Consider the following 1,153,433-nt stretch of genomic DNA (forward strand, 5'->3'; position numbering starts at 1 on the left):
CATCAGTGGACAGGGCAAGACAGGACAATCATGAGTCAACTAGTGAGAACCTGTCTCAAGCAAAACAAAACAAAAACAATTCTTGAAGCAAAAGAAAATATATATTTTTGCTGAGCAGTGGTGGTACACACCTTTGATCCCAGCACTCAGGAGGCAGAGGCAGGTGGATCTCTGAGTTCAAGACCAGACTTGTCTACAGAGCCAGTTCCAGAGCAGCCAGAACTACACAGAGAAACCCTGTATCAAACAAACAAATAAAAAGACCCAGTAATGGGAACAAGGATATAGTTCAGTTGGCAGGGTGCTTTCCTAGCATGCCTGAAGTCTGGGGTTCAGATCCCCAGCAATTCATAAAACTGGGCATGCACCCCCTGCCTGTAATCTCACCACCCAGAAGATAGGTACTGAAAGATCAGGGTCATCCTCAACTACCTACCAAGTCTGCAGCCAGCCTGAACTACATGTGACCCTGACTCAACAAACTGTAGCCAGGAGAGAGAAGCCAGCTCTGCCATTTGGGACTATGAATTTTGGTAAACTCCTCACTATCTCTAGGTCCAGGTATCTGGTCTATGAAAATGAGTGATAATGGTAATAACATGCCTATCCAGGTAGTTAACTTAATATTTAGGAATGGGCCAGTTGTTGGTGGTGCCTTTAATTCCAGCACTCAGGAGACAGAGGCAGGCAAATCTCTGTGAGTTCAAAGTCAGCATGATCTACAGAGTGAGTTCCAGTATTACATAGAAAAACCCTGTCCTGAAAAACAAAACAAAGCCGGGCGTTGGTGGCGCACGCCTTTAATCCCAGCACTTGGGAGGCAGAGGCAGGCGGATCTCTGTGAGTTCGAGGCCAGCCTGGTCTACAAGAGCTAGTTCCAGGACAGCCTCCAAAGCCACAGAGAAACCCTGTCTCGAAAAACCAAAAAAAAAAAAGAAAAAGAAAAAGAAAAAGAAAACAAAACAAAAAAGTTAGAAATGGAGCTGGGCATAGTAGTGCACAGTTTTGATCCCAGCACTTGGGAGGCAGAGGTAGGTGGATCTCTGTGAATTTGAGACCAGCCTGGTCTACAAGAGCTAGTTCCGGGCTGGAGAGATGGCTCAGAGGTTAAGAGCACTGACTACTCTTCCAGAGGTCATGAGTTCAATTCCCAGCAGCCACATGGTGGTTCACAGTGTCTATGATTATAGTCCCATGGGATCCAATCACCTCTTCTGGTGCATTGATGTACATGCAGGCAAAACACCCATATATAAAAAATCCGTAAGTAAATAAATCTTAAAGAGGAAAGAAAAGAAAAACTTCATTTCCTGTCAGTATGCAGAACAGCTGGGAAGGGATAAAGCCTCAACCCTTAGGCCACCATGACTTCTGGCTTTCCCTTTGTCACATTTGCTTTTTTGTTTGCTTGTTTGCTTTGAGACAGGGTTTCTCTGTATAGCTTAGGCTGTCCTGGAACTCATTCTGTAGACCAGGCTGGCCTCAAACTCAGAGATCTACGTGCTTCTGCCTCCAGAGTGCTGGGATCAAAGGCGTGCGCCACCACCTCCCGGCCCTTTGTCACATGTTGGACCCACCCTTACATTTTTGTCAGCCTTAGTGCCACAACAAACACAAGGGACTTGTTATTTCCTGCACCGATAGTATCGGAATCAATAGGAATATATTCCAACTGGACCATTTCCACAGCATCTTACCCCCTTTTCTCCATAAAACCCGCACTGTGACTAAAACGTAACCACTCCTTGCTTCTAAAATTGCCTGTCGCTGTCGATCAAACTGAAATCTGAATCCCTGCAGTGTTATCTGGTCCTGTGTGCACACCTCTGCCCCGCTTCTCTCTGCCTTCATTTCCCATCCTCGCTCACTCCACTTCGATCCCACGAGCTTTCTGCTCATGCCTTAGGTCCGTGCCTTGGGTCCCTTGCACCTGCTCGACTTCGCCTGGAATGCTCATCCCCAAAATAACTTCATGTCTGGCTCCACTGCCTCATTTACATCCTAGGACAAATGGCAGCCTCTCAGGATCCTACCATTAGAAACGGCACCCTTTGCCTCCACCACCGTCTTGTCGGTCTCTGTCCTTTTATATCATGTTGCATCCGCATGTAATTTCTTCATTAATATAGATCGATTTGCTTAATATCTGTCTCCCCTTCCAAACCTGTGACTAGAGTATCAGTTCTATTAGAGCAAGGCTTTTCCTATCCTTCTCTCCTTGCCGATGTATACAAAATTAATTCCTTGCAACACTAATTTTTGTTATTGCTTTGGGACAAGGTATCATGTGACCCAGGCTGGCCTTGAACTTGCTTCATAAGTAGCTGAGGCTGGCCTTGGGTTCTGGATCGTCCTGGCTCCACTTCTCAACTGCTGTGGTTACAAGGCATGTACCACTCATTTCTGCTTTCATGCCGTGGTGAACATATCCAGGGCCCAGGGCCTCATGCATGGTAGACACAAATACTGTCAAAAGGTTATGATACATTCTTTTAATAAAGATGTTTATAATGTGCACAGGAGGGAAATCATGCCTAACACCCAGCAACTACCCTGGGCTAGCAAGTCATGGCTCTTAGAAGAGAATCTGCTACCAACACTTTGCTGGGCCAGCATAATTCTTTAGCTACATTCTAAATCTTATCCTTATCCCCACAGGTAAGTATAGCTGTAATCCTCATCAAAGATGCTTATCTCAGCCAGGCGTTGGTGGCGCACGCCTTTAATCCCAGCACTCAGGAGGCAGAGGCAGGCGGATCTCTGTGAGTTCGAGACCAGCCTGGACTACCAAGTGAGTTCCAGGACAGCCTCCAAAGCCACAGAGAAACCCTGTCTCGAAAAACCAAAAAAAAAAAAAAAAAATGCTTATCTCTACAGCAAAGAATAAATAAAAAATAAAAAAGCAACTGAACACAATGCAGAGATCAATGGCTTGTGAATATATATCTGCAGCAAGACCCCTGCATCTATAACTCAGGGAACATTGAGGAAGAGCAGGCAGAAGGATCCCAAGAGCCAGAATACCAGGAAGTCTGCTGAGGGGCAGCCTCCCTTAGAAAGGGTTGCACAAACAAGACCCGAAGAAGACAAAATCGTTAGACATGCTAAGAGGGAAGGCAAAAAAATAGCATGAGGTCCTACCCCTAGTAAAAGAATTACAGGCAACTAAAAAGAGAGAAAGAAGCAGGGCGTTGGTGGTGCACGCCTTTAATCCCAGCACTCGGGAGGCAGAGGCAGGCGGATCTCTGTAAGTTCCAGACCAGCCTGGTTTACAAGAGCAGTTCCAGGACAGCCTCCAGTGCCACAGAGAAACCCTGCCTCGAAAAATCAAAAATAAATAAATGAAAATAAAAAGAGAGAAAGAAATGGTGTGAGAGAGGGGAGAAAGTGGGGAGAAAGGTAGAGAGGGTGTGGGGAGATTTGGAAGAGGGAAAAGCATAATCAAGATACATTGTATGAAAAAGTTTTCTTCAATGACAATTTCTTAAGTCCAAAAAAGAGAAAAGAAAAAAAAAAGGCAACCAGTTTGAGAGGGAACGTGAAAGAGGTTGGAGGGAGGAAAGGCAAGGGGAGAAGTGATTAATTAGATTTTAATTTAAAATGTAAATTAATTAATTAACAGATGCTTATTTGTTGTGGAAGGAGACTTGCACATGTGGTGATCGGGATTAGCTTGTTGGCGATTAGTCCTTTCCTTCTCCTGTGGAGGTCTTGGGGATAGAACCTAGGTATGAACAGCCTTGAAGGCAAGCACCTATACCCACTGAGCTATCTGGGTGACACAATAGTGTATTTTTCTCTCTGAAGCAGCTCAGATATTTATAGTAAGGAAACACTAAATTAATTTCCTTTTTAGCCTCAACTTTGAAAAAAATCACAGTTTCCTGGTAACAAACCGTGGTAAGCTTGGCTGTGTTCCAGGAATTACCACACGCCTGCCCTGACACTAGCAAGGTTACCATGAAGCGACTTGTATAAACAAGCTCCTCCATCCAGTTAAAGCATAGCTTGGGTCCCAGAAACCTGGCTAGGGTCAGCAAGGGAGAGAAGAAAGAGAGCTGGGATCAGGTGGGCTGTGCATGCTCAGATGGAGTCACAACTATGAAACAATCCAGAACCTCAGCGAATTTATTATGTACCTCACAGGGGCAGACTTAGGCTCAGTTAGAGGTCTCCCTAGGTAGTAATCTCAGGCTGGAAACATCTTGGAGAAGGAAGCTGCAGTTGCTGGGTTTTGCACACTGTCTGGCTAGTTTTTTGAAATAATTTATTTTTATTTCATGTACATTGCTGTTTTGCCTGCCTGTATGTTTGTGTGAGAGTGTCAGACCTCAGTTCTTAGCTGCCGTGTGGATGCTGGGAATGAAAGAGCTAGAAGAGCAGTCAGTGCTCTTAACCGCTGAGCCACCCCACCTTGCACTGGCTAGTTTTATGCCTACTTGACACAAGCTAGAGTCATAAAGGAGTAAGGAGCCTCAATTGAGAAAAAAATGCCTCCATAGATAGAGCTGTAAGTGATTTTCTTAATTAGTGGTCAATGGGGAAGGGCCGGGTCCATTATGGGTGGTGCCGTCCCTGGGTTAGTGGTCCTGGGTTTTATAAGAAAACAGGGTCAGTAAACTATGTGAGTCAAGCCTGTAAGCAGCATCCCCACGGCCTCTACATCAGCTCCTGCCTCCAGGTTCCTGCCCTGTTTTACTGTCCTGACTTCCTTGGACATGAAGAGCAATGAGGAAGTATAAGCAGTATAAACCCTTTCCTCCTCAACTCACTTTTGGTCATGGTGTTTCACTGAAGCAACAGAAACCCTAACACACACACACACACACACACACACACACACACACACACACACACACACACACACACACTACTACCATTCACTCTTGGATCAGAAGAAGGATTTACTATCCCTTTGAGCCTCACTGGCTTGGATGGGGAGGGGTGAGACTCAGGCATTCCAGTACATCTAAGGGACTGGTCCTTGATGTGGCTGGGCTCATGTCAACAATGCACATTCACTAAGGACCTCCTTGGCTCACACACATAAGGAATTTTAAATTCTCTGGTAATCAGGGAACACTAAAACAAACAGAGGAGGGTTAGATGTATAGGTCAGTGGTACAGCACTTGCCGGGCCTGCCTGTGATTCCCCAGCACTGGAAAAAGCAAAGAAAGGAAATGGGTGGCTGCATTTCGCTCCAACAATATATCAAAAACATTTCAATATGTAATTAATGTAAGCCAGTATTAATGAGGTAATTTGTTCTCTTTGTTCTCAGTGTGTTTTACACTGAGATCTCAATTTGGATACAGTTCAGGCACTCAGTTGCCACATGTGCTATTGCTTAAGATACTGGACGGTGCAGACTTCAACTTTCACTCTAGTTTTCTTAGTATAAAATCTGCCTGATAATAACATGTATCTTTTTTGACTAAACTCACTGGTATAGACTCACAATCCAAAGTGCAAAGCTGGGTTAAAGCATTGCAGGCAGAGTTCACTGGTCAGAGGCTGCCGGCTACCACAGACTTTGCCCATGATAAGTGAAAGCTTGCTGGCTTCTTTGGGGCAACTCAAGACCCTTTCTTGTAAGAGTGGCAGGGTGATACCCACAGGATGGTTTGCAGTCAGAGTGGAAAAGGCAAGAGCTTGTGACAGGAGAATCAGAAAGGCTGAAATCATGTTGCAAGGTTACAGGACTCTGATAGCACATCCTGAAAGATGGCATCAATTGTTCCTTTAAAAACTTTTTAATGCAAACAAACTTTTTTCAATTTATTGTATGTATATGCATACATATTCACACATATATGGCATATATGTATATATATATGTCATATATGAATGTTTTTCCTGTATGGGATCCTCTGGAACTGGAATTAGGGACAGTTGTGAGCCACTATGTAGGTGCTGGAATCTGAGCAAGCAGCCATGGCTTTCATCTCCTGAGTCATCTCCGGCCCCATCGACGGCTTCTTGAGATGTTTGTGCTTCTTCTACGCTTACTGTATGTGACCCTAGCCTATCCTAGAGGAGCTCATTTGGGCAATAAAAATGCCAGGCAGAAATTGTTCTTAGATAATCTTAATCAAGTTATAAGTAACTCAATAAGAAAAGGACTTTTGGGGCCGGGCGTTGGTGGCGCACGCCTTTAATCCCAGCACTCGGGAGGCAGAGGCAGGCGGATCTCTGTGAGTTCGAGGCCAGCCTGGACTACCAAGCGAGTTCCAGGACAACCTCCAAAGCCACAGAGAAACCCTGTCTCGAAAAACCAAAAAAAAAATAAATAAATAAAAGGACTTTTGTCTCCATTTTTCAGACAAGAGATTTCATAGTTGAAATCAAAGGAGAGTAGTCAGATTACTCCGGGTCAACCAAAGGAATAGGCAAAAATTTTGACCTGGTTCATTTTTATGTTCTTTCTCTTTCTTTTTATGCTTTATATATTGAGGCAGATACCTATTTATTGTTTTTTGTTTTTGTTTTGAGACAGAGTCTCTGGTAGCCACAGCTAGCCTTGAACTCCCTATTCTCGTGCCGCTACTTCCCAGTTTCTGAGATTACAGGCATGTGTTGTCACTCTCTGGACCTGAGCTATTTAAATCTAGTTGATGGTGTGTGTGTGTGTGTGTGTGTGTGTGTGTGTGTGTGTGTGTGTGTGTGTGTGTTGGGACGATTCTGGGGTGGAATACAGACCCTTGTTCAACCTACAACTGAACTACATGCCCAGTCTACAATTTGCCTTCTCACAGTGCTATATCTTTTTTTTTAATAAAAAATTATTAGTTATTTTTTCAAATTTTTATTTTATACCTTTAAATTTATAATATAATTACATCATTTCAATCTTCCCATTCCTCCCTTCAACCTTTCCCATGTTCCCAACCTCCCACCTCTAGCTTTGCTCACTCTCAAAATCTTGGCCTCCTTCCTTCCAATAGTACACACACACACACACACACACACACACACACACACACACACACACACACAAATAGGACCTTCTCAGTCTATATAATGCTGCCTGTATGTACAAGACCTCAGGACAGATCAATTGGCATTAGATATTTAGGGGGTTCTTTCCTGGGGAAGACTATAGCTCCCATTCTCAGCATTTTCCAGTTCTTTTGTCTAGAGTTGAACCTTGAGAGTTTCATGCTAACTCTTTTATGTTAACATGTCCATTGGGGGTGTCATTGTTCAAGTCTTGTGTAGGCAGCCATGTTGATGAGATATCATGCATCTAGCTTCTCTCACGTTTCTAGGAAACAGTTTCGCAGCAAACTCCTGTTCCTCCGACTCTTACAATCTTTCTCCTCTCCCTTCTGCACTGAAGTCTGCGACTTAGATGCAGGAGTTGTGTTGCAAATGTATCAGTAATGGTCTGTGTCTGTGGTAAAGAGAAGTTTCCTCGATGAGGGGTTATTTGCTTACTTTCATGTGAGTCTATGTGTGTGGGCATGTACATACCATGGTGGGAATGTTGAAGTTGGAAACAACTTTTTAAAAAAATATATATACATACATACATATATATACATATATATATATATAGTGTTCTGCCTACATGCCAGAAAGAGGGCACCAGATTGAATTGTAGATGGTTGTTAGCCACCATGTGGTTTCTGGGAATTGAACTCAGGACCCCTGGAAGAGCAATCAGTACTCTTAACCTCTGAGCCATCCCTCCAGCCCGGAAACAATTTTTGAGAGTATCTCCTTCCATTCTGTGGGCCTCAAGGATGAACATCAGATTGTCTGTCATATAAGCAAGCACCTTAACCAGCTGGGCCATCTGGATATCTGTGTCCTACCAGTATTAGTTATTTCCTAATTAGATAGAAGTTGATTAGCCAGGTGGTAGTAGTGGCATACAGCTTTAATCCCAGGCAGAGGCAGAGGAAGGCAGATCTCTGAGTTTGAGGCCAGCCTGGTCTACAGAGAGAGTTCCAGGACAGCCAGGGCTACACAGCACTTGAGGGGTACACTGTTTTTGAGGGGTAGGCGTTAGAGTTATCTAGAAAACAGGTTCTGGAGCCATGTCTAAATTCATGAGTGGCTCTTGCACTTTCAGCTGGACTCCTGGGTAAGATGTGCCTGTGCCCCTCAGTTTTAGCATCAGTTAAAATAAAGACTAAATGCCTTGCAGAGCTGTGCAAACTAAACTGATAGGCTGAAAGCTTTATGACCAGCTCATAGTACGTTTTTTTACTCAAAACAGATTGGATAGTGTTTACTTACTGAATCTTCACAATGGACAAGAAAACATAAGAAAATGATCTGAAAGTTTCTTTTTCACACCATGGCCATGCATGGCTATACCTAGCATCTTAACATTATCAGCAGAGTTATCCTAATGCTCAGCCAAAAGGCAAGAACACAGCTGTACCACGCTGCCGTCAACTGCTTGGCACTCACCTTGTTACCTAAGTGAGTGATCTTCAGAACTCCATCTTGCCACACTTTTGACTTCTTCATCTTTTGATGAGTATATAGGACCTTATTTCCAAAAGTACAGAAGAAATCATTGCTATCTGCATATATAATATTGTAGGTCATACAAAAATAAAACATCCCATATCAAAATGATAAGCCAGGTATCACCACAATAGCAGTATCAGTGAAAGAGTCTGGAGATGTAGCTCAATGGCGGAGTGGTGTCTAGCATCACGAGGCTCTGAATTTAATCCCTGGTATAAAACAGGGCTGTACAGAGAAACCCTGTCTCAAAAAACAAAAGCAGCAGCAAAAACAAAATAAAGATATATACATGTATATATTGCAGATTTTAGTTATTTTATGGTGTTGACACCAAACCAAGAGTCTTGTTTACGGTAGTCAAGCAATCTATCACTGAGTTAGTCCTCCAACTCTTATTTTTGTAAATTTTGGTGTTTGAAATGATAATAAACATCTTTTTTACATAATAGAATACTTGTCTAAGCTCCACCCCAAACAAAATCATGCAGTACAGGAAGTACTTTGAATAAGAGAACAGGAAGTGCAGGATACTGGAGAGCGAGACCGTTATCAGCTAATGATCCCAAAGCCTCTAACAAACTCCCAGACCTCATTGAGAATCTGTGTGCGTCTATTTTCAGTATCTCTACAGCAATTGTCATCATGTGGCTTCCAGACTCGAACCAGTTTATTATGCTGCTAGAAGTATCAGTTCTTTCTTGTGGCACACTAACAGGGAGTGGCAAGTGACTTCCTGTGAAAAAAGAAGGGTACAGAAAAGGATAAGAGGAGACTGAATACTCCAAAGAATAAAAATGAGAAGGAAAGAGGCCTGAGGTATACCTCAGGTACAATATTGTTCTGGCCCATTTAGGGCCTGGACACACACACACACACACACACACACACACACACACACACACACACACATTATAGTCACTTAGTGGGGTCACATAATATTATACTTTCTATAAGGCAGAAAAGTTATTGTATATCTTAGGGAAATTTTTCCACAAAAAACGGTTAATCTTAAAATATTTTGGACCTTGGGGCTGGAGAGATGGTGCAGTGGTTAAGTGTACTGGCTGCTCTTCCAGAGGACCTGGGTTCAGTTCCCAGCAACCACATGGTTGCTCACAACTGTCTGTAACAGGGGATCTAACACGCTCACCCAGATATGCAGGCAGGGAAAACACCAATGCACATAAAATAAAGTTAAATTAAGAAAAAAAATTGGAGCCGGGAGGTAGTGGTGCACACCTTTAATCCCAGCACTCAGGAGGCAGTGGCAGGTGTACCTCCATGAGTTCAAAGCCAACCTGGTCTACAGAGTGAGATTCTAGTGGGGAGTACATATCCAGATATAGTGGTGGCTGTATAGTGCGGGGGCGCAGGGGTGGGGGCTGGATAGGACATGGCAGGCTCTCAGTAAATACTTGTTGAGCTTGGAATGTTCTTTAAAGATGGAGTAGTTACCCACCCCTTGATTTATTCAGGGTTTTCTAGAGAAACAATTTATAGAATGAATCTCTGTCTCTCTCTCTCCCTCTCCCTCTCCCTCTCCCTCTCTCTCACCCAGCAAATCCAGCAATGGCTGGCTATGAACAGAAAGTTCAAGAATCCAGAAGTTGCTCAGTTGGTCTTCAGTATATGCTGGAATCCCAAAGAAGCATGCTCTAATGCCAGTGAAGGAATGGACTTGCTAGCAAGTGAGAGCAAGCAGGCAAAAGCAAACACTTTCTTCTTCCATGTCCATAGATAGGCTGCTGACAGAAGGTATGACCCAGGTTAAAGATATGTCTTCCCACCTCAGGATCCAGGTTAAAGGCCTGTGATTTCTCAAATCACAGATCTAGACTAGAAGTGGATTCACCCACTTCAAACCAAGCAAAAAATCTCACAGGTGTGCTTTCCATTACTTGATTGTAGTTCATTCCAGATGCAGTCAAGTTGACAACCAAAAATAGCCATTACACCCCTAGTACTGCAATAAGGAAAGCTAAATGTATTGTCTTGGAGTTGTAGTTCATGTTTGCAATCCTAGCCTTTAAGAGGTAGAGACAGGAAGATGGTGGATTTCAGGTCAGCTTGGGCTACATAATATGATTCTATCTCAAACAGATTCTATCTCAAACAAAACAAAAACAAAATTGTTGAATAAATAAAACAAGGATGGCAAAAGCAGAAATGTACACATTTATTCTGGATAGTAGGTGTTAAATCCTAGAAAGTACACATGTGTTCAACCCTTAGGTCACACACCAGTCCAGAAGAATTTCAGTTTGTTTGTATGGGGGGGTGTGCCTTATAGAAGGAAGGAAAGAGCATAAGATGTTTGAAAGGAAGATCTTAGGAAAAGTAAGACATACCCAAGACCAGAAATAAGAGTGGCTGTTGATGTTGCACAAACCACAGACAGGGACCAAATTGTGAAAACCCTTGTCCAGTAAAACTAAATTAAGAGCTTCAGTTTTATCCCAACTATTTTGAAGACTCATTATGGCCGGGCGTTGGTGGCACATGCCTTTAATCCCAGCACTCGGGAGGCAGAGGCAGGCGGATCTCTGTGAGTTCGAGACCAGCCTGGACTACCAAGTGAGTTCCAGGACAGCCTCCAAAGCCACAGAGAAACCCTGTCTTGAAAAACTCATTATTTATTATTTACCTTGAATGTTGTGGGTCAAGCTCCGGGGCTCAAACATGCTGAAAACAAACTTCATCCCTGTCTAGAATCTTGGAAGGGGCGTGGCAGTGGTGGCAAATGTCTTTAAATTCAGCATGGGGGGGGGCAGAGGCAGGAGGATTTCTGTATTTGAGGCCAACCTGATCTACAGAGTGAGTTCCAGGACATCCAGGGCTACACAGAGAAACCCTGTCTCAAGAAACAAAACAAAACAAACAATCGGAGAAACAAAGAAACAAAAAACATTGGAAGGATGGAAACAGAGGCACCTCTGGTCAGGACTTGTTTTAGAACCAGACTGACCACAAAATCAGAGTCATAGGTGCCCATCAGGAAGACTCTGCTGTGCAAACTGAGAGAGAAAGGGGGAGAGCCTCCAAATAAGACAGAAGCAACTGTGAAATTAGCGGGGTATGCTGCACAGGAAAGTGATATGGGAGAGTGAGGGATGAAAGGAGGAAGGCTGTGAAGACAGGAGGGGCTAAGACCATCCAGGCCTCCTGGTTCTCACCCACGACAGAGGCACAGCCCAAGTTAGAGATACTGAATGCAACAGTTGACCTGAGCATGATTCTTTATTTATTTTTATTTTTATTTTTTGGTTTTTACGAGACAGGGTTTCTCTGTATTGTTTTGGAGGCTGTCGGTCCAGCCCAGCCTCGAACTCACAGAGATCCGCCTGCCTCTGCCTCCCGAGTGCTGGGATTAAAAGTGTGTGCCACCACCGCCCAGCTTATTTTTATTTTTATGTTTTTGAGACAAGGTCTCATTGTGCACAATGTGTCGTCCCAGCAGGTCTTGAACTCAGGGAGATCTGCCTGCCTCTGCTTTTAGAATGCCGAGACTGATTACATTACAAGTATGTGTCAGCATGTCAAGCCCTGTACATGATTCTTTTTCCTCATTTTGCTGTCTTAGCCTTCTTCACAGTCTCATTTCCAAAGAAGAGAGAAGGAAAGAAGAACCTTAAGGACACAAGCTGAAAGCTGTTTATGTGTTTTTAAATGGCAGAAAAAACATTGAGCTAATTATCTTTAAAATGAAATGTAGAAGGCATTTCTGAGCAAAAATAAGAAAATTGTTGTTTCACTTCTAAAACCTAGATTTTTTTTTTTTTTTGGTCTCTGAAATAAATTTCTCTTATTCTTTCCTGTTCTCTCTGGTCTATTTTTGCAAAGTCACATTTACGTACTATCTGCAAACCAATGAAATTTGCTATTCAAATTTTTCCTAGTTGCCTCTGAATATTCTGCTTCCATTTACAGAGCCTTAGTCCATACTTTAATTAATAAAACCCAAACAAGACCGAGTGTATGTTTTCCCATCTATACATCTATATTTTCTTTTCTGTGTTCCCTCCATGACTTCACTAAGAGTTAATGTCTGGAAGGAAAGAAACTCCATCACTTAGCAGAATTCTCATATACATATTTGTACACTGTGCATTCTAGTTTCCTCTTTTAGAAGCATGCCTCCTGACACGTACTACACATGTTCTGAAGGACTTTACAGAGCTCTGAGTAGTGGCGATGCCCAAAGTGGCCTGAATTGGGAGTGTTCCTCAACTACATTTTCCTTAGCAGCTTCCAGGAGGCTCAGCATGAGTGATACTTTTTATTACACTCCCTGATCATCTTGTCCTCAATAGGAAGTTGTCTAAAAGCTAGTTCAGGCTTGTAAAGGTCCACCTCATCCTGTTGACCCACTCAGCTTGTTTTCACATTGGCTGCTCATGCACCAGGCGTATTGCCCTGTGAAGCCTGGAAATTATCCCAGTGGAAAAGAAGGTCAGAAGCTTCAGTTGGTCTGAGATTACAGTCCTATTCCTCAAGGTCAAAGGAAATCATGCTGACCAAGTGACTGGATAAACCCAGTAGTATTTTCTAGGTTTATATAGTTCCCATTAACAAGATCACCCTGGGCCTCACCCAGGGCCATATTCAGAAAGTTCATACCGTACTCCTGGATGCAATATTAAGCCTGTACTAACTTCATGGCACTCCTTCACTTGGAGTCACAAGTGTTTAGGTTCTTAAAATGGATTACAGAGGAACACACTCTGCTGTCTGGGATTAAGACCACAATTTCCACTAGTCCAGAAAAGAATGAATTGTTTATGCACGCAACATTGTGGGTAAATCTTTAGAGAATTTCCCTGAGCAAAAAAAGCTAACCTTAAGCCGGGCGTTGGTGGCGCACGCCTTTAATCCCAGCACTCGGGAGGCAGAGGCAGGCGGATCTCTGTGAGTTCGAGGCCAGCCTGGTCTACAGAGTGAGTTCCAGGACAGCCTCCAAAACAATACAGAGAAACTCTGTCTCGAAAAACAAACAAAAAAAAACAAACAAAAAAAAGCTAACCTTAAAAGATTATATATGCTAATATTCCATTTATAGGACACTTTTGGAATAGCATCTTAGGAATGGAAGACAAATTAGTGTTAAAAGGAGGTGGTATCTATAAAATGGGTGAGCCAAAAGAACTGTTTAAAATCCTTCCTGTGGTTGTGGATACATGAATCTATCCACATTTAGGAGCCTCTTGCCTTATCCTCCCAAGTAGCTGGGATTACAGGCATCTGTCACTATATTTCTCTATATAGTACTACACACACACACACACACACACACACACAGAAGAGACCAATTAGTTCAACAACAAAGTGACCAAGTGTGTGTGTGTGTGTGTGTGTTTTACAACTCTATGGCAGTATACAATGATCTTAATTTAAAATTTCGATTTAAAACTAAAATGTAACATCAAGGATTTATGAAGGTTTGGGGAGATAGCTCAGCTGGTAAAGCACTTGTTACACAAATATGAGGACTTAGATTTAGTCTGCAGCACCACTACAAAAGCTGGACTTGGCAAATGCCCCAAAGCCCAATGCTGGGGAGTCAGAGACAGGAGGATCCCTGGGGCTTGATGGGTAGCCAGTATAGCTGAGACAGCGAGCTCCAGGTTCAGAGAGAGACCCTGTCTCAAGAAAGAAGGTGGAGAGAACAATAGAGGAACACATTGGACATCAACTTCTCATCCTTATATGCATTTATACCCACATGCATAAACACCTGCACATACATACACACGCATAGCTATACATTTAACATATTGTGCTGGTTGTGATAAAACATGCTTATAACACAACACTTGAGTATCTGAAGCAGGCTTGCAAGTGCAAGGTCAGCTTGAGTTCTATAGCAAGCTCTTGTCACAAATAGGGAAACAACAGTAAAAGAATGTATATTTTATTATGTCCATACAAGCTTATCATATGTTTCACTATTGCATATTTGTTACTAAATCTGTGTTCGTGCTGTATTGTAAAGTAAAATTGAAAGCACCCTGTCTATTATGTGAAATAGAGTCCTTTAAATATACTTGCTACATCTTAGTGGGTGTCTGTGCTAAGTGATAAGGAAAGACAAATCAGTTTATAGTCATCACTTAGGGGCCACTTATCTTTCACTCTACATAATAATATAATGTTTGTAAGATGTTTGCCATGACAACATACTGCTAAAATTCCAGTTCAATAATGTAGAATTGTATTCTTAGTGTTTATAAGATTTATATAGTTATTATTTACATATATGAGTGTGTACCTTGGTGAGTTTCAGTACACAATGCACTTGCTGGTGTGGTTGTGAGCTGCCTGACATGGGTGCTGATACCTCAATTCAGGTCTTCTGGAATCATCTCTCCAGCTCCCAATCTTAATTTTTTTCATTTTGAGATAAGGTCTCTCTGTGTAGCCTTAGCTGTCCTGGTAGAACTCACAGAGATCTTCCTGCCTCTGCCTTCTGGGTTCTCTGCAAACAGTCACAATTTTTAAAAGGGACAATGGATATTAGAAAGTCAGAATCTCTTTTATTTTTAAATAAATAGTGTATGCACACACATGCATGTATATGTCTGTGGTTAAGGTCAGAAGACAACTTTTGAGAATTGGTTCTCTCCTCCCACCTTGGTTACTGGGGACTTAACTGATGTCATCAGGATTGGGTGATCAGAATCACCTTTAACTCCCTGAGACATTTACCAGTTGTCATGAGTGCCAGATGTCATGAATACACTGTGTTTGAAACACAGACAAATTTGTGCCCAAAACATAGACAAAAAAGACGCAAACTGTGTCTTTCCACAATTATTTCATAGTTTATCAAATAGCAGTAAATTCACATGGTTTAGTTGCTTCCATTCCAGCAATTTGTTACATATAGTTCTCCTATTTCAGCAGCCTGGCCAAAGTGAATGCAGGTTCTTTGATTGATTGATCTATTTATTTTTTGCTTTTGTTTTGCTTTTTGAGACAGGGTTTCTCTGTGTAACCACCTGGGTTGTCCTGGAACTTGATTTGTAAACCTGGGCTGGCATTGAACTCACAGAGATCCACCCACCTCTGGGATTAAAGGTTTGCACCACCACCTCCCAGCCAGGTTCTTTTGTTCTGACCTTAATTGCTAATACCTACTCTTGCAGTTTTACTCTTTCCTTAGGACCACTAGTCTGCAAATAATGACACAGAGACTTCTTATTATGAAAGCTTGGCCATTAGCTTAGGCTTGTCCACCAGCTCTTATAACTTAAATTAACCTGCTTTTACTAATCTATATTCTGCCACGTGGCTTGGTTACTTTCACTCTGTACTGTATGTCAGACCTCTTCAGTGTCTCTCTGGTGTGTCCTGCAGGTCTAGATTCCTTCTCCTCTTCCTTTCTCTCCACCTAGCCTCTCCTGCCTAGCTATTGACCATTCAGCATTTTATCACACCCATCTCAGCCACACATCTTCACATAGTGCACAGATATACTGCAAAGAGCTGTCATGTGCACAACATATTGCACACAGTAAATATACCAGTATATCTCTAGATGTATTTATGGATTACAGGATGACTGCAACTTAAAAGAGGCTGCAGCAGAGTTCTAAAGGGTCAAATTCAGCTGAGAAGGGCAGAATCGACATGATAATGACTCAGACTGGTGCCACTGGAGTCATGTTTGAGAGCAAAGCTGCAGATTTCAGCCATGAAGTTAAAGGCTAGACTGGGGTCTGGGGGCAGGAAACATACCAGGAACAGGGGAATGACAGATCAGATCCAGATGGGTAGAAATGTGGGTGAGCAGGTCCTAAGTAGACATTCAGCACAGGTGCACCAAGCTGAGCCCAGCTTCGAGAACATTGGGGAGTCCTTGATCCTCAAAGCATACACCAGGTATCAGATGATAGGCTGGTGTTGTCGATGATGGTAACACCATGTTAGGTGTCCATCACTTTAGGGAGTCTAGGCAAGGAAGGTAGAGCCTTTCCTTGGTCTGCTATGCCTGATTGACTATGATTTTAATGGGGCACATGTGCTCCTACAGTTATAAGGTGGACCCATTGTAGTCTAACACAGGTGCTAGTCTGAGCTAGGTGAGTGGTGCCAGACAGATGGTGTACTTTCTGTGCCCACCCAAAGTCTACAGTCATTCTTCTAAGAATGGAGTCAACAGCTGTTTGTAAAATGGGGTCTCCAAGGGCAATGCAGGGTCTGAAGAACCACTGTTTTATACAATATGGAGTGACTTAGATCAGAGTATAGCAATGCTCCCAGAATCCTTAGAGGGGTTTGTTGGTCCTTATCCCAGTTCAATCCCCAGCTCCCTGCCTTTTTTATTTTTCTCCTAGACTCTTAACATTTCAAGGGACAATGAGATACACTTGTAGATATGAAGGGTGATAAATACAGTTCTTAAGATTTATTTTTATTTCTTTATTTTGTGTGTGTATGCATGTGTCATGTGTTTACAGGTAGGTACCTGCTTCCCTCAGAGACAGGAGAAGCCTTTGTATCCTCTGGAACTGGAGTTATAGGAACTGCCGAGCACCTGTGTTAGAAACAGATTCATGTCTTCAGGAGGTGCTGTTGAGTGCTGAGCCATTTTCCAGCTCCAGCGGGTAGTAAATAATAATATTTGGAATCACTGTCTGTAGAATGGTACCAATAAGCCATCACTTAAATAAATAGTGATTGTTATTTGTTTTTTGAGTTAGAGTCTTGCTATGTGTCTCAGACTATCCTCAAACTTGTAGTCCTTCTGACTCAACTCATTAAACTCTGGAATATGGGCATGTACCTCCAGGCCCTACATTTTCTTTTAAAAGTTCTTCTGAATAAAACGCCCATTCCTAATGAATTTTCCATTTCTGATTAATTCCCCAAATGATCAATAGTCATCTATTTCATTTCTACTATTTGAAGAACACATGCTAGGGTAATAAGTATATGGTACAATCCCTGACTTTAAAAAGTCAATAACAGAGCTACTGAGAAATGTAAAGAGAAAAGGATAAGTGACAATATGATATAACTATTATGTGTATTGTTAATAATACACAAATCAGAATTTAATATATGATCACTATTACATACCATAAATGATAAAAATAATCAGATGACAAGGTAATTCCAGAAGTCTAGGAAAATCCAATAATGCCTTTGCTTAGAGAAATAAGTTTGGTGTTTCATTTAAGATTGAGTAGACTGATTTAGCTGCATAAAAGGTTTATGTAAAGAAAAGATAGATATATTGGAAAGAAAGAATCTTAATGTGATGACTCTTAATTTCAGCCTCCTGACATTCAGTCTATATTCAGTATGAGCTGAAGTTGGCTCAAAATCCAGGTAAGGCAGAATATTACATTTCAAGCTATCGGCTTGATAGATAGGGATGCAAAGCCTTAGGATTGATGAGTTTTCAGATTGCTTTGGACCTGGTGCATTTGGTTTCAGATGCTTATTTTGGAGCAAGCCCACTTCTCTATGGAGATGGATTATCCCTCTCACTTTGGTCTGGAAGCTGTAGTGTACAGCAATGTTTTACATCTGAGTTAGGATGTAAGATGGAACACGGGCTACAGCGTTTAAACTACTAATCCCACCCCGAATGACAACTGCATTGAAATGTGTGTTATGTTTCTTTACTTCAAAGTTCAGACAGCAATCTTCCCAAATTATTTATACAAGCATACATATTCATACGCCCTTTAACCTACACACAGTGGTGGAACCTCAGTGCTGGCTGGGATCACTATTACTCAAATCATGCTTATTTGCAAATCACAAGCTGTATTCAACATTTGTTAAGTATCAAGAGCTGTAACACACATTGGGAAGTCACAAAATAACTGCCCAAAATCAGCTTGGAGAAACTGTGCAGACTGATGGGTATGACTCAATCTGTAGACTTCTTGCATAGCACTAAGGCATTCCTAAGTTTGATTCTCAGCACTGCATAACCAGGCATGATGGTGAATTCTCATGATCCAAACACCGGAGAGATGTGGGATAGAAGTTCCATTGCCAAGTGAGTTTGAGGCCAGCCTAGGCTACAAGAGACAAGGTCTCAAAAACAAGCAAAATGGCAGGCAAGATGGCTTAGTGAGTTAGATGTGTCTATTACCATGCCTAATGAAATAGTTTGGTCCCAGAGATCCACATGATGGAAGGAGAGAACTTAACCTAACTGTCTCAGGATCTCCATATATTCTCTGTGGCATGATTGTAGCATGTGCATGTGCACACACACACACACACACACACACACACACAATGCACACATGCGCACACGCAATGTAATAAAATGAAATTATAAAAATGAATTAATGAGTAAGTAGAATAGAAAAATAAAGCAATAGAACAAGGGGAAAGTTGGTGTACGGCCAAAGAGGACAAAGCAAGCTATAAGCAGACACATGCTCTGTCAGCCGCGCTGCATCTCTGGTCCTAGGGTAAATGCTAATATGAAGATGATTTACGTATTTTTTATTGTGAAACAATCTTTTTCTTTCTGTCCTTCCTTTAGAGCTATTATCAACATATTCCCTGCTCCCCTTAACACCAGAGCATGTCAGTACTGAGAAGGGCTTTTGTTTCAAAGCAAAAGGAGGCAACTCGAAGAAGACGCTGAAGCTTTTTAAATGGGAGTTTGTTTACTTATTTATTTCATGCAAGATACTATTGATAAATTATGCAAGATGTTCTAGGATAGGAAGGCCAACATCAAGAACTCACAGTATACTGAGAGTAGCTGAACGCTTGGATTAAAGCTCTCAACGCTGAGACAAATTTCCAAGACAGCAAATATGTGGCTTACAGTTTTTGAGGATTCTGTATATTCCCAATAGGAGGGGAGGCAGAGCATGACAGAGGAGAGCAGCTAATGTCATGGCAGCTGGGAAGTAGAGAGGGAGAATGCTGGGCTATTGGGCTCTTTCATTGTCCCCCTTTATTCCATTACAGAAGCACCAAGGCAGGAAAGAGTCCTGGAAGTCGGGTGGCTAGAAGGAGCTCACCAAATCCACCCAAGCACAGGATAACAAGTAGGCAACAGGCAACCTTGACTAGATCAGCCCTAATAGGTTGGTTTCAAGAGCACTCAGTGGAGACGGATTAGAGGTGGCGAGCACCATGCAGACAGTGATTCAGAGGAGGTTTTCTGATGGTGCAGAAGCATGGGCATATACAGGGTGTGGGGAATGAATGAGTAAGGAGGGAAAGTATGTGGGGGGAGGGCAAGGAGGAGTGGAGTGGGGGAGAGAGAGAGGAAGGGAGGCCTGCAAGAACGATGTCAACAAGTATGTTTAAAGGAAGAGATCACGTACTCTCAAATGCCCAAGTGGAAGGCTTAATATTACATGACAACATGACTAATTCATCATAGTAAGGGGATAAAAGATGACATTCAAAAGACTGATACAAATGATGATGGAGCTGTGTTTTAGTTGCTTGTCTGCTCGGTGAAATAGGAAGGTCAGAAGTTGAGAATAAAAAAGCTGAAGTTCAAGGATAGGGAACTTGCTAATGATTGTGTGGGAGAATAAGTTGATTGGTAAGCATGGCAGGATTACTACACTCTGCCTAGGGTCTGATTGAAATGAATGACCACCAATAACAGAGATCTATTCATTTTTCTCCAAGTACACAGGGAATGGTTGCAGGCTTAGAGTAGATAGAAAGTTCAATTTAATTAAGATGTGAGCCAACTGATATGCGTTCTGGGAACTGAATTTGGATCCTCTACAAGAGAAACACATATTAATAACCACTGAGCCATCTTTCCAGCCCCGTGATTATGACATAGACTGGCAGGGCAAATTGAAGTTTATGCACAGTTATGGCTATAACAGTATAACACTAGTAAGTGGAGTCACAGTGAATTAGGAAGAAAGGGGGGGCATGTAAGGAAGAAAGGATAACTTGAAGGAAGTAGGACTGAGTGGAGAGTTCAATAAGACTAAAGAATTCTTGGTGAAGCCGCGCCATTGTTGCACTCCCCTTTAATCCCAGCACTTGAAAGCAGAGTCAGGCAAATCTCTTCAAGTTCAAGGCCAACCTGGACTACAGAGTGAGTTCCAGGACAGCTAGAGCTACATAGCACCATTCCACATTTAACCTTTCACACTACCCCAAAGAAGAATTCTTGGCGATAGAGTAATAGATGATGTCAGTTGGAAAGCTATTAAATAGTGGTCAGAGAATGGAATGCTTGATGCTGAGGTCAGAGAAAGGATGCAGTTGTCAATAACTCTAGGGTATTCCCATGGAAGAGGATAATGGCTAGCTGTCTAGGATGGAGGCCAAGACCACTGGCATGACACTGCTTGTGTAGGTTTTACTTTTTGTTTATTTTTCTTGAGATAGAGTTTTATGTAGCCCAGACTGACATCAAACCCAATATTGCAGATGAACTTGCACTTGTAATTTTCCTCCACTTCCTGAATGTGTGTGTCTGGGAGGGTGGCATTATACGTGTATGTCACCAAACCTGAATAAGTATTTGAGTTTTCTAATGGAGAAGTAGGTGTAAGCAGTTACAAGCAAGGATGAATTAGAGCTACAGCCCTAGTGTTGTATCCATTAACATTTTAAATGCCATTTATTGACGTTGTTGTTGAATTGGATAACGCATACAAATTGCTTCAAATGGAAGATGCTGATTTGGGGCTTCTGCGGGTCCAATCATAGAACACAGCATCTGGGCCATAGCAAAACTCTCAGAGCTTGCCTCATTGTTTCCCTTAATTTTCTCGGGGAATAAATGGCTTATATTTTTAAGCACACCTTTATCCCTGGTCTATTATTTCCAGGTGGATGCCATTCCATAAACATCAGTATCTCCTTTATTGAGTTTTTAACGCAGTATGCTGATAGTGTTTATGTACACATTTCACTTATTAGTAGTCATAGCAACTCTGTATAAAATAAGTACTATTGTTATTTCTCTTTTGCAAATAAGGAAAAACAATAGAGCTGTGAGTATCAGAGTCTCAGAGTTAGGGACTGACTTTGGTTCTTGATACTAACCACGTACCACTGCTGCCTTGCAGGTAGTTACACTGGGGCTGGGAGTATAGCTCTGTTGGTACAATGCTTGCCTAACATCAGGAAACCCTGGGTTCGATCTCCAGTACCACATGAATAGGAGTGGGTGGTGTGTGTCTCCAATCACAGCACTTGGAAAGTAGAGGCAGGAGGGCCAAAAGTGCAAGGCTATCCTCAGCTACATGATGAAACAGAGGCCAGCCTAGGCTACAGGTGATCCTCTTCCAAAACGCACGCACACGCACACACACACACACACGCACACACACACACACACACACACACACACACACACACACACACAATCAGTCCTGTTGGGTGAGTTAGAAGATGACTTTTGGGGATTAAAACCAGTTTTTATGATGTAGCACCATGAAGTTTTTTGTGTTTGAATATGAATATACCTTACTCTTAATTATGATTGTGTTATTTTAAATGAGTGTAGTTCTTAATCAAATCCTGGGTTGTACACACTCTGGGCAAGCACTCTATCAATGAGCTATGACCCCAGCCCCAGATATGCATAATTTCTAATGTAAGTAGCATGTAGCATGTAAAAAGAGTTTTAGCTTTTAAGTTCTGACCTAGAATTCAAATCATGGCTCTCCAACCTTTTAAATAACTTTAGCAAAGATTCTTGGATATTCAATGACTATTGAACGTGATATTCAAGGTACTGGGTTTGAAATGTTAAACAAAACCTTGTTCTCATAAACTCTACCTCCAATGTTGGAAGAACCAGAATGAATAAACAAAGAAAAACAAAATCTGTTAGCAGGAGGAAGGTGTGCAGGCGGGATGTAATATGGTAGGGAGAGGATAGGCTGTCATTTCCTGGAGTGAATTTGTTTTTCTAGACCTATTTCAAGCTGTGAGAACAAGGGTAGGAACATGCAGTCAGGTATTAGAATGTTGAGACATGGTGGTGGCTTGAACTAGAGGAGTAGAGAAAATACAGACGTGACTGAAATGTAAAATCAAAAAGATCTACCGAGGATCAAATTTGGGACACAAGAATAATCAACCATTAATGAGATTTCTCAAGACTTGTCTGTCTGGTGCAGGACCATTTCTGTCTGCCTGTGTTAACCGGGCTCCCCGCTCCACCTGTGCTCAAGGACCGTCTTGGTTTAGCCTGCCAATGCTGTCACTATAGGCATGGGCGACATAGCTTGGCTCTGTTTTGTGAATGGTGAAGATATATTTAAGTGGAGATTCATAGGAAAAGGGGAGTTAATGGCAGGAAAGGGGAATATTAGTCTCATGAAGGCCACCTGGATAGACTTAAGTATTTATAAATGGTCTCTTGTACCACAAGCTGGCCTCGGACTTACTGTACAGTCAAGGATGACCTTGAACTTCTGATTCTTCTGCCTCTACCTCCCAAGTGCTAGAACGGCAAACCTGCACTGCTGGCGGGTGGCACCCAGGGCTTCGTTCGTATCAGACAAGTGGATAATCTGAGCTACATCCTAGCCCTCGGTGGCATTAAAAAACAAGCAAAATTCCCACCTTAGCGGGACAGCTGAGTCACTAAAGGGAAACGATCTGGTCTTGGATGGCGATTTTCCCTACTAGTGATATCTCCAGCTCTACTCCAGGGAAATCGGCAACGTTAACTAGGCCAGCCCTCCTGCAGCATGCATGACTTGTGCCCCAAGCTCTTGCACAGGTCTGCGAAACCTGGTCGTCTCTTCTCCAAGCTCTTCCCGGTGAAAGTGCTCAGGGTGCCTTAAGCAAGATGCAGCCAAGTCACCACCCCGAAGGATAGCTGGCAGGCTATTTCTCATAGGGAAAAAGGTGGAAAAGAGGAAACGCCCAAAGCCTGAAAGATATTTGACTTGTGACATTTCACCCTCCTCAGTCCACATTTGACAGGAGCTCAGGTCACAGTGTCATTCTCCATTCTGGTCACTCCATATAAACGAATTCTTCCTCATCAAGAGGGAGTGGTTGGAAGGACAAAGAATGCGTGCGCTAGAGGTGGGTGGGTGGCTCGCCCACGCGGCCTGGCGATCCGGCGTGTAGCGGGAGCCGAGAGTGAATGGGAGCTGAGCGGGCCCGCGCGGGCCAGGGAGGAGCCGCACCGAGCCTCCCGGGGGACGTCTCCCGGGCTGCGGGAGCGCCGCCGAGCTTCTTATCCCCACCCACCTCGCGAGCTCCGGCAGGCAGTGGTGCATATAGACATATTTCTGGGAGCTGTCCATGAGCTCATCGCTCTCCTGGCGCGCAGCGAGAGAAGGAGCCCTCCTCTTTCACCCGGCGCCTCCAGCAGCAGCCGCTTAGCGCGTGTCACCCGCCCAGCCAGCAGCCCACCCGGCGCGCCATGGCCCCGCCGCTCCCCGAGCGGAGGTAGGTGGGCGCGATCCTCTGTCCCCCACGGACCATCGCGGTCACAGGCGGCCTTCCGCCGCGGCCGCCCAGGACCACGCGGGTCCCCGGGTGAGCCCGAACGCACCAGGCCCGGAGCCGAGGAGCCGAAGACACGAGGGACGTCCGGGCTTGACCGAGGAAGAGTCCCGGGAGCGTGGACATGGCTTCTCCCACCTCCCCCGGCCCGGAGGGCGGGGCCTGCACCCCGCCGAACCCACCGCGGATCCGTCAGGTGGGTGCTGGATGTGAGGGGTCGCAGTCCCCCACGTCCTCGCCTCCCCCAAGGATCGGGACCTCGACCTCAGGGCAGGGGCTCGTCCCTCAGGGGATCCACACAGGCGCGCCTGGACTCCTCGCCTGGCCCAGGCGTATTCTCGAAACCTCTTTTTCATAGTCCACTTTGCAATGCACACACACACTCAAACACACACACACACACACACACACACACACACACACACACACACACACACCCCACAGAGGCGCGCGCCTTCCCTAACCAGGCGTGTAACTTCTGTCAGTACATACTCACACCCACACACCCGCAAGCTGACCCCTCTGCGCAGCACAGAGGCACACACCCAGCTGTCACATGACCCACTGCAGAGCTATACCGTTAGAAGCCACTCAGGGTGCTGGGATGGGATTGTATCCCTGACCGGAATTCCCTGAGGTCCTTTGCCAGGGATGGCTGCAAACGTTGGCTTCTCACCCACAGGAGCGAAGGGACCACAACTTTCAACACAGCCATTCCTAACAATTGCTGCCATGTAGTTGTAGGAAAAGTGTTCATGCTCGCCTTTAACTGTGCTCACAGTTTGCTCAGTGCTCCAGCACCGCAAGAAGGGTTTGTGAACTTGTCTGGCTTTTGAATAAGTCCTGTTTTCTATCTATACGTTAATAATTTTAAAAGGGGGCATACATAGCAGCCCATGCCTTTAATTCCAGCACTCCAGCGGCAGAGGCAGGGGAATCCTTGTGAGTTCGAGGTCAGTCTGGCTGGAGCTCTTAGTAAGACCTTGTCTCTAAAAACAAGGTGGTGGTGGGGGCGTCTGTGGGGAAGTACTCACCCACTGAGATTTGGTATGTAGGCCTTTTCTCTTCACTTGCTGCCATAGCCAGGGCCTCCACCCTTAGCGCATTAGATTATTTTATCACAACGGTAGGGAATGCCCTCCAGCCCTGTTCAAATGATGTGTTATTCTGAGATGTGATTTGCTAATGGCAACCAAGGCACTTCTTTACCAAAGAGAACTGGATTCAGCTATAAAGAGAGTGAATATGTGGTTACTATCTGAGCAGAAAAGTAACACCCAACAGAAAGAAATGGTGTTTCCTCCTAACAATATGAAATCTTTGAACAACACCTAAAACTCCATAATTTATGAATAGGTAATACTAAAATTTGGTTGATACTTAACTTGTCTCATTTGACTCCTAATATCTGTATGTAGAATTGTATTATGGTATGCTTTTCAATGAGCATTTAAAATACAATGCCTAAAAATTAATGTGAACTCTTTTTTTGGTTTTTGTTTTTTTGGAATGGCAGTCTGTTTCCAAAGGAATTGTTAGGTCAGGATTCTAGTTTTAAGACGGTATATTTTAAATTGCACTTGAAGTTTTTTTTTTCCCTTTAGAATTGTGAGAACAAGCATTCAATCTGGGATAGGGGTAGTTAGGCATGTAAGAATGAATATGGTGTTACTATTTGCCATGTAAAAGAAATCACAGCCTAAGCAAAAATCATTTTTATATCTGTATTGGCTAAATATGTTAATATGGGTATGTAACACTCAGATGTGAACATTTAGGAAGTAAAATGTTAACTATATTAATTTAAATACAATATAAGCATGCACAAATGTTTCTGTGAAGTCTTATTCTATATTTAGAACACTTTTACTGACCTCAGGTATACTAGCGATGAAAATAGTTACTTGGAAGAATTTGCATGAAAGGTCATTGCTGTTGTGCAAAGCAGACACTTTCCCGAGAAGACACCATTAAAAGCTGTGTGAACTGACATAATGGAGTGACATCGAAGTCACCAACTGGTATCCCCTGTTCAGGGTTTCATGTTTTTGACCTTCCTGCACACTCCTTCAGAGACTGCTGCATTAATTTGCATAGGATGTAGAAATGGGTTGCCCAGATTGGTCATTGCCCTCTACCTGACTTACCCAGTCAGGTAGAACAGGAGTGCTGACAACCCCTGGCTGCAGAATTGAATCTCCTCCATTTGCCTGCAAGCAATTCAAAACAAATTAAAAATAGCAAAGCAGAAGGTATAGCTGGATTGTCCTGCTCAGTGGTCAGCTGTTTGACGTCCCAGTCACACAGAGTTCTAATAGTGTCATTGTGTCTCTGTCTTTTATTCTTTTTCCAGTGCATTCCAGGTTTAGTTGGACTTAATTTGAAATCTGAACCTTCTTCCTCTTTCTGAATATGTCGGGAGAAAAGTATGACTAAAAACACAGAAGTCCAAAGGAGTCAAAGTTGTAATTAAACACATTAATTAATAAACTCACTAATCATAATTTTAACATTTTATTTTATTCAGAAATAAAAATATTTTTGAAAAGGTCTAATGAGTATATAAAAGTATAGTTGGTAAATTAATATATTTAATTAGTAATTTGAATGAAAGTATACTATGTTGCCTGGCAGTGGTAGTACATAACTTTAATCCCAGCACTTGGGAGGCAGAGGCACGTGGATCTCTGAGTTCAAATCGAGTTCCAGGATAGCCAGGACTACATAGAGAAACCTGGTTTTGGCAAAACAAAAACAAAAACAAAAAAAGAAAATATACTGTGTTGAAATTCACTTACTCAACACACTCTCATTCATAGGTTTTTCTCCTTTTTTAAGTTAGAAAAATTCTTATGTTGCATTTTGAGCATATTCCCTAGGCTCCACTCCATTTTCTTTTGTTTTTTTTTTGAAGATAGCATTTAACAGAACCCAGGTGGCAGCCAACTTGCTATATAATCGAGGATGACCTTGAACTCCTGATCCTCTTAATTCCAGGGGTGAGTTACCAAACATACTACAAAATAGTACTTTAGCCGGGCGTTGGTGGCGCACGCCTTTAATCCCAGCACTTGGGAGGCAGAGGCAGGCGGATCTCTGTGAGTTCGAGGCCAGCCTGGTCTACAGAGCTAGTTCAGGACAGTCTCCAAAACAATACAGAGAAACCCTGTCTCGAAAAACAAAACAAACAAACAAAAAAAGTACTTTATATCCTAAGGTAGATAAATGAAGAAGGAAAGCTGGGAATGTTGGCACACACCTGGAAACCCAGCCCATGGGGGGGGGGGGAGACTGCTATGAATACAAGGATAACCAGAGCTAGATAGCAAGGCCTTGTCTTAAAAAAGAGAGAGAGAAAGAGAGAAAGAAAGGAAGAAAGAAAGGAAGGAAGGAAGGAAGGAAGGAAGAAAAGAAGGCAAAACCATTTCTCATTAGTAAATATGGATATTTACGTTTTATAATAAAAACATTGAACTATTTGAATTTTCAATTGTCTTTGGAGTCCTCTTAAAATTTAGATAAAGTAACTATTTGTCAGCATTTTTTTTGATCATTTCTTTAGTAATGAACCTAAATATCTAAGTCTGTATAGATCAAAAAATACCAGTATATGAGCTGGAGAGATGGCTCAGCGGTTAAGAGCACTGACTGTTCTTCCAGAGGTCCTGAGTTCAATTCCCGGCAACCACATTGTGCCTCACAACCACCTTAAATGAGATCTGGTACCCTCTGCTGGCTTGCAGGCAGAAGGCTGTATACACAATAAGTAAATAAAATATTTAAAAAAACAACAAAAATACCAGTATATAACTGAATTCGTGTTTTGATGTACTTGATGTGCTCATGCTCTTGTTTAACAATTTGATATATTTTTGGAATATTTATCAATCGAATGTTATTTTTACAACTTGATCTTTTGGACTCAGATTGTATCTTATTATTGATGTTGGTATGTGTCTGTGCCTGTGTGTATACATAGTGTAAGAGTGGGCACACACACCATGGCGCACATGTGTAGAGTTGGTTCTCTCTGCCTACCTTTAAGTCAGTTGTGAGGATTGAACTCAGGTCACCAGGCCTGCAAAGCAAGTGCTTTTACTGGCTGAGCCTTTGGCCAGCTTTGGCCAACTAAGTTTTTGTTTGTTTGTATGTTTGTTTTTTTGTTTTTGCTTTTTAGAAATTTTAGAAAATGTTGATACAACTTGAAATATCTGAAATACTTAATTATCTTCACATTAATTATCTACAAGTGAGAGTCTAGGACAGGTGACCTTGAACTTCATTTTGTCCTTACAGAATGACCCTTATGAGAGAGAAAATAGCAGCAACAACAGCAATAATAATAATAACTTATCAATATGCTGTCTTGTCTCTTATTTTTACTTTTATTTTATTTTATTTTTGAGACAGGGTTTCTCTGTGTAGCCCTAGCTAGCCTGGAACTAGCTCTTGTAGACTAGGCTGGCCTTGAAATCACAGAGGTCCACCTGTCTCTGCCTCCCTAGTGCTGGGATTAAAGGTATGCCCCACCATGGTCTGGTGAGAAATGATAGATTTACAACTGAACTTTTAAACAGAGCACCTTTTAAAAAAGAATTATTTATTTTTATGTGCATTGGTGTTTTGCCTGAATGTATGTCTGTGTGAGGGTGCCAGATTCCCTGAAAGCTGTGAGCCGCCATGTGGGTGATGGCAGCTCAATGTAGGTTCTGTGGAAGAGCAGCCAGAGCTCCTAATGACTGAACGATCTCCACGGCCCCTAAACAGAGCATCTTTACATAACATTATACACTAAGAGGCCCTGTGGATTCACGGGGCTTCCATGGTCCTGATGCTGTGAATCTCTGAGGAGCTATGAGATGACCACACTCTTTTTTTTTTTTTTTTTTTTTGGTTTTTTGGTTTTTGAGACAGGGTTTCTCTGTGGCTTTGGAGGCTGTCCTGGAACTCGCTCTGCAGACCAAGCTCGCCTCAAACTCACAGAGATCCACCTGCCTCTGCCTCCAGAGTGCTGGGATTAAAGGCTTGCGCCACCAACGCCCGGCTGAGATGACCACACTCTTTGTGCCACAAAATGTGGTGTCACCAATTTCTTGGTGAGCAGTCCTTCCCCAGGATGTCATTTCATTTACGGAAACAAAAAGTGTTCCTTTTGTGTATGCTTTAGTAATTTAGAGACCTCTCACTTGGCGATAATGAAATGTTTACAAGGAACCAGCCAAAGTGCTCAGCTCACAACAGTCTTGGGAAGGAGATATTGTTGTATCCATTTTCAAGATGATAAAGTATGAGTTTAGGAAAGCCATACTGTCTGTTGAAGTTCACAGATAGAGAGTTCCAACCTGGGGATTTAAAATGGGTCTTGGTGGCTTAGTTCACAGCCACTGTTTACTGCCCACTCTTCCAACCCCAGCATCATGCATATTAAGGGAGCTTTTAGCTTGTGTAATTATTCTCATGAAACTCTCTTTTGGGCTGCCTTGACTTGATTGTGGGTTTTAAGCAGAAGGGAAATAGCTCAAATCCATCAAGTGAGAAAAACTTGAATTCTCTCTCCAATTTGATGTTCTCTCAAAGAGCATTTCTTCAACATTGGGGTTCCTGAGCGCAGAGGCCGCCTCACCTCGTTTTGCTTCTCCTGGGGAACTATCCAATTATTTCTGCTGTCTGTGCCACACTCCTGAAAAAGGTCACGGTTTGAATAATTTGGGTTAATGGAGAATCTTCTTGAACAGATTCTCTCCTCTCCCTAAAATACGTATACTTTCAGTGTCAAGATTTTCTATTAATTCTATTCTTTGGATAGGCTTGTTTTGGTGTAGAGATACACCTCAAGGATGTGTATATATATCTCTGTATGTACACACACACACACACACACACACACACCTTGTACAAAGCCCTACATTCAGTCCCCATCATTGAACAAAAAGATGTTATATTGTGAATTTTTATGTTCTACAAAGCATTGGAATTTTAGAGAGGACAAATGAACTTGGACAGTGAAAGGATGGGAGAAAGAGGCATTACATGAACATAGCAATGTATGAGCATTTAAGCTTATATTTCAAGTTAAAATTTTTTTGTTTTTGTTTATTGTTTTTTAGATACAGGGCCTCCTGAAGCCCAGAATGGTCTAGAATTTTCTGTGAAGATGAGGATGATCATGAATTCTTGATCTTCCTGCCTCTACTTTCTTAGTGCTGTAATTACAAGCATGGGTCTCCATGCCAGTTTTTATATGTTACTTTTAATTTGTATATAGTAAAATTCTCTTTTACATATAGCTTAACAAATTTTGATAAATATTAAATGTATAATGATCACCATCTGGGTACAGAATAGTTCTCTCACTTTGTAATATTTCATCTGGTAATCATGTGGCCCAACACTCCACTTACATCTGACACTTGGTGGTCAGGAGGCTGTTCCCAGTGTGTGTGTGTGTATGTGTGTGTGTTTCCTTCAGTGTTGGACACTGAACAAAAGATCTGATGTATGCTAGGCAAGGACTCAGTCACTGCACTATACCCCCAGCCCAAGAACTTACATTTTTGCCTTTCCCAGAATGTCAGATGAATAGAATTGCCTGGAATATATCCAGCTGATATTGATTTTTTCCACTCAGCCTGTAAAGCCCATCTAAGTTATTGCATGTGTCAACATTTTATTCCTTGCTGTTGCCAAGCTGTATCTATTGTGTGGTCTAACACTCCTGGCCATTCACTAGATGAATCTTTTGGGTTGTATCCAGGTTAGGGCAATTATGAATGAAGTTGTTATTAAATATTTGTATGTAGGGTTTTGTGTGAGTATAAGATTATATTTCTCTTGGATATGTTTTTCTCTAGGAATAGGATTGTTGGATCATATGTGTGCTGGATAGTTTTAGGTCACCTAAGAGGAGGGAACCTCATTTAAGAAAATGCCTCCATAAAATTGAACTGTAGGCAAGCCTGTAGGGCATTTTTCTTAATTAATGGTTAATGGGGGAGGGCCTAGGCCATGGTGGGTAGTGCCATCCATCAGCTTGTGGGCCTGGGTTCTAGAAGGAAGTAGACTGAGCAAGTCATGATAAGAAAGTCAGTAAACAGAACCCCTCCATAGCTTCTGCATCAACTCCTGCCTCCAGGATCCTGCCCTGCTTGAGTTCCTGTCCTGACTTCTCTTAGTGATGAACTACAAATATGGATGTGTAAGCAAAAAAAAAAAAAAACCTTTCCTTCCCAACTTAATTTTGGTCATGGTGTTTAATCATAACAATAGTAGCTCTCACTAAGACAATGTGGTAGGTATATGTTAGCTTAATAAGAAGCTTCCAGATAGTGGGCCCAGGCCTTTAATCCCAGCACTTGGCATACAAAGGTGGTTCTCTGAGTTTGAAGCCAGCCTGGTCTATAGAGTGAATTCCAAGACAGTCAGGGCTACACAGAGAAATCCTGTCTGGAAAAAAACTAAAAGAAGAATAAAAAGATTTCCGAGTCCGTTTTATTTAATATTAATGAGAAATAAGAAGGGACTTTAGGCTTCAGTCACTGTGGACTATGAAGATTAGCATTTTACGTTTTTATAAGTAGTCATTATAGGACCAGGTTCTGGTACACTGAGGAACTAATTACATATGTCTAGTGACACATAGCAGCCTGAAGTTCAACAGGCTGTTCCCCTAGCTTTTATTTCAAGCATAAATAGTTTTCATTATCAATTCCTGCATAACAAGCCAGCGTGGACGCAGCAACAGCATGTTCCAGTCATGCATTGTGCTCACTAATCTGCAGGCTAGTTAGACTGAGGAATCAGCTGGGGTGACCCCTCAGCTGGGGCAGGAATCATGTAAGCTGACTCCAGTCACACATCTTATGTCTAGTGGCCAGTGCTGGATAAGGCTGGAGGACACCTGGGTGAGTGTTCTTGGCTCCTGACGCACAGTGACAGAGCACCAAGTGTAAGAGTTCCAGTAAAATTTTGCAGTCTTTAAAAGCATCCTTATGACTCAGCTCTGGAACCACCTAAGGTCCCTTTGCCTTATTCTGTTGGTCAAGGTAGTCCAAGTTCATCTAGATTCAAGGAGGAGAACCCAGAGATCCATGCTTGATACACACGAGGGTGGAAAGTGACATCACATCGTAAAACCAGGATGATGTGTGAGCCTTCTTTGAAAATGTGCCCTACCACCAGGGGCATGTCTTTAATCCCAGCACTCGGAAGGCAGAGGCAGGTGGATCTCAGTGAGTTCGAGGCAAGCCTAGTATACAGAGCTAGCTCCAGGACAGTCAGGGTTACATGGAGAAACCCTGCCTCGAAACAAACAAATAAACAAATGCTCTACCCCAGAGAGTGGGTGTTACATTGATAGAAAGTAAGCTGATGTCAAACAAGACTCATCCTGGTGTTTGCCATTGTGACAAGGACTAGTAAAAAAAAAATCATTTCAAAGGAGATACTTTCTCACTTCTCCATGAATCACTGTGACAAGCCTTATACTTGATTTTTCTCATCTCTTTAGCAGGCCAAAGATCCCGGACTTGGGTCTGCTGGTAAAATTTGGACAGTGTTAGTCTGTACTGCCCTTAGACTCAAGCAGGAAAGCATCTGTGTCAACAGCTACCCCCATTGGGGCTCTTCTGATCATGTCCTTTCCTACTGAGTGAGGGGTGCCTAGAGACAGGAGACTCATATGCGGCTTCCATAATTTTTCTTCAGCTGTGCCCTAGAACTCAGGACATGGAATTCCTATCAAACTGGTCTCATGGGTAGAGCAAGCCTTTCCCTTTGGTCTTTTTTGAAGAGGGAAGCCTGTGAGGCCAGTATATATACCCTGGGACCCAATGATGGACATTGGTTGGGTTTTATTTTAGTTTTTAATTTATTTAACTTTTATTTTGTACGTATTGGTGTCAGATCCCCTGGAACTGGAGCTACAGACAATTGTGAGCTGCCATGTGGGTGCGGTGCTGGGAATTTGACCTGGGTCTTTGGAAGAGCAGTCAGTGCTCTTAATTGCTAAGCCGTCTCTCCAGCCCCCCATTTGTTGGGTTTACAGGCTGACAGCAAAGCCTCTGGTATCCACATATCCACACACTCACACATCTTGTATCAAATCCAGCTTCATTACTAAATAGTTTTGTGACATCAGGCAAGCTACATAACCTATTTGTGTCTAACTTCACTTTGGAAGTGGAGGTCATACTGGTATCCACTGAATACAATTTGTTTAAGGATTAAATAATACAGTATTCATATGAATTTAGTTTAGTGCCTGGATCCTTGTAAATGCTTTTTTATTGTTGTATCATAAATGCTCAGTAAATATTCAGTTTCTTCTTTCCCAAGGACCACACTAGATGGTGTTCTCCTGAGCAGTAGACACAGGCCAGCCTCAGGGTGTACATCTCTCCTTGTTGTTATCTGCATAGGTCTCAGTAAATTGTGAACATTCATTTAGTAATCTAATAGTTCATCTCAGAGGTCCATGATTAAACCAAAGGAGAGTGGAGCTTGTGGTTTGGTAGTAGACTGCTTACCAATACAGTGTGCCCTTGACTCTAATTCACCCCGTTCCCCTGTACTGCCAAAAAACTCTATCAAAAATGCAAAACAGCAACAAAGCAAACACATTAAAAACTTGAATGCTCTAGAACTGTACTATCTCTAGACTTAGAGAGAGAAAAATATTACAGGCTGGAACTGAAGCTCCTTTGGTAGAACACTTGCCTAGCATGCATGGAGCCTTGGCTTTCATCTTTAACATTTAAACCAGGAGTGGTAACACATATGCCTGTAATACCAGCATTGTCAGGGTGGAGGCAGTAGGATCAAAAGTCTAAAGTCAGGGCTGGAGAGACGCCTCAATGGTTAAAAGCACTGGCTGCTCTCCCAGAGGACTGGGGTTCAATTCCCAGCACCCACATGGCAGCTCACAACTGTCTTTAACCCTCGTTTCAGGAGATCCCACACTCTCACACATACATATGTGCAGGCAAAATACCAATGCGCATAAAATAAAAATAAATGTTAAAAAAGTTTGAAGTTGTCTTTGGGAACATACAGAATTGAAGACCAGTCTGGTTGGGATACAACGTTGTGAAAAAAACAAACAGCAACAATACTAACAAAAAACAAAACATAGTTTTGGCTAAAATCACTTGATTCTAATGTGTTGGTTAGCCAGTTGTCATTTACTATACTAACATGTTTTTTTTTCTCCCCCGAGGCAGGGTTTCTCTGTGGCTTTGGAGGCTGTTCTGGAATTAGCTCTTGTACACCAGGCTGGTCTCGAACTCACAGAGATCCGCCTGCCTCTACTAACATGTTTTAAAAATAGTTTTACTATGCTTTTTATTTTTTGGGGGTTTTGTTTGTTTGTTTGGTTTTGGTTTTGTTTGTCTTGACAGGGTTTCTTTGTGTAACAGCCTTGGTTGTCCTGGAATAGCTTTGTAGACCAGGCTGTCTCCTGAGTGCTGGGATCAAAGGCGTGAGTCACCAAACCCAGCTTATTTTTTGTTGTTGTTGTTTTTTTTTTTGAGACAGAGTTTCTCTGTATAGCCATGGCTGTCCTGTAACTCACTGTTGTGGAATATTATTTTAAGATCTGTTACATTTGTTTATGCTGTGGAACATTTGTTTAAGGATGTAAAGATCTGTTGCTTTCTTTAATGTTACATTTGTTTTGTTTTTTGTTTTTTGTTTTTTTTTTGTTTTTGGTTTTTCGAGACAGGGTTTCTCTGTAGCTTTGGAGGCTGTCCTGGAACTCACTTTGTAGACCAGGCTGGCCTCGAACTCACAGAGATCCGCCTGCCTCTGCCTCCCGAGTGCTGGGATTAAAGGCGTGTGCCACCAACGCCCGGCCTTTAATGTTACGTTTGTTTAACTGAAGCTGTGTTAAACGCCTGATGGGTCTAATAAAGAGCTGAATGGCCAATAGCTGGGCAGATAATGGATAGGTAGGGATGGCAGGCAGAGAGAATAAATCGAAGTATGATATAATCCTTTGATTTCTGGGGTGTTTTACTTCTGTCAACTTACTATGAAAATCCTCCATTATATACCAGCCCATTAAGCTAACACTGTGAGTCTAGCTAGTGTTTCAATAATTTTATTTATTTATTATTTGCTATGCAAGGATTAAATCTGGTGATTCTCATATTATTCTGTGTTGAATATATGTACCTGGCCGTGGCAGATGGTAAGCTACAGCTGGTGGTGGGAGTGGGTATATAGATGTTTTTGTTTTTTCTGAGATAGGGTTTCTTTGTGAAGATCTGGATGTCTTAGCACTCACTCTACAGTCCAGGCTGCCCTTGAAATCAGGGATCTGCCTGCCTCTACTTCCTGAGTGCTGGGACTAAAGGTGTACACTGCTTCTGCTGGGCTTAGACGTTTTAAACTATTGCTTTGAAAATCACGTCAGGATTGTTTGCAGGCTGCAAACACAACTGTCTTGGTTGGAGCCCAGGCTAGCAGCTTTTCTATGACAGAGGATCAGAATGGGTTCCTCTAAGGATATCCTCAATTTACAGTTGGAGGGATGGATGAGCCAGTGTTGCAGCCAGAGGCCTGAGTGGGTTGGGTCGTATTCCTGTGCATGGCATCACACAGCTGGAAGAAGTTAGAGGAGACTCTCTGACCTAGGTTTCTGATTTCTTCACCTGGAACTTATTTTTCCTTTTAATGAAATTAAGCAAACATTCTTTTGTTTTACCTGAGCAGGACTGAACAATTTAAATTTTCTTAGTTTTTTTTTTTTCAATTAGCCTAGAAAGTAATGAATCCTATTTTGGCATTTCTCACAATTAGTTTTTTTTTTCTTTTTGATTATCCTTGAAAACAGTTTTGTTCATTTTTTTTCTTTAACGAGGTACTGAGGATTGATTGCCTGGCGTCAAGCTGTTCCACAAGCACTCTGTGTTACTTCCCTAGCTACCTTTTTACTGTTTTCAGACACTGTCTTTATTAATGTGGCCAGGCTTGAACGAGCTCCAGAGCCCCTGACTTTTCTTTAACTTCCCCACTTGTGTGCTGGGGTCAGGGATACAGGGGTGTGAGGGCCTTGGAAGGCAGTGCGGAAGCATGGTGGTGTATGCAAACACCTCAACGAAGCCCATTACTTTGTGTTCTTACCTTTCTTAAAGTCAGTAAAAAGATTTAAAAAATCTTTTGTTTCACTAAAGAAGTGCCAAATCTCCGGGAATCTTCCACACCGTCTCATACACAGGCTGTCCATCTGTCGTCTTCCTATAGAATGGATGGTCTGTTGCCAGGCACTAGGCATTAAAAGCCAGACTCCTGGAAATGCAATTTTTCAAATCCATTAACCTTTATTCAACTCTAATGAAGAAGAATCATGCCATCTTTCCGCAGCTTATGATGCAGTGCGAGTTGGATTTGACTGACCTTTTACCCCCAGATTGTCCTAAGATGGGCTAATAAAGCTAAAATTGTTTTAGAGGTTTTATGGAAATTGAGTTTCTCTGTTGCTGTCTCTGCCTTCATATCATAAGGTTATTTCCCTCTCGTTCATTTGGGGGTTGAACATGCTCAATAAAGCCCTTTCTGGAAGCGGTTGCTTGCTGAAAGCTTTCTGCTACACTATGGAGCAGCCAAGACACCAAGGAAGATGCTAAGTGCATGGTCTTGTGGCATTACCTGCATTGTGGACTTGAACCAGCTTGGGGACAGGGTTGTAGTGACAGGGCTTTAGAGGTAAAGTGGCGGGATTCTTTGAGCCTACAAACCCCGCACTTGCCTGAGAACCAACCCTCTGAGATGACTTCTCAAAATAATTAAGTTCTAAGACTGGAGAGCTGGCTCAGCAGCTACAAGCAATCGCTGTTCTTTCAGAGGTCCCAAGTTTGTTTCCCAGTGCCCGTGTCTGTCTCACAACAGCTTGTAACTCGAGCTCCACGGGACACGAAGGCCTCTTCTGGCATCTGACGGCAATACCATACACATGTCATACACTCAAACAGATACACAGACTCACACAAATACAAGTAGAACAAATCATTACCTCAAAGCAGCAGAGAAACCCTGTCTCAACAAACAAAACAAATCTTTAAAAAAGGAGTGTAAGGCAGGGCGTTGGTGGCACACGCCTTTAATCCCAGCACTCGGGAGGCAGAGAGAGGCAGGAGGATCTCTTGAGTTCAAGGCCAGCCTGGTCTACAGAGCGAGTTCCAGGACAGCCTCCAAAACAATACAGAGAAAACCCTGTCTCGAAAAAAAAATAGGAATGTAAGTGCGTACATTTCTTTTTTTGTTTTTTGTTTGTTTGTTTGTTTGTTTGTTTTGAGACAGGGTTTCTCTGGCTGAACTCACAGAGAGATCTGCCTGCCTCTGCCTCCCAAGTTCTGGGATTAAAGACCTGTGCCACCACCGCCCAGCTAACTGTGCACAATTCTTTTTTTTTTTTAAAGATTTTATTTCTTTATTACATATACAGAGTTCTACCTACATACCAGAAGAGGGTACCAGATTGAATTGTAGATGGTTGTGAGCCACCATGTGGTTGCTGGGAATTGAACTCAGGACCTCTGGAAGAGCAGTCAGTACTCTTAACCTCTGAGCCATCTCTCCAGCCCCAAGTGTGCACATTTCTAACACCATAGGAACTAATGACACCCATAACACTCATTGTGCTGTGTGCTTTCTTTCCTTTTCACCCTCGTTCATTGGCCATAGAGCCTGGGCCAAGGCCAAGGCTGACAGAGAGATTAAACCAACTCATTTGTTGTGGCAAGAGGAATGATTTGGTTGAAAAGTTTGCAAACATCCTCCGTCCTACAAGGCTTTTAGCAGTTTTGATTTAGCGAACCATTTTTCCTTCGGAAGCTGTTCCCACTGAGGCTGGAGATGACCATTTATACAGTCAGATAGGATCAATGTGAGAGGTCAGGATGGTAAGGCTGTAGACACCATTCTCATTATGCAGCAATTATCTCCACTCCCTCTGCAGTCTAGCATGTGTGCGAGTCTCTATGGCTAGCCCTGCTCTTCCAGTGTCCTATCTGCTCATTCTCAGCCATGATAATTATCACAAGTCAGACATAAGGAGGTCAAGTGTGATGGGCCTGCTTATAATCCCAGCTCTTGGGAGGCCGATCCACCATGATTGCTACCAGCTCAAGTTTTATTTGAACAAGAGCCCGTCTTAAAAGGAAAGCAAGAGCTGGGCATGGTGGCACAAGCCTTTGTGGCCAACCTGGTCTACAGAGCAAGTTCCTGGACAGCCAGGGCTACTAAGAGACACCTTCTCAAAAAGCTTTTCTTTTGAGAAAAACAAAAACAAACCTCGTATCCCCCGCAAACAACAACAACTAAACAAATAAAATAGAGCTAGGAGTGGCTACCCATCCTAGCTTTTGAGAGGCATGCTGATCTTGCACTTGAGGCCAGCCTAGGCTGCATAGTGAGATCCTATTTCAAAAAGGGAACAAAGGGTGGTGATGTGGCTGTCCAGTAGAACACTTGTCCTATTTGTGCATGGCCCTGGGTTAGATCCCCAGCAAATGAAAAATAGAAAGGAAAGAAAAAAACTCAGGCTTAGCAGATCTCTCAAGATCAAAGACAAGTAAATGGCAGAATAAGTGATCCGCACCCACATATGTTAGACACGAAAGCCTGCGTCCTTAAATAGCACACGGAATGCCACCACCTTATGTCAGCTGTCATGCTGAAGCCGGGAAACACAGGCACAGATACTCTCAACAGTGGGAAACAGCAAACTGACAGAGTGTGTTGGATTTGATAGTGGAGGTTATGGTCCAGTCCAATGGGGCCCTTCGTCTGCCCTGGTGAATTCTGAGGTCACAAAGAGAGGCTGGTGCCTAAAGAACCTGCAACGTGGTTAAGCCAAGGAAGGAACTTGTCGAGCAGAGCGTGAGGAGTGTGTTTCTCACCATGACTGGTTCATGGTTTTCCTACCGGTGTTTCTCCTGGCGCATTGTCACTCTCCCCCATCACCACCAAATGGTCATGTCTGTCAGGGTTTTGCTTTTTATCTTTGCTTGATTTCCTCTCTTGTATATCTATACTTTTCCTCAGACCAGTCACCCCATTCCTGCAGCTTCTGTTATCGTGACAGGCTACTGTCCCTTCAGTAGGTGTCTTCAGTGACATCCTCTCTTTGTGCCCTAGGTTTTTATCTGTGTGTTTCTCCATCAGGTCCTGCAGACAGAGCTTGGCTGAAGAGACTTCATTATCTGGACTCCATTCTAGCTGTCCTTTTCGTTCCCTGTCTTGGGTGGTACACTCATTTAGCTGATCAGGAAACCTGGAACTACCTTTGGTTTCTCTCCCTCTTGCTTTTCCTGTTTTGGTCTCACTTTCACTGTTCAAGTTTAGGCCTACATTGTCCCTTTTGCAGCTTTATTGTAATACTTCCCAATAGATTTCACTCCCCTTAATCTCCCTCTTCTATACAATCATGTCTGATAATGTCATTTCTGTTTAATGGAATCAGATGTGTGCTTCCTCAATTGCTCTGTTGGGAGCTGTTGAAAACAGAAAGCTTCCTTTACACCGGGTGCCTAACAGGATGGCTGATAAACAGGTGCTTGATGAGTAGTTTAATCTTTGAATTGATAATATGGTCAGCCATGCGGACTGGATAGAAAAAACACATAGTTGGTTTTATAATGTACTTTTAAAAATAAAGGCATTTTCAAGCACTTTATTGTGTGATGCATCACTCAAGTATTTGTTGCCTAGAGACTGTGTTAACAAATTACAAAAGCTATTTTGTTACTAAAGGACTTGTCCTTGGTAGAGGACATAGGATATCATCATCACTATCATCATCATCATCATCAGACTCATCATCATCATTTTATTTTTAAGTGTACAGGGTATGTCGGTGTTTAGGAACTACCCCCACTCAGGTTCCCCCCAGGAATGCTATTGACTCCCTTTATTCCTTTCCTGCTTCAGAGAAAACAGAAGCCCATAATTCCAGGTCAAGCTTTAGGGTGGGCATCCAAAAGGTAAGAGGGAGGGTGCTGAGGATGGGTGGGACTGAGGATGGAAAATTCCTTTATTACTCTTGGGGTGTGCCATTGTGATGAAGATAATAGACTCTTATTGTCTTGGAGCAGACTCAAGGGGAGGTGACTGCCCCTAAGAAGGCAGTGTTATTACAAGCAAGGAGGGAAAGACTGTGAGCTTCCAAATTGGAAGGAGAGAAGCAGAAAGCAGGGGAATAATTCTAAAGATGTAGCCATTTGTCTAAGGAGAGGGGAAACAATGGGATTGTGAGTCCTGAAATGAAGGTGTCAGGCTGATTGTGTCTAGCTAGCAACCCAGAGGCAGGTGTGATGTAAATAGCATTAGCAGAAAAGATGTCCAAAAGCACGGCTTGAAGTAAGTGAATCACCTGGGATTATGCAGATCCAAACCCCAGGTCTCTAGCGAGATCTCTGAAAAGGCTCTTGTCCTGGAAGGGAAGCAGAAACATCAGAGAGGAAGTTTCTGTACCTTGCACGCATTTCCATCAAATGCTAAGTGTTAGCTCTTTCAAATTTGATACACGAAAGTAAACTCATAAGCTAGTTCATTGTATTAAATTTTCTGCTTCTGTAGTCACACAATGTAAGCATTTCTTCAGGATTTAGTATAATACTCTAAATTGCTTCAAGGCTGACGGATCATCTCTGCAAAGACCACAATATAGCTGTGATTTATCCTGTGTTGGTGTCTTCATTTCTCTTTTAACATATTCCTTCTCCTGACTGGTGTTCGGAAGGTCTTTTCACCAGTCGGGGGTGCAGTTCAGCGCTATAGCATGCTGCCTTTCTCTCTAATTTTTGAGATGGTATCTCTTGAAGGCCAGGATTCCTTCAAAGTTGCTATGTAGCCAAGGATGACTTTGAACTTTTAATTTTCCCAAGTGCTAGGATTATAGGTGTAAGCTACCTTTCCTGGGTTATGTACCACTGGAGATTAAACCTAGGGCTTCATGTGTGCTAGGCAAACGCTTGACAGTTGAGTTGTGTTCCCAGTTTTCATCATATGCATTTGCCTGTGAGACCCTGGGTTCACTAGTCCTCAAAGGTCTTTCTCTGGGGCAGAGAGATGCCTTAGAGAGTAAAGGTGCTTTTACACAAGGCTGGCAACCTGGGTTACATCTTTGGAGCGCACATAAAGATGGACAAAATAAACCAACTCTACTACCTTGTCCTCTGACTCCATATAGGTGTGCAACATTAACGCTATACCTGTTGTGCACATACACACATTCAGATAAATAAAGTCTTCCATGTTCACATCTCTGTTCACGGAGTAAGCTTGGCTAGAAGTCACCTTGCAAGTACCTTCTCCCAACTTGTTGCTAGAACTGGTCCTGTGCCCCTCCGCTTCTAGAAAATCCTAAACTGAATTTTGTTTGAGGACATTAGAGAAAGGATTAGTGATCCAACCAACAATATCTGCTGTACTAACAGAGAATGTCATTGGATATTAAGACTTGTGACCCCTGGAATCAACTTCCTATGTGCTCCCACCCCCTTATATAGAAAGACTGGGTTTTTATTCCATTTACTGCTCAATGGAAGGAAAAGTGATTTTCATTTTCTGTTAACTGTTGCTAGAAGGGCTCGATAGAAACATCCTGGTCAACATTGCGGTGATACCCAGAAGCAGTACCACCTAAGAATGCCTAAAGTGTTTCTGTAGAGCATCTACCAGCTAAGGCCACAGGTGATCTTAGAGACAGGGACAGCATTGCCCTTCACAGCTGCTTAGAATGTGCTTGCAAGGGTTGTAGTTTTCAGTGGATATGATGAAAATATATATGGATATATATCTATATTTTAATTTTAAGGTTCTGTTTATTAGCCGGGCATAGTGACACATACCTTTGATCCCAGCACTCAGGAGGCAGGGACAGGGGTGGGGGCAAGGACGGGGGCGGGGAGATCTCTGTGAGTTCCAGGCAACTTGGATCTACACAGCAAATCTCAGGCCAGTAAGGGCTATATAGTGAGAGAGACCTTTTCTCAATAAAGAAAGAAAGAAAAAGAATAAAAAACAAACTGTGTTGATCATTTATGCTGAACCAAATTCATAGCTACCTTAGGACACAGTGACTGTTGGGTCACAGGTTGGATGCCCCTAGGGAGCCTTTCCTTCTGCAATGTTTAGAGTATAGCCACAGGAAGTTGCTGAGAAAGAGCTCTGTGTAGAAATGAGTTAAGGGCATGGAAAGACAAGTTAGTCATCCTTATTCAGTTGCAATTCCAACTTTTCTTCATCAGACATATGTGGGCTTCTCTTTCTTCCTTCCTTCCTTCTTTCCCTCCTTCCTTTTTTTTTGGGGGGGGGGTTAAAGAATAGTTCCCTTGCTGTGCACTGGTGGTGCAAGCTTTTAATCCCATCACTCTGGAGGCAGAGGCAATTGGATCTCTGTGAATTCGAGACCAGCCTGGTCTATAGAGTGAGTTCCAGGACAGGACAGGCTCCAAAGCTACACAGAGAAACCCTGTCTCAAAACACCAAAAAAGAAAAAAAAAGGAAAAAAAAGAATAGTTCCCTTTTGCAATGTCACTGATAACAGTTGCAATTTGTTTTATTAAATGTTTTCATAGTGGTGGGGGGAGGGGAGCTGGAAAATAAAAAAAAATGTTTTCATGTTATTATTATTTAGTTTTTTGAGACAGGGTGCCTCTGTGTAGCCCTAGCTATCCTGAAACTTGCTCTTTACATCAGGTTGGCCTTGAACTCATGGAAATCCATTTGCCTCTGCCTCCAGAGTACTAGGATTAAAGGTGTGCACTATCACTGCCTGGCCTTAAATATTATTAAACTTATTTTATTACTTTATATGTATCAGTATTTTGCCAGCATGTATATTTGTGCACCATATATGTGCCTGAGGGAGGTAAGAAGAGGGCATTGGATCCTTAGGAAATGGAGTTACAGATAGGTCTGAGCTGTCTTGCAGGTGCTGGGAATAGAACCTGGGTCCTCTGGAAGAGTAGCCAGTACTTAATCACTGAGCCATTTCTCCAGCTCCCTGTTCTAAACTGTAAGCAGAAACAGCAATACAAAGGAAGGGGGTCTCCCATTGTTTCATTCCCCCCATTATTGGAGGACAGTTGCTTCCATATTTAGTAAAGTAATGTGTGGGAAGCCATCTGGGCATTGTGCCCAGTTTGTTTAATTTCTGTTTATTTGTGAAGTGTCGTACATTTTGCTTCATTTATTAGATTATTACTGTTATTAGTTGCTACTAATGATATATCCTAATGTGTTATATATCTTGTACTGAAGCAACAGACTTCCCTCCTGTGAACAGTCTCATACACTGCTTCAGTTTAAAGAAAGGATCAGCAGTGGCAATAACTCTACAATGAATCCATTTCCTGACTTGTGGGTCTTTACATGTTTTTTTTCCTTAGTGTGTTCTGCGTGTGTAAAAGAGACAGCTTCCCTTCCTATTCCCCCACACTGTGGCTTTTTCTACCTCTACAATTTTGCTCATTTGCTCATTTGATCTTTTCTCATCTATCTTTCAGAGCTCCAGCCTCCTTCAAGCATTGATACCAATTTTATTTTTTGCGAGGAAGGTTTCCTGTTCACATAGACCTCCTTCACGGTGGCAGGTCTCTTGTCTACCTGAGGCACTAACCTAAGCACTGACTGTATCACTGACACCACATTTATTTCTGTTTACTTATTGTGTATGTGTTACAGGTGGGTGTGTGTTCCTGCGCGAGTGCATGTGTGTAAGAGATGATGTGTGTGTGTGTTTGTGTGTGTGTGTGTGTGTGTGTGTGTGTGTGTGAGAGAGAGAGAGAGAGAGAGAGAGAGAGAGAGAGAGAGAGAGAGAGAGAGAGAGAGAGAGAGAGAGTGCAGATGCCAGAGGTTAATCCTTGTTTCCGTTTTCCAGAAGCCAGCTACCTTTTTTTTTTTTTTTTTTTTTTTTTTTTTTGACAAGAGTTTCTCTGTGTAACAGCCACTGTGTAGATCAGGCTGGCCTCAAACTCAAAGAGGTCCCCTGCTTCTACCTCTTTGAGTTCTGGAACTAAAGGTGTGCACCCCCACCACACAAAGCCGTCTGCCATAATTGTTAAAGTGGTTTGTCAATGATGTTAGGCTGACTGACTAGTGAACACCAGGGATCTACCTGTCTCTCCCTCCCCAGTGCTCGGAGTGTAAGTGTGCACCACTGTGCCTGCTTCTTTTGTCTGCTCTGGGGATTGAACTCAGATCTTCAAGCTTTGCATAGCAAACATTTTATTTACCGAGATATCTTCCCAGCCACCTATTTTCTTCAGCTGTGGCAAAAAGACATAAAGATAACAAAATTTGCAAACTCAGTCTTTTATCAGTGTATAATTTGGTAATGTTAGTATAATCTCACCAGTACACCATGGTCTTACAAACTTCATTTTATGAAACGGAAACTTGGGCTGATGAGCCAGAGTCTCATAAGGTGATTGCTACTAAGCCTGATGACCTGAGATTAGTTTCTAAGTTCCATATGGTAAAGGGAGAGAACCAACTTACACAGTTTGTCCTGCAGTGGCCCAATTATCCTATTCCTATATCCTAACAGAGGCCATCCTGCATTGAGGTTGCTGATCTCATCAGTAGACCATCAGCCCAGCCTGGACCAGTTCTGCTGAAAGTAGAAAGAAAAAAAAAATGACGAAGAGGGAAAGCAACTCTTTCATTTTTTTCTTTCAAATATTTTCTAACTTTCATTTTTATTTTATGTGTATCCTGCCAGTAAGTGTGTCTACACCATGTTTCTGTAGGGTCCACCAAGGCCAGAAATGGTATTGGATTTCCTGGGGCAGGAGTTACAGACAGGTGTGAGCTTCTGGTGGGTCCTGGGAATGAACCCAAGTCCTCTGGAAGAGCAGCCAGTGCTCTTAATGGCTGAGCTCCCAGCATCCCTTTCCTTAAGGAAGACCCCAAGCTCTGCATGAGCTGGGTGTGCTAGCACAGGCCTGTCATCCCAGCATGTGGGGGGTAGAGGCAGGAAGATCACAAAAGCACAGAATCATCCTCTACTACACAGTGAGTTCAAGGCCTGGGATAAACTGATAAACGAGACCCTGTCTAAAAAGAAAAGGAAGACATGAAACGATCCTATGTTCTGAAGATGTGTGATCTGGTTTCAACCCCTGAACTTTGCTCAGCCACCGGCATCACTGGCTACTGTGCCTCCTAATTCTGCTTCCTTGTCTGTAAATTGGAAATGGTATGTGTAGCACGGAACTCTTGGGAACACTGTTACATTTTTTTACATTTATTATTTTAATGTATGTGTGTACAGACATGTGTGCACATACATGTCACAGTACATGTGTGGAAGTAACTTTCAGGAGTCAGTTTTCTCTTTCTATTCTGTGGGTTCTGGGACTTGAGCTCAGGTTGTCAGGTTTGGTGGCAGGCTCCTTCACTGCCTAAGCCCACTCACTGGCCCTATTGTAAGAACTGTATAATGTTGCAAAGTGGCTGCCACATAGTAAATACTCCATAAGGGGGCTGGGGAGATGGCTCGGTTGGTGAAGACCTATGCTGCAGAGGCATGGGGGAATGAGTTTGTTACTCTACATGGATGTAAAATTCTATCACTGAGGAAGTGGATACCAGGGAGGGGTTGGTTCCTTGCAGCTCACTGTCAGCCTTCCTGAACCAGTGAGCTTGGAGCCATTGAGAGACTTTGACTCCAAAAATTAGATGCAGAGTGATTGATAAAGATATCAGATATCACTCTTTAGCCTCCACATATGCATACATGTGCACATAATGATATACAACATATGATACATAATACATATGATACATGCCAGAATGGTGCACAACACGAAATGCTTCATAACCATTAGTGGTCCTTGCCCCCTTGCCATTGAGGAAGTAGATTACTATGAGTTGAGGCCAGCCAGGTCTATATAGCAAATCTCAGACCATCTAGGGATACACAGTGATACTCTAGCAGGAGTAAGAGAGAGAGAGAGAGAGAGAGAGAGAGAGAGAGAGAGAGAGAGAGAGAGAGAGAGAGAGGGAGGGAGGGAGGGAGGGGGAGGGAGGGAAGGAGGGGGAGGGAGGAGAGGGAGAGGGAGAGGGAGAGGGAGAGGGAGAGGGAGAGGGAGAGCCTAAATGCTAGTGGTATGCTGGTGGTGCATGGTTTTAATCTCAGCACTGTGGAGGTAGAAGCAATTGAATCGCCTGAGTTCCAAGCCAATCAGGACTGTATGGTGAGACTCTTTCTCAAGACCCCAAGACATAAGCAAGCAAGCAACATAAAACCTGAGAGAGCTGGGAGCAGGCAAATACTTCACAGTGCTTCATCAATTAACACATCAAACTGATTTATTTCCATAGTATGTGCACACTTTTTTTTATCTGTGATATTGTTGCCTCTCGTTCATTTCATCACTGATTCTGGGCACAGAACTGCTACCCTGAGTCTGTGGGTTCTTTAACTGAAGATCCAAATGACAAAGGATCAAAAAAGGCAAGATGGGTTGGGGGGGGGTATGGTTGGGATGGCATGGCTGGTGAGATTGCTCAGCAGTTAAGAACACTTGTTGCTTTTTTTTTTTTTTTTGGTTTTTCGAGACAGGGTTTCTCTGTGGCTTTGGAGGCTGTCCTGGAACTCGCTTGGTAGTCCAGGCTGGTCTCGAACTCAGAGATCCACCTGCCTCTGCCTCCCGAGTGCTGGGATTAAAGGCGTGCTCCACCAACGCTCGGCTGATGAACACTTGTTGCTTTTGCAAAAGACCTGAGTTCAGGTCCCAGCACCCACATGGAGGCACTCAACTGTCTGTACCTCCAGCTCTAGGAATCTGATACCCTCCTCTTGTCTCTGCTGACACCAGCTTAGTTGTGGCGTACACATATACATGCAGGCCAGACACTCACACATAAAAACTAAAAAAAAATATAATAATCAAGTTTTTATTTAAATTACAGCTGCATTAAGCTGGCTTTTTTTGTCACTGTTCTGTCAGCTATACAGTCTAACACACACTTATTTTGTATGATGAATAGTCAGTCAGTCTGGACATGATTTAAAGCTTAGGGGGAGGGGCTCTACAGCAAGGTGCTTGACTGTCATGCATGTGGTCTGAATTTGATTCCTGGTACTGCAAAACTAGTAAGTAAGTAGGTACGTATTTGACGGGGTGTACATGGACTCTATGCAAACACCACACTGTTTTGCCTCATGAACCTGAGCGCCTGCAGATTTGGGTATCCTTGAACCAATTTCCCATAAATATGAAAGAACTATTGTTTACTCAAAGATTTCCTGCAAAAAAAAAAAGTCAACAAATAAATAGATGCTTATCTGCTGTCCTCCACTGTAATCCACTGCTTTGTAACAAACCATTCAAATAGTGGCTTAAAATAATAGCAATCATTTAGTAATTGTTCTGTAATTTGAGCAAGGGTAGCAGAGCAACTCATCTGGACTGCCCGTAGCATTCACTGAGTCAGCGGGGGTGGCACAGAGTGGTTCATTCCCATTGTCACGCTGCCACCAGCTTCCTAGCCAGGAGTTGGATGCTGATAGTGCTTCATTTCCCGCTCAGCTGACTTCCTCTGCCTTTGTTGTTAGTATGGCGCTCTGTTATCTTCCCCGTGGTCTTATCATGGAGATAACTCGAGCTTCTTCCTAGCCTGGTGACTCCAGGATAGCTGGCCTATGAATGTGGGGATTAACTTCCAATTGTTCCAAAAGAGAAGGCTACCAAGTGTTCTCTGAAGTGGAGGTGACCCGCGGTGTATTCTTTTGGTTAAAGTGTATCAGAGTCGAGAGCCTTGCACAAGCGCTTAACTGGGAGATGTGACAGATTGCCGCTCCATTCGCCTGACAGACACTTAGCCCCTCTTGATGTTTGACAGAGTAGTCGCCTAGTCTATAGCTACATCTAGTAGCACTGAGAAGACACAGCTGAGTAACAGGTAAAGGATCCTTGTTTGGATGGAGCACACAATGGGCACTGAAATGATTTCCATATTCGGTGACCATGGGTGCTGTGAGGATGGTAAGGGCTGTCTGCCCTCAGGGAAGTTCTGAACTGTGAGGGGTAGAAGGCAGCGAAAAAAGCAGAGTTCACTTATTCTTAAAAAAAAAAAACCAACAAAAAACAAAAACCTATCATTAGTGTGTGTGCTGCACCATGGCACTAGTGTGGAGGTCAGGGGACAATTTTGTGGAGTTGTCCCTTCACTTTTATCTGCATTCCAGGGGCCAAAAGCATCCTCATCCTTGTGTAGCAAGTGCTGTACCCACTGAAACATCTTACCAGTGCAGAGTTAAACTATTAATAAGTGAGGAAAAAAATCTGTTTGGTCAGGACACAAAGTGCTCAAAAATGCCAACGTGTAGTACCAAGCCCCGCAGAAGAAAGAATCTAGCGCTGGATTTAGAAGTGTGTGTGTGTGTGTGTGTGTGTGTGTGTGTGTGTGTGTGTGTGTGTGTGTGTGTGTGCCAGCTCTATTATTCTTTCCTACGTGCTAATTTCAAACCTATACAAACAGCACTGGGAGGCACTTACTGGCTGCTCGTGAATCTATGATTAACCTCTAATCTTGAGGTGCTCAGCAAAATAATGAAGGAATTCCTCAGGGAGAGAGGCACCTGAGCTGTCCTCTTCCCCATCTTATGTGGTGTCATCTTCCAGTGCTGAGGTAATGAGAGTAATTTCCTCTTTTTTCTTCAGTCTTCCTGCCAAATCTGTTTTTCTTTCAACTGTGTAAACATAGTGCTGTCTCTCAATGCCTTTCAGTATGTAAATGACTTATTTTGTTAGAAGAAAATGGTAAGAGACAGAGTGTCATAACCGAATATGCTAAAATGTTCCCAGAAAACGTTGCTTAGTAGCCATTTGTCACCATGGAATGGACTTCTTACCTAATTTTGTATTCAGAGTAGGTATTCTCATCAACTGGGGGACTCTGTTGTAAAGAAACAATGGGGGCTGCGGATGTAGCTAGGTCAGTTACCACTAGTTGCTTAGCATACCCTGAGTTTGGTCTAGCACAGAAAAAAAAAGTGATAAATGAATCTGCAATTCAACGCCCCCTTAAGGTCAGGTAGAAGAATCACAAGTTCAAAGCCAGCCTGGGCTGTAATAGTGAGAACGTGCATCTCTCTCTCTCTCTCTCTCTCTCTCTCTCTCTCTCTCTCTCTCTCTCTCTCTCTCTCTCTCTCTCTCTCGTGTGTGTGTGTGTGTGTGTCTATGCAAGTGTGTATATCTTTATAAGTGTTTTTGTCTATGCACGTGCTGAGTTGTATATGGAGGTCAGATGACAACTTGCTTTCAAAGTTGGTTTTTTCTTTCTACATGTGGATTGGGGTTGTTGTATTTAGGTCATCAGGCCTGGCAGTCAGTGTCACTATGTACCGATTCATCTGGCAGGCCAGCATATTCAAATTTTTACTCGAGCACCATTGTCCACCTTGTTAAAACAGTAGATTCTCTCTCCCAAGTTCATGACTTAGGTGTCGGAGTAGGCATTTATAATTTCTAGTAGTTCCCAGGTAAGATGGGCACTGCTGACACAGGTACCAAATGCACCCGAGCCACGCACCTTCCCTGTTTCTAGATTGATACTTTATCCTTTGATATCCTCTCCATTCTCTTTAGCTTGTAATGTTCCTTCATCTTCCCTCTCAGCTGATGGTTTTGCTTCTGGACTCACTAAGAATCTGGGGCTGGAGAGATGACTTAGTGGTTAGAAGCAATGGCTGTTCTTCCAGAGGACTGGAGTTTGATACCCAGCTCATGCTCACAATCATCTGTAACTGTAGTCCTAGGGAATCTCATGCTCTCTCTGGCCTCCTTGGGCATGGTTTTCACAGGAATACTTGGTTAGCACAAGTCATTTCTAGCACCCTAGCTAAGGCTCAGGGAATATCATAGAAGAGGTGATAAGAAGAATGTAAAAGTCAGAAAATAGGTAGGGAGACAGTCTGGGAAATGTCTTCTGGTTATGACATAGCTATCAAGTCACAAGCTCTCACAGAAGTTGCGGTTAGTGGCACTGACTGGGCCTGTGATTAGTCAGTGATGAACTAGGGAGACGCTCATGAAATCCAATTCTCTCCTGCTAAGTGACTGGATTCGGGGAGAGAGGAGAGGTTATTGTCGAGTTATGTACAGGCGAGTTCAGTAGGCTCCAGTGCGCACATCCAAACCTGTCCATGGCTCTATCTAAATCAGCTAGTCACAAAATGAAGCAGAGAGACATGAATGTGAGAGAGGAACTTGTAGGGAGGGGCAGGGCTGGTGGGAGGGACACAGGAGAAGCTAGAGGGCTCTGAGTTACCAGAATGATCATATGTACGCATGGAATTGTCACAGAGCATATTTAGTAAAGAATATTTTCTTAAGCTGGAAAGTGGTAGTTCACACCTTTAAACCCAGCACTCAGGAGGCAGAGGCAGGCGGACCTCTGTGAGTTGGAGACCAGCCTGGTCTGCAGACTGAGTTCCAGGACAGGCTCCAAAGCGACAGAGAAACCTTGTATCGAAAAATCAAAAATCAAAGCAAAATAACAACAACAAAAATATTTTAAGAAAGTACTTCGATCCTTGAAAACCAAAGCAAAACAAATCAAAAACCCTCAAGCTACCACCCCATAGGTGTATTAGCAAGGGTCGTCTAAGAATTTGGGTTTGAATGTATATGACATGCCCAGGTCACTTTAGATACTGGTTTCCTGGATGGTTATCATTTGGAATCAGAGCCGTGCTGCCAGAAACCAAATTGAAAAGCCACTGGAATTTATGCCCTGTGAGATTCCTTGAGGTCAAATCATTCTCAGGTCTGCTGTAAAGTAAGAAGATGGAAGGTGGAAACAGAGCAACTGAGTCAGGAAAGTCGGAAGGAATGACATTCGCACGGGAAAACAAGTAGGCAGCAGCTGTTGTCCGGATGAACAAAGGGACTCTGTCGTGATGGAGCTGTCATCCATCATGTTAACAGATAGGACACACATGGTGATGTCATCTGCACCATCTTCTTAAACAACAAGCAACACTCTGGCTGATGTGTGGGAGAGAGATGGAATATGAGTGAAGTGCTAGGCATAACGGGGGCTTGCAGCACCATCGGTGCGGATGTGGCTTGTACAGAGCGAACTGAGATGTCATCGACACACCTCCTGATTGGCTATGGTAGGTGAGAAATAAACTAAGGAAGGAACCGAAGTTCTGATTACTAGAGGCCCTACCTTTTGTGTTTCCTAAAAGGTTTTCACATCTTAATAATTTGCAGTGTTGACTAATGTAAGATATTCAGGCCTTGATGGCATACTCTTACTGTCTTAGCATGCTGTAGACAGAGGCAAGAGGATCTCTAATCCTTGGCTAGCCTGGGCTACATAATGGTACATACTAGATCAGGAGTGTGCATGAGGTCCTGAGATGGGTTTGTAGAATGTGGTCTGGAAGAGCGGGTAGGGGGAAGGGATGGAGAGAGACAGCTCACAGTGCGAAAATTTAGAACTACCTGAATGTTCTGGACTATTAGACGTTATACTCGGGCTCATGAGATAACCCAACATGTAAAGGTATTTCCAACTCAGGTCTGATAGCCTTGAGTTTTAGCCCTAAAACTGACAGACTCCACAAAGTTGCCTTGGCATGAACCCCATGTGTGTATATTCATAATAGCAAATAAAGTATAATAAATGGAACTGCAGCCAGGCATGATGGAACACTCAGGAGACTGAGGCAGGAGGATCTGGAGTTTCAAGCCAGCGTGGCCTACACAGGGAGACCTTGTGTCAAAACAAAACAAGAAAACCAACCAAGCAAAACCCTGAAAAACCTGTACAGAGTTGAATGGGAGGTAAAGCATAGAAGCAGAGTCTGAGGCCCTTGATTGAATCCCCAGGACTAGAGCAAAGCAACCAACCCGCAAAGCCCTCAAACAAAAAAGCCGTATCAGTAAAAGAATCTATGCATTAAATTATCTATTGATTTCTTTGGGTGTTGGACCTCTCACCTTTAAGCATGGAACCTGTCTCTTTGAGCAACATGGCTGGTACTGAAGGACACTGTGTTAAATGAAATATTCCAGCCATGGACATACAGGGTCACATGTGACTCACAAACAGAGCTCAAAAGGCAGGGGTCATTTGCACGTAGAGAGCAGAGAGGACTTTGTATGCAGCTGGGAAGAGGGGAGGGGATAAGGGGTCTCAGAGCACAGGGTGACAGACCGAATTAGTTCTGGGGTGCAGCAGCAGCCTCGGGTGGCTTCTACATTTTGTAAAGAGCCAGAAGAGAAGAGATGGTGTGGATACAACTCTGGCTCCCTCAGCACAGAAACCAGCAAGGAAGGGCCAGAAGAAGGGTGCCTGATAGTTCTTTACAGAGAAATGTAGCTAACTGTCTTTTCAGGCACATCTCAGGACTCACCCTTCTGTGGAGTTTTTGCTGAATCTGCCAGGTTGAATGGATGTTCTTTGCTGCTTTTGCCTTTAGAGGCATTCCTAGCTAACAGCCACAGCTTAACTGACTTGCTTAGAGTTCTTAGTTAGATGTGATCTCACTAGTTAGTGCAGGTTGGGCTCAAATTCTTCATCCTCGTGCCTCTGCTTCTCTAGTGCTGGGATTACAGGTGTGCACTACTACGTCTGTCTTTAACTCACTTCTGCAACATGAAAAATCATTTTTATATTGTTAATGGAATCGCAATTGCTTCATTTCTTATAAAATGCCATTTTTGGCAGTAAGAATTGTACCTACAGCCTTGTGCACGCCAGGAAACTGTTCTGCTACACTCTCAGCTTGCCTGTAACATTTTGTATGGTATGGGCCATATTTCATTCATCTAATTGAGTGTCCAGCACAGTGCCTGGTACATAGAAGGCGTAAAATGCATTTTCTCAATTGTTAAATAAATGAGTAGTGTGTGTGTGTGAGAGAGAGAGAGAGCTTTTAAATACCTAAAAATAATCTTGGTTGCATACTGACTCTTTTACCCTACTGTATTTGTCAAACTCTTATCACCAATGTGCTGCTTTTAAATGTTTTTGTAGTACAGACTCTGTTACGATGAAAAGAAAACAAAAACCAGAGACAAACAGCTATTATCAAAGCATAAAATCATCGCTTTCTTAAGGTTATTACATTATGTGACAAGGACTTTCTCCTTAGCAGCCACCGTATCCAGATATTCTGCTCTGTCTTATCCGTCCTGTCAAAACGCAGGGAACGATCTACACTTTTGTCCTGCAAGTGACTGTTCCCATCATGCTTTTCTCTAGCCAGCAGACCGTCCTCTTTTCAGCAGGCCTGACCCACTCAGACCGCCTCAGTGAGCTTCCTTCTCCTCACTTGGTCATCTTGACAAAGCCTGCTGGGTGCATAATCTCTCTTGGACCTGGAGCTGAGCTGTGTGCCTAGGATGAGTAAGACACTTCAGCCCTCAGGAGGCACATCGGTTTGTCACACACTGAGTGTCACTGCTGGCTCTCTCATGCTAGGCCATTTAAATATGTAATGTAAGCACTCAGCCTAGTTTTATTTTGTAGTTTTATAATTATAGTTGTTCCCTTGTATTCCACACGGGCTTCATTATTCTGACCTTGATGCATGTTGGAGTGTGAGATGTTAAAGTTGACATGTGAGTTGGTAAACACCTATAATCCTAGCACTCAAAAGGTAGAGGCAAGATCAGAAATTCAAGATCATGCTTGGTTACTAGTAATTTAGAATCTCAGCCTGCTCTAGAACAGCTGGGGCTACATAGAGAAACCCTGTCTGGAAAAAAAAAAAACAAATTTTCTCCCTTCCCATGAAGAAGGAGGAGGAGGAAGAGGTCTTTTCATGAAAACAAATTGGCATTGGTTTAAAAATCCTTCTGAAGCATTCTCCAGATTTGCTAATAAAGACTCATCATCTGTGATCTAATGTCAACTCTAGATGTTGAATATATGACCACTTTACATAGGTTATGGCCAGAGGACATTATACTTGCTTGAAATAGAATAAAATGTGACAAATGCTACACACATTGGAAAAAGCTGCATAGAAAAGGTGTGACATTCATTGTTAGCACAATATTCTCATCAATTCCTCACCAAACAGTGTATGTGTAGTATGTGATGTTTGTAGTATTGTGTATGTATGAGGATGAGTGAGTGTATCTGTATGTGGTGTGAGTGAGTATAATATGTATGCTGAGTGAGTGTGTGGTGCTGTGTGTGTGTGTGTTATGTGTGAGTGTGTGGTATTGGTGTTGTGTGGAATGTGGTCAATGTGTGTTTAGAATGGAATGAAGTAGCCCCTCGGTAAGGCTGGTTCAAGTTGGTTGGGACCAGAGTGTTAAGGGCCTTGTTTGCCCAGATAAGGAGGAGTTTGGCCATTATCCTTTGGACAATAGTGACTTGTGGTGGATTTGCAAGTAGAGGAAGGAGGATCATGAGCTGATTCATGTTGTTTGTTCTTCAGACAGTGTAAAGCTAAATACAACTGAAGACATGTGTCTCAAAGTAGAATGCCAGGCAGTGTAAAAACCCAAGACAAAAACCCACAGGTAGGGACTAGAGAGATGTCTCAGCAGTTAGGAAGGAGCACTGGCTGTTCTTCCAGAGGCCCTGAGTTCAATGCCCAGCAACCACATGGTGACTAGCAATCATCGATAGTGGGATCTGATGCCTGCTTAAGCTGTACATGCAGACAGAGCACTTTTCAATTATGTGTACATGTGTGTCTATGTGTACAGGAATCCAAAAGAGGGTATCAGATCCACTGGGGCACTCTGGAGTTGTAGGCAGTTGTGAGCCACCTACGCAAACTCTGGAAGAGCAGAAAGCACTCAGCCTGTGGCTTCACCGCCTATCGCCTTTGTTGTGGGGTTTGATTTGTTTTTTGAAACAGAGTCTCCTGAAGCCTGGGCTGGCCTCAGACTAGCTATGTAGTCAAGAAAAGGTGATCCCCCTGCGTCATCTCTGATGTGCTTGGATTGCAGGTTAGTGCCAATGCAGACAGCTTGGACTATCTCCTTTGAATAAAATCCTGTAGGAATCATTACTGGATTGGATTATGAGAGTTTGCTTTCAGTATATATTTCCAAATCATCTTTTGCCCAAATCAATTCTGACTCAAATTTACACTTTGTTCTTCCAGAGCATGCAAACTTGTTTCTATTCATGCTTACTAATGTCAAGACTTTGTTTTCTGCTTTTGTATTTGCCTGGGCTACAGAAGGACTTACTTGATGGAAAGGTTACATAGCATGCGCAAGGTCCTAGGTTGCAGCCCAGTATTGCCCATAGCAACAACAACCACAAAAATATACCAATTATTTAGTTAAGTTAAAAGGGACGAAGAGGAAGGGGAGGAGACTGAGACAGCCCTGGGGAGACTGAGACAGAAGTTTTTGGAGTTCAAGGCCAGCTTGGGCTACACAGCAATACCCTGTCTCAAACACAAAACAGAGAGAAAGGAGCAGATGAGACTCTTTCACTGGCTTACTGAGTCAGTCCTTCATTTAGCCGGAAGTTTGTCAGTCCTTGCTACTTGTCTATTTGAGAGTGTCTGCTCTCAGCATTTGCTATTTTCTTTGTGTTTCTCAGTTTATTGACATGAGAAAAGGCTTTCTCCTCACTTATGACTGAACAGTTTTCTCAGCCATAATCCTTGGATTCTGCCTGTCATTGTTTTCTTCCTTACTAGATTAACAACTCAGTTCATTGCTTTTTCTTCCTTCATTATTAGCTTATTCCATAATTGAGTTTTTCAAAACAACTTATTTTATCAGTTAATTTTATATGTATGACTGTTTTGCCTGAATGTATGTCCATGCAGTATGTTTGGTGCCCTTGGAAGTCGGAAGAGGGTGTTGGATCCCTTATAACTGGAGTTGCAAGAGGGTTGGGGGCCTCCATGTGGATGTGAGAACCAAACTTGGGCCTTTGTAAGAGCAGCAAGTGTTCTTAATCACACAGCTATCTCTCCAGCTCCACTCTATCCCCCCCTTTCTTTTGAGACACCAATAAAAAACTGGTATCAAAAAGAAGAGGATAGAAAAGAAGATTGCCTTTTGTTTTTTTAAAGCTACCACCTACGATGTAAATGACAAAAGTGTCCAACTAAACTGTTGTTTGAGGTGGTGGAGGAGCAGAGCTACCCAAGGACTTAGGCAGCACATTCAGATGGTCTCCATACTTTGGCGGGTAAAGGACATCTTTCTCTTTCTTGCATTGATGCAATACACACGGCATGCTCCTTACTTTATACCCAAGCTCTGATGTTAAGTAATATTTAGCCTCATCTAACGATGTGTAAAAGTTTGAACAAAGATTCTCATTTTTATAACCAAAATAGTTTGAACGGGCTAATTTAAATTTTTATCATACATTGTCTGAAAACAGTAAAAAAAAAAAAACTTCATAAAATCATCCTTCCAATTATCCACTGGCAAAAAAAAAAAGACATTCTTTTTGTTATTTCTGCAGATACTTCCAGTGCGCTCAGATATCCAATTTTAAGCAATCATGAGGGCTGCTACAACTATAGTCATACGCTTGTAAGGTTTCTAAAACAATTGCAGTTTGCGTTGTTATTTCAGGAGTTGAGCCCAGTTAACAATGGCCTGAGATTCACAGCAGCGTACCTTCACATGCCCTAGGAGAAGGGGAGCTGCCCAAACACAACTTTGAAGGTGGAGGAATTCCCAACAGGCTAAATTATAGAAGAGCATCAACACCCTGAGGTGATACATTCTTCACCCAAAACTCCGTGGGGATTTTGCAAAGTGAGAAATTCTTTTGTATCTTTGAAACCAGGCAAATCAAAGGAATTGCTTTTAATCTGATTTAGGTCCAAGCCAGTGAGTGACACTAATAAGGAACAAACACATTAGCACCAAAAGGAAATGATAATTAGAAACGAAATCTTAATCCGTAGCCCACTGGCTGGGATCTCTAAAGCTTAGCCACTAGATTTTAAATGTAAAAATCACATTCAAATGTGCAAAGGGATAATGCGAGGTGTATTTGCATGTGAAAATGGATGGTGTGCGTGCATAATTGGTGAGCTGAATACCTTTTGTTAAGGGGAATGGGGCTGGAGGAACAGTTGGTTTGGGGAGCTGAGCAAAGTTTCATGCCCAGGCGCTAACCCTGAAGAGTGGATTTATTTTTAAGTTGAACATTAAATATTAGGTATAGATAATTAAGCAAAGTGCTTCTGATGAGAAGGGACTTGCTGTCACAGGAGCTCGCTAATGTCTGCTTCTGTTTCTTGGAGTCTAACTTCCTTTCCCGATGCTGGAAATTAATAAAAATTCAGGACAAAAGTAAAAGGCGTTAAATCAGTCTTTAACCCTTTAGTGTCTTAGGGTGGAAAGGAGAAATGGCAAGAAGTAAAAGCAAAGGAAGCCGCTGAGGAATTCCCAAGGTTGAAAATTCTGGGCACAGATTATTAATAGCTGTCTAGCTTATGGACATTTTCCTCATTTTTTGTTTTCATTGAAAAGATCTGGCAATCAAATGGCTCAGTTCTGCATTGGCTGTTGAGATGCCAGCAAGGCTCTTTTTGTACATAAGTGTTTTTTGAGCCACCCCTCAGCATGACTCAACTGTTGGTAGCAATCAGGAAAATGTCATTCATATTGTGTAATGTACAATACTGAAAATGCATCTCTAAATTAGAATTATTTTAACCTTTTCAAAGTTGTATCCAGGTCTGACTTTCCATTAACAGCTTGTTTTCTTGTGTGTGTGTGTGATGATGCTAGGGTTCAAAGCCCCTTCCCCTAAGAACCGTTTCTGAAGACTTCCCACCAAGTGCATGCAATTTACAAGTTGTACCCTAGGAAGACTCCAAGGTTTTCCATCTGAAAGTAATTACCAAATTTGTCCCCTCCGAAAAGGATTCTAACCACACAGGAACCGTGACACAGCAAACTTAAATTGTCACTTTGGTATCAGTCCAGTTCTATTGGATCTGATGGTGTCTTCTGGCACCCACCCATGTGACACACACAGACACATACACATAAATAGAAATGAGTCTGAAAATCCCAGATAAAGGTTATAAGAAATTCTCATTGTGGATTTTATAGTGGCACAGATTAGAGATCAAATTCAAGGTTGTTTAGCACTGGTGGATCCAATTCAGACTTGGTAGACTTAGCCCTGCTAAGAGGATGGAGCAGCGGTTCCCCAAACATACTTGACCTATGTCCCTTCCCCCATAACTGCAAAAAGAACCCAGGGCCCCGTACATGCTAGATAAGAGCTCTACCATCTCATCAATCCTCAGCCCAACATATTTGCTCTCATAACGTGTCCTCAGTTCCTGACGAAGGTTTATTCTCACTGATAGAGTCCTCTTTACCGACATCCTTCGTTTTATAGCTTGGTTCCTCTTTGTCTCGTGGTTAACAATCAGACCATAGTAACTTGATGGGTAGCTAATATTCCTATTTGGTTTTATTTCCCATCCCTTGCGGATGGTGGAACTTGTACGTTTCTCACAGCACACTTTTGTTCTGGGTGTGTTCTGAGAACAGATTCGTCAGTTAAAATCCACGTTTTATTGTGTGATGTAGCAGGACCACTGGCTACCAACCACTTGTCTTACAGGCATTTTGGACCGTGCTGTGTTTTTTAAAATATTTTTGTGTCTTTGTATGTTGCCTAAGCCGAGTTCTATTTTGGGATTCTCCAGCCTCAGTCTTCAGAGAAGCTGGGATTATCGGTGTGTGTCACCAAAGTAACTTTGAGTACTTTCCATCACTGGAAACAAGAACTGCGGTAGCCAATTGAAAATACAGTGGTTGAAGACAGAGATGACCTTTTAAGAGAAGTGGCTGGGGCTGGGGCAGAGTTCTGTGGGGTAGCAGCTGCCTAGCATTCTCAAGGCCCTGGGTTTGAATTACAGCCCACGAACACCCAAAGGACTATTCTTTCTGTTTTTTTGGTTTTGGTTTTTTTTTTTTTAGAAACTCAAATCTTCCCAAATCCAATTTAAAAATCGCTCAGCAATTATAAATGAGCAAAGTTCAGTAGGATCTGCCATTTAAAAGTAAGCGAGCAAGCAGAGGGAAAAAAAAAAAGCCTTAAACCCTTGTTTGTTTCCACTGTGGGGATTTGTTTATCAGTAGATTTTTTTCTCCCTATTAGAGGAAGCGGATGTTTAAGAGGCAAATCTCAGGTAAACTGAAAAACAATCTCAGGAGGGATCAGATTGTGGAGGAAGCTGCAAACCCCCTGTTGCCTTTCTCTATTGTGTTTGTGACTGAGAAAAGTTTAAAGAAAAAGAAAAGTTAAAAAAAAGAGAGAGAAAAAAGAAAAGCCTGGAAGCTCTCAGTCAGTGTGTTCTCCAGGTAGGAACTACCCATCAGCCACCTCTCAGAGACTATGCACTTAAATCCCAGCGGTGGATGGGAACCTCAGCCAGCATCTTTTAACCAGACTTGCTATTTACTGTCTTTTCCATGCATATGCTCATATACCCGCGCACATAGTACCTGCAAATGTAGTCCATCACTGTGCCCAACTCAGTCATCCACAGCCATGAGTACAACAGTTGGCCCAGTCCTTCCATATTAATGCAGGAAGCAAGGGTCTCTGCATCCAGGAGAAGCAGCTGATGGGGCATTTAAAGGGGCTGAGGCATTCTAAGCCTAGGCCTGAGACTGAAGAAGGCCATTTAGGATAGAGCCCCGAGGAGAGCAGGAGTCAGCTAGCTACGAGGTTTAACACAGCGGGACCAGAGTGAAATGAAGGACAGCAGTGGAAATGAATAAGCACAGCCAAACTTGAAGAGTGCACGAGACAGGCCCAGTTTCTGTGTCCTTATTGCTTAGCATTTAGTGACCTAGAAAGCAAGCGTTGTATTTTTTTCTCCTGACTCTCCGGACCCCGCCTTTGGGTATAAGGTAGTGCTTGCTCCTGAGGAGAAGGAGGAGGGTCGGGGAGGTGAATACGTCAGTGAAGATGAGACAGATGTTTAGTAGGAACAGAACGGGCTCCTGACACAGTGGCAGGTATATAATAAAGCCTCAAAGGACAGGAACAAGGTGCTGACTTTCCCCTGTTAAAAACCTTTACTCTGCCAGGCGGTGGTGCACACCTTTAATCAGTACTTGGGAGGCAGAGGCAGGGAAATCTCTGCGTTTGAGGCCAGCCTGTTCTGCATAGCGAGTTCTAGGACAGCCAGGCTATACAGAGGAACCCAAAAAAGAAAGCAACCAAAAAACAAAGCAAACGAAACATCAAAAACAAAACTTAAATTCCTTGTGAGGGGACCTGTTGTGTGTGTGTGTGTGTGTGTGTGTGTGTGTGTGTGTGACTAGTTCAGTGTTGGAGTACTTGCTTAGAGTCAAGACAGCCCTGGATTCCTCCACCAGTACTAGAAAGAGGAAAAGAGTGGAAGAGAGAAGAGTGTATGTGTGTCTTTGGCTTTGGTGGTATTTATCTTGGGTTCCAAGAAGGAACAAAAACTTTGTACTGATACTAAAAACAGCTAAAATTTCAGTCTACCTCATCTGGGCTCCCAAACCTTATTGTAACATTCCTGAGATCCCAGCGTTCCTTCCACAACCCCCATAGGCAAAGATTCCCCAAACTCTCCCAACACCTCTGCTGGGTCTGCAGAAGGTTGTCACTTCCTACCTTAGAGATAAGATCTCTGCCATCTGGTGTGAACCCCCTCCACCCTTAGCATATCTCTGGGTGCATTCTTGTCCCTAAGGTTTTGCTAAAGTGCTTTTTTTTCCTGTTGTGTCCCCCACCCCTCCTGACTCCATTCCTTTTACCCCCTGCTACTTAATCCTCCTCATCCTTCGGTGACTAGCTTACTCCTGGCCCCCACAAACTTTTCCCTAACAGTTCCTGACCACACAGTGCTATCTTCCTTCTTTGAGCTTTAGTGAGGTCAGCCATAAAACGCCCTCGAATCACCAAATTGGCAGTACCATAAGCCTTTTCTAGTCTAACCTTTTCAGTTTGCATAATGAGCTCATTCTTTAACTCGTGCCTCATCCTGGACTAGGCCTCAACTTTATACATTCTCATGACAAAGAGCTCAGGCTGGTGCTTAGCTCAGGGAAAGAGTGGTTGTTTAGCCTGGCCAAGGCCTGGGTTTCAGTCAAGGATCGGTGCTTCTTCCATTCCAAAGACTGCCAGATACTAGACTGTCCCCTCCTCAGTGCAAAGATTGCCAGACACTAGACTATCTCCTCCTCAGTGCTGGTCATTGCCCTCCATGTTTCAAGTGGTTGTATTCCCACTGCCACAGTTCCATGGAGGGAGGGACTGTTGTTACAATGTCTAGGTTTACCCAGTGACACACTAACGGTGACTCAACAATCCCACGTGGAATCTTATTGGTGGACAGGGAAGGAAAGGGGGGTGAGGGGTAACCAACCCGTGCAGAGCTGAGAGAGAGAGAGAGAGAGAGAGAGAGAGGGAGGGAGGGAGGGAGGGAGGGAGAGATGATGAGAGTAAGAGAGGAGTAAAAGAGTAAGAGACTAAGAGAATGAGATGATGAGAGTTAAAAGAGAACGTAAGCGGGCAGGGCTCAGTCCTTTAAAGGGGTCCTTTACACCTGCATGGTTATCACAGAACTCTGGGCTGGCCAGAGTGCTGCCTGAATGCATCCTGCCAGGTAACAGGGCAGGCCAACGTAATGCCTGAACCTTTCAGGGACCGGCTTGGCTCCAGGTACTATGCCCAGGCAGTGGGGTACATCACTTGGAGCTCAGGGTTTGACAATAGGAGCCCCAGGTTAAGATGGAAGACTTGTCGCTGGCTTCCTTGTTCTATTTCTGTTTTTTGTTCAGTCGTATTATTTTATAGGTGTAGCTACAGGGTTTCTCTGTAGCTTTGGAGGCTGTCTTGTAGACCAGGCTGGTCTCCAACTCACAGTGATCCACCTGCCTCTGAGTGCTAGGATTAAAGGCATGCACCACCACTGCCCAGATGTAACGTTCTTTTTTAATCCAGCCTCTGCCTTTTTTTTAAAGATTGTTTATTATTTATGTATATGCTCTATCTGCATGTACACCTTTATGCCAGTAGAGGGCATCAGATCCCACTGTAGAATGCTTCTGGGAATTGAACTCAGGACCTCTGGAACAGCAGTCAGTATTCTTAACCACTGAGCCATCTCTCCAGCCCCTATATATATATATTTTTTTAATACAATCTATTTCATTTTACTGTTTTGGTGTTGTATTTAGAGGGAGAGGCACGGTGTTAGTGTTAGACAAAACTATGCTTTTCTAGCTTCGGTCAAGAAAAATATTACATCCGAGCCTGCTTTTCCTTGGAGAAAACCCACACCCAGCAGAATCAATGCGCTTCAGTTCACAGGCCCTGTGTGACCCTTACCAGGGTGCTCTCAGTTAGCAATCCCTGCATTAATGGTACCTACCCCTCAACTTGCTAGACAAGGACTTGATAAAAGAGAGATAACTGAGGGATGAAATGGTAGAATGACAAGATCAGTGGTCCCAAGAAACAGAGACTGTGGGAGGGGGAGGAAAAGGTAGACTCTTTGGAGTTAAGGATTTTAGAAGCATAGGGGACAAAAAAAAATCAGTATCTTTTCCTTATCGAGTGTCTCATAGAAGGCAGATGAGCAGAAAGAGTAAATTTATTCAACCACAGTTTAACATGATGTAGGAGATGTCAGGGATGCAGGTTCAAAGACCCAGGGAAACTTTTAAAAAATGCTTATGGGGGTGAAGATTGGAGAGAGGCTGGGACAAGCTGGGGGATGTGGCCCAGGGTTCTAAATGGGCGGCAAGGCAGTAGGACCTGTCTGTCCAGATTCTTCGCCTCTTCGTGTGTGTCTTTCCTCCCCCTGGATAGGCAGACACACTTTCCAGGAGGAGTTTTCTGAGAGCGAGTTACCTCTTCTTCTGTAGTTTCCTTAGCGTGCCTCAGTTCAAAACACTCAGATGCTAAAGTGGCAAGTCCTGGGTGATCACGTCCTGTGCCCCACTGATGGACAGCAAAGATGAGCTGGACGTTATCACTATGCCCATGGCTCATGCCTGTAATCCTAGCTCTTGGAAGGTCAAGACAGGAAGACTGCCATGGATTTGGGGCCAGCTGTGCTACGTAGTGAATTCCAAGCCAGCTTGAGCTACGGAGTGAGTCCACTTCCTCTTAAGCAAAAACAAAACAAATAAGCTAAATTTATTAAGTACTTAATAAATCAATGGTGCGGTGCACTTCTCAAGGCAGAGTTGGAAAGTTTCTCTCTTCAACCCTAGGCAGCATATAAAGTTATTGCCCCCATTTCACATGGAAGAAAACTGAGTGAGTCTGGAAAGATGGTAAATCAGTCGACAAGGGTCATACAGTTAAACAGTAACTAATGGTCTTTACTTGAGCCCTCTGACTCCAAAGTCTGCATTTTAATCTACTTCCCTTCTCTGTGAATGGCAAAGTCGGGAGGAGAGATGAGAACTGATTTACTCAAGCTGACCACTGCTTATCAGAGTGCTGGAGTCAGGCCTGGACCTGCTTGATAGGAAAGCCTGATAGGAAACACATGGCTATCCCAGAGTGACCATCCCAGAATATAAACGTGTTATTCATTTACATTCAGAAACATTCATTTATTGATTATTGGGCTGGTTTGAGGGAGCATGTGGAGGTCATCAGACAACTCTGGAGTCAGTCTCTCCTTCCATGTCTTCATCAGCTTTAGGGCAAAAACTCCAGCTATCAGATCTGAACTGCAGGCACCTTTACCTGTTTAGCCATCAAATGGCCCTGTACAACGTCTAATTGTCCAGAACATTCAGGTAGTTCTAAACTGTGAGTTGTCTCTCTCCATCCCTTCCTCCTACCTTCCCCTCCCAGACCACATGCTGTGAACCCAACTCAGGCTCTCATGCACACTCCTGATCTAACATGTAGTAGCCCAGGCTAGCCAGGAACATGCAGGACATGCTATGTGACGCAGAGCAAATTTCTACCAGAAACTCCTTCTATAATCAATGTGTTCTCTAAGTAACATGCTAACAATTAACTCCAGATGTAGACCTTGCTCATCCCACCGACATATGATTGACAGGAACCCCATCCCCACGCCAGCCAGCTAAGAAGCCAGTCTGTCACAGCAGCTACTGAGTGAATGGGCAAACATGCTCCATGGCCGCAATTCTAGTGACAATTTCAAACCACAGCATGGAATGCTTACCTTGCTTAAAACCTTTCTAGGTCCCTTAGGGCTGACTGGCTTCCTACAGCTTATGCTGACTTTGAAATACAATTCTAACTATATTTTACTCTCCGATCGGCTATCAATGTTATTTGTTTCTGGCTGGTTTTTATTTTTGTTTTGAAACACAGTGCTATCGAGGACAGTACTGCAAGAACAGTCATAAGAAAACAGCAAACTTTTGGAATGACCAAATCCAAATATTTATCTTGTTTCCCTACCCAAGAGACATTTTCAGACTAAGCCAATAAAGAAAGAAATTGCATAAAAATCAGACTATTACCCCATACCACTGCCCTGTTCCTAAACTGTCAATTCCTCTCCATAATCTGGAGGTGTGTGTGTGTGTGTATGTGTGTGTGTGTGGTGTGTGTGTGTGTGTGTGTGTGTGTGTGTGTGTGTGTGTGTGTGTGTGTGTGTGTGTGTGTGTGTGTGTGTGTGTGTGTGTGTGTGTGTGTGTGTGTATGCCGGTCACGTGCATATGAAAGGCAGTCCACTTCCCTCTACTCCCAGGTTCTCCTGTCCATCCAACCCTCCACTTCCATATGATTCTGGAAGTATACTTCTTTTTTTTCCTTCTTCTTCTTTTTAAAAGAACAGTGTTCTGTCTGTATGTATGTCTGCAGGCCAGAAAAGAGCACCAGATCTCATTACAGATGGTTGTGAACCATCATGTGGTTGCTGGGAATTGAATTCAGGACCTTTGGAAGAGCTGTCAGTGCTCTTAATCGCTGAGCTATCTCTCTAGCCCTGGAAGTATATTTCATGAACACTGATGATTACGAGCTTGATACACTACACATAGAGGAATTTATTCCTTTCAAAGGGTTGATTATTTTTTTTTCTTCAAGACAGGGTTTCTCTGTCTTGCTGTCTTGGAACTTGCTCCACAGACCAGGCTGATTTTGAAACTAGAAATCTGACTGCCTCTGCTTCCTAAGCGCTGGGATTAAAGTTATGTACTACCACCGTCTGACTTTTTATTTTTATTTATTTATTAATTATTTTATTTTATGTGCATTGGTGTTTTGCCACGCAGTATTTTGTAGGGTGTCAGCTTCCCTGCAACTGTAGTATAGACATTTGTATGCTGCCATATGACTGCTGGGAACTGAACGCAGGTTCTCTGGAAGAGCAGTCAGTGCTCTTAACTGCTGACCCATCTCTCCAAAGCCATATCCATGATAATTTTGCTCTTGTCGTCATTGTTATTTTTTAAATGACAGTACACAGGGACTTGGACTCAGGACCTAACGCATGCTATGCACAAATGCTCTGGCACTGACCTACATCCCTAGTACCCCTGCTTTTTGTGGTCATACCTAGTTTATCACTAAGTTCCTGTCAGTTCTGCATTTTATAGTCAACTGCTCTGTTCACAGCAGGGGAAGGACTGAAAGAAACACATACGTGTTGTTTACCACAAGATTCCCATTTTATAAATGAAGAAACTGAGATCTATTGGCTACATTATAGATTTCCTGTCCTCCCTCCTGTGCCTCAAATCAGTTGCTGATGGCTGAGTACTACATTTCCTCAACTACTTTATTTCATTCTGGGTAGACATGAGAACACGTTTTCCTGTACCTTTTGGCTAGGGCTGGCTGAGTACAGAATGTTTGCTAAGCTTATGTAAAGCCATGGTGTTGATCCCCAACACTAGAAACAAATGAATAAATCAGACAAAACCGGTCTGTCTTTTCTCTTGCTGCGTCTTATTCTAGGATGTCATAAGTCAAAGCGTTTTAAATGGGTTGATTATATATACTCTTTTCCCTCTTTGAGCAAGCTGGAGATGCAATGAAGGGTCTCACATGCTGGGCAAATGCTCTACCCCTGAGCTATACCCCAGTTCTACAGCCCCATCCAGCCCAATGTACTTTTTTATGATCTAAGCACATGTTTTGATATTGTTATTTTCCTTCCCTTCCCTTCCCTTCCCTTCCCTTCCCTTCCCTTCCCTTCCCTTCCCTTCCCTTCCCTTCCCTTCCCTTCCCTTCCCTTCCCTTTCCATTCCTTTTTAAACAGTGTCTCACTGTGTAGCCAGCCTGGCTGGCCTGGAACCCACCATGTAGACCACCAGGCTGACCTTGATCTAACCTACTTCACTCTGGCTCTGAATCCAAGGATGACCTAAAATAGTTTGTTTCTTTAGAATTCAATGTATTATTTACATGAAATCTGTTTGTCCCCTTCCTTCTTCCTTCTTGCCTTCTATCCTTTTTTAATTTTGTGTGGAGGGTATCAAATGTAGGTTACCATGCTTCCAAGTATATGTTCTACCACTGGGCTACACCCCAGCATAAAAGATATTTGTCACTGTGACATACAGTGCATACAAAAAAATATGTTGTGTACATTTGTATAAGTTTATGACAGCTACTGGTTAGGTTTGCAAATAAGTTTATACAACTATGTATTGGTAAAGAAATTAGGTAACATGAAAGCCATTCTGAATTATTATTATTACTACTATTATTATTATTAGACACAGGGTCTCAAGTGACCAAGGATGGCCTCAAAATCACTATGTGCCTGAGGGTGGCCTTGAACTGCTGATATCCTTGTCTCCATCTCCAAAGATAGTGAATGCTTGGATTACAGGTATCCTGCACCCTCCCTGGCCCAGTTCTAAATATCTTTTTTTCTAAATGTATTTATCTTGTGTCCATTTGTATTTTGCCTGCAGGTATATCTGTGTGAGGGCATAGGACCCCTTGGGACAGATGTTACAGACATTTGTGAGCAGCCCTGTGGGGGCTGGGAATTGAACCCAAAACCTCAGGAAGAGTAGCAGTGCTCTTAACCTCTAAGTCATCTCTCCAGCCCCTCTAAATATTTTTTTTCCTTCTGATTTTTTGAAACCGGACTTCTCTGTGTAACAGCTCTGACTGTCCTGGAACTTGCTCTGTAGAACAGGCTGGCCTCAAACTCACAGGGTCTGGCTTGTCTCTGCCTCCAGGGTGCTGGGATTAAAGGCGTGTGCTACCACTGCCTGGGCCTGGCAGTATCTTTTAACACTAAACTGTTTTTAAGATTTTGTGAAAATTAGGGTTTTTTGTTTTGTTGTTTTTGATGATTTTGGCCTTCTAGTGCCATCTTGTGGCAGGAATTTGCTGTTAACCCTGAAGTTTGTTTTGCAAATGCTTAATTGCTTGATATAGCTTAATTTTATGCATATTCAATATCTCATTAGGGGAAATTAAACTTGCAAATTATAGATAGGAAGTCCTAATTGAACTTAAATAATGACTTGTGGAATCATTTTGGAACGCCGATGACTAGTCAGTTCATTTAAGAAAACATGAAAAAGAGCAGTTGTGCTGAATCATACAGTTGAGCCTGTTTAGAGACCTAGGCTCTAGTTTAAGGTCAAACTCTTGTTTGTTACAGTAGCAGGAGGGATTCTGCCTGGCTCTCATCCTAGTCTCTGCAGCCTGTTTTCTCAGTCGTTGAATGGGGATACTAATACTTTACTATTTATCACTTTTGCAAATGAAGTAAAAAGTACAGTTAAACACTTGCTAGGTTCTTTTGTTTGCTTGTTTGTTTTGTTTTTGTTTTTGTGAGTCAAGGGGTCTCTGTGCAGCCCTGACTGAACTGGAACTCACCATGTGGACCAGATAGGTGGCTGGCCTTGAACTCACAGAGTTCCTCCTGCTTTTGCCTCTGGAGTTCTGGTGTGCACCGCTAGCTGTTGTTAATTTTGGGGGTGAAAACCATTTAGAGTACTGTTTCCACAGAACTTCGGGCAAGTGCTTAGCCAATTCAGAAGTACTCGGGACTGTAATGCAAAGAGGCAGCTAGATCTGAGAGGAAGGCAGGCCTGTGTCTAGTTTCTCAAAGCAGAGGGCTCACCATTCCCTCTGCTCACCGTTGCCTTCTCTCTGCTGGTCTCCTTTGGGCTGTCATCATGGAGCTGTAGAGCACTTCTGCTTACCTCTGTGAATCTTCCTTAGGACTTTGCCAAAGTGCGGCTTTCAGGGGGTTTTCTTGTCGCCTCAGTTTATACAGGATCTAGCAGGTAAGGGCTGACTTCCTACCTAGCTCAGCTCATGAGAGGTAACACAGTGAGTCAGTCAGTGTCCCTAACCCTCAGTGCATTTGGGAGCAGAGGTTCATTCACCTCGGAGCTGAACCTACAGCTTCACCTAGATTTACCTCCAGACATTCCCTCTGGGCTCACAGACTTATCTCTGGGGCATTTCCTATTTCTCTTGCATACTCTTTGTGACTCCACTTTCGGCTCCCTTAATGCCTCCAGGGGCAAACCTGGGCACCACCGTGGAGGCTCAGCTGGAGCGCAGAAGCCAGCCCGGGGACCTGCTTGTGTCTCTGTATTCAAAGAACTGGCCTTGGGGCTGGAGGGCTGGCGCAGAGCTTAAGAGCACTTGCCACTCCTGCAGAAGATTTGAGTTCGGTGTCTGGCACCCACATCAGTGACTCACAACCACGCCAGCTGCAGGGGGTGCGATGCCCTCTTGTGGTCTCCAAGAGTATCTGGCACATACATGCGCATCCATGCGTCTGCCCAAACATGTACACATAAATGAAAATATAAGTATTAAAAAAAGATAACTGGTCTCATTAAGCTAAGGTCATGGCAGCTGCAAGCATTTCCTGGGGCAAAGCTGAAATCTAAATACATTGCTGTCTTTTCTTTCACTGGAAACTATCTTTCTTTTGCCTCCTGGTATTTCCCATCCCGTCTCTTCACTGGATTTGCCAAGACTCTGTTCTGACTTCTTGGGGTCAGAGTTCCCATTTCAGCTCTAAAATTAAAGTAGTGGCCAGTGACCCAGTCATAGAAACTGTGGCATACACCTGTTACCCTAGCACTTGAGTAGTGAGGGATGGAGGGCCAGGAATTCAGAGTCACCCCGGGGCTGCATATTGACTTCGAGGCCAGCCTGAGTAACAAGAGGGCCTGCCTCTACCCCAACCCTCTCCAGCAAGTTTTCAATAAAACATTTTGAAAAATTGTGTGAGTGGCTGGAGCTGTAACTCTGGGGTAAGTGTTGGCTTGGTGCCCACAGTGCCCACAGTTTCTACAGACTGTCCCACAAGTTAAGTGTACTGAAGACTTCAGTGTCGTTTGGGGAAGACAATCAGCTGACTTGTAGCGCAATCTGATCGCATTACCTGGGTGCTCAAATTTGTTATGATACCCGTGGTCCTGAACTTACAAACTAACCAATGAATGCTAAGGATGCAGAACTACATCGGTGCGTAACAGAGTCAAGAAACCTGAACAGGTGGTTAAGACTCAGCATCTATACCATTTAGAGCCACGATTTCTGCCATGGGGAGGGTAGCAGGCAGTCCTCGTAGGTCATGAATACAGTGATGGCTGGCAGTCTGTTGGACATTATCTAGGGTGTATCAGATTCTTGGGAATACACCTTTTCTCCCATCCACATTTTGGTAAAAGCCAGGAGATCAAATTCACTTCTGCCCAAAGAATGAAATCAGCTAGGATAATTACCACACTAGGGTTGGAGACTACCATTTACTAGGTAGTTGTGGGTTTTAGGAATTTCTAAAGTGCGATCTTTCATTCTCATTCATCTTACTTTCAGTTGCTAAAGTTACATTCCTCAGGTACAAGTCCTGGACCATAGGTGGATGGCAGACACCTGATAAGATATACCACTGAAACAGGATGCGGCATCCATCCCCTAAATTGTCAGGTAAAAAAGATAAAAAAGGCCGGGCGTTGGTGGCGCACGCCTTTAATCCCAGCACTCGGGAGGCAGAGGCAGGCGGATCTCTGTGAGTTCAAGGCCAGCCTGGTCTACAGAGTGAGTTCCAGGACAGCTTCCAAAGCCACAGAGAAACCTTGTCTCGAAAAACCAAAAAAAAAAAAAAAAAAAAAAAAGATAAAAAAGTGCCAGGCAGTGGTGGCGCACGCCTTTAATGCCAGCATTCGGGAGCCAGAGGCAGGCGGATCTCTGTGAGTCGAGGCCAGCTTGGTCTACAGAGTGAGTTTCAGGACAGGCTCCAAAACAATACAGAGAAACCCTGTCTCAAAAAACCAAAAAAAAAAAAAAAAGATAAAAAAGTATTTTGTGTGTGTGTGCATCTTGTCTAGCGGCGTCATCAGAAAAGATCACTGGATTCCTTGAAGCTGAAGTTGCAGGTGGTTGAGAACTACTGCCATAAGAGCCCAGCCCCAGGAGTAAAATACCCTCCTCCCCCATACATGTACACAATGCTTTTTTTGTGTAGCCCTGGCTGTACTAGGACTAGCTCTGTAGACCAGGCTGGTCTCAAACTCAGAGCCACCTGCCTCTGCCTCCAGAGTGCCGGGATTAAAGGTGTGTGCCACCACTGCCCAACCCAGGAGTAAGATTTTTAATTTTAGTTTGAAGCAGAGTCTCATTGTGTAGATCAGGCTAGCCTAGAATGGAATTAAAGAGGTGTGCCTCTACACCCCACATCTCTAAATCTCTAGCTATGTACTTCCCTGCTTCTTGTAGTCTTTTTCCTCTCTAACAATGAAACATAGCCATGCCATAACAGTATTCATATGTCCAGCAACATTGAACATAATAATGGTAAGTCAATTTACAAGGGAAGATATTTTAAAAAGTTCTAGCTGTAACAGTTCTCATGATTCTTCCATAGGATGGCTTTTGTTTGTTTTTTGTTTGGGGCAGGATCTCACTGTGTAGTCTAGGCTGTCCTTGAACTTGTGTTGCCTCAGTCTATGTGAGGCTGCCTGCCTTCCCCATTCCTTCCTTTCCCTCCTTTTTCCTCCTTTTTATCTCCCTACCTACTTTCTTTCATTTTTGAGATATTTTATTACATTCACAAGCACAACGATTATTCATCTCTAAATATTTAACCATTTTCTAACCATCAGAACACTTTTCTACATAATTCCATCAGACAGGTAGTTCCTTAGCATTATATAGCACCTAGTCTGTATAGCCATTATTCAGTTGTTTCCCCAAATCTTTTCCTAGTTTAACTATTTAAGGGAGGATCAGAAAAGTCCATAGATGGAATTTGCTTGTGTTTTCTTGAGTCTCCTTAAATCTAGAAGAGGGATATGTCACCCTTTTGAATCTATTGAATTATTATTATTATTTGAGACAGGATTTCTCTGTGTACCCCTGGCTGTCCTGTGACTCGCTCTATAGATGAGGCTAGCCTCGAGCTCACAGATCCACCAGACTTGCCTCACAAGTACTGGAGCTCATTCTATAAACCAGGCTAGCCTTGAACTCAGAGATCCTCCCAAGTGCTCAGATTAAAGGCATGTACCACTACCACCTCCTACCTGCTTGGTGGCCTTTCAACACAGCACAGTGGTGCTCTGGGCTGCCATTCACTTAAGCACATCCCAGGTTATAAAATCTTCATCTGTGTGTATGTCCATGAAAATGAATAAAAGCAGTCACCATGCCCGCTTTGAAGTTCTATTTTGTAAGCTGCTTATTTTCCCTTGCTGCCCTATAGGTAACTGATAAAGCAGTGTGTGTGTGTGTGTGTGTGTGTGTGTGTGTGTGTGTGTGTGTGTGTGTATGTGTGTGTGTGTGCGTTTTGCATTTTAATTCTAGACCCCACTTTGGCTTCCTATCTCACTAGGACTTCTGATGTATGTTACTAGGACTTTTGACGTATGCTAGCTGGGGTCAGCACTCTGTAAAGTTGAGTGCTTCCATCTGAAGGAAAGGGGCTCTCAGAAAGTCGGTTCTGACCTTCCCCTGTCCTTTCCCTTTCCACCTTGTCAGCCCAAGGATTCCTTCTGCAGGCCTCCCATTCAGCAGGTCATAGACTAGAAACGCATTCCCACAAAGCCAGTCATAAAACCCTGACCAGGAATGATACTGCCCACTAGAGGAATTTAGGGAAATGTGTGACATTCTGAGTTGTCATATCTCTGGTTTTGGGTTAGAATTTACACTTTCCTGGGCTTCCAGCTTGCAAACAAAAATTTCTGGGGCCAAGGCATCATGATCCCATTCCTGTTTCTTCATATGTACACCCATGTATGTATTTCTTACTGATTTTATTTCTCTGGAGAACTGAGAGCAGCCCAACTTAACCTGGATGGCTACAGCAGCTTGGACTAGGTCTTTCTTCCCTCCTTTTCTGTCAGTGCTGGGTAAGTAACAGCAGGTAGTTTATCCCCCCTTCTCCCTCTCTTTCTTCTCCTTTCCTTCCTTTCTCTCTGTCTCTTTGTCTTCCCATCTCCCTACCCCAATTATGCCCTCTGACTTGTTGCAGACATAAGTTTGGATGTGGATGGTTTTGGTTCTGTGCCGTCCATCTCTTTAACGATGGGCAGAGTATCAGAAAACGTATCAGCCACTTTCACTCCATTCTCCATATCCCTGGTGCGTAGATGATGATGATGGGGAGATTCGCAGGGTACCCACGGGGGCAGCAATCTGGAGGACCCGGGACCAGGAACAGATGGTGGAGAACTATCCTGAGGTTATTGAAATGTCACCTTTGGTTGGGAGACATCATCTCAGCATCTTGGTTTTTCCTTTGGAGTGTCCCTCTGCTGATGCCACAAGAAGCTGCTTACTCTTTAGGTTTCCTGTAGGACAGCAGCATGTGGCATAAACACATTTCCAAGTGGACAAAACCCTGGACAGTGTATTGTTCTATTTCCATCTTACCATGGTGGTGTGGGCACACTGTAGCCTGAGGCCCATTGTGTTGGAGTGAGCAAGTGACTCACCTAATGCCAGCATCTTCTTTCAGCAATTATTTTTACTAGTGCATATTAATTGTGTGAAAAATGAGTTTTTGTACACTGCCTTCTTTTGTCTGTGGTCCTGAGATACAGGAGATGAATGTCAAGGTGTCCTCTTAGTCAGAACAGGACAGGATGGTCAGAAAGTGGTTCATGCCAGCAGAGAGGAAGCTGAGAGGACCATGGACAGGGGAACATTGAGAGCTCTTTGGAGTCTGAGCAGAGAATGTCTCATTGGTGCTGTGTCCTGGCAGGACATAAATACCCATAATGAGCCAGGATATTGATGCATTGTGGGTGCTCATAAATGGTGGGGTGGTGGTGGTGGTGTTTTGACACCAAGTGTTTTGCTTCTTTGTTGTTCTTTTTTTTCCCTTTTTTTAAATCTTTTTATTATTTAACTTTTTACACATGTTACTCTCAGCTCCCTCTCCCTCCTCTCCTCCCATGGCCCCCAATCTTCCCAACCCCCCCCAACTCCACTGGGGGTGGGCGTTGTGTCTGGATCAGTTCCATGCTGGCCTCTCAGGCATCAGTCTGGGGTCCACGCATTCCCCTTTGTTTAGGTCAGTCTCTGTGGGTTTCCCCAGCATGATCTTGATTCCTTTGCTCATCACTCCTCTTTTCAACTTGGTTCCAGGAGTTCAGTTCGGTTTTTAGCTGTGGGTGTCTGGCTTTGCTTCTGCCACTGGATGAGGATTCTAGGATGGCATATAAGTTAGTCATCAATCTCATTACCAGGGGAGGTCATTTAAGGTAGCCTTAATGCCAGTTGGTGTCATTCATGTAGATCTGTGAAGATCTCACTAGTGCCAGATCTCTCCTCCAACTTATAGTGACTCTCTCTATTATGGTGTCTCTCATCCTTCTTTCCTCTCCTCTCTTTCTGCTTTCCCATGTCCTCCTCTCTCCTCCCCCCCGCTCCCAATCCAATTTGGAGATCTCTTCCCATAACCCTTTTCCAGGTTACCATGCATATCTCTCTTAGGGTCCTCCCTGCTTCCCAGACTCTTTTAACGGTGGGATTGTAGACTGGCAATCTCCTGCTCCATGTCGAAAATCCATATATGAGTGAGTACATACCATGTTTGTCTTTTTATGATTGGGTTACCTCACTTAGGATGGTTTCTTCTAGTGTCATACATTTGCCTGCAAATTTCAAGATTCCATTTTTTTTTCTGCTGAGTAGTACTCCATTGTGTAGATGTACCACATTTTCTCTATCCACTCTTCAGTTGAGGGGCATATAGGTTGCTTCCAGGTTCTGGCTATTACAAATGCTGCTATGAACATAGTTGAGCAGATGTCCTTATTGTATGAGTGTACATCTTTTGGGTATATGCCTAAGAGTGAAATTGCTGGATCTTGTGGTAGGTTGATTTCCATTTTCCTGAGGAATCTCCATACTGATTTCCAAAGTGGCTGCACAAGTCGACATTCCTACCAGCAGTGGAGGAGTGTTCCCTGTTCTCCACATCCTCTCCAGAATACTTTGTCATAAGTGGTTTTGATTTTAGCCATTTTGATGGGAGTGAGATGGTATCTCAGAGTTGTTTTGATTTGCATTTCCCTGATGGCTAAGGATGTTGAGCACTTTCTCAAGTGTCTCTCAGCCATTTTAGACTCCTCTATTGAGAATTCTCTATTTAGTTCTGTACACCACTTTTTAATTGGACCCTTTGGTGTTTTGGAGACTTGCTTCCTTAGTTCTTTGTAGATTTTGGAGATCAGCCCTCTGTCAGATGTAGGGTTGGTGAATATCTTTTCCAGTTCTGTGGGCTGTCGTTTTGTCTTGTTGACTGTGTCCTTTGCCTTGCAGAAGCTTCTCAGTTTCAGGAGGTTCCATTTATTGATTGTGGATCTCAGTGTCTGTGCTACTGGTGTTATGTTCAGGAAGCGGTTTCCTGTGCCAATTCATTCAAGGGTACTTCCCACTTTCTCTTCTAAGAGGTTCAGTGTGGCTGGATTTATGTTGAGGTCTTTGATCCATTTGGACTTAAGTTTTGTGCATGGTGATAGATATGGATCTATCTGCAGTCTTCTACATGCCAGCATCCAGTTACTCCAGCACCATTTGTTGAAGATGTTTTCTTTTTTCCATTGTATAGTTTTAGCTTCTTTGTCAAAAATCAGGTGTTCAAAGGTGTGTGGGTTGATATCAGGGTCTTTGGTTCGATTCCATTGGTCTACCTGTCTGTTTTTGTGCCAGTGCCAAGCTGTTTTCAGGACTATAGCTCTATAATAGAGCTTGAAGTCAGGGATGCTGATGTCTTCTGAAGTTCCTTTATTGTACAGGGTTGTTTTGGCTATTCTGGGTCTTTTGTTTTTCCATATAAAGTTGAAGTTTGTTTTTCCATATAAAGTCCTTTCGAGGTCTGTGAAAAATTGTGCTGGGATTTTGATAGGGATTCTTTGTTGTTCTTATTACTGTGATCCAGGGTATCTCACTAAACCTGGTGCTAGGCTGCTGGGTGGCAAGCCTTTTCCTCCAAAGCATTCTGGCCAATAGGCACTTTTGCTTTTTATGTCAGTTCTGGCATACAAACCCAGGTCATCAGGCTCTTACCTACGGGGTCATCTCTCCAACCCTTACACTGAGATTTTTTTTGAAAAAACTTATGTGTGTGGGTATTTTGCCTGCACATGTGTTCCATGTGCATGCCTGGTGTCCTTGGAGGCCAGAAAGGGGAGACAGAGTTCCTGCAACTGAAGTTATAGATGGTTCTAGTCCACCATGCGGGTGCTAGGAATCAAATCCAGGTTCCCTGGGAGAGCAGCCAGTGCCCTTAATTGCAGAGCCATCTCTCTGTGCCCTTTAATGCCGTGCCATCCCTCCAGCCCCTCATAAATGAGGTCTGGAGGAACCACTCAAGCTGGCAGGCATTAGCTTCCCTCTTGTCTGTGGTTGCTGACATTTGATAGCTCAGTGCAAATGTGGTATGGAGAAAAGCTCAGCAGACAAGAGTGTCCCACAGTTTGAGAGCCATGTTTGCAACCTGCTTCGGTGTCCTTAATAAAGTTTCCTAGTTTGCTTTTGTAAATTGGACTAGTGACAACCTTTGTAGCTCTCAGGATGATGGTAAAAAAAGAATCAGCTGTACGTATGGAAAGGAAACTACAATACACTATTGTTCTACAAATATGCATTAGTTACACTTTGCCAGCCAGTACCCTGCTACTGCACTGACTAGCGAAATAAAACTCCTGAAATATAATTTACGGTCCACAGTGACAAACACCTGTGAATGATACAAGATCACACACAGTTAACTCTGGGAGACAGAGAAAAGCAGCACGCTGATCATGTCCTCACAAGGTGTGCCAAGTCGAGCTCCCCTGGAGCAGATAGACAGATGCTGAGAGTCCTTTGAGAGTGCCCTTGGAACAAGTGCCAGTGAGTCAATTGTTTGTTGTGGTGGCTTCTTTTGTTTGTTTTTTGATAAGGGGTTTCTCGGTATACCAACCCTGACTGTCCTGAAACTTTTGTAGACGAGACTGACCTTGAACTCACAGAGATCCTCCTGCCTCTGCCTTCCGAGTTTTGGGATTAAAAGTGTACATTATAGGGTTTGGAGAGATGGCTCAGGGATTAAGAACACTGCTGTTCCTCTAGAAGTCAATTTCCAACAACCCCATGGTGGCTCACAAACATCTGTAATAGGATTTGATGCCCTCCTCTGACATGTAGGCATACATACAGAGCACTCGTGCATAAAATATAAATAAATAAAATTTAGAAAGGCATGTGCCACACTCTGCCTGGTGCCAGGAAGTCAACTTTTTCTTTTTTGGGGGGGTGCGGAGGAACAGGGTCTTTCTGTGTAACAGCCCTGGCTGTCCTGAAACTTGCTCTGTAGACCAGGCTGGTCTCAAACTCACAGAGATTTGCCTGCCTCTACCTCCTGAGTGTTGGGATTAAAGGACTGTACCAGCACCACCCAGCTCCAGGGAATCAACTTTTAAGAAAGGATACTAGCTCATAAAAGTATATAAGCTAGGTTAGGGGCTAGCATGCCATGCAGGAGTGCTTTGTAGATAATCACCCAGTGCATTACATTGTGGCCTGGAACTACATTGGTTTGTTTAATTCTCTCTCTCTCTCTCTCTCTCTCTCTCTCTCTCTCTCTCTCTCTCTCTCTCTCTCTCTCTCTCTCTCTGTGTGTGTGTGTGTGTGTGTGTGTGTGTGTGTGTGTAGGAAATTAGATGCATAATAGCTTCTGATAATGGTTTCTGACTTTTCAACATTATCATTTGTAAGCAATTCTGGTACTTATCTCTGCTTTCTGGCTTGCAGGAACCTCTAGAGAAATCAGATTTGTTCCAAAAAGTTCAGAAATTGAAGCCTACTTCTTGGGAAGTTTGTCCCTGCATCATTCAGTGCAAATGATCTGCAGTCCCCCGATCATCACTGCTTTTTGGACTTTTGGGGCAAGCCTCCTGGTGAGACCCTGGCATAACGTCATAACTATGCACGTTTTTCAGAATGTCAACGTGAGGCTGGGCAATGGTGGCACACAACTGTAATCCCAGCACTCAGGAGGCAGAGCCAGGTGGATCTTTGTGAGTTCGAGACCAGCCTGGTCTACAGAGTGAGTGTCAGGACAGGCTCCAAATCTACACAAAAAAACCTGTCTTGAAAAACCAAGAGAGAGAGAGAGAGAGAGAGAGAGAGAGAGAGAGAGAGAGAGAGAGAGAGAGAGAGAGAGAGAGAGAGAGAGAGAGAGAGTATCAACATGAAATAAGTAACTTGGTAGATAGAATTTATTTTTAAGATCCATTTTTTAAAAATTTTTTGTATATGTCTGTGTGTCTGCCATGTATGTACAGGTACCATAGAGGCCAGAGAAGATGTCTTGGAACTCCAGTTATAGACCTTCTGATATGGGTACTGGGAACTGAACTCTGGTGCTCTGGTTTTCTGGAAGAGCAGCTAGCGCTCTTAGCCTCTGAGCCATTTCTCTAGCCTGATATATTTCCTCTGTGTACCCCAGGCTGTCCTGGAGCTCACTCTGTAGACCAGGCTGACCTTGAACTAACAAAAGATCTACCTGCCTCTGCCTCCTGAGTGCTAGGATTAAAGGAATGCACCACCACCAGTTTTTATTTATTTATTTTTTTAAAGTCACCTACTGAGACTGGAGAGATGGCTCAGTGCTTAAGAGTTCTTGTTGCTCTTCTAGAGGACCTGGGTTAAATTCCTAGCATCCACATGTTGGCACATGACTGTCTGTAACTGCAGTCTAGGAGATTTATGCCTTCTTTCTAGCCTTTGTGGTTACTAGGTACATACTTGGTTCACAGACATACTTGCAGAAGTTAATAAACAAACAAATATTATAAATTTTTTATTGACAGTGAAGTTGAATAATATGCAGAGTTTTTGTTTACTTACAGAGTCATCTCAACTTTAGGAGTGTAAGAGAGATCCTCAGACTCATTTTATGTGGCCCAGTGTTTGGCTCGTATGCATGTACTTGTACCCTGTGCATGTCTAGTGCCTACAGAGGCCAGAAGAGGATGTCGGGTCCCTTGGAACTAGAGTTACTACTGGGGTTGTGATCCACAGTATGGATGCTGGGCCTGAACCTGAGGCCTCTGCAGGAGCAGCAAGTGTTCATAACCTCTGAGCCATCCCTCCAGCTTCTGAGATTCTCAGAATTTAGACTGGGATCTCTCATTTTCTTCCTAGGGCTGGAACGTGAAGTATTCCAACTGTTCATTATACATATTTTGTTTTAGACCATTTTACAGTCATCAGGTCTTCTTGTTACCTTCAGATGCTCACAATCCTAAAACAGGAGGAAAATGAGAGTCACACCCAGCCCACCAGAACCAGGAGTTCATTGCAGTGGACTTTCAAGGTTTCTTTCCTCCCAGAAACTTCACCAGAAGATGGTGTTGAGCTGTCAGAGCACCCTGGCAGTGGAGGCTTTAGACCCCAGTCACAGCCACAGCAGAAGTGCATTAGCAGGAGATGCTGACAGGAAATGAGTTTGCTTGGGCATGCACTCAAGGACAGGCCATTACGCTCAGCAAAATTGCAATATTACAGACTAAAGACTTTTAAATCCTATTGCTGGCGCACCATCTGACTTTTTCATTTCAATTTAGACCCAAGGCTGGGAACCTAAGCAACAGAGGCACTGTACTTAAGGAAGAAGACAGTTGCAATTATGAAAGAAACAAGGGATTCTAAGAGGAATCGATATATTGCTTTTTCTGTACAGTAGCTAACTATGAAGTATGATGTTAGTATTGAATATTTGTAGAATTTACAGAACATATACTTATATAACTAGCATACTTTAATGATCATAAATTAAACCTGTTTTAGCACTCAATGATTTTCCTGTATTATTATTATTATTGGAACAAGGTTTCTCTGTGTAGGGTTGTCTATTCTGGAACTGGCTCTGTAGACCAGGTTGGCCTGGAGCTCAGAGATCCACCTGCCTCTGCCTCTTGAGTGCTGAGATTAAATGCATGCACCACCGCTGCCAGCTATTTTGTAAGTTCTTATGTTTTAAACTTATATACTCATTACTTACATAATATACATTTACATTCATATATTTATGAGTGAATTTAGAATTTCCTTCAAAAATAATCAAATGTATTTCTGGGCAGGGGATTTGAGAGGGCTGGAAATATTGTTTGCTAGGGTTTGCTAACTGTTAAAGCAAAAGAGTTAGAGCACCTCACTCTTCTCCCACTTTCTTTGCATTTAGTTTCCTCCAGTGAGTGAAAATCACTCCTGAGACAGTCAAACCATTCAAAACCACAAAAAGAGTAGCAGTGAAATGAAATTGTTTGCCCACATTCCAGGACTAAGTCCTTTACATTTATTGACTTGCTTAATCCTTACAATACTTCACACACACACACACACACACACACACACACACCACAACACATATACACATACATATACATACACAAATACATATACACATAATACACATACACACATATATACATATACATACACACAGACATATACACATACACACATACACACATATACATACACATAGACTTATACATACATACACAAACATACATACAGAGACATACACAGACACAGACGCGTGCACACACACACACACACACACACACACACACACACCCTCATTTTGAAAGAAGGTCAAGCAAGTTTTCCAGGCTCATAAAGCTAATGATAAACTCCTCCTGGATTCGTGTGAATTTGTGTGAATTTCGATTATGACAAGAGGCAGCTGTTTAACATAGCTGACTACCACATACATAGTGGACTGAACTCTGAAACTACTGTTTTCATAGGTAGCAACTGCCTGTCATCTCAGAACTTGGGAGGTACAGGTAGGGAGCCCAGGGATTCGAACTAATCCTCAGCTTTATAGCCGCGCAACTGTTAGTAACCATTTTGAAATTCCTGTAGTCCCCACGTCAATGAATCCAAAGGTCACCTACTCTTAACCAATCCTGAACAGCCAAGGCACGTACCACCCTGCTTGTTTTTTTTTAAACCCTTACAGTTGAGGCCAGGCGCCCTTTTCCTGCAGTCGCTGTACCAGTTTGTTGGACGGGGTCCCTGCCGAGGCTTGTGACTTAACATTAAACCTTGTGCATTTGTGTCAGCGAGTCGGCTCCATGGTGGTCTTTTTGGGGTCTCACGAACTTGGCATAACACTTACAATCCATCTCATTATAATTAAAAATTAGATTTTTATTGTATGAATGTTTTGGCTGAATGTATGTACATATACCAAGTGTATGCCTGGTACCTTTGGAGGCCAGAAGAAGGTATCAGATTGTATGGAACTGGAGTTACCAGATGGCTGTGAACTACTGTGTGGCGCTGAGAACTGAATTCAGGTCTTTGGCAAGAACAATGCTATCAACCACTGAGCCATCTTTCTAGCTCTGAAAGGAAACAGGTTTATTAATAGCTTCTACGGATAGCCATAAGGGCCGTTTCCAATCTTGTGTTATGATAGACAATGCTCCTGCAACTATACATGACATGCTCATGTGAGTATGTCACCTGTACACAGCCTTATCAAGATGGCAACTTAGAGCCGGGCGGTGGTGGCACACACCTTTAATCCCAGCACTTGGGAGGCAGAGGCAGGCGGATCTCTGTGAGTTCGAGGCCAGCCTGGTCTACAGAGTGAGTTCCAGGACAGCCTCCAAAACAATACAGAGAAACCCTGTCTCAAACCTCACCCCCCAAAAAAAGATGGCAACTTAGAAATGAAGATGTGTCTTAGTCACTGTTCTGTGCTATGAAGAGAAACCATGACCGTGACAACTTTTGCAAAAGAAAACATTTAATCAAGGGCTTGTGTTCTGTTTCAGGGGGTCAGTCCATTATTGTGTCAGGGAGTATGGTGGAAGACATGATGCTGGAACAGGAAAGAAAGAGAGGGAGAGAGAGACAGACAGACAGACAGAGACAGACAGACACTGAGCGTGGCATGGGCCTTTGAAACCTCAAAATCCACTCCTAGTGACACACTTCCTCCAACAAGGCCACACCTCCTAATGGCTCTACTCCTCAAATATCGTTCAAATATATGAACCTAGTAGGACTATTCTTATTCAAACCAACATAAAATGAATGGCTAAAGAGTCTGAAATAGCCGGGTGGTGGTGGCGCACGCCTTTAATCCCAGCACTCGGGAGGCAGAGGCAGGCGGATCTCTGTGAGTTCGAGGCCAGCCTGGTCTACAGAGTGAGTTCCAGGACAGTCTCCAAAACAATACAGAGAAACCCTGTCTCGAAAAACCAAAAAAAAAAAAAAATGATATCCCTCTAAAAATATTCAAGTAATTCTCCCCGAATCTTGACAGACTCTAGTTGGCGTTGTCCTTCTGGAGAAGCTAGCACCCATTTAGGGTGATTGGAAACACGCAGCAACTAGGGAGTCAGTGAGTTGCAAAGCGATTCCTCCATTTGACATTGGAGCCAGGGCAAGCAGACAAGAGACAACCAACCATACGCGTGAGAAGGGAGGACAAGTTATCTCATAGCACGAGTGACTTCAGTGTAACTGGTGAAGCAGCTGCTCGCTGCAGACAGGAATGAATCTGAGGATTCCGTGGGCTGTAGATGTGAAGGGTGGGAGCGTTTGTGCATATGCGTCGCTGGGAATGTTTAGACTTTTTTTAATGTTCACTCTTTGGCTGTCTGTTTTTGATATTCTTTCTCTCTGATGTCTGTAGCCCAGGCTGGCTTTGATGAACTCCCAATCTTTCTGACTTGATTCTTTTTCTTTTCTTTTTTATTAGCATACATGGTTTGTTTTCTTTGTTTCTCCTCCCCCTGTATTTCCACCCCAGTTCTCTTTCCCTGACTTACACCTGACTCCCCTCCTCCACTCCCCTCCACCCCCCTGCTTTTCTCAGTATCTCTTGTTCTCTTCTCACAGTCTCTTCTCTCATTTCAGAGTCTGTTCCCATGCTCATTACCCACATTTGCCTACTACATGCAAACATTGCAAGCTAGGATCTGTGTATGAACAAGAATACATAGTTTTGTTTTTCTGAGTCAGGTCAACTCATGTAACATAATACTCTCCAGATCTACCCATCTTTTTTTCCCCTGTAAATTCCACAATTTCATCTTTCTTCAGAGCTGAGTGAAGCTCCATTGTGTGTATATGCTACACTTTCATCACCTGTTCTACTGATGGGCATTTAGGCTGGTTCAGTTTCCTTGCTATAGTGAATAGTCTCTAAATAAACATGGATGTACAGGTATCTCTGTGACAAGTATAGAGTTCTGGGGCTGGGGAGATGGCTCATCAGAAGACCCAGGTTCCGTTCCCAGCACCTGCATGGTGGTTCATAACCATTCTGGCTTTTGTAGGCAGGAAATATGCATGGTGCTTATTGTACATGGACATAAATTCAGGCAAAACAGCTATACAGTGAATAAAGACACTAGATGTCTTTTAAAAGATGTGTGTGTGTGTGTGTGTGTGTGTGTGTGTGTTTAGTGCAGATGTCCACAGAGTCAGCGAGATGCCATTGGATCCCCTTAAGCTGGGGACATAGACAGTTGTGAGTCACCTGATACAGGTCCTGGAAACCAAATTCCAGTTCTCTGGAAGAGCAGTAGTCACTCTTAACTATTCTTAACCCCCAAACTCAAACTAGTCAAAAGAATAAAGAGTGAGATGGCTCATTGCAGCATGGCACTTAGCTTATAAGCCTGACAGCCTAAGTACAATGTACACAACCCACGTAAAGGTGGAAGGAGATAACCAATCCTAAAAAGTTCCCCCTTTGGCCTCCACGTGTACATCAGGTCACGTACATTTCCCCATACTCCCCACACCCAAATAAATTAATAAGATAAAGACAAATATTGCTGGATTTCACTTAGGAGGTATTTGAAATAGTCAAATTTATTCATTGTATGTGTATAAATATTTTGCCTAAATGTGTGTATGTTCACCACACACATTCCTGTTGTAGTGGGAGTCAGGTGAGGTCATACCATTCTCTGGAACTGGAGTTATTGGATGGTTGGGAGCTACCATGTAGTGCTGGGAAGAGAACCCAGCAGTGTTCTTAACCACTGATCCATCTTTCTAGTCCCCAGAGTAGTCAAATGTAAAGACACAGAAAGAATGCAGGACACATAGAGCTACATAGTGAGACCCTGCCTCAAAAACAAACAAACAACAAACAAAAAATCCAACCAACCAAACAAAAGAAACAGAACATAGAGTGTTATTATGGTGAGGGGTGTGAAAGCATACACCGCTGAACCATGACTCAAAAAATGTTTAAGTTGGTGCTTTTTTCCATTTAAAAAGATATTTATTTCAGCCAGGCGTTGGTGGCGCACGCCTTTAATCCCAGCACTTGGGAGGCAGAGGCAGGTGGATCTCTGTGAGTTCGAGGCCAACCTGGTCTACCAAGCGAGTTCCAGGACAGCCTCCAAGACAATACAGAGAAACCCTGTCTCGAAAAACCAAAAAAAAAAAAATTTATTTATTTAGTATGTATACAGAGTCTTGCCTGCATGTATGCCTGCAGGCCTGAAGAGGGCACAAAATCTCATTACAGATGGTTTTGAGCTACCAAGTAACCACAATTGGGCATTGAACTCAGGACCTCTCTGGAAGAGCAACCAGTGCTCTTAACCTCTGAGCCATCTCTCCAGTCCCCTATATTTTTAAAATAAATTTTATTTAAATTAAAAACAATCTTATTTTACATATCAATCCCAGTTCCCTCTCCCTCCCATCCTCCCATGCTCCCCCCACCAACCCTCTCATCCCATCCCCCATCCAATCCCCAGGGAGGGTGAGGCCTTCCATGAGGGATCATCAAAATCCATCAAGTCATTTGGGGCAGGGCCCTCCCATGTATCTAGGCTAAGAGAGTATCCCTCCATGGGGAATGTGCTCCCGAAGTCCATTTGTACACTAGGGATAAATACTGGTTCCACTGCCCCCCTATATTTTTTTAAAAATAAGTTTTTGTTTTATGTATGTGGTATTCTGTCTGCATGTAGACTTGCATTCCAGAGGAGGGCATCAAATTCCATTGTAGATGGTTGTGAGGCACCATGTGGTTGCTGGGAATTGAACACAGGACCTCTGGAAGAGCAGCCTGTGCTTTTAACCTCTGAACCATCTCTCCAGCCCTCTTCCATCTTTCTGTGGTGTCACAAGGGCGTGCATGAGTGTCCTGGCTGATGCTCTCATGAATATCAACACCAGGTCTTTCTTTGTCAAGCTGGTCCTGATCCAAAACCACAGTTGGTTCCTAACTGTGATGATGAAGTGTGGTTATGTTGACTAATTTGAAATCACTGATGGCCGCAGAGCTGGGAAAATCACTGTGACCCTCACTGGCAGGTTAAATAAGCGTGCCTGGATCATCCCCAGATTTGACATGCAGCCCAAAAACCTAGAAAAATGAGTGATGAATCTACTCCTGTCCTGTCAATTTGGTTGGTTTCACAGGAAGGAATATCTTGTGATTCTTTTTCTAGAGATGTCAGACATACATATGAATAAAAGGCCTTTATAAGAAAAATATGGTTAGGCCGGGCGTTGGTGGCGCACGCCTTTAATCCCAGCACTTGGGAGGCAGAGGCAGGCGGATCTCTGTGAGTTCGAGGCCAGCCTGGTCTACAAGAGCTAGTTCCAGGACAGCCTTCAAAGCCACAGAGAAACCCTGTCTCGAAAAACAAAAACAAAAAAAAAACAAAAACAAAAAAAGAAAAAATATGGTTAAGTTGGAAGTCCTGTGTGATGGTTTACACATGTAATCCCTGCACTTGTCTGTGGGGGCAGGAGGATTGTTGTGGATTTGAGGCCAGTCTGGGTTACAAAGTGAGACTTTGTCTCAGTCAAACCAAACCAAAACAGAACAGAACAAAACAAAACAAAACAAAAGTTATATTGATTGAGTGGCCAAAATGGTATATGCCTGTAATCCAACAACTTTGGCAGTTTTGGCTACACAACAAATTTAAAGGCAGCCTGGGAAGCAAATGGATAAGTTGGTACATTTCATGTTTTGTGCCTTTTATCACAATATAAAAAAGAACTCCCTCTTTTTGACCCTTGAGGGTAGCATCAGAGTTATCCATGAGAGTGCCAACAAGGTTGTTCCCTAGAGGGTCTTAAATTAGTGCGATTTACTCTTCCAACAAACACAGTTGGGGGAAAGTTCACTGTAGTGCATGACCTAGTTTGTCCCGAGAGAGAGAGAGAGAGAGAGAGAGAGAGAGAGAGAGAGAGAGAGAGAGAGAGAGAGAGAGAGAGAGAGAGAACACAGAGACAGACAGAGAGACACAGAGAGGCAGAGAGACAGAGACAGACAGAAAGATCACATGTGTGCACACGAGAGAGCAACAAAGACAGAGACAGAGAGAATACTCTTTCAAATATTTTAGAGAGGAGGGAAATTATAAAATACTGAGTTAACTTTGACTCTTGAGAAGAAGTTACTGGATTCTTTGTTAACAGTGATGCCAGTGTGTCCCTGGTGATACCTCACTTGTTTCCAGGAAGCATCAGATTTCCACCTTGGTCTCAAGTCAGCCTTGGAGATTTCTAAGCCATGCAGCTAGATTTCCAGCAGATTGATTGGTAGGCAGATCTTTGGTGAAGACAAGTGGTGCCAATTACCTAGTCCCTTCCTAAAGGGTTTCAAGTATATGCTCATCACATCTTTTTTAATTGAAGCGCTGAGTTTAATTAGGGTTGCTTGCATGGGGTTGGTGTGTGCAATTTCTTGGTACACAGGCCACTAACTGGTGGTTTACACCAATGGAGAAGATGACTCCTCTCTTTTGGTAGCCATCAACTATTTGTGAAAAAAGATTGACCTTATTTTGGGAGCTTCTTAAAGACAAGTTCACAGATGACAGAAAGTCAAAGAGGAGGGGAAGCAAGCCTCTTGTTCCCAGAGATGTCTACTTGTTTTGATATGAGAGCTAAAGCGTTGGCCTCTATAAAGGTAGGCTATCAAAATGATGTTCATGAGTAACAGAAATGAGGAGAACGCATATACATTTGTCATATCGTTGGCTCTTTGAAAGATGGGCCTGGAATAATGTCACAGGTGTGCTGTGTAACAAATAGATGCTGATAAGTATTTTTAGGGAACATGGACTCTTTCTTTTGTCCTTCATTATGTGTTAACGTAGCTCTTTTTGCAGTTGGCAGCGATATACATTTTGCAACAGGCAGTATATCAGAATTGAACCAAAGAACCACTAAACATGTAAAGCACCCTTAATGACATACAGGTTAGCATCACCACAAAATTTAAAATTTGACATTAATAATGACCGATAGCTTAGAGTGACCAGCATTGTTGGCCACTTTAAAGTGGCTACTGGCATCGGCTGATGGGTGTAGGTTTTGGCGTGTGACTGTGAGTCTCCCTAAAATCCACACTTGGGGTTGCAGGTCTGTAGCCCTGCTTGTTTAGCATGCATGAGCTCTGAGTTTAAACTCTAGCACCACACAGAAACCAAGTGAATTTACCAAAGCAGAACAAATGCTTTACCAAAGTGTGCAAGGAGGTGCTTTTGTGTCTGGAGCAAGAGGCCACACACTCTTCTTTTCCTGCTTTGTCAATATGCACACCGTAGCTCTTCTGCCTAGTCAATTCGTTTCCATTTGGTTTTATTTTTTAAAAGGACACTTATTTTTACTTTAAAAAATTTCAGGTCTATTTATTTTATTTTGTGTATGCGAGCATTTTGCCTGCATTGCACCATGTGCCTCCTGCCTACTGAGGTCAGAAGAGAGCATCAGATCCTCTGGAATTGGAGTTATTGATGATTGTGAGCCACCATGCGGGTATTAGGAATTGAACCCTGGTCCTCTGCAAGAACAATGAGTGTTCTTTTAAGCACAGAACTATTTTTCTAGCCCTTTGTTTCTGTTTTAGAAACATGGAAAAAATACAGAGCCGAGGTGAGGAGAGAAATGGAACAGTTTTCCCTTGATGTAAAGGAGGATAGGAATTTAATTAGTATGCTATTCTATTGCTTTTATTGTTTTATTATAAAACTGATACATGCTTATTATAGAATGTTTCAAACGAGTACAAATTATTTTTAAACTTCCATCTGTTACTGCTTAACTAGATTTCTTTGTTCTCCTTTGGATAATAGGAGCTCATGATCCTTTTGAACCACAATTTTAAAATGAAAACAGAAGAACATGGTTCTCTTCGAGGATAACTTCAATTTTGCTTTTAGAAACTTTAAAGTGGTGGCACTCACCTTTAATCGCTGAACTCAGGAGGCAGAGGTAGGCGGATCTCTGTGAGTTCGAGACCAGCCTGGTTTACAAGATCTAGTTCAGGACAGCCTCCAAAGCCACAGAGAAACCCTGTCTCGAAAAAGACAACAAAACAAAACAAAACAAAAACCCCAAAATGAACAAAAAACCCAGAGCAACCCCCCAAACTTGAAAGTGTTAAGATTTTAAAAATTAATCTCTGTGTTCCAGGCCAGGCTGGTCTACAGAGTGAGCTCCAGGACAGCCAGGGCTTCACAGAAACTCTGTCTTTAAAAACAAACAACAATATTTAAAAATTAAATTTACATTATATGTTACTATTGGATAAACTTTTTTATCCTATCAATTAAAAAAGTTATAAGTGAGTAAAAGTTAAGCCTGAAAGGTAAGACAAACTAGTGCCATGAAATACTGGAATGCTATCAATAGTTTATTCAAAGAATTCAATTATAATAAAGACATATTAGTTACTAGATAATAATTTAGAAGAGCAATCCTGAGTTCTGGAAGTGGAGGCAGGAAGATCAGAGGATTTTGAGGTTAGCCTGGGCTACATGAGACCCTGTTTTAACCTACCCCAAGAAAACAATTTTTTTCTTTTTTTCAAGAGATGTAATTATAGCATTTTAATCATTTTATTTATCTTAAAATATTATATTTATCTCTATGTCATTAGTTGTTTTTTATTGATTTTTAAAAATTTGTCATTACTTGTTAAACATTAGAAACTTTATTTATTTATTTATTATGTATACAGTGTTCTATCTGTATGTATGCCTGCATGCCAGAAGAAGGTACCAAATCTCATTATAGATGGTTATGAGACACTGGGTGGTTGCTGAGAACTGAACTCATGGACCTCTGGAAGAACAGTGTTCTTAACCTCTGGAGCATTTCTCCAGTCTAGAAACTATTTTTATTATATCCTATTTTATTTTGAGGTAGACTTTAAAAAGTGCTCCCTTTTCTTTTTTTATGTGCCCCCATGCATGTCTATGTGAGGGTGTCCAATCTCCCAGAACTGGAGTCACGGACAGTTGTGAGCTGCTATGTGGGTGCTGGGAATTGAACTCAGGATCTCTGGAAGAGCAGTCAGTGCTCTTAACCTTGGAGCCATCTCTCCAGCCCCTAGGGTAGACTTTTTAATGACAGAATTTTATATCAAAAGTGTCATCTTAAATTGCAAAGATGTCTGTTAAGCATTGTAATTAAATGTAAAGGAAGGTGAGGTTATTGTTATATATATATATATATATATATTTAGAAAGAACTTAAAGTTACATGGGTAGGGAGGGGAAATGATCTGGAGGACTTGGGGGAGGGGAAGAATAGCATCAAGATATATTAAAATTTAAAAGTTGTTTTAAATGATAAAAATATAATAAAAAAGTAAAGACAAAGTTAAATGTGCCAAGGAGAAGCCTTGTTGAAACAGAATCTTAGGCATCTCAGGTTGGTCTTGAACTCCTTATGTAGTAGGAGATGACCATGAACTTCTGATATCTCTGCCTCCATCTCCCCAGTGCTGATTGGTGAGCCACTTTCCTGGTTTTCTGGCATGCTCTTAGAGATCCAGGGCCTTATGCAAGGTGTACAAGCCCTCTACCAGCTAAGCTCTACCCCCTCAGCTACATTCCCAGCCCTATTTTTATTTGTTTATCATTCTGTGTGTGTGTGTGTGTGTGTGTGTGTGTGTGTGTGTGTGTGTACATTCATACCACAGCACAAATGTGGAGGCCAGAGGACACCTCTACCTTGATGAGGCATGGTCTCTCTCATTTCCGCTGCTGGAATGCACATACGCCAGACTCCCAGGCAAGTGAGTTTCTGGAACATATTCTTGTTTCTGCTTTCCATTTCCTGGTAGAAGTGCTGGGATTCCAGATGTACACTACCTCCTTCAGCTTTCTATGTGGCTTCTGGGTTGAGAGAACTGACATTATCATGGTTATGTCGGCCATGCTTTACTCGTTTAATCATCCCTGATCTTACTTATGTATGTATTTTTGAGACGGGGTATCATGTAGCTCAGGCTGGCCTGGAATTCATCATGTTGTCGAGGTTGGCCTTAAACTTTTAATCTTTCCGTCTCTTTCTCCCAAGTCCTGGAGTAGCTGGTATGTATCCCTAGGTCCATCTTAGAAATGAATTGATACTTTGGAAAAACCAAACAAATCGAAAAAACAGAAGCTCAAAGACCAATATATGCTAGAAAAATTTTTGTTAGAGATTATTCTATCTTTTGTATTTAAGAAAGCTAAAGATGGGAGCTGGAGAGATAGCTCAGAGATTAAGAGTGTTGGCTGCGCCGGGCGGTGGTGGTGCACGCCTTTAATCCCAGCACTCGGGAGGCAGAGGCAGGTGGATTTCTGTGAGTTCGAGACCAAGCCTGGTATACCGAGCGAGTTCCAGGACAGCCTCCAAAACAATACAGAGAAACCCTGTCTCGGAAAGCCAAAAAAAAAAAAAAAAAAAAAAAAAAGCCCAAAAAAAAAAAAAAAAAAAAAGAATGCTGACTGCTCTTCCAGAGGTCCTGAGTTCAATTCCCAGCAACCATATGGTGGCTCACAACCATCTGTAATGAAATCTGGTGCCCTCTTCTGTCCTGCAGGCATATAAGCAGACAGAATGCTGTATGCATAATAAATAAATCTTTTAAAAAAAGACAATAAAGCTAAAGATGAAAGATTTCTTTTTCTACCGAGCAGCTAGTAGCCTTCCCTTTCTGCATCAATAGATTTTATTTCGGCAGCTTAAAGTAACGAATTCTTGAACCTTCGTCCTCTCTAATGTGTTGGAAGATACATGTAATAATGCCAACACAGACCTCTGAGGTGCTTTTGTTACTGTTAGTTTGCATTAATAGTCAACTTGACTCACTTTAGAATTGCTTGTAAAAAGAGGAATAATTGTCTTCATCAGGTTGGACCTATAGACATGTGTGTGTGTGGGGGGATTGTCTGGATTATTAACTGATGCAGAAGGGTACAGCCCCCTGTGGGTGGCACTGTCCCCTGGCAGACGGTCCTGAGCTGTATAAGAACGTAATCTAAGCTTACTCAGATGCTGGAATCCTCCGTGGCTCCTGACTCCAGGGTCCTGCCTATAGTTCCTGCCCTGACTTCTCTGAGTGAGATGAAATAAACCCTCTCTTCCTCTGAGTTGGTGAGGATTATTTTATCAGAGCAACAGAAAGGAAACCAGAGCAAGGGTAAAAGTGAATTGTTTTGGGGGCAGCCTATACAAAGTGCTTTGGAGTGTGGTCTGTACAAGCAATAGCTCATTTGCACTGATTCCTAGCTAGGGAACCACACTGTCTTGTCTTTGTTTCTTTTTGTGGTGCTGAGGATGACACCCAGGACCACGCATACGACAGGCAGATTCACCGCCACTGAGCTACAGGCCTTTAATCTAAGTATCATATAAAATAAGTTGATGCTTATTATGATTTCATATGTAGGAATATTATGCCCTTAATATTGTATTTTGGTAGAGAAGTCTCCTTGTTGTCTGGAAGAATTGGGCCCATTTTTTGGAAGAAATCTCACTGATTGAATGATTAAGAGGAGCAGAACATATAGTTATCTTTTGTTTACTGCCCAGTCTATTCCTAGATAATAGAGTCAATTGAATCCCGCAAAAATACTCCTGGAAAAGACATATCACTAAGTTTGCTTGGAGGGAAGTTGGGTTTACAGTAAGTGATTTTCAGCCTTCAGGTTTAATTTCTTTCATGCATACATTTCCTGTCTGAGTCAGGGAGGTGCCTGAGTGCAGAGCAGAGGGGCACTTTCTTCCTGCAGGCCCTCCTTCCTCTCTAAAGTGCTTTTATCCAGTAATCAACTTGCTGCCAAGTATCCCGCTTGTCTGCCAACAAGGGAGTCTGGACATAGATTTTTAATTTCAGGGTAATACCACTCTTTCCAAGGAGGAGGCAGGGACAGGCATCAAATCTATAGACAGCTGTGGGATGTACCAGAACAGTAGGATGAGTCTACAAAAGAATAGATTTGAATCCTAGTCCTAACCCTTGCTAGCACTATGAATTCGGGAAGTACTAATTGCTCTGGGTGCTAGCTGGTCTATCTATGAAATGAAAGTGATACATGTTTGTTATGAGAAGCAGATGAGATCATGCGTGTCAGGTATCCATGATCAGTACATGTGTGTCTTCCTTCCCTCCCCTTTCTTCCTCCTTCCTTTCTTTCTGTCATTTTTGTTTTCTGAGATAGGGTTTTTCTGTGCAATAGCCCTAGCTATCTTGGAACTAGCTTTGTAGACCAGGCTGACCTCAAACTTACAGACATCTGCCTGCTGCTGGGATTAAAGGCGTGCACCACCATGCCTGGTTACTCTATGTGTTTCTAATTCCTTCTCTGTCCCCTAAAAATCCATTTTGTCTCTCTTTAGAGACAGATGGATTTGGACAGGGAGCACGGGATGCTTCAGAGCTGTCTAGTGAACCTGAGCCCTCTGCAAGAGCACTGAGTGCTCTTTTACCACCGAGACTCCTCTCTGGCCCCAGCGCCGTGCAATTTTCATGCATGTGGTGGCAGTTGGGTTGCTTCTGTCATTCTTATCTTGTATCATGCTGCTGTGGGCACGGGTGTGCCAATATGAGTTTGGATACCTGCTTCCAGTTCTCTGGAGTATACACCAACAAGTTGAACTGTGAGGTCATGGCATAAGTCCATTTTCAATTTTAGACTATGTCAATCTTCAGCCCATGTTATAGTCTGGAACTCACTACAAAGTCCATGTTGACCTCAACCTCATGACAATCTATACCTGCCTCAGGTGCCTGAATACTGTTCGAGCCACTACTCCTCACCTTAAAACATTTTTTTCTGAACATAGTTTTTTGAGGTACTGGAAATTTGAGTCCAGGGTAGTTTTTTCCCACCCTCTTCGCTGACGTCAGTCATTTTGCTGTGTGACACTTTTTTTTAGAATGTCTCCTCTAATGTGCTAATGATGTGACTCATTTTAAAGAGCATGTGCTGTGACATCTGGCACATCCCTGTCTCCACTTCTGGATTAGCAGCCAGGGGTATAGAAGTCCTTGTGTAACAAATGGGTAAGAATCCACACACTGGGAGGTTCAATGGTTTAGAGCTTTCAGTGTTCTTGTAGAGGACCCGAGTTCAATTCCCAGCACCCACCTGCTGCCCCACAACCATATATATGTAACTCCAATGCCAGGGGACCACAACCATATGTAACTCTAGTGCCAGGCTCCTGCTGGCTAGTTTTATATCAACTTGATACAAGGTGGAGTTATGAAAGAAAAAGGAGCTTCCATAAGATCGGGTGTGGGCAAGCCATTTTCTTAATTAGTGATTGATGGGGAGGGCTAAGCTCATTGGTGGAGGGTCCACCTCTGGGCTGGTAGTTCTTTCTATAAGGACCTGGCTTCACTTACCAGCTCCCACATGGCAGCAGTCCTAGGGGATCTGATGTCCTCTCCTGGCCTCTGAAATCAGGCATGTACATGGTACACAGACGTACATGTAGACAAAACACCTACAAATAGAAATAAATAAAATTTTAAGAAGAAACTGAGCTGGAGAAATGGCTCAGAGGTTAATAGCACTGGCTGCCCTTCCAGAGGTCATGAGTTCATTTCCTAGTAACCACATGATGGCTCACAACCATCTATAATGAGAGTAGATCTGGTGCCCTCTTCTGGCCTGCAGGTGTACATTCAGGCAGAAAATTATTCATGATAAACAAAAACTTTAAAAATGTTTTAAAAAGAAAGAAACCATAAACTATAGAAAAATAATAGTCTAGAACTTTGGATAATACATCATACAGCAGTGAACTGAACTTTGTGCCTGGGTGAGGTTAATTGTTAGGAGTTCAAATTTCAATAAATGGTGGAGTTAAGATAAATCTGGTTCCATCAGATTGGTCAGTCTGTTCTCTAGAGGGGAAGTCTGCATCACCAGCTCACTTAAAGCATCCTTTAAAGCTGTGAAGCTCACAGTTTCTACTGCACATGGTGGGTAGCAGTGATGCAGGGTCCTGATTTAACTGGTATTTGTGTGCATGCCCATGTACGAGAGAGAGAGAGAGAGAGAGAGAGAGAGAGAGAGAGAGAGAGAGAGAGAGAGAGAGAGAGAGAGAGAGAGAGAGAGAGAGTGTCTTGGGAGTTTATCCCATCCTAGGGGTGAAATAGCCTCAATGACTCTAAACTGATGTGTGTAGGATGGGGGATTGCCAAGATGGCTCTGTTGGTAAAGTCTTTGCCATGGAAGCATGAGGACCCGAGTGTGAGTCTCAGAAACTACACCAAGAAGCTAGATGTGATGGTGTGCTTGCACTCCTGCACTGGGAAGGTAGACTCAGGTGGACTTTTGGGACTCATTGTCCAGCTAGCCCAGCCTTGGTGGGTCTAGGTCAGTGAGATACCCTATCTTAAGAAAAGGTAGACAGTGCCTAAGGAACAACACGCAAGGCTGACCTCAGAGAAATTATTTTTGTACAAAACATTTGATTTTATGAAAAAATAAATCGAAAGTATTGAGTAAATATTTTTAATAAATTGGGCAGGTAAAAATAATTAAGCTGGGCATACTATGGTGGCACATATCTAGAATTCCAGCACTTGGAAAGATGAGACAGGAGGATCACAGGTTTTAGGACAGCCTAGGCCACGTGTATAGCAAGATTTTGTCTTAGGAAACAAACAAAACAAAAACCCTAAAAGATATTTTTAAACTGGGCATTGGTGGTGCACGCCTTTAATCCCAGCACTCGGAAGGCAGAGGAAGGTGGATCTATATGAGTTTGAGGCCAGCTTGGTCTACAAAGTGAGTTCCAGGACAGGCTCCAAAGCAATACAGAGAAACCCTGTCTCAAAAACATATACATACATACATACATACATACACTGAAGCAATGGGGATTTTTTTTTCAGACATCATCACTGCCCAACGTCCCTAACGCTGTGTTGGTGATGAAGCCTGCTCTTTTTGATGGGCTGGAGGGGTTGTTAGATCAGTGTCGCTAAGTATGCTGCTCTCCAGTTTCCTCTGTCTGCTCTTGTCATGCTGGATTTAAGTTCCCTGAGCATGGGTTCAGGAACCCTTTCTTGACACCTGTCCCTTTCTGTTATTTCCTGTACAACTGAATTTTCAGCCCCATGTTTGCTTCTCTAGACCTTTCTAGTAGATGTTGTTCAGAGCACCATAGTCAGCCAACCCCCCCCCCCCCAGTTCCTGGGAAACTTCCATAGCACCTTTGGAAAAAGGGTCTTTGTAGATGCAGTTAAAGATTTTGCGATGGGGAAAGTATATTAGATTTTGGTGGGCCTTGAAGAGACAAATGCTGATGGACAGTGGTGGTGTATGCCTTTAATCCTAGCACTCGAAAGACAGAGTGAGTTGAGCCCAGCCTGGTCTACAGAGTGAGTTCCAGGACATCCAGAGTAGGGAGACAGATGCCTTTATATATATATAGAGGGGGGGGGGGGAGAAGGAGGGAGGGAGGCAGGCAGGGAGGGAGGACAGGGCTTCTAAAATCGGTGAGATGAAGATTTGACTCAGACAGAAGAGAAAGATACCAACCAAGAGTAGATGCAGACTTGAAAATGCAGGTCTTTTACAGAATAGGACGATGTGACTAAAAGTCAGAGAATGTTGGCTGCTCCTGGAAGGAATGTAGTCCTTGTGATGCTTGGATTTCAACCCAGTGAAACTTTTGTTGCTCCTTTGACTTCCTGAAATGTTAAGAGAATAAACACGCCAAATATTTCATGGGACATTCCTATATGGAAGACATGGTATCTGCTGTTTATTTGAAAATCAAAGTTAGTAAGGCAGGCCTCTTAGACAGAGAACAACTTCTAATTACCACTGTACTATTGTTTTTTTAAAGCTATTTACTAACTTTATTTTATTTACATTGGTATAGAAGGTATCAGATCCCCTGAAACCAGAGTTATGACAGTTGTGAACTTCCATGTGGGTATTGGGAATTGAACCCGGGTCCTCTGGAAGAGCAGCCAGTGCTCTTAACCTCTGAGCCATCTCTCCAGCCACACTGTACTATTGTTTAGCACAGTATTTAGTAATGAACACTTGGTGACTAAATAACTTACATAATATTTTTGTTTTATGTATATATGTATGTACCTGTGTGAGTTTCTATACATCAGAAGGCAGACAAGATCCTGAGAAAGCCAGTTAAGGTCTGGGATTCCTTGGAACCGGAGTTGCATGCAGTTGTGAGCCACTCTGTGGGTGCGGAGAACCAAACCCAGGTCCTCTGCAAAAGCAACGTGTGTTTTTAACTGCTGAGCCATCTCTTCAGCCCTGATCCGTTTTCAAAAAATTTTTGTTTTTCTTTTCAGAATGTCGTGCATAAGCATTGCATCTACAGCACTCCATACCTCCTTCTCCCTCACCCTCCTCCTGTGTCCCCCTTTACAATTCATGGTCTCTATTGTCACATGTATGCATGTGTGTGCATGTGTGTATGTGTGTATTGTGCTGAGTCTATTTAACATTGCTTGTATGCTGCCCAGGACTGACTGTCATGCTTGGAAGAAACTATTTCTTCTTCTCTCAGCAGCTGTTGACCACCTGTAGCTCCTTATCTAGGGATGGGGCCATGTGGAATGTGTATCAACTAGTAGATCCATGATGTCAGTCTTGTTCAGGCAACTGTGTTGTTGAGGTGTCATGGCTGCATTTTCACTGTCATGTCTAAGGGGTGTGATCTACAGCACCCACAGTTCTATGAACTTGGACCAACTGTGCGACTCTGTAACAGTCTCCCTCTGTTGCCAAAAGAGCTTCTTTGATGAGCCATGAGAGGTACCGCTGTCTGTGGGTATGAAGATAAGTACTAATACATACTTAAGAATACAGTTAGAAATTATGTTGGCTTAGGAAAATAGCAGGATCATGTGACATTAAGAAGTAAACTATTTTAAACTCTGAAATCCCCAAATACATTCAGCGGTTGAGAGCTGAGCACAATGGGCCATCATGTAGTTCCTACAGCTACAGTTTTAAAACAATGCCCTGCTCAAAAGTCCACCTCTGGTGGTGCTATCCTGCGACCTGTGACCAGTGCCTAGATGTGCAGAGGGCAAGAGTGACACACTTTACATCCTTCCATATGGATGGAGGAACTGAAGAGTGATGGACATTTCCATGTGGATCACAAGGGAACCAAACAAGACTCCCATCCAGGGAGCTTGGCGCAGACCTGGAGCGATGGAGGACTACAGGGATATACATATATATTTCCCCATGGAAGTTGTAGTGTGACTTTTTGAGGTCCTGTTTTGATGAAAACGAAGAGTTTTGATGAGCTCTCAACAGGTTTGCTGCCAATTTGAACTCTCAGAATCACGATGAGGTAATTGATGAACACCTCCAGAAGACCACTTTGATCTCATGGCTAAGGTGGCATCTGCTCTCATAGCTAAGGCAGCATTTGCTCTTACATCACAGAGATTGTCTGACTTTATGGATGAGGCCAAAAAAATTATGTGGATGACTATGTTTTAATAAGTTGCAGAATAGACTTGGACTAAGAGTTAAGCTGACCCGAGGGACCACTGTTTCACCAGGACACAGATAACCATACGTGTATGTGGACGAGATTCTGGTGCCTACACTGGACTGTTTTAAGAAATAATCAGTGAAGACTCTGGTGGTTTTAGATGATTGCAGATTCAGCATCAAGGAGGGCTGCCAGGACAAGTAGCTACGGATATAGGCTTCGGAAGTAGCAACGGAGCGTCCAAAATAAGGGAAATAATAATTTGAGGATTTCTTTTTTGTGTGAGTCTGGGACCACACACACAAGTTCCTTTCAAGAGAAAGCAGAGCACATCCGGAAGTGGTGAACAGTATAATAAAGTGGAAAGCCAGTCAGTGGGAAGTGGCAGCGGGAACCCCGACCATGAAATTGCCCTCTTCAGTTTTGTGTGGAAGAAGGAGTCCACAGCTTTTGTGTCATGCGGGAGAGCAGGAAGAACTCCAGTAGGACTGGGGAACCTGAAAAGAGCAAGCCGCAACCCACAGGAAAGAGGAAATAAAGACCAGGCTTTCAGCATCCTAGACAGGACACTTGCCCCAGTTTGGTTCTAATGACAACAGGAAAGAAAGGACTATGTGATTTTGGAGGGGACATCGGGGAGGCTCCAAATATTATTTAGAAAATAGATAATGATGGCTTTGAACATTGAAGAGATTAGTTCATTCCTGTTCCTACATAAGGCTGTTATTATGTGAAAATGGCACTGATACAGACAAACCAATATTACAGTTATCTTGGACCCTGATATACGAATAATTTAATAAAGGATAGCAAGTGGGGAAAACGGGGATTATTTACTAAATTGCCTAGGCAACTGAGGGCATAGAAAATAGCTCCCCAAATGTTACAAGTCATTGAATTTAATGCTTAAATTGTTTTTTTTAAAGTTAAGCCATAAAGGTTAAAAAAATTAGAAGTGTATATCTAGAGAAACAAAAATTTGGAGATAAATTTTTGTTCATTACATAGAACATTTCAGTTATGAAGATAGCACAATATTCAAGTATATTAAGTATATTATATATGGCCTGTGTTTAGGTTTGGCAGTTGTTACCATCTTGCCACATTTCTTTTTTTCTCCAATTGTCTCCTTTCTTTTGTTTTGTCCTTTTTTCTTTCTTTTTTCTCCCTTCCTTCCTTTCTTCCTTTCTTTCTTTCCTCTTTCCCTCATTCCTTCTTTCCTCCCTCCCTCTGTTCCTTTTTTAAAAAATTTATTTTTATTTGCATTAGTGCTTTGCCTGCATGTATGTATCAGATCTTGGAGTTACAGAAAGTTGTAAGCTGTCATTTGAGTGCTGGGAATTGAACCCAGGTCCTCTGAAAGAGCAGTCAGTGCCCTTAACCACTGAGCCATCTCTCCAGTCCTCCTCTTCCCCCATTTTTTTGGATTTTTTTTTTTGAGACAAGGCTTCTCTGTGTAACAGTCCTGGCTTTCCTGAGACTCGCTTTGTAGACCAGGTTGGCTTCAAACTCAGAGAGATTCACTTGCCTCTACCTCCCAAGTGCTGGAATTAAAGGCATGCGCCACCACTGCTGGGCTTGCTTTGGTTTTTGAGAAAGGACTTATTATATATTACAGGATAATTTCGAACTCATGATGTACCCTGTAGTAGTACCCTCTTGCTTCACCTGGGTATGAACTATCATGCTTAACTTCCTATTTTTTTGGAAAGCATTTTAGAAGTAAATTACAAATGTGCTATTCTTCTGTCTGCATTCTTTAGTTCTTCCTTGCACAGCTCTACAAGGAGGACATGTTTTTCACGAAGCTTACCACTGTTACTATTACTACATCTGAAGATAATAAATCTGTGCTATCATCTAATGCCCGCCATACATTCAGATTTTCTCAATTCTCTCCAAAATGTGCATGTATGTGTGTGCCTCTGTGTGTGGGTGTGTGTGTGTGTGTGTTTTAACTGAGTTGCTCAAACTAGTTTCCATTAAGTGACTCTTATCCCTCAAACTTATCCTCCCTGTGGGTCTATGGCTTTTTGATCTGTTCTCCTCTCTCCCTTCTTTCTCCCCCCTCTCTGTCTTTCTCTCTTTCCCCCTCTCTCTCCCTCTCTTTCTGCCTTCCTCTTCCCTCCTTGTGTCTATTCTAATTTTCGTTGAAGAGACTGGGCAAATTTTCTGGTAGACTTCCACCTTCTGGATTTATGATTGCTGCTTCTGGCTGTCATTTAATTAACTTCACACCATATCTCCTGTAGGCTAGAAATTTTTATCTAAAATTATGACTAACTCAGGTCAAAACACTCCTCAACCAGGGTTAAATGAGACCCTGTTTCAAAAAACCACGATCAAGGGTTGGGAACATGGCACAGTTGCCAACATGAGAACTCAAGTTTGGGTCTCCATGACTCATGTAAAAGCTATGTGTGGCAGCATTCACCTGCCACCCTAGTGCTTGGTAGCAGGAGAGACTGAAGGATTCCTGGGGTTGCTGGTCTGCCAGTCTAGCGGGAGCAATGAACTCCAGTTTCAATGTTTAAAATGAAAAGCCTGGTGATGGTGGAACATTCCTTTAATCCCAGCACCTGGAGGCAAAGGCAGGCAGGTCTCTGTGAATTTGAAGCCAGCCTGGTCAACAGAGGGGTTTAGGACAGCCAAGGCTACACAGAGACTCTGTCTTCAAAAACTGAAATCCAAAAAGAAAAACAAAAAGGGTAGAGAGTGATTGATGAAGGTACCCAATATTGACCTATGACCTTCTAAACATGCACATATGCACAGGTTTACTTCCTACATATGTGCTTACACCTGAATATACACGCACATCATTCTCCTCCCCCAAAGGACTTTGTAAACAATGCTATGAATATCATATTGTGCTTATAAAGAGCTGTACAATATAAGTTGTCATACTTTTGTAATAATACTGAGGTCAGCCCTTGGAATGATGAGAGCTGTCTATTATAAAGTCACGACTTTACTGACCATCGTTAAAGTTTTTCTGTATTTAAGCAAGTCAATCAGTTATAATTTCTTTGTGATGCGGTGACAGATTGCATTTAGCAAAGCAGGCGGCACCAATATGTATGTTCCGTATGTTCTCATGCTGTAATGTTGACACTCTTCTGTCATTTCTCCCAGACACCCTCTGGGGAGCAGGCTTTTAGTGAAACCCAACACTAAAGCCATTGTGGTGGACAGAGCATATGAAACTGGTACAGAGAGTTGAAATCAGCTTACCCACTGAGCCATGCTCTGATTGCAGGTCTGGCAGAAAAAGAAATGTTATTTTGATTTATTTGGTGTGGCCTTTTGAGGGTCACAGTACCTGCCTTAGATGCTGTGGTAAAGCTGGCTTTAGTCACTTAGACCTTTGACCTCATCGCAGCGCTCTAGATGATTTCTTTGCTTTATGGTAGAAAACTTCATCCAAGCTTGCCTTAGAGTCTGTGTTAGGTTTGAAGCCAGCCATACCCTAAAGAACCCTAGTTATTTTTAGTATAGAATGGCATTTTGAGTTTAAAGTCAGAGCTTCAAGACTGTTCCTAGTGGAAGAACTTACATTAGGAAGATCACAGTTGATAACAATAAAGCAGTCCAATGTGTTTCCTGAAAGGAAAGATTTTGACAGACTCCACAGAGAAGAAAAGAAAGATGTTAAAAATCAAATAAAGCCGGGCGGTGGTGGTGCATACCTTTAATCCCAGCACTCAGGAGGCAGAGGCAGGTGGGTCTCTGTGAGTTTGAGGCCGGGCTGGTCCGACAGCCTCCAAAACAATACAGAGAAACTCTGTCTCATAAAACCAAAAAAAAAAAAAAAAAGAAAGAAAGAAAGAAATCAAATAAAAATAAAAATATTAACAATTGTCATAGGATGGTATACCAATTAATAATAAGAACTGACCCACAGTCACCTTTAATTTATTAAATTAGCAGCTTTTCTTTCAAAGCAGAGAAACGTGTCCCATCGGTGAGAGAACACAGTGAACTGGATCTCACACGCATGGGTGGAAGGGCATCCTAACGATGGCTGCCCAGGGCTGAGAGGATGGATGGCCCTATCTCATGTTCACTAGAGCAAGAGCTATCCTATGATGTCTCTTTCTGGGATCTGGCAATGTTACTTAGGTGTCTCAAACTTAAGGCGCTAGCACTGGTTGACACAGAGCCCAAACACAAAACTAACAATGAAGTTTGGAAATAGTGTCTTTAAGAGCCCCCAAAACTATGTGTTCCCAGGCAGGGCTTCTGGTTGGAAGGGTAACTGCCTTCTGTCATCAGTTAGGGGAGCATTTTTCCCAAAGCACTAAATGCATGTGGTTAGAACTTGCCTCAGACAAGTCTGTGTTGCAGCCTCTATGAATAGAAAGAAAGAAGTCTAAAACAGTGTGGTGGTTTGAATAATAATGGTCTCCATAGTGCTATTTGAGGAGGATTAAGAGGTGTGGCCTTGTTGGAGGAAGTGTGTCACTGGGGCTGGGCTTCGAGGTTTCAAAGGGTCCATTCTCTCTCTTCCTGCTGCCTGTAGACCCAGATGTAGAACCTTGAGCTATTTCTCCATGTGCATCTGTATGATGTTCTTAGTCATGAGGATACTGGACTAAACCTCTGAAATGGAAGCAAGCCCCAACTAAATGTCTTCTCGGATGAGAATTGCCAAGTCAGGTGGTGGCGAGGCATGCCTTTAATCCCAGTGTGTGGGAGACAGAGGCAGGTGGATCTCTGTGAGTTTGAGGCTAGCCTGGTCTACAAAGTGAGTTCCAGGACAGTTACGGCTTTTTTTTTTAAAGATTTATTTATTTATTACTTATACAGTGTTCTGCCTACATACCAGAAGAGGGCACCAGATTGAATTGTAGATGGTTGTGAGCCACCATGTGGTTGCTGGGAATTGAACTCAGGACCTCTGGAAGAGCAGTCAGTGCTCTTAACTCTGAGCCATCTCTCCAGCCCCAGTCATGGCTTTTATAAAGAGAAACCCTGTCTCAAAAAACCAAATGAGGAGGGGTTGGGGGAGAATTGCCTTGTGTGTGGTGTCTGTTCACAGCAATAGAACACTGACTAGGACAAACAAACTATTTTCTTTTAGGCTCACAAGGCTATCCCTACTTACAAGGAAGGCTGGGAGTGTAAGGCTTTGAACAGGTAGTTCTGGTTCGAATAACACCACATTCTTTGATTCCATAGCTTAAATTTCTGATAATCTATCCCAATGAATTGTACTTTAATTTTATAAATTAATTATAACAAAATCAAGTGTCAGGGGCTGGTACAGCAGTTAAGAGAGAAGACAGGAGTAGGGGTCCCAGTACCCAAGTGGGTGGGTCAGCTTACCAGCCCCTGTAACTCCAGCCTCAGGATATCCAGCACCCTCTTCCAGCCACCTCAGGCACCCACATACATTTGCATCCCCTCCGTACACTTAAAAAACCCAATTATCAGTCATTTCATGAAGACAATGCAGGCTGGTGAGATGAGTCAGCAGGCATAAGCACTTGTGTGCAAGCCTGATGACCTGAGTTTAATTCCTGGAACCCACAGTGGAAGACAAGAGCTAACTGCAGAGAATTGTCTTCTGATATCCACACGTGCAGTGCAGCTCTCTCCTTCCTTCCTTCCCTCCCTCCCTCCCTCTTGCCCTCTCTTCCCCCCCCCCTCTCTCTCTCTCACACACACACATTCTCTGTCTCTCTCACACACACTCTCTCTCTCTCTCTCTCTCTCTCTCACATACACACACTCTGTCTCCCTGTCTTTCTCACACACACACTCTCTCACACACACATACGTTCTCTGTCTCTCTCTTTCTCTCTCTCACACACACACACATTCTCTGTCTCTCTCACACACATTCTCTTTCTCTCTCTCTCACACACACTCTCTCTCTTACACACACACACTCTCTCTGTCTCTCTCACACACACTCTCTCTCACAGACTCTCTCACACACATACTCTGTCTCTCACACACTCACTCTCACACACACACTCTCTCTTTGTCTCTCTGTGTCTCTGTCTGTCTGTCTCTCTCTCTCTCACACACACACACAACACCCAGTAACTCAGTAAAGAGTGTAATGTCAATGTTAAGCACATTGCTTTCTGGAGAAGGAGGCTCCCTGAGAAACATCTGTACAGCATTACTGACACAGTTTTAAGAGCCACAGTAAGGAATTAAATGAGAAAGGAAACTTTAGTGGGGTCTCAGGAAAGGGAGAGTGAGTGTCCCAGAATTTTGCTTGCTGTATGGAGGACAAATGGAAGCAGTCGCCAGAGTCCAGGTGACAGGAATCATAGCATGAGCTAGGGCTTTTGAGTAGAAATAATGATTTTTGAATATTTGATGTTTTTAAACTACATATGTTTTGGATGAACATCCTATGTTTGGGACTGAATTTCCCATATGACTTAGCTGATCGGACAAGTAAGTGTGTCAACAGATCATGCCATCAGAGTATGTAGGCAGATATCTAAAAAGGATTATTATTAAATGTCCAAAGTTAAGTAGATTTATGAGATTAATGTTAGCAAGATCCCAAGATATTCAAACCCAAGACACTTATGTATAAAAGCATGTAGTTTGATTATATAAATTCCAGCTTAATAATTAGTCTTTTTACAGAACAATCACAAGATATGCAAGCACTTGGTTTTTATTACTCTGTCTTTGTCCCTTGCATTTAATGTGAGTGGGCGGGGCTAGAGCGATGGCTCAGTAAGAGCATTGACTGCCTTTGTAGAAAACTCTGGTTTGAATTCCAGCATCCACAGGACTGCTAGCAACTGTCTAAAACCCCAGTTCCCTGTGGCCAATGTGCTTTCTGGACTCCTCAGACACTGTATGCATTTGGCCCACAGGCACATGTGTAGACAGAACACTAAAAAATAAATAAAAAGCAAATGGGCAACTCAGGGTGTAGCTCAGTGAGTTTTTACCTAGCACATATGATTCCTTGTTTGATCCCCAGTACCATAAAAGACTGAAGTATGGTATTTTATAATACACCCAATCACAGTTATGATAGTCATATTTAAGTAACATTTATTCAGATAACTTATATAATGTAAATAGTATTTTGTATGTATTTATCAACTTAAGATTTGATTTCTCATTTATCTATTTATCTATCCATCCATCCGTCAGCTATCTAACTATTAAATAATCTTTTTAGATGTACCAACCACATAGTATTTTCTCTCAAGAAGATGCCTGAGAGATGCCTTTGACTGTGAGATTCACTTGGAGGTTCCTTGGGATACCTAATTTCCCATTCGATCACTACTGGAAACTGGTCTCATAAAGAAGAAACTGTGTGAGCTTCTCACTGCTGTGATTTTTTTTTCTATCCACACAACACCCTGGGTTTTTTTCACACCCAGAACTGCTCCATTTCTCTGCAGGTTCCCACTGGGTGTCTGAAAATTTAATTCTGTTCTGACAGTGACTACCCAGAGTTAATGCAGGCAGCGGAGGTTAAGGGCTCAGTCCTGCAGAGTTGTCCTGGTTCCATAAGCCGGTTACAAGCAATGGCTCTCCAGTCTACTCACAATATTTCTGTGAGCGTTGGCTGTAAACTGGGGTTCTCCCTCATTTGCTAATTTGTTGCAGCAGCTCTCAGAACCCAAGGAAATACTTTACTCACCATCCACTGGTTTATTATAAGGAGTCCTAGGGGACCCGGGGAGCCAGGGAGCCGGCTCAGTCAGTAAAGTGCTTGCCCGTAAAACATGAGGACCTGAGTTCAAATCCATAGGACCCCATGAACACCTGGCTTAAGGAACACATCTATAACACAGAGATGAGAGGGTCTTTGGGGCTTGCTCTTCAGTGAGTTTAGCTGACCTGGCGAGCTATGCGGTAGGCTGTGTCTCCCAACTATAATGCAGTGAGATGGTTCAGCAGGTAATAGTGCCCACCACCAAGCCTGACTTTGGTTCCTGGAAGATACAGGGTAGAAGGAGAGAAAGGACCCTTGTAAGTTGTTCTTTGACCTTTACACACATGCTGTGGCAGTTATTCTGGCATGCACGTGCCCACGTGCACACACACACACACACACACACAAATAATAAATAAACGTAGAAAACATAAACAAGTAGAGAGCTATTGGGTAAGAGACTCAATATTGACCCCTGGCTTCCATATGCACAAATATAAACGTGTCCATACACACATGAAAGCTATTAGTAAGGTAACCAACACACATTTGAGGTTAGGAAGGGTCTTTTAAAAAATGAATGAATGAATTAAAAAAATTTTTGGAGACAGGGTTTCTCTGTTTAACAGTTCTGGTTGGCCTCAAACTCCCAGAGATCTGCCTGCCTCTGCCTCTCAGGTTCTGGGATTAAATTTATGTGCCACCACCTCCCAAACTAGGAAGGGTCTTCAGTGCAGGGCTTGCACCCTTGGGAACTCTGTGGAGTATGAATGTTTTTGCCAGCCCAGAAGCCCCTTGACCATGCAGTTTACAGTTATTTGGTATTTATTTTTTGAGAAAGGGTCTCCAGCCCAGGATTGCTTAGAGTTTACAATTTAGCCCAGGCTGGCTTCAAACTGTGGCTTCAGCCTTCCATTGCTGGGATTGTGGATATGATCCACCAGGGCCTCCCCTTAGGCTTTCCAGGAGGCTGGTGACGTAGCGTGACTGACCAAATCACCAGTCTTCCATGAGTAAGCCGGTCTCCACTGCCTCTCCACTCCCTGGAGACAGAGAAGTTTCCAACCCCAATCATGCATGTCGATTCCACTGGTTGCTAGCTTCTCGCTCTGCAGATGATGTATACGGTTGTCCCTCTCCTTCCAGTCATGCCATGGGCACAGTGCCCACGGGTGTGTGAAAGGGGCTTATTAGGAAGAACAAAATCTTTGCCTGGGAAACTGCAAGATTTGAGGCGCTCTGTGCTGGAAGCCAGGACCAGGCAGCGCCTGTATACACATTTCACCTCACCGCAACAGCCACACTCAATTCTTTTATAATTTAAAGATATTTAAAAATGTTAAATTTAGTCTACAAGGTATGAGCCGTGAGCACAGCACGCTTGACAAGAATGTCTCCGTGACTCTCCTCCGATGCTGCCACCTTACTCAGCGCTGCTGCCCTTTGGTTCTCCCTTGTGATTACTCCACCCAGTTTCTTCCTCTTCCGTTGTCCCACGCATCTTCTGGCTCATTCCCCGTCTTCATAGCCCATTTTTACCCTCTCTTGGTCTCCTTTCAGGGCTCTTAGGCTTCACACACACAGACACACACACACACACACACACACACACACACACACATAGACACACACAGACACACACACAGACACACACTGCAGACTAAGGTCTCCATAATGAGAGAGCACACACTGTATTTATCTTTCTGAGTTTCTGAGTCTGGGTCTCCTTGCTTAATAGTATGTTTCAGATCCATTCATTTTCATACACATTTCAGTTTTCTTTTTCTTTGTAGCTGAATAAAATTCCACTGTGCATATATGTTACATTTTCATTATCCATTCATCTCTGACAGACATCTAGGCTGGTTCCATCTCTTTTATTATGTACAAACCAGCAAACAGTGGGTGCAGCATCTCTGAGGGTATGGAGTCCTTTGGGTATATGCCCAGGAGTGGTAGAGCTGGGTCAGATAGTAGTGTTATTTTTAATTTTTTGAGAAACTCCCAAATTGATTTTCTTTTTCTTTTTTTTTTTTTTTTTTTTTGGTTTTTCGAGACAGGGTTTCTCTGTGGCTTTGGAGGCTGTCCTGGAACTCACTTTGTAGACCAGGCTGGCCTCGAACTCACAGAGATCCGCCTGCCTCTGCCTCCCGAGTGCTGGGATTAAAGGCGTGCGCCACCAACGCCCGGCCCAAATTGATTTTCATAACTTCTGTACTCATTTATACCATGACCAGCAGTTAATAAGAGTTTCTATTCCTCACACCCTCACCAGAATTTGTTGGTAGGCTTCCCTCTCTCTTTCTCTCTCTGTCTCTCTCTCTCCCTCCCTCCCTCCCTTCTTTTCTTCCTTCCTCCCTTCTTCCCTCTGTCTCTCTTTCTCTCCCTTCCTTCTGCCCTTTCTCCCCCATCTTTCTCTCTTTCTTGGTGGTGGTGGTTCAAGATGGGGTTTCTTTTTTTTCCACTTTTAAAAAAATTTTAAATTAGAAACAAACTTGCTTCACATGTCAATCCCAGCTCCCTCTCCCTCCCTTCCTTCCCTCCTTCCCTACTCCCCCAACCCCCCAAGTCCCCACCCCATGCCCCCTCTGCTCCCCAGGGAGGGTGAGGCCCTTCATGGGGGAATCTCCAAAAAGACAGGATTTCTCTGTGTAGCCCTGGCTATTCCTCTGTGTAGTCCTGGACTTTGCTCTTCAGACTACGCTGGTCTCAAACTTGGAGATCCACCTGCTTCCTGAGTGCTGGGATTAAAGGCGGGCACCACCACCATCTAGTCTATTGGTAGGTTTCTTGACTGCCATTCTGACTTCAGTGAGGTCTCAAAGTAGTTTTAATTTACATTTCTTTGATGACTAGCGATGTTGGACACTTTTAAAAAGTATTTATTGAATATCTGTATTTTTCCTTTTGAAAACTGTCTTCTCACAGTTCTTTTTCTTTTCTTTTTGGTTTCTCGAGACAGGGTTTCTCTGTATTGCTTTGGAGCCTGTCCTGGAACTCATTCTGTGGACCAGACTGGCCTCGAACTCACAGACATCCACCTGCCTCTGCCTCCCGAGTGCTGGGATTAAAGGCGTGCGCCACCAACACCCTCCTCACAGTTCTTTTATTCTTCTTGTACACTGAGCATTTGTTATGTTGAAGTCACTAAACCAGGGTGCATGGTATTCAGTGACTTTGTAACTGTTTCCACACATATGCCTGAGCTGCATGGGAAGTAATGCAGTTGAAATAGAGAAGGGTACTTTTCTCTGCTAAGAAGACAGGTCTCCAGCAGACATGACAGGTAAGACTTGGTCATCCTTCCAGACATCTCAGTTAAAGGCAGGGATAATGGAATACTGGACAACAGCTGACAAGGGGAAACTTAATTGATGTGGTCACATTGGGAAGAACAGATAAGGGGGTCCAGCAATCCCCAACTCCAATTTTAGGATGCCGATTAGGTTTTAAAAGAGTGTGAGCTATGCTTACTTAAGCAGTCCTGATCAGGGTGTGGTCCCACACATCCCTGTCTCAGTGCTGATTCTGAAGATGTCATTACCTGAGGCGGCAGGTGGCCATCAGGAGATGAGCTCCAGGTATATCCTCACTAGGATCTGTGCCTCATGTGGAGGGTGTGTGTCCTGTCAGGTTTTGCTGTGGAATCTGAGGTGGCTATGGCTTTAGGACAATGAGTTATCTTTGTGTCTTCAGCCAAACTAAAGGACACAGATGCTGAAATGAAGGCAATGAGGTTAGACTTTCACCCTAGTGCCCATAGTGGTGTTTAACAAGAGCAACTTACAAATAACCTGCTGAATTACATTTTGATTATTGATGTCTGTTTCCGACTATGATTTTGCTTCGTGAAAAACCTTTATGATTTTGGATTTTCTTACCTTAAGTTTTATATACATTACAATGTACCTTAATGAAATGAGGATAAAACACAGTTTGGTTACTAACCTTCCAATCCAAAGCCAGTTGTGGTGGCCCAATCCAAAGCCAGTTGTGGTGGCGGCACATATTTGTAAAACCAGCATCTAGGAGGTTTAGGCATGGAGGTTTCTGGGAATTGGGGACTTTCTGGGCTACATGGTAAAACTTTGTTTCAAAGGAATGAAGATAAGAAGGGACTGGGAGGCCGGGCATTGGTGGCGCACGCCTTTAATCCCAGCACTCGGGAGGCAGAGGCAGGCGGATCTCTGTGAGTTCGAGGCCAGCCTGGTCTACAGAGCCAGTTCCAGGACAGCCAGGGCTGTTATACAGAGAAACATTGTCTTGGAAAACAAAACTTGGAGCGTGGGGGGAAGGGGGGCTGGAGAGATAACTCAGTGAGAAAGCGGTTGCTGTGAAAGTATGAACCCCTGAGTTTTGATCCCCAGTAGTATGGTGGCACATCTCTGTGACATCAGCGCTGGGGGAGGAGCCTTGAAAACCTCAATACTCCTCCGCCCCCCCAGTCGCAGAAATTTTAACAGACATATTTATCCCCCCATTCTGATAGACTCCTTTTGTGTCAGATGGATGCCGGTGATAATGGCTCCTGAATGAATGCATGCAGTGCCAATAAGGTATCTTGATTTCCTCCCTGCTCTTTTGTCTGTCAAGTGAATTTTGGTTGGACTGTATGTGAACTCTTCATACTGTAACAAGTCAAATGGTTATGTCCCCGAGGCCTTCCATGACACACACACACACCCCCTCCCTCCAGGTCTTGTGGCATGAACTTATGTGCAGGGATAGTTGGGGCAGTGACAGTGGGTTTTGCCGATGAGGTCACTCCCACAGCATTGGCTTCCTGACTCATTCCCCGTCTTGTCTAAACTAGGAGTGGGTCTCCAGTTACTGCCATGTTTCTGCTCCATACAGGCTGTGAACAAATCCAGCTGCAGTGCGTGCTGCTTTTCCCCGAACCAGGTCACAAAAAAAAAAAAAAAAATCTTTTGTAAGAAAACAACAGTTCCCGACTCTGTACCACCTGCTTCAATGCAAGACAGGGCACGGAGTGATGCAACCCACAAGCGTGGAAGGGGCTGGCGGATGGGCTGTCTCGGGCTGATCTGATGTCAGAGCAGATCATGTGGTGCTCTGTAGGCAGCTGGGACTGGCCCGCGGGAAGCACATGGATTACAGTCTGAGGCTGTGATGGGAAAGTCGGTTCCTGCGCTGTTGTCTCACACACATCAGCAGGCGGGGAAGCTGGGGACTCCGACTCGTCCTGTCCGGGGCCCCTCCTGCTGCGTGGTCACAGGCAATCGCTGAGAGAAGCTGCTGCTTCAGTAAGTGCTTCAAGAAGGTCTTTGTTCGGAGCGTTTGGGAAGCCGGGAGGAAGTGTTGGTGTGGATGGGGGGATGTTGGAAGCCCTTTGTAAATCGCGCTCGGGATCTGGACTGGGTAGCATGGTTTTACATGCCATCCAGGGAGGTCAAAGGCAGCGCCCCATGTGCAGATGGTCCCCAGCCCCGATTTTGGTTCGTTATTCACGTGATGGTTTTTTTTTTTCTGATATGCAGTTTCTGGTTTTTGTTTTTGTAATTTCAGGGCAGATCTTTTTCTTTTAGACCTGATTAAACGGAACTGATTTCAGAGTCTCTAACCCTGTGCTGGACTCATTTTCTCTGTGGCAAGCAAGGGGTGCGGAGAGGGTGGGCGCTCCCTCCGTCAACATCACTGCTTCTTAAGATTCAGGTTGTGTTTGTGCCAGAGGAATATGTAGTGGTTGCCACCCTTCCCTGCTGTGGGTGAGTAGGTGAAAAAGGGAGAAGCAGGGTGCAGCGACAGTGGGGACACTTGGTTAGTTTTGGTGAACAGTGGGGCTGCTTGGAGATCTTTTTTTTTTTAAATGGTTAAAATTTGCAATTAGGTACTGTCAGCTGGCGGAACACAGCCGCAGAAGACATGATGGAGTTCTCACTCTCTTTCCCAGCAAGCACATTATTTTTCCTGCTTCCAAAGCCCAGCTAAGGTGCGGCAGAGTGAGAAGTGCAGATTTCTAAGCACTGTTGTTTTGTTTTTGTTTTTTGTTTTTTTCCCTGACAAGAGTGCAGTGCTAACTCATGCCTCAGGCTCGATCCTCAGCTCTTCAGTATCTTAGGTGTGGCCTTTTTGGAGTGTGAGAGCAGAGACGGAACAGCATCTTACTGTTCCTTCCGGCATATTATACTCAACCTCCTTCACAAGCTGGAAATAAATATGTGTACTTGGAAGGCAAAAGGAGGGGATTTAGGAGAACAGCTTGTTTATTTGCTCTGGCGGGAGACCCTCGTCCCTGTGAGTTCTGGGTAGAGTTTTAGATCTAGTTGTGTGGTATCTCCTTGAAAGACAATACACAAATAATTAGGCTCCCTTTTAAAGCAATTGTATCCTTCCTTCTTAAAAAAATAAATACAGGAATAACCTCTCACAAGCAATAGGCTTTGAGGCTTTGGGGCCAAAGACTGAAAGATCCAGAAGCATTTAGGCATGGAATAAACTTTAGGGTGGGGAGAGACATTGGAATGGAAGCAAGGGTCTGTTGAGATGTGGTCTATTCCCCTCTACAGCTTTCTACAATCTGAGGTTTAAGTCACGGAACACCAAACAACAGACAGGAGCTTGCCCCACCCATCGAGCTGTGAACATGGAGGACCATTTCCCATCTCATGCCCCTGAATTGCATAAGCTGATGCAGAAACAGGGCGAGGATTCATCTTCCCAGACTTGTGTGCCACAGGTGTAAGCCTTATTGAAAAAAAAAAGATAGAGAATAAAATGTTTTTTTTTCCTGCTTCGGTGCTATGGAGTGAAGGTGGCTATAGTCTGGAAAGGGCTCTACCACTACCCGTCATTGTGAGCCACTCCACGTAGGAAAGCCCGATATGAAGAAGGTCTCTACACCAGCTCAGGCTAGCTGGAAACCACACCCCCCTTTTTGGATCCATGCCAAGACAACCTCTCTGAATATGGGGGCCTGATAAAATGATGCCCACACTTGAACACATCAATGCCCTGTGCATATGGCCGAAAGACTCTCATGTGATTGCATACCATACCACCAGTTTCTTAGGGAGATGCTCATCTCTGGGTATTTTAGATTTTTGAATTAAAAAGATTATTAATATCTGAGTATGGTATGGTGGTGCATCCCTTGAATCCTTAGATCTGGGAGGCAAGACTTGATTAGTCAGCTGAGTCCTAAGCCAGTTTGGTCTACAGAGTCAATTTCAGGCCAGGCAGGGGTACATTGTGACTGTTTCAAAAATTAAACAAAACTAATATTAGTATGAAAAATGGAAGAAAGTTATAAATTTTTCAGCCTCCCATAAGCTTTGTTTACAGCTGCTTTATTGTAAAGTTAAGGAGACTACAGTTGAGATAGGGGCCCGTCACACATGCAACATTCTGCTTTTCAGGGAAGGTATTAGCGCTAGACTAGAGCTGAGGGTTGACAGTTGTCTCAGTATTTATAGGGAGGAGAGTTGCTCAGTGAGATGAAGATGAGTGACAGCTCAGACTTGGCACCCAGAGGACAGCTTAGGGCAGCTCTGTACCAATTCAGTCTCAGGGGAGAGCATTTCCCTACCAAAAAAAAAAAAAGCTTTTTCTCTTTTAGATAATTTTGCATTTTATTAAAATTACCAGGATAGTAAAAATCATCATAACTTAATGTTCCTTCCCAAATGTTGTCTGGAAAAGATCACAAAGGTTTTCTTTAGAAAATGGGGACAGATGGATACTGGTGCCACACACCTTTAATGGGAGGCAGAGACAGGGGGATTTCTGAGATTGAGGCTAGCCTGGTCTACAGAGTGAGTTCCAGGACAGCCAGAGCTACACAGAAAAAACCTGGGACTACACAGGGAAGTCCTATCTTTAAAAACAAAAATACAAAACAAGGCCAAACAATCAACCAACCAACCAACCAAGAAAGAAAGAAGAGAGAAACTAGAGCTCTGTTCCTCTTAGGAGAGTAGCATGGGCGTAAGTCTCTCCTGGTCTGGAGACGAGACTGTAAACGCCTGCTCTGTAAGCTTTTTTTGTCTGGCTTGTGGGAATGTGGGCCGCCCTGGTTAAAGGACCTCATGCATCATTTCTCAGTTATTGCAAATGCCACACACAGCAACATTTGAAGGGCTCCTATCTAAGTGTTCTGAGTTATACAATATTCTTTGTTTAATGCATATCTGTCAAGGTGACTTTTTTAAAACATTTAAATGATGTTTAATTTGCTGTAAGGTTACAGAGTAATTTTTCTTTCTTTAAATTCATGCTTAGGCCTAAACTGGACAAGAAGAAAAAATACTTGTTGATTGGCTAATGGAACAAGTATATGCAGCATTGCAACATCCAGTTAGGAGTACAGCATTTGCAGATTTCTCTCATTCACTTTGATGCTGGGGATTGAACCCAAGGCCTTATACATGCTGATTGGGTGCTCTGCCGCTGAGCCACATGCTAATCTTTAATGACATTTAAAAGGAAATACAACTAGCCAGGCGTGGTGACACAGGACTTTATAGGTGGATCTTTGTGAGTTCAAAGTCATCCTGTTCTACAGTCAATTCCTGGCTAGCCAGGGCTACATAGTGTCCCATAATGCTATTAGAATCCATCTGCTAGTTACACAGTCTAATTTTAGCCAGAGTGAAATTCACTTATTGACTTGCCATCAGTATAAGTAGAAATCAATGTCACATGTAATCCATCTATGCACATGTAAAAACAACAAACACAAAATCAAGTTTCATTGTTCAATTACCCTTTATACGAATCTCAGTTTTAGTGTAGAGGTCCTCTGATTATCTGTTTGTTGTGTAAATACCAGCTTTTACTGCTATAGTGAGGGACTTCTTTTAATTCCAGGCATAAAGCTAAGTGATATGTTGAGAGAAATTCATTCTAGTGACTTTGAGTAGTTCTAGCAAGAATAATTGGAACATTGTTCTAAATAGCCTGCACTCTCTAGCTTAGAAACAAATGGCTGGATGTGTGACATTTCTAAATGGTGACATCGTTAAGGACCCCTCCAAATGATAACATACAACAAGGTTTAGATTACAGCAGAGGGGAGCCAAGAAAGGGAAATAAAGCAAGAATTCCTTAATGTTGACAGAAACACCCCATAAAGAGATGGCTTATTTTGATGAGTACAGTTAAGGACAAAGGACACACTTGCTCCCCCCAAAAAGTTTATTTGGGGTTCAAAACTATGATGGCAGCTGTACCAGTTATGAACTTCACTGTTTGAGGTCTTAGGTTCTTTAACCAATCCCATTTAGGGAGAAAGTGCAAGCAAATATCTCTTGTTCCAAACAAAGAAACAGATTTAAGTTCATGCTAATGTGTTCACAGCCAGAGCCAAAAGCTTTGCAGAGTTATTACAGCACACTGGGCTCTTAGCCCATCCATCCAAGTGTCTAAAGTAGACTGAAGTTATGGATCAGCCCATTGTCTAAAGCATCCCACGTGAGAGCCTGATGCTACTGTTCACAGTGCTGGGACTTCCCCAGATTCAACCTGAAATCTGAGATTAACATTTGGAATCAGTTGCCTTTTTTTTTCTTTAAAAAAATTGTGTGTGTGTGTGTGTGTGTGTGTGTGTGTGTGTGTGTGTGTGTGTATTTCGGTCTATTTTGATTAGTGTTGATTTTTCTTTTAACAGTTTCTTAAGCTTCACATATACCTAACTGTCTTGGTTGGTTAGATGGAGTTCTTCCTTGTACAGTTGTCTATTTATTTTTGGACCTTGGGTGTGACATAAGTCTTTAGCCTACTTTTGTTCTTTGTCTTGCTTATGTAGAAGGCATTCAAACTCCTGTGTAACACTCACACTTGAGAATGTAGCTACAACATGGCCTTTGAGATGCCTGGGTAGAAAAACATTTCTGTGCATATTGACTTAGAGAAGTATCCTCTGTCCCCCATTGGAAAAAAAAATTCCATGCTTGAAGCCACCGTACTGACTTTGTTGATGTTATTTAGATCCTGTATTCCTTAGTTCTGTCCCATTAACTTATACTCTGTGCATTGGACTAAGTGGCCTTTCACGGAAGCATCACGAGTAGTAGTAGTAATAATGATTGCAGAAAAGATTTTTCCTATTTATTACCAGGTTGACGGCTGAAACACCTGTGCCAGTACATAAACCAACAAGGAAACTGCTTAAACCCAGTTTATAAATAAAAGTTTCACATGGCACAGGAGCTTTAGAAATGAAGACCCAGAGAAACAGGTGAACACGTTTGGTGTGTGAGGTCGAAAGATGTAGAGAGCTTTGATGATGCCTAGAAGCAGAGGAGACCCAATAGGTGTAGGCTGAAGGTAGTAGGCCTGGAGAATGTAGCAGGATTTGCTTCTTCAAAGGTAAGAGGTTTCTTTCCTTCAGGTACAGCGTGGGCACCTACCTGGAGGGGAGATGGGTTGGATTATCAGAGAACACATTTCCTCAAATGTCAATGTGCTATATTCTGATGCTAGGTGTTGGATGCCTAGCACTTTGAATTGCTAGGTCCTGGTTTTTAAAATTATTTTTTAATTTAGAAACAATTTTATTTTACATATCAATCCCAGTTCCCTCTCCTTCCCATCCTCCCATGTCCCCCACCGCCCCCCCATCTTATAAGGCCCTGTTTTAATACTTAGTTTTTATGGACATAGATAAATGGATCTTACTGGTCACATGACTGTCAGTAGCCATTCCATACAGGTCTCTATAAGTCTCTTTCTTCTTTCTTTTTTTGAGACAGGGTATTTCCATGTAGCCTTGACTGTCCTGGAACTCACTATGTGGACCAGGTTGGCCTTGAATTCAGGGATCTTCTTGTTTTTAAAGGCATGCCCCCACCAAACCCAGCTAAGACTCTGTTTCTTAAGGCCCATTCCTATCAATTATAAATTGTTTTAGAGTTGTAGGCACAAAGTTAAAGTTTGCCATGGAGACCTCTTTATGTGTAATATGTATTTGGTATTTGGTGCAAGAGATTTTTTTTCCTTCCAGACAGGGTTTCTGTCAGTAACTCTGGTTGTTCTAGAACTCTCTCTGTGGTCTGTTCTGAGTCTGGTTTTGAACTCATAGAGATCAGCCTGCCTCTGTCTACTGATTGTGATGCAAGAGATGTTGACTTGCAGAAGAAAATGCCTTTCTTTTGGATTGGATTTCATTACTAATAAATTGTAGTATGATATTGTTAAAATATATGGGAAGTCATTAGATGTAAATATGCTTCTTAGTTATACTCTAGGTGTGTCTAGCAGATTCTCTACAGAATGGTTGGATGGGTTTGTTTTTGAGGGGGGAGATTAGCCTTTTTTCCTTCCCTTCTTTAGCATAGAATGGTTTTAATGAAAATAGCAGAATCAGCTGGTTTCTCTGTGTAGCCCTGGCTGCCCTGGAACTCGCTCTATAGATTAGGCTGGCCTTGAACTCAAATCTGCTTGCCTCTGCCTCCTAAGTGCTGGGATTAAAGACATGGACCACTATTGCCTAGCTTGAAACATGTTAGCTTTATCATCAAGTTAGCTCACAGTGCAGGCATCTCAAAATAGTCTGTCATGCAGATGAAATACTTACTGTTATAAGTCTAAAGAGGTGCAATATCATATTTATTACATTTCCTTCTTTTGCAGTGTCACTCATGTCCCTGAGCTCAAATAGTTCCTTGCCCACTTGCCCTTGGCTTCTCTAGGCTTCTGGAGAGAAGGGCCAAACGTTGTCCTCTTCCCAGAGTACCTGGGCCAAGCTGTTGGTTGTTTGCACAATGGACAAGAGTGAGAGTCCAGCTGGAGATGTGTGAGCTGAAACTCCAGTGCAGGAGTCCTTACCATTTTAAGAGAAAACAGAAAATAAAACTTCAGTGATTTGAACCATACTACTTGTGCTTTATTTTATTTTATTTTTTATAAATTCAGTTTCTTCAAGTCCATTCAGGCCATGTGTTTGGAACATACTTTATTGGGGTATTGTTTTAGACATTTAAAAGTACTCTTGGAGTCTGGTGTGGTGGCACTTGCCTTTAATACCAGTGCTTGGGAGGCAGAGGCAGATGGATCTCTGAGTTCAAGGTCAGCCTGGTTTACATAGTGAGTTCTAGGACAGCCAGGGATATGTGGAAACACTGTTTCAAACCAACCAACCAACCAACCAACCAACCAACCAACCAACCAACCAGCCAAGTGTACTCATGACATTAGACATATGACATACCAGAAGGAGACAATCTTGAGTTCCAGTCCAGCCTTGGCTGCATCAGAAAAAATTGAAATGGTCTAGTCACATGAAATGCCTTGGGCTTTATCCCCAACATTTTTTTTAAGATAACTGTAATTATAGTACTCAAATGCTAATGAGGAAAATAGGATCTAGAAATCGGACATGAATGTCCCCATTTGGTGTCGAAGCACTGATGCTGTAATTTGTGCCTTTCCCTGAGGGTTTGATATTATTGGCTTTTATAACAAATAGGACATTAAACCATCCATAATAGAACAGTAAATGAAGGAAACATTAAACCATCCTCAACAGAGAGCAAGCAGACTTGAAAAGTAGATTTTCCTGAGTTTAGTCACAAAATTTTTCATTTTGCTCAGAAAGGACTATGATTGCTCTGTAATGTAAATTTCTTCCTGCAACCTGGTTGGTATGTGTGAAAGCATAGTAATTCTAATTCTAGAGGCACCCGTAGACTAGTGCTGCAGTTTTTGTGTTTCATCCTGGTGTTGCATGGTATCCGATTTCAGAATAAACCAAGTCCAGTGAGAACATTTGGCCGAGATGTTACTAAAAATAATTGTTGCTGTAAAATTTCACACAGAGAATAACATTCCAGCCCTTGTACTTGTTATGCAGGCTTGGTTCATTTTCCATTTGGGATTGAAAAGAAAAATTTCAGAAAAAATATTTTAAAAGGATGTACATTATATAAACTTCAATGTGCTTCCGTTTGATTTTTTTCTATAAGTAAATGCTGTATGTTTTCAGATACTAAATTTTCAGAGTTTAAGTTGGAAAAGTAACATCTCCCTAAAACCAGTCATCAGTTGTTGCAGGCTCCTCAGGACTTTGCTGAGACAAATAGATTGTAAGGACACAAAGTGATCCCTAGTGTCTAGGTTGATGAGACAAGCCTCATTTGGATCTGGGTTTTGAACGGGGGCTTAGTTTCTGTTTAAGCCACTAGAAAAGCAAATAGAGAGTGAGATTTGCCATTCCCACTGAAGAAAATCTCCAGCCGTTTTACCAAAGAATGTCTTCGGATGCAGAAATGTAAAAAGTTTTAATCAGAATAAATGAAACATGAGGTAGAAGGTAAGGGAAAAACACAGGAACCCAGAAAGTCAGTCTTTAGACCCTGGTGCTTCTGCAGCCTGGAACACTAGAATACAGGCCAGGACAGATGGCTGGGGATTTCTGCTTTAGTGATGCCAGGGCAATTTGTAACGTAAATGGAACGAGACACTAAAGGAGATTGGTGTATGAAGTGGCTGGTGATCAATTACTGGTGACCAATTAGTTAATGATTAGTTCTGATGATACCTGATTCTACCAAATGGCTGGACTCTTTGCCTTTTATGAGTAATTTATAATTTAAAATGCATAATAGAGAGTGTCTCAAATGCAAAAAGATAAGTAAGTTTTACTTTTTCCTTAGAGATCACAGCTGTTTCTAATGCCATGTTACTATAGTCTACTTTTATATATTAAATATACATAGCTATCATTTGTAGTTAGTTGTTTTTGATTTTCAAGAAATTTCTATATATTTATTTACGTATACATTTTTATTTTTATTTTATTTTATTTGGTGCGTGTGTGCCACTGTCATGCTGAAAGAGGTTAGAGGGCAAGTTTGACAATTAGTTTTTTCCTTCTACCATGTAGGTTCTGAGGATTAAGGTCAAGCCACCAGGCTTTTGTGGCAATCACCTTTACCTGTTGAGCCATCCTGCTGATTCTATTTTTGATATTTTGAGACAAACACTCAATTAGCCTTGAATGTATTATGGCTGAGGGTGGCTTACCTAACTACCCTGCCTCTACCACATTGGTACTGGGATTATGGAACTATGCCACCATGCTTGGTTTTATAACTGACTTTTAATGTAGGCTTTATTTATTTATATTTAAATGATCTATTAACTTATTTACTGGGATAGGGTCTCACTATGTAGCCCTGGATGACCTGGAGCTCACTATGTAGACCACATGACCTAGAACTAACAGTGGCCTATTTTAGAATTTCCACAATAATGAATACATTTGCCATTCTGGTGGCATTTGTATCTTCTTTCTGAGTCTGTCTGTCATCTCTCTTTGTCTCAGTCTCTCTCTCTCCTCAACCTTTTCTTTTCCATCCCTCCTTCCTGGGGTATTTGTTTATTTATTTAAATTTTAAATTGTATTTTATTTAGTGTGTACACAAATTCGTGCACGTGTGCCACAGAGGACCAGTAGAGTCCAGAGGCAAACACACACTCAAGAGTTAGCTCCCTACTTTCACCATGTGAGTCCTGGGAATCAAACTCCTGTTGTCAGGCACAGCAGGTTTCTTTATTTAGAGACCCTTTCCTGGAGTATTTAAAAATGAATACTATTAAGGGTCAGGGTTGGCTCCTTAGCACAACAAAAACAAAACAAAAGCCCCAAGCAGCTCAGATGCATAATTTTACCTATGAAATTCAGTGTGGACTTCTAAGACAGGAGCTCTTTAAAAAAACACTCATCATATCTGAGGAAATCAACTATATATATACATTATGTTGCAAGACAGGGTTTCTTTGAGTAGCCCTGACTGTCCTGGAACTGGCTCTGTAGACCAGGCTGGCTTGCCTTTGCCTCCCAAGTGCTGGGACTAAAGGTGTGTGCCACTACCACTGGCAACACTCATTATGTTAATGAATTACTATGTTATCAAATGAATAAAATGCCCAATAAAATGCTCAGCTGTAGTATAGACTTAGCATACATAGTGCCATTTATTTAGCTTGCAGCATCCTCATTGACCAGGCCTGTCTGAGTTATATGCCTATATTAGAACAAGTACTCAATAGATTTTAACTAGCATAGGCAGCGGCTGGAGAGAGAGTGCAGAGGACCCAGGGTCTTTTTCCAGCACCACATCAGGTAACTCACAGCTGCCAGTAACTCCAGTTCCAGAGAATCTGATGATCACATGCATACGTGTGGCACACACAAACTCACACAGGCAAACACATTAAAAACAAACAAAGTAGCATAGGCAGAGTCCGGAATATCATATAAGAACCCTACTCATCTTCTTTCCTTTCTTTTAAAAATTTTGTTTTTAATCATGTGTATGCATGTGTGTATGCATCCATGTGTGTTTGTGCACATGTGTGCAGTGCCTCATGAGGCCAGGAGAGGGCATAGGATCTTCCCAAGCTCACAAGACAGGCAGTTGTGAGCTGCCTGAGGTGGGTGCTCGGAACTGAACCTGGGTTCTCTGGAAGAGCAGTAAGTATTCTTAACCACTGAGTCATCTCTCCAGCCCCTGCCTATTTGTTCCCGGTCTGAGTATTAATAAGGAGTAATCTTTTCCCCAAGCAATGTCTTCAGAAATGAAAAACAAATAAAGTAATCCTCATGGCTTTGAGTTTTTTTCTTTTCTTCCTTTTTGTTCTGTGAAAGAGAGTTTTGCTTAGTCTGCCTGGGTCTGCCTCATACTGGGATAGCCTGCTGTTCTGGATGCTATTGTCCAGATAAGACTCAGGTAGAATGCAGGCAGCACTGTTTTTCTCACGAGTGTGGCAACGGAACGAGGATGAACGTGGCTCAGGACGAGGGTGAGCGTGGCTCGGGATGAGGGTGAGCATGGCTCGGGATGAGGGTGAGCGTGGCTCGGGATGAGGGTGAGCATGGCTCGGGATGAGGGTGAGCGTGGCTCGGGATGAGGGTGAGCGTGGCTCAGGATGAGGGTGAGCGCGGCTCAGGATGAGGGTGAGCATGGCTCGGGATGAGGGTGAGCGTGGCTCAGGACGAGGGTGAGCGTGGCTCGGGATGAGGGTGAGCGTGGCTCAGGATGAGGGTGAGCGTGGCACAGGATGAGGGTGAACGTGGCTCAGGATGAGGGTGAGCGTGGCTCGGGACGAGGGTGAACGTGGCTCAGGGATGAGGGTGAGCGTGGCTCGGGACGAGGGTGAGCGTGGCTCGGGACGAGGGTGAGCGTGGCTCGGGATGAGGGTGAGCGTGGCTCGGGACGAGGGTGAGCGTGGCTCGGGACGAGGGTGAGCGTGGCTCGGGACGAGGGTGAGCGTGGCTCGGGACGAGGGTGAGCGCGGCTCGGGACGAGGGTGAGCGCGGCTCGGGACGAGGGTGAGCGTGGCTCGGGACGAGGGTGAGCGTGGCTCGGGACGAGGGTGAGCGTGGCTCGGGATGAGGGTGAGCGTGGCTCGGGATGAGGGTGAGCGTGGCTCGGGACGAGGGTGAGCGTGGCTCAGGACGAGGGTGAGCATGGCTCGGGATGAGGGTGAGCGTGGCTCGGGATGAGGGTGAGCATGGCTCAGGATGAGGGTGAGCGTGGCTCGGGATGAGGGTGAGCGTGGCTCGGGATGAGGGTGAGCGTGGCTCGGGACGAGGGTGAGCGTGGCTCAGGACGAGGGTGAGCATGGCTCGGGACGAGGGTGAGCGTGGCTCAGGATGAGGGTGAGCATGGCTCGGGACGAGGGTGAGCGTGGCTCAGGATGAGGGTTCCTCCTCTTAGATTTGCCTCCCACTGCAGCTTCATTATGGCTCCTGGCTCATTTTCCACTTTACAGTTACTTTGAGGGGAACCCGCATCTCTGTTTTTTCCCAGTGTTCTGCTTGAAGTCTGTGTGGGAACTCAGGCACAGAAGACCATGATGAGCTCATGTCCCCACAAACTTTCTTGGAGAATATGTGGCATTTCCTTTAAAGATGATAGAGCACAGGTTTCGGAGCTCCCCGCCTTCTTGCTCTTTCTTGCTCTTACAGGGTCTGCGTCTTTGGATCATCTTGCTCTCCAGCTCTCTTCTTCCTCACACAAAGGCCACTTTTTCTTCCTTCCTCTGTGGACTTTTGGCTTCTGGCACCTTCTCTGTCTTGTTTTCTTCATCTTTCAATTTTCAGGATCGCCGAATACCCATGAAGTTGACGGTCGGTTTTAGACTCCTCCTTGGAGAACATGTCTGTGTAATCAATAAAGCCAGCTTTTCCCAGTTTGACTTCATTTCTTTTTCCTGTATGTCTAGGTAATGAGAGGCACTGTCATTCCAGGACCCCTGGGTTTCAGGGACATGGCATTCAGAGAGGTTAAGGGCTTGGCAAGGACATGCTGAAGATGACCTAGAGTCAGTGCTGTGGACCGGGAGAGAGCAGGTGGTTCCCGACATGCAATATCAAGCTGGGCCTAGTGTTGTCTGCTTCAGGAACAGACACATATTTTAGGAACAGCCTGGAAGACTAGTGCTCCCTTTGATTCCAGTGTGTGCCTTCTGTCTGTTTTGACGTGAGGTTATCTTAAGTGTGTGCTGACACTTTAGCAAGTGCTTGGTGCTAAATATTTTGACAAATGTGAATGGCTGTCTTGTGGTACTGAAGTGTGGCTTGGTAAAGATGTGTGCCATCCGGCATACTGACTGAGACATGGGACACCACAAACTCTCACCAAATGGCACTACTTCTTAATAGAAATTAAATTGTAGATGACAGATAGGACAGGGCCAGGTGTGACTCAGTGGTTCAGTGTTAGCCTAGCATATTCAAAGCTCTGGGTTCAAACCCCAGCACCACAGAAGGAAATTAATTTTTAATCCAAAAGGGAAATAGCTTAGGACAAGGAGGTAGTTAATTTATTTTATTTTTTTCATGATTTTTTTTTGAGATAGGGTATCATTACATGGGTGCTGGGAACTGAATATGAGTCCTCTATTAAGAGCAGTAAGTCATCTTTATGACTGAGCCATCTCTCCAGTCCTTTCTTTGTTCCCAGTTTGAGCACGGACAGAAATCATTGTGGCACTTTGGAGGCTAAGGGAGGAGAGTTGCCATGAGTTTGAGGACAGCTTGAGCAGTTGGTGGGAGACCATATTTTAAAAACCTTCCAACAATGACAGTAGCCATAACAAAGGCGCTGTTTGTGACTGTTCCGGCCAGGGTTTCATTTCTTTATATGAGAAGCAATGAACTGTTGTTCCCTCTATGAAGAAAAATGTTTTCCTCCACTCTACTATAATTTATATTTAATTTAAATACAATTAATTAATATATCATTTCCCCCCTCCTCCCTTCAGCCCTCCCCTTGCCTCCCCTCACTCCCTCTCAAATTCATGGCCTTACAAATGAGTAAATGTATAAACACACCCTGCTGAATCTGTTCAGCGTTACTTGTGTGTATGTTTTTATGGCTGACCACTTGGTATTGGATAACTGATTAGGGAACTCCTTCCCTGGGGAAGACTGATTTTCCCTCCCTTCCTGAGCAACCACTGTGCCTTGTACGTGGTCCTGGTTCTTGCCCTTCCTCGGTCAGCTGGCACTAGCTTGAGTATCCCTGCTCTAGGTTGAGAACCTGAACGGGTAGGGTTCCTGGGTACAGTTGATTCTCCAGGAGTCCTACCTGCACTAGGGAGTTGAGCTCTGAGTTGGGCTTTGGGATTTCCCAGTTCATGTGACGGTTTCTGTCCACTGGCCAACAGCATGGGAGAGTGAAGTAGGTAATGGCAAGTGACAGAGGGACAGTCAGCATGCATAGTATAATCTTTAGCAGCAGTGGTTCTCAACCTTCCTCATGCTGCGACTCTTGAATGTAGTTCTGCATGTTGTGGTGACCCCCAACCATAAATTATTTTTGTTGCTCCTTTGTAACGGTAATTTTGCTACTGTTATGAATTGCAATGTAAATATATGACATATGCAAACCCCATTGGTTGAGACCCATTGGTTGAGAACCATTGCCTTACACAGAGCTCCCAGTCAGCATTAATATTTCACAGAGCTTCTTCAGCATAGCAACATTAGGCTCAGCTTGGTGGGGGAAGGCTGAGGTTCCTGTAGACCTGGGAATGGTGTGAATTCTGCCTTCTGGAAGGTCAGAGTCCTGGGTGAAGGTTATATGTAGAGTAGTGGGTGGAGCTGTAAAAGCCCAGCACTTGTGTCTCTAGACACTTTATGTAACATAATTCTGGGATGTTCAAAGGGGGAAATGCAGCAGAAATAGCATATTGTTAGAATTTATTTAGGGAGGAGAAAAATGTACAGTTAAAACAGGGGTTAACTAACATGTCTGTGATGTCTGGTCATGCCGAGTGGAGTGGTGAGAGTCTGGTCTACTGTCATCCTCATTCAAGGGTTAGGAAATGAAGAAGTTAAAGAATTTGCCCAAAGTCAGCCAGCAGATTCCAGCCAGGTCATGTGGTGCAGTGTAAACTTTCCACACCACCACTGTATTCAGCCTCCTATCAGAAATGTAACTTAAATAATGGAGACAGAAGTATAGTGGGATTTTAAGCTTCCATGTTTCATGATAGTGCAGTGAATATAGATTTCTTTTAGCTTCCTTTTGGTCAAAATACTGTTCTCTCTCCTCTCTGGGCCGCACACAGAACATGTCTGGAAGCCACAACGAATTGCCCTTGTAAATCCCTTCTGTTTCAGAGAAGAAATTGCATAGCTCCCCTGACTCTTACCTTATAATCTAGATACATACACAAACCCTCCTTGGAGCAGATCTGGCCTTTGCTGACTGAAGTGAAGATGGGACACACTATTTTTAGAGACAAAGGCACCACAGTCTGTCTTTAAGCAAGTGTGTGATATAAGGAAAAATAGTGTACAGTTACATAGCTAAACAGTTCTTCATTTAAACAATTTTTAGTTTCAGATTAGCTGTCTAAAGGTATTGATGTTGTGTATTCAGTAAATATGAGTAGCTAGCAGCACCTGTGAAAAGACTAGCTAAGAGAGATGTGTTGGAACATGATCTAATGTCTGATGTGAAGTTTTTTTTTTTGACTTGGGTTCTCTTGGGTGCTATGTAATCTTCTTACATAGGATTCCCAGATGACAGAATGACAGACACTTGTCTTGAAGCAGATCTTTTCGTGTCCTGATGAATGTGGGTGAGTTCTCTGTGTGTTATTTATATTAGGTAGGATCCATCAGGGGACAGGATAGATGATATGTATAACACACACACACACACACACACACACACACACACACACACATCTTTTTAAAGGGTATTCTTTGGATGGCTTAAAGGACAGTTACTGGGGTCATCCAACAATGTCTGCACTCTGGAGAATTAGAAACCTGCTCACTTCTCAGTACACAAAGCTGGACGGCCAACAGTCCCAGTCCTGTGCTGAGAGCCCAGAGGCTCACTTGAGAATCTGGTACTCAGTTGACCATGTGAAGCAGAAGAAGCTGGAGTCTGATGTCAGAGGTGGCCGGTAGTGGTGGCAGTGTACAGCCCAGAAGGATGCAAAGGCACAGAGACAGTGCTGTGGGTTTTCTCAGAAAGCTTTTTGTTTGTTTGTTTGTTTTGGAGACAGGGTTTCTCTGTTTTGGAGGCTGTCCTGGAACTCGCTCTTTAGACCAGGCTGGCCTCGAACTCAGAGACCTGCCTGCCTCTGCCTCCCGAGTGTTGGGATTAAAGGCATGAGCCACCAATCCTAGCTCTCTCAGAAAGCTTTTTGTAAACTATTTTTTTACCTTTATGAACATATTTCTCTCTCTCTCTCTCTCTCTCTCTCTCTCTCTCTCTCTCTCTATATATATATATATATATATATGTCTCCTATTACTGCTGTAAGAAATTTAAACAGCTGGACTTGCTGGTGCATACCTTTAATTCCAGCACCTGGGAGGCAGAGGCAGTTGAATCTCTGAGTTCTGGGCTAGCTTGATCTACGTAGCAACCTCCAGGACAGCCAGGAGGACTATGTAGAGAGATCCAACCCAAAAACCAAAAGAGATTTAAAAAAAAAAAGAGAGAAATTTCGACAATTAGTCACTTAAAATACTACAAATGCATTATTGTACAGTCTGGAGAGCAGAAGCCCCAGTCTCACTGGAGGTGGCGGTGGGATTTTCTCTCTCTGAAGGCTGTGATGGGAATAGATCTGGGTGGGAATCGACCTCCTTAATTCTCCCATTTCTTGGTCCTTGGTTCGTGGTCTTCATAGCATGTCACTGAACCCGTGAACCAGGCACTGTTTTTCCTTCTTTCTTTTCTTCACCTCACACGAGGGCCCTGCTGATGCTGGGTCACCTGACAATCGAGGGTAATCTCTCCTGTCACACCTCCAAAGTTCCTCTTGCCATATAAATAACGCAAATGGATCTTGGGGGTTGGGACATGGACGTCAGTGGGGAGTTAGTCCTTCTTCACATGGACACAGAGATGAATGGCTCAGCTCTGCTAAGGGGTTTGCAGAGAAATCCACTGCTCCTTTAACTCTTCCAAGCTTTAGTGAGGCCTCTCATTTGGTCTACCTGAGACTTCCTAATGTTGTGCGGGGGTGAAACTTAGTGGTTGAGTACTTGCTCAGCATCCTGTGGGGGTAGATACCAGAACCTATTACTCTAATTCACGTAAGAGAAACTCCCAACACTGGCAGGTGTTCCGTAGAGCATCATTTCACAATGAAATTGGCGTGGCCTGTGATAGACTAGCAGATTTCTCTGTGGAAATGTGCTCTCTGTTTAACACAGTTCATAAACATTGCAAAAATCTGCCTCACATTTCAGTCTTTAATACACATTAGAATGTAGAAAAGTAAAGAGAATTCTTTGTATTGAGTAGATTGCAAGTATATTTTACAAAGGTGACTGTGTGTGTGTGTGTGTGTGTGTGTGTGTGTGTGTGTGTGTGTGTGTTGCTGTGTTTGGAACCTAGGTCTTGCACATGCCAGGCAGACACTATACCACTATACAATATCCTCGCTCACTTTTCCTCTTATGCCTATAATGCTAGCTCTGGCTCTGCCTTCTCTTGCCTCTGTTTGCAACTGTTCTCACATCCACATACCTACACATAAACACACATGTTTAAAAGAGTAAAAAAATGTGTTGAAGCTTATGTCAAAGGTAATGCCTTATGCTTGAAACATGTTGCCTTTAATGAGTTTTTCCTTCCCAAACTTAAATATGCTGCCCTAAAAAAGGTAAATCAAGAAGCTGATTCTGAACATTTTCTAGTTATGATTCTCTCTAGTCTTAAAAATATTCTCTTCCTTTTTTTATGTGTATAGGTATTTTGCCTGCATGTATGTCTGTGTACCACACCTGTACTTGGTACCTGAAGAGGCCAGAAGAGAGTGTTATATCTTCTGGGACTGGAGTTACAGATGGTGGGTGCTAAGAGTCAACCCTGGGTCCTCTGGAAGAGTAGCTCTTAACTGTTGAAGCAACTCTCCATCCCCTTTCTCTAGTTTTCTTTTCTACTTATATGGAACTTGATTTCTTTAGACTTTGAAGCCATCATTTTCCCCAACATCATATTAAGAAAATTATACACACTCACTTTTACATTTATTGATTGATTGATTGATTGATTGATTGTGTACTGGTGTTTTGCCTGTATGTATGTGCTATGGGCATTCAGTACCCACAGAAGCCAGGAGAGCATAGCTGATTTCCTAGGACTACAGAAGCCTTTAGTTACCGTCCCACACCGGTAGGTACTGGAAATTGAATCTGGGTCCTTTGGAAGAGCAGCTGGTGCTCATAACTCTCCAGCCCTAAGAAAAATATATGTTTAAAAATATTAAGAATAACACATATGCAACAGTTATGTGACTGTCATCATAAATAAAAAATTTCAGAAAAGTAAGATAGGATTTTGAATGGTGGATAGAAAAATTGACTATGGTCAATACCATCTCAGCATCAATCTTTTCTTGAGAAAACAATCTTGGAACTACAGGACTGAATAGCGTCTACTTGTCGCCATGATCTTTACCCTTTGGAGGACAGTGCTGTTTCTAAAGAATAGAACCCTTTAACTGTTGACTCACAACAGCCCTGACATGGTATGCAGAGGCTCTTTCTTCTTCACTGGGTCTTGGTTGGCCCTTAGTACGGATTGGCTGGACCTGTAAGACTTTGACTGTACTTTGGTTTATCAAACTCAAGTCACATTTTATCATGCATTGTTTTAGTTTAATTGTTTAAAGTCAAGTTCTCAAGAGTAAGGGTGCCTGACCTTTAGAGCTGAACCAGTGTTTTTAGGTAAATGACTCAGGAAGGAACTCTTAGCAATTCAATATCAGGTGTGTTTTTCAGTTAGCCATCCGTCCATCTGTCTGTCTGTCCATCAGTCCGTGTGTCCGTCCATTCATCCATCCTCTTACCCACTTAAAACTTGAGGGAATTCATGATATTTTTAGGGCAAAGTTATAAATCAGGTTAAAAATAGGTAAGATGACTAAGGTAAAGGTACAATGGACTTAGAAGTGAGTTGAATTATGAAAGATATATGCCAGAAAGTTCTGTGCATTTGCAAGGAGATACACTGAGTTGGTGCTAAGCTTTCTCAGAGCCAATGAAGAAAGAAATTGGTATTCTTTTTTACATTGTTTTCTTTTTTATTTTTGTGGCGGGTCTCACTATTCAGCCTTGACTGGCCTGAAACTTGTTATATAGATCAAGCTGGCCTCGAACTCACCAAGGCCCACTAGCTTCTGCCTCCTGAGCTCTGGGATTAGAGGCTTGTGCTACCATACTCAGACCAAGAAGTTGAGTTTTCAATGTGTGTGAAGTTATGATTCCACTTGAGTATGTGCAACAGCTGCTTCTTGAACTGGGAACAAGAATTCAACTTATGGGTTAGCAGAAGGAATTTATGGTGTAATATAAGGGAAATGCATTTAATTCTTCTTACATTTAACACAACTATGCATTTCAGAGAAGAGCTTCTTAATGGCGGCTCCAGTCCCCACCATCCTGAGGTACCCGAATAAGGAGTGCTGCTGTAGAAAGTTGAAAGCTGTGGCTCATCAAATCCCATTGTGCTAACAAAATACAAAAGAGCTATCAAACACTTTGGCAAGATGTTCACTTAAAGTCACGGGGAAATAAATTTTGACTAATAGATGAGTAATGCAACATATGCTGCCAAATTAAAATAAGTGAATTATGATCAATTAGTATGATAATTTTTCTGAAAGGGAGGCTCAAGTATTAACATCTTTTACTTGGGTGCATTTCTACCTGTTCTCTATAAATATCACTGTAGGATACAGCAAATAACACCAGGTATTAAATAGCAGGAGCAAAGTTAAACATAGGCTATTATTGCTTCTTGGGTTTGCAATATAAGCACCTTTTCAATGAAAGGAGACTGACTCTAGCAAGAATTTATAGGTACCAATTATCCCAGAAACTGATGACCTAAGAGGAAGGTGTGGGAATAGAAACCAATTAGAGAAAGTCCTGCACCTGGAACCCTCCCATGGGGTTGGGCAAGTTGGATACCAGTGCTGTAACAGTGGGGATGTGATCGATGGAGTCTGTTTTTCTTCTGGGAAATTCATCCCCGCTCTCTTTCATTTGAGTCTGTTTGAATTTTAGGTTGCCAGTGTGTAAGAGAGTTATTGCTAATACCATTGTGGAAATCCTGTAAAAAGTTTACTGGAAATAGTTTATAAAAACGGGGATGTACAAAAGTTACTTTTAAATTTGGGGACTTTTTTGGGTGCGTGTGTTGTCTTAATATTGGAGGTTCTGGGCTTGCACTCAACGCTTGAGGAGTCTGAATACAGGTGTGGTAGAGGGCTCTCATAATTGTGAATGCCCAAGGTGGGAGTCTCCAGTAGGGCCAGCATCACAAAAACAGAGAGGAACAAACTCATTTTGTGCCTCCTTCCTCTGCTGTTGTGGCTGGCAGGGTGCCCAGTCAGACCCAGGTGGCAAACAGTCTCTCGGATTGGTTTGTACTTCCTTTTGGGCCACCAGGGTTTCCTTCATATTTAGGACTTGGGACTCACCTAAGATACTTTTCTCTAGTCATTTCTTCTTTACTTCTTGACATGGCAGGGTTCCCGAGTTGTATTTGGTACTTCTCTTCAGTGTTAAAAAAAAGAAAAAAAGGTTTTGGATCAGAATCTTGTTATGTAGCCCAGGCTGGCCTCATCCCCCCATATGCTAAAATTATGGATGTGTGCCTTCATGCTTGTCTAACTCTCAACAAACCGTGTGTCTGCCTTATTATTATGTCAACATTGCTGTAGGGGAAAAATTACACTTCGTAACTATTGTTCATTCTCTTGCTCATCCTGTCTATCTGTCTGTCTATCTGTCTGTCTGACTGTCTCTCCTCTAGGGATGGAACCCTCAAGACCATGTGCATGCTATCTATACTACCAGTTTTCCCATAAATTCTCTTTTATTATTGTACCTTAGTTATGGGCTGATGACCTGTGTACTGGTGAGACTCAGCTTAAGCTGGACAAAGAGGTAAATGGGTCATTTTTTATCATGAGGTCACCAAAGAACTGTCTCTCTCTCTCTCTCTCTCTCTCTCTCTCTCTCTCTCTCTCTCTCTCTCTCTCTCTCTCTCTCTCTCTCTTTCTCCCCCAAGGTGCTATCCTTTGCCCTTAAAAGACTGCAGGTTATTGATATATAACTCAGACTTGAGAACATCCTGCCTGTGCGCATTGAGCGCTAGGATTGTAGGTGTGTGCCACCATGTCTGGCTCTAAGGTGTTGCTTATTTATTTATTATTTTTGAGGCAGAGTCTTACATAAGCCAAGATCACTTTGCACTCATTAGCTAAGGGTGGCCTTGAGCTCCTTATCCCTCTGCTGTACCTTGAATATTACAGATACTTGAATATTACAGACATGTACTACCATGACTGGTTCTAAACATTACTAATTTTTTTGTGATATTGGGGATTGAGCGAGGACCTCATCATACATGCTAAGCAAGTGCTGTACCACTGAGCTGCAACCCCAGAGATGCTCTTGTGAGAACATCCCAAAGTTGTTCTATAGCACTATGCCAGGGCTTTAAGACATGTCCCAGGAAGTGCAAGTGCAGACCTCTCCTCTAAGGAGTGATAAAGCAGTTGTGGACAACAGTTCTGTCCACATTGAGAGGAAGATGTGGACAAAGATGGAACCTCGGCTGTGGCTGGGAGGGAGTGGCCAGCACAACACAGGCAGTGATGTTAGTAACTGGGAGACAGAAATGGGCACAGTGACTGATTTAAGTATCTTCAGCTCCACTGTCCGATGTCCCACGCCTCTGGACCTGGCTGCTTTGCGATGCCTTGTTCCATGGATCCTGCAGACACCCCACATGCAGTGTCGGAACAAAATGAAAACCAAGCTGACCGCCCCTCTCCTCGCTCTTCCTGCTGTCTCCTGCCTTGCGCCTCCTGCTGCTTGGCTGTCTGAACTCAGGTTTCCCCGTGGTTCTGCTTCTGTATCTGTATCTGTATCTGTATCTTGGATTGTGCTCTTTTTGTTTTTATTTACTTAAGGAATTTATTATTGCTGTGTGTGCGTGTGTGTGGAGGTCAGAGGACAACTTTGTGGAGCTGGCTCTCTCCTTTCACCTTTACGTAGATTCTGGGGATCCAACTCAGGTTGCTAGGCTTGCATAGTGAGTGCTTTTACCCACAGAACCTTTCTGGCTGGCCCTTGTTTTTATTTATTTATTTTCCCAGGCCCTAGAATACAGTAGGTGATTATCCCACCCCTTCCTTATTCTTTGAACTCTCGGCTCTGTTGTTGAACTGTTGTTGGTGTCTCTTGGTCCTAAGAAGCTCTACTTTGTGCCGTTTTAGAAGGCCTCTATCTGCTCTGCTGGCCAGCTGTTTCCCTCCATAGCACATCTTTTGTACAGTGACCGTGTGCATCTTCCTAAAGTATCTGTGGGATGCTGCTGGTCTGTCCTCTGTTCTCTCCTTTCTCTTCTGATAGCAAATGCTCTACCACTGAGTTAGATTCTCCAGACTTCATTTTTCATTCTTACTAATCTATAGCAACCTTTCCTTTGTTGCTGTGGATAGTCTTTCAATATTATTTTTGGAAATGGGACATGTTTATTATTAAAATAAATCCTACCCAAATCCTCCCAGTTCATAAAAGTTAAATAAACACAGAATTCCCTGAGTCGTCATTGTCCTGCTAGCATAGTTTGAAAATCACCGGCTTCCAGGGTTTTAAGTCAAACCATTCCGTCCCAAACACAGTCACCCAGGATTTCCATTGTTGCCCTGCTCTACCCAGGCACGGATCTATGTTGGTTCCTGTCCCTTTAGTCACAGCTGGTGACTGTCTGCTTCCCACTGAGTCCATGATTACTCAAATAAAACACACAAGTTCTGGACCTCAGACGTTCTAAATTCTGAGCTCACCGAGGCTTTGTTTCCTGATCAAAACATCAAAACACCTTTGACTCAGACACCTCCAAACCCCACATGGTAGGAGAGAACTGACTCCTGAAAGATGTCCTTTGACGAGCACACACATGCCACAGTGTGTGCTGCCCCCTCAACATGCACAAAACAAACAAACAATATTAAAAAAAGGTGAGCAAAGTTGGTGATTAGGATTACGTCTGTAATCCTAACAGCCGGGAGACTGAGGCAGGAGGATACCTGTGAGTTCTAGGTCAGTCTGAGCTACAGAATAGGACCATGTCTCAGTAAACAATAAAAAGACAAATAAAACCAAAAGAAGTAGATTTAAACACTTAGAAGGCTAAGACCAGCCAGGTGTTGTGGTGCACACTTTTAATCCCAGCACTCAGGAGGCAGAGGCAGGCAGGTCTCTGAGTTTGAGGGCAGTCTGGTCTATGTAGTGAGTCCCAGGACAGCCAGAACTATGTAGAGAGACCCTATCAACAAACAAACAAGAAGGTTAAGGCCAGAGGATTGCAACCTTGGGTACCAGAGGATTTCAGCCTTGTCTAAAAAAGGTGTAAGGGGATCTGTATAAAGTCAGGGCTGAGCCTCAGGGTGAGAGATTTCCCTTTTCTCAGATATCACAGTGTTCTGTAACTTTTTTTTTTTTTGAGGCAGGGCCTCTCTATGTTGCTCTGGCTGTTTTGGAACTTACTATGTAGACCAGGCTGGCCTTGAACTCACAGAGAACCATCTGCCTCTGCCTCTGCCTCTTGAATGCTGGGATTAAAGGCATGCACTACCAACGCCTGGCTGACCTGTAACTTAAAAAAAAAAATACAACTTATTTAACTTTATTTTATGTGCATTGGTGTGAAGGTATCAGATCCCCTGGAACTGGAGTTACAGACAGTTGTGAGCTGCCAAGTGGGTGCTGGGAATTGAACCTGGGTTCTCTGGAAGAACAGTCAGTGTTCTTAACTGCTGAGTCATCCCTCCAGCCATTCCCCACCCCCATGCTTTTTTTGAGTACTGCAGGAAGTACCTTTCCCCAGTCTTGTGTTTTTACAGCAGTTTTATAATGTTGATATTATGTATTTTTTGTTGTTAAAGTTGTTCTTGGTGATGTTGGGGACCACACTCAGTGACGCAAGTGCCCTACCAACCAAGCTATGTTCCGAGCTCGACCTGGTGATGTTCTCACACATGAGGTGATCATTTCAGCTCATAGGCATTGAGCTCTGTGAGGGGCGAAGTTTTGACTTACTCACCTTTGGTTTTCAGTGCCTGACAAAATTAGGCATGAAACAAATTTCTGTTAAATTCTGATGTATCAAGCTTAATTAAAATGAAATGGGTTTAAACTTGAAAAAATAAAGGCCAACCAACTTCCTTGGCTCTGACTCGCCCCCTGTATAAAGGGTGGAATAAGAGTTTGATGGACGTACATGTGGTGTTCTGTAATAAAAGGAGCAGTCAGTCTCCTGAACATGAGATTGCAACCGCTGGACTGTGAAATAATCTGCAAAACGGCGTTTTTCCTGAAGTGCTTTGTGTTGGCATCAGTGGGCTGGAATGTGGTTTCATAGTCCATGTCTACTGAACCATGGAAGGGATTTACAGGGGCATCTGCATGGAAGCCGTAGTAAAGTGGGGCACGGTCCCAAAACATGACATGTAAGACAAATCGATGTATTCAAGCACTCAGCGTCAACAACACAATCTGCTGCTTTTATAGAGGACACTTTGGCACTAAGCGCAGAGTGTGTATCTATGTGACAAAATCAGGCTCAGCACCAACTCCCTGTCCCCAACAAAAATCCTCCACTGCATGCTTCTTTATTCTTTTTCAAGGCATCACTAGTCTTGTCTTACCCAAGTTCAAAATCGTGATTTTGTGTTTTTCTTCTCGCTTCTTCCTTGTAGTTACTTGTTGCCTAAGCCCAACTGATTCTTGAATCTTCCACACCGCCCCCTCCTCACACCCCCAGCTAATTTACCACCTGTTTTAACATGTGTCTCTGGATTTCTGCCTTTCCTTATTTGATATCCATTGCCTTTATAGACTAGGTAATATGTCACCTCTAGACTGGGTAATACGACATCTCTAGATGGTAATATGCTGCCTCTAGACTGGGTAATATGCTGCCTCTAGACTGTTATATGCTGCCTCTAGTTTATGCTTTAAGTGAGCATAGTGTATACTTATTCAAAAGGTCTGTTCAGAATAGAAGTTCTCTATTGCCAACTAGAAACGTCCAAGTTTCTCTGAGATGTAGTTCTTACCTCCTACTCCAGCCTCATCCTTTATCTCCTATATCCAATCCCTACATAAACTTTGGTTGTGATGGCTAATTCTATGCATCAACTTGAACAGACTGAGTAAAGCGGAGATGTCTGGTAAAGCATACTTTCTGTATAAGAGGTAAGGATTTGACTGAGGGAAGAGGACCTGCTCTTATCATTATGTGTTGTTCCAATCTGCTCAGAGCTGGGGTGGGACAAACAAGAGGACACTCCCTTTGAGCCCATCATTCGTTGTTTTTTCTGGCCTTGGAAGTTGAAGCCCCTTGTTATGAGCCTTAATAACACCATAGTACCCACCTCATTCCCATTCTTAGGCCTTTGGCTCCATATTGGGAGCTAATCTAACAGTGCCCTTGCTTCTCTGGCCTTTAGACTAATTGCTCTCCAGTTTGCAGATGACATAAACCTGGGAATGCTTAGCTGTCATAAACCTGTAAGCCACTTCCCATAATATGTCTGTCCTCACACATGATGTCTGCCCATCTGTGTGTTGAGGAGCTTTGTTTCTCTCGATAAATAATGAAGAGGTTATTTCTCCCTGAGGGTCTCCCCCAGTTTTCTGTCTTTGGCTTCTGTACATGGCTCTGTCTACTTGAGGTGTATTGGAAAGCTCTAGTGACTGCTGCCCAGCCCTCTGCCAACACCAGCTCCTAATCCTCTATACTCACTAAAGGGAATTTACCTTCAACTCTGACCTGTGTGCTGCTTTTTAATTGATCATCTCTGTGTGATGCCATCATCTAGAGGACGTTAATGAGGTGTATTTTTGTTTGCTTGTTTTTTTTTTTTTTTTTTTTTTTGCAGACAGAGTTTCTCTGTGTAGCCCTGGATCCTGGATGTCCTGGAACTCACTTTGTAGCTGAGGCTGGCCTTGAACCCAGAGACCCAACTGTCTCTGTCTTCCAAATGCTGATTAAAGGCACACACCACCACTGCTTGTCCATTAATGAGGTTTTAAAAATTATTTCAGGGATGGAGAGATGACTCAAAGGTTAAAGAATAGGCTTATAACCAAAAATTATTACCTTAAAAATAATCCTTTTTGCTCTTTTGAAAGAGTCTCTTTATGTATTTCTGACTGCCTTGGAACTTGCTATGTAGAATAGGCTGGCCTAAAACACAGAGATTGGCCTGCTTCTGCCCTCAAATTCTGGGATTAGAAGTATGCATCAATATACACAGCTTGCTTATTCATTTGAACTAATTTTAATTGAGTCAGTGAAGTGATTGATTGTGCGTATGTGTGTGCGTGCGTGCATGCATGCGTGTGGTGACGCCAGGGCCTCATGCATGTTAGGCAAGTGCTCTACCATTGAGTTACATTCCAGGTTTATCCTCAAGAAGATTGCTCTTAAATCTAGTGTTTTGAGTTAGACATGAAACTGGCAATAAAGTTCACCTCCATCCCCTAGGATTTTCCACTCTTACACCCTCCTGGGCAGGCCAACACTACTCGAGGAAAGGTGGTGTTTGAGATGCTATGCTCATTGTTATGGCCCCAAGAACCATTTTTTTTTCCTCCTGAAAAGCAAACTGTGACCCTCTATGTTCTATTTCCTATTCTTCCTTCGTGTCTCTCCAGATGGCTCTGTCTTCTATCCATATCTTTGTGATTATATCAAAAAAAACTGTTTAAAATTAAGATCTTTGTTTTTGAGTATACTGGTGCATGCCTTTAATACCAACACTTAGGAGGCGAAAGCAGGCTCTGTAGGTTTGAGACTAGCTTAGTCTACATTGTTAGTTACAGGACAGTCAAGGAGACACAGAGAGATCCTGAGAGAAAAAACAAAAACAAACAAACAAACAATGACAAAAACCCAGAAGAGCAGAGCTTAGTTTGTTAATATTTAAAAATATTTTAAACTATTATATTAAATCCAGGAGGAATTCTTGCTTCATACATCTGTTCACTTTTTCCTAACATGTCTGATACAGGTTAAGCACATAGTAAATGCTTTGATAAGAAAGAATTTGTCAGCAGAGAACATTGGAGTAATGTGAGTAATTTAATATGTTCCAAGTTAAATCTCTAGCCTTAAATATGAGTGTTTTTAGAAAAGACAACAACAATGAAAATTTCCCCATATTTTCTAGTTTGGAATTTCTATAAATGAGTAGATATTTACACATGTTCTATTTAAAAATTCTAATGCATTTCTGTTGGACAATAAGAACCTTTTTTGTTGTTAAATTCCAACTGAGAGAATTAGAGCGGAATGCTGACAGAAAAGAAAATACTCTCAAGATAACACATGGACTTCATCAAAAAAGCATTGGGAGAAATTAGGCAGGAATTTGGAAAAAAGACAGATTGTCATCTGGGTCCATTGATTTTAAAAGCAAAATATTTGTAATGTTTAAAGCCATTTTGTTGATGGACCTTCTTAGAAAATAAGTTATTTATTTAGAATTACTCTGATTTGTCATATATATATATATATATATATATATGAATGAATGAAAATTTTGAATGATTTTGTATAAAGTATAGAATGGAAAATTCTGTAGTAACTCTAGAAATAACTAATTTAGTTCTCTAAAAACAAAACAAACAAACCCTTACAAAGCTCTTCAAAATGCATTTTTAAATAAGAAGGCCTTTATATTACCCATACCTACACCACAATGGTTTTCACTTAGTAAAACAGAATGTCTTGAAAGTACTTAGTTCTCTATCCTTGTGTTGTTCTTGACACAACAATTATGATTTAATAATTTCAGTGTTAAAAATTAGTCATTACAAGATAATCAATGGGATCTCTCATCTTTATTAGCATTTTAAATGTTTTAGAATAAGGAAAAATCTGAGAGAAATGGAGAATCTTTCTTCCCCTCACTTTTCCCTCCCTCCCTCCCTCCCTTCCTCCCTCCTTCCTTCCTTATCCCTTCCCTCCCTCCCTCCCTCCCTCCCTCCCTCCCTTTCTTCCTTCCTTTTGTTTTTTTGAGACAGACTCTCACTAGATCAGCTTTGAACTCATAGAAATCCTCCTGTATCTGCCTCCCTAGTGATGAGAAGTGTATACCACCACATCTGGTGAGGCTATTTCCTAATTCATAGGATTCCAAGCTTTTGGAATGGAAGCTGCCATTGATAAGAATGGCCACAAGATGGTACAAGAGTAAGTATGTGAGATAAAGTGTCATTCATTCATTCCGTGAATAAAAGTTAAAAATCCCAGTAATGATGATAATGTCTTGGCTTTTTCTCTATTGCTGCAATAAACACCATGACCAAAAGGAACTTAGGGAGGAAAAGGTTTATTTGGCTTACATGTCATGACACAGTCCATCACTGAGGGAAGTCAGGACAGGAACTCAAGGCAGGAACCTGGAGGCAGGAGACAAAGCAGAAATTATGAAGGAGTGCTGCTTACTAGCTTGCTCCGTTTTGACTTGCTCATCGTGCTTTCTTTTCCCAGGTTAGGAAACCAAGAACACCTGTCAGGAGCGGCACCTCTGATAGTGGTTTGGGTCCCTCCGGTGAATTATTAAACGAGAAATGCTCCCCAGAACTGACTACAGGCCATTCTTATGGAATCATTTTGGCAGCTGAGATTCCCTTGTCCCAGATGTGTCTGGGTTTGTGTCAAGTTAACAAAAAGCTAACCAGCATGGGTGGACACAAGAGATACTGAAATGATTTTAGACAGAGGTCTTATCCTCAAGAAGCTGGACCCTAGAGAGGTGGCTATACATATACAAAACTAGCTGGGTGTGCTGGTGCGTGCCTTTAATTATAGTACTCTGGTCATGGATTTCTATGAGCTCGAGGCCAGCCTGGTTTACATAGTGAGTTCCAGGACAGCCAGGGCTACACAGAGAAACTCTGTCTTGGGGAAAAAAGAAAAAAGATAAAGAAAAACAAAACAAAGCAAATCTAGGGACAAGCGAGTTCTATAGCATGCGTGTTAGAAATATGTGATGAATGAGGTCTCAAGGGAAGCATTGGACACTTCTGCAGAGGCACTGACCGGAGTTTTAAAAGCACCACAGAGGAGGAAGCACCTCTCAAACAGGATCTTACAAGCGGGTGCAGAGTAGGAAGTAGAGAAGTGTTGGGTGATGTGCATGGGGACATGATGACATTGTGCTGGGGAGGGCACTTTGGAGCAGTAGACATGGTGTAGGGAGACAGGGAGACATGTTGGGAGATGATTGTATCCTCCAGCAGAGAAATGACGAGAACCAGTGTTGTGGGGATGAGAGGACATTAGGTCCCCAAGACTCAGTGACTGAGTGGCTGACTGACTGGATGAGGGTGACACAGTGTTTATTGTAGTTATGGTTTCTATTGCTGTGAAGAGGCACCATGACCAGAACAACTCTTACAATGGAAAACATTATCATCATGTTGGGGAGCATGGCGGTGTGCTGGCAGACGTGGTGCTGGCTACATCTTGATCAGAACGCAACAGGAAACAGACTGAGTATCACACTGAGTGGATCTTAGGAGACCTCAAAACCTGCCTCCATAGTGACATATGTTCTTCAACAAGACCATATCTACTTTAACAAGGCCACACCTCCTAATAATGCCATTCTCTGTGAGCTTATGGGAGCCAACTACCAATTACATTCAAACTACCACAGTGTTCTGGGAAGACATACAGAGTTCTGGCTTGAGAAGCCACGTTTGGTAGTGTAACCTATAATCTCAGCACACAGCAGCCTAACGCAGAAGGCTCTCAACTTCAAGGCAAGCCTGGACTTTACAGCATGATCTTGTTAATGGGGAAGGCGGGAGAGAAGGAGAAGGAAAAGATCTCAGTCCAGCGACTGACAGGTGATTGATAACAGGGGTTCAAAACAATGATAAGAGATATTGGGATATTGATGCTGTGGAAGGGAGAGTGATGTTTGGAACAGAATTTTAATGAATTCTTAGTGGGCATGTGTTACAAGGCTTGGCTGAGGGATAACAGTCAATAAACAGGAGCTGTGGGGTGAGGCAACAAAAAAAAATAGAGGGGCCACTCTCCTGGATATAGGACTCAATATGAGGGGCAGAGGGTGGAATAGAGGCATAGTAATATAATTTAATTTTAGTGATTTAATTATGTTCTATTTTTTTCTGATTGGGGTTTGAGAATTAAGCAGTGACACATACAACATAACACATACAACTTTTTTTTTTTTTTTGGTTTTTACGAGACAGGGTTTCTTTATATTGTTTTGGAGGCTATCGGTCCAGCCCGGCCTCGAACTCACAGAGATCCGCCTGCCTCTGCCTCCCGAGTGCTGGGATTAAAGGCGTGCGCCACCACCGCCCGGCCACATACAACTTTTTAATGTTTTTAAACCTTGAGCTCCTAATACGAAAGTATTAAGAATTTATTTAGTTTCTTTCTTTTTTTTTTCAGAGTTGGGAATGTCCCACACATTGGGCAAGTGCTGATTCCATGGGCTAAATCCTTGGCTCCCATTTAGTTTCTTCCTTCCTTCCTTCCTTCCTTCCTTCCTTCCTTCCTTCCTTCCTTCCTTCCTTCCTTCCTCCCTCCCTCCCTCCCTCCTTCTCTTTCTTTTCTTTTTTTTTTGGCTTTTCAAGACAGAATTTGTCTGTGTAGTCCTAGCTGTCCTGGAATCCACTTTGTAGACCAGGCTGGCCTCAAACTCACAGAGATACATCTGTCTCTGCCAGTGTTCCATGTCCACTCTGTTGTCTTCATTAATTTCCAATGCGTGCTGAGGTAGCTTTCAGCTCTGGTAGTTTGCCTTCTGGCAGTCTAAGATATACTATGGGTGGGCTTTGAGAATGTATGGGTCACAGGTGGCATAGGTTTTGAGCAGTACTTCTCTTCCTCTGTCATTCCTCTTTTGGTTATATATGTGTGTATATATATGTGTGTGTGTGTGTGTCTTTATCTAAACAAAATATACATATATAAGATATGTGTATTAAATTTATATATGTATATGTCTCTGCATGCATATATGTACAGGTACCTGTGGAAGAGGACAGATATATCAGACTCCTAAAATTGGAGTTATAGAAGGTTGTCACCTGCCTTGTGGTGTTGGGAACTGAACCTAGGTCCTCTATAAGAGTAGTACATGCTTTTAACCTCTGAGTTTTGTAGAATATGGACTATTTCCCTCAGAAGGTATCTGTTGTAATGGAATAAATATCTGTGAAGATGAGTAATGTTTTTTGTAAAATTCATGATATATAAAAAATATAAGGCATTGTCTTAAAGTGGCCTTTTCAAGGTAATTCACAGCATAATTACATAAGAGAAAAAGGGCATTATAGATGAGAAAAGGAGAGATACAACATGGTTAAATGACTTACCAAAGATTCTGTGTTTGAAGAATGACAGGTCCAGGTCTGGAGTCCATAAAGTCAGCCACTATGTCACCCACCTCTTCAATGAAAGAGCAGCTGGTGGGTGACAGTGGGCACCATGGGGATTAGTGATGAGAATAATGTGAAGGTCGCTGGAATCCGTCTTAGCTATGTTGACTAAAACACAGGGAGAGTTAGAGGAGATGAACTTGGTGGAACCTTTGGTCCAGGCCCACAATTGTGAGCAAGATCTTTGAGGTCACTTAAAGATTATTCAACATTCCTTTTCTATTCTTTTTTTTTTTTTGGCATCCCCTCCACATTGTAGGTAGAACCTCTTTTTCCTTTTCCCATGTTGGAATGTCCAGAAGCTATTTGGTCATTTAACACTGTCATATTCCTCTGGCTAGTACACTTAGTAGTTTCTTGTGGCTAATGACTTGGAGACCATGGTCCCCTTTCCATAAGAGCCTATTCAGACAATGAAAGTAAGGTTCAGGCCAAGTTTTGCTCTCTTGACAAACATTTAGTAGCAAGGAGTTCAGAAACAACCCACAGCTTGTTCTTACAATCTTACTACAGTCCATCACAAGAACCCAGACACAAGAACCTATAACACTAATAGATAGTTTAAGGCTACTGGCTTAATGGGCCGACTGGTGTTGGATCCCTGGAATTCATGCCGTGGAAGAACCAATTCCCACAAGTGGTCCTCTGGTCTCCGTATGTGTACCATGATATGTATACTCCCCCCCAACAAACACACATATTTAAACAAACAAGCAAACAAATAAATGTGATTTTAATTTTAAAAGGTGGTTTAACTACCCTTGGGTAGATTCAGACAGCATGTAACCCCTGATGATTCTAACACCTTTTGAAGTGAACAGTACGTAATGTGTTAGGGGGTAGGTTGCAGCCAGTGTGTAGCCCTCAATGATGAGCATCTGGTGAAGTCAACAAGCAGTATATCCAGTCAAACATTAGGTAAACTCTCAAAGGCAAAATGCTATAGGCAAAGAAAGAAAAAAATGCAGTTAACTTTTTTTTTAGTTGCATATCTTTAGAGAATTTCAGTTTGACACAAGAATATCAGTTTCACTTTTTTATACTAAAATTCAGTGTTTTTAAAAACTCCTAATGTTCTTATTTGATGCCCTGTTCCAGAGCTTTCTTCCACAACTGGGATAGGATGAACAGAGTTGCATGCACTGAGACACGGTGGCCTGGCCTGTGCAGGCTACCTCCCTCAGGACTCTGCAGAACTGACTGCCCCCTACATAGTCTCTATTTGATGCCAGTGCTTGTGACTGGAAGGCAGAGGATCACATTCCTCTGCTCAGAGTGTCTTTGAGAAAGTCTGCATTTCAGGAGTAAGCTGGTGCTGTCCACATGGGTACGGATGCACTGTAACTTCTCTGGGCCACCCTGTCAGTATCACAGACTTTCACCAGACTCCATCATGTCTGGCTGGTTTTACGTTAGATTGAGAAGACTGGCTCATTGAGTCTTATTTCCTGATTTGATGACCTGAGAGACACAAATAAAAAAAGATGAAGTTTCATTTGCTTGCTAAATTTGTCTTGGTCTGCATGATGCTTGTTGGCGACCTAGTCGATGCAAACGCACAGAGATCACTGCTCTGTCAACCACACAGTGATGCTCTCTGTAATAGAAGCATGGATGCTGTTTAGTTGGTAGGGTGGTATATATCAGAAAATTGGCTCTATCCCATGAGGAAAAGAGCTCTAGTGGAGACAGAATTCACAATAGTGTGACTATTGCTATGCTGTGTCGCTCAGGGGACAAAACATATTTGGCTAAGTATCATTCTTTTCCTCTGCACATTCTCATCCAGACAGTCACTTTGAGCCAGATTTGCCATTTAATGTGACCCAAGTTTTGTTTTATTTTTCCTCCCACAATCATCTCCCTTTAAAACAGTTTTTATTTAAACACTAGAAAATAAATGAGAAGATTGCTTAGTGGGAACCACCCTGCTGCTAACTGGAAAAGACACTTGAACCCTCTGGGCCTTAAATTAAGTATCTGGAAGAATGAAGTGGTTGGAAAAAATGACTTCTAATATCCTTAGATCTAAAAGTTGTGTCACCTTGTATTTCAGAAAAGACAGTTGCTGTTTAGTGTGTGGCTTGTTGACTGGCAAGGGTTTGATGAGTGCCAGGGCCATATAGAAAAAGCTAGCATTTTAAAGTGGAAAGATATTGATATTTGGGGGCCTTAGTCTTTCTCTTCAAGGTTGGGTGACTGGGGCCATTGTAACTTGGAGTCCTCAGCTATAGGGGCTGCCAAATGGCACAAAAGAATGCTTCACTGTTAATTTTGCCGGACGTTTCTAAGGGAAAACAAGCTTCCTTTCCCAAGTTTCCAGAGCCATGCTTTCCTCAGGGTAGGTAGTTGAAGCTAAAAGGCACAGAGCTTTGGATTTAATTCAGTGAGTGAACATGAAAGCCAGGCATAAATCTTAGAAGAACTATGTTTTGCTGGGAGGCAGAGAATTGTGGCTACTCTCTGATGTAGGGGTATGCAAGAGGAGCCAGGAGTTCCCCGAGAGGGTGTAAACCAATTAAGTGAGAGTCTTAAACTGAAATAGCTTTTTATCATCTGGGTGAGAAGCCATAGCCTTCAAGAAAAGGGCTATTGTTTAGCAAAGAGCTAATTGGCTGGGCTGCACTGAGACTCTTGGGTTTGTATCTTATTAGAGAAAGGAAAAGTTGAAATTGCACATGGGTCACCTTTTGTGTTGGAAATCCAAGGAATTGGACATGTCTTAACCCATTTCTGATGAGCACAGAATTCTTTTGAAAGCTAGGGCTATCTAACTAGGACTTAGATGAAGACCCGAACTACACAATTACTGCCTCTGATGTACCAGGGACTTCATAGACTTCTTCTTCGATACTGGTTTGTTAGTATATTTTTATCCTGTGGGAAATAGATTCTGCAGCAAATCATCTGTGGGTTTCTAACACAGCTGTATAAAGGCTTAGCTGTATACAAAATGGATATTTGTTCTGAGGCAAGTTGTTTGAGCTTTTGTATAAAGTGAAATATGTGTGGGATATGGAAGACTAGATTAAATGTACTGACACAGATAATGCCACAGAGACCTGAAGGTCTTCTAACCCTAACATGGTGTCCTGTTATAAACTGGCTCTTACAGCATGGTAGCATTTTACGATAAACATGAACTGAATTAATTCTTTGTTAAAATAAAAAACGTGCAAGATAATTGGAAATTGGTGAGATGGGTGGTCTTTGCCTGGGACAGGGGAATTAGGATTACAATTCTTATGTAAAAACGTGACATGAAAAATTACCTGTTTTTAATTGGCACCATATCCAAGTCTTGACTCACTGACCCTCATCTAGAGTGTGCTACTAACTGACTGATGGTGACAAGTGGTTTACCTTCAGAAGTTTGGCTTCTTCATCTAAAATGCTGCAGATGATAATAATACTCTGAGTTGACTGTGAACATGAAAGAAAATAAAGATAAAAAAACATAGCTTGCATGCAGTGTCTGGGAAAGGTTACAACCTTCATTGCCTGCCCCACTGTCAGGGCATTCAAAGTGTGTGTGTATGTGTGTGTGTGTGTGTGTGTGTGTGTGTGTGTGTGTGTGTGTGTGTGTGTGTAGGCCAGAGGACAACACTGTGTGTTATTCTTCAAGTGCTGTCCAGCTTTTAAAATTTTAAGTGGAAAAAAACCTTAATTTTATTATTTATTTTTTGAAAAATTTATACATCTATACAATGTATCATGGTCATATTTACCCCTCTCTCCCTCCTACTCCTCCTGTTCCCCACAATGAATCCCCTCCAACTTCATGATCTCTTTCTTTCTCCCGCTGAGTCCAATTAGTGCTGTTCAGATGCTCATGGGTGTGGGTCAATCACCGGAGAATAGGCAACCTACCAATGGTCACCTCCCCAAAGAAAAATGTCTGTCTCTCCCTCAGCAGCCATCAGCTTCTGCTGGCTTCTCAGGAACCTGTTACTGTCCCCATGCTGGAATTATTTACAGGGTTCATCTGTGCAGGTAATCACAGCTGTGTGTAACAGCCATGACAAGTCCAGAGGCCAGCATTTCATAGATGTTGTGGGATATTTGTATACTGTGTAAAGAATTATTGCTGTGATTAGTGTGATAAAAGGCTGAATGGTCAATAGCTATGCAGGATATATAGGTGGGAGTTCCAGGCAGAAAAAGGAAGAGGAGGAGGCATCTAGGCATGTAGGAGATACCTGGAGACACAGAGCAAGCAAGGTGTACAGGAGGAGAGGTAACAGCCCCAAGCCATGTGAAACAACATAGATTAATACAAATGTGTTAATTTAAGCTGTAAGAACTAGTTAGAAACAAGCCTAGTCTATAGGCAGGGCTTTCAGAATTAATAAGTGTGTCATTATTTGGGAGCTAGTGGGACAGAGAAAGACTCGTTACACATGGTGCCCAATGTAGGGCCATGTATATCTACATAAGGTCTGAGAAAGCTACAAAAACAAAAAACAAACAAACACAAACCCCCAAAGTTCTGAACAAGTGGCTTCATGGCGACCACAGGTAGGCGTGGGTTATGGAGGCAAGGCTTCTGCTGTGCAGCTGAGCAGCCAACACTGGGTGCACTGGCAGACACAACATTCCCAGAGCTAGGGCAGGTAAATGTAACTTGTGGGTAGTACTCTCCTGCACGAGGCTAATGTCTCACAGAACCAGGGTGGGTGGAGCCAGCCGCCAATGTGCCATGTGCACAATGCTGTAGCCTAGCAGTTTAAGATTTGGCTCATGAGGTTAGAGAAGACTGCAGAGATGCAGAAAATCAGGTCCACACTGAGTAACAACAGACTCTGAACAGATACAGTATGTTTAAATATGCTTAGATGCCGAAGAAAGAAAAGAAAATGGTATAGGCAGTCACAGGAAAATTATAAATAGTTTAAAAGTAAGAAAGTCTTTAAAGCAAGTAAAGTATTATAAAAAAAGCCATAAAAAGATAGGAAATACATAGGGGCTCTGAATCCTGTGGGGTGCTTTGTTGACTTTGAATTTTTTAAAAGCTAATGAACAAAAACAATAGCTGCTGAGAGGCATTGGATTATGGAAACTGCTAAATTAAACCAACCTATATTTTAAGAATACCTTCATTTCAGAATGGAAGTAAAAAAATATATTACACTGGGGAAGAGGTTGCACCTGTGTTTCCACAGGAAACAAAAATTATGGGTTCTCTTCAAAATTAATGAAGATCATATTCGATTAGGGGATACTGCCTGAAAATCTTACTACAGCATTAAAAAAAATAAAAACCAAGGAAGACTACAGGACAGGTGATGTATATGCTGATCTCTCTACATGGGAACAGCTCTGAGACTGGATGAGACATGATAAATCTTGTTGGCTACAAAGTTCTTATGACTTATTATTATTTGCTGTCCTTTCATATGGCATGGATAGATATTTATATTACAGTTTGCTTATGCAGTCCAAATGGACTTGTAATGTTGACAGGTGACTTTTACCTGTCCAAACAGAACAAAAATCATCTTTAGCTGATTCATACATGCCATAAATTCCATACTGTGTTAATACAGATATATGTATATGTATATATATATATCTTTAAAAGTTTATGTGGTTTCAGAAAAAAGAACAAGACACCAATAAAGTCAAGTAGCTCAGGTGATCCAGCCTCTCATACTGCCTCTGTTGCAATTTCCTCAGAAATCTGCATACAGAGCAACTAGATAAAATGGTCTGACATTTGGTGGGTTGTGGATGTTTGTTAGGGGGGTTAATTACAAATTGTTCCTGATCATGGTCATGGAGGAAGCTAGGCAAGGGAGGTTGGACTCAAGGATCACTTTCTGAAAAGAAAAAGAGGGCTATAAGAATAGTAGGATAAAAGGGTAGATTATTGAATCTACTTTAAACTAAAAAGCAACTATTCATCTCAAGTATTTTACATTGGCATGTATTTTTGTATAGTGATACAAATTTAAGGTTATTTTTGTTAGAGCATACTCTATATATGTTTCTACTCTTGTTCAAGATTTTTTGTGCATTAATATAATGTCAAGGTTATTTTTGTTATACCACATATAGATACACATAGCATATAATAATATATATTTTTATTATTTACACATATAATTGTTATTATAAAAACACACATATGTTTCTACTTCTGTTTAAGGTATTGTACCTATGAAGCTCATTTAGCAATGTACTGTAAATTTCTAGTACTTGAAATGTCACAGAGGAACCTTGGGTGACTGTCCTGGAAGCCAGATGTCTCCATCGCTTCTATAGTTTTGGAAGCTGCTTTCTCTGCACTTCCTGTTTATTCTGGTAATATTATATCCTTTTCATGTCTTTGATAGAGTTGAAGACTAGATAGTTATAGTTTCCCTTGTTACCAAATTCATAAAAGAAACTCACAAAAGAGGTATAAAGTGTATAAGGTTGAGGGGCGAAAAAGCTCAAGTTGTTTAAGAAAATATGTTTAGGTCTAAAAAGATATTTTTAGGATGGTAATACAAGCTATGATAGAAAATGGTTTAGTTATAAAACTTTGGACTCATCAAGATAAGATACATAATAGAGCAATTTCTCCAAATTTGACAAATACAAATGAACTGGACCTTACAAATTTAATTCTTACTTGATAGTTGTTCTTATTGTATGTAGTTTTACTATGTTAGAGTTCAAACCTTTCCTTTTCATTTAGACAAAAAGGAGGAAATGTTGTGGGATATTTGTATATTGTGTGATGGTGCTGAATGGCCAATAACTAGGTAGGATTATAGGTGGGATTTCCAGGGAGAGAAAGGAGGAGGAGGAATCTAGGTACTTAGAAAATGCCAAGAGATGCAGAGCATGAGCCATGTAGCAGAACACAGCTTAATATTAATGGGTTAATTTAAGTTATAAGAACTAGTTAGGTATAAGCTTAAGCTATAGGCTGAGCTTTCATAACTAATAAAAAGTCTCTGTGTCATTATCTGGGAGCTGGCAGGACAGAGAATGACTTTTAAACACAGCATTTCTCCCCATCCTGGGGTTTTTAATTCCCTATGGACCTCTTCCAGGAGGTATCTGAGTTGTGGAGGGTTAAGTGTTATTATAAATCTTCCATCTATGGCTGAGCCCTCACTGTTACTTATTTTCAACTGAGAGTTATGAGTCTGCATTAACCACTACCCTCTTCTACAAGAAACTTCTCTGACCAAAGCTGACAGTAGCAAAGATCTATGGATATAATACTATGGTTTTAGAGTGCAGTCTGGCAACATGATCATTTAGCAAAATAACAACAATAAGTTCTTTCTTAGGGTTTATGACTTCCCCAGACATGGGTTGTGACCATGTTTATAGTACCAGTCACGAATACCCTCCTGTGAAGCAGGCCTTAAATTTAATCAAGAAAGGTGACTGTTATCCAATAAATAGTCTCATCACTATTGCACCAATGGGCACATGTTGTCCATCAGGCTATATAACATCATGGAGGGTCTAGTGCTGGGTATGCCCACTGATGCCCTTCCTTTCCCAGCAGCCTATGAAAACTAGTCAGAGTCCCATGATTGTTAGTTCAAAGTTGTTTTCTCTATATTCTGTACCCAAAATGAGTGGTGTCTGTATTCATGCAAGAGCAATAGCAATAGTCTGTGTTTTTTGGATGCCCCAGAATCTCCTTAACAGTAGTTTGTAGTAAAGTGAACTGTGCCTGGTACTGAGATTCATTAAATGACCGGTGTCTTCTGGAAACCACATTGTTCATCCGTGCAGGATACTTCTAGTTTACAAACTATTGTGGTTTCCTGTGGCCTGTATCCCCATCCTGTTCTTTCATAGTACATGCAATCATGAATTTGCTTGCTACCCTCCTCACAATTGCACAAGGTCTCCATGATGTTTACAGTCTAATTCAGCTTAAGATGTCTTTTTTGTTTTGTTTGAGGCAGTATCTCATTAGGTAGCCCTGGATGAGCTGGAACTCACTACGTGGACAGACTAGCCTCAAACTCACAGAGCCATCTGCTTCTTGAGTGCTGGGATTAAAGTCATGCATCACCATGCTCAGTTTTATAAAGTATTAACAACAACAACAACAAAGACTGGGTGGGTGTGGTAGTACACGCCCACTCTCCCAGCACTTGGGTAGTGGAGACAGGGGCATCAGTAGTTCAAGGTCATCCATGGCTAGGTAGGGAGTTTGGCTAGCCTGAGTTACTCGGGATCCTACCTCCAAACCAAACCAAGACACAACTAAAATGATTTCTAGCTACCTGCAAAGCATTGCAATGTTATATGAGAAGGTTATATCTTGATTCAGGTTTTTGTTTTGGTTTTTTTTTTTTTTTTGGTTTTACGAGACAGGGTTTCTCTGTATTGTTTTGAAGGCTGTCGGTCCAGCCTGGCCTCGAACTCACAGAGATCCGCCTGCCTCTGCCTCCCAAGTGCTGGGATTAAAGGCGTGTGCCACCATCGCCCGGCTTGATTCAGGTTTTTATTCCACCTGCTACCAGTTCATCAGTGGAAAGAATGAACTAAGCACTCACAGACTAGAGTAAAACTAAACCCGGCGAGGAGGCGGCAGACCTGACGAGTCCCATGGTTTTCTGCAGCAGTTAGAGTTTAAAAGTGCCCTCCACACAGTGAACTTAGTATAACACAGGCATTTTTGTAAAACTGTAGAATGACAATACAAAGATTGAGTGACTGAATAAATACATAATAAAGCGTCATTATGTTGATAATTCTCTAGGTACCTCACACGTTCATGTTTACGTAAAACTAGACTTTTCTTTTTATTCTTTTACTGATGCTTTGTTATCATGTAAAAGTGATAAAACATTAGCAGAGCAAAGGAAATGAAGATAATAAAGTTGGGTTACTATTCAACCACCCAGAAATTAATCCAGGGTTCATTTATCAATGGTTATCGATCACTATGTTGTAGTAGTGAACCTTTTTTCTACATTTTTGTGTAGTGTGTTTTAGTTTTTTTAACTGATGTCACAATGTTAAATTCTAGTTGTTTCTTTTCATTTTTAAGTTTTATTTTTATGTTGGGTATATTTGTGTTAAGTGTGCCTTGTGTGTGCAGGTGCCCACAGAGACCACAATGGAGCATAAATCTCTTGCAGCTGCAGTTATAGGTGGTTGTGAGTTATCTGATGGGGGTTTTGGGATTTGAACTCAGGTCTCTGTAAGAGCTGCTAGCACTTAACCATAAACTATTTCATCATTTCCCTCTCATATCATTTGAAAGCTTTTCTTTATCAACTTAAGCATTTGCATTTCTACTTTGCTAATTTATAAAGACAATAGCTAAAAAAACATTTTTCCAGTGTTCCACATGTGCTAGAGAAGTGCTCTACCACTGAACGATATCCCCTGGTTTTCATTAAAACAAACAAACAAAAAAATGTGCATGTGGGATCTAACTCCCTCTTCTGGCCTCTGTGGGCACTGCATTTACACGCACATATCCCTTCATATACATTAGTTAAAAGAAATTGGAACACATCAAGGTATTTTATCAGAGCTTGGCAGTTGTAAGAATTGGCTTTTCAAGTTCATTTTTAAACATTGAATTTATTTTTAAAGATTTGTTTTTATTTAATTATGTATGTGTGTGTGGGTGTGTGCATATGAGTGCAAGTGGGAACAGAGTCCAGAAGCTACCTCATGGTGGCTTACACCTGTCTGTAACTCCAGTTCCAGAGGATCTGATTTCCCCTTCTGGACTCCGAGCACAGTTCAGACATGGTGCACAGACATACACCTGTATACATTAAAAGAAAAAAAATCAAAAAAGGTTTGTGGTTCTTCATACATAAAATTTATTTCTAACTGATAACTTTAATTTTAAAAATCTGGCTTTTTAAACTGATAAATGAAGTGCTGTTCTTAATTGTTTGGATTGCTCGTGGCTAGTGGGTGGGGCTGTCACTGATATTCTGTAATGAATGATCTTGTACACAGAAACATTGCTGCAGTTACTAACTTTAATAGTTTTTACTTCATTTAAAGATTCTTTAGCAGAATAGCCAGGGAACGAAAGAAGTAGATTCATAAGATTTTGTCATTTGACAGGGGTGGTTACCCATACATGTGACCCCAGCACTTCAGGAGGCTGAGACACAAGGGTTACTTTGCGCTTTTGGCTAGCCTGGGCTTCAGAGTGATCCTGTCTCAAGTAAGCAAGCAGAGATGGTTTTCCTTCTTTGTCGCACCTGCTGTGCGGCCTGCATCCAAGAATGTAGCGAGGTGGTCGGGATAGATGACACAGAGACCGGTCGGTTGCTTTAAGAAAACTTTATGCTTCCCAAGTCAGCTTAGGAGGAGATTCCAAGTCTCCTTAGGAGAGCTCTCAGGAGGAGTCTCTCTCTGAAAAAGGAGCTTCCCTTTTTAAGGACTTCTGCCATTCATCTACATACCTAATTCTTTCCTCCTGGCTGGTGGTCTAATCTCCGGCCCCAGAATCGGGGAGACACCACAGGGAAACAGGAAGAGGCATCTAGCCGTAGGAGGTGTGAAAGGCATGGTATTTCAGTGAGCAAGCCCTTATCTCAGCCCTATGAAGAGCTTTAAAGCACTGAATTGTTTTCAGTAAACATTACACAGATGCCTGCTCCCAGGCCGAAGGGGAAATGGGTTTCTGCTCAAGGTCTGGTGTCCCCACACTTCTTCTCCAGTCTGGATGATTTATCTGTCCAGATTGCCCTTGCCAGACCTCCAGTATAACGTTAAGAAGAGTCACAGCCATTGTCACCTCCACCATTGATGTTAGTTAAGAGTTTTTCATTGATGCCCTTCTTCAGGCTTAGGAATTACCCAGATATTCTTGTTTCATGAGTATTTTTATTATGCAAGGTATAAAATTTTGTTAAGTAATTTTTATGTATCAATTAAGATGGTTGAGTAGTTTATCCTTTTGAAATTTATATGGAATGTTATCTTGATTGATTTCTAGATATAAAGCCAGGCTTACCTTCCAGGGATAAATTCCACATTAGTCATGGTCATGATGTGTGTTTTTTTTATGTATTACTGGACTTAGGCACTAATGTGGTCAATTGTGAACTTGAGGTAGTTTTCCCATTCTATAATGATGTGAAAATAGTACAGATTGACTAGAAATAGACTTTGAATTTTTTTGAGCTAGAAATGTATGTTCACAGTACTCTTTCTTGAGTTTGTAAGGTGCAGCTCTCCCCTTGATTCTGAGGGCAGGCCACAAGTTCTCATGATGTCCTGTGTTGCCAGGCTCTGATGTTTGGAGCATTATGTATATGAGAAGATTTTCAACTTGCAAAATTCTGAACTTTGATAAATGTGTTGGGATGCAACCGCCCTACAGAGAAGCCTTGCATCTGTGTCCTTCTCAGGTGTGACTCTTGTACTCTTCCTTCTAGCTTTGGTCTAAAGGGTATGCAGAACTCATAGCACCGATTTTAGAGTGTTTATTTTCTTTTCAATTTGTTGGAAGAGTTTTGGGAGATTTGTTTCTATGTCCTCTTTAAACACTTGGCAGAATGTGCCAGTGAAGCCATCTGGTCATGAACTTTTCTTTGGGTAAAGTTTTTGATGCCATAAATCTGTTTCTTTAGTTGTTTCTATTTTTTCTGGAGTCATTTTTATAGTTGCTGTATTTCTCAGGACTTTCCTGTTTTTTAGATAGGCTGTCTCTGTTCTTAGAATGCAGCCTTTCATTGTGTTCCTTCACAGTTCATTTTTTTTATTCTCAGAATAGTGGATAGTAATGTCTCATTTTTTATTTGTTTTAAGTACTTGGACTCTTCTCCTTTTTTTGTCTTGATTAACCTAAAAGTTTATCCATTTGTTAATCTTTCCAAACAACCAATTTTTCATTTTGTTGATTTAAAAAATTCTGCATTTTGAATTTCCATGGTTTCCTATATTTTGTTTGCTTTGAGCTAGGGTTTCTTTTTTTTCTGTGAAAGTTTAGATTTTGTAGTAACATTTCCTTTTAGTTACTATAACAAAATGGGACAATTAACTGAAGAAAAGGCAAAGGTTGACTTTGGCTCATAGTTTTTATAGGTTTCGGGGGATACTTGGTTGGCTCCACTGCTTTGGATCTTTGGAGAGGCACTCACTCTGGGGGTAGGTGCCATGCTCGGGAGTTCATCACGCTGGGGGTACATCATGCTTCATGCTGGGGTGTACATGGTGGGCCAAGCTGCTGACCTCATTGTAGGTGGGAAATTAAAAAAAGGAAATGGAAATATTCAACCAAGCACACTTCTAGCGACCAAAAGCCACCATCTTCCAATCTGACCAAGCTGAGGACTAATCTTTAACACTGGACCTTCTGGGGAAATTTCAGATCTGAAGCATAGCACTTACAGACTTGGAATCTACTTTTGCTAAAGTAATCATTTCAAGTTAGAGATTTCCTCCAGCCTCTACCACATCTTCTATGTTTTAGTTTTCTATATTTTCTTTTAAATTGATCTCAAACATACATTGTGATTTCTTCTTTGACTCCATGATTATCAGAAATACTCTAATTCCCATATTAAAAAGATTTCTCATTTCCTTCTGTCATTGGCCTTTAATGTCATTCCACCTTGAATAATATACTTTGGGTAGTTTCATTCTTTTGAATTTGTTAGGTTTGTTTGTGGCACCATCAAGAACTTGAAGAATGTTCCATGTGATTTAAGAAGTACATCTTTGAAGCTCTCAGTTTTAATCTTGAATATATTGAACATTGTGAGGTCTGAGTCACATAACAGAAGCTTGTGGCATGGTGTGCTCAGCGAAGCTCAGGAGTATGGAAAGGAGACAAACTTGATGGTGTATGCCTAAGATTCCAGCTAAGTAAGGTCAGAAAAATCATTGCTTTGAAGCAGCCTAGGCTACATATTGAGAATAAAATAAAATAAAAAGTAAGAATGTGAGTAGGTACTAAGATGAAAATTTTTGTTTTGTTTTGAGACAGAGGCTTATTGGATAGCCCTGGTTGGCTTGGAGCTTTCTATGTAGATCAGGCTGGTCTCAAGTTCAGAGATCCACCTGTCTCTGCCTCTGAAGTGCTAGGCATATGCTATCACACCCACATAACATGAAAATATTTGATTGACACTGATTAGGAATCTGACTTAGATAACGTCATATAGTGGTTGCTTTGTCCATGAGTGTGGAATGGAGGTAATCAACAAGAAGCCTGTGGAAGTTTCAGGAGAAATGGCTAATTACAGTGTCTGATGCATTTACAGGGGACAGAACAATGCCTTATACTGAGTAATTCAATGGATGCTTTTATATTGAATGTCATTCTAGAATATGGATGGGAAGTGTTGAGAGAAGCAGAGAAACCAGTCTGGCTTAGAATTCAAAGCTGACCTTGACCTTACAGTATAGGTGAATGTGGTAGTTTGAATTTGAAAATGGCCCCCATAGACTCATAGGGAGTGGTATTCTTAGAGGCGTGGCCTTGATGGATTAGGTGTGGCTTGTTGGAGGAAGTGTGTCACTGGGGACAGGCTTTGAGGTTTCAGGTGCCCAAGCCAGGTCCACTGTCTCTGTCTCTCTTCCTGCTGCTTGGTAATCCAGATATAGAACTCTCAGCTACTTCTCCAGAACCAAGTCTGGTTGCATATGTTACAACAATGGACTAAACCTCTGAACACAAACCAGGTCCAATTAAAAACATTTATAAGAGTGGCTATAGTCATTGTGTCTCTTCACAGCAATAGAAGCCCTAACTTAGAAACTGAGGGTAACCTTACCCTCCTTATTTCCTTTCTTCCACATCCCAGGTGCTGGGATTAGAGACTGCGCTACCACACCTGTAGAACTTTCAGTGACTTACCAACCATTTACTTCCTTGAATGAGTGTAATTAAGAATGTTTTGCAGATAAGATTGTAATTTGAGAGAACTGGAAGGCAGTTTCTACACTTGGCACAAAGCAACTTCCTGGGACTTACCATGGAGATAATCACTGTGTCTCTTCTGGAGAATTGGGAGTCCTGCTTGGATTGTTTATGAGTTGTGAAGCATGTTAATTTAGATCAGCGTGCTATTGCGTATATCCTGGGGGGTCATTAAGAGACTATACAATGTTTCAATAAAAATTCTAGCAGGAAATTGCTGGCAGATTCAAAGTACATCAGGAAGATTCATTTTTATTGTATTATTTTTTTTAATTTAGATTAGAAACAATCTTATTTTACATGTCAATCCCAGTTCCCTCTCCCTCCCATCCTCCCATGCTCCCCACCAACCCTTCATTCCATCCCTTTTCCGTTCCCCAGGGAGGGCAAGGCCTTTTTTAAAGGTGTGTGTGTGTGTGTGTGTGTGTGTGTGTGTGTGTGTGTGTGTTCTTGGGCACCCTCTGGAGCTCAGTGGTTATCTAGGTGCTCATGGGTACCCTGGAGCTGGAGTTACAGAAGGTTTTGATCTACCTCACATGAGTGCTGGAAGCATAACTTAGGTCCCCTGGAAGAAGCCACAAATGTTTTTAACCATTAAGCTATCTCTCTAGCCTTCATTTTTGCTTTGGCTACCTTTTTTTTGACTTTCACTTAATTAATTTTAAAAATGATTTCATATGTGAGTGCTATAATTTGCATCATTCTCCATCCTTCTTCCAACTCCTCCTGTGTCCCTCTTTGTCTTGAATTATAATTGTTACATATATATTGTGTTGTATAATTTATAAATACAACCTGCTGAAATCATTTAGTATTGCTCACGTGTATTTAGGGCTGACCTCTGATGACTATCTGGGAGCTCATCTCCGGAGAAATCTCATTTTCCCTTGCAGCAACCATTTTTAGTTTTAAAATATATTTTTGCTCTAACTTGCCACAGTGTGTGGTACAGTGTGGCACTTCTACACATGTGTGCAAGTTGCAATTAATAGATTACGATACTTGGCATAGCCACCATCTCACACACTTATTATTATTATTATTAATTATGTGTGTGTGTTGAGAATATTCATGAGGCACACTGTAACCCAGGCTCTCCTAGAATTCATTTCATAGTCTAGGCTGATCTCAAAATTCATGACATTTTTTCCTGCTCCAAACTCCTGGGTGCTGGAATTACAGGTGTGAGCCATAGTGCTCATATCTACATTCTTAGTGGTTCTCCAACCCAACCTCTCATCAACTGGGGCTCACTTGTGCAATCACTGAAACAAAACAGTTTGACTTCTAATGCTAAGTCACAAGCAATACCTTGGCTTCTTCTCTGTTCTCTTGGACAGTGGTCTGGAGCAAGCTGCTCTTTGTTAGAGTTCCTTGTTTAAGAAGCTGGGGCTTCCAGACAACAGCCCATACGTATATCCCATCTGAGCTGTTAGGCTTCTCCCCAAGAGTAGTCTTTGGATACTGGTAGTTCCAGCCTGAATTTTGAGTATGTTCTGGAGAGACTCCTGCTAGAAAACCACTCTGCCAAGCCACTCCTGAACTCTTGTTCTATAGGGAATGGGAAAAGCAAATGGTGTTGTTCTAAGCCAGTAGCTTTCAACTTGTGGGTTGAGACCTCCTCGGGGGTCACATATCAGATATCCTGCATATCAGATATGTATGTTATGATTAATTACTGTAGCAAAATTACAGTTATGAAGTAGCAATGAGAATAATTTTATGGTTGGGGGTCACCAGAACATGAAGAATTGTATTAAAGGTCACAGAATTATGAAGGTTGAGAACCACTGCTGTAAACCATTAAGTTTGTGGGTACTGGCCATGCAGCAGTAGCTAACTAATGCAGAGAGAGCTTCTCATATGTTTGAAATTTTGAGCTACAGGAACCATAGGAATATATTATCTATATAAAAAATACCACAAGGAAAGAAAATTCTGAAAATATAATTTTTGTTTTGTTTTGATTTTTGAGACAGGGTCTCTCTGTGTAGTCCTAGCTATTCTGGAACTCACTTTGTAGATCAGGCTGGCCTTAAACTCACAGAGATCCTTCTGCCTCTGCCTCCCAAGTGCTGGAACTAAAAACGTGCATCACCACTCCCTGCTGAAAATATAATATTTGCCTGAATTTCTTGATGGTTTTTTCATTAATTCTTATTTTTATTAAATAGAAATTCCAGTATCTGGGTGGTGATGATGCATACCTTTAATCCCAGCACTTGGAAGACAAAGACAGGTGTATCTCTGTGAGTTCAAGTCCAACTTGATCTACAGAGTAAGTTAGGGCTGTTACACAGAGAGGCCCTGTGTGTGTGTGGGGTGGTGGTGGTGGGTGAGCTGAGGAGTGGGGGTGAGGAGATTCCTTACTCTTACCTTCCTATTTATTCCACTTGGCACCTACTTCCTTGTTCTGTCTCCAGTCATGAGCCATTTAGTGCTGGTGTATCTTGACTGCCACCATGTTGTAAAACTCCAGTTTCCTTAGCAAATAGCACCATGTTCCTAGCTGGAGCATGGTGACCTTGCTATGCCACATGAATACATTTTCACAACTTTATATAGCTATGACACATATTTAAAACTTGCACGTCAGCAAATTAAGAGTAGATGTTGGAACCATCACTATGTTCAACACATCTTTTACCCTTGAAAATTCCCGGTAGTTTCTTTGGTAATCTCTCCTGCCCTTTCACCCCTTCCTCAGAATAGGCATCTAGAGAGATTATAGCACATCTCCATTGTGACAGAAGCTCTTGCTGGGAAAGAACTGAATCATTGCCCTGAAGAATACCCCATTTTGTTTCATTGTAGTTAATGCTCCATTTGTTAACTGAGTCAGTGAGCACCAGGACGTCATAGTACAGGAAAGCAATTCTTTCTGTTGGGCACCCTGCCTTATGTAGCTGGTGGGCTTTAGAGATCTCTCTGATGGATCAGCAGAGCCGTGTCAAGTTCATAGTGTTGCATGGATAGAAAACAGGTTTTTTCTCCAGGAAACTAGCTCCTGGTGGTAAGTAGAGAAGTTAGCTATGTAGGTAGATAGATACTTGTCTTTGATTGAGAGAGAGGAAAAATAAAGCAAAAAGGATATTTCTTTCGTGCAATCAACAGATAACAGTTTGACAAGGGTGCCCTTTTTTCTATTTTTTTTTAAATTTAAATTAGAAACAGGCTTGCTTCACATGTCAATCCCAGCTTTCTCTCCCTCCCCTCCTCCCCCGCTCCCCACCAACCCCCACAACCCCCTACCCAATGCCAACTCTGCTCCCCAGGGAGGGTGAGGCCCTCCATGGGGTATCTCCAAAGTCTGTCATATCATCCAGAGCAGGGCCTAGGCCACCCCTCCCCCACAATGTGTCCAGACTGAGAGAACATCCCTCCATGTGGAATGGGCTCCCAAAGTCCATTCCTATGCCATGGATAATACTGATCTACTACCCGAGGCCCAATAGATTGCTGAGACCTCCTCACTGACACCCAGATTTAGGGCGTCTCTGGATAATTCCCATGCTGGCCTCTCAGCTATCAGCCTGGGGTCCATGAGCTCCCCCTTGTTCAGGTCAGCTGTTTCTGTGGTTTACCAGAGGTTAGGGTTAGGGTTAAGGGTGATGAGTAAAGGGGTCAAGAACCCCTGGGTTCCAGGAATTCAGTTCATTGTTTAGCTGTGGGTGTCTGCCTATGCTTCTATCAGCCGCTGGATGAAGGATCTAGGTAGTTGTCAATCTCATTATTGGGGAAGGGCATTTAAGGTAGCCTCTCTTGCTATTGCTTAGATTGCCAGTTGGTGTCATCCTTGTAGATCTCTGGAAATCTCACTAGTGTCAGATCTCTCCTCAAACCTACAATAACTCCCTCTATTATGGTACCTCTCATCCTGCTCTCTATTCTTCCCCGGACTCAACCTTCTTACTCCCCCATGTCCTCCCCTTCTCTTTTCCCTCTGTCTTTCTCCCTGCTCCCTCTTCCCTCCCCCATGCTCCCAATCCACTCAGGAGATCCTGTCGACAAGGGTGCCCTTTATCTGAGTCCTCTAACTCTCTTTCATTTTTCTCTTTCTCACTAATTATTCAGGCCAGAGATCGGTGACTTTTTTGCAAATCTGTCAGAGCTTAATGAGGTTCTCGGTGATTAAAGCTGTTCTTTACATCCCCTGTGTCATGGGCAAGGGGAAAGAAGGATGGCCACTGTTCTTTTCCTAGAGGATACTTCCAGCTGGTGTTTCAGATTTCAAGAGTTTATTGATTAAAAACCCAGTACATATGCAATAAAAATAAACAGGTGTTTTCTATTTTACTACAAGCTTCACTCCTTTTTCTACCTGATAAAAATGGTAATAGGGTCTGGAGAGATGGCTCAGTGGTTAAGAGTGAGCTCTTGCTGCTCTTGCTGAGGACTCAGGATCAATTCCCAGAATCCATGTGGGAGCTACAGCTGCCTGTAACTCCAATCCTGGAGGATTCGGACCCCTCTTCTGATGTCCTGAGGTCCATACATGCGTGTGCTACACGTACACACACTTAGACACACACTTACACACATTAAATAAAATAAGTAAATCTAAAATTTGCTTAAAGCTCTATGTTTTAGGTAGGTTATGAACAATAGCTCATATTATTTTTAAGCATATTAAGTATTCTCTATTGTGTAATTATAAACATGTTACTGATTGTTTATTCTGTTAATGAGTATTTAGCTGTGTCAGGGGCTATGAAAAGGACATCTCTTTCCAACTTTTTTACTCTTGAATCTTTTTTATTTTTGAGATAGAATTTCTCTTTGTAACCCTGGCTATCCTGGAACTCACTCAGTAGACCAGGCTGGTCTCAAACTCAGAGATCTGACCACCTCTGCTCCCCAGTGCAGGAATTAATGGTATATGTTGCCATGCCTTGCTTCTTACTTTCTTTTAAAAATTTCATATGTATTTATTTATTTGTTTGCTTAGTGTTTGTGTGTGTGTGTCTGTCTGTCTGTCTGTCTGTCTGTTGGTGCACATGGTTCATGTATGCATGTAGATGTCAGAAGACAAGCTTTGGGAGTCTGTTCTCTCCTTCAGCCATGAGATTCAGAAATTAGTCTTAGGTCATAAGGCTTGTGCAGCAAATGCACTTATGTAGTGAATAATTTGGTAGGCCTGAGAAAATGTTTAATGTCATCATACTCTACAGCTAGAATGAACATTAGAGATCATCTAATGACCAGAAATGATGAAAAATGCATTCCAAAAATTTAAAAGAAGCTGTTCAAAGTCAGAATAAACTGGTATTTTATTTAATTCAAATGCACTTTTCATGCCAATAAGAAAGCTTTTAGAATCTGAACATAGGAGTTTGTATTTTAAATATATCTAATCAACATTGAAATATCTTTTGATAGTCAAGTTTTAGCAGAGTAAATAGTTTAAAACTAATTTCATTTTTTTTAAATTTAGATTTTCTTCTTTTAGCTGTACGTAACACAGACACCTTATCCATTCTCTAGCTGTCTCATTCCCTGTCTGTTCCCAGAGAAATGAGCCAGCAGTGCTTGGAGGAGAAGCCAGCTTTTGTTTTACAGGTTCTGTCTGGCTTGCGCTGGCACCACCATGACCTGAGCGGATTTTAGTTAATTCAGACCTACATTTTGCCAAAGTTTTTGGTTTGAGTTGAATGGCAAAGTCTTTTCAGAATAAGAAGAGCCATTATCAGCTGTCTCTGTGGTACCAGCATGCATCATGTCAGGACAGCCAAAGAAAGGCAGGGATGATCCAGAGTTCTGGCCAAAGATGTCTGCGGAACATCAGCTCTGGCGGGGTTTTTTTGGAAGGCTTGCTTGTTAAGGTGATGGAATAGAAGCCAGAACCTAAACCTCATATTAATTTGGTTGCTTGGATCCTAAGTGTCATAAAACCCTGAGTTACAATCTCAAGCTTTGCATTGGAAAAGCCTTACTTTTCCTTAACAATTCCAATTTGTGAAAATTTCCTTAAGACAAGTTTTCCATCTGCGTTTAAAGCTTGTTTGATAGAAACTAGACCAGTTACAGTTCTTGTATTCTGCGAGGCTCTTGCTATTGAAGTTATTCATTAAAAAGAAAAGAGCCTTAAATTCCCATGAACACAGTGCTCACCATTCAGCATCTCCCAAGGTGGATATTGCACTGTTTCCTCTTGGGGAGGCATGGTGCGTTTCCTTTTTCTTTTCTCGCTTATTTTTATTCTTTTACAGTTTCATGTGTGAATGTTATGGATTTCAGCTGTTTTGCCTCTGTTACTCCGTCTCATCCCCTTACTTGCCCACTGACTCCCACTGAAACTCCCCTTTGCCTTGCGTGTCTTCTTGTGGACCCCACTAAGTATGATTAGGGTTGCTTGCATGAGGGTTGATGGGGAGGTTATTTTCTGGAGTGTAGGCAACTTATTAGTGGCCACACCACTGAAGAAAGTGACCCCCTCCTTCCAGCAACTGTTCACTGCCTATAGACCCTCAGAGAGGATGGGGCCTCATAAGCTCCTCCCCCATCCATGATGAGATGATGGCAGGCACAGTCTTGTTCCGGTCTTGTGCATATACCAAGGGCTGCAGAGAGTTTATGAGTGTACATCGTGTCCAACAGTTGTCTTAAAAGCACAGTTAAAAGGAGACAGTCCCCTGGCTCTTACATTTTTCCACCCCTTTCTTCCATGATGTTCTCTGTGACTTGGGGAAAGGGTGACAGAGATGTCTATTTAGGACTGAGCCCTGTGTCATCACTTATTCTCAGACTTTCAATCATTTGGGAGTCTCTGGACTACCTGCTGTGGTAAGAAACTCCCCTGAATGCTGAGCACAGGGCTGATCTATGAATTTTAACATGAATATTTAGAAGGCAGTTTGACAACATGACCATTTAGCAAAAAAAAAAAAAAAAAAAAAAAAAAGTAATAGGTTCCTCCTGGGCCCTGTGACCTCCCTAGCTGTAGACTTTTGACAAGATTTGTAGTATCAGGTTTGGATTTCTTCCTACAGCATGGGCGTCGATTCCAATCAGAAAGCAGTTGGTTGTCCCCTTAAGAGTCATGCCTCAGTGGCACCAAAAGCATATCTTGGCAGGCCATTATTGTTGCCTGTAACTTGGTATAACTGTGAATGAATTTTCTTCCCTTTGAACATTGTAAAAACTAGCCAGCAGAGAGACAACTTCCAGTCTAGTTCTAGTTTGAATTCTGTCTTGTGACCAAAATCTGTGGTGCCTATACCAATAGAGTCTTACCATCAAGCTCTGGTGAGATATGGTACTGTTTCTGCAACCAGTGGACTACTGCAGACCATTGTATATGGTTAGGAATGCGCTGCCTGTGACCAGCCTAGATCTTTTCTGTTACACTGGAATCCAGTGATTCTGTTGTGGGGATAACACGCATACTTATTTCTTTCAGTTGCTTTCTTATTACTTCTTATAGATTGTTTTGAGTCAGAGTCTCACTATGTAGTCTAGGCTGGACTTGATCTCATGAATCTCCTGTTGCAGCTCCCAAAGGTTGGGCTGACATATGCAACATGATGCCCATCCAAGTTTTCCTTCTTGTCTCCTCACCCAGATTTGATTTTTGCCTTCCAATTTCCTGATTTTTTTGTTTAATTTAGAAAAGTGACTATTTTTACTTTACAAAATTCTATGAGAAAGTGAAACATGCTGCTTTCTTATTAGTAGAACATGTGATGATGATACAATACAAATTAAATGTTTTAACTTGTCCTTGGAAAGAACTGACTTTGTGGCCTTCATTTTATGTCCCAGATGTTTGGGAATCATTAAATCCATGGGGAGTAGTGTTGAGTTATGTAATTGGCCAGAATTATTTGAGTTTGAGGAAGCACACTCACTCCCGATGCTAGCCAGAGCAGGATAGAGCTACTCTCTTCCCTTGCAGGGTGTGACTCCCTGTGGGATGGTGCTTTCTTAGTTGAGTGCAGATGTAAATTTATTTACCCTCTTTGCAGCTTTTTGAGAAAGAACGCATCATTCTTCAACATCTTGGTTCATTGCTGCCTTGAAAAGATACTATGTGGAGAGACTAACAAAAGATGAAACAAACACTCCAGTGGGCTTAGAAAATGATAAAGTGCTAATATTTATGTTTTGCAATTCATTCAGCCCCCTCTGCTTTCTTTCACCTCTTTCTCTTCCTCTAAACACAAGGCATATAAACACAGCATGTCTTGCCAAGCAGTTTCGTTCTTTCACGGTGGGAGAGAGGGAAAGAGCTTCCTCTATGTTTCCTCATTGTTCTGGGATTTCCCTCCTAGTCCCACAACATGAGTCACAAAACTTGGCTCCCCGGTCTTTGAAGTTCCAGATTCTGGAATGAAAATAAAGACCTATGACTGTGTTGTCATTCTACTATTTCAGCCTATGTGTGAGGCCACCCACAGCAGTCGACATGGGCTATGGAATCTTGTATGAAATGGATTAATTTTATGTGTAATCCTCCCTGCTGTAGCACTAAAGCGTAATACTGGGCAGAAATTGATACACATTTCTATTGGCTCTGTAGCATTATATGCCTACTCAAATGCTGCTTAAACCCTCAAGAATTTATGTTCACTAAAGTGGAAGATGACAGGTAGATACAGTGAAATTTTGTTACAAATAATAACAACTATCTTTTTGATTAAAAGGCACTGTTCCTGTGTTGTACCTGGAGCTCCTGGTGGGACAGCGAGGTGGGATGTGAGAGTTCCTGACATCTCAGGGCTAATGAAATGTATCAACATTCTAGATGGAAGTGGAGGAAATCGCTGGCCAAATGCTGTTTTCTCAGAGATATCAGGGTATTGCATATTGGAAGAGATGAATAGCTTTGACATAGGAAGAAAGCTTGGCCTTTGGAGTTAGACTACCTTTATTAGACTTGGTAAATCTGATGAGCAAGTGGCTTTAGTTGCTTCTTTGGTGAACTAGAATGAATAATACTCTCTCTCTTTCTTCATCTTCTCCTTCCTCCTCCTTCACTGGTGTTGATAGAACCTGTGGCCATGTTCATGATAGGCAAGTGCTATACTATTGGGCTTCATTTCCATCCATAGCTATATTTATCTTTAAGGGTGATCTAGTTGTTAGAATAAAACATATGTATACATGTACACACATGTATGTAATTCCCCACCTACAGTAGAGACTCAACAAATGATAATTTTTTTATAATTATTAAGGATCTAGCCAGGCATGGTGGTACATGTTTTTAAACCTAGCCAGTGCTCAGGAGGAAGTGGTAGAGGTAGACACAGGTGGATCTCTATGAGTTCAAAGACAGGCTCGGTCTACCAAGTGAGCTTCAGGGCAGACAGAGATACATAATGAGATCCTGCCTTTAAAAATATCTGTCAGCTACCAAACTCAGCATCTTGAAGTTACGAGTTTAAAAACTCTGTGAATGTGGAGTATTGGCTGTGAATACTGACACTGTTCTAGCCACCTGCCCAGACCTTGGGTGCCCTGAAGCTAGGAAACAGAAGTGATTCCTAGTCACAACTGACTGGCGCAGCAAAGTTCAGAGTCAAGGTTGTCACTGACATGTTATGCTAGAAGGGTAGTGAGGTTAACCTGTAAAACATAGCTCTTCTCTTTGTGCTTGTATTTGATTTATCCTTTTTGAGTTCTGGGCTCATAAAACATGAGGTTTTAATAGTTTTACCAATAATAATGACTTCTAGAAACAATCTGACTCTATGTAATTTGCTATGTTAGCTGCTGCACAAGTGTCCTTCAGGCTGGGGAGATCTGCAAATCCTCATGCAGTTACGTTAAAAAAAATACCTTCCATATGTGTGTAAAAATGCCACAATGAAACCCATCACTATGTAAGTAGGTAAATAATTAATAAAAACTTAAAACATTACCTATGTGCTAATGAGTTCATTATTGCAATAGATGATATACCTGGGGTATGATCATCTTAACTATGCATCTGGTGTAAAGGGAGGCTTTTCCTTGTCTGCCACTTTGGTTTATCACCCGCCAGTCGCATGGGCTCTGCCGCGTTGTAGTCCCCAAATAACACACAAGACGCTGTATTAATTATGAAGCTGTTGGCCTTGCTTTTTCTTACTGGCCAGCTCTGACTTAAGTATTTACCCCATAATTGTTAATCTAAGTATGTCTCTTACCAGAGAAGTTTCCAGGCTTCTTATCCCTATGGCAGCTACATCTTGACTTCCTGTGTTTCTCCTACCCAGAGTCCTCCTCGACTCCTAGTCCTACCTATCTTGTTTCCCTATTGGCCAACAGTGCTTTATTGACATATACACAGGATTACAGGACTTCTCCCATCAATCTGGAAAATTTTTCTTCCACTTAATTTCATATATATACACATATAAAATATATATATATATATACATATATATTTTAAAGTCCATTCTGATATCTTAACTTTAACTTGGCCTGGGGTTGTAGCTCAATGATAGAGCCTTTGTTTAGTCATTGCCAGGATGTGAGGTGGTGGGCCTCAATTTCTGAGGCTGGAAGATGAAACAAAAATTGCACTGGTTTTAATTGCAATCTTTTAAGCAGTTGCAAGAATGCTGAGTTCAGTTTTCTTATGTGTAACAAGGGTGTTCCTATTTCTTGTGGACATTGACTGGATTAATATGACAAAGTTGACAGAACACTGAGAAAAACCCACTACCCCTACAGATGTGAGAGTCATTATGATCATAAGTACATGGGACCCTAATTTGCCACAGAGACCCTCAAGGTGGGAATCCAGCTCAGTTAACAGAGTGTGTGTAGTGGAGAGCAGTAGGCATGTAGTTCTGGGTTTGAAGTCAAGCCATAAAATCTACTGGACATGGTGGCACCCATTAGGAATCCCAGCACTGGGGAGATGGAGGAGAATCAGAAATTCAAGATCATTCCTGGGTAAGTTTGAGACTAGTCTGGAACACACACGAACCTATCTCAAAAATTAAACAAAACAAAAAGAACCTGAGGGAAAATGGTGGTTATTACAGCTTATTGAACTCTGTTTCATGATCATTTTCTGGGATTGTTTTTTGCTAGTTATATGCCACACAGACCGAAAGTGACAAAATCAGAATGCAAAGCACAAGAGTTAGTAACCTCTAACCTTGTGTAATCCTGGTTGTGCCATTGTCGCACCTTATCTCTGAACTCTGTGATAGCCTAGTCTGTATACTCCAGTTCACCACTTTCAAGAATATTCTTCCTTTCTACCTAATTATTTCCCTTCTTGAGCATTTACTGTGTTCCAGGAATTTAATAAGTCCTAGAGAAGTTAAAAAAAAACAATTTCTGTTGGGGATGGACAGCTCCATGTATTCATAAATGTGGAAGATGCCACCCAGGCTTTTCTTCTTAGGTAGGTTAAAGTTATTGAGAGTATGTGTGTACACTTTCAGGGGCTGGAAGATGGCATTCGTGTTTTCCATCTCTGCTCACCAATTCCTATGAGGCAGGATCTCTTTCTAAACCCAGGGGTTCACAGTTAAGGTGAAAACCAGAAAGCCCCAGATTCTCTTGTTTCTAATCCCTTGAAGCTGGGGTTATAGGTGTGTGACAGACACTTGACCTGTTACATGAATGTTGGGATCTAAAACACACTTCTTATGAAGCATTTCTCCAGCACCTGCACTTAGTTTTATGTGTATTAAAATTCTATTAGTACATTCTATTAGTAAGTGTGGACTGTCCTTGTGCTGTTAAGGGATTTCCTGTATTGAGGAGGCTATATATTTGTCAATATATTACCATGAAGAATTGAACATTTTTAGGGTGTACACTATAGAATGCTGCATAATTTCCTAAGAGAGGGATGTGGAAAAGACAGCAAAAAACCAAGCGTTCTTGGAGGCTTGATATTCCCTTGGATTAAGTCTCTCCTGGAACTTAGCATCTTAAAAATTCCAGCATCCTCAGTCCTTCCATCTTGATCCCACAGTACTCATGTCTTATCTGCTCTTTCTTTGAACCGCATCAAGGGAACATGCCGTGAAACAACAGCGCTCATAGACACAGTGAGTCTGCAAGATCAGAAAGCCAAACCTGGTGTCTAGTGTCCCTTTTGTCCCAGTCTTTGACCAAAAAGAATGTCCATTAATTCCTTGAGTTCTCAGAAGGTTTAATGACCACAGATCACTGGTGACATCAGGACATGGGCACATTTTGTGCTGTGGCTTTGTGAACCACGTCCCAAAGGAGACCCTTAGACATAAGGCATGAACACACTGGCTAATGATCTAAGGGTAATTTTGCTATCCTAATGCTTTTAAACATATTTTTCTAGTGGAAATATTTTTTCATGATAAGCATTGAAGCGCTTACCATTGTTGCTCCCATATTGCCATTTGTCTGAGTAAAAATACAGATAGCACTAAAAGCAGGCATATTAGGCTAATACCACATGGTTGACATCAATATAGCACTTAGAACTTGATATGCCTACCAAAAAGCCTTTTAATTGTCTTTCATAGACTTTTGAGTAGGCAAGTCCATTTTCAAATTAGATAAAAAAACAATCACTCAAAGTGGGATTTTCGGAAGGACTTTTCATTTATTGCTGACAATCAGTATTGCATTCCTTACCAACTTCACAATTTTTTTTTGGTGTGGGAGTGCGCTATGTCTCTTTGGAGAGTGGCAGAAGGCTGCGGGTGTCCACTCTGGAGAGTTACAGAGGTAGTTTTCACTGCTCTGTGGAGGTCCCAAGTTTTCCATGATGTCATGCAGCAGCCAGCTCCTAGATACTGATGCGTCCATATTATCTCAGGCAAGGCACAAATCAGCAGACCTCAAAGGAGCCCCTGTCATGCATGGACATCTTGCTTCCACAGCTTGCTTACTTTGACGTTTTACCTAAGGTCCTGCCTAGCCTGTCCTCAAACTTGTGGGCTCATTCACTATCCCGAGTATTTATAATCTCCAAAATCAAAATACAAACAAAAGCAGCTTGAAAATAATTTTTGTGGGCCAGTGAGGTGGCTCAGTGTGGGTTGCCTCCAAACCTGACAGTTAAGTGTCCTCTCAGGAACCCACAGGGTGGGGGTGAGGACTAACTTCACAAGTGTCAGGAGTTGTCCTCCGACCTCTGCACTCACCAAGGCACACGTGCCTGCCTCCATGATTGAATGAAGAAATGTTGACAAGTAAAAAAGGAATATCCTTGGCTGACAGTAATTTGAGAAAACCGTTCCACTCGGAGAGCATATAGGAAAGGGAAAGCATTTGAACTGTCCATGGTTGAGTGTTGGTGCACCATAGTTTTGCAGCCTTGCAAATGTGTTGCGTTTGTGAGTCAAGTGTGTCTGGTTTTCAGAAAACTGTACAAAGGAAGTATTTGTTCTCAGTGTCTCATCTCCCATCACCACTCACCCATCATGCCACTGCCTAAGTTCCAGGCCTTTCTGTCCAACCTCTCCCAGGAGAAAAGGCATTCACCCTGGAGTACCTGGAAGGATCAGCTGGCTAGCCTGCTGACTTAATTTATGTCCGTTGGCTCTGCGTTTAGCTGTTTGTGTGTTTCTAGCCACGGTGTGGGGGTGGAGCTAGGGGGAGCTGCAATACAATGTCAAAGTGTTTGTTTGTTTGTTTTACTGTTTATGATATAGACTGAAGATTGCGGGTTATGTTGAGAGCAAATCCATTTATTCTCCAGTGGTACGTTCTCAATTGCAAACATAAATTTCTGCTAGACTGAATCTCTTGTTTAGGCCTTTTCTTTGTTGTAGCAAGTCAAAACTGTGAAACATTTGCAGCAGAACTAAATGCAGAGAGGAGTGAAAGGGATGAAGGAGTGTAGCCTAAAACTTCTCCGTGTATTGAGAGCTCTTGCTGTGGAAAATAAATGGAAGTCTGGGTGCAGGGGCCACTTTTCTCCCAGTAGAGAAAGCTAGGCTTTTGAGGTTGTACTGACAACCTCTCAGATGTGGAGAAAGGGGGTTCAACAGCTTTTGGCCAGGGCTCTCAGGGTCTTCAAATTTTTGTTTGTTGTTTCTACTTTCACTGATCCAAGGCATTTTAGGCTTCTCCCTTTATTCAGCCTTGGACTTTCGGTCATGGTCACTTACTGCTGCAAGCACAGCCCCTCCCCTGCTGTCAGACTGTTCTTCAAGCAGAACAGACCAATGCACTCCAGAGTGAAGGGGCATGGCTTACTGTATGTGGATAGGCAAGTGTGATTGCACTACAGGGGAAGGCCCTTCCAGCCACGCCGCTGGCTCACGCTAGAAATAGAATGGAACAGAAAGCTGTGCATAAACTTTCTATTCTAGCTGCCGAGCTGGATGTGTTTTACTTGACTTAGTGAGCCTATAATGCTCTCACCGAGTCTTTTTGACTTAGTGAGCCTATAATATTATCACCGAGTCCTCTGAGTCCTGGCACTGAGGCAACCTCTGATTGTTTTAATTTGCACCTAAGCAAAATGAAAACTTTGTTTCCAAAATCTCAGTGTGGCCTTAGCTCCTGGTCTCAGGGAAAACCCTTCACCTTCTTGGCTTTACTGTGTTTACTCATTAGTTGCCTCAGTCTACCATTTCTTTGTCCAGTGTTTCTTGTTTATACCTGTGCCCTAGTTAAGTTTTCCTCCCCATTTCTCCCCATCTCCATAAAAAGAGTTTGTGCTGTCTAGTTTATTGTCACCTTGATGCAAGCTAAAGTCACTGAGGGGAGGGAACCTCAATTAGCAAGACCAGGCTGTAGGCAAGCCTATAGGCCATTTTCTTAGGGATTGATGTGGGAAGGGCCAGCTGGTAGAGTGTGGGGTCATCCCTAGGCTGGTGGTCCTGGATGCTATAAGAAAGCAGGCTGAGCAAGCCGGAGTGAGATAGCCAGGAAGCAGCATCCCTCCATGGCCTCTGTATCAGCTCCTGCCTCCAGGTTCCTGCCCTGTTTGAGGTCCTGTGCTGGCTTCCTTCAGTGAAGGCCTAAGATGTGGAAGTGTGAGCCACATAAATGCTCCCCAACTTTGTTTTGGTCATGGTGTTTGACCCTAGCTAAGTCAGAATTCAGGTGGAGAAGATCATCTGTCTCAAGTAAATACTTTTGGTTATTTGATTTAAAAAAGAGGCTGGCTTTTTAATATCTCAAGATAGCATATCTTTTATTTTTACACATTGTCGAAGTGGTAAGAGAATTGCTTCTCAGAGATGAATTAGTTACTGAGATTCCCTTCTAAGCCGGGCGTTGGTGGCGCACGCCTTTAATCCCTTTAATACCTTAATTCGGGAGGCAGAGGCAGGTGGATCTCTGCGAATTTGAGGCCAGCCTGGTCTACAGAGCCAGCTCCAGGACAGCCTCCAAAACAATACAGAGAAACCCTGTCTCAAAAAACAAACAAACAAACAAACAAACAAACAAAAAGATTCCCTTCTGTGTAAAATTGAAGGGACTGAAGCGAAGATCTCTGTGGGACTTTTCTAGCCCTAAAAATGTTCACAAGCTGATGAGCTTCTGTCACCCAGGACGAGGGGAGGCCAGATGGAAGCCTGTCTTCCCATAGTGTGCATTTTCTTAGTCAGTGGCTGAACACCTGCTTGGGATTGGGAAGAGCAAGGCCCATAGGTTCCCAGAGCACTCCCTTTTAGCTTGCAGCAGCAAAACCCTCCTCCAGCAGGCATCTCAACTCAGGTGTTTCCGCTGTACCTTGGAATTCCCATCTTCTCAGTAATCTAACAGCTAATTTCTTTTTCTATTTTCTTTTTGAAGCTCGGAATTCTTTTTAGGGGTGATGGAGAAATTATGTATATCCAAATATCCAGAATGAACAGAAATTTAGTGTCTAATCATAGTATCAATTTGTTAAACATACATCAAAATGTAAATTCAAATGGTGAAAAATACTTTTATTTATTTCACGAAGGGATAGGCCAACTATTTTTCTTTCAGTATGCTCTGTTTCAAAGCAGTTTAATGTTTATGGAAAAGTTGAGAAGCTAGTAAGATTATTTGAGAGTGCTGCTTAGTTTTTGACATATTGACACAAACTACAGTCACCTCGGAAGAATGAACCCACAATTGAGGAACTGTTTCCATCAAACTGGCTTGTGGGCATGTTAGAGGAGCCTTGTCTTGATTGATCATTGATGTGAAGGGCCCAGTCGGCTGTGAGTGGTTTCACTCCTAGGCAGGTGGTTCTGGATTGTATTAGAAAGCTAGCTGAGTGGGAGGGTTAAGGGAAACAAGCCAGGAAAAAGCATTCCTCTCTGGTCTCTACTTCAGTTCCTGCCCTTACTTCCCAGATGCCGGCTGTGACCTGAAAGTGTAAGCCAAATAAACCCTCTTCAGCTCAAGTTGCTCTAGGTCAGTGTTTAATCATAATAGAAAACCAAACTTGAACATCTACTATTTTGTCTTCTGTCAGTTGCTTCCATAAATAACGTCTCACATTAATCTGGTTCATATGTTATAACTGGTATACATTATTATTAATTACATTTATTAGTTTTATTGTGATGACTAAGGTACACAGCTGATTGAGATTGTTGGGTGATTTTTTTGAATATTTAAAAAAGTATTTGTTACTCTGTATGTGCGTGTATGATTTGTGTCATGGTATGTGTCTCTTATCTCCTATCTCTCTATGGGTTCTGGGGACCAAACTCAGGCTGTCAGGCTTGCATGGCCAGCATCTTTCCCTGGTGTTTAACTTGAAGGCCAGTGTCTGTTCTGGTGTTTGGTCCTGACTTCCTAGTGTCTCATGTGTTGTGACACTGTATTGCTTTCCCTATTTTCAGTGACTTCAACAGTTTGAGGAGTGCTGGGACACTGAGGTCATTGTGGGATATCCCTCTGTTTGAGTTTGTGGGGTGATTTTTTTGCTTCATAATTAGACTGCATTATGCTTTGGGAAGATGATCCCAGAGTAAAGTGCCATCTCTGTCACATCCCATTAGAGATAGCTTCACTGACATGACTCATCCGTTGATGTGAGCCTGGCCACTTGGCTGAAATACTGTCTGCGAGGGTTTTCCAGTTAAGAAACCGTTATTGACTAGTGTTTCAAGCAAAGATTCTAGATTCCAGATTTAGAAGTTGATTTGGAAATTTACACATCCTAAGAATGATGAAAATGAGTGAAATACTGCTCTCCCAACCTCCTTTTCTGTCCTGAAGACCATAGACTTTCTTTATCTAAGCTCACAACTTCCCTCCCACCTCTCTCTACAGGAGGTCAGCTTCCCTGGCTGTTGTCAGCCCAGCGGGAGGGATCGGGGAGGTGGCATTTTCCTCTGGAATGCTTCAGCTCCGTGAAGGAATGGCTGCCCTGTGGATACTGACCTAGGCCTGTCAGTTTAGGTATTTCCCACTGGGTTGAGATACATGAAACAGCACTATGGGTATCTTCAGCTTTTGTGAATGCCCTGCTCAGAGAGGAAAAGGTGTCTCCTAACTCTTGCTGACTCAGGTTGATGGGATTGTGAAGTTCGGCCAGTGGGCACAGGGTCATTGTCAAGAAAACAAAAAGAAGGGCGGAGCGTGTCGTGCATTGGTGGAGTGCCTGCCTAGAACATGCGAGGCTCTGGGTTCCTTCAACACAAATCTAAACCAAAGCAACAACAAAAACGGTTGAAAGAAATATTGGAAAGACATTTTAGTGTAGTGTAGATGGTGTTGACTTGGGCATTTGTCTTATTTTTTTGAATCAGTGGAGCTAGGAAAGTCACCTCCTTAGTGGACTGTAGATGAGCTCTCAGTGATTAGATTCATTCTCTACAGCTGAGTCCAAAGAGTTCCCTTTAAATCAAACTCCTTGCATAAATTAATGTGTATTTATATGCTTCATTAATGATATCCAAGTAATTTAAAAACTATGTATATATTTCCTCATACATTTTCTTTTGATATTTAACATTTATACTATGACTTACTTAAACACACATGTGCAGTTGCCGCTTTGCACCTATAAAAAGACATTTTCTTAGCTCTTAGCATAGACAGTAGGGTAAAAACTACAGTTTTCTTTCTAGAATTTGGTACATGGTAGGCCCCCTTGAGTTATTTTAATATTGGAAGTAAATTGTAAGATGTATGTGAATTAGATTGCATTTTAAACATTCCTGTGTCCATCACACTTTTAATGTCAATGCTGCTATGCCAATGTGCCCGGCCTCTGGACCTTGCTTTTGAGGCAGGGTGCCATTGACTCTGGAATTCACTGATTGACCAGACTGGTGGTCCTGTGAGCCCTCGGGATCCTCCTGTCTCTGCCTCTCCCATCTTTGAGGGTATAGGTGTGTGCTGCATGCCCAATGTGTGTGTTTGAATGTGTGTGAGTACAAGTGTATGAGGCGGTGCATACTCACATGCCCATATGTGTGCAGATGCCTCCCTGAAGCTGGTGGCAGGAGTCTTCCTCAATTGCTGTCCCCTTTATTCACAGAGGCAAGGTCTCTCACTTGTGCCCAGAGCTTCCTGTTATGACAGGTCTTGATAGCCAGCTTATTCCAGGGATTCCTCCATCATATGAGTGCCAAAATTATGGGGTGTAGAAGAACCATACCCTACCCAAATTCCAGTCTTCATGTTTACATGGCAGGTGTTTTAACCACTGAGCAATTTTCCCAGTTCCTTAAACTTCTTTAACATAATCCTTATAAAATATATCCAAATCTCCCTAATGGTTTCACACCTTCCTCTCTTTTGAACGGCTGGTTTGTTCAAGTCATTCAGATTCAGTCTCTTCATTGCCTTTGGTTACAATGAGGCACTGCTCAATCTTCATAATAGGAGAGTGTGCTTTATGTCAAAGTTCTGAGATGCTCTGTGCAATGAATGTATTTCCATTTTGCTTCTGTGTGGTTTCCATCCACCTGGAATTTGGTGTTTCCATAATCACTTCAACTCATTCCTTCTTCCACTTATTTAGTAAACATGTTCAAGCGCCATGTTCATGACCACTGCTGGGCTGGGCACAGGGATTCATGTTAAGCCAGCACTCCCTGCTTTGCAATGCTCACGGTTCATTGCCTACTGTTGCTGACACCAGCTCTACCCCTGACCTGGGAAAACAAAGTCAGCTATAAACACAGAGGCTTAACTGACCAAATGTACCCTGTAGGAACCAGGGGCTATGTTTCTTGTCTTGGTGTGTTTGATTATTATTTATTTATTTATTTATTTATTTATTTATTTATTTTTGTCAGCTTGACAAGACATGGGTCACCTAGGAAGAGCAAACCTCAACTGAGGAAATGATACTTTCTTAAAATCATTAATCGGCTTCTACAGATCTGCGGGGATATTTTCTTGATTAATGGTTGATGTGGGAGGGCCTGGCCCACTGTGAGCAGTACTACCCCTGGATTTTATAAGAAGGCTATGGAAACAGGCTGAGCATGCTATGGAGAGCAAGCCAGTAAGCAGCACTCCTCCAAAGTCTCCACTTCAGTTCCTGCCTTATCTATCGTTCCTTGATGGTGGACTCAACTCTATAAGGTGAAATAAACCCTTCTCCCCAAGTCTCTTTTGATTGTGGGGTTACCAACAGCAACAGAGACACAAATGGACCATCTTATTAGACCAACACTAGTTTTCTATTCCCACATAGTCATCTCTTTTTTTCTGCAACTCCATCTGTTCACTCCTGTAATGAATTTCCTCAAAGCTCCCCACTGATGATGTCATTTCTTAAATATCTTGGGTCCCATTGGCCATATCTCAGTAATGGTCAAACAACACAGCTTATAACAATGCAGGTTATCATTACTGATAATTTTAATGTAAGACCCGTAAGATCTAGCTCCAGCTGTTTTATTGTCCGGTTTTCTTTTAGTGTTAGCGGTGCTCCAGCTTGGGAGGTCTATCCCCTGGCCTTTTACACTTTCCTTGAGAAGTCCTGCTTTGTGCCCCTTTTACATCAGCAGTGATGCTGTTTTGTTTTCATTTGTGGCCTCTCAGCCCTCTCCATCATTCCAATTATTTTCTTCTCTGAACTGCCATAAAATTCAGCTTACCTGGTACCAAGCCCTTGGATGCTTGGTCCCCTGACACTTTCTGTAGTTACAGTAGCTTGACTGGGAAAAACAGGCATTACCAGGCAGGGAAAACAGGCATTACCAGGCAGGGAAAACGGGGCTTGAGTTTTGCTTTGCATTTGCTGTTGACGGCAGTGTGCTCTTGGGCATGTATTGTTACATCCTCGTCTTCCTTCTCTACAGAGTATAGACCATAGGATGGTTTTCATAGGGTCATTTTGAATAATAATTAAGGCAATATATGTAACATAGTATAATTTTGGTAAGATTAGGAAGGTATAAGTTATAAGTTACTTGTAGCAAACTTTTTTTTGCAAGACTATTTTTTGACTGCCAGCCTGCAAATAATGACATGGAAACTTATTATTAATTATGAAAGCTTGGCTGTTAGCTTAGCCTTGTCTCAACTAGCTCTTATTACTTAAATTAACCCATTTATATTAATCTACCTTTTGCCACATGGCAATGCCTCTCTTTCATTTTGTCCCTCCTGTTTCCTCTTCCTGTCTGTCTGGTGACAGCCTTTCTTCTTCCCAGGGTTCTTTCTCTGCCCGGAAGCCCCATCTATACTTCCAGCCTAGTTACTGGCTGTTCAGCTTCTTATTATACCAATCACAGCAATACATCTTTACACACTATACAAATATCCCACAACAATTATTGGTATTAGTAATTAGATTTTTTAATTATGCAATCTCTATCTAGTTTGAAACACAAGGAATGCCTATATACTGTTAATACTGTATGCCTTTTTGATAGAATCAAGGAAAGAAGGGAGCTAATAATGTTGCTTTTAGCTCCTGGGGTCCGTACAAAGTCACCTAAATATTCATCCACTTGGTCAGATATGAGGTTTTTGTTGTTGTTGACCCAGGATCTTGTACCTACTAGGCAAGTACCTTACTGCTGAGTAGCAGCCTTAGCTCTTAGGTTCTTTTTTTTTTTTTTTTTTTTTTTTTTGGTTTTTACGAGACAGGGTTTCTCTGTATTGTTTTGGAGGCTATCGGTCCAGCCCGGCCTCGAACTCACAGAGATCCGCCTGCCTCTGCCTCCTGAGTGCTGGGATTAAAGGCGTGCGCCACCACTGCCCGGCCAGCTCTTAGGTTTTTAATAGTTGTGGTTGGACAACTCCAAGGTGTGACTGGAAGCACATTCTGGAAAATGGCTGTGGAGGAGGGTCAGCAGTTGTTCCTGTTGCTGTATCTAGGTAGCTGCTAAAAAATAATGGGATGGGGGAAAGCTAGCTTAAAATAAATGAGTCTTCATGTTCAATAGGAGGTGTGTTTTTTGTTGTTGTTATTGTTTTGCTTCTTGGTTTTTCTTTAGTTAGGTTTTTTATTGTTCTTCTTTGTTTTGTTTTGCTGAGGGGGATACTGAGAGATACTGAGAAAACTGGTGCTGATGGTGAAAGTGTTTGTCTAGTTAATGTTTCATTAGTGACAAGCAGTTTTCAGTGTCTTATCTTTGCCAAGCTCACAGCAAAATCTCTGCTGAGAAAGAATGAGAGATGTGAAGTAGTTTGCCACCGCATCCTAATTCCCAGTCTGAGGCTGGGAGAATGGAGTTGAATAGTGAATCTGAAGGAGGCAAAGGAAGCATTTTGAATGGAGCTAAGCGAAAGACATCATTAACACAGAGAGAGTTGCAGACTCACAGCAGTGAGGGGAGCACTTTGGTTGCCGAGCCTCTCTTCTCTCTCGGAGAAGAATAAACATGTATGAAAGGCCAGGACTGAGTTTTTCCGTTATCCCGCAAAAGGAATAATGCCACTTCTGTCAGTGGCAAGAGTCCTTGGAGATTGCTGGGCAGCTCAATGGGAGCTGAAAGCTCTGTGTCTTTGTCAGTCTCTGGAAACTGGAACTAAAATTAAAAGTAGTTCAACAGTTGTAAATGTCAGATGGAACGCTTTGCTCAGCCCTGAGCATACAGTGCTGACTTTCCTCTTACATCCTGGGCTATTGTGTGAGATGCTGGATCCCGCCTGTTAGCACTACTTCACTGATACAAGAACCAAAAAATAAAAAATAAAAACAAAACAAAAAACAAAAAAAACAAACCTTGGTCCACAATTAAGATTCTGTGATGTGATGTTATTACCAATATGCCTGGAACTTTAATTGAGCAAGTTTTTGTTAACTTGTTTTAACCTTTTGGTACTTGGAGACCGTATTCCTTTTTCACTGTGATTACCTCCCTGCTTTGATGGAAACTTCTTGTGAATGCCTAAGTGTTACACTTTCCAAGTCAGTACTAAGCCACACAGGGGGTTGTTGACTACATACAAAGTGGATTGTGGGAAGATTTTGCAAAAAATATGAAAAGAAAAGCCATCTGAAACCCATGGTTACACACACAATTGCAGGAAGTTTGAAATAGTGGTTGTGATTTAAGTATCTGAATGATCTTTTGTAATTTTGATGGCTTCTAGTAAGATTTTGTGAATGTGGGCACTACGTCTGTTGAAACTACGGTCTTAATTTAGATAAAATAGACCAAGAAAGATAGATGGTGGGCATGCTTGTGGGTGCTGGAAGAGACGCCATGGGAGCTGGGAGAGTGACCAGTCAGTCCTTGACTCACGATGGCTCTTGATGGTCTGTATATCGAAGTATGAATAGGACAGAAGATCCCCGAGAGTGCTTTGTGGAAGGTGCCAGAATGTTTTTGATGGCTCATTAAAACACATAAGCAGTGAGTTCCACTTGAGAATTTCTGATTCAAGAGATGGAAGGGGCCCACGAACTCACATGACTAAGCTCCTAGGTGATACTTATCCTAATCTTGCAGGTGCACTGACCCCTGAAATAAGCGTTATTCTCCCAATTCATTATGCAGAAAGATTCCTTGAGCAGACCAGAACATCTCCATAAAAAGCATCTTATGGGACTCAAGAGTCAGTGGTTTAAACAATTATTTTCTTGGGGATGAAGAGATGGCTCAGCCATTCAGAGCACTGCCTGCTCTTCCAGAGGACCCGGGTTCAATTCCCAGTGCCCACATGGCAGCTCACAACTGTCGGTAACTCCAGTTCCAGGGGATCCGACACCCTCACATAGACATACATGCAAGCAAAACAGCAATACACCTAAAATAAGAACAAATAAGTCATTCAAATGTTAATTTTTTTCATTTATTTTTGAGATCATAATATAATTACAAAATTTCTTGCTTCTCTTCCTGCCTTCTAAAACCTCACATATATCCCGTGTTGCTTTCTTTCAAATTCATGGCCTCTTTTTTCATTGTTATCCCATGCACATGTGTATGTGCATATACGTACATATTCCTAAATACACCCTGTTCAGTCTGTATAATGCTACTTGTATGTATGTTTTCAGGGCTGACTATTTGGTATTGGATAATTAGTTGGTGTGCTCATCCCTGGAGAAAATAGTTTCTCCCACTGTCAACATTTCTTAGTTGCTTGTAGTACTTTACATAGGTTGAGACCTCATGGGCATTCCACTTCTACTATAGTATATATTTTAAAAAGCCCTATAGTGATTCTGGTACTTTAGGCTCAAGGATACCGATCTGAAGACTTTAAACCAAAGGAGCGTCTCCAGCTTGTTAGATTTTGAGTCTTTCATTTTTCATAATCATCCCTGGTAGAGTTCTCATCTTCCTTCAAGGGTAAGAGAAAACCACGTGGGAACATTATAACAGGTTAATGGCTTAATCATTCCATAGGCTAAATTGCATCTCATAAAAGCATGATGCATTGTGATACAATATGACAAATAGTTAACTAAATCCGATATTACCTATTATCAAGTAAACCAAGTCTTTCAAAGGAGACAGTAAAATGTCGTGGGAAAAGAATAGACTTTCTTTTTTTTTTTTTGATTTAAAAATTTTTTTATTAATATTTTTTTTATTTTCCATTTTAAATTTAGATAAGAAACAAGGTTGCTTCACAAGTCAGTACGAGGTCCCTCTCCCTTTCCCTCCCCTCCTCCCGTGCCCTCCCCCCAACCCCCCCCGTTATCCCCTCATTCCCCCAGGGAGGGTGAGGCCCTCCATGGGGGTGTCCATAGTCTGTCATTTCCTATAGGGCAGGGCCTAGACCCTTCCCCAAGAGTTCAGGGTGAGAGTGCACCTCACATTGTTCAATGGGAGTCCAAAGTCCGTGTGTATACTTGGGATGGGTACTGATCTGCTGTCCAAGGCTCAATAGATTACCTAGGCCTCCTCACTGACACCCAGATTCGGGGGGTCTTGATCAGTCCCATGCTGGATTCCCAGGCTGATGCCTGGGATTCAAGAGTTAACCTTTGTCAGGTCAGCTGTTTCTGGGGGTTCAACCAGCCCAGTCTTAATCCCTTTGATCATCAGTCCTCCCTCTCTGATACTGGCTTTCTTGAGTTCAGCTCAGTACTTAACCAGCCAGTAAATGAAGTTTCTGTTTCCCAGACTCTCTGGCAATAGGATTGTAGGCTGGCACTCCCCAGATCTATGTCTAAAATCCATATATGAGAGAGTACATGCCATGTTTCTCTTTTTGTGACTGGGTTACCTCACTCAGGATGGTTTCTTCTAGTGTCATCCATTTGCCTGCGAATCTCATGATTCCATTATTTTTTTCTGCTGAATAGTACTCCATTGTGTAGATGTACCACATTTTCTCTATCCATTCTTCGGGTGAGGGACATCTAGGTTGCTTCCAAGTTCTGGCTATTACAAATAAAGCTGCTATGAACATAGTGGAACAGACATCTTTGTTATATGAATGGGCATCTTTTGGATATATGCCTAAGAGTGCAGTTGCTGGGTCTTGTGGTAGGTTTATTCCCATTTTTCTGAGGAATCTCCATACTGCTTTCCAAAGTGGCTGAACCAGTTGGCACTCCCACCAGCAATGGAGGAGTGTCCCCCTTTCACCACATCCTCTCCAGCATAAATTGTCATTGGTGTTTTTGATTTTAGCCATTCTGACAGGAGTGAGATGGTATCTCAGAGTTGCTTTGATTTGCATTTCCCGGATGGCTAAGGATGTTGAGCACTTTCTCAAGTGCCTCTCAGCCATTTTAGACTCCTCTATTGAAAACTCTCTATTTAGTTCTGCAGCCCACTTCTTAATTGGGTCCTTTGCTGTTTTGGAGACTTGCTTCTTGAGTTCTTTGTAAATTTTGGAGATCAACCCTCTGTCAGATGTGGGATTAGTGAATATTTTTTCCCATTCTGTGGGCTGCCTTTTTGTCTTGCTGACTGTGTCCTTTGCCTTACAGAAGCTTCTCAGTTTCAGTAGGTCCCATTTATTAATTGTTGATCTCACTGTCTGTGCTACTGGTGTTATGTTCAGGAAGCTGTCTCCTGTACCAATTCTTTCAAGGGTACCACCCACTTTCTCTTCTAAGAGGTTCAGTGTGGCTGGATTTATGTTGAGGTCTTTGATCCATTTGGACTTAAGTTTTGTGCATGGCGATAAACATGGATCGATCCGCATTTTTCTACATGCCAGTCTCCAATTATGCCAGCACCATTTGTTGAAGATGCTTTCTTTATTCCATTGTATATTTTTAGCTTCTTTGTCAAAGATCAGATGTTCGTACGTGTGTGGGTTAATACCCGGATTTTCAATTCGATTCCATTGGTCTGCCTGTCTATTTTTGTGCCAATACCAAACTGTTTTCAGGACTATAGCTCTATAATAGAGCTTGAGGTCAGGGATAGTGATGCCTCCGGACGTTGCCTTGTTGAACAGGGTTGTTTTGGCTATCCTGGGTCTTTTGTTTTTCCATACAAAATTGATTATTGTTCTTTCAAGGTCTGTGAAGAATTGAGCTGGGATTTTAATGGGGATAGCATTGAATCTGTAGATTGCTTTTGGCAGGATTGCCATTTTTACTATATTGATCGTACCTATCCAAGAGCATGGGAGATCTTTCCATTTTCTGAGGGCTTCTTTAATTTCTTTCTTTAAAGATTCAAAGTTCTTACGATACAGGTCTTTCACTTGTTTGGTTAGCGTTACCCCAAGGTATTTTATATTGTTTGTGGCAATTTCAAGATGGACAGATCCTGACTTTTCTACTTACACCACTTGGGTAAGTTGTGATGGCTGGTTTCCTCCTCTGGAAAGAAGCAGTGATTCCTGACTCACAATGTGAACCGTAAGGGTGTGTGTGGTATGTGTCAAATGTATAGTGTAGTAGTATAGATTCTGATGCACTATGAGTGTTAAATAAAGCAGCTAAAAAACAAAGAGGAAGGGGAGGAGTGTGAAGTGAATAGGATCAAAATACATTGTATACATGTATTAAATTCCCAAAACCATTGTCCGAGTCACTTTTATATTGCTGTGATAAAACACCATTACAAGGCAACTTGTAAAACAAAACAAAACAAAACAAAGCAAAAAAAAAACCACAGTTAATTGGGCTTACAGTTTCAGAGGATTAGAGACCATTATGGTGGAACAGGGGAATAACTGAGCACTCACATCTTAATCCACAACCACCAGGCAGAAAGAGGGCACAGGGGGAATGGTGCCAGTCTTTTGAAATCTCAACTCCTGTCCCCAGTGACACACCTTCTCAATAATGCCATACCTAATCCTTCCCAAACAGTTCCATGAACTGGGAACCAAGTATTCAAAGATATTAGCCTATGGGGGCCGTTCTCATTCAAGCCATCACAAACATTGTAATAGAAGAAGAAATGGTGAATAGCACATGTCTCTCATACCACTGGCTATAAGGTGAAGTTTGCTGTCCAATTTCATACTCCTCAGATGGCAATTTCAGCAAAAGCATGTGAATGGATTTAGATTAAGTCTAAAAATAAATATAACATCTTAAGTGTCTTTCATATAAGATTTATGAATCATTTAGAATATATAAAGAAAATTTAAAACAAGTTTTGGGGATGTTGTGCTTTGGAAATGATTCCTTTTCTGTGATTAAATAGGCACAGTGTATACACATTTTCTGGAATACTAATGAAATATTTGAAAAAATGAGGCGTGTTTGTATATATTGACTTGGCCAAAGTCCACAAGAATAATAAATAAAGCAGGTTCAAAAATCAATATATGTCATTCAAAATATCATAATTATATGACTATAATAAAACAATTCTGTCAAGCTCAGTAACTCCAATGGAGAGAACATTGGCCTACCATTAGAGAAGCAGTGACTGTCATCTGCACCCTGAATTCTCAGTGTGGTGAGCTAGGTAGATGCTGGATCTGCTCTCCATCGACCAGATGTGTACTATTTCAGAAGGTCACTGTGAGATCAAAGGAGTTCATGCATGGGAAATGCTTTGGGCTAGGCCTAGACATAGCCTGCTGTCAATAAGTCTAACAATTTAATAATGCATAACTGATTTTTGCATGCCTAAATTTTGTTAGGCATAGCTGACTTACTCTCCATGATTCTTTAAGTAACCTCATTTCATGCCTACACAGTAGGCAGAGCTCAGCAATTTGTACAAGGCCTATAGTTAGCAAGTGGCCATGCCAGGTCTTGAAGCCAGGCCAGTTATATCCCAATGCCAGGCCTTTCCTGGTAAACCTCAGCCCACAGTCTTTGTCCTTTTTCTCTCATAAGGCAAATGCTCTTGAAAAAGCTTTCTCTGAAGTCAAGTGATATGACTGTGTGGTGAATTTTCTTTGAAATTCTGTCCAGGAAAAGCATTGAAGTTGATGAATACAAACTCCTTCTGAAAGGTATAAAAACATTTGAATATAATGTGCCAACCAGCACAATTTCCAAATGGATGCACACACTGAAATCCAGGCTTGCCTTTGTATTGTCCTCAGTGAGTCATTCTGGTCTCCTCACTGCCATCAACACCAGATCATCATTCTGTGTATCCCAGTCTGCCTGCCTGATGATGTTAAGTCACATATGGGAAACCCAGGAAGAATCTTTGCATTTTAAAGACTGTTTTAAAAATTAATTAATCAAGAAAATGACAAAGGCATAGAAGAATCTATGAACTTTCTAAGGAAAATAAATACAAAGAGGCAGAAGCTATGTATTGCTTTAAGTAATGAGCACAGTGGGAAAGACTTTATTGGCAATAGAAAATGAATTAAATACTTAATAAGGTGTGTAGCAGAGGTTCTGTATGGATTATAAATGATATTTTTGGAAAGCCAAAAAGAAAAAGGGTCAAATAAGAAATGTGGTAGGCAGACATACATGCAGGACAAGCACTCATACACGTAAAATAAAACATATTTAAAATAGAATAATGGCATGTGTCTTGCCAGACAGTGGAACACACATAAGTCAACATCTAAATCAGTGGTTCTCAACCTGTGGGTAGCGACACTTTTGGGGTCAAACAACACCTTCACAGGGGTCACTTAAGACCATTGGGAAACACAGATATTTACATTATGATTCATAGCAGTAGCAAAACTAGAGTTATGAAGTAACAGTAGAAATAATTTTATGGTTGGAGGTCACCACAACATGAGGAGCTAGCTGTATTAAAGGTTTGTAGCATTAAGAAGGTTGAGAGGCAGGTTCTCTTACATCGACCGCCTAAGAGTCGCACTGTAAGAAGCAACACCTCCTCCTCGCCTCCTCCATCCTCCTGGAAGCCGCAAAGCAGCAACCATGCGTGAGTGCATCTCCATCCACGTTGGCCAGGCTGGTGTCCAGATCGGCAATGCCTGCTGGAAACTCTACTGCCTGGAACATGGCATCCAGCCTGACGGCCAGATGCCAAGTGACAAGACCATTGGGGGAGGAAATGACTCCTTCAACACCTTCTTCAGTGAGACAGGCGCTGGCAAGCATGTGCCCCGGGTTGTGTTCGTAGACCTGGAACCCACTGTTATCGATGAAGTTCGCACTGGTACCTACCGCCAGCTCTTCCACCCTGAGCAGCTCATCACAGGCAAGGGAGATGCTGCCAATACCTATGCCCGTGGCCACTACACCATTGGCAAGGAGATCATTGATCTTGTCTTGGACAGAATTCGAAAACTGGCTGACCAGTGCACGGGTCTTCAGGGCTTCTTGGTTTTCCACAGCTTTGGTGGGGGAACTGGCTCTGGGTTCACCTCCCTGCTGGTGGAGCGGCTATCTGTAGATTATGGAAAGAATTCCAACCTGGAGTTCTCCATCTACCCAGCCCCCCAGGTTTCTACCGCTGTGGCTGAGCCCTACAACTCCATCCTCACCACCACACCACCCTGGAGCATTCTGATTGTGCCTTCATAGTAGACAACGAGGCCATCTATGACATCTGTCGTAGAAACCTCGATATTGAGTGCCCCACCTACACTAATCTAAATAGGTTGATAGGTCAAATTGTGTCTTCTATCACTGCTTCCCTCAGATTTGATGGGGACCTGAATGTTGACCTGACAGAGTTCCAGACCAACCTGGTACCCTACCCTCGCATCCATTTCCCTCTGGCCACATATGCCCCTGTCGTCTCTGCTGAGAAAGCCTACCTCCCATGAGCAGCTTTCTGTAGCAGAGATCACCAATGCCTGCTTTGAGCCAGCCAACCAGATGGTGAAATGTGACCCTCGCCATGGTAAATACATGGCTTGCTGCCTGCTGTACCGTGGGGATGTGGTTCCCAAAGATGTCAATGCTGCCATTGCCACCATCAAGACCAAGCGTACCATCCAGTTTGTGGACTGGTGCCCCACTGGCTTCAAGGTTGGCATTAACTACCAGCCTCCCACCGTGGTACCTGGTGGAGACCTGGCCAAGGTCCAGAGAGCTGTGTGCATGCTGAGCAACACCACAGCCATTGCTGAGGCCTGGGCTCGCCTAGATCACAAGTTTGATCTGATGTATGCCAAGCGTGCCTGTGTGCACTAGTATGTGGGTGAGGGCATGGAGGAGGGGGAGTTCTTTGAGGCCCGTGAATACATGGCTGCCCTAGAGAAGGATTATGAGGAGGTTGGTGTGAATTCTGTTGAAGGAGAGGGTGAGAAAGAAGGAGAGGAATACTATTTTTTTTTATTTTTGAGGAATACTAAATTAATTGTAACAAAAGTGCTGCTTTTACAGGGAAGTTTATTCTGTTTCAACAAAGTTGTGGTCTGATCAGTTAATTTGTATGTGGCAATGTGTGCTTTCATACAGTTACTGACTTATGGTTTAAAATATGAATGACTTGTCATAAACTCAAGCCGTCCATTTCACTGGTGGGTTTTAAATAAAATATTCTCTGTCTTAAAAGTAAAAAAAAAAAAAAAGAAGGTTGAGAAACACTGACCTAAATGATTACTACGAAGATCATGGCTAGATAAATTCTTTAGTAACCACTTATTACACAGATGTACACACATTAAAATGGGATGCACGGGGCAGAGGAGCTCAGTAAGAGCTCTGTAAGTGTGAGGACCTGAGTTTGAATCCCCAGGACTCAGTACAGCCAGACATGACGTTGGTGCTTGTAACCTCAGAACTGGGGTGGGAGTGATGGTAAGATTTCCAGCGCTCCCGTGGATGGCCTGCAAACCATGCACACACAAGCAGCACTAGCTGGGTTGTCAACAACAACAACAAAAAAAAGAGGAGAAGGTGTTAGGCAATTTAAGGGTGAGTCAGAGGGGCAAGTGAGGATGGGTGGTATATATGATCATGTTTCAGTGTCTTTTCACTTTCAGAGTGAAAAGAAAAATTGGGATGAGGTAGGCTTCCCAAAGTTCACTGGCAGCAAGCCTAACCAAAATGGAAACTTCTAGTTCCGTAAGAGACCTGCCTCAAAGCAGTAAGTCAGAGAGCAGTAGAGGAAGATACCTAGCGTCCTGCTTTGGCCACCATATGTGCATGAAGGGCACACACACACACACAGTTATGTGCATGCACCACACATGTGCAAATAGCACACACCTCACACGTGCAAATACTAAATAACGTGACATGTGGGCCACGTAGAATGTGGGATTCGGTACAGTGTGCTGATAGCACGCTGTGTGTAAGCTTATGTACTAGGTCTATATGCGAACACAGAAATCTCATGTTTGAAGGGAAAAGAGCATGCGTGAGGGAAAGTAGTGCTGGATTTACACAGTGGAAAAAGAGATGTTAATTTTTTCCAAAGTTCAGTTTTTAGAGTGTTTCAACAATAAAGTTTTAATTTTATGTAGTACACTGTAAAGTGAGTAATGAGCGTGGAAGTTACAGAACTGGCTACCTAACGGTTTTTATGTAAGTTATATCAACATATTTTTGGGTGCATAGAAGTGATCAAAGTGTCAATCAAAGTATATGGCTGTGTGTTGCTTGCTTCACTAAACTTGAGCCAAGAAAGCCATTTGTATGAGTAAACACAAATATTCCTATTTCACAATACCCTCAAACATCCCCTAACAATTGTCTAATTATGGAAATTCTCATACATTCTTGATTGTTATATGCTATTTTCCTATTATATTTTGTCTACTTTTTGAGCACTTGAAGTAATGTTTTTGCTTTATTCTTTTGCAATACAAAGAGTTGTGTCAGTGTGCACTACAAACTTAATTTTAGTTCCCATCTGACTGTTAATGACATATGATTCCAAACTTTTAATGTTTTCTCTCTTCTTTTCCTTTTAGGTAAGTAACTGATCAGGGACATGAAGAACTGGCATTTCAAATGACAACCATGTTGCAAAAGGTACTTTTGGTATTCTAATGTTATTTTGAAGGAATGCGATCAAAAGCCATGGGGGCTGGAATGTAACTGATTACTCCTTTGTTTAAAAATATCTCGTGACCCAGGCTTTGGTGGTGCAAAGCCTTTAATCCCAGCACTTGGGAGGCAGAGGCAAGCAGATCTCTGTGAGTTCGAGGCCATCCTGGTCTACAGTGGGAGTTCCAGGACAGCCTCCAAAACAATACAGAGAAACCCTGTCTCGAAAGACCAAAAAAAAAAAAAAAAAAAAAAAAAAGTCTTGTGAATCAGATGTAAAGACATAATATCATTAATCATTTTAAACGATGAAGAAAGTAAGTATGACAATCTTTTCTTCGGTGTTGAAGCAGTTATTATCAGTATAATATTAGTATTATGCGGGAATGGAAAGAGAATTGTCTTTTCTCCAAGACTCGTTTCTGGGAAATGAAGGAGGATGCTGACTGCCTGTAATGGGTAGAATAGGTCACACTGGGATTCAGCCAGCCCTCAACTCTCCTTTCTGTTCTTAGGCTTTATTTTCTGGGGTCAAACTGTCTTCAGAATTACTTATAGTATTTGTTGTTTTAAGTTTGCTGACTGGAGTATTCAATTCTAGATAATTCAACTAGATGGCATCGATGTGGAGAATTCTTGGGGGGGGGGAAGAAATACATGTGTAGAAATTGTTTTTTGATAAAGGAAAATAGAGGGAAACAGGGAACATTATACAGAATTGTACAGAGGAACCACAGGATGTGAAATTCCTTAGTCTGATGCGTCACACACGTGATGTTTAGAATTATATTCTCTTTAAAAGGCATGATCATATCCAAGAGAATATTTCTTTTCTCTAGATGTCATCTTTAAAAATATAGAAACCATCTCAATCTCATTACAGAGAAAATCTCTACATTATAAACTATTAAGCTTGCTGTACAAAGTCATAGCATTTGTAACCATGCGAAAGGCCGGTGGTGTTTTGGATATTATAAATCATGTGTTGTCCCTTCACACAAGATTAATAACTAAACACAAATGACTAGAAGATGTAGGGGACACAGAAGAAGGGAAATGATTTGTTTCCTTATAAAAATGCCATTTTAAAGAACTTCCAGTTTTGCTGAGAAAATTTCTTATAAAAATTTGGGCAGGTGCCACCAAGGAGGCATTATCTGAGGAGGCGTTTGACAAAAAAGTTTAGGAAACGGCTCCACACAAAAATGTTTATGTTCCTTTAATGACAAATATTTATTTAATTATAATACATTTCTATACTTTGCAGGCATTGCTTCACTAACATAGTTTTTGACAGTTTCCTTATTGTTGATATGGGAGAACGCTATTCCACTTGGGCTATTTTAAAGGAGGATAGCTGTCACTCTGTCTTGTTCTATGACCAGTAATATTTGTACAAGGATGCGGTAGTACTGTTTGATTTCCTTGAAGTACAAGTAAGTGAGGCTTTCCAGTGTGAGTGGCAGGTTGGAACTGGAGAGAGTCCTGGCAGGGCAGTGGAGGGATTTATGGTAGAACTGGGAATGACTGTCTTGTAACTGTACTGGGGGGAAACGTCTTTGGAAGGCTGGTCCACTAACCAGGGCATCTTTATCCTTTCATTCTTTGGTTCCCTTTCCATAAGAAATCTCTCAGTTCTGTCTTGTGTCCTTAACCACTGTTTAGGATTTAAGCTTTAGGTGTATATCCCTGACTCCCACTTGAGAATCTCTGTTTAGTGGTGTGTGAAGTCTAGTCTAGTTACACATAAGAAAGTAGTAAAAGGAAATGAAAATAATTAAGATTTTAGATGTCTTTTCTTAAAGACCTACTTAACATGTAAAAACTGGAAGAAAATATCAAAGACTAGAATTTTCTGATATTAGGGAATAGGGTAGTCTGCATTGACATGGTCGTTGACATACACATTTTTTTGTTCGCTCAAGATAACCAAAACTTTTCATGTAAAAGTAGAGATCCAAGTTTGTATCTTTGCATGTAAATGAGATGTAGTTCTCGAGGCCTGTCCCAAAGTAATGGGACATTGACCTTTCATTCTATCCTTGAATAATCTGCTTGAACTTTAGATAACTACATCTTGCAAACTGCATTTTATGTGATTGTTTTCTCCTGAAGCACATACATTGTTGCTAATAATGATAGAATTAGATTTGTTTGTCTTGATTGATTTAAGTGTTTCTAACCAACAAATCAAATGGGAGTTCTCTAGTTTTCCCATTAAATATAATTAGATGGAGCATCTCTATGACACTATAATTGTATAGTTTTTGTGACTGGAGAAAATAACACTCTTATTTCTTATCCCCCGCTGCTGTTTGAGGTTAAAGATATTCATAATATTCAATACAACTTGTTCTTCCTTAGCTATGGAAAAAAAATAAGTTGAAAAATTTGGTAAGCTAAAGATCACTATGTTCTTTTACAAAAGGAAAAAGAATAGAAATGTTTTTAAAAGAAAAGTATTTATTCTATGCTGAGTTTTTCTCTATGGTACCCAGGACGCCAAGCCTTTATTGTGAGCCTGTGTATAATAGAGAATTCAGGGAAAGGAGGGCCTGGGACGAGAGCTCAGTTGGTATAGCGCTTGTCACGCATGCATGACAACTTAAATTCCACCACCCCACTGCCAGTACCACAATCACTGACAACAGCAAACTATGCACAGAACTGTGTGTCTTAATCCCAGCATGGGGATACACCCACAGGTGGAAATATGAGGCAGACTGGTCAGCCAGTCTAAGTGCATTGGTAAGGTCCAGACTCAGTGAGGTCAGTTGAGGATGTTGTCCCAAATAAGGTGGAGAAATGACTGAGAAAGACATGCAATATCAACACACCACACACACACACACACACACACACCCTACAAGCACAAAATGGAAAAGGAAATGAAGTTTTAACGAGTTTATTGATCAGTTTTTTCAAAGCAAAGTCATCCCCCTGACCCACAATTCATTTACTTAACTCCTGTTTGTTACTAGTCTAAGAGGAAGCAGTGATGAGTTACTGTGTTGGTCTTATGGTTAGACAAGGAACAACAGTAGGGTTTGTGTTACTTACCAACAAAATCTTCACTGATTTTGGAAGCAATCGAGCATACATGTCCCTTTAGGGTATATTAGAAGGACTTACCCCAAAGACTCACATGAATCACAGCAGTCTCTAAGTCCTGAGTCCACATACTTAGAACAAAGCATAACAGGAAAGTCTGACCTTAGCCTGATCAGAGGATGGAACCTGGAAATACAGATCTCATGGGAGAGTTCATGCCCTCCTAAGCATGCATCTGGCCCTCTTCATTCTGTTGTTTACAATGGTGCTACGAATATATTATTAAATGCTAACAGCTTCAGAAGTACTTTTGGGGAGGGAGAGGGAGCTGGGATTGCCGTGTGAAACAAACTTGTTTCTAACTTAAATAATAAAAAAGGAAAAAATAAAAAAGTACTTTTGAGTTCCTCAAGCAATGGCAAGAGTTGCAAATCTTAAAGGAAAGGCCTATCTCAGGGAAGTTTTATTCAGCTTCACAGGGCATGCCGATCTCCAATTCCCAAGAGCTACTCTCAAGTGGGACTGAAAAGGAGGGCACACTTATTGCAGATAGGGGACAAGTGTGTGCTTCATGGGTTTGTGGGAGCCAGCAGAGGGAAAGAGTGGAATTTGCAGGCAGATGAAAGGGGACTTTAAATAAAGAACCCGACTTAAGTTTTTGGCAAGGATCCAGTGCACTGGGAATTCTCCATTGAAGTAGGTTGGACTTCCCAGATTTGAATGCATGTGTTTCTCTCCAGTGCAGGTAGCCAAGTACTAAGGCTTCAAAAGGAACCAATTATCTTCTGTCTTCCTCACATCGGAAAGAGAACAATATATGGAGGACAATGTACTCCTGAGAAATCTTAGAGGCAATGTTTGAAAACCGTTTAAAGACAAACCTACCATGTGCCTTCTTTTAAAGAGAGTTGTAAACATCTTTTGTGCTCCCAACATAATTGATCATAGTTGGCAGATGCCCAAGCCAAATTCTTTGTAATGTGAGGAGTTTGTTTTATTATTACTGTTAGCTTTTTAAAGTATATATACCCAGAGAGTAACCAACTTACACAATACTTTTGACTAATTTTGTGCACAAAACAAAGCTTCATGATAAAGAATTTTCCATTTGTTCCATCAAGCCACACCTCTAAACCTTGAGTTTGGAGCATCTTCAGATCTTAGATTTGGGGACCAAAGGCCATCAGCCTTATTTTCATCTCAATTCTTTGAGGCCCAGACTGAACTCACATTCTTTCTGTGAGCCTCAGGGTCATCACTGCTGTACTCCATGCACCTCGGTGCCTTGATTTTCTTTTCGCTCACATTTTATTTTTATTTTCTGCCTAGTCAAATACAATCTACATAAGAAAAAATCAAACTGGACAAATTGTAGGTCATTAGTAAAGTAGAAAAAAATGAACGGACAAACAAAATTGGATTAGCAGGAGACACATGGAGAAAAATAATGATGGGGGAAGGACTAGCAAATAGAATATCTGTTTTAATAATACAATACAAAATCATCTTTAAATTCATACATTTTATAATTTTACATAGTTTTTTTGGTGTGGAAATTAAGGGTATATGCATTAGATATATAGGAAAGTAAGGAGGAGAGGTCAGATTCTTACTTTAAATGGGGCACTCATTAGGCCATCCATAGATTAAGATTGGGCTAAATTACTCAGGCTCTAAGGTCTATTACATTTTGTGGGTTTCTAGATCTGCTGCCTTTTCTCAGTGGATACCTATATAATTGTCTACCAGTGTGGTGTTGTGGGAGTGAGTGACTGATGAAATCACAGTTTGAAATCCAGACAAAAATGTTTAGCATCTTATCAATAAATCATGTGTGAACAGCATCCTTCTCACAGTTAAGTCTTTTCAGTTAAAGAATTTGCGGAATGCCCAGTTTTTAGGGGATGCACATCAGTATTGACCAGGAAGAGACTCTTGCGTATAAAGTCCATGTTTGCCTTGTGTTTTATGAGGACAAGACATCACTATATAGCCCAGGCTGGCTTTGGGTTTATGATACTCTTCCCTTAGCCTCTTCCGTGCTGGGATTCAGTGTGTACACCATGATGGCTCTGTTACAGGTGTGTGACACCATGCCAGCTCCATTACAGGTGTGCACCACGCCTTTACAGTGTCTTGTGTGTCACCCTGCTCTCTCAATATAACTTTCTATTGTGATAAAACAAATAACATGATCAATATGCTTAAAGCAAAGTATCACACAGTCATTTTCAAAATTAGACTGCCAGTGGCACCAGAGAGAAGCTAAACTTACCTTGCTCTAGGTAACTTTGCCTGCTCATTAAGGTTAAAGAACAGGAAAAATGGCATGGGAGCCAAATAGTTGGAGAAGTATTTAAAATAGAAAAATAGCTTAGGCTTCTGAAGTGAGTGAGCTAAACATTTTTTTTGGCTATTTTGAAAAAAAACTCAACTGTATTCTTGATTAGGAAGCATAGGTATGACAAATTATGGGCTAAAACAGAAAATGCTTATAGTTCAAAAATATTGTTCTCCTTTTTGAGGAATATTCTGAAGTGATACAATTTTTAAAACAGTCAAAGGAGAAACCTGCTATGGGGCCCTTTCAAACATAGTTTCTTTGATGAACAGTTGAGCCAAACCTCGAATGTTCTGAATACAGCTTTGCTTTGTGATTCGTTCATCTCCACCAGAAGCAGTTTCAAGCAAAATTTTACTGGTGTAACACTCCCACGGAGAGAGAGGTCTGTAGGGATGCATGTAGGCATATATGACATTGGCATCAGTGTAGTCACACCTGACTTTACCTGTGTCAGTTACACAAAGAACCAGAGGCAGCAAATACTTTAGTATTTCATTATTGAGGCTTTACAGTTGCATTTGTGGGACATTGCCTAGTGCAACTATGAAGACTAAATATACTTGGTATAACTTCTGCCTGTTAGCACGGCATTTTATGTTGAGAACATAACAAATAAACAAATGCTCTTTTTCTTTCCTGTATACCTTTTTAGTGTTAATTGTCTGAAATTCTATAATGAAGGAAGGGGATGAATAGTTATTACTAAACTACCTAGTAAATGTATTTATTGTAGAGATTAAACTGCACTTTTTTATGGTGGCTCTGAACACTGGAATTCTTCAATTAGGAACCCAACCACATGAGTCAGTAGCCTTTGTTCTCATGTGGTTTTGGAAGAGAAAATGGGCTAATGGGCCTTTTTTTTCAGTTACTGAAAGCTAGCATGCTAAGTGCTTTATAACATCTTAATTGCCAGCCAGGTCCGTGAAACTCCGTGAGGGGAAACAGTGGGATGTGGTGCTGCCAATCAAAATCACCGGTGATGGGTGATGCATATCACAGCCCTGCACCACACTGGTGCTCTGAAACAGAAGAGAGTGACCTACACAGCTCTGGTGAATGCTCAAATAGAGTTCTGCCTAGACCCCAGGGATCTAGGCATAGACACAGAAGACCCTATAGCGACCAGTCTCATTTATTTAATTAAACATTATTTTTAAAATAGCCAGAAATTATAGGTGCACACCTATAAACCTAGCTATCAGGATTTTAAGTTCAAGGCCAGACTGGACTACATAGAGAGACTGTGACTTAAAAATTAATTAAACTAATTAAAAATCAATTTAAAAAACTATGCAAGGCACTATCATTAGGAATCTAATATTTTAAAATATAGTTCTTTTTCAGATACTTACACATTAGTAGTGTGAATACCAAATTTCGCATTGTCCCTTATTTGTTAGCTGCTACCCTGAATTTTCTTTTTCTTTTTCACTGGTACAAGGTTTCACACTGTAATCCACTCATGACAGTGCTCATGGCCCAATCTTCTGTGAGTTGAAATTATAGGTGTGAAACACCACTCCTTTCTCTGTGCTTCACTTCTAATGTTGAGGGGACTCAGGCCAGTTTTTGCTTACCAGTGTTTATAATGGCATAATGCTTTGGTCACAACTGCTGTCAGTGACAGCAGTGAACTCATGACAGTTGATTGAGAAATTTTAACATGGGTACAGCCTTCCTCTAGCCAAACAAGACAGGCTGGGTCCCTATTGAAAAGTATTCAGTTGAAATACTAAGATTTCCAAATTTCCCTGCACTCATCTGTCACATGGGTGTAGAGAAATTTGGAAACGACAGATAAGTAATGGAGTGATAAAGAACAGGACACATTTTATTTCGTAAAGATCTGGCCTTTTAAAACCAAGATAATGTAATTTTAAATGACCTTTAATAAAATAAAACATCCTTATTTTCGTCTGTAGAAGCATAATTTGAATATTTCCCTATTACCCACGAGCAATGTGTAGATTATCGCAAAGAAGACATTCCTTTGCTTGTTTCCCTCATGCAATAGGGAAATCTCAGCCAGGTTCATCGTTGTGGTTATTCTGAAGGTCTCTTTTAGCTCTCACAGCACACATATGTTTGAGGATCAGGGATACACTCTTCTGCCCCATCCTTCAAGTTCTGTTTAATATTATCTTGAACTTCAAGTCAATTAAATTTTATATTTAAAATCAGGGATTTCTGGGTAGTAACTATTTTGAGAATCAGCTATTTACCCATATGCTATCAGCAGAATGTTTTATGGATTATTAATCCAAGTGAATTCTACATGTAAAATCTCCTTTTGGAACATTCATCTGCAATAGATTTCTTTGTTATTTTAGTTTTATGGTTCGTTATTATGAAGAAGTCAATTTGATGTTTGTGAGATGTCATTTATCTAAGTCTTCTTTTTTTCCAGTTGTTTTGAAACAAGGACTTGTTTAGTCTAGACTGACCTTGAACTCACTACGTAGTGGAGGCTGGCCCTGACATCCAGTCCTCTTTACTAAAGTGCTGTCATCACAAGCATGCCTCATTTCAATCATCTTAGTGCTTATACATTTTGAAAAGAATATAAAAGGCAATTCTTTCTTATTTCCTCTACTTGGGGCTGTGCTTAAATGTTTGTTGCCATGGCAGCCAAGAAAAATGTATTAGCTTTTCGTTGCTAAATGTCAAATACCATGATCTTCTATACATAGCATTTAGAATTTACAGCAGTTCAGCTCAGCGTATTGTCCTTGGGTTTACTAGCCTGGGAACTATTATCTGGCTTGTAGCATAGTGGGAGAACTGTCTAGAAATCACAAGACTGCTGCTAGCATCAGCTCCAGTTCTGGTTGGCACTGGGGCCTTGGACAATGACAGGCAGCCTAAACACAGTTTCTTGAATGGATAACTGCAAAAGCAGGAGTGGATGACTTCAAAGGTTCTAAAGTTCCTTTTATTTAAATATTGAGGCAATGAAATCACAGGACTTCTATGACTAATCTTGGTACCCACCTCCAGGAGAGGCTGTTTCTTTGTTTGTGAGGATTTTGGAAAGGGAGTGATGTTTGAGTAGGTCTGTATTCCAACACACTGTACCGGCCTCTGCAACACGCACACATGATTTGCCAGTTCTCTTTTATATAATTTGATATATATTCTTGAAGCTTGTCTTAGTTAGGGTTACTAATGCTGTGGTAAAACACCATGACCAAAGCCACTTGGGGAGGAAAGGGTTTATTTGGATTACACTTCCATACCACTGTTCATCACCCCTGGAGGGAGTCAGGACAGGGACTCAAACAGGGCAGAAACCTGGAGGCAGGAGCTGATGCAGAGGCCATGGAGGATGCTGCTTACTGACTTGCTCTTCATGTCTTGCTTAGTCTGCTTTCTTATAGAACACAAGATCACCAGCCTAGGGATGGCTCCACTCACAAGGGACTGGGCCCTCCTACATCAATCACTAATTAAGAAAACGTCATATATAGGCTTGCCTACAGCTCTGTATTATGGAGACATTTTCACAATGAACTTCCCTCCTGTCAGATGACTCTAGCCTGTGTCAAGTTGGCATAAAATTAGCCAGCACAATGCCTCAGTGTGTGATTGGGTTGCTTATTATATCTGTAAGAACTCTGCTTAACACCCTATGAGAAAGATTGAGAAGGGTTTTTTGATTTAGCATAGCTAGGCTGTATGATGGAAAACTTTGGATTTCAGTGGCCTTGTTAGCACTCCAGAGTCATGTCGAATTTAAAATACATTTCTTTGCTAGTTACTCTATTTGTGCCTATGCTCAAATGTTTGTTACCATGGCAGCTAAGAAAAATGTATTACCTTTTCATTGCCAAATGTCAAATAGCATTGACACTTATTGCCTTTTGTTCAAGTCAAGAATTAACAATACTGGTGAACTGAATTGAATAATTCAGTTCGACTGAGCAGTGTTTGAGGTAGACATCTGATTGTTGATCCTAGTATGACAGTCAGACATAGGATAAGTAAGTTATTTAAAGTATCTGTCTGTCTGTCTATCTATCATCTATCTATCTATCTATCTATCTATCTATCTATCTATCTATCTATCTATGTGTACATGATGTGTGTGAGCTGCACATATACCAGTTTGGAGATCAGAGCACAACTTTGTGGAATTGGCTTCTTTCCTTCCACCTTTACCTGTGTTCTGGGGATTAATCTCAGGTTGGTCATCAGGCTTGTGTGTTGAGTGGTTTTACCTGCTGAGCCGTCTCACCCACCCAAGTTTGTTGTTTTGAGCAAAGGCTTTGTGAAGAGCCTACTTGAATACAAAAAAGAAGTCCGATGTTGATCCACTTCATGCATAAATCAGTTAAGACAGTTCAATATCAATGCTGTTGGGAAGTATTAATAAAACTGTAAAATGGTTGATGATGAGACAGGTCAGTGGGTGAATGCATACTAACCCTGCACAAGTTTTTGTGTTCATCACAAGCACTCAAAACAACAAACAAACAATCCCCAGAAAAACATCAGTGATTGAAAATGACTGACACCAACTTAACCAAACCTGAGATGTGACAGGAAGAAGAGTGAATTAGTTCTAATTTTAGGTTATAGCTGCCTTTTTGTTTTGTTTCTAGTATTATAAAAGACAAGCACTGGTTGCTCTTCTAGAGGTCCTGAGTTCAATTCCCAACAACCACCATCTGTAATGAGATCTGGTTCCCTCTCCTGGCCTGCACACATACATGCAGGCAGGACACTGCGTACATAATAAATAAATAAACATTTTAAAGAAAAGGAAGCTCAATTAGTAATTTGAAGGACTGGGCTGTGGTCAGTTGTAAATTGATTGCCTTTGGTGTACAAATTCTGGGTTCAGTCCATGGCCCCTGAAGAGAGGAGGATAATTAATTTGGATAAAAATAACATGACATAGACACTGACTTTTACAAATAAAAATTAGATAGCTACTTTAAAGTTAGACTGTTCGTTTTAGATATCCCGAAGGGCCATGTGTTAGAAATTGAACAGTAAAATGCATCCAATAGGAACTAAAGTATGAACATTAAGTAATGTCATGAGTAAAGCTATTGGAGGAATATTGGTCTTTCTCATTATTCTATTATTAGCTACCAGATTAAGGAGGAAAGGGAAATCTGGAAAGCAATATAATAAAATGTCCAAATTCTTAGAATTTGGTTCAAGCCAGAAGGAAAGGACCTCCGGCAGATGGTATAGATTTTGAAACGATTCTTCCCATTGTGATCTGTTTTAGTCACATCTCTGCTCTACGGGCTCAAACGATAGTACTCTCAAGTGTTGGTGTAAAAAATGAACGGGTGATTTTTAAATTAAGGTGATTATATTGATGCTTAACAGCTTTTTAGAGCTTTTGAAACACTGAAAGATTTGAATTATGAATTAGTGGCTAAAATTCATGTTAGACAACTAGTGCACATTCGGGCTACTGCTTGGTGAGAAAGCCCATTTTCAAAAGCCAACTGATGACTTGGTAAGATGGCTCAGTAGGAAAAAAAGTGCCACCAGGAAAGGTGAGTTCTGGGAACTCATGGTGAATGGAGAGAACTGACTCCAGGAAGTTGCCCTCTGACCTCCATTGTGTACACGTTAGTGTGACCCCTTCCGCATCATGCACAATGATAAATAAATTGCTAAGAAATGGAAATAAAAAACTGACTTGCTATTATAGTGACTTGAATTGCAAAATGACCAAAATAATAAGGAAGTCATCAGACAAATTGTGGAAGATCTATGAAATGAAGCACACACATGAAAGTAGCTTCAAGAGAAATTTAGTGGCATGAAAATCCTCACCAAATTGGGCACTTTTGATAGGGCCTTGTTGCCCAGCCTCCTTCTTCCAGAAGCTAATGTGATATGTTGCTCAATTACTCTGTTAGCACACCATGGAAAACCAGAGCAAAGTTGTAAATTATATATCATGTCTATTGTAGATTTGTTGACAAATGTTGAATTTAAACATTTCAAGTAGCTCGGTTGGTGGAGTGCTTGCCTAGCATGTATAAAGCCCTGGGTCCATCACCAGTACCCATGAAACTGTAGTCCTGTAATCCCACTGTTGTCAAGAAACAGAGGTGGGGCTTTAGGTCATCCTTGGCTAGATTGGGGGAGTTCAAGGCTATCCTTGGCTGCAAGAGACTCTGTTTAAAAATCAATCTTCCAAACAGACAAGCAAGCAAGAATGGAGAAATAACAACAAAAGCATGGCCATCATGTTCTCACCCAGGTCACCGGAATTCATAGAAAAACTACATTCAAAAAAGTCACAGATTTAGAAATACGTAGCTTTGGTTTTATTCTTAAGACAGAAAGTACATATGTCTGCTGCAGATCCCATTAACGGCAAGTTGTGTTCTAGAAGAAAAGCTTTACTTGATTTAAGGAAAATAATTAACTTAAACTGGCAGGTCCCTGGCAATATGGAATCAGGTGGGTGTCCTAGTTTTCTCTGTCAATGTGATGCAGCCTAGGGTCATCTGAGGGGGAGTCTAATTGAGATCTTATCCAGGTCAGAGAGGCCTGTGGGCTGGTCTGTGGGGGATTGTCTTGATTGATCATTGATGTGGCCAGCACCATGCCCTGGGCAGATAGTCCTCACTGCACAGAATATCTGGCGTTTCTCCATGGTTTCTACTCCAGCCTCTTGCCCTGACTTCCACCAGTGATAGACTGGTAGATTGTAGCTTGCATGGAACTTGTGCTTGTAACAGTAACAGAAGGAGACTAGAACATTGGGGATACTGTTGTGGAGGACAGAAGTAAGTACCTCAATGGAATTTGTCTTTAGAAAAACCAAGAGCTACTAGGAGTGCTGTAAGCACTGGGAACTATTTGGGTGAAGTAACCTTAAAGAACTTGGAGTGTTTGCAAGAGTTAGCTGGGCAGAATATAATGAGTAGTTTAATTAAAATTATAGAGCACGAAATGAGTCTCATTCCTGGATTAGGTGAGGTCATCCCAAATTGGGCACTTTTGATAGGGCCTTGTTGCCCAGCCTCCTTCTTCCAGAAGCTAATGTGATATGTTGCACACCATGGAAAGCCAGAGCAAAGTTGTAAATTACATATCATGTCTATTATAGATTTGTTGATAAAAGCCAACTATATTTCAGATATCGATCGCATCATAGTCACGCTGTTATGTATTGATTTGATCATAGCTAAACTGCCATCTATTGATTTCGCCGTAGTCACACTGCCATCATTTGCTAAGCTATAGCTATAGCCCCACTGCATTCTATCTAGAAACATCCCTTGCCACAGAGGCAGAATCTGTCGCAGGCATGTGTAACTTGTGATTATCTCTTTGGCTTGCTGTGTAGGCGTGTGACTTTGTTCTTGAGACCATTCTAACACATTCTCAAGTGTTTTTCAGGCCAATAAACTTTCTCCCAACAAATAACCAGAGCAAGACAGAGTGTCTCTAGACACTGTTTACACTTAATTAAAGAGGTCCCTGCTGAGCCATTACCCTATAAAGCTTATTGGCATTTTCTGATTTTTCTAATAGCCCATTATGCTCATTTTGTATGAAAAATGTAAAAAGAAGAAATTGACATGCATCTTTTTGGAAGACACTGGGGGAAAAAAAAACACAACCCTGTTTTCAATGAGTGGAATCATCCGCGGTCTCTTATGTACTATGCTTTAAAATATTGACTGTGGGTTGGTAAGATGGTTCAGCCTGTAAAAGTGCTCAATCTGCAGTCATAACAATCTGAATTTGATCCCAGAACCACACTGGAACAGTAGAATTGATTCCTTTCCTGTCAGTATTTTTCAACTTCATACAAGCACACCTACAGTTATACACCCAAGCATTCCATATACACATAGCGATAATAATTAAAAATATTTTTTTTTTTGGTTTTTACGAGACAGGGTTTCTCTGTATTGTTTCGGAGGCTATAGGTCCAGCCCGGCCTCGAACTCACAGAGATCCGCCTGCCTCTGCCTCCCGAGTGCTGGGATTAAAGGTGTGCGCCACCACCGCCCGGCCAATAATTAAAAACATTAAAAGGTCTCCCCAAATAACAATTATAATCACATTTAAAAATAGTGCAAATCGAGAGAAAAGACTATTATTCCTACTTAACCTTAAAACAGTTGTTTCTTCTTTATGTATTTTGGTAGTGAGGATTGGACATATGTTTCATAAGTTTTCTTCTCTTTAAACTAGAATTTGAAGTAATCATGAATTTTATGTTTTCTTCCTTTTGTAGTTCTTTGCGTTTTGCTTTTTGTTTTGTGAGACAAGGTCTCACGTAACCTAGGCTGACCTTGAACCTACTGTGCTACTGAGGCTGGCCTTGAACTCCTGGGAGTCTGCCTCTCAAGTGCTTTGCTTATAAGTGCCACCACACTCACCTGAAGTAAGAACTGTCCAAACAAGCCCCTTTTACCTTCCTAAGTTGATGCAATTGGAAAATGTTGCAAATAGAAAAACAATATGTTTTATATATATATTATTTCATTAGCACTTGTGACTAAAGGAAAAAAGACTATGCTAGACATTTCCATTTTCGTCTATAAAATGAACATTTTTTTCTTAAAAGATGAAACTATTTGGCCATAGCAATTGTTAGAGGTTGTATCGGGTATTCCCTGGATTTGGTATGTTTAAGTCTAAATTATTTGTGCCTCAGAAGGCAAGAGTACCTGGCTATGGCTCTTTAAGAAGGGATTAAATGAGTTCATCAGGATGGGTCCTGATCCTGTGTCACTGGTGTCTCTGTAAGAAGTACACTGGAGACTCAGACACTGGAGGACAGAGACCTGAGCCCAAGCATAGAGAAGACCACAGGACCTCATCATCATGTGGTCCTCAACTTTGAGCCTTCAGAATGGTGAGACAATGAATGTCTCTTGCTTAAGGCAATCTAGCTTTAGTTTTTCTTTCTTTTTAAAAAATTGGGTGATAGGACAACCTCATAGGCTGAAGTCTATAAATAAGTTTACTTACACTTCCTGGTCAAAATTTACTTGGCTCCCTCCTTCAGAGTCCTCTGGTTCCAGGAAATCCCTAATTTTAACTTACACTTCCTGGTCAAAATTTACTTGGCTCCCTCCTTCAGAGTCCTCTGGTTCCAGGAAATCCCTAATTTGTGCTATCAGTGATCATGGCCAGTTTAAGTATGACTCATATCATATTTACTACTTAGACCCAAGTGTATTATAACACAGGCTTGCAAAAAACAGAAGAAATTGCCTTTAGGATTATGAAAAAGGGAAGAAATAGAAAGAGTCATGTGGCAGATGCTCTGGAGCTAGTTGGCTTGCTGTGACAAATGCTCATCCTATTTTGGGAATTCATTTTACTATTATGTTCATGTGCACTTAGCACATTAATCTTCTGTTTGCTTCTGTCAAGGCCAATATGGGCACTAGCCAGCTGCTTATGCTTTTTCCTAAGAAATCATCTAGCTCTTGACCGCAAGTGACTGGTCTTCAGGTGAATGCAAGACAAGCGAGGCCTGGATTATCGTGAGAAATGATTCTTGTTTTCTGAGTTAGACTATTCCTTGGTTGGTCTAGGCCTAGCGGTCTATCCTGAGACCATAGGTCGTAGGCCTAACAATACCCTATTAGGTGTGGCTGCTGTGGTAGCCTCTTCCCTTTGCTCTCAGAAAGTGGTGAACTATTCAAATGTTAGTGAAGACTTTTCTCTACTAAGTTTATAGTAAGTAGAGGTTGCCCAGTGAGGAGCCGGAGGTATGGTCTCGGACCTGTAGATTGGCAGTGTCTTTGAATGGCAATCTTGGTTTTTGATAATAATGAACATTATTGCCTCTAGTCTCAGGTAAAAGAGTTGGTGAGTAGGATGTGCTGAATGAGCAAAGGAATGAGAGGGGAATAAGATCCGATGAGAAATGAGAGAGTCTTCTTTTACAGTCACCTTCCTGCTTGCTGAAAAAGTTCTGTCAGGGAGTAATTGCAAATAGGGAAGTGTGAGTATCATTTAGGAAAGCCTCAGGGTGGGATAATGTGTATGTGTGTGTGTGTGTGTGTGTGTGTGTGTGTGTGTGTGTGTGTGTGTGTGTGTGTGTGTGTGTGTGTGTGTGTGTGTGTGAAAGAATATGTGTAAGGACAGCAGACAAGAATTTCAAATGGGATCCCTGGACATCTACAGATGTACAATACCTTAAGGGAGAAACCAAAATACCAAAGCACTGAGAGAAGCGACCAGGGTTTGGTCAGAGCTCACATGGAAGAGGACATAGCATTCTCAAGGCTTCCAAGGTGTAGGTTACCAGGAAGCCTGTGCTATGTTGCAGAGCCTTGTTCTTTAGAAGTGATTTAAAAATCAAATAAATCTGAAGAATAATTCCTGTGGAAACAAGGAAGTTATTTTATTCTATTGATGAAGCAGTGCCACCTAGCGGATTTCCTTCAGATATCAGCGATCATAAAAATCAGGTGGCATAAAGAAAGCTCCTGGGTAAATTGTCAGACTGGTGGGATGATCCCTGAAGGTGGGACCATTTGTTTGCTGCTGATTCCCTAAGAACTCATTAATGAATGAAATACTAAAATTAATTTCTAGTTCATATTTTTCCTTCCTCCTGGAGAATATTCTATGAGAATACAACATTAGAAAAAGAATATTAGAAATAATAGGAACATATATGAGAAAATGTTTTAAAAAACCTGTGAGTTTTAGAGGTTGTTTTTGTTTTGTTTTGTTTCTTCAAGACAGGGTTTCTCTGTGTAGTACTAACTGTCCAGGAACTCTTTGTAAACCAGGCTGGCCTGGAACTCAGAGATCTACTTGCCTCTGCCTCCTGAGTGCTGGGATTAAAGGTGTGCCCCAGCATGCCAGGCTCATTCTAGAGTTTTGTAGTTTTGTACCCAGCTCCTATTGTAAAGTGAGTGAGCTAATACTTCTTGGAAGTTAAAATATTAAAAAACCCACCTGATGGTTTGTGGAATCATTTTTATGACTACTTTATTAAATTTACTTCTTGGAAGTGAGAAAAATTGAACCTTTGTGCAGATCCCAGCCTTGGGTACATCCCAGCCTTGGGTTGTATGTAGAACAGGCTGGCCCTTATTATCACTCTGCCCTAGCCTTGTGGAGGTCAGGGAACAACTTGTTGAAGTTGCTACTCTTCTTCCACCGTGCAATGTCTGGTGAGTGGACTCAGGTCATCAAGTTTGGCAGCAAGCACCCTTCCTGCAGAGTCATCCTGCAGCTGTCAACTTCCCAACTAAACAATCAATTTATGTTTTCAGAATAAGTCATTGCCACAGGTTCCCATTTTGTGGTCTGATGGTTTTATGAGCCTGTAACCTTCCTGGTCTCGGTAACTGCCACCATCAGCAGCAAACACGGATCAATTACAGGCGTCTGACATGTGTACCAAATGTTTATTTGGGAATGGAACACTCAGGCATTTGAGACATTTTGTGTGTGCTTTTACATTTAAAAATATTTACTTGCCATTATTCAGATCAGTTTTTTTATCAATTCATTTTTCTTTTAAGAAAGTGATAGAGAGAAGCCATATACTTAGTAACTCATAGGTCCTTAAACAAGACCCTTATGAACCAGAAAGTATGGTGGGGACTGGAGAAACAGACAATTGCCTAGAACATTAGTGGCACAGAGTCTACCAAGGAATTAGCAACATTTTAAAAACTGATTCTATTAGAATATATGAGGAAGATCTAATTACTTACCAAATATTACCACTGCAGATCATTTTCAATATTCTTTATAATGCAGAGTGATGTGATTAGGTTTCAGGGGCTTTCCAGGTACCCGAGGGTCTGTGGGAAATAGATCTCACTGTGGACTGACTGTTGGGACACCATTTGGCAGAAGGACCTCTGCACCATAACTAAGACACCAGCTCACAATTTCCCTTTCAGTGAAAAGAACTCCAAACAAAAGCTCCTATTGCAAACTTTGAACATGTTCTCCTCATGGGAAGAACAGTATTTTGTGGTCAGAGATCTTCAAGTATATTTCTTTGCCCCTGAGACACAGTTTCTGTTCTGAGGTTTTATCCAAGCAGGGGCTGGCTGGCTCAGAGCCTGAATAATTTACGTGTGGAGCAATTGCAGATGCATTTCCAGAATCTAAGCTCCATGGGAGGGAGGAATAGACTTTCAAACCCCTCCATTGGCAACAGGATTCTGGCATTATTTTAAAGGTTGAGAAAGCGTGCTGAGATTGGCAGAAGAGTTTGGCCATTCCAGCATAAAAGTTGTCAAGTAGCCGGTCATTGGTGGCGCACGCCTTTAATCCCAGCACTTGGGAGGCAGAGGCAGGTGGATCTCTGTGAGTTCGAGGCCAGCCTGTTCTACAGAGCCAGTTCCAGGACAGCCTCCAAAACAATACACAGAAACCCTGTCTCAAAAAACCAAAAGGAAAAAAAAGTTGTCAAGTGTATCTTTAAGATATTTAAGTTTTTCATTTGTACTATTCTAGAGTCACATGATAGTGAACAGGACCTGAAGGACAGCACCAATAGACACAGAAGGGAGAAATCTCTGACTGCTGAGAGTGGGAGAATTAGTCCTCTTCAGGGATGGGCCCCTTAAACGGTTATTCAATACCATTTCATTTCTGAAATAATACACAAGCACCACTAAACAAACCCATCAGATTGCATTTATATACATATGCTTACACAGACACAGACACACACACACACACACACACTAGTAACAAAGAAAAGGCTATGAATTTGAGAGGGAGTGAAAGCAGAATGGGAGAGGTTGGGGGGTGGAGAAATGATGCAATGATTTCAATTAACAAGTAAATTAATTAATTTAAAATCACACGGCAGAGGAAAAGTTTGTAAATGGAGAATTATTTATGTTTTAACCATATGAACCCAACTGGTTGAAAAGTAGATAATGTAATTACACAGGAAAAATTGGAAAACTAGACATGTACACACACTCTCTCTCTCTCTCTCTCTCTCTCTCTCTCTCTCTCTCTCTCTCTCTCTCTCTCTCTCTCTCTCTCTCTCTCTCTCTCTTTCTCTGAGACAGGTTTTCTCTGTGTATACCTGACTGTCCTGGAACTAGCTCTGTAGACCATGCTGGCTTCGAACCCAGAGATCCTCCTGCCTCTGCCTCCCAAGTGCTAGGATTAAAGCCATGCACCACCACCTCCTGGCTTTTCCCCCTCTCTATGTATCAGCTCCTGAATTTTAAAAAATTGAAAGGAATGACAGAATTTACTTCTTAGGCTTATTTTTAAAAAAGTAAATAAAGTCAGATGAGATGATTTACGCCCTTAATCCCAGCATTTAGGAGGCAGAGGCAGTCGAATCTCTGTGAGTTCAAGGCCAGCCTGGTCTACATAGTGAATTCCAGGATAGCCAATGCTATATAGTGAGACCTTGTCTCAAAAAAAATTGCCCCCCCAATAAATAAAACATCCATTCATGGTGGTTCATGCCCATAACCCCAGCTACTGAGAAACAGAAGCAGGAGTAGTTCTATAAATGTGAGGCTATTCTGATCTACAAAGCAAGGCCCTGTCTCTAAAACCAACAAAAAATAATATTAAATTAACATGTAGAAGAGTTGTTGTCATAAATAATAACTATTCTTGTTGTTTTTATGACTAGCAAAATATTTTAAAGATAACTCATTCCTTTACTTTTATTTTGTTTCATTTTTGAGACCAAGTTTCATGTAGCCCAAATTGAGCTTGTGTACATGCTGGCGTTACAGGCACACCACCACATCTGGTGTTACCCAGTCTTGGATTCCATTTTTGTGAGTTCTGGTTCCTCATGTTTAAAACAATAGTTGCAGGTATCCCAGGGTACTCTTGACTCTGAAAACTTCTAAATGTCTTTTGTATCTTGGGGTTTGAGTGTGTTGTGTGTAGATAAGGTGACAATGTCAGGATTAATGAAATGCCACAAAAACCTGCCGTGAAATGGAACCCGTCCTTTCCGCTCCTTTCTGCTCCGCTTCATCTTATTGTAAACATTTAGAAGATGGGATACAGGTGATGGGAAGAGGAGACATAATTTAATTTCTCTTCTGGCACTCCTGGGCAATGGGCTTTAATTGGGAGCCCAGATTGTTATTTAGTTACAAGGCTTATGAATCAAAGCTATTTTGTATGTCAGATATAATTTAGATGACTTCAGACTGTGTTTGGGAAACAAGGATGGATTTTAGTGGCCTTGATTAGCGAAGCCTGCGGTCTATTTTCCGGTCCATTTCACTAATACTTATATCTAACAGGAGCCAAGGCACACATGTGTAAGGGTTATCTTTGCAAAAATCAGCTGTCTCTGCTGGCCAGATAAGTCTTTCTATGAATTGTTCTGGAAAGGCCTGGCACCCATCTCTTTATTTTCCTAATTAATAAGAAATGATATATTGAATTAGCTGGTTTGTGCTGTTCTCTTATCTCTTTATTCACATGATCTCATCCCCAGACGACTGCTCAATTATTTTATTTGCAGTTAATAGACCAAGGAAATGAATTTTGGAGTTGACAGGTCTATCATACAATACTTTTTAAGAACTTGGGTTAATTCAAGTATCCATTCACCAGGAATTAAAAAAAAATACATCAACTGGGTCTGGTGGCACATGTCTTTAATCCCAATGCTGGGGAAGTTGAGGCAGGAGGATCAGGAATTCAAGATCATTTTTTGTTTATATATCATACTTGAAGCCTTATGTAAACCAGGTGAATTCCATCCGTCACAACCAAAAAAGAGTAAATTATATTTCTGACTACTAGTTAATGTCAGGGTTTTAAAATCAAAAGATTAAGTGATGGAGACTCAATAGTCATCAACCACAAAAAAATGGTTGTTATGCATGCTGGTGTGGGCTGCTTTTGAGGAAGTCTATTTAAGGATGCATCCATGAGCGCCTGATTTCCTGTACCAGGAATGCACATTTTATTTCTTGAAAGTATCTATTAATTGTATGTTATCAGCACAAAGGAAAATCTTATTTCCTTTGTAAGTGGGTAATTTTACTCAAGGTGTGTATATACATAGCAGACACAAGAATACCTCCTCAAGAATTCAGCCTAACCCCAGTTTGAGAAATCCAGTCCTTACAATGCCTGACAGCATATTACCATGCTGTTTTACAGACCAGGAGCTGAGGCTGGTAGATCTCTATTCTCATAGTGCATTCATAAGCAGCAACAGAGCGTTTCCCAGAACCCCTAAGTATGTGCTGTCACTTCTACTCCCTGGTGCTGGATGCCCAAACCCTGTGTGATTCAGAGGAGTGGCTGGGGGAGAGTTGAGTGGAGACTTTAAGTTGTCGATTAGAGCCAGGGAGGAGTCTCCCACCTCGGCTTTCTGTGGTGATCTTGCACATAGTTATAGCTGAGCGAGCAAATACTTTGTTAATGATTTTCTGGGCTTTGGCTTTAGAAGCCCAGTGAGGCTTGTTTTTCCTGGCTTTATCAGAAGTGGGAGCTGAGTGCAATCCAGAAGACACCAGAGCCCTTCCGGGTAGGTTCCCGGCAGAGCTGCCTCTATGCCTGGATATAGAGAGTACATCAGCTTTATGAGTCCAAACCCTGGGGAAGTTCACAGACCTGTGGTGTTAGTCTGCATTGCCCTAAACTAATGGACCTGAAAGGAGTGCTTAAAATCAGTGACAGGCATTTCAGACAAACACAAGGCAGATGGTGACACTTTCGGTCAAAGACAAAGCTAGCACCCTAGGAGTAGTATGGAGTCAACTAATTTGGGGCTCATGACTGTAAAAACTCTAAATTTCTTAAAAAAAATACTAAAACATGGCAAGCCCTTCTCCAGATTGTGTTATTGAATCTTTAATGCTGCTTCAGGAGGCAGGTGTCATTATCTCAATTAGAGGTAGGCAGACTGAACTCCAAAGAGATTAGCTATTTTCCCTAAACGATGGAACCAGAGAGAGTGGTTTTCTGTGTTGGACATCTGCTTCCTTTAGAAATACCCTTTATCTGGGTGTGTGCTCAAGTTGAGGGGCTCTTCACAAATTAAAACGTGACAACTTAAAGTCTCCACTCAATGCTAGTCCCCCCTTTCCAGACCTCCTTCCTGATCAGTACTGGTTTGATTTGGTGCAGAAAGTGCCCTGGAGCGGCTGGGCGGTGGTGGCGCACGCCTTTAATCCCAGCACTCGGGAGGTAGAGGCAGGCGGATCTCTGTGAGTTCAAGGCTAGGCTGGACTGACAGCCTCCAAAACAATACAGAGAAACCCTGTCTCGTAAAACCAAAAAAAAAAAAAAAAAAAAAAAAAAAAGAAAGTGCCCCGGAGCATTCTTATGACTGGCTGCAGGTTTGTCAAGCAAGGGTAGAGACCATAACTAAACATTGACTTTACACCCATTATTCATGATGTGGCACCTTTCAATTAAGGGCTGGTTTTATGAAGTATACCTATTTTATGGCTAGTCATTTTATTTCTCTCATTAAGAGAAGACATATGCCTTCAATTTTAATGGGAGTCTTTGTTTCATGAGTATGTTATCACATAAGGGGCTTACAGTCTGCTCTGAATTATCACCCAACATGTCTACAGATATTTAACTATATTTTTGTACCCTTAAAATATGGGAAGGGGAAGCCTACAGATGTAGAGCTGTCACCAACTGGAATCTGTGACATTAGAGAATATAATTCAGTTGTTTCCAGAAAGCTACCAGGAATTCTTTTAAAAAGGTGCTGTTCTGATGAGCTCCAATACATTAATTTATAAAATGAAAATAAATGGGAGTAATATATGGTGTCCAGGCAGACAACTTGGGGGAAGTGGTGAGGTACATGGGACAAAGTAGTCACCTAGACTTGGTTCCCATCCACAATGTCTCACAGGTAGCCACGAGACACTCAACACTTTAAACCATCATTTAGAAAGTTACTTCCTGATAGATACTGCATGGAGTTTATAGTTCCTAACTAGTAGGGTTCTTCTGAGGATGAAATATTTGTTAATAGGTAGACCTGGTGTGAGCATGATTGAACAGGGTTTGCTGTTCTCATCATGAACCAGTACTAAGATCTTCTCACATTAGCAGATGTACTATAGGGCTGGAGGCATGACTGAATGTTGGAATGTTTGACCAGTATGTGATATTCTGGTTCAATTTTCAGGACAACAAAAAGTCAAACCTAATGCAGATGTCAAACCAAACTGTGTCAAGGACAAATCTTTATGGTAGTCACTAAACTTGTGTGGAAATTGAAAATTCTTAGTTTGCCCATCTTTCGAGTCACTCCTTTCTCATTTACCTTCCCAGCCCTGTTTTTCTTTTGTGGTGCAGGTCAGACTGTAGCTACTCCTCCAAACTAACACATTTCACTAAGTTTCAGGAAGTAAAACTTACAAGTGTTAGGAAGTTCCTGAAATGTACTAGATTTACAGGGATCTTCAAATTATACACTTTGTGGCAAGAGTAGATACCTCAGTAGAGCTGTCTTAGAGCAGCATGTGAAGCTACAGGGATGTTTCAGTAGTTATTGCCTATGAGGTGAATTTTTTGGTGATGTAACTGCCTCAGAGTCAACCATGCTCCTGTAAATAACACCAGTAAATTCAATGGCTCACTAAATTAAACTTGTTTCCATTGTTGGTGCCCTGTCAAGAGTGAGTAGAGATTTGTCCATGTCTTCCCAGGAAAAGTCACAGAACATGGTTTTGAACATGGGGCTACAAGCATTCAAGGCAAGTGTTCTACTTCATAGCCCAACTCTTGTCATTTTATTACATACATTTCCTAATGTGTGCATGTATATGCACATTAAACACTCTCATCTTCACTTCCTTTTCTGCCTCAATCAGAAATAAGATTAGGGAAAGATGAGAATTGGGAGATGGAGACGAAGTACTTGTACGTTGAAGGTAGTGGGGTAACTAATCATGTAGGATCACACAAAGCATGCAGTATTTAGGCAATTTAGGCACTGGTGGTCTAGAAGGATATTTAGGGGTTGGATGTTGCCTTTGCTTATGTTAAAAATCAGCATCTTAAGCTGCGTGGTGGTGGCACACACCTTTAATCCCAGCACTTGGAAGCTAGCAGCAGGTGGATTTCTGTGAGTTTGAAGTCAGCCTGGTCTATAGAGAGTTCCAGGACAGCCAGGGCTACATAGAAGAACCCTGTCCAAACAAGTAAAAGCACACACACAAAATCAGCATCTTTTAGAAATCATTTAGTGATATACATACAAAGTATATATATATATGTATTGTATGTATTATGTAGATCTTGAAATTTTGAACATGTCTACATTCTACCTTCCTAATTTTTTATTTTTTTACCAAGCTGTTTTCAGGACTATAGCTCTATAGTAGAGCTTGAAGTCAGGGATGGTAGTGCTTCTGGAAGTTTCTTTATTGTACAGTGTTGTTTTGGCTATCCTGGATCTTTTTTTTTTGTAATGTTTTTATTTAAATTAGAAACATGAATTCTTCACATGTCAATCCCAGCTCCCTCTCCTACCCCTCCTCCCTTGTCCCTCCACCAGTTCCTCAGCCCCTACCCAATCCCCACATCATTCCCCAGGGAGGGTGAGGGCCTCCTTGGGGGTATCTCTAAAGTCTGTCATTTCATCCAGGCCAGGACCTAGGCCCTTCCCCATGTGTCCAGGCTGAGAGAGCAATGGGCTCCAAAAGATCACTCATAAACCATGGTAAACACTGATCTACTACCCAAAGCCCCACTGATTTCTGTGGCCTCCTCACTGAGACTACATTCATGGAGTCTGGATCAGTCCCCTGTTGGCCTCTCAGGCATCAGTCTGGGATTCAAGAACTCCCTCTTATCTGGTCAGCTGTCTTTGTGGGTTTCACCATCATGGTCTTGACCCCTTTGCTCATCACTCCTCCATCTCTGTCACTACTACCTTCCTAATTTTTTAAGTAGTGATAACACATAGAGTATAGCTTGATTAAGGTTTACTCTGTATTGTTTTTTGTCTTTAAACAATGAAAACCATCAGTGATTTTTAATTAAAGCTGCTTGAGCCTGGTGAAGGAAGAGACAAATTAATAAGACATAATAGAGTCAAGAAAGAAATTAAATTATATGATAAATGAGTAACTATCTGGATTCAATGAAGGGGTTGCATACAGGAAACAGCTTTGATTATCTCTCAATATTTAATTTAAATAAATTCTGTCATCTCTCTTCCCTTGCCTTGGATATTTTCTCAAGTAATCGTCTACCTTTTTGGTCACTTTAGTGTGATAAAATGGTCTCCTTTATAAACATTAGAAGTCTTGGCCAAGTACAGCAAGCCTTTCCTCTAATACCTAATGTAAAAATTCCGCCTCTCTCCGCCTTCAGAACTGACCTGTGACAACTATGGCGTCATCCAGGCCAAGGGCAGCCGCTGTTACACTTTCACAGTCTTTGCCCATCCTCTTGTTTTTAGCTCTTTTGTGGTGACAAGAAGATAGTGAATAGAGAAAAGAAGGCCAAGACGTCGTGTTTTCCTGCTCATTTGCTAAGGCTGCTGGACTTGAGCGAGGGTCTTTTTAAAGTCATCCCAGTCCTGATAGTCAGTTACTGCTGCAATGCTATGCTTGTCCACCAGCATTCTGCTGTGAGCACTCACGTGACACACGCCCCAATAACTGCTTCCATCTTGAAGAAGCTGGATTATTTCCAGATGGGAAAGTCTACAAACTTCTCCCAAGGAACTGTCTTGGTCCTTCTTTGTCCCACATGGTTTGCTTTGTGAACAGTGCCCCACAGTGTTCTCTACCTAAAATTCTATTCAGAAGAAACAATATCCCTAAGGATTCTGCAAGCTGTTTCTTATAGCTCCTCACAGGATTGGTTTCTGCCATGTTCACTGGCTGATGCTTTGGCTTAAACATACATAATAAAATAAAACATTAAAAATTTATCCTAAGAAAATTGTTATAAAAGTGTACAGAGACGCATTTGATCATTTAATAATGTATTATTTTAAAAGGGAAATTATTATTGAATAGAACACCTATTAATAAGTCAGAAATTGACATTTATAAAGCAATCAAATACTACTTAGTCATTAAAAGTGATTTTATAGACCAGTATTTGTTGACATCAAAGGTCTTTGCATAGTCAGATATGGTGACACATGCCTATATTCCAGTATGTGGGAAGTAGAGACAGGAGAATTAGGAGTTCAAGGTCATCCTCAGCTACAAAGTGAAGACAATATAGTTTACATGAGACCATGTCTCAAAATTCAATATATAGTTTAACTCTGTTTTTGCAAGAAGCCTGCAAAACAGAGTTGGCTGCTAAAATATTAACTACAGTTAATTTGAATCATTTTAGTGGTCACTTTGATGTGTATGCCAATTTTCACAGTCTGAACACTTTATAGAACACGTAGAAATCTGAATAAGCAGCTAGTACAAGATTTTTAAAAGTTATTGTCTTAGTTAGGTTTTTTATTGCCGTGAAGAGACACCATCACCATGGTGACTCATAAAGAAACATTTAATTGGGGGGTCTTGCTTACACTTTCAGAGGTTCAGTCCATTATCATCACGGCAGGGAGCATGGCAGCAAGGAGACAGACATGGTGCTGGAGTAGTAGCTGAGATTCCTACATCTTGCAGGCAACAGGAAGTGAACTGTGACACTGAGAGAAGCTTAAGCAAAAGACCTCAAAGTCCACCTCCACAGAGACACACTTCCTCCAAGAAGGCCACACCTCCCACCTCCACAGAGACACACTTCCTCCAAGAAGGCCACACCTCCCACCTCCACAGAGACACACTTCCTCCAAGAAGGCCACATCTCCCACTTCCACAGAGACACACTTCCTCCAAGAAGGCCACACCTCCCAATAGTGCCACTTCTTTTGGGGGCCATTTTCTTTCAAACCACCAAAGTCATTTAGCTTAGTGTGTGTGTGTGTGTGTGTGTGTGTGTGTGTGTCTATGATGAGCATGTGCACCTGCTGCACACTACTGTGTACATATAGAGTCCAGAGGACAACTTTTGAGTGTCATTCCTCTCCTACTGTACATTCCAGGGGTCAAACTTAGGTCATCAGGCTTGTGTAGCAATCACTTTTGCTCCCTGGCCCCCAGACAGTTTTTTTCCTCTAGTTTGGTTTCCTGATTATATTCTTATTTGCTGTTACTGCCACCTAGTGGGTGATAGTTCCTTTACTGTTTGACAGTTTAATATTGTGGCTTTTTTTCCTCCCTGCGGTGAGAGCTTTCAGAAGTGAAAAAAAAATTAAGAAAACAAAAACAGAAACACCAAACAAGCTCACTGGCATATTAGCAAATGCCTAATAGCCAATCTCCAAAGTAACATTTCCATAAGTATTTGTTTGTAAGTTTGTAAAAACTTCCTTTAGAAACGTACTCAATTATAAATGATACCATAATACTCTGTTTTGAAGTTGCATGTGGTTAATTTATCACAAGATGTCTCCATCGACTTTGGATGGACTCTTGTGCCTGTTAGCAAGCTGTGCTTGTAGCTTAATTTTGATATGACAGGGGGAGTGATATCCAGATTACTACACACAACGTTTCCCTCTTATCACTATTGTTATTAGAGCTGGTATGTTTACTGTTCAACCATTTCTCATCTTTGTAGAAATTTTATGTTACTTACAAGTGTAACATGAGTAAATAAAAGACCAAGAGACAGATATTGGAGTTCAAGCTTCAAGCTGAATGTCAGAAAAGCAAAGCAGCCAGCCACTATCTTCTTACCTCTATCTCAGGCTGAAAGGGCTGATCCTGTCTTCACAAGCTCACCAAGTCTCAAACTGTAACCTCTGCTGCAGAGTGAATGCCTTTCTGAGACCTTGCTTCCATCTTATATACTTCACTAATGTTGGGATTAAAGGTGTTCTACATAAGTATATAAATAAACACACACACATAAAACCTTTTGAGTTTATTGTATTTATTGTTATATGCACATACATGAATTCAGGGCTGACCAATGGGTATTGGGCAACCAATAAAGGGGCTCATTTCTGGAGAACTTATCCCTCAGTGGCTTGTAGTTCTTTGTCTAGGGGTGCAGCCTTTGAGATGTTCTCCATCTATGTTAGCTTGTCTGTTGGTGGTGTTCTTCTTCAGGCCTTGTTTAGGCAGCCATATTGTTGGGGTGCCTTGTGTAGTTTCCCTGTCATTTCTAGGAAACACAGTGCAGTCTCACAGCAGCTTTCCTGGTCCTCTGGCTCTTACAGTTTCTGTACCCCCTTTTCTTAAATTTCTTGAGCTGTAAGTGTGGGGTCTGTGCTACAAGATTCAAACTATGTTAGTCAGGCTGGTCTTGAATTTCCATGCATTCTCCTGCCTCTTGCCTCCTGTGAGGATTACAGGTATGATTCAGTTTTTGAGACTGGGTTTTATGGAGCCCAGATTGGCCTCAAACTCATTATGTAGGTGAGGATGACCTTGAACTCCCCATACATGTGCCTGTACCTCCCATGTGCTGAGATTACAGGTGTATACCACCACACCCTGTTTATGTGGTGCTCAATCCAGGGACATGTGCTAGGCTAACATTCTACCGACTGAACCACATCCCCACTATTTTTTAAAATACATCTTAGTGTGGAATCACTGAAGGATGGAGAGTGAATTATTTACTCTAGGATTCTCTGGTTAGTTCTTGCTAATAATTTTTATGATCAAGTATTCATTTACTACTCTATATTTTATACTAACAGGTAAGTATTTTCTCATCATCTGTTGGTTTCTCATTACTGAGATAGTGAGCTAGCAGGTGCTTCTATAGGTGATGGTGTATCCCTAGAGTCTGCTAGCTCTGCCTGTGTGTCCTGGACAGGCTCACATTTCACATTTCCCCAGGAAGTCCTTCCTGAAGGCCCCAGGAGAAAGTTTTAAGACTTCACCCTTTCTCTTTCAAAAACAAACATGTTCCAAATATATAGTGCTGCTCATTATTGTAATAATAATAATAAATTATTTGAACATTATTATTACTATTTGAAGCAAGGTCTTCTGGTGTAGGTCACTGTAGCCTTTCCTGGAGCTCCTACTATAGCCCATCCTCCCCAGTGCTGGCATCACCACACTCAGCAATGTTTGATGATCTTGATGTCCTAAATCCATGTCCACTTTTATAGCCATAGTGTGTAAGGCAAAGACTTTATTCTTTTGAGACCTCAGTTTATTTCATGAATCTATTATTGCCTGCTAACTTCAAATATTCAGAATGTCACAGGACCAAAGATAGTTGCTGCTCTTAGATTTAGTGGGTCATGATGAGACTTTCACTGTCTTTTTATCTGTAGATGAAATCAATTCTGAATGATTTCAGTATTACTGTTATATATATATATAAAACATATGTATGTATATATTATATATAATGATATATATATTTGGTGAGATGGCTCAGTGGGTAAAGAGCTTGCAACACAATTTCAATGACCTAAATTCAATCCTCAGAACCCACATAAAAGGGAATGAGTGAACCAACTCCACAAAGGTGTCTTTGGCTTCCACATACATATTGTGGCACACAAACCCACATACACATACACCACACACACACACACACACACACACACACCACACACACACACACACACACATACACATCATACACACTACACACACATATGCACACACATAAAAATTTTAAAGTATGTATAGTGCTCTATATTGCTATATGCTCACTTCATGAAGACTAGAGTTTTGTTTTGTTTTAGGGAGTTATGACATTCTTATAGAGTGTCAGTCATGACCGTAGCCATGTAGGATGGTGGATTTTCCACCAGATGTTGCACATCAGCTTTTTGTACCCTAGGAAGTTTTACAGATGTTTACTACCTCTCAGTCTGCAGTGTTTGAGGCATAAACCCTGGCAAACCTTTATTGAACATAGCATTCCTCCTGACCCTATGCTCTTGGGTTGCCACATTTCATTTGCAGCCTGAACGAGCACAGCTGACACATGGAAGGACTCTCAATGGGGACCTGGGGGCAGGGGAAGGGCAAACGGCTGTTTGGGATGTCATTAAAATATATTAAATAATTCTAAGAGATGGGAGGAAATACACTCTCTAAAGAGAATTCCAAAGCTTTTCAACTGAATCCCTCCATGAAATAAGTGCCTACGATTGTTACATGTCCTGAGTTCCAAGTGAATGTGGTGGATTGCTTCCCGAGGAGGAGGGGGATATGTGAGTGTCCGCTACAGCCTGGTTCTCCTACCGTGAAGAATGGGGTCAGGACTAGCTGATTCCATCCCAAGTCTTTCTTCTTACAAGTGAGCAGAGTGAAGCTGAAGACAGGAAGTCACCTTCTTTTCTCTGCTGTAGCAGAACCTTGAACCCATAGGGCCTCCATGACAACCACTTTCTCTGACTGACATTCAGTAATAGGAACTCTGAGGTCCCCCTTTTGGTGCCCAAGCAGAACCTGAGATGACCAAAATTACCTGTTAACATCATGTCCTTTGTAGTCTGTGGAAAAGTCTATGCTTCCAATGTCATGGCACAGTAACAATTCCAAGAGTATCGCATTCTGTAATAAGTCAAGAAAGTTAAGTAATTTAATGTCTCCCCCCCCAAAATCTGTCAAATCCCCGAATCTTTTGATGTTAAAAATTTTAACATTAGCATCAATGTTATTGTAATTGGAACCTCAAATTTTAGCTCTTTAATTATCCTCTACCAGATTGTACACACAGAATCTTGGTTTAAGTAGCAGGAGCAGGCAGCAGCTTGCTTATTTCAATATTTAATCATTTCACTCTCGGCTTGAGGTAGGTAGACAAAGGAGCTTGTGAGTGGAGCAAGGAAAATTGTGGTGTCTGTTCACCCTCACGGAGAGGAAATCTAGAGTACCATTTCATGTGCCGTACACAAAACTTAGCTGATTTTTTATAATATTTTCAGATCCTTTGGCTGTTTTTAATTTCTGGGAGGTTTTCCCAGAGAATATACAAACTCAAAAGCATCATTAAATATTCTTTCTGTGATAGTCCATTTAAAGAACTTTCGTAAGAGTCATTAGTTCCTGAGCTGAGATGTGTATTGCTATGTAGGCTCAAAGATAGAGTAAGACAGCCGAACACTGGAAGCACCAAGGCTCCCGGTCACAGGCTCTACTTCCTGTGATGGGGCAAGTTCTGTTAGCAACTCAAGGACCAGGCTCCCTAGGTTGGACTGTGAAGAAGACGGTGGTTTCCCTTGACAGCTTGCTCTATCACACCCTTAGCTGATAGGAAGGCCAACTTGAGAAAATAGAGGTTTGGGGGTTGAAGAATTGCATGTGAAATCCTCGGTCAGATTTTTTTCCTTCTGCTCATTTTTGGTGAATTTATCCCACCACCAAAATTAAGGAAGGGGTGGGAGTATGGAAACTTTTTGCAATGACATTACACGTGACCGTGGTTGCTATAGCAACCACCATATAACATTCACAGAAGTTCTTTACTACAGTATAAGGGGATCTAAAATTAGAAATCTGTGTTTTTTCTATTCAGCAACATAGTCTTTCATTATTTAGTTAGCTTAGCATAGGATTAAGGCATTAAACATTCTGTTCTAGAGTGTAGAATTGTGTGAATGCATGCATGTGCTCATACGAGTACATGTATGTAAGCTGATACATGTGACCTCTGTGGAAGTTCATGTGAAGGCCAGAGATCACTTCAAGTGTAGTTCTTTAGGATCCATCTGCCTTTGCTTTCTTTCCTTTTTTAAAAATGTATTTATTTTTCCATTATGTTCATAGCAGCATTATTTGTAATAGCCAGAACTTGGAAGCAACCTAGATGCCCCTCAACTGAAGAGTGGATAGAGAAAATGTGGTACATTTACACAATGGAGTACTATTGAGCAGAAAAAAAACCAATGGAATCCTGAAATTTGCAGGCCAATGGATAGCACTAGAAGAAACCATCCTGAGTGAGGTAACACAGTCACAAAAAGACAAACATGGTATGTACACTCTCATATATGGATTTTAGACATAGATCTGGGGAGGGCAAGCATATATCCCCATGGCCAGAGAGTCTGGGAAACAAACTTCATCCAATGGATGGAAGCAGAGGCAGACTCCCACAGCTAAACACTGAGCTGAACTGGAGGAACCCAGTGACAGACAGGTAAGACTGATGAGCAAAGGGGATAAGACTGGGATGGTTTAACCCCCAGAAACAGCTGACCTGACAAGGGTTAGCTCTTGATTCCCAGACTGATGGCTGGGAATCCAGTGTGGGACTGATCAAGACCCCCTGAATGTGGGTGTCAGTGAGGAGGCCTAGGCAATCTATTTGGCCTTGGGTAGTAGATCAGTATTTATCCCTGGCATACAAATGGACTTTGGATGCCCATCCAACAATGAGAGATGCACTCTCACCCTGGACTCTTGTGGGAGGGTCTATGCCCTGGATGAAATGACAGACTATGGACACCCCCATGGAGGGCCTCACCCTCCCTGGGGAAATGGGAGATTCGGGGGGTTGGTGGGAGGGTGTGGGAGGAGGGGAGGGAAAGGGAGAGGGACCTGGGATTGACATGTGAAGCAACCTTGTTTCTAATTTAAATTTAAATTAAAAAAATATTTATTTTTATGTATGTGGTGCTCTATCTGCATGTACACCTGGATGCCAGAAGAGGGCACCAGATCCTCTTATTGATGGTTGTGAGCCTCCATGTGGTTGCTGGGAATTGAACTCAGGACTTCTGGAAGAGCTCTTAGCCACTGAGCCATCTCTTCAGCCCTTAATTGAGCTTCCTATGTGTTGGAATTTCATTAGTAGACAAGTGTGCACGACCCCCCCCCCCCCATCTGCCTGTCTCTACCTCTTCAGTTTAAATGTGTAACAATTTGCTATAAACTGGAGTTGCCTGGGAAGAGGGAACCTCAGTTGATGAATTGCCTTAATCAGATTGGTGGGAAAGTCTTGATTGCTAATTGAGCCCACTGTGGCCTGTGCCTCCCTAGGCAGGTGGGTCTGGGCTAGGGGAGAAAGTGAGTCGAATAGAAGCTAGTGTCAGTCCCTGCTCAAGCTCCCTTGGTGACACACTGTGTCCTGTAAGTGGGAGATGAAATAACCCTTTGCTCCCCACATTGCTTTTGGTCAAGGTGGTTTATCGCAGCAACAGAAAGCAGACATGGATTCTGGGGATTGAAGCCTGCCTCATGCTCCTGCAGCATGCTCGTTACCAACTGAACCACATTCCCTGATCTTTAATGCTGGCCCTACGTTTATAACAGAAGTTTTAGTGCAAAAGCCTGGGCTGTAGCAGCCTCAGTGAGCTAGGCTTAGCCACCCATCCCAGTACACCAGTGAAAGAGGTAAGCAAAAGAGCGATGGAGACAAAGATTTGGTCCACGTGGCTGCCTTATGAAGAGGAACCGGTAAAAGGGCCCAGTGACCCCGAGTCCATCACTGGGTACTGACTTGAACTTTGGGCTCAGTAATAGGAATTGAGGCAAGTGGCAGGAGGTATTCACACTCAAGGAGTCAGGGGCAAAATGTGGTCCTGCCCACCATTGTCTCAACTTTGCCTCTTCCAGGTAGTTGGAAGAAGTCCTTTCTGCTTAAGGGAAAACGTGTTCTGGGTCAGTGCGTGTGGGGGTCGTTTCCATTAGGGTGCAGCCTCACTGCCATAGAAAATCACCTCATCTGAGTGCCTGTGAAGGACAAGGAGACTCAAGAAATGACATGAAGGGCTATCGCTGTGCCTTCACTCAAGTAAAAGAGGCAGACAGTGACACTAGGCTTTCCTTCTGATTTTAGGGACCATGGGGTCCTAAATGAGGAGTAGGTGGTTTTCTATAAATGCCTGTTAAAAATTTCTCCAGGAGCATCCATCTTTCCTGATTGTGCCTGCCACTCTAACCTTCAAATAGCGTAACCTGAGTGGCAGAGCTCATGGTGCCCGTCACTGGAAAGGTCAAAGAGCTGACACAGGAAGTGAATCTTTAACTTGCGCTGTATTTAGACAGCCTGTGTTCTGAGAAGGTAGCAGATTAGCATTAAACACAAAAACATAAGCAACAAAACTGCCTGCCATCTCCGTTCTAACCAGTGCGTTTCACAGGGGTGAGGGGTGGGGGTGGGGCGGGAACAAGGGCGCATTCCAGAGCTCAGTCTTGTTTCTCTGGTCAGGTGGCCAGCCACATTTCTGGGCTTCTCTCATTATCATCGCCACCACTCTTTCCCTGCTTTGTGGATGTCCAGGCTCCTGAGTAACAGGTGCAGATCTGAGTCTCAAGTACGTGCAAGGACGTCCTGATGACGGCTGTTGAAACGTCCATGTTTCCGGGTCCCACCGCAAAGAGTTAGACCGGCATTCAGTTAGAAGTATAGACAGTTCATCAATAAAGAGAAAGCGCTCCCAAGAATGGGAGTAGGCTAGTGAGGTGAGGGAAAAGCCCCCAACGTATTGGGCAGGCCTGACCCTGTAGAGGCCATTTGTACCCGCCTTTCCCATGGTTGTATAACACAGTCCTTTTCTGTGCTCATTGACTTCTTTCATATGTTAATTTTGATACTCCAGGCCCCCAGTCTTTACTCTCCCACTATGCAGGCACTTCTTGAAATGCCAAGTGTAGTTTGTGTCTGCTGGTATCAACCTTTTACCCCTCCAGGGACACAGGGACACAGGGACACAGGGACTCAGGGACACAGGGACACAGAGGTCGGGGATTAACTCAGAACAAACCAACCATGAACAGTCTGTACAAGTTATGCTATTAACAGCAGACATAGGACATTCCTTCTTTATAACATGGAATATATAAATGTATTTGTTATAATAAAGATGTAAAAAGTGCCTGATCTGTCCCTTTTCAGAAAGTGCTGGGAGAAAAAGCCTTCAGACACAAGAGTCTCAGTTCTGACTAGCGTTCTTCCTTAAAAGTAATTATGTGCAGGATCATTTGGCGAGGACACTCCAAGGTTTAGGTGTGATGCTGAAGGTTCTGCCTACACTGTCTAATCCATACTCTAATTTTGTAAGGCGGGTGTGATGACCTGTGTCTTGCAGATGAGAACACAGATTCTGGGAGGAGTTTGTTCAAGGCTGATGGGAAATAAACTGAGTATCTAAATCCTTCACATGCCAGAGAGTGAGCTCTGTTCTCAAATCCACACTTAGTCAGAACGACCTGTGGCTCCATTTAGTTTTACAGGCCATTGGCTCCCTGGTAGGCTTTGATCAGGTTGTGTGACATCCTTGCGAGAATGAGGCTATTCCTTCCCTAGTATTGGTTTGTCTAGGTGGACCATTTCCCAAATTTTCCTCTCAAATCTTCAAATCTCTTTTAAAGAATAAAAAAGAAACTTCATACCTTCAAACTTAAAAACAAAAGCTTACGTTGACTGCTTGATTGACTGTCTCAGAGCCTTGCTATGTAGCATGGGCTAACTGTCGGTGTGGCCCAGGACTTCAGTATTTACACTTTATTCTGTTGTAAGGCAGGTGCTTAGGGGTAAAGGTAAAGGAGACACAGGAAGAAACTAGAGGGGAAAGGGAAAGAGGGAGGGGCTGGGTGTGCTCTTGAAGTCAGTGATCCGAACAGCAGGATTTCAATGGAATGGCACAGAAGAGAAAAACTTGCAAATCTCACCTGCTGGCTTTCCACGCCCAGGGTAGCTTGCTCATGGAGTGCTCGCTCTTCCCACATGTAGACCACACCTCGCCTTCCGAAGGACATGCCCTGCTCTCGTTTTCTTCTTGGTACATATGGACAGCTGCATTGCAGCTGCTACTTTCAGTTGCACTCTCTTCCTTTATGTCACAGTGCTGGGATGAAACCCAGGTCATAACTGGCAAACACTCCATCACTGACCTGTATCCCCAGTCCTGCAGTCTTCCTTTATGTTTGATAAATATCATATTTTTCGTAACTGACCCCTTTGTAGTACTTCAGACACCACACTTGAGCCTAATTAGCCAAAAGACATAGTGTCTGCGGAGCCTCCCAAATTATAAGAGAGTTGTCATATCTAATTCTAATACTGTTTGTTGAAAACCCCCGCCATACTGTTTTCTTTAATGATATCGCTAAACTATAAACACAAACAGCATATTTGTATTATACTATTAAAGGCATATGTTCACCTGGTGATATATGGATCTCGTCTCATTTTTCTTTACTATCCTGTGACTTCTTCAAATGATTCAGGACAGTTTTTAAGAAAAACACAAAGCAAGAAAGATGTGGGAAGTCAGTTGGGAGGCAGAGGCAGGTGGATCTCTAGTTTAAAAACCAGTCTAATCTATATACTGAGTTCCTGGAAGTCAGGAGTATGTAAAGAAATCCTATCACAAAACAAAAGTGAATAAACAAATGGAAAAACAAGCCAAACAAACAAGGGGAGATTTTATTCAAAGGATACAAAATTACAGTTACAGGAAAGAAGTTCAAAAGAATATGTGGGCTGGGGAGATGATCCAGGGACTAAGACCTCTCTGCCTGTTCTCCCAGGGAACTTGGGTTAAAGTACATGGCTGCTCACCCTCATCTGTAACTATAGTTCTAGGGAATCCAACACCCTCTTCTGGTGCTGCATCATGTGGTAAAAAGATGTCCATGCAGGCAATACATCCATAGACATAAAATAAAGAGAACTAAAATCTCAACAAAAGAGACATCACATACCACCTGTGACTAGAGTTCAAACAGAGCATCTTATATGTGAAGACGGCTAAGGAAGTATGTATACCTTAAGTTCTCTCACTCAAAAAAAAAAAAAAGAATGTGAGATAATAAGTTGGTTAAGTAGTTCAATCTAGTCAGTACTCAATGGATAATAGTTCAAAACATTATATATAATAATATATAGTTTTTGTCAATTTAAAGTGTGAGGAATTATGTAACAATTAAAGGATAAATAATAATATAAAGAATAATTTTACAAAATAAGCAAACAAACAACAACAAAAGAAAAACAAAACAAAAAATCTCTTTGATCCTCCATCTTTCCGAACTCTCCAACACTTCTTCATTTATCCTGGCGGCACTGGGAGCCATGGAGTGTCACACAGTGTACCCTTTGGTCCAATCAGCTTTACTTGCAAGTGTTTATCGCCAGGAGTCCTTGGTCTTCATGAGCTTCAGGCATGGGGTCTTATGCACAACTGAGCAGACTTGGTTCAAACTTGGGTTGTCTTGACTCTCATTCTGAAAGATGGCCCCAAAATCCCCTTAATCTGAGCATTACAAGATGATCACATCTATGTTAGAGTATGGCCCCAGGCCCTGGGGATAACTACCTTCATGAGGTGTATGGAATGAGCTGTCTGTCCTAGTGCTCTGGGAATTCAAGGTGACTCAGAGTGGGAAGGTTAAGGATGACTTGTGTCTGTGTCTCCAGCCTAAGAAGAAAAGACAGACACAGAATGAAGGTGGTAATGTCCATGTGCCATTCACAGACCCCATGCATTTTAGCAAAAGGAGGCTTTTTTTCTCTCTGCTGGGTACATGTTTTAGCAGGGTTCTTGTAGGGTGGTTTTACTGGAGGCATTCTGATTCCCAAGACCTTGTTATACTCAAGAAATGACAACATTCTCCCTCTCTCTCTCTCTCTCTCTCTCTCTCTCTCTCTCTCTCTCTCTCTCTCTCCTCCCTCCCTCCCTCCTTTCTTCCCTCTCTCTCTCTCTCTCCGTCCTTCCTTTCTCTTTTTTGATGAACATTTGATTCCTATTCTTTTTTTTTGCCCTTTTAAACTTTTTAGATTTCATTTTACATTCCAACCACAGTTATCCCTCCTACAGATTCTTAATATTTTTATTGCAACTTAATATTGCTCATTTAGAACAAAACTGACATTCTCAATGTCATGAACCATAAGTTTTGGCTTCTTCAGGTGGGCTTTATTTGCACTGTGACCAGCCAAGTCTGAGAGTCATACTGAGTTATCATCAGCTATGAGACTAAGTCCAGTCCCACACTGGAGGCACATACTTATTGTGTTGTCTGTCCCCAAACTTCAGCTCAGCCTTTTATAGTGGCTTAAGAAATCAAGATAAAGGTTAGGGCTCTGAAGGGAAGAGTTAATTCGTGGCCATTGCTGTAGGACAGTATAAGAATTAAGTGTGCGTTTGTGTTTGTGTGTGTGTGTACAAGGAACAGTGTTCTATAAGTGCAGTTTCCTTAGTAAGAGTTTTTAAAAGCACCTTCAACTGTAGACAGATGAGATTATTTTCTCTGGAATGCATGTGGTCCGTGATTTTATTTTAAAAATGAAGGCAGGGCCTGGGGAGACGGCTCAGTCAGTGAAGTGCTTGCTAGGCAAACATGAGAACCTGATTTGAGATCCCCCACACTCATGTGGAAGTCAGGGGGTGCACATCAGTAGCCCTAGCTCTGGAGGTACGACACAGGGACAGGAACATCTCTGGAACTCATTGGCCAGTCATGTCCAGACAATAGGTGAGCTCCAGAGTCAGTAAGGGACCCTGCCTTGAGTTATCATGAAGAGAGACCATTGGGAAGGTTCCTTTAACCCACTGAAAGCATTTCTCCTTGCAGTCATACATTCAGTTTATTGTGGGTTTGAAAACAAGAGGTGGAGCACAGTAGAGGACATAGATGTTGATTCCTTGTGCATGTGTAGACACGCATGCAGCGAAGCAGAAGGAATGTAGTTTGGTTTGTGTCAGTGGCTGGTGCTGGGGTGGGCAGTGTTTTCACAGGTGGACAACTAAGATTTCCGGACACATAAAAGTAAAGAGATGTGTTGAGTGCAATAAACACAGTCATGCCCCGGCCTTGGATGCTGCTCCCGTGTGGTGCTGCTCTTGTTTTCCTTACTAAGGTTTGTTGTGCTGCTTTTGACACAGGATCCAGCTGGATGTGGCCACAGCAAGCTCATTCCATTTCCTCGGAGGCTGCCCTGGCCTCTTCTGAGGCAGCTTCTCATGTAAACTTAATGAGTGTGTTCCTTGTGCCGTCCCCAAGGACACTGATTACAATGCTCCGGAGTGCAGATTGGGGTCCACTGCTGCCCATTGTTCCTTCAGTCTAAATAGTCATGGCCTGAGTGATGAGTTGTGTAATGTTGGTGGTTTACCATTAAGGAACTGGATTGAAAGTAGAACATGATTTCTTCCGGGTCACTGAACTATTCTTAGGGGTCAGCCCCTGTCCATCTGACTGGAAAGATAAGTAAAAATGAGAAGAAACTGACTGCAATCCTAGGAACCCCCAAACAGCTCACACCATCAGCTCCCATACTCTGACAGGTCATTAAGAGGAAGAATAACAAAGCCCTGCCTCGCCCCAACATGTCACTTGAGTCTCTGGAACAGAAAAAAGTTATTTGCAGCTTCAGTCAGCCCCTTGATTTGTGATGTCTGAAAAACAATTCAAAGCACGCATTGGAAAGAGGCCAGGAGCCCCATCTGCTGAGAGTTTGTCTTTCTAAATTGGGTGCAGTGGGTAGAGCAGAGGGAAAATGACACACCTCTCTTATGAATATTTTCATGAGCCATCTCAGTCTCCAGAGAATCCGCCCATGCACTGCTAAATTGTGTCATTTGTGGGAACACAATGGCAAGGGCTTAAATTGGAAAGCGATACAAATTTAGCAAGAAAAACGTTTTCCATTAAAAGGTGGCCTGCTGCTTCCCTGTGTCCAATTTAAAGACCTGGAGGGACGGGAGAAACAACAACATCAAATGCTCATCTAAGCTTGGCATGCTACTGGGTACTCTAGTGTGCAGAGGAATTGCAAGATGCCTGTGAACAGAGAGAAACAAAGTAAAGGCAAGGAAGAGAGGATGCGGAGGGCTCCAGGCGCTGCCCCTCCCTCTCCTCTGCCCCAGATACTCAATAGCAGAGCTGCTTGGAGCTTCTCAGAGAGATCAGGTGTGTTCTCCTCCTGGCCCTTAGGAAGGTCTTACTTTCCCTTTTGAGGTGAGTGCAGTGTAGTGTAGAATGATTAATAAATTGATTTGTTTATCTAGCTAATGCTCTATGGAGAACTCGTCCACTGCAGTAGCCATTTCTTTCTTTTCTCTTACCTTCCAGTTTAGCTCCCATCCTAGCCTTGGGAAAAGTAGAAACAAGAAAAAGGAAGTGAGAGTAGGTGTGGCCTGTGGGTGCTCTGTGGAAGGAGGCAGAGTTATTGAAAGACAGGCAAGAATACCATGAGGGAGATCACTGTTTCATCTTTGGATGGAGTAACTGTACTTTCAGTGCCAGGTGTGGTGGCCCAGATTGTAATCCTGGTCCTTGGGATGCCAAGGCAAGAGGAGTACTATGAATTACATGCCAGCCTGGGGATACATAGTAATGTCAGAGATATATGTCTTTAAAACCAACCAAGCAACCAAGCAACCAAGCAACCAGCCAGCCAGCCTGCAGAGCAGTAAACCAGCAAACCAGGCAGCCAAATAATAATTTTAAGATCATCGGGTAAGACATTTAGTTAGAGTTATGCTTGGATCAGAAACTGACATTCCCTGATCCTTTGTCTTTCATATACGCAGCTCTTTTCATGTCTAGTGAAGATGGTGTCCTCCTTCCCCAACTAAGGAACGTCTGTTTGTCTGAAGTTCTTGCCCTGCCCAGCATCATCTTTTTATAAGGGCACAGGATCCATCTAGGACCGTGTGTCACGAGCACAGACTGCTGATGCTTGTGTTCACTTCCTAGCTTCTCTGAGTTCATGATCGTTATTTCTTACAGTTTTATTCTTTCATTGGCTGCTAGAGTGAACTGGAAAACACCATTGCTCCTTCCAAGCAAATGATACTGTTGATATTTTCAGATCTTTAAGTAGAACTGAGGTAAATGTATACTTGAAATGAAAAGAAAATTGCTAGATTTGGAAAACATCATATGAAACTTGAAATGATTCTTTATTGTTTGTTATATCTAATGTAACAACAACAACAAAAGGGTTGAATTAAAATCAAGGAAGTGAGGAGAGGTCTGGGGGTTTTAGCTTATATACAGTATGAATCAGAAGCAAGTAGCATCCCCCAGTCTGTTTGAGTATAAATGAAACATAACGACTGCAAACAAATAGACCCTATCTCCAGTGGTGATGGCCAGGTGTCACAGCCTAGGGGACTGTCTCTGTCTGTACCCCAATTGTCAGGTGTCACAGCCCAGGGGACTGCTTCTGTCTGCATTCTGATAATTGGTTGTTTCATTACAAACACCAGATTATTGGATCTGAGTGTCAGTTATTTGCATTTCAATGAATCCTCCCAAATGATAGACAGTACACTGGACTACAACTAGACTGTATGTAATTTCATTTAATATGCAGTTTTTGTTATTTGGGGAGCCTTAGCTGTATACACTTTTCTTCTTATATCATATATAATTACATTTCTCATTTGAAAATTTAATGTACCAACATTTATTTGTAGCTTTTCTTCCTCTTACATTTAGATGTTCTCTCCACAATTGTTTATTTACTAGTTATTTGGTGTGTGTGTGTGTGTGTCTATGCACATGCCACAACACACCTATGGAGGTCAGAGGACAACTTGCAAGGTCAGTGTTCTCCTTCTACCATGTGGGTTCCAGGGATTGAACTCATGTTAGGTTCACCAGGAGAGCCTATACCCACTGAATTCTTTTCCTAGCCTCCACAGCTTCTCCTCCCCTGCCCCATAATCCACTTCCGCCTCCTCACTTTTATATTATTTATTTATTTATTTTTGAGACAGAGTCTCAAGATGTAGCCGTGACTTGTCACGTAGACCATCACTGTCTTACTTGGACCTCTGCCTCCATTTTGTTAGGCCCATGTGAGGGGACTTCAGTATCAAATGAACTTAAGAATAAGGCAATTGTATTGTAACTTGCCTCGGGAGTGATGGTATGGTCGTGACATGCTGCTTCTCAGAGAGACATCTAAGAGATGTCTTCCTGTCCTTGGTCTGGGCATCACCACAGACAGCTGCTGTTTTCAGTCAAGAAGCTTATAAGAAATGGCATCATCGGATCCGTATTTATCCCTAGTGTACAACTGGACTTTGGGAGCCCACTCCACATAGAGGGATACTCTCTCAGCCTAGGCCCTGCCCCCAAATGATATGACAGACTTTGAAGATCCCCCATGGAGGGCCTCACCCTTCCTGAGGAGCAGAAAGGGGATGGAATAGGGGGCAATAGAGGGAACTGGGATTGACACGTAAAACAAGATCGTTTCTAATTTAAATTAAAAAAAGAAGAGAAAAAAGAAGGGCATCATTATAAAATAAGATGTAAGCTCATGTTAGAAATGTGAGATAATGTTAATACTAGTCTTAGCTTTGGTCTAGGCATCTATTCCCAACCAGAAAGACTTGTAATTGTCTAGATCTCCAGAACCCATATGATATAGGATTGGCCAGTGGACTGGAGCTCTCTAAAAGCAGAAGATCTGAAGATGGATCATGGAAAGCTCTAAAGCTACAGATTTGAGTGTGAGATCAGCCTTGGTTACATAGCAAAACCCTGTCTCAAAGGCAAGCAAACAACAACAAAACCCAAAACAATATAAAAAATTACACTCACAATGCTAGGCAGTGCCTCACACACACTAGGCCACCGATGTTTAGAAGTTTTTCACCATCCTAACCTGTACTCTTGAAACAGCAAAAGACTCTCCATTATTTCCCTACCTTATCCTGGCATCCACCATTCTACCTTTTGTTTCTATGACATTACTCATGGAAGTTAGAGCCATACAAGAACGTCCTTACTTTTAAAGGCTGAGTAATGTCCCATTGTGTGTGTGTGTGTGTGTATGTATGTATGTGTATGTTCGTGTGTGTGTGTGTGTGTGTGTGTGTGTGTGTGTGTGTGTGTATGTGTGTGTGTGTGTGTTCCCTGTTCGGTGTATCATTCACTTATGGGGAGACATATAGGTTATTTTCATATGCATAAAAGTTCTCACTACCTAATTCTTCTGGGACTGTAATTGAAGCAATTTGATAATACTTTAGCATCTATGTATTTCATTAGTCCTTTGAATTATTTTACATTAGAGATAGGGTGCTTAGGTCGCACTGAATGCGACCATTACTGTGGACTCTGTACACATACACAGTTTTACTATGTAAACTTGATCAGCCTGGAATTTGTTGTGCAGATCAGGTTGGCTTCAAACTCACAGGCACCTGCTTGCTTCTGCCTTTTGCCTGAGTGCTGGGATTAATGGCATAGGTCAGCATGTCTGGCTATTTCTTTAACTTCTGAATATATATGTGCTATTTTACCTTACTCACAGAGGTTTCACTTTAAACTATTAACCACCTGGCCACTTAGGCCATAGCCTGGGGGACATTCTGTTCCCCTAGACAATGATTCTATTGCTGCTGTTAAAGGTAGCTTTAACAAATCTCTATTGTTCTAATAAACTGGAGATTCAAAGACTAGGGTGAAAACCTGCGAGCTCAGAGAGCTAGAGTAGCAACTGGCTAACTTCCTCTTTTTGCTGGAGTTCAGGAAGTCTATATCTTTCCACACTGACCCAACTAAAGAAGTCCCCTACGCTCCTACCTGTAAACTAGTTGCTAACCCCTCCTCTCTGGGTCCAGGTTAATTTTATTTAATTAACATAAATGCAACATGTCTTTGCTCCGTTAAACAAATGTAACACACCTTTATATAGTTAAACAAATGCGGCACACCTTTGCCTGGTTAAACAAATATTCCACAACATATATGTGGTAAGTGTTATAGGAGGTTTTATAAAGCAGGCAATGGGGACTAGTGAGGGCTGTCTATGGGCAGACAAGAAGCAGAGGTTTCATAAACAGGTCTGGATGGTTGCATTGCTTACACAGACTCGTGGTCACTGTTTACTGCACCATACATTAGCTTGAACTTGGAGAGATCTGAGATACATCAGAAAGAAGGAAGCCTCCTGATCTTATGGGACCAGTCATCCCTTGTTTGAAGCTGGGTCCTTCCTTGCACAGGAGAAAAAACAATGAGATAAACCTGGGCAAATCTGATTCAAAGCCACCAACACACTGTTTAACCCCTTTCTATAAAGCAGTTCTACCAAATTCCTTAACTTAGTGTATATTTTGTGACTCTTTCTGGTGACTAAGTGATAATGCCCAGATGATAGGGATCTTCATATAGTAAAATCCATTCTTCCTACCTGTAACCAAGAACAGCTTTTCTTCTATTTGAAGAGTTCAGCATACATACCATGGCAACCAGACCATCAGATGCACACAGGAACCCAGCTACCCCAACAGGCTGAAAATAGTCAACACCTTTTCATAAACTCTGAGTCGTATATTTAGTCATCTTTGAAGCCAAAGTCCTCTCTATTAACTTGAAGGAAACCTATTGCATTGAAATTTAAAATGTTTGTAGAGCATTTATTTATTTTACCTTATGTGAGAGTATTTTGTCTGTCTCTCTGTTTGTATGTGCATTATGTTCATGCCTGGGGACCACAGAGGCCAGAAAAGGGTGCTGAATCATCTGGAACTGGAGTTGTAGACAGTTATGAGCCACCACTTAGGTGCTGGGAACCAAACTTGGAACCTCTGCAAAAGCAACAAGTGCTCTTAGCTGCTGAGTCATTTCTCTAGCCCCATGCTGGATTTTAAACTATTACACATTTCTGAATATAATGGATGCATTTTCTCACATTGTTGTGTGTTTCATTTTATTGAAGGTATGATTGTTTTAATTTCTAGCTCATGCATAACTCATAAAATAATTGCATACTTACAACAATATTTGTCTTATTAACATTTTAACTCTAGGTGATCATCAGATCTCTGTCTAGAGCAGGAAGACTTACGAGTTAAAGAAGAATTGACATCCTTTAGAGTGTGTCTCCTTCTGCTTGCTTTTCTTTCTCCAGGTCTGGATGAGCACAAAAGGCAGCATGCTGAGGTAGAGAGGGTTGCCCCTCTTTCCATGCAATGCCCTGCACTAACTGATTTAATATGCACTTCAGGAAATACATGGATTTGTAGCTTGTCTCCCAGCAATCCTGTAGAACCACTGACATTAGTGGAGAGTTATAAAATCCATATGTATCTTCAGCATTCTTGATAAAGTAATCTGGATAAATAAGTCTGACAGCCTGAAAGTGACTTTTAAGGTCCCGTATTTTGCCTGGGTAGAGGCTTGGTTAGTATGCAATCTTTAAAAAGTACCATTAGCTGTCATTCTGTGAGTGGCCAGAAAGGTAGAAACACTTGCTGTGTAAACATAACAACCAGGGTTTAGATCTGCTGGATCCATGTGAAAACACACACGTTCTTCCAGCACTCTTAAGAGGGAGATGGATGTAGGGATAAGAGAATTGCTTATTGTGTATGCAGGAAAACAACAGAAACTAAGAGATCCTGCCTCAATCAAGGTAGAGGGCAAGACCCCACAAGGTTGTCCTCTGACCTTCACATGGACATTCATATGTACACATGCACACACACACACACACACACACACACACACACACACACACACACACACGAGACAAGGAGGTCATAGACTGCGCTTAGGGTTATAAAAACCTACTTATATTATTTAATATTTACATAAATTATATAAATCACAATGGCTACATTGGTTTCTCTATGTTGAGGAGATGATTAGGGGGTTTGACAAGTATATAAGCTAAGTGCAGTTAAGATCTGAACCAGGATTAATATCTCAAGCCATTTTTACTAGGCCCCCAACTTTCTAAGTAAAGAATAAAGACAATTGGGTGTGTATTGTCATAGATAGTCACTCACTACAGAAGGTTATCTGTTGATGTTTGTTCACTGGGTTTCTTTTGTTGTTGCTGAATGTTTTTCATGCTGGAAATTAAACTCCACACATGCAAAGCACATACTCTGCCTCTGGACTCATCTGCAGTCTTGTTGTGTTTATTTTATTTGTACAGATTTATGGGGTACCTCATGATAATTTTGTATGTGTATACAGCATGCAATGATCAAATCAAGTTCACTTGCATAATTAGACTGTAGCAATTACATGCATTTGTAAGATGCAGTGTGATAATTTCATATGTCTGCTCTTTCTGTATGGATCAAATCTGGGTAATTCACATTGCCATTTTGCAAATGGAGTTCTTAATTGGTCTAGATAATAAAAAGCCGGTGTCAGATACAGAGGGAAATGCTGAGAGATCAGAGAGAAGGAGCAAGCCACAGCACACCTTACTTCCTTAGCATCTCAGCAGACAAGAGAGCGATTTCCTGTTTCTCCTTGCTTATGTCCTGTTTCTGCCCAGTTACCTCACTTCCTGTCTGTCTGTATAGACCTCCAGACCTCTATGGTTATCTAGTGGCAAGTTCCATTCTTTGATCCCCAGACAGGCTTTATTTGTACAAGCAAGCTACCACCACACCATGTTCTTGCCATTGCTTTGAGATAGGAGCTTTGGAGTTCCCTCTTTTAGCTGTTCATAAACTATGTGAATGTGCTGTTATGAGCAGCAGATCTGTGCTGTCCCAATCCCATTTCATAGAGTACTACAGCTTCCTGCTTCTGTCACCTGTGCTCCATGTTTGTAAAGTGGTCTGGAGTGAGACATTGTTCCCAGAGTGAGTAGAACATTTGGACCATCTGAATCTGGGCCCAGTGATGTCACTATTGTGGCATAGTCGTATGCAGGGTGTGATAAACTGAGCTCAGTGATTGTATATCTCAATGTTATACAGCTTGAGTTTCCTTTCAACCTTAGAATAATTTTGTTATGAGTAACAATATGGAAAGCTAAAATGGTTGTGTAGTGAGTATTCAATATTCCACTCCTCCACTTAGGCTTTATAATTAAACTTTTATTTTATTTATTTGTTCTTTCTTTCTTTCTTTCTTTCTTTCTTTCTTTCTTTCTTTCTTTCTTTCTTTCTTTGAGACAGGTTTCTCCCTGTAGCCTTGGCATATACTATTAGTTCTGTTGATCAGACTGACTTAGAACTCAGAGATCTGCCCGCCTCTGCTTCCTGAGGTGCTGGGATTAAAGGCATGTACTACCGCTGGCCGGCTCTATTTTATTAAATTTTCAAAAACTATTTTCATTTCATGGATACAAGTGTTTTACTTATATGTGTTTACCATGTGCATCCCTGGTGCCCTTAGAAGACAGAAGAGTGTCAGATCTCCTGGAGTTAGAGACTTAGAGGTGGGTACTGGAAAGTGGTCCCAGGTCTTTCACAAAAGCAATCAGTGCTCTTAACTGCTGAGCCATTTCTTCAACCCTTATAAATAAGTTGTCATATGGCTTGCTTTTAAAAATAATAATGATGTTGCCACCCAAACCGGACTGTGTTCGTGTGCCCACTGATATGAAGACAAAGACACTTGTAGTCTAACGTGTCTACTGTATTATTTAAGGGTCTCCCTTAAAATGTACTTGAAAATATTACTCCGCCCTTAAACCTCTTCAACTGAGTTACTGTTCTAGGTATCAATCAGTTGAATGTGTTAGCAAACTTGTGTTTGATTCTGACACAGAAGAGATTTGCATTACAATCGAGTTACCCCACAACACCCACCAACATATTAAGCATGCTAGCTCAAAGTATTTTCTTTTTCCCTATTTCTCTCAAGGCAATTTGTGATGGGTGAAAAATAGTCGCTGAGAGCAGGAAAACTACGAGGCAAGTCACTGCCATGGTAGAAGTTCCCTTCCGTGTCCTTTCAGAAAGATATGACCTTACCTTTTGACTGGACAGAGTCTTCATTAACTGTATTTACAAAGTAGTTCTCATCTGAGTGCATAGCTATACCCTAGGGACCTGCTTGCCTTAGAAGCACTTCCTTGATGAAAATAGAGTAAAAGGACAATGCCCATATTTAATTAAGCAATCTAGATGCATACTTTAGACATTCAGGTCAAGAACCACAGCTCGTCCTTCTGAAGTAAGGCAGAAGCCCCGAGGCCAGAGGTTTTGACTAAAGAAATGCCCTCTGGCCTGGGGATAATAAGATCAGAGGGGTCAAGATTCCTGAGAGGTCTGCTGATCTTCTCAGCTTCTCTGACTAATTTCATCGAATGCTATGTTTAGGAAAATGTAGGCGCTATTTACAGTTTTTGTGGTGGGATATGTCATGCCTGTATATGTTGTTTAAGTTCATTTGAAGATTTAAAACATGCGACATTCATCTGCAAAAACAGAAGCTTACAGAACCCAGAGCGCTTGAAATGGAAGTTTCCACAAAGCCATGTTTTTTGTTTTGTTTTGATTTTTTGTTTTGGCGATGCACATGCTCATGAAACTGGTCAATTGTGCAGTCCATAGGCTAGCAGGAAACCGAGGCTTTCCAAGTTTCTCAAGTTTCCCAAATCAGGGATCTGTGTTGAGGGGCAAGACACGCATGTGCAGAAATAGCGTCAGCAGTCTCACGTGCCCTTTGTTCCGTGTGATGGGAACAGACATTTTGCTGGGGACATTTTACAGAGGGAAGCAGAAGAATGTTTGCTTTGGAGGAATTTCACTGCTGCATATTACCTGCATTTCAGATAAAAATACTTATTTATTTATTATGTATACAGTGTTCTACCTGCATGTATGCCCGCACACTAGAAGAGGGCACCGGATCTTATTACAGGCGGTTGTGAACCTCCATGCGGTTGCGAGGAATATGCAACTAATTGTGAGTGTCACAAAAGTTAGATCTTTTGTACAAATGATGTTTTTTCATCAGAGACTAGCAAAAAATTCTGCTGAGCAACCAAAACCAAAGAGGTGGCAGCAATTCTGATGGGAGAGAAAAGGCTTGGTTTCACAACAGCCAGAAGGGAAGGGCAGATTTTCTAAGTTTCCCAAACAAATAGGTATGGCTGCTCTTGCTGAGGAGACAAACACTTTATGTGTACATATATTTTAAATTTCTGCTTTCTTGAAACGAACTAAGAATGGTGCCAGACTTACTAGCATCCATGGATAATTGCCCTGGCTAGCAGGATACAACGAGTTCGAGCCCACAGGAACCTGGAATGAATGAGACAAGAGACGAGAGAAGATGACAGCAAGACAACCTTCCGATCAAGCTGCTGTTTAATGAAAGTTCTATACAGGCTTAAATAGGGGAATGTGGCATTGGCCATGGGATGGAGGTTGTTAGATAGGAGATGCTTGGAAGTGAGGCAGGGGGCTATTAGTGGCAGGGAGCATTTGATATGAGAGAGAGAGAGAGAGAGAGAGAGAGAGAGAGAGAGAGAGAGAGAGAGAGAGAGAGAGAGAGAGCAGGAGATCTCACCAGGGAGTGTAGGTGTTATGGAAGCATTGTTAAGTGATGGGTTATCTCTATGGCGACCTCCTGGGCCATCTGTAGGAAGGTGCCTGTGTTTTGGGAAGTGCCTTTACAGTGACCTGGTCCTCAACATATAATCTTGAACTTCTGATTCTCCTGTCTCCACCTCCTAGGGGCTGGGATTGTAGGAGTATGCACTGATTTTTGCAGAGCTGGGGAGAGAATCCAAGGCTTGGTGTATGCCAAGCAAATGCTCTACCAGCAGAGCTACATTCCCCACCCTAACTTGTGCTTTCCTGAAGGCAGATGAAAATCAGCTCTAGGAGTACTGGTAGTTGTACTTAACGCATGTCAATAGCTTCCTATGTTTGAAATTCCTGATAGTCTAGTGGGAATGCCTAACAAACTTTAATGTGACAGTTATGGTTACAGGATTGATGAATGAGGCCCGTAGACACAAGCATATGATAAAACATGTGGTCTAACTGATTCATTGACTCATCTGAACCATAATATTTATCTATCAAATTTCCTCTTATTTATAGCAATGTTTCATATTTGTTATAATCAATTGGTGATGGGGATAAAAGCAAGCCCTCAGCAGCCTTGTGCAGTATGTTCACTTTATACTTGCTGAAGTGTCCAGATCATCAGTGGGAACACTATGGGACAGATTTTAAATGACAATAATTTCAGGAAATATTCTGAAACCTTTAGTGCAGTCAGCTCCCCAAGGAGAGGAACACACAGGAATGGTTTTGCAAAGAATACAGTTTTGCAAAGAATACAGATTTATTTTTTATTATTTTTCAAAATTATGTGTATGCATGTGTGTCTGTGTGAGGTTATATGCATGTGAGTGCACTTCCCTGTGCAGACCAGAAGAGGGCATTAGATCTCCTGGAGCTGGAGTTTCAGGAGGTTTTGAGTCATTGAACCATTTAGTATGGGTGTTGAGAAATCATTTTGAGTCTTCTGCAAGTGCAGTGTGATCTTTTAGTCACCAAGTTATCTCTCTAGCCTGAGAATATGATTTAAAAGGAGTGACAGTTCCTCTAATCCCAGCACTCTGGAGACTGAGGTAGGAGGAGTATTGTGAGTTCAAGAACAGCCTGGGTTGTATGGTGAGGTCAAAGCCAGACTGGGCTACAGAGTAAGACCTTGTTTTCAAGCAAACAATCAAACAAAAACAATAAATAAAACAAAAGATGGTGGTAGGGATCCTGAGTGAAGATAAATGATGTGTTAACATTTAGCTTAGTTTTGCTCTGGAGAAATAAATGCTTTTAAACTGACAGATCATAAAGAACCATGTGTGAATTGATTTTTTTGGTAGTCCATTACCATATAAATCCAAGGTAAGAATAAAAAATTAACAGTTTAGTAGTAGGGTCTTACCAGTTAGGTCTAGTGAGCAGCCAGGAGAAATGACAGAGTCTCCCGAACACCCTTGCCCAATATCTTGTGGGGAGGTATCCCACACCTGGAACTGGGATTTTTATTTGGCAACTTAGGTCTTCTTGTGTGAGATAACCTTAATTAACTATATATATTTATATATATGTGTATACTATACAATTATATACATAGTTATATATTTCCGTATAGCCCACTTAAACCTTCTAGCCTTTATTTCCCTTTTGGTCTTCATATCACCCATGTACTTATGTCCCTCCCTCCCTTAAGATCTTTCTTCCCAGCCCCAATGTCCCCTTTCTAGTTTCCTGACTTCTACAGATACTTTTAGACACACAATTTGATTCCCTGACCCACATATGCACAAGAACTTTCAGCATTTGTCTTTCTGAGTCTGGGTAACCTCACTCCTTAGTCAAACTTGTTCCAGAACCACCCATTTACATGCAAATTTCATAATTTAATTTTTCTTTATAGCTGAAAGCTATCTATTTGTGAATACATGATAGATTTTCATCACCCATTTATCAGTTGGTAGACACCTAGACTGATTCCATTTCCTAGTTATTGTGAATAGAGCAACAATGAACAAGGATCAACACGCATTTCTGTAGTGGGGAAGAGTCCTTTGAATATATGCCCAAGAGTGCTATAGCTGGGTTATGTGGTGGATTTATTTCTAGCTTTTTAAGGAATCTCGATACTGACTTGTACCAGTTTGCACACCATAGAGTGACAGTCCACTTTCCCCACAGCCTCATCAGTATTTGCTGTCATTTATTTGTTAATCTAGCCATTTTGACTTGAGTCAGGTAAAATCTTGAAAGTAGTTTTGACATTTTCAAACTGGCTCAGGATATTGAACATTTTTCAAAAATGTTCGTTAGCCTTTTGTGTTTCCCTGTTCAGTTCCATAGTCAGTTTTAAAATTGTGTTGCTTGTCTTCTTGTTGGTTAGGTTTTTTGTTTTGTTTTTAATTTGTATAGTCTAGACCAGTGGTTCTCAAGGGTCGTGATCCCTTTGGGGGTCCATCTACCATGTGTGTCCCAGAGATTGGATTCATGTCATCAGGCATGGAAGTAAATGCCTTCACTGGCTGAGCCATCTCACTAGACTCCACCCTTATCTATTTATTTTCTAATGAGACAGGGTTTTGCATTGTAGCCCAGGCTGGTCTTGAACTTGAAGCAGTTCCTCCTGCCTCAGCCATTCTGGGATTGCACGGGTGCACTGTTGTACATGCGTGCTCCTTCATCTTCCTCATGCTTTTTAATCGACGTCCAGTGATAAATAAAGACCGTGTGAATCAAAGTTCTCTGTCCTTTGCTATTTCTTTTCTTGCACGTGTGGCTGCCTGGGAACTGACACACTGACAGACTAGGAGAGGCTTTCTAAGTACTTGAACTAGATGTTTTTGTATTCCAGCAAGGTTTCCAACCCATTTCTACACTAGCTCTGTAGGAGAAGGCAGAACAACTTTGTCCATTTCTGTTTGTGTTTTGAAGCAGGGTCTCACTGTATAGCCTCAGGCTCAATTCAAAGTTGCTGAAATCATCCTGCCTCAGTTTACCTAAGTGTCTGCCACCATATCTAGCTAGCTCAGAGTTCTGCTTCTGGGCACTTGGGGACAGCGATACGATGGCTCTAGCCTGCCTCCAGAGATGCTCTGGGTATGTTATACTGCCACTAATGCAGTCCTCTCTCACACTACCTCCCACTGTTTGGAATCAAGATTAGGCGTCACTATTTGTTCTTCTGTTCTTTTCTTTCTTTATTTTTATAAACGTGGACATACATTTATCCCACCCAGTCATTCCTTTATAAAGAAATTAAAGTGTGAATCCAGATAGAGACTGATATGTAAATGTTTATCAGCTGGTGAATAGACAGGAAGGGGTAAGTTGTTGACATACACAATAGTATAGATGACTCCAGAAATACTTATGGCTAAGTGAAAGTGGATACAGACTGAACATAAAATTCTAGAAAATGCACACCTATTGACAGTGACAGGAAGCAGATCACTGTGTGTCTGGGAACAGGGATAGGATTAGCAGGGGCAGGTTACAAAGGGGGAAGGTGAGGAAACTGGGGTGTGATGGATGTGACCATTAACTTCACTGTGGTGATAGCTTCTGGGCATATGCATATATTAAGATTCATCAAATTATACGTTAAATATATGCAAGTTATTGCATATCAATTCTGTTCCAACAGAACTACAGTAAGGAAAGGGAAATATGTTTGTTAGCTTTGCACATGGAATCCTAGGTTTCTAAAAGTATATTTGTCCTTTTGTCCCACCCATGCATTGAGTTCAGTGTTTTCTCCTAATGCGTTTGCACACTGGTGTCTTTCTCAATCATAATTATGTTGAAATTAGTTTTCCTGTGGTTAGGTTATACAAAGATTTTCAGACTTAATATATACTTCGGTGCTTAGTGGAATTTCACTTTTTTTTTAAGGTTTTTTGCTGTCACTGTTTTTTAAATTGACAAATAGAAATTCTGTGTATGGTATAAAACATGATTTTTTTAGAGTTACCTATACTATGATGCAGCTAAACACTTGACTCATTTTATTGTACGCTGTGGTAATAGCTCCAGCATCCATGCTCAGCTCTCAAGTATATCTTATTATTGTTGTTGATGCTAGCCAAGTGCTTCAGTTCCTACAGTACAGTAATTATGCTCATCATGTTACATAATTCATTTCTTGAATCTGTGGGATTTCTCCTTCTTTTTGGTCTTACCTTTTCACTTTATAGAAATTCTGTTGGGTGTGGAAGCCAGGTCGGAAGGTGTGTTGGGTAAGGGCTCTTTGTAGAAATTCTGCTGGGTGTGGAAGCCAGGTTGGAAGGTGTGCTGGGTAAGGGCTCTTTGTAGAAATTCTGCTGGGTGTGGAAGCCAGGTCGGAAGGTGTGCTGGGTAAGTGCTCTTTGTAGAAATTCTGCTGGGTGTGGAAGCCAGGTCGGAAGGTGTGCTGGGTAAGGGCTCCTCCCTGGAGCTGTGCCTTGTCCTTGCACCCATGGGCTTTCTGACCAACAAGTCGTACACTCTACCTTCCTTCCTTCTACCAGTCTTCCTTCTCTCTGCCCTTGGAGCTCCTGGGATGCAGTAAGTCTAACAAATGTTCCAAGAACATCTCCTTCCCTCCAGTCATTTTGCATGCAGAGACAACACCTGTGTCACATCTGGGCTTTTCACCCTTGCAAGCCTGTTTCAGGTCAGATACTTAAAATGACTGGACAGAACTCCTCTGGCTTTGGAGAAGCGAACAGCTCTTTTCTCACAGAGTATGTGTACACTGGAGTTTTAGCTGTATTTTATTCATCTAACTTAAACGGGCAAGTGAAATTGTGTATTGACGATAACATGCTTTGGTACATGTGTATGCTATGGCATTTTGGCTCTTATTCTCAAATTGTGGAGTCAGTTTTCGCAAAACTTTCATGGCATTGACTATTTTTTTGTAATGACACAGACCCGTCATTGTAACCTATTCGAATGTCATTTTTTGAGTATATCTTCTTTAATAAGATAGATTTAATTCCTCACATTTTATTCTCAAAAGCACCTGAAGTGTTAAAATATACATTAATAGAGTTTAATTTTTATACAGAATATGACACACTACATTTTCCATAGAAAATTGTAGATAATCTAATGGCAATAAATAATTGCTATTTTCAAGGTATATTTGGTTGTTTTGCCAAAGGCAAGCTGGCTCTCACCCTGGTGACAATTATGTCTGCCTCTTGTCAGTTTGATTTCCCTTCACCTTTGGGCCCTTAGGGTGCAAATCAGAAGAGATTTTGTGCCTTAAATGGACATCGGTCTTTTATAACTCTAATACTCTGTGCCATTTGCCAGACGTGTCCCCCCTCTCTCTGACTTAACCTAGGGCACACAGCAGCATCAATTCTGCTGGGTTTGCCATGGGTTTCCAGGAGAGCCTTTAGGTAGGAATGAGAGAGGAAAACCATGACAGGAAGGTAGTTTACACTTAGCACTGGTGGCTTACTTCATAAGAAACTCTGTGTGTTTAAGCACACTCATCAGTCAGATTTCCCCAAAACTGTGTTATGTGGACACCAGAGGTTCATGAGATATTCAAAGGTGAATAGTCAAAAATTAGATTTCTATGCTTAAATAAATCGTGGAATAAGTACATTAAAGTGGAGTAAGCTGCTTTGCTTCTGGGTTCCTCAGAATCTTTCAAATATTGTGTTTTTTTTTCAGTTCACAAGATATGTACAATACATAGCCTTAGCTAAAGATATTTATCATGCTGCTTTGTTTTTTAATTAAAAATGCCCAATTTTCACTTTTCAGGAAGGGAAAATAGTTCAAAGTAAATTTGGGGAATGCTTACTCTGTTTTTTGGTATCCATTTTAATTACAAATAAAAATGGGGAATATGCAAAAATTAATTATAAAGTTAGCCAGAGTATCCCTGTCTTCATGTATACAGGTAAAGAATATACATGTATGAACTGTGGCAATATATATGTCATGCAAATTCTGTCTGTGTATAATGCGTGTCTCTTTAAATATTGAAAACTCAGTGTCTGACCAGGCTTCATTCCGCTCCCGTCGTCCGCTGAGCTGCAGCTGGGTGCTAAGAGCTCATTAGTGTGACAGTCATTTGTGGAGTAGACAGGCCCCACATGACCTCCTTTCTCACTGAAGAATGGGGACCAGAATGATTAAAAGACTCAGTGGAGATCAAGCCGCTTTAGGGTTACTAGTTAGCCAGGTCTGCTATTCTGCCCATTATCTGACATCAGGGGAGGGACAACATGTGTGTTTGAAGTCTTTATAGGGCTGAATGTGGGAGATTGAGGCAGGAGGTTCATGAGTTCCAAAATATCCCTTGGCCAAAGCTACCCTGACACAAAACCGAGAAACCAACCAATGAGAATGAACATACAAAAGAGCCAATATCCCCAGGCTTCAGCATGCCAGCCTGGGGATATTCTTATGTTTCCTGGTAGCATCTTGGGATACCTAGAGCTTAGTATCATACGTCCAAAGCCCAGAGAGATGAAGGGAGGTATGCAAGAATGGAATGGCACTGTGGGAATTGTGAGTGGCAGGGAGAAATCACCCCCTCTCCTCTTTGGGTTTGTTGGTTAAGGGCCTGCAAACTTAACTGACAGGAGACCAGAGAAAAGCTGCCCACATTTCCTTTTTATGAGATTTAGAAAGCATAGGCCAGAGAGGTGAAACATAGGAATTGATGTTAACAAACTGACAGGGTGTGGCTTTGAGGAATGGTGCCGTAATGTAATCCACACGATAGTGTAGAAGAATTGTGTCCAGATCTCTAGTGGGGACTCTGTGTGTCTCTAGTCACTGGCCAGTATTTTCCTCATTTGTAGTATGCTGGCCAAGGTTTATGAAGAAAGATAAGTGAGCTGTGAGCTTTCCAGTGATATTGAATATTATAAAAAATGTTATGAAAACAGAAGTTGGGAAAAGCTGACTACAGTGAGTAGAACTGTTCTGAGCATACCAGGAAAAGTGGGTTTGGAAAGGCAACTTCCAAAGGGAGAAGGGGACCAGCGTGTCGACGCAGAAGATGCCTCACAGCTCCACATCCCTTGATGTGTCTCCTTGTCACATCAATCACTGACAACAACAAAGTTGTTGATGTCTTCCTCCTACTCAAGTCATTGTCAGTGAAGACAGGAAGACACAGAAACAGTGTATCTGAAATTCTGAACTAGCGTCTGAAATAGTCAAGAGATCAGATGGGCCACTGAACACTTTCTTTCCTTTGCATTTTATCACCTCCACTTTTTTCTTCTTCCTTAAAGGCATTGAGCTTTTATACAAATAAGAATACCTTTATTAGGAAGAAGAACAAGAACTATAAAGGAAAGCTATCCAAGGGATAACATTTGTAGCCAAAAGGTTACAGATTCCTCAGTAGTCTGCGAATGTTTTAGATTAATAAATATTTACAGCTAGGACTTTCTGTCCCACAACTCCAAATGGAAAGCACTTCAGTGTCCTCATGCTTCTGCTTAGGTGAAAAATCACTTGAATATAATTTTCCCTTTGTTTCTGGTCACCATTATTTTTTATGAAATTGGTCCTCCACCCAGATGGTGGGGTACTGAGTAAATTCCACTTACAGTTGTCAACCTAACAAGCAAGTGAAGGCAAGGGTGAGCACAAACTTATTGAGGCAGAAAGAGGATGGAGAAAACATGCACATATGCTTCCTTAAATAACATCTAAGGAACTCGAGTTTTTAGTGCAGCAAAACACTGCAGGAAAGCCTATAAGCATTGGCTGACAAAGACAGCAGGAGACCTTAATTGGTTGCTGGTCACTTACACAATTCAGCTAAGAAGTGTTATATGAAGTAAAGGCTTTTCCTGGGGTTGTTTATTATCTTTGTGGCATCAGGGAGTCTACAGAAGCCTCCTCTGATAGGTCTAAGGGCCCTCACTGACTGCCTTCTCCTGCTTCATGTCTCCCTCTGCCAAATCATTTTGTGACTTCATTTTTTGGCTCTTAAAAAATCTTTTATCAGGGCTCTAGTGACTCCTCAGGTGGTGTTTCTTGGGTTGCCTTCCATCAGACACTGAGAGTTTGAGGTGAGGTTTGTGTCCCCTGGCTTCTCTCCTGTCACTCATGCCCTGGAGAGAATGGCAGTGAGATAAACTACCATCACCTGGACCTCTGTGTCCCAATCACTTCTTTGTTGTGCTGTCTCCTGTCCCAGCCAATCATATGCTCAAACCCAAAAGCTGGACTCCTCCCTCTTGTAAATCCTAATGTTTCTAACTGGTAAGCTTCTCTATTTCTTACATTCACACTGCATACTGAAGCAGTTTCCTACCATGAACATTAATCTAATCTCCTGTCTTCTTATTTTCCATTTACCCTTGCTGTAATGTGTGGGAGGCATGGACTTCCTCTGTTTAGAATCTTTCAATACTTTTGTCAGGTGTTGTGTCACAAGAAAAACGACTAGCACAGTCCTCATCACATTTCCAGTCTCTTAAGTCCTCTACACTTCCGGAGAATTTCCTTGGGAAAGATGATATAGCAAATCCTTTCCCTCTGTTTTATCCTCTGCCATTTAAATGCTTTTTGGCTGGGCCTGATGGGAGACACTAGCCCGTGCTTCTGCAGACTTGTTTCTGTGTGGTCATCCTCCATGGCCCCGCTGCTTTCACCCCCTTTTCATGGTTGATGTATCACATTATAGTTAATGGTTTTATTAAGAATGTTTGGACTCTGTAAGTATGGAAATCTTTGCTTGTAATTCTTTGTAACCCCAGTTTTAGGAGCAACGGAACACACAACGTGCATTCTCCTGGCCACCTGGATCCAGAGCCTTGTCAGTTCCAAATGAGCACCCAGGACACGATATTAATTATGAAGCTGTTGGCCATTTGCTATGGTTTCTTAATGGCTAGCTCTGACTTAATTACTAACCCATAATTACTAATATATATTTTTATAAGGTCTTATCTTACTGAGGATGAAGCCTCATGCATCCTCTCTTCCCAGGATCACTCCCTACTCTTGACTACATTTCCCAGAATCCTCCTCTACTCCTAGTCCCACCTGTCTTGCTTCCCTATTGGCCAACAGCACTTTATGTATCAACCAATCAGACTAACATATACACAGAAGGCCTTCCCCCATCACACTCAAGTTAACAAATCAAAATGCAAACTTTTATGAAAAATATGTGTGTGTGTGTGTGTGTGTGTGTGGTGTGTGAGCTTGCATGTGTGTTTAAGGCTTAAAAGAGGATATGAACAAATGGAAAGGCATATTGTATTTTCATAGAGGAAAATTCAGCTACACAGAAGATTTTTTCTAAGGAAATCTATACATGTAACATAATCTCTACAATAATATTACATAAAAATTTATACTGGGTAAACTGAACCCAACATTCTCATGGAAAAATGAATTAAAGGGGGACCTAAGAAAGGAAGAATAATGCATGGTGAAAAAGAATACCCTAGATATTTTTGGTAGTGTGTTCGCTTACCATGCACAAAACCCCAGCTGGCTCTGACCCCTGAATCAATCCTAGCCTTCAGGGGTAGAGGCAGGAGGGTCAGAAGTTCAAGGTCATGCTCAACTACATAGCAAGTCTGAAGCCAGTTAGGGTTACTAGAGAATTTGTTTTAAATAGCATCAACAATGACACCAACAAGGAGATAGATATATGGAAAGAGAGAGAGAGAGAGAGAGAGAGAGAGAGAGAGAGAGAGAGAGAGTCAGAGAATAAACTGGGACATATAATGAAGATTAATTATATGACTAAGATAGCATCTGTTATGTAAAGATCCATAAGTGGTGATGGGTCAATTGGTCCATTTTGAAAACTCAGTGTTGTGTTACACCATGCTCCATGACCATCAACTAAAGACGCAAATATGAAGAAAAAAATAGTAAAAGAAAATGCTTTACTAAGCTGTGGAGACATCTTTTCATAGTCTCAGAAGAATGAGGATCTTCCTAGCTATGACATAAACATCAAGAATTTCTACATATAAAGATCAATATAAATAAATTCAAGAAATAACCAACAATTCAGAAATATTTGTGTTATAAATGCAGGGTTTATCTATTACCTCTCTTCCCACCCCCTTTCTTCCTTGTGTGCACATGCATCCAAGAGAAAATGCTCATATTTGAGAAACATATCAGCTATGGAGTAGTTAGTGTGAATATGTTCTTCTTCACCTTGCATTCTGGAGCAGAATAAGCCCCAAACTTTTCAGGAGGGAGTTTTCTCACATGTGGCCACGTGTGCTGGTCTGTAGAAGCAGGTGAACGTCCAGGTTCTGGCCACCAGTGACTGAAGATTCGTTTTTACTTGGCAACTGCTCTCACTAACTGTAAACAGTCAATAGTCCATCAAAGGATAGCCAAGTGCACCATGTTCCAAGGACACAATAGTTAATATTTTTCCTTATGTTTCTTTAATATTGGTTTATCTTCCCAGCCCCAGAAGAAAACAAAAACAAACAAGCAAACCCACTATGACTCAAGGGAAAAAGAGCTCTGAAAGACTTTGAGATGAGGAAATGCTACTTAGATTTGTACCATTTAATCAATAAATGAAGTGTATACTCATTAAAGTTACTGACAGTGAGGAAGTTTTTAGCTTGAAGTACAGAATTGAGACTTAAAGAAGGGACTGGTTTGACACTTGGTGCCAGTGGCACCAGAATCCATGGTGAACAGCAATGGCACTGCAGTGAAGGAGCTGGTTTGCAGTTCTTTGCTTAGAAGTTCCGTTCCTACTTGGAGAGCCGAAGGAAGAAGCCATACAAGGAGTTAATTTATCGTGCTCCATCTGTGTGACTATGAGACCCATTAGACCCGCCTGGACCAGCTGCCCCTGTCTGTGGTCTGGGCCAACCACCTCTTCCTGGGTTGCAGTCACAATTACAACCTTCTGGACAAGGTGATGGAAATGGCTGATGGGATTGAAGTGGAAGATGAGCCACAGTTTACAACCAGAAGTGAATTAATGGAAAAGCATCACAGCTAAGGCAGATTTCCCACGTTCTTACCCCTGGGACAGGCTTCCAAAGGAGGCCAGGGTGAGTCATGGCAGCTCTTGAGATGCCTGGTATTTGCAGCATAGAAGCAGCTGGAATGGAAAGGAACATGGCTGCAAGGGCTTCAGTGAAGTCTTGGCTCTTCCAGAAGCGGTTGCTGTAAAAGTACACGTGCATATTTATGTATTTAAAAATGGCCAGCTCTGAGAAATTTCATCAGCATTGCCCATGCCAAACTTTGTAATACCTTTTATGTTCATATGCAATGACAGGTGATGCATTTCGTAATATTATTTTTTAGAAGAGTATTTTTAAAGGTAATTCTGTTTTTTTGGTCCATCTCCACCTTTTTCATTTGTCTTCTGGAGGCAAGTCAGATCTTCCGCGTCCTTATTTCTACCTGAACCCTCTCTGTACTTGTACCTCACTGCTGATGTCTGTAGAAAGACTGTGCACGAATACTGCTAGGTTGTGCTACTGGAGCATCTCCAGCCCTGGACTCACAGATCTTGGTGTAGGAAATGAGAATTGTGTTGCAGACCTGAAGTAGCTGGGCTAGCTCATAGGAAGAGGCAGATTACAAACAAGCATCTGTCTTATTTTAAAATTCCTGGAGGCTAGAAATGTAGCTCAGGGGTAGAGGGCTCAGTTAGCATGCTTGAGGTCCTGGATTTGGTCCTCAGTATTGCAGAGAAAAAGAGAGAGGGAGAGAGAGGGGGGGAAGGGAGGGAGGGAGAGAGGGGGGAGAGAGAGAGAGGGGAGAGAGAGAGATTGCTTATATGCCTATGTTCTCTTCGTTTCTAGCAGGTTTCAGACTTGAAGAACTGCCTCACACATCTCTAGACTGTAGTGCAATCCCACTTTGCTCTGCAATGGTGGTATTGATATTCCACCTGACAGCTGATGTATCTGTTCTGAAACCCATTCCACTTCCTTTTTGTTTCACCATTAGGTAAATGCCTGAACTATGGGCATCCACGGAGCAATGGACCACAGCAGGACTCATCAGTAGCAGGCCCATTATGGTCAATAAGACAGTGGGCTCTGCCTTAGCTTCATCTACTGAATACAGGAAATTTGATACCCAGAAGTTGGGACTAGTGGTGTCCCGAGTCAGAGCAGTGGGACAACATTCTTGCTTGTGATATGTGATGAAGGCCACATCTTCATATGGTTCCTTGCTCCAGTACCACGTGTGGTAGGGTAGACCATGTCAAGATCATGATTGTAACCTCAGACAGAGTCCTCCAGGAAATGAAGGTCACCGTGCCAGTCACGGAGGATGATGGGAAGGTAGTGACTGCTAGTGGGTTGGGCTCCCTGCTCACTGAGACTTAACCACACCCTCTCCTCAAATGCATCATTGCCTTCTTCCATTCTGATCCTTTGAGCAAATTTGTGAGGTTTAAGAACAGAATGAAAAATTTCAAATGAGCTTTCTATAGATTAATTGTGGATTTCATTTTCCCTGTGCAACCACCAATAAAATAGCTTTTCCTTGGTGGAAAAAGATCTAAAGATGATTCTTACCAATTCTTCTCTGACCTGCACACTTGTGTTGTGGCACCTGCAAACACACACACACACACACACACACACACACACACACACACACACACACACACGGTTAAAAAAATAAAGTAAGACTTAAAGACAGATGCCCCCTCCCTGATAGTGTAACCCTTTAATCCAGCACTACATAGACTCAAAAAACAACAAAAACCCAAACAAACAAAAAACCAAACAAACCCAAAACACCCCCCCCAAAAAAAACAGAAGCAGACAAGCTGAAAATTGAATAGATTAAGCCATGCTTTACAAACAAGACTGACTAAAATAAAACCAGTCTGGGCGTGACTTGCACAGTTGTGACGAGGCCGTACTGTGCTGTGGGAGGGACAAGTGGCATTGAGAATTAACATCAGAGCCCAGGTAACCCCACAGCTGCGAGTCAAGCTCCAGTTCTTTCTCCGAGACTTTCCGGAGCTCTTCCCGTCCTCACAGCAGATTTTCATTGCTGTGTTTTACAGGAAGTTTACTCTCACCATATGGTGATGCACCATTCACTTTCTAAGTCTTCCCACCCCATCCCTTGATAGAATCATCTTATTTTTCCTTACCAACTGAATTTGTGATGGAAATCATCTCAGGTTGTAATTTCCTGATGACGCAGCACTGTGAACACAGCAGAAGGCCTTGCATGGTGCACGTTACTGGATTTTAACGGCAGCCGTGTGGGGTTTATTCTAAGTCTTGCATTTATAGTTAGGTGGAAAAACTTCGTGTGACTAAAATCCATTTGCTTTTGCAAGTGTTGCTTTAGGATTCGTTCTGGCATACAAATACACCAACAGCAATGTTATTTTAGAGGTCGGTGAGGCTGAGATGGCCTAGCAGGCGAAGGTACTCACTTGCCCAAGTCTGGAGACCTGAGTTCAATCCCCTTCTGCCTTGTAACTCTTTCTACAAAGTTATCCTCTGGTCCTCACACACACATGCTGTAGCGTGTGTACTCCCCAAATACATCATGTGCACACATACACCCAGTAATAATAAATCAAAAAAAGAAAATTATTTTAGTTTTAGGTTAGCACTTATGGATAGGGAGTCTAATTTCATATTAAAGAGTATTTGTGATCATCAGATTGTAACCTATTTATTAAAGTTCTGAAATTTACTTATTTCAAATTAAATTGAGTGAAGCAAGATTTTCAGTTCAGTTTATGCTTGGCTTACAGTGGGGGTGGGCTCACTGAAATTCACCTGTGATATTTCTACGGGAATGAAAAGAAATTAGGTATTTTCTTTGCAGAAAGGAAGAGCGCACGGATGCACCCAGATGTGACGTGAAATGCGCATACAGTGCGACGCTGGCAATGGACTTCATTAGTACTTCACACAGCAGACAACGCATGTCTCAGAGGGAGAAGCCCGGTTCTTGCTGACTGAGGTCCCTCAGCAGCCCTGAGATTCTGCTGTCTGCCTGTCTAGGCAGTGACTGGGGAAGGTTCTATGCAGGTGCCCCACAGCTGCCCCACAGCTGCAGGCTGCTCATTAGGGAAAGGCCTAGAGCTAACAAAAGGCAAGCTGGGGAGGGAACTCCCGAGTTTGCAGCCTCTGGTCTACAGACGCCTCACTTAGGGACTAAGCAGTGTGGTTTGAAGGACAAGGCGGCACACCTGCCCACAAAGTAAGTGACCAAGGAAGGAAGGCTTTCCGGGAAGTGGTTCTCCCACCGCTCCTAAACCAAGAGGATTCTTTTTGAGCAAATCCTGTTCTTCACAGTTTCCTACATGTGCACTTATGCGTTTTCTCTCTTTCCTCCATCGTCTTAGTTTTTCCTCCCACCCCTTCCAGGCCCACCTCGTCCTTGAGCCCCTTTCCCTATTTTCTAGCTAGGGCTTTGTTTAGTGTCCCACAGAGTTTAATCAGGATTGCGTGTGTGATCCTGAGATTGGAACTAACCATTTGTGTGCTTTGTAAATTAGTTCACAGTAACTCGGTGGTGTGCGAAACCGATTTTACAACTGCATGTTTTAAAATGTTTGAGCTTCTATTTGCTAATGCATTTATTGCTTATTTATTTATTTATTTACTAGTCTTTCCTATTCCAGTTTAGTCTCAAACTTGCTGTGTAGTAGAGGATGGCCTTGTATTGCTGACTTCCTGACTTGGCCTTGATGAAGCTTGAAAAACAGCTGTGTACCACCACACCTGGTTATCCCCTGCTGGGGCGTGAGCTCAGGCTTTCATGAATCCTAGGCATGCTCTATGCCAGCTGCATCCTCAATTCAGAGTTCCGTTAGACTGTTTTCCAGTACCCCTCGCTCTCTTTCAGACTTAATTTATTCTTATTTGTATGTGTATGAATGTTCTGCCTGCCTGTATGTGTGTGCACACATGAATGTCTGGTGCCCATGGAAGTCAGAAGAAGGCATGGGATCCCTTAAAACTGGAGTTACAGATACTTGTGAGCTGCCATGTGGATGCTGGGAATTAAACCTAGGTCCTCTGGATGGGCAGTCAGTGCTCTTAACCAATGAAACATCTCTCTTTTTAAGGAGTCTCACTGTGTGACTATATTTTTGTAATAAATCCTTTGAGGGAAGTGTATGCTGTCCCATGAATCCACTTAATTGCGTGTGCTACCTACTTAGATTGTTCAGCTACAAAACTAATTTATTTCTCCTATAGAACCTTTCTAATGTAAAGATAGACCCAATGGGGAAAAAGCACCTGTACTTCCATCCCTCAAAGACTATTATTATTTTTTAAGTTTTTCTTCTTTTTGAGACATGTGAAAGCTATGTAGACCAGAATAACTCTGGACTCAGGAGCCTCTGTCTCGGTCTCTCGGGTATGGGGATTATAGTCAAGCTGTACCTCTCCTAGCCCCTTTAACCAGTGTTTTAATATTGGACTTAAAACAACATCCTTTTAAAGTCAGTATGATTGCAAAAATTTATTTATTCACCTGCTCATTTGTTCATTCAACAAACTACATACTTGGACTTTTGTTAGATACTGAGAACCTGAGTGTCCTAGAAAAGTAAGGCCCGTGCCCTTCTAGAGCCTGGATAGCTGGGAAAGATAATTACTAGATACTCAAAGAACTCCAGAGGTTGAGGCGTGAGGGTTACCCATGATTCCAGGCCAACCTTGGCTACACAGAGAGGCTCAGTCTCAAAAAACAGACAAAACAAAAGCAGTTAGCAAAGTCTGAAAACACGGCAAAGACTTGGTCTAGGGTAGCTCCTCCTGGAAGTTAAAGGTATAGTTTAATGAGCACTATTTGTTCAGCTTAGGGACAGGAGCACTGGCCTGCACGCCTTCATGAAGAAGTCTATCTGCCTTCTGGTTTAGAAACAGTATCGTAAGGGGCGTGGTGATATCTTATATATGAAATTAACAATGGAGTCTAGAGAGTCCTTCTACCTGCTATTTAAAAAAGCACATCTACTTGTTTAGTTGTCAAATCCCAAGCTTGTCTTTTTGGTAAGGATGTTACTATGTTTCCCTTGCTGGCCTGGGCTTCTTGGGTGCCCCACTTCAGCCGCTGGAGCAGCTGGGATTATTGTTGTGTGTACAACTAAACCTTGCTCACCTGATGAGTTTTAAGTACTTGTAGGTCAAAATGATATTTGTGCTAAATGCCTTTTTTCCTCTTTTCTTTTCTTCCCTCCCATATTCCCTCTTTTCTTTCTTCCTTTTTTAAAGACTGGGTCAATATGTAATATGTAGTTCTGGTTGTCGTAGAACTTGCTATATAGACCAGACTGACCTCAAACTCACAATGATCTACCTGCCTCTGTCTCTCCTGTGCTGGGATTAAAGATGTGTACAACCATCAACCATGCCCAGCTAAAGTGACATGTTTTGTGTTATTATTTTTCATCTTTAATGGTCAATAATATTTACATTAAAAATTTTAAATTAGAAACAAGCTTGTTTTGCATGTCAATTCCAGTTTTCTCTCCTTCTCCTCCTCCCCTGCTCCCCAAATAACCTTATTGCATCCCCTTTCTGCTTCCCAGAGAGGGTGAGGCCTTCCATGTGGGAATCTTCAAAGTCTGTCATATCATTTGGGGAAGGGCCTAGGCCCTCCCCCGTGTGTCTAGGCTAAGAGAGTATCCCTCTACGTGGAACAGACTCCCAAAGACCATTCGTATAGTTGGGATAAATACTGATCTACTACCAGAGGCCCCATAGATTGCCCGGGCCTCCTAACTAATACCCACACTCAGGGGTCTTATGCTGGCTTCTCAGCTATCAGTCTGGGGTCCATGAGCTCCCTGCTTTGTTCAGGTCAGCTGTTTCTGTGGATTCCTCTAGCTTGGTCTTGACCCCTTCGCTCATCACTCCTCCCTCTCTGCTACTGGGTTCCAGGAGATCAGCTCAGTGTTTATCTGTGGGTGTCTGCTTCTGTTTCCATCAGCTATTGGATGAAGGCTCTAGGTTGGCATATAAGGTAGTCATCAATCTCATTATCGGGGAAGGGCATTTAAAGTAGCCTCTCCACTATTGCTTAGATTCTTAGTTGGGGTCATTCCTGTAGATTTTTGGACATTTCCCTAGTTCCAGACTTATCTTTAAACCTATAATGTTATGGCATCTCTTCTTGCTCTCCTCTGTTCTTCTCCCGAATCAATTTTCCTGCTCCCTCATGTCCTCCTCTTCCCTTCCCTTCTCCACTTCTCTTTCTCCTAACTCCTTCTCCCCTCCCCCCATGCTCCCAATTTGCTCAGAGATCTCATCCCTTTCCCTTTTCCCCTTCTCTGGGGGACCACATATGTCTCTCTTAGGGTCATCCTTGTTTCCTAGCTTCTTTGGCAGTGTGGATTGCAGGCTGATAATCCTTTGCTCTATGTCTAAAATTCATATATACAGTGAGTACATACCATGCTTGTCTGTTTGTTACTGGGTTACCTCACTGAGGATGGTTTCTTCTAGTTCCATCCATTTGCCTGCGAATTTCAAGATTCCGTTGTTTTTTTGTTTTTTTCTTCAGTTGAGTGGCATCTAGGTTGCTTCCAGGTTCTGGCTATTACAAATAATGCTGTTATGAACGTAGTGGAATAGATGTCCTTGTTGTATGAATGTGAATCTTTTGGGTATACGCCTGAGAGTGGAATTGCTGGATCTTGTGATAGACTGATTCCCATTTTTCTGAGGAATCTCCATACTGATTTCCAAAGTGGCTGTATGAGTTTGCATTCCCACCAGCAGTGGAGGAGTGTTCGCCTTTCTCCACATCCTCTCCAGCATAAACCTTTACAAAGATTTTTAACAATCTATTTTTATTAAGTTTTAGTCATGTGTGTCTGCACATGTGACTACAGTACCCATGGAGGTCAGAAGAGGATGCCAGATCCCTTGGAGCTGGAGTTACAAGTGGTTTGTGAACCACTGTGTGGATTCTAGGAATCAAACTAGTGTACTATATAAGCACCATGTGCCACTTTTTCAGTTCCTTCACAGTCATTTTTTATTGGGATGTACATACCTTTTTGTTTGTTTGCTTTTTAAGACATGTTTTCTCTGTATAGCGTTGGCTCTCCTGGAACTCACTCTGTAGACCAGGCTAGCTTTGAACTTAGAGATCTGCCTGCCTCTGTCTCCTGAGTACTGAGATTTAAAGGTGTGAGCCACCATTGCTTGGCTGGGATGTAAACACATTTTTGTTGAGGATTTCTTAAATAGAATTTGGTAGCTTAAAATAATTTATTAAAAATGGGAACATTGAAGGTAATTGCATTGTATCCATACTATTGTACCCATAGCTCAAAATTTATAAGATCTGAAACCAACAACAAAAAATGTGATGTTTGGTTCTTGCTTTCCATTTTAATTCCTTTCTACCCATCTCTTATGCCTGTAATAGAAGCTTCATCTACAAAGCCATTGGGCTTCCTTTCCCATTAAAACATAATGATTTGGATATAAAGTTCCAGAAAACCATCTTTTATTGAGTTGCAGAATGGTGTGTCACATGGATACATTTCTGTGTTAGTCTTTTCTCAACGTTTGTAGGTCTGATCATGCGTTTGACCTTCCTGAGTGAAGTCAATCTGGCTGGTTCCAGAGTCTATCTTCAAAGTTTGTTTTCTTTAGAATATAGCATGTGTGCCCTGGCATCAACTGCCTTAAGCATATATTTGAGGCTGCATTTCTGTTGTACTCTCACTGACCCATATGCCTTTGTTTGTGTCTAGCGCTTGTGGGTTTCCTAGGGAGGTGCCTGTTTGATGGAAGTTTACCATCAGAAAGCCAAATCATTGTTGGTGATGAATGAAAATTTTTCCCCTATTTCTAGTAGTTCAGTAGAAATGGATTTGTAATGTATTTGAGAAGCATCTAAGCTATAGCAGTAGGAAATCAAAGATTCTGACATTATTTACATATACCTCAAGAGTCACATGGAATCCTTCAGTTTCTAGTCGTACAAAGTGTACTTTCATATGTGTTTATTGGATGTGTACATGACACAGTCAGGGCCAGGAGGCAGTGTTTATTGCTACACCATTCTACTGGCTCTCACAGTCTTCTCATCTGTGGATGTCTGTCACTGAGATCTGTATATTTTAGAAATTGGAATGTCAACATTATTCTTCTTGGAATAAATGAAGGGACTCTGTGGGCGTGAGTTGTGGCTGGTTGCTAAGAATATCTCATCAGGTTGCATTGCTATAGCAACAGCGTTGCTAGGACTTTAAAGCTTCCCCGTAATCAGTTAGAATTCACAAGTGAGAGACACTGTTTGTCTGGATGGTATTTGAACATGATCCTATCTAGCACATTGTACTTTAAAAAGGAACTGATATACGCTAATTAAGTATACCTCAGTGTACCTTTTCTTAAGTATATATAACCGACAGTATCTGTGTATTTTCTAAGTCCTACTGAGTTCATGGATATTCCATCAGACTTTTCCAGGGGCTCATAAAGCTGCTAGATGATCAGTTATCAGTAGTCAATTATTTAAAAGGAAAAGTACAATTTCATATTTATGTGACAGAATACTCAAGGAAACAAAAATCTTTATTAGTGTTGGTATTTATTCCTTTCATTAAATATAAAAAGCTTCAGTTTTCCACTTACAGATGTTAGGTCTCAGATTCAGGATATGTGGAGATGGTTAACTGAGGTGCCTGTTTAGCATATCAAAGCAGATGCCAGTGTCTTTCAGAACCAGTGGTTCCCCTCAACACTTTTCACCCTCAGCTTACCTTAACCTCCAGCCCCTGGGCTTCTGCTTCCTTTTCTTCAGCTTCTCTGTAGGTGGAGTTTCTCTGTGTCCTAGTAGCCACTACCAAATAACCATTTAGAGACATATTATTAATTATAAATGCTCGGTCGATAGCTCAGGCTTGTTACTAGCTAAGTCTTACATTTTAAACTAACCCATATTTCTTATATACCCTCTCCCATATGATGGTACCTTCTTTGAATATGGCACATTCATCTTGCTTCTCTATGACTCCATGACTCTGCCTTTCTTCTTTCCATCATCCTCTGTGTCTGGTTGTCCTGCCGATAACCTCCTCTTTAGCTACTGGTCAGTCAGTTCTTTGATTAAACCAATCAGAAGGCACCTTGGCAAAAACACATCCTCACTTCTCTTATTCACATATAATGTCAGCCATTTTGGCTATGTGATCTCTTGGTCTCTGGGTTATCAAGTAATCTCTTTGTTCATTCTTCTCTTCCTCTCTTGCGCCCCCATCCCCTCATGGCCTGGTTCCATCTAGACCATTCCAGATGCCACTGGCTCTGCTCTCCCTTATATCTACAATAAGCCTTCTCCTCTACCATATCTAGGAGAAGTCAAGTCCTCATTTTTTTCATTCAATAGTAATATTTCATACTCACCCCAAATGCAGCAGCAATTGAGAAAGCATGAAGCGGATAGTTAAAAAAAATCTCTTGAGTTAGTTAACTACTTCTAACATTTTGTAAAATTGTGTGTGTTTATAATTTCTAGATAGATGCACACCCATTTGGCCTTGGCAGTTTTCTTTTTTTAACTTTTTATGTATTTATTTAATTTTTTATTAATTTAATTTTAAATAGCTTGCTTCATACGCCAATCCCAGTTCCCTTTCCCTCCCCTCCTCCCACACCCCCCACTATGCCCCCCAGCCTCCCACCCTATCCCCACTTCCTTCCACATAGAGGATATCCAGAGTCTGTCATCTCACTCAGGGCAGGGTCCAGGCACTCTCCTAAGAGTCCAGGCTGAGAGAGCATCCCTCTTTGTATTATGGACACACAAAGTCCATTTGTATGCCTTGGCAGTTTTCTAAAAAGGCAAAATTATATTTTTCAAATGTTTTATAGCTATCTTTTTATTTTGCTGTTTTCATGTAGCCCAGGCTGGCCTCAAAGTCTCTATAGCAGAGGCTGCTCTAGGATACTTAATTTTTTTGTTTCCACCTTATAAGTCTTAAAATGGTAGGACTGTACATGTGTGCCATCACACCCAGACAGCAGAACTTAGAACTGTGCAATTATGGGGAGAGATACTGGGATTTGTAAGAATTTGCCTGTGTTGCCAAGCACGCTACCATAGCTATACCTCATCACCAAGCTGGGTCTCAGCATACTTATTTTGACTTTGAACAGTCCCCCCACTTAAAGGTACACTCAAAAATACTGACACATTAGTCTATTGAAAGTTAAAAAGCCGTGATGCTTATTAATTACCTGCTGTGTCATATTCCAAAATCCCATACCCCAGGATTTCATGTATACCAGCCTGGCTTCAAACTCATTATGTCACTGTGTAGCTAAAGATAACCCTGAATTTCTGAATCTCCTGCCTCTACCTTCTGAGTGTGGAGATCACAAACCTTTAGTTTAAAGCCTTGTGTAAATTGATACTTCCATAACACTTAAAGTTGCATTTTTTCATGTTTTTACCTCTAACTTTTTAAGTAAAAGAAGGATATGGGTGTTGTTCCTCTGGAACTATCTAATTTTTATTTTTTGAGGTAGTGTCTGTCACTGGGACCAGGGACTCGCTGGCTATGCTAGGCTAGCTGGCAAGAAAGCTCCGGAGGTCTATTTGTCTCTACTCCCCTAATACTGGGATTAGAAGGGTAACTTGCTAAATCCAGCTTTTGACACGGGTGCTGTGAACCAGCTCAGATCCTTCTGAGTGAGTGGCAAGTACTTTGCCCATAGAGCTGTGGTTTCTTTCTTTCTTTCTTTCTTTCTTTCTTTCTTTCTTTCTTTCTTTCTTTCTTTCTTTCTTTCTTTCTTTCTTTCTTTCTTTCTTCCTTCCTTCCTTCTTTCCTCCCTCCCTCCTTCCCTCCCTTCCTCCTTTCTTTCCTTTCTCTCTCTCTTCCTTCTTTCTTTCTCTTTTCCCTTCATCCTTTCCTACTCTCCCTCCCTCCCCTTTCTTTCTCTCCTGTAGGTCTGGGGAATTGAACTCAGGTCCTCAGGTTTGGCAGCAGGTGCATTGACCCTCTGCCTGCCCAGCATTGTAATCTTTTCTCTGATATATCTTAGATATTCCTATCCCTGCCCTCAAATGTTAGAATTATAAGTATGTTTCACTACCCCAGCTTGCAAAAATTCTTTACTTAAAAAAATAGGTGAATCTCAGAATAGTGCACATGTAGTCACCTTGTCTTTGATGAACAAATTTTGTGAGCTGAAGCCTCTAATTTGGCCTGTCATAAAAAGAGAGGGCTAAGCCAACATTGAAAAGTTAGAGTCGCAATTCTTTTAGTTTTCTTTTTTGCAGTCTATAATTGCATTAACCGGCTCTCCTGATGCACACAGCATCTATGAATCTTTAGAGACCAGAGCTATTTGGCTTCCATCCAAATGTTGGCTTTGCATCCCTCATTAACATTCAGGTTTTCACATGGTTTTTAATGCGCCAATTGTCTCAAGTGCAATCGAAGATGCTCTGGGAAAACTTGGCTGGAGAAGGTGGAGTGTTAGCCATAGACTTCAATTTTCATAGCATTTTCTATTAACTGGACACTTTGAATTGATGGTGTATGATGCCATGGGATCCATTCCAATAGCTCTGAGAAGTGTTTTCTTCTACCATTTATTTTAGTGTCAGACCTGATCCTCCGGTGTTGAGAACAGTCATTTTCTGAACAATTGGATGGTGGGCAGGAGAGCAAAGGGATGCCAAGGCATTCTTCGTTATGTCGATGTAAGGAGATAGAAAAAAGGAAAGTCCCATGCTTTGTGTGAGAATGGTGTGAATTCATCACAATTCCCAATGAAACTTCCCTTGAAAATCACAAGATAAAATGTTCAAAGTGTTCGATTTTCAAAGAGCTTTAGGTGCCAGTCAGATTCGACGTCCCTGTGTTCAGATTGACAAGACCAGCGTTCTGTGTAGCCTAAGGCAAGTGTCCGAAATTAATGTTATAAAACACAGGCTTCTTGACAGGAAGTCATTTCCCAGATCTAGTGGTTGTGACTAGGAGAAAATTTGAAATGAAGTCTGTTTTGGAGTAAGGACCATACTTTGAGAGATATTATTTGCTGAGCATCAATCAAAACACCAGCTTACAATTAAAATGCCTCGTTTTACTTGGAAGAAAAATCTCTAAGGGACCATTGTGCTAAGAATCAATGTCACCGGAATTGGGTACTTTCTCTTAAGAGCCAGCACAAGGCCAAGATGAATTAAATCATTCTTTGCTATTTCATAGTGTGTCAGTTCTGAAATTTGAGTTCAGACCTGAAGTTAGCACTTTTTTCCACTTTTCTGGGATACAGTAGGTGAGATGATTTTCAGGGTCGTAGCCAGGACCAATTCAAATCAAAGCTCTAAGAGACACACAGACCGTGGCACCTGCATAATTTCCCCTCCTACATCCTGAGAGGCAGAGGACCTAGCGAGGCAGCAGGGATGTTTGTCCAGCCATACCTGACAGAGATTTGGCTAAGGGAAGCAACTGCATTCTCTTCTCCTCTTCCTAAGGGCTAGCTGGTGAGGGGCACCAGTCTTTCATGCCCTCCAGTTTGTTGGGTAGGAATGAATGGAATAGGACTGCTGATTTATTTACAACACTTTCACTCTATATTTCTGTAGTTCTCTGTGACTATTATAACTGCAAATTTTGCATCTAAGGTTATATTTTTGACACATTTATACAGTGAAGCTGAGTCTTTTACATTATGAGACCCCTGCTCAAATTACATCTTGGAAGAGGACAGCTATGCACTTCTTTCCCTTGAGTGTTTAAGATAAGAATTCAGATATTTTAAATTTAATACATTTAAGGCCTTTGCATATGCTTACATTTAAATATACACACACGTTCTGTATTTGGAGGAGCTGGCTAAAAATCTACTGCAAGCCTTTTCTTATTTTAACATATTACATGAACATAGTTATCTCAAAAACATTAAATAAAAGGTTCTTAGCACTTCTCCATCACTACATTACTGTGTGAAATCGATACACAAAGAATATTTGAAAAATATGTAAATAAAGTTGAAAATAAACTTTTTACATGTAAAATTAGCCTAGGTATATAAAAGTCATTTTTTTCAAAAGAAGGATATTTTCAGTTAAACAGTATTATTTATGTTTTCAAATAAATGGCATCATTTACCTTTGATAGATAAAATAAATCAGTCAACACATAAAATATCATAGGGGGAAAATAGTACTTGTTTTTAATGATTGTGTAACTATAACTATTTTTTGATCACATTAGTTTCTAAATTTGTTTGAAAGAATAAATTCATTTTAGGACATGAACTAGGAGGTAAGTTATTTATGACCACAGATTAGCGATTATTTTTAGCATAAAGGCCATCTGTGCATGGAAAAGTTATAATGGTATTCAACAAAATGCCAGTGCCTGCCAGCATCTGACATTGGATCTTCCTATGAGAGAGAGAGAGAGAGAGAGAGAGAGAGAGAGAGAGAGAGAGAGAGAGAGAGAGAGAGAGATATTCTTCCCCGTTTTTTGTTTGCTGTAAGATTTGAAACATGTGCATGGTAGTGGTGACAAATGCCTTCAATGCCTTCAATTCCAGCACTGGGGAGGCAGAAGCCAAGGCAGGAGCATATCTGTGAGTTCAAGGCCTGTAAAGGGAAACCTTTTCCTTGAGAGAAGCCTTCCCACCAGCCTGATTCCAGAGCTGCATAAGTCCCAAATAACACACAGAAGGCTATATTAATTATGAAGCTGTTGGCCTTTCTTGTTTCTTACTGGCTAGCTCTGACTTAAGTAATTACCCCATAATTGTTAATCTAAGTGTTTTTCTTACCGGAGAACTTTCCAGGCTTCCTACCCCATGGTGTTTCTCCCTGTGTTTCTCCTTCCCAGAGTCCTTCTGGACTCCTAGTCCCACCTATCTTGCTTCCCTATTGGCCAACAGTGCTTTATTGACATATACACAGGACTTCCCCCATCATCTCCTCTTTTCTGTCTATACAAAAAGAAAGGTCTTAAATTTAACATAGTCAAATTACATATAATCAAGTAAGAACACAGTTACAATATTTTAGCAAGATTTAAAGAGACTATCATCTATCTCATCCTTGTGAGTCCAAAGTTCTATATGTAGCTTATCTTTTATCATAACTAGGGAAAACTATAATTATAACTATCTTCCTTCAACTCTATCAAAGACCACAGAAGGATAATATATAAACACTAGGATTGACAGAGACATCTTGCTACCTGGACAGTCACCCAAAGTTCCTCTGTAATGTTGGGGCATCCATCTTCAGCCCATAGGCCACAATGTGTCCAGAAGATTTCTCAGCAAAGCAGGAAATTTCAAAACTGTCCATCTGCATTGACAGTCTGTCAGTCATTTCTCTGTGTCTTGCAGAAAGTCTTGTAGACTCTTTCATGAAGCAGGAACCCTGAAGGACTATTTGAGTTCAGCAGTCACTTTCCTGTGGGTCCTGCATGTCCAGTTTATACAGCAACAGTCAAGCAGTCCAGGCAAGAGCAGTTTCTTGCCCAAATGGCTAATCTTGCCATGTTGAAAGCAAACTCCATAACAAGTTTCTTCGATGCCCATCTTCCTCTCAGACGTAATTGGTGCTGCCAGGAGCAGACATTTCTCATTGTCAAGAAAAACCCTAAACCATTTTAAATGCCATTTTCTGAAGGTCTTTGAAAGGTTTGAAGACTATCTATCTCAAATATATCTCTGTATATCTAGAAAACCTAACTTACCTAATTATAAATTCTAACTATTATAAGTAACTATCTATAGTCTGTATTTAATTATGTATTATTTTTTAAAAGATCAGTAAAAGCACAATACTTAATCAAGAGGAAAAATATACACATCACAAAACTGATCTTGAATTTGTCTCAATAAATGAAAAACCATACCCATACCATAATTCCCCTTTTTACCATTAAAAAGATATTGGCTGTGATTATTAGCCAATTATAAGCAACTCCATTTAAATGAAAACAAAGATTTATAAACAAAATGGGAATTAGGACGTTGCTCATTCCAAACTGCTTTGTGCTGGAAGGGGCGCTGTTCATACCATGGGGATCATGACAAAATTCAGAAACCTGTATAAGTCCTTATTTTTAGGGTCTGGGAGGCTCCATCATCTTAGCTGTTTTAGATGTTGAATCACTTGGGCCATTGCTTTCGGGGGTCTTGGTTCATCAAACCACAGAAGCCTGGAAGGAATCCTCAGCTTTTCATTTTCTGTAGAAACATAAACAAAAACTCTTTCCCAAAGTAACATATCCTTATACTTAAATTTTGAAGATAAGACATTTTTAAAAGATATAAGTTGAATTAATTCAGCAGCATTTATAATCAAGTATACTTTAGCAGTTGTTCCTTCCTGAGCAATCAAAAAACTGAAAAACATAATAGCATACAGTATCCAGACTCTCTGTGTATTTTCCATCTTTATGTGGCTTATTGATTTATCTATTATTATTACTCTATTTCTTTTACTTTTATTTATTTTTTTCTGAGACAGGGTTTCTCTTTGGAAATCTGCCTGTCTCTGCCTCTGAGGCAATTCCTACCAGTGTGTGCCACCACAGCCGGCTTCTCTATTAACAGTGTATGCCGTTTCTTTTTCTCTGTCAATCCTACGTATATTTTTAAACACACTGTAAACCTTTAGAGGTTTTTCCTCATCCAAGTCTGACTTTACTGTAAATCTTTATGTTTTTCTGGCCACATGTCTTATCTGTTAAAACCGAGGCTGTTTAAACTGCAGTTTTTCCAAGATGGCGAGCGTAAGCGTGATTCCAGCTTACAGTTTGGAGATGTGGTCACTGCCACTTCCAGCTGTGCTCACACACCTTTCAATCGTTAGCAGAGCCTCTTAAAAGAACCTTGTTTTTTTATTTTTATTTTTTATGCTGAGTCAGGAAGACTCCCTTAAGTGAATCGCATGAGTCTCTGCTTGTCGCTAACAAAACAGAGCCCAACTGAGAAAATGCTGCTACCAAAAATCAGTGCTTCTCTCCATTCTTCTGTTTCTAAAATTGCTTTAAAGCTTTTGTCATTCTACGTGGAAATTCATGATCCCACTTCTGATCACCATTATGTAAAGGGAAGCTTTTCCTTGAGAGAAGCCTTCCCACCAGCCTGATTCCAGAGCTGCATAAGTCCCAAATAACTCACAGGAGGCTATATTAATTATTAAGCTGTTGGCCTTGCTTTTTTCTTACTGGCTAGCTCTGACTTAAGTAATTACCCCATAATTGTTAATCTAAGTGGTTTTCTTACCGGAGAACTTTCCAGGCTTCCTACCCCATGGTGTTACATCTTGACTCCCCGTGTTTCTCCTACCCAGAGTCCTTCTGGACTCCTAGTCCCACCTATCTTGGTTCCCTATTGGCCAACAGTGCTTTATTGACATATACACAGGACTTCCCCCATCAAAGGCCAACTTGGTTTATAGAGTGAGTTCCAGGACAGCCAGGACTACATAGAGAAATCCTGCCTCAGAAAACCAAAAGAAAGAAAGATAGAAAGAAAGAGAGATGGAAAGAAAGAAAACAAGAAGGAAATAAATAAATAAATAAATAAAGGGATGGAGGAAGGAAGGAACGAAGGAAGGAAGGAAGGAAGGAAGGAAGGAAGGAAGGAAGGAAGATTCTAGGGCCACAATATAGCTCAGCCAGACTGACAACCTGAATTTGATTCTTAGGAACCACATGGTAGGAGGAGAGAGTCAACCGCTGTCAAGTTGTCTTCTGATGTCCACATGTATCGCCATGATATATACGCCACATGGACGCATGTGTGTGAGGGCACACACATGCACACACACACACACACACACACACACATACACACACAAAAACAAAAATAAAAACAAAACCATACTTACCTAAAATAATTAATTTATAATCTTCATGATTGTATATTTTTAGAGTATTTGTCAAAGATCAGATGTTCATACGTGTGTGGGTTAATATTTGTAAGTATGGCTGAATATGTCTGTTGAGGGGTCTGCCTCTGAAATAGTCCTGGACTGGTGAGGCATCCCTTCCCCTGTAGTCTGTGTCATGCCCCTGGATGCTGCCCAGCAAGGGAAAGATGAGAGCCTCGAGGTTTAGAAGTAGGAGTAAGATTCAGCATTTGGAATCAGAGTGACAAAGGTGTTACAGAAATCATTTTAAATGTATATGACTTTTGAATTCCATGTTAATACATTTCCTATTTTTAGATTTTTATAATTTAACACATAATGTTTTGTAATTTGAGAATTTCATACAATGTACTTGTTTCTCCCCCTAACTACTCCCAGATTTACTCTCCCATTTTGTACTTTTTGTTTATACAATTTTTTAGTTAATCTGAGTCAAAGAAGATCACACATTTTGTCTCAAAGTAGTTTTAAAATCATTTCATCACACTTTAATTTTTTTCAGTACCAGGAATTTAGTCGGTGTGTGTGTGTGTGTGTGTGTGTGTGTGTGTACACGTATGCACACTACTGTGACTGCCCTGGTCATTGCAGAGGTCTGAGGACAAGCTGTGTAGTCTTTTCTCTCTTTCTACTTTAATGTGAGTTTTGGGGGTCCACCTCAAGTCTCCAGACTTGTGTGTGTGTGTGTGTGTGTGTGTGTGTGTGTGTGTGTGTGTGTGTGTGCGCGCATGTGTGTACATGCATGCACTCCTCTGTGACTACCCTGGGCATTGCAGAGGACAACTTGTGTAGTCTTTCAACTTTAATGTGGGTTTTGGGGGTCCACCTCAGGTCTGCAGGCTTGTTCTGCTACAGATCTTATCTCTAGAGCCATCTGGTAGCTCTGAAAGTAGACTTAATATCCAAAGTTGTACAGATCATGTTCTATCAGAACAAGCAAGAATCTTAATGGACTTGTTTGAAGATTGAGGGTATGATGGAGCAGTCCACTTGAAGGATAGTAATCTTAGAACAGGACACTGTATTGGGGGAACTGGTGATTTTTCTTTCTTTTTGAACTCTTTTTTTCCCCACAGGTTTTTTTTTATTGTAAGGAATAGCTATAGCACAGGCTGATAGTTAACAGTGGCAGGCAGCATTTTTTCTGGAATGCAGTGGGGCCTGGTGCCCAGAAAGGAACAGCTGTTTTTGCTGAATTCTTGGAATGTGAGAAGCAGTGATGATGTAAGGTCTTCCGAATCTGAGAGAGCAGAGGGCATTGTTTCTTCTCTCTAAGCCCCAATGAAAAGAGTTATTGTACGCAGGAGCAACTAGAGCAGCACAGCATTTCTTCCCTGGGTGAATTCTTATTCCACTGGGTCCATAGTGGGAGTGGTTTCATGGGTTTCTGATAGCACATGACTTTTTAATTTGTTATACCACAAATCGCTCAGAACCAGAGCCCTCTAGAGTCAAAATAGCATCTCATCAGGGGAGAAAATAGACAGCAATGCCTTGTGGAGAAAATTTGGGTGTAGCTAGTGCTGTGCCACTGAAGGATTCTGGAGTTGCAAGTCGTATTGATACTCTCACCTGGACAGTGGTGGTGTATGCCTTTAATCCCAGCACTCTGGAGGCAGAGGTGGGCAGATCCCTGTGAGTTGGATGTGAAACTCTCATCTCTGACCTTGGCCAAGGTACACAGCATCTCTATAACTCAGATTTTTATCAGTGGCATATGAACAATAGAACTGACTTCACAGGGTCAGTAATACATATCATCAGAAAAGATTTATGGGAAGAAAAGTGTCTGATCTTTGGTAACCACTGAATAAGTGGTAGCTATTTTTATGTTTTGTTCTGAAACACTCTGTAAAAGGTTGGTGTGCAGAATTAGACAGGCTATTAAATATTCTCTGTTGAAAAATGTATGAGGATGGGGTAGAGATCTGGGTCTAGTGCAGAGGGCTCGTCGAGTAAACACAAAGTTTGATCCCCAGCACTGAACACACCACATATGACAGCCCATGTCTGTCGTCTCAGCACTAGGGAGGTGGAGGCAGCAAGGTCCATCCTCAGCTACATAGCCATCTTGAGGCAACACATGGGATACATGACACCCTACCTACTAACCAGTTCAGTATCAGGTTGGAAATCTTGCTGGTCAGATGTGTGATGCAGGAAGTTAGTAACCTCTCTTGTTCTCATCTGATGAGTGGGGTAATGATGGCATTGATGCTCTGCAGGAAATTAGTAACCTCTCTTGTTCTTATCTCATGAGTGGGGTAATGATGGCATTGATGCTCTGCAGGAAGTTAGTAACCTCTCTTATCTTGTGAGTGGGGTAATGATGGCATTGATGCTCTGCAGGAAATTAGTAACCTCTCTTGTTCTCATCTCATGAGTGGGGTAATGATGGCATTGATGCTCTGCTAGCTGCATGCCTGGAGCTACAGGTTGCCTATGTGCTCAGTGCTTTCAGTAGTTTAGTTCCTCAAATTCTGATACCTTAAGTGAGAGGAGCCATTATAAAATCTTTACATAGTAGAACAAAAGTGCAGAGAAGAATCTGACCCTGCTGATTTGAAGGATACCCATCGAGTGCATTGCTGTTCTGACACTGAGGGTGTAGCTGGAATCGCACAGACAGAGTTCCTGTCATTACGGCTCTCTGTTATGATAGGGAACAGGAGTGAACAGTAATTATTAAAAACAAGCTACGCTATGGAGTGTGATGATGAGTCCCAAGAAGGAAAAGAGAAAGAAAGCAGTGGAGAGCATGATGTAATGTCTAATTTTCTACATAGTCACCAGGTGGCAATTTCGGAAGTAGCTGTAAAGGACACCAGTGTTCTAGGAGAAGAATTAGGAGGTGTTTGTGGGTTTTAGTCCATCTCTGTGTTGCTGCCACCACTTCTTACATCATGGAGACTCCTAAGAAAAGCGAATGAAATGATGATGTCATGTCGGCAAACTGTGAATAGTAACACCTTAGTACCAGAAGAATTGTTATTCAAAGGAGTCCCGGGTGGGGAGGAGCACTGTAAGAAAGTTTCATCTCAGCTCTACTAGGCATCAACAAATTTTTTTGTTGTTCTTTAAAGTTACAATTTAAAAAAATGTTCTAGTACAAAATATTTGAAGCCATTCCCCCAGGGTAATTCCCAATGGAAAAGATGTCTTACTCCACAGTTCCACCTGGTGTCAATTCATATTGGGATTCAGCGGCTCCCAGGACAGTTGCTGATCAGTTCTCTGGCTAAGATGGGAACCAGATGTACTTCATAAAACCTCTCTTGATTGATTTCTCCATTGAAGGATTTTTCCCCCCTGAAACTTCCTGCTATTACTGACATCAAAACACATAGCTCTTTGAAAGTTAGTTTTTCTTTGTTCTTCTCTAAACAAATAATTGAGTAGCTAGGTCACCCATAGAATTCATGCCATTGAGCTATATCTCCAGCACTTATTTTGTGTAATTTTTACAGATATCAAGAAAATCATCTCAGAAGGTAGCTTTGCTATTATAGGGTGATGACACCCATTCTTACCACCACAGCCAACTCCCCTGTAACTATAGGCTAACGAGAGACCGGTGTAACAAGCTTACTTAATCCCTGTTTTTTTTTTTATGTTATAGGGATTTCACAAATGAATACCCAAGACCTGGGCAAAAGCTGCCTGCTTTTATGCTTTGATTCCAAAAGCCACAGCCAGCTGTGTAAAAAATGAGAGGAATGGAGCACGTGACAGAGTTGGGAAGCCCATTGGGCCTGGGCGTCAGGTTCTCTGTGACCTCTTTTCGGTAGCGTTCCCTCCTCCCTGCAGACCCTCTCTAGGATGAGTCTCCATGCATCCAGAAGGGACTGTCCTAGCATGGGGCCTTGCATTAAGTAGTTCTGGCTTTCAGAGAGGAGGAATTCTAGTTTTTAGAATTTTATTGGGGCCAGGATGACCACTCTGCATGTCTTTCAGTTTCCTTTTGTGCTAAGTTGTCAGCACAAGATGTCAATCACGCTCCAGGTCTGAGCTCCAAAGCATATAAGGGCAGGGCTTCATGAAATATACAGAGATATTTGTAATTCAGGAAGTGAGTCATTTTATTATGTATTAACGAATTCTCTAGTGCTCAAGGTTGTTTCTACAAGTGTGTATGTGTGTTTCCTTCCCTGGGAAAAGAAATTAGGATAAATTATCAGTGTTATCAGCACAGTGTTATTGGTTATGTATGTGTTTTAATACAAACATGCTTATGAAATTGTAATTCTGGCAACTTCAGCAATGTAGTTCTTGTCATTTTTTAAATGTTTTACCAGATTGCAAACTGAGAGCACAAAAATCATTTCTCTTAAAACCTTCCTGCCCCTGCTGTTAATCTGCACATTTCTAGCTACATATTATAACTCCAGGAAAATAACATTTTTCATCTGTTAGGGGTTGTAGTTCAAACACTCACTATTCACACTACGCTTGATCCAGTGCCTCGCTGGTGGTGGGCCTGGAGTCTAGGTAATCTGAGGTCAGCTGGCCATTGCTGTGGCCAGCACTGAGGGTATATGGAAAGTTAGGGTGTGCTTTGTTCTTTGGAATGAACTACGACGGAGAAATTTAAAACTCAAGATAAAGTTGCTACCTCACCTATCCTTCTGGCTGACACTGTAATTCACTTAACCTTGAGGGTGTTAGACAGTAGATTGGATGTAATAAAAATCATGCCTATTTTGGGGAGTCATCATATCACTTTCCTTTGGTTGACTGATGCAAGAATGATCCCTGAGAATTTAGGCACATTCCCATTGTTGTATTTTTCCATACTGTAGAGAGCATGTTGCTGGTCTAAAGGATAGCCTAATCAATACTATGAAGCCACAGCGAGAGGGAACCCTTGTCCCTCTGTTACTTTAATTTCAGTAAAAGTAATAGATGTTAGAGCTGAATTTTTTATATATATATACACATATACACACACATATGTATGTATGTATATATATATATATATATTCTTAGTTACTATTCTATCACTGTGAAGAGACACCATGACCAAGGCAACTCTTAAAAAAGAGAGCATTTAATTAGGGCCTTGCTTGCCATTTAGGAGGGTTAGATCATGATCATCACGGCAGCAAGCAGATGGACATGGCACTATATCAGTGGCTGAGAGCTGTCTATCCTGATCCAGTCAGTCATGAGAGAGAGAGAGAGAGAGAGAGAGAGAGAGAGAGAGAGAGAGAGAGAGAGAGAGAGAGAGAGAGAGAGAGAGAGAAGAGAGAGAGAGAGAGAGAGAGAGAGAGAGAGAGAGAGAGAGAGAGAGAGAGAGAGAGAGAGAGAGAGAGAGAGAGAGAAGACGCTGGGCCTGGTGTTTTTGTTTGAAACCTCAAAGCCAGTGATACACTTTGTCCAACAAGGCCATACTCCCTAATCCTTTCCAAACAGTTAATCAGCTGAGGCCTAAGCATGCAGATAATAATTGCCTCCACAGGCAATTGTTATTCAAATCACCACAAAGCCTGATATTAAAAAATATTTATAGTATGACCAGAAAGGGAGAGAAGAATGAGCAATTTCATAAATGTAAACAAAAGTCTAATATGTCATCATGGCAAAATCTTAAATTTCATACTGCTTTTATTTATGTTTAAACATGAAGTTCCCGTCTCAATTCATGAGCTCCCTATACATAATCTAATCCAGCAAGGTATTGGTTTTGCATAGGCAACTCCAGCTACATTCGTCATGGTCACTGTCAACCTCCCACACACCAGTCTATTTCTCTGAGCTTCTGGATGGTACTCAGTGGGCTTATACATGGATACAGTGTCATAGAGACGTTGGCATACAGGTCTCCTCTGTGTACATTGAATGTTCTCCTTTGCCTAGAATACTATGAGCATGCTGGTGGCTGCCCCAGTTCCTTTCAGGTCCCTGAACAAACATGATTTCCCAGAGACTCATCTGAGAAGTGCACATGAAGCACTGTGACCCCCACATCAGCCTGTCACCTCATCTTGTATTGCATCGCCAGGAACCATATTCTACTTTTCTTGCTAAAGTGAGGTTCCGGTCTCCGTGCAGAGGCCATACACAACAATGAGAGGGTCTTTGTTCCTTGCTGCAGCTCAAGCACCTAGGTCAGTTTCTGGCACTCAGTGGCTGCTTGTCACAACTGGGAGAAATTCAATGGATTGCTTTCATGAGAAGGAATTTGGGACGGGAGCAGTAAAGGAAGCTGATGAAGCCTCCTTTTTCATCTTTGTTTGTTTGTTTTGTCAAGGATCAAGTTCAGTTTAAATCTCCTAGTGTATCGATGTCACATGTGTTTTAGTTCATTATCTCAGTGTGGTTCCTCAGTGTCCTAAGCAGTACATTTACCAACACAGAGACAGGAGTTATTCCTCAACAGTGTTGATAACTGTGTTTTCCTCATACTGGAGATGGTTAACATGAAAGATGCTCTCAGTCAGATACAGGGAGACACCTTGTTGAATTTGGGGATATTAGATTTCCCCCATTAAAATTGCTCAACTTGTTTTACAGAAAAGAAGTTCAACAGGTCATTAATTTTTTTCCTTCATCTACAAAAACAAACAAATGAGACACTGAAACAGCAGGAGGGCATGCCCAAGGTGTTCGGGAACTAGTTCATGTAACCAAACTATTCTTGCAGTTTCCGTAGCTAAGCGATGGTCAGGTGACTTGTGGCCTGCCCAATAATCCTGAACTGAGTGAAGATAACCTGTTTTCTCCATTTTTGAAGGACCTCACAACGTCTTTCTTAAAGGAGTCTGTGTTGTTTTGAATGAGAAACGTCTCCCGTAGACAAATGCATTTGAAGTCTTGGTCCCCAGATACTTTTGATGTGTGGAGACATTGTAGGTAGGCATTGGCTTACTGGAAGATTACATCACTAAGGAGTAGGCTTTGGGAGTTTGTAGCCTTGCCTGGTTTCCAGTTCACTTCCTGTTTTATGTTTGTGGTTGCTGATGTGATCGCCCAGCTTCCTACTCTTACCACCTGCGGCCATGCTTCTCTCTCCTAACAACTGCTGCCATGCTTCTCTCCCATCCTAACACCTGCTGCCATGCTTCTCTCCCATCCTAACACCTGCTTCTATGCTTCTCCCTCATCCTAACACCTGCTGCCATGCTTCTCTCCCCTAACACCTGCTGCCATGCTTCTCTCCCCTAACACCTGCTGCCGTGCTTCTCTCCCATCATAACACCTGCTGCCATGCTTCTCTCCCATCCTAACACCTGCTGCCATGCTTCTCTCCCCTAACACCTGCTGCCATGCTTCTCTCCCATCCTAACACCTGCTGCCATGTTTCTCTCCCATCCTAACACCTGCTGCCATGCTTCTCTCCCTCATCCTAACACCTGCTGCCATGCTTCTCTCTCCCTAACACCTGCTTCCATGCTTCTCTCTCCTAACACCTGCTGCCATGCTTCTCTCCCATCCTAACATCTGCTGCCATGCTTCTCTCTCTCCCTAACACCTGCAGCCATGCTTCTCTCCCTCATCCTAACACCTGCTGCCATGCTTCTCTCCCATCCTAACACCTGCTGCCATGCTTCTCTCCCATCCTAACACCTGCTGCCATGCTTGTCTCCCATCCTAACACCTGCTGCCATGCTTCTCTCCCTCATCCTAACACCTGCTGCCATGCTTCTTCCTCATCCTAACACCTGCTGCCATGCTTCTCTCCCATCCTAACACCTGCTGCCATGCTTCTCTCCCTCATCCTAACACCTGCTGCCATGCTTCTCTCTCCCTAACACCTGCTTCCATGCTTCTCTCTCCTAACACCTGCTGCCATGCTTCTCTCCCATCCTAACATCTGCTGCCATGCTTCTCTCTCCCTAACACCTGCAGCCATGCTTCTCTCCCTCATCCTAACACCTGCTGCCATGCTTCTTCCTCATCCTAACACCTGCTGCCATGCTTCTCTCTCATCCTAACACCTGCTGCCATGCTTGTCTCCCATCCTAACACCTGCTGCCATGCTTCTCTCCCTCATCCTAACACCTGCTGCCATGCTTCTTCCTCATCCTAACACCTGCTGCCATGCTTCTCTCCCATCCTAACACCTGCTGCCATGCTTCTCTCCCATCCTAACACCTGCTGCCATGCTTCTCTCTCCTAACACCTGCTTCCATGCTTCTCTCTCCTAACACCTGCTGCCATGCTTCTCTCCCATCCTAACATCTGCTGCCATGCTTCTCTCTCTCCCTAACACCTGCAGCCATGCTTCTCTCCCTCATCCTAACACCTGCTGCCATGCTTCTCTCTCATCCTAACACCTGCTGCCATGCTTCTCTCTCATCCTAACACCTGCTGCCATGCTTGTCTCCCATCCTAACACCTGCTGCCATGCTTCTCTCCTCATCCTAACACCTGCTGCCATGCTTCTTCCTCATCCTAACACCTGCTGCCATGCTTCTCTCCCATCCTAACACCTGCTGCCATGCTTCTCTCCCATCCTAACACCTGCTGCCATGCTTCTCTCTCCCTAACACCTGCTTCCATGCTTCTCTCTCCTAACACCTGCTGCCATGCTTCTCTCCCATCCTAACATCTGCTGCCATGCTTCTCTCTCTCCCTAACACCTGCAGCCATGCTTCTCTCCCTCATCCTAACACCTGCTGCCATGCTTCTTCCTCATCCTAACACCTGCTGCCATGCTTCTCTCCCTCATCCTAACACCTGCTGCCATGCTTGTCTCCCATCCTAACACCTGCTGCCATGCTTCTCTCTCCTAACACCTGCTTCCATGCTTCTCTCCTAACACCTGCTGCCATGCTTCTCTCCCATCCTAACATCTGCTGCCATGCTTCTCTCTCTCCTAACACCTGCAGCCATGCTTCTCTCCTCATCCTAACACCTGCTGCCATGCTTCTTCCTCATCCTAACACCTGCTGCCATGCTTCTCTCTCATCCTAACACCTGCTGCCATGCTTCTCTCCCTCATCCTAACACCTGCTGCCATGCTTCTTCCTCATCCTAACACCTGCTGCCATGCTTCTCTCCCATCCTAACACCTGCTGCCATGCTTCTCTCCCATCCTAACACCTGCTGCCATGCTTCTCTCTCTCCCTAACACCTGCAGCCATGCTTCTCTCCCTCATCCTAACATCTGCTGCCATGCTTGTCTCCCATCCTAACACCTGCTGCCATGCTTCTCTCCCTCATCCTAACACCTGCTGCCATGCTTCTCTCTCCCCTAACACCTGCTCCCATGCTCCCACTCCTCACCACTATGGACTCACCCTCTGGAACTGTAAGTCAAAATAAATTCTTTCTTCTATAAGTTGTTTTGGTCATGATGTTTTATTACAGCAACAGAAAAGTAACCAATATAGAATTCAGTCACATTATGCAAGTTTAAACACAATCTTTGCCACCCAGCATTTTGAACAGTATATTCATTATTTTTCTAAATATGTGTTAGTCACTGAATACTAGGCCTTGTGCTAGTACTGTGAAGGTATGGAGTATGCTTTTTTTTTAAAGTGGTAAAGATTTATCTTTTCCAACAGTGTTTTCTTTTATGCTTTGAACTAAAACAAATCCATGTTAACATTAAAATTATTGTTTGAGAGGAATTTTGAGAGCACACAAGTTTTTTTTCTGTTAGAATTTTCCATCAGCATACAAAACCAAAATTCTTTAGATAAACGTTTTCCCTTAATTCTTAAGTTTATAACCTTTATGCAAAGTAGCTGTCATACTGATGTTTCCTGTGCTGCTTGCCTTGATTTACCTTAATCACAAGAAGAACTAGTGTTTGACTGCTACTCTAATCACGTTATTTTTCCCTTCTATTTCTTTTCGTTTTCCCAGCAAGACCACAAAGTGACTGCCTCCAGCCACTGTCCCATCCCTCACCTTCCGGTGTAGACTGTATGAATCCTCATAGGACAAAGGGCTTCACAGTGGACTTGGGGGCTCTCCATGAACACTCATTTGTTTTGTCTTTTTTATTTGTTTGTTTTGGACAGAGCCTCGTGTAACACAGGTTAGCCTAACACTTTCTATGTGGCTAAAGATGCCGTTGAACTTCTGATCCTCCTGCCTTCATCTCCAGACTGAGCAAATTCCAGGTGATGTAGCATCACACCCTTCATCTCCTTGAGTATGCTTACCTACCATTTCACATTTCCTCTTTGATAAACCCATCTCCGCTATATTTGTTCATTTTATCCAAACAACTGAATTTTCTTTTTGTGCCTTATGCATATATTCTTCTATTCAAAACCTTGCTGAAGATTAGTCTCTGTGATGTTTTCCAATGCTTCTCTTCAATCATGTCTTCAGTCTTTCAAAATGAATGCAACTATGTCCTATGCAGCGGTAATTAGCTTTGTACATTATGTTCCTTGGCTTCTTGTGAATAGTTGATGAGTACCTTTGGTTTTCTCTGTGAAAGTTGTAATTATAAATTGCTAAGGAGATCCATGGGCGGGAGAGAAGGGTCCCATCCTCAGATCAGTTACTGTTCAGTGGAAAAGCAGTATTTAGCCAGCCATGGCTTGTCTGTTATTGCAGTAACTGGGAGAGAGAGAGACACACACAGGGGAATTGTGATTTAGAAGCCAGTCTGGCCACATAGTGAATTCTGGGCCAATCTGGAGTACATAGAAAGCCTCCACCCAAATCAAATTGCAACCCCCCAACAAAAAAGAAAAGGAAGTAAAGAAAAACAGCAGCTTTTGAAACAGGTGGAGTTGTAGAGGTATGGATGCTAATGCGGGGGCACAGGTGGCCTTCTTGATAGCTAGGTGACTTTAAAGAGGAGACACGATGTATAGACCAGCTACTGTAGATTAGTATTCACATGTGTTAGTTTTCTAGTATTTTAGTAAACTTTAAAACAAATATTCAGTTCAAGTAAATGAGCGATGCTCCCTGGGAATTAGAAGACTCTCTTGGGTTCTTCATTAGTTTGAACTTGCATATTTGATCAAGTTCCTCTACTTCCTACCTCTGTTGTAAGAAAACCCACCAGACTGAATGCCAGGATGAATGGCCACTGGCATCAGGGACCTGACATGGAGGCAAACATCCTATCTAAAGAGGCTGCTGTAATTCTGCTGTACACTGTAGCTTCCTATTGCCCGGTCTGGGTTTGCAGAAGTAAATAGTTAAACATTTGAAATAAAGTCTCATTTTTAATGTAAATTTTAGCAGAACCAAAACAAGTGTGTGAGGCAGATTATATGTCATGAAGCCACACAGTCAAGCTATATCCAACCCAAGGACCCCCCATGACATAAATCCTGGTGAACAGACCAGTTAAAGACCCTTAATGCATTGGGGAGCTCTGGTTTTAAGTTCCCTGATAGCAGGAGCTGTGTCTAAATTTTCCTGCTGTTAGTGACCAATCATTGTGACTGTAGATTATCAACTGACAATCAGCGTTTTGATTGGGTTGACTTACGTGGGATGTTTTGAGCTACAAAGATGGTTTCAGTGGATAGAAAGTAACGGTAAATTTGAGGATCGCCACTTATAAGAGGCTCAAGTGCTAAATTGTGAAAAGAGCAAATCTGGCTAGTAATGATTTAGCTGCATGCAAAGAAATTAGGCTGAAACAGCTATGGAGGGCAGGCTTCTGTCTGGAAATGTGGGGTGGTGAGGAACCAGGAAGAAGAGGCTATTCCGAAGCTGGGCCATGCTGAGTGGCTTTCTGAAGGGAAGAAGGGCATGTGTTAGTTCAGGGAAGAGGCAGTTTGATTTAGTTGAGTGTCGGCTATTGGAAACCTTGGACGGGGTGGCATTTTTGTCATTGTCGGCGTGGAGCCAGACTGGAGAAGAAGAGTTAGAGGTGAGAAAGTGGAGGTCTCCGAGGCACGCTGCTTTTCCAAGGCACAGGAAGACAAGGCAAGGTTGAGATCTGAGGAAGCCTTCTGTGTCAGGGAGGGTAAGGGCTGGTGTGCTGGGTATGGGGAGCCTCTGTGCTTGCTTGAAGTTGGGTAATGACGCCATATCCTCATGGTCACTGCTTCCTTGGAAAGTAAGTGATTCTTTTCTTCTGACTTGAGTATCTGGTGACATGTGAACCTTTTCTGTGGTTGGAATAGCTAAAGCACAGAATTTCTTGGGAACTTCTATGTAAGGTAATTAATAAAGTTATGAGTTTCTATCTATAGGTGCTTGGAAGTTCAGTGCCTCAGCGGTTACAGGAAAATATGATGTCTGTATTTGAAAGTCACTCTAGTTTGAAACAGTTTCCCAGGTCCATGGGATTTCCTTAAATGTGGTTTATGATTCAAATAACAATACTGCAGGTTTGGTCTGTGCCCATGGAACAGTGTGTTTTTCACGGATTGTGGAGTTTTCCCTGACTGTACAGAACCTGATCCTTATCTGCTTGCATGCAGCCCTTCTACTTAACTCAGTGACTGTCCCTTTCTTGGGGCTACCATTACCACAGCTGAATGACAGGTCCCTGCCCCTGAGACTCCCGCATTACATCAGGTTATCCAGAGCTAAAGAAGAGCTCATTTCCCCAGGGGTCAGACAGCTGTTTTCTTTCATCTCTATTGAATGCTATGAAAGGTTTCAACTCTTAAGAACTTAAAAATTCCTTTAAGTCTGCAGTCTGAGGAAAACAACAATGAGCTGCCTGTTGAGATGTGCAGACAATATGAATAGAAGTCTTTTTGTTGAAATTTCCTTAAAAATACAGAAACATACATCTCACAGGGGAAGAAGGTTAGTGGGCTCACTTGGAAATGGTGACGTGGATGAAATAACTGATATCTTTGTTTGCCATACACTATCATATTGTCATATGTTGTGTCCAAATTTTATTGCTATTAAACATAACAACACTATGAAGCTGTATGATGTGTATTCCCTGACTTGTCCATTGCTTATTTCAGTAGTTCTTCTCCACTGGCAATATTTTAATAGGCGACTATGCTCACTCAACATGCACTTATGTAGTCTTTACTATGGATATTCTGCCGTCTTGTTAGTGGCTAACAATTTTCTTAGATCTAGCAGGGTACAATGCAGCCCGGCAATTGCAATAAACTGTGATTAAGGTCATGCTTGAGGTATACAGAATATTCTGATAATATGTAAATTACCATCCTAACAGGACAGAGTTATACTCTCTCTCTCTCTCTCTCTCTCTCTCTCTCACACACACACACACACCCTGCAAACATACTCATACTAAAAAGGAGAAGAAAGCATAGAGGTTTGAAAATTTTGGGTAGGTAAAGCTGAAAAAAATGTGAGTTGGAAAGTGGCAAGTATAACTGTTTTTAAATGCAGAAAGATATTTCTTAATGAGATGGGCTTGACCTTTTCTATACAGACAAAGGCAAAGTGGTTTTTTTTTTGTGGACTTCAAGTGTGAGAAATATTAGAAGAACCAAGGACAATAATAGAAAGCTGGGTGGAGACACTCTTAGTTTCTCCTTATGACCTGAGAGATTCATTTGCTTGAAAAATACTTAGTTGTTGGCTGTGTGACTACAATTCAAAACTGTTCAAAAAGGCTTTGAAATTTAATTTGCAGTAAATGCAAACAGGAGCTATATGACATTATTGTTTATGAGACTTCGGTAAGAGATGCAGTAGAAGGAATTAATTTTATAGTTAGTTCATTAAATGACTCAAAGTTTCTCTGAAGCTCCTCTCTTTTGGAGATATTTGTCTTTTTCTGACTTCAGATCATCTTGCCTTGGGGGAGAGATGATGCCTTGGGGACTGTCACAGAATAATGGGCAGATGGGCTGATTTCTTGCCTATTGGTTAGCTGGGATGATTTGACTTTAAACTTCATCCTAAGGGACAGCAGATACTTACATTGAGGCTTACTTGGTCACGAAAATGTAATTAAAAATAAAGATATTATTTCATCTTCCACTCTCCCATACTATTTCCGCTTTAAATTCTGGTTACATTTGATGACAGTATTATCCCTGATGAAACCTTAAGGAGATGGGGGTCTGTTCCTTTGTTCTTTTGTTATCAGGACCGGACAGATGTAACTGCAGCTGCAGCTTTGAGCAGGAGGCAGCTAGGGGAAACCTCTCATTACAGGAGCGTAGGGGAAATCCCACTGGAGCAACCCTGTGCTCGCACTTAGTAAATGTGAAACACAGGATGAATAAGCAGTGGGTCTTAGCAGCAAATTCAGGGCTCTGCAAGCTGCATACCCTTTTGTGTGCTTGTCTCTTTCCTTCCTTTTCTTCTCTAAGAGAAAATATTTGTCTTTTTTTTCAAGATAAGCCAAGTGTGTGTTGAGGTAGTTACAAAGACATGTAGGGAGCAGGTCTCAAGTTGTAGTTAATATTTCTAAGACGTCCCGAAACCAAAGCATCCTGGAATCTGTAGCAGAGATGTCAGTGCTGACCACCATGGATGAAAGCGTTGGAAGGACTCCATTGAATAGTTCTGCCTAGCGCACTCCAGCTACGCACACTGTGTGAATCATGTCAATTTTTTAGTGAGAAAACGGGTTAAATGTTTTGAAGTACTTCCTTTTAGGCATTTTGAATTGTTTCTACATGTAGAAAAGGTATTGCTAGATAGATTTGGTCTAGCCATGAGGACAAGGTGTATGAAAAATCAAGGGTATGGGTTAAATACAAAACACTCAACGCTGTGTACTAGAGTGGAAAATGTGGGTGTAGTCCCCGGCTACTCACTTAGGCTTACACTGCTTAGTTCTCTGCAGGACGAGAGCCAAAGATGACTTCTTACAGAGGGAGAGAGAGAGAGAGAGAGAGAGAGAGAGAGAGAGAGAGAGAGAGAGAGAGAGAGAGAGAGAGAGAGAGAGAGAGAGAGAGAGAACAAGATCACCGCCATGATGACTTCTCACAGAGGGCTATGGTGTGAGAGAGAGAGAGAGAGCAATTGATGACGTCTCACAGAGGGCTATAGTGTGTGTGAGAGAGAGAGCCACAGATGACTTCTTACAGAGGGTTATGGAGAGAGAGAGAGAGAGAGAGAGAGAGAGAGAGAGAGAGAGAGAGAGAGAGAGAGAGAGAGAGCTAGAGCACCATGGATGCATGGAGGACTTCTCAAAGAGGGCTATGGTGAGAGAGAGAGAGAGCAATGGATGCCTTCTCACAGAGGGCTATGGTGAGAGTTAAGGTCAATAGTCTCAATAAAGATGTTCTGTGAATGTCAAGTGTCAACCTAATGCAGTACCAGTTTGCTTCCTCATTGGGAAATTGAATTCTGGTTTTCCCAGTGGGGTGGTTTAAAGTGGATTCCAGAGTAATGAAATATCAATCCTCATTGTCTCTTGAGTCCTTTTGTATAGTCCTCATTCTCACTTTTATTCACTTAAGTGTTAGTCTGAAGGAATTCCATGCCCACAGTGTAGACTCTTAGATTTCCCAGTGCAGTGCTAATGGTATTGGGCTCTGGAATCAGTCTGTAGAGTATTTGTGTAAACCCAAAAATTTTCAGCTAGGCTGTAACATGTCTAGGAACTATTGCTCAACAATAGCTCCCTTTATTTTGCAAGGTCAGTATTACCAATGGAAGATTTAAAATTCTTTTAGGGAAAAGGGAAATACCTTTCTCAAATGAGTCTTATTTGTTTTATGTTCTAAACAAATGGCTCACTGTGTTCTTCAGCTGGTGTGGCATTCTCAGAACTAAATTTCATATAGACAGTTGTCTCCTGAAAATATATGTTAGTATCTTTTTTAAAAAAAATTCTTGAGGTTCATCAGAGGACTTGAAATTTGGAGGTCTGCTTGACATTTGGTATGCTATAAAATAACTTCTAGTCACATGGACAGCATAGGGATGTTCCCAGGATCACAATGTGGCTCAGTGGATAAGAGCTCAGACTGCTCTTGCGAAAGATCTGAGTTCAGTTCCCAGTGTCCTTGTCAGATGTTTCACACACCTATGTAACTCCAGTTCTGAGGGAGTTAATGCCTCTGGTCTCTGTGAGCAGCCCCACAAGTTCCCCCCCCACAAAATGTAAGACAAATTTTTGTTTGTTTATTTTGACTTTTCAGGATAGAACTTCTTTGTGTAAGAGCCCTGGCTGTCCTGGAACTCACTATGTAGACCAGGTTGGCCTTGACCTCACAGAGACCTATCTTTCTGCTTCTACCTCTCAAGTGGTGGGATTAAAGGCATATGACACCACAACTCAGCTTTTTAAGACAAATCATTTAAAAAACAGATCTTGTTGAACAGGGACTCAAGGAATGCCATGAAGCCTTTAGTGTTACAGGATTTCATCCAACCCTGGATTGTGTGAGGAAGTACGTGCTGTGCATGGCTGAGCATATGCTGGGGCAAGAACCTTGGAAATCACAGGTAGAGTTTAAAGTGTTTCTTTTTAGAAAGAAAGCACTAAGATTGGGCAAAGTTATTTGGCCATGGTCATGGATTAAGTTAGTGGTCCACTCAGGAAAGGCATTGTTGCGTGCTTTTATGGAGAAAATCCTGCGCTCAGGAGCTCTAGTGGCATAACAAGAAAAAGGAACTCTCCACGGTGTAGAACTTACAACAAAGTTCCTCCTTTACCCACCAAATGCCAACTGTGTTATTAGCACGTGCCTCGTCGTGGTTTTGAAGAGGTGAGTGTTCTCTCTCTCATAATAATGGCTGACAGTTTGAGAAAGACGCTTTTGTGTTCAGCTTCAAGCTCCTTCCATTAGGACTCCTTGTGAACATTGTGAAGAATCTCATCCTGCAATGAAACTGGGAATGCTGAAAATCTAATTGATGGATGTCTTGTTCTTAGAGGGTGGTTTCTCAGAGAGTTGAGAGAATCTTTCATCACCTGTTTGTTACTAGCTTAATATTGACAGCCACCAGCTGTCATCAGCCTGATTGTCTCTTCTGTCTTGTCTCGCCACTGCTCCAGGGATGCATGGGGTTCTGAGTGACAGGAAGAGCGTCATCACCACCACCCTTGACAGTGCTCCTTGGATTGCTGGATGAACCTGCAGTGTCTGCTGGGACTGTGGTTCCAGCAAATGGATCTGGAGCAGTCCTCTTCTCTTTTTGTTCTCTTCACTTAATTTTCATGTGACTGTAGCTATGCCAAACTAGCTAACAGAATGGAATGAGCAGTTTGCTGGGGACAACTAAAAAAAAATAAGAGGGAAAGTGCTCCAACTCAAATAAATAGAAGACTTGGCTTCTGTGTCAGAATAGAAAAACCCTGAGTGTGGGTTAAATTTGAGGAAGATGATTATGGGAAAAGACAGAGGAAAACTAGGCAAAAGCTTCTTAAGTCTTAAATATTCCTTAGACCAACCAAGACGAGGAATCTGCTGCTGTTTGCACCTCTTAAAGGTTTAACTAGATGGATTTTCCCAATCAAACAAATAATTCTGATTTGTCTGCAATCTATTCAACTGGTCAACACATTATATGCCATTTGGCCAGAATTGTTAGTGAGAAAATATTGACGATAAAGGACTAGTCAATTAAAAGGAGCTTCCCAGCGATGGTTTTAACTTTCACAGGGTAGAGTGAACGTAGGAATGGAAATTTCTCAATGAGAAGAGAGAATCTCCTTCTATAAGTCCTTGAATTGCATTGGATCTTAATTAACTTTGTATCTCTAGGATGCAGGACAGAACCTGGCTCTTAGCACTTCACGATGGTGTTTGCTGAAGGCATATTGACCGGTTTCTGAGCACATGTAGAAAATGAGAGTATTACTTGATTCATTTTGCCCAGTGATATCCTTCTCTTCTTTAGCCCAGTTCTGCAGTAAGATGGCATATTAGAGAAGTTGTTTTGGCATGTCCTCTGGATTATGAAATTCATGTTCTTACATAAATATTTAAAATGTTAGCAACATATCTAAGAACCATGTGGAGAGCCGGGCGGTGGTGGCGCACGCCTTTAATCCCAGCACTCGGGAGGCAGAGGAAGGCGGATCTCTGTGAGTTTGAGGCCGGGCTGGACCGATAGCCTCCAAAACAATACAGAGAAACCCTGTCTTGTAAAAACCACAAAAAAAAAAAGAGAGAACCATGTGGAGAGATACAAAGATTTTTTTGTGGACTATCCAAGAACTAATGTCAGATATCTCACAGACTAAACATTTCAAGCTTTCAGAACTCATTCTTCGTTCTAAGTTAGGCTGACATCTACTAGAAAAAAAAGAAAACCAGACTTTCCTACCAGTGTAGATGCTGTAAGTTAGTGGAGGGGGAAACAAAACCAAAACAAGCAACAATAACAAAAAACAGCAGTAGCTTTAACTCAAAATAGTAAAGACAGTAATCAGAGTTAGGGTGTAGCTCAGGGGTGGAATGCTTTCATGGCATACAGGAAGTCATTGGTTTGATCTTTATTATTATTATTATTTTACACACTAATCCAAGTTCCTTCTTCTTTCCTTCCTTCCACTCCCCCCACCAGCTCCCCACCCCTCCCATGGGGAGTCATCAGTCTGTCACATCATTTGGGGCAGGACCAAGGCCAAGTCTCTCTCCTCCCCCATCCAGGCTGAGCAAGGTACCCCTCCATAGGGAATGGGCCCCAAAAAGCCAGTTTGTGCATTAGTGATAAATCCTGGTTCCATAAACTGCCCAGGCCCCCCAACTGTCATCCACATCCAGGGGCCTAGTTAGGTTTTATGCAGGTTCCCCAGCTGCCAGTCTAGAGTCAGTGAACTCCCACTTGCTCAGATCAGCTGTTTCTGTGGGTTCCCCAGCATGGTCCTGACCCCTTTGCTCATATTATCCCTCTTCTCTCTCTACAACTGGACTCCCGAAGTTTGGCCTACTGCTTAGCTGTGGATCTCTGCATCTGCCTATAATTTTGTGAAGATCTCCTTATGACTGAAGAAAACAAAACTGCTTATCAATGCTGCAGATTTTCGTTAGTGTCTTCCAGGAAAATGAGTTGTCCTGGATTATTCTGCAAGGGAGGAAAAGGCGGATGCATACTAAGTAGCTACTGACTTGTGTGATCAACACAGACAGGAATTGGAGGAATGAGGGGCTTAGGAAAAGGCATTTACTAAAGTTTGTCATTGTAGAAAATTCCACCTGAGGGTTAGTGGGCAAGAGCACCTGCCGCGAACACTACATGCCCTAAGTTTGATTCCTCAGATACACAGCGGGAGAAGAGAAGTGACTCTCCAAAGCTGTCCTTTGACCTCCACATAGTCTCTGCCACATGTTCCGTGCCCAGGAATAGTAAATACAGTTAGACACCAAAAATGAAAAATATTCACTTGATACTCCCAAAGAATCAAGTCAGTTGTAAAACCCGAGGAGGGTACATTGTAGGGAGAGAGAAAAAACAAAAAACAAAAAACAGAATAGGAATTTTTATCTTTGGCCTACCAAATTAGTATGTGACACTTCTCCTAGAAGCTCTTGTGTCTTTTTTTTCTCTCTTAACAAAAATGTAGTCATGCACTGTATTTTGATTTATACCGTCTTCCCATCTTCCCTTGGAGACAGCTTTGAGTAGAATGCATGGACGCATAGACGCTTTTGAGCACTTGCTGCAGGCATTTGAAATTTATTCTGAGAATAGCAGGGACTCAAACGTGGGTTCCTGAGGAGCAAACGCACAGCTTTCCATAGAGGAGCACAGAACTTAAAGGCACAGCTTGCTGGGTCTAGTGGTTTGAATCTAGAGGAAAGAGATGGAGTAGCAGAGAGGAGAAGGAATCCATCAGATGTGTGTCTAAGGCCCAGCAAGCTGTGCCTAGTGGTTTGAATCTAGAGGAAAGAGATGGAGTAGCAGAGAGGAGAAGGAATCCATCAGATGTGTGTCTAAGGCAGAAAAAAAGGCTGTCTCCCTGGATGTGAGCCGTAGGAATGAGATAGAGGGAGGAGTGGTCAAATCAAACCTCGCTGCTATTTCTGTCCACACTGATTAACCCCACAGCATCTGTTCAGCTGACAAATTCATTTCCTAGGTCTAAACTACCGTCAGCATCACTGTGTTGCTTCACTATTTAGCTTTATTTGGTGACCTTGAGGAGATTGAAATTCTTCCGTGTCCTATGTCTTCCAACACTGGTTTTCCGGTGGAAGAAACTTCAGGAAATTAAGAGCAATGGCAGCCCTATTAGGTTCTGGCTGATAGTAGAGAACTGGTCTTTTAGTCACTTTAATCTCTTTGTGAGTCACATTTTCTCCTACTTTGCAATATAGTTTCATAGATTTAGGGACATTTTAGCAGGAGCAAAAAAAAAAAAAAAAAAAAAAAGGTAGAAAATGACCAACCTGGCAGCAGAAACCAGTATTTCTTGTTCATCTGTAGCTGGACCTAAGTTGGTCTTGGTAGTTTTGAAAATGGACCATTATTTTCCCCTCACAATATGTAAAAAATATTTTATTTACTTTACTAATGTGTATATGTATGTGTGAATACCTGCTTGCCTGTATGTGCTTCAATGTGTGCACGTGTCCATGACTGCCAGAGGGTATTGGATCCTTGGGCTGTGACAGAGGGTATTGGATCCCTTGGGCTGTGAGCTGTTTGATATGGGTGCTGAGAACCAAACCTGGGTCCTCTGCAAGAGCAACACGTGCTCTTAACCACTGAGCCATTCTCGGCTCTATTTTATTTTATTTTTTATTTTTACAGTTACATGGCATGCAGAATGTGAAGGGAAATCATAGTTTCCTCTTAGCTACAGAAAAGTACAAAGGACAGTTTAGCGTGTTACTGTAGAAATGTGGAGAAACCTGCAGTCTTTGAAATGTTCCATTAAGGAGAGAATTTTTTGAGGGGAGGGTTATGCTTTTGTGGGGAGAGCTGAACAAATTTCTGTTCACTCCACATAGAGGTCCAGCAAAAGATTAAAGAAATAAGCCTTCCCAAGTATAGTTTGCTGAGCTACTGAGATTACTGGGGTTGCCTGCAGGCACATAGGGAAGAGGCTAAACACTAGAACATACGTGACTCCAAGGCAGCCCCATCATGAAATGGCCCACACCAACATGGCTGGCAACTCAGAAAAGCTGCATCTTAGAGTTCCCTGATCAGCTTTCTGACAGCTCCACCCATGACAGTTCTTTCTCATTTGCTACTTACATACCTGGAGAAAGGGCCTCCTGAGCTTCAAAAACCTCATGAACTTCCTGAGTCTTGTGAATTTCTCTCTGCTTCCCATTTGTCAATCCAAAGGAAACATCTATGATGGTCCCTATTCTAATTGCCTTTCCACCACACCACCCACAGAGTCACCCTGTTTCTTCACCCCTTGAACTTGAGTGCACCATTTGACCAATAACACATAGCAGAGCCTTTAATGACATGGCAGTTTCCATTGTCTACCTCTTGGAAGCCAGCTGCCATGGAGGAATGCAACTGCCTTGGGATCACTAAACAGAGAGATGCTCAGGCCATCTGGAGAAGCTCCAAGGAACACATTGACATGTAGGGAAGAGCAAAGAGTATTGGGGAGCCAGAGAGTTAACAAGGATCCACTATAGAGGTGGGTCCAGCATGCATAACATGAATCAGAATGAACCAGACAGCAGATCCTGACTGAGTCCCTGACCCACAAATGAAAGCACTGATAAGGCCAGGAAGGTTATGAAATAGTTTGGGACAGTAGTGGATACATGGATTAGCATCCAGTTTGGACTGATAGGAGGTAGAAGTTAGATAGTAAACTAACTTTTCTTTTTGAACAAATCTTAAAGGGGAGGGAGAGTAGTGGCTCATCCTTAGTGTTGGTCCTTCGAATGAGCCCCCATCTAGTCTCATAGGGAGTAGCATTATTTGAAAGGATTAGGAGGTGTGGCCTTGTTGGAGTAGGTGTGCCCTTATTAGAGGAAGTCACTGGGGGTGGGATTTGAGGTTTCAGAAGCTCAAGCCGGGCCCAGTAGCCTACTCTCTCTTCCTGCTGCCTGTGGGTCAGGATGTAGTATGCTCAGCTCCTTCTCCAACACCATGCCTGACTGTGTGCTGCCATGTCCTCCCCCCCATGATTATAATGTATTAAACCTCTGAACCTATAAGTCAGTCCCAATGAAATGTTTTCCTTCATAAGAGTTGCTGTGGTCACAGTGTCTCTTCACAGCAACAGAAACACTCACTAAGGCAGTTAGTTTTTTATTCAGAGTGGTAAAACTGTAAAATGAATTCTCTTTACTACCCATTGTGTTTTTTTTTCAAACTTTTTGCTTAAAGACCGAAGCTGTAATGTTTCCCATGGATTCTCCAGTATTCTTCCTGGGAAAGGGTAATAATGTAATAACATTAGCCTATCTCTGTATTAATTCTCTTTTGCCTCTTTTACTCTGATCACATGTCATAAATCTCTTACCTTATCTTTCAGCGTTTTGCAGCTCTATGGGTGGAAGTTATCCTATTAGCTCTTTGTTTCTGTTTTCTTATTTTTAATTTTTATTTTGCATTTATCTATCTATCTATCATCTATTTATGTTTGAGAAAGGGATTCTTGTAGTTCAGGCTGGCCTACAACTCACTGTGTAGATGAGCATAATCTTCAATGTTTGATACTTCTGTCTCAGCTTTTGGAGGGCTGGGATTACAGGTGGGCATAATCATGCATACTCAGAATCAATTTGTGTATGCTAGGCAAGCATGCTTCCAACTGAGCTACATCCCTAGCCTTATACTCTATATTTCTAAAGTTCAAAATAATAGCTTGTTGGCCTTTTGCTTAAAAGTGAATGTAAGACTTAAACATTTCTACCTGGGGCTTAGTGATTTATATAACTTTTCTTCTCACCCTGGGAACATATGAGCATTTGAAGGGCCTATGTGTTCCCTGCAGTTGAAGAACCCAAAGTTCACTTTAATAGAATGACACCTCCTAGAAGACATGGACACTGGATTCAGAATGAGAAAGCTTGTAACGTGTAACCTTGAATAGATAACCTAACCTCATGGATTCTAGTTTACTGTATGTTGAAAATGAGGTGGGTATTGGATCTGATGGTCTCCTTTCCTTTTTATGTCATGATGGCTTGTGTTCTCACACATCTTTTAAAATATGATTTATATTTATATAGGAATCAAATGTGGAGACTATGAGTTATTTGTATGCTCGGTTTTAATCAAAGGACACAGTTACTCTCTTTTATAGGTTAGAAGAAAAAGGTTTTCATCATATAGTGAAACTCGTTTGCGGTTACAAATATTTACAGGGATAGTGAAGTCGCCCTGGAATAATGTCTGTCAAGGGCACAACCTGCTTCAGTGTCCCACTCCTTAGCAGCTACAGGGGAACCCAATTAGAACATCTATTTTCAAGAACTCGTATCACCAGAGACTGAAGATACAGTGGAGCAGCAAGCAGGTAACAGTATGTCCTAAAAAACTGACCTAGCCAGGAAAATGCACACAGAGAGCTCATCCACATTCTGCTATTCTGTGAAAGTCTACATTTGATCTAAAATATTGTGGCTAATGTTTACATAAAAGGAGACTAGTACTGATTTCAGTAATTATGGATTTGGAGGTGAGGCAAAAGGTTCAGATTATACAGCCTGGGCTCCAAAGGCTTTCTTTTTAGCTTAAAAAGGTCAAATTTGAAGCCAAATAAATACCTGTTTGGTAAATCTTAAGTCTGACCAGAATAACATGAAAACAAGCTTCTAACTGCCTGCTGTTGACACTGCTTTAATGCCATCTTTCTGGGTTTGGTGACTCACAGCTGTCCTCCCAGAACTGGATACACTGTGGTTAGGAAGATCAAAGGTTTGAGGGCAGCCTCAGTTTCTTAGTGAGACTCTGTCTAGAAAAACAACAACAAAAAATCCACTCAGTGAACCAATTTCTGAGCTTGCTCCCATCAGGATAGGACATACTCTGTAAGTGTATCAGAAGCAACGATTTATGTTCCTTTGTCTAAGGGAAGCGCCTTCGCTGTACTCACTTAAGTAAGAATTAAGGGTTTCTTGATCTCAAATAACCATAGATAAAGTTTGACTCAGGCTTTTTAACGTTTATCCATAAGAAGATTCCCACAGTCAGGTTCCCTAGGCTGTAGCATGAATCTTGGATTTTTTTTCTATTTCTCACTGGTTTTGGTATCTAGGGAGTATCAAATGTTTCTGAATCCTGTTCTCTCCTTTCCTGAATGAAATGGATTTCAAAGATATCCACTTGAAGGCTCCTCTCGCCTGTCCCTGCTGCTTCTCACTTCTTTCTGAACTGTGACTATGACACCTTTAATGGTGACAGACTAATGAATGCCCCTATCCACTCCATGGCATCATCTTTCCCAGGACACTGTATAGACTCGGACACAGCTTTTCACACCCTTCTGCTCAGCTCTCACCCAGTAGCTTCCTGTACGGAACACTCTTCTGAAAGTTGCATCCGTGCAGACAATTAAAGCGTTACATGCATGCTGCTTTTCTGGCTGTTTTAGTCGCTTTCCTTGTTCCTGTGAACAAATACCTGTTAAGAGGTAACTTAAGGGAGAAAACAGTTTATTGTGGTTCCAGGTTCAAAGGTCACCATGTTAGGGAGGGCATGGTAGTAGAAGCAGCCACAGGCTGACATTATAACTTCCTCACATCTGGGGATCAAAAATCAGAGCATAATTCTGGGCCAGGGGTAAACTTTAAGGCCCACTCTCTCTTTTGAGTCTGTGTTTCTTAAAGTTCCTCATCTTTCCAATCTCCACAAGCTACCAGGGCCGCATTGACACATGGCTCACAAGTTGTACACTCTAAGGTATCACGTAGTGTGTGTTAGTTTGATGCTGTCAAAAAGAAATGTCACAGACAGGATAATTTGTTCATCATAGTCCTGAAAGATGGGCATCAGTGGCTCTGGAGTCTTGATGCAGCCATGCTTCCTGATTGGTTTCTCACTGAATCCGACAACTAAACAAGAGTGAAAGTGGCCCTCCCCTGTGAGTTCTTAAAAGGCCACTAAGCTCATGAGGGCTCCACCTTCAGGCCTGTTCTGCAGTAATTTATGTGCTGACTTGATGTTGAAGAGTATCCAGGTAGTTTGCAGAAGGGATTAACATCTAACCCAGTAGTTGGGAAAAGACCTCTCTCGCTAGTGACTGAAGTCATCATCTGATCAAGGTTGCATCCAATCTGTCAGAATCCGGATGGAATAAAAAAACGCATGGAGGGTAGGATCTCTCTTTTCACTTGGGACTTTTGCCTCTTTCTCCTCCATCTTCTCAGTATTCCAGGTTCTCTCTGATGCCTTCAACCTTGGACTAAACCACTAACTTGCTTGGTTCTCCAGCTTGTAGGAGATGTTTCTTGTGGGACATCTTGGCCTCCATAAGTAAGCTGATTCCCACATTAAATCTTTTTCCATTTTAAGAAATTCTATTGGCTTTTACCTCTTTTTAGAACCCTCACTAATATGCATCTCCAAAGGCCCCAGATCCCACCACACTTAGGATTTCAATGTTTGAAGTTTGAAGATCACCAACATTCAGGCAGAAGAGAAAACTGCATGGGCCAGGCGTGGTGGCACAGAGAACTACACGTGAAGGTGACAGTTGATTCATAGTCACACATGGTGATGTCTTAAGGCCTAGGATTCCGTTGTTAGAGGGCGCACACCCACATTGCACATCCGAGAAGGTCACTCTTCCCAACTCTCATCTCGAACGTCGTTCTTCGTGCAGATATGTCAAAGCTTTTGATTCAGACATTCTCCATTTCTAAGGCGCTTCCTCTCAGCTTTCCCATTTTGCTCAGTCTGGGTTGGGTACCCCTGTTTTGTGCTTCTACACGTTACAAAGAGAGCCACTCACAGTTCTCTGATGATTCTTGTGTTTAGAATAGGAGTTCTTCTGGGGAAATTTGGCTTAATTCATGCCAAGGTCCCAACATGTGGATGTCAGCATTTGATATCCTTCACACAGTGACCAGTAACTGTAGAATAAATAATAAGCGAGGGATGTAAAGGGCAGGCACAGGTGAGAGGCAGGAAAAGCTCAAAGGAGAGAGAGGAACCATTATTTCACATTGGTGTTGATAGTGAAACTACTAAGAACCAGTGAAGCACGGGAGCTCTCCTGCCTGGTCCAGGAGCCTAGCGTTAGATGTAATACTGTCCAGAGTCTTCAGATCATCTCTCAAAGAGGAACAGTGCACAACAGCATGAAGTGAGAGCAGCAGGCAATTCAGGAAAAAACCCTGGACATGGGCAGCCCTGGGAGATGGAAGGGCTACAAACACAGAGCCTTTGTTGTGGTGAATTTTGAGAAGTTTCCCTTTGTTTCTACTTTTCATTTTGTTTCTCCTTTGGAAGAAACAAAACAAAAAAAACCCATGAAATCAAAATACCTTAAAGTGCTTCAAAAAGACATGCTTTGTTTCCCCTTTGGACAAAACAAAAACAAAAAAAACAAAACAAGCAAACAAACAAAAACATAAAATCAAAAAATTTGAGAGTGCCTCAAAAAAGGCATGCTTTGTTTACAAGACAGGTAAAATTAGTGGCTTCTCTTATGGGAAAATACTGGAGAGAAGCAAGCTAAGGAGCAAAGAGTTCACAGGTTGAGCGGGGAGGATGCCATGCTTGAGGATAGCTATAGCTGTGGCCACAGGGATGATGGGCAGTTGCTCATATTGTCCACCAGTCAAGAATCTGAAAGAGATGACTGTGGTGTTTATCCCGTGTCTTCTTTTTACCTAGTTCAGGATTCTACAGCACAGATGGTGCCACTCACATTTAGGGTGAGTCTACCTCATGGAATGTGTTCTATAGGTTAATTCTAAATCATGTCAGGGGCTTGGGGTGTGGATTAGTGATTGAGTGTTTGCTCTGCAAGCGTGAGGACCTGAGTTCAAATCCCCAGCACCTGGGGCATATAGGACCATGTGTGCCTGTCACCTCAGTGCTGAGGGGCAAATCCTGAGCTTTCACTGTTCAGCCAGGCTAGCCTAAGTGATGAGCCTCCAGTTCAGTGAGAGGTCCCTTCTCAAGACAATAAGGCAGAAATAGAGGAAGATACACAACACATTTCTCTGGCCTTTGCATACTCACATGTGGCCACCTCAGTATTCTCACACTGAGACATTGTACACATACCCATATTCTCCCCCCTTTCAGACAGACAGACACACACACCCATCAAACTGACAATCAAGTTAAACCATTGCAGGCAAGCATTCTAAGTTTGTATTCTTTGTAGGTCAGGAGGAGGTCAAAAATGATTGGCTCAGGGCCTTCCAGCATCAGGAAAAAATGCGAAGAACATGTCCATGAAAAGGACCAGGAGGGAGTTCCAGGACAGCCTCCAAAGCCACAGGGAAACCCTGTCTCGAAAAACCAAAAAAAAAAAAAAAAAAAAAAAAAAAGAAAAGGACCAGGAGGAAAAGGACAATAGACAGGAGTTGACCTGAGAACATGATGGCATAAACCTATGAGGCACACCTTCCTCATAGCTTTTATAAGTGCTATTCCTCTCTGTCTCTGCTGACCTCCCCCCTTCAATTCCTCACCTAATCAGACCAGTGCCTTCAGTCCAGGAAATAAGGTCCATTTCTCACGGCTCAGAACTTTGATGTACTGAGAATATCACTCATGTAACATTCTAAAGTGAACAGATACGGTTGGCCACCACTGACTAGATGCTGTGAAAGCAGTATCACAATTTCCGTGACTAACACACTGGAGAAATAGTTTTCCATGCCCTGTGATATTAGTAGAAGAAAGAGAATTGGCTCCACACACTAACAGAGATCTGTCTGGGCCTTTTGCAGTCTGTGGTTCTTCTACGTCATGGGTGAGATCTTCCTCTGCGCTCAGCCAGCATACGTGTAACGAGAGCAGAACATCATTATGGGTGGACTATGCTAGTAAGCCCTGAAGGTGACACACAAGTCTACGCATATCATACAGGGTAGAATTAAGTCTCATAACCGTAACCAACCTCACGGAAATGGGAGACTGTGGTTGCAGTTCTTTGTAGGGTGGCCATAGCAAAACATCCTTGTCCGGCACAGAATAGTAAAACATTATAACTACTATCTTCACAGTTATGAAAACTGTAGTCCAAAGTCAAGGAGGCACCCAGAAGGGGTGGGGGATAAGGATGTAGCTTAGTTGCTAGAGCGCTTGCCTAGCATGTACAAAGCTCTGAGTTTGATCCCCAGTACAAGACAAAGTTGGGTGTGGTGGCCCATATTGATAATCCTAGCACTTAAGAGGTAGAGGCAAGAGGACCAGCAGGTAGTTCAAATTACTGTTTTCTTCCAAATAGAATTTGAGGCATTTCTGAGCTGCATGAGACCTTGGTGGGGGTGTGGGACAGTAGTCAGGTCATGTCCCTTCTGAAGCTCCAAAGGATGCCTCTCCACCTCCCCCTGAGCTCCAGTGGCTGCTGGCATTTCTTGGCATTCTTTCCTTGCAGCGGAGTCACTCCAGTTTCTGTCTCTGTCCTCACATGCCTCCTTACGCATATGTCTCTGTGCAGTTCTCTCTTGGCACAGGACATGACCATTGCAGGTTAGGGCTTACTCTAAACCATCACAACCTCATCTAAGAGTGGCTGGATCTGTGCAGACCCAGCTTCCAAGTGCAGCCACATCCACACGAATGAAGATGGACAGCTTCATTCATAGCAGTGGTGTACCTGCATGCACCTCCAGAAGAAAAAATGGACCGGGGAATTCCTGTTCAATTTCTGCCAAGTTGTTAAGGTTTGCAGCCTTGGGGGCAAAGCATTTTGAGAATTTTACAGAACTGAACCTTTTAAACATTGCTTCTAGGGAAATGCATTTGTAACATCAGACAGCTCTGACTCATGGATGAACTTTGGAAGGTGATCTGTCTCTAAGGTATAATTGCTTATTCTCCAAAGAACTTTACTCCACTCACATAGTCTTATGGTTTAAAAAAAAGTTTGAGTTAGATTTTTAAAATACTGTTAGCTCTAATGGTTTAATAAATTAGAGCAGGCATATGAAAATTAATATAACCACCTATAAATCTCTATGCCTTTAAAGTACGTGGCATAAAACCAATCAAGACCCCCCCCCACTTTTCTCTATGTGGGTTGCTGACATGTGACTGTTTCTGCTCTTGGCATTTTCCGTCTTAGTCTTTGGCTGTCTTACTTCATTGTGTAAAGAGGCTCATTTTCACTGAAAGTAGTCATGATTTAGTAAAATAATAGTGGATTTCAACCAGAGGAACGAAATCTCTAGATTGTATTAACTTTGTTACCTTGGGCAAATCAGCCAAACTGGTTTTCTTATTCATATTGGAATTAAAATGAATTTTCTCCCTTTGTGGTTATGAGAGGCTCATTAAAAACACTAAATACTTATTGTGTGCATGGCTGTGGATGCTTGGGTGCAGTAAAGGAAGAGTAGAGAGTTCTGGGCTCATGGGGCTTCCATCCCTAAAGAAAACAAGGAATTTGTGTATTACAAACTGTGTTGCAGATTTAAGGTGTTATCACCATTGCTATCCTGAATCCAACAGTCCCAATTTTAAAATATACTTAAGAATTTTATTTGAAAAAATTTACAGCTTCTAGATAACATGAACATAAAAGAAAAGGAAAAATCTAAGATTTGAAAACATATGCCCTGCTGTAAACTGAAACTCTTGGTAAATATTGAAAATGTCCTTCCCCAAGTCCGCTTTCCTTTCTTCCTTCCTTCCTCCCTCCCTCCCTCCCTCCCTCCCTCCCTCCCTCCCTCCCTCCCTCCCTCCCTCCCTCCCTCCCTTTCTTCCTTCCTTCTTTGCTTTCTTCCTTCTTTCCTTCCTTCCTCCCTGCCTGCCTGCCTGCCTGCCTCCCCCACCCTTTCCTCTTGTAACTCAGACTTGTCTTGAACTCACTGTTTGGCCTTTAATTCCTGATCCTTCTGCCTCCACCTCCCAACTGCCGTGATTTCAGGACTATACCCCATACTCCCAGTTTCATTCTTCCAGGCACACCTTACTCTATAGCCCAGGCTGGCCTTGATATTGGATTGATCTTTATGCTTCAGCCTTCCACCCACTGGTACTACAAGCATGTACCACCATGTGTGGCTCATTATTGAATTTATTGCTTTATTGTATTTAAAAACAGTCCCTTGGCCTGTACCAGATACTGCACACTGTGTCAGGTTCACATGGCATGTCCAAGTATATATAAATGCTGCCTTCAAGGAGTTTAGAGTCTGTCTGGACTACATGCTCACTATACATTGTTAGGATAGAAACGAAAATTTCTGGATGAGAGGCACATATTGAAAACTCCAGCAGGTGAAAGAACAACTACTCACTTGACATTTGGACATCCTCTTCTGGGTGAAATATTTATTATAGGTTAAAGATATTTACCTCTATTGGGAGCTGGCATTGTATTATCGAAAAACAAGTATGTTTAAGATGTTCTATTTGTCTATTATTTCTATAACAATACTGTTATGCATTGGATTTCTGTGTTGTCTCCAAAATTCATGTTGAAACATCTTCTCCATATGGTGGTCTTGGGGGAGGAAATTCTTCAGCAGGTGACTGGATCTCAAGGACAGAGCTGTGAATGGGATTGGGGAACCATTCAAAAGGGTACTAGGTGGGCCTTCTCCTTTGCCCCTCTGCTCCTTCCATCATGCATCCATAGCAAATGTCATTTAGGTACTGTCTTGGAAGGAGATACTGGACCCGCTCCAGGCCAAACGTGGGTGCCACGATCTTGGATTTCCTAGTCTCTAGAACTGTAAGGTATATATTTGTATTATTTATGAATTATCTAGTCTCAGACATTTAATACCAGAAAAGGATTAGAGCAAACACTGGCATTTTTTTCTGATTATCTAAGGTAGAAGACCGAACCTGTGTATTTAAAATTGCTCAGTGCCTATATGGAAGGCACTGTTACAAGAGGCTGGTCAAACTCTATTAGAAGTTACCAGTTCATAAACTACTCTAATAAGCAGTGCGTTTGTTTCCAGTTTATATAGATATGAACTCTATTGATTAAAAAGCTGATTCTGATTTCTAAGAATGAAGACTAGTCATAATGTGTCTCTGGTAGGTCTAGCTACTATAGTAGTCTTTCTTCTTTTTCTGAGGACCTCTCCATGGCTGTTCTTGGCTGTAACATTTTCCTTTCAGAGAGTTGCTTGGCTTGATCCCTTCATTCAGATTTCCGGGGATGGTGCCCAGGTACCTTATATAAAGCAACATGGGTCTCTCATCACTCTCTGTCCTACTTTCTCCACATAGCACTTACAATTAGTGTTTTGTTTCTCAACTAATTTCCCTGTTAGAATACGAGCAGTCTAGTAACAAACGTGTTTTCCGTTTTGATCACTCCTATGTCCCTGGGGGACCAGATGGAGTCTCCCTGGTTCTTAGTTTTTGCCACATGGTAGACATTCAATACCTATTTATTGAGTCACAGTTCAGGTATCTAAGTCGAGGTTGCTCCCAAGAAAAGTCAAGTAAGGGAATTCCCCCAGAGAAGAGGAGGGAATAAGGACAGATGAAACAAAGGATGGTAGACCCACAGGAGACATTGTGGAAATTTTGGTGTGGACTCTGAAAACAGTAGAAGTGACTTCTGGAAGGTTCTTAAAGATATTCTTAAAGAGTTTTGTATCAGAACAAAGGAAGCTCAGAGCGTTTGCCCAGTCTGTGGGACCCTGGTGTCGCTGTGGCATAGTATTTGTGAGATGGATTTGCAGGAACAGAAGAAGCAAGGGAGGGAGGGTAGCAAGATGTGGCTAACTCTATGTGGGATGTGGCAAGCATCTCGGGACAGTGAGGCAGAATGAAGAGCAGTGAGAAAAGAATATGAATTTTTGGTTGAGGTGTTTGTGGGCAGGAGACTTCATTTCCACGTAAGAAACCAGCCGTTTCTGAGTTGAAAACATCACTTTCGCAGCAATAATGGGATTCCTAAGGGGCTTTCAGTCTTCACAGCCTACTTCCGTACATTATCTCCCTGTTTTAATTCTCACTGGTTTTACACTTAAGTGTTCTGCACGATATGCTGTGAGTTTTCTAGGAATAAGAATGAGTAGTTAGCATATGTGCTTGTACAAAATATATCTGGCTCTGCTTGCACCCCGCAGCTTAACATTAAATATAGACATAATCACCTTGATCCAATAGATGAAATTAGGATTCATGTTATACAAGCAAATGACATAGTCCTACCATGAATGGTTCTAGAAAAAACAGATAGAAAGGTCCCTGAGATTAGAGCTTACGTTTTATTCACCAGTCAGGAGAACTGTGCTCAGAAAATCTAATAGGTATGAAATGTTTTACCTCCATGACATGTTGTCTGTCTTACATATTTAACAGACCTTTATTAATTGCTGTTAAGGAAGGCTCCCTCCCTCCCTCCCTCTTTCCCTCCTTCCCTCCCTCCCTGACCTTTATCTCTGGGCTGTCGGGTGGTAAATGGGTTCAGCAGTGGTGTTACAGGTGCAGGCAGAGCTTGCCTTGCCAGGAGGCCCAGGAGGGAGTGGTCAGGTTGCTAATGGCTGTTGAAGCTATTTGCAAACCATAAGATAGAAACCGTCCTCAAGCAGAGTTTTAAAGACATAGCCTTGAATCAAGTGATTAGCATAGTAAAAAAATGTAACTTTCTTATAATTACTTTAGGATATTAATAGCCTCTGCATCCTCATCTGGGCCGGCTACAATGCACCTCTTCGGGTCCAGACAAGCAAGTGTCATCATTTCCTCTGTGTGCTTTGTGTCTGTCCCACTGAAGTACCCGGAGGAAGAAAATGAAGTGCAGGTTTTATGCGTAGCAGGCACCAATCCTGTAATGGGTGTGTCGAAAGGCAAGCAGCAGGGTTCCCCAAATTGCTCCTGTCCTGGGCATTCTTTTTTCACAGCATTCTTTATTGTAGCCTGTCCCCCTGACGGTAATTGGTTGAATCCGATTTAACAATGCAGTCAGATAAACAGTTGTGGCAGCTGCTACCATGGCAACGTCACCGTCCTCGCCCTCCTAGAGCGCGCCCCTTCCCCACCCCTCCTCCTGCTCTCGCCAGCCTCCTGCAAGTGCTTGCTCGCCAGTGGTCTGTTCCCGCGGCTTGGGTTGATGGCACAGCTATTTTCTTTCCAAACTGTTCAAAATGATGAACGAAGATGCAGCTCAGAAAAGCGACAGTGGCGAGAAGTTCAACGGGAGTAGTCAGAGAAGAAAAAGACCCAAGAAGGTGCATTGGAGGCTCCAGAACGTCTGTACATAAGTGTGTGTGTGTGTGTGTGTGTGTGTGTGTGTGTGTGTGTGTGTGTGTGTGCGTGCGCGCATGCCACTGCAAGGCTGGGGAAGTCGTGGGGGCTTAGGAGTAACTAACTCTAGACAGTAGGAGTGCCGAGCCTCGCTTGGGGGAAGAGGCAGGTGCAATAGTCTGCTTTCTGGGGATTGGGAATGAAGCCTAGGGTTCATTATGAACCCTGATTGGAGCACGGACAAGTGAGCACCGATAAGGTGTGTTCGGCAGGTTACTGAGGCTTGCCATCTCCTATGTATGCTTTGGGTGTTTGCTGGCTACAAGTCGTTTATTATTATTATTATTATTATTATTATTATTATTATTATTATTATTATTTTCTTTGAGCGACTGAGTTTAAGAGTCAGGACGTATAGCAAGGTGGCTTTGGAAGCACAGGGCAGATTTTTGGGCCAGCGGTCTCGGCTCTTGAGATGGCTAGACAGGGAATGCTTTTTTGGTCCCACCCTTGGTGTGTTCCTTTGGAGAAAAGGCTGGTGAACGGAGCAGTAGCATTCCCGGACATGCTGTTTCTTTGCTTTCTCAAACCTTCTGCAGTCTTCTCTGACATTAGCGTGATCGCTCTTTCAAAGGTTAAGATAAACAGCTAAAGATATTATGGGCTGGGGGGAGGGGCTGGGCACACAAAGCAGTGTGTAGGATTTCTTAATCTCATACATCCCCGCATCCTTGATTTTCATGGAAATGACACCAGTTTTGTGGGGGGGGGGCGTTGCAAACTAGGCAGCCCCACCCAAAGCCCGCACTTCTTTACTGCCCATCTCCTGCTGTACTGTTGCCTCCTAGGGCTCTTGAGCCCCACCTCTAAAAGAGATGCCTCCCAGATCAGTCCTAAGATCGCTTCATGTCCTGGAGCACAGATATGGGCGGGGTATCCCATCTGATTCCCACAGAAATGTTTTTTACTGCTTTGATGTCTTTAGATTTTTAAAGAGCAGATTACAGAAATAATAGTTCTAGATAAATGATTATTTCTTATTTCTCTCCTGATGGATTTGCATGGTGTTTCAAAACTATGGCTCTGTGGTATAATGAATGTCTCCTAGCAAACGTCTAAATAATTGGAAATGTCTGATATTGAAAAGACACAGCCAACAAGAGAGTGGTGCATTTGTTGTATGGTGTCATGTAGTCATGTAATTCCTTAGAAACGAGCGTGCCCACACAGGACAGTTTTTAATAATAGCGTGAACACAGTGATGTCTGATAAAAGGCAAATGGTTGTGGGGAAGATGTGAGGTCAGAAGCTTAAGTACCTGAGAATTCTGAATTTCCCATCACTGCAGGTGTTTTCATAGAGTATTAGCTGATTGAGGTGGGGGGTACGGAGCTGCTGTAACTCACACTATCATTTGAAGATTCCCCTAGTTTTTCTCCAAAGCCCCTGTGCTGCACAGTAAGCAGCATCCTAGGGATTGCTAAGAGGGTGGGAAATGCATCTTAAGGAAATTTTATAGCTCTCCAAGAGGATAGTAAATCCACAGGACTGAAGCCATCTCAAAGTGTTACAGGACACGGAGGCACTAAAACCCTCCGTATAACAAGTACAACATTTGCTGTTTTTTTTTTTTTAGGTTTCATTTTTCTCAGTAGATTTTCTTTTTTCCAGCTAAAATACAGCAATTAGTGGCAAGTTTTGAAAATGTATGTGTGTGCATGCACTTGAACACTGAATTATTGAGTGTCGAAAGCCATTTCACTTAAAAAGGATTGCTCTTAGAAACATATTTATTACACGGTGGAGAGGATGTGCACACACACCCTCAATGTATCTAGTCTGCTGAAGGCAGGTGTGAATCTCAGTGCCTCCTTTTACATTTGGAGCACACATCAGTGCTCATCCGTGAAAACAGGATACTTGTACATGAGCATGAGCATCTTGTGAGGATTCAAAATAACAGACACAAAACTGTCTGGACACTATGCAATGTATAGTTGACAAAATGTTGTGTTACTATTGTTTGCTTAATGGGTGCTTATTGGAGTAACCCTTTCAGAAAGGAAGTCTGCTAAGCTTCTAAAAGAAGTGAGATGACAGAATGCTATTAATGATGAAAGGCCAGCATCCCTCAAAATACTGAAAGTTGTATACTCTAATATGAAATTATTTAAAAAAGTAATTGAGATGCACGATGGAGCTGATTATTGTTTCATATTATTTTGCACAGCAGGTAACTTAAGTTTCTCCTGCTGTCTTTCCTTCCTTCCTCCCTTCCCCTCTTCTTTCTCTCTCTTTCTTTAAATCTATTTGGCATGTGTGTTCATGTACGTGTGTGTAGGCACACAAGTGAGCATATAGAACTCAGAGAAGAACCGGTGGTGTTCCTAGGAAGGTCATCTACTTCTTTTAGAGAATATCTCATTGGCCTGGTGCTTCCTAATGATGCTAGACTGACAAGTAATCTCCAGGGCTACTCTTGTCTCTCACCCCACCCCCAGCACTGGGATGACAAGTGCACACACACAATTGTAAAAATCTGTAATGTTTTGACCTGGGGACTGAATTCAGGTCTGTACGTTTACAAGACAGCACTTTATTGACTGAGCCATGCCCACCTCCCCAGTCCTGCCTTGCTTCCTGTGGCATTTGGGCCTTGTGTGTTCTAGGTAAGCTCTCTACCACTGGATAGCATCCTTTAATTTTTTTTCCTGAGTAAAATCTAGACCGTTGAATGTTCTTTGGTTAGGAAATAATGATCAGTCGATAAGCATCTGGGAATGACATACAAACTGAGAAAAGCAAGAGCTGAAGTGAAGGCCATGGCAAGCCCTCCAGTCCAGCAGAGGTTCTGTGTGTGGCTTTCTGAGTATCTAGGATTATTGGCCACCAGCTTGCCTTGGCCCAGGTGAAGGTTCCTCTGCTCATCATGCTCCTTGAAAACATTCCTCTGCTCCAGTAAATGAAGAGCAAATGGGCCATAGCCTCATCTCTATGCATCACGAAAGCAGTTCTGAGGGAAAAGGACCTGGGTCTTTGGCCACAAGGGCCTGTTGAAAAACAGGCTCAAAGAAGAGTTTGTTTATAGCAGAATTTTGGTGAGTACCTTAATGGCAGCAATTTCTTCAGGGACTTTCTTGTTGAGCTTCAGTAATTGAGCTTATTAGTCTCCTCCACTCCCTGACCATGAGGAATTGGCTGGTGGTTGATCTGTTGTGTTTTTGACCTACTACTGTGAGCAGGAAAAAATACAACACAGAGACAGTGGACCATTGCACTGAGAGGTACCCTGGGGATCATAGGATATGCATTAACCTTGATGACAGCATTTGCCGTGGTAAGGGGTTCCCAGTGAGTAGGAGCTCATTCTCTAGATGAAATACTGTAGAAAACAGGTAGGTACAGTTAAGCGTTGCTAGAGCCATGATTGGCAAAGACATTTCTCTTGTTTATCAAAAGTGTTTGGTATTTTGTGGCTTGGGTTGTGTCTGTGCTTTGTCTGCATTTGGACATGATAAGGGTGAGGTGCTGTTTCTGTCTTGCTCCACTCTGTCCCCACAGTGACCTTGGGAGATGTTGATGCTCCTGGAATTGCCCTTGTTCAATAGGACATCAAGGACAGCTGCTGAGGTTAGTGACTCCCATTCTGTCTCTCAAGCTTCAACTCAAAGATACTTCTGCCAGTAATGCTGCTAATATCTCAAAGGATGGTTTCCTTAAAACACAGTTACTTCACACAAAATCAGTACTAACCACGGTGAAGAATTGGGGTTGATATTCCAGGGTGATATGGGGAGGACGGGCAAGTGGCTTTGCCAGTTTGGGACCAGATTCTGAGTAAAAAATGGAACATTGGAAGCTATGGAAATGAGGAATATAGGGAGGGGTTGAGCCTAGTTAAATCCAAGGTGACTCCACAGAAACTTCTTATCCCACATATTATCTGGGCTGATTATATTAAAGCAACCTGGAAGCATGTTGTCATTCAGCTCAGCATGCTTTTCAACGTTATGCCAACAAGATGGCAGTGACTTGGCCCCAGAAGAGGCTGAAGGAGCCTTAGATAATTTACATGAGTGAAAATGGAAATGGCCAAGCATCAGTCACATGTAACAGTCACTTTAAGCACTTTAAGACCTCTAGGCTTGGCGAGTTGTTCCAAGACAAGTCAACACAGAAGTGGCTTCATAACTACTTTTGTCATTTGGTAACATGTCTGAATGCAGACAAAAATAAAATGGAAGTGTGGTTGTTTTTAACAGGACGGTAGGATAAAATAGCTTTGTAGGATACCTTAATTCATTTAAGGTGCTTTGACACAGGTTGTTGGATTATTCATAAACATTGTGGCTTTTTCATTATGTTTGTGTTTTAAGTAATTTTTAACATTTGTTTACTTTTCTGTGTTGGGATAGAGTCACACATGCCACAGGGCACACGTGGAGGTCATTGTGGGAGTCAGTTCTCTCCTTCCACTGTGTGGATTTTGGAATGGGTCACCAGCTAGACACTGTCATTTTTATTTCTATACTTGCTACTGCCTAACTAGAGAGATGACAGATGTCACCAGATGTGTGACTGAAGTGTTGCAACATAGAAATGTGAGTGAGAAACACACTAAAGTTCTTATTTTACAGCAGCCACACAGAACATGACTTGATGGATCTGATAGCAAATCCAACATCTGAATGCTCACATGCTCAAACTGGTTCTAAATTAAAGTTTGTGTCTTACTAGTTCAATCAAACAAACATAGAGAGGTTTTCATGCATAATTTGCAGTGAATAGTATCTTCATTTCTTGTTTTCCAAATAACTTAAAATTTGACCTTTCATCAGAACATCAATTTACGAGGCAACATGGTTTATGTTGCCTGAAGACAACAATTCTTTGTCATTGAAGGAATTTAAAATGACCATCTGTCAGGCGATGGAGTTTTTATGATGGAAAAATTCTTTCTAACTTGTTTTCTGTAGATATTTTGTATCATTTTTCTTCTGTCTACTCATCTTTCTGATACTTTGCATTGACAATTTCATATTATGATAGTAATTTATCCTATAATATCCTGATGAGAGTAGCAGGTTTCAAAGTATTTTGTTCACCACAACTACCAGGACTACCTGGACACTGCTAGAAGAATTCAGTTCTTTGGACCCACTTCAACCCTGCTATTACCAGAACATTTAGGGATATTTAACAGGCTCCCATCTCTTCTCTCACTCAAGTTCAGTTTTTACCTTAGAGTGGTTAACAGGGACTATGCTTTATCTTAATAGGAAGAATTTTTTTAGATGTATTTATTTTATTCTACTTGTATAAATGTTTGACCACAGGAAGTTATATGCACTACCTGTATTCTGAGTTCCTAGAGTCATGAAGAAGGTGATGGATCTTCTGGGACTGGAGCTATAGGAAGAATTCTTGAACTGGGCAAGGTGGTATGTGTCTGTAATAAAAACATGAGGATTCATAGTTCAAGGCCAGCCTTGGCTACCACAGCAATGAAGGTCAACTGTGTCAAGACAGCAGGAACAAAATAAAACCAATCGGTTAACATTCAGAAAATAGAGGAAAGAAGACCTCTGATTAGATTTGATATGTTGCTATTCCTTGGCTCTCACAGTCAGCTTTCGTTCTTTCCTCTAGATGCAGAGCAGTGACACAAGGAAACAGAAAGCATCTTTCCCTCTTTTCATCTGATGTCTGAATCCTAGGGTTGCTTTACATTTGTTCTCACGAGTCTTCTTCCTGTCTTCTTCCTGTTCAACTAAGGGCACATTTAGAGCAGCTTCTCCTATGGAAATCAGACTGAGCTGAACTGCTGTTACCTCTCTCTCCCTCCCTCCTTCTGCACACACACACACACACACACACACACACACACACACACACACACACACACAAAGGTTTCCCACTGTAGCCCAGACTGGTTTCTATAACTCAGTTTTCTTGCCTCTTTCTCCAAAGCACTAGTGTTATAGATGAACGCTGCCACACTGGCTTTCCATGTCTCTTGAAAGGTTTCTTTGATTCTCTTCTGCGATGTCCTCATTCTTTCCTCTAGTGCTATTTCTTAAGTTCAGTGATGACATTTTATCAAATGCTCACTTCAGGGTTTAGGAATAATATGTAAAACAGACTTCCTTCTTTGCTATCTAGAATGTTCCCCCAAGCAACACTCCTTGGCTTCCACACCTTATGATAAGCCCCTGTAGATGTTCCCAGAAATGGGTGTAGACAGACGATGTACTTGACATGGAATGTTCACATAAAACAGGGGGAACAAGGTAAATAAATAAGTGGGTACCTTCATGTGTGTTAGGCACACCCAGTTACGCTAGCTTATAGGTGTCGCATCTGCTGCGCGGCCTGTGTCCGAGAACGTGCGGAGGGTGTCGGGGATTGACAACACAGAGACTCGTTCAACGATGTAAAGAAAACTTTAAGCAGGCCCCAAAAAGGTTCAAGAAAACTTCCTAAGAAAGGCTCCCACCAGAGAAGCTTCTGCTCTCTCCTCTCCCCTGGCTGGTTCTGCTCTGACCCCAGAAACTGATCTGGGCGTGGCAGAAGAGGCGGTTAGTCTTTGGACAAGGTCGAGCTCAGGGTGGTTTCTGCGGGCAGGCCTTTTCCAGGAACTTAATGCCCCCAGGCATTGTATTGTTTTTAGTAAACATTGTCTTACAGCTGCCTACTCCCAGGCAGAAGGGGAAGTGGGTCTCTGCTCAAGGTCTGGTGTTCCCACATATAGGAATAATACTACCTTCATGATTTGTGGTCTGTTATTCTTTTGAGGAGCTGTGTAAGCACAGCACTCTCAGTATTTGTTCTATTACTGGTTCCTTCTCATCCACTCTCTTCTGAAGAGCTGGAGGTCTCTTTCCTTCTTTGTAAGCTTCTACAAGAGACAAGTGATTGCACTTTGAAAGAGGCTTCACATTTTAAATCTGCATTTCTTTGTCCTGCCATGATTCAGAGCATGGGAAATTATGAAAATGCTTACAGCTCTTGCCTTCCTGCTGGTGTTCTTTAATAACCTCTGTTGGTAACAAAAACAAAGCCACTGTTTATTTTTATCTCAGTGGACACTGACAGAATTCATGACAGCAAATAAAGTTTCCATTTCAGTTTTCTTTTACTTAATAAAACAAAGTTGTCATTGCAACAAAATAAGGTATTTTGACGGAAAAAAATCTTTTGTGTAATCAAGTAAATATTATAAATGATTCTTATTATCTGAATTCCATTAGTACTTCCTATCCCTTGAAGGAAGGTCAACCTTTTAAAATCAGAGTGAGATGGGAAAACATGATCTACTTGATATATAATGTAATCTAGGACTGGGCGTGGTGGTACATGCCTGTAATAGCAGATCTTGGGAGGCAGAGGCGAGGAGACTGCCGTAAATTAGAGGCCAGACTTGTCTATATAGCAAGTTTTAGGCAACCCAGGACCACTTAATATTGTGAGGCTCTGCCTAAGACACAGACATAGACACACACACACACACACACACACACACACACACACACACACACACACACACACACCTGCCAGAAGGATGAAATATTAATCATTAGAGCTAATTTTCTATTTCAGTACCGGGTTCAAACCCATGGTCGATCTGGGTGTTTATTTTTTAAACGGTGTCTCACTACATAACTTTGCTTGGATTGAATTTGCTACACAGACTAGGCTGGCCTTAACTTCACAGAAATCTGCTTACCTTTGCCTCACAAGTACTGGGCCTACAGGCCCTGTGCTATCAAGCCCATCCCTCCAAATCTGTTTTTTTTTAATTCTAGTTTTTTTTCTGAGATCACACACAATTACTGTCTTCTACATATTAATTTGTGTTTGTAGTCATTAAGACAAAGACCTTGATTTCTAACATTTGCTTAATGAGCTTCAGCTTCCAAGAATCAGTCTGTTCTAATCAGTTTAGTATAGGTGTTTCCTTCTCATGTGTAACAAAGCTCCCTTGATGCAATAGTTTAATATTGATTTGATGGGTGTATCTCACTGTGTTAGGTGCTTTGGACTGAAAGTCAGTGACTAGGTACTTTCGTGGATTTTATAATCTGAGTGAGCATTACTATCCAAGAGTAAATTAATGAATATTCCTGAGAAATATTACAGTGTTGTGCTCATGTAATGTTACAAGTTTTATGACTGATACTATAAAAAACATTTGGCTGTGCATTGTGAGTAACAAACTCTGTTGAATTCTACAGAATAAGATGTCAGTGGGAGTTTGTTAAAATGGTACCCCTAGGAGGAGCAGTAGTGCTGAACCCTGGATTTTACTTGAGTTTGAAGAACTTGGACACTCAGACACATTTTAGCCACACAATTCCCAGGCCACTTTAAGGAGTTAGGAAGCTGTGAAGAGAGATGTTACAGTATAGAGACATAAAAATTGGGTGGGAGAACTGTAACATGGATGGGTGTACACCCACATGGCTGTCTGTGTGCTTTGAGCTCTGGGTTGGTTCAGGCTTCCAATTCAGAATCCCCCTTCTCTCCTGAAATATTTGCCACTCATTCTATTTATGGTTATTGTCTTTGTATATGTTTATACCTTTAAACTACTCATTCTATTAGTAGTATATTCCAGCTAATAAATCTTCAAATTAACCAGGCTAGTGTTGATGCTTTTAGAAATTATTCCTCCTAGTAGCCTGCTACTTAGCCAGAGGGACATGGTAATCCAGAATGGCAATTATCTGGAGCACTAATGTAAGACTTTGACTATAATTTACATGTGCTATCTCAACATATTATTTATTGGCAACAATGTAGCTTTGTGGCATAAGACTGAGTTCCTCTTGAGTGTCCTGTTGGATCTGCTGGTCTGTGAGTGAGAAATGCATGACTCTTCGCTCTTCTATAGTTCTTGATCTGGCCTCCAACTCTTGCATTCTTCTTTGTTTACCTCTGATGGAGAGCAGAGGGACTCATATCTAATCACTGTACCTCCGGCCACTTTTTACTTTTTACTCTATTCCTCCAAAACAAGAACACATACCTACCCCTGCTTCAGAAAACACTCAAGATTAGAGAGAGAAAAAAAGGAAGATATTTTAGATCCGAATGGTAGGTCCTGTGTTGGTATTAAGAGTCTGAAGAAATCCAAAATCATTTTGCATCACCTTGGAATGCCTTGACTGGTGCCATGGGCAATAATGTAACCATTTACCTTAATGTTCATCTTTTGCTCATTTTTTTTAAGTATTTCCATGTGGCAGTTTGAGCCTGTTTGGATGGCAGTATTCCACGTATTTTATTAAATTAATTTAATGGACACATGAAATAAAAATTATATATAGTAGTGACACATACCATGTGGTGTTTTGATACATGTGTATATTGTATAATGTCCAAATGTTTGTCTCATCAAATGTCATTTTTTGTTCCAATGATTGTCTCATCAAACATAACTTTTTGGTTGTTTTTGACACAGGATCTCATTTAGTCCAGACTCTCGTGAAACTTGCTATCTAACTGAGGATGCCCTTACACCGTGTGTGTATTTTTTAAATAAGTGATATGTATATATGTATGTATGTATGTCCCATACATTCTTTATATGAGACAGAGTCTAACCATTGGGCCCCGTCAGGTCTCAAACTGCAATCCTCCTGCTTTATATGCGTGTGTGTATAAATATGAATGATCACCTACAAATATAAAACCATATGTACATATTTTTTATATAGCAAGTATTGTGTATTCTCTTAAATCAGTGAGATCCTAAGGATGAGGTATACATATGACTTTGGTCTATACATTTCTTATTGCAATGAAGCATAGTAAATTTAATTAATATTTTCTGTACAACATCATAATCTACAATATATTTTCATATGCATAAAAAAGTTGTCTAAAAGTGATTATATAAATAGCCTATAAGCCTTGGCTCAACAAGATGGCTCAGCAGGTGAAGGAGCTTGTCGCCAAGCTGATGACTTGAATTTGACCTAAGGAATACATATGGTAGGAGAGAATTGACTTCCAGATGTTGTTGTCTGACCTCCAGAAGTTGTCTGATCTCCACATGTGCACACACACAACTTAATCAATAAATGTAAGAAAAAACTATTTGGAAGAGGAGAATTTCCATAATGCTACAGGAAGCACATCTGTAGGTGGCTCTTATGACCACGCTTTGTCTTTCAAGCACAGACATTGTAGCTTGAACTGGTTGGCGGATAGCAGTGAATATGGAAATTCTTAATGTCAATTTGTTTTCATAGTTTTAAGACTACTCTGAAACTGCATTTGAATATTATTGATAAATTATGAATGAATAAGACATAACTATGCCCTGAGACTCAGAATAAGCCCATATTATGAAGTTTTGGGATGAGCTAGGTTTTGATTTCAGTTGTTCAGCTATTCAGAGCATAGCACAAGTCTTTCTATCATTACAATATAATTCTATTGTTGTTGCTATTTGAAACAGGTTCTTACTATGTAGACTATGTTGGCATCGAATTCACTATGTGTATCAGACTGGCTTGCACCAAGTGTTGTTATTACAAGTGTCAATCACCATGCCTATCTGTCAACTTCAGAGAACCATTGATCAAAGAAAACACTGAAAAATGAGAGGCACAGACATACATAATTTCAGCATTAAAATAAACATTTTAAAAAATGATTGTCTTACTGACACATCTCTATTTGTTAAGATTATTCTAAAATCATTCATCTTCTACATATAAGAAAGAACTCTGGTACTTTTGGAAGGTACATAGCAAGAATCGAAAGACTAGTGTAATTACAGAAAGATGGAGGTCCTACATTGCTTTATACTTGAATAAGTTATGTGTTATCCAGTGAACTGAGACATTTAATGATAAAAATTATTGGAGCAGTATTTCACAATAACAGTAACAATAGTAGTAGATAATATACATTGATATATATGCTGAGTTCAACATAGACTATGTAATTTGGCCTTGTATTATCTTCCCATATTCTTATCAAGAGTACTCTATTATCATTATCGCTGTAATATTTCATTAGGAAGGAGGGTTATGCATTTTTCTTTGGTTGGGAAAGAGTCTAGCCATTAGCCCAGACAGGTCTCAAACTACAACCCTCTGCTTTCTTCACCCTTCTTGGTTCTAGTATACATGCTCCATCACTCATAGCCATTGTCTTCATACATAAAGTGAGGAGACTGGTGTGGAGACAGAGTTAAAAAATCTTCCCTGATTGAGGCCACAAAGGTACTAAGTGATGAACTGTGGTGTGTGACCCCTGGTTAAAATGACTACTCGGTTCCCTCCTATCCTGTGCCCATGTGAACACGGCAATGTGTCATACAACTGAAATTAAATACAGTGTGGTAGAAGGGGTTTTATTAACATTGGAAACTCATCTTGTTAATCTGTTACAGAGGTCTGAATGAGCTCGGGCATCTGGATAATTAGTCCCCAGTTGGTAATACTGTGGGAGTAGGTTTAGGAGGGGTGACCGTGCTGGAGGAAGTATGTCACTATATGGGTTTTGAGGTTTCAAAAGTCATGCACTTTTTCAGGGTGCTCTCTTTGCTTCCTGTTTGCTGTTTGAGGTGTGAGCCCTGGGTTCCGAGCTTTCAGTTCCAGGCACCATGCCAGCCTGCTGTCCCATCTTCCCACCTGGAACTTTAAGCCTAAATAACCCCTTTTTAGAAATAAAGTGCTTGGTCATGGTGTTCTATCACAGTAATAGGAAAATAAATAAGACAGGTTTTCTCTGGTTGGCCAGTGAATTTAAAAAGCTAATTTTTAAACCTCCCTTTTAAATACGACTCAAAGCAGAGGCATAAATCCAATAGAGAAAATATAACTTATATACTTGTTGATAGCAACCACAAAACTTCCAGAATTTTGAAGTCAAATGTCTCTGAAATGGAACACTAGAGAACCAAACTTTATGCTTTGGTATTTCCATCTGTACTTCAACTATCTTTGGCAAATGCCTGACTCTCTTAGCACAGCCTGGCCAGTATAAGGGTGACTGTCTTAATGAGTTCATGTTGCCTGTCCTAATTCAAAAGGTCAGCAATCCATCATGTGCTCTGTAATTTCATTACACACCAGGAACCCTTTCCCAATTGTTAAGAAATCAGTGGGACTTACTGGCTTATTACTTGGGGGTATTCATCTATTCTGTGTACTGGCCTACAGAGGAACCAGTGTTCTTAACTTTTCTGTGTGGGTCAAAGGCCTTGGTGACCTTAAGTGGTTTCTACACTTGACTTCTGAGGGCATTTCCTGACCACAGTGACAGGTTGTGTGTGGTTTTACAGAATACCTTGGTTAGAATAGATTAGGTAGTACTGAATCATGAGCCATCATACACACAATAGTGAACTTCCTCCCCCTTATGGTTTCTCCTAAATCAGACCTTAAAGATCATTTTGCTTGCTTCTGTTTTATGAGACAAGATATCACTATAGCTCTGGATGGCCTGAGGCTCACTATGTAGTCCAGGCATCTCCCACCTCTCCAGTGCTGGGACTCCAGCTATGTACACATCTAGGTTTTTGTGGTGTGGGTGATTGAACCCATGCCTTCAAGTGTCCTGGCAAACATTCTACCAGCTGAGCTGTGTTCTCAGCCCTTTATTTGTTCTGGATTTTTTGACTGTCCAGCTTTGTTTGTTACTGTATGACTACTTACTGTTCTTTTACAGTGTACTCTCAGAGAGTATTTTCTAAAACACATACAAGAACCATGTTTATGTAGATATTATATACTTCATAAATTGAAGAAGTGATCCTGTTGTAAATAATTCAATAAACTGAGGATGCATTGCATGATTAAACTGGCACTTTTAGAACTCTGTGTGTGTGTGTGTATGTGAGAGAGAGACAGAGAGACAGAGCTAGAGAGAGAGAGAGACAGAGAGACAGAGAGACAGAGAGTCAGAGACAGAGCAATTGGGAGATTTTTGATAGAAACAATTACATCACAACGATGATTAATACTGAAGTGGTTATGGCTAACTATCTTGATACATTGGGTATTGATTGAGTGTGTGAGTGATCCCACACATCTGTTCAACAGCAGTTGTCCAGTAAACACTCATTTGTTTCCTGTCCAGTAATAATTACAAGGCTGTATGGCTGTGACATTTAATAATTGGATGAATATTTTTGCCTTTTTTCCTCTACAAATTTGATTATTTAGCCTAGCTTACTCTTATAATTATATCTGTTGACCCTAAAATGACCTGGAGGAATTACTGCACTAAAACCAATTTAGGCAACAGAGGAAAGTGCCTGTGTGATGGTTGACCCTTGGTTCTGGTTTTCTTATCTCCTTGGAATCTAATATTTGTGCTTGGATGTTACCAAACAGTAATGAAGAGACCATCAGTTTTGCAGGATGTCTGTAATGAAAGCATTTGGTTATAGTTTAGTAAATGTTTCACATCTGCAGCCAACACTATAGATAAAAATGTTGGTAATAGTTTTAACACGAGAGAGTCTTAGAAAGGCAGAGTTCAGCATTGCTTTCTCAGAAAACATGTTGAGTTTACCTTTTTCCTTCTGCCTGACTTGAGTTGTATTTCTTCGCTGATGTTTTAAAACAGATGTTTTCTGTATTAAAAATAATTGCTTTTTGTCCAGTTCAAAAGATTTACTGTATTTGTGTAGCCATGCACCTAGTTTGGAGACCAAATAATGACAAAAGGTCATTTATTTTCAGAAGGAAATATCTGAGTTATAGAAGATGGCACTTTGTTTCATACTAATATATTTTTAAAATGAAACTGAATTTCATATGAGTATGGAAATAATTGTGTAGCCAATGCCAGGGTGATTTTATTAGGCTGTATGGAAGTTTTGCTTTGTTTTTATATCCCAGGCTCCCTTCAGATTCACTCTGTAGCCCTCAACTTCCAGTGTGTGGGGTTATAGGCATGCGCCCATGGTGTGCTCTTGATCGTTTTAACTCAATATATTTTGATTTATTTAGATTATCATGGGAAAATGCTCTAGTATTTTATTTTGTCTAGTGGCTTCAATGTCATGGAAAAGTCATTCAGTTGACTTCACAGTATTACCTTTTTTTTTTTGTTTTTTCGAGACAGGGTTTCTCTGGAGCTTTGGAGGCTGTCCTGGAACTCACTCTGTAGACCAGGCTGGTCTCGAACTCACAGGGATCCGCCTGCCTCTGCCTCCCGAGTGCTGGGATTAAAGGCGTGCGCCACCAACGCCCGGCTCAGTATTACCTTTTTATTTGGGAATGAATTAAAATATCAGACTTGTATTTGATTTTTCTGTAAAAACAAAAGAACAGATTTCTTTATCCATAGATACAAAGTTTTCCTCTTATTGAAAGTCAATTTTAAAGATTTCAGTAGTATGGTGTAGTTTAATTGCTGAATTGTTCATAGATGTGTAAGATGTGTATCCCTTTTAGTGAAACTTTACTTCCATAATTTTTGATGATTTGTTGTACGTTTTCCCTGGAGTCTAATAGTGGAAAAGGCACTCTCCTTCTAGACCTTGTTGTTGTTTTGGGTCCCCAAGGAACGCTGCTCTTGTAATGAGGATGGGCTTGTGTGTCTCCTCTAATCACATTTCCCATGTGCAGGTGCCAATTGTTATGGGAGTATACACAAAACAGCAGGTGGCACCATTTGGGGCTCAGCCAGCTTAAGGAGGAGGGGTCGTGCATTCCACAGTGCCCACAGCCACCTCCTGTTTCTCACTTGACAGAAATCCCCCCACTCTAGTTTATCCACCCCACTCTAAGATTACTCTGTGGTGTCTTGCCAAAGAGTACCCTCTCTGCTCATTAGGGAAAATCTGAACTGTTATACACATTACTGCTTTACCTAGAATTTTTCAGAAGTAGATTTTAACTGTGATTTTAAGATTTTTGTCATGCATGACTGTTAAATTTCGTGTGCACATGTAGAGCCCCTCAGCTATACAAGTTTTGTTGTTGAAGTTTCAACAATTGTAGCATATTTCAAATTCTAGGGGACCATATATCTCCCATCCTATATGTGTAATAAAGGAAATACTTGTCTTAATGAAAAATCAGTGTACATGTAACTTCATTGTGTGTGTGTGTGTGTGTGCGTGTGCACATATTGTGCACAAGTATTCACATAAGTACTTGTAATGCTTAACTCACACAGGATTTGTTTCACAGCATGCACCTTCAGAGATGGATGTAGTTGGAAATCTTGAGCTTTATTTATCTTATTTTGTCTGAGGAAACTGAGATCCAGAAAAATCAAGTGCCTTGGCTCAAATGTTGTAAGTAGTTAGTGGCAGTCATGGGCTGGGTAAGTCTAGTCATCAGATTCCTAGATAGACCAGTAATGTCTGCTTATTGCTTAGTGAACTATCATAGAGGCCAATCAAAGCTTGACAGTGAAAAAGAAGATGAAAGTTTTAGTTCTCAGAAAGACACAGCTTCAGAATGCCTGGGATGGGGGATTCAGATGTCACTGAGAGAGGTCAAGCCATTTTTCTATGAGTGTATTGAGCTTTCCTGGGTGAGGCCATGCCATTAAAACTCATTTCCCAAAATTTCCTATTTGATCGTTTCTGAAGACCTTGTCATGCAAGTGCTCCCAAACCAAAGGTCTCTCCATTCAGCCATCATGTATGGGAGGAGGACTGCTTTTCTGGAGTATTGTTCAGGTGTATATTACCTTAAGACCTTCTCTATAAAGAACTATAAAAGAGACTAAAAACGGAGTTGAAGTATAAATGTTTCAATGAAGTAGTATACAGCTTATTCTGAACAATTAATACCTAATTCTTTTAAAGGTGATTGGTTTTAATTTAACTGTGTTTAGCTGTATTTCCAGTTCCCTTCTACCTTTATTGAGATGTTTTAGGAACACACACACACACACACACACACACACACACCTATGCCTCCTGCAGTTGTCTTACACAAACTGCAGGGACTGTTCCACTCAGGAGCCTTTGAAGTTCAGTTACTATGATTCTATTATTAGGGAAGGTTTGTGGCTAACTAGCAAGGTATCCATTATCCTCTATACATCCATGGGCTCCTCTAGCACATTTTTAGAATTCATTTCAAGGGCTGGATACTTTCATATCTGGTCAAATATAAACCATCAAAAAGAGAGACCTTTTCTTGGCTTATGGGAGCTTATGGAGGACGGCAAACACATCAATAGGTGATTGTTGCATTGCATGCTAACTACAACAGTAGAAATGGACAGAGCTTATTACTGTGCCACAGGGAAGGCCTCTGAGATGGGAAGAGGCTAGGCAACAGCTCAAGCTGCTACAATGACTGGATGGGTGGGAAAGAAACTAGACACATCATGAAAGAAGCATTTTTGGCAGAGGGCTGAGTATGATCTGTGTTCAGGGAAGTGAGAGGAGATCACACTGAGCAAAGAATGGTACACCCAGTAGAACATGGACTTGGTGTCTTGTATTATATTTGTAACTTTGGACAGATAACCAAGGTTCTGTGCCTCAGGTTCCTCATCTATAAAAATGGAGAGTAGTATAGGACCTACCCAAGAGGGTGTCTATGAGAACTAAGTAAGTCAACAAGTGTCAAATGCTTAGACTAGGGTTTTCCATAGTGTGCTCTGTGTAAATGCTCCATTGCTAGATTATAGGTGACAAAGAAACAGGACAGGTGAGAAGTGAGGCTGGTGACAGGAGTAAGCTTGTTGTATCATGTTGATGTGCTTGGATTTTATGTTGTATAGCCAGAGAAGAGACTTCAAAAGAAATGGAGTGGCATGACTAGATGTGTTCTTCTTTACTTTAGAGACTTCAGAGAATGGAAAAGTCATGAGGCAGATTTTCTTAGAGACTTGAATGCTGGGAGACATGCAATGGGAGTGAAGGAGTAGGTGTGGAGGGGAAGAGGCAAAGGTACAATTTTCTATCACTGAACACAAAAATGAGAGGGAGAATAGGCAAGACCAAGAGTCAAAGAAGACTCCTAGGTATCAGCTCTGATGATATGGTGGCTGGTGACACTAGCAGCGGACATCACTATTGATCAAAGAGAAGTAGGCCCAGAGAAGACTCTCAATTTGATGCTTATGTTTGATGGTCCCCCAAAAGAGCAACAAGAAATTTAAGTATGATTCTTGATCATGACAAATACACTTAGAAACCATCAGCTTGAAAGCATGAAAAGAAATGATAACCCCCACGAGTAGCAGAGTCTTGGTGTGACATCTGGAGTCACAACAAAAGCTAAGCCAAGGTACTCACAATGGAGAGTAAGAAAATAGTGGACTCAAGGAAAACTGGCAAGGGCATACACTCATTATTCACTTTTTGATATGGTCTCCCCAGAGATGCCTCAAGTTATCTTAGTGTCTAAGTGTTCTCTCTAAATTGCACTTGATGATGGTAGCCACAAGAGTGAACCCAAAAGTTGTCTGACCTCCTGAGACTTCACTTTGGTGGCATGGCCAATGTGAAAAGAACCAGTGACTTTTCTCTCTGCCTTCATGGTCAGTACTTGCTCTCTTCTCTGTTCTGCTCACCTAACTCCTATCATCAGAGCCACTTTGTAATTCCAGTGATGTCTTACTCAGACTACTATGGTCTATTCCCTTGGTTCCTGGGATGGTTTGAGGATCCATCAAATAAAACCAATTGCCTCACTGTATAATTTTTATTTATCTTCAGGTAGTTTTCTCCTGAGGGTGATAGTCACATCTTAGGAACAGATCACTGTCACCTTGACTAGGGGATAGAAGTCTTGAAACTTTCTTTGCCTGTAATGTGTATAGGTCTTCTACATGAAAAGTAGCTAAGAAACACAAAATTGAGGTGATTCGATTTGTTTATATTGGATATATTATTTTAAATGTCTAAGAAAAATGTGAGAATATTGAGTTTTAAAAAGTAATTTGCAAGTCAGACAGTGGTGATACATGCCTTTAATCCCAGCACTCAGGAGGCAGAGGCAGGCAGATCTCTGTGAGTTCAAGGTTAGACTGGTCTACAAAGCTTGTTCTAGGACAGCTAGGGCTGTTACATAGAGAAACCTTGTCTCAGAAAAAAAGCAAACACATAACTGGAGATCTTTAAATGCACAATAGATTTGTTTTCTGCTACCTAATCAGTTGTGCATATCACGCAAACTCACAACCCATCAAAAACTTGGAAACTATGCTAGGTATAGTGCTACATGTCTGAAATGCCAGGACTTGTGAAACTGAGGCAGGAGGATTGCTGACAGTTTAAGACCAGCTTTAGCTACACAATTCTAGGCTAGCCTGGGCTACAGTGTGAGATCTGGTCTCAAAAAAGCCAAGTAACACAAGCAATGAAAGATATATATATATATATATAAAAGAACATGAAAAATCCCAACTTTCACTACCATATGGTGAAAACAAGTAACAATATATAAAACCCATTTTAGCAGATTACTAGTAAGTTGTCTAGTGGAACACTTAAATGTATTGTCTAGATTTCAGATAGAATTTTATATCACATAAAGAAAATGATTAGAAATAACTTATGAGATTATTTACTTTATATGAAGAATAATGATACAGCTAAAAGTAAGAAAAAATTACAGACAATAAGAGATAATAAGTTGGCATTTTATTACATTGTTGTGTATGGTGTCTGGGAGAGGCAAATATGTACCACAGCATGTCTGTGTAGATCAGAGGACAGCTTTGTGACGTTGGTTCTCTCTTTCCATCTTAATGTGGGTTCTGGGATTAGACACAGATTGTCAGACTTGTCGGTAATCACCTTTACCCACTGAGTCACCTCTCCAGCTCAAGTTATCACTTTAGAGTTAAGGAAACATAAATGTAGAAGCCAAGCAGGAAGCACCAGACCCAACAGCGGCAGGAAGCTGGAAGTGAGGATGAAAGCCCTGGAAGTAAGAAGTGAGGGGAAGAGCAACTGAGTCTGCAAAAGAATCAAGAGACAGTGGCTGGAGCAGGGAAGCTGTGAGGAGGGAACGGGCAAGGTCAAGGAGAAATAAAGGAACACTTACGCCCTAATTAGCCAGCAATTTGTTATAAAACACCATGCCACCTGGAGAGCAGAATTTAACAATTTTTCTTTGGCACAAAACCATCAAGTCAGCCAAATTAGAGTAGGCAGCTTTCCAGGTCTCCAGATCAGGCCACAGTGGCCATTAGAACATGTTTCCAGAAAGAAAGGCATAGCAAGTGGAAGATCGTGAGTGCTGGGTATTGTCAGTGGCCTTTTGAGTTTGTTTGAGGCAGCGTTCCTATGTCGTCCAGGCTGGCTTTAAACTCCTCATCTCCCAGCTTCACCCTCCTGAGTGCTGAGGTTACAGGCAATTGTCATCATGCCTGGTACAGAAACCAACCAAAAGGAAACAGCAACAGTAACCCCTCTCCCCCTTTTGTGACAAGGGCTCATGTAGCCCAGGCTGACCTCAAGCTAACTGGGTAACCAAAGATGACCTTGAATTTTGGATCTACCCACTTCTACCCCTCAACTGGGATTATAGGTGCATGCCACCAGGCTCAGTTTGTGTGGCATAGGATTCACGGTTCTATACATGCTAGGCAAGCACTCTATAACCACCGCCTGGCACAGCTGAGTCTTTTAAAAGTTAAGGAATCCATTGTCCCTTAGCTTAGCAGTATGCTCTCTTAGCCTGAGCGGTCTTCTGACACATAAGACTAAACAGGGTGAACAAAGAGATGTAACGTCCTGCCCAATTGTCATGCTAAACTTCTGTGGGAAATCCTGCTTCTTTTTAACTTGTGGATTCTCATGAGAGTCACTGCTGTTTCTGGTTCTGAATCTCCAGTGATGTATTGAAGTCACCACTTGTGCCTTCACCACAGTTCCTATTCTGTCTTGCTCTCTGGCCTTACCAAAGGGCAGTGCCCTCTGAACGCTTCAGTTAGCTCATAGCCTGATGCTGCTGAAGGTGCCTCCAGGTCTTCCCTCATCTCAATTTCCAGTCATAGGTTGAGGTCATGTTAGTTGATATTGTTCTTGCTCCTGTTAGCATTGGACCAGAACAGCCTAATCCTGAACCCTGTGGCATGCCCTGTTCAACCTGTCTTTTCACCGAAGGCAGAAGCTTGATCCGCATTGCAGTCTTTGTTCTGTTTGTGGATCTTTGTGTTGACACTGATGAACACCGCAGGGTGATGGCACTTTAACTATTCTCTGTGCCTCTCTGTCCTGAGATACTTTGTATAGACACTGATGAACACTGCAGGGTGATGGCACTTTAACTATTCTCTGTGCCTCTCTGTCCTGAGATACTTTGTATAGACACTGATGAACACTGCAGGGTGATGGCACTTTAACTATTCTCTGTGCCTCTCTGTCCTGAGATACTTTGTGTAGACACTGATGAACACTGCAGGGTGATGGCACTTTAACTATTCTCTGTGCCTCTCTGTCCTGAGAGACTGCATCTCCCGTTTCTCTGAATGAGATGCTGCTTCATTTGTTGGTTTCTTTCAGTTCTCACTGTGCCCTGTCCCCTGCCTGAGGAAGCTGATGAGTTTTCCCTTGTGCCTTGCTGACATCTAGTCTTACAGTCCCCATCATAGCAGTTCACTAACCTTGGAGCCCCCCTCCAAAACATCTGTGTGATGCTCTAAGCACAGGGCTACCTGGCCTCCTTTACTCAAGAACTATTCACATAAATGTGTTGTGCTGCCTTAGAATTCTTTCTGTCAGTTTTGACTGAACACTCTGAGTCTCAGTTTCAATCTAAATAAAAATGTCCTTTAATCTAGCTGTGGTCTAACTTGAAATATATTTGATGGAAGATGATCTGTCTGCTTTATCTATTAGTCTTATCAGTAGTTTTGAAGTCAATCAGTAAGACATGGTTTTGACCTCCTCCAGCTTCAGGCTATACTACATTTTCTTTCATGGGATATCCAGTAACCCTATCCTGTGTGCAGCTTCCCTGACTGCACTCAATGCCAGCCGTTGAATGTACTGTCCTCTGAAAACCCTTAAGTATTAATTTATGGTCTATGTCTTTACAGCCCCTCTGCATGGTCTTTTCAGCTCCAAGTGATAAGCCCTTTGAAACATTTTCTCAGTTGCTTGGTGAATCCCTAGTACTAACTGTCACTTACATTTGGATGACAGTAACAGTGATGAATAAGGAGGCCCTCACACCCCAGATTGGTGATGAGCCCAGAATGTCAAGTAAGATTTATATAGAGTGAAATAACAAGATAAGTCCTAAGAATAAAACTGGGTTCACTTTAAAATGAGATACAACTATCTCCTTGGCCATGCTCTTGCCCATGACTTGGTTGTCTAAATGCAATAAGAGTGGACCGAAACTTTAAAATCAGAATAGGGACAATAACTCATTGTAAGAGTGGCACAGTGTGTATTGTTAGAGCATGAAATAGAAATATACAGGGCTTATAGACTTATCCGCATGTAGCTCATGACCATGGATTACCTGGACTATAGCCTACTGTTGCCTTCTTCCCAAATAAACGGAAAAAACTTTGTTTTTCTTAAGCCAGACTTCCTCTTTCTTCACAATTAGCATGTTCACTCTTTCTGTCATAGTTCACATTAACTATCAACTTGACACAGCCTGAAGCCATAAAAAAAGGAGTCTTAATTGAATATTTGTCTTTATCAGATTGGTCTGTGGGCATGTCTTGAGGGATTTCTTGATTGGATTGTTTTAGTTGATGTAGGAACAGTCCACTCTGGATAGCACCAGTTCCTGGGTATGGGGTCCTAGGCTGTAAATAAAAAGCTAAATAAACATAAGCCAAAGAGCCAACCAGCAAGCAGTATCCTTCCATGATTCTGCCTTTAGGTCCCAGCCTTGATTTCCTGCTTTGACTTCTCTCAAATCTGGAAGCATAAGATAAAGTCTTTCCTCCCAAAGCTGCCTTTGATCAGAGTGTTTCATCACAGCAACTGAATGAAACTAGAATATCTACTCACCACACTAAGTCCTATCAGAATCCATTGCCACCTTTTACTTACTTACTAATAATTCATATCTTACTGATCTTAGGTAGTAGGCACACATCTTTCCTCATGTTGGATAAGAGCACCATTCTAAGACCAGAGAGATTAGAGACAGAAAGTACCTGGAGTGGGCTTTCAGAGTCATGCCTCCCCACAGTTTTTTTTTTACTTGATTTTTGCTGATACAAGAAGAGTGAAACTCTGGCTTCATGAGAACTCAGCAGTGACCCAGGATGTGAAAGAGTTGATGAGACGTGGCATTTGTAACAGTCTTTACATGGAGTGATGGATAGTGCCAATTGTTAACTTGACAATCCAGAATCACCTTGGGCGATGGACTTCTGGGTGGGACCAACTCTTTGTTTCTGGACCCTGGGTTGTATAACATGGAAAAAGCAATCTCCAGATGAGTAGGTATTCTTTCCCGAATGGGGATGAGATGTGACCGCTGCTTCAAGTTCCTAATGCTTTGACTTCACTGTCATAATGTGTCCTGAAATGTGAGCCAAAACAAATCCTTTCCCTGTAGTTTTTTTTTCAGGATATTTCATCACCACAGGAAAGGAAGCTCGGCCACATGTTCAAGCAAGGCCCCTCCCCAGGGTATCTCCTACACAGAAGGATGAGTTAGAGACCCAAACTGAAACAGCATTGGCATTGGATTCCTGTGGCAACTCTTCCAAATGAACTGTAGGATGTTCAGATGCCAGTCTGCTCTCTTTCTGGCAGGTTGATTTTTGTGATATTTAGATACAGTGAGTGTTATTCTCAAAGTGGGAAAGACACTGAGATTTCTTTTCTTAGAGGTGAGGACAGCAGAGAGAGGCAACGGGGCCCTCGGCCTTTAGCAATATCTAAAATGCTCAGCTAGAGTGTAAGAAATTACCATGGTGACTACTCTATTGCCCCCCCAACATCTCAATTGCATGTTTAGAGCAGTTATGGTACTGTAATTTCATATTAAAGTCTCTATACTCCTTTTTCATCGCACAGTTTATGACCATTTTATTTTGCCACTAGTGAATCTGCTTGTCCTCTGCCTCCCTGTCACTGGGGCTGTCTTTAAATTCATGGAGTTGTACAGTGCTCACTGTCCAAATGTTCCTCAGTGAATTTCTCTGTAAATTCATGAATCAAGAGGCTTTAATGGAGCTGGAGAGATGGCTCATCTGTCAAGAGCACTTGCTGCTCTTCCAGAGGACTTGGATTTGGTTTTCGGCACTCATAGGGAGGCTCACTACTGTCTCTAATTCCAGTTCCAGGGAATCTATCCTTTTCTGGCTTCTTCAGGCTGCATGAACACAGTGCACATACACACGACCCATATGCATAAAATAAGAAATGAAATAAAAAAACCCTCCCCAAACAAATAGATCTACTAGCTGGTGGTGGTGGTGTACACCTTTATTTCCAGCATTAGTGAGGCAGAGGCTGCTGATGAGTTTGAGGCCAGCTTGGTCTACAGAGATAGTTCCAGAACGGCGAAAGCTGCACTAAGAAACCTGGTCTTGAAAAACCAAAAACGAAATAAAAACAAACAAACAAAACAAAACTACTTCTATTACTATTGACAACATCTATGCTTTGGATATCTGCAAAAGAATGCCGAAGCATACAGGCATAGACACCTCTGGGTAGGGAAGCCAGGAGAAAGTTTTGCACTTGAGCCATCCTAGGCAGCTCAGGTGGAGCCTGGTTTTAGATGAATCATGCAAATGGTTCCCTGGGTCCTCTGTGGAAGACTTGATGCCAGAGTTGGGCCACAGCAGGGAGGATGGCCTTCTGTACTGTGATCACGGTTTGTAAGCTCCACACTCCTCTGCTTCCATGACTAGATCTGGTTCTGTTGCCAGGAAGCTTTCCCTTAGAAACAGATAGGAATGGAGGCAAGAAGGGGAGGAAGCGATGCAGAGACGAGCATTTTGATAGCCCTGGACCTGTGACAGTCCCTGCAAACACTCTGTTCTCTGGTGCCCAGCACGATGGAAACGAGTATGACTTATTTTGCTTCACAGTGGCAGAAAGTATGGCCCTACCTTGGATGCCAACGGGTTAGTTCCAGTCCTTTGCAAGTGCAAATTCCACAAATGGTTTGTAGTATCTATTCAGCTGAGAAGAGAAAGAAAGGTAAATTGGAGGTTGTTATAGAAAACCGTAGTCTACCAGGAACAGTTGAGAGCATAGGAGCAGGGAAAGTACCAGCAGTTTTAACATTTTGGTACACAAAAGATATGGACTATTAGCACCATTAGAAATGTGAGGACTAGAAAACAGTAATAACGGATGTACCTGGCTTTTCATGACAAAGTTGTCCTACTGTAAAACTTCAGCGGGAGTCCAGCAACTTTTTACCTTGGGGAATTCAGTGTTTTCCTTCCAGTAAGTTCTTATGCTCAGTTTATCGTTGGAGTTTGAACAATTTGGAATATATTTTTTTGATAAATGAGGGGCAAAATACACTTAGCTACTGGAGACACCATTAAATCTTCTGTTTGAGGGTTTATGGTGTGACAAGATGATGGCTAAATTATCTTCATGTTCTTTATCTTCTTACCTTTTTGTTTTTAGATTTTCATCAAATAGTGAGTGCCTGTAATGTTCTAGTTTTTGTTGTTCTCCAGTTACAATCAGTCATATAGTGATTGTCAAGGGACAATGGCAAACAAGTCTCATTGTGTGGATGTCTTTAAGTATAAGATGTTTTCACTGCCATGCTCCCTGCCATGATGATAATGGACTGAGCTTCTGAAGTGTAAGCCTGAATTAAATATTTTCCTTTATAAGAAAAAATATAAGATGTTTCAAAATACTTAAGAATTTTTGAATTGTCAATCTAAAAATATAAGAATGTTCAATATAGGGAGACTAAAATGTTTTTTATACATTTTATACTAGAAAATAATACTGTAGTAAAAGTCAGAGAACCTGAATACTGCTACTCTATAATTCCCTGTGTCTAGGTATTTGTTTTAAGGAAACAATAAGAACTATGAGTAGGGAATTTATTTCAGTGAATTATTATTATTTTGTTAGTAGAAAACAATGTAGTTTTGCAAACAGAAGTGTTTGTTATTTGATTAATTTTTTTCCTTTCCAACATTTCTATTTGTTCTTTGTCAAAATCTCAATTCCCTTCGTAGATTATAGGCAAGCATGTATTTTGGGATATCTATAGGAGAGGAAAATGTAGCCAGTTAGTATGAGAAAATTTACACAGGAATATGTCTTACCATATGAGAAAATAGGTTATTAATAGGTGAATTTTAACAATGATGAAAACAGCTACATGAGCATTGAATAAAAGCATAAAAATTAACAATGGTGCCAGGTGACTGGTGCCTGCAGTCCAAGTGCTGAAGACAGGAAGGTTGCCACAAGTTTAATGCCAGTCTAGGCTATGGATTGAGATCTTGTCTCTAGAAAAAAGATATAATGGTGTCTTACAGTTTCTGTTGCTGTGAAGAGACAACATGATCATGGCAACTCTTATAAAGGAAAACATTTAATTGGGACTGGCTTACAGTTCAGCGGTTTAGTCCATTATTGTCTTGACAGGAAGCATGGCAGTGTACAGACATAGTGCTGGAGAAGGAGCTGAGAGACCTACCTCTTGATATGCAGGAAGCAGAAGGAGACTGCCATCCTAAGACTTCAAAACCCACATGCTCAGTGACACAGTGACACTTCCCTTCCTCCAATAAGGCCACACCTACTCCAACCAGGCCACATCTCCTAATAGTTTCACACCTCCTAATAGTGTAGGCCGAGGATTCAAACACAGGAGTCCATGGGAGCCATTCCTATTCAAATTACTATAATGGTCATATCTGGAGTATTGAATTACAGATGACTTAAAGTATTTTCTTGATAGCTTTCTGTATGGCCCAAAATATTTTAAATGAGAATATATGTTTTGTACATAATATTGTAAAGGAGCAGTCTTAAAAACCTGAGGTACTTAATCTAGGCATAGAACCAGTGAACAGATAAAATGAACTTTAGCAACCCTTCACTCATTGTCTAGGCCTATTCACCAGAATCCACCATAAAGACTTAGATCCAATTAGTAAGGACAGGAAGAGAAACTTTTGTGAGTTCCCTGTATCTCCATGCACATTTGTTCCTTAAACTATTAGAGCTAGGTATTGAGTTCAAGCTGTCTCTCAGGAAGGCTGTATCCTACTTTGCTTCTGTGAAAGTGTTGTTTACATTGCACAACTGGTTAGTGAATCACGGCCAGCAGCTGGTCACCATGCTATTGCATGGGATGATGGTCTGAGTTTAATTTTCAGACATTATGTCTGGATAAGCTTTCATATAAATCATATACAATACAGGATGGCTACAGATGTTTCTGCTTCTGAAATACATATGTGAAATACGAAGACAAACATGTAAAGGACCACATCATACTGGTGAACTTGGAGAATTCAACTGACATCACCATAGTCCTTTAAAACAGGAATCGTAATGACTGGAGCCAGTTGTCTCTTGCAAAGAATGTAATACATGGTTTCTAAACTAAAATGGAAAAATATTTATTGCTAGCTAGTTATGTTCACAGCTCTCATGTGATTCCTTTTCCTTAAGTGCACTGTGATTGATCTAAATAGGACTGGAATGGTGCTATCTATTACCACCATCAAATCGAGCCCATGTGCAGGTGGCATATTGAGCTAACAAGCTGTGATGCCATTGGCAGGAGCAACACCTCCAGAAGGCAGAGCTGCTAGGGACTATTCTTTGTGTTGTCCTTTTGGCAGATTTGGGGCTGTTGATCAGTAGTGGCCCTGGTGTCTGGGGTAGCCAGGCTGTGGCTTAGCAGTTACAGAAAAGCACATCCTGTCAGAGTCACACACATCATGATTTCCCAATATGAAGCCTAAACTTCATCGAGCTAGTTCTACCTTTTTTTTAACCTCAAAAAGTTATTAACTTTCTAGAGGATAAACCTTCTGGTTTTTTATCCACACTGAAAATATCCTAGCCTGAGATCATGTTGCCATTTGCTCTTGAAATGTTTTGTTACTGAGTCTCTAGATCAGTATTACTCTTTGGAAAGAGGAAGAACATTTGATACTGCCTTGATTTTCATGCTGCCTCACTGGTGAAATATTTCCTGGTTCTCTGTATGAGAAGATTTTATGAGTTTTGTTTTTCTGAAGCTTCATGAACAAAGAAAAGCTGGTGGGCATTATGTGTTTTGAAACCCATAGAACTGAGCTACACCATCCTGCAGGGAGTGGAATTTTGGTCAAGAGAGGGCATAATGGGGGATGGAGAGATGGCTAAGAGCGTAAGAGAATGTTTTGTTCATTCAGAGGAGTCTAGTTTGGGTTCTAGCATCCACATCAGTTGGCTTATAACTGACCACAATTCTTGATCAGGAAATCAGATATCCTCTCTTGTCTCTATTCACACACACACACACACACACACACACACACACACACACACACACACACACAGGTAAACATTTTTTACGAGAAAAGGAGTACTGGTGATACTTGTCATTTGCAAAAAACACTGAGAGCTTTGTGGTGTTGGGACTGGAGTCTAGGGTTTCTTTAAAAAAGAAGATGAAGAATTCAACAAATATTTTGGAAGTAAAATCAACTGCTGTATATTGGGGGATAAAGATGATGCCAGACTCATAGATTTGATGGCTGGGTCACAGTAGAAAGTGGCTCACAATCTAGTTTATAATTTAGTTGAGAAAAGAAGAGAGCAATTATATGTGCCATTATTCTACTATGTGTTCTCCATATGCCCAACTTATCAATTCTTCCTATTTGTTCTAGGAGTCATTCAGTCTCTCTCTTACTCTTGATTTCTCTTTCCCACTCTCCAGATACAGTCTCATCTAGCCCCAGGCTGCCCTTGAATTCCTGATCTTCTTGCTTCCACATTGTAAGTGCTGGGATCATAGGTGTGTGTCATCAAGTCCAGCTCTGGATTCAAGTAAAAATAACACAAACTAATAGAGTTTCTTTCTTCTTAAACTCATCCTTTGTTTAAAAATATGATTTCTAATGTGTACATCAGAGGATCTTACAGGATTATCTCAAAATGCACAGTTGCAGGCATTTTAAACTTTTATATCATTAGCCCTTTGTCTAGAAGAAGGAAGGCTGTGCCAATAGGAACACAGAGAAGTTGTTTTGTTCCTTTATAGTGAACTCAAGGAAACTGAGCATATACTCCAGGGTCCTGTCTATTACCTTTTGGGATAATAATACTCTTCATTTCCTGGTCCACATGTAGCATGAATAATATAAACCCAGAGACAGATATTGGAGCTCAAGCTGAAGATCAGAGAAGCTTCCTAAACAAAGAAAAGTTGGTGGGCATCATGTGTTTTGAGAGGGACCAATCTCTGGTGGCAATCTAGTGGGGACATTGTCTCAACTGACATTCTCTCTTCCAAAATGACTGTAACTTGTACCAAGTTGACAAAAAACTAGCCAACACCAGAAGCCAGCCAGTTATAAGTACTTACAACAATTTATTTTATATATCTGGTATTCTGAATTAATTCACTTAGGGTACTTATTTTTTCTGAAAATGTCTGTCTAAAAATGCTGAGGCTTTTTCATTTGTTTGATGTTTTTGGGTAAGGTTTAGGTGATATAAAAGTAGTTTATGGCTGCTATAAGGCATAGCGCTGAGACTTCATGACTTAGCATGAAAGATGGTTTTGTTGGTTGTGGGGGAGATGAACAACTTTCATATCTTCTTTCATAGCTAGTCATCCGTAGAGCCAAGTCTACATTGGTTTGTTTAGAGGCAGACTGATAGCACACCTCTTCCACAAACATTTGGTTTCTGTGATCTTTCCAGCCATTGGCATCCACGGGCCTATCAGAGATAGTGCGGGATAGGACACTTCAACAGACCATGCCTAAAAGAGATGTGGCTTCTGCTTATGTCCTGACCCCCAGTGTGCTGTCAAATCAAAAGGGCTAGAAAATGAGGTCTTTCATAGGAAGCACAGCAAACAATACTTCTCTGTGAAAGGCAGTGTGGAGTTTGGTGGACATCTGATTTCCTTCTCCATGGGAGGAGAGTTGCTGTGACTATTGTATTCAGACAAAAATGAAATTTGTCCTTGGGTGATGGTGTTGGAAAAGCAGTTAAACCCTCAATTGGATAAGTTTAGAAACATTGCTTTATATGTATAGATGTTTTACTGCCAAGTAGAATCTCATTTTGATGATTAAGGAGATGCCTTTGGTTGTCTTAAGTTTAAAGCAGTTGTTTCCCGGTCCTTCCCCCTCACCCTCCCACCCCCATGATGCCTTTTTTCAGTAAAGAACTAAAAGTCACTTTCTGTAGTTCTACAAAGAGTCTGGTAACTGAGATGATTATTTTTCTGTGAACATATTTCTAACACATCACCTCTTTATAATGATCATAATGCATATAGGTCTGTGATGCTAATTTACATTCCCATGTTAAAGACTAACCACGGGGCTGAGATGGCTCAGTGGGTAAAAGCACTTGTGATTCTTCCTGACTACTTGGAATAGGTCCCCAGAACCCAAGTGGTAGAAGAAAGAGCCAACTCCTGTAGTTTTCCTCTGACTTCCATATGTGATGCATGTGTGTGTTTGAGCACATGCAATAACATACATACACTGTTTTTTAAAAGTAAAGAGAAAACAGTAACTGCACTGTCATAATATTTTATAACTAGTTTTAAGCCCTCTGGCAGTTGAACCCCTCAGTGACTTTTTGACAACATTAGAATAGTTATTAATTATTAGCCATTCACATTGGATGAGGAATATGAATCTCCTTTTTTACATCACTAGCCTAAAATTCTTTGAATGGTCAAGATTAGGTGAGAGCTTACACTGTATAATGTTCTTTTCATTACCACAGTGATGAATGGTACCCATCTGGACCCTGGAAAAGATCATTAGTTTAGGATTTTCATTTACACAACCTATAAAAATGACCACTGATGCAAGTGATGTGAGAGTTAACCAAGGTGACCGAAATAACAGATCAGCCTGGTTGGGTTTTTATTTTGCTGGTACAGCCATAGCTTATGTATTAACTTCTAAAATGTATGGAGTAAAATGACAAGAATAGGCAGATATTAGGATACCAGGAGCTCTGGAGAGGAAGGCCACCTGGACTGAAGTCTGAGGAATGCTGTTGAGTGTAGAAGCAGAGGTGACTGAAACAGCACACAGCCCTGGACTTCAAGAACTTCGTGCCATGCTGGGTGTGTTGGTGAATTCTTGTAATGCAACACTTATAAGAGGGAATCAGGAAGCCTGTAAAGTTGAGGCTAGGGATTACGTAATGAGAGCAGAAGGAGGGAAGGATAGAGCAGAGGGAGAAGCAAAGAGGACGAAGAGGAGGTGGGAAGTTGTATTAGAATATGCCCAGGTCAATGTGCCGCAAGTCATACTAAATGCGATAGGCGCTGTTGGAAAGAGGCAAAGCCCAGTGGGCATTGTAAGTGATTGCATTTGTAGGACAAAGGATTGGGATGGGGGTTCAGGAAAAACGAGGCAGAAAGGTCATTCTTTACAGAGAACAGCACATGACAAGGGCAAGGAGTTGTAAGAAGTTCTGGTGTTTGTAGTGCTTGTCAAGATGTTTTATGCAACAACAAAACAAACAAAAGCCACCTGAAGACACTGGAAAAATATAGGAAGTCAGCGTGGGAAGTAAGCTGGAACCAAACCATGAAGTTCCAAGGGAAGGAAAAATCTTTTAAATGTACCATGGCTTTTAAATGTACCCTTTTCAAAGGGGTTACTTTATTCCACAGAATTTGAAGACTCTGTCCCAGTATATTCAGTTATTGTTTCATTCTATTGCTGTTTGCAGCTGCTTCAAGAAGGGAAAATGACTAATAGCCAGGGGAACGGCTTGTCTATTTTCACAGCGGTTGTAAACAGAACTTACAGGGCTGTTAAATTTTTAGGTTTTGAGATAAAAAACATCATCTCCACATTCTACTAATGTCATTTAATAATTATTTACTTTTTGAAAATGGTTAGGAAGTAGTTAGGATTTCTTCCCTTCCTGGATTCCAGAGTTCTAGGCTGAAGAATCGTAGTGACCGTATGAATGTTATGCCGGTCTAACCTTTTGGGAGACTTCATGCATCTTATAAGGTTGTTATTACTGCTTAAAATCAGCTCGCTTTGTTGCCTTGTAAAATGTCTGGATCTTTTAAAAGTAAGTTATGAACAAATTCTAGATTTTTATTTATAAATTTATTACATTTTCTTGTTGTGTGTAGGGAGCATGGGTGCTCTCCTCTGTGAGTCCAGGGATGGAGTTTCAGTGTTGGGCCTGGGTTGCAAGCACCTGTCTGTACCTGCTGAGCCACCTCCATGGCCCTAAATTCTAGGCTTTAAGTGTATCCCTAATGTGTTGCTTTAATCTCTGAATCTCAAAAGACAGGTACACTGATCCCATTGGTTCTCCTTTTGAAGACTCCCTGTTTCTAGATTTCTTAGAAGCATCAGATGCCACTCCCGAAGTGGACTCAGGAGTGCTGCTTGCTAATGAATTATGAGGTGATGTTCCCCTGATTAGAATGAGGAGAGAGTGCCATGGGAACCGCAGGCTCTGGGCCTCTGAGGAAGCCCCGAGAGGCACCCCTGGGAAGTTTTACAGGTGCCGTTCTGGCTGCGCTGAGCGCTTTTCCTTAGGGGCTGGCCACCCTCACAATTCATTTAGGAGTAACGGCAGACAGCTGGGCTGGTTGCGCAAACACTCTGCAATATATATGTCCATGTGAATGAAATGTTGTTTTCAATCTGATTTTTCAAACATGATTTTATTTACTTATTTTTAATTAAAAAATATGAGTGTGCGGGTAAGCGTACCGGTGTGTATGCCTGGTGCTTTTGGAGTTGAGAAGTGGGCATCTGAGCCTCTAGAACTGGAGTTACAGATGGTTGTGAGCCACCAAGTGGGTGCTGGGAATGGAACTGGGGATTCTGAAAGAGCAGCTGGAGCTTTTAACAGCTGACCAATCTACTCAGCCCCTTTGAGCATAGCTTTAAAGTGGAAGTAGCAACTTACATGAAGTCGAGATTTGTGGGGTGTCCTGTTAATGCCTCCACCTCTAAAGCTAAAGCTGGATTGTATCTTATTACATGCAGCCTCATTTTAGTGAGCTTTGCATGACAAACTTTAGTATTTAGATATCTTCATAATTTCATGAAATACAATTTAGAAATGAACGTTATGTGTTTTCAAAACAAGTAAAGCAGAAGTTAAATGACCTGAGGTAGAGGAAGCTGCCACTGATCTGTAGTTGTAGCCCTGGTGTTGATTCTGCAAGTGCCACGTGTGACACACAGAAGTATGAGTTTCATGCCTCACAGACAAGGAAGAAGGTTCAGGGAAGTGGGTGAGCTACTGTCTGGTGACTTTCTCCTGTGACCAGGATGAACTCTGCTTAAACACCGACTTTGCTCTTTCTGAGCTAGGGCTCCGCTCCATGTAATTCCCAGAGCACAACAGATACCTCCATGACTTGAAACCATGACATTTCATCTTTTCTCATTCTCCTGTGTGCTCCAATGGTTTTGCTTTATGCTGGGCTTAGGGCAGCATTCTTGGATGCAGTTTCTAGAAATCCCACTATCTGCCAACCAACAGAAATCATAGGCCCACCCCAAACTCATCTGGTGGAAAATGAATCCTTCCTGATGGGAAGAACTGTAAACATTTCATGATGTATGAAATCTGTTGTGACTCTGTACGGATTTAATTGTCAATGTTTGTCTCATTTTGTATTATTCCAAAACATAAGAATGCTAGAAAATAAAACTTTAGACTCTCAGAGAGGTGAGATGGCTCAGTGAGTAAAGGCACTTGCTGTGTAACATCAGTTTGAACCCCCAACCTAGATGATGAAAGGAGAGAACCAGCTCCCTTACGCTGTCTTCTGACCTCCACATATGTGCTCAGTAAACAAACAAATAAATAAAATATAATAAACATCTTGTATAAATAATCTTTAGACTCTTGATCTGTAAAGCGTGTTTCCTAATTTTAACCTGCTTTACCATTATGAAGAAGACAACACTTTATACAGAGAAAGTAAGCATGAAAGTGCTTTGAAAAATCTATCAGCAGAACCATCTGTAACCTAAGGTGTTATTACAACACAAAGGGGCTAGGACCCTAGGTGAAGAGAGAGTGCCATTGATTTTGAAAAGTAGGTGAGAAAGTGATACGAACATTATCTGCAGTTCACTGGGCATATGGTTTTGTTTTTGAGAGGAAGACAGGCACTAGTAATGCTTTTCTGAAATGCACAATGGCATGACAATTTTTATTTAGTGTTGTGTCATTTGTGTATGTAAAATTAAGCAGAGAGTAACAGTTGTATGAAGAGTCTCCATCCTTTGGGTAGCTAATAGTATTAGAGCCAGGTGCACTTATGCAAAATGTCTTTGGAACCATCCAGTAGGACTGGATGTAGATACCTGCTTTCTCAGAAAGCACCCTCACAACCATGAAATTGCTCAGTTTAAATCTTCTTTTCCTACAGATTGCTCTAGCCTTGAATATAGATTTTATAAAAAGCTAAGATCTCTGATAAGCAACCATTTTATATCATATATTATTACTCTTAACACTCTCTCTTTCCAAAATCTGATTCCTTTTGGCATGCCAAAATACTATTGCAGTATGCTAAATTGAGTTAGAAAATCCTAAAGGATTGTAACCAAATGGGTTTCTTCCTCAGAGTTCTCCTTTTGAAGTGGTAAGTGTGCCGTTTTAGTGCTTTACTGGAAGAGATTCTTCACAATTACCTTGAGAAACCTGTAACTATCATAAGGACAAAAAGCTTGCTTTTAGGAGTCTGTTCTTTTTACTGGGTTGTTATATATGCATATCTGCTCAAATTGCATCCTGCACTGGGAAGCCTAGGGCTTAAAAATACTTAGACTACAAACCACAAACACATCCCAGTTTTCTCAAAATGTATTTTAAATTTGAGTTTGTTACCAATTTATTATCAGAAGATTTTCTATAAAACTTTTGAAATTCTAATGTCTAAAAATTCTACAACATCAAGCCAGCCTTATGGCTTGAACATGATTTGAAACTGATTCGGATGGGGATGGGCTATGTACACCCTGGTCAGCATCACCCTCATCCCATGCTTACATAACCTGCTTGGCTGTGTTTGGTGTTTGAGTCTGAGCCAATGACAGAATAATGGCTAGAAGGAGCCAAACACTCCTCTGATGTTTAATAATTGAAGATAATTTGGGAACTGCTATTAGGGATGTTGATTTTGCATCAGTGATAAGAGTGGAGACTCTCAGGTAGATGAGTAGGAAAAAAAGGATTGGATTTCAGAACTCTTCTGCCTCCTCAAGCTCTGATAACAGTAGTGTAGATTGCTTGTAGATGATCATGAAAGCCAATCTTGGCAATGATACTCCGGCACAGATTGAACCTGCTGCTTTAAAAAATCCTGCCTATCAGTCATCCTTACCAACATATTGCTATCCAGGCCAACCCAACCTGAAAAGTTTGGATTCCCTTAATGTCCTTGTAAAGCTATCAGGGGGTGGGGGATCGTAATTCTGAATTACCTTAAACTCTGAATTTTAAATTTTGACAGATTAAACCAAGCATAGTCATATCTTTTGATCAAGTGTAGGATTGGCACAATCTTTAGGAATTTTGATATATAATCTGATCTGCATTTTTAAAAATTGACTTCTATTTACGTATATGAATGTTTTGCTTGCATGAATGTATATGCACTGTGTGCATGCCTGGTGCCTGCAGAGGCCAGAAGAGGGTGCCAGATCCCTTGGAACTAGAATTGCAGGTGACTGTAAGCCAGTGTGTCTGGGAAGCAAACCTCAGACCTCTGTAAGAGCAAGTGCTCTTAGCCACAGAGTCATATTTCCAGCCTCTTGATATGTATTTTTAAATTGTATGTTCCACAATTTTGTCTTTATCAAACCTATCCAAAATCTAGCTATCCTTTTCATAGGAGTTGGAATATTTAATGCTGATTAAAAAGTAAAATTACACAAATGGGTATACTTCTGCTTTTGAAATCAGAGAAACAAGATGGGTCATTACTACAAAAAATTACCAAATTGTTTTTTATTCACAGTAGCTAATGTCAGTGAATACCTGTGTTTATGCCAACACTTGAGATAGATAGCAGTCCTCAGAGGAGACACAGAAACACAGAGAGACAATGACTCTTGGGTAACTTAACAAAACACAGGGTTTTCTTACCATACCCTTGTTTCCAGGTCTGTTCCCCCACCTCTTAAACACATGTCACAGCTGCCACCAAATTCTAAAACGGTCTTTTTCAGGCTTTTTAAGTTAGCTTTATGACAGTCTGAGATGTAAGAATTTATAACCATAGATATTATAATGACAGGCAACAAAATTATCCAGAGTGAAGATAGAGGAAAACTGAAATTTCCTTATGAAACAAAAACATATGCTGCTGTTGTCACAGCTGCTCTCATCCGAGGCTGTCTGAATTTTGTCAGTGTACTCAAAGTTATTTTTAGGATGTGGGAATGTGCAAAGATGAAAATCAGGCTGAGAATATTTGAGTTTATTTAGGATGGCATCTGGCCACAAAATACAAGTCTCACTATACAAAATAACAAATACATTATAACATTTAATATAGTATGGAGCTGACTGAGGGCTGGGTGTGTGTGAATATGAGCAGTAGTACTGAGAAGCTTCCCAGCCACCCTGGGGTTAACAATGACATAAATCTCCAATAATTCAAATGTCCTCCCACCAGCAGTCTGACAACACCTGGGAACTTGAGATATGACAAGTCACAGACCTCAGAGCTACAGCCACAGAATCTGTATTTATACCCACGGCAGATCCTATATCCATTAAAGTTAGAGAAGCACCAGGCCCGAGACTGGATTCCACCTCCAATTAGCTCTGTAACCTCTAATAGCTTACTATATTATGTATTTTAATTCTCTTCATCCCTTGCCAGTGACTAAATATAAATTCTGGGCAAATTTAGTTGTATTTATGAGAAATAATCCTGTTTACCTCACACTATCATAAGAATTAAATGAGTTAATTGGAAAGTATGTGGGATACTGAAGACATGGGTAATAACTGTGCAGTGGTTATTTTAGTTACGTTTTCTCTTTGTACATGGTTATCCTATAGATTGCATGAAAAATGGGTTAAGAAATTGGTCTCAAAACTTGGTGTACAGCTACATACATTTAGCTTTTAAAACAAGAGGAGATTAGATGTCTAAAGTCACTTAAAGAGTCCAACAGAACAGACACTGGAGCCGGAGCCGGATTAAACCAGTTGCCTTCCTTCTCAGTTCTTTTGACTCCGAGTTGGTCACTTAACTTCTTTAGATTTTGTGACTGCTTTATGACATATATGTTTGAAGTTGCTTTAGTACGATTTTGTAGACCTCTAGAGGAGTAATGGCGAGGTAGTCTCTGCATAGTGTCTGAATCTGTGAGAACAGAGATGCAGGGCCAGTTGGCTTGATGTTTCACAGTACTAGATTGGGTACTTTTACAAGTTCCAGAAAACAGTTCTCGTTATTAGCTTTCTGCTTTAGCCACAGACACATGCCCATATTGCCCGTTTCTAATCCCAACTTTATTTTCTACAAGAAGCAATTGCTACTTGAAAATCTGTTCTGTTTGCAACAAAGTTAACACATGTTTTAAAGCTCCAGATAAGGGGCAGCTGTGGTGCATTTAGGAGGCCGAAGAAGGAGAATTCTGAGTTCAAGGCCACTCTGGGCAACTTGTGGAGTTGAATACCGGCCTAGCCTATGTAGTGACACCCTATATCAACAAATAATAGAACAAAAACTTGTTCAAAAAGACTGCTGTTGTCTTCTTTGGAAAGCAGTATTTCTGAGTAGTACAGAGGCCCTCTTTCCAAATCACTTGCAGACATATGACAGCTCTTCACAGGGTGAAAGAAAGGACTTCGATCTAATACTCTTTATTTAAAGGTTCACTCAGGGCGTTGGGGATGGAATGTCACAGGCAATGCCCTTCCCAGCACCATAAAGAATAGGTGTGATGGTATGTGCCTGTAATTCCAGCACCACAAAGAATAGGTGTGATGGTATGTGCTTGTAATTTCAGCACCACTGAGGTAGAGGCAGTAGGATTAGAACTTCAGGTCATTCTTAGCTACATAGTAAATTTGAGGCCAACCTGGGAATACTTTAAGACCTGGTCTCAAAAATCAAAGCAGAAATAAGATAAAAACCTATTGAAATTGGGTTATTTTCTTGTTTGGTAGTATGTTGTAGCAAAGTATCACCTCTACAATAGCCAAGACCTTGATAATCCTTTTTTTTGCTTGAAAACTCACTTCCAATTCCCTCTTACCTTGGACTTAACATGTGTTAGGATGCTTTGAAGAATAATGAAACTTCTTGGACCTTTCTCTCCTTGCTATGCTTTGCTGCTTATTTATGGGTGATGAATAATTTTCTTAGTGAGCATGCAGCCAACACATTGGATAAATGTTTAAATTGAATTGCATGCTGAAGTGAATGTAAATTAAACTAAGCAAATTTTCCCCTGGTTATATGTCTAAAAATCACATCCCATTGAGAAGACTTGTCCTTTGAAAATAAAGGGAGAAAGAAAATAAAGACAGAGCAGTTTCTTAAAAGTTGAGAAGTGCTATTTTGCTTAAGCATTGGTTTCATAAATAGAAAAGTAGCTTTCTTATCAACGCATCTCTGAAGCAAAGACTCCAAGTCATTAGGAAAGAGACTGTCTCAAGAGAGCCATGCCCACACAATAAGGATTAAAAATGTGCTCATGGATCTAAAGGGAGAGCTTTGGTTACAGAATCAAAAGAATTATTTCCAGCATTAAGAGTACCAGAAGGAACCTACTGCAACAATGGCTCTTGTAAAGTTAAAGCCATAGTGAATTCCACTGATTTTTTATATTCGCGTGTTTCGTAAGATGTGACTGACATACATATTCAGTTTATTCTACTAAATATGTTGGACAATTTGGTGCATTTTGACATATATATAGACAATTAATCGATTACTATAATTAAGATAAGAAACATTCAGTTACCTTGGGGTAGATAGATATGTTTAATTGATATGTTGAAATTAAATTCCGTATTTTTCCCAGTCAGATTTTATCTTTATGCTGAACTTTAAGATATATGGGTATATTTGTGCACGTTTCTTTATGTGTATACATAGAGTATTGTTTTTGTTGTTATAGTTCAGGAGGCTGTTGTTTTGTTTTAAAATTTAGGGTGTGGCTAAGATGCATAGTGCAGCATGACTGGCCTCTAGTGGCAACTTGAAAGAACAGCATCTTTGCTGCATCTGAAGGTACAGTAGAAAACCAGGATCACAAGCTAAACGTGTAATTGGTAGTGGTGGAGGAAACGGACGGTTAGATCTTCCATAAAGGGAAGTAGGATTTGCCTCACTTGTCTTGGGCTTGCCCTAGATTGATGGATTCATGTGATCTCCCTTTCCTCATGTTACTATGCCGACAGGTTGAGAAAGTGGTCTACCTGTTTACCTTACAGGCTCATCGCAACTCTATGAAAGTCCACCAACTATGAGGAGGGCATCTAACCTGTGACAGGAGTTAGATTCCCAATTTGGTGGCCAGTCTCCCCTGATTTATGAAGAAGACTGTGATGACATGCTCCTCATGACTTGCTTCTTCATCCATGTGAATGTGGTCTTCACAGAAGGGATGAAGATGAGTCAGTAGTAACACTGGCCAGGCATGTGAGATATCCTGGGTTCAGTTGCAAACATCAGTAAGGCAAATAAAACAACAGCAATGGCCCACCAATTCCCCAAACAGCACTGGGTGTCTTTATCAGTTGTGATTAATTGGTTAATGGATCATTGATTGGTTACTTGAATTAATGGATCCCAAAGCAATACTAGTTTTTCTCCCTTACGTAAAGTAAATTAAGACAAAGCTTGGGGCTATTAAGCATCCATGGGGATAGAAAGCAAAGGTCCTTCTGTTTTATTTCTCTGTGTCATCACTAAGAGACTTCCACATCAGAGCTTGTACTGATAGCAGATGCTCTGGCCGTCATGTCAGAGGAGTGAGGGTGAGGGAGTAGAGAGTGGTATTTGTGATGTCTTTAAGAACATTCCCAAAATGTACAAATAACCCTTTAAAATTATTTTCCTGGTTGTTCCATAATTATATGATACTTGCCTTCTGGTGAGATTGGGAATGAAAATCTTCAGTGACTCCCACACAATTATTGTTGTACCTGATTTTCCAAAGCAAGGAGAGCACTTCTTAGGGCACAAGCCACCTTTGCTATGGGATTTCTAGGTTTCTGGAAGGCCGGGACCCCAGGCCTCTTATATTCAATGTGCTGTCTACTCCTTTAATTTTGTTTCTCAATGCAGTGACTTGTGCTGTGGGCCAAGCCAGTATTGTTTCCCAAGCCTTGATGAATGGCTATTTGACCTTTTTTTGGGCAAACATTATTTCTCCTTTAATTCCTCATTGTAGATAAGATTCTTATTCACCTTTTTCTCCTTACTGGACTTTTCTCAAAGTAAGCCTTTCAGTTTCTATATTGGGATAGTATAGTCTATACTGTGGCTCTTGTGTTCATTCTGCCGGGCCATGTGTTTTGATTGTAAGTATTCTCCTAAGTTCTGCCTGAAGAAGATATGAGCTTATGTTTATTTCTTTTCTTTTTTTATTTTTTCAAGACAGGGGTTCTCTGTGACTTTGGAGGCTGTCCTGGAACTAGCTTTTGTAGACCAGGTTGGTCTGGAACTCACAAAGATCCTCCTGCCTCTGCCTCCCAAGTGCTGGGATTAAAGGCGTGCGCCACCCCCCACCCGGCCCTTATGTTTATTTCTAACAGTTCTAACAGAACTTTTTCTGCTGGCACTAAGTTAATAGAACTCAAGGGGTTTGGCTATGATCCTTGTAGGACACTTGGCAATTTAATTCCTATTTTTCTGGAGGAGTCCTAGTGTATTTGCTGCATAGTTGATGTGGTGTGGCTGCTTTGACTTATGTGTAAGGGAGGTAGATTTTGCTATGTAAATTGTTCATGATTTATATGGTTTATTATTATAATGGAGTTTTGCTATTTTCTAAACAAAAGCTTTCTGTGTTTTACTGAGGTTAACTCTGTGGGAGTGAATGTTTGCTTGTTTGCTTATTTATTTATTTACTTATTTATTTCTTAAACAGGATCTTAAATACCATCTATTTTGGCTTTGAACCTGAGACTCTTCTGCAGCTAATAGTGCTGAGTTTATAAGTGTACAGTGCCATCCCCAGCTTTGACTGATTAATTTATTTATAATGAAACACATTCAGGAAGATAAAAAAGTTCTACAGATATTTCAGCACCAGTGATTATTTGACTTGCTATGGAGCTAACTTTGAAATCAGGGTGAATGTTTAGCTTAAAGGAGATGCTTTTCTTTTGCATATGTATAAATACACACAGGTATGAGTTGAGCAAAATGATGACTAAAGCCTGATATTTCTTGTTAGTCAATAAATGTTGATCATAGGATACTGGGCAGGCTGTTTCAGAATTTGTATTTCCTTTCTATAGTTCTCTATAAAGGGAATTTTACATCAGTGAGTGTATTTTTAGAAAAGAAGATCCATAATCCAATACCCAAAGGTTCTATCTTAGAAAACCAGAGGGAGGAGATCAGTATGATATTAAGCAAAAAGGAGAAAATCAACAAATTAGAATAGATACCATGTAATTGAGAAAAACAAAACATAAAAGAATAGTCAGTGAGACAAAAAGTTGGTCCATTGCAAAGATTAATAAAAATGGTATGGCTTTATCTAGAATAATCAAGAAGAGAAAGTGCAAATTGCTAAATGAAATTGTCAAAAATGGGAGAAGAGCCGTTATCACTGATCTTATGGACAGTAGAAGGGCCACAAATAAATATTATTGTCAGCATAGACGAAATGCATTAATTCTTTGTAACCACAACCTAGCAAGATCCATAGGAAGAGAAAGAGTTAATCCGTAACCTTATACTTATGAAAGACATTGGATCAGTAATTAATCTCTAAGGAAAGCATGAGGCCCAGATGTATCAAACATTTGAAGAAGAAATGATACCAGTTATCCACATCACACAGTAAATAAACACATCAAATAAAAAATTAAAAGTAAATACTTCTTAACTCATCCAATGTGATTATTGTTGCTGTAATTAAACCAGGTACTTGAGGGGGAAGGAAAACCAAAGACAACAGTTCTTGTTGAAATGGGTGCAAACATATTAGCAAAATTTAACATGTGGAATACAACAATGTATAAAAATAGTTTTTTGCACCACCTTCAAAATCAATTTATTCTGGTTCAACATTTGAAAGCCAGGAGTTATGATATAAATTAATAGGTTGAAGGAAACTGTGTCTATATTGATAGGTACAAAAACCCTAAATTATAAAAATCCATCTTTAAAATAATAGTAGTAGTAATGGGAATTGAACTTGGGGTTCTAAGGAATGGGGAGTTACAAGTACTCTGCTACTACCTATGCCCTCAGCTCCCAGTACATATCTTATAGGGCAGGTCCTTCAGTATGCTGTGAATATGTCTCTTATGAGTTCAATAAAACACTTATTGGCCAGTAACCAAGCAGGAAGTATAGGTAGGGCTACCAGACTGAAAAGAGGAAGGATAGAAGGGCTGCCAGGGAGACACTATGTAGCTGCAGAGGGAACAAGAGGGCCGGGCATCATCGGTTAGCCAAGACAATGTGGAGATACATAGATAATAGAAATGGGTTAATAATTAACAGAGAGCTAGCCAATAAGAAGCCTGAGTCATCTGCCAAACAGTTTATAATTAGTATTAGCCTCTGTGTGTTTATTTGGGACTGAAGGGCAGCAGGACTGGACTGGGCAGAAATTTCATCTACAAATGGCATCCAATGTAGGGCTTGAACCCACGACCCCTGAGATTAAGAGTCTCATGCTTTACCAGCTGAGCTATCTGGGCCAGAGGCAAACTTTAAGAGAGACTTCCTGACTCAGCATTAGTGGCAAAAATCACACGGCTCTTTTAAGAGGTCCTGCTACCAAACAATCAAATGGTGTTTATGACAATCAACGGCATGCTTCTTGGTGGTGACATGGACCTAGAAATGCTGCAGAATTATGACAATTAAACATGGCTTCCACCAGTGCCACCACCATGTCATGAAGCTAGACTCTCAGAAAGCCAAGGAATAGGGCAGGGTCAGCTGTCCTTTAATTTTAGCTATGCTGTTCAGCGGATTAAAGACTCATGTGGTCAGAAAAAGATAGAGCTATACAGTAAAGACAGATTCAGTTAAACAAACCTCTAAATGGTTTAAAGTATGTTTAAAAATATACTCAGGCCAGGGAGACAACATTTAGCTGCTGAGGGAGCAAGAGATCCTGGAATTCTCCAGTAAGCTAAGGCTATAGGGAGATACATAGATTAATAGTTATGGGTTAATAATTAAGAGAGAGCTAGCCAGTAGAAGCCCATTGGCCAAACAGTTTGTAATTAATGTAAGCCTCAGTGTGAAACTCTGCCTACACATATCCCCATTATTGATTAAAAATACAATTACAGAAGATTAGAAATAGACGGGAGCTTTTTCAACTTGCCAAATATTATCTACAAAAAAAAATCCCTGTAGCTAACATCATTTAAAATTGTGAGAAACTAGCAGCTTTCCCCTATAACTGGGAGCAAATCAAGACTCCTGCTCTTCCCATTTACAGTCAACAGCACACTGAAAACTTAAGGAAGGGAAGCAATTCTACAAGAATCATTTAGTGGATACATGATTCTATTGTTGTTGATTTTTGTTGTTTTGTTTGTTTTGAGACAGGGTTTCTCTGTGTAACTTTGGAGGCTGTCCTGGAACTTGCTCTGTAGACCAGGCTGGCTTCTAACTCACAGAGATCTGCCTGCCTCTGCCTCCTGAAGAGATTTTGAGGTCACATACCACAAGGACTGACAAATCTCTGTTAGATCTGGTAGTTGGTTGCTTGACAAGGTATTTCTAGATGTCATGATCCACATTTCTGGGACATTCCCTCCTTTTCCTCTTTGTTTGCTTTGTCCCTGGGTTTCATGGTCTTCTCTATTTCTTTCTGCTCCTTTAGGGTTTTGTTTTGGTTTTGCTCTGTCTGTGTTGTCATTATCTTTTGAACCGAGATGAAAACATTTACATAGGGAAGGGAGAAGACTAGGGGTAGAAAAATAGGAGGAAGGAAGAAAAAGTTACCAAAGCATGGCGTTGAATTTTGTAGTAGAGTATACAATTGCCTTTTGTCTTTATTGTAGTTATGTATTTGATTTTACCTACTTAGAAAAAATATCTATGTATACATCTATTTATTTGTGTTTTGAACACTGGGTCTCACTTTGTATCTCAGGCTGGACTAGTACTCCAGACCCCGTTGTGCTGGGATCACAGGTGGGATTCTTCCGAGCTAGGTTTTGTTTTGAGACAGCTTCTTGCTCTGCAGCCCTAGCTGGCCAGGAGCTCACTGTTCAGACATATATTTATTATTGATTCTGTTACTGTTACTATTATTTGCTGTGTTGGGCACTGAGCATGTGTACATGCAGACTACCTTGAACTATACCGAAGCCCCCCACAATAAATATATTTTTATTATGTTACCCATTCCATATCAAGTTCCTGTAGGTAACACGCCTTTTTTGGTTTTACTTCTTAAGTGAAGTGGTTCAATCCCAAAGGAGAGCATTTGCTGCAATACAGAGCATTTTTTGGAATATAAATACTGCATATTGGCTTAATTCAAGATGCCTGGGAACTTTCCATCCTTATTCATATATTTCATTTAAAAATAAACAGTCATGGAAGGAGAGGCCCAGCATGAGATGCTAACAGAGGCTTTGATGGCCAGGAACTGAGAGAGATAGGCTTCTTGACACAAAAACATTAACCATTTTAAAAATAGTACTACCCAATACTACAGATTTTTTAAAGTGGAAAATGTATTTGGAAATAGGCAGAGTGAATGTTAGTGATGTTTTAATGGTAATTTTTCAAAGTAGTCAAAAATCACTTCAGTATATGTCACTATGAATTTATTTTAAATGATTAAAATAGTTTAGTATCCTGCTTAGCCACTAAGGAAAACTGAGATGAATTTTGCTTTAGAACCTTTGAGGGAGGTAGTACCCTGAAAATGCATCACTGAACATAGATTGTGCCTTTGATGACATGTCAACATTCAAAACAGACGCTTTTGCTGTCAGTATCTTAAAAGTCAGCTGTCCAGAGGTGATAGTGTTATCCATATTAGACGTTTCCATCAGTCATTTTTCATTGTGAAGCGGAGCACATCTAAATATTTAATAATTGTTTAAACCTAGATTCATATTACAATAAAAGACTGATATTTGGGTTTTGACTAACTAAAAATGTATCAATTATAGCTTTTGTTCTCCTTCTGTTAGGCAGTAGGATTTAAAGTACAAAGAATTTCCAGAACCTTGGCACTGGGTATGTGCTAGTTAGCCCCATGCAGATGAGCTGATAAGCTTCCAGGTTATTGTTCCTCAACATGACCCTGGTTCCAGTGCTAAAGGAGGAAATGTGTTAGTCAGGTCTCTGTCAATCCCTCCTAGGTAAGGTATGAAGAGGGAAGCTTTATTTGGAGTCCTGACACTGGTGGTTTCCATCTATGAACAGTGGGCTCTCTTGCTTTTGGCCAATGGGTGAGCAGCACATCATGATTTCATGTGACAGAACTAAGTGGCTCACTTCGTGGCTGGGAAAAACAAGAGGCAGAGAAATGAAGTGCTGTTCTAATATCTCCTTCAAGGGCATCCTCCTCTATCTTGGCTCACCTTTCAAATATTCTAAAATCTCTCCATAGCACAAATTATCAAACAAGCTGGGGAATCAAATTCAACAGATGGGTTTCTGGGGACATTTAGGACACAAGCTATAAAGAACATAATGCTTACTTAATGTTTGAATTCTGTGTGTTAAGTGCTGGTTATAGTATTTTTTTAATGCTGTGTTTATATTTCTGTGTCTCTGTGTGTGTCAGTGTCCTGTGTTGTGATTTTGATGGACATGTGGGATTACTGGCTGGGAAATAGGAGTAAATAAAAAGTTGCTCTGCTTCTAATTAAAACAAATATCTGAGAATCACATTCTCATAAAGAGATCTCCTATTACTTTGATGAAGAGGAAGGATTGCAAAAATTTTAAATTTGTTTGAGTATAAACCAAAAGAGAAGGGAAAGAGAAGAAAGCACAGCAAGTAAACTGTGACTTGTGATAGGTGAGTAACAGCAAGGAACATAATTTTGCCAACCTTGGGACCCCTCCTGGCAGCATCTGTTTGCAGTGAACAGCGGAAATGGAGCTAGCTAGACCTGATTAATTCTGTGGTTGGGGACCATTGGTTCCAAGAAAGAGATGCTAACCCAACTAGTTGGAGAAACTCTAAGGTACAGGGCTAGGTTGTCCTAGCTGACAGGCAAAATGTAGAAACCCAAGGAGAGAGGAATCTTTGTATTCAGGAGAATTATTAGCCGTTGATCACAGGCAAATCTTATCAACTGAGGGAGTGGTACAGGTTACTATTCCCAGTGTTACTAACCCCAGGTGGAAATTAAGTCTATGCCACAAAGTGTAACCTAGTTATCTGAACATATTCCATGGTGGGTTGGTCCTGCATTTTGGAAACTGCAGAAACAATTCCTTAATCATTTAGCAGAATTCCTAAGTGAGTATCAAGTAGGCTTTGCTGTGAAAATTGAATAGTTGAAGGACTAAACCAGGTAAGCCATATTGATTGGTTGGAATGTTATAGTGACAAAGGATAAACATAAAAAGAGGAAAGAAAGTCTGAAGTAAGAGTTGAGATACTTGAGAATATAAGTTTTAGAGACAACTGTGTTTGTGAAATAAACCACTCCAAATTGATCTATGCTATTGGAGACTATGTCAGGAGACTAATTTCCCCATTGGGTCTGACGTAAGGACCAAGATTGATGTGTAAGACAATTCTTCATGGGGACTATTTACTACGATTTTACATCTTCAGAAATTGTGTCTGTGCATGAATATTGGGGTCCCCAACCACTGAATTAATCAGGTCTAGCTAAACAAAACATTTAGTCATTTTAGAGTAACTGAATTTTAATACCTTCCATCCAGTAGAGGGCTATCAACCCGTTAATTTCTAACAGCACATATGATAGTCAAGATATGGAATTTATTCACAAGTTTTCAGATTTTTTTTGTCTTTTAGCAAAACCTTTCTTAGTAGTTGTATAATCTGTAACCACAACCTAGTGCCTTTAAGTGGAAAGGAGCCAGAGTTGCTTTTCCAGAAGGTTCCACATGGTGTGGAGGTTGATAGGCACCTTCCACTCTGATTTATCTAAAAACACCCTTTCAGATCTAATGCCAGCTCTTCATGGACCAAGCAGTGAGCATTTTTCCCTCCTGTCAATGTCCAAGTGCTGACAGTGCAGACAAGTACATAAATAGAGTGGTTTCTCATGTGGTTCAAATCATTTTGTGCTTATGCTGTGATTTAGAGGAAGGCGGCATTTTATTTCTAGTGTTCAGGGGAGAAAACATTATTTTAACAAACATTCTTCACAATAATTCTTAGGTGTACGAGTGAAGCCTATATGAAAGGACCAGCTTCTGATCATCACTAAAACGAGTTCAGGAATTAATCATAGGAATGAAAAGGACTTCCATTGCCTGCTGATTCTTTGTTACTTGTTTGTAAAAGAACTTGTTCCAGAACCTTCCACTTGGAATTATGCCTATGTGGTTGTCAAATGGCAATTGTTCTTTGTTTTGCTTTTGCACTCCAAATAAAGCTTTGTGGTGTGACCCTTTATTGTGATTGGGGCTGGCTCCAAATCTCTGATTCTAAAGCCACTGATGTCCTGTGTGTCTTAGGAGCTAAGCTCCTCCAGGGCTGGTGGTAGTCTTCTTGTTTATGTTCCCCTTACTGTAAGACTCATTCCACCACGCTACAAGGACAAGTTATGTCAGGTTTCCTCTTTATCCAATAGCTTAAAGCAGCCAACTAATGGACTAATGATGATGGCTAGTGATCAGCAGTTTCTTCATAGAGTATTTTGGACTATGAGTCTATTGCACTATTCTTTCTCTTAAAATAATGGTTATGGTTTCTACTTGTTGAATTCTTACCACACATACAAAGTATCCCCTTTATTTGAATCTGTTAATTAAACATTAGCCCCATTAATGATCCCTATTAATGGCAAAAAGACATGCCAGAGAGTTCATTGAATGAGGAAGCTCTGCTTTTTTAATGGAACCAATACTGTTATGATCCAATTAATAAAAAAGATGATGAAAAGGGAAAGTTATAAAAATGGTAAAAATAAATATTTTATTTCAGGCATAGGGATATTCAGTTGGTGGAAATGTTTATCTAGCATGCAGGAAGTACCAGGTTCAGCCCCCAGCAATGCAAAATTAGGCTTGGTTGTGCACCCTTGGAGTGTCAGTACTTGGGATAGAAGCAGAAGGATTAAAAATTTAAGGTCATCTTTGGGTACATAGTAAGTTTAGGCCATCCTGGAATACATAAGACCCTGTCTGAAAAACAAAACACAACATTTTATTTAATCAAACACATGATCATTGGATCGTCTTGCGGTGATGATTGAGTTTAATATCTGTGAAAACACCTGATATTTGAGAGTTTTCTTACTGTTTAAGGAGTGGCATTATATTCCTCTTAGACAATGACTTGTTGGTCTTAACTTGCTTATTTTCTGGTTTTGTATCTATTAAATGCAGTAAAGGTATTACTATTTGGAAACTAATTTCATTGCAGAATTTCTAGCTGTTTCTAATGGTTCTGCCTAAGTATTTTGTTTTTGTTTCATCCTTAACCAGATTTCAATAGCATTATTAGGGAACTGTATTCAGTAAGCCCTTATAAAAAAGATTTGTATTATTTTTCATGAGTCAACTTTAAAAAACATTTTATTTGTTTATTTACCTATACATTTCCACATGTGGAGGAGGACACGCATGCCATGGCATGTGTGTTGCGGTCAGAGGACAAGTTGAGGAATTGGGCTCTCTCCTTCTACAGTGTGGGTCCCAGGGATTGAGTTGAGGTCAACAGGCTTGGTAGTAAGGACCATTACCTGCTGAGCCATCTTGAAAACCCTTGAAACAAGAACATTTTTGCAACTCATATTCCTTTATAGGTAATACAAAACTTATGCAATTGAAATAAGACGTACAATGGAGGAAAAAAGATTCTAAATAAACATGCTAGACTCACAGAAAACTATAACTTAATAGTGGGAGAAAATATACACATAAATATATAGTAGTTACCAATCCCTAAGCTTTTACTATACAGAAATTAGAGGAAATGGAGACGTTTTGTTAGTTTGTTGACAAAGCTTTTGTTCTGTTTTCCTGTAAATTGGAGGGAAAGAACAACCATTTTCTGTGAAGAAAGAGTATTGAAAGCTACTTATATTAAAACACTAGAAACAGAAAAAGACTTTATTGATGTTTTTAGTTTAGAAGGCTAGTTGGGTTAAATATTGACCAGAGTTTCTACTTAGTTCATCACTTATTTTTCATATAAAATTTACGATTTCTGAAAAAAATTCTGTCTTATTTCTATTACTTCATGTTTATCTATTAGATCTCAGTGAATTTTTGAATTCTGAAAGGTTTAGGGTTTCAATTTTATGAAGGTTTATTATATTATGTATATATTTTGTGCTATAACCTATAAATGCGTATAGATACTATGTGTTAATTGAAATACCAAAAAATAAAGGAAATGCATTATTTTATATTGCAAGTATAATTCATTTTTCCCCAGTGCTTTCATATTTACCTTTGGATAAACTTGAATACCTTACATGGCTTGGAAACTATCATAATTTACTTTAAAATATAGGTGTCTGCCCAGTTGGACTGGTTGGTAGATAATTCAGGAACAAGGCAGAGCAAGCTTCCAATCAAGAATTGACTTTGGTCCTATTCAGTTGTCTACCTTCCTGAAACTGGTGTCCTGTGGGAGAAAAGTAAGTTTCTCCTCTGCTGGGGACAATGCTCTACCTCTGTTGGCTTTCCTCTCTGGTCCGTTATGGATTGAGAGCAAATGATACCCGTTTTATAGTGGACATCTGAATCTCTGTGAGGGTAAGCTGCCACTGACCTGGCAAGTCCGTGATGGACTGCCATAGCATAAGACCAAAAGGTCACGCCCAGTCTTGTGTGCATCTTTTGGAATCTGGTGAATTAAGAGGCACCTACATGACCCAATCTGAATTCTGCACACTCACTCCAGTGAACCAGGTGCCCCATTTCAGTGCCTTCCATATCTGAGCCATGAGACCTAGCTCCTGTCCATGCCTATAGAGTGGGCTTCAGTCCCCTGTCCATCTACAGTTTTATGACAAAGCTGTCACATCCTCCTTTAGGTGTCTTGGAGAGCCCTCCTACCGTGCTTTGCAAAGCCTGCCTCCCATAGCTGGTGACATGATTCTCCAGACTGACCCCAAAGGCATCCTCTTTTCCCACAGCAGTGAGTTTGTGGCTAACAAGCAACTGTCTAGAAAAGATTCATTGTATCATTATTAAAGCTTTTATTAGGAGAGAGGCTTTCTGCAATGGTACAACATGACTTCCCCCATTCACTTCTCATACTGCTTATCGTTTAATGGTATCATTCTCTGTTCTTGTGTAAAGTTGTGTGGCTTATTAGAAATAATAAAGGAAGAGGCCCACTAGATCAGTCAGCACTCCAAGAGTTGAGATGCCTTAACGTCCTCTGTGAGTGACACGCCTTTGGGAGTCAGAAGTGTCTTCTGTGATGGTGTCTTATCCACACTCAAACACTGGCAGTCTTCACAGATCTGCTGCCCTGCCCTGCCCTGCCCTATTCTCTTGTTTCTGATGTACACCCAGTAGTTTTGGATACTGATCACTGTACCCAAAATGTCATTTAAACTGATAATTTCAGGGAATGGTTGATAACTCCTTCAGAGCAGATGCACAGTGACTTCAGGTTGGCTTTGTGATCACTGATTTGCTGGAGCGATGGCTGCCTTTAATTCTATCCTGGACCTGAATATTTCATTTCATAGCTGAGATGATTGTAGAAAAGACTGATCACTTGGCTGTGCACTTTGTGTAGATGCTGGCTGTGGGTTTCCGTCCTTTTGCTCAGAAAGTGCAGGTTTGTTGGGGAAATGTACTCAGGAAACACTGTCTGTGCTTGCTCATCTCTCAGTGGCTCCGTTTTCTTTCAGTCTTGCTTGGGAATCCCTAATTATCATGTTAGCTCCACTTTGGTCTTAAGAAGTTGTCTATATTTTAGGGCACTGGAGAGATGGTTTCGAGGTTAGAGGTCCTCTGCTCTCCCAGAGGACTCAAATTCCAACCCCAGCACCCACATCAGGTGGCTGACAATCATCTGTAATTCCCACTCAAGGGGAATCACATGCCCTCTTTTAGTCTCTGTGAAAAAACAGATTAAAGATGTTGTTTATATTTTGTCTATATTTCTAGCTAATTTCAGTAATAGTGTTTGTTTAAGTAGATTGTCTCCCAGTAGAAGGAAACACATCATAGTACTTGTGTTTTGATTATTGATCAGAAAGATTCACAAATGCCCTTTTCAGGAAATGTAATTTCCAACAAAGGCTTGAGTTTTGGTTTCCGTATCTATGTTCACATAAAACATATAAAATAATGCTTGTCATAACTAAAAACAGAAAAGATGAATGGCTAACAGTGTATTTCATTTGTAAGTTAATTAGACGTGGTTGCACGAAAAATAAGATCTTCTGTCTAGTAGTAAATAAATTAAATTGGATCGGGGAAGCCCTTTCTGAGAGGGGGGAAAAAGGCTGTGGGGGACCCAGAAGCAGCAGCAGTAATTGAGATGCTCATATCTTCATTACTAATTCCTCATGGAAATGGCACTCATTTACCACAGGCAAAAAGTGACTGGGTGACACCATGCCAGTTTTCTGGTATCAACAGTAGAGCAATTCCCTTCAAGGGGGTTGCTTATAAGTGGTTAGGTAATCAAAAATGTTTTATAAAACTTTTACATTTATTGAAGTTACTACTAGACAGGGTACAGAATTATTTTCCTAAAATTGCTGTAAATATTTATGTCCATATTTTAATGATAAGATATTTGGATTAAAACACCAGAGACTGAAGACATCCACCATGCAATTGGTGTTAGACTCAGGAGTTTCAGACATACACTAAAATTATATTTTTTGTATTCCTACTGTTAATTTTGAAAAAGTTAGAAATATTTCTATTAATTGTCTGCTGGCAGAATATTGCTAGAGGGTTATAATTCAGGCTCTACAAAATAGTACAGTAACTCAGTTATTCTAATCTATACTTAGTGGGTTTTAAATATTACCATTTTATATCTCATAATAACAGAAGAAATACCTTGGTTAAATTTAATATCACATAAGTAATAATTAAAAATATCCTTGCTGCATGTAATCTTTTCTCTTCTGGTGTTCCATCAAGCTACTTACTCAAATAATACTTTGAATTGATTTATAACATGAAACGTACAAGTAGTGGTTATGTTTTCTTTCCCTTACCAATGGCTTCCCTTGAGATGCTAAAGGTATTCTTTCTTTTTCTATGATGTGTGTACTGGGATGAGCACATATGTATGAGGCAGAGATCTACCTAGAGTGTCATTCCTCAAAAGCTTGTGTTTTGAGGCAGCTTCTCATTGGTCTAGGGCTGGCACAGTCAGCTAGACTGGCTAATGAGCCCCATGAAGCCACCTGTCTTTCCCTCTGACGTCCTGGGATTACAGGAGTGTGTGTGGATTTTAATGTGGGACCTGGGGATGTGGAGCTTAGAAGACAACTCTCTGGAGTCAATTCTCTTCTTCCACTGCAGATCTCTGGGATGGAACTCAGGTCACCATGCTTGTGTGGCAAAAGCTCCTACCTTCCCAGCCATCATGACAGCCCCGGTTATTTTTATTTGGCCAAACAAAAATACTAAGAAACAAACCCCAGAGCTTTTATAAAAGTCTTGTACAAATAAAAAACAGGTGTAACAGTAAATCCCCAAAAGGAGTTGAAGTCCATGATAAAGTCTCAACTCTTTAATAATCACAATCACATTTTTATTCAGAATCAGCACATCTTTTCATATTTACATATGGATATTTATTTGTCTCCGAGTCATAGAGTAAGATGTTGTTATTGGGAAGAGGGAAGTCCTGAAAACATTTGAAGATATTTATAAGTAATTTGAAACCCAAGTCCAGATGCTTAAAAACTCTGAAGCAGCGTTATGTCTACGATCTGCATATGAGGCTCTGCTCACAAGAGATTGGAGAGGCTCTGCCCCAGGGAGGCTGGGTGTTTGTCTCTAGACTGATGAAGATGTCTCCTGGTGGGCCTCTGGAACAGTACTTGATTAAAGACAGCAACACAGCTACAAAGTGTACACCAATGAGATAGGGGCAGAAAGAAAGCTTTGATTTTAAACAATGTTACTTGGAAAAGAATTGTAAGATCACCCTTAAGTTTTCCTTGTAAGCTCAAAAAAGATGGATTTTTTTCCTTGTAGCTGTTTCTGATTGTGGAATGAATTTATTTCCTGTCAGATCGGAGCTTGCTCCTTGTCTTTGGAGACTCACACTTTGTGGCTAATGGGCTGCTACTGGACATGAGCTTGGGAATGTGCAGGAAGAGATACTGTGCCCGGCAATCTTCTCTCCTTCCAAGCTGTGGCTTCCTTGCCTTTCCCTTCCCTCTCCTCTTTTCCTCTGCCCCCTACAGACTTAGCCCAGTCTTTAACTGAGATCATTGTCAGGGTCTGAGCAGAGAGAGGTCTGTGGTGACAGGACAGTAACTACTTATGGTTCAGATTGTGTGGCTTTATCTGTTTTCCTTATGTAGGAAGGCCTTGTTGGGGGAACTGTTCAGCCTTGTCTTTTGGCTAATTTTACTAGATAAAATTTTTCTATGTAGCTTGGAAGCATTTTGGATGTGTTTCTGAGGCAAGATGGTGATGGGCCTGGGTCACCTGCTTCTCCATCCTAGATTTAAACAAGACTCCTTGAGTCTCTCCTTGTGCAGAAACAGAAGAAAGTAGTACCCTATAGGCATTGTGATCTTACTCAAATCATCTTCATAGAGAAACATTGTTATCCAAAATGGAAGCTATTATACTATTAGCAAACACTGCCCTAGAAATCATGCACTATCAGATTGGCTTTTGACTTTGGCTTCAGGTAAAACAAATTGAAGGTGATGTGTCGCTGAAGTCACTCATTCAGTTTGCTTGTCTCACTGTAATCACTCATCATCTTCGGAAAACACGCAGAATCTCAAATATAGACTAACGCCATGAATTTGCTAAGAAGGAACTCTTGGATCACAGCCCAAGTAGACACATCATCATCATCATCATCATCATCATCATCATCATCTGATTAGCTGATTCATTTTCACCACACCCCCTTGCCTCCTACAACTAAAGGGTATAGAGTGATTCTGCTCTTCAGTTGCATGGCCTGCTCCTCCTGGGTGGGGCTGTGGAGGGAGGAGGGAGATAAGGGATTAAGTTGCATGTGGCCAGCTCAGTTGATATTGAACGCTGCCCTTACTTGATGCCTGGTGTCGCAGAGGATTTTCTTTGGATTCTGATCAATGGATTGCTGTACAATAAGGACAGAAAATGGCTGGTTTTCTTCTATCTTTAAAATGAAGCTTGCCCTCTCCAAAGGGCAATCTGTCAATTCTGCTTCTCAAACATAAATGACAGGTCCACTGTGTGTTCCTCACCTATGAAGGCAAGACGTCAGCATTTCTAATTACTGGTCAAGATGCTCTGTGGAAGAAATCAGCTTTTGGTACAAGTTCAAAACACAGCCAGTATTGTATCTCTGCTGGAAGCTTGAGGGGAAGATCCCATTTAATGTGGTGTATGCATCATTTAAATGGCTGTGAGCTCCTGGGACTGGAACCTGGTGCCCTGTCTGTGCAGAGGTCAGCTGGTGAGTGTGCAATACTCTCTTTCCTAGGAAAATTGATGGATTTTTCCCCCACCCAAATAGAAATCATAGAGAAGTTTGAAAAAATAAGCCATCAAGAAGGAATGTCTTTAAGAAGTCAACAGTTCATTGCTGCATAAGTCAGCCATAGGTAGATAGCACTGTATAGAAATGTCTAATTGCCTTAACTGTCTTGAAAGGGTTGCCTTCTACTAACCATTTAATATGCGAGCAATTTAAAATAAAATAAAAATGTACTTCTTAATCGGGGAAAAGATAAATGAACATAGTGAGCACCAAAAGGACTTGTGATCAGTTTTATCTAAAAGTCTGTTTACTGATTGAGATTTCTGGCTTTGTGGTTGGGAACTCTCTCAGTGCCTTCTTTCCCTGAGGTGGGTTGGCAGTCAAGAGCCCTGCACTGTAGCCTTCCAACTATTATTGCCTGATGTCTTGAGGAAAGCTGTCTAGAATATGCTATTTGCCTTCCAGTCTCATCAGCAAAGTCTCCTTTTGCTCCTCTGTGGCACATGCAAAGATAACGTGGAAAACATAAGCAAGGTTGTATCACTATTGGTTTTAAAAACTTGGACAATGCAATTCTTTCTATAATGTCTCTGTCACTCAAACTAACATCTAATGGCTGTCTGACCATGCTCTTTCTTGATGAGACAAAGTATAAGAGATGAAAGAGTCCCAGAGACTAAACTGTTAACGGCATCTGAGATTTGTTTCTAGTTAACAAATTGAAGCTTGAAAAATGTAAAATTTTCCAGGTATAAGAGAACAGCATAGTGAAACTGATGCTGCCTGATTTTCCTAGTGGATCTGTCATGAACTTACAAAGAACTAATGAAATAAGCAAATGGTTTTGACAACAGGAGGTGTTCACCTTCTGCTGCAGCTGTGTTGTGACTTTTGCTTTCCTACTGAGAAGTCTGAAGAGGGAGAGGGTATTATGAGATAGTTGAAGCAGATCCCACTGAGGGCAGTGGAAAGGGTGTATTCTAGGAGAATCCTCAGTCACCCTGGTCAACAGGAAGATCATAGCCATGCCCTCTTTGGACTTAGATTATTAAGCTAAAAGAACATCCCAGAATGAGGTGTGGCTTGCTTGCTGTAAACTTTTATTTTAAAACATGGATTTAGAAGAGAAGGGAATGCCAGATGGCACCAGGGACAGCCAGTGCTGTATTCTTGCTGTTTCCCAGAAGTACCCTTGAGTAATGATGGCTTTGATTTCATGACAGAGTAGAGAGTATGTGTGGAGTGTGATATAACTAGGGGGCAATCATGGCCACCCTTGTCAAGGAGATAAATGACTTCCCCCAAACCCATGCTGACTTCTCAAGAAACCTGAACAGACATGCATGTGTTTCTATGCCAACATGTAAAAGGCTGCCCGTGGAAGGGTTAGGAGGGCTGAAGGCATGAGGAAGTGGGTAAGGTTTTTCTGGGTTTTGTAGATCTGGTTCTCAGCTGTGGGTGCAGAAGGGATGATGCTTCTCTTACATAAGACAACTGACTCCCCGCTCCCCTGACTTCATCTGTTGTAAGCTGGCTGACCCTGGAACTATACCATGTGACCGTATGCAAGCATAATTTCTCTCTGCTTTGAACCAACATTTGAACTAAATTTTCTGTACTACCATGCAATGCATTTATGGAAAAAGAAATTGTAAATTATATAAGCTAAAACACATAAGACCAAAGTAAAAAAAAAACAAACTAGCATTTTCTCTTAAAAAATAAAACACAAAGCTTCACTACTGTACTCTCTACACATACTGAGGAAAATGAGGCCTTTATAGTCTTCATTTAGCAACATAAACACATCATTTATTATTGAAATTTTAAGTTAACATCATGAGAGGTTTCATTATGCACATTTTTGAAGAGCCCTCGACATTTTTCTCTACTTACAGGATACATGTAGAATCAGACTATACGGTTACCGTTTTACTCTCACTTGCTATAGTAGTCGTAATTGTTCCTCTAAAATTTAATGGTTGTAGAGGAAGGGCCTTCACAATACACTTCCATTAACAATGTTGAGACTGTCCAGCTGAAAAGGAGACATGAAAAGTGAGTGCTATTCTTAGCATCCCGTCAGCCCTTGAAAACATTTTTAGCAAACTTCTAAAAACTGGACGGTATCTGTTGATTGGACAATTCCATCTTGACTTTACAGGTGATGTGCTCTGTCTTGTTGTCTCTCTCTCCCTAGTGGGAGTAACAGGAACATCTACATTGTCTTCTTTCACGGTATTTCCCTAATGAGTAAGAGAACATCAAGAAATCTTCATTTTGCATGTTTCATCTCATTGCTTTTCATGTTAACGCGTAGTAAAAACACCTTTGCAAAATCCAAAGGTGCCTAAGAGGGTACATGAGCTTCCCTCTTAGAGTGAAGGGTGATTTTCGGGGTATCCTGTTTTCCTCTTTGCTTTTCTCTACATCTGCCCCCTCAGGATAACCTTGTCAAACCCGGATTATACTGTGCTCACTGACATAAAGCTGGGTTTGATTCCCTGCCTAAGCAAGCTGCTAAGGCGCTTGGCCTCACGTGGGTCTGTAAACCGCACCGGGAAGCCCGGGCTACTCCCTACTCCCGGCCCTTTCCAGACTCCTCTGCCCTCATTGCCTTGCAAGTGGAGAATCACTTCCAGCTCTGCTCCTCTCTACTCGGCTCCGCAGCGTTGATTCTTTTCTTGAAATGTACCTTGGAGAAGGGAAGGACTGAGAGATTTAAGACGCAGGGATCCATGTCACGTGCTGCCTGTAGCAACCGCGGCGGCGGCGAATCCTTAGCGAGACTGCACCATTTTCTCTCACCCTGCATAGAGGTGTGGTTGCAAGCAGCTGCGGCGGTAAACTCCCCACCCCCTAGGACTTTCACCGAGGTGGCCTCTTCCTGGCTCCGGTCTGAAGACAGACTGTCTGGAGGAGTCCCCCAAGACCGTTCCAACTGGTGATGAGAACCTAAGGAAGGCATTTGCAACTATTCGGATGCTGGTCTGCGCTCGGGGCCACCCAACTGCTGTGGAGCTCCGGATCCAGAGCTCCGCCCTCCCCTGGGACCATTGCTGAGCGTGGGCGCTCACCTGTACATGCCTGTGTGCAAGTGTGTGCTGCTGAGGGGCTCGGCTGGCAACCTGGGGGACACTGGAGTGAATTATGGGTGCTGCAGAGGCTGGAGCAAGATTATGACCTAGCTCGGGGGCGGAGTGGATTATTTTGTGAGTGTTCTCTGGCTGCCAGCCATTGCTCTGCTGGGGAAAATCACATCTCCACATAGCAGAAAAATCACCTGTATTGCTGGGGAGTGGAAAGTGATCCTCTGCTGATCTCGTCTGCAAAAATGGCTCACGCTGCTGCTTCTATCAAAAAAGTTCGAGAGGCTGAACTGGATGAAAAAGAAAAAAATCTGGAGAGAGAGAGAAAAAAACAACGGAAAATCCCCAGGGATCGAATGGAGCGGAAAAGAAAGGTATGGAAAGCCTCATGTGGTCCTCCGTAGTCCCCCCACTCCCCCGCCCTTCGCAGCCCTAGGTAGAATCATCAGCCTTTAGAACTGGCAACTTCATCCTCCCTTTTTCCATCACTCTCCTGCACCATTTCCAAGCTCAGTTTGCAGCTCCAGAGCTCTTGCCTGAATTTGCTGCATTGGGAGGAGATGCCTGAACAGGATGAATCTCCTTTGCTTTGAATGCAAAGCAAAACCCGTCTTCACTTCATTCTCTCATTTTATACCTGGGATGACTGCATGCCAAAGCCGAGTTCTCCAGTCTTCCGGTTTACTCTGAGCCCTTGACCCAGAAGGAAGGGTTGCTGTATGGTGGGAGGGTTGTCCTCTTCTCATTCTCTGTGAGGCCGGCTAGCACTTCCTCACTTACCGTGGATTCCATAACGATCTCTTATTCGGAAAAAGCCTCAGGATCTGTATATGTCCTTGCCCTCCTGGGGGATGACATTATTTTACATGAGAACAGGCTAAAAACATTTCTGCAGTGAGCTGTGCTCTTGCATCTTTAGAATTATGTTTTATTTTCTATCATTAATTCTGCAATTTTTCTTTTGAATATGGTGGTTACATGGAAATATCTCACTAACCAAGGCAATGATTCATCGATTCTCCTAACACAGCATATAGAATGTGTGTCTTTCCCTGAAACATTTTTTAAAAATAAATTTCCCAAAAGTATACATCTTACAAGCTGACAGTAATGAAATACTCATTCATCCAGTCGCCTGGACCTGTAAAGGAAGTTGTGTGAAACACTTTAATCAACAGAGTAGGCCACTGAATAATAAATGGTATTTCACATTGGCAGAATGTAAAATGGTGCTTTGTACACAAACTGTTTTCAAACAGCCCTGGGATTAGAGAAGCGCAGGGGACCCACATGCTTGTTCAGGCATGTGCTCCATGGACCACAGGAGTCACCGTCGTTGCCTTATTTTTTATTTTTATTTTTTTGTGACACTTAAGGAGCCACAGTGAGTTGAGATCTTACTGCATAGAGGTTCATCCTGTTTCTGTTTTACTTCTCCACTAGTTAGATGAAATGACTGGTATCTGTAAACAAGTAAAATTAGTGTATTTAATGGTTTCCCTTCTGGGGAAAATTGAATGCTGTTTATGTGACCTTTAAAATGCTTGACTCAAGGGTGTTTTTACAGTATCCAAGTCTTCATAATCATTTCTGTTGAGGTTGTCCTCTTCCTCTACAGCTCCCATTGTTTTGCTTTTAATTCTCTAAATAGAATATCGCCGCCTAAAGTATTTTCTTGTATTTTTATCCTTTTAAATCATTTCTTCCCGCAATTACACTGTCTAATTTGGGTCAGGGCTGCTTGAACAACATCCAGTTGAGACCCAGTAGCATTGCTTAGCCCAAGCGCCATGTATTTCATTCACTGAGAACCTTTGCTCTACTAGGTTTCCATTTGGAGTTCACTGCTAGCCTTTCCCCAAACCTCATTATGCCTGAAAAGTTACATCGTTAAAATGGCAAGTGACAGTAGTTGAACAGATTCTCAGTTGCTTGGATGCTGTATTGCTTTAGCTGGAATCCCGCACTGTCAACATGATTGTTGGTTAGTAATGTGGTCATAGGACAAGCTCATCCCTGCACATTTAGGTATCATTACCCTAGAACTGTAGTAATTGATAGTATTCATCCTCGTTCTTCTGTTTTCATATAAACTTACTTCTGTGACAAATGCGTGTATGATACATGACACAACAAGGGTTTACCAAATGATGGGGTATACTTTTGAACTATATTAAATTTCTTTCCTAGATAGCCAGCTTCCCCTCCTCCACAAACACATTCTGACCCAACCCAGTTTTCAAATATGATTTGAAAGAAGAAAGCCCTAGTTATTTATTATTTCTTAAGGTGTAGTAAATGAAGCTCATAGAGGAATGAAAATACCTAACTGGACTCTAGAACACCATCCTTAGAAAGTAATTTTAAAATGATTGTAGTTTCAGTTGGTACAAATTCACAATTTGTAAGGGAATATAGCTGTTGTAGATCTAAGAGTATATGGAGCATTTTTTTCATGTCCGTGGAAGGCTTCTTACCCACAATCCTCTTTATGCAAAGAATTCATAGAAGACCCACCCCCAGCACAGCTAAAACTACAGAGTTGGGGGAAAAATACACTTTTTTTTCTTTGTTTTTACGAGACAGGGTTTCTCTGTATTGTTTTGGAGGCTATCGGTCCAGCCTGGCCTCGAACTCACAGAGATCCGCCTGCCTCTGCCTCCCGAGTGCTGGGATTAAAGGCGTGCGCCACCACCGCCCGGCTGAGTTGGGGGAAAAATACACTGTTTTTGAAAAGGAAATTTTAATAAGGTACGGTTACTAATTTTTAAAATCAATTAGGTGGCCTCATATTTGGGCTTCATTTTAATATGCCTTTGTAAACTTGCTCTTAATTAAAAGAATACATATTTTGTATTATATGAAACTTTCAAAATTAATTTTAACTCCTTGCAAGCTTCAATTGTACTCTGTTCTTGACTATAACCCGTACACCAACTTGACCATTTGTGTGTTTTTAAAAAAGGCAACTGTTTGCATATTAAGGAATTTCATTTCAACTCATAATAAACAAGATGTTCAGCCATCTTTGGCTATACTCTGGGTAGCTAGAATTTAAATATATTATATGGGGTATCCATTGTGTTTGTGAATATTAAGTAGAGCTACAATGAATCCAAGCTTTAAGCAAATGAACTGAGTGCAAGAGTATTTGAAGCAAACTAAATTAACTTGTTTGCTAAACAGGAATATGCTGATCTACCATTCATGGGGTAAGAGGCTATTCTGTTCTAACTTTCACCTTAGTATTAACTGAGTAATGCTGATATGTACAAAGTCTACTTCCTATAATAGAAATCTAGAATTTGAAACCTGAGCTGCCAGATGGAACTGCAAAGTAAAAGATCAGAATTCTCATGTTGGCAAGACAGTCCTAGCCCTAGGAAGTAATTCCAAGTATAAGATCCAAGTAAAGTCCATTTTCCCAGCACAACATGTTCTTTATGGCTGAGTAAAATTCTAGTGTAGGGGCTGGAGAGATGGCTCTGAGGATAAGAGCCTCTTTCTGTCCAGGCATGAGGACCTGGGTTCTGACCTCATCATCTAGGCTTGTCCACGTGTGCACCTGTAAACCCAGCACTGTTGGACCCTTAATAGGAGAATCTTTTTCTCTGAGCCTAGCTCTAGGTTTTGTGTGGGACTCTGTCTCAGGGAATAAGGGAGAGAGTGATAGCACAGGATACTTACTGTCCTCTGTCCTCTGCTTGCATAACACCCTCCCCAACATTCTCTCTCTCTCTCTCTCTCTCTCTCTCTCTCTCTCTCTCTCTCTCTCTGTCTCTGTCTCTCTCTCTCTCTCTCACACACACACACACAAACACACAATTGTGTACACATACAGCATTCTCCTTATCAAATTCTCTTCTTCCTTTCAGATAGGGTCTTACCATGTAGCTCTGGTTAGCTTGGGACACACTAGGGAGGCCAGGCTGGCCAAGAACTTAAAAAAGTCCACCTGCCTCTGTCTCCTGAGTGCTAGTATTTTTTTCGGGACAGATTTCTCTGTGTAGCTTTGGAGCCTGTCCTAGAAATCTCTCTGTAGACAAGGGTGGCTTCAAAATCAGAGGTGTGCCTGCTTCTGCCTTCTGAGTGCTGTGATTCAAGGTGTGAACCACCATACCTAGACATCTATTTTTGATGAACAGCTTATTGATTTATATTGTTAGAACAGCAGGACCTTGTAGAGCTTTTAAAACATAAAATGGTTAGACCTTATATTGGGCATATATGTATTGGACTATTTAACCCCAATAGTAGTTGTGTACACTAGACATCCTCTTGATTTCACAGAGCAGGAAACTCAGACTCTTTAGTCATATACAGCTATTAGGAGGCTGAGTTGGGATTTGAATTCTGATCTGTTGGGTTCAAATGTCATTAGGGAAAAGGCTATTATGATTGTGCCAATGATGAAGATTGTAAGTAATCCATTTAATCTACCAGTGTTGTAATTTTTCACCTCTGAAACATTCTATAATTGAAAGTAATTTAAGAACTTTAAGGATATATTAAACAATGCATTTGAGGAAAATGACATAAATTTAAGGTTGCATTTTTACTATAATTCCATCCAAACATTTTATAAGTTTCTTGGGGAATAAACTTTTTGAAATCAAGATTTTTATCTTAAATTGTGGCCAGTTGCAGCCCATGCTAAAGTGTTGCCATCACTTTTTGTTGTTTTTGTTAGGATTTCTAAAATTCATTGGTGTATTTATATGTATTAATCTCCAAGGTGATATTATATGGGGCACAAGTGACTTTAAAAATCAGGTTCTTTTCAAAGAGTTCTTCAGGAAAAGGAGAGGTTCTGGTCAATTCCTAGCTTTATTTTAATATACATAGTTACTGTCATGGAGGAACATGACCTGCTGTTTGAAGCTTTACCTTATTGGAACACCCCTGCCAATGTTTGTATTCCCCATTTCCTTATACATTCAATGACAATGACAATATTTAATGGGTGTATGCAGTGGATCACTCATCAGACTGTGAAGGGATATGGAGAGAGGAAGACTTCTGAAAGATGTATTGGGATGTTTTTAAATCAGAGTGTGGTTTGTTATTTGAGAGGAATATTTTCTAGAACTTTGAATTGTGTTGTATGAATATGCTGGAACTCAGTAGTCCTCCCCGTTATCCATTTTGGCCATGGTCTCAGTTACAAGAGGTCAAATGAGACTAGAAAATATTCCAGAAGCAAAAAGCTTGTTAATTGTCAGTTGTGTGCTGTTCTGATTAACATGGTGAAATCTTCCAGAATCCTGCCCTTTCCTGCCTGGGATTCGAATGCTTTTGTCTATCATGTACACCTTTGTTCACTTCTTGCCTGTGAACTATGTGATAGTCTTCTTGGCTGTTAGATGACTGCCAGTGTGTCACACACCTGCGTTTAGGAGTCAGTTTCTTATTTAATAGTGACCACAAAGATATGCTGTCATTCCTTTAAGAAAATGGTGAAGGAACCACACATACCTTCATTGAAACATCTTGTTGTAACTCTTCCATTTCATCATTCATTGCTATTAGTCTCTTACCGAATGTATTTTATAAGCCAACCTTTGCCCTAGGTTTACATGTATAGGAAATTTTCAGAGTGCATGGTGCTTAGTGCTCTACCCAATTTCAGGTGTCCACTGGAATGTATCCTCCACAGATAATGGGAGAGTATAAACATAAACTGTAGTGACGAGCAGTGTTGCCTTTCCCTTGCAGTCTGTGAGTGGGAGCTGCTGCGTAGGAACAGAGTGGGGAAGCTCGTCATCACTCCTGTCCTTGAGCCTTCTGTTCCTGCACTATACAGCCAGATTCCAAAGGGCAGCTGCATTCTGGAGGTAGCAACACTTAGTTCAGAACTGTAAATGCACAGAGATTTCTGGGCAACGAACTAAATTAAACATGGGTATAAAGAGTCAAACCACAACCGAATAACATGGCCCTGTATGGTGCATTATATTCTAGATACCACACATGGAAAATCCCAATCAGCATTTTAAAGAACTACATCCAGTCATCTTTCTATAACTTTCTACAACTCCCCTCAATGTGTGGGTGCTTCTGGAAGCTATACTAATGCTAGATGTATTGGAGATGGTCTTGGCCTCTGCCTGGGAAGATGCTGTTCTCGTGCCTAATGTCCACTTTTAAGTGAATATTGAAAAGTCTTATTACATTTCCTTTCCTATTTGAGTCTAAGTAAAAACATTCAGGAATAGGTATTTAAATGGGAAAGCTTCCATAGATCCATAGAAAACACACATTTTTCTCCTTTGACATTCATCCTGTGCCTTTCTCTATACCTACTTCACAAGCCCCTTCTTGGCTTTGCGAGTGGGTTGTGCCTTCCGCCAGCCCTGGGAATCTTAGTAAATGTTATGGAGAGCCTCCTTCAGTCACTGATTGGGTGACCAGATTAGGGGTACAGCTATCAAATTTATGTGATTGTAAATAGCTTCAATTTTATGGCTTGAGATAAAAACTCAAGAACTGAAAAAAGAGAAAATCTTAATTTAGGAAAACTATTTTGCCATCAAACAGGATAGTGAACTTATTTTGTGTAAGTATTGAGCTGTGGAAACGCCAGGAAGGGAAGATTTCTATTCACATCATCTCTGATGAGCATTATTTTATTCTTTTTCATTTAGGCATCTCAAAATAAGTTCTTTGCAGGGAACATTTAGCTTTATTCTCAGTGAGAGATACTATATATTGAAATAAAGAAGAGCTAAGAAGGCACTTCCCAAATGCTAGCAACTTGTGTAAGTTTCTAGTGGAACCAGCTAGTTGGATGGGAATTTTTTTTGCTTCAGAGATGAATGTGATTTAAAATGTTTATTATATATACATATATATATATATTCCTCTAGTTTTGTCTCATAAATAAATGACTTAGACTCCTGGGGTTAGGAGTGAATATAGAACATAACCTCCATTTAAAAGTACTGCTGGGCAGTGGTAGCACGTGCTTTGATCCCAGCACTCAGGAGGCAGAGGCAGATGGCTCTCTGTGAGTTCGAGGCCAGCCCAGTCTGCAGAATAAGTTCCAGGATACCCAAGACTACCAAAGAAACCTTGTTTTGAAAAAGTAACAACAAAAATATTTATCATTATTTTGTGTGTATGGGTGATTTATTTTGCCTTTTTTTGTGCACCCTGTGTGTATGGTACCCAGAGATGCCAGATGAGGGCATTAGATTCACCTGAACTAGAGCTTTAAGTGGTTTGAACCATCGTGTAGGTGCTGAGAACCAAACCTGGGTCCTTTGGAAGAACAGCAAGTATTCTTATTGTTGAACCATCCTTCCATCCTTGTAACCTTTATATGTTTGAAACTTCCCAGTGATAGCAAACCAAGGCTAAAGCAATTAGAACCAGCATTTCCTTTTCTCTGTCAACCTATGTTCTTCGTCTTGAAGCCTAGATCAGCAGCCATTTGCTACTAATAATGAGTGTGACTCTAAATTGCCATTGAGAAAAATTTTCCATGTGTAATAGGAGACCTTCTAAAAGCTCAATAAGGCTAATTAGTGTATATAGCAACCAATTACTTCTGAGCACAAGGAGAAAGAAACAACTTTGGAAGAGTTAAGATAGAAGGCTTCAGGATCCACAGGATCCATCTTTGCCACAATTGCATAATCTTCAGGACCAAAATGTGTGTGCCTGCATGTGGCTGAGAGCTGATTAACTCCATAGAAAGAATTTTGAAGGAATGCTCTGACTTGTGATTTAAGTGTTCTATGTGCAACCGTTGGTTCTATTTTGAAGGAATGCAGAGGAATGTCCTAGGGATTTAATCTTTAACTTAACAGCCTGGGAGACCTCAAATATTCAGAGGCACTGACGTTCCTCTAGGTCCTAACACAAGTCTGTGGCTGCCTTTTGTTCCCTGTGCTTGGCTTGTGCTGATCTTGAAATCATAGGAAATGGCATGAATAGAGGGAGGGAGAGATGGGGCATCTCCAAGTAGGGGTTTCCTCCAGCTTCAGCCCCACCCCTCATTAGTGTCTTAAAGTGCCAGGGTCTCTGTTTTGTTGTTGGTTTAGTGTTTTGCCTACTTTCCTCTACTGCTTTCTCATTCTCTTATTGGCTATGGCAGCTTCCAGGGCAGTCAGAAAGGGATTCTTTACTTAGTTGTACAGGTTTCTGGAATGTACCTTTTGGGCATGCTCACTTGGAGTCATACCTTCTGTTTTCTGTCATTAGCATTTCTGCCAGAGGAAACCAATCTTCTACCTCACCCACTGTGGTCCCTTCATGGATTGCCATTGTTGTGCTGTTTATATCGTGGGGACCACTTTAACAGAAGCAGAATTAAGGAAGAGAATTGTCAGGGGACAATTGCTACAAAAGGCTCCAAATATAATCAACTTACTTGGTTATGAATATGGCATTACATCTACATCATATTTTTATACATTTCTTGGCTATAATGTACATATCTTTGCAAATAGACTTGTTCATTACTAATTTGTCTCACTTGTCTTTTATATCTGTAAGAAAAGTTGAGATTAAAAATAACACTTTTTCATATATACTAATTTATCTTTTTCTTCTCTGTATTGGTAATTGAACCCAGGGATTTTTTTTTGAGACAGTGTTTCTCTGGAGCTTTGGAGCTTTGGAGCCTCTCCTGGAACTCATTCTGTAGACCAAGCTGGCCCTCAAATTCAGAGTCGCCTGCCTTTGCCTCATGAGTGCTGGGATTAAAGGTGTGTACTACCACTGCCCAGACAGTCTCATGCTTTCTAAAGAAGGGCTTCTATCACTGAGGTATCTACCGCTTTCTTTTTGCTGTGCGTTTTGAGACAAGGTCTTACCAAATTGCCTAGACTGGATTTGAGCTTCCTCTGTAGGAAGTGCTTTCAGGACTGCACTTAAGGGCTGGCTTCCTTCTTAATTTCCATTGATCAAGGAGGTTGTTTTTCCAAAATTTCTGTTTCTCAGAGGCACTGTTAATTTGAATCAACATCTCAAAAATGATGACAAAGAATCTGATTTTATTAGTAAAGATCAAATATTAAGTGCTTTTGGAATGAAGTATAGCCACTACTCCTGAAACACTGCTTAAAATGAGAGATGGATGTGGTATTTAACATTATAAAGAATAGGCAATAGGGGCTTATGAAATGAAATGGCTCTGTTGTAAAATACTTGTGCAAAGCAAGAAGAACTGAGTCTGAATTGCCAAGAGCCATGCCAAAAGCTGGGTACTGCCAATGCATGTCTCTAATCCCAGCACTGGGGAGACAGAGATCAGAGTATCCCTAGAGCACACTGTCCAACTGGAGTAGTAGAGCTTGTGACTTCCAGGGTCAAGGAGTGACTCATTCCCAAAAACTAAGATGGAGAGCCACTACAGAAGACTGTCAAAGGTCATTGACCTTTGACTTTCATCTTCACATGCATACATGTGAACACCCACCCACACAAAGACACAGAAAACAAAAACAGTGAACTGACATCATACCAGTCCACTATTTACTAATTTCATGACTGCTCTTCAAACAAAGCTTCAAAAAAGCTCCAGAAAAGCTAAATTGGGGAACCTGTACTCAGTTCTAAATTGGGAAACCAGTACTCAGTTCTATCTACCAATGATGGCTTTGGTCCATACTGCCCTGACTGCAGTTTAAATGGTGACATGTTAGGGACCTGAGATCCATTAGCATCACTTTAGATGTCTGGTGGTTCTGTGCCATATTTGATGATGTCTTTCATCCCTTTTGTGATTTTTAAGAGAGGTAGTTTGGTGGTATTTCAGACTTCTCTTCATTTAATATGACTTTTTTTTGAGTGAATTCTCTGTCCCAGACAGTTACTGTCCTTGAAAGTTCCCACAGGCCACCTGTGGTGATGGGACCTTCCACAAACACAGGAAGAGAAAAAACATCATTTGAGCCATTAAGTTGGGTTTGCGATTGTCTATTTTTGTATGTATGGTAAAATTTTTCTTTAAAAGTCTTACCTGGCAGTTGATGTAGTGGGAGGAAATGGTTCCTGCAATGGTGTTTGACTTTCTCTGGAAGTTATTAAGGCCTCGTTTAGAAAATGAGGTCATCCCGTGAAGTGTGTGGTTGTTTTGTGTCTCCTGTGTTCTTTTCAGTCACTTGGAGGAAGTTTATTGTGGTTCTTTTTTTGTTTTCTATTAGAGGCTTAGTGAGCAGACAGTGCCAGGTTTAAAAACCCACAGAGAAACATCACTATAGTGGTGTTAATCATTTCATAAAGATCTATATCAGAAATGATGGCTGTCTTTGAACTTGTAGGACACCGAGCTGACAAGCACCTATTGTAAGCTCTTGAAGGAAAATTCAGGCATGCATGATCCATTCAAATGTACACTTGGTGAGCATTACAACTCTCTAGATCTAGGGTGGTGACACAAACTCCCTTCTTACGTATAGCTCCCAAGTCATACTGGATCAGAATTCTTAATTAAACCAGGTTACATCCTAAAGTGATTACAATGTGCAAAGTGCAAGTGGACTGGTCAACCTGGAAGCTGGGATAGAAGTCACTTGGGAAATGCGGAGCTTTTCTTTGAGGAGGTCACCTACTACTCACAGGGCTTCAGTGTGGGCTCAGAGCAGATGCGGATGAGAGGGGAAAAGTGTACATTACTGTGAGAGGGAAGAAGGCAGATGACAGATGACCCAGAAGAAGACAACAAACCCGCACTGCATCACTGCACTGATGTGTGAGGGCTCCGTGCATGACGAGAGCATGCGCATCTAGTCATTCCACACAAGAGGCAGCATTTCATAACTGCTGGCGCTGGCCTCACACCAGACAGCAGCCTTGAAGGGAGGGGAATCAGCAGTAAGATGATTTTCAGAGCTGTTTTTCTAGTGAAAGGATAAAAGTCTCTTAGATATTTGCCTGCTTAATCTCCATAACCATGTTGTATGCCTCATAGTTGTGGAAGAGAAAATTTGGCCACCAGAGCTCTTCAATGTTCAATAAAATTCTGTTTTTTTTTTAAGTTTTGATATGTTTCACTTCAAGGTGGTCAGAAGCTCTTTTGACTTGTACCTGTTTTATTTCTCTTCATTCTTACCTTAAATAAAAATGTGCCATGCATCTTTGCCCAGCAAGTCTCCTATTTTCAAGGTGGATTTGGATATATATGTATAATATATATGTATATATATATATTATATATATCTCAGGAGGTGGCCATTTCTTGGTTCAGAAAATATTAATGAATAACCAATGCTCACCAAATATTACATTGAAGATGACAAAGGCTATTGGCTGATAAAAGAAAATGCTCTCTTAAATAACTTCTATTTTATGTAACTATTTATGATCAATATTAGTGCAAACAGAAAATAGTGCTAGGTTAGGTCTAATAATTTGTTATTATTATTGGAGTCCTGAGGATTGAACCTAGTACCTTGCACATAATAGGTAAACACTCTACCTGTATAGGTTCAAGCAAGATGAAATCCCAGCACTGAGAAGGGAGGCAGACAGAAAGTGTCTTCCCTAAGTAATAAGATATTTGCAACTGATGGCTGCTAGGATAAGGAAATATCAGTGTTCTCCAACGGATATGTCAGTCATATTCCAGAGCAGCTCCATGCCCAGCAATAATTGGCCAACACAAAATAGACTCATGGTTTTATTTTTGATTTTGCCTGTTTTTATTTTGTGTGTGTGTGTGTGGGTTGTCTTGTTGTTTTTTTGTTGTTGTTCATATTTTGTTTCTGTTTTTGCTTTAAGAGAGAGAGAGAGGGAACATGAAGATGAGTGCATGGGGAGGTAGTAAGGGCCTGGGAGAGGAGAAAGAATATAATCAAAATATATTGCATGAAAATTTTTAAATAAAAAATGATGTGGGATAATGCTGTTTACGCTGTAAAGATTTGTTACTCGTATTGGTTTAATGAAACACTGATTGGCCAGTAGCCAGGCAGGAGGTACCAGACGAGGAGAATTCTGAGAAGAGGAAAGACAAAGACCAGATTACCCTCCAGATATAGAGGAAGCAAGATGAGAATACTTCACTGAGAAAAGGTACCAAGCCACATGGGTAAACATAGATAAGAATTATGGGTTAATTTAAGTTGTAAGAGCTAGTTAGTAATAAGCCTGTGCAATAGGCCAAACAACTTATAAAAATGTAAGCGTCTGTGTGTTTACTTGATACTGAATGGCTGTAGGACCTGGCAAGACAGAAACTTGTGAAGTTCAACATTGCTGTGATATTAGAAATGGTAATCAGCCTGACGTTGGTAATGCACACCTTTAATCCCAGCACTCGGGAGGCAGAGGCAGGAGGATCTCTGTGAGTTCGAGGCCAACCTGGTCTATAGAGCGAGTTCCAGGACAGCCTCCAAAACAATAAAGAGAAACCCTGTCTCGAAAAACAAAACAAAAAAAGTGGTAATCATCTGTCCAAACAACTCTCAAAAAGATGCAAAGAAGCAAGGGGAAAAATAAAGAATACATTGCTTTATATAGTAAGAGTGAAATACATGTGAAAAGGTGCAGTTTTAGAGGCTGACATGAAACAGTGTTGTTGAAAACACTATGTACCTCACTATTATATATTACTTGTATCAACAGATCCTTTCCCCCTTTTATGTGAGAGAAAAGGAAATGTCACTCAAAAGATTAAAAATGTCCATAGAAGAATCAACATGAGCTTATTGTTTATGACTCTACTCAGAGAAGTATAAAGGAAACATGTAGGTGTGTGTGTGTGTGCGTGCACGTGTACCTGGTTTTCTTAACTGTGTACACTCAAGAGACCTACAAGTATTGATGTGGTGGCAGTAGTGAGCACACCCAGCCCCAGTCTTGGTTCCTAAACGTCATTTCCACCAGAAGGAGCCAGAACTGAAAATGCTAAGAAACTGCAAAGAAAATGACGAGATTCATCACCCTGTAGGGCCTCTCAGTGATACTAGATAAATTGAACAAATACAGAAATAGAAAATTATGAATCATATTTTTAAAGTCTTTCCTAATATAAGTAAGCTAATAAATGAATAAATAAATTGTTGGGATGGAAAACAGAAGAGTTTCAAACAAATCTTTAAAAATATGTATGTTATGACTAATAAAGTATCATTAAGTACTAAAATATAAATTAATGTGTCACCCATATCATTTTTCTTAGTGAAACATCTAGTTATGCTATTTTCATTCACTTCTGGGTTATAACTAAATGTGGTATGATATTAGGACTTCACATACTCTGCTTACGTGTTAGTTTGTGCATCACTCTAGCATCCATTGAACATGTATTAAGATTCCTTTTGTGTTCCTTACATAAATGACTGATGCTATTGTGACAGATAGATTTGTCTACCTTAGAGGCTCTAAGTGTTCCCTCTGAGCCTGTGTCCTTTGAAGGTTAAATGTACCCGAGAAAAGCTGCCTGCCCACAGCATCATGTCCAGCCTTTCTGTACTGAGATCTGATCATGCAATGAATGACCACTGATTTCCCCCATATCATGCCAACACTGCCTGAGATGCGACAGATGCCCTGCGGATTCTAAACATCTAGTTTACCTATTCTAAACTCCAACTTGTCATGGGCTAATCTTCTGAAAAAAATGATCCTAGGCAACCTATAGGTAATAATAAGCATAAACAATTATTTCACAAGCAACCTGGATCAGGGCCTTTAAGTTGTTTATATAAAGCCATTCTTGATATTGTAAATTAGCAAAGAAATTTTAGATGTTTGAAGGCTGGGACAAAACTTTCCTAGAGGTCTGTTTTTGTCTTTGTTTTGTAACATCATGTATTCTGTTTGTGTGTAATCACACTGATATGGAAAAACACTAACCTTCTCACTCATTTTATTTTATTTTATTTTTCCATATATTTTTATTTAGCTTTTTACACATGTCACTTTCAGTTCCCTCTCCCTCCCCTCCTCCTCCACCCCCAATCCTCCCAACACATCACCCCCACTCCACCACCACCCTGTTCCCCAGGGAGGGCAAGGGCCTCCATGAGGGATTTTCAGGGTCTGTCACATCATCCCTGGAAGGGCCCAGGTTCTTCCTCATGTGTCCAGCCTGAGAGAGCAATTTTAACTAAGAATTCCCATTCTGTAGGAAAGGTAACTCTCTCGTGGGATGCATGAAACCCACCACCACCGGCTGACAGTCCTCTCTCCTCACTCCCTCTTGTCTTACTCTCCTTTTGTATTAATCTTGATTGTTTGTCACAATGACAATTCATGCTTCACTGTCCTAAAGCTTTGCCAAGCTCTGTAACATCTCTTTCCTCTCTACTCAGACTTGACCTGTGTCCCTTAAGCTTCTGTCATGAAATGACAGGGTATGCTTGACCCAAGCATGCAGATAATCTGAGGATGGGATGTGATACTGAAATTTCACCTTCTTTCCTGGCAGAACATATATCAGTGTCCCAAATTCTGAAACTTTCAAATCCTTGATGGCTACAAGTGTTTCTCACTTGACAGCTGCTAAACAGCATCCACGGCACTGGACTGCGGTAGTGAATTAATGAACAAAAGTGCAGCGCTCACCAAGGCTTTAATAGCTGTGGTATGTCTGTGTTTTAATAGACTCTAAGTGAAGACAGACCTGCAAATGAGAGCACCCAAGGAATACTTGTGTTGCAACAAGCAGCGTATTGTGACTGAATTTTCAATGCCCTAGCATTCCTGCACACTAGAGCACAGTGGATTTCAATGGGATCTTTGTGATTCCATGCATCCTGAAGGAGCAGTTTCTGTGTTGAACTACATGCATTTTCATAGAAGATGGAGAGATTAAAAAACATCTGGCAAGATACTATAGTGAGACATTTAGACAAAAAGCTTAAGAGTTCAAAGGCGTTTTCTTTCATTTTTATACCCCTTCCTCTTTGAGCTCAATTACCGTTTAATATCATGGGTTCTGGGGACCGAGAATTTGACCAAACAGAGTAAAAAAGTTGACTAGAAAAAAAAAACTTAGGGGCTGGAGAGATGGCTCAGCGGTTAAGAGCACTGACTGTTCTTCCAAAGGTCTGAGTTCAATTCCCAGCAACCACATGGTGGCTCATAACCACCTTGAATGTGCTCTGATGCCCTCTGCTGGCATGCAGGTAGAAGATTGTATACATAATAAATGAATAAAATATTAAAAAAACTTCAACATGTAAAAGAGAAAACAAAAAAACTGTCCCTAGCTGTCCCAACTCTCCTCTCTTAGTGCTCTGTGAAACTTGATTACATCTTTATCTTTTCTTTTTTTATTAGTTCACATTAGAACAGATTCTTGAATAAAATATCTTTGTGATTCTGTTTGCATGGTATAATGGATCTATGCCTGTATGTATACATATGCATTGCCATCTATATTTTTCAAGTGTGGTTTATTTTCGGTTTTATTTACTTTTATTTTATATGTGTGAGGGATTTGTCTGCATTTGTGTATGTGCACCACAAGTGTGTGGTACCCCAGGAGGGCAGAAGGTGTCAGAATCCTCCTGAACTGGACTTAGAATAAGGTTGTGAGCTGCCTTGTGGGTGCTGAGAACTAAATCCAGGTGCTCTGCAAAAGCAGCCATTGCTATCGACTGCAGAGCCATCTCTACAGCCCTCTATTTTATTTTTGATATGTGTTTTAATTATGTTTCTCCTTTTAGTTCTTTCCCTAAGTTTTCAACATATTCAAGTTGCAGTATTGCAGTTTTAATATAGTTTGTATTTCAAATGAACTTATCAGTATGATTGTTTTAATAAGGTTTATCAATGAGAATAATTCTTTTGATAAATATGTGCAATTGAGAGAAAACTTATTATTTAATAGCTACATGTATTGATAATTAATAATAATTATTATTATTTTGGTTATTTGAGACAAGGTTTCTCTGTGTTGTCCCAAGGCTAGCCTTGAACTCAGAGATCCTCCTGCTTCTGACTCCTGAGTGCTGGGATTAAAGGTGTGTGCTACCACCACCACCTGACGGGAAAACTTCTTTTCAGTTAAAAAGTATAACAGTTTAAAGTACGGAAACAGAAGCAGTTCCCGTGTCATGAATAGGGACATCTGGTATCTGGCATTAGATCTGTGGACAGGGTGAAGAAATGGACCTAGAGGAGATATTGTCCTGGCAGTTCATTCATCATGCTGTTGTATATTGTCCTTGTAAAAATCATCAACACTTGGAATTAATTAATTAATTAGTTCATTCATTCATTCATTGGAGACTACAGAAATGGGGAATTACAGCAGCATTTGGATATCAACAATAATTGATTAATTAATTAATTAGTTAATTAATTCGTTGGAGACTACAGAAATGGCTGAACTACGGCAGCATTTGGATATCAAAAAGGAAGGGTTTAATGCTTGTTCTTGGCCAATTACTACTAACTCACTTATTATAGGACAAGATTCAGTATTGGGAAAGAAAACACACTGCAGAATTACTGTAAGGGCCAAACTCCCCACAGCCCTCACGATGGAAGCTCTTCAGCAGGATGGGGCTGAATTTAGAAACGAGTTAATCCTCCTTGGCACCAAGGAAAGAGAAGCAGCAACTTAATTATTGGTTGTCCCCAGATACAGGCGAAGATACAATGACTTGTTTCTAAATGGTTGAGAGGACAATAGAAAGCAAAGGGGCACGGAATCCAGGGATGAGCCCACTGTGAGTCACCACCAACCGGAAGCCTGAAGAAGTCGGATCCATTTATTCTGAAATCGGGGGTGAGGTGTATGGTGGATGGGATGTGTCAGGAGACCCCGACAGAAGAACTGGACGCAGATGTTGGCATTTTAGTGTATCATGGAGTTGTCGTCACAAGGCAGATATTTGTAACTTCCCTTTTTCGGGGGGAGGAAAATGAGCCTTAAAATGATTCATCCCCCTCCCCCCAATCTCGAATGTCTTAAAGGACAGACCACAGGTGTTGAATTGAAAAAAATCTGTGTTTTTTCTCCAGACTATGCCGGAAGACAGAATTTAGGGTGGATTGTATTTTGCAATTATTACCTGTAGAAAAGGTAACTAAATGGAGAATAAAGCAGAGGGGCAGTGATCCTAGTTAACCTCTTGGGCAGTGCTGTAGATCAGGCACTGGTCCAAGAAGGCCTGATGGTATTTATTTACACTTCTCAGTAACACCGATGTCGCAAACCTTCAGTCAAAATCAGAGAGATTTAATAATGAAGAATATAACAAAACTCAGGATAACTTGCCTCTGTGCTTCTCCAGTTGACCTTATAATGCTTAAGGCAAGAGGATGAAACAGAGGTGTATCAGTAAGCACAAAAGTATTGTCACTCTTTCAAGGAACAGAGCAAGCAGGATATTGGACAGTCTCATGATTTGTCAAGTACTTTTATACTACAGCAAGGTCTGCAATAATAAGGTCGTAAGAGAGAGTATAGAACACTCAGAATAACTAGCTCTGGAGCCAGCATCACCAGCACCTTCAGCGACCTAAACACCTTCCAGGATGCGGTGTAAGCCCCAGAAGTCCTCACCAGGAACCTTAAAGGAGCTGGAGACAGGAGAGGTGGTCCTACAGCCACAGAGGGGAAAGTCAATAGACACATCATCACACTACATAGACATCGCTGTGAGCTGTTTGTTCTATAGTGTTTTTATTTGTTGCTGAAACTAGAGTGAACCAAAGACAAACAGAAAAGGGAAGGCTGCTGGGCAAAAGTATAAAAGGCTGGGCCATATGTAAGGATGTGAACAGTATCTCTGCTGCGGTTGTGAGGGAGGTCAGGAGTCTATCTGCACCATGGAAAGATAGTATTCCTGCATCTCAAAGTGAGATAATAATAGACCAAGCCCTGCCTGGTTCCAGAACAAGCAGAAGGAAGCCCCTTACCAGAAATGGGCTGTAACATTTCGTACCCCAGCCAGCCACAACTCAGGGTTATTAGAATAGAACATTTTGGCAAAATTGGCATTTTAAAATGTCAGTGGTTAATGGAAGCTGAATTCACTCTTATTGATGATTCATTTTAGGGAATAATCTGGGAGAAGTTAAATGGCCATGATATTCTTGGTCAGCTGCATAGGGCTTAAGCTATGTGTTTAGTGAAACTGGACAGAGTCTGATTAGAACAACTTGAGTTATCAAATGTGAATCCTGAGAGCCAGTTGTGGTGGTGCCTGCCTGTAATTGAGAGGTTGAAGGGAGGGGGCTGTGAAGCCAAGATCAGCCTAGGCTATACATTGATACCCCCAAATAATATATATTTAAAAAGTAAATTTTGTAAACATAGGGATTTTGAAATTGAAAGCTGTAATTTCAAACTATATCACCATTAAAAGGAAGCAAGACTGACTTTCTGGTATTCATTGTGCCAGAGGGATAATTATTATGGTTAGACATCTAAATCACATCCAATAGTGGAAGGAAAGGAAGACTTTCAGGGAGCACTTTTCTTGGTCCATGAGAAAATAAGGAAGATACTTATTTTCTATAGGTGCTTCCAGCACTGGAATGACTATGATGCATTTGTGCGTTTCCTACATTATTGATGGTGGCTGTGTGTAAGCAATTAACATTTGTATGGAACGTAAAGTTTCGGAAGTAAATAAATGTGAAACAAAGAAAAACAGTGGAGAAAAGACGAGGTCAGGTATTGGAGGCTGTCACAAAGAAGCGGTCATACACAGATGGAGCCTGGGATGAGGGGTGGGTATGAAGAGTTAAAAAAGGACTTGTGGATCTAATTGGGTGTGGTTAGTGGTGGTGAACCAGCAGTGGAGAACACAGAATGGCTCTACAAAAGAGTGAAGACAAGCTTTTACTGGACATAATGTCTTTATAGATGGCCAATCCTCAGGAAACTGTGTACATATATGTGTGTCCTTAAGTAGGAGTAATCCATAAACCTTTGCAGAACAAATCCTGTATTTCCAGGGTTAGCAACAGTGACTGCATTTTTCCCCTCGGTACATATCAAGACTGCTCGGCTATCCACTGTGTATTCAGCAACCCCATCCTTATCTTATGAACCAGCTTTATAGTGGCAACTATTGCTCCGTGGTCATTTACATGTTTGATCTTTTCATTATTCCTCATATTCAGATCACGATTTCATAACAATCAAGCATCTGAAAAAATAGCCATATAAGAACTGACAGGATGGTAATGAGAACAAATCAAAGGGACAATTAATGGTAATTGGATAAATTACTGCATATTGCTATTTTCAGAGATTCATTGAAGTGTTTCTGTGTGCACATCATTAATATCACACATTTGTAACCTTTTTATTTAGATGATGCATTCAGACCTAGCATGTAGTGCTGAATAAATTCTTATGGGATAAATGAAGTAAATGCTTGTAGAAACCCATCACTTTTTAACATGCTAAGGAATATTTTTACTGTTCATTTTTGAGTAATTGTTTGTGCATGCCTGCTATGTAAAGGCATTATCAGAAGTACTGGGGACAAACAGACATAAAGTATGTCTGTACATCACAGGTCCATATTCTAGTGAAGCAGTCAAACACATGAGTAGGTGCATATGGGTTGACAATCACCACGCTGTCTCCGTGTCCACAGCTGACCTCTAATCATGTTGGCCATGCAGGGTTTCAAAGAAAAGCTCCTACTGACAGAAGGTGGTAGGGGACCAGATTGAGGACTATTAACAAAAGTCCAAAAAGCAAATTGCATGGAAAAAAAGGCACAGAGGTTCTGGACCAGTGAGATTATTGGGGACCAGATCTGTACTATATTAGGTTTTTGCCATGAAGATTTTAGGGGTGTCCTGAGCTCCTCAGAAAGGTCTTTCTGGCTACAGTGTGGGGGAATGAACTGACATACAGCAAGGCTGTAACAGAAAACTGTCTAGGTGGTGGTCCCAGTGAGTCTACCAGAAGGATGACTGACCTAAAGTGGTAGCAACGGGATAAGCATGTACTCTGTAGTACTGATTATATGGGGGAGGGGCCACCCAAATGTCAAGCTCTCCATCTGAGGCAGCAAGACAGATGGAGAAAGCTGTGCCAAGAGCAGGTGAGTGTGGGACACCAGCTTATGGGGCAAGCTCTCTACTGACTTAAAAAAAGCATAAAGCATATTTAAATAATCTAAAAATGCAGTCGAAAGGGAAAACATTTTTGTTTAAAATATTCTTCAGTGCTCTTAAAACACAAATATCCTAATTTTTAGTGCTAGCTTTTCGTTTTCTTATATTTTGCTTGCTCCCTCTGTCTCTCCCTCCTCTCCCCCTTTCTCCTTCCTTTCTCTTCCAGTAGAGAAGATATATTATAAGCTGACCTAGTAGCATGATTTATAAATGTCTGACTGTAAAGATTAAACACAAACATTAGCATGAGTCTTTTTATTATAGCTCATTATTATACAGATGGGAACACTAAAATTTAAAATGAATCCCCTTGCAGCATATACCCATGAATATCTTAGCTCAGAGTCCAGAAGACCACACTGGCAATAATTTTAGAATAGTAAATTGGCAATATTGATTTTTTATAATATTTTATGTCTTACGCCTATATTCCCAGAGTTTTGGATTGCCTGTAAAGTGATTCCATCACCAAAGAAAAATAGAGTGTAATTAAAAGCTTAAAATAATTCTGTCCTCCTCCAGGGACAACAAGCAATATGTGACCATGATAGTTGTACTACAATGAATAATATATAAGGAATAGAAATACTTCTTTCTACTTTAAGAGTCACAAAATGTATTTGCTTTAAAGAGACCTTGAAACAGTAGCTATGCTGGTTGGCCTGTGAGATTCAGGTTCTTTTTGGCACTCAATGTTCTCGTGTTCAGAATAAATTGAATTTAGTCTATCAGTCCATTGTCTCAGTGCTACTGCTTTTTATTAAGTGCGCAGTTTAAAATGAAAGACATCATATTTACAACCAGTCACTAAAGTAAGTGAGCACCAGTTTATTACACAGAAGAAGGGAAACTGTGGCTCTTTTCACAGTAAACCAGAGAGTGTCCTGAGGATGCTCCCAGAATGTCCAATGTGAACAAGACTGGACACTGACCTTGAACTTTAATTTTTTTCTTGATTGGCTAATGCTTGGAAGCTGTATGCAGGATACGTTTCCATTTTTATTTATTTATTTGTGGTACAAAGGATTGAGCCCAGAGTGTTTGTACATGGTAGACAAACACTTTATGTTCTTAGTCCAGTACCCTGTATATTTCAAACTTCATATCTTTTGCTTGGCTTCAAATGTGGGTTTGTGTGTATTTTGTTGGGAAATTATTATACCTTAACATACTTAGAAGTCGATGCTGGGGTGACAGTTTAAGTTGGTGAAGTGCCTGCTATATAAGCATGAGGACCCAAGTTTGGATTTCAGTACTTGTGGAAAGATGTAGGAAAGGGGTAGAGACTGGTTGATTTCTGAGAATTGACTGGTCAGCCAACCTAGCTAATAAATGAGGTCCTGGTTCAGTGAGAAACATTGTGTAAACCAATAAAAACAAACTCCAGACACAAACAAAACTCCCACTAGTTAGCTTTATCAGGATAATTGTTTTTCTAGTTCTAATCCTGTCATTGATTTCAGTGATGGATAGGTTCACACAAATATGTTCAGTAGTGAAAGTGTACTGTCCGATGTGAAGTTCCACAGCTTCAGAATTGTTATTCAAATTACAGAAGTTCATTGAGATCTGTAGATTTTAGAGCTTCTTAATTCCAAGTTAGTTTATCTGTGTTTTTCTATTGTATTTTTATAATTAAAAACATTTTTTATGTGTAAGTATATTTTGATCATATTCTTCCCCTCTCCCTATCCGCCCAACCCGAAGTTTTGTCTCAACAAACAAAAAACTAACACAAGAAGTCCCCAAGCCAATAAAATAATGTCCCCAAAGAAAACAAATATTAAACCAAACACCAAATATAACAAAAGTTCATTGGCGTGGGTGGGTATACACGTGTATACAGGCACGCACATACGCATGCACACACACACACACACACACACACACACCTGGGGAGTCCACTATATGTTGGTCAACTACTCAACACGATGTCTGCCCTGGAGTGCTGCAATTTTTTTTAATAATAAGGTTTATTTTTAAAAGGTGGAGGGAAATAGAAAACACCAAATACTAACCTCTTCCACATTCTTTTGAAAACACACAACACTCACATACACACACACTCACATACAACACTCTCTCACACCCCCTCACCCACACTCACATATATCCACAATTAAAAATACTTTGAGACCAAGGATTACCAGCCTACAATCCATACCTTCAGAGAAACTAGGAAACAAGGAAGACCCTAAGAGAGACAAACATGGTCCACAAGTGAAGGGGGAAGGGACAAGAGCCCCTGGAAAAATTGGGAGCATGGGGGGAGGGGGAGGGAGGTAGGAGAAAGAGGGGGGGAGAAAAAGAGAGGGGAGGAGAACATGAGGAATCAGGAAAATTGAATGGGGAGATGAATAGAGGAGAGCAAGAAAAGAGACATATCAATAGAGGGAGCCACTATAGGTTTAAAGAGAAATCTGTAACTAGGGAATTGTACAGAGATCCACAAGGATGACCCCAACTAGCATTAGTGGAGAGGCTACTTTAATGCCCTTCCCCTATAATGAGAAAGATGACTACCTTAAATGCTATACTAGAGCCTTCATCCAGTAACTGATGGATGCAGAAGTAGAAATCCACAGCTAAGCACTGAGACAAACTCCTGGAATTCAGTTTCAGAGAAGGAGGGGTTACAAACCATGCTGGGAAAACCCACAGAAACAGCTGACCTGAACAAGTGGGAACTCATGGACCCCAGTCTGACAGCTGAGGAACCAACACAGGACCAAACCAGGCCCCCTGAATGTGGGTGTCAACTAGAAGCACTGGGTAGTCTATAGGACCTATGGCAGTGGAACTAGGATGTATCCCTAGTGCACGAATGGACTTCAGGAGCCCATTTCCCATGGAGGGATACTCTCTAACTTAGATACACAGGGGAGGGCCTACGTCCTGCCCCAAATGACTTGACAGAGTCTGGTGATCCCTCTTGGAAGACCTCACCCTCCATGGGGAGTGGATGGGAGATGGGATGGGGGTTGGTGGAGAGCATGGGAGGATGGGAAGGAGAGGGAACTGGGATTGATATGTAAAATAAGATTGTTTCTAATTTAAATAAAAACTACTTTGAGACCATTAGATTAAAATACTTGCATGTATAAGCTCATGGAATTTGAACTTAAAAGAAATTTTTATTAATACCAAATGGATCAAAATAGTAAACTTTTTGTAATGTAGGTTAAAATATGTGCCAGTAACGACCTCTCTTGCTTGTTTGAATGCATGTACAGCTTGTGACTCAATGCCTAGAAACCTCGAGGGAAAGCAAGTGTGAAGTGACAATGGATGGTATAGGACTAAAGTGGTCTCAGTTGTTGGTCTCAGTGATGGGTCTTCAGTTGAGTTTAGCAGCATGAAGCTTTGTTGTGTGCATAACAATAAGACGTTATTTCTGGGATGCTGTATATCTTCACTAGTACAGAACTGTTACCTGTCCTGTCTAGAAGAAACACTGTGTTTAACTGCTGCTGTACATGTTCTTCTAGTATCCCTTTTGATGGAAAAGACTAGACAGCTGTGACATGCAGGTACAGAGCACCACTGGGCATCTTTCTCATCAGACTCCCCATAATGGTTGGTCACCTTGCCTAAGAATGGAGGTCTTTTGGCCATCAGGCATTCCCTATGACCTTACCAAGAGAAATGCAGTTGTCTATTCGTTTTGAATTTACTTTAACTGAATAGAGTCCCGCTTATTCCTCTCAGCTGTTTTACTTAGTTCAAAAAGGTTAGCAAAGTGAAAATCAAAACTGGATTGATTTTCCAAAAATAGCTTTACAAACTATACTGTGGCAGAGCTTCTTTTTGACTTTTGGTTTTAATCACTTGCTGGGCTCTTCATAGGACATTCCTGTGTCAGGCTATTCTCTAAGTATTGTCTGTACATATCTTTCCTTCAGATCAAGTAGGAGTACACAATGGTTACATTGTTATTTTTGTTGCAATTAAAAATCCCCTTCACAGAACATAAAATTATTCAAACCACTTTCTGGACACCCTACCTTTCCTGCCTCACGGGCTCTTTAATGTCAGTAAGTGCCATTTATTGAAAGCCCACTTTGTCCTGGGCATAGAGTGGAGTGGCCTTTGGAAAACTTCATGAGTTGTTAGCCTCTCTCTTAAGGAATGCAGTCCTTGATATGCCACAAGTCCAGAGGCAGCAGTCTGGAATGAAATAATAGCTGGAAGGATTGTACAAGTAAACTGGCTAATTGATGTTTGTGGGCCCATGAATAGCTTGGTGATACTCATTTTGGTTAATGTGTGTTAAGCACAAACAGAAGTCATTTGTTCTGACCTCAATGAGAGAAGTGGAGCGGCCCACTGTTACAGGGGATCCAGTGGAAATCCATACATTATGCACTTTTCCTTATCGATCAACTACATAACAGACTCAGCTGAGAAGAATCGTTATGTTTCATTTTTAGCCAAATACATTATATAAAATGGGCTGAGACAAAGAAGAAAACAGCACGCTAACTGGGCTCCTGCACAGAATGTACCAGCTTTATTTCCATAGTTCAGTGATTCAGAAAGTTGGGTTAACTTGTCCTTGATTTCATGTGATAGTATTTGGGAGAATTTGCATGCAGGAGAATAACAAAATATTAGTCTAATCAGATGGATACAGCAGCTTCAAACTATACTAAAAATTGGTAAGAAGGGAGATTGTAATCTAAGACTTTTAAGGGCTTTATATTTTAAAGAAAGATTCATGTCCTTTTCGCACGGGCGCACGTGTGTGTGTGTGTGTGTGTGTGTGTGTGTGTGTGTGTGTGTGTGTGTGTGTGTGTGTGTGTGTACTATGTGCACATCCTCTGAAAGAGCAGAATTTGGTCTTAACTGCTGAGCTTTCTCTCCAGCACAAAGAAAGTAAAAACAACTTCCATAATTCTGAGTGAAACTTTCTTCCTACTTTGCTCCTTAGCAGACGTGTGGTAATTTTAAAAAATGTATTTTTAATGTGATAGTACTCACATTTTATCACAATATTTGAGGACACCAAGGCCCCTCTTAGCCTATACTGGTTTTGGAGGCCTGTCTTACTAGGTCCTGTAATGACTTGTAGTCAGTCTGGAAGAGGAAGTCTGCCTCCAGGCCAATATTACCATTATTTTACTGTGGTGGACTCTGAGAGCTGTAGCAAACTTGTCAGCCTAGTTAATGTTCAAGAAAGGCAGGATAAAAGAACACTCGTCTTGAGAGGAGCCTCCTGGGTACCCAGAAAGAATCCATCCTATTTCCACCATGGTCCTATCCTATTCTTCAGTTGTCCAGGGTAAGCGGACTGAATTGAGATAGCTCATAGAAATGGTACCTGATAAAACACACCAAGTAATTCTATGTCCTTAAAATAGTCTAAACAGAAGATGGTCAGGTTCATCTACCACTGTGTGTTAAGTAGTGGTTCAGTGTTAACAGGTTTTGTGTCCTTGAAGACAAAAACCTCAGAAGTGTAGAGGAAGCTATCGACCTAGTCAGAGCCCTGTCCTTCCCAATTCAGAAAACTGAAGTGCAGATTTGATAATGTAGGTTAGCTAGCAGTGGAACCAGGATTTCAATGGGTAATGCCTGACAAGAGCTTTTCAAAACTTCCCTGCAGAAGTTCTTAAGTCAAATGACACAACTGAGGCAGTGCTTTCTTCTCCAACATGTGACTTTCCTGATGATTTTGTAATGGTAACCCCCCTCCCCACATTGAGAAGGTGAAATTGAAAACAGCAATGACTGTTTTTCAGATTTGCTGTTTTAGGGACTTGAGCAAGGACTTTTAGAGTGAAGATGCCAGGCTTTGTTCTCATTCTATAATTGTTTCCTTCTTGTAATGGATCAAAAGACCAATACAGATGAAATAATAACAGTAAAGGGACCAGGAACCTGAAAAGATACTGCAAATGTCACATCATGAGGGATTTGAATTTCACCTTCAAAATCACATATCAAGTTCATGCATCCTTCTCCAAGCATGGCCACACATGCAGATATTTGCTTTCTGAGCAATTTGCCCTAATGACTTTGAAGCATTTTCTAGGAACAGTGGTAGCATTGTTCTGTCCCAGCAGCAAGCACATCCTCTGTGACATGCCCTGAGAGATGGAAGCAGGCCACCAGGATGGTTTTGAGACATGGTGCTGCATTTGTTAACCTTGTCTTCCACTTGACAAAATGTTGGCTGTGTAGATTATCATATCACCGACACTTTGGAGACACACCCGCTTGGCTCTTAGCTGTTAGCTACCAAGCAATAGAATGAGCTCTATTTTAGCTTTCCTGCGGATCTTTTGTTGTCCTTTAGAAAATACTGGAGTTTTTGAAAAAGTTTTAAGTGACTCCGAATAGGAAGTTGCTTGTTGGCAATTCCATTTTCACAGGTATTGAGAACTTTTGGGTTGGTCGTTCAAACCAGGTTAGTGGCAACCAGGGAACTTTAGCCATGACAGGATCATAAGAGTTTCTATTGTCATGTCCTTTGTCTGTTAGTCAGCAGGGGCATTTAGGACCAGCATGTGTTATCTTCTGGGAAACCCAAGTGATAAGAATATGGATACTGAATGTAGAAAGAATAAAAATGTTCCTGTGGCAAAGTATCTTCTGAGAGTTGGCAGCATGCTAATTTTAAATTCCTTACTAAGTATCCATCTGCCTTTAAAAAACTCAACAATGTATTACATTTTTTCCAGTAAAATTCACCCCATGCAGTGTTAATAGTTTTTCAAATATGAAAAGGGGTGTTTATTGTTAAGTCAGGAAGTGAACTGAAAATTTTGTCATGCTTAAAATTATTCAGTCTGTTACTGTTGATACATAGAAAAGAGTAACTGAGGTTAATATAGCTTAGTTAAATATAGATATGATGAGGCTGCATTTTTTTATTTGCTTCACATGTAGTGTTAATAATTTTGTTAGGTCAGAAGAGGTCAGTGAGAGAAACTGGCCTATAGGAAAAGGAGTAAAACTGATAGTGGCTCCAACCTTATTCAAGAAGATACTAGAGCCCCTGGCAGTGGTGTCGCATTCCTTTGATCCCAGCATTCAGGAGGTAGAGATAGGCAGATCTCTGTGAGTTCAAGGCCAGGTTGGTCTACAGAGTGAGTTCCAGGACAGACTCCAAAGCTACAGAGAAACCCTGTCTCAAAAAACCAAAGAAGAAGAAGGCGGAGAAGAAGGAGAAGGAGAAAGAGAAGGAGAAGGAGGAGGAGGAGGAGAAGGAGGGGAAGGAGAAGGAGAAGGAGAAGGAGAAGGAGAAGGAGAAGAAGAAGAAGAAGAAGAAGAAGAAGAAGAAGAAGAAGAAGAAGAAGAAGAAGAAGAAGAAGAAGAAGAAGAAGAAGAGGTATTAGAGCAAATGGTAAGCAAACAGGTACAAAGGACTTAGGTGTACCGTGGAGCTTCAGGCAAATGGGAACTATAAGCTGAGGAGGAAGGAAGGAGTAGTAAACATGGGTTGGTAGAGGTGGGGAGGGGATGCATCTTGGAGAAGAAGCAAAAGCAAGGCACCAGGTGAATTGGGCAACATGGATGAGACAGGAACAGCTCACGCTGACAAAACACAGCACAGTTGCTCACTCAGCTACCCAGAATGTTGCCCTCTCCGGAGTGGCTAAATGTCCCATTTATTTATAGAGGAACACTTCCAGATCACAGATCCAGAATGACATAAGGAGCCTAGAGATGGTTAGTAGGATTTTCTCCCAGCCCTGTCAGTTGCATAAGTCTATGTTAAACGTTGGGTCAAATGCTGGACTTTTATATTTCAAAAATGTCAAATTAATTATCAAGTGTGGGGGAGTGCATCTCTTCTAGCAGCCAGAAAAATCTTGGCTTATATTATGAATAGTTCATACATATTTAAGGAGTAGCCCTTGTAAGCCTTTGTGACTGACTGTAGATCTTCCCCAGGCTCTGAGAATCTTAGAGAAAAAGAAAAATGACAGACAAATCTTTGGAGAAGAAAAGTTAAACACACTCTTAAACATCATAGCTTGCTTGATTTCTGTAGCCCATGCCTCAAGTATGTGGAACAATGGGTGAGAAATTGAAGTGTTGTGGTGGGTCAGCCGTTTCAACTATAGAAAATTATCCAACCAACTCGAAAGCCTTTGTCAGCCACAGTTCAGCCCCCAGTCTAGCCTTGTTTCTGAAACCAAGGCACTGTCTTCAGGTATATGTTCTCACAGTGCTTTAGCATTGATGGTGTTTAGAGTCCAGTCCCCTTTAATATAGTGGAGAATGTGACACACAGATTGCTATAATATTTTTTGCATCAATCAATAGTTAAACAAAATCTGGTTTAAAAAGATACCTTCTCTAATAGTTGAAAAGTAAAGAAATTTTATCAAATAGTGATGCCTGCAAGTAATTGGAGGGTAGGGATAAGACTTTTATCACATGTAATATAATTTTGTACCATGGCCTCTGGAATGAGGTGGTTTGAGGTCTATGCAAAACAATAATCCCCAGTTGTCAGAGCTTATGGCTATTTTAAGAAGATGATTTTTACACACCCATGTGCACAGACCTACCAGGTAACAAATGAGAAAGGAGAGGACTAATTCAAACCATTACATATGGGAATCCTAATGGAGTCAGTGGTATTCATCAATGATAATCAATAGCAAGTCCTCATATTCTATCCCAGTTGGCCTCCTAAATTCTCGTGTATTTACAGTATTTATCTTAGTGAGAAACAATAAACCTATAATATGATTTCTAAGATTGTGCCATGTTGAAAGCCATTCTGAATATTTTCTTATGCACTTTGTGAAGACATTTTCAAATATTAAAAATTTACGAGAATTACAACGGAATCAAAGTTTTTGCTCTTATGCAGACACTAATGGGTAACGGCAAGTTGTTCATAATTTATAAAAAATTAAAACTTCCACATAGAGTTCAGATGAAACATTTTGACTGATAGGTTTCCAATGAATATATTAAAGGGATAGCTAATTATTTTCTGTGATTGATAATGAAAGGCTGGGGATATCAGCCACCTGGTTTAAGCAATTACAAAATAATGGGTGTCTGTTATGTTAGTGGAGCAAAGTTATTAGGAGAGTTTGTATTTTGTGTGAGTACAAAGGATTACCAGGAATTTATTGAGGAATGCAAAACTTCTCATATGGAGAGACATTTTACACAGCGGGAACTTCAGCCCATGTGTGAGGCAGGCTGCTTGCATGGTGGAAAAACAAAACAACACCGCCCCCTTCCCTGCTCTCAGTCGGCATCACCCCCCTCACTCCATTGACATGCATAGCTGGCCTGGTAGGTGTAAAAATAGACTGTCAGTCCCTGAACTGGAAATGGTCACTGAATGCAGGCCACAGTTGCTGGGGTTTTGAGTTCTCTCTGACACCAGCAAACCGGGCAGCAGATGGGAAGAACTGGTGAGGGATATGTCGGAGAACTGAACAGAGGAGTTCAGAATAATGGATTACTCCTGCTAGTGGATACCGGGGAGCCCTGGCCAGTGTGCACCGGGCAAGGGCAGGCCCACCGGTCACAATTGGCGAGCTGAGATGGGGAATGCAGCTCTCTGCTCGTCTTGCCATGCGAACAAGAGCATCAGGGCACATGGAAACATGCTGGAATTGGATACAACCCCTGACTTCTATGGCTGTAACAGTGATGATGTCAAAGAACCTGTCTTCCGGGTAAGTGTTAGGCCACAAATGTGGAAGATGAGAGAATTTTGGTCTAAGAATCAGCAGTGGTGCTCATTGGTCAAATTTCTCAACTTCCTGGAAGGAAGTCGATGTGAGATCAATGTGATTTCACCACCTGACTGTCTGGGATTCAGTGGCTTGCAGCTGCATGGTCTTAATGCTATATTATGCCATGTATTTAGCTCTTCATGCATCTCTGTAGTTTCCAACTGACACATGAAGAGGAGCATTGTATTGTCTTTTTAGCTTGGAGTTTTGACAAGGCTGAACATGTGTGTGTGTGTGTGTGTGGGTGTGTGTGTGTATGTGTGTGTTCCTGTATATGTGTGAGTGCACATACACTATTATAGAGTGAGTTTCAGTATTGTAGAGTGTCGTGTGTAGGCTGCCAAATTGTTTTTCCCATTTACATATTTTTGTACATTTCATTCTTTCATTAGGCTAAAGGGCATTTTGCAAGCCTTTGCTAACTTAGAATCCCAGTTCTTGTTCACGTCATTAGGAGTATCTTCAGTGAGGTCTTTAGATGTAGGTCCAGTTACTATCATACTAGTTTGTGGAAAGGATTAAATGCTGAGAAGTCAGACATTTAAGTTGGCCTCAGATTTTTAATAATTCTCTAACATAGTATGCATAGACTCCATGTGACTCAAAGGGAAATGTTGGAGTTTTCAGAAGTTGACCAGAACTTCATAGTGTACTGGCCCAAGGTTTATGAATGGCTGACATTGAGGGCTTTGCTTTTCTGTGCTTGCCACTGTTCCCAGGAGTGATCACAGGTTGTGAGGTGTGTCTGTCCTTTTTGGCGTTTACTCTGAACTGGATCTTTGGAATTATCAAATTCTAGTGAAACTGAAATCCCAACTTAGAGCCTGTAAGTGAAAACCATCTACAGAGCAATGCTGGCAGAGTAGGGCAGGCAGCACTGGGGTGAGAGGAGGCAGCCCTTCCAAGCTGGGAGTTACCTAGACTGGAGGAAGTGACAGGTTTGGGAAGTAAATCCCTTCTCCAGGGAAAAGAATGGCCTGAGGCTGCCCGTTGAGGTGGAGCCAGGAGCAGGGTATTGCTCTTTCTGGGTCAGAGTTGAAATTAGCCATATCCATGTGGATCCTACTGCTTATAGATTTTTATATAGAGTAGGTCCTGTGGGGATTTGTAATTCTTCATATCATTTTTTTGTCACGTTAATTTCATGTTTCTTACAGAAGGGGAAGCTGTATCACTTCTCAGATATATACCTAGTTCCACTTTTTAGATGGCCTTTGCATCATTTAATTTCAATTGTGAGAGATATAGCAAGTCCCCTTCCCAGGATGTTTCTTTCCTGGACATCATCTGAAGGCCTTGCAGTATCTATATAGGCTTCATGGGATTTTGACATGAAATGCTAAGGCTCCATCAAGAACGCTGTCAGAAAAGTTCCCTTTCATTGCTTTGGCTTATATGATTATTGTTATCATTTACAAATTTGCATACTGGTCTACATATACTCTGTTTTTCACATTATAGTACCATTTTTATTGTACTTTATTACATCAAAATGATTTTTAAGTTCCTCCTAAGAGCAAGCCATAAGAAAATATTTAGATTATCCAACCTGGTTGAGTTTGGAATCATCATCTTCCCCTTTTATTAGTTCCCTTTCAGAGATTTTCATTGTCTTGCTTCATCTATTTTCACACTTTGCCCCAATTATAGTAGAAACATTTCAGCTTGTCTTTTTTTTTTTTTTTTACTCTTTTCACTATTCTGGTGAGCAGTGAAGTGAGTCCTGTGATATTACAAAACAAGTCAACACTGTTCTGTTAGGATCATGCAAAGGCTAAGTCAACAGCTGCTCTTTTCTAAGGGAGATATAGTTATAGGGCAGGGCATATAACTACAAAACGGAATTCCTGCAGTATGGGGAACAAATTCTAACATAGTCAGGAGACAGAAACATGTTGCCTCACTGAAAGTAGAATGAGCTAGTGTGATCAGAGGAGGAAGAGGGAGGGGGAGAGAGAAAGGGAGGGAGAGGGAGAGGGGGAGAGGGGGAGAAGGGGAGGGTGATGGGGAGAGAGAGAGGGGAGAGGGGAGAGGGAGAGGGAAGAGGGAAGGAGATTGGGGGAGAGGGGGGAAAAGGGGGAAAGGGGGAGGGGAAGAGGAGGAGGGGGGTAGATGGGGAAAAGGGGGGAGAGGAGGGAGAAAGAGAGAGAGAGGAGAGAGAGAGAGAGAGAGAGAGAGAGAGAGAGAGAGAGAGAGAGAGAGAGAGAGAGAGAGAGAGAGAGGAGAGAGAGAGACTGCTGGTACCACCGAAGCACAGTGAATTCAGTGGGATAAAGACGAATTATGAGAGGAATCAGTGGCCAACCTTAGCAGAAGTTTAGTTTAGCTTTCTTTTCTTTAACACAGAAGTTAACTTCTACTCGAAGTGTGGCAGGTGCCTTGAACAAATGGTAGGACTTCACTTAGATTGAAAGGATCTTTCCTTCATCTTCCTTCCTTCCTCCTTTCTCCCTCCCTCTCCTTCTTTCTCTTCCTCATCCTTCTCACACACTCTCAGCAAGAGGGGAAGAAGTGAGAAATTTATTATTTATTTAAATTAGACACAAACTACTTTCACATGTCAATCCCAGTTCCCTCTCCCTCCCCTCCTCCCCTGCCCCCCACGGACCCTCTATCCCATTCCCTTTCTGCTCCCCAGGGAATGTGAGGTCTTCCATGGGGAATCTTCAAAGTCTGTCATATCATTTGGAGAAGGGCCTCGGCCCTCCCCTGTGTGTCTAGGCTGAGAGAGTATCCCTCTATGTGAATTGGACTCCCAAAGTCCATTCGTGTACTAGGGATAAATACTGATCCACTACCAGAGGTCCCATAGATTAACCAGACCTCTAAACTGACATCCTTTTTCAGGGATTCTGGATCAGTCCTATGCTGGTTTCCCAGCTATCAGTGTGGGGTCCATGGGCAACCCCTTGTTTAGGTCAGCTGTTTCTGTGGGTTTCTCCAGCCTGGTCTTGACCCCTTTGTTCATCACTCCTCCCTCTCTGCAACTGGATTAATTTAATAATGGAGGCTGGGTAAGTGTATAAGCTGTGGAAGTGAGAAATGATCAGACTCTAAATGTATTTTGTTTCTATTAAAGCTTTGTGTTATTTATAAAAGGGCTTTTTGTTGGCTTAAGCAACTAGATACAACATAAGAACTATTAATCAAAATGGAAAGGGTTTCTGTATATATATATATATATATATATATATATATATGTATATATATATATGTGTGTGTGTGTGTGTGTGTGTGTGTATGTGTGTGTGCATTGGAGGAAAGAAGGAGGGAGAGATGGAGAGAAGAAGGGAGGGAGAGAGAGAGAGAAGGAAAAGAGGGAAAGAGAGAGAGAGGAGAGAAGGAGGGAAAAAGATATTGTGACTCCTATTAGTATGTCAGTAGGGTGAAACTTTTCAGTCTTTTTATACTAAAAGAATAAAATAGCAAAAATTATATGAAATTATATAACAGATATTCAACTAGATGATAGTAACTCTAATAAGAACTGAGTACATAGTGTAAATCATCCCATTAAAGCATTTCAAAAAATAAATGACACCAAGCATAGTCATCTACCTTTGGGATACTTTATTTAATGGTAGAGATGAGAAATTGTCTAATTTTAGAAGTAGGACTTAAATACATATAATCATAATATCAGACAAAATTAAGTGGTACCATGATGTATGAAACAGATCCTCGTAGAATACTGATGAAGAGAAGGACCACTGTAGACCTTTGTGTCCTGGAATGATTCATGCACAGGGACATTCAACAGATATGTAGCAGAAGAGCTTTCATGAAAACTAGAGAGCCACTGATACAAGCCTATCCACCTAGATCTTCTACTGATGCCCACTAGACCCTTGTCCCCAGTATGTAACCCCCACCTCCCAAGCCTTCCTATACCCTTCAAATAGGCAAGCAAGATGACACCTGGATTTTGAGGGCCACCAGCTCTAGTGTTGTAGCCAGGATCCACTGTGATTGGTGGTGCTTAGGTGGAATTAGCTCCTACTGCTCAGAGTGTCACTCCTGCTAATGAAGAAGGTGAAACTTGCAGTAGATCTTGGAAAAGGTTTGAAAGTAGAGTTTGGATTACTGTGTGGAAGAAATTAGTTAGGCTTTCAATAAGCATGAATGAGCCAGGCCCGGTCTGAAGGAATGCCCTAAGTTGGACAAAGAAGAAGTTTCATTAATAGATTTCAAGGTGTTATGGGTGCATCTGAGATTAGCAACTCAGTTTCTATAAGAGCTGCAAGAATATCAAGTTTACTTAACTCTTATGAAGATCACCCAGTTAATCTTGGAGTTAGTGGTATGACATTCTAGATTGATCTAGAAATACCATGTGCCCTCTTTCTAGCTATAACACTTTCTGGCCAGGCACAGACACAATGAAATTTGGGTAAAAAGCATAAGATTGTATTATTAAGAGATATATAAACCAAGATTTAAACATAGACTGTGTACTAGAAGAAGACCATGGACCAAAGACATTTGGGGAGAGTTGGTTAGTTTGTGTTCATGAAGTACCTCCTCCTTATGCCTAACCATGCCTGCCACCTACCTAACATGTGCTTAGTGGACTTCTGTGGAAAAAATGAATAAATTAGATAGAAAGTCACCCAAAGAATCAGATCTCATTGTGGATATTTTCTAGATGCAGGTGGCATGTCCTCAAATCTAGCAAAGGTGGAAAAATGGTGGAGTCACAATAAAAAATGTTTAAAGGACTAAGAAGTTTATGTTATCAACTTGTGTTCAAAAAGTGAATGAACTTTTGTATAATTTGCTATTATTTTGAAAATTATAGGTCTTTTCTTGATCAGTTCTTCACCCATGTAACAAACTATACACAAATATCAACAGTTACATTTTCAAGACATGTGTTAAAAGATTGTATTATTATAAGAGGAATAATTTAACATAAATAGCAATATCTAACTCAGTATCTGGCACATTCCTCTATATCTGTCTTCCACGAGTATATCCAAAGCAAACATTTGTGTTTATTTGAACTCTGTGTTGATTTTAAAGCACCATTTCATCTGCTGTATTTCATAAGACTAACTCTACCCTGCACACAGTATCTTTTCAAGGTCCCGAGTCTGGGATGGAGCTGACAGTTCATGGGAGAGAGAGCTCTCTTAATCTTCTGTGCATTTGCTTCCTTCCCAAGCAGACATCTGCTGTGATCCTTACTCATTTCCATCTCCTGATTTAATTCCTTAGTTAAATTTATTATGCCACAGGAAACATCCACCTGTTTTGGGAGTCCTTTATTTTCAGCTAAGACTGCCTTTGAAATTTATGCCATCTTATATTGCATTTGATTATAAAAACCTTAGGGGTTTGACTTCTCAATGCTTGTATTCACATCTTATTTGTGTGGGCTTATGTAAGTGCAGGAAAGCCTTCTTTGTACCTTTTTGTAATATTTTCTTATAAGAGCTCAAACATCACCATGACTACCTGACATGAAATCTTTGCAGTGGTCTTCCCGAGTAAGTCAATTATATATGGAAACTGTGAAACCTGAGTATTTAGTAGTACACATTATTTATCAAAATTGGGTTTTGAGGTATTATGAGTTTTGTCGACATATATTTTATTTGCAATCTTTTTTTTTGTTTGTTTTTACGAGACAGGGTTTCTCTGTATTGTTTTGTAGGCTATCGGTCCAGCCTGGCCTCGAACTCACAGAGATCCGCCTGCCTCTGCCTCCCGAGTGCTGGGATTAAAGGCGTGCGCCACCACCGCCCGGCTTATTTGCAATCTTAATTTTCTTTTTTTCTCACACTACTTACCTGACATTAACGAGTTACAAAAGAGAAATTTGAAATCTTAGTTTTTTTTTCTTGATAGTATAGGAGTTTCCACATTCTAACAATTGTCTTTATTAAATAAACACACAGTGAACTGAACTTAAATGTTAAGGTTGATAAATGATCTAATGAAGAAGTCGCAATTTACCATGAAAAAATATAACAAACTAGAATTCTACCATGATGAAAATAACGTATTATTATTTCCTATAATCTTCTATTTCAGTATCTTACCTTTCTAGATAGTTGGCCTCCTAGCAAGGAGGACACATCCAGTGAGACACTTAGCAAGGCAGTATGAAACTTTTTTGAAACCCCTGGTTGTTACGCACTACCACTTTACATAAGACCCTGAGGTATAAAGGAAGAAGGTATGTGTACTCATTACTTTTTTACTGCTGAGATAAAATACCATGAACAAGCCAAACTTAAGGAGAAGGATTTATTTAGCTTTACAGTTCCAAAGGCATAAGAGGTCACCATGGTGGCAAGTGGCAGGCACTAATGTTGAAAGCTCACGCTTTGAACTGCAAACATGAAGAAGGTGAAAATTAGAAGTGTCTTACATCTTCAAACTCTCTAAGCCCACACATGAATGTTTCCTCAGCAAGACCATACCTCCTAAATTTCACACCAGTACCACTAGGTGGGGACCAACTATTCAAATACAAGAGCCTATGGGGAACATTCTTAAACCACAGCTTGTTTAGGAATAAAAGGTGATCTACAATTTTCTATTAATAATGTGTATGGTTTACAAATTTGTCCAGACACGTATTGTGTGAATGTTTCTTTTCAAAAATGCCTTATGGGGGTTAAATGTGGTAGTTCCTGAATCTATCTCAGCTCTTGAGAGGCAGAGGCAGGCTGATTTTTGTGAGACTGAGGCCAGCAGGGTTTACAGAGTGAGTTCCAGGACAGCTAGGATTACATACTGAGACCCTGTTTCAATTGAAGAAAACAAAACATAATCAAACAAAATGGCATATGGTATTCAACTCCTTATGTTTTGTTACATGATAATTTTGATGGTTGATGATGGCTTAGTTGATAAAACGTACTTGGCATTGTGTAATAAATATATAGCATGAAAAGTATAAGTAGTCTCTTAAAGGTAGCTCTTCTTAAATTGTGTTCTATGAGTAGCGTATCTGAAAGACCATGTGTAGTGTTTTAGAATAACAGGGCCTTTTAAGGCCCCCTGAACATGAATTTCAGGTGATAGCCAGGAATATACATTTAACAAGACTTAACATGACCTCTAAGTGGCTCACAAGTGAATTCTGGTAGGATAAGTACTACTTTGTGTTGAAAGTGAGGAGGATTGATTTTCCTGAAGAGACAGACTGGGTGTGTACCATCAGAACACAAGCACACAAGAATGTTAATAGGCCTTTCCTGTCCAACTTGATGGCAACACTGTATTTGGTAATTAAAGAAGCCAAAACCACACGGGGCATCTGGGAACAGAGAATGCTCTGCCAGCAAATTGGACCCCTGTGGGTTTATGCATTACCTTGACAGTCAGAAAGGTTCTGTATTGTGTTGCAGTGAAGTTTGAAGACATTTAAGTCCCATTCTCAAAAGCAAGTAGTTTCTTTGTACCTACAGAGAGTCCTTTTATTTATTGTTTGAACTTCTCAGTCCTCATCAGAGATCCAGGCACAGAGGCACCAAAGAGGTTATGAAAATGTGTTCCCAAGCTTTAAAAATTAGAATTTTACTCCACTCTTGAGCACTTTGAATAACAAGATTGTTCTCTCTGAATTGAAGTTCAGGCCATTATCCTGACTGCATTCCATACTTCTGCCTAAAAAGTCATGCAGCACATGAGAGATGATGAACAAATATTTCTGGCTTCATTAAGAGTCCTTAGCATATCATATGTTAAAAGTGAAACCATGGACATATTAGAGTTAGCAGTTTGTTCCAGGAAAAGACAACGAATGAATCAACTCTGAGCCAGCACTGGGCTCAGTAGTGGGCAGTCAGGAAGTACGGATTGGAAAAGGAGGTCCTGTATGGAAACAGCTACAGCTGTGTATTAGTCTTATTTGAGTCTGGTGGGAGGAGCCATTTGCTTCATCTGCCCATGGTCTGGTTGGCTAGTGGGCTGAAAATGGGGTAAAGCTCAATTGCTGTTTGGCCCGGACTAGGTAATTGTTCTAAAAGTACACTGTTAGCTGCCATTTTATCTCTGGGTTACATTAGATCCCAGTTTGCTATAGAGGTAGAGAATACTTAGACAGCTTCTGGGAAAATTGTTTTTAATTTAATATAAATAATATGAAATAGAAAATATCCAGTATCACACACACACACATATGGAATACACACACACACACATATATATATCTGATATTACACACACACACACACACACACTATATTCTGAATAGGGTTTCCTTCTCCCCACTCCTCCCAGATCCTCTCCACCTCCCCTCCCATCCAAATCCATGTACTTTCTTCTTAGCTCCAATTAGAAAACAAATGGGAACCAAAAATGAAAAATAAAAATGTCAACAAACCAGTATATGATCAAATAAACAACAGGGGAAAAAAGAGGGGGCCAAAGGAAAAGCACATGGAACACATACAGGAATTCCATAAAAGGACAAAATCAGAAGCCATTCTATATAAGCAAAAGACTTGTAAGGTTAAAACACAAAAAAGCCCAGGCGAAGCATTATGAGACAAAAAACCCTCTAAAACTACAATTTAATTTGCTTTGTGCTGGTTATCTACTGCTAGACATGGAATCTGCCCTTATACTGGTTTGTATCCCCAGTGAAACTCCATTTTCCTTTTGGCGACTGTTGTCAGTTGGAGATAACCCGCCCTGGGTTAGGAATGGGGACAGGTGTCCACTTCACTTCTCAGTGCTGGGACCCCATCTGGCTTAAATCTGTGCAGGATCTATGCACACTACCACAGTTTCTGTGCTCACAAGTGCACCAATCCTGTTATGTCTAGACGGCCTTGTTGCCCTGGTGTCTTCCATCCCCACCGACTCTTACAGTCTTTCTGCCTCCTCTTCTGCAGAGTTCTCTGCAGAGTCTTGAGGGGAGATTTGCTGAGGACATCCCATTTATGACTGAGTATTCAAAGATCTCTCACTGTCTGCACATTGTTGTGGGTCTCTGTATTTATTCCCATCTACTACAAGGGGGAAGTTTCTCTCATGATGGCTCAGTGAGACACTGCTCTATGAGGACAGCAGAATGTCATTAGGAGTCATTTTATTGCTATGTTCGTTTGGTTTTCCCCGAGGTCTGTGACCTACCTAGTGTCAGGTTCTTGGCCCACCATGGTCGTGGATTCTATCTCATGGAGTGGGCCTTAAATTCTATCTGATATTGTTAGTCACTCCCACAACTGTTGTGCCATTATTACACTAATGTTTCTTGCATGCAGGTCACCATTGTAGATAAGGCTTTGTAGCTGGGTTGGTGTTTATCTTTTTCTTCTGGTAGTATACAGAATACTTACCAGTAATATGAACACTGGTCAGTAAGGGGAAGGCCCTATGTAGGCATCAGCTCAACTTCTCCGTGTTTAATGATGTAGGTGTTGCCTTCAGCAGTAGGGTCTTACCATCACTTTGTAGAAAGCAAGCAATAACTGTAAATAGTCCAAGTTGTTTGGGAGTTTTCAGACTCCTTTCACCAACAACTTGATTAGGTGTAACTCATTCCTGGCACTGAAGACTTCATTTGGTGGCAAGAGATGTTCAGTTGGGGCACAATTTCTTTTATTATTTGGCAATTCTATTTATATCAACTTCATATATGTATATATTTTTAAAAGTTTCTGCTTTAGTAGATTTCCATATGAGACCCTCAAATGGCCATTAGTTTTAGCTGTCTCTCCTCATATTTCCTTCCTTACCACCATCCCTTCCCTCTCTGTTTGATTGTACATTCCATATATTTTGAATTGTCTGTATAATTTATTATTTTAATAGCCTGTAAAACTAAATATTAAATCAATGCTTTAAAAGAAAATAAATATTGAATTCCATTAAGTCTCATTCCCTCCCCTCCCCCTCCTTCCCTCCCCCTCCCTCTCTTCCTCCCTCCCTCCCCTTTGTTATCTAACAGAGACATACATTAAAGAACTAATTTTGGCTTTGGTGATGATTAAGGAATTATACAGTAATCCAGATGTGCATGCCAATTGCCTTTCTCATTTTTGCATATTATTCGTTCAGTTTTGGCTATTTGCCAGAACCAAACCATGAGTATTGGTCAGCCAAGTTATTAGTGTGTGCACCTATTTTGTGTCTAACTACTTGATCTGCTATTGAGACTATATTTATTCTGCACAGGATCAAAGGTGACCTAGAGGTGGAAAATAGGAAAAGAATAATTAAAAGAAAAGAAATATAAAAACACAAGATGTGGGAATGTGTATGGGGCACTGTATTAATACCTACCATTGACTCTTGTCTCTTGTTTCTATTATGGTATACTGTATAGCATTAAACAAGTATACATTTTTGAAACTCCTCACAAAACTTTATGAGTCATGTTCTAAATATATTTTCATTGGTTCTCTACTATAGTGGAACACTGTTCTCAAGCATCTACATACATCAAATAAGTTAATTCTCACAGTCCACCTGTTTTATACAGAAACCAAATGAGGATGATTGGAACTTAGTGACCTGCTTAAGGCTACACATTTCATGAAAGGTGACAGACCCAGGGTTAGGAAAATAGTTCTTAGCATAGTGTAAGAAGGAAGACTTGAGAGAAGTAGACAGCATGTTGTGGGCGCTGGAAAATTCTACTCACTGGAAAAATTGCATGTTTGCAATTTGCCTCCTCCCTACACACATAGAAAGAGTTAAAGAAATAAAAATGAGGAAAAATTAATCTAGAAGAAAGCGGAGCAATATTTTGCTGACTTCAGGTCTAGAAAATATAAAAAAATAAAAACAAACGCCAGAATAAGAGGGTCATGTCCTCTTGGGGGAGGTTCTAGGCACTGTCCTGAATGAAATGTCCCCATGGAAGAGCTCACCCTCCCTGGGGAAAGGAGGGGGTCTTGGGTGGGTGGTGGGAGGAGGAGAGGGAAAGGGAGAGGGACGTGGGATTGACATGTAAAGAAACCTTGTTTCTAATTTGAATTTAAATTTAAAAATAAATTTTTTAATATTAAAAAAAGAGGGTCATGTCAAGATCACAAGACTGTAATGTCAATAGGGCAAGGCAAATGTTAGTTTTTGCTTGTGCTGAGGTTGCCTTTCCTACATCTAGCTCAAGGCAGGTCCGAAATGTATATATCCCAAGTTCTTTGAAATCATTATAGCGTCTTTAGGAACTTAAGGATGGCTACAGTCAATCAGGGACAGGAACTTATGAATAGTTTTTCCCCTTTTTTAATTTAAATTAGAAACATGCATGCTTCAAATGTCAATCCCAGCTACCCCCTTCTCCTCCCAACCCCACCCCCACTCCCCACCCCCACCCAACCCCCACATCTTTCCCCAGGGAGTGTGAGGCCCTCCTTGGGGGGGGTCTCCAGAGCCTGTCATTTCATCTGGGGCAGGACCTAGGCCCTTCCCCATGTGTCCAGGCTGAGAAAGCATCCCTCCATGTGGAATGGGCTCCCAAAGTTCATTTGTATGCCATGGTGAACACTACTACCCAAGGCCCCAGAGATTTCTGGGGGCCTCCTCACTGACACTACATTCATGGAGTTTGGATCAGTCCCCTGTTGGCCTCTTAGCCATCAGTCTGGGGTTCAAGAGCTCCCCCTTGTCCAGCTAGCTGTCTTTGTGGGTTTCACCAGCACGGTCTTGACCCCTTTGCTCATCACTCCTCCATCTCTGTCACTGGGTTGCTGTGGATCAATTCAGTGTTTAGCTGTGAGTATCTGTCTCTGCTTCCATCAGTCACTGGATGAAGGTTCTAGGATGTCATATAAGGAAGTCATCAACCTTATCATTAGGTAGGGGCTATTAATGTAGTCTCTCCGCTGTTACTTAATTTTCCAGTTAGTGTTATCCTTGTAGATCTCGGGAAATCTCACTGGTGTCAGCTCTCTAGTCAAAGCTATAATGACTCCAACTATTATGGTATCTCTCATCCTGGTCTCCTCTCTATTCTTACCCTACTCAACCTTCCTGCTTCCCCATGTCTTCTTCTACCCTCTTATCCCCCTCTCTTTTTCCTGGTTCCCTCTCCTCCCCTCCCATGTTCCCAATCTGGTCAGGAGCTCATGCCTCTTTCCACTTCTTTGGGGTATAATGCATATCTCTTGGGAACCTCCCTATTTCCCAGACTCACTGGGATTGTCTAAAAATCCATATATTAGTGAGTACCTACCATGTTTCTCTTTTTGTGACTGGGTTACCTCACTCAGGATGGTTTCTTCTAGTTCTGTCCATTTGCCTGAAAATTTCAAGATTCCATTGTTTTTTCTGCTGAGTAGTACTCCATTGTGTAAATGTACCACATTTTCTCTATCCACTCCTCAGTTGAGGGGCATCTAGGTTGCTTCCAGCATCTAGCTATTACAAATAATGCTGCTATGAACATAGTGGAACAGACATCCTTGATGTATGAATGGGTATCTTTTGGGTATATGCCTAAGAGTGGAATTGCTGGGTCGTGTGGTAGACTGATTCCCATTTTCCTGAGGAATCTCCATACTGATTTCCAAAGTGGCTGTACAAGTTTGCACACCAGCAATGGACAAGTGTTCCCCTTTCTCCACATCCTCTCCAGCACAAACTGTCATTGGTGTTTTTGATTTTAGCCATTCCGACAGGAGTAAGATGATATCTCAGGGTTGTTTTAATTTGCATTTCCCTAATGGCTAAGGATATTGAGCACTTTCTCAAGTGTCTCTCAGCCATTTTAGTCTCCTCTATTGAGAATTCTCTATTTAGTTCAGTCTCCCACTTTTTAGCTGGATCCTTTGGTGTTTTGGAGACTTGCTTCTTGAGTTCTTTGTAAATTTTGGAGATCAGTCCTCTGTCAGATGTGGGATTAGTGAATATCTTTTCCCAATCTGTGGGTTGCCTTTTTATCTTGCTGACTGTGTCCTTTGCCTACAGAAGCTACTCAGTTTCAGGAGGTCCCATTTATTAATTGTCAATCTCAGTGTTTGTGCTACTGCTGTTATGTTCAGGAAGCGGTCTCCTATACCAATTCTTTCAAGGGTGTATTTTTTAATCATAAAATTGTTTAAAATAATAAAAGTCAAAGAGAATAGCTAGTTATCTATAAGTGTTTGCAGATAGCTAAAATAATAATTTGTCTACAATACATCTATACAATTTAGAATACATCTCAAACCTTTTACACAGGAAACATGATACTTATTTGGTAAAGTTATTTTTTTAAGTAAAAGACAGACTATTATCACTCCAAATTTGTGAAAATATCTCTACACACAAATAGAATACCTATATAGGGAATTCTCAAAAAGAACACTTAAAAATATAAATTGTTAAATTTAGGTAATGGGCTATTATGACTTTAGCCATTTTTTAAAATCCAGTGTTCAAATGTTCTACTATGAACTGTGTGTGTGTGCACACATACGTGTGTGCATTTGCACACGAGCACATATGTTCATAATTATCTATTTTTCAGATATGGAAGGTTATCAAAAGCAAAAATGAGTGAAAGAACATAGAAACCTTGTTTCTATGCTTCACCCATTTTCGTTTTGAATATACCTTTAAATATTTCTTTATGTTCATTATAAGCCATTTCATTTAATGTCGTCTTTATTTAGACTTTCAATTATTTTGGAGGAAAGATTTTAACAGAAGTACAATTTCACTATTTGCTTTTTAGTAAGAAAATGAAATTTACTACTATCATTTCTTGAAAATGTGACCAACCTTTAAGAAGCAGGTAGAATGATTAATTAAGGACAGCTGAGAGAGGCTCTGGAAGCTTCTGGAAACTATCTCTTTCAGGGAAACACTCCAGTGTGCGAACTGGAATGAGCGTGCTGGCTTGGAAGGACTAAATGTCATCTTTGACGCCACTGATGCCATATGGCTTGGAAGGCCGTTTTCTTCTCATGGTAACAGTGACAATTGTGATGGCAATACATTCTAGTTTTATGTGTAGCATTTTGAAATAATGCAATTGGGTCCTTAGGATTTACAATTCCCATGTTAGTCTCATCACAGAAAAGAAATCTTCTGGATACAGTTCAAACTGCTGGCTCTGCCCCCAGACATGAAAGGGAATTGGGCACCAGAGGATCAAAGCCAGGAAGGTGGTGGCGGTATCCACTGTTCCCCCACTCAACAGAGGACTGGTATTCGGTACTTATGAAGGGATCTGGGGAGATGGTGATGAATGGAGGTCCCTCCAGCAAGACTGGGTTCACTCTAGGTTCTACCACTTTTTACCCCCAAATTCACGGGCAAGTACACAATCTCATTGAACCCAGGCTTTCTCATTTGAGAAGCTTATGAGGATTAAATAAGATTATGAATGTCTTTGACATGTAGTGAGGCTAGCTGTTTATATTGTAGCACAAGGTACAGGAAAGAAATAGCATGGGTACATATTTCCTCTTTCCTCAAGGTGCTGCAAATCTAGTGGCATAGCCCAAAAGTGCATACAAAATAGGTTACATCTTTAGTTTTATGAGTAGATAGAGAACTAAAGGGAAGAGAGACTCCAATCAGGATATTATATTTATTAAAAAATTTAATATTAATAAATCACTAAAGCTGCATCAGTATCTGTATCTGTTCATGCATGTGTACACACACACACACACACACACACACACACGAGTCATACAGAATTATTAAACATGATTGCTCAATGTGCTGTTTGGTGCGTGCTACCTTAAACAAGTGCAGTACATAAAACATTGTAACTAATTCTCTTGTTTAAAATCGTAACCACAGAAAGATGGTACCAGTCTGGATAAATCTCACTAATACTAGTGTCTACTTGACACAGTCAGTGATAACTTAATAGCTGTATTTGTGAGGAAACACAGTTACCAAAACAACATATACCATTGGTAGGGAAACTTAGAAAATAAAAGTGCTTCTCGCCTTGTGGCATGGGACTAGGTGATCCCTGTGTATTTACCAGGCCATGGTTCCCATGATGGTTTCCCATTTTACATAGTGTCAGTTAGAAATGGCCGGATTGCAACATTCTCTCCATTAAGTTCTCAGTATCTCTTACTTTTACAAATTACTGGGATGGAGGGGATCTGTTGCTATCTTGTTCTCCATCAATGATCAATAATGAAAATGTGATATTTCTTCTAAGTCAAATTTGTCTACAAATGCAGTGTTTTGCTTGTTACTAGTTGTAAACAAGTACCCCCTCCTCCAACCATCTTATGAAATGCAACAGTGACTTTAGGGATTTTTACTGAATTCCAACAAAATTAACTTTGTAGTATAAGCTAAATGTTAAAGGGAAAAGCTAAATGCTTTGTGAGTTTAGAATACTTGATTTCTAAGCCTTTTACCCACTGCCCTGCATTACATGTTGTCATTTATCACACACATTCTTTTCTAAATCAATTTCCCATTTTATCCTTTACACCGTAAGTATAAGATTACATACTAACCCCTTGCAGGAACAGCATAGAGTTAAATTTAAATTGTGCAAGCCATTCCTGATGATTGTAATTTGCAGCACAAGGGTTAAGTTTGGAAAGTCAGCAGGCTCCGCCCTGTGAGGAGGAAGTGGTGTTTTAGTTGTGTCTTGGCTTCATGGGGGAAATGACAGCTGTGGCATCTCCGAGTGTTCTGCCTGTGGTAAACATCCCACACAGAAGCCAGCCGTTTTCAGTTTCACTGGTACACATGCACACAGACACGTGGAGAATTTCTGTTCTGTCAATCAGAACTTTCCGTATCTCCTATAGGTCTGGACAGGTCATCAGGGGTCCCTTCTGGAGGCAGCACAGTGAGTCCTTCCTTATTCCTATGACACTGGACCTACTGGTTCTGTTCCAGCCACGGTTTCATGTAACATCTTTAGCATTCCCAAATCAAATACACGACTGTTGTCCCTGTTGTGCTCCTATTTTTATGTATATGAAAATACGAATCATTACAGGGATGGATCCTCTTGGTTCTTCATTTAGCTTCTAACATGTAACCATCTGGCAGAGAGTAGGTACTTCAGAAATAATCAGCTACCAACAAAATAATTTGTTGTTAATGGCTAGTTATCTTTAGCCATTTGTTCTCAGACTACTTACCTGACTAAATTCCTCTATTTCTAAATGGAAAACTATTCTTTTCCTAACACATTTAGATTGGTACAACTATGGGTCTTGTCAGGAATTTTATGCACATTAACTTAGTGAGTTTCACTGGGGAATAATTCCCTTTTCTTTTCTTTTCTTTTTTTGTCTTCCTTTTTTTTAAAAAATTTAACTTAGAAGCAAGCTTGCTTCACATGTCAATCCCAGCTCCCTCTCCCTCCTCTCCTCCCACACCCCACCCCACCAGGCCCCCCCAGCCTCTCACCCAATCCCCATTCCAATCCGCAGGGAGGGTGAGGCCCTCCATTGAGGATCTCTAGAATCTGTCATTTTTATCCAGGGCAAGGCCTAGGCCCTCCCCCAAGAGTTCAGGCTGAGAGAGCATCCCTCATTGTGGGATGGGCAGCCAAAGTCCATTTGTATGCCATAATTCATATTGTATGACTAATTCCCTTTGCATATGGTACATATACATATGTGATTTTCTTTTGTTTGTTTTATCCTTAACATTGGATTTCTTGATACTGTAGTGGTGTGGCTAAGGTAAAGAAACAGATGGAAAGGAATTTTATACGCTTAACTTATCATAATTGTGGCATACTAAAATTCTGGTTTTGTCTCCTAAAGTTCACTGTTTATATTCAGGATCCACATGGACAGTAATATACAAGTATGTATGTTACAAATATTTGCATATTTTCAAATACACAAAAGCAGCTGAGAGTCGTTCATTCCCCTGTAAAGCCCACATACGTTGGAAAATGAGATAAATGAATATATTCCCAACAATTAAATGAATACTAGAAAGATGAGCTCTTGACATTTTATAGAAGTAATGAACTTAATAACAGTTTCAGGAATGGAATTAGAGATAACAAATGATTTCTAATAAACAGCATATTTATCATACTGAAATTTCAGACACCTAATAATTAGACAGACTTTTAAAAAGCCCAGGAACCCCAAGGGTTGCATAAACAATTTGTGATTCCATTATTCCCAGAAAATAAAATATTGTTATGGAACAAGAAATGATACTATGAAATAATAAATTTGAGTTAGCCCAATGTAGATATTAATATTTCCAACGATTGAAATCTGAGTTCAGAACTTTGAGTCCTGATATCATGATGAGTGGTTGTTCAGCTGTAATTAAGTAGTACCCTCAAGAAAAGGCAACTTCATTGGCGATTATAGGCAGATTCCCAACTGTTATAAACAAAGACCTCAGACTGTGATATTTCCATGTACATCTCACTGCGGTCACACAAAATCATTAGCCTAAGGAAATATATTGCAATGGAAAAACCTGTGCAGATTCTTTTGAAATGGTGGTTATAGTGTCAGGGAAGTCACTGGGAAGCTTGTCCTTCAAGACTTGATGCTTGCTTCAACCTTGAATAATTCAATGTGAGAAAAGCAATCTGGGTTAGACTGATTGTGTGTGTGTGGGGGGGGGCATGGTCAGCACCACAAAGCCACTTCTGACTGATGGATGTCTGCTTTTATAAGCAGATGGTCCCTGAAACCGGAGAGTAATCAGACCAATGGGGATAAAAATTGCATTGCCTGTCTCAAGGGGGATGAAGTGAATTAACACTGCAGGGCTCCTAGCACAGTAAAACGTCGATGAGAGATATTTTCATTTGATTGGGTCTGTTTTCTCATATCATGAGAGTTGTAAAAAAACATTGAGGGAAATAAAACTTAATTTAGGTTCATTTTTCCTCATCTTTAAGCATTGCATTGAGGTAAATTTTAATGTCTTTCCTGGAAAATATGCCGAAATATCTTAACACACTGATTAGTTAGGGAATGGAAAGCATTTCATTCCAACATATCTTAAATTGTCAAGCAGATTGTTGTAACATAACTCTCTCTCCTTATCCCTGACCAAAACTTGTTAGAGTTGATTATTTTTCATTTACAAAACCAACTCTTTATAGTCAGTGAAGATCCAAAAGATAATTTGTGTACATTTTGTGGAAGCTTGGTGAATGCTTTCGCACAGTCATCTCAGGCATGTTGAGTTGATGCAGATAGAACACTCTTAGTGGAGATGCCTAGCATGTTAGAAATTAAGAATATGGGCTGGAGAGATGTCTCATTGGTTGGGAGTGCTGACTGCTCTTCTAGAGAACTCAGGTTCAAGTCCCAGCACACACATGACAACTCACAACTGTCTATAACTCCTGTTCCACAAGATCTGACATTCTCACAGATGCATACATGCAGGCAGAACACCCATGTATATAAAATACAAGTAAATAAATTATTAAAAAAAGAAATTAGGAACATGAGTAAGTATAAGATTTATACTAAAATAATTTTGAGTACTGACAGACTGCTTGCCTAACGTGCATGGAGTAATGGGATTATTCTCAGAATCACATAAAGCAAGTGAGGTGACCCATGCCTATGATTCCCGTCCTCCTGGGGTGGAGGCAAAAGTCTTTCTTTTCTGGCTACATAAGTAGGTTCGAGATCAAACTGGAATACATGAGATCTTAAAACAGAATAAAAAGGCATATTTCCTTATTATCCAAAGAGTATCGGTTGAAGACCCTCAGTTGATGTCTGAGGGCTGTTTAGATTTCAACAGAATGTAGGTGTGTTAGTGAACTTTCAGAGTACAGGCAAGAGACATGGCTTAGTGGTGAAGACTAAGCACCTCCTTCTGCAACAGGGTCTCACTATGCAGCCATGGTCGGTGTGGAACTTGCTGTGTAAACCAGGCTAGTACAGAACTCACGGAAGTGTATTTGCCTCTGCCTCCTGAGTGCTGGGATCAAAGATGAGTGTCACCACCACACTTGGCTACTGGCTGCTCTTGCATAGAACCTGTGTTCAGTTCCTAGCACCCACACGGCAACTCACAAGTATTGGAAAATTCAGTTCTAGGGGTTCTAATGCCCCTTTTTGCCCTCTTCAGGCACCAGACACACATGTGCAACATATACATATATGTAGGCAAGCACACCTGAAATGAAAAGAAATCTTACAAAAAATCCTTCCATCTGGGTGTGGTAGCAATGCCTTTAATATTGAGGCATAGTGAGCTCCAACTAAGGTTACACAAGGAGATACTGTCTAAAGAAAAAGAAAGAAAGAAAGGAAGTCAGGAAAGGAGAAAGGAAGGAAGAAAGGAAGGAAAGAAGGAAGGAAGGAAGAGGGAGAAGGAAAGAAAGAGGCGAGAAGAAAAAATTCCTTCCAGTGCGAGGTTCCTATTTTTTTTATAGTGTTGGTATATGAAGAACAGATTTTCATGTTATTTTAATTATTGAAAACTATTAGAGAATATTTTAGGGGAAAACCATGATATTCAGTTTAGGATTTGTTTAATATTTTACTTGTGTGCACACATCATTTTGAGTTCAGTCAAAACTTTTAAGTGTTGCATAAAGAGTTAAAGGTGAATGTTACATAACTTAATCCCTCCAAATTTTTAAAACATGCAGAATATCAGGTTTATCTGGTGACAATCTTTGTGTAGATGAATGACTACTTAAGTAAAATCATTCTGGTAGGAAGAGAATGAGGATTCCTCACTACTGGAGAGATACTCTGTGTTCTGGATTCCTTTTGTTCCTTTGTACCCATATACTTCAGGATATCTTCAAGTGCTGTTTCAGATATGGAAACGACCTTCTGATTTAAAGGAGATCTTGTGTGTACACCTATGATTTGATTCCTTGTTGTTCTTTTGCATTTGTCCCTTTCGAAAAAGAGCCATGGATTGCAAAACAAACTTAATAAGTATCCTCTGTGCCTGTAACCAGACTATACTCTTACATCCTTCCTGTAATTCTAGGAAGTGTGTTTTTTGATCAGAAATTAAGACATGAATAACCAACATAGGGCTGGAGGGACAATTCCGTAGTTAAAAATAATGTTCTTCAGAGGATCCAGATTGGGTCCCAGTTAGCTGTCTGTAACTCCAGTTCCAGGGAATCTGATGCCTCTTCTGACCTCACCTCTGAGGACTCCTATATGTATGTGGTACACTCACATACACAAACATATTTATGACCCCCAGCATTACTTCAGTATTAATTGAATGTTAAAATCACAAAACTCTTTAAACTCTATGGCAACTTGAATTTAGGGCAAAACCCTGAGCTGCTGCATTCCTAGGCTTAGGGTCTGGTCCTGCCCTTATATACTAACTAAACAACCAAGAGTGAAAGCAGACAGAGGTATTTAATCAATACTTTGGGAATTAAAAAAAATAAAGTGATCTCAAGGTACTAATTTTATGTTTAAATATGGGCCACTTTGGAGCAAGAGGTTTGCATAATTAAACAGTGCTGGTCAAGGCATGGTCTCACTGATCATTTTCTTGGTTTTAGTTCTGTAAGAGGGCTCAAAATTTGTTATTGCTGTTGCTAGAGGAGATCCATTCTGACCATGCTCTGGGTACTTTCTTGATATACCAGACCATTGCCCTCTTCTAGACAGGCTTGGCTGTTTCTGGAACCCACGGTGCCTACTGACTTAGGGCACTTGCTTTTAGCTGTGTCTAGTCTTGAAGTGGGTGATATGGATTGAGCAGAGAATGATGAGGATCACCCCTGTCAAGCAGGAGTTTCTCCCCAAGAAGCTAAGTGCCTGTTGTATTATACCATTGCTAAAAGGAAAGTCTTACCAGCAATTGAATGTTCCTAATAGCATTCAAATAAATGACATCAGTGTGTAGCAGAATGGGTAAAAATATCCAAAACTAAGCATAAATATTCAGATCAGTAGTCATATGGTATAACCTCATAATCCCACATTTACCTTATATATTCCTGAAATCAAATTCAATGAAAACAGTATATAGAATACATTTTAAAATGTATTTATTTTACATCCCTTCCTGACTGCATTTCTCTCCCTTCTCCTTCCAGTACCTTTCTCTCCCCTCCCACTCCACTCCTCCTATTCAGAAAAGAGCAGGCCTCCCATGGATTTTAACAAAACATACTGTATCAAATTGCAGCAGGACTAAGCACCTCCCCTTGTATTAAGGCCAGACAAGGTGATGCAGTATGAGGATGAGGGTCCCAAAAGCTAGACATAGCTTGTGCTACCACTATTAGGAGTCCCACAAGAAAATGGACTACCTTTTTAATCAACCTTGGCACTATTATTTATAAGCTTAAGGTTTTGTCTCCTACTTCAGGGTAATGAAACTTAAAACAATTAAAGAAATTTGCTGGCACACCGCTCGATAATCTTTTCAAACTCTTTTATTGACTTGCTGTGAAATTAGTGTTTGATGGAGATGAGCACTCAGTCCAAGAAAAGCTAGAGTTGAATCTGAGTGAAATGTAAAACTGAGAACTATTTCTCAGAGGGTTGTCTTCTACACTGGTTGTTGAGAGTTTGTGCAAGTTGACCATGCAAAGATGACATCGGCATCATAAGTCTTTGTACACTTACTGTTGGTCTCTTTCAGTTTGTCAGGTTTATAATTATTCTGCCCTGTCTTATGACCAGACTGTCAGAGCATTCTCTCTTTGTATAAACTTTGCATAGAGCACACACACGCACACACATACACACACACACACACACACACACACACACACACACACACACATACAGGAGGGGGGCAGAGAGGGAGAGAGAGAGAATAAATAATAAATACAAAACAAAACAAAGACAAAAACATCCCACACATCCTCTGGACTTCACTTGTTAGCCATTGATTTAGAAGCAAAAATACCTAATAAACTGGTTTTGCTCTGTCATAGCTAGCCAGTTACACGACCAGGAACATACATTATTTTCCTTGTTATATTAGCATTGAAATAATCCAATAACAAGTATAATTATTTTTAAATCTAAGTAGAGTCATGGACTCTAAACAAGCCTTTGGTGAAGCCTTCTTTGGGATGTAATGAGCCTTGGGAACACACATTCCTCTTCATGTTTATCCTGGGTGCAAGAAAAACCGTATTTTGCTGATGTTCAGATACAAAAGTGGAACTGTGTCAAGACAAATTGAAGAGGAAGCTTTTCTTTTTGGCTGGAGATGTCACATGAGGGTTATAAAGCGGGTGCGGTTAATGATAACCATATGGTGCGTATTAAAACATTCAGGCAGAGTTGAGCATTTGAATTCCTTCCTGAGAGTGAAGGTTTACAGGCTGAAGTACATTGGTTGTAGGATTTGAGGGTCCTAGGGACAGACAAAGTAGCAAAGCAGACAAAGGTGTTAGTCCTTGGTTTGTCTAGACTTTCTCTCAAAGGAGTTACCATGGCTTCTCTTTTCCTTTATTGAACTTTGATGTGAGAACTTACCTGACCGAACAAAAAAACAGTTTTGCAAGCCTGGCTTCCTCCTGCTCATCCTTGACTTAAAAGGTCTACTTTTACTTTTTTTGTGATCAGAGGGAAAGACAGACAAAAATCCCCCTCCCCTCCTCCCTTCCCCATCCCTCCTCACCCCTCCCCTCCCCTCTGTTCTTCTCTCCTTTCCTGTCTGTCTCTCTGTTTCCTTCAGTCTGTCTGCCCCCCAACACTTCCCCTGTGTTTGTGTGTGTGTATGTGTGTGTGAATCATCTCTTATCTCCTTATTGATTAAAGGTAACCAGGCTCCTGTTGTCTGAAGCTGTTTTGTCAAGAGCTGTAATCACAGATTGACCTCATTGTAGGCCACAGTGTATTGACATGTGTATTTGTGTGAGACAGAGATTTATATGTAAGGGTATGCATTTGAACCTCAGAATAGTTCATTCTTTTCCATATGTAAAGTTTGGAAGTTTATTTTAATTCTGTCCTGGAAATTCATGTTCTTCCCCCCCCCATCTTTTTATTTTTAGTATTTTTTTGGTTCTTTTTCAAGACAGGGTTTCTCTGAAATTCATGTTCTTAAACCATATGATAACAACAATTTCATTTAATGCATTTCTTCACTTGGGGTAAACTAAGTTCTTTCATGGGGTTGAAGAACAGTCTCTTATATTTTTGGTTGTGAGCCTAATCTGTAATGACTGAGTCATCTCTCCAGCCCCTGAAGAAGAATCTCATATGTATTAAATGCCTAAGAGGTTCCTGGCAGGATGTCACAAATGTTACATTTACTAACTATTATACTAGTTATATTAACATATATTATATAGCAATATAGTTAATATTATTTGCCAAAATTTCAGGGTTTGCTCTTTTGGACTTTCTGGCACTTCTGTAGTCTTTAGTCTCTCTAAGCTTCTATACTTTTGGGATAGTCTCTCTCCCTTTGCTCCTACTTATTTATGGCATTTATTGTTTGTTTCTCTCAGAACAGAAATCAACTTGATCTTTTTCTGCATTGAAGCCCTGGAGGCATGTAGAGACATGTAGTAGATTGTTTCCTAAGAGGAAAAGATTAATTTGTATTCATGTATATGTGTGTATTTGTGTGAGGGTATTCCACATGTGTGTGGTGTACACACAAAGGCCAGAATAAGGGTATGGGTGCTCTGGAACTGGAGTTATGGTTGGTTATATGCTGTCCAATATGGGTGCTGGAAGCCAGGCTTAGGTCTTCTGGAAAAGCAGAGAGTGCGTTTTAGCCAGGGGAATCATCTCTCCATCCCCTTGACTGGCTTTAAATGCTGTGAACACTTTACCACTTTCCTCCTCATTCCCAAATGAGACTGTTTTGGGGTTTTTCTCACTCATATCTTAAGTTCTTGCCAGTTGCAAATAGCAGGAGGTGAAAGCCAGCAAGCATTCCCTGTGTAGTACTTCATAAATGGCATGGTTTAGAGAACTTGTAGACCAAGGCCATATGTGTGGTCATGCCAAAGGAAATGAGCCCTGTTTATCAGTGGAGAATCTGTAGTGCTTTCTACTTTGGAAATGTGCATGCATAGTTGCGGAGTAGAATAGTAGAGAAGGTTTCTGACTCTGAGTCTGATAAATGTGGAATAAATCTTAAATCTTCCCAATGCCCAAGTAATATGTGACTTAAGAAAGTTTCTATATATCTTCCCTCATAAAGACACAGCATTCTTTACAGTCTTACTAGGAATGTTGATTATCTAATGCATATGACTGTGTTAGTTCCTTTCTCATAAAGACACAGCATTCTTTACAGTCTTACTAGAAATGTTGATTATCTAATGCATATGACTGTGTTAGTTCCTTTCTTGGCCCACAGTAAATGCTTAGTAAATATTACCTATAAGTATTTGCTTTATGCACAAATTTAAGTATTTCCTGGGCTCAGTTTTTAGTACAATTTATAATGAATCTATTTTGGGAAAATGTGTTTATATAATAACACTTTTAAAGTTTACATGTGGGACTCCATATTATTTTATTTTCATTGATTTATAGTAAAATAATAAGATTTATTATGTGCTCTTCATAGTGCCATGTGGAACACTGAGTTTTACTTAAGCGTTGTAGCAAGAAACTCAGAGGGGAAAACCCCACTGGAGTTTTTAACATTAGCTAAAAATAGCAAAATACTTTCACAGAAGAAGCATTTAAAGTGAGTTGCAATTCAGTCCCTGCTGCATTGCAGATGGTCTCAGGGCATGCTGCCATGGACATGGTTTTTAGGAAGGATATAGAATGAGGGCATCCTGGGAAGGAGAACCAAGGCATGCTGGGAAGGAGAACATTCCCGCACTAGCCACACCATTAGGCATATCCAAAGCAACAGAACAGGGATTCTGGATTTCTAGATTTCAGCCATGCCTTTCACCTCTTAAACATCTGTTTGGCTTGGAAGTCCGTAACCCATTTAGTACTCAGACTGATGTGAGATCATTCAATTCTTTGATTTTCAGCATTCCTGAGTGTAAATAGCTTAACGATGTGCAAGCAATCATGTGTTTTGAAAGTCCCTGAGAAAATATTCCCATTTGTATTACCTGCCCATCATCACAAATTTAGAGATCAGCCTTGACAGAGTGTGCCAAGAATCCCTGCCAAGTGTAGTCTTCTTCAAGGGAAGGAGGCTATGCAATCTACTAGGGGGAATGTCATCAAACCTGAAAGAAAGCAGAAGTTATCAAACTCAGCTCTCACATCAAAATACGTGAATTACATCCCTCTTCAGGGCCCTTCTCCTTGGTCAGATATTATACTACAGGAAAATCTATAATAGTTATATGTGTCTTTAACACTAACAAAAGTTTATTGTCATTATTATGTTAAGGTTTAAAAGTCAGAATATTTATCCAAGCCTGGGGCGATAGTTGTAACTCTGCCTTTGGAACAGTCCTCTAGACTTTTCACGAGGCAAATACAGCTGATTTTCCCAGGACCAGATTGTGGAGACTGTGGGAATATGAAAAACTTAAAAACAAAGTGTCCATCCAGAGAGCTATCATCTTTACCAAGATATTTCAGTCTGGTATTATGTCAGCTGGTTTACATTTCATAATGTTTTTTTTCCCAATCACTAGGAGTACAAAATTTGCATCAGCTCAGTCCACACCTGCCAAGCAATGCTTTCCCTCTCTACAAAGCTTCTTATTCTCTCAGCATGAGACTGATGGCTGTAGTGACCTTGACTCAGTGTCCTTCCACTGAGTCATCTGAAAACCAACAGAGAAAGATGAACCCAAGCAGCTTTAGTTTCATCTAGTTTTAAAATTCTTTTTTTTTTTTTTTTTGGCTTGCCATTAGGTTTGGTATCAATTCAATAAAAACCCAATGTGCCAACAAAATATGTAGGGACTGTAGAGACGACCCAATGTGTAAAGCACTTGCCACACAAGCTGAGGACCAGAACTAGGATCCCCAGAACCCACAGAAAAGTCTTAGCAGGCATGGTGGCCCCTGTAATCCTAGTACTGGGGAAGCAGAGACAGAGGAGCCCAGGGCCAATGCATGCTGGCTTGATTAACCCATTAGTGAGCTCTCTGTTCAGTGGACAGACCTACCTCCATAAATAAAATAGAAAGTAAAATGGTGATGAAACAAGATACCACACACCAACCCCAGGCCTCGAAGAGCATACATTTTCATGCAAACATGCTCACGTGTCCACCCATACATATGTGTGAACATAGCTGCTCACAACACCCAAATATGCAAAAAAAATCAAAAGTGGGTAACAGTAGAATTTTGCATAGTGTAAATTCATCTTTGAATTGGCTGAAGATTTGGAATTAGTAATGGTCATTTTTATTTTAATGGTTCCTTTGTATTCTTGTGTGTCTAGAGTGTATTTCCAATTGATGTCAACATCCGTTAACCACTGTATGGTTGCTGCTTTTGGCAATGAATGATAGCTCAGTGTTTGAAAGCCAGCACTGAATCACCAAAGTTTGTCTGACGTGTAGTGTCAACACTCTTGTCTCCCCGTATCTGGCATATTTGATGTTCTGCACGATTCACCAAAGGCATTTTCTTTCTCTTACAGTCTGACAGCAATGCCAGTTTCCTACGTGCTGCCCGAGCAGGCAATCTGGACAAAGTTGTGGAGTACCTGAAGGGGGGCATTGACATCAACACCTGCAATCAGGTAAGCATAGGGGGCAGGCTTTGGCTTACAAACCGAGCAGCACCCAATATCTAGGCAGAGTCTCAGGGCCCAGGGGTATTTTCTGTTCATATTGATTTACTGAAGTATAGAAAGTTGATCTTGATGCAACCCAATTTTTACCACTTTACCAACATTTAAAGTGTCAGTGCTGGCTTTTAGAATTGCTATTGCTAGCAAAAAATAGAAAAAAAGTAAACCGAATGTCAGTATTTTCCTGTGATATGATGTGAACCACCTGATGTGGTGTATTGATTAGCCAAGAATGATATATTATAACTTGAGTTCAGGGTCATCTTCAGCTACACAGTGAGGTCAAGGCCAGCCTGGGCTACATGAGACAGTGTCTGAAAGAAACAAAAATGACACAGCAACAAAAAACTTAAAGTAACTCTTTCTTCACAATGATTTAGAAATACGGTCAATTCTGAGAATACGTAAAACTACTATATTAGTTTTACTGAAATGTTTGGATTTTTCATTAGAGAAAATTATTCATTTTTGATACTATTTGCCCCCAAGAGTGTTGATATTTTCTTGATATTTTGATGAAGATTTTTGTAGACTAGAAGACATTTGCAATCACTATAGTTTGTAAATGTTGCTGTTGTTTTGTGTGTGTGTGTGTGTGTGTGACAGTGTAATATAATAAAAAGAAAGAATTAATAACATTTATTTGAGGTAATTTCAGTATTTGATTTCCAATGATCCAGGAGTGCTTGGATGTTGTTTCTGTATCCTTCTATGCATTTGGCCCATTTAAATCTCGAGAGGCAAACTTCCTAAGCCATGTCTTATGACCCATATGGGGTTATAGAACTAAATGTGATGCTACAAAGAATTAGTAACAGGAAAAGGTTTTGGAATGTGCAACAACAAGCACTGAATTGTCATCAAATGGTAATTTGTCACCAAATGGTAATGACTGCAAGCTGTTTTGCCCAGTGCAGCGTCACTCAGCCAAGGTCCTAGACACACAACACGAGCACTTTGACCTATGAACTGTCACAGCATGCGACATCGTCGAACATGTACAAAGCCTTCTTCTCATAAAATATAATAGTTTAATTATTAAAAGAAGACTGTAATTATGCCCCCATCATTCCTCAGCATGTCAGTGTCAAACTGAATTATATTGATTTAGAATGTTTGATTTTTAAAATTGCTATATGAATTCATGACCTAAATTTCATTAAAAACAGCACTAAGTGATTTTTTGGCTTCTGATTAGGAACAGAATTTTCAATGGTTTCAGAAATGATACCAAATATACTTCTGCTGTTTTCTAATATGGACTGATGTGAAGTGACATGGTCAGAACTGGTGGTTGTAAAATCAAAGTACCTGCCAAGAGGTGGTGGCGCACGCCTTTAGTCCCAGCACTTGGGAGGCAGAGAGAGGGGGATCTCTTGAGTTTGAGGCCAGCCTGGTCTACAAAGCAAATTCCATGACAGCTATGTCCAAACAGAGAAAACTCGTCCCAAATAAATAAATAAATAAATAAACAGGTAGATCAGAATATCTATGAACTCTAAGGATCCTTATGTCAGTCAAGATTTAATTTTCATATAAAAATAGAGAAGCATTCCCTCTCAATAGTACACAGGTTTACTTTTATCTTTAATAAATGATAAAATACAAAACTGTTTAAAATTAAATCCCCTTATGTTTCATTATTAGGAAATGCTTGATTCATGTACCCATTTTTTTAATTCTACATATACTCAGAGTTCAATGCCAACTACTTGAGTGGAAAGAGGCTGAAAGTGCAGTTTAAGAGGTTTTGTTCTAGGCTACTGAAATAAGTAAATCTCTTGAATACTTTCCAAAATGCAGCCTGGTTATTTATCAACCCCCCCCAAATTATTATCTTCCTAAATGTCTATCTATTCTTCCCCAGTTGTGTCACTAAACATTTTGGAGAGTCCCATGGGAGTTGCCATATGTTACCAGGCAACCCCCATTTCCTCTAGTGGGTCTTCATCCTGTTACCAAAAGAACTTACAGACAGAGTCACACAACAGCTCTGGACAATTTTATTAGAGTTTAAAAGCAAATCACAGGGAGGAAAGCTGTAATTCCTGACAGCTGCCAGGAGGAAGTTGTTCAGAGAGAGAGAAAAGAACATATGGAGGTAAGCTGGCATGGAGGTTAGCCACGTGTTGGGCAGGCAGGGGACATTGGCAAGGAGGGGACATGGAAACGAGGGGACATTTGGAGAAAGAGAGAAGCCCAAAGAGTTTGGGGAAAGCATCCTTAGTAAAAAGAAAGAAAAAAGCAGAAAGCTAATTCAGAAAAAAGTAATTCAGAAAAATGGACCTACAAACTTGTATGGGTGGGGTTCCTGGGAAGGAATAGCACATTATTTTGTTAAAAAGATCATCATTCCTCCTGTCTATAGTGTGTCTCAAGGATGTTTGCCTTCCTGAGGGTTGGCCCCTTGGCTGGGAGAATGACCTGCCTAATTTGATTAAGTCTTAAGGAAGAAGACAATTCCATATCTCCACACAGAGGTAGATTCTGCTCTGTACTTTACCAATACTTCAGACATTAGCCGGCTGTTCACATTAGTCAGTGCTGATCCCATATGCATCTCCGGTGTGTACCATGTGGGCCTTCTACTTCCAGACGCACATTCACTCCCGCATCGTCACGGTCACTTCTCGAGGTCACCACAAAAACCCTCACCCATGCAGCTGTGTCTTGTCTATTCTGGTCCCTTTATGTTATTTTATGTCGCCAGTCTAACACAAACAAAAAACAAAAACCGAAAACCAAAAAACATGTTCATGGCACTTCTAGGGCCATTGGGTTACAATCAGCTAGAGGTGACTTCTCTTTTTCTTTCAGACTCCGTGCAGGAGAAACATTGTCACTGATGCAGGATTTCTCATGCTTTAGGGAGATATGCCTCTCATCACATAGAAGTACAGAGTCTTATTTGCTTTTACACATCCTGTGAGGAATAAGAATGTAAAACACTTGGATTGCTTGATCTTGAGCCATCTCCTGGGGTAGTGTTTGCACTGAACAGTCCTGAAGGATTAGCCCTAGGCAACACCAACCCTGAGACCACAAGCAGGTTAATGTGAAATTTCCCCAGGTCTGTGTTCCTGAACCAGACTGAACAAACAGGCTTCCATCATTGCCCTTTATGTCCACTATGGTGCATTTGGTGAGATTGTCTGGTACCAGCAGCCTGTGAAGCCCAGCGGCTGCTTTTGCTGTGGATTACAAAGTCTTGTTTGAATCCAGGAGATTCAGATCTTCCGCCAACATCATGATATAGTAACTGAATAACTCTATGACTTGTAGGTGAGAAATGTTGACACTGAACTGTGGAACCGAACCAAATAACATTCTCTCATGTACAGAGGGAATGAGACTGCTTCAGATGTATCTATCCACTATTGCATTTTCCATTAGGAAAATTTTATCTGGTATGCCTCTATGACTCTTCTGAGCAAATAATTTGAACTTGGAGCACATTAATTATATTAAGAAAGAAAATCTAAGCTCCCACATGTATATATGTATACATGTACATATTTACTCAATAAAATGCCCAAGAATTTGAATTTGAAATGTTCTCTAATTTTGACAGGTTACCTTAGGTTCATTAAATAAATTAAATACATTCACCAATTTTAATATCAACGAATTCATCTTCTAAGTTGGCAGTAAGTATATTAAAAATAGAAAATGTTATTATTAGTTTATTATGTAAACATCAAGTAAATATTTCATAATGCCAAAAGCAGCATTAAGCAAAATGAAGCTAACTTGATTCAGATCAAGTTCAGGTCATCTTAAAGTAATTAGTTGTGTGACAGGTGAAAGGTTATTAATTTTTTTTTAGGTTTTAGGAGGGAGATCTCTCTCAATAGTAAATATTCTATCCATGAGTGATTAATAGTAAGCCTAACTTCTTAAAAGAATATTTATTTCTCTGAAACATGATGTCATAAGCCATAGGCCCAAAGTCAAGTTCCATAGCTTTTGGTAATTTGCTTCAGTTCAGAAAGTGGCATTTCTCCAATCCCTAAACAGAGTGATAACAACATACTCAATGCTTCTCTTCCAGGGGTGCAATGAAAATTAAACTATGAAGTGTAAAACTTGAAGTATGATTTTCTAAGGTTCCTGCAGTCTAATTACAACTACTGTATGTAATCAATGAATAATCAAAATAAAGGACAGTGATAGTGTCCTTTATCCTGAAGATTGAACTATATTAAAAATTTACCATTTTTAGTAGAAAAGGGCTATTTATTCATTCCAGGTTAATATAACAGATAAAGGAACTCCTAAATCAAAACCATCACCAGAATTCTACCACAGTTACAAAGAATTCTTCTAAAATTCAAATAAAATGTAGGACTGAGAACGATTCCATAATATGTATGGGGACGGAAGCAGCAGTTATTGAAGCCAAAGTATTCCTATTTCTAATTACGTGACATTCAAATTCTATGGCATAAGGACAAAGAGAAGAAAGTGTATCCTGTGTTTCTCTTCTAAGCTGGGGTTTCTAGGGAGCATTAAGACATACAATATAAAAACCAGGACTCTCAGTACCCTGTTGTATTTCTCAATGAAAGACAATTTGGGCTGTAACAGCTTTCCAAAAATATCACATATGTTGGTGTGCTAAGAGTCTTTAAACTCAAATTTGGATAGATTTTTTTCAAAAAATAGAATTGGTTTTATAGCTATCATGTGATCTTTGAGATTTAATTAAGAATATACGTCAGCTTGTAAAAATTTAAGGGAATTGGCAGGCTGGGGTCTGAGCTTTGTGAAAAGTGTGTACTTAAAGGACATGGAGGAAATTAATTAATTTGGCACAAGAAAATACCCTAAAATGTCAAGTTTTCAATTTTCTTTTCCTAATGATTGAAATTATTATCATTAACTTGTTTTCTTTAAAAAGATTAGACTAGAATTTATTACCCTTTTTTTCTTTATTAAGAAAACAATTAACCTTAATGTTGACTCCATTATTGAAAATCATACATATTTCCTTTAAAATGTATTTAGTAATTGTGTCTGTACTGATTTTATACTCTTACAAACAAGACTAACACCCAGGTAGTAAAAATAAACTCTATAACATTTTCATAACATTTATAGCCAGTTTACATGTCAATAAAAATCCCCAGGTTTAGACACTTTTACCACATGTCAAATTTGTTTATTTCACTACAGTGACTTCAAAATAAAGGGCTATTGCTTGGCACCCCTTGAATGTAATCTTACATATTATATGTCTTCATTTGTTGTTTTTAATCTCTGCCACCAAATTTTAGCAGTAAAGATACAAACATTTAAGTTTAACCCCCATATTTCCTTTTCCCAAAGTAGGGGGCAATATTAAAACAGCAATTTAAGGCAACATTAATGTTTCTAGAATGACAAGCCTTCAGCAACAAGACCATATATTCAACAATCACTTTTGCAAATGTTCTCCTAATGTGACTCTAACCATTTTTGGAAGTGAAGTTAAAAATGTGAGTGCCAGAATCCATTTTCTATATTTTCTTACGCCTCTCCCTATACTGGACTACGTCCTCATGTCTGAATTTGCTCAGCTGTAGTGATCATAACCACCTGAAGTCAGGGTTATAGATGACTGAGGAATTCCTAATAGAATCAACACTCCATGGATATTATTGGACATGAGAGGCTACATTAGACTAAGGCAATCATTAATTAAGGAAATTCCCTTACAGGCTTGCCTACAGATCAATCTGATGGTATTCCTCTCCCTAGATGATCCTAGCTTGTGTCAAGTTGACAAAAACTAAAAAGGCAGCATTTATTGCTGATGCCTCATTTAATAGACACATAGGCTTCCTATCTGATATTAGATGGTTTTAATTCAAGTTCAAACTAAATATTTTGATTTGTCTAATCTTTGAATTTGAATTTCAGCATTGGTATTTATTCAGTGGCAAGCAATTCTAGCAGATGTTCATTAAGCACTTATCAACAGCCCTACAAAGTTTTGACTGTATTTCTATCCACTGGAACAGAAAAAGAGGTTTGAAATGTGATGACTCTTTCATTTTGGAAATGCAGGGTGACCTTATTCAAACTATTTCTGTGGCTGTGCTCTTAAGTACTGTCTGCATGGTTTAGATTGGAACAGAATACTTTATATTCTGGGTATTCTCTTGAGTCCTCTCTTCCTGTGACCAAAGGACGTGGATTGTAATGCTTGATTTCCCAGCAGCCATCTGTCTCCCTCACTTACTTCAGTTATCGTAACCACAGCATCCTTGTGTTCCAGTCTGGTATCAGACGCAGCACATGTTTATCTGTTTATCCCAACAAATGTTTGGTGCTGAGGAAGCAGTAAGTCAGAGGGACGCAAGACCTCTGCTCTTTTGTCGTTAACAATCTGAATCCTCATGTGAGAAAGACAAGAGCAAGGAAGTTATTAAGATAGATAGTGCTGCAGTTTGAATAAGAACGGCTTCCATGGGCTCAAATGTTTGACTGCTTTGACCCTAGTTGGTAGAACTGTTTGTGAAAGATTGGGAGGTGTCCATATTAGAGGAGATATACCAGTGGGGGAAAGCTTTGAGATAGCAAAAGACTTGCACCATTTCCAGTGTGCCCTCTCTCGGCTGCCTCTTTATGGATGGTGAAGTGTGCTCTCACTTATTCCTGGCCACAGGCTTTTACTCTATCATCTATGAAACCATACTCCCAATTAAATGCTTCCTTTTACAAGCTGTCTTGGTCATGATGTTTTTTTTTTCTCGCAGCAATGGAAAGGTAACTAATACATAGATAGGCAAAGAGGAAAAGCAGTAAATCACTGGGGGTGCTGGGGCACACCTTTAGTGTCAGCACTCAGGAGGCAAGTGGATCTCTGTGAATTCTGAGCCAACTAGAGATGAACAACAAGACCCATGTTGGAAAAAGGGAAATAAATAAAAGAAAACCAAAAGTAGTAAAAGACATGGACAAGGAACACACAGTGTCAGAGAGGGGAGAATGGAAAGAGAGCAGTGTGTCATGGCTGACAAGACGGTCCAACGAATAATACCCAACAGAGCTGAACATGAAGCCATGCACTATTCTCAAGGAGTGTATTTTATAACTGTTGATGGGAGAGCCCACAGAACATGCTGATGTGCCCAGTGATCATCAGGGAGGTCAACTTGCCTGAAATAAAATGAGGGAGAAGAAGAACAGGAGGAGGTTGAGGCTACAGCAGAGAATGTTAGAGTTTGTAGGTTAGTTTGAGAAATAACCTTTGGCTCTGATTCTAAATAAGAAAGATGGTTAGAGAGTTTTTAAGAAATAAGTGACAGAAACTGTCTTACCTGAGGTCCAGTAGTAGCACCCAGACAGAAGGAAGCAAAGACAACCTAGGGAAAGCTCTTAGACTGTTTTAGGTGAGAAATGAGTTGCCTTACACGAGGGCAACAGGGAGAAGTGGTGAGCCCTGTTTGTCTTTCAGGTAGGATTTAAAGATGGAGCTGTTTGTTGATAGATGTGGGAGTCTCTGCAGTCATAATAGCCAGCATTGTGTTGACCCAAGTGAGGGAAAAGTGACATCTGGTTCAACACAACCCAGTAGTCACTTTGGTTCTAACTTCAAGAGTCTGACATGAGGACGTTTATTTTAGGCATTTTAAAAAGCACAGTACAATTTTGGAAAATTGTTTCCTGGTGATAATTAACTGAATTGTGGGCATCCAACATCTTAAGACATGATTATATTGAAACTGTTTTCAAAGTACACATAAAGATGGGTTTTATTAACTGAGAAACAATGTTTTAAAAAATGGTGTAGGGAGGGTGGCCGAGATAAACCTAGGAGTATGGGAAACTAAGTTAGCCTGGCCGTAGAGATAGCACAGAGGTCACTAAGCTGCTAACCACATCCATTCTGAACCTTCTGGGCAGAAAACAGGTTATGCATCTCTTCCTTTGAAGAGACAATGCTATGTGTTTAACATTCCTGGTTTCCCTAGTGCTTATCTGTGAGCCCAAGGACCCTGTGCCCTCCAGATGGATTTGATACATGATGAGGGCAGAAGACTGTGGTGAATAATGAAGTCTGGGGTTGCCAGGGGAAAAGGAAGAATTGATTTTTCGTTCCCTGTGATTGAGAGGTCTGTGAGATGATCAGGCTTGAAGGAATAGTCTGGTCAGGTTTTCACATTTTAAGTTTATCTATGTGGTATCTAAGATTAGGCAGTTGGAAATACTGAGTCTGAAGTTCAGAGAAGAAGCTTTGGCCAGAGATAGAAGCTTTAGTTCAGTCAATGTATGGGCAATACTCAGACTACCAAACTGGATACAATTACCAAAAAAAGGTGGTTGTGAGTATCCATGAATAATAAAGGTGCTTGACAACTGAACCTCAGGGCACTTGGCAATGAGAATGGGAGAGAGTGTTCAAAGATAGATGTAAGAGGGAAGCCCGGACAGATTTATGTCTTTAAAGCCAAATATAAAAGCTATTTTCATGTCTGTGAAATGGCAAACTTTGTAAAATATTGTTGAGCAGACAAGCTGAGGGACTGGATAATACTGAACATTGTGGTCATAGGAGATGATCTCATTAGCTGAATTTCAGTGGAGGGTGGAGTGAGTCAGATGGAGTTCACTCCCTGGACAATGGTCCGAGCAAATATTCCTTCGGTTGCTTTACAAAGTCCAGAAGAGACAAGGGAATAGCTGAAGAGGACACAGGGTCACGAGAGGCATTTCTATTTCTGTAAAAGAAGCAATAGCATTTTTGTTCCATTAATGGGAAAGATCATCAGGGAAAGAAAAGACATCGATTTAAGGAAGAGGCAGGTGGAAACTAAAGAGAGATGGGAGAATAACCAAGGGTTCATTGATTAACTGGTGAAGTGATCAGGCCTGGTACACAATGGAGAGTTAGTTTTCCTTTCCTAGGTTCCTATGGCTGTAGCTAATTAAGGAGGGAAAGGGCATATGGGTGAAGTAGGAAGCAGAATGGCTATGTGACAAGAAAGATGGGTGGGGTGGGAGCTTTTAACTGTCTCTCTTTGTGAAGCGAGTCAAAGTTATTGGCTGAGAAGTGTTGGAGGGTGTGGAGAAAGGTGTGAAATGATTGATTCAGGAAAGTAGGAGAGAATGCACAAGAGTATGATTGCTGAGCAATGATAAGGACCTGCTTGATGCTCATGAGCTTGCGTTTTTAGTGAGTCTAGATAACAAGTGCATGTGTTCTTATGTCAGGTTCAGGCAGAAGATGGCATTGCTTGTGATATACAGATTCCAGACAAGCGCTAAGACATTTGCCTCTGAATTTTGCTAAAATATTCTAAGTAAATATACTCATTCCCAGACACTTTGTTGTTCTACTATACATGGTAGAAACTTCCCATCAATGGGAAGGTTCTAGGCAGATACACACTATGCCTGTTACTATCAACCTTGATAAGTTCTCTTACAGGAAGAAAATCCAGGTTTCTGATGCCCTCCTTTTAAATACTTTGCTCAATATTTTAAAAGCTAGTGACACAAATATAATACAGTGTCTAGTGGATTATCTCTATTAAAAGGTACAGTGAAATATATAGATAAAAACTATATATTAGAAAGGCTAAATGTTTGGGGATGAGGAAGGATCAAATGCTGGTAGCAGACATGAGTTATGAAGGAAGAGAAATGGATAATTGTTTTCTAGTATCAACTCTGTGGTGGATTTTTCATTTTTGGTGGAGAACAAGCAAAGAAAATATATTCAACAAGTAAATAAAATGTATTCAACAGTGAGTGCATAAAATTAAAGTGAGGCTCTACAGTTTTCATTCTGAAAGCCCATTCTAGTTGTGTGGAAGTTCCTTGAGTTTTATGGACTTTGGGACTGGTTAGATTTGGTGTGTGATGCCTTTATTTATTTTTAGGTTCTTCGAATAATGAAGTTTACAAGATAAAAAAAAATGGGGAAGCATGCTGTCATTGATTACCATCTGACCTTTGAACCATGGTATTTTATTACTGTAAGAAACCTAAGAGATCAGCCTCAGCCACCCAATACCATTCTTTAATTTTTACTTTTAAATGAAAACCAGCTAAGTTTAGTATTCATTTCATAGCACAGAATTCAGTAATTCACTTTAATATCCTTTTTTAAAATCACATTGACACATTTGAGCCATGTAATTCTAAAAGCTTAAGAAAAGATTTTCAGAGTCTGAGCTATTTCTCACTAATTAGAATTGTAAATAAGGATAAGGAGAAACTGAGTTCTAAACAGTGAAATAGGATTACATCAGGGAGGGACAGGCTGAATTCGGTTTCTTAAAAGTTTAATTTCAAGATTAGATGAATTAATACAGTTGTGTGCCTAACATAGGGCTTGAAACATAAGAAAAAGCTAGAGTAACCTTTGGCTATTATTTAAATACTGTGTCCCTTTAAGTCTAATATTTAAACCTCTTTAAAATACGGCAATTATAAGTAGACAAAGTAGCTTTCTTTGAGATTTATGTGAATATTTTACTTTTTAACATGAATTTATTCACTAAAGAATCTGTAATTAATTTCTCATAAAAATTAATTTAGCCACAGGAGTAAGGAAGGCTATGTAAAAATGGCAAGGAAATGAAATGAGTTCAAATTTTTAGTGTCAAACATCAGCACTCTGAATTATTAAGTAGGTGACTACTGATGGAACCAGGCTTCTCTCATACATTTGCTTCCAGGGTGCCACTGGAATTCAAATGTTTTCCCATCCCAAGTATACACACGGACTTTGGACTCCCATAGAACAATGTGAGGTGCACTCTCACCCTGAACTCTTGGGGAAGGGTCTAGGCCCTGCCCTATATGAAATGACAGACTATGGACACCCCCATGGAGGGCCTCACCCTCCCTGGGGGAATGAGGGGATAACGGGGGGGGGGTTGGGGGGAGGGCACGGGAGGAGGGGAGGGAAAGGGAGAGGGACCTGGAACTGACTTGTGAAGCAACCTCGTTTCTTATCTAAATTTAAACTGGAAAATAAAATTAAAAAATGATTGAAAAAAAGAGAATATGCATAGGGTTCTAAATCCATAAAAAACATTAATCACTTTGTATAAATAAACTTTTATTAGTAAACTCAATTGGGAATAAGAAATGCACACCTCAACTCATTATAATGGAAACTAGCATTCTAATGCGTTGTAAATCTGAAAGAATTTCTTTGGCTTAAACAAGAAACCATTCCCATAGTTGGAGGGCATGAGAGCCAAGTTTCTCCATTATTGTCCTGCAGAGGCAGGTGGATCTCTGAGTTTGAGGCCAGCCTGGTCTAAGCAGTAAGTTCCAGGATAGCCAGGGCTACACAGAGAAACCCTGTCTTGAAAAATCAGCCCCCCCCAAAAGACAATTTCTTCTGAGCATTCCCTTGGACTCATATATTTTAATTGCTTCCCACCAAATGTGTATAGTACAGTTTACTATAAATTATACAATTTAGTTGGGCTTTTTTGATATGCAATAGCCAGAGTAGAGGACCTGTAACATTAACAAAGTAGATTATCCAGAGGCATGCAAATGAAATTATTGAAATTATTGACAAGTCTGTGCAGTAGTTAGTTGATTGTTTTTACTTAACCACCACATTTATAGGTTGCCAGGGGGATAGAAGCTATGCTATATTGTCTTCTTGATTAGAACTCCCACCAAACTTCCATTAAACAGTAGGTAACGGTTTGTTTACTATTGGATATTTATTATGTCCCTTTCACTATTTCTCTCCCTGACTTCATGAGTCATCTCTCTATGGACTGCTTTTCTTTGTTCATATGAAAGTAGTGGATAAAGCCTCAAGAAGACTAGACAGCAATAAAAATTCTTACAGAACCGTTGAATGTTAGTTACATTTCTGACACACACAGAAAAGCAATGGATTAGTCCATTTTGAAAGGACCAACAGTTGCATGAAAATAGGACATGGATGTAATTTATACTATACTGTTATTGCTTTTTAGAGAAATAGAGACACCTTAAATGAACCTTGTGTACATGGCTCTTTCAGAGAAGCAGAATGTTCTTATTGTTTAACCACGTGATATAGTATATTTAGGCATTTTAACTGACACATAGAAATAGCATTATTCTAAAATTGTAGTATCAAAATGACAGCTCTCTTGGTGATCAAAAGGCTGCAAAGCCAAGTGAGAAAATAAGATCTTGGTGAATATTTGTTGATTGTTTCAAAAGCTCAGTTCATTTTACTCTATTAACGTTGACATACATGAAACCATTATCAAAAATCTATCCTGATTGACAGATGCTCCAGCTATTGCTAGAAATAAATCTATGCTTGATTCAGTAAAACCAATAGGTGAATAAATAGCTACTGATGTGAGTCTACACCTCGAGATGGTGTGCTCAAGTCATGTTATAGGTCTTCCCTTATAAGTGTATGTCAACAGGTGTTCCAGTCATATCACCACCGAATCCACACAACCGATCAGACTACACACAGTGTCTGTTTCTTTTCTTTACATTTAGGCTTGGAGTTCTCACAAATATTGAGACTATCTGATTCCGGCATTGTAAGAGTTAGTCTCTTGCCTGGTGGACTGGGCCATCTGAACTAGTTAAGAAAGGACTATTATTCCCTTTTAGGATTTAACACTACAGTATCTCTTAATGCCTTTGTGTTCAGAACCAATTGTTTGTACATTTAGAAAAATCACTCAATCATTCTTTTGTAAGTATTCTTGTATAATAAAGCTTATAGTGGCAAAAGAGATTGCTCAGTGGTTAGGAACACTCTCTGCCCTTTGAGAGGACAAGGATTCAGTTCCCAGTGTCCATGTCAGGGAGCTCAAAACTGCCTGTAACTCCAGTTCCAGAGAATCTGATGCCCTCTTCTGGTCTCTGGCGCTGCCCACCCACATGGCGCATATATAGTCAGACATACAAACATACACATAAAATTTAAAATAAAGTAAGTAAAGTAAGTACTTCTTGAAATTAAGTATTGATATAGTATAAGTCATTTTTATATTCAATTACTAAATTTAATTATTCTGAGCCCCAGATTATTTATGAGATAACATTTTGTAGACTGCTTGGTTTACATGATTTATATAAAAGAAGGTATTTCTGTATGTGTGTGTCAAGCTTATTCAGTGTCAATTGCTTTAGGTAGCTCATTAAAGGTAACCTTGGATGGCAACAAAATGCATTGGTGTCACATAATGAATGGAAATAAAGCAACTTCTCCTTGGGATTAGTTTAAACCAAGCAAGCCCAAATTTGAATTTTCTACTCTCTGCCTTTGTTTTCTATCTGTCTGTAGTTGTGGTTGCTGGCACATCTGCTATCTATTTGCTGTATTTGTCTATCTGTCTGTCCCTGTTGCCTGATTTATATGTCTGAAATCCGGCATGCACATCCCTAACCCAAGGCTTTGTTCTGTATTTATTGACCACTACTGAAAACACGCTGTGAAAAACAGCCAAGGGACTCTTTACAGAAGTCTTTAACAGAATTTTACAAGAGAAGCAGCCATCTTATTGACCTCAACTGACCCCAAATAGCACCCAACACTGAGAACAGATGTCCCTAAGCTAGAGCCACATGCTGTGTGCAACATTTTTGGTAGCTTTCTGTTTTGAGATTGCACTCATTGTGTTGTCTGCTTTCATCAAATTATTGCTATAACACACATATATGCATTATAATTGGTCAGAGGCATGGAAAAGTATATAATCTAACATTTTAAAGCCATGCTGGGGTTATGAGAGCTGTTTACATAGGACATCTAAGGCATGCTAACATTTGTTACATTGTCCTCTTAAAGGCATGTTAAACTTAAGGAGACTGACTATTGGAGGCTAAGTACATAGTCATAATTATTCCCAAACTTGTTATGAATTTGATTGCAATGCCAAGCAAAAGTTTAGTCTTTTGGAGGTCAAGAAATACTTTCATGAAAAACAAGTGGGATATGGACACTGAAGTTTGAGCTCCCGTGCCATCTGCTCAGCAGTTACTCTCCTTTAGATTTTCTGACTAGGCTGTACTACAGTGTCTAGTGGATCTGATCCAGCTTCCGGGATGAAGGAGCTAGCATTGCTCCAGCAGTGTGTGGATCAACAGGCAGCTCAAGGAACCCTATCTTCTGCATCCTTCCCTTACCAAAACAAAGGATGTGAGGCGTGCAATTGGTGGTCTTACACTTTTATGTTTGTCAACCTATTGTGAAAGAAGAGTGTCCCTTGCATCAGATGGTTCCATTGCCATTGTTTATAGATGTGACAAGGGACATTGCAGTCACAGGGTTGAGAGGGACAGCGAGCTGCTCAAAGTCACAGTGCTGGTGTGTTGTAGCATGGGGACAGACTGCAACTTTACTTTAACTCCAGTGACATCAGAATACTTCAGAAATTAACCATAGTCTAAAAAAAAGAGAGGAAATAAAAATAAGAAAAGCTAGAAAAAGAAAAAAAGCACACAAATGAAAAATTATCTTTTTAAACACAGAAAGACCCAGCCCTTTTTATGAACTCAGTAACAGCTGGCACTTTCAACTATTATTTGCAAATTCTTTTTGATGTATGTTCATCTATTTTCTTCCAGATTTGCTGCAGTACATTGTATGATATTCTCTCCCCCGCCACACAATACACCCTGATGTACTGATATTAGCTCATTGCTTAGCCCACTATTTTCAAGTTTAAGTAGTTCTAAATTTACGTCTTAAAGTTTTGTTTTTTATTCTTTATTTTAAAATTTTAAGTTTTTTTAAGTCAGAATTGGTTAACATTTCGAGTCATTATTATCAGCTTAAAAAGAACCATCATATTAATGAAGAATAATTACTCTATTCATCAACTCTAGGGAGCAGGACTCATAACAAAATCACAGTGAAAGCACTTAGCACGGTGTTGTGCTGAGATGAAAAAGGACCACAAAATGTCCTCAGTAAAGTATTGACATACTTTTAGCATGTATACATTCAAGCTCACAGGTGTTGTGACTGAGGTGTCATTAAAAATGAAACTCACAAAACAAAATAAGGAGTAGGAAGAGATAGAAAGTGGGTTCATTAATTCAGATGTTGAATCTATCCCATTTCCTGGTAACTAGCAAAAAAGACAAATGCTGAATTATGCTTCTCTTTCAAAATTAAAGGACAATAAGAAGTAGGGAGGCTTCTGTTCTCATGTCAGCTCACAACAATACTTAACTGAGAGAATGGACTGAGCACACAAAGCCACGAATGTCGCTCAGATAGCCATCCATATCTACCTTATGTAAAAACCAAATGTGAAGTGAGTGATACCCCATAGCGTCGTGAAGCCCTTTCTGCAGGGAATAGAGATAACATGTTCCAGGCACAAAGCTTTCTAATGACCTCACTATGTGTCTATTCTGATATCTGGGGAATGAATCTTTAACGTCTCAGATAAATAAATTGTTCCAGAAAAGTCTTTGTTTCAGCCAAACTCAATAAGCATATGTTGAATGTCCTAATGAATGCAGAAACTGGTGTTTTATGTTTTGATGTGGAAAGAACAATTAGTCCTCAAACATGTGCAGGAACCCCTGTTGGGAAAGCCCTAGGACTCGCCTTGTGTTTCCACCCAAACATGAAGGCTGTCCTTTGTCTATGCCTCTCTAAGCAATGTGAAACATACTAAAAGTAAGAAATCCTGTGAAATGTGACCAGCATTACCAGGTGTCCGTGTGCTTCACTATAGCTTCATTAAGGCTCCTGAGAAGTTTGATCTTCAGGAGAGTGATCCACAGCCCCTACTAGCAAGATCAACTGAGTTCTACTATTTAGGTAGAATTCATCACTGTGTACTCTGATAATAGCCTCAATGCTCCTTCATGTTCATCAGATAAAATAGTTAGATCAACACTAAACAGTTATGTCTTATGTTGTTTATTTATTAAGTGTGTGTGTGTGTGTGTATGTGTGTGTGTGTGTGAGCACATGTGTGCCATAGCAGACCTGAGGATGTCAGAGGAACATTTTCAGGAGTCTCTTCTACCACATGGAATCCAGTGATTAAACTCAGGTTGTCAGACTTGTCAGCAAGTACCTTAACTCACTGAGCCAGGTCCGCATGCTAAGTTGCTATTTATAATGACATGGATTGAACAAATGCTGTTTCTGACTAACCCTGTTTTTAGTTAGAAGTTCCAATGCCAAGAGATCAGTATAAGGGCTTTTCAGCATGCACTTGCCACAGTTAAAATTTTTGAGAACTTGTGGTGAGAAAACCTCCTCCTCCATTTTTTCTCAGCTGGCAATGGCATTTTACAAAAGTGGAGAGGGGAAACTGCAGTTGAGATGTTTTGCATGAGAGAAGAATAAATAAATATTTCAAAGAAAAAAGGTTTACATTTGTTTTAACTTGTAATAAAGACAGACATTGGGGTTTTAAAAGAAAACTTTAAGAAGCAAGTTATCTAAAGGAAAAATTCTAGTGCAGTGCAAGTGATTATCAAAAATATCTTGTGTGTGTGTTGTGTGTGCGTGTGTACATGTATATGTACATGTGTGTGGAGGTCACAGTTCTACATCAGGTGTCTTCTTTAGTTGATATCCCTCTTCCTTTTTGAGACTGGTTCTGTCACTGATTTCACTAGACTTACTGGCCTATAAGCTCCAGAGAGCCTCCTTTGTCCACCACATCTGCCCCAGCAGTGGGGTGACAGGTATACCTGACTTTTTGCATGGATTCTGAGGATATGAATGAAGGATCTCATACGTGCATGGCCATATCTCTAGTCTGAAGATACTACTTTTAAACCAAAAGAGACAAAATTTTAGGAGAACAAACAAAGGGAAGTGATACCCCATTTCTCTGGTCTTGGAAAGGAAGTTCACAGAGTAGATCATCACAGAAAATTGCACAGAGAGATCTGTGAGTCAATCCACCAGTCATTGGTCTTAAGTAGGAGGCTTACTGAGTTTTATGACCTTATGTTTTAGAAAGGAGATGTCTTTGGCAGAATAAGTCTTTGCTTTGTTAGTAGGCCTAAAACATCTGGAAAAAGTATCTTCAAACCTCAATTCTCTAATCCTATTTAGACAAAACCCTACATACAAAATCTTATCACTATAACGTCTGTTACTTTCTTATTTCAAATACATCAGTTTTCATTATTTATAAAAAAAATAATCCTTACCCAAACAGCCTCTTTGTGCTCTCTTTATATTCATTCATTCATCCATCAGTGTATCAGAGTGATTGGGTCTCAGGTCTGGGGTAACATTGGCATTACCTTACAGTGCTAGATAAACTCAAAGGTCCTTCCAAGCTCTCAGGTTTTGAAGCCTTGGGTGGAGCAAGAGGTTGGAATTAAGTGAAAAGATAGAACATGCAAGTCCCAAGCAAAGATGTACTCAATATGATCCCATCCGTAGCTATGTATGGAATCGTGTTGAGTCTACTGAGGACGTGTTTTCCCACTCTTACTCCTTGAGTCTTCTCTTTTAAACTGAGTGTGTTGATAACCATCTCAATGTATTGTGTTTGAAAAATATGTTGCTAGGGCATCTACACATCTTCCAATTATTGAAAAACTAGATGTTTAATTTTTTAACACTTCTTTAAACCTTACTTATTTATTAAATGCCAAGGTGTCCATGTGAATCCCAGGGGAAGCTAAAGCTCCATGGTAAGTAAGCCTAGCTGAGTAAATAGAGGTTCAAGTGATGTGAGAAACCCTGTCTCAAGAGCAAAGGGAGAGAGCATCTGAGGAAAGATACCAGACTGCGATCCCTGGCCTCAAGGCACACACATACGTTTGAACCTGCACACACAAATACATACTCCCACACTTTTACACCAAATGCAACAATACACTATTAAAAGTAATACTGGCACAGTTTTCAAAATAGTTACAGTATGTATATTTCTGTGAAGAATGTCATTGGTGCTTTAACAAATACCACATTGAATTTATAGGTCAAATTAGGTAACTTTTTTTTCAGTGCTGTAGTACAAAGTTAGATTTTAAGGATTAAGTAAGTTGAAACTGGATTTGATAGGATTATCAGAGATTCTAAGATAATTTTTTGTTTTAAAGAAAAGGCTCTTGGTTTCTAAATTTAAGTGTAATACTATCATTGCAGAGTTATGTAACTTTAAACATGGTCTTTGGCTTTTAATCACTTTGTAAAAGGGATTTTCTATCATTTATTGAAAAGCTGTGTTTCAGAATTGGACAGAATTTTGACTTTAGCAAGCACAATAAATAATAAGTAATTATTCTCTTTATCCTTTCATTAGAAAAACACTTATATGCCTTGTGTGTGTGTGTATGCTTTGTGTCTGTGTGCATATGTATTTGAGTGTAGCATGTGTGCCCACTAATGTGTCCTCATGCTTGTGCGTATTCGGAGGCCCTGGAAGGACGTCCACTGTTTTGCTGTACCACTCTCTGCCTTATTCTTTTGAGACAGTCTCTCACTGAACCTGGTGCAAGGTGACTCAACCAGCTAGTTCAGGGATCTTGCTGTTCTGTTCCCCAGGAGTGCTTGGGTTCCAGATGATATGTAGCAATGCCTAGGTTTTAAAATATGATGTTTAAGTTATTATTTTAATATCTTATACATGTGGGTGTCTTGCCTGCATGTATGTCTGTGTGCTGCATGTATGCCTGGTGCCCACAGAGGCTGAAAGAGGACATGGGAAACCCTGGAACTGGAGTTACAGACAGTTGTGAGTCGCCATGTGAGTGCTAGGAACCGAAATGGGCCATTAGTAAGAACAGTCAGTACTCTTAGTCACTGAACCCTAGTCCTCGGAACTGATACCGAGCTTTCTATGTGTGTGCTGGAGATAGTGGGATCTGAACTCAGAGCCTCATGCTTTCACAGTGAGTGCTCTTGCTACAAAGGTCTCTCTCCAGCCCCATGTTTTCATACTTCTTAGTTAAAGAAGGAAGCTTGTTGAAGCGCATTTCTCCAAACCTTGTTCCTAATGCACAATTATTGTTGTGTCTCTATCTCTGGAAAGTCATCTCTCTGGATAGAAATATACTACAGTTAACACAAAAACGTCAGTAAATAGATGAATGAATACATAAGTAAAATGAAGAAAGAAAAGAAAATAGAGATAAGACACAAGCGGGCATCTGTTCTGGATAGTTTGAGTATGTTTAGCACACTGTCTCCTCTTCATTTCTCTACTTCTAAGCCTCACTTATTCTTCTCTCAGAATGGACTCAATGCTCTCCATCTGGCAGCCAAGGAAGGCCACGTGGGCCTGGTGCAGGAACTGCTGGGAAGAGGGTCCTCCGTGGATTCTGCCACTAAGGTACCACTCCTGCACGTAGAATTTGTTTCTTAACAATGAGGAAGAGGTTGTTTTGTTTGTTTGTTTGTTTGTTTTTAATTTATAGTAATTTGTTTGCTTTTTGAAGAGGAAGGGGTTGAAAGCCTTTTCCAGTTATTCACAGGTTTGCTGGGGATTACTGAGCACTCAGGAGTGTAACTGAAACCTTTATTTACCTCCAGCATTTAGATCATTTTGTTTCAGGACTTAGATGTGAGACTCAAGAATTCTGGAAGCCCAGATCTAGTTTTTAATGTACTATCATTCCTCCTTGGATTCACAAAGAAGCCTAGATCAACACGATCTGCTGTAGACATTTGTATCTGTTTTCCTAAAGTCAGTTTATTAAAAACAAACAAACTGTCATATCAATTGAAATAATCAGACCATTTTTATGCTATGGTTAAATTGATGTATCTTTTCTAGTATTCATTGTGTTTCATTTGAATATACCAGATCCTTTATGCTCTATTGTAAGAGAACGTTTGGGTCATGAATTCAATTACTAGAATTATTAGAATATTGATTTTAGATTAGATCAAAATATTTCCCTGCCTTGAATTGCTCAGATTAGCATAACATATTTATTAAATCCACCACTTTTTGGTTGCTGAAATGTTTGTTATTACTGGTATCTTAAAATTATAGATTATTCTCTTGTTCCCTCCACTACCTTCTCCTTCTCTCTCTACCTTTTTCGTGTGTGTGTGTGTGTGTGTGTGTGTGTGTGTGTGTGTGTGTTTCTTGGTATGAAAAGAAGTGCTTGAGATCAGACCTAGGGTTTTGCTGCACTACCACCAATCTGCAGTTCTTGCCTTTTTGAAATACGGATCTCAACTGTGGATCCAGGTGCTGTGGGATTCTGGGTGTCCGTGACTCACCTTCTTTAGTGTAGGGATTTTAAGTGTGCTCCACCATGCACAGTTCTGATTTATTTATGTTGTTTTTGTTTTGATTTTTGAGACAGGGTTTCTCTGTGCAGCCCTGGCTGTCCTGGAACTTCCTCTGTAGACCAGGTTGGTCTGGGATTCACAGAGATCCACCTGCCCCTGCCTACCGAGTGCTGGGATTAAAGGTTTGTGCCACCACCATCTGGTAGAGATTTACTTTTAAGCCTAGATTAAAGCTTGAGAATTTTCTGGAGAAAAAAATGTTTTAAAAGAAGAGATGGAGTCCAACAAATGCTGAGTGGATGGTGACTCTGCAGTGATCTGTTAGTAGAAAGAGAAAGAGAATTGAACTTATGGTTCAAAATATATGTTTCTGTTTCAATTTTTCTATTTTCATTATTTCTCTTAATCACATTTTCATTTTCTTTCATCAGTGTTGATTCTTATCATAAATTTTGATGTAGTAAGTGGTAGAAATCGTAAGTAATTTTATGATTGATATAGGATTTACTTTTTAATTTCTGAAATATTTTGAGCAAAACATGTTTCCTTGTAGATAGAAACATAACTCTTGTCCAAGTTTGTCCACTCATTGAGAGTCCCCAGTTGCTGTTTTGAAAGATTTATTTTATAAATTGTGTGTGTGTGTGTGTGTGTGTGTGTGCATATGCATGCATCTTGTGCATATCTGCACATATGTGCAGGTTCCTGAGGGGGACAGAAGAGGACAGCCAATATTCTGGAGCTGTAATTACCTAACATGGGTGATGGGATCTGTGTGCATATCCTGTTAACTACCAAGCCATTTCTCCAGCCTCCCTACTTATTTTTGCACAGTTAAATAGGCAATGTTTCAAGGACATTGGTATTTTTCAATAGTATTGTACCTCCCCCCAATCCTTTGAATTCTACAGGGACTGCCACACGCATACACATTCACAAACTGTGGTTTTGTTAACATTTAGACCTCTGATGCTCCTAACATTGTACCAGAATTACAAAAGACAGTAAAGTGAGATGCTGGAGGAGATACTTCACAAGGTGGGCTTGATAAAAATGAATGGTTTACCTTGACAAAATATCACATTTTAATAATTTGAACTATGAACAAACTGGAAAGTGCTTGTGCATGTTGGATTCTACACAATTTGGAAACCTGTAATGTTTTCTATTCTTTCTGTTTTGTTAAACCAGAAAGGAAATACTGCTCTTCACATTGCATCACTGGCTGGACAAGCAGAAGTTGTCAAAGTTCTAGTTAAAGAAGGAGCCAATATCAACGCACAGTCACAGGTATTAATTACATTTGGGTTTTCTCTGAATAAGTGTATAGTATGCTTTTGTCATTGATTTTGTGGCTTTACTTCTTCCCCCAATTCTTTTACTTATTTTATCCAAAATATCCTATGATATCATGTATTTCAGTTTCTTATTTTTAAACTCTTGGCAAATGCTAGTCCATCATTGTCTTAACGTACTTCAACCAGAAGAGAACTAATGACAGTGACATGCATGAAATGTAGTTCAGGGAAGTTCTGTAGTTCTGTGATGCTCAGGAATAGGGATGATGGTTCTTCCTATAAATTTAAAACTATCAAAAAAAAGCTGGCATTCCAAATGAAAGGGTTCTGTTATAATAATACAGGACTCCTTTAGCTCATATCCAACTGTGGCTTTATTAAAATACTGATGAAAACTGGCAGATTGTAACCCTACATTTATGATATATATATATATATATATAAATATAAGAAAAAGTTCATCGTCCTATTGAAATTAAGAAAAAAAAGAAGCAACATGAATCACACAATAAACCCGATTTCTATATTTCTTGATAGAAAGAATGCATGCATGATATTTTGCCCCTCACTTTACTCTTGGTATCTATGACATCTCTGTGTAGAAATTGAATTATTTATTTTTCTAATAAAAGTCATTCCTTTTACATATGGGAAGCCCTGGGGTTGATACCACATTAGAAAAGCAACAAACAAATAAACAAACAAAACAAGCATTTTCCTTTTTCCTCAGGCTTTCTTTTTAGCATGTTAAGCACACAGGGTGAATTACAGAAGATATTGCCATATTATTTTTATCCATTCTTTGGAACATCCCCACTAGCTTGCCTTTGCATAGTAGGAACTATTCTCCATGCTATTCATCCCTCATCATGTCTAACAGATATGACTGTATAGATGATACACATTCTAGGCTAGGAAACACTGAAAATACATAATGGAATCAGCTTAGTGTTCTTTCATTTTGATTACAGAGATTAATTCATCTATTTATAACAGAGAAGGAATTCATATTTGGCTGTGTCATGGTACGAAGTTTTAATTAATCAGTGTCAGTTTTTTTTTCAACTCAAACTTTCAGCTAAGTTTGCATCAATGATTTACTAAGAACTGAAACATACTTTAGTGTAACCATTTAATAATTTTTTAAAAGATTGGTACCATTGTAAAAAAATCAATATGCTCCATTAGGTACAGCAGCATCTCAGGCTTGGAAACAGGGTGCTACACAATTTTGCTACTCCAATAACAACTTTTGGGTGTGAGCCAGGAGTGTCACTTGAGTGGTTAAACAGTTGTCCTGCAGGCAGGCAGCTCTGGGCTCTTTCCCTAGCCCTGAAAGACATTTTGTTTATAGCAAAATAACATCCTTTTACTCTAGATTAGGAGTTCTCAAACATTCCACTGAATTGTGGTCACCTGCTGAGCTTTCTAAAATATGTTTCTGGGTGCTCTGGAGTAGAAAGTTCTCAGATGATGTAGGGCCTGCCAGTCTGGGAGTCATACTTGCTTCAGAGGACATGAGACAAGCCCGGTGTACCATGTAGCCCAGACTATATCTCAATCAGTAGTGAATGTAGAAAACATGGAGCTGAAAGCAAATTATGTTTGAATGGGCGCTGGGGGTTTCCCTTAGGATGACAGGACACTGACCTGCAATGCTCAGATTTCAGTCTATAAAAAGAACAGGGTTGTATTTCTCCAAAGGATTCACTGAACCCAGCAATGTGATAGATGTTGACATGTGGCAAATGTTGCAAAGTGCTTGTTAGAAGCTCTGATATTAGTTATTACATGGTGGTTTATTTTCTTTGGAGACAACTCAAGGATAATAAGCTAAAACCATCTCACCATTCGTTTGTTTTCAGAGTTACTGAAGCTTTTCTTTATGGCCCTAATCATATCATCTTGTAAAATATCTTAAGGGAAGGTTGATATTATCATTATGAGATTAAAATAATCCTTATTTGCACAGCACATAGTTAACTCAGTGCAAGATTCACATGGCAGGGAATCCTGGTAGAGTTTCAAATGATTTTATTATATTGTGAGAAAACTTATGAGTGGGAACACTTAATCAAATTTAAAGTTGTTTTTCTAAATGCCTCAGTCATTCAGTGAGGCTGATGCATTAATGAATTTAGATAGACACCATTATCAGTTGACTCAGATTTTTATTTAAAAATAGATGTTTATACAGGCAAGTTAACTATCTTGCTGATGCCGGTTAGCAAATTTGAAAAGATATTGACTTAAGGTCATAGATGCTGATGTGAAGCCTCCTTCACCTTTTATTTCCTTCATTCCTATCTTACTCTTGGCATACATTTATGTATCCAGCATTTGTTGTTAGATGAATTGGGGGGCATACTCAGGGAATTAGAACCACTCCTTCCTTTTAAGAACCATGAAAAAGATGCAGAAATGCAAAATTCATTGCACAAATCCTAAATTTTATATTAAAATTCTACTCTTTTCTATATCTTTCTAAAAACTTAATTCAAAATACAGAAATGTAGAGCAGTCTGAAATTCAGGAGACAAACATCTGAATTATTTGAAAGTAGATTAATAAAATTACTTTTAAAATATGAAGGTAAAAAACAACTCCTAGTAATCAGTATTTGGTAAATTCCTGGAGTTTTTAAGTCATGGAGAAGTATGCATTTGTGGGATTTTCTGCATTAATCATGTAAACTGAGGTTCACATGACACTTCCATGTGCATTATAGTAATGGGTGGTAAAGCAAACTCTTGGGGATTGCTGCAATGCAGTCCTATGACAGAAGAGAGAAACAGCTTGACTCTGAATAAATCAGTTGACGAGTGAGAATTTACAGTCAAGAAGGAGTACGTGGTTTGTAGATGGATCATTACTAGGTAGGAACATCATGGGCAGAGGACAGGTTGGCTAAACTGACTAGCATGCTTCTTCCTGAAGGAAGTCAGGGCCTCCACACATGTGGAGATATGGTGGGTGAATAAACTCTTTGTTTACCAAGGGTGAGGAGAGATCAAAGATGGGAATGTGAACTGGAATGGTTTACAGGGGTCTTTTGGTAAAACTGGATTTTACACCGTGGTTCACAGATGGGTGTTGTGGGATATTTGTACATTGTGTGAAGGTGTATTGCTGTAATTGTGTAATAAAAAGTTGAATGATCAATAGCTTTGTAGGAGTTATAGGTGGGATTTCCAGGTAGACAAAGGAAGAGGACAAGGAATCTAGGTGCACAGGAGATGCCAGGAGATACATAGAGGAAACAGGAGGTGCAAGAAGGGAGAGAGATAACACCACATGATTAAACATAGATTAATATAAATGGGTTATTTTAAGTTATAAGAGCTAGCTAGGAACAACCCTAAGCTATAGGCTAAGCTTTCATAATTAATAAGAAGTCTCTGTGTCATTATTTGGGAGAGAGCTGGTGGCCCAAAGAAAAATTCGAGCAGGAGGCTGGGTGTGCCACAGTGTTCCCAAAGCCTTTAATTTGTTACATCAATAGAGTAACCCAATTGGTTGAACCTAAACAGAATTCCTTTCTCTTTCATAGCAAGAAGAAGTTTTTGTTTATTGTTTTGGGCACCAGGAATTTGGATTTTAAACAGTGGTACACCCAATTGAGGCTCTTTTTTGAAGATTTAAAGAAGGCCCCTGTCAATCTAAAAATTGGATTATTTTTCTCCAGATAATAAGGAATGATAGAGAACTGTTTTATGAAAATAATGAAAAATGTCAATCTTTTAAAGCATAAAGCCTGGGTTCAAGTAAAGTAGGATGCCTGTGTAATTAGCAATAATGTGTAGCTCAGTGGGAGAGCACTAGGCTAGCAGGCATGTGCTGCTATGGTTTATCTCCAGCAGAGACAAGAACTGAAAGAAACACATGTACAATGACAGCATCAAAGGGGTTGGGGTGTATTTTTCAGAGAACAGCTAAATCGTAACATCACTGTGGGGAGAGAAACGCAGTGGCAAGGCAAATTCCAGGAGTATGGCACTAGAGATGGAGACTCTGTGCAAGTGCCTGTGGTCCACCAGCTGAGAACCTCAGTTTCGCCTGCTTGTATTATGTGTGGTTGAGCCTGTTAACCTCTAGGTAACTCTGTATCTCACCTCTAATTTATGGGTAGTAATACGTATTATGTAGAGTTGCTACAAATGTGAGATAGATGCAAAGTCCTGAATATAGAGTAAATGTCATCTGCAGGCCTAATATTAATCATGTTATCTATCTCCATTATTGAAAAGAGATAATCAGAGGCTTGGGGTTGTGGACAATGTCATCTGTAATTTTTTACTAATTGTCCTTTGAAGTTGAAAGATTGTTCTTCTCTGGGGTAGATGGACAAAGCTCTGTAGAAGTTTTAGTAATTGGGAGTGTGGAATTTTCCTTGTCATAACGGCTTGGACACATGGGTCCTAAGCTGTAGAAAAAAGACTTGATACAAACAGGTAGAGAAGTTTGCACACACAGGTGCCCAGAACCGTTGCACTATTGAAGAACAACATGCAATCTCCGTTGATCTGTTGATTAACTCTCTCTTTTCTTTTAGTTCTCTCTCTCTCTCTCTCTCTCTCTCTCTCTCTCTCTCTCTCTCTCTCTCTCTCTCTCTCCCTCTCCCTCTCCCTCTCTCTGTCTCTCTGTCTCTCTGTCTCTGTCTCTCTCTCTCTCTGTGTATGTGTGTGTGCGTGTGTTGGTATATGTGCGTGTGTGCCATGCATGTGGGTATGTGAACTTATGCACATGTAGAAGTTAGTCGGGAGCATTAGATGTCTTTCTGTGTCACTCTTTGCTGTATTCCCTTAGAGAGGGTCTCTTATTAAACCCGGATGACAGATAGGTAGCACTAATAATCCTCTTGTCTCCAGCTCTTACAGTACTGGGTCACAGGTACAGCAATACCCAGCTTTATACATAGTTATTGAGGATTTGAACCCAGTCTTCATTTTTATGCATAGCAAATTCTCTTCCCACCAGATAATCTCTCTAGCCCCTTTATTAATTAAACCAACATCCAAAAATGATAACTTTTATTTGGTTATCTCTAATAACTAATTTTAAAAATTTCTATCACTTTTTTCAAAACCTATGCTTTTATTTGTTAAATATTATCATGATTTTAAAAATTATTATACAAAATAATGGATTTCATTATGACATCTTCACACACGATCTCATCTTGCATTTTGCTTGTATTCACCCGGTTGCCCTTCCTTCTCCTGCTGCTCCACTTATTTCCTCTATCGACCCCCTCCTATTTTCATGCCATATATATTTGTTTTATGATCTGGTCACATAGAGTTTTTAATCCTCGTACATACAGAGCCAAACTGCTTATGTGTGGCAATGGGAGTGAAGACACCCCTGGTCTCTTCTACATCAGTGTACGTTTTAAATGTAAATCAAGGGTTCCTTATGGAAGAAAATCCTTCCCTCCACCTTTTTTAAATCTATCAGCCATTAGCTCAGATTATTCTCTTGAGATTTTCTAGGTATGTTTCAATTCTTAATCCCAATTGCTATACCCCTTCATGTGATAAGGAAACATTTTCTGATAATTGTTTTATTACTAATCTATTAGTTTATTGAGAAAATGACTTAAATGCTGTAAAACTCTGAAAATCATTTCTTATTGTCTCTCCCTGGTTCCGTGGCAGAATCTGTCTATGGCCGTGTTGCAGGATTCTGCAACCATCTCAGACACTGAATGTGTTTCCCCAAGAGTGCACATGCACTGTTTATGCCATTGGGACAGGGAAGAATTATTTTTCGAAAGATCAAATTCCAAGTATTGACTTTGTGGAAGTACTTACATCAAAACAGAGTCAAATCTTCGGAGAACTGGTGTGCATGGTATTTACATAGCCCATGATAAGACCCTGCTAAAAAGCAATGGCAATGCCTTGTGAACCACTGATCCTGTGCAAGTGTAATAATTACCATCTCATTGGCTTTGACAACTATTGTTTTATATGGCCATGTTCCAGAAAATATACCCAAATGTACTAGTCTGAGTGTGTGTGTGTGTGTGTGTGTGTGTGTGTGTGTGTGTGTGTGTGTATGTGCATGTGCATTTGGGGGCAGCTACATTTTGAAATTGGTACATCTAGGTAGTGTTATGGGAAATCACTAGTTTCTTCTGGTTTTTATTTTAGGAGCATTCTTGTGTCTTGTTTGTTTGTTTGCTTGTTTTGTGCTTCCCAAAAGAAGAATTTGAAAAGACCCTTCAGAAAAAGAGTGGGCTGAGTCAAGCAGCAGCAGCCAGGTCCTAGCAGGCTGGGCCCTACCTTTTCTCTCTGTGTTATTCCTTGCACCCTCTCTCTCAGGAATGGGACATGCTTTTCTTGGAAGTCCATTTTACCTTGAATTCATTCTTTATAATTAGATGTATGAGATGTAAGAATATGTATAGGAGCTTAAGAACCTTAAAGTTAAAAAATTCTCTAGGAGAAAGGGTGACAATGCTCTATGTTCCCTTGGCAGAAAGTCCTGAAGCTGGTTTGACACAGCTGGAGTTTACTACCAGTGTTCTGGGGCCCTGGTCTGGTCCTTTGGGACAGATCACTATGGTCTGAGTTGACCATTATAATTATTTGTCTGTATGTCTTCCTATCAACTTTTGGCTAGTAGCAGGACAATCAAAATAGATTTTTGTTAGACTTTATGTTCTGACTTTCTAGGAAGAGATATGTTGTGAGTTAGGTGTAAGTATGTCCTTTCATAGATGACCTTTGGAGGTGAATATAATTCCTTAGACTTTGGGACCTAAACTGTAGCTTTTATAGTGGGATCAAGGATTCTATATATCCAGATTAATTTTTTTAATTTCGAGTAAATAAAGCACTTTCTAAAGGAACAGGTTGCTGCAAGTACCTCCTCCTTGGAATGAGACAGCCTGTGTCTGGAAGGCTGCAGCATGCTCTACAGTTATCATAAACAACATGGGTCAACCTTGTTACCTCCCATGCTAATCTGAGCTCATTGTCCTGGAAAGGGAACTTAACTCTCCCACCAGCCAGGAGTCTTCTCTTCACAGGCATACTTGAGGGGATTCTTTTAAGGGTGTAGTCTGTAGAACAGCAGCTTCTGTGTGTTCTCTGTCCTTCACATGGTATCAACATTCTAGAGAGAAGACAAGTTATCTTTTCTCAGAAGTATGTCAACTTACCCATCAAACACAAGTCTCGTCTTTTTGTTGTTCAGTTACTGTATTTCCATCATTCTAGCTAAGTTTATCAGTTTAAAACATTTAAATCTAAATTTTTAAAATATACCTTCATGGCCTTATTTTAAGTAAGTGTGTGTGTGTGTGTTGTGTGATATGAACATGTACATATATTATGTGTATATATAAAGTACTTTAAGGAGCCTTAACTCCCTTAATAACATATTTCAAGTTGTAAATTATAAATAAATAACCCAAAGGTTACAACGTTTCAGTACCTGACTGATTGGATTTGTGTGTTCTCTATACAAGTTTTGGGGCTTTAAAAAATCATTTTAGGTTTTTTTTTTATGTGAATGGGTGTTTTGCCTTCATAAATGTTTTTGTACCAAAAGCTGTGGAGGCCAAAAGAGGGCATCAGAACCCCCTGGAACTGTTATTGCAGATGACCATGGACTGTCATGTGGGTGCTGGAAATTGAACCTTGGTCCTCTGAAAGAACAGTTAGTGTTCTTGTTCACTGAGCCCCCTCTGGGGAGTTTTTTGGATTATTATTATTGAAAATATTCATCATTTTAAGGATCTGCTTGTGGCAAGTTGTAAAGTAGGTGAAACAGCTGTGAAATGCTGTATACACTGGAGTTTCTGTGCCTTCTAGATCTCTGGGCTTCTGATGGTGCCACCTACTTGAGCTGGTTGATCAGCACAGTCCCGATACTTCCCCTGGGGAAAGCCTTATACTAAAGCTCCTTGTCTTAAACTATGGCATTTCTACTGGACCTATTTATATTATTTATATCCTCAGCTATTCTGACACATGAAAATGACTTAAGTAATATTCAAGACTGATTTTTTTTGTTTGCCTGGGTTGTTGGTTTTTGTTTTTCGTTTTTTTGGTTTTTTTTTGCTCAGTACAGAGCTGAACCTAGGTCCTCACACATGCTAGGCAAATGCCTCTACCACCGCAATACAATCCTAGCCTTCCCAAGCTGTTTAATATCAGACTAGGGATAGGAATATCACTATGGTTCTGCAAATTTTTATGTGACTCTCAGAAAGTAAATACACAGTAAATATTACACAAATAAAATAGAAATATTTACTTTGCAAAATTCAGAGATATTTTTGAATCCCCAATGTCTGCATGTGTTAGACTGCATATTGTAATTTTTGATTTGCAAGTACTCTCTCGGGTTGATAGTAATTATTAAGTGACAAAATGATTGGCATTGTTGAAGGAAGCAATAATTTTATTTGATTGAAGATTCTTCTGGATATATCTCGGGTGGAAGCGGCGAGCTACACTGTTACCACCTATATTTGCTGATAGAGCCCAGATACTATCTACAGTTCACAGCACAATAAGTAATGAGCTGTTCTCCATGAATCCTGCAGTGGTTCATGCTGAGTGTGCCTTTAGAGACTTGGACCAGCATTTTATTTTCTCAAAGGCAGCTCAGGAGAAATAGAAAACATTTAGTAGTTATTCATTAAAAGCAATTGTGTGTGTGTGTGTGTGTGTGTGTGTGTGTGTGTGTGTGTGTGTGTGTGGTAGATGAGAGAAGCAGAAGGGCATAGCTTCTTTTGAGTATTTGAGTATTTTAATCTTTGATGTTGAAAATTTGATGCCCATTTAATCAACTTCAAAGTAATACAGTGATAAATGATTAAATTAGCACAGTTAATTAATTCAAGATGAGGACTTCAGGATAATGGGTTTTTGCTCTGGTAGGAGAAATTAAAGTATCCTACAGTGGTTGCTGTTGACTAAATTTCTCATTTCATATGCAGAACAGTCAATATTTTGCTTTTTGAATTTAAAATACTTTCTTGCACAAGTTACTGTGTCACTTATGATGTTGCTCAAAAACAGATATGTTAAAGCTCTTGTTACAATGCCAGGCAGAGCACACTGCTTACAAAAACAAGCAACCAAACAAGTAAAACCCAAAACAAAACAAAACAAAAACATGCATTTATAATCTATAATGTTTATTTGGAAATCCAGAAAATGTGCCAGGGGATAAATGGCCATTCATTTTTAATATTCAAATATTTAGTGACTTTATTAAAATATTTTATTTCTCATGCACAAACTTTTTCATTACGCCTCTAATTGTTTCTCAGGTTTCAACATCTGCCAGATATAATTCTAGTTTCTATCTTTAAAATTATCTATTCTACACACATTACAAAGGAATTTATACATGTACTTATAAAGGTGAATATGATATCATGAGAAGGACTTACTCCAAGATGAACTAACATTTCTTTGAAGAAAATTACTCAGTGTGTATGTGTTGTTGGTTTTTTTTTTTTTACTCATTTACTCTTTGACTCTTTGAGGGTCCTCTAAGATCCATGACTTTGCTAGCTCTGGGTAGTTGGCTAGGTTTCAAGTACCAGGCATGATTTCCTTCTTGTTGAGAAGGTCTTGAGTCCATTTGGAAAGCTGTTGGTGTCTGCCAAGGTGTGAGTCCCTCTACTGTACCCTTAAGGGTATCATGCCACGATGGTTATTGACGCAGCATTGACACCATGCTAGCTGAACCTATTATTGCTTCACTCTTTTGGAAGCTTGCATGTCTCCTTCTGGTACCATGAAAGCTAGTCCTCAGGGAGGAGGCTTTCAGGTCAGTTCCAGCTCAGGGCCCTCAAGACCCTGTATCTGAAGTGCATGGTGTCTTCAGCAATGGAGTCATACTTCGCATCTCTGTGGAGAAACCAAGGGTAATAGCAATAGTCTGTAATGTTCGGGAGTCTCTTGGACAGATAGGACCAAACAACTCAAAAGAAGGCTTTCAGTGTCTGGTATTGGGCTTTTGTTAGGTGGTCTTTCTTGGTTCTTGGAGAAAGCATTGTCAGGACAGATGGGAAACTTTCACTATATATGTATTTTTAGATACAAATATGTACAAGTATCAAACTATATATGTTTATTTATATGGAACTTTACATATATTATAGGTACTTTTAGATAGATAGTTTAGATAGTTAATAGTGTGATTCTTTACAACTTTCCCAGGCATCCTTATTGATGTTTTACCTTCTCCCTTCTTTTTCTGTATTTATCATCCCCCTTCCTTTAATTAGAGCCTCCTGTTTTCTCCGTTTCCCCATTCAGAGTACTTGTACCCTGAAATTGTCCTCTGTGTTGCTCCCCTACCCCTGCAATGTCCCCTTTGTACTTTCCAGGTACCTGAAGTTAGTGAGGTTTTGTACAGGCAACTAAGGGATACTATGAGGAGGAGAACAGTCTTCCCCAGGAAGCAGCACACCAATTAGTTATCAATTACCAAATCATCAGCCTTGAAAACAAATGTGTGCAAGTAACATTACAGACTGAGCAAGTTGTCATTATGTATTTAGGAAAAATATAAATGTGCACACACACGCACGTGTGTGTGCACACACACACACACGCACATATATGCATATATATATATATAACAATTCATAAAAAGGCTATGACTTTGAGCTGGAACAAGGAGGAGAACTATATGGGATAGTTTAGAGGGTGGAAAGGAAGGGGAAATTATTATGTAATTATATTTTGATCTCAAAAACTAAAAGGAATAATAATAATACAATTTCATTGCTTGCACAGCTGATTTATTGCACTTTATGTACTCTTAAAATTTCCTGGTTAGAGTGCTTCATTTTACTTTTAAAAAATAAAGATTTATTTATTTTCATTTTATGTATGCTAGTATTTTGCTGTACTCATGTATGTCTATGCACTGTGTAAATGTTCAGTACTCTCAGAATCCAGAAGTGAGAACTGGATCCCCTGGAACTGGAGGTCACAGATGGCTCTGAGCCACCATGTGGGAGCTGTGAATGAAACCTAGGTCCTTTTGAATAGCAATAAGTGCTCTTTAATTGATGAGTCATATGTCCAGGCCAGGATGTTTTATTTTAAACTAATGGTGATATTGAAAACTGCAATTTGGTTTAGATGCCATACCAATTGCAATTGTTTCCAATTGCAAATAAGAAAATAGATCACCTTGTCCTTGAAGTAAAAAAAGAAAGAAAGAAAAACTTTCTTGACCTTCTTCAATAAAATTTAGATAGGTTGGTGAGCTTCAGGATAGTCCCACCATCAAATGATTCCTCCATAACCAAAGGCTCAGAGTCTTTCTCTGTCGCTCCTGTGATTTCTGTAACATCTGATTTATTCTAGATTGTATTTCATTGGAGAACTATGATGGTGGCTACACTTCTGTTGTCTATAGTTTAGAAGAAGAGACAATGTCTGTCTCTCTGTCCCAATTCTGTAAAAGAAGAATTTGGTGGAGGGAGGAACTCAATGTGTTGTGCAAATTCTAAGTCACTTTGTCCTAAGGAATGTCTTGAGTTGATTGGCTTTGGTCATCTGCAAGTCTTTTGAATCTAGAAGATGAGATGAGGAGAGCAGTTGAGCTTTACTACCAAATAATTTGCATTCCTATTTTTCCTTCTTGTTCCCTATACACACCCCCAGAATATCCAACGTCTGCTTTATTTCGTAGCTACAATTAGTCCAGATTGGGTTCCTCCATCCTTCACAGCTGGGTGTTCATGGTGTATTTAGGGACAGGGTTTGAATCATCCTGACCTTCAAGTTTGCTGATAATTTTAGGCTTCTTTCCTGCCTCATCTCATAAGCTGCTTCAATAGAGGAGGAACAAGTGAGGCAGTGAGAATGAGGACCACAGTAGTAACAACCAACCAACCGGTCCAAATGTGGGTCAGCCGGTAGACTGTCAGGCTGCGGAAGAATTCTGCTCTGTGCATAAAGTAAAACCAAACCCTCAGTCTTGATGTTCGCCTTCTTAAAAGTGACAGGCGACTCCTTCAGAAGGGAGATTTGACTTTTACTGACTCCAGACTATGTGTATCTATTCCCATTTTCTATTATTGCAGATGGTTTATTCTCCAAGTCTTCCTGTAAGAGGGGAGGTTAAATCCAAAGACTTCATTAGAATTTAAGGCATTGTGAATACGGAAAGTCATAGTTTTTTTAATACTGCTTCAGACTGTGTGTGGTTTGACCTAGACAAGTAAGCAGTAGCCATCTGTTCCATATATTCTTTCTTATCAAGGCAGAGGTTTAATCTTTTCTGACTTCAGTAGATCGTAACAGGATGCAATGGCTGTTGGGTCATAGTGCTTTCACTCATAGTTAACCCAGATCCCAGGATTCTACAGGAAGCATCCCTCATGTGCTCTTTTGGAAACCAGCACAGTGAAGTACCATTTTCCTGGTTGTTAGGGGATTGGTGGACACTGAGGGCCACTTACACCTCATTGAACCTCAAGAAGAGCAGTGTGTTTAGATTTTTATTTTTAGCATTTGAAGAATTACATGTCTAAGACATTTGGAGGTAACTGTTTAAGATAATTTCTTTCCTCAATAAGAAGGAAGGACTATGAAGTAAGAAATGCAAGAGATATAACTGGAAAGAGAGAGACAGGTCTGATCATGTGGGGCATCTCTCACTGGGTTTTGTGCTTATCAACCATTGGCACTAAATAGTTTTCCAACTACACTTAGCAGCTTCAAACAACATACATATATTGTCTTCACAGTTTGATCATAGCCTTAGCTTGGCTAGTTGCGCTTCAGAGTCCCTCATAAGGTCATAGTAAAGACCCCCCAGAACCACAGTCACTGAAGGTATTTCTCTGCTACAGCACATAGGGGTACTTTTCAAATGCTTAGCAAGGTAGTCCTTGTGGGAAATCTCAGTTCCTTCTCTCCGTGGGTCTCACGTGGCTGCTTGAATGATATCATGACCAAGATTCATTCTCCCTAAAGAAGGTGACCTAAAAGAGGGTGTAAGGCTAGAAAGCAACAACTTTTAATTACCAGATGTAGAATTCACCCAACATTAAAACCTCCATAACTGATTATTTAAAAGCAAACTATTAAGACAGTCTGCATTTAAAAGAAGGAACCAGAATTATGTGTTTGAGAATAATTTAGACATAAGTTGAAACTATCACAGATGTAAAAGCAATTTGGATTGTTAATTTTATTCCTGCTGTGGCTAAGCATTGTGGTGGGAATATATACATATGGAGGCCAGAGGTGGACATTGGTGTCTTCATCTATTGATCTCCACATTACAATCGTCATTATATTTGAGACAGGGTCTTTCACTGAATCCAAAACTCCCCAATGGCTAGACTGACTGACTGGTGGGATCCAAGGATCTGTCTGTCTCTACCCACCCCTAGGGTGAACCCTAGAGGCGTACATGTGAACCCCACTTTTATATCACTGCTGAGAAACTGAATTCAAGTTCTCAAGCTCACACAGCAAGCACTTTACCTACATCAAGCCATGTGCCCATCCCTGTGCAAGGCATTTTTATAAGCACAAAGTATTCTTGATGCGTGTCCTACTTGATATTTGGAGTCTCCAAAGTTCAGCATGATTTCTGGATCTGGTAAAGAGTTATAACTAATTAAGAACTATTAAAATTGACTAATAAATATATGGATTAAAACCGCTTGTACTCCTTCTAGTCACCGAGTGTAGTGTAAATGTCTGAATACTAGCTTATCTTTGAATAAACCAAAATTATCTCAATATTGTCTCCTTTTATCTCTCATCAAGATTATTACAGAAACCTTCTGTTCTTTCTCAGTAACTATAGTCAGAGTGTTTTACATTTCTTCCTCTCTATTCTTGGCATCCTAATCTCCTAAAATGCAGATATGTTCATGCCAAATCCCTATTTGAAAAACTTGAGTGACTCTCAAGCCTTTTAAAACCAAGCGCCAAGTCCTTAGTGAGGCAGATAGGGCTAAGTCCTGCCGAACTCAATTCCCTCACCATCTGGCATTGAGTGATGCCTAAGACCCATTTGTCCTCTCTTTTCTCATCTCCATCTGAAAAGCTTTTTCTGCTTCTGCACTTCTGTGGTTTCCTTCTCTTTACACTGAGTCACTGCAGTGATGAACTGCCAGTAGGATTTTCTCAGACAGTTGAGTTCTGTGTCCTTCATCTGAGTTCTCCTTATATAACATGCAATAAATAGAGAGTAGTTAGATATATACCCCAGTCTGTCTATAGTAGTTCAAGCTTGGTTATCCGAGCTTTGGACTGGGTGTTCCTATGGAAAGAAGTGTGGAGAACAGAGGAAGCCTTGAGTGAAGGTGTAAGGAGTAGGTGAATTCCCAGTGAATGTATATCATTATCAAGGCCTGTCCTATGACTTAGACCTATGGGAGTTGGTAAAGCCTTCCTCAGGCCAGGATGAGGGAGTAGGCAAAATCTCCCTCTGGTCTATGTGTGGATATTGAGCGTACATCAAAAACCAACTGAGATTCTGGGTTGCTGGTATAGTTGGTGCTGCTCCAACAGAACAAGAAGAACCAGCCAATTGTAGCTCTTCTGTAAATGTGTGCATGTTAGTCTGTTCTTTAGTCTCTCTTTACTAACCTGTCTGTGCTGGATGTGGAAGAGAGTTTTTGTGTTTGCTTCATAGTCATGATCTAAGTGCAATGTTAAACAGTAAATAGCTACCAAACACATTTTTGCTTTGGCTAAATAAATATAAATGAATGACAAAAATTGATATTTTCCTGTAGACAGAGGTACTGTTCTTAGTATTTAATAAGCAGAAGCACACAGGTGGGTCCCACATTTACATCACTGCCAGGGATCGGAACTCAGGTCCTCATGCTCACACAGCAAGCATTTTACCCATTGAACCATCTGCCCATCGCTTTGTGAAGCTTTTTTATAGTATAAGATACAGCTTATAGATGAGAGTTAAATTTGATGTTGAATTCTCCAAAGTTGAGCATGATTTCTGGGTCTGAAAGAGAGTTGTAAATAATCTGAGAAGCACGAAGAATGATTAGTAAATAATATGGTTGAAACCATTTGTAGTCTAGGGATATGATTCCGGAACTACTGTATACTACTCTCCTTACTTGCACCTAGGATAAGCCAAAACCTTTTATTTCCAGTTGATAAGTTTTTATTTCATTTTTAAAATTACTTTAATTATTATTGTAAAAAGATACCCATCCCAGTTCCCTCTCCCTTTTGCCCTCCCACTCTCCACAGCATCTCTCCACTCCCCCATCCATTCCTCAGAGAGGGTGAGTCCTCCTATGGGGGAATCATCGAAGTCTGTCACATCATCTGGGGCAGGACCGAGGTCCTCCCCCCTGTATCTAGGCTAAAAGAGTATCCTTCCATGAGGAATTGGCTCCAAAAAGCCAGTCATGTACTAGGGATAAATACTGGTTCCACTGTCAGTGGCCCCATAAACTGCCCAAGCTCCCCCAACTGACACCAATGTTCAGGGTGCCTGGTTTAGTCTTATGCAGATTCCCAAGCTGTTAGTCTGGAGTTCATGAGCTCCAACTTGCTCATGTCAGTTGTTTCTGTGGGTTTCTTGACCCCTTTGCTCATCACTCCTCCCTCTCTACACCTGGATTCCAGGAGTTTGGCCCAGTGCTTTGCTTCCATCATATACTGGATGAAGGCTCTATGATGGCATTTAAGGTAGTCATTAATCTCATTAGAGGGGAAGGGCATTTAAGGTAGCTTCTTTACTATTGCTTAAATTCTCAGTTGATTCCTAGGAAATTCCCTAGTAGGTTTTCTTGTTAAGCCTATAAAGGCTCCCTTTACAAAGGTATCACTTTTCTTGCTCTTCCTCTCTGATCTTCCTCCAACTCCACCTTCCTGATCCCTCTTGTTCTTCTCCCCCCTCTTCCCTTCTCTTTCTCCTACCTCTCTCCTCCATGCCCCCATGCTCCCAATTTACTTAGGAGATCTTGTCCCTTTCCCCTTCTCTGGGGTTCATGTATGTCTTTCTTAGGGTCCTCCTTGTTTCCTAGCTTCTCTGGGGCTGTGGACTATAGGTAGGTTATCCTTTGCTTTATGTCTAGTATCTACTTATGAGTGAGTACATGCTATATTTGTCTTTCTGTGTCTGGGTGACCCCACTCAGGATGATTTCTTCTGGTTCCATCTATTTGCCTGAGAATTTCAATGCCATTTTTTTCACCACTGACCAGTACTCTATGTACCACATTTTCTTTATCCATTCATCAGTTGAGGGGCATCTAGGTTGCTTCCAGGTTCAAGCCAAAACATTTTTATGTCAGCAATGAGAAATTATATATGTTTTCCTAATGGTTTCCATTTAAACCCTTTTTAAAAAAATCATAGAAACATGATATATTTAATAGCATTTTTACGTATATATGAGGAGACCAGGAATGCTGTGTTAAGCAATCTTTGAGTGAAGATGAACAGTTTCCTATTCATTTATTCTATTCCTATTCTGTACAATTTACAGATTCCAATGATTAGAATGACGTCATGGTTTCAATCTGCCGTGTTCCCCAAAGGGCTATATTTTGAACACTTGGTGCTCTGTTGTGACACTCTTTTACAGAGTCCTTGGGAAGTACCATTATGTGAAATAAGTCGAGTGCTAGTAGCAGGTCTTTGAAGTTATCCCTGCCCCTGGTTCTGGACCGGCTTTCTCTCCCCTTCCTGGTCCACAAGCATGTCAACACCCAATACCTCATGCTCCCACTGCCTTGGATGTGACTGCTCCTGCTTCCATGTTTTTCCCATCATGGTTGGATGAAATTCCCCCCAAACCCTGAACCCTAACAGACATTTCTCTCTTATTATGTCATGTATTTTGTCAGCAAGAAATAAATACTACAGAAAGATGTGGATATATGTAAGACCATTACTCTGCTGGCCAAAGGATGTCTGAGAGGACAACTGTAGTCGGACTTTTCTTTGGGCTGCCAGCTCACAAACAATAACAAGAGACTTACATTACTTAAGAAAGCTCTGCCTTAGCTTACGCTTGCTTCTAGACAACTCTTACAACCTAGATTAACCCATGATTTTTAATCTATGTTCTTCCATATGCTTGTTATCTCATCTCCATTGTGCCCATCCTGGTTATTCTGTGTCTTACTGGCACCTTTGCCTTTCTTTTTCCCAGAGCTCTCTCTGTCCACAAGTCCTCACCTGTACTTCTTCCTGCCTAGCTAATGGCCACTAAATGGTCTCTATTAAACCAACTACAGTGACACATATTCACAGAGTGTAAAGGAATATTCCACAATAGACAACCATAGAGTCCGAGCAAGGACTGGCACTGTACTTGGGAACACTAGGTAGAGTCTTGTGGTCAGGTCATCTGCACCATAGTTTGGACGTGAAGGAGACATGGGGCTCCTGGTTCTACTGAAACTTTTTGTTTTCACTCAGGTGTATGGTCCCTCCTAGCCTAATATGTTAGAGCTAATAATCTGAAGTACTGAGAATGCTGTGTAAATTGTATGCATCAGGACAATGGGGGTCTGCTGAAATGATCTGTGAACTGATAAATGCAAAAGACATTACACAGATACTGTTTTATGTAGGTCAATATATATATACATATATATATGAGAATTTATATGTCTTGGAATTATATTCTATAGCGTTAATATTTACCTATCTTAGTTAGATTGAATAGTTCAAATAGTTCACCAAGGAAAAGTCCCTCTGACCCAGGGGTTATTCTCTTATTGGTGAAGGTCTAAGCATGGTCATGACTTCTTCGAAGCTGTTTCATTTTCTCTTTATCTACCTACAGAATTTTGTTAGAGGAAACCCATTAGGAGTGTCTGTGCTCTGTTAAAGCTCCTTTTCTCTTACTGCATCACTACCTCTTATTTGTCTCAAAAGATCTTCATTTCACACCCACTCATTGTTTTGAACAGACTTCGTTGGCTTTCCCTTCCTTCAAATCTCTAATTCCATCCTTCCGCCACCCCTTCAGTGTTCTTAAAATACAACATATTTCACCTGCTTGATAAGCCTTGGAAATTACACTCTCCAGCTAGCAGTAGTTATTCACAAATCATAACACTGTTGTTGATTTATTCTTCTTAGATAATTTCTATTTTAGATTAAAAACTATTTTCACCACTTGGACCCTGTATATTTTATTCCATAAACAAAATTTAAATTTCTTTACTTATTGTATTTATAAAATTTATATTTATATTTTGCTGGTTATTGGTCACTTTGAATAATGTTTTCACTATTACAATGCATGCAAAATAATTTCATTTCAACAAGTAATTTAAAACCCATTTTTTGCTACTTTCTGGGGGTGGTTAATAATCTCCAAGTGTTCATCTCACTTTTACTCATTCTCATTAATATAGGGGAAGTGTAAACATCCATGTTTAATAATCTGACATAAGAGTTGCCCAATTGTTTTGAGGATTTGAGTCAAGCTTTTAAAAAATGTATTTTTCTCCCTCAACAAGGTTGGTATATTCTTAATCATACAGAAATAAAAAGATGTAACAAACTTAGTTTTAAACTCATGGTGTAATATTTCTGTTGAGTTTTTTAGATAAGTACATAATAATGAATATTATTATGGTATGTATTCCACGAGGACACATGTGTTTATCCTATTTATCACTATATCCTAGGGATGGTTCAACTATTGGTGGCTGCACTTCAGTAAATAATTGAGCAAATGAATGATAAAATTTCAGAGTGGCTTTAAAATTAATGTGCAAGTGTTCAGTATAAGCAATTCTATCATAATCATAAGTACAGACTTTCTCATCTTCAGTCGGGTTCATAACCTCTTCTAGCATGATGTCTTGTGAATACTAACTGGTAGCACCAAAAATGCTAAGTAAGCATGTACATTCAAGGCAATGGTAGTCTGTTTAAATGATTTGGGGATTGATAGAGAAGATATTACACAGATACTATTATATGATGTATAAAGAGAATGTTATAAAATATGTTCTATAGTGTTCATGCTTTAAATGTCTTAAGCGGTTTGAATAGTTCACATTGTTTTCTCCATTTATGAATTGATAAATACAAAATCTATTTCATGGGCATTATTTCATAGAGTGTGTGAATTCTCTCCTTATGATGTAACTTTGGTTTTGCTGAAACTTTACAAATGATTGAGATTTCTGTTTTTGTTGTCTGTCCTCAGAATGGCTTCACTCCTTTGTATATGGCTGCCCAGGAGAATCACATTGATGTTGTAAAATATTTGCTAGAAAATGGAGCTAATCAGAGCACTGCTACAGAGGTGAGTCTTAGTTTCTGGTTCTTTTGTTTTAAGATCCAGTTTGATTATACCAGTTGTAAACGCTCTCCACTGTTTTGTCTAAAGCATGCTGGGAATGTTCATATTACTATTATAATCCACTGCAATGGCCAGTGAGTGACTTGGGCTTGTGCATGTCATCATGAGCTTATAACTTCATTTTAGATTAATGATCATGCATTCTTACTTCCATCACCATTAAGCTTGGGTCTTTTGGTGTTGGTGGAACCTGAGTCAGCCCTAAATTTGCAGTTCTTCTGGGGTTATAGGAATCCACACTATGAGATCACACTTCTGTCAATGTGGCCTGACTTGATTTTTGGATTTATAGCAGTCAAAGATTAAGTTAGAATAATGTTATCCTTGTTGCTCCCCCCCCCCTGTATTTTATCTTACGATCCAAAGCACTTCCTTGAAGGAAAATTTCTGACTATCAGAATAATTTATAGCTATTTGTATTAGGGTAATTTTCTAAGGACTGTGTCACAACAACGTTATTTATGACAAAATGCAAATCATTACAAAATTGTGTGACTGTGATCATGGCAACTCCTGACAAGAACGTTTCATATTAGAAACAACCCAATTGGTTTCTGAGAGTTCAGCACATCTGTGCGTAGGAGTTAGAGGGAGAGGAACTTAGGTCATCACCCTACTTTCCAAAGCACACCTTCTTCAGGAGAAGAAATGCCTTTCTATTTCGCATCTCTTGACCCACATCAAAACACGACTGGTACTCAGAAGCCACCTTGATATTTCTTAATGTCCAATACAGCTTCTAGCTAACCTTCTGAGAGTTAAATCTTTAGGCCATGTGAACACAGACTTCCTTCCATGTCATGCTGGAATGTATTACTGAAATGCTACTGAATGTATTAAATCTACTTTTAGTTCTATAACGGGAGAAAAACTTTTTAATGGAATCACTCACCATCACTTTTTGAATTCTCTGTCATTGCTAAGTCATATATAAGTAAGTTATGTCATATATACCTTGATTATAACTAGAAAACACAACTGTCCATTATGATGTGCTTCTGTGTTCTGCATTCAGCAACACAGACATAATTTATGCACTTTCAGTATGGATATGTTGTTTTTTTTAACATGGGGTCTTTTTGTCCCTGGAGAAATTAAATTTGTCTATGAGTAGAGTGTGAATGTCTCAAGGCAATGCTCACGTAACAAAGAGACTATATCTCAAAGAAACATTCCGGCATAAGGGAACCCATCTGTTTTCTTTTTCCTTGAAGGCTGAATCGTTAATCAGAGGAAACCTTCTCATCAGAATTCTTTCACCCACCCAGGAGACTTAAGATGTCTAATGTGGATTTTTTGTTGAACTTAGTTCATGATGTTCTCAGCAGATTGGCAAGTCCTTTGTTCTAGCTGATCATCACAATATTGCAGTGTATTTCCAAAAATAGCCCTTAGTGATCACTACACCAGCAGATGCCATGATGCACAGTGGCCTGCAGAACTCTGGTTATCTAACCAAATACAACACTTTCAAAGAAAACAAAGTGGCATGGCAGTTGAAGCGTAGACCTGAATATGTTTTACATTTCATTTTTTAAAAAATATTGAATAACTAAAGCCACTTATAAACTTGATATACTGAACCCTACCACTCACTCTAATAGTTACCAGGGTTCACATGGACAAACTGTGCACACTCCCTTTTAACTGTATCACTCTGTAACAAGTAATACTGCTGTAGGGATTAATAACTGATGCTCCAATGCTCTGCAGGAAATATCTTCTTTGGTTTCATTAGAGTATGTGAGATACACATAAGGAGCACTTCTGTGCTCTAGTGTAGCAATAATGTGTAAAAGTTAATTACCACCACGTACTGTACCCATATTAGAAAAAAATCAGGTAATTACAAAATACTTCCACATGGTAGTGAGATGTATGCACATGAAGAAAAATACTTCTTAAGGAGGATTAGTATATAAATGATGAAATCAAATCTGCTGAACTTAGCTGTTTCTTTTTCCATAGAGTTCATTGAGGTATTTTAACAAATAGTTACACATTTTTAGCCTTCTTCCACAAAATACAGATGAGAATGAATTCTGCATGGTTGGAATCCAGCGTTTAGTCATCCGAAGGGAGTTCCCTGTCTGGCCAGCAGCATTTTTTATAGCGTTCTTCTCCTTTCCTTCCTCCCGAATTCTGCCAAAATTCATGGCTACAGTCTTTTTACTGGGGTTCTGTTCTGTAGGCTCTGTCTCTAAGAAAAAACAAAGCAGAATGAAAACAAAGTCCACATGCCATTAATACAGACTGCTGCAGAATGTGAGGAAAAATAAATGCAACTATGCACAAGATAATGGGTGTGCCCTTCATTCACAAACTACCCCGTTCATGACACTCCTATACACTGCAGCTGCTTGATGTCCTCTACCTTTAGATACTGCACTCTAGGCCAGGCAGTGGTGGTGCACACATGATCACAGCACTCAAGAGGCAGAGGCAGAGGCAGAGGCAGAGGCAGAGAGGCAGAGAGGCAGAGAGGCAGAGAGGCAGAGAGGCAGAGAGGCAGAGAGGCAGAGGCAGAGGCAGAGGCAGAGGCAGACAGGTCTCAGTGAGTTTGAGGTCAGCCTGATCTACAAAGTGAGTTCCCGGACAGCCAGGATTGTTACACAGGGAAACCCTGCCTCAAAAAAAAAAATGAAAATACACTCTACTCCTCCACTCTATGAAGTAGTATGCTGTATTAAAAATTCAAACTTATTTAAAAGAGCAGTCAACATATTACTACTGTTCATGTTGCATACATGGCTCATGCTGCATACATGGTTCATGCTACATTCATGGTATGAGACACTTGAGAAAATATTTTCCCTTAAAAGGCCACAGTTATCTCTTAGACAATTAATATTGAAAACAAATTGAGTAGTTAAGTTTGGGTGAATTACCCCTAAGCCTGGAATGAAATCTTCAAGTGTGCAACCTACCACCCTCATTCCTGCTGTATGAACAAGACTTCTAACATTTGCTTGGAAACCTCAGGGAATTAAGGAGTGACACACTTGACATCTTTCCAAGAACTAAATATTTGCTTCTGAAGATGCAAAGATGACTTTCCAAGTTTTGTAGCATGGTTTTCTATCTTATTCTGGAGATCTTTCTAACTTTGCATTGTCTGTGCTGTTGTTTATTGAGCTCTCTCTCTCTCTCTTTCTCTCCCTCTCTCTCTCTCTCTCTCTCTCTCTCTCTCTCACTCGCTCTCTCTCTCTCCCTCTCCCCCTCTCCCTCTCTCCCTCTCCCTATCTCCCTCTCCCTCTCTGTCTGTCTGTCTCTCTCAAGTTGGCAATTGAGAAGTTGTGTATTAAATGTTATCTAGCATATGCAACTTTATACTGAAATGATCTTAGCAATCTAAAATGCAAGTAATTGCAAAATTAATGGCTGGTATAATTTGCCAAACAGTTTAAGGTCACATTAACTCTCTATCATTGTAACATAAAGGATATCAATTATTCTATCCACATCCATTATCACCTTCCCTGAAACAATGCAAAAACACTCCATCTTGCATTTTTCTCTATAGATTATTATATTTTCACTTTCAGTTAGATTTGATTTCCATTTTTCCCTTTTCATTATAAGGCATAGTTCTAATTTTTATTTTCCTCTTTCAAACACATATTTGGCCTACTCCTTCTGTAATCAGCAGGCTTGTTAGGATGCAGAATGGAAATCAAGAAAGCCATGTGATGAAACTGTTGCACTGTAGGGCAAACACAGAGTCCATTCTGCTTCTGCTCCTCACAGTGATTTTTCTGTCCTTGCTGTCAGTCTCACCCACTCATGTAAATTATATTCTAGGATGGCTTCACTCCTCTAGCTGTGGCACTCCAGCAGGGACACAACCAGGCAGTGGCCATCCTCTTGGAGAATGACACTAAAGGGAAGGTGAGGCTGCCAGCTCTGCACATTGCGGCCCGGAAAGATGACACTAAGTCTGCCGCCCTCCTGCTTCAAAATGACCATAACGCTGATGTGCAATCCAAGGTAAGAGCTGATGCATCTGTGCAGAGGTCCCCACTGACTGCAGCATTCTCCTGAGTGATGACCAAGGACCAGTCTCTGCTGAAAATGCAGCATTCTGGTCAGGAAGACACATAAATCATTTCCATGGGTATTTCAGAAGGAAAAAGGAGTATCCATTGAGAGACAGTGACAAAAATTAAGGATAAATTATTTCTTTAGAAGACCAGTTTCCAAGTTGAGACATTTAGTTAGGCATCCTGTTTACACCATTAATTAGAGAGAGTCGGAAAGAATGACTTGTGGGATGGAGCTGGTTTTTCTCACTCTGTCTTGTTGGAATAGCATACTCAGTTACAGCGAGAAGATCTACTGTTTCTTTAATCTTGTATTGTGTAACATCTTCCCTCTTTTTCCCACAAAACACTGCTTCAGATGATGGTGAATAGGACAACAGAGGTACAGTATTGCTGTTTTGCCAACATTTATTTTATTCTTATTTATTTTTAGTTTTTACCAAGATAAAATAAATGCTCAACTAATTCATACTAATGATTAAGGTTCTATTAGTGGGAAACTGCTTAGAGAAAAATCCTGTAATTAAGAAAGATTGAAAATTCAAATATATTTGATGCGACATACATTTAAGACAGCATATATTATTAAACCAACTATTCAAATAGTTTAAGTCCAACATGAAATAAAATACTACCATTGCTTATGTTTTAGTGAGTGAGCCTTATTCTGAAACTTTTTCAATGAGGTATGAATTTTTCCTCTTAATGAGAATGTACATATTAGAGTGTATGGAAGTAAAAGTTCGGGAGGTTTCTCTGTTATTTAGTAGAAGACGCACTTTTTCTGCATTTTTTCTTTACCACATTGTTTATAATCAATAATGACTCTGCACATCATGAGGAAAGCAATTGCTTTTTTCCTGTAAGTCTTAAAATGCTTGCCATTAAATAATTTTCTTCTCCTAAAATAGGTCATTGTAAACAAGGACATTAAATTCAGAAGCCTCTAGTGTGCATGTGTTTTCTCCTTTTTGTCACAACATGAACATTATTGAAAGTATGCTATAAAAATTAATCTATACTCAGAGCAAATGATTATTTATGAAGGTTGACTTGTTTGGGTGGGGTGAGTCTCTAGAATAATTTTTATTCCTCACCGAGCTGGGACTTGTGTAGAAGTTGTAGATCTTTGAGCATTCATACACACTCACAGAAAGTGTCATATTTCTCAAATCTTTATTAACACATTCATCTGCTGAGATGCCTTATTTGCGCTGCTTTTTTGTTTGCATGACTTTGGAAGTCAGTGTACTTCAACTCAACTGCTTGGTGCAATTGTTCAGGACTGGAATCATACGAGTTGATCTTAATTACTAATTGTAGTAACTTTAACTTCTTAGGTACTCCTCATGGAGGGTGTAAACCAGCAGAGAGTTATACAACTCATAGCCTGAAGCATTATGATCATTAAGGCCAATGAAAAAACAACAATTAATTATTAATGATAAAATATTATTATACTTGAATAATTGGGAATCGTTTTCCAACCATCAATGTAATTTTCTGAAATTAATATGTAACTTGAATAATTGTTGTATAACAAAACTTTTCCTGGGGAGACGCAGCACAGATGTCTACTCACCCCAGACAAGGAGCCCACAACAAACCAAAGTACAGATACCACCAAAGCCCAACGTGGTGAACCAATGAGTTTTATTGGGGTTACTTACAAGAATATGGGTAAGGGGTGTGAGTGTCCATGAGAAGTACCACAAAAGACCACCAAACACGTATGCAACCAACAAGATCATTTAATTTGAAAACAAAAATACCTGCACGTAAGGGTGGAAATTGGTGACCCCGAGAGAAGCTGGCAGGCTCTTTTTAAGCAAGATTAGGGGATTCCAGTCTTTGGTGCTGATTGGTGGGTTTAAACACAAAGTTTACAGATTGTTATAGGATCGGTTGGTGGATGGCTTAGTGGTCAGGGCAGGAGACGTTATCTTTAGCTATCTGAAGCATGCATAAGGTTGTGGGGTGCTTACAGTTTGGTTGCACCTGAGCTGTCATCTTTCTAAGAACTGCTTGTCCAGTTCCAGGAAATCCGAAACTGAGGCCTGCCTGGTATCCCGCAGGGCTATCAGGACCCTGTCATGGCATTGGTTTGGCTCCTTTTCTCTTCCACGGAGATACTTACCAGGAGCAGAAATGACTCAAAGGCAGCTGCATCACCAAAGTCTACCCCAACATGGGTGACAACTCACAAAACCTGAGACACTGGAGCACATTGCACAGCCTGCAGGCAGATCAATAGATTGGACAGTGTCCTTTACAAGTGACTCTGGTTTATACCTCTTCCAGTCAGCTCAACTGGTTTTTCTGTCTTCCAGGCGGTTGGGCTAGTCTTCTTTGCAGCTTGGTGTGTCTGAGAGGGACTCTCGGCTTGTATTGCTGACTCTGATAGGGAGGGGCCTAGTGGATCTAATCAGGTTTAGGGACTTCCTGAAGCTCTTTTGAGTTGTTTAAATCCTGCTCCTAAGGAGCTCCCCTGCAGGTTGAAATGTTTCCGTTTCCAAGGAAACTGTTATAACAGTAATAGACATATACTCAGAATATGTCTGGGTGACAGGAAATATCAAGATGAAAATAGAAAAAAGATTTGACATTTTATAAAATAATTGCGGGTTGTATACTGATCTCCCCCTTAGTTTTGGCATGAATACATCACCTGTATGCAGAGTCACATTTGTGGAGACTGAATTCACAGTTACTATTCCTATTTCCATATATTGCTTCCCTACAGTTAAAAATTATTTGCAGCTCATGTTGCTGAATGCATTAGCAGTCTTCAATTACCTAAGCCATCTAATTTTTTATCCTAGCATTTTGAAAACAGCATCGTCAAATCCTATACACAAAGTCAATAAAAACTGGTTGTGGCTTGTAGAGTATTTCTTAAAGCAATAGATTACACATTGAAATCCATTTATAAGTAAAAGAGAATAGGAAATAACCTGTAAACTGTGGAGGGGAGGTACTAGCCAACTGATGCTGTTTGCTTTCCCATATTTTTATTAAGTTATGAAAACTATATAGCATAATGAAAATTATCAGCTCCTTAAGCACCTCAATAAGGAAAGAGATAATATGCATCTATTGTGAAGAACAGCCAAAATATCTAACTACATCTTCACCAGAAAAAGAAATGATTTCTTCATTTGATTCTCAGACTTTGTTTTTGAAGCGTTTGGGAAATAAAATATCTTCCTGATATCCACATCATTTCCTTAATGTGGTTATTTTAATCATATTTTATTTTAGTGATAAAATTGTATTTAGTTCATATTTGAAATTATATTCAATTGAACGATTTTCTTTATTTCATATTCATACTGATACCAAGCACTTTTCATTGAAAGTAGATTCTGCTCTCATACAATACATTCTGACTACAGTTTCCCCTCCCTCCACTCCTCCCAATTTTCCCCACCTCTCCTCTCTCCTGTACCCACTTCTGCTCCATTTCCCGTCAAAAAAGTTTTGCTTTTTTGACAACAACCTTCAAGAGATAACAACCCAACATGACTAAACAACGTACATTAAGACAAGGCAAAAGTCCTCATAACAAGGCTGGCCAATAGGAGGAAAAGTTGTTTAATACTGGTTTTTAAGTTCTTTTTCACTGTAAGTCACAGTCTAAGCAGTTGTGAAAAGGATAGAAAATCAGTGTGGTTGCTGTAGAATGAACTAGACATTTTTCCTGAGAAATTTTCACAGTCCTGCAGATAAAATGCTAACCAGTGTTCTTTTACAAAATAAGATCAAGGGGTGGGGAAGATGCCTCAGCAGGGACGCACATTTGCGGTGCAAACATAAGGACCCCCAGTCCCAGTTTCCAGAGCCCATGTAAAAAGGCTGGCTGTGGCCACATGCGAGTCTATAACCCTTCTACTGAAAGGGTGGAAATGGGATTGCGCATACTTACTGGTCTCCAGCTACTCCAGGTTTTGAGAGACCCTGTCACAAGAGAATAAGCTAGAAGGGCTTGAGGATGAGGCCTAGCACCCCTCCTCAAACATACACACAACTGTACATACCTCCACACATGAAAATAGAAAAGGAGATGAAAACAAGAAGGCTGCTTTTAAAATGTTTGGATGAAAACACCCATTAGTAACTGTTAATCCTGTGTTTGAAGCTTTATGTGGTGTCACCATATTTTGATTTGCTCTAATAAGCTAAAAAAAATTCAAGGCACGTAGTTTAAATAGACAACTAGTCCTCATAAATTAAAAATAAAATTTCCAGTCAGTGTGGGGTACTTACTTCTCTCTTATAACACTAAGTTATAGAGTTGTATTACAGCATTTGTTACATGAATTGCGTTGCTCATGCACTTGGCACTCGGTTACCCAGTAAGTTAGTCAGTGGTCGCTTTCCACAGTGTGAGGCCCATGCCTACTCACCATTTCTCCTTCCCCCTAGAGCGGCTTCACCCCTTTGCACATAGCTGCGCATTATGGAAACGTCAACGTGGCGACTCTTCTTCTAAACCGGGGAGCTGCGGTGGACTTCACAGCCAGGGTACGTGGTAAAACACGTGTATTTTAAGAAAGTAAATTTGAACGTTAATGGCTTCCATTAAGGTCTTATATTTAACACTCTTCTTCCATCCTAAAGACTCTATAGTTTTCACTGTCTTAATCACAGGATGATATCATAACCCAATAAATAAAACAAGACTCTGGGAAATGGAGAGATGGATCGGGGGGTGAGCTTATGGTTTTTATGGAGGGTGTGAGTTTGACTCCTACTCTTGCTGAGTTGCTTACCCCCTTCAGTTCTAGCTCCAGGGGACTCAGTGTCCTCTTTTGGCCTCTGAGAGCAGAACACTCAAACACATAGAAAATAAGTCAGTAATTGAGGAGGCTACCTTTGGCATGACATTGACTGCTGTATTATAAAATAATGCAAAAAAACCATGAATGATCAACTTGTAGTCAGTAGACAACAGCGTTAAAATAGCACAAACTGTGTAAGGAGTGTTTCTTAACAAGTGGGCACACAAGTGGATGGGATTTCTTCTCTTGGTTTAATGAATTGAAAATTTACTCTAATGTCTTCCTAAAATACAGAGGAAGACAGCACATGGAATTATGCATATAATATTCTGCTTCTGTTAGAAAAATTCATTTACATGATAGTATAAAATTCACATATGGAATGTTTTTTTAACATGATTTGGTTGATGCAGTCTTTTAGGTTCTTGGAAAACTGTGACACACAAAAATTTCAGACACATATCCATGCCATAATGATGACACCTGATATCTTATGAGACAAAGTTTTGTGTGCACTATTATAATTCCTGGAATTCTTTTGTACAACCCATGTGTGGTGAGATATATATAATCCTAGGACTCTGCAGCTCGCCAGAAGGAGTTCTAGTTTAAGGCTAGCCTATGTTATGCGCCAAGTTCTAGGCTAGTATGAGCTTTGTAGGAAAATCCTGTTTGGAAAAGAAATTCTTTGTTCTGAAACTATGGTGTACTATTTCCCAGTTGCTTTTCTCTGTGAAGTATTCTGGGGGGGTTAAAGAATAATCACCACTGGATATTAATATGTATATTTTTTCCATTTTTAGACATATGAAACTTTGAGATCTTAAACTCTATAGTACATGAGTGTTATAAACAGACATTTCGCTGGGCTCTATATTAGAATTTGAGGCTTAGCTTCTGCCAGACAGACGTCTTCCTTCTGTCTCTTATCTTGTATTACATTCAACGTGAATACTGTATTTTTTTGATTAACAGACATTTTTGTTTAACTTTTAATTTTCTTACAATTAGCATCCCATAGTTTATAGGCTTCTTCATTACTTATGATCAAACTTATTGAGCCCAAGATAAAATGGGTCACACAGGTCACAACCCCTGCGTACTCTTTACTAGGAAGCCACACCCTTATACCTGCCATATCTAACTTGTTCTGTTTGGTCTTTCCATGATATAGAATGGAATTACTCCCCTGCATGTGGCTTCTAAAAGGGGAAACACCAACATGGTGAAGCTCCTACTGGATCGAGGTGGTCAGATTGATGCCAAAACTAGAGTGAGTATCTTTGCTCTTTGAATTTCCTACAGTTCTTAAGCCCTGTTGCCTTTCATTCCATACATTGTAACACTGGCCACCAAACACAAGCAATGTGTTTTCAAGGAGATTGTTCTTGGGTTTGATTTGAGTCTCATATAATACTTGCAGATTTCAACTAATAAAATGAAATTAATGTTTGCTCATAGATGTCTAGAGAAGCAGACTACTAAGCCCTCATTGTCATAGTTTTTCTTGCTCAATTTCTGGGAATAATGATCAAAGACTGCATTTCCCCAGGTCTCCTTTGGGTAATCATCAAGAAGGCAAATTGATTGGCGCATTTAACATTGGAGACTGTGACTTATGCAAACATGCTTTCATGCATATTGACAGCTTTTGTGCTTCTTAAATAGTTGTGCTATATTCACTGTCGTGCTGACAGAAAGTCAGCAGACAGTTGGCAAGGTAAACCTTTATCTTAGTACAAGAGGAGCCCTTCATTCATTTCAAATTTCTGAAGTAAAATGATATCCTAACATCTTAATGCTCATATAGTGAATAAGCTATTATGTTAAAACACAGACTGTCTGATCTCAAATTCTATTTGTGCCATTCATTAAGCTAGATAGTGTTGGTATTTTTCTGACCTCAGGATTTTGCTACCAGAGCCCCTAATTTCATAAGGTTTTATGAGGCTTAACTCATAGCTATGTTATTTTCCTCAGTTAGTGCCGTGCATGCCTATCTTGCAAAAAGCCCTGGGCTAGATGCACAACAGTACCACCTGTAGCACACTTATAATACTAATATCCTACATTCAGAAAGTATAGTGAGACAGGTCAGAAGTTAAATTTTATCTTTGGCTAGCCCGAGATGCATGAAATTATCTCTGTTTTTTAGGGTTTTGTGTGTTTGTGTGCTTTTCTTGACAGGGTTTCTCTGTGTAACAGTCATGGCTGTCCTGGAACTTGCTTTGTAGACCAGGCTGGCTTTGAACTCACAGAGATCTGCCTGCCTCTGCCTCCCGAGTGCTGGGATTAAAGGCATGCACCACCACCACCTGGCTGCATGAAATTATCTCAAAAAAGAAAAATAAAGAAAAAAAGGAAGAAGAAAGGAAGGAAAATCAAGTACTTAGCTACTCATATTTTTTATAATAGTGCTAATATTATATGTACTTTTTTCTCAAATATACATATATATACACATATATATATATATATTTATATAGAGTGTTGTATTGTAATATCGGCTTTCTGGAGTAGATTTGGGTAATAAGAGACTTCTCAAAAATTTGGAGTATTTTTGAAATACAAAATTGAGTCAGGTATAGTAATGTACACACTTGTATGCACAATATGATTATGTACACCTGCAATCCCAGTACTCAGACAGAAGAGAGCAACAGGATTGTAATTCTGAGGTCAGCCTGGGCTACAGTGTGAGTTTTAAGCCAGCCTGGGTTATGAAAAGAGACCCTGTCTCAACAACAAACAGAAGAAACACCCCCCCCCCAAATGCTATTTCATAGAGATAGAATCTTCTATATTTGAGAGGGAAATCTAATACTATCATCATGGAACCAAGACCCATGTAACAACAACATCAGATGACATGCCAACACAGTTGCAAGAATCTTGAAGGGTCCTACAAGCAGGTGAAAAACTACAGGCCACTAACTGCTGTTGAAAGAGGAACAATAAGCTTTCCCCAGAGACAAACCCCTGATAAGATCCAATCCCAAGAAGTAAGCCCTCAACACAGGTGCTCATGAACGATTCCAAACAGATTCAGCAGTGGTGTGTGTGTGCGTGTGTGGTGTGTGTGTGCGTGTGTGGTGTGTGTGTGCATGTGTGGTGTGTGCGTGTGTGTAGCAATAACAAAGAATAAAGAAGAGGTCGTGAGTGTGAGGGAAGTGGTCACAGGAGGAGTTGAAGAGGAAAAAGAGATGGGTAGAAATATAGCAGGCATTTAGGAAATTCTCAAAAAAAGTCAAGTTAAAAACTGTTTGAAAACCTCTTCAAAACAAAAGAGAACAAACAAAAACCCTCTCAAATAAACAAGCAAACAAGCAAGCAAGCAAAAAAAATCCATGATAAATTATGTGATAAACAACAAAGCCTATTGAAGAGAGTAGATAGAACATGTATTTTCTCCATACATTTTTATATTTTAGGACTTCATATTCCCACAGACTAAGAAATAGGGGTCAAATCCAGCCCACTTACCTATTTTGAAGCAAGCAATTGTTTAGCTTCTAGAATCTGCACCAGTCGTACACTACAAGTTGTTTTCTTTCATTAACTCAAAAAATGGTTCTAACAACAACAACAAAACAAGCAAACAAAAATCCACTTCATTTCTCTTATAACGTTTGTTCCAGGGTAGCAGCATTATGCCATGTGGGAGTTTGGGAAATGTTTGTTTGTCTGTCCAGAGTGTGGTGCCCTGTCGTTGCGTAGTTTTGCCTGGTTTCAGCCTTTGCCTTGTAACCCTGGCCCTTCCTCTGCTGTGTTGTGGGTAGGAAACTGGGGGCAATCTGGGATCCTGAGGATTTTCAGGCTTTGTCTGCTTCTTGCATTGTTGTCATTGTTCTTCCCTTAGTTCATGCCCCGTTTTTAAACCTTCGTGCAATAATTTTTAACAGTCTTGGCTGGTGTCCTATGGATATTCACTGCTTTTGTTAATGCTGTCTGAGGTCACTCACACTTGATACTTAGTACTGTGGAGAGGGTGGAAGAAAGAGCAGGTGTGGGAAAGAGTCAGGAACACACATGCATGCACACGCGCGCACACACACACACACACACACACACACACACACGCACACACACACACACACACACACACACACACACACACACACACACACACACAGGGCAGAGGAAGGCTGGGGCTGACCATGGTACCCAAGGGATATTGTATGCTGGTGTATGCTAGTTAACAATTGGTTCTTTAAAAACAAGGGAAAATGAAATGCTTGGTTTGTATGCTTCCTCCTTGCTGACACCCACGGTATAAATATTCTCTCCATTATCTGCTGAGAGATGCTAACATGGTGTTGCTATAGGCAGAACTGGCATGGACTGTGAAAGTGAACTCTGTGTGTTTTTGGGGGGCCTAGTTTCATGAAGAACACATAGGATGGTGAACAGTGTTGGCTGCTGGAAAGCTTTCCGCTTGGGAGCTAAGCATACCTCATGTCTAAGTAGCACTGGATTCCAGCATTGTTGGAGTCTCATACCCTGACCACAGCTAAAAGGGGCATGATTCTCCTCCCAGCTACAAGGTGAAGCCGGAACTCAAGAATTGTGACTTAGGGTTGAGAGGCCCTTCTGGAACTTCAATACTTGATTACTAAGATAATGGATTTGAGTTTGTTTTCTGGTCTCTTAAAGTGTATGTGAAATAGAAAATGCTTAAATTTTTGATTATTATGATAGAAGGGTTTCTATACACATAATTTCAAAATCTTAGGTATCATTTTCAGTTACCTGTAGCAATCAAGATATTCCCAAATCATCAGAATATAATACATTTTGTCTGCAATTCTCCCTCATGTGCTCATTCCTTTTCACATTTGAAGTTTCCATTATCTTAAGAAGATCAAATTTACAGAGGTTATGTGTGATTAAAAAATGAATCTGTGCCTTGGTTCCTCCCCACTGTCACTTCCCTTTTGGCAACCATTGAGGTATTTGGCATCTTGGAAACCTCATTATTGGCAGGCTTTAGTATGAAACTCTGAGACGTTTTAATCAGAGCCCTTTGTTAATGTCTAAAGCTCCTCACTTTAAGGTTCAACTATAAATTTTTACAGCAGTTAAAATGAGTCTATTAATTTGGGTTTTATTAAGGTCATTACTCTCTCCTGTTTTGAAACTTATTTATTATTTAAATGTACAGCTACCCCATAGGAAGACTATATTTAAAATATTAAAACACATATTTCAATGCCAATAATAAAAGTATGCAAAACACTAAAGGATGTTGAGTAAAACACGTGAGAAAAAGGAACTCCCCCTTTCTACTTACTATAAGAGGTAATTAGAGAATTGGTAATAGCTACCAGTGATCGTACGTGTTTGATGTCCAAGGCACCTTACTAAGTGCACTAGAAATATCATCTTATTTTCCCTTCCCAACAACTTAGGAAGCATATTATCTTCTTGAGAAATATGAACTTTTTAATTTGAGAAATGAGTTGCTAAATGGGTGAAACTTGCTTTGGCACAATTATGTAATATGAGCTAGGAATGCAGCATTTTTATAATAACGATCTGCTTTCAGCATCCATTACAGGAAAAATAGCCCTGAGAGAGTGAGGAAATGAATAGATAGAGGAATCAAGGGTTGTACAAAGCACTTCTGAGTTGTCAGATAGATAGGCAATGCCTCTCTTGTGTTAACCAAGTAGACTTGGCCAAATTGCTCACAGTAGGAAGGCCAGCATGTCTGTCTGTCTGTCTGTCTGTCTGTCTGTCTGTCTGTCTGTCTGTCTGTCTGTCTGTTTGATTTTAGTGAAGAAGGATAGGCACATAAAGAAAAGAACTTTGGAGGGCAGAGAAATGTAGCCTCAAAGTATAACTTAGAGGTCCTGGAATGTAAAACCTGGACAAGAATTGTCAGTAATTTGATGGTGTGTTTTATAGTAAAGATTCAAATTCCAGCCTGTCTGAGCTTTCAGACAATGAATTTAGCATCACTAGTCCCCGGTCTTTCATAAAGGCAAGTATAATTGTATCATTAACCATGAGACTGAAAACTTGGTCCTCACTATTTCTTTGATGCTCTCGTGGGTATGCTAAAATTTCTCCAGAGTTCCTACTGTTACCTGGAGGGTATTTTTGTGGTTTTACTATGATTACAGAGAGAGTGATTTAGGCAATTCATACAAAATTATATATCTGCCTTTAGCTGGAGATGCCAGCATCCATCCCCTTGTCATGCCTTCAAGGCTGTAAGACAGATGACATGTCCTCTTAGTGCATAGCATGGAGCCACATCTTATAGAGACTGGTCAAAGGCTACTGAGCTTCTATTCTCCCCAGGGTTTTGTGTCTCTGGAGTCCAGGGCACAGAGTCCTCTGCTATCTGCCTGATGTTCCTCAAACTAAAGAAAGATGAAACTCCAAGCATGCATTTGAGAAAGTGGCTATGTCATTTACTATACAACTTATACCAGTACTACAGGATGCTGGTATCAAGACAACAAAGTTATCATTTTCCCCCTCCATCTCTCTTTCTGCTCCTGCAGGGAATCTTGAAAATAATGTGGCACTTCCAACAGCTGTGGCTAAATGCTTTCTTTAAAATGGTATCTTTTCATGCTAACTTCTGATACCTCCAAACTGCAAGATTGGTTTTAGTTCTTCAGTATCTTCTCACTAGCTAAACAGATGCAATGCAGCCAAGAGTCATTATTACTCAAAATCCTAACCAAAAATAGGTGGGGCCCTCAAATTTAATTAGGCAATTAGAAGTCTTAAAATGTCTACATTTGGGGCTGGGAGGACAGCTCCTTTGGTAAAGTCATTGCTACAAAACCTCAAGACCTGAGTTTGATTGTCACAACCCAAAGGACAAAGTCAGGTATGATGGCAGCACTGATGATCTCCTTTCATTTTAACTAACTATAAAATTTATAGTTTTAGTTGCATTTGTTAATAATAAATTTCATCTTTGAAATAGTTGTATGACTTTTGTTAAATGTTGAAAACTCTTTAAAGAGTACGAAAAAGTTCAGGGCACCACAAGATACTTCTGAAAAATATGAGAATGTAGTTACTGTCTATAAGAGAATATTCATGGACAAATTAGAGAAAGAAGAATTTTTAAATCAAAATGATGCAAAGGAAATCCAAAATCAAAGGGCATAACGGTACAACCACAGTTTTGGTTCCAAGTAAGTAGGATGATACAGCCATCAGTGTGCCTTATCATCTCCTGGGTCAGCCTGTTCTAATACAGACAGTCAGCCTGTATCAGGACAGAGTTGGGGGGAGCCTAAGTTTTCCCTTCCTAATTCTGTATGTCATAATCTTTTTCTGTTTTCTTTCTTTCACTCACCCCTCTCTCTTTGTCTTCCTCCCTCCCTCTTACCTCCGTGTGTGTGTGTGTGTGTGTGTGTGTGTGTGTGTGTGTGTGTGTGTGTGTGTTAGGCAAGTAGCTGCCATTTTGTTGTGGTTTTTATCAGATCATCAGGATGGAATTTCAGAGCCTCTCTACTGTTAGTGGCAATAGACATAATCTTGTTTTTGTTTGTTTGCTTGTAAAGGAGTGAGAATGCAGAATTAGTATCTTAATTCTCTCTTCAGGATGGGTTGACTCCACTCCACTGTGCTGCGCGAAGTGGCCATGACCACGTAGTGGAGCTGCTGCTGGAACGGGGTGCTCCCTTGCTGGCAAGGACCAAGGTGAGTCATGATGAGTAAGATGCATCTGCGGACACTTACGGCACTTTCGATAATCTCTCCTCTTAAAACCAACACACCAGCTGAAGTTTTTTTTTTTTACTTATTCAATGTGCTAGAAATAAGAAATAACACCAAACTTGCAAAACTATTAAAATGAGCAAATGCATGCATCAAGATAAGTTAAATGAATACCTATAGGTTCCTCCTGCTTTTTTAAAGCTATTTTTACTGTAGATTAAAACGTGACTAACCATATTATATAAAAATAAGAGTATTAAATATATTAATATATATAAGACTATTACATTGCATGAACTAAGATACCTTATGACTTTCTAAGATAACTATATAATACATGTGGACACTAGAAGATAAAGCTTTGAACTTCTTTAATCTTTTTCTTTTTCATAATACTAGTTAGAATAATTACTTAATAGTAGAGCCGTTTGACTATATTAGGGCCTTATAAAGGCGATAAGAACAGCATACCTTAAGATTAGCCACCTATAAAGAACCATAAAGCAAGCTAAAGCAAGCATTCTGTTCTTTATGGCATAATACAGTGAACATTTTTTTGCCTCACTTTATTTAGGTGTTCAAGCAAGAAAACCCATTTACATGTAAATAAAAACTACACAGTAAATGAATTGTTTGGAGGATTTTCATTGTTGATATTTGTAAACTTATTGTTGTTTGTTTCTTCAATGTTTATCAGAAAATACTGTAAAACATAAATTGACATTTAATCACCCAGAATTATTTAATGGGATAAGCAACAATTTTTAGACCCCTTAAATACAACAAAAATTCTGATGTGAACCTCTTACATTTTTCTTCAGATTCCACCCTAGTCCCACACCTTAATAATGCTGGTATTCCCGAATGCTAGCAATAGGGCAAGATGAAGAAAATAAAGACACTGGCCTCTTATAAAAAACACACACACACATACTCGTGTGTACACAGCATCCACAGTATAGAATGATAATGGAAAATAATGCAGATAATCAATGTAGTCAACTAACTCCACTATTAAGTAATAGTAATTGTTCTAATTATTATTACCCCAAAGAGAAAAAGATTAGAGTAGCTCAAAGCTTTATCTTCCAATGTTAATGGTATTGCCTTGATAGATAATTTTGTACATCGTATATATTGCATTGGTGTTTTGAGACAGAGTTTCTCTGTATAACCCTGGCTGTCCTGAAACTTGTTCTATAGACCGGGTTGGCCTCCAACTCACAAATCAGCCTGCCTTTGCCTCCTAAGTGCTGAGATTAAAGGCATGTGCCTTCATGTCTGGCTCAATTTCTTTTTTAATTGCTAATTTCGTTGGTATCATTTGGAGTGAACCAGTACACACACTTAACATATATAAGAACTCAGTCATTCTCTAAAAGATATGTTCCACCAGCCATTAAAAAAACCCGACTTCATACAAGAAATATATAAAGTGAAGTAAGTTATCTGCATTGTTTTCATTATCACTCTGTACTATGAATGTTGCAAAAATATATTTTAAAATATGCAACAGTTTAGACTGGGTTAGGCAGAGGTAATGGTGGAGAGATTGTTAAAGAAGTAGACTGCAATTTAAATGGAAACAAAATTTCAGTCCAATCATGTTACACCCAAAATTTTAAAATGCTTATAAAACTGAGGTCTACATGAGCATCCAAGAAATGTTCAGATATCCTTTGCCCTTGAGTTAAAATAGATTCATAACCAGCAAGAATATAAATTATCTAAGTGTGATTTTTGAGATGACTTTCCTGTCTAATCAGGAGTCATTTTAATTTAAGGGTTCAGCATAGAACATTTGTGACCACATGGTGATACCCATTCAGCATCATATCCTGCTTTATTATGTATGGAGAAGATACAGTATGCCAGACACTGTTCTGGTCAGCAAGGAACTAGCAAGATGAATACTAATAAGAAAGTATCATGAAGAAGCTTGGACTCTCTAGGCAGGAGAGACAGGAGAAGATTAGGAAAAGCAGAGCTCTGTGAGGGTAAAGGACTTGGAACAGATGAGCTGAGAGGGTTGGAGTAGGACTATGCCACTGGCACATGCGTGACATAGTGTCCCCATCACAGCTCTCAGTTTTGAGTTACCCAGTCATCCTCCTCAAAGCATCTTCTCCTTATTCATTGAAAGCTATAGCTCGCAGAAAAATGAATCTTCACCATAATCCGTGATGAATTCTCACTGTACTTACTGACTGTAAGGTCTCTGTAATTCCCATCGCTAGCCTCACATTCTCCAAGCACCGCTCCTAGGTCTTAGCTCACTCACTCTGAGTCTCCAATCCCAGGCAGGTGTGCTGTCTCCATCTTCACCCTGGGCCCTTACCTCTGAACAACGAAGTTCCATTTCTATCACTCCCTTGAACAACTTCCTACAACCTCTGGTGACTAAGTCCATGCCACGTTCTTGTACCTGAGCGTGACAGCAGTCATGTAGTCCCTGCAGACTCATGATCACTAACCTTAGCTTAGCCCAGTGTGTTGGCTGACAAATTACAGTGCAATTTCCATAGTGACTCATCTTGCTCCCTGCTACCTAACCAAGCCACAATTTTTCTTTATATTGCTTAGACATCTTTTATTTCTTCATACAACACTGAGAAAAACTGAAGCAAGCAGGAGACAATGTCCATAAACTCCTACTTTCACAGCTATCTGGTTGCATGAATCAGAGCTTGTGGAGCCTGTGTTCTATCCTATTTCTATCACCTGGCACAGCTTTCAGTTCCTCCCTTTTCCAAATGCTTTCCTCATTTGCCTTCTAGGACGCGACATTTCTTTGGATTCCTTCTGCATCTCTAGCATCTGCTCCCCAGTCTCCGTGACTATTTCCTCTTTATTCCCTGTTCTCTGGCTGTTATCAATTCTGTGTTAGAGGCCACATTCTGTGTTGGCTTTGTCTCTCCTACTCACTTCCTTTGAAGTTATTTCTTTAAACAGTACCTGTGCTCTACTGACACCCATGTGGATATTTCTAGAATTCTATATGTTCATGGCAGCTCCCCATGACTACTTGGATATTTACTGGGCAGTTAAAATAAGTTTATGATATTTTGCCTGCTCCTAAATATAGCCTTCTTTGAATTTTTTATATTCATTCATGGACATCTCATTCTTTCTATTTATCAGATAACTCATATTATGGTGGGCTTCCCCTTTTTTCATTCCTCTTTCTGTTGCCTTTTCTTCTATATACATCATTAAGCCAGAAGCTGTTAAACATGTGTCCCACTTGAATCATTACAGAGACCCCTAACTGGTTTCTGTTATTTTTTCTGCAACCCAGCTGTGCTGAATACACTACCCAAGGCAAATCCTGTTGTCTCAGCCTTTCCAACCATATCTGACCTCTCTCACAAAGTCTCTTATGCCTCTGAACATCTCTTCTTATTCACCCTCCCAATCCACTTAGCTGATACCACATTTGCTTCCTTACTGTCTATTGAGGTCTTTCATAAAGTGCTTGCATTTGTTTTGATTCTGTCTTATAGAGTATGCACATGACTCTTTTTCCAGATCACCAGGTATATTTAATCTGGGATGGCATCTGTTGTCTCTTAGAGATTGTATAACATAACTCCAGACACTCCTGGCTTTCACAGTCTACATTGAAAAGTTTGGTGCTATTGTAATGAATTTGACTTTAAATATGACTTGGTTTTTCTCTCATGAAGTTTTTAATATCCTTCCTTTGTTCTGAACATTTAGTGCCTTAATTATTATGTGTCATGGGGAGTTTCTTTTCTTGTTCTGTCTGTTTGGTATTCTATATGCTTCTTTACCTTGATAGGCATACCTTTCTTTAGATTGGAGTAATTTTCTTCTATTATTAAAAATATTTTCTATGCTTTTGACCTGGGTTTCTTCTTATTCCTCCATACATATTATTTATGGGTTTGGTTTTTTCATGGTGTCCCAGATTTCCTGGATGTTTGTGCCTGATATATATATATATATATATATATATACATATATATATATATATATATATATATTATCTTCTTGGACTGAGCTATCCATTTCTGCTACCTTGTCTTCAAGATCTGGAATTCTCAGGGCTAGAGAGATGGTCAGAGGTTAAGAGCACTGGCTGCTCTTCCAGAGGTCCTGAATTCCCAGTAACCACATGGTGGCTCACAACTATTTATAAGGAGATCTGGCGCCCACTACTGGTGTGCAGGTGTACATGCAGTCAGAACACTGTATACATAATAAATAAATCTTTCATAAAAGGTTTTAAGATAAGATCTGGAATTCTCTTTTTCCTGGCTTGTAGTTTCTGGTGGGGCTTACCTCTGAGGTTTTTCGTTTGATATCCTAAAGTTTTCATTTCCAGTTTTATTTCAGTTTGAATTTTCTCAGATTTTCTATTTCTACTTTTATTTCTTGAAATGTTTTCATTATTTCATTCAACTGTTTGGGTCTTTGAATATATTCCTAATTGTTATTTTGAAGTCCTTGTCTTGTGCTTCAGCTAATTACATTTTTTGGGTTTCTGGCTTCTAGAGGAGGTGTATTGTCTTGGCTATTCATGTTTGTGTTTTTTTTGCTGGGATCTAGGCATCTGGTGTAATGATGTTTAAGTTGTTTCTTGGTGTAGATACCAAAATAGCTTTTTTTTGACCAACAGACTATATTTGATGGTACCTGTGTGGCTGTTAAGCACAAACAATATTGTAATTTTTCCTAATATTTTGTGAGTACTTCCTTGAAGTATATTTGCCTACACTCAAAAAAGGAGGGTGGTTGGAGATGTGACAAGATGGCTCTTTAGGCTATAAGGCACTTGTCAAGCAAGCCTTCTAGAAACCATGTAAAGATAGAAGGAGAGAACCAACTCCACAAAATAGGGAGTTGTTCTCAACTTAGAGAATGGCTTGCTCTATCTCTTGAGTTTTATGATAGATTGCCTTTAGAGTTTAAGGTGAAAGCTGTCTGAGTCTATATTTGTAATCAGAAATCTAGACTGTCCTCAAGTTACAGAGCCATGAGGTCATTGATACATGGCCTGCACTGGCTTCATGTTCTTCTAGAAATTACCTGTCTCTTTCCTCCTACTTTGAAGTAAGTCTTGTATTATTATTGGAAAAAGGCATCTCAGAATTTTCCTGAATACTGACCCTAAGATAAGTTCAAAATTTTCCTGTCTCCTCCACCCACGATCACACGTGTCCCTCTCTTTACCCAAGTACTACTCTGTTTATAGGAAAAGACATGCAATTAGAGAGATAATTTAATGGAGACTGCTATGTATAGTATTAGATACAAATGATTTATGCATGACCTATCATTTCTATATATCTTCTACTGCTCTCATAATTTGTAAAACTTGAGTTGAATTGATACATACTATGAGAAACATGTAATGTCTTTTGCTAAAGATTATTATGGTTATAAAATTAAATATACCATCTCCTTCTTTATTTACTTAACATAATCTGTTCTATATTTGGATGTTAAGGGAGAATTATTTTTCCTGACTCCAGCTATGTTACAGGTCAATATTAACTTTATTAGGACCACAAACATGAGAGTAATAAAAACAAACCGTGGACTTGGTTTTCCTTTGTTTTGATGTGCAGAATGGGCTGTCTCCACTTCACATGGCTGCACAGGGGGACCACGTGGAATGTGTGAAGCACCTGCTACAGCACAAGGCACCTGTAGATGATGTCACCCTGGATTACCTGACTGCCCTTCATGTTGCTGCACATTGTGGTCACTACCGTGTCACCAAACTCCTTCTGGACAAGAGAGCCAACCCGAATGCGAGAGCCTTGGTAAACCTGGCCCAATCCACATTCAGCAAATATAGCCTGAAAAAGCAAAATCACATTGATAGGCCAATGGCACATATAGCCATGTTTGTTTATAAATACACAGTTAATAGCTGCCATACTTGTCACCCCATGAAAGCTGATAACCTACTTTGTGCTTCCATAGTTTCCTAAGTGGTAGTGAATGTGAGCAGGTTTAGGAGAACACTAGATTATTATTTCTGTGAATTGCAAACAGCATGAAACTCTGGGATGATGAGTGTTTTAAAATAGAAGCTACATGTTAAGAAGTAAGAAATAGCAGGGTGTGGTGGTACATTTATTTAAGAGGCAGAGGCAGAGGCAGAGGCAGGCTGATCTCTGGGTTTGAGACCAGCCTGGTCTAGAGAGCTAGCTCCAGGACAGCAGAGCTAGAGAGAGAAACCCTGTCTTGGGAGGGAAAAAGAAATAACAAAATCAGTTCTAGGTATCACAAAATACTAGCTGGATTTAGGATATAGGTATGAAAATTTGGTCTGAGTCTCTTAAGGAAAGCAAAGGTTTGAAAATGGTGAATATATTTGACTCTACGAGAAGGTGTAAGACAAAAGCTGGTGAGAATTCACTTGGACATTTTCTTTATGTACTGACTACATGACCATGGGCTGGGTGATACTTGGTATATTACTGCCCTGCAAAATGTTTTAAAGAAAGCATTCCATGGCCCGCTCAAGATAAACTGTAGAAAGCCATTCCCAGAATAGCTTTGTGTCTCTCATGGTCTAATAATATGGAACAAATCTTTCTTGCTTCACTTACAGACTAACTAAATAGTACATTAGGCAGGTACTAATTTATGCCATTCATTTTCTAATTCTCACTCTAAGAACACATTGTTTTGTTTTCCTGTATGTTTATATGATTTATGTCAACTAAAATTCACTTCAGTTTTGAGAGTCTGTCGTTAAAATGATTAAATGTTGGGCTAGGGTAGTAGCTGAATTTGTAGTGTAATTGCCTAGCATCTATGAGACCCTAGGTTTGATCCCCAGCACTACACAAATAAGGCATGTTGGCACATGCCTATAATCTTAGTGCTCAGGAGGTAGAGGTAAGAGTTCAGAGATTCAAGGTCATCCTTGACTACATTGCAGGTTTGTTGTCAGCTTAGAGTAAGTGAGATCACAGTATCTCAAAAGTCAGTCAACCATTTGATCAATAAGCAAAATAGTAAATCAATTAAATTAATAAATATTGAGCATACTGATTAATTTGAAAAAAAAGTGGTGGAATCTACCCATTACTATTTAGGTAGAAAGTGATTATACTTTCAGGGTCATGTTCAAATATGTGAAGACCTGAATTTTCTCATAAGAAATTGAAAATCCTTTTTATGAGATAGTGATGAACAGGCTTATAATCTATAACAGGTGATTTGTTGCATGTATTTTAATGCCACATGTATATGTTGCTACTCATCTCTGGCTGATGACATAGTTTATAAACAGGGAGCATGACTCAACAAGTTATGTTTATCACTCCACTTTAAAGAATACAGTGTCACTGCTTAAGTGAGACCAGGTTTTCCTGAGAGCTGGTTACATGCCAAAATATCAAATAACAGACAGTCCACACTGGGACATTTAAAACTGTTAATTGCCAAGGTATTACTCTGTAAAAGAACAATTGTTAAAATAAAAAGACAACAGATGTAACACATAACAATTTAGCATGGGGCTAGGTAAATTTTTATGTGATTTCCCCAAATTCCTGAATAGTAACATAGTTTACAAAATTTCAAATACCTCCCAGAAGCCCCACCTAACTTTAGCTTTCAGAGGTGTCATCTGTCAGCCATCCCTGAAATTCACCATACCTTTCTTGAAAATATTCGGGAATGTGTGTAATAATTTTCACATAAAATAAAATGTATCTGGGAACTTAATTTTTTAATAAAATCAAATGCATCTGATTGGTATACATGTTATAATATAAAACTTACTTCTTTTATAAATACTGTCAGCTAAATGATTTCTGCTAATTTGAAACTCTCCCTAAGAAAATAATAGCAAAGCTGAAACACTTTTTTATAAAGCCATCATGTTGCTATTGCTAGCTTTTTGAAGTAGATGAACAATTCTTATGCTCTGAGAAACTTGCCCTCCAACATCAAAATATACTTCTATTCACTCCATCTTTTTCTCCATCACCTGACCAGTCAAGACAGCCTCAAACACTTTAGTCCATCTAATGCATAATTGCCCTCCATTTTTTTTCTACCCTGAAAAATAGGCTTACATACCTTTCTCTGCTTTCGTCTTCACTGTATGCACTCACAATGACAGAAGCAAAATTCACTTTCCATACACACACACCACCACCACGTCTCATCCCAAATTTCCACCTGTGTAGGATCTGAAGAGCCGGTGACATTATGTGATGATGCAGCATTATCGTCTGTGATGTGCCAGCATGGAGCTGTGTGAGAACTGTTTCTGCATGGTTTTCAACTAACTCGATTGTCTTTTGCACAGAATGGTTTTACTCCACTGCACATTGCCTGCAAGAAAAACCGCATCAAAGTCATGGAACTGCTGGTGAAATATGGGGCATCAATCCAAGCTATAACAGAGGTAGAAAAGTGTTTCAGCTTCTCACCAAACATTTCCTCTTATGCCTCCCTCTTCCTCTCATCCATCTTCTGTCCTCTTCACTTGTCTTATTTATCTGAAGAAGCCCCAAAGCCCATGGTGCAGAGGAGTAAAACTGCTGTTGCTTTGTTTCACAGTCTGGCCTCACACCAATACATGTGGCTGCCTTCATGGGCCACTTGAACATTGTCCTCCTTCTGCTGCAGAACGGAGCCTCTCCAGATGTCACTAACATTGTGAGTATGGCTTGGGTCAGAATAACCACAGGGAGAAAGAATGAGAGAGCCAGAGTGGGCGTGTGTGGGCTTGTATGTGTGTGTGTCATTAGAGCGCAGAGAAGGTCCACTGAAACATCGTTTTGTAACATAACATTTGGAACTTTACTGAATGCAGAATCCAGGTGTCAGAAAACAAATGGAAGGTGGGGATTGACAACAGTTTAGGTTTCCTGGTGCAGATGGATAAAACATTCATCTAATGCATATAGTAAAACAGGGGATGTTTTTAAAACTCCCCTGAGGCTGTGTGGTCATACACATCTGCAGTCCCTAGCCGTTGGAAAGTTGAGGCAGGTGACTTGTGAGTCTGAGCCAGCCTTCAGCGTGCTTCAGATAAACACACACCTTTGAAAGCGAATGAGCGATGGGTTGCAAAATAGTCTTCAGGGCTCACCCTAATTTGCTTGAATGCATTGTATTTCAGGTAATTTCCATTAAAATGAGCTCCATACTCAATGTTGGCAAAGACTAACCAGATATTGGCCTCAGTGAGGGTAATTGCTTGTGATATCAAAGCTCCTTTGCCATATCCTACTGAGTTTTAACTTCCATCTTATTCATTTGTGAAGTGGATGTTTCTTAAGCCTGAAATAGTTATCAACAATATTACAAAATGAATGCTGGTCTCCGGGCACCTTTCTTTCTGCATTAAGTACTGGGTGTTCCAGAATTCTGTCTGGCCTAAACTAGTATTTTCAGTTGATATATGTGTTTCTCTCACTGTCTTGAACCACCCTTTCTCTGGTAACTTTTTTATTGCAAAAAAATCTGATATAAAATTTCTCCAGGGAAGGAGAACCCACTATATGTGTTTATTCAGATACTAGACACTCCCGGGACAACATGAGGATTAAATTTTAAAAAAGCACATGCAACAAAGTAATTCTCCCTTCATGAACATTAATGGTTGTTTATTAAAGTGACCATACTTGTAGCTGTTGACTGCAGCCTGTTCTCATTTGGGGATAGCTTTCCCCATTTAAGTTGTGAAACAGAATGCCTAGGTTCTGTTTTACCCGTGCCCTTCCCACATTCTCATTTCTCTATACTTTATGTAGTTTTTGAAAGCTCTGGTGCTGGGACAGAGCCCATAGGAGAACCCAATTTATTTGATATACTCTCTATATTGCCCAAAAGTGAGATCATAAAACCATTGAAGAATTTCAGGTCTGTATTTATGTTTCCTTAATCACAGCATATTGGCCCTAACGTAACATTACATGGCAATCCTTAATCACCAAGTACAGGAGCCATTTCCTAGTAGGGCAACTTGAGGTTAATTTTTTTAATGCCTAAAGAATTCATGGGGCCAGAGAGATGGCATAGTCATTAAAGTGAGTGCCATGTAAGTATGAGGCTCTGAGTTCTATCTCTGTCACTCATCATAAAAAGTCCTGTGTGTTTCTGCAATCCCAGTGCTTGCTTTGGAGACAGAAAAGAGGACCCTCCTGGGGCTTATGACAGCTAGTCTGACCAAACATATGCGCTTCAAGTTCACTGAGAGACCCTACCTCAAAAAAATAGATGGAGAACAATTGAGGAAATCTTTTGAATCCCTGGCTTATAAACACAAACGCTCACACACGCACGCATACACACACACACACACACACATACACACACACACAGGAAAAAGAAAATAATTCATCTTTTTGTTTCTTATTAATCTTTTTTTTCATAATCTCTTATCAAAAGATTAACAGAGACCAGAGACAAATCAGTAGTGGGCATTATTTATTTGGTATCAGATTCTCCCCTTTTTATATTCTATAACATGGATTTATCACTTCCTACAATTTTTAAAGTTTTATTTAATTTAATTATGTCTTAGCAAAAACAATCAAACAGAAAAAGAAATTGAACCTGAATATTCTTGCACACAGGGCAGTGATTTTAAGAAAAGTACTCCTATGTGCTGACCCACTAATGCTGTTTTCTTTTTCATTCTCTTTTCCCTATATTTTACCTCTTTCCTCATTTGCATTGCAACACTTACAGGAAATACAGAGTAATAGTGATATGTTAAAATATATCATCATATTACCACAATGACATACATAATTATATTAAATGGGGAGCTTGGCTGAAATTTCTTTTTTTTTTTTCCTTTTTGGTTTTCTGAGGCAGGGTTTCTCTGTGTAGTTCTGACAGTCTTGGAATTCACTCTGTAGACCAGGCTAGCCTTAAACTCTGAGATCTACCAGCCTCTGACCCCTGAGTGCTGGGATTAAAGTTCTGTACCACCACACCCAGCTGAAGTTTCATGTAGTAGACATTTTTCAGAACCCTTCAAAAAATAATCCACAAACAACCACATAAGTGACCAATTCCAAATAGTTTGTTGATTATTTACCTGTTGTGTGGTCTCCTCAGGGACACAGAGAGAATTATACTTGCACATAGGTTTCTTGTATTCCAATCCTTTCATGCTTTGAAAAAAAATCTTAGATTTAGCAATGTGTATGCTAGACTTTAGCTCCCACATGGCAACTGTCCTAAATTTCTTCATTAGTTGTATCTGTTTGTCCTTTATATTGTTTGTTGCAGCCCCCTTTGAACAAGCACTTGGGAACTTCAGTCAACCCACCCCTTCTCAGCAGCATCCATGGATAGATTTTGTTTGTTCATTTTTTTAAAGCTATATCCTTCAGATAGGAGACAGTGTAGAGTTACTGATCAGGACACAAAACTCTCTATTTAGTTTTCATTCCAGATAAAACACTGAATTCCTTTGAGTGTAAGTAGATGTAATGCAACCGTTGAGACATGGCAAAATAATTACTTGATTGTCTGGAATTAAAATTGAAATGGACACTTGAACTATTTATTTGCTGAATCTGGCAACTCTACATTTAAAGGAATATAACTTTCTCTAGCAGGTGGTGCCTGTGAACTTGTGCGTTCTCAAGATATTAGGACATTGCTACTGGATCTAGAACTATGTGATTTGATTACGAAGCTGTGTGGACATGGACTGCCTGCTTGCTGTGACAGTGTCAGTCAGTCATGTCCTGACCTCAATGCACCCACCCTTGGCACCTCTATGTGTTGCTGGCATCGTGTTGCATCGCGAATGCAATTCTGTCGTTTGTGCTTTGATGTTTTTCCAACTAGATGCAACCTAAGTGAGAGTCAATGTAGCTGTCTGCTGAGCCGATTTTAAAGCTGTGTAAGAGGGGCATGACTCTTGGTACTTGCTTTGGACATGCACATGTGCATTCTCCTGCCAGTTTTGTTTTGTCTGAAAATTCACAACAAGCATAAGATGCACCAAAAGCTCAGACATTTGCAGACATATTTTTTCCTTACAACTTCCTTTCCCAGAAAACTTATACATCAACTTTAACTGGCAGCCTGTGTTCTATTACACACCTCTAACCTATTCATTGACAATTCATTGTGAGAGCAGAAAGGCAAGCACTCAAGGGGTCTTGAGAGTACAGCACAGATCATTAAGAATTTCTATTTTCTTATAACCAATTGGCTGATTCGTGGTCAAGTTCCTACTTTACATTATGCTTAAAGTTTTTTTCTACCAGTTTCTAAAGTTAAGGTATTTAAATAGGGTATCAGGCTATTCCTAACAATCAGGAAATAGAAGGTTCCAAGTAAGGCAATATGCAATATTTGGTGAGTTTCTTTTCCTTATGTTTCTGCATAAACAATAGGAATGTAAATATAAAAAGGTAATCACAGTTTACAGTAAATGCCAGTTACTCCAGAGTCATTAAATGAGACTTAAACGAGACAATCTTTATAAAGTTGGATGACCAGGAGTGAGTACATAAGTAACTTCTCTTTGAATAAGAAGTTCGGACTTTAGAATATATATATATATATATATATATATATATGAATATATATATATATATATCCATTCTCCCCTGAAATGTGTAGAAGCCAGAGGATAATTTAATATAGGTGTAAAGTAAAGGTTTAAAATATTAAGAATAGTATTTGAAAACTTAATAATCAAGTAGAGCTTAAAAATAAACATGTAAATTCAACATTCCATAGAAACTCCCAGAAGCATCTTTGACTTAATTTCTAAAAAGTATTATCTTGCCTTTATTTCTGCAAAACTAATGAAATAGCAAATCTTCATCAGACCTAGAAATGAAATTTCTAGTTTTTCTTTTTTTCTGTAACTATAAGATACCTGTCTCAGTTACTTAGACATGTGGGTTATGAAGAAAAAAGGACAAAACCATGGTTTCCCAAAGAGGAAAACTCTCACCATACATATCGAGACTTAAAGACAAGCTTGACTAATGCTGTTTTATAAAACATGTTTCATATACATTTTCTTTACAAAATCAAAATTCGCTATCAGAAAGTAAGGTCACCAGAAGACAAGTTAGCTATCAGTGAGAAGAGAACATTCAAGTCAACATCTAGGTCAAAGCTTTCTAATGGTATTGCTTGACTCAAATTTCTCATAACTCCCAAAGCAATGAAGCCGTCATGGTGAGAAAAGGGAGCTGTGAGCAATGAACCCCACTAATTTCATGTTAAATCTTTTAGATTTAAGAGTATTTTGTGCAAAGAATCAGAAGATGTTGTTCACAGGAGTTTTTCAGAAACATCCCATTCCAACATAGGCAAGTTTGGAGTTGATTTAGTTAATGTGGAGTGTGTTCCTCTGATTGGTTACTGTCAACTTGCCCTCTATAAAGGTTGTGTTGAGTCAACTTGTTTTATTCTAATATTGTGCTCTAACTATGAGATTATTTGAATGACAAAATTCCTGTCACCTTTGGTGATAACAGGTTTCCCTATGAGCATAATCTCTTGTCTCTAACCATCTTCTTTATTGTATCCTGATGAGTATATTACACCTTGGTATTGCATAGACACCCAAGGAGTGAAAAATAATTAAACTGTTAACAGCTACTACTGTCTCTCAGTACCCATCTACCTCCCCCTCTATAATCAAATACAATCATTAAAATAAGCAGGGTACCTACTGGAAAAATTAGATTTCTCCTATGATTAGTTGTGGTCTAATTTCACAACAAAAAGACATCAGACATAAGATTTTGTTCAGAAACAAGGTTTGCAATTTGAAAAGAAATTCATGTATGGCATAATTGATGTGATTTATATTTTGCAATGTGTTGACTTGATCATTGACATCTGGAGTTTCTCATTGAATGGAATCAATGACAGATCCCATAGGTTTGTAGGATGAAAGATCACATCTTCACCCAACCCCATGTAAGTTACCAAGATTGATCATGAAGTTAAACCATAGGGTATCCTGGATGTTTGGGTAAGTTCACTGGTTTGTCATTGACAGAAAACATTTACAAACATTTATCCTTCTAAAGATAAAGAAGATGCAAAACTATATTTTTCTGAACTGAACAATTACACCTCCTTTTAGATCATTTATACACTTGGATATCTTGCTGAATTTCACCAAAAAGGACATCTTTATCCTTTGCTATACAGAGCAGTGGGTTTATTTATGATTGGGCAATTTTTGTTTCCTGGCAGCGTGGTGAAACAGCACTTCACATGGCAGCGCGGGCTGGGCAGGTGGAAGTGGTCCGATGTCTCTTGAGGAATGGTGCTCTTGTGGATGCCAGAGCCAGGGTAGGTGCTAGCTCAACAGCATTCTTCTCTTGCAGTATCTGACCCCCTTTTTAAGATGGGGTATCTTCCTTTAATTCCTTGATTTTGAATTTCCACAGTGTACATATCAGTGAACTTTTAATTACTGAGATAAATACCAGAGAAAATAAAGGAAGGTTCACCGGTCCAGGGGGTCTCAGACTGTTATTGAATGGTTCTGTATTTCTGGGATTGATGTGAGGATAAATAGCACAGCAAAGCAAAGATACACATATCACAGTGGCTGAGAAGCAAAGAGGGTGTGTGCTTTTGCTAGAGTGCTTCATCCAGGAACCCCAGTCTCTTGGATGATGATGCTACCAATTAAGGAAGTTTTACTTCCCATCCATTAGTTAATCATCTCTGTAAATGCTGTCACAAACACTCAAAAGTGTGCTCAACCAATCTCCTATGTGTTTTTCTCAATATCTTAAATTGACAGTCAATAGGAGTTACCATAGGATATTAAATTGGGAGCATCAGATCAATAATACTTTAGAAGAAAGGCATACTATATAAGTGTATGTAATGAAAATACACTGAAGTTGTAGGAGCATTCAAACCGAGTCTCACTTTATTTAGCAAATTCAGTCTACAAGAAGCATAGAATTGACTTTAGTTTTATCAGTCTTTAATCTTGAGGAACCACTTTCATATTTACCCCTTCTATAAATTTATAGTCTTGCCTGTACTATATGGCATTGTGTATACTAAACATAATTTCTTACTACCCAAGGCAATCAGATTTGCATACCGACTCTTTCCAAGTTACCTAAAATAAAAAATGTCTTCAAAGTTCTGAAGCTCTCCCTTTCCCTGTTTTATTTTCCCCCTTTTTCTCTCTACTCTGGTGCTTGTATAGTTGAATATCCTGCGTATTTATTATCTCATAGTAATAGGCACTGGAGGTCACCTGATCACACTTGTCTGTTTCCAATTAGTTCTAACTCCCTCACAGGTTTGTTTTTCCTTCCTCTTTTTTTTAAAGATGTAATCCCCTTCCCTGTGTGTTGCATTCTTTCTTTCCTAAATGCAGCTGTGTTTCCTTGCCCTACTATGTTTTCTATTTCCTTTCCATATTGTGTAAATAAAAATGAAAGGATTTAACTTTAACATAGTAAAACTATATACAACAAAAACAGTTATCAAATAAGAACTATATTTACAATATCCAGTCTATTTGTATTTAGCAAATTCAGAGAAAATAGTCTATTATCTATCTTATTTTAATGATTCCAAAGTTTTATACATAATTTACCTTCTACCATAACTATGGAAAACTGTAACTCTATTTAGTCTTTAACTCCATCAAGACCCCTGAGGGATGTAATATTACCTAACAATAGAGATATCTGGCTGCCTGGGCAGTCACCCAAAGTTCCTCTGCAATGTTGGGGCATCCATCTTCCACCTACAGGTCTGGAGTATCTGGCAGACTTTCCAGTGAAGTAGGATATTTGAAGGACTGTCTTGTTTTGTATTGGCAAAGTTAGTCTGTTGCTTTCACCTGTGGCCTGCAGAATATCTGGCAGACTCTTCTGTGAATCAGGAATCCTGAAGGATTGTCCTGACTTGTCTTGACAAAGTTCAACAGTCTTTTTCCTGTGTCATACCTGTCCAGTCTGATTAGCGTATGTCAACAGCCAAGGCAAGAATGGTTTCTTGCCCAAATGACTAGCCTTGCCACATTGAAAGCAAACTCCCTATTGAGATTCTTTGATGCCCATCATCCATTTAAATAGTAATTTGGTGCTTCCAGGAGCATATATTTCTCATTATCATGAAAAACCTTAGGTTATTAAACATCTTAAATGCCATATTCTGTAGGTCTTTGAAGTGTTTGAAAATCATCTATCTGTCTAAAGTATACCCATTTAGTCTTGAAAACATACCTAATGTAGCTACAAGTTTGATTATAGATTAAATACCCCTTTATTAATTATAAATTGCATTAGCCGGGTGGTGGTGGCGCACGCCTTTAATCCCAGCACTCGGGAGGCAGAGGCAGGCGGATCTTTGTGAGTTCGAGGCTGGGCTGGACCGACAGCCTCGAAAACAATACAGAGAAACCCTGTCTCATAAGAACCAAAAAAAAATTATACATTGCATTTTAAATGTATAAAATGTATAGCATAAGCACACTATCCCAAACAAAAGTAGAAACTACATACAATATAACAAAAATAACTCTAAATTTGTATCAATATACCAAAATCCATGCCAATGCAAAATATCTGAGATTAATAATTGTCTTTTAATCCTATACTCTCCTATACAACAACAAACATCCATAACCCACCAAATAACTAACAACCACCCATTGCATCTCTTGGAAATGTGGGTATCCTGTTCTCCAGACTGCTTCCTGTTGTCTGTGGGTAAAGACATCTTTAGGAGTCCCAGAGAAAATTGAGATAATGGCCATGTCCTGGGAAGACGAGCTGTAACCTTTGTTGACATATATCACCTGTCAAGACTCAGGAGGTCTTCCTCAGTCAAACCTGATCCATATTAACCTGGAAGGAACTCACAACCTCTTGTTTCCTGTGGAGACAAAAGCAAAACCTCTTTCCCAAAGCATCTTTGACTTCCATTTGACAAATGCAGTGTTTTCTTCTTTTTAAAAGTTACGATAGTCCTAACGTATCTAAGTTGGTTCTATTTTTCAGTCCTCTTCACAATCCCATGTCTCTTAGCAGCTGTCATTTGCTCATCAGCAATCAAAACATGCAAAATCAGCACAATATTGCACAGGACCCAGGCTCCCTGTGTATTTCCCATCTCTACACGGCTTATTCTTTTTTATTTTATTTTAAACTTTTTATTCTATAATTGTCCATACTCTTCCTATTTTCTTTCTTAAGGCTATGAACATTTTAAAACACACTGTAACCTAATTAGAGGGTTTTTCCCCAATCTGGACCTCTTTTACTGCCTATCTTTTAGTTATTTAGCTATTTTGACTGGTTCGGTGGCTTTAGCAGCTGGCTTTATCCATTTCTCTGTCTTTAGCCAAGGCTAAAGCTTGTAGGTCTAGTTGGAGGTAGGTGACCAAGAACTACATTCAACCCCCTAGATCTGTAATGCTGGTGCCCTGCTCTGTGACTTGTTCTGTTGGTGCCATTGTGGGCCTGCTCTTTGCTTTTATGTTTGAGCAATGGTAGGATCCTTAGGCTTAAGCTGGTTTGAAACTTAACTTACTTTGCTTAGCTGCCAGCAAATATGGTTTGGGAGAACATTGGTAGCAGGAATCACATCCACATTTTAAACTTTGGCCCAGGGGCTGTTCTGTCTGTCTTTTTGTAAAAGTTGGGGTTCAGCAAGTCTCCCTAATTTTGGTTGCCTAGGAGCAAAGTAAACAGTAGACTTCTGTGGTGAAGCAGAGACCACCTGCTTCCTGTCTGGGCTGTGACCCAGGCACTTGTGCTTCCTGAGAAAGCCTTGTAGGAAAGGGTCAGGAGCAGAACTCATCCATGACTTTGTTCATTCTGATGAGTCTTCTGCACTTTCCCAATTCTTTGCCTTGATTTCTATTAACCTTATCCTGGAGTAGCAGATACAACTTTGCATTTCAACAAAGAAATAATTGCTCAAACCTGAAAAGATCTTACATGCCTGTGTAAACACAAGGATTTTCATATAGCAAAATTATATTATTTTCTTTTCCACTTTCAGATGGAAATAAAGCAAAATGTTTTAAAAGTAGCCAAGACATTATTAACTTTTATTTAAACAGACAAACAAACAAACAAGTGAACAGATAAGTCCCTACCTCTCTGGGGTCTGAGGACTAGGGAACTATAATATATCATTTAATCAGTAACTACTGGTTCATTCACCAGTATCCCTAACCCAGTAATTACCACCAGTTAGAGATGGTCAGTTAAGAAGAGCTCCAAAGGCTACCATCCCCCAACGTCCCCCTACTCTCTAAAATTCACAATTTCCCCGTATACATAAAATAAAAGCAACAATTCAAAAAGATTGTAGTCGACAATTCAGTGTGTGGCTTACTTTACCCACCTCCATCGTGGGAGAACCCAACTGCAGAGAGTGTGAGGCACTTGAAGGGTCCTGACTTGATGCTGATGACTCTGTTCACCATTTACTCTTGTTCTCATTCCTGCCCACCTGGTCCTGATCATTTTCTTCTTGGCCATCTTACTGCATCTGCCATTAGTGTCGGGTTTAATGGCTTAATGACCTTGAACAGTCTTTGGGATCTCATTACGTTCTTGTTCACTTTATCTGGAAAAAATGCCGAATAATACATTTTACTCTTTCTTTTGTTGTTTACTAGGACAAGTCATAAATGCATCATGCATGGAAGAAATTTATAATTTGCAGATTTTTATAGAACTTGAATTCTATTGGTAAAATAATTGTGTTGCTATTGCTTATTAATCTCTCCCTTCTTTGAAATTCATGTGATACAATTTTATCTCTCCCTATAGCTTTTTAAAAATATAATGTTAAAGTATTGTACTTATTAGGACAGATCTATTAATATTTTTCTCTTTTCATTCTTATCCCTGGCAGCTTTCCAGATTTTCCTTTCTTGCTTTTATGATGACTTACCCTGGAGTTTATAAAGATACACCCCTTTGCATTCCTAAGGACACACTCCATTTTATTTTTATAAGAGACAGTGGTTTTTCCTAGCTCTTTTAACTCTGAGAGCATTATTTGTGACCACACATGAGAGTCAGGTGATCTTATGAGCCTTGCTGAATATGTTGTTTTTCCTTCCCCTTCTAGTTATTTCCATCCTCCCTGTTTTTAAAGCAAAAAACACTTGGATGAGAGTTCATTCCATTTTCATTTTGCCAGAGTTCTATTTCATCCTTGAAGTCCTAGATGTGCATCACAGGCCCATCTGCAGGGCTCCCTGGGACAGTCTCTCTTTAAATCATACTACAATGTAGTCTTTATTCCCAGTTCTCCTAGAACAAAATGACCAGCATTTGTGTTCTTGGCTCAGGAGTGAAGTAGGAATAGCATTTTCCAGCTTCCTTGGGTCTTTTCTCTTGATTCATTTCCCAGAATAAATCCTGCCTCTCCGTAAAAGCTCTTGGAGAAGAATCTAGGTCTTAGGATTTCTGGTCTGGATTTCTTTCTCCTGCAAAACCATGAGTTTACCAATAAGTAAGCATAAGAAAGGATTGAAGACTTAAGGAGTTAAGAGATGTTTTTTGGGTGCTCATCAAACAATGACCAAGTTTATGAATGTACTTTCTAGTTAAAAATACAAGGGAGGGGCTTAATAGTTAAGAGTACCTGCTGCTGTTCTTACAGAAGACTGGGCTTGACTTTCACACCCACACAGTGGCTCACTAGTGCCTATAATTCCAGGGGATCTGATGCCTCTTCTGACTTCCAGAGGAACTGCACATGCATGGTTCCCTATCACACATGTTGACATACATACATATAAAAAAAGGAATACATAAAATCTTTTTAAAAATTTTAAGGGATATTTTATGACCAAATAGATCACTTCTATAACAAATACAAATAAAGTCATGACAGGGTAGTAACCTGTTTTTTTGTTGTTGTTTTCAGTAGAGATTCCTAGAGATTCAAAGAAGGTATCATGGAATGTTTGAGAAGTACATATTCCTGGTAAGCTTGGGTTTGCTGGGGCCTAACTGATTTCTTGCCTTGAGTTGTAGGAGGAACAGACACCTTTACATATTGCCTCCCGACTGGGTAAAACAGAAATTGTCCAGCTGCTTCTACAACATATGGCTCACCCGGATGCAGCCACTACAAATGGGTACACACCACTGCACATCTCTGCTCGGGAAGGACAGGTAGATGTGGCCTCTGTCCTCCTGGAAGCAGGAGCTGCACACTCCTTAGCTACCAAGGTAAGGGGGGTGGTTAAGAGAATGCAAGTGCCATGTTTAGGTTTTGCTCAACTGCAGAAAGTTTCCAGGAAGGGAAAAATCTCTGTCAGGCCTCTAACTCGTTTCCTTCTCAAGTAGTTTAGATTATGTAACATCTTCAAGGAATATTGTATCCCATCTTCTAAATAAAGTTCTAGTTCCTTCTGGTATAGGCATCCAGAAATGTAATGGTCATGATTGTATTACCACAAAGCAAAGGTCACTCTTTCTTTCCTTTTTACTATAAAATATATTCTTCAGAGGAATAAAATAGTGGGGAGGGAGATTCTCTAATATGTTGAACTGGCATCACTGATGAAGTAGAAAATACTGCATTAGACTAGCAATGCTGGGTAACGGAGTTGAGTGACAGCTCCCTTTGCTCCATCCCGCCTTGCCTAGTGCTAGATCCATCACTTCTCATTTGGAATCTCATTTCCTTTGGAGTGTCCAACTGTATCAGTTCCTTTTTTGTTGCTAAGATAAAATACCTTAACCAAAAGCAGCTTATATAAGAGTGAGTTTATTTTGGCTTATGGTTCCAGAAGGTAGATATTTATAATGGCAGGGATGGTGTGGCAATGGGTGGCCAGAGAAGGGACTTGGGTGATCACATTTTACCAGCACACTAGGAAGCAGAGAAAGCACAGCAAGTAAGGCAAGGCTGTCAGCATTCATACACCATCACCAGTGACATACTTCCTCCAGCAAGACTGTACCTACTAAAGATTCCATAGCTACCACAAAGAGTGCCACCAGCAGGGACCAAGTGTTCAGATGCTTGAGCAAATAGGGGACTTATTCAAATCTCTACACTAAATGTCACCAGCTTTTCTTTCCTCCCAGTTATTTGCAGTGTCTAGACAGAACAGGTTTGCACATCAGTTCATGAGTTATATAACACCAAACAAACACTGTAACATCCTAGCCTGTATTCAAGGTCCCATGGTGGTGTGGGGCTGCTTCTTCTTGTGGAAACATTCTACTAGAAATTCACTACATAGAGAGGATTTACACTGAAGCATGAACGTGCCCAAATAGCTAGAGCAAATTAGACAGAGCTCGTGCAGAAGAACAGAAAAACAAGGCAAATAGAGTCCTAGAATGCATGAGTTTGTCCCAGGGCAATGTACTTTCCACATGTGCAATAACAGTTCGATGAATTAAAATGCCATTTCGGATGACTTTCAGTAAGCAGGAGTAAATACTATGCCTGGGTGGAAAGAAGTTATTAAGTGTGGACTGAAGTAGTGGTATGGCCTCTGAGCACTCAGAAGTGAGATCTACCCACGAGTTACCATCAGCACAAGCCTATTGGAACACGGCTGTCAAAGATGTTCTGACATGGGACTGGAGAGACAGCGCAGAAGTTAAGAGCACCTGCTGTTCTTACAGAGGACCTGGCAACCACAAAGAAATGTACAGCCATCTGTAGCTCCAGTTCCAGGGATTTTGACACCTTCTACTGTCCTCCGAAGCACCATGTGGTACACACTCATCAGGCACACACTCTTATACATAAAGTGATAATGTATCTTTTAAAATGTTCTGACATAGAAATTGATACATTTTCTAATGAAGAAATCTGAAAAGGTGAATGAATTTTCAAAATTCTTCAAAAAGAAAAAATATCAGAACTTAGACACCAAGGAAGTAATGTACAATGATGATAGTAACCCAAGCAACTTGGCAGTCATTTTAATGGATGAGGAATAGAACTAATATATGTAAAAGTAAAGGAATAGAAAATAGCCCCTTGCCTTTCAAGGATTTTTAGGATTAAAAAAATAACCAATTCTATAGTGCAACAGGGTAATAAAAAAAGAATCACTTGTTAAACAGAATGGTTTAGTGACCAAGGCCGGCTGGATACTGGGTGACTCATGATCATTAAAACTGTTTAAGTGTTTATAAATACCAGAGGGAGATTATGCTCTGATGAGATTCACATTGCAAGAAGTGGCCCTGTGACTCAAGGGATGGCCTCTACCCCTGCCATTCTGCAGTGAAAATACTGTGCAGTTTTGTCTAATAAGGGCTTCCAACTGTATAAAGGGGGTGGGCACAACTTCAACCAGATTGTAAGGATAAGGAGTTTGGTTTTCTTCCTCCATATAATCAAAAAGCAAGTTGGGGAGGCAAGCGTGTCTTTGGTTTACACTTCCATATTGATGTTCATCATTGAAGGAAGTCAGGACAAGAACTCAAACTGGGCAAGATCCTGGAGGTAGGAGCTGATGCAAAAGCCGTGAAGGAGTGCTGCTTATACTGGCTTGCTCAGTCTGCTCTCTTATAGACCCTAAGACCACCAGCCCAGGGATGGCACCACCCACAATGGGCTGGGCCCTCCCATATCAATCACTAATTGAGAAAATGCTTTACAGCTGGATCTCATGAAGATGTTTCTTCAATGGATGCTCCTTCCTCTCTGATGACTCTAGCTGTGTCACATTGACACAAGAACGGCCATTACAGGGTCTTAAAGAGTTCTCAATGCAGGAGTAATTGCTTGGTTGATTTTCTAGATCCTGGTCAATGTTAGAATTCTTCAACTCCCACTATTGTTCCAGAAAAGCATGTGGCTGAAGCATCTTTCCTGGAGGACGGGTTGACATCATAGTGCCACCTGGAGGTTTCAGGACTGGGACTCTATTTATAGCATGCTGCTCATTGAATTACTGCTGTTGGTTAGGCTCATGGGACAGTGAGTGTGTCCATACAAAAAATATAGGGCAGGCATCTTTTTATTATTACTTAAATACATCCATTTATTTTACATTTCAACTGCAGTTTCCCCTCTCTCCTCTCCTCCAAGTCCCTACCCCACCTCCCTTGTACTCCCTGCCCCCCCATCCATTCCTCCTCTGTTTCTGTTTGGAAAGGGGAAGACCTCTCATGGGTATCAACAAAGCATGACTTACCAAGTTATTAAGGCTGGGCAAAGTAATACAGCATGAGAAATTGGTTCCCCAATGTGTTACGGACAGTGCTAGGAGTCCCACAAATAGACCAAGCTACACACCTGTCATGAGTATGCAGACAGCTTAGGATGGTCTCATGCACACTCCCTGGCTGTTGGCCCAGACTCAGACAGGCATCTTCTAAAAGCACGTTGTTGAATCTTCAGTGTGGTTAACTATCTAGTATTAGTCAGCCACTGGCACACCATGGTAATGGGTTTGACTAGAGACATTGGTCTTTTGGACAGCATGGGGACAAATTTCAGAGTGTTAAAAGGATATTTTTAGTAGAATTTATAGTATTCTGTAGATCATCTATCTGGCCAGTTTTGCAGAAAATGTATCAAATGACTCAATAGTTGTTTTAACCCAAGCTTCCTAAATACTCTACAACTTAAAAAAAAATTTTCAAATGAAAAATACCATTAAAAGGACTATAAGAAATTGAAGGCAGCTGTTCACTTGGTTGTGTTAGTTTTAGAGGCAAGATGAAAAATGAACTTTTTGATACTTGGTTTTCCATTCACAAATCAGAACAGTATACCAACACCACTAAATGTTGGTGACTAAAATCTATTAATGTCAAGTTTCAGTTTCCAAGACTCCAAATACATTTCTTGTTGTTGTTCAGTCCATCAAACTTAGCAAAGCTCCTACCAGTTCCGGTTTAATTTCATTCCTTACCATTTTAGTGGTCCATGATTAACAGATATCATGCTATCAGTTTTCACAAACGGAGAACCAATAGTGTTAGCTTAATGGATCAACAAACATTTTGTAAGGAACTGAAGTTTAGAAAAAATAAAACAGCAACCTAATTGTCGCATTTCTTTGTACACTATAGAAGGGTTTCACTCCCCTGCATGTGGCAGCCAAGTACGGAAGCTTGGATGTGGCAAAGCTTCTCTTGCAGCGCCGCGCAGCCGCAGACTCGGCAGGGAAGGTAAGAGGTTTCTGTAGTATGTTGTCACCACCCGGCTGTTGACTCGCATTTATCACTCATCAGAAATGAAGATGAATGCTCCAGGCAAAAGTACGCCAAATATGCACATATATGACTCTTTCTGTTGCTGTACACTGCAATTTAGAAGCATTGTTTGCAGGACCCACAGCTACTCTGTATCAAGAAGAATCCTTGTGATGTATACAGAAATTTAACTTTTGCTTGTTGTGATCAGAAAGCTGCCCTTTGCCAATTTTCAGGGCAAATATTTCCAATTTTAGTTGTTTCTGATAGGAAAATTATCATGTATCTGTTTTTCTTCTTTCCATTGACCGTATTAATTAATTAACATGTAATTAATTGATAGCACTGTCCAGTCCGTGCATCCTGGTAGTTTCAGAGCAGCTAACACTAGCTAGCTAATAATGTATTAATGCTGAGGTTTAAAAACCACCTTTACAGAATGGCCTTACCCCGCTCCATGTTGCTGCTCATTATGACAACCAGAAGGTGGCGCTGCTGCTGCTGGAGAAGGGTGCTTCCCCTCACGCCACTGCCAAGGTGAGGACCACAGCCTAGGAATCCAGGTGCCATGTAGCTGAGTATACATGGTCCTTGCTTTTAGATAACTTCCATGAAATAGTAATACTTTTTTGTGACTTAAAAACGGTTTCTACCAATTGCTTTGTCTAAAACCATTTTGTGATTTTTAGAGCTGGGAGTTACCAACTGAGAGTACATATGAGTTTGTGGAGATTAATCTTATTCCTAGCAGGCAGGGTTTTAGATACTGAAAAATGGAACTTGACACAGGCATTTTACATTTCTCCTACTTGCCTATAAAACATAACTTTCATACCCTCACTCCTGCTAACATCAAAAATTTCACTCTGCCCCTACAAGGACTCTTTGCCTTTGAAGTGTTCATCTGGGTCAACTGAATTGGGAATACTTTTAAGTGGGTCTCTAGATTACGAATACTTTTTGGTGTGTATCTTATCCATATTCAAACACGGCTCCTACCAAGTCTGGCTATTTATCAACAGCCATCTTCATTTATAGTGTTTACCAGTAGGTTCTTATGTTGAAAATATACACAGATGTCACATATTTCAGTAACTCATTTAAAAACATGTTTTAAGATCATATTTTAAAATATTTATCATAATTTGAAAATAGTAATGTTGTAGTAGATTCCTAACAACACAAATCTTATCTCCCTTAGTGTTCCTTTACCCATCACAGAGCCTGGCTTATTCTAGGACTTCAATAGCATTTTCTCAAGGAGTGGAAAGGATACTCTGGTTAGAACCATTTGAGTACAAGTGTTAAAACAATATCATAGAAGTTACTCAATTTGATTCTGTGTGGGTAAAGTAATACCTGATTATAGGATTCTGTGGTGTGAAATTGCATGATTTGGGAGCATTATGAACAGATCATAGTTAGCTCATAGTAGGTTGTCTTTTGGGGAGAGAGGACTAGAAATGACCAAAGGGTCAGGAATAACTCAAGGAACGGATCCTTAACCTGGGAGAGAGAAGATCTAGAGAAATCTTTAGACAGAGATGAAATCCACCACCAGGGTCTCAAGGACTATCACATCAAGAGGTGTCTGCCGTTCTTTCTTTTCTTGTTTGGGAGAAAAGCTAATTATGAAGGGACTTTCTTATTTGATGCTTTTAGGCCTGTACCTTTCTAGAGTATAATGGTTGCAAAGATGCGTATGGTTAGATGGAAACATGTCATAACTAAGAGTTTGAATTAACTTTCAGCTTACATTGATCTTTTCTGTATACCTTATTATTTCCATTGGAGATAAATATTTGATCACTTACCAAGTGTTCTCTCTGTGTGTGATGTGTATGTGTGTGTATGTGTGTGATGTGTCCTGTGCATGTGTGTGCATGTGTGTCATATCCATATTTTTGTTTCTGTTGTAGAATGGTTATACTCCTCTACACATTGCTGCCAAGAAGAATCAGATGCAAATAGCTTCCACACTACTGAACTATGGAGCTGAGACTAACACTGTGACAAAGCAAGGGGTCACTCCACTGCATCTGGCCTCACAAGAGGGGCACACAGATATGGTCACCTTGCTTTTGGAAAAAGGAGCCAATATCCACATGTCAACCAAGGTATTGTTTTCTAGACTCTGACATCAGTCGTGTCTACTGGAGAAATTTAAACAGAAACCAACCAAAGATTATTTGGAACAAAAATGGTTTGTGTGTGCATGCAAAGGAAGCAGGGCTGTGTCAAAAACCTCAAGACGGAAGGAAGGCAAACTCAGCTAGAAACTAAGGGATGGCAATTGCTCCCACAGGTTTGCTTTCCATAACCGTGCATTGTGGGTATTCACTTTTCTTCTCAAGTCAGTTCCATTACCTCTTTGTGCTGCCCTGCACTCTCAGCTTCTCAGCATGGTGTGGGCATCTCAAGAAGCTATCCCATAGTCCCCAGGAGTTAAGATCACTGTACTTCAGCAGCCATAATGCCTTAGTTTCTGCTGATTGTAATTGCAAATTGCAGTAAGAAAGTGGCTTGGGAGCCAGGGACAGAGACAGACAAGAGGGTGGTTCCAACAGAGGCTGGGCTTCAACAGGTGTATATGAGCTAGCAGGTCAGGATCCACTACACAAGGCAAGCAACAGAGTTACCTCTGCATTGTGGTTGGAGGACTTACTGATTACTGATTTTTAAGCCACCTTCAGCCTGCCTTAGGTAGTGACTCTAGTTAGAAATCCCTTTTAGAGAAAGCTACATAGTAATTTAAGCTCCCCTCCTAGTAAATAGCCTCTGTAGATGACCATGTTAATTATAATATGATAGTCAAGACTATAAGGGTAAGATCATTCAAACATAAAAGTATATGCCTACTACAGGTTTACTTATTTATCAACCTGGAGCCACCGCTCAGAAACCAAAATTTATAGTCTGTTCATATTAACTGACCATTTGAATCTCTTGGTGCTTTTTGTTTGTACCATGTAATTGGTCAAGATAAAAGCTAAGCTTCTTAGGATTTTCCAAAAATACTATGCTTCCAATGTGTGACTATTAGATTAACCTGTACGTTTAGAATATCAATTTGCCTACTAACATTAGCTGGAGTATATTACATGCACTCTTTAGAAGAAATGTGATCAGGTAGATTGTCTCAAGCATACCTAAAGCTCTGGTCCCTGTCTTTGTCACTCAGAAGTGTCCCATTGCATTTTCATCTTTGTGTTGAAAGTCCTCCCAGATCCTTTCTTACAGTGCAATGTTTTAGTCTCTTGCTATGACAAATTACTTCAGATTGGGAACTTTATAAAGAATAAGAGTTTCAATTGACTTATGATTCCAGAGGCTGAGAAGTCCAACAGGATGATGCGAGCACATTTTGGCATCTGGTGAGGGTTTTCTGGGTACATAAGGATACCGTGGAGAGCGTCACAAATGAAAGATGGGTGCTTCACCCTCATGGGCTCCCAGCATTCTAAGTCTACCCAGTGATCCCAACTTCAAGTAGCATTTGGAGATTCAGTGTTTCCTTGAAATTTTGGGAGATATGTCTAAACCACAATGTGGAGCTGGAATAGTCTTTCCATGCTTGCATTTTAAAAGAATGAACATAAAATGTAACAGTGAAAACTAATATCTCCAGACAGTAGAGAAGGCTTGTCCCACATTTAAAGCACACTTTTTAGGCAATCATTTGCCTAGGTGGGGAAATCCTGACACTGAGATACAAAATATATTGTTTAATATTAGTTTATAAAGGAGGGGGCATACATCTATTTACTGTCTGCCTAAAAACGCAATCATTTGAAAACAATCAGAATTGTTTTTAAACTTATTTTTAAACATTAAGTGCCATCTTGAGCAGATTAAAATCTTTTTATATATAATATTTTATTCATTCTTTGAGAATGTCATGCAATTTATTTTGGTCATATTCACCCATCATTCTTCCCCTATTATTTCTCCATCTTCCAACCCCTCTTAATTTCTTGTCTTCTTAAAAAATGACTCATGTTACCCAGAGATTCGTGGGTTTGGCACCATCCATTGGTGGCAGTTGACCAACCAGTGGGCATACACAGAAAAGAAAACCAACTCAATTATCCCCAGAAGCTATAAACTGTCCATATCTACCAAGTTAGGGGCTCAAGAGGCCCTCTTCTCATTCCATGCTAGAATATTGGCTAGCTACATCTTGTGTAGGTCTTGTGCTGCCAACCACAGCTGCTGTGAGTTCACGAGGGCAACAGACCTGTCATCTCCAGAGGACATTTTTTTGCTCTGCTCCTGTCCAGCCTCTGACTCTTAACTGTCTTTTTGTCCTTTCTTCCATGATGGTCCCCAGTCTTGGAGATGGGGATAATATCAATGTCCTGCTTGCAGCTGAGCAATCCACAGATAATTAATCTCTGTACTTTAATCAGTTATGACTTTCTATGTTAACCCCTATTTCATGAAGAAACTTCTCTGCTGAGGTCAGAAAGTGACATTTATAATATAGGTAGATATTTGATATTGTGTCCATTCAGCAAAATAATAATAATAGATTCACTCCTGGGGCCTGTGAGCTAACCCCACTCAACCACAGGGTTACTTTATAAAATTTACCATCTGGAAGACAACCCCTACCCCCCAAAGTAAATTGAGTGCTAGAAAAAATATTCTGAGCTTACTTCCAGTAACTCCATATATTTTAAACATTAATATGATACGTTATTGATGAAAATATTGATTATTGCCAAGGTTATACAGTTGCAGCAATATTTGTTTAGTCCATTAATTGAAGTAAATAAGTAGACTCATGAGGAAGTGTAGGTAGGCTTGAAATGAATATTATTTGGAAGCTTATTAGCAAAACTGTTTTAAAGACTGAAATCATAAATACCAGATACAGAAAACATAATTTTCTGCAGAGAATATGTCTTGGTTGAAAACTCATGTTTAATCTTGAGGATTTGTCTAAAACCTGAGAAGATGGGATGTCTGGAGAGAGGCCATATGCTTTCCAACCCTTCAAGACACGATCCTATAGACAGTGTGTTTCCCTCTCTGATGTGTTCCCTTGCTTCCATTCTTGCTACAGAGTGGGCTCACATCCTTACACCTTGCAGCCCAAGAAGATAAAGTGAACGTTGCTGACATTCTCACCAAACACGGGGCTGACCAGGATGCCTCCACAAAGGTACAGCAGATCTCTTGGCAGTGTTGTCACCAGTTCTGGTTTGGCTGACTCTTGGTTGGCCTCATTCAGGTCAGCTCATGCCCGAGGTCCCTCTTCTTAAAAGTTCATTCTAAAGTATAAACCGCATGTTTCCCTGTGTCTGCTAGAGTCAGATTGAAGTTGAGAAAGTGGCTTCAGGACTCAGCCTAAGATTCCAGTTCTGCAGTTTGCTGCCCACCCTCTTACTTCCGCTTTAACTCCTACATCTGCCTCGCTGTTTTGGCTCTATCCTTGTTCAGCTATACGCCCTTGGTCTTGAGGGGGATTGGTTCTCTCTGTGCTATTGTTTTCTTACCCATTCTTTTTGCTATTGTTTTAGTGTCACTTATTACTTATATAATGAGTTGTAGTAATTTTTTGCTTTTTCATTCCCCTGCTCATCCCTTCCCTCTCCCACCTTCTTAACATGCCCTGCCCCCTCCAGCTCGCCTGCCTTGTTTTTGTGTAGGGGCAAATGGGTTTAATTAGACTTACTTACCTGAACATAGGTAGGAAGTCATGGAGTTAGGGCAGTTTATCTATAGCTACACTACTGAAGACAGAGACACTGCTCCCCAAGCAAGTGTTAATTGCTAACAACCACTCTGGGAGGGATGGGGCCTCATGGGCTCCCTCTCTCATTCAGATAAAATATTGATGGGGTCAATTTTGCAATTATGCAAGTTTTGTTCAACTACAGCAGCCTCAGTGAGTTTATGAGTGTCATGGTTATGTCATGGCCAGACGACATCTCTTTATTGCTCATCTTCCCATCCTTCCATTCTTCCTCCCACCTTTCGCTCATCTTCACCTGCTTCTTCTACTAGAATCTTCTCCCTTCCATTGACATACCTATCATTTTGCACTTTTCAGTTCTTTTAGCTAAGTTAAGTCACCTGTGTGTCTTTTCTTCCTTGCTGATGTAAAGTTCTGTGTCCTTAGGGACTGCTTGTCCTATATTTGCACCCAAAAGATACCATGTGCAATAATTGAAACCTTACCTTTGTTGATTAACTACTAGCAGTATAATACTTGTACTTTGGTATTTGTCATTACAGCTTGGTTACACTCCTTTAATCGTGGCCTGTCACTATGGAAATGTGAAAATGGTCAACTTTCTTCTGAAACAGGGAGCAAATGTCAATGCAAAAACCAAGGTAAAAATATGTACTCATTTTCCTTCTTGACAATCAAACTCATCCTGCCAAGGGTACAGTCAGGACACTACTGTAGCTTCAAGTTGCTTTTGGGTTAAATTTAATTTTGTTTTCTAGTTCTTCTGAACTAATTTTGAAGAAGCAGTGTAGTTTTCTGACTGTTTAGGGCTTTCCTCTCTGATAACCTTTGATAGCCATGGAAGTCAGCTTCAGAATGTGTTACAAAGTTGAAATGGATTTGGCTTAGCAATTTGCTGCAGGAAACAGTTGATCTTCATAATTCATCCAAAGCCCAGACAGACTTCGTCTAGTGTTTCAGGTCCTTGACCCTGTCACCTAGCTCCACATCTCCTCCTGTGGAAAAACAGACTTGCACAGCCCACACTGCACATATCACTTTTTTTTTTTTTGGTTTTACGAGACAGGGTTTTTCTGTATTATTTTGGAGGCTGTCGGTCCAGCCTGGCCTCGAACTCACAGAGATCTGCCTGCCTCTGCCTCCCAAGTGCTGGGATTAAAGGCGTGCGCCACCACCACCCGGCACATATCATTTTTTAAATAAGCTGTCTCTTTGGGAAGTTCGTGTGGTAATGCTTATTGACAAAAGTGTGAAATGTCCAAGTTGTGGGTTCTCAGGGATAACTCAGAGATGGTGCATCCCTATCAGTTCTGCACAATGCAGGTCAAAGGTCCTATTGGACAAAGCAGGTCAGAATATCACACCTCATCTCAGAGCACACATATTGGTCCAAGTTCAAGAGAAAAACATGGTATATCTGCTGTTCTTCACTGCTACAGAGAATTGTGGGCTCGGTGTATTTGAGTTCATGCATCAGGAAGACCTGCCATGGCTCAGGGGCATCAGCACAAGCACATTCAAGGGTTTCAGAGCCATCATTTCAAGATGACACTGATTAGAAATAAATACGAGATGTTTTGTAAATCAGCATTTCTTTTGCTGTCTTCCGAGAAGCAGAAACAATGTCACTTTTTGTGCAAAAGCATGTTCATAGACTAACTAATCTGAAACAAACTTATTTTGTAATCTGTAAATAGTTCTATAGCACTTAAGATGCAAACTTCCAAGCTTGCCCTGTGGTGGCTGTTGTGTAGTTTCTGACCTACACAGTTCTGAGAAGCTTTCATCTGGTGCTTATTGAAGAGTTTCCCTATGCCTCCTCAGCCTTTAGTTCCTAGCACTGTTTTTGTTGAGCCAGCTCATACACAGTCAGATCGACTGAAACGTACAAACACACCAAGCAGAGACACCGGCAGTACGACAAGGTTTGTGTGGTGTCAGTGAGTGTTTGCCCACTGAGAAGGTCCTAACACTTAGATGCCCATCACTGTTTTGTGTTGTCTGTGCCTCTGTGAAATTAGATCTGTACATTTTGTTAAGAGAAAAACAGAATCTCATTTTAACATTTCAGCGGTTTCTTTTAGGAGAACTATATAATTTTACTGTGACCTTTGGGGCCATATATTTCAGCGCAGCGGGCAGATGCATGTCTTAATAGGCAATCTGTTAATAAGTTCTTCAGAATTTTTCCGCAGGGAACGATACCTTTGCAGAAGGAATTATATTTGTGTCCTGATGTTTATGTGTAACCATGGTTACTAAAGAATTGTTTAACTGCTTTTAGAATGCAAACATGTGTCCTGCCTCTACGCCTTAACTGCTTATGAAACTTGACATAAAAAATTAAGAAATGTGAACTTTAAAAAATGAAATCATTATTTGCTTAGAATTATAATGAAACCCTGTTGTATTAGATTGAAACAAACTGGACTTATAGGGAATCAACTTGTGAAAAGGGTTTAAACTCTAGTACAGAATAGAAATTTCTTTGATTAGACACACTGATAGATACAAAGATTGTCTGTGAGGAAATGACACAGCTTGCTAGATTTTCATGTAATTCTCATGAACTACACACATCTTCTTGGAAAACATATTTGGTCCCTCTTGAAGCACACACCTTCAGCCACCTGTGTTATACAATAAGAAAAATGGAAGTATGAGGATTTGGAGTCTTGCTCATCCATAGTAGAAGGGGTAGATGTGAGGCTGGTGTACCAGCAGACTGGTAAGTCACAGAAACATCAAGCCAATGTCAATGTAAAGTAATAGACCCGCTCAATCTTCTGGCGACTATTCGCACTCATCACAAGTTCAGGTAAAGGTTATCATACCCGGGTGATTTTCTAGACAATAGGAGTCAGTCAATGAGAATTCCATACAATATATTCTATAGTGGGGCCAGACTGCTAATTAACCATGACTAAATTAGTATGATTTATGTAGGTAATCTATCTTTTAATCTATATTAACATATATTAGTTTAGTATATGGAATATTATTTATATACTAAAGTATTAAGCACATGGCATATGACTAGTGAATGTTTGAGTGATAATGAAGAAGCAAGATAAATTCATTTGGCTTAATATTATAAATAAAATGGAAAGGAAGAATTTTTAGGAAAATAATTATCATTTACTTTCTCCTTCTTAAATGTCCATGGATTGCCTGATTTGAGAGCAGGGTCTTATAATAACTGCAGGGTTCTAAGAGTCTTTTCAAATGGACTGCATTTTTAGGGAATTGGGCTTATTTTATTGTAGGGAATCTATGGCAGTGGTCAGAATCCTAACATGACAGAGTCAGGGACACCTGAACAGAAAGACATTCATACGTGATGGCATTCCCCAACACAGAAAGGCTTTTGTGACTGTATAGAAGGGTGTCTTCTGACACTCGTGAATATAATCAGATATTTTTATCAAAATAACCAAATATGCATGTTGGCCACTCTGACACTGCATGAAATGTACACATGTGTGCATATTCTTTTCAACATGATGTATATACATATACACCACCTAGAAGCTACAGCTAGATTCAATAGGCTCTGATACTGATAATTTTTTTTTTGCAGACAATTGTAAAGTAGCCACTGGTTTCCATGATCTTCTGCATAGAAACTAAACCTAGAGTGATTGTGGAGAAATTGGTTAACCCTGTTATTTTCAGTTTCATCATTTCTGAAATGGGGAGAAACATAATTATTTATGAATCATTTGTTCACTATTCATTTAGTCAAGTATTAATCACAAAATACCTTTTTGATACAAAGCACTGGGAGCCATTTCAGAGTGACGATGAAGATTAAAAGAGACAACACTCTAAGGTTCAGTATCTGGCACAAAATGAATGCCCGGGGAATGACTCCCGTTCCAATATCAAGGATTCCAGGAAAAGTCTTGAGTTAGTACGAATAAACAGCTAATTAGTGCCACCCCTGCCTAGTACAGTTCTGCACAAGACTGGCCTCAAACTAATCCTAACACAATTTCTTGCAAGTCAAGGGCATTCATCTCCATCATAGTTTTCATCACACTGCCAAAATTCTAGTTTTTAAAGACATATTTTATTGGGGCAGGGCATTGGGCTTCTAATGAAGTTTTCTATTCTAAAGTTTATACATGCAATCTTCTTGAACCAAGGCCATCTCCTGAGTTAAATAGGAGATTAAATTCTCTTTCATTGTCATAGATCTTCTAAAGCTAACTTCAAGGGTTGTTAAAGATGGCCATGACTAGTAGCGACCCGTGACCCTTGGCTGCCTTCAGTTAAACACCAATTTGCTCTTCATCTTTCCTAAGGAAATATATCACAGCTCTATCTTTCTTTCCCATTTTTAATCTTCTCTCTGTTTAAGCACTTTAAATGTCAATTGGTTAAAATATAATAACAGTTATAAATTGAGTCTGTTTATCGTATTGTTTCATAATCCAGTCTCTTCTTGTTTAGACCACCATAAGGTGTGAGGGAGTGTTTGTTGCTGAGAAATGGGTTGCTGGGAAAATCGTGCTCCAAATAAACAATGAGGTGCTTGATGGATTTGCTGTAGCTAAGACAAGTGAACTAAAACTGAAGGCTAACCTAATTTTCTCCTCCCTCCGCAAATCGCTGCTGTCATGATCCACAGAATGGCTACACACCTCTGCACCAAGCTGCCCAACAGGGCCACACACACATCATTAATGTCCTGCTCCAGCACGGGGCCAAGCCAAATGCCACCACTGCGGTAAGGAGGCCTGTGGCCTTTCCCTGTCCTTCCCTGCTGTCCTGTTTGTTGTCTGAGATCAAGTGTGATACATCCTCCTTAACCAAACTCCCAGACAGTGGAAAGCCCCAGATTTCTGGAAAAAGCTTTCTAGAAGTCTGTGATTTCTGGGGAGTGCTTGCCGGGAAGGAAGTCAGTTGGGTCTCTAGGGAGTGGGGCCCTCCACTTGGGCTGCTGGAAGGGCTTTGCTTACAGCTGGCTCTCAGATGTGAGCACATAAGCACCCCTCCCTCCCTATCTTCTTAAGGGAGCCCAGTTTCTGAGTGCTGGCTTAGAACTGCCTCGCTGGGACGTGGAGCCATTGAAATGTAAACTAAGCGGTGTAATTAAACAAACGGGGTCCCCAGTGGCCTGGCTGGAGGCGGCTGGAATTGCTGGCTTGTGTAGTTCTTGCAGTACTGGAGCTCCTGCAGAGCAGAAGCTAAATCTGTCACTAGGTCCCTATGGTAACATCTTACCTGCAGCAGATGGCCTGACCCTTGGTAGGCAGTAAGTGTAGCAGATTCTCCCTAGTAGTTTTGGCAGACATCATCCTCAGTGAGTTCCAGAGGTGGCTTTAGAAGGCCGGAGCAGCATTTGGAGCTGCTTGACAACCTCAGGGTTAAAGCATCAAGTGCTTCTTATTCAAAAGAGCAGGCAGATGCAAGCTTGTTGTGTTACCATGGTGACCTGGGCTATAGTCTAAAGAAGTTACAAAGACAGATTTAGATGTAATGGTAAAAACTAGTGATTTTCCCGAGCTGTGCCTTGTTTTGGAAGGAAGTGCTGGCTCATGCCGAGCCCCGGGTGAGCTCATTGGCTCACAAGGAGTCCTCCCTAGCATTTCTCACTCTTTCCCTCTTTCTCTCTCTTCAGAATGGTAACACAGCCCTGGCGATTGCTAAGCGGCTGGGCTACATCTCTGTGGTTGACACCCTGAAGGTTGTGACTGAGGAGGTCACCACCACCACCACGGTGAGTACTGATTACTGCCCTGCTCTCATCTTGTTTTCCGGCCACATACTTTTCGCTTAGTGTTTGCAGCTTCCGTGAAGTTCTTTTCCTGAATGCCTTGTAGAATAGACTCAGGAATATGCAGCTATGAATGTGTTTACCAATGGATACAGGGTTTCTGTCTTTAACTCAATATAATTCCAAATAAAATATATGAATGCAGCCTTATAGCTATAGAAAAGTACCTTTACCCTGTGAGTGTCTTTTCTGGCTCCCCTGACTCTTTTCTCTAGTTTTGTGTGACACCTACTGCTGCCAGAAAGGTACCACATTCTGCAGCCAACCTGAACTTGGCCTAGAGGTCAGGCAGCTTGTCAAAAGAGCCCCTGGCTAGGTCAAACGGACTTCTACAGACAAGAAAGCATCCTGAAATTTCTTCTTTCCCTTCTTATGTCTGATGATTTTTTTAGAATAAAAAGAAAATTGCAGGGGTTCAGTGTATGCCTAAAATCCTTTATTCCCACTGCTTTGAAATGCCTACTGATTCTTGAGGAGAGACCAGTGACAGTTGTTGGTCTTTGCCAGAGGAGGTCCCAAGAGCAAACCCTGACAGAGGCATTGTAATCTCTGCAGAGGCTGCAGGGAGGAGATTTTAAACTTTAATTTAAGCACGAGTTCTCTGAACAGTGGCCTTTTTATATTTATCTTTGTAAAGTAGAGAAACAACAAAACCTGAGATATTCTATGGAAACAATAAACCACAAACCAACAAATAAAGTACTCGGAGTAAGGTAGGTTCTGGTGAATTCTCCCAAGCTAGAACTGCTGTTAGATGCAGTGTTTGGGAACACTTGATTCTTTCAATAGAGGGGAAGGAAAGGGAAAGGGAAGGAATTTTGTTTCCTGGGCTAATGGAAAGTCCCTGTTGACAGCCATTGAGGTAGAGGGGATGCAGTTGATGTGATGTGCAGTTTTAAATAGAGTGGAGTATGAATAATTAATGAGCCGCACAATATCGACTGCACTTTTCCATGGGAGCCAGCTGCACCGCTCAGTTTTCAAGCAGAACCATCTCCTTTAGCCAGTACGCACGGTAGATTTAAAGATATAAAGTATGGATTTGATAATTTATATATGAGAAGAGGTCTTGTCAATGTTTAGCACCCTATTTACAGGTCATTATATAAGGTCATGGCCTTTTTTTAAAAAAAAGTAAAATTATATTCTATTTCATCATTTTGAATCAATTCACGAAAAGTGCCCATGTGTCTGCAATGTCTTGTGATATGACGGTATGTGATTCCATTATGTGTTACTCAAAGGAAGATAAATGTATCCATCCCATCAAACCTTCATTTCCTTGTGGCTAGACTATGTAAAATCTTCCTGTATGGCTGAATCTTCATTACTTTAAAAAGTAGTTTTTCTTTTTTTGTGTGTGTGTAGCAGGAAAGTCTTCATATGAAGGCCTACACAGCTATGTCACCTCAGGATAGCACGTACATCACAAAGAAATGAAGACTTTAGTGACAAGATTGACTGTGAGCATGTGTGTTGTCAATCTTGGGTTTTGTTGACTTTAATACTTTTTCCACACTGGGAATCATGGATCTGTATTTTTACTGAATTGCCACTAGATGGCATGCTTGTGGATCCTTTCTTCTCCGGGCCCTACTTCCTCCAGTTCATTTTGTTAAGTAACAATTCTTTACTGAAGGAAAGACATGTGGGGCCTCTGTGCTACACGCTAAAGAGCATCAGTGGTCCAAAGAGAGTTATGACCCAGAAGAAATCACATTCTTTTTTTTTGTACATCAGTAGCATTACAAAACTTACACATCTCATTTCTAAGATTTCCAGTGTATAAATACAAATTCGAGCAAATGATTGTAAACACACAGATCTGTATTTTAAAAATAGAGGCAACTAACACTTCTTAATTTATTTCTGGACATTCTAATTACTAGGCTGGGAAATGGTTCAGTGGCTGACACATTTGCAAGGCAAGTGTGGGGTCCTAAGTTTGGACACCTGAAACCACGGGATGGTGATAATGCACATTTGTAATTGTGGTCCTCCTGTGGTAAGGTGGGAGGTACAGGCAAGAGAATTCCCAGAAGCTGGAGGGCCAGCTAGCATGGACTTCACAGCAGCAAAAATGATATCCTATCTCAAAACAAGGTGGAGAGTGACAACCCTAGGCTGTGCTTCAACCTTCACGAACTTACGGCTAGCCATGTGTATTGTCCATTCACACAGGTGAAACACACACACACACACATACACGCGCACACACATACACACACACACAGGCACACGCATATACACACACAGAGGCACACACACACACATACACAGAGGCACACAGGCACACACACAGAGGCACACAGGCACACACACACAGGCACACACATACACACACACAGGCACACACACATACAGGCACACACACACAGGCACACACACACAGGCACACACACATACACAGGCACACAGGCACACACATGCACACACACGGACACACACACACAGGCACACACACACAGGCACACACACACACGCTGCTTTTTTAAAATAAATATATCCTATTTACCACCTCTAAGTAAGCTGGGAGAAACTTGTCAGAAACCAGATATACAGGGAGGGTATGGAAGATCTTATCCCTGACAGCTCTAATTTACAAGGCAACTGTTTTAGAACATTTTATCAATCTTTGTTTTTAAATTATTTATATTTCATTGTATTTTATTACTATATGGTTATTTATGTTCATTTTAAAGCAGAACATTATTTGAAAAAAATGACCATATTTAGAATTCAAATTTCTAGGTGAAAAATCTGATAAACCAAAAATAACACATGGAATGTCACATTTCGGCTAGAGTGTGTCATTCACAGTAAATTAACCACTACCCTCCACAATTCCCTTTATACACAGGGGTAGTTTAGTGGTGTCATGGGTTGTTGTTGTTTTGTTTATATTTTGCTTGCATTTATCTATGCCAGATGCTCACAGAGGGTTTCAGACCCCCTGGAGCTAGAGTTACAGACAGCTGTTGGTCATTATGTGGGTGCTGGGAATTGGACCCAGATACTCTAGAAGAGCAGCCAGTGTTCTTAACCACTGGACCATCTCTCTATCTCAATGGCTACATGTTTTGATTTTGCTTTATCTTTATTTTCTGGTTCTCCTAATTGGCTCCTGATAGAGTTGTGAGTTTGTTTTGAGACATGGAATTTGGGACTAAAAAGAATGGCTGCATTCTCTTCCGGTGTGGAAGTTTTCATGCAGTGTGCTTCTCTTTGGGAAGTGATGTTCAGTCATTCCTTCCCCTATGTTTTCTTTTCTCCATAGGGTGCTATTTGTGGTATCTCAAATAATTAACAAAGTGGTAGCTTTGGAGGACACATCTGGAATTCAGTTTAAACTGCTAGATGGCAAAGTCCATTTTCTTTGTTTAAAATATAACTATTTTATTTAAATTAGAAACAAGTTAGCTTCACATGTCAATCCCATCTCCCTCTGCCTCTCCTCCTCCCTTGCCTCTCCACCAGCCCCCCCAGCCCCCACCCCATCCCCATACCATTCCCCAGGGAGGGTGAGGCCCTCCATGGGGGATCTCCAGAGTCTGTCATTTCATCCAGGGCAGGGCCTAGGCCCTCCCCCATGTGTCCAGGCTGAGAGAACATCCCTCTATGTGGAAACGGCTCCCAAAGTTCATTCATACACCATGGTAAATATTGATCTACTACCCAAGACCCCAGAGATTACTGAGGCCTCCTCACTGACACCACATTCAGGGGGTCTGGATCAGTCCAATGCTGGCTACTCAGCCATCAGTCTGGGGTCCAAGAGCTCCCCCCTTGTCAGGTCAGCTGTCTCTGTGGGTTTCACCAGCACGGTCTTGACCCCTTTGCTCATCACTCCTCCCTCTCTGTCACTGGGTTCTAGGAGTTCAGTTCAGTGTTTAGCTGTGGGTATCTGCCTCTGCTTCCATCAGTCACTGAATGAAGGTTTGGCAGTGGGACTGTAGGCTGGCACTCTCATGATCCATGTCTAAAATCCATGTATAAGTGAGTACATACTGTGTTTGTCTTTTTGTGACTGGGTTACCTCACTCAGGATGGTTTCTTCTAATGCCATCCATTTGCCTACAAATTTCAAGATTCCATTTTTTTTTACACTGAGTAGCACTCCATTGTATAAGTGTACCACATTTTCTCTATCCACTCTTCAGTTGAGGGGCATCTAGGTTGCTTCCTGGATCTGGCTATTACAAATAATGCTGCTATGAACATAGTAGAATAGACGTCCTTGTTGTATGAATGTGCATCTATTGTGTATATGCCTAAGAGTGGAATTGCTGGGTCTTGTGGTAGGCTGAATCCCATTTTCCTGAGGAATCTCCATACTGATTTCCAAAGTGGCTGTAAAAGTTGGCACTCCCACCAGCAGTGGAGAAGTGTTCCCCTTTCTCCACCTCCTCTCCAGCATAAACTGTCATTGGTGTTTTTGATTTTAGCCATTCTGACAGGAGAAAGATGATATCCAGAGTTGTTTGGATTTACATTTCCCTGATGGCAAAGGATGTTGAACACTTTTTCAAGTGTCTCTTAGCCATTTTAGACTCCTCTATTGAGAATTTTCTATTTAGTTCTGTAGCCCACTGTTTAATTGTATCCTTTGGTGTTTTGGAGACTTGCTTCTTGAGTTCTTTGTAAATTTTGGAGATCAGCCCTCTGTCAGATGTGGGGTTAGTGAATGTCTTTTCCCAGTCTGTGGGCTGCCTTTTTGTCTTATTGACTGTATCCTTTGCCTTACAGAAGCTTCTCAGTTTCAGGAGGTCCCATTTATTAATTGTCGATCTCACTGTCTGTGCTACTAGTATTATGTTCAGGAAGCAGTCTCCTGTACCAATTCATTCAAGAGTACAACCCACTTTCTCTTCTAAGAGGTTCAGTGTGGCTGGATTTATGTTGAGTTCTTTGATCCACTTGGACTTAAGTTTTGTGCATGGTGATAGACATGCATCTATCTGTAGTCTTCTACATGCCAGCATCCAGCTATGCCAGCACCATTTGTTGAAGATGTTTTTTCTTCCATTGTGTAATTTTAGCTTCTTTGTCAAAGATTAGGTGTTTGTACATGTATAGGTTAATATCAGGGTTTTCAATTCGATTCATTGGTCTACCTGTCTATTTTTGTGCCAACACCAAGCTGTTTTCAGGACTATAGCTCTGTAATAGAGCTTGAAGTCAGGGATGGTGATGCCTCCGGACGTTGCTTTGTTGAACCCACTTTCTTAGTCATGCCAATGTAGTTAATCTTGGTTTTGCTGAAAAGTGGCTTAACCAGAAATTTGTGAAAGAACAATTCTAGTTTTCAACAAAAAATACCACACAAAAAATATACTTTATTGATTTCAGTGGGTATGTCCTATACAATGTTATTTTCTAAAGTTTACTGATCAACCAAAGCAAAAGCCAAACAAATAAAAGCCAGTACTATGGTGATAGCAAGCAGTGCAAGGCATTTTATAATGCGGCAAAGGGAATAATTGTCACATGATGAGGTTTATCATTAAATGCAGCCATTGAATTACAGCTACACAAGTGACGATTCATTTCCCATCCATTGCATTGATAGGGTGTGCTACTTGCGCAGTCGTGTGAGTTCTCTTGAAGAAAAGAAACTTCTTTCCCAAGTTCTTTATCCCAAAGCATGAATGGAGGTATTGTGAAGGAGCAGATCGAGGCAGCGGATAGTGAGGGAGAGGCTGGTGCGGCCGAGATTGCCCAGGAACTGTGGAATCATGCTTGTTTCTTTAACCTTGGCTTTTCTAACTTGACACTGAGAGGTGCAGCAGGGGAGGCTAGACAGTTCAGCATTGTCTTAGAGTGAAGTCTCTGTGTTTGCCAGAATGACATCAGAGAGCTGGGAGAATATTCCCAACAGTAACAGCCTATAGCTGTAGTTTCCTAAGATTGGAAAAACTATGAAAAATGACTCATTCTTCTACCTATCAATCTGCTATCATCAGCTAATTTTTATTATTGGTGTAATTTTAATGTAATGTATTATATAGTGAATAATGATTGCTAAGAACATAATTTACTTAACAAATTACCCAGAATTACCATGCATAGATCATATCAGATATGTTATACTTTACTCATTGGAAGTTTTTTTTAAGTCATATGGAAAATGTAAATTCTGAGTCCTTAATTTGGTTTGATACCATGTCTGTTAAAGGAATCATCAACATGAAAATGCTATGAATACAGATAATTTCATTTGACACTGTCTGGCCATCATTTCTTTCTGTGAATATAGTTCCACGATCAGATGCCTAAATTTTCATCTTTGCACAAGCACCATCAATATTCACTATGTGTGTATGTGCTTTATAACATGTAGTTACACCTTACTGGGGTTGAAGAGATGGCCTAATGGTTAGTACTTACTACCCACCTGGCAGTTCCTAACTGCCTATAGCCCCAGTTATAATGGAACCTGCTTTTTGCCTACATAGGCCCCAGGCATGTATGTGATGTGAATATGTACATGAAGGCAAACACTCATAACACATTATAAACAAACTTTTTAAAAAGTTTCATGTAACATTTATGCATTCTGTGTGATTTCTTAAAGAAACATATGATGTACAGACCCTCAACCTTTTCATATATATAGATTTTCAAACCATTTATAATTGTCTCGCCCACACCTAATTGGATAGGAGTTATATGGGGGGAGGACAGATTGTTGTTGAAACTTCCTAGAGTACTTACCTTTGTCTTTACAGAAAAACAGAAACAATTACACATTTAAAGGTTTATCTAGTTACAAAAGTTATATTGGCAAATATGATTGGCATAAAAAAATGAAAACAAATGTAGCCTGCAAGAGACCTAATGACAGCCAAAGGATGAGGGTGTAGGGAGGTGACATGATGGCCAAGATCATTGGCTGTGCTGTGATGGCTTGAGAAGCGTGTGAATAAAGGGAGTGATTGGCTGGGGTGTGTGTGACTAAGTGAGGTCAGTTAAGCATACAGTCCCCCCCCCACATGGGGAAAACCAGATATTATCCACTATTTACAAAACATCGTGATAAAAGCTTATATTTAATTTTCAATGCTTTCCCATATCGTGATGAATAACTCATCGTCTGACTTATATTTAATTTTCTATGCTTTCCCATATCATGATAAATGACTCATCGTCTGACTTAATTATATCTCATTAACCTTGTGCATTGCATAGCATATTCTTTATTTTAACTTTTAAAGTAGTTTCCGATCTTGACCATGACATCTTAGGTTCTACAGAAGAAAAGAAGAACATGCACATTGAATTATAGCTTAGTTCTCCATATATTGTTGAAATGCAGTTGTTCAAAACATTGTTTCAGTAACCAAACATCTTAACGTTCTTTCATTTAAAAAATGTATATTATTTCTAATCGTATCCCTCACGAGTAGGAAGATCCGTTTGTTATGCATTTACTGATGCCCCATGTAGGTAGGGCATGTATGTGAGAGGCACCTACTCTGCTTCAGGTTCTGTGGTAACACTCTACTTCTGGAACGGCTCCCAGTCCTCTCGGGAGGTAGATAAATTGATGAGCTATACACAGTTGTGTGCAATATATGTAACAGAGTCAAATAAATAAATTTATTGTTGGAACATCAGGAAGTATTTCTCTGTGGAAATCACATCTGATAGTCCAAGGAAAAGTTTTTGATAGAGAAAGGAACATGCATAAAATCTCCACAGCACAAGAGGCAGGGCCCATGCGACAGTGGAACAAACCATCAAGCATGGGGTTAGCTGGATATGAGGCCTTCATGCCTGTCCCTGTTTGCTACTTCACTATAGGTCTTCTGAGCCACTTTATTTAATTTTGTTCTGAAAACAAGCAAAGCAAGCCCATTAAAGAAAGACTTGTGCATTGCCATGTTGTGACTGAATCAATCTAATTGCTCTTAGCACAAATCTATTATAGCCATTTGTAGCTACTTGGCATCTGTGGAAGGTCTCTTCTGCTTTGTGAAAGTATCTGTAATAGTCATTGCACTCACCGAAACAAGTCTTTATTGTTAAAGAAGCTTTTTCCTTGAGAGGAGCCTTCCCGCCCGCCTGGTTCCAGATCCTCATCAGTCCCAAATAAACACACAGGAGGCTATATTAATTATGAAGCTGTTGGCCTTGCTTGTTTCTTCCTGGCTAGCTCTGCTTTAAGCAATTACCCCATAATTGTTAATCTAAGTATGTTTCTTACCGGAGAGGTTTCCGGGCTTCCTACCCCAATGGCGTTACATCTCGACTCTCTGTGTTTCTCCTTCCCAGAATCCTCCTGGACTCCTAGCCCCACCTATCTAGATTCCTATTGGCCAGCAGTAATTTATTAACATATACACAGGACTTCCCCAACATCTCCTCTTTCCTGTTTAAACAAAAAGAAAGGTCTTAACTTTAACATAGTCAAATTGTATATGACAGAACAGTTATCAAGTAAGAACACAGTTACAACATTTTGTCTATTAACATTTAGCAAGATCTAAAGAAAATATCATCCATCCCATCCTTGTGAGTCCAAAGTCCTATATGTAGCTTATCTTTTATCATAACTAAGGAAAACTATAATTATAACTATCTGTCTTCAACTCCATCAAAGACCACAGAAGGATAATATATAAACACTAGGATTGACAGAGACATCTTACTGCCTGGACAGTCACCCAAAGTTCCTCTGTAACATTGGGGAATCCATCTTCAGCCCATAGGCCACAATGTGTCCAGAAGATTTCTCAGCAAAGCAGGAAATTTCAAACTGTCCATCTGCATTGGCCGTCTGTCAGTCATTCTTCTTTGTCCTGCAGAATGTCTCCTAGACTCTTCCATGAAGCAGGAACCCTGTAAGACTGAGTTCAGCAGTCACTTTCCTGTGAGCCCTGCATGTCCAGATTATACAACAACAGTCAAGCAGTACAGGCAAGAGCAGTTTCTTGCCCAAATGGCTAATCTTGCCATGTTGAAAGCAAACTCCATACCAAGTTTCTTCGATGCCCATCTTCCTCTCAGACGTAATTGGTGCTGCCAGGAGCAGACATTTCTCATTGTCAAGAAAAACCCTAAACCATTTTAAATGCCATTTTCTGAAGGTCTTTGAAAGGTTTGAAGACTGCTTATCTATCTCAAATGTATTTCTGTATATCTAGAAAACCTAACTTACCTAACTATATGTTCTATTATAAGTAACTATCTATAGTCTGTATTCAATTATGCATTATGTTTTAAAAGATCAGTATAAGCACAATACTTAATCAAGAGGAGATATATAAGCATCACAAAATTGACCTTGAATTTGTATCAATAAATGAAAAACAATACCCATACCATAATTCCCCTTTTTACCATTAAAAGGAGATTGGCTGTGATCATTAACCAATTATAAACAACCCCATTTAAATGAAAACAAAGATTTATAAACAAGATGGGAATTAGGACGTCGCTCATTCCAAACTGCTTGCTGCTGGAAGGGGGCGCTGTTCATACCATGGGGATCATGACAAAACTCAGAAACCTGTGTAAGTCCGTATTTTCAGGGTCTGTAAAACTGCATCATCTTAGCTGTTTCAATTGTTGGAACACCTGGTCCACTGCTTCTGGGGGTCTTGGTTCGTCAAACCACAGAAGTCTGGAAGGAATCCTCAGCTTTTCATTTTCTGTGGAAACATAAGCAAAATCTCCTTTCCCAAGTAACATATCCTTATACTTAAATTTTGAAGTCAAGGCATTTTTAAAAGATAGAAGTTGGATTAATTTAGCAGCATTTATAATCAAGTGTACTTTAGTAGCAGTTCCTTCCTGAGCAAGCAAAAAACTGAAAAACACAATTGCGTACAGTATCCAGACTCTCTGTGTATTTTCCATCTTTACATGGCTTATTTATTTATCTATTATTACTTTATTTATTTTACTTTTATTTATTTTTCTTTGAGACAGGATTTCTCTTTGGAAATCCGCCTGCCTCTGCCTCTGGAGTAAATCTTACCGGCGTGCGCCACCACAACGCCGGCTTTTGTATTTATATACCACTTTGTCATTTCATTTTCTCTCTCAATCTCACATATATTTTTAAACACACTGTAAACCTTTAGAGGTTTTGTTCATCCAAGTCTGACTTTACTGTAAATATGTTTTTCTGGCCACGTGTCTTATCTGTAAAACCGCGGCTGTTTTAAACTGCCGGTTTTTCCGTCAAGATGGCGGGCGTAAGCATGATTCCAGCTTACCGCCTCAGTCCATGCTGACCTCCAGCAAAAGCTGTCACTTCCAGCTGTACGTACACACCTTTCAATCGTTAGCAGAGTCTCTTAAAACAACCTTGCTTTTTTTTTTTCTTTTTATGCCGAGTCAGGAAGACTCCAGTAAGCGAGCCGCGTGAATCTCGTCTTGTCGATAGCAAAACAGAGCACACCTGAGAAAAATGCTGCTACCAAAGTCTGTGCTTCTCTCTGTTCTTCTGTTTCTAAAATTCCTTTAAAGCTTTTGTCATTCTGCGTGGAAATTCATCATCCCACTCCTGACACCATTTTGTTAAAGAAGCTTTTTCCTTGAGAGGAGCCTTCCCTCGTAACGCCCCCTAGCTATGCCCAAAAGTGGGCATGGCTAGTGACGTAGTTCCGCCTACGTACTTATACGTCTTTATGTCCAGCCGTATACGTCTTTAGTCCTGCCTAAAGTGGGTGTGGTTAGCGGTGTGGTAAACCGCCCTTTTATTACCTCATCTGTATGCGCCTATAGTAAGTCACATGTTTAATTGCGGCATCAGACTTCCTCCTACAATTCCCCTTTTAGTCTAAAAAGGACAACTTGTGTCCATGAACAAAATGTATCAAACATCTATTCTATCTACCTAAACTTATCTGAAAGAAACACCCAAATATGAACACCTCCTTCCAATCCCATCTCTAAAAATAATTGAAAACTAACACTAACAGGTGTAAACTATCTTATAATATCAATAGTAGGGAAAGGGGGCGTGGAATTCTCAAAACTACTTCCTGCTGAGATGGGACGATGATAATCTCATGGGGACCTGTGAAAAGAAAATGTTAGTATAACAAAATCTCAGTAGATCAGACAGTCTCAGTATGGCAGGAGATGCTTGATTGAAGTTCCTGACTGGGGTTCTAGTGTTGATTGAAGCTCTTATCTTGAAGCTCTGGCCAGATTGTAGAAGATGTGCTGTTTCAGTTTCTTGGTCCGGAGTTGTGTAGAGTGATGTAGTTTCAAGCCGAGTCAGGAAGACTCCGGTAAGCGAGCCGTGTGAATCTCGGCTTGTCGATAGCAAAACAGAGCACACCTGAGAAAAATGCTGCTACCAAAGTCTGTGCTTCTCTCTGTTCTTCTGTTTCTAAAATTCCTTTAAAGCTTTTGTCATTCTGCGTGGAAATTCATCATCCCACTCCTGACACCATTTTGTTAAAGAAGCTTTTTCCTTGAGAGGAGCCTGCCCGCCCGCCTGGTTCCAGATCTGCATCACTTTATTATCTGTAAAGCAAAGTGCAGAAGTCTAGACAATGTACTCATGGTGTTTTGGGATTTTGGTTGAAGATTTACCTCTTATGTCAAAAGTTCAGTCTTTTAATGTTCCCACAACTGCCAACTGGTACACTAAATACACTTTAAATGTAGAAACTAGAGCTGTATATTTGAGACTCAATCAGCTTTAGGTAATATTTAAAGCTGTGAGGCTTCTTTGTACATGTGTTTCAGTTTTTAGACTGATACAATGGTACATATTTATGGTGGGCAGTGTGATGATTTGAGATGCATATACATTGTGAAAATAACTAAATGAACTAATTAGGTCACCGCTACTTCATGCATTTTTTTTGTTTGTGGGTGGATCTGATGAGTGTACCTAGCTTCTCCTAGAAAATTTCACATATGCGGGGACTAGGGATGTAGCTCAGTTAATACAGAGCTTCCTTAGCATGCACAGGACCCTGGGCTCAACCCCCAGTACCTCTTAAACAATCTATGGTGGTGCACACCTGGAATCCAGGCACTTGGGAGGTGAAGACAGTAGGCTGAAGTACAGGGTTATCCTTGCACATAGCAAGTTTGTGAGTTTGAGTTTGAGGCCAGCCTGGGGCACATGACACTGTCTCAAAAATAACAGAGAAAAGAAAATGTCAAGTGTACAGTCCACTGTGATATTGTATGGTCATCGTGATGACACATATTTATTGCACTTCATTCCCCTTTGACTGACATTGTGTAACCATTGAGAACCAGCCCATACCCCCCTTGCCTGGCTCAGCCCCTAGTAACTGCGCTTCTATGGTTTGTTTATGTGATTTGGACTTTTAAACAGTTTCACAGATTAGTGAAGTCATGTGACATTTGTGTCTGTCTTTTTCGCATTTTGAAAATCACCATGGTGTGTTTGGGTTATAATTTTCATGCCATTCCATGCTGCACAAGTGACTCAAAAAGTTGAGGAGCTTCATTCCCAAGATGAATATAATTTTCAACTACAACCATTCCAGCCGATGTTTACTGAGTCCTATCCTACTCCAAGGACTTTTCTCAGAGCTCTCATATTTACATCCATAACCATTTTATGAGACATTTGTTTGTGGTGTTTCAACAAGGAAACTGAGGCATAGCTAGGTTCAAGGATTTGCGGAGGCCTTGCAGCTGAATCTAGAACTGCAAGCTATGCAGCCGGATGAGCCTGGTCTCTCAACTTTTTATATTCTATCAGGAATGAAATCATTGGATGTGGCCACTCGGGAGCACCGGAGAAGGCCAATAAGTAATAAACCAAAGCTGTAGACTGTGAATACTACAAAGATGACTAATTCTCTACTGCTGGTCCTCTAACCCCTGGCCACACATATCATGTATAATTTATATGACCTATATTATTTACAGCATCTTTTTGATGGCTTTGTTTTTAATACATTGCAAAGTTATTACTTCATTGTAAAGTTTTGTTTTCTGGAAACATCACTTAGTTCATGTTAAAGACGTCTTGAAGACATTAGTTTGCTTTTTCAATATGACTAATTACTTACGCCATTACCAGAGACTTCATTTTTCAAATGGGAACTAACTATAATGAATTTTCTCTTGAACAATGTTCCCAGAGTCATTTGGTCATTTATCTTCAGAAAGAACAAAGGCGTTTTCATGAAAGAAAGTAACTTTCCAAAACTTCCGCGTGGATAAGATAGGATGGTTGGGGTCTGAAGACTTGCTGTTGCTGTAGATTGGCACCTCTGGAACTTCATTCATGTTTTGTTTGATTTGATTTTTAGCTTTGCAATGAATGCTTTTTGTCTTTGCAGACTATCACGGAAAAACACAAGTTAAATGTTCCTGAAACTATGACAGAGGTGCTTGATGTTTCTGATGAAGAGGGTGAGTCCATGTTTCTGTGCTCTTTGTGACAGCTGTCAATTTCCTACACAAAGAAACCAAAGTTTTCTTAGAGATAAAGGTAGTAGTATAGATGGCAGTATCCTAATATTTAAAACCCAGTCACCAACTGTAGTGTACTATATTTACTCCTGCCATTGAAGAAGTAGGCAGGTCAGGTCTACCAACTTTTTTGCATTGTTATCTTTAATCGCTGATAACTAGTAAGACTAGGAAATGAGAAAGAAACTTCAGATTATCCATGTACTAAAAGAGCTGTCTGATATAATAGTCATTATTAATATACATATTAATTATGCCAACATATTTCATATTCAAATGCCTTTAGAGATTTTAAAACATTCATTAGTGGTATATTAAGAAATCTCTGCTATCTGATTATTCAAGTGTATACAATATATATCAAACTCAGAAGAAAAGAATCTTTGAAAAGGCATAAAAGGACCCCATCACAAAATAGTACATCCCCAACACAAGTAAGTCATTCTTAATGTCAAGAAATATCTGTACTTTCATGACAGTTTTAGAGTTGACTAAAATTATCTAGTCTGGTGGTCCTCAATCCTCCTAATGCTATGACCCATTATTTCAGTTGCTCATGCTGTGGCGACCCTCAACCCTAAAATCACTTCATTCTATTCCATAACAGTAATTTTGCTACTGGTATAAATTGTAGTGTAAATATGTGATAGGCAGAATGTCTGATATGTAATTGACAAAGGAGTTGCAACCCACAGGTTGAGAACTGCTCATTTAAACAGAGTAACGAGCTTCAATAACAAGATCAGTGTGTGAGATTTAAAAATATATTGCCATGTGTATGTACATGAAAAATTCATGCATATCTTTGCAAAATCATTGCCACAAAGGTTATGCTGGATCTGATATTAATAGACTCTATAGAAAAGATTAAACATGTTTTTATGTCCTTTGACATGCAATCTCAAGACAAAGCTTTACATTCTTAAGTCTTATTTGGAACTAGTTTGTTTTGTTATTGGCAATAGGCACTGAGCTCTGTCAGTCTGCATAAGAATTATGACAAGAATGCACAAATGTTGGATCAATGTATGATGATGAGTTATTTTAAAAGCACTGCCAAATGCTGTAATTCTGAATATTTATTATAGCTCTGAGCTGTGTTCTAGTATCTGCCAGCTGAGTTTGAGCATCTGTATATGCACACCATATTTCTGTGGGATTTTATTTTTCAATTTTATTCATATGTTGTGCAGCTCTTAAGCAGTTTGGTGACCACTTTATTGATGGGGAAACGCTTAGTGATTCAGGTACCATTTAAGGGACTCAGAGTGATTGCTTTTCTTTGCTTTTAATTTTTCTCAACTACGCAGAAGCAACATGTTAATCCTTACATCTCTGTGCTTGATACTAATGTTTCTTTTGAAACAGCTTGTGTAATATGTGTAGAATTATGCATGTGTGCATTTGATGTGTGTATTTTATTAACTTGTAAGTTTAAAATCCACAATTTTCTTATTCTGATAATAATTTAGCAACAATTATGGAGTCCAACTAAACAAAATTACCTTATTTGAAGAACCCATATGGATATTTCCCCAGATGAATATCTTTGTTTTTCAGGATAGAGATTTTGAGGAAAAGTAATTTTTTGATATTAATATTAAAATAAGCATGACATATAGGTAACTAATCTATTAGTTCCTCTCTATACCTTCAGCTAAGACTGCTTGAGGTGAATGCACACATTACCCTGCTAAGATGAAGCAAAATATTTTTAATTAGAAGCCAGCTTTGGTAGCATGTGCCTGTAGTTATGACTACTTAGGAGGCAGAAGCAGGATGGTAACTTGAGAGCAAACATTAAAGTCAGCCTGGGTTAGGTATTCTGGCACATACCTTTAGTCCCAATACACAGGTGGCAGAGGCAGGTAGCTCTTTGTGAGTTCAAGGCCAACCTGATCTGCATAGTGAGTTCTATAACAGCTAGGGCTATGCTATGTGGAGAGAATCTGTCTTTAAAAATAAGTCAGCCTTAGCAATGCATTGGAACCCTCTTATAAAAACAAATCTATAATTAGGAATCATAATATGATTGGTGGTTTTTTTTTGTTTTTTGTTTTTTTGTTTTTGTTTGTTTGGTTGGTTGGTTGGTTTTTCAAGACAGGGTTTCTCTGTGGCTTTGGAGGCTGTCCTGGAACTAGCTCTTGTAGACCAGGCTGGTCTCAAACTCACAAAGATCTGCCTGCCTCTGCCTCCTGAGTGCTGGGATTAAAGGCATGTGCCACCAATGCCTGGCGATATAATTGTTTTTAAAAAGATAGTCAAGAGTAGAGGTAAGTTATTATGATTAAGAATTATCTTTAAATACCATTTAGCGAGGGGGAGAACTGAGGGGAGAATATTGTACAGTGTCTAAGTGCACTTGCTCTTTTTACAAAGGACCTAATTGTTCCCAGCACTCATGTCAGGCAGCTCACAAATACTTATAACTCCAGCTCCAGTGGATCCTATGTTATCTTCTGATCTCTGTGGGCAACTATATACACTTATTCCCACACACAAACACAAATAAAAACAAAATAAATATTTTTAAAAGTCATGCAGTGTGAATTTGACATTTAGGGGGAAAAATGAATGTCATAAAACATCTATGTGATATAGTTTCCAGAGATGATGTGGTACCTCTTCATAGGAAGCTTATTACATGAAAATCCAGTATATAAATTAGAAGCATTTGATTTCAAAAAAGATCACTATTTTTTAAAATAATTGGCAAAGGACTTATCACCTAATGCAATTAAAGTGTTTACTGTAGAATTTCTAGAAACTTTATTGGTAAGACTCTCACGTCTGCCCAATATATAAAATGAGATGTAGATATATAACTTTTAAAATAAAAATTGTTAAACAGTGACATATGTCAGTGATAAAAGACTTGGTTTGATAGGAATATTGATTTGAATGAGAGCATCTTGTGATAAGAATAATGTATTATCTTTACTAATAGCTAAACATGTAACAGCATTTTATTGCCAGCAGAGAATTCAAGTATAGTAATTTTAATATAAATGATATATTTGAATTGTGAAAAACGCTTTTTATGCAGAGGGTCAATACAGCATTAGTTGACCTACCCAGCCAACTCTTTAATATTTTGTGCAATTAAATGTTCTCTTGGAACCTGCTATCATCCACATGGACATAGTGCAGCCACCTGTTTTTATTGTGTTAGCCAATCCCCATTCTCTACAGCATCTTCTGACGGTAGCAATTTACTAATGCCTAAGGGTATTCATAAGACGAGTTTAGATGCCTGCTGCAACAAACTTGATATGTGCTAAAGCAGTTGTCGTTATCCTCCCATGAATCCAAAGCACAGCTGTTGAATGTGATATTATGATAAGAAGAGTTCTTTAATTCACATCATGGGGGAATCAAAGGCAAACACAGGATCTGCCTTCAGACATGCAGAGTAATGCACTAAGAGCGATAAGTGAAGGTACAATAGCATCAGGTTTCATATCTGCCTGGTAACATCTAGAGTCGGGCCACCCACACAATCTTATGTATGTTTCAAAAAGTAAGAGATTGATCAGAGGCTGTACCAGGTTTTAAGGAGTAGAGAAAGATCAATATAGGAGTCTCAATGTAGGAAAGTGCAGCAGAGTGATAGAGTGATTCAGTTACTCTGGCATAACAACTATGGGGTTAGTTGCAAAGGGTCTGAATTTTTAGCTGAGTCTAGAGAAATTAGAGAATCATAAAGATTTCAGCTACTGATTAAGAAATCTGCTTTTATAAATAGTAATCCAGTGTGGTCCACAGAAAGAGGACGTTGTATTGGGAACTGGAAGAAATCGAGTGCCTGAGGGTAGAGAAAGCACTCACGGCATATGATGGCAAGTGCAAATAACTTGTCTTTGAGATTCATTCATCAGTTAGTGAGCAGCTCATGTACACATCTCCACAAGTGCCCGGGATCAACATGACCTAGTGAACATGAGAACTTCAGAACGGCAGACGGTTGTAATGAAAAATGGGAAAACCAGTTTCATCTCTTACATGCTCACTTTGGTGAGCACTCAGATTCCTCCTCATTGCAGATCTCCCCATATTTCAGTAGCATATTTCTGAGCACCACAAAGGTTATTATGATAGTTACCACACCATTTAACCTTAATTTATCCCTATGATTTTAATGTCGGTGTTCTGCACAGAGTCCTGGTATGGCTAAAGTACCAGTCATCCTCATGTGGAACCTTATAGCTTCCAGGTAACCAAAATCAATCTTACTATAAAAACCTGAAGTATCAGGATGGTGGTGATAGCACATGCCTTTAATCCCAGCACTTGGGAAGTAGAAGCAGGTGAATCTCTATGAGTTTGAAACCAGCCTGGTCTATAAAGTGAGTTCCAGGACAGGGTTGTTACACAGAGAAATCCTGTCTCAAAAAAAAAAAAAGCAAAAACCCAACAATGAAAAACAAAACTACAGTATTCTGATGCTGTACAATTAGTGGGAAGGAGCTGCCCAAAATGTGTCTGGAAAAACTGTACAGTACAACAAACAAAAGTGACCTCATTAATCTGAGCACCATCATTTTATTAAATGAATACATCTGTAATTTAGAAAGACATTGTTCCAAGTACAGGAAACTCACATTAAGTTTGTTATGTGATGCAGGAAACTAGTTGTGTTTGACCCTTCTCTACCAAATATGCTAATAATAGAAAGTCTGTCACTGTACAATTATTCTGTAATAGCTAAGTTATGCAAAATAGACCTTCTGGGGCTCGAGCGATGGCTCAGCAATTAACAGCACTTAACCACTTACAGAAGACCTGGGTTTGGTTCCCAGTACGCACACAGTAATTCACCAACATCCTTAAACCTGGTTTGGCTGGATCCGGCAGGCACATATTTACACACACATGGATACAGGCAAAGTATTCATACCCATATAATAAATAAATAAGCAAGTATAAAAAAGACCCCCATTTCTCCCGTCTCCCTGACTAAAAGCATGGAGACAGCTGCACTCCTGGCCATAGAGAGAGTTTGTGGAGAAGCGTGTTGATAGAGGGCGAAGCAGACAAAGATGATGCATTCTGTTTTCTCACATGCTAAATGCGAGATGCTTATGGAACTCAAGTGCAGAATTCTTAGAGGATATTGAAATGTGGATGTGCAGTTGGACACAGCTGTGAACACCTTATATATAGTATATGAGGTCCTTGAATTTTTAATAATATGTGGTAAATGGAACATAACAGGGCTCATGTAGGAATGGCATTCAGACAAGTGAGCCTGAGAAGAAAGACTCAAAGCAATAGGAAAAAGGCCTGAAGAGATTTCTGTCAGAGATATCATGGAACATCTTTTTTCAAGGAAATAACCTCTTGGTCCCTGTTTAATTGCTAAAATCAATTAGCATTGGCAACAATCTGTTTAATTAGTTTGATTCCAAAAGAAAGAGGAGACCGAGTATGGTGTAGAATAGACCCACACTGGCTAAAGAAAGCTTAGTGCTTTACTACAGGGAGGGGGAGTCCTTCATGGGTTTGGTGGCAGAGGAAGGAGATTATAGATGAGAGTCTAGACCAGGTTGTCAATCAGATGGGGAGTATAAGGCTCTAGAAATGGAGATAGATAAGCATTAACACCCCTACTTCTCCTGGTACATGATTTCCACCACTCAATGTTGATAGGTAATACTGAACAATTGTATTTTTTGTGCAAATAACTTGGAGAGAAATTGCATACAATATAAAGATTTGGCCAGAGATGAGTACCCCTCCTATTAATAGCATGAGATGAGATTCTAGACAGTGTGACTAGCACTAGGAACTTGAAATCTTTGGGTCACAAGCATGACCTAATGATCTATTCCTAAGCTCACTACAGGTGTAACCAAAACTCGGAAGCCTCACTTTTAATTAACTGAGCATAGCAACTGCTGGAGGCATACAGCATCCTCACAAAAAACACTGGAAGGCAGAGAATTGGGGAGAATATTAAGGATAGCCACTGTCTGATGAACTCAATGTGATCAGAGAGTTTTAAATAGTACCTTGGCTTGTCACAAGAGTTTTTTAAAGGATATATTTTATTTTAAATATACTGTTCAGACAACTTGCTCTCTATTTGTAACACAAGTCCATAATCATAAGAGAGGAAGGTTAGGAATGTGTTCATTCCCTGGTTCTGCCAGATCACCTGTAACTTAGCGCCTTGATCTGTCAGAGTAGAATTCTCCAGCTAGACTCACCTTCCCTCCTCTATCTTTTCCTTCCACTTTTATGAACCTTCTTCTCCCCCCCAAGACATAATAAGAAAGAGGTTGAGTAAGAAAATAAAAAATGTGGGCCCTGTTTTATTATGAAGCATTGAGAAATTTGAAGACACAAGTAATAATACTTATTTTAAGAGTTTAGCTTTGTTCCCTGATACCACCTTGGCTGCTGGGTGATTGGGATCAGAACTGGATACAGGAGGAACAGGTTAGCATCTGAAAACTAACTGACCCAGCGGGTGCAGGGTACCCCCAATTTGAGAAGTAGTAGGGACTTAAGCCAAGTTCAGTTGTATTGGAATCTCTGAGTGGGGTAAGGAAAGAGGGGGAAGAGGAAGCATGCAAGCCAACTTTTGAGTTTTATGTGATGTGTGGCTTCTTGCTCCAGGGATACTTAAGGTATAGCTTTTGTTACGTAATAGATCTTGCATTTAATATGCCATCACGTTTTCCACACATGAAAATGGGTCACAGACTGTCTTCCCAGATGTTAATAAAACTCTCTAAAACAGATTAGAATTTATTTTTAATTTCGTTCTGTTGCTATTGTATATATTTAATCTTATAAAATATTGTTATCATATGTGTGACCAGCAACATGGTTTAGCAGGCAAATTGCTTTCTGCTAAGCCTGACAAACTGAACTAAATCCCAGGTCTCACACAATGGAAGGGGAGACCATGTTCCTCTGACCTCCTTTACATGTGTACATACGCACAAAACAGAGGCACACAAACACACACACACACACACAAACCAACGAACATACACTAACACACATATACAATAAATAAATAAAATTAAAGTCTCTCATTTATTATAGAAAATAGACATTTCTTAGCATACTGTCAATGGTACGAAGAGACTATTAATACTGGATTATGCACAGAATTATTGAAAGTACTGAGAGAATTCTAGTAGTCTACACATTGGGGTAATCTTTAAGCCGAACTAGTCATCATGATGATAGACATAATGAAGAAGACCCATTGAAAGATATTCAAACAATTACAATTCAGAGAATCATTTTTTTCTTGGTGAATTTTAGGGAAATGGATCAAATACTATCTCTATTAGCTTTAGCCCTTTGTAGACATATGCATGGGCCCTGTGTCTTCCTGCTGTGCACTGTTTTGCTGTTATCCAAGCTGCTGTGTGAATGCCCTTCTTAATTATGAGCATATTTTGTTGCTGGTGCCAAATTCAACAAGTAACTTCCTTCTCTGTCCTCTGATTACCTTAAGGTGATGACACAATGACAGGCGATGGGGGAGAATACCTTAGGCCTGAAGATCTCAAAGAACTTGGTGATGACTCGTTACCCAGCAGCCAGTTCCTGGATGGCATGAACTACCTTCGGTACAGCCTGGAGGGAGGGAGATCCGACAGGTATTCACCAACCTTCCATTGAATGTCAGACAGAAGTGTGAACAACACATTTAAAAAATGTTTCCCCCCTTTTCTCCTTCTCTTTTGGTTTTTAGAGATAAGGTCTCACTGTGTAGCCCAGAATGGCTTTCTCAGATGAGCCTCAAAGTCCTGGCCCTCCTATCCTAGCTTCCTGAGTGCTGGGCATGCATTATAGGCAGGTACCACTATGCCTGACTGACCACTTCCTTTTTTATGGTGATAAAAATGTAGACATGGTCATAGAACACTTATGGGTAGTTTACTACATTTGCCAGATAACATGCTATCTCCTTCATTTCTTTGATACTGTAAGTAGTGCCGGTTTTGAAGGACTGGACACTAGTTCAGAGACACCAAATAATATAGTACAGTCATTCAACTGTTACGAAGCAGGACAAAGACAAACAGGAGTCCCTGCCTTTCCAAGTGATGTATTTATCAGCTGCCACTTTGTTCTTTAGGAAAATTCTATGCACAGTTTTGCCTGGCAGATATGTTGAACATCTCCAGACTCCCCTAAATCTAACTTAACTATTGGTGCTGTAATTTCTGTGTGAACAAAATTATGAAGAATAATAGAAAACAATTGTAGAAGGAAACTGCTCTGGAGTTAATTTTCCATTTTAAAAAAGAAGAAGAAGAACAAGACAGGTTCTTATGAGGTGATCTGAGCCCATAAGGACCTGACTTTATAGGCAAATCTGAAGGGCCTTTCTAATGTTCTGCTCTGTGAGATTCAAGGTGATCTTGCTTTGTACTCTCAACAGCAAGATGAATAAGAATATTCTGGGTATTTCTTCAGAAGTATGACTGCTAGCCTGGGTCACATGTATGCCTGTCCATGTTACTGTAATGTCTTTCTCATCAAGAGTCACATGCTCATGGTACAAAGCTCACTCTTTTGTTGACTATGTTATGAATTTCCCACATATTTACAACTTAAGGAATTATCAATTCTACATTGATAATTGACAAAAGCAACCTACTTGGAGGCTTTTCCCTTGAGCACCAGAATCCCCTCCCTCATTTTCCCCCTCTTGCCCTTTTCCTCATTTTTTTCTTTCTTTTTTACTGTGATAAGTTAATTCTTGAGCTGGGCATTCTGGTAAGTCCTGGAGGTACAAACCTGACTAAACTATGTTCACTGGATTCATAGCCTAAGAGGGACTCTGAAGGGTCAGGATAGAAGAGCACAGAGTGTCTCTGCAGGACCGAGGCTCAAACTTCCCCATAGACAGAAGCTCAAACACAGGTAGAATGTGGAGCAGTGATTCTGGAGGAGGCAGGGATACTTGACTGTGGGGGCAGCTTTTATTAGCAGTGGCACACTATACAGTGGGCTGGAGTGGGAGTGTGGAGGGAAGGAGCCACACCTGTATTTTATAAGAATCCCTCTTCTGGGACACAGAAGATCATTCTAGTGACCACTGGGCTAGACCACCCAGCTGCTGTGTGCTATTTGCTCAATGGTTATGACACTGTGAAACTCTAACCCTGGGCTAGTTGTGGAAAGAATCCAGCAGCGACAATTTTGAAGCATGGGCAGTGAGTTTTATGGAGCAATTGAAAAAGAAGAAGGGTGAGTCCCTGGTATTGGTGGCCTAGATGGAGGGTGACCCGTAGGGTCAGGGTAAGGAAGAAGGAGCCTGTAGGGGAGAGGAAAGGTGACTGAACCTGGGTTACATACATCACATTCTCGTCCACTGACAGATTTCGATTTATAATCCGAGGTTCTTAAAAGACTATGTTTTAACATTAAAGAAATTTCTCTATAGCCTTGTGTGAATTCACGATATTCCACACTTGCTTATGTTCAAGCAAAAAACAATTCCTTTTTCATCAGTTTCTAATTATTAAAAAAATACGTGATTCAGTCACATTTCCTTTTTTTTCAAACTAAGATCGGAGAATGATAGTGTATTTTGTATAGAATAAGGGGGTGGATGGTTTGAAACTTAGCAGCACATAGAGATGGAGGCTAGAAGCAAACATTACATGCCCTGTCTTAAGGGTCCCACCTGCATCTCTTGGTGACCACATGTACACACTAGCCCCAAGCAGAGTATGGGCAGCATCTCATTTTCATGTTTTATTAATTACTATTTCATTTTTGCTTGAGCAATTCGTCACACCACTTTTTTTGGTAACCATTCTCCTTTTTCATTATTTCTTTATTTGGTATGCTCTCAATAGTACCATCCCCAGGTAGGTATTACATGGCATGAAACGATGGCCTTCCTGTACACATACGCATTTCCCTGCTTCACCGCTCTCTGTGTCTATATGAGCAAGCACACGTGCATGCGTGTGTGTGCGTGTGTGCGTGTGCGTGTGCGTGTGTGTGTTGGCAAGAGCTGCTTACATCCTAGAATTATGGATTTCCCCCCCTTTGTGCTAAATTCAGTAACCGCTGCATTTAGAAGAGATGGTCTGTTACTGGAACTACAGAGCCAGGAGAATCAGGCTTAACTCTAATTCTTACAGTGCCACCTTGTGGCTGACAACACAGAGGCATGGTTTCTACCAAACAAACTAAACAACCTACATATTACACTTGGAGAAGCTAGAGAAAACATTCTGGTGCCTAAAATAAGCACAGGATCAAAACACATACAAATTGATGCATATTGAACAAAATACAGGCAAATTACAATGAGTTGGATTTTAGTTCATTTATTATTATTATTGGTTCATTTATTATTATTTGTTATTTTTAGTTCATTTATTATTATTATTATTTAGTTCATTTATTATTAGTAATAGTACTAGTTAAAAATACTGTCCAAATTCACATATAAAACCCCAAGTAACAGAAAAATCATAGAGGTTTCTTCAGCACACTGAAAATTTTGTATATTTACTTGTTCAATAGGGTTTCAAACTCTATAAGTTGAATGTCTAATAAATTTTATAGTTTAGTAAGCTAGTAGTTATTATATTTATTCAAATCAATAAGTTGTGTGAAAGGAGGAAAGTGTGAATTGAGTCTTTCCTTGTATCAATAGCTGCCGATCTCCCAACTGAACAAGTAAAATTTCATTTCTCTGGATATATTCTTCTCTGTGTATTAAGTGAACAGGAGTCCCTGCTCTCCAACGTAATTTCTTTTTAATGGTAACTCTGCTGTAAAACATTAGAACTTTTTCATAATGTTTTCCATCAAATGTGGACAATCTCATGATTCAGAGACTTAAATTATTCCAAAAGTTTATTCTTTTAATTATTTTATCAGAGAGAATTATTTCTCTGCTGTTACAATATCCCATCCATATTTATTTCACTTAAGCAGATTCTGTGATAACATCAGGGGAGCAAAGAACAGTTAGGAAACATAAATTTTGATTCACTACAGTTAGCATTTCTCTGCAGGCAGCAGAGAAAACTCCAGAGGATACCCAAAGAAATGAAAGCTCAGATAGTGGTCTTGTCCACTGTCTCTTTGGTTAACACCTTTTGTGGCTAAGTTGTCTTTTTTTCCTTGCTAGTTGTTTGGGCAAGATGAAAATCAATAAAATCCACCACATTCTCTCTCTACCTCTTCTATATCAAACCAGTTGAGAGACAGAGACACAGACCCAGGATTCATGAAGATGGCAATCACAAACTCACCTTCATCACTGGTGCTAATTGGGGGATGGGATGTGACACTTTAGGGCCCATGAGCTCTTTCATACCATGCTCTTCAAGACAGACCTGCCAGTTAGTTATTGTCACTCCAGTGATCACTGAGACCCAGTGCCTTCTGTCAGTGTTTAGGTATAACACAATCCTGATAGCTTTGTCTCAAGGTTTTAAGTGGAATGCCTTTGTTACCACTGTTTATTCCCATCAGTATAAATTTTCGTTTTAAACCAGTGTTTCTTCTCTACTTAGGGTGCATTAAAAGGTCAATTTTACCTAGTAAATGAGCTGGCCTTTAAGTGTTCTTCGTACCTGGGTCACATCTTTTGCAGTATGAATTCACATACAGCTAGCATCTGTATTATGCAAAGTTATAGTCCTAAATATTTAGAATATAAAACCATGGCTAGAGATTATATAACTAATAAAGCTGGGTCCAGTAGAAGGTGCTTGATGGGAAGAGAGTGACTGAGTTCACACACACCATTGTTTTGTGAGGTTGACCAGAGCTCCGCCTTTGGCCAAAGTCAAAACCAAACAAAGAAGAAAATTTAATTACTACTGATGGGCTTCTGCTAGGTACAAAACACACTCAAGTGTATCTCTCCTGTCTTCCGGGTTACAGCAAGGAAGAGCAATGCTTTATTCCACCAGTGGACGTACTCTTTTGCTAAATTCAAAGGTTATTATCCTAATTATTGAATTTCTGTCTCAATCTAAATTCAAGATCTCACGAAAACCCCATCAAAAGCCAACTCCAGCCGGGCGTTGGTGGTGCATGCCTTTAATCCCAGCACTCAGGAGGCAGAGGCAGGTGGATCTCTGTGAGTTCAAGGCCAGCCTGGTCTATAAGAGCTAGTTCCCGAATAGCCTCAAAAGCAATATAGAGAAACCCTGTCTGAAAAAAAAAAGCCAGCTCCACAGCTGTAATATCAGTTGCTGTCTCTTGCTAGGGCTCAAACTTCTAATGATTAATTTTAAAGCATCCAGGCTACCTGTGCCCTGTGTTAAGACTCTCAATCTACCCCCAAAGGCCTGTAAAATTGGAGATAGCTGAGCTCAAATTATATTTTGATTTCATTTCACTATAAACATATAGATTTATGTAGTAAAGAGCTCATACAGTCAATAATAAGTTTCTTTTTGTTGTATTACTTACTGTCTCAATGTGAGGTTCTGAAAACCTACTACTGACAAAACATAGAAAAATGTTACCATGAAGAATCCTCCCTGTGATAATGTTTTCAAATAGCTTGTTATCATTGACACCTCATGTTTATCAGAGAACATGGGTAATGACATTTGATGCATTTGCAAGATTAAACTGTTTCTACTAATCTACATGCTAATTTTCTATTTAATAAAGTTAGTGCTAGTATTTCATTCAGTCCATAATTCTACAGTGCTTCATTGACCAGTGTCTACTAGGTGAAAATAAATGAAACTTTGCTTCTATAATTTTATGAAAGCTTGCTTATCCTTACCCATTTGTGGTTTTTGGCTGGCAGTTTGAATGCACACTGTTAATTTCTGGGCTCTGCATAAAAATCTACATATGACACACTGTTTCAAATATCTGTCTATAAGCTAAGCATGGTAGCTCAGTCCTGTAATTTCAGCACTCAGGAGACTGAGGCACGCCAATCAAGTGTCCAAGGACAGTCTGGGCTACATAGTGAGTTCCAGACTAGCCTGGAAGACATAGAAAGACCCTGTCTCAGGAAAATAAAAGGGGGTAACACCAATAAAATGTCCTTTGATTGTATATATTGACTAGAATGAGGGAATTATGCAAATGGCAATTTTTGCCCATTGCATTTGAGTCTGCAATTAGGAATAACAAAATTCAGATTTATCAAAAATATAAGGCATTGAATAGCCCAACATCACTTTTGGTAAGTGTCTGTTGGCGATTTGTCCTTGTGTTAGTGTGTATCTGTTTTGGGCTGGTGCTGAGTTCCTTCTGCTCTTGCCTCTCATCCCCATGGCAACCAATACTCTTTAGAGCTTCCTGCACTACACACAGGCCATGCAAAGAGGACACTGCCCTCCTCTGAAATAACAGCATTGCTGGACTCTCCAGAGATAAACAAGAGGAACTCTACTTCCACAGGAAACACACATCTGGCTCCAGTTCATTTCACTCTGTACCTTCCAGGGGAGGATACTGACATTCAGCCGTTCTCCATGTGGAAAGGAAGAGGAAGGGGCATGGGAAGAGAATGGAAAAGAAAGGGCAAAAACTGAAACCTGCCTTTTCATTTTACTTTTGCTCTCCGAGCGCTGTCTGTCTTCCACCAGATATTTTCCCACGGCTGCAGGGAGGTTATTTAGCACAGATTTGAGAATTATTCCCTGTATAAATTTCTTCTGCTGGCAAACGAAAGACAGTTGCTGGTTTCAAACATTTCTGGAAAGGCAACAAATCAGATTAGGAGTGTCGAATTTAACTTGTGGAGTCCCTTGTGCCCTTGCCGTTCACTGTTAAGCCAGTCTGAGGATGCGTTTTTTGGCTGTTGGGCGGAGAGGTAGGGCCACTCTGAGACCTGTGTCCCCTGGAAGTTGCACTGTTAGCTAATAGCACGCTTTTTTCACTCTCCTGCTCGGCTCATTTCATCTTCCCAACCCTCCACCGCTGTTGGTCTATGGCCATGACCTCCTGCCAACCTACCAGCCTCCGATCCTTCAGTTCCGACAGGTCTCACACTCTGAGCCATGCTTCGTACCTGAGGGACAGTGCCATGATTGACGACACGGTTGTGATTCCCGGCCACCAGGTATATGACTTTCTACCTTCATGTCTGCTTTCTGGATAACTTTTTCAAATGTTCTAATACCACAGATATCCCTAGGAAACCGGGTGGGGGTGGGGGTGGGAGCCCAGAGGGAGAGAGAAAGAGAGAATTACAGAAACCTAAATTCATTCTTAACAAAAAAATTAGGGAAAGAGATTTGAGGGTGTCCTACACTATGACAAATGTTCACTCGATTTTTCACTGAGCATCTCCCCCACCCCTGAAATAATATGCTGTTTCTTTCTTTAGCCTTACTTTCTAAAGCCATAGTTCCTCTATGGGGAGTTTATATAAAGATTTGTGTCATGCAGCTAATATCTCCATTATGAGAAAGAAAAATGACCCAGGGTGTGTTTACATGGTGACTGGTACCTTGCAAAGTACATTTTGTTGCAATATTTAAAGTAGCTATGAGAAAAGGCTTTAAGTTTACTTTGGAATATTTTAATTTCAGCTATAATTTTATTGCTCTTGATGGACTGGATATAGGGAAATAGATGAACAATGACTCTCTTCAAAGTACTCTGCTGTCATAATATAATTCAGGAGGGAATGCGCTACAAGAGATGATTTCATCTTATGTTTTTAAACAAAAATTTTCTGTCATAGCACCTTTATTTTGTGCTCTTTCCCAATTCACTGTATTTTAGTTGAATGTTGAAGCTGTGTGTTTCCATTAAATCTGATGTTCTTTGTGTGTAGGTGTCAGCTCTAGCCAAGGAGGCAGAAAGGAATTGTTATCGTCTGAGCTGGGGCACTGAGAACTTAGACAACGTGGCTCTTTCTTCCAGTCCTATTCATTCAGGGTGAGTGAATCAATATTATGTATCCAGATCAAGAGGTAAACAGAGATGAGAAAAGTCACAGCTTTGTCCAGTGGTTTAACGGAGGAGGCAACCTTTGTTTCAACTTGTGAATAATGTTGCCTTTTCCACCATGGTTCCAGCTGCTGCTCCAATGAAACAACAAAATGGGGTTGAACTCAGCATAGGAAACTAGGGTTTTTAAAGTAGTGTGCAGCAACAGTTAGCTAAGCAACTGGAACAGAATCACCTCCTCACTGATCGTGTGACGTCCTTAGAGCCATCTTTTAAAAAGAGGCTCGGCCAGCTGCTTGTTTGAAAGTTGCAATCTGCTGAGATTGAATGACTGGCCTTTGAAATAAGTGTCTTTCCTCACAAGTGGCCACATTTAAAATAATGGACACACACACACACACACACACACACACACACACACAGAGGTAGGTGGATCCATACACTCAAGTAGGGATTTGAATAAACAGAGTTCACATCCATATAGTCACTTTCTCAGCTGTCCTTTCAATGCCTTTCATAGAGTGGCTACAACCTGCTTGTCACTCCTTTAAAGTTAAAACCACACTTAAGACAGACAGCGCAGCCCAGCATTCTTTTTTTCTTTTTTTTCTAAGATTTATTTATTTATTATCAATACAACATCCTGCCTCCATGTATGTCTGCATGCCAGAAGAAGGCACCAGATCTCATTATGGATGGTTGTGAGCCACCATGTGGTTGTTGGGAATTGAACTTGGGACCTCTGGAAAAGCAGTCAGTGCTCTTAAACTCTGTACCATCTCGCCAACCCACAGTCCAGCATTCTTAAAGTTTTAGGAATTCCTTAGGGAGTAAGAATTCAATTAAGCATGGTGCACATTTCTTAAAAACTTTTAAGTATACTTTCTGAATTGTTTTTACCCTTGTGTTTTAGTAACATCATCTAATAATATAATTTAAAATAAATCCTCATATTTTTTATTTAAGTGAAATTTCCACCCATATTTTAACATTATATAACATCTGTAAGTTATAATGACTAGATAATGGTTACTTCATTGTGGCTGATTACTGGTTACAAAGCATCCACATTCAACAGCTAAAGATAGATCAGTTAAGATACATACCTTAAAAAAAAGATATGCATCTATAAGAATTGATCTGCACCAAAGTAACTTTTCTGCATTTCAAAAGTTTATTATACCGATAAAATAAGTTATTCAACAATGGCTGTATACAGAAATCACTGTGTGGCTTCAAAGACATAACTATCCAACCCACATCCCAGACCAACTACTCCCGAATCTCTGTTCTCAGCCTCCTGGTATTGGCATTTCTGCGAGTCCAGGTTTTCTTGAAATTGTTAGAAGGGGAAAAACTTTGCTCAGTCAAGCATCTATTATCAGAGAGAGTAGTTAGCACACTCCTGGTTCTCTGGAACGTTCCTTATTTCTTCTCTCCACTTGTATCTTCATTCTCCACACATTTGCCAGACTCTACGAAGCACTAGACTCTGTGTCAGCTGTCAAGGAAAGTAGACAAGGAAAACCTAGCACAACCCCTTCCAGGGACACTTCTAGGAAGTGTTCTATGAAGTCAAAAGACCATATGGCTGAGAGGAACCTGATGGGCAACACTGTGCTTTGGCATCAGACTGGTGTGCATGCAGACCCTGATGCTGACTCTCTCTATGTGGCAGTTGGCATGGTTTAGAAAAATTCCAAGTTTCTGTTTATGTCTCTGTAAAAATGAGTGCTATAAATTTACTCTGCTGGAGAGTTTTTAAAAGTAAATGCTTTTAAAATCACCAGACTTTACCTAGAAACAGTAAGCACTCAACAGAATATAGCTTTTACTATTTCTACATTCTCCCTAGATGCATTTCACATTTCTCACAAACTCCAATCAGTTAAACAGAGTGTGCCCCAAGTCTTCTGAATGACAGTATAAACACATTCAGTTCACAATCACAATATGGCCTTGTTTCTATCAGGTAGAATCATCTATAGTTCTATCTACTGTAGTGGTTGAGCAAACATAGGGCTACAGAGGACTTTAGGGAGAGGGAAGATTACCCTTGGAAAGTTAAGGATTCCACGAGCTGTGCTGTTTGAAAGTGACGTTCATATTAATATATATGAGCAGCATTCATCATATTTTATAACACTGATTTCTTATGAATCCACTCATCATATATCAGGTTCATACAGTTTTAATCCACTTAAAACGTAAGGAAAAGGTAACTTTTGGCTAAGGGGATAGTGAAGAAAGCTTGTGATTATATCTAACTATACCCGAGGATAATGCTGCATTACATTCAGTAATATCTTAACTTCAAGCTGCATCTTCTACCACTAATCAGTACTGGTTGTTTACTTTCCCTCTACTTCATTTTTAAGAGATGTTCTTGCCTGAGAAGGACTGGGACAATGATTATACTCTGCTTCCTGCACAGATACATTCAGTATTTGGACAAATGAGTGGCGTGACACTTTGTTATTATTTGAGTTGCCTAACTGACTCCTCATGAATCCAAGAAGCAGTTATTATTGGAGGTTCCCATCTAATGTCATAATGGTAAAGTTTGTGTAACTTTACTGTTGCACAAAAATGTGAACTTCACGATACTTCATAATTGCCTACATGCATAATGAATTGGCTGATGGAAGGTGGTTTCTACCAATAGATAGTTTTGCAACTCATCTTTATATATTGCCACTTTGAAAGTCTTGGTAATGTTTAAATGATAGCCAAATGCTATTAATTAAATACCAACTCATGAGGTGTTAGAATATACCACAGTATAATGAAGCCCTATGAAAGTGATTGTTTAAAACATGCTGAAGACAGTTTTGTCATGAACCTTGCATTATACTTCAAAACAAGTCACGAGAGATGTATTCCAAACTCTTTGCTCAAATCACAGACTATTTGAGGCATAAGACAGCCAAGTGTATTTTGTATGGGACAACATAACATAAACACACATGGAAGCACTTCCAGTGTTTAATTAAGCTGTTCATATTTCTTTAAATGTCTTGGGAGTTCTTTTAAATCCATAAAGACTAATTCTTTCAGATGAAGAAGATTGTTTTATGAAGTAGCAAATCAACTTATCTGGAAAGCTGATTTCTGATAAATTCTGAATAAAATATACTTCCACATGTCAGCAAACATTGGAACTTTATTAAATCCTGTGGGCGTGGGGTTAATGAAGCACAGACTCCAATGGGGAAAAAGTAGTGAAGAGTAGGACTATAAAGTGGGACTAGACATTAGAGATGGGGAGGAAGACCACAATGCTCAAAGTAGGTAGTAGTGTCTTGGGGAAAAGCACTAAGATCATGTTCGCTTAATCTTTATTAGCCACTAGTAGGTGATGAATGTTACCTACTTTGCTGTAGACTTTATGCTATCTCTGTCACAGAAGCTATCATTTAAGCTGTTCCTTTCCAGTTTGAGTTTCTTTTGCTATAGCCCATCAGGGAATTATCTCATCTAAAAGGTATTGAAGGAATTACAAATAGACAAGCAGTTGAATCAAAACTACATCCACAGTATCTAAGACTCAGTATTTGTCATTATAGTATCACTTGGTGTTTCCTAGCTTCTTGGACGCTTAGTCTTTGCTAAGTGTCCCCACAAGCCAGTGCTAATTAATGCTTTGCTTCCATACCCAGTGATTATGTAACTTCCCCAGGTTCCTATATTGGGAGGAGCTATGAAGGCCCCAAAGCTTGTTCTTCTCTCAGTGCATACAGAGTGACATTTCAGTTGTATTTGCATAGAGTGATATCTTACTTGTATTTCCATCTTTTTTTTTCAGTGAATACTGTGTTGGTATATGAATTAAGTATTTTAATCAAAGTCACATCTGATTTCATTCTTTATATTTCATTTATCCACTCTTTCTCCGTGCTAAATTATCTATTCTGTTTCAGCCGCACCTCTCCATGTCTTGATCGTGACAACAGCAGGTGAACCTCTGCGTAATTCCTTCTCTGACCATGTTCCCCGTTCTCCTCTCCTTCACCATCTCCTTCTGCATATGCCCCACCTCAGGATGCTTTAGTGTTGATGATGTCTAGTGAAACATATGCAGAGGCTTATGTTCTCTAAATTAAGACCATTGCCCACTTTCCCTATGAAGGGAAAGTGGGTCTATTTAATACCAGTAGGTACTAGGTTAGCTGGAGAAAAACTAAAATGGACTCCTGTCTTGGTTTCAGCTTCTTTTTTGAGGAAACGTGCTACAACCAGCTGAAATCTTATGTTCCCACAATTACTCAAATTGGCAGAGCTATTTTGAAGTTTTATTAAAGGTTGTGATTTTTGGTAGCACTCAGGCCTTTTTCTTTTTTGTTTTGCTTTCTATCTTGCAATATTCTAGGTCAGCCAAAGGCTAAGGGCTTATTAATAGTACATATCCTTGCTAGCTCTGTTTTAAGTTCAACCTTTTGATGTTTTGGAATTGTGCTATGGAATGACTTATCTGCATTCTAAATTTAACAATCAGTCTGTATTATTTGGATGAAGTTATTTTTAAAGTTCTTTTGGGCTACTGATTATAGTATTTTTATTCTTTGGTCATCCATGATGATAAATGGGTTATTTCTCTAAAAATAAGGGTCTAAGCATCATTTTATGTCTTCTCAGGCACACCCTAAATGTTGTATTTCTATTCATGATCACAGTGATTGGTAAATAATTCCTGAGTGATTTGAACAAATTTGAACCTTTTCAGTGTCATTTTTAATTCACACTTTAGCTTGTGGGATTTGGAGAACTAGGAAAGGACCGGGAAATGATGGAGAAAGAAGCTCCTGGTGTGGTATCAAACAGCACCAAGAGTCAGAGTGGAAGTCAGGGCCTCTGCTGTGTACACGGCATCACTGAAGCACCCTGATGAATCTTTTCTCCTGTCTTTCACCCAGTGACTAACTTCGAATGCTGCAGTCTCCTCCCTGTTCCCAGCCCATGGTTCTAGATGAATTAAATGGAAATTTTCAGTATCAGTAACTTTGGGGGTGGACAGTACAGTCGTTTTAAAAGTCAGAGTCCTTATTTTCTGCTGTCTCCTCTGAAGCATGTACCTGTTTAGCTAATCAAATTGCATATTTATCAGAAAGTCCTCTGCCTAATAAAAGTGAATTGCGTTTGCTTTTATTCCTTTTTAAATTGTGAAAACATCGTATCTCACAATTTAGAAAACTTCAGAGTTTCCACTTTGCATGACTGCTGTCATTTGAAGAGTCAGACGCATCAGAGCCAATGTCCCCTGGTTATCTCCCCACCCCTGTGTAGTTTTAAGTCAATGTCAAATGCAGTATGCCTACACATTTTCAAGAAAGCATCTATTTAACCATGGGTCGAAAACTATATTTATTGAAGTAGTAACAGTATGCTTTCCAATTAGGAATTCCTCCAGAGAATCTAAAATCAAATATTCAGGTAGGTTGTCTGATCTAGTTAGCCATTAACTGCATCAAATTTGTAGCATTAGGCAGTAACTTCAGGGTTTATTCACCTAAATCTCTTAATCCATGCATATGAAAACAAAAGCTAATGAATTTGTCAAGATTCTGGACTGTGGTTACAGAAATAATTCAAAACAGACTTGGAAAGAACATGGTAGCTGTAGTGACAGAGTTCTCACATCCTAAAGAATCAATTTCATAAGGTAGTCATAAATCTATTGATAATATTAAACTCCATAGCACAAACGTGAGTACACTGAAAGCTCTTAATGAGGCTTTTTCACCATTTTAGGTGATGTATGATGTACATTTTAATGAACATGACATTAGACAAGGCAGGAAAAAGAGGATAATGGGAGCAGCCATTTATTGAATCTGTATTTTTTTACCCACGCATCACTTATGTCTCCCTCTAGCTGTCAGTGGTGACAGGGTCAGCACCCAGGGACTGGGAAACTTCCATGTCACACTCCAAACTGCAGAGCAGAGCTTCAGTTCGCATCTGATCTCCTTTACACATAGCTGTCTTCCTCGGTTTCCTTCAGTTCCCTTCATCTGTAAATGTTTGCAGGGATGGCATTGTCTCCTTTCCAGTGTCCCTCAGATGTGAGAGAGTTACATCCATTCAGCTCACTCCAGCGGGCTAGCTGATGCCTTGCAGCCTTGCATGAGCCACTTCCTGCATCCTCTCTCCCACCCTCAGAGCCCTCACAATGAAAAGGCTCCTGCAGAGTTAGCAGTTGCTTTATACATGGCACAGTGCCTGGCTTCTAATGCCCCCAGCCAAACAGGTGGGGGCACCTTTTTGTATTCTTCCAATTTTTTTGGAAATCTTCAATTGCTTACACAGGTTTGTGCTAGAAAACACTAGGATTGACTGGTTAGCTTGCTGGTTTTACAAGTAAATTTCATTGGTACTGCTCCTAGATATGAAGTTCAGGCACTGTTCCTCCTACTCTTTCTATATAGAGGAGAGGTTCTGGGAGCACACAGTGAAGTTCAGTCTTCATTGGTCATTTGATAATTACATTATGAGCCAAATTTGCCTCAAATGTTTTACTGCTAGGCTAACCTTGCAATAATACTCTTTGTTCCTTCTGAATATTGACAGTTGTTTCCTGTCTTCCAGCCCTTTCTTTTTCTTGGCATCCTTCTATTTTACCTTTTCTCTTTCTCTCTCTTCTCACTTTCTAAGAAAAATATCTCCACTGGAATTTGTAATTTTCATGTAGCCTATGCCATTTCTTCAGTTACTTGGTAAAATATGGAGATTTACCATCTCCTGAAGTTTGTCATTTCCCCTCCAATTATGCATATTAGGCACTTAATTCTTCTAGTTTGCTGTTTTCTTAGCCACTAATGACACAGGAATGATTGCTGGGAAATGTATCTAGATGCTGCTTCAGTCTTTAAATTCTGCTAGTTTGATTTCTCCTTCTTTAGTCTTTCTTCATATGATCTTGTTATCACTTTTAAAAATATTATTTTGTTATATTCAAGCTCTTGATTTTCACACTCTTCCATTTTCTACTAATCTTCTACCAAGGGAAATAAAGTACACTGGATGTCCTAGTTGAGCATAAGTGTATGGGGCAGACTCTTTAATATTAGACATAGTATTTTCCTGCTTTGCCACATCTGAACATAGCGATTTGAGTGAGGCTTGATTGTAATAACTGGCCAGACATCGAAGAATTCACTTATCTCATGCCTTGCCCTCGCTGATCCTTAGAGGTACACGTAACTTGTCATAACCCGCTTTTCATCCTTAGATTCACTCATTTATTAAAAAATTATTTTGACTCCCTCTGATGGGCTGCATCCATACTGTACTGAGTACTAGGGGGCTGAGACTACATTCACTATTTGTTACAGCCTTTAGATGACATCTCGATGAGATGACAGATCATATGTCATTGACTAAGGAAGTTAGCTGGTCCAAGCAAGGAAGAAAGCATAGAGTGGTGTCTTGGCACAGCTCCTGACATTTGTGGTAGGGCAACAGATCACACAAAGGGATCATGGAAGCAGAAATCAGAGGAAGCTAACACACAAAAAGAGGGCTTCAGTGGGAAAGTAATTACAATCTGTCAGGGACATAGCAGCTGATTCTCTGCTGTGAGGGTAGACCACAGACTATCCTACATGCTTTCTTTTGGTTGGGGTAGAGAATTAATATCCTGCAGTCTAAAGGCCATCATTGGAATAATACCATGGAAGTATTAGGGCTTGGGGCATAAGTGCAGAAACTTTGTTACTTTCTTCAAAAGACACAGATACTATGAGGGTTCATAAGATTAAGCAGACATGAATAATAATTCCTTCTAGTTTCAGCACCTATTTCCTTTGCTCACAGTACCTGAGACTTGAAAAATTCCCTAGGTATGATGATATATTTATAATCATAAAACTTTAGAGTACAAAGCTAATTGCAAAAATGTACAAAGTTTAAGGCTAGCCTGTACTACTTGAGATCATATCTCAAAAAGTTATGAAGGAGGAAAACCAAAGGAAGTATTAAATTCAACTATAAACAAGTTGGAAATATCACAGTGAGTCTGGAAACACTGCTAGTTGAAACAGCAGCAGCATTTTCCTACTTTTAAATGGACATCAACGTAAATGTACTCAAATAAGAATAATAAAGGAAAATAAGATTGTTCATCTGAAAGGATTTCTAGTTCTTCCTTTGAGTGGATGTGTATATTTAAAAGTCAGAAAGGAAACATTTCAGAATTCATATTAAAGACAGATTGTGAAAAGCTACAGCCCTTTCCTCATTGTGTTTGGCTAACACCCAGAACATCAGTGGTTAACACAGTGTGAGCTGTTACTTGTACCTAGCAGCTATTGTCTGACCTGAAAACTCAGCTAGGGGAGAATGGTAGGCCTAGCCTGGCTACTGCATGTGGAGGACTGTGGCTCCTGTGGTTTCATGCTGCATGATATGCTTCAGAGGGTACTCGGGGCTCCTCCGCACCCATTTCTCTTACTAGCAACAGGTTTTCTGTTTAATGGCATGTCTAATGCATTCTGTGTTCTGCTGCGAAGAGGATGCTATGATATTTCACTAGCCTAAAAAATAACATCAGTGTATTGTGTTTCTATCCCACAACTTACTTTGATGGAATACCTTTCAAATGTTTTCAGTGTTTTCATGGAGGCAATATCTAGGTGTGTTGATCTGGCTTAGTGTGGCTATCAGTCAGTCTGTGAAACACCTATATGTTGCTTTCATTTTGTTGTTGTAAAAACTTTGCAAGTGCATTGAAAGTGGGAGAACATTGGAGTGATTGTGGAAGAACCTACATACTCTTTATACATGTCCTTGTGTCTATGTACAGGACAACTACACTGTTGTTATTTAACTTTTGCTTCTATAGGAAGTGCGTGACCAAGGGACCTTGGTGAGTGTCATTGCTAATGAAGTAACTAGCATTCTAGTTACACTGCTCCAGGATTTGTGACCACCCCAAAGAAACATCAGAGTTCAGATGCTTTCTCTTGGCACACTCAATAGCTACTGACACTTGAGATTACCATTCTTTTCGTCATGATGGATGAAGGCACATTCAACAGCCTTAGCCACTTGAGATTACCATCCTTTTTGTCGTGTCCAATGAGCAACATTAAGAAGCAATTGCACATTTAAATTGTGATTTCTTTTCCACCCCCAGTTTATTATAATTTGGGGAAAATCATGCTGTGAAAGTACCTCTATCAGCATGAGCCCAGGCTTCCTATGCTGGCCTTACCCCGCAGAAACAGAGCAGAGGGAACTCCATTTGTTTCTACCATTCACCCTCAGTTTCAGTTACAATGGCTGAGTGCAGAGACCTGTGAAAAGTACAGCCATCACTTTAGCTAGAAAGTCAGTTTGATTCCAAACCGTTTTCCCATATTTTGACCGGTGACAAATCTGCACTCTGGGAATGACCATTTGTGGACAGGACACATTGGCATAGATTTAACCATAAGAAAAGGTGTTTGAGGTTGTTTTTCAGTCATGAGATTTACATTAAAACAAGCTAGACAGATGTAAACTTGGAAAATTAAGTTGAAACATATGCCATTTTGTCTTTTCTATGTAGTCTAGCCTTATATTATTTGAACACATGGCTTATATAGGACATATAAGGAGACAGAAGGCTTGCCCATCTTCTGTGCAATTTCATTCCAGTTATGAACAAAAATTGGAATTATTCTTCAGTAGCATATGAAAATTATACAGAAATTAAAACAAAATAAGTTATACAAATATAGATATTAATATAAACTTTAAAAATATTTTTCCACAAGGCATTTACATTTAAAAGAATTGTTCTGAGGAGAAATAAACAGTCCAGAAAAAAAATTAACCTCATAGTTTGTGATTATCTGCTGTGTTGTTTTGAAGCATGCCTAATCTTCTCTTTCACTTTTCAGTTTCCTGGTCAGTTTCATGGTGGATGCCCGTGGTGGTGCCATGCGGGGATGCAGACACAATGGACTCAGGATCATTATCCCACCTCGGAAATGCACAGCACCAACCCGAGTCACCTGCCGCCTGGTGAAACGCCACAGACTAGCTACAATGCCGCCAATGGTGGAAGGAGAAGGCCTGGCCAGCCGCTTGGTTGAAGTGGGACCTTCTGGAGCTCAGTTCCTTGGGTAAGGGTTTCCCATAAACCTCCTACTTAGTCACCGGTGGGCTTGTGCCCTCTACCCAAGATCAATGGGATGGAACGCCAAAGGTACGTCAAGCCATTTTGAAAAAGGTTAGGCTCCTGTGACTTTTTTAAAAATTGGAAATAGTGCCTTGATGCCTGACTTTACTTCCACACTCCCATGATAAGGCGTCAGTGAGTTAAACATGCAGGTTGCCAGTATGTTTTTTTTCTTGGATGTGGGAGTATCTGCCAGATTCCCAATGGTATAACCATGTTTTTTAGGCATTGGTAAGTATTTCTGTTTCTCATCTGAGAATAAAAGGCAAAATGAGAAGGAAAAACTGTGTTCTGTATGAAACATAAATTTAATGCCTTGTGTGGTTATGAATCCAGTAGCACCTTTCCTTTGGACCACAGCGTTGCCTTTCATTGAGTATCTGAAATTCAGTGTAAATGATTTGCGTTGTTTTATATCATCCAAGTTGCTACCTTCAGCTTTTAAGTCACAGTGTAAGGTGAAAATACCGAGATTAACCTCTGCCATTTCTCATTTTGGCCATTTTGGGCAGAAAATAGCATTTCTTTCTTCTGTTTGTCTGTATGGCTACTGTCATAACAAATGGCAGCTCAAGAGGTGCAAAGTTGCAACTGAATGGTGAAAAAGGATGAAGCTTAGGAGGGGGAACACGTTTCACATCATTTTGAAACAAACCAATTGTATTTAGGTCTTGGTTCTTAAAACAAACAAACAAACCCTTACTAACCAGGATTCCTTTTGATTGTTGTTCATGCCACACTGGGGAGAAGACTTCTTGCTTTAGAACTCTAAAAGTGTTCTAAAGTCTGTAATTTGGAGCAAGTTGCTAACAGGTTGCTCCAAATTCAAAAGGGATGTGTTGCTAGTTCCCGGTTATAGAAACTACCTCTCACACATCTTATCAGGATGAGCTTTGGAAAGAGCCTGTGAAGTTCTGGGTTGCATCAGAAAATGCCATTATGGTTGGATTCTTTTGATGTTTTGATGTTCAGTTCAGAGCCTAACTCCCTCCTGCTCAGATAGTTGTAGGCTTTTTAATAACCTTCAAATCTGTTGAGGAATATCTATGAAAACGGCTGGCTGCTGTCCAGAGTTTTTACTATATTCCCAACAGTTTTGTCTTTCCCAAAGAGCAATTTTTTCCCTCCATTTTTTTTTTTTTTTTGGTTAGCACCCCGGCAGTGAACCTAAATAGGAACAGACTTGACAGCCACGTGCTGCCCTGGCACAGAGGCACCTCCATTGTACACTCTAGGTCTCAGTTCCTGGTTCCTTGCTCTCTGTGACCAATGGAGGGGGCAGAACCAAACACAGTGTGAAACCAAACTTCACCCTGTGATGCTGGGGTTCTGTGGACACGGTACCTGAAGCTTACTTCTGTTCTTTCTTTCACTGCTGCTTTGGATGTACTCAGTAAACTTCACCTGCCAACGGCTCCTCCCCCACTTAATGAGGGAGAAAGTTTGGTCAGCCGCATCCTTCAGCTGGGGCCTCCTGGAACCAAATTCCTTGGGTAGGAGCGACTTAAAACAAATTGATGGCTGCTGGCCCCCATTCTTCTCCTTCTTCTGCGATATGATTTCTCTTTTCGTCATTGTGCCCATGACATGTCCCTCTCTATGATTTAAACTCTGTATAATCTATCTTTAGTGGACCATTTCTGACCCTTGTGGTATGTGACTTTTGTTTTTGAGTGACGTTTTATATCTTCTCCTTTAAAGTGCTGTGACCTTCATTTTCGTTCAAGCATGAGATTTGCCTAGTTGTACTCTGTGCTAGTCATGATGTGGTTATGATGAGTTTGGAGTCTGTATCAAAGCAACCTGGACTCAAAAATGGAAAGCCTCTGCCGATGTTGAGGATGAATGTGACCTAAAAACCATATAGGACAGTGCATGTTCTGGATCCTGAACATAATAGGCATTGGACACTACTGGACTATCAGCCGAGTGGCTCATTAGGGCCACATTGTGTGCACATGCCTATTGTTTTCTTGACTGAAGACAGTATGAGCAATAGCCATAACTGCATGGCTCATTAGCACAAGTAGTCTACCTTTCTGACATCCCATTTATAACACATTGAATTATGCAATGTATGAGCCATTTTCTTTCTTAACTCATGTTGTCACTTTGTACCTGTAGAACATGTTTTAGGAGATTGGCATACATCATAGACATGCATGTACATTTCTTTTGGTTAAATGTGCTACACCTACATTTATCAAAGGAGAAGTTCCAGAATGCCACATGCACTCACAGAGAAATATCATTTGGCTTAAGGTAGCAGCATGTACTTGAGGACCAGTGCCCCTGAGGTGGAGTGCCACCGTGTCACCATCTGTTAGTCACTGGGCTCTGGAGGAAGGCCCACTGCGCCCCTGTCCCCAGAATGAGCAGAATTCCAGGTCACTTTGCAACAGACAGTGTTGAGGTGCTTGTCTCAGGATTAGTTGTCTTGTCTACACTGAATGTTCTGCATTGCTGTGTCAGGCCCGTGATCGTGGAGATTCCTCACTTTGCTGCCCTTCGAGGAAAGGAGAGGGAGCTGGTGGTTCTGCGAAGTGAAAATGGGGACAGCTGGAAAGAGCATTTCTGTGACTACACTGAAGACGAACTGAATGAGATCCTTAATGGCATGGATGAAGGTACCTTCGGTTAAGGGGTCTAAAGGAATCTCAGGCGGAGCTGTGACAATTATGCATTGCTTTTAGATACTTTAGTTCTCTGAGCACTTGTGTGCACATGTGTGCCTCTTGAGGTGTTTTGCTTCTGCACATTATCTGCTGTGTTCCGACTGCAGCAAGTTTTAGTGCATGATCCATCTGTTTTCTTAACCGTGTTTTTTAACTGTGTTAAATTCAGGAAATTAAAACATCAAATGTTTTCTTTTAATGAGGATAGTCAGCAAACTTTTGTTGAATCTAAAACTAGCAGTAGAGGAGATGTTATTTCATAACAAATAACTCAGCACAAAACTTTTAAACTTTCTATTATTAAAAAGACAGGAATATTAAGTTCATTCAGTTGTTCATATGGAGACTTACTCTAAATATCTACACCAGAGCAACTTGTAGAGTCCACGATCCCACCGTCTGCTGTTAGGTAATGTGTTTGGCAAGTCATTGGCAAGAGAGGAATATTGAAACCCTGATGTCATCACTGATGTCAATTACAGACACAAACCATGTCATAAGACAGAATACATAAGCAGAAACCTTTACCATTCACTACAGAATTTTTTACTGGACTGGTCCCCTGGGAACTAAAGGACCATATGATTTCTTAAGATAACAATAACTGGTCTTTAAGCTAACTTGGAAAATGGCAAGGAAAAGGAGGTACCCATGCAGCCTCCTCTACAGCCCATGAACCAAGAATAGCACATGTTAACTTCCACTACAGGTTTTCCCTCACAGACACAGCACTTCACAGGCACATCTGGCCTGACATGCAGATGTGGACTTCTTTTCCACTGCCCTGGAAAGCCAGGTTTTCCCGAGGTGTACCAGCAACCTGCTAACGGCTGATGAAAGATCCCAGTATTTATTTGGTGTCAAGGTGACCTTGTGTTCTAGCTTTAACTAAAGGGGAATTTTGCTGCCCCCCTGATTACTATTAACCATGCCCATGAGTCTGCTAGAATGTTCTCAGGAATCACTAGCTTTACGAGGCTGGATCATTTCTTGTCTCAGTGCTGGACAGTCCCGAGGACCTGGAAAAGAAACGAATCTGCCGTATCATCACTCGTGACTTCCCACAGTACTTTGCGGTGGTGTCTCGGATCAAACAGGACAGCAACCTGATTGGCCCAGAGGGAGGAGTGCTGAGCAGCACCGTGGTGTCTCAGGTGCAGGCTGTCTTTCCAGAGGGTGCACTCACAAAGCGCATCCGTGTAGGCCTGCAGGTATGTCCATGGAGGATGCAGATGACACTGTGGGATTTTATTACCAGGGTTACAGTTAGGTTTTCAAACGAAAGTTGAAATATCACCTAAATAAAGTTTTCCTGAGTGAGCAAAGGCTAACACAAGAGACTAAAGATTCACAGAATTTTGAGGGTAGGGCAGGTGAGATGACTGGGCTGGTGAAGGGGCTTGTTGCTAAGCCTGACTACCTGAGTTCAAGTCTGGAAACCCACCTGATGGAAGAGGACAAATGACGTCCTCAGATTGTCTTCTGACCTGCACATGTATGCTGTAGCATGCACCCCAGCAACACACACTCTAACATACAATAAATAAATAAAAATACAATGTAATAAATTCTTTTTTTAATTTTGAGTCTTCAATAGTACTAAACTGACAGCTGCCATATCTGAAATCCATTAAACTCATTTGTGAAATAAAAAATGTCTAGATATGATATTTGGCATTAAGTGTGGCATTATATAGTTTAATGTTCTTTCTTACCTTGAAAGGCTCAACCTATGCACAGTGAGTTGGTGAAGAAGATCCTAGGTAACAAAGCAACCTTCAGCCCTATAGTCACTTTGGAACCCAGGAGAAGAAAATTTCACAAGCCTATTACCATGACAATTCCTGTCCCCAAAGCTTCAAGTGATGTCATGTTGAATGGTTTTGGGGGAGATGCACCAACCTTAAGATTACTATGCAGCATAACAGGTGAGTCATAGGTGACTATAGCAGAGAAAATTCTAGAAGATATTTAGATCATAGTAAAAAAAAATTAAGTTGCTTTTGCTATAAGCAGCCCTGAAAGCTGAGAATATAGAGCAGTATTTGGAAGACTGAGTTCAAGCCCTGTATCAAAAAGCCATGGGGTTAGATGCATTAATTCAGGGGAAGTGTTTTTTAATTAACTAGGTGAACAAAAGGTGAAAAGAATGAGTTGTTACTCAACAATGTTTGTATATCAGACTATTATATACTTTAAATGCATAGTCATTTTAAAGATAAATGTGTTTAACTTTATTTTTTTTCACCCACTGAGTTATTAGTGCTGCCCATATGTGCATGGTTAGGGCCATCCACCAGCTCATGGACATGAGCAGTCTGATCTAATAGTGATACCCCTCAAAGAAAAGTGAGCTTTTCTTTCCCCCAGAAGACAGCAACTGCCAATATCTCCTCATGTATGGGTGGCACATTGATGGCTTCTTCCTATCTATGCAGGAATTTTCCTGGGGTGTACTGTACAGGTAACCCAGTTCTGAGAGTTGATCCATCCAACAGTCAGTGTCCAATCAGCATTTCAGCACTCCTTCCATTTTCTGGCTATTATTTTTTTCTTTTTCCTTCCTTCCTTCCTTCCTTCCTTCCTTCCTTCCTTCCTTCCTTCCTCTCTTCCTTCCTCTCTTTCTTTCTTTCTTTCTTTCTTTCTTTCTTTCTTTCTTTCTTTCTTTCTTTCTTTCTCTTCTTCCACAATGTTCCCTGAGCTTTAAGGAAGGGATTGGCTGACACAGATGTCCCACCTACTATTGAGCACTCACGATTCCTTATTCTTAGCACTTTGAGCAATTATGCATCTCTGAATTAGCCACTATGAATATCAGTAAGGAGCTTCTCTGACCAAAGTTTACATCTATGGGTATAAACATAAATATTTAGAAGGCCATTTGACAAAATAACCATTTAGCAAAAACAACAGTAGTTTTCTCCCTAGGGCTCATGGCTTTTCTGTGACCATGTTTAGGGAACTATGCATGCATTTCCTCCAGTGGATTAGACTCAAAGCCAACCAAGAGAGCAGTTGGTTCTCCATAAACAGTCTTGTAGTATTCATGGTCCAGCACTGGAAAAATCATTGATCCTTCCCCAACACCTTTTTAACAGGTCAAGTATAGAACGTTTAGTAAACAGATATTCAAATAACTTCCCTTAAGTTTAATCTATCTTAAGGTGGTGTTTGCTTTTTGGGGGGCAGTTACTTTTTGGTACATAGTTTTGACAGTTTTTACTCTTTCATTTTGATTTAATTAAATTTACTTTTTTTTTCCTTCTGGTGCTGGTGATTGAACCTAAGACATGTTATTTGCTAGAAAAGGCAAGCACTTTACTCCTGAGCTACACATTCTTAGCCCTGAAAGTTGTTTTGCTTTTCTTTCTTTCTTCTTTTCTTTTCTTTTTCTTTTTCTTTTTGGCAGTGAGGGTTTAACACAGGGCTCTGAACACACCAGGCAAATGCTCTATCACTACCCTGTATCTCAGTCCATGTTATTCCCATTGTGCCCTTTTGTGGCATAAAGGGATCACACAGGTGAACAGTCAGAACCACAATGACTTTCTTGAAAGGCCAATGTCTGGAATTTTGCCCAATTATCTTCCACAATCATGGTATTTCAGGTGGAACCACGCCTGCACAGTGGGAAGACATCACAGGAACTACACCACTAACATTCGTCAATGAATGTGTTTCCTTTACAACCAACGTGTCTGCCAGGTATGTGTGTGCAACACAGAAAAGCCTACTTACTGTATTTCTTTGTTCCTCCACAAAATGATTATTTTCTCTGTGTTGTTTGATGTTTTTTCTTAATTCTTTCAAGGGACTTTGGTTATTATTGTCTAATATGAAATAAGGCTTACAATGTTTGACATGAATGATAACACGTCCTCTCTGACATTCAGATTAGTGTCTGGAAAGCATGGGTCTGTATGCTTTGGCTGTGTGATCCTGATGCTAGCTTTGGCAGCCGCTCTTGATGATTACAGTCACCAAGGAATGAGAAGTTTCCTGTTATCCAACAAAACACATGGGGAGTTGATTTTTCAACAGAATACCAAGACACACAGTTCAGTGAAGCTTGCTAAGTGGCTAAGTAGTTACAATGTGTTATACATACTAACACATTTGCATATTATACATCTTTAAGAGGCTGAAGGTATCTTCTGTTATTTCTTTTACATACAGTAATTGAATTCCATATTAGTTCTCATTCATGTAACCTTTAATGGAAATGTAAAAACCTTCAAATTTCTGGTTATTCTTATGGTCTCAGTGGCTGGTGAGTCCCTTGGAAGATGAAGCAGTGAGGAAATGATGTGGAAAGATTAAGAAGATTAAATGACTAGGAGAGAAATCAAGGAAAATAAAGGAAATCTCTATCATAGTCTGACACGGAGCTTTTATTACCAAAGAATCCAAAAGCAATCAATTTGTAAGGCAAGAGACTGGTTATAAATAAGAGTTTTCAAGAAGAGAAACACAACTAGAACATTGAAGTCAATCTTTTTGTTTTGTTTTACTTTGCCTTGGAGGGTATATTCTATTGATTTATTCATCATACATGGTAGTATGATACATAATGGCTTTTACTTCAAAGTTTATATTGAACATTGAGCATACTCCCTCTTGATCATTGTCAGTCCTAAAACTCTGATATATCTGTCCTTCTTGATACCTCTAGACTTCCTTGCCATTTCCTTCTTTGTTTCCCTTTGATCTAGGTCTTCTTATCATCTCTATCTCTCTCACTTCTTTCTTTTTCAAGAATTGTTTGATGACTATATTGGTCATATTAAAAGAATTGATTTTTTTTCAAATGGCATAATGTAAACATTAGGTAACTGGTTTTCTTTCTTTTTGTAGGTTCTGGCTGATAGATTGTCGGCAGATTCAGGAATCTGTTTCCTTTGCATCGCAAGTATATAGAGAAATTATTTGTGTACCATATATGGCCAAATTTGTAGTCTTTGCCAAATCACATGACCCCATTGAAGCCAGGTTGCGGTGTTTCTGTATGACAGATGATAAAGTAGATAAGACCCTTGAACAACAAGAAAACTTCTCTGAGGTGGCCCGGAGCAGGGATGTGGAGGTAAGAATATAGCCAAGCTGCATGCTGAATTGTCACTATCAGGTCACTTGCAAAACAGATGCAGGAAGATTTGATTAACAAAAGAAAGGTCAGCCTGTGTGTCTATCACTTAAAGGTCAAGGTCCCAAATAAGAGATTTTTCTGTCAATTTGGACCATAATTGGATGGTCTCTTTGTATGTAGAAGGATTTCTGTAAATTTTATTTGAAGAAAAATCTATAAGCTATCGATAAACTTGGAGTATATAGGTATCTATGAGTTTATAGTAACTATAGTAGTTTCTATGACTTCAGCTTCCTGGATTTTCTTTTAAAATACTTCTTTTTAAGTGTTTAATCAGTTAAATAATTGTCTACCTTGATTCTTTTTCCTTTTTTGTAAAGAATTTTCAATCTTTTCAGATGTTTAGATACTGAAGTCCTGTGTTCCTATCATGTTGTCAAAGTTACCCAATTCAAAGTTTATATTTAGGTATTAGACATATATTGGTCTTTATGGGTATCAAGCTACAACAATAAAAATGAGAAAATGGAATGTTACCATGCAATTGAAGATTCTAAGTAGCAAGAAAGAATGCTGGTACTATGTATGTATGTCATATACATGCCATGTATATGACATGTCAATCAGTAGTGTGAACATTGTCCTTTTATATTCTAAAGACAGAAGGTTCCAAACACACCTACTATTTGTTAGAATAAAGGATGTAAAAGTGATTGTAGCTGTCTTAATCTGTGTTGGTTTTCTGTCTTATCTTAGGTATTAGAAGGAAAACCTATTTATGTGGATTGTTTTGGCAACCTGGTACCACTAACCAAGAGTGGCCAACATCATATATTCAGTTTTTTTGCCTTCAAAGAAAACAGACTTCCTCTCTTTGTGAAGGTAATGCATATACAAAAATAAAAATCAGTTATACACTTACACAAGTACAAGGGTTGTTTTCAGTTACTTTTATAGTGAGAATATGTGCTTCTCAAACATTTCCAGTAGTTTTAAAATATATTTTACAAATGTTTACAAAAATACATTTTCTAAAATTTTGAAGTCCATAGTCAACCATATATTTTAATGAGAGACCATAATGTGGAGAAAATATGACCAAGTTATTAAGTAGAAAGATTAAATACTGTTTCCCAGATTTGAAGACAAGTCTCTCTCTCTCTCTCTCTCTCTCTCTCTCTCTATATATATATATATATATATATATATATATGTATAGATATACATATACATATACATATATGCTCCTCTCCTTTTCCCTCTCCCCACTCCTGTGTGTGTGTGTGTGTGTGTATGAATTAAACTTAGGGCCTCATAACTAGTTATTGGTAGGGAATAATTCTACTAGTGATTTAAACTTCCAGCCCTCCTGTTTCTTCATTGCTGTTATTTTTAGATATTCATACTTAGAGTTTAAAATGTATGTGAATGTCACCAAAAACTTTTTGTAATAACTTCTCAAAAGATCCAGAATCTCATAGTCCAATAAGAAATTATTCCAGTTAGAGCTATAGATTTGATATACTTTCTTCAATTAAACAAAATAGAAAGTTTGATAGTGAATGGCTTCATTTACTAAGGAATACCCAGGGAAGTAAAAGTCATGAAGACAAAAAAGTAAAAGGGTGGCTATTAGAGAAATGGGTGTAGTGGGGATGAATTATTGCTTTATTCGAGGAGACTTTCAGTTTGGGAAGTAATTCTGCACACCTCTGGGTAGTGCTGATAGCTATACAACTAAGTGTGTGGACTTCCACCACTGATTTATACACCTAAAATGATGTTTCCTGTTATAAAATCCATAGTTAAAAGTGAATGGTTGAAAGAAACTTTGATGTTGTAGTGAACTTAAAAATGTTATGCTAAGTCAGTAAAACACAAGGAAAATACTGCGTGAGTCCCCTTTACAAAGCAGGGGAATCCATGGAGACACCGTGGAGTGGGGTTGTCCTGCACTGGGAATGGGAAGTAAATGTGTACTGGGAACAGCGTCTGGATGAAAAGAAAGCTCTGGAAAGTAGTGTTGGTTGCACAACTTCATGAATGCACTTCACAGCACTTAAAAACATAGTAGATATGTACAGTTTTGTTTATGGCAGGTATATTTTACCACAGTTTTTTAAAAAGGTAAATTAGTTTTGGAAGCCTAATGTTCAGAAAGGTAACTAGAGTTTACGATTATTTTATATTTGAAATTTGCTGGGAGATCTGAAACAAATGGCAGGTTTCATTTGAGGCAAGGCAATTAGTATGGTGATCTGCTTCATTTCACATCATGTGCATATCAAACCATCTTGTAACCTACCTTAATATGTGGACATTTTTTTAACCATGCATCATAAAGCAACAATGCCTAAAAGACATTTTCAAAGTGTTATTGTCAATGATGATGCCAAAGTAGAAAAGTGAAAAGCTTTAAGTCTGTGGCTCTTATGTCCCTCCTTAAAGTGTCACCCGATTGAAATTACCCCCCCCACACACTTTAAACCTCATCTGGCGTCAAATGTAGGTGAATCACATATGCCCTTCTCATTCAAGGTACGTGATACAACTCAGGAACCTTGCGGGCGACTATCATTTATGAAGGAACCAAAATCCACAAGAGGATTGGTGCATCAAGCCATTTGCAACTTAAACATCACCCTGCCAATTTATGCAAAGGTATTGTGAATACTCTAATGGTCTCAGGCAACATAGAAGTTGAGTTTCAGATTTTTATAAAAGACATTGAACACAAGAACATGTACAAATCATTTTTGTTATTCTGCCCAATTCAGTGATTTTTTTTTTCAATTCAGTAGAGAAAAACCAATTCCCACCTTTTTTGACATTTAGTGCACTTTTTATGGAGGCTTTTATTTTTATATATTAGCTATGGCAGAGAAAAATGTTTTAACTTTAATGCTTTTTAAGTTAAGTTGTAAAGAAAAAATAATTGGCATTGTCAATCCCTGTCCTTGTTTCTGTGTGCACTCCTGAGGCTACTTGGTGCATTGCCTCCCACCTGCAGGTTAGTGTGTTAGCTACTGCTCAGTGCCCACTCAGAGCCGGGTCAGCTTGAAGGTTCAGAGCATACTACTAGGATTTTACCTTTTCCTGAAGTAATAACCTGTTTATAATATAGCCTGTCCTGTTTTAATGATTTAAGAATTTTAAACCAGCTTTTCAATTAAAACATATTCTTGAGAGGAGTTCATTTGATGCAGCACTAGAAGGAGGTTGGTTAATTCCTGATGCAAATCTACCTAAGGTCATTTTGTATCTAACTCTTTCTCTATGATATAATACTTTTGACTGTTATAAATGTATCAAAGAAGGTGACTGAATCAGTTAAGTGAGTGGGAAATCTTATTCTGAAAGTTTTTTTTTCCCTTTAAACTAATGTCATTTTAAAATAGCCAGCTGCAAGTGGCTATGGCATTCTGTGCATAGCTTCTACAAGCACTCAGTTTGTTCTGTACTTGGCAAAGGGATGAGTAGCCGGTGCTGGAGGGGAAGTAGGAAATACTTAAAACTTTCAATCCCAAGTCTGCAAAGCCAAGAATTCTCTGTGTTATCTTTACCCCATCATAGCTGCCGCAGTAAAGTATTGTTCTGAATGCTCATTCTTGGGAAGAGAAATCAGTTATATAGAAAAAGACTCCTAGCATATATTTGATGTTATTAGTTCTTCTTAAAAGTTAAAGATAAGTTTATTATCCATTTCCACATATAACATGCATGATGTTTCAATGCAATTGGAGTGTAGCAATAGATAGATCAACCAAAGAAACGTGATCCCATGACACAAATGCTCTTTAGTGTTTAGTCTCTGGGAGTAGAGTGTCTGAGGAGAGATGCACAGGCCACCCAGAGATATCAGTGCCAATGTGCTTTCTCTAGTCTCTGAGCTTCCCATATGCTGTGAAAGAATGCATTTACTTTCTTTTATATATTTTGAGGCCAGATACAGGTCATGGAGTTATTAATGCTATCTATGGTGGTCAGGAGTGGTTTCTATTTAGTAACTCAAGATGAAAAGAATAAAATGCCAAACATTACGTATTTATGGTATACTGAGAATCTAGTAGCTTTTTATTATGATAAAACTTGTATAGTGCCTGAGTATTGAAAAATGTTTGCAACATAAACTTACTAGTAGCATTTGACATTTCCAGTCAGTATTCATAGTAAGTGGGATAGTGTCACCCCCATTTCTGTAAATCAATTCCACCAGACGCATTAAATATAAAGATTTGAGGCTGCTGGTAGCCTAGGGTCTGGGATTAGTATATTTATCATTTGTTCTTTTTGTCTCCTTGAATGTATGAACTTTGATCAATCTTTTCTAGCTGTCTTCTATAAACTGTTTAAGAAAACAGTCTGAGTGCACTGTGTGCCTGCCTTGATGCTTGTAGATGCTGTGTATTTACTCCTTCTAAAAGTTTTCTTTTTTCTCTTTTCTCCATCTTGCATGGCATCTTGTGGCATCAAGGAATCAGAGTCAGATCAAGAGCAGGAGGAAGAGGTAATTTTGCAACAGCGTCACTTGTTCCTGACTATGTCATTGTTGGAGTCACTAACAAGAGCATATGGCTGACCTCTGATTTTATAGAGTAGGCAGCTGTTCTCAGCAATTAGATGAACAGAATTTTAGTCAATTTCCCGCTTTTATGGTTTTTTTCTGTCTTGTGAATGGCATTCAGAGAACTATAAATTTCCTTATTTATTTTAGCCCTCTATGTAATAGTATATATTTCTCTACCAACTCCTAAAGGCCAGGCCATTGTCTCAATGATACTCAAAGCTAGACTGAGCATGTCTGAAGGTAACAGTGATCAGACACAGAGTTTTTTTTTTTTCCTGAGGGTGGGACTATGATGACTTCAGCACTCCGGCAATTGCTGGGGTGTGTGCTAGTGTATTTGTGGGGTTCTTGAATCCTCTCAGCTCTTAACTGCAGTATGCAGATTGGTTTATGTGTAGCTTATGTAAACGAAAGTAACGTTAGAAGTATACTGTGGTCCTAACACCAAGTCTGAGAATCACTAAGACTAACTTTCAGGAACACATAGTCCATTCACTAGATTCCACAAGTATGATATAAACATATACTAATAACGAACATTTCCTCATAAAGTATATTTGCAAAACTCAGTGTTCCACATACCCCATCAGCATGGGTTTCTCTCTCCTGCCTTCTGTGGGAAGTTACATACAGATATAGAAAACAAGTTCTAATGAGGGTAACTTGCAAAAAGTACATATCTGAATGATATCCACTTCAATTTTTAAAGCAAAGTGGCTTCTTTCTAAAGGTTTGAAACTACCACTATTATGACAGAAATGAAAGAAATCATTGGAAAACTCCTTATATTTACTCATGAATATAGCAACTCCTTGTTTCCTTCTTGTGCTCAACTGTTTCCAAACTAATTATCACCAGTGCATACATTTTTAATATACCATTTTAAATGTTATGATAATGCATTTGAAATGTAAAAATACAAAAAAAAACACAATAAATGCTCTGTACTTACCAACTCACAATGCCTGGTCTTAGTTCAGGGGATTGTTTCAGATTCCCCTTCTGTCATCGGAAGCTAGAGAACAGATGTGGAATGGCAGTCACACACCAGCAGATGTGTGACTGGTCTCCCTGTGTGTGCCACTGTCACACCCACTCAGTACTCAGTGATTCTGTCACCCTGCCTCTTAAATGTGACAACTACACCCCAAAAGAGCATAAAAATGATGAAACCAACTTTTCTGTGTTCACAGACAAACCATTTCTATCAGATAAACAGTATTTCCTGTGAAATACACTCAGGAAGTTTCTGTTCGTCCTAAAAGAAATATGTGAAAAGCTTTGGAGCAGTGGCTCACTGCTGTCACGAAATGACTTTGGTAGAATTTATCACCCAGCACACTTTGCCATTCTTTTTTTTTCCTCATTAAATGGGAACCTACTGCTTAAGACTGACTTTACCTTTTTCATGACCTTTCCCCTAATATGCATTTCTCACATCAAACACAGTGGGGTCATCTCTTCCCAAGTGTAACATACTCTTTCTGTAGTATCTAGAAATAATGTGTGAATATATGCTTAATTGTACATATGGAACTGTAGCCCATGCTTCTGACTTTCTTCTAGTTTATAATTCACTCTTATGTGCATAATTACAAATATGATCTTACGGTGCACATAAAGGCAAGAGCTGTGTGTAACCATTGAATTTGTGTATGTTTTCTTTCAGATCGGTATGACATCAGAAAAAAGTAAGATTTTTAAATAAAATTGAGTTTGTTTGAAAGCTGGCTATAATGAAAAGAAGCATGAATTAAGATGCAAGCTAGTTGCCATTACTAACCACCAAAATAATTGTATTTTATGTAATTCTTATTAATCATTAATATACACTTATAAAGCAGCTTGGCCAGTTAAATCATAAATATTCCTAATTGTGATCTAATTAGCAATAAATGCAATGATTTTTCATCTAAGCATTCACTTTCTTTTGACATCCCTGTAACCCCTGGCATTGCTGTCAAGCTTGTTTACAAAGCTACTCTACCGTTTTTGTCCATTTGTTAGCATAACATTGTCACCTCATTCTTTTTTATAAGTACTGACATGACAGTATTACTTTTTACATAAAACTACAGTGACCTCTGTAGAGAGTCTTGCCTTTGGAAGGATGTCTACAAAAGCGATACTGTCTCATAGATCTTAGCTGAAGCTCACGCACCCCACCCCCTACACCCCACTATCCTTGCATTCTTACTGTGGTGAAGTATACCTAAATCTGTAGATGACATCTAACAGAATTTTGTGAACATTTTCAAGGAAAGAAAACAAAAAAGATAAAGAATGCAAAAATTAAAATATACTGGATGCAATTACCAATTACAGTGGGTCCTTGTGTGGCTATGTTTAAATAACAACTCAAAATTCCAAGAAAACCTGGTACAGTAACACCAGCCCTAAATTCACCTAAGGTTTGTGATAGTCCATTAACATTTTTAGCCTAGTCCCTGTGACTGTTTCATCTAATGTAGAAACCCAAGTTGAATTTTACAGCTTTTTCTCTACCTTAAGTGTTAAACCACCTGAGAAAAGTATTCTAATTTTTATTTTATTAAGTGTTAAGATTTATTTTGATTCATCATATCCCAGGGTAACAATTCTGAAAGGAAAGAACACAGAGCCACATTTCAAGGTCATTTAACCCTATCTAATTATATTTGTTGCTTTTCAGTGTCTGTGATTAAAAACACCATGACCAAAGCAATTCACCAAAGAAAGAGTTTTATTTTGGGCTTACAGTCCCTGAGGGTTAGAGTCCATGATGGCAGAGCAGAGGTAGTAGGTGGTAGGCTGTTGGAACCTGAACCTGGAAACCACAAACAGGCAGACTGAACACTGTAGAAACCTCAAAGCCTGCCCAGTCCTGGTGACACTCCAGAAAGGCCATACCTCCTAAGCCTCACAAAATCGTCACCAACTAGGGCCTGTTGGTCTGAAGTCTTAGCTCACTGTAATTTACTGCTGTCCTATTGAAATGGCTTTAACTGAGGTTTATCCTCATGTTCCTTCTCATTCAAGATGAAACTGAGATTCTGATGTCTTCAATAATTTATGTAATTAAACAATCAACATTACCGTAAATTGATCTTAATATATTTTACATATGTATTGACACATGCTAGCCTCTAAATAAATACAAATTCTCCCCAGACAAAGCAACTTTGTTTATGACACAAATTATTGTTACCTTCACTGATTTTTTTTAAGTGTTTTTATTTTCTCTCCCTCTTTCTTCTTTAGGATTATTGTATTGACTTAAATGGTTTCTTCCTTTACGCCTATATACAAGCTATTAGGAATTAAAATTATTGGTCTAGGCCAGTTTAAAAGGTAGGAATGTTCCCATGTGCTATAATGCCATGGATTCCCTTGAATGACGCCTAGATACTTTGAATATCTTCTAGATTTCAAATGCAGATTTATGTTTGGTTTTAGTTTAAAGATAACCCTTACATAATCTTCATATAGTTATAAAATACCATTCAAAGAAGAGCTCTCTTGTAAGGCATTACTGAAGTCTTTGTGTAAGTCAACCCTGGGGCTTTCTTGAATTTGTATTGATTAAAAGAACCTCACCACCTGTGACTCCAATCTACTGCACAGATCACCTTATGCATGAATTGTTAGGGAGCTAAATCTGCTTCACCACAGTAACATTTTATTTTTTCGTTCTAATTTCTCACCACCCTCCTGCCTGCAATTTCCTGCAAGGCTGCCCCCTGCCTAGCAGTTTTATTCCACCTTTGCTTTGCATGGAAATAACTTGGCTTACATCAACTGTGTGTGTGTCCTGTATGACTGTCTCTAATTTGGGTTGCCACGCATCACCATTTTAACTTTGGACTCACATATGCATTCAGTCACAACTGTTGTTTCTGTCATTTGTCTTTCCTTTCCTTTACCCTCCTCCTTGTTCTGTCTGTTACATCTCTAAACAAGGAGGTTCCTCCGAGGAAAGGGCCATGCCTCCCAGCACGAGATGTGTGTCATTGTTAGGTGTGGATTTCCCTTCGATGAAATGCCAGTCTGCAGCTGATTCAGACGCATATTCTGCCATTACTGTGTGGTGGCAGGACTATGCTGACCAAATTCCAGACCTGTGGGATTTACAATGTATGGACATAGTTGGACACAATTCTGAATTTGCTCCTACTGGCTTTCTCAGGGAGGAAATCGAGTTTCTGCAATTTCTAATGCTTTTTTTTCTTATTTTTCCCCATGGTTTTTTGTTTTGTTTTGTTTTCTGACATTAATCTGTAATATCTGGACAATCTTGAGATATCTCTGTGTAATTTCACTGCGCTCTTCTTTTTGATTTGTGACTTTTTAATGTATGTCTTGAGTATTTGTGATAGCTTTGTTGTATGTATGAATGTGCTACAAGTGAGAAAATTAAGCAAGTTATTTCCTGCTCATTTTCCTTTTCAGTTATTTTTTTCCATTAGCCTTGCTTTGCTCTTGTTCCTTGAGACCTTGTGGATCCACCATTCCCAGCCCATTCTGTTGCCCCTTCCACCACCAGGAAAAGACGCTGTGTTGTTTTGGTCCTGATTACATTTGCCGATATCTTTTTTGATTTCCATTTTACTTTCAATGTTTTTCATTCACATCAAAGATGATGAGACAGAGTCAACAGAAACATCTGTTCTGAAAAGCCACCTGGTTAATGAAGTTCCTGTCTTAGCAAGCCCGGACTTGCTCTCTGAAGTTTCTGAGATGAAACAAGATTTGATCAAAATGACGGCCATCTTGACCACAGATGTGTCTGATAAGGCAGGTTCTATCAAAGTGAAGGAGCTGACAAGGGCTGCCGACGAAGAGCCAGGCGAACCGTTCGAAATTGTGGAGAGGGTTAAGGAGGACTTAGAGAAAGTGGACGCCATCCTGAGAAGTGGGGCCTGTGTTAGAGACGAAGGCAGAGTACAGACTTCTCAGTCTGAGCGGGAGCTAGAAGAGGAATGGGTCATTGTCAGTGATGAGGAAATCCAAGAGGCCAAGCGACATGCACCTGGAGAAATCACTGAACTGCCATGCATAGAAGTCAGAGTAGACAGAGGGTCCAAGGTCAAATCGGAGAAGGACTCCACTGGGTTAGTGACCTACCTTACAGAAGACCTAAATTCATACACTTCTCCTCAGGAAAAGAGGCCACAAACAGCTCAGGAAAAGTCAGGGGAGACAAGTCAGGCTTCAGCTGTCGGAAAGACCTCTGAGAATAATAAAGGGAAGGCTGGGCCAGCAGAGGAGAAGCAGAGTGCCCTGAAGCAGCCAAATCCAAGCCTGGTGATAAAGAAGCCAGTACGCAGGAAACTAAAAGAAAAGCAGAAACAAAAAGAGGAAAGTTCCCAAGGCAGTGAAGAAACATCCGAACTGAAGAAAGGTAGTTCAGAGGAGTCGGTAGAGGAGGATCGAGGCCTGGCTCCCGAGCCCCTTCCCACGGCCAAGGCCACCTCACCTCTGATAGAAGAAACTCCTATTGGTTCCATAAAGGACAAAGTAAAGGCCCTTCAGAAGAAGGTAGAAGATGAGCAGAAAGGTCGAAGCAAGCTGCCTGTCAGAGTCAAAGGCAAAGAGGATGTGTCTAAAAAGACCACGCCTAGGACACACCCAGCTGTGTCACCCTCTTCAAAATCATCTCCTTCCTCTAAAACAGAAAAGCACTGTTCCTCCACAAAAACTGAAAGACACACGCCAGTGTCACCATCAAGCAAAACAGAGAAACACTCACCTGTGTCACCCTCGCCAAAAAATGAACGACACTCACCAGTGTCGTCAAGTAAACCCGAGAAACATTCACCTGGATCCCCCTCAACAAAAAATGAAAGACATTCCCCTGTGTCATCTGTAAAAACAGAACGACACACACCTGTGTCACCTTCAGGCAAAACAGACAAACGTCCTCCGGTACCATCATCTGGAAGAACAGAGAAACACCCTCCAGTGTCACCTGGGAGAACAGAAAAACGCTTGCCAGTTTCACCTTCTGCAAGAACCTCAGAGAAGCAGGCTGGGAAAAGTGAAAAGCACCTGCCTGTGTCACCTGGGAAAACAGAAAAGCAGCCACCCGTATCTCCCACCTCCAAAACAGAACGTATCGAGGAGACAATGTCTGTCCGGGAGTTGATGAAAGCGTTCCAGTCAGGTCAGGACCCATCCAAACACAAAACAGGACTCTTTGAGCACAAATCAACAAAGCAAAAGCAATCACAAGACAAAAGTAAAACCCGCATAGAAAAAGAAAAGGGGCACACAGTAGCCCAGAGAGAGTCTCAGAGAACAGAAAGTCAGACAACCAAGCGTGGCCAGAGATTTCCAGTGACGGGAGCTACAGAATCCAGAAGGTTCCGTTCTACTACCATCACCGTTGGGCTCAGGACAGAAGATCCAGTTAGAGAAAAGTTTGAGAAAGTCCCCATTATTAAAACCCCTGAGCCAGTTCCATCAGTGGTGGCACAAGAAAGTCCTCGGGGCAGTGAGATCCTTCAAGACAAGATGGTGGATGAGCAAGGAGACATGGATCTTCAGATCAGCCCAGACAGGAAGGCTTCCACTGACTTCTCTGATGTCATCAAGCAAGAGTTAGAAGACAATGACAAATACCAGCAGTTCCGCCTCACTGAGGAGACAGAAAAGGCTCAGATTCACTTAGACCAAGTAATCACAAGTCCTTTCAACACAACATTCCCACTAGATTACATGAAAGACGAGTTTCTTCCGGCTCTGTCTTTACAGAGTGGTGCTTTGGGTGGCAGCTCTGAAAGTCTGAAACAGGAAGTGGTAGCAGGCTCGCCTTGTGGCAGCCTGATGGAAGGCACCCCTCAGATCAGTTCAGAAGAGAGCTACAAGCATGAGGGCCTAGCAGAAACTCCCGAGACAAGCCCAGAGAGTCTTTCTTTCTCACCGAAGAAAAGTGAGGAACAAATTGGAGAAATCGAGGAAACTAAGGTAGAAATGCCCACAGAAATTCATTCAGAAAAAGAGCTACCTACATCTAAAGACACTACCGATAGTTCTGGAGCAAAAGGTGCTGTGGTCACTGGGGGTTCTGAGTCCTCTACTGAGCATTGTCAGAAGGAGGTCACCCAAGACTCTTCCCAAGATGTATGCTCCAAACAAGATGGCTTCCCTAGCAGCCCCAGTGTATCATTAGCAGGTGAAACATGGCAGGTCTTTACTGAGAAAGGGTCCTGTGAGGAAAGTCAGCTTCCAGTTGTTAGTCCAGCTTGTAAGACACAACCAAAAAGTGAAACTCAGGAATCCACGACTCCCTCTGGGGTGGCAAAGGCATTCTCACCATCTGATGCTTCTGGGAAGGCAGGTGAAGGAACAGAACCAAAGCCCCAGGGAGCTATTAGAAGTCCCCAAGGGTTAGAACTTCCACTCCCTAGCAGGGATAGTGAGGCCCTCAGCCCAATGGCCGATGAATCATTAGCAGTAAGCCACAAAGACTCTCTAGAAGCCAGCCCTGTGCTGGAAGATAACTCCTCACACAAAACTCCTGATTCCCTGGAACCAAGTCCTCTGAGGGAGTCCCCTTGCAGGGATTCCCTTGAAAGCAGCCCAGTTGAGCCGAAAATGAAGGCTGGAATTCTCCCAAGTCACTTTCCTCTCCCTGCAGCTATTGCCAAAACAGATCTTGTTGCCGAAGTGGCTTCCATGCGTTCTCGGCTGCTCCGAGACCCTGATGGCAGTGCCGAGGATGACAGTCTTGAACAGACATCACTCATGGAGAGCTCAGGGAAAAGCCCCCTCTCCCCTGATACTCCCAGCTCAGAAGAAGTTAGCTACGAGGTCACACCCAAGGCTTCAGATTCAAGTACACCCAAACCAGCTGTGATTCATGAGTGTGCGGAGGAGGAGGACTCTGAAAATGGGGAGAAGAAGAGGTTCACCCCAGAAGAGGAAATGTTCAAGATGGTAACCAAAATAAAAACGTTTGATGAACTTGAGCAGGAAGCGAAGCAGAAAAGGGATTACAGAAAAGAACCCAGGCAAGATGGCTCCTCTTCAGCCTCAGACCCCGATGCTGACTGCTCTGTAGAAGTGGATGAACAGAAGCTGGTGGAGAGCACGGTTGATGAGGCTGAGGTCCCAGTCTTGGTGACTGCGGAGAGCAGAAAAGCTTCTTCCTCCTCTGAAAGTGAACCAGAGCTGACACGGCTGAGTAAAGGTGCTGACTCAGGGCTTCTGACTGAGCCAGTGATTCGAGTGCAACCTCCATCTCCCCTTCCGTCCAGCATGGACTCTAATTCCAGCCCTGAAGAATCACAGTTCCAGCCTATAGTTTCCAAACAATACACTTTCAAGATGAACAAGGATATTCAAGAGGAGCCGGGTAAGTCAGAAGAAGACAAAGATCGCCAATCTCCCTTAGCTGATGGCTGTCAGACTCCTTCTGCTGATGGTGTTGATAGGTCTTCTGATGATCTGGACATAGAGACTCATCAGTCAGAAACCTGTGATGGCCATGGTTGTGAGGCTGTAAGTCCTAGCAACTCAGCTGCCCTTGTCTCCCTTGGAGTTCAGAGTCCAACATGTAATGATGTTGACGAGCAGCTGGCCATTGATAAAGAGTCACTGGATCTCCAGGATACTTGTGAAAATGACCCTGAAGGGAGAGAGCTTGTTCCTTCTAGAGTGGAATCTGCACAGGCAGATTTCCCCAGGGAAAGCTCTTCCCTGTCTTCTCCATCTCATTGTGCAGTATCTGAAAGAAAGGAATCAGTTAAAGAAATACCCTCCCCATCTTCCTCTGTAGAAGTAGAGGTCACAGCAACTGATCAGACTCTGGAGAGCATGTCAAAGGACTGTCCCACTCAAGACTCATCTACTCCAACTCAACCAAATAGGTTTGATATGGACATTCTGGTGTCTGATTTAGCTGTGACTGATGAAAATTCTGATCCTCAAATAACCAGTCCTTATGAAAATGTTCCTTCCTCTTCATTTTTTTGTGGTGAGGACAGCAGAATCCAAACTGATACATGTCACACCACAGTTGTTTGTCCACCTGAAGTGTACTCTGTTGTCATCAGATCCTCTTCTGAGGATGTTGTAATGACAAACACCTCTAGTAGAACTGTCTCAAGCCAAGAATCAAATTTTGAGAGCCAGGGCCTAGAAACTGAATCCGAGGAAAAACCTACCTTGTGGGGAATGCAGTCAGATGTACCTTCCTCATCTGTAGCACCCGCTACACCAAATTCATCGGCAGTCATTGGTGAGCAAGTGAGCAAAGTCATCATCACAAGAACCGATGTAGATTCTGACTCCTGGAGTGAAATCCGTGAAGATGATGAAGTCTTTGAAGCCCGAGTGAAAGAAGAAGAACAGAAGATACTGGGTTTGATGGTAGACAGACAATCACAGGGTACCACTCCTGATACCACTCCTGCTAGGACCCCAACTGAAGAGGGGACCCCAACAAGTGAACAAAATCCATTCCTCTTCCAGGAGGGAAAATTGTTTGAGATGACCCGAAGTGGTGCTATTGATATGACCAAAAGGTCCTATGCAGATGAAAATATGCACTTTTTCCAAATTGGTCAAGAATCCAATGAAGAGACTATCCCTGAAGACTTGAAGGAGGGGACCACAGGGGCTGAGCTACCACAGCTGGAAAGCAAAAGTGAGTCACTGGAACTTTCAGAATCCAAAGATGCAGTGGATGATGAGGGAGAATTACTTCCTGATGATGTGAATGAGGAAACAGAGGAATTACCTGTCTCGGATACTAACCTTGACTCCCAAGTGATGACTTCAGCTTCCACTGAAATGCCCATAAAAGAGGCTACGTCCACAGAAGTTGAGGACCTCCCCACCATGCAACTGAGTGATACATCTTCTCTGAGCACTGTGAAGCAGACACCTTGCCCTACCTTCCCCCAACCTGTTGTTCAGTTGGACTTTTCCACAGTCACTAGGTCTGTTCATTCAAATAGGGATGACGAGTCCCCAGATTCTTCCCCAGAGGAACAGAAGTCTGTCATTGAGATCCCTACTGCACCCATGGAAAATGTGCCTTCTGCTGAAAACAAACCTCAAATTCCTCTAAGGACTCTCCCCACTTCAGTCCCGGTCCCTCCATCTGCAGAGGATGAGAGTGCATTTTCTGGCACAGATGAGGAAAGTAAGGAGGATGAAGCAAAACCAAAGTCCAAAATCCCCATCAAAGCACCCACCCAAAGAACCGAATGCCAGCTCTCCTATCCAGACACATCTCTCACTAAGACAGCTGTCCCCCAGGGACAGGACATGCTAAGCAGAGCCCCAGATGGTAGAAGCAAATCCGAATCAGATGCTAGTCCTCTGGATGCTAAGACCAAATGCCCAGTAAAAGCCAGGAGTTACATTGAGACAGAAACAGAGAGCAGGGAGAGAGCAGAAGGGTTTGAGTCAGAATCAGAAGAAGGGGCCACAAAACCAAAGCTATTTGCATCCCGATTACCAGTTAAGAGCAGAAGCACCCCGTCTTCCAGCAGGACAGGTGTGAGCCCCACAAAAGAGAGTAGGGAGCATTTCTTTGACCTTTATAGAAACTCCATAGAATTCTTTGAGGAGATTAGTGATGAGGCATCCAAATTAGTGGACAGGCTCACACAGTCAGAAAGGGAGCAGGAGCCACCTTCAGATGATGAAAGTAGTAGTGCCCTGGAAGTGTCAGTCATTGAGAATCTGCCACCTGTTGAAACTGAGCATTCAGTTCCCGAGGACATCTTTGACACAAGGCCCATTTGGGATGAGTCCATTGAGACTATGATTGAACGCATCCCTGATGAAAATGGCCATGACCGAGCTGAAGGTATTTGCCAGCCACTGGGATTCCCTGTGCTACGCATGTCATAAATTTGATAAGAGTTTTTTTTTTGGTATTGTTTCTTTTATTTTGTGATTTGTGTCTCATTTCCTTTAAGCTTTCTGTAGTGGTTAATGTGTTTGTGTAAGCCCTTTGTGTTTTGTGCTTTTTCTGTATACTCTTGTCTATGAAACAATCTCAAGATTGAGTAATGAGAATGCTTATCAAAAACATAAACATAACCAAGCAACGGGGGACCTTGCTTTTCTTTAGCTGCTGCACGTAAAGCCATACAAGCTTTGAGTTTTGTTGTTCTGAAGTCCCAGGCTTAGCCTCGAGTTAAAGCCACTGCTTTTGCACATGAGCATGTGGGTTTTCCAGCCCAAGGACTCAGTGCTCTCTCTCTTTTCTTTGTGTACATTAAATAATTGGTGCATTCAATTTTGTCAGGATATAAAAAGCCCTTTACTCAAAAAGGTTGCTCACATCCTGAAACTCTAATTACTGTGGGTCTGTTTTCCAATTCAGAGAGGTTGGCTTTCAGATACCATGGTAACCAAATTAAGCAAGCAAACGAAAGGTAAAAATCCACTTTTGACTTGTGAAGCAGGTGGATTGTGAATGTGTTCAGATGAGATTTAGCAGACAACAAAATCTCAAACTTTGCACGATGTGAGGGAATGATGGCTCTTGGAATTGCAAAAAAAGGAAACCATGAGTGGCTTTGAGAGGTAACCTGCAGGCTTCCACTATCTCTAAATGAAGACTAATTCCTAAATGTGGGTGACAGAATTTCCTGATGCTGCCCATCAATCCACAGTAGTTAAATAGGGAATAAGATGAATTCTAGTTTGTGGTAGCGAGAACTCTATGACTTTACTTAGGAAGAGACATCCAGAAACTTTGCCTCAGAAGCAAATATCATAGCAGCAGAACTTACATAGTTCAAATGCCTTTATCTTGTCTTCTTCCAAGGTCATTAGGACAGTGTTGTTCCTGTCTGTCTAACCATGACTAAGATAATTCTTAGTGCTTTCTTTCAGACAGGACCTGATGGTGATTGACACCTCCACAGGCATTAGTAGTAGAGCTCAACCACTGACTCCAATTCTACATGCCACTTGTGAGTTTTTTGGTGTTTCATTTACAAAATGAGTATGCTCTGGTGGGCAGTTTTTTTTTTTTGTTCCAAGAGTGTAAAAGGAAAGCCCTGAGATAACTGGACGTTCTGTTCAGTTAGCAGTCCTCATTAAAGAGATATGGAAGCAGATGGTTTCCACAAGTCACCACATGGGATTCATTCCCCATTCTGCCCCAGAAAGCAGAAAACATACCACTTCATATGACCTAAACCATGATAGCTATCAGATACTTGGTTAAGTGACTTCCTTTCTTGGATGATCAGTACTGTGGTTCCTTGCTGTCCCAGATACTCTTTGGCCATTCTGTTTCTGACCTTCTGTAGATCCCCAAGATGACCAGGAACGGATTGAAGAAAGGCTGGCTTACATTGCTGATCATCTTGGCTTCAGCTGGACAGGTAATTGTCCAGAAACAATCAGTTAAAGATTGTTTTTCTTAATTTTTCTTGTGGAAAGAATAGTGTGAGGGAAAAAAATCTACAAGTTGAAAAATCCAACTGCAATAGCTAATGGTGTGGCCTGAGCTTAGGGTTCTCAACAGTTTTGGAATTTAGAACTTTAGAGTTGAAGACTTTGAGAATAAACCCATTTACCCATCCTCTTCTACTAGTTATGGTTAGCTAAGCTATGGGAAGATACCCTGTTTCACACAATTTTAGATTTAATTTTTATAATCTTTGTTTTTGTTTTTCTGAGACAGGTTCTTAATATACAGCTCAGGGGTCCACCTGGAACTCACTATATACCTTAAGCTGGCCTAAACTTATGGTACTCCCCCTGCCCCAGTGTTGTGAATACAGGTCTGAATTACCATGCCAGACAATATTAATAACATTTGAGATTTTACCAGGGGTGCTTATTTTTGATGTTTGATGTTAGGTATCTTCATAGTAAATAGCACTAACATGTGCTCTGGGTGAGTGTTAAAATGCACATGAATGAGATGTTGCACCATTTTTTTTGAGGTAGGGATGTTGAAGCATAGAGTATCTGTTAAGTAATTTATTAAGAGAAGGTGAATTTTAATATCCATACTGTTATTTACAAATCATGGTTTATAAATTTAAAATATAGTTCCATCTGCCTGTGACTTAATATTAGGCAATATGTAGCCTAGGTTACTTTCATATTTATTATTTTGGACTCTCATTTGGTTTCTTAAATATCACTTGGATATGCTTTACTGAGACAAAAAGTGCAAAGTTACTACTTTTCTATCAGTTTCTCAGATTTAGAAGGGAACCACATGGGATTCATTCCCCCATTCTGCCCCCAGAAAACAGAAAACACACCACTTCATATGACCTGAACCATGATAGCTATCAGATACTTGGTTAAGTGACTTCCTTTCTTGGATGATCAGTACTGTGGTTCCTTGCTGAGAACTTATCCTCAAAGATGATTGATAATGTTGAATAAATGACTGGAAGCAGTAGGAACAGCCATTTTCTCACTTTTGGTAATTTTATGATAATATTGATATAAGGATTTAGAGAAGAGAATGATACCAAAATATCTCTTGTTGGCATATTAGATATGTATTTTTCCTTGAATATGTATGCATCCACCCACACACACTAAGTGTATTAAGTATAAAGGTGGCAAAATTTTAAACCTTGTAACATAACAGAATGAAAGAAAAGGAAATACATTTCTAAAATAGAACTACTAGATGAAGAATATTTTCAATATTTCAATACCAGGTAGACTATAGAAGTCATTGCTTTTGCATACAAATGCATACCTACACATTATAATAGCATGCACAAGCATCAAGTATTCCTATAGAATGTTTATAGTAAAATAAAGAAACATTTTATGGAGGTACATTTGAGAGAGGATTTTTCTATGTAGTCCTAGCCATCCTGGAACTTGCTATGTAGACCAGACTGGCCTCAAACTCACGGAGATCCACCTAAGTCCTGGATTTCAAGGTGTGTACCACTATTCCCATCTTTTAAAGAAATCTTTTTGACCTTTTTTCTACACCAATTTCACAGACCCTTCCTTCATATACATCAAAGAGAGGAGCATACCCAATCCCTGTAAATTAGCTACAACAAATGTTTGTACACATTTCCAGAAACAGGATTTGTTGAAGTTGAAAACCTACAAAAGTGGGAAATGCTTCACTTCTCTGTTCAGTCACTTATTTTTCATTATCTTGATTAAAAATCTAAACAAGTGATAATGGTCTGAATCTCCATTCACATTTACCATCACTCCTTCACCTTTGCTATTTCTGCAATGGCAGTAATTAGTTCTATACCCAATTTTAAGAGGGGCAGATTGTTAGTCTCAATATATAAAGGGGTGTGTGGGTCACGTCTAACCTAAATGCTCAAAGCAGCACAAGACCTTATCACTTAGGCATCATGAAGCAAGGTGTGGAGACTCAAAGAGGAAGTCAGTGTGTGGACAATGCAACATTTTGTCGTTATTATTTTAGAATTAGCAAGAGAACTGGATTTCACTGAGGAGCAAATTCACCAAATTCGAATTGAGAACCCCAACTCCCTTCAAGACCAGAGCCATGCACTGCTGAAGTACTGGCTGGAGAGGGACGGGAAGCATGCCACAGGTAGGTGGAGAAACCCCAAGGTAGAGGTGTCAGACTCAGGTGGAAGGAGATCACCGAACGATCGATCCCATTCTTACAGATTCAGTAAGATAAACTGTCAAAAGTCATCAATTTTAAGAACCACTGTCAGCGAAGGAGAACAAGCTGTTACCGTTTCTTTTTGTAGAATAGTGTTCCATGAGAAACCTTGCATGGTAAGTTTGTGAACAACGGCAATGATATGAGTACCAGCTTCTGTGGAAAGTTCACTGAGACCTAACAGTCTCTAAGTATTAGTTAGTGGGCACAGTTGTATGGTTATAATTATTCATAGGGAGTGTACTGCCTGCAGTTCATGTTTCCATTCCTCTCTGGTAATTTCTGTATGTCGGGGAGGAGAATCAAATGGGCACTCTGTGTGATGACGGTGGGACAAATTGGGAAATGAGGTGGACCATGGCTGCCACGCAGCTTCAGCCCTTCCTTTCATGTCTCTGTGAAGGTCTGCCTTCATGTCTCTTGCTGTTTCTTTTCCCAACATCCTTTTTAGCAGCATTGTCAAGTTTAGCCAATAAAAGCAGAAGACAATCAAACATCTTTTAATATAAATATATTCCACACAGTGTTGAGAGATAGTCTTTGTTTTTAACCTAGAATCCGGATTGCAACTCTGCCTTCAGGGCTTGTGGTATGTAGGGTCCATGTATTGCTATTTGCCTCTGTTTACAAAGGAGCTAGTTAGAGTTTGCCAGGCTTGGCTAAAAATACCAAGAACTTAGCAAGGCAACTGAATGAAAGTGATCCTAAAAAGAGTACCCCTCACATGTAAAGAATGCCTTTTCTCTAATGTCCCAGATACTATCCTCATCGAATGCCTCACCAAGATCAACAGGATGGATATTGTACATCTCCTGGAGACCAACACAGAACCCCTGCAGGAACGCATGGGCCGCAGCTATGCGGAAATGGAGCAGACCATTGTACTGGACCACAGTGAAGGTCAAGTGATGTCTCTTGGGGGTAGGGGATAATTTAGGAGATGGGCCTGCTGCCTACATTTTTTTTTTTTGCAACAGAGTATAGCCTTTGGTGATGGTGTATTTACTTCCAAGCCACCTCAGTTTCTCTCTGTCCATTTGGTAGCCACTCTATTCATTCTTCCCTACCATGGGTGGGTCCTCCAGTTCCGTTTTCCTTCTGATGCCCTCCCTCCCTCCCTCCATCCATCCATCCCTCTCCTTCTCTCTCTTTCTCTGCTTCTCTGCCTGTCTCTCTGTCCCTCCTTATTTTCTCTTCTGGTGCTCCTATCCCCAGAGACTGGTCTTCTCTCTTCTCTCCCCCTTTTCCCATTCCCTTCCTCTAATAAAAAACTCCTCCACATGAGCTTTGTCGCAGGGCATCTTTTTCTCCTAAACTGCTTTTTTTTTAAAATTACATCATCTAGTGTAAGTGAGATTCCTCAACATTTTCAATTACTCTTCCCTGCAGGGTTTTCAGTACTTCAAGAGGAGCTCTGTGCTGCCCAGCACAAGCAGAAAGAAGAGCAAGCAACTTCTAAAGAAAGCGAGTCCAGTGATCACCCACCCGTGGTCTCTGAAGAAGACATTTCTGTTGGTTATTCCACATTTCAAGATTGTATCCCCAAAACTGAGGGTGACAGCCCAGCAGCCACACTTTCTCCCCAAATGCACCCGGAGACAGCTCAACAAGATTTCTCAGGGAAAATGCAAGACCAGCAGGAATACTAGTGAGTTTCAGAAGAAAGTATGTTAAATACAACTCCAAAGGAAATCTTCTGTGGCAGGGAGAGTGTTATTGAGTGGCAAACTGACTTTTCTGTTCCAGTGTGACAGCATCAGGGCCAGAAGAGGCAGATACTCTTCTGTAGAAAAGCTGAAGCAGTCAAGCTACATAATTGTGTTGTGTGGCACTGTCCTACCTGAGCCAGCTTCCTGTTCTGTGACTTTGAACAATCTCAAAGTGCTCCAAGTCTCCATTTCCACATCTAGATATTTTTAACAGGTTCAGGGCCAGTGATCAGCCTGTGAATCACCTTTTGGGTGTACTCCTTGCAAACCACAGTCACTACTTGTAGGATTGTTGTGTCTTATTGGAATGTGCCCACATGGTACCATGGCTGCCTTGGGGTTTTAGCAGTGATGGTGCAGGAACGGCAGCCCATCAGTACTTCAGCAAAGCTATGTAGCATCTAAGTAGAAAAACATCAGTATGGTATAGATCATGCAAACCGAATGTAACACCCTTAGTTTGAAAGAAGGCAGAGTTAGAGTAAGGATAGGGAGGCATTGTCCGCTGGAAAGAAACCCTAGAAAACCATTTAGCCCAGAACTTAACCAGGTAAAGGAGAGAGCTGCCTGGGTGACATGGCCATCCGGAAAGGAAAGTGGCTCAGGAGAAGCAACCTTAGGGTGTCAAGAGCTCACAGCACAGTACTTCTGTTGACACTGAGTTTTGTTCTCCTGTAACCGGAACATGAGAAGGAAGAGACATGAAATGATTTCTCCCTCTCAGGCACTTTCCTCCTTTACCTGCCCATAAGGTCCAAGTGAGTACACACAGAAAAGGTAAGGAAAAGAAATAGAGAGAGTAAAATGTGCATCTGGGGCATTTGTTTTCAGTAGCAGGACAGAAAACTGTTGGATACAAAGTAAGGAGAGAAAAGGGAAAGGATGTTCTTATTTACAAACTGAGGTTTTGAAAAGCTGCACAGGAGTTACTCCAAACTGCCAGAGAGTGTCAACAGGTCCTTCCATTAAATAATAGTTATACAATTATGCGTCCTCATGTTCATAATTACACTAACTACATTAATATAGGTTTATTTCATTTGGCTAAATTTTCTTACCTTCTTCAAAATCATTATCTATGAATATGTTATCTAAAACTTTTTTTCAGGTTTATTGTGTGTGTGTGTGTGTGTGTGTGTGTGTGTGTGTGTACGTGTGTGCATACATGAGTGCATATTATCTTGGCTACAATGAAGAGAAATTTTATTTTTCCTTCCAGTGTTCTTGAGTGGCAAATTGACTTTTCTGTTCCAGTGTGACAACACCAGGGGCAGAAGGGGCAGAGACTCAAAAAGCCACAGCAGTTCCTGACTCTCTCTGTAAGACTCCTGAGGACATCAGTACCCCTCCAGAGGAAGCAAAATCTTGTCTCCAGACCCCAGTGACTAGCGAGCATGGTTCTCCCATTGTCCAAGAACCCGAGGAAGTTCCTGAGCCCAAAGAGGAGAGGTCTCCAAGGAAAACCAGCTTGGTGATAGTGGAGTCAGCAGATGACCAGGCCCAGGTCTTGGAAAGACCAGACAGTGATACAGCTTTTCAAAAGGTCAGACTTCCTCAATGTGTCCTTCCTCACCTGTGCCAAAGCTACACAGTTTTCTGTTTCTATTGACAGTTCTGTTATTTTTTTATTCTTATTTTTTTTTTACTTTCATAATAGAAAGGCTGGAACATAAGAAACCCCTAAGCTTTGACAGTCTGCGCTCTTGTAAATCTAGAGAAAGGAGTACACAGTTCCAGTCTTTAGCTGTTGCCCTGCTAGCCTAGATTTCATCGTGGGAAATCCTTAAAGAATGTGGTCATTCAATGAGTTAAGGTTTACTCCTCATTTGTCTTTGTACAAAAATACCATCTCAAGTTCCTGGCCTAATTGAATACTAGAAAAAGGTTTGGTTAATCTGTCAGGCTAAAATGTTACCAGAAAAATCCATGGGCAGCATGAGATACAGGCTTGAAGGTCATCTGAAAATTCATATATTCTGGATTGTACAGACATGTTTCAGGGTAATCTATTGTGCATCCTAGGGTTTTCATAGCCCCTTCTTATCTCAATGAATTTCTAGTTGTCTCTCACACACTTCACTTGTGAATCCCTAAATTCTTACAACATGTCATTTTATTTACTTTGGTTGCTGACCATATTACTAGCAGTAGGCTCCTGATTTATTTAATGCATAATTTGGCTCTTAATTTATATCTTTTTCTTTAGAAAAGAAGATTGCCAAGATATAGCTTGGGTATTTTGTGTCTTTAAGCTAATTGAGTGTATGTGCTCTTTTCCTTAAAAAAAAAAAAGAAAAAGGTACTCCAAGCTGAGAATGGTGGTCCACACCAGTCATCCAAGTACTCTGAAGGCTGATACAGGAGGGTCAAAAGTTTAAAACCTGTGTGGGATACAACATAGCTTGATTTTGAAAAAAATTGGAAGGGAAGAAGGGAGGAGGGAGAGAAGGGGATGGAAAAGGAAGTGAGGAGAGGGGAGGAGAGGGGAAAGGAGGAAGGAAATCATGTTCCATTAGGAAAAACCGTCTCTGTTTATGACTCCTAAAGCATATTTTCAATCTAAAATTATGTTCCTGGCCTCATCTCTGGCTTTTGATCAAACTCATAAAAGAGAATATTCTCAGCATCTCTAAAAACACTAGTTCAATGTTATTCAAAGCCTACAATCTTTGATGCCAGGAAAATGTACTATTAACTAATAGCTAGAGGAAATTTAACTTACTGGAGAAAGCTCTGCTATAAATATGAGGTTTTCTGTGCTTGAGATTAGAATTCCTTGCCTAGTAAAGGCTGGCCCATATGTCACAGGTGTTTTGTATGCTACTTAGGTCCTGTATTTTCACTCAGATTTTATTAAACTTAAGCACAGAATTCATGTGGGAAAAGATGTCTCTTTGGGACCAGTTTTGACAGGTGGCTTCTCCAACTGCTCTCAGACTGCAGGATTTCTTTATGATTCTGGAAACAGTAAGACTCCACACTTGTTGAGGCTTGAGGTCACCACACATTTTTTTCCATCAATATCTCCCTGCATAAAATTTCAGAATATGATATGGACAAATAAAGAAACCAGTAGTAAAGTCATTTAATGGCAAATTAAACAAAAGGATGCAGCCAGGTGTGGTGACACACATCTGTAAACCCGGCACTTATGAGTCTGGGACAGAATGATTGTACGTTCAAGACAGGGTGGTCTACCAAGTAAGATCCTATCTCAAACAAGTTTTTTTTTGAAGCTCAGCGGTGGTGGCACATGCCTTTAATCCCAGTACTTGCCAAGCATAAGCAGGCAGATCTCTGTGAGTTTGAGGCCAACCTGGTCTATAAAGTGAGCTCCAGGACAAGGAGGATTGATACACAGAGAAACCCTGTCTTGAAAACCAAATAAAATTTTTGATTACATTTTTAAATTAAAAATAAAATTAAAAACAATAATTCATACGTGCTTCCACCAGGAGCTAACAGAGGAATTAGGAGAGCTGGAGGCCAGCTCTGATGAGGAGGCCATGGTAACTACCAGGGTTGTCCGCCGGAGAGTGATTATCCAGGTACCTGGTATTAAGTTCCTGCACGTTGGGACAGTTGTGTCCTTCACTAAATGAGATCTGGAACAACAGAGGCTGAGCATGCTCCATAGGTAGTGCATGCGTGGAAAGCAGCTCCTCTCTTTCTCCCTCATTTTTAAGGGGATGTAAAGAGCCAAGGATGTTTGCAGCCCTCCTCCTCAAGCCAGCACGCAGAAGGATTGGCTTCTAGGGTTGAGCCTGCCTCGTTTCTTATTCGTTTTTGTTGTTTGATTAAATTTTCCCTAACTTTGGTAAGGTTCTCCTGAGCATGTTTTTTTTTCTTTCTGCTAACATACCTGCTTCTTTTTTTAATTAATCAAACTCACAGGATTTTGCATCTCAGCAATACTTCGCAACATGACCTTTGGTTTTCTAACATTCCTCACATCAAAACCACTTGGATGTAGTTCCTCAGGACAGTGCCAGACACTTAAGTAATGCTTTCTCCCCCACCCCCACTGTTTAGGGAGATGATATGCCTGAAATACCCCCAGAAACTGTCACAGAAGAGGAATACGTTGATGAGAATGGACACACCGTGGTGAAGAAGGTACTAGCCAATGGCTCTGTACAGGGCTGTTATCACACTTCCTGTTTAAATGCTGTCACTAGTGTGGGTACCCTAACTCAAACATAAGACAGCCACATGAAATGTTTTTCAGGTTACCCGGAAAATCATTAGGCGGTACGTATCCTCTGATGGCATGGAGCAGGAGGAGATTACGATGCAGGGAACGCCACAGGAGCCAGTCAACATTGAGGATGGGGACAGTTATTCCAAAGTGATAAAGCGTGTGGTATTGAAGAGTGACACACAGCAATCAGAGGTGAGGCCACCCAGCTCTGCAGAGTTCATTGTGTAGAGAAAGACAAAACATAGGCAAAAACCTGTCTATTCCCACGGAATCTTCATTTCATGTGCTCCTTGTACTCATTGTCTGTATTTGCTTTTCTTCATTTCTGTGTTGCATTTCATTCTTAGTTGATTACAGGAGAAACCAGAAGTCAAATTTCAAATCTATTTTCTGGCCAGGCATGTGTTATAAAGAGACTGTGCCCAAATGTACTGCAGTGATTGGCCCTTCTTGGCACACCAGCATTCCAAGGATCACTTTAGATATGTTGTTGACACTCAAACTTATGAGTTTCAAGGTTAATAAAAGTATGATCTGAAACACTTCGATTTACACCATTTATTACTTTCCATTTTACCTCATTGCTTGAAGCCTTGAGACTACCATACGCGCTGGTTCTCTTAGATACATAATTTGAAATTCTTACTGTTCTGTGTTTATTTATATCTTCAAAAATCATACGATTATACACACAAAGCTGTCTAGTTATCTACTTTGATTTCTCATGACTTTTCAAGCTCTCCCTTCAGGGGTTGACTTTATCTTCATGTTTCAAAGGAGATAAAATTAATTGTGGGAAAGAGATTAAGCGTAGGTTGTCAATCTACATTGTGCCCAGACTTTTAGAAATGTGACTGGTAAGATTTTATTCAAATAGCCCATTAACTGTGCTATGGCAATATACCCTTAAATAGACCAATTGATGAGATTTGTTCCTAACTACTGTTTTTTTTTAAAGAGGCCAGTATTACAACCATTTTATTTCACAGAAATACCATTATTTGTTCCATTTTGGCCATTGGGAATTGTCTGTATGTGTCCTTCATTCATTAGGTGTGCTTGTCTGAACCCAGCATTTTGTCCAGTACCTCACAGTTTCAGGCCGAACCAGTAGAAGGCCGTAGAGTCAGCAAAGTTGTTAAAACTACAGTGGTACATGGAGAAAGGATGGAGAAAAGCCTGGGGGACTCTAGCTTAGCCACTGACCTTCCTTCAGCCAAAGATGACTTTGAAGAGGTACAGAGCATTGTTTTATTTTGTGTCTGTTTTCCTTTGGTGTATGTTTTATGGTTGCTTTGTGTTAGCAATGAAAAGCTTTTGTCATTTCATACACAGATTCATGGAAGGTGTTAGGATAACTGAAAAGACCAGATTTCCTTCTCGAAACAGTTTATGTGGTGAAGTAGTATTTCTATAGCCCGGAGCTATTCGTTCATGTCACCCAGAGGACTCTTAAAAAATTCAGGTTGCTAAGATTTATTCCTGCTGGGGCAGAATCCAAGTCTCTAGAGTTGGGGCATGATTTCTTATGTCTGTTAAAATTACAAAGCCAGGTGTGGTGACTTAGGTTTATAATACTGGCACTGAGATGCCTAAGGCAGGATGCCACAAGATCAGAGCTAGCTTATGCTACAAAGTGAGCTCAGGCCAGCCTAGACTTCTTTGTGGCAGCCTGCCTCAAAACAGAATAGATAATAGTTATATCTTAAATGCTTAAAGTTAAATGCTATAATCAGTGCCCTTACTGCACTTACTCACATTAGGCCTGGGGATTCAGCTGTATTTTAGGATGCCTGTGTGGCCCCCACAATGCACTGGGTTTGATCACCAGGTACTAGAACAACTATATAACAACAACAATAATAGTATTAACAACTATAGCTAAGTAGCCTATTAATGTATTTGCATATTAAAAGCAAACTTTCTTTAAATACTTATAGTTCTGTACACTTGACATCTTGGGTGTTCAAAATGTGAATTGTCTGAGTTGTACACTAGACCCTATATCTGGTTTTGCCTTTGATAAATGATCTCATTTGTCATTCAAATTTCCACAATCAGAAGGAGGATAGCAAATAAGGGAAAATTTTAAAGTCAGTATAGATGCAAGTTGTAAGCTTTGGACAAAGAGTGTTATCTGTGACATAAACAGAATTTTAAGGACGTGTTAAATAAAACTTGATATCCTTATATGAGCCCATAGGAGTTGTTGCTTACCCCATTAGATACCTCTTTATATACCACCAGAGTTAGTAAAACAGTAGACTAACTAGTAAAGTAGTAGACTAATTAGTAAGGCAGTAGACTAACTAGTAAAGCAGTAGACTAATTAGTAAGGCAGTAGACTAACTAGTAAAGTAGTAGACTAATTAGTAAGGTAGTAGACTAACTAGTAAAGCAGTAGACTAATTATTAAGGCAGTAGACTAACTAGTAAAGCAGTAGACTGATTAAAGCAATAGACTAATTAGTAAAGCAGTAGACTGACTGGTAAAGCAGTAGGTAACTAGTAAAACAGTAGACTGCTTTAATTGAAGTCCATGGTCTATGACTCAAGTCTTGTCTTCTCTTTTTCTTACCTCAGGCTTTGGGTTACACAGGTAGCCACATGAAAGTTCACTTCCCCAGTTTAGTAGAAAATGAAATCCTGAAGGAGGATGGATCAATAATTAAGAGGTTTGGGATAGCATGGGGTGATGCTTCACTAACTAACATTATACAAATAGTTTCTAATGCTAGAAAGGAAGGGGAGAGCCCTTCTGAGTGGCTGACTGCCCTGTGTGAGAAGGCACGGGTCAGGCATGGGTGTGTCTGTGTGTTACCCCTCAGCATGTCCACTGATGCTTTCAAATTAATACTGAGACACAGTGATGGTGAGACATTTGTTTATCCAATTTGACTTTCTGGGTTCAAGCAGATTGCCAGGATAGTTGGAGCTAAACAGGTAGGGAATACCACTGTGTTGATAGATTTGGAGACCATATGAAGAAAAATCTAATCTATGGCACACTGATTAACTTGGAAACTAACTATATCCAGCTCAGTCTTCATCTATTATGGCTTTTTGCTGTTAAAAAGGTCCATGGTGCCGCATGGGAGTGGCAAGAAACAGGAGCACAAGTTTGATGTCTGAGGTCCCAGATGTACTGAATGTTGCCTTAAGCAACGTGAGTAAGAGCACGTGTGAGGCCCAGTGAGCTGCCTGCTCCATTGCAGATCTGCTGTCTGAACTGTAGCCACTTTGGTCCTCTGGCACCATTGTAAGCATCACTCTCCCACAGACCTCTCAGCTTCTCAGTGAACGATACAATGGGAGCCCAAGTTACTGTTGTGCTTGCCATCTCATTGAGAAGGGGAGAAAGACTGTCATTTATAGTACTCCACAAGGCTATTTTAAGTTTCTGGAACATAATAATTAAAAGCAAAATTAAGGTTCTGTCACAATTCCGCCTTTAGCTCAAATGTGAGAAACAGTAGCAGCTATGAATTTAGAAGAACATAATTGGACGCCTAGAGCTGTTAAATGCCGTATGAATTACGGATAAAATGCTTCTGTTTTGAGTGTTGAATCCTTTTGTCTGATTGTTCAGTTGAAACTATACAACCTTTGCAAACCTTGGCATCCCAGGATCTTTGAACTGGAATAGATTCAGAGAGCAGTTAACTCCCTGTCTCCTTGCAGTGGTGGACACTTCGCTGAAGGCAGTGACTAACAACTTGCATTCACAGTTAGTCAGCATGGGACTCTGGTGAACAGCACTTGAGTTCATACATTACTGAGGTCATTTTATCACATACATAAACATTTGCACACATCTGCAGAAAATTTAAAAAAAAGTTCCAGGCTGGCTGTATGTCTGTTCCCTGGCACCAGAACTGTGAAACCTTCTCCTAATCCCTGGCAGAAAGAGACAGATTTTTGTCATTTGTAGAGTAAACAAAGCAGAAATGACAGGGTCAGCCAGAAATACACAAAATGACTGCACCACAGTGATCAAATATGAACATTTCATCAAGAGGAACAAATTTAGATATGGCATCAAATGAAGGTGCCATGCATGTAATATCTAAGAGAGCCTCGGAGAAAGATCGGAGGCAAGGATGTCCAAAGGAGAGCTGGAAATTGGCAAAAAGAAGTTTTTAGAAATTGCCATAAGGTTAGAATGACCATTGTTAAAACTTCTAGCTTCAAAACACTGGAAATTCATAAGGAAAATGCCTGGCCATTCTTTGTTGGTGGATTTGAAGATCCATGGATTCCTGGTTATGGGCCCAGACTCAGGAATCTTGGACCCTACGCTATTTTTTAAAAAAAATTAGTGTGTGGATGTCATTTAAACCCCCTAAGGTCAGTTTTCTTATTTGTTATAACTATACATAGTACATAAAATACATTCAACACCTATCTGCAGAATGAAGCATTATTCTCATGAGTAGACAGAAGACTAGAAAAAGAACGCATTACAATATAATTTTCAAGTGGAGACTCTAGGAGAATAATAGTATGAAATAAAACAGCAGTTATGACATCTTTTCTCTAGGAGCATCAGGGGTGAGGAGACAGTGAACGGAGAGCCCTGCTAACTGGCGTGGTGGGACAGGCAGAATGGGTTAAGCACGTGGAGGTCCTGAGGAAACTCAGGAGGTGGCAGCTCTTAGGAGTTGTACCCATTCCCTTTCTCTCCCTTGCTGATGCTCAAGGAAGCTTCAGAGATCTGCCTGCTGGTAGTCGCCTTCTCACGTTTTGGCAGAATATTCCAGTTGTTAAAGATCTCAATCTCATGGAAACCAAATCTCATAGGAAAACAAAATTTAGGCAAAGTTCAGACTGGGAAGTGCATGAATTTTAAATGATTTTCTAAGCTTGTCAATGGTGCCTTGGGAATCATTATTTCAGAGTAAGCGAGGACCTTTGGGGTCTATGCAACTTAAACCAAAATCTGAGCCATGGCCTGGCTTCTCTTTGCGGAAATGTAATGGAAGCATAGTGTCCTTTATTTGAACTATTTCTGAAAGATATAAAAAACATTATGTCTCATTCAAAAATACACTTTTTAAGCCTTGTGAGTGATTTCGGATAAGAGATCCTCATTTATGAGTGATGTAAGAAACATACCTGTCTACCTGCCATCATTAAACTAATGGGAATAGATACAAAGGTAAGACAGGAAATCCATGGGTGTCTGGGGAAAGGGTCTAATTGTCTAATCTGCTCCCTGTAGGACAACAATGAGTAAAGCCAGTACACAGAAGAGGGCTGTGGTGAAGGACCAGCAGGGGAAATGCATCAACTTGGAGCACCTGGAGGATGTTCCTGGAGCACTAGACCAAGATGACCTCCAGAGAGATCTCCAGCAACTCCTTCGGCATTTCTGCAAGGAGAACACAAAGCAAGAGGCCCAATGAGGAGCTGCCCAGTTCTTACCAGAAACCACATACCCACTCAATATGCAACTTCCCATTTCCTGACAGGAGTGACCGAAGTGGCCTAATTACTGGGATCCTGTGACATTTCCACTCTCGGCAAATACACGGCATTTTCTTTTGCTTCCTTCTCCCCTACCCTCTCTAACTATACGCTAATTTGTGACCAAAGATAGCATCCTTCATTCTGGATGCTGTATCCACTATTCTGAGCATCCGTGCTAACCTGGGAACTGGCGCCTCCATTGTTCTTTGCTTCTGCCCAAGCTCCATGAAAATCAGAAGAACTTCACCTGCAGACTTCTTCAAGTGACAGAGGGGAATGCTTCCAAGGATATCCATGTATAATGTATATAGCTGAAATTCTCAGACGAACAACAGAGTAAAATTTAAACCACTGCCTGTCATAATTTCACGGGGCATCATGGAATAAAAGCCTCTGGAAATTGCTGAACAATGGTTAATTAAGATATTGCTAACACAGTTAAGGGTAATACAGTTCAAAGGAAGGAACACTTCAGACTTAGACATGTCCTTAGTACTTCCAGAGTAGCCATTGCTCCTAACTACAGGATCATAGTCTTGAAGACTGATCCCAAGGAGCAGTCTCTCGTATTGGTTAGCCATCACTGATGGCTCTCCAACTACCACCCTGAAGGAGGGGGAAGAAGGGAGCATAGACAAGCAGATGGAAACAATGAGGTATTTTGGTGCTGGAAGCTGCATGGGTGGTGTTCTAGCATTTTCAGGTGTTTTTGATTTTGAACACGTTGGCAGGGTATTTTAAAAGCTATAACTACTGTAGTTTTCCAGTGTTCATTGCTGCTTTAGCAAACCATGCTGTCTTACTGGTGGTACTTTCTTCTGGCCACTGCACTGTAGATAATTCATTGGAAACAAGATTTATGCACCACACAAAATGTTAAATGCTGTCACCATGTTGGAGTGGTTTCTTTTGCTTTTTTTTTCACCCCACCTCCAGGTATATCTCTTCTCTAATACCTGCATGTGGCATTAAACACACACACACACACACACACACACACACACACACACACACACACACACACAAACCCTTCTTATCATACTAATGGTTTTCACCCTGGGCTTTCATTTTCTAGTTACGTCTGCTTTTGAGCTTGCAGACAAGATTGAGAAATCCGTGGAAATTTTGGTTTTGGTTAATTTTTTTGAATTTTTTTATTGAATTTAATTGAATTTAATTATTTATTTGAAACCCAGATACTCTTGGAAACTGAAGTGCATTTGTGCAACTTTCTGTTTGTTTCAGAGAAGGGACAATGACAGTCTGAGTGATCTCCACGCCCTGTGTCTAATCCCTCTAGTGGTTGAAGCTGTGTAGCATTTTAACATATATATATATAGTCACAAATATATTCATATAAACAGTATACGTTTTGAATCAGTTATTTGTTAAAGAAAAAGTATATTCAATGAAGATGAGATTTTAAAAAAGCAAGAAAACAGTGTACTCTACTGAGACTGAACTTTTTCCAGTCCTATCTGGCCTTTTCCTGTGTGCAGAACTGACTCATTGCTTGGAATGTCAAACACAAACAAGACAAAGAATGGCACTTCATCTTTTAAAGTAACATTACCAAGAGAGGAATTTTCTTGGGAGAGAGGTTTCCCATCTGCCAAATCTCCTGAGCCCCCAATGCTAGCACTTTCTGGGGGGAGGGTTGAGTAGAAACAAAGTATTCTTTGGCATTCAGAACAAGAGAGGCAGGTGGCAGCCCTTTTTGAGATATGCCATGGCCATCTATCCTGTCAGACCTTTGAGATATGCCCTGGCCATCTATCCTGTCAGACCTTCACCGGAGCTCATGAAAAGCCTTTCTGTTGTGTTATTTGCAGTGCAGATGATGTCTGTGTAGCAACATAATGGTTATTCACCTTTTTTGATTTTGATTTTTTTTTTGCTGTGTTATCAAAAAAAAACTTGAATACTGTGAGAAGTGGATTTTCAGTTGATGAATCAGCATCTTGTTCCCATGGTGATAACACTAATTGAATATATCTATGAGGGCATGTATTAGTTAATGGAAAACCATACAACACTAACGATACATAGCTGCAATGTTGTACAATGGCTGATTTAACTAAATAAAATGTACAAGTGTTAAATGTGGCAGCAGTGCTTCGTCCTTCTTTATCCCCGGTCTGTGATTTTAGGAGACTCAGAGGCTGTTAAATGAAGTAGATATGAAGCCAACAGAAACTCATCATCTGCCTTCTTCCTTAGTGCTTTTATTTAGTAATGAATCTACTGTGAGCCCAGATGGTAGCATGTCCTGGATTAGTGAGTCAGAGTCCCAAGGAGAATTCTTACCTTCACTCACCTGGGGGAAACAAGGATATATGTTTGTTTTGCAGATATCTAGTAAATGAAAAGTAGGAGCTGCTGAGGACCTGTGGGACAGGAGAACTGGGTAATCTAGTCAACAACACAGATGGCAAGGCCGTAAGGATTTGGTTCATTTTTGTAAAGTGACAGCAGCATCATAGAGAGAGAGACTTTGGGAACAGCAGTTAGCCCTGGGGTTTTCTTTCTTTCTCTTTCTTTCTTTCTTTCTTTCTTTCTTTCTTTCTTTCTTTCTTTCTTTCTTTCTTTCTCTTTCTTTCTTTCTTTCTTTCTTTCTGCAACCAGTGAACAGGAAATTAATTGAATGTATTCATATGAAGACAACACAGGAGTATGCCAAACTGAAATCCTTTGGCGTGTATGGGTTTAAAAAAATAAGAAAAAAAACTACTTCACCATTTTCTCTCTGTCTCTCTCTCTGCCTGTTTCTCTCTCTGTCTCTGTCTCTCTTCCTGTCTCTCTGTCTGTGTGTGTGTGTGTGTGTGCACGCGCGCACGCGCGCATGTTGTGTATGTACAGTGATAACAACTGTTTAAAGCTGAGTGGGTTTGTTTAAACCTTACTACACCATTGACAGGCCAACTAGATCTGTGTTGTTTCTTCCTGGTTCATTAGCAAGGTCTTCTGGAATTAACATAACAGTTAATCTTTCCCAAAGAAAACAGAGTGTTGAGGTTTGCTTTCTCTCTCTTTTTCTAAGTAGCAGTAGCGGTGTCCAGTGTTCTTTTTGCTTACTGTGCCTCCTGCTTGCTGCACCGCTGTATTTGCCAGGCACTTGGTGGGGAACATTAAATAGCAAGAGAAATAGTGTATCTCCTCCTGGTTAACTGTATTCTGCGCAAGCCCCAAGGTGAAAAATGAACTTCAGTGACTCACATGCCCTTTTACTGAAATATATTTAGAAGTGGGTGGAGAGAGCCTCTAATCTGAAGGAAGATGATGCAGAGCTTGTAAATGACCTGCATTAGTCCCACAAGTGCTCAGAGGCCAGCATCAATTGGAAATGAGGCTGTCTGTGGGAGTCATTCAGTTTTTGTGGGCATGGAGAGTCTGCTTGTGACTAAAATGCCAGGCATGAGAACAGATCAAATGAAAAGAAATTAAACAAATATTTAATGAAAACCCAAAGCACTACCAGGTTTTCTTGAGTAATGGAATAGAGATAATCTGCCTGCTTGCATTAGTATAGAAACAAATCAAAGCTTTTTGTAAACTTCATTGGCCATCTCTGCTTAAAACCTGTATTTCCTTCCCCTAGAGTGAGCTGCCGTTTCTGTGTCTTATCTAATCAAGATAAAATCCAGCTGCAGTCTTGCAGTGAGCCACATGAGGAAATATGTAATCCAACTTCATTTCAATTTAAAAACAAAACTTAAGAAGATGTTTTAAATACCCAAGAAAGAAAGCAGACCTGTTTCCCAGCCTCTGTACACAAATTAAATTCCTGTTTATACTCAGATTTTCTGGAGTAGTAGAAGTTCCCTGTCACTTTTAGCTAGTGCCCTAGGATGGAGCAAATAGTATATTAAGTTGTACTTGGGATACAGTGGTTTTGCATGGTCCACATGTGCATTGGGAGTGATGTTTCTATTAAATCTATCCAGTTGACAGATTCAAGCATCCTGGGATGTTGAAGTCAGTGAGTATTTAAAAGTTCTAGAGGCAGCATACGGTTAAATGTTCGGATTTTATGGTTAAATGTGTGATTTTGAGTCAGTGAAGTTGACACTGATTGGCCTTTGTGAAAGCTAACTCTTAGAACAGGATTTCCTCACCAGGAAGAGAGGATAATTCTTGCCCATTGCGCATCATCCTGAAGATGCAGGCAAGAGGTGCAAGCTGTGACCTGGTTCCACAGAAGCTGGGGTGCCACAGAATCTGTTTTAATACAGGTCTACATGTGTTACCTGTCCACACTTGGGATGGAGCAGGCTCAGAGCGAGTGTTGAAGACCTTTGCTCTAGGTTAGAATGCTAAACCGCTTTCTGTGGCAGAATCACAGGTCCACTGTCACTCTTCTGCTATTCAGGGAGGACCTCCAAGAGTTCTTTCCCAAGATGCACAAGAGTTCTTGTCTCCATCCCCTTTTCAAGCTGCACTGGCACTCTCTTCTTTGTGTTTTTGTCTCTCTGAAAACTGACTACAGAACTGGATAACGTTGCCACATGCCTGCCTGAGTGGCTGTGCTTTGTAAGCAACAAGCCTGACAACGCATTCCCAGGGAGGACCTGCAGGCCAGGCTGGCTGGAGGTGGCTATGCACACAACAGTCCTTACAGTTATGCAGATACAGCTGAAGTACACCATCATTACAAATGAACCCTGCACCCCTTTCCCTGGGGTGTATGAGGACTCCAGCCCTCATTTAGGGAAAGAGAGTGTCAGAGAGACAGACAGACAGACAGACAGACAGACATATATACACACACACACACACACGAGAGAGAGAGAGAGAGAGAGAGAGAGAGAGAGAGAGAGAGAGAGAGAGAGAGAGTCACACGTGCTTGCTTACATGTTGATGCACACGTGTGGGTACATTGAATGCCGTCTTTGATTGATTTCTATTTTTGTTTACTTGGGCTTTCTTGCTGAAGCTGGGGCTAGCTGCTTGGGTAATCTGCTTTGATAACTTGCCCTGTGAAGTCCATCTTTACCTCTGGAGGCCAGGAATAACAGACAGACCATCACATCCATGCAGCTTATGTATATGGGTTCCAGGGTTTGCAACTCTAGTCCTTACGATTGTACAGCAACTGTCTAATTCACTGAGCCACCTTCCCAGACTGTTCAGTATGGAGTTTCACATACTGTAGCGAACTGCTGTTCGGTTATGGGGCTACATCACGTCACAACGATCCGAGTTGCTAAGGATATACATAAAGACAAAGACAGTGGCTCATTCTTACAAGGAGAATGGCATTTATTTTTTACAAGAACGGAGCATTATATACCAATAGCAGGCATAGTGGAAAACCACCAAGGTCAGAAGCCAGGGCCCTCCAGCAAAGGATGGACCAATAACAGGAATTAGCATTTAGACAATAAGGATAGACAGAAAACAGGAACTTGCATGCAGACCTTACTGGGAGGAGGGGACAAGAGGTATTTTGCTAGAAGCTCCTAGTCACAAGCTGGTCAGGAGACCCCCATGGGGGAAGGGTGCAACAACATACTGCTGCAGACCCACAACTTCTGGATAAGAAGGATTTTGTATGACCTCTTCAAGTGACTTGCAAATAGGTGGAATCTTCAAGAACTGCCCCCACCACCCCAGCCTAGCCCAAGACAGGGGCCAATTAGAGGATATGCAGTTCTAACAAGACAGTGAATGTTTAACAGGGTTGCCACTGCAATGTTCATGTGTCTGAAAGCTAAAACTGTAAATATGGTCAAGGTGCTGGCAAAGTTGGGTTCTTCTGCGGCCTCCCCCCTTACATGCTGCCACACTGTCCTCTCATGTCCTTTCTTCTGTGTATGCCCATCCCATTGGCTCTGGGTGTCCAAACTGCCTCTTCTTGTAAGGCCTGCAGTCCGGCTGGATAAGGATCTGCCTTTGTGATTTCATTTTAACATTTTTTTTTGCAAGAAAAAAAGTCCATTTTAATACATTTCATTTCTCATAGGAACTATACCCACAAGCACCTACTTTCTTGGCATGAACTCAAGAAAATTTTCATACAAACTCTGTATGTATAATGATATTTTATATATTCTTTGTCACTTTAGCAGATATTCAAATTGACTATAAGGACTATAGGTCGTTTCTAATGAACTGTTACATCCCACATTGTAAAAAACATACCTTGTGACAGAGAGGGAGGACTAATGAGTATACGGGTCAAGACTGGGCTGGTCTAACCCACAGAAACTGCTGACCTGACAAGGGGGAGCTCTTGGACCCCAGACTGATGGCAGGGAGGCTAGCATGGGACTGACCCAGACCCCCTGAATGTGGGCAACCATGAGGAGGCCTAGGTAATCTATGGGGCCTTGGGTACTATTTATCCCTGGCACACAAATAGACTTTGAGTGCCCATTCCACAATGAGGTATGCTTGCTCAGCCTGGACTCCTGGGGGAGGGCCTAGGCCCTGCCCTGAATGAAATGACAGACTCTGGAGATCACCCATCGAGGGCCTCACCCTCCCTGGGGAACAGAGTGAGGATTGGGTGGGGGGCTGGGAGGCCTGGTGGGAGGCAGGGGATGAGGGGAGGGACAAAGGGCTGGGACTGACATGTGAAGAAAGTTTGCTTCTAATTTAAATAAAAAAAGCTTTTGTTGAAAAAAGTATCTTAAAGTAATTAACATCAAATCATCTATATCTCTGCATAGCTTCTAGTTTTAAAATATTATCTTATAAAGTTAATGTCTGATTTTAATATGTACATTTTTATAACAGCAAATAACTCAGTATTTTTTATTGAAGTTGGTGATGTTCTTATTTTCCATTCCTTGGGGTAATGGTTTTAAAGCAAAAACCTGTAAGAGTCACAAACAAGAGAGAAATTACCAATCATCAAAATAAAATTATAAATGACAGAAAACTTTCATGGGTATAAGGCAATTCATAACAACAACAATAAGCAATGAACAAGCCCTAGCAATGACTTGCATTACTTCATACAAAAATATTTAAATATATTACAAACAAATTTGAGTTTCCCAAAAGTGACAGTACTTAGAGGTTGGGTGCTTAATGTGTAATTAAATTTAAATTAGTCACAATAGAGATATTGATTTTGTAAGACAGGATACTGTATAAGAAAAAACAAAGGCACTCTGGTTCCAGGGAGTGTGCATACAGAGAATAGACTATTGAAGACACCAGGTTCGAGAGGACAGCTGCCCATTAGGGAAGACCTTGCCTCCAAATGCAGCCACATTCTGGGGCAGTGGCTATTAGGCCTTTGCTAAATGAATGAGAGGGAACAATTCAGCCTCTAACTATTGGGATTTGCCCAAAATACAAAAAAAAAATCTAGCCATATTAATAAAGGAGGATTCAATAGTGGAATTATAAGTTTGCATAATATGTTAGAAAATCCCAAAGAATAAAGTCAGTGAAGCTGCTCTGGGAAAGTCTACACAAGCTCAGAAGGAAGTCCACGGCTACTAGGATGGGCTTTAGATGCTGGCATGAGCAGCAGCAAAGAAAATGTTTTTTTCAGAGAATGCCTAGTTGCTCGTTCAAAAGCACTCCAGGGACAAGGACACATACCATGCACATCACTCCTTCTGCAGTGGCCTCTGGATATTTTGTTTTTTCTTTCTCTTCCCTTTCAGATCTTTGGCAGATAAAGGATCTCCAACTGGAAGAACTGAATTCACACCACCACTGGAAAGGAGTTCAAAACTGCTGAACTGTTGAAGATTTTCCCACAGCATGCAAGGGAGATGAGCCTTGGATGGAAACACCTGGCTGGGTGGGCAACAATTAAACAGGAACTGAGTGGGAACTTCCGTGTTCCTCTGTTTGGTGATTCATGGATCATCATGGCCCCACCCATTGTTCTGAGTTCTCAGGTAGGCAGGAGCCAGGATGCTCGTGGTGAGTCACAATCACCACAGACTTGCTGCTGCAAAGTACCCTGGAGACTTCCATGGTAACTACTGATGAGAAGCAGGGGTAAAGAAACAGAGTAATTTGCATAAGATCAGTGTCTTAGTTAGGGTTTCTATTGCTGTGAAGAGAGACGATGGCCACTGCAACTCTTTTTTTTTTAAACCCTTCTGTTTTTTATTTATTTATTTACTTTTAAGATTTATTTGTTACATATACAGTGTTCTGTCTACACTCCAGAAGAGGGCACCAGATTGAATTGTAGATGGTTGTAAGCCAGCATGTGGTTGCTGGGAATTGAACTCAGGACCTCTGGAAGAGCAGTCAGTGCTCTTAACCTCTGAGCCATCTCTCCAGCCCCCCACTGCAACTCTTATAAAGGAAAACATTCAGCTGAGATGCTGGCTTATGGTTTCAGAGAGAGATTTAGTCCATTATCATCGTGGTGCACGTGGAGGCATACAGACAAACACGGTGCTAGAGCAGTAGCTGGGAGTTCTACATCTAGTGTAAGCAGCAGGAAGGGATCTGAGACATAGTATCTTGAGCATATATGAGACCTCAAAACTTGCCTCCACAGTGACATGCTTCCTGCAACAAAAACACACCTACTCCAACAGTGCCATAACTCCTAATAGTGCCACTCCCTTTATAGGGCATTTTCTTTCAAACCACCACACTCTTGTAGCTAGAAAATGATAAAATTTGACTAAGAACCCTAGTCTTTATTTCCAACAACACCCTCACGTTCCTTGATAGCTATAGACTCTATTATAACACGATTAATAAAAATCCAGAAATAGATATTGGGCTTCAAGCTGAAGATTAAGGGGATGTTTGTTTTTTAGTTTGGTTTGGGAAAAGAATTGGCACACATAATTGTGGAGGCTAGAATGCCTAAATCCACAGCCAACACACTAGGAATCAAGGAGAGCCAATGATGTTGTTCACCCCAAAGCTGTGTTAGTGAGTCCAACAGGAAAAGACAAGGCCATAAGGCAGGTAGAGTCTTCTTTAGTCCCTTTGTCCTATGTTGGCTCCTACTGATTGCATGAGGATGAGTCACAGTAGGGAGGGCAATTTGCCTTTCTCCTTGTTCTTATTCAGTGATGAGAGCCAGGAAAATAGTCTTCTCTGTGAACACGAGTATATGTATGTAACAGCAATTAATAAAAAAGAGGCCATGAATTTGAAAGAGAACAAGGAGGGATGCATTGGAGGGGTTGGAGGGAGGAATGGGAAGGGGGAAATGATGCAATTATATTTTAATGTCAAAAAATGAAAGGAATTTTGTTGGAAGAAAATTAAATACAATGCCAAACTCGCCAGAGTAATGAGATATTAGTTGTGTTTACATTTCTGAATTGGAACATATATATTAAAGGAAAACAAATGCAAAAACCCTAAAAACATAAAATGATTTAAAATATTTTTAAACAACCATTCACTGGGTAGGGGGCAGAACAATGGCAGAGGTATTCAATTGAGAACAAGGTATAATAACACATATGATTGAAAATGCTATGATAAAGCCCATTACTTTGCATGCTTACTATGAAGTTAATTTAAAAATGTTTTTACAGTTGAGAAGGAAAGAATGGGAATATGGCTCCATTGGAAAGGTGCTTGTTGCATGAGGACCTGAGTTTGGGCCTTAGCATCTCCATAAAGGTTGAGTAGAGCAGCTGTAACTCTGGTACTGGGAGCTGTGTGGGGTTGGGACAGGACGATCACTAGCAAAGCTCAATTAGTGGCTCCAGGTTCAGAGAGAAATCTTGGCCCAAGAATCAAAGAATAAATGACAGTTGTGGACCCAGCCATAAACTAGTGACTGAACCCACTCCCTCTGTGGCTCAGAGAGCACTGTGGAAGAGAGGACTGGAAGTGTGTGAGTACTAGAAGACAGGGTGAAGGGCTGGAATTAGACTCAATAGGCCATGGCAATCATGAACACACCAGTGGCATTACCTGCAATGGACTTCAACTCATCGTAACAGCAATCCAAGGAAGGAAGGTGGGGAAACAGCTAAAGGGGTTCTACATATCTTTGAATTATTGGCTACTGATAGTATGGAGGGGCAGAATTGCTGTCTACAGTTATTTTTTGTTGGTATATTATATTTTCTTTTTTAAATAAAATTTTATTCAAATTATAAGCAATCTTATTTTACATGCCAATTCCAGTTCCCTCTCCCTCTCATCCTCCCATGCCCCCACCAACTCCCCATCCCCCCATCTACTCCCCTGGAAGGGTGAGGCCTCCTGTGGGGAAATCATCAAAGTCTGTTACATCATTCGGGGCAGGACTTACCCAGGCCCTCCTCTGTTTTATCTAGGCTGAGAGAGTATCCCTCCACAGGGAATGGGCTCCCAAAGCCCACTCATGCACTAGGGATAAATACTGGTTCTACTGCCAGAGGCCCCATTGACTGCCCAGGCCTCCCAACTGACACCCACATTCAGGGAGCCTGGTTTGCTCTTATGCTGTCTACAGTTTTATATCTACTGCTGAGCCCTTCAGCATCCAGGGGCTGTCTCCAAATATGCCCTCACACAGATGGCCTTGATTATCCCTGTGGGTCATATAACAAAATGAATAGACATGAAGGTGTCAAAGAAATTTGTGGGAAAGGTGGTCAGGGATAGTGGAGAGGCAAAGGGAGGGAGAGTGATCAGTTTGCGTAGCATTTATGCTTAAAACTGTAGAAAGGAAAAAAAACAGACAAATCATAGCAATTAAAAATAAGATGGTGAGCAATAGAGGAAGATGTCTGATGCCTGCCTCGGGTCTCCAAGAGCATTCTCACAGAAGGTAAATAAAAGAAAACATGTGGATACATCAGGAAGATTCTATACGTTACAAATAGAGGATGCTTTTGCCCAACTTGGCTATCGAACCAGAAAAGAAATGTATTTTAAGTAGCTTTTATTAAAACAGTTCAGAGTGCAGTTGCTGTAGATAATAGAAGGCAACAAAATAGATTGGGAATCCAGAAAAAGAAATTGATCATATTAATGGAAATTTGGTATATGGCAAATGTACCATCTCAACACAATCAGAAAGAGTAGACCACTTCATAATGAATTAGATAAAAATGACATATAATTTGTACAGAATATAAACCCAAATCTCCATTTGTGCCCTCTCACCAAAGTAAATTCTAGATAACTGAATTTTAGAAACTGCTAACATACCAAAGAAAGCTGGAACAAGCCATTATAATCTGCATCATGAAAGATGTTTTGTAGACAAGAAAAAAAGAAATAGAAGATTGGGCAGGAATACAATCATTTATTTGACAATTAAATATTTAAATTTCCACACAGAAAAGGAATTACAAGACACATGGAGAAGTATAGATTTACTGGCTGTGTGAAAAGATCTCAAACAGTAAAAACTGAAAATGAAACAGAAGATACACGTCTTATTCCCTGGGAAAACAGGCACATTTCATCTGTAACTAAATAAAATCTACATTAAAATGATAAGGTGATCATCATCAGTTTAGAAATGATTATAATTTTCATAAGTGCCAGTATGAGAGAACAGGGACACTCAAGTGCTTGTGGGGACACAATACTAAAACAGTGCCCTTTATATTTAAATACATATAAAACCCTTTGGTTCAACAGCTCTACCCTAAGTAATCCATTGATATCTCCATGTGAAATAGAAATAAACTATGGCATCTTTAAAAAAATAGTAGTGTAAAAGTCTCTTGTGATAGTTCATAAGTTTAATAGGAGGTATAATAATAACATGTAGCTTTAACTACCAAGACGAGTATTAGTAAAACCGAGAGGAGGAGGTAGACCATATATCCGTCCTTTAAAATGTAATTTACACTTGTTACCATGATTGGTAAATCTGTTCTCACTTGTTTCCCACGTCTTTGTGAAAAGTGAGACACTTCAGGTCCTATGTGTTTAATCCCTGCCTCCCTCCTGTCTCTGTCTCCCTCCTTCTGTTCATTCCCATCACATGCTGTATGAGGGAGTATGTTCCATTTATTTTATAGATGAGAAAGCCCATAGATAAATACTGTTGATAAGTAACTCATAACTAATATTTTTTTATTTAGACCAACGAGGAGATAAGTTGAATACAGGGAAATTTTGTAAATATAAGAGGAACATGTGACATATGATTTCTATTAAATTAACGTTAACTAATACAAATACAGAGAAAAGATAACTAGGAGTTTTGACTTTGTTATACAATCTATGGAGAACAACACAATTAATGCAAATGAGCTATTCCTCTGAAAATGATTTTTACTGTATAAATGAACTTATCCCAGGCTTTGCCACTAGAGGACAGCAGGCATCTGTAGAAGGTACACGACTCTTGGAGTGACAACATCACCCACCACACAGGCTTATGAAATGTGACTGGACTTTTTAAGTTCACTGTTCTATCTGTAAAATATGGAGTGGGTTGAATATCTAGTAGCTCTAACATCTTTGCCTATGGGCTGTATTTTTAAAAATACATTCACATATTGACAATTAACCACTGAACCAACAAAAGTTATTTTAGCTGAAATCTGTTGGGTTGAACTAGTCTCTCTTTTTAACAACAGCAAAAAGCACCACTGAGGATGAAGAGAGGCTGAGTTTGGAAGACTGCTGCTTGCTGCCAAATCTGATAACCAGAGTCCCATCCCCAGACCCCACCTGATGGAAGGAAGGAACCAAACTCTTCAATCAAGTAGATGTCCACATGCATCTCTACACACACACACACACACACACACACACACACACACACACACACACACACCGCATACAGGAGACACACCCACAGAGAAGTTATTGAAACCATACTGTTAGCTGGATTCTGTTTCAAGCACTTTGCTAATACTGTTATTTACACAGCAAGCATGCAGTTTCTTACTTACAGAGGTAGGAGGGATAGGGTCAGAATAGCAGCATTCTAGTCTCCTGGAAGCTGCCTCTCTGATGGTAAATGGCAACCTAAGTATCTAAAAATTGGAAATAATTGATCCTGTCTGTTGATCCCTAGTTTTGCTTTTATAGAAAATTATTATATTGGAAGCTTTTCAAGGAAACAGTCATTTTATGTATTGGATCTCATACTTTGTTACTCAAGCAGTATGTTCTTGACATAAGGACACTGGCGTGCATCAATTAGACAGCTATTGATCCCTACTAATCTCCCTCCTCTTCCTGTTCCTTCACATACACATGTACAACACACACACACACACACACACACGCCACAGACACACACCATACACACACACACCATACATACAGAGTGTAGGCGTTTCAGGCAGATCAGGTGGGACAGGTATTCTGGCACTCAGGAGCCACAGAATACTAAGTATTACACAGTTCAAACGGAAAGGTATTCTGGAAAGGTATTCTGGAGCTCGTGAGCCAAGGACCACCACAGGAGGCAGTAAGCATAGCAGCTCACAGCCCTGCCTCAGGGAAAGGCTTCCCAGTGTATCTGCTCTGCTGTGGTAGGAGAGGGTCTTCCAGCTGAGGATGTTTGCCCAGTGTAGCAATTTTGCTCAGGGTGGGGGAAGGGAGTTGCTACAGTTCAGCTCTGCTCTCAGGAGTGGAGAGCCAAGCGTAACAACTCCGTTCTGCCAGGGGAACGTCTCCTCCACAAAAGTGTTACAGTCCTGCTCGCTCTGCTCTGTCCAGGGTCGTGTCTGCTTCACTGCAAAAGAAGGTCTTCTCCCAAAGCTCACGGAAGAGGTTTATTGGGAGGGAAGAATCCAGGAGAGTGTCTGCCCTCTGCCACAGTGGCATAGGACAGCCTGGTAGTACGAACAACCACAAGCTGAACAGACACAGAGTTTATATAGGGCTTCTTAGGGATCCAAGTTTTCCAGGGTGGAGATTGGTCAGATTTCAATGCTGAGCTCACACTGGCTAGAGCTCCTGCTCGAAGATTGGTTAGTTTTCTTCACAGGGTTAGGATCAGATTTGGCTCTGGTTTTAGGGCCAAAGTATGTTTCTTTCTCTGGTCCTTTTTAACCTTTTGGCTCTAGTTTTAGGGCCAGGGTGTATTTCTTTCACTGCCTCCGATTCCAGGGACAAAGTGTGTTTCTTTGGCACTGGTTTCAGGGTCAGGGTACATTTCTTTAGTTCTGGTTGCAGGGCCAAAGTGTGTTTCTCTGTCTCTGCTCAGGGTGTGTTTCTTTGACTGGTCCCTTCTCCCTACAGAGAGAAAGAGAGAGAGAGAGAGAGAGAGAGAGAGAGAGAGAGAGAGAGAGAGAGAGAGAGAGAGAGAGAGAGAGACACAGAGAGACACAGAGAGACACAGAGAGAGACACAGAGAGAGACAGAGAGAGAGACAGAGACAGAGACACAGACAGAGAAAGAGAGACAGAGAAAGAGAGACAGAGAGACAGAGACACAGACAGAGACACAGACAGAGAAAGAAACAGAGATAGCACCCCACACATTCCCACACAGTCAGGGGCTTAGGGTGTCCCAGACATTCATCTGTCCCCAATCCTTGCTTCCTCATATCTCAGTGCAGTTCGCAGACGAGTTGTTCTGGGACATACCTCTTCTCCATATCCCTGAAGAAGCAGCAGTATCACTATTGACCTGTGGTGATTTATATCATCTTGATTTAATGTTGGTAGGTAACTCATTGCTTTATTCTTCATGGTGTTCTTTCAATCATCATTTCATTAATTTCTGCCCTGATCTTTGTTAATTCTTGCCACATACTGGCTTGGGTTTGGCTTGTTCTAGTTTTTTTTTTAAGAATTCAAGTTGTATGAATGGATTGTCTGCTGGAGATCTCTGATATTTTAGTATTTAAAGTCAGGCTTGTCAACTTTCTTCTTGGGGTTACTTTAGTTGTGTCCCAGAGTTCTTTCTGGCAAATTGTGTTTAATTTTCATTTGATTATTCATTTTTCATTTCTTTAATGACCCACTAGTTATTCAAGAGTGTTATTTTATTTGATTTCAAGTATTTGTGTAGGTTCTACAGTTTTTTATTTCTAGTTTTAGCCAAGTATGATCAAATAAGATGCAAACAATTCTTTCAATTTCTTTGTGTTTTTTTTAAGGCTTGCTTTGTGGCCTAGAATGTGGTCTGCATTAGAGAAGGTTCGGTGAGCTGTTGAGAAGTATTCCTATCTGCTGAATGAATGGAATATTCTGTGTAGACCTGATAAATTCACTTGACCTGTTAGTATTAACTTTTAGTTTGGAAGACCATTTAAAACAAGTAGATCCCAAAGTCATAATCTTTTACTGTTATGAGGAACTGTCCGACCTTTTTCCATTGGTGATTGTTTCATGAAACCTTATGCCTCAGAATTCAGTAATACACATTTGCATCTGCTATATCTACTTAATGAATTGTTCCAATAACTAATATGTAGTGTAGCGACCTTCTTTCTTACTTCTACAAATTTTGGGTTGAAGTCTACTTTGCCATCTTTCAGAATAGCTACATCAGTTCTTTTTTTTTTCACCTTCCATTCACTTCATAGATTGTTTCCCTCCTTTGACTCAGACTGTGGGTGTATGTGCCAGTGAGTGAGTTTCTTGGAGACAAGAGATAGTCGAATCTAGTTTTTGGTTTTGTTTTGTTTTGTTTTTGGGGGTTTTTTTGCACAAAAATTTAAATCTTTATCTATAAATCCAAAAATATGACTCTTACATGAAAGCTTATACAAAGCTAATACAAAACCATTACATACAATACAAAGCTCTATTTTAAAATCTAAACTGTTTTAAATAGGAAAGCATTTCTAATACTACAGGCATCAAGGTATTTAAAAGGCATCAAAATCTGGTGCATAGCAACTCTGGATCATAGAGGCTTTTATTCTTGAAGTCAGCAAAGTAGCACCCCAAAAAGGTCTTTCAATGACCCCACATGAGGCAGCTGCCCTAGGGGAAAGAGGCTAGAAGCAAATCTGCCAAGTCTCTGCAAGTTCACCTAAAAGGCCAATGCGTTGTAGATGAAGCTGTGGGCTGCCAACCATGGGCCCCAAAGCAAATCTCAATATCCACACTCATTGATGCAAAACTTACTTTCAGAGAAATTTAGAAAATATCCAGCTCTAAGAGTGGCCAGAGGAATTTGTTGATAGACTGTTTTCTAACTAGTTTGAGGGGAGAAACTTAAAACATCATGTTAAAAACAGATGAAAGACCCCAGGCGGGGGACTTTCACGGGAGGGAGACCCGAACCCAAGGAACACCGAGGCCACGAGCTTGGATGCAAACAGCAAGAGGCTTTATTGATAATACACGGGTACCCGGGGTGTCTCAGTCTCGGGAACTGAGAGCCCCGAGCTGGGGACTCAGGGGTTCTTTTATAGCAAAAAGCGCAGTACAGAAGCGAGAAGCCTAGTTACGGGACCCTGATTGGGTAATTTAAATGAGGCTGGGGCTCAGAACGAGGTTTCTCTCATCTGGACAGAGAGGCAATTAAGGTTTCTCTCATAACTCAATTCTCGGCCTTGGCCCTATCTGAAGAACAAAGGTTTCTGTGCCTGCCCAATCTTTCTGGGCTGGCTGTGCAGACCATAGACACCTGGGCCCCTATCTGGACAGAGATAGTAGTGACTATGCAGCTGTAAAGACCTTGAGCTGAGTTTCCTTCTGATCGAAAAAATGACTATTCGGCTGATCTGTGGGGGAAAGGAATTTTCCATAGGCCTCAGCCACCTGTGCTGGGCCGGGGTCTTTCACAGACATATTCCCCTTATCCTGAATCAGTATCTCTTGCCCTGCTCACTAGAGTTGGTGGGCAATAGGCCAGACCCTGAGACCTGATGTAGCCTTCGTAAAGAAAGCCTGCCACCAAAGGTCACAATCCCCTAGAGGAACAGCCCATGTCTTTAGCTAGTACAGCATAGTGTCTCACTGGTAGGCACTCAATTTGCTTCCTGAATAAATGAAAGTACATTATTTCATTTGAAATCATACTGTAAAATTCAGGGACTGTAAAAGGGAAGGGTAAAGGCAGGGTTTGGGAACAGTACCCAAATAGGCTGGAGTTTCTGCTGGCCCCTGCCTTGGACATAAGCCTCACCAGCAACAGCACCAGGGTGTCTTTGGTGTGGAGGGACAGGTCTATGACACCACCTCATTTTGGGATGTGCCCCAAAGCCTTTTGGAGAAAAGGCTGGTTTTCAGATCATACAGTCAGGACACCATGGGACAGAATCATTGCAGCTGTAAACAGAACAGGAGATAAGCCTTCCAAGCCATTGTGAACCTAAAGCCTTCTCATCTGGAGTACTGCATTTTCTCTGCCCCTCCTAGTACACACCTCATTCATATTTAGCTCCAGACAGTGCTGGCCTGACTCCAGGAGTTAAAACTGCAAAGCCTAAACAATTAGGACACTGGCTTCAAAGACTAGACTCAAGGTAGATGCTCCCATTTGAGAAAACAACTACCCAAGCTAAAATCCTACCTTTGAAATTCACCTTACAAATGACCATTTTACCCTTTCCCTGAGGGAAGAAAACAGCTTGAACATGGAGCTAGTGGAGAGACTTCTTGATGACTATTTAACATTACAAAAAGACTATGCTTTGGAATGCATTCATATTCCAACACTTTAATGATGGAATGGTCTCTTCTCAATTTCCCTAACATTGTACTTTTTATAAAGAGTATAAGCTACATTTGGCTTTATTTCCTATGAAACTATGAAAGGCTTCAGGATGCATGCTAAGTTTCTGAGGTCTAAGTGTGGGCTTAGGATAATTTTTTTTGTCTGCCTCTGGAAGGTTTTATCAAAATTTTGTATTTTAAAAATATCAAATAAAGGGCTCTTCAAATGACCAGAAAGCAGTACAAATTACTAATTCTAGCTATGCAACCAGGTAACCTGCAAGAGCAGCACCTCTGATATAAAGCCTGCTGCATTCACACTCAAAGCACCCATCATATAAAAGTATCATATATATATATATATATATATTTATTTATAAAAGCAAAGCTCGTTTTCCCACAGCTTAAACAGCCTATGCTGTTCCTGTTCTTTTATAAATCTGCCCAAGGTTTGAGGTGGAGGAATGCTGCTTTTCCCACAGTGAGTCCAACTCCTGGAGCAGGTTCTTAAGTCTGGCTGGAAACCCAAGGTCAAGGAGAAGCAGAGAGTGGGCACAAAGCTGCAGTGAACACTGTTAGAGCCCATCAGATCTTCCTCAATTTGGGGAGCTGGAATGTGGGAGAGGAGCGTCTCTACTCACCTCTGGGCCTTGGGAAACAGAAATCTGGGACCTGTAACTTCCAGTTATCTCATTCACATCATCTAAAGTGATATCCTGTAGACCAATGGTTGCAAAGTTAGGTTCTTGATCTTCAGGTTCAGGTTTAATGCTCATAGCTGCCCCACCAGGTGGAAATGATGCTGGGTCACACAAACTGTGACATACTAAGGATGAAAGTGCAGAAAGACTTTCTTGGCCTGTACTTTGTGCTTGAGTTGAATGCTGTCCAGAATGCATTCTGGTAGCTGGAGATGGTGATGAAGCAGTTCCTGAGCTAGGAGATTGATAAGGCATAGACTGCAGCTGAGAGGATGATGGCCCAGAAAGCGGTGAACTAGCCAGGGGATGAGAGGCTGCTGGGGAAGCTGCTGTAGCAGATCCTGGATGTGATGGACAGTATGTAATAGGTTGTAAATGAGAAGAAGGCTGACCTGTGACCCGGTCTGCCACAGTAGAAGAAAGAGATCTTTGTCCTGTGTCTGAACAATGGTATCCCATTGACTGTAGATGAGGGAGGGCTTGCACAGAATGAGGTGAATGTGCGAAGAGATGTCCTGCTGCATCTGAATTTGAAGAATGAAATGATATTGGCGATAGTGGTTGACAGCCAAGGTTTACTAAACTAGAAAGAGCTGCACCCTGCTGAAATAAAACTGGATCAAATTCTTGACTAGAGGCAGGATTCGTAGGAAGACAACTTGGTCCATTATACATGTTAGTTTGTGTAGACTGGTAGGAAGACCCCATAGGAGACGCTGATGTAACTTGAAACGGCTGGTGCATGACTGAAGATGGTACCATGTGCTCTTCTTTACCAGCACCCTCGTCCCCACACTGCAACTGTGGCAAATGGGAGGAGGCTATCATAGATGCATATGCTGGCTGGATGGGACAAATCAAGCTTCTTGATGCTGACAACACACTGTCATGTGGGTGCCCTGGAACTGAGGAAGGCCTCTGGGTCTGGGCAGAATGAGGCACAGGTAAGGATGGAACTGATGACAAATCAGTATCTTCTCTTTGTTCTTGATTCATCAAAACTGGTGTGTAAGTAAAACGTTGACACTGGCTTTTTTTTCCCCTTGCCATTGCACAGATAAAAGTGCACCTGCACTGCAGCTGTACCTGCTGGGTTATGATAGGGTGGAACTTCAAGGACAATGTGAGCCCCTTGACATTTTTCCCTGATTATTTTTCCTTCAGCCTCCCAATGAGGTCTTCCATTTGTCCTTTTTTAAGAAAAATTATTTTGGATTCTGGAAGAAAATTAGATCCAGTCACAATCATTTCATGGCCTCCATTGACAGAACAACTGTTGATACTGTACTTCTCAATATGGGGGAGCTCCTGAGCAGATCGCAGAGAGCACTCAACAGGAATAGATGCTATCTGCAGAGAAAGAACTTTCCACTGGGCTGTGGGATGTCCACACGAAATACAAGTCGGACTCCAGTTATTCTTTCTGCCAATATCAGTTTCTCCTCTTCGAAGTTCTGTATCTGAATTTCGGAGTTTCAAAATACCTGCACAGTCAATACTGGCTGACATTATTTTCAGATAGAAGTGGAATTTCCAGAACTTTTGTGCTGGCAATTATTATCTCTTGACTTGCAGTAACAACTGTCTTTCCAGTAATACGATGCACATGGTAAAATGCATGAGGTTGTAAATACCGATCATCGGCTGTTCAAATAAACATCTGTAGATTTATTGGCTTCTCACTATAGCCCAGGAGCTTCACAACAGGATGGCCACCAGTAGAGGCTTTAACTGCCCCTTGGCTACCTTCAGTTTCATAATGGGCTCGATGATGAGTTTTAGGTTGCACTTCTATTTTGAATTCACATTGTCCAAAGTGAGTTGGTAAAGGCCAGTCTAATGGAGGTAATGAAGATGTGCGAAATATAGGGTTGTGGCCAGGCTTCGGTTTGCTCCAGGTAAAGGGTGAAGGAACTGAAAGAAATTGGTCACCAGATGAATCCTTCTTTAAAGGATACAGAGATCTACTGAAGTCTCCCGGGATGGTGATAAGCTTGAATCTAGTTTTTAAACCAGCATTTATCCTTCCATTGGTGAACTGAGGCCATTTACACCTAAGGTATTGCTGAGAAATATATACTAATTTCTTTAACTTTCATGGCTGTCCGCATAGATGATTGGATGATTGTCCTTCACTTTCTCTCCAGTTGACTTTAGGAACATGCCAGTTTACTGAGTTGGACATGATGAATTTCTTGCTTTCCTTTATTCATGTATTTTTCTCATATTTATTCTTCCTGTGGTTTTGTGTTGAGACCCTCTTTCCTTCTCAGTGCAAGTCTCTTCTCAGTGCTGGTTTCATGAACGTGAACCCCTTATTTTGTGTTTGTCTTGAAACACCTGTATTTCTCCATCTGTTTTCAGATAGGTGGGCTGAATGTAGCCTTTTTGACAGGAAATCATTTTCTTTCAGAGCTTGAAGTATACCATTGAATGCTTTTCTGGATTTTAAGATTGCTTACTGCAGGGTTGACATTAACCTGGAGTGTTTGCCTTTGTAGATGAGTAGGTGTTCTTCCTTTATAGCTCTTACTATTTTTCTCTGGTTTTGTGTTTTTGTCATCTTGACTATAGTGTCATTGAGAAGGTTTTTTTTTTTTCTGGCAAATGCCCATCATTTGCTGTGTGCACTGTCCTTTGGGGAATTTTTTGTCATAAGCTCACTGGGTGGATTTTTCCAAGCCTTTTGATTTTATGTAGGCTCTAATTTTTTTTTACCCCATTGATCTTGATGACTTGGTTATATTCAAGGAGTATTGGATGTGGTTCCTTATTCATTTTTGTTAATGTTTATATCATTTCTTTGTCAACATCAACCTCCATTCCACTCTGCCAACTTTTGTTGGTATAAGAATTAGCTGTTGAATCTGCCTCCAACCTAGGTGTTCTGTTGTGAAACATCTTTTCCTAAAATCAGTCATCTTTTTTTACAATGATACATGGACTTGATGTTCACACAGAATACTTCAGTCCCACAGTTTCCTCCATTTAGAAATCTCTCCTGGTTTTCTGTTTAACAGTAAGTTATCATACCTCCCCTTTCTCCTTTGATCTGTAGCATTAATTTGTCCCTTAGTAACTATAACAGTACTTACATTTTTCCTAGTTTAAATGGAAGAACCTACTAGGTCCACAACATATGCTTCCTCTTTCTCCATATTCATACCAGAATTGTCAGCTAACATTTGTACTTAATCAGGAAGAGCCCGAAGCAGTGAGAAATCATAGGACTAAAACTTGGGAGGATAATCACTTTATCTGGTGGGAAAGTTAACAGATATGGACATGTTAAGTTAAATATTGAGAAATATTTTTCTTATTTTTTTGTTCTGTATGTTGAAGTGGTGTGTCTCTGTGTGTGTGTGTGTTTTAGCTAACTGTGTGTCGCTGTGTGTACTTGTGAGAAGGCCAAAAGAAGGTATCAGGTGCTTTATACAATCACTCTCTACTTTATTCAGGTAGGGTGCAGGATGTGACCTTCCCAAGGCATCAATAAAATATTATGTCTTAAAATGTTACTTTTATACAGAGCACAATAAAAAATATTGTAAAATAAGGTGTAAGCAAAGTAAACTGTGTATACCTCATGCTGCAATCTAATAAAATTTCTCAGAGGAAGTGCAGTTTCTCTTTAGATGGCCCATTAGATTCCCTCTTAGTCATGATGATTTATAGTTTTACTCTTTACCTTGAATAAATACCATTTATATATTAAAGTCAGTTTTCTTCAAAATGATATCGTGCAAGGATGTGATTTATGTTTGTCTGAAGTTCGGTTTGGAGCATTATACTGCATTCTAGGTGGTTTGGGTTCATAAATATTTAAGAATCCGATTAATACTGAATGTTTTTCTTTTCTTTCTGGATATTCACAAAATGTGCTTTGAATCACAAATATATCAACAAAATATGTGAATCACACATCAATAAAAATCTCCTGATCAGAAGACTAGGGATTTGGATTTAATCTTAGCTTTGGCCTGAGGTGTCAGCCCTCTACTCTGTCACTGTGATACTGAATTTGAAGAATACAAATGCAATAGGCCATTCTAAAGGGGTAGTAGAGTTTCTACATTCAAAGTCAACTTGTCAGAGGAGCTACCTTGACTCAGGAGTTTCCTTTGTAGCCTAGCCTCTAGCTCTCAAGCCTCTAGCCTTGGCTCCTCGGTGCTGGAATTACAGGCCAGACCCATCATACCTAACACAAAACACATTGTACAAACTAAACCTGAACCTGAATATATGCACAAGGGTGTTGCTACTCATCTTCCCGTTGATCTGATTTTCTTCCAAATTACTATGTGGTCTGGAGAGATGTCCTGTCCTGTGAGTTCTGATTGTGAGACCTATCTAGGGGAAAGCTTTAAAAGAAAAAAGTTCTGAGCCAAATAGAGAACAACTTTAGAGTAAATATCAGATTCATTGTGGTAAACAAAGAAAAGAACAGGCTTGTGGGTGGATTAGGAGAGGAGGTTGAAAATTCTTCCACCATGTTATCCTGATTATAAGTGTTGTGCCCAAACTCTGAACCCTAAAATCACCAAGAGGTCCATTTCGATGCAAAAGCAAAGAGTCTTTTATTCCTGCTGTTTAACGAGCTAACCGCATTAGCTCAGACCTTTCATTCATCCACCGCAGCAGATGGCTGGAGAAAAGACACTGAGAAATCACAAGGCAGGGATCTTATAGGGCAGCATAATGAGAGTGTCTAGGGGTATGCAACAGTCTCAGGACCGGTGCACTTCCAGGCTTGGATGGCTTCCCTGTGTTGATTGGTCAACTGTTGTTATGGCCCATAGGCTATGCTCTGCACATCACTGTTGTGCACTTTTCCATAAAGCACACCCAGAGCCATAAAGCACAGCCCTGCCAGCTAACTTCTGATTGGTTCCTTGCCACGAGGAGATCTGACCTCCTGGTGATCAGGATAGGAGGGGCAAGGTCAGATGAGCACATATTAGCCTGACATGGCTGCTAAAATGGGGAGCTGGTCCCTTCAATAACAAGAGCTATCTCTCTGGAAATGTGAAGAGGTTAATTCTCTTAGTTATGGTTTTATTGCTGGAAAGAGGTGCCATGACCAAGGAAACCCTCATAAAAAAGAAACCATTTAATTGGGGGCATGCTTTCAGTTTTAGAGAGTTAGTACTTTATCTCCCTAGCGTGGAGCACAGCAGCAGGGCAGGCAGGTGTGGAGCTAGAGAAGAAGCTGAGGGCTTTACATACTGATAAACAGGAAACAGACAGAAAGAGATGATGGTATGATGTGAACTTTTGAAACCTCAAAGCTACCCCCAGTGACATACTTCTCCCAACAAGGCCATACTTCTTAACCCTTCCAAACCTTCTCAAACAGTTCCACTCCCCAATGACTAAGCATTCAGTGTGCGCCATTTTCACTTAAGCTATCACAGTAATAAACGGCATGCTTACCAATAAGTACCCCTTAGCTACTCTACAGATAAAATGACATGGTGAGTGGATCATGTCTATCATAATCTGGTGGTTCTTTTGTTTTTGTTTTTAGAGGCCTGGTCTTACTATGCAGTCCAGCTTAAGCATGGTTCCTTCTTCCTCATCTTCCCAAGTGCCTGTGTTACAGGCCTGTACCACCGTGTCTGTTAGATGGTGGTTTTTAAAAATAGTACCTCAGTAAAAAAATTAATTAATGTTTTCTTGCTTTGAGTTGAAAGAGTGCAATTAATAAGCATCAGCAAGAAAGGAAGAAATCACGTGGGTTTTAAAAATAAAGACTAATTAAAAAAGCCTACATGAATGTGTGTATTGTTCTTTCTGTTTAGCTCAGGACTTTATAGATTAAGCAGGCTCATGTGGTATCATCTCCTTTCCTGCTAGAGGAAGATTTGACAGCTAAGCTATCCTTGAATGAAAAAATGTTAATCTTGCAGCACAGAGATATGGATTTGTAGTGACTTTGTGTCTGGGCTTTGATCCTCAGTAATTGTTCAAGCTTTTGTGTAGAGAGTCAGGATTTGCTGTTTACCAAGGGTGTTCTATGAGAAGACAAGAATCAAGGCCAAAGAACTTTGGGGATGGCTTGTCACTGATAACTAGACAGCCACCCCCCCCAAAAAAAGGGAGGGGGAAGGCTCCTCTATTCTATAACTCCATAGTGTTCTGAGTCCCATTCAACCCCAGCTCCTGCAAAAATGGAAGTTTTTCCTGTCCTTCTGAACTTGAATCTCCCTGAGTATGGTCAATCCTGAAGAAGTATGTGGAGACAGCATTCATTTCAAGGAAATAAAAAATAGAACTGAAACTAACCACTGAAAATATCCAGTGTCTATTTTACAAAAGGCAATTAACACACATTGCTCTACTAAGTTAAGTGTCTTAAGTCATTGTTTGAGTCTGGGGTAAAACAAGCAACAGAACATGGGAATGAGCTTTGAGATTTCATCTGAACCTAGTCAAGAAGAAGTGATAACAAATGCTGACACTGGAATGGGAAAGACAAACACTGGGGATGGCAGTGTAAGCTGTGGCAAATCAAATTGTAGGATTTCACTATATCATGCCAGGGTGTGCAACTGGATGATTCTATGTGAGTACATCCCGGAGATACTTATATATTGCTGCACTCGTTACAATAGCCAAGAAAAGGAACCAGCCTACATATCCATCAATAGACAAACAAGAAAACACTGGGAATACTGAGGTCTGAAAAGCAACCAAGAATGCTGATCTCTCACTGTGCCTGGTATTCTCTACAAGCATTTACTGTGCTAAATGGAATTGAACTAAGCGATAGCCAACAATGATGCAACTAACTGGCTGGTTACTTCTGAAATGCAGCCACCTTCACACAAGAAACAATAGAGACCATTAAACAGAACATCAACTTAAAGCCAAGCCAAACAAAAACAAATACGAGATGTGTGCACTGCAGCCAGTGGCTTTAATAGAAACTTCACCACTGGAGCATGAAAAAACAACATTGAAGAATGTAAGTATAGTTCTTAATGAACTTTTCCAAATCAGTGCACAGTCAAGAAACAGAATCGCACACACTTGAGAGGCTCATCAAGCCCTCACATTTTCTAGTCTCCTATGAGAGGAGCTGCCCCCTGATTGCTAGCACAGAGGTTTGCTGTCTGTTTGCCCAGGTAGAGTTTTACATGTGGATCTATTTTTGTTTCAGAGATAAGATTTCTCTATGTAACAGCCATAGCTATTCTGGAACTCACTTCATAGACTAGACTGGACTTGAATTCATAGAGATTCGATTGTCTCTGCCTTCTGAGTACTATGATTAAAGGTGTTCACCTCCACTGCCTGGCCTGTCTATCTTCTTACCTGTTTATATGGGATTTTTTCATTGTGTGCTATTCCATCGTGTTTGTGTAACCGTACTACTGTACATTGATATTTGGGTGACTTTTAGCTTGAGACTATTATGATTGATGCCACTACGAGTATTGTTGTATATATCTCTTTATTCTGTTTTTAGTTCTCAAGGCTTGGTCACCTCTGTCCTTACCAGTGAAGGGACTGAAAACCTTGTCAGGAACATCCAACACTTGTTCGGAGCAGTTCAAGACTCACACACTGTTTGTGGTTATAGTGTCTGAGCACTGCGGGGCACATTGAACAGTGTGTCCCTCTGGAGAGTTTCTCTCTACTCCAGGGAATGCCTTTTCCTGTTGTGTGTCCTAATGCCCCAAACTCACAGATCACATTCACTGTCACTACTCATTTTAGTACATTTGATTTCTTCTGAAGAGGTATTTAATGATGTATTTTCCCAGAGATAAATTTAATTCCATTCAAATGAAGTGTTTTTCAGAGATGGCTGCAAAACAAACTGTGAGGCATAATTCTTCATACTTTATTCAGCAAAACTCTATTTACTGTTTACCATCATCTGCCTGGCACTTACAATCCTTATAGATACAGTAACAAAGAAACAAAGATTCCTTCTTTATGGAGAGACCTTCATAGATACAATGAATTTATATTTATATAAATATAACAATACATTCGATAAAGGTCCTACTGGGATGGGTTGATCAAGAAAGCCCCATAGGATCTTGAACTCGGAGGCTAAGTTGTAGGATTCACAGAGAGTGTGTGGGGTTTGGGGAGTAGGGAGCAAAGCTATGTCTGAGCAGATTAAGTGCTAGTGTAGTGATGTACAGGAAGCTGATTCTGGTTCATCCTTGTGTTGTAGATACTAGTTGTCTAATCACTACTCCAGTTTATGATTAAAACCTGGACATTTAGCTATGGTAATTGGCTTTTTAGAATAAAATATGTTGTGAAGAGCACTCAAGAGCTTTTGTCTAAATGGCTTTGTTTATATAAACAGATTGGGCTTTTAAAGCATTATTGCATTGAGATAAAATCAAATGAAAAAAAATAGTACATTTTAACAAATACCTGATTTAATTGCATGCCATTTATGACTCTTCATTTTTGTTGTAAGAGGAAAGATTCTGTCTGCAGAGAAATGTAAAGAAGATATGAATCTCTCAGCAATGTATTCAAGCAAGTCTTTTGTCAAAGGCAAACACAGACAGCTTTTGTTTACCTCACTTTTGTTTATCAAGCTAATCAAATCTAATAATTCAAGAGAATTTCATTTTGCAAGACTGAAATGATTCCTCTTTTTGATCCCTCTACTAAGAAGAAGATGTTCTGACTGAGTTTTAGTGTGAATAAGGAAAACTAGTCAACCCTTTCTAGTTCAAAAAATTTCCATGGGACATCCTTCATCCCTATGCAATCATTATCCTGTTCTCAGATGTGGTAAAACGCAGGAAAGGAGTGAACTGCCAGGCTAGTACTTTTTTTCACTCACTGGTGACATTCCCCATAGCCCAGAAAGAGAAGATGGTGTCTCTTGGATTTATCACAGGTCTTCCAAGGTAACCTGTGTTATTCTGGTTTTGCCCTGGGAATACCACACCCACAAGTCTCTTGAAAATCCATATTCAGCAAGAGTTCAGAAAACTCTTCCATGTGAACACAGTGATTAATTACTCAGAGTTTAAGTTGGCTTGGTGATGTTAAGTGGACAGCACAAAGAAAGCCTAGGCAATGCATAGAAAGCTTCAGATTAGACAGAGCATTCAACTCTACTACAGAGGCTCTACTCTTGCTGGAGGAAGCACCATCCATTGAACGTTGTGTTGAGCCACCAGACACTTTCAAACTCTCATTAGACATTGCCAAGTTCTAGCTAAGAGCTCATGTTCTGTCCATTTCCCCTTTAACATCCTTAGCCCATGTTACTGTTTGAGCAAGAGCACACAAACAGCCTCTCTCCTTTGTAGAGACTTCAGGAATCTGTCAGGATTAATATAGAGTTCATGCTCTTCAGCAGGAACTTCAAGATTGGGCTCTTTCTGTGTGTTTATTTTTAATCTAAATTCCACCACATGACTTGTCACTAACCAGGTGAGCTCTGTCTACTGTGTCCTTAAGAATTCTCTGCAGCCTCCTTTCTTTTTCTCACACTCTGATCACCAGAGGTGGTAACAGAAGAACACAAAACAAATAAGCTTCTACTTCCAAGGGGCCATTCCAGTCACCATTAGATTATTCTCATATTATACAAGATTGCTGCCTGGGAGGGCTATACTTTCTCTAACACTCTCTTTGCAGTTCCTTGATTTCATAGATGATAAAGCCAAATAAGCAGTTTGGGACTCTATATAGAAAAAAGAATTATTGAAATCCCTAGTTGCCTAGCACATAATTTCCTATAATACTTCCATTGTGAAACACAGAAGAGTCTTTTGATGGGATTAATCACGGGTGCTTTAACATGAAAATTATACTAAAGAGGTTTTTTTGTGTTTTTGTTTTTTATAAATGAGTGGAATGCCATATCCTAGGGACCAATTATACTCAGTAGGTGAGATAACCACAATATGATTTCAGTATGCTGAAAAATAATTTGCCTTCCCAGTTTATTTGCTTGAAAAAAAACTCAAAAAATGAACAGTGAATTTTAGTCAATATAGAGATATTTGGATAGATCCTATATAATATATTTGCAAGTTAAAAAATTAAGGAATACCAACAATTACAGAATGTTTGGCTCAAAATGGATGACTGAAAATATTAGAGGAAATAAAAAAGAGTAATAATGCAATGGCCTAAATTCACACAAGACCTGGGGAAGCAGAAGTGGATGGTTCCATCAAAATGAAATTAGGCAGGGGTCAGAAGGTGGCTCAGGCTAGCAGCACTGCCACACAAGCCCAATGACCTGAAGTCACTCTCCAGAATCCACTCAAAACTGGGTGTGGTGGTGCATAGCTGCAACCCCAGCAGTCTGGTACTGAGACTGGAGACAGAGACAGGAGAATCACCAGGAAGCTCATGGCCCAGGGAGCCCAGAGTGCTCATCACAACAGTAGACACAGCAGGGGAAACAGTAGGAACAGCAGAGGAGACTCAGCCTCCAGGTGAAAGGTGAGTGCTGACTCCTAAATGATGTCTTCTGATCTCTGTGCAGCTGTGCATGCTTGTGCATACACAAACACACATATCTCTCATACACACATAAGGACAAACACACACACAACCCCAATACACACACCACATTCATACACACACACACACACACACACACACACGACACACCACATACACACACAAACACATGTATCACACACCATTCATAAACACCACATACACACACATTCTCTCACACACACACTTCACACCCCCCTCCCTTCCCACACACACGAATAAAATAGGGCAAGTGGGCATCCAGAAGCCCTGTCTATTCTGGGTCTTTTGCATTTGTTAAAAATGTAATTGCGTTTGAGTTTGTGGAACATTTTCAAGGAACACTGTGCATTTGATCTCTCTAAACAGCCTCTTTGTCTGTATTTGTTGTCTAGGGATATATGTTTTGCTGGCACAATCCAGAGATATTTTCTTTTTTATTTATTTTATTTTTTAAAGTTTCATTTTATATTCCAACCTTAGTTCTCCTTCCCACCCCTCACCTCCCCTAACTTACCCCTCTCACCCCCAGCCCTGTCTACTCCTCCTCAAGGGTAAGGGCTCTGATGAGGAGTCAACAAAGTATGGTACATTAAGTTGCGGCAGGCCCAAGCTTCTCTCCCATGCATTGAATGGCATCTCATCATAGGGAATGGCCTCCAACAAGCTAGCTGATGTACCAAGGTAAGATCCTGGTCCTACTTTCAGGGACACCTCAGATAGTCCAAGCTTCACAACTGATTCCCACATACAGAGGGCCTAGTTCAGTCCTATGGGACCTCCACAGCTATTGGTCTAGTGTTCATGAGTTTCCATGAGCTTGGTTCAGCTGTCTCTGTAGATTTCTCCATCATGATCTTGATATGTCTTACTCATATATTCCCTTCTCTCTTTGTCTGTATTCATTCCCGGATCTCAGCCTGGTGCTTGATTGTGGATCTCTGTTTCTGGTTCCAACAATTATTGGATGAAGGCTCTGTGACGATAGTTGGGGTATTCATCAATCTGATTACATGGGTCGGCTACTTCAGGCATCCTCTCCCCTACTGCTAGGAGTCTTTCTTAAAATAATTTTTATTTAAAGTCTTATTTTACATACCTATCCCAGTTCCCTCTCCCTCCCACCCTCTCATTCTCCATTTCGCCCCGCAATATCCTCATCCCACTCCCTATCAACTCCTCAGAAAGGGTGGGGCTTCCCATGGGGTCATCAAAGTCTGTCACATCATTTGGAGCAGGACCTAGATCCTCCCCTGTGTTTCTAGTCTGAGAGAGTGAATGGGAAAAGATCTTCATCAACCCCACATCTGACAGAGGGCTGATCTCCAAAATATACAAATACTTCAAGAAGCTAGTCACCAAAACACCAAATAATCTAATAAAAATGGGGTACAGATCTAAATTGCTAGGAATCTTATTTGGGGTCATCCTTGTGGATTCCTGGGAATTACCCTAGCACCAGGTTTCTCCCTAACGACATAGTGATTCTCTCTATTAAGATATCTCTTTCACTGCCCTTCCACTCTGCCCCTCCTCCCCTCAACCATCTGGTTCCTTCATGTTCTCATCCCCCTCCCCCCTTATCACCCCCCTGCTCCTAGTTTACCCAGGAGATCTCATTTAATTTTCCTTCCCAGGACAATTCATGCATCCCTCTTAGGGTCCTCTGGAGTTATTTTCATCTGTGAGATATTTTACCTATATTTTCCTGGGTAAGAAAACTTAAGTTCAAAGAGTTGGCTAGTTTTGTCTGAACCTAGAGGTTCTCCTTAGAATCACCAAGTCCCTTGACAATACCATGTATGAGAAGATCTAGCTGCTGAGTAGCATATGTATGCTCAGGTCTGTGTTAATATCAAAAGGGAATATATAATGAAGAAGACACTTTAGAAAATTTTCTAAATCCTCCAAAGTTTTGCCTGTTCTTTTCCCCCTTTGTGTACTAGAGCTTTAAACCACCAGGTGTCAGAATCAGATTTGTAGAGCAATCATTTTATATCCTGCTGTATCTATACTATTCTATCCATAGCTAGAACCTCATGTAGAAGCCTCAGCTTTTCTCTTAACCCATCACATATATATCAAAGATAGAAAATAGCTCAACTGCCACAGTCATCATGTATAGTAATGGTGCATGAAGATACTGTGGTGGTAATGTGTTCTCTGTCTCCTTTGCTGGTGGGGATGAAGGCCATAAATGTTTTCTTCAAGTATAAAGATACATTAATCAACTTTATGACCTAGCATAGATTATCCAATGCCAAGTAGTCAGCCATAATCATGTATATGTATTAGTAACACTAAATGAAGTCAGCAGCTTGTATTTTAAGATTTTAAGTGTGTGTGTGTGTGTGTGTGTGTGTGTTTGTAGCAATAATAATTAAATAAGAGGCCATGAATTTGAGGAGTGCAAAAGAAATTAGAGGCAGGAGGGAGTATTATATAACTAAATAAAAAATGTATCTCTTTCAAGTAGGAGTCTTATCTGGGGTCATCAAATTTGGTGAGGCAGATGCGCAATGTAGGTTGAACTACAGAGGCTACCTGGCTTTAGGATGCATCCCTCTGTGTGGCTTGTAAGAGAGAAGAATTGGACTTTCCCCAGAAGGTTAGTTAGTTCATTGATAGATTTATTAGAATATTATTTGTTAATTGCCAATTCATGTTAAGCACTTTGCCAAAAGCAGTGGAGATATGCAAGGTCTAAATGAGCCCTCAGGAGAGAGAATGATGGGATCCTGACAAGTGTCAGTAACAGAGCGCTCTTTAGATCTGTGGGGTGTAAAGAGAAGCCTTCCCGCCAGCCTGGTTCCAGAGCCGCATCAGTCCCAAATAAACACACAGGAGGTTATATTAATTATGAAGCTGTTGGCCTTGCTTGTTTCTTACTGGCTAGCTCTGACTTAAGTATTTACCCCATAATTGTTAATCTAAGTATTTCTCTTACTGGAGCAAAGTTTCCAGGCTTCTTATCCCTATGGAAGTTACATCTTGACTTCCTGTGTTTCTTCTACCAGGAGTACTCCTCGGCTCCTAGTCCCACCTATCTTGCTTCCCTATTGGCCAACAGTGCTTTATTGACATATACACAGAACTTCCCCCCTCAGTGGGGTAATTTGAATGAAAATTCTCCCATAGGTTCAGAGGGAGTGGCACGTTACTCTATGCTTCTTTTGTCCTGCTACACTATTAAATCAGAGACTTCTCTGTTCATACTAGATTCTTCACTCTAGTGAGCTGGCATTCTTCAGTGTACTCACTTGGGGCTGAATATCTACTTACCTTGAGTACATGCCTCTGGTCCTGATGGATCACATGTGTATCCTATGATTGAAATTATTGTGTGTTCAGCTGACCCAAAGCAAACACGAAGAGAGATGATAGGCCACAGAGAGGAAGAAAGGAGTCAATCTTTATATGTATAAACACTTTCTCATTCACTTGTTGTTCATCACGGAGAAAACAGCCTCTATAAATCCTGCTTGAAATGAGGGGCCTGGGTACACTGAGGGATGAGGGAGTTTCAGTAGCTTGGAGAATGGATGGCCAACTTCAAATACACTACCAGGGAAAGTGTCCATAGTCCTTGACTCTGTTTCTCAGTGCCTAATGCATTTTATAAAACAAAACTCAGATTCTGTACAGCAAGTATGGCATAAAGGAGTACTTAGTATGAAATTTTCAACAGCCTCAGATAGTATTTACTAGAATGGGACTATCTCCATGAATAGTTGAAGTCATGTCAAAGGGAATTAGTCTTCGTTCTCTTAATTTAGTTCTTAAACTCCACGATCAGCTAAGTCTTCTCCAGATCTACTGATTTAGAATGTCTGTGGTGACAGCCCTTAACTGTTCATTAATAATAATAATAATAATAATAATAATAATACATTTCTCGGCCCCTCCAAGACCCCAACCCAGCGAGCCCAGCTTCAGGTGAGATTGGGTCTCCAGCGGGGACTGCCCGCCCATCACCCATCCCCCCCTCCATCTTCGGGGCCACTCCCGGCTTCCAGAAGAGCCGCCCACACAGGAAAGAGATCAGCCCCTCCAAGACCCCAACCCAGCGAGCCCAGCTTCAGGTGAGATTGGGTCTCCAGCGGGGGACCACCCGCCCATCACCCATCCCCCTCCATCTTTGGGGCCGCTCCTAGCTTCCAGAAGAGCCGCCCACACAGGAAAGAGATCAGCCCCTCCAAGACCCCAACCCAGCGAGCCCAGCTTCAGGAAAGACATCAACCCCTCCAAGACCCAACCCCAGGGAGTCCAGCTTCAGGAAAGAGATCAGCCCCTCCAAGACCCCAACCCCAGCGAGTCCAGCTTCAGCATCCCCAGCTTCAGCTGCAGTAAGGAAGGAGACCAGAGGAGACGGAAAGACCCCACCAGCACCCACTGGAAGAAGAGATGGGAAGAAGACAGAATAAGAGATCACTCAGCAATAGAAACACCAACATGACCCCACCAGAATCCAGGGATTCAACACCAGCAAGACCCGAAAAGCACTACATAGACGAAGAAGAGGAGACAGACCTTAAAAATTATTTCATGAAGATGATGGAGACCCTCAAAGAAGAAACAAGGAAATCCCTTAAAGAAATAGAAGAAAAAACAAACAAAAAAATCCATGAAATGGGGGAAAAATTCAAGAAATAAACAAATCTCTCGAAGAATCTAAAGAGCACCAAGAAAAAACAACCAAGAAAATTAAGGAAACAGCTCAAACAGTTGAAGGATTGAAAGCTGAAATAGAAACGATAAAGAAAACACAGAATGAAGGGATGCTGGAAATAGAAAAGCTCGGTAAACGGTCTGGAACTACAGATGCAAGTATCACCAATAGAATACAAGAGATAGAAGAGAGAATCTCAGGTATTGAAGACTCATTAGAGGATATAGAGTCGTCAACCAAAGAAAATCTCAAAACCAACAAATCCTTAACACAAAATATCCAGGAAATATGGGACACCGTGAAGAAGCCAAACCTGAGAATAATAGGTATAGAAGAAGGTGAAGAACTTCAACTTAAAGGTACAGAAAACATATTCAACAAAATCATAGAAGAAAACTTCCCTAACCTAAAGAAAGATATGCCTATGAAAGTACAAGAATCTTACAGAACACCAAATAGGCTTGACCAGAAAAAGAAGTCACCTCGCCATATAATAATCAACACATCAAACCTACAGAGTAAAGAGAAAATATTAAGAGCAGCTAAAGAAAAAGGCCAAGTAACATACAAAGGCAGACCTATCCGAATTACACCTGACTTCTCAATGGAAACGATGAAAGCCAGAAGATCCTGGTCAGATGTCCTACAAACGCTAAGGGAACATGGATGCCAGCCCAGACTACTATATCCAGCAAAGCTCTCAATTACCATAGATGGAGAAAACAAAATATTCCATGACAAAGCCAGATTTAAACAATACGTATCCATGAATCCAGCTCTACAGAAAATGCTAGAAGGAAAACCTAGAGCCAAGGAAGATAACTACATTCACAAAGACACAGGCAATATATAATCATACTTTACAAAACACCAAAAGAAAAAGGGAGGAGAAACTACACAAAATAACTTCACTAACAATAAATCAAGCGCAAACAAGGATCACCAATCAATGGTCATTAATATCCCTCAATGTCAACGGCCTCAACTTGCCTATAAAAAGACACAGACTAGCAGAATGGATACGAAGACAGAACCCTTCCTTCTGCTGCATACAAGAAACACATCTCAACACCAAAGACAGACGTTATCTCAGAGTAAAGGGCTGGGAAAAGATCTTCCAATCAAACGGCCCCAAGAAACAAGCGGCGTAGCAATCCTAATATCTAACAAATTAGACTCCAAATTAAATCAATCAAAAGAGATGAAGAAGGGCACTTCATATTCATCAAAGGAAAAATACATCAAGACGAAGTCTCGATTTTAAACATCTATGCCCCAAATACAAAGGCACCTACATTCGTGAAAGAAACATTACTAAAGCTCAAAATGCACATAAAATCTCACACACTAATAGTAGGAGACTTCAACACTCTGCTCTCACCGTTAGACAGGACCTCCAGACAGAAACTTAACAAAGAAACAAAAGAATTAATAGAAGTTATGACACTACTGGGTTTAACAGACATCTATAGAACACTCCACCCAAATACAAAGGGATATACCTTCTTCTCGGCACCACATGGAACCTTCTCTAAAATTGACCACATAATAGGAAACATAGCAAATCTCCACAGATACAAAAAAATTGGAATAACCCCCTGCATCTTATCAGACCACCATGCATTAACATTAGAATTCAACAATAACACAAATCGCAGAAACCCTACAAACTCATGGAGATTGAACAATGCACAATTGCACCATCCCTGGGTAAAGGAACAAATAAAAAAAGAAATTAAAGACTTCCTCGATTTCAATGAGAATGAAGACACAACATACACAAACTTATGGGACACTTTGAAAGCAGTGCTGAGAGGAAAGTTTATAGCACTAAGTGCCCACATGAAAAAACTGGAAAACAGTCATACTAGAGAATTAATAGCACAGCTGAATGTTCTAGAACAAAAGGAAGCAAACTCCCCCAGGAGGAGCAGACGCCAGGAAATAATCAAATTGAGGGCTGAAATCAATCAAGTAGAAACCAGGAAAACACTGAGAAGAATCAATGAAACAAAGAGTTGGTTCTTTGAGAAAATCAACAAAATAGACAAACCTCTGTCCAAACTAACCAAAAGACAGAGAGAGAACATGCTAATTAACAAAATCAGGGATGAAAAAGGGGACATAACAACGGACTCTGAGGAAATCAAGAGAATCATCAGGGCATACTTTGAAAATCTGTACTCCACAAAATTTGAAAATTTAAAGGAAATGGACAATTTCCTGGATAGATATCACTTGCCAAAACTAAATCAAGAACAGATAAATAATCTAAACAGACCTATAACCCCTAATGAAATAGAAGCAGTCATCAAAAGTCTCCCAAACAAAAAAAGCCCAGGCCCAGATGGCTTCAGTGCAGAATTCTACCAGAAATTCAAAGAAGAGCTCATTCCAATACTCGTCAAAGTATTCCACACAATAGAAGCAGGAGGCTCACTGCCAAACTCTTTCTACGAGGCTACAATTACCTTGATACCCAAGCCACACAAAGACACCACTAAGAAAGAGAACTATAGACCAATTTCCCTCATGAACATTGATGCAAAAATACTCAATAAAATACTTGCAAACCGGATTCAAGAACACATCAGAAAAATCATCCACCATGATCAAGTAGGCTTCATTCCAGGAATGCAGGGATGGTTTAACATTAGAAAATCTATCAATGTAATCCACCATATTAACAATCTGCAAAAGAAAAACCACATGATCATCTCACTAGATGCTGAAAAAGCCTTTGACAAAATCCAGCACCCCTTCATGATAAAGGTCCTAGAGAGATCAGGGATAACAGGAACGTACCTGAATATAATTAAAGCAATATACAGTAAACCAACAGCTAACATCAAACTAAATGGAGAGAAACTCAAAGCAATTCCTCTAAAATCAGGAACAAGACAAGGCTGTCCACTCTCTCCATATCTCTTCAATATTGTACTTGAAGTTCTAGCTACAGCAATAAGACAACAAAAGGAGATAAAGGGGATACAAATAGGAAAAGAAGAAGTCAAACTTTCACTATTTGCAGATGATATGATAGTTTACATAAGTGACCCAAAAAACTCCGCAAGGTTACTCCTAGAGCTGATAAACACCCTCAGCAATGTGGCAGGATACAAGGTAAACTCAAAAAATTCAGTGGCCCTATTATATACAGAAGATGAAGTGACTGAGAAAGAAATCAGAGAAACATCACCTTTTACAATAGCCAAAAACAGCATCAAATATCTGGGGATAATGTTAACCAAGGAAGTGAAGGACCTGTATATCAAGAACTTTGTGTCTTTGAAGAAAGAAATCAAAGAAGATACCAGAAAATGGAAAGATCTCCCATGCTCTTGGATTGGTAGGATCAACATAATAAAAATGGCAATCTTGCCAAAAGCAGTCTACAGATTCAATGCAATCCCTATCAAAATTCCATCACAATTCTTCAAGGACCTGGAAAGAACATTAATCAACTTTATATGGAAAAACAAAAGGCCCAGGATAGCCAAAACATCCCTATACAATAGAGGAACTTCAGGAGGCATCACCATACCTGACTTCAAGCTCTATTATAGAGCTATAGTCCTGAAAACAGCTTGGTATTGGCACAAAAATAGGCAGGTAGACCAATGGAACCGAATCGAAAGCCCTAATTTTAACCCACACACCTATGAACACCTGATTTTTGACAAAGAAGCTAAAACTGTACAGTGGAAAAAAGAAAGCATCTTCAACAAATGGTGCTGGCATAACTGGGTACTGGTATGCAGAAGACTGCAGATAGATCCATGTTTATCGCCTTGTACAAAACTTAAGTCCAAATGGATCAAAGATCTCAACATACATCCAGCCACACTGAAACTTTTAGAAGAGAAAGTGGGAGATACTCTTCAACGAGTTGGTACAGGAGACCACTTCCTAAACATAACACCAGTGGCACAGGCACTGAGATCGACAATTAACAAATGGGACCTTCTGAAACTAAAAAGCTTCTGTAAGGCAAAGGACACAGTCAAAAAGACAAAAAGGCAGGCCACAGAATGGGAAAAGATATTCACTAACCCTACATCTGACAGAGGGCTAATCTCCAAAATTTACAAAGAACTCAAGAAACAAGTCTCCAAAACACCAAAGGATCCACTTGAAAGGTGGGGTACAGAGCTAAATAGAGAATTCTCAGTAGAGGAGGCTAAAATGGCCAAGAGACACTTAAGAAAGTGCTCAACATCCTTAGCCATCAGGGAAATGCAAATCAAAACAACTCTGAGATACCATCTTACTCCTGTCAGAATGGCTAGAATCAAAAACACCGAAGACAATTTATGCTGGAGAGGATGTGGAGAGAGAGGAACACTCCTCCACTGCTGGTGGGAATGCCGACTCATACAGCCTCTTTGGAAATCAGTATGGAGATTCCTCAGGAAAATGGGAATTAATCTACCACTAGACCCAGCAATTCCACTCTTAGGCATTTATCCAAATGAGGCAGGTTCATACAACAAGGGCATCTGCTCCACTATGTTCATAGCAGCATTGTTTGTAATAGCCAGAACCTGGAAGCAACCTAGATGCCCCTCAACTGAAGAGTGGATAGAGAAAATGTGGTACATTTACACAATGGAGTATTACTCGGCAGAAAAAAACAATGGAATCTTGAAATTTGCAGGGAAATGGATAGCACTGGAAGAAACCATCCTGAGTGAGGTAACCCAGTCGCAAAAAGACAAACATGGTATGTACTCACTTATATATGGATTTTAGACATGGATCAGGATAGTGCCAGTCTGCACTTCCACAGATAAGTCTGAGAAACAGGAAAGAACCTAAAAGATATGCATATATGCATAGTACCCAAGAGAAGAGGATGGAGACAAGATCCTCTGAATGGATGGGGAACACGGCGAGGGGAGGGGGGGAGTGGGACCTGGGAAGAATAGAGGGGGTAAAGAGGAAGGGAGTTGGTCATGGGGGAACAGGAAGTTGAGGGGGTGGGGGTAGAATAGGGGGAAGAGGGAATCATAGGATCGAAGACAGATCAGGCACCAGAGTGACCTCGAGTGATCTAAAGGTATAACATCAATTGGCAAGCTAAGCAATAGTGGAGGGACCACCTCGAATGCCCATTCCTGATAATGAACTTGATGTCTATAACCATCCGGGAGCCTTCATCCTGTGACTGATGGAAGCAGAGGCAAACACACAACTAATCACTGAACTGAACCCAAGGAACCCAGTGACAGAGAGGAGTGATGAGCAAATTGGCAAAGAATGGGCTGGCAAAACCAGCAGAGACAGCTGATCTGAACAGGGGAGTGCCCTTGGACCCCAGACCAACAGTGGGGAGGCCAGCATGGGACTGATCTGGACCCCCCAAATGTGAGTGTCAGCGAGAATGCCTGGGCAACCTATGGGGCCCTGAGCTGTGGATCAGTGTCTATCCCTGGTATACAAACTGTCTTCATGTGCCTATAGCACAAAGAGAGATGCTCTCTCAGCCTGGACTCTTAGGGGAGTGCCTTGACCCTACCAAGAATAAAATGACAGACTCTAGATATCCCCTATGTGGAAGGATTTGGCAATAGGGTGGGAGGGAGGGGGGGAAGGGGAGTGCGGGAAGAGGGGAGGGAGAGGGAACTGGGATTGACATGTAAAACAAGCTATTTAAAATTAAAATAAAAAATGAAAAAAAAGAAAACTGAGGGAATTCTGGAATAGAAAATCTGGATAAATGATCAGGAACTACAGATGTAAGCATAACCAACAAGAGAAGGAAGATAGAATCTCAGGTGCTGAAGATAAACTAGAGGAAATAGATTCATCAACCAAAGAAAATTTTAAATCCAACACTTCCTTAACACAAAATATCCAGGAAATATGGGACTCCGTAAAAAGACCAAACCTAAGAAATATAGTTATAGAAGAAGGTGGCAAGGAAGCCCAGCTCAAAGGGGCAGAAAACATATTCAACAAAATCATAGAAAAAACGTTCCCAACTTGAAGAAGGACATGCCTATGAAAATATAAGAAGATTACCAAACACCAAATATACTGGACCAAAAAAAAGTCCCCTTGCCACATAATAATCAAAACACCAAATATACAGAATAAAGAAAGATATTAAGAGAGCGAGGAAAAAAGCCAAGTAACATATAAAGACAGACCTATCAGAATTACACCTGACTTCTCCATGGAAATTCTGAAAGCCAGAAGGTCCTGAATAGATGTTCTACAAACACTATGAGACCACAGATGCCAGCCCAGACTACGATATCTAGCAAAACTCTTAATAACTATAGATGGAGAAAACAAGATATTCCATGACAAAACCATTTACACAATACATATCCACAAATCCAGCCCTACAGAAAGTTCTGAAAGGAAAACTCCAACCCAAGGAAGTTAACTACACTCACAAAAAAGCCAGAAATAGGGAAAAACTCACACACTATACCACCACCAAAAACAAATCTAAAGCAAACAAGAATTAACAATCAATGATCATTAATATACCCCAATATCAATGGTTTTAACTCACCCATGAAAAGACACAGATTAACAAAATGGATACAAACACAGAATCCATCCTTTTGCTGCATAAACGACACACACCTCACCTTCAAAGATAGACTTTGCCTCAGAGTTAAGGGTTGAGAAAAGATTGTCCAATCTAATGGCCCTAAGAATCGAGTGAGTATTGTTATCCTAGTATCTCACAAATTAGACTTCAAACTAAAACTAATCAAAGGAGATGAAGAAGGTCATTTCATTTTCAACACAGGAAAAAATCCATTAAGATGAAGTTTCAATTCTGAACATCTATACACCAAATATAAAGGCACCCACATTTGTAAAAGACGCATTACTAATACTCAAATCACTTATTAAACCCCACACACTTACAGTGGGAGATTTCAACACCCTTCTCTCACCACTGGAAAGCACTACCAGACAGAAACTTAATACAGAAACGAAGGAGTTAACAGAAATTATGACCCAATTGGGTTTAACAGACATCTATAGAACATTCCACCCAAACTCAAAAGAATATACCTTCTTCTCAGCACCATATGACCACATTCTCAGCAATAAGGCAAACCTTAACATCGAACCACCATGGCTTAAAATTAGAATTCAACAACAACGTAAATTGCAGACACCCCACAAACTCATGGAAATTGAACAATGCTCAACCGCATCACTCCTGGGTAAAGGAAGAAATAAAGAAAGAAATCAAAGACCTCCTGGAATTCAATTAAAATGAAGGTACAACAAACTCATAGGACACTCTGAAAGAAGTGCTAAGAGGAAAGTTCATAGAATTAAGTACCCTCGTGAAGAAACTGGAGAATAGCCACACTAGAGAATTAACAGAACACCTGAAAGCTCTAGAACAAAAAGAAGTAAACTCATCCTGGAAGAATAGATGCCAGGAAAAAAATCAAATTGAGGGCTGAAATCAATAAAGTAGAAACAAAGAAAACAATACAAAGAATTAATGAAACAAAGAGTTGGTTCTTTGAGAAAATAAACAAGATAGACAAACCTTTATCCAACCTAAGCAAAAGGCAGAGAGAGAACATGTAAATCAGAAATGAAAAGGGAGACATAACAACAGACACTGGGGAAATCCAGAGAATCATCAGGTCATACCTTGAAAACCTGTACTCCACAACATTCAAAAATTTAAAGGAAATGGACAATTTTCTGGATAGTATCATTCACCAAATTAAATCAAGAACATATAAGCAATTTAAATAGACCTATAACTCCTAACTAAATAGAAGCAGTCATCAAAAGTCTCCCAACCAAAAAAAAAAGTCCAGGGCCAGATGATTTCCATGCAGAACTCTACCTGAAATTCAAAGAGCTAATACCAATACTCTTCAAATTGGTCCACATAATAAAAGCAGAAAGATCATTGACAAACTATTTTTATGAGGCTACAATTTCCTTGGTGCCCAAACCACACAAAGACACAACTAAGACAGACAACTACAGACCAATCTCCCTCATGAACATTGATGCAAATATACTCAATAAAATACTGACAAGTCGAATCCAAGAACATATCTGAGAAATCATCCACCATGATCAAGTAGGCTTCATTCCAGGAATGCAGGGATGGCTCAACATACAAAAATCCATCAATGTAATCCACCAATCTTGAAAGGACAATCCTCAAATTTATATGGAAAAACAAAAGACCCAGGATAGCCAAAACAACCCTTTACAATAAAGGAACTTCAGGAGGCATCATCATCCCTGACTTCAAGCTCTATTACAGAGCTACAGTCCTGAAAACAGCTTGGTATTAAATAAACGCAGACAGGTAGACCAATGGAATTGAATCGAAGACCCTGATATCAATCCGCACAGCTTTGAACCCCTTAACTTTTGACAAAGAAACTAAAAGTATTCAATGGAAAAAAGAAAACATCTTCAACAAATGGTGCTGGAATAACTGAATGCTGGCATGTAAAAGACAGCAGATAGATCCATATCTATCACCATGCACAAAACTTAAGTCCAAATGGATCAAAGACCTCAACATAAATCCAGCCACACTGAACATCTTACAAGAGAAAGTGGGATGTACCTTTGAAAGAATGGGTACAGGAGATTGCTTCCTAAACATAACACCAGTAGCACAGACACTGAGGTCAACAATTAATACATTGGACCTCCTGAAACTGAGAAGCTTCTGCAAGGCAAAGGACACAGTCAACAAGACAAAATGACAGCTCACAGAATGGGAAAACATATTCACCAACCCAACATCTGACAGAGAGCTGATCTCCAAAATTTACAAAGAACTCAAGAAGCAAGTCTCTAAAACACCAAAGGATCCAATTTAAAAAATGGTGTACAGAACTAAATAGAGAATTCTCTATAGAAGAGTTTAAAATGGCCGAGAGACACTTGAGACATTTCCCTTAGGCATCAGGGAAATGCAAATCAAAACAACTCTGAGGTACCATCTCACTCCTGTCAGAATGGCTAAAATATAAAACACGAATGACGGTTTATGCTGGAGAGGATGTGGAGAAAGGGGAACACTCCTCCACTGCTGGTGGGAATGCTAACTTGTGCAGCTCCTTTGGAGATTGGTATGGAGATTCCTCAGGAAAATGGAAATCAGCCTACCAGAAGATCCAGCAATTCCACTCTTAGGTATATACGCAAAAGATGTACACTCCTACAATAAGGACATCTGCTCAACTATATTCATAGTAGAATTATTTATCAGAGCCAGAACCTGGAAGCAACCTAGATTCCCTTTAACTTAAGAGTGGATAGAGAAAATGTAGTTCATTTACACAATAGAGTACTACTCAACAGAAAAAAATGGAATCTTGAAATTTACAAGCAAATGGATGGCACTAGAAGAAACCATCTTGAGTGAGGTAACCCAGTCACAAAAAGATAAACATGGTTTGTACTCACTCATGTATGGATTTTAGACACAGTTCAGGGAATTGTCAGTCTATAATCCCACCGCCAGAGAGTCTAGGATGCAGGGAGGACCCTAAGAGAGATATGCATGGTAACCCAGAGAAGGGTTATGGGAGGATATCTCCTAATTGGATTAAGAGCAGGAGGGAGGGGAGAGGGAGACACGAGAAAGAGAGGGAGAGAAGATGAGGGGAGGAGAGGAGGATATGGGGGAGCAAGACGTTTGATCCAGGGCAAGAGTAGAGGAGAGAAGGATGAGAGATACCATAATAGAGGGAGCCATTATAAGTTGGAGGAGAGATCTGGCACTAGTGAGATCTTCACAGATCTACACAAATGACACCAACTGGCATTAAGGCTACCTTAAATGCCCTTCCCTGATAATGAGATTGATGACTACCTTATATGCCATCCTAGAACCCTCATCCAGTGGCTGACAGAAGCAGAGGCAGACACCCACAGGTAAAAACTGAACTGAGCTCCTGGAACCCAGTTGCAAAGAGGAGTGGTGAGCAAAGGAATCAAGACCATGCTGGCGAAACCCACAGAGACAGCTGACCTAAACAAGGGGGAACACATGGACCCCAGACTGACTCAGACTGAGAGACCCAGCATTGGACTGATCCAGACACGTGCCCCCCCGCCTGAATCTGGGTGTCAGAGAAGAGGCCTCAGCAATCTATAGGACCTTGGAATATAGATCAGTATTTATTCCTGTCATACAAATGGACTCTGGGAGCCCATTCCACATGCAGGAATACTCTCTCAGTCTGGACACATGGTGGAGGACCTAGGCTCTACCTAGGATTATATCACAGACTCTGAAAATCCCTCAAGCAAGGCCTTACCCTCCTTAGGGAGTGGAGGGGGGAATTAGTGGAGTGGTGGGTTGGGATGAATGGGGGAGGGAGAAGGAACAGAATAATATGTGTAAAAATAAAAAATACTTTATAAAAACAAAAACATGTTTAAGCACTTATAAATAAAATTTGTTTACTATTTTAAAAAATCTGAAAAAGAAAAACTATATAATCATCTCATTAGATGGTGAAAAATCCTTTGACAAAAGTCAACACCCCTTCATGATAAAGGTCTAGGAGAGATCAGGGATAGCAGGAATATACCTAAGCATAACAGAGGCAATATACAGCAAACCAGCAACCAACATCAAACTACATGGAAAGAAACTCAAGGCAATTCCTCTAAAATCAGGAAAAAGACAAGGTTGTTCATAGCAGCATTATTTGTAATAGCCAGAACTTGGAAGCAACCTAGATGTCCCTCAACCGAAGAATGGATACAGAAAATGTGGTACATTTACACAATGGAGTACTACTCAGTGAAAAAAAAAACCCAATGGAATCTTGAAATTTGCAGGCAAATGGATTGAACTAGAAGAAACCATCTTAAGTGAGATAACCCAGTGACAGAAAGACAAACATGGTATGTACTCACTCATGCAGATTCTAGACATAGTGAAAGATTAGCGTCCTATAATCTATACCGCCAGAGAAGCTAGGAGACAAGGAGGACCCTAAGAATGACATACATCAGCCCCCAGGAGAAGGGGAAAGGGACAAGATCTCCTGAGCTAATTGGGAACATGAGGGGAGGGGAGAGGGAGTTAGGAGAAAGACAGGGAGAAAAGGAAGGGAGAGGAGGACATGAGAGAGCAGAAAGAGCCAGTGAAGGGAAGAATAAGGGAGAGCAAGAAAAGAGATACTATAATAGAGGGAGACATTATAGGTTTAAAGAGAAATCTGGCACTAGGGAAAAGTCCAGAGATCTACAAGGTTGACCCCAATTAACAATCTAGGCAACAGTCTAGAGGCTACCTTAAACTCTCTTCTCTAATAATGAGATTGATGACTACCTTATATACTATCCTAGAGCCTTCATCCAGTAGCTGATGGAAGCAGAAGCAGACATCCACAGCTAAATACTGAGCTGAACTCGAATCCAGTTGCAGAGAGAGAGGAGTGATGAGCAAAGGGGTAAAGATCACACTGGGAAAACCCACAGAAACACCTGACCTGAGCAAATGGGAACTTATGGACCCCAGTCTGACACCTGGGGAACCAACATAGGACTAAACCAAGCCCCCTGAATGTGGGTGCCAGTTAGGAGCACTGGGCAGTCTATGGAGCCTCTGGCAGTGGAACCAGTGCATGAATGGACTTTGGGAGCTCATTTCCCATGGAGGGATACTCTCTTAGTCTAGATACACAGGGGAGGGCCTAGGCCCTGCCCGAAATGACTTGACAAATTTTAATAATCCCTCATGGAAGATCTCAACCTCCCTGGTGAGTGGAAGGGGGATGGAATGGGGGGATTCTTTGGGAGGTATGGGAGTATGGGAGGGAGAGGGAACTGGCATTACTATGTAAAATAAGATTGTTTCTAATTTAAATAAAATTTGTTTAATATATAAATTAAATATTTACATACCCGTTTTTTTGGTGAATGCATGAGTAGGAACCATATTAAAGATGAAGAAAGGAATAAAGAGACAGAGACTGCTAAACAATTTTCTGTACTCATTTCCCAGCATATTCCCCAAAGAAATCAGAGAAAGGTTAGCCAGCAGTCTTTATCACACACAACAAAAGGGGTCATTATCATATAATTTTAAAGACACTTTTATAGACCCTAGAAGTTGTGTCATCAACCTTACTTTGTTTCTACGTGCTGTGTTGACAGCAATTGGCATGCTCCTTTAGGTGAAAAATCAGGTACCCATCAAAGCCAGGAAAACGAGGCTGTTTTAGAGAGTGTGAAATTCAATTGACCAGTACATTTCAGACCAAGTGTGCTCGTGGGCTCTTTATTTCCCGAACTTGTTTAGCACACAATTCGCAATTGAGTGTCTTCTCCTTAGCAACCCAATTCGGTTAGGAGCTCTCTGGAGCCCAAGTCTATTTTGTTTACTCTACTGGATATCTTCCAGCACTTTGTTCTGAGGAGCTAAAATGGCTATTGCTCAGGGAAACCCAGGATTCCCTGGCTGTCATTCACCTACTGTGCACCTCTGCAGCTTGAGTTGGCCTCCAATTGCAGCTTTTGGTTCTGTCTAAGATGAATCTGTTTCCTTCAGTGTTGCTATTTTATTAACAATCTGCTGTATGCTATAGTTTTTTTTCTGACAAGGCAAGCGTGTTCATGTAAGGTATTCATAATTCACATAATGCTTTTATGTGTGTGTTATATCTATATGTGCACAGATATGCATTGTCTTCCATTGTTCTTCAACTTTAATCATTTTCAACAGTGTTTCCCACTGTACCGGGAGCTCACAGTGAGCCTCCAGGATTAGTTTGCCTCACTCCTCCTCTGGTGCAGCACTTTCAGATATGGTCAATGTGCCTAGCTTTTACACCAGTGCTGCCAGTCAAAACTTAAGTCCTCGTATTTAAACAGCAAACTTTTTACCAACTGAGCTATCCCCCCTGCCCCAGCTCTTCAGAATTCCTACTGACAAGTTGATAGCCTTGCCTTTCATTCCCCTGGAGCAAAACAGTGCTATAGATGCATCATATTCCAAACAGACTCTCTGGAATGAGAATTTTCATCAAGACTCTTCACATAAATCTGTCAGCAGACTTGCCGTCTAAAGACTGAAATTATAGTGTTGATTAAAAAAAAATGATGCTTCGGCCGGGCGGTGGTGGCGCACACCTTTAATCCCAGTACTCGGGAGGCAGAGGCAGGTGGATCTCTGTGAGTTCGAGGCCGGGCTGGACCGACAGCCTCCAAAACAATACAGAGAAACCCTGTCTCGTAAAAACAACAACAACAACAAAATGATGCTTCAAGTACTAAAGGATGACTGTATGTGGGGTGGTGGACATCCCGTTTGCAGGATTCTCTCTCTGACTGTCTGTCTCCCTGTCCTTCTCTCTCTCTCTCTCTCTCTCTCTCTCTCTCTCTCTCTCTCTCTCTCTCTCTCTCTCTCTCTCTCTGTCTCTCTCTCTCTGTCTGTCTCTCTCTCTCTGTCTCTCTGTCTCTCTGTCTCTCTCTCTCTCTGTGTGTGTGTGTGTGTGTGTGTGTGTGTGTGTGTGTGTGTGTATTGTCTACGGGAAGCTGATCCCGACTTCTTATTTTTGACAGTCAAATTTTAGTCTTAGCATCCAACTTACTCTCTTTTGTCTACTAGGAAATCGTGTCCACAGTTTCAAAAGTCACACAGTTGCTTCAGAAGGGCCCCAAGTGTTTAATTTGCTCTTTTCCACACAAAAGTGGACACTGGGCTTTCTTCTTCCTGTGCCCTCAGTCCTCTGTTTCAGTGGTGAGAGGGCCGATCCTCTCCTCCGGTTCCAACGCCCTTTGGAGGAAGTCACATGAAATCCTCAGGAGTTGTTTGTCCCAGAAAGCTTGTCTGTTCTTCAGAACAAAGTAGAATTCTGTGTGACTTTCTGTAAACTGCAGCCTGGTGTGATCTTCCCATAACTAGATGGTTCTGGCTCTTGGAAAATGATGCATGTTTAAAGGGTTGGTGTTTCTTTCACCAGCTTTTCTCTTGTCTCACTTTGCTCCTTATTTCATTGCCTCCACTTCCAAAGCTAAGTTTGGCTGTGGCATTACTTACTGGGATCTTGGCTGCTTGGCTGCATTATTTTAATCATCAGGTGAAATGGCTCTTGTTAGCAGACAGAGGACTATAGCATTCTAATGAGGCTAAAGCAATGACTCCTCCTGTGTCTGGGAGAGCTGATTTTACTCTTATGGGACTGAGAGCAGAAACCTGTTTAATAATGACATCTGCCTTGTCACCATGGCTACAGAAAGCATGTTTGCACAGGTAGTCAGAGGTGGTGGCACTTCAGCTCTCCTCCTGGGAAAGACACCACCTCTTGCAATGCCATGCTGATCCCAAGTGGTTTCAGGAGCCAATTTTTACCCTAATTAGACAGCTCTTAATTATGAATCACAGCATTAGGTCAGTCATGTCTGGGAAGCTGCTGTTACAGCCTACACACTTAACTTGTTTTAAAAAGTTTATAATGATATGACATCATTTTTTTAAAAAATAACATTAATAAAACCTTCTGTTTCTGTGACATTCACAATCCAAGGAAACTAAAGGCTAATACCGCATATTAGAGTTTTGCTATTATTATTTTAATGAATTAGTAGTTTTATTACTTATTTATTGGTGATGAGAGAGCACATGCATTAGTCACTGTTCTATTGCTGTGAAAAAGCACCATGACTGACTCATCATATAAAGAAATCATTTAACTGGGGACTTGCTTACAGTTTCAGAGGGTAGGTTCATGGCTATTATGGAGGGGAGGATGATGGAGGCAGACAGGCATGGTGCCAGAACAGTAGCTGAGAGTTCACATCTCATCCACAAGTTCTAAACAGAGAGATAAAGGGAGGGAGACAGAAGGGGGACATGGGAGAGAGGGAGAGAAAATGATGGGGGAGAGAGAGGGAGGGAGGAGGAGAGAGAGGCAGACAGAGAGAGAGAGAGAGAGAGAGAGAGAGAGAGAGAGAGAGAGAGAGAGAGAGAGAGAGAGAGAGAGAGAGAGAGAGAGGGAGACACAGAGAAAGACTGGGATTAGCATGGGCTTTTGAAACCTCAAAGCCAGCCCCCACAGTGATGCAGTTCTTCTGACAAGGACATGCTCCTAATCCTTTCCAAACAGTCCTAACTCGAGAGCAAGCATTCAAATATATGAACCTATGGTGCCATTCTCATTCAATCCATAGCTAGACCCAAATGCTACAGTGTTCCTGCAGAGGTCAAAGGACAGCTTGTGGGAGCTAGTCCTCTCTTTTCAACATGAGACCATCAAGGACTGAATTCAGGTACTGGGCCTGATTGCAAGGCCCTTTACTTGCTGAGCCACTTGTTGGCGGTGTTATTATAATTGTTATTAGTATATTAAATGTAATATATCCCTTTGCTCTCTTTCAGTTGTCTTGTCCTACCTAAGGTCTCAAGTACTGTATAGAATAGGTGTGGAAAAAGTAGAAATCCTTACCTTGTTCCTGATTTTAGTAGAAACACTTTGAGTTTTTTCTCCATTGAGAGTGATGTTGATCATGGCCTTGCTGTAAATTGCCTTTGTTCTGTTGAGGTATATCCCATGTATCTCCAGTCTCCCTAGGACTTTAATCATGAAGGGTTGTTGTATTTTTGTGAAAGATCTTTTCTTCATCTAATGAGATGACCATAATTTTTTTATCTTTCAGTCAGTTTATATGGTGGATTATATTTATTACTTTACGTATGTTGAATCCTCCTGTGTCTCTCTGTTAAAGTCAACTTGACCATTGTTGATAATCTTTTTGATGTGTTCTTAAATTCTGTTTATAAGTATTTTATTGAGAATTTTGCATCTATGCTCATAAGAGATATTTTTCTATAATTTTCCTTTTTTATTGGGTCTTTGCGTGTGATTAGTTTCAGGGTTATAGTGACTTTGTAAAAGTGACTAGGAAATATTCCTTCAGTTTCTATTTTGTGGAATAATTTGAGGAGTATTTGGTCCATTTGACTTATGATATTATTTTTAACTTTAGAATTTAGTTGTTGTCTATTGGTGAGGGTGGGATGTTAAAATCACCCACTAACATTGTGTGAAGGTTAATTTGTGATTTTCATTGTAGCCGTGTTTCTTTTATGAATTTGGGTGCCCTTGTGTTTGGTATGTAAGTTCTTAGAATTATAAAATATTCTCTTGGTGGATTTTTTCTTTAATGAGTGTGTATATTATACTTCCATATTGCTTGTATTAACTGGGTTTTTTTTTTGAAGTCTGTTTTGCTTGACATTAAAACTCTATTTTCTTGGAATACTTTTTTCTTCCTTTTACCCTAATGTGATGTCTATCTTTGGTGGTGAGATGTATTTCTTGGATAAAACAGATATATAGATACTGTTTTCCAATCCTACCTGTTAGTCTATGCCTTTTTATTGGAGAATTAAGGCTATTAATATAAAGATTTATTAATGAGCAGTATTTATTGATTTCCATTATACTGTTGTTGCATAATTTTTCCTCCTTTTAATATTAACTGTTTTGGGATTATTTTTTCCCTGTGTCCTCTTGGGTATAGTTAACCATCTCTTCAGACTGATGTTTTTACTCTAGTACCCTCTGTGGAACTGGATTCATGGACAGAAATTAGTTAAGATTTTGTTTTACCATGAATGTTTTTCTTTGTTGATTGTGACTGATCGTTTTGCTGGATAGAGTAGTCTGGGCTGGCATCTGTGGTCTTCACAGCTTGTATAACATCCCACCATGCTCTTCTGGCCTTCAAACTTTCCATTGAAAAGTCAGGAGTCATTCTAATGGGATTGACTTTATATATGATTTGAACTTTTTCTCTTGCAACTTTTATTATCTTTTCTTTGTTCTATACATTTAGTGGTTTGGTTATGATATGCCAATGAATTTTCTTTTCTGGACCTGTCTATTTGGTGTTCTATATGTCTCTTTTACCTTGATAGGCATTTCTTTCTTTAGAGTTAAAATTTTGAAAGATTTTAACAAAATCTTTCTATGATTTTGTTAAAAATATTTCCAGTACCTTTGCCCTCCTTCTTCTATACCTACTATTCATAGGTTTGGTCTTTTCATAGTGCCCCAGATTTCCTGAATGCTTTGTGCCTGATTTCCTTAGATTTAACATTTTTGTTGGCTGAGTTATCCATTTCTTTTATGTTTTGATCAAGATCTGAAATTCTCTCTTTTGTGTCTTTTAATCTGTGAGGCCTACGCACTTTGCTTGACACACTCAGTTTTTCATTTCTAGTTTTGTTTCAGTTTGGATTTTATTTAGCGATTCATTTGGTAAATTGTACTTCCATATTTTTTTGGTCATTATTCATTCAACTATTAGTGCTTTCATGGTCTTCATTAAGACATTTATTCATATCCTCTTCAATGTCCTCGAACATATTTATAATTGCTATTTTGAAGTATTTGTTTTTTACTTTAGCTAAATTGCTTTTATAGTTTCTGACTTCTTAAGGAAGGAGGGTTTTTTGTTTGCTCGTGTATGTGTTTTTACACTGGAATCTAGAATATAATTTTTGAAGTGCTTCTTGGTATAGATAACTGGTCTCTCCTTTGTTGGGTGGATGTTCCATTCTTTAACTGTCATTGTGCACTCTGGGCCCTAGCTAAATATGTTGGTTGTGGGGCACCGAGTCCAAGCCAATTGTAATGACTGTGGTGTCCCTGGCAGAAACGGTTTCTACATTCCAGACAAATATGGTGGTTCTGGGATTCCTGGTAGAGAACTGCTCTGCAGATCATCTGGGAGTCACAAAGGAATGGAGATGGGCAAGAAGGAAAGGAGGAATGGGGCCTTTGTATGTATTTCTTATCAGAATAGTGTGACTCTGTAATGGCTTTATAGTGCATTTTCAGTTTATACATCAACTGCCAGTCTATGTGGCTAGATCACATGTATATTCTACTTTTCTGGATATTCACCATCATAAATATTGAAAGTTTCTGCCAATTCTCAGTGAGTTAGGCCAGCAAATGTTGAATAACCAGTGTGGGTCACTGTGGTCTGTGAACATTTACATGTGGAGGTCTGTAGATCCAGGCTTTGTCCACTTGTGGTTTTGCCTCCCCTTAGAGTTACAAAATCCCCTGCTTCTTTTGCCAAATTGAGAAATCAAAAACAGAAAAATCACATCTGTTTTACAGATTAAGGTTTAAAAGTACCCACATTCCTTCTGTGCCTATTGCTGGGAACCGTTCACAAGACTCTGCCAGCTAATGCAGGGAGTTGGGAAATGAGGTCTGTTTCTGGGGCAGTCAATACCATGTGCAAAGTATACAGAACATATTTGTTTCCCTGTCTCCACTTCTTACACTCTTCAATCCTGCCCTGTGGTGGTGAGTACAGCTCTACCAGACATGTCAACATAGGGTTACAAAGTATCTTGACACCCACAGGATGGAAGAGCCACAGAGGATAGTTGAATAGTGGGATTTGAGACCATATGTCAAAATGACTTAGAAGAATACTGTGGCTCTCAAGTGTGCTTGTTTGGAAAAATGTTTGTCCAGGAAATATTTATAAGATTTTATTTACAAAGTTGTAGTTGTAATTTTATGACTTGTCTCAGAGAATTTCCACAGATCACTGTTTTCATTCTATGATAATCTGTTCACCTGGGGAAGCAAATCACTTGTCAACAATGGCTTACCCACAGAGGCTTTGCTCTAGGACATTGTTTCTACGTGCATAGAATAATGTTAAATTATTCTGTAATTCATTACCTATTATACTGTATACTTTGCTCTGCTCAAGCAATTCTCTCCCTTGATTTGAGACACTGAAACTTGATCCATAATCCACTTGTGATCTGTTTCTTGAGGCATGCTAGCTTCCGTTAAGATCATATTTTCTTTTATTATAGTGTTTTAAACTTTTTCGTTTGAAAATTTAGTTGCATTGCCCTTGATTAAAACAGAAAGCAGCTTTCTGATTTGAATTTTACTATTATTCTCTCTATCTTGGCTCCATACCCAGGAGGCTCTTCCTTGCCAAGTAGTTGTATCTGGAATGGCTTTGAGGAATGTCCTTCAATTCTTCTGTGAGGATTATGGGAATATATGAAAAATGTGTTTTCATATACTTTTGTCCAGTTTTACCAAAATAAGTAAACTGTTACAGAAGAGTAAGGGTTACTTTGGCTTACCTTTCTAGCCCTAGTCTTCACTCTAGTGTCTGCTACTCAACCAGTTTTTACATTTTCACACAAATGTAGATTTACCAACTATCAGTGTAATGCTGGTAGTTTTGATTTAATTCCCTAGTTGAAGTGCTGTATGACTTTTTTCCATGACTTGAGTTTTGAGATTATGTGATTCTCCCGCCCCACTATTTCCTCATCTACATCTACACCTCATATTTGACCTGAATTCTTATTCTCATTTTAGGAAAGTTCCACAGAAAGACATCAGATGAAACTGTAGACATTGTGCCATGAAATTAGTGATGAGGATAATGCTCTCAGTGAGTAATGGTCCAGACCTCAAACTAAAGAGGACTCTCCTAGAAGATTAGACACTCAATTTCACTTTGTTGTATCATTTCAAGTAGTATTATTTTCTATCCAGGATGAACATTCTGAATTCTAAGATAGTAGTCACAGAATTATGAGTTTTCAAAACTTTGAAAAAAAATTGATTTCATATGTATGGATGTTTGGCTTACATGTGTTACCTATGTGCCTGGTGCTTCAGAGACCAGAAGAAGGTCTTGAAGCCCTGAAACAGGAGTTAAAGATGATTGTGAGCCTCCATTTGGGTACTGGAAATCAAACCCACATTCCCTTGAAGATCAACTGGCACTCTTAAACAGTGAGGCATGTCTCCAGACTATGTTTTCAACACTTTTATTTTATTTATTTTTGAGATATGATCTCAATATGTAACTCTGGCTTGCCTGGAATTTATGTGGATCAGACTTGCTTCATAGAGATATGCTTCTTCTTCATGCTGAGTGCTGAGATTAAAGGTATAGGCCACCATACATGACTGGTTTTAGATTATAGTCAAGTACCAGAAAATAACAAATGTAAACATTATACAATGTACAGTCTATTAGTTACTCTGGAACATTTCTACACTCAATTAAAAAACCTTCCATCTCCCAAATTCCTATCATATGTGCACAATATTTTCAATGATTTTAAATAATCTGCCCCTTTACCACTATTACTGTCCTCTGTAACCCACTATCAATGTTCTCTCTCTATGGATTTGCCTAGTCTCTATATTTTATACAAACAAACTCATATTTTACTTAATGTAAAGTTTTCAAGGTTCATCTATAGTTTAGCATTGCCCCGCTGCCTAGGTTTTTGTCAACTTCTCACAGGTAAGAGTTATCTTGGAAGAGAAACTTCAACTGAGAAAATGTTTTCATCAGATAACCTGTAGATAAGTGTGTGGTATTTTCTTAATTGGTGCCTGATGGAGGATAGTACAGGCCTCTGCGAATGGTGCCACCCTAGGGCACATGGTCCTGGGGTTTATAAGAAAACTATAGGTGCAAGCCAGTAATCAACTTCCCTCCATGGCCTCTGCTTTGTTTCTTGCCTCTAGGTTCTACCCTGAGTTCCTTCCCTGATTTTCCTTCATTGTGGACTATAAGCATTTTTTTGATCATGGTGTTTTATTATAGTAATAGAAACTCTAAGACAAGAACACACTCACTCTTTATAAACATTTTTATTCATTTGTTTTTAATTAAAAATTACGCCACTTGCTTCTTCCCTTTCTTCCTGCTACCTCCTTCCATTTATTTCTTCCCACTCCTTCTCAAACTGATGGCCTCATTTTCTTTGAACATTATTGTTACATGTTGTTGTGTGACAAAACTTTTGCTGGCGAGACACCACATACATGTCTATCAAGAGCACACAACAGGTCCCAATGCATAGATATTACCAAAGTCCATCTTGGTGAACCAACGACTTTTATTGAAGTTCCTTATGAGAATACGAGTTTGATGTTACTTACTCAAAGACAGCTGCATCACCAATGTTCACCCCAACATAGGTGGCAGCTCACAAAAGCTGGGAACCTGAAGCACACTGAACAGGTTGGAGAGTGTCCTTTCCAAGTGACTCAGTTGTTCTAAACCTCTTCTAGGCAAATGGGCTGGTTTCTACTTCTTCCAGGCAGTTGGTCTGGTCTCAGGTCTTTGCTTGTTTCCTTTTGGAAGTGAGGTGCCTAGTGAATCTTGTCATTTTAAGGGACTTTCTGAAGCTATTTTGAGTATTTACCTTCTGTTTTAAAGAGCTTCTCTTGCAGGATGGAATGTTTCAATCTCTGTGAAAGTTGCCAGATAATACACACACACACACACACACACACACACACACACACACACACACTTTATGATTATAACCTGCTGAATTTGTTTTTCCTGCCTGTGTGTCCTTTCAGTGTTGACCATTTTATATGGGATAACCAACTAGGAAACTCATCCCTGAGGGAAGCTAATTCTCCCTTTCTTAGTAATCAATTGCCTATAGTTATTTAGTCTAGGACTGGGACCCCAGGATAATTCTCACTTCCATATTAGCATTTCTATTGATATTTTCATTGCTAATGTTGTGGTATCATGGGTGTGGCTTCCCTGTCATTTCTTGAAAACAAAATCTCACATCAGACTTCTTGGTCCTCCACCTCTTAAAATTTGTAGTTGTTGGAGGGAGAATGGCCCCATGCACATATTTGTTTCACATGTCAATCCCAGCTCCCTCTTCTTCCCCTCCTTCCCTGCCCTCCCCACCAGGTCCCCCAGTCCCCCACCAAATCTCTACTCTTATCCCCAGGGAGGTGAGGCCCTCCATGGTGGATCTCCAGTAACTGTCATTTCATCCAGGGCAGGGCCTAGGCCCTCCACAAGAGTCCCAGCTGAAATAACCTTCCGTATTGTGGCATGGGAACTCAAAGTCTGTTTGTATGCCAGGGACAAATACTACCCAATGCCCCATAGATTACCTAGGCCTCCTCATTGACACCCACATTCAGGGGTTCTGGGCCAGTCCCATGCTTTCCACACAGCCATCAATCTGGGGTCTAAGAGCTCCCCCTTGTTCAGGTCAACTGCTTCTGAGGGTTAAACCAGCCCACTCTTAACTCCTTTTCCCATCAGTTCTCCCTTTCTGACACTGGATTCCAGGAGTTCAGTTCAGTGTTTGTGGGTATCTGCCTCTGCTTTCATCAGTCGCTGGATGAAGGTTCTGTTTCCCAGACTCTCTGGCAGAGGGATTGCTTTCATGATGTCTTATTCTACACTTTGTCTACTAAGAATGTCATTATTGAATGGAGATTGTAATATCACCCTTATCACAGTATAAGTTTTTGTTTGTATATATGTTTTCAGTGTTAGGGAAGTAAATAGTTAGGTATGGAATTACTGGATACTATAGTCATAAAGCCCCATCTTAACACTTTGAGGACCTGTAAGACTGTCTTTCTTAGTGGATAGACCATTTTACATCCCCACAGTGATACACAGGGATTTTTCATTTCTTTGTATCCCTGACAGTACCTGTGACTCTCTGATACCTGGTCAGTTTGACATGTATTTCCCTAAAGATAGCCTCTTATGTGCTCACTGGCCATTCAGATCTCTTTGAAGCAATATCCATTCATGTTCTTTGCCACATTTAAAACTGAGTTGTTTGGATGAGGTGTATATTTGTGCACATATAAGCACATTCTGTGTCCTAGACCTTCATAAGATTAGAAATGTTTTCTTCCATGTTGTGCTTTGCGTTTTACTTTCTTCATGTGCCCCTTTGGCTGACAAATTTATAAAGTCTAGTTTATCTGTTTTTCTTTCTTATACTTTGTGTCATATGTAAGCACATTGATTTTTAATTTCCCCCTAATACTTTCACCCAAATAAATATTTCAGTCTCTTTTTATTCATTATGACTGAATTATGATATCTAAGCTAATTTAACCTACAATATAAAACATATCCATAAAGAATTTGGTAATATTTTGTTTCTCAAAGTAAAAAGATGAAGTCAACAAAGTTTTCAACCCTTATGGTAGGGGCACTTGTCAGGAGGAAATAGAAGAAAGAAAATGACATCTCTCAGCCCTTCACTCAGAAAAATTCACATCTCAGAACAGCATTTCTTTACAGGCAGGGAAAGCACAACTTGACTCTTGGCTTTTGTGAGCCCTAGGACATTCTTTTCCTTTCATCTGTTTTGATGTTTTTGCCCAGGGTCCTCATCAGCTCTCAGCCGAAGACTCAAGGAAGCCCCTCTTCAAGCTCCCCATCAGGGGAGGGCAGTTATTTTCTGTCTAGGATAGTACCTTCCTAAGGCTTCCTCATGTTAATGTGACCTTCAACCGTAAGATTATTTTTGTAGCTACTTCATAACTGTAATTTTCTACTACTACGAAACATAATATAGATATCTGATATGCAAAATTTTTGCTATGCGGCCCCTATGAAAGAGTTTTTCAAACCTCAAGAGGGGCCGCTGCCCACAGGTTGGGAAAACCACCACTCTAGAGCATTGTCCTGTTCTCCTACCTCAAAATGCTCTGTTCAGAAGAGAGATGCCTGGACGTTATTCCTTTCTTCATGTGACAGATGACTTTACTTCTTTTCTCATGTGACACACAGGCAGCTCTCCTCTGCCAGTTTCTAGTGCCCTCCAGTTTCTGCTTTGCCTCTCAGGGAGTGTACTCCAAGGACATGTGATGCACAGTCAATGACTCCTAAAACTTCAGAGTTTTCTTTGCTTGTTAGATTCTTCTAGGCAAGAAGTTCAGCCAAGCCTCTGGTCCGCCACCTTGGGAAATTTCATATTAACTTTGGATTCTTCTTTTCTTTGTCTCCTTTCTTCCATCTTCTGAATGTCAAGCTCATGCAGTCAATTACTGTGTTTCCCTCCCTGTTTCTTTCCAAATCTGTTTTAATCCCACTCACTGTTGGTATCCTGTACTTTGTTCTCCTCTTACATTTAATTATCTATTTAATATCAAATCACTATTTATAGTCTCTCATTTCTAATGTGGGGAGAGGTAAATATCTCTTAGTCAAGCCTTTAGTAGCACATTTCTGGTTGTGCACCACACTTCTTCCTTACAATATCTCTGTAAGATGCTCTTAAAATGTGACCTAAGAACATCTTGAGCATCCCTGAAATGCAGTCAAGGGTTGCATGAAGCAAAGCTCACTGTCATAATAATACTTGTATCAGTCAAATTTTCATCCTCTTTACTAAATTGTGAGAAAATTGTATAAATACTTTAAATACAGTTTTCAGGTTCAAGTTGTGATGATTTTTTGTTTATGATGTAATAAAGCTTGCCTGAAGATCAGAGTGCAAAGCTAACCACAGCCATAGAGGCCAGGCAGTGTAAAGGTACACACCTTTAATCCCAGCACTCAGGAGACAGAGGCAGATGGATATCTGTGAGTTCAAGGTCACCCTGGGCTACATGAGACTGAATTTATCTAAAAGAAAAACAGAGCTCACAGCTTTAATCCCAGCACTAGGGAGGTGGAGACAGGAGTGGTATGAGAGAGGAATATAAGGCAGGAGGTGACAGAAACACGTTGTAGTCTAGGCAGTTTGGAGATGAAATCAGTGGACACACTTGCCACCTTGGTCTGAGTGTTGGTAGAGGTGGGAACTCTCTAGTGACTGGTCGCTTTGCTTCTCTGGCCTTCAACTTTAACTATAATATCTGTCTGTGGGATTTTATTATTTGTGTTACAGAAGTCCTCAAGCTTTGGGCCCATGGCATGGTAGGATTAAATACTAAACCTAAACCCTTGACCTCAGCCAGGAAGCAACAAGGAAGAAGGGGCTGGGATCCCACAGTTTCCTTCTAGGGGCACATACACAGTATCCTAAAGAACACCCACAATGCCCCTTATAAATGATACACCTTCTCCCAATAGGAGCAACCTGGAAACCAAGCCTTAACACAGAGACTTGGGGTGGAAATGAGAGGGGGCAGCAAAGGAAAGGGAACAGGAGAGCTCTTGTTGTTCTCCTGATTAACCCCTTTATTTTGTTTGGATCCATGGGGAATCTTCCCTCCCACTTATTCCTCTCTGAAAACAAACACACAGACATACCTAGTGGTGAGCTTCCAATTTTCTGCTTTGTTCTTTGTTTTGTTTCATGAGAAAGGGTCTCCCTGTTGTAGCCATGGCTGATCTGGAACTTGCTAGCATCATAGAGATCTGCCTGCCTCTGTCTCTTGAGCCCTGGGATGAAAGGTGTGAGCTACCACTTTCCCCCCTCCTTGTTGATTCTTAACCTAGTTAGCAATGAAGATTAACCATCCAGATCCCCTCATCGTGGTCCTTTGGCTTGTGACCATATCACATATGTGGCTTAAAGTGGCTGTTAATGACTCAGCTGTGGAGAACACACTGGACACTGGGGTTGAGAAGACTTTGGAAAGTAAGATTTGAGTGAACTGGAGATATATAATATAATTTCTGATGATTTTTTTCTTGATAACAGCTTTTTAGAGAGGTGAAAACTACATGGATCACTCAATGTTTTGTCCTCTGGAAGTTTCCCCAAGGAACTCATGATGGGCTTATGCAAAGCAGAACAAAAACAGACAGAATATCCATTGTATGAATAAAAGAAGAAAGCATGGATGTTCAGCAACAGGCAATTGAGAGCTAGACACTGTGGTAGACAGCCGTAATCCCAGCTACTCAAGAGTGAGTCCTGTTTGGGCTACATAGTGAGTTCAAGGTTACTCTATGGAATTCAGCAAGAGTTCATCTCCAAATGGAAGTTGGAAAGAGAGCTGGGGATGTAGCTCTGTGATGAAGTACTTGCCAATAATGCTAAAGGACTCAAATTCCATGTCCAGTACCACCAAAAAACAAAGCCAAAATTCCAAATCCCAAACCAAACCAAAGAACCCCAAACAAAATATCAACATGGAAACACTGAATAAATGAAGTATATATCATATAGAAATATAGGTTAGTGTGAAATTGCTGATCTCACAGAAGCAAAGTTTCTTTGAGCTGACATTTATTATGTAGTTAGTGAAGAAAAATCCCCAATATATATATATATATATAAGAGGATGCACATAGTATGGCCTTGAGAGAGAATGCACAGAGTAACCTTGTTTTTACTACTGCTGCATAACTTGAAGAGTAGCATAGTCCTCTGTCCTTTTTGATGATGAGGAATCACATCCTAAATTACAAAATCTCTCCTGAGAAATAAATAGTAAAAGTAATACCCCAAATATGTTTTTCAGGTAAGTTTGGACAGAAGTAGGACAGAGGCCAGATGCACAGAAATGAGAGTGGACCCTGTGGTTATGAGGAGCCAGAATAGTGTTTCTTCCTGTGAGCTGGAAGGGTTCAAGTTTGCTCTCAGGCATATGTGTATGTCCGTTTTTATCACTTCAATGATTACATTAATTAGAAGGAGCCACACTGCTGTTTCTTTCTGCTGAACCTGGGATTTTGGAACTCACTCTGTGGTCCCTCTTCTCATTCCTTTTGCCTACTTCCTCCAAAGGGAATTGTGGCATTAGCAGAGTGGTCACGCTGTGCAAGGCCACTCCCTCAACCTCTGGAATTTCTCTTGGAGAATGAGTAATGGGTTGTATGGTAGAGTTTGACTTCCTCTTAAACTACTTCTCCTGGTTGAATTTGATTCCTCCTTAAGCAGAAGATTCCTACCTGTTTAGCTCTTAATGAATTCAAGGCAGAAGCATGACTCTATTTTAGGTAGGACAGGAGAGGTATGCATTTTCTCTATAGTACCAGTCATATAGGCTTGGTCAGTGTCTCTTGTTATGGTTTCTACCACCGGGGGGGACACTTTGTCTCATGTTATCTTTCCCACTTGTCCTCTCCAAGTGTCAGTCAGATGCCTGTACAGCATCCCCAAACACCCAGCTTCCTGTGGCTTTTCAGATCATGTATGGCTGTATCATCAAGCATGGAGGCCAATAAATTTATTGTCAGTTTTGAAGACCAGTCCTCTAAGCCTGTGCACCACAGGGAATTTTCCCTGTTTATCAGTAGAATGGTTGATCTTTTGAAGAGATGGGGTAAAAGACTGTTAGTAGTAAGATTGAAGGGGCACAGATGAGTGGAAAGTAAATTATGACACTGGCGGTTGCTTTTCCCAGACTGTGGTGACTAGGTAACTCCTGGAGGAGCCTCTGAGTCACCTGTGATGAGCATTGACTCTGCACAGAAAGCTTTGCACAGCATACCACATCACACACCACTCCCTCACCGCTGCAGGTGTCTTCAGCAGTGGGGCACAGCTGGGAGGATTGAGCCCACTGTGGACAGTGCCACCTTTGGGCAGGTGATCCTAGATGCTTCAGTTCCTGCCTTCGCTTCCTTTACTGTCACTGTATCTCAGGATTCATAGGCTCTGTAAACCTTTTCCTCCCCACATTAATTTTGGCCACATCCTTCACCACAGCAACAGAAAGGGAACTAAGTCCTCCCAGAGGAGACACATGATAAATAGGACAAATGAGACAATCAGTATGAAAAATAGTAAATGCTCAGGAGAACATTTTTCCGGGAAAGAGGATGTGAAGTGTCCAAGGGGAGGGAGTTTGGCATCTCAGGATACTCAGTGGTGGTACTGCCCAAAAGGTAAGTTTAGTATGTAAAAGGATGAAGGAACTCCCCGCTTTGGTCTCTGAGAAAGAGTATTTCATACGCAGTAAACTGCTGAGACAGGAACCTTTTGGAATGCTCATGGGAGAATGTGGTGAGACGGGTGATAGGGATCCTTGCCAGGTAGGGACCACTCTAAAGCTTTACTTTGAGTGAGAGTGCAAACCGTCACATGGGTTTGCAAAGAGCGCAACACAGTTTGACTTCTATTTACTGTCTGCTCTGGCTGCTGCATTGGGAATGGAAAAACTGTGAGAGCCTGAAGCTGAGAGACCATTAAGGATGATGTTCCAGGTGATTTGACATCAAAGGTCAGTGCTCACATTCTTGGTTGCATTTGAAAGGTGGTGGATTTTAAATGGAAAAAGAACTAAAAATGGATGCAAGGTTTCTTGTCTGATCAGTTAGAACTAAGTTGTCAATTCTTGAGATTGAGCAGAAAGAGAAGGTGTGAGCAGACTGAGGCAGCTGGCATGTTGACTTGAGATGTTCATTGATCTACAGTGTAGATTTCATATAGGAAGCCAAGGAAATACGTTACGAGTTGGAAGATGTGATCTAGGTGAGGATATCCAAGGATCATTAAAGTAACTTATAGTTATGGAGAGTAGATGCAATTATTCTGGGAATAAGTGAACAAGTCAAAAAGAAAAAGAAGTTAAGGGAAAAAAGGACTAAAAAAGAGTGAGAAGCAGCATCTACACAGGCTGCTGGACCTTCGGGTAAGTGTCATCTACACAGGCTGCTGGACCATCAGGCAAGAATCATCTACATAGGACGGTAGAGCATCAGGCACGTGTGATCTACACAGGTTGCTGGACCTTCAGGTAAGTGTCATCTACACAGGCTGCTGGACCATCAGGCAAGAATCATCTACATAGGACGGTAGAGCATCAGGCACGTGTGATCTATATAGGTTGCTGGACCTTCATGTAAGTGTCATCTACACAGGCTGCTGGACCATCAGGAAAGAATCATCTACATAGGACGGTAGAGCATCGGGCATGTGTCATCTACACAGGCTGCTGGACCATCAGGCAAGTGCCATCCACAGGTTGGTAGAGCATCAGGCAACTGTAAAACAGCATGTGTTTCACAACTGAGAGTATGAGTCACTGGCTGAGATGCTGCTGAGATAGTAAGTAAAACAGGACCAAAAATCTATTCTCACTTTAACAAAATGATGGCCACTGTGTCACTGTGAATGAAAAAAAAAGTGTGAAGTAGGAAACTGCAATGTTTAAGAGAGAAAGACTGAGGGCGGTGGAGGGGGAAGACCTGGGTGTGGGACTCAAGTCTATAATCCTAGCCATTTCTAGGCAGAGGCAGGGAGTTTGTAACACATTTGAGGCCATCCTGAGCTATGCAGGACATTAGGGGTGGCCTGGGCAAACACAGGCTTCCAGCAAGTGTGGCTGATTGTGACATGTTGTGTTTGCGGAGATGTAGGCTGACACACTGGGGTAAGCTGCTGAAGCTGTGAAGTGGGTGTGCGGTGCGGAGGCTTGTTGAACAGGCAGAGGCTGGAGGATTGGCTCAGCAGTAAAGAACACTCCTGCTCTTGCAGAAGACCTGGGTTCAGTTCCAGGCGCTCAGAAGGTGACTCACAGCCATCTGTAACTCTAGTTCCAGGGGATCTGATGTCCTCTTCTGGAGTTCACAGGTGCCAAAAAGGGTCTCTCTCATACAGGGCATACCAACATATATGCAGGCACTCACACATGCATATAAAATGAATAAATCTTAAATAATACTCAGGTGTGGTGTCTTGAGCTTGTAATGCCAGTAAGAGGGAATCAGAGAAAAGACATATCTCTAGGGCTTGCTAGCTAGCCAGCCTAACCTGGTAGACTAGCTCTAAGCCAGTAAAAATATAAATAAAAAGAAAAAAAAAAGAACAAAGCAAAAAACAAAAAAAAAGAAGAAAGTTGGATTGGAGAAAAGGCTGTCAGTAAGGTTATTGCTGTGCAAACATGAAAACCTGACTTTGGGTCCCTAGCACCCACATAAAAAGCCTGGTGTGGTAGCATCAACTTGTGGTACTTACTAATGCTGGAGAGGTGGATATTGGCAAATCCTTGGGGTTCACTGGCTAGACAGCCTAAGTGAAGCAGCAAGTCCCAAGTACCAAATGAGAGACTCTCCCAAAAGGTATGGGGAGCAGTTCTTGAGGAATACCAGAACATGAGCACTAGTCTCCAGGTACATGTGTGTGTGTGTGTGTGTGTGTGTGTGTGTGTGTGTGTGTGTGTGCATGTGTGCGTGCATGCATGCGTGTGCACATGCACATTCACATTCACCAACCCCCTCCCGGGGAATATGCACACTCACAAATGGACAGTGCTAAGGAACCATACTCAAGGTTGTCCTCTGGTATCTATTTGCACATGCATTCAATTGTGAATGAATCACACTCCCCAACTTAAAACAAAGTCAAATGCTTCCAAGCATTTAACCGCTTAGGGCTAATAGGCATCAGCAGGACAAGATCTATGGTTTGGGGATGCTGAGTAATCTTTCCCCAAACCAACATGTCTATACTGTTGCTAGAGCTTGAGGTGCCAACAGGAGCCAAGAGGATTTTAAGAAAAGGGTTGACACTTCTAGTGTTCATGGAACTGGCGGAGGACAAGAGGCATAAAATCTGTGTTATTGTGGGTGGGACCAACCTTTCACTGGAACATCGGCTTCTTTGAGGATACTAGAGTGAACACTGGATCCGTGGGCCAGTACTTTGTGACTTTTGAAATTAATTAAGGCCAAAAATCATGACTTTTTAATGAAATGTCCAATTTTAAAATGTTGGCAATTCATTTACAAGAGATGATATTGTGGACTTGGAGATGGCTCAGTGGGGAAAGTACTAGGTATACAATAACAAGGACCCAAGTTTGGATCTCCAGCACTGCTGGGAATGCCATGCATAACAGCATGCAACTGTAACCCCAGGCTTTGGGGCTTGATGGCCGGTCAGTCTAGTTACAACAGTAAGCTCCATATTCACTTAGAGATCCCACCTCAAAAAAAAAGCAGAGATCAATGAAGAAAGCTACTAGACATTGACAGGTAAACACACATACACACGCAAACCCCCAAAATACAAAAATTAAAATAAAATTGTCATTAAAAATCTAACAAAGGAAGCCATAAAAGACATGAAAAGTTCGAAGTCAGGATTTTATTTAATGAAATGACTCAAAAGTTATATTTTCTACATTTATCCTCACATTATATAGAATTCTTTTATTTACATAGAAATTCAAAATTGTAGCTACTTGAAGTTAACATTCTTGAAAACCTCCCCAGAATGTACCAATCAACTCCATCTCCTCTTTCTCATCTTGAGGTAGACGGCTACCTCCCTCTATGGCTCTCATCTTTTTGCTGAGACATTGGAATGCAAGCATATCCGGCTACACTGTTATTGCAACAACAGTAACCCTAAATTAAGAGCGCAGACCATGGCAAAGCAAGAGTTACACACCCACCTGAACTTGAACAAGGAATGATAACAAGAGTAGGAATGTTTAGTGAGTATCAGGGGTTTATATGTACGTTGTGTTGAGACAAGGTCTGTCTATGTAGCCCACGCTGGCCCAGAACTCTACACCTTCTATCTCAGCATTCAAAAATGCTGAGATTACAGTCATATACCACCATGCCCAGTGGTGTCCACTTAATACATGCCAAATGGCATTCTAGGCATTTTGTATTTATTATTTCTAATCCCAAGGATATTTATTTTAATGTTTATAATTACACTCATTTTAAAGGTATAGAAGCTGAAGTTCAGAGGGAAGAAGCAACTTGCTTAGAATAGCAAGATAATGATGACAGAGCCTAGCATTCCAACCCTAGACTGTCTGATCTCACCTTGACGTTTCCAGTATGCCTCAGTTCAACAACTATTTATTAACAGCCTCTCCCTTCCTTGCCCTGGTTTGGCTGGAGGGGTACAATGATGAATGCAGTTCTGTACAGGCTTTTCTACCACAGTAAAGACAATGAAAAGATAGATATACCGTCAAAGCAATGTGACTAGCAGGAACAGTGAATGCAGACTAACGTGCAAGTCTTGACAGAGCAAACAAGAGCCTAGAAGCTGCCAAGGAGATTCGTTGGAGGAGGTTCAAATCAATTCTGAGGCTCAATGAATGAATGAAGGCTTGGGTTAATCGAACAAAGGAAGAATATTCTAGGTAAGAATGTAAATCACATGAATGGACATGAGAGATTGTACACGGTACTTCAGTAGTGCTTTCACAATCTGTAGTTGTGGAGTTGTAGTACTGTATAGTGGAGATGAATGGTAGTTTGTGTTAGCAGAGGGAGACAATCTAGCAGCTTAGTGAGTGATGGCTGGAAGAGTGTACATGTATAGAAGATTTTAGGATACTCAGTTGCCAGCTACTTTCCTTTCATCTAAGTTTTCTATGGAAAGACAGCGCTATTGTGTGCAGAGAACACACAGCTTGCCACTGTTACAAGTCGGGTACTAAAGGAGACCAGGGCAGGACATAATGTCCTTGGTAGCGGCCAGCACCTCACATGCGAACAGTATTTCTTAAGAAATAAAGATGAACACATTGTCAGCAGAAATCACAAATTTATTAACTCTTAAATATATCAATCAGTCATTTACCATTATGGCAAGAAATATATACAGTGTCCCATGGTAATCTGCAGTGTTTTCAAAACAATGGAAGATGATAAATGTGTGATTCCACTGTGCTGGAGAGAACAAATCACAATTTCCTCACATCTTAGTGCAGAAGACAAACTGGATCTATGGTAATACTTCAACACCACATGCTAAGTTAAAAGTGTAAAAAAGAAAAAAAAACATTCTACTACTATTTGTGTTTTTAAATACATGTATGCCACGTAGAGCTGCTTCACAAAAAGATAAAAGAAATTAAAAAGGGAAAAGTGATTCCATTACGTTTTCACAGATCTCATTGGCAGGTTAACACGGCTCAATACATTTACTGTATATATTCATTTTAAATATATATTGTTTTTAAATCATGTAATTATCAGAAAAGCTTCAACCCATCTATCATACATTCACTAGCAACAATATCTAAAGTGATTAGCAATCAACACCGAAAGGTGAAATGAGAAAAAAGAGGGGAGAGGGTGTTTTAGTTTTGCTTTTTGCCTCTGCTTTAAAAATAGGTTTCTGAGGACTGTGGGTGGCTATGGTTGGAGTAATGTTGATGGAGATTCCATGCATGGCAAAGCATTTCAGCACAGAGAAACAGCCTCACTGGGATCGAGTCAACAAAGAAGAAATGAGAACCACAAAGAAAACTGGGGCATTTCCTTTTCGTCTTTGTTTTAATCTGGGAAAACCCTGGCTCCTAGGAGGAAGATGACACTGTGACTCAAGAGAGAAGGTGGAACTGCACGAGTCACAGATGTCAAGTCCAAACACATGAGGATGGGGAACATGCCTCACGCTACTAGCTAGTGAGAGCGAGGTAGAAACGGCCCTCACCTGCCATAAGGTTCACACAGGTGCTCTGCATGCCACTCTGGTCACCCTCCACATGGTCTTTAGGCAATTTCCCTAGTCGGTAAAGAACCAGGACATTGTTGGAGGCTCTTACTGTTGTTAGCACAAGTCTCAACAATTCCACTGCTTTCCACATAGCTATTATACCTGTGCCCAAGTGGTAGCCTAAACTGAATTAAAAACCTTCATTGAAAATCTCCTAACTCCACGGGCCCTGAATTGATAGGAAGTGCTACTTTTAGCTTCCTCCAAATGACCTTTATTTTTATTTTTACCTTCATATGCAAATTCTACTATTACTTTTACACACTATCAGCTACAGAAAACAAGACAGACAGACCAATAGAGAGAGAGAGAGAGGGAGAGAGAGAGAGAGAGAAAGAGAGAAAGAAAGAGAGAAAGAGAGAAAGAGATAGAGATTAAGAATGGGAAAAGTAAAAGCAAACAAACAGTATAAAATGAAAATAAAATACAGATTTGAAAAGATAAAAAACAAAATCAGTGCCAAGTGTTCATCACAACTGTACCTATCTGAAAGCAATCAGACTTGTAAATGATGTTAATTTTTCCACTATACAGTTTGACTCAAATCAACATGGCTTTGATGGTAGAACAGCAACTAATTCTTGCTCCTACAATCATACAGAATCTGCCCACATAATCATTCCATTTACTCCACACCAAATCCTTCAGAGAAAAGTCATCCATTTCTACCAGAATCACACCAGGAACTGAAGATACCTTAAAAACAAAAGAATCAAACCCAAAATTCCAAGAAAAAGCCCAAAAAGATTAATGGCAGCGTTCTTAAAAGATTTGCTTTTCTCTCACAAACTGTCATTCAGAGAACAACAATTTTAATTAAATCTTCTAAATCTTGGCATTAACAGATAAACCTGATGGATCAGTTGAACTTGGAATATTGTGGAATATTCTTGTCTGAACTTATTTGCCAACAGTTACTTAAGTTTGCATGGAACATCCTATCCAGTAGCTGGAGTGTAAACAATGTATAGGAAGGAATATATGATAAGATGATGCGTCACATATGCATTACATGTAGAACCTTCACAACTTCATGCACTCAGAAACATGCATGAAGAGGAGGAGAAGACTTCCCAGGATTACCCTCCGGGTGCCTTGAGAACAGAATGCAGAAGTGGCACTGTTGACAATTAGCTGAAAAGAAGGAAGACATAAATTATATCATTTTCTATAGAGTACCATACTTTTGGCCGCAGATGTTACTCGGTACAATTTCATAACTTAGCTAAAGTTCAGTAATACTTTATATGAGATCTTTGGCTGTGATCTTTGGAAAGTAAAATACACATGTTTAACAAAGATAGTTCTATGCAATCAATAGTATCTATTTGTTCAAACAAAGCTAAGCTGAAAAAAGCCAGAAGGGGTCACAAGCTTCAAACACATTATTAAATATAAATATATGTTTTATTTATTTCTATTTACTAGACAAATTTAATATATTCATATTAATATTGAGTTGGAACCGAATCAAAGTTCAGTTTCACCCTGTGCTTTTTAAGTACATTATGTTTAAATTCCTTGGGAAATCAAAATTAAAAGTCAGTTCCAAAAGGAATATAGTCTTAAAAGTAGAGAAACAAGGACTGTTCTTACTCAGTTCTTTAAAGCTTGAAGGCTCCGTTCCATCTTGGCTTGGGGAAAATATAAATAATGGGCACCTACTCATACCTGTACCCCACTGCCAGTTTAAGATACAAATTTTCAGAAACAACACAGGCATGAACTTAACTTCAATCAACTGTGAATTATCTGAATGACCTCCTGTGTTTGTTTCAAGTTCAGCTTGACTTTCTGTTGTGACCCACCCACACTGGGCTAGCAACATTACATCCAGTGAGACACCATGAGCTCATGTACATATTAACCCCAGCCAATGGCTAATAGACATTGCAGCTTCCAAACAACAGTAAGAACCAAAGGATTTCACAGTTTGATAGATACTGTTCTGGATAATTGAAAGTTGTCTGCATTAACCTAGATGTAACTGGCTTTTGATGAGAGAACTCCAGGATGCTACAGTGATGTGATCCAGCTGTTGGAAAAAGGTCCTTTCTTGGCATCTCTTACCTTACAAACAATGGTGATGCTATAGAATGAACACTAGAATTAAGGACTCATGCAAAGCCATATGGATTTTCAAAGACCTCGTATATGTGTCAGTGAGTGGAATGCTGAGCGAATGTCCACAGAGGGAAGAACACCAGCCATGCAGCTTTTCCAGCTTTAGCCCCCATCGCACGAACCGTGGGGCAGGATGCTACTTACAAGACCCAAATGTGAATGGTTTTCAGATGTTTTGCCACAAAGAGGTGCCTCCTGAGCAGTTTTCTTTCCCATTTGGAATACAGGGTGGCCTATTAAGAGAAGCCCCATTTAAGCCACCTGGCATAAAAGGAAGTTTTCTTAAATAGGCTCTATCCCTTAACATTTCAGAGAACCGCAGAGAAAACTAGACCTTGATTCAATACAATGTATCCATTCTATCTAGATTAGCTGGCAATATGTGGTATACCTCTTAGGGTAAAAACCACAGAAGCAGTAACAAACTTTATTTCTTCTCTACTCCCTTTGTGTCTTCCGTTTTATTACATAGCCATGTCTTTTTTGAGTGTATTCTAACCTATTCTTGGTTGTTATTGAGATTTATTTTTGTCTCTATTGATCCTTTTTATTTCTTTTTGTATATCCAACAGTGCTATATAGTGACTAAAATGATAGAGAAGGCCTTTGAAAATCACTGTGGTTGATAATTTAACAGCAAACAAAGAAGTGGAAATGGCTTTGCTGTTTGTAAGAACTAGGATCCACATCCTACATCTTGAAATAATAACGGGGATCCTAGAAAGTGATGATCAGTGGGTCAGGCTGTACCCGATTTTGTTTATGCTCTTCTTTCTCATCTAATTTTACTAACACAATGATTTCCCATCATTCCCCTTTACTCCAGTGAACCAGCCTATAGTAATCTGCCCCATTTTCTAATGTTTATGAAGTTTCAACATTGTAACTTCATGATGTTTCTCTGGTTTGGATTCTCTCTCTCTCTCTCTCTCTCTCTCTCTCTCTCTCTCTCTCTCTCTCTCTCATGTAGTTTCCATTTTTATATCTCCAAATCGTATTCCTTGTGTAAATTTTGCTCAGAATTCAGTCTTTCATACAGAGTATGGATGTTTTGTTGTACATTGCACCTAAGTCTAAAGTCAAGTACATAGTTTATTTTCTCCATGGTCTTAGTGATTTACTGCCTTCCTAATCAGAGTATATGATTTCTATGGAAAATTTCACCTCACCTTGCACCTAGCACAGAAGAGGCACCTACAAGATGCATTGAGGATACCTGTCTGATATTATTATTACTATCTGTCTTTTGGAAATGAAATATGGCATCTGAGGAAGAATACTGAGATGTGAACATGCTACAACATCTGATATTTTCTTTTTAAGCGTTGTTTTCTAAATTTCTAAATTCACTAATATGGACACATTAACAAATATGACGGCCTGGAGATATTTACTTGATGGGTACTGTTGGTGACCCCGAACGATGAAAGTGAACATTCTGCCACTTCCCATCACGGCGGTGCCACACGCGAGTCTCTTCCGACTGCATTGTCTTTGGCATTCCACTGCCATCCATGTACTGTGTGAGCCGAATGTACGCTATGCAGGCTGCATCGTCCCCCACCAAATGCACATGGGGGTTCAGGATGATAGTGTGGATTGGTTTATTACTTTTCGACAAAGCTGAAAGGGAACAATATAAAAAGAACACAAATTAAGGTCTTACATATAGTAAAATCAGTATTAACTTCAGTTGAGATCAAGGAGGGATAGCATTCATTCATGCCTTAACTCATTAACCTATTTGCACCAACTGAGTGCTGGGTGTTGTGTAAAGCATTAAAAAGAAACAAAAATAGATGATTTTTCATTTCCTTTGATCTCCTTAAGAGGCAATTTTGCTACTCAGGAAATTTTGATTGATTAAGCATAAAAGCTACACAGATGCATTTATAATGCAAGGGCTAGAATCAGAAGGCATCCTATGGAGAAAGTTGGAGAAACCCTGGCCCAGGTACACTGAGCAATTCTTGTTTTTTTTGTGAAGGGCCCACTGGGGTGGTTGCCAGGATGACTTGAGGTGGTATTTCTGTAGTTAGGATGTGGGATGAGGAAATATCTCAAGTATCAATTTTAAAACCACCTTTTCCCTGCATGGATATGTTTCTGCATCATATCACTTTTCAACTTGGTAAGAATGTATTTGTGATCAGCTAGTCAAAATTCACAACCCACGGCTTGACCACACAGTTGATTATTAATAGATGTTCTTCACCAGACTCCAGAATCTGGTGTTTGGATTATAGCTATACCATTTCTAATCACTCAATCAAGAGATTTGTGGATTTTGAACACAATTCCTATTGATGGTGTTTTATAGATTAGAATAGGACCAGTTATTTGAGTTGTTAACCAAACATGCTTCTCATTCTCAGGCAATGCCTACTTAAACTACTTGAATTGTTAGTGACATAAAAAGAATACCCTGTTCTGGAGAGTACACAGTTACAGAAAATAATAGTGCATAGTGTAATGTTGAAGTGGGTGAAATATTAATGGGATAACAAACTATTTTACTAGAAACAAAATGGTATTGACAGGCAGATGAAAGAGATATGTGATGCCTCCATCAAAATGATGAAATATATAAGTATGAGAATATTTAACCAAGACTTGTTAACACAAATTAATTTACCATTATCTATTATTGCAAGTTTGTTTGCAAACAGGTAACAACACACATAGAAAAAGAGAAACTGATGCAGTAAAAACACATGCTAAGGCAGATTTGTCTTACTCACTAGAAAGGAACCTAATTTCCCTATATATCATACGGCTCCTCCTTAATTCAACAGGACCTTATGGCAAAAAGACTGAATTCCTTTCACACATCATGGAAGTACAATGCAAAATGTAAGGCTGGGAAGACTAAGTGAAATGATGGAGGGGATTCCTGTTAAGACTTAGCCTTTGGCTTGATTTTATCTTCATTATTTATTTTGATTTGCAGAAACAGCTTTGGAAATACGTATGTTTTCTGAAAGATATATATTTCCTCTGAGCCACTAATATATTAAGACCTTTGCAATCTGAGTGGAAACACTTAGCTGATTGCTCACGTTTTTTCATACCATAAATTGAAAATGACCACTACACTTGCCGGCAGTGCTCGTCCACTCCGAGAATCAAGGCTGTGGTTTCTCTTCCCCATATTAACCATTTTACAAAAAAGTCAAAGTAATACATGGTCATAACATTATATAGCTTATATTGTCCATTCACTCAGTCTTAATGGGTGTTTCCATATTTTTCAAAACATGAAGGGCTTTCAGGTCTGAAATGGATATATTTCAGTTCCCAAAAAGAACAGCTATTCATGGTGGACATACTGTTGGTAAAAATCCCCATTGCAGGAAAGACGCAAAGAGTCTGGAAGAAGTTCCAAGAAAAGTTGATAAAGAATGTAGAATAGCTACCATTTTCGAAGTAGAATCTGTGGAAGTCCATCCCTTCCACTAAGTTGCCCAGAGCTTCAGGTTCAAAGGCAGTGAGGCCTGGATCACAGATTTTTCTGCAGTAAGAGAAAGTGTTCATGAGTAAATGTGCTGATAGTTTGGTTATTTTGTGTCTAAGCATTCTTGTTTATAGTCAGGGAAGAAAAGAGGTTCTAAAAAACATCCCAAATAGGAATTTCTACCATGGACCTTAACAAGGTAGTCAAAAAGTAGACTCTAAAATGTCATTTTGTGGAGAACCCACAGAGGCACAAAACCAAGTTAACTGTCCAAGCATAATCGCCTCCTTTCTAACATGCTTGCTTTTCAATCCTCAAAGTTGATTATTTAGTTTTCTAATGCTTGACTTAAGTTTCTTTTTCTTAAACTTACTGAAGGCAATTATTTTTAATCATTAAGATAGTTTTGAAAGTTGAAAAAAGTCAAGATATTTAGAAATACCAATTTATTTTCTTTAATTTCAGGTAATATGCTTATGATATTCAAATTTATTCTGTTTGTAAGTTGAGATTAGTCTACTACAAAATAATCAAGGACAAGAGACCTTATAACACTGATTATGTCACTGAATCTGTGAACACTGAATCCTGTTTAACAAAGTGCAAATTGTTAACTGTTTAGAATTTGTGCTCCATTAATTTCCACTGGTGCCCAGATCTGACAATGAGATCTACTGGTCTTCAAATATGGTACAAACAGTATATGTAGATTTCTAAGTGAAAAGACCCTTAATATGGTAATTTTCATCCTTTTTCTGACCTGTCACTTAAAGAACAGCAAGTTAAGCATTTAATAAAAAAACCACACGGCTAATCTTGCTTTATCCTGGTTCACTTCCTAATTAGACACTAACATCTAATGAAGGTAAATACAATGTAACAATAAAGGAATTTGACTTTGGCTGTTGTAATATGTATAGATAGAACACTAGTATGCAGTATTAATGTCATTTGCTAACAATAAAAAATGTTCAAAATCTGTTATATGTTCCAGGTATTTGTTAGAATTCCTTTACTACAACTATAATTGATGTGCTTCCAATAAGGTTATGGGGTTTATAACAAGATTAAGCTTTAAAATGAATTAATTCTTTAATGATACATACATATTTACACATGTGAAGGCAATACTAAGGGAGAAAACCAAGATACATGAAAATTTCAAATCACTTGAAAAGATGGCTATGTCAATCAGAAACAAAAATTAGTTCACGTGTTTAGAAAACAGAATCACTTGTGTTTAAATATGCATGTCAAGCTGATAGTAAGGTCCTATTGCTGAATACAGCATCCTACCTCTCAATGACTACAGAGAGGTTGAGCTGATGCTTACCTAGAGCCTTCATCCCTACTGAGTAGTGTTCATTGTACTAGAAGGTACTCTGCCAAAGAGAAAGGTTAACACCAACCAGCTGCATACTCTTCAATCTACAACAGTGACCACTTTCTTAACCCAGAAGTTAACTCCAACTGGTAACTGCTCACAACAGGGTTGCACTGGGTGTGCAAGCCACTTTTATGACTTAAGTTTCTCATGTTTCAAGTTTTCTCAAAGTCAAAGACATACTCTAAGTCCTTTCAAACCATCTTTGGCTTTGGAAATAAATAGTTTTTGCAATGATTTTAAGGGACCCACTTTCTCCATCCTCCTCAAACATCCATACAGTAACTGCCTTAAAGGGTAGAACATTGGTCTTAATTTCCTGGGAATGTCCACATGATTACTCAGAACATGTGCTTACAGATTATCTTACATTTAAAATAAAATTAATAGGTGCTTCAAAGGGGTATAATAGCTTTCTATTTAATCTTATAAGCAGCACTGAGCAAGGGGGTATGAGACTCTAAACTATACACAGGAAACCAACGGACTTTCTTTGGAGAAATTTACTCATTCAATCAAGAACTATTAAACATAAACCATAATAGGAAGCAACTCAGACTCAATTCTAAAATAAAAGTTAATACAAAAGGTCTTCAGCTGCAGGGAGGCAGCAAGAACTCTGAGTATAAATAAAAGGATTTGGGTCTATTTATTAATTTTCCACAAAGGAGAAATGCATGTGTGGAAACCCTTTAATGTCAAGTGCACATGCTTAATACTGGAGGGAAACTTTATTTTTTAAATGATTTTTTAGTTATTTAAATTAGAAACAAGCTTGCTTCACTTGTCAATCCCAGTTCCCTCTCCCTCCCCTCCTCCCCCAACCCCCCCAAACCCCCATCCAATCCCCACTCGACTCTCCAGGGAGGATGAGGAGACAGACTCTCCAAAGTCTGTCATATTGTCCAGGGCAGGGCCTAGGTCCTTGAAGGGAGACTTTCTAACTGTTTATCAGGGAAACAAATTTGCAAGCCTAACTCCCTACAGCGTAGCACAGTTCATGGAACATGGTGCTGGCATACCAGGTATGGTGGTGCACACATGTTATTTAACAGGAGTCCCAGGCCAGCCTGGGTAACATGAGTCTCCACTTCAAAAAATCTAAACCAAACACAAAGGAATGCAAAGCGGGTGCCTGGGAAGAACACTGTAAGGTCTCCAATCGCAGCAATTATCCTTCGTGATGAAGGCAGTAGTAGAGGGAAAATAATGAACTTTGTTTCACGCTGCCTACTGGGCAGGTATTTTTAAGCTCAAGTCAAATATATATAATTTCTTCCTTAGGAGTGAAGTGGGAAGAATAGTGTTCCTATGGCAACAGAGATTTGTTCTGCCAGGTGTTATTATTACCTCCATAAAATATGTTTTAGTTGCCAGTTTGTGAACCCAAACTTCATACTACCTCACATTGGCTCTGAGATGATAGAGTGCATTATAATGAAGCTTTTTAACTTACCTTGCAAAGAAACAATATATTTGAAAGTATTATTCTTTTTCTTTCTCCTCTATCATGCATTATCTTCTATATCCATCTATCTATCTATCTATCCACCCATCTGTCATCTACAGCTATCATTTATTCACCCATATATTTATCATCCATCCCTTTGTACCAGGCTTCCGATTAATAAAGACTGACCATACTCTGGACATCTTGGTTGGGGTGGTGCTGTGAGCTGCCCAGGCCTCACAAATAAGCTTTAGAAAGGAAGTAATATTGCATTATCTGGGGGCCTGGAAGTACACATCTATACCAAATGACAGGCCTCTCTAGGCAAAGATGAGGCGATGTGCTGTCAGGACACCGAGTTATTTAAATATCCTGCTTTAAACTGTGTGGAAATAAGAAGTACCTCTTACCTACTGACTACAATTACACCCTGTCGGTGAAACAAAAACAAGACACAACTTTTATCTTCTACAGGACAGCCTTCCTATTCTTTAGAGATTCATAGAGGTCTAGCAAGGTTGTCATGGTAAAAAGGATAAAAGAGAGCAGTTTCTACAGCATGGAGTTATTATCAGTCAACAGTTTAAGGGAGAGCTGTTGTCTGCCACAATAGGGATCCAACTCCAACCTTTAGTGTTTCTTTTATCAAGTGTACTTTATTAGATGACAGTGAAGAGCTGATTCTCACACACATGTTCAGGTGTATGCATGTTTGTATGTACACACTCAAAACCCTTACAAGGATGTATATATACATCTACAAGATATTAACTTAGTACCCACATCTAGTGACTGTCCCATATTTTATGTTGCTCTCTCTCTCTCTCCCTTTCTCTCTCCCTCTCACCCTCTCTCTGTCTCTGTCTCTCTCTCTCTCGTGTGTGTGTGTGTGTGTGTGTGTGTGTGTGTGTGTGTGTGTGTATTTGGATAGTGAATATCCCTCTATTGCTGCTTTTGGCATATTTTAAGTGGAGTGGATTTATTTGGATTCCATGGTTTTTGAGAGCTTAATTTTATCACAGGCTTTGCTTGTGCACACATTTAGGTAAGGGACATGAGCAAGCCTTACTCATTTTGTCACATATTTTTGTTTACTAATGCTCAGTTCATATGCTTTACTAATTCTGTTTCTTTCCAATCTTATCCATAGTATAAGATCTAACTCTGGACATTTTGTAAATGCTTTTCTAAGTTATTTCTCCATTAGTTTTGTTTTTGGCTTTTAAAATTAGTGGTGTATACCAATTTTATCAGTTGGAATATTAGTTTATCTTCTCATTTATGATCATTTTTCTTGCTTTTAAACTTAGAAACATTTTCTAATTAGAGATTAGAATCAATCATTTTCTTTCATTTTATTTATTTATCTATTTATTTATTTTCACACAGTGGGATTATGTAGTAAGGAATAAAACATGGGTTTACATCCCCTAATAGCTTTGCAATGACCCTTCATGTCTTATTTAATAAAATGTCCTATTTTTCTCAAGCATAGTGATTTCCTTTACATAAAATGCAATCCAGAAGTCTGTAACTATTTATATTAGCATAAGATCCTCCTCATGAGTCAAAAATCCCCTTAATATAAAAACATACTCAACAGACTCAGATGGAGTTGAGCTTCATTGATTGACCAGGTGGAGGAATGCTTGGCATCAACATTTATTATCTTTTCTTGTCCCAATTCCTGGCAGAACTGCAAAGCAACACATTCCTTAACCCACTTCTCTGCTTTCTTTCTTTTTAAATCCTTGCCTGTCTGGATTTCTCTGATGCCCTACTTTCATTCAGAACTGTGGGTAATTACAAAGAAGTAGCATTCACAAAGACATTTCCTGTCCTTAGATCAGAAGTTGAGTTCTGTCTCTGAAATCATAAACAATTTGTTTCTTTCTTGAGTGCCCTTTGTCATTTACATGACATAAAGCTCTTGTCAACATGCTGAGCAGGGGTTAAATATGCAGGACTTCAGATACTTTGAAAAATACAATGGCAGAGAAAATACACTCACCCTGTGTATGGTAGCAAAGCTAACTTGTCTGTTTCTACTTACGTGTAAGCTTCGAAGTCCCCATTATTGATAGCTTCAATCAGTTGCTCAGTGACTTTGATGATCTCCTGCTTTCGAGCTAAAAACAAAAATAGAATCAGATGAGAACAAACAAAGGTCACACAAGATATTGGTCAACAATACAGCTACATTGGTTAATGAGGGTATCATGTAAACCCATCTCTCCAGAGAAAGATGGCTGCTTCTTTTGCACCGTCTTTAGCTCAGAAACACCCATGGCTCTGAGAGGCACTTATTAGCACAGATATCCAGATCCCACCCCAGACCCGGAGGTTAAGAATCTGGACTTTAGCAAGGCTCTCACATCTCAGGTCTCAGTCATTTTGGAGGCACCACTTCATCTCATTTGATCACAAACAACAGATACTAGCAAGGCTGAATTCACCGTTGCTACTCTTATCATCTTGACTTAGAGAGCAGTTTTCTGTTCCTTATTAACAAACATGTCACCAAAAAAGTGAGGTTATAAAAATACCAAAGAACAAACAGCTAGCTTAAAAGTGAATATGGTATGTTGTACCAAGACATCCAACATTAGGTAGTTTCTTACCTTCAGGTCAACCTGCCTGGCCCTTCTAGGAGGGGGCACCAGCATTGTAATAGGCCATTGTGATTAGATGAATGACCATTAGCATTCTTTATGTTGAGACCCAGAGACCTACCAATGCTGCACGTGGGCAATAAGCAGCCAGAAGCCCCTTGCACAACTATCAAACCCAACCAACATCACTAGTACTCTTTCCTACCTAAGACTGGAAAAATTATTAATGGCTGGTTTGTCTCAGACATCACCCTTTCAGCAAATTTCTTTCTAATTGAACCTGCTTCAAATGTCCTTATCCTCTTCTTGAATACCTGTAGTTCCTCAGCTGTCCCCTGGGTATCCCTAACATCTCCTAAGTTAAAGCACATAGTTTGTTTAGTCACTATTAAGCTTTGTTAACTGTGTCAGCTGTGCCTTCCTATTTAAACAGAAAGGTCCTTGTGAGCAAAGAACATGTTATTTCTTTGTGTTGCTTAAGAAACTTTTGTTCAATAAAATAGATGTTAAATGTATTTGTGAATTTGATCAATTGAGAATACTGATAACATTTTTAAATTTCAGAATATTGCTTAACTCATGAAATTATGTTTAAATATTAGTTTACTATGTTTAACTATAAATTATTATAGGGAGACATCTAGGTACCTGTAGCACTGACCACGCCTGTTTTGGGCATGGTCACAGGTGTGTACAGGTATGGAATAAAGGACTGAAGAGAGGGTCTCTCGCTCTGTTTGGGGTTCTGGTCAGGTCTTGAAAAGCTGCAGAGACTAAGCTGGGTTTTCTGTTTCTCTTGTAAGTAATTCCCCACAATAAATAATCAACGGCATCCTTATCCCGTATACTATTATATTTCTTCAACAAATTATGTCAAAATATTAAGTTGATTAGGTTTTGTTTTAGGATCACTGTACATCACCTGGGGGGGTCACAAAGTCATTTTCAAACTTTCTGTGTGAGGCATTGTGACATTAGCATTCTTCATGAGGATGCTACCCTTTGTTTTGAATTCTTTATTGAATAAAGGAACGATTTTAAATGTTCTCATCTTCATGTTTTAACACGAACTTTAAGTGTGCATTCAATCTCAAAATCCAAGTTATCTAGGTGAAATCATGTATTAATAAAGATTAATCTGCAAAATTAATTTGACTCTATTTGACTGCATGTACTATCCCATAACAAATATAGTAGTCGGGTATCTTATAAAATGATTATTATATTTGCCCATATAATGGCTACTAACAATATAAATGTCCATGATATAAAAGCATCACTCTTAGATGCTTCACAGTAGCTGTGTAACGTCTTACTTGTATGTAAGAACAGAACATGGGTGTTTCTAGCCCCTCTACACACTCAAAATTATTTGGTTTTTCTTTTCTGGTTTGATTGATCCAGATGAATTATATAGTTATCCTTAGGACACATTGATGGAGTGGTGGTACCAGTTGAGAGTTCTAAAGCAGGGTTGCTGCCAGTGGCACATTCAGTTTAGTTAGGCAACAGGTGATATATCTGTCTGTGGCCTTGGCAGTGTGGAGCTTTGGCAAAGGCCCATGACAGCTAACCTGATTCTGGAGTCTGCAGAGCATCGTGAAGAGCCTCTCCACAAAGGGACAGAGTAAGGATGTGGTTGCCAAACTACCCTCCTCACACATGACCCTCATTTAAAACTAACAACCTTTGCAATAAATTACATGGCTAGTTGGAAAACTATAATTTGTAAACAGCACCAATCTTTTAAAACTTAAAAGAGACAGAGAAAATAAGGATCAATGCCAAGTGTTGATTGTGTGACTTTAGTAGGCTGGGCAGGTCACAGAGTGTGCAAACTTCTGGAACAGTTCCTGAGGTTCCCAAAATCCCACATCCTCTCACAAGCACATGATGGAGTCTGGAGCAGCAGCAGTGAGTGGCCATCTTTCACTCAGAACCACAGTTGCTCAAATACCTCCAAGCTCTGGGAAGTTTTGCTACAGTGGTTTAAGTTTGCTTTTGCATTATCAGAGTCATGCCAACTGTCCTTTATCTTAGGTCTCATTCTCGGAAACAATGGCGTTTGTGCTGGCCTGGCCAAGCAACATAGAGACTGTTTCAAAGCAGGATGCTTCTATGCTGTATCATCTTGGAGACAGTGTGAGTCCTGGCTTAGGAGGGGCCTGTAAGTCAGGAATCTCTGAAGTGTTCATTTCCTCCAGGCAAAGGCGTGTGAGTGAGTCACAGTTGGGCCTGGCACATGACAGCTGACTCTTGGAAGGAAAGCAGACGGCTGGAAATGAATCACTTGTGTACAGTGCTCTGGGGTTAGAAGTTAGAGCTGTTGCCACAAGCTCAAAATCTGGGTGTGAGTTGGGGTGGGTGCCAGCTGGCTCTCCCCCAACAGCAGCGAGGCTAGGGGACAGTGACTGTGCCAGGCCCTTGGCTAGCTGTTTCTCTGAAGAAGGTCGGCCTTTTGCTCTGCCTTCTTCCTTCAGGTAAGAAGTGATGGCCATAGAGGTAAGATGGGGAATATCACCAAGGAGGAAGAGAGTACTGTATTACATTCCCTGCTTGGAAGATGCCACCAATTTGATCTCAGAGAGAAGACAGCCAGGCAGCAGGACCCAAAGCAGTTTTTTGAGGATTTCCAGCTTGGGAAAGGAGAAGGGAAGAAAGCAAGCAGGAAAGATAATCCACATCCTTAGAGCTCTTTCCATGCAGGCACACAAACACATTGGGCATGTTTCCTTACCCAAATTAACAGTTCCTTTGACATCTTTATTTATCTAAAGATCAAAAAATATTTTGTTCCTAGGCTGAAGAAAGTTGATACAAGGAGTAGACTGAACATCTCAAAGTGACTTGTCTGGTGAGGACAAAGAGAATATTTGAAAAACAATCGATTGGTAAGCATCAGGTTATTTCCGAGTTACTTCTGTGCGAGAACTACAGCCAAGAAAACTTCATTGTTGTTTGATAAAGAACCTATAGCTTGAAAGTGCGAGTGCTCTAAGAGACCAGGTACAGCGAGCAGCCTGTGAGAAATTAGGCTAGGCCCCAAGTCCCAGCAGAAGACCCCTAAAAAAGGTGATGCCCTGTCTGTTAGGGCCCACAGATCCAGCAGAGGGTGCAAGACAGCCCCACCCCATTGCAACTACAGGGTAAGGCTGTGCTCCTACGTGCATCTTAGCACTCAGACTAGGTCAGATTAAATTAGGTGATGGAAATTTCTCTTCCCAGCCCTGGGAAAACCTACAGAATTAAGGAATTCTCTTGTTGTCTTGGTTTTTTGAGGGAAAACTAAGGTGTCTATGTCTCTTTTCAGGAGCTCAGTTGTGCTGTACCTAGAGGCAGTCTCTCCTCCACTCTAGGCTTCTAGGCAGGCTTTTGAAGGGAAGACCTTTTCTCCCCACATGTTGCCTCTGATACAATGCAGTGTCTTTCCCAATGCTTCTCCAAAGATTTTGTGCCCACCCTCAGTGGTCAAAAGGCTCTCCTGTGTGACAGACTCCATGATTCTTTTGACTTCTGTTAGCATCTAGCAGAAACATTGTTATCATCACAGGTACTCCTTCCGTACTGTGATTTCTTCCATAGTTCTTTCCTTCAATAGTGTAAAGACTGTTTTAAAAGCCTCACTTGAATATTTCATACACTTCAAATTCAACTACCTCAAGTAAGCTTGTCAAGGTCCACCACCACCAATGAGAGGAGACAGGCAGGATGGATAGATGCTGGTGTGCTTTATATTACAAGATCACATCTATACTTCACATTGTTGAAAGAGACCTGTATATGCACAGCGTAAACATCTCAGCACCTACGCACTGCTAATGGATTGTTTGAGATGGAATTACCCTGTCCAAGCTGACGGCTTGGACAGAATGCAAGTTCTCAAGAGAGAGTACAAATCCAAGTGCACAGAGCTGATAATGAGGGAAAAATTCAAGAGGGACTGTGCAGGAGACACGAGAGAAGAGGCCCCAAGGCTGTGAATCTCGGAAACAAGGCAGGTCACCAGACCAGAGGAACACAATCAAAGCGACTCACTTCCTTGATTTTCAGCACTTCTTCCCTATGGAATCTGCTGTCTGGAGACAGTTGCAGGTCAAGTTGTCATTGCAATAGTGATCTGTTGTCTTCTCAGGTCACTGACACTGAAGAAACATAACTTGCAGATTCAATTCTTGCCTGTTCATTAGCTTTGTATTGGTCCGCAGTGGCACCACCATATTCTAGTTGCACAGACCTAATTGGTTTCCCATGGATCCAATGTATAAACAGGGAAGAGCCTGAGAACCAGAGGAAATATCCCATCCTTCTATCTAGTCCATCAAATTCCATTACTTTCATCTTTTACTGTTCCACATTGGTCTATTTCTCCTGCACCATTCTGGGTCCAAGAACTCTTCCCTGTTCAGGTCCCCTACTGTGCTTCCTAACTGAGTTTCTGTGAATAATGCAGATCTTTGCTTTTCTCCTTATGAGACATTCAGATGTTTACACACGCATATCTATTCAGAGAATGTTCCCTTTGAAGTCTTCTATAAACTTTTCATTGTTGTTAGCATTCAAAATGAGACTGTGAAACTTTCACAGCCTCGATCCTACCCATCTTCACAGACCTAGTCAAAGCATCTCACAATGCTCCTGGAAAAATTCAAAATGCCCATACCTCTTCCTATTTCCAGCCCTGTGCATATGTTGTCTGTCTTCTTAGTGAACTATTCACACATCTGTGTTTCAGCATTTGTTTAAAAAAACCATATCTCAACTAGTTTTCCTTGAAAAAGACAGGAATAACACCAATAGACATGGTAGCATGGAAGTGAGAATCTCATTGGGCCTCACCTTTAAAGAATTACAAACAGCTAAGGAATGAAGACTTAGAGAGAACAGTCATCTCTAGGGATGAGTCCCCTAACTGGGTATCTTATACCAGGTGGTAAGCCCTGAAATCTTGTAAACACAAAAATAGTGAATGAATGAGGCCCATTGAATTTATACTGTGTGTGTGCATGTACGTGTGCATATGTGTGCATGTACGTGTGCGTGCGCATGCACGTGTGTGAATAGAACAGCAATACAGTCATGAAGAGCAAGCAGACTGAATTTGAGAGGAAGCAACGTGTGGATGGGAAGGGTTGGAAGGAGGAAATGGAAAGAGGGAAATGATATATTTTAAGTAGAAAAAAAACCCTTCTTAGGCTTTCATTTTAGGTCAGGTTCAAAGGTTATTATAAAGCTACCCATGCCTTATAGTGGTTTTAAAAATCAATTAGTGCCCCTGTCTTTACAGGTTCATCACATTAGTCAGTTTCCTCTGCCTCTTTGTCTGAGGCAAGCACGGCATCATTGCAACCAGCACCTACCATAGTTCCTGGCTTAGAGGATATGTCCAATAAGTACTTGAATGAAGAAACTCAGCTTATAACTACTAGTCTAGTGGTCTTCACAGCACACAATATAGCTGTTTTGGTGTCGGATAAAGCCTTTAGCCAATATAAAACAGGGTCTGAGGATGCTCCTCAATAATAAAACATGTGCTTAGGATGCAGGGAGGCTCCAGGTTCAATCCATAGTGCCAAAATAAACCCATAATGTAAGAACCCAATAAAGAATAAATTTAAATGAAAGCAACTTGTTTTATGCAAATGAAAGAAGAGACTTTCCCTTCTGACTCATATGGAATGATTATAAAAACCCTTTTCTTTCCATATTTTCTCCTTTTTACTAATGGTGCCACAATTTACCAAGGCTCCCAGCTGGGTTACTTCTGGAGTCCACTGCTCCTTTGTCCTCATATACAATCATCCATGAGTCATTACTTTTCTTTGGGACTTGTGATGTTTCCCAGGGCACCTTCTCAACCTTCATATTTCATGGCAAGCTCATACACTCCTCTGGTTTTAACCACATGCTGAGGATTGCCCAATCTCCACCACTGAGCCCTCATTTTTCCAGTCTCTGTCTTCCTTCTTACAGCTTGAATAATTCATTCATTTTTATTTGGTGTCTTCCCTACATGTACGTCTGTGCGAGGGTGCTGGATATTACTGGGAGAATTGTAGGCAGCCATGTAGGTGCTGGGAATTTAACCCAGGTCCTCTGGATGAGCAGCCAATACTCTTAACCTCTGAGCCATCTCTCCAGTTGGCTTGCCATATTCTAAACATGCTTAGGCATAGGGCATTTCAGACTCACTTCACTTTCTGGTTTAACCTGCACCTTTCTCCTTGACTACTGACAATTAAGTCTACTTTTCCAGCCAGAAGCCTTGGTGTCCTTCTTTATGTTCACACCCTCATAAAATGGACCACGGGAGTCTCCTCACTTATGAATCTTTCTGACAGTCCTTTCTCTCAGGGCCCATTACCAATGATGTGATCTAGGCTTTCAGAAGTCCCCATCTCCAGGGTCTTCTCCTACATTGGCTCATTCTGCCCCTCACTGCAGCAGAACCGTCCACCCTACTCCCTTCAGGGTTTCAGCATCTTTAGTGTTCAGAAGTCAAAGATCAACCTTCTTTATGCGCTTCAGTAGTTTTCCAACTTTCTGCCTTACTTAGCACCCACTCTTCAGCCACCCCAGGGACTCTGTTATGTGTTGATTCCTTAATCGCTGATGACATTGCGTCTTCTCTCTACATCCCTTTCTTCTGCCATCTTGAATTTCTGCCTGGATATCTCCTTCCCACGCCCTGCTCATAGGTTACCTCCTCTGTATTGCTGCTATCCCTGAGGGCTCCACATCCAGCTATTTTTATCTCACTGTGATTGTAGTGCAGTCCCCAATGAGTATGTGACAATTTTGTATTCTGAACACTTGGAACCAAGCCAATGTATCTAAACGCATATGTGTCTGAACACATACCCAGACAACCTATATAAAATATAGTATACATTCAAAAACATTAAATAAATGTCAGATACCTGGAAGATGCCCAGCTGTTGTTTGGGTTTACATGCCAGAACTAAAGAAGCTACAACATATACAGGCATAGCAGAGAAATCTAGGGGTTTCCAGGCAACTTTGAAAGATGCTGATTCAAGAAGAGACAGAGTATAAAGGTAACATCCAACTATATGAGTTTGAGATTTTTATTTGTTCACATTTGTGATTAATCAGCTTATTGAGGAAACGGACCCAGGCTATGTGGTTTTTTTGCCCCAGGATGTTTGCAGATTATTACATGTTGAAATGCTTTACTTGGCTGTGTCTAAAGATTACGTATTCAGTCAGCAAAAGATGCCTAATGGGAATAGTGGTCTGGTTTGTCTGGATCTGTCTTTGCTCCTCGAGGACACTATGCAATTCTGCTCAGTCTTTCCCACATGTATACTGCAGTTCTTTCAGATGGAATTTACTTAGCTCCCAGACACATGAGGGACAGGGAGATGGAGTGACTTGCTATGCCATCCAGCTAATTCAGACTAGGCCAGAACTTGAGCTTTATGTGATTCAGCCCCCCTGGTTGCCATTCAAATTGCTAACCTCTGTTTCCTCATAGCCCGCAGTGCTCACTTCAATATTTTGAAATCATAAACCTAAATGAGCCACCTAAATACCTTTGAACTTACTATGACAAGGTGACTGACTACTTAATTACTGGGCCAGGTTTGCAATTAATTACTGTGCCAGTTCCACACATCTGGGAGGCCCATGGCTTTATTGTCCTTTTCCATGCTGCCATTAACAAAAATAACCCTTGGGAACAGTTACATTAAGCAAATATACAAATTAGGATTATTTTCACGCTGTTGGTAGTTTATAAAATAGGTGCCTATAAGCCCAGCTAGACTTAGTATTCTCAGTGCAGTTAACAGTTTGATTCTTAGTGACTCTGTTTTTATTTCAGCAATTTCGTGTTAGTTAATACTGGAGAGAATAACTTTTATTATATCACTTAGAAAAACACCTATCAAAGAGTATGACTGGTTGGTTTAGTAAACTATAAGATTTTATTCAAATGTGAGACTAACAATCAAACACCAAATTTATATACAGGAATGTTTGCAAAAGTTACTATACAGTTTTAACTATAGAAGGCATCTATTCTAAAATACCCACTTCTCAGGGTTGAAGAGATGGTTAAGTTGTTGAGAACAGTGACTGCTCTGCCAGAGCACCCAGGTTTGATTCTTAGTATTCATATGACAGCTCATAACCCTCTCTACCTCCAGTTTCAGGGCACCAGACACCTTCTTCTGACCTCTGAGGGTACCATGCCTGCACATCTTGCACAGGCATATATGTAGGCGTAGGCAATACCCTTATGCATTAATGCTGATAAATTTCAAGATTTCTCAGTGTTTTAGTCACTCTAGCCTCCCAAAAATAACAGAAAAATATAATCAAAGTATCCTTGTACTTTTCTCTAGAACACACAGTTGCTTCAAAGTTTAAATGTTAGTTAACTGGGGAGCAAAGTACACATATGGGAGCAGAAAGACTCAGCACAGAGATTCTTTAGTGTGCATGCTTACCAGCCTAGATTTTTAAAATTCTTAAAGTTATCTTTGATATGCTAATGAAATGAAAATATATGCTATATTAACAGATAAGGGATGTGTAGCCAGGCCTGGTAGTCTATGTGTTTAATCCCAAATCTTGGGAAGAAGAGGCAGGTGGATCTCTTCGAGTTTAAGTCCAGCCTGTTCTAAGTAGCAAATTCCAGGAGAGCCAAGGCCGTATGATGAGACCTTGTCTTGGGAAAAAAACAAAGGAAAAGGATGTAAAAATCAGTGATAGAGATTTTCATAAGAAAAAAAAAGTAAAATCTTTCATGGTATAAAGAACCTGTGTGGTTATTCAGAACATTCAATTACGTAAAAGAATTAAGACGAGTCACATAAAAGCAATTGACTACTCTGCTACCCCAAACTGACTTCAAGATCCTGGAAATAGCTTAACACTGTGTGTACCATCAAATGTGTAAGAGTATTAGTGTGCTCCATAACTCAGATTGATGTGGTACCACTTTCTCTTAGTTGACAACACAGAAGGAGGAGGAGGAAGAAGAAAGAACAAAGGAAGGGAAGAAAGAAGGAAAGGAAGGAAGAAAGAAGAAAAAGAAAGAAAGGAAGGAAGGAAGAAAGAAAGAGAAAAAGAAAGATAGGAAACTAAAGACATAACACCTGCTTGTATTTAAGATGACAAATTCTAGTTTAGACCTAGATTCCTGTATAGACAGACTTGGTTGTGCACAGCCTAGCTCAGGGATGTTTGTGTCTTTCAGTTGGCATCAGTCAGTGGAGAGAGGCAGGACTGCAACATAAGAGATTGTGTACTTAGTCCTAAATGGGACAACTATATTTGCCATTAGGGAACATCATGGAAGAAGAGGTGGGAAGGATTTAAGAGCCAGAGATGGGGAGTGGTACTGTGGAATGCTATACCCCCATCCTTCTGCCTTTTCCATCTCCTCTTTCACAGCACCCATATCCTACTGTCTCTCTCTAGCTTCTTCTCATCTTCGGTCCCTTTTTACATTTCTTTCTGTGGTTACTCTGGTTTTATACTCACAAACAAAGGAAGCTAGGAGCCACACAGATAAGCACAAATATGCTTCATTTGCCTTCCTGGGTGATCTCTCTCAGTATAATATTTCTATTTGTATCCATTTACCTGCAAATTTCATTTTTCTTTTAAAAAAACCATAGTACAACTGGAAAATGCTACTGCTTGATATTTCTCCAGTTTCTTCTGATATTTTTGAAGTTTTCTTCCCATTTCCCAGTTAGTAGAAGTTCTTGTTCATATTTCAGCTTTTCTCATACCAGCATTACCTTGATGAGGCTCAAGTCAGAGAGTTTTAACAACTAACTTTGGGTGCTTATGTCAATTTTAAGAATGACACTTTTCCTTTTAAAAGTGTTTAACCCTTGTTTAACCCATTTTGACATAATCTCTTGAAAGAATATGTGGTGATGTCGCCTATCATTCCATTCTATATTTTCTAGATAATTCTTTGAAGATGATGATCAAGATGGTGATGGTGGTGATAATGGCATGTGTGTGTGTGTGTGTGTGTGTGTGTGTGTGTGTGTGTGTGCATATGCCATGGAACATATGTAGCTGTGAGAGAACAACTTAGTAAATTCTTTCTTTACAACTTATTGTGGACACTAGAGGTCAAGCTCAGGTCTTCAGGCATGCATGGAAGTGCTTTTATCTGCTGAGCCATCCCATCCACTCATGTATTTAATTATTATGCTTAGTAACTACAAGATTCCACTCAAAGCCCATCATAGCACTTCTAGAGTCTACAAAGAAGAATCTGTGAGGGCAAATCAGGCCAAGTGAAGAAGAAGCAGCAAGGCTGATTCACAGTACGTGGGGTAGACTCTTACCTGCCCTACACCGTGTGAAACACTGGAACAAGTGTTCTCAATAATTAGTGGGGAACAAGTGGAAAGGTAGATAGGACAAATAAGATGATTAAGGAATACAGTTTTAAGCTGTAAACTGATTAAGATATTATGAAACTTCTTGACAAGATAGTAGCTTACTATGTTTGTCCATAGCACTGTGACCAATGGACAGGACTCAATGTAGTTAGTTCATGTGCTTATCAGCCAAGACTGATATTATTGGAGTTAACTGGGTGAAACAGGTAAAGCAGTAGTGAACCTGAAAAAACTTAGAGTAGTCTGTCACAACTTCTAGTACCTCCTTAGGATTAGAGGGAAATAACCTGTGATTTTGATGTTCGCTACAGAAACACACTCACACAGGCATGTGAATTTCTATAGTTCTTTCCATGTCTCTGTGCATATGAAAAACAGCAACAATAAGACTCCTTCAGACAAGAGCAATTTCTTTGATTAGCTACTCTATTTTTCAAAGCTTAATTTGGAAAGTTAAAACTGCTCTATCAGATTCAAATGTTTTATTTACATGGCACCCCAGAGTGACACAGCATCATCAATTTAGCAGTGGGATACTCTGTTCTAAATTCAGCTTAGAAAATTAATGTACAAGTAGTTATTAGATGTGGGACTGTTTTGCAGGAATATAATCTCAGCTACTTGGGAGACAGTGGCAGGAAGCTGGGTAGCAAATTTCAAAGCTAGCTTGGGAAACAGCGAGATTCTGGTCCAAACAACAACAAAACTACAAGTGTTAAAAGAATGTCAGGGAAGTAACACAGTGTTAGATCACTTACCTAGCATGTGTGGTGCCCTTAGTAACATATAGAGATTTTCAAAAGTGCTTGGCCAAATTTTGCAGGCTCAATAAAGGCATTATTGGTCTAACTAATGTGACTACAACCTAAATTAAATAGATTAATAATTTATTCCAGAGTCAACAACAGGATGCCTAGTCACACACACTCCACACATTGTGCATATTTTATAACTTGTCAAATGTAATGTAATTAATACATACTTGTGGGTGTGATTTTTCGCTTTATTTATTGATTTCAAAAGATGAGGCCTAGGAAGGGGACTCATCTGGTAAAGTTCTTTGTCTCCTGTCTTGCTGACTAACCTGATCAGTGGAACCTGTCTGTTAGAAGGGGATAATGGAAGTTCTATGACTTCTACATGAAGCCTGGGCATCTGTGCCTAAACACACACACACACACACACACACACACACACACACACACACACACACACACACACACACACACACCACATACAGGCACAGTGAATAAATGAACAAGCAAAAAAAAATGCAATAAAAAGTTAAAAATAAAAAAATACAATTTAAAAGGACAAACATTCATCAGATACTACTACCACTGTTTGGCAAATGATTAATACTCCACACAGGAAATTCATGTCCACCTTCCATTAACTAAGAGTAAGGTAATAACAGGACTCTCCCACAGAAAAGCACTTTGGAACAGCATGGTGATACTTATTTGAGATTTCTGATGAAAACCCGTAGGAATGTCCTCTGAGGTTGTCTTTCATAGGGCTTAGGCTGAGTACAAGCATATTTGCCAATGAAAAATGAGGCCTAATGTGTACAGCATGTCAGGGATTCTAGTATACATTCTGATTGTTAAGGGCTCATCTTCACTTACTGCCCACTGCCGAGGATTCCTTTCTGTCTGTTTTCCTGTCTATCTTCCTGTTTGTTCCTCTGTATCTGTCCTGTTTCTCCTCTTCAGTTGGACCTGATGATGCAGGTCAATTCCAGGCTGTGGTGCAGCAGTTGCAGCAGCAGCAACAGCAGCAGCAGCAGCAGCAGCCTGACTCTACAGACAATGGCCATAGCAACTTTTCCCACAAGACTTCCAGCTTGGTTTGGTTTATCAACACATCAAAAAAGATGATCTAGCATCTCTGTTAGTTCCCAGCTTCTGCCTCTCAGGCTTCTTGGAGATGCCTTGAAACTTTTTGCCTCTTAACCCTTGCATTCTTTACACATGTAGATACACATAGATATAACATGGTGATAACATGTGATCTGAGAGTTGATGTTAGTAATTAAAATACAAATAAAACAAGCCTTGTTTTCCTTCTGGGCTAGCAAGGAAAGTGGCAAAGTTGTTGCCACTGAAATTGCTACATCATGAGAATTTATTGGTCTTAAATAAATTGAGATACTGCGGAAAAATACAACACGTGCGTCTATGTTTCTGATATAGCACACTCACAACAGACCCCAAAGCAAAAGATCTTACACTTGTTATTCTAAAATGTGTTTTCTAGTTTTGGTTGAGATGGGACTCTGGGACTTGTGCGTGCTAAGCAGGTGTTCTGCCACTGAACTTCATCTGAGCATTCATTCTGTGTTTTATCTCTGAGATTATGAGGGGTACTGTCATGTACGCAAAAACCCACAGAAGTAAATATCGGTATTGTCTGGATATTTTAATGGCTGCTAGGATGTGATCTAACTGGTATACAATATGCTTCCCTCCTTTATCAGTTAAATAACTATTCTTGTTACTACCCAGCACTACTCACACTCTATAAAAACAAACAAACATCTACCCTAAGGAAACTGGTATTCTAGTGTGGGCAAGGAGACAGTAACCTAATGAGTAAACTTGTATTTCTGATAATCACACATGTTAGGAGAAAAGAACAATGGAGAAGGGGACCAGGATGGCTGTGTTTTGGAGGGAAGCTCTTGTAAGCAGAGCTTCTGTGGAAGATCTCACACACAGAGGGCAATATCTGATGAGAGACTAGAGTGGAAACGAGTGTCGGGACACACCAGGAAGTAACAGGAAGCACAAAGGCACCGGGGCAGAAGCTTGCTGCACACACCAGAAGAGTGTGCCTGCATTGCATGTGGAAGGCACGAGGTCAGGTGGGAAGCGAGTGCTGCTGGGCAGAGGCTCTTAATGGATTTTAATGGATTTGGCAAAGCACCGCAGAATTCTAAGCAGAGCACAGATAAAAGCGGTAGTCTGAATACTGTGTCCAGAATAGACTACAGACAGAAAATGCAGAGGAGAAGCTGTGCCAATAAGCAGGCAAAGCATGCTGTTATTTTGGGCCAGAGTGATGGAGAAGGAGTCAGCAAATAAAAGCCAATTCAAACTAGCAAAACAAAAACCTCACAGTGTATGTCCTTAAGGAGGAACCAGAGGATCAGCCGAGAGACTGCATGGGGGTATCAGTAAGACTGATGACACAGGTGTATTAAAGGACCTGGACTGTGACACAGTTATGTCAAATTCAATCTATAATTTATAGATGCATTTGGACACAGATGTGGAAAATGAGGTTGGAGGCTTACTATCTTAGAGTAATGCAATATGATCAAAACCCTGCAGATCAAAACAAATGCCCATAGAATGAGGAAGGAAGAATGGGGAGTCTTTTGTGGGGGTGTCAATGTGCACTGACACTTTAAAAATATGCTATGTGTGGGTATGTGGTGTCAAATACACTCACACAGACTATTTACCTATGTATCTATGAAAATAGTGAGGAGGCTGGGTGGTGGTGGCACAAACCTTTAATCCCAGCATTCAGGAGTCAAAGGCAGGCAGATCTCTGAGATTAAGGACAGCCTGGTCTACTGAGCTAGTTCTGGAACAGCCAGGACTATATAGTGGAAACCTGTCTTGGAAAGACAAAAGAAAGGGAGGGAGGAAGGGAATGAGGGAGGGAAGGAGGGAGAGAAGGGACAAGGAAGAAAGGCAGAAATGAAGAAAGAAAGGAAAGAAGGAAGGAAGGACAGAAAAGTTTGGAAATGGTCAAATTTCAGTACAGTTTTAAAACTTTTTGTTCTAATCAAAAGAGATCTAACTAGCCATTCAAAGGAACTCTCACGTTCTAACAGTGCCTTTTGGGTGCAAACCTGACCACATGCAAGTTCTCAGAGGGACCATATGGCTCTGGCAGAGGTGTTATTTCTACCCCAGTAAATTGAGTCACAATCCTCATCACTAAGCCAATTCTCCTGCTCCACAAAACAGACCAGCAAAGTCTGCCCAACAACTGCTAACGGAGTGCATCATATACTGAGGGAAATAAGGATACACTGCACAACACACAACACTTAGGGAGAAAACATCTGCTTGTGCACCAGGGCAAGCAGCAAATCTTATCGCCGACTGAAATAATAACACAGAACAAAAGAAGTCATTCATGGGAACCTGCTGGGTGTGCTGGGTTTCATCTGAGAGCTGGGCTCCTAAAAGTGAATGAATTCAAATAGTTAAAATATAGGACCCTCTGTGGGAATTACATGCTATAAACATCTAGAGTTTTCACATGCGATAGTAGTTATGTCCTTATGTGAACCTTTTGTTTTTTGCTTTTTGACATGAGACAGCTTCTCTGTGTCTTCAAGATTAGCTTCAGTCTCCACAGTTCTGTGATTTTTAGGTCTCCCCACACACCTGACATTTTAGGTTAAAAATTTAAAGCCTGTATTATTCCTTGTTTTATAATTATCTCAGTGTTACCCAGAAACTGAAAACTGGAAAGCAAAAATCAAGATGTAGCTATTTAAAGGGAAATTTCACTCTGTCCCATCCCAGGATGCATCACTTTCAGGAATGAGAGAAAACCAAAGATGGTTAAGGGCAGTTCTATCATTCATGACTCCAAGTGCTAATATTAGGTCATGTCCTTAAAGGCTAAACTTCATGCCGGAAATAAGCTTTGAAAGGCAACCAGAAAAATGTCAAAACTAAAGGCAGAGATACACCAGGGAACCAGGAGAAGCAAAATTCCCCAGGATCTGCACTGGGTTAGGTGGGGAAGTCACTGAGAAACTCACTCCCTTTGGCATTTGGAAACAAGTCAGTGTCAGGATTGCCAACCACGGGCTTCTTACAGGAACAGGCAAGTCCTGAACCTGTGCACACTGTTCAAGGTTCTCTCCTCCCCCTCTCCAACCTGGAGTCAGGGTTCTAATGTACCATCCAGAAGTTGCTTCCTCCACCAGCCATAGAGCAATAAACCTGACAGAGTTCTAATAGAGAGTTCAGTATATGCACCCAATTTTTGTTAACAAACTACTGTAACAGGAATAGTTTTAACATTTCTCTTTCTACCTTTCAAAACTTAGATTCTCAAAGCTTGGGCCAGTGCTTCCTCTTACAAATCTTTATGCTTGCTAGAAAACCTACCAGACATGTATCTTCACCAACAATTTTATGGAAGAGTTTCATATATTATTTCAAGTACACAGCATTGTGTTGGGCCCAGAGAACCTATAAGTTCAGAACTGTGAGGTTCAGGCAGCACCTGACAGTGTGATGGCAGCTCCATGGCTATGTCACTAACTTTCCTAAGCTCCCAGTTGTTCTCCTGAAAGATTGCATTAGTAAGATTTACTTAGTAGTGGCATTTTCCCCAAGATGTCAGGTAGAGTCAATAGACAGTCTACCATCCTCTTTATGACAAGGCTGTGTCTGATAAAAACTATAAACCATCTTTATTTTATTTTCTTCTCGTAACAAAGGATACTTTTCGTACAAGTGTAGCTCCCACTCATATTCACTTTGGAATACAGTACCTATTTCCTTTAACAGGGCTTTGCTTAAAGAACCCTTCAGTACACACTTGCTGAAAGATGATGAGCTGAATGAAAACTTCAAGAAAGAACAGGAAAGGCTCTTACTCTGTCTGTTTGCTCTCACCAGCCTACAAGTATCATCCAGTCTCCCTCATCCTTCAAACAAGACAAATGCACTCTGTCTGACTCTGTGTGTCCTCCTTCCCTCTGCCTTCCCCACCCTTGCACGCATGCCACACAGCTTCATAACGTTCCTTCTCCCTATAGGCACCATGATACACCACTCACCCAAGGGAACCTCCTGACATTGCCCATGTGTTTGGTGCATTTTCATGGGGTGTCACCTGTATTCCTTAGAATGACCAAGTGCACATATGACTACATCTTCCCCCCTTTCCAGTTTCATCTTCTATGGCTTGGATTTGAATTTCACTCCCAGGTAATACCCTTGGCATCCCGAGTAGTTTAGACATATGGTGCTATGCTTTTATGTCTTCTGCATGGAATATATTTCTCCTCTCTGGTTAACACAATTCCTTACCCTTAAAACTAAGTTCAGAAGTCAGATCTTCAAGGAGATTGTTCTAGAAGACTGCAGTCTCAATGTGTGTTTGGGTTCTGTGTTTGTATAATACAGAGACACTGACTGTAAGAGTGTGCCATTGGCCCCCTGCGAAGACCTTGCATTTGGTGACACTGTTGCATCTGTATCTGGACATCTGGAAACTACTGCATGCATATCTGTACACTTGGAAACTCACACTGACCCTTTTGCTCAGAACTGATGCTAACTCTTCAAAAAGCTGTTGTGGGCTCTGCACCATGGAAAAACCCGTTAGTACAGAACGTCTGGGTTTTAAATATTTCTTCTGAGATACTCGTTTTTAAGTTATGTGTACGAATATATTGCCAGCATGTATGGGTGTGCGTCACTTTCGTGAGTGGTACTGGTTTAAGAAAGTGTATCAGATACCCTGGAACTTGAGTTAGAAGATAGTTGTACATGTCCATGTTGGTGGTGAGAACTAAACCTGCGTCTTCTGTAAGAGTAAGCAAGCACTTTTAATCTAAGTCTCTTCATCTGAAAACAATGCCACCATCTCCTTTTGTCAGCCGGAAACTGAGCTTCTGTGCTTCAGTTCTGCTTAAGCTCTTGTAGTCAGTAGGTGATGGGGCCAAGATTAAAACAGGTGATATTTAACCATGTCTCAGTTACTATAAAGAAATGAGGAGTGAGCAATTATGAATGCCCTCAAAGGAGAGCAGTTTTCTACAGACTTAATTTTCCAAAGAATACCACACACACACAACGAAAATAAGCAGTTCCTCCCCTAACTGATTCTTATCTCAGTAACACTCTTATGAAAATCCTGTGTTTCAGTAACAGACTAGAAAGCTCAGCGAAGGAAAACTCAAATAAACACAAAACCTGTGCTTCTAAGGCCAAGCCATCTACGGGTTTCATCCCTTACCGATTTCATCTATGAACAGGAATCTTGAGTCTGGATTTACAACACCTTCCATTTTTCCTCATGCACAACTTGTGCTTCCTAATATTTAATTCCTCCCCAATGAGCGTTTCTAGAGCTTGGAGATAATTAGGAAGGTTGCCTTCTCCTCTACCTGCACACAACTCCTTTAGTCCAGTTAAGTGCTCTAAATGTAGCCCCTATTAAATTGGACCACGTTTTAAATTATGTAGTGGGGAAAACATACATGAATAGAACTAAGAAAGTTTTGCTTTTGCAGCAGCAGGAGACCATTACCAAAAGCTACAGCTAAGTCGAAATGCAGAGAACAACTAACCGAAAGTGGGTGGCCAAAACAAATTGAAATGTAAGCAATATAATTTTGGCACCAAGGCTCAGTGAACATCTTAGAAGCGGGAGGTGAGAGACTGTAATATCCAGAGGATCTTGAAGTCTGCAGTAAGATTGTGCCTTCCAGCTATAACAGGGAAGCTGCACTCATGACACCCTAACAACATGGCTGCCTAAATCAGACCTGGATATTTCCAACACCAGCTGACATCCTGAAATGGTGATGGAAAATCCTGCAGGGCTCCACTCCTAAGTGAAGAGCTACATACAATTAACAACTCCCAAGAGAAGGAGAATTAGTTTTCCCCAGGAATGAGTTTCCTGATTGGTTGCCTAATACTGAGTGGTCAGCCCTAGAAACATTAACATGCAGGCAACTGTGAACAAATTTGGCAGATTGTATTTACATGTTCACCCATTTATAAGTATATGCAATAGCAATGGTCAAAGAACAGAAGATTGTATTTGGAAGGGAAGTGGGGGAGAGTGGACATGAGGGAGGCAGAATGGGTGAGTGATGGCAGGGGGCGGGGAAGCATGGGTAATACTTTTTTTAACTAAATGGAAAAAAGAACATTCTAGAAATTCATAGTATTAATTATATTGAATCTATTTCACTTATAGGAAGACTTACAATATAATCATATAATTTCACAGAATTTTCAGATATATTTATTAGCAGAAAACAGCACAAATCCAGAAGGAGATGTTTTTTAAAGTACCTATTCATTATGGCAAATGATTTAAGAATTACACAAAATTCACAGTGAGAAAAGGTAAATAACTGAGATTTAACTTCTATACACAAACAAATGAGTTCAACTAGTGATTTTAGATATTAGGCTTTTAAACGGTTGCAGTCTAAGGACAACTGCCACTTTGCTTGAGATAGGTTCTCTTTGCTGTTTGTTAGCAGACTTGCCCTAGAGATTCTGGGGATTTTCCTGTCTCCAACTCCCGTCTCTCTTTAATCACAGATGTTTGTACTGTGTGTCTGGTTTTATGTGGGTTTAGGGGATTCAAACTTATGTCCTCACACTTATACAATAAGTACTTTTGCCCACTAATCCAAATCTCTAGCCCATAGATACTGTTTTCATAATTTTTCATTGTTAATATGTAACTTCTTGGTACTAGATGTATCTAAAGTACTAACTTTATAGTGCAACTGATGACATATGTATGTATGTTAGTAGAATATTTCTTCTAATTATAAATATATTCTGTACAATTGCATTAATTTATTGCAATTGTTTTGTGCTTTTCAGCTTGGAATTAATATTTCTATGATCATTTTGGGTAGCTTGCATGACTAACATCTATAATATTTTCTATCCCTCTGTCTGTCTATCTGTCTATCTATCTATCTCCATTTATCCATCCATCCATAGAATTTTTTTAGGCAGGATTTCATTGTGAAACCCTAGCTATCCTAGAACTCACTCTGTAGACCAGCATGTCCTAAAACTCAGAGATTCACCTGCCTCTGCCTCCCGAGTGCTGGGATTAAAGGCGTGCCACCATAGAATTTACAAAAATCTGTTAATATTATATCACAGACATGTAAGGGAAACGTTAAAAGCATGAATTAATGAATTAAGATCTAAATTATGCTTTTAGAAGCCACCTGGAATCACAGGGGAGCTAAGTGACCCGATCTAAGCAAGTTTAATAAAGGATGAAATTTGAAGTAGACTACAGAATCCTGATTCCAGGCAGGCTATTGCTGACCTTTTATATTACACATCACTAAAAACAGTGGTAAGAATACAATATGAACTGATAGAGCAGATGGAATGTGATAAAAGTTATAATTTATATATAACTCTAAATGTAGCCCCTGTTAAATTGGATAATTTTTACAATTAGTTAGTGGGAAAAACAAATACATGAATACTACCATGAAAGCTTCACACTTAATGTAACGCCTATACAACTATATTATAGTTAACTAAGAGGTGACTAGCTATAGAATGTCTGATACTATGTATGGTGAGTCTGATCAGCTGTTTATTTCTTTATAGATTGGGTCTCCTTTTGTAGCCCAAGGTAGCTGAGACCTGCCTATGTGGTTCCTGATGGCTTGGAACTTGCTACTCTCCCACTTTTGCCTCCAGATTGCTGGGAACGCAGGTGTGTAGCTTGACATCCGGCCTCTTTCTAAGACTCATATAGTCAGATTTTAATGATTACTAAAATGAGTTCAACGTTCATAAGTCACAACCTAATCAAAGTTTAGAAACTGGTAGATGGAATCTTAAAACACATCCACAGAGAATTCCCAGATTTCTGCAGACAACAAAATCTAAGCAGGCTCAAGGTCTCCATATAAAACAGGATAGTTTTAAACATAACCCATCTGTACCCATAATGTACTATAAGTCACCTCCAGATTATTTACAATACCTAACATGATGCAAAGTCAATCCTGTGCAAACACTTGATTTTGTTAGGTAGTTTTCAATCTGTGGTTTACAAACCCTTTGGCCTACTTCTACCTCCAAAAATATTTACATTACAATTTATTACAATTTATAGTTATGAAGTAGCATCAAAAGATGATTTTATGGTTAGGGTCACCATACCATGAGGAACCATATTAAAGGGTCTCAGCATTAGGAAGGTTGAGAAAGTCTGGTAAAGGATGATGATATCATGCATGTTCACCTTGATTATGTCTGATTTTTCTTGGCATCTTTTATTTTGGGATGGAGTTACCCTCACCCCCAGAAATTTTGATCCTTGGTTGAATTTTCAGATGAGGACAATGTGGGTGTGGTATCTGACTGTATATCTGTTTAGAATTCATGGATAATTTTATAAACTAGAGCTATATCATTTTGTGGTACACACCCCCACACACGCACACACACACCCCACCCCCAAACACACATTTTTTTCAGTACTGGAGGTTGAACATAAAGTCTCACACAGGCTGGGCAAGTGCTCTATTACTGAATTAAGTCCTCAGCCTTTCTATAGCTATTTAAAAAAATAATTACATTTTATCAAATATATTTCTAGAACCTCTAAGCCCATAGTTGTTTTTTGTTTTGTTTGTTTGTTATTTTTTTTGAGACAGGGTTTCTCTGTGACTTTGGAGGCCGTCTTGGAAGTAGCTCTTGTAGACTAGGCTGGTCTCGAACTCGCAGAGATCCACTTGCCTCTGCTTCCCGAATGCTGGGATTAAAGGCGTGCACCACCATCGCCTGGTTCTCGCCCATAGTTTATGAGTTCAGAATGAGTTTGTTTTTCTGTTACAGAAATGTAGTTCTTCCTACTTCTCTCTTTGTCTTAACCGGGTTGGGAGCAGTCTGGACTCTGCATTTTGTCCGAAGGGTTGCTAACACAAGCATGAGGCAGCCACTGATGAAGACTCAAGAGACAATTTTGACAGGAGGAAGCTGGTACTGAGCAAATCAGCGAGGCCATTCTGGTTTAGGTAAATTAGAAATGTGTTGAAAGGAGAAATGTCTAGAGGAAAGGAGAACGTTTGTGCACTGCAGGCTAGAACCAAGTTCTGCCTGAATCCTAAGTTTCTGGTCCATTAAGGATCTAAAGATTAGCAGGTACGTGCATACATGCAGACACATTCTTTTCTCTTAAAAACATCCAAAAGGAAATTGTGGGTTAGATATGAAAGAAATTATTGTATTTACTACAAGCTGTCTAAGACACATTAGGCTGATAGAAGGTGCAATCGCCACTACTTCTTGAACAAATGTGTTTCTTGACCTATGTGTCTTCTGGAAGTGGGACGTTCAAGCAAGAGAAGTCCTGAGTGATAAGCAGCACACAGGTGTGAAGAAGAGCAGCATCTGATCGTCTACCCCGAGAAGCCCCCAGCAGAAGGGAATATTTTCCTCAAGGCAACAGTCCACTTGGGTCACTGGGTCTAAGTACTTGGTGACCACACTATATAATAATGGACGGATTTAGAAGACGCATACATAAAACTCATCCCCCAAAAGATTGATAGGTTAGCTCAGGAGCTGACAAGAGGATGTTATCAGATACCAGATCCGAAGCAGGTGATAAGGATTCAGCATCTTTGTCTTTAACAGGGCCTCCTGGAAGCATCCTATATAGCTTCTTTACCATCACCTCAGGAAATGGAGAAAGGGTTGAGCAAGGATGTAGCCCTGTCCAGTTGAGCCCAGAACTAGCGATTTCTGCTTGGTGTGCTGAGTTGCACTGGGCTAGACCTGCAAGGTAGGTGGCATGCAGCAAGGGATCCAAGAGAGTAACTGCTGAGTGGTGAGCTGAAGTGGCATGCTGGAAACAGGATGAGTGACAGATGATAAGGACGCACAAAGCCCAGCTTCCATAGGCGACACGGCTTTGGCATGCTGGGAAAGAGTATCAGGTGGAACAATTAGGTGTGCTCATCAGGAAGGAGCTGACGTTGAGCAATGATGCTGGGTGGGTTAGGAGGTGGAGAGGCATTGTGGCATACAGCGACAGGCCCTGCAAACTGTGGCTACAGCCACAAACCAAAGGACAGTCTTCATATGCAGACAGTGCGGAAGCCCACCCCCATACCAGTAGAAAGGATCACTGTTAGATGTTCCAGTCACAAGTGAAAGGTTAATGGTGACACTGGTTGATAAAACTAGAAATTAATGTAAAGTTTGAAATGTATTCAAAATGCAAACAGCTAGTTCAACAATTTCTACCTAGTAGTTTAAGCTTTGAAGAGAGTCAGTTTTAGCAGGAGAAATTTTATTGTGCATTATGGTCCATGACCACTTCCTGTCTGTGGCAGTAACTGTCCTTTGCTATAATGCCATTACCTTCCAAACTGTGGCTAACTCTCCGTGACACCGAATAGCTGCTGAGCCTCCTGACACAGCATCAAAAATAATATCTGACTTCTGAATACAAGACAATATTAGGAAGTTGTGCAAAATGTCAGCACTAGAATGTGAGTACTCTGCCCTCTGCCCTTGGAGAAGGAAAACAGTGAACTCTGGGAGACTTGTAAGAAGATCACTACAGTAGGGAAGTCCTCAGGATGACTGCATGCTTGGATAGGAACACGGGGTTATATGTAACACTTTTGTTCTGTTCATCTTTGTTTTGTTTTGTGCCAGGCTCTTTCTGCATAGCTGAGGTTGACCTCCAACTAGGGATCCTACAACTTCAGCCTCCTGAGTGTTAGGATTATAGGAAGTATTATACTCACACTATTAACTGTATTTAAACAAAAACAAAACAAAACCCCCACAAACAAACAAAAGATTTTTGGCTTAATCATGGGGAGATCTTGCGTTTTCCTTGCTCATTGTTACCTATTTATTGAATTAAGAGAAATGGGCCTACCTTTCAGAAAAAAAGCTTTATGCACAACATACATGAGGTTTTTGCTCGCCATCTTTGATGTCTCTTGACCATGATTAGTTACAAGAGTTCAGGTGAAAAGAAGGCATTTAGTATTTGCTGAGTGAATTAAGAAATCCAGATAACCTACCCTACACAGTTCAAAAGTAACATGTAGCTGGGAGCCTGGGAGAACCCAGGCTACGAAGGGAAACGTAACAAGCAGACCTAAATGAAAACAGTCTTCTTCCAGTCCTGGCTTCTAGGATAAACTACATTCACTGCCTAAAATTTTCCACTCATCTATTTACTACTTCTGCTAGCTTTCTTACGCAAACAGCTGGTCTGGCAGTTAACATTCCAGCTAGCACCTAAGACCCTGGGAGATGAAACTGTGCTGTTGATATACTTAATTTCTTTCTTTGATTAGGCTCCCTGATGTGTGACCCACCCGTACTCTCTGCAGCAGAGAGAAGAGAAAAACTTGCAATTCCTGGGTAGCTGGTGAGGACCAGGCACTGGTATGGGAAGCTTGTGACATGGCATCAAGGGCCAAATGTAGGTGCTTCCAGATGTGTATCAGGGGAGAACAGGTGTTAGAACATAGGACTATGATAGGGAAATGTCTAGATGCCAAGTGTGGGGTTTTACCCAAGTAATAATGTTGTATACAACCTTGCTCATAAAGCATGGACAGTGGAAGGAATTAAAGGAATTTTCTACATGTGATATGGTCATGCACAAAGGACATAGTTTTGGTCAAATTATATAAGTGTCTTTATAAGTTCCTACATGGAGGATATCCATGTAACTTTGCCTTCTAACAGAGTAAAACAATAAACATACTTTCCACTAAACTACACAGTATGACAAATCCTGGAGTGAACAGAGCAAACTTATCTAAACGAATTAAGTAAATCAGGTCTTTCCTGGCGGAATTATTCAGTGACTTGAAATAAGGAGAAATTCCTGCAGAAGTAGATCACCAACAAAAAAAAACTCATCAAAATGAGGTCCAGTCTTTTGTCTTCTGCCTCCCTTACCTCTAGAATGATGCCTAGGTGATCTTCCAAAGTACCTTTTAATCTTAAAGGTTTCTAGATTCTGTCAATATTAAGAGAACTAGCTATCAAACAGCTGCACATGTTTTAGAGAGAAGGCAGTAAGGTCTAATGGGCCTATATCTATGACGCTGGCCATCTCTTCACTAGTAAAATCAAGCAGAAATATCATTTACTCATTAGGCTCCAGAATATAAATGAACCTCTATGTTCAGTTATCAAGTAGGCATTTCTTTTAATCTTATATTATAGTTTTTAATCTCAATGTTAATACACAATTTCTCTAATATTTGCTGTGTGCAAATTCAGGATAACTAAAAACAGTGCTTCAGTTTTTCAGATCCCTGAAGGAACCTTTGATTTGTTTGATTTTGACTTGCTTCTTTGAGACAGGTCTCACTATGTCCACTGGGGCTGATCTAGAACTTGTTTTGTAAGGACACTTGGCCTTGAACTCTGTATTTTTTTTGCCTCAGCATCTTAAGTGTTGGAATTACATAAGTGTGCTACTATGCCCAACTGAGAAACTCATATTAGATCTTGGTATTTACATAAATTAAAGTAAGTTAACCTGAGAAAATATTTAATACGCTAGTTGAATTCAGATGAGAAACATCACAAATTAAAGCCATTCTTATAATTACCAAGGTGTGAAAATGTCCTAGATGGATGAAGTACATATACGGGGCTGTTGGCATTCCCCTTATTATATTCAGTTATTTAAAGATTCAGTTTCTCTGATGGATAATGGATAGGTTTTCAGACACTTGATTAAAAATTGAGGCCAGGGGGCTGGAGAGATGGCTCAGAGGTTAAGAGCAATGACTGCTCTTCCAGAGGTCTTGAGTTCAATTCCCAGCAACCACATGGTGGCTGACAACCATCTACAATTCAATCTGGTGTATATGTAATAAATAAATAAATCTTTAAAAAAATTGAGGCCAGAGAATTGGGTGGAGACTAAGATCTAGTAGGCCTTAACAAAGGCTGAAAAGTGAACATATGAGAAAAACTATCTGGCAAAGGGGACAGCTGGAGAATACCCCTAGTTGAGGCCAACAAAACCCTGACACTTAATAGGCACAGAGCACCACAGAGTGCTTAAAGTGGCATGTAAAACATCCCTCCTCAAGCAGAGATTCTAGATGCTAGTGAGACATAGAATGCATGAAGTTGCATGTAGAAGTGCATGCTACAGAGCATGTGTGAAACAGACCAGGCTATGCAAGTGAGCCAGAAAGCTCACACAATGTGACATACAAACTCCCATCCGCAGTCAAGTAAGGCTGTTTGAGCTCTGAGCTCTCTCTCCCCTGGCCTATTTTCTTTGTTGGAAGTATATTCACCGCCCTCCTTCATAAAGTGTTTCTACTTCAGATGCAGCTGCCAATGCTCAATTCTTTGTTCTGGTACACAATAGCCTAGAACCTCTCTAGGAGTCCCACCAAGCACTTACATAAGCTGGTAACAAAATCATATAAAACATTTCATTTAGTTGAAGAGCCAATGATTCTAAAGCGTAAGATGATTTTCCCTGAAAAGCTAAATGGTGCATCTGTTTATTTGACTAACAAAATGTCTTTATCTAATACATTCATAAAATTACTTCTGCTCAAATCTTAGATCATTAGTTAAAGTGGGATGAATAGACTTAATAGTATCCTTGACATCGCTATCCAGTTTTGCACTCTAAGAAACAACCCTGTAGTAGAGGTAGGGCAGAGTACTAGTAATATAAAGAATACATGTTAACACTGTCAGTTAACCAAGAAAAAAAAAGGTCAATAGAGGTGACTGTCAAATATAGACTGCAGCCATTGTCGTTTCCTAAACAGTTCGTATTTCTCCTTGACCTGAGATTCCCTGGTCCTTCACTCTATGGCACAAGTACATGTTTTTTCTTCAGGACTTTAATGCCACCTAAAAAATTACAGCATTTAGTGACATTGGTGTGTAAGGTGTTTTGAGGTTAAGATTTAGAAAATTGGTGAGTAACATCTTTCAATTATTCAAAATATTTGTCCTTTAAATTTTTATTTCAAGTATCTTTATTGTTCTAATTCTTTTTGTCAGAATAAATTTCCAGTCAACCAGACTCCTGAAGGTGAAGCTGCAAATATTGAGCTACAACAAGAACATAAAACTGCACAAGAAATTGAAGCAAAATTAACACTTTAAAACCGGTCACATGGTCAACGAAAGTAGGGTAAGCAGGAATGCACATTGAGTGTGTTTCTGCAGAGATTTCAATAGCTAGAAAGCTCTGGCAGACAAAAATGAAACAGATGTCAGCAATATATTAAGAAACTGTATGAAATCTAGGTCAAAAGGCTTCCAAACAAAAAGCTTCGCTGGCATTCAATGGAATGCCATTCAATCAAAATTTAAAAAAATATACTAGCATATTTTCATAGCATGCCCTTTGACTACAATCTTGAACAAAGTCTTCTATACAAGGTTTAGTGATATACCAAAAGTTCCCATGTATTTTATGCTACTTTTTTGGGGGGCAGTTTGAGATAGCTTTGTAGCTTTGTAGACCAGGCTAGCTTCCAACCCACAGAGATCCACCAGCTTCTGCCTCCTGAGTGCTGGGATTAAAGCCATGCGCCACCACCGGCAGGCTATTAGACTGATGTGTTTAAAATCAGTCATCGTTAGCTGTGGTGTCAACAGCACGGTTGCACAGAGCACATTTTAAAATTTAAAACATATAAAATGTGAAAAACATTTGACATAGTCATAGCGGTTCATTATTCAGAATAATGTGTTCGTAAAACAAAAGTGAATTTCTTTTGGGGGAAAGCCTTCTTTGGAATCTAAATTCATCGGTCACTTGGAGCAATCAAGCTGCAATGGGTGTGGAGGTCTAAGTCAGGGCTTTTCCGTTTTTGGACTCAAGCCTACCTTTCACGTCTTCATCCTCAATTGTGGTGTTCGAGCTCTCAGTTGACTCCTGGCAAGATGGAAAGACAGTGTTAAACTGCACACAACAAAGTGCCGATTCTTCTGACAAACTTGGCTAGTGGTACATACATATCATACATACATATCATGCACATTTCTTCAGCAGGCTGTGAGCATATGCTGACATGCAAATGGACAAATACATCAAGTGATTTCTCGACAGAAACACGAGGTCATATGCTGCAAACATCTCAAAGGGAGTACTCTGGCCACCTGGTCACTGATGCCGGATAAATCCAGGTGATTTGTAGAAGTACAAGAAGCATGTAGTTTATTTAAAAATTGAGGAGGGTGAGTTCATGTTACAGTGCCTCAGACAGTGTGATTTTAGGATGAAAAAACGGAATATTTTAGGAGAATAAATGGAAACTTAGAATACATAGTTTTATCTTTAACAAACCAGTCAGCAAAGAGCACCTTTGTGCTGGCCACTGTGTCAAGCACAGAATTTGCAACTGTGTGTCTACCCTCTGTCTTTGCAGAGCAAAGGTATTTCCTCCATTTGATTCAGGAGCTGGGGCTATCCAGCTGAGCCCGACTGACTACAGCTGTCAGAAACTGCTTCCAGTTTATGTTTCAGGACACTGGAATCACAAAGAATAATTTATTTTTTAAGGTCAGTTGGACTTTTTTCATTCTTTTCTAACTCAGAAACGGTCACTCAAAAAGAAATCTCTTCCCACAATGAAAAGACAAAGTTCTCTGTAAAAGTATCAATTAAGCCGGGCGTTGGTGGCGCGCACCTTTAATCCCAACACTCGGGAGGCAGAGGCAGGTGGATCTCTGTGAGTTCGAGGCCAGCCTGGTCTACAAAGTGAGTTCCAGGACAGCCTCCAAAGCCACAGAGAAATGCTGTCTCGAAAAACCAAAAAAAAAAAAGTATCAATTAAGATGAAGAGTAGCAAGCACTCTTAGAAGTGCACTTCAGCTGCTGGTGGTAAGATACTCATTTTTTAAAACAGTTTCCTTAAAATGTACCAGTGAAATATTTTCTAGCAAAGACATGTCGCAGTGTTCGTAAGTATTCATTTTCCATTTGGAGTCATTAAAGATCAGAGCTGAAAATAATTGGGACCAAATTTGCAGTCAATAGTTGTATGTTCAGTAGTGAATGGAAAACAAGTTTTGGAAGATAGTAGTAGTAGTAGTAGTAGTAATAATAATAATAATAATAATAATATGTCAGTGTCAGTGTCCATTTATAGATTCAGTATTTTTGGAAAGTCATCTATTTATATAAATACCTTATATAATATTTAAGACAAAGAGATAAACTAGCTACTGTCCAGAGACTCCACACATATAAACCAAGGAAAAATAATCATGCATTTCTTTAATGTGATGTGGCATACAGAATTAAACTCAAAATGAAGGTTAAACCCATGCACTTAAAAACAAATGAATTCATGTAAGCAATAAATACCATGCAGCAACTCTTACAAATGACAGAGCTAGAATTACGGTTGTGTCCGCTCCAGCTGCTATGCCTGGTTTTTCATTTGGTAGTGTCATTAATGAGATTGTTCTCATATGTGCTGTCCCTGACTACCTCACATCTTTTCTGGGACCTAGAACATCTCCAGTGCCATGACATTAATGTACTTTTCGCATTAAGACCACAGGGCACATTTTTTTCAATATGGATTGGTGAAATATTGAACCAGAGATGAAACATATTTCCTGATCTTTCAACATTGTTGATTAGAGGAAGGAAGAGACCTTAGAAAAGTCATGCAATCTTTCCTCCCCTTAGATATGATAGTTCATAACAAATTATAAGCTGGATATAGAATACATTTAGAAAACGTCTCCTTTAATCCTCCAGACATGTGTGCAAGTGTTGGTATGAACATGGTATACACATAATTTATAATAGGTGGAACATAGTAGTCTTCATTCAGCATAACACTTTAGTATCTGTTACTATAATTCATATAGATAGAGAATAAACATAGTAACAAGAAATGGAACCCCCAATTTTCTTCAGGTTCATGGCAAACAGTAACACCACCAGCAAAACCTTCAGTTACAGGAGCATAAAAACAAGCAAACAACAACAGCCACAACAAAACCACTGTGACAACAGAACAGAAGACACATGAAAAGCTAAAAAACAACACTAAGTTTTAGGGTGAAAAAAACCAAAGTCATTATTTTTGAAGACAATGGAAAGGTAGCAAGAAGTTCTGAAATTTCATGCTGTATGTGTCTGTCACACAATGCACAGACAGTCACAGAGAAATAAAAAGACCACAAGGAATTGCCTAAGGTACAGTCATCTCACAGAGTAAATGTTGAACCTGACCCATGTCTTTTTTTTATTCGCTAGAGATCACTGATTTCTCTCTAAGGCCATCATCCACTTTGATCTGAAAGAAGTCTATGTACAATTCTAGACTAATTAGGCCCCAAAGAACATGTGATGATGACGAGAGGGACAATTTTTTTCTTTCCCACTTGAGATAATGAATTGGTTTTGCACAGGGCGTTTGATGAGATGTGTAATCTTATCAAAGCAAATGGTGTTGATTCTTTCTGAATACCTTGTTTCCGTCAGGGTTGTGGATTACAGTAGTTTGGGGCTCCTGAGTGAGAACAAAATAGAGAAAGAAATAGTTCGCATTGGTAAGTACATTCTTACTAGTCTGTGGGACAGGGCAGAGAGAGCTGACAGACAAGACTAAATAGTGACCAAGCTAAAGCCATGTCAAGGGCTGTCAACAGCTGACAGGATCTCTGAGGAGGCCTCCCTGGCAAGGCCATGAGATCACACACCTCCCTACCCAGAAGCAGCATGCAAAAGACCTTATTCCTGACAGATGAATGAACAGGCAGGGCTTTGCAGTTTGGAGACCTAAAGAGGCACCTGCTGTTTCACTAGGCCCTATGCCAGGCAGAGCTGTCCTTCCTTCTGTACTGAATACGCTACTGCTATCTGTCTCACAAAAATTGGCCAAGAACACCATAGACAGAAATACTTGAGAAGACATCAAATTCTTTGTGAAGATATTTCTTTTTCAGCTGTAGTGCCTTGGGACTGGACTCTGATGTTATTGTAATCAACACAGTTGAACACCCTCGGAGAATCCTGAAACACTGGACCACACTTAAAAAAAAAGTAAAAAAAACCAAACAAACCAAAAATCTACAAAACTGTCCAAAAGAATACATTTCAAAGCTCATGAAACAAATTCCAAAGAATACTTAAAAAGCTTATTTAAATACTTTAGAACTGATCATAAAATATTATCATTAGAAACACTGTGGATATATCCTATACGAATCACATGGAAATGAAAATTTCTACTTTATAAACTTCATATACAGAATAGTAAACTGTTCGGTAATCTTTCTCCATGAAGAAACTATTATTTTCATGTAGCTCACATAGCTTGCTATGAGAAATATTCTTAAGTGGAAAATAATATTCAAACACTGATGTGAAAAAAGATAGCCTGAGTGTGCCCACAGCAACAACATGCTTGCTGCGTCCATTAATGGGTACGTTAGCCCCTGTGAGTGGCTGTTTCATGACCAGCCTTCTCCGCAGGAATGTTGCCAAGGGAAAAGCCTGCAATGCAAACTTAGAAAAGCACAACTGTTGCTTCTTTTCTTCTCTTCCGTTGCTTGATCTGGGACACTGGTTTACTAGTACATAACCTAACATCTTTTTTGGCCCTTTTTTTCTTACCCATTTCTAAAGAAAACATTTTTTTTCCTTCTAGGGCTAGGGCTTGAACCCTAGGTTTTTTTCTAAGTTAAGAAAATGTCCTACCACTAAGTTATACTCTCAGTCCTGAAAATCCTCTATATTGATAAGAATTTTCCTTCAAATGTTTTAAAATTGAATCTATTACTAGTTAACCCAGTCACATTCATGCCTAACATTTTTCTTTAGTCAATGACAATAAGAGTCTGGGAAGAGTAATGAATAAAAATAATTTCTGGGAATCATAAGTCAAATAATTAAAACATTTGAAGAAAATCTTATACAATCCCTTTTACTAAACGTCAGTATTCAGATTTAAAATTTTAACACTATTCCAATGTGTAGAATCAACTGACTCAGTTGTTAACTATATATATTTGATTGAAGTGGACAAAGCTGTCGCTGATGGTTTATATTTCTGTGCTATACACTCTCATTCTATGGAAGAAAGTGAAACAGTGCCAATTTAATTGGAAACACAATGAACAAAAAGCTTTGACTTATGCAGTGCCTCTTTATCTCAGAAAGTGAAGTCTTGCAAAGCCTTTCAGTAAGAGCGAAATGGGAACTCTGAATAAGGTCTACTTTTTATGTCATCTTGCAAGAATCCTGTTAGCTCTCCTTGATGTCAACATTTTCTTGGCAGAAAGAGAGACCATTGTTTACAGGATCAGTAGCAATCATCACCAGAAGAGCTAAGAGTAACTGAAGTGCATTCCACTGCGTTTCCAAGCCAGCATGCAAGAATTCCAACTGCGGAGAAAAGCATGATGTTCCACAATGAAATGAGGAGTCTCGTGTTAGAAGCACATTGCTTGACAACTATCTCAAGAAAAGGAAAACAATCCAAGTAATAAATTTTTTCTGTCTTTGAAAAGAAAACAAAAACAAAAATAACAACAAAAAACAAAACACCCTAACAACAAATGAAGTATTGATACATAGATATTGATTTAGTGAAAGCAAACGAGAGAAACAACAGCAAACAGTGCAGAACTTAAGAAGGGTATAAGAATCCAGGTATACCAGCGCCGGGGTAGGAATATTTTCTTTGGGGCTGGTTACCACGTTGGCTTTGTTGTTTATCTGTGGATATGCAGAAAATAGAAACAGAGATGCCTTAATCTTCTTGGTAGCCAATGTCTACAGGTAGCATGTCTACATGGGAATACAGACATGAGATTAAAGAGCCACTGGAGGTTGGAAGAGCACATCTAGTCCCTGAAGGTCACATGCAGCCTGGGGCCCTTTGATGCAAGAATGAGATCAGCTGTGGCTGATTTTGGTGTGCCGTTTCCGCCGAGTGGCTTCAGTGAGACCAAACCAAGCTGCAGAGTCTGATGAGGCTGTAGCCATTTTCAGACTCTTCAAGTAAGATCATGTTTCCAAGTAGTCACTGCTATGAACACATTCCTTTATTATCTCTTTTTGTGTGTGTGTGTCTTTTCATTTTATTCTTGAACCTGAAGTCACACACAGACCATCTTTCCCTGGGGAGCTATCATTACTTTTTTTTTTTTTTTACTAGATATCTAATTAAAATCTGCCTCTCGTGACACAATTCGGACATTAAAGTGTTTTATTGAAAATGATAAGTTTGGGTCTCCTTTAGAAATACATCTTCTCTGATTAAGTGGGAGAAATCCAACTGTGTTCTGTAGCTTAAGTGTGAAAGGTTTCTTGTCCACAGTCACCTGAGAAAGAGTTCAGCAGCTTGCGATGTTCAATTATTCTTGTCTAGTGGGACTAAACCCTTTTGACAACACAGGTGAGTTTATCCTTAAAGGAGATATGATTACTACCATGGGAGCCATGTTGTGAAAGAAGCTCATGGGGCCAATAAACATGGTAATGGCTACAGAAAAGATTCTATGTAGACATGCAGGAGTTTGAAACTCTATTGAGTTTGAGAGTAAAGAACAAAAAACTAACATGTAATAATCAGCATTATTTTAGACCCATGCATAGCATATCATTGTGGTTATCAAACAGAAACTTAAATTCACATTCATTCTTACATATAAAGTTATTCAGGAATTTATATTGGATACTCTTTTCTAAAGGGATACATCCATAGTTTTAATATGAATGTAAATATACCTGTGAGCTTAAATAGGGACATGGACTGCATATCAAATGCTTATTTACAAATGATTGCTCTAAGAGGACTGAAAGGAACAGAAATTTACTCTGGTATATGCTCGGCTTTTGTTTTCATTTACCTTTGTGGGATTGTTGGTATGAACACTATTTAATAAGTTACAACACCGTGCTCTATGATATGCAGGGAGAAAGTGTTAAAAATTCCCTTTAACTAGATAACTTATTAAAGGTTAGTCCACCAACCTGTATTTTAAAAATAGTTGTGGAATTTTTTCTTTAAATCAATTGAACATCAAATGTGTGCAGCAGCCAAGAAGAGAAAGGAGATAAGGATCTAAGGGGGCCCTGCTACATAGGGATCAGAATGTGTGCATGTGTTACCAGCTGCATTAGACATTAGAGGGATGGCCACAGGTAGCTTTCCATTTAGGAAGAGTGCTTGATGAAGCTTAGCCACTATTTGTCCAGTCAAGAGGACACTCATGTGTAAGGTGCTGCAAGTACTTAACATATGTAGGGTTTATCAATGGATATAAACGAGAGAGAAATATTCTGCAACACCATTTTTCTTGTTTTGAAAGGAGATAGAATTTTTTCCTAGGTGAAGAACTGCCTTATTTTAGTGAAAATGTGACTCATTTGTATCTAAATGTACACAAACTTATCAGCCAAAGTGCATGACTACGCCAATTGTGGTCCACATTCATACATGAACAACACACACACACAACCACCACGTTTTGGTGTGCGTGTATATATATCATTAATTCAAAATTATAAGTTAATTCTAGGTAAAAGCCAGAAGAACTAACTTTCAAAGAGTCAGTTATCAAGCACCATATTCAACTATAGTTGTTGCTTAAATGCACATGTGAATTTATGTACATTAAATTATGGAAGCAATGTATTTTCCTTGTTTGAAACCTGAATGCAGTCAGATATTTAAATGATACAGCATTACTCTCAGGTGGCGTGAACAAGGTGTTGTATCTATTCAGCTAATACATACTCCTTTCAAAGAAGCTTAGCTAGAATGGGCCCATGCTGAAATCACTTTCACATTATTTGCAAAGTCATGGCAAGTATATTAAGTTACATCTGAATTAATTTAGTGATAATCAATTAAGAAATAACCCCGCAGCATTTTCTTCCTTTACGAGTAAACATTCATCATGTCCTAGCTTCTTTATTTTCAAAGAGAAAATCGGGCTTTGATCTCACAGATGGTCACTTTGTAACAGCACATGGATAAGGGCTCAATCTCTTATTTAACTGGAAAATTCTACCACAGAAAAACAATGTAATGTGAAAGCGGAGGAGCATGTTATGAGTGCTGATTAGCGCTGGCCCATGATGCTCTTACACTTGTTCTATTTCCGTTAACTCAGGTAAATGAGACTTTCATTTCTATGTGTGTATTTCTCCCAGTAGGAGAAATCTAGCAGACACAGATCCTCACCATCATCTGAACACTCGAACTGGACTTCCTTTTCTGAATTGACCAGTCAAAGAGAAAGGAAGAGAAAACAAGAATGTGACCAAAGCATGGAATACATAATAATCTTGTTGTCAAAGAGGTGGAGTTGGCTGGAGGGAAACTACTCTCAAAGGGGTTTTGTATCAGGATAACAGTGAGAATTGCTCTCGACTGGACCTGTGAGCTCTCCATTACCGGGCAGTACAGAAAACCCAGAAGGAAATGTTTGGAAACGTGAAAACACCCATTTTCACCAGTGTCACACTGTGGAAAGGACAGACATCACTGTCATTATTGGATCCTATAATTAGTGAAATAAGCAGATGGAAGATACATTTAGCTTGAAGAATGAGAAATGGTCACCTCGCAAGCACAGGGCATAGTGACCTCAGAGCTGGAAATTCTCAAGTCACACACAAACAGTTGGTGAGGCATTGACTCCATATGAATTAGAAAGCAACCCACAAACAATTTTCTGTGTTACATTTTTCAATATGAACTGGCCACCTGATTGGGTCCAGTTCAATGATTAGAGTATTAATTAATTCCCAATAGTGTTGACCTGTGGAGGGATGTATGCATCTGTCATTGGAAAAGAAAGAAAATGATTAACAAGATATTTAGGTGATATTCTGGAAAGATAAATATTATTATGCAAATAGGAGGTTATGCTCTATTAAAGCTATTATCAGTAGAAAGAAAATTGTATTATAGTGGTTAGAAATCCAAGAAAGTAAAAATATTTTGTTGCCATCTTTCTTGGAAGGTTTTCCTAGTATCATCTGTACAGGATAGGGACCCTGCATACATCTCTAATCCTTACGAATGAAACACAAGGAAGTTAAGGACTTAAAAAAAAACTTCCCAAATAAGGCACTTAGTCAATAGTGTCTTGATTTCTCAGACTGACTGAGTCTGGTCCCAGGTCTTGATAGGCTTCAAGAGCATGTCATAATAACTCAGAAAAGCATTCTGTGTTTGCAGATTCTTAGGTCACCAGGGTGGCTTGGTACTACTACAGGGAAGTAGTGAGGACTTAGACATTCAGTTTATATAGGAGGTATGTTAAAATATTATTTTTCATAGTTAATATTTAACCTAGTGAAAGAATTGAATGTTGGTCAGCATAAATGGTAATCCTGTTTGTGCATTAAACTATCTCATGCTTCAGTCTGCACCCTCTTTTGGGAACAGTAAAGTATAGATGCTCTGCTGACTTGGGATTTGCAGGTAATATTTAAACTCCCCAGCATATGAAAGTAAGAGACAGTATGAGAGCTGCTTAACTTACCTTTACTCCATCCGGTTTCTTCAACAAACTCTTGGCTGCTGCAAAAGAAGAGTAAAATCTCTTCAGCGAGTTATCCACAAACATACAGTGAGATGACAAAAAGCTAGCATCTCCTGCCACCTTGGCTGAGTTATGACCAGCATACACCAAACCATCAAGATCAGACTGATGAACAAGAGCTTACAGGACTCTGAAATACAGTATCACTTTTCTGGTTTTACCACAGCAAATTTAGAAATAAATTCTTACATAGTTCATGGCATGAAATTAAACACTTTTCCAGCTGTGTATTAGACTTTATGTCACTGTTGGTCCTGAAAAGGATACTGGAACTTTCACTGGACCATCTTTCATAATCCAGAAAGTTGGTTTCAGTCTCTGGACACCAGTGGACAGACACATTACATATTCATTCAAATTACGTCTGGTGACCATGTCAGTTCTGCCACTGAAGCCCCTCTTTCCAGGGGGTTCATTCACAAAAATTTGCTCTGGCTAAACAATATCTTCTCTATATTTTTGAAATCAGACACATTCAGATGGAATGAAAATACAAGTATCTGCATAAAATCAAATGGTACCGTATTGACCAGGAGCAAATTTTTAAAATGCTTAGCAAATGGTAATAACAAAAATGCGTCCTGTATTCGTTTAGACTTCAAAATCAGAACACAAAAGCTTCCTAAACAAAGGTCTTTGAAAAATTAAAAACCATAACATCTGCAACAAGATCTAAAAACTAAATGAAATCTTTAAGGTGTGGGTTCTTACAGAAAACTTGGTTTTTCCAGGGCACGTAAGAAATTGCTTGTATTATTAACACAGTTCTCAGTCTATTAAAACTAAAAAGCATCCTTTTAAAAATGTGTACATACACAATGAACAGCCACTATAACTACAAGGATAATTAGTAGTACACTGGTGTAGAACACTCATAGATACGGAGGACAAAGTACAGCGTTCCATTTAATGTTAATAGACACAGTCAATTATGCACACATAGCGTGATGTTTGAAGTGAACCACCTAGCTGCAATGAAACTACATGAACATTTCCTTTACTGAAACTTCTTTGGTATATGATGTTATTTTAGTTTCCAATTTGGCAACATTTTGAATTTACTTAAACAGACACAAACATTAATTTTATCTGGTTCTTGGCAACAAAGCTACTAATTTTTTATCGATAGAGATTGCTATTCAATAGTTGCCTTAGTATGGTTTGCCTGTAGTTAAACAGGAACACTAATGAACCCCTGTGGTAGTTAATGGGCTAGAAAACAAGCAGAATAATTTGAATTGCAAGAGCAAGCAAAAAGAAGACAATGATCTGGGGTAATAAGCGGTCTGGCTTGGGAGATGCAGAGCCATCCCTTGTGTGACTACTACCTTACCTCACAAGAAATACATTCCACATTCAGGGAGAAAAGAAAAAGTAAAAACAACTTTATAACCACATACTTCTGGATATATTACTTTAAAGAGGATATTTGGCAATGAACAGAATGAATAAAATACTCAAAACTAAAGTGCAACTACAAGATGTAATGAGAAGATATAACTGAGTCTCATGTTACTCAGCTGATTTAGAAATTATGGGTGAAAATGTTTGTTTTTCATGCAAAAACATTCAGAGACATTACCAAATCCACGTATTAGTCATGGTTTTTTAGTTTACAGAATGATGAAATAGCACATGAGATAAAGTAAAGCATCTAAATGGGTATAAACATCATTAATAAAGACCAAATTTACACTTAGCAATGCATTTAAGATGTCAACAGAATATATAATATCAAGTCTGGAAAATCTTTGAAAACGTAGTTCTTTAGCAATATATACTATATATAAGTCCACATTTCTATTGATTCACCGTGTACTGGACCACAGTGAAATATCTATTTAGTTTAAGGTCATATATATTGGTTACTGCTTAATGAACTGGCATTGAGCTCACCCACATAAATGTCAATCACGTTAGTCAGGTATTAACAAAACAAGTAACTTGACAAAGGTAGTGGCGTGACTTATTAGACCAAACACATCGGACAGAACACGTAACAGCTGGGCGGCACTGCACCTGAATGTGCCAGCTTGTTGCTTCCCAGCCTAATGTTTCATATTGTTTCTAAGTGGGAAGGAGGGCTGGCCTGCCAAGCTAATAGAGGTCTAAGCAATAACTAGAAACTGGTTGAAGAATGTCTGACACTTAGATGACAATGGTTGCCTGATTACCACTTTAAATTCCTGGCTAGGCAGAATAAAGCCAGAACACGCCACTGAATGCTGTATGTCACTATGCAAAAGCAAAAGTAGCATTATTTTTGACAACTGTTCGAAGACTAACATCTAAACTATAAGGTTGTTTTGTTTTTTTTTTTAACATGGTCTCACTGTGTACCTTGGTTGGCCTATGTAGAGCAAGCTGGCCTTGAAATCACAGAGTTCCTCCTTCCTCTGCCTTCTGAGTGCTGGGATTAATGACATGCACCATCTGATGACCTGTCCCCATATTATAAGTTTATCAAATGTAGTTTAGCTGCTGCTTCAGTCCACTCCATAATAAATCTGGTTAGCACTTAACGTCATTTGACTTTTGAATGCCTATTACTTCTATCAACGAAGGCCCCAAAACTTAAAAATAATTATCTGGAGGCAATACACATGTTGTCTCCATTCTGGAGAATCACGTTTAAGAAAAGAAACATCTTGGCTGAATTTAATTCATATGTAAGTTTTTTTTTCTTTTTCCCTACTATACCCTGCATGCTATCATGGAACACTATTAATGGATAATATCCCCATGTGCCCATGTGGTAGATCCTCTACACTTCCTCATTAGACAGGGTTAGCCCTGTAATTAGTCTTAAAGAATGTGAAGACATTACTACCTTAGTTCAAGATGAATTAGGCTTACGAAAATGGGATTCCACAAGATGCCTCATTTTAAATCTTATTATAATTCTTTATGGTAATCAGGAAAAAAAGCACTCTTGTGGTTATTTATGAAACATCAGTCTATAATAAATTCCAGGTTTGAAATGCTCAGCTTTAAAATGAGACATTCTTATTATACTTGTATGACCCCAGCATTTGACAAGTGGATGTTCAGTCTGCATGGAGTCCTACAGACAGCCACAGGAGTATAAGGACTCTCTCTCTCTCTCTCTCTCTCTCTCTCTCTCTCTCTCTCTCTCTCTCTCTCTCTGTATGTATGTATGTATGTGTATAGTGTTGTGTGTGATAACTATTTGTAGTTACTAGACCTTCTAAATTTCCTTAAAGACACACTTACACAAAGACTAGATAAGGACTGAGGACAAAGAGCAGAGTTCAAATGTGTGTACCTGAAAAATTTCTCGTAGCCAGCATAGTTGTCAAGATGGCACCCTATCAAGGAAATAAGAGAACAAGATCATAATCGCCTCTATAAATCTCTGACCTAAAAATATGCAACAGGAACGGACGAACCTCCTGGTTTTATTTTCTGATAGGGGACTTTAGATAGTTTGCTTTGTTTGTTGTTGTTGTTTCCTGAGAGCCCTAGCCTGTGGCTCTCAGGACGCTGGGACAGCTCTAACTGCCTGAGCCAGATTTAGATCATCACACTACACAGCTGCTTCCTCTGAGGAGAGAAACCACAGTGCACACTGCCACATCCAGCCCTCTTTTCAGCCCCAGCTTGACAATGGAGCACCCTCAGTTTCCATCAGACACAGGAGGACTGACTATTGAAATCTGTAAGAGTAATAGTAACAGCTTACAGTATGTTTCTTATCACCTCACCAAATCAACCCCCCTCGACAATGACAACTTTCTTACCTTCAGTTTCCGTCTAGCATTGAATTTCTTCAAGCAGTCTACAGTCTCCTGCCTGTGCATCATGGAAGCCACGGTGGAGCGTTGCTAGAAGAGGAGGGGAAAGAGTGACGTGAGGATATGTAAAAAATACCAAGGATATGAAAGAGTCTCATCCAATCGGAGCCTGCTTGCATAGAGTCGACTCCTAAGCATCCACCTGTCAAAGTTACCTACAAAAAAGCAGGATTTTATAAAGACTATATTTTGGGGGGTGTCAGGTTTTGAGACAGGGTTTCTCTGTGGCTTTGGAGGATGTCCTAGAACTAGCTCTTGTAGACCAGGCTGGTCTCGAACACAGAGATCCGCCTGCTTCTACCTCCTGAGTACTGGGATTAAAAGCAAACGCCACCACAGCCCATCTTGTATAAAGACTCTCAGGGATGGATCTCAAACACTGATTAGTAGAGGGTACAGAAATGAAGACCACTAACCGCTCGGATCATCATTTCAGTAAGCATTTCATCATATTTCTCTGAGAACAACTTCTTTTTACTCAGCATTGTGTCATTACCTAAATGTTTGATTCTCAATTTTAGGAATTTAGAGTTTTTAGATCCCCTTACAATTTCCTTTCTTTTTCCTTAGAGCTTTTACAAGACATTCAGATTATTGTAGCCACCCTGTCTCTCCTAAAACTACCTCTAGCTTTTAAACCTCACATATTTCTAAAGATGCTTAATGATAAGTAATTAGACTATGGAACTTTTTTTCCTGGTTGGATGCAGAAAGCCTTGGTATCATTTTCTTATTCCCTGTTCATGGGTTTTACCAATAATTGGCATGTGAAATACTCATCCTGTTACTTCAGACAGTACCTGTTTAGCCATTCGCACAATTTTGAGTTTGTTATAGGCAATGGTGGCTTTCACTATTATAAAATTCATTTCTTAAATACCTTGAGTCAAAAATGCATTAAACTTCATCTTTTTTCCCCAAGATTATTTGAAATCTATGAAAAACGACTGAGAGTTTATCTTTCAGCTTGCCTCCTGGGGCACATGGGAAAGTGACTTACACAGATCCATGGGTGTTTCAGGGCCTCAGAGGCCGTGATGCGCTTGGCAGGATTGATGGTAAGCATTTTGTTGATGAGGTCTTTGGCTTCAGGAGTCACTGTGTCCCATTCTGGTGATGGAAACTTCCAAGATAGAAATGAGAAAAAATTTGCAAAAAGAGACACACAAAGAAAGCATGTTGGTACACGTATATAATCCCAACACAGGAAGGCAGAGGATCAGGACTGCTAGGCAATCCTTAGCTATACTGCAAGCTCAAGGATAACCTGGTATGCAAGATCTCCTGTCTACAAAAACAACAATGGTGCGCATGCACACACACACACACACACACACACACACACACACACACAGAGTCAAATAGAAAAAAGTCAGACATATTCCCCATTTCTGTAAGCAGTGAACTGCTTCATGAAATTTCACATTGTACTAAAAAAAATAGTTCAGTTCATATCAACGGCTAGTGCTACAAAGCTGGTCATGTTTAGTTTCAGTTTAATTCACTGGCTTCGACATTGGCATATCTGAAATATTATTGTGTGAATTTATAAAACACTTAACTAGATATAATGCTAGCAAGATAGCCATGATCATAAGTGGATGCCCCATGTACAGCCTGGAGAAAGAAATTATCTTAAACTGTCATATCTCTCATTCTACCCAACAAGAAACCATTTCTTATCATATTGTGATTTGAAGAAGGGTAGATTGTACATGACAATTGGCTGAACAGTGGCTATACCAAGAAGCAGATCCAGTGGATTTCCCAAAGCCAAATTTGCAACCAAAAAAAGCTGTGGTCGCTGTTTGGTCATTTGAGGCTAATTAGATCTACCACAGCTTCTTGAATGCCAGGAAACCATTACATCTGAGAAGTATGCTCAGAAAATGGATGAAAGACACCAAAAACTGCAGTATGTACAGCTACCAAACTCTTTATGACAACTCCCCCCACACACATATTGCAGTGTTTCAAAATTTGAATGAACTCAGGCTATGGGGCGTTAACACATCTGTTTCAGCCACCTGACCTCTCCCAAACTGACCACACATCTTCAAGCATCTAAAAATACTTCTACAACCAACAGGATGCCCATAATGCTTTCCAAAAACTCACTGACTCCTGAAGCACGAATTTTGCACAATAGAAATCAACTTATTTCTCACTGTCAAAAATATTGCTTGTAATAGTTCCTATTTTTATTAATAACGGTGTATTAGAGTTTTAGTTAATGACTTAAAATTCACGGACTGAAATTGTAAACCTTTTACACCAATCCAATGCTTATCATAATTGTTTTTGGCAATCTTCCTTGCACCTAAGTATATTGTGTACTATATATAATGCTCTTCATGTGTTAAGAGATACTTGTCTCACATCAGTTGCTAAATGTCAGAATGTAAAATTATTATTTAAAAAATAAGAACAACAACCCCTGCCCTTGACAGCAAATCAGCCAACCCTCATCCGAAGGCAATATGCATACTTAGTACATACATCATAAGCTCCAGCTTTGATCTGCTGATACAGTCTATGCTGGTCTTCATCCCAGAAGGGCGGGTACCCCACCAGCAAGATGTAGAGGATGACACCTGAGGAGATCATAACAGACAATGAGCCAAATGACAGAGGGAAGTGCACCGGGATGACTTCTGAGAGACACACTGTGACCTTTTCTGAAGTCTCCCCTCGCTATACGGTGACTCCTCTTACTCCCTCCCAAGTGCTCCACTCTGACACTTTGTCAGTCTACTACATGGAACAAAGTATCATAAAGAGGCAGGCAGGGTTACACCTAAAGATGGAATAATCCTCTCATTTTGGAAGATTTTTTTGTCTCTCTGAAGTCTTTTCCATATAGGTTCTATATAGGTTGATGCTTAACTTTCTATTATCTATTTCTTATTGCCTGACAATGAGGACCTTTGTTGAATGTGCCATCCTGGTTACAAATTCATGCTCCAAATAACCAGTCCCTATTTTATATATGGGTAATATATAAAAAGATATGACCATTTTCTCTTTAATAATCTTGAGTTTTCAATACTAGGAGGATTTTCTATCAAATAGCTAGACCTCACTAAAGAGGCATATATTATAGGAAAAGGAAAATGAAGAGGAGGGTGAAATTGCATGCAAAATCCAAAGTCATCAGCACATAGTTGTAATAACAATTGGAGATTTATTGAAAACTATGTAATTAAACACATTGTTGTTACACAGAGGGCACTGGTTCCAGGATCACCCCACAGGTACCAAAGTCTGTGCATGCTCAGGTCCATTTAATGGAATTGTGGAATTCTATACAAATAATCTGTCCAGAAATCTCCCCAGAAAAAAATCACACAACATCTCATGATTTAGTTATTTAACATAGATAAAGGGGTTTCTACAGAAAATATACTTTTGATATAAAAGTACAAATATTAGAAATAAAAATGCTTTAGACTTGAAGACAGAAAATAAAGTACTATTGAGTAACAGGTGAAATGGTTAATGCTTCTTTAAAGTATTCTGTAAGCTTCTTTGGATTTGCTCATTAGAGTACAAAGGCTTCTGAATTATGCTTCCTTATAGTTCTGTTCTCTGAAGATAAAGTATGGCTAGCATAGTCGTAGCATCATAAAGTTTCTTCATAAGTAATGTTTATTACATGTGTTCAATGCATTTCTTCATTTAATCCTATATAGTGGGGTATGTTACTAAGAGCATTTTAAAGATAAAAGCAAGGGGATTAAGACGTTGAGTTACTAGCAGGCTTGCCTATGGTAGCACTTCCAAAATTCCCTGCAGGTACTTTTCCTCCATGGTAGGTCCTCCCACCTCCGATAACCTTATCAAGACAGCTCCCCCCATACATGCAGGCCTATTCACCAGGTGATTCCAGCTCTTGTTAAGTGGACAATTAGCATGAACACTACAATGAAGATTTCAGGGGTGCTCATGTGATCTCCAAATACCAGGTATCTCTCATGACCCAGGTGGCCTTTGCTAATCCACTGCCTGGGTGTTTTACTAGATGGTATTCTAATTCTGTCTCGTGTTTTAAAACCTGAAAAACCTTTCCCCATTACTCAATTATCCCAAGGTCCAGTCCATATAGAAAGAGCTGAGTAATGGTCCATTTCATTTGACTTATATCAACCTGTAGAATTAACCTGTTTAGAAATCACTCATATACTCTTAAGCATTTCCCCTATTTCAGAATTATTCTTAGATTTTACCAACATAAACCATTGGATTTAATTTTTTTGGTGTGTATTTTAATCCAGTGTGCTATTTTCTTAACAATCCTGTAAATGTTCTATCATCTCGGGCAGATGGAAACGAAGTTGCCTTCTGGGTCTTGTGAACACAAAACCAGAACTTTTTCTTTCATTCTATAATGACAAGATACTCCTGTACTTTCCCTGACAAGATGTGGAATCAGCTAGTACTACAAGGTGATCGGAGGACAAACAGTATACTAAGAGTAAAGCTGGTCACATATGTGCACACTGTGGAGAGACAAATACACGGAAAATGAGTGAAGAGAGATACGGTGATGGAACCTACATACCAACAGAGAATGACAAGGCTAGCGATAAAAAGTTAATAACAAACATGTGAAACAAGAAAGTGATAGGGAAAATGTGAAGAAGGTTATATTAGCCATTACTATGAAATTTTTAATAAGTTGCATACTTACAAATGGATTCCTTTTCCACACAGATACAGTAACAAACTTTCAGATTTGAAACAAAACAATCTCAGATGAAGGAATAACTGGGGTAAGACAAAGTAACCTTAGCCATCTGTTCATGGTGTTACTCTCTCCTCTATTGTATCTACATGTTCCTAAAATCAACAGCAGAAGAATTGTTTTCAACACAATTGGTTTCATATAACATAGGCAAATGATACTGCCTAGTTTTCTTTGGCTTGTGTATTAATTTGTGTTTGGAAGATATGAAAGATGTTTGATTCATTAGAGTTTTGGGAAGCACTGATTACTGATTAGGCAGAAAGACTACATTATCAAGAACATTCAAAATTTATTTTAATGAAAGCTAATGTTAGAAAAAACAATTAAGCCTATAATCACACAAATGATCAAACATTGTAAAGACTGCTCTCATGGAGGAGAAATGATGGAAAACTGAAAAGCTGGGGAAAGTTAAGAGAGAAATCATCTAAGACATCTACTTCACCTTGCTAAGTGGAGCCCACTAAACTGTGCACCTACAGGAGGATCTGGAAAAGCAAAATTAATCAGAGGGATAAGCATGGTTCACCCACATCATCTAATGCTCTTACCAAAAAAAATCAACATATAGTCCAGGGAAGGAAATTGGCTAAACAGGAATGATGAGTTGGATATGAACTAGAAAAACCAAAACTAGCAGGATAAAAGTAATTTCTCAGAGGACAGAACTATCTACATGGAATAGAGTTGGCAAAGATAAATAATAAATGCCCGTATTTGCACAAATAGAAGGTCCAGGTATCTGGCCAAGATGACTGAGAAGCACATACAATGGACTGAATGCCCAGTCCCCCTGAAAAGTTTGTATGTTGAGACCCTAACCCCTCTGTGATGCTTTGTGGAAGTGGGCGTAGCTAGCCCATGAGGGTTGAGACCTCAGGAAAAGAATCAGTGCCCTTTAGAGGCCAAAGCAACAGCTGAAGAATAACAGCAAGAAGTTGGCAATGTGTAAATTCAAATAGTCCATACTCGAAGCCCATGCTTCCTTCCTCATCTTATTCTCCTAGCCTCCAAAACTAATAGAGCTACATCTGTGCCATTTCCTCACTGCTCTGTGCTGGTTTCTTACAGCAGCCTGGGTACCAGCTGTCAGCAGTCTCTGCTGTGTTGTGTACAAATCCTAAAATCTCCTGCCTTAGGGAAACTCTGCCTGGCTCAGGCGTGATTTTCATAGGAATCATGTGGAAACCTTGGAGAATGCAAGACCCTGAGATTAACCTGACAGACTTTTCCTGTCACAGTTTTCTTTTTGAAGGAAACCATTTTATTTATAAACAGAACACTACGTTGTACATGAACTAGACGCACAGTTTTCAAGGGTGCAGTTCAGTGGTGTCAAGCAGAAGAGCAGCTCTCCAAAAGGCTTGTGTCCTGCAACATGGAAAACTTTCTCCTTTCAGGCTTTGTGAATTAGACTGTTTCAGATACTTTACCTGAACAGAGTGACGTTCTTTTATTTTACTAATGTAATGTGTTTGGTGTTCATCTATCTGGTAGCATCTGTGAGAACATCTTTCTTTTTAAGGCTACGTAATACACTGTTGTGTATGACCTTGTGCTTAATTGGTAGACTTATCAATAGCTATCTTCACCCTCTTGTGAAGTTATAATACTGCTGTGAAAACAGGAAGACACCACTTCAAGACTCTGTTTTCAAGCCTTTTGAATATACAAGATCCAAGAGTAGGACTGTAGGATCACACAGCCTCAGAGAGTTTTATCTAATAATTTTGGGGCATGTCCCAGAGAACTGAGGTGTTGATAACACTTCAGGCCATACTGAAGTATAATGTGTGGCTCATGGTTTGAAAGCCACCAACTTTGGGAAATTATACATAATCAAAAGAGATTTAAGAAAACATTGTGTGTTCTGAGCAGGAGCGCACTGGTAAAGAGTGTATTTGAGGGCATGGTCCTCTGGGTGGTGTCTGCAGAAGATGGTGATAAACAGTGAGGCAGCCAACCTCTCAAGTGGTGTCCCAGTGTCATGCAGCTACAGATCTGACAATAACAGTACTGTCACTGGGTTGGGATTGCAGAGTAACAAGATGCCCAGTGTTAACTTACTTTAGCTGAAGCATGACAAGGCTATGTCCCTGGGGTTATGTGGCTACAGACACTCACTTCACTATGCAAGAAAAGAAGAAACATATACCACAATAGTCCAAAGGTGTGGTCAAAGTCATGGTACATTCTGTCACGGTCAGTGATATACTGTTACTCATGACTATTCAGAGTGACATCTAATAAGACAGATAAAGTTGTAAGAAGCATAAATATATTCTGGGAGGCAAGCTTGTGTTTATTGCCTTGTCCCTCTTCTCCCTCTGCTTTATTTTAAAGGAATTTTTCTAGAAGGAGCTCTATTAAAAGCCAGCAGTCCGGTGATATCTATAAACATTTACTCATCCCAGTAGGGAATTATGGAAGCCACTTTATATGCAAGAAAACCATTAAAACCAATTTACTATTTGTAATGGCAGAACACAGAGTTATGCTCTGGCTTCCATTGTGAATATTATTTGCATCTCACCAATGTAATGGTTGCTTTCAAAGACCAAGTATCAGTCAGACCATTGTGAACTCTGAGTTCATAATAGCAAGGTAATGGTGGTGTTTGAGAATTCCCAAGTGCAGATAAGTGCATGTTTCTAATACTGTACAGCCTCCCGTTAGTCCTTATGCCCACGCTGTGCTGTGTCTCAACCACTGGTGTGACAAAGACCCTGTTACAGCAAATGGTTATAACTTAGTTCACATAAAAGAATAGCATAGTCTCTGGAAGTGCTCTTTTTTGTTGTTTTTTAAATTGGCTAGCACTATTCTTACCACACAATACAGTATCTATTTCTGAAGGGAATGAATTGGCAAGAGAGAGTTGATGAATGAAAAGTTTACCATCAAGGTAAGCCATAAATTTAATATGACTTCATGTCACCTGAGTGAGAAGGCATAGTAAAATGGTGAAGCAGTGAGTTGAAACCAATACCAATGACCCAGAAATAATAAAATAATAATAATACTTAGGCTATACACAGTGGCGGGCATTTCCCTAAATATGTGCGATGAAAGTATCCAACTGAATCTGTAGACTAATTACTAGACTGAAAGGTGTCAGTGGTCTCTGAAAGAAAATAGGGTCTGACTACAGATCCATGCTTGAGCTAGAACATTTCTTCTTGTGAAGGGATCCTACAACACCAGGTGAAGAAAACAAAGGATGACACATAGCAGAGCAGAAGGGGACTCTGGGCAAAGAAATTAGACATTGAGACCTGTGAGATGGCAAAGAGAGAAGAGAGAGAAAAAGAAGGGGAAGAGCGCAGAGACACAGAGAGACATACAGAGAGAATTTGATATCCAGAAAATCATGAGGGAATTATAATACTCAAGAGGTTGTCGTAATTGTTTGTAGTGTTGAATTACCTATTAAAGTTTGTTTCTGAAATAAGGCTACATCAGTTATCCAGAAAGTTCATTCCAAAACCAAAACCAAAAAATCAGCCTTACAACTTTATATTAACAACCTTAATAGTAACTAACACACATTAAGTGCATCTTCTCATATCTTCTCGGTAGTGCTATGAGTCAAGCCCTATGTTATCTCTATTTTTAAGAGGAGGCCGAGACAGAATGCAAACAACTTATACTATTTTACAGCAAGCAAACTGAAGAGTTGGACATGGTCTTTTAACTGTGGCACATGCTACCAAATAGACAGGAAGGAAGGAGAAAAAAGGGAGAGATTAGAGGAAAGCAGGATGGAAGAATTGCATGGGTTAGGCAAGTCAGAGATGAGTGTCTACTGAAACAGTCAAGAAAAATAAAATAATAAAATAAAAGCTTGCTACACCTGTGTCAACCACGGGCAGTACCCTCTTCTCCTCCTCTAGGCACATGAGGTAACTGAAAGCAGGATATAAACCTGCATTTCTTGCCTTATATTTTATCTGTGTCTGTGCTTTGGGTCACATTCCCATTTAGTTTCTCATAGGCATGTTAAGCATTCAGTGAGTATCTATTTAAAACCCAGAACACTCAACTCAGAAAGTTCCTCATCAAGGCCAAAGACACATGAACAAGAGCCGCTGTCTTAAATCTCCAGATACCTTGGTTTCAGTTACAGCAAACAGGACAGATCATCCCTAAAGGGAGGAAATTATCTATGATGGCCAGACTATCCTGGAACAGTGCATGAGCACCAGCTTTTCCTTCTAACTAAAGAGTTCTTCAACTACTGCTGAACCAGAACTGAGACAGTGAACAAGACATACTTTGACCAAGGGATCATAATCATGCCTATGTCTTGCTTCCTGCTATGGTTCTTCTGCTACTTAAACTGAAGTTCAGGCCAACACCCCAAACAGACCTGAGGTCATGGACCCTATTTATTCACATTTGTCAGTGTGGTCACATTGATTAAATCTGCTTTCTCTGTTTTTCTATCTAGTACTTTTCCTTACTAGCATTTAGAGTGGGTAGCAAAGTCTGCCCTTTTAGGACTCCCAGAACACGGACACTGGCCCTAATACTGTAGTAATTCTCCTCTTCTTCCGGACCAGTAACTGACCACACAGTCCTTATGGAGTTTAAGATCAGAACATAACATTCCATCTCCACAACCCTGTACTTCACAAAAATATGACTCTATTATATTTTAAAATATTTCAAGAATATGAGTATACTCCAAAGATGTGTCATTGTCAGTCAGCCTGAATCATGGTCCAATCTCCTGCTTCTCATCAGCAGAAACAGATCTGGGCTGGGAGCTAATTTAGTATAAGGGAAATATTTGAGCCATCGACCTCATTAGAATTCAGACTTGGACAAGAACAGTTTGCACCAGCTCTCACTCACAGGCACTTTGGAGTTCACCTAAGAAAATATCCTTGGGAAGGCAGGGGGAAGAGAGTGCTTGGATTATATCTAAGACCATACTCAGCCTTTGATTAAGTGTCACTTCTAAATCTCAAGGATGATGATACCTATTTGTATTTTACACTGCTTTATCCACCATAAATCATGTTCCCTTAATATGTTCCTTGTCTGAGCCTCCCACAACTCTGTGAGGGTATAATACTCTTATTTTACAGGAAAAAGGAAAAAACCCTCAGATATTAGAGCTAGTATAAACCAAAGACCAGAAGCCAGGCGTGACAAAAATATATCCCCTTCTTGTAACTGCCTTTTTGGATATGGAAGAAACCCAGAACATACAGGATTCCATCAGTTTGTATTCAACATAAGTTGTTGTGAGGGATGTAAAGCTTACATCTCTCATGGGATAGTTTATCATTCTGATGTAGACATTTCCTTTAAACTAGAACTGAACTTAAGAAGTATTTTCCAGAACCTGTAGATCAATATTTTAAATTTATTTTTAAATTTAAATTAGAAACAAGGTTGCATCACATGTCTATTTCTAAACAATGTCTTCTAGGTTTGCCGCCAAATCCCGCACTGAAACATGCCTGCGGCCTACCATGACCAAACTTTAGCAGTTCACACCTATTTTTTGACAGGAGGAAAGAGACTGTGAAACAAATAACACGAGGACGTGTTGAGTTTAGTAGAAAACATTTCAGAGTGACTGGAAGCTTCCTCCTTATTTCAGTCTTCCATCTATTTGAAGAACATATCCACACGCAGAAATTTTATTACAAGAAACAATGCTGCCGTTCTTCCCAATGTGTGGCTGGTTCTACCCAGGATTTTTTTAAAATTAGGGTTGGCAGATTAGGGCTAGGATCAGATATCACCCACTCATTATTTTCAAGATTTACTCTCATTCTTGTAATTCTTGCCTAGCATCCTAGGCAGATAGTTTCTGTTAGATGGACTGGTTGGCTCAGAAGAATAAGTGTGTAACATTACAAAGCTCTCCACATCTTTGTTCCCAGAGTTGCAAAATAAAGGACTGGTGTCACCAGATAAGTGTTAGTCTGTGCACTCCAGACCTAACTAAAAACATGGAGGTTTATTCTTCACCCACCTCTCCATGAGTCTTTCAGTAGACTAAACTTTGAGAAGTTCTGAGTTCAAGTCTAACAACACTGCTTGCTACAGTGTATTTATGCCTTCCCCTAACTTACATATTGGACTTCTCAGTGCTAATGTGATGAAATTAGTACTGAAGAGTTTGGTTGATATAATCCTCGTGACTCAGATTAATGTTCTTATGAGAAACTCTTTTACTATGTGTGGCCTTAAAAAGAAGATGAGTGTCTGTGAATCCATAAGTATACCCTCATTAGACAGCAAATCTATAGTTACCATGACCATAGACTGTCCAGTTTCTGGAATCATTACAAATACTTTTTACTTGTTTAAACCATTCAGTCTCTGGAGTTTTATTATTGCATCCCAAATTGACCAAGACACTGGTATATTACAAAATTTGCCTTGAAAATGTAATTTCTTACCACATGCCCACATATCCACTGGTTTTCCATAAGGATCTTTACGCAGGACTTCTGGAGAAAGATAACCAGGTGTGCCGGCAAAGCCTAGGGATAATAGATGCTCATGAGTCAGGGTTTGGCAAGAAAACATCAGTAGTAAATGGTCAACTAAGAAAAAATGCTTTAGGGAGCTTCTTTAACTGAAGATAAATTCTGTCTGTACTATCTTGTAGATTGTTTGGAAACACTGAACACCCCTCCCCCACACACACACCCACACTGGAGGTGTGGAGGTCAATCTACTATGATATTCTGATGCTACCTTTGTTTAGATGTTTTAGCAACACCTATAGGGAAGTTCAAACTAAAGCTATAAAGAAATAATGAGAAAACTGAAGGCAGACTAGTTATTTGCAAAAGATGATACCTAAATGCCTCTGACAGTCACCTATAAAAGTGGGAGGAGGTGTGGGAACACCTATGTACTAAGGACAAATCAAAAGCAAACTTTCAGAAAATATTTTTAAAACAGATATCCTTTGGGTACAGGGCCAGAGGGTGGATAGGACAACCAGTAACTGAAATACTCATTCTGAGAAGAAATATATCCAGAAAAATATCAGTTCAATGTGTACTAATAAATAACCAGGGTGTATTCGTAACTGGCAACTAAAGGGAGACTCGGGAACACTCAGATTAATCATTCTGAATGCTGACCAAAGAGACCTTCAACTTCAGAAGGCATACTGAAGGGGGATAATGGCAAAGAAAGCTTTGTGTTAAATAGAGCAGTGTAGAATTTGATAAGGAATGCGTAAGTAAGGATAAAATCTGTAACTAGACTCCAGTGGAAAATATTTTCTACTCCTGAAAATGATTTTTCAAGCAAACAATATTTAAATAACAAAGGTAACCATTTTCATCTGAAAGTGTTCTTTTAAAAGTCAAAAAATGGAAAATGGAAAGTTTCTTTAAAAGAACACACAATCAGAAGTTCCTCCAACTGTAAACTAGTGCCAAGTCACAGTCTTTGTTTACCAGGAGGCAATGTATCCAAGAAATGATTTATTCCTTATTTATGCAATGAACTTATACTTACTACATTAAAAAAGTACAAGCAAGAATATATATATGGGTGAGTTACTTCTCTAGCAAAAGTAGATTAAATATAAGTCAAAGGATCTTTTTGCATAAACTTCATTTTATTACTTCTTTCTTCTGCTTGGAAGAAAGTGGTGGCCCATGAGAAAGGACTCTGAGGTAGGCCCCTTCTGCACGGCCTAAGTTTTACAGGGCACATTACTAATCTGCTGAGGTTCCACTGCCTGTAGATCCAGGATTACCCGAGGACATAATGTGGTGCCATTGAAAGCAGCAGTGGGTACAGTTGTTGGAAGGGGTTTCACAGTGCTGCGGGTATACTGTCCTTACCCTTTGCACTCTCGCCACCCCTCTCCCAACCCTTCATGAATGATACACAGAGCATCCAATGAGAAACTCATCTGAAGTCTGATGAAGAGCAGTGTCCTGTGTGTGAGCTTTCAGATCCCTCTCAGACATCCAGACTGGTGTCATTTTGAGCACATGACCTGACTAGCCTCTTCAAGTTCTCTTGGAAACGAACTGTTCATACTTTTGTTGTTGCTGTTTTTGTTTTTGTTTTTTCAAGACAGGATTTCTCTGTATTACTTTGGAGTCTGTCCTGAAACCTGCTCTGTAGACCAGGCTGGCTTCAAACTCCCAGAGATCCACTTGCCTTTGCCTTCTGAGTGATGGGATTACCCACCTTGTTCTCTGACACAGGGTCTCTTAACGGTCTGGAGCTTGCCAAGTAGACTAGGCTGGTCAGCTAGTAAACACAGGGTCCTGCTGTCTGTCTCTTTCTCCCTAGTGTGAGGGTTATACATGAGCTACCTACCATCTCTAAATTAAATTTTAAAAATACTATTTATTACTGCTGTGAAGAGAGGGTGCATGCACCCATAGCATGGGTATGGAGGCTACAATGTATATTGAAACCCTCCTATTAATTTTTACAACAAAATCCATTTTACCAAGAACTTTTTCAAAGGTATTAATGAGCTTGTTTTCTCAATATTTTCTCTTAAGTTATATTCTGATTATAGACAATTTAACATTAGGTTCAATGTCTTACAATTAGTGTAGATGCTGCTAGGTGGCCGTGGCTCCAATCCTGTGGCTAGAATGTGGTGTTAGGAATCAGGAGTTCCAGGCAGGGAGAGCAGCATAGTGACATGAAGGAAAGTAGCCTACTCACCAAACCATGCTTGCTGGTCTCCTTGAACTTCTATGGCTAAGCCAAAGTCTGCCAGTTTCACAGCTGCTCCTTTGGATTTGCTAGCTAAAAGCAAATTCTCAGGCTTTATTTAGAGAGACAGAGAGACAAAGAGAGACAAAGAGAGACAAGCAGAAAGAGAGAGAGAGAGAGAGAGAGAGAGACTACAATGAGATTCTATTTTAAGTGACTACTTAAAATGACCAACATTTGTACAAGATTAAACAGGGAGTGGGGGCTGGGAAACAAACTCATGCATTGTTGTCTCTCATGGAGAGTTCCATTCCTAAATCCCAGGGAAAGTATGGTTAGAAAACTACAGAGAACAACCATGGGTGCAGGCTTCAGACAGATGCATTGGGTACTGCAGAGGCAATGTGGAGGGATGCAGTTAGTAGAGCTGCTTGCTTTACCTGCTCACATGCCTCCAAGGACCACTCAAGGTACATACTTGCCTACTGACACAGACTTAGAAGCCTAACAGAGCACAGACATTTTCAGCTGGAGGAAACCTGGCAAAATGATAACCAGAGTTGGACCAACCTACAGACATTTGGCAAATGAAATTGCAAATTAAATCCCAGTTGATTTGTAAGAGTTTGGTAGTGATTTTGATTCCTCAATGTTTCCAAACAGTTTCTGCACAAATTTTAGAGACTTTTTCTGAATTATGTATTAAAATGGCTGTCTTTAAGGATCTGTTTATTCTTAAAGGCAGAAAGAATATACTGTTTGCCAAATGTTATAGTTAGCTTTAAACAAAAATTTATGAGCCACTTTTTTACTGTGCAATTTACATTCCTTTAAAGTGTGAATAAAATGTTACACAGATACTTATTCTCCCACCTAAAACACTTTGAGAAACACATTTTTCTTTGGTATTGATCCTTCTACAAGGACTGACGAATCAGACTTGGAATGAGGCTGCGTCTACACCATTGTTTCCCAACCATACTAGAATTTTGAAAATAAGCACTGAGACAGAGCCTTCAATTTCCCTGGATGTCCTCATGGATTCTAAGAAACAGAGTGGGGATATGGTTAGTGGAAGAGTGTTGAGTGAACCCTAGCCCACCCAGACATCTGGATAAGGAACCATGAATTTGGAGCCTATGTCTCCACTATTACAGTTGGGAAACAATGACCTTTCCAAGTACCAAAACTGTTCCCTGAAATTATGAAAATATTATCAGCCAAACAATTTTGTTTACATGTTGACAGACAAAAAAAATCAGTTTTCATGAATTTAATTCCTTTCTTTTTGCCGAATTCGTGGGTTGTTTTGGACTTGGGTAAACACAGCCTAAACCAGTATTTATTAATCAAGGCGGCCATGCAAGACAGCAAAACCCATAAGCAGAACTTAGAAGAGGTTAGGTTAAGTCTATAAGAAGTTAGAGGACGAGCAAGCAAGTTTTAGTTAAATACCAGAATTCTTCAGGCCATTGCTGCTCACTGCCATCAGAGTCACTACAATTGGGACCACTGGAAATGTGAAGGGACCATGGTAGATTTTCAGGGCTGAAGTATGGTTTTGAACTATCTCAACATCAAAGACATAATCTAATTTGGAGTTTGAGATGAACATGTTTCAAGAATATGAAAGCACTTAGGCTGATGTAACAGTCACTATGACATAATGTTTGTATAGGAACCCTGGATATTTATCAGTGTGCTAATGGATTTAATCAGGCTTAGTTATTCACTTTTGACATTTTTATTTCATAACTAAAATTTATGGTCAACTAACTACCTTTCAATTTTCTAATTTAATCATCACAATTTTCTGTTTTATTTATGTAATAAGTAACTTGGACCAAGCACACTGAACTATAGGCAGCAGTTGATTCTCCTTTGGAACTTTCACATTCCAAAGTACTGAGATTTCAGAAATGCCTGCTATTATAAATCCAACCTAATTTGCCAACCACAGATTCACTCAAGGAAAGAGTTCCAATCACTTAAGAAATCAAGGTCATTTTAGGACCTTTAATTCTAATGGTAGAGAGGTTCCTTGAGCAAATGCCAATGTCATTAGTGAATAAACTCTTAAAATTTAATGTCCTTTACTCTTACTACTACACCAAAAAGCTTCTGGGCAGGGCTCTATGCACAATGCCCAGAAAAATAAAGTATCTGACTGGGACAATAGTCATAGATAGAGATCACCTAGAAGGCCTCACTCTAGGGCCCGTGAGTAATCCAAGAAAACAGGAATCCATTTGTATGTGAGTTTCACCTGACACCCAAGAAGACTGTTCAGCAGCAGCTATGTACAGGAGAAGGCAGGCCTATTTGCAAGGGATAAGATACATTTTAAAATTAAGAGCACTGACTTGGCTTTGCATCCATGCATATCATTTAGGAAAACCTAACATAGAGAATATAGAATGGAAGCTGAAATGTTAGAACAATTTTTTTATTTTATTAAGGGAATCTGCTTTTTACTATTTCACTCAAAGATTGCTTTCAGTGGTTAACTTTAATAAAAGCCTTAGTGTGCTATACATATTTTACTTCCTTGGAGTTTCTTTCTACTTTATAGAAAGGGCAGTTAGAATAATTTTTCTGATTCTAATGAAAAGTTTCTAATGAAACTTTTAGTGAAAACTGGTACATTTTGGGTTTTCTTGAATCACTCCTAAGATTTAACTTGAAGCTATATTGTAATATAAAAGTCCATTGCTGAGTAGTTCAAACCCTGAATGTTTAAGAAAGAAATGTATCTGTTACCAGGTTACCAGGTTACATAAAGACAGAGCAATGAGAAAGTCAGTGAGCAGTGCATGGCTGCCTCCTTAGGAAGGATTTCCACCACGCGCCAGTTGCTACTAGCCCATTGTTTTGACTTCCGAGGGTGAATGTGACAGGCAGAATCAGAAGCAGAGACCTTCCAACACACCTGCACATGGACACTGACTCTGTAAAATGAGGGAAGTGAGCATGACGATTTAGGAGAAAATGTGAATTCAAGATTCATGTCCTGACTCTCACTCCGATGCTGCAGAATTGGTCAACCCATGGAACCCTGTCATTGACTGATCACTTACTTCATCTCTCAAATAGTACTATGGGGCTACTGAATTACATCTCATGACAATATCTACTGGATGTGCATTATAAGAACACCATCCTTTGTAGGGACAATACATTCCACTATGACTAGTCATTTCAAAGCACAGAAACATTTTTCAATCTGCAATGCATGTCTAAAACTGAAGAAATGTTCATATGAATCTCTACATTAGCCTATATACTATACTACAGATCATGTTGCAATGATCTCTAAACTCTCAGAATGTGATCACTTTGTAGGTTGGTTTTTAAATAGAGTCTCTTGACATTCTTACACATAGGTTCCTTCCCCACCCCATTGCTTCCTAATGGTGCAGGATTTTCCACGACATCTGGTCTCAGTGTCAACAACCATTTATAGCATATCAGCTGCAATGAGCAGCAACTGTGTACAAGTTTTGTTCTGTGTTTCCATATGGATATGAAAGCAACAGCTTTCAGGAGGATGTAAAGACTTCTTAAAATTATTCAAATATCTGAAAGTATTTAAGCAGGCTATGCAACCACCTTTAGAACCAGTGGAGACATGGAAGAAAAAGTAAATCTCAGGAACCTCAGTTTATAAAAGTAGAAATGTTCAAAAAGAAGAGTCAAGGACTCTGATGCTATATTTTTTTAATTGCCTCACCTTTTGGTGCACAAAAGTGTGTGTGTGTGTGTGTGTGTGTGTGTGTGTGTGTGTGTGTGTGGTGTATATGTGTGCGTGCGCCTGTGTACATAGAAGCCAATATGGAGTGTTTTGTTCTATCATGCCCAACTTTACTTTTGGAGACAGAGTCTTTTATTGAACACAGAGCTTAGTGAGTGACTAGGTTGACTAGCCAGTGAGCCCCTTGGATCCCCCTTTCTATACCCTCCAGAGGTGGAACTACAGAAGTGTAGTACCAGGCTTTTATATAGGTGTTAGGGATCCAAACTCAGTTCCTCAATCTTAGGCAGCAAGCACTACAGAGACATCTGTTCAGCTGCATAAATTTTTTCTTATAGATTTGGTACTTGTGGTAGTTTGAATGACAATGGCTTCCATAGGCTCACAGATTTGAAGGTTAGTCACAAGGGAGTGGTACTATTTGAACACATTAGGAGGTGTGACCTTGTTGGCAGAATGTGTCTCTGGAGTTGGGCTCTGAGGTCTCAAAAAGCCATTCCAAGCCCAGACTCTCTCTCTTATTGTTACCTATTGAATTGGATGTAGAGCTCTCAGCTACTTCTCTGGCACCATGTCTGCCTGCCTGCAACCATGATGATAATGAACCTAGCCTGAACTGTAAGCAAGCCCCAATTAAATGTTTTCTTTTTGTAAGATTTGCTATAGTCATAGTGTCACTTCACAGCAATAGAACACTAATTGATGATATACAAAATTGTTCATTCATAAGGTATGTCTATTTGGTAAGTATTTTAACACATTTTGAAGTAATAAAAAGTAATTGCCACCTATATCTAAATAAAAAAGGGAAAACTTAAGAAACATAAGGCTTGATCTTGAGTCTTTAATTAGCACTGTGTTTATTAAGCAGTTAATCTGGAAAAGGCAATGATCACATAAACATTAGTCACAGGGTTTTTCTGGCAAACCTGTGATCATTGCCTATATGGTAAGACTCAATCATTAGGAACAGATATGTCAGATAAGTGATCTACTTTTAACATTTTTATTTTTTATTATAAAAATAACAAATGATTTTACTGTGAAGTATTGATTGTCAAATTCCCCTAGATATTATTTGTAATGAATTTTAAAGGTCTTTTAAAATGCCTTTCCTTTTTTAAAAATCTCAACAATCTAGCTGGAAGCTAGCTATTCTCTGCTTTGGTACATTCCCAGTCACCCTTTCTTTTGACAGAGAAGGTGTGAGCAGAGTTCCCAGAAATCAAATGAATGGAATTTTGCACCAGCTGAAAAACTTGAATGGCATCTACACTTGTTCCATCTGTGCACTGGTTCAGATAGTTTTAGCATTCATTTATGTTTTTTACAAGAGTGAATTCCTGATTTCACGTATGAAGATCAGGGGACTTTCTGGATGATGTATGCACTTGAGTTTACAATCAGGAAATCATACTTCTGGTATTTGTGCACAGGCAGGCAGATGCACTGGATCCCCTCTGCATCCCATCCCTGTCTCTTCATTTACTTCTCTACTCTGAGCAAACCTTGCTGAATTGACTGAAAGAGGCAGAGTGGACCTGACGTGATTGCACCCTACAGGAACTTCTTCTCTATGGCCTCACAAACCCAAGACACCCAGTAATTGACAGAAGGACAGCTTGATGTGTTTGATTTTCACTCAACATTCCTTCTCAGATGCCTAGACAAATGCAATGCAGAAATGATTGCCCTTCACTCTTTTATCTAAAGACAGATCTGAGAAAAGCAGGATTTTTCTTACTATTCAAGATTTAGAATTTGTAATATGTTGTATCTACTACCACAGCTAACAAAGACTTCACAATACTTCTGCTCTACTACAATCAATCATTTCTATGAGGTAGCCATAACCATCTCCAGAATTAAAGTATCTACCTATTTATCGTCTGTCCCTATATGATGATTCTTCTACTACATGCTACTAAAATTGAGGGCAAGCCAAGAGCAGCATCCTCTGATGAGGGATACCCAGGACTTTTTTTGTGGCTAATAACTTCAATTGTGCCATAAAGCTTCCTACTTATCGAACAGCAGTATAATCTAATCATTACTGTTAGAACCTCTAATCCTATCTAGATATGAATCAATGGTCCCACTACTGGAGACATTAAACCCTATTGTTCACATGTCCACTGATAACAGCCCTGTGGGGACTCATCTCCTCCCTCAATCTTTGAGCCATCTCCTGTTTCTTCTCCCAATTTGCCTGGTTCTGGATGACAATAATTTTGTTTCTTATAGATTCCAGACACTGGCAGGTAATCAAGTATTCAAAATAGTGAGTGACATTGTTATCCTATTATTTGTATAAGCTATTATGATTGTTCTTACATTATAAGTGTATGCTTTATATACATTTATTCTTTTGTTTTTATTTTATCTGTTCCTGAATTGGAGAAGTGTGTGGCAAGCCTTTACTAGGTTAAGGTCCTTTGCTAGGCACTGTGGTGGCACATGGGTGTTGGTTTAGGAGTATCTTAAAATGTACAGCAGACACAAGTATCTTTCATAATGATAATAAACACAGCATTGCCTAAGTTTTGCTCTAAGTGATGTAGCTGAACAGAGTCACAGGCATTCAGCATCTGAATTCTATGTGAACTAGCATACAAATCAGGATAAAGAAATAAAGGCAGAAGGTATAGGAGCCATGAGGGAAACTTGGTTTAAAGCTTGGTGATGGAAGACTTTATATTCCACTACCTTTCTGTTCCCATCTGTCATCATTCTAGTGTCACTTGTTATATTCCCGGGAAACAGAGAAACCTAAAATAGCAATAAAATAAAGCCGTAGGGTTAGGGATGGGTAAACAGTATGCTTCATGGTATACTTTCAATTCTTTGTTGGCAATGCCAGCATTTCCAGGCTTTACTGCAGAGGCCATGTAGTGGTCAGTGGAAGGACCTGGACATTCTCATAACATACTTCTGGGACTTTAAGAAACTGTGACTGTATAGTTTCACTTAATACCCACTATTATTAGTATGTGGAGGTATGATTTGTACCCAAACATTGACTTTGTTTTCTGGACTCTTTTCCAATTTCAGTTGATTCTGAGAATTTTAACCATGAAAAGCAAAGCTATGGCTGAGGGACTTTTCTTTGGAAGAGTTGGAATAGGTTATTGCATATTTTCTAACACTTACTACGTGTGTGTAGTAGGATCAAAACAAAACAACATGCTCCTTTGAAAAGTTCTATATTGGGCAACTATGTCAAAAATTCTTTAGTGGCCAAGGGAGCAGTCAGAATCCCTTTGTGTTATCTGTCAGGACCCTGGGCACTTTTAATCTTTCCACTGGGTTTACGTGGATATGCACACTATTTGTGCTGTTTCATCAGATACTCTGAGACCCACATGGAACATTGTACTATGTTTGTGTGACCAAATGTGTATCCTAAAGTCAAACATAAAACATAGGCATTCCTTCCACTCCATTGTATGGTATGTTTTGTGGGTTTAGGATATGGATTTGCTGTTATGTGTCCAGACTCAGCCAAGGCCTTCAAAAACTGGAACTTGAATTAAAGATGGCAGTGGGCCTGGGGCATTGACTGTGAAGAAAACAGTTTTCTGACATAAGATCTAAACTCTAAATCCCCTAAACTCTCTCATGCCAAATAATCTAAATTTCCTTGTTTGGACTGGTAACAGGAACTGAACTAACATCTATTAGTGGGCCCCCGTAGAAAAATATAAGCATATTTTTCATATACTTGATCTGATATTAACTTTTTCTATCTGTATTTTTAGAAGATTTTAGTATCTTGGCCCCTAGGAATACAAATAAAAACCAAGAAGCCTACAGTCCTAGAATTCCAAAATTTAGTGGTAGGGGAAAGAGTTCAGAGTTCAAAATGGCACTCATTCACTGGAGATAAGCCTATGTTTATAATTATGAAAATTACTGACATGATATTAGATATAGAGTATAAATGAAAAATATCATGTTTGATCAATGTCTATGGAACTAGTTTGTAGCAAAGAGACCAATCATACATCTTGAAGTCTTCTATGTCCATTCCTTGGAGTACAGAAAGAAAGCAAGTTATTTATTGTTAATGTTAGGAAACCATCTATCTGATTTATCTGTCTCAAGTATATGTTGGAAGACAAAACAAGAGGCTGTGGGAGGGGGAGCACTTGGATACATGTGTTGGAATGAGTCCACAAGGCTGTACTGATTGAACTTTTGCCTTTCCTGGCATAGCTGAAGCTGAACAGTCATTTGGAACTGTGTGGCTCTTTCTTTATCTTCTCCAACAGCATTACTCACCTTCAGGTCCCGATGGACTACGCCCATCTGATGGCAGTGTAGCACAGCCTCCAGGATCTGCTGAATGCAATGACTGCATGCAAACACCAGGGGGCGTGTGTTAGTTCCAAGCTTACACTCACTGTCTGTATACCCTCAGAGAGACCGGGTTAAAGAGCAGAGCTAGTAGACAACTAGTGTTGAATTTATCTCCTTAGGCCACAGTAACACATTGCTCAAGGAGAGTGACTACTACCTCGGAACAATCAGGATATTGCCAGCTGTGAGCCAAGCTGTGTATTAACTTGTTTTAAAAAGATCCATTTGGACAATATCTCATTTTGTTCTGGAACTCATTTCCTGGTTATAAATTCTTCCAGGAAGTGAACTGGAACACAAATATAATCTCCCCATTCTTTCCCATTTTTACAGTATCGTTCTGAAAGTTGCCCTGCTAGTGTACAAGGCACAGTTAGGTTTAAATGAGGATAAGAAGGAATTTTCGACAGCACAGACTTCTTGTGCTATATAGTCTAGCTGGCAACTGTTACCCTTGTCTAGGGTTCGCCAGGCTCAAGTGACCAATGTGTAGCCAGTTGTCCTGCTCCAGCAACCCGTGGTCTCAGAACAGAAGTGGTGTTAAATCTACAGGCAGACATACATCACAGGCTGAGTTCATTCCAGGCCAATGCTGGACAGTTCAGGAAAGCCTGCCCTCAAACCAACTCTTGGTAATTTATTGCTTGGAAACGTAGCAGGTTGTATGGTGCTGTTCTTTCCTTCCTGCTATGATGTATATTTAGCCTGTAGACGAGCAAACTGAAGAGCCATCATGCGTTGTCGTTCCATTGTTCATTTCAAGAAAAAGCTGGGAAAGGCATTTTAAACACCATTTTCAATGCCCCACCCACCTCTGCCCTTTCCCCAGGGGGGAAAAAACAAAATCAAAGAAACTTCTTTATTCAGATTCATGGACTCCATATACTGACCTTCAGGTCCCTGTGAACTATGCCATTTAGGTGACAATGATTTACACTCTCTAGAATCTGTTGTATACAATGACTGCAAAGATACAAGGGCAGAATGGGAAGGGAAAACATTTTAAAGGCACATAATCACATTGGATACAAAATAAAAAGAAGGTATGAACGAAACAAAACAAACGCACACAATTATATTATTCACAATTTTCTTAGCTTTACACTGGGATTAAATAATGCTGGATAAAGCTAAATCTACTTTTTACTAAAATGACATCCAACACAGAATTTGTGACATAGTCAGACAAAACAATTTAAGATGTGTTGTTGGTCTACAGATTAAGTCATCTGTTATAGAAGTCGGAATCTCCACATTCAGGAAGAAAATTTGCTGTTTAATTCCCAAAATATCCTTGGAAGATTATCTAGAGACATAAAATTTCCACGTGTTTGTCATACACAATCTAAACTGTTTAAGATCTGAGGTCACAATTAAACATGTTGAAACAAGAGGGTAAACACAGATGAAATGGGAGGTAGAAGAGAGACTTAAAAAAAAAGAGAGAAAGGAACACATGATCCAGTGACTTAGAAGGGGTGCCTCCTGTAGAGTACAGAAAGAAGAAAATGAATGCAAGCTCCAAGAGGACAGGGGGATTCCTTGACCTATGACATAAAATAAGCCCTTTTCACAGTAAGAAAACTCGGGGGGAAGGGCTAAGGAGCTTGCAAATATGCTTAAGGTGCCCTGGGGACCGGTAATTGTTAAGCCTATTTCCATACCCTTTAGAGAAAGAAGTTTTACTTGTAGCCATGTTAAAATGCAATATCAATGCTATCCTTATTAGAAACTTACTGATACCAAATCAACTGCTAATTAAATGGGGGAGAAGATTTTTTATACTGGCAGCTGCAAGACCCCAATAAGCTGCCACTTGACACACAATAACACAGAACACACCATACTGACAAGTCTTGTACACATTCATTGTGCAGTTCAAACTCAAGAGCAAACAAAAGGGGATTTGCTGAATCAGGGGAAAAGTGCACAACCTGATGAAAACATCTTAAATTACTTTGTATGTAACATGATGATACGCTATATGAAATTACTAAATGAAAAAAAGCAATCACTGTCTAACTTTTAACAGTATGTATATCAAAATACCCATGATAATTGTCATTCTTTGGTACCAGATATATTGATATGACCACTAAAACAGACTCAAAGTGGATGTGACAACTACATAGCTCACTTGATTTTTATTCATAATTGTTTAACTCTGGTTCCTTTATCATAATGTGAACTCCACACAGTCTTTTTGGAACATTTCTGTTTTATCTAGCCATAAAAATAACTTACTTGGCTGATGGCCAAAATTAAGAAACAACGATTCATAGTAAATCAATTTTACTATCCTTTATCAGTGAGGATGGGTTCCATACCTAAGCTCTTGAGGGCTAATGAGAAAACAAAGCTTGAAAACGTGAGAACACAGCCTCTTAAAGCTTCTATTTGGGAAAAGAATTATTCTTGATTTATTGGGGAATCTCTATCCTAGAAACTATTCTATAATTGATTCTGCAAGTAATATAGGCATATACACGATGAGGCCCCACTCCTGAGTTTTGTCCTGTTGTCTATTACTGCTTGCCAAAAGTTAAAATAGTCTCTACCTTGCTTTAACCACACGTTTTCAGACAGAACATGTTACCATATCTTAGAAAGACAAAGTAGATAAAAGTTCCTCTAAAAGTCTTTTTACTTTTTAGATTTATTTATTTTATATATATGAGCGCTTGTCTGAATATGCACATGTGTGCTTGGTGCCCACAGAGGTCAGAAAAATGGATAGTTGTGGGTTCTGGGAGCCAAACCTGGGACCTCTGCAGGAGCACCAAGCGCTCTTAACTGTTAAACCATCTCTTCAGCTCCAAACTCCCTTTCTTAATTGGTTGCTTAATTAAAGTTGTTGGTTCTTCTTGGCAAATGGGCAAATAGCTATTCTAGAACTGCTTTAGGTCCCTTTTCTGGGGACAAATGAAAGGATTTGAGCACATTGGCCAACTAAGGATTTATTCACTGTACCACAGATCAAACAGAATTTTCTACTTGACTTTAACAGCAAAACATACACTACAAATTAAAGCATAATCATGTATACTCAGATATATAGAATATCATAAACATTAGTATTAAGTCAAGAAATTGTAGCAGCATAAAATCAAGAAGAATTAGGAATTGAAAGTTGAGCTTTTGGAAAAGCAATTTATTTATTTCTGTTTTTATTTTAAGGCAGCGTTTCAACTATGTAGTGTATACTGGCCTGGGACTCTTGACCTGGCCTCTATCTGTAAAGCGTTAAGGTTGCAGGCAGCTACCACAATTAGGTGAAAGGTGAGCTTTTATGCATCATGTGCTCCTCTGGAGGTAGGAGGAGCCTCAACATTAGCGGAGTGCTACTGAGAGTCCCTATTACTGCTACAGTTTTGGGAAACCTGGAGAACAGTAGAGGTGGAGCAGATGGCCAAAGATTTAACTTTCATAGCGTCAGTTACGCTATGATGATGAGTTAGTCGTTCTTCATCACGGTTTTCAACATAAGCAAAAATTACAGAATGCAGAAGGAAAGTAAAAACCACCAAGTCTAAATAGGTCTAGGTAAGCAGGTTAATGCAAATTTACTTCAAAAAGGTTTTTTGAGTAGCTTAGGCAACTCTGAATTGGTAAAATGCTGGTCTTTTAGTATATTTCCATGAAAATTTTGCTAATCAATAAAATTAAGAAGTTACACATGAACACTCAGAAACAGAAAAATAAGTATTTTTCACACCAGCATTCCAGAGACTTCAGTGAACTATCCAAAGTGTTACACACTAATAGAAACAATATAAAAGGCACTGAGATCTTCCATGGTCAGTTTGTCTTTGCTGACTGGAAGTGTGTAGTAGTGAGGAACTTCCTGTGGTGACAGGAACTCTTTGTCCTGCTGGTACTTAACAGCCACTGTGGCTAACTAAGCCTTCACTACATGGAAGCTCAAGTGAAAATTGATTAAAAATAGATTTAAAACATACCTATAGCTTTTTCCTTTTCCTAAAAGTCATCATGAAAACCTTTAGAGGAGAGAAATTTCCCTGATGAAGGACCCATCATAAAGAGTATCCACAGTGGTAATAAGAAATTATCATAATGGCTGGGTCACAATATAGTTAAATCATACATGGATATATAGAACAAGTGTCAGTAATGGAATGATGCGTTTTTATCTTGTTCAGGGCAAGCCACTTACCTGGCATCAGCTTCACTATAATATTCTCTCGCCACTATGTCTTCAAACAGTTCACCTCCAGTAACTCTGTGGAAACAAAAGAAACACATTTTTTAAAAATGAAGAAGAGAATTAGGCATTAGTAAGTTTATTATGCTCATACAGAAATCTTTTTCTAGTATTATTTTTCTTTTTTTTCTTGTCTTATTTTCCAATAATAAGTTAAAAAAAGTTATTTTAAAACATTATGGCATTTAGTTTCCTAGCACTCACATTTGTGTTAGCAATAGATCCAGAGGTCACTTATTTTCTGTGTGTAGTAACTATATACCGCAAAACATCTACATAAAATGGTTTCTAAGAAAGTCTTTATTTTAGTTTTATAAATATTGATTGAGGTCTGACAAAAATATATACATATCATAGCAACAGGTTAAAAAATCTGAAGAATATAATTATGTATCTCTTTAGTTTTTCTGTGTGGATCATTAGCATGTATTTTTTCCTTTGGAAAGATACACAAAGAAATATTTTTCTAATAAGTGTAGCATCATGCAACATTGATAAATAAATCATACTTACCCTATGTTAAATCAAAAGCATTTCTTAGTATTGGAAATACTTTTCCCTATTTAATGCAAAAATATTATTACATGTGTGTATGTGTGCACATATGTTATTTTCATGTTGTTGATTAATTCTAGAAGAAAAATTCTGATCAGGAAATATTCCAAATCAACAAGCAGCCATTTATATTGTGGGGAGAAGACAAAGCAAGCTGCCTTCCAAAATAGTTTACTCCCAAATTGGGATGATATCCACAGGTTAAATCATTCTTAATATTTGTTAAAATAAATAAGAATATCTAGTAAGAAAATGTTATCTCATCAGTATGAATTCCTTTACTATTGGTGAGGTGGGTCTTCTGATAGTATTTATGCATGACTCCTTCCTCCATTATGCTGTGTCTTGGTTTTAAGAAAAAGTTTGTGCTTTGGGGTACCTTGCCATAACTAATATTTGTTGAACTAGTATCTTTTTGCAGTGTGTCACAAGGTATAAAAAACCTTAGACTAGCTTGTAAAGCTTCACAATTGAGGCAGTCAGGTGTATTCTTGATAAAATAGAAGCCAGTGACTACAGAGCACCCAGCACAGAGTAGACCACATACTAGACAACCCAGCTCTCAGCACTGCCCAGCACACCCTTTCCAGTAAAGACGCCGTCAATCATAGGACCAAAACCTTTGGAAAGGTATCAACTGTTGGCATAAAGTCTTGTTTGTGAATGATCTTAGACCCTAATAATACACTTCCTTTTGTTCTTCCATTGCCTGCTTGGCTTCTCAAGTTTTGGGACATCATGGAAGAACTGTATCCTCTGGATAACAGCCCTCATACTGTAAAGACTGAGCAGTAAGTCTGTATGTGTGTCTGAACACTTGTGTAACTTCCTCTCCTCTCCACTGCATTCTGAAGTCTTCAAGGTCCTGCAGTGTGAATGCCACTTTTTTCTAATCACTGTTTTCACATAAAAGCACACTGAAAATGATTATGTTAATTTCTATGTTGGCTTTTTTCTCATTGAAACCACTGTACATGTAATCTAATTCATTGACATACTTATTTTTCCGTCTGCTAGAATCTATAATAATGCAATTATAATGCATCCTACATAAAACTAATACAAAATTATCTGACAGAAAAGTACTTCTTGAAAATCTTTTACTATTATAAGTAATACTTTTGTGTATCTTCTTCCTGAATCATGATCAAGAGTGATATAAATACACTTTTATATATTTTTTCTGACTGTGCTTACAACTTGATTGTTAAAGTGCTCAAAAAATACTCCTTAGAAAAATCTAGGATCTGATAGTATAGCTCAGTGGTAAGACATGTCCTCAACATGTGTGCAGCCCTGGGTTCAAAAAGAAAAAGATAAAAGACAAAAGCACAAACAAATTATGAAACTCGTTTATGTTAATAAAATCTAGCCAATAATTTTTACATTAGTACCCCTCCAGCATTAACACAAATACCTGCTTAATTAATAACTATTTGAACAATCATCCAATCAACTAATTGAGTTAGCAGATACACTATCTGTGCCATTTACTCTAAGTCAATCCTTTACATGAGTTTAGGAAATGGGGTGTGACATCATCATAAAGGTTGGCTACTTACTGCAATGGGTTTTATTTATTGAGGGGTCTGTACTTGAAGGGGAATAGTAAAGAGTGAGAGGAGCTTACACTCTGGTAATCTTTGATTTTTGGGTGAACAGTAACAGTTTTAATCATTTATAGTTTGTTTATTTAAAAAAAAAGCAGAGCCAGGTGTTGGTGGCACACGCTTTTAATCCCAGCACTCGGGAGGCAGAGGCAGGCGGAGTTCTGTGAGTTTGAGACCAGCCTGGTCTACCGGAGCTAGTTCCAGGACAGCCTGCAAAGCCATAGAGAAACCCTGTTTCGAAAAACCAAAAAAACAAAAAACCCAAAAAAACAAAAAAACAAAAACATAAAAAAAAACAAAACTGAGGAGTGCTTTGATGGGCATTGGGATACAAACTCAGCACCCTGCATATTCTATGTGTGCATTTCACTATTACTCCATCCTTTGCCAGATGGTGAGCTTTTAATGCTGAGGTTAGATTACAGAGTTCACTGTCTCTGACAGTGTTCTTTCTCATCTTTCCTCACTCATTCTTTGTACTACTTAAAATATTTTCCTGTGAATGAAACCATAAGTAGCATATATCACAAATGTCTACAAAAGAAAAAAAGAGAAAGCTATAGTAAAATGTACTGTCCTAAAGAGAAACTGTAGTCATTCTCACATTATTGTTTAATGGAGCACAAAATTAAGACATTGCAGTTTTGAAAAATCTTAGGGAGACATGTAAATTTTCATAATGCCACAGATTAAATCAGTTCCATGAACAAACTGTTAGATTAATTAACCAATTAGACATTTGTGAATAAAATTGTGCCAGAGTTCTGCTACAATCTGAAACATATCAATTATAGGTTTGAAGCATTAATTACTATCTATAAATCTCAAAAATATTAAGACTTAGAGTGACAGAGGATAATTTACTACTCAAAACTAGGAGGCTCTGTGTATAAAAAGATAAATATTTGCTACTTGTATTATTTATAGTGATTTTGATCCATGTTGGATTACTCTTCAGAATTAATTTTTCTTTTGTTTCTAGTCTTTATACTGTCCTAGAAATGATCAAGAGTAATTTCATCTTGGATAAAATATTTATAAAATTTCATGAATAACATAGCTCTGACAATGAGGTTAGGAAGCTCAAGCAGTTCGAGATGGAGTTCCACAAGATAAAGTAATGCCACAGTGACCCAAGGAGCAGACTTGGAGATCAGAACCTGTTCCCAGTGCGGCAGAGGGAAAGCCAGGGGTCTTGGAAAATGGGAAGCAATATCAAGACCCAGCTATGTACGCACAGGGAAGAGACATTCTGTTAAAAAGGGACAGAATCCTCAGCAAGCATAAGAAGTTAAGTCATGCTAAGTGCAAAGCTGAAGGGTAGCCCCTCGAGTTCCCACCAACAAACATGAGTCCTCGCAACTGATAGATTGATAATTACCTCAAATCCACAAACTTGGTTTTTGTTTACTGGTTTGTTTTCCCTCCCTTTGCACTTCAGTGTCTGGTGTTCAAGTTAAGAGCAAAGATGAAGGGTGAACCCTTTGAGTTCTGGCCAACAAACCTGAAATTCAAGGCTACAAACATGGGGTCCACTCAATTGATAGACAAATCATTAACACAAATCCACAAATTCAGTTTTCATTTTCCAGTTTGCTTTTCTTTCCTTTGCACTTCAGTTCTGATGTTGTTCTATCTAAGTGTCTACAGCAGAATTGTGAGGATGGCAACTATGACTGTAACACATTTATCTGTCTGTATGGCACTCAGCGTACTGCCTTCCACACTGTTGAACAGTAAAAGTGGATATTCACTGGTACTTCCATATGTGCAATGCATCAAATATCTTTTCCTTTGATTATGGAGAAATCCATATTCTTTAAGTCACGACATTTAGATGTGAGAACTGTGGAAAGTCCTTAGGGTAGAACCCTTTAAAGGGCGTCACTGAGTTCTTGCTCTTTCTTCTTCCCTGCCTATAAAAATATAGTAAGACTTCAATCATGTGCTCTCTCAACAGGATCTGGTGTCAGAGCCAGTCCAGGCTAGCCCATGATCTCATATTTCCTGTCTGAAGGAACATCCGAGGTAAATGTTTGGTGTTCAAGCCACCCAGCTACCTGGGTGGAGTGTTGCCTCAGTCTCTGGAGTGTTGCCTCAGTCTCTCCAAATGACAAAATGACTTTATTAGGTGAGCATGAGATTTTTTGTACTTTTAAAAAATGACAGAACCAAGTATGAAGATCAAGTCCTTTTCTAAAAACACTCAGGTAAAAGGGGAACTTGTTTTCTTTTGTTTGTTTCTCCTTTGAGTGGAACTTGGAGAGAAGGTTTCTCTGGAAGTACACAGGATCCTTTGAAAGACTGGGCAAAATGTTTATGTTAAGAAGTGCACTCAGTGACCTTTAACTTTTCAGTTGAGGTCAGCCCGTTGGAGAACAGTCACTGGTCAACTAAAGTTGATGAGTTATTTCATGTGTTGGTCCCCGACCATCAGTCCAATCTCCCTGTTTAGTGCAGCAGTGCTACAGTATTACGTGGTACCCGACGTGCTAATCCCACATAATCCCAGTTACCTCAATGGTCCCAAGAGACTTCCAAAGAACCACTGAGCAAAGAAAAGAAAGGAGATTCAAAGGAAAGATAAGCTCTAAGATGTTGATTAAGTCTAGCCAACAACCGGAAGGAGAAACTTTTAGGCAGAGCATGGAAAGGAGACATTGTGTATTCAGCATTGTATCTATATACTAGTCTGGCTAGTCTTCAGAGGGAGCTTAGTAAACATTGAAGAATTTTATAAGCAAATATTGAAGAATATAAAAAATCAATGGACAAAATCATTACTTTTTCTATATGCCAATAATTGAGAGACCCATGCCTCACAGAACTGTAGCCATAGCACAAAGACCTGAGCAGGAGGCATCCCCAACTAGTCAGTGAGAGTGACTGCCTCTGACCTTCCCCTGACCTTAGCCCTAGACACAGGAACCATGAACTCCTCATCCTACAGGAAGAGACCAATCAGAAATGGACAACTCTCAGGTGTCCTTGCACTGAGACTTCCAGAACAGCAGCCAATCAGCTTTGTTCAGATACCCCTAGTAAGGACTTGATCCAATCCCAAGTCTTTAGCTATGCAGGTCTGGAATTCCCCAAAGCTCACCCCCTTTGCCTGGCCACTATAAAAATCCCACCCTAAACTGCTTGAGGTCTCTCCTGATCTGATTCAGTTAACACTTTTGGTGGTATTTCGAGGTTCTGGTCATTGGGTATAACATAATGAATATGGTAAGATTGTAATCAGGAAAACAATCCCATTCATAACAGCCTTACTCTCTGAAAGGATGATTCAATCAACAAACAACAACAAAAACTAAAACCATTCCAAACTTATCTAGCAATACACCTAACCAAAGAGATGAAAGACTTCCGTGTTGAAAACTATGAACCACTTAAGAAAACAATTGAAGATGACCCTAGAAGATGGAAAGACATCTCATGTTTGTGGGTTAGAGGAATTTACATTTGGAAAACAGTTACATTACCCCAAAGTTATCTATAGATTAGATGGAATGTCCTACAGAGTTTCAGTAAAATTTTTCACAACAGGAGATAAAACAACCTAGCATTAGCAAGTAAGCACAAAAGACCTCAAATAGAAAACAAACAAACAAATAATACAAAGCAAAAAGCCTCTGAGTAAAAAAGCAATGTGAGAAGTATGATAAAACCAGACTTCAAATTATACAACAAAGCTATAGTAACAAAATATCATGGTACTGGCACAAATAAAAGCTCACAGCAAATCAAAGGAATATTGCCACACAACAGTTAGGGTGGCTATCACTAATTAAACAAATGACAAAGCTATTTAAAATGTGAAGAAATTGGCATTCTTGTACATTTTTAGCAAAGATGAAAGATTATATAATCACTGTAGATAGCAGGGAGGGCTGTAACTCAACCGAGTATGCCCTCTAAGCTAGGCTTTACCAAGAACCATTTCTCATGGTACAGAAATACCAAACAGGCTAACACATTGATGAAACATAATAAGGAGAATAAAAGTTCAAACTAAGTGAGGGGTGTTATGTGATCAGAAGCTCAAAGCCACGGCATCGCATGGCTCTTATCCCACAATTGTAGGATGTGCTTTGGTCATGGAATCCCAGACCACAGATGTGCCAATTAATTTTACCTAACCAAATGCAGCCATTGTCTTCTCAAAGCCCTTCATTGTCTTAAGATAACTTTGTATAAAAACTTAGTGTGCTAAGTAATCTCTCTAACTATAAAAACCCTACAGAGACTTGCAGCCTCAGGACTCCTCCTCTCTTCTCAAGGCCTTCAAGCCTCATGATAACCTCTGGTAGGTATGCTACATAATCTCTGTAACCATGGGAACCCTGCTGGACTGGGACTTGCAACCTGGAGACTCCCCCCCCCTGTTTTTCTTTAAAAGTGCCTTGCTTTTGCAGCTCAGGCTTCAACTCTCCCTATACAGTTGAACCCCAGCTAGCTGGTTTTCCAGAAATAAATGGACCTTCTTGTACTTGCATTCAGTGTCATTAAGCTCTTGAAGCCTTGGGGGTCCTCTCTGAGTGGGCACAACACACATAATTCCATCCATTTTCAATAGAGTTCCACTAATAGGCCAGTGAGAAGGCACAGTTGATAAAGGCATTTGTTATCAAGCTGATGGTCAGAGTTCAATCCTTGGAACCCATATAGTAGGAGAGGACCATCTTTCACAATGTGTTCTCTGACTTCCAAATGTCTTGTCATGATATGCACAGTATGCATAAATTAAATAGTTCAATGAATAATTTGTTCTGTGTCTCTAACTCATCAAGATATAACTAGCCTCACCCCAGAAATCCTTTATGTTCCCAAGGATGTTCACTGAAGCAGAGAAAATGTTCTTTCTCTGGGAATACTGAATTTGAAAATCAGTGGGGTTAGTTTAGGCTAGGGAGTAGGGTTAGTCAATAACATTCTTGGTTCGTAAGCATAAAGGCAAGAGATTAATCCCCAACACTCATTGAAAAAAACAACAAAGAGTAGGGGGGAGGCTTTTCTGTGTTGTATATGAAGTGTTGGTGAGGTGTGAGCCATTTATAGATGGTTTCACAATGGGAATCTTAGCACTGATTTCAGGGCTGTTATGCTTTGGAGACTAGGGAGCCCTTGTCTTCTCAGAGTTTGGCACTCCCTCTTTTGACAATCTACTCAGATATTACCACCTAGGAACCCTGTGACTTATAACTATATATCCACCTTTAGTGTAACTTACCCAAATCCTGCTGGGTACATGAACATGGATAACTGATACAAAATTACACAACATTTGTGGAAGACCCAACAGTTGATATAAAAACACGTGGGTGTTATGAAGTAAAATTTGAAAAACCGCCATCAATTAAACCTGACAATCTATCCAGGGCACCAAGTTAACTTTGGTGCCTCAGATGTCTAGCCCCTGAAGTGGAAGCTGCTCTCACACTCAAATGAGGGAGACACTTCTGTCCAGGAGAAGGATCTGGCTGAGGAGTCTGGTACAATCTCAACTCTGAATTGGACAATAATCATCTTCCATTAAAAATGTTAGACAATACAAGAAAGAACAGATCTGGGGAGATGGCTCTTTGATAAAGGACTTGCTGATGAATCATGAGGTCATGAGTGTGAATCCTCAGCACTCACAGAAAAAAATGTCAGACATGGCAGTATGCATGTGTAACCCCAGCACTGAGGAGTGGAGGCAGCAGGAATATTTGGGACTTGCAGGCTGGCCAGTCTAGACAATATGGTGAACTACCAGCTCTAGGTCCATTGAGGAAGTCTGTTATAAGAAATTAGATGAAGAAGATATTGAGGAAGAATCCCAACATCACACACACACACACACACACACACACACACACACCAATCAAATATCACAATAATAAGGAGGAAGGGAAGGTAGAGACAATGACTTCACTAGTTTTTAATATAGATAATTCATAAAGACAAATTTAACTTTTATAATTACAACTTCCTACTACACCTACCCAAGTCAACTGCACACACTATCCAGTTTGTCATTCTTTATATATCTAGAATACACTGCTATTAGATTCATTAATATATACTAATGTCAATATTTTTGAATATTTACTATCAATCTTACACACACATACCCAAACCTTGCTTATAAAGTAGCAATTTTTATACTAATCCTATTATTGTCAAAGCTCCTAGATGTAAATGTGAGTTTGGTCATGCTAATGGACGGGCATAGAGAAACCAGTTATTAATTCTATTACAAAATACAGGGAGGCTGAGGAAAATAACAAGTGCAAATGTTTCTTAGGCACATAATTTAAAGCATAGATCTGTTTCTCGAGTGAGAATCCTTAAGGCCTACCAAGTCCCAAATTAGACATTTATCCTGTTTATGAGGAAATACATTTGTAAGCAAATGTGCCTCAACCGACACTCATCATTTTGGCATAAGGAAAATGAACACCAATGCACCTCTTGTGGCTCTCCCTGCATGGACAGGCTAAGAAACAACTGGTACACTGCCCTGCCCTGAAAGCCAGTCATCAAGGCCCCAACTCCTGTCCCTTTTGGTCATTTACTACAGATTAGGAAGAATCCTTGCTGAAATGTTCAAGCATTATGCTGGCCTGCCCCTGTTACCTGGCAGAATACACTCAGGCAGCACTCTGGCCAGCCCAGAGTTCCATGAGAATTAGTGTGTATGCAGGTGTAAGGGACCCCTTTAAGAGACACCCCCTGTCCCTGCCCACTTACTCTCTTTTTTATCTCTTACTCCTCTTACCTTCCTCCTCTCTTATCTTACTTCTCTCTCTCTCTCTCTCTCTCTCTCTCTCTCTCTCTCTCTCTCTCTCTCTCTCTCTCTCATCTCCATCTGTCTCTGTCTCTGTCTGTCTCCCATACCTGTGCTTGTGTTCCTCCTTCTGCCCCTTCTAACTAAAATTTCTAATCTTAAACAAAATAACAACACTTGTTACTCCCACTATTCTGAATGTCTGACAGAGGTTTCTAGAACATCACTTTGTCAAAGTTATAATATGCATGAAATAACCAAAAACAAAGAAACAAAAGCAGAACAAACAACCTAGTGGGTGTGATAAATTCACAAAGACTAAGACAAAAAGATCCTAGGAACAAGGAATTATGCCCTGGGGATCAGAGTCTCTTTAAAGGAGAAGGTGCTATTCCAGGGTGACCCCACAGATATGAACAGAGGCTGGGCAGAAACATCAGGGGGAGGCACTGGGAACAAAATTATTGGAAATTGGAGTCTCTGAGGTCTTACTACTATAGAACATTCTAGAAATCACTTTCCCCCAAATGCTTTTGGCTTCCTACTTTCTACCAACAATCTTTCTGGTGTGGGCAAGTAGCTGCACTTCTGTAGGAAGCACATTTTTAGTATCATGCTTCCTCATTTATGTAAATACAGGCTTAAATCGATCAAGACATTGACAGATTAATTCTCACACGGAAGCATGGAGACAGTGTTTCCTGAAGAGTTGCCCAGGGAGCAATCTCATTTTTAAATAGCAATCAAGGGGAGCACTTGTTTTATTTCCTAGTTTTTGATTTACTCAATAACAAATTAGTGACTTGGTAACTATTTCTAGGATTGACGTCCACATAACCACAAGGCTCCCATGCTGCAGCGTGAGTGTGTTCAGGAAATGGATTTATTGTTTTCAGTGACATTTTAGTCATCTGTCTGGAAAACTACTAAATTGCATGGTCTATTGCATGGGTGTTTGCACACACATTCATATGCAAGCACACACACATACTTCCTTAAAAAAGGTTAAAAAGTCATATTTTAGTAATAAAAATAAGCATTGCAATAATGCTACATTGTTTCAAGGTTATCTGGGAAACAGAAGGTTGGTTTGAATGTCTTTGTTTCTGAATTATGAATTTTCTCTAAAACGGAGCATTACTTCTCTTAAAGGAAAGGTAATAGAGAGCTTTTTCTCCTTCAGAAATGAAATTTTCTACCAGAGTTCTGTTAAGAAATAGCAAAGCACCAGCCTGCCACATGCAAAGTCTTTCTAGTTATTTTAACTTTAAAATCATTTATTTTTGTTTGTTTGCTGGTTTGTTTGGAGGGTGGGATGGAGAGCTGGAGGGAGAAAGCGGGGAAGGGAGACAGAGAACACATCAATCTGGGTGGGTAGAGGAGAACCTAGGAGGAATTGGAGGAGGGGAAACATGATAAAAATATATTGCATGCACTTTTTCAATTAAAAATTGTATGTTCCTTACAAGGGATCTGAAACAGCTTATTATCTTCAAATTATCCAATTCTCTCACCCCATGCAGTTTGTATGTGTAGTGTATGCATGTGCCTGTGTATGTATTTTATGTGGTGTACTTGTGTGTTCATGTGGAGGCCAGAGTTTGACACAGGGTATCTTCCTCAAGCACTCTCTCCATTATTTGCAGAGTGAGGGTCTGTTAGTCAAGCCAGAGTGGCTGGACAGAGAGCACCAGGGTCCTCTTCTCTCTGTCTGCCCATGCTCATATAAATGATCTACTGTACCCAGCTTTTTCATACTTACTGTATTAATGGAATCATCTTCCTAGACCTCCAAGCATATGTTCTTTTACAGGAAGGAAAGAAGTAATAGATTTTATACTCAGTTGCTACTAATGAAGATCTATGTGACCGTTGATTGCTCTAAATTTTTATAATTTTATAAAGATTGTAAGTATAAATGTGCCTGATTTTAGTAATTAATTTGTTCATAAGTTTATGTGTGTAAAAATGGTTGCTGCCCATGCACAAACATCTCTGTTAAGAAATAAACATTTTATAAAATAGACTGGGTTCTTAACTTATTACACAATTTCTTTTTTAAATTTTTTTTAGGTTAGAAACAATCTTGTTTCACATGTCGATCCCAGCTCCCTCTCCCTCCCCACCTCCCATGCCCTCCCCACCAGATCCTCCAGTCCCCCACAATTTCCAGTCCTATCCCCCAAGGAGGGTGAGGCCCTCCATGGTGGATCTCTAGTAACTGTCATTTCATCCAGGCCCTCCCTCAAGAGTCCAGGCTGAGAGAGCCTCCCATATTGTGGCATGGGCACACAATTTCTTAATTCACTCAGCACAAAATTAGTGGTTTTGTCACCACTCAACCATAAAAAATATAACCTTTAGCAATGAGTTCAAAAATGAAATGCATTCACACTTACAGCACGAGCTTAGTATTTTAGCCATCATTTCTGATATCAGTTAATCCCTGGAATGCACATGTTACTACAATTCAAATCAGACTGCAAGATAGCAAATGGCAGCATGAGCACTGTATCATGCATGTTGAAGGGTTCCTATGTGGGGTTTCACTTCACCAATGGCTCACTTCTGGCTCTTCCTGTATTACCCTTTTCCATCTTCCCATCTCCAACACTATAGGGAGAGGATGTAGCAGAGTCTTATAAAGCAAAGATCAGAGTTTCTCAGGTTTTTGCAACATTCCAAATCTAAGATAGTAGGTGACAGATGCACCCATGATGATGCCATCCCATAATCCTTCAGCATTGGATAAGGAAAGATGAATCTTTAAAGGGGAAAAAGGTGGCAGAATTCTATGCCACTGGATGACGTGCAAGATGTATGTGCAGTTGCTATGTTAGAATCTGGAGTGTCTGTACTCGCCAATTGCTTAATGAAACACAACGAACAGAAGCAACTCCAGCAGTGTTGTGTCCACAGGATCAAGATTCATGCTTTTCATAAGGAAATTCTAACATTAGTAATTCGTGAGAAAAAGGGGGTGCCTAGAAAATAGTGCAGGTTACTACACTATAGGAGGACCTGAAACTAGAATTTAATAATTCTCTTAATAATTTATGAAACAGGATTAAAATGAATGATTCTGTAAAGGATATCACGACTTGAGGAAAGCGGCAGCCTACAGTATAGGAAAGAAATCTTCATCTCTAATAGAGAAAGAACAGAACTAAGCTGAACACTCATCATTGCAAACTGATTTAGCAATTATGATACAGTACAATGAGACATTATGTTGACACTAACATGATTATGAGGATCATTTAGAACCATGACAGATGTGTTTACAATAGAAGTACAAGTATTAGAATACAAGGTCCCACATACATATGATTGTAAATGTCAGTAATATGAGTTTTCTGTCATTTATAAAACACTTTCCTCCTTCCATATCTATGCCATTTGACATGTTACTATTGCTAAAAGACAAACTGACCATGCCATGGTCTTGCTTAAAACATTTACATGGATACTCATTCCTATGTCAGTGATAGTATAAGGTGTGTTTGTATGTATGTGCTTCGTGTGGAATTTAATAGTATCAGTGCCTGCCCTTTCAATGACCTAAGACTTTCTTTCCTACAGTATAAATTGTATGTTGCAACTACAACATATTAAATCTTCATGACCTAACTCATTTACTTGTACTTTTGGACAGCGGCTGGTTTTGTAGACCAGGCTGGTCTGGAAATTGTAGCAGAATGTATATGTCAGCCATGTGTCCCCATGCTCAGCCTCATGCATTTCTTTGTAATTCAATTCCCCACTAGCAATGCTGAAGCAACCTTATTATGACATTATTACATATCCTTTAAGAAAGAGCCTTGGATTTCTCCAGAAAACCTCTATATCTTACATTCCAAGGTGCTTACAACCTTATGTGCTTCCTTGACTTACATTTCACAGGCCATTTAGACCAAGTATTTATAGACCTCTTGCCACAGTTCAGCTTCTAGACCAGAGAAGGCCAGGGACATGTCCTATTCACCATGTGTATCCTCCAAGGCTAACACATTGCCTGAGACACCGTTGCTGCTCAGTAAGCATTGGTTGAATTAAAGTGTGAAGGTTAGATGCAAATACAAAAGTAGTTAAAAAAGGAAGTGAAACTATGGGGACTTTTCAGTGTTAATATTTTCCTTTAAGAGGGGATTTTAACCTTTACACTTATTCACGACTTTATCATTTTAGCACTCATATAGCATGACCCCGATGTTATATGAGGGATGTGACAGTTTCTACCTTTAAAAATGACAAGGTAATACACAGTGAAATAGCATATTATGAAAAGGATATTCACTCATGTTTCAAAAGATAAAGTTTTAGCTATTAGAACAAAACACAGTTAAAACATATAAAGAAGCAACTAAGATAATTCAAGAATCTTCAAAGGCAGGCTTGGGGGTGGCTCATGGGTGAAGGGCACTGGCTATCCTTTCACAGGTCCTCAGCTGGACTCCCAACACCGACTTAGTCACAACCTTCTGTTAACTACAGTTCCAGGGGATCTGATGGCCTCTTCTGGCCTCCACAAATACCAGGCAGACACAGGGTGCATAGACAAACATAATGCACATAAAATAAAGTCAAAATTACAACAGTAAAAAGAGGCTTCTAAATGCTCATTTTAACACAGAGAATGTGATTACTTAGATACAAGTAGGATGCCATAAGCTCTCTGACTAGAAACAGACTTAGCCTACACCAGAGCGAACAGTTTGTGGTAGCAAACACACTGAGTATGCGATTGGAGACTGAAATCGGCCTACAGCCTCTCTATAAATGCATCACATTTTTCACAAGGCTCATTCAAAATGTTGTGCAATGTCTTTATTTTATGGCGATCAAAATCAGAGAGGCTTTTCATTCAGAAGTTATGTCATAAAATGAATGAAGGTAAACGGGACCGGGATGCAAAAGGATGCGAGAACTACCACACTTTGATGTCTGTGTCACTCTCTGGGAGTTTGAGAAGGTCAGAAGGCCAGGAGTGGAAAAGCCAGCTTTAAGTCCTATCTTGTTCTAAAAGCTCTGGTTGTACAACATCTATAGTGGATATGTTATGCACATAGAATTTGGGCCTTTAAAAAAAAGTCTAGTTTACATCTTTAAGCTAATAACTAAAGTTTTGGTCTTTTCTGTGTCTCTTTTCATGTCTGAATAGTATTATTTTTTATTTTTGTTTGTTTTGACTTCTGCAATATCCTCCTCTCCCCATTCTATTTTGGGCTCCTGTAATCCCTTTGCCACACTGCCACAAGAAAGAGCTTTGCAAAAATGAAATCGGATTATTTCCTTTCCCATTTTAAAAGCCTGCCATGGCTTCCCACAGCAAACAGGGTAACCTTAAGTTGACTTTCCTGGCCTTTGAGGTCTTTTACATTCTGGCACATCCTACTTCACACAGTTTTATAACTTCGCCCCTGCGCCCTAAACTACTCTTAGGGTTGCACCGGCCGCTCACCCTCGGGGAATTTTGACAGACAGATCTCATTATTAAGACCTGTGCTCCTGATGTCTCATGGTGACCAACCCGTGTGTCCCTTTAAGTCATCCATCAGCACTTCGTCACTCCTTGAATCACACAGGTATATTGATCACAGTATAACCAAAATTATTTCTGTAGATTCACGTGATTATTTACTTATCATTTATCCATTCTTCCTGGGCTGGGACACATTTCTGCTCTCTCCAGCCTGTGTTGCCAGGGCTTGTAGAGTATAAACATTAGCAGCATCAGTATGTGTCTCTCGGATGCTAATGCATAACCAGAAGTACTGACATTCAAACTATGAAGAAAGAAGACCAAAGCCAAGACACACCAGTGGGGTTGCTAAATCTCACATCTACTATTATGTTAGAGGGGGAAACATCTCAGATGCCCACCAAAGAATTAAATCTTTATCATTCTTATAATACTTTAAAAATAGTCAACATTTCTGATGTTTTATCACAGCAACAGAAAAGTAACTAATACAGACTATACTTTTAATTTAAAATATAAAATGCCATATTTTTAGAAATTTGAGACAAAATGTAGAAAATAATTTTTTCTCTGTGCTTTACATGAAAACTAGTACTCACACCAGCTACAAAAAGTGCCAGAAGTAGGTTCATAAGGGTGATTCAGAGAATTCATTTCCAAGTTTAGCTCAGGTTCTGCGAATCTGGGAAGTGATGCGAGCACACCACTCCCTTCTTTTTACATAAAAATGCACAGGTTTGCTCAGTGTTCCAGAAGACCTGGTCCCAAGTCCTCCTTTCTTCATGGCTTCTTTTGCCAGAACCTTTTTCTGCAGCTTCCATTGCAGCCATTATGGGCATGGATACATTTTTCTCTGTTCCCAAGTCTATAAGCTCTTGTAATATTAGTCTGCATCTTCGTTCTAATTCAGGCTGGCCAGATAGTTGTCCCCATTTGACCCAATGAACTATGTCTACAGGTTGGAATCACATGACATTCAGAGTGGCCCATTCTGGACTCTGAATAAGATTCATCTTCCATCAGTTACATCATGAGGGGAAGAAAGAAATTTGTTTGTAAATCATAAAGTAAAGTATTTAAACAGAATACACATGCTTCTCTCTCATACTAATTTTTCGTTAACACAGCCTTCTTCTCACCTTCATTTATCGAGATACAGTCTGCATGGTCTTTTCATGGTATATTCCTATGAAATTTGAAAAACCTGTGGTTGCATAATCATCACAGGTGATGAAGTCAGAAAATTTATAACCAATTTTAAGCCACATATTTTAAATATCTCTCCTTGCACTTTTAAGGCAGAAAACAATGCTGTCTTTTGTACGTTTTCTTTAAAAAAAAACAGCAACAAAAATCCAGGCTGGCAAGATAGCTCAGTCAGTAAAGGCGCTTGCAACTAAGCATGGCAACCTGAGTTCCACACCCCAGCCCTGGACAGCATGGCAGAAGAAAAGACTCTCACAACTTGTTCTCTGACATCCACATATGCACACTAGTCCACATACAGTCACACATAAGAACACAGATAAATAAATTCATTAAAAGTAAAAATCTTCCTTTAAGAGGCAGCATAAACCTTATATACTTGAGTGACTATAAGAAGCTAGATGATGTTTCTTCTCATTGCCAACTTCACACTATCATTTAAATAAATACTGAAGGGACTAACTCAGGTGAGGGCTTCATGAAGCAAGTAATGTATGAGAGGCCACTGGTGCATAGGAACCTCAATGATTTCTTTTTCCTCTTAACCTCTCTGGTAAAAGTTTCTTTTACTGTACGTATATTACATGCATTAGATCGTGGTATAAGCTCAGCCAGTATCTGAATTTAACCCCAACTTCATGATAAATACACACTATCTCATGGCACTCTGCCAGTGGAAATGCTTGAGTGATAATTATAGGTCACAGCTTCATTTAATACCAAATAGGATGAGAGAAAGAGAGAGAGAGAGAGAGAGAGAGAGAGAGAGAGAGAGAGAGAGAGAGAGAGAGAGAGAGAGAGAGAGAGAGAGAGAGAGATTCCTGGGGCAGAGACAGAGTGTCCTCCCGTGACAGTCAGTAAGCCACTGGAGTCTGGTCTTGCCTTTAAAAGGTGGGGCTCACCAAGTGGCTTCAAACAGGTCTCATCTTTCATCAAGGGCTTCTAATTTTAAATTGCTGCGTGCTAAATTCTCCCTGAAGTGTCACCCTGAAGCTCCGCCCAGTTTGTTCAGATGTACCACTGGTATTAAATATGAATTTCCCTGGCCTGTGACTTTCAGTGTACACTCTGTGGTTTGCAGCCCACATAGGGTGCAAAGCAATAAGAACTGAATTATCATCTGAATAAAAGCCTCCATTATCAAGATTTTATATGTTTTGTGTGATTAACTTAAAATATTCTAACATAGCTGATACCATTCTCTGTGATAAAAAGATCTCACTAAAAGAACATTAAAAACAAAACCAATGATTTCTGAAACAACAAGCTACAATTCTTCTTTAAATGCCACTGAGAAATGTACTGTAGTGGCATTATGATGGGACATGTCCCACAGAAATGGGTGGTATCACATACTGTGAAACTCAACTCCTTTATAGGGCTAGGCCATGGGATTCTTCCAGATAACTTTGCCCAGGTCCAACATTCTCTAGTAACACTGCCAACAGGAAAACCCAATCTATGAATTTCTGTTTAAAACACTTGCGGTTTGAAATGGGAACACTTGGGGATAAAGAACACAATTTTCACTGTTACTACAGTTAATGTTATATAAAACGAAGGCACATGTATATTATACTAACAAAAGCAGTTATTTAACGTACTCATAACTCCTTACTATTTTTTTAGTGCACTGTGGCATTCAAAATGAATTGATCTGGTCCCTTCCTGTATTCCCACTGTGGGCTAACACACTAGTTGCTTCCATGTACACTGGTCAGATTGAAATGTCTGAATCAGTCACCACCATTCTACCAGCATATGCTATGTACATTTTTATAGACCAGAATTATCTTACGCAGTTTCTCCCATAAAGCATAATCTCAGTTCTTCCCCACACTCCCTCCATTGGCAGTAGGAGCTTGTTGTTATCTACAGGAGTTGCTGTAATTCCTCACAGCTTGTTGGAACGTGCCTTCTAGATCTCATGCTTTAAGCTGTAAAGTGTTTGAAACTTGCTGGAGACCAGAATGTGAGAGGAGTTTCCTGGAGTGACTGTCCTAAGCGGGACTTAAGATGGGCATTGAGAGCCTAGTTCAGAGGATTCAGACATGGAGGCTGTGCGAGTAGGAGGATGAGAGCGGGCAGAAGTTGTTCCTGGGCTTCTTTCTGAGTCCTAACACTCAGGACAGGAAACACAGTAGAGGCATGAGCTTCTTTTCAAGTCTCCTAATTCTGATGAACAGGTGAAAGGGTGTGTGGTCATAAAGGCTTTTTCTTTTTCCTTTTTTTTTTTTTTTTGGTCTTTTAGAGACAGGGGTTCTCTGTATTGTTTTGGAGGCTGTCCTAGCATTCGCTCTGTAGAATAGGCTGGCCTCGAACTCACAGAGATCTGCATGCCTCTGCCTCCCGAGTGCTGGGATTAAAGGCATGCACCACCAACGCCCAGCCATAAAGGCTATTTCTTATCTAAAGACATAAATCCTGACTCTCAGTTTCTCTGTGCATAAAAATTCACACATATTGCAAACCCAGTCACGTGCACAGCCATTTATCATGCATTGGCTAGGAAGGATTTTCCTTCCTTCAGACTGCTTGAATTCTTTTAGCTTACCCCCACAATTGCACCATCACATGTAATTGCACTAGCTACCAACACTTACTTTCTAAAAGGGTGTGGTTGAAGTGGATACTTCAGAAAACTTTTCTGTTTGTTTCCATAGAACTTGGGATTCTTAAGGCACAGTAAGCACTATTCGGTGCTTCTTCTTTGTCAAACACTTCTTTGGCAACTTTTTCACCAATGAAGTTAATTTTTCTAGACAATATATGGTATTAGTACTTTGATTAAACAATCAACAAAATTGAGGTTCTAAGAGATTTTGAATAGATTGCTCAAAATTAGAATAGAAGCAATTGGAAGAATAGATTGCTCAAAATTAGAATAGATGCAGTTGACAGATGTGGAGGTCAAACCTGCACGTGTCTGCAGGCCTGTGATTCCTGCTTAGGGACCACATCATTGGTTTGATGTGAATATCAATGCTACAGGTAAATACCACCTAAGTTTCTCAGTTTCAGGAGGTCCCATTTACTAATTGTCGATCTCAGTGTCTGTGCTACTGCTGTTATGTTCAGGAAGGAGTCTCCTTTAAAAATTTGATCAAGGGTACTTCCCACTTTCTTTTCTAAGAGGTGCAGTGTGGCTGGATTGATATTGAGGTCTTTGATCCATTTGGATTTAAGTTTTGTGCATGGTGATAGATATGGATCTATCTGTAATCGTCTACATGTCCGAATCCAGTTGTGCCAGCACCATTTGTTGAAAATGCTTTCTTTTTTCCATTGTATAACTTTAGCTTCTTTGTCAAAAATTAGTTGTTCAAAGGACACAGTCAGCAAAACAAAACAGCAGCTGACAGAATGGGAAAAGATCTTCTCCAGCCCCACATCTGACAGAGGGCTGATTTCCAAAATATACAATGAACTCAAGCAGCTACCCACCAAAACACCAAACGATCCAATTAAAAAGTGGGGTGCAGAACTAAAAAGAGAATTCTCAATAGAGGAATCTAAAATGGCTGAAAGATACTTAAGAAAGTTCTCAACATCCTTAACCATCAGGGAAATGCAAATCCAAACAACTCTGAGAAACCATCTTATACCAGCCAGAATGGCTAAAATATAAAACACCAATGACAGTCTATGCTGGAGAGGATATGGAGAAAGGGGAATACTCCTCCATTGCTGGTGGGAGTGCAAACTTGTACAACCACTCTGGAAATCAGTATGGCAGTTTTTCAGGAAAATTGGAGTAAGCCTACCTCAAGATCCAGCAATCCCTCTCCTGGGCATATACCCAAAGACTGCACATTCATACAAGGACATATGTTCAACTATGTTCATAGCAGCTTTGTTTGTAATAGCCAGAAACTGGAAGCAAACTAGATGCCCCTCAACTGAAGCTTGGATAGAGAAAATGTGGTACATTAACACAATGGAGTACTATTCAGCAGAAAAAAAAAAAAAACAACCGAATCTTGAAATTCGCAAGAAAATGGATGGAACTAGAACAAACTATCCTGAGTGAGGTAACCCAGTCACAAAAAGACAAACATGGTATGACTCACTCATATATGGTTTTTAGACATAGAGTAAAGGATTACCAGTCTACAATCCTCACCACCAGAGGAGCCAGAAAACAAGGAGAAAAACTCATGGTCCCATAAAGAAGGAAAGGGGAACAAGAACCTCCAAGCAAAACAGGAGCACGGGAGGGCAGGGTGGGTAGGTGGAAGGAAGAAAAGGGGAGAAGGTGGGAGGAGAACAGGAGAACTGAGACAGGGGAGGAATAGAAGAGGGCAGGAAGGGAAATGCCTTGATAAAGGGAGCCACTATAGGTTTGGAGAGAGGTCTGGCACAGAGGAAATGGTAGGGGAGCCACAGGGATAACCCCAACTAAGAATCTAGGCAATGGTAGAGAGGCTGCCCTTGATGCCCTTCCCCTATAATGAGATTGATGACTACCTTAGTTACCATTCCTAGAGTTTTGACCCAGTAGCTGATCGAAGTAAAAACAGGCACCTACAGCCGAGCACTGAGTCATACTCCCAGAATCCAGTTGTGGAGAGGGAGGAGAGATGACCAAATGAACCAAGACAGAACTGGAAATGCCCACAGAAACAGCTGACCTGACCTAATGAGAGCACGGAGACCCTAGTTGTAAACTGGGGGAACTAGCACTGGACCAAACCAAGTCCTCTGAATGTGGGTACCAGCTAGAAGGCCAAGACAGTCTATGGGACCTCTAACAGTGGAGCCAGTGTTTATCCCTCGAGCACAAATGGACTTTGGGAGCCCATTCCCTATGAAGGGATACTATTGCAGCCCAGATACGGAAATGAGGGCCTGGGCCCTCCCCCAAATGATGTGATGGATTTTGATGATCCCCGCGGAGGGCCTCACTATCCCTGGGGAGTGGGTGGTGGGTGGGTTGGGGGGTTAGTAGGAAGCAAGGGAGGGCAAGGGAATTGGGGGTCGGATCTGTAATAAAAGAATTATCAAAAAAAAGAAACATTAAAAAACCAATTAAGCACAGAAAAACAAGACAAAAAAGTGATAATTACCTGAGACCAAACAAATGAGGTCTCCTCCCCATCCTTTCTGCTGCTCTTGGGTTGGTTTGCCCTCTTACTGCTTCCTTTCTATCCTCCTCTCTTCTTTTGCTTCTGATTCAGTTAGGGATTTGTAGCCAAAGGGAGTATGGCTGGCTTATGGAGGAAAGGAAGGGGATTCTTGACAAGATATTGGGCTTCTCAGAGACACACACAACCCAAGGAGGCTTTCTGGTCTAGGGGCAGCACAGATGTCTCTTAAAGGCAACCCTACCATGAGTGCACTTGCCACAATTTCCAGTCTCTTAGTTACTTGGCTCAGTTGCCTGGCAACGGTGTGGGGCAGTACTTCAGTAAAGTCATGGGACAAGAGAGGACAAGACACAACTAGGGCAGAGCCCCAAACTATGTATGCTGGGGAATGACTACTCCAAGTTAAATTGTGGTTATTTTCAAAGCAACAGAGCATAAGTAGAGCAAGAACAAAAAAAAAAGGTATCAATGATGCCTACTTCTATCTCTAAGAAAGGAAAGTCCTCCTGGTCCTCCGGGTCCTTTTGCCTAGTAGTCCCCAAGCAGTGGTAGCCTCAGTCACTATTTACAGAGCTTGAGGCTGGACTCAGGTGAGTCACGCTCTCTCCTGCTGTTAATCCAGGCCCCACAGCAGATTGCTGTCCTTTCTCATCATCTGACTTCGGCCAACTGTATAGCTAGGGACCTCACAGCTTATTTCTAGAAACTCCCAGTCAAACATGGTATGTTCAATTAGGAATCAACCTGACAATTTTCCATTCAAAGGCAAAATAAAACTAAATAATTTACTTGTTATTTAGAAATAAAATAATTCCAAGTACCGTTTGAATTTAAAAAATTAAAAATTATATGTTGTTATAATTACATAAGTGATTTTATGCATGAAGATAAACCCCTAAAGTGATATTTTTCCTTAAACATCACTCTGTTTCTCTCAAGCCTTATGTATATTCATTTGTATATATACACAAACACACATTTACAAACATACATATTACAGAGGTATACATATATTTAGAGAGAGACTTTGTATATGACAAAACATACCTTGTTATTAATAAATTATCTAATGTCATAAATTTTTATATAACAGTATGCATCTGTGGTGGTTTGAATAACAATGGCCCCAGTAGGCTCATATACTTGAATGTTTAGTCATTAGAGTATGCTACTTGAGAGGTATTAGGAGTTGTGGTCTTGTTGGAGGAAGTGTGTCACTGGGGGTGAGCTTTGAGGTTTCAAAAGCTCAAGGCAGGCCCAGTGTTTCTTTCCTGGTCCTACTGCCTGAGGGTCAGGTGTAGAGCTCTCAATTTCTCTGGCAACATGTCTGCCTATAAAACACCATGCTCTCTGTCATGATAATAATGAACTAAACCTCTGAAACTGTAAGCAAGCACCAATAAAATGTTTTCCTTTAAAAGGGTTGCCATAAGCATGGCCTCTCAGACCCATGTGGTAGAAGGAGAGAACCAATTCCTCAAAACAGTTCTGTAACCGGCATACACGAACCCACAACCACTCTCTTCACACACACATGAGTAAATACTCAAACGTAAGGATTTTAAGAACATCATGGAGACAGGAATCCATCCAATAGAGATCAGTGGATTATTTGAGTTCCTATGATAATGAGTGAACTAAATATGCAAGACTTTGGCTTTATAATATACTTGAACATAAAGACTTTCACCCATGAGAAATATATACAATTCAAAAAATTGTTTGGTGGTGATAACTTTTAAATATTGTTTCTTGTATTAGAACTGAGGTAATTATGTTTTAAACAAGCCTGAAAGCCAATATGCACTAATCTTTGCCCATCTAAAATCTGGTCAAGAATAAACAAAAAGTCGTACTTCAATGGTCCACAGCACTGTCTTCCATGTCAGGCAAACCCAAGGAAATCTAACTACTCAGCCTGTGACCTCTTCTGCCCACTTCTTCTGCCTCAAGCATTCCATCAGAAAAAAGAAGTATACCAACCTTATGTTGTAGATTTACTATAAATAACAAAACCAGCAATATGCTTATAACAGTTTGAGAAACAGTAGTCATGGTTAACGATTCAACAAATACTAGCTTTTAAGGCCAGAAATTCCTTTACAGAGGCTAAATTAATTTCCCATATACAATGTGTTGATAGAAGCTACACCTAATCCAGTAGATTCTGTGTGACAAGTTCCACAGACTGAGGCGATAACTTCAAAAGAAGGAGGTCTCCTCGAAACAGTTGTGGAACTCTCAGTCAGAGAAAAATATTGAGCCGTAGTTCTCATGGCAATCTCTGTTCTTCTATTCTTTTCTCATATTAACGAAATGTTTCTAAAAGCTTATGCTGACATTTTAAGGAAAATATATAAATGAGAAACCATTCCCTGAGATGTGGTCACTCACTGTGACCTCATCTCCAGAAAGACCAGTGCTTTTCCAATCATTCACATCATTCACGTAAGTAAATAGTAATAGCATTGATGAAAACTTTCCCAAGACAATAATACGTCATATGGCTATACATGTGTAATCGAAAGTTGCTTTAATGTTTGGTAAGGAAAGATTTTTAGTAAAAAAAAAGTAAAATAGCTCAATATTTCAAAGACTCACAAGAACTAGGCAACAGATACCAAACAATTGTGAACTAGGTAACAAATGTGAAACAATAACTGACCAGAAAAATTTATTAACTTGATCTTAGAAATAGGCGATTAGCCTTGAATGATTTTCTGATTTATTGTTGGATAAGTTGTGTGTTACTGTGCCTAGTAACAATGATGTCATCTGGGTATTGCATCACTGAACACAAACCCCTGAGATGATATTTGTTTTCATTATAAAAAGACTTGCTTGAGAACTGCAAAAACACCCAGATTCATATTGCCTCTGTGTTTGTCGCTGTCGAATACTTACCCACATAGTCTTCGAGAACCCTCATCCCAGGGACCCCCATACTTGGATGGAGAAGTCCATGGCAGATAGGGGCTGTTCAATAGCATTCACTTACACATTTATGTGAGCCAAGATTATTTAATTCTTAGGCATCCTTTACATAGTTTAGGCTTGTATTTATCAGAGGTCAACCCAATATTACAATCCATAAAATTCTCTTTTGCAATGTAATATTGAGAAGGCAGGAACCTTTTTAAGAGGTGAGGATTGATGAATGAAGTTGGGTCACTGGCATGACCCCTTGAAGGGGTCACTGATCTCGTGGCATCTTACCATCTTTTTCTGTGCTTCCTGATCAATGTGAGGTAAACTAGCTTCCTATTATGCTACCATATTATCACCCATTTCTTAGGATGAACTCTGTGCAGTAAAACAATAGAGCAGTGTTTCTCAACTCTTTGGGAATGAACAACCCTTTCATAAGCATCACCTAAGATCATCAGAAAACACAGATGTTTATATTACAATTCATAACACTAGCAATATTACAGTGATGAAGCAGCAATGAAAATAATTTATGAGGAACTGTATTAAAGGGTCAAAATGTTATTAAGGTTGAGAACCACTACAATAGAGTCAGTTGTCCAAGGATTTTAAACATGTGAAACTCTGAGCAAAAATCACCTTTCCTCGAAAGTTGGTTATCTCATTTTGGGTATTTTGTCATAGCTCTGGTACTGTATTTTCTAGTATTTATAGTTCCCATGGGCTTTGTGACTAGTAATGAGGCTGAAGCCTGTATCACAAGTCATTAATATCAATGTTAAGGCAGGAACCAAACACTGATAGTGATGTCCATGGCTTCTTTGTTCAAGCAAGAGCAGGCAAAATACTTCCTATTGACCATGAAATGAAAATGACTCATTTGGGTCAACATTTCTGGACAAACTTGAATAGGTTCCAAATTACAAAATAAAAGGCTGCCAAAAATAGACAAACAAACAAAAAACCCCAAATTCACTTTTCTCCCTGTTTTCCAATTACAAATACAACCAAAGGTGAAACATACTAGGTCTTATTCACACTGTATGTTTTAAACATCCTAGTACTCTGTGTGCCTGACAACCAGAATGGCAACTTGCATTGCTTAAATAATTACGGTTACCAATATCAAGCTCTCAGAGTAATTAAATATCTTGTTTAGCTTGCTCAATAAATATGGGTCATTAAAATACACAAAAAATCAAGATGCTTAAGCATCTTAACAACCAATAAAATCAATATATGAATTTAAATACAAGGCTTAACTTGTTATGAAGGAAGCATCAGGCTAATTAATATAAAAATACTATTCATAGATGAAAATAACATTTGTTAAGCTCTGATTTTCCACATTTTCCTTTAACAAGATATAATAAACTTTAAATATTTCATAGTCTAAAAATTGTGAACACTGATAGAAGATATTGATACAACAGAGATTCTACAGTATGGCGCGCGCGCGCGCGTGTGTGTGTGTGATGCACATATGCTGGTGGCAGAATTCAGAACACTGAGCACATGAAGAAAGTTTTTAGTACTGTGTCATTTATTGCAGTCCACTAATATACGTCACAAAAACTTTAGATGAACAAATTCTTATGCTAAAATGGAACAGAAGAAAACTTATGATTTTTCATTAAAATTCTATTTTGAGAGCACTATTTCATTAACATTTATTAACTGTATAAAATAATAGACTCCACTGTGACATTTTCACACGTATACTTTACTTTTATATCATATTTTGATCACATTCACCTGCCATTACCTGGTCTTGTCCCATTCCCCACTTCCTGAAAGCTTTATTTTTGAAGACTCAGTGAATGTCCTAAATAATGTTACCTTATTAATTTAGAATTCAAAACTTAAAAGGTCAAAACATCTATGAAAACATCAAATTAGCATTTCCTTTCCAAGTATTGTATGAAAGAAAAAGAAATATCTTTAAAAATATTGATGTTACCAATAGAAACGCATGTGATATAGACCAATGATAGTCTTTTTTCTCTCTCCCTGTCTCTCTATCTGTCTCTCTCTCTCCGTCTCTCTCTCTCTCTCTCTCTCTCTCTCTCTCTCTCTCTCTCTCTCTCTCTCTGTCTCACACACACAAAGGCACAGACACAACTTGTTCTATTTCTACAGAGAATGGCAATTAACCAAGCAAGAAAATGTACTAAAATACAGATATACAAGCATATGAAAAGGACATAAAGGCATAAATACCATCTCATACTAAAATTTTATTATTTCCCAGCACTCACCACTCAATTTTGGAACCAGCAGGAACTACTTTTCTCCTTTTACATATTTTGGTTCTGTCTTTAGAATTAAATAAACCAAGAAGGGTACTATCTTGCTCAGTTTTGGCTAGACTACTAGGGAAAAAGAATTCTGCTCAGTTAGATATTGGACATATCAGCACCTCACGGAACTGTCACATATCACAGTATGAGAATGTATGTGATGTGGGAATACATGTCCATCACCAACTAATGCATATGATCTCATAAGCTGCATTCTCTGCAACCGTTTATCCGTTTATCCTTTTCCTGATTTAGTTAAAGTGTCAAGCCATTTATCCAGTAGATCCTTCCTAAAGCTTCAAGTGCTTGGGTTCTAGTCATGCTTGCTCTTTCTTGAAGTCTCACTGTTAGGAAGCATGTATTTCCCTTGGCTCTGTTGTCATGAACTTCCTTAAATATGAGGCTCAATTTATATTCCCATGCACGAAAGTTCAAAAACACAGCTAAATATATTCGCAATCACAAAGCCATAAATGAGTTGGTCAAAGTTCCATTAGAGATAAAATGTCCTTTTCCAAAATTAGAACTTTGTAACTACTTTAAGAATCCTAGCACTTGGGAGGCAGAGGCAGGCAGATCTCTGTGAGTTTGAGGCCAGAGCGAATTCCAGGACAACCTCCAAAGCAACATATAGAAACCCTGTTTTGAAAAACAAAACAAAACAAACAATCAAACAACAAAAAAAGAGAATGGAATGTTTTCAAGAGACAAAAGTCTTCAACCAAAGAATTTGTGTCTCTGAATCTGTTCTTCTGTCTTTTCTTAGGCTCTTTTCCTTCTTTTTTTCTTTTTATTTTATCTTACTGTATTTTATTATTGTGCCTTAGGTACCTGTTTTTTTATTTTTGTGTTTGTGTGTTTTTATTTTTAGAGAAAGTTTTTTTTGGTGTTATCTTGACTGTCCTGGAACTTGCTCTTGTAGACCTGGCTGGCCTTGAACTCAGAGATCTGCCTTCCTCTGCTCCACAAGAACTGGGATAAAAGGCTTGCACCACCATCACCCTGTTGCCTGTTTGTTTTTTAAGGAGAGACACAATGAGGGTAGATCCAGATGGGAGGGAAGCTAGGAAGGAACTAGGAGGTGTAAAGGGTGATGGAAAAAATAATCAGAAAATATTGTATAAAAGATCCATTTTCAATGAAAGAAAAAGAACATAATTTTAGCTTCAATTAATCATTACATTTGCTTTCTACCACCTAACAATTGTCCTGCTTGCCTTCATTCTCTTGTCATATTTTGACCCCATAATCTAGAAACTTGCATCAGATTGGCATCTGTTGGGTGCTGCCTATGCGTTCACCTTGCTTGGGATTCACCTCAGTCTATAGTCTCCTCTTCTGGTTAGATGGGAGCTGCTCTTAGGCAAAGGCTGTGTCTTATTTACCTCTTTTATCTCAAGTATTTAGCAAAGTGTTTCACGTGCAATTAGCACTCAATCAGTATTCACTGAATGAATGTATTATAAGAGCAAATCTATTTGTGGAGCATGTCGAAAGTACCCAAGTATGAGGTGGGGTGGGGGTGGGAGCTTAATCATGAGCCAGGAGCTGAAGCTGCCAAGTTTGAGTGGCTCAAGAAGTGAAAAGTAAGCAGAGAGGAGGTGGGAGCCAGGCTTCCTGCCACAGAGTCCAGACTGGGAGATGAAACGGATGAGCACATGGCAGAAAATATCCCACACTGAAGAAGCTGTCTGCTAAACTTAGTCCAACATCTTTGAAACTGTCACTCTTCCAGATCCTCTACACAGCAGCATATCACTGACAGTCCCCAGACACTGTCCTCAAAGACGACAATTACACCCACGTTAGCAATTCCAGTCTGTTTCAAGGTGAAACTTTGGATTGAGGAACTGCAGTGAAATTATTTAATAAGATGGAATTAATAACCACCCATGATTTTATATGTAACTTTTTAAGAACAGTGTGCTTTCAAAATCTGTCTGAACTAAAGAAGGAGTAAACCTCTTTATTGAATCCAGACGTCAAATTTTCAGCATAGATGTGTTTTCAAATATGATTAGTTTCTATTATTTGCATAGAAATACCAAAAGTACCTACTTTATCAGTACTGGCTACTTTTAATATATGAGAAACATAAGCTAGACTTCTGTATCCTAAGGACTGCTGTAAAAATTCAAATTCCTAGTTTTGATTTCTTACCTCTAGTTAATAAATAGTTATGTTTTGCATGTATTTTTAAATTAAAAAATGTACAAATTCTGAAAGAATTATTTGAAATAGATTTAACTTATTACAACAACACTGTGAAAGCTCCCACTTTCTCAGCCACCATCTCTTTGCAATAACAGGCAAAGAGCTAAACAAACTGGGAGATGAACCACCCTTTGTAGACACACCAAATACAGTGAAACTACAATGTAAACCTATGTTCTCTGTATGGGAAGTAAGGCAAATGACTACCAGAGCAGAAGCTGACAGCAGAAATCTCCTCAAATCCAGTGTGAGTTAGGAAATCATAAATTTTGATGAATTAGTAAAGTTCATGGTAGATAATATTAGTAGATTAAAAACTCCCTGGGAACATACACTATAGAATCTTTCAAACTTTGATGAGTTTGACCTATCCCAGATCTGTTTTTCATTATTGTAACTGTTGAATTTTGAGTAACCATAGAAGAGCATTTATTTAGCTCACAGTTCTGTAGGTTCAAAGGCCAGCCACAAGAATGAGATATAATCATAGGCCACAGACGCTTCCTCTCCCCACACTTCTCTGTGACATCATTATAGGCCTATTTGCTGCAGGTCATTTAACCAAGCACATATGCCTTTCAAAATGATTACAGGAAACTAAAGCAAAAGCCTGAACCACAGACGTTGGGAATGTTGGAATTGTCAGACTAGGAATTTAAAAAAGAAAGTAAGGAAGAAAAGAAGGGAGGAAGGAAGGAAGGTTGGTTAATGGAAAATGGACACCATGCAAGAACAATGTATATTATAAACAGAGAGCTCAAAAGTCCAAGAAGGCAGAAAACAAAATGGCAGCAATGCCTTTAGATGCCACCACAAAGAGCATAGATTCCTTCGGAGACTGGCCACAACTGAGAATCATGGAATTTGGGGTTATGACAACTGTGGCTCACAAAAACCGAAGAAGGAAAAACAACAGAGAAAGTCAGAATAAAATATCCAATACATACCGTTTAGCCATGAAATTGTACAATGTCCAATAAACACCAAATACCCATGAAATGTACAATGTCCAGATAGGGAGGAAAGCAGAAGAGAAAAGAATAAAGCAATGTTTGAAGCAACAAGGAATGAGGAGTTGTGAAAACACAGTAGCTCACAAAAATAAAGAGAAGAATGAAACACTCCCTATGCCCACTCTGGTGGGCATCTTGACTGACAGGCACAGAGTTTAGGAAGTTTTCTAACGTCTAAGCAAAGCCAGGGAGAATGCAAGGAAGAAATTAAAGTGTAAACATAAAATGCCAGAGTTCTGTACCCTGCTAGCTTTCCCTTCAAAAGTGATTAAGAAATAAGTAAGTCTTTCTAGGACATATGAAAAGTGGGGCAGGTGTGTGTCTGTGTGTGTGTGGGGACGCGGCAGGGCACAAGGAACTGTTGGGTAAAATTCTTCAGGGACAAAGACAATGGTAACGGCCTGAAACACAGCCAGGTACACAGAAAGGAACAGCACTACCAAAGAAGGAGTAAGGAAGGGTGAGAAGTATAGATTCATTCCATAAAAGAATTTGTCCAACTGTGTGTGTGCACACATGTACACGGGTAAATGGGGAGCGGCAGTGCACAGGAAGCAAACGGGGGAGGCAGGGTTCCATCACTGCAAACCCTGCACAGCATCTGCTTTTCAGACTCAACACTTTAAGTCAGAGTTTAAACCAGTGGTTCTTACCCTGTGGGTCACAACACCCAAATCATCACAAAACACAGATACTTATATTATGGTTCATAACAGCAGCAAAATTGCAGTGATGAAGTAGCAACAAAATAATGTTATGGTTGGGGGTCACAGCATGAGGAACTGCATCAAAGGGTCATAGCATTAGGAAGGCTGAGAAGCCTTCTACAACATAGGAAGCATAAGCAACATAATCTTTAGGAATGATGAGCAAAGGGGTCAAGACCAGGCTGGTGAAAACCACAGGAACAGCTGACCTGAACAAGGGGGAGCTCTTGGAACCCCACTGATGGCTGGCGGGGGGGGGCAGCATGGGACTGATCCAGACCTGCTGAATGTGGTTGTCAGTGAGGAGGCCTGGGCATTATATGGGGCCTTGGGCAGTAGCTAAGTATTTATTGCTAGCATACAAATGGACTTTGGGTGTCCCTCCCACAGTGAGGGATGCTTTCTTAGCCTGAACTCTTAAGGAAGGGCCTAGGCCCTGCCCCGAACAAAATGACAGACTCTGGATATCCCCATGGATGGCCTCACCCTCCCTGGAGAAAGGAGTAGGAATTGAGTGGGGGGCTGGGGAGTGGGGGACGGGGATGAGGGGAGGGAAAGGGAGCTGGGATTGACAGGTGAAGCAAGCTTGTTGCTAATTAAAATACAAAATTTATAAAAAAAAAAGAAAAAAGAAAGTGACCATAAATTAAATGTAAATGTATGTTACAAACTCTAAGAAACCATTGAAAACACTTTTCAGGAAGTACAATTGCTATGCTAAGAAGAGAGAGAAAATAAAATCACAGAAATTACTCTAGATTTAAAAAAAGACAGTATCAAAAAGAACAGCAAAGTATGCCAGATATAGGAACAAAGAACAGAGGACACAAACAGAAAGCAGTTATTGAGCTATCCAAATTAATAACCATTTATACACCAATGAGCACTTTATTAAAATAAAAATTGTCAGAGCAGATATTTAAAAAAAACTATGTGTTCACATTCAGTAATATGTAACAAGAATTTCCTCATTCTCAACCTTAATATCTAACGACATGGAGCCAGGGATCTGTTAATCCAATGTCCCTGTGTGCTTTGTAAATATTTCAGCACAATGGTCATGTGATAAAACAGCGTAGTTCCTGAAAGTACATAGGTATAGGGAGGGTGAGGTTGTAGGAAAGTATCTTTAAAAAAATAGTGTACACCTTTCCTTAAGCCAATTAAGTGCAATGCTTTGCACAAGAGATGCTCAGAATACCTTTGTTGAATGAAGCAATATTCCTGAGGACATGAGTGTAATTCACCTTGGTGTCCCATGAGTGTCAGACCCTTCCATTGTTCCCTAACAGTGTTGACTGGATGAGTGGCAGCTCTCAGTCCCTGATAGTCATTAAGCCTTTACTACGGGTTTTTAAGTCACTTTAATTTCTTTCTGAACTCCATATATTCAGCCTGAAAAACATGATACTTAACTAATGCTTTTATTGCTGATATCCCCAATAAAAGTATCTGCTCCATAGCTCAAGGAGTATGACTCAAAATTATTTTCATTATCAGTAATGAAAAAATCACATGTTTTCTTAGTAACTAGGAACAATACAAATGTTTTTATAGTAAAAAACAAAATGGGAAAGACAGAAGCAACATATCACAGCCTCTTGAATTTTCCTTTTAGAAATTTTGAAAATGGAGCTTTAATTATAGATGTCTGAGGAAGGCTAAGACATTTAATAAACTGTCATTACATATTGAATTGAATAAAATTTCTTTTCTGGGTACACCAATAGAAACACTTTAAATTGGAGAACTAAAGAGAACTTCATATTCCAAGAGGTGTTTTTGCTATGGGGAAAGTGACCTTTTGCATATTAGATGTAATAACAGTATTTTTCTCTAGTAGTCTAAACACTTAAGAAATGTTCTTATGTTTATAAATGATACCAGGAGTTCCCATTAATTTTACTACAAGCCTAAAATGATGAAACTAGCTCCCCACCCTCCTAAAACAAAAAGGACTCCAGAGATGTCTCAGGTTTCTCATTGAGTCCCACCAGCACCTGTTATACAAAAAAGAAGGGGCTTAGCGGAATGACAATGCTGAGTGGTCAGGCGTGGGCATCTCTGAGAAGGAAAATTAAAATTTTTCATAAACCTATTTAATTCCCTCTATTTAGTTTCTTAAGAAGATTGCAAATATGCAATCCAAGTGTTATTCTCTTACACATTTACCTATGGCCTACAGTGCTCTGATAAATCTGTATTCCAGTATATACACATGCAGTGCATCCATGTATGTACAACACATGTGTCCCCTGGCAGATTCTTATGCACATATGTCTCCTATGAAGAAGAGAAAAATATAACATGCAACACATGTCACTCTGTCATAACATTTTTAATTTAAAATTTTAATTTTTTGAGAATTTCATGCATGTGTATGGTATTTACACCATTTCCATTCCTCAGTTTCGCTCTCCCATTTCCCCTGTATTCCTGTACTCCCTCTTACATTCATGACCTCTTCTTTAGTTATTATGCTATACATACTTATGTATTTAGACATATACACATAACCTTCTAAGTCCATTTACTATTGCTCCTATATAGACGTTTTGGAATCTGATAACAGGTAAATTGTCCCTAAAGAAATCTGATTCTCCTTCTCCTAGCATGCAGCTCATTGCCTACAATTCTTCATCTAGGGGTGTGACCTGGTGAAATATCTATCATTCACTTTAGCATGTCAATTGGTGTTATCATTATGCAGATGTTGTATAGGCAACCGTGCTGTTGAGATTTCATGGGTGTATCTTCTCCATCATATCTAGAAGACACTAATCTGCAGCTGTCCCTTTGGTTCTTACAGCCTTTCTACCCCATCTTTCACATTTTTTTTCTGAACCTTCGGTGTAAGGGTTGATTATAGATGTTATCAATTGGAGCTTGGTCAACATTCACTTATTCTCTATATTTTGACCATTTGTCATAATTCTGTCATACTCTCAATCTTTTGCACAAAGGAGCTTCTGATGAACTTGAAATTAAGATTCTACTGCTGAAAACACCACACACTTCAGATACAGGATTTGGAGGATTCGAGCTGGAACTGGTACGTAAGCCTCTTTCCTGAGAACCAACTCTTATAGTATCTGAAGATGCTATGCAAGCTACCAAGAGAAAAGAGCAGTCAGTAGTCCTACCCAGCAGAAAAGCCTGCGAACCACATAATGACCTGCCTGGCAGACCCCAATGGTGAGATACTGACCCTTTTATCTTAAGGTAATCCACAGCTATCTAATTGAACACGAGGCTCGATCCAGAAGAAAGAGTTCTGCCTAATACTATAAACTTGGCTAAATACCCACAGCGGGACAGGTCCTAGACTAGTAAACAATCCACTACTGCCAATTTCTTAAACAAATAACATTTTAACTATATTCTAAATACTGTCAATTCATTATAATTGAAGGCATCTGAGAAGAAATGCTACTGCCCTCCCATTGGTCCATGTGTAGGACATAAATTTGTGAAGTTGTCCTCCTTGATGTCTCTCCCAGTAACACCAGGGTTACTCCTCAAGTGTTATCAGCTTAAGTATACACATGAAGAATCTACTTACCAGAACTTACTAATAGACTGTTTACAGTTTGAGTTATTCATCTCTGAGAATGTAATATAAATGTTTACGAAATTCATTTTGCTATTTTAAATCTCTCAACTGTCTTCTGTTAGTGGAATTTACAAGACTCCAACCAATGAACTAATTACATAATTTATTATGTTAATAATCAGGTAGCCAAGTGGCCTTGAAAAGTAGATCGAAGGAGGCATACAAGGCATACTCTCTCTTTGTTTAATGTTGGAAGCAACTGCCCAAGTGGTTTCCAATTTCCCACAGGCATTCTTGTGTCTTTAAGACTACATTTCTCTTAACTACATTTAATTATAAGCATTGTTTCTTAATGGGTGTAGAAACAGAAGGGCCCAATGATCTCTCAAAGACCAACATCCCTGCCTGCAAGCCTCTCTCTTAGGGACTCTAGATCCATTTCTTTACTTTATTTTCTTCCTTTAGCTGTCGGATAAATAAATCCATGTCAAAGACCTTGGCCCTTTCTGCCTTCAGAGTTGCTAATCTGATCCTGGAACATCACAGTTGTATAGGGGTATCTACCATGATGAAGGATGATTTTAGAAACTCAGTGCAGATCAAAAGACTTGTGAAGACATAAAAGCTTCCAGATTCAGGAGGATTTTCTCACTGATCCCCTAGTCTATATGTAAAAGAGACTACCAACGCTTTGCAGATAGAAATGGTGGTGAGATCCCTATATTTAAAGTAGCTGGAGGTCGGCCATTGGTGGCACACACCTTTAATCCCAGCACTTAGGAGGCAGAGGCAGGTGGATCTCTGTGAGTTCGAGGCCAGCCTGGTCTACAGAGCGAGATCCAGGATAGCCTCCAAAACAATACATAGAAACCCTGTCTTGAAAAAACAACAAAAAAATTGCTGGAAAAAAACCTTTTTTCCTCACAGAACTCCTTCCAGCCCTTGCTTTTTATAATGTGAAATCTTTCATTTTAAAAAAATGAACCTATAAACCCAGAACTCCCTCTTAGAGTCCAGGGACTGTCATTCTAAAGAAACCATTCACAAGAGCCACACTGTCTAAACAGCATCAGAAGGTAAAAAGGAACAAAAGACACCTTCCTTCAATGGGAGTTCAAGAATTTATTTTATCCTGCAACTGACTATGTGTCCTCAAATTTCCCTACTATATTTTTTGATAGCTTTAAGGCCATATTTTCCTACTATATTGTAAATGTATACTCTTCTAAAGATGTTCCTTTTTCTTCTTTGTTGGTTCTAAAATAATCACAGAGTCTGAAGCTATTTCATATTTATATTTGGTTATGTTTTCTTTCTAGTTAGTTGAGGAAAATCTACACTTTTCAACCATTGTTTTTTAAATCTCTAAAACTGGATATCTTACTCAACTGTATTTAGCCTCACTTACTAATCTCATTTACTGACAAAACAATCTGATGATAGCTAGTGATAATTCACATCACATTAATAAGAAATGATTTTAAAGCAACTGTGCTCAGAGGTTCAGTTGACAGATTAAGCATGTTAAACTCGTTTGCCCCATACCAAAGTGTTCATGCTCAGGTCCTGAGGCACTGACAACACAGGATAATATCCCCACTATGAAACTAAGAGTTCCTACACAAGGAAATAAATTATATAAATGGAAAAAGGTTCTTCATGACAACATGTAACTGTAAATTGCATTTTGTCTTCATGTGAACTGTTTTTATATGTTCTTTGTCAGTTATTTTTCTGAATTATGGAATGAATTATGAGAAAATAATAGATTCTTATCACCTCTTTAATTTAAACAGGAATGATACGAAAGCCTATAAAATATATAGTCACATATCAGTATCTAGATGAGTACATGAAAACCCCTATGTTGTGTCTTGTTACTAAGCTTATTGAATAATGAAATCATCAACAAATAGCATTACATCTCATAATTAGGGGACAAAAAGCAAAATAAAGGCATTTCTACCATTAAAGATGTGCCCCATTTTGATGCTAGCGTGGCACAAACCTTGCCCAGCAACAAAGAACTATCACAATGGGGTATCAGTGGAGCCTCAGCAGGGATCTGTAGGTACCCACCATTGCCTGCCCTTCCTCCTATTCCAGCTGATGTGGTATTAGAGAAGGGCTACTAAACAGATTTAACCCAATACAGAGTCTGGAATAATAATACAAAATGAGAATACAATCTCAGACACCTAATCACATCATGAATCAGAAAAGCTCAATTTGATTCAGAAAGCATCACTTAGACAGCAACACCAAGACCACAATGCTGACAATTACATGACAGGGATTCTCAGTCTGCCAAATAAAAGCACATTAGGGATCCAACAAGAACATCTTTGGGATAAGTAAGAGCCGGGCCCCCTGAAGAAAAACAAAGGATATATAGAAGACCAAACAACATATTATGGAACTAAAATACATAACAATTGCAATTTTTAAATTCTAAATTGATAAGCTCAACAACAGAAAGAGAAACAAAACACAATCAAGGAAAGACTGCTGAAAATCAATACCAAATTGGTAAACAGAACAAAACAAATTACTTAAGTGTACAAACAAAACTCGGACAGGACACAACCTCTGAAACCAATGGGAGTACAATGGCAACAACAAAATCCATAATGTCATCACTGCTTCAAAGCAAATGAGAAAGAAAGCAACATTGAAAGTATTTAAAAAATGTCTAAAAAAGTGCAAATCTGGCATACATAAACCAACACTTTTCAAAAGACAAAAACCAACAAATAAGAAAAACTAAGAAGTACAAGCCTAAACACATCACAATCAAATCTCTGAAAAACTAGATAAAAGGAAACTCCTGAAAACAACCAGGGAGAAATAACATTACCTTTAGGGAAATTATTATTGGAATGATTGAATATTTCTTAATAATGTATAGAGTAGGAAGTGGCACATCACTGAAGTGTCATAGCTGGAGGTGGAGTGTGTTTGCCCAGCACATATGAGGCACTGCACTTAATTCACAGTATAGAAGAGGTGGGGGAGGAAGGGAAAGAAGGAGGGAATGAGGAGATGAGCAATCAAAGAAACAAAGGAGAAATTGGAGAGAGAGAACTGAGAATTTCTTGCTAGCATGCTATCCTCAAGGAATACAGGAAGGGGAAAGTGTTCTGGCGCATCTCTGTATTGCAACACTCAGGAGGGACAGAGAGAAAAATCTACATATCTACACCTCATCAAAATCAAACAAACAAAGAAATGACTAAAGAAAGTGAGTACAGAAAGAAAACCCTAAGGAGGGGCTTTAGGTTCATGAGGAAGTAGGAAGCCAGAATGAATAATCGAAAAGGGTAAGAAGAGTAACAGCTCAGAGAAGAGTGAAAGCTCTGAGGAGAGGCATTGAATAAAGGATATTCTAGACCTGTGTCTAATCAGGTTTGGGCTACTATTTTCCCAGATATACACAGGTCATGGTATGGCAGATGGAGTGGGTGGCTGCCTATCCATGCTCATGATAACAATAAACTGTGCTTCTGTGTTAGCCTATATCATAAGATCCAGAAGAGTCATTCTCATCCTGTGAAAGCTTTGCTCAATGGATATCATACTTTCAAAAATACCACCATTCCCTTTTGTTTCCTTTGGAAGACAGTATGACAACTGAAAATAAAGCAATCAATTTGGAGAACAGGTAGAATTTAAGATGAAGATAAACTCACACATTACAGAAACCAAACAGAAGGATGGTTTCATACCACTAAAATCTGACTTAAATAAAACTATTACTAAGCTACTTTGATATTAATATGAAATGTTTTGCTGCTATATTGTACTTTTAAATTCATTGTGACCAACACAATACAATGCTAGAGAATGCTCATTAAATGAGTGTAAAAGTTATATCTCATGGCTGAATCGCTAAGCTGTTTTCTCTTCTCTCACACACTTAAACGTGACACAGTGAATATTTCTGAGCATAAAACTTTACTTGGATTTAGGATATAGTTTCTGTGGACTTGTTCCCAGAAGTCAAATTATTGTCAAATGATACAGCTATTTTTTAATCTCTTAAATAATTAATATAAATATGACTTCAAGTAAGTCTTTCCTAATACAGCTCCTGCTAGTCATGCCTGTGAACTGTTTTGCTATATGCCTTCTAGGAGTCCATATCTCCTCTTTACTTTTGCTGGGAAAGCCTTGATTTAAATTCTGATTAGCTTAAATGAACATCGAATACCAGTGTTATTTCTCTGGATTCTTCTTTTTATAGAAGATATATTTTAGAAGTGATGGGGAAAGTCTTCTGTATATGTGTTTCTCTTATTGGTTGATGAATACAACACTGTTGGCCAATAGGGAAGCAAGATAGGTGTGACTAGGAGACAAAGAAAAAGTATAATAAGGAAGAAATTGACATGTGACCCCGGAGTAGATGCATTCTTGGTAAGGTAAGACCATGTAGATATATATATAGTAGTTATGGATTACTATATGGATTAACTAGCCTATAAGAAATCGTAGTCACCAGTCAACAGCATTATAACTAATAGTCTCTCTGTATGTTATTTGGATCTGATGCAGCACTGGGACCAGGATGGTGGGAAGAGTTATAGTAACATAGAGCTCTTTAACAATTCAATAGAAAATTTTGCAGATGTCATCCATTTTTGTAAAACATTCCCATGGATAGTGCATAGTGGAACACACTCAGAACAATTCAAAATGTGAACATCACACTATTGTACTCTCTCTCTTTTTAAAAAAATTAGAGTGGAAAATCACTCAAAAACACTTAAAATACTATAGTAGTCCTTAGTTTAGATTATGTAATGAGAAAAATAATGTTGGGATTAAAATAGTTTTCAACTATATGGCAAAAATAAATGACTATAAAGCAGGTACTTACAAGTCAAACACCAAGTAATGGAAACCCTCTTCCGATATACTGTCATGAAGTCTCACTGAAGAAAAGAAAGAGAAAAAAGTCTGTATTATTCTTATTGCAATAGCCTACAGAAAGCCAGTCCTATGATGAGAGCTGCCCCTTATTTCAAACTTGATATATCAGTATAATTTACATCAAGACATGAGTGGAGAAAAACCCAAGATCTGGGCTTTGGTTCTGATCTATCTGAGCTTAAGAAAATTACTTAAGTAGTAATGACATTAGTATATGTTCTAAATTGCTGGAGTTTAAATGAGAAAATAAAAGAAAGATAATGCATATATTGCCAGGTAAGTATTATAGAATGTACTGGTGATTATAATATACATCCAAAGTTTCTAGGTTCAGGAAATTTTACACTTGCCTCTCTTTTCTCTTGATGTTGCCCTAATCCTCATCTTCACTAACCCATGTCTTGACCACCACACCAAGGACAACAAGATGGACATTGTAAATCTAGAAAAAGATTTCCTGTGCCGATTTTCCCTTGTCCTTGAGTTCCTATATGATACTGTCTGGCCCGCCTGCCTTCTTTACTTAAGTCACCAAAAGTAGCTAGAAGTGTCTCCTAGAATTTGTTGGTAAAATAATAAACTAGTTCCTCCAGAACATCAAGATTTCCTAATGGGGTAGGCTTATAGGTGACACTAGCTGAAACTAGTATATGAATTCTATGAATTTAAAACACTATTCACAGTAAACCACACATGTAAACTTCCTGTTTTAGCTGTCTATTATTTAGTTTTTGAACATCCTCCCTCTTTTCTCCACTCATCTCTCATTGGTGGTAATTCTGTTTGACTTTTATTGAGGGAAAAGGGAAGCACAGAAACGAATGTGAGGGGCACAACTCATTTTACAAAACTCATGAGAGAAGATAAAGGTTTCTACCTTTATCCATCCATAGTGTGCTGATTAATTTTTGTCTCCTTGAGACACATATGTAGACATACCGAGGAAGAAGAAATGTTAATTGACAATGTCTCCAAAAGACTTGCTGTCAGCAAATCTGTGGGGTATGACCTGACTAATGTTTGATATGGGAAGGCTCAGCTCACTGTGTGTGTTACCACCCCTGGGCAGGTGCTGCTGAATGCTATAAGAAAGCAGGCTGAAGAAGCCATGAGGAACAAGCCAGTAAACAGCATTCCTCCATGACTTCTGCTTCAGTGCCTGCCTCTGGGTTACTGCCTTGAGTTTCTGTACTTACTTTCCTCAGCAATGGAGTACAACTTGAGAGCATAAGCTGTAGTGAACTCGGTCCTCCCCAAGTGCTTTTGGTTATGGTATTTTATCACAGCAATAGGAGCCTCAACACAGGCCTCATTGATGACGGTGGCCACATGGGAAAACTGCACCCAGAAGAGTACTTAAGTACTCAAACTATAACCGTCTAGATACAGAGTCTACACTGGGGATGCAACTCCTAATCCACATACTTACTACAATGGCCACTCCTCATAACACTGCTCCATCCACTTTAGGTCTCTATGTACTACCACAACAGTTTCTAAATCCTTCTCTAGAAACCCGTGGAAATAGAGGAATTTTCAACTTTAAATTATTGATGATTATTTGTAAAAATGTGGATTTCCCATAGGCATTAACATGACAATGAAGTCTAAAATGGAGGTAACACATTTGGCTCAGACCTCAACACATTTCACTATTCAGTGCGTGGAAGGGTAATGGATGCAGCACTCTTCAGTGCACAGCAAGGTAGTGGACACAGTGTGTTATCTCCCTGTCTTAGCAGCTTGTCATCACTCTCGAATCTGGGATGCAGCTAAATTGAAGCACTTCCCCTTCTTCAGAATATAGAGCCTACTTCTCACTTATATGTCTAAAATAACAGATGTGAAAGTGATTGTCCTTTGATTTTCATTGTTTGAAAAGTGTTCTTCAGTTTTCCAGAATCATAGATGCCTGGCACCACTGCTTCCGCGGAGACTGATTTTGTACTGCATGTTCTGTCCATGACCATTTAGCAGAATGGAAGAGGACAGGCCATGGCCGCTAACTGTGTTTGTTTAAAAGATACAGTACAAGAGATACCTACACAGATGGTGTTTAAACAAATTGAATTAATGATATGGTTACTTAAAAAATATCTTTATTACTTTAGGAAATACAATATCATTTCTGTGATTCAAAACCTGAACATCAGCAGACCACCATTTTCTCTCACTGTTTCAGGGAAAAGCTCCAAGTGGAGGTGAGCTTTTTAATGTCCAGATGACTGAAAAACTATTCAGAAACTATTATTTCAGGTGTAGCTCCTGATGACATCAGGCAAATTATTTTCGTAGTATGATTCACTACTGTCTCAGTGCTCAGTGATAATCTAATTATTGTAAATGATCCCCATTCAAAAGTGACCAGATCATATAAGTAGTTCAGTCTTATTATCAAATCTGTGATAACAAAACATTTAGCCAGCAAACATGTGATGGTAGATCAAGACAAACCATTTGTCCAAGTTTAGTGTTTAGCATCACACATGTTTGGAGCTTAATGCTGTCAGTGACCTTACTCTTGTGACAGACAAATCATCACTTTCTCTTCATAGGATTAACTTGTGCATATTGTCATTCTTCCTTTTTTGTGCCCTTCCTAATCTCCTTCCATGCTGAATTTAAAATAAGAAATTAGAAAGACAAAAGCACATGGTTTCGTCATTATTTTCCCTACTAAACAGAATTGTATGAGTGTCCTAACGGGTATGCTCACATGTTTACAGTTGTGAAGATGGGTTGGTTTTCTTCTCTAATTTTTAATTCTTTGGCTTCACCTTAGAATTGATCTCTCTCCACAGTCTGCATGACGATTTTATAGCCAAACATAAACTGGTTCTCAGCAAGCTTTTGCTGTCAGATGAGATTATTCCTCATCTGCCATCCTTAAAGAAAAACCTAACAGATTCTTAAGGGTTGAAAATGTGTTTACCCATATAAAATGTTACATTAATTATTCCCTATAAATAACAGTTAATTCCTTTTCAAGCTAGAGGAGTTGCATGGCACTCTGTTCACACAGCTGTTAGCCTGCGCCTGACTGCAAGGCAGGCTCTCAAAGCAAGGCAGCTATGAGCAGAACCAGATTGTACCACATTCTTGTATCAACTGCTCTGTAACTGCCATACGCTGCACATATGGACATACACAATTAAATTAATTGTATATTTTTAAGAGATAAAATTTGAAGATAATGAGAAAGGCATTTGAGAAAACAGATTAACACACATCACTGCTTTTTGACATTTTTCTCCAAAGTAACACCAAGTGGGAAGTACCCTTGAATGAATTGTTACAGGAGACTGCTTCCTGAACATAACACCAGTAGCACACACTGAGATTGACAATTAATAAATGGGACCTCCTGAAACTGAGAAGCGTCTGCAAGACAAAGGACACAGTCAACAAGACAAAATGCCAGCCCACAGAATGGAAAAAGATATTCACCAACCCCACATCTGACAGAGGGCTGATCTCCAAAATTTACAAAGAACTCAATAATCAGGTCTCCAAAACACCAAAGGATCCAATTAAAAAGTGGGGTACAGAACTAAGTAGAGAATTCTCAATAGATGAGTCTAAAATGGCTGAGAGGCACTTGAGAAAGTGCTCAACATCCTTAGCTATCAGGAAAATACAAATCCAAACAACTCTAAGGTACCATCTCAATCCTGTCAGAATGGCTAAAATCAAAAACACTAATGACAGTTTATGCTGGAGAGGATGTGGAGAAAGGGGAACACTCCTCCACTGCTGGTGGGAATGGCAACTTGTGCAGCCATTTTGGAGATCGGTATGGAGATTCCTCTGGAAAATGGAAATCAGCTTACCACAAGATCCAGCAATTCCACTCTTATGCATATATCCAAAAGATGTAAACTCTGCATGTACTATAAGGACATCTGCTCACCTATGTTCACAGCAGCATTATTTGTAATAGCCAGAACCTGGAAGCAACGTAGATGTCCCTCCCCTGAAGAGTAGATAGAGAAAATGTGGTACATCTACACAATGGAGTACTACTCAGCAGAAAAAAATGGAATCTTGGCAATTGGATGGCACTAGAAGAAACCATCCTGAATGAGGTAACCCAGTCACAAAAGATAAGCATGGTATGTACTCATTCATATATGAATTTTAGACATGGAGCAGGGCATTGCCAGCCTACAATCCCATTGTCAGAGAGTCTGGGAAGCAGGGAGGACCCTAACAGAGATATGCATGGTAACTTGGAGAAGGGTTATGTGAGGAGATCTCCTAACCGGATTGGGAGCAGAAGGGAGGGGAGAGAGAGATGGGAGAAAGAGAAGGAGAGAAAACGAGGGGGGGAGGAGAACATAGGGGAGCAGGAAAGTTGATCCAGGGCAAGGGTAGAGGAGAGAAGGATGAGACATACCATAATAGAGGGAGCCATTAGAAGTTGGAGGAGAGATCTGGCACTAGTGAGATTTTCACAGATCTACAAAAATGACAGCAACTGGCATTAAGGCTACCTTAAATGCCCTACCCTGATAATGAGATTCATGGCTACCTTATATGCCATCCTAGAACTCATTCAGTAGCTGACGGAAGCAGAGGCAGACACTAGCAGCTGAAAACCAAACTGAACTCCTGGAACCCAGTTGCAAAGAGGAGTGATGAGCAAAGGAATCAAGACTAGGCTGGCGAAAACCACAGAGACTGACCTAAACAAGCAGCAATGCATGGACCCCAGACTGATGACTGAGAGACCAGCATGGAAGTGATCCTGACACCTCCCCCCCAAACCTGGGTATCAGAGAAGAGGCCTCGGCAATTTATGGGACTTTGGAGAGTAGATCAGTATTTATTCCTGGTATACAAATGGACTCTGGGAGACCATTCCACATGGAGGGATGCTCTCTCAGTCTGGACACATGGGGGAGGACCTAGGCCCTGTTCGGGATTATAAGACAGACTCTGAAAATCCCTCATGGAAGGCGTTATCTACCTGGGGAAGCAGATGGTAGATGGAGTTGGGTGGGGGGTTGAGAGGAATGGGGAGCTGAGGGAGGAGGGAACTGAGAGTAACATGCAAAAAGTTAAATAAAAATATTACATAAAAAAGAATAAATAGATACATTTTCATAAAGCAAAATGATATTGTGATTGCGTAGAACAAAAATTTAAGGTCTACACCATTAAGGATGGATCTTGAAGAAAATGCTACTGCAGCTAAAATACTTTTCATGGTCTAATTTCTTGCTGCATCTATTACATAAATTTGATGGTTTGCATTGAGAGTGGCATTACTATTTCCTTTTCCTGCCCTATGTTGCTGTATAATTTCAAGGCAATTCTAGCTCAGCAATAAAAGGGACTATAACAGACCATGGCCTTGTATTATCTGAGAAAAAGAAATTTTTATATGATTAAAATTTGTTACTAATTTTAATATTTAATTATATTAAAGAAGCAAAAGGTAAATTATACTTCTTATTATGTAAGGTACAATTCAAATGATTTTCTTAAAAGTTTTTATTTAGCGTGCGCAAGGATCATGACTATAATTGTGATGGATTCTTATAATGAATGTGTACAGTATTGGAGACATTAAGGTATTATCCATTTATGGTTAGCATGTAGTCAAGCTAGGCTCAAACTCAATGTACATTGTGGACTTCCTCAAATATAGACAGATATAATAAAATGAGAAATGATGTGTGTATGGGGAGGAGTGGTGTGTGTGTGTGTGTGTGTACTGTATGTATGAATGTAATGAATGTATATATGTATATTGCTTTCATATGTGTTTGTATATGTTAGTGTGTATTTATGTATTTGTATGTATGTGGGGTATATGTATGCATGCATTTCTATGTGCATGTACATATACTTATGTGTGTACATGTATATATTTATGTTTACATGTATGTGCATACCTCCATGTATTTAGATATGTTTGGATATGTATACTGATGTGTATATACTTCTGTTCAAAATGTATTATGCTTATGTGACTATGTATGTGTATGTGTGTGCTTACAAATTTGTGCAGTTTTGTGTGTTTGTGTGTCAGCAAACTCCTCACTATCTTGCAGCAAATTAATAGGTCAGTGTGTGATACTGTTTAAAAGAGCACAAAAAAAGAAAAACATTAAATGACTAGAGAAATGGTGTTAAGAGAAGAATATTTTCCACAAAAAGAGAAAACCATTTTGAGCTTTAGTTTAAAATGTACTGACATGCAGTTTGAGGATTTAGAGAAGACATCTAAAAGTGCCAGTGAAGGCACTTTTGTAAACCAATCTAAAATACTTAAAACAGTGTTACTTTTATGCTTCAGACTGGAAACATAATATTGTTCCATGATTCAGATATTTATTTTGGTCGGAAGAAAGTGAGAAAGAGGGAGAACTCTAGTGTAAACAGAAAGCCCATTAAGGGCACTTGTTAGTCACATCATATGAAAACACACATTTAGTAGTTTTGTCAAAAGAAAGTGAACAGTAGCTTAGCATGTAGTTCAACAGCATAAAACATACTGAACATGTGCAACACTCTCAGTTAAATCTCCACCAAATCCACAAGAAATAATCTGCTACCTTGTCTTAGGGAGATGCACTTTCTTTACTAAAACCCGGACAGAATATGAAGTCCTTTGTTCACATTTAAGTACTACTTCCTTATGCCTTGATTTCATCTCTAAGATGAAATCAAGGACATTCATTATTATGATTTTGTGAAATTCCTCACACAGCATGCTCAGCTTCAAGTTACAATTATTATAACTTGTTACGATACCTCTTATGCACAACTCAAGTTCAGGATTTTTTCCCACTAACATCCATTATGGAGATGAGCAGTCAGTCATACTGGTAGACTGCATGAACTCATCAGTGTTCCTATCTTTTGCAGTAGTTAGTATCTCACACCCCTCCCAGTTTGGCTATGTAGTCTGATCTAAATGATTAGCATGCATGAAGCCAGCAGAGCCTTCAGAAGCTCTATATATGGCAGCTGACCCCTTGGAAACCACCTGCTGTGCTAAAAGAAAGGTGTGGTTAGACTACTGAAAGACAAGAGGCCAAGTGGAGAGATACCCTGGAGAAAGAGAGGTCACCCTGACATTCCATCCCGAGCAGAGCTCAGAGCTAAATGTAACCGCATGAGTGACCTCACCTCTAACTGAGCAGAAAAACCATCTGATGAAGTAGTCATCTCACAGAACCATGGCAAATAACAAGCGGATACTATTTCAGACCACCGAGGCTGGGAGGCAGATGATTAAGTAATGATAGATAAATGCATGGGAAATATTTAATTTGAAATGCACAACTGTCCTCAAATGATTTTTCCATGTCATGAGCAATTTTTAGTGCTTGGCCTAGAAAACAAGCATGAGTTACTACAGTCCTCTGAAGTTGAGCATGATAGGGTGACATTCTGCCAATGTTACCACAATACTAACAAAGTGTTTCATAGCTAGCAGATTGTATTGCATTCTCATAAGCACCGTTTGTCAGCTCTGAGTCATGGTTCTGATTATAAACGAGGCAGATTTTGCATTTTCAGCTTTGTTGATGTGCAAGGATGGAGGGAGTTGGATTCAGTTCTCATACTGGGATGTAAAAATGGCAGCTTGTAAGTCAGAGCCTCCTTAGATTCCCCTCGTTAGTTAATTATAATTCACAGCTAGAGCCAGTCCCAGCCAAGTTAGGCCATGCAATACGCCAAGTCTTCCCCAGAAGAGAGATGCCAACACTGGGTTCATTTGTGAATTTTAAAAATTATGCTAGTATGAGAACATTTTTAACAGTCAAGCGACAGTACTCCAAAGGAATTGCAGTTCAGTCATTCCTACTAGATCTTCTAACAAAGCTGTTCAGTTTAGGGGGAAGACTTTTCAAGTAGAAAGAAGGAACACTACAAAACAAATTCAAATTCTAACATTTGTCAAAAAAAACCCTCAAAACCCCTGAAGGTAGATTTCCAAATATATCTTATTTTACATAGTCTCTATCTTTTTATAATACAAGCAATATAATTTAAAAAAATGGGATCACTTTTTATATTTTAATTGAAACATTTTAATTAATCACATTTGAAAATATGCATAATCTATTTCTTTTACATATGAGTACAAGGGCATGGATTATTTTATTTTCAGTCAGTGAGATAAAGCTAGATGTAGGTACATACACACACACACACACACACACACACAGAGAGAGAGAGATGTTCACTTTTACATTCATGCTGTTGTTTAAGGCACTAGCATCTGTACTTTGATTTTCTCTACTCCTCTTATCAGCATATTTATAATTTGGAAGTTTGACTGCATTGCTAAAGGTTAGGCATAAAATCTATAGTATATGATAAATTTGGATATATGCACACACAAATTTTGGTTTGCTTCTTCAACATAAACTTTTTTCTTGCTTATTTATGTTCCCCAGCATAGCTTATGAATTACAATTAGGATTCTGTATCAGTGTCCAAAGTGCTAAGATTATAAACACACCCTTATAGACAACATGAGAAAACATATATTTCTAAAGAAAAAAAAGTGAGAATTTTTGACAAAATATCTAGTATTGTGCTATTAACAAATGCCAGTAAACCATTATTCAAGAATTAAAATTATTTCTACCTCCAAAAGAAAAAATATTCAATAAAATTTCATTTTCTGATAATGAAAGGAAAACTTTATAATTCCAACTTAATATTAACCAGCATTCAGTTATATTTAAAAGCAATTTAGTATCTTAAGAACAAAGATGAAAATAGTTGAACATTTTTTGAAGTAATCGATTATTACAGGAAACTTGGTGGGAAGTTCAATCCACATTAATTCATAAACTGTCTTAGAAATGTACAAAAAGGGTGGAGTTTAATATGATTCCTGGAGGTCCCATGTAGTGGGGTAGAGGTCTTTGTACTCACAGAGAGGCACTAAGAGAACCAGGGATGTTAACCACACAGGGGTGTCTCCTCAATGTAAGAGATAAAAATCAAATACCTGCATTCCATCATTTCATCAGAAAGTTCAGAACCTTACCACAAAGCTAAGAATGGATTTTGTTAATTACCTGGTGGCCTTTTTGCTATCTGTGGAAGCAGACCTCACCCATCTTTTACTACAGAGGCAGACCTCGCCCTAATTCCCCAGAATGATTATCCTAGACTCTTCCCTCCCTAGACCATTACCACCACACCTTACAGGAGATGTCACTTGTACTTTATGGCCTTATGAGCTATATGCTATTGGGCAGAGACCAAACTAGATTCTAGACCTTTGGCTATAGAACCCGCCCTCATGGTCACATGGACTTTATAAAATAGTTTCTATGTAGTTATACCTTAAGCTTTATCTTGCACCTGGAACTGGACTGATTGTTGCCTTGAAACTTTTTACAAATTGTACTGTGTTTTTAATGTGCTGACAATGAACCGCCTGGCATTAGAGTCCCTGAAGTCTGATCCAGGGTGAAGAAGTCGGTTTGCACAGGGTTTTTATTCTTATCTCTTCTTGTGGTTCATGTCTCTGCCATGACAACTTCAGGATGCCCCCTCAGCGCCTGGCATCAACTTCCCTGAATATAGTCTTCTTTCGTATTTCCAATTTCCCCCCTATCCTTGATTTAAAATTAATGGCCAAGTTAGACTAGCAATGTTATCAAGGATAGGTAGTACCCTTCAGGACCAAGAAGAAAGAACAGTCATGCCTTCTCATCACTCAGCTACAGACTAGATTAGTCCCCAGACTCTAGATGGCCAAAATATCTACCAATGGGGAGAATATCGGCCCAGGAAGTGGATGAGAAGTACAGAGAGGTCATCAGTGGCTATCAACTATATGATTACCAGAAGCTACAAATGACTAAATATAGACTCTCGAAGATGGTTGTGGAAATACAAGAATAAATAGACAAATGATTTTAGACCTTATTCTGCTTATTTGAAATGTATCCTGCACATATATAAGTGTAATAGTATACACTAAGTAACAGTTAGGAATGCCCATTTTCTTTGAAAAATAATGTGATGTTCTTCCTGTATATTTTAATTGAGTAAATCCATTCTATTTAACACGATCTGTTTAGATTTGTGTTGCTCTTGCTAACTTCATTCCCTGGAAAATACGAGTACAAATTTCAAGATTTCTTTCTTTAAAAAATCTTATTTATTCTAATTTGTAACTCCCATTCTTCTATTCTTTTTTTTCTTGTCTTTTGGAGATATTATCCACTTATATTAAGCTAATTATCAAGGATGTCCTTAATGATAAGAAGTATTCACAAGGACAGAAGACTAGCATCTAGCTGTGCTGAAGAGGCATCTCAGCCATGAAGAACTTGTCTTAGATGTGAAAGGTTCTGTGTAGTGTCTCCAGGTCCACAGCCAGCGAGAAAAACAGCTCCTGTCAACACGAAGCATAAGACAACCCTCAAGTGTGAGGCCTTTCTCTTCTCCTCTCAAAATCCCAACAATTTTAAAACATACCTCATTTGATGTGGGAGTTGCTTTTAATGACTAACTAGAGATAAAACTTCCACTATTTATCTTGCCTGAACCTTCACCACCCTGACTGAGGAGATGAGTGAGACCCTGACAGCAGTCTCTGGTAAGCAGAGACTGGAGAAGGCATTAGCTCACACCTTTCCTGCAACTGACACTCACAACTGCAATTCCCTGGTAATTCAATATGCCAAATCTCCTCTATCAAATCTTTTTTTCTGATATTCATTCTTCCTATAAAATTTTGTGTTCAAACTCCATTTTTCCTGTGAACCAGAAATATGTGAATTCAAAATTGTGCTAAGAATAATAGGTGCAAACTATATCTGTAGCAAGTAATCACGGACAGCAGGGTGGGGAGCACAGAGAAGAAGGTATCCATTGCTCAGCAGTGCAGAAAGAGCAGCCAAGTCCAGGCAAAAGCAGATCTACTCAGAAGGACTGGGAAAAGGACATGCAGAGGCTCTGTAAATGTATCCTAGAAGTTCCAGTCAGTGGCTGATGGAAGTAGAGGCAGACACCCTCAGCTAAACACTGAACTACACTCCTGGAAACCAGTGGCAGAGAGGGAGGAGTGATAAGCAAAGGGGTCAAGAATAGGCTGGTGAAACCCACAGAGACAGCTGACCTGACCAAGGGGGAATACATGGACCCCAGACTGATGGGTGAGAGGCAAGCATGGTACTTATCCAGATCCCCTGAATTTGGGTGTCAGTGAGGAGGCCTAGGCAATCTATGGGGCCTTGGGTAGTACTTATCCCTGGCATACAAATGGACTTTGGGTGCTCATCCCACATTGAGGATGCTCTCTTAGCCTGGATACATGGGGGAGGGCCTAGGTCCTGCCCTGGATGAAATGACAGACTCTGGAGATTCCCCATGGAGGGCCTCACCCTTCATGGCTGGGACTGGCTCTAGCTGTGAATTATAATTAACTAACGAGGGGAATCTAAGGAGGTTCTGACTTACAAGCTGCCATTTTTACATCCCAGTATGAGAACTGAATCCAACTCCCTCCATCCTTGCACATCAACAAAGCTGAAAATGCAAAATCTGCCTCGTTTATAATCAGAACCATGACTCAGAGCTGACAAACGGTGCTTATGAGAATGCAATACAATCTGCTAGCTATGAAACACTTTATTAGTATTGTGGTAACATTGGCAGAATGTCACCCTATCATGCTCAACTTCAGAGGACTGTAGTAACTCATGCTTGTTTTCTAGGCCAAGCTTATTATTTTTCACTAAAAATTGCTCATGACATGGAAAAATCATTTGAGGACAGTTGTGCATTTCAAATTAAATATTTCCTATGCATTTGTCTATCATTACTTAATCATCTGCCTCCCAGCCTCGGTGGTCTGAAATAGTATCCGCTTGCTATTTGCCATGGTTCTGTGAGATGACTACTTCATCAGATGGAGTGGAGATTGGGGGGAGGGGATCTTGGGAACTGGTAGGGGTGTGGGGGAGGAGGGGAGGGAGAGGGGGTTGGGACTGACATGTGAAGCAAGCTTGTTTCTAATTTAAATAAATAAAAAAAGTGTCCCCCAATGTAATGAAACTTACCCTCAGTACAACATTTCTGGGAATGGGGCCTAATGAGAGATGAGAAGGCCATAAAGGTGGAGAGAATGGATTGATGCCGTTATTACAGAACAGTAATCATGCTTTAAATGGAGTTAGATGCCCCCGCTCTCCCATACTGTTGCATTGCCTTTCTGTCACATGCTACTTGGACTTCCCAACAGACATTCTTATGATCTAGGAAGTTTCTGATCAACAGAAATTTCCCAGACTCATCTATTTGATAAAAGCAGCACAAAGCGGATGAAGACTGAGACTCTATTATTGTATTTGGAATGTGAAGTGCCCCAAAGCCTCATATGTTTGAACCCTCAGTTCACAACTGGCACTGCTGCTTGTGGAGGCTACGGGACTCAGGAAGTAGGTTACCTAATGTACTCATTACAGGCAAGCCGTGGAGGCTATAACCTAGCCCCGCTGAATGGGTACTCATGCTTTCCATTTGCCACAGAACAAGTCTGTTCGTGACTTCTTCCATGATGGACAGTATCTCCTCAAGTGGAGGCCAATATGAGCCTCCTCCCCCAAGGTACTTTGTCAGCTATTCTGCCACAACACTAAGAAATGCAACTATCACAGTCATTAACACAGGTTCAGTTTTTCAAAATTAAAGGGAGGTGAGAATCACTAAAACTTGGCAATTTCCTCAGATTCTACAACTGCTAAAGATTCTATCGTAGCTGATAAATTTTTCACATTGCTTCCTCCTTGTAGAAGATATATCTGCTTTTAACCACCAAATCTGAGAACTGTGCAATTCTGTTACTTGATTACTGAAACATCCTTAGGGATTCTATCTCTTACTAAAGTTATGATTTTTAAATGTTTGAGCCCATGTCCAGTATTCATAGCATCAAATTACTCATACAGTATTTACTCAGCTTTTGCATTCATGCTAATGTCTTGATACTTTCTGAATGCCAATTTTAATTATGTTTTTCTGGTTCCTATTTGTCAGAAAGGAATGCATTTTCATTTGTTCTCAATAAAACTCTCATATAGAATTAATTTTTCTTTTCTTTTTTTTTCAGATAAGGATTTGCTTTGTTGCTGGGAATAGTGGCACATACCTATACTACCAGTACTCGAAGGGGTAGGGGTGTACCTGGGATAAATGGAACAGGAAAAGAAAAACTTTTCCATCTTTACTCTTAAGCAAAATATTTTGTCAGCAATCCTGAAGGAACATTAACGGGAATATTAAGCATTGCAGGGAATTATTTTTGCTTCTCCACTCAGCAAACTTAAGGCTATGAAATAAATTGTGTAAGGAGTTGGACCAATATCCATAGTGAAGATTTTAAAGATGAAACAGTGCAGCATCAATTGGAAGTAAAATTCTTGGGTGACACTTTGTTTCAGCCATTCAGAAAATTGTCTTGAGGATTATGTTGTGTTGTGTTGTGTAATCACCAACAAGTACGTAGAGTCTCATCTCCCACAGTCCCTGGGATAAACTCCCTTGCTAATTTTGATTCTGTATTGTAGATTATTTGATTTTCAGGTAATTCATTTTCTAACAATTTCATTTTTTAAAAAATGTTCTAAAGCACCAGCATCGCATACCAAGTAGTCTAAAAATGATGCAGGCTACAACTAAATGAAGTAGAATAGAAAAACCTCTTCACATGTAGCTACTAAACCGTATGTCTTTACCCAAAGATAAAGGCTTTTCAATCAGATGATTTCATAGCTTTTCAATGTTGTTGTTTCTGAATTAGCCGACCACTTAGAAAAGTTAATAAATTGTCTAATCTGAAAGCTAATATTAAGCAGCCATTTAGAGTCCTCAGTGACCTGGCTCAAATTCACTGCATGAGAAGTAGCTGTCGTCATCTCAAAACACAAACTGGATTCTTCACTTTCAGGGCACACAATTCTCCCTTTGTTCCTACTGACTTAAGGCAGGGAACGAACTCCTTAACATGGCCCAGTTATGCTACCATTTATCACCTGAACTGGGACACTATGAGAGCAAAAAGGAATGACTAATTTTACATCAGTAAAGCAGGACGGTCCCTGGGAGAGTGGCTAAGGTGTCATCCAGCCTTGCCTTTTTTCCTCTTGTGTCAACTCATTCACTCAAGTTCCTTCCAATATCAGGGCCTTCTTCACACAGCTTCTCTCAGTCCCATTTGGCCTGAAGTTCCTTTGACCCCAGATGCTAGTTCTCTGGCTTGGTCTTTTGTAGTGGGTATTTGCCCATGGCCTTGGGCTATCTGGCCCGATAGAGGCCGAGCTTCTTGTCTGACCCCTTTAAAGCAAGAGGTGGAGAGTCTCCTGCTCTCTCTTGTGGTGGCTCTAGATAGGACTGCTGGTTCCATTTACTCCTTGCAGAAAGCAAGACCACGGGGCGGGGAGGGGGGGGGCTATCTACTTTGTTGTGTATCTGTGAGTGTTTTCTAATAAATCTTTGATATCCATTTGAATGGGCTCTTGTGAATTCGCCTAAAGTCTTCTGTCTTCTACCTGAGGTTAGTCAACCTATCTATTTTTCACAACTTATTTTCTACATACTGATGATTTGGAAAAGTTTCTGTTCCCCTGAACCAACTGCATTGCCCTGACACCTGTCTTTTACAGAACTAGACACACTGGAATACTTTCAACCCCATAGACATTTAATTAACATTGTCTGCATCACTAAACTGATTGCCTTGGAGAGATTCATGCAACCCTAGTGAGTATTTTCAGACACCTCTGTTAAGAAAAAGAAATGACCACATACTAAAATATAAATATATAATAATACATTTTCAAATGTTTATTCTGCAGCAGAATAAACATGTGTTTTAAGAATGTCCACAGAGGAACAATGTCTGACTAGATCATCCAAGGATCACTTAATTCTCCAGACCAATGATTCTCAACCTGACTAATGCTGAGACATTTTAATGCTATTCCTCATGTTGTGGTGACCCCCAACCATAAAATTATTTTGTTGCTACTTCATCACAGTAATTTGCTACTGTTATGAATCATAATGTAAATATCTGATATTCAGGATATCTGATATGAGACTTGTGCAGGGAGCCCAAACCACAGGCTAAGAACTGTTGCTCTAGAACAAGAATCTATAGTTCCATAATTTATGATCAATTAAGCTCTAATCAGGAGACTATAACTAAGGCTTACATCCTCAGCAGCACACTTTTGTACAACTCATGATCATGATAATTTTTTCTTATTTAGGGAGTCGTAAAAAGAAAATCAGAAAACAAAACCAGACAAAAAAATAAAGGCTCTACGACTGAGGTACCCATGGATTACAAACCCTAAAATATTTACTTCTTTAAAGAAAAGTCTGAATTATGACATTTTACAATTGGGAAATCAATGATAAAGCAAACAAACAACTCCCCAGGATTATAGCTCTATTGTGCATAAAGCTGTGACCAGTTTAGTTTTTAGCAATCCTGCTCTAGCCTTCTTTCTGCTAGAGACTGTAAACATTTCTTATGCTCCTATAGTTTTAAAAACAGATTTAAAACCCTGTGGCTCTCTCCCCCCAATTATCAGTGAGGTGAGTCTCATGTAAAATAGGTAATATAACTGTGTGCCTCATATATCTCTACAAAGACCTCTATGCTGGTTTAATTGTTCTAATTGGGGAGCATTATTACATATATGGATGTACTATAATCCACTTAGCTAGTCACTTATGGAAGGAGATCAGAACTGTTTAGTGCTGAGAATGAAACATAGGACCTTGCTTATGTTAATGGCACATGCTCATTGCATATAGTATTACTGAGTTACACCCCAGACTATTTTAGCCCTAGAATGTCACTCTAGAACTCTACTATTCCAGTTTGCTTTTTGTTGCTGTGACAAAACAGTGTGACCAAAATAAAGTTGGGAGGAAGGGTTTATTTTGCTTATGCATCCTGAGCACAGTCCATCATGAAGGCAGGAACCTGGAGGCAGAAACTGAGGCTGAGACCCTAGAAAAACACTGCTCACTGGCTTGTTCTCCACGGCTCTCTCCAGGAACTCCTGCCCAGGGGAGGCATCCACAGTTGCCTATGACTCCTAAGTAATAAGTAATAAGAAAAATGTCCCATGACTCGTCTATAGGCAATGGAGTCATTTTGTTTTCAATAGAGGTTCCTCTTTCCAGATGGCCCCAGCTTTATCAAGTTCACAAAGCCAACCAGTCAGTTATCTTCCTGAAACTCAATAGCCAGTCATTCAAAGATCCACAGGGAAGAAGTCTTTCATCGTTCCCCACTGTCCATTAGGCAGCCATTCAGACAGAATGAAGGAAGGAAAATATTAAAAGTTATTAGCTAACAAATCCTTCTGGCCTAACATAGCCATCTTTAAAAAAAATCAGAAAATGGCTATTCATGGAGGCACAAACCTTTATGTGCAAAACTCAAGCTGCAGAGGCAGGTGAATTTCTGTGAGTTTGAGGACAATCTGGTATATAGAAAGAGTTCTAAGTTAGGCAGAGCTACATGAGAGCCTATCTGTAAAAAAAGGAAATAGATAAACAGGAAAAACAGACAAGAAAGAAAATTAGAAAATACACCAAATCCTAATTATACAGTACCATTAGAACAATGGGTTGAATATAAAATATACACAAACATAAAAACTAAATCTTACAATATAGTTGATTTTGTATATTTCAAATAAATATATAAATAAAGCAAAAGATAAGCAACAAAAGGAAAATAAGAATTTTCTTTGTTCTTATGTGCTTTAATAAGTAAAATGAACATTCTTATTCACTTGTTGAAAAAAATGTGGTCGCCTTTCTTTAGTCATTTATTTGTATATAGAAACATATGAAACATCTTTCTATTCTTCATTGGCCTGGTACACACAAGAGAACTCACTGGACAGTCAATATGGTGACATTCAGTCATTGAGCCTTAAAAATCTGGTATTGTACTTTTGGTGTCAATATTCTCTGTGAATAACATATTTTGGCATCTATAACCATTTAGGTAAATGCATTGTGAAGAAAAATACTAGTCTGTTTGGTACTGGTTCATTGGTGGGTTTGTTCTTGGTAAGTCTTACCAAATTTTGTATCAGTATACAATAACATCATGCTTCTGTAGTTGCAAAACCAATGAAAACTCAACCCTGATCCTGGAATGGCCTACTGTTATCACACAAGCAAGCTAACAATTCCTGAGAAAGTATCCAAGTTCTTACAAACATTATTAATGTCCTACTATCAACAAAGTATTTCATCAAACATTGTCTTATCTGGAAGTTTTATGTATGTCCTTGACAGAAGCAAAGTCCTCCCTCCTGGCCAAGCAGGTGGAATAACAAGGAAGGGGCCAGCTGCTTGGCCTGCCAGATGTCTGGTGATCAGTGCAGCAGACAAAGGAGACTGTAGCAAGATCAGTCTTAACTTCCAATTCTTTTAACATATCTTCTTTAATATGTAATAATAAAGACAGTGGGCAGGAACTCAATAATGAGCTGTTGGTGATGAACTCACTAATTCTTACAAAAATTTATTGAGCCCATATGTTGTATAAAATACTATCCATTGTGGTAAGCAAAATAGTGATTGATGCCGTAAAGGTGATGTTCAAATGCAGCAAGACTGATTAAAGTAAGTATAAAGGTAGGAGTGGTAATTGTTGTGGATACCAATAAAGCAAGAGAAAAGAGACAGAAGTATTTGGAAAATACACCATTGTTAAGGTAAATTCTAAGGGGAGACAGAAGGAAATATAGAGAACAATTGGTGGAGTTTCTCTGAGAAGACAGGACGCAAACTAGAAAGTGAAGGTAAATTTGCTTCTTTGGTTCAAATCCTTATTTTCCATCATATTTAACGATAACAAATCTCATATAGTTTAATGACCCTTAGTGCCTGCGGTTGTTGTATACAGAAATTCTACATAGTGTGAACATTGGATTAGCAGTGCAGGCTGCTGCTTCCTGGAAAACATATACTTAGCACCCTACAAGCTCGAAATCATAATTCTTTTCAACTAATCAATACATAGAGTTGTTTTATTTGTGTTTCTGTGCAAATTACTGACATGCTGACATTGAGCCCTGTGCCAAGAGCACCATAAGTCATGAATATGAAACTTAGCTTCCATATCTATTTTCTCCATAAGACATTGAAACCTTCTTGAACATGGAAACATAGAAAGATACCAACAAAAACACATTGCATTTCACATTGCTAGTGAAGAGAATATGTGTTTAAAATTTTAAAACTAGAACAAGGCAGAGGTTTAGATCTCACTGTGAAAGGACAAACTGGATACTGTGCACTTCCTGGCTCCTTGTCTGTGAATGCCCATGAGTGTGTATCAAAATCCCTCACATACTAACAGAGCTGTCCATAAGTCCAAAGCAGATGAACCTGTAGACATTAAGTCCATAAACAGTGATGATTAACTGTATTTTCTGTTCAACTGCAAATGATCATTGGTTTTAGCTCTTCATATTTCTTTGAACACAATGATCAACATATTATTAATTAATAAATAGAAAAACTTAGTTGTGGATAAGGAAATTAAATAGAGCTTGTTAACTATTCTCAAATTAAATTTTTATGTCAATTACTGTATAACACATGTACTTTGTAAACGTATATTTTCCTATTCAAATTTGTAAATATTTAATATTTCATGCATAATCATAAACACCATAAAAGACTCCAATTTATTACCAAATTAAACTAAAATTTAAAACATATTCTAAGAGTAGTTTCCCTACAGGAAAGGGCACATAAAAATAGAATATGATATGTCCTTGATAATAATAGAAGGTCATCTTGAATATGAATATGAAATGTCTTTAACATTAATGTGGAAATTATGTTTTAAAATGAACAGAAAAATCTAAGGTCTCTGTGACCTTCCTTTTGGATTTCTGCCTCACATTAGTGAGGTCCGACATAAGTTTGGTATCTGTCACCCCCTCTGATGCATTCAGAGGACTTATCTTCCCTGCTACAAAAACTCTGCATGTTCAAATCATTCATCATCTTCTGACAGATTTAGGGCTCCATGGAAAAAGCTCCTCTCCAAAGATGATGCGCGTAAAGACAGTGGTGGAAAAAAGATCCATCACATAATGAGAACGAAGGCCATGCTCCTTCCGGCAAAGGTGATTTTTTTCCTCTTTCCTTTTTCTTTTTAAGGGATAACACAATCTTAGAAAATGAAATGTTAGTCCAGCATCTTTTGGAAAAAATAATCTATTCAAAATGTCTCCTCAGCAGCAGTGCCTCTGAAATAGTGTGTGGCCGTCTGAGAACTTGGGTCTAGTTGCTGGGCTGAGCTTCCACTTCCAAGTTACCCTTAGTGGCAGCACAATCAGTTAGAATGGCTTCCCACTAGCCTGAAGTGTCTTTACCTCTACAACTGAGCAAAACATGAAAAAAGTGAAAGAATATTAACAACCATTAGAGACCAGGGTTTTTTATGTGGACCATGTTATTCCCCAAAAGTATTGTTTCTTGATGAGAGAGAGAGAGAGAGAGAGAGAGAGAGAGAGAGAGAGAGAGAGAGAGAGAGAGAGAGAGAATGACTCAGAGACGGCCAAGTAATAGACTGAACAGTGACACTCAATCACAAGCCTCTGACAAACATACCAGCATCAACTGAATAAATATAATTATATCAGAAGAATCCTAGAACAATTTGGATGTGACAGTTTGAACCATATACAATTTGAAAACTAAATAAATAAACAACAAAAAACAGACTGAAAACAAGTTCAATACCTTAACATTTAAAGTGAAGATGGCAGTTTCTTAACAAAAGTACTTTCCAATCACCAGACTCATAGATGCTCACTTAATTTTTTCAATGAAAAATGACGACTGGGTTGGAAGGAAAGATTATGGAGTAAACCACTTGTTGTGCAAACATGAGGACCTTAATCCACATAATTCTCACAAAGACGGGGGCAGTAGTGAGCATCTGAAACCCCTGGCCTCCTGTGGCAAGAGGATAAAATCCCTGGATGCTCCCAAGCCAGTCAGTGTGAAAAACAAAGAATATAGAGAATAAGGATGTTATTTGACCTACACATGTGCATTGTGGCACAAATTCACCTGCACTTGAACACATACACACACTCAAATTTGTTTTTAAAATGACTTTCAGTGCAACATATATTATACATAACCACTCAAATTTGGGCCCTCATTACTAGCATTATTGAATCGACTCAATAATAGAAAAATATTACATATCTTAATTTCATTAGATGGTAATCATGTCAAATAAATCATGTGATTAAACAAACAAAAATGATAAGAGAGAGAGAGAGATTCTTCATGTTGCCATTTTATATCTTTCAAATTCAACTTTGCTCTGGAAGACTAACATGTAGGAGATGATGTGTAGCTCATAACATCTAAAAAGCTCCTCCACTGACATTATAATGTTGACTAATAGGAGCAACTTAATTTAGCATCGTGATGAATCAAATCTACATCATCTAAAAGCTAGACAACGATGATATATAATCATCACTACCATTTTCCTTCCTTGTCACTAATTTATTACTACACTGTCTATTCATTTTGTAGGTAACAAAATATTGCTGTTTAGTTATCTTCAGTGTAAAGTTCTATATGTTGGTTGGCTGTAGGACAATGGAAGTCAAAGTATAAATAGAAGGTTTTAACCAGCCTTTAGAAATGAACATTTTATAATTATATGAATAACGGCTCCATAAATACATTATCCACTGTGACTTTCTATTCCATCATTAATTCATTCTAATTAAAATTAACAATACCCAATTTTAGAGAAAATGACTTAGACATTTATTTGTTGGGTCTCCAGGTAACTATATTGAAGGCAAACATTTGATATAACTAACTACATCTAGTCTAACAAATTTCCTTAATTAATATCAAATATCTTCCTGCATCCTTGGGCTAGCCAGCACTAAAGGGTCTAGGAAAACTGATGAGAAGATGCGTACCACAGATCAAGCACTACTAACACCACTACTAACACCAGTGATGAGCCCCAACTCTCAGTGTTACCAGAACAAAAGCTATCAGTGAATCTAGAAAGAGAGCTTAGAGCTCTGAAGTCTCAACCCAGCATTGTATCATCATAGGCAGTGGTAGGAAAGACAATCTATGCAAAACTTTTTCCTGACACTAACCAAGCCTCAGGGCAACTGTTAGCCTGGGTAGGACTTCAGACTGATGACATGCCTGACTCAGGGGAACTGATTTCTGCTGTCTGTGGTAATAGAACAGGAGATACAATGCTCCACTTTAATACATTTAGAAAGCCTACTCAGAATATGATGAAATGTGGCAACTGCCTACTTCACTTGTACTTTGTGCGGCCTATCATAAACACAAAATATGTTCTTTTAAAAATAAAAAAGAAAATGTCTCAGCCAATAAAATTCCCCAGAAACCTTACAAAACAATTTTACTCAGACCTTTCCTATATGAATGGAGTCTAGGAGAGTTGTTTATTAATTTAAAGCAAAGAACAAGTTGATGTATCTTATTCATTTTTTAATTTTAGAACAGGAACTTTATTTAGTGTGTGTGGCTGGGTACGTATATGTATGTACAGGTATGTATGTGTGACCAATGAGCTCATGTGAATACGGAAACAGAGACATCCTTCATGAACCATTTACCTTTTTGATTAGTGCAGGTTCCCCCATTGGGACATAGGCCTCCTTTGTTAGGCTGAGCGGTCAGTGATTCCAAGAGATATTCCTGATTTGCCTACCTTGCCCCATTACTGGGATTGGAAGCTCATGCCACCATGCCCAACTTTTTATATGGCACTAGGGATTAAACTTGTATCCTCATGGGTGTTCAGCAAGCAATTTGTGAACACAGATCACTCTCCAGAATAAGCTGACATTATTAAGCAGGTAATATTTTTATTGGGTTAGCAAAAAGTGAGATTTACCATCTCTTAACATTAGTATTACTTACAACAGAGAAGAGCTCAACTGAAAATGTATGAAACTGTAACAATGGTTGTATACTTGGTGTGTGTGCATGCGTGCATATAGTTAGCCATCAACCAGAGTCTTGCATATGCTTAGTAAGAGCTCTACTTCTTCCCTACATTGTTGGCCATTTGATGACTTTAGATAGTATTTAAAATCACTACAGCCAATATGTCTGTCAGTGGCTAACGTTTTCTCACCTCTGAGAATCTGCTAGTTCCCAATTTTGTATGTTATCTATAAGATAGCAAGTTTCTGGAATATGTCTACTCATCTCTATCAACCCAAATACACAAGAATAAGGCGAATGTTTAGAAGGATGTCTAGGCCAAAAACAGATGTTTGCTGAGTAAATGGTGCCTTGCTTTTCCTTGGAGCCAGCGTCAGACATGAGTTGAGCATAGAAGGTAGCATGAAAGTGTGGACCATGGACTTGATGACAGTTATCAAAAATCTGAAAAATAACTTGCAAGGGAGCTAGAAATTCCTCAACACTGAATGACAGAACAAGCATCCTGGACGGCAACAAGCTTTTCTATGACAATGCTGAAAGCAAAGTGTCTTTAGAGTTCAATGTTATTTGGATATTTTGAAGAATAATATAAAAGAAAAGGGGACCCCCATGGTGGAATTGCAGATACATCTCTACTCATACAATTTAAGCAATAGTATTTGATGTTCAGAGTGTAATCGGAAGGCCTGTTTATAGTCTTCTGTCTCGAGTCTTGACACAAGGAAGGAATCAAAGAATAACATTATTTACAGAACAATAGTGGTCAACCTTTTCTTTTTTCTCCACTCAGAGTTTAAACAGTGTTTTTAGCTAGTCACACTCATAGGTACCATCACCATGGGCACCACAATGACTTAGTTCTCTTTGGAAACCTACTTTTAAAGTCTATGATTCAGGCTAGTCCCACAACCAAAAATATAAAGTCTATGATTCAAACGGTATAATACAAAAGACACTGCTGATGCAGAAGCCAAAATCAGGAACACAGAGAACAACATTAAGCCCTAAGTCCAACACAGCAGCCATGGCTCCAAGTAATGTCATTTGTAAATCAATTAAAAGCAACATCCAGACATGCCACACACTCATTCAGTTAACCCAACATAATCAAATTACATTTCCAGGGGGAATTAATGTCACAGTATGGTTGGCCATTACTGTAATTGTCATTTCTAATAGAATAAACAAAACAATCTCAGATTTCCTCAGCTGTCACTGAAACCCAGAGAACAGAAATAAGTGTGGCTCTGTCAGCAGGATGCCTGGCCTGTAATTCCAGTCTGTGTGTGGAGGACATGAAGGCAAATGCTCAACACCTCTGCCATCTACGTTGTTTCTATGCAGATGAACATACTAGACAGTACCTGCTCAGGTAGTTGTTGAGATAAGAAAAACTCAAGAATCCTACAGAGCACTCAGCATAGGCTGCAGATACATAGATATAGATATGCATACATATATCCTAAACATTTTAGTACTTGTTATTAGGTTCAAAAGTTTAGGATAACAAAACCTGGAAAGAATTACTAGGCAAATTACATTAAAGATATTTTAGCGGGCAACTGGAGAGAAGGGTTAGTATAGGTTTTAGCTTGCTTTCTATTGCTGTAGCAAAACACTGATCAAAACCAACTTGGGTGGGGAGTGTGTATTTCAGCTCACACTTCATAGTCTATCACTGGGGGAGGTCACAGGAGAAACTCAAGACAGGAACTGAAAGCAAAGACCACAAAGGGATGCTGCTTGTAGCCTTGGTCCTGTGCCTTGTTCACCTACTTTCTTATATAGTACAGGACCAACTGCCCAGAAGTGACGCTACTCACAGTGAGTTTGGCCTTTCCACCTCAATCATTAATCAAGGTAATGCCTTGTCTATAGGAAATTTTATAGGAGGCATTTTATCAAATGGCAATTCTCTTCTCGTATGACTCTAGCTTGTGTCCACTATACAACAACGACAACAAAATCAAACAAACAATCAAAGCATCAAACTAGTCAGAACAGTGGGTAAAGGTATTTACCTCCAACCCTGACCACCTGATCTTGATCCCCATAACCAAAATGGTAGGAGAAACTGACTCCTTAAGTGGTCCTCTGACCTTTGTACTCGGGTACATGCATACCCAAGTATAAGTGCATGCATGAGAGAGGAAGGGAGGGCATGGGGAGGGAGGGAGAATATTTTTGGAGAAAAGTCTTCATTCACACTTTTTTATGTGTATGTGTGCTTTGCCTATATGTATGTCTGTGAACTACATGCCTATCTGGTGCCCTCAGAAGCAAGAAGAAGTTGTTAGAAACCTTGGAACTGGAGTTGCAAAAGGTTGTGAGCCATCATAAGGATACAATGAATGTGGCCCATGTACTCTGGAAGAGCCATCTCTTCAGCCCCCTTTCATTCACTTTTTAAAAATAGAAAGCATGTCCCACCTCCATCAATAAAGTTTGAAGGAACATTGACAGCCATTCTTCAGCTGTCTACAGTTTCATTCAGAAAAAAAAGAAAGGTGGTTTTGATTTTTTTCAAATGTTTCTCTCCTTGTATAGCTTCTGTATAGCTACCCATATTTTTATTACATGTCTTTCAGAACAAAGTTTGGACTCAGGGCTCCATCCACTTTTACCTCCTGACAAATTCATTCAAGCTTGTCTGGAAAATTAAGGTCAATGCCCATAAACAGTGATGGAGACACCTTTTAGGAAAGAACTCTTTCAAAGAAATGTGAGGTGGTCAATTAGTATTGATTCATTGAAAACTGAAGAACATGGTTCCTTCTGCATTCCTTTGATGTGGAGCAAAGTTGGTAAGTAAAATCCATAACTTTAACAAGGAGAGAGAACAAAGAGCTATATTGAATGCAATAGGACACCAAGCCAATAGTGTCTGCCACAGCTTCAAGGGATGTCATTTGTAAAACAATCAAGAGTGCATTCACAGAAATGAGACGCTCATGTGGTGTCTGTTTCTTGTAAAAATCTATAGACACTGCTGTATAATTAGAACCACAATGCTTTGTTTCCATGTATCAGTTCAACGAGTGTCCCGAGTATTTATTGCATGCTGGGAAACTTTCTAGATATGAGAGGAATAAATACACTTGATCTTAGCCAAAAGGCTGAGAAGCAATGAGGGGAATAAATAAAAAGCAGAATAGCCTCAAAATAAAAACCTAGGATTTTATTCCTATTTACCTGGGAAGTAAGTAACTGAAGCCTTCTCCATTCTATCCAGAATAAGAAACATTAATCCCTGAGAGCATAAGACCTCTAGAAGACTGGGTGGTAAAGGCTCTCCTTGCCCCATTTGCTTATAATTTTTACATAATAATTACTTATCATCTTTATTTGCAATTATCCTCACATAACAGTATCTAGGCTGGGTTCTAGAAAATCAGAGGCAGGAGACAGAATCTTTGTCTTGTAGGAACTTATCAATAAAGTGGTGCCATTCAGTTGGAGAAAGTGTAGAAAACAATTTATAAAAGCATATAACTGGTATATCACATAGCATAAGAAAACTATTTTTGCTGGATTTTCCAATATGACTTTTAAGAGAGGGTAACTAAAGTAATTCTTTTCCTTGATAATGACTTATACGTCCTCTTAGTAAGTAAAAGTGGACATATGTGTAAGTTTAAGCCCAAACATTTCTGCCTGAACACACACAGACTGGAGTCTGAATCTAACACAGAGAGTGTTGCATGGTATAATACAAGCTTTGCTTCTTTTACCCCCATTTTATTGTTGTTGGTTTTAGTTTTTACACAGCTAGGATATTGAATCCAGGGCTTCATGTATGCTAGCCAAATGTTTTAGACACTGAGCTATTAAACCATACCTCAGTTCTGGCATCGACACTATTAAGATAATTGGAATAGTTACTTTAAAAATGTAAGGTGAATAAAATGCTAAGCCCTAAAAGCATATGGTTCAGGTAGAAGATTATCCACAGTTAGTAGGCACTTGGGTAAATTCTTCATATTTGGAATTTCAAATCTTCCTAGCAATGTGAGCCAGAGCTGCTGCTCTCTGCACAAACAAGGTTTTCAGAGATAGGGAAGAAAAAGAACTTATTTCTGTAAACTTAAGTAGAAAATGGAAGGGCCAGGACTCAAAGTTCTGACAGACTTGAAAGCTAGCAATTACAAACTAGTCCTCGGTTTTAAAAATATAACATATTGTATTTGAACTCTACTTAAAAACAGAAAGTGAGCATAATCAGAAAGTGGAGAAATATAATGACACAGGATATAAATGTCAGTGCCTTTTACCCACTTTAAGTGAGGAACTTGCATTTTGGGTCTGGGCTCTAAGTTTGTAATCTATCTGTAAGCACTCAGACTAGAAAAGGCAAGGCAAAGTCCTCAACAATGCCAGCAAACGCTGGGTTAGTACTGCACCTACAGGGAGCTGTCCTGCCATGCCACATGGCAAGGCTGGTCTTTCTTCTGATTGATTCGTACCCAGACCACACCATTTGTTCAGCATTTTAAATAGCATTTCCATTTGTACATTGTCAACTTCTGCTTTTGTATTCTGCCCTCCACCAAACCTCCATTGTTTTTGGCATTTCAACCGGGAGGTCTGATAGTGTTTATAGATTAATGGAGTCAGAGGTATAACTAATCATCTTCTCTGCCCTCCACAACCTACTCCATTCTTCCAGTTTCCCAGACCTTTTCCCTGACTTCCCTATGACAATTCCTACCCACTCTACCTGTACATTCAGCACACACCCTACATCTGAGGATGGAGCCATCGCCACTGTAGCCTGAGTCACTAATTACAACAGCTGCCTTCTGAGCAGTTTTCCAGTCTCTGCTTTGGGCTTTGTCATCTCCATACAACATGGTAGTGAGAGTCATCACAACCAAGAAACCAGAGTAGTTTCCTTCTCTCCTCATGCTATTTGAAGAGTTCCCAGCTATACAAGCCAGTGTAAGAAGCTGCAAAAGAAGAGACTGGTGGCTTAAACAGTTCTTAGAGTGCCTGAAGCTGGGAAATCTCAGGCTCAAAGGAAAGGGTGGCTGGTGGGTCCTCGGTCCTCGGATGGAAGAAAAGGCATTCTGGTCTCTTCTCATTAAACTCTTTAATCTGAGTGGATAGCCCCACCTATGATCCCTTCAGTTAGGTCCAATCACCTTCAGAAGATCCATAACTCTGACCTCTAAAGACCGTCACACTGGGAGACAAGGCTTCAACATATGAGCAGGGGCAAATAGCCACTCCATATACTATCTCGTGCAGACAGAAAGACAAGATTCTCTCATAGAGTGAAGAGCCCCTGACCCCTGTCTGGTACCATCACTATGACTTATGATCCCCTTACTCCATGTCCTGCCATCTGGTCAGGATGTGTTTGCCCTTATCCAGGCCACTCAGGCTCCATCTCTCCTATCCTCCATTGCCTGAGAAGCCTCTCCTATCCCTTATTCAGGATGTGGCTCATTATAGCAATATAAGTAAGGACCAGCTTTATCATCTGTTCATTTGTCAATATGGTTCACTGTTGAACTGAAGGTGTCTAGAAGACAGAGTTTTTAAAATGACGAATGGGTGAACAAATGAATGAATATAATTTTGCAGGCCGACTATAATTTTAAATCCACAATGATTTGTCTACATTTCTGTAAACAGATCTTGCCCCCGTGCTTTATTTTATTTTATAAAGTAACAACAATGACAAAATAATGTTTTAAAAGACAAGCTGTGTACTTTTAATCTCCGCACTGTGGAGACAGAGGATCTCTGTGATTAAGAGGCCAGCTGTTCTATATGGTGAGACCTTGTTTTAAAAAAAGAGGATATCAAATGGAGTTGAGAAAGTAGAGTGAGAGTAGAGTCCATGGAGATTTATTTAAAGTACCATTAGCTAGTTTGATAAACTCACTGGCCCTTATCTTTCTTCCCTTGGTTTCATTTGTGTTTGGTTTCACTAGTTCTCACTGAGGAAGCTAAATGCATTTTTCTGTCTCAATTTGGGCACACAATCAACAATTTCAACAGCAAGCAAACAATAGTCCAACTATTCATGAGATTAAAATTCATCATCTCAAGATTTACAGAGCCATGAACTTGGATTCCAAGAAAATACCCCCTAAGGAAGAAATCATCTGAATCTTTCATCACAAGACACGTAAAAGCATAAAAATTGCTTAGTTTTAATCTCTAGGTTAGTTCCCAAGCCGTTACTGAATTGGCTGTGCCAGGCTGCCTGGGCAAACCACAGTTAAATGCTTTTGAAGCAGTAATAAATACTCAAATTTGTCACAAGGACTCAAGCACTGGGATCTGGGTTCCTAGGTCTACACAGTTAGTGTAGCAATAACGAAAGAATTATGTCCTGTTCACTCTAGCCCAGACAGATTGCTCTCTGCTCTCTCTTCCCTAGGCCTCCTGTCTAAGACTGGCTGTTTCTCTTTTATTCCTTTTGCTTCCATAAAAGAACAGTGCTGTGCATTCATTTTTGCCATGCCGTAATGGACAGTTCAGTGCCTGCCCCACCAGATACATCAAGTCTGCTGAGCAGGAGCTATGTGAAGTAATTTTATATATTTGCTGAAACGTAATACGAAAAAAAGTTTAGATAACAAAGATGATGCCTGGTTAGGCATATCATATTGAAAATTATGGATCTTGAATGGAAACACAGAAAAATTTCTGCCTAGAACAAAAGTCCCAGGTATGTGGGGGGGGGGGGGGGAGGCGAAAGGATCACAGTGTGTAAGAGGGGGATGACTAGGTATTTGGACAATGTGAACATGTGAATAATGAGAACCAGGCAGGAAGTCCATTGTTGTCTCTTATGTGGTGTGACTCCCACAAAGGGTAACGCCCAAGAAGGAAGATTAGGTAGTTACAAGATACAGAATGTGCTCTTGGTTCTCTCAGCTGCACTTTTGGGAAAGCAGCTTGGAATTAGAGGTAAAAGGCAATTGGGATAGTTTATGACATTTGCAAAGTGAGGTTTAGGAAAAGAGTAAAAGAATTCCACCCCCCGTAAGCAGTTATGGCTTTTAACAAGCACTCATTATAGCTTTGTTCCTAGACTGATTTTGTCCAAGAAATTCTAAAGAAAATACTACCCAAATGTCCTCCAAATCATTTCCCTACTAACTTCATACACCAGCAAAAGAACAACTTAGATAAATACACAGACATTCCAAGGATGCAAAACTGTGTTATGGGCCAAATGGGGTGGAGGACAACACTTCAAGTGACTTAAAAGGAACCATTTAAATCTAACTTCTACCCTGTCCCCAGATTTTAATGACACCCAGAAAGAAAAAGCAACAACAAACACTAAATGTTTAGTAAATTTTGATACAAATGGTTGATATGACATAGTCTGTACTATAGTTTTAAGGACAACTTGTGCGATAGTTTCAAAAGATAAAGCATAATTAAAGTCCCTCAGGTTAAGGAGCTAAATTCTATGGCAATTCCACATGTGAATGGATAATATGGCACCTAAGCCACCCCCCACCTACCCCAGACCTCTAGACAAATAAGAAATGGAAGTTCCCTCCTTTCTCAGAACCACCTGCCAAATTAGGGATGCCAAGAAAGGTAGGGGATGATGTCTAGAGACTGAAAGAGAGAAGAGGGGGAGACAGGCTAGGGGATGTGGTGTAGCTCAGGGGTATAACATGCCTAGAAGGCTCCAATGCCAGGATCTGATCCCTGTCTTGATGGAGGAGGAGGGGAGAGAAGTAACAAATGAATATAAATCAACCTGAGAGAAGGAGAAGGAAAAGGGAACATTTACTACCCCAAAAATACAAGTAGAAAGGCACTGAAGAAAGATGGGAAATAAGAAACTTCAGCCTCTCAAGATGGTTGTTTGTGTCTTGACACACACACACACACACATTGTGTATGTGAGAGAGGGAGAGAGAGAGAGAGAGAGAGAGAGAGAGAGAGAGAGAGAGAGAGAGAGAGAGACAGAGAGAGAGAGAGACAGAGAGAGAGAGAGACAGAGAGAGAGAAGCAGGGAGGGAGGGAGGGAAGGAACAATTTTAGTAACTCAGAATGTTAGAAGTTTTCAATGTCAGGATTTTAGAATTTACCTTGAGGAACTAAGGACTTCTAGAAAGGTATTAAGATGGGAAGCCGTATTGTGTAAACGATCCCTCACCCAGTAGCCAAAGGATACGCTAGGAAAGGCTTAGCAGAACCTGCGCTATGGAGCATACATTAGGAGGAAGACACCACTTACAAACCACTGGAGGAGTTAAAGGGAGAGGAATTTGGTTATATAAGTCATCAAGGGAAAAGAGGGGTGGGGAGAGCACTGAGTCTGCAGTCTAGGTGTGACTCTGAGGTGAAGAAGGAGCTTTAAGCACTAGCAGAAGCCCAGGAGTAGGGGTGCAAAGCAAAGACCATTTCAAACACAATTACACAAATCCACATGAATATTCCAGGGGGCAACAAGGAACATGTCTAGAGAAAAATGTTAAAATGGAGAGTAAGGTAAGGAAAAACAGTATATTAAATGAGATACCCAGGGTAGATTTAACAGGGACAAAAAAGAAGGGGAATTCATAAAGAAGACAGGAAACAAGTTAGAGACAAAGAAGAAAGCTAAAAACCCAAGTATTACATGAAAGCCTGAGCAGGGACTCACTTTTCAAATCCAGAGAGGGACACTGAGGAAGACTAGAACCAAGGAGGCTCCAGTGAATGTGGTAATCAGAAGGTGATGGAATCCCCCAGAGCTCTTTTCTTCACCAGTGTGGGCCTGAGTTGAGCACAGAAGTTGGGGACAGGGAAGACCTTGATGGGATCTGGAACTAGACATTGCTCCTCAAAAACTAAATAGCAATTTTTTGAAGGTAAAGATGATTACCTGGTAGTGATCACAGACATAGTTTTTGATTTGGGGTTATATTGTTTCTTTCCTTCCTGTCCTTAGAGATAATTCAAGTCTGTGGAAAATAGTCCACAGTTAAAACAAACTTCTACTTTTAATATACCTAAAGCAGGAACTTCCTTTACATGCTGCCATGAACTGTCCTAGCTTTCCTCATGAGACAGATCTCTCGACATGGCTGGTACCATGTGTAATGACCCTAACATCCCTTACCAGACAGAGCCTCATGACATGGCTGGTACCATATTTAAGCACTTTATGCAAATGAAAAGCAATGCTGTTACACAGGAGCTGTACGGCGTTTGTGCGGATGAGGAAGTAAACAAGGGAAGGTTGGTCAGGTCGAAACGTGAACTTCGGAATCAAACAAATGTATTTGAATCTGGGTTCCACCCTCTGCAAACTAAGCTAGCTCAACCAAACTTAATTAACGTCCTTGAGACTCATGAAGTCCCCATTTGTATAGGCACACAATCAGTTATCAATAGTAAACTGAGTGAAAAAATAAAAGATTAAAGTCTACTGAGAACCGAAGAAAAATAATAAGATAATTATAATAAATGTTCAGAATCACTAAGCTTCAGGTTATTGCTATCTAAAAATATGTCTAGCTTTCTTAAAGCTTTCATCTCCCAAACAGAATAAAGAACTGAAAATGTGGTATTCTGTGGAATTATATTTTAAAAAGGTTATGTATAAGATAATATACTACTAAAACCTCTAATGATTAGAATAATGCTATAAAATAAAATTGGAAAAGTTGCTGTTGGCCACTTATTGAAAATGTTATACAATCTGCACTGGGATAAACCATGAGCCACTCACAGTAATCACTACATTTCTTGATTTGCAAATACCACAAGGTTCAGACTGAGATATACTCATGAAATAACTCCACTTTAAAATTACGAACAAGGAATGAGAACACCTGAACAAAACTGTAAAATATTTTAAGGCAGATTTATCATAAAGAAATGAGGGAATAAGAATCTCTATGCTACACAAGTCAAGGATGAGAGGCGATCATAGTGCTCTGGAACCCAGAGAAACAGAAAGCATTACTTGGAGATCAGTTATACTGTTTCTTCAGGTTACATTCATCCCAATTAGTAGTAAAAAAGTGAAATTTTAATGGAAAGGGATGATTTCTATGTTGGAGGATGTGAGACAAACATGGCAGAAAAGTCCAGTAATGTCAGAGGACAGAAGAGCAGGGTCAGAGGTAGTTGTCACAGATCCAAATCATCCACATCACTGTTCCGTGAAGTCTTGCATGGAGGCTCAGGAGCCCAGCCTGCCAGCGTACGGAATAAACTGTCGAGGGCCTCAGAGGCACACCCACAGCATGAGCTGAGACAGCGGTATCAATCACTAGCAATAGGAGAGAGAGAGAGTCTGGAGCAGTGACAGCCTATGAGGCCCGGGGACTAGGCTGCACTGCCTACACAAAGCAAGAATTGTTCCTTTTCTGGAAGCTCAGTGTCCCTATCTGTGCCTAAGCCAGTGAAGGCATATGAGTCAGAGTCTCCCAAGCTTTGCAGTGACTCCACCAGCCCTCCCTTCCACTGACCATCTTGATAACCTGCTGGATCTGGCCCTGTGCCTTCACAGGATTTACTTATTTCTTTCATACGGGAAATTTGTTTATACCTGGTAAGGGTGGACACATTCCGAGCTGTCTGCCTGCCCCAGAGCCCTGTTTCTCTCTCTCTCTCTCTCTCTCTCTCTCTCTCTCTCTCTCTCTCTCTCTCTCTCTCTCTCTCTCTGCAACCATACTATACTTCCTGATTAAACTGCAATGAGTTTTTAAACTGACTAAAGTCAGCTTCACAAAAAAAGTTCAAAGGATAAGAATTGCCTCATAAGAAATTTGCAAATAAAGATGAATATGTTTTCTTTTGTACTACCCTAGAAAGGGTTTTTATTATTTCAAGTTATTTCATTCTGATGTATATCCATTGATGTCAGATGGATGGATATATACATATATATAGGCAAGCTCTCAATAAGGTCAGTTCCATAAGAGGAACAACTGGAGAACTCAGGATTATTTGGAGAAAGGTGGGAAAGAATAGATCCTAAAAGAAAAACAAAGACAAGACATCATTAACACAACGGAGAAAAATATGTAAATAAGTCAATAAGTAAGTAAGTAAATTCAGTTTCTTGAATGACAAGGGAGTGACCTCAAAAAGAAGACAAGGCTTGATGATATACAGACCAGAAGATTAAAAATGTGAGAAAAAGTCCAGAGACAAAATTATTCTGATGATATCATGTATATATAAACTCAAAGGTTATCTGAATCAAATAGTCCACTTATAAGAAACAAAATTATAGGACTGGGAATGGGGGCACATGCTTGCAATCCCACACTTGGAAGGCAGAGGCAAGTGATCTCTAAGTTCAAGGACAGCCTGGTCTACAAAGGGAGTTACTAGGCAGCCAGGGCCACAGAGTGCGACCCTGTCTCAAACAATAACACAAGAATAGAGGTGAACCTGGAGTGGTATTAACTCTAAACTAAGTCCCAATGCTATCGGTGACCCAGGTGTGGTAACTGAGTAATGTTGCTTAAAGAGATGGGAAGCATACATCTACAAGTTAATCCTGGGACAGAAACTCTAGTGCAAGGCTAACTGGAAACACAGGTAAGTGCAAAGCAAGTCGAAGGCACAACTACAACTGAGCAATCGAGGGAAAGCCTTTCATTTCATTTTAGACCTAGACTCTGGAGCAGAACTAATGTATAAACTGGGCTCATCTGGAGCAGAACTAATGTACAAACTGAACCCATCTTCCAGAATAGGAAAAAATTTCAAATTATAAAGCCATATAGATTACCATTGTAGTAATCAGTTTAATTTCTCAGAGTATGGGAAGTGACCAGGAGCTACAGAGCTCTTTTCTGGAATCAAAAAAGACACAAGAGAATTCAACCCAAAGTCCAGATTCAAGAAACTCAAACAGTAAAGTCTTCTAGACGCTTAAGCAGGGTTTAGGCATATATCCACCATATATGTTTGTGGATGTGGCCTGGCAATGGTCTCTTACTTTTAATTGTGTGAAGTATATAAAAGAATACCATTTATAAGGATTTATTATTATAAATATGTGTGCAGGGCTCCAAAAGTTTATAGGTTCCATGTGCATGCAAGTGCCTAAGAAATCAGAAAGGGATATCAGATCCCCTGTAGCTAGTTACAGGATACTATATGCCACCTGGGTGTTGGTAACTGAACTCAAGTTCTCTGTAAGAAGAGTGAGTATTCTTCATTGCTGAGCTACCTCATCAGCCCCTGAAGAATAATATTTTATGATGTGTATAAATTAAATTCAACCTTCAATGTCCATCAATAATTCTGCCAAGACATGGTCACTCATGCCTTTATGAAATACCTTTGAGCAGCAGTAATATTCAAGCAAGTGAGACTGTAGAGTCCAGACACCCAAGCTTGAAATATTTAGTAAGAGTCTATTTCCTTGGAAAATGGAGCAATCCTCACTTCAGAGCAGGGCTCCCAAAATCCTTTAAAGGCATCCCAGGCAGCAGGGCAAGCTGGTGACAACAGCAGTGAGACACAACCAGACCTCTTTCTAGTGACTGGTTTACAATTCCATCTGGAGTAGTTTTAACTTTAAATAACAGGGCAGTCTATTTAAGTGCCAAGTATTTAACAAATGTTCATCCAAGCATAGTGGCAAGGCTATAATCCCAACAATCTGGAAGCTGAGTTCAAGGACAGTCTGGAAATGGTGAAAAACAAGCTATAACTTTAATTTATGATTATGCTCTCTGAGAGATCATCTAATAACACTCATAGAGGATGAGGAAGCAGTTATCAACTTTGGCTGTCCATCAGATAATAGAGACAAGGAACCATTTACACTCCTGACAAGAGGTCTCACGCTCTCTATAGTCAGGGAAATGGCAAAAAGCACAAGAATCTGGCCAAGAACGCCAGTGCCTTAGAAAGTGAGAGTAAGTGATAGGAGGCTGTTTATGAAGGACAGATTTATGAAAGAGGCATGCTGACCCCTAACCCAGCCACCCTCCCTCAAGGGCCAAACCAGATAGAGTCCAAACCTTGGCTCTCAGGCTACAATCTTCCACTAGGTATGGCTCAGCCTTGGGTTACTGGCATTCATTGCAGCCAGAAGAAAACCAGGAGGCTTTCTTGTGATTATATAAAAACAGTTATGTCCCAAATCAAAGTTTATGTGACTTCTTAAATTGTATTAATAGAATTTTTGTTACCTTTCTGATTATCTAGATTTGAGCTTAATAAAAATAAATATGCCTGAGAAGGAACTCTACACCAAGGGCTGGTTGAGATGATCCTACACAGGTAAATTCCTCCCTCATGGGATTTATGAGCTACTGGAAAGAGAAAAAAATAAAGAAATGACTATATAATATCCTGGTAAGTATGACAGAGAAAAAGAACAGAAGCAAGAAAGTTAGTTAGGAATGCTCGACTAGGTTAGGAGGCAAGCAGCTACTCCATGTTGAACTAGTGGGGGGCAGCATTCCTTCTTCACCATCAGGGTGACCTTAGCAAGGCTTGCCAGGCAAAGGGGGTGATGCTGAGGTTCCGGAAGAGAGCGTAACATGTTCAAGAAGAATGTCGGGCACTGCCCTTCTGCAGAACTCAGTTGCAGCTAAAGAACACAAGCTATTCGGGGGCTGAAGCAGAGTACCAGGGGGAAAGTGAAAATGTTGACACCAGGATGATAAGGAGAAGGGCAGCCATTCACAGGACTTGACTTTGCTAGCCCTTCAAGAGTCTGGATTATTCTGAATGGTGTGGAAAGCCATAGGTAAGTTTCTGGGAAGAGGAGGACAGTGGTTACACTTCCAGCAGCCAGAGAAATCTAAAATTAAAGTGGACATTATCATTTCACTCTACAAACTAAAACCTCCCCAAAAGAAAAGCAAATAACTTCATTCAATTACTCTGCCTATTTCTGTCTCAAAAAAGTAGTATTTTTGTTTTATAGAAAAAAATATCATGTAGAGGGTGGCATCATCCTTTTTGATTTTCTTCTTTTCCGTGATAGCTGCTCTACTCAGTTACATGACAGTGATCTGCCACTGACTCTGATTAATTGAGAAGGCATGTCATAATTAGGTAAAACTTTGAATTATTCTGTTTTATTTAAATAAATGTTACCATTTGGTATGAGACAGTCGGATTCAGGCTTGGTATGATTGTGTAATAAGATTGTTTTAGAAAACTAGAGTTAAGTTCCCGGCTGTGTTCCCTCTGCTTCTGCTTCCACTGGACTTTCCATGTTTCAATTTAATTAGTGAATGTAAACGATTCCTTTACTTGAAGGAGATCTACTGACAGACTCTTCAGTAAGGAAGATGCATGATTCTGGAGATAAACCAATAAGACTATATATTTGTGGCTTTTCCATTACCGTTGCAGTCCTTTTGAAATCCAGGTTTTGCAGCCCTGGACCTGAGAATTAATTCTTATAATATGCTGTCCTGTGAAGTGAAGAATGAACTGCAGCATGCCCCAAAGATGCCAGCAGTTGTGATACTAAAAATCACTTCCATGCACTCCCAAATGTCTCCAGGAGAAGGAGAAAATGAGGGGGTCAAAGTCCCTGAAGGCTGAAAAACAAACATATTTTTCTAAAATTAAAAAAATAGCTGCTTTAAAGTTTCCTTTAAGCATATCCAGGATGCTTAACCTAAGAGAAGTATTGTTATGTCTCTTTATAAAACTCTTTGTTATTTAGTTAGTCTTCTCATCTGACTATGGTCTCTACAATAATCTAATTATACTACAATGTTTGTGGGCTCATCCACGTTTGCTATCTCCTGTACGCAATGGCGGCTCAGGAAATATAGATTAATTCTCTCCAGATTTCCATGCAATTTTCTCCCATAGAAATAAAATATAAATCTGCAAACATGGAAATAGAAACAACTGAGCCCATTTGAGACACATGATTAGCAAAGGCAAGAAAGAGCAGAGAATAAACTAAGCCACACTGGAAGGTGCTGCTTCTGCATTCACCATCTACACGGAGAATCTGACTTGACTCTCACTGAAGAGGAGGGGCAATCATAGCTGCTGCTACCCATTTTGATTCTGAAGAGGAAAACACAAAAAGTGAAAAGATCACAGATTCTGCTAAGAGGGCAAAGATCAGAAGTTTGAACAGTATTTAGGGTGTGTGTGTGTGTGTGTGTGTGTGTGTGTGTGTGTGTGTGTTTTCTTTTTCTTCCAAGGTTCACTAAGAAGTGTATTTTTTCAGTCCTTAACAACAATAATATGATCATGTTTTCCATTCATCTAAATCTCAGTCTTATTCCTATGTTTCTCTCTTTTGCTCTCCATCACCTATGGGGTCAGATTTTCCTCCATTTTTTAAATTTAAATTAGAAACAAGAATGTTTTACATATCAATCCAGTTCCCTCTCCCTGCTGTGACCTCCCTGCCTCCAAGTGACCCCCCTATCCCTTCCCCTTTCTCTTCCATGGGGGACCTTCAAAGTCTGTCAGATATTTTGGAGCAGGACCTAGGTCCTCCCCCATGTGTCTAGGTTGAGAGAGTATCCCTCTATGTGGAATGGGTACCCAAAGTCCATTCGTAAACTAGGGATAAATACTGATCCACTACCAGAGGCTCCATAGATTTCCCAGGTCTCTTAACCTATTGGGTCAGTGTCTCTAATTTCCCTAATTAGAAACTTCAGGGAAACTTCCTTTCCTATCTGCCACAACTTAACCACTACCCAAGCTCTCCTGAAGTCACACCTGTACAGATACAGCAGCATCTCAAGCTCTCCAGGCGTCACACCTCTACAGATACAGCAGCATCTCAAGTCCTCCTGAAGGCACACCTCAACAAATACAGAGGAATCTCTGGTACTTTTCCCCTTGTCATCCCAGCTGCCATGCTATGGTTTAGGATCCACCATGCCCTAACACCTAGAATAAATTCCAAAAGTTTTCAAATGCTGTCTCTATACCAGTTTCTTTTTATGCCAAACAATTTTGCCTTTTTCTACCAATGCATCCTTCTGAGAATCTGGTAATCTTTAAATCTTTAGTAAACCCCTATTTTCAACAGATTAAAGATGAAATACCTTGTCTTAGGAGGTAGAATTTCTTCACTATTACTCCCAGTCAATCCCCATGGCTGACAAAATAATCATTCAAGTTCTCTGTCCTCAGGGATGATAAAGACTTTTATAGTTCATAACTTTAATATTCTTAGCCTTCCTTCCCCATTTCAGTGGTACCTAATTAACAGCTTCATTTTAGGCTATAGCTATACTACATTACAGTTGTGTAAGTAACTCCTGACTCTCTGCTTAGGATCCAGGGATATGCCTCCTTGGTCATCTTCATGGTTTTTCAGCCAGTACTTTAGCTATAAGAGTTAGTGATCTGGCTAACTACCAGACTCAAGCCTCTATTCACTAGAAACAGCTGAGAGTTTCTAAAACTATTTCCACATTTTTATTTGTTTGCTTTTTGTTGAATTTGTATTACTACTCAAACACATTTAATTTTCTTTAATTCCCAAATCAAATGTGTATATAAAATCCATCTGATGATATCTAACAAATTATAAACAAAATAACAAGTGGGGAAATTTTTATTTATTTACAAGAATTTAAGAAAAATTTTAAGAGCTAATCAACATACAATGTTGTTTCAACAGTTCAAAGTATAGAAAAATAAAGGCTGGTGTTTTTAAAAATAAATATCCCACACAAATGCATGTAAATAGGCAAAATAGTGACGCTTCAAAAATAATAATTTTGGATGTGCTTACAAAGCAAATATTTATAGAATGTAAGATTCCTCTTGGATAATTGTAAAAACAACAACAAAAGACCCACTTATTTTCTGAGAATAACAGATGAGAGACAAACACTTCAAAATAATATGCTCACAAACTTCCGTATTCTTTGGTTTTCTCAGGAGATGGAAAATTTCCTACTATTTTAAAAATATCTAGTGAATAAACTCATTACAAAAGTTTGACAAATGAATTATAAAAGATGTTAAATATCATTTGTATAAGCAAACTCTTACCAAATGTTTTTTCTGTCAATTCATGGGAAATAAATTTAAATTACTCCTTAAGTGAAACACAAGAAAGAGTATTTCAAGAGAGGAACCGAGGTCATTCTTCTGAATGTTCCTGCTCCCTTCATTGTGGGCTATTGGACTTAAAGCTAAATGCTAAATGTAATGCTATATCAAATAAGACCCATAAGTTCATGGTAATTTAATTCAACCTGAATCTCATTTTGTTATATGACACACTCTGAATCAAACTCAGAGACAAAACTGTCTGCGTATGGAGCATTTCTAGAGAAAACAAAATCCCATAATTAAATTTATCAGTAGTAAATATTTAGAGCTAATTTTCCCAGTGCAGAAACTTTTCCACCACAATAAATGACAGATAGCAAAATGTTAAAAAACCAAATGCTATAACCTCATGCTAACGTATACTTTCAGAAACTACACCAACACTCTGACAAGGTCTGGGATGGCGGCACAAATCTGTAATCCCAGAAATCAGGAGATGGGTGGTCCAGGCTAGTCAAGGCACACACCAAGACTTTCTAAAAGGATTTTGAAAAAATTACAAACGCCTTTAAATTGTACATCAGTATTCTTGGTGCTTTAAGTAAGCTTATTTTAAAAATATTCACGTGCCTGCATGATTCTTGAGACCACTCGTCATCACTCAGTACTCAGCATCACACAGCAACTTGATCCTGGTGTCGCCCCCCCCCCTTCCACACAGTGCAAAATGGCAGTGTTTTGCAATTGTGAGAAAATGCCACCTTGGTTGCGGCTGTGGGACCAGGCGTAACAGAAACTCCATCTCAGGTTGTTATTCCATGTTGGTTTCCTTAACTTTCACTGCTTCTCGATAAATATTTGGTTCATTTTTTTCTAATCACTGAGAAGAAAGTAAAAGACTATCTTGTAAAATACAGAATTTATTGCAGGTCAATTGTGGTCACCTAAATGACAACACAATTTTGTCACCAAAATACTAACCTGTGTCACTGAAAGGTTCTATAGAATCTGTCTTAATCACTAGTGTTTACATAATCTAATGCTGATGTTTCTTTCTGGCTAAAGCGTCTGAAGATAAAGACCTAAATCAGTGATTTCTCTAGGTAAGAGAACTGGTCCAAGCAATCTTCATAAAATGTTAAGATTCTTTTCTGTATGTATCAAAGGGCAGGGTGAGCAACCCAGACTGCTACAGTGGGCAGCATGGAAGGTCTGAGTTGTGATGCTGAGGTACAGATGTGTGGATTCCAATCCAGCACAGCTGACATGGATAAACTGAGCAATCTCTATGGACTTTCATTCCTATTTCCTCTATAAAATGGAGAAAATAATTGCATGTTTTTGCTATGAGAACTAAAAGGTGGATCACAAGAATATCACCCTTAGATCAGGACCTGGCAACACAATTTTATTATCAATTCTAGAGGCAAAGTTTTTTTTGGAATTCCAACACAACACTATTTATTTATGGCAATTAAGCCCATTTTAAAATCTTAATATGATAGACTGTGATACGTAAGTTTTCATTAGCTGTCAACAACATGGATAGTGATAATGGGGCAGTGGCACAGTAATATCAATATGAATAAACACTATCATTCCTAAGACTTTTTATAAAAATACAAATAAAAAATATTATCTACAAAGAAATAAGTAACTTCATAGTAAGATTACAGGTTACCAATTAAAAGATTTTAAACTATGATATTGAATATATATCTTTTATACCCAGATTGACTTTCTACTAAAATGACTACATAAAAATGACGAATTTCATTTTCAATCAAGTATTATAAAGAGTATGATGCTGGTACAACACTACATTGACAAGGAAGAGTAGGAGGGAGGAGAGAATAAAAGTAGAAGGAAGAAAATAAGGGAGGAGAAAGAAGAAAGGGAGGAAGAGAGTATGTGAGGGAGGGGAGGAGGAAGAAGGCAAAGAGATGTGGAGACTGGGAGCCAGGCAGGAATGGCAAAGAAGATGCAGATAGAAATAAATTCTGAAAACATTTTCTTAAGAAGAACTTTCTCTTTTTGTTGTTCTTTGCATTTACTGGAAAACACAATCAATTCTTCTGACAATAACATAGGAAACTTGACCTTCACACCAAATAATCAAGATAAAGAGGTGAGGGCTTTTTTTGGGGGGGGGGTTCGAGACAGGGTTTCTCTGTGGCTTTGGAGGCTGTCCTGGAACTCACTCTTGTAGACCAGGCTGGTATTGAACTCACAAAGATCCGCCTGCCTCTGCCTCCCGAGTGCTGGGATTAAAGGCATGCACCACCACCACCCAACAAAGAGGTGAGATTTAATCAAATAAAAGTTAACAATAAAACAAGAACATTGCTAACTATGCTAAATAATATGTGACCTTCTATTCCCCATTAGAAAGTCACTAGTGAACGTAGTTCAATGATAAAAATTATTCCCTCTGTATAAATAAAATGTTGTGAATATAAGAATAATCAATAATGAAGGAAGAATTCATATTGAAAACTTGGGGATGTTGAATTTCTATTACCTGCCCCATCTAAAACGAATTTCAGTACTCCCTCATACAATCACTGGGGTTTTATCATTTTTATTAATTTTCTTAGAAACTAATCAGTATTCACTCAGCTCTCATTGCCTTTTCTGTGTTACTTTCTTTCAAAGGGTTCAAAGCTAGAACACCACAGTGATAGTTATTTATTCATTTGTTGAGTAATGACAACATTACTTGGGCTTGACAGTCTTGGTGTCTGACTGCACTTTTTCTACAGGACCTTCAGTACCTGAGGATGCTTGAAGAGAAGTGTTGGCAGAATAGAATAGAAAAAATGGAATTTACAAGTCGGATGAAGTGATCTGCTATAACAGGAAAAAGATTCACACAAAATATTATTGCTAATACTGTCATGTCGGAATTTGAGGGCTGGTATGTTGCAAAGACCAGTAAGGTCCAGGATGATGGTCACAGTACCAGTTTGCTGGTTAATGATGACACCCACAGAGGCAGGGGGAGGGAGGATACAACAGCAGCCCTTGAGAGCTCCATGTGACCTTTTTTTTTTTAAGTTGTTCACTTCTGCAAATAATGGTGGATTTTTTTTTACCTTTTATTTATTTATTTATTTATTTTTACATTTTTTATCATTTTTTTATTTTAATTTTAAATAGCTTGTTTTACATGTCAATCCCAGTTCCCTCTCCCTCCATGTGACCTTTGCATACAATTTGCTAAGGAACCTCCAGTCTCTACCCACAGATACTAAAGTAGGCTTGGATCATTCCTAAGGAAACTTCGAGGTTTATAGTTTAGGAAAATAAAATTAAGTAGATCCTAATTGCACTTAGCAATCAGAGGCCTGTAAAATCTCTTTGTAGGAAGCGGAGCATCTGTATATGAAGTCAACACTTGTCTGCAAATGGAATTTAATGTGCTGTTACGCAGGTCATACAATAAACCTGTGCAGACAGAACATGTTCTGAAACAGCTCTATGCCAAGAATTTTTTTTTTTTGGTTTTTTACGAGACAGGGTTTCTCTGTATTGTTTTGGAGGCTATCGGTCCAGCCCGGGCTTGAACTCACAGAGATCTGCCTGCCTCTGCCTCCTGAGTGCTGGGATTAAAGGTATGCACCACCACTGCCCAGCTTTGTTTTTTTTAATATTTAACCTATTTTACTTTATGTTATTGAGACAGTGTGTCATGTGCCCCCCAGGAGGGCAGTAAGTGCACTATATAGCTAAACATGGACTTGAACTACTCATTCTCCTGCCTCAGTCTTCCAAACATTGGGGTTACAGGTGTGCTCCACTGTGCCTCCCCAGTAATTGAACTTTATCATTTAACACCTGTCCTATATATCAGAGGAATTTGTGTGAACCAAACAGCCTCAGTTTTGTTGTTTAAAAACAGAGCAAAACTGCCTACATGTCTGTAATCATCAGCTTAGCATCTCTAAACACCATGCCTCTTAAAAAGGCAATTAAAGAATTGGGGCTTCGAGAATTCAGAGTCACTTAAGAATTATGACTCTGGATCATTGTCAGAGATTAAAATGATATTTCCTCAATTATTCAAAAAAAGTTGAATTTATACTACATAATCTGTGATCTACTATTGGAATGCTAATAATTGTGACACGTTGAACACTGTTATCTCTGACTGTATGGACTGCACAGGTCTATAATCTGCTTTGCACACAGAAGGCAAAGCCTATCAGTTTAAACTCCTCCTCCTGTCCTACTGCCTCCCATTGTACTTAGAAGGAGCCAAGCTCCCCAACCTAGCAAATGTAGCCCTTTGGGACAACACTCATGCAACCTGATCTGTCATATCTTCCTCTACCCCTGCTCCCTTCACTCATCCTGACAAGGGACAGTCATTCCAGACTGAATTGGTCTCTTCCTGGATATGCTCATGAATCTTCCACAGTTGTTTACATGGTAGTTTAAATGTGACCTCCACAGTCATATTTTATGGGACAAGCCACTTTAAGGCAGTGACTAACACGCTCTCTTTGATTGAACCCTAGACAAGTTTCTTCTTTTCAGACATGCCTCTGCCTTGGACCCTGCTCATGACTTTCCTAGGACAATCTTTGGATAAAGAATCCTGTCAGTCATGCTGCCTGTCAGTATGTGACTGACAGCGTGGCTCACTTATTTCCCATAGTGCAGTAGTTGGGGGTAAAATCTGTCTTCATCTCTAACTAGCATCTGACTCTGATTTTTTTCCAGGAGTCACTCCATCTCCACATATCCAATTACCCTACATAAAATACAAGTGTATGGACTCTCTATGCCATTATCTGGAGGTTGGCTTGTTTACACACTCAAACGCAAGGCTGGGAGGCAGAGACATCATCCCTCTTGACTACTGCTTTCCAGCCTTTGTGACAGTTCAGCTCACTGCTAGCCTAGCGCTCTATTCTCAAGACACTACGTTGAGTGGGAAACTTCTTACAAAATGTATGACATGGTAAGAAAATGTACACTGAAGAGTGTTGAAGGTTGTCACGCATAAGATTCATCATAAAAAGTCGGAAACATAAAGCAAACATTACACATTGTTTCCTCTGGTTTCTTGTTTAACCATCATTATATTTTCCCTGAAATTATTTCTACGTGTACGTATCACTTTTACAATCATTAAAACCTGTTTTAAAAAGCACTGAAGAAAAGTTGTTTAATAAATTGTCTCTTTGGAGTACTTTAAAATGTTTCTCTTTGGAGAAAAAATGATACACTTTTATTTGCTGTAAGTTCTCAAGACTTGGTGATATATACCTTTAATCTTAAAACTGAGACAACAGGAGGTTTATCTCTGTAACTTCCAGGCCAGTCTAGTTGCACAGTGAGTTTCAGACCATGCAATGAAATCCTGTCTAAGAAGAAAAAACGAGGAAAAGAAATGAAAACAGAAAAATTTCACAGGGGAGTAACTGTCAAAAAATAGTGTCTGTTTTCTTGAATTTTAAAAAATATAATAGATTTTTAAATTATAGAATAAGCAAGGCAGAAAAAAAGTAAGTAATAAAATGGAGGTTAAGAATCTCAGATGCTGGGCAATCCAGGCTACTCTAGGGCTCCCTGTGTAGTTAGGGCAACCGTAAAAACGCACTACAGGAATCCCTGCTAGACAGCACTGCCCCACTGCTCTCTCCGGGTAGCTCAGGTTCTCTTTCATACTTATTTATTTATTTGTTGTTTTGGTTCAAGGTTTCACTGTGCAGCCTTGGTTGGCCTAGAACTCAGAGAAATTCACCTGCCTCTGACTCCTGATTGCTGGGATTAACGGCCTGCTCAACCAGGATGCCTCTTCCAGGCTAAAACATCCCTCATTTGTTGGCAGTTGATTACTCCCCTGGGATAGCTGTTTGTGCTATTTCTAAATCACTATTCTTCACATAAGTAAATACAAGGAGAGTTAGATTAGGCAATTTAGGGACCCAGCAATTAAAGCAGTTAAGATAAAGCAAGAAACTCAATCATTTCCATTTCCTCCAATTAGAAAACAAGTGTTGGTAGAATTGATAAGTTTCTGCCTTGGGGTCCTGTCTGGAGCTGTTTACTCTTGTTTCTGATTATAGACTATCTTCTAGCTCCTACAAGTTACATGTCTAGCCTCTTCTGGAGTCATCTCAAGTGGAGTCTTTACTCAAATTCTCCATTCAGAATGATATGGTCCTGACCATTTCTCTGAATTGAAATCTCTCAATAGGGCAGGGTAAGTGAAAAGCAACCGAGCTGATAAAGTTCATCTCTCCATCCATTACCAGCAGAGCTGAACAATTCTTACTCACACTCACACACAAGCTAAGATTCCAAACAGTATATGTTGGTTGTGGTTTTCCCCCAATTTTTAACTCTTTAATGGTTTTATGTGAGTATACATATGTGGTTTTAGTTTTAGTTTTTCTCCAGTTTGTCTATGTAGAATTGCTACTTCTTGAAAAAACTATAGCTACATATTTTAACAAGTTATACCTGGTTTTGTAACTCCTTTCCTAACTGGTAAAAAGTCATCATTTTTATTTCAGGAATGTCCAGACGGAAACTACGAGCTAACATAGCAGTCCAAAACATGTTAAAATATGGTGAAAAAGCATAGTTACATGTTACTTAACTCCAAACTATTCTCAGCACGCTCATTTGCTAATGTGCAATCAATGTTCAGTACAACAGGAAATATACAATATTTATTTCATTGCTATATTCATTGCCACAAAAGAAGATGAAGCTAATTAAATGAAATATATTAAAAAATTTTTCAATCTAGCTTCATAAATTGTATCAAAAAGGATGACTCAATAAAGCATATATATATATATAACCTTATGAAGGATCAAATATAACCATGATCAAGAGATTAAAATCTATTTTGTAGTAGTTGTAAATATTCTGATTACTGACATTAACATTGCTACTGTAGTTTCATACAGTACATAACATATATCGTTTCCTCACCAATATTGGGGTGCTTCAGAAGACGGCAGATTCTAGCTTCCCTTTCCAGTTTCTGGTGATCTGTTGAAAAATAATAAAGAAAAATTAAACTACCAGAAGGCCAAAAATAGTAATTCATAATAGGCAGCATACTGATGATATAAAGCTTTTTGTTCTTATTTGTCTTTTGATTTCTTTTGAAAACAGTGATCATTTGAAGTTGCATTTAGGCGAAAAGTACCTAATGCAGCAACCTAGTGTTCTGTAGTTTGTATTGTCTAGGTGTTCTATTATGTCACAGGACACAGCAAAATTCACTCTTGGACAGGCACATAACAATAACACTCCTGTTTTTCTTTGCATTTTGTTTAATGTTTATTTTTACCTGGGAGTGTTATTTTACTGAACAGTTGACCATACAGTTGCTGTAGGTGCTGTTCCTCTGTCAGTCCCACTTGCAGCAAAATACATCTGCTGCTCAGCTCCACCTCCCTCTGGCTGCTTACCCTATTTTTCATGGCAAATACACTCCATTTCCTCAGGCAAATAAAATAATAATGAAAAGAGAGACTCCATTTTACATTTTTATGTGAGTCCCTTCGATTCCTGTACAGAAAATGCATATCACACCATCATGCTAGTTTTGGTATTCAGTCTGTCCTGTCGTTTGGTTGGTGTTTTAGCATATGAACAACACCTGACCTTACAAGCATATACAAGGCAAAATTTAATGGACTTTTCAGGTTACTATGGATAATGCTCTTTAATATTATACCCAAACTCAACATGCAGTAATGTTTTTTTTAAGCTAGGTGCCAAGTGAAATTTGAAACCTTGCAAATAAAATTTATGAGCCCTATCAAATGAGGTTATAAATGTTAATATTTAAATCAAGTAGACTTCCAACATGATATATTAGCTAATAAAATTAAATTTTACTTCATTATATTAAAATCTTTTGGGATCTTTTTTTACACTTAGAAATACACAGTTTTATCACATGGTACCATTCATAGTCATTGGAAAATAGTGGTCCAGTAAATGATCTAGATTTTCCTAATGCTGGGACATTTCTTTGTAGGCCTTTATAAAAGTAAAATCTGTTAATATCACCACCAGTTTCATCAGAACAACTTTTAGCTTGGGGTATCAGTCAACTCTCATGGGTAGGTACAATTTCCCCTAAATTCTAATTGTTTTTCTTGAAAGCTTGTGATATCAACAATAAATACTGCCTGCTGCAGTTACCTTTCCTGAAATGAGTGGTTCGCTGTTCATGTCTGTCCACACGAGTCTGAATGAACACAGCTAGTGTTTCAATTGTTTTCCCCAGTAACAATAATGCTGGTTGAGGAAAGCTGGTGAAGCACCCACTCAGGCCACCACACAGGTTCTTTGCCTGAGCAAACACCGCTTCTGGGGACAGAGCAAAGGTGCTCCCTCACACAGTTCAACCATCATACAGAGTGTTACAAAGATGCATCAACAACAGTTAAAGCTTAACAACTTTGATACTTTGATTTCTTCACCACAGACAATATTAGCTGAAATTGACCTTCTTCTGTTTCCCCTAATGGGACAATGGTGCTAAAAATACCAGGAGTGGCACTATGGTTTAGTGCCACTTCCTTGAGACATGCAAATTCCAGCAATTCTACCGGTCATTTATTTGCATTCATGACACATTGCATGTCAACACACACACTCACACACACCCACAATTGGTTTGCAAAAGGCAAATAAGGTCATTGTATTATTTAAAAATACATTTGACCTTACAGATCCACTGAGAGAAGTCCAGAAGTTTCCCAAGCCCATATTTTGAGAACTGCCACCTGCTGTTACACATAGAAACTTTCATCTGGAGTTTCAGGAAAATAAGCTGTACACGCACATGCGTGTCTGTGTGTGTGGATGCACATGCATACTGTGAGAAAAGCACTGTGTGCATGAGTCAGGCACATTGCATGGGGAGGCCCTGAAAACATGTCTCTGGACTGACAAACAGCAGTCTAAACTCTCCGAAAGCAGTGTATCTTTCAATGGAAACTCTTCAAGCTGTGATGCCTTGAGTGACTCCTAATTCTTAACTATTTGTAAATATTATTGTTTAAAAACATACAAAAAACACAAAAGGTTACACCAAATTTTGAAAATGTACATATTACAATTATCTTAAGCAAGTAAATTGTTTTATGTGGAAGCATATGGAAGACATATGCTTACAAGATCTGTAACTTCCTTATAGAGATAAGGATATGCAAATATATGCTAACCATGTGATATATAAAAATATAAAACATGACATATATGTAATTGCATATATCTAAATAAAGGGGAAAGAAGGAAGCGAAAGATCTTTACAGATTGTAAATTTTACATTGTTTTTCACTATAGAGTTAAAAATAATTATACCTTCTAATGAAGGGACCAGCCATGGCTGAGAACTCATATGCTTTCAAGTTTGCCTACTGGTTGCCACCGTTCAGTTGTGCAAAGGCCGCTAGGCTGTGGGCCTCAGTTCTTAGCTTGGCTGGCCCAGTCCTCACTTTCTAGCATGTGTCATTAGATAAAAACTGCCATAGAATGGTTGGAAAAGCAAAGGTGAAAGTCATTCTCTTATTTAAGCCAAGTATGGGAGGCATGGTCCGTATTTGTCATCTTCTGTTGGTGGGAAGTAAGAAATTGGACTGTCCCATATCTGATAGACAATGGCAAGGGTTACAGGATTCCTCCACAGTCTGTCCACCATGGCTCACCTTCCAAAATGCAATTTTTCACCTTTTGCTCTTTGAGCAGCTTCACTATCTTTTTGCTCACACCCAGTCATCAAGCTCTAGGTCTCCTGTGACTCATCAAGTATTCTGCACTGTGTCACTGGGGCGTGTTGTGACATTCCAAAAAAAGATGATATATCTAAATCCCAATTTTCACTAAAATGAGAATTTTATAATAATGGATATGCATATCACCTGGTGTGATTTCAATTCAACATCAAATTCACAATTTTACTTTGAAAGGGAGTGGGTAATTGAGGAGGAGCGATTACCTGTTCCTGCAAAAGCACATCTGTATTTATCCTGCTAAAGAGACAAATTCATCATGCATTTAAAGTTTCCTTTTCTTTTAATCTAGCCAGTAGCAAAACTCCTGCATTCTATCTCACTATTCCCAGCACTTACAACTACAATAGCAAGAGACAAGGATGGTTATAAAAGACAAGAGACTCATGATATAGTTTAGTACTATTTGAAGGTCTGGAGAGTTCTGTTCTGTTTTGTTTTTGTTTTTGTTGAGACAGTGCCTCATATAGTTCATACTGACCTTAAATTCACTATAGGGCTGAGGTTCATCTTGAACTTCTAATCCTTGGAGCACTTCCCAATTGCAGGATTTATAAGCACGTGGTTATAAGGATGGAACTCAAGGCTTTGTAAACAATAGGCAAGCACTGTATCAACTGAGCAACATCCCAAGATCTGAAGATGTTATTAGCCACAGGCCCTGAAGCTAATATGGAACCACCCTACCTTGTCACTTAATATTTGTTAAATAACAGCACTCTAGCTATAGCAGTAGGGCATCATTCTTCCTGGGAAGCTAAAACCCATACTTTTATAAAAAATATAATATTTCAGGCCATGATTTCTTTCAGATTTGATAAGACACAGAGTTAGCAACATATGGCTGAAGGACTGTCATAAACAATGCTGTAACGAAAACACACTGTCATCCAAATTTGATGTGGAGTCAGTGGGGAAAATTATCACCAAGAATAGACTTCTGGGTTGTAAAACAGTTTCTGAGAATCTGGGTAAGCACACTCACTGTCTCTAGCTTAAGATACTGTAATAACTTAGCTCAAACAAAATGAAATCTTACAACTCAGACATAATGAAGTAGTGACTCCTCAAAAATAAAATTTTAGTATGTATTGGAAACATCTGACCACACATGTGAGTGTTAGCCCTGAACCACTTTGCCACAGCAACAGTGGTGCCAGGAAAACTATAGAAAGCAAAAACTTGCTGATCTGCCACTGGGAAGGAGGTTGTCACTGATTTCTCACATTGCTTTGTGAAATCATCATTACTCACACTATCAGCTGGTTCTGATATATCGTAGCCCCTGGGAATCCTAGGAGTGACAACACACTAGCTTTGTCCATTGGAGTACCCTAGTACAGTGTTGAGGGACAGACAGACAGAGGAAGAGTTTTGCCTCTGTCGTGATCATCAGTCACTATCCATTTTACCAACACATGCATATACTTACACACAAGGCACAAACATGAATGCACAGCCTAAAAAAAGGCTTGGGTTTGCCAAAAAGAAAAAAGGTTTAACTGACCCCAGCTTCCCCTCCACACAAAAAGAAGCTCACTCTTAAATAATTTATATCAAACCTATTTATGAAACTGTGGATGTCTCACCCATCAGGTCCATGCAAACCAAGAACTGGACATCCACATCCAAAACAACTTTCGGTCCACTGGCTCTCACATCCAGATCCAGGGTCTGCCTTCCTTTTGCTTGCTTCCCAGGTCCTCGCCATCTGAGGCACTATGCTCCAGTATGGAATCCATCTCTTGGCTCTGTCTGTTTTGAGCTCAAGTTATCCATGCCCCTCTGACTTCTGTACTTCAATTAGCCCAACTTGAATTTCAGTTCTGTGACATTTGTTCAATCTCTAAGCGATCATGGGCAATCAAGAGGAGATACCCCTAACTCTTGGGAACTAAATGTGGCAGTAAGCCAGGCCTGGAAGAGGAGAAGTTAAATAATGTGGAGTTAAACCTCTTCAAATGTTGAGCTGTTGCACAAGTTCACTGCATATCTTCCCACTTCTAAAGTTTTGCTGTCTGATGGAGACCATTATAGAAAACCACAATGAATCAAAATGCAAAGCTGTGGAGCCCAGTCCCGACATATACATCTACCAAACAACTCCTGTACCCACAGCTAAAGGAACATTAGGAAGACACTTAAGAAGGAATGTGAGAGCCAGAGGATCAAGAAGTTTCCTAGAAGACTATGTCTCTTAGTGTCGTATACTACAATCATGAAGTCTCATCAACACAACAGTATGAATGAGTTAAACAAAGAATACAGACATGTTAAAGTTGAAGGGGAGAGCCCATGAGGCTTCATCAAATGGTCAGCCCTGAAAACACACACAGGAATAACATTATACGCACTGGAGAGATTGCATTTGGGAATATATGTTGTATGTATGTATGTATGTATATATATATATATATGTGTGTGTGTGTGTGTGTGTGTTTATGTGTATGTATATATGTATGTATGTAACAACAATTAATGAAAAAAGAGACCATGAATTTGAAAGAGATAAAGGAGAGGTATATGGAATGGTTTGAAGTGAGGAAAAAAGTGGGGGTGATGTAATTGCAATCTTAAAAAGGGAAATAATTAAAAGAAAGTTGCCTTGTCCACTCTAATTGCTGTAAATATCTTAAACATATAAGGAAGTTTTAGATACATAAAATAGTCATTAAATAAATATTTTTTTAATTTTTTAAAAGGAAAAAAGTAATGGATGCTCAACTCTTAATTGGCAACTTCTGTGAGCTAAAGTCAAGCAAACTAGGTTATGAAAACATAGACTTGTTAGTGGGGAAACCTGGAGAGAATCTGTCTTAGAAACAGTTCCATCTTTCAGGGCCTTACTCTTGGAGAGAAGCTGTGTTAGAAACAGTTCCAGCTTACTGGGCCTTACTCATGTAGGTTCCAGAATTACATTCTGAACATGCTTTCCTTGTGAAAAAGAAATACTTACTAATAAAGTCAGTCTCCTGGAAAGAATATACATTTTGCCCATTTAAATAGGTCACATTAAAAAATCATTGAATATGGATTTAAAGTCATCACACTCATTTAACTAAAGGTTTTAAAAATCCATTGATGTTTTTCATTTTAGTGCTCTGTTGTGAAGGTGTTATGACACAAATTTTAATGTTTAACCACTGATCCAGATTCCTTCTGACATTAGGTATCAACAAGCCTTGACACTCTGGCCATGTCAGTGATACCTTACAATGATTTGGATGATTCTCCCTGCAGTGAGTGTTCATTTCCCCTATGTAGAAGTGAAATCTTCCTAAGTGTTTTCTCTGTGCAGGAAGCTCATACCAACATTAAATTATGAGTTAGGATGTCAACCCAACATCAATTGCACATAGGCTAAATAGATGCTATAGTCCCCTCATAGGGATGTCTCCCTTTCATTTACTTAGCAATCCTCATGTCATTAACAGAAGAGGAAGAAGAGACATTATGTTTGATTTCACCTTATTTCTGCATGATAGCCACAGGAGGAAAGTGGACTAACTATAGATAAGTATAGGCCTATAGTGTACCCGATGTTGTAAAACCTTATACATGTGGTGAAAACGTTACCCAGAGAGACGGGCTTCGAGGCACAATAGACAAGAGATGCTACCATGGTTCTAGCACTGACTGACAGCTGGTTACTCCAGTTACTGGCCCTAAGTATCCACAACTTGATCTGTACTGTACTTTCTTCTACACATGGTTTTACTTAGGAGATTGGAAGGAACTGTAGACAATTTTGTTCTTGTTCCAGGTACCACAGGACTCAGTCACTTGATATATCACTAGACTTACAGACTAACAAATTGTAGGATATCTCATTTACACGGGAGGATTAACCTCCAATGCTTTAAGACACAGCAACAGTATAGGTGAATACAGTTTATATATTCAAAATCATGAGCAGAGTAAGTTTTTAATATTCCCATACTGAGAAATAATAAATATCTGAGGAGATAAATATGTAAATCACTTTGTCAGATGATTACACATTGGATACATTATCGAAATATTACCCTGAATCCTATAAGCATATGTTAACTAAAAATAAAAGCAAATTTTAAAAATATGCATCTATACAATTGACATGGCATATATAGCACATAGGTTGAAGTAGGTTCTCTGAGGCCTACAGGATCATCACAAACATGACTAAAAAACTGGGTCCATTTCAAGATAGAATTTAAAAGTTGCATTATAATAATATTCATTCTATCAATGAACATAAAATACTGTTCATTTTACAGCAATCCTAATACATTGTGAAAATAAAGTTTCACATAAATTATATGATTATGCTTAGAACACTGCTACCATAGGTAGGGAGAGGACCATTGTTACCTCCAAACAAAAGAGATCAAATCTCACACAACCCTTTAGAAGAGTAGAGTCAAAACAAGAACAGGTTAACTAAGCGCTTGTAGCACATGACTTTAAACCCAGCACTCAAGTCACAGAGGCAGGTGAATCTCTCTGAGTGCAAGGCCAGCCTGGACTACATAGTGAGTTCCATAACAGCCAGGGCTTCACCGAGAAACCCCATCTCAAAACAACAACATCCCCCCAAAAGAACAAAAACAAACATGAAAAAAAACACTGATGTTTTAGTGATGGGCAGGACATCCCCCTTGACTTTGGCAGCTTAGATATGTATAACCTCATTTCAGGATCAGGGAAATGTACTTAGGTATTCCCTGGATTTCGTTTTCCCTCTTCCCAATGTATCCACATTCAGTAAATCATCTTTTCTCTGATTTTCATTATTAAAATGAAGACAGAGTAAAATCAAAACACTATTATGGGATAATCTTTTTGTACTCTGTGAAGATGTGTCTTTGCCAAGGCACCTTCTGATTGGTTTAATAAAGAGCTGACTGGCTGGTCAAGTAGGCAGAAGGGATGGGCAGGACAGCAAGACACAGAGGACACTGTGGAGTCTCAGGAGTACCAAGAAATTCAGAAAGAAGCAAGACTAATATGTAGTATTGAATGAAGGTACTCCTGTGTGGCAGAGAATAGATTTTAAAAAAATGGGTTAATTCAAAATGTAAGAGTTAGCTAGTAACAAGCCTGAGCTATCGAACCTAACATTTATAATTAATAATAAGTCTCTGAGTGGATATTTGGAAGTCACTGTCAGGACACAGAAAAAAATCCACCTGCAAAACATGTTTAAAAATTATTCATGTTTACAGTATATTTCACCTCCTAAACAAACCCCAAACCAGGGAAATATTTAGTCACTGTATCATGCTTTTTAAACAAATTGAATTGACCCATGCCATATATAAACCTATTATTCAAAATTTGATGGTTTTATTCAGTTTTGGGGAGTACATAGAATCTTATTCTGTACCCAGCCTGGACTTGAACTCATGGTGCTCACCCTGCTTCAGCCTCCTCGGTGTGTACGTCACTGGGCCTGGCTCAATATTCTTTTGCTCATCCACTTCACAGATTCAAACTGAACACTGTTCTGATAATCTGTCATGTAAGACTGGTAATTGCTGGACAATGTAGTCTTCTTAAGACAGTAAAGGAATAAATAAATTTGACAGCATCATTTTTATACGATCTTCTTGGAGAATTATGTTCCTTCTTCCACCATGACAAAGGCATCCACTCTGAGAGACAATGTTAAATGTCATGAAATAATGCTTTACAAAAAATTACGCAAATGTAAAGCAAAATCTGTACCTCATAAGGGTCTTGTTCAGTTGCAGATCAAATGGCAGTATGTCTTAGGCCTTTTAATGTGCTAAGTGCAGTGTACATTAATTTATAAAAGACATTCTTCTTTTTAAATTAATTTTATTTGAATTAAAAACAATCCCAGTTCCCTCTCCCTCCCATCCTCCCATTCTCTCCACATCTGTTGCATCTTTTGGCATAGGACCTAGGCCCTCCCATGTATATCTAGGCTGAGACAGTATCCCTCCATAGGGAATGGGCTCCCAATGCCCATTCATGCACATAAGCCTTCTTCCAGTAGCTGAAGGAAGCAGAAGCAGACACCCACAGCTAAACACTGAGCCAAACTTGAGCAAAGGGATCAAGAGCATGCTGGGGAAACACTCAGAAACAGCTGACCTGAGCAAGCGGGAACTCACGGACCCCAGTCTGACACCTGGGGAACCAGCAAAAGACTGAACAAGGCTCCCTAAACATGGTGATATGTTGGGGGGCTTGGGCAGTGGAACCAGTATAAAACTTTTTTCTATGACCATTTAATTTAATGTCTTGACTATAGAGAGTAAAGCACAGGCATATCTACACATGAAGATAGAAATACCTGCCAGGACCTATCAAGCCTTAGAAGAGCCTCCACGGAAGCCTCTCACTACTTCTAGGTAATGAACTGGTCTTGGAATAAAGTGGAAACAGTGCTGCACAGTTAAATGCAGACATACAGGTCCAAAGGACACTGGTGCCAGATTGTAGTTTGCTCTACAAAACCAAGAAAATGCATGGGTGGTGCGGTCTTGTTCACAGCTTGCCTGAGGTTAGCCAATTCTGCCTCTTGAAAAGTTTTGCTACTGTCCCTCAGTGGCTTTCGCTGTCTTCTGCTAACATGACTGCAGGGCATGGCACTACATGGTAAAGGGAAACAATGGAATAAAGGTCAAATCAATACTAGTCCAAGGTGGTGGGAGATGAGGGGTGGGAGTAGCAGTGGGGAAATCACCTGAACAACATTTATGGTACAAGGTACTTATCAGAGTGTTTACCAAGAAGACTATATGGTATGGTACAAACTATCATCTTAAGTGATGGTCAATAGCATTTAAAAACAGCTTCTATAAACAAGGACAGGAGGAAATTATTGGGATGCCTATTAAGATTAAAGTGGTTTATATTTGTATATATATTTTAACTATGTCAACAAAGTAATTTGATAAATAGTTGTGTGTTGAATTCTGTGTAATATTCTACCTTGGTTCCACATTTGCTATCGCCCAGAATCCCTCAGTGTAGTGTTACTGGTGAGGCTGGATTTTAAGATACAACTTCATTTCCATGTTTGGTACAATGGAGCTGAGACATTTGACATAATTTGTAAGAAAATCCCTTAAACCTTGACTGCCTAGAGATTAAAGGAGCCCAGAATGGCCCCAATACCTACTAAATATAAATACAGTCCATACGTTTCCATTCTCTACAGCAGCCCTAGCAATTTTACAGGCAGTTGATAGTAACGCAAGAGTGTATTTCCTTCTGGGACATGTATGTAGATGCGTGCGTGTGTGTGCACATGTGTGCACATGCGCACTAAAATAAATGTATGTTACTTTTATTAAGATTTAACTGTACACAAATTATTCTAAAGGTGAAAAGCGTGGACTGTCTTTTACAGACTTCTAAGGGACAATTTTAATGTAATTTAATAGTAATACCTTAAAATAGAGAGTAAAGAATGATTTTGAATAACAATATAGAATAAAGAACTGCAAGCAATGTGAATTTTTATGGTTCTTGAAGCGCCTGGAGTTATCCATCCCAGCAGCCGTTCTCCTCAGAATAAAGAGGAATGAGAGAGGCTACAGTCTCAGGGTCTCTCCTGTGCAGCGGCTCCCACACTGGCCTATGAAGTTTTTTTCATAGATTGGCATGTTTCCATAAAAGCTTCAGCATAAGGTATTTTACCAGCAATTAATCTTTCCCCCATTGTTCTGTTTCCCTTCCCAACACATTGAAGCTTGTTTCTGGAGACACTGGGGTGACTGTAAAGGTCTTTGTGAACCATCTAAGCAGAATCTGAGCTGAAGATCTATTTAGTAAGTGAATTTCAAAATAAATACAGTTGACTTTCAGGTCATGTCTGTGCAGAGTTATTACTAGTCAGCCCAGTGTAGAAAGACTTCCAGAAACATCCAGCACCTAGCCTTCTGCAGAGGATGCGACACCCCTTAGGGGACACCATGATCATGGACTCATACGTGTATGGGTAGAGAGATAGGAACATTTAGTTTCACCCTTTTTCTGGATTTTATATATGTCATATTATTTTCAGCTGATTAAAACTCAGGTGGGCATAGTAGTGCATGAAAGACTAATAAAGGATACTCAGGAGTGCAAAGTCACCCTTGGACACATAGTGAGTTTGAGGCCTGTATAGGCTACAGAGACCTTGTCTAAAACAACAAAAATAAAAAATGATAAACTAAAACATGGGACTTCCTGTGCATATTTTCATTATAAAATATGTTTATTTTGAATTTACTTTGTAAGCCAACATTTGTTTACTTTTTAAAGAATGTCCTAAATAACACTGGTTTTAGGCATACCCAAATCTAGGTGATCAGGGTCTGCAATATTTATGATGAAAGGTAGAAAATTACTTATTGTTCAAATGATAAGTGTAAACAATGATATTTTCACATTAAGATATTTCACAAAAGTTGTAACATACATCTGCTTTCCTCTTTAAGTGAATAAAGTTATTTACTTTGTCAAACAAGTCATCAAAAGCCTATTCATGCATTCTATTAGTCAAGAGTGACCCACCACATAGAAAAGACATCAAATTGAAAACTTAAAGGAAAAATGGATTCGAGCAAGGCTCTCCCAGTAATAACAGCAAAAGACAGAAAGAAAAGCTTATGAATTCAAAACAACAAAATCAAAACCTTTTTATTTATTCCTCCCCATCTTATTAAGATACTACAAATTTCAGATAACAAAACTTCATTATCGGTGGGTAAATAATTTCTGTTGTGCATGGTACTCAAACACATTCACAATTAACATATTTCATAACTGTATTAATGAACAGACCCAGGATACTCTGAGGGTTAATCTTGATTGGCAACTTGATGAGCTTTAAATTATAATGGAAACAAAGCTCTGGACCTATTTGTAGGAACTATCTAGATGAAGGTAAACAGGACAAGAAGACACTGCCCCCTAAATGTGGGTATTTTGCCACAGCAATAAGACAGTACTAATAGCTAACTGATAGTTTGCTTGGAAAATATCTACATATATTTAGACTAGTAATAAAACCAGAAGATAATATTTTAAATAAGGAAGACTTACATGAGCAGTATGTGCTCATAAGCCTGTAATCACAACAATAGGCACTCTGAAGGAGTAAGATGGCCTAGTGGTTGGATATCCTGGGCTGTTCTACATAGTGACACCTTGTCTTAGTCATCCCCATGACACACAGACATACACATAAGCACACAGTTGGACAGAGAGGGAGGGTGGGAGGGAGACAGAGGGGGAAGGGAGAGAGGGAGGGAAATTCCATTCAGAGAAAATTGAAATTATCATTTATCAGACCATATTTATTACTCGTGTTAATGCAAGAAATTTAAACTCTCACCTATTTTATTAGCTGCATATATAATCAACTCATAAATGGATCAAATGGTAAAGCATTGTAAGATGCAGGCTTGGTTGTAATCTCAAGTAATAAAGTAAACAAAAAACACACTACTCAAAATGTTGTCTGGCATTCTCTAGATCACTCTTTACAAGTTGTTTGACTTTGAAAATTATAAAATGAAATCATTTTAATGCATAAAAATAAATAAAATAAAAATAGAGTCTTAGGTCATGGAAGGGATAGGCAGGGGGAATGGAGGAGAATGAGGTACAGGGATAAATCAAAACATGGTGTTAAACCCATCACTTTCTATGCTTATGCAAGACCATACTTCAAAAAAATGTCTATTTTTATTACACTTTCTTAGTCTGTCACACACTGTGAATGCTTTTATTTCCTATTTGTACAAATAAATAAGGCAAAGGCAATCACTTAAATGTAAAAATTCCTACTGAGAAAAGATATTAAAGTGAAACAATATCCATTTTAGCGAAAACCCTGAAGGGTTAAAAAATTAAATGGTTGTCTGGGATAGGGCACCAAAATCATGAATTCGGAACCGACCAATGGGTGTTCAAATCATTTTGCAAACAGGAACCCACTGCTCACTTCCAGTTATATAAGAGGGGGTAATGAGCCCATTAGAGGGTACTGCTCGGCAAAGAATGGTCAAGACTTCCTGCAACCCCTCCTACTCATGGCAAGGAAGGAGTTTATTTAAGGTACAAAGCTGGTGGGAAGGGATGACTCTGAAAAGAGAATGACTGTAAAAGACACATCAGTATAATTCCTACTGTTGGAGAAAAGCAAAGGTAACTACTTTACCCCTGACTAGCAGGCATAAAATTAAAGAAGGCTCGCTGTCTTGACACTGCAAGGCCAGGAGCCTGTGTTTTGACTGAACTATGCTTCCAGCAACAGCAAGAACAAAATGTGTGTTTCTTAGGAAGGGGTTGTCTTGTAAGGAGCAATGCTCAAGGATATTCATTTGAGAGGCAAAGAAATACTGCAGACGGTGGAATGCCAGAAGCCCAGGAGCTGCATAAGCCATTTATACCGTATGTCAGAAGAGGCATGGCCTTTGGTAATACTTTCACCAGAGGACGCTAAAAGGAACCAGTGAAAAGAATCACAAAAATGCCCCACAAGACAGTCAGAAGCCATGTATTCATCAGGGGGTCTTCTGCAGATTAAATTGCATCAGTGAAGTCAGATGCTCCTGGCTCTTACAGTGCTGGCCCCAAGAGCTTGGTAAGCACCTGTGGGAGAGGAGGCGAAAGGAAAGTGGGGGTGTCACACCAAACTCTGGTTCACTGAAGCTCTCAAGGCTAAAAGATGCTATGGCATTGGCAGGGACTTTCAAGTTAATGAAGTGGGATCATTCTTGTGATTAAAATGAACTGCGAAGTTCTGAGATATACCTAATTTTCATAGGGAATCCACCTACAAGATGGGATTCAGGGAGCTGAGTAGTATGCTGAGTGGCTTCCCCACTGTACTACAGTAAAACCAAATTGTTAGTCATAATAGTTATGGGTGATAATGTTTTCTATAACAAAGTTATAGCCATCTAGACTTTGGATTGAATCGATTCCATAACATGGATACTTCTGTAATAGATATTCTTCATATCTCATTGCCCTGATTTCACAGTACCACATTCAAATCCTTCTGGAAGCAGAACTACAAAGAGGGTCTAAGCAGACAAGAATGCGGCTTCTGTTAGATATGCATGTGGACATTCCAGGCTCCTTTACTTCTTTCTATGGAAGTCACACCTACAAGTGGATCATCTTATTCTTTCTGGTAGTGAAGTCATGACAGCTCTGAAAGGCAATATAAAACTCTCCAGGCTTCAGGAAATGTCAGGTTTTTTTCTTTATGTCAATTTATTTTATGTAAATGTGTGTTTTGACCACATGTATTTACATTGCATGAATGTGTACTATCCACAGAAATCAGAAGTGGGGTACTAACCCTGGAACTATAATCACATATTGTTGTGAACCATCTGTAAGTTTGGGGGTGCTGAAAACTGAACCCAGGACCTCTACAAGACCAGCTGTTGCTATTAATCACCAAGATGCAATTCTAGCCTCAAGAAAGTGGTATTCTCATCACTGTTCTAGATACAATGTATTATCTGACTCACTGGAGATGAATGAGCCATCTTCTGCCTGAAATGCTGTGTCTCAAGTAAGTACTGCATTATTTAGGATATGTGGACATGTATTTGGCATTCCTGTGGTATTATAACGGGGCCAGCTCTGAAGGAAGAGCTTTTTGCAACCCTGCCTAGCTGAAGACCAGTTTAAAAGGAGGCATAGTCAATGTCAACAAAATTGACTCTGCTTCCTTCTGTGAGGTAAATTTCTGAGGCAGGAAGCACAAATCTGTCCACGAATTAGGACTCCCTTCATAGGAAGGTATCAGACCCACTCTCTGACTGCTAAGTGCATAATGACAACAAAAGCAACTTCCAATTTGTGTTCATCCGCAAGTATCATCTCAGTGGAAACAAGGTTCCTCAACATCTGGGTGGAGTCAGAGGAAGACAGTACTTCACTGTATTTTGCAAGTCAGTCCCGCTGCTAGCTAACTCTGAGGACTAGAAAAAGGAGAGGTGAAAGGGGACTTGGCTTTTAAATTGTGAGACTAAAAATTCTGCCAGGTGACTTGGAAATATGGGGCTGTGACAAAAGTCACTATGTTACAGACCGCAGAACCCTCCTGCAATACAGCACTTACCTGCACACCCCACCTTCCACAGCCCCCTGCCTCCCAGCTTCCACAGCCCCCTGCCTTCCACCTTCCACAGCCCGCCTTCTACAGCCCGCCTGCCTCCTACAAGGTAAATCTTTTTCCTCCCTTTTCAGTGCTCAATTCCTGACTTTTGTCCCCTGTCTGGTTTAAGTTTCCCCGATTATTTCCTTGAGAAGTTTGACTTAATGATACATTTTCATAGAAAAATATGAACGCATTTAAACTACATAAAAGCTTTACTTTATAGACAGCTGTTGACAGCTTTAATGCATACCCTGTCACTGCCTTTGTATGCACACTCAGCACAGTGCACAGGACTTTGTTTATGTTTGTAAACTGTCTAAAATCACTTTGGATGATTTCTTGGTACATAGAAACTGCAAGCTGGCCTTATAAATGAAGGAACAATTAAAACACAGGTGAACAGAAATTGGAGTTTGGAGGAGGCAAAACATATCAAAACAAATCACTGCTTGCTTCCCAAGTGCAACTCAACTCACAGAATCTAATTGGTTCTGTGAAACTGGGAAAAAATGGAGTGGAATAGAATTAATTATTCAGACTAAAGGGATTATTTTTGAAAAAAAACTCATAAGAAACTACTATGTAAATAAAGCATGGGTGGGGGACTCCTGTAGTGGACAAAGTAGAATTTCAGGTAAAGTTTCTGAAATTTTGATGACTTGGGCAAAAATAAAAGCAATGCCATCTTTCTTAAAAATAACTACACTGCTCACTTGCTTCATAATTTATCACTATGCTGTAGCCATCAGTGTCTACTGCTTCGGCAAGGCAGCAAGATCTAACCTAGAGATGAAGAGAAAATTCTTGAAATCTTGTAATACACAACCAAGACTGTGCGGCTCCTGTGGTTCAGGTTTTGGTCAATCAAGATAGTAGCCAAAGGGTGATGAAAAATGGAGAAACAATACCACTGAAAACCCAGGGGTTGTACTGCACAAGTCATCTGAGGCTTGTGGACTGCTTACTTGGCACACTGAGTATTTCTCCATCCTCCACTGCTCACCGCTCAGTTTACTTTATTTGTTAAAGACCTGGCACACGGTCAGCATTGCACTTCCCTGAAAGCTTGCCAACACTCTGTGCTACTTCGACAAACACAAAGAACTAGCTCAACACTTGGCCTCTGGGTTCCTTGACCTCCCTGTCTCCAGTGATCTACATTCCCACTCCAGCTCAGTCATCACTCTTGCTCCCAAGGCGGAAGTTAAAACTCCCAGTCTCTGACCACCAACTTTTCACTTTCCAGATTGCTAGCAGACCCAATCAGGGGAAGGTGCAAATTAGTGAATTCAGCTCAATATTAAACCATAAACTTAATTAAACATTAAGTGGTTTTGTTGCCACATATGAGTGGGGGGGTATGAGTATGTGTGTATGTGGCGCTTGTGTATGTGGAGCATGTATATATGTGTGTGGGGGTGTACTGTGTATGTGTCATGTGTGGTGTGGTGTGTTGTGTGTGTGGTGCTTGTGTTACAGGTTTCTGGAGTATGAGTTTCTTAGACGACAACACTGTCTTGCACTGTTGGTGTGATGTGTGTGTGGTGCTTGTGTCACAGGTTTTTGGAGTATGAGTTTCTTAGATGACAACACTAACACTGTCTTGCAGTGTCACAAGGTTGGACAGACTGACAGTGACTTTTCTCAACAAATCCACTCCTCTTCTGTCCTCTTCCTACTTTTCTAGGCTAATTTAAAATTTATATAATTATTAAATATTTAAAATATATATCAGACCAAAGAAATTCCTTTGGGCTAAATGTTTAAGAATCATAAAGCCAAGTATTGAATTACAGATGTGGGAACAATGTTAGTTGAGCACAGTGATGTCCGGATGAGAAACAGATCCCTAATGTATCAGAAGTTATCTTAATAGTTGTAAAGGCATTTGAAAACAAAACAGTTACAAGATCATTATGACCTCCCTTCAGTTTCATTTAAAAAATTATTGTTATTTGTGTGTGTGTGTGTTTGTGTGTGTGTATGTGTGCTTTAGCTGGGGTTAGGGAGGAGGGGAACACCATGGAAGCTAGAAAGGGTATCAGATCAGTAGCAGACTAAGTTGGGTCTGGAAGACTTGGAACCAGTGAGCCATCTCTCCAGACCCTCACTTCTGTCCTTTAAAAAAAAGGTGTGAAGATGCCCTTCCTCCAGCAGAAAGAGAGCAACATTTATCATCTAGGATGCGAGTCAAGGATGAGAGAATGCTGTACAGGACTAGATAAAATGACTTCACCACGGAATCTGGATGCTTCTTCCCAATTTACTATTCTTTGTCCAATTCAGCACCTAGGTGTGACTGACTTCTTGAACACTTAGGGTTTTCATTTCTTTACCAGGGCACTCATACTGTATAAGACATATCATCAAAAAGTATGTGTTTTCCCCACCCCCTTGTCTTTCATCCAAGCCAGTCATCAGGACCAGCTTAAAAGAATCTGAGCAGGAGGTGAAACTCTGCCTAGATCCTTGTACTGCAAAGCAGATGCCTCAGGACCTTTACGCATTCCCTATTATGGGTTTGCTTCTCCCAACATTGTTCTTAATGATTGTTATGCCCAATTATGACTCCACTTTCACTGTCCAATTCAACTTCTTTACAGTACTTGCTAAATATGTGACTTCCTTTAATTCACAAGGGATTCTCTTTTAAGTTTTTCTTTGGGACAGCATCCAGGATAACAGGATATATGTTTTTTTACCTATTGTTTTATAATCAACATATAATTATGGTACATAACAAATATTCAGTAAATGTGGGTTAAATGGATCCTAAAACAAATAAGGAAAAGGTGGTGCAACCAGTACATTTAAGCAGACGTAGAGATCACACATGATACAGTTTAGGTAATTCCCTTCTTCAAGGGCCAAAGAAGCAAGAGCATAATCTGACCTGCTGATCTAGAACACTAGTTCTCAATCTGTGGGTCATATTTGTTATGATTCATAACAATAGTAAAATGGCAATGATGAAGTGGCAATGAAATAATTCTGTACTTGGGAGTCACAACATGAAGTTGTAGTATTAGGAATGTTGAGAACCACTGCTCTAGAAGCTGCTGTAAGAGTCTGATAACACAGGTAAGAACCCTAAACCATGAAAAATAACATAAAAGTTCTGGCCTTAGAAAAGAACTAAGTAGGTTCTAAAAGATGCAGTGCTCACTGACAAAGATAAAATACACATTCTTATACATGCACTACTAACTAAGACATGAACAATGACAATACCAGTTGACATGCCTGTGTAGATCTAGGAAATCACACAAGGACCCACCATTATATGACACCACAGCAGTTACTGACTGCTGAGAGGAGACTTCTCCAGGAATGACCCTCATAATGACTCTCAAATTGGGGTTATCACATATATACATATACACATAACAATAATAATTAAGGAATAAAAAGTCATGAGCTTGAGAGGAAGTGTGGGAAGGGAGTAAGGGAAAATTGGAAGGAGTGGAGGAAATGGTAGGTAATGATATAAATACAGAACTAATATGAAAATCCCACAAAACAATTAGGAATACAAAATCTCAGTTATAGCCCTTGAGGGATTGGGTGGGGGGTTGGGGGAGGCTGGTAGAGGGACAAGGGAGGAAGGGTGGGAGAGGGAGCTGGGATTGACATGTGAAGCATTCATGTTTCTAATTTAAATAGAAACATTACAAAAAAGATAAATCAGTCAAGATAAATTAACCCCATATACATGGAGGAGAAAGATGGTTTTCCATGGTAGCAGGGCACTTATAAACCCAGGGATGATACCACAGCATTGTCACCTGACACTCTGGAGGTGGAGCAGGAAGAAGAGGAGTTTGAGACCAGCCTGAGTTACATAGTAAGATCTTATCTCAAACAACAGCAAAAAGCCAGTTTGTTTTAAATTTAGCTGTACAATAATAGCTACTCATGAGAATAACTGTCATGACAGAAATGGTTTCAAAGGTTATAGCAACAAGCCAAATAAGAACTATTCCACAATTTCTTAGTTCTGATCAACTGAAAACTGCCATTATAAATCTTTAGACGCTATGTTCAAGTGAGTCCCTGTGCAGGAACTGCTCATGATGCAAGCAGAGTCATACAGCAGGAACCTTGTTTGTTGGAGGCAGGGGGATGAGAGAGTTCTTCAGCAGACCATGGGAATATGAGCCATCTACTATACCTCCAAAATCATCCATGTCTTCAGCTGTATAGCATGAAATCACAGTACTACAACATATCTACAGGACTGCAAAGCCTTCCAATATCTCTTCCTCTTCAGGACACTGGAAAACTCAAGAAAGACTGTCTGCAGTTGTGTGATTCAACACTTGGTTTTGTGATTCTTAAGGTACATTTATTTCAAGGTGTTTCCCTAGCATGGGATACTTTTAAAATATTTATTTATTACTTGCATATACCTCTAACACGTAGAAAGCCGAGGCAAGAGGATCATGAGTTTAAGGCCAGTCTGAGCTGCATAGCAAGTTGTAGTCTCAAAACCATCCAAGGGTTGAAGGGTTCGCTCAATACTAGACTGCTGACTGAGCATATGCAAGCTTCTTGGTTTTAATTACATCATTACACACACACACACACACACACACACACACATAGAAAGAAAGAGAGAGAGGCAAGTGTGTGTGGGGGAGAGATAGAAAACTGCTTATGTCCTATGTATACTACACAGTTATTTTTACAAAATGAACAGACATTCATGTAATCAGTACCCAGATAAAGAAACACTATGAGTCCCAAAAGCTCCCAGCCTTGCCTTCTACACCACAGGACCCACTACTTTGACTACTAATAGAAGAGGTGCGGCTTATTGTTACACTTCATGTAAAAATAATAACACACCATGCATTGAGCTTAGAATATGCTGGACGTCTTTTATAGCAATACCAGAAAGGACTATGAAATCCAAGGATGGATGGACAGAATGGGGAAAAACTCAGTATGAATGGTCCCTAATGCTAAAGTGATAAAGCTTTCAAAACCATGGTATAAAAAGACATAATTTACTGTCTGATCACAGAATAGATGAATAGATGATAAGGTCAAGAGAAGCTTAGGCTTACCACTATCAAAGCCCTGTCAGAATTTAGTCTCTTCTTCCCTAAAACAACTTGACTAAATAATAAAAAATGAAAACACATAAAAGGAAACAAAAAAACAGTTAAGCCACATCATTGAATCCATGGACAGGGAAAAAGCAAAAAAATTTTTAAATTTACATAACTTTATACAGAAAACTGCAGTAAATCTCATTTCAAAATAACCCAATATAATAAATCCTTAAATGGGAAAGAGTACCAGCAAGGAAACACCAACCTTCCATCCCAGGGTAACAATCAAATCTCTTACACTCTTCATACAATATTCCTTATAGGTTCAACTTCACAGCATCTGTCAAACAACTTTATTTTAGGAGTAAGACAACCAAATCCAAACCATAGACCCGGGCAGCGGAGAAGATTGCATCATCTACGCTGAAATGAGTGGTCTGGAAAAGAGCCTGATTCCCTAGCATAAACCAAAGCTATCTGGTGATGGAGAATAGATGGTGCTTCTTTCCAAAGACTAAAGACTCTTGGAAACTAGGTGAAAGGTGGATTTAGTGATTAAGAAGGTGAGTGAAGGCTTATGACCAACACTGACAGGACTAACAACCTCGATTGCCAGAGATGCAGTGTCCTATCACACACCCAGTAGTTACTGAACTTTTCCTTGTTAAGCCTGTTTTGTTTCAGTTTGGAAATAAGTTTTCAAATGAATAAAGCATAGACTGCAAATCATCCCTCTATACTAAGTATTTCCCCTTGGCTAGTTCTCTTTTACATTCTGCTCAAGTTCCTGTCTCCAGGTCAGATTCTGTGGAAACAGATGTTGAAAAGTCATGCATGATGCAAGGTATTTTGGGGAAAAATCCTCTAAAATTAAATTGCTAGAACTGAAGCTAGAGATAGCATAAGTCAAGTCATATAAGATGCAATGGGAAAGCAAATCCAACAAGTTTTGGATTATCTAGGAACTTCCGAGTCTTTTCCCTTCAATGTGGTCCACAGTTGCGACCTAAGTCATCAGGTATGAAATACCAGAGGAAGAATATGAGCTCTTGAGGACCAGTTCTTTACACCTGAAACTCTATCTGACAGAGTATGTACTAGCTGTGATGGGTTCTTCCTCACAAAGGGATCTGAATATCTGTCACAGCGCTGTTTTGGGTCATCACTTTGAAAAATACCATTGCAGTAGTTTAATGGGTGGGACAAGAAAATTGAAAGGACACAGATTACAGCATGTCTGGAATAAGTTCCTCTTAATGATTTCCTAGTCACAGGTTGCTGCTTTGACAGATGATGATAATGGACACACAGTGGGGAAATGAGTCTTGTAATATCAACCTAGAAGAAATGTTTCTGATGTCTCAGGAAAATCTGCCTGTAGCCTGAATGTGTGTGTCTCCCCTTAGAATGTTCTAAGGGGATCACTGAGTGAAGGCCCCATCTCACGAGGCCTGGAGATGGAGTGAACTCTTAATTCTATGGAACACTTTTCTCGGGGCCTGATCATGCAGTTGTCACTAGCTAATTAATTTTTACTTTTTGCTCATGAGATATGTAGGCCACTTAGAACATTACCCTAATTTACACTCAGAAATCATCAACGATAAAAATGCTCACAGTTTCCCTACATCCATTCATTGATTAAAGAATACTAGAAGATTCGGGAATTTTCAGCTCCCTATTGACTACTGAAAAAAATGTTCACTTTCCTACGAGTGACACATAAAGCTCATCGTCTCCTTCCACCTTCTTTCCTGACATGTATGACATTGTAGCATATAAGGTGAAAAAATAAGAAACTGTATATTCTTTATTTTCAGTCCAAGTGCAATGAATAGCATGGCCAGTCCCAAGAGAACATTCACTAACACCAGAAAATTCAGGCTCATGATAAGGTACACATCTCATCTCAAATTACAACTTGAGTTCTCTCCATGTAATAAATGATCACAAATAGAGCGGCAAAAAATGGCTGAAGACCTGCTTAAAGTATCATTTAATTAATTGGACTATTGAAATTTAAATAATTGACGTGTGGATTAATATTTTACTTAATTTAAAAAGAATAAAACAGCCTTCTTGGGTTTCACTTCATTAATTGGTTGGTTTATAATTTCAGTATAAATGTTTCCTTAATTTAAGAACTAGCTATACTCAGAACCACAGCTCTCACTGAGTATGATGATACACACATTCAACCCCAGCACTCGAAGTGGAAGCAGAAGGCTCCTGGTGAGCTCAAGATGAGGCTGGTCTACATAGTGAGCCTTGGGTCAGCAAGGGTTGTATAGCAAGACCCAGTCTCCAAAAAAGAAAAAAAATATACAGGGGCATAAGAATTGCATCTTCCCTTTCTTTTTCTTGTTTATGTAACAGAAGAAGATATTTTTACAGGATACTATGGTTTGGATATGGTTCATACTTCAAAAGGTGTCTATGCTTGGACTATAGCAATAACCCTTGAGAGACAGGGTCCAGTGAGAGGCTTTTAGTCATTGGAAACATCGCCTATGAGAGAGAGTGTGTATGAAATGGCAAAGAAAAGGATGGGTTACAACAGGATCAAGTGGCTGCCTCTATTGGTCTTTTCTGCTTTCTTCTGTGTAAATGGCTCCATCAGTTGATGCTAAGAAGTACCGCTAGAGATCAAAACAGACATGGAACAGGAGCACACAGAGGGAGTGTGGATGGAGGGAGAGGAGGGAGAGGGGAGAAAGAGAGATAGAGAGAGAGAGAGAGAGAGAGAGAGAGAGAGAGAGAGAGAGAGAGAGAGAGAGAGGCTAAGCTTGCCTGCATTCCTGTTTCTCTTCTCCAGCCCAGTGTCCAGCTTTGTCAAATTATTTTGTTCTTTCTGAAATCACGCAAAGACCTTTAATTTGACATCTGTTTTATTTGAAGTTAGGAATTCTATCATCTTGCCCTAGTTCAGTCAACACAACTGTTCCTGTACTACTGTCATTGAAAATGAACTTTTCATTCATCCTGCCAACCACACTGAAGTGAGTCACCAGAGTTGCTGGATCAAAGAAGGGCTAAGAGCATGACTGTAACAGACATGACTGAATTCGCTATTTTCCTTGGAGACCTAAATGGTTCCTAGCTTCTCCATATCCAGTCATCTGCCAGTTCCCCTAAATACAAATGAGTCAGATGATCAATAAACCAAAAAAACAGTGAAGGAGGGCACAGGGGAATTAGTCAATGTTCATGCAACATCTGAAAGGCAACAGATGTCAAAGAATATATTGTAAGCGCAACCAATACTTATTTTTTGCCCCATTCATGACATTTAATTGGTGATCTCAGCTCCAAGTAATAGGCTCTGTGAACTCATTTTTCCTACCCACTTCTTATCACACAGATGAAAGAAACTATTTCAAGTGGGTGTAATGGCTTCGTTTCAAGCATTTCAAAATCCTCCACCACCTGCACAGGAAACTCTGACTGAAAACCAGACAGGTTCCTGTAGAGCAGCAAAGAAGAGGTGGGAGGCGTTGAGACCAGAGTCACATCTAGTTATCACACAGTAGAATGAAATCAGCAAGTGGGACAGGCCACTCCCAGTGGAAGATGCAGGGCATTGTCACCAGGGCCCTTGCTATCTTAAAACATAGGCTAATTCACTGCTGACTACTGAATGCACTGCGTGAACCATGCCGAGGTTACAATGATACCAAGCAGACCCTGCCGCATAAGAGCCCAGTAGGCAAACAGTGAAAGCCACAATGAGTAATCAACAGCGCATCATGTAAGAAACACCTGGCACAGGAACACGCTTATGACTGTGGTAGCCAGAGAAAAACAAATAAACGAAAAGCATGGGTGAAGGAGGACCTGGCCTTGTAATAGTGTGTGGAGGTTTTCCACTTAGAAAGTGACGAAGTGAAATTCTGAAAAAAAGACAAAAAACACACACCTTGACTCATAATCAGGAAGAAACATACTCAGGGGGTTGGGAGAAAACTGAAGAGTATGAAATGTTTGTCTGTGGACCACATCCTCAAATGTGAGTCAGAAAGAGTTGACTGAAGCCCATGGTAAATAGCCTGGTCATTCTATTGCAGAAAAGGACACATGGAACTCCCAGTGGGCAAGCAATTTGAGGGGTGTGGTGGCTAGATTTTTGTGTGCAACGCAGTCTAACACAGTAGCTCAGTGTTCTGATATCAAAGATAAGCTGTTTGAGCTCTCAGGTCATTTCTAACACTGAGGAGATATGCAACAAGGCGAAGGCTCTGACCTCACCAGGTCTCAGTTTCTTCTTCTGTAAAGTGAGGACATGAACACCATCTATTCACGGAATTGCTAAGAGATTTCCATATAGAAAGTCTTGTGGATAAAAGGAAGCAAGGATCTCTCTCCCAGATGAGAGTTAGAGGCCTACCACACAAGCCATAGACTTGTGTTGGACCCACACAGGTATAGAGAACCAAACTGAGGTTGGATATCATGTCTGCACACCCCCCCCACACACACACTCATACTAGAAGTAAAGAGACAAAATAAATTTAAAAGACACATTCTGGCTATCATTTTATTTTAGAAAAGAGTTCATTGTGGAGAACTAAGCAAAAGAAAAAGGAATACAGGGAAAGACATCAATTAGGATGCTACTGAAAATGATATATGAGAAAATTAGGTGCCTTTGAGTACATTTCTCTGTATAGATAACCATACTCAATCACTGTGTAATCACAATTAACACAAAATCTAAAATATATATGTAAGTTACTATGGATGCCTTCCAGCTTTGTTTGTGCATCTGTAGCTCCTGTGTGTAGCTGACACGTCAGCTTACAAATGAAATACCCATGCTTCCTAGACATCACCTAGAAAGTCCCACATGTGTATGTAATTTTTGAAATGTAGGAAGTTGTAATGGAAATGACTTAAATGATGATTTTTTTCTTCTTCTTTGTCTGTCAGGAGACTCTTAGAAAAAGGCACAGGATGACTGTGTACCCACTAAGAGACAACGTGAGTCACAGTGCTTGAAGCAATGGCCAGAAGCAACAGGGGAGGCTTCTGGTTTCCCAGCTCTCCTTTCTGTTCAGAAAGTCTCAATTACTGGAAAAACTTCAGAAATCTTTACCAAAAATCCCATTTAAAATCCTGAAATTCTACTTCTCAAAAATAAAATAAAATAAAATGACATTACTGTCCATTCTAGAAATAACACCCAAGCCTCAGAGTGTTACACTGTCATTACTTCTAAAAATAAGCTCAGCAATTCAAAGTCTTGAGGTCAGTTTCGAGTAATGTGCTGTGGCAGCCACAGGAGCAGTGGCCCCAGCTTGTCCCACTGTGGGTAGAGGACTCCCTAGTCTGCCTTCTCTCACTTCGGTCACCATCTGCCGTGGGCCAGCTGCTGTTCTCCACACAGGCCTCAGGTTTGAGGCTTGAATTCCCCAGGACTCTGCCTCTTCTCTTTAAGAAGCCACCCAATAGAGTAAAGCAGAGAGAAGTCTCCCAAACCTAGGAATTTCCTGAAAGCATCTCAGTGCCTCTCCTAATACCTACTATTTGCATTAAGCTGAAACCACCACCATGAACAAGAATTCCCCCTGATTGAGATCAATAAATAGACCCAGCCAGCTTATCAAATAGGAAAACAGAGAGTTAATGAAGGCTAGTAAACTCATTTAACCAACCATAAAGACTCAGACAAAGTAATCAAAATTATGATAGTGCAAAAGAAAGAGACTTTAATTTTATGTGAATATAGTCATAAAACTGCCCGCTTATTAGAATACATAATAGACAGCTTTGAAAATTACTGTCATCATTCCTTTCCATGGAAATGGCTATTAAAAAGGAAAACAAATTATGGCAATGAATGCTGAGTCATTAAAATATGCTTAATTTAGGCAACATTTTAAGCTATTAAAATATTTCCAAATCCCAAATAATAACATAACGGAAAGGTATTCCATGGAAATTCTTGTACGAGCATCTAAATAATCAATCATGAGAGAGAACCTTTAAAATTTTTACAAATAGTAAAGCTGCCAAAATTTTAGTTAAGCTCTCTTTCTCATGTCCACAGTGATCTCTTAAACCTTAAGAAGTCACTTTGGAACCAGACACAGTGGTGCACGCCTGTAATCCCAACACCATAGAGGCTGAGGGAGGATGATCCCAAGTTCAAGGCTAGCCTGGGCTATGCAGTGTGATACTGTCTCAAAACAAGCAGTCATCATTATCCCAACCACAACTTCAACACATTTACCTTTAAGACAAAAACAAAAGCTTGCTTCAGAATCACTCTCTTCCCTGAGTAATTAAGAATATTTGAAATTAAATCTGCAAAAAATATGTGTCACATACCAGGTCTCTAACGTGCCATTATGTCCTGGATGCATTTTTAATATGATCGCTGATTAAAAAAAAAAAAAAGCCTTCAGCCATGACTTCTCAGTAGCATAGATAGCTACATTTCTCCAGATTTCCTTTATTTGTTTTGTGATGGAATCCTTGCTTTTTTGCCCAAGCTTTCCCAGAACCCCTAAGTTTAACTGATACTTATGTCTCAAGTTTCTCGAGTATCTGGGTCTAGAGGCACAAAGTACTAAAATCTTCAAAAGACTGTTATTGGTCAAAGAGACAGTTTATGCCAAACTCCCATGTGTATCAATGTAAATTTACTAAGCTCTTTTCCTATTTTCACTACAAGTACTGAAATATTGCAAATTACTCAAATAATGATATTTTAACTTAAAAGGATTTTTAAAACAGATAGATAGTCTCAAAATAAGAAACTTCAAGGATGCAAATTTCCAAGAAAACACACACCAACATTCACATGCACATACAATATACTAAAACGTTTATAATAGTCACCATAAAGCTAGCCAAGAGCACACACATTTTCTTCATTTTACAAATTAGAGCTTATGCAACTAGTTAGCATCCTTCCCTTGTCTCTCTCCCCAATTTGAGGGAATTATCCTCATGTTAGATTTCCAGCAATGTATCACTGACGTAGAAGACACTCTTGAGAACATTCAGTCACCATGTTTTCTGCTCCACAGTATTCTATTAATAATCACTAATAAGTTATAATAGACAGGAGTTATCCAAGGAGTACAATGTCCACAACATATGGTTGGTTCGATGTTTTCTACCTGACTGGCTGGCTATGGTATTGTCTGTAGTCTATGCACACAAAATATTTTAAAAGCAAGTCAGGCCATGAATTAAATCCAATCCAAGGTCTAACTTACTAGAATGAAGAAGGAAGTGGCCCAAAAAGTCACCATTCCCTTTATTAGAGCACTAACAACTGGAATGGACCAAAGGGGCTTGTCTGTAAGCTTGGAATTAGTACAAAACCCAAAAGTGAGCCCTGACAAACTATGCTTCAGTAAGTACTATGTCTCTACTGTGACTGAACAAGGAAGCCTTTCAGTCTCTAAAATCTTTTAAGTGGTATCTGCTTTATGAGAATCAAGAATCTCAAGAACCCCTCGGTTGCCCTGTGCCAGTGGGTGTGGGTAGCTTCTGACAGCTCCTGTCAGTCATATTAGAGCAGCTAAAACTGAACAGGAAGTGTTCATTCTTCCCTCTTCCCAAGACAAAATATTAGATCAGGCCCTATTTCCTTTATCTGTTATTGTTTCTCTCAGCATGGAGACAAGCCATTATCATATAGGGTTCTGTTACAGGACCATGTATGATAGATATGACCAAATAATGTTGAAATTTATTAAAGGAAAAAAAACACTGATGGGGGAGGGGTGTAATCAAATAAAACAACCATCTAGTACATCAATCTCATTGAAGAAAAAAATATTTAATCTCTTCATGACTGAATAATGACTGAGTTAAGCAGTTCAACCTCAAAAGTCTTCTAGAAGATTCTACATTTAAGGTAATCAAAACCACATGTGCTACAAAGCTCTCTAAAACAAGGCAACATAAATGAATCTGCCCATAACACCCTGTGTGTCCTTCGCCAGCAAGGTTAAAGTTCACAGAATTCTGACAAGCTTTGGGAAACAAGATCTTTCAAAGAGCAAGGCCCTGGGGATTGGTAGGCAGTGTCTTCCCTCTGACTGTGCTCATACTTAATGTTGGGAGGAAGATAGCTCTCTACCGATTCCCAATTAAACTCCAACTTGACATCACAAATAACACAGTAAATTTCAAGTATTTACCCAATTATTATTGTTGCATGTTTCTAAAATTCTGTCTGTTGCCTAGCTTCCACCCTAATCACAGTCTTAGGAATATCCTTCAGTGAACAGGATTCACTCTCTTGTGGTTTCTGAGACCAATAAGCTTTCCTCCCTGCTTTAACCTCCTGTTTCCTGCATTCATGCGACAGAATTATCAGCCTCCTGACCCTTCACCTTCTAACTTCTGTCCTAAACCTTCAGTCTTGCCCAATGAAGAGAGACAACATTCCTATTATTAGCTAACACTTCATATCCCACATTCTTCCTTTTAAAAAGATATATATATATATATGTATATATATGAGAAAACTCCATACACACATATAATAATGTGTGTGTGTTTATATATAGCATCACCCATTGTCATTTCAGTTATTCATCGAGTATTTAAAGATGACACTCAGAAAAACAAGCTGAGCCCTCACTGTTGACTGCTTTCCAGTGGTGTGATGGATGCTGGGCTTCATCAACCTTCAGGGCCATGAAACTCATTCTCCAACTGCTGCAACTGTGGGAGCAGCTGGCTCTCAGCTGAGCCCTTCTTTGGGAAGGCTCTGGGCCAGAAAGACCTGCCCCAGCTGAAGAGAACACTCTCAATGAAGGTCACACTTGCATTTAATAGTAGTTTCTGTGCCACCGTAAAGAGGTGTCCCCCTTATCCAAAAGAAGAACAATGTGGAAGGGTCACCCTAACTTTGAGTTCATTGTAGGACAGGTCAAGGCCTTTCTTGTGATGTACTGCAGAATTAGCCCGTGGCTGGGTCTAGTTGTTCATATTCACTCCCTCATATCGATCTAAAGCAAATCTCCCCAATGACATTTCTCTCACAAGCCTCCAGCTCTGTCCCTGGTGCATGGGGAACACAATTATAATAGATTCCCATATAATTTGGCTCATTTCAATGTGTTGTGACATCATTGTGGTCTTCTCTTTCTTTCATGAATAGTTAAACTAGTCGTGACATTACCCTTTCTTTCAACGCATCTTACCGTCCTTATTCTTGTCTCTGGTCTCTGGATACCTTTCTTTCTGTCTGGCTAAAATGTGTCTCTGACTTTTCCCATATGCCCAAGAAGAATTCAGGACTGAAGTGTTAGCAACTGTCCCTCACTGTTTATTCTCAGGCAGTTCTACTATCATCCTACTAAAGTCTGGATAACATCATCTTAGTTTCTGTCAGAACACTTCTCATGGTCTGAAATGATCACACTAATTTAACTAGTTGGGTAAAAGAAACCTGTTGCCACCTCCAACAGTCTCATACTCCCACTGAAGTATTAACTACTCAATGACAGAGAGCATGGTATTTTGTTTGCCAGTCTTCTTACAAAGGCTAAAAGAGTGTGAGGCACATAATAGATACCTAATAGACGCTGTTCCAAGAATGAGGAACTTATTACATAGGCATTAACTTTAAATCTAACTACCATCAATGTCACATTGGAGGAGGAAGTCACATGAAGAAAGAGCAACATGAAAATGACAAAATGAGGCCAAACCAAGAATAACAACCTGAAGCAGGGGAACTTTAAAAAGAGAAGAGTTGGACTTTGAAATTTCAAATGTTAAGAATTTCCTGACAACCAACTTATCTTTTTCCGCATATGATGGTGCAATGTCCTCCTCCATTTAAAATAATGAATATTTCCTTACAAATAGTGAACAATTTCTGTCAACCCTTTGCAGTCTTTAATGTACATTATTTACTCAGTGTATCTTTACTTATTCCACAGTGATATACAAGTTGCTTGGAAACTATTTTAAGTACTGCCATTCTATATATGGATATTACTTTCCGTACAGTCTTCAACCTGTTATCTCCTCTCTCAGAACACTTCTCTACTGGTACTAGTAATAGATTACACAGGAAATATGAAAGGAATGTTTGAAAAAGTCAAGAAAGCCCAAAACCCTTAGGCAGAAACCAAGATTAGATTAACATGGCGGACTAAAGAAGTTATTACATCATACAAAAAAATCACTAGTGTCATATTTTTAATCAGGGAGATGACCTACTAGAGTCAGCTATATTCACAACAACCCAACTATTTTAAAGAAATTCACTATCATCAGTCACACACAAAAAAATGAAAGTAAAAATACTAAAAATGAAACACTCCCTGAAACCTGAGTATTGAATTCCAGCATAGATTATTAGATTTAAGTACCACAAGGTTATACCATAGTTAGAAATGAAGGGATACACTTTGTAAGATGAAAACTGATGGTGAGATGGCTCAGCATGTAAAAAAAATTTGCTTTGCAAGCACTGCAACCTAAGTTCAATCTCTGAAACCCATGGTGGAAGAAAAGAAGTGACTCCCAAAAGCTACACCTTGACCTGCATAAAACACAGCTATACACCATCTCACACACACACACACACACACACACACACACACACACCTATACAAATAAATGTTTTAAAAAAGAGGTTAAAGGAGGTTAAAGGCAACTATGCCTTGTCCAAGTTGGAAAACTATGTAGAAAAACATGCACAGTTTAATAGAAGAAATAGGCAATGCCTGCAGGCTAAACAGGATTTCATGAGCTGTGCTATATTACAAAAGATTAATAATAAATGTTCCAGAGTGGTTAGGGAAGTCCTAATTATATTTGCCACACTGTTTAAATGGGAAACAAGGCAAATGCCAAATTATGTGATCCATTTTCCATGAAGCCTGGCTGATAAATATAATCCTGTGCTACACTTAAATGAAATTTTCTTTGTAATCTTGAGGAAAGACAAAGAAAAATAGCAACGGATGATATGAATAAAGTCAACCATGAAACAACCTCATAGGCAAGAATTAAAATGCTGCTAAGGAAACCACTGAATAATTTAAGAGTTCTCTCGCAGTGTTTCAATCTTCAATCTCTTGTTCTCTAGTAGAAGATTATGTCTCGCACTCAGGGTCCTTTCATCAAATCCTGGTGTCTTGTCTCAGTTTAACATCTTTTGCTGATCATGTTTATTCCATTCAGGCATTAAAACACATTAAAATTCAACCTCATCTTTAGACTTCTTTAAATACACACTTCAAATATTCAACATCAACTTGAAACCATCACCCACTACACAAACATGTCTACAATACTCAATGTTTATGAACATTTGAATAATATAACATTTTGATGATTTGTATTTACAGAATGTTAATTTTTGTTGCACTAGGTATTCACAGGAAATGCAGACACACAAATTTGCAACTGTATATAGATGTATTGAATACAAGTCTATAAAGTTTACATTGTTGTTTTTAATATTTTCTTCTTTAAGAGACAGTGTCTCATTGTGTTCAGGTTGTTTTTGAACTTGGGCTCTTCCTGTCTCAGCCCTGACTGCTAGCAATACAGGAGAATGCCTCTGTGCCTGGCCAAGTGTTTCCTTTATTGCCAAATACCTAAAATGAATCTTATTTGAAGTTTCATTTCTATAATTTGCACAAGTTCCCAAAACAGTTTTCAAAAAAACCACGAAGTTCATGGCAGTTTTACTTCCTTACTTAAACTGGAACCTTGAACTTACCAAAAACAGACTACAGCAGCTTTCTAGATGCTGGCCCTAAGCTAACTTTATAGAGGGGCACCATCAACGAACAGAGAAGTGAACAAGAGGTTCTGAGAGAGGGGTTGGGGTAAATGAGGATCCTACATAATACCAAGCATCAGCAGCAATCCTGCCTAGTATAGCTTCATGACCCTGTTAAAACCAAGTGAGGGGTCAGGCTCAGTGGGTACATGTGCTTGCTGTGCAACATAAGAATCTGAGTTCAGATTTCCATCAGTAGCACGTGTGCATAACCCCATTTATCCTACAGAATGATGGCAGGTGGTGACAGGACAACTACTCTTGAAGACCTCAGACCTGTTGAGCCTGGATCATGCAGCTTTGGACAATTAAAAGACCCTGCCTCAAACAATGTAGAAAGTGAGGACAGACACCTGAAGCTGTCCTCTGACCTCCACACTGTGCCATATGAAAAGTTCACTCTTACACACACACACACACACACACACACACACACACACACACACACATCCACTCACAAAAGATTTACAAGAAAAAAGGTAATGATTTTTGGAGTACTCTGCTCAATTTCTTTGGTCTCTCATTTACTGGCACTGCAGGAGCATTATCAAGTAAGAGCCAAAACTCTCTCTTCTATACGTAAACCTCTCCTACTTGCTGGCCTTTAAAAACTTGTATGAAAACAAAATGGGCATTCATGATCCATGCCAGTGGACTAGCATCTGTGGAAGCCAGTGGACACATCGGGAGTATAAGATTCAGCCCTGGTATCCAGAGAATGGAAGTGCTATGTGATAGCAACTGACCTCAAACTGGGAGTTTCCTAACCTCTAGACCAATGAGAGTGGAGACACAGTAAAAGACTTCACAAAAGGAAGATCTAATTTCTAGCACGCGCTGAGTTATTCATGAAGCATTAATACTAACCTCCACTAATGCCTTCAGCCCTTGCAATGAAGCTACCCTCCTAGTGCCAGTTAATTTTCAAGAAAAACGTGCCGGCAGACCACTAAAACACATTTAATTTCAAGAAAAGAAGGGCATTTTTATGAATGGAACAGCCATCTGCAGGGCTCCCAAAGGCTCTAACTGTGACAATGTAGGTCACACGCTCATTAACTTCAGAGCAACAGAGGAAGCAGGTTTGACTTCAATGCTTCCTCCATGGTACCACACAGACCCGTGGGTATGGGACAAACAGGAAGGGCAGGTCTCCTCTGCTGCATGCTCTACCTCTTACCTATATATTAAGAATGCTTCAGAGCACTGTCAAGAACACCTCAAGGTGTTCCCTGCCGATCAAGAGAGCTGAGGCACACTTCTGCAGCACCTAACATTGTGCTCTGCTTGGTTTAGATATGCATGGCAAGAATCTGAACTAAGCCAGTGCCAACCTGAAGATTCCTTCTATGCAGGTTTATAGATAAAAATGATGGGAGTGGGATACTTGATGCAAAGGGGAATAATGCCCACAAAATGAATGCAGAAGTAAATTTGCACCTTTCAGTTCAGAATATGAGCAAACCCATAGCAAGAAGATTCACCATTTAAAAAAAGTGTCTTTGATGATCCCCCATGGAAGGCCTCACCCTCCCTGGGAATGGATGGGGGGTGGCAGAGGGGTGTCAGTGGGGGGCATAGAAGGATGGGGGGATAGGTAACTGGGATTGATATGAAAATTGAGATTGTTTCTAAATTAAATTTAAAAGGATTTCAAAAAACAAAGCATCTCAAGTAAGGAAAACAGATTGTTCCACACTCTCAAGTTAGAGGATAATGACACTGCGACTGGTCATTCTGGGATCATGGGAATGTGAAAGTGGAAAAGAAAGAAAAGTAAAATAGACAAACCAAGGGCAATGGTGTCACGAAGTCAAGAGCTTCCAATCCACTCCTTTTAATCTTGGGGTTTAAAGTGCTATATATAAAAAGTTTGCAACCCCAAATTTCTATCTCCAGACTTCACATATTCCTGCATTCCAGGATGCTTCCTACTCAAGAACCTTGTACCATGTGAACTCTGGTTTGGGAGCCTTTTCTCCCAGGTGAACCTGTGGCTTCTCCTTTACTTCTTGCAGGACTTCTCAGGTAAGCCATATTAAGTGAAGCGGTTCCTAGCCATCTGTCTTTAAGATTGTAATCTATCGTCCACTGGATACACACACACACACAGTCGTGAGTCCCATTTCCTTGCTTCATTCTTTACATACCTACTGTCTATCTCACAAACTTACATGTTTCCTATCATTTAAATCTAAGCACCATGATGGAAAATGTCATCATTTTTTAACCTCTACAATATCACTAGGTTCCAGGAATGGCACATAACACACACCAAACAATAATTATCAGTTTGCTCGATTAGTGGACCCACTGAGAAGTAGGAGAGATTTTAAGTGTACAGGCTGGTGTTGTCCAGCCGTAGAGTGCCTAAATGGAGTACAAGGTACTGAGTTTGATTCCCAGGGCCAAATAAGTGAATTTATACATAAGGCACACAAAGAAATAATAAAGCCTTCACAAGCACTCATGGTGAATCTTCAGTCTCCCCCCACTCCTCTTCAAGGCTAGAATTCACTTTTCAATCTATGCACAATAACTATTAAGTGACTGCAGTTCTGGAGGATGTAAGCACCCCTAATATCCCCCCACAAAGGAGGAAAGATGCACACACACTCAACCTAGCACATAGGCATGCTTTAAAAGTACCAGACACTGTTCTAAATGCTGTAAAAGGTTATTCAGTCCTCATGATAATTCTGCAATGCAAGTTCCCATTTTATTTGGCTGAAGAAAACAATGGGGCACAGACTTAAACATTCACAAGTTGCAATTCAAAGTTGACTCCCTTCCAGAAGCTACACTAGTCTCTCCAAATGGAAAGATAATTGGGGGGTCGGAGGGTACAAGTGAAGATGATGCATTTGTGGTCAGGGGAATGTCTGAAGCAATACCACATGAAACAACACACAGATACTCCTAGGTATAAAATTCCTGTAATGTCAGAGGAGGATGGATCAGGTACAGTAGGCTGTAATAGGAGGCTGTTGACACTTGCTGGCTATTTCCCTTTAAGAGCTGAATTGGAAGGGGAAATCTCCATCTGGAGATATGTTCATTCCATTGATGTTACTCTAAGTATTTGGGACTGGAATAATAAATAACTCCAGAACATAAGAAGGTAGGTGCATGGCCAGGATTAAAACCTCAAAGCAAGTAGATCATGGAATGCACAGGAAGTTTGTAGGGAAACAGCAGGCAAAGGGGTTAGTTATAACATAATGGAGAAGAGGTTATACAAGACTTCAAGTGCTAAGAGACTGAATTAATTTATAAGAATGTATTAATTAAGGTATATACAACAATTTTTGTTTGTGTGTTTTGCTTTTGTTTTTCAAGACAAGGTTTCTCTACGTAGCCTTGAGACTGTCCTGGAGCTCACTATGTAGACCAGACTGGCCTCGAACTCACATGGATCCACCTGCCTCTGTCTCCCAAGTGCTGGGTTTAAAGGCATGGGCAACAAATGCTTTTGGAATGGAAAATAATCCATAATTCATTCGAAGCCCAGGCATAGAATCTATTTTTTTTCTGTCTGTAGTTAGGTAACAATTTCAAAAGATGAAATCAAATCATTGTTAGCTTCTCTCAATCACACAACAACCCTGAAAGTATGAGAATTCTTTCTTGCTTTACCAACACAGTTCTTTTAAGAAATTACTCAGGATTTCTGTTTGGAAACAACTACCAAAAAACCCTACAAAATTGCAGATCTTTTTTTCATTTGAAATTTTTTTCTTAAATAGGAGTCCTTGGAATATATCAAATACCCATTTTTCTCCTTGAATTGAAATCCTAAGAACCACTGGAGACTTTAGAGGTTAGAGAACACATCTTTACTTTTTCCCTGGTTTATACAACTGGCCAACCACAATCTCTGGAGTCTTCCTGGCCATGCTGAAAATGTCATTTATAATCATTAACCTTCTCTAATGCCTATAGTCAGCACTTGTAGTTGAAATTTTTCCTCAAACATTGACTTAGATATATAATTGAAAATCTTCTTATGCTTCAGACTCATCATGCACCAAGAGGTCTCAGTAGATACATACACCTTGTAGTGTTCCTGTAGTAATTTAATGAGTACATGACACATGAATAGTACCTTGTTCACTGTATGCCCTCAATGAAAAAGGGCCATTATCTTTTGCCTTCTTCCTTTTCTTAGTGCTTTGTATTTTAATTTAAAACGTTTTACAAGCACATTCATTTTGAAGCAATTCAAACAATACATAAGATAAAAGATATAAAAATCTTCAGTTCTATCCCTTAATCCTGGTCTCCAAAGGTATCTTCAAGAATGCTCTCCCAGGTATATTTTATGTCATGTAATACAGTTCCAGATTCAAACAGTTTCCTCATAAGCTAAATCACGCTGTATACACACCTTTCTAATTGGCTTCCCCCTACCTTATCTGACATGCTTTGAATAAATGCTTTCCCTTGAAAGAGTAATCTTTGATAGCCATCAACTTTTACAATTACTAAATAATAGTGAAACAAATATTGTATTCACACACTTACTTTTGAAATTATATCCTGATAATAAAGCCTAGTGATATACCTCCATGATCCTGGGCTATATTCATATTTAAATTTGAATAATAATGTGAAATTTCCTGAGGTGTGTCATACTTTTAAAGTCTTAAAAATGTTAATCTAAATCAGAAAATAATAAGAACACAAATATATGGATGGATTTCATTAGCTGAAAATATATATAAGATGACCTTTGACTTTATCTACTAGCAGAAATAACCTCAGAGAAGACTAACAGCTCACAGATGAAAGAATGTTTGCTGGCAAGTAGCCAAGTAACTGGGAGAGGCATCAGTAGGACCAACTTTTGTGCTGAAATTAAACTAAAAAATATCATGCACTCACTACTGTTATTCTGCTTTTCTCAAGTTCTATTCCTTTTTAATATTTATACTGCCAGCCTGAAGCTGAACTGATTTGACTCTGCCATTCCTTATGATGCACTCCAGGAAAACACTGACATGTCTAAGGACTGCAATCCTTTTAGTATGATATCATGGAACAATCTAAGGACATGTGGTTCTTTTTGTTTTAACTAAGAGATTAAAGCAAATATGTTGTTCAAAAATAGGCACAAGAATGCAGAGTTTAATTCCAATACTTGGAACACAGAGGAAGATGATTCTCTTTGAGTTTCAGGACAGCCTAGTCAACATAGTGCATTCCAGGTGGGCCAGGACTACACTTGGAGACCCTAACACAAAAACAAAGAGAATGCAAGACAAGTTACAGAAACATACTACCATATCTTGGTCATGAAAACATTTCTTCACAAAGAGATGCATTTGAACTGCCACTATAGTTTATTGACAATTATCAAAAACTGCAGAAAAATCAAATATCCACCGTCTAGTGAACTGACACAGTGTAGCACAACTACACAAGACAATACTACTTAGCAAAGCAAAGAGACCAACTCTGGGCACGTGCAACAACACTGGATTTTTTTCAAAGCATTATATTAGCCAAGAGACTCCATTAAAAGAGAATGCTGTGTGATTGCATTGATATGAAATCTCAGTAACAGCAAAGTGCTATAGAGCAGGAAGTAAGGGAATGGAAATGATTGCAAACAGGAACAAAGGAAATGTGGAGGTTATTAGAAATGTTTAGGATCATTGTGGTGATGATTATAAAGCTGTATGTATTTCAAAACCGCCAAATTGTATGCTTAAACATGAATTTCATTGCATGAAATTTATGCCATGACAAAGCTAACTTTAAAAATTAAAATACTCCTATATCCTCTTTCATCATATATTACATATATAAAGTTTAATTCATCATGTGCATAATATCTATTCATTATGTATATATATATATGTCACATATCATAAATCTAAATCTTCTATCTTGATAAACCAAAATACCAACTTTTGGAAACAAGATTAGTGAACAAGTGTAGTCACTGATTTAGAAAACGACTGGGAACATTTAGAAATCAAACATTCCCCCAGGAAATATGATTCATATTAAAAATTTGCTTATTTCATCTCAACTGAGTATGTACTAAAATCTCCTAATACTTGCCTCTAATACTGTGATATTCCTGAGTATCAACTTTATTTTTTTTTATTTTTATGTGGAAACAAAACGTGTAACATCCAACAGGCAACTGAAAACGTTATTCACCTCAGCTACCGAACAAAGTCAGGCAAGGCAAGGCTACTTTTCAAAATTCTGTCTGTTATAAACAAGAAATTCTTCAATTGCCTTATAAGGCTTATATTTAATAAGCTTAAAATTTTACATTGCCTACCTTCACATATCTCAGTAAAATGTATGTAAAGTATATTCTACCAATTTGTAACAAATGTCACAGGAGGAAAAATTCCTTTTACTTGAGAAAATTGGCATAAGCACACACAGAGAAAAAAAAATGTAATACTTTTTTCTCCTCCCTGTTCTGGAGCCTGATACCAAGGTAGGGAAGGAGGTTGTGTAAATTCTGTTTATTATTAAACCTCAGTTTTAAGCCACGTGTCCCAGCCCTGGGAACAAGGGGTTCTTCTTAGCTCTAAAAAGTTTTAAACAAGCAATTCCTTCTTCAAACCTTCTGAACAAAAAATAAAAATTACAACCACATCCCTCCAAAGTAGCTAGAATGGTGTAAATCCAGAAGGAAGCAGAGCCCCACAAGAACTCCTTCATCTACCACAGTTCTACTTCCCACTGGGCTCCGAGATGTAGGCTACTGTTTTCCTCCTAGAAGAGGGTAACAAAATACTCACAGAAAACCCAACTAGCAAGAGTAGGTTGGATTAAAATGTGCATAACTAGGAATAAGTGGATGCCAGTGACCCGTGGATCACCCCAGTACACTCTAGAAGGCCACCCTTATTATCCCCTTTAGGAACAGAATGCAAACAGGTAAGCCATGCCAGCCTTCAGGGAAGATTCCCAAATCCATTCCCAGAATAATCCCAAACTCCAAAGCCCCAGTTCATAGGCTTCTAGTTAAGCACTGCACTAAACCATCACCGGCTGATGATGCAGATTTAATAATGATACAGGTTGAAGGAAATGGCAGAGAAACAGGCACATTCTTTATCAATTTGTTTCCTAAACACATACTACAATATTCTGCCTAAGAGGCTCTCCTCTCTTCACATGAGAAAGCTTTTTGGCAGTCTTATGGCTTGTCATTCCAAGCAGAAACACTGACTGTCCAGGTAATTAATCTCACTAAATCCCCAACAGAACTGTTACTTAGTCCTGCCTGTCCCTTGCTTGCTTAGCTCTCACGGAGTGAGATATGAGGTGCTGTTCATCTACTCCGGAGTTCCCCGGGAGCAGACTCTGTGAATGTGAAAAGCCATTCTTCTTTACAAAGCAGATGCGACAACAGCAAGTGACTGAAGGGGTCCATCATTCTTCCGCACAATCCTTACCAGAATTCCTGCCCCTCTCTAACATGTTTCTACATGTACCATATCACCTAATGATGCTACTTTAAAAAAAAGTTACTTCCTTTCAACGGCATGCTGTTGGAGGGTGAGGACCGTGAGTTCTACCCTCAGAACTTCTTCAGAACACAAGAAAGCAGCTGTCACATTGTAAGAACCAGGAAGTAACCCTGAAGTCCTGTGATCACTGTTGCTCATACTTTTAAAAACAACCCTTTAAAAATGTAAAAACTCTTCTTAGCTTGCTGGTCACTTAAAAGCTAGCCAGACACAGCCAATGTGTCATCATTTGTGAGTTTTTGTTAGGAACAGCACTGTCCAAAGAAAATTTAGTATAAGCCACAGATGCAAACCACAGATTCAATCTTAAATTGTTCAGTAGCCATATGTTAAAAAATATGAAAAGAAATATAAGGAAACAATTTAGTGATTATATTTAATAAATACAAACATGTATTCAATATAAAATTGATATTGTACATATATATATATGAGCTATACTCTAAATCTTCAGATAAACCTGAATATGTATTTTATATTTAAATCTAATCTCAACTCAAAATACACACATTTTAAGTGTTACTTGGCTACATTGACAGTGGTTGACATGTTGGAAAGGAAGAAGACAGAGATGGTGCTTTCCACACATATGAATGTGTTCATTTCATGGTTCTAAGATGCACTGTGAACTGAGAACTGCAAAGGTTTTAAAGTGGGAAATGGAGGCTACTCTGGAAGATATGTGTGTTCTGGAGTGTGGGTGTGTGATTGAACCTTGTCATCACATTTATTACTATTTGACATTTCCTCAGTAAAATATATAATGTAACACATGACAACTTCTCACATTCTCATTAGTGTATAAGAGAAATAAAACAACTTTCTCAATTACAATAATTTCCAACATAAGATTAGAATATCGGAAAGCCTAGATATAAGTAACAAAATGATGGAAACAGCTGTACCACTGACTGTTTAGACATAAATGGAGTTCTTTGAAGTCGCAGTGTATGTAGACAACAAAGCACTTGTAACATGACTACTTTAATGGGTTAAACTATTACAAAAGTATTTATTCATCAAAATGTTCACCATACTTATTCGGGTCTTTTCTGTTCATTCTTCAAAAATGTTTTACAGTCTAACATACAGCAAACACAGGTGAGAGCTGTCTATGGGCAATAAATGTAACCCAGTAGGGAAAATACCTTGAACCAAAACAGATGTGGGTGAAATATAATAGCAGACCACGGTTCTTTGAATGGAACGTGCAGAGGTCCTTGGGACCCACACACCTGGCCTGTAATACAGTAGCCTTGTGATGGTCAAAATAAGACTGTGGCTTGTGGACACCAAAGAGGAGCTGGAGAGGGAGATGGTAGGGACATTGCTGGGATCTGAAAGAGAGAATTTGTTTAGAAACTCGCCTGCTTATTTTACTTTTCACTGCTTGGCTTGTGCTAGGTATCCACGCCTGGTGATCATCTTTTCATCTGAAGGGGGATGACTAGAATTGACAAGGGAAGCATGCAACCGAGGATGACAGGCTTGGAAAAGAAGGCAAGTCACATGGTGAGGTGTATCCAGGCGGTGAATGGAAAGCTGAGAATGCCTTTTCATGGTCCAGAACTATGTGGAGTATTGTAGTGGGAATGCTAACCAGCTATCCTCATGTCTGCTTATGACAAACCAGAAGGAAATGGCTTCCATCAACATCACAGCAAATTTAAGTCTTAAGGGAAGGAAACTGGGGAATCTTCAGATGTCACTTACAACTGGCTAGACATGCAAGGCACCTGTGGTGGTTAAGACACAGGAGTGATACCTCCACAACAGGGTCCTTTAAATGCTAACATATCTAGAGTCTTTATCATGATAAGCATTAAAATGCATCGAAAGGCATTAGGTGTTATTGAACAGAACTGATTTTTCTGAATTAAAGGAATACAATGGAAAGAAAATTGCTTTAGATTATAATAGAGACACTAAGTAAGCTCTTTAATCTCAGAGCTCTATTTTTAAAAACAAGTTCCCTTCCATTCCCTGATGGAGCTAACGCAGGAGGATGGGAATGTTCCCTAAGCAACAGATGAGCACCACAAACCTACCGTATGTCTTTGCTAACAGTATTCATACAACTGAAAAGTAGCCAGGTGCACAGGTACCGACCCTCAAGAAAGTTCCCTCTCCAGTTCCAGTTCACACTTACTCAGTTGCCCTCTCCTACTTTCTGCCTGGTCTTCACAGACAACAGCATGACCAGTTACCAGGAAGCTGCTGTACTACACAGAGCATAGTACTCCAGAGGGTTTCTACATTTCCCATTACATGGCTCACATTTTAGGTGGCCCACAAGATTAGTGGTGTCATAACCTGAAGGCCTCCGGGGTATTCTAGAAGTCAGCAGACACACTTTGGGAATGGATTCTTCCAGAATCATCTAACACTATAAATAGCAATGGCCTGCATTGCTGGAGCATCTCTTTACTCAAAGGAAAAGATGAAAGAGCTGTCAACCTTTGGTGTGGGTCCAGATTTTTAGTTTATTTGTTGCCTGGTTACTGGGCTTACCTCTGTCCCCTAACCTCACAGACCTACCACGTTATTCTAGCACACAGATCACCCAGTAACTTTCACATAAAGAATGGGAGGATGCATTCTTCACAACTGTGTGGAGAAATTTTGGAAAATCTGCTAGAGGTCTACATACAAGGTCTACATACAAATCGACAAAGTGCTCTCAAACTGAATTGGTTCTATTCCCTTCAAACTCAAAGCTGCTTCTCTCTCTTTCTAATGGAGTCAAACCATGTGTAACTCGAAGGACAGAATAATGTTAATGTAATAAAGCTCATCTGGGAATAAAGACGGAACATGGTTTTCCTTATATTTAGTTTAATAAATCCACAGCCATCTATTTAACAAATCATATTGTCTCAAAACATTATTTCTCTAAGTATTTATAACTTAGGATTCATTTCAGAGAAATCTTAACGTGAAATAAAAAATGTTATCTCGATTCAAGAGAAGTTGAGATCAATGGCTCTGTGTTAGCTTATGTTCACATGTGTGTGTGTGGGGGGGTGTACTTAAAGGAGCAAACATTCTATTTCTTACAGTCTCAGAGGCCTCAGGCCATAGCTGGCTCAGTAACTTTTAGTCTGTGATGAGGCAGAAACATCACAGCAAAAAGGTACAGATAGTTACCACATGGCAAGCAGGAAAGGGGGTAGAGAAGAGATAAAGGAAAGTGGGGAAAAAGAGAAGAGGGAAGGAGAGAGGCAAGATAGGGAAACAATAAGATAGACGCTTGAAAGCCAAGTAGACCCTCTGTTACCCACATCTTCCAACTAGTGCCTACTTTCTAATAGACCATTCAGCTATGGCTTCAACAGATTAGCGCCTGATGATGTCAGTGGTTCCATGATCCAATCATTTGTCAATAATGCCACCAGCTGGGGCCAAGGAACCAAACATCCAAAATTGACATTTCATAACCAAACCATAACATTTTGTGTGATTTACATTTATTTAGAATTTATTCATTTGTAATTTGAGCTATTTGTTTTTAATTTGAGCTACAAACTTCAGCTTACTTAGTAAGTACTTTGTGATTAGCTCAGATTCGGAGTTGAAAAGAAGCAGAGAAACTACTGGAAAAGGAATGATTTTCTTGTCATATAAACTATATATACACACTTAGAAGGGGGAAGGCAAAGGTAGAATGACTGAAATAATTTATGGAATGACGTTTATGAGTCACTGCAGCCTACACTCCAAACACCAGACACATCTGGTTCCAAAGTACCCAACAGCATAGGGTAACTACATAGATAAATAGCAGTTCCATCTGGTCTACCTCAAGGGAGCTTTTATACAGGGAAAGAAAAGTGAGAGCTATAAGACACAGGAACATGGAAGACAGCCTTAGAATATTAAATATGCAGGAAGGAAAAAATCACCCAGGTAAAAATCTCCATTCATTTATAAGCAAGGCTGGGGGTGGGGGATAAGATGAACATTCATCTTTAATTTTGTTTCCCCAGATTAACTTTAATATGAGAACTAAACCATGAGAAGGAGTTAGTGTATCTGTAAGGGAGCCATTTAAAGCACCAATCTTTTGAACCCACCAAGTCTCACACTAGAGAGCTTATGACAGCACTATTTCAGTATACTTACAAACTAGGATAACTCTGGCAAGATTTATGCATACGTCTTTGACTAAATTTATATCATTTAAAACAAACAAAAATGATGTCTACAGCATGACTAAGTGGGCTGCATTTATTCACTGGGAAGCAAGACAGAAGCTGGTGAGCCATCACTGACTGGGATGGCTGGGGAACTCAGGGCACAGATATCACATCTGACAGAAGCGGAGGCAGTGTTCTTTAGGACTGGAGGAACAAAACTGAGGATCTGAAATTAAAGATTCAAACACATTCTCTGCTCCAACATGGCCTGTATTCTTGCCCCTTAAAAACAACAAATATTGCTTTTTAGCCACCTAACTGAAGTTACTGTGGCACACACACACACACACACACACACACACACACACACACACACACTTCCTATCAGTAACAAATGACAATTGTTCCTCACCCGCATTCATTCAAGAAAGAGTGAACATAAGGGACTACAGCTAAGGGGTGAGGAAGTACGTCGATACAGCCAAGTGAAGCAGGCAGACTTGTCTGTATTACGCCTTGGACAGTTGCAGTCTAGGGAATGTGTCTACTGACAGGCTGTTGTTGTCCCAGTGTTGCTGCCACTACAGCTTTATCAGTGAGGCAAAGCAATCAAGAGCAGAAGGGTAAGAGTGTGCTGTCTCCAGAGAAAACATGGGCTCAAAGACTTCTGACCAGATAATACCAAGTTGATACCAAAAAATTGGAAAATGTCTTAATAAGCATTGAGGGAATCAATCAAGTGCTCTACTTCTGTAGTTAGAGATTGATCACCGGTCTAGTACATGCCATCTTTGCACTAACTCTGGAATGTGTCGTACATAATAAGTGTGTCGAGCTCACACTCCTTAAAATTCTAATCCTATGGAATTACAAAGTTTTGTTACAGCAGTTTCAAGTTCTAACACCTACTTGAAATTTTACATGTCAATGAAGTTACAGAAAAGATAAGTATATAAATCTTATTTATAGTCTATAAAGTTCATTACACTACTGTTTTATCACTGATATTTAAAATTGAGTATCTAGCTGTATGTACATATATGATGTGCTTACATTTTATTATGCCTCAAGATTTCCTTCACAGAACACTTAAAAAAAGCAAAACTAATGGATGTGGAAATTCTTTCTGTTTTTACACAAATTTCCCCAAAGGAAACTAGAGTAAGCTTAAAAGAATGTTTTAAACACCGAAATAAATTCAAAATCTATCTACTTAGCATAGTATGAGCATATATTTTTACCTAAAAAGGTGTACCTGTTTGAACTAAAAAAATAAGTAGATTGCTGGGTCTTGTGGTAATAAACCTACCAAAAGACCCAGCAACTCCATTCATTTAACAAGGATGTCTGTTCCACTATGTTCATAGCAGCATTATTTGTAATAGCCAGAATTTAGAAACAACCTAGATGCCCCTCAACCGAAGAGTGTATAGAGAAAATGTGGTACATTTATACAGTGGAGTACTATTCAGCAGAAAAAACAATGGAATCCTGACATTTGCAGGCAAATGCATGGCACTAGAAGAAACCATCCTGAGCGAGGTAACCCAGTCACAAGAAGAGAAACATGGCATGTACTCTCTCATCTATGGATTTTCGACATAGATCTGGGGAGTGCCAGCCTACAATCCCATGACCAGAGAGTCTGGGAAACAGAACCTTCATTCAGTGGCTGATGGAAGCAGAGGCAGACTCCCACAGCTAAGCACTGAGCTGAACTCAAGAAAGCCAGTAACAGAGAAGAAGGACTGATGACCAAAGGTATTAAGACTGGGCTGGTTTAACCCCAAGAAACAGCTGACCTGACAAGGGTTAACTCTTGAATCCCAGACTGATGCCTGGGAATCCAGCATGGGACTGATCAAGACCCCCTGAATGTGGGTGTCAGTGAGGAGGCCTAGGTAATCTATTAATCCTTGGGCAATAGATCAGTATTTATCCCAGGTACACAAATGGACTTTGGCCTCCCATCCAACAATGAGAGATGCACTCTCACCCTGAAGTCTTGGGGGAGGGTCTAGGCCCTGCCCTGGATGAAATGACAGATTATGGACACCCCCAAGGAGGAAATGAGGGGATATTGGGGGGGTTGGGACGAGGGCATGGGAGGAGGGGAGGGAAACGGAGAGGGACCTGGAACTGACTTGTGAAGCAACCTTTTTTCTAGTTTAAATTTAAATTTAAAAATAAATAATAAAAAAGTTACAAGGTCAAAAGTAAAAAAAAGTTATTATCCTTCTTGAATAACTGAAAGAGAATAATTTTATACTACACAAATTAAACATGAAAATGTTAGACAAATAAAAATAAAAATTAAAAATAAATAAATGAAATTCTGACCCCCAAAACAAGAACAAAATTAAAGTGAAATACATGATAATATTGATTTATAATAAAATGGTCATTCACCAAAGATGCAGAACAGCATAAAAAGAGCCTTCATATCTTTCCATTAGCATAATTGATGTAGCAACTTCCTTATAACTATCATTGCACCAAAACAGACCTCACAGTTAATTTAGTAGGGTTCATCACATGGTCCCCAATAATTCATCATAGTACCCTCCTCTCTTACAGGCAATGGATGGTTGTGATTTCTAATTTATCCCATATTTGTTATTTTAAAAGTAACTGTCACTCCTAGTACATTAACTTCCCCCTTCACTTGTTCTCTGAGGTAAAAAAAAAAATGTTTGTCTTGATGTAGCATATTCGTGGGGTCTTTAAAGTCCTTGTCATAATTGGAGGAAACCTTTGCTTCTGATTTTAGAAACTCTTTAGTTCAAGTTCTTGAGGATTCCTAAAATGTAAGCATCATTTGGATATGAAATGAATCATATATCCTCAGTTATTATACCTTTCTGTATACATTTTACAGTAAATGTAGATAGTCACCTGTGCCTAGGATGCATGAATACACATGGGCACACCCACTCACTCACCCATGCACACGTGTGCATGCACATGCCCACCCACACACAAAATTTACTTCTTTAGTTGTGTGTCATCTGTGTGTTAGCATGGGAGCCTATGAATGCAGTTACCCATGGAACTCAGAAGAGGACATTAGATCCCTCGGAGCTGGGATTAGAGGGGGTGGTATGCCACCTGATATGGGTGCTGGGAATGCAACCCAAATCCTCAGCAACAGCAGTATGCACTCTTAATCACCGAGTCATCTCTCCATACACACAAAATATTTATAGACACCTTTTGGCGAGCCTCATTCATAAATTTTTATATAATGTTTATGGCTAAGTTCTCAAAGAAGGTAAGGATTTGGTATTGCCTGAAACTGGAGTTACAAAACTACTTCAACTGACCCTGTATCCTGTGACAAGCAAAATAAAAATAAATCTTCACCTTCTCAGAGAGTACTGGGGGGAAATCAAAACCTTTTCATAAACACTTTAAATGACTGCCTTAAATTTCTACATTCTAACTTGAAATTAGTTAGAGGTAAGGAGTATGGATTCTGTCATTACCAAACTTATATTATTGGCTAAGCAACTGCTCATATGCTTAATGAAGTTTTATTTCCTTCTTAAACAACTGGTTCTATGTAACTAATTAAACCTTCATTCTATGTTAATACAGCCATGTGAAAGAGATACTGGATGACCAAGAGTTTGGTGATCCACATCACATTTTCTTACACTTCTGCTATATTACAGCAAGCTCCCGAGTGCATGCTAACATTTCAAAGCAAAGTTCAAGAAATTTAATAGAAGATGATTCACATTGTACAGCAAATCTAGCAGAATTGTTTTCTAAGCAAAATAGAATTAGAAGATGAATGTAAACACAATGTTGGACAAAATCATGATGTGAAATGAAATTACTTCTTTTGTTACGACAGTAAACAATAGTGTCAAACAGTAAGAAAAGTCCCAGGAGGTCTACATTCAAAATAAAAAAGTATTTGAAACAACTTGAAATTTGAAACAATTTGAAAAAAATTGGTATGTTAATATCTATCTTGAAACAAGAAATGGATTGACAGGAAAATACAGGTTATTCAAACCCAAACTGCTAATGAACAATTAAAATGGTTTTACACAGACTTACACATCTGTCATCTTGGAATTTCATTGCAAATTATGTCCATTAATCCTGTTAAGTGAAATTTGTGGGAGGCCATTGCTTTGGGCTGAGTTGTACACACTAGTTCCCAACAGAACAAGCATCAAATGCAATTATTAATGCTAAAATCCCATGTCATAAAACCAAAGCTAAGTTATTATCCATCCTTCCAAGAATCGGGAGAGTGCAATCAACAAACTCCTAGATAAGTCAGTATCCCCAGCACAGCAAAGAAAGCATCTCTGCTTTAATACTGGTAACAACCATCCTACAGTCTGCATCATGCTGCTTCCTTTGTCCTGCTCAGTCTATGCTCTAACAATTGGTTTTAGTTGGCTCAATGCATAAAAGAAATGAAGTAGGTGTGAGAGTCTCTCCTTCCCTCCCTCTTCCTCCCTTCTTCTCCCTCCCTCCCTCCCTCCCTCCCTCCCTCCATCCCTCCCTCTCTCTCTCTCTCTCTCTCTCTCTCTCTCTCTGTGTTTAGGAGGGAGGGAGGGAGGGAGGGGGAGGAGAGAACAGGGCAAACACACAATGGAGTTTTATACAGTTATATAGAAGAATGAAATCATGTTGTCTGTAGGAAAATGTGACTGAAGATCATCATGTTAAGAACACTAATAAGTTTTATGTGTTTTCTCTCACTTGAACTTAAAGTGGAGAAGAAGGATGTGGAAGTGAAGGGGGAGGATATGGAAGGAAAAAAGAAAGATGTGGAAGTTTTAAGAAATAATGGAAACCGGAAACTGAGGGGTGAATATGATCAGAGTATATTACACACAAGCATAGGACTGTCATAATGAAACTCAATACTTATACATCCAATATATGATGACAAATAAAAATGAAAAAGAATAGCTATACAACTAATTTAAAAACATTTCTAAATTTTGACAGATGTACTTACGGCTAATAAAAGTTCAGATCTTTAACATAAATTTATTGTCTTTCAACAATTCCGAAAGTACTACTTTGAAATAGGACAGGAAGCAATTTAACTGGTGGTTGACTAGTTAAATCAATGGTTCACAAAATTTAACACACTAACTGAACATTTAAGGCTCCCTTCAGGTGATATAGAAGAAAGAATTCTAGACAGCACAAATGCATTACTGTCAGTTTAACCACAAATGCATTACTGTCTGAAAAGACTCATTAGCTTTCTGTGGAATAAAAGTTATAAACAGAAGCAAATAATAGTAATTTGGACAATAAAAAATCAGAGTTTCATCATCAACATTTTATTACTATTTCAAGCACATGCAAGTAATTTAATCAATTATGTTGATTTTAAAATGTCATATTTTCAATATGCAATTCCGTGAAAGAGAAGTGATCACATTTATCTGACTCTATTTCTTCCAATCAGATATACTATCCAATTTTATTATACATCTATATCTTATTGAATAAAATTTATTACATCATATGAATGTAAATGAAAATTTTCAGTTTCTGGCAAGCTAGTGCAAAGCAAATATTAAAATTTGCATGCACTGTCTGGATAAAGGTTAATATCCACTGAGAAATACACATTTAAAGAACTGTGGTTGTGGCTCAGTTGGTAGAGTCCTTGTTTAGCATACATCAAATCACATGCTCAATCCTCAGACCACTATGAAGCCTAGAACCTAGTATGGTGGCACAGGCCTAAAATCCTAGCACTCAGGAGGCAGAAGCAAGAAGAAATTCAAGTTTATCCTCGGCTACATAACAACTTCTAGTCCAGCTCGGGCTACATGAAATCCTGTATTTAAAAGAAGGTGTATGTTTACCTTAGTGATTCTTCTATAAATACAATTACTGAGCAAGCAAGAAGGAATAAATCCAAACTGAGCAACTAAGAAGCTTATGGCGAGAATTATCTACCATGGATTCTAACAGGAATCCAGGGAACTCTTCATTTTAATTAGTAATGACACAGTAGTTTGGGGACTTACTAAGCAAAATTCTCCCTACCAAGGTGAGATGTCCACCAACCCAATGCTGAAAGAATGGAAAATGGCACTGTTCATAAGAACATCATGTTTATACTTCTAACTCAGCTTGTAAGAATCTCATATGGAATTCAGACAGCACAGAATAAATGAGAAATAACCCTGCTACATTTACAGGGCTGGACATGGTTAAATAAATTTTTAAAATCCTACTTCTGTTTCATGACTTTTTCTTTATGAGACAAGGGACTGAATATTATTGATTGCCTTTTCTACAGCCGTCTTTGGCAGAATGAAGGTGATATGTATTAAATTCCCACTACTGAATCAGGTTTGCGTTCCTTTGATTAACCCTACTCATATGTCCATTTGCTTGCATTCTTGTTTACTTTTCCATGTGGATAATTCATATTTTAGGAGACTCCTTTTATAAGGTGAAATATAAATTTTCTTCACTTCTAAGCACTGAGTTACCCAAATCTGTGGGTTTTTAATGGCAAAATCAAACAGTTTATTACTGAATTCTTCAAACTATTTTTTTCCATTGACTATGGATGTATGTTCAGTTTCACTAGTTACTCTGTCATTTTTACCCAGGAAATCATGGTTGTAATTAAGATATTCACATATGAATACATAATATTTCCTGTCGTTACTATTACATTCACTTTTCTCTCCATTTCTAAATTATACTGAAAATGAGGATAGAAGAAATAATTAGTATGACATTCCAGTTCATTCCCATAATCCTACTGTTTGAGTGGTTATATGCAGGATAAGAAGTTCCAAACCAGGCTGGACTACATGAGCCCATGCCACAATAGACAAGAAGAATTAAGATGAAACAAATCAAAATGCAACTGAAGAGTAAAAAGAAATAATCACACATCAGCAAAGTCTTAGACGGCACTAACTAATTGCCAGACATTGCCTAACTCAGGGTAGAAAGCACAAATAAAATGAAAATAAATATCCCCTGTCACTGGTGTTTCTCTACTCTTCCTCACTCGAGCAAAGTCTTACAAGGCACTAACTAATTGCCAGACACTGCCTGACTCAGGGTAGAAAGCACAAATAAAGTAGGAATAAATATCCCTTGTCACTGGTGTTTCTCCACTCTCCCTCACTCGCTGTAAATTAACCAGCTTTTGGACTGATCTGTGACAACCCATGGAATTTCATCTGTGGCCTGTCTTTGCATAAGTTTTTCCTCCAGCTCTCCTGAATTGAGTTCGAGTTAGGCAGTATTACAGTATCCTTCCAGATTATTTAACCCAATTTCAAACTTAATAAGAGCTTTTCTTTTTACAACAGCTTTTTGTGTTTGTGAATCAGGTAGGTGGAACCTCAGTGTTCAACAGGTTTGATCAATATAATCCTTCATAATTGATTTTTGCTTTAAATTTATTTTTATGTAATCAATACACTTCCCAATATACTCTGTACATATCTGAGGTGACAGTCAGTCTGGCCTGCATGAAACCCTGCCTCAAAAACAAACAAAACAGCTATGGGAAAAAACTACACCACACGAAAAAGAACAGTGTGAGAATTCTGAAGCTGGAAAGTGAAAGGGTTTCAGATGAGGAATCAAAACTTCATAGACATCTCACTATCTGTATACATTTGAGAAATTAATAGCGAAGTAGTAAGTGCCCACCATGGTTCTGGAAGGAGATGAAAGTCACTATTAATAAAGAAAGCTATCTTTGCAGAGTGTAACCATTTGGCAAAGAATACTTACTTTAAATTGGTAATGTTCATATTAGTATATAAACATCCAGTATATACACTGAATATGTACACCTGTACATTTCATGTACATTCCAATAAAGCCAATTAAAAAACACGTCTTTCACTTCAACACTGTGGCATTTTATTCATGGCAGGTAAATTAGTCATAATAATAAAAAATACATTTTAAAATGTAAATGTGAATTCTCCTCTAATTCAAATTTATATTGCCTTAAAAGGGCCACATCCTCTCCCTCCCCCTCCATCTCCCTCCTCTCCCTTTCTCTCTTTCTAGATCTAAGTCAACAAGGTGAAACTGAGCTCTCTTGCCTTAAATAGTTCACAAGTAGCTTCTAAAAGCTGTTAATGGTGTGCCTCTGCTTAGAAGGAGTCACTGTTAAATGTATCATTAAAAAAAAAGCTTCTAGAATCCCTAAGGAGTGCTGGATATATTTTTTGGCACTTGCATAGGTGGTAACTTAATTTTTTTATAAAGTATTAATAGATACCAATATCTTCTCACTATAGAAGACATTTCAAAATAATAATTTGATAATATAAAGAGTCTGACAGTTGTAGCATCTACTCTTTGCATTTCTTCACTGAAGCATCCCATGGGTTCTGTTTTCAAAATTTAGCAATATCCAACATTTCTTTCTCCAGAACACCTCTCTACCTCATAACAAATCACCATTATCTCTTCTCTGGATTATTTTAATACCTCCCTTAGTCCACCTGATAGCTGCCTTCCCTCCGGGGCATTTATTTTCCACACAGCAGTCAGAGTGGACAGAGGTGGTAACCGTGCAGAAATAGGAGGGCACACACAGGAACATTCAACCCTCCCTGCTGCTTTTGTTTCCCCATTTTGCTTTGAGTCTAAACTGCCCCCTAACTCATCTGTCAATCAACGTGTATTCCACTGAGGAGCACACAGAAGTACTAAAACCAAAAGCATGATATCCCTTTCTCACAGCATTACATGTTGTGTTCTCAGGAGTCACTGGGTGTTCTCATATTAACAAAGTGAGTCTAAACAAGCCAAGGAAAAAACTTGAAAGAATTCAGACCTCTGAGCTGTTTTCATGGACACTGTTGATAGAAACAGTACATATTTAGATCTCCGATGCTGTCTCCTGTTACATTTCCCAAATAAAAATCAAGCAGGAAATGGACAGAACAATAAAGACCCAGTGTTCCTTAGGTGCTAAAGAAGTTCATGAGATGTACTTTATTTCTAATGAATGTTAACAAAGAGTTAACAGGAATACAATGTGTACACAAAGTATACACCGACATGCTGCTCCTTGCCCTCAAGCAAATACAGTTCTTTTCTGTTTATTCCCCAGTATAGCTTTAGTTTATCCCTAAGCTTAACACTCAATTTTATTTGGTAAAACACTGACAATCATCTAATGTAGTGATTCTTGGCCTGTGAGCTGAGACATCCTTCAGGGTTGTATGACCCTTTCTTCCACATGGATCGTGTATCAGGTATCCTGCATGTCATATACTTGCATTATGGTTCATAACAGTAGCAAAACTACAGTTATAAAGCAGCAACAAAATAATTTTATGGTTGGAGGTCACCACAACATGAGGAACTGCATTAAAGGGTCACAGCAGTAGGCAGGTTGAGAGACACTGATCCAAAGAGAACTCTACTTTATAATACAAGTTTTGGTACAGTGAAACGCTATCGTTGATTATTGTTGAAAGGCAGCCCCCTGAGGTGGGATCATGCTGAGGAAAAAGAGCAGCTTGTCTTTTCGAAAGCCTCTACCAGATATGGTTGTAGTGACATCACATAGCCTTTCACGGACACCCTTCAGTGATGCATGTACCAGAACTGACAATTTCCCCTAAAAACTCTGTATAATTAAAATAATGTAAACATGCTGAAATTAAACTATAAACAGATAACACAAGCCTCAAGAATTAGAGACAAAGAACCCACAAAACAGGCTAAGTGAGTTTCTTGAGGCTGGGTGATATCTTGACTATCTCAATGGGATGACAAAGAGATCTGATGAAGATATTTGTTGAAGAGGTAGGTTTGCCTCCTGGAATCATATCGTCCACCCCCACCTCCCCCACCATACGCAGTAAAGCTTTGGAAATGATCAGCATTTCCCCTGTCAATGGCTCCCCGACATAGATGGGACACACCACACCATCTGGCACACAAAAAGCTCCTTGGAAAAGACTGTGTGGGTCTCTGCAATGCTGGTTAGAAACGTTTTAACCACGAACACAAAAGCCGAAAACAAACAGGTTCAATTTAGAACTTGTGGAACAAATATCATCAGAATTTAGAAAGACACATATCTTCTGGGTTCTGTGGCATAGTTATAAAAAAAAAGCAAAGCTAAGCCTAATGTCAATATTATCAAAATTTGCATAAACATGTCTGAGACATGAAGCTGAATTCACATACATTCATATCCTAGGCACAGAATAAAAGTTTAATCCATTAATAATATATAATTTCATCATAGTATTTGGAATTAATATTTAAAGAGAACTGTCACTCCAACAATCATTTATTGCTTAAACTAAAGACAAAGCTCCATTAAACTCCATCCCAATGCAATTTTCCTTTCCTTGCCATATTTATTCCCATCTCTGATTTACACTGACAGGTGTTGTCTAGACTAAAAGTCACTTACACTATGAATGAATAATAATTCTTATCAATTAGCCACACATTGCAAACAATGAATAGAACTGATGTGACAAATGACTTCATAAGGTAGAGATGCTAAAACCTAGCTCTAGTGTAGGAATTAGAAATTTAAAAAATACATATTTTAAAATTAAAATATTATCAAATGCCATTATCAAATCATTACTCTCTGCTACAGATTTTTTTAAGAATTGCAGAGCTCCATTCTGCTAAATTAATAGTAGTTTTCAAATCTAGTAAAAGGAGACACAAGTCCTTTATGTAAAAATATATTGATGTCATGGGATGCACACAGGATACTACACACATGCATACAGTATAGTATTCTTTACTTGGTAATAAGTTAGAAATAAAATTCAAAGCGATGTTTGAGAAATGATGTGTCTTTGCAGAACCATTAAACACAATGCTGTGCAAGAGCGTGAAGAAGTAAGAGAACAGATGGACTGGGAGGAGCCACCACAGAAGAACTCACCATGGGTCTGGATAGACGGAGACCGCATATTGAGCCCTCCACCTCATGCCAATCCCTGTGCTCAGCACCTGACACAGGTCCTGCCGGCATCCTGCAAGGCACACCTGTCACACCTCCAAAACTGACTAGTCAAAGACAAATGTTTTCAATCGGTACTCCCACCAAAAAGCTCACACCCTGAAAGTTGTTGTTTTCATTAGCTCTTTTAGGCACTTCCCCTATATAAAAAGAATGCAGCCATGCTCACCATTTAACCCAAAAGTCAATCTGGCTACATTCACCTAATTCGGTTCATTTTATATGTTGTTATTTACAATACTAATAATCAAAAAGTTATTTACTAGTCGGCCAAATTAAACTATGAAAAGTGATGCATTATTAGAAAAACACATAGTATTAATCAAAGAACTGCACATTTTTTGAAAGCAGTGTTTCTGTAGGCACAAATGCAGTGTTGAAGGTCTAACTGATCCTATTTCTGTATGGAGGCAGAGTCCACCCATTTCTTACTGGCAACAGCCTTTCCAGTATCACACTATGTTTTCTGAGAATCAGGGTTTTGATAGATTTGAAAAGAGACCAATTCCCACATCTGAGGGAGGTAACTGATAATAAAATCCAGGCTATTGAACAATACAGATGAAACTACATCTATAGATCAGAATGATCAGTAAAGATCTCAAAATTTAGCCTGTGTTATTCCAACAAAAAATGTTAACAGGTTATATTTTGGAGAAATTTATAATCAGTTGAGTGAAAACACAAGAAACTAGGATAGATCGTAATAGTTTTTTTAAAAATGTGAAATTAGAAAAAAACATTGCCTGATTAAGTCACAGTGGACAAGACAAGGAGATGATGGCATAAAGATGAGCAAGTACAGAAGTTGACAACTGTCCTGACAGCCAGCAAAACATCCCAATGGTGAAAAGAATGCATCAACACAGATGACAGAACAGCTAAATAAACGTGGAAGAAAAACAGCCTTTCCGTTTACCTCCATTCACACACAGAAATGAATTCTAAATGAATCAAAGGTGCAGATATAAAACTCAAGCGAATCTTCAAGGAAAACACAAGTGAAACTATCTGTGACTCTGAGGCAGATCCAGACCCCCTGCAATCCATAGCTATGAAGGCACAGCTGGCAAGCCTGACCTGCACTCATGTTTGAAACACTTCTGCTCTTTAAAGCCCCACCACTAAGACAAAGAAAAGGCAAACGAGGCTGAAGATACAGTGAATCTATCAAGAAGCAGTACTGACAACGCATGAGGAAAACTTAGAAATAGGTAACAAAAATCAAAGAATCCAAAAACATTAAAGGCAATCTTGAACACTTTACACACACATGCACACACACACACACACACACACACACACAGAGAGAGAGAGAGAGAGAGACAGAGACAGAGTGACAGAGAGAAAAAGACAGAAGGAGAGAGACAGAGAGAGAGAGAGAGACTAATGACCAATAAACGCACTGAAAAGGTACACACTGAAAGGTAGCCTAAATCATCTGACTCTTGGGAAATGAGTATTAAAACACAGTGATAACTTCACATCCAACAAGAATGGCTAAAATAAAGGGTCGGTACCCAGTGTTGGTATGTGTGTGAGCAGCTGTGGTGCGCACACACTGCTGATGGTAAAGTGAGGTGGTGCCATCCTTCACAGAACCTCTGGACAACTTCCAGAAAAGAGAAACACACAGCTGGCCTCATGCTCCAGGAATTCTGCTCCCAAATATTAGCCAATAGAGATGGAGCACACCCTTGAACACAGATGTTCATGACAGCTCCACTCATAAAATGTCTAGGGCTGGGACATATCTAAATGTCTCAACATATGAACTGATCTATGTTAAAAGAATGGAATACAATGTATGGGCAATGAAAAACAAGCAACACATTAATTTCCAATTTTGTTCTGTTTTTTTTAATCCCATTCACATGAAATCCAAGAGAGCCAAAACCAACAAATGGTGACATCAACTAAAAGCTGTCTATGGAGTACAAGGGTTTGGGGGAGGGAACTCATAGGAAATGACTTCCAGGAATATTCTCTTATGGCAGAAACAGTGTATATTTAGTTGGGGGAGGAAGCTAACAAATGCCAAAATTCATCAGATTATAGAGTTAACATCTGTGCATGTTCTATATTTAAATTATATCTCAATAAAGATACTCTATGGTTTTCCTTCTTTTTTTTCTTTTTCTTTTTGCATTCTGAGATACCCGAGAGTATAGCTTCTGATTACATAATTTCTTTTTGTGACCTTGGAAAGTTCCTCAACTTCTCTGTAACAGCCTTATGAGAGAGTATTGTAGTGACTAAGATAAAGGATAGAAAACACTACAGTGCACACAATAGAGTCTGCTAAAATATTTTCACTATAATTATTAATTCGTTGCTAATCAAAGCTTCCCAAGAACTCACCTAACACAATCACAGCTAAGTACATATACGATTCTTCATCTAAAACTAATTTCTTGCCACAGTAAGTTATAACAAAAAGTCTCTTATGATACTATAGTTGTGATTTTTAAAACAGTAATTATTGTAAAATTGCTTTTCAGTGGACAATGGAAAAATAAGGGATTTAACTTTGAAGCTACGGTAATTTTAGATTACTTTTTTTTTAAAGTAGAACTCTTATTTAAGTCCGGGCCATCATGTCTTCCTTGTAGCATTTCAGAATCTCTCAAATTTTAACACTTAATTGAACTGGCTATAAGGCCTCTTTCTGATCTACTGCCCTCAAGAGCTAGTGGCTGCTACATAAACAGGATTTAAGCATGTTGTGCCCTGCTTAAATTACTTCAATGCCAAATACTATTTTTGGCTTTTTTTTTTCAGGCAGGGTCTCATTATGTAACTCAAGGTACCCTGGAACTCACTACATAGACCAGGCTGACCTTGAACTCATGTGGAAATCTGCCTGCCTTTTCTTCCTGAGTGCTGGGAATAAAGGTGTGATCCACCAGACCTGGTTCCAAATACTGTTCATAAAATATAATCTAGACTTCCTACCATGATTCCCAATGCCCTGCTTCTGTGACTTCTATATGTGTAACTTCAGTGGGTCTCTTCCTACCAGACTGACTTCACTGGAGCTAAACTGGCCCTGCTTTTCTTTCAGAAGGTAAATTCTGTCCTGTATCCTGAACTTTGACCTTGACACTTCTTGACACGTTCTAGAATCAATGTTTATATTTCCTCAAAGTCCAGAGGTTTAAAGTCCTGATGTTAAAGAGCACTTGATGGTTGATTAGGTCACAAGCATATGACCTTCAAGAAGAATGGGATGATCCTTTTTAGGAAAAAGGATCCCAGTGAGCCCCCCTTGCCCTTCAACCATGAAAGAACACTAGAAACAGAAAGTTGTCCATGAAACCAAAAGTTGATTGACTAGACACCAAATCTACTGAAATTTGACCTTGAATTCCTAGCATCTAAAGCTTTGGGAAAGAATTTGTATTGTCTATTAGACACCTTGTGTGTTACAATGGCCCAAAGGTACGTTTATAAAGTCTCTACACATGCAATGTATGTTTGCTTTCTTTCATCAATAGGTTATAGTTTCATGGCCAATCTCTCTTATTCATCTATAGCATTCAATATTCCTTGAAGACAGTAAATGTCCACATAAATGTTGTACAATAAGCATATATACTGTAACAGGAGGGAAGGAAGGAAGAAAGAAAGGAAGGAAGGAAGGAAACTAACTTTAGAACATACTTTTGTCAACTCTTTTTCTAGGCTATGAGTTTTATGGCTCTATTTATTTTCCATGCCCATCATTATTTGATTTGGTAGGGAGCAGTTTCTTCTAAAGCTGTGAGGAATTAAAAAGATAATTTTGACAGTAATTAAAAGTCTTCTGAGATGAAAGTATCTCACATAAATACCAGCAGGTATTTTGCTGAGACACTAACAAATGGCTGGGGCAAGCTCGGTACGTCAAAGCTACTCTAGTCAGCAAACTCTCAAATTGTGTAAGGCCATTGCAATTTAATTACTTCTGGTGGCCTTTAGTTCATACTAATAAACTATGTGAACTACTCTGTTACTGATATCACTGTGAACTAATACACTTATGATTCATTAAAAAGTTTTACTGAACCTGAACAATTCAACACTGGAAACGCCAATGTAATACTCAGCTGTGGAGCAATCTGGCAGTGAAAAGAAGAGGATGCTGCCCCTAGGAGTCTAGGCACCACAGATGGGAGACAGACCAGAATGGCCTTTGTCACTCAGAGGGTCAGAGGTGAGGGATCAGGCACAAGTCTCTCATCATTGTCTATGCTATGGGAGGACTCCTGGGTCCCTGATGTCTTTCACATGAGCACTCTTCCTTTAGCTGGTATTTAAATGTCTAGTCACAAATACCGCAAAGGAAACATCAAAGAGGAACTAGATGCTGGCTCAATGTAAAAACGAAAAAACCAGTCTCAGCAAATACAAATCCCTTTTAATTGCTCAACTCTGCCCTTTTCTTGCCTTTTTCAGTTGTGTTTGCTTTCCATGTGCTGGAATTTTTCAGATGAAGACAAAAGTCAAAGCATTAGACATGTGCAGGAATCTATATCAATGCTTAAATTATTGGAAATTGATTTGCTACTTCATCTGTTGAAAGTTCACATACAATCTAAAAGCAGAACTATGGGGATGAGAAATAGTGCTTGGTATGTTCTCACATAAAGAGAAAAAGCCACTTCAGTTTTTTTAAAATATAGAAATATAAACCATGCTCAAACATGGGACTTTTGCAGTATAGAATTCTATCAGAGGCATTTCTTCGATGAGTGAACTGCAAGACATGCTCGAATTAAAATTGATCTCTTCATAAAGTGATTATTTCTATACAAACTCATTTTATTCATGACTCAACCACTGATAACCCAGGGGGCCAGGTTAAACAGGAGAGCAAGTGTCCATTCTGCCTTTACATGAAAAAAATGTTATTTTTAAGGAAATAATAGCCTTCCTTTTTAAATATAAGAAGTCTCACCTAAGTTCTGTAATAGATGGAAAGCATAATATCTCTTAAAACTTCCTGTTTATTTTTTAATAGAGATTGAGTATTTCACCTTTCAGCCAGGCTAAAGTCTGTATGCATGAAATCCCTAAAAAAGAAGTACAGAACTGATCAGTAGTGGCTCACACCTTTATACCCAGAACTTGTGAGGCAGAGGCATGTGAATCTCTGTGAGTTCAAGGTCAGCCTGGTCTACATAATGAGTTACAGGACAGCCAAGCCTACATAGAGAAACCCTGTTGGGGAAAAAGGACTTATTTCTAAGTGTTTTTCTATTAGATTTTGTTAATAATTGGGCATGGAAAAAAGCCTCTACTGATTTTCACCCCACGAAGGGTTCACAGTGGACACCAGAGGGAAAGTTCCAGAAGTGTGTATTGAATATCTTGAAAATGTACAAAATACTGAATTATGCTCTAATGGAGCAGAATATGCTACACTGCTCTTCTACTTTTCTGGAGTAATTTCACAGACTTAACCATTTCAGAGTAATATTTTCAATGGCACAGATGGACACTTAATGAGTAGGCCAACCAAATAGTACTAATTACCTAGGACTCTGTGTTGATGGCAGGAGAGTGAGAAGCCTAATATTAATACTTCAATATTCCTTGAAGCAGCTTCCCTTGCTAAGAACCAGCCACAACCCCAAGATTGGGCGTTAATACCCACAATGTCACAATCAACACCATAAAGCAAACCTGAAAAACTGACAGAGAACACTTTCTTCTATGACCACATTTCTTTAACTGCAACCAATGGGTTCATTTCATGAAAAAGGAAAACATAGGGACGGGGGAGATAACACAGTCACTCTTAAAAGTTAACATTTTCAAAAGGAATCGTTTGACCCAGTTTTGCTCCTAACAGATTTAGAAAATCGGAAAAAAGGGGACATGGTCATTGTCATTCATACTAATGTTCTAAGTTACAATTTATTTGTTTATTTTTTAATGTATTTATTTTTTAATTTCATTTAACATTATACACACAGTTCTCCCTCCCATAACTCCTCCCATTCCCCTCCCCTCCTCCCAGCTTAGCTCCCTATCCACTCTTCCCAACTAGTAAGGACTCCCAAAGAGTCAACAAAGTCTAGCACATGAAATTAGGGATAGAATCAAGCCATGCCCACCTGCACTAGAGAGGGTGCCCAAGCTGCCCTTTCCCTGTAATCAGATTGGTGAATGAATACCTCAACTATCATCATAGAGCCTTGAACCAGTAACTGATGGAACCAGTTGCAGAGATCCACAAACAAGCACCAGACCAACTTTTGGAAATCCAGTCAAAGAGAGGGAGGAGGGAATATATCAGCAAGGGAGGTTAAGATCATGATGGAGAAAGCAACAGAGACAGCTGAACCAAGCTCATGGAAACCCATGAATTCTGGACTGAGAGCTGTGGAGCCTCCATGGGACCAAACAAGGTCCTCCATATGTGGGAGACAGTTGTGAAGCTTGTACCATCTGAGGAGCCTCTGGCAGTAGGACCAGGATCTAATGCTAGTGCATGAGCTAGCTTGTTGGGACCCACTCCCTATGGTGGAATGCCATGCTAAGTTACAATTTATAAAAGCCAAATTAATGAATCCTATTCAAAAACTTGTCTGAAATATATAAGAACTGAACCACAGGTATAAAATGAAACACCATTGGTGTAGTTCAGAAACTGCAGTGCCAACTGAGTATGTCAGAGAAACTAGCCTATCAGAGAAACTGCAGTGCCACTGAGGGTAATAAATGAGGAATGTAATGTGTAAATTCTACCTTTAAAAGACTTGTATTCTTATATGCAAATCTATACAATTTTCAAGCGAAAGAACACCAATTTCATAAGAAATAGCCAAGCAATATTTATATTTTCTAAATACAGTTAAAATGAAAGGAAAGGTAAAAGAGACAAGACTGGAAGATAAGAGCCTAATAATGGCATTAGAAAAAGCATGTTACATGCATTTTGCCATCTCTGAATGGCAGCTCCCTGACACAGAGGCAGTGCCGCTGTGATGTGATCCCTCATACATGTGAGAACTTAGGATACACACAAATGGAAACTAAAACAAAACACAAACTTCACCTCAAGGGCTTCTCAGGTCTCCTTCCCCATTCAAAAATATAACTCTGAAACCTTGACAACAAATGAGATCTTGACAGTCAACGTATTCCAGCCCAGCCTTTAAATGTTACTCTTCTATGCTTATTTACCGTAAATATATCAGAGTATTTCCTTTGAAAAATCACCCCTGTGAGGAAGAAATCAGGTTACATGGAACAGTAAGTTAAAGGACTGTCCACAAAATCACTAAACTAGTTGTCTAATAGTTTTCCCTAAAGTAGACCAGACTATTGTTTAAGATGTTCTATGGATGTTCCCATCTACTCCATGCTCCACAAATAATAGTTTCAGGTGGCTTTGAACAGACATCCATAGAAAAACTCACAGGAAAAAACGAATGTGGGGAAGTTAGCCAGCCTCAGATTTCCAGTTGATTTTTTAAAATAAAAATTGGATATTACACAAGGAACAAACACACACAAAATATTTTTAATGTTTTGTCGTGATTTTTGGTGGATTCTGGCAAAACTTAGTTGGTCCGAGTTGTGAATTGTTTCCTTCTTTGAAATCTTGTGTGTTGTGTGATATTTTGTCTGTGTTCTGACAAATAAAGCACTCCTGGAGATCAGAGGGTATAGGTAGCCAGTAGTTAACGACAGAGGTCTAGAGATCATCTACAGACAGGAGATGGGAAATGATAAGGCTAGACAGAGACAGGAAGTGATGAGGCAGGACATAGACAAGATCTAGACAGGATCTTGGTCTGTGGATTCAGAGAGGTGTGTCTGTGGCTACGCCTTTGTTTCTCTAATCTGTCAGCATTTTCCTTGGGTCTTTCAGTATTTATCTTGATATCTGACTCCGGGTCTTATTGATAAGACTAATTAATTAGGATCATGTTTCATCTGATATCCAACTTTTGGGGCAGGGATTCACAAAAAAGCCACTTGCCTGTGGCTTTGCAACCATCAGCACAGGCTGCAGCTGCATGCAGCCAGAGTCACTGCCCGGCCAATAGGTTTTCCAGTATCTCCCCAAGCCCTCTGAGCAAGTCTGGGATTTTCCTGTTGTAGTCCCCCTATAGCAAACTCCAGGGATGCTTGGACTCCAAACACTGCCAGAGTTAGCACCTCCCCACCAGCCAGCTCTGCCTTTAGGCAGCTGCAGCTGCACATCCTGCTTCTTCCCCAGGATCCCTGTGTGCATTTTTTCAGACAGTAGGCTCCTTCCCCCAGTGGGTTGTGCCCTTTCCCTGGACCCCTTCCTTGGGCTGCCGCCAAACTAGGTATCTGGCTTGAAAACCTGCTCAGGCTTCCACAGTTCCACTCAGTAGCAGTCAGTCTCACACTTCACCACCATTTTCACCATTATCTTCAGCAGATTTGGTGAGACAATTGTGAATTCTTAATGGGGGGACTTGGTTAAACAAAAAAAAGGAGAAAGGGAGTTTTTTCCTACCTTAAAAATGGGAAACACTATTATGATGGAGAAAGTTAGGTCTCTGTATGATTAGACAATGGATGGTTTAAAAATGGAACAATTAAATAAAGGGATAATTAACTTAGATGATATTTATGTAATGCCAAATAGATAACATTATTGGTTGGATCATTTTTGTTTTATCCCTAAAAATGTTGGTTGATATACAAGTCTTAGAAAATCTTATTAAAACAGATCATAGAGATATTCAGACCCAGACAGAGGAATTTAAAGGAGAACCAATCTAAGCATTACATTATAAGGTTAGAGAGTAACAGTCCAAGGCTTTGAAACAACTAACCTTAATTCATCTAGTCAACTTACAGGAATGACAGCTATCCCCAAGACTATATAAGAGCTGACTGGACTCCTGTTACATTTGAGGAGATGCCGGCCAAATGCAGAGAGAGCAAGATGGGCATGCCATACTGAGAAAAGTTACTGCCACATGGCAGAGTGTAAATAAGGAATACGTGTTACCTTAAAATGTAAGAGCTGTTTAATAATAAGCCTAAGCTATTGGGTGAGCATTTATAAATAACATTAAGCCTCTGTGTGGTAATTTGGAAAGCAGTTGCCAGGTATGGGACAGAGTGGCTCCAAGACAGGAAACTTCTGCCTATACTTGTGAGTATGAATTTGCATATGCTGGCTTTACATCATCTTGACAAAAACTAAAGTCATTACAGAAAAGAGAACCTCTGATAAAAAAGTGCCTCTGCCAGATAGGCCTATAGACAAGTCTGTGGTGAGTGACAATTGATGTGAGATGTCCCAGCTCTCTATGGGTAGTGCCAGTGCTGGGCTAGTGGTCCTGGATGTATAAGACACAAAGTGAGCAAGCCGTGGAGATTAGCAGCCCAGTTGCAATGGAGAGTTCAACATTTTGGAGATGCCAGTGTCACTGGATGACTAACAAAGATGAATGCAGTTGTGAAGTGGAGCCAACTGAGTCTAGCCAAGCTGCCTGTGCTGTGGCAAGCTCTTTGGATCTCAGAAATTGGCAACTAATTGTAAACATATACAATATACAATCCATTCAAAAACATCCTGCCAACAGTACGGAGTTTTTAATTTTATATTAAACACTAACTATGAATTAAAATATCCACTCCTCACTGACTAAGTATGTTTTTCTGTCTTCAAGCTGATTGTGGCAATGAGAACCACATCGCATGAAAGTGTTTCACAGATGTGTTAATCTCACCCTGTCAGGCCAGCCATGGAAAAAAGACAATACTGCAAAATAACTGAAACTCATCAACATTAAAACAGCAGCATACTGTATTATTAGGCCCTCAAGACATCCTAAATTCGCCCTTTAAAAGATTAAAATGGAAACATTTTTTAAAACCAATTTTCATACAAATCCAAGGTTTTATAGAGTGAAGCTTCAACAGATTCTCAGCTGCTGCCACATCACGCCCCCAAACAGCTTCTTATTTCAAAGGCAAAAGCCTAGCAAATTTTATGCCAGTGTCAACATATTATGAACCTCTGCTCCAGCCAGCAGGGAATGTGCAGAGGCACACACTTCTCCAACACAATAAGAAAAGGAGGGGAATCAATCTAGAATGAGACTCTTATGAAACTTGCCATTCAGTTTAAAGAAAAGCAGGCATCTGCACTATAACAAAAACCCAGGGCACAAAGGGGCTGTGCCAAGTTCTTTCTAGTGAGAGCCATCAGGGGAAAAAAGAGCTGCTACAGGAATAGGTTAGACTGATGCGTCCTTGACATTTGTTCTTTCACCTCTAGGCAGAATGCATTTAAAATAATGGTTAAATAAAGTCCTTCCTAAAAGATGTACTCCTGCCTCCTTCCTGGGGCACAGACACACTTCATCTTCTACTCTGAAACTCATTTGTCTCTCACATATCAAGCTATCTAATTGGCAAAACTTGAACTGAGTGTGAACACACTGAAACAGATAAGTTCCTACAGTGTCCTGGAAGATGCTTTCTACAGTACAAACTTGACTTTGATTGTATTGTTTCTCAGTTGTTTCTGCTTTGCTTTCTTGTTTTGAGGAAAGCTCTAGCTGCAGAGCCAGCCCCAGGTGGCCTGAAGCTCACTATAGGGATCAGACTGACCTCTGATTTGAAGAGATGCCCTGGCTTCTGACTCCTGCAAACTGGGATTACAGAAGGGTGCCACCATACCTGACTTTTAATCGTCAGTAATTAAAGTATTCCCTCCATTTCTAGGTGGATAGACAAGAGAAATAAACACTCATGTCTACAAGTGCCCACAAAATGGTCATGGCAGCATTATACAAATGGGGTGGTGTGTGTGTGGAGGGTCCATTCAACCATCAAGAAACCAACGAATAAACCCATAAATGAATAAACAAATGGTACTGAACAGAACATTGTGTAACAATAAAGCATGCTATCTTGATGAGCCTTAAAAGAACTATGCTAAGAGAAAGAAGAAAATCAACCACAAAAGACTACGTAATGCATATTTCTAATCTATAAAGTCAGAGCACAGATTGGCAGTTCCCAGATTTGAGAGTGAAGAAGTAGCATTGTAAAATAGCTCTTTGGGAGACAATGAAGTCCCCATTTAGCATGCCAAAACCTACATTTTCAGTTGCCAATCTAAACCCAATTATATTCTTCTCTTCATGTCAGCTACAGATTGTGATAGTTATTTTAGCTGTGAATCCTTGGCCTCCTGTTTATTTTCCAACAGCAGATGATGTGGAATGTTCTTCTGCATGCTGGGAATATGTTTTGCTTTTATTGGTTGATTAATAAGGCTAATTTGGCCAATGGACATACAGAATAGAACAAGACAGGAAATTCAAACAAAGATACAGAGAAAAAGAAGCTGACGTCAGAAAGACGCCATCCAGCTGCCCAAGCAACAACATGTCTACAGACCAGTAAAAGCCTAACCCACACGGTGTACATAGATCAATATAAATGGGTTAAGTTGTAAGAGCTAGGTAGTTAGAAGACTGAGCCATTGGTGAAACAATTATAATTGATAAAGAGCCTCAGAATGATTATTTAATAAGCAGCTGTGAAAAACAGTGGGCAGGAGAGAAACTGGTCCAGGAGGACAGGGAGGAACAGAAAACATCCAACTACAAGCTGATCCTATTATCTTTCTTCAAAACTTACCCTCTGTTTCCACTCGTTCCCTCACATTTCCTACAGACTAGAGAATAAAAGACTCTTGCCAGTCTGTGCTCTGCCCACTATCCAACATCACCACGCTTTTTTCCTCCTTACTCATTATACTCCAGCTGTGGTCACTTTCTTTCTAACCCTATGCAAGTTTTGTGTCACCTTCATCCTTTGGCCCGGAATGACCTTCCTTCCTATTTTCTTGTGGTTTATTTCCTCTCGTTATTAATGCTTTAGCTTAAATGCTACATCCTCTGAGAGACCAACCTAAATTATCTTCATATGAGTTACTATGGAACTTAATATACCTGCTTATCTTCATTGCATCGAAAAGCTCTTTTCTGCCCAGATGACTCATTGCACTTCTCCCTCACAACATCTTCACCATTGCATCCCTGTGATCAAGAACTGTACCTGCATCTAGCACGTGCTCAACAGAAAGTTACTGAACTGTAGTGAGTAACATAATGGGGAGAAGATAAACTCAATATCTCCTAGGAGATGACAGAGCGGTGTCCAGTTTCACCGTAACAAACAATCAACTTCTATCTAGAAGCTACAACATGGGATCCAAGGAAAGCATAAAGACGCTGTCTTCTTTTCTAGAATGGCAGTCTAACTTCAAGGTGCTGGTTTGTTCATGAGAATGGATTACTAAGCAGAACAACATGCAGGCACAATTAGATAATGAACATTAATATAAGCAGCAATCGGGTAAAGAATGGGGGTAGAACCAGAACATTTTTAAATATTTTATGTAAAAAGAAAAATTCAAACATATTCCAATCATAGCTACTTGGATAAGAATCCTTGTTTGTACTTTTTAACATAGGCCTTTGTTGGTAGACTTGGAAAAGCAAAGGGAAAATGAACGCAGAGTCTTTAAGAAGTCACTGAAGTACTGAGATGGTTGGTAAAACTTCCTGGATCAAATTATGGTCACAATTATGGGACCAGAGGGCTAATTTAGAAAGAAAGGCAATCAGCCAATATGAATAAAGAGCATATATGAGTAATGAATGAGTCTTACGTGACTATAGTAACAGACCCGGAATGAAACAAGCTTTTGTCTTTACAGTAGTTAAATATTATTTCTGACTTACAGTAATTTTCCTCCACAAACAGTGCTTTCCTGCTGATAAAATTATGCACAACCCTGACCTCTCAAGAGCTGCCTGCAGGGTCTTTGCTATGAAGAGAAACTGAGAGAACTATGGGAACTAGCTCATTTAGATAATGAATCACACATCTCCCAGGCTTTTCTTCAGGTGGAATCAACAACTCATTTTGTTCTTGCTTGCTTTTAACATCTAAAATGGCATTGTTCTAGCAGTTACACTTAGTAAATATAATTTACTCTTTTGTAAGTGTTCTGCTTTTGATTTCATCATCTCTCTTTGCCAAATCATTCTGGAAATAAAGTAAGAGAGCATTCAGGTATGTGGGGGCACGGCCTTTCTGTTATCTGATTTCCATTAAATTCCCAATTATAAGGAAAATAATGTAAGATTGAAAAAATAGAGTTTTCTTAAAGTCTTAAAGCTAACAAACAAGCAAACAAAATAAGCAGATTCCTTGTAGTTGCCTTGCCAATTCCTAAGTAGCAAGAGTCTCCTGGAGTACTCTGGTGCAAATTCTATCTTAGCTTTTCCTGCTACTTTTCAAGCTGCTGTCACCACTGTGGTTTCTGGTAGACTTCGTTCTACATTCCCATAACACCAACCCAAGACTGTCCCCTCCAAACTCTTTACTTGGCTAACTTCAAATTCTCACACCAGCCTCCTCCAGGATTCTCCTCTTTCTTGTATAACATTTCTCATTCTTTTTATTCTTCCTACAAACCAACCATAGCTTTACTTATCCCTGATATTATTTTCTTTGGCTTAGTAATTAATTGCTATTAGTGTTATTCACCCCTGGTCACCATTTTCATAAATAAGTAAGCTTTTTACAGGCTATCACTTTATTCCTTAATCTCAAAAATAGGTTATTTCTTTATGTAACTGGCAAATGTTTATTATTTTTCATGCAATGTACTAGGCTCTAAGAATGAGAAGATGGCATAGGCTAATGGTCCTGTGATGGTTTGAAAGAAAATGGCCCCTGTAGGGGCCACTATTAGGAAGTGTGGCTTTATGGAGTAGGTGTGGCCTTGTTGCAGGAATTGTGTTTCTGTGGAGGTAGGCTTTGAGGTTTCCTATTCTCAAGCTATTCCTAGTGTGTACCACAGTTCACTTCCTATTACCTGCAGATCAAGACACAGAACTCTCAGCTCCTTCTCCAGCACCATGTCTACCTGCAAGTCACCATGCTTTCCACCATAACAATAATGGACTAAATCTCTGAAACTGTAAGGTAGCCTCAATTAAATGTTTTCCTTCATAAGATCTGCTGTGTTCATGGTGTCTCTTCACAGCAATAGAAACACTAGCTAAGGTAGGCACAGTCCACATGAATTTGTCTGCAGAACTACTTTAGTTCTCTTACATGGCAATACAAAACCTTTTCTTGGTCTTCACTCTAGATGGGCTAGGCCCTTCTCCATAAATTAGCAAGGGAGAGAATGCCTCACAGACTTGCCAATCTGATGGAAGCAACCTCTTCTTCCCAGGTATCTCTAGTTTGTGTCAAATTGACAGAAACTAAAAGCACTGAAGGTGGCCATGTTAGAGGAATGGCAGGTGGCAAATGAGGTTCCAGAGGATGGCCCATCAAGAAGCAAAGCTCTAATGGATAAATTGGGAGTAGGCAAGGCCCTGAGGGCTTCAGCCCCAAAATGTCTCTTGCTACTGTCAGTTTTCTTTGGTATCTGTCATGGTGTAAATGGGTGTGGGGGGATCCCCACTGTCTTTAATGTATATGATTATCTCAAGGAAATATCCCATTCTACTGGGCATTATTACTTATAGATTATTGTAAAGATGATTTTCTATTAAGCTGCATACTGTTTAACTTAAGCAATGATTTGATACAGAAATAGTATTAGCTTAAGTAGGATTTTGTTTATTGAGGATCTTTAATAAATACAGCAAGGGATTATGATAGAGGTTAGCTTAATAGGAAAACTAATATAGGTAAAAGCAAGATATATGTTGTCCCTGATAAAGCAGGGACTGCAGAGGATAGAAAATAAGAACAAGGAAATGTCACACAGCTAGTTTCTCATGAGCCGTATAGACTATGGCTTAAGTTAATGATTAAGAAATATAATCGCATCTCTGAAGCTAGCCTAGCTCAAATTCTTTTAATCTTAATGTTGAAAAAAATGTATCCATGGGTTTTGGTGTGCATCATCACTAAAACAAAGCTTTAAATATGACTTAAGGTTGGGTTAAGGTGTTTTTGTTAATGGATTTGAGGTAGAAAATCTTAGAAAACAATTTAAAGTTTAGAAAGACATACTTATATAGCTGAGTGGGAGACTCCTTGAGTCAGGGAGTAGGAACAATGGTACTTGGCTACCGCTGGCTGATGTGCCTTTCTTGTTAGGATGAGTTGATAACTAAAGATGATGATTAATTCCTTGTACCCATTTCTGCCCTCAGCTTCCTGATAGAAAAAAATGTTGATGAATGGGTATGCACCCTAAGAATTTAAAATAGAGATGACTGATTATTTCTGTTGAGGTTTGTGATTCTTTTCAGAATCCTTATAAGATTACCTTTTGAGATAAATAATAGAGTGACTGATCCTTCCTTTGTAACTGCAAAATGCAGCCTGCCAGTAAAAGAACTAGCTGAGAAAAATACCTTGCTTGCTTACACTCTGTTAATCTATAACAAGCTGCATGGATATGAATGTATGTGGGCTCTTGGGATAATTTGTTTTTCATCGATTATGCGTAAGATGTTTAATCATGTAAGGGAAATAGGAAACACGTTTTTAAATTGCATTCATTGCAGTCATTCACTGCAAAAGTAGAATGTAACCACGTTATAATTTTTATACTGTTTAAAAGATTTTATTGGGAGCCGGGCGGTGGTGGCGCACGCCTTTAGTCCCAGCACTCGGGAGGCAGAGGCAGGCGGATCTCTGTGAGTTCGAGGCTGGGCTGGACCGATAGCCTCCAAAACAATACAGAGAAACCCTGTCTCGAAAAACCAAAAAAAAAAAAGATTTTATTGGGATGTATAAGCTATAAGGGAAAAAATAAAGTTATTTAAAAGGAAGACATCAAGAAAGACAGAAGAAAAGAAATAAATAACAGAAAGAGAAGATGATGGTGAGACCCTAGAGATGTGTGTGTGTGTGTGTTTCCTTTTTCACCAAAAAGGTGTGTATGTGTTTTTCCCTTTTATATCAGCACCAAGGAGGTAAGTTTTGCCCCCTTTGCTGGCCTCAGAGAATTAAGTTTTACTCCCTTAGATAGAAAAGTCAAGCTGAGTAATTAGTTCACTGACTCCATGAATTCTCCCTCAGTTCCGGAGCTGTTGAAAGCTGACCCTCATTGCAGCAGTGCACACACTTACTAGCCTGGGACTGTGAAGTTCACTCTTCCCATTTTCTCTACCTTTTTATTTACATCCTTTCTCTCCTCTAACCAGTCCCACTTCGTCATTCTATCCACTAAACACGGCATTGTTCCATAGTACATCCTACCATGCACATCACAAATGACAGCACCTGAAGTGTCCACTCAAGTGCCATAGAAATCAAAGCTTGGGGAGGTTATGGAATGTCCCCAAAGCCACAAAGAGGATGAGGCAATCTTGAATCTTGATGACCAGATTTCGTGTTGTCTGAAGGACCACACCCAGTTTCCATTGCTCTTTTAGGGACTTCATCCTAAATCTAGCATTTGTATGACACAATTCATCTTCCCTCACCAAGATCAGTTGACACCTCTCAGTCTCCCCTAGAGTCCTGGACTTAAAGCCTCACTCATAATTTTGTGCTCACTTCTTGTTACCACTACTAAGTTGAGCATTCTGGATCTTAGTGTACTACATCGCCTCTGACAACCTACCCTACTGACTCCCTCCTGCTCTGTGATGCCTTACATGTCCCTTTTAATGCGTCTTTCAGACAATTAAAACAGTTGGGTTTTGGGGGGTATTTAAAGTATAGAGATATCAAGTATCTCCAGAATAGAACATTTTTACAGAAATAGGGTTACTGAGCTGAGGAGAAGATGGAGGAGATTCCTACCAAGATAATCATTTTTGCTCCAACAATCCCTCTGAAGTTTCAGCAGGTAACTAGGCCATCTGTTCCTACACACTGGAAGGATTGTGGTGTGTCAGGATATACTGTGACAAGTCACTGAGGGTAGGCAGGCAAACTGGACACAGTAAATCCATAAGTGTTCCTCAGCCCTGTTCCAGAAGTGCTGTGAATCTCAAATAGAGGAAGCCTTAAGATCCTTGAATGAAAGGTGCTAAATACACATTAGTGTGAGCTGAAAGGATTTCTCAAATACTCGTTTCTCACTTCCTCCCTCCTTTTCCTCTTAAGCTTATTATAGACAATCTGAATAAATCATTTACATGCAGGGAAGAAAAGAAAGTATACTCTCAAAACTACATATTATTTTTAAAATTGACCCTGTGTGTGGTTAAGGTATATTTTTAATACTGCTGTTTCTAAATTTGTGGTTATTTGACTTGGATTTTTTTCAAAACATACTTTAAAACCTTCTATATGTAATACAACAAGCATCAGTTTCAGTTTTTCCAGTCGTTATCACTTAAAACATAATGGCTTCTGTTCCATGAGCCATCCTTACTCATGCCAGTGCCATCTCCATTTGCCACAGGAGAATTAGGGCATTAGGATCACCACAGTGAGTAGAAGGAACAGGCAAACCTGGAGCCAGTCATCTGCCAATGTTTACAAATGTTTTTCTTTCAAACAAATAAGATTCAGTGAAGTTTCACTTTGCTTTTCCCTTGATCATACAACATACACATAGAGAGCAACCGTTAAAGTTAAACAGGAAAGCTATTTCCAAAACTAGTTTCCAAAATTACAGGAAGGTGGGTCTTGATTCTACTTAAGTTTGGAGGACAGTGTTGGCTGTTGGCAAATGCTACTTGTGGAAATAGAATTTCCCCAAGCATTCCAATGACTGTGTAAATCTTGAGTCACTGTCCTTCAAGTCAATAGATGGCTTTTTGCTCAATACCCAAAGCTTCTAGTTCAACTTAAAAAAAGTTGAATAATTATGAATTATATGCTTACATTGAATAAAACAAAGATCTTTCTTTTCCCTTTAACTAGAACCTTGAAAACCTTGATAAGAACAAAATTCAGAGCTCTTATATATTAAATTTTTATTATTTTTAAAAACAGAGGGAAATTAACATTGCTGAGCCAACCTGGGGAGGTTAAATGTTTAAACTGAAGTCTTCTAAGTGAATGAATGATTTTTTATTATTATATAAGGGATGGAAATAAGGAATAAGAAGTTCCTAGTTTTCAACCAGTTTGCTAAATTCAAAACTGTGGTATAAAATTGTTCTCACTGTGTAGCCCTCAGGAGAGACAGAAACAGAGACAGAGAGAGAAAGACAGAGACAGACAGAGAGAGAGACAGAGAGGGGGGAGGAAGAGGAAGGGGAAAAGGAAGGTGATAGGTGGGTATAGTATATACATATGTGAGGCTAAAAGCTCTGGGTTCACAAATGTGTACTAGCAAGACTACGAGAGAACAGACTTTGAGATGCATTTACTCTTCCTTCTGGTTAGTGAAGACCAGTGAGATGCCTTCTTCCTTATAAAAGCTTTCTAATAATCAATACAATAACACAGTTTTAGATGGCTTAGCCAACTTGGATTTAAGTGGACACTTCCAATAGTTCTTGCAACAGTCACAGAATACACTTGCAATTGCAGACTAGTTTTTCACATTCATAAATACAAACAGAATTATCTTCTAGGCACTATTCTAACACTTGATTTTTAAAAATCTGATTATATTCAGGTCTCCGTTTTCTACTCAGTTGCTCTTACTGTTTTTGTATCTTGCCCCAAGGCTAAATAAAACAGAATGAGAGGTTGATAAGTTAGTCCTGGCTCTCTTCACAGCTGTTCATCCCTAATGACTCAGGGCTGTAACATCTCAGGATCCACCCTGCTCATCCCTCCCAGGGAGTTTGCCACTCCAGGATTCACAGAAGGTGAAAGAATACCAACTCTTCAAAGAAGTCTCCCTGACATTTCACAGTCCCACAGTTGGTAGAGTTCAGAACCCAGCACCTTCTTCGATACTTATCAGCCCCCGTGGTGATTTAGTTCACTCTGGATCCATTAACCCGAAAAGGACTCTGCCTTTGCACCATTATTTACCTGTACCTACCTGTAATAGAGGGCCTGGGACTTGGCAATTGTTTTTGTTTTTGTTTTTTTTATTAACGCTGAAATTGAAACAGCATATAACCCTTTAAAATTCAATCTAGGTAGCACATTAATTAAATGTCCTCAATGGAAATGGACAAAGCCTCCAGGAAGCAATGTAACAATATGATGGAGTCTGAAAACACTTAATCCTGTGGCACCAATCATCTGTGAATACTCCCTAAAATGTAGAAAGATGAAAACTTGTGCAAAACAATGGCTTAAACATTGTCAACCACAGTAAAGAGCACAAGTTATGGCCGGGCGTTGGTGGCGCACGCGTTTAATCCCAGCACTTGGGAGGCAGAGGCAGGCGGATCTCTGTGAGTTCGAGGCCAGCCTGGTGGTCTACAAAGTGAGTTCCAGGACAGTCTCCAAAACAATACAGAAAAACCCTGTCTCAAAAAACCAAAAAAAAAAAAAAAAAAAAAAAGAGAGAGAGAGCACAAGTTCTAGGGAAAGAGTAAACAATAGTACAAAATAATAAGCTGGTGTTCCCTCACATGGTGAAGCATAGTCCAATTATTAATAATTCAAAGGAATTGCCACAACACAGGGACATGCTGTAATTTTAAGTAAAAATGCAGACAAAATGTCTAGTTTCAAAGGAAGGGAGGGAGGGAGTAGATAGATTAGGAGAATATAGGGACCAACTGAGATTGCTCAGCAGATAAATAAATGTTCACCCAAGCCTGATGACCTGTGTTCAATACTTGGCAAGGATTGCTGCAAGCTGTCCTTTAAACTACATATACCGCAATGTTATTCAGAGACATGCAACACAAAATAAATAAATATAATTAAAAACTTTGAAATAAAAAACTAACTTTGAAAAGAAATTGATAACAACATGTTACCAATGCTTGTTTAGAAAGACATAAATATGTCCCTTTGTGGTTTTCTATGTTTCTCTAATTTCTTCATTAGGATGAATATTTTATGCTTTAATTAATTTTAAATGTATTTATAAAAACTAAGAATTCCTTTCAGAGGTATGCCCAAAGTTTATATCTATCTTTTAACAAATATTAATAAACACTTAATATAAGAAAGTATCATTTGATTAAAATAAAGAATTCAGCCTAAATAGTATCTATGAAATGCTTACAACATTCATTTACCTAAACTAATTTCTAAAACTTACCCATGACTCTAGTTATTAAGTCAACATCTAAAAACATTGAAATGTTTCTATGAAAGCAATTTTTAAATCTATATAATATACAACAGGTATAACATACAATTTAAGTAAGAATAATCAGAATTTATCAGACTTATATCTCTAATCTTATTTTTCATATGCAGATGCACAGTCTTGCAACATATATGGAAGACAAATGCTAGCCAATATGAAGCTGTTTCCAGAGCCCTTGACTTAGTATCAAGTTCACTTTCCTTTTATCACATTTCTGAAGTAATAGACAAGTCATCGTATCAGCTGGCCTCTAACTTCCATTAGTAAAATAAAATATTTTTAATTTAAAATAAAAAACAAAGGATCTTTAAGAAAACAGCATCCAGGATTTGTGTATACCTAATTCTGTGAACATCAACAAAATGTTTTCCAATTGAGCTTCAAGAATAAACAGAAAAGTAAGTAATCACTTGCCTTTGTAGAATGGATCACAAATTTACAAGCTCATACATTTTAAAGTAATGTAACTCTGACATGAATCTGGCAGTATTGAAATGGGGCTAACAGGCATTAAAATGCTACTGCACTCCCGATTAACAGCCATTTTATAATAGAACAAGAACGAAATACCAATGAGAAATTTCAAGGAGTTTGCCAAAAAAAATACGAGATTAGACAAAACTGTACAGCAAGGTGGGGTTTGCAACCAGAGAACTGAGGAAATAATTCGTGAATCAGCAGTTAAATTTTGAAATTATTGTGTTTCATCTGACATGAAGCACCAGCTCCAATGTCACCTGCCTATGATCTCTCTTTGAGGTCTGTTCTAACTGGCAGCATTTTATTGGTTCATTCCCTCTCTCGTTTTTTTTTTTCCCACTCATTCAACAGTGGCAAGTACCTGCATCCTAATAATCACCATAGCGGGCAGACTCTAAGGTAAGTGAAGAAATCTCCACAAGATACCTCAACTGCACCATGTATGATTGCAATCCAAGGACATACACCATAAGCAATTCAAAACACAAAAGACCTGTGATGGGGGGAGCACTTCCTGCTAGAGCCATGGAGGAAGGGGAGGAAGTGAGAGGTGATGCCTTAGGGAAGGCAGCACCTGAGCTGGGCTTTAAGGGGGAAGACTGAAGCACTGCTCACATTCTGTCCCTAGGGTGGGAATGACTTTCTTGTTCTTCTACGCAGGCTTCCTTTGCCTGTCTGAACTCAAAGCACAACCTCCCCAAAGGCTTTCCTCCTAACATACCTCTCGCAATTCTGTATTGTCCAGGTTGACCTCCACCCCACGGATCAGAAAATGCTGCTAGAAAAATGAAACTCCCTACTCTGTGCCCCCAAGAACTAATGTTTAGTTCCCTCATCAAAACTTGATATCTTAAATACAAATAGCACAACATGGCATTAACTCAACCTTCTGTAAACTTTAAAGGGCAGAATGATACTTTGGTAAATTTGCTCTTGCTATAGTACTTCTTTAAAATATCTAGTTTTTAATTTCTGTGTGTGTGTGTGTGTGTGTGTGTGTGTGTGTGTGTTTGTGTGGTGACTGCATACGTGTACATGGGTACCAGGGGCTCCAGAAGATAGCCTTAAATCCCCTGCAACTGAGTGTGAACAGGACTGGAACTCCAGTCCAGTCTGCAAGAGCAGTGAGTGCTGAGACATCTCTCCAGTCTTGATATTTAACAAGCTCACTTCATATAAATTATTCTTAATTTTTCAAGGTATATTCATCATTATTATAATAAAATTTCTGCAAAACCTATAAGAAAAAAACAATTTACTATTAAAAATTCAAAAAGTTTTTTTTAATCATTGAAGAACTTCCTGGAAAAGGTATAATGGTATTTTTTATGATTATGTGTGTGTGACAGAGTATGTGTATGAAGGTCAGAATACAAGAGATCAGATCAAACATAGGTTTCCTGGTTTGTAGGATCAGCTCCTTTTCCTGCCGGGGCATCTCGCCAAAATGATACATTAATATACAAAGAAGATGCCTTTTATTCCATGAATCTGTATCATACAACACAAAATAAAATATGATTAACCTATATAGTGAGGGTGTAAGTTTTCCTGTTACTGAAGATCTTTCCAGTTAATTAAAACTCAACTGGAAGGCTAGTAAGGGTTTTACTCCTAAAATCACTAGGGACAGTAACTAACTTCAGGACAGAGAATGGGTAAAGATGAGCGAGGAGCACATAGATTCAACAGAACAGCACACACCCTCGTCAGAGCCAGCTAGAGGATTTTTGAGCACTTAAGATTATTGTTTCAAACTTAAACATATATAGCTGTATATGCCAAAATGTATGTAACAAAACATTTAAACCCCTATGTAATCTGCAAACAGCTGAGCACCTTCAGTAGAAGATTAACTGTTAACCAAGATTATCATGTGTCACCTGGACACCGGCACTGTTTCCTGCTACACCTGTTTTTATGATGCTCATTGAATACAGTGTTTTCTCTCCTTTTAATTGCTCCAAATTTTTTTTCTGAGTCTGTTACACTCAGTACTACTGTTGAAGAAGAAACTACAAAATAGCAAAACGTCTCCCTTTCCTCACTGGTTAAATAGAGTGAACCAGAAAACCAGAGTGGCTTGCTAAGTGTATGTCTCTGATTCCACCTTTGGTTAAATGGCTGTTTTTCTCTGCGGTAAAAAGTGTATTATCCAGAAGTAATCCTAAGAACTCATCGCTGTGTCTCACAAATTCGCCTGTAATCACTTTCCTAGCATTTTGATAATATTTTCCACTGTATTATTTTTCCTTCTAGAAAGTACCACACAGTCATCTAAAACGTCAACTGGATCTTGATGTTACCATAGTAATTAAAATGCTATCTTCTCTCACAAGTTGGAATTTTAAATGTATTTTCCAAAAACTATGACTCAAGGCAGGCCCTCACTTCAACGGAAATGCAAAAAGGTGTAAAACATGGTACTTTGGATGCTGCAAGCACATACCATCAAATACACAAGACTTCAGTTCTGGGTAGGACAATGGAAAGAGTCAGCCATAAGAGCAAGAGAAACTGGCTTGAAATTCTCACTGAACCACTTACTCATTTTTTAAGACAAGATCATACTCATGTAGCTCAGGCTAACCTCAAACTCATTACAGAGACAAGGATGGCCTTGAACTTTGGATCCTTCTGCCCCATCTCTCAAATTCTGGGATTACAGGCCTATACTTTCACTTCTGATTTATCCTGGATCTTTCTGCATGTTAGGAAAGTACAGTACCAAATGAGCTACAGTCCCAACCTACTAATTTCGAGGCTTTATGGAAAAGGTTCAGCTTCCGATAAAATAATCTGGTTTAAAAAAACAACTGAGATAATAGTATGCTTCTAGGAGGCTGCAATATGGACTGAACAAAATGAAACCAAGCATCTTAGGGATATGTACCTGTGTCACCTACAAGGCACTCTTTAAAACACTAAGAACATTTCATTTTTCTACATTATCATTGATGAACATGGCATTATCAATTGGGAAAGTAAGAGAGTATCAGAAAAGTGAGGACTGCAACTAAATACAAAAACTGACAAGGTCCTTTACAGTTATATGTAATTACAGAGCACACCTGAACTAGAATCAGATCAGTTCTGCCAGCTAAAAACAGCTCTCCTTTACTTAAAGTACTTTCATCCCAAAGGGCTGAGTTACAGCTCTGCTGTCTTAGTATGTTCAGGGCCCTGGGTTCCATTCCCAGCAGCACAATAAGATGAATAAAATAGCTGGGTGTGGTGACCCATATTTATCTTCCCTGAGGACTGCCAAAAGTTTGAAGCTACCCTGAGCAATGCACTGAGTTCCAAGTCAGCCTGGACTAGAGTGAAACCCTGTCTCAAAATTCCCTATATATAAAAAATAAAATAAAATAAAAACAGATTGTATCCCCCTCAAAAGAAAACCCACATATGTATATGTATGGATGATTGAAATAAATCTACGCCAGTTATCCAATGCCATTTTATTTCTAATCAGATATTTCATCCATTCTGAACAACTTCCTCAAATTGCAGTGGGGCATTATGACTTTAAACCTCTTTAATTCCACACTAGCAGAAACAGTTTAACTTGATCTTCCCAGGAAGAAATCTTTTCTTCTTTTACAAACCTGTATTATGTTTTATTTATTGAGCACATTGTATGTTCTGTGGTGTCTGTGCAGTCTTTAGTTTCCTAGTACTCTGAATCTGTAATCACATTTAAAAAGTATTCAGCGCTCACTTAAACCATGTGAACATGTTAATAACCTGTAAAAGGAAGTGAACTATAATTTTTCAATAGACAGGTGCTAAGAATTAAAAGCCGCTGATGCTCCATTTAACGTGTTTCAGGGCATTGCACTAAATGTACTGTAGCAAACTGTTTAACACAGATTCCCCATGTAAACAACCATTATTAGTTGCCAGTGAAGTATTAAAAAAATGTAAAATATATTATACCCTAAAGAAGGGCAAAGGCTGAAAAAATATTCAGTCCCAAATCTCGGACACTGAATTGGCTCAAGGCAAGAAATTTTAAGGGTGAGATGCAGAGAAGATCCCAATATGTGACTTCTAGTATGATATGCATAAAAAAGACTCGAAAGATTATTTACAAGCTGGAAAAATGCTTTAGTGGCTAAGGGTGTTTGCCACCAAGCCTGATGACCTGAGTTCAACACTTAAGAACTACATGGGAGAAAGAGAGAACCCATTCCCAAATGTTAGATCTACATTTGAACCTGCATGCTCGTAGATGAATTATCTCTGTATTTCTGGATGAACACACATGCACAGAAATCTCTCTGTCTCTGTCTCTCACTCACACATGCGCACACATAATAAAATAACTTCCAAAAGTAACTTTAAAACAGATTATTTATTACTAAATTTTCACATTGATTTTATTTAATATTTCAATGAAAATGAAAGCATTCACCCAAATGTATAAATAAAGGTGTTTTGTGGGTGGGCAGTCTCGCACGGCCTGGGAAACACTGACAATATTTTTAATAGCACAGAGAGGCACCTGAAGTCACAAGTTTATTAAGTCTCTCTTACTATTGGAAAGCAGAAAATATTATCTCCTGGTTATAGATCAAAATATTTTAACCATTTAAACTAGTTTGACTATCAACAATAATCTAAACCACTTATTGAGGAAAATAAATGTCCAATATTAAGGCCTCCATGACAATATATGGATGACTCTAAGGAGATAGTGTTATCCACACAATAGGAATGGAGCACATATGAACTCACAGAGGCTGGTAGCATGCACAGGGCTGCCCAGGTTCAAGGCAGACCGGGTCCCAGCACTTAGAGGGGGAAGTGAGCATGGGCTCCCACCCCCTAGCCAAGAAGCTACCTGCAATTGCCATCTACTTGAAAAGGAAAACTAGAAGTTTTCTTCGATGGAGCTTCATAAGCTATATTCACCACACTTAAAGGTAGGTCCCAGCCCAAGTAAAAACGATACTATGGGACTGCAGCAGTGAGTCGGTGGGTAAGAGAATTGGTGATCTAGTACAGGATCTGAACGCACATCCCAGCACCCAAACAGTGGCTCACACACATCTCCAATTCTTGCATCAAATGTGCACATTTTGTGCCCACACATACAGAAGGAAAACACACACAAAAAACTTCTAAACCAGGAAATTAAGCATGACTAAACATAGCAACTAGACACAAAGTAATATGAATAGCACATGCTACTTTCAGGCCCACATGAAGAAAATAACTTTGATTAGTTTTTTCAAACATTATTTTCAATACTTGTTTTTGTTGTCCAGTTCATCTTAAACTGACAAATCAATGAGGTAGAATTGGAACTTCATTCAATCTGTCTTAGTCTTACTTCTGATTCAAACAAGTCAGCATAAAGTTGAGAGATTATTGTAATTTCTTTTTTTGTTGTTTTTGGTTTTTGTTGTTGTTGTTGTTTTTGGTTTTTCCAGACAGGGTTTCTCTGCATTGTTTTGGAAGTTGTCCTGAAACTCGCTCTGTAGATCAGGCTGGCCTTGAACTCACAGAGATCTGCCTACCTCTGCCTCCTGAGTGCTGGGATTAAAGGCACTGCTCTCTCTATTTCTTTCTGTTTCTTAGAGACCATGATAATTTCTTAACTGCTTGAATGCCAAAAACAAAGGCAGCAAGCCTCAGTTTTTTACTTCTTTATTAAAACGTACTAGCAAAAATATTACTTGGGGATTTAGATACAACACTGAATTCACATACATTATCAAGTAGTTTCCCAGGGTCTCAATTTGTGTACTACTCATATTACAACATTAGGAACTAATAGATTTAGGATGATAAAATTAAAATGATTTACTACATTACAAAAAAAAAACTTGCTAATTTTCCCAATGGAGTAAATGTAAAAACCACACTACTATGTTATATACTACTTCAAGTTTATAATTAATTTTTCTTTTATAAAAACAATAAGTATGACTTGCCTAGCAGTAAGGGTTTTCTAAGGATAAAAACACATATTAGAAAACGGACAAGAAGTCATCACTACTACTGAAAAGTTTTAAAATGCACTGTCTACAACATGAACTGTTTCTGAAGGCCATAGTCACCAGCCTACTGAGGACTAACCCACTGTCCTCGCATCACCTGATAACAGCTTACAGTTCTAACCATAGCCAGATGATAGACAGAATATCTACACTGGAACAAGTTAGCATTTGATAGGCACTAATCTAATTGCTTGAATCAAAATAACAGAATATCTCATTCCTATGATGAAAATACAAGACAAATTCTGTTTTTACTACTCACTACTTACTAGCCATGCCTAAAGCACATATAAGATATCAAATGTTGGCCAACCTTGGCAGCTTAAAAAAATTAACAAATGGCCAATGAGATATTCTGAGCCCACTGACCTACATGCTCAACAACACTAATACCAAATGCTCTGTGTGCATATGCAGATGAAAACACCAAAAAATTCTTCAACAGACTCTGACTCTCCCAAATATGGTGTTTTCGACTAACAGTGAGAGAAAATGTAACTAAAACTGTCTGGTGAAAAGCCATTACAACCTAGGCATAGCAAAAGGCCTGAGTGACAGCAGAGAGGGATGTGCAAATTAGTGCAGGACTCCAGCCAAATGTTTGGCAGTTTCACTGATAGACTTGGATTTATTGAAAATTGGCACTTTCTCTTTTAGTCTGTTAGAGCTAAAGCACATTAGTTGAGGGCAGATAGCATAGTTCACTGGTGCTGTGTTTGCCTAGCATGTGTGAGGTCCTAGGTTAAACTCCCAGCACAAGAGGAAATTAAAAAAAAATAGTTGAGTGGCAGAAATTTCCTTGTCAATAATGTCAACAAAAAGTTGCACAAAAATTGTCGATTTCACAAGTGATGGAGCTCTGAAAAGTTTTTCATGGAAAAAAATTAAATATGCTATTCTATATTTGCCTTTGATTTTATTCTCGTAAAAATTTCCTGCAGAAGTTATACTAGATTATTATAAAAGAAGTGTTATTGAAAGAAAATTTGAATTGTGTATTTTCTAATATTTACTGTTATTCTCTGTGTGTGGCTGTTGTGTCTGCGTGTAAGTGTGTGCACCACATACATGCAGAGTTCATGGAGATCAGAAGAGGGCCTCAGACGTTCTGCAACTGGAATTATAGACAGTTCTAAGCTACCATGTGGGTGCTGGGAATCAAACCCAGGGTCCTCTCCAAGACCAGCCAGTGCTCTTAACTGCTGAGTTGTCTCTCCAGATTCCAAAATATATTTTAAAACACAGTCTCTGGATATACTTTACAAATTTCAGTATGTGCTTGTTCTCAGCAACAGACAAAGTACTTAACTACTTTACCAATAATGTAATAAACACACTTCGTTCTAGTCACTCTGTCCTGAAGCCTGTCCATGTTTTCAATGCTGTATATTTGAATGCTATGTCTAAGGTGAAAGCCTGGTATTTTCCTTCAAATAATTTGTAATTCAATTTGGGTACAATTGAAACAAATGTACACATTATAAAATAAACCTATTCTATAACCACCCTTAGTTGTGTGTTAATATAAAAAGAAAGTTCCTGACCATTTTATAGAAATGACTATAATCTTTACATGTATGTGTAATAAGTAAAATTGGCAAGATACTTTTTTATTTATTTTAATTAAGAAACAATCTTATTTTACATATCAATCCTCCATTCCCTTTCCCTCCCATCCTCCTATGCCCCCAACCGACCCCTGCTACCCACCCCCCACCTATTCCCCAAGGAGAGTGAGGCCTTCCATGGGGGATCATCAAAGTCTGTCACATCATTTGGGGGAGGGCCTAGGACCTCCTCAGTGTATCTAGGCTGAGACAGTAGTCTTCCACAGGGAATGGGCTCTCAAAGTCCATTTGTGCACTAGAGATACATACTGGTTCCACTGTTAGAGGCCCCATAGACTGCCCAGGCCTCCTAACTGGCACTCACATTCAAATTAAGATATGGTTCTCACAAAATTCACTAAACCCTAGAAACACCCTATAGGACTGTGTAAGTTTTACCACTTTTTAGATGAAGAATCTCATGTGTTTTAAAAGTGCATGACTGGATCAAATTTACACACCAAGCAATTGAGCCACTATTTGAATTGGACCACATCAAAACTGTCACTAGACTGACAATTCTCAGGTGCCTTCATGTCAAGTAAGACCTTTCAAAAGAGCAATGCAATTTCATCATTACTAAGTTCCTACCATATAATAGTGGCAGCTGATATTCCCTGAGAGCATACTGTGTGATATGTACTACTCTACATTAAGCCAATCAGATCAACCAAAACCCTGTGAGAAAGGGTGTAGTGGGTATTCCCTCCATCCATGACCTTGAGATATCTGGCCTGATAGAGACCGTGCTTCATCTGCTAACAGACAAAGGCAGGCATTGTGTATCTGTGAGTGTATCCTAATAAATCCTAGACACCCCATTGAATGAGCACTTGTGGATTTGCCTACAAAAGGGCTCTCTATCTCATCTCATTTTGCAGAAGCAAAGCCTAAGGCTCAGATTAAAATAAATAAACTACCTAAGATAACATGGCTAGTAGCTACAGGAATCAGGACTGAAGCCCAGAGCCTATCACTCCAGGACAGATGATGTTCTTGGGAGGGGGGAACTCAGAGGAAGAGGTTGGAGATCGCTCTACAGATAAAGGATCTTCCTGCTTCTGCAGGGACCAAGACTTTCATTCCTGCTACATATGATTGAGGGGTCACAACTATGGGGACCAGACACACTACACTCACATGTATCACACACGCACACACACACACACACACACACACACAGAACTAAAAATAATAAAAAAAACCAAATAACTAAAAAGTGGCAAGGAAGAGTAGAACACCTGCTGAGTCAGGAAGCAGGGGTGCAGAGAGAAGCTCAAGAGCAGACAGGGGAGGGACACTGCTGGAATGGCACAGAGAAGAGAGGGCAGGAGCCAATCAGGGGCACTTTTCCCCCATAGAGGAGAAGGGAGGGAATGAGACTGATTCTCTGCCAGGATGATATAGGGGGGAGTATGAGTTGAAGAGCCTAAAAAACACTGACTTTAATTAACAAAGCTAGTAAAAGTGACTACCAGTCTCTTTTGTTCGGAGGGGAAATTTCAAGTCATTGAAAGACTCGGAATAGGCATGTATCACTCCCCCCCCCAAAATTGATAGCCCACCACTGTCAAACTATGTATCACACCAGAAGAAATAACATAATCACTGGAAAAAGTCTGTTTTCAGCCTTCTTCTTCTTCCCCTTAAAGTGGCATTTATACTTCTGCACCTCCTTGTCATTCTTAAAAAACCTTCCAGTGGAGATAGAAGGGGAAATGTAATTAGCATAGCTCACTCTTCATTAGTTTTCACACCAGGACTCCATGGTGCTGGGTCAGTTTAGCATATAGTACTTCCTCAGAACTATAGCAAACCAGATGAAGAAAATGACAAGAGAACTCCATTCAAGTGAGTCAATATGATGAAACCTGCAGCACATCTTAAAAGTAGCATTTGCAAATCCGGTTATCACAGCAAAGGACAAAAGCAATGACATCCAGACATCCTTAAGTGGCATGTCTTAAAAGATATATTCAGTGAGGAAAAACTAACTCTAATGGAATTTCCTCCCATTACTTAAAATAAACCAGGTCGCTAAGATGAGATTCGGTATGGTATTTTGTTCATTTTGATTTCAGTTTAATTTCATCAAAGCATAAATTCCCATGAAAATACCTCAGGCACAGGCCTGCAGTTACTGTAAAGTGTTTCTGCAAAATATTTAAACAAAATATAATAAAAAATGTGAGCACATTGTTCCAAGTTGCTTCTTTTTAAACTTATGTCAACAGATTTAATTATGAATTATCTCCATGGCTATAAACTGCAGGTGTAAAATACAATGTATGATCTGGTGGGAAAATTAATTCAGAAGACCAAGTTAAAGGCCTAACCTACGCACATCAAAATTAAGCTAGCTTCCTAGATTACATCAATGATCTTTTTTTTCTTCCCAAAGCCACTGAAGTTAAATATACCTTGATATATTAAGTTCAGCTGTAACTATAATTACAATATACATGCAACTGAACCATGACCTGTTTTTCATCTCAAAAGTGAAAGGGAATTATGACAGTTACGAGACTTACATTTTTTCCACTCTAGAATCCTTTTGAAAGTTATTTCACACTAGAGCTAAAAGCAAAATGCACTTCATGACATTCATATGCTTTGCAAAGTATTTATTTATGTTACTGCTCATAAGACAGCATTTTATGTTACCCATAACAATTATATATTTTTCATTTATTTTCAAAGTGTACAAAGCAAGGGACAGTTGACAAGGAGAAAATGTCAGTATGTAATAAGATTCCTGTTTAAAATTCAGTTATAACTGCATGCTACATTTACTTACAAGACAGCACCAATCCACACAACAAATACAAAATTAACATATATGAATAAATGTGGTTTAAAATACCCACCCCTAGCAGAAAGCTTTTTGGTGTTGATAATTTTGGCAGCATACTCTTGTCCAGTAGGGATTTTCATACATCTTCTCACCACTGAGAATGCCCCCCTGGAAACCAATAATTAGCAAGTCAGCAGTATAATCAGACCTAGCATCCACTTAGAAACTTACAAACCTGAGCATATGCATGGGTCTTTAGCGATCTGTCAAATATTAATATAAGTATTATCTAGAAAATGAACAATTCTTTCTGGCAAGCACAGATCCCTTTAAAATGTTGAGGAGTAAAAGTAAATTTTAATTGACTGGAAACACATTAATAATCAACAAAATAAAAGGAAACACCAATTATGACCACTCTTGTTTGCACATGAAATTTGAAAACATTTCATAATTCACACTCACAAAACACCAAATGCTCATAGTAAACCCTGCAAAGAGCAGAGCCGAGAAACAGTGGGAAAAAAAAATAATCTCCTGCCCGTTTATTTCGGTGGGGAGAATAATTAACGTGGCTCCAAGTAAGTAAATATGGCGATTGTTTTCATTAAAAAATAAATCTGGGGCTCACTGGTGTGCTCTGTAAGGTGATTTCTCTGCCTGGTTTGGGCTGGGGGAGGGGAGAGATTTGAATTAAGCTGCTCTTCCGACATGTCTCCATGTTTCAGCAGCAGATCATCTATAAAGATATCATTTTCATTCCATTTAAAATGCTTACACTTCCCTTTATGCAACTATACGAACCTACAGCGCTCACACAAATACATCTTTTCCCTAATAGTGTAAATCAGCAATAGAGGAACTGGTTTGGGGTTGGATGCTTGGTAAATCGGCATTCCTGGCTGGGTCTCTGGTCACCCCTGTACAGATTTTCTTAGGTACCCTGTTCCACCTTAACATCTACAAGAAGTTCTGGCACTTAAGTGAAGGGGGTCATTTTACACAACCACAAGGCTAGGCTACCCTTGGGAAATGCTTTCTTGAGATCCAGAGGGCTTTTCCGCTGCCTGGATAAATAAATCTTCTCAGAAAAGATGTAGACGGTACTTTAAATCCTCTAAGAATGATGGTGAGCTAATCTTTTAGTGCAAAGGACCGCGGATATGGGGCAGGGGCGTGGGTTCTGTTGGGTGGCCCTTTTCCTTGACAGAACAACTACTTGGATGCCGAACTAGACTCTCCACCAAGTTGAACTTTCGGCATCGATAAATATGGCACCATCTCTAAGAGCCAGTGCTCATCAACTCATCCGAACCTGTGTCAGACGGCAGACACATCGACCGCGGGCTGAGCAGCAGACATCTATGTACTGAAAATGTGATAAATGTTGCCTTTTGCATGCATCTCCTTTCCTCTCCGAACACACACACACACACACACACACACACACACACACACACACACACACACACACTCCACACACACTCGCGCGCGCGCACACTTCTCAGGATGACAGCTACAACTGCAGAGATCATAAATTCACTAAGTCTCCCGTGGAGAGGTGGAAGACCCCCGAAAAGGAGGGCTGGGGGTTCGAGGCACCCGTCACAGTGGGGCAGGGGTTTCCTCCCCCTCTGTGCTCCACCCGCACCAAGCCTGGGGTCCGTCACCCCGCCTCGGCCTGCGGGCTCCCTGTCCCCACGAGGGAGACAGGGGTCTCGGGAGGAGATGCCAGGCAGGGAGGGACGCTTACTTTCCGAGCTCCTCGAAGAGCTGATACTCGTCGGTGAACCGGGTGCAGGTGGTGGTCGAAGCCATGGCAGGGGTCTGGACAGTGCGCCGCTGGGAGCGCGACGGGCGGGCGACACGCGAACAGACGCGGCTTCCCGGGACTGGCGCCGCCGCGCTGTCACCCGGGGGCCGCCCTCACTTTCCTTGTCCGAAAGTGGCTCGCCCGCGAGGGAGTGCGCGCAGGGGCGGGGCGCGGGGCGAGGTGGACAGACCAGCCCGCTCCGCGATCCCTCCTCCTCCTCCTCCTCCCACTGCGGCCACGGGGCAGAGCGCTCCCCCAAGGGGTCGGGGGCCAGCAGGAGGGGTGGCCGGTGACACCCAGGCCGCAGAGCGAGCTCAGCGCGGCGCCCGGGGCGGCGGGAGGAGGCCGAGAGTCATGAGCCGGCCGGCTGCTCCTGCAGGCGGAGGCGGCTCCGGTGGCCCGCGCTCCCCACGGGGATCGCAGGGCTGGGAACCCGCGCGCGCGGCCGGCGACACAGTGCGCTCGGCTCGGGCAAAGCTGGCCGCCGCAGCTCCTCCCCGGCGCCTCCTCCCGCCTCTCCCCGCCCCGCAAAGCCCCCTCCTCGCCGGCCCTACACCTCCCTCTAGCGTCCCTCCGGGCTGCTCTCCCGCAGCCGTCTAAGGAGACCCGAGGGAGGGGCTGTGCGGAGCAGCCGGGGAGCGCACTTAGGGGGCAGGGACCGGGATGTCGCAGTGACCCACGAGGGGTCGGGAGGATGAGGGACGACTCGCAGCTCCCCCCACCCTGGGGACGTCTCTAGGCAGGCCACTCAGCCACCGTGTCGTGAGAGGGAAGCAGCCGCAGCAGCTGGGCGCGGTTGGGGCTTACTGCTCCCCGACCCGGGTCCCACGTCTCCCGGCTTGCAGCGACGACGGCCGGGGACTGCCAGCCCAGGCCACCCCTGCTGCGCCCTGCTGTCCCTCAGCTAGGGGCGAGGATAGCCCGGGCGCCACGTTTCATTTCAGGTTTTACTGTCCCCTCATTGCCCTCCTCTCCCGTTGTTTCCCTGACTAGGGCAATCCCCAGAAGCCTTTGCTTGGCCATAAATCCTAACATAATGAAGGCAAAAAAGTCCAGCACTCTGCCACACCTTCCTTCCTAACTCCCCTGTAACCTCAGCAAGTTCTGATAGTAAGAAGACTTCTCGCGAGATGTCCCACTCTGGAGGCGAAGGGGGGTGGGGCAGTAGGAAGGTTGGTTGCGGGTCACGCGACCCAGTGGGGGCTGACGTCATTAGCATCACGTGAGTGTGTCTAGCCTGTTTCGCTTTGCGAAGGGAGAAGGGGCAGGGAGAGGGAGATCGTGAGTTTTTTGCTTGCATTCTCAAAGAGCAGGCCAGGTAGGGGCACAGGAATGCACTCCTTCAGTGGCTATCTGGAAAAACACTGAAGAGTTCAAGAATGTGCCTGCTCTTGAGCATGTATGCCACTGTGGCTTAATAATTAGCATGGAGAAAAAAATGTTAGCATGTAAGATAGGTAAGTTGTCACTGGTTGCTAAGCTCAGTTCTGGACCTCCTCTCCTGTTCTGACTCTTTAATAAACGTGACAATTGCAGATTTAAAGGACGATAGAAAACAGAAGCATCATGAACGGTTTTTGTTTTTTTTTTATACTCTTGTTCTACAGAATACCATAAAATCTTGCATTCCTATTACCAATTTGTTCATGCATAGAATTGCATCGTGCACTCAAAATTTCACAGCAGAAAGGTGATAGGTAACTTTCAGTTATGGAGATTGTACGGGCTATCTGAGAGGGTCCTTGTTCACTGTGAGGCATTTTCCTAATGCTTTTATTTCCTGTTTTAAAGAATGTCATTATGCTTATGAGTGGCCTTTGAACGCAAGTACTCGAGCTAGTCATTGAATTTTTAAATGCTTCTTTTGTTGTACGTTTTGCAAATATTGCTCATACTTCTAATAGACCTCTCCCACGCAACACCACAAGAAATTATTTTTTTTTATTTAGTCATCATTCAATGTCTGCATTGTTCTGCCCATTAAAATGTCATTTACTGGCCTGTTTTACTATAATTTTCCCCTCAATTTTACTTTTTTCTGGTTTTTTTCTTTTTTATTATTTTAATTTTAAATAGCGTGTTTTACATGTCAATCTCAGTTCCCTCTCCCTCCCCTCCTCCCTCACCTCCCCACCACCCCCTCCCCAGCCTCCCATCCTATCCACATTTCCTTCCACATAAGGGATATCCAGAGTCTGTCATTTCACTCAGGGCAGGGTCCAGGTACTCCCCTAAGAGTCCAGGTTAAGAGAGCATCCCTCTTTGTGTTATGGACACACGATGTCTGTTTGTATGTCAGGGATAAACACTGATCCACTGTTCAGGGCCCCATAGGTTGCCCGACCTCCTCACTGACACTCACATTCAGGGGGGTCTGGATCAGTCCCATGCTGGCCTCCCAGCTGTCGGTCTAGGGTCCAAGAGCTCTCCCCTGTTCAGATCAGCTGTCTCTGCTGGTTTTGCCAGCCGGTTCTTTGCCAGTTTGCTCATCGCTCCTCTCTCTCTATCACTGGGTTCCTTGGGTTCAGTTCAGTGTTTAACGGTAGGTGTTTGCCTCTGCTTCCATCAGTCACTGGATGAAGGCTCCAGGCACACGCTGGTAGGATTTGCTGAAGGAGGCAGAGGCAGGAGGGTCACCAGTTCAATTTTACTTGTATCTTTTGCTGTCCTTCACATGTATTAGATTCCTAGTGCAGATTTTTGACACGGCCAAGCACATGGGACCTGCACATGACCTGTCTTTTCTTGTCTGTTTCCTACCCTGGAGACCTCTGCTGTTCAGTTGTCATTGTGGGAACACACTTGGTGGTTTCTTGGAATTTCTCTGGGTTTTATACAGCTTTGATTCCTTTGGTTTTTGTTTTGTTCTAAGCAAATCTTGTCTTTTATATCCCTAAATTTGGACACTTTTATTTGTTTGGGACAGTGTCTCATTATGTCTCCTTAGATTTCCTGGAACACACTATGTATGTACACTAGGCTGGACTTCAAATTCAGAGGTCCCCATGCCTCTGCCTCCCCAGCCTTGAGATTGAAGGTGGGAACCAACATGTGTGACTAAATTTGCACATTTTTAACAGCAAAAATCAAATTGTGTTTGTTTCTTAAATCCCAACCATAGAAGAAAAGGATCGCCTGTATAAATGTAGCAATTAGAAAAAAAATTATGCAAGTTAATAAATAAATGGGGGAAAAGTAGTGTTTATGTATTAATAATTAAGCTAAAGTTTGAAAGGAAAAATAATTTGGTCTTGGCTAAAAATTTTAAATATTTACCTTAAATATATGGAATTAATATATGGATTATAATGGAATAATTTAATAGTCTTCCCTGAATCTAGAAGTGATAAGAAAAAATAAAATTAAAAAATGAGCAGAATAAAATTTTTCCAACTATGAAGAACATTGTTCCTTAAATATCAATTCAGTGAAGTCTACACACAATACATACAGTTAATGAAATCACCCCAGCTATTTAAAATAAAGGTAACTATAAATGGTTAGTGCAATTTTTTTTCAGCACAATGAGAAATCAAGTTAGCATTAGTAGATAATAAACTGGTAGATAATTACACAAGTAGTGTTCAGTCTACCTTTGTTCTGTTTTTTCTGTATTATGGTTTTATTAAAATATTTATTTTATTTTTATGCCAGTTATTTCTGAAGTTCCAATCTCCTTAAGACCACAGTCAGATTGATTTTATTTTCTTTTAATTCTACTTCATAACTTTAGGAATAACTGCAAAACAGTGTTAAGGGTTTAGAAGGTATACTTCTAAACAGAATGACTCGAGCTTAGTGTTTAGTCAAGCATCCTTACCTGTCTATTCCAGTGAACAAAGGGGAAAGGAAGACAAAAAAAATTTAAGTTAGGGTTTCTATTGCTGTAACAAAACACCATGATCAAAAGCAAGTTGGGGAGGAAAGGATATTGTGGGACATTTGTACACTGTGTGAAGATACATTGCTTGATGGTTTAAAAAAAAAAGAGCTGAACGGCCAGTAACTAGACAAGAGGTATAAGAAGGACTTCTTGGCAGAGAGAGGAAGTAGGAGGAGATAATTGAGTTGTGAGAGACATGCCAAGAGACACAGAGAGGAAACAGGAATTGCAAGATGAAAGAAAGGGTCACATGATAAAATGTAGATGAATAAAGGCAGGTAATGTAAGTTATAAGAGCTAGTAGGACAAGCCTAAGCCAAGACTAACCTTTCATAATTAATAATAAGTCTCTGTGTTGTTTTGGGAGAGCTGGCTGGCAGGACAGAGAAAAATTCATTTACAAAAGTGTTTATTTGGCTTACACTTCATCATTGCTCTTCATCACCAAAGAAACTTGGGACAGGAACTCAAAACAGGAACTTGAAAGCATGACCTGATGCAGAGGCCATGCGGAGGTGCTGTTTTCTGGCTTCCTTCCCCTGGCTTGCTCAGCCTGCTTTCGTATAGAACCCAGGACCACCAGCCCATAGGTGTCCCCACCCACAATGGACTGGGCTCTCCCCCATTGATCACTAACTGAGAAAATGCCTTACAGTTGGGTCTCTTGGAGGTTTTTCCTTAAATGAGCCTCCTTCCTCTCTGATGACTCTAGCTTGTGTCAAGCTGACACACAAAACCAGCCAGTACAACTGAACCCCTGTCAACTTGACACACAAATGCACAACAATTAAGCCACAACCCTTCCTTTCTTATTCATCCCAAAGTTCTCACATTAAAGTCATAAATAATTTTAAAAGTCCCAGTCTTTACAAATCCAAACACATTAAAGTTTCAGTCTTTTTAAAGTATCCAGTATCTCTAAAAATAACATCTTTTAAAAGTTCAAGTCTTTGATCTATGGTCTCCTTTAAATCAAAATTTATTCTAAATTAAAAATCTTCTTCAAGAAGGAGAAATCAGAGTGCTATCACAATCTGAACCAAGCAAAACCAAAACCAAAGTCCAACAGTATAAATAACCCAGTGTCCAATCATCTGGGATTCACTTAACAATCTTCTCTAGGGGTTCCAGCTAGCTCCACTCCACTGCTGTTACTGTTTTGATGGTCATCCTCTGGTATTGACATCAGAATGTGGGGTCTTTTGCTGCAACTGGGCTACACTTTCACCAATAGCCTCTCATAGGCTCTTTTCATGGTGCCAAGCCTCAACTTCTTTGGATTATGTCATTCAGTCCTAGTCCTTCAACTGCTATTGAGGCTGCACCTCCACCAATGGCCTCTCCTGGCCTCTCACTGTTCTCCATGACCCCTTCATGCCTTCCAAACCAGTACCACCTGGGTGATGCTTACACACTACTAAGTCCTGCACGAAGTACAAAGGGCACCTCTGGAGCACAGCTTCTCTGTGCTCTCAGGAAACACTTCCCAGAAGATTCCACCCCAGTAATACTGGTCTCTTCTTATTCACTGTTAATTTCATAGCTCCATCTAAAAAGCATCAAATATTCCAGCAGCATAAAGGTTTTACTTTAGTAGTTCTGTTATTATTAATAACAACTCACTCTTCAGTCCCAGATAACCAGACCCACAGGATCTTAATTCAGAATAGCAAATGGCCCTGATGGAGTCTTTAAACTTCCCTCTGAAACTTCACCAGCCAAGCCTCCATCCTTTCGACTGCTCTCAACATTCTTATCTTCCAAGTCCCCGGAGAATATCCCAGGGACCTCATAACACTCAATGGATCTTCTAAACCAAAGTTCCAAAGTCCTCCCATAATCGCCCCCAAAATATGATCAGGTCTGTCACAGCAATACTGTGACATTGAAGTGATAAGATATTTTATTCAAACTGGACTAAGAAGCACAGTGGAAATACCGAGCATTTTCATCCTCTCCTCTCATTTCGCTACTTGGAATTGAAAACTGCATTACTTCAGTTCTCTCAGAATGAACAAGTGTCTAATTTACTTATGGTAGTAAGACTTAGCATTCACTAACTATTCCTCATAGAAACTTCCCAATTAACACCTTATACCTCAAGGGGAATAAGGGTTTCTTCTGGAGCCAAATAGGGATGACCATTGTCCAGGAACACAGGTTAGCCAAATTCTGCAGTCCAATGTAGTTAACAGTTTAGTGAAATTATATGGTAAAAGAACAAAATTAAAGCATAAATCAAGACATTCTCCAAAAACATTGATGGAAACATCAGTTAGGTAGATAACAAAACAAATATGGAAATCTCAGCTCTAGGCCTCAGACACTGCCTAGTGTCATTATTAAAGGGTCTGCTTGTACATTCACAAAGATTTGTCCAATAGTCTCAAAGATAACAGGTCACATACATAGGTGAGTGACAAATGGCTATTGAGGGCCAACATAGCCCAAGATGATGTAAAATTAGGCCTTGGACCTTCACCATTCCAACCTCTCCACAATCACTAGCTGTCTAATCAAATGGTTGCCTGGCAAGCAGGAACGAGTCAACATGCTGGGCTTGTCTTTCTGAGGCTGGTTACCTAAATACGTTATAGTAGTTTAGAGTTCCATCTACTTTCCTGAGAATTTTATTTCTTTAACTATTTTTATTCTTTGAGATTTCCACACATTGTATTTGATCGTATTCACCTCCTTCCATCTCTTCCCATCCTTCATTTCATACCCCCCTACCTTTGTGCCCTCATTTTTAAAGACCTATGAAGTCTGACTAGTGCTATCTACTCTTGAGTGTGTGGCCATGCACTGGAGCATGGTAGAACTCCAGGGAACATACCCTTACAGAAAATTAACTCTCCCTTTCACAGAAGCTATCAACTAGAAGTAGCTCCTCAACTAGGACGTCATGACTATCTCTCCCCTCCATGCTAGGATTCCTCTTCCCTGTCAAATACCAAATCCCTTGTTTCACTCAACTGTTTGTGTTCTCTTGAGATTCATTCAGGGGTTTGTTTTCTTTTTTGACTTCTTTGAAGAAACTCACAATCTCTCCTTGGCATTTTCACTGGAGCCCTTACTTCATAATTAATACTTTTTGAGGAGTTATGTTGCCGTGACTTTTCGTGTTACCTTCGGTTTTCCATTAAACTTGAGTGCTTGGAGCTAGATTTTTACTTGTACTACTTTAAGTCTTTGGTTTCTATTTACTTTAATTACAGTTCATCTTTCAGTGTTTTCACTATTCAAGAAGGACTAGGCTGTGATAAGTCAATGGTTCTCAATCTTCCTAATACTGAGACCCTTTAATACAGATACTCATGTAATGCTACTTCATAACTATAATTTTGCTACTGTTATGAATCTTAATGTAAATATCTGATATGTAGGATATCTGATATGTGACCCCTGTGAAAGGGTCATTCCACCTCCAAAGGGTCACACCCCACAGCTTGAGAACCATTTTTATAAATTTACTGTGTTGTTCCCCTCTGCTAGGCTAGCGTTTGCCATCCTAGAATCAGAGTATCTCTGAGTTTCCATTTTCACCAGCACCAGGCTGGGCTCACAAGGGCAAGAGTAATGTTAAGGTGAACATTTAAATTTATTGACACTTGTTATAACACACTGAGACAGACATTATCACAATGAGTATATGAATTACTGCAGTGAGGGAGAGTGACCCATTCCAAATTTAAAAGGGAAAAAAAGCATAAACTTATACTTGGTGGAAGATATGAAGGGAAATTGCTAAGAGGAAGCATTAGGGTAAGCAAGTCCTCTGGTGGGGATTCATGTGGGAGAAGGCTGGGCATGGAAGATGGATATAGAAGTGTAAAGTCAAGGGCAAAGGAAGGAAACCAAATAGAATTCAAAGAGAGACTGTAAACAAAGCAACCCAGGAAACTGCATAGAAATGAAACTGCTCTTCAGAGCCTCAAGTGCTGTCAAGCAAAGAGCCAGCATCTGCCCAGTCTTAAGGACTCTTAGGAGGATAAGACGTGCCTGTGTTATTTCTTGGGATGCAAGTCGTTGGTCACCATCTCCAGGGAAGTGAAGAAGGTGAGTGTAAACTGTCACAAGATCTGGGTCAGACCCTCAGCAGTAGCTCCTGGATATGCTACCAAGGATATAGCAAAACCTCTGGAATTAACGTGAACCCTGGACAGGTGTGTGAACCCAGAACTTGTATGTGGTCTTAGAACTCTGTTCTGGAGAGTGGTGAGAGTGGCAACAACAGAGTGGCCGATGGCCACAAAACAGTGGCTCTGGAGTTGGTAACTCCTGTCTCTCTGGTATCTCCCTGAGCTCCAAGTCTTGTGTTCACTCCCTACTGGAAATTTCCTCTTGGATATTCCACCTCTGGTAAAAACACATCCAAAACCAACAAGTGTGGCTGTACTTCCTCATTAACTCGGTGAAATTTGAGGGTCACTGCCTTCCACATTCCCAAAATTTCTCACAAGTCTATTTCACACATCCCCGTTTAAATTCAGGCCATGAGGAGCTCAACCTCCTCCCAAGAATTTCACTAAGGAAGCCTAGTGTGCCTCATCTTATGGTAGATATCATTGCTGGCTCCTTTAGAAACATAATCCATTTTTTAGTATACCCAGGCATTTACAGGCCTAAGCCCTGCTTAATTTCATACCCATCTCATGTCTCCACCCCATCCCAATGCCTAAAGGTTTCTGGATTATTTAGCTACTCCTCTCCACTTCTCTGCCTACCCAGTTTGTGGGAAGGGCCTCCAAGCTACACTAATACTTGCACAGTTTTGCAATTCCTACACACAACTAAGAGTCTTGTCTTTTGAAATATTGAAGTATTTCACTCCTTTGATGATCTTAATATGGAAACTAAAATCTTTCATGTTTCCAGAGTTTTATGTGATCTGTCTCAGTACCTTACGTTGTTTAAGAAGCTGCTCCAAATCCCCAAAGCCATGAAGACGTTTTCTTTCACATTAGGCTGGCTGTGGGTAGTATTTAAACCTGACTGCGGTTCTTTGTGTATGAATTATGTAAGTATCTACTTTCCTTTTTCCCTTAAATGGGTAAGGCTCTGGGCATGTTAGATTGGCTTCTTGTTTTGGGCCTGTGCAAGGCAACCTATGCTATGAGCTTAAGTGGGCTTTTCTTTCTTTCTTTCTTCCTTCCTTTCTTTCTTTCTTTCTTTCTTTCTTTCTTTCTTTCTTTCTTTCTTTCTTTCTTTCTTTCTTTCTCTCTCTCCCTCTATCTCTCTCTGTCTGTCTGTCTGTCTCTCTCTGTCTGTCTCTGTCTGTCTGTCTCTCTCTCTGTCTCTCTGTCTCTCTGTCTCTCTCTGTCTCTGTCTCTCTCTCTCTCTCTCTCTCTCTCTCTCTCTCTCTCTCTCTCTCTCTCTCTCTCCTCTCTCTTGGATAAGGACACACTGTGTAGTTGTGGTATAGACTAGAACTTGCTGTATAGACTAGGCTGGTCTCAAACTCACAGAGATCTGCTTGTGAGTGCTGGGATTAAAAGCATGTTCCACCATGCCCATTGCAGGTCTCACTTATTGCACCATGGGCTGGGAATTTAGCCTTTAACATGTGGGATTTGTTGTCATTCAGGAAGCAAATGACAACAAACAGCTTCACAGTATTACTAGTAAGTTAAGTCGTCCGTTATTACTTACTGGAAAGACCCTTTCTAGAAATTGTGCATTCATTTATACCTGAGATTGCTTCATTGCTCAATTATGTTCTGGTTGTTTACTTGTATGTCTTTGTGACAATTTCTTACAAATTTGCAGAAAATCATTCTTTGTGTTTTAAAATTAACTTTAAAATAAATAACTTACAATTCAAAATGTCATGTAAAGTTGACCATTTGGGGACTGGACAGATGGAGCACTTGCTGCTCTTCTCGAGGATTCCATACCCACTTGGTGGCTCACAAACTGTAACTCCATTTGGGGGCAGGGGGTAGGGGGGAATCTAACTCTTTCTTCTTGCCTCCTTGAGCAACAGGCACACATGTGACACACAGACATAAAGTCAGGCAAATTACCTATACACACAAAATAGAAATAAGTAAACTTAAAAAATTAATTAAAAGTTGAGATTTTCTTTTGCATGGTGCCAATGGTCAGAATGGGCTTGATGCTCTGTTTCAAGTAGATAAAGTAGATAATTCAAATAGTATGGAGAAAAGCTCTTATGATTTGTGCTAGTTAGCTTTAATGGTCAGCTTTCTACAACCTCCAGCTACCTGAGAAGGAAATCTCAAATAAGTGATTACCTGGACAGATTGGCCTATGGACATGACTGAGGGTATTGCCTTGCTAGTTAATATACTAGGACCCGTATAACTGTGGGTATTCCCTAGGCAGGTGGTGCTAGGCTCTCTAAGTAAGGTAGTCAGGCATGAGCCTACTCAAGCCATCTGGCAACATGCCTTCATGGTTTTTGCTTTATTCCTTGGCTGTGAGTTCTCTGGTTAGACTGGTTAAGAGAAGCTATTTCCTTGAGAGAATGCCTTCCCGCCAGCCTGATTCCAGAGCCCCATCAGTCACAAATAAACACACAGGAGGCTATATTAATTATGAATCTGTTGGCCTTGCTTGTTTCTTACTGGCTAGCTCTGCTTTAAGTAATTACCCCATAATTGTTAATCTAAGTATGTCTCTTACCGGAGAGGTTTCCGGGCTTCCTACCCCAATGGCGTAAAATCTCGAACTCTCTTGTGTTTCCCAGAATCCTCCTGGATTCCTAGCCCCACCTATCTAGATTCCTATAGGCTCAACAGTACTTTATTAACAACAGGCAAATAACAGGACTTTCCCAACAACATGGAATAAAGGGTTTTAGGTTGCTGCTTGACCACCCCTAGTGGTGGACTATTACCTGAAAAAGTAAGTCAAATAAACCATTCCCTCCTCTAAACTATTTAGGTCATAGTATTTATCACAGCCACATAATGACGCTAAAACAAGACCTATTTCCTAATCAGTTCTCACCAAATCTATATAATTATGGCAAACCTTTGCATATTGAGAAATCCAATTATTACTTTCCTAGATCATCATGGTCTCTTATTCTTGGATTTTTGGGGTTTTCCAACATTGGTTATATTTTCATTCCTTCAAAAACCAGAAAGAGATTTTAAAATGTTTGTCTCATCACACAACACATGTTGCTAAACCATTCACCAAGATGTGCTCCATCCCACTACAGAAATAGGTTTGGAGTTTCATACATAGCTAGAATATATATAGCAGACATCTCTGACTTGAGGATATATTTTTGGAAAAGGTGCAAGAACAGAAGTCATCCTGTACTTCCAGACCTGGCCTGTGGAAACATCTCATTCATGGTTTTGCTGTTCCTGACAGATTCTCAATACTGGTGTGGTAAACCCAAGGGTAGTCGTATAAGAAGCCCATTGAGGTTGGAAACCTCTGGGCAAAGACTTCATAGAGCAAAGCTACAAATGTAGAAGCCCTGCTCTGTGCCAAAGTCATAAAGTTGTTCTTCAAGAGACTGAAACTTGAGTGTCCTAGGTGATTTGAGGTTACCAAATCTAAAATAGCAGGGAGTGTGGTGGGGGTTTATATAAAAAGTCTGGGCAAATGTATTATCATTTTAACTCAAAATTCAGGGATAAAATTACAGCTAATACCTGAGACGATATATGTGCTTGGATTGCATCCATGGTTTATTTTTTTCAAGCTATGCCTGTTTCCTTTGGCATGCTGTTTGAGAGCTGGATGTTCTATTGAAGAATGACCTGACTCCAGTCAGAAAGATCCATGTGTAGCTCAAGTTAAATGAAGAATCAGTTTACATAGCTCACTGCCTGCTATTTCCCCCCATACTTTCCATGCAATGGTTTCCATGTAATAGGAGTGACAGGTACTTAGAGGGTCTAGAAGTTGTGACAATATCCCTGAAAAGGGCCAAGAGTATTGATTATAAATCAGGTTCATTTGTATTTTTTTCTATTCCCGTTATCATGTCTACAAAGATATGAGAGTACTCAGTAGTGATTTGTGAACAACATCTTTCTTCACAACTGTCTGACAGACTGAGGAAGGTGTGCTCTCAACTTAGTGTGAAAAGGTGGTTTTTAATATGAAGGCAAGTAATCTGGGTGGGCGGGTTGCCAAGAAACACAGTGGTGGAAAACAAACCAAAGTACCCTGGAGCTTAAATGTGCAAAAGAGCATCATTAATGTTACAGCAGTTTTCTGTAGCGTATGTGCACATGTACATGGGCTATTAGGCTGACCGTTCTAAGAATATGATATCCAGAAATATAGATAGCTCAGTTTTACAGGATTTGCTTTCAAGTTGGGCAAATCAGCATTAAATCGTTTTAATACAATAAATTCAAGTAGTGGATGGAAGAACCTAAGAACTATAAGCGTGTACTGACTGGAGAGATGACTCATCATTTAAATAGAGGAAGCTTACAGACCTTCTAAAGAATTCAGTTCCCAGCACACATGGTGGGAGGCTGACAACTGCCTGTAATTCTAGCTCCAGGAGATCTGATGTCGTCTTCTAGCCCATGTGGGTACCTGCATACAAGTGCCAGATACACTTGTGCTTACTTGTGCAACACAGATGCACATTACATGCACCCAAGTAAACATAAATCCTTTTTAAAGAGTGCATAGCATTTTGTGGTGAAATAGACACAGAAGGTTATTCTGAGAAAGGAGGAACAAAATTAGATCTAGGATGACTAGAGCTAACTAGGTGAGGTATAAAAAATATCATTTGAGGAGAAGCAACATATCAATTCACAAATTCAAGGAATGGAAGGAGGCCCAGTGTGGCTAAGGAACAAAGAACAGAATGAGTCAGTGGAGTGGGCAGGACAGGATCTTAGGGAGCCCTTTAAATAGTGCAAGCAATGTTGTGGGGACACTGAAATATTCAAGAATGGCTAGATGTGATGTCTCTGAATCATATTCATTGTGACTGATATGAATTTTACTTATCTATGCTGATTGACTTGAAAATGAGAAGAAAAATTACAACTTGAATTTAGATATAGTGGCAAAAATAAAGATAAATATATAAAAATAAGATAAATACACTGCGGCTTCCATCCCAGTGGTAGGAGCCAACTCGCCCCAGGATCCTAGTCTCCTGCTCCATCCCTGGGACTAGCATCCAAAGCACCCCAACATCCTAGTCCATATCTCCACCCATGAGATGAGGAAGTGGAGAGCCACCAGAGTATTGGATTTGCCTACACTCACCAGAAGGGAACCCTGGCCCCGTACACACGAGGAGAGGAAGAGGTACCTTCTGAGACCCACTGAAGAACAGATGGGAAGGAGATAATATAAAAGCACATGGAGCAACAAAAAAACCAATATGACACTGCCAGAGTACAGAGATCCTTCACCAGCAAGACCTGAACATCCCAACACAAATGAAGCAGAAGAGAATGACATTAAAAACAACTTCATGAACATGATAGAGGCCCTCAAAGAGGATATGAAAAAATACCTCAAAGAGACAGAAGAAAAGACAATCCAAAAAATGAAAGAAATGGAAGAAAAGACAAAGCAAAAATTTCAAGAAACAATTCAAACAGTGCGGAAATCTGAAAAAGAAACCATAAAAAAAAAACACAGTCTGAAGGAATGCTGGAAATAGAAAAACTGGGAAAATAGTCAGGTACTACAGATGCAAGCATAACCAGCAGAATACAAGAGATGTTAGAGACAATCTCAGGTGCTGAAGATACACTAGAAGGACTAGATTCATCAACCAAAAATAATTTTAAGTCCAACAAACCCCTAATGCAAAATATCCAGGAAATATGGGACATGGTGAAAAGACCAAACTTAAGAATAATGGGCATAAAAGAAGGTGAAGAAACCCACCTCAAAGGGACAGAAAGCATATTCAACAAAATGATAGAAGAAAAGTTTCCCAATCTAAAGAAAGACATGCCAATGAAGGTGCAAATACCAAATAGAGTAAACCAATAAAAACGAAAAAACAAACAAAAAAATCCCTTCAACACATAATAATCAAGACCCCAAACATACAGAAGAAAGAAAGAATATTAAGAGCATCTAGGGAAAAAGGCCAAGTAACATATAAAGGCAAACCTATCAGAATTACACCTGACTTCTCCATGGAACTCCTGAAAGCCAAAAGGTCCTGGATAAATATTATACCAACATTAAGAGACCATGGATGCCAGACAAGAGTACTATACCCAGAAAAGCTTTCAATCACTATAGATGGAGAAAACAAGATATTTCATGACAAAACCAGATTTAAACAATACATATTCACTAACCCAGCCCTACAGAAAATTCTGGAAGGAAAACTCCAACCCACGGAAGTTAACTACAACGAGAAAAACATAGGCAATAGATAATCCCACTTTATCAACAGCCAAAAGAAAAAGTAGTGGAAATCCACATACAATTCCAACAACAACAACCATTCCCCCAAAAAACAAGAATGAGCTATTAATGGTCATTAATGTCCCTCAATATCAATGGTCTTAACTCTCCCATAAAAAGATACAGGCTAGCAGAATGGATTCAAAGACAGGATCCATCCTTCTGCTGCATACAAGAAACACACCTTAGATTCAAAGACAGATGTTACTTCAGAGTTAAGGGTTGGGAAAAGATTTTCCAATCAAATGGACCCAAGAAACAAGTGGGGGTAGCAATGTTAATATCAAACCAATTAGACTTCAAACTAAAATCAATTAAAAGAGATAAAGGAGGTCACTTCCTACTCATCAGGAGAAATCCACCAAGATAAAGTCTCAAGTCTGAACATCTATGTCCCAAATACAAAGGCATCCACGTTCATAAAAGAAACATTACTAAAACTCAAATCATGTATAAAACCTCACACACTTATAGTGGGAGACTTCAACACCCCACTCTCACCACTAGACAGGACTATCAGTCAGAAAATTAAAAAAGGAACAAAGGAACTGATAGAAGTAATGGCCCAATTGGGATTAAAAGATATCTATAGAACATTCCGTCCAAACACAAAAGAATGTAACTTTCCCCTAAAATTGACCACATACTAGGCAACGTAGCAAACCTCAACAGGTACAAAAAATTTGGAAGAACTCCATGTGTCTTATCAGACTACCAAGATTTAAAGTTAGAATTCAACAACACATATTGCAGAAAACCTGCAAACTCATGGAAATTGAATATTGTGCAATTGCACCATTCCTCGGTCAAAGAAGAAATAAAGAAATTAAAGTCTTTCTAAAATTCAATGAGAATGAAGACACAACATTCCCAATCGTTTTTTTTTTTAGGATGGCCATTTTTTATTCTATTTTTATTTTTATTTATTTTTCACATATCTATACTTTTATTTCTTTTTTATTATTTATTTATAAGTTTAAATTTAGATTAGAAACAAGGTTGCTTCACAAGTCAGTTCCAGGTCCCTCTCCCTTTCCCTCCCCTCCTCCCGTGCCCTCCCCCCAGCCCCCCATTATCCCCTCATTTCCCCAGGGAGGGTGAGGCCCTCCATGGGGGTGTCCATAGTCTGTCATTTCATACAGGGCAGGGCCTAGACCCTCCCCCAAGAGTTCAGGGTGAGAGTTCATCTCACATTGTTGGATGGGAGTCCAAAGTCCATGTGTATACTCGGGATGAGTACTGATCTACTGCCCAAGGCTCAATAAATTACCTAGGCCTCCTCACTGACACTCACATTCAGGGGGTCTTGATCAGTCCCATGCTGGATTCCCAGGCTTATGCCTGGGATTCAAAAGTTAACCTTTGTCAGGTCAGCTGTTTCTGGGGGTTTAACCAGCCCAGTCTTAATCCCTTTGGTCATCAGTCCTCCCTCTCTGTTACTGGCTTTCTTGAGTTCACCTCAGTGCTTAGCCACGGGAGTCTGCCTCTTCTCCCATCAGCCACTGAATGAAGGTTCTGTTTCCCAGACTCTCTGGCCATGGGATTGTAGGCTGGCACTCCCCAGATCTATGTCTAAAATCCATATATGAGAGAGTACATGCCATGTTTCTCTTTTTGTGACTGTGTTACCTTACTCAGGATGGCTTCTTCTAGTGTCATCCATTTGCCTGCAAATCTCAGGATTCCATTGTTTTTTTCTGCTGAATAGTACTCCATTGTGTAAATATACCACATTTTCTCTATCCACTCTTTGGTTGAGGGGCATCTAGGTTGCTTTCAAGTTTTGGCTATTACAAATAATGCTGCTATGAACATAGTGAAACAGACATCCTTGTTGTATGAATGGGCATCTTTTGGATATATGCCTAAGAGTGGAGTTGCTGGGTCTTGTGGTGGTTTATTTCCATTTTTCTGAGGAATCTCCATACTGATTTCCAAAGTGGCTGAACAAGTTGGCATTCCCACCAGCAATGGAGGAGTTTTCCCCTTTCACCACATCCTCTCCAGCATAAATTGTCATTGGTGTTTTTGTCCCCTTTCACCACATCCTCTCCAGCATAAATTGTCATTGGTGTTTTTGATTTAAGCTATTCTGCCAATAGTGAGATGGTATCTCAGAGTTGTTTTGATTTGCATTTCCCGGATGACTAAGGATGTTGAGCACTTTCTCAAGTGCCTCTCAGCCATTTTAGACTCCTCTATTGAAAATTCTCTATTTAGTTCTGCAGCTCACTTTTTAATTGGATCCTTTGGTGTTTTGGAGACTTGCTTCTTGAGTTCTTTGTAAATTTTGGAGATCAACAACCCTCTGTCAGATGTGGGATTAGTGAATATTTTTTTCCCATTCTGTGGGCTGCCTTTTTGTCTTGCTGACTGTGTCATTTGCCTTACAGAAGCTTCTCAGTTTCAGGAGGTCCCATTTATTAATTGTTGATCTCACTGTCTGTGCTAGTGGTGTTATGTTCAGGAAGCAGTCTCCTGTACCAATTCGTTCAAGGGTACCACCCACTTTCTCTTCTAAGAGGTTCAGTGTGGCTGGATTTATGTTGAGGTCTTTGATTCATTTGGACTTAAGTTTTGTGCATGGCGATAATCATGGATCGACACGCATTCTTTTACATGCCAGCCTCCAGTTATGCCAGCACCATTTGTTGAAGATGCTTTCTTTATTCCATTGTATATTTTTAGCTTCTTTATCAAAGATCAGATGTTCATATGTGTGTGGATTAATATCTGGGTTTTCAATTCGATTCCATTGGTCTACCTGTCTATTCTTGTGCCAATACCAAGCTGTTTTCAGGACTATAGCTCTATAATAGAGCTTGAAGTCAGGGATGGTGATGCCTCCGGACGTTGCCTTGTTGAACAGGGTTGTTTTGGCTATCCTGGGTCTTCTGTTTTTCCATACAAAATTGATTATTGTTCTTTCAAGGTCTGCAGAGAATTGTGCTGGGATTTTAATGGGGATTGCATTGAATCTGTAGATTGCTTTTGGCAGGATTGCCATTTTCACTACATTGATCCTTCCTATCCAAGAGCATGGGAGATCTTTCCATTTTATGAGGGCTTCTTTAATTTCTTTCTTTAAAGATTCAAAGTTCTTGCAATACAGGTCTTTCACTTGTTTCGTTAGTGTTAACCCAAGGTATTTTATGTTGTTTGTGGCAATTGTAAAGGGTGATGTTTCTCTGATTTCTTTCTCAGCCCTTTTATCATCTGTATATAGTAGGGCTACTGATTTTCTTGAGTTGATCTTGTAGCCTGCCATTTTGCTGAAGGTGTTAATCAGCTGTACGAGTTCCCTGGTAGAGTTTTTGGGTCATTGACAACATACCCAATCTTATGCCACACTTTGAAAGCAGTTCTAAGAGGAAAGGTCATAGCACTAAGTGCCCACATGAAGAAACTGGAGAATAGTCACATTAGAGAATTAACAGCACAACTGAAAGCTCTAGAACAAACAGCAGAGAGTGAACATGCAAATTAACAAAATCAGAAATGAAAAAGGGACAACGGACTCTGAGGAAATCCAGAGAATCATCAGGGCATACTTTGAAAATCTGTAGTCCATAAAATTCGAAAATTTAAAGGAAATGGACAATTTCCTGGATAGATATCACTTGCCAAAACTAAATGAAGAACAGATAAACAATATAAACAGACCTATAACCCCTAATGAAATAGAAGCAGTCATCAAAAGTCTCCCAAACAAAAAAAGCCCAGGCCCACATGGCTTCAGTGCAGAATTCTACCAGAAATTCAAAGAAGAGCTAATTCCAATACTCCTCCAAGTATTCCACACAATAGAAGCAGGAGGCTCACTGCCAAACTCTTTTATTGAGGCTACAATTACCTTGATACCCAAGCCACACAAAGACACAACTAAGAAAGAGAACTATAGACCAATTTCCCTCATGAATATCGATGCAAAAATACTCAATAAAATACTCTCAAACCGGATTCAAGAACACATCAGAAAAATCATCCACCATGATCAAGTAGGTTTCATCCAAGGGATGTAGGGATGGTTCAACATATGAAAATCCATCAATGTAATCCACCATATAAACAAGCTGAGGAACAAAAATCACATGAACATATCACTAGATGCTGAAAAAGCCTTTGACAAAATCCAGCACCCATTCATGATAAAGGTCTTGGAGGGATCTGGGATAAAAGAAAGATACCTAAACATAATAAAAGCTACATAGAGCAAACCAACAGCCAACATCAAACTGAATGGAAAGAAACTCAAGGTAATTCCTCTAAGATCAGGAACAAGACAAGGCTGTCCCCTCCCCCCATACCTCTTCAATATTGTACTTGAAGCTCTAGCTAGAGCAATAAATATAAAAGGAGGTCAAGTGGATACAAATTGGAAAGGAAGAGGTCAGAATTTCACTATTTACAGATGATATGGTAGTTTACATAAGTGACCCAAAAAACCTCTACCAGGGAACTCCTGCAGCTGATAAACGCCTTCAGCAAAGTGGCAGGATACAAGATCAACTCAAGAAAATCAGTAGCCCTACTATATACGGATGATAAAAGGGCTGAGAAAGAAATCAGAGAAACATCACCCTTAACAATTGCCACAAACAACATAAAATATCTTGGGGCAATGCTAACCAAACAAATGAAAGACCTGTATCACAAGAAATTTGAATGTTTAAAGAAAGAAATTAAAGAAGACACGAAAAAATGGAAAGGTCTCCCATGCTCTTGGATACATAGGATCAATATAGTAAAAATGGCAATCCTACCAAAAGCCATCTACAGACTCAATGCATCAAAATCTCAGCACAATTATCACAGACCTTGAAAGAACAATTGTCACCTTTATATAGAAAAGCAAAAGACCCATGTGAGCCAAGACAACCTGCTCAACAAAGCAATGTCTGGTGGCATCACCATCCCTGACTTCAAGCTCTATTATAGAGCTATTGTCCTGAAAACAGCTTGGTATTGGCACAAAAATAGACAGGTAGACCAATGGAATCTAACTGAACACCCTGAGATTAACCCACAAACCTACAAACACCTGATTTTCGACAAATAAAATTGTACAATGGGAAAAAGCATCTTCAACAAATGGTGTTGGCATAACTGGTTATTGGCATGCAGAAGACTGCAGATAGATGCATGTCTATCACCATGCACAAAACTTAAGTCCAAATGGATCAAAAACCTCAACATAAATCCAGCCACACTCAACCAGTTAGAAGAGAAAGTGGGAGGTACCACTTCCTGATCATAACACCAGCAGCACAAACACTGAGATCAACTATTAAAATTGAGAAACTTTTGTAAGGCAAAGGACACAGTCGACTAGACAAAAAGGCAGGCCACCAATTGAGAAAAGATATTCACTAACCCCACATCTGACAGATGGTTGATCTCCAAAATTTCCAAAGAACTCAAGAAACAAGTCTCCTAAACACCAAAGGATCCAATTAAAGTGTGGGCGACTGAATTAAATAGAGAATTCTCAATAGAGGAGTCTAAAATGGCTGAGAGAGACTTAAGAAAGTGCTCAACATCCTTGGTCATTAGGGAAATGCAAATCAAAATAACTCTGTAGTATCATCTTACTCCTGTCAGAATGGCTAAAATCAAAAACACCAATGACAGATTATGCTGGATAGAATGTGGAGAAAGGGGAACACTCATCCATTGCTAGTGGGAGTGCAAACTTGTACAGCCCCTTTGAAAGTCAATGTGGCGATTCCTCAGGAAAATGGGACTCAGTCTACCATAAGAACCAGCAATTCCACTCTTAGGCATATACCCAAAAGATGCCCATTCATACAACAAGGATATCTGTTCCCCTACATTCATAGCAGCATTATTTGTAATAGCCAGATCCTGCAAGCAACCTAGATGCCCCACAACTGAAGAGTGAATAGAGAAAATGTGGTAAATTTACACAATAGAGTTCTACTGAGCGGGAAAAAAAACGGAATCTTAAAATTTTCAAACAAATGGATGGCACTAGAAGAAACCATCCTGAGTGAGATAATCCAGTCACAAAAAGAGAAATATGGTATGTACTCACTCACATATGGATTTTAGACATGAATCAGGGGAGTGCCAGCCTACAGTACCATTGCCAGTGTGTCTGGGAAACGGGGAGATTCCCAAAAGAGGTATGCATGAATACCCAGCAAAGTGGAATGAGGCAATATATCCTGAGCAGATTGGGAACAGATGGCAGGATTGGAGAAGGAACCGGGAAAAAGAGAGGGGGAGAAGAGGAGGGCAGAGGAAGACATGGAGGATCAGGAAGGTTGATTCAGTGTAAGAATAGAGTAGAGCAGGATGAGCGATACCTTAATAGATGGAGTCATTATAGGTTTGAGGAGAGAGCTGACACTAGTGAGATTTCCAGAGATCTAAAAGGATAACTCCAACTGGCAAACTAAGCAATAGTGGAGAGACTACCTTAATAGTCCCTCCCTGATGATAAGATTGATGACTACCTTATATGCTATCCTAGAACCTTCATCCAGTGACTGATTGAAGCAGAAGCACATATCCACAGCTAAACACTGAACTGAACTCTTGGAACCCAGTGACAGATGTGGAGTAGTGATGAGAAGAACTGTGCTGGTAAAACCCACAAAGACAGCTTTCCGGACAAGAGAGAGCTTTTGAACCCAGACTGATGGCTGGGAGGTCAGCAGGGGACTGATCCAGACTCCCTGAATGTAGTTTCAGTGAGGAGGCCTCAGCAATCTCTAGGGCCTTGGGTAGTAGATCAGTGTTCACCATGGTGTACAAATGAACTTTGGGAGCCCATTCCACATAGAGCGATGCTCTCTCAGCCTGGACACATGGGGAAGGGCCTAGTTCTTGACCTGGATGAAATGACAAACTCTGGAGGTCCCCCATGGAGGAACACACCCTCCCTGGGGAATGGTGTGGGGACTTGGTGGGGGTTAGGGGGAGCTGGTGGAGGGACAAGGTTGGGGGGGTAGGAGAGGAAATTGGCATTGACATGTGAAGTATGTTTCTAATTTAAATAAACACACACACACATATATATATGATAAATATACTTGAAAGGAACATTGAAATCATAAATTTGACAATTGATATTGTTTTCAATATAGAAATTAGATAAACTATATAGACCAGCTATATAAGTCTGACTTAAATTTTTGTTTCCTACATTTTACTTAGGGAGCACAAGACTGTAAAACAATAAATATCATTATGCTGAAAAGAATTGCCATGGGGGAAAATGGCTTGCTCATCAGGTTATCAAAATTCATTTCACCATGTTCCTCACTTTTAAACCACTACATCATGATTTTTTTCTTATTTTCAATCAATTCATTCTCTTGAAGACTTTGCTAAGGTGCTTGAGTCCAGAGTCTAAATCTTAGCACAGGCTCCTTCTGAAGCAAAATTGTCCAGATGAGGTTTTTCACTGTTGGGATAAGCAATGCAGTATAAGTGCAGTAAGATTATGCATATCAGCAGGTCAATTGATGGTGTTTTGAAATAGTTCAATCATGGGAATGGCTGGTTTTATTTTCCAAACACTGATAAAACTATACAGTGAAGTAATATAAGTATTTGAGTGTTACTACATTACCTTCTGTGATGATTAATCTTGACTGTCAACTTGATTAGATTAAGAACTGCCTGGGAGACTAATAAAAGCACACCTTTTGGTTGTCTGTGGTGGCACTTTCAGAGAGGGTTAACTGAGGGGAGAGATCTGCTCTGAATGTGGGCAGCAGCATCAACTTGCTGGCTAGAAGCCCAGATGGAATAAACACCATATGTAAGCCATTGTCTGCCACACCCTGCCCACAATCACAGACCAAATACTCCCTCAAGTTGATTTTTTCAGATTTTTAGTAACAGAAATGAAAAACTAACATGAATTATTCCATGTGGAAGTACTTGCATAGAGTATTGGTGAAATATGTTGAGTAAAAATTAAAGTTATTGAATGATTTATATATTTAACCTCACTTGTATCTTCTTGGATGTTTAGAGGAAAGTATAGACAGACAGACAGACAGCAGATATTAAATTCTCCAAGTAAAGCTTTCGAACCATGATTAGGCACAGAAGTAGAAATGTAAATGAAGCTTCCCCAGTAATTTTTCTCCAGGGGGAAATTCAACTATATTTCCTTCCTCATTAATGAGCTATCCTGCTCCCTCAGTGTCAAATAATATTATCTAGTCAACAACTGTTTTCCAGAGAGACTGAATGTGTTTCCTGAACAGAATAGATGTGTAGCAATCACTGTTTGCTCTGTTGATTTGCTGGGCACATCTTTCTTCTGCCTTTCAGGCTTCATATTCTAGTTTTCACTTTGTACTAGGTCTGGTATCTCCATGCCTCAAATTCATTTCTGGTTTTATCTCAGGCTAACCTAGAATAGAGTTTGCAAATTTTGATTAAGTAGTCAAAAGGAGACTCCAAGTCTACTAGATGTTCCAGTGACATGTACTTTTTGGTGTTCCCAGCCTACTTCATTCCTTTGTTCTACTTCCTGAGGTTTAATTGATGTTCTTCTATAGCAAAGATAGAATCAAGGTGTTCCTCAGGTAAAGCTCAAGAAAACCCTCGATGTGGGTCTCATCAGTATTGACTATTGTACTATGTTTAAGTTTGGGTAAATTGACTTCTAGTTTTCTACCACTAGGAGATCACTCTGGTTACCAGGCATGCCCAATGACCAAATCCAGACAACTGATATATGCCTCATCCTTGTGGGAATATGTAAGTTTATATAAACAATTACCACTGATTAACTGTTTTTATGCAACTCAGTTTCAGTTTTGATAATAACCAAAAGTAGCACAGATTCCTCTGGTAAAGAGTCATTCCCATATGACTGGCAGCTCTTCAGGCACAAGTCACAAAACTGCAGATGACACTTGGACTTATAGCCAAGAAGGTTACCCACAACTCCTTCTACTTTGTAACCTGGCTTCCAGGATTAAGGGCTTTTAACACTTCACAATAGGTGCCAAATGGAGAGGTTGAGAAAGGTCACAAGGTATTTACTGTGTCATGGAATTAGTGTTATAACCTTGTAGCCACAGTCTGTATACCAAAAAGTGAAATTTGATTACCTGTCCTGAGAAAGACAAAGGGAGAAAAAGAGAGGGCAGGAGAACATGAAGAATGAGGAAGATTGAGTCTGGGGAAGAATAGAGGAGAGCAAGAAAAGAGATACCATAATAGAGAGAGCCACTGTAAATTTAAAGAGAAATATGGAACTAGGGAAATGTCCAAAGATCCACAAGGATGACCTCAACTAAGATCTAAGCAATAGGTGAGAGGCTAGTGTAAATGCCCTATAATGAGATTATGACTACCTTAAATGCCATCCTAGAGCCTTCACCCAGTAGCTAATGAAAGCAGAAGCAGACACCCACAGGTAAGCACTGAGCTGAACTCCTGGAATCCAGTTGCAGAGAGGGAAGAGGGCCGAGCAACACCATGCTGGAGAAACCCACAGAAACAGCTGACATGACCAAGTGGGAGCACATGGACCCCAGTCAAAAAATGGGGAACCAGCATTGGAGCGAACCAAGTCTTCTGAATGTGGGTGCCAGTTAGGAGGCCTGGGCAGTCTATGGGACCTCTGACAGTGGAACCAGTATTTATGCCTAGTACACAAATGCACTTTGGGAGCTCATTGGGAGCCCATTTCCCGTGGAGGTATACTCTGTAAGCCTAGATACAAAGGGGTGGGCCTGGGCCCTGCCCCAAATGATATGACAGATTTTGATGATCCACCATGGAAGGCTTCACTCTCCCTGGGGAGTGGATGGGGGTGGGATGGGGATAATCAATGGGAGGCATGGAGGATAGGAGAGAGAGGGAACTGGGATTGATATGTAAAGTAAGATTCTTTCTAAATAAAAACAAGTGAATTAAAAAACCAAATTAATAATATACAGCAGAAAAGGGAGATTTGTTCGATGCGACTACATTAAGAAGAAAGACAGCAAGATCCATTTGATTTCCACACACCCTTGACCCCAACACTCCCATCCTCACTCCCATCCCACTATCACCATACATAGAAGGCTCGGGGTATGCAGTTAGCAGTACCAGTCAAGTGTGGTCCTGCCCACCACTGGCCCCTCACTGTCTGTCTCATCCTGCAAGCTGGTCTCACAAATTGTTAGAACCATGTGAGACCTATGAGAAGACAAGTTCTCTGGCTGGTGCCTTTTCCTTTTCCTAGCATGAGATTTCTGGGAACATTTCCATTTTGGGGAGGTCAATTTCACTGACATAATAACGGACTGAGAGACACAAGTACCTCTTCTGAACATTCTTGTTTCTGCAAGGCCAGTTACATTCAGTGCAACACTTCCCAGAATGTGGATGTAGTCATTAAATGGAAAGTCACCCAAATCCTTCATTTACATGTTTATTTTTCCAATGTGAAGGTTTTATTATCTATCCCTGAATGATCAAATGATGACTATGTATGTGGTGGGTCCTCTCCCATCCCCAGAGGTTGGGGAGTAGCAAAACCTACCTGATCATGGATGGCTGGGGTTTGCTGTTGACTAGCACTCAACATGAAGCCACCAGGAGGCTGTCAGCTCTGGGGCACCTGCAGTTTCACTCATCCTAACCTGTTTAGTCCATCATTATTCATTTCTCCACAATATCCTTCTTCTTTTCTTTTACTTGTAGTAGGACTTTTCCACTACTTCATTTATAGAGCAAATACCCTTTGTCAATTAACCTTATGTAGACTATGGCCACATCGTGGTCTCCCTCTGGATTTGATCACTCTTTAGAATTCTTATTTCCCATTTATAGTTTGGATGGCAGCCTATATCCTTTCAAGATGCTTTATTTCTGTTAATGCTGTCATTTCTTCATTTATTCTAATATGATCTTTGAAGGAATATTTGACAAGATTTTTCTTATATTTCCCATTTTAACAAGTACCATGTCTCAGTGATTCTGTATTGAAAACTTCTCCTTTATCTCCTCACTAAGGTATATGTCTTCCTGCTGGCATACTATCATCATGAGCTCATCTGGCATATTTTATGTCACTTGATACCACCCAGGGTCATTTAGGGAGGGAATATCAACTGAGAAAATGCTTCCATAAGGTTTTCCTGTGTGTAAGTATCAAGTATATCTTACTAATTTGTAGGTGGTGTGGTAGTTTGAATATAATTAGTACCCATAAGGTCATAGGGAGTGGCAATATTAGGAGGTATGGCTTTGTTGAAGTAGGTATCTTCCTGTTGCCTGCAAGATGTAGGGCTCTCAACGACAGCTACAGCATCATGTCTGCCTGCATGCCACACCATGATGATAATGGATTGAAACTCTGAACTGTAAGCAAGCCACCCCAATTAAATGTTTTCCTTTACAAGAGTTGCTTTGGTCGAGTTTCTTCACATCAAGAGAAACTCTCACAAAAACAAGTGGGAAGGCCCATTTCATTGTGGGTAGTGCCATTTCTGAGCAGAGGGTCTGGGGAGGTATAAGAATGCAGGTTGAGCAAGTCATGGAGAGCAAGCCAGTAAGCGCATCCTTCCATGACATCCACATCAGCTCCTGCTTCCAGGTTCTTGCCCTATTTGAGTTCCTGTCCTGACTTATTTATCGACAGATTGTGATGTGTGGTGTAAACTGAAATTGACCCTTTCCTCTCCAAGCTGCTTTTGGTCATAATGTTTTATCACAGCAACAGAAACTCTAAGAGGAGAGTATGCTCAGTGGCTATATTGTCACCTTTATGTTCCTGTTTACTGAGTTCCCTCCTACAAATGTTATTAGTTGCTTTCCATGTTGAAAGTGAGATCACATTAAGAAATGAAGCTAGGTATTGCTCATCCATAGTGACTATTTGTTTAACATTTGTTAAACATGCTTACTAGCAATATTCACATTAATCTCTGTGGTTTTCTAACTCATAAATAATCTTTTTCCTGATTGCCTTGAAGAGTAAAGATTATTTTACCAATTGCATAGTTGAGCAAGCTGACTTTGATTAGTGGTATTTTTGCTTTCATGTAATCTACTAGAATGTTGCCAGTCATCATTTGATGGTCTCTTAATTCAAAGCTCATTCTGAGATTTGAATGCATATATATATATATATATGTATATATAATCTCAAAAGACACATATGAGACAATTGTTATATAATTAAATAAATTAAATTATATATATATTTATATAGCTACAAAAATCTCAGAAACACATGTTATACAATTTAGATATAATTGTGAATGCAAATGTAAGAAAGGAAACCATCTTAAAACACTGCAGACAGTGGCAGGGAAGACTCTGGAGGTAGTCGTGTAAAATAGATGCTTGTAAATCCAGGATTACAAAATACATCTCTAATGAACTATGTACTCAAGTGAGTTTGCCTCCTGTGCACAGTGATAAAGAAAATAAGAAACAACTTGCTATTCTTCCAGCTGAAAGGAAAATAAATATGTACACAAAGATAGCTCTTCAGACACCACAGACCCTGAAGATTATGAAAAAGCGAAGCTTTCCTCACAATCATAGAAGTAAAACATGACAAAACCAAACAAACTTCAGAAATTAAGCACAAAAGCTCCAAACCATTGCTTAAGCAGGGAGTTTTCAACATTCAACCATTCTATTATAAATGCTTGTCTGCCCCTTAGTCTCCTGCTTTGCTTCTTCATGTTAGGCTGTTATCTGAAAGCTTCTTGTGTCTTCTTTTTATGCCACCTCTTCAATTTTACATTTACAAAGTGCTCCAAAGAAAGAAAGAGCATTTTCTAGTAAACAAAGCAGCTTGTTGTCCACCTTGAGGAACCCATTATGCATAAGAAGTGGATGAAAGTTAAATTTATTCTGTGTGCAGCAGAAGTCAATCCTTTGTGTTCAGTGTCTTCCAGAGAGATTTGTCAGTTACTGAAACGGTAAGACACCTAGAACCTGAAAGGGATTTCAAAAGCCCCACATAGAAGCAGAAGAAAGGCACTTTGGTATATGCAAATGTCAATCCAATATGTATGTTATTACTGGAATCTTACCAGACTTTGCAGTGATTTCTACGACATTACTTTAAAGTCAGTGTTTATATAATTACAATCTTTTTTTCTTTCGTGACAGAAATATGCTAAAACTACCTTCAGCAAAACCAAAGAATTTTCAATAAGAATTCAAGATTGCTTGACAGAAGCAAACATTAGAAGTAGCAACTTTTGTTCCAGAGAGGTTTCTAATTTGGAACTGGAAGAGCATCGAAGAATTTACCAGAATGTCTCACGCTTGCACTTATTTCCAAGCTTGACTTTTTATTTGGCGTGGCATCAAACGGCAAGCTGTCCCTTGAGGTTATACAGGTGGCTCACTCACTACAGAAGAGTGTCCAGCTGAGGGAGTTAAACATAACCCTGCTTCTGCCAGCCCAACTCTCAACCCTCAAGGCTGAGCTGACCCAGAAATGGCACTTCCGGTTTCTAAAAGGAAGCATATGGCCAAGCGGAGTCCCCATCGAATTGTCACAGATTTGTATGTTTTAAGTCTAAGTCACACCCTCACTCTCAAATGAATAAGGCTCAAAATTTAACCCTCCCGAGAGAGTTTGTTCAAATGTGCATCTTCTGTCAAAGCTGTGGTTCAGAAGTTATGGGCATATGAGTTTGTTGGGTTACAAATTGTATAGATTTTGAAAGAAAGGTTAATTTTTCAAAATAATTTCAAACTGTTCTGTAATGGGGAACATTTCTAGCAGTCAATTACTTGTGCTGTTTATGTCGGAATGGGAAATATGCCAAAAGCCGTGGGGAAGATATGGAAGAAGTGCTAGGTTGTTGTTATTGTTACATACAGGAAATTCTTTATAAGTTAGCAATGCATTTTCAAGAGATTCCAAGATCTGGCCATTTTTTTCAAACAATCAGCGTGTAATTGGCTAAAAATATTTGTTCTAGGCTTCTCTGCAAAATAATTTTAAAATTCTTTGTGAAGTTATAAAATTGATCAAATAAATATTCAGGGTTCCCAGCTTGATTTGAATTTCCTGCAAATAATGAGTATTATTTGGTACAAGTGTACTTGTGATATATTGCATGGAACAAATTTGTATACTTAGTTAACTATTAATGAAATCTGCATGTATGTAATTTGAACCCTATATAGTTACTGTGGGTTACCAGAATATGTAGCCCTAATGTAAGAATGGTGGTTATAAGCAATAGATGTGGAGGTGCTCTCTATCCTTGCTTTATTTGCCTTAAAGGACTTACATCTATAACCTAAAAGCCTTAGATGCTTGTGTCTGGAGCTGGTAACAATGGGGGCTACACTAAGTATTTTCACTAATTTGCTTTAACCTTCCATTTCCTTGCTTATGCCTAGGTTGCTGTCCATAGTCTTGAAGTTCTTTTCCTTTGCCTTCTCTCCCCCAAATGAACTACTCCCTGTTATCTCACTGTTCTTCTTTCCAAAATTCTCTCTCTCCCTGGAAATCCCACCTAAACTCTCCTGCCTACCTATTGGTCATTGAGCTTTTTATTAAGCCAATCACAGTGACACATTGTACTAAAAATTTATCCCACAATGTCTCCCCTTTTTCTCTAAATAAAAAGGAAAAGTTGTGGCTCTAACACAGTAAAACTATACACAACAAGGACAATTATCAGGTAAGAATTACATTCACAGCCGGGCGGTGGTGGCACACGCCTTTAATCCCAGCACTCGGGAGGCAGAGGCAGGCAGATCTCTGTGAGTTTGAGGCCAGGCTGGACCAACAGCCTCCAAAACAATACAGAGAAACCCTGTCTCAAAAGACCAAAAAAAAAAAAAAAAAGAATTACATTCACAATGTTCAGTACATTTGTTTTTGGCAAATTTGGAGAAAGTACTGTATTATATATCCTATCTTAATGAGTTCAAAGTTTTATACCTAACTCATTTTCTACCATAACTTGTAGTACCATCCTCAAAATATCTTTTTAGACCTTAAAATATCTTCTTCGATGAACAATTTAAGCTTTTATGTCTCTGAACGTACATAAACTTTGCATCTCATTTGTAAGTTTATTTGTTGAGCTTGGTACCAAAAAAACTGTATAACTATCTAAGAAGGATAAAACATTACCTGAGTAAACAGCAAGTGTAGAGAAGACAGCTTCCAAAACTATAGAAATGAGACAGTTGACTGCCTAGACAGTCACCCATGGTTTGTCCATAACGTTGTGACAGGTATCTTTGATCTACAGGCCTATAATATCTGATTGACATTTTTGTGAAGCAGAAATGTTGAAGGACTATCCTGCCTTGTCTTGGCAAAGTTTGGAAGTTGCCTTATTTTGTATCCTGCTTGTCCAATTTGGACAGGATTCTCTCAGCAATTCAGGCAAGGGCAGTTTCTTCCCCAGTGGCTAACTTTGCCATAGTGAAAGCAAACTCTATATGGAGATTCTTCAATAACTATCATCCTCTTTTGAAGTAAATTGGTGATGACAGCAGACATATCTCATTGTCACGAAAGGTCTTATGTCATTAAAACTATAGAGATTCTGTAAATCTCTATAGTGTCTGAAGACCATTTGTCTATCCAAAATATATCTGTTTAACCCTGAAAACATACCTTACATGGTTAGATGACTAACTAGTAACTTGCATCTTTTGATTATCCTAAATAGTTTTTAATAATAACTGTCAAGGACTAGAAATTTACACTACATTTTAAAATAAGCTGCATAGACACAATACCATAAACAAGAGTAGACAAGTATATGCAGTATATTAAAACAAAAATAACCTTAAATTTTTATCAATATACAAAAATCATATCAATGTAACATACTTGAGACCAGTAGTTGCTTTTTAGTATAAAATAAATTCATTAATCTACACTTTCCTATATTTCCCTTTTTTTCTTTTCTGAAAGAGATCCTTGAATCCAACAAGCTTTGAATCTGTTCTACTGAGGAGACTACAAAAGAGGCATTCTGAAAGGCAGGATCTCCTGGGCGCTGAGAAGTTGCTGAGCCCACTTTCTGGAGTCCCCTTGAGCTAGCAGCAGGTGACTGTTGTGAATCTTGCAGAGAGGCCCAGTCAATCACTGTGACAGTGCCAGCTGGTGTGATCTCTCTCTCTCCCCATGTGGTCGTGCTAAAGTTAGAGCAGCAAATGTGGCAAGGTTTCTTGTTTAACTATCTATGGATTGCCAAAACCCAAATAACAACATGGAGACTTCTTTTTAATTATGAAAGCTTGGCCATTAGCTTAGACTTGTCCCACTAGCTCCTGTAACTTAATTAATCTGCTCTTTTTAACTTATGTTTTGCCACATGGCTCAGTTACCTCTATTCTGGATGGTATGCCTAAACTCTTCAGTGTCTCTCTGCTTTTCTTCCCAGAGTTCTTTCTCTTCCCAGAAATCCCACTTACTCTCCTGCCTAGTTATTGGACATCCAGCTTTTTATTAAACCAATTAGAGCGGCACATCTTCACAGTATACAAAAAAGATTATCCCCATAGCATCTGGTTTTGCCTATTGTCATTAAAACCAAGGTGAATAAATGACCTTGACAATTTTACTGTGTTCTTTAACCTAAAACACTGGAGGGTATGTGCCTTACAAAGTGTTATGCAACTTAAAAGTTGTTATTTAACAATACAGAAAGTACATGAGGACTCAGAACTAATCATATACTTCCTGTAATAGTATAATCTCTATAATGTTAGACAAATAATTTTTATTACTCAAAAACTAAAGCCACCCTGATTATTTTGTCAATAAGCACCTAATTGAGTGTTTAATGTAGTATATTAGTCCAAGTACACATCTTAAATTTAGTTATTTTTAGTCAGGTGTGGTGGCACACACTTTTGATCCCAGAACTTGGGAGGCAGATATAGGTGGATCTCTATGAATTCAAAGCCCACCTGGTCTACAAAGTGAGTCCCATGATAGGCAGAGCTCTTAACACAGAAAACCCCTGTCTCATAAACAATAACTATGCACTACCACAATAAAATTAGTTCTTTTTAATAATTCCTAGCAGGCCATATTATAATAGTACTAACTGGGAACAGAACTGATCAGGTAGAATTAAGATGTGTTAAAAGGAGATTTATTATATTCACTTACACCATATGGCTTAGGTAATCAAACACAGGAGCAGCTAGGAACTAGTACCTGCCCAGCGCATAACCGACTCAGTGGACCAAATCTATCCAAAGGTCTGGAGGCCTTAGAGATTTCACGTCAGAAGGCTGAAAAAGGTGGTTCCTGATACCAGTAAAAACAGAGACACTGTGGTGGCACCAACAGCAGATGAACTGACCATCGAGACCCGAAGGCAAGTGGCACAAAGCAAAAGTTTGCCCTTGGGACTTCTTACACATCTGGGAAGTCACTGGATGTTATTGCTCCATTAAAAGTGGGTTTTCCCACTTCAAAATTAACCCAATCCAGAAAATTCCATACCAATGTGCTCAGTAGTATGTTTCTTGGTGAACTCCAAATCCAGTAAAGCTGATTACTGAGATTAATTTCACCATGCTCTAAGTGCAAACTCTGTTAGAAATGGGACCTTAGAGGTTCTTATTACTTGCTCTGAATAACACACAAAAGTAGGCTACAGCTGGTCCTAAAGCCTATGTGATACACAACAATAAAAACAAATTTACTCCTTTTCTAAACTATTTGGCCTACTTTCAAGATAAGAAGGACTAATACTCATCATGATTTTGTGATTCTCTGCTTTATTAAAGGTAAGTATCAATTTAAAGAATTAACTGGAATTATTAACAAATACTGTTTTTTTTGCAACAAATAATTCACCATCAGCTGTGTTACAGTGTGTAAAAGGATATGGAAAATATCCATTTACCATTGGGTAGAACTATTTAATAATAATAATTATTTGCTTTCTTTGAAGAGAACTCAGTCTTGGAGAAAGCACAACAGTGCCCACCACTAGAGCGTTGGTAAAGCCTGTGGTTCCTTTTAATATCCTAGGGGTCCTCACTGCTCTCCCATTGGGGACTTTGGTGAATTTTGAAAAGAGAAATCAGGCACACTGACTCCATGCCTATACATGTTAAAAATGATATAACTCAAATTTGTTAAAACAAAACAGTTAATGATTCTAAGAAATTCTACCATCAGGGTAGGTTTTTTCCAATTATCATTTGATGAATTTCTCAGAACACCATAGGAAAAGTGGACGATAATGCAATTGAAGTGACATTTGGAGATAAACAATGGAGAACTTTAGAGTACTTGTGCATACAAATAGCCAACAGAAAACTGGAAGAGATTTTTTGGAGGACAAACTGCAGTAAATGAAAAAAGGGAATCAATAACAAAACATTCAGTAATCCTCTCTTAGGGTGAATAGGCAGGTGCTTGGTAATATGAAGCCAGGAGCAGAGAGTGTACTAAATAATAATTATCATAGACATGACCCTTGGAGAATGTTTAATACATTCTAGGATTTTACAAGTCCAAATATGCAATTTGTAACATTACAAAAACTTTTTGATAAAGCAGATAGTTTATTCAAAAGAATTAAAATTTCGAGTTTACTGCTTTAAAAATCTGGAAAAAGTAAAAGTAATAGAGGCAGCTGCATTATATGTAGGTTCCAGCACAATTGAGATCAGTCTATCTAATGGGAAATTAAATTCCATTTGATAACAAAAGATTGTTGGGGAGAGAAGGGTGGGGGAAAACATCTGTGCAATTGGTTTCCTTGTGAAATCTGGTTTTCTGATGGTGTTACCTGTGACCTGGTATTGAAAGCACCATGAGTTTTGCTTTGGAAATCACATAACAGTTTCATAACATGGTGTAGTACAGATGATCTTGCCTGCAGCTGGAGCTAGAGTGGTAGGGAGAAGTTGGTCTCCTCCCTGAGATGCCTGAGCAAGGGGTATGTGGAAATCTTGGTCTCGGTGTTAATGGCTAGAGAATGAATGTTACCCAGTGCCCTTTCCTTTCTATGGAGGATCTTTTCCGTGACTCTGGTGACTGGAAAATCTCTCACAGGACCTTTGGACCCTGAAGTCCTTTGTTCTGTGACCACTTTGCAGATCTGTACAGCCCATAGTCATTTCCTCAACAATTCAAAGCTCTGTGTATGAATAGCTCTCAACTTGGGATGGCATTTATATTCAATTATTATTTATCTGACTTTTCCATTACTCAGGGACCCATTCAATCCAAGAGTGTGGCATAGGTTTTTCTGTGACACAGAGTGGATTGCATTCATGAACTGGGTCACAAACTCAGGATCAAATAGGTAGTTACTAGTCTTGAGGAGAGATTAAACATAGACTACCTTAGTTATAATCACTGTTTTTGCTAGTTTTTGAGAGTTTCCTCTGGGTAAGCATTGTGGTAGGTGTTATACCTATGTAAAACTGGATGCATAGGTGCTAAATTCTGTTCATATTTTCATTCAGAAAGATACTGAATATGTAGAGTAAATGGAGAAAATTGATGTACTACATTAATCGCACTGTATTTGTTTATCTGCTTTTTCTTTGTGTGTATGGATATTTTTCTTGCATGTATGCTTGTGCACCATGTGCATACAGTGCCTGCAGATGCCAGAAAAGGGTTTTAGACTCTCAGGAACTGGAATTACAGTCGGTTGTGAGTCACTATTAGAGTCCTGGTAATTGAACCCTGGTCCTCTGGAAGAGCAACAAGTGACCTTAGCCACTGAGTCATCTCTCCTGTCTTATTTCTTAAAGAAACTATTTAAACAAAGTGTCTTTCTAGTATTAAAAGAAAAAATGCTTAGATATGATCAAATTTATTTTGGTTCATAGACAAAATGTGGAAAGTATACTACTTCATTATAAACTTGTTTATGAGTAGGCAAGGAACCCTCAAAAGATAATTCTCAAGAAATATGCAAATGCCTTTAAGTGTCATGAAGTTTAAAGAAAATTTGAGATAATCAGTAAAGTTAGAAGCTCTACTCTGCATTCAAGTCCTTAAAATTGTAACACCTTTTTTCAATGAAGTCAACTAACTTCATGTGGTTTTCAATTTGCAACAGTCTCCTACCCTAAGGAAAATGCCAGGATCCATGCTGAATCATGTGAAGCCAAATGCTAGAGGGTCACTAATGTGACTCATCTTTTCTCATGTGCAGGAGGAAGTTCTTCCTCTGGTAGCAGCTCGCCTGTGAAATGTCTGAGAAGAGAGCTCTGTTACCTTATGGAAGGAAGAAAAGCCGAGCAAATCCTCAAATATTAGAAACAAAGAAGAATTCTGTTTGTTTATCTTCCAGATCATGGACAGGTAGCATCTCATTCAGTCTGGACAAACCAAAGTATACCAAATAGTGATGACAACAGTGATTAGCATCAGTTGTGTGACAGAAAGGTGAGTGTCCCTGGGGTGCCAGTAGAAATAACATCAACAGCAAGTATGTTTGTGGAATTAAAAACATCTTTAGATTTTAGATGAAATAAATAGATATATTATTTATTTCATTAACTTGATTGAAGTGGCCAGCTAAACCAAATGATTCAAGGAAATGACTAAACCCATAAAACACCAATTTCTGAATTACACAGCTTGATGGTCAGCATTCAGATAGCCAGAAAATTTATAAAACTTCACTCCATTTTGTTACTGCATAAGCATCTTGGGGGTTACAGGAAAACAGGGCAGTGGTGGGTTGATTATAAATTAAGAAGCTCCCAGAGAGGCCAGGGTGATCAAATTAGTATTTAACTGTGTGGGTCAGAGTGTTCAGAAAGATCAGTACTTACTGCTCATTGCCTAATCTGGGCAAACTGATGGACTCTTCAACCTTCAGATGTACTTAGCTTAACAGTCTGAATAGCCCATAATTGCAGTGTAGAACAAATCAGAAGAGGCAAACATGCAACAGAACAGCTAGACAAATCACAATAGAATTTTTTAGTACTGGACATTTGCATAAAAAATAAACAGAGAGTATTCACAGGTTTTCAGTGTTATGATGTACTATTTTCCCACTGCTAGCTTTAACAACTTTTGAAGCTCCATTTAATTGTTTAGGAAGTATAATTCTTCCCACTCATACGCCACAATACTCAGAAGTAATATGATGTAAAGACTGTAGTTAAGTGTCTTAAAAATTAAGGGAAATTCATACAGTTGTCACTGGTGAAAATACTAGTCAAATATCAACTGTGTAAGAAAATATGCTTAAATGCATTTTTGTTTACTCAACAAATGTTTGCTAAAAGATTGTCCTTGAAGCAAAACAATTTAATTTTTCTATTCTTTTTATTAGGCAGAGAGAGGTGGGGGGGAGCCTGGCATGGGCTTTTGAAACACCAAGGCCCATCCCCAGAAACACACCTTTCCCAAGATGGCCACACCTCCTAATTCTTCCCAAACAGTTCCACCAAGTGAGAACCAAACATTCAAATATTTAAGCCTATGAGGACCATTCTCACTCAAGCCATCAGAATGTCAGGCAGTCTCCTACCCATAGGGTTCCCAAATGAATTTCTGATCTAGGTGTTGTTGCATGTATCAATAGTTCCAGCACTTAGGAGGTGAAATCAGGAAGACAGAGTTCAAGATCAACTTCTTCAGCTACATAGTAAGAATTGAAGGCCAATCTGAGTTGCATGAGACCACCCCCTCTCTCTCACACATACACACAAAGAAAGAAAGAAAAAATAAAGTATTTATCTACACTGTATACCATATGAATGATTAAGTTCATTTAGTCACTCTCATAATATTTAATATTTAGAATTGCTGTGACAGAAACGAAATGGGTCTGACTCCACCTCAGCACCACAGCAGTCTCTTAATAAAAGATAAACTCTGTTCATCTTTACCAGTCAGTTAAACACATCCCACTTTGTAGTAGCAAATGCATTCTTACATTCCTCAAGAGATGCAAGGCTCCTTGATTGTAGAAAGTCTGTGGCCGCTGTCTCACAGCCAACAGGCAATAAAAATAGGTGTTCCAGGAACACAGCATGTGTGGAACTGACTCTCCTAAAGGACACTAAGAACATAAAGGGATAAACCTAGAACTTCAGACATTCAATAATTGACCAAAAGTTAGATACCAACAACACATGTCCTTCCATTTGTTTCCTTCTAGGGCAAATGCTAATATTACTGAGAGAAACCTGATGGAACTTTGTAGGGTAGAAATCAGAAACTAGGCCAACTCCAATACCCAAGTACAGACAGCTGAAATGCTAGCTACTTGCTTTTCTGTTCTCCTTTACTGCAGACACAAGCTTTGCTAAAAAGACACCATAACTCCAGCCACTAGTTGAGAATCCCCTCAGGGGCAGTGGAAAGATGAAGAAGAGAGCACAGCTTGAATTGTCAGTGGTCCTGGAGTGTGGTCTAACACCAGGGTTAGGGTATAGTGTGCCTCAGCATGCAACATAATTCTGGACACTCTTTATGCATCTTTTTAAAAAATTCCCCATTCTAGAGATTCTGTCAGAAATCAATAGATAAAGTCTAACAGACAATAAAATCAAAGGAAGAGAATTTAAATACACAGAATATACATCCCCATTTCTTCATATGTTACCATGATGGTTGTAATACCAAAGCACATTTGATGGGAGGAGGAAGGCTTTATAATCATATGCAATGTGAGTTAAAATTTACTAATGCTCTGACAACAGTAACCGTGACAACAGTCACAGAAAGGAGAAAGAAAGAGGGAAGAAATAGAATGCGCTCAGAAATTTCAGTTTGATGGGTAGGAGTTACACACTGCTGATAAGAAGGGGATTAGGAGGGAAGCATTCAGAGTTACTGGTTACAAAGGCAGTGCTCGGTCCTCACCAAGGTTGTAAACTACTCCACAACATACCTGCTTCCATTTACTGAAGCACCACGCCCCTCTCACAGCACCACGCCCCTCGCAGCACCACGCCCCTCACAGCACCACGCCCCTCACAGCACTGTATTCTATTTACTGTTGGATTATTTGAACCATGTTTGATGACATCACTTATTGTAACAGAGCTCACCCTCTTTTCATATCTCTTCCATATTTTACTTTATTTCAAGTTGCATTCAAGAAGTTGTCTATTCTCATATTCTCTTGAATCTACTCTCTGAGTTTTCCTTCCCCATTCCAGAAAAGACTCTCTCAAGACCGTGTGACTGACTGTCCATCATCCCAACAGTCACATTTTAGTCCTCCAATTGCCTGATCTGTATAAACTGAATTAACATTAGTTAGCGTCGCTCATCTGAATTCCCTTTTTTGAACATTAAAATACCCTCTTTAAGAAAAAACAACTCATTCAGCATTTGTTATTCCCTGTCTCACATAGGCTCTTCTTCATTTTTTCAGTCTCTTGATTCGAAATTTCCTGAACCTGAACTCTGGCAACAGTCCTCTTCTTTAACTACAACCACTTCCTATATAATGCCAATATAATTTTGTATTTTAAATGATACAGATTCTAAGCCTCAACACTCCACTTTATGTCTCCCCTTTAAACTTGAGTCTTATATGTCCAGCTATCTCCTTGTTGCCTCCATTTGTACATGAGACAGGCTTCTCAAACTTCACATGGCTATAGACCCCAACCCGACCCCGTCTTCACCATTAGCTCCAGGTTTTCCTCGTATTGTCAGTGAAAAACTTCATCATGTCAGTTCATCTTAGCAGAATTCTCCCTTCCTCACATACTATCTCCATCAGCAAAGCTTGTCAATAATTTTCCATCAAAACCTCATCAACTCCTGGTTTACTGTAAAACTTTCTCCAGTCTACTTGCATCTGCACTAAACTCACAGAATCTGCTTTCTGCAGCAAAGTCAGTCTTTCAAACAACTCACATCATGCCTATTCCCCCTCCTCCTCATGTCCAGGAAAGTAAAAGATCTGGTCTCTCACCCTTTAAGTCATTTCCGTTCCCAAACTTCTCTGAGCTCATGAGCCCCCTACTTTCCATTCCCTTCGCTGTACTTCAGCATTGTCTGTTTTTACCATCTGCTTCTGACCAAGTGGTTACTTTATTACACTTACCATCTCCTAGTCCTGGAATATAGATGGCCAGGGCATGATTTCCTTCTCCATTTCCTCCTTGCTTCTATTTAAATGTCACTTTATTAAGATGCATTTGTATCCTTCTTGGATCTGTGTATCTGAGATACTCTCTAAGGGACTGGACTGTGGTGACTTCTGGCTTACTGGCTTAGGTCCCAGGCCTCAGAAGCTGGTCCAGTGCCTGTGTTGACTTCATTGTCTTTTCTGACTCCAGGTAACATCTTTGACTAGTTGCCAGCCCTTGATTTGATCCACTTTGACTTATATCATAATTAAATCATCTGGAACAGACCCTTACATGCACTGCCCAGTCCTCTAGACTATTTACTCAGGTTGTTCTGGCTGTTCCTGTTCTGTTGAATGTTGATGATGAAAAAGATGTCTGCTGAAGTTGTAGGACAGACATAGGAGTCACTGTCTGGCTGAACAGGCTTTGCTTCTTAACATCCCTGGACAGAGTTTAGTTGCCTAGAGTGAATGCCCATGGCAATTCAAATGAATTATGCTATGCCCAATGAATAAATTCTTTACTTGGGCAAAATTTAAACAAGATAATTGTATTTCTTGTAAGTGTGACTAAGGCCTTGTCATGCCAGGAGTCTTATACAAAGAAAAGACTGATGTCAGGGAGAGGAAAATTGTATCAACTTCAATAGATACTAAGTGAATGCATGCTGATTCCTATTGGTATCCTCAGATTATATAGTCTTAGACATAGCACAGACAGAGGTATAAAAATTCTTGAAGGAGAGGGACTCTATAGATGTTCATAGTTATTTTGAGTTTAAACTCAGAAGCCTAATGGAAACTCAAAGTAATACATGATTGGGAAAAGGTATAGGCTGCAGGTTAGGAAGAGGAGTTTTCAGAAATTAGATGGAAAAAATTCATGTGTATTTTTGCCTAAAATATCATTACAACATTATTATTTGAGTATCTGTTTAAATGGCTTAGTCAATGTTCTATTGCTATGAAGAGACATCATGACCATGGCAACTCTTACAAAGGAAAGCATTTAACCAGGGCTTGCTTGCAGTTTCAGAGGTTTAGTCCACACTTATCATGGCAGGGAGCAAGGTAGCATGCAGGTATTCATGTTACTGGAGAAGTAGCTGAGAGCCCTACATCCAGATCTGCAGACAGCAGGAAGAGAGAAACTCTGGGCTTGGAATGGGTTTTTTGAAATCTCAAAGCCCACCCCAGGTGACATATTTTCTCCAAAAACTGCCACACCTCCTAATCCTTTCAAATAGTACCACTCCCTGGTGAGCAATTATTTGAATCTATGAGTCTATGGAGGCCAATCTCATTCAGATCACTACAATGATCTTTTCTGTTGATCTTATTTTTCTCTTTTCTTCCTGTTTATAAGTAGCAAATTTTGAAATATGCACTGCTTAATTTTGAAAAATACAAGTTTCTCTCCAGACCTAAACAACCAAGTCCAACAGCATGAAAGCTGTTCCTTTTTAAGATTCACTCCAGTCAACATGCCTAGGTATAAAACAGGGGCTCTGCACTGAACCAGAACTTTGCTCCTCCAGGCTTTTGGCTCTGTTATTTTTCTATTCAGTGATTCCTTGCTTAGCAGATGGACTAGTACTTGTTCTTTAAGCCCTGCTCAAAAGTCACTGCCTTTGAAAGACAGTTAGTGTCATTCAAGCAAGACTTTAAAAACCTCTGTTCAGGGAATAAATGTGGTCATACATACAGGCTAGTATTTGCAACATAAAGGTAAATGGAAATGTGGTCTCATTAGAGTTTCTCAACCTGAACATTTAAGTCAAGTAGTAAATGTGAGGAATAAATTATCGGCATTCCAAGTAAGTATTATGGTTTGAATGTTTGTCATTTTCAACAAGGTGAAACTTATCTAACATTGGAACCATATTAGGACATGAGGTATTAAGAAGTGGTTGTGTTATAAGGAATCTGCCCCATTAGGAAGATTAACACCATTATAAAAGGACCAGTTCAGACCTGTCTTGTAAACTGTTTCCCCTTTTACCTACCACCTTTTGCTGGAGACTAGTTAGCATTTCTTTGGCAATAGGGGCAGGGCCCACAGTGAATTATGTGCTAGTCACATATCCTATGTGACCACTCACCTAAATCGATGAGTAACTCTGGTTGGAGGTTAGACTAAGGGGACCATGGATAAGGTGTTTGAACTGCTTACTGGATTAGCCACCATGCACTCAAAAATGACCAGTTCCACCTTGGAGATAGCTCACTGGGTTCAGTGTCCAATACCACCATAACAAACAAATAAACAGACACTCCCAATACAGCTGTTCTTCATCTCCATTTAGTTCCCACTGTAAGTCCCACAGACTACCAATGTGCAGGGGCAGCAGTATCTCTTAGAACCTGCTCCAGTCTACGGGATTCTTCTGCGTGTTCCCTGGATAATTTCTATGATCCCTCTGATTACTTCTTCTTCCTTGTGCTTCTTGAGTGTGAGATGGTGAACTTGGTAACCACTATCTCTGGTTGGCTTTGGTAATGACAACCATTCCGCACCTTAACTGTCAGGTTACGTGTGTTTAGAGAAAGGCTCTGCTGCTCTCAAAGAACAGAACAACACAGTCAGAATGCCACCATCAGACAATAGCCTCAAGAGGTGTGGCCCACCCAACACATTTCTCTTCACCATGAATACTCAATCTGCAGTATTGTTATTTCAACACAAAATAGATTAAGAAAATAGGAAAATAAGATGAAATTAAGTGTGATGATATTGAGGCAGGGTGGAAAGGCAGGGAAGTTAATAGGTATTAGGTTCAAAGTAGGCCCCCATAATGCCAGTGCTGTTGACAATGCACTGATATGATGGCCTGGGCCCTGACATGACTTTGACTGGGTGATTAGAAGGATTGTTATTAGGTAAACAGAACACTAAACTCAGAATTCCTCAAGGATCCAGGTGGGTTCTGGTTACCAGGAAAGTCACTACTTCCTTTATTTGCCCAGAGTTGTTAACTACCTTGGGCAAAGGCATCTAGATCCTGATTTCATTTTATTTTTATTTTTAAAACAATATTTTATATACTAATTCAGTTTCCTTCTCCCTCCTGTACTCCCCCTCTCCCCCCTGCTTACACCCACTCCACCCTGATCCACTCCTTAGAGAGGGTGACGTCTCCCATTGGGAATCATCAAAGTCTGTCATATCATTTGGGGCAGGACCAAGGATCCTGATTAACCCAAACAGCCTATAACACATCAAAGCCTCCATTGTGACTAGGTTGCTCTGGTCCCCTTGCCTCCTCCTGCCACCACTACCTTCCCAGTAAAACTGTCAAGGCCTCCGTTGTCTACTTTCTACCCACAGAATGGTCTAGGTAGGTAACTTCACTTCACGCTTGCTTACAAAGACACATGGGATTAGAAGTGAGCCTGAAGTCTCAGGAAAATGATTCTCCACTCAGAGGTGTTTTTGCAAGGCAGTAAGTTTTACTTCCACAGAAAGGTGAAAAATCAAGCATGCAAATACACCTAGGAAGGAATCTTCGGGGATTTTGTAACTAATGCAAGGGACCCATGCCTCACTTAAGTGGCCAGAGCTAGCCACACCTATTTTCACCATGAGCTAATACAGAGGAGAATAGTTCCTATGAAGAAATAAAATCTCAGCACATATTTTGATTTCAGAAACTGCTGACTGCATAGCGACTCTTCCTCGAGTGGTATCTTTTTAAAACAGGGGAGACTGTCTTGTTTGGTTTAACCCTTTGCTAGAAAAGACAATGCATTTTTGTTTTCATTTCTCACAATTGGGAGGAACAGAGCCTTTACCTTCTGTGTTAGGGAGTTAGATGGGCATTTGAAGGTTCAGAGGCCACTAAGAATGGACAGGGCCCCTTGTGATCATCTTTGGATCGTGCCTCCCACTTACCATGGAAAGATTGAGGCTTTAGGAATTTACTGAGGCTACTGGAAAGGGAAACTGCTTGGTCAAATGAAAGGAATATGAATTCTACTTCTGCCCCTACCTAGATAGAGAAAAGACATCCTGATTTGCCCCACGAATAGAATATTACATACTACTGTAATATTACATACTCCCTTAACAGTTAATGCAACTGGGCCAGGGCAATGAGGAAAGCCGATTCACTGATGCTGTGCGAAGGAGAGGCAGGGAGGAATTATTGTCTCCTAAAGAGATAATGTGTGTATTCATCTCAGAACCCTCCCTAGAGGCAGTTGTTTGCAGATCTTTGACTGCAACGCCTGCCTAATTTTCTGAATTCAAATTTGAAAATGTTACTTTTCCTTTTATATTTCTTCTTTGAATGCTAACTAAAATCCCAAGCACAAGGGCCCTGAGACTGTCTGTGGGCTTTTCTTATGAGTGTGCTTGCTTTCAGACCTCTATTGCTGACCTGAACTCAAAAGGCATGACTTTCTCCCTAATGCCATATGCCTCATGGCTTGCTTGCTCTGTGGTTTTTCTCGAAAACTTTAATAACTAGCCATTAAACTTTGCATCTGTCTTTAAATTCTTTCATTAAGGAGACAAAGAATGTGTGAAAGATAGCCTCAGTTCCTTGATAACCAGCCTTGCTTAGTTCTTCAAGACAAAAAGAACCTAATGTGTCATTGTGGAAAGTCCTAAAACCCCTTCTGGTAGAGATCTGAGAAGCCAGAATTCCAACACAGTTAACATTTGCTATGAAGGTTGCTGACATCATTTCTTTCTTAGACATTTCTAACATCAATGGCCCAGACTTGGATGTAAATTACCTTGGGTATGGCCTTGATCCTTTCCCCAGACATACTCTGGGAATCCCCAAACAGGACGGTTACCTCTTACAGTAAGATCTACCTTCTAGCAGCCTTGTGATCCAGACTTTGACCTTAAAACTTATAATCCTGTCAGGTGCCCCTCAGGACCGATACTGTGGTATTATCTAGGGTCCTGAACTACCCTTTGAAGAGAACAGCCTCAAATCAGTCAGTGTCTTATGTATTGACTTTTCTAAAGGAAATGAAATGCTGCACTCTAAGAGAGGCTCACACCCCAGTGCTTACCTCCCATGCTTAAAATCTGTATTGAAAATGTCTTTCAATAAGCCCCAACTGTTTTTCATGCTGGGATGCCCTGAAACTCTTTCTGTGACAAAGTCATGGGTCGCAGTTTGTAGTGAGTTGAAGAGGTTCCTAAAAGATTAGGGGAACTCCTCTGTCTGCTCTAGGACACAGAGATGCACTATGCTTCCTGCCTCTGTCAGTCTAGACAACAAGACCAAAAACAGCAACAGCTCCAACGAATGCATTATTCACATCTGGAGATTTGCAAGGGCCAGAAATGAACTAAGTCACTCAAGGCATCCCTTGCTGTTGGAAAGGTTCACATTGGAAAGATGCATTTAATTACTGATAGTTATTTCTTTTTTTTTTTTCAAGACAGGGTTTCTCTGTATTGTTTTAGAGACTGTCCTGGAACTCACTCTGTAGACCAGGGTGACCTCAAACTCGCATAGATCCACCTGCCTCTGCCTTCGAGTGCTGGGATTAAAGGTGTGGGCCACCAACACCCAGCCTGACAGTGATTTCTTAAGTGATCTCAGGTAGCTAATTCTTTGCAAACTATACAGCTATGACTCGTTGCTAGAACTTGTAATTTATATTTCACCCTGCCTTGAAAACTGTCTGCTGTTGGCCTGATCAGACATGATGAAGCCAGACAATTTCTGGAGCAGCTGGGTAATACATCCAGTTAGCCAACACAATTTTTTCAATGTTTTGATGATGTTTCCTATTTGACAATGAGTATGATGGCTAACCAAACTCCCCAACAATCTGCCTGCTTTTGGCAATCACTGTTAGATCGGTTGGCTAGCAGACAGACTCTACAATACCACCGAGTCCTCTTGTTCTAAAAAAGGAAAGCATTGCTAGATAGCTGGCTCACAGGTCTTGGTTCAGAAAGTTTCACAGTCGTGGTGGGTGTGCTTTTAAATTTCTGCCGGCACTGGAGCCATCTAATTCAAAATGAAATACATGTTTTATGACATTTGTTACCGTGGACATATCACTTGTTAAATATCTGCATTTCCTTGCTCAGAGGGAAAAATCCTTAGCTAAAATCATGACACAGAAAAGGAAATCCTTATATGAATTTATGAGCATTTTAGTAGTTTCCATTTTACATGATAATTTTTCTAACAATTATGAAAATATAAGGAAATACATAGATCTTTAGGGAAAATTACTTTCATTAAAGTTATGTTTAATTATTTGGAATGTGTGTTAGGTAGCTACCAAGCCCTAGAGTGAAAACTGGACCTCTCACTCATAACTAGCTTTGGATCTTGACTTCCAAGTCTCTTATACCACATTTAAGCATGAGGAAGGGGTAATATCATAGTCTTTCAGACTTGTAGCAGGACCTTGTTGACCCATAAAGGGAAAGTTGTCTCCTTCTGGTAAACTACAGCTTTGTTTGGTGTTGTTTGGTTGGTTGGTTTTGGTTTTGTGGACAGAGCCTTGCTATCATAGCTCTGATCATCCTAGAAGTTGATATATGCAGCCTAAGATGGTTCCAAATGTGTGGTAATTCTCCTGCCTGTGACTCTTATGTGTCACTCTGCCTATCACAGATCTTTTAGTTGTTATTGTTTACATGTGTTCAGATGTTTGTGTCTATGTGGGTGACTGTATTAGTGAAGCAGAGGCTGGAGCACAATCTAAGGTGTCTTTTACTCAGGTACCATCAGCCATATTATTGAGACAAGATCTCTCATTGACCAGAGCTGTCAGTGAGCAGTGAGCCCCAGGGATCTCTAAAGTCTGTCATTTCATCCAGGGCAGGATCTAGGCCCTTCCCCATGTGTCCAGGCTGAGAGAGCATCCCTCTATTTGGAATGGGCTCCCAAAGATCATTAATAAACCATGGTGAACACTGATCTACTACCCAAGGCCCCAGTGACTTTCTTCATGAGCTATCTCTTGAGCCCCTTGTGTGACCATTTCATATATTTTAAATTGTGTTTCCTTTTTAAAAAATCCTTTTTTGTTTGTTTGTAGCCCTGTCTGGCTTAGAACTCACCACGTAGATAAGGCTTGTCTGGACCTCAGAGAGCCCTGCCTGCCCCTTACTGCCAAGTGCTGTAATTAAAAGCATACAGACTAAAGCTGTCTGGAGTCTCTGCTGCCATTGCAGGCTGTGTTGATGTTCTCAGCCTGTGCTGCTGCTGAGGGGCATTGTGGTGTATGTGATTACTGCTGTGGTTGAGGGACATGTTGATGTCTATAGCCTGTGCTGCTACTGAGGCCATGTTGATGTTCTCGGCCTGTGCTGCTGCTGAGGGGCATTGTGGTGTATGTGATTACTGCTGTGGTTGAGGGACATGTTGATGTCTATAGTCTGTGCTGCTACTGAGGCCATGTTGAGGTCTGCAGTCTGGGCTCACACTAGAGGCTGTGTGTATTTCCGTGGACTGTGTTACCACTGAGGGCCATGTGGATGTCCACAGACTGCTGCTGCCTGAAGTCATGTTGATGCCCAGGGTTTCTGTTGAAGCCAGAGGCCATGTGAATCTCTGTGATTGTGCTGTTGTCAGAAACTACATAGATGCTAATGATCCATACTGCTGCTGACAATAATGGACAAGGCAGCTTCCTTTGCAGTGTTATTGATGACTGCAGACTCAGAGCTGAGAAAGAGACATAGAAGGCTTCTGTGACAATCCCTACCCCAAAAAGAAGCAGTCTAGAGAGGAAGCCATTGAAGAGAACTCTTAGAAATTGTAATAGGGACCCTGAAGTGCAGCTCTTCATAGTTGATGGGTTCTGGCTGGGGTATGGGTGGGAAAGGACTCAATTTTCTTTAAGGAGCTGGCCTCTGGGAGCTTGATCACGTTCCAGTGAGTTTGTGGGTAACACCAGTTGGACTTCATTTTTCTTCTGCTTTTTTTTCTTTTCTTCTTTTTGGGGGGCATTACAAGAGTTTGGGTGTGGATCCCGGAAGACTGGTAAGTGATGTGATTGGGGTGCGTTATGTGAAACCGCCAAATAACCAATAAAAATAATAAGTTGGAAGAAAAAGGTTACATCAGCAACCCCAGCTTTTAAAATTCTTTTGAATTTACTCTTTTCCATTAGTTTTGACCAAAAGAACAGGATCTGTAATACCACTAGCTCTGGATAGAATACATGGCACATTTAACTGTCAAAAAGATCACAGGCTGCCATTCATTTAGCAGAGGATTTATGGCAAACAAACAATCAAACAAATGAGCACTAAAGACACATTGTCAGAGGCTAAGAGGGGCATGCCAGAGATATAGCTCTACATTGCTGCCCAAACCAGCCTCTAGAGCAAATCCACAAATTCCATCTTCACTGGCATGGTTAGGGTAAACACTGAATCATAAGAATTTGTAGAAGTAAGCCGGGCAGTGGTGGCACACACCTTTAATCCCAGCAGAGGCAGGTGGATCTCTGTGAGTTCCAGACCAGCTCAGTCTACAACAGCTAGTTCCAGGACAGCCTCCAAAGCCACAGAGAAACCCTGTCTGGAAAAAAAAAGAATTTGTAGAAGGTAAAACAAAAATGTATACTCTTGTGACATTCTCAGATAATGTAAGGTTTGTATCTTAGAAAGGAGCAAGATCATATTTCCTTAGGTCTTAAGCATGGCTCTTTGATATTTCAACACTCTCATTTGAAAAATATGTCCATATAAAGGGAATACTATTTCTATGAAGTCAGCCTTCACTAGAATTTTGTCAACTCTGCTAGAATTCCTAATTCTCAGGTGGTAAAAGACTTCAGCCAAATGCAGGAGTGAAGAGCTTCTCTCATCCCACATCTTCTCTATTTTCCATTTTCTTACTCTGCTTCAATCCTGCCCTCCCTTTAGAGTTAATTTAATTGCTTCTCAATCCACATAGCTAGGAAAACTGCCCCGTAAGAGCGCAATCTGCTCCAAAGACTTTGAGAATACTGCAAAGTCTACATCAACAAGTAGGCTGGCACAGTGGTTCCTTTGGTCATTGACCACTTTCCCTCAGGGAGAGAGCTTATCTTTGCTCCTTTAGTGTCCAGTCATGAGAGTGTTTTCCTGTGCAATGAACCTTTTCACTATTTCCCATTCTCATAATTGAGATTGTTTTAGATTATCTCTAATGACTTCTGTCTCTTGTGGAACTGTTCTCTGCCTTCATGTGGCTGTTGCCCTTTTGAAGTCACAGCAGCTATGGGAAATGGCAGGAGATCTACACAAGATTGGGGCCATTAAAACTTCATGGTGAAGAAGTGAGTGACTCCTGAGGGTATATGGGCAGTTAAGAATTGATGAGTGTCTCTTACTGCTGTTGCAATAAAATACCTGGATAAGAACAACTCAAAGGAGACAGGCTTGCAGTTTAAGGTACAGTTCATCATTCAATTGTAGACAAAACAGCAGGAGCTTAAAGCACCTGGTCATTGGGTCTGGAGTTAGGAAGAAGGGTGCAACGAGTGTGGGTGCTCAACCAGTTTTGATATTTTACACAGTCTAGAACCCAAACCTAGGGGATGGTAGCACCTACTCTTATAATGGATCTTCCCACACCAATTAATCTAATTAATATTTCTCAAAAGCATGCCCAGAGGATCAATAATAACCCACTGGAATGTCTGGAGAGTTATGTCCTAGGTGGTTCCAGATCCTGTCAGGCTGACAATACTAATAGAAATTTTTCTTTCATAGTTTGGCCACCTATTCATTTCTCATGCTCCTCTAAGTATCTCCTTACCCATGCTTCTGTCAATAACTCAGTGAAATGTACTGAATCACCAAGATACAATTTGAGGGAATTGTGTCTTTGTTTCTGTCGATTGGTGTCCTGTTGTTTTATATTGTTCAGAAAATGATCTGTGATAATCATACTTTTAGTTTTGAATGAATTCTTTTATTCATTAAATATTCAGCCGAAGAAAAATAATAAATGAGAAGGATGGATGCATGAATAGATAGACAGATAGATAGTAAATATCAAATTGGGTTCTCAAAACATCCAGAAGAACCAATGAGGGGAGTCTCTCTAAGACAGCCAGCTGGAGTCCTGGGGAGAACAGAGGGAGATGATATTCTCAAACTGAGTGTTCAGAATTCAACAGAAACCAACTGGGGAAGTTGAGGCAGTCAGGTGGAATTCCTAGTTGAGCTTTCTGTCAGTGTTGGAGCTTCTGATGGTTGAACTGGCTTCTTTTCTCACTACAGGTAGTTTATATCATGGAATGGACAACAGTAACTTCTGATTTTTCTTTTTTATACTCTTTGTGGAGCTGGCAGTGTGGCTGGGTAGATGGCCCTTGGCATCTTCCTCTCCTCTTTTTCTCTCTCCATCCCCTTTCTTTAACTGAGCTTATATTTCTCCTGCTATTTTTTCTATCTACCTGCCAGCCTGTTTCTCTGTCCTGCCTAGCTATTTGCCATTCAGCTCTTTGTTATACCAATTAGGTGTTTTAGACAGGCAAAGTAACATAGCTTTACAGAGTTAAACAAACACAACATAAAACAATGCAATACATCTTTGCATCATTAAAATAATATTACATATAAATCTCTGTTGGAAATGATTGGCCCTCCAGCTGTTCTCAAGGACAGAGTACTATATGCTTGGGTTAGTTTACTATTCTCTTCCCTCCCTGTCATAGGGTTCATGGTCTAGTTCCCTATCACTTCCAAAGAGGGACCTAAAAGACACTTGGAAGCAGACACGCTGAAGCTGAAATGGGAGAGGCAACACCCCTTCCAGAGACAGCTTCTCTGTAAATCAAACAATGCAAGATAATTTACCCATATAACAACCATTTTACTTATGTGTGGTGAGTAGATGTTTACTACTCTTGCTCAAAAAAATAATTCCTGTGATACTGTCTTCTGCACTATATTCTTAATGTCGTCTGACCTCATTGACAGACAACAAAGACTTGAGAACCAAGAAGAGGCCAGACTGAAATCATATCATTGCAATCAATATTAGTAAGAATATGGAGTATAATTTATTTTTCATTCCCAATTTCATTAGTCACTCTGACATTCTTAGGAATTGTGTGCAGTTGTTAATATTCAAAGGAAACTTATATACCCTACATTGTTTAAGTACTATCATGTTATTCTAGAACTATAATTAAAAATAATAATTTAGTAATCAAAAACTCAATAATCTATGAAAGTGTGTATTTAGGCATAATAATGGTTTAAGCACTGTTTCCTTAGGAATGTTGTTTAGAGAAGGCAAAACATATATAAGAACATGAAAAGACCAAAGTGCTTTGGGACAGACATGATACAAAGAGGTCCAAATTTGTATGTAATAAATGAAGTTAATTTTAAATCCAAACAGTCAATGGCTTGACAGAAAAATAAGTATAACATTTGTATAGCCTAAAGGATCAATGAGTTTCTGTCTTTATGATGACTATCAATCAGGCTTTATAGTGGAGTCATGGTGCATTTGTTTCTGCAATTGATTTGTGCAGTGCAATTCAAAGATCAGTCCATTTGCAGCTTAATCTTCAGAGGAATTATTCTTTCCTAGGGGGAGTTCTGTTAAATACAACAACCAAATGGGTACAGTGGTGTGATTATTAGGTGTCACCTGTAGCTGACATAGTAGCTACCTTATAATTAATAAGATTTCTTTGTTCTTAGTGTTCCAGTTTAATTTATATTGCGTGATAAACACCATGAACAAAACCAACTTGATGAGGGATGGGTTTATTTTATTGTACATTTTCACACCAAAGTTCATCATTTAGGGAAGTTGGGGTAGGAACTCAAACAGAACCCTACCCAGGAAATGCACTAGAAACTACAGAGGAATGCTGCTTATTTTCCATGGCTTGTTCAACTCACTTTTCTTTTATATGACCCAAGATCACTTACCCAGAGGTGACACCATCCACAATGACCTGGGTCCTTCCCAGGTCCTATAGACTTGCTTACAGGTCAATTCAATGGAAATATTTTCTCATGAGTTTCTCTCTTCCCAAATGACTCTAGCTTGTGTCAGGTTGACAAAAGACTAACCAGGCACTCAGCATTTCTATTTATTCTAGCATTTGAATATGTAAACAAGTTTATTGACTACAATACAACTTTAAAAAGTTCCAGAATGTCCAAGATAAACCCAAAGAAGGAGAAAATGTTGGAGGGATTAGATATAATATCAATTTCTGAAGCTATGATGGGGGCATTTGTTCAAAGCTAAGTAAAGTAAAAGAATAAATTAAAAAATCAGAACATTGTCACCAGATTTTTAATAATGGTAACATTTCAAAGCAATGCACAAAGGGTTATATTTCAGAAAAAATTAACTTGAAACATGTATAGAGCAAAATAGCACTACATAAAAATATTAATTAGTCTATCTACCTATAAGTTACAAGCAAGTAGATAAAAGTATAAGGTAAATATCTTTATGAATTTGCATGAGACAACAATTTATTTCAAGGGACACCAAAGCCTCATAAAAGAAATATTATCATGTTATGTAGTGATAAAATAAAATCATCTTTTAACTAGGATACCATTAAGAAATGAGAAGTGAAGAAGGTATTTATTGTTTTGCAACTGACAAAAACCTTGTGTCCTGAATAACCACCAGCTACAGTCCACATGAGGGGAAAGGAAAACTACATCACCTGTGGAGAAGAGTTAAAGGACGGGACTATATGGGATATGCAGGAACAGTGGATGGAGTTGTTCCAAAGGAGAGGATTGTGACTGACAGAGTATTTGCTGAGGAAGGGTAGTTAGCCCAGCATTATGTCTGAATGTGTTTATGAATGTGCAATGGGACTTGAAGAAGAAAGTGCTCATAATTTATTAAAAACCTAAAAATAAAGATGCTTAGCCTGCAGAATAGCTGTGATGGCCTGGCTGCAGAGTTTTAACTCTAAGCTTGCATATAGTTGAAATTCAGATGGATTTATTTTTACTGTAATCAACCTATGCTTTGCGAACATAATGCCATTTTTGACCATATTTTCCACATTAATTTCAGCATGTTACATAAGAAAGTATACATGGGATCCGGAGTCTGCCCACATCACAGTCTTGGTCCCCCCTATACCATCTGCTTACGTTGAATCTGGGTTCTACCCAGGCCCAACTACCCCATCCCCTTACTGGAACTTCCTGGGTCTGCCCCAACTTGTAATAAACCTGCCTCAGCAGCCCAGACTCTCTGGAGTCTGCTCACATTGCAGTCTTGGTACTCTAAGGCCTCAACTTGAGTTTGATCTTGAGCTTGAGTCTTGCCCCCTCCCACGCCCTCTGTGTGAGGAGAACAACAGGAGAGGCTAGATCATCCAGAGTTGCTGACATCAAAGTCTTGGCCCACCTACACTCACGGGGAGACAAAAGGAGAGGGAGAGACCCCCACCTGCACCCACTGGAAGAACGGATGTGAAGACCACATTATAAGAACATATCCAACAACAGAAAGACCAATATGACACCACGGGAATCTAGGGACTTCACACCACGCAAGATCCGAGCATCTCGACGCAGATGAAACAGAAGAGTATTGCCTTAAAAACAACTTTATGAAGATTTCAGAGACCCTCATAGAGGAAATAAGAAAATTCCTTTAAGAAATGAAAGAAAAACAAACAAAAACATAAGAAATGGAGGAAAAGACAAATCAAAAAATTCAAGAAATAAATAAATCTCTTAAAAAATCAAGGAACACAAGAAAACAACCAAACAAGTGAAGGAAACAATTCAAACAGTTCAAGGCCTGAAAGCTGAAATAGAAACAATAAATTAAACACAGAAAGAGGGAATGCTGTTAATAATAGAAAAGTTGGGTAAATGATCAGGAATTACAGATGTAAGTATAACCAATAGAATACAAGAGACAGAAGAGAGAATCTCAGGTGTTGAAGACACACTAGAAAAAATAGAGTCATTGACCAAAGAAAATCTTAAGTCAAACAAATCCCTAAAACAAAATATCCAGGAAATATGGAACATAATGAAAAGGTTAAACATAAGAATAATAGGTATAGAAGAAGGTGAAGAAATACAGCTCAAGGGTACAGAAACACATTAAAAAATCATAGAAGAAAACTTTCCCAAACTAAAGAAGGAAAAAAAGCTTACAAAATACCAAATTGATTGGACCACAAAAAACAGTCCCCTTGCCACATGATAATCAAAACAACAAACTTACAGAATAAGAAAAACATATTAAGAGCAGCAAAGGAAAAGGACCAAAGAACATATACAGACAGACCTATCAGAATTCCACCTGACTTCTCAATAGAAACCCTGAAAGCCAGAAGGTCTTGGACAGATATTCTACCAACACTAAGAGACCAAGTATGCCAGGCCAGACTACTATACCCAGGCCAGACTACTATACCCAGTAAAGCTTTCAATCACTACAGATGGAGAAAACAGATTTAAACAATGCATATCCACTAATCCAGCCCTACAGAAAGTACTGGAAGGAAAACTCCAACCCAAGGAAGTTAAATACATTCACAAAAACAATGACAATAGATAATCCCACTTTACCAAACACCAAAAGAAAAAAAAAGGGGGGATGCACACACAATATAACCACCACCAACAAATCTAAAACAAATAAGAGTTAACAATCAATGGTCATTAATATCCCTCAATATCAATGGATTTCACTCGCCTATAAAAAGGCTAACATAATGGATATAAAGACAGACTCCATCCTTCTGCTACATACAAGAAACACACCTCAACTTCAAAGACAGAAGTTACCTCGGAGTAAAGGGTTGGGAAAAGATTTTCCAATCAAATGGACCCAGAAACAAGCTGGTATAGCAATCCTAATGTCTAGCAAATTAGACTTCAAATTAAAATCAATCAAAAGAGATGAAGAAGGTCATTTCACATTCATCACAGGAAAATTCCATCAAGATGAAACCTCAATTCTGAGCATCTATGCCCCAAATACAAAGGCACTCACATTCGTAAAGAAACATTACTAAAGCTTAAATCACACATAAAACCCCACACACTTATAATGGGAGATTACAACACCCCACTCTCACTACTAGACAGGACTACCTACCATACAGAAACTTGACAAAGAAACAAAGGAACTAACAGAAGTTATGGTCCAATTGGATTTAACAGACATTTATAGAACATTCCATTCAAACACAAAGGAATATACCTTCTTCTCAATGCCACATGGAACCTTCTCTAAAACTGACCACATACTCAGTAACATAGTAAACTTCAACAGATAAAAAAAATAGGAATAGCCCCTGCACCTTATCAGACCACCATTCTTTAAAGGTAGAATTCAACAACAAACAAATTGCAGAAACCCTACGAAGTCATGGAAGTTGAACAACACACCATTGCACCATTCCTGGGTCAAGGAAGAAATAAAAAAAAAGAAATTAAAGACTTCCTATAATTCAATGAGAAAGAAGACACAACATACCCAAACTTACAGGACATTTTGAAAGCAGAGCTAAGAGGAAAGAAAGTTCATAGCACTAAGTGCCCATATGAAGAAACTGGAGAATAGTCACACTAGAGACAACTGAAAGGATCTAGAACAAAAGGAAGCAAACTCACCCCAGAGGAGCAGACACCAGGAAATAATCAAATTGAGGAATGAAGTCAGTAAAGTAGAAACAAAGAAAATACAAAGAATCAATGGAACAAACAGTTGGATCTTCCATAAAATCTACAAGATAGACAAACCTTTATCCAAACTAACCAAAAGGCAGAGAAAAAACATGCAAATTAACAAAATCAGAAATGAAAAGGGGGACATAACAAAGGACACTGAGGAAATCCAGAGAATCTTTAGGTAATACTTTCAAAACCTGTACTCCACAAAATTCAAAAATTTAAAGGAAGTGGACAGTTTTCTGGATAAATATCACTTACAAAACTTAAACCAAGAATAGATAAATAATTTAAATTGACCTATAACTCCTAATGAAATGGAAGCAGTCATCAAAAGTCACCAAAACAAGCCCTGGGCCAGATGTTTTCAGTGCAGAATTCTACCAGAAATTCAAAGAACAGCTAATACTAATTCTCCTCAAAGTGTTCCACACAATAGAGGCAGAAGTGTCATTGTCACACTCTTTTTAAGAGGCTGCAATTACCTTGGTACCCAAGCCACACAAAGACAAAACTAAGAAAGACAACTACAGACCAATATCCCTCATGAATATTGATGCAAAAATACTCAATATAATACTGGCAAATCAAATCCAAGAACACATCAGAAAAATCATCCACAATTATTAAATAGGCTTCATCCCAGGGATGCAGTAATGGTTCAACTTACGAAAATCCATCAGTGTAACCCACCATATAAAAAACTGAAAAGGAAATTCCCCATGATCATCTTACTAGATGCTGAAAAAGGATTTGACAAAATCCAACACTCCTGGAGAGATCAGGGATAACAGGAACATACCTAAACATAATAAAGGCAATATACAGTAAACCAATAGCCAACATCAAACTAAATGGAGAGAAACTCAACATGATTACTCTATAATCAGGAACAAGAAAAGGATGTCTTCTCTCTCCATATCTCTTGAATATTGTACTTGAAGTTCTAGCTAAAGTACTAAGACAACATGAGTAGATCAAAGGGATACAAATTGGAAAGGAAGAAGTCAAACTTTCACTATTTACAGATGATATAATAGTTTACGTAAGTGACCTAAATAACTACCAAGGAACTCCTACAGCTGATAAACACCTTCATCAAAGTGGCAGGATACAAGATTAACTAAAAACAAATCTGTAGCCCTACTATATACAGATGATAAATGGGCCGAGAAAGATATCAGAGAAACATCACACTTTACAACAGCCACAAACAACATAAAATACCTTGGGGTAATGCTAACCAAATAAGTGAAAGACCTGTGTAACAAGAACTTTGAATCTTAAAAGAAAGCAATTAAAGAAGATACCAGAAAATGGAAAGGTCTCCCATGTTCTTGGACAGATAAGATCAACACAATAAAAATGACAATCTTGCCAAAAGTAATCTACAGATTGAATGCAATCCCAATAAAAATACTGGCACAATTCTTCACAGACCTTGAAAGGTCAAATCTCAACTTTATACGGAATAAGAAAGAACCCAGAATAGCCAAAACAACCCTGTACAATAAAGGAACTTTCAGAGGCATCACCATTCCTGACTTCAAGCTCTACTATAGAGGTATATTCCTGAAAACAGTTTGGTATTGGCACAAAAACAGATAGGTACACCAAAGGAATCGAATTGAAGATCCTAATATTAACCCACACACCTATGAATACCTTATTTTTGACAAAGAAACTAAAACTATACAATGTACAAAACAAAGTATCTTCAACAAATGGTGCTGGTATAACTGGATGTAGACATGTAGAAGATTGCAGATAGATCCGTATCTATCTCCATGCACAAAATTTATGTCCAAATGCATCAAAGACCTCAACATAAATCCAACCACACCTAAGCTCTTGGAAGAGAAAGTGGGAGCTACCCTTGAACAAATTGGTACAGGAGATCACTTCATGAACATATCTCCACTAGCACAGACACTGATACCGACACTTAATAAATGCGACCTCCTGAAACTGAAATGTTTCTGTAAGGTAATGGACACAGTCAACAAGACAAAACAGCAGTTCAGAGAATGGGAAAAGATCTTCACCAATCCCACATATGACAGAGGGATGAATTCCAAAATATACAAAGAACTCAGGATGTTAGTCACCAAAACACTAAAAAATTCAATTAAAAGTAGGGTTTGGAACTAAATAGAGAATTCTCTTTTTTTTCTTTTTCTTGATAGAGGAATCTAAAATGGCTGAAAGACACTTAAGAAAGTGTTCAACAAAGGGGAGCTCATGGGCCCCAGACTGACATCTGGGAAACCAGGATAGGACTGACCCAGACTCCCTGAACATGAATGTCAGTTAGGAGGCCTGAGCAATCTATGGAGCCTCTAGTAGTATAAGAGTATTTATCCCTAGTATACGAATGGACTTTGGGAACCCATTCCACATAGAGGGATACTCTCTTAGCCCAGAAACACAGGAAAGGGCCTAGGCCCTGCTTCAAATGATATGACAGACTTTGAAGATTCCCCCTGGAAGGTCTCATCCTCCCTGGGAAGCATAAAGGCGATGGGATAGGGAGTTGGTAGGATGCATGGGAGGAGGGGAAGGAGAGGGAACTGGAATTGGTATGTCAAACAAGCTTGTTTCTAATTTAAATTTAAAAAGAGCAAAAAGAAGAATAGGAAAAAACTTTTGACATAAACACATGGCTATTAGGCATGACCTCCTGGCTTAGCCATTCCATATATAGTCCTGTGATACAAACTCCAACAAAGTTGGAGCTTCTCAAAAAAAATTCAGTAAAATGAAAAAAAAACAAACAAAAAAATTGAAAGTGTTCAACAACTTAGCCATCAGAGAAATGCAAATAAAAACACTCTGAGATACAATTTTATACAGGCCAGAATGGCTAAAATCAAAAACACCAATGACAGTCTTTCCTGGAAAGGAGGAGAGGATGTGGAGAAAGGAGAACACTTCTCCATTGCTGGTGGGAGTGCAAACTTGTGCAGCCACTTTGGAAATCAGTATGGAGGCTTCCCAGGAAAATGGAAATCAGTCTACCTCATGATCCAGCAATTCCACTCTTGGGCATATCCCCAAAGGATGTACATTCATACAACAAGGACATCTGTTCAACTATGTTCATAGCAGCGTTGTTTGTATTAGCCAGGACCTGGAAGCAACCTGGATGCCTCTCAAATGAATATTGGATATAGAATATTCCAATATGGTACATTCACACAATGGAGTATTACTCAGTGTAAAAAAAACATTGAAATGTTGAAATTTGCAGGCAAATGGATGGAAATGGAAGAAACCATCCTGAATGAGGTAACCCAATCACAGAAAGACAAACATGGTATGTACTCATTCATATATGGATATTAGTCATAGAGCAAAGGACTACCAGCCTGCAATCCATACCACCAGAGAAACTAGGAAACACGGAGGACCCAAAGAGAAAAATACATGGTCACCCAAATAAGGGGAAAAGGACAAGAACTCCTGAGCAAATTGGAAGCATGGGGAGAGAGGGGAGGGAGGTAGGAAAAATTGTAGGGGAGAAGAGGAGGTGGAGGAGAACCAGTGGGATCAGGAAGACTGAGACAGGGGAGGAATAGAGTGAACAAGATGTAAGATACCTTAATAGAGGGAGCCAATATAGGTTTAAAGAGAAATCCGATAATAGCGAAATGTTCAGAGACCCACAAAGATTACCCCAAATAAGAATCTAGGCAGTAGTGGAGAGGCTGCCTTTGATACCCTTCCCCTATAATGAGATTTATGACTACCTTAATTGCCATCCTAGAGCCTTCACCCAGTTGGTGTTGGAAGCAGAACACCTCTATCAAGAAAAAGAAAAAAAGAATTCTCTATTTAGTTCCAAACCCTTGGAATCCAATTGTAAAGAGGAAGGAGGGATGAGGGGTCAAACCCATGCTGGAGAAACCTACAGACCCAGCTGACCTGACCTAGTGAGCACACATGGGTCCCAGTCATAAAGTTGGGGAACCAGCATTGGACTGAATCAAACCCTCCGAATATAGGTGCCAGTTAGGAGGGCTGGGAAATCTGTGGGACTTTTAACAGTGGAACCAGTTTTTATCCCTAGTGCCCAAATTGACTTTGGGAGCACATTCCCTATGGAGAGATACTATGGGCTCTGCCCCAAATTATGTGACAGACTTTGATGATCCCCCATAGAAGGCCTTACTGTCCTTGGGAAGTGGGTAGGGGGTGGGTTGGAGGGATTGTTAGGTGGCATGGGAGCATAGGAGGGAGAGGGTACGGGGTGGGGGATTGATATGTAAAATTATTGTTTCTAAAGAAAAAAAGAAATGTGCACATGGTTGCACAAATTCCAAGGACTTTGTCTTCAACCATCGTTTTTCTTATTAGAAAGCATTAGAGTTTAATTAATTCATGTGTGTGTGTTTTGTGGAACAATCTGTTTTACTCTGTGAATATGTATTAAGTGCTAAATGGCCAATAGCTTGTGAGGAAGAGGTTAGGCAAGATGTGGTCAGGGAAAGAGCTTGCTGAGAGGAAGAAGGGCAGGTCTCCAGGACACTTGGAGAGAAGCAAGATGAACTTAACATGCTAAAAACAGGCACTGAGCCACGTGGTAGTATACAGATTTTTTTTAAAAAAATGGTTAATTTAGGTTGCAAGAGCCAGTTAGTAACAAGCACATTTATAATTAGCAAATGTTTCTGTGTGGTTACTTAGGAGCTGGCTGACAGGACAGATAATTACACCTACACATGAATGTGTGTGTGAATGTGCATTGCAAAGTGCGTAAGTGGAGGTCAGAGGACAACTTGTAGGAGTTTGTTCTCTTCTTCTACCATGTAGATCTCAGGCCGTCAGTTGGTGGTAAGCATCTTTATCACTGAGACATCTCACAGGTAATTTCTTAATCTTGAAGAAGCATAAAATAACTAAAAATTAAGTGACATGATTTTTTAAAAATTGCATGCATTTTAATGATTTCTAAAGCTGAAGGGGAATTTTAAGTGATTGCTGATGTGGAAAACATTATTTTTTCATAATTGTATCAGATATGATGGATACATGTGCCTCAAGCATCCATTTCCTTTTGAAATTAGGATAAATAAAACCTAGAATAATGTTAGTGGTGACAGAAAATACCAGTTCAAAATATGCTGCTTTGACATGGGAAGGATATTGAATTAACAGCACACAGAAAAGAACAGCAGGTAAGACAAAGGCATCCTGACCTTCAGGGCTTTCTAAAAACAGAAGACAAAATGCCTTATGGAGGATGCTGTTTCATTACTGGGAGGAAAGTTGCATCATTTTCACCAGGGAATAGGGGGGTGAGACTAAGAAAAATCAGCATAAACATGCCTTACAAAACTAATCTCAAACACCACACACATACACATATGTGTACACACACATTCATCTGAAGATAGAGAGATGGCTGTGAGGTTAAGAGCTCTGGCTGCTCTGCCAGAGGACCTGTAAGCAATTTCTAGCACTGCATGGCAGCTGACAATCATCTGTCACTTCAGTTCCAAGTAGTCCAATATCCTCTACACTAGGTATTCATGATGTGTGCACACACATGCACACACACATACACACACACACCAAAAAACATACACATAAAATTGAAACTAATAAGTTTTTAAAATGCTAATCTCTCTAGTTGCTTTTTACTACAGTAACTAGCCTGATTTAAGCATCTTTCTCTTGTCACAGTTACAGAAGAAGCAGCATGGAAAGTACAGAGATGAGGTAAGTGAGCCTCAGAGAGGCACATAAATACATGAAAATGGGTTGATTTAAGTAATAAGAGCTACCTGAAAGCAGGCCTGGGCTATTGGCAGAGTTTTTCTAATTGCCAGTGGGTTTCTGTATGGTTATTTTGGAGCTGGCAGTCCCCATGAAAGACTCCATCTACAAATGCTGCCCCGTGAAAGACAACTAGCTACCAATTACGACAATATTTTCCTCCCTGCATGTGATGTCCTTTAAAATGAAACTCTACCTCTAGATTGCTTTGGGCTAGATTGCCACATTTGCTATGTTGATCCTGCCTATCCAAGAGAATGGGAGATCTTTCCATTTTCTGGTATCTTCTTTAATTTCTTTCCTTAAAGACTCAAAGTTCGCAAAGAAAGCATCTTCAACAAATGGTGCTGGCATAACTGGATGCTGGCATGTAGAAGACTGCACATAGATCCATGTCTATCTTCATGGACAAAACTTAAGTCCAAATGGATTAAGACCTCAACACAAATCCAGTCACACTGAACTTGTTAAAAGAGAAAATGGGAGACACCCTTGAACGAATTGGTACAGGAGATCACTTCCTGAGGATAACACCAGTAGCACAGAAACTGAGAACAATTAAAAATTGGGACCTGCTGAAGCTGAGAAGCTTCTGCAAGGCAAAGGACACAGTCAACAAGACTAAAAGGCAGCCCGCAGAATGGGAAAAGATATTCACTAACCCCACATCTGACAGAGGGCTGATCTCCAAAATCTACAAAGAGCTCAAGAAGCAAGTCTCCAAAGCACCAAATGATCCAATTAAAAAGTGGGCTACAAAAACAAATAGAGAATTCTCAATAGAGGAGACTAAAACAGCTGAGAGACACTTAAGAAAGTGATCAACATCCCTAGCAATCAGGGAAATGAAAATCAAAACAACTCAGAAATACCATCTTACTCCTGTCAGAATGGCTAAAATCAAAAACACCAATGATGGTTTATGCTGGAGAGGATGTAGAGATTGGGGAACACTCCTCAACTGCTGGTAGGAGTGCAAACTTGTACAACCACTTTGGAAATCAGTATGGAGATTCCTCAGGAAAATGGGTATCAGTCTACCACAAGACCCAGCAATTCCACTCTTGGTCATATACTCAAAAAATGCACATTCATACAACAAGAACATCTGTTCCACTACGTTTATAGCAGCCCTATTTGTGATAGCCAGAACCTGGAAGCAACCTAGATGCCCCTCAACTGAAGAGTGAATAGAGAAAACGTGGTATATTTACATAATGGAATACTATTCAGCAGAAAGAAACAATGGAATCCTGAAATTTGCAGGCAAATGGATGGCCTAGAAGAAACCATTGTAAGGTAACCCAGTCACAAAAAGACATAGTATGTACTCACTCATATATGGATTTTAGACATGAATCATGGGAGTGCCTGTCTACAATCCCACTGCCAGAGAGGCAGAGGAACAGGAAGGACCCTAAGAGAGATATACAGGGTACCCCAGAGAAGGTGGAATGAGGCAAGATCTCCTGAGCAGATTGGGAGCACAGGGTGGTGGAGGGGAAAAGGAGCCAGGAAAAAGAGAGACAAGAAGAAGGGAGAGGAGAACATGGGGGAGCAGGAAAGTTGAGTTGGGGGAAGAATAGACAAGAGTAGGATGAGAGATACCATAATAGAGGGAGCCATTCTAGGTTTGAGGGGAGATCTGGCACTAATTAGAACTCCAGAAATCTACTAGGATGACACCAATTGGCAAAGTAAGCAGTAGTGGAAAGCTACATTAAATGACCCTACCTAATAATGATTTTGACGATTATCTAACATACCATCCTAGAACCTCCATTCAGTGACAGACAGAAGCAGAGGCAGACACCCACAGCTAAACACTGAACTGAACTCCTGGAACTCAGTGACAGAGAGGGAGGAATGATGAGCAAAGGGGTCAAGATTGGACTGGTGAATCCCAGAGAAACAGCTGACCTGAACAAGGGGGATATCTTGGACCCCGTCTGATGGCTGAAAGGCCAGCATGGGACAGATCCAGACCCCCTGAATGTGGGTGTCAGTGAGGTGCCTCAGGCAATCTATGGATTCTTTTGGGTAGTAGATCGATATTTATCCCTGACACACAAATAGACTTTGGGGACCCATCCCACAATGAGGGATACTCTTTCAATTTGGACACTTTGGGGAGGGCCTGGGCCCTCCCCAGAACAAAATGATGGACTCTAGAGATGCCCCATGGTGGGCATTACCTTCCCTGGGGAACGGGATGGGGACTGGGTGGGAGGCTAGGGGAAGGGGGAAGGGAGTGGAGAGGGAGAGGGAGCTGGGACTGACATGGGAATCAAGCTTGTTTCTAATTTAAATATATAATAAAAAGGTGTAAAAAAGAATTTAACCTAATATAACAATATAATCTAACATCACATAATAACATAATAGCAGTAGAACATAAAATGTGATATACCTCCAGCTGAACAGATGTTTAGGAACTTATTGTTCCTTCTTCTGAATGAATAAAAGAAAGCTAATTTCTAAAAAAAAGACTCAAAGTTCTTGTCACACAGGTCTTTATCCTGTTTGTTTAGAGCTACCCCAACATATTTTATGTTGTTTGTGGCTATTGTAAAAGGTGAAGTTTTTCTGATTTCTATCTCAGCACATTTATTGTCTGTATAATAGTAGGGCTACTGATTTTTTGTGTTAATCTTGTATCCTGCCACTTTTGCTGAAGGTGTTATCAGCTGTAGGAGTTTCCTGTTAGAGTTTTTCAGGTCACTTATGTAAACTATCTATCATCAGCAAAAAGTGAAGTTTAACTTCTTCCTTTCCAATTTGTATCCCCTTGATCTCCTTTTGTTGTCGTATTGCTCTATCTAGAAATTTGAGTACAATATTGAAGAGGTATGGAGAGAGTGAGCAACCTTTTCTTGTTCCTGACTTTAGAGGAATCACCTTGAATTTCTGAGAAACTTCTGTAAGGCAAAGGACACAGTCAACATGACAAAACAGCAGCCCACAGAATAGGAAAGATATTCACCAACCCCACAACTGACAGAGGGCTGATCTCCAAAATTTACAAAGAACTCAAGAAGCAAGTCTCCAAAACACCAAAGGATCCAATTAAAAAGTGGGCTACAGAACTAAATAGAGAATTCTCAATAAAGGACTGTAAAATGGCTGAGAGACACTTAAGAAAGTGATCAACATCCCTAGCAATCAGGGAAATGCAAATCAAACAACTCTGAGATACCACCTCACTCCTGTCAGAATGGCTAAAATCAAAAACACCAATGACAGTTTATGCTGGAAAGGATGTGGAGAAAGGGGAACACTCCTCCATTGCTGGTGAGAGTGCAAATTTGTACAACCACTTTGGAAATCAGTATGGAGATTCCTCATGAAAATGGAATTCAGCCTACCACAATTCCACTGTTAGGCATATACCCAAAAGATGCACATTCATACAACAAGAACATCTGTTCCACTATGCTTATAGCAGCATTATTTGTAATAGCCAGAACCTGGAAGCAACCTAGACACCCCTCAACTGAAGAGTGGATAGAGAAAATGTGGTACATTTAAACAATGGAGTACTACTCAGTGTAAAAAAACGATGGAATCTTAAAATTCGCAAGCAAATGGATGGCACTAGAAGAAACCATTTGGAGTGAGGTAACCCAGTCACAATAAGAGAAACATGGTATGTACCCACTCATATATGAATTTTAGACATGGAGCAGGCCTACATCCCCCCAGCCACAGACTCTGGGAAACAGGGAGGACCATAAGAGAGATATTCATGAAACCCCAGAGAAGGGGAATGAAATGGGATCTCCTGAGGGGATTGGAAACATGGGGTGAGAGGAGGGGAGAGGAAGCTTGAAGACAGAGAGGGGAAGAAGAGGAGATGGGACATGGGGCAGGAAGGTTGAGTCAAGGAGCCACTATAGGTTTAAGAAGAGATCTGGCACTAGGGAGATTTTCAGAGATCTACAAGGATGACACCAACTTGCAAACTAACCAATAGTGGAGAGGCTACCTTAAATGCCCTCCCCCGATAATGAGACTGATGGCTACCTTATATACCATGATAGAGCCTTCATTCAGTGGCTGATGGAAGCAGAGGCAGACACCCACAGCTAAACACTGAATTGAACTCCTGGAACCCAGTGAGTCAAGACCTGGCAAAAAGCCACAGAGGCAGCTGACCTGAGCAAGAGGGGTCCTTGGACCCCAGACTGGTAACTGAGAGGCCAGCATGGGACTGATCCAGATCTCCTGAATGTGGGTGTCAGTGTGGAGACCTCAGCAATCTCTGGGGCCTTGGATAGTAGACCAGTATTTATCCCTTGCATCCAAATGGACTTTGGGAGCCCATTCTACATGGAGGTATGCTATCTCAGCCTGGACACATGGGGAAGGCTCTAGGTCCTGCCCGGTATAATATGACAGACTTTGAAGATTCCCCACGGAGGAACTCACCCTCCCTGGAGAGTGGAGGGGGAATGGGGTGGGGCATTGGGGGGAGGTTGGTGGGGGGTGGGAGAGGAGGGGAGGGTGAGAGAGCTGGGATTGACATGTCAAGCAAGCTTGTTTCTAGTTTAAGTGAAATTTAAAAAATGGAAAACATAAATAAAATGGAACTCTAAAAAGGCCTTAGCATAAGGAAGAAAGGTCCCTGCTACAGGCTGTGACCTTGGGCATCCCTGACTCTACCCACTCTGGATCATGCATCAAAGCAGGTTTACATTAGTACATCCTATTGCCAGTGCACCTTCCCATGCACAGTTCTCTTTCCAGTTTCCCATGCTGCAAAGCTTGCCCAGTTCCCAAACCAGTACTTGTAAGCAGTTCCTGGTGAGCATCTAATCTGTTATCCTAAGTATGGCCTGCAGTTCCAGTCACCAACAATCCCAAGGGTGGCCTTTTGTGAGGGGGCAGTAATTTTGTGATCTCCAAGCATAGTGTGTCAAAAAATGTTTTCTCACTTGGTTCCTTTTTTTTTAAGACCTAAAGTGCACCTGAGTCCATTTTTGTTGTTGTTGTTAAATTGAGGATTGGGCTGACATGGGTCAGAGAAGGAAAGAACTTATCAGAGTTCTGTGTATGTCACCAGCCTCAAACCAGTTGCCAAGTTTGTACTGTTAGAGATTTCATTTTACAACTCACAAATGAGTCCATGTCAAGAACTATGGGAGCATGGGAAGTTAAACCTGGAAAGACTGAAGACAACTGTCCAGTCAACTCCATCACCCAAACTGAAGGATTCTTAGTCTTGGTTATATTCTCAAGATAATCATGCCAGGGTAGAGACAAGATTGTGATGGATTGGCTCTGGCTCACTCTTCCTCCCACCATTAAATACTGCTGTTGTTCAACAAAAGTAACACTTTAAGTTTGGTGATGAGTATTTAAATTCTTTAGAATAAATTGTAATGAGAATCAAAACTTGAATACAGTGTCTGGATTGCAATTTCATAGTGTTGTTATAGAAACCGAAGTTTAAAATAAATTCTAATTTATCTTTAAATTTTTGATAGAATTCTTTATGTCTTATTATGTTTTTCAAAGAGAAAAATAGACCTTTTTGTCCTTTTTTGTAGAATAATGTATAACAAAAAATTCTCATAATTTTGAATAATGGAAAGCATAGAATCCAAATTACTCCAGGTCTCATTATAATGGCACTAAAGGATCACCTCATTAGTGGTGATTATCTGGGTATTAATAGAAGTTCCTGACCCACGGGTTCCTTTTGCAAGTGTTCAGTATGATTTGTGGCATCATGCTGCGGTAGGGAAGGAGACATTTAAAAATATTCATCTTAGTAGTAAAGGAGCAAGTTGCCTGGAGATTTATGACATATTGAATGATGAAAATATGTAATTTATTGATTGCTGGAAATCTTATTTCTAGGACTGAGTACACTTTTCCTTCTGGAGTCATTGATTTTTACTGTAAATAAGTGTGCGTGTGTGTGTGTGTGTGTGTGTGTGTGTGTGTGTGTGTAGGGGTGCACAGTTTTCATTTATTTTCTGTGCTATGTATTATTGTACATCAAAGTGGACTGCATCCTGTAGATGAACACTAAACTAAGACAAACCACTGGCTTTGGTGCTGCGAGTATCTGCCTGGCCAAAGGCAACTATAATTGTATTAGGAAAAAGTTTTCTCATATTTGAAATTTTTTAATTGATCAAATTTCTTTTCCTCCAATTTTTCATTGTTCTTACATTTGATTGCAGATAAAAGGCTGGGAAGTGAGAACTATTGTTTTTTTTTAAAACCCTCACTTTATACAATCTCATCCCCTATCAAGGATACTTCTCTTTGCAGCAGACAGATCATGACAGAGAACCATAACCAATCAAAATGCAAACATGTGGAGCCCAGTCTCAGTGGATACATATACAATGCAACTCCAACATCCATACCTAGTCCCAAGGATTCAAAAGAGGGAGTAGAAAGAGTGTAAAAGCCACGGGATCAGGGGATTTACTGTGAGATTGTGTTTTCTAGAAATGTCAGAAGCTATACCCACAAAGTCTCACCAACATGACTGTCTCAAGCTGTTCAAGAACAACAACATTACATATTGTTCCATATGATAATAACAATACATGTGCTAAGACAAATAGAGGCTTTAATCTTACATCAAGAACTACAGGCAACTAAGGAATGCTGAGAGGGAAAGAAACTGTCTTCCCCAGCGGGGAGCACACCAATTGGTTATCCAATGGCAAATGATCAGCCCTGAAAACACATATACAAGTGGCATTATACAGGCAGGGCAATTTGTACCTATATATTTAGGAATGTATGTGCGTATACATATATGCATGAAATGATAATTAATGAAAACAGTGGCCATGAATTTGAAAGAGAACAAGTAGAGGTGTATGGGAGGCTTTTGGAGAAGGAAAGGGAAGAGAGAATGTTGTAATTATATTATAATCTAAACAAATAAGAGAAATAAGATAACCCTCACTTCAGTTATCGAAACTTTTGATTATTGCCTTGTTAGGAATAATTTGGAGAAAAAGCAAAATTTTCTGTATTTGGCAAACATTCAGTTTAACTCAACACTTCAAAAATAATTTAAAGATACCAAAGTTACTGCTAAGAGATGTGGCCTCATGGTAGAGTCCTGGGTGAGTGAGGTCCCAGGTTCAATTACCAAATAACCAAATGCAAAAGTAAATATGGAATAGCACTAGAAGCAAACAAAATCATTGCTTTATTTCCTACCTTCTTCTCAGAAAACATGCCCCCTTTGCCTTGCCCAGAAACTGTACATGCTTCTTTATCATTCTGCTATTTACAGAAAGAATTTATCAAGCAATCCACAAGAAGAAAGGACCCCCAGAGCTTTAGATCTTGAATTGCTACATTTCTGGTGTGTTATAAACATGCTGCTTGTTAGAAATGAAAGTCACGAATCAAATCCTTATTCTTTGAAAGCTGCTCAAACAAGGGGTGAGTCAAATTGGAGCTTTGGAAGGAAGCCTGGGCTGATGACCTCATACCTACACTGCAGACCCATCCCAGAATTAGCTGAAATGAGTACTTATTGTGTAGAAAGAATTTCAGGACAAAAGTGTCAGGCAAATGCTTCAGGGGGAGAGAGAGCTGGCAAAGGCAGTTAGAATCATATAACCAGGATTTTAAAATGTATTTTTATTCAACCAAGTATATCACATAAAATCTAAAATTGTCTTTTTGTAGAAACAATTCGATATATTTCTCCTTGTACTTCCTTTGGATCTGAGATGACAAGACAATCAAATTTCTCTTAAATGCCTAGCGGCAAGTCTCAGAGTCAGTCCTTGATGTGGCTTCACTGAAGATGAGGCTAGTATTTTGCCTGCCCTAGAAGTCAAAGCAGCTTGGCAATGAACTTTCAGCACAGCAGTCTTGATGTGCTAGTTCTTTCTCTGAGCCTCCCTCTCATATTTTCTGCTTTGTCGTTTCTGGTGACATTTCTTGGGGAAAAATTGGCAAGAATAAAGTTCAACATGAAAAATCTACATGATGAATGTGTGAGAGTCTTTTAGGAATGGACCAACACTCCCTTCTGGAGGAAGACTCCCTCCCTGCTGTTTGTCAACAACATGTCATGAACTGTTTTCTTTCATCCCGAGAGTGATGGAAATATGAACAGATTCTGCTAGCATTTCAGGAATGGTTTGCATACACCAAGCTGTTTACATGTTTTGTTTAAACAAGAAAGGAATTACAATGAAAGGGAGAGGTTAAAGCAGAGGAGAGTCAATGACAGCAAACATTTCTCTGTGCATTGATGCTATGTTTCACAAACTACTTAGAAAGAAGCTGGAGAACATAGAGGCCTGTCTTTGAGGTCCACTTTTAAGTCAGGTTGAATCACAGTCCTCCTGATGAGGACATTTTGTCAGTACTTAAGAATTAAGATGTTTCACACATCCATAATAAAGACACAAGCTGTACCCTCTGAAATGGAAAGTTACAGCATCTGATCATTGATTTTTTGCCTCTCCTTCAGACCCAGGGACACTGCATTAAAACATCTGTTCTTACAATGGTCACTCAGTTTCTACAAAGGGGGAGCATGCTTCATTCCAGGCCTTATTTGCATTACCCAGATATTGTAGATTAAGGATCAACATGTGCTCAGGTATTCATCTTGGTATGGAAGACTGAGTAGAAGTTCGTCCCTCTCTGAAGGAGGAGGGACAAGCAGAGGAACGCCCTCCCTTGAGTGGTGGGCTGGGAGTATCTGGGCTTCCAGGCTGTTCTAGCTCTCTCTCACTTTGTGTGTGTGAGTGTGAGTGTGAGTGTGTGTGTGTGTTTCAGAAATACACTTGCATAAACACAAAGGACTACCACAGAAACACACCACCCCAGACTCTGCTTTGACTAGACTGTTTCTTAGCTCAGTATTTCATTCTCAGTCATACACATCGTTTATGAGGCACTGAGACTAAGGAAGCAGTAGGCATTGCCTTTGCTGTGATCTTTGGCATGTTTCAAAAGGTTCTGATGCCCCTTCAGAGTATAAGAACAAGTCAGAGAAAAATTAGTGTTTTCACCCAGAGAATTTAAATTTATACATTTTTGTGCATTGCTAAGTATGTTCTTGCAATTTGAAAGTATTTACACTTCAAAAAATTAAAATATTTGGAGAAGCAAAACTTGAATGTGACTTACCATTTCTTTCACCTTACATATGAGGAAAAATGAGTTGTCTCTAGGCATTCATGCTTGTGAAGAGAAGTTATAAAGTATTCATGTCCTAAGACTCAGAACACTCAAATAAACAAAAACCCAACCTTCCATCTCCTCACTCCCTCACCTAGACAATGGACCAATCGGCCAGTTGAAGCTAGATGACTGAACAAAAACATAGAAAGGCTCTTTATGAACAGCTTATAATGCATATTCATTTACTGTGTGAATATTCTATAAGTGAACTTCACCTCCAAGACCACAAATTCTTTATTTCTGAAAAGTAAAAACAATTGACTCTACCTCATTGGGTAAAGGTTAAACAAGATAAAGCTTGGCTAAAGTCACACAGATCTTGTACATGAGAGGCTGAAAGCTTGTGCTCATTAGTAATCATAGATTGGGATCCTAATCCTGAAATGCTTGATTACAGACACAGTGTCGTGAAGGCGGGGCTTCCTGGTGGGATCAGTGCTTGTCTAAGGGAAGACACCAGACAGCTTGGTATTCTTCTCTGCGGCTGTGAACACACAGAGAAATGGCTGCTACCTATCAAGGAAAGGATATGTAGAATAAAGCTCAACATTGTTGGCAATGTAGCCTTAATGAATGCTAAAATTATTCTTGAATACGCAATTGTGCTAACAGACTACCTTTTTTGGAGGGCCTGCTTTGTCACCTACCCACAGCCTTGTTCTATTTATATTGTGCTGTTATCCTAGCCATACTTCCTTACAGATTTGGGGCTAATTTTTACATCAATTTTTATTGGAAACATGTTTGTGTACCATACTTTCTTATGCGTGAGTATGTGCAAAGAATTTCAACCTATTTGTTTGGAAACAAAAACCCAAACCAAAATTCAGATGCATGCTCTTTTGTGGGGGAGCAATGTGAAAGCTGCAGACGTCCAGATGGGAGAGGACGCACAGTCACACGCAGAGGAGATGCTTATTAGTTCCATGATTTCAGTCTATCCAGAAAACTGATTAAATTTAAATAACTGAAGAATAGATATTCTAAATATTTCATTAACTTCTAGGTATGCAAAGTGCAGAAATGTAAAAAGTGAGACCTACCTACAGTGTAGGTCTGACAGTAGCAATAAAATCTCAACATACATCCAGCCACACTGAAACTTTTAGAAGAGAAAGTGGGAGATACTCTTCAACGAGTTGGTACAGGAGACCACTTCCTAAACATAACACCAGTGGCACAGGCACTGAGATCAACAATTAACAAATGGGACCTTCTGAAACTAAAAAGCTTTTGTAAGGCAAAGGACACAATCAAAAAGACAAAAAGGCAGGCCACAGAATGGGAAAAGATATTCACTAACCCTACATCTGACAGAGGGCTAATCTCCAAAATTTACAAAGAACTCAAGAAACAAGTCTCCAAAACACCAAAGGATCCACTTGAAAGGTGGGGTACAGAGCTAAATAGAGAATTCTCAGTAGAGGAGGCTAAAATGGCCAAGAGACACTTAAGAAAGTGCTCAACATCCTTAGCCATCAGGGAAATGCAAATCAAAACAACTCTGAGATACCATCTTACTCCTGTCAGAATGGCTAGAATCAAAAACACCGAAGACAATTTATGCTGGAGAGGATGTGGAGAGAGAGGATCACTCCTCCATTGCTGGTGGGAATGCCGACTCATACAGCCTCTTTGGAAATCAGTATGGAGATTCCTCAGGAAAATGGGAATTAATCTACCACTAGACCCAGCAATTCCACTCTTAGGCATTTATCCAAATGAGGCAGGTTCATACAACAAGGGCATCTGCTCCACTATGTTCATAGCAGCATTGTTTGTAATAGCCAGAACCTGGAAGCAACCTAGATGCCCCTCAACTGAAGAGTGGATAGAGAAAATGTGGTACATTTACACAATGGAGTATTACTCAGCAGAAAAAAACAATGGAATCTTGAAATTCGCAGGGAAATGGATAGCACTGGAAGAAACCATCCTGAGTGAGGTAACCCAGTCGCAAAAAGACAAACATGGTATGTACTCACTCATATATGGATTTTAAATATGGATCAGGATAGTGCCAGTCTGCACTTCCACAGATAGAGAGTCTGGGAAACAGGAAAGAACCTAAAAGATATGCATATATGCATAGTACCCAAGAGAAGAGGATGGAGACAAGATCCTCTGAATGGATGGGGAACAGGGCGAGGGGGGGTAGTGGGACCTGGGAAGAGTAGAGGGGGTAAAGAGGAAGGGAGTTGGTCATGGGGGAACAGGAAGTTGAGGGGTGGGGGTAAAATAGGGGAAGAGGGAATCATAGGATCGAAGACAGATCAGGCACCAGAGTGACCTCGAGTGATCTAAAGGTATAACATCAATTGGCAAGCTAAGCAATAGTGGAAGGACCACCTCGAATGCCCATTCCTGATAATGAACTTGATGTCTATAACTATCCGGGAGCCTTCATCCTGGGACTGATGGAAGCAGAGGCAAACACACAACTAAGCACTGAACTGAACCCAAGGAACCCAGTGACAGAGAGAGAGGAGTGATGAGCAAATTGGCAAGGAATGGGCTGGCAAAACCAGCAGAGACGGCTGATCTGAACAGGGGAGTGCTCTTGGACCCCAGACCGACAGTGGGGAGGCCAGAATGGGACTGATCTGGACCCCCCAAATGTGAGTGTCAGTGAGAAGGCCTGGGCAACCTATGGGGCTCTGAGCTGTGGATCAGTGTCTATCCCTGGTATACAATCTGTCTTCATGTGCCTATGGCACAAAGAGAGATGCTCTCTCAGCCTGGACTCTTAGGGGAGTGCCTTGACCCTACCAAGAGTGAAATGATAGACTCTAGACATCCCCTATGTGGAGGGATTTGGCAATAGGGTGGGAGGGAGGGTGGAAGGGGAGTGCGGGAGGAGGGGAGGGAGAGGGAACTGGGATTGACATGTGAAACAAGCTATTTAAAATTAAAATAAAAAATGATTAAAAAAAAAATAAATAGAACCTGACCAAAGCAAAAAAAAAAAAAAAATAAATCATTTAAAAAGTGCTATTTTACATAAGAACTGGTATGCCTACAAATAAATCTCACAGGAGATCATGAAGAATACTGTTTTTATATCAAACCTAATTATTGTTGAATGTAATGCCCCATTTCTTCTGTTTTTCCTTTTCTAGTTTCTAACATCTGCTAAGTCCAACAAAATTCTTGGCTAAGAAAGAACATTTCAGAATGGGCCCAGCCTGAATTCTGTCTTATGGATACCTGGGTATTAAGACTTTATCGACAATCTCAATTACCATAACTGTAAAGAAAAGTTTAAGAAAACGAATTTAGTTTCCATAGTATTTCAATATACTATCCTCAGTTATACAGGGAGTGTAGTGAATAGGGAGTTAAGTTCCTCACTCAACTGAGATTTTTAAAACTGTAAATGAACTTCAAACTGGCCTGCATATTTATAAACCCTGTCCATAAAGAGCCATATAACTGGGAGATGGTGGCAAATTATGCACATGCATCTTGGTGTCTTGCCACATGGACTGAGTGTGTGTGGAATCCTGTAATCCTCAGATGCTGTACTAGATATTAGCGCTGGGACTGAGACCAGGACAGAAGGGAGACAATGACAAGACAAAGAAAATTCATAGAGAGTGAGCTTACAGATTATGGTGTTACTTATGAATGAGATAACTAGATATGAGGTCATAAGGCTCCTATAGTTATTCTAAGAGTTAAGAGGAGACTGTGTCACTGTGGAAAAGGCAAATGTGAATTCCTGCCAGGATTGAAACTAGAAAGGCTTGTGTACTGAAAGAAGCTGCTGTTATTATGGGATAAGATAGTGCAGTATTGTGATTGTAAATTAAAAAAGAAGCCAGGAGACAGATTATGAAGTATGTACAATGGGAACATCTTGAAGAGCTAGCCAACCTCACAAGGGCATTATTTTTTTTTTGAGACATGGTTTCTCTGTGGCTTTGGAGGCTGTCCTGGAACTCACTCTTGTAGACCAGCCTGGTGTCGAACTCACAGACAGAGATCTGCCTGCCTCTGCCTCCCCAGTGCTGGAATTAAAGCTGTGCACCACCACAGCCCGGCCCAAGGGCACTCCTAACTGAATCCCAGACCCAACTCATGAGGGTGTACTTCCAGCAACAATTTTGGACTTAAATATACTTCCACAGTTTTCAAGACAAGAATGCACTGAATTTCAGCATGTGCACTTTGCAATAATTAACAAAACACATGAAGCTGTTGTTATTGTGAAGTTTCACAGTTCAGTGTGAGTGTGCTCAGATCACTGTGGAACCAATAGAAACTTTTGATGTGGGAGTATGGGATGTGGGACTTAAGAAGAAACCAGATGCTACATGACCAGAATCAGGAGAGATAAAGTCAGAATTGTTGACAGCTAAATTCTCTCCTACTGATTAGAGGTCCTGGGAATCTGGTTTGCAAAGCTCTCAAAGGTAGTATTTCTATGATTCTTGATTGCTTGACATTTCTGGTAGCATTTCTGAAAACTGGGATACATTCTGTCTTGTTCTTCCAGATACTCTTACAATATTGTTATTTCCTGTGTTCTGAGCTATTTTGTTGTAGCTGTTAAAATTAAACCTAATTTATATCCTCAGCTTGCTATTGCAGAATGGGCTAGGTAAAAAAAATCATCTTAACACCTAAGCATGACTAAGAGTTGGGAGCAAGATAACACAATTTAGAGGGAGAAGGACATCTTTTATAAGATTAATGGAAACTTGGCGCATTAGACAGAGGAAAACAATATTAAAAGACCCAGAAGAAGCAATCCATACATGATGTTTGCATGAGGAAATGCTGTGCAATGAGACCCTTCCATTTGCCAGACAGGAAAAAAACATACTGTCCCCATTGAAGCATCTTTCAGACTGCAAGTATCTTTTTGTTTTTATCTACGAACACAGGTGAAATGTGGGGATTTTTGAGAGCCATATTTAAAAACAACCCATCACCTATACCCCTACCTGATGAGATTATTTTGTTGTAGTTTTATTTTGTTTTTCAGACAGGGTCTCACTATATAACCCTGATGGTCTAAAACTCTCTTTGTAGATCTGTCTGGTCTCAAACTCACATCAATCCTCTTGCCTCTTCCTGTTAAATGCTGGTTTTCCGGACATGTGCCATCATAGCCAGCAAGATTATTCATTCTTAGAGAGAGTGATAGGTCATATTTTATTGTTTGACCAGAATTATTCCTAAATATATCCATGGATAGGCCTATTATTGAGCATCAATGACAGACTTCTGCCTTCTTGGGGCTTTGGATTAGATTGAATGGGTGCCTGATGTAGGTACTGTGCCCAATCCTTCAGTCTAGATTATATAATGGTCATCATACCTGTTCAAAGTCAGCAATATTATTCTTGCTTTACAGAGCCTTTACCTTACCACGAAGTTAAGTTGTTAACTATGGGAATGTAATGAAAGGCAAAGACAGAGGGCAATTCTAACGCCAGGCTTTATTTAAGTCCCTGTCTTTTCCAGTTACATCATTTATGCCTCTTAAGCAGGAAACAGAAACACTTAACTGCCCAGTGGTGACATCTGCTTCTGCTGCTAGAATAAGTGACTGGAGAGCTCCATGCAGAGCAGGGCTGCCAAGACCAGCCTAGGTACCACTCAAGTCTGTGCCACTAAGTTCTTCTGTAAAATATTAAACATCCATGTAAGAACTTTGGCCAGCAAGCCATGGAACCTAGAATCAACCTCCTCCTTATTTCTGCCTTCAAAACTTACAAGGGCATCTTAATTGTCAGTACCTGTTTTGTCCTAACTGCCAAAGACTCTGAGTAAATGTATTCTTGGGTTTCCAACCTCTGAATGATACCCACTGGGAGGATAGAATAAAATCTTGGCAATCTGGCTCTTAGTATGTGCTGTTCCACTGGCCCTTTGTACTTGATGCCTGAATACTTGCTTAGGCATATGATTCTTCATAGTGGTAAATCTGAATATGGACAGGTTATTTGGAGTTTTCTGAGATTTTCATGGGGTTTGTCCTACATTACATTATGGAGGCAACTATGTGTAATAATTGGAAATGAAACAGTCTTTAACAATCAGACACACAAACAGAGCTGAGAAAGAAAGGATAAACTAAGAGTCAGAAACCTGAAGTTGGTGTGCATTTAAAAAATCCCCTCTGGACTCTAAATAACTGTATGTCACCTTCAACAAGGTAGCTAACCTCACTGACTGTTTTCTCCACTGTAAAAAGAAAAATGGTTCTCCTCACTTCCCTGCCTCTGGGGATATTGTCAGAATTAATGAGACACCAGGGTGAAAGGCTTTGCACTCTTCTCCCTCTGAGAATGCTGGAATACAAACAAAGTAATGTCTCTATGTTGTGAACTCTCTTTCTGTATGGCTTAATAGCACTCAGAAAAGAGCTCACAGAGTTTTTGAAGCAGCAGCAATTACCGTAGGTGTTACACATTATAAGTCAAACTGTATCTGCCAGGAAAAACAAAGGGGAAACCAAAACTCCAGTCAGAGAAGTTCTGCTTACTCTTTAAGGCAACCAGTGGGATGCCTGGGATAATTGCAAGTAAAATATTACCAAGCACAGAGTAGATGAAGGTAGGAGGTGAAACTACCTAATTAAAGTTGCCATCCTGAAAGAAGAGAGAAGTGAGGCATTGGCTTCTGACGCATTGCTCAAGTGTTCTTAGACATGCTGGAGAGACAAGATAGAAATTGGAGGTCAAATGTTTATGTCTTTATAGGGGAGCTGCTCAGAGTAATTAGAACTATACAACTGATGACTAGAACCAACTAGGCTAAACCTTAATAGGTTGAAAATGTTCTCAACAATTCCTCTAATGAACCAATAAATTGTCTTTTAATCTACGCAAGAGGTAATTTTGCTAGTTTTGTTACCTGAATGAAAACAGAATCCTTGTGATGTTAATGGGTAGTAATACTATAAAATACCCACCTAGGAACATAGAAATGGTCCATTAGAATGCATTTCTATCATGCATAATGCAAACACCAACCATGTGTGTGTTTGAAATATGTATTATATATCATATATAATAGTGTTATATATGATATATTATAATATAATCTCAGTAAGATTTACTTTTTTATTGCATGAGGATGTATTTCTAAATAAAGATATTCTCAGGGGTAGAGAATATGATCTATTTATACTGGTGATTGTAGCACTGTTCATATTTAAAACACAACTACTTTCAGACAGTCTACTTTATTTCAAGATGTTGACTGCTGAGAAAAATAACATGGAGGGGTATTAATGTTCACAAGGACAAAGTACAGCTGCCAAGGATGAGCCAGTGTCAAAGAGCAGATTAAAAATGGATTAATTCTGTGTCCTTATCCAAAAGCCATCTGTGAGAACACACTGTCAATCACTGGTTCTTTAATGTATTCTTGTGAGATTTTTGTTCTTAAAGTAGTTCATTCCACTTTAGAAGATGTATTTTCTATAGTTGACTTAATCATTCATCGAGTAAAGGGCCTGTGAGTTGTTTCTTGTTTCTAAAGCTTGTGAGTAAAGCTATTGTGTGTGTGTGTGTGTGTGCCTGTGTGCACTAATGTACATGCCAATGATTATAATTACGGGTATTTACTGGAGCATGGATTAGGGATTATTTACCTAAGCACTGGCAATTTACCTGCTCTGACATTCCAAGAGGTCCCTGCCAGTCCTGATCCTTTGCCGAGGAAAGCAATCCAGAACAGAAGGTTTCAAGGTCAAAAGAGTACCCTCAGCTGCCTCACAGGGTGTTCAGGCCTTCAATCCTTTTAAATTAGTTCATTCTAAGACAGTGTATATAACCAGCTAATTAAGTGCTTCAATAAAAAAGTTGGAGAAAATCAATCTTTACATTTTGAGTGCTTTATTACTGTGAATATTTAAGAGGGCTGCAGAAAAGACAAAAGAAAAATCATTGAGATGGTACTTCCCCCACCCCTGCTTCAAGCAGAACCTAGGTGTGCTGGTTTGGAGCACCCACATTGGATGACTGCTGTTTATTACAAAACATTTGGCTTGTCCAAGCCCAAAATAGTTCATGTTTAGATACCATGTGTGTTGTTAGTCTTGCCAGGACCTAGTGCTGTGGCTGTCTATTGAATCTTATGTTGGTGATCTCCAAATAATAAGATTTTTTATCTACTTCGAATGTCTTTCTTATGTTGTCTGTTTTGTTCCATTTTGGCTTGCAATGTCTACAAAGATTATTTAGTGGAGGACTGTAAAAGACTATTAACTGTAAACTAACTAAGAAAAATGCAAACACTGTTATTGTAAACTATATACTAGTGTTTCCAATAGCTAAGAATGCATAGACAATATCAGACATGGTGGCACTTGCCTGTAATCCAGCTTGTGGAAGGTTAAGCCAGGAGGACCAAGAATTTAAGGTCATCCTTGTATATATGAGAGAGAGAGAGAGAGAGAGAGAGAGAGAGAGAGAGAGAGAGAGAGAGAGAGAGAGAGAGAGAGAGTCATAATTACTCTGGGATACCTGAGATCCTGTCTCCTCAAGCAACAGCAGAGTAAACAGAATAACCTAATTACTCATTCTGAACTACTTTACACTCTCTCTTACACTAGAGTTCTTTATTTTTACCCTTCATTCACTAAAAATAAAACCTTTATTGTGTCCTTACCAAATGCTATATAGTAGTGTAGATATATAGATACAAAGAGCACATAGTTCTGATGTGGTGTTAGTCTGAGGTGGAGAGAGATATACACTAATCAAATAAGCATACGCAACTATAAAAACCACAGTTCTTCAAGTATGCCCCAGCAAACACTCATGAATGGGCTTTTCCAAGTCCTGGACATGACGGGTTAGTGGTGATTGTGGGTCCTCCATGATGCTAACAGCAAAGAGTTAATGAGAGTTTTCTCCTGCTCAGCGTTGACACTTCCAACCACACCACTGCTTGACAGATCCTGCCTACTCCATGAAAGCTCGTGTTTCTCTACCTCTTTCTCCCGACTCATGAAGAAGGGGTTTTATTTCGTCTTATGCTTCAACAGTCCATCCTCCAGCAAAGCCATAGCAGAAGTGCAAGTCAGGACCTGAAGAAGCAATCATGGAGGGATGCTGCTTACTGGTGGTTTGCTCATGAATAGGATGGCGTTTGAAGTGACCAATCTGAGATGACCTGGTGCAGCATGAAAAAAAACGAGGACAGTAGCAAGATGGATCAACAACTGCATTAAAGGAACTTGGTGAGTAGTGCCATATGAAAGGAGCACATGCTTATTAGTTGCCCCTTATCAGCCTTTTCTATTACGTGTGTCAGGTGCAGCATTGTACCTCAGAAGAGACAGGGTGAGTGCAGGACAATTCTGAGAGACCACAATCAACTACTATTAATTGTCTGTAGTTTTAAAACTCTGCTGTGGGTTAGGACTGTCCTCTATAGGAATATCTGTAGATCTGCCTACACAGAGCAGGTTAAAGCCTAAACCCGTAGAGAAGACTCATCAAACTCAGACAATAGCAGGTATTGAATATAATTACATCCTTTGGAGTAAAAGTAAGCCTATATGTTCTTATACTTTTTGTCTGGATGAGGGCAGATATGATAATTGTCTTTAAATCATTAAAAGGGCATTCTATTAAACAGTCTTAGGTCTTTAGTATAAAATACTGGGTATAATTTTGTCGAATAATTTTCTGGCAGTGGCTTCTGTGGTGGTCTGAAAAAAAATGACCCCTAAAGGAAGTGGCACTATTAGGAGGTTTGGCCTTGTTGGATGAAATGTGTCACTGTGGGGGCAGCCTTTGAGGTCTCTTTTTCTCAAGCTTCACTTAGTGTGACAGTCAGTTGACTTCCTGTTGTCTCTGAGTCAAGATGTAAGGACCTTCAGCTCCAGCACCACATCTGCCTGCATGGCGCCATGCTCCCTGCCATAATGATAATGGACTGCACCTCTGAAGCTGTAAGTGAGCCACCCCAGTTCAATGTTTCCTTCATAAGAGATGTTGTGGCCATGGTGTCTCTTCACAGCGACAAAAAATCTAACGAAAACAGCTTCTGTATGAAAATAGAATCGATTACCTTGTGAGGTACCTTGTGTGGAAATGCAGTGGAGACTTTTTGACCTTCTGTTATGCATGGACTGAGATTCATGCATCAGTCGCAAGCTTCAAATAGCCTCTTAACTTGCCTCCTGCTTCATTACTCAAAGAATTTCTCAACACTCCCAGCCAAAGTCTTAAGATGCTATCTGCTTATTTTCTCATATAAAATAACTGATCTAATAAACACAACCATAAAACATTTAAGACACAGAGCAGAAAGTGGCACATGATATGCTCATCCTAGTTTTAAGCTGTTGTAATGGATTTCTAAGGTTTTACATTGAACATGTTTGAGGCCATCAAGGTGGCTCTGCAGATAAAAAGGAATTATCTCTAAGCCCAAGGATTTGAATTCAACTCTAAAACCAGCATGGTTGAAGGGGACAACTGCATCCCAAGACTGGTCTTCAAACCTTCATGAGGGTGGTCTGATACACATCCTTCACCCCTTAAACAAACAAATACCATAAAAATAACATTGAACAAGTTGGTAACAAAGTAAAAAGTCATTTATTTTTAATATCTTAGCATTTCCAAATTCTATTTTTGTGTGTTGGAATTCATAGCAGTTTAGTTTTCAGCTTAATTATAAGCCAAATAATTCAGTTTGTCATTTTGCACAAAGTAGCTCTAATGCTTTCAAATTTTTCCCTTTGCTTTTGGCATGTAGTGTAATTGTATTAGGTAAAGTGGAAAGATTTGGAAATAGTAGCTTCACTTCCTTTCCAATATTGACTGTTAGAGAGTCAAACTTTAACTAAGATAAGATCTCTAAAACAATGTCCCTTATGCTTGAGATGTAGCTTCTGGAAGGCAAATAGTTGGATGTAGTTGCTTATGACTAATATATAGCTGTGATACGTGGCATAGTACATACCAGGCACACAGAACCGTCAACTTTATAAATTGCTTGTTTGTGCAATTTATACGGCTCCTTTCTGAAGATATGCTTCAAGTCTGAGTTCCTTAGTTCATCTATACAAGTAGCACTGAGTGTGTTCAAAACATTGTTAGGACTCTGAAAAATGCCACAACATAGAAAACAAACCGTTTTCCTACACAGTGACTGTAGTACTAGAATAGCAACGAGGTAACTACAGAGGGCCAGAACTCAAAGGCTGATTAGCACATTAACAGAGTATAAATAAAAATGTCATGAAATCAGAAAAGTAGACCTTATTGGGAAGAGCCTGTTGGGCTTGATGGAGGAATTAGCTTTGACTAGGGTTTTAGCTAACAGGAGGGATCTCATTGTAGAGATTACTTTTAATTGCATTTTGAAATAGTGCCTTGATATGTAGCTCATACTGGCTTTGAACCCACATCTTCCTGCATTTGTCCCCCAAGTGCTGGAGTTACAGGTGTTTGAATAATCCAACATGGTATGTTGATAGATTTTTTTATGGAGTGGAAAAGCATCCCAGGCCTGGAACTGTGTGAAGGATATTAGAAAGACTTAATCACAGGATGTAGTTCTGGGATGAGGGTAAGGGAGGAGAATATAGGGAGCACGTAAGCAAAGCAACAGACACAAAATCAACAAACGAGTAGGTGGCTTTCCTATGTGCTGACAGCGAACGTGAAGAAGAAGGAATTAAAAACAATTCCATTCATGTTAGTTTCACAAACAGAACAAACGCCTACAGATAAAGCCAACTATGGGAATTAAGGACCTCTATGATAAAATTGTGTAATTTTCAATTTTTTTGTTTTATTTTATTCTGCACATGAACACAAGAGGTAAAGAGCAAGTGAGAACCAGCAAAAGAGTGAGAGAGAGACAGAGAGAAAGACAGAGCAAGAGAGAGACAGAGAGAAAGACAGAGCAAGAGAGAGACAGAGAAAAAGACAGAGCAAGAGAGAGAGAGAAGAGAGAGACAGAGAGAAAGACAGAGCAAGAGAGAGAAAGAGACAGAGAGAAAGACAGAGCAAGAGAGAGACAGAGAGACAGAAAGACAGAGCAAGAGAGAGAGAGACAGAGAGAAAGACAGAGCAAGAGAGAGAGAGACAGAGAGAAAGACAGAGCAAGAGAGAGAGAGAAGAGAGAGAGACAGAGCAAGAGAGAGAGCAAGAGAGAGAGAAAGACAGAGCAAGAAAGAGAGAGAGAGAGAGTGAAAGAAGACAGAAGATAGATTTTGAGCTCATCTCCCCCTTGTTGTTGTTGGTGTGCTGCATACTCCATGTTGCTGGCAAGCAAGATTCTGGATGCTTCTCTCCTCTCTTCCTCACCTTCCTGTAGGAGTGCTGGGATGCCAAAACCAGCTTCTTATTGGCTTCCAGGGATCAAATGTGAGCTGTCAGGAAGTTTTGCCTTCTGAGTCATCTTCCCAGACCTACAGGGAAAACTTTAATACACTGAAGAAAATAATTCACGTTAAATGTTGAAAACTCCCCCCTGGGCCTTGGGTTAGCAGGATTAATATAAAATGTTTATGTTTCTAACTAAAGGTGACCTACAGATTCAGCACAATACCCATCAATATTCTAACATAATTCACAAACACAGGGAAAAGAGCAAAAAAGACCACTAGTAGCTAAAGCACTTTTAAGCAAAAATAACAATAGCTGAGATAGAATAACATTCAAATGCAAACTATACTGCAGAACTACAGTAGCAAGAACAGCATGGCACTGGGACAAAAGCAGAAGTGTAGACAATAGGAGACAACACAGCACCTTGCAAACATGATAAAAAACAGATACTGTAGAAAAGACACCATCTCCTGTAAACAGTGCTGAGAAAACTGAATTATCTACATGTAGAAGAATGAAATGAGAACCCCATTTCTTATGCCTTATAAAAGTCAATTTAAAAAGAATTAAAGGCCTTAATATAAGACCTGAAATGCTGAAACTGTTGGAGGAAAACAAATAAAATATTTAAAGATGCAGGCATAGGCCCAGATGTTCAGGGGCTTCAAAACAACCTCAGAAAATGATAATAAAAATTAAAATGAAGGCGTCTGGTCTGAAAAGGCAGCAATTCTTTCTTTGAGGGGAGGACCAGCCTTGCACATTTGAGAAAGTTTCTGTTGGTCCTACCCCCTGACAGGGGATTTCTGTCTAGAATGTATAAATTTAAAACTAAATAAAAACTACTAATTAATCCAGTCAATAACTGCACTAATAAAATGAGCAGACAGCTTTCAAAGGATGAGGTACAAATGGCCATAAAACATGTCATCAGAGAAAGGCTAATTAAGACAGCACTGCCTATCCATGTCACTCCAGTCAAGAGCTCTTATTAAGAAAACAAAACCCAACAAACGTTGATGAAGATGTGGATGGGACCACAAATCAGTTCAGCCACTGTGGAAATCAGTATGGAGGTTCCTCAGAAAACTTACCACAACCACCACAAGACTCAGCTGTTCCACTCTTGGTCTATATCTGAAGGACTCCAAGTCAGTCTTTATTGGAAGCAAAGCACAGATGTCCTTGCAGCCACAGAGCTCCAGAGAAACATTAATGTTAAACACACGGGACTGTCTTTCCAACGGGAAAGATGAAGAACCTGTTCTTCCACCCAGAAAGCTGACAAGAGGAAGTGATTAACAGCCTGGTGATTGATGTTATCTCTTGGGCCAGGCCATATCAAGCTCTTACAATCAGGACTGGACATGGCTAGAAATCTAAATGAATCTGATAGCCAGAGGCTCACCCAGTCTCTCACAATCAGGACCAGAGGTGGCTAACAGCCCAAATGACTTCTATGTTATTTGTGTGACAGAGACCAGGCCAGACTTTAAGCTAGTACAGGTAGCCTATCCCTAGAACCCATCTTCTTGGAGGAAATGACGTACCCTGATTTGAATTTCAATGTAATTATGTTTCCTTGTGCAACGGGGATTGTATTACACCAGGAAACCTTCCCCCAAACTACACTGGGCTTAAATACATTGGGAATAAACTGTATGTTATTAGACTCCCCAAAGTCTGATACAGGTTAATTAAGCCAATCTGCACCTGGTTTTCATTCTTATGTTTGAGTGGCTCACTTCCCTATATGCCACCTGCAGAGACCCCTCAAGTGTGCCACAGAGCTACTTACACATTCATGTTTCTTAGAATTAGCCCAGGTGTCTGTCAGCAGATCAGTGGATAAAGAAAATGTGGTGTAGATGTACAGTGGAGTTTAATTAACCAGAAGGAAGAATGGAATTATGCAATTTTTATGAAAACTGATATAACTGGCAATCATCACATTGAGTGAAATGAACCCTTTCTTTCATATATTGATCCTAGATTTGAGATGTATATATTTTCTTTTATATATGCATAAAACAGGAAAGCAGAAGAGACAGAAGGGACTGTCTAGGAGGGGCAATGGCCAAAAAGCGGAGAAAGGGGAGTGGGTGGGTGTTGAATATGGTCAAACTATATGATGAGAAGACAATGCAAACATCTTTATGAAACTCATCCCTAAGTACCATGAATATATGGCAATAAAATTAAATAACGTTTAGGCAATTAGTAGATATTTTCAGAGAATTAGAGCAAACTTTTTGTTTTATGTGTTTGAATTCAGGTGTCTTGACTATGAGATGCTTCCAGTGATTCGGGGAAAAATTTTTCAGAAAACAAGAAATGTTACATATAGGCACAAGGAAACTCAGGCTTGGCTGCCCCCCCACCACCACACATTTGGGGAAATTGCCTCATCTCTCTCACTTTAGGGTCCTTATCTGTAGAATGGAGATAGCTGTGGTTCTGAAATATAATTGCTTGTGTGGATTAAATGATTATGTGGATAAAGCTCCCTCAGAGTGCTGTGGCTTATTGGCAGTTAGCTAGTTTTGTTTTTAATAGTATTGTAAATGAGCAGGGAGAAATCTAAGTTTAGCACTTGCAAATGAAGGTAGCAGTTTCAGTACAGTTTTGTCTGGTATTCTTGAAACAAGGCTGGTTCAAGTCACTTCCATGGATTTAACCTTGTGGAAGTTTGCACATTTAGGACAAGATCCTTTATAGGTGTTGGAGAATGAGGAGCAGGGGCCATAGGAGGAAAGCTGTTGGAGCTAATGACTTAACACTGTGTGTTCTAATGTTGCTATCAGAGTAAATTGGTAAAGTTCTCAGCTCCAAATATGCTCAATGGTTGAAGAGAAAGGTGTTGCTGTGCATGATCTAGTCAGTGCCCATTGCATTCTAAAATGTACCACTTTATTTCCCATAACAAAACAAACAAAATGAATAAAAGTAAAAGCTCATGAATTGTCCTAATTGGGGCTATTATTGCTGTGATGACACATTGTGGCCGAAAGCAACTTGGGGAGGAAAGGGTTTATTTGGCTCTTGCTTCCTTGTAACTGTTTATCACTGAAAGAAGTCAGGACAGGAACTCAAACAGGGCAGGAACCTGGAGGCAGGAGCTGATGCAGAGACCATGGAGGCATGCTGCTTACTGGCTTACTCATCATGGCTTGCTTAGTCTGCTAGCCACCGTGGGCTGGGCCCTCCCACATCAATTACGAATTAAGGAAATGCTCTACAGGTTTGTCTCCCACCAGATCTTAGAGAGGTGTTTTCTCAATCAAGGTTCCCTCTTCTAAGATGACTATAGCTTCTGTCAAGTTGACATGAAACTAGCCAACACAGGAAGGATGGCTTAACTGATAGAAAGTATCTTGCAAACTTGATAGTGTTTATATCTGTGATATTTTTTTCAGAAAAATTAAACCAATAAATACTATATAGTACATTTACAAAAGAACTGGGAAACAGTCCCTCACATTTTGCCAAAATCTCAAAGAGGAAGAGGTGATGACAGAAGACATTCACGTCACTTATACTATTGGAAGGCATTTCTGTGAGATGAGCATTTCTGGAATTTTGCCTTTGGCAAGACTCTTGGAAGTGCTTAACTGGTGACATGCCATTCCATTGTATCACTTATGCTTCGCATCCTTAACCTTATACCTAGAAATCTTAAGCATTCAAAATAAACTATATTATAGTTTGAGAATTTCTAGAACTTTCTACACATCTTCAAAATTTATCAGAGACCCGTATACAGTAGCCACCATTCTTCTGTTTAAAGCAGATGTAATACTAATGCTTTGAAATTGAATGGTACTTTTAATTTTGATTCAAGCTTACTTGGTTAGTTAATTATGCCAGCTACGTTGTCCTTACAACTATCTTATTATTGAGAAGCATTGTAGCATCCTGTGGTATATGCAAATGCAAAAATTTTACAGTATTAAAAAGTGAGTAAAAGGTGCTTGAATTTAACATTTCATCTAGAATTCACATCCAAATATTTGTCAGTCCATTCATATCTTTAATTGTTGTCTTTCCTTTTTCTAAAATATCATTTTAGGAAAATCTTTTATTTTTCTTACACTTCTTAGTTAATTTTATGTCAGAGATGCGAGTCCAAGTTATATTATTTATGTTAGGTTAAAAGGACAATAAATTTTTTATGTAGATTTGATTTTGTCTCTGATAAAGGAAAGACAGACATGAAGAGATGGAGGGACTGAAAGAGAAGGAGGGAGGAAGGGAGAGAGAAAGAGAGAGACAGAGAGACAGAGACAGAGACAGAGACAGACACACACACACACACACACACACACACACACACACACACACACACAGAGTACCAAACTTTGATTAGAGATTTTGCAGAACCACCAGTTAGTCTTGGTTTCCATGGAGACCACTAAACCTCTGCTTTATATGCAGACAATGTGCAGCGGGATAGGTATGATTAGATACAGATGTTCAGCATGGTAAAAAGGTAGCAATAGAAAGGCCCTGGCCTTGTGACAGAGAAATGGTTTTTCCTTGGACCCAGAGGTTGAGGTGAGGGTTTGGGCTTGAAAGGCTAGTCTCGCAATATCTTTGTGTGATCATCTTTATTTCTGTTTGCCTATTTTTCCTAGGGGCTGTGGCTATAAAACAGTGCTTGTCTAGCATGCATGAAGCCTGGGGTTTGATCCTCTGTACTGCAAAAAACAAAACGCAAAATCCAAGACAAATTTAAGTCTTTCCAGGGCCCTTCATTTTAAGTACATGCTTTCTGGGGGGTGGGTTGGGAGAGTCACCTGCTTAGTTTTGATGTATGAACTGTGAGCAGAAGTGACATGTATCATTTCCAGGTCTAGCATGGTGCAAGACTTCACACAATTCTGTTACCTGTTATCTCAATGATAGGCAGTGCCAAATAGCTGAGTCCTTGATTAAACAGAATGAGGTGAGCCTTCCCATTGACGTACAACTTACATGCAATATAAGTCATCTTTAAACATTCTGAGACACACTCTTTTGTTATTTAGACAAACAGAGTGGTTTTATTAAAATCATTGAGGCTGCTGGTTGCTGATTTCTCCTAGACTACTTAGTCTGTTCTGAGCAACACACTTAATAAATCATAAAGTTACCTATAAAATGAAGATTTGGTGGAATGAATGATGCTTCTACTGTGCTTGTGTCTTCTATGGGCGAGCAATTCTGAAGTGCAAAGCAGAAGTGGTTTCTCTTGTTTATAGTGGGGGGAGGGGCTCTAGAAGTGCATCAGTCAGAGCTATTTCAGTTTTCTTCACTCACACCTCACTCATGAGCTGGAATCAAGCTCGCCCACTGCTATCCACCTGAGAACCTCCGTATCATCTCTCCAAGTGGTTTTGGCTTTTCAAAACATGGTAGCCCAAATTCCAGAGAAAGCATCCTGGAAAAAACTATCCAAAAAGGTTCACCAGAAATTCTACACATGGGTTATCCATGGTATGAGATGTGAGAATGTCAGGATGCCAAAGATTTTGGTACTGGAGGGTGGAGGGGTCAGAGTTAGACTTAATTTCTCCATACAACAGGTCAAAATTTTTGCAGCTATTTTTTCAAACTCATCATCAAGGTATGGTAAAGTTTATACACTTGTGGAGAAAAACTATTGTGAGATATGGCAAAGACACAGTTAATTTCATAACTAGGGTCATTCTTTGTTATGTTTTGGATCTCTCATTTATCTTTACATCCCTTATTTTATGTGATTTCCCCTTAACGATCCCAGGATGTCCTGCAAAACAGTCATTGTTATCCCTGGAATACAAAGGAAGGAGAGAAACGCCTAGGAGCCTGAACTAACTGAACACTATGCCTCTTGATACATATGTGAACCTTTAAATTCATCTGTTAATATTTCAACTGACAACCTACAACCTTTGGTAGGGACTGAATAAATACCAGATGCTCAAATGTCACTGATATACAAGGCCTACTTAATTTTCCTGGCAATGTATTGGTAAAGGCATATGCATATAAGCAGGAAGCAGACCAAGAGACAGAAAAATACAAGGACCTAGTGACAAGGATGTGTGGAGGAAAGGATGCTTAGTTCAAATGTTGATCAAGCAGAATATGAGCTTCAAAGAATTAGAAATCCTTGGGTTGGCGGAGAGGAGGCCCAGGCCTCTTCAGCATAATCAAGTGTTAACACGTTCAGTATTTATTCTGATTGAAGAAGAAAGTATGGTGATATAAAAGGCTTTGAGGGGCTGCAGAGACGTAACAGATAAGGTCGAGAAATAGAGATAGATCAATGAATAGTCATAGAAAAATGGTAGAGACAGACAAAGGATAGGCGCTAGAGAGGGATAGGTAAATGACAGGCAAAAGAGAGCTGATGCTATGCCTTTGTTCACTTCAAATCATCTCAAGCCTACCGATGAGTTCATTATTTTGAAAGCTATATAGCAAAACATATTAAATAATTTTTATGTGGGAACAATTTCCCATTCTTGTACTCTACTCATTGCTACCAATCTTTCCAGAATCATATCAACCAATGGTTTCTTCACTCTCCCTGTTGCCCATAAAATGCTTGTTCTGTTAGATCTTTGTTAGTTAGACACGTCCACAATTTAAGTGTATTAGAATCAATAATGTGTGTGCTCTTGAACTTTAAAAGCATTTTTGAAGGAGCAAAGAATTATTCAAAGAACTGTTGTGGAATGTTTGTATACTATGTGAAGGTGTGTTGTTGTGATTGGTGTAATAAAAAAGCTAAATGACCAATGGCTAGGCAGGAGGTATAGGTAGTATTTCTGGGGAAAGAAAGGAAGAGGAGGAAAAAAATCTAGGCACACAGGAGATGCCAGGAGACACAGAGAGGAAACGGGAGGTACAAGATGGAAGTAGATTAACACAAATGGGTTGATTTAGTTAGGAACAAGCCTAAGCTATAGGCTGTACTTTCATTATTAATAATAATAAGACACCATGTCATTATATGGGGGCTAGCTGGTGGGACAGAAAAAGACTCATTACAAGGAACAAGTATAGAAGTTTTAGTGATTCTGTAGGACATTTTTTATGAGAACTCTGAAGTAAATTTAAACGTAAAACACACACACACAAAGGCACACACACACACACACACACACACACACACACACAAAACACCTCTAGTCTGGTTTAGAAAGGTTTCTTTTTGGTTCAGCTCTAACTCCTTCTCTAAAATAGCCCTTCTTTCCCTGCTTCTCCCAGTCTCTCCTCCCTCAAATTCCGCAAAATCCATTGCTTGTTTGTTTCCTGCCACTCACCCTCACATGTCCCCTAGTTCCAGCAGCAGGGATTAAGAGCTTTACACTTAACATTAAAATATTATCTCTCCAGGATTATGCCGTCTAACATTTCCTGACCACAAGGAGAAAATGAGCATGAGATGATTCAACAGAAATGTCTTTGAACTATTGTTGCCCAGAGCATTTGACATAGTGCATTGTAAGTCTAATGGCATCCAGCATATGGATTGATTCCATTTTATGTTCCTAACAGGAAATTACTTTCTTGCTTAGAGACATTTAAACTTTTGTGAAGTTCCATAGCATGGGAAAGTAAAATGGTCCCACAGAGAAGAAGAGCTGATTTACGGGACGCCAGACTATGGTGTAAGCAAGACCTCACATCATATGGCTTGAAGGTTAGGGTTTATCAAGAGAGCAATAAACATGTTGAACCAAGCTGACTCTGACAATATTGGTGCATACTATAGTTGATGCATGGCAGGGCTAAATAAATACCTGCTAAAGAAAGAGCAATATTACTTGGGTTGTCTATGTTTGTATTTATACACATATTTGGGTAGGTGTATGCACACTTGTGCATAGACCAGGGATTGACATTAGGTGTTTTGAGACAGGACTCTCACTGATTTAGAATCACAAAGACTAACTGGCCAGCAAGCCCCAGACATCCCCCTGTCTCTGCCTTCCAATGCTGGTATGCACACACCATTGTGCAGGTTTTCATGGTTACCTGGCATATTCATTACTAATTGAGCCATCTCCCCAGCTTTTCCCTCAAAATAATTTGATAAAGAAAAACAGCCTAACAACAGCACATTAATTAGAAGACTGCAGAAGAAGGAACCAGATACATTAGATCTAATTCAGTTAATTAGTGAACCACACAAAAGTATAGAAATATAAGCCCTTAGTGAAAACATGAACAGATCCTTCAGGGAATGTACTGATATATCCTCTATGGATAGATAGTCTATGTAAGGTTATACAAAAAGGTTAGTAGATTTTTCATTATGGAATGTGGGCACAGTTAATTTAAATAATTTTTAAAACATTTTCATGTAATTCCTAGTGAAATGAGCCTTAGAGATTATGGAGGTTTGAATGAAAATGGCCCCCATAGACACATTGGGAGTGGCACTATCGGGAGGTATGGCCTTGTTGGAGGAAATGGAATGGGCTTTGAGGTCCCAGAATCTCAAACCAGGCCTAGTGGCTCACTCAGTTACTTTCTGCTGCCATCTGCATTCATGCTGCAATGCTTTTCTCCATAATGATACACTAATAACTGATACATAACTGATACACTAATCCAGCCCCAGTTAAATGCTTTCCTTTGTGAGAGTTGCCATGGTCATGGTGTCTCTTCACATCACTAAAACCCAAGACAGAAATCCTGCTGGATACAGATTTTTACATGAAATGACAAACATCTTATAGTTGAGATGTTAGCACTTTTACTGGCAAAACCTGGGAGGCGGGTAGATAATAATGTTAGGTAATAGAATTGTGAAACAGCTGATATGCTGGAGAGGGGAAATGGATGAGTACATGACCAATGATACCCATAGGAATGAAAAAAAGCAGTAGTCAGATGTAGTATTATCTTGCTTAAACATCAGACTTTTCCCATGATTCACTGCTGCTGAAGCCTATGTAAGACCTTAAGCCTTATACTTGAGTCTGCTCAAGTTCTAAGGTGTCTGTGTGTGGCACTATTTCTGGAGAGATATATACAAACATCTACTCACTCCAGATAGGGAATCAACAAAAAAGCAAAGTACAGCTACCACCACAGTCTGACTTGCTGAACCAAGGAGTTTTAATGGGGTTACTTACAGAAACATGGCTGAAGAGTTGCTTGAGGACAGAGGTGACTCAAAGACAGCTGCATCATCAAAGCAAGAGCACACTGCACAGCCTGCAGATAGCCCAGCAGTTTGGAGATTGTCATTTTCATGCAGCTTGGCAGATTTCTCTGTCAGGCAGTTCAGTTTGTGTGAGAGTGTCTCTCAGGAGTCCTCCCAGCTTATATACTCTATGGAAGAAAGGATCCTAGTGTATCTTGTTAGTTTCAGGGACTTCCTGAATTGATTTTTAGTTGTTTACTTCTAGATTTTGCCTGCAGGACAGATTGCTTGTTCCACCTCCCCTTAAAACATCCTGCTCTTTCACCTCCCTGTGAACCTCCTGTATCTTACTGAGCTTTCTTCTTAGATAGACGACTTTAGTCTCAGAAGAAACTGTTACACAGCATAATCAACTCACAATAAATACTGGGGCAGACCGTGTTTGCTGAGTAGTTTTTTTCTGGACATTGAAACCTTGTGACACTTAATTCCAATGTAAATGTTATGGCATGTTGGTTAATTTTTATTGTAAACTTGACACAGACTAGAGTCACCTGGTAAGAGGGAACTTCAATTGAAGGACAGTTTAGATTGGTCTTTGGGCATGACTGTGGGGCATGGTCTCCATAGATAACTGATGTAAGAATGCCCAGGCCAGTATCAGGGTATTTGCAGTTGTCTTAGTTAGGGTTCCTATTGCTGTGAAGAGACTCTGACCATGACAACTCTTATAAAAGAAAACATATAATTGGAATTGACTTATAGTTTCAGAGGTTTCGTCCATTATCATCATGGTGGGAAGCATGAAGGCATGCAGGCAGACAGGGTGCTGGAGAAGGAGCTGAGAGTTCTACATCTAGGTAGGAAGGTAGCAGTGAGATAATGATACACTGGTTGTGGCTTGAGCTTCTGAGGCCTCAAAGCCCATTCCCAGTGACACACTTCCTCCAACAAGGCCACACCTACTAATAGTGCCACTCTCTATGGGCCAAGCATTCAAACACATGAGTCTATGGGGGGCGTTCCTATTCAAACCAACACAGTGGTGAAACATGTTAGTGCAATCTACCTCTGAAAACTCATTCTGATTCAGATGTGACTGTATTGGTGAATAATTGCATAACTATGCCAAAGTGTATCTGCAAGGGTAAATAGGTATCTATTGCTCCACCTTCACAGTTATGACTGCAAAATGTGTGACTCAGTGTCTTTCAGATTCCCATGAACTACGGATGCTAATGTTGTCTAGTTGGAAAGCTATTTTGAACAGTTAGCCCTTTTGGAACTGACATCAGCTGAAGTGTTTACTCTGTTCATACCAGAGTTAATAACACATTGGAAGCTTGGAAGCTGGAAGGAATGATTTTGTTCTTCTTTGTCAGAATCATACATTAGGTACATAATATAGACTATGCTGACATCCACAAAAACAAACAAAGTCACCTTAAGGCCAAGAGCCCCTCTTATGCTTGGCAGCACCTAATTTATGCCTCACATTTAATACCATGTCAATGATTCACTCTTTGCCACAAGCATGCATACAAATTGTGTTAAGTACTTTTAATGGCATTTTCTAATGCTTGGTCCATGTCATTGGTAGATTGCTCTTATGCACAAGCACAATGAAAAGATATTGGCTGTTTCAAGGACACCTGGCTCATCAACAGTCGAGCTGACACAGCTAATTAAAAGCATTTTGAAATTAGAGTAAAATGGATGCAATTGGTTACTTTGCGTAGTTTATATAGTTACCTCAAAATATAATGGGTGAAGGATAAGAATTCCCAAATGAAGCCTGGAGAAATAGCTAAGCAGTTAAGAGCCTGTGCTGCTCATGCAGAGGACAGAAGCTCAGTTCCTAGCACTCTTGTTTTTCACAATTGCCTGTAAGTCCAGCCACAGGATCTGACATTCTGTTCTGGACTCCACAGGCATTACAACCATGCATCTATCTATACACAGACACACACAATTTGAAATAAAATAAAATCTCCAACATTTCCAAAATATTAAACAATGCATGTGGGCAAAAATGCATGGATTTAGGAATATATCATTTAAACAAGTAAATATATAAAACAGAAGAAAGCATTAAGATATTATGATGAGGATAGTAAATAAATTTTAATACCTAAGATACTGCAATACATATTTATAGAACTGGATATATTTTATTAGATTCATTAAAACATATAAGATAAAACAATAATTCATAACAGAAGGGATGCCCAGCACTCAACACTTTTGTCTCCAGCAGTGGTTCTCAACCTTTGTAATGCTTTGGCCCTTTAATACAGCTCCTCATGTCGTAGTGACCCCCCAACCATAAAACTATTTTCATTGATATTTCATAATTGCAATTTTGATACTGTTATGGATAATAATGTAAATATCTGATAGGCAGGATATCTGATTTGAGGGACATTTGACCCTTAAGGGGGTCTCAACACACAGGATGAAAACCACAGTTTTACAGGGCAATGAGTGGAGAAGGTGAGGCAAAGCAGGGAGTTCTTAGGAGTTGTCATAGCAGTGTAGGGCAGTGCCTGTGGTACAGGGCCAACTGGTCTTTCCCTAAGCCAGGAGTGTAGAGAAGGTGCTGCTCCTAAGAACTGAGTCAGAGCCTCCATACTCTAAATTGCAATATTGCTGCTGACTGCTAATTGTAAAACTGAGGGTCAGATTTGGGGGTCAGTTAGATTTGGGTGGTAACCTGGCTTTGCTATGGTCTCCTCATTTTCAGTGACTTCTTTATATTTAACTCCTTAAACCTCAGTTCTTCACTGGTCCTTAGTGAAGCTAAAGATACATCATTTTTTTCTGTGTGTGGTTTAAGTGAAGTATTGTAGAACTAAGAGGTCACACATGAGAATCCTTGGGTATGGATGCTTGTTTGTAACTTTAGGCCATTCTAATTACTATTTTTGTCATTTTTTTCATCTTTATGAAAGGAATGTTAAATTAGCCCCCCTTGTTCAATTGCTTTAAAGTATTTCTTTTTCTTTTGCAATGACAGCTACATAACTGCAGTCAAGGAACATAATTATGATCTGTAATAGTATATAATAATACAAGAGGTTTTTATTATTTTATTATTTGCCACATCCTTGCCTGGGTCACAAAGTTTTAACCAGGGGTGTGAGGAAATGAAGAAAGAACAGACACAAGTTCAGGAAAAAAAAGCTGAGATTGGGTTGGGAGGCCTGGGCTCTTGGGTGGAGAAACAGCATTAACTCAGAACCTCAGCTGGTTTATAATGTACAGTTGAACAGGGAGGTTGGGCTGCGGCACACAGAGGGACACAGAGGTAGATTATTCCATACAGATGAAAAAGAAGTGGGTTACTACATACAGATGAACCAGGATATAGGTTTGGTTAATTTTGTTTGGATCTATCTCAATAATAGATAGGTGTTTAGATGATTTTTTTTAGATGGAGAAAGATATGGTGGACATTTTCTGCACACACTATCAATATTCACTCTTGGATCTGAGGAAGGTTTTGCTGTCCCTCTAAGCCTCGTCCAGGGAAGGCTTTGCCACCCCATGGGACTGAGACACTGGGGTTCTTTGTGTAGGTTTGTCCATGCCAACAACACACATTCACTCAAGACTTCCTTCATTTTCTATGATTTTTTTTGTTAATTAGGCTAGTTGCATAGACGGGCTAAACACGATGATTAGGAACTGTGATGATCAGGAAGCTAGGCATGTGTAGGCTTCATTAGATATATTGGTGGAGTCTGCCCTGGTAGTAGGAGGTTGCTATTACTGAACATGACTCATCACTGAGCTGTAAGGGCCACTGCTAAATGAGAGAGCTAACTAAGACTTGATTGAACTGAGAAAACAAAAGCATATAATGTGATTAGCATGATTGAAGGCAAAAAGCAGATGCTTCTGCTAAGAATTTTGTTATGTCTTCCTTAGAGTCATTACATTACCTCTGCCTCGTCCTGCTCTGCTACATACATGGCTGGTAATATTTCTGAAAGAATTCATTACTCATCTGACCTTATCATTAATTGTATTGTTTTGTATTTACATTATAAACATTACTGGTCAGTAGATTTCTCAATGCCTTTGTTTTCTAAGGATTTCTACAGTAATCTCTAATTTACATATCATATGATTCTGTGATGGTTTTGACTTTTTTTAGAATGCCACCTTCAGAGATGAAGGTTATGACAGTTGTAATCACACTTTAATAAAATATTATGGAACTTTAAGTAACTAAAATCTTTGGATTGGTTCCAAAGGTGCTAAAAACATTGTGGGCTGTTGTGAACAGTGTTTCTATTCAATAGAGATTTTAGTTTATAATGCTAGTTCATTAAATATAGTGCTTTATAATGAACCAAAGCTCTGGAGAGCACTATTTTTCAATGTGTTTTTTCTTACCACTTACTAGCAAGGCTAAAATTACCTATAAAGGAAGTTGTGTGGAAATATACATTTCAGTTCATATGGGATGCTTCTCATTCACTGTATTGAAGTTAAAACTTATTGCTGTTCTGAGTTCTATATCGGATGAATGCTCAGTGCTCTTGGCTTTGGCAATATCATATTCCTCAATAACCATAATTGCTTTTTTGAGAGAACTCTGCTTCTTTCTCCTGTGACCAATGATGTGACAGTAACAGCTGATACATCCTGGTTGTCAAATGTGAAAAACTTGTTCCCATTGTACTTCCTGCAGTATCCCATTTCCTCTCCACAGGAAATCTGAGAGGCAGGTGGCTAGCACCCCTTGCATACCACAGAGGAGCAAGACAAGACTTTGACAGCTTTGCAAGCAGCAGAATTAAGGCTTTGAATACTGATTGCACACTTTGAATTGATCACTTTCTAGATAACATGAGGGAAAAGGTGACAATGAGGATGAGAAAGCTTTTCTGAATTTAAATTAATCGCCTTCACTAATGGAAAAACTTCTGGAGCAGTAAAGCTGTCTCTCCAGTTAAAGAGTACTTACAGCCCTGTCAGAGTTTAGATTTCAGCATCCTTGTTAGGTGGTTCACAAAAAGTGTAACTCCAGTTCCAAGGGGCCACACGCCCTTTTTGCCCCTGTAAGTATTCACATATACATGTGGGCAAGCACACACACAAACATGTGTGCAAGCACACACACAAAAATAAATACAATAAATCGCTTAAAAAAGAAAAGAATGAAAAAGAAATACTCCTGGTTTCCAGATGCATTAATTCTGACCATTTCAACCGTTTTTCAGAACTTAAGAAATTTTTGTTATGGTATTTTACTTTCGAGAAGTCTTTCCACTCTATTTTGTTTCAAATGAACAAATGTATTAACATTGGTTTTTATTTTTTAATCAAGAGTAATAATATCCATGCTTTCAGAAAGTTTGGTAATTATTTTCTTTTTGGGAACAGCTAATAAAATTTCCCTGGAGACTCCTTACTTTTTATGGTCTTGAAAAAGGTAAATGATCTTGAGTTCTGTTTGTCTTTAAAGAGATGCTATTATTGAATCTTTAATTGGGACTGATTTATGGTTTCAGAATTTAGTCCATTATCATCATGGTGGGAGTCTTGGTGGCACTTAAGGCAGATGTGGTCCTGGAGGAGCTGAGAGTTCTACATGATCTGCAGACAACAGGAAGTGAACTGTGTGTTCCACACTGGGCTTGCACATATAAGATCTCAAAGCCTGCCTCCACAGTGACATACTTTCTCAAGCAAGTCGACACCTATTCCAACAAAGCCCGACCTCCTAACAGTGCCACTCCCTATGGGCATTCAAATACATGAGTCTATGTGGGCCATACTCTTTTAAAACTCCATATAGCTCAATATCAGAGTGCTTGTTTGGCATCTACCAGGCTTGGTATTTGATCTTCAATAACAGAAAAATGAATGAGAATTAATGGTATTAAAGTATTTTTTTCAAAATCCAAGAATATATTTGGAATCTAATCATTCCTACAACACTGAACAAACTGTCTTCATACCCTGCACTCTAGTGTTCCTCACTTGAAAACTGCAGATAGGAATAACGGCTGTGCTCTGGAAGGCACAGATGTATTAATAGATGAAAAGTGCTTTGAAACAGCAAGTTCACTTTGGGGAATACATTACATAGGTTTAAATGTAGTAGGAAATAATCCACATTTAAGGATATTCAGTGTAGTTTTGTGATGTTGCAAACATAAAATTAGTATATAAACATCTGTTCAACTGTGCAAGAGTAAACAAATACGAAACATGGAATGTTATGGGCATGATTGCTTTAGACATCTTTTGGGCATCATCTCACATCCTCTCAGTCCATATTGTACTCTAGCTGTTGCTATAGCAACCAGCTGCATGTAGGTATAACTGATAATGCTTTTCTTCAAACACATCGTGTCTTTCGTTGTGTAGAGAGACACTCAGTCAACTTGTGAAATGTGTAGGAAGGACCTGAGCTCTTCCAGTATATGGGAGCCTAAAATTGCAAAGGGTTCAAGGAATGTCCTGACCATCAGAGAGTTGGGGTCATATAGTAATAGGATCTTGTTTGTCTCCTGTTTGAGCAATTTGGGACTGTTTTATGTCTGTTCCTCATAAGCTCAGCTACTTGTAGTTATGGTCTCAGCCCAGTTTTGGCCATGGGTTTAATTTCCTAAATAAACTGACAATGGAAACCCCTTGGTTCAGGGTCTTTATAGGAACTCAGGATAAAACACTAGCTGTGTGTGTGTGTGTGTGTGTGTGTGTGTGTGTGTGTGTGTGTGTTAACCTATAGGAATTTTCACAGAGAATTGTTAAATGAGGAAAGGCAAATTTTGGATTAGTGTATGTTGTGTCCTTCTTAAAACCAAGGAGCTCTAGTATACCTTTGTGTGTTGCCATCACCTAGGGAAGTGTTAAATAATGCACACCAAGTTGTGGATATTAGCCTCTTCAAGGAAGCATGGGAAATGATTAGTTTTCCTCTTCATTAATATCCTTTGTGTAACTAGCTACATGGGACACATATGAATTTCACAGTTTAAAATATTTTGTAAAGAAAAATAATGCTTAAAGTCAACTTTACACCAATCTTCTAGATAAAAGAACTTTCTCCCAGATAGCAAGGCAGAAAATAACTATGCTGTTGGGACTTGAACCCCAAATTACCATATGCCTTAGTATTAACATTGGATAAGAAAGCAATCAGCCTTTGTAGGAAAAATACCCAAAGCTATTCTCAATACTACAGTACTATGTGGGACTGGGAGATTCTCTATGGACCCTTGTGAGAAGAATAAGGGTGCAGCCATGAAGATGGAAATGCTTTCCTTCAGATTTTCCAGAGGTGCACCTCCCCTAAGCTCTGCTAATGAATAGCAACAGTGGCTTTCACTAAATAACCCGTGGAAATTAAAAAAAAATCCTACAGAAGAAAGCCAAGCAGAGATACCATCATACTGCAGTTGGAAACTCTCTCTGCCTTTGCTCAGAGACAGACAATAATAATGCATGTAAGACATCATGAAATGTTGAAATCTAGTCTGAATGAGTGCCCATTTGTTTGCATCCTCTGGTGGGCACATTATGAATTACTTGGAGGGGAAGAACATTGACTATCTGGATATGTTTTAAGGAGACACTTTTGGAGTCTCGCAAGAAAGCTGTACTTCAAGTTTAGCTACCACTAAATAAATATGCACGGAGTAAGGAAAATTATGCTTTAAAATAACAAAAGACAGAAGAATGCAGGGAACATTCTAAAAGGAACATACAGTTAAATAGATGATTCGTGGCAAGCAATTACCTTTCTCTATAGTATTAAATCAAGAGAACAAGCAGAACTCTGTGATACAAAGGATAAAGTGATTCACTACAGTGACTATTAATTTTATGTTACCTTGATGGAGCTAAAGGACACACATATTTGGTCAAGGAGCTTGCATGCAATCAGTGGGTAGCATCCACCAGTGGAATTTCCAAGCCCTGAACAAATAACAGAGCCCATGTTTATTAATATACTTCATGTGTTGTAAGACATCAAGACAGGCAGTTATTAGGCAGACAGTGAAATGGGCATGTTGTTGTAGAATGTGTGTTTGGGTCCAGGTTAGGTTGTCTCTGGAAACAAAGTAACTCAACTTGGTGAAACAGATGTTAAGTAGAAATTTCTGGGAATCTTCGAGTAAGGACATCCCATATTCTCTTTGTGACCCTGGTACTAAGTTTATTTTCAAGTAGAAGAAAGGTCATTTGCAATTCAGAACAGAAATAATCACAATGTGAATACCCCTTATGTGATGGAGATTCACAACCTAAAGATCTCCTAGCCCATTCCATATACTCAGCACTGTATTTGTTCTCTAGACTATTCACAGTTGTAAGGAGTAATATCTCATGGATAATACGGAACTTCTATTTTTGATAAAATAAAGCAAATTGTTGCATTCTTTGCTTAGAATCTCAGGCTTGACTAGGCTGAAATTCTTACTTAAATAATTGGGAAATATAGCTTCCAAGACCACCAAGGTTATTGACTGTGTTACCTCTATTCTGTTTGCAGGTCTAATGTGTTTATTTTGGCCGACTGTCAATCTTTCCTCCTTGGCCTGCATGTATTTTTTTCTCTCATGTGCTCCTTGCAGCCCTCTTCAGTAAAGCTAGGCTGACCCTCATACTTATAGTCTCTGTCATGTCTCTTGCCCAAATGTCTCTGATTCTAGCCTGAGAAAGCTCTCTACTTTTAAGAATTTGTGTCATGAGATTGGATTCATCTGTATAATTCATGATAACTCTCATATTGAAATGTTCTATTTCCTATGTATTGTAGCATTCTAATCAAAGGACTGCAGTAAGGATCCCTTTTTGTGTCCATCTTCTTATCACATATGTGACTATAGGATGAACAAAATGTTAAGGATAAGCTTTAAAAAGGAGCTGGCAGTGCTGTATGGAAGAAGGTAGGGCTGAGAGATAATTCATCAAAGAAATAACTTGTTAAACACAAGTTGTGTTTCTAAGGAAGAATGCATGAGACAGGGTGGGTGTAGAAAGATTATTTTGGGTAAGTACAAAGTCAGAAAGACATGAAAACACTTGGTTATGTTTGGGACTGGCGAATGCTTTAGTGCATGAAGTATGTCTGTATTTAAATAAAGCTACGCTGTATTACTAGCTGTGTCATCTTGGCACTGATTTTTTTCTCTGTGACTTTGGGATAATAGCAGTATCATTTTATAGAAAACAGGAATAATATGAGCTAAATATCAAGGCATATGACATGTCCTTTATTTTCCCATTGAAAAAGCCACTGAGATATTATTGTTAGTGTTCTTCCTACTGATATCACAAGTACTAAAGAGGACAGAGAAAGACGAGAGAGAACCATGAGTAAGCGAGACTGAGCAGGTGGCTTGGACAGAGTGTATACTGGAGTGGGTTTCATCTTAGTTTGCTTCAGCAGTTTATATTTTAGGTTCTCAGACACCTTGTTCTTATGTTCTTGCTTTAAAGAACTTAGCTAATTTCAGGTTAAGGGTATATCATTGTTTCTTACTTTCAGTTTCTCATATTAACTGAGATCAGCTCTCAGACATGTCAGCATAGACATCATCACTCTCTCTGACCTGCTGTTCTTATTTCTTCACTATTCCCTGTTTGTGCATCTTGGTCTCTAACATTACACCTAAGAATGATATGCATTTCATTGTTTACCAGCTCAGATACTGGTGTAAATATGCTCAACTAGAAAGGAGTTATAACAGGCAGTTTCTGAAATTGGATTTTAATCTTATTCACTATCTCCATTTCCTTTCTTTGGCATACTCACCTGAAACATAGACATATTTCCCATTTGAAGTCCCCAATACAAGTGATAATGTCCTGTTCTATGTTATCTCTGTAAATGGGGCACAGACTTCTAGTTACAGACATTCCACTGTACTGTAAGTGACTGCTGATTCTTCTAAGCAGTGCACTATGGTCCTTCCTCATAACAGTCTCTAATATGCTACTTCGTATTTACTAGACTTAATAGACTGCATGTAGTGTGTACTCAAACAGGTGGCTGTTAAGCTGATTTTAAATTTTTCCAATATGGAGTCCATAAAGACAGTTTTTAAGTAATGACATTCTCAAACATGTTTTAATATGATAATTCTGGCAGGTATGCTGGGCAGATTGGAGAAGAATGAAAGATGGAAGAAAATTTATTCAAGAGGTTTCTTTGTAATCCAACAAGACATGATGAAAGTCTAGGACTGACTATAGAAATTTAAAGATAATGCAGTTGAGAAATGCTTAGAGACATTTTCAAGAATTTATTGAACAACTGGATATTGGATATTGAACAAAGGAAAATTCAGATAGTTTTGGATTGCCAGATAAGGTGATATGAAGGTTGATGTAGCAATCTTAGAAATGTGTTCATAGAGGAAATACTAGCTCTGATTTGGATGTGTTGAGATGGAGGTTCTGATGGACATAATGTTAGAGATTTCTAATGTTATTGAAAGCAGAGATCATGTGTATATTTTAAAGCATCAATATTTGTATTGCCATATTAGTTGTTAAATTAATGAAGTATTTCTTATCCTTTACTTTCAACCATGTAGTCCCTTCCTTCTACAATATTTTATTAGCTAGCTTTTTTGTCATGATAATAAATTTTCTGCAGCAGCCAACTAATAAGGGCATGTGATTTATTGAACTCAGAAGTTTTGGAGGTTCAAGGGTTCTTACTTTGATAACTTCTGATGAGGACCTTCTCAGGAGTGTTACATCATGAGGAATAGTGGTGGCACAAGGCCCTGTTATCAACTAGTAACAGACAGTGAATGGTCCCATGAATATGCCAATGCCTTACAAGGGTATGATACCCGAATGACCTAAGGATACCCTTAGGAGGTACTATCGTTTAAAATTTCCATAGCATCTCTTGTAATCCCACTAGAGCCAATCTCAATGTGGGGACACTTAGGGAAGACAAGACTAAAAGTATCACCATTATTTAACCACAGTATAGTCAGCACTGCATAGTAAGGATCAGAAATGAGAATTTTAAGTTCACATGTTTCTTGTCCCCTTTTTTGCTCAGTTCTCATCACTGAAGAGGAGTACAGATGGCCCTCAAGGACAGAAGCAACAGGGTCACAGAGACAAAAAATGGAAATTTGTCCAAGGTATTATTGGAATTCACAGTGGGACTGAAGTACCTTTTCTGATTCCCCACGTTTTTATGTTTAGCTCGTGGTTCTCCAAAGATGTTGAAGAATCTGCTTCTGCACTCTCATCCAGTTTATGTGATGTATTACTGACTTTGTTTCCAGAGAATATTATGACATTGATTTTTTTTAGTTTATCTAGATACTAACGACTCTAGTTGAGACATTTAGAGCCATAGATCCTTTGTGAATTTGAATTAATCAGAGGAACAAATATTGGTAGTGTTTCCCCAAGCATGGAAAGTATTATGAAGTATATGGCAGGGAGAAGTCATTTCCTTGAACACTATGATTAGATCATGCAGGTTCTATGTCTGCTTAGTGTCCCAAATGTGTGTTTAATTTTCATATGATAGCATGCTCACATTTACCAAGGATACAAGAATGAGCAAAAGCTTTCTCACTAGGAAGGCATCTTATTTACCTAGCACTTACTGACTCCATAAAAAACAGGCAACAAAACTCTCCTTTTTGCAAGGCTTCTTAAAACACAGGAAACACAGCCTACAGATTACAAGCAGTTCTAAGCTCTTTCCTGAGAGATTTTTCTTTAATTTCTGTGCCAAAATGTAATTTATTTCATGTTCTCTAGAGTTTTTCAGGACTTCAATGAGTTTAATGGATTGTTTGGCTGTCTATTCTCACATTAGTACTGTCTATTTTGAAAAGTCAATAGCTCTGGGGGGCTAGTTCTTTATTCCAGTCCACTAGACCAATTGTTTCTCTGACTAAAAGTTGGACATTATGTATTTTAAAACTTGATTCTGAATGCATTATAGTACAGCAGTGGCTTAGTTGGGGGATCTATTGGTATGAAGAGACACCATGACCACCACAATTCTTATAAAGCAAACTCTGATAACTGGGACTGACTAACAGGTCAGAGGTTTATGCTATTGTCATCATAGCAGAAAGCATGGTGGTTCACAGGCAGACATATGCTGCATAAAAGGGGCTGGGAATTCTACATCTCAGCAGGCAGCTGGAAGAGAAAAAGAAACAAGGTTTGGCTTGAGCTCCTGAAATCCCAAAACATACCCCCAACTGATACACTTCCTCCAACAAAGCCACACCCACTCCAACAAGGCCAGACCTCCCAATAGTGCCACTCCTTATGAGTCTATGGGGACCATTCTCATCCAAACCACTACAAGCAATAAGGTAATATACTATGTTGCAATCTGGTCATCAGATGTAAGAAATAATTTATCCTGCCATCTTCCTTAATCTGATCTCTTCAGAGAGGAGGGGCACAGATGTCTGTGAAGACCACTGTGGACAAGAGTCATTCAAGCACCCCTAATGGTCATATGCATATTCAGTGGAATATAATATAGGATATAGTAGCTTCCAGATTATGGGAGCTAGAGGCTAACATTTTAATGGAATGAGTAGGACATTATAAATTATGGAAATTATGTCAATTCATTTGTCATCTGGTGATGAAGGATTTGAGCTGAGTGTACATTATGCAGGTTAGAGACAGTGGTCCTGGTAAAAATCCAAGTGAAGGTGCACTCTCTGGGAAAGAAGGGAGCTTGAGATGTCCGAGGCTTCCTTGGCTGAGGAGGAAGAGTAGAAGAGAGGACAGATGTGCTTTAAGGCTCTAGTTTTGTCTGACATCCGCTAGGAGAGAGGACAGAGGTCTAAGGCAAAGCTTTGGCTACACTGTATACTGTACTACTTGTACACTGACTTGGGACATGGCAGGAACTTACTCAGCTGAGAAGAGATACATGCTGTGTTCCTATTAGAGAGTCTGAGGATAGATCAACAACAACATAAAAATCTTCTGTGTGAAATGCAAAAATGGAAAAGCAGAATTACTTGCCCAACAGATAATTATATGTCAAACCCAAGTGTTTGAATTAGATATTCTTAGTTTTTAAAGGCAGCTATGAAGTTTGTTGTGTGATATTGACAAAAACAACCTATTCAGTTTAGGATTCTTCAGAACTATTTGGTTTCCACCTGGCTGCTTAGAGAGAATTGCTTGGCTGCTATAGCAACTGTGTCCCTGGATATATGGTAGTTGACAAAAACACTCTTTATGTGCTGATTTTTATGCTTAGAAACGTGGGCTGGGCTGGTGGGATGGGTGAAATAACAAGCTGGATGATAAAATTACTGGAAGACAGCATTATCACACGCCTTTAATTCACTCCCCCCTCTCCTGTCTCCCTCACTGACAAGTCCTACCAACTTCAGTGCTGTCTCCATGGCCAACACCAAGTCTTTTAGTGGCCTCACACCACTCTACTCTCCCACTTGTCTTTTTCCTGTTAGAGAGAGTTCTGTAACAGCTGCTCATAGCAGTCTTTGAAAAACTTAAGGTTACTTTAGTCTTTTGATTGAAACTCTCCTGTGGTGTACCACTCATGTCTTGCTTCAGTAATTATGCACGCCTAACACATCGTCCTAACCTTTAGAGGTTTATTTATTAAGTACATAGTAAGAATTGTACTCGGCTGGCTCTGCTTTGGGTTTTCCCATGGGCCTGCCATGCTCCATGGGTCTGACTCTGAGTCTTGGCTGAGGAGGCGACGAGTATCTGAAGTTTAATCTTTAGAGATCATCAAGCTAACATCTCCAGAAGCCTAGACACGTAATGTGAGATTATTTAAGGTTTATGTATCACATTTGATAACAGTCTCTTCACCAAGTAAATCATATTCACTGAGGATGGAAAGAATCTATTTTAAGCTTATGGAAGGACACCGTAAAAAGAAGTAGTCAAGAGTTTACATGTATAATTGTACTCCATGCATGTGAAATATTGGGTCCTATAATTAAATTCCCATAAAATGTCTTCCTCTGGCACTTAAAGGAAAAAGGGATCATGACTTCCTACAGCTTACAAAGAGATAAATTTCAAGTAATTTCCTACCAGCTTTCTACTCTCACTCATGGCATGTGCTGTTTCTCTTTGTATGGTGCTTGAATCTGTTAGGTACATGCTTGAGGGGCATTTTGTATCCCCCCTTCCCTCCTCCCAAAGTGTCTCCCCATATGTCACTAGAGCCTCACTCTGGCCACACACAACGTTATCTACTAAGAAAGATGTTCCTAGGCTGAGGATCCAGCTAGGTGTTGGCTTGCTAGGTGTGCCCAGAGCCTGTGTTTGATCTTCAGCTCCCCCTTGTAGTCCCAGAAGATCAGTAGTTCAATATCTCAAAAACAAACAAAAAAGAGAGAAAAAAGAAAGAGAAAGGCAGACAGACATCCCCCACGTGCAATGTGTAATACACTAGCATGTGTGACATTTCCTTCTTAATCTGCTTTGCTTAGCTTTTTCCCCTCACCACTTAACATAACTTATCCTGTGTTCTAAACTTAGTTATATGCCTTTTGTCTGTCTTCTCCATGACATTATAAACTGTGGGAAGGTAGAGACCTTGATGTTCCCAGTGCTCAGTGAGAGCTTAAAATATAACTTCTGTGGAAGAACGAACTGCAGTACTTTCAGGTTCCATTCGTTCCCTGTTGCTCCCCACGGTCTCTGGAGCCTAGGGAACAGACCAACCAAGGAAGGAGATAAACACCAGCTCAGGGCCAGGTGTTTCTCTTTCACTCTCTGTCTTCTGCAGATGAAAAGTATTGATTTCAGACTTGGGTTTTTTTCTTATATTTTCCCCTCTATGTAGGTCTTGTCAGGTTTTAAAACTGAAGAATGAAGGCCTAAGGATTTTGCTATGAGCCTCTATCAATTACTGCTGGAGTCAATGTTCTGGACTGTATGTGTATTTGAGTACAACAAAGATTGGCAAACTTTCAGTGTTGAGTGGTGCCAAGTTTCCAAATCCTGTACTTTTTTTTTTCTTCAAGTATTTTCTGAGGTGAACAAGTTCACTATCCTGAATGAAGTATGTGTTTGTTTGAATGCGTGATTGTTCTTACTCTCCGGGTCAGTTGGTTATTTGGATAGGGAATAAATGCCCTGGCATCTGAGTCGGATATTGAATTGATCTGGGCACTTACAGAAACAGGATCTCTGTAATGAGCAGTGCCTGGAAAGGTCCAGAGATGGTCAGATGGCCAGGTTCTACAACATGGGGGCCACCAGGGGAGAAGCTTAACCAGATGCAGCTATGCCAGGGTAACGATATCTCATGGGCCAGGCTTCATGAAACATCAGCCACAAGGAAACATAGCAGATGCTGATGAAGGACTGGAGCCATCTACACAAAAGAACCCATCGTTGGATAATATTTTTAAACGAAGTTGCGAGGAAGAGCTAGGGTTCCAATTCCTGCAATGAAGGCCAAAGCCTGGAACTGGAATGGCAGCCAAACATGGCTGGCTTGGAAATAAGGGCGCCAAGGAACAGGAGGGCAGTGAGAGCCTGGGGACCATCCTGTAATCATCGCCCAGGTGCACATGGGAACCATGTGTTGCTCTCAGGCACAGAGTGTGATTAAGCTGGACATCTGCTGACTTTGTATGAATTGTATTTTAACTCATCAATTTATTTTAAAACTTCTATTGTTGTGTAGGTAGCAAGCACAATCAAAAAGTAAGTAGAGAGGTGCAGGGCACTGTATTAGAAGCAATCTGAGCTGCATACATATGTAAATGTGCCAATGATGCTTTGCTAAATTGGCAATTGGGAGTGAAAATGATTTCATATACACAATATCTATATAATTAATATAATAAATAACATGTATGAGACTGCTAAGGAATAAAAATAAATTTCAAAAATTCTACTATCTCAAGTCTTCTGCCACATGAAAGCTAGGTCCAGATGAAAAGTCCCCCTCCCCTAATAGTATTCAAGGGTTCCTTTCCTCCTTATGCTTTTCAATGCTTTTCTTCTGTCCTTTCGAAAACAACCATTTAACAAATGTGGAATGAGATTCCATGTAGTTCAATTTGTATTCAGTGATGGTTAGTAGTGATTAATATGCTTTCATATGTCTGTCAGTTATTTGCCTTCTTTTGAGAAATATCTATATAGGTCTTTGGTACATTTTTATGTTTTTATTTAAATTAGAAATGTGCATGCTCTCTCAGCTTGGACTCTTAGGGGAGTGCCTGGACCCTGCACTGAGTAAAACGACAGACTCTAGATATTCCCTATGTGGAAGGAAGTGGGGACAGGGTGGGAGGCTGGGGGGGATGGTGAGGGGGTTCGGGAAAAGAGGAGGGAGAGGGAACTGGGATTGATATGTGAAGCAAGCTATTTAAAATTAAAGTAATAAAAATAAATAAAATTAAAAAAGAAATATAGACAGAAAGAATTAAAAAAATAAACATGCTCCCTCTCCCACCCCTCCTCCCTTGTCCTGCCACTATCCCCCCCAGCCCATCATTCCCCAGGGAGGGTGGGGCCCTCCTTGGGGGGAATCTCCAGAGTCTGTCATTTCATCCAGGACAGGACCTACACCCTTCCCCATGTGTCCAGGCTGAGAGAGCATCCCACCATGAGAAATGGGCTCCCAAAGTTCATTTGTACGCCATGGTGAACACTAATCTACTACTCAAGGCCCCAGAGATTTCTGAGGCCTCCTCACTGACACTACATTCATGGAGTCTGGATCAGTCCCCTGTTGGCCTCTCAGTCATCAGTCTGGGCGTCAAGAGCATCTCCTTGTCCAGTCAGCTGTCTTTGTGGGTTTCACCAGCACAGTCTTGACCCCTTTGCTCATCACTCCTCCATCTCTGTCACTGGGTTTCCAGGGGGTCAGTTCAGTGTTTAGCTGTGAGTATATGACTCTGCTTCTGTCAGTCACTGGATGAAAGTTCTAGGATGACATATAAGGTAGTCATCAACCTTATCATCAGGTAGGGGCTATTAATGTAGTCTCTCCACTATTGCTTAGTTTTCCAGTTGGTGTTATCCTTGTAGATCTCTGGAAATCTCACTAGCGTCAGCTCTCTCCTCAAAGCTATAATGTCTCCATCTATTATGGTATCTCTCTTCATGTTCTCCTCTATTCTTACCCTGACTCAGCCTTCCTGCTCCTCCATGTCTTCAGAACATTAAGTCAGGTTATTTGTCTTTAAAAAAATGATTGAATTAAATTTGCTCTCTATTTAGACCTTATTATCAGATGTATTACATACTTATATGCTAACTATATTTTGAAATACTCTTCCATTCCTTAGTTCACCTCTTTAATTTGTTGGTTGTTGCCTTGGCTGGGCAGAAATAATCTTGGTTTGATGATATTTTTCTATTTGTCAATTTTTTCCTATGTTTCTGGGATCATATTTATAATATTTCCACCAGAATTTCCTTTATCTGTTATGTCTTCTGGTGGAAGAAAATATGCAGATCCTGCATTTATGTCTTTAACCCATTTTTGTTGCCTTTTTTATGCTGTAAAACGAGGCATATAATTTCATTCTTCTATACACGGATATTTAGTTTTCCAAACAATATTTATCAGAGAGATTTCCCTTTTCCCATGGTGTATTCTTGGCAACTTGGTTTCAAATTAGCTGATTTTAACTATGCGGGTCCAATCTGTGTTCTGTTTCCTTGGTTGGTGTGTCTGATTTTATGCCACCAGCATGGTTCTTTGATTATGACATCTGTGTATAGATTTTGAAGTTAGTGTGACCCTTGGTTTTATTCTTTTCCAGTTCTATGTAAATGGTAAAATTTATTTTTCTATTTCTATGAAAAATGGCACTGGAGGGTCTAACAAGATGACTCAGCAGTTAAGAGCACTCTCCAGTCCCAGAGAATCTGATAGCCCTTCTAGCTTGTGGGGGCACTGTACACACATGGAGCACAGACATATATTCGGTCAAAACTTCAATACACACAAAACAATAATAAAAATATCATTGGAGTACTGATAAACACTCACAGGACCTGTAGATAACTTTTGGTAGTATGGGGCATTCTGACAATAATTTTTTTCAGTCCTTTAACTCAAACTATCTTTATATATCCATTATACTTTAAGCATAGTCTACATGATAGACATTTTTCTAAGGAGCTTAAGGGATTAAAAATACTGAGCAAAGGACTGGAGAGGTAGCTCAAAGGTTAAGAGCACTGGCTACTCTTCTAGAGGACTCAGTCTTGATTTCCAGGCACATTTGTAGTGTACAGACATGCATGCAAGGAAAACATCTATACACATAAAGCAAAATAATAAAGTTAAAAATAATACCAAGCAAGACATAAACACTGGTATTTCAGGTATATGAGAATAATATACATTTGTCTACGATACTTGGTTATTTATTAACATTTTAAAGACTTACTTATTTTTTACTTATGTGTGTGCATGTAAGTCTGAGTGAGAATATGTGCACTCCATTTAACTAACAACCCAAGAAGGCCAAATCACAGTGTTGGATCTCTGGGAACTGGAATTATAGGCAACTGTGAACTGCCATGTGGCTTTCAGAAAATGAACCTGGGTCATCTGCAAGAGTAATAACTTTTCTTAATCATAGAACCATCTCTCTGGGCCCATTCTGTTCATTTGTTTCTTTTTCAGATAGAGTATTAAGTATTCCAGACTGGTCTTGAACTTTCTATACAGCTCAAGCTGCTAATAAACTTCTGACCCTCCTGTCTATGCTTCTCGAGTACTGGAACTGCCTACTTTTTTCCAATAAGAAAGATAATTGGTATATATGATCTTTTCTTGCTTAAGTAGGTAGAAAATATTTTATTCCCATTTTATAGATCCACATGTAAGATTTAAATAATTTGGTTAAAATTGAAAATTGAGGATTGTATAACTCTGACTTTCATAGTCTCCTATCAGACAAGAAGTATCTTCTGTGTATGAGATAATACACAGTATACAACCAGTATCAAAGAGAATCCCCTGATTAGAAAACTGAAACTCAACTGATTAAAATTCAATAAGATAATTTAAAGCTATGTGAGTGCTAAAATTATCATTGCTCTGAAATTCTAATATGGAATATTTGTCTTTTTTCATTTTTCTTTTATTAAAAATATTCTTTTCTCATACAATATATCCAGATTATAGCTTCCTCTCCTCTACTCCTCCCAGTTCCTTCCACCTCCTCTTGGGATCTACTCACTTTCTGTCCCTCATTAGGAAAGAATGGGCTTCTAAGAGATAACAGGACAAAATAAAATATAATAAGATGAAACAAAAACTTACATATTAAAGCTGGACACAGAAACCCACAGGATGAAGAATCCCACAAGAGAGCACAGGAGTCTGAGACCCACTCATTCACACAGTAAAGAGTCCCATAAAAACACTAAGCCAATAGTTATAATATATACACCAAGGACCTAGTGTAGATTCATGTAGACCCTGTGCTTGTTGCTTCAATCTCTGTAAATTCATATGTACTTTGTGTAGTTGATTCAGAGGACCTTGTTCTTCTATTGTCCTCTATTCCCTCTGGCTCTTACAATCATTCAGTATCTTCTTCCTCAAGATTCCCTGAGCTCTGAGCTCTGAGGGGAGGAATATGATGGAGATCTCCCATTTAGAATCTCTCTCTCTCTCTCTCTCTCTCTCTCTCTCTCTCCCCTCTCTCTCTTTCTCTCTCTCTCTCCATCTCTCTGAGTAATGTTTTGCTGTAGGTCTCTGCATCTATTCCCACCAGCTACCAGAGGAAGCCTCTCTGATAGTGACTGTATAAGGCATTGACCCATGAGTATAGCAGAATATCATTAGGAGTAAATTTATCAAATATATAAATTGTGTTTGGTTTTTGTAGAGAGAAGCCTTTTTCATGCTAGCCGCTTTGGTTTTTTCCCCACCAGTCACCTGGGCTCTGCCATGTTGCAGTCCCCAAATGAACACACAGGACGCTGTATTAATTATGAAGCTGTTGGCCTTGCTTGTTTCTTACTGGCTAGCTCTGACTTAAGTATTTAACCCATCTAAGTATTTCTCTTACCAGACAGATATCTTACTTCTCTGGCGGGCTACATGATGACTCCCTGTGTTTCTCCTACCCAGAGTCCTCCTGGACTCCTAGCCCCACCTATCTTGTTTCCCTATTGGCCAACAGTGCTTTATTGACATATATACAAGACTTCTGCATCATCTCCTCTTTTCTGTCTAAACAAAAAGAAAGGTCTTAACTTTAACATAGATATATAACAGAACAGTTATCAAGTAAGAACACAGTTACAATATTTTGTCTATCAACATTTAGCAAGATTTAAAGAAAATATCATCCATCCCATCCTTGTGAGTCCAAAGTTCTATATGTAGCTTATCTTTTATCATAACTAAGGAAAATTATAACTATCTGCCTTCAACTCTATCAAAGACCACAGAAGGATAATATATAAACACTAGGATAGATAGAGACATCCTGCTGCCTGGGCAGTCACCTGAAGTTTCTCTGTAATGTTGGGGCATCCATCTTCAGCCCATAGGCCACAGTGTGTCTGGAAGACTTCTCAGCAAAGCAGGAAATTTCAAACTGTTCATCTGCATCAGAAGTCTGTCAGTCATTTTTCTGTGTCCTGTAGAAAGTCTCATAGACTCTTCCATGAAGCAGGAACCCTGAAGGACTATTTGAGTTCAGCAGTCACTTTCCTGTGGGTCCTGCATATCCAGTTTATACAGCAACAGTCCAGCAGTCTAGGCAAGAGCAGTTTCTTGCCCAAATGGCTAATCTTGCCATGTTGAAAGCAAACTCCATAACGAGTTTCTTCGATGCCCATCTTCCTCTCAGACATAATTGGTGATGCCAGGAGCAGACATTTCTCATTGTTAAGAAAAACCCTAAACCATTTTAAATGCCATTTTCTGAAGGTCTTTGAAAGGTTTGAAGACTGTCTATCTATCTCAAATATATCTCTGTATATCTACAAAACCTAACTTACCTAACTACAAGTTCTGACTATTATAAGTAACAATCTATAATCTGTATTTAATTATGTATTACATTTTTAAAGATCAGTATAAGCACAATACTTAATCAAGAGGAGAAACATACATATCACAAAATTGACCTTGAATTTGTATCAATAAATAAAAAACCATACCAATACAAAGTACTCATTTCCATACCATAATCCCCTTTTTCCTTTAAAAAGACATTAGTTGTGATCATTAACCAATTATAAGCAACTCCATTCAAATGAAAACAAAGATTTATAAACAATATGTGGATTTGAACGTGGCTCATTCCAAACTGCTTCGTGCTGGAATGGGGTGCTGTTCACACCATGGGGATCATGACAAAACTCAGAAACCTCTATAATTCCTTATTTTCATGGTCTGCAAAGCTGTATCATCTTAGGTGTTTTAGATGTTGAATCACTTGGGCCATTGCTCCTGGGGGTCTTGGTTTATCAAACCACAGAAGCCTGGAAGGAATCCTCAGCTTTTCATTTTCTGTAGAAACATAAACAAAAACTCTTTTCCCAAGTAACATATCCTTATACTTAAATTTTGAAGTCAAGGCATTTTCAAAAGATATAAGTTGAACTAATTCAGCAGCATTTATAATCAAGTGTACTTTAGTAGTTGTTCCTTACTTAGCAATCAAAAAACTGAAAAACACAATAGCATACAGTATCCAGACTCTCTGTGTGTTTTCCATCTTTACATGGCTTATTTGTTTATCTATTATTATTACTCTATTTCTTTTACTTTTATTTCTTTATTTATTTCTCTAAGACAGGGTTTCTCTGGAAAGCTGCCTGCCTCTGCCTCTGCATCAAATCCTACCGGCTTGTGCCACCACATCCGGCTTCTCTATTTACCATTATGCCAAGATGGCGGGTGTAAGTATGATTTCAGCTCATTGCCTCAGTCTATGCTGGCACCTAGCAAAAGTTGTGGACTTGGAGATGTTGTCACTGCCACTTCCAGCTGTACGTACACATCTTTCAATCATTAGAAGAGCCTCTTAAAAGAACCTTGCTGTTTTTTTTTATTTATTTATTTTTTATGCTGTGTCAGGAAGACTCCTTTAAGCGAGCCGCGTGAGTCTCTGCTTCTCACTAGCAAAACAGAGCCCACCTGAGAAAATGCTGCTACCAAGAAGCTGTCCTTCTCTCCATTCTTTTGTTCCCAAAATTCCTTTAAAGCTTTTGTCATTCTACGTGGAAATTCATGATCCTACTCTTGATCACCATTTGTAGAGAGAAGAAGCCTTTCTCTTGCCAGCTGCTTTGTTTTTTTCCCCACCAGTCACCTGGGCTCTGCCACATTGTAGTCCCCAAATGAACACACAGGATGCTGTATTAATTATGAAGCTGTTGGCCTTGCTTGTTTCTTACTGGCTAGCTCTGACTTACGTATTTAACCCATCTAAGCATTTCTCTTACCAGATGGACATCTTACTTCTCTGGCGGGCTACATGATGACTCCCTGTGTTTCTCCTACCCAGAGTCCTCCTGGACTCCTAGTCCCACCTATCTTGCTTCCCTATTGGCCAACAGTGCTTTATTGACATGCACACAAGACATCCACATCAATTTTACCCTAGATCTCTGGTTCTTGGTCATTCAAGCAGTGTCTGGTATAGGCTCCTTCTCTTGGAGTGAGCCTTAAGTCAGATCAGATATTGGTTAGGCACTTGTACAAGTGGTATACTACCATTGCCCTGCATATTTTGCATTCAGGATAGATTGTAGACCAAAGGTTGGGTTTGTGTCCATATTTCTCTTTCAATAGCCTGGAGTGTGTCTTTCCACACCAACGAAACCAGAATGTTGAGGTGAAGTTTCCGTAGGCACCAGTTCAACCTCTCCATGTTTAATTCGAAGTGAGGGAATTGTCGTTGGCAATGAAAATCCCATTGTCAATTTGTGGAGAGCAACTTTTTACCTTGGCATCAGACTGGATTGGTTGGGGATTCTTTGGGACCCTATTGGCCAAAATCTCAGTTGAATTCAATATAGTCTAGTCACTCTCTACATGGCTAGAACAGATAACTAGTTGAGATTTCATATCCATCATTACTACGAATCCTCATTAGATAGATTCTAGAAGTTTCCACTGTACTAAGTTTCCATGTCACCCCCCAAACTCTCTCCATCCCTGCTGTCTCTCACTGAAATCTTTCCCTCCAACCCATCTCCTATAATAACTGATCACCCTGTTCCTGTCCACTGCCATCCACAGTCCACCCATAAAATCTATTCCATTTTATCCCCTAGACTCCACCTCTTGACTAACCTCACTGAGTCTATGGATTGTAGCTTCCTTTTCATTCACTTAATAGCTAATACCCACTTGTAAGTGAATGTACAATACATTTTTCTTTCCGGGTCTGGGTTAGCTCACTCTGGATGGTTATTTTCTAGTTCCACCCATTTCCTTGAAAATTTCATGATGCTATTCTTAACAGTATTACTCCATTGTGTAAATGTGCCATTATTTATTCTTTGATTGAGGGACATCTACGGTATTTTCAGTTTCTGGCTATTATGAATAGAGTCACAATGAACATTATTGAGCAAGTGTTTTTGTGGTAGGAGAGAACATCTTTTGGAGTGAGACAGGTGGGTCTTGAGGTAAATTGATTTCCAACTTTCTGAGGAACCACCATATTGATTTCTATAATGTCTGTACAAGTTTACATTCCCACCAGCAATGGAGGAGTGTTTCTCTTGTTCCAGAGCCTCCCCAACATGACCTGTCACCTGTATTACTGATCTTTGTCATTCTGACAGTGAATAGAATAAGAAATTCCTGACACAAAACATCCAGGAGATCTGAAATAGTATGAAAAGACCAAACCTAAGGATAGTAGCAATAGAGGAAGGAGAAGAAACCCAGATCAAAGGCCTAGAAAATGTTAACAAAATGACAGAAGAAAATCTTCCTAACCTATAGGAGATGTCTATTAAGGTACAGGAAACATACAGAACACAAAATAGGTGAGACAAGAAAAGAAGTCCCTTCACTACATAATAATTTAAAAAACTAAACATACAGAACAAAGCAGTAATATTGTTTAGGGTATTTTGATTACATACTGACACTTTTGAGGCAGCCAATAATCATAGGGCAGAGATAGCTACTAGCTGAGCAGAATCAGCCATAGAAGTTTTGGAGGACTTAATACATATAGTTTTTACTTATAATAGAATAATTCAGATGATTGTTACAGAATATTAAAAGCTGCAAAGGAAAAAGAACAGATAATATATAAAGACGGACCTATTAGAATTATGACTCATTTTTCCACAGAGACTTTCAAAGTCAGAAAGACCTGGAAAGATACACTACAGCCTCTAAGAGACCACAAATGCCAGCTTTGCATGTCATAGAAATTTCTCCAAAGTTAACCATATAGTCAGTGGCAAAGCAAGTGTCAACAGATACAAGAATCAGTATTTATCCTAGGTATACAAATGGACTTTGGGCTCCCATCCAACAATGAGAGATGTACTCTCACCCTGGACTCTTGGGGGAGGGTCTAGGCCCTGCCCTGAATGAAATGACAGACTATGGACACTACCATGGAGGGCCTCACCCTCCCTGGGGAAATGAGGGGATATTGAGAGGGTTGGTGGGAGGGCACAGGAGGAGAGGAGGGAAAGGGAGAGGGACCTGGAATTGACATGTGAAGCAACCTTGTTTCTAATTTTCTAATTTAAATTTAAAAATAAAATTTATAAAAAGAAAAGTGAAATAATCCCTTGCATCCTGTCAGATGACCAGAGTTTAAAGCTGGGTATCAACAACAATGACAACAGAAAGAGGAAAAAGCTTCATGATTAAGGTCTTGGAGAGATCAGGATACAAGGAATGTATCTAAGCATAACAAAAGTAATATACAACAAGCTGACAGTCAACACTAAATTAAATGGTGAGAAACTCAAAGCAATTCCACTAAAATCAGGAATAAGACAAGACTGTCCATTCTTTCCATATCTATTCAATATAGTACTTCAAGTTCTAACTAGGCCAATAAGACATAATGTAACTGAAGGAGATTATATTTATCTCATAATGAAAAATGCATCTAGTCCATCACCAAGAGTCCTATTGTCTGAAAGTCTAAGGTTAAAGACTTCTTTCCTAAAACAAGTCAAACCTTTAATTGTAAGCCCCTTTAAACTTAAAAATTAAGTTAAATACTTCTAACATGAAATGATATTGAGTAAGTATTCCTATTCAAAAGGGGAACAATGTGAGAAGAGTGAAGACTGAAGCAAAACTGAGTCTAGAACAAACACTAAGTCCTATATCTCCTTGACTGTCCTCTGGGGTGTGTGCCACACTATGGGACTTCCCAAGGATTGGAATGCCCCATTTCCACACCCTTGATGGTTGCAACCCATAGAGTACCCTGTTGACCTTATTCTACTGATTGCCTATATCCTTTCTGGTGTATCTTCAAGATTTCTGTTGCGTTCATCTCTTATATTCTTCAGTATGGCTAGGACTTCACCCCCAGAACTTCACACATTACCTTCTCAGGAATCTCCTGCAGGAATCTGAAGCTATCACAGATTGCACTACCTCTCACATTTTTCTTTAAAATTTTAGAGTAAGTCTCCATGACTCCATAACTGCATTTTAGTATGACTGCAAAGCTGATATCAGTGGTGGATATCAAAGTCTGTGGACATCCCCAGTGGGAGCCATGCTACTTTGGATCATGTCTATTTTGGTTTTTGTTTATTTGTTTGTTTTTTTTGTTTTTGGTTTTTCGAAACAGAGATTCTCTGTATTGTTTTGGAGGCTGTCCTGGAACTTGCTCTGTAGACCAGGCTGACCTCGAACTCACAGAGTTCCACCTGCCTCTGCCTCCTGAGTGCTGGGATTAAAGGCGTGTACTACCAACGCCCGGCTTCATGGCTGTCTTGATGACAAGAGTTCTGGGGAAAAACTTTTAGATAGGGTCAGGCTAATTCCTGAAATGCCTTCACAACATGTCTCCTATTGTAATGATACAACAAGCGTGGTTGCTTTGTGCTGGTATAGATCTTTTCAGAAACTATGCCTTCCTTAGCCTCAGCTGCAAACTAGCTTTACTGACCAGACTGCACACTTTAAAGTTTTTTTCTCTCTGCTTAAAAACTTCTCACTTTTATTGTTAATGAGCCAGCCTTACAATAGCTAGCAAAGAATGTCATAGCGTGAAAGTGTTGGAATTTCTTCTGCTAATGAATTAATTATCCACCTTCACATTTAGCTTTCCCCAATGTCTCAAGACCTTGATACAATGGTCTTTCGCAGAATATATAATGGAGGACCTTTCATCCAGGGATGTATAGAGTCCTTGTTCCCATCTGAAATCTCATGAATTTCATTTCACTGTATATATTTTCATCAGCATTCTGACATTTGTGCTCACACCAGTATCACCTGATAAGCTGTGTTAAAGTTAACTAAAGCTATTAAACCCATGTCTCCAAAGCTGTTTTAGAGACTTCTGGACCAACTGGTCAGGTAGTCACAGCAATGACTCATTTTCTGTTATCAATTTTCTGCATTAGTCAGGTTTTGCATTCCTGTGAGAAAACAGTGCGTATAAACCACTTAAGGGGCGAGGGATTCATCTTGTATTGCAATTTCAGAAGATTTGATCTGTGGCAGAACATTATATGGATATGGAAGTGTGTGGTAGAAAGAGTTTTTTATGTCAAGGGAGACAGAAGTGGGGAAAAGGATAGGGAAAGAGATAGGGAGAAAGAGAAATAGATACAGAGATAGAGGTATGGAGACAGAAAGAGACATAGACAGACAGACAGACAGACAGACAAAGGAACTGGGGACTCTAGGTCTCACTTAATGTCCTATTGCTATGAAGAGACACCATGACCACAGCAACTCTTATAAAGGAAAGTATTTAATTGGGCTGGCCTGCATTTCACAGATTTAGTCCATTATCGCCATGGCTAGAAGCATGGTGGGATGCAGGCAGACATGTTCTAGAGAAGGAGCCAAGAGTCTTATATCTGGATCCACATGCAGTAGGAAGTGAGAGATACACTGGGACTAGTTTGAGCAATAGAAACCTCAAAGCCCACCTCCAGTGGCACACATCCTCCAACAAGGCCACACCTCCAAATAGTGCCACTTCCTGGTGACCGAGCATTCAAATCTATCAGCCTATGGGGGCCATTTCTATTCAAATCACCACACTAAATGTAGTACTTTAAGGTTCCAAATCTACTTCCTCCAAATAGTCCTCACTACCTGAAGTTTCTACCTCTTCCCAAATCCTGCCAGTGATGAGGACCAACATTTAACACATTATGCTGCTTGGGAAATTTCATATTCAAACCATGATAAATAATCTCCACATTAAATACCTAAAACAAATAAACATACTGTTGAGTGTGGCTGAAACAGAATTTAATCCATTCATCATTTATGCTTTATTACTCATCCCTCATCAAGAGATATTAGCTCCCAGAAGGAAAAGAGATGAACTTGAAAAAATAAGAGTATAAGTTTTAAGATTTCTTATGATATTTCTTTCTCGAGGCTATTCACATCCTATTTATGCCCAGGAATCAGAGCATGCTATTAGGTAGTTTCAGTTAAATGGGACTCTTCACATTATAAATATATGAGAATGTAGCAGTGTTAAGTGCAACTTATATACTATATTGTATAAGGTTTGAAATGATAGTATCTCTAGTTTAACATTAAAATTTAAAACAATACATTTTTTCTGAAGATAAAGAAATGGCATCATAAGTCCAAGGGGAAATTACTTTATAGAAGCTATGTAATTTAATTGGATTTATTTTTTATAATGTGTGACACAAAAAGGTTAATAATAAGAACTGAATTCCTTGGGGAATTCTCTAATCATTAGTTTTACTTTACAAATTATTTTGCCATACTGTGCTCTTGCCCACAGGCTACTTAGAGCTGAAATTCAAACATAAAATAAGAAGGAGAAGAAATAATATCACTTAATATAAAATAAAATATGCATATTTAAATGTTATTGAGACATAAATAAAACCACTATTTTCTGTATTTTCATGTGCCTTCTGTTTTAACACATTTCCTAAGTTTGAGAACATCGTGTACCCTGAAGCCCACACTCAACTTTTAAAGTGTTACTGAAACTATTGACAAATAATGTGATCTCCTTTAATATGAAGACATGAAAGTTTTGATAGAGATCATCTCACTGCAATGACAGTAATGAGTATTTCTTCTTCAAGCAAAGCATTTTTGCTTGGTCTGTCTGTGGGTTATACAAAAAGTAAAAGTCCTTCAAGGGATTTTTGTTTCAGGCAAAGATGTGAGAATTCACAATATTATATGGTATTTGGAAACAAAGTGACAGGAGACATTAATTATTGATGAATTTTACACATGGAAGTTTTACAGGAATTGATATAGGGAAAAAGGTTGGACATAGGACAGGGGCTGAATCCAGAAAGATGGTTATGTGAATAGGCGAAGACTGTCCAAGTGAATACACAAATTCATGTTAGGGTCCAAACTCCCTGTTAAAGGTAGGAAAAAGGAACTGATCAGCTTTCCAGCCTAGACAGCATATGTTCCTTAAAAAATACCTTTCTCTCTAAAATGCTCTGTTTACCTTTGAACACTTCACAGACGAAGCTAACAAAAAGGTATAAGCAAGCACATATGCAGACACATGTACAGGCAAGTGCACATGCAGATGTGTACTTTGGTGTTCATGCTATTAGGAGTTAAAATGCAATAGATGTAGCAAGCTTTTTTGTTAAGGCTATCTTTGGATTGCTAGCCCCCAAATAATGACATGGAGACTTATTATTAATTATAGAAGCTGAAGCTGACTCTTAGTTTAGGCTTTGCTCCTAACTAGTACTTATAACTTAAATTAACACATTTTTAAATCTATGTTTTTCCATGAGGCGTATTACCTAATATCCAGACTGTCTGTCCTGCTTCCTTTGTGTCTGTCTGGAAACCTATCTTTCTTTTTCCCAGATTTCTCTCTCTGTCTGGAAGACCTACCTGTACTCTTTTCCCTAGTTATTGGCCATTCAGATTTTTATTACACCAATACATCATCACACTGTGTTGCAAATATACTATAATATTCCCCCTTTTCTTCTAAATAAAAAGAAATGTTTTAACTCTAACACAGTAAAACTATATATAATAAGAACAATTATCAGCTAAGAATTACATTTACAATGTCTAGTCCAATTGTATTTGACATATTCAGAGAAAATACTCTATTATACATCCTCTTTTGGGAAATTTAAAGTTTTGTACCTAAACCACTTTTATTACAACTTATGTTACCAGCCTAAAAATATTATTTTATACTTTAAAACATCTTATTAGTAAACAACTTAAGTTTTTATGCTTTCAACCTTATAAACATTACATTTCCTATATAAATTTCTTTTCTGAATTTGCTAACAAGAAAAAAACTGTAACTATCTGACCTGAGTAAAAAGGTAGTGTAGATCAAGCAACATCCTATAGAAATGACAGGAAGAATTGGCTGCCTGGACAGTCACACAAGATTCCTCTGTAACGTAGAAGCATCTGTCTTCAGTCCATAGGTCTAGAATATCTGACAGACTTTTCTGGGAAGCAGGAATTTTGAATGACTGTCATGCCTTGGCTTGGCAAAGTTTGACAGAGACTTTTTTTTGCATTCTGCTTGTCCAATTTGGACAGGATTTTCCAGCAGTCAAGGGAAGGGCAAGTTTGCCTTGTGGCTAACTTTCTCATAATGAAAGCAAACTCCATATGGAGTTTCTTTGATGGCCATCATCCTTTTTTGAAATAAATTGGTACTGCCAGAAGCAGATGTGTCTCATTGTTATGAAAAGCTTTTACCTTATTAAAATACCGTATTATATATGTCTCTGAAGTGTTTTAAGACCCCATATATAAAAATATCTTTATTTAACCTTGAAAACATACTTAACATGGCTACAGGTTTGATTATTATAGATAACTAACTAGAAATCTGTATTTCTTAATTATACAGTACATTTTTAAGTTAGCTGCATAGATACAATACCTTAAAAAGAGTAGACATATATACAGTATAACAAAAATAATTTAAATTTGTATCAATACACAAAATGTATTAAATAAGAGTAGAACCATATATAGAGTATGTTTTAACAAAGATAATCTTAAAGTTGGTATCTATATACAAAATTCTCTACCAATGAAAACTATTTGAGATTAATAGTTGCTTTTTAATTTAAAAGTAGATTCAATAATCTACACTTTTATCCTATTATTTCCGTATCTTTCCTTTTTATTTTTATTTTTGCAAAAGATCCATGAATCTAACCTCCTTTGTTTAGTTTTCACACTGGCCATGACAAGTAACAACTTGTAATTTACTCTCCTAAACAATGACTTTTACCGAATGACCAGAAACTAACTACTTCACAACTGGGAATGTGGGTGTCATGTTCTCTTTACAGTTGCTTCTTGTCTGGGAGCAACAGAATCTTTAAGGAACCTTGATAAAATTGGGATATGGTCAAGTACTGGGAAAACTAGCTGTATTTTTGTTGTTGTTGTTTAGTCTCTGTGTGATGCAAGAGTGTAGAGTTCATCTGAAGTCTGTGAGGCTGGACCATCTCAGGTAGCAGTTTTGAAGTTCTTTTGGATGCAGAATTTTTAGGACAGTGCAACTGAGGTATTCTGAATTGCTGGTTCACCTGGGCTACTTGTTCTCATTGGTGTCTTCTTGTCTTTTTGTTCTGAAAACTCATAGACTCTTAAAGGTAATATACATATCTGTATTAACACAAATATGGAATGTGTGGTGTGCACAAGTCAGCTAAAGCTGTTTCTGTTTTATCTTTTAATAGGTAAAAGGCATCTTCCAAATTTATGAATCTGTGTGGACTGCCTAACCAAACTGTATGGCATGTAATAAGTCACAAGGACTCTATTACTAACATGAATTATCATATCTCATACAGTTTCAGATATGTCCCCATGTTGAGGGACCAACAGATACATCACCTGTCTTACAGTCCTTTCTTGGCTTTTCCCCTCATGTCTATAGCCAAGGTCCTCCAGAGGTCTCCCTGAGTCAAATATGATCTTTATAATTTTGAAGGAATACTTAGCCTTTTGTTTCCTGTGGAAACAAATCATAACCCCTCCCTCCAATGCAATACATTTCTTGACTTCCATTCTGCAGCCAAGACATCTCTAAAGATGTAGACTGCTTTAATTTAGCGGTCCCTTCTACAGTCCAATATCTCTCAGCAGCTGCCATTCTTTGTTCATTAGCATTTAAAACATTCAAAATTAACAAAGCACCATAAAATGTTCAAATTCCCTGTGTTATAATATTTCCCATCCTTGTGTGGCTCATTTTTAATATTATGCTGATCTTTCTTTAAAGACTTTGTTTTCTTTCCATGTTTTTTATTTAACTTTTTAAGTATGTCACTTTCAGTTCCCTCTCCCTCCCCTCCTCCCACAAGCCCCAGTCCTCCCAACTCCTCACCCCCACCCCAGGGAGGGCAAGGGCCTCCATGAGGGATTTCCAGAGTCTGTCACATCATCCCTGGAATGGCCCAGGTTCTTCCCCATGTGTCCAGGCTGAGAGAGTATCACTCCACGTGGCATGGGCTCCCAGAGTCCCTCTCTACGCCAGGAATAAATACTTCTCCTCTCTCCAAGGTCCCACAGATTGCCAAGACCTCCTCTCTTTCACCCAATTTCGGTGAGAGGATGTCTGGATCAGTCCCATGCTGCCCCCCCCCCACCAATCAGCTTAGGTTTAGGTCAGCTTCCCCTGTGGGCCTCGACAGCCTGATTTCGATTCCCTTGGTCACCACTCCTCTTTGCAAGTGGGTTCCAGGAGTTCAATTCGGTTCACAGCTGTGGGTGTCTGCCTCGGGCTCCATTAGCCACTGGATGAGAGTTCTAGGATGGCATTTAAGGCAGTCATCATTCTCATCATCATGGGAGGACATTTAAGGTAGCCTTAATGCCATTTGGTGTCATTCCTGTAGATCTGTGAAGATCTTACTAGTGCCAGATCTCTCCTCCAACTTATAATGGCTCCCTCCTTTATGGTATCTCCCATCCGTTTCTCCTCTATTCTTACCCTGGCTCAACCTTCCTGCTCTCCCGTGTAGTCCTCTCTCCTCCTCTTCTCTCCCTCTCTTTTTCCCATCTTCTTCTGCCAGCCCCTTCTCCCCATCCCCAATCTAATTAGGAAATCGCATCCCATAGACTTTATTATTTTAAAACTATTTTTCTATGACTGTCTATACCAATTTTCTTTTCTTTGTTCAGCACCTAAAAACCTTTCTAGGCATACTGTACCTTGTTAGAGGTTATCTGTGTTGGGACCCGGCTTTCTGTGTTTCTGCAGCTCTTCTGACCATGTGAGCCAAGTCCTAAAGAACAAGGCCATCCACTCCGCGGTTCCAGGCTGGTGGCTGGCTCAAACCCGCAGGCAGCAGCTGCTAACTGTGCCTCTGTACTCCAACCACTGGCCCACCTGAGAGGGCAGGACTAGGAAGCCACATTCGGCTCCTTGTCCATAACTTCTTGTAGCTTTCTCAGGCCCTATGTTTGGGTATTTGGGCTTCCCTGTTTGAGGCCAGGTGTGGTAAGCATCATTGTAGGAATATCTTCGGGTCACCGACCCCCAAATAATGACATGGAGACTTATTATTAATTATAATAGCTTGGCCTTAGCTTAGGCCAGTTCTTATAACTTAAGTTAACCCATATTTTAAAAATCTGTGTTCTTCCATGAGGCGTGTTTCCTTGTCTCAGCTCTGTACACACTGCTTTCTCCACATCTGGCTGGCAATCCACCTTTCTTTTTCCCAGGGTTCTTTCTCTGTCTGGAAGTCCAACCTCTACTCTCCTACCTAGCTATTGGCTGTTCAGCTTTCTATTTTACCAACCACAGAAATACAACTTCACACAGTGTACAGGTACCCCACAACAAATAAATGAGAATGTTTTTGTTTGGATAGGTTAATTAGTCATTTAATTCCCTCCTTGATTTGGAAATTAAAATTGTATCCAGGTATGGTGGTGAATGCCTGTAAGTTTGTAATTTCAACAATTGGAAGGCTAAGGTGGGATGATTACCTTAACTTAAAGGCCAGTCTGGACTACATAGAGAATTCCATGCCAGCTATGCTTGCATAACAAGACACTGTCTTATAAAGAAAAGAAAAAGCCAACAAGAAAAGTCAAACAAAAACCATGAACAACAGCTATAAAATGATAACAGCTCTGTGTGTGTGAGTGTGTGTCTGTGTGTATGTATATGTGTGCAAGTGTGTATGTGTGTGCATGTGTGTGTCCTGAAATATACTTTTTAAGTAGTTAGTAGTATGATGTTGATACTGGATTGCATACATTTAATTCCTTCTGGTCCATCACTAATATGTTTGGTCATGTTATTGAAGTCTGTCCTTCAGTTTCCTATATAATAAAGTGGGGGTAAATATAATATTTATTAATAATACACAGAAATGTTGCAAGAATTATTTAATATACATATATGGCATGAAAATGGTTTGGGTACACAGCATTATAAGTATGTAACATTATATAATTATATATATGCACTTACATATTTAAATTATGGAATAAGCATGTGAGTGTGAAGGAATTAATACCCTATATTCATGTATTATATAAAGAGTGCTGTGGCTGTCAAGTTGTAACTCTTTAATAATTATAGTCAATACTTTTTTAGCCATGGATGATGAATAATCAGGGCATGATGACAATAATGTGTGGATGCATGTTTAAATGTGCACACACCCATATGAACACAGATGAAAACATACACACACACACACACACACACGTACACAAAATGAAAACAATACTGAAAATTGCTCTGAAATTCTTTCAGGTTTGGCCTTGAAAACCACCCAAATGGCTTCTATCTCTTCTCATATATCTAGAATCACTGAAAGTCAGTTCCAGAGTCACTGAAAAGACTGACTTATAGATAACCTCAGGAGGCAGAGTCAGCTGAGGGATGCCAAGTTTTACTCTCTAAGACATACTTTAGATTTCATTGCTGTCTGTGAGCCTTGCCATCTTTTAGAAGTTATTTCTTTCCAGCTTGTGTTAGTCTCAATTAAACTAGGCTATAGACTTTTAAAATAGCAAGCACTTATTTCATATCAAGCCTGGATTCATTGTGCAGAATGAAAACTAATTTAGGCGCCCACTGTACATGCATTTGCTATGAATGTGTGAAGCAGAGGTTTCATATTTTATTTATAATTTGTTATGATGAAAGGCCTGATTCAAAATATAAATATAGCTACAGAAACATTGTTCACAAATGATATCTGATTTCTTATGACATTTTGTTTCTATGAAAGAGTGCTGGTGTCATTTAGAAAATGTTATATGTATTTTTAGAACCAAACCCAGAGAACAAGCTATTTAGCTCCCTGGTCAACCTTAGCTATTATTTATATTGTTCTTGACTGTCTAGGCTCCCTCTGGTGGGTAATACAGAATTAGAAAATTCTTTATTTAGCCTCCACTTTCTTTCCTAAGTCCTATATATGCATGACTAACATTTAAAAATCCTACACCTGAGTGATTTACTTCTTGATGTTCTTTTTATTATCTAGCACTGCATCAGTATAGAAGTTTCCTTATAATATTTGAAAGATTAATACTAACACAAAGTAACATCTGTGTGTTATTAACTTATATGTAATGAAAATAATGATATTTCCTGCCTCTGAAACCATTCACATGTCACAGACAGATAATCCTAAATTATTCCATATTAGGCTTTGCATTGTTATGGGAAGACAGGCTGATATGACTGAAGGAAGGAATCATTTTTGACAAGGTTCAGAGATTCAGTGTATATCTCGGAGAAGCTGTGCCATGTGAAGCAGCTTCCATGGAGGCAGTACTGACACAGAGCAGAGCAGTGACAAGAACTGCTCTAGGGAACCAAGGTCTCCAGTGACCCACTTCTGTCCAAAATTTGATAGAGTCAGCTAGTGTTAGGCTAGCGCCACACGATGATGTCCAAGGAAGGCATCACAGATACACACTGAGTGCTTTTCTCTAATATCCTTGATGTTTCTTCATCCAATCAAGCTTACAGTGGTGAATTACCATCTGATTTTCTTTATAAGTACCTAGCACATTTGTTTTCTACTTTAAGGAACAGAATGATGCAGTTTGGTTTTATTATTTTGGGGGCATGCCCAGAAGTACCCTGGCAATTATGCAACATTTATCTCCTAGTACTTGACAAGGAAGAAGGTCTTAGGCTTTTTATTCAATGCTTTCATTTTTATAAAAATTGGAATGGATCAGATTTGAAAAAAGAAAGAAAAAAGGTACTATTAATTCTGATCTCTTGAGATAGCCAGATCCTGTAATTTCTTAGGGAACACCACTAATTTTGGAAAACAGCGGCTACCTATTGCTCTTACTTTTCTTTCTAAGTACCCCAATGTAAAGAGGCCAACTCTCCAGGTTACAATCTGAGTAGAGTAAGCTTTGGAAACACGCAAGCCAAGGGTTCTCATCCAGAGGAAATGAAATTCTTTCCCTTTAAAAGTGGTCTTCAGCAATAAACAGATAGGATAAGGAAACACTGTACAATTTTACTAGGCAAACACATACTTTAACTCTATATAGAGAGGTCTTTACTGCAAACTACATCTCTCATCCATTCATTTCAGAAACAGCCAATAAATGACCAAGGTTTGAAGCCTTGTAGCTGTTAGGATCATAAAGACAAAAATGCCACCACCAACACACAGAATGCAAGGGAGGAGGAAGGAGAGTTTGTGGGGAGGATTGGAAAGGATTTCCCCAATTAAAAAATCCAAGAGACATAATTAGAAAAATGGACTGAGTATATGAAATCCTTTTAACGTTTTAAAAATTGAAAAATTGCCTGACTCTAACATAGACTGGAAGCTAGAAATTAGGCATTATGTGAACAGATGAAATCACAGGGTAGTGCTCTGGAATTCAAGTCAATATATAAGATTGGAAGAATAAATGTTTTTTTGTAGCAAATAAGACAAAAATATTTGCTTGTTAGGAGCATGATATATACTAAGAGTCCCCAAGAAAATGAGTAAAAACCATATATGAACAAAGTAGTATGATAAACAGGTCAGTCATGTGAGTAATGGAAAAATCAGTAGCTTCCAGGCATAGTAATTAGCTCTTAGTGTATGGATTATTTCATTTCCCAATACTGCAAGAGGACAATGCAGAAAATAAATAATATTCTCTCTAGTAAGAAAATTGTGAAACTTTAAAAAATGCAAAATGAAAAATGATAAAGAAAAAAGGGAGGAAGGAAAGAAGGAAGGAAGATCCCCATGTCTCCTGTGTACAAACATGAAATATTTCTTAAGAGTGGGTACAGATATGGTTCAGAGGTTTATTGGATTGTGTTATGCAGATGTGTAAGTTTAATTCTTAGAATACACATACAAAAATGTCTTCTGAAAATAATTAGGTGTTAATTTTTCATAAATCACCTTGTATACTTGAGAACACATATACCATGAGATAGAATATAAATGAAACATATCAATATTCTTCAAAAGTAAAAGAAAAAGTAACAACAAACTTTTTGCATCAACGAAACATTATAAAGACAAATGAGAGACCAGAAAAATACTGCAAATTTAGGCATCAAAAATGTACTTATTATATGAAGACCTATTGGCCAATGAAGGAAATGCTACAGTTTCCAAGAGAAAAGCTGGTAACTATGTCAATGGTTTATTTCATTAGTATGTACAGATGGCCAAAATTTTCTTTATAGCAGATTGCAATGAAAATATTATAATAAGTGACCAAAATTCAGGTGTAGTCAGTGTTGCTGAAGAAGATTGTCTTATACACTTCTGGTTAAAGTTTAATTGAAAATATTATTTCTTGAAAAACAGAATTCTAAGAAAGCAATTATATACTTAGAGATATTTGCTTATCTTTGCATGGTTTAATGAGAAAACAAACAGCTTAAATATCAATTATGAAGAACGATGTAAACCATTTTTGTAGGAAATGTGGTACTATGAACTAGTCAAAAATTAGCTTTTGTAGTTGTGCATTTATTATTTTCTAATATAGCCATTATTATGAAGAATCTGGAATTGCTAAAATTTTGTTACCGTAATATCAAAAGTTTCAAAAATGAAAACTGCCTCTTCCAGCCAAAAGAATGGAATCTACATAAAAGTAGAGACAGGCCAATTTCACCTCCCTTAAGAGTTTTAATTTAGATGGACAGGTAGTCACCTGGCCAAGGTGATTTCACTCCTGGAATGGCGTGTGGTATTTAAGCTGTGGTAAAGACATATGATGAACAATTATTCCTTTAATGAGATAATGTATTTTTCCATCCCAGAATTACTGCTCCCTAGTAGAGTGGTTCACAGTGTGGCTATCTGCCCACTTTTATTTCTTATTAATTTTTTATTAGATCTCTAATAGTTTCATGCAATGTATTTAAAGACCAACCTAATTTCCCTACCCAACCAATGTTATATCATGTTTTGAGTTTTTCTTTGTTTGTGCTGCCACATGTTCTTGGATTTGTCGCCTTCCTTTGGTGCATGGTTTATTTACCAGTGGGTATGTTCTTAAAGGAAACGGATTTTCCCTTAACAAGAAACTACAAATTGTGAATAACTCTTCTGCAAGTGGTGGGACTTCATGCCCATCTCTCTATGTTGAGGTTTGTTCTGGCTCTCAATTCTTTCTACCTTCTTTCTACAATGATCTCTGAGCCTCATTTAGGACTGAACATTCCACAGTCTATTTTTTTTGTACCTTGACCAATTAGTGGGTCTCTGTGTTAATACCCCCTAATGAAAATAGAAGCTTCTCTGATGAGGGTTGAAAGAAACATTCATCTATGGGTCTAATGGTAAGTAAGTCATTAGGAGTTAGTTTAACTCTATGTCTGCTTAGCACTAAGACAGTAGTAGGTTTTCTCCTAGGGCCATGGCCTATTCAGCCAGTTTGTTGACTCAATAATGGTGAGAGTTTTTATCCTCTGGAAAGGAATTTCAATCCAATCAGAAAGAAGTTGGTTACTCCCTATGATGACATTTGTGCTAGTATGGCACCAGGGGTCATGTCCTATTGATTTCAGGGTTCATAATGAGTAAGAAAAATGATTATTTTCTCACTAGATATCCTGCATAGCATGTTTGGTTTTTCATTGCTGTGAAGAGACACCATGACCTGGGCAACTCTTATGAAGAAAACATTTAATTGAGGTGGCTTGCTTACAGTTTCCGAGGTTCAGTCTATTATAATCATGCAGAGGAGAATGGCAGTGTGCAGCAAAAGATGGTGCTGGAGAAGTAGCTGAGTATCCTACATCTTGCAGGCAACAGGAAGTTATCAGCCTCACTGGGCAAGGTTTGAACTTACATGAGACCTCAAAGGCCACCTCCACAGTGAAACACTTCCTCTGACAAGAGCTCACCTTTGGGGTCATTTTCTATCAAACCACCACAAAGCCCAACACCAGGAGTCCATACCTCTTTTGGAGCTGTTTGCCAGCTTTTAGAGACCCCCCCAAACATTAATCTCACTATGCCACTATGTTGCAACCTGATGATAAATGAACCAAACGTCTGAAAATGTAAGCCACAGCAATGAAATGTTTCTCCTTTATAAGAGTGGCCATGTTTTTAGTGCATCTTCACAGAAATATAAATCCTAAAACAGAAGTTGGTACTAAGGACTAGAGTTTGCTGTCATAATCCTGACCATGTTTTTGTTTGTAGGAATTTGGACTTTAGTACTTTTGGTTAGGAAAGCAGTGGAATGCCTTAAGCCCTGCTTAATGGGCCATCCTAGTAAGATCATGGAAGGCAATGGTGCTGCTGATAATGATTTGAAATGTGGGGGCCTGCCTCAAGAGGTTTCAGAGAAGAACTTTAGAATATTGCCAAGAAATTGTTCTTGTGATATTTTGGCAAAGAATGTGACTGCTTTTTACCCTTCTCTGAAGTATCTGCTTAAGGTTAAATTAAAGAAAAACCTCAGATGATGATATCTTATAAAAAGAACAAGAGAAAGCCACCCACTCCTCTACTGTGGGTGACAGATTTGTGGGGCAGCCATTTTGTGTCCTCTAGTGCCCAGTTTGCTCTGTCAGTTAATATTGCCTGGATAGAAACTAGCCTTTCCTGGTGACACCTCCGGATGGCAAAATTGTGTCATTCTCTTCATTGTTCAGTGTTGGGGTGCTTTACTATGTAGTAGCAGGTAGCAGAAATACTATGTGGTTAATAGTGTGGGAAGGTCTTCTGAGGGATAGAGGCTATAGGCGTGCCCTGCTTATCCTTTGCCCTGCTTCTAGTCATTCCTAAAATATGATGGCGAGACATGTAGCAAGAGGATAAAGACCTGTGTGTTAAGGATAACAGAAAATAAACATGGTCAGGTTGTTGCTCATAGTTTTCATAATATCACCTGTTCTCTTTTGCTTAACCCATTAATTCTTCTAATGAAACTTATTCTTTGTGTTTCATGTTAAAATTGTCTGTTGGTCTCTCTTTCTGTCTCTCATTTTCTGTGTGTGTCTCTGTCTCTCTTTCCCTCCTCCTCTTCCTATAACTTAAGAATCAGATGTGAGCTCGCAGCTCCTGCTAAGCACCTTGCCTGCCTTCCTGCAACCATTATCCCCACCATGATGCTCATGGGCTCACCCTCTGAAGCTGTGAGCAAGCCTCCAGTTAAATGATTTATTTCATAAGTGGCCTTGGTCACAGTATCTCCCCACAGCAATAGAGCAGTAACTAACACACATGTGTTCACTGGGAACTATCTCTGTGTACACTAAATAATCTCTTAATAAATGTTACTATAATTATTTCTCTGGATATTAATTTTTTATTTTCACTTTCTTTTCTGTACTTTACATTCCTTCTATTTTTTAGAATACAAAGTTACTTCTATAACAACTAAACAAAATACAGTAAAAGGAATCTTGTAGAAAACTCTCTGATAATACAAACACAGAACAGAGTTCTAAAATAAAAATAAAATTCCATGGAACAGAGCCTGATTTCCAAACAATTTTGTGACTTAGAAACGGTTTCTGTCAGGATAATTCAGTACCCTTCCTGAAATATTTCATCAGTGTCCTTTTAAACCTTAGTATGATTCATCAGAGTGGACTTTAATAATGGAATAGGTCTTATTTTATGGTTCAGATACCCCTGACTTTTCATGGGAACTTTAAGTTGGTCCTATACCCATTGGTAAAGGCAGCATTGCTTTTATCTGAGGAAACAAGAAGTTGAATTCAGAGATTTTTCTGAGCATATGGCAAAGAAGTGAGAGCTGACATTGCCCTTTCTGGCTTTGCTTGGGCTGGTGTATTCATGGAACTTTCATATTACTCAAAATAAAGTACAGAAACAGCACAAGGAATTTGACTATTTTTGACTGCTAGTTGATTCTGGTGTTGATGGAAAGCTGGCAAGGATAGCATAGCAACACAGACTTTGGCTTCAGAGTTCTGGAACTGGCTTTCCATATATCACTGGTGGATGTTAAGTTCCAGGTCCACTACCAACTAGCTGTCTGTCATCATTACACTGTCTTTTTCCTTTTCAGTGAAAATTAATGTCACTGTTAACTTTCTATTTATATTTCTTTCAGTATAGCTCTTGTTTAAAATTTCATTCAGATGGAATTTCATAATATGTATGTTTTTACTCAGACAATCTATGTAACTAAGAAAAATCATGCGAAGACAATATGTTGAAATGAGAAAAAGAAAATAAACACAGGAATCATAACTTGTTTGCCAAGAACTACTGTGTGCTTGTGGGAGTTGGGCCATGATTTTGACTCTGTGTTCTCTATTAATCAGCAAGAGTAAAAGAAAATGGATCACATAATTCAGAGGATCACTAAGCTAAAAGTAACCTAATCAGTAGTTACAAAACCAATATGAAGTATAAATGCCAAGGAAACTGCATTGTGAGTATCTTCTATACAGTAAATGCATTAATGCTCTTCCTAAACCAGTTTCTTATTTCATCAAAAGAGAGCCCTGAAAGAACTCATGTATGGGAGCAGCCAACAGTCCTTCAAAAAGGAGCTTGTTGATGGTCTGATTGACGTTAAGGACTCTGAGGTCCCTAGAAAGTATTGGAAGAACTGCATTCCTTTCAGGCAATTCTCAAATAATGAAAAAACTTTCAGATGAAATTGTTTTAAGAATTGTGTCCCCATTACACATTACCACTTATGCTTTGAATTAATGTCAGCAGACCTGCCAAGGACCACTGGCTTGCTTTTGTGGGAGCTAAGGTTCAGAATCACTAGGGTGAAGCCATAACTAGCTTTCCTCTTCAGGTAGGCAGACCAAAGGACCAGCGGTGGATAGTGCAAGCATTCTCCTGAGCAACCCAGGCCAGTACATGGGAGACAGAGACATAGGTGAGTTCAAACACAACACCAAAACTGAACTTACCCAAAAGAGAAAATATTAATTTAAACATGTGCAAAAATAACAAACTAAACTCCTGCCCCCACACTGGGCAGAGTTGAACTCTGGCCCCTCCCTCCAGTCTGACTTCTTTCCTCTTGCACACTCTGGGATCTCCTGACCTGGGGACTGCAAGCAGGTTGACTCACCCCTGTCAGACCAAGCAACTGGGAGCCTGTTGAGATTGCTGGGCCACTCCCGCCCCCACTCAGAGCAGGGATGAATTTCAGCCCCCTGCCTTGGGCCAACTTCCTTCTGATTGCTCATTCTGGGGTCTCCTCGTTGGTGACTGCAGGCAGGTCTACTCAACCCTGACTCATCAAGCAACTTTGAGTCTGCAATGTCCTAATCCAGCTCCCACCCATTAGGAGAGGGTGTGTCTTAGACCCGCCTGCACCCACCATAAGACCCATCAGAGTATTAGACCTACCTGCACACAACAGAAGAGAACCTTGGACCCATAAGCACCAGGAGAGGAAGAGACCCCACCTGTATGTACTGGAAGAAGGCATGGGAGATGACAATATAAGAACACATTCAAAAACCAAAAAACCAAAATGACTCCACCAGAGTCTAGGGACTCTATACCTCCAAGACTTGAACATCCCAGCACAGATGAAGCAGAAGAGAATGACCTTAAAAATTAATTCATGGAGATGATGGAGACCCTAAGAGAGGAAATGAAAATCCTTTAAAGAAATGAAAGAAAAGACAAACCAAAAATTGCAAGAAACAATTCAAACAGTGCAAGGTTTGAAAGCTGAAATAGAGAAAATTAGGAATGCTGGAATTAGAAAAGGTGGGTAAACGATTAGGAACTACAGATGCAAGCATAACCAACAGAATACAAGAGATAGAAGAGAGAATCTCAAGCATTGAAGATACACTAGGAGAAATAAGATTCATTGACCAAAGAAAATCTTAAGTCCAACAAATCTCTAACACAAAATATCCAGGAAATATGGGATACTGTAAAAAGGCCAAACCTAAGAATAATAGGTATTGAAGAAGGTGAGAAACCCAACTCAAAGGTGCAGAAAACATATTCAACAAAATCTTAGAAGAAAACTTTCCCAACCTAAAGAAAACACGCCAATGTAAGCACAAGAAGCCTACAGAACACCAAATAGAGTGGACCACAAAAGAAGTCCCTTAATTAAATAATAATTAAAACACCAAACATACAGGATAAAGAAAGAATATTAAGAGCAGCAAAGGAGAAAAGCAAAATAATATAATATAGAGGCAAACCTATCAGAATCATATCTGACTATTCCATGCAAACTCTGAAGGCCAGAAGGTCCTGGATAGATATTCTACAAACACTAAGAGACCACAGATGCCAGCCCAGACTACTATATCCAGCAAAGCTTTCCATCATTATAGATGGGAAAAACAAGATATTCGGTGACAAAATCAGATTTAAGCAATACATACCAACTAACCCATCCCAACAGAAAGTACTGGAAGTAGAACTCCAATGTAAGGAAGTTAACTACAGTCACAAAATTACAGGCAATAGATAATCCCACTTTACCAAGAGCCAAAAGAAAAGGCAGGGTAAATACACAAACAATACGACCAACAACAACAAATCATAGACAAATAAGATATTAACTCTCAATGGTCCTTAATTTCCCTCAATATTAATGGTCTCAAATTACCTATAAAAAGACACAGGCTAACAGAATGAATAAGAATACAGAATCCATCCTTCTGCTCCATACGAAAAACACACCTCAACTTCAAAGACAAATGTTACCTCACTGTGAAGGGTTGGGATAAGACTTTCCAGTCAAATATATCCAAGAAACAAGCTGGAATAGCTATCTTAATATCCAACAAATTATACTTCAAACTAAAATCAATCAAAAGAAATGAAGAAGATCATTTCATATTCATCACAGGAAAAATCCATCAGGATGAAGTCTCAATTCTGAACATATATGCCCCAAATACAAGGGTGCTCATGTTTGTAAAAGAAACATTACTAAAACTGAAATCACACATAAGACTTCACACAGTTATAGTGGGAAACTTCAACACCCCACTCTCACCACTAGACAGGACCATCAGACAGAAAGTTGACAAAGAAACAAAAGAACTAACAGAAGTTATGACCCAGTTGGGATTAACAGACATCTAGAGAACATTCCATTAAAACACAAAAGAATATACCTTCTTCTCAGCTCCACATGGAACCTTCTCTAAAGTCAAACACATACTAGGCAACATAGTAAGCTTCAACAGATACAAAAAATTGGAATAACCCCCTGTATATTATTGGATCACCATGGTTTAAAGTTAGAATTCAACAACACAAATTGCAGAAACCCTATAAACCTATAGAAATTGAACAATGCACAATTGCACCATTCCTGGGTCAAGAAAGAAAGAAAGAAAGAAAGAAAGAAAGAAAGAAAGAAAGGAAGGAAGGAAGGAAGGAAGGAAGGAAGGAAGGAAGGAAGGAAGAAAGAAATTAACGACTTCCTATAATTCAGTGAAAATGAAGACACAACATACCCAAACTTATGGGGCACTTTGAAAGCAATACTAAGAACAAAGTTCATAGCAAGTGCTCACATGAAGAAACTGGAGAATATTTACACTAGAGAATTAACAGCACAACTGAAAGATCTAGACCAAAAAGAAGCAAACTCACCATGGAGTTGTAAATGCCAGGAAACAATCAAACTGAGAACTGAAATTGAAAATGTCGAAACAAACTATCAATGTAACAAAGAGTGGTTCTTGGAGAAAGTCAACAAGATAAACAGACCTTTATCCAAACTAAACAACAGGCAGAGAGAGAACATGCAAATTAACAAAATCAGGAATGAAAAAGTGTACATAACAACGGGCACTGAGGAAATCCAGAGAATCTTCAGGTCATACTTTGAAAACCTATACTCCAAAATTTGGAAAATTTAAAGGAAATGGACAATTTCTGGATTGATTTCACTTACCAAAATTAAATCAAGAACAGGTAAGAAATTAAATAGACCTATAACGACTAATAAAGTAGAAGCAGTCATCAAAAGTCTCCCAACCAAAATAGCCTAGGCCAAGATGGTTTCACTGCAGAATTCTAACAGAAATTCAAAGAATAGCTAATACCAATACTCCTCAAAGTGTTCCACACAATAGAAGCAGAAGGTTCATTGACAAACACTTTTTGTGAGGCTACAATTTCCTTGGTACCCAAGCCACACAAATTAACAACTAAGAAAGAGAACTTAAGAGCAATATTCCTCATTAATATTGATGCAAATATACTCAATAAAAGACTGGCAAATCGAATCCAAGAACACACCAGAAAAATCATTCACCATGATTAAATAAGCTTCATCCCAGGGATGCAGGGATGGTTCAACATATGAAAATCCATCAATGTAATCCCCCATATAAGCAAACTGAAAGAGAAAAACCACACAATCATCTCACTATATGCTGAAAATTCTTTTGACAAAATCCAATATCCCTTCATGATAAAAGTCCTGGAGAGATCATGGATAACAGGAAAATACCTGAACATAATAAACCAATATACAGTAAACCAACAGCCAACATCAAACTAAATGGATAGAAACTCAAAGCAATTCCTCTAAAATCAGGAACAAGTCGAGGAAACAGGGTGGACTCAAGGAGAGATATGCATGGTACCCCGGAGAAGGAGAATGGGACAGGATCTCCTAAGAGGATCAGGGGCATGAGGGGAAGAGGGAGCAGGGAGAAAGAAACAGGGAGAAGAGGTGGGGAGAGGAGGCATGAGGTAGCAGGAAGGTTGAGTTGGGGGAAGAATAGGCAGCAGGATGAGAGATACCATAATAGAGAGAGCCATTATAAGTTTGAGGAAGTATCTGGCACTAGTGAGATTTCTAGAGATCTACAAGGATGACACCAACTCACAATCTAAGCAATAGTGGTGAGTCTACCTTAAATTGCTGTTCTCCAATAATGAGATTGACAATTATCTTATATGCCATCCTAGAGCCTTTATCCAGTAGCTGATGGAAGAAGAGGCAGACACCACAGCTAAACACTGAACTAAACTCATGGAACCCAGTTGCAGAGATAGAGGAGTGATGAGCAAAGGGGGTCAAGACCAGGCTAGTGACCCCCAAAGAAACAGCTGACCTGAATAAGGGGGAGCTTATGGACCCCAGAATGATGGCTGAGAGGCCAGAATGGAACTTATCCAGACCCCCTGAATTTGGGTGTCAGTGAGGAGGCCTAGGCAATCTATGGCGACTTGGGTAGTAGATCAGTATTTATCCCTGGCATAGGAATGGACTTTGGAAGGCCATTCCACATGGAGGGATGCTCTCTCATTCTAAATACATGGGGGAGGTCCTAGGCCCTGCCCTGGATGATATGACAGACTTTGGAGATTGCCCCATTGAGGACCTCATCCTACCTGGGAAGCTGAGTGGGGATTTGGTTGGGGGACAGGGGAGTTTGTGGGTGGCCATGGAGGAAGGGAGGGAGGGGGAGCTGGAATTGACATGTGAAGCAAGCTTGTTTCTAAGTTAAGTAACAAAATTAAAACAAACAAACAAAAACAACAAAGTGGAAATAAATCATATGCAAGGTACAAAGCTATAGTTATTATGCAAAATGTTACAGTTAAGGTAACAAAGACCTACAGGAATTTGCAACTGCTCAATTAAAATCAGATTATTTTTATTAAAATAAAGAATACTTTCAAGATAAGAAAAACAAAGATGGGTATTTATTTTTAAAATATAAAAATAAAACCTTGAAATGGGAGCAGTGATTAGTAATAAATTCCATACGAATTGGTAATAAGTTTAAGTTCAGGTTGAGATGATCAAGCATAGAAATAGCCTCTGAAGAAGGAAGAATCGTTTGACATCACTCTAGCCAGGCACACAGAGGAAGTTAACGCTGAGGAAGGTTTTGGGGAAAAGTGGCTTCCAGGTGTGATAAACATTTATGCAGTTGCATTTTTTTCCCTACACAGTTTTCAGAAGATCATCTTCTGATACCCAGAAGGTCATCCCGATGGGCTAGATGAATTTTTAGGCTCTTCAGTCATACAAAGACTCAGTTTGCCTACCTTTCCATCTCTCATTCCTTCCTGAAAAAGCCACAAAGTAAGGATCTAATCCATGCTTGTCTTGCCCCTGATGCCTCTTGACTGACCCTGGCTCTTCCCCAAATGTAGGAATGACAGCAGGATCTATAATCCCATAGGAGATAATCTGGGCATATCTATAGGATTCCTTAGAGATTAGATTAATTGAGGAGGAAAGACGATAAATAAGGGCTACAGCTTCCACAGACTGGCTTTATACTACATACAAAGAAGACAATCAGCTGAACACCAGCCTTCTCTTTCTGTTTCCTGATTGTGGACATAACATAACCAGCTGGCCCACATTCCTAGCATCATGCCTTCAAGCCATGGTCTACTGTTTCTTCAACCATGAGACAAAATAACTCCTGTGCTTATTAAGTTGCCTTTCTCAGGGTAGTTAACCACAGCAATGAGAGATGTAACTAATATGCCTTTCTTCTGACTGTGAGAAGTCAATTTTACTTCAAATTGGTTGTCGCTTTCTGCCATCTTATATATTTATTACAACACATCCTAGGTAGATATTAAAATATATTGACTGTGAGTGGAGTAGGATGTACAATTAATAACAAAAGTCCCTTAAGAGTCTCTAGTCACAGGACATTTATTACATACCTGGATATGAATGAGGCAAGAATCTTACTGCACAATGAATTCAAATGCCCAAGTCAATAATTAAGATGAAGGGGTTTGGGATTTTCCCCAGGAACATAGGAAAATGAAACTCAAATTTCCAACGGAGAAAATATATCATTTTACAATAAAATATTAAAAACATAAGTAAGCAATAAATAAGGTTAGCACACACACACAAACAAAACAAAACATGCTTTATGCCTTTAAACACGATTGATTTTGTCACAGTCAAGGAAAAAAGGATGATTCTGAAATCTTCTAGAAACTAAAAGAGAATAACAAATATAAACAAAGGTTAAGATGGTATTGACAACACAAAACTACAAATAGTAAGTCTAAACATTAAAATACAAAAGTAAGATAAAAATATGATTAGTGCGAGAATACTTACGTGGTGAAGATAGGGTTCCTAGCTGTATACAAACAAGTGACCCAGGATGCATCAAAGAGAGGGATATATCTGTAATGACATCTCTGGAATGATAAATCAGAAGACACAGTGCAAAGTAAACCCTTGAAAAAAGTACCATGCTTCCAGAGTCCATGAGAGCATAAACCCTGAACTCAGGAAGTACAGCGAGTTCCAAGGAGGTAAATGAAAACAAATACACAACTAAACATAGGAGAAATCAGACATTGAGGATGATCTAGTCAAAGCATCAGAGAGGAAAACAAACAAACAAACAAACAAATTAACAACTATTTCCTCAGCAGCAGCAGTCATGAAGGCCAGAAAACACTAACATAGTGTATTGCAGGAATGGAGAGAAAAGTGCGTTACCATGGAATTACATGGGAAGAGGAGCTATAAGAAATGATGTGAGGTACCATAGATATCTCCCTTAGGGTCCTTCCTGTTTCCTTGTCTCTCTGGTAGTGTGAGTGTAGACTGGCACTCCCCTGATTCATGTCTAAAATCCATATATGAGTGTGTACATATCATGTTTGTCTTTTTGTGACTGGGTTACCTCACTCAGGATAGTTTCTTCTAATGCCATCTATTTGCCTGAAATTTTCAAGATTCCATTTTTTTTCTGCTGAATAGTATTCCATTGTGTAAATATACCACATTTTCTCTATCCACTTTTCAGTTGAGGAGCATCTAGGTTGCTTCCAGGTTCTGGCTATTACAAATAGTGCTGCTATAAACATAGTGGAACAGATGTCCTTGTTGTATGAATGTGCATTTTTTGGGTATATGCCTAAGAGTGGAATTGCTTGTTCTTGTGGTAGACTGATTCCCATTTTCCTGAGGAATCTCCATACTGATTTCCAATGTGGCTGTACAAGTTGGCACTCCCACAAGCAGTAGAGGAGTGTTCCCCTTTCTCCACATCCTCTCCAGCATAAACTGTTAGTGTTTTTTGATTTTAGCCATTCTGACAAGAGTAAGATGGTATCTCAGAGTTGTTTTCACTTGCATTTCCCTGATTTCTAGGGATGCTGAGCACTTTCCTAAGTGTCTCTCAGCCATTTTAGTCTCCTCTATTGAGAATTCTCTATTTAGTTGTGTAGACCAATTTTTAATTGGATCCTTTGGTACTTTGGAGCTCTTTGTAGATTTTGGAGATCAGCCCTCTGTTAGATGTGAGGCTAGTGAATATCTTTCTCCATTCTGTGGGCTGCCTATTTGTCTTGTTAAAATGCCCCTTCCTAATAATAATAATTTTGACAACTATCTTACCATCTTAGAACCTCCATCCAGTGACAGACAGAAGCAGAGGCAGACACCCACAGATAAACACTGAACTGAAGTCCTGGAACCCAGTGACAGAAAGGGTGGCGTGATGAGCAAAGAGGTCAAGACTAGGTTGGTGAAACACAGAGAAACAGCTGACCTGAACAAGGAGGAGATCTTGGACACCAGACTGATGGCTGAGAGGCTAGCATGAGACTGATCCAGACCCCCTGAATGTGGGTGTCAGTGAGGAGACTCAGGCAATCTATGGAGATTTTGGGTAGTAGATCAGTATTTAACCCTATCACACAAATGGACTTTGGGGACCCATCCCACAATGAGGGATGCTTTCTCAATCAGTACACTTTGGGGAGGGCCTGGGCCCTCCCTGGAATGAAGTGACAGACTCTAGAAATCCCCCAGGGAAGGCCTTACCCTCCCTGGGGAATGAAATGGGGATTGGTGGGGGGCTAGGGGGTTGGTTGGAGCAGTAGGCGTGGAGGGGAAGGAGAGGGAGCTGGGACAGACATGGGAAGCAACCTTGTTTCTAATTTAAATATATAATAAAGAAGTATACAAAAATAAAGAAATGATGTGAGATTCTATTTCACACAGATTAACAACAAAAGCTATGCATTCTAGTACAGTCCCATCTTCCTTGGAACATAAGTTCTAGGGCTACATTCAGGCTTTTTTTTCTTCAGTGTTCAGTGGGTTTTGACTTAGGGTAATGGTGACTGAAAACTCTTTCACAGCTTATTTTTCTTTTCAAGCAATTTACTTTTGCTTTTGGGAAGGAAAGATGAAGATCCAAAACTGTATTTTCATACACAACTATACAAAGTTCTTTGATGATCATTTATCATGTAAGAAACGCACTATATTACTCATAGACACCAGATGTGAATAACTCTTTCTTCCCTCCTCCTCTTGGCAGTTTCTTCACAGTGGAGGGCTTGTTTTCTAAATGTCAGATGCTTATTGGCTTTGGGAAGAGTCTGGGATATAGGGGTCCTTTTCCTTCATGATTCCACAGCTTGGTTTAACTAGTTACTCTTTCTCATTTCTGCAATGAAAGGTGGATTTTATTCCTTGTTGTGGATGGGCATTTTCTGTCTTAGAAGCCCTCATCAAAGGTAGTAGGAAAATAATTTCTAATCAACATCCTTGGTGATTATGGGTAACATTTTATTGCCTTACCTATACAGTGGGCATACAAGCTACATACCATTACAGTTATCAAGATATAGAGATCAGGCAGTGTGGTACACACCTTTAATCCCAGGACTCAGGATTTAGAGGTAGACAGATCTCTATGAGTTCAAGGTCACCCAGATCTATACAATATTGAATCGATCTAAAATAGCTCACACCTTTAATCCCAGGACTAAGAGAGGTATATAAGTCAGTATCAGGACTGAGTACAAGGCATTCGTTTTCCAGCCATACTGAGGAGAGGTTACAGTCTGAGACTTGGTGGGAGTTCCTGGAGATAGGATAAGCCCTTCAGCTTGAGATATAGATGAGAGCTAGTGGCCAGATGCTTTGCTTCCCTGATCTTCAGCTTGAACCCCAATATCTGCCTCTGGGTCATTTATTTATTAGTGTTACATTACATGGTCTCATTTTGTTTCTTGTCCCTCGGTTCTGTTAACAGCAACTTTAAGTCTAGGACACCACAAGTCAGCATGGCTCAGTACCTTAGAAATGTTTATTCAGTTACAACTTAGTGAAAGACAGCTCTGGCATCCTCAGTCTTGTAGGACAGGGGAGATTAAGACTTTATTGAGCCCAATTCCAGTTTTCCTGTGACTCTTTGCTAGGGATCATGACCTTCTCTGGGGTCATTTTCCTCCATTTGTGACTTGCCAGACCCTGGAGCCTTAGAGCTTTGAATCTCAGGAATCTTCCAGGCAGCCCTTACATCATGGGAATGCAGATGACATACTCACACTCCCTGGCACTCTCCTTCCTCAAACTTTAGACATTTTACACCTGCTTTGGCCTGATCCACCCTCTAGACCAAGCCAGACCCACAAGTGCTGTTCTCTGACCCATCTTTGTGAGTCTGCCTTACCCTACCCTTGTAATTCCCTCCCTAATTCCCAGGCCTACCCCGTATCCAACCACCATGACTCCAGTCTGGTGAGCCTTGCTGGTGCTTCTGAAAACACCAGGTTTGCGTTGGGTGATATATTCTGAGCTTCACCAGATATGCAGTCAACACAAGGAGTCTGCATGTACAGATCTTAGTGAAAAACAACAACAACAACAGTAAGATCAAGACAATATGTTCAACTCCCTCCCCCAAACTCACCAGTCCTATAAATGTCCTCCAATAAGAATCACCTAAGTGAAATTGAGGACAGAGAACTTAAAAGAACAATTATAAATTTCTTTAAAGAATCCAATGAGTTTAAAGAAAACACAAACAAACAGATCAATGAACATAAAGAGAATGCCCTCAGAGAGAACATATGCCTCTGTGATGACCAAGAAAATACAAATATAGAGTTGAATGAAATGACAAAGACGATCCAGGATTTGAGAACCAAGTTTTAAAAGAGGTAGAAATGCTGAAGAGAACTCAAACTGAAATGACTCAAAGATAATGTAAGGGAATTAGGCCACACAGGCAAAGAATATGAAATATTAAATGTGTACACATTTAGATAGATAGGGAGAGAGAGAGAGATAGGAACAGAACATGTGTGGGACCATGGAAAGAATACATCTTCAAATTTCAAATTCTTAGCATAAATAAAGGAGATTCCCAAATAAATGAAATAGATCAGATCTTTAACAGTATCATAGAAGAAAAGTTCCTCAAACTAAGAAAACACACACACAGATACCAGATGTATACCGAACATGAAATATAAAAGACCAGAAAAAATTCCCACAGTATATTGCAATTTAAAAATACTAAATATATAGAACAAGGAAGGAGTATTGAAATCTGCAAGAGAATAAACAGAAGTCACATATAATAGAAAACCCATGAGAATAACAGTTCACTTTTTAATGAAAACTTTGAAAGTCAGAAGAGTGTGAAGCAATGCCCTTCAACTCATAAGCAATCATGACTGCTGATCTAAATCTCTGTACCCAATAAAACTATCTGCTATAACTGAACGAGAAAGAAAACCTATGTTACAAACAAGTCTAAGAAATTCATGTCTCCCAAAACCAACCTTAAAGAGAACACTGGCAACAATTCTTCACACTGAAGAGAGAAGTATAACTAAGATAGTCTAGAAAGAAAACAAATGAAAAAATAATTACTCAAATATCCAGCACAATTGAGAACACACACAAACAAAAAGCCTGAAATGATAAACAATAAAATCACTGAAATCAACACATACTTCTCAGTAATAATTTTAAGTTATAATGGTCTCACCTCCTTGATTAGAAAACAGTATAATTAGAAGAATTGAGAAACAAAACCCTTTTTTTTTTGGTTGTCTATAAGAAACTCAATTTTAGTTTTAAAGACAGGCTAGAAGTTAAAGGATAGAAAAAAAACATTTCAAGAAAACGAGACCAGGAAGCAAGCATGCAGAACTACCTTAGTATCTGAAAACAGAAGACTTCAAGCTAAAGCTAACAAAAGAGATAAAGAAAGACACTTCATTATACTGAAGGAAACAATTCACCAAACAGACATTACAATCCTAAATAAATGACTATTCTGATTTGTCAAACTGTTCTGAATGTATAGCAAATAGAGCCAGTGGGCTTGGGCGGTGTTTATTTCTTTCATAAATTTAATTTTATACTTATGAGACTTGCCCCAAACTGTACTGGACTCAGAAGAAAAAGTAATTTCTTTCTATTTTCATTTCTGTTGTCTCTTTAACAGGATTAGTGCAATAATAAATTTGGAGACTATACAAACTGTTATTTCCCACATTTGTGCAAGAAAATGTAAGTTCCTCCCATACATATTATAGATAATAATGTAAAAATAGGTGAGAATATGATTGGTGTTGGGTATCCTCTTCTGACAATAGGCTTTGTTTGCATTTGATGCCAGGTTGTTTTTTTTTTTTTTTGATTCTAAGGATTCTATATTGACAGTATCCAGAAAGCTTTTGTCTTCCAATATACAAGCACTAATTTAGCATCTTTCTTCTTAACTTATTTTGTGTATGAATTGGGTGTCGTGTGTGTGTCAGATAGTCCCTTTCATCAACAATCTTCTCAATAATTAAAAAAATAAAGAGTGGTTGAAGGGAAATAAAGACTCCTTTTGCATCCTCAGCATATGGTGTGTCTGTGGATGGATGTAGGGGATTTGCAGCTGTTGCTCTTGGGAGGGAGAAGCACCAGTTCTGGAAGACACTAAGGTTTATGAATGACTCTAGGCTGATGCAACACTTTAATAAGCTCTCTGGGGCGAAGTATCACAAACCAGTATCACATGAATGGCTGGGAGCTGTACTGGTGATAATTGTCTGTCTCTAAAATTTCCACATGAAGTCAAAAAAGGGATAACAATTTTTTAAACCCACAGAGCCACATCCTGCAAGACATCCTGTAAGAGAGACTGGTTCTGTTTTATAGAGGAAATACATCTTCCAAGGATGTCATTCTGAAATAACTATTACCTTTTGTTTTGTTCAGAAGTAAGCATATGTATAAATCTCAGATTTCTTTGCACTTTCTTTCCATGGTCTTTGATGCTGATGTTGGAGATGGTATTTAGGGAGATCAGCTGTCTGATCTGGTGAAACTTATATTTTAATTACTAGGCAGTGATTTAAAATAAAAGTCCAAAGAAAAACCCACAAATCTCCTTTATCCTCAATGTGAGACACAAACTATGGCCAGGAAATGTTAGACTGTCACCAGTGAGCTTGCTCGGTTCATTTACTGTTTTTGTTTCTAACTTAATTAAAGGATTATAACATATAAGGAGGAAATAGCAGGGACTCTGGGCTCTTTTCTGACTGACTGCCTCATTTAAACATTCCATCATTTCTAGAAAAAAAAGCCCCATTTGTTTTCCTCAGGTTCCATTTTTTGCTGAATATATAAAAGCAGAAAGCAGAATTCTCACCAGCACTATTGTTGATTAAATCCCTACTCCCTCTACACTCTGATAGGTACATATATTTACTCTCAGTGTTAAGAAAAATGTATGATCCAAAACAATACAGAGAAACCTTGTCTCGAAAAATAAAAAAAAGAAAAATGCATGAGCTATTGTTACGCTTATATCGTTGAAGAGCTAAGGTACTGTACATCATTGTATTTTCTGTGAACACACTGCACCATTCCATGTTTTAGGATTCACCAGACATTTTGTAAGCCCTCTGGTGTCACTTTTCTGACTCCTCTGTCACATGGCACAGTTTCACATAAGATCTAACATTAACATCATATCTTCTCATACTCTTTATTTCCAAATTTATGAGCTGTGTGGCACTTTGAATTATAGATGAATACAAGTTGTCATGTCCTTTACTTTTTTTGGCAGTTGTTATTTGAGAAAAGATCTCACTCTGTACCTCAGGCTGTCTTGAACTTCACTGCAAACTTACCACAAATCTCTTGCCTCAGTTTCCCAAAGACTAGGATTGCAGGCATGAACATTCAAGCCTTGATGATTCCTTACCTTAATATCAGAAAAATAAGAATGGATTTGAAAATCAAAGATGATATCAGAAATAAAGATATGAATTTTTAAAGAACAAAGATGTCAGGTTTTGAAAGGTCTTCCAGAGGTCGCATACATGAAGTTTAACACCACAAAGAAAATTTTAAAAGATTACATTCATTTTGAAGAAGTATATTGAAGCAAATATAATTCCATTGTGAAACTCCTCAAGTTAAAAAAATGATCAGAAAGCTCAAGTTGATTTTCGACATTGATGTAAAATGCAATATATTGACCAACCTAAATGATTTTTGATGTCTACTAATGTATTTATGACCTTTCAAATTGTTTTCATATTATATATTTTGATCACATTTTCTTCTCCCCAACTCCTTCCAGATCCTCCCCAGCTCCCTACCCACCTACTTTACCCTTGTTCTCTCTTGATAAGAAAAGCCAGAATCAAAAGTAACAGCAACAAAACTCGAAAAGAACCTCCCCCAAACCCAAACCAAAATAAAAATTTCAGTAAGTTACAGGTTGTTTTAATTGTGAGATTTCTTCCTCATTTTTAATGTAAATAAATTTTAGATGTATATAAAATGTAAAGAAACCCTTGCTTTCAAGGTAGAGAAATATGTTTGAATGAGCTATAAGACATCAGCCAGTAGAAGAGAAGAAAGGAAACTGAATGAGATTTTGTTAAATAGTCAAATAAAGAGGAAGAAGGGCAGCATGTTCACACTTTAGTGACACAAAAGTGAGGTCAGATGAGAACAGAAAGGGAATATAACCAAGAGCCACCAGGATCTCAGGAAAGGAACTGTGCACTTATGTTTCCCTGGCAACAGCTTATCTTCTCATGCTGGTGTGTTATGATTAGTTGTTTTCAAAAAGAGAATCAAACAAATAATAGTTAGACATGGTCTTATCTCCCTTGGTGATAGGGCTGCAAAGGAATTTGGGAGAGGAGCATGACATCCACATAAATGAAATTATGAGAGGAAAATTTAATTAAATTTAGAAGACTTATAGGGACCTCATTCTCACAAGTGTCTGAATATAGTGCAAATCAGTTCCTTTTCTTTCTTTTTCTTCCCCTACCCAATGCAGGTGAATTGGGGCAAAGGAACTGCTCCTGTGTTAAATGTAGATTCTCCCGTAGTATGCTTGGAATCACTGCTAGCAGGAAACTGGGTATGGTGCAGTGAGGGCTTTGCTCACTGCCCGTGTTGACTGTCTTTGCAAGCTATTCCAGCAGCCTCAGCGAAGTGGGCTCTCTGTCTGTCACACACAGAGCTCAGACACACTCAGCATGTTCAGACTCCACTTCTTCCAGCTTCCTTTCAACAACAGGAAGCGCGATGTCTCGAGAGGCTGCGACGTTCCACTGCAAGTAGCACTAATTGCTGGAAAGATCTTGTTTCTACTGAGCTGAAATGTGTCTCCCAGTAATTTCAACTGATTAGTTTACTTTAGTAAGTCACCCACAGCAGTTTTAAAAACATTTTAGTCTACTTATGAGCTTTAATGACTGAGCTAATGCCCCATATGATGCATTTAACAATGATGCATTTAAATATACCTCTCACTAGTTGCATTTTTATCATCGCTCAGTAAGAAGAATAATAGTACATTGTCATGCTCCACACAACAAAGAGCTTGTTGGTTAATGGTGGATCTCGTGGAGGATGGTTGGTACATTCAACTATATACCTGCTGTTGTAGTCATTTTAGTTTGCGATGTCTTCCTGTTTCAATTTTCCCAAAATGCATTCATTGTGGTTTAAACACGAAGTGACTCGGGATCTCCTGCTGGTGGTGATGCTTTAGAAGGTTGTAGAACTTTTAGGAAGTAAAGCTTTGCTGGAGGAAGAGGATCACAAGGTCAAGCCTTAGGGTTTGTTTTATTGCTCAGTTCCACTTCCTGTTTACTTTCTGCTTCCGGACTCTCAGCATAACATGGTAGCACCTCTTGCTCCTATCACCCACCTTCTCTTCCTTGACAGAGTGCATCATCTCGGCGAAGTACAAACAAAACAAGCTCTTCCTCCCTGAAACTGCTTATTATTAGGCATTACAGTCATAGAACACAAGGTTCCTACATTAAGTGACAAATCACTGGGCATGCTATCAGCAAATAATATGATGTTCTTTTCTTATTAGGAATTATAGACATTCTGCTTTATGTTTTTTTATGAGTAAGTAACATGAACCACTCCTTGCCTCCAAGTCTCTTCAAGTTGAAGAGTAAGTATGAGGTATAGGGAGGGGAGAGGGGATCCCTGTTAACGTAGGACAGCCCAAGGATGGGGCAATAGTCAGGCCAGACTCAGAGGCTGTGTCAACATCAAAGGTTGATGGCATCTATTTTTAGACACCATTATTTGCAAAGAATCAATTTTGTCTTCTGTTGAATTGCTTCAACTTCATCCAAACTTTTCCTTTTCACAGATAAATTGGCCTGTACACATGTCTGGCCTAAGAGCACATGATTTTAGCCGAGGTCTGTGTTGAAGTCTGTGGCCCGTTTTGCCACTGAGAGCCATATGGTTGCCTGGGGTCAGGTCAGCCACCTGAGTCCATGTTGGTGGCCAAGAGACATGCTACAGCTGGCACCATGCAGATCTGAGTGTCCTGTGCCTACACCTTAATCCCATGATGACTTCTGGGACAGAGCTGCAGCTAGGGGCTATGTCTGGGTGGGTGATCTTACTTCAGTCAGTGTCTGTGTTGATGACCAAGGTTCCTGTTACCATCGAAGGGCCATGTGGATGGTAGAGATATGGAACCATGTTAGCATCCAAGGTCCAGCCTGCTGCTGGCGATGGGCTGATCTATGTGGCCTACACTGCTACCTTGGACAATGAAGACATCTAGACTCAGCTGTTCCTGAGGACCAAGTCTGGTTCTGTAGCTCCACCACAGCCGGTATCTACGTTGTCACCAAAGGCTACATGGAAGATAGGCATCAGAGTTGCAACCTGTGGCCTTGTTGGTGTCTGGGGACCATGCTGCTATCAGAGCCATACTGATCTGAGTGGCCTGTGCCTACACCTGGAGCCAGGATGTTGTTTGGGCCCAAGTTGCTGCCAAGTGTTATGTCTGGGTCCTTGCTCCTGCTGAATCTGGGGTTTGTTCTGATGTCTCTGGACTGTGTTGCCTTAGGGGTCCATGGGAACCAGAGGGCCAAGGTGAGCTGGTCCTCTACTTTGCTGGCCCTGAGACAGTTGACCCTGCCCCTCACTGGATGCTACAGCAAGAGAGCTGGCATCAACTGCCATGGGAGTGTTTCTTAGCTGACCCTCAAACTAGGGAGAAATAGCCCCCCCACCACCACAGATGAAGGAGAGCTGACCGTGATGGCATGGGCATAGGATTGCTGGGTCCACCCCTTGTGGCTCTAGTGTCATGTCTGACCAGTTCAACTACAACCAAGGACCACAACAGGGCCGGGAATTGGCCCACCCTAGCATCTACCCCATCTAGGAATTGCTTGAGCTTGTGAAGGCATATGTCAGAGGGGAGTTTCCTTGAGGATCCAGTGATGATGGTGTACCAGAAACCAGAGGACCTGAACCAGACCAGTGACTGACTCATTGCAACAAACAGTTGCAAGTAGAACTGATTAAACAAAAGGGCATTCTATGTGACATACTGCTGCTCCCAGTGCCACCAGGACAAATGGAGAGGTGTTAGAAAGGCAGGGAAGATGGAGGAGCAAAGAGGGATTTTTGTTTGTTTTTTCTCTTTTCATTTTTGTCTGTTTGTTTTGTTTTGTTTTTATTTTTTAAAAGAATTTAATTTGGGGGAAATCTGCAGGGGGAAGGGGAGGATATAGAGGGACAGGGAGGTAAGTGGAATTGGGGTGCATGATGTGAAAATCCCAAAGACTCAACACAGGAATTATATTAAGTTAAAAGGAATTAAAAATAGAACAAAAGAGAAAAGAGATAAAAAGAAAAACCCACAAAACTGAATCTAACAAATAAAATACTTGTACTTTTGTGTGTCCTGTACTTTTGTGTGCTCTGTAGAAGACATGTGGGCAGAGTACTTTTTGGCACATGTCCTTCCTCCTTTCAACATCAAAGATGCTTGTTTGACTGAGATAAAGAGAGAAAAACAAGTCATGAAATTGTTTATCTCTACATGAATCATTGCTTTCCACACACAATCATAAATAATATTCAAAGATACTGGTTTAACTTTTTAGTATGATAGCAATTAAAAGGCATCACCTACTGTGAAATTATCTGAAAACAGGTGAGTGACATTATCATGATGATTTGAATGAGTTTATTTCTACAGAAAAGCTTCAGAGTATTTGTATCTTGAAGGATACACCAAGGTTTTCCTAAGAAAAATTAAAGAAAAGCAGCCCCATCACAGGTGCAGTTTCAAAAATGAAAGGATGGGTGCCTAATTCTCTCCATTTCCAGCTAAATCGTAAGACTTGGGTTTGAGAAACAAGTAGTATATTCCACATGTTTTAGTGTAATATTAAATAACAAACTACAGGGAAACTTTCCAGGGTGAGTATGGCAGTGTTTAATGAGTATGTACAATTCCCAAATCAGCTAACGAGATGTGCAGACTGGCAACCACAGCTCATAAGGAGATAAATGTCAAAGAGAAGCTCACTGCAAAGGGTAAATCAATTATGAAGCAGATTAACTTTAATAGCATGCTACAAGGAAATCAGAACATTTTCACATTAATAAAAGCAAGATTTATTTGTGAATTGTACAGGGAATAGAATAATTTATGGAAGAAAAGTGATCAAAATATATTTTGAGGGAAGAGAAGTTTCATGGTGTGGCAATACAAAGTCTGTTTCTTAGGGTCAGTTTGGAGATGATACTAGACAACTCACAAAATAGCTACTGTTTCTTTAGAGTAATTGGTTAGCTTATTGAAATCAAGGATAATTTAAACCACGAGGTATGGAAAAGTCTTCCATAATGCATTGTGAAGCTTCATAGCTTCTGTGTTCAATTGTCAGTTCTAGGTATATATAAAGTTCATTAAGTTATGTAGACTTTGGGTCTACCCAATTTTAGTGTGATGGTTTCTTACTTATTTGTAAATATTTTTTATAATTAAGTTTGTTAAAAAATTAAAAATACTAGAAGAAAACAAAAAATGTTTATGAATGGTAAAATAGGGATAGTTTAAGAAAGCAGAAAATAATATTCATAATATGAACAATTCATAATCCAAATAGCATAGCTCTAGTTTTTGTGTCAATTCAGGGTAAATATTAATTCACTCAAAAATGCATAACCCATCAATATGTCCCATTTGTAGTAGGAAATGCATCAAAATTTGAGGTTTGGATATCATAATTCATACAAGCACAACTATACTATAATTTTCAAGGATAATTATGACTCTGATAGTAATTAATATAAGCCTGTTGCTATTACTGGATATCCTCAATATCTTTAGCTAAAAGTAAAGATACTAATATTTGAATATTAGGTATTGGAGGACAGAATGAGGCACAGGAAGAAACCAGAACAATGCAATTATAAAAGTGCCATAAATAAGATTACTTTGTATGATAACTTAAAACTTAATAAACCAGAAAACAGACACATAGATTCCAATCTGTTTAAACAAAAGGTTCCTTTAGTTTGTAAAGCTATTAAACTGATTATAACCATTGTAGGAGGGTGAAGAAAAAAGAATGGGAAAAAGGAAAGAGTCATTGCTAAGAGGAGATTAATACAAGAAGTGGTAGAGTGGGGAAAGACACAGAAAAAAATAGAGCAATAGAGTATTCAAGAGGAATTATGCCTTTCATTAAACAGGAGAGTGTTTATGCAGGGCTGAAATTTTTGTAGCTCGAGTTTCTCTGTATCTTCCCAGCTACTCCCAAATAACCACAAAGAGGCTTAATATTATAAATATTATAAATTTATAAATATTATAAATAAATAGCTCAGGCTTGTTATAGCTAACTCTTAGATTTTAAATTAACCCATATTTTATCTATGTCCAACCATGTGGTTTATCTCAGAACAGAATGTTCATGTTCTGCTTCATCTACTGCTACTGGAAACTCCTCAGACTCTGCTCTTCTACTTCCCAGCATTCTCCTAGTCCGGCTCTCCTGCCCTACCTCATCCTGTCCAGCTATATAGGCCAGTCAACTCTTCATTAGCCAATAAGTGTAATACATATTTACAGTGTACAGCATAAATTTTTTAAATTTAAATTTATATTTATAATTTTTATGGGAGTTGAGTTTGTGCTGTGACTTGCAGACATGACTCAATTATGAACACATGCAGACTTCATTACACTTACAAATTTCATTAATTGTATTCATGTTCTTCATTTGATCTTAGTTATATTGCCTCACTTTTGTGATGTAATTTTAAATGAACTCATGTGAGCTCTTCAAAGTATAATAGGAAAAGGGGAGGTGGCTTGTGGAGAAACTGCCTTTCAAAATTCTGTGTTCTGTGCTAATGAGATACCATAGTGTGCAAGACACTCTCTTCACTGTGTCTTGTTTTTTTCTTGCTGGAATTGCGCAGCTATCTTGGATTGGAAATTCTATTTAATGAGATAACCGCAGAGTGGCCATACTGATGTGTATGTAGGAGGACCCTGCAGAGGATCTGTGAGGAAGAATTGAACCACTAGAATTTACATAATCATTGCAATACGGAGCCATAAAACTGAAGAACATGACTGTACTTTCATAAATGTCTCTCAGATGAAAATACAGACAAAATCTCATGCCTTAGTTATGTTCCAATTGCTGTGAAGAGACACCAAGACCAAGGCAACTTACACAACAGTTTATTGAGAGCATACAGTTCAGAGGGTGAATCCGTGACTACCTCAGCAGGGAGCATGGCAGACTGAAAACTTATATCTTATACTCAAGTGGGAGGCAGAGAGAGGTGGGGGCAAGAGCAAGGTAGGAGTGGTGTGGGCTTTTCAAACCTAAAACCCACCCCAGTGATACACCTCCTCCAACAAGGTCATACCTCCTTATTGTTTCAGACAGTTCCAAGCACTGGAACCAAACCCAGTATTCAAATATGTGAGCGTATGGGGCCATTACAATTCAAACCATCACACATTTTGCTCTCCTGTTAGTGGGGATCTGAAGTAGTTTCTAGAACTGAGCAACTAAGAACTGTTATGAATTTATACACCTTTTTGACAATTTTAGTGAATATACAAAACATACTTTTGGGGGGTATATACAAGTTTTGGGCCATAGTGGCATGCATAAGCAACTTGAATTTATACAACCAAAAATATTCTATATATGCTCATCTTCACAGGTATGCCCACAAGATTTCCATTGTACTAACTTGAACTCTTATCAGTCCTATCAATCAGATGTTTAACATAATATTACTATTTGATAGTGTCTTTTCATTGAAGTGCATAGCTGGAGTGCTACGGTTTTCAGGTACATTTCTGTAGTGTTTAATGGCTATGAAATTATTTTCATGAATTTGTTACTTATTTAGGTGTCATCTTTCATGAAAAACTTTTCACTTCTCTCATTGATTTGTAGGAGTTTGTTATGCATTTCACGAACTAAACTTTTGTGAAATTTATTAACTGAAAACTGTTTGTTCCAGTGGTAGCTATCATTTAATCCATTATGTATTGCATAATTTGCTCTTTGTAAGTGTACACGTTGGGAATTTTTAGCCCATTACCTATGAAGTTGTGCAGTCATCCCTATGGTTCAGTTATAAAACTCTCCCTTTATCCCAAAAGGTTCCCTCATACTTATTTGTGGTCCATCTCTATTCCACCCTTCACCCACAGTCAGAAACTGATCAGTGTTAGGAAACAAATATTTTCATGTTTCAGGACAGTTAGAGCCCTCTGAGCAAATGTTCCTGGCACCTAGGTAAAGGAACATGGGTTAGAAAGGACAATAAACTTAATTTTTTTTCTCAGAGCCAACTGGTTGGCAGTCTGGGTTTCTCACTAACTCTCTTACCTTTCTGAGAAAATTCACTTATATTTCAAAGGCTTGCAAAGGAGAATGTGAGAGGAGAGGATGCCGTTGGTAAAGTGCCTGCCATGGAAGCAGAAGGACCAGAGTTTGGATCCTTAGCACTCAAACGAAAGCTGACACATATCTGTAACCTCAGCTCTGGTGGTGCTGGATTCAGTGAAAGACTGTTTGAAAACCAAGCAGAGGGTGACAGAGGAAAGGGATTGGGTTTCACACACACACACACACACACACACACACACACACACACACACACACACAAGAAGCTCCTCAATTAAAATACTGAAGGGGAAGAAAGTTTCCCCTTCTCAGGAAGGTAAGATGGGGGACGGGGGCAGAAGTTGTGCTTTTCTTTTTATTAAATCTCACCATCCGAATTGCAGAGCCCCTATCCCTTGACCCTTGAATGAGCTTTAAACATATGCCTTGTCATCACTGCTGTACTGTCTTGACTCTGACTTGCATTCTAGAAGACTCATCTCTTCAAGATAACAGGAAGAAATAGCCAGTGAAACTGAAACAGAGAAATCTTCCCTCCCCCCCCCGATGAGAATTCATTGCACACACAGTAAATATAAGAAAACATCACTATAATTGTATATAGGATTCATCCAGTTCTGGCTAATGCCCAAAAGGTCTCAAACAGAAAAATTTACTAACTCCTACAGACAGACCTTATGCTTAATACATTCCACCTATACTGTCATGCTTAAAACTTCTTTCATAGCTCAGTCCCAGGTTACACTTTGAACAACTTAAAAAACCAGGAGACTGCAAGTGTGGCCACTTAGGCAGATGGGAGAATTCCACAGAAAGGATGTTGCCAGGATTATTTCTTAAGCACGCTGGCATTGTTCTTTTCAAATAGTTGTTACCAAGGGTCAGCTCCCCAGACATGGTGGAATTGGGCTTTACTTAAAAAGACAGCTCAGGGCAATATGGCAGGTTGAGGTTATCTGCCAAGACAGAGGAAAGCCACAGTTTTTTGCTATTTAAAAACACCTATTTTTCTAAACAAGAGTTGAGTCTAAGTTATAGATACAATATATTCTAAACAAGAGCTGAATCCCACATCTAGGATATTGCAGCAAATTAAAATTCCTATGTATAAGTTTCAACTATAAGCCTTTTGTTGTGTTTGAAACCAAAATTTGTTATAGAGTTTAAAGATTATTTAGCTGCACCCAACAAACCTTGAGGCAAAGTTTACAGCATAGTTTTAAGAGAGGCTATGAGCAGGGAGCATAGAGAAATCATGGATATAAAAGACTTTGGAGTGAGAAGTAGTACCTTAGAGATGAGAGACTTTTGGAAGCACAGAGCAGAGCTAGTTTATATATGAGAGATGTGGGGATCATTTGTCTGTGCAGTTGTTACAATCTGTGAGAACTTGGAAAGCAAGCGCACTGAAGTTTTGGCCATTGATATGTATTGAGGCCAAGCTGTAGTAATAAACTGTGAATCCGGGGAAGATAGAAAAAAGCATCACAAAGGGGAACACTGAGTGAGAGGAGGTGTTCCTGTAAGCTCGACATAGGATCTGCGAGCAGAAGCTACACTTCTGCAGGCTCAAGAGACGGTGTAGTAGAACCTCCAGGGAGCTGTAGCACCCTGGGTTAGGTGAGAGAAATCTAGCGAAGAGGAGAGGAAGGATGGAGACCCAGACAGGTGCAGGCAAGAGGAGTGGGTAGCTGAGGTGGATGAAGTGTCACAGTGGTTAGAATTTCCATGCGGAGCATCCCCAGGCAGAAACTTGTCAGAGAGAAAATGTTCCAAATTACAGAGGAAAGCATCCCTTGTCCTTGTGATTGGAGCCCAGGAGGAGCAAGAGGAGCTTCCAGGCACAAAAGTGTGGCTTTCATAGTAACAGCAAACAAAGCAGGAGGCTCTGGGTGACAGTTATTCAGTAGAGAAGGAGAAGGGCAGGCTGAAGCCCAGAGAAAGGGGAGAAAGTATGCAGAGAGAAGTAGCTGCTGAAGAATCAGGGTCTAGAATTTGGAAGCAAATTTTGTAAGTAGCAGAAGCCAACACAAACAAATGTCCATTTAGTAGAGTCAGATTTGCAGTTCAGTTCAGAACAGCCAGAGTTTCCCAGGATGACACCTATGCCATCTCTGGCTTTCAGCACCCAATGAATGGGGATAAACAAAGAAAGAAAAGGAAAGGAGCATGACTTCTCCTAGGTAGGGTGGAGGAAAAGGTTTATTGTAGATATGTTGAAGAGCATAGTCAGAGACAGGGACAGGGGCATCTGGGAAAGTCTAGAGTGGACACAGCCAGATTTAGCTGTGCCGTGTAAGGAGAAGCGTGGAAGAGAGGGGGAGAGAGCAGTGCCAGGTACAGCCGCCAGGAGGCCCCTTTTGCTGACAAGATGGCATCTTGCTTGAAATATGGTTGCCTTTCTTCTTTTATCTTTCTTTCCTTTCCCTCCACTCTTCCCTCCTGCCTCCTTTCATCTCTTCACGGTCCCCTTCTTGTTTTTATTGATACAATCTTGCCATATATCACTCAGGTTAGCTTGAACCCCTAGCAATCCTCCTGCCTAAGCCTCCTGAGTGCTTGGATTTTATGCCTGTGCCGTCAGGGTTGGATTTTGAAACATGATTATCTGGAAGAAACAGAGGACAAACCCACTTTTGACCAGCAGAATTCGAGGAAAATCAACAGGACTGAAGCAGACAGTTTGAAGTGAGTGGACAAGTGCTGGCTTGGACTGAGGGCAGTGGTCAGGAAGGCTGAAAGCTGTTTTAGCCTTCATTTCCAGGGAAAGGAAAAGAAGATCTAGGAATTCCTAAACACAAGGTTTCTGAAGAGAAGGAATCTTAGAAATCTCTCCCAGGTCCTGAAGGGTAAAGAATGAGAATTCTCAAGAGTGAGATATGGGGTGCTTCAACTAGTAGTTTCTTTGTTTGCTGCTCCTTTCTAGGTAGGAGGAGAAAATGAATTTGTTCCCAAAGCTAAGAAAGGCTTTAGGGGCTCCAACACCTAAACTGTTACGGATCTACAGAAAGCTGGATCTTACTTGTGGGTTTGTTCCCCCACCTTTCCCTTCTTCCCTTGTTTCATGCCTTCTACAGATTACGGGGGGGGGCACCGATCTGGGCACCAGGTTCTGTGGTAACCCTAGAGTCTATTTCTTGATGCTGGATAGCCACAGGGAGGAGGAAGCAAATACTGACAACTGTTGACCTTGCTTCTGTGTACCTGATTTCATGTCAGGAAAGGATGTGGGGACCTTGAGATTGTCTAGTTACACAAAAGTCAAACATGGATCATACTTGCACATTAGGTACTTAGACATTTCTTTTGCTAAGAAGCACTTACCTGCAGGGTAATCAAAAGCATCAATCCTGGCATCTCCACTTGCTTTTGCAATAGTGCTTCATCTGCAGGCAAACATGAGAATCACACAAAGAGTAGCCAACCAAAGACCAGTAATACCCAGTCTTTATTCCCTTTCAGGGCTTCGGGATGAGCTATCTTACCAGCAGCATCCTGTTACAGACACTTAAAGGGCATCTGATGGTCTGTATCCTTTGTCATAAACATGCATTCACCTAGGATTTCAGGAAGAACAAGACCTGGCCAAATAGAACATCAGTGCAGGAGGGCATTTTATAAATGAGGTTGAGGCCGTACCCTGGAGAGGAAGTGATCATCTCACATGGACTGGCTTATTCCCTCAGGTAAAGGACTTCTTGGAACTGGCTTGAAGAACCTGAATGAGACAATAATAAACTCTACTCCTAACCGGGACTGCTTAATCATGCATACCTTCTGCATCCTGCCCCAGTTCTTCCTCTGTTCAACCTAGCATCCATGTCAGTATCCAAGGATAAACTTGGGGTCACTCCATCTCCCTTTCTGTTCCCTTTCCAATGTGCCACATTAATACAGTCTCCTCTCTGCTTTCTCCATCACTCATCTCTTTAACAGGACTGGAGTCCAAGAATAGCTGGTGAGACTGGAATAACAATCATTTGGGAGATGGAGGAAGCCACGGCTTGAGGCCAGTGCGGATGCCAGGAGCTGCTCAGAATAGGCCAAAGCGTAGATAAGGGTGGATCTTCTTCATCCTGCTCATCACTTAATCCCCATTGCCCTGCAGCCAGCTGGGTTACAGTAGGACGCCTGGGCAGCTCTAATTTAATATCTGAATTTCTGTGGTAACTGTAGCTTTTAGCAAAACTTGGAAGAAAAGGGAAATAATCGATAACATTGTTCTGCTGGCTTTTACTAAATCTAAATACAAATTTACTAAATGTAAATTCCCAGCAAAAAAATTAATTAAAGACTGTGCTTACCCTTTTCTGTGTCTAGATGTTAGACAGGATTGTTCCTACCAGGAGATGCTACAAACAAGAACAAGTGCTCACATTAGAGACAGCAAGTCTCCGTGGCTGATGTTAAGCTCTTTCTCCTGGAAGGGAACTTCAGGATGTTTGGTGTCAGAGACATGAAAAAAAGTAATGAAAGATTTTTTTCTAACCATGTGACTGTCACTTTTAAATACAGTGACCTCACATGGTGACAGTTTCAGGCAAAAGGAATTTAGAACACAAGGTGTAGAAAGGAGCTTCACTGTGATAGCCCACAAGAGGTAGGAAGGGTTTTCACTGTGATAGCCCATAAGATGTAGGAAGCGCTATGGTGATATCTACTTGTTTGCTAAAATATTGATCTGCCAAGGCTGAATACAATTATCTATGGCTCCTTCCCTGAGTTGTCATTAGTTAAACTCCTCTCTCAAGAGGTAAGACTGAAGTATGTTTTAAAATTACTTTTATTATTATATATGTGCATGTTAATATGTTTATAAACATATATATAATTATATACTTAAATTATATTTACATAATTTATCACTCTTTCCTCTAATTCCTGTCCTGTATTACCCAAGTTCCTCTCAAATTCATGGTCTCTTTTTCTTTAACTGCATATAATATATGTATATGCATAATTAATTATGTATACATACCAATAAAATGTAAATACAGTCTGCTGAGTCTTAGAGTTCTTCCATACACACCTTTACATATGCATCATTTTCACACAAACACTTTCTGCTATTTTGATCCTGTTTACTCTAGTCTTCCAAAGAGAATTATTTACTACTCTTTGTTCTGTGGGCATGATAGACTGTGTCCTTCAAAGTGTCTCTGAGACCATTGATACTCCTATACATCATTTACCATTGTCCCCCTAACTGTCTTCATTCTGCCTTCTCCCTCCCCCATAGAAAGGGGAGAGGCGATTCTGCATCACGTTGCTCTTGCACAACTTTACTCTCTGAATACTTTTGTGCACATGACTAATTAGTACGTTTCTCCTGTTAAACAGACCAGCAGTTTATTCTTGGGCATGCTCAGAAACACAGACAAGCCTCTTATCATGTGCTCTCACTTGGACAGTAGACTTTCACACTTGTTTAGAATGTAGGTGTCAGTTCATGGCACTCCTCAGTCAGTGCTCAAAGAGAAATGAACTTTAATTCCAAAAGTATTGATCCTAGGAGGGTCCATATGACATAATCACATTGATGACTGGGTTTGGATTTTTATTCAAAAGACAAACTTACTTTTGATTTGTGAAATGCATGATTTCCACTTAATTATCAGTTGAAAAAAAGGGGGTGAGGGTAGTGAGTGTATAGGCAGTATACTCCTAATGAGCCTTCATTATTTTCTGATTACATTTTAACATGAGGATTTATTGTTCCCTGAAATTATATTTTCCAGTTGACAGAGGCTGTGACAGTATGGTGACAAATTTGAGACCAAGGAAGCTTCTCATCAGAGAAGTGCAGTCAGGATTTGGATAAGTCTGGTCTAATCTGTTTAACTTCCAGAAAGAACATCCTTATTCCAGGTTTTAATTAGCATCATACCCCGTGAACATCACTAAGATACCCACCAGTAAGATGGGTGAGAGAGAGGCACAGAGAGGCACATCTTTTCCAGGAACAGAATTCTCAGTCTATCAGTCTGGAGAGTTTTGTAACAAATTGCAAAGTTTTGAACCATAAACCATTTAGCTTCCCTATTTCAATGGAGACACAAAAGTTTATCTGATAATTCCTGTTTATTCTTTTTCCCAAAATGGTGCAAGGAAATCAGTCACAAAGTTTCTCTTCTGGAGGTCACTGTTAAGGCAGCACATTCTGCAATACTCAAAGTTGTGTTAGAAAGTCAGTGTTCTGTGTTATGAGGAAATAAAGATGATATAGATTTTATTTAATTTTCTTGATGAGCATTTACTGTAACACTTTGTTCCGGCAACAAGTTGGTATAGTTCTAGAAGCTTCTGCCCTTTGTGCCATTTCTTTTACTATAAGGAATGGTATTACAGATAATTAATTCTAAGCTGGGCATGGTGGCACACTTCTGCAATCCCAGCATTTGGGAGGTGGAGGTAGGGTGGTCAGAATTTCAAGATCATTGTGGTGATTTGAATGAGAATAGACCCCATTGGTTCATATCTTTGAACTCTGGGTTCCTAGTTGATGGATTGTTTAGGAATGATTAGAAAGTTTGGCTTTCTTCTTAGAAAGGAGTGTTACTGAGAGTAACTTTGAGGCTTAAAAAACTCACCCCAGGCCCAGTCTCTGTCTCTGCCTCTAACTTGTAGATATGATATAAGCCTCAGCTACTTCTCCAGCACCATGGCTGCCTGTCTACCTGCTACTGTGTTCCCCACTGTAATGGTCAAGAACTCACCTTCTGAAACTGTAAATGAACCTCCAATTAAATGCTTTCTTTTATAAGGTCATGGTGTTTCTTCACAGCAATAGAACTGTAACTGAGACAGTCATGCCCATGTACATAATTTAACCCTTTTATAGTCAGCCATGGCTACGTGGGACTTTTTGTTTAAAATCAAAAAGGAAATCTGGGCTTGGTGATGGTATATTCTTTTATTCCCAGCACTTGAGATGCTGTCACAGGAGGATCTCTGTGTCTATATAGGGAATTACAGGACAGCCAGGATTACTTAGAGAGACGACAAAAATATGATTAGTTCTGTTTTTAAACTGAAATCCTCACACAAGAAACAATAAAGAAAATCTAAGCAAATGTAGCTGGATTGAAGAAGATATGATTTTATTTAATGACTCAAATCTAAGTAGAAAGCACTACTCACCCATGATGAGCCAATGGGTGAGTAAACACATTGTTGGATGAATTCCTCCTTTAACCTATATATTCTTTCTTTTCAACAAATACTTTGTTGGGAACCTAGTAACTTGTTCTTATGAATATTATTGAGTACCATCCTCCATAGCCTAGATTATAGCCTGCACAAAGTAAAACAAAGAGTTGTTAAATGAATGAATTGTATGATATGTTTTTCCCTTAAGAAACAAAATAGTTATTCTATCATCAGTAACACGAATTAATAAATGACCAAGAGACTGATACTGGGGTTAAAACTTCAAGCTGAATATCAGAAAAGCAAAGCAGTGAGCCATTAGCTTCTTACTTCTATCTCAGACTGAAAGAGCTGGTCCTGTCTCCATGAGCTCTCACCAAGCCTCAGACTATAACCTCTCCTCAGTGTGGCTGGAGAGTGAATGCCTCCCTGAGACCTTGCTTCTGTCTTATATACTTCCCTAATGTTGGGATTAAAGGTGTGAGCTACAATTCTCTTTTAGACTGATTCACTCTTGTGTAGATCTAGGTGGCCTTGAACTCACAGAAATCTGAGTATCTCTCAATCCTGAGTCCTAGGATTACAAATGTGTACTACCACCTCCTAGCTTCTGGTTGCTGGTATTAAAGGTGTGTGCCTGACTTCTATGTCTTGTGATTGACTTTGCTTTCTGAATCCTCAGGCAAGCTTTAATAAATCATAAATAATATATCGCTGCACTCATGACATTTGGATTTTTATTTTGCTGGGTTAGGCAACATCTTCCTGTCAACAATATGTATTCTGATTCCTACTACCGCAAATTAATCATTTTTGTGCTCATGAATTGTCAGAACCTGATCCAACAAGTCAGCTAGGTTACCTGGTAGGGGCATGAGGATTGAGAAATGGCAGATCAAAGAAACAGAGACAGAAACTCAGGATAAATTGGACAAGACTGTCCAGTCCATGGCCTTCAGCACATAGGACATTCCTGAGTTTAATTTAGAACTTGCTTATATATAGACTAGAGGCAAAGCCGAACAAAGAACAGAATAATCATTTAACCAGCTCCCTGCACCATCCTTGAATCGAGGAGCAGCCAGGCTCACTATCTATCACGAGTCACGCTAGCAGCAAGCAGCCTCATTCCCCTATCTCTGTGTACCTTTCAGATGGCATCAGAAGCTTGTTAGTTAGGTGATGTGTTCTTTCCCATGGGTCTAATCAGAACTTTCTCACAACTCTCAAGGAGACTGAAATAAGAAAGCTTGAACTCTAGTATCTTAGAAGTCAGAATAGACTCCAGATAGAAACTGAGTTTCTTGTGGGGCTCCCACAATGAATATTAAATAAAATGCTTTCAGAGCTGATCCTGAAGACAAATCAAAACTTAAAATGTATTGACTATATTATTATTCAACTTTTAGATTTCCTTTTAAGATTTCCAATGGGGGCATGATCAAGGGAATTATAATATTCATAAATTTTTAGAAAAGTGAGACTAAGGCATATAAATACAGATGAAGTCCATCTTTGCTGCATATTGGACCAATGAGAGCTAGAGGACTCCATAGACTGTATGGTACTTTATATACACATGTTTTGTTATTGGTTTTTACTTAAAATGTGATCAAGGATGCAGGAGGGAGACAAAAGGGTTCTGTGGGTGTGGTTAAGAGAGGGCAATGGAGGGATGATCAGAATACATTGTTTACATGTATTGAACTGCCAAATAATAAAAATATTTTCAAAATAGTAACACATATTTCTATAGCTATTTCCTGGCAGAAAACCTTTGGATTGTGTGCAGGATTAAGAATCTGCAGTTATTTATGGAGAACCAATAATCCCGACACAATAGGTAACACTTTGGGCTCCAGTATAGACTAATATTCACAATTTTAGTTTCTCTTCTTGGTTCTTTTATTTTTCTCCCTTTGCCTTTCAAGGACCATAGGGAAGATCACATGGTAAGAATTTTTTGTTTGTCGTTTTGTTTGAAGACAAGGTTTCCCTGTATAACAGCCTTGGATATCTTGGAACTCCCTCTGTAAACCAGCATCAAGATCAAAGGTGTAAGCCATCATGCCCAGCCAAGATTCCATGCTTAGAGTAGCAATTTTACAGTTTGCCAGAATCCTACTCTGGTGTAATGAATTATAGATAAGAATTTTATGATAAAATAAATTAAATGGGAAGAGACTGTGTAGAAGTTTCCGTCTTTATAGTTATAATGCCAAGAAGATTTAAAAACATCTGCATTAAAATGATATTTTAATTGAGCCCCCCATTCCCCAAAATGGCTATATAGACCAGGGGGGTTTGGAACTCATGGAGATCCACCTGCCTCTGCCTCCCAAGTATTGGGATTAAAGGTGTGAGCCACTATGCCTAGACCAACCAAGTCTCTCTTAAACCCATTTTTCTTTAGCTTAGTTATAGCTTTAACAAAACTTTACAGTATCTCTTAAGTCATAGCACCATCTTGTATTCCACAAAGAAAGGCATGTACTGACAATTTCACCTTAAGACCAAGATTCATGAATCTCTTTAGAAACAAAATTAAGCTTTTTGAGACACATTTTGCCCATTTTATTCTGTGGTTTCAGACCTTTGTAATGGATGCCTTCACAAGGTTTTGGAACACTGAAGGGCAGCCTTTGCTTTCTCACATTTACATGGTAAATGGTGCAGGACCCACCCACCTCCTCCATCACCAACAACTGTCTTAGCATGGTTGTTCATGCTAAGTTCCTGCAGTCTGTGGCTCTTCAAGTGTGGCTTCAGCTTTTGCATTAAGATAGGGCACATCACAGAAGGCCCTGTGACTGCCAGTAACAGTTGCTGCTCCATGACCCTGTGATTAGCTTCATATCGGCTAATCCTTTAATCTTCCGTTTCTATTTTTTCCTATCCTGTACTTTATGTAAGAGGAGGGTCAGTATAGAATATTGTTCTCAATGCAGTGGCCATGTGAGAAAAAAATCTTTTTATTTCCAAAATCTTCATTTATTACCCCCACCATCCCTTCAAATTCCTATTTGCAAAGACTTTTGCTTGTTGCCAAGCATTCTGATTTACACTTGTTATTACAAATTCAAGGCCAACCTGGGCAGCTAAAAACGCTAAGAAGATTTGTATTTGTCAAAATGAATAATAGGATTGTACCTGGAAGTGTAATAATAAAATTGGGAAGGCCACACTAATGCCATAAAATAAATCACTTCAATAATTAATATGCATAAATAGTTCATGGTAGAAACAATAAAGTAAAATCAGCTCTGTACAATAACAAATTTACAAAATTTTAAAAATATATTCGTTTTACATTCAAATTATGGTGAAAAATTGATGACTGTAATTCTTTTTTCTGAATGACTTTCCCTTTACATTTTATGAACATACATGATAGATAATACAGTCAACATGATGTTACAGTCATTTATGACATTACAGTGCTTAGTAACTTTAAAGAACTGAGATAAAAATTCTTACTTAGAAACCAAAAATAAAATAATTAAAATCATTTGCATAACTTTTTTGAAAAATAAATTAGGCACTTTCTACTGAAATTATTGTTCTATTAACGTGTTCGTTCCTGGCAAAGCTCAGACACTATCTTCTCTTCCTTTAAACACGATAAGGTGAGTTGCAAGCTATCCACCTTCGAGAAGCAGCTTTTTCTTTTCAAGGAAGAGGCAAAGACTACACAAAGTAGAATTAGTTTAAAAGCCCAAGTTGCATATGTTACCAACAAAAAAAAAATACTGATTTTAGGCTTTTGAGGTAATGCAGTCTTTGACTCTATCAATAATCATCTTTAATCATGTTACCTGATAATTTCCATCAGGTTAGTGCTCCTGTCCACTACAGGTCACAACCCCTGTCACAATTCAAAGCATTCTGTTTTGTCAACTGACTAATCACTCACAGGCTAGAGAGGAATAAACTACATTTTCCTCTCTCTGCGTCCTGCAGGAGCATCGCCTTTGGCACTCAGGAGGGTGGTTTTGTCCACGTGGCAGCCAGATGGCAGAGAGAAAAGTGAAAATAAGCCCGAGGCGGCTGGCGGTGGCATTTCTGAGGCAAATTCTCCGAAATACCTAGAAAACAGGCGATTTAAGCTTAACCAAGTCAGAAAGTCTTGCATTTAGCCAGCGGTAACACTTGGTGGCATTTTGTTGAAGAGTGCACTGTCAGCTGTTTTCTCGTCCTAGTTTTACTTTTCTTTTGCTTTTTCTCAGCCTTGGTTTTGTTCGTCTTCTTTTTCTTGTTTTCCTCTTTGAACCACGGGCCCCAGACTCCTCCGTTGAGGCGAGGGTTGCTTCGGGGATCCTTCGGTGGGTACCTGACAGGCACTGCGGTCTTGTTGAACTGTGACAGTCTCCTCAGCAGTTTCTTCACGATGCCGGGATACCGGGCCGATAGGTCCACCCTCTCGTAGGGATCAGCTGTGATATTGAAAAGCCAGATACTTTTGCCAGTTGACAAGGTAATCCTCTCATTGTGCCATCGGTTTGGGCCCAGATTGCTGAAGGACTGAGGGGGGACCCAGTCACTGTAGCCAGGGTTTCCCGTGAGGAGCTTCCAGTGCTGCACGCGGATGGCTGACTGGATTGCAGTGTTCCAGATCCCGTAGCCTGCTGCCCAGGAGCCATTTTTCGCCTTGGTGTAAATGGGGTCAATGTTGTGCAGAATATCCACTCGGGGTGAACGAAGACCTTCACTTATGGTCTCCCAGATGTCGTATCCATCTAGCTGAATGTCTTCATCAATCTGCCCTTCGGCCAGTGAAATCAGGGTGGGGTACCAATCTGTGATGTGCACAAGCTCCTTGCACACTGTTCCCTTGTTTTTCAGAAGTGGACTGTGCACAAAGCCAACTGCCCGGATGCCCCCTTCCCAATATGTTCCTTTACTACCTCTGAGAGGCCAGTTACTTCCTCCTGCTGTGGGCTGTCCACCATTATCTGAAGAGTATATGATAATACTATTGTTATAGAAACCGTACCTCTTTAGAGCCAGGGTCACATTCTGGATTGCTTCATCCAAGCAGGAGAGCATGGCTGCATACCTCCTCCTGTTTATGTTGATAATGGATCGGTAGTGCTCAAAATACCTGCCAGGGGCTTGCAGTGGTGAGTGGACAGCTTGGTAAGCAACATATAAAAATATAGGTTTCCTGGGGTCATGAGAAGCTAAGATTTGCTGCACTCTCTGAGTATACATCTGTGTTGAATATATGCCATTGTCATAGTCCCAAGCAGCATTGTCATTTTCATATAAGTCATAGCCACACATCCCGGGACTGTCACATTTGTAGTGTGTATAATAATCTCCACTTCCCAAAAGGGAGCCAAAGAAAGTATCGAATCCTCTTCTGGTGGGCATGCATTCTTTCCTGTAAAACCCCAAGTGCCATTTCCCAACCATATGGGTTGAATAGCCGACCTCCTTGAGCTTCTGAGGTAGGGTTGCATTGTCTAGAGGTAGACAGTTGGGTTGGGTAGGTCTGATGATGGAATGCTGGAGTCCTGTGTGTATCTGGTACCTTGGAGGAAAGAGGAAACATTTTGTCAAGCCAGGATAAAAGGGATATTCTCCATACAAACTATTCTACAGCTAAAAGTTTTCATGAAGATCAGCTCCACCTCAATACAGATAGGATAACTGAGCAGCTCTACTCTTATTCCAAAGGGTTAATGTGGCTTCACATTTAACAGTCGAAGTGTATTTTCAGTACTTTGGAAGCTAAGATTTTTTATGCCTTATCTCAAATTGTTTTTAAAATTCTTACAACAGAATCAATGACAACAAAATTTAGTCTTTTAATTACACGACAGAGTGCTAGCAAGACAGGGGAGGATACACAGAATTAGAATATTATATCTCACAGTAGCTTCTGAGAGCACATGTTTCTAACACTTATGTTCTAAAACATAGGCAGAATTATGGAAAAGTTTCTGGTAGTGTGTCAAACAGTATTTCACACTTCACCCAGGCCTATTGGATCTCTGACTAAGGAAGTGGCTTTGGCCTCAGAAACAAACCTCAGTGTTTGAAGCTAGAGTTGGAGACAGTTCTCCCAGTTCCAGGGGAAGCAATTCTGTTTGCCAGGGTCTTGCCTCCCCTATCCCCGTCAATTGCTAAGAATGAAATCCCTAATAAATTGCTTAGAGTGAAATCTAACAGAGAAGGTAACTTTTCTATACTCTATTAAAATGACAAGGAAGCTAGTTTCCAGGATTTTTCCCTACACATTTTCCAAAGGATTTCCCCTGAGAATCAGTTACTAACATATTAAACATGCAAGGCTCATGTGTATCCACTTATACCTGTTAATTCATAATACTTTAAGAAGGATTTGACTGAAGTTACTTCATATGCTCAAAATAACTTACAGTAAATGTGAAGGTACTCTTGGAACCAAATAAATTGCAAAGAGGAAAATTAAGATAGAAAACCCAAACTTGGGCTGCGGAGAGGACTCAGTAGGTAAAATGAAGACCTGAGTTTAGAGCGTCAGACACCACATAGGAAAAGCTTAGCATGGCTGCTTGTGTTTGTAACTTCAGCACTGGTGGGTTCAGGCAGATCACTGGAGCTAGCTAACCAAAAGTCTAGCTGAATCACTGAGCTCTATAAATTTGTACACACATAGACCTCACAGAAAACATGTACACACACACACACACACACACACACACACACACACACACAAATCAAAATGCCTCCCAAACTGAAAAGTTTTGTCTATAGTGATGTATTCTGCAAGGACAACATGCCATATGTATTTTGGGGGAATAGTCCAATTTGTGTTTAAATGCTTAGCTGGGAATATGATGCAAGCATGAATTCCTGAGTGCTAATTGCACATGCATGCTGAGGAGTTAGTAAGAACTGTGGTGACCACTTCTCACTCTTCCGCAAAGCTGCATTTGTGTCTGCCCTTTATGCCATTCATCATTAGCAGATAGCATCTCACAGCAATCACAGTTATAGGAACTTAAAATAGATAAATACTGGTAAATACATTTCACAAGTATTGCTAAACACCCAATTCAGAAGGTGTCATTCTTGATGATTTTGGTCTAGTATAGGATCCAAAACAATAACTTATCAAATTAAGTTTGTACATGAACAATTGAGAAGGGACTACCTACATAAACTTGGAAAAAATGAAGGGGTAAAGTCTGTATTTGTGAAAATTTTAGCAATCATTCACAGGGATACATTATTAATTATATAATTACCATGCATAGACCTTTTCCTTGACCTGAATGCCTATTTAATTCCTTCAAAAGCTAAAAATTTAAGCCTTTGTAATTGAATTGGTTGTTTCTCACCTAATGATAGAGGCAATGGAAATGACACTTAGGAAATATAAGAAGTGTTTCGGGTTGGGGGAGGAGAGGGAAGGGACGGGAAAAGAGAGGAGGGGAGAAGAGACAAAATTGCTTTCAGAAGACTGTGTAGAGCTGGTAGATAAACGAGAGTCCAGGATCAGTAGTGAATGAAGAGATTTCTGCTTCTGCTTCTTTGGAAAGTAGAGTGGTTTCCATGTTGGGGACTTTAGAGCTAAGAACATAAAGACTTGCCAACAGCTCATAACAAAAGAGAAAAATTTCAGGTCAGTTTCTCCATTGGTAGTTTCAAGCCTCAAACTTCTGCAAAGAGTTTGAAACAGAGTGTGGGACACTGACTAAGTTACAGGTGTTGAAATCTGACATACCTGAGTTTGGATTTCCAGTTACCTGTGAGATTCAGGGCAGACTTTAAACCTCTGACCTTCAGTGTCAGAGGAGACTGGGTGATAATATATGTTAGGATGTTGTGGGCCCTATGAGGAGCACATAATCTAGGGTGGGGAGAACAGTTAGTAAATGGTATCTGTCACTGGGATTACCCAAAAGTGTAGAGAAGTATGTGATGACATATTTGTAGAAAGTTTTATAGTTCATAGATTTTCTTTCCTATGTACAACTGAACTTAATATTCAGTACTGCAGTGACAACAAGTCACACTCTGTCTTCATTTCATGACTGGGAAAGAAGATAGGAAGAGAGCTGTGGCATGTTTTAAAGTTTAATTAACATTTTTCATTTATTTTACAAACTGACCACAGTTTTCCCTCCCTCCTTCCGCCCCATTATCCACCCCCTCCTCATTTGCCCTTCCTCTGTCTCCATTCAGAGTTGTGGTATTTTCAAGAACTGTCTTAACTGACTACCAACTGAGATACTGATTTCAGAGTAGCATGAGTAACTGTGTTACTCACTCAGTTTTTAAACTATTAGTTACTATGAGTGCTTTGTAAGAACATTCAGGGGAAGTCAAAAGTGAAAGATTTGCAAACCAGATAGGGAGGATTATCTTTATCATAGAAATACTTGAGAATTTTGTATTTAAATTAGAAAAAAAGCTTGCTTCACATGTCAATCCCAATTCCCTCTCCCTCCCCTCCTCTCCTGCCCCCCCAAAATCCCCCAACCCTCCACCCAGTCCCTACTCCTCTCCCTAGGGAGGGTGAGGCCCTCCATAGGGCATCTCCAAAGCCTGTCATATCATCCCAGGCAGGGCCTCGGCCCTCCCTCGTTTGTCCAGCCTGAGAGAGCATCCCTCCACGTAGAATGGGCTCCCAAAGTCCATTCGTATGCCAGGGATAAATACTGATCTATTGAAATATTTGAGAATTTTTAAAAATTGGGATGACGTTGAACTGGAGGAAGCTCTGGGAAGAATAACAGCATAGTCTCTAAGTCACTCCAACTAAAGATATGGGACATGAACTTAATACGGGATCACATAGTTCAAAGAAGGGTCTCAAAGGAGTGCTTCCAGTTGAAAGGAATTAAGGGGAGACGATGATCAGATGAAATCTGTGATCCTGAAATACAGTGGGCACAGCTGGGGAGCTGACAGAGCTAAAGAGTGTCTCAGGAGTACTTGAGAAGAACTATGTTGACTTCTGAATTTGACATATGTTTGTGTCTAGAAACAAAGGAAAAATCCTCATTTCTAGGAAAGACCAGTGTTATAAGTGAGATGGTGCATTGTAGGAAATAGGTAGTAAAGTAGGAGGGATGGTGAATCCCCATGCTGGCAAATAACTTTTAAAATGGTTCAAGAAAAAATTTTTCTGTCTATCCCTGCAATTTTTTCTGTGCTTATGAGGTAGGTTCAAGTACAGTAAAAATGTAGAAAAAGTAATTAGGATAAATGAAAAATATTTCTGTTAAAATTTCAGTTAGTGTAATGACTATAAATGAATCCAAGGAACTAGATCCTATTAACTATGCATTCAATAAAAAGAGAAAATGTAATAATGAAGAAGAAAATAAGATCTAAAATGCTAACAAGAAAATACATTACCTTAAAGTAGTATGTAATCTGAGAAATAATAATTCCATTCTGTGGAATTTATGTTAATCAGAACATAAAGAAAAAAAGCTGTTCATTATTGAAGCATGTGCCTCAATATATATATATGTATATATATATGCACATTCCCATGCTATTATAAGCAAAAGTAAAACTGAGAAATTGAAGGAGATACCATAAGATGGAATGATCTCATGAATCAATAGGATTAATATTGTGAAATGGCTCTAGTATCAAAAGTAACCTACAGATTCAATGAAATGTCCATCAAAATTCAAACACATTTCTTCACAGAAATTGAAAAATATGTCAATTTCATATGAAAACACAAAAACCCAGGATAGCTAAAACATCCTGAGTAATAAAATAATGCTGGATGTCTCACCATCTCAGATTTCAACGTGTATTGTAGAGTTATGTTAAATAAAAACAATGCTGTATTGTCATAAAAACAGACACATTGATCAATGGAACCAAACTGAAGTCCCAGACATATATCTATACACTTACGAACACCTGATTTTTCAAATAAAAAGCCAGAAATACATAGAGGAAAAAGCATCTTCAACAAATGGTGCTGTCAAACTGGATGAGTATAGGATTGTATTCCTATATGCAAGAATATAGGAGAATCCAAGTAGATCTATATTTATCACCCTGTTCAAAACTTAACTCCAAGTGGATCAAAAACCTCAATGTAAGACCTTATAGAAAAGAAAGTTGGGAATAGCTTATTGGCTCAGAAAAAGACTTTCTTAACAGACCATCATTAGCACAAGCACTAAGAACAACAATTAACACACGATGCTATATGTTTAGTCTCATAAGCAGGTGTTAGCTTTTAAGTCTTGGATATGTGTGTTGCAACCTGAATAACCACATAAGTTAGGTTCTAAGGGGAAAAGAGGATCTCCCAAGGAAGGGGAAGAAGAGTTTAGTGTTATAGAAAGACAAAGTAGAAACTGTAACAGGAGGATTAAATGAGGAAAGTTAAGGAAGAGTAGTGTAAAGGAGCAAAAGTGGGGAGGGAGAACTAATACTAAAAGCCTTTTGAAAAGCTATATGGAAACCTACTATGGTAGATGTGTCCTAATTTGTACACATATATGAAAGTAATCTAAATGGAGTCGCCATATAATGAGGGAGACAATGCCCCCAACTAGGCATCTTACTCCACCAAGTAAAACCTCTGTTGCCAAGAATGGACTACATCTTGTTGAGTCGTTGGCTAAAGTGGTCCCATGGATTGCCCAAACATCACAGGCTATTGTCAAGGTTATTAGTTGCTCTCTACAACCTGACACCAAGGCCCTGTTGCTGAACATGATGCTTATTTATGTTATCAACCACAGAGAAATCATGCTGATTCTCACCAGATGCTTTACCCCTACTAATAATGGTTCTGAAAGGACTCTGCATGTCACTGGAAGAGAAAGGTAATAATCACTGTCACCCATCTACAAACCCTGTAACCTACAGCAGTGACCTACCTGCAAGATATACTACTACAGTAGTGGCACAAATGTTATGAGAGTAACCAACCTCCCTTTGACTGTATTTAAGGTTCAGTCCATGGGATAGAATGCATGCCTGGCATTGCTAAACTGGCCAACAAACCAAAACTATATAGAGCATGGACCTGGGGGGACACTTAATACTATTATTTTGCTGAAAAATTATAATGAAATGACTCCTAATTTCATTGCTATATCCATAGATCAGTGCCATTTTAAGATTCTTGCAGTAGATGGTGTGTGTGTGTGTGTATGTGTGTGTGTGTGTGTATGATGTGCGTTAAAATAGCATTGAGTTATTTTGTGTGAACTATGAGTAATATATAAATGTGTATTCATAGATTATACTTTGATATGACATGAGTGAACCTGGCATTGATGCCAACTCTGTTAAAGATAATAGCCATCACTTTGATGACAATTTAAAATAAAAATGCTAAATGAGCCTTTCAGCTTGGCAGAAGAACATATGAGGAAGTTTATAATCTTTCAAAAATATTAATTTGTATCATTAGGTATTGGATACTATAATTCCAAGAGAAATCATTTTGTCTGAAAATATAGGTTCAAATATTATGTTTTAAACTAATTGTACATTTAATGTACTTATTAATAGAATGTAAAATGAATCCTAATAGTTCTGTGAGGATTATAAAGTCCAGAAGAAAAACATAAGCCACTAGTTCAATGCAAATTGATTTTAATAGGGGGGAAACAGATATAGGATATTCTAGTTTGTAAATCAATTAACAGATATTCATAATGTACAAAGCATAATTAATATTACATATGGCAAAATGTATTCATTTATCACTTGCTTTCAGGAGACTTTGCTGTCTCACAGAAGAATTCTATTTGCAGGCCTTAATTTCATCTTTCAGTTAATTATGCCCTGGAGGGTGGTGCAGTTGGGTGTGGGTATCACAAGAGAAAGACTCATTTTTCTTCTGGTGAATGGCTGGGTAAATTATTCATTTAACACTCATTTTCCTACTGTCTCTCAGACACAGTGCTTACTTTGGAGGCCACAAAATAATTAAAATGGTCTCTGCTCTCAAGATATTAAGTCTTGAGTGAATAGTGGATGAGACCAAAAGAAATTAGAGTACAATTTGATTAGAAGCAAGCACCCCAGTTGACAGTCAAGTAATTCCATAAGTGCTTACAGGCAGGATCTGGAGAGCACTCATCAGGGGCCATGTTTAGAATTTTTTTTTCAATCATCTTGTATCCAAGTATCTTGGAGATGCTGACCAACAGTAAATATACAAGCAGTTGAAAGAACATAATAAAGCACATTTTCAGGGGAGCCAAAATAAGACAGTTCATTCAAAAGGTAGCATCATTCAGGTGGGGGCTTACGGGAAGATGAATAAATCTTCATCAACTGGAGTAGAATGCTCAAGCTTAAAGGTATGACAGTGTGAACCTCTGTTGATGAATCACTTAGAATTTAAAAGATTCACACATGTGAATGGACAGGACCATTGCTCAATAGAGTTAGGAGCTGTTAAATGACACAAACCATGTGCCAGTACAGAGCAAACTAAGGATTTCATATAGGTCATAGGCAAGTACAGGAGTGCTGTTCAAAACAGAATGCACAATACAAACTTTGTAGTCAAAAGCTCACTCAGGAACTAGTGAGGTCTGATTCTGATGAAGCAAGACATAATTGTGGATATTCATTCTAATCTAAGAGCTAAACGATGACAGCAAAAACTGAGATTAGTTAAGCAAAGGCAATATACAACATTTAATTTGTAGTAGACACTTGTTAGGGATGTAAACTCTGGATGGGAGCAAGGGAGACAGAATGTTCAAAGTCAGTCCACACTGAATCAGAGGAGGTCTCTTGCACTGAGTTATGCAACCCAGGAGGAGGCAAAGAGTAAAAGGGAGGATTGTGAGTCCTGATTTGTGTTTCTAGAAGTACTTAGAAGAGAATATTCTAACACCGATGACTCATAACCTTACAGGCAATAGTTTCATTAGACCATATAAAGACAGAATGGAGACTAAGAGTTGAAGTTGGAGCCCAGAAAATACCCCCACTGGGAGAAAAGCAAGATGTACCAGAAAAAGGCTGAGATGAAACAGTAACTCGGAACTAGAGCAGTGGAGAAGGAATCAGGAATGCTGCGGTTTCAAAAGCATCAACAAGATGCAATGCAAACGTATTTTAATAGCAGTTGGAAGGAATTCAGGAGGGGAAGGAAACTCAGTGTTTTGTGAGTGGAGATAGACGGGAAGAGGAAGCATGCAGACTGTGAACGTGGACACTCTTTCCAGAGTTGGGGTTGTGAGTGCTAATGGGGAAATGTTTTGAATATGTGTCACCCAGTGAACGAACGTGGCTAAGGCCAAGTGCCTGTGGTATAATAAATTTTTATGACAAAATTGTTTAGGCTCCATGAGGGTGTTTGGTCATTGATGTATTTATATCACTAAAACTGTATGAAGTCCATACATAATACATGTATTCTTTTCTTTTTTAATTGCTAAATGAATGAATAACACAGCATAGTCACAAGGAGATAAAAATAAGTAAGTCCATGTGAAGCTATCAAACATGATAACAATCAAAGGAAAAGAGGCTTTTTATTTTCATTCAACTTTATAAACTGATAAACTTATGTATGTGAAATTTAGATGACATCGTTGAAATTAGCCTTTTCCACACAGATTATGTAACTCTTGTTAAGAGAGCAAATTAATTTAAAATAAAAATTAAGTGTAAGTGACAAAGAAGTAAACAACCATTCATTTCATCAGTGATTTCATTGTTAGTAGGAGCATCTACTCTAAAAAGAACTTTGGACCAGAGAAGGATGCAACAAGCTGAGTAGACTGTATTGTTCTCCCAAAGTCAGAGAAAACCGTCCTTTGCTAAGCAACTGAATTCAGTCAACCTGGCAAGGGACATTAAAGCTCCCGCCTGTGGATGGTCTTTCTTGGTAATCAAATCCTGTTGTTTGTCCTTGCAATTGCCATTCTGATGCCTAGTTGGTTAACATCTATGATATTTATTGTTCTACACTAAAGGCGGTTTTTCTTATGGAAAAGGGGCAGCAAATCACACATTTAGTGTCTCCTTTTTGCAAATAGCTTCCATCAAAAGGAAGATTTGTCTCTATCACATTCTCTTTTGTTCTCTTAGGGGGAGGTGAAATAATACCTTTAAAACTTACACTATATTCCCCATGACCAACTCCCTTCCTCTTTACCCCTTCTATTCTTCCCGGGTCCCACTCCCCCCCCACCCCTCGCCATGTTCCCCATCCATTCAGAGGGTCTTGTCTCCATCCTCTTCTCTTGGGTACTATGCATATATGCATATCTTTTAGGTTCTTTCCTGTTTCCCAGACTCTCTATCTGTGGAAGTGCAGACTGGCACTATCCTGATCCATGTCTAAAATCCATATATGAGTGAGTATATACCATGTTTGTCTTTTTGCGACTGGGTTACCTCACTCAGGATGGTTACTTCCAGTGCTATCCATTTCCCTGCGAATTTCAAGATTCCATTGTTTTTTTCTGCTGAGTAATGCTCCATTGTGTAAATGTACCACATTTTCTCTATCCACTCTTCAGTTGAGGGGCATCTAGGTTGCTTCCAGGTTCTGGCTATTACAAACAATGCTGCTATGAACATAGTGGAGCAGATGCCCTTGTTGTATGAACCTGCCTCATTGGATAATTGCCTAAGAGTGGAATTGCTGGGTCTAGTGGTAGATTAATTCCCATTTTCCTGAGGAATCTCCATACTGATTTCCAAAGAGGCTGTATGAGTCGGCATTCCCACCAGCAGTGGAGGAGTGTTCCTCTCTTTCCACATCCTCTCCAGCATAAATTGTCTTCGGTGTTTTTGATTCTAGCCATTCTGACAGGAGTAAGATGGTATTTCAGAGTTGTTTTGATTTGCATTTCCCTGATGGCTAAGGATGTTGAGCACTTTCTTAAGTGTCTCTTGGCCATTTTAGCCTCCTCTACTGAGAATTCTCTATTTAGCTCTGTACCCCACCTTTCAAGTGGATCCTTTGGTGTTTTGGAGACTTGTTTCTTGAGTTCTTTGTAAATTTTGGAGATTAGCCCTCTGTCAGATGTAGGGTTAGTGAATATCTTTTCCCATTCTGTGGCCTGCCTTTTTGTCTTTTTGACTGTGTCCTTTGCCTTACAGAAGCTTTTTAGTTTCAGAAGGTCCCATTTGTTAATTGTCGATCTCAGTGCCTGTGCCACTGGTGTTATGTTTAGGAAGTGGTCTCCTGCACCAACTCGTTGAAGAGTATCTCCCACTTTCTCTTCTAAAAGTTTCAGTGTGGCTGGATGTATGTTGAGATCTTTGATCCATTTGGACTTAAGTTTTGTACAAGGCAATAAACATGGATCTATCTGCAGTCTTCTGCATACCAGTACCCAGTTATGCCAGCACCATTTGTTGAAGATGCTTTCTTTTTTCCACTGTACAGTTTTAGCTTCTTTGGCAAAAATCAGGTGTTCATAGGTATGTGGGTTAAAATTAGGGCTTTCGATTCGGTTCCATTGGTCTACCTGCCTATTTTTGTGCCAATACCAAGCTGTTTTCAGGACTATAGCTCTATAATAGAGCTTGAAGACAGGTATGGTGATGCCTCCTGAAGTTCCTTTATTGTATAGGGATGTTTTGGCTATCCTGGGGCCTTTTGTTTTTCCATATAAAGTTGATTAATGTTCTTTCCAGGTCCTTGAAGAATTGTGATGGAATTTTGATAGGGATTGCATTGAATCTATAGACTGCTTTTGGCAAGATTGCCATTTTTATTATGTTGATCCTACCAATCCAAGAGCATGGGAGATCTTTCCATTTTCTGGTATCTTCTTTGATTTCTTTCTTTAAAGACACAAAGTTCTTGATATACAGGTCTTTCACTTCCTTGGTTAACATTATCCCCAGATATTTGATGCTGTTTTTGGCTATTGTAAAAGGTGATGTTTCTCTGATTTCTTTCTCAGTCACTTCATCATCTGTATATAATAGGGCCACTGATTTTTTTGAGTTTACCTTGTATCCTGCCACATTGCTGAAGGTGTTTATCAGTTCTAGGAGGACCTTGTGGAGTTTTTTTGGGTCACTTATGTAAACTATCATATCATCTGCAAATAGTGAAAGTTTGACTTCTTCTTTTCCTATTTGTATCCCCTTTATCTCCTTTTGTTGTCTTATTGCTGTAGCTAGAACTTCAAGTACAATATTGAAGAGATATGGAGAGAGTGGACAGCCTTGTCTTGTTCCTGATTTTAGAGGAATTGCTTTGAGTTTCTCTCCATTTAGTTTGATGTTAGCTGTTGGTTTACTGTATATTGCTTTTATTATATTCAGGTACGTTCCTGTTATCCCTGATCTCTCTAGGACCTTTATCATGAAGGGGTGCTGGATTTTGTCAAAGGCTTTTTCAGCATCTAGTGAGATGATCATGTGGTTTTTCTTTCGCAGATTGTTAATATGGTGGATTACATTGATAGCTTTTCTAATGTTGAACCATCCCTGCATTCCTGGAATGAAGCCTACTTGATCATGGTGGATGATTTTTCTGATGTGTTCTTGAATCCGGTTTGCAAGTATTTTATTGAGTATTTTTGCATCAATGTTCATGAGGGAAATTGGTCTATAGTTCTCTTTCTTAGTTGTGTCTTTGTGTGGCTTGGGTATCAAGGTAATTGTAGCCTCATAGAAAGAGTTTGGCAGTGAGCCTCCTGCTTCTATTGTTGGAATACTTTGACGAGTATTGGAATGAGCTCTTCTTTGAATTTCTGGTAGAATTCTGCACTGAAGCCATCTGGGCCTGGGCTTTTTTTGTTTGGGAGAATTTTGATGACTGCTTCTATTTCATTAGGGGTTATAGGTCTGTTTAGATTATTTATCTGTTCTTGATTTAGTTTTGGCAAGTGATATCTACCCAGGAAATTGTCCATTTCCTTTAAATTTTCAAATTTTGTGGAGTACAGATTTTCAAAGTATGCCCTGATGATTCTCTTGATTTCCTCAGAGTCCGTTGTTATGTCCCCTTTTTCATCCCTGATTTTGTTAATTAGCATGTTCTCTCTCTGTCTTTTGGTTAGTTTGGACAGAGGTTTTTCTATTTTGTTGATTTTCTCAAAGAACCAACTCTTTGTTTCATTGATTCTTCTCAGTGTTTTCCTGGTTTCTACTTGATTGATTTCAGCCCTCAATTTGATTATTTCCTGGCATCTGCTCCTCCTAGGGGAGTTTGCTTCTTTTTGTTCTAGAACATTCAGCTGTGCTATTAATTCTCTAGTATGACTGTTCTCCAGTTTTTTCATGTGGGCACTTAGTGCTATAAACTTGCCTCTCAGCACTGCTTTCAAAGTGTTCCATAAGTTTGTGTATGTTGTGTCTTCATTCTCATTGAAATCGAGGAAGTCTTTAATTTCTTTTTTTATTTGTTCCTTTACCCAGGGATGGTGCAATTGTGCATTGTTCAATCTCCATGAGTTTGTAGGGTTTCTGTGATTTGTCTTATTGTTGAATTCTAATGTTAATGCATGGTGGTCTGATAAGATGCAGGGGGTTATTCCAATTATTTTGTATCTGTGGAGATTTGCTATGTTTCCTATTATGTGGTCAATTTTAGAGAAGGTTTCATGTGGTGCCGAGAAGAAGGTATATCCCTTTGTATTTGGGTGGAATGTTCTATAGATGTCTGTTAAACCCAGTTGGGTCATAACTTCTATTAATTCTTTTGTTTCTTTGTTAAGTTTCTGTCTGGAGGTCCTGTCTAGCGGTGAGAGCCGAGTGTTCAAGTCTCCTACTATTAGTGTGTGAGATTTTATGTGGATTTTGAGCTTTAGTAATGTTTCTTTCACGAATGTAGGTGCCTTTGTATTTGGGGTGTAGATGTTTAAAATCGAGACTTCGTCTTGATGTATTTTTCCTTTGATTAATATGAAGTGTCCCTCTTCATCTCTTTTGATTGATTTTATCAGGCACCAGAGCGACCTCGAGTGATCCAAAGGTATAACATCAATTGGCAAGCTAAGCAATAGTGGAGGGACCACCTCGAATGCCCATTCCTGATAATGAACTTGATGTCTATAACCATCCGGGAGCCTTCATCCTGTGACTGATGGAAGCAGAGGCAAACACACAACTAATCACTGAACTGAACCCAAGGAACCCAGTGACAGAGAGAGAGGAGTGATGAGCAAATTGGCAAAGAATGGGCTGGCAAAACCAGCAGAGACAGCTGATCTGAACAGGAGAGAGCTCTTGGACCCCAGACCGACAATGGGGAGGCCAGCATGGGACTGATCTGGACCCCCCAAATGTGAGTGTCAGTGAGAAGGCCTGGGCAACCTATGGGGCCCTGAGCTGTGGATCAGTGTCTATCCCTGGTATGCAAACTGTCTTCATGTGCCTATAGCACAAAGAGAGATGCTCTCTCAGCCTGGACTCTTAGGGGAGTGTCTTGACCCTACCAAGAGTAAAATGACAGACTCTAGATATCCCCTATGTGGAAGGATTTGGCAATAGGTTGGGAGGGAGGGGGGGAAGGGGAGTGCGGGAAGAGGGGAGGGAGAGGGAACTGGGATTGACATGTAAAACAAGCTATTTAAAATTAAAATAAAAAATGATAAAAAAACTTACACTATATTTTCAGAAACATTCCATGTAACCCGGGCTGGCCTCCTGTACTGCCTTCCAAGTGCTAGGATTGCGGGGCTGCTTCTCAATGTGAAGGCCTGTAGACCTATAGCTTAGTAATTAAGATTTCATGTGGAATTTCTAAACTACTGCATGTCTATCGAAGTGAATACCCCTTTATGGGATCAATGGGTTCTTCATCTGACAAATTATTTCCAGTTCAAATTTTGAGAAACAGCTCTGTGGGCACATTTAAAAATCTCTAATTTACGGAACTATTTCAGATATTCCATGAAACAGTGTATCCATACTTCAAAATAAAATTTATGATTTTTCAGTTCTCAGTATTACCACAGAATATTATGAAATCGGTTTTAAAAGTTTCATGTTCAGTCTTTTTATTCAAAATAGAAAAATACAGGACCTCATGGTTCAATGGTAGCATGTCTGACTCCAAATAGAAAAATACTTAATATTAAATATTAAACCATGCCTGACCTTATTAACAATGTCCTGGAAAAAATCTAGTTACATAAAATATCCTTAACAATATCTTTATAATAGTAGCGAGAATCTCACAATAAAATATAGTTCTTGGGGGAAATTAAAAATTCTTACAATTATTTGGAAATATATGAATCAATCCATAAAGATTAACTTTTTCTTCTATAACTATATTTTGTCATGTTTAAGACATTTTTCTCATACTTGTTCACATATGTGCACAAATTTGCTCATGCGTGTGAAGGGCAGAGACTGATTTGGGTATCTTCCTCCATTGCTCTCTACTTTTTGTTTCGAGACAGCCTCTGGCTAGAGGCAGAGCTCATCAAGTCAGACAAGCTGATTGGCCAATAAACTTCAAAGATTATCTTGTGTCTGCCTGTCCCATCTGCAACAGCACTATGATTAGCAATGGGCTATCATGCCTGGTTACTAGGAATTTAATATGGAATATGGATCCTGACAATTGTGCTTCACATTTTCATGCTTGAGCAATATGTGCTTTTCCAAATGAGGCTCTTCCCCAAGTCTGGCAGTTACATGATTTTGAAGAAATATTAAAGTTATGAAGAGTTTCAAATTTATGTTCACTTAGTGACTCTGTAGCTGTTAGCAAAATAAAAAGTTCCATTCACGAGCAGAATATTTCGTTTTTTAGCTGTGGTTAGGAAGTGCTTGTCAAGCAACCGAGTCTTTGTGCCTGGATTAGGCTGACAATGTCAAAGGATCTCGTTTCAAGCTCATGTGGAACACATTTGTGTCCCAGCTCTAGAGGCATATGAAAAGAATTGAAACTCAAGATGGAAGTTTCCAGAAAAAGCATCCACCTATTTAATTTAATAGAAACTGCATTTCCTAAGCATTCAAACTTTCTGGGTACTGCAGTCCAGGTGACAGTGCTGGTGCTGTTGCAGCGTAAAGCATGCTGACGATTTAGGGCAAATAACTCTGTGGGAAAGCTGGCATCCTAAGCATCAGAAGCAGGGGCCATTTTTCTGACTTATGGAAAGCTGAGCAAACAATACAATTGTCTATTTGCTGTTCGAGCTGCTCTTCTTCACTTTGCTTTCAGCTTGTTTCTTTCAAAGGATGGTTGTAATTATACTCAGAAGCAGTTTCATCTCACAACGAAGAAAATCGTTGAGTAAAATCCACATTAAATGCTATAACTAGATCTCATGGCTGGCATGCTTCGCACAGGTATAATAAAATAAGATATAAGGACTATTTAATTACAACTACAATACTAATTACAAGTATGAGGTTTCTTTAAAATTTGAAATCATAGACTTTAATGCAGTGTGATTTTGCCCTTTTATTAACATATGTTTTAAATTCTAACAATAAAAATTCTTGACTTTTAAATGCAAATACTGAGCCACTTTATACTTATTGTAAAATTCTTCAACTTAAAATATAATTACATCATTTCACTCTCTCCTTTCCTCCCTCGAACCCCTCCTACTACTCCCATGAATTCCTATCCAATTCTGGACATTTTTCTTTAATCATCACTGTTTTACACACACACACACACACACACACACACACACACACACACACGTGCAGGTGTGTCTGTGCATATAAATATATAAATAAAATGTCCCAATCTGTCTAGTGTTATTTGTCTATTTATGATTTCAGGGGTCACCAATTGGTATTGGATTATCAATTAGGGGTTTCATTCAAGTGGAAACCTAGATCTCCAGCACTAGATGATTTTTTTAGTAGCTTAGGATTTGTAATTAACATGGCAATGTTATGAAACAATTCATACAGGCAGATAAAATATGAAATTAATATATAATGAAGTATTTTAGCTTTAAATGTAACTAAAAATTGGCATAGTAAAATGTATCCTTTACCCTAATATTTGTTGTTGTTGTTTTTTTTTTTTTTTGGTTTTATGAGACAGGGTTTCTCTGCATTGTTTTGGAGGCTGTCGGTCCAGCCTGGCCTCGAACTCACAGAGATCCGCCTGTCTCTGCTTCCCTAGTGCTGGGATTACAGGCATCTGCCACCACCACCCGGCTTACCCTAATATTTATCATAAATTATTATCCCTGTCCTACCAACTACAAAAGCATACCCATTACTGTTTTGACTTTGTATAGCAAGTTTTTTCATTTGGCTTTCTCTTTTCTGTAGAAAGTTATTCCAAGTATTTTATATATCTAATTCTTAAGATTTTAGTATATGAAATATTTTCTATTTTATACATATATTGAAATGAATATATCCAGATGATCTCTGATAGATAAGTCTACCGCCTTCAACACCCTGGGAAGCAGAAGCTCACACCTGGCTTTACTCTGACAGACAGTCACCTCCCATCACCCGGCTTTACTCTCACAGCCACCAACATCTCTTTTGCTGCAGGGAAACAGTCTCTTTTTAGTTATCACAGAATGTGAAAAGCATTCTCTCTGTGAACTTACAGATTATCTATTTTCCCCAGGAATGACATTCTCAATTGCTAGTGAAGTGAGCAGCAGTCATTGCACAAGGGGATTGCCGCCTTTTAGGAGAGAGCTCACTGCCTGTGCAGTGGGGAGGATGCCAAGTAGAGTGATGTGGCTGTGGATTGTTGTATTATCACTGGTTAAAAAAATAAACTGATTTGGCCAATAGCTAGGTGGGAAATCCAAACAGAGATACAGAGAGAGAAAGAAGGCAGAGTCAGGGAGATGCTATGTAGTTGCCAGAGAAGTAAGATGCCAAAGCATTACCAATAAGCTACAGGGCATGTGGAGATTCACAGATTAATAGAAATGGGTTAACTTAAATGTAAGAACTAGTTAGTAATATGCCTGAATGATTGGCCAAACAATTATAATTAATATTAAGCTTCAGAGTGATTATTTTATAAGCGGCCACAGGACTGGGCGGGACACATAAAAACATTCAGCTACAGTAGAGGGCTCCAAGTGGTATCACACACTTTCTGGAGACTCCTTTTAGTTCCTGGGGAATCTCTTATGTTCAGAGCTGGATCTCAGGGGATAACCACCCATATCCTGGGTAACACGGGGGAAAGCGAATATATCGGTTAGAAACCAGGATATGGAGGTAATTGGTAGGTACCTAAACAGCTTTACTATTGGATAATCTAATGGCTGGCCTTATGGGCATGTTCCAGTATGCATTATGGAGCAATCAGCCAATATGGAAACATGAGGAAAAGCCTGAGATGGGTCGTTGGTGAGTGTAAAGCCTGTGTGAGCAGTGAGCAGCATAGCCTAAATGAAAATACAAAGGGAAAAAGAAAGAAGGAAGGGAATGGGGAAGGAAGGAAGGAGGGAAAGAAAGAAGAGAGAGGGAGGAAGATGAGTTCAGAAGAGAAGTCAAAGATGCAGGTTTGAATCTTCTTCTCAGGTAATCTGAAACTTTGATCAAGACAGCTACCCTGAACCTCAGCACCCCCTTTGCAAAGCAGATAGCAATAGCACCCCAAATCCACAATGAAATAAAATAGAACATTTAAAGCACACCTTTTCTTCCTTGCTTATTAAATGCAAATGGAGAAGCTCAAACTAGAGTGAAGCAAAGCCCAGAGATGGAACCTAAAGATGCATTAAGGCAGGAAGGACAGGCCATTGCACTTTGACTTCCTGTTTCCTGGTAGGTAGGAATTTTGAAGCATCATCTAGTTGCATTCTTATTCTCTCTTTTACTGGGCTGGTATGTCAGTCCCTTTAGATGTCTGTGAAGGAGTGCAAAGAGGTAGTCCCCACTGTAAATATGGAAATCCATGTTTCTTGCCAATTACTCAGATTTATTTTCATAAAACAATAACTATTCTGAAAGGAGGCAGTTTGCAAAAATGAGGATAGGTGTTGAATCTATAGGGGTATTTATGATATGTTGTTATGGTTACCTATAAACAAAAGCCAACTCACTTGTTGCCTGAATTAGACTTTCTGGCGTTAACTTACCACGTACATTTTGCTACATTCCACAACTGAGGTGAATTTGTTTCTGAAATTTTTCTTTGTAGTGTTTCATTACAGGAGGGAAAAAAGGTTTGGTAGATAATTTCTGCTGGGATAGTAGATATTTTTGTCACTTTGTATAGTATCCAAAATATTCTCCAAACACCGCATGCATGGCCCTGGGAAAATACAGCCATTACTGATCAGAGGGTTCTCAGAGGAGGCAGCTGCGGCATCCTCTGTCCACTGCAATGGGTGTCCTTTCCATGGTGCTGCCTTGCCTGCTGTCCTGCACCAGTGAGAGTAATCATTAATGCACACTCTCCCTGCACCTTGCTGGCCACCTCCCCTTAATATTTGTGGTGTAATACCAATGCCATCCATCCCCATGAACTTTTGCAGTTTAGCAGAGACAGTCCTATCTAGTGTGTTTTGCTGTTAGGTTCCAAGACAGAGATTTTTCAAAAGTAACTTAATTATAATTGATGTTAACATGAATTAAAATGTTCATAAAGGAATGAGAACTAAAATCATTCTTAGAAGTAGTGTTAATGTCTTTCTTGTATGTTATTCATATTGCTGTTGGTTACTAAGGTATTGAGTTGAGCTACTAAGAGTAAATTTTGCTTTTACCTATATATCATTGCAGTATCCAATGTGGCTGATGTATGCTTACCAGTAACTACCAATAACTATGAAATTCTAGTCCATGTATTTTTGGTTAGATTTATTTACTTTGAAATTAGACTGTAAAATTATGTATCTGAGAATACCACTGGAGAATTCTTTCCTATTTTTCCCATTTTCAGAAAATGAGGTAGTACACATGTCTCACTGGGCTATAGTCAGTGTTAAAAGAGTTAACAATATATTAGAAGCTGATTGGAAATACAATATCAGACATTTACAGGTTAAGCAGGGTTATTAGCATTTTGGCAGTCTTAAACTCAGTTACTAACTTCTTGCTTGTTGTTTTGTCTTGCTTGATAGTAATACATAAGATTTTAAAATGTGTTTGCTTATTTGTGTGTGTGTGTGAGAGAGAGAGAGAAAGAGAGACACACACACACAGAGACAGAGAGAGAGAGATCAGACAACATCTGGCAAGTCATCTCTCCTGCTACCTTGTGGGATGAAGGGATTGAACTCAGTGTGTTAAGCCAGTAATAACCTGCTGATCTGTCTTGTGAGTTCAGTAAGATGCTTTAGGGAATACCCATTTATCAGCTTTGGACAAAAAAATGGCATTCATATTATCTGAAAACACAACATAAAGTCATCTTCATTTTATGACTACAGACCTCAATAAGGGTGAATTCTCGGCGTAATCTTAAACAGAAACAATAGATAGTAAAGAGAAATTCAGTTACCTTTAACTAACATTAGATAAGAGTTGCAAAATGACAAATGACACCACTCTTCTCATTCCCCAGCCTTTGCTTTGTAGACTGCATTTATATGCACAACAGACCTTACTTCTCATTTTCATTTCTGTTCTGGTGACAATCAATAGGTAAACTCTGCAAGCACAAGCTGTTTGGAATCTCTAGTGATGAGCATACAGGGGGCCCTGAGGCCAGAACCAGTCCTTGAGTAGCTCTGAATTATTATGTGATGTAAATGTTTTGAATAGATGTGTCAAATAATGACAATGGGCCGAAATTCTTGCATAAATAATGAAACTCTCCATTTCAAGCCTAAGTGCCAATATCAGACAACAGCATTTTTCAGTCATCAGAGATGGAGTTTAGAGTGAACAGTCGAAGACAGAATCCATTCTATCTCTTTAGCAGGATAAAAAAAATATTTCAAAAGTGAAAGAGTGTGTGGGTTTTTTCATAACTCATGTCTACTCTGAAAAACTTCTGTATTTCTTCCCTCAAATTCTAGAATAGCCGGCCTTAGTTTTTATGAAAACAGTTAAAATTAAAAAGAACCGTCTCTTTTTTTTTCATCTGAGCTGCATTGAAGCCTAGAGATGCCTAGTTTTAAACCAGGGGATAAGGTTCCGCTGAGATCAAAGGCCCAACTGCAAACACAGCTAATGGGCCTGTGAGCTTCTGGCAATGAGCAGAAATCCCCCCTGAGACTTCTGGACTGATGGGAGTTGAAACCAGCTGTAAATAGATCAAACAAAATGGGTGAACCAAGTGACAGCGAAGTTCTAGGCAGAACCTTGGGCAAGCTTCTTCTCAATGAACACAACAGGGAGTAAGAGTTCTTGAGGATTAATTAAAAATTACACGCCTTTTATCCCAACACCTATCTGATTTGTGATCTTCTGGAGCATTGAGTGGGAGGGGTATGCCAGGCCTGTGGATCCAGGGCTCTAGGATCTCCATGACACAGGGCAGCAATGGGATGTCCAGGAAGATTCCCAGGGAGGGACAATGTTGATGATGCAATAGAGACTGGGAGCCTGGAACAAGACAAATAATTCTTTTTGATAAGTGCCTGCATGTAAAAATATATGGCTAAAGGGGTTACTGCGTGATTCACTGTATCACACTGTAGCTCCAAGAGTGAGATTCCCCCTCGCATCTTCCTTTTTCTTTTTCCTCTTAAATTTTATTTTGTTTTATTTTGGTGTGGGGAGGGAGATGAGTGGGATCATGAGATATGATGTGAAAGACATGAAAATTAATAAACAAAGAGTAAAGTACAAGTTTTAATATGAATGAAGTATCTGTGTTACCTACAGTGGACTAGTACAGTGATTATTATTTACTATGTTAATGTAACCAAAGGAGTGCTGGTTTGCAACCAGAGTGTGCCACTGTGGGTTTTCCCTTTGTAAACCCACTTCTTTATAGGAAGACAGCCATGATGGCATAGGTGTTGGGAAAAGAAATGCATGGGCTGAAGATCCATACTGACTAGAGAAACCTGTCACTATGTGACATAACCATGTTTTACAAAATGCCGATAACATTTCAAACTGTGCTAGAAATCTCATGAAGACCAGGAGTAGAAGTTCTCCTCTTCAAGTGACACCCTTTGGAAAATGAAAGAGAGAGAGGGATTCAGGAAGACTGCCTGGGAAAGACACAGATATGATAAGTGTTAAAATCATTTCTTAACTGACAGGAAATATGATCTTTCTAGTAAGGATGGACAAGCTTTATTGATGATTTCTTATAGGGACTAAAACTTATCTGCTTCTATAGGAGAGAGGTGTTTCTTTTTAGGTATTGTTCACAGTGGTTCATATTCCTTTGGCTTTTAATAAGAGGTGGGAGCTTGGTGTCTCTTGTTATGAGCACTCTTTCCACCAGCCTGGTCCCACAGCTGTGCCAACCCCAAATGAACACTCAGAGACTTATATTAATATTGTTGGCTGCTGGCTAGGGCCTCTTATTGGCTAGCTCTGTCTTAATTATTAACCTACAACTACTAATCTATGTATATCTACATGGTCTTCTCTTACTGGAGAATGCCTAACACATGTCTATCCTCTCTTCCAGGGATCACGTCACAACTGCTTTCTGCCTACACTTCCCAGAATCCTCCACATCTCCTAGACCTGCCTATATTGCTGCCCTATTGGCCACAGTGTTTTATTCATCAACCAATAAGAGAAACATATTTATAGAATGACATCTCCCATCAATCTCTTTATATAGAGAGCTAGAAAAATTAAAACTATGATTCAACCAATGATCACAGTTATTATTTTGAACTAATAACAAAGTAGTTTCCATGTGTATGGAAAAACTTTCATAGAAGAGTTATGTTTATATGAATCATGAATCTTGCCGGGCGTTGGTGGCACACGCCTTTAATCCCAGCACTCGGGAGGCAGAGGCAGGCAGATCTCTGTGAGTTCGAGGCCAGGCTGGACTGACAGCCTCCAAAACAGAGAAACCCTGTCTCATAAAATACAAAAAATAAGATATTAAAATAAATGAATCACGAATCTTAAATATCATAAAATATTCATTAGAAAACATTTGGCTGCTACTGGGTCCAGATGAGATTGTTTAATCAATGCAACACACTGAGTAAATGAAATACTATCAAGGATTGCTTTACACTATCCCATATACTGTCCACCTATCCAACATATGTAGAAAAACATCTAAGTGACTATTGGTGATAAGCTAAAGGACTATCACCATCAGGAATATTTTTAAATTAAAAAGTTTAAGGAGCTTGGGATAACAGCCTCGGACCATTTAGTTCCAACTTACTAAAATTAGAAACTTCATTAGCCATTGAAAGATGAAAGATGAACTGAATTCTCCTAAAATAAGAACTTTGCATACAAAGAGAAATCATCAGTTGGGGAGATGATTCAATAGACAAACCGATAAAATGCTTGTTGTCAAGTGTGGGGAACAGAATTTGGATCTCCAGAACCCATGTAGTACTGGGTGTGACAGCATGCATCATGATCCCAGCATTACTGCCATCAAGTACGAAGGTTGAAACAGGAGACTTCCTTCAAGTTACGGTCAGCTATCTTGGTGTATACAGGGGCAAAGAACAAAGAACCCTCTGTTTCAAGCAAGGGGGAAGGCAAGGATAGGTTGTCCTCTTACCTGCATGTCACACACACACACACACACACACACAATTAAAAAAGAAAAGAATGGTCATAAAGAACACAGAAAGCTGTGTGTCACTCTGAAAGCTGACTGAAGAAATGTGAGTCCACTCAATGTGTGTTAAATTAGAGTCCAGTGAACATGGGTGGCGAGTGTTGTCTGCTGTGATTGGCTACTACTAGGAAGTCAGTCTGGCAAGAGTTTTACATATAGTATCACATTGTTTAGTAAGAATGGAGCTTTACGACTTTAAATAACAATAGCTTAGAAAATTCAACAAATGTCATGCTCATGCTTGATCTGGGAGAGGAGTAAGCTCTAGGAAGCATAGAGCAACAAGAAAAATATATACCAGTAATAACAATACACTGTGACACTAAACCTGGATGTACCATATGGGAGGCATGACTGTGTCCGTATTGTGTGGGGTTATTTTAGTTTCAAACAAAAAGAGATACTGTTTAAAGTTTTCTGAAACACACATACACACAAAGTATTCATGGCTGGGAAACTAAAGTGTAGGCAAAACAATTAGACATTTGACCCAGGTGTGCTGATATCTGCCTGTAATCCCAGCACTTCCATGGCAGACACAGGAAATCAGGAGTTCAACATCAGCTTCTCGTAGGTAGTGAGTTTAAGGCTATCCTGGGCTGCATGACACTCTGCTTCCCCCAAGACAACAGAAAAATAAATAAACAATAGAAGCTTAGCACATTGGGTGATCTTAGGACACAGCATTATTTGATGGAAAGCCCTGGGAGAATAGTCTTGGCACAGAGTTCTATAGCCTCTGTGCTACACGTTACTCATCTTGACAGTTCATAGGAGAGTGAGAAGAACAGGGCCCAAGTCGGAAGGCCATCTTGAGGAGAGAATGCCAGTAAAATTCATTAGTTTGCATCCTCTTTTTCTCATTCTGTGTTAAATGCCCATGACGAAGGAGAGAGAAGTATTCACATTTACTCACTCAGAACTACAAATTTTGTTTAAATTGTCAGAGATGTGAATTTTAACCAAGAGATTCAGAGCTTCAGATACCACCAGGCTCCTTAACCAGGATGTTGTGGGGATCACTGCTACTGTAGCCTAAGGAGAAGCCAGAAGCTCTGGGAACAGTCTTCTTGCCTGTTATTAGCTCTGCTTCTTAGTCCAAAAGCATAAGCAGTAAGTTCAGCTCTCTCTTCCACACAGTACCTGAACAAGGGTGGCAGCCGACAGTTTCTAATCCAAATCTCACACAAGATTTCTTGTTTTACAGCGGCCTCATGCAGACAGCTTGGTGTGTGGCAAGCACTGAGTGTAGTACCTTGTTCTGCACAAGTGGGGCTCTACTGTCTCTACCAACTCTCCCAAGAATTCCGAAGGTAGGAGTGGTAAGAACAGGTCGCATAACAGGCAGCATGCCTAGGCAACATACAGCCATCTGGTCACATTTTAGGATCCATCAATGTCACTGTGAGGAAAGTACACTATTGATGACATGATAAAACATTTAAGAAACCCATGAAGCAGTTGCCTCTAATTCTTTTCCCCAAATCATCTGTCTTATTAATTAAAACCTCATTCCTCCGGATGTTGGAGAAGCACCGAGTTGCTGTTTTGGGTGTGAAATTGTAAATCAGCCCAAATCAAATACTGTCACTCAATTTTAAGTGGTGTTAATTGGTGAGAGTTTATAATCAAGGAGAAATATAAATCAACACTTAATTTTCATATTTAAAATGTAAACATGAGAGTTACTATCATATATTTTGATTATTCTTTTTTGATTAGCTATTGTTCTGGTTTAATGATGGCCTGTGTAGTACAGTATTGTCCCATCTAGTCTATTTCTGGCATTCTCTTCCACTTCTCTTAATATGTAGGCATGTTTTATAGGTCCTTGATACAAGTGATGGTGGATTTAACACTTTTCAATCACTGTTCTATTTTCACTAGGATAATGTCAAACTTTATGGTTTTTAGATATGTTCTCATGCCTTATAGAAAATAAGGCAGTAGAGTATCAAATGTTTTAGGACCATGGAACTATGTAATCTAAAATTGAATTGGAAAGTTCTATGTAGTGATGGAGTTCCATTTGACCACATAAAGCAATTTTCTTTAATCTAATTCCCTTTCAGTGTGCTCCACAGAAGAATGCAATTTGCTGTACCTACAAAATTGTGGAATGAACCAAGTTAACCTGGCTAAGGCAAGGTACCCAAATATTTCATCCAATTGTTTTCTAGATAGTTTTTTGAGAGAAATTTTTGATGATATTAAGACTCAAGTCAGTTGACTATGAATAAATCAGGCTACCCACTGCAGTATGGGTGGGTTTCAGGGAATCAGTTCAGACACTTGATAAAAAAGGTACATCTCTATTGAAGTTCAGCAGAACACCTATTGACTTGAACTGCCACATCAACCCTTCCTTCCTGTGTCTCCAGCCTGCCAGGTGTCCAGTTGTCTTATGAATGCAGGGGTTGTGGCAGCCACAATTTTGTTAAGTTAATTCCTTGAAACATTCTGCATCTTTCCTATTGGCTCTGTTTCTTTACAAAATCTTGACTAATGCCAACTATTATTTTGAATACTGAGAGTGTTTTATAAAGTATTTTAGAAACATATCACTCAAGAGTGACATTGATATTTCTTAAATAACTAGGGAATAAGAGTTAATACAAAATATAGAAGCTTTAAAGTCATTTAACTTTATGTTGAAGGAAACTTAACAATGTAAATAAAATAGAACCAAAATTTAGGAAAAGAATGGAAGTTGTGTGTAACTTTTTTCTGCATTTTTCCCATTAGCATTGGGTTCTGTCTGTTACTCAATGAAAGGGTAAACATGAAAGTTGTTGGCTTCATTCAAATTTTTTAGTAAAAGAAAGGATAGCTGAGGAGTTTACATATTTTCAGGAGTATGTGTGTGTCTTGCTGCTGTGACAAAATACCCCAACAAAATCAATTTAATAGAGAGAAGGGTTATTCTGTATTACAGTTCAGGGGTGCTGTCCACCATGGTGGGGAAGTCAAGGCAGTAGGACCTTGAAAAAGCTGGTCACATGACATCCACAGTAAGAAATAAGGAAGTGACAAACACACTATGCTGCTCAGCTCCCTTATCTCCAGGTTATACAGCCCAGGACACTAGCCAGAGAATGACACTATCCACAGTGAGCTCTGTGTTCTTCAATACAATCAAGGTATTTCCCCACAAAAATGCCAACAGCCCAATCTCCCAAGTGATTCTATATTCTTCAAGTTGACAGTACTTTTCTAACATCCTGCTTGTTAAGTAGAGGAGGTGGTAGAATACAGGGCTAAAGAATCATTCTCCAGAGCTAAACAGTCAAAATTGTAGCCACTAGTCACAAGCAGCCACTTGTATTAAATGTAATAGTAATGCGAACTCAGCATCTTAATTACATTGGCTACAATTTCTATGCTCAATTTTGTCTGTGGGTAGTGGCTACCAAGTAAGACAGCATAGACATAGAACACTTGGTTCACAGAGTAAAATTCTATTCGACCATATTCTCTAGTGCAAGATTGTAGAGCTACAAATTTTAGTTTCAGTGTTATTAGCAGGTTCATTAACTTGAATGTTCAGTATTTTAGTTTCCTCATGTATAGCACGATAATGGTGGGTTTTATTACCTTAGGCTGTTTAGATAATGAAAAACTATATGAAGCAGTTTATGTTTGGAAGCATTTTTCATAACTTCATTCAAATTACAAAACAATTCACAATTATTTTATGTATTTAATCTGATTTTATTTAACATATTTGGTATTCTACTACTAATGACATCTTATAATCAGTAAAATATGAACTACTATATTCCCGGGATAATGCATGTAATGCAAATATCATTGTGTTATACAATTTTTAGAAGAAGGAAATCAGACCAAAACATGGGTATGGTATAGTTTACATGGGTATGGTATAGTTACCTTTAGTTTCTTTCACTACAATGGAAGTTCAAATATATGCTTGTGCCCTCTATACTATGGTTTCTTACCACAAAATAATCCCTTTTTTGTCTTTAAAGGCTGAAGCAAGAATTCATCATATTTCAGTCACCTCTAGTTTCATCATTAACTCTCCCTTTAACCCTTCGTTCCTTCCTTCTTTCCTCCCTCCCTCCCTTCCTTCCTTCCTCCCTCCCTCCCTCCCTTCCTTCCTTCCTTCCTTCCTCCTTTCTTTCCTCTCTTCCCAATAGTGTGACTGTAAAACATAGATGAACAAGAGATACATCTGCATGCCCTGGATGGTCAGTTGGGCACTATTACGGTGAGAAAATGTGTGGAGTAGTATGGGAGAGAAAGACTGAATGGATGATTTCCTGTGGACAGAGAATGCATGAAGAGGTGAAAGTGGTGAGGAACGGGATGAGACGGGCAACTTCATTGACACCCAGGACTATGTTGATGTCTGAGCCTGGGCTGCCGCCAGGGCCCATGTCTGGGTTCATGGCATTGTTGCTGCTTCGGTGTGTTAATGTCTGTGACTCCTGATACCACCGAAGGTCCATAGGATAGAGCTGTACAGAGTTGTCCCTGATTCTCACTGACTGTACACTAGTAAGAACTGGTCCTGTTCCTTACTGGCTGAAGTACTCCAGAGAGAGGGTCTGACATCTCCCCTGGGCAGCACAATAGAGCAGACCCTGTTTGCAGGGGCATTGGTGAACTGGCCCCGAGGGTGTGAGAGTGGGAGAGCAGGTTGTGTCCCTTTCATCTGCCATGTTGTAGTGGGGGTGAGGGAAAGCTGTCTTTCTCCATTCTCCCTTCATCACCTGCAGCAGGTGTGGGGAGCTGATCCAACCCCCTCACCAGTGGTAGCACTATGGACAGTCACTCAAGGAAGACAAGATATGTTCACCTATGCACCAAGCCTCGTGTACTAAATTATCAATATTTCATTTAATAAATGTCCAAGAGTTTATTCTTACCTAGTTATGATTAAAAATAACTTTTGAATTTTGAAATGAGGAGAGGTTAAATGCTTTCTTTTTTTTTTTTTTTTTTGGTTTTTCGAGACAGGGTTTCTCTGTGGCTTTGGAGGCTGTCCTGGAACTCACTTTGTAGACCAGGCTGGCCTCGAACTCACAGAGACCCGCTTGCCTCTGCCTCCCAAGTGCTGGGATTAAAGGCGTGTGCCATCAATGCCTGGCTAAATGTTTTCTTGTGAGGAATCTTTACATATGCAAGCAAAGCGTCATGCTTGTTATGGGGATGGGAACATTTGTAAGAAAAAGCACTAACTGGCAAATAAATACAAATTTAAATAGGGAGAGAGTACCTGAACCAGCCTTCCCCTGTAATCAGATTAGTGACTATCCTAATTTTCGTCATAGAGCCTTCATTCTGTACCTGATGGAAGCAGACACAGAGATCTATACCCAAGCACTGGGCCGAGCTCCAGGAGTTCAGTGGAAGAGAGGATGGTGGACTTATATAAGCAAGGGGGAGTCAAGATCATGACAGGAAAATTGCAGAGACAGCTGACCTTAGCTTGTGAGCACTAAGGGACTCTGGAAGGACAACTAGGGAGTCCACTCTCTGAATCTTGGTGACAATTGTATAGCTTGTTCTATTATTGGGCACCTAGCAATGGGACCAGGATCTGTTTCTGATGAATGATCTGGCTCTTTGGAAACTATTCCCTATGGTGTGATGCCTTGTTCAGGAGTGGAGAGAAAGTGTAGAAGGGAGGTGGGGGAGGTAATAGGAGAAGTGGAGGGAGGGGAAACTGTGGTTGGTATATAAAATAATTTAAAAAATTAAAATAGGACTGAAATGTGAGGGATATGTTCATCTGGAAGATATTAAAATGCAATTATACTTTCTTATTCAAAACAAACTGAAATGCAAAAGAAAGGAAATTAAACTGTTAGTCTTAATCAGAAAAGAATGATGCTAACTCACAATAAACCAACTCAGAATAGAGCTGAGTTTACTCGGCAACCAGGTGCTGACAATCAAAGGCATACCAGTTCTACTTCATTCTAGTCAGAAAAGCTTTTGTCAAGAAAACAACATTGAATACTGGTGAGGATGAAGGTAAAAGGAACATTTATTCACTGTGTGGGAGAGTGGAAATTAGTCTATCGTCTAGAGACCTTAGCATGGAGGTTCTCCAAAAATATAAAAAATTGGTTGTTTTTTCTCACATACCGCTTCTGGGTATATACCCCTAAAAATCAGTCAATTCACTATAGAGACAAATACACACTCATGTATGTCATGAAACTATTAATAATAGCTAAATAACAGGAAAGAGATCAGCCCCTCCAAGACCCCAGCCCCAGCGAGTCCAGCTTCAGGTGAGATTGGGTCTCCAGCAGGGACCGCCCGCCCATCACCCATCCCCCTCCATCTTCGGGGCCGCTCCCGGCTTCCAGAAGAGCTGCCCACACAGGAAAGAGATCAGCCCCTCCAAGACCCCAACCCCAGCGAGTCCAGCTTCAGTTTCAGGAAAGACATCAGCCCCTCCAAGACCCCAACCCCAGCGAGTCCAGCTTCAGGAAAGGCATCAGCTCCTCCAAGACCCTAACCCCAGCGAGTCCAGCTTCTGGAAAGACATCAGCCCCCCCAAGACCCCAACCCCAGCGAGTCCAGCTTCAAGAAAGACATCAGCACCTCCAAGACCCCAACCCCAGCGAGTCCAGCTTCAGCATCCCCAGCTTCAGCTGCAGGAAGGAAGGAGACCAGTAGAGATGGAAAGACCCCACCAGCACCCACTGGAAGAAGACATGGGAAGAAGACAGAATAAGAGATCACTCAGCAATAGAAACACCAACATGACCCCACCAGAATCCAGGGATCCAACACCAGCAAGACCCGAAAAGCACTACATAGACGAAGAAGAGGAGACAGACCTTAAAAATTATTTTATGAAGATGATGGAGACCCTCAAAGAAGAAACGAGGAAATCCCTTAAAGAAATAGAAGAAAAAACAAACAAACAAAATCCATGAAATGGGGGAAAAATTCAAGAAATAAACAAATCTCTCAAAGAATCTAAAGAGCACCAAGAAAGAACAACCAAAAAAATTAAGGAAACAACTCAAACAGTTGAAGGATTGAAAGCTGAAATAGAAACGATAAAGAAAACACAGAATGAAGGGATGCTGGAAATAGAAAAGCTGGGTAAACGATCAGGAACTACAGATGCAAGTATCACCAATAGAATACAAGAGATAGAAGAATCTCAGGTGTTGAAGACTCATTAGAGGATATAGAGTCGTCAACCAAAGAAAATCTCAAAACCAACAAATCCTTAACACAAAATATCCAGGAAATATGGGACACCGTGAAAAAGCCAAACCTGAGAATAACAGGTATAGAAGAAGGTGAACAAATTCAACTTAAAGGTACAGAAAACATATTCAACAAAATCATAGAAGAAAACTTCCCTAACCTAAAGAAAGATATGCCTATGAAAGTACAAGAATCTTACAGAACACCAAATAGGCTCGACCAGAAAAAGAAGTCACCTCGCCATATAATAATCAAAACATTAAACCTACAGAGTAAAGAGAAAATATTAAGAGCAGCTAAAGAAAAAGGCCAAGTAACATACAAAGGCAGACCTATCTGAATTACACCTGACTTCTCAATGGAAACGATGAAAGCCAGAAGATCCTGGACAGATGTCCTACAAACGCTAAGGGAACAAGGATGCCAACCCAGACTACTATATCCAGCAAAGCTCTCAATTACCATAGATGGAGAAAACAAAATATTCCATGACAAAGCCAGATTTAAACAATATGTATCCATGAATCCAGCTCTACAGAAAATGCTAGAAGGAAAACCTAGAGCCAAGGAAGATAACTACATTCACAAAGACACAGGCAATATATAATCACACTTTACAAAACACCAAAAGAAAAAGGGAGGAGAAACTACACAAAATAACTTCACTAACAATAAATCAAGCACAAACAAGAATCACCAATCAATGGTCATTAATATCCCTCAATGTCAATGGCGTCAACTTGCCTATAAAAAGACACAGACTAGCAGAATGGATACAAAGACAGAACCCTTCCTTCTGCTGCATACAAGAAACACATCTCAACATCAAAGACAGACGTTATCTCAGAGTAAAGGGTTGGGAAAAGACCTTCCAATCAAACGGTCCCAAGAAACAAGCGGGCGTAGCAATCCTAATATCTAAGAAATTAGACTTCAAATTAAAATCAATCAAAAGAGATGAAGAAGGGCACTTCATATTCATCAAAGGAAAAATACATCAAGACAAAGTCTCCATTTTAAACATATATGCCCCAAATACAAAGGCACCTACATTCGTGAAAGAAACATTACTAAAGCTCAAAATGCACATAAAATCTCACACACTAATAGTAGGAGACTTCAAAACTCCGCTCTCACCGCTAGACAGGACCTCCAGACAGAAACTTAACAAAGAAACAAAAGAATTAATAGAAGTTATGACCCAACTGGGTTTAACAGACATCTATAGAACATTCCACCCAAATACAAAGGGATATACCTTCTCCTCGGCACCACATGGAACCTTCTCTAAAATTGACCACATAATAGGAAACATAGCAAATCTCCACAGATACAAAATAATTGGAATAACCCCCTGCATCTTATCAGACCACCATGCATTAACATTAGAATTCAACAATAAGACAAATCGCAGAAACCCTACAAACTCATGGAGATTGAACAATGCACAATTGTACCATCCCTGGGTAAAGGAACAAATAAAAAAAGAAATTAAAGACTTCCTCGATTTCAATGAGAATGAAGACACAACATACACAAACTTATGGGACACTTTGAAAGCAGTGCTGAGAGGCAAGTTTATAGCACTAAGTGCCCACATGAAAAAACTGGAGAACAGTCATACTAGAGAATTAATAGCACAGCTGAATGTTCTAGAACAAAAAGAAGCAAACTCCCCAGGAGGAGCAGATGCCAGGAAATAATCAAATTGAGGGCTGAAATCAATCAAGTAGAAACCAGGAAAACACTGAGAAGAATCAATGAAACAAAGAGTTGGTTCTTTGAGAAAATCAACAAAATAGACAAACCTCTGTCCAAACTAACCAAAAGACAGAGAGAGAGCATGCTAATTAACAAAATCAGGGATGAAAAAGGTGACATAAAAACGGACTCTGAGGAAATCAAGAGAATTATCAGGTCATACGTTGAAAATCCGTACTCCACAAAATTTGAAAACTTAAAGGAAATGGACAATTTCCTGGATAGATATCACTTGCCAAAACTAAATCAAGAACGGATAAACAATCTAAACAGACCTATAACCCCTAATGAAATAGAAGCAGTCATCAAAAGTCTCCCAACCAAAAAAAGCCCAGGCCCAGATGGCTTCAGTGCAATATTCTACCAGAAGTTCAAAGAAGAGCTCATTCCAATACTCCTCAAAATATTCCACACAATAGAAGCAGGAGGCTTACTGCCAAACTCTTTCTACGAGGCTACAATTACCTTGATACCCAAGCCACACAAAGACACAACTAAGAAAGAGAACTATAGACCAATTTCCCTCATGAACATTGATGCAAAAATACTCAATAAAATACTTGCAAACCGGATTCAAGAACACATCAGAAAAATCATCCACCATGATCAAGTAGGCTTCATTCCAGGAATGCAGGGATGGTTCAACATTAGAAAATCTATCAATGTAATCCACCATATTAACAATCTGCGAAAGAAAAACCACATGATCATCTCACTAGATGCTGAAAAAGCCTTTGACAAAATCCAGCACCCCTTCATGATAAAGGTCCTAGAGAGATCAGGGATAACAGGAACGTACCTGAATATAATAAAAGCAATATACAGTAAACCAACAGCTAACATCAAACTAAATGGAGAGAAACTCAAAGCAATTCCTCTAAAATCAGGAACAAAACAAGGCTGTCCACTCTCTCCATATCTCTTCAATATTGTACTTGAAGTTCTAGCTACAGCAATAAGACAACAAAAGGAGATAAAGGGGATACAAATAGGAAAAGAAGAAGTCAAACTGTCACTATTTGCAGATGATATGATAGTTTACATAAATGACCCAAAAAACTCTGCAAGGTTACTCCTAGAGCTGATAAACACCTTCAGCAATGTGGCAGGATACAAGGTAAACTCAAAAAAATCAGTGGCCCTATTATATACAGATGATGAAGTGACTGAGAAAGAAATCAGAGAAACATCACCTTTTACAATAGCCAAAAACAGCATCAAATATCTGGGGATAATGTTAACCAAGGAAGTGAAAGACCTGTATATCAAGAACTTTGTGTCTTTAAAGAAAGAAATCAAAGAAGATGCCAGAAAATGGAAAGATCTCCCATGCTCTTGGATTGGTAGGATCAACATAATAAAAATGGCAATCTTGCCAAAAGCAGTCTATAGATTCAATGCAATCCCTATCAAAATTCCATCACAATTCTTCAAGGACCTGGAAAGAACATTAATCAACTTTATATGGAAAAACAAAGGGCCCAGGATAGCCAAAACATCCCTATACAATAAAGGAACTTCAGGAGGCATCACCATACCTGACTTCAAGCTCTATTATAGAGCTATAGTCCTGAAAACAGCTTGGTATTGGCACAAAAATAGGCAGGTAGACCAATGGAACCGAATCAAAAGCCCTAATTTTAACCCACACACCTATGAACACTTGATTTTTGACAAAGAAGCTAAAACTGTACAATGGAAAAAAGAAAGCATCTTCAACAAATGGTGCTGGCATAACTGGGTACTGGTTTGCAGAAGACTGCAGATAGATCCAGGTTTATCGCCTTGTACAAAACTTAAGTCCAAATGGATCAAAGATCTCAACATACATCCAGCCACACTGAAACTTTTAGAAGAGAAAGTGGGAGATACTCTTCAACGAGTTGGTACAGGAGACCACTTCCTAAACATAACACCAGTGGCACAGGCACTGAGATCGACAATTAACAAATGGGACCTTCTGAAACTAAAAAGCTTCTGTAAGGCAAAGGACACAGTCAAAAAGACAAAAAGGCAGGCCACAGAATGGGAAAAGATATTCACTAACCCTACATCTGACAGAGGGCTAATCTCCAAAATTTACAAAGAACTCAAGAAACAAGTCTCCAAAACATCAAAGGATCCACTTAAAAGTTGGGGTACAGAGCTAAATAGAGAATTCTCAGTAGAGGAGGCTAAAATGGCCAAGAGACACTTAAGAAAGTGCTCAACATCCTTAGCCATCAGGGAAATGCAAATCAAAACAACTCTGAGATACCATCTTACTCCTGTCAGAATGGCTAGAATCAAAAACACTGAAGAGAATTTATTCTGGAGAGGATGTGGAGAGAGAGGAACACTCCTCCACTGCTGGTGGGAGTGCCGACTCATACAGCCTCTTTGGAAATCAGTATGGAGATTCCTCAGGAAAATGGGAATTAATCTACCACTAGACCCAGCAATTCCACTCTTAGGCATTTATCCAAATGAGGCAGGTTCATACAACAAGGGCATCTGCTCCACTATGTTCATAGCAGCATTGTTTGTAATAGCCAGAACCTGGAAGCAACCTAGATGCCCCTCAACTGAAGAGTGGATAGAGAAAATGTGGTACATTTACACAATGGAGTATTACTCAGCAGAAAAAACCAATGGAATCTTGAAATTCGCAGGGAAATGGATAGCACTGGAAGAAACCATCGTGAGTGAGGTAACCCAGTCGCAAAAAGACAAACATGGTATGTACTCACTCATATATGGATTTTAGACATGGATCAGGATAGTGCCAGTCTGCACTTCCACAGATAGAGAGTCTGGGAAACAGGAAAGAACCTAAAAGATATGCATATATGCATAGTACCCAAGAGAAGAGGATGGAGACAAGACCCTCTGAATGGATGGGGAACACGGGGAGGGGTGTGGGGGGGGAGTGGGACCTGGGAAGAAGAGAGGGGGTGAAGTGGAAGAGAGTTGGTCATGAGGGAACAGGAAGTTGAGGGGGTGGGGGTAGAATAGGGGGAAGAGGGAATCATAGGATGGAAGACAGATCAGGCACCAGATTGACCTCGAGTGATCTAAAGGGATAACACCAATTGGCAAGCTAAGCAATAGTGGAGAGACCACCTCGAATGCCCATTCCTGATAATGAACTTGATGTCTATTACCATCCGGGAGCCTTCATCCTGTGACTGATGGAAGCAGAGGCAAACACACAATTAATCACTGAACTGAACCCAAGGAACCCAGTGACAGAGAGAGAGGAGTGATGAGCAAATTGGCAAAGAATGGGCTGGCAAAACCAGCAGAGACAGCTGATCTGAACAGGGGAGAGCTCTTGGACCTCAGACCGACAGTTGGGAGGCCAGCATGGGACTAATCTGGAACCCCCAAATGTGAGTGTCAGTGAGAAGGCCTGGGCAACCTATGGGGCCCTGAGCTGTGGATCAGTGTCTATCCCTGGTATACAAACTGTCTTCGTGTGCCTATAGCACAAAGAGAGATGCTCTCTCAGCCTGGACTCTTAGGGGAGTGCCTGGACCCTACCAAGAGTAAAATGACAGACTCTAGATATCCCCTATGTGGAAGGATTTGGCAATAGGGTGGGAGGGTGGGGGGGAAGCGAGTGCGGGAGGAGGGGTGGGAGAGGGAACTGTGATTGACATGTAAAACAAGCTATTTAAAATTAAAATAAAAAATGATAAAAAATTACTTTCTGTCATGATGTTTTATAGTAGCTACATGAAAATGACTAATACAGACGTGTCACTAAATCTGCATGTATGCAGTGTGGCTTTTGGAGGGAGATAACATATAAAGTACTTAACAAACTCCATGGCATATTGTGTGCTCACTTTCCCCAGGCAGACATTGTTTAAAAAAATAATAGCTAAATAATTATGGTAATGGCCTACATGTCATGTGGACCACAAAATATGAAACATATCCTCCCTACACACAGACACACAGACACACAGACACACACACACACACGATGGAGTTTTAATCAGTCTCAAAGGAGAATAAGATTAAGTCATTTGCAAGAAAATGGATAGAATTGGATACCATTGAGTTAAAGGAAATAATGCAGACTCAGAAAGGTAGATATTGCATATTTTTGTTGATATATAGAACCTATGAAAAATAAAGAAAGAAAAGGGGGGAAGTAAAACAGGGGCTACTATAGAGATGGCAGGATAAGGTGAGTTAAGAAAAGGTAGGAGGAAGAGAGAATGAGACCAAAGAACATTTTATGCTTATGTAGAAAAACCATAATGAAATGGTTACACTTACAGTTAATTTATACTAATGACCTTTCTAAAGCATGGCCAGTGGGTTCACCTTGCATGGCTGCAACAATAATAAATTGTGGCTCCTTGCCTTCCCTAGAGTAATTCTATTCTAGTTGTGCTTTATTGAATATTTTTCAGGCATGCTCAAATTATGAGTGGTGTGTAGACCTTCACATCAGAGCTGGTGTCAGGACTATGCTTGACCCTGATAATACAAAAAACTACAACAAGGTATGTAGTGAGTTGAATGAAGTCACCGTTGATCCAAACTTCAGTGATCCAACTGGTCTTGCTGCCACACAGAACCATGCTTCTGTTTTAAGTTTCCAACGAACTGTGCCCCGTATAATCTAGGGTCACTCTGCCTCTTGGCACAATTGCTCAGGAGCAGCTCTATAAGCAGAATTTATTAGAAGGTCATAAGAAAGGGAAATGGGGCTGGAAATATGTGGGAAACATCGGAGAGAGGAGAACAATTTGATGTTACTAAGATAACTGGAAATTACCTAATCTTCATTCTCAATGTTATTGCTAAGCAGAATTTGAGAATAGATATATTTTTAATAATTAGCTCTCATACTTGGGCCAGAAAATTGGTTCACCCAGCATACTACATCCATCATAACCACGCTAAAGCTAAATGTTATTAGCAAAGCTTAGACTCCAAGGCACTGAGGGGTTATGGAGGAGGCAGGAAATGTTACAGTATGTGAAGTTACACATCTTCTCAAGAACTTGATGACAATATTTATCAATTTCTGGAACCATGATGACAACCTAGCTGTGACATGACTCATACAAATCATTTCCTAAGCAAGTGTTTTCTGTTTTATTTTTAATTTCATAAACTGAGTCAGTTTAGGCTAAATCCCCAGTCTATTAACTTGTAATGGATCAAAGTGGAGTTTTCTGGTGAATGTTAAGTTTTACATTTTTTCAAATTGTTATTGTTTTTATTGATTAATTTTTGTTCATGCATACATTGTGCATGCATCCATGTACATGCTGGCACATGTGGTCAATATGCTGTGAGGGCTACAAGAGGACATTGGGTGTTCTGCTTTGTCACTCTCCACCTTATTGCTTCAAGAATGGATCTTTTAATGAACTTTAACTGGGATGGCAGCTACCAAGTCTCAGGGATCCTTCTATCTTTGCATCCCTCAATGCTGGACAGGTGCATCTGGTAATGTCTAGATTTTTATGTAAATGGCTGGGGATTCATGCTCACTCATGTCATGTCATTATGTATAGCAAAGCACTTTTAACCGTTGATACATGTTCCTATCCCAAAGAAATTATTCATAATCCATCTATCCACTCAGGAATCTAAAAACCAGAATCATCCCCTCAGACACCTGGCTTTCCCAGGCTCTTTGCAACAGATATTCTTGTGACACTAAGGTCCATCATCCGGATGCCTGCATCACTCCTCACTCCTGACCTCAACTCTAACACCACCTTGTGCTTTGACTTGTGCAAGTAACACAACAGATAAAGCTTCTAGCATTTCCTTTTCTGTTTTCATCTTTATTTTGCTAACACACTGTATTCTCTGGAGCTTCAACCTAGCCTGAAACAAAGTTTGCCTTTTCTTGAATTAATAAAAGTAGGATCTCATTTTTTAAAGACCTGTATCTTTCTGGATGTTGGAAGCTACCCATCCACTTGGGTTTAAGTAATGGTTCTGTTCACTGTTTTAGAATCAGCTAGTCACCAAAGATACTCATTCACTTAAAAAGAAAGTTGAAACCAACACGTCCAGCAAAATTATCCTGTGTTAAAGAGAGGTTGTCCATGGCCTGGAAACAGGCTAAAGAGATTGCACAGTATCCTTTCAGGAGTTTGATAAGAGGAAGAGAGCTGCAGCTGAGCTCATGAGGGCCATGATTTTTCTAAGGTTGTAAGACTTATAACTGCCAAAGGTATTTTATAAATGTAAGTAGTAGAAAATTGAGGGCAATACCAATTATTTTACCTATAGGAATGTAACTTAATTTGTTCAATAGAGATAATATTTGCTTTTCTTTATAGAAAAACTATACCAAATACTATATTTTAAAGCATGTTAACCAGTATTATGTTCATCAAATTCACTTTAACATTCCTGATTATATACACAACTCCCCCCACTCCATTCTCACTTGAAATAGTGGCATTTTAGTTGCTCTCTCCTAAAATTATGACTTTAATAAAATATTGGATATGTTTAATTTCTGTATGTGAGAATAATAGCTTTAGCTTTTGAAATTGTGCATTACCATGGAAAACAAAAGTATACAGGAAAAACTAACATTTCTGAGTTCCAATAGACAAATGATGCCATTAGTTCTGTTTTGGTCTCCCCTCAAATATTTTTTCTAACAATGAGACAAGAGAAATAGAAATACTACAAGCTTTCATATTGAAATTCATAATGCCGTTCCTGTCACTGAATACTTGTGGAATTGATCACAAGACATGTAAATTGTAGAGAAAGATTTTTGAGGAATGGGATTGAATTTGTTAAAGAGACACCATAAATAACCATAACAAAACTAGCTTAATTGCCATTATAAACTCTCTGAAATATTAGTATCCTTATTACAAGTTATTTTTATGTTTGTATAGATCCCTTTCTGTAAACAGATATAATCATTACAGTTTAGAAGTAACCTGTATAATTGCATTTGGTCCGTCTTTGTCATCTTTTTGAAAGAAGGCAAAACACTTCTCTTAAATAATTTCCACACAGCTCCTTCTGTAATTTTAACCAGCCATTTTGGTTGTTGATGGGGCCCCCAGGGGCTGGAAAATATCAATTGGTTCAGAGTTGCTGGCAGAGTGATTTAGGAAAGCAATTTCTCATGAAGTACTTTTCTTTCTATTCTTTAAAAAATTTCCCCCCAGAATCACTTTTCCCTCTTGGTATAAAAGTAATTTGCTTTGTAGTTATTGGAATGATTAAGTTAAAATAAAGGAGTGAGAATCACTTTTAACCCTATTCCCTGGTTGAGAGAAAGACAGTGCGAAGTAACCAGGTTTGCCTCTTCACCTCTTCTGGGGTCTTTTTCTCGATTTTGTGATCTGTCTCCTCTGTTTTCCTTGAACCTCACATACTCTGTGCTTGCTCTACTGCATAATTAAAGCAAACAGTTCTTTTAATGTGGCCACCATCCTTTATTTACCTGTAATCAGCGTAAGCACAATAATGTAGACACGAAAGGGTTTTATACAAAGAATGCTTATATATCAAATGACATTTTAACAGCAACAATGCATGCACCGAAAAACAGAGATACTAACAATTTTAAAATGTCACATTTTCCACAGTGAATTACCATCTTAAATTTTGAACATGATGAATATTGAACATTATAGAATAAAAATAATAACAAAATGAAAGGTTCTTTTTATACCACCTCATATACACATCTATAAGGAGAAATAATTTATGCCTTAATATGTCAAACTCCAAGTTCCATTGTAATTTATATAGCTTACATTTCTCTTTGCCTTAATGATAACAGCAATGTATTTATAATATTTTATATTTGCATAAATTATATAATTCCAATCTACACAGCATTATAGTTGAACAGTAGGTTTCATATCAAGAAGCAGCAGCTATGTTGTTGATGTTGCATGGGTGTGTTTCTTCTGTTCCCTGCACAGAAGTCTCCAGCTTCTTACTTCCTCTTTCTGTATGTATTTACTAGTTAAATCACAAGCCTCAAGTCATACCAATATTGCAATAGCAGTTGAAAGTTAATGCCTTCAGAATTGGGCCTGGTAGTCAAGTATGTAACTACAGAGTTCATCAGGCTGAGGCAGGAGGATCACAAATCCAAGGCTAGTCTTGGATATATAGTGAATTTCCTCCTTATAAACCAAAACCACTCCTCAAAAACAAACATTAAAAACAAGCAAGAAAGTACATGCTAATATAGTAAATCTTCATCTATTAGAGTTGAAGTGCCAGCAATGGAGTGCCATTCAGTGTGGCAATGTATTATGATGAAATCATCTCTTACATTCTAAAAGACTGTAATTGGAAGACTTCAGGATGCTGTTCTTTCCATCTTCTCTCCTCCTTCTTCTCTTGCTTTGTCAGCCCCTCCTCATTGACCTCCTGACTTTCTTGTCAATCCTTTATCATATTGCCTTTCCATTCTTCCCACATTCTCTCTCTTATTTCAAGGTGTATCTCCTAAATGTTTTTTTCTTCTCCTGTGATTCAAAGTTCTTTTTCTGCAGTTCTCTGGAGTCCTTTCCTTATTACAAATCACCACTATTGAGAGTCTGGAAGGTGTGTCTGCATGTGTTGCTCTGGGAATAGCATTTCTCTTCAGGCTATAAAGTAGGGTTAAGGGTATAGTTACTGGATGCAGGTATGGGGGAGCATAAAAGGAATAGGGTAAGTGAGGATAGCAAGTGCCTGTCTTCTCGGTGATGGATTTCCTTTAGGGCAGCCTTGGCAGCTGAAGTCATTTCAAAGGAAGGAAGCAGAGATGTTGTGCTGCCTGCCTGTCAGCAGTGAGATGGGATTAGCCCTGTGTAACCACTTTTCAATATATGTTATCAGGTCTTTTTTTCATTGCCTGAAAAACCATATAGGCTAGCATTTGTGAGCTATGCATTCCAATGCACCTAGAAATTTAAAATGTCTAACTTCCTTCTCAGTGAAAAGTAAGGGAAAATCCAACCAAGGGAACTCCTCCATACTTTGTTTTTCTCTAAAGAACATCTTTTAAAATCCAGTGGAGGAGAGGCTGGGAGCCATGATAGCAACCTTTGACCTCACAGAGATGTTGGCATGTATAAGGAGCCAATGAGATACATGTGTAGAAGAGGATAGATTTCATAGGCACCATCGGTGAACCTATTACATGTCTTTACATCCTTGTTTCCTCATTTTTAAAATGGCACCAATATGTGTAGATTATGCATACATCCATCTATCCTGTGATGTACTTTTGGAGAGAAGTTAAGAAGATAGAGGTAAAGGCCTAAATAAAGAAATTGATCTGGAGTACAACCCCAGTAACATTCAGCTACTCACATGATTCCTACTAGTTTTAAAGTTGGGCATTACAGGTGCCATCACTTAGTACCTATAGGATGATGGAGGTTCAATGAGCACTAGTTTTAATGATGTTCACAGATCATGACCCTCCCTTACTCATAGATTCTATTGTGCATTGTCACACATAATGCACTCCCTTTCCAACATTTGATAACACTCAAGCACAAAGAGTTGTTCTCTGATCTGATATACAACGTATCTTCAACTCTGGTTATAGAAGATGTATCAGGTTTCTTACCATTGTTCTTTAAGAACATGAGGCTTTACTGCAATGAAGACATACAGAAATTCAAAGACAGTCAACAAAGAAGAGCTTAAGGATGGCTGCTTCTGACTTCTCTGTAGCACTGAGCATCATGTTTCTCCTTGAAATTCTATAGTCACACTTAATAGGTATTCCAATGTGTTTATAGGAATTTAGTTATAATATATGGTTGCGTGGGTACACAGACATAAACATCACAAATGTAATAAAGAAGTAATTCAAAGAGGATCATCAAGATAGATGAGCAAAATCTTAGGGTATTTGCAACTATTATTTAGACATATTAAAATATCAACATTTTATTTTAAAACAACTAAAACTTCCTAGGTACTATAAAATATTAGGTTTACTGTACCTCTAGGATTCCTAGAAGTGTTCGAATATTTGTTAACCCCAAAGAAGTTTCTACAGAAAGTATGTCCAATTTAAAGTATTTCCTGGTTCAAATTCTTTGGTTATGTCAGGAAATCATTAAACTGTACTGATCTATATAGATAGACTGCAAATTACAAGTAATTCCCCATTACTGCTCATGTATATAAAACTGTTACATGTGAATATGCTTTAATTAGATAGAAAGATTAAAGATTTATAATAAAATGATTAAAGTGCATTCCTATGAATAAAAGATATAATCTGCACTTTATAAATTTGGTTATATGTTATCATATTTTCATTAATACAATACATAATAGACTTAAGATAAATGAAAGGAAATGGTAAAACATGCTAAGAAACTTGTACAGTCCATATAGTTTTGTTTTGAACTGTCTTGTCTTCAAATTAAAAAAGAGCTATTTATTCTTCAATTTACAATTTTTATTAGCATGCTTAAGTATTGTAATTTTAAGTATTTGAAAAAATGCCAATCTTACATGTCTTCTTGATGAAAACTAAAATCTTACACTTTCCTCGTTGCTAACTGAATTGTTAGGTGGTGCTCCATATTTTTAAAAGTGAATGTTTAAGAATTGCATTGCAGCTGGAATGAATGTATTAACAGTAATCTCTGGGTCTCTAGTAACATTTCTGTGTCACACTAAGGAAAAAAAAAGAACTTCTCCTTGGTACCATTTGACCTTGGTTAGTTCAAGCTAGCCCAGATTAAATTCTCTGCTTCATGTTCTCTGTGTCTTCTGTCCTGTGGCTGTCTATTGTAAGAGTCTGAATCTGTGTGGGCCTGAAGGCCATTTTGTCTCTTTGTCCCAGTGCTATCTCTGTCCCTGTATGTGACTCTGTAAGTGTCTATCCCTAACACAGGGCTTTTCTCTCTCTCTTTTACTAAGCAACACAGAAAAGATCACATTGGGAAGGAATGAGGAATAAGTTATAGGAATCTGTTTTCTATTAATTTTTTTCATAATTTCAGGAATCTTGAGTTTTAAAGGGGATTGAATCACTTACTCTAACTGCCCCAGATTAACAGTATTACAAACATCATTGTTTACCTACCAATATCCAATTATTGTGCTCAACATCTATAGTAAATATTCATTACATAAGATTGCTTCTAAGCTCTTTGTTTGCTTTTTCAGCATTACACATGCATTACCTTGGGTCAGGAGCATGGAGTGTACACAACATAGGATTTTAGCTGTGCATTGCATTAGGTTGTAAAAGCTGACTACCTGCTGAATACAAGGTATGTAAGGTTAGTTGTTACATTGTTCTCTTCAATGCAGGTTAAATAAATAGACTTAATATAGCGTAGGGTAGCAGTCTAAGAAATCTAAGGAGTGTCATTAACTCTAGCTGTGAGATCTGCCAATGGAGATCTATAACATGGACATATTTATGCTAAAAGCCAGGAATCTAACTTAATAAGATGATTGATTGGCATGCACAAAGCCCTGTATTAGGTCCCCAGTATGTATAACCTAGGGACCATGGCATATATCTCTAACCCCATCATTAAGGAGATGGAGACAAAATGATCAGAATATCAGGATGGTCCTCCTCAGGTACATAGCAGATTTGAGGTCAACCAGGGCTTTATGAAACCCTGTTTCAGAAAGCAAAAAGACAAGATAATTTATTATTTAGTTATAGCACCAGTTCTAGAAGATTTCCAGAAGCCAGGAGACTTTAAATGTCTCATCAGGGCTGCCCATCCCCAAATTATCTATCCTCTGTCTCTGTCTCTGTCTCTCTCTCTCCCTCTTCCTCTCTCTCTATTTCACTGTGATACTCCAAGACTGTTAAATAAAGAATAATGCTTACCTTGAATCACGGGACAGAGTTAACAACTAGCTGATTGGGATTGACCATAGAGAATCCAGTAATTTGGGTGGAGAAGACTCATAGGAAGAAAAGGGCAGGGACTTGAGTTTGACATTTCCTTTTGGTCTTGGGGACGAGTGAAGAAACACTTGCTGGGTCTCTGGCATAAAATCAAGGTCAGCTGGTTACTTCTTGTCTTCTCTGATCTAGCAGGTTTTCATCCCCACATCTGAGTCTTTGTTGGTAAATAGAACAATAGAGACTCACTGAGGGACATTGACTGTGGGGTCATGGGAGCTGCAGATGATAACAGATTCTTGTGTAGCTGCCAAGCCAACAACAACAATAACAACAAAAAACATTATCTGCCTGTTTACCTATCTATGTATTTAGGGGTGTGTGTGGGGGGGTGGGGATATGTGCATAGAGGCCAGAGGAGGGAACCAGGTGTCCTTCTCTTTCACTCACTACCTTTGAGGCAAGGTCTTTCATTAAACCCATAGCTCCTATGTTTTTGCTAGGCTGATAACCAGCATGCCCTGCCAGTCCTCCTGTGTCCATTGCCTCCAGTGCAAGGAAGACAGACATGCATGGGCTTGCTCTGGCTTGTTAGGTGGGTGCTGTGTCCAACGTCAGGTAGGTTTCCACAGTTGCACGTCAGGCACTTGTAAACACTGGACCATCTCTCCAGATCCTGTAAGGTACTTACTGATAACTAGTTTATTTCTATGTTCACCCAGGCTCTCCTGGCCTCGTATTCAGTAAGTACATAATCCGCCTCCCACCTCCACTGCAGTACAGTTCTTCACACATGTAAGGGATGATCACATGTTTCTAAGTTGCCTGCTACTTTGCCAAGCATCACGCTCTATGGTTGTCAGCTCTCTTTAGCATATGCTTCATTTTGTCAGTCTGCTCTTAAAATCTGGCACTGTGGAATCCCTTCCTTTGCTATGTGTTGCTACCTTTTCAAACTGACATTCCACAATCAGTCATGGATCAGTTTGTTAAGCCAAGTTGGCCCTTCATAAAGGACTCGATTTGGCTGGTTAAAAGATGCACCCAACCTGATAGAAAAGAATCCCAGAAGACTGTCATGTCACAGAGATAGGATTTCCTAACATGTTATTCATTGGCTTCTTTGTGAAACTGATCCATATCTCTATTAATAACATTTTTGTGGATGGCTGAGCACTTTCTCATTGTAGGAACTAATGAACAGATGAGGGTGTGAGAAGCTCATGAAATAAAATGTTTGTATACTGTGTTTTTCTTTTGTTTCCTCCTTCATAAGAGGTTTTCTATTTCTAAATTAAAATAATTTAAAAATAAATATTTTTCCATAAAACATTTCACTTGGAATTGAGTGTAGCACTCTGAATGTCTTCTCAGTGGCACCGCATTCAGTGGGACTATCACTTTCCTTAATGGGAAGTTCAGTGTCTGTCATCAACTCTTCATCTTACTGTGAACTTCCAGGAAGAGAAAACCCCAAGATAATTTCCATCTCTGTTTTCCTTAAGCTAGGCTTCCATCATCTTTTAAAAGAGTAGATCAGTTTGGTAATCTTTATAGAAAAATTTCCAATTTCTTGAGGCTTTCTTTCATTCTTCCTGCTATTGATAATTCTTGAAAATATTTTTTCTCATTCACTCTATCACCTAATCCTCCAGTTAATTTTAGGAAAAGTGTGTCTTCGTGTGAATCATGTTTGAGTTTGGGGTAAGGGTACTTCAATTAGTGATAAATATCAAACCCACTTTAAATGGCACAACATTTTATTCATTAGTCACTGTGTTTTTAAATTTAAATTAATTTCCTTTTATATAAGTCTTCCTTATTGAAATTAAGATATAGCACACCTTTAACTTTTCCTGATGTCATTATGCTAGAACAAATTTAAGTGATATTTTTCAGCACACTTTTTTTTTTGCAGATAGTACAGGGTACCTTCTAGTGATAATTAATGCCTTTAGTGACTTCTTCCTTGCAATCAATTGTTTAACAGCAAATTAATCACAATGCTGGTAGTAATCAATCCCATTTCTAATATTTAGAGTGTTTGTGTTTTACCTTGGCACATTCCATACCTTCAGTATTACGATATCCTTGATTGTCATGAATATTCAATGTCTGCTCTTATTAATTTCATACATCTATTTATGTTTAAAATACTGCATGTAATTTAATCCATTTCTCTTCTTGATTCCTCTAACTGTTCTTACAGTAAGTACCTTAATTAGGATAATCAAGGGTTTCTGTGGGAGGTTAAACCCTGGGTGAGGTAGTGCTGGAAGTAATCACTAGAGGGCAATAGTGGGTTAAGAAATAAGTACCAAGGAGCGCAAGGAGCGCAAGGAGTGGCCTGCTCAAAAGTACAAAAAAAAAAAAAAAAAAAAAAAAAAGGGGGGACCATGTGGGATCATGTAGTAAATATCAGCTCTTAGCTCTTTGTAGGAGAGGCTAATCTCTGGCTTATCCCCAAATTACAGTTTAGACAAGAATCACACAAGGACATGGATATAACTTGGCCAGGATGAATCAGCTAGTAAGCACTTAATCAATCACAAAGCAATGTCAGACATTACTACTAAGCCTTGAATGGATGTCAGACAAGAGCCTTGACAACAGAAGCCTTGGTGTGATGGTTGAAGTAGATGTTTGTTTCAAAGCCAAGATCAAAATAGTGCAGAGTCAGCATTAAAAGCCTAGACATTGTGACTATCTACCACATGTATACTAGAGAACCACAATATCTCCCACTTTTGGAATACTTTTGTAAAGAAATATTATGCTAATTTCACAAGTAGGAAACTGGAAAGCAGGGTCTTAGAAATTCAGACAGCAGATTCATGTGAGATCTGAGCAGAAGTCAGCTGAATTTTAGAGCACTGACTGTGTGCTGGAAGACTGTGTGCATGCTGCTGTAGTAAGGAGATTGAAGGGAAGGAAGCACACAGGGGAAAACGCCCTCCCTGTCAGTCTCTTTAAAGAGGTGGTCTTTCTTCTCTCTTAACTTGGGCTTCATCACTCCCTCTCAGGTTGAAGTTCATTTGTACATGATGATGCAAACAAACTTATCGGCACATTTGCTTTTCTTTAAAGTAGCAAGGAAAACCTATTCCATATAAGTATAATACATAAAACTTAGTTTAATTGTATGCATTTCATACAAAATAAGTAGAGTGAAAATTTTCAGTAACAATTCTAACATTAGATAAGATGTATGCCATTTTCCCCAAATATAGATAAGGGTGAGCATGCTTAGAGGGCTACAAACATATTTAATTTGTTCATCTATAAAACTAAGTGGATGGATTAATACATTTTCTGCTTAAAATGCTCATCGAAAGCTTCATAAATGAACCTTTAAGGAACTGACTGAAATAACAAAGTACTCTGAAAAATAAAGATGATCCAAAATGTTAACTCAGAAAAGGATAAGGTCACTGTTGTCTAAGATGCATGACATGAGTTTAAGTGAAACTGAGAAAGCCTGCAACTCAAAAGGCTTTATTTCTAAGCATTCTGGAAGTACTCTAGAGTGAGCTGTAAGAGACTGCAACAGGAAGATTTCCTTTTAAAAGTGCAGTTCTCTATAGTTTTACTGATATAAGTTTCTAGGATCTTTATCAGCAAAGGCATAATTAATGTATTAGCACAATAATCTAATGGAGTTTTCTGAAGGGATGTCTGGTTTCCCAGAGTGGCTAACCTTTTATATATTTGAATGAATTCATTAAATATCTAAATACATAAAAGATATTAACAATTATCTCCCTTGGTTCTAACTACTATTTCCCATCATACACAAGTACAATATTCCTTTAAACTAATTAAATTTTCCTTAAAATTAACAGATGATGCTTCCATAATATCTTTCTCTCATCCAACAAAAACCCACTAATTTTCAAAAAATATGAAATAGAAAATGATTCAGATTTATGGACTATAGGCCCATGATGTACATTATTTGCTTATATTTTCGATTTGGGAAATTTATTTAAAATTAATTATAAATCCCAAGGAAATAAAAAACAGAGTAGTGTATTTCAAAGTTGGCCTCAAAATAAATACCTAGAAGTTCAAGTCATCAAAGAAAATTTTCCCTTTATTTCACTTAAAGTTTAAACTTTAAATACTATCTCTCTTATCTTTCACTGTACAAATTATTCCAAGGATGACGATTTCCATAGCTCTTATGGACATTTTTATGTACAACACATGGAGATTTATCTCATAGCAGCAGCACAACTTATGTCAGGTATCAAGGAAGCAATGTGTAGCTTGCAAAAGCAGGGCTTTTTCTAAGATGTTCATGGACATCCCACACCCACATTCTAGAAGTCATGCAACCTCTCAGAAATGATCTGGGATTTGTTCTAGTGCAGCAGCGTTTTTCCGTTCTCTGTGTACTTATTTGTCTAGTGTTATTTTAGTGTTCTATTCCATCCTATAAATGGAGCTCTGCTCTTTTCTCTCGTTTCTCAATTTCTTGACTGTTTTCTTTAGCATATGTGAGCATCTGTTTAAGAGCCCAAGCCAGATGGATACAATTCATTATTGGGAAAAGCAGAGGAAAGGAAGATCAAGGTCCTTTTTACATAGACAAGGTGGATGAAAAGGATGAAAGGATGATAGGGCTGGAAAAGCACACACTGCTCAGGAGTGTACTGAAGTCATGTAAGGGTCCACCAAACAAGAGGCAATGTATAAACTCAGCCTGAGACTGGCTCTTAGCTACACTTGCCTTCCCTCCATCAATTGTATGCAAAATCAATCAAAATTAAGCAGTACTTTGGTTGCTATGGAGATATTCACTTAGCACACTACACCAAGATCTATAAAGTCTTAGATGTGTACGGTCATCTCAGTGACTGTATAATTAAATAAAGAACAAGATTGGGAAAAGCCAGTGGAAACACTCAGAACCCAAGTTTCAATCCATCTTCCAAGAGCCAGGCTGTGTTTTTTCTTATAAAAGAAGCCCCATGTTCCCATGAGTAGAGCCCAATAAAATACCAAGCAAATTATAATGAATCTAGTGTTTTTCACTGCAGAGCTTTCCAGTCTAATGTTGCTTTGTTTAACTGTTACGATCATCATTTAGAGCTGAGGCAATTGAGTCTTAGGGAAGTACAGGGATTTGTTGGCCTACATCTTATAAAAACAACATTTTAAATAAACCTTTCAACTCCAAGTGAGGCTTCTCAATTCTAAATCTCCTATTAGTTCCTGTACATTATTCTGGCTCTTTAAAAATGTTTAGAAACAGTCTACATGGCAGGGAAATCTATTGTGATTCAGTATAGTATTTTCTACCATCAGGAGGTATGAGCTAACAATTCCTGAAGACAGTACTTCTTAACCATTGATACAACTAAAAAAGTAAACACTGAAAAGTGAAACATTTGTGTTGAATCAAAAGTATTCCCTCCCCATGTGCTGAGGCTTGAAGATTGGGTAGACTAAAGCCAAAGAGCAAAAATATATTCCATCTCTCTGACCCCCACCCTGCTTCAACCCAAGGTAATCTTGAGTGTTATGGGCTCCTGCTCTGCACAAATCATGGACAACACAATGGTTCGCAGAGAAGAACACTGGTCTGAAATGCCATGTGTGAAGACAAAGGTTCAAAAGCACGACTAACTTTAGGCACCTTGGCCAGGGCGTTCCAGTGCTGTAGGTTCTTAGAATAAAGACAAGGGAGGCATTGAGATAGAAAACTTGAATATTCCAACCTTCAGACAATATTGTCTCCATGTTAGGTGATGTGCATTCATGTCAAGTATGCTTGAGCTTGTACTGCTGTTTCTGAAGCCTTATAATCATTCTAATCATGAAAATATGAAGAGAATTTGAGCAGGAGCAGGAGTCTTTCAAATTTTTATAGAAAGTGCATTCATTCTTCATTGGAGGAAAATGTGAACATTTAGTTAAAATAGGAAATAGTTTGCTAAGTTCTGAGTAAACTATTTGCAGTGCTGATTGTTAGCACTGCAAAACGTAATTTTTTAAATCCTAACAAAAAGAAAGGATACCATTAATAAACCCTGTTTTGGGTGGGGAGTGGATTTTAATCTTACATAACAGCTAAAATAAGATGACTTATTTTAGCTTTGGACTTCATATTTATGCTATAAGTAGAGAAGACTAATTTCTCTCTATCCTGAGAATACTCTCCCTTATTCTGTGAGGTAGCAACCCTCTGTCTCAGAAGTATCTAGATGGGCAAACACTCTTTTGGAACAAGAAATACTGTATGATCCACCCATGTGGGAAACCCTACAAGGGCATCTTGTCATACTTGGAGTGATTCTGGCATACATTCCACACATTTGTTCCATACTAGGTTGTTGATCATATCACAACCAACACCATCACTGAACTTCATCTTCCCTCCTCAGTAAATGAACTTAACTCCAAAGCTGTGATGGCTCCAGGTTTTCTTATTCTACCTTCTTTCCCTTGCCTCAGCTTGTCTGATCTTCAGGATGGATTGGTCCTTTAGTTTGAATGCATGGGAGAGCCTACAGCAGTGAAAGCAACAGAGGCACAGGTCTTATCCTGAGAAAAAGTGACCCAAAATAAGAGTAGAGAGCGGTGAAGTGGGCGCTCCCATAGCCTGAAGCACCAAAATGGGGACCCTGGAGGCAGAAGAAAGGATGCAATCCTCCACCCACCTCCTGGGGAAGGAGACCCTGAAGCTTCACATTCTTACTGGGAACAGCCGATGTTTGATCCTTTGCCTTTCTGGTACCAGTTACAAAACCACACTCAGACTACAGCCTCCTCCAGCCCAAGCTGCTCTGCAATGATTGAGGCCGGGGGGAGCTTTGGCACTGCAGAAACATGCTCCCAGGTTTCCTCTCACAAGATCTCAGTGCTCCATCTGCTTTCTCTTGTAGGCCAGCACCTGGCTCTCTGCTTTGCATATCTCCTGAAGGTTTGTACTGTCAGCTTCCTCCACCCACAACTGTAGCAGAGGCCCCAGCTTACACATGAACTTGAAACTGAACTTCAGGGTCCCAAAGCAACAGATGGTGGTATGGTCGAACACCTTTTCAAAGAGAACACCCAGGATGAGCCCCATGTAGGCATTGGTATACCCCCAAGTTAATCCTCTCTTGCTTTGGCATCTTGGCAAACTGTTCTAGATCCTTCTCCGGGGTTTTTATGTCCTGGGACTCCTCAGGACTTGGCTCCACCTTCTCTGATATCGTGGCAGAAGGCAGACAGTACAGGTCCCAGGCGAGGCCTCCCCCAAGTTGCTTTCCAAAACAGCTTCTGCCTGGCCATCTGGCAGCAAAGTCTCCAGACCAACTGGGCACTAGGCCCAGTCTAACCTGAAGTCCACAGTATGACATCCTCTAGAGAACTCATATAGTGGAGGACATGAAGCTCTCTCCAGCACCTTTGAGCCTGGTCCACCCTCTGGGACAATTTCAGGCCCATCTGGTGGTCCTTGGAAGCGTATCCAGGCCCGAGGGTCCACCCAGTCTGGCTCCAACGCGCCTGACATACCACCCCTAGTTGGTGGGTGTGAGATGGCAAAGTCTTAAGTCAGGTGTCAGGCCATCGGAAAGACAGGAACCCCAAGCCAGGGGCCTGAGAGAAGGAGGGCTCATCTAGGAACTCCTGCGTTTCTTTTTGTTGTTTTGCTTTCCTGTGTTTTCCTCCTCCACCTCCCAAATTTGTGGGAGTATTCTGATGTCACTTCATGTTTTTCTCTCTTTAATTCTCATGCTTTATTATTGCTACCATTATCACCTTTAACTAATGTTTCTTTGTTTTGAGATGGTCTCACGTAGTCCGAGTTAGCCTTGCGTTTACACTGGCCAAGAAAGATGAGGTAAACATTGATGATATAGAAATAAATAAATAAACAAATAAATAAATAAATCCTTGCAGTTACAGACACGTACCTTGTGACAAAAGCATTATAAGCACACACATTAGAGAGAAGACTGCCTGTTTTGTTTTTTTGTTTGTTTGTTTACACAGCTCAACTGTGTTTCCAAAGTCAGAATGAAATTAGAACCATATCTCTCACCTTGCACAAAACTACAGTATTAGAAAACAAGGACCATAAAGTAAGAACTCTTAATTGGGCAATGCTGGAGGAAACAATGGGGAAAACAATTCAGGATGTGGACATGGTTAAGGGTTTTCTGAACAAGCGCCTAGCAGCACAGGAAACACTCTCAGGAGTTGCCATCTGGGACTCCATGGAATTGAAAAGCATCTGCACGGCTAAGGGAGCAATCACCAGTGTGACCAGGTGGTGTTCAGAATGGGAAGAAATCTCTTCCATAGTATCAAGCATATATGAAGAGCTGAAAATATTCAGGCACAACCCCACAGCCAATCAATAAATGAACCGATGAAATTAAAAGGAGAAATACAAAGGCAAGTAAGTTGAAAAATATTCAATATCCTAAGTCATAAGGTGAATGAAAATGAAAACTACTTTGAGATGCTATCTTAGTTCTGATGATTATCATGAAAAATATAAATTAATACATATAGGAGAAGATGTGGGGAAAGGCTACCCATATATCCTGCTAATGTGAATACAAACTGGTACAGTCATTAGAAAAAAACTGTAGAGTTTCTTCAAAAAAACTGAAATACTATCCATTCATACCACTCTCAATGAAGGATTATATGTCAACATACCACAGAAATACTTGCTTGTCAGAGTCTATTACAGCATAAGTCACAGTAGCAAGTTATGAAATTAGCCTAGATGTCTTTCAATACTGGATAAAAGAAATGTGCTATGTATACACAACGTGATTTTATGGAATAATAAAATAAAATAATGACATTTGGAGGCAAATGAATGCAACTAAAAATCTCTATGTTAAGCGAAATAATTGGAGTCAGAGAGAGAAATAGTACAATATTTTCCTCTCACATGAATTTAAATTTAAAATGTGTGTGTGTGTGTGTGATTGTTGCATGTGTATACAGATCACAAAATTAGGAAGGAGAGAATGAGAGAGAAATAAGAGATCTTAAGGAGGGTTAGAATAAGTGAAGTTAAGGAATTAAGGAATACAATGCAATATGAAAGCAGATGTTTGGGTTAACTAGGGGAAAAGGGAGGGGCAATGGGTAAAAATAGTCTCTGAAGTGTAATGAATGAGAAAAATTATATGACAAACATGTATGACGATTCTATGATGAAACCCATTGCATCTAAAAAAGTGACAAAGAAAACATACTTTGATGAATTAAAAATATACATTTAATGACTTGGGCGCTCACAACATGAAATGTTTACAATATGGAATACTTCAAGTGATGCTAGGTTTAGGCAGAGACCTTAGGGAAGATTCATTATACAAAAAAAAAATTAACAGCAACAGAGGTTTCAGCATGGGATCCAAACTCTTGTGACAGCAATGGTTCTTTTATATTGTGCTTCAGAAAATCTATTGCTGCAATTTAATTTAAATACTTTGATTAGAATTCTTAAATGCCAGTTTTTCCTTTTTTAAAGTTAAAAGCTGAAACTACCTTTTCTGAGATGAGTAGAAAGAAAAAAATAACTCCTTTATGTATGTAAAGCAACACTCTAAAATTTAGCAGATAATAAAATAGGAAAATATAGCACCAAGAATGATCATATATTTGAGTAGAAAAGTTGCTTTTTCAAATCAGTCTGTAGCACTGTGGAGCTGCACTGAAGCCTATATAATTAAATCAACCTTTGGATGCTGGAGCATCTAAGGACATGGACTCGAGGCCCTTCTACCCTTGGGTATAGACGTGTAAACCAGTACACAAATGTGCTTTCATATTTCATGGGACTGATTTCCTTTTATATATCAAACATGATGATTTGCTTCTGTAAAATAATTTTTCATTCTTTTTCAAAAACGGAAACATTAAATTGCAAAGAAAATTATAAACTGGATTTGTGAGAAAAAAGTCTTAAAGGCAAGCTAGAATTTCATCTATGAGGCTTAAGTACCTTTCCCAGTTTCATGATGTAATGGCAATCTTAAAGGTTTTATAAGTAGCACATTGAATCACAGCATGAAACTGACATCCTGTCTGGATAACATCTTCCAGGTTAAGCTTAGCAATTATGTATTTTATATTCCATGCTTAGGTGCCCAAGCAAAACAACCGTAGTGAATGACATATGCAAGAGCAGCAAATCTTTCTAATGTTAATGTTGTTTTGGGAACCAGTTAAAAGAAACTGTAAGCTGGCATATGGAAAATTATAAATGCAGCTAGAGATTGCCTGGAATCGAATTAAGGGTGCCTTGCAGCTATTGCTACTACCTGGAGCCTCTTCTTACGAGTCTCTCCTCCAAAACGTGCTATTGGGTAAAAGCAAAAGGTGAAGGGGGTGGAGGAGAGGAAGCAGGAGGAGAGGGAGAGACTGAAGTAGAATAAGGAAGAAAAGGCTAATTATCAGATATTGATTTATGATCTATTTAGTGGTTTACTTGAAGCACTGCTTGCAATGCCTATTTGCCAAGCATGACTTCACTTTTTACCTCAGTCAGAATGACCCAGGGAAATAACCAAAACAATGGGTTATTGCCCTTAACAACGTGCTGACTACCATAGGTGTCTGTGAAATCTGACCCACCCCACCTTGTATTTTAGACTCTATTATGAGAGCACAAACTGGACCCTGTGTTGAAGCTGTCCAGGAGATGTCCTGGCTTTGGTTCACCGGTGACATCTCCTCTCTTCCCCTCTCATTGGTGTCAGGATGCTTGACGGAAAGATTTGCACACTAAGACCACCACTGTATCAAGTGCTTCTGTGTTTAAATCATCACTTTATAAAAAAAGTCAATCTAACAGGAAGAGAGATATAGAATTAAAAATCATTGCTCAAAAATTTATGTGCATTTGAGCCACACAAAGTGTCATCAGCGCCATGACTAGTGCCAGCATATGACTTCATATCTATATGTGTATAGAAGGTTAACACGTTTATTTGCAATATATTCCCTTAAACAGGCAGATAATGATTTTAATAAATGTCCTTCATACATTGACGCAGACTAGGCCCTACATCGTGGATCTTCTGCTTCTCTCTGTGGCTATGAACATTCATATTTTCATCTTAGGTACTATTTTTATATACAATCACCAACATAGCCAAGTTAAGCCACAGAGGATCTGAAAAGCCAATAATAGTGGCAAGATTCAGTAAAATTTCAAGCAGGTTTCATTATTGTGGTTCAAATTCACTTCTCCCATTGATGTAATTATTGACTTTCCACTAATTTGTCTTTCCATCTTGAAAACACCCTCCTTTTAAACCTCTGACCTCTCTAATTACCATAGTATCCTCTTTCCTGAAATGCTCACCTAGCTTAAGATACTCTCCTTTCTCTGTCAGCACTTTTAAACAACTTTCAAGAATTAAAACACTTGTTTAAGGACTGTATGGTGGTAAGTGTTGGTGGGGGGTGATTAAAATATCTTCCCTTTTGCTCTGAGTAGAGCATTTCTTTTTCAGGCAAACATGAAATTAAGTGATGTGCTACCAGCTGCTGTGGGGATTGCGCTGGTTGGCTCACACAGAACATCACCACATCATCCAATGGTAGACTGTGGGGAAATAATTTCTGTTCACACTCAGTTCAGTGTTCTGTCTCATTAACAGTCCAGCCTCTAAATATGCATGCCATTTCTTTTCAAAAACTGTCTGTTTAATGTTTCAAATGCACAGACTCTTAACTTGATGACTCAAATCCCCAGGATTGAATCATCTAGCCAAATATGAGTCAGAGCAATAGAACCCTTGCAGACATGTAGCTAACTGAACTTCAGGGAAATATGCAAACTTGTGAACAACTTCTTGGTCTCAAGGGACACAGAAGTTTTAGTTGTTATGAGATGTTGGAGTAAAAAAGAAACAAGGCTGTTTTCCTGTCTTATCTTTCCTGAATTGAAACATCTATTTAGGCAACCTCAACACCTATCATTATTTTCCTTAAAAGGATCACAGTGACCATGTGTGGCATTTATACAAAGATTTTGCAGACAGCTGCTGTATCTCACTTTATGCTAATTCACCGTGGACTTTTTTAAAAGGCCATTTGGCAGTGACAGCCAGCACAGGATTAACTATCTCCTCAGAATATGTTTGACAGTGTATTATCAAAGGAATTTTTTTCTTGAAAGATGAAATAAACACAAGAAGCCAAATGGCATAGTTGAAAGTTATTCCCCACCTCATATTATGATTCGTGTCTGTGTGGGTTAATGTTATTGTAGCCTACCAACCACCAAGCAGAATGTTTTTCTCCAAGTTTTGGTTGCTCTTGTTTTTATTCCAAGATTTTGATGACCCATCATTCAGTAGTATTCCATCTATCACTGATTGTTTCTTGATTAGTTCTTCACTTTTATCAGTGTTAGTATTTATTTCAGCTCCCTTCTCACTGCTAGCAGGACTGATACAGAACTAGGAAACAGTGATAAAGCAATGGTGAGATGTTAAAAATGAGGTGATGGTATAATGTGTTACAAGCACACATGTCGCAAAATAACATCAAGGAGGATGGGTGTCATGTGATCTCTTTTACCATACTGGTTTGAAAGAAAATGGCCCCAAAGAGAGTGGCACTATTAGGAAGTGTGACTTTGTTGGCGTGTGTGGCCTTGTTGGATGAAGTGTGTCACTGTGGGGATGGGCTTTGAGGTCTCATATATGCTCAATCCAAGTCCAATATCTCAGTTTACTTCCTGTTTCCTGCATGATGTAGAACTCTCAGCTCCTTCTCCCATGCTGCCATGTCCCGTCATGATGGTAATAGACTGAATCTCTGAACTATAAGCCACCAAATGAAATGTTTTCCTTTATAAGATTTGTCAAGTGGTCATGACAATGTCTCTCTGCAGTAATAGAAATCCCAATTAAGACAGATTATCACCTCCACCTGCTGCTCTTCTACCTTATAACTACCCAGGTGTATGAGCAAATGGCAAACTCTGCTTCTTACAGAGACGGTCACCCTACCCACCCCTCTCCCGCAGGATTTCCTCCAAATTAATGCCTGTTCTGTCCTAAAAAGAATAAAAATAAAAAGATTACCTTATCAAATGACAACATTCAATGAGAATCCCTGTAATGCAAATTAAATATGGCTCTTAAAAGCACAGGATTAGGAGCAGATTATAGCATCCACATTTAAAAAAAATCAGCAGACAGACAAGGCTAAGTTCAAGCATGCATGTGACACCTAATTTTTGCCAGATAGGAGTGAGGAGTTTGCCTGAGCAATGGATTATCACAGATAATCAGCAGGCTTCTTCTGTTGGAAGAATTTGACATTTATCACCAAGGAATTCTTTTGCCACCCCTCTACCAAGAAGGGAAAAGTGGTCATTTCCTCTTCTTCAGCTCCCTTCCCAGCAAAGGACTCCAAGGTTTCTGTCCAGGAGTTTGTGTAGTTTCTATATGAGAAGGCTGTGTATTGCTGCTAACAGAAGAAACACTAATGATTTATGTTTCTGTGAATATGACAGTTTTGTACCTGTTCTTGAGTGTATTTTCCCATGAATGAAACAAATTCAAAATTGTTTAACCATAAAATGCTTTGTTGAATACAAATATGAAAGGCATTGTCATTGAACTCCCTCATCATTAATAGTTATATGTAATTCTGGAATAAACATAAGATGAAAGTCATACTTTGTACAAAACTACAACAACAAAATTCCCAATAAAATACCTGTTTAAGAGCCTGGTAGGTTTCTGCTTCTGATGTTGAAGGATTGTCCTTTCATTTTCTAATTTTTATGCCTATTGCTGGAGCATCATTATGGCTCAACGTTTTACTCATTTGTAGCAAATAACATGGTAACTTGTCTTCCTTGATAGAAAAGAAGAGAAGAGAGTAGAAGAGAAGAACATCCAGAGTCTCTCAATGACCAGGAGTCCTGAAGCCTGGGTGAAAGGGCTGTGAATCTGCCTTGGAAGGCAGTGGTTAGTGCTGGGAACCTGCCAGGTACCCTGCTTTCATGTCTGATGTATTGGGCTTTTCTGTCAAAGACTGAAGGAGAAGTGCCCAAATGAGAAAGAGTTTGTAAATCACAGAGCAAGTGTCAAGATCGACAAGAAAATAAGCCAGTACACCTATGGCAGAGTACATGTGCAGACCTGATGACTCCTGTAGCCCAAAACTGCAATGGAAGTGATGGGAGAAATGTAGCCCCATACAGACAGTGCCGATGCCAACATAAGAGGTCACGGAGGGCTAGGAGATCTGAGAAGGCTTCCAGAACTTGAGTAGAAAAATTCCACAGAACAAGACAACCCAGCTTGCCCCAGGTTTCACACTGAGATTTAAAGTAGCAGGAGTGCTGAATTAGAGTGAGTACTCATGCATGATATATTTCAACACAAATGTCATGGAGTACAGCACTCTGTAACCAATGGAAAATTTTAAGTGTGAGACAGAAAGAGAAAGAGAGATAGAAAGGGGGGAATGAAGGGGGAAGTTTTGAAGCTTCTGTAAGGCAAAGGACACAACCAACAATACAAAAAGGCAGCCCACAGAATGGGAAAAAATCTTCACTAACCCCACATCTGACAGAGGGCTGATCTCCAAAACTTAGAAAGAACTCAAGAAACAAGTGTCCAAAACAACAAAGGATCCAATTAAAAAGTGGGTACAGAACTAAATAGAGAATTCTCTATAGAGGAGACTAAAATGTCTGAGAGACACTTAAGAAAGTGTTCAGCATCCTTAGCCCTTAGGGAAATGCAAATCAAAACAACTCTGAGATGCCATCTCACTCCTGTCAGACTGGCTAAAATCAAAAACTTTCAGTGACAATTTATTCTGGAGAGGATGTGGAGAAAGGGGAACACTCCTCCACTGATGGTGGGAGAGAAATCTTGTACAGCCATTTTGGAAATCAGTGTGGAGTTTCCTCAGGAAAATAGGAACCAGTCTACCACAAGATTCTGCGCATTCATACAACAAGGACATCTGTTCCACTATGCTCATAGCACAATTATTTGTGTTAGTCAGAAGCTGGAAGCAACCTAGATGCCCCTCACCTGAAGAGTGGATAGAGAAAATGTGGTACATCTACACAATGGAGGTAACACTCAGCAGAAAAAAAATGTAATCTTGAAAATTGCAGGCAAATGGATGGCACTAGAAGAAACCATCCTGAGTGAAGTAACCCAGTCACAAAAAGACAATCATGGTATGTACTCACTCACATATGGATAGGTATGAAGCAGGGGATTGCCAGCCTACAATCCCACTGCCAGAGACTTTGGGAAACAGGGAGGATCCTAAGAGAGATATACATGGTACCCCAGTGAAGGGGAATGGGACAGGACCTCCTGAGTAGACTGGGACTGTGGGGGGAGGAGAGAGGGAGTAGGGGAAAGTGACAGGAAGAAGAGAAGGGGAGAGGAGGACATGGGGAGCAGGAAGGTTGAGTCATGGGAAGAATAGAGGAGAGCAGGTTGAGAGATATCATAATAGAGGGAGTCATTATAGGTTTGAGGAGAGACCTTGCACTAGTGAGATTTCCAGAGACCTACAAGGGGTGAAGATTTGAAATGAAAGGATTACTTATATTTGCTCATTTAAGAAATTCTGAGATTTCTTTTGTATCAGAAAGAGACTTTTATGTCACTTTTCTTTAAAATCCAGAGGGATTAATTTTTGGGTTTACATGTTAGATTGGACAGACTGCATACTTTAATTTCAAAGTTGGGTGTGGTACCTAAGAAGAATTTGTAGGAAATTCTTGTAAGAAATATTTGTTTCTATAGACTTGTTTTACTGTCAGCACAGCTGTTTATTCTTTGGCCCAGAAAGCAACTGCAGAAGACAGCAACATTGCTTTGTAGGCTGGCTCATAAACTGTTCAGCAGTGATGTGTCACGGAGGAAAAAGAAGAAATCACCATGTGGAAGACATTTTTCTTTTGTTTCCAAAGATCATTTTCTAAAATCAAAAGCCAAATGGCACATTTTTAGACATTTCAAAATTAAGAAACAAAGGTTATGACTCAATTTAAACAACAATGCACTCATAAATAAACCTCTAAAAATACTATAACTCTAAAAATTCATATGTGGAGCCAGAGTACTCAGTCTTTTGTTATGATAAAAGGAAAGGAGACAAAGGTGTGTGCCTGTGTATGTGTGAACATTTAATGTGATTAATAATCTGAAACCACAGTGCTCTCATTTTCATGATGTTTTACTTTGCTCACTTCTGTGACCGAATGCCCAACAGGAGAACCTGAAAGGAAGGTTTCTTTTGACCTTTCTGGAAAGGCATGATCATGGGGTGGCTTGGTCTATGGTGGTGGTAGCAATGGTAGTGTAGCATGTTCATATTTTGGTGGTTCAGCAATCAGGGAGAAGACAGGGTGCCTCATAATGGACCTCTGTTGATGACTCACCTCTGCCTGCCAGGTCCCACAGCCTCCCATACAGTCAGTCCCACTGGTTGGGGAGAGAGCATTCAGACAGAAGAGGCAATGAGGGACATCTCACATTCAAACCAATATACATGGAGTCTTCTTGTTGGTTTCCTTTCCTCATCAAGCATTTGAGTAATTGGATATGCAGATGTGTAGCATCTGTGTCAGTGTGCAGGATTTGGAAGAATGATGGGGACTGGCAAATTTACTCAACTAATGCTACTCTGGACAAACATGGACAGACTGGCACCTTTTCCTTGACAGGCCCTTTTGGTCATTGTCACCAGTGTGGCTGTATCTTCTTTTAAAATATTACTGACTATCTAAGTCAGAACTTAATGCAGACATTGTGCCCTATCTATAATGCTTAATTTAAAAATATGTATATGGCTGTAACCTCTCAAACTATAAAACCTAAGGGAACCAGGAAAAGGCAAAGGGAAAATAAAGGCTATGATTTATTGTAGGCTTTAAGACAAAAGCAGATTTTTTTCAGCAATTCCTTTGTGACCGGTTGTAACTGCTGCTTGAACAACACCCGTTCAGTAAAACAGTTTTGTTTTGCTCATAACTTCTGGCTTTGATGCTCTTTGAGCTCTCCATTTGCTCCTGTTGGATGACCATGTCTACTGGATCTGTGCTGCAATCAAGCAGAAATCACCCATTTCCCAATTTGTATCTACCATTATCTCTTGCACAGGGCAGAGAAAAGGGATCCTTACCAGGTCTTCCTTGTGGAAACCTTACCTCTAAATTTATCCTCAGTGCAGCTACTGAAGGAATGCCATAAACCTACCTGAGGTCACAACCCTCCTAAGACCTCTAACTTCCCAAGGCTCCTGCTTACTCAAAGTGGAAGTTCTTGTCCTCAGGAGATGGCTCCTGTTAACCCTTTCCATCCATTTCTCTCCTTCTCTTTCCCTGTCTGTGGTCCAGTTTCACTGGGATCACTTCAGGGTGGTACTTGGCTACATCAAAGGTAATGCTCTCCCCAGGCCTATGCATGCATTTTCTGTGCTTCTTTCTTGGAGAAGTTGAATACAAGTTTATCCCTTGTTCCGTGATCTCTGTAACATCACTGGCCTGTAATTTCTGACTTGAACCATTTTTTCCTGCCTTCTTTTCTTTTGTAAAGAAGGGTGTTACCTCTGACATACTGTGTTGTTTGCTTACCTTTTCTTCCAATTGGCATTACAGCATAAAAGTTCAAAGATGTCAATATCCAAAATGTTTACACGCCTGAATACCGTGTTTTATAACTTAGTTCTCAGAAAACATATTGCCTTAAACAAAAAGCTTTGCCTAAAGAAAGAAACTTTTTCTCATCCGTATTATGGGAGATATAGACCATGACTTTTGTAAAAGTTAGATCTATGAGATATGAAAGAAGTCTTCATATCAGAGCCTGTAAATGGGGACACAAGTCTTCCAACTTGCTCCTGAGATTGCACTAGATGTTAAGCCAGTAACAGTTGGAAAGTAACAGACACAGTTGTACAGAACACTGGACCAGAGCTCTATTACAGTATCACTCAGTGGGACCCTCAGAAACAGCTATTCCCCATCACTGGGGAGCTTGCTGTAAATGCCAAACCACATATTCCATACCAGATCTTCCACAATAGAAACTCTAGGGTAGAAACCAAGGACATTAGGCTGAAAAAGTCCTCCATGTGATTTTCAGTACTATTTACTCTTGCAAATTCTAATTATTAACACTTAGGATGCTGTTAGAAACAACATGGACATGGTGGGAAATGCCTGTGATTTTAGCTCTTTGGGTTGGAGGCAGGAAAAGTCAGCGTTCAAAATCATCTTAGCTTAAAATATTCAGTCGAAATAAAAGAAGTAGGTAATTGCTACTTCTAACACAGTAACAAAAGTTGGATTTTAGGTACATTTACTTTTCTTATGGAACCTATATAAGTCATCAGAGCAATGATAAAATATTAACATATTTTATCCCCACTATAGGAAGATAAATTAATATGGTCATTTTAAATTTTTATATGAAACAAATCAAAGTAAGAACTTATTTCAGCTCTCCGAATTTGAATGGGGGAACCAGTTAGAAAATGAACTTTAAGTAATTATGTCTATTTTGCTATATTTGCTTTTCCTGGAGGAACATATTTATTGACTTATACCCTGAAGATAAACTTCACAGCTAGACCAAGTACATCCTGCCAGCCATCTAGATAATGGAGTGGAAAAGTCAGTGCTTAAATTGGAATCCCATTTTCATTATTTTGGGATTTTGGACAAGATAGCAAATCTCTCTACTTGTGGGATCATTATACATAAAATGAGGTTTAGAGAATGTTTAGATACCCAGATTTAGGCAGGTTCATACATTTTTGACATACATCTATTGGAAGATCTATATAAACATTATAGTATAGAATAGTTATTTTAGTTAATATTATATGAATATAGATACACTATCAAATTTAACAGCAGAAATTATTATAACATAGGTTATTAATGGAATGGATTAGCAAGAAGAGGTAACTCACTATTTTTTTTTCTATGTAAGACTGCATAGGCTTTGAATCATGTATCCAAAAATCTTTGACTTGTTTTATATAGAAGAAACTTGAACTCATCTAAATGTTGATAGAATAGATTTATAGGATAGAAATGTTATCTATGAACGGGAGAGATAGGTAATAGTAGGCATCAAGTCTTATGTCTTTTCTTGAAACACTGATGCATATGAGAAAGAAGACAAAAAATGGCCTACTAGTAATGCCAGTAGGCTTATAAATTTGCTGTTAGTAACATGATAGAAATGGCTTTTTTTTCTTTTTCAAGACAGGGTTTCTCTGTGTAACAGTCCTGGCTGTCCTGGAATTTACACTGTAGACCAGGCTGGCCTCGAACTCACAGAGATCTGCCTGCCTCTGCCTCCCTAGTGCTGAAATTGATGATCTTTTATGATGAAAGCATATTGCCAGATGGGATGGTTTTAGTAGGTATGGTCTCCATACACTCATGTGTTTGAATGCTTGGCCCAGAGGAAGTGGCACTATTAGGAGGTGTGGCCTTGTTAGAGTAGGTGTGGCCTTGAAGGAGGAAGTGTGTCACTATGGAGTGTGTCTCATATGCTGAAGCTACATCCAGTGTAGCACACAATCTTTTCTTCTGCTACTTGCAGATCAAGATGTAGAACTCTGTTTCTTCTGTACTGCATCTGCTTGCATGCTGCCATGTTTCCTGCTGTGACGATAATGGACTAAAACTCTGAAACTGTAAGCTAGTCCTAATTATATGCTTTCCTTTGTAAGAGCTGCCATGGTTTTAGTGTCTCTTCACAGTAGTAGAAATCTAAACTAAGACAAAAAGTAACAAGGAATTTAAGAATGGGGGCTGAAGAGATGACTCAGAAGTCAAGAATGCTTATCACTTTCTTTGAGGAGCTGTGCTTGGTTCTGAATAAGCACATTGAACAGCTTACAACCACCTGTAACTTCAACTGCAGGAGATCAAACACCATACCCTATTTTGGTCTTGATAGGCACCTGAACACACACACACAGACACACGCACGCACACACACACACACACACACACACACACACACACACAAACACACACACATACATCTTTCAAAGAATTAGAAATGGTAGTTCTGAAGATTGTTAAACATGACAGAAGGGAGAAGCCAGTAGGATCATGATTTCACGTACAGGTATTACACTTGAGATTTGGGAAATACTTGTTTCTATTTATCCTAAATAAGTCAACTCTAGGATTGGGTCAAAACTAAAACTCTCCATATGCATGTATTTGTGTTTGTTTGGAGACAGAGTTCTGCTATAAAGGCCAGGCTGTCTTCAAAGTCATGGCTCAGTAATTGGATAACTGGATTACAGGTGCACCTCCATGCCAAGACTTTATATTTGTAGGTGATACTTACAAACTTTATAATTTAGTGTGTTGCTGTGTATTTGTGGATTAGGAGGAAAGAGGTTCATGTTTGCAACATACTATAATAATTACAATGCAATAGCCACTGTAGGAAGGAAAATGATACACTCAGCTCCATCGGGCCTGGGGTAGGGTGAGAAAAAAAATCAGAAAACTGTGGGAAAGGAGAAGAAAACGGTGAGGGCCTGCAGCCACACAGCAGAGCTTTCCCAGAAGAGAATGAAGAATACTCCTACAAGGATGACAACTGGGGAAGAGCTCACAGCCCCGTGAGAAAGTGCTAGAACCTTGGCAGTGATGAACCAGAATAGAGTCATCAGTGTTGAGTCAGATTTTGTAGGTCCTCACATGGAATTATGAATTGGATTGCAGCCTCCAGCAGTTGGGAACTGCTTAAGTGTTAGCTGGCAGGACTGGTACTGTACTGTAGGAATTTCACTCCAGTTCTTTGTAGAGACAGATTCTGAGGCTGGAAGCATTACAAGTCTTTAAGAAGTTATTGAAATAGTGGCCACCAAGCACATGATGTTTTGTTTCAGAGAAGCCTAGATTAATATGTTAATTCAAAATTAGTTTTGGTGTGTACCTACTGTCAACCATGAAGCTAGATGGTATTCAAAGCTGACTAGAATACACACACACACACACACACACACACACACACACACACACACACAGGGAAGAAGGGAACGGGAGAAAGTGATGTGCTTCTATTTTAATTAAAAATGTGTTCTTTAAAAAGCTTTCAGTACATGTAATTGTCTCACTTTTCCAATTTCAATATTGATAAACAATCTTAAATTTAAACTATGTATGCATTTATGCATATATATACACATATATGTATTACATTCAGTCAAAAAGATGTTCTAAAATCAATGACTGAATAAAGTTGAAGATATCATTGTCTTTTCCATTACCAGTTTTCAATTCTTCTCACTTAGCTTCACATTTATAATATCATTGTTCAAATATTTGTCTTATCACATTCTTAACAGGTTTCCAGAAGGTTCTGCCCATCTTACCAACCAACAACTGATACAATGTACAACATCCTACCCTGCTGCTTTTTTGGACACCTCAGAACTAATGTTGTCAGTTTCATGGAAACTCAGAGCAAATAAACTACATGAAAATCAAAATGTACATACACCTATATATAATAGCATGTCTCCATCAATTCCCTGCCCTCAGGGTTCATGGGACCCTGGGGAAGGGGAGTCAAAAAGATGGTTAGAGCCACATGAGATGGAAGACAGAAGAAATGAAGGCCTTCTAAACACAGCAGGACTGGTGTACACTTGAACTCACACGCATAGGGCCTGCCCGGGTCTGGTCCTGACAGGTGGAGACCCGGCACTGAGAGTGAAAGGGGACACAAGCCCACATCCCTAATACAAAAGCTGTCCATGCCTGATAACCATTCGCAAAAGAACACTTAGTTTTCTCCAGTGGAGTCTCACTTAAGGGCAGGCCTCACGGGTGGCAGTATGTGGCCAACACGAAACAAACTCAGTGGCGTTTGTGGAGGTTCCTTGTCTCATAATACTTAGTCAGGGCTGCTCGTTTTTCCTTTTCCCTTTCAGGTCCTTTGCGTATATATTATCGTTTCCGGCTTTGTGTTTCTATGGGATCTCTATGTGTGCGAATGTGTGCATCTCTGCATCTATACCTGTTATTTGAACTTTCTCTTTGACTCCTTTTCTTCTGTTTTCTTGTTGTTTGTTGTCTTATTCTTGTTTGGTTTTTAACTATTATTAATATTATTTATGCTATTATTTATTTCTCATTAGTATTGTAGTGAGAAAGGGAAAGAAAAGGCGTAAATTTGGATGGATGGGGAGTTAGAGAAGATCTGGAAGGAGTTGGGGGAGGGGAAACAGTAATCAAATATATTTTGTTAAAAATCTATTTTCAATAAAAAAAGTCTGGGCTTTTTTTTTTGCTTAATCACACTTCCTACTTGAGGGAAATAAATAGTTGTTAATTCAACAATCTCTCTCTCTCTCATTCTTCACATGTTTACTTAGCACCTAGGAATACAGAGCCCTGGACTGGGTGCTGGGAAATTTATGGAGTTATAAATCAGAGTCTTGTTTCTCAAGGGGCCAGCTAGGGAGGTAAAAGGCTTCCTAAGAGCTATGAAGGAGTGGAAAATCATGCCTAATAAGACAGTTACAGAAAGAATTGTGGAAGGTCACTGTTAAGATAAATTATTTCTGGCTCAGGAATCATGGGAAGCTGTATGAGGAATGTGGTGTTTTTGCTGAATCTTAATGAGTGGTTGGCATTCAGGCAAACAGTGAAAAGGTGTGAATTCCCAAAGTTAAGCAAAGAGAGTGAGAGCAACTAGAGGAGCCCTAGAAACCTGAGCCACTCATTTCTTTTCTCTGATTTGGACAGTCTGAAAGTATAGAGGTTGAAGAAACTTCTTGAAGACTGGTGGGCAGAAAATGCTGAAGAAGGCCTTAAGGACATTGACGGAGCCACACGGTTTCAGCATAAATATGTGCTCTACAGTCTAGAAGCTATGTGATCATAGCCGCTTATATAACTCCCCTAAAATTTTAATATTCTCTCCATAAAATGAGAACATTTGTTAAGTATTTTATTAATATTTTCAAATATTTGTGTGAAGAGTAAAAGGCAGGATGCTTGAAAAGAAACAGGGACATGGAAGGCCTCAGAGAAAATTAATTTCTTTTCTCAATTTTGGTACATCAGGGAACCATGGGTGCTTTTTGCTGAAGGGGCTGTTGTTATGAGTCTCTTGTTTTAGTAAAGCAAATGTGTTAGATGAATTGGAAGAGATAGGGGTAAAGGCCAAAAGATGAGAGGCAGAAAGAGTTCTTTCCTCCACTTTTAATTACAACAGAGCACACAGAGAAACAGATGCCTCAAAGAAACATCACTACTGGGAATGTTTAATATCTAGACTGTTAAAAGAACATTTCATCAAACTAATTAGATCATAGTAAAACAGCCACAGGGTGAGATGAAATCAAAATTATCTGTAGAATTTTGCTAGAATTTGTAGTTCTTACCCTCTGCACCTGGATACATTTCAATCATCTGGAACAGTGTTTTAAGAAACTCAACAGTATTACCTGGACAGATATTTATCCAAATGATGAATGTGCCTAATTTTAAATGAGTCATTGAAAATTCAGCACTTTGATCATCATCAATGTATGCCACTAGCCTAACTAAAAATTATGTCTCCTCTCAGATGATCCAAAAGTGGAGTAGGACTAGCAGCTGGAGATTTGAAAGTCACTCTCCACTTGCTGTATTTATCTTTTGAATTTTAAGTAAGTCTTGAAAGAAATACTTGTTTATTGACAGATAGCTATAAACATTTATATTTTCACAAATACCTAAGCATTAATAATCTGTAAAGGTAAGGAGTGAATTTTAATTACTGGTATTGAACAATCTCTTGGTATAGAATACTACTTAGAACTAGGGTTTTAATCAAGTAGATGGAGTAGGAAATTGATGCTGCTTGGATGTGGTGTTTGTGTGTGTGTGTGTGTGTGTGTGTGTGTGTGTGTGTGTGTGTGTATGTGTGTGTTTACAGAATGCCGTACAATGTGCTAATTAAATATGTTCCCCTAAGACACTCAGTTGCTTTTTCAGGGTTTCCAACACTAGTGTAGTTGTAAATTGATAATCTCCCAAAGCCACACCCCAACTTTGGAGCCCTTGGCAAGTTCTCAGACAAGTTTCCCAGATCCCTAGCCTCTGAGACATATCAAAAGACCCAGAGCTCTTGGCTATGCCCATAGCTGCTCACTGTGACTGCATTTGTTCATGATGGGCACTTGGAAGGCTCAGCTTTATTCAACTGCAGAGGGAGGCTGTTGCTGTTAAAGCCAATCTCTTAGAGTTTCCTAAGAAACCTTCTGAGGGAAAAACCTTATCATGTTTTTGATGTTCTGTGTTAAGCTTCACTGTAATTCAAACCTTCACAACATATCTGCTTTCATTCTGACTCTAACCACTGCACATCTCTGTATTCTCCACTTTCATTCAATGTCTCCTATCCTTACTCTCCAGTCCAGTCCTTTCCTAAGAGCCCTCTGTTGTTGACAGCTTGCCTTATAGCAATCTCTTTTGACCTGAGTATGGCCCCAAACATTCCCCTTTTATTCACTCTAAATCATTACTATCTCTACCTCTACTCTACTTTCAGCTTGGGGCTGGTCCTTTGCTGCCCTTCACTTCTCACAAAATCTTAGGCATGAATAGGTAGGCATCTTCTTAGTCTTTCATTACACTTCTTACCAACTGTTAACTGTTGTCTCCCCTCAGAAGCCCAACCTCTTAATAAGGCAGTGGAACAGATCAGACACACAGTCTTTTAGCTAATTCCAAGCCCTATCCCTTAATCCTTAGGCATAAACCATCACTGGGTCACTATCCTCTTCACTGTGACTATTCTCATAATTTTCAGTGGTTTAAATATCCACAGGAATGAGGTACCCAGTATTCTATCTTAACATAACTTCCTCATTTACAAAGATGTCACCCTCTCTCTTCTCAACCCTCACTTCTCTATGATTTGTAAACACTGCAGTACTTAGAATTTTGTTACATCATAAGCTTTCCCAACCACTATTTGCTATTCTTTCACTTACCAGTCTACTATTTCAACTTCCACCCACAAGCTCAATCCACGGACTGTCAGAGTGTAAAACTCCCGGTACTTCTTTTTCTTTTCTCGTTTGAGTCTACGATCAGTCATTATGTTCACTTTTGAAATCCCCAAATCTGCTCAAATCCAACTCTGCAGTTGAGGTGCTGCTCCACATGACACCCGGTATGTCAGGATAAGAACAACCATGACAAACCCTGTCAAAACTAAACCACAACGCTCAGGTGGATTGTCTGAACTACCTGCTCTCTGACCACTTTCCCTGCTCAGTTCATCTTCTCACTCCCCTAGAAAGCATTTCATATCCAACATTTTCAGACATCTGGATCTTAATTATCAGTGGGTGACCCTGTTTTTCATGTCATTTAGAAAGTAGAATGGTTCCAAAGTGAACGCTTCCATTCTCCCCTAACCAAATCTTCCGATATCTTTGCACATTACAAGTGTCTTCCCTCCTATTATAGTGAAAGGATAAAAAGCATCCAAGGTGATTCTGAAGAACAATTAGGAGAACTTACATTCTAGACCAGCAATTCTCAACCTGTGGCATCACAGCCTCTTTGCAGTCTAGGGATCCTTTCATAGGGGCCATTCATCTGATATCCTGCATGTCAGATTTTTACATTACAATTCATAACAAAATTACAATTATGAAGTAACAATGAAATAATGTTGTGGTACATTAAATACTGTAGTAAAGGGTCACAGTACTGAGAAGGTTGACAATCTCTGGTGTAAACATTAGTATTTATCACACAACTATGTTGAAGTGAAGGCACCACTGGAGAACAGAACAGTCATTAGAACAGAAGGGTCCAGAAATGGACCAAATTTAACAGTTGGTGAAGAGGATTTCTGCAATGCTATGGAGAATATGTAGCCTTAAATGTTGTCTCTCTCACTACACACTCAATGTGTGTGTGTGTGTGTGTGTGTGTGTGTGTATGTGTGCACGTGCACTCATGTGCCACAGCATGCACACCCAAGGCATGACATGTTCACGGGGATCATAGGACAATTCCTGGGAGTCCTTTGGGAGTCAGTTCTCTCTCCTGCCACCTTGTGGGTTTTGGGGACTGAATTCAAGTTGTCAGGCAAAATGGACAGACAAAGAAAAATGAATAGTTTGGAACTCTGGTTTAAAACTACATAAAATTATTTCCAGTTTATCTAAATATAAAGAGAGCAATATAAGATTTAGGAGGAAAAGCCTATTATGATAATACTATATAAGAAAGATTCCTAAATAAGCAAAGGAAGGAAAATAACATAAACTGAATTACGATAAAATTAAAACCCAGTCATTAAAAAACACATTACTGAAAGCAGGGAAAAAAGCCACAGAGTGGAAAATTTGTGCAGTACAAACAGCTGACAAGGGAGGAGATTATATAAATAATCATCACACTCCATCAAGGAATGAATAGTCACTTAAACAGGAAAAGGGATGACGATTTGTATGAATACTTAGTAAAAGACACTCACCATACAGCTGCAGTGATTGATAGTTTGAGCTCAGAAGTGATTGTGGGATGACTAATCCCTAATGACCAACCTACCTCAATTGGTCCTAGTTTATATTAAGAGCATGCATAGTAAATACTTCCTGAAAGCCAACCTAGGTCTGCCTGAGGACCTTGACAAGAGCAGCCTCCTCCGCCAAGGGAGACTCTTGGCATCCTGTAACAAGTAATGACTTTGGGAAGTGCTGAGCAGTATCTACACAAACTGTACACACACATGCCTGTACCTCAGCAATTCTACTCGATAACGCACAAGAAGAAATCAAAAGTATGCTCATCAAAGCACAAATACATTTTTATGGCAGCATGTTCATAATGGTATCAAACTGGAAACCACCAACATTCTTGATGATGGAATGGATAAACACATTTCAGTATATTTACACAATGGAACACTGTCCCACAGAGAGATTCAACAAATTACATCAATAGGCAACAGTATGGAGAAATCCACAAGAGTGAAAGCACTGACTAAGAGAAATTCAATTCAGATTGCCTATCTATCTTTCTTTAGGTCTTCATATATACATGTTAAATGTTTGTAAGACCTGTAACTAAGAAACTGTCATCATGGTCCTCTTAAAGAAGTACTGCTATGTCTCTGGGCTACCACTTGGAACACTTCCTTAAGAATAATAGTTATCTTGGAACTGACTGAACACAGGTAGTTATTTTCTCAATTAGCCTTCATGCCATTAGATCAACTATGAACATCGGTTGACCAAACTGTATTATTACTCCTCTTAGACTCATACCAAATCTATATAAAACAGGAACAACAGTAGCAGCTATATTACAGAACTGTTGTGAAAGCCAAATGAGATAATGTGTATAACCGTGATCGTTTTGTAGATACTTGCATTTAATACAGATGCTTTTAATTTAGGATATTATGTCAGAATAATGGGACATGCTTATAAAATTATTAGTGATTTCCTGACAGACTCCCATCGTTGCTGAAGCTGAATGGTGGATAGGCCTAGGGATTTGTATTTTGACTGACATTTGAGGTGATTCATTCTGCACATTTGAGTTTGAGAACTACCACCTAGAGATCAGGTTTCCTCAACTGTTCACAGTTTGCAGTCAGCAGTCTGCATGCAAGGACTGCTTTCTGATGACGACTGATATTCAATGTTGTCAGAGTGGTATGAAATAAATTATAAAAGCAATCTGTTACAGATCTGTGTAGCATAAAAGACAGTTTCATGTTTTGATTCCAAAAAATATAAAAAGGAGTGTTGTTGTGTGGTATCAAAGTTAATTCAGCTCCAGTCATTATAGTCTTTTCAAGTTGTAAAGATATTTGACTCCTCTCACATTTCACATAACCTATTTTCCTCTTGAAATAATCCATCCCACAGGGATTTTTATTGCTCCCTTCCTTTTTTCTTTAGAGTATGTGGAAAGCACGGCCATGTTCTCACAGGCAGGATAAGCACCATATTCTCTGGGCCTGAAGTATTTGCATTAGGCCCAGAACTAGACACCCATGACCACTTTCTTACATATGTATTCATCTATAGGAAAGTCCAGAGAAATTTAAAAATTAGATATCTCCCACTACTTAACTCAATTAAAAATATGTATCAAATCACAGTAGTTATTTGAACTTTTCTGGTCAACAAAACAATTAAAATTTTAGTGGGAAACAACAACTTCTCATTGGATATTTGCTTGTACTGACAAAGCTCAGTCAGCCTTTGATTAAAGGGCAAAAGCAGGAGTTATTTCTGTCTTTATTTTGTTCCATCTTATTAGGTAAACGTCAAGGTAATGATAAAGGTAGAATATATATATATATATATATCTCCATATATATTATCACTATAAGATGTTTAAGACCAAGTGTTTTCACTCAGTGAAAAGCCTTGAACATACTTTATTGTGTAAAGTAAGTTCATATAATTCAGTTTCACTTTTCCAACTTCTGTTGGCTCTCTGTGCAAATTCAAATTCTGTAAATCAGTTGAAATGTCTTTATGACATGTTCAGTTCATGAGCCAAGGATAAGGATGTCTGGGAATAGAGATGAAGAACTTAAGCCCAGGCCACCAGATGGGCTTATTTTTCAGCCAACGATTGCTCTTTTGTAAATATCAAATGCTCTTCACTTTATGATGCAACAGCTAACACCGGAGATGAATCTGAAGACCTGTCCCTCCTCCCTTTTCTCTTCTCCCTCCTCTTTTCCTTCTTTTATTTTCTGTTTCTTTTTCTTTTTTTTCTTTTTGAGATAGGATCTCACTTTGCAACTCACTATGTAGACATGGCTGACATCAAATTCATCAAAGTTTGCCTGCCTCTGCTTCCTGAATGCAGGGATTAAACTTGTATGCCACCATGCTCTTTTCTCCACCTCTTTTCCTAAGGCTGAAAAAATTTTTTTCTTGTAGTGATGTTAAATTTTGACAGTTTGTTAAGCAGTGGAAATTATGCTGTAAGCAAAAGTCTTCACAAGAGAGAGATTCCTATAAAACACTGTAGTCTTAATTTTTCCAGACTGGTTACTGGCTACTCTTACAGGATCCAACTCCAAGAACAACTTCACTTGACCCAAGGGTTCTCTGCCCTTAAACCAGTAACACAAGGTTTACAGACTGAAGTCATGAGGTATTCAAGATAAACTTGATCTTTGAACCCACTGCTTTACCTGCCTTCAAAACTGAATTTGCACCCTGAAAACAAGTTATAATCATGTAAATTCTTACGAGGCAAAGACAGAAAAAGGTATGAGCACCTTAAGAAGATTTGCTTTTTAGTGGACTGCTGACAGCATTACACACATTTCTCAATCCTCTGTGCTGTGACAGTTATTCAGACTTTTTCCCCACTTGGGAGAGGCAGTAGCAAATTCCACTGAACTCCACAGCACCTTGAGAACTTTCCTGGCAGTTAGATAAGACACCATAAGAGAAAACCATCCCACAATACCCTGGCGGAGTCATAGTCCACATCTGCCGCCTTTTCTCTGCTTTTGTGGCCTCTGTTCTCTCTGTGATAACCTTGGGTTTTGTGTCAGGCTATTCTAGATTTTGTAGCAAGCTGAGAGTTATAAATAACACCTTGCTCTGTGATTACTGTTCTGATACCTGAAACAAAAGGCCAACACGCTTGAGGATCAGAACGGATTTGGAAGCAGCAACCATGGAGTTCTCTGGTTGGTGGATGAATGTAAAAGCCCTGACACCATTCAAAAGTTCACAGCTAACTGTCAAGAAAAGGCAAGGGAAGAGAGTAGGACCTGGCTACTAACATTAATATTGAGGGACTGTACATCACTCATCCATTCAACTGTTCATTCATTGGGTGGTCCCCGCCCCCATACTTTGTTTCTCCCTTAAATGAGAAACCTGTTTTAAATAAAGGCTTAAGATGTTTCCAAATAATAAATAGAAGTGGTAACACTTACTTTCCTGTAATAAACTGGCTCCTGGACGGTGTGCAAATAGGCTGGACATAGTAGTTCTCTAGTTTAACTCCTTCTGCAGCGAGTTTGTCAAGAGTGGGAGTTTTTATCTCAGATCCGTGGTAGCCCACATCCCTAAATCCCTGATCATCAGCTAAGATGAAAACGAGGTGTGGCTGGGAGGTGCCGGTTGAGCCTTCTTCAGGTTTCTCTCCAGCTTGAGCTCTCAGGGGTCTCTCCTCTTCTAAGCCCTGGCTCCAGCACAGGTAGCCATAGGTGAGCAGGGGGAGGACCCAGAAGCCAGCCAGGCCACCCATTGCCACTATCTTTCCAGGCCACGCCCAGCACTGAGGAGGTGGAGGAGGTAGAGGCTCCACGCTGTCCCTGGGGGCCATTCACTCGGGTCCCAGCAGAGACTCCACACGCAGAACCCTGCCTCTTTTGCTGCTGCTAGCACACTCATACATGCGGAGGAGGGGTAGCTCCAGATGAAGGCTGCAAGGGAATCCTGCTCCCTCCCAGCTGTCACCACTTCCCACAACTTCGGTCCTCTGGAGGTGATGGTTTAACCCTTGGATGCTAGAAGGGAGAAGGTCCTTTCCGCTGCCAGTTTGTATTTTTTTTTCCTTTCCCAGGACCGCGGAGAAAGTGAAAAAAAAAGTTTGTTTCTTCGATCTCCGCCCAAAAGTTCTCACGAAGAAAAAAAGAATAAAACAGAGAGGAACTTAAGCCGCACAGGACAGGAATATTTGGTATTTACATAGTCCTCCACTTGGTCGGGGAGTAGAACTGTGCCCATGCGCAGGCAGGCAGCAGGGGTAGAGGGACTGGCATTGGTCCAGGAGCCCCGGCACTCTGGAAGCCTTGCCAAGTTGCACTAAGTGACTCCCTGCTTCTGGATGGATGACAGGCTGAGCCTAGGGGACCTGCTTCTGGCTGGCTGCCTTGCCCACTTAGTCAGGGCTATTTCCCCATCTTCAGCTGTGCCTTAGTCAATCTTTCTGACTCCTTTCCAGGCGGCAGAGTGAGAAAGGATCCTGTTCTAGAGCCGGCCTTCCCACCTCTTCAGCGATTCTTTTTCTGCCCAGCAGAGCTTCTAGACACTCACGGGGTCCCAGACGGTGATCGACAGCACAGGCGTCCCTTGTGGGTGCTGCAGCTGCACAGATGTGAGCTTGGGTCGCTGACTTAGTTCTGGTTCTTCTGTGCCTTTCCCTCTACTCGCCAGGCAGTTGCAGCCACAGCCGGAGATCCATGCTTGCTGGCTGAGGGGCGGGCCCAGTCCTGGGAGGCGCTGGCTCTCAGCCCTCCTTTCTGCTAGGAAAAGGATGGACCTGGAAAGGGCGGCTTTGCTTTAGGGCGTCTCCCAGGGGTCCCTAGTGCGGACGTCCAGGTGCAGGTCCTCTTTCCATGGGTCTGCGTATGGACTCTCTCCCTGCCCATCCTGAAACTTTGGTAGCCAAGGGAACGAATGAGAGGAGAGGAGAATCAACAGATGACACAGTACACTCTCTGGCTGGCTTTTCTTCATTGCTCCCTCCCTTCCTATCCCTCCCTGCCTCTGCTGCTTCTTTTCTGCTTATTTTTCTGACAGCCCCAACTACAACTTTTAAAGTAGTGCTTCTATCAACAGTTGACCTTTCCAATCTGATATACCCCTTACTCTCTTCCTAAGAGAAGATGTTAAGAATGTAGGTTTGAGCTTTTCTTTTTCTTCTCCAAACTTCCAGGATTTTTCCCACCAAGCATGTGGAGAGAGAAAAGGCTTACACTCTCAAAAAACGGGAGCCCATTTGTGTGTACAGTTTTGAGACAATTTCATGTGCTGACCTAGTAGTCACTGTGTACCTAAGGATGACTCTGAACTTCAGATCCTCCTGCCTCTACTTCCCCAGATTCCTCCAAGCCAGGTTCATAATGTGTTAAACCAGTTCCCCAGCACTCAGTCAGCTGAGCTGTGCCTTTGCATTTTTATAGCAAACATTGTTTCCTTTCCAGTATCTTGGGGTCTTCTTCCTTCCCTCTCCCTCCCTCTTTATCTTCTCACTTCTCTCCTTTTTCTTCTTCCATCTCTCTCTCTTCTCCCCACCATAGAGGCTTCTTTACCTTGAGGAAGTTTAACTTTTACTAAAATTGTAGCAGTTTAAAACACTTCTCAGAGGCAGCATTTCTATGGAAGAGGCAGTCAATGTCAAAAGTCCTTGAGATGTTTTTAGTTTTTTCCGTCTTTTTCCTTATTTGCTTCAACACTTACTCACTGAACACCTACTGTGGGCTGGCATACACATGTTAGACTCAGTTAATGGCGAAGCCATAATTCTAAGTTTCATTTAGCTGTTACTTTTAATTCCCTCCTGTAACTACAGTTCCTGTGGAATTCACAGGCAGTCGGTGAAGTGGAAACTCAGCCTGGAAGACAGAATGCTGCTTCATGTGGCTAATTCTGCAAACACATGCAGGCCATTATCTGGTTGCTCTGGGGAGAGATGCTAACATTTAGAAGATACATTTAGAATTGGGAGTAGTAATTCTGTGAGTTTAAATTTCCAAACTTACAAGGAAAGTCCTACTGGGGATTAGAGTACAGAGAGTCAGGACTCCAGGATCCACTGGCCTAATGGGATGCTGGAGTGGAAAAGATTCAAACTCTCCAACAGACCCAGCTACTTTTAGTTGGAGAGCTGGTGAGTGAAACAGAAGAAGGATTGCCTGTATTTCTGTGTGACAAAGACCGTCAATGCCAATGTATATTTCTGGCAAGTATTTTTTTAAGCCAACATTTCTGGACTATTTCCTGTGCGCTAACCATAGTACCCTAGACACTAACACAGATATGTACACTCGTGTTCTTCTAAGTCTTATGTGGTTAGTGCCTCATATACTTTATCATTCTTCACCAGCCCTGAGGAACATTCTTCCATTCCACAACACTGGAAGAACTGAGCCAGTAATATCAGTGGGAAGCAAGGAGTGAACTAAATCAGAATGTCTTTGCTCTGGTAAAACCTGTACTATGGTAGGAAAGAAACATCCTGCTCAACTACCACTCCCAACTCCCAGTTGTTACTATGGAAAATAAGCCTTCTGGAAAAGAGGAAAAAAACTCAAATAAATCACAAAACAAAGACCCTTGGCTTATGCTGTGTTTGGTTAGGAGGTGAGGTTGTTGAAGGAAGTGAACTTTAAACTGAAGGGGAATTATTTTATTTATTATCTTCTTTTTTTGTGGAAAATTTGGACATATAAATCTGACTTCAAAGCTCCTTCATTTCAAAATATGATCTTCCAAAAGTGATTTAAAATCATTCCCAGTCAACAAGCTCTGACTTACCATGACTGGCAGCTAAGACCCTATTGTCTGTGTACTTGGATTATAAATACATAGACTCAACATTTCCTCCTCCTATGGAGTCAGGTCTCATGTGCTCTTGTTTTAGGCAATAGTTTTACCCTTCTCATGAAATGTCAAGTTGAAATGTCTGTACAGCTTAGTAGTTCCATCCTCATTTGAGAACTAATATTCCTATATTCAGGCATCAATTGTTTCCATGGAAGCTTTCCTTAGGTTTATTTCAGCTAGGGTATACTTAATTATAAATGAACCTCTTTTCATTTAGCTATGGCATGGCCATATGTCTTAATCACTGTTCTATTGATATGAAGAGACATTGTGATCAAGGCAACTTAAAGAAGAAATCATTTAATTGGAAGTTTATTTACAGTTTCAGAGGGTTAGTTAATTATCGTCTTAGCAGCATGCAAGCAGGCAGGGTGCAGACAGAGAGAGAGAGAGAGAGAGAGAGAGAGAGAGAGAGAGAGAGAGAGAGAGAGAGGGAGGGAGGGAGGGAGGGAGGGAGGGGGGAGGGAGGGAGGAGGGAGGGAGGAGAGAGAGAGAGAGAGAGAGAGAGAGAGAGAGAGAGAGAGAGAGAGAGAGAGAGAGAGAGAGAGAGAGAACAAACTAGCTGGGCCAGTACAGGAACTGAGATTAATAAATTCTTGTGACATCAGATACTGAGGGGACCAGAAAGTTCTGGAGAGTTGGCCCTTGATATTTTGGACATTAGAAATGGATATTTTTATGAGTAGGACATGCCATTTTAGCATGGGCTCTTCTGGGCTGGATTTATAGACATAGAAACAAGAGGGTTCAGCTCATGAGTGTGATGGGTTATAATGTTCTTTCAAGACGGCTGAAACTTGTGAAACCTTTTTATTAGAACAAGTAGTGAAGAAGTATACAGAAAGAGAGCTTGGAGATTTCTTTTTCAGCAGGGGGTTGGAGAAGTATAGGGTGGAATCCCACAATTTCCAGAGAATTTGAAATTTTTGCAGTAACATATTCCTTTGTTAAAATACTTCACTTAGGTTATGAAAACCAATGCTCACTGAAAGCTCAAAATTATCAACCAAGAGGGTAAAATGGACCCATGTATGGGTGACCCAAGGTAGAACTTTAATTTGATAATATGAAAATAAAATAAAAAGTGGGACAAATTATGGGGATGATAACTACTTGGAAGGACAATCTAAATAAGGTGAACACACTGGCCTGCAGTTCTACTCAGGGACAGACTTAGGGCATCAGACCCTGAAGCTGACAGTAGAGTATAGCAGCTCGTGTAAGTGACCCATCAGTGAGCAGAAAATCTAAGGACATCACAGACTAGCAGAATAATGAGTAATTGGACAAGTATTACTCTGAAGCATTCCTGTTCAGGCTCTCCATAAAAATGACACTGCTCAAATCCCTTTAGTATGAGAACAGATTTGCGTGTGCTTAATTGCTAACAAAGGTGATCAGACAATATTCCTGCCATTTTGTTATTTTTCTTTCCCATGGATGTTTATTTTCCAATCAACATTCACTTGAATGCTAAAAAGACATGACACATTTTAAAGACAGGTTTAGCAACTGAGAAAACAGTCCATTAATAACTTACAGATGACTCAAGAGCTTTAAAACCTCATCAGAACTTCATTGGGTTTATGAGTACATTAAATACTTAACAATGAAGAAATATTGCAAACTTTAAATTAAAGCATAAATAATATAAAGCAGATGTTTGTCCTAATGTGGCCCTCTTTGGACCTCTGTGTCAGTCAGCTTTGCATTACTGTTACAAAATACCCAAGGGAAACAATGCAAAGAGAGAAGCTTACTTTGGCACAGTTTTAAGGAAGTCAGTCAATGGTCCGTGGCCCTGCTGTTTTCATTCTGGTGGCAAAGCAACACATCATGCTGGGAATGACTAGGGCATCAAAAAGAGATTAGAAATGATCAGAGCTCCCTAGTCCACCATCAGGCCATGACCCTAGTGGCCTTGAACCTCCCATTAACTACCATCTCAGTTTTTTCACCACTTCCTAACAGTGATTGGAGACTGATCCTTGAACTTGTGAGTCTTCAGGAGATACTTATCCAAACCATCAGAACCCTGAATAATAAACGTATTATTGAGTATGAAACCAATGGTGCTTGAGTCCTTAAATACTACAGCAGCATGATTTCCCTGAATAAGACCAGAATGGTTAACTAGCTGGGGTAGTAGTTGTGTGTGGCACTCATATTTTTGTTTTGTCTGGGGAAATATTTGAACATAAACTATAATACTTTTAAAAGAAAAGAGGATGTGGAATGGCAGTGAAGTTTCAATATGTAATACAGAAAATTAAATATCCCCAAAACAGCAAAGTTTTTGATGTCAGAAAGTTGAGGAACCTGAACTACCAAAAAAGAGTCCTTTTTTTCTTCTAAATTTAACACATTTATGTGAAAGCCACCTCTTAAACACATTTTACAATGCCAAATCTGAAATTTTCTACAATTTTAAAGTCTGACTCTATTGTTCATGATAAGTAAACTATATAATATTCTGTTTAGGAATAAATTTCTACAAATTATTGTCTATTATAACCCATGAATATTTTTGTTTTAAGAGATTTTTCGAGTTTGAGTAGGTGACTAAATCAAAAGACCCATGAATATATGTTATTAAAATGTCTATGTGATTATTTTCACATAGAAATCTGAAAAGCAATGATGTATGTTCTAAACCATGAAGAAACATTTGAAATGGTATTGTTTATTTATTATTTATTTGATGTCATACTGCAAATACAATATAGGAAATGGGGCTGGGTCAATGGACCAGTCTATTATCAGAGTGTGTGAGGACTAAATATCTCATTCTTGTAAGACTATCAGGAGGAAGCAGAGCTGGCAAACAATCAGTTTATTGAGATAAGGAAAGAAGAGAGAGACACTCTGGTGTAGATGAGAGAATACTAGAGGGAGTGGCTTGTGCATTCACTCCTGGGAGCACACAGGATTCCACAAAACTCTAAGAGGAAAGCCTCACCTGTGAAGCTGGCTTCTTCAAGCAGTATTCCTGATTTGGACTCCATGCGATGGACAAGTGGTGGGAGGCCCTTATTTCCTGAGGCCAAAGTGGTATGGGGCTTTGGTCTGGCAGATGTGGAATACAGGCTCTAAACTAGTCAGAGAGAGTGAATGCTTGATGTTTTATTCAGGTAGTGGAAAATCATCTGAAATTTTTAAGGCATTCAGTAAGGAAATCAATAGAAGCTAATGATTTAGGGATTAGAATGAAGAAGAGTAAATCATTATACCTAATTTTTGGTTGGTGTCTGACTACACAGTAGTACCATTCATAGTGGTAACAGTCATGAAAGTACCAGGATGTTTAGAGAATAGATGGACAAATTACCTCGATGCCGTTGAAATTGAGGTCTGTGAAACATTCTAAAGAAGTATGTAGTGGCGAGGTGGTTATGCAGTTCTGAACCTTAGAAAGGAAGATCATGATGAAAAGTTCACTGACACCTTGATAGAGTCAGTGGTATGCTCCAGAATAGGTTGAGAATGAGGTGTAACAATGGAATCTCAGAAAACCTTATTAAAAATAGTGAAGATGGGAAGTAATGAGAGAAACACAACTACAAAGAAAAGATTAATCAACTGTTACCCAGTCAAAGAGTGGTGCCAGCACTCTGCTAAGTGGCTTCACATGAACTATTTGCAGTGCTTTGCAGAACCACTCTGTGCAGGTAGGCACATGTGAGAAACTAAGGTTGTTTGTATAAAGCGGTACGAGGTAAGGAAGGAACACAATAAGAGAGCAGGAAATCAAATATCTAAAGACTAGAAAATAAAGAAAACAAACAATCAAGTAATAACACCAGGAAGTGGGAGAGGCTGGAGTGGCTGTCAGGCATGGTAAGCGAGACCCATGGCATAGAACATAAATCCTGGGTGTCAGGTTCCTCAAATAGCTTATGAATGCTTTTTTCATATGAGTTCACAAACATCAATGAAGGAAGAATTCCAAAGCCCAAACACATTGACATCTATGAAATAGCTTAAGGAAGAAATGGTTTTTATCTCAATCTATAAAAATGAATTGACAATTGACAAACAAAAAAATCATTAGACTGCTGGATGAGGCATATAGACTCTTCATAACAAAGAGTACAGTTCCTTTAGAAGTTGAAGAACACAAACAAATGTACTTGAATAATATTTATGTTCAAAACTAGGAATAAATATCATAATGATGAAAACAACCATAGGCATCTACCTACCTGCTAGCTAACAAGTTACTTGACTTATCTGTCTCTGTCTCAGTTTTTCTTATCTGTGAAGTAGGAGCAAAAACAGTACCTACTCTGAAATGTGCCATTTTAGTTATTTCCTGAAACTATTGTTACATAAATCATCTCCACAAAGTTCTATGATTTAAGGCAACAGTCATTCAATCTTACAAATCTCAGCATTAGGCCAGCTTTCCTCCTGATGTTGTCTGTGTTTCTGTCATAGGTGACAGACACATGCTTTTGGCATGTTAATTGCTGAGGAACATAAGTCCAAAGAAGGAAATACACACCAAGATTCAACCTACTTCCTTACATCCAATTCGTCAATGAACAAAATCACAAAACAAAGGGTAATGTCAAGAAGTAAATACATCCCTCCTAGGATGAAGTTATAAAAAACTGAGGACACAGAGGAGTGATGAATTGGAGCTGATAATTAAATCCACTGTAGTCTCTTTGAGAATGAAGTAATTTAATATTTAAGAAGTATTTAAGAAATTTCAGTGTGTGCTTTAAAGACTATAAATATTCAGTTTAATTTTTAATCCCAATTGCAAACTTTTCTAAACCTACTTAGAAATTAGCATTATGCTAATCAAAACATCCCTCCATTTAACAATTCAGAACTCACCACGCAATGATCTCAAAGTAGCAGAATACTCACAATCTTATTAAGTAGATTACAATATGAAATAATCATGATGTGTGTTTATAAGTAAAATACAGGAGAGGCAAAATGGATCTGGTGTTGTGGAAAAATAATATGTGAAGTAAACTTTTCAAAATGGAAGGAGGTTAAACATTCCAAGTGATGAACATACTATTTATACAATTATGCCACTTTGCTAAAAATAGCCCATATATTTTGGCATATGCCAAAAGAAAATATCTTATTTAGAAAGAAAAACAAATTTTAAAGGACTTTAAGAAGCTTCAATAGAAGTTTCAATGGATAGATATGTGTGGGCATTATTTTCATTGATACAGGATCTTTTATGACATATGACTGATCATGAAACAAATTCAAAAGCATGTTAAGTCAAAAATTTTGTATGATGAAACAAGAATCAGGTGATAAAACAAGATGTCAATTTTCCATACCCATTATATAAAACCAGTTGTACAACTCCTAAAATCCTTACACACTCCAATGTATGCATACTGGAGAGGACTCATAGGAGACATTTTTACAGAGGGGTTGCTGGGCCCTGAATACATTTATGCTCAACCCATGACTGTGGTAGGAAGTTCTGACCCCTTGAAATTCACAAGGTCTGGTGGTTGGCTTTCTGACAGAAATCCATCATGTCATTGCTGGTGAACTGGAGAAAAAATGGAGGACACAGAAGGTGGCTGCATCCTCCACAACTTCCTTAGGGCAAAGTATGCTTGCATAAAAGCTGCCTTGGTTGCTTTTGGTCTGTGAACTGGGTGAAGGTGGGGTCCTATGGTTCAGATAGGGTTCAGGAAAGAGTATGGAGGACAATCTCCACACCGAGCAGGTGACTCTAGAGTATATCGCTGGATAGGAAGCCCTCAGAGGTTGATGGGGCACCCCTGCAAACAAAAGTCACCCTGACACAATGTGGCTCAGGCTGCATCGTGCTGGTCCTTTGACTTAACTTGTAGAAGTTGACTTTAAGAAGATAGGGAAGGAAGACTGGAAATACCTGATAAACTCTAAAGCTTCCTAGATCTGGACAGGTGGGAGGGGTTGCAGTTTTCATAGCTGTATATTGCCAGAGTCATATTTCAGCATTGGGGTCAGTGTATGTGTGTGTGTGTGTGTGTGTGTGTGTGTGTGTGTGTGTGTGTGTGTGTGTGATGGGTAGTGATCAAAAGACTGTTTAATTGATAAAAACATAGTTAATTGCTCCAATTATTGGTTGGACTTGTTCAGTGCAGTAGTGTTACTGTCTTAGTTAGGGTTACTATTGCTATGATAGAATGCCACGGCCAAAGAGCAACCTGGGGAGGAAATATTTATTTTGCTTGTGCTTCTACATCATCAAAAGAAGTCAGAGCAGGAACTCAAATAGGGAGGGATCCTGAAGGCAGGGCTGTTGCAGAGTGCTGCATAGGGGTGGTCCCACCCACAATGGACTGGGCCCTTCCACAAAAATGACTAATTAGGAAAATGTCATACAGGATTATCTGCATCAATTTTATGAAGGCATTGTCTTAATTGAGGTTTTGCCCTTTCCAATAACTCTAGCATGTATTAAAGTCACAAAAAGCTAGCCAGAACAGTTAGATATAATAATGTTAGTAGTATGAAAACAGCAAAACTAAATCCAAGAATGAAGCTGAATTAATTGATTTTCATCAACAAAGCAGGAAAATAGTTAAGCATTATTTAATAAAAAGAGTTCAAGTTTATAAGAAAAATATCTCCCAATAAATATGCTAAGAGCTTAGACACAGTCGATATAAACAGGAATGCATGACAAGGAAGTAAACTATTTGTCTTCTGGGTAGTGAAGGAACATGAAATAAGCAGCATTGCCTGTTAAATTTATTCTTATTAAATTATCAAATACAATGGTTTATGATGTGTAGTGTTGGTAAGATTAGTTAGAGTGAACCAGGTCAACTTCTGTAGCTATTGATTTGATACAGTTCTATTAAACCAATATAGCAACAATGACAAAAATTACAAATATCTCTATATAATAATTAGGTAGTTTCATTCTTTAACATTTACTCTAAAGCAAGCAATTCAGGAGAATAAACAAAGTACAATGTATAAAACTGGACACCATAGTACCAACTCCACAGATAATATGAAAACAGGTTAGAGAAATAGCTTAAAGAAATTTGGTGGTATCGAGATGATACAATACTATGGTTACTGTAGGGAGAGATCTTAAGTACCTGTAGCATACGATGTAGAAGTTCAGGGGGATAAAGAACTAGGAAAGGGGACTCGCCTTCTCTTGGGGTTCCGGTCGAGGCTCGGAGACCAGCGGAGAACAGTGGAGCACTGACCTCAGGTTCTCGGCTTCTCATGTAAGGGACTTTTCCCTAAATAAATATCATATGACATCCTACCCTGTGTAGCTTAATATTCTATGATATGTCATTAGAAGTGATCACTTTGAATATAATAGTAAACAAACACTTTTCAGAATGCAAAGGAAACAAGAACATATTTTGTAATCAGGCCTATAAGCTACATCTAAATATTGATGTTAGTTACAGAATATGTGTGCATCTTTCCATGGTATCAAATTAGTAATGTTGAGTCTCTGGGGAGTGCTAAACTGAAGAGAGGACAATAAGAAATAGGAAGAAAGAAGACCAGATGGACAGAGTGGAGACCACTTCACTAGGCACAGACAGGCCATCAGCTCTGGTTCTGTACCCTAATGCAATGTCTCTTTGTGATCTAGAGCATTTCCCTTGACTTTTCTGAACATCCATGGCTTCAATCACATAAAAAGAGTTAGATGAGCCCCAGTCCCAAAATAACAGGGCTTCTCTCTTTGAGATTCCTTTTCTCTCTCCATAATAGAAGAATTTCTATTATGAAGGATTTCTAGGGCAGAAGCCAGCTGGACATCAGTCCAGCTATAAGTCAGGAAACCTTCAAACAGAAGCCAGCTCTGAGAGCTTGTGCCTCTTAAAGACTATTGGACCATCTCACAACGGAATTATATATAACCATCACTGTACATTTACATAGTTTATTTTAAAAACCTTTCAAATATATCACATACTTTAAGGAAAAGGACTGTTTAAAACAAGGTTTGGCTCTTATTTCTGTGGTCTATCAATAGTCAAACACCTTTTCAATTTTTAACTGTTAGAAGTGTGAAGAGTGTGTTCTCTATTGTTACTATTTTTTCTCCTAAGGATTGTATTGGGATAATGCACATGAAAATGTTTTGTACTTTTAAGGAAACTCTGAAATTTCCTATCTTTCTAGAATTTTCTCTTTATCTCTCACTTCAGAAATGTCCTTGCAAGCAAGTTACTTGTAGTACAAGTGATTCCTTTTACTTCAAAGCAGTTGGGGAAGTGCTCAAGTCAAATGCCTGGTTATGAGGCAGCCTGGTAAAGCAGCTGAGGCTAGCCCAGAGAGAAGACTCATTCACAATTGTACCCTGACCACCCATCACTCAGTATTGAGGAGTGGGGCCAATTTTTAAAAGTGGAAGATTATATATTATTAAAATATGTATTTAACTGTACAAACTAAGCTAACAGGCAGATATGGTTGCTCACATCTTTGTGATCCCTGCTATTAGTAGGATGATGCAGGAGAATTTCTCTGAGTTTGATGCCAACAACTTTGGCTACATAATTTAACTGTCTCAATGAAAAAAATGCTCCCTTCATTAATAGACTAACAGATTAAGTTGAACTCTTCTGTCTTCTACAGTAAATTACTTTGATTGGAAAATATTTGAAGCCTCTCTTTTTCTGTCTCTATTCCTGCCCTGCAAGGTGATTGGATATAGGACACTGATATCCATGGCACTTATCAAAACAATACACACATCGGACAGCTTCTGGATTTCCATGCGATCTAGAGGGTGCATAGTAGCTGGGTAGCTATTGAAGGTCTATATTATATTATAAGGGTTTATATTATTATATTATATATTACATAGATAATAACTTTAGCAACCACTGGCCTCAGTTTTACCTGGTTTTCTAATCTTGGAAATGAAGTAATCTCAATGAGTATTTTTCTGTTGGAGAAATTCAAATTTAGGTCATCATATACTGTCCGGTACATCTGTTCTTACACATTACTTCGCCTCAGATTTATTTGTGCTATAAATACTGTGTCACTTCTTTATAACGTGTTTCAAGAGGGTTAAACTTATCACATAGTCTCAACACCCCTCTCTGAACATCAATTGGTTATGGAGAACAGAGTCATCATGCATAGCACCTGCCAGGTAATGCTGATGGGTTATCTATTGTACATGCAGGTAACGCTGATGAGCATCTGTTGTACATGCAAGTAACATTGATGGGTATCTGTCGTACATGCAGGTTGAGGTATTCTTTCAGTTGTTCTTCAAATTCCTAAAATCACATAGCAAGCCAGTGTCTATTGTCTATGTGGTAGTAAAAATATTAGACACTTGCTATGCTTTATACTCTTCTTTTCATTACATAATGCCTCTTTATTTTTGAAACAGTATGGGGTTGGAGAGACAGCTCAGCAGATTAGAGCATTTGCTGGTCTTCCAAAAGCTACAGGGAGACTCACAACCATTAGTAAGTCCAGTTCCAGCGAATTCAGTGCCCTCTTATGGCCTCCATGCGTGTCATGCTCTTATGTGGTACACAGACACACAGTCACACAAAATACCCACATATATAAAAACATTATTTTTGAAAAAGAAAAGTATTCATATCCTTCCATGATTATAAAACCAGAAATTTTGCTATGTTTAGTTTGTTTTTAAAACTGTACTTTCTTAAACAATTCTTAAATTTATTTTTGAGATTGTAATTTAATTACATTGCTCCCTTCCTTTCCTCCATCCAAACCTCCCCATGTACTGTGCCTTGCTCTCCTTCAAAACCATGGCCTCCTTTTATCATCAATTATAGTTGAATGAACATACGTATTTGTATTCCCAGATATAAGTTTTTGAGACCTTGTATGTATGTTTTCAGGGCTAACTGCTTGGCACTGGTCAACCAATTACACTCTTCCCGGGGAGGACCACCTCTCCCACTCCCAACTTTATTCTGTTGCGTAGAGTTCTATGTGTAGAACTGAGGCCTTATGGATTTTTTACTGTGAAACTTGGCATTTTCATTGGTCTCCTCCCTGTTTAGCTCATGTTTGGGCTTTATGGATGAGACTAACGCTGAATGTGCTTGGCACAATTCTGTAAGCAGGAGGTCTGGATGGGAAAAAATAGGAAGGAGGAAGATGGGCATGCATATAAGTTTGACACCTCTTTATGTGTTCCCTGTTCTTCAAACTGAAGATTAAGAAACTCTGTGGAGCCTCACCAGTCAAAATACACACTGGGAGACTGAAGAGTATAGGGCCTCAAGCAGGCATTGTCAGAGAACAGGGACAGGAGCAGTAGAATACTGTCAGTTCCTCTTATTCTGAGGTCCAAGCTTAAACTGAGCAAATACTTGTCTTCCGTGCTCTACTGCCTGTAGACAGCTGTTTAAGAAATGTTCAGCCTCTGGTTGTGTAAGTCAATTTTCACCAATTTTCTTTTATAATATATGTATTTTATCAGTGTTAGGATTTAGATATCTGTACTGCCCTTGGGGTTCTGACAGGATACACCCTCAGCTGCAGATACTAAGGGTACCTCCCCCATGCGCATTTCACTTTTTAAAAGGGCCCTGTCCACCCTCCATCTTTCTCTCTTTGCTTTTCTGCCTATCTCTGTCTCCTACTCCCCTCTCTCTCCCTGCCTCTCTTCTCTTCTACTGATCCTGTCCCCAGTGGCTTGTTTCCCCTTTCCCTGTCCCCTTTCCCATTCCCTTTCTGCTAATAAGAAACCCCTCCATGTGAGCTCTGTCACATGGCATCTTTTTCTCTTGCGTGCCACTTTTTAAATTACAACCATCAGTTCTATTCCTCCAAGGAACCCTGACTAATACTGCCCCACCCCATCCTCTTAGAAAATGTTTGGTTTTAAGTCACTGGGTCAGCTGCAAAAATAAAGCTGTTATTGGGCAACACTAAAGAAAATTCAAAAAATTTGGAATATTTCTTGTACAAAATAGGGAACACTGATTTTATTCATAATGTTTTTTAATACATCTTGAAATGATTTAATGTTTTAAAATGCTGTTAGGTTCATCTCACGAGAAGCATTTTGAACACTTTGATTATTTAAGCATCACTGCAATGGGCATGATTTCTTTTTTTGTGTGTCAATGATATAGCTTATAGATACCATAGAAAATATTTCTCTCATGATTATCTTGTGATCCCTTGAAATAAGTAGAAAAACAGATTTTCTGCAGCTGTTCCTATTATCATACTGAGTATTCTGAGCCAGAAAAATCTAACTTAAATTTAATTAAAAGAATACACCTTTAAAAACTCTTGAAAATTAACTTATTTGGTTTTCTTCAGTTTAATACCATATGGAATCTTGTCTTGTGATGCTCATGAATTTCTTTTTACATGAATTAATTTTAAGAAATCTGTTCCTGCTTTAAATAATGTGCAGTACTTTGGACAGTAATATGTATAAATACACATAAAATCATAAGCTATGTTTATGGACCCAATGATTAACATACATGTGTTTCAATTTCAGATAAAATAATTAATAATTCTATGTAGACAGATGGAATCATGGGGGCTTTTCAAATTCACAAATGAAGTGGAAAATAATTCTAGCTAATTGCTTTTTCCTTCAAGGCTGCAATATTGTTTGGAATTAAGAATCCTTTTACTTAGAGTTATTGCTGTGTTTTGGATATGATTTATGCTAAATCCTCCAGGGGACATGTGTTGACATTTAGCTGCCCTGCTCATCCCCCTTCTATTTTCATATTATCTTTTTTGCTAGGTTTCACATGTGAGAGTAAAATATGTGATAATTTTTTCCATGTTTGGCTTATTTTACTTCAACGAAATGTTCTCCAGTTTCATTTACTTTTTATGATCTTACCCTATTATTTATGCTCTATTATATATTTGTACCACATTTTTTCTTCATTCATTGATTGCCAGGCATCTAAACTGACTCTGTGTCTTGACTACTGTGAACATTGCCATGGTAAATGTGGGTATGTAGGCATCTCTACAGCAAGCTATTTTTGATCCCTTTAATTTTATGTACAGGGATTATGCAACTGGGTAGAGTTGTGGTTATATTTTCATATGTTAAGGAGACTCTTCATTGAGTCACAGAGTAGCAATGGTAATTGCATTTCCACCAACAATAAATAAGATCCCTCCTCCCAGTATCCCTATGGGCACCTCGGTTTTTATATCCTTGATCATAGCCATTTTGACTGGGGTGAAATGGAATCACAACATACCTTTGATGCATTTCCATGATGGTTTAAGATGTTGAGGCTAAGCAGGAGCAATGACACAAATGCTTTGTTGTTGAATGGCACAGTACTTCTAGAGAGAAAAACAGGTTTTCTATAAACGATTTCAATGAACTTAGTCAAGAGAGGGCAACTGTATAGAAATGGCGCTAGAGTCTCTCAGTCCTCAACCAAGCTAAACACAACATGTACCTTCCCAAGACTTGAAACAACTGAGTAACATTAATGGTGAAATGTCTTCTTCACTTAGCTCCTCTTCTACATCAATAAGATTTTCAGTGTCTGTTCAGGAGAGTGTCTGCAATGTTTATCTAAGGAGCAGGAGTGTTGTCACTGAATGTGTAAGGTCATGCCATTCATCCCCAACTCTGTCATCTTGTTTATCTAAATTGCCTTCTCCTTACCAGACTTAGTGAGAGAGACTAAACTCCAGATTATTTCCAGTTTTCTTGTGTGACAGTGCACTGTACGTGTGTGTGTGTGTGTGTGTGTGTGTGTGTGTGTGTGTGTGTGTGTGTGGTGTTGAGTTCTAGCATTATGGCAATTGTGAAAACTAGCTTTTCACTTGGACGCGTTTGGAAAGGAAAGTGATGGATTCACCATTGTGAATTTTCAAAAAAAATGAAGCTGGCATTCACAGTCTTCAGGTTAGAACATAGTAGCCAACTGTGACTTTATTCTGTAGCTAGGTATGCTTTTACTTGCTATCCTCCTACACTGTCCTCCTGAAGCCCAAGGCTATGGCCTGTCCTACTAGGCTCAGCTTCCAGAACTTTTGCCATGGTATTTAATTCGGTTAAGGGCATCTGCTGAAATGATTTTTTTAAAGCCTAGGCTTAATTTTATTATTATTTTTGTATATGTATACGTGTGTGGAGGAGAGTTATGCATACGTATGAGTGCAGGTGATCACAGAGTCCAGAAGAGGGAGCTAGATCACCTGGATTGGAGCTGCAGTTGGTTGTGTGCTGTCTGATGTAGATCTTAAGATCTACTTCTGGAAAAGTAGCACATGCTCTGATTTCTCCTGCTATGCGATTTTGTTTATGTGCTGCATAATATTTGTTATTGTGTATTTGTTTAACTGTCCTTGCATCCCGAAGATGATATCAACTTCCTTTATTTCTCTGTCTTTATATACAGGGAACAGTGGGATCTGGGTCATCCATCAGCCAGTCTGTCTTTTCTTTGGAGAATTAAGATAATTTATACTTAGGGTTTTGTTTAAAAATATATATTAATTTCTATAATTTTCATGTTTCCGTTTTTGTTTTTTTGAGACAGGGTTTCTTTGTGTTGTTTGGGAGGCTATCCTGAAACTTACTCTGTAGGCCAGGCTGGCCTCGAACTCACAGAGATCTGCCTGCCTTGCCTCCCAAGTGCTGGGATTAAAGTCATGTGCCACCAAAGCCTAGCTTAATGTTTCCTTTTGAACTTTACTAATTCTTATTTGCTTGTACATTTTTTTAACCTAGTAGGACATACTTGTAGTCAGAGTTTCTGTCCCACCTTGTCTTGTAGATATCACCACACTTATTCATTACTGTGTCCCCAATATTGTGTTTATCCTCCTCTTCTGAATATAGGATGCCTCTTAGTATTTTCTTCAATGCAGATTTAGGGGTCACAATTGCTTTATTGATTCTGTAGAAAAACATTGCTGGAAGTAGTCACATAAGTTGGTAATTATTTCCTTAGGCTCCAAGTATACCACATTATGATCTGGTACTAGTCTCTACTGTGAAAACTAGTATTATTCTGGTAGTTTTATAAATTAATTGGCCTTTCTCTTTCATAGATTATCTTATAAATATTTATTTATTTTATTTTATGTGTCTGAGTATTTTGCCTGCATGTATATCTGTGCAACACATATGTGCAATATTCTAAGAGACAAGAAAAAGATATTAGATCCTCTGTAGCAGATTATAAATCATTATGAGCCACCATGGAGGTGCTAAATATCAAACCTAAGTTCTCTGGAAGATCAGAAAGTGGCTGACCCATCTCTTTAGCCCCTGTTTCACAAAATTTTTCTTTTTTTCTGTTCTTTAGGCATTTTAGATGTAATATGCTCTGGGGAAGTCATTTTCTGATCATATTTCTAGAATTATCCTATACTAGGAAGCCCAGATGTAACCCCCAATGATTTAGAACATGTTCTCTGGTTGCTCTACTGAACAGGTCTTCTTTATCTTTAGTCTGTATTTTTGCCAAGTCTGATATTTTAATGTTGCCCCAAGAGTCACTAATGTTCTGCTCATAATTTCTTTATTATTATCTAAATAGCTGTACTCATCAATTGCAGCTTGATGCCAAATCCATCTAGAGAATGATTCACAATAACTGTACTTTCAGTTTTAAATGAGAGAGGTCACTAAGTTTGTAGCAAGCAAAGGAACAGAATAGCAAAAGGGTAGTTAAGTAGAAGAACATAAAAATGGCTACTTGCAGCATTCAGAACAAATGACCAGAGGAGCCATGTTGAGATATTGAGATGGAATTTCCAATCGAGAGTCCTGGGAAGAATACATTTTCTCCTTGTTAAGAGAAGCTTTTTCCTTGAGAGGAGCCTTCCGCCCGCCTGGTTCCAGAGCCGCTTTCCCGCCAGCCTGGTTCTAGAGCCGTATCAGTCCCAAATAAACACACAGGAGGCTATATTAATTATGAAGCTGTTGGCCTTGCTTGTTTCTTACTGGCTAGCTCTGCTTTAAGTAATTACCCCATAATTGTTAATCTAAGTATGTCTCTTACCGGAGAATAGTTCTGAGCTCCTACCCCCATGGCGGTTACATCTCGACTCTCTTGTGTTTCTCCTACCCAGAGTCCTCCTGGACTCCTAGTCCCTCCTATCTAGATTCCCTATTGGCCAGACAGTACTTTATTGACAAATGCACAGGCAAATAACAGGACTTCCCCAACATCTCCTCAGGTGAAGTTTTCCACTTTCCATTTCCACCAAGTACATTTATATTAAAAACAAGCTTGTTTTACATGTTAGTCCCAGTTCCCTCTCCCTCACCTCCTCCCTTGCTCCCCACTAAACCCCTATCCATTTCCTTTCTGTTACCCAGGGAGGGTGAGGCCTTCCATGGGGACTCTTCAAAGTCTGTCATATCATTTGGAACAGGGCCTTGACCCTTCCCCATGTATCTAGGCTGAGAGAGTATCCCTCTTTGTGGAGTGGGCTCCCAAAGTCCATTCGGGCATTAGGAATAATTGCTGATCCTCTACCAGAGGCCCCATAGATTAACCAGACCTCCAAAATGACATCCACATTCAGGGGTTCTGGAACAGTCCTATGTTGGTTTCCCAGCTATCAGTCTAGGGTCTATGAGCTCCCCCTTGTTCAGGACAGCTGTTTCTGTGTGTCTCTTAAGCCTGGTCTTGACCTCTTTGCTCATTACTTCTTCCTCTTTGGAACTGGATTCCAGGAGTTCAGATCAGTGTTTACCTGTAGGTGTTTGCTTCTGCTTCCATCAGCTACTAGATGAAGGCTTTAGGATGGCTTATAAAGTAGTTATCCATTGCATTATCATGGAAGGGCATTTAAGATAGCTTCTCCACTATTGCTTAGATTGTTAGTTGGAGTCATTCTTCTGATCTCTGGATATTTTCCTAGTGTCTGATTTCTCTTTAAACCTATAATGATTCCCTCTATTATGGTATCTCTTTTATTGCTCTCCTATAGTCTTCCCCTGACTCAAACTTCCTGCTCCCTCATGTCTTCCTCTCCCCTCCTCCTCTCTCCTTCTCTTTCTCCTAACTCCCTCTCCCATCCCTCCATGCTCCCAACTAACTCAGGAGATCTTCTCTTTTTCCCCTTCTCTGGGAAACCATGTATGTCTCTCTTGGGGTCCTCCTTTTTTTTCTAGCTTCTCTGCCAGGATGGATTGTAGGCGGGTAATCCTTGCTTTATATCTAAAATCCATATATGAGTGAGTACATACTATGTTTGTCTTTTTATGAGCCACCAAGTACATATTTATACCATGAGATAAACAATAGCAGTGTCTGTTAGAAATGGTTTACTATCTCGCTGTCCTTGGGGCACAGTTTTAAGTACCCCTGGGTGTTAGCTGTTCTCTTTTTTCCTTATAACAGCATCAGTGGGTTAGCTTACTCTAGGACAATCTGTCCTAGAGGGCAGTTGAGATTAAACATGCTTGAGTCTCAGATAGGAGGATCTTCCTTGCTCCCAGGGTTTTTTTTCCAACATGGACAGCCCATGACAATTTACTAACATGATTTACATTACAATGTCTCAAGCTTTCCACTTTTGCCTAAGTTAGTCTATTAGTTAAACATCCACTGTGTTTTTAATTTGACATCTTAGCTCTCTGTTTCTAAGGATTCCATTTGGCTTGTTTTTCTCATTTGCATCTGATATTCACATCTTATATTCATTTTCATATCCTATACGGATACTCTTTATTGTGCTATTAATTTATCCATGTAACTGATGTAACTGAGTTAAATAAAACAGTCTTCTTTGTTATTCACCATTTCAATATAATTGGCATAAACTAGTAGAGAATTATGAACTTTTGCTCCTGCTGATTTTTTAATATATATTACTTTGTATTTCTATGTTGCTGTTTTTGCACATCTGTGGGGATGGCTATCTTCCAACTTTATGTGAAAAACATTTAGCAAGTATCCTTGTGTTGATGGTTCCTGGTATATCACATATATCATATTATTGAGAAGTGTAGTGGGGGCAAAATAAGTATAAACCGAGCTTTATAAGATAATCTCTAGCCAGCAAACTCCACTCTCCTTTGTGTCATTAACTGGAACTCCACTTTTCACAGAGCCTGCTTCCAAGCCTTTCTTCCTGGGCCACAACGAGAGGCTGGGTAGATGCTGGCTGAGACATGGCGATATTATTTGCTCTGAGTTTTATGGCAGACGGTCATGTAGGGGAAATGTATTTTCCCTTGTGGTAACTCAGGCATGGTCTTTTCCAGATAATGCAAAGAAATACTCAAGTGTCAGTGACAACCCAACTCCCAGGTCAGCTAAACTCCAGACTGTTTCTATTCTGCATCTGTTATCAGGCACACTTTCCCACGGTGTCTTCCTTTTTCCCTTTTTATTATAAAATGGTCTTATTTTTTATATATAAAAACAGTTATCTGTTCTGCCACACCCAAACTGTGGCAGGCTAAACAGATGCACTCTTTCTTACCATCTGTTTTAGAGAGATTCACATATTTCTCCATGTCATGGAGTATTCAATATTGAACTTCAGAGTGTTCCCTCAGTCACCTAACTTGATGAATGACTCTTCTCTTGTTGTTTTATGAAGCGCAGAACAAATTAAAATCTTTGATCTCTTCCAAAACTCACTGAAAAGTTCTGAATATGGTTTCTTTAATAACTTTAAGTCAGAAAAATTCTTCTAATCTTGAGCTAACTAGGCTAAATCCAACATGGAGAGGGAAGTTTGCATTTCAATTATTTTTGATATACATGATGATTCAGAGAAAAAAAAGCAACTAGTTGAATCTGGTCCCACTGGTCCCACTGTCTTAAGACAAATGATTGGAGCATGACAGGAATAAGACAAAATAGGACATCAAAAGTACTATGAGCCCTGGGAAGCATTACCTAAACATTTCCCAGAACATACATTTTCTTCTCTAAAGTTTTCTTAAGTACAAGTTTTCTAAAGACAAGTGCGCATAAAGAGAAGTTTCTGTAGTGAGATTTTTTTCAACAACTGAATAAAAATGCCAGTTCCCCTTCAAAGTGACATCAAAACATCTTACTACTTCCTGATTCTTTTGATTTCCTGATTGATTTTCCTCATTTACCCAACAATTAATAGTTTTCCAAAAGTCACACATCTGAAAAGGTGTCATCTCTGTCCCCCTGTGTGTTCTTCTGTACAGCATTTTCACTTTATAAAGGGAGTGTGGTTTCTTTGTTAGTTCTTACCTCTTACACATAGAATACAGTAGGAACAGCCCAAATTTCCTTCCAAGTGTACTTCAATTTCAATTTTTTTATGGCCTATGCCTTCTTGTAGGCAGGTTGTTTAATGTATTGCTCTTGCCATTTGGGGGTACATTTTTGGTCCTCCATGATTGATCTGAAGAATAGGGTAGAGTAAGGCAGGGATCAGAACTTGGGTCATGTCACCTGTAGTGAGAGAGGCCTGCCAGTGTCAACATTCATCCACCTGCTATGACAATCAGTGCCACCTCAGCTGCTACCACATTACTGCTGCTGTTGACACTTCTGGTACCCTAGAAACTGCCTCTGTCAGTACTTTGATCATTACTGCTGCTTTTGCCACTACTGTGCTAATCACCATTATCACTGCCAGCCCAGTGTGTAATGGCCCCACAAGGCTTTAAGGATGATTTCCATGATGTCTAGTGGGTGGGAGTAGTGATCTCCTCCATCATCTCAAGACAGCCAAGTAAACAAGAGCCCACCCTGGCAGTACCCAATCACGAAAATAAGAATGCAGTAAACACCTGCCA

The 1,153,433-nt window shown here is 39.9% G+C and overlaps 3 protein-coding genes, 1 long non-coding RNA gene and 3 pseudogenes across 77 annotated transcripts; 2 read left to right on the forward strand and 5 right to left on the reverse strand.

Moving 5' to 3' along the window:
* Positions 1 to 23,614: 23,614 nt before the first annotated feature.
* On the forward strand, positions 23,615 to 580,711 carry Ank2 (ankyrin 2). 50 transcript variants are annotated; one of them, XM_040751836.1, is made up of 51 exons: positions 109,819 to 109,993; positions 186,032 to 186,092; positions 408,786 to 408,887; positions 428,087 to 428,185; positions 430,288 to 430,386; positions 449,562 to 449,660; positions 453,519 to 453,704; positions 454,116 to 454,139; positions 458,183 to 458,281; positions 459,713 to 459,811; positions 466,111 to 466,209; positions 471,822 to 472,019; positions 474,530 to 474,628; positions 474,784 to 474,882; positions 480,424 to 480,522; positions 486,213 to 486,410; positions 490,233 to 490,331; positions 490,794 to 490,892; positions 492,275 to 492,472; positions 495,424 to 495,522; positions 496,599 to 496,697; positions 500,690 to 500,788; positions 501,683 to 501,781; positions 515,131 to 515,203; positions 522,741 to 522,885; positions 529,202 to 529,304; positions 530,025 to 530,128; positions 534,061 to 534,096; positions 540,022 to 540,246; positions 541,697 to 541,795; positions 542,775 to 542,929; positions 543,977 to 544,188; positions 544,701 to 544,905; positions 546,586 to 546,682; positions 547,832 to 548,060; positions 548,820 to 548,945; positions 550,602 to 550,724; positions 552,538 to 552,570; positions 554,300 to 554,321; positions 557,246 to 563,431; positions 564,891 to 564,965; positions 567,017 to 567,148; positions 567,983 to 568,126; positions 568,616 to 568,874; positions 570,190 to 570,478; positions 572,391 to 572,483; positions 572,968 to 573,051; positions 573,164 to 573,328; positions 574,190 to 574,372; positions 575,720 to 575,811; positions 578,358 to 580,711. In XM_040751836.1, the coding sequence occupies exons 2-51, from the start codon at positions 186,072 to 186,074 to the stop codon at positions 578,539 to 578,541; spliced, it is 12,285 nt and encodes a 4,094-aa protein (XP_040607770.1). In that variant the 5' UTR covers positions 109,819 to 109,993; positions 186,032 to 186,071; the 3' UTR covers positions 578,542 to 580,711. The 50 variants fall into 50 exon arrangements, with proteins under 50 accessions (XP_040607764.1, XP_040607770.1, XP_040607763.1 ...); XM_040751830.1 differs by lacking the exons at positions 109,819 to 109,993; positions 186,032 to 186,092 and adding an exon at positions 23,615 to 24,119; XM_040751829.1 differs by lacking the exons at positions 109,819 to 109,993; positions 186,032 to 186,092 and adding an exon at positions 295,280 to 295,473.
* LOC101832750 lies at positions 182,993 to 184,667 on the forward strand (annotated as a pseudogene).
* LOC121142333 lies at positions 245,090 to 255,070 on the reverse strand. 2 transcript variants are annotated; one of them, XR_005879324.1, is made up of 3 exons: positions 254,295 to 255,070; positions 245,581 to 245,725; positions 245,090 to 245,484 (listed from the first exon to the last, which is right to left on the reverse strand). It is a non-coding gene; the product is annotated as an uncharacterized LOC121142333 (long non-coding RNA). The 2 variants fall into 2 exon arrangements; XR_005879323.1 differs by lacking the exon at positions 254,295 to 255,070 and having other exon boundaries at positions 245,581 to 247,152.
* Positions 580,712 to 596,675: 15,964 nt separating the features above from the next.
* Positions 596,676 to 645,197, reverse strand: LOC121142282 (annotated as a pseudogene).
* Camk2d (calcium/calmodulin dependent protein kinase II delta) lies at positions 644,133 to 893,336 on the reverse strand. 24 transcript variants are annotated; one of them, XM_040751880.1, is made up of 22 exons: positions 892,928 to 893,129; positions 891,248 to 891,342; positions 805,709 to 805,768; positions 759,738 to 759,792; positions 721,381 to 721,446; positions 717,129 to 717,201; positions 709,106 to 709,208; positions 706,849 to 706,932; positions 698,179 to 698,273; positions 696,680 to 696,802; positions 695,626 to 695,709; positions 695,151 to 695,193; positions 691,805 to 691,839; positions 690,496 to 690,528; positions 687,960 to 688,019; positions 685,768 to 685,809; positions 683,165 to 683,213; positions 655,572 to 655,647; positions 650,647 to 650,741; positions 648,625 to 648,853; positions 647,375 to 647,463; positions 644,133 to 646,240 (listed from the first exon to the last, which is right to left on the reverse strand). In XM_040751880.1, exons 1-21 carry the CDS (start codon positions 892,990 to 892,992, stop codon positions 647,397 to 647,399), a joined length of 1,632 nt encoding a protein of 543 aa, XP_040607814.1. In that variant the 5' UTR covers positions 892,993 to 893,129; the 3' UTR covers positions 644,133 to 646,240; positions 647,375 to 647,396. The 24 variants fall into 24 exon arrangements, with proteins under 24 accessions (XP_040607814.1, XP_040607813.1, XP_040607812.1 ...); XM_040751879.1 differs by having other exon boundaries at positions 691,805 to 691,842; XM_040751878.1 differs by lacking the exon at positions 717,129 to 717,201 and adding an exon at positions 718,097 to 718,169 and having other exon boundaries at positions 691,805 to 691,842.
* A 162,222-nt stretch (positions 893,337 to 1,055,558) lies between these two features.
* On the reverse strand, positions 1,055,559 to 1,132,335 carry Arsj (arylsulfatase family member J). Its single transcript, XM_005077142.4, has 2 exons — positions 1,131,319 to 1,132,335; positions 1,055,559 to 1,058,547 (listed from the first exon to the last, which is right to left on the reverse strand). Exons 1-2 carry the CDS (start codon positions 1,131,708 to 1,131,710, stop codon positions 1,057,131 to 1,057,133), a joined length of 1,809 nt encoding a protein of 602 aa, XP_005077199.2. The 5' UTR covers positions 1,131,711 to 1,132,335; the 3' UTR covers positions 1,055,559 to 1,057,130.
* On the reverse strand, positions 1,107,561 to 1,109,692 carry LOC106021673 (annotated as a pseudogene).
* Positions 1,132,336 to 1,153,433: the final 21,098 nt, after the last annotated feature.

The sequence above is a fragment of the Mesocricetus auratus genome, unplaced genomic scaffold (genome assembly GCF_017639785.1).
Source record: "Mesocricetus auratus isolate SY011 unplaced genomic scaffold, BCM_Maur_2.0 Super-Scaffold_100009, whole genome shotgun sequence".
In the NCBI taxonomy this organism is placed as follows: Eukaryota; Metazoa; Chordata; class Mammalia; order Rodentia; family Cricetidae; genus Mesocricetus; species Mesocricetus auratus.

Bases quoted from the DNA above. Each gene is read 5' to 3' on its own strand.
- Ank2 (XM_040751827.1), top strand. From the start codon at position 352,884: ATGGCTCACGCTGCTGCTTCTATCAAAAAAGTTCGAGAGGCTGAACTG. The intron at 458,282-459,712 runs GTACGTGGTAAA...TCCATGATATAG, and splicing joins CGGTGGACTTCACAGCCAGG to AATGGAATTACTCCCCTGCA. The intron at 515,204-522,740 runs GTGAGTCCATGT...GATTACCTTAAG, and splicing joins TGATGTTTCTGATGAAGAGG to GTGATGACACAATGACAGGC.
- Camk2d (XM_040751879.1), bottom strand. From the start codon at position 892,992: ATGGCTTCGACCACCACCTGCACCCGGTTCACCGACGAGTATCAGCTC. The intron at 696,803-698,178 runs GTATGTACTAAG...CTATCTTGGAAG, and splicing joins TCAAAGCTGGAGCTTATGAT to TTTCCATCACCAGAATGGGA. The intron at 650,742-655,571 runs GTAAGTAGAAAC...CTCTTACTGCAG, and splicing joins GGGGACTTCGAAGCTTACAC to AAAAATCTGTGATCCAGGCC.
- Arsj (XM_005077142.4), bottom strand. From the start codon at position 1,131,710: ATGGCCCCCAGGGACAGCGTGGAGCCTCTACCTCCTCCACCTCCTCAG. The intron at 1,058,548-1,131,318 runs GTAAGTGTTACC...CTTTCCTCCAAG, and splicing joins AGCCAGTTTATTACAGGAAA to GTACCAGATACACACAGGAC.